The sequence below is a fragment of the Megascapheus bottae genome, chromosome 5 (genome assembly GCF_031878675.1).
Source record: "Megascapheus bottae isolate mThoBot1 chromosome 5, mThoBot2.hap1, whole genome shotgun sequence".
Lineage (NCBI taxonomy): Eukaryota > Metazoa > Chordata > Mammalia > Rodentia > Geomyidae > Megascapheus > Megascapheus bottae.
In genome coordinates, this window is record NC_143513.1 from 47,657,804 (window position 1) to 48,811,236 (window position 1,153,433).

The window sequence follows — 1,153,433 nt, forward strand, 5'->3', positions numbered from 1 at the left end:
AATACATTAACAGTGGGTTTTATTGGCCTGTATCATCAGGAGAATTTCCTCTCCACTTAGTTTGTTTGCATTGGTACAGCTTTGGGAAAATTAATCTACAGATAATGCTTAATTTTAAATTGAGCCATAGAGAGAATCCTATATTTCTCATTTATTACCTTCCCTGTCTTAAGTCCTATTTCATAGAAAATATTTCCCAATAAACTGGAGTTAAAACTTTGGTGAGATGGAATCCAAACAAAATTGTGTGAAATGCAATAGCCTTCTGACATACGCATAAATACTCGGAACTCGGAAAGCTCTCTTAACTCCTTAAAGAATATTAACATTTAAGTCCCTTCCATTGTAGGCTACACTCCTGGTCCTCAACAAGTTCTTCAGTTTGTGGGGACTCCCTGGTTTCCCTCTCACTGCTTCTGAAGCTCATTCCAGCATTCATCTGATCATCTGATATTGTGGAATTGAGCTACATTTGCCCATCTTGTTCATGCCAGTTTTATAGCTCACACTTAAGGCATAACATAAAGCTCTAAACAGCTATGAGTGAGATTTTTATTCCTACTGCCTTAAGTTTTATAATGGATCTATTTGCACAGAATTTATTTATTGAGTCAAGGGTAATATACATGCATATTGCTATTCTTGGTGACTTCTTTTCTCGTGCTCAGGCAAAAGAACCTACACAAGGTATTTGTTTCTAAAAGTAATAACATTTACCAGACATTTTGGTAAGCTCTTTGAATGGACTAGATCACTTGATATCCACAATTTCATCCCCAAATAGCTAATAAATGACTTATATGATATTTGAATTCAAGTAGTCCAGCCAACACTCATACTTCAGCTACTATACTATCCTGTCTCTCTTGAAAACAAGAGTGAGAAAGTGAATGGTTGAAATGCTAACTTTGAGATAGTTCAAGTAACATTTTCTAAATATCTTTCAACATGTCTTTAGAAATACTTTCACTCTCTGGACAGCTTCTTCAATCACATATCTGCACGCTCACGTCATTTCGTTTAGTGTTCCATCCTCTAGAATTGTTGGGTTGTCAGACTTCTTGACCAGTAATTCTAGTCTCTGGAAACAAGTATTTCGAAAGAGAAAGGGAAATGCTATCTATCATTCCCTTCAGGCTCAAAATTGGAAAGTGACAATATATTTGGTGTTCTGTTGATCAGATAACAAGGCTTCACTCAGATCCAGTGCACATTTTCTATAACCTCAACTTTGATAGAAGTTTCAAGAAGTCTATGACCATCTTTAACATACCATACAATGTTTAATATACTTGGAGGACCTATTAAATAGAAATATATACAGCACCTGCATATACATATCATAAATTTTGTGCAATTGAAAATATACCAAATCATGCCTTTATGCACTACTTTTTTCAGACAGTTTTAGGGTTTTTCTTTTGTTTGTTTGCTTGGTTCCCCCACCCCCAGGTCCTGGAGCTTGAACTTAATGCCTGGGGAGTGTCCCTGAGCCTCTTTGTGCTCAAAGTTAATGCTCTATCACTTGAGCCACAGCTCTACTTCTGGCTTTTTCTGAGCAGTGTATTAGAGATAGGAGTCCATGCACTTTTTTTCCAATCTGGCTTCAAACCACAATAGCCTCCTAAGAAGCTAGGGTCACAGGTATAAGCCACTGGTGCCAGGCTTTAAAAAGGTTGTTTTTATTAGACAGGCTTCATCCTTCCATTTAATTCTTCTTTTCCCAAACAGGTAACAAATGGTAACAAACTAGATTTATGTAACAGTGCTTGTAATAGTTACACACACACACACACACACACACACACACACACACACACACACACACACCAGCATCATCATCATCATCATCATCATCATCATCATCATCATCATCTTTAGTTATTTAACAATTGACCGTGCTGTCTCCTTTAACACTTTTTTAGGTTCCTCTAAATGTTATTTTACCTAGGATTCATCCATGGAACTTCAGTATCCAACTTTGTCCTGCACCAACAATCCTAATAATTCCTTTTAGAAGGAATCATCTTTGATATTGGATCCTCTTCAATATCCAATCAAATTCCTCCTGTCCCACCTTCCATATCTGATTGTGGTACCCTGGCCTGTCGTCATCAATAATCCTGTCAAATCAGGCTGTTTGCAATGCTCCCTGACCACTAAGGTTTTCTCTTAACAGTTTACCTCCCAATGGCTTACATCCTTCTTTTTTTCTTCTTCTTCTTTTGTTGGTTTTAGGGCTTGAACTCGGGGCCTAGATGCTGTACCTGAGCTTTTCTGTTCAAGACCAGTGCTCTACCACTTCAAGCCACAGTACCACTTCTAGTTTTCTGGTAGTTAATTAAAGATAAGAGTTTCATGGGTTTTCTTGCCTGGGCTGGCTTCAAAGCATGATATTCAGATCTCAACCTCCTGAGTAGCTAGGATTACAGGCATGAGCCACCCGTGCTCAGCTTGGCTTACACTTTTCTTAGCTGTAAATTCTCATGTGTCTCATTCTATCCTGAGGTCTTTTTTCTCCATTGTGACAATTCTTATAAAATCTATTTGTATTACCTTAACTATGATCCAGCTTGGTTTTTCCCTAATATAATAATACATGGATAATCCCTCTAAACTGCATGACAAATAGCAAGTCTAATTTTTATTAGGTCATACCTATGTTAGTAATATTTCAAAATGTATTTAGCCACACTTCTAAAAGTACAAAGTTGGATCCAAGACAATTATCTAAGTATTGAGGGAAAGGAGGAGAAAGTAGATAAAACACATGGAAGACTGCTCTTTCCTAGTTACTTCTCTCATAATTACTTATGGGGGACTTTGTTGTACATGGCTGCAAAAATAATTGGTGGTGGCTTATTTTTAAAGCAAAGGAGGTACCAGATTTGACCCTGAGTTCATAGTGGTAACCATGAAGTTTGTATACCAGGAAGGTCCCTACACAAACCAAAATTGGCAAATAGGACACCATAATGGACCCAACTGTCAGGGGGAAGAATGGACCACAATAAAATAAGAATGTAAGTAAAATTGACACAGATGCCAGAAAAGCACAAACTCAGAAAAAGACTTCTCTCCACGAGAGAACAAGGACAGTGGAAACCACCAAGGCTTGCTTCTAAAACTCAACCAGCCCCAATAGGCATGTCTATTAGAATTACCCAGTGGAAAATAATACATCTTAGGCAACCACTGAAGAGATTGCAGAGAGTAGTCTGCCAGTGAGGGAAGTATTCTGCCTGTGTAGTAGAAGGATACAATGTTTGTTGTGACTGCTCTGACTGTGTCTTCCCACCAGACACCCAATCATGCAATGTCAACATTAACCATCAAAATCTCACTTTCAACTGTACTTTGTGATTCCAAGTCCACTCTTTGATCTTGGATAGGTGACTGTATCTCACAGGTACAACCTCACAATAACAAGACAAACAAAAGAATGTGCGATAATCATGTATCAGACTTGAGAAAACTAAATCCTGAATCGGCAATTGGATAAAGCTATAACAAAGCCAAGCACACTGTGAAATTCCCAATGTAAAAAGGTTCAGGAACATAATTCTGGAAGTATGGGTAGCTCAAGCACAGTGTATTGGTTGAAAGCCTATTTAAGTAGCAAATAGATACTAAATCTCTCCTTCATTCAGACCAGAAAGGAAACTGGTTGAATGTTAGTGAAAGCTGAGGTTTTACTCTACAAAAGGCAGGTACTAGTACATGTTCACACATTTTCCATTTCCTTCTGGGCACACAGTTAAATGACATTTACCAACCTCCTATGCCATGAGGTGAGGTCATGTGACTGAATTCCAGTTGTTGGAGTTCATCAGAATCTCCTATCCATAGGTAGTTCCGGTTTTTTCCCCCTCCTTTTGGTCAACCAGTTACAAAGGACCCAGTATAACTTCAGTGCATGCCATTAAGACTAGCTGAAAAAAAATCAGCTCCCTTAATAATGTAGAAAGCTTTCTGTTAAAAGCTTACCCATTAGATTTTGGATAAACAAGGTATAAACTAAATTGAACTGAGCCATTCTGATTTAAGAATTTGTTTGCTGCCTCTTAATTTACACAGAGCTTATTATTCTGAAGTGGGATTCTATTATAACAAAATGAAACTAAATGAACTTTGTGAGGTTAATTTGGTGTTCATATAAACATATATGAGAGTCTAGAAAAATGCAGACCCCTGTAAGGACAAGAATAGCACTTGAATTGAAATAGGATAGGGAAGGGGGGAAAACAAGATGAGGGGTGGGAGTGGGGGGAGGGAAATGGGACCAAGACATGAGAAAGGGTATCAATGTTTGTGAAGTAATGCACCTTCTATCTGGTGAATATAACGTAACCCTTCTATTAATTTCAATAAAATTATATGAAAAAAAGAATAGCACTTGAAGATAGTTTGAAGGTAAGCCACTGCTTACTGAGTTTGTAGTTCTGGGGCAGTGGTTGGAAAGAGAAAGACCACGTATGTTAGCTATGATTCCCTCCTCCAGGAAGGTATTACATGAAAGACACAGGCTCAGGCAAGGATTTTCACTGGTTTCAAAAAGAGAATGGGGAAAGTCTGGAAGAACAAAGGATTTTTCAGAGCTCAAAAATCTGGAACTTCTTTACCCAAAGAGTAAAAGAGAACATTTTTTAACAGCTTAAGCAACAAAGCCCATTGAGATTTTTTCAGCTAGGTTAAGTGACTCAGCCTTACAGCAGGTATCATGATGCCTTGCAGCAAACACCACCTTCCCAGCTAAGCCACTGTTCTAATTAGCCAGGAGAAATGAACAAGGAAACTTGGAAAGTTATATCTAGAAAGAACTGTATGTGAATCTTCACCAACACATAATTTAATGAAAACAAGTTAAGGTAGATAGTTGAGATGACAGGGAAATTTAAAATAATTAATACTGAAAATGACAGATTCTGAAATTAAACTAAAATAGCAAAGCAGCAAACTTTTTTAGATGTTAAAGTATAATCATAGGGTGCCCGAGGGGCTGAGAGTTTGGCCTAGTGTTAGAGTGCTTGCCTAGCAAGCACAAAGAGCCACACACATAGAAAAAAGCTGGAAGTGGTGCTGTAGCTCAAATGGTAGACCACTGGCCTTGAAAAAAAAGCCCACAGACAGTGCTCAAGCCCTGAGTTTAAGCCCCAGGACTGGCAAAAAATTAAAATTAAAATTAAAAAGAGAATAGGGAGCCTGGAAAAGGCCTACCTGTATCTATCTTTTCCTTTAAGATGCTGAAAATCTGCAAAGGCTTTGAATAGGTCTTTGAGAGAAAAAACCAAACAACAAACAAATAAAGAATCTGGTTTGGCAAATGACAGGTTTTGAAAATCAAACTTAGTTTTCCTATGTTTTCAGTAAGCCTAGACCACAATAATTATAACCAATCCCACCAAGAACCAATTGTCTCTAATGTTTATAGGTTACTAGATAAGAAGAAGATAAAAAAAAGGGGGAGGAGGAAAAGGAAAAGAAAAGCAATCTTACTTTACCAAGGCAAGTCTCAAAAATAGCAATCTCAGACTCAGATAACTGTCATATAGATAAAAACACCAAAGTTATCAAGAAAGTGATGTTATGGCAGCAATGACTGAAGTAAAAATAAAAATCATTGGGGTGTTTTTAATGGTACCAACAACAAAACCAGCCATTTCAATAGCCACAAAACTGAACCAACACACAAATCTCAGTTTACACACTGTCCTGGACTTAGCAAGATAGGTAGTATTTTCTTTTCACTTCCTTTTACACACACCATCTCCTGATTTTATCCATCTTAAACACTTTCAAATCTCTTAACCCCAGGGTAACAAAATCCTTGATACCTCCACGTGTCCAGAGCTTTTCATTAGAACCAAACCACCCTTGTTCTCTGTGGACCCAGTGTTTTGCCTTAAATTATATGTCCTTTACTAAGGTATTACTTTAAGATTTCAGGAATCCAAGTAGTAATCATTTGACAAAAAAGCTGTGATATCTAGAATAATTCCAGTAAAAATTTAACTAACTGGTTCATTTTCCTGATATGTCATGGCCCCCTGCAGCCTTCTCAAAGCAAAAAAAATAGAAGGTAGAAAACAATGGATTAATATCTTCAAATGGGGAAGTGATAGCTCAACATACAAACTAGCAATGAAGTGTAAAAAGTAAAAGATGTGGCTCTTTATCATGTCCATTTCTCTGGAAAGTCATACCAAATTCTCAACAGATTTACAAAATTCAGTGAGTGGAGACTATTCATCGTCAATGCCTTCTTTTGGTTCTCTAATTTCCTCGTTTCATTCAAGGAACATATACTTTCATAATTGGAAGATTTTAAAATGTAGTATATGGAACTGTATTTCATCTACCCAATATCATTTACTATTGTACACAAGTGACTAGAGAAAGAGTGAGTAAACGCAGTCATTATATTCAATGTACACTATGCAAAACTTGAACTGTGTAACTTCAGGGTAGGGAAAGAGGTGATCAAGATATGTTGTATTCCTAACCGGGCTTCTGGAATTAATGCATACTTGTATAACTACAAAAGAGGAAGAGAAGGGGGAAGAATGAGGAGGAGAAAAGGGAGGAGGAAGAATAATATGAGATAAAAACAGTATTATCCTAGTTAGAATTTTCTTCTTTCCTCACGTTGATGCGTTGATGTTGTAGTGGAAATGAAGCTATAATCATTTATAAAGGGAATTGATTTAGTATCAGGAAAGTGAAGTATGTCTTGCTTGGAGGGTTGGAAGCTAGTGGAGGAGAGAATAAATGGAAAGAGAAGTGGTGAGTACAGTCATATTACTCAATGTACATACATGACACTAGAACTAGGAAAGTTGATGGGTATGATGGAGGAGAGCATGAGGATGAACTACAAAACAACTGTCATTTAAAACATATTCTATTCTGATATTTTAAAAGGGACCAAGAAAATTGCAATGTTACAGTATATCTAGAAGTATAAATGAAAATGTTTTTAATTTTTAGAGAAAAGATACAATGGCCAGTCTCCAAAGTTGGGAAAACCCATTCACTAGGCTTCCTTGTGCTTACCATTAGCCATGAATAGAAAAGATAGATGCTCCTATACCTACTTAAGTACAATTTTTTTTCTTTAAGGAAACCTCTAAAAGCAAGCATAACTCCTTTGAAAACATAGTAGCTCATAAAAAACAAGTTACTGCTATTCCTATTTGAAAGTTTACTGAGAAATAGGTCTCTATAAGGTTAGAACATAAGATAATAGAAAGCATCTGGGAGAGATTGCACAGAAGAGAAGCCATATTTCTCTCATAATGGGGAAAATCACATTACATGTAACTTTTCTAGGAAAAGAAACATTGAATGCACCATGAACTTGACAATATAATGTCAAGGAGAAGTGAGTCACCATGTAAACGTCCTTTCAATTTAAATTTGTAAAACATTGCCCTTCCTCTGGTCCATATGACATTATATTTCAGCAACTCAAGGCTCTGACTGTGAGCTCCTCTCATACAGACAAAAACTATCTTTGTTTCATCATTGCAAATAGCCTGATGGACATAAACAGTGTTGAATAACAGTTAAGTAACAGCAAACTCAAAGCCAGGATTTCTACACCTGGAGCTGTCACTGGCCAACCCTTAAGAAATCCCAAAAGCTGTTTTCTCCTGGGTCATATTATTGTTAAATTTTAGAGTTTTGTGGCTGTTTGTGACTAGAACTGGGGATTTAACCATTTTTTCCCTAGTTTGATGTAACTAAGGGATTCTTTCCTCTGCTCTTCTGCCTTAGTATAGATGCTGTTTCATCCTTCACCACAATCCATTCCCCTACTTCCTGACAACTCCTTCATTATACACAACTGCCCATTACTCTCCAATAGTAAAAATAGCATTCATAAAACTTTCTGTGTGATAAACACTGCGATGACCATTGTAGATTATTTTACTGAATACTGACCACCATCTATGAAATAGGTAAAGGTACTTTCTCATTTTACCATCAATTTGCTCTACCCATGTGTCAGAACACTATTATATACAACAGAACAACCATTATATTCTTCCAACAAAGTTCATGATTAGGATGAAAAGCATACTTCTCACTATGTCTCAGCCCTCTGCTGCAGTCTATGGGTCTTCATTTTTTACATTTCTCCAGCACATATTAATTGTATAATGTGGGGTTTTATTGTGATGTTTCTATATATACATAGAATGCACTGTGATCATCTTCACCCCCTATTACTCTTTTTATTTAACATATATTTTCAATATGAGGATTTTATTGTAATATTTCCATACAGAATCATAATGCACTTTGAACAAATTCACCCAATCTACCATAATCCTATTCCTCTATGCCCTCCTCTCTTTTCTCCCTCTGTTATTCTTAAACATTTAAGTAATGACTAAGGCTTACATAGAACTCATGACGCTACTTAGGAGAAGATAGTGACTTTTCCAAAAATAGCCCTCAGAGGTCCAGGATGCCTCAGCAATCATTGAAGACTAGAGATGTTCTGTGTACCTTGATGTAAGACAGGATTCCCATACTATTGAAAACTAACAATGTTTTGGTCACAGGGATTTTTGTTGTAAGGAAAGTCAGTCATGAGAAACAAAGAAACCACCCCGCAACAGGCCAAATGAGGAGTCTTCACTGGAGAGCCAGAGGACTGTTGGTAAACTTTCATCTCAAAGACCAGCAGCCATGAATACAACTAGCACAAAGCTTACATAGGCCAAAACTACATAAGGTGTGTGAAATTCAACCTAACAAAAGTGTTGTTTATACACAAAGAAAACAAGATGAAATGGGAAGGAATCGGGGGGAATCAAAGCCCAGTTAGCTGGGGGAAGCATAGACCCAGTGTCTTTACTTCACTTCCTTCTCTTGATAATTGATTATAACTTTAAACCCTCATCAAAGTTGTGAATTTTAAAAGAACCATGACATACAGACACTGGTGGCTCTGGCCTGAAATCCTAGCTTCGCAGGGGGATAAGATCTGAGGACAGTGGTTTGAAGCCAGCCCAGGCAGAAAAGTCTATGAGAGTCTTATGTCCAATTAACTATAAATTTTAAAAAACTGGAAATAGGGGTCAGGAGCTTGACCTAGTGGTAAAGTTCTTGCCTAGCATGCACGAAGACCCAGGTTCAATTTCTTGGTACCACATATATAGAAAAAACCTGAAAGTGGTCCTGAGACTCAAGTGGTAGAGCTCTAGCCTTGAGAAAGTCCAAGGACAGTGCTCAGGCCCTGAGCTCAAGCCTGTGACTGGAAAAAAAAAACTGGAACTAGAGCTGTGGCTCAAGTGGTAGAGCTCTAGTTTTGAGCACAAAAAGCTCAAGGACAATGCCCAGTCATTGTTTGAGCCCCAGGACAAGCAAGGAAGCAAGGAAGCAAGCAAGAGAGAGAGAGAGAGAGAGAGAGAGAGAGAGAGAGAGAGAGAGAGAGAGAGAGAGAGAGAGAGAGAGAGGGAGGGAGGGAGGGAGGGAGGGAGGGGGGGGGAGGGAGGGAGGGAGGGAGGGAGGGAGAGAGAGAGAGAGAGAGAGAGAGAGAGAGAGAGAGAGAGAGAGAGAGAGAGAGAGAGAGAGAGAGAGAGAGACAGGGGGAAGGAAGGAAGGAGTTCTAATAAGCATTACATTGAGAGAGCTTGGAAAGATATATTCTTTGGAATATCTTGGACAGAGAGCTTGGAAAGATGATTTTGTATCCCTGAACAGGCTATTTATTCTAACTCTCCATTTGTTCATTAGTAAAATGATGGAGGTATCTATTTTCAGGAGTTCTTTCCAAAATTAAGACAACTTATTTGAAGTGGTATGCCCTCAATTAAATATAGAAATGTAAACCTAGATAACAATAAATAATATTGGGGCCGGGAGTTTGGCCTAGTGGTTAAAGTGCTTGCCTAGCATGAATGAAGACCCGGGTTCGATTCCTCGGTACCACATACATAGAAAAAAGCCGGAAGTGGTGCTGAGGCTCAAGTGGTAGAGCTCTAGCCTTGAGAAAGTCCAAGGACAGTGCTCAGGCCCTGAGCTCAAGCCCAGGACTGGCAAAAGAAAACAAAAAAAAAACAATAAATAATATTAGATAAACATACATATACAATTATTATGTAAACAGATTACATAGGTGGTAGATGATAGAAAGATAGACAAGTTAAAACAGTCCAGTGCTTACTCTGAATTTGGAACATTCTTAAAGACCATGATACCAACCCAACTACAAGGAATATCATCTTTATCTATTGTCAATAAATTTGATAAATAGGTAAAGTGAAAAAGCAGCACCAGGGGCTAGACACCGTAGATTTTTACAGCAAAAGTCTCTGGAGCCACCTTGTGGCCATATGTAGCACAGCAGCCCACAATCAAACAGCTCGGAAGCTGGGACATCTCCAAAGATTAATGGTTTCCTCCATTAGTAATGAGAACCCTCTTCCATCTAAGATAAAACACAGTGTGCAAATTACACTATTTTCCCTACACATCTACCTCCAGGGTTTGGTTTTGGTTTTTTTTATTCACGTAACTAATCATTCTTCCAGTAGATTCTTAAGGCTCACACAGCTGCCCAGGCCACAAGATGACTGACTAGAACATAACCAGAAAAGAGCTTTATTTAAAACGTGTACAGATGAAGTAGACAGAACACTGGCTCTGGAGGAATCTAACAGGAATAAAAAAGCAACACCAAGGATAGGCCTACAGAAAGGAATGAGTTGGAAGAACTCAACTTAGTAAATATTTTGAGTCCTCCTATTGTATCATGCTCTCAGCTGAGCTCTAGAGGAAAATCTTCAAGATGTATTAGAGAATTTCAAATATTGGTTAGCCCACATACATAGTGGACCTAGGGGTGGGACCTAAAAAGCTAGTTCCTAGACATAAACATGCTGTTAAAACAATGGAAAATGTAATCTTTGTATAAAACTTCTGGTCTTAGCCAGGCGTGGTGGCTCACGCCTGTAATCCTAGCTTACTCTAGAGGCTGACATCTGAGGATCAAGGTTCAAAGCCAGCGCGGGTACAAAAGAACCTGAGACTCATATCTCCAGTTAACCCCTAGAAAAGGGGAAGCAGGACTTGACTCAAGGGTAGGGTTGTAGCCTTGAGCTGAAGAGCTCAGAGACCCGGGCCAGGCCGAGTTCAGGCCCCACGACCAAAATAACAAAAACAAAAACAAAAAACAAACATTTCTTTTCCTTCTCCCCAATGAAAAAGATCTCTCACTTTTCTGAAGTTAAGTTCAAACCCTTTAGCCTTCCATTATGCTATTCCTCACCAGATGAATTCCAAATTATTCTACCACCTATTCAGTCCTGTCTTGTGATCTAATGGCTGATTCTAAGTGACTGCACTGTTCTTTCCAGTGAAGCCATTTATCTGCATGTCTCAGCTCCCTATTTCATCCAAATAAACTCTATCCACTTAAAAGTCACGAAACAATGCTACCATTTTGTGAATTCAATTTTATTCTGAAGGTGATGCACAGAGGGGTTCCATACGTAAGGTAATGAGTACATTTCAGTGAGTACACTGTTGCCCTCTCCCTCTTTTTTCTCCCACTTTCCCTCCCCCCAACCTCCAATGCCATTTTTGAAGTTTCTAAATCCATAGACTCCATTTCTGTCACCCCCAGAAGATGTGAGCTTACTTGCCTGCCTCCACCATGCCCCCACAAACTTGTGCATGCCTCAATCTATGTTTTCCTCTTCCTTCTAATCCTTGAAAATGAAGTATCTTTACTCCTGTTCAAAGAAAACCTTTCCATGATGTTCTGGATTTCCTCTTTATTCAGTCTATTCCAGCTCTTCATTTCACCTGCTACACTTCTTTTACCTTAAATCTCTCTACATCATGTAGAGATTTTTCTTAGTTTCTGAGGAAGATGGAATCCCTCTCACCCTTAAACAGCCACTTTTCTGTGGCTACTCCAACTGTCTTCTTCATTTCTTATCTTATCTTTCTGGAAATCCATAGTTGTCTTTGTTCTTTCCTCCTACTTCCTCCATGATGAATCTAGCTTCCTCTCATAATTGTCCTCTTACAGTGAGTAGAGCACTCAAATGTTAGACCCAATGATTCCTTTGTATTTCCTTTGTACTTGGCCTTTTAATAGTGTATGACCCAGTTGATCACTGCCTTCTCCTTGAAATTCTCAGGGTACATTTATTCAGTATTTCTCAACTGCTTATGATGTTATATGTTCTTTATTTAGAACATTTAGGAGAATGGAATGAGGTGGTCCCTGATCCACCTCCCTGCTAGACTATTATCTATCCAAGGAGGCTGAGCACTTGGGTAAATGCAGGGAGAGGAAGCTTTCCACCTACTCATTCCCTACAACAGAGATCTTTCTAATTACCCATCACACACCCTAGAAATGAGACTTAAACTTGATATCTGACACTTTTGCTCAGAACTCTACCACTTGAGCCACACCTCCAACCCCACATACATACATACATACATACACCATCTTAACATAATGAAGTCATATTTTTCTCAGTGTGCTGGATATAAATCTACATTTCAAATAGGTTTTGGAGGACTTCCACCAAAATTACTTGGTCATAAAGTTTGTAAAAGAGGTTAAAGTTTTACCAAAACAAATGCTCTGTCTCTTTCCTCCTTCCTATCCTGTTCTCTCCTCTCCCCTCTTCCACCTTCTTTTCCTTTTTCTTTGTTTTCCTGTGTGTGTGTGTGTGTGTGTGTGTGTGTGTGTGTGTGTGTGTGTGTGTTTCTCTCTTTCTCTCCTTCTCTCTCTCCTGCAAGGCCAAAGCTAGACATTTTCACTACCCCAAAACATTTATACACAGAGAGTAGAAATAAACTGATCATACACGTTAAAGACAACTCTATCAGTAGACCTTGAACTATTGAAGAAAATATATCGTCTAAAGCTGGCAGAATTAGCAATTTTAGCCAATAACATTTTACTGTCTGTACGAAACAGATCATTTAACAAAATATTTCTCTTTCAACTTTTACTAACTTTCACCTGGTCTTAAAATGAAACATGACTATTCTTACACAAGAAAAGGCAGACTTGGAAGTGTCAATCATTATTTGAATTACTATCCCCAGAGGTGTTGGTGTGATTTCCAAAGGGGGGGGGACTACAATTTATGTCATACACTTACAACTAATTGCCTAATGTTCATCTTATTTATTTTACTTTTTATTAACATGAATTAATGGCTTATATTCACATGCATTAACATGATATTTCAACACATCTGTACCATCTACACTGGTCAAATCTACTATTTCCCCTGCTATAATTATCTTTAACACTGATAATTTTATTTCACCATTTATACCACAGTCCCCTATGTACTTCTAAAATGACAGCCCCACAATATTCTTTTTGTGACATATAATATCTGTGTGCTTTTTTATTTTTTGTTGTTGGCATAATATATAGAGGGGTTACAGTTATAGTCATCAGGTAGTAGGTGCATTACTTCTCACACACTGATACCCTTTCTCATGTGTTTGTCCCCTCTTCCCTCCCCTATCTCCTCCCAATCTTCTTGTCCCCCCTTTCCTTGCCTATTTCAAATAAACAAATAAATGTATATACAATATACCAGGTACCAAAGTCACATACAGTAACAACATGAGATAAACCATAAGGGTGGGAAAAAAGACAAGAGAAATATCATAGTACATTGAGAACAACAATCACACAAGAAAAAGCTCTTGTATCTATCTCCTAGAGTTCATTTCATTTAGTCTCATCCTGCATGACCTTATGTACCTAGGTTTTGAGCTATTGTAATCCTCTGCTAGGAGAGGCCTACATGTGTACTAATTATTACAAATGAGGAAAACCTATGTTCCTTTGGGTCTGGCTTACTTCATTTAATATGATTTTTTTCCAAGTCTTTCCATTTCCTTACAAATGGGGCGATGTCATTCTTTCTGATGGCAGCATAGAATTCCATTGTGTGTAAGTATCACATCTTGTTGATCCAGTCATCTACTGAAGGGCATCTGGGTTGGTTCCATATCTTCGCTCAGCCCCACAAGATTCTAAGTTAGAGCTACTTAAATGCCCATGTACGTACTCATCGCTTCTAAAGTATTCCATTTTCTCCACAGCAAGTTAGGATGAAGTCTATAGAGGCAGTAACTTCAAATACCACTGCAGGACAGTTTTGTTAATGTGCTATAATTTAAGTTTATTGCAAAACACTCTGCAAGTTCTAAATGGCTCTGTAACTCATAGTTCAATCCCTATTTAAGACTTCTGTTCTGTTCTTATGAGTCCTAGTGAAACTAGCAATCTACATCTCACCATTTGCAACATAACATTGTTCTCCACAGGCAACCTGGTTTTGGAAAGTAAGTGCTAAAGAATCTGGCTTGGAGCATTTTGAGATGTTGTGGTATTGTATTATATATATATATATATATACATATATATGTGTGTGCTTATGTGTATGTAAATATATATACATGTGTATGTTCTTCATTCCATATGAAATTATACAAAAGATTTTATAGGCAAAAGCTTTTAGAAATGCTTCATCTGGGATGTTGACTCCTGGCTGCTCGTAGAAATCCTTCAGTACCATGCTTTTCTTAATCTCGTCTTGCGTTGTTTTATAATATAGACAAAATAATTAGTAAGCAACTTCACTTTTTCTCATTTTACTCTATCTAAAGGATACTATATTCACCAGAAGTGCAGGAATAAAATTGCTAACACCTAATTGAAAACTCAAAGGATTTGATTTAATTCTATACCTTTTAATTAGAAAAGGAAAAGCTACTTTAACATTCCAAAAGTAATCAATCTGCATTCCTAGGATATGTTGCTATGGAAAGAGGAGATCATCACAATGGAGTCTGGCTTTTGGTCATTTGTAAAACTCCCAGCGAGCAGACAGACGGACCAGCCGGCCTCGTCGCTTCATTGTCCACGCCATAAACTCAATCACAGCGCTCCATCTCCTCCCAACTTTGAAATTACTTTTTCTGGTTTTCACTCGGAAGGCGCACGGTTCTTTTCTCACCACGAGGTGTCAGTCGACGGTCAATCACTCTTTCACGGTCTTCAAGACGACCTGAGGAATGTCTGTCTGCGCAGAATTCCAGTGCAGTATTAAAGGAGATTCAGCCCTGGGGCCCCAGCCCTGAGCGACGCATAAACATCAAAAACGCCGATCGCCTTTGCTCGCCTTTGCATTTACCGACACCTTGGTTCTGGGAATGTGACATGCAAAATCCCCTGATGTTGCAATCCAGGTTCCTCAGAATAAAAATCTCCCTCTCGCATTTCCTGCTTGGTTGAGCCTGGATGTGAAAACATGTACTGAACAGCCAAGGCGCGGGGATGGGGGGGGGGGGCGGTAAATGGGAGGTGGGGGGTTGCGGGCTTTTTATTTTTCTGATGGGGTTCACGGTTCAGGAAGGAATCTTGGATACGGGAAACCTGCCGGGTGTTTTGTTGGGTTGTGTTGGTTTGGGGCCGGTCCTGGGGCTCGAACTCGGGGCCCGTGCGCGGTCCCTGGGCCTTTGCGTTCAAGGCTGGCATTGTGCACCACTTCCCGCTCTCTGGTGGTCTCGTGGACCTCGGTGCCCTGCGCTGATTTGGAACCGCAAACCTAGGATCTCAGCGCTCCGGAGCAGCTGAGGATGGCAGGCGTGCGCCAGGGATACCTGAGTCCGGGTCAGGTTTGAAGTGACCCATCTTGGACCGGTCAGTTCTGCCACAGTCCATCCCAGCGTGTGAACTGGAGGAAAGTTGTGAGACGCGCAGACCTTCGGGCGTCACCCCCAAACCTCCTAGGGCAGACCGTGGGGGGGTGTGCCAGCAGCGCGTCTCCACGAGGGCTGGCACCCACGCTCTCGAGGGAGCACCCTGGCTGGCGATGGGGCTAGCAGAGGGACGGCGCCGCGCGGGGCCGGGCCGGGCCGGGCGGGGGCGCCCGCAGGTGGCGCTGGGCGCCCGGCGGAGGCGGAGGCGGAGGCGGGGTCTGCTCCCGCGCGCCGCCCGGCTTCTCCTCGGTGTGGGCTTGGCAACTTGGGCCGCTGCTGGAGCGCAACTCGCCGTCCGGTCCCGGGGAGAAGGTGAGTCCTATCCGTGGTCCCCGCGGGTTGGCTCGCCCCCCAGATCCTCTCTAGGGTCTCCCCAGCCCCGGGAGGGGTGTGGTGGGCCGCACGCGCGCCCCGTTGGGGACCGGGTGGTGGCAAGGCTGGGCGAGCGCAGCTCGGCTCCACCGGGCTGCAGCGCTGCGGTTCCCTGCGGAGCTCCGGGCTGCTGGGTCTTGGTTCCCCGCTGGGGTGGGAGCCGGAACCCGCCGAGGCCTTCATCCTGGGTGAGGAGAGGGTGGGGAGACTGAGCCGAGGCTGGGTACTCCAGGTTGAGTTCTGCGGGTAAGTTTTTCTCCTTTGGCTCTGTCTCCACCACTTCGCCAGGCACTGAAGGAATGTTTGGCACACGGTTCCTTAAAATCCTGCAGGTTGGTCTTAAAGTTTTCTAAGCAACAAGACATTTTTCACTTTAAGTCCTTAGAACACTAGTCTTACTCTTTCAGGATTTGGAGAAGGTTCGAGCTTTCTCTTCCCTCCCCCCCTCACACCCCCGTACCCCCTCCCCAATAATCTATGAAGGCTTTCAAAAATAAAATATGCTAGAATGGCCAAATCCACTGGAAGGGATTTGTGGACAGAGACTTCAAATATGTTTCAATTTGTTAATCTGTTCCTTTTTTCTTTTGCAAGTCCTGAGCTTGAACTCAGGGCCTGGGCACTGTCCTTGAGCTTTATCAGGGCTAGCGCTCTACCACTTGAGTCACAGTACCACTTCCAACTTTCTCAACCCAGGCTTTGTGCGTGCTAGGCAAGCACTCTACCACTAGGCCACACTCCAGACCCCAATCGGTTCTTTTTTTTTTTTTTTTTATGATAAATAAGTGTATGGGAAAGGGGGCAGTCCTGGTGCTTGAACTCGGGGCCTGAGCACTGTCCCTGAGCTTCTTTTGCTAAGGGCTAGCACTCTACCACTTGAGCTATAGTGCCACTTCAGGCTTTTTTCTGTTTCAGGCTTGTTCTGTTGTACTGAAGAATCAAACCTAGTGCTTCATGCGTGTTTGGCGCTCTACCACTAGGCCACATTCCCAGCCGCGAGTGTATTTATTTTTACAAAAACAATAAATGATCACTTATTAGCAAAGATGCTAAGCACAAGATTGTAGGGAGAGGGATGTTTAGAAAAAGAAAGCTCATTGATGAAAACTGCCCTTCACATAGTTAATGTGCACTTGGAAAGCTGAAAGGCTGGAAATGCAATGCTAGCCACAATGTATTCCAGTCACTGAGTTTCTTAAATTCTAAACTCTTGGCCATAAACATGAGTCAGTTGAGCTGTGTCAATATTTAGCAGGAACATCAGGCCAGCCATCCTGGTACAGCAAAACAGAAGTCACATTGGGAATTTTTTTTTTAATAGGGAGGCAAAATTAGACAATGATGAGTCAAGTTTTGGAGTCCCTACACATCTTCACACTGCTGTTTCCAGTTTAGTTTGCTTGTTTTATAAAAATTAAAAAAATATGGTAAATTTCAAGTGTATATTTGGTCGCTATCTGATGAAAACTAACATATTTTATATGAGTGACATTTTGTTTACCTGGTTGACTGCAATCCCCACAGGCAACTGTCTCCTCCCTGCTATGGACTTTTCCTTGGCCTTGCTCTTGAGCAGGGTCCCCTGCAGATGAATGGCTGGCTGAGTACCTTGCTAGGGCCACTCTGGTTTTCTACCCAGAAATTCTACAAGTGGCTCTCTGTTAACAAATTCTACCAGCTTACTAGATGTCCTAAAATGGTGTATAAAAGAAAGATCACACTGTCCCTCCCTTTCTGTGCTACCATCAGTCTAGAAGACCATCTTCCTTTATGAAGCATTGTACTATCTTGTGACTACCTGCCTTCTCTCTCCTAGACCACAAGGTGTGTAAGACTTGAGGCTTCACCTCATTTAAGTGTGTATTTCTATTCTCTGATACCATTGTTCACAATACAGTTAATGAATTAATACAGAATACAGATTTATGTGTTCATCACTTTCCATATTGAGAATTAAAGCATCCTCTAAATATGATTACTTCTTGTATTTGATTACCCTCCCAAAGTACTCTATTTATAATGTTGGTTAAGGCACCAATTAACATGGAATAATGTTTCCTAAGGTCATGCCATGAACTCCACCAGGTACCAAGACTGTCTTTCCTCATCAGTGTCTGTACGGAACTGGGTTCATGAATGCCTAGTGATAAGGATATGCTATACCCAGAATTCCTTCAAATGCAGTCAATACTCAACTCAAACTCAGAAAAGGAAGGTAGTGTCTTATATTTAAGAAAAGAGGAAGGGAGGTGTGGGGCAGGGAGGAAAATGGAGTGGAGAAAAGAGAGGGAAGGGGAAGAGAGAAAAGGGGAGAAGATAAGAGAGAAGAGGAGAGGAGAAGGGAAGGGAAAAGGGGAGAAGATCCAGAAGAGGGATCTGGCCTCTGGGAGTCTACTCAAAATATACCACCAGGACTTTTCTATGTCTTTCTCCATTTCTTGTTCTAGTTCATTGTATTGACATTCTTCTGTTCAAATAAAGATACTGTTCCTCCTCATAGCATTGGAGTTACAGGGGATAAAAGCATGATGGATTTTTACCATCTCAACTTAACAAAAAGTCTTTCCCACTCTCTCTCTCTACCACTTCCAGAAAAGAATTATCAGAGGACTATACTTGGTCAACTGAAGTTATTTGTCATTCCAAAACTATCTGGCTAACCTTGTGTCATAGGCCCGTTTTTATGAACAGAATGGTTTGGGGTTTTTTGTTTGTTTGTTTGTTTATTTGCTTTTTTTTTTGAAAGTTGTAGAACTTTAATCATGAACAAATCAGCAATCAGTTTAAGTTCACTATTGCCGGAAGGCTCAGCTTTTTTTTTTTTTTTTTTTTTTTGCTAGTCTTGGGCTTCTGCTCAAGGCCTGAACACTATCCTTGGATTTTCTTAAGGCTAGCACTGTACCACTTGAGCCACAGCTCCACTTCTGGCCTTTTTCTATGTATGTGGTACCAAGGAATTGAATCCGGGTCTTCATGCATGCTAGGCAAGCACTCTGCCACTAGGCCAAACTCACAGTCCCATGGACCAGAATGTTTTTTATAATTATAATCCTGACAACCTTATACCATACTGAATGAAGAGGTGTTTTTCCTCCAAATGAAGGAAACATTATAAATGAGGAAGAAGAAGAAAAGTGGGAATAGAACATGGGCAAACCAAAATGGCAAATATATCAAACATATGTTCCTCACCCAAAATGCTTAGAACCAGAAGTCTTTGGGATTTACAGTCTCTTTACTTAGTAGAAACTGCATGTGCATACCCTGTCTTGGAAATGGGACCCAAGTCTAAACATGAAATTCACTCAGGTTTCATACCCACCTTATATACATGGTTTGAGATAATTTTATAGAATATAAAGCACAATACAGATAGATGATAGATAGATAGATAGATAGATAGATAGATAGATAGATAGATAGATAGATAGATAGACAGACAGACAGACACACACACACACAGGCCTATCTCATAAGATTATGTGTGGAAATCTCCACTTAAAGCCTCAGATCAATGCTCAAAGTCTGGGATCTTGAAGCATTTCAGATTTTGGATTTTCAGATTAGAGATGCTTATCCTGTGTCCTCATTGTAAATGTTCTGAATCTCTAAAATAATATGTGGAAATTATTCTAAGAACAATTGAACAAACAAACACTGGCATATATAATGGTGACTAATTTTTAAAACTTGAAGTATGATGTACATATTCTAAACTATTCCTGTAAACACCTTTTCACCATATAAGGTACTGTAGGTTTGTCTAAAATTCTTGAATACTTGGTGTGTTTTCTGCCAGTCTGTTGTCTGATCTATTTTTCTCATTCAATTCCACAAAATACAAATGGCAGATGCATTCCTCTAGAAATAATCTTACAACTAATAAAAACAGTGAATAATGTTATCATTTATTTTTCTTCAAAAAAAAGCCTAGATGAAGATTTTTGAAGCTTATTAAGGGAAAGACTACTCTGCCTGAGGAAGAACTACAGATTGTTTTCTACAGGATTGGCTAGAAGATTGGGCATGACAATGATTAAGCATGACAATTTATGTCTCACCAACAAAGACCAGCCCATCATTCTGATTTAAAAAATAGCATTCTGAAAATGCCACTATCAGGGCCCAACTTACTAACTCTGTCTGTTTTGTTCATTCCTGAAACTCAATGTGTCTGTTTTGTTCATTCCTGAAACTCAAAAATATCTCCCCCCCCAAAAAATCAACTAATTTTTGTTTCAGTTTCCAGTGCAAAACCCCAAAAGTCTATTAAACATAAAACTTCTGCCATGCACCGGGCCTCATACCTACTCAGGAAGCTGAGATATGAAGGTTGCAAATTCAGAGGAAGCCAAGACAGGAAAGTCCATGAGACACATCTCCAATAAACTGCTAAAAATTAAAAAATAACTAGACATGAGTCTGTGGCTCAAGTGGTAGAGCCACAGTTTGTGTGGCTTATGTGCTCATAAGTACATAAACTCAGGATCAGCACCTAGTCCCCTAATCCACACAACAGAATGTGCACAAAAAGAAGTCTTTCTAGATTATAATTATATATTAGCCACCTCCAACTACCTCCAACCTCTACTGAAAAAAGAAAATACCCTCCACATTTCCAAACATTTCTAAGTCTATTTACCTTTGGTGGGAAGTTAACTTCCCCTGAATGAGAACCTAGACTTATAGATATGTCATTTCCTTTATAAATAGTTGGACTGTTGACAAGAGTGTACTTGTTTTATATTCTTTAAAGCATATTTCTATCTAAGTATATTTTATCTGCCCCTCTAGTCTTCAGATGAATAAATTTCTTTTTTTCAGATGAATAAATTTCTTATACTGTCCGATCAAACACTGACTCATAAACTTGAAAATAATAGTATTTGTTTTTTATAGGTTGCTGAAGCTATTCTAGTCTAAAGAATTAATGGAGAACATTACAAATCAAGAAGAACTTTGGGAAATGAAGCCTAAAAGAGACCTAGAAGACCATCATTATTTGGTGAAAATAATAGTTAATAATCTAAATTTATAAACATAATCCAAATGGTATTCTCAATCTACAAGTGATGCAAACAGTTATAGTGTTCACTCTAGCCTGACAATATTTGTTTTGGGATTCCTGTAAATATGACATATATAATGGGAATAGTGCCTTGACTGTCAGTGACTTAGCTTAATAATCACTTAGTAAGTCAATGAAAATTTCATGTCTTGCTTTGTCTATTATGTGAAAGAGCTGGCCCAGATTGTCTCCAGAGGCCTTCCAATCCTAATGCCTAAGGTTCTAAGTTTAAAAACAAAGCAGAGGAGCAGGGTCAAGGGGAAAGAAGTAGACAAATGAAGAGAGGAATGGAGGGAGAACACAGCCATAAAATTTAATGTATATCCTATACAGTTAAGAAATTGAGGAAGGGGTAGGGTTGGAGGGAATGGGAAGAATGATGAAAGAGGTGACATTGATCAAGATGCATTATATTCAAAAACTGCTATGTTGAATGGCAACTCCTTTGTCAATTGCTTAATTATAGAAGTTGGAAATGCCCATACAGCCATAGTTTTGTAAGCCAAGCTTTATTCTTTTTCATAGACACAGTGGCAGCCTACTGAGAGATCACCAAGTAAAAGGATGCCTCATTATTTGACCAGATAAATTCACTTTTGCATAAGAATTATTGGCCCTCTCTCAGTCAGCCCCACTGAATTAAATGGTTCTTACTACTTCACTGAAAAGGAGGAAGAACATTTTTTCTGTAAATTCTTACCTGTCTAAATGATTTCAAATTCCGTTTTAACAGAAATTACCTTAATCATTGTCAAAAAGTGATCATTTAAATATATTTCCTCCATTAAAATGACTATTATAAATAATAATACAAAATAACTTTTATTTTTCAAGCTAATTGTCTATCTTGTGGTTCCATAATTCTTACTTCTAAGCAGAAAATAGTTCTCAGCTGATTACACTTACGATTGTCTTCTGTCTTCTCATGCTTCAGAAATGACAGAAGCCATATCTTTCTAGATAGAGTAATTACCAAAAAGAACATCGGATGTAACCATTACTTATTACTTGGGGTAAAATTTAAATGGCAAGAGAGGTCATTTTACATAATCAGAAATTATAGAGGACTATGTGAATTAAGTTATGTTGCACAAAATGAGATGAACAAGATAATCATTAATATCATGTCAAGCACTAAAATGGTCTGGCTCCAGATCCAAAACTTTAACAGTAAAAAAAAAAAGATACTGACTGAGAAATAAATTATTCATAAAGAAGAAGAATATGAAACTCTATAATAAAAGATATTACTTTTTTCTTATTTGTTTTTTTATTTTTCAATCTACCAGTTAGTTGGGGAAATAATAAATTGTTGAAGGAAAATTTCTTTTGGATTGCTGACTGCCTAGAAATGCAAATGAATAAAAAATTAAAACTTTCTCAGAAAACATATCATCTCTATGGAATTTAATTAGTTATATACACTTTCTTACCTCCTGATGGTATTTGTCTATTATGCTTAAACAAACTTATTTGAAATATAAGATCAAAGCACAAGACTACTTGATGAAATTCCATATTTTGTCTAATAGTAATGGCTGTATTATTCCTGATCCTTTGTATTTGAGACAATGATGTATTCACTGTCCATGAATTCTGCAAAATTCTCAGTGAATTCTGCAGAATTGGATAATGAAAATTATTCTGTGGTATTATTTATAATAGTTTCTACTCCAGTGTATAACTCTTATTTTCTTTAGCATTGGGCAATTCTGCATATTTGTCAAAGAACCAGTGAAAACACTGGAAAACAAACAACTACATTTTGCAAGTTTATTATTTTTACCTAAGATTTTGGGCAATTTTCAATGCTTTTTCAATTTTAGTTTTCTTGTTTCCCTATTCCATTATTTCATATCTTCAAAACAAACACTTGATCTAAGTGTTAGTGGAAATATCAGAAACCTGTATTTCTTTTGTCTTAAAAACAAATGAATAACAGAAGTGCACCTTTTAGTCTGTATAGCTAATTCTATTTTCAGCTAACTTCTTTCCAAAAGCAAGATTCCAACTGCCCCTTATTCACTGAGAACTGCCCTTATTAATGTGTTCATTCATAAGTAATTTGAAAAGGAGACGTTGCATTGCTTCATTGAACTTGAAGATGCTTCTTTTCTTTCCTTTTGTAGACTAAGACCCCGGGAGAGATCAGCATGCTAAAAAGACCTGTGCTTTCACATTTGCAACCAACAGCCAGTGTGGATGAATTTGATTGCCCCTCAGATCTTCAGCACAAGCAAGAACTCTTTCCAAACTGGCACTTGCCAATCAAAATATCCATTATTGTAGCATCTCTGACTTTTTTGTATACCCTTCTGAGGGAAATAATCCACCCTTTAGTAACTTCACATCAACAATATTTTTATAAAATTCCAATCCTGGTCATCAACAAAGTCTTACCAATGGTTTCCATTACCCTCTTAGCATTGGTTTATCTACCCGGTGTCATAGCTGCAGTCGTGCAACTTCGGAATGGAACCAAGTATAAGATGTTTCCACCATGGCTAGCTAGGTGGATGTCAGCCAGGAAACAGTTTGGGCTTCTCAGTTTCTTTTTTGCTGTACTGCATGCAATTTATAGCCTATCGTATCCAATGAGACGATCCTACAGATACAAGTTGCTAAACTGGGCATATCAACAGGTAGGATGCTGACAGGGCTAGGAAACTAAAAAAAATCTAAGTTGTCCAACAAACTGATCCTTTCTCATTGTGATTGCAAGACCCTCAAACCAGTGTTGATACTTTTCATGAGAAAGTAATCTACATATTGTGTGTGCATGTGCGCTCGTGCATGTGTGCACGTGCATACAAGCATGCTCATGTAGCTGTTAACCTCAGTGAGCTTCGGTTTTCTGGTTTTATACTGAGGAAAGCTTTTAAGGCTGGAAAAGTATAATTTTAGCAACATTAAAAAATAGTTTGTTTATGGACAGAGCCACATCTGAATCTCCTACTCCCCCCACAAAATTACTTTTTCTTAATATTAATCATTTTATCTTTCACTTACTAACCACAATTACATGCACATTGAAATTCAATCCAAGTAAACAACCAAATAATTGTTATTTAATTCATAAATATATGTGTGTTGTATTCAGATAAAGAAAAAGTAAGTCCTTTGTTATTCCTGTTAGAGGACTTCAAAAGAGAAATCATTTTTATTTCATTTTTTAAAAAATTAACTTTGAGGGACCAGGAGTTTGGCCTAGTGGTAGAGTGCCTGCCTAGCAAGCACTAAGACCCGGGTTCGATTCCTCGGTACCACATACACAGAAAAAGCCAGAAGTGGTGCAGTGGCTCTGGGTAGAACACTAGCCTTGAGGAAAGCCCAAGGACAGTGCTCAGGCCGTGAGCTCAAGCCCAGGACTGGCAAAAAAAAAAAAAATATCTTTGAGGAGTTGTGCAAAAAGTTTCAGTACAACCTATCAAAATATTCATATAATGTATCTTGATCAAGATAGATAATATACAATGTACATATGTAAAAATAGAACCAGGTAACGTACAGATAAGTAGGGATGGGACTGATGGGAGAATGATGGAATGTGATCATTTTAATTTTTTTTTTCTGCCAGTCCTGGGCTTGGGCTCAGGGCCTGAGCACTGTCCTTGGACTTTCTCAAGGGTAGAGCTCTACCACTTGAGCCTCAGCACCACTTCCAGCTTTTTTCTATGTATGTGGTACCAAGGAATCGAACCTGGGTCTTCATGCATGCTAGGCAAGCACTTTAACCACTAGGCCAAACTCTCGGCCCCTCATTTTAATTTTTTAAATATCATTAATGCATGTAGGTCCCTTGTTATCAAGACCTACATAAAGACTAGAGAAATGCAGAGGACATTAACATGTGGAAAATAAGTGGTTTTCATTCCTTCTTTGTTTCTTTACTTTCTGATAGGTCCAACAAAATAAAGAAGATGCGTGGATTGAGCATGATGTTTGGAGAATGGAGATCTATGTGTCCTTGGGAATTGTGGGACTTGCCATCCTGGCTATCTTGGCTGTGACATCGATTCCATCTGTGAGTGATACTTTGACATGGAGAGAATTTCACTATGTTCAGGTAAATGAGATAGAAAATAACTCTAGTCCCCCAGAGAGGAAAATCTGTGTGTGTTTGTAACATCAAGTATATTGATTTTCTTCCATAAAAAATAACCATGTTTTCCAATAGTGAATGTCTCATACTTGTTCCCCATAGTAAGATGTCTTTTTATTGTTGTCCTTTATTGCTTCTAAATAGGATACATTTTGTAGGCATAAATAAAAGTCATTAATAAAAGAAAAATATTCCTTCTAACAGCTGAAGTTTATGAAGGCAATTTATTGCCAAACTAATGATAATAGTTATCGCTAATGTGGTATTTTATGAAGCTCGACCTCAGAATATGGAGTTTAATCTATCAAAGATGTTCTAATATCTAATACTAAGACATGCTTTTCCCAAGTTACCTTTAACTTGCTTATTTGAAGCTTCTAAATATTTATATAATTCAAAGATATCTCAAATTTACTGAATTTTATCACCTAGTAGAGTTTATACTTGAAAATACAATGGTGACTAATGCCTACAATCCTAAACTATTCAGGAGACAGAGATATAAGAATCACAGCCCAGGGCATACAAATCCAAGACATTCTTATTTCCAGCTAATTACCAAAAAACTGGAAATGGAGATGTAGAGAACCAGCTTTAAGTGAAAAACAGAAGCAAATACTTGAAGGCCCTGACTTCAAGCTGAATTACTGGTCCACACACACACACACGCACACACACACACAAAACATCAGAATTCAGAAAGGGATTAAGTTTAATTCATATTAATCATATTTTAATTTCATAGTTTTAACTTCTATGGGTTGGTCTATAATAATGACTACAAAGTGAAACCATCTCACTATCTTCTTACATGTCTACACATATCTCCAACAGATACTTTACCAGGGTATCTGGTTAGGCTGGAAAGTATCTCTCCATCCAAATTATTCCAATGTGGTTTAAAAATGGTACCACATCCTCTCAACAAAGTATTCCCTGGTCACCATTGGTGTTATTTGTTCCTCATGATATTTGGCTTCCTTCTTACATTGCCCTGCCTGTCGCACATATGCTGAGCTTCACATTTTAGGTAGAAATACTATACTTTATATATTCAAAGTATATCATTTGTGTGTGTGTGTGCCTCTGTGTGTGTGCTAGTACTTGAACTCAGTGACTGAACAATGTCCCTTAACATTTTTGCCCAAGGTACTGTACTACCACTTAGCACATAGAACTACTTCTGGATTTTTTTAACTTATCTCTCACCTTTTTTGCTGTCCCTTGATTATCTCATATTGTTACAATATTTCACCTGGTTATCTGATACACATTGTATACATGCTTACTGGTTATTTGAAATAGGATAGGGAAGGGAGGAAAACAAGATGAGGGGTAGGGGTGGGGAGAGGGAAATGAGGACCAAGACATGAGAAAGGGTATCAATGTTTGTGAAGTAATGCACCTTCTATCTGGTGAATATAATGTAACCCTTCTATTACTTACAGTAAAAATATATGGGAAAAACAAAAGAACAGTGATGTAGAGAGGAATCACAGTTACATAACTAAGGCACTAAGGCAAAGAGTATTTCTTTTGGGGCAATGTCATACCTTTCTTCGCTGTCTTCAAAGTTTCCTCCCATCTCCATCCACTTCTGGCTTTTTGCTGATTAATTGGAGATAAGAATCTCATGGGTTTTCCTGCTCACAATGGCTTTGAACTGGGATCCTCCAGTCTCAGCCTCCCAAGTAACTAGAATTACTGACATGAACCACCAGCACAACAATTTGACTATGTAGTCCATCATGTGTAATACATAGTCCAGGATAAGTATATAATACATATTTGTAAGATTAATCTACAAATAGTCAAATGTAGTTATCAATTACTAATCTAGAAACTTTTCAGTTCAAATCTGATAACTAGTTTTACATGATTTACCTGTAGTTTATCTAAAAACATAAACTAAGCTACTTAATCCTCTTCACTGGGGCTTAAGAGTCCAGCTGAACAATTGTGAGTTAGATTTGTACTGAAAGGATAATGACCATTTCCAGGAAAGTGAACAAAAGTCAAACGTCATCTAGAATAGGTCTTGTCAGAATGCCATAAAATTACTTATGAGAACAAAGAGCTTTATCTGGGTGATACCAAAGCATTTCCATTGCAAATGGAATTTTTTTTCATGTCTTCAATTCAACTTTGTTTAAACACTGAAATAATTGCTAATATGTTTCCATTTTGTCAGAATGTCCAAAGTTTTGAAAACATATTCCAACTCCACTCATTCATGTATTCATTTAGCAAAATCCATGTGAATTTCATTAGTTGGCTTCTAAGTTGATAACGATAATTGAAGTCAAATTGATTTTGTGGTAACCTTCAGTCATTCTGCCAGTATTTGTTGAACATCTAATGTGAACAAACAATTCTGCAGGGATCCTGTGACAAGACATAATTCCTGGTTTTAGAAAAGTCATGACTGGCAAAATTGAGGGACATGAATAAGATGTAAAGTGCCATGATAGAAATATCACTAAGACATGTGAAAGGGTATCAATGTATGTGAATTAATGCACCTTCTATCTGGCAAATATCATGTAACCCTTTTATTAATTACAATAAAAAAATTATTAAAAAAAGAAATCTCACAAAATAAACAAAATGGCATGAAAGGAATCATTTAATACTAAAAGAAACCTTGTAAAATTTCTCAGCTTTTGTTGAATACACAAAGACCACCAAAAAGTAATGTAGGAAGAAGGAACATGAGAAAGTATGTGAAGATGTGAGTGAAAATTCTTGAGAAATGTGTTAGGAAAATAATCATAGATGGATGCAAAGATTTCCCAGCAAAGAACAGACCCAGGTGAGATGGGATGAAATAAATTATTTCTGAGCCAGTCTTCATTAAGATAATCTTGTTTTTCTTTTGCAGAGCAAACTAGGAATTGTTTCCCTTCTACTGAGTACAATACATGCATTGATTTTTGCCTGGAATAAATGGGTAGATATAAAGCAATTTGTCTGGTATACACCTCCAACTTTTATGATAGCTATTTTCCTTCCAATTGTGGTCCTGGCCTGTAAAACCATACTATTCCTGCCATGCTTGAGGAAGAAGATACTGAAGATTAGACGAGGCTGGGAAGATGTCACCAAAATTAACAAAGCAGAGATATCCTCCCAGTTGTAGAATTCCTGCTCGTCAAATTTTATTTAATACTGATCTGTTTTACTATAAACATTTTCAATGTTGTGTTTTTAAATAAAATGCCTAGCTCAGAAATCTGGATGTATTTCTTTGTATATAGAAGGTGCATTTGAAATGCAGTAGCATCTTTGTTCTGTCTTCAAAGTAAACTTGTTAGAAATTTTCCAGTGTGGCCTAAATCTTGTTTTACACAGTTAATTGAAAGTTCTCTTTCTTCATGCCAACTTTTCCAGTACTTTTTAAGAACCTTCTGAAAAAAAACAAGTAATTATTCACTCTTTTGCTGCAAATAAGCCTGTGCTTGAGTAAATTAATAAATCACTCACTGTGACCATTACACATGACCTGAAGCTAAAGTCCAGTACCTTCCAAGTCTCCATTCTTCCAACACCTTCTGCTCCTCAACACTTCTCTCCCTTGTTGCTAGCAAGCATGTCACATGACCAGAATTATTCATGGCTATGCCAAGAGCAAGTTGCCAGTTCCTGCAGCTACAAAATCTACTGAACTGGAAGAGAGTGGTAAGGTCACATGAATTCCCTCAGCCCTTGCCTGAAGGTATGACCCCAGTAAAATGAGGCTTCCCTCAACAAAACTTTTATGTTTCTAAAAAACATTGGAGATAGAAAAAAAGAAAGAAGCAAAAAATATCAAAGTTGTAGCAGTAAGGAATCTGTTGATTTGAAAACCATTACTTGTTACTGCATGCCAGCTAGACCAAGAGTAGCTGGCTGGTAAAGATCCTCTGAGAGTCAGAGAAACGTGGGAGTGATGATGACTGACCCGATTGTCATAAGGTTATGCATGTAACCCTGAGAAATTATCTTAAACTTAGCCTCATCTTGCAAAGTGAAATTCTGCTATCACAAAAGACAATGGTTAATACATCTGCACAGTTAATAGATCAACACAATCTCTTATATGAGCTTGAGAGGGGTGTGTAGGTTTTGTTCTCTTGTAAAACACCATCTTCTTGAGCAAAAATGTTTAACAAAAATATGGACTTGTGCAAGTGTAATCAGCAGGAGTTCTGCCTTCTCTTGTGCCTTCTATCCTTCTTACAGACCCTGTTATTAGTGTGAGTTCCACCATCCTCCCCCCCCCTTTAAATAGCCCATATTCTCACTTCAGAGAATAGCTTATTATGCAGTGGGAAGGTTTGCAGAGAGAGCTCTTCAGCCACCCACCATCTTTCTACCAACACCTATGCCAAGGGCGGAGAGGCAGAGAAATGTTTGATTTGAGAATGTACTATTAATGACGAGAAACTAATGCCCTAGTCTAACCTGGCTTTACCTGGGAGCATAGTGTAGGGTAGCCTACACCTACACTAAAGATGAACTTGTCTGGATGTCTGTGTATTGACTGTTAATTGCAGCTCTCCATGCTTCCATCTGTACTATTTACCCATTACCTGTAAAAAGAAAAAAATCATAAACGCACAACCTTAGTGCTGATTTTCTGGTGCATAATACCTGCATACTGGAGAAAGTATTTACCTTTATTTCTTCACTCTTAATGTATGTATGTATACATTTTTGGAAGCTTACAAACCAAGGTTGACAATTGTTTTCTTTTAGGCCTTATAAAAATGTGTGTGTGTGTGTGTGTGTGTGTGTGTGTGTGTGTGGTACTGGGGCTTGAACTCAAGATCTCATGCCTGCTAGGCAAAGTTCTATTGTTGTGCATGAAAGGAAAAAAGGTGTTGTTGGTTTTTTTATTTTTGGCCAGTCCTGAGCTCAGCACCTGAGCACTACACTGTCCTTGGGTTTTGTCAAGGCTAGAGTTCTACCACTTGAACCACAGCTTTCTCTATGTATGTGGTAAGGAGGACTCGTGCCCAGGTCTTTATGCATGCTAGGCAAGCACTCTACCACTAGGCCAAACTCCTGGCCCCAAGTGTTGTTTTGTTTTTTTTTTAATTTATGTAAAGCCATGAGGTTTTTCTTTTTATTTTATTGTTGAAGTGATGTACAGAAGGATTGCACTTACATTCATCAGGTTGTGGGTACATTACTTCTTAAACATTGTTACCCCTTCCTATGTTTTTGTCCCACTTTCCCACTCATCTTGTTTTTCCCTTACCTTCACATTTTCAAATATACAAATAAACATATAGACAATATAGTACCAAAATCAAATATAGTAATAACATGAGATAAGCCTCAAGGCGAAAAGACAAAAAAAGAAATAGTTTCACATAGTACATTAAGAACAACAAACACAAAAATAAACCTCATGTTTCCATATCTTGGAGTTCATTTCACTTAGCCTCATCCTATATGGACATATGGACATTGCTTTTGAGCTATTATGATCCTCTGTTAGGAGAATCATAAATGTATATTAGTTGTTACAAATGAGGGAAAGCATGGAGCCTATGTTTCTTTGGGTCTGGCTTCACTTAATATGATTTTTTCCAAGACTTTTCATTTCCTTACAAATGGGACAATGTCATTCTTTCTGATGGCAGCATGGAATTCTATTGTGTATAAGTACCACATCTTCTTGATCCATTCATCAATTGAGGGGCATCTGGGTTGGTTCCATATCTTTGCTATGGTGAATAATGCTATGATGAACATAATTGTGCTGGTAGGTTTTGTATGACCTTGTTTCTGGATATTTGGCCAAATGTCCAAGTGTAGAATTCCTGGGTCATAGGAGAGCTCTATGTTTAGTCTTTTAAGGCACCTCCATACTGCTTTCCAGAGTGGTTGGACAAGTTTACACTCCCACCAATAGTATAGTAGCAATTCCTCCTGGCCATATCCCTTCCAGATTCTGTTGCTATTAGATTTCTTGATCATGGCCATTCTAAAAGGGGAGGAATTGAATCTTAAAGTTGTTTTGATTTGCATTTCTTTTGCCATGAGGTTTTTATTTTTTGTTTCTTCAATGGTAAGTGGCTGGTAAAGTCAGCCTCCTTCCCCTCCTTGTGTCTTCTTTCTGGTGTCATCTTTATAGCTATTAACTGCAATGCTTTTTTAAATTTTATTGTTGGAGTGATGTGCAGAGGGGTTACAGTTACATTCATCAAGTAGTAGGTATACTACTTCTTGAACATTGTTACCCCTTCCCATGTTTTCTCCCACTTTCCCCTCCCTCCACTCCCTTCCACTCATCAGTATCTGTTCTGAATAGCCTATCCTCCACTATTTTATTTCACTCCTTTTGTCAGGATTGCCAGGAGATCCAGTTTTGGTCCTCATCTTACTTGTCCACCCAGGAACACGGGGCAAGCATTGAGTTTACTTGGCTTCAGGAAATCCTACTTCTTTCATGTCTTCTCTTCTGCCTTCGCTGACTCCTCTTCCAGTGCCTTCATACCCATGATAGCAAAGTTACTCCTCTGACACCCTCCTCCACAATACAGGTAATCTGGAGTTCTACAGCCTCAAAATAAAAGACACCGTACTGACTTCTTGACAACTGCCCTTGAATATCTGAAAAACATCCAGATATAAACTTCTAAAGGTTAAAAAAAGGAAATCTTAATTTCCTTTCCTTTCCCTCCCCAATACTCTTTAGAATGACTTCTGATTAGCCTGTGTAAAGTTATCCAGGAGTTTCTGTCTCGTTTCATTTTTCTACGTGTTGTATTGGACATTGAATCCAGAGTCTCACGCATGCTAGGATATTGATCTACAAATTGCCCTGCATTCCCACCTCATTTTTTTACTTGTTGAGACAGAGTCTCACTATGATGTAGAGACTAGCCATCATTTCACTAGGTAAGCCTAGGCTGGCTTCAAACTCATATTCTAACTGCCAAAGCTTCCCAAGTGCTTGGATTATAGACAGGCACAGGCAGTACCATACCTAGGCCTCTGTGTCTGTGGTGAGGTGGGGGTGGGAGATTAGGTTGTGATTTTTAAAGGTACCATTATCTGTGTTTTAGAAAATGTGCATAAGAAATCTGAGGAATACCTGCAACATACAAAGTGTTTTGGGAAAGGAAAGGAGATGAGATCAGATGAACAGAGAAACAAAAGAGAAGTTGTCCTACAAGGTCCAAATAGAGGTAATTACACGGCAAAGAAGTAAAGTGATAGTCCCTAAGAAAACTCTAGATATGCCTTATGATCCAAGTTAACCAAATCAACTCTAGAGAAAGTCATTAGGTGAGTCATTGAGCAAACTGAGTCAGAAGAGCTACCCATACTCAGAAGAGCTGGCTACATACTCATTTATAAACAAAGACTTCTGGTAAGGCTCCTGGCTTTGGGACTCCAGCCTTGAGATGCAAACACCATCAAAACTTCCACAGTAACATCAGAGGCACAGAAAGAAAAAGACAAGACAGTCTGAACAGAGCATTCATCACAAGAACAAAATGCTGTGTTTTGGTCTCTATGGTGGGAATTCTGGAATAAGAGGCCGGATAATTTCGGAGGCTGAAGAAGCAGGTCAGTACACAGAGAAAGAAAGGAAGCCTATCTTTATCCTGTAGACAAATGGCCTTCTCATTCCTATGGGTTTGGTGCTTTTGAATGTGACCTGTTTTGGAAAGAGGTTGTTTTAGATCAAATTCATTAACATGAAGTCATAATGGAGCATAGTTCTTTAATGCAGCATGACCCCTGGTCTTATAAGTAGAGAGAGACACAGAAATAAGAAAGCTATGTTATAACAGAGATGGAGTCTGGAGTTCTGCTATTTCAAGCCAAAGAACACCTAAAGCTACCAGGAACCGAGAGAAGCATAGAAGTCTTCACTCCTGGAGGTTGCAAAGGTTGTATGGCCAGGCCTACTCCTTGATTTGAAACTCTTAGCCTCAAGGTTGGAAAGCGAAAAATAGAAGAGAAATGGTAAACAAATCAGTCACAATACTTAGTGTACTGTGTAAAAGAATGGAGCTAGGTAACTTTAAGGGAGAATGGTGGAAGGAGAAACACTGAGTAAGATGCATTATACACATAGATGGACATGTTAAATTGAAACGCTTTTTGTGCCCTATTTGTAAATAATTCTAAAAGATTCCATTAGCAGCTTAGTTGGTGGTTTGTTAAATAGACCCTAGAAAACTAATTTACCAATCGTCTCAGCTTCACCTTCTATCATTCCTCTAAAAGTGGGACCTATGAGCCTCAGGTACTCGGTGTGTAGATCAACCCTGACAGATCCACATGCACCATCCAGGTCCTAAAAGTTGCCCTCCCTACACTGTGGGGGAGACAAGCCTAGTCTTGCAGAGGATGGTTTCCTTCACAGTACAGAGGAAAGTAAACCTATATTAACAAGCAGAGTGGGCTGCAGCAGCTAAAAGCGGGCCTTGCTGGCTGAGCCAGCTCACTTCTTAGAAAAACTGTTCAATCAGTTGTCTTTCCTGACAGTACCAGAGACTAAAATCCAGAAAAATAATGGAAACCGATGGGACTTGTTCTAGGGAAAATCTGAACCGCCATGGGCAGTGCTCAACTTGCTCTGGTCCAGAAATTCTACCACTTCAGAGAATATGGTGAAGAGAGCCTGAATTGTCCTTCTCATCCTAATACCCATCCCAGGATTACATGATGTTTGGGGACATGCTCTAATCACTGATGGAAAGTGGTAATGAAATTTTGAGTAATTTTTATCCATTGAAAGCCAATAGTTAGAAATAGATACTCTTACTCCTTTTGAAGTTAAATGTATTCTAATTGTGCATGAATACCACAGAAATTATACATTCAAATAGTGTCATGAGATATTTTCATACATGAATACTTTGTAGAAGCCATTTCAACAAATCACATAGCTACTCATTTTTTCCTTTCATATATTTTTATTGTAATTAATAGAAGGGTTACATTATATTTGTCAGATAGAAGGTGCATTAATTCACATACATTGATACCCTTTCTCATGTCTTGGTCCCCATTTCCCTCCCCCCCACCCCCAAGCTACTCATTTATTATCTTGTTACAATGTAAGCCCTTGAAATCTTTTCTTATAGGTTCTTGAGAAACACAATACACAGTATATTTGTAGTAACTCTCCTGGGTAATTACAAATCCTGTCTACTAACAACTTAGTACTGCTTGACCAATTCGACAGGTTCCATAGAGCATCTTGAAAAGTTAGATTAACATAGACTTTGTATGGCTCATTTAAAAACCTGAACAAACTGGAATAGCATGAATGAGGCCCAGAGCTCAATCCCTAGCAACACACATACACACACACACACACACACACACACACACACACACACACACCCCACCTGGTCACACACAAATCCTTTTACAAATACCAGACACTCTGGATAGACTTCTGTAATCAGTTCTGGAGATTTACCATGAGCTGCTATCATATTAATGCTATTTTAATGATGACATCTACATAGTATTCACTTGGAATGTCTATAATATGTATGTCTATTTTTTAAGACAAGTTTGCCACTGAAATGATTCTCTGCATTCTCTCAGACCACAAGGGCATCAAATTGGAAGTGAACACCAATTTCCACCAAGGAAAACCCTGTAACTCATGGAGATTGAACAACACATTGTTGAATCACCAATGGGTCATCAAGGAGATCAGAACAGAAATTCAACAGTTTATGAAATTTAACAAAAAGGAGCACACAAAAGGAGCATACCAGCTCCTTTGGGACACATCAAAGGCAGTACTTAGAGGAAACTTTATAGCTCTGAGTGCTTACATTAACAAATTGGAAAAATCACAAACCAACAATTTAATGTCGCACTTTAAGCTCTTGAAAAAGAACAACAAAACAACCCTAATCCCAGTAGAAGGAAGCAAATTATTAAAATCAAAGGAGAATTAAATGAATCGGAGTCTAAAAAAACTATAGAAAGAATCAACAAATCAAGGAGTTGGTTCTTTGAAAAAATTAACAAAATTGACAGACCCTTAGCAAATCTTACAAAAAAAAAAGAAGGGAGCACACCCAAATAAACAAAATCACAGATGAGAATGGTAATATCACAACAGAAATTACCAAGATCCAGAGCATCATGAGGGAATACTTTTCAAACCTTAATGCCAACATATTTGAGAATCTAGAAGAAATGGATGAATTTCTTGCCAATATTAACATACCCACACTGAACCAAGAAGATCTAATCCAACTAAGCAGAACTATTTCAAGTACTGAAATAGAAATGGTAATAAAAGACCTTCTATCCAAGAAAAGCCCAGGGCCAGATGGATTCACAGCTGAATTCTATAAGGTCTTCAAAACAGAGCTCACATCAACACACCTAAAGCTCTTCAACAAAATTGAAAACGAAGGCTCCTTGCCAAACTCATTCTACGAGCCACTATAACCTTCATACCAAAACCAGACAGAGATTCACCAAGGAAAGAGAACTATAGACCCATTTCGTTGATGAATATTGATGCAAAACGTCTCAACAAAATACTGGCCAACCCTTTCAGCAACTCATCAAAAATTTTATACACTATGATCACACAGGATTCATCACAGGGATGCAAAGCTGGTTCAACATACACAAATCAATTAACATAATTCAACATGTAAAGAGGAGCAAGGACAAGAATCACAAGATTGTCTCAATAGATACAGAAAAGGCATTTGACAAGATCCAACACCACTTTATGCTAAAAAGCTCCGGAGAAACTAGGAATCCATGGAACATTCCTCAGTATGATAAAGCCTGTGTATGACAAACCCACAGGTAACATTAGACTTAATGGCAAAAAGCTTAAGCCATTCCCTTTAAAATCAGGAAAGACACAAGGATGCCCATTCTCTCCACTCCTCTTTAACATAGTATTAGAATTCCTAGCCAGAGCAATAAGGCAAGAAGCAAGCATAAAGGGGATCCACATAGGGAAAGAGGAAGTGAAATTGTCCCTCTTTACTGATGACATGATTCTGTATTTAAAGAACCCTGTAGACTCCACTCCCAAGCTGCTTGAGCTGATTCAAAACTTTGGCAAGGTAGCTAGGGTATAAAATTAACCCTCAAAAATCAACTACCTTCCTATATGCCAACAATGAGAAGAACGAGGCAACAATTAGGAAAGCAAGTCCTTTTGCAATAGCCTCAAAGAAAATAAATTACCTAGGAATTAACTTAACTAAGAATGTAAAGGACCTTTTTGAATAAAACTTTAAAACCCTGAAAAGGAAATGAAATCAGACTGAGAAAATGGACAAAATTCCCATTCTCCTGGACTGCAAGAATTAACATCGTGAAAATAGCAATTTTGCCAAGGACTATCTACAAATTTAATGCAATACCCATCAATATGCCAATGTCATTCTTTAAAGAAATAGAAGAGGCAATCCAAATTTCATATGGAATAACAAAAGATGTTGTATAGCAAAAACAATTCTTAGTAGAAAGAACAGCATGGGAGGAATTGCAATACCAAACTTTAGACTCTATTACAGAGCTATAGTGACCAAAACAGCTTGGTACTGGCACAAGAACTGGCCTCAAACCAATGGAATAGAACTGAGGACCCAGATAATACACAGATCTATGGCCACCTAATCTTTGACAAGGGAGCCAAAAAAATAGAATGGAAGAAAGACAGCCTCTTCAACAAGTGGTGCTGGCAGAGCTGGTTAAGCACCTACAGAAAACTAAAGTTGGATCCTTCTTTGTCACCTGCACCAGGATTATCTCCAAATGGATCAAATACCTCAAGGTAAAAACAGATACACTGAAAACTTTACAAGTAGAAACAGGAGATACACTAGATCTCCTTGATACAGGTCGAAACTTTCTAATAAGGACCAAGAAACACAACAAATCAAAGAAGGTCTGGATAAGTGGGACTGCATTAAACTTCAGAACTTCTGTATGGCAAAGGACATAGTTAAAAAACTAACTAGAGGGCCGGGAGTTTAGCCGTGTGGTAGAGTGCTTGTCTAGCATGCACGAATGGGTTCAATTCCTCAGTACCCCACATACGTAGCAAAAAGCCAGAAGTAGTGCTGAGGCTCAAGTGGTAGAGTGCTAGCCTTGAGAAAGACCAAGGAGTGTTCAAGCCCTGAGCCCACGCCCAGGACTGGCAAAAAAAAAAAAAACTAACCAGAAAGCCTACAGAGTGGGAGAAGATCTTCACTAATCATACAACAGACAAAGGCCTCATATTTATAATGTATCAACAGCTCAAAAAATTGAATCACTCCAAAAGTAATCTCCAAAGCAACAACCATCCCATTAAAAGATGGGCCAAAGACTTAGAGTCTTCTCTGAAGAAGAAATAAGAATGGCCTATAGACACATGAAGAAATGCTCGACCTCTCTGGCCATAAAAGAATTGCAAATCAAAACAACTCTAAGATTCCACCTCACTCCAGTTAGAATGGCCAGGATCAAGAAAACTAATAACAACAGGTGCTGGAGGGGATGTGACCAGAAGGGATCACTACTACACTGTTGGTGGAAGTGCAAACTTGTTCAACCACTATGGAAGTCGATTCCTCAAAAGACTAAACATAGAACTCCCCTAGATCCCAGCAATTCCACTACTTGCCATAGTCAAGATATGGAACCAACCCTGATGCCCTTCAGTTGATGAGTGGATCAACAAGTTGTGGTATTTATACACAATGGAATTCTACACTGTTGTCAGAAAGAACAACATCACCCCATTTTTAAGGAAATGAAAAGACTTAGAAAAAATATTAAGTGAAGTAAGCCAGACTCAAAGGACCATAGGCTCAATGGTTTCCCTCATTTATCATAATCAGTAGAAACCTTGGGCTCTCCTAGCAGAGATTTACAATAGAACAAAACCTAGATACATAAGGCCATGTAGTATGACACTAAATGAAAGGACCTCCAGGATATAGAAACAAAAGCCATATAATGTGTGATTGTTGTCCTTAATGTACTATGTTATTTCTCATCTCTTTTGCTGTCCTTGGTTATCTCATATTGTTACAGTATTTCACCTTGTTATCTGATATATTGTATATATGCATATTTGGTTATTTGAAATAGGATAGGGAAGGGGGGGAAATAAGATGAGGGTTGGGGGTGGGAGAGGTTAATGGGGACCAAAACATGAGAAAGTGTATCAATGTATGTGAAGTAATGCACCTTCTCTCTGGTGAATATAATGTAACCCTTCTATTAATTACAATAAAAAATATATGTAAAAAAATAAAGACAAGTTTGTCTCTATGAATTGGAAAATAAGAAAAATCATTGTTACAAGTTAAGCCATGTTAGATATCCATCTCCTTTTTGCTTTTGAAAATGAAACCAAATGACATCTTCTTCACAAAAAAATAAACAAAAATAAAAAAGGAAACTGAACTACGGACAAGTACACATAAATTACCAAAATAAGGAAAGATAAATAATTACTAAGTACTCAAGGAAAATTCACATCATTAGAAAGTATCATCTGATTCAATTACAGCAACTAAAAGCTGTGAAAAATTAATGCAGACAGCAAAATAAGACCTAACATTATTTACTTGGAGAGATTTGAGAAAATCTTAATTCATTAGCAAAATATGATGCTATGAAAAAAGAGAACTAATCTGAGCTCTGGAAGATCAAAATATTCTTTTCTATTAAATTTTCCTTTCACTGGCAATGGTGGCTCACTCCTGCAGCCATAGTGCAGTTGAAAGCCAACCTAGGCAGGAAAGTCCATTAAACTCTTACTTTCAATTAATCACCAAAGCACCAGAAATAGAGCTGTGGGTCAAGTGGTAGAGCACTAGCCTAGATCACAAAAAGCTCATACACAGAACCCAGGCCCTGAGTTCCAGACTAAGTATAGTGCTTTACACCTGTGATTTATGCTGCATGGATGACAGAAATAAGAGGTTTGAAGTCAATTTTGGCAAAAAGTCAAACTATATCTCAATGCACAATCTCGTCATGGTGGCAAATACCTAAAGTCCCAATAATAAAAGAGAAAAAAGTAATCTACAGTTTAAAAAATTGAATCACTCCAAAACTAATCTTCAAAGAAACAACCATCCCATTAAAAGATGGGGCAAAGACTTAAAGACTTCTCTGAAGAAGAAATAAGAATGGCCTATAGACACATGAAGAAATGCTCCACATCTCTGGCCATAAAAGAAATGCAAATCAAATCTCTAACCCTCCTGAGAAACAAAATAAACATTTTGATCTTTTTTAAAAATGCAAATCAAAACAACTCTGAGGTTCCAACTCACTTTAGTTAGAATGGCCATTATCAAGAAATCTAATAACAACAGATGCTGGCGGGGATGTGGCCAGGAAGGATCACTACTACACTGTTGGTGGGAGTGCAAACTCATTCAACCACTATGGAAGGCAGTATGATGACTCCTCAAAAGACTAAACATAGAGCTCCCCTATGACCCAGCAATCACATTCCTTGGCATTTACCTAAACATCCAGAAACTAGGATATACTAAAATCCACTAACACAATGATGTTCATTGCAGCACTATTTACCATAGCAAAGATATGAAACCAATCCAGATGTCCCTCAGTTGATGAGTGGATCAACAAGTTGTGGTATTTATACACAATGGAATTCTACACTGCTGTCAGAAAAAACAACATTGCCCCATTTGTAAGGAAATGGAAAGATGGAAAAAATCATATTAAGTGAAGTAAGCCAGACCCAAAGTAACATAGACTCAATGGTTTCCCTCATTTGTAATAATTAGTACAAACCTTGGACTCTCCTAGCAGAGGATTACAATACTCAAAACCTAAAAACATAAGGCCATAGAGGATGAGGCTAAATGAAAGGACCTCCAGGATATCGAAACAAGTGCTGTACAATGTGTGATTGTTGTTCTTAAAGTACTATGCTATTTCTCATCCCTTTTGTTGTCCCTTGGTTATTCTCATGTTGTTACAGTATCTTACCTTGTAATCTGGTATATTGTATGTACATTTATTTGTTTATTTGAAATGGGAAGGGGAAGGGGGAAACAAAATGAGGGGAGGAGATGGGGGCAGGGAAATGGAGACAGGAACATGAGAAGGGGTATCAATGTGTGTGAAGTAACGCTCCTTATATCTGGCGAATATAACTGTAACACCCCTATTAATTACAATAAAAATTTTTAAAGAGAAAAAAGTGAAATTAAAATAAACTACATATGCACATCAGAACACAGTACTATTTGTTAATGAAAAGTACTCATAGAAAGTATAAACTATCTTTTCCCAAACAGAGTACATGAATAAGAACATATCTCAAACAACTTAAATAGAGACAATCAATTCTGAAAATGCAAAGGAAACATGTAGAGAGAGTTCTTTAAGTGATGGAACAAGACTTTGCATTGGTAAATTAAAAAATTTTGCTATATATTACTAAGGTGTTAGAATGGAGTCAACTATTTTCACCCACAATTGAAAAGGGAGAGATTTTATTAGTAAATAAACTGAATTGCAAAATACATATCACTGGGGAACAACCTACAGAACTTAAAGATGAAACTGAAGGATTCTCCTTAAATAGAACACAAAAGAAAAACCTCATCAGAAAAGCTAAAGACCTGGAAAAGAAAGGCAGAATATTTCAAACATCTATTACATACATTGCAGACAGATTTCAAACATCCATTATGTAAATTGCAGAAGTAATATAATGAAAAAACTACATAAATAATGAAAAGTAAATTAACTGGTAATGAACACTAGACTTCAGATCAAAGGTTCTGTAAAATTGAGATTGAGAAAGCCTGGGGCACTGCTACAAATTCAAACATAAGATAGGAAACAAAACAAAGATAGGGAGAAAAATCCTGAAACATTACATCCCAGAGGGAGAAAAAAATGGAGAAAATTTGCTTTGAAAAAATTACTAAATTTCAAGTAATTGAGGAGAAAACCTGAGTGACTGTGCATCTTGCTAAAATCTGGAAAAAGCTGGGAGCTAGAAAGCAATGGTATACGGAATAGCATTAATAGTGAGTTACGAATGCCACAGTTCTCACTTTGCTTGTGAAGCTTCACATTTTGAAAGGAATGAGGCAATTATACCTGTGATCTCAGCTACAAATGGACTACAGCCAAGGCATCATCACCCAATACTACATCAGAATCTAACCTAATTCCCATGATTGCCAGAGTTCTTAAAGCATATCCAAAATCATTTCTGTATATTCCACATAGCAAATTTTCAAGTTACTAACCCCTTAAAAAAAAAAATAGATGACACAGACGCCAGGGAGACCAGGCATCTTCAGAGTCACACACTCATTTGTGTAGCTAGTGTTGGTATCAAGCTGAGCCCTAATCTTTTGTCCTCTTGTATATGTGAAGCTTATTCGTGAAGGATAAGCATTTATGCGCTTGGAGGGGGTGGAAAGAGGACAAATCTCCCCCAGTGTTCTGCAACAACCCTGAGTTCTGGCTTCAAGAGCTCACCAAAGGCATTAAATTCCACAAATACTTCAGGTTATCAAAGGAATGGGGCATGTACCAGTGCTGGGAAAGGAGGCTTGTAAAATCCCAGGCATTGCTCATTGACAGCTAATAAATATTCTGTGGCAGAATGTCCCTTCTAATGACCCAGAAGACCACACTGGGATGCCCCCTTTAGTTACCTCTATGGCTTCCTGGCTCATCTCTGGGTATTGCTTCAGTTCTTAAGTCCCATGTGTAAAATTAAATAAATCAACCTAGCAATAATCATTGAAATTTCATAGACTAGTCCAAAACACTAAAACATACTTTCCAACATTTAATCCTTTTTAAATATTGGGGTGGGTTTTTGTTTTGTTTTTGGTGGAGGTAGTTTTTGAACTCAGGGCCTTCTGTTTGGTAGTCAGGTACACTGCCACTGAGCTACCAAGTATTAAAAACTTGAAGATCAAACAAAAAGTGGTGCTTAACAACTGTTAATTGTTAATGTCTGAATTTTTTTTTTTTTGTCTGTCATGGGGCTTGAACTCTGAGCCTGGGTGCTGTCCCTGAGCTCTTCACCTCAAGGCTTGCCACCATACCCCTGGAGCCACAGTGCCATTTCCGGTTTTCTAGGGGTGAATTGGAGATGACCTGGGCTGGCTTTGATTCATAATCCTCAGATAACAGCCTCCTGAGTAGCTAGGATTACAGGCATGGGCCATCGTGCCCCACTAATGCCTGAATTTTTATACAAGTTCCCTAAACATATATTACATGGACTAGAGAATTAACATATTGTCTTTATATAAAGACAGATAGAGAGATAGATGTACATAGATATAAAATTCAAATCTAGTCAGGGTAGCCTTGAGTTTTTAAGGTTAATTATTTCAAAACAGGTGAGTATTTTACTCTCTAGTCATCCGTCAAAAGGACACATTTTCTACTTCACATTAATCCTGTCAAAACTGAATTTTGGTTTTTTGGTGTTTTTCAGTTTTGTCATTGTTGTTGTTTTTCAGAGACTAAGACAAGCTGGAAATGAGAAATGATCAAAATTTTCTTAGGTTCTCATTACATTTGTACAATATTACTAGTAGATGAAGAATGGGTTTCAGGAATGAAAATATGAGCTGGAACTATGCCAAGCCTATACAGTTAAACAATTCTAGGATAGAATTCTTTCCTCTTTGCAAACCAAATGTTTGATTTGATAATTCAACATATAATTTTAAACTAGGTCAACCAGATTCACAACATGAAAACTGTTTTTTTTTATTAAATTACACTCAAATATTGAACAAGTTAAACCCAAGCAAAAGCAAAATGTTTTCTTTTGTTTTGTTTTTTAAATTACAGTCTCACATGAAAAATGCTCAGGAATCATTTCCCTCAAGGAAATATAGGGGAAGGGGCCGGGAGTTTGGTCTAGTGGTAGAGTGCTTGCCTAGCATGCACGAAGACCCGGGTTTGATTCCTTGGTACCATATACTTAGAAAAAGCCGGAAGTGGTGCTGAGGCTCAAGTGGTAGAGCTCTAGCCTTGAGAAAGTCCAAACACAGTGCTCAGGCCCTGAGCTCAAACCCATGACTGGAAAAAAAAAATCCAAATTATGGCCAAAAATTTACCTTGCACTTTGGCATTCTGCCTATTCTCTGAAAGATAATGCCTTCTCTACTCTGTTTTTCTTTTTTTTCTTCCTTCCTTTCTTACTTTTTTTTTGCCAGTCCTGGGTCTTGAACTCAGGGCCTAGGCACTGTCCTTTGGTTTTCTCAAGGCTAGCACTCTACCCTTGAACCACAGCACCACTTCCAGCTTTTTCTGCATATGTGGTATCAAGGACTTGAACCCAGGACTTCACGCATGGTAAGTAGGCTCTCTACCACTAGGCCACGCTCCTGGCCCCCTCTCCGCTCTTAAAATACTATCTTAAGATGAACCAGCTATGAAAGGTGCTAGGAGAGACCGGAGTAAGGAACAGAGGGAAGGGAAAGCCTCACTATAAAGCAAGTTGACACTGATGCTCACTTTGGTTTGCGTTTATTAATGCAAGCAGAATCTAAAAGTCAAATAGTTACTATTGGCTGATAACTAGTAATTCCCTTGCCTTCACTGATGAGTGACAAGTACTTCAATTTAGTCAGTTTTGATATTCCTAGATGGAAGGGAGGGGGGATGTTTCTTAAAAGTATATTTCCAAGCCAGGCACAGTGGCTCACGCCTGTAATCCTAGTTACTCAAGAGCCTGAGATCTGAGGATCAAGGTTCAAAGGTAGCCCAGGCACAAAAAAGACCTGATACTCTCCAATTAACCTCTAGAAAATGGGAAGTGTGGCTTGGCTCAAGGGTAGTGTGGTAGCCTTGAGTTGAAGAGCTCAGAGATAATGCCCAGGCCCAGGGGTAGGGTGGTAGCCTGGAGCTGAAGAGCTCAGGGACAGCACCCAGTCTGAGTTCAAGCCCCATGACCCACAAAAAAAAAAAAAATAGTATATTTCCAATGATGAAAATTCTACAGAAAGGTTTCAAAATTCAATCAATGTTGTGTCTGCTTTTTCTAGGTCTTTTCATAGTTAAGTTACCCGAATAAAGGTTTGGATGGGAAAGAAAGTTCTCTTTTTCTCTAAAATATTTAATTGGATACCGAGGAAGTAACTAGAAAATTCCTAAGGCAGGCTCTAACAAATAATGCAAGCAGAAGACAGTTCCTCTCAACTTGAAAAAGGAAGTACTTAGTGAATGTAATCCGAGGTGTGCAAGAAAGAAGAGAGGCGGGCTCTGCGAGAATAGGATGGGTAAGTTTTCTTTGCATTGTCTTACTTCCTTGTTTACTGTGTTACACAAACCCTGCTGATTATCAAGATTTGGCCTCTTTTAAATAAGATCCTTTATATAGAAGGATGTTGGCTTCCTCAAGCTCATAAATGCCATTAAGTACTTACAAAACTTTACAACAACATGATGGGAAAACAACAGACACCGTTTTTATAACTGTATCGATGAATCAAGAATTCAGTCAACTGAAAGGAGTTCACTAATGCAGGACATAAAACACATAAGATTTCTTGAGTTTGTAAGCTATAAATAATTTGAGCAATTGTATAATTTTATAGTGCAACCCCTTTGTTTTTACATTTATATGGTATTTCTCCAACTACTTTTTTTTGCCAGTCCTGGGCTTGAATTCACAGCCTGAACACTGTCCTTGGGCTTTCTCAAGGCTAGAGCTCTACCACTTGAGCCTCAGCACCACTTCCGGCTTTTTTCTATGTATGTAGTAACAAGGAATCGAACCCCAGTCTTTGTGCATGCTAGGCAAGCACTCTACCACCAAGCCAAACTCCCAACCCTCCAATTATTTTTTTTGACTCATGATTTGGGTTTTGTGTTGTGATTAGAAACAAGATTATGATTATGATTATGATTATTATTTTACCTCAGTGCCTAAGCACTGTCCTTGGGCTTTCTCAAGGATACCACTTGAGCCACAGCACTACTTCTGGCTTTTTCTATGTAGGTGGTACTGAGGAATTGAACCCTGGTCTTCATGCATGCCATGAAAGCACTCTACCACTAGGCCAAACTCACACCTGTAAACAAGATTTTTGAAATGAGAAGAAAATACAGATGTGTCCTAGGCCATACAAGAGACACATTTACACATAAAGTCATTGCTAATGGAAATAAAGTAATTTGCTGTGAATTTGACAAAGTACTTCTTGTTTTTCTGAGCATTTTCTTTTTTGTAATTGTATTTTTTTCCAAGTTAACCAATGTTACTCAGCCTAAAATGAAGTACTTGTAAAAGTGAAATAGCTGAAAAAGTTGAGAGATGAGAATGACCACAGCTTTCCTGGTCCTGGTTCTAGGCTAGGCATGTTCCAATAGAGATGAGAATTCATCTGAATCAAAAATGGAAAACAGCAAGTGCTCCCTCCCCCCCTCAGGGTATGTATCTGAGTAATATGTGTGTCAACTAGTAGGTCAAGAATAATCAAATATCTTAACAGTTATTAGACTTCAGATACAATATTACAAAAAGCCCAGTCTCCTACATCCTGTTGGGTGATAGATAATTCATACTGCCCCTTGTATTACTATTTAGAAGTTCAGTCTAAAATAAATTATTTATTTCTTCTATCTCTCACAGCAGCAATTAATTTTCTTCCCAGACATTGTTCCATTTAGAATCTGTGGTTCAAATCTACCTTACTGGCTCTTCATTTATTTTATTTGTACTTTATTGTGTACTCTAAAGGTGATATTCACAGGGATTACAATTACATGAGTCAAGTATTTAGTATATTTTCTTTCTGTTCCCTCATTCTCCCAATCTTCCCTCCTGTCTCTACCATGAGCTGTAGAGTTCACATCCATCAGTGTCAAGTGAGTTCTACTGCAGCACCTTTCACCTTTTGTCGAGTTCTGTACTCTCCCCCACCCCTTCTGAAGATATACTCTTGAATACACCGTATATAAGGTAAATAAAACAGATTCATTGAAACTAAAATATGAAAACTAAAGGGAAACAAGAAGTCTCTTGTTTCCATATCTTGGAGTTCATTTTAGTATATACATATATACATATATATAATTTTATATAAAGACAAAGAGGCATTTGTGTCTTGTTTCTGTCCTGAGTACCTTTTTTTTTGGTCTCACTGTGTGTGACTATCTAGAATCCGGTATAATTTATCATATCCCAGCTTATTCTTAGATCTAAATTCTGCAGATCAAGGAGAACATGCACTGTTTGTCTCTCTGAACTTATATTGCCTCATTTAATGTTATTTGTTGTAGTTCCATTTATTTCCCTAAAAATGATATTATTTTATTCTTTCTAATGGCTGTGTAAAATTTCACTGTGCATAGGTACTATATTTGTTTGGATCCACTCATCTACTGTGGGGCCTCTGGGCTGTGTCTATATCTTGGCTATGGTGAATAGTACGGCCATGAACATGGCTGTGCAAGTGTCCTTATCCTGTCCTGGCTCATGATGCTTTGGGTAGATGCCCAGGACAAGTATTTTTTATAGTTTTTGCTATAAGTATCTTTTACATCGTTGGTTAGGATGATTCTTAGGTATTTACTTTTCTTGCGACTATTGGGTTGTCATGATTTCCCTTTCTGTTTGTACATTGTTGGCATAAGAAAGGGTACTGATTTTTGTGGGTTTATTTTTGTATCTTGCTACTTTGCCAAAGTAATTGAGCAACTCTAGGAGCTTGGGGATGAATCTTTTGGAGTCCTTTAGGTATAAGATCATGTCATCTGTAAATAGGGGTAGTTTACTGAATCCCTTTTATGTCCTTTTCTTGCCTTGTTGCTAAGGCTAGGAATCCCAGAACTATATTGGAGAGGAGTGAAAAGAGTGTTCCCGATTTTAGAAGAAATGATTTTAGTTTTTCCCTATTCAGTATGTTGTTGTTTGTTGGTCTGTCACATATAGCCTGCATTATTTTAAGGAAAGTTCTTTCCATTTGTAGCTTCTCCAAAGGTTTAAACATGAGTTTAGTTTGTCAGAAGCTTTATCTGCATCTAGTAAGATGACCATATGGTTCTTGTCTTTGACTATATTGGTATGGTGAATTACATTCATTGATGTACCAACTTTGCATCTGTGGGATGAAGCCTATTTGGCTGTAATGTATAACTTTTTTTTATTTATTTCTGGATTCTGTTGGCTAAGATCTCATTGAAGAGCTTTGTATCTGTGCTTGTCCCCTGGGCTGGCAAGCTCTTCTCTGACTGAAAGGCACTCAGTATAGTCTTTGTCCAAACATTTTTACATATATTAATCATACAATCATCTGGCCCAACTCAAATCATTTATCAAGTCTTGTCTCCATGTTGGAATGTATAGCATCTCTATCTTTGCACAGTTTCACTAATACCATCATTTATGCTATATTCTCATTTAGCATACAGTCCAATGATGATACGATATAGAAGAGAAGTTTACAAGGGCATGAGTGTTAAGATGAAATATATAGGAATCCATCTTAGAGCATGTCACATTATGACAGGAAAGATGGCTATGGCCAGCATTGGATCCTTAAAGAAAAGGACATTTCCCAGTGGGTGTAGCAGAAAAAAAAACCCAGAGGTAATCTTGTCATAACATCCCCATGTCACTGGGGATGACAGCTTATGCCAGTGCAAACAGCCATTGAGTGAGTCTTTAAACTGTTATGCCTAGATGGCCTCTGAACTCTGCCTCTCAAGTAGCTTGTTTTAAAATACATTTTTTATTAAGTAGTTGTACAAGGAAGTTACAATTCCATAAATCAGGTTATGAGAGCAAATTATCTTCATCAATGTTACCCCTTCCATCATTCGCCTCCATTGACTTCTTTCTTTAGTCTATGCAATAACAGTCTTAAAGATTTGGCCAGGTGCCAGTGGCTCATGCTTATAATCCGAGCTACTCAGGAGACTGAGATTGAGGATCACAGTTCAAGAACAGCCAGGCACAAAAAGTCCAAAAGACTCTTATCTCCAATTAACCACCAGAGAACTGGAAGTGGAGCTGTAGCTCAACTGGTAGAGCACTAGCCTTGAGCTGAAGAGCTCAGAGACATCCAGGCCCAGAGTTCAAGCTCCACAACCAACAAATGAAGGAAAAAAAAGAAGAAAATTTGTTCAACATGTTAGCTCCTACAGAAATTCATACCAGAGAAAAGGATGTTCAGTAATTAGAAAAAGATTCCACTTCAGAAAAGATGTGCATGTTCTATCATAAACCTGTAACTCTGACTCCAAAATCAATTGTATTTCTGAAGCAATGATCGTTTCTGAAGCAAGTCATTGTAGGAAACACTTAAATACTTCTTCCCCAAGCTAGCTAACTACAATGATTAGATTTACCACATAGTGCTTTCTGCTTTTAAAGAAGGTTATTTGGACTCATGCACAGTCAATATAAATTGCTTCTAGGAAATCATTTCTGAGAGAATTTGGCTGTTTATAGCTTTGGCCAGAATTCCTTGAATTTTGGCTTCTACTGTCTATTTTCTTTCCTAGTAGAAGTGTGTATACACAATATCCTACCTGAAAAGAGACCTTGCCAAAAGGAAATTTATGCTAATGAACTTCATCATGAAAGGACAAGAGGACTCTCAGGTAGACTACTGGCACATACTCAACATAAAATTAATCATTACATTCTTATGAGGTATCCACTAAGATAATGTTCCAGGTATGATGAAGAAGAACTGTGTAAGCATTGTACAGATTATCCAGATGTTACTTTAGAAAGAATAGCAACATAAAGCAGTATACATGTTCTAACTGAGCAATAAGGATAAATGTCATAAATAGAGAATACAGTTCTGTGTGGGGTAAAACAATTTCAAGTGAAAGAGATAGAACAAATAGGTCATGTAGTAGAAGTGGGCCATTTTTATAGACTAGTGACAGGATCTAGTCCAAAAAGATGCAGAAAGAGAACTTATAGAGCAGCCAAAGAGTAAAAGACAACTTGGGAATGCACTCAGGGAGACTCAAATTATTCTATATTTTACATGACACACAATAGAGGTTTTGAGTTTTCAAGCACCAGCAAAAGATTTAAGGAAAATTGTGAAATAGTTCAATCACTAAAATAATTGTGAAGAAAACAAAAGCATTTTAACAACGATGTTTTTGTCTTCACGGCCTCACTTCCAAAGTGACAATGAAAAAGGGAACAATGGTTTTATCAAAGGGAAGGCATCCGTGAGCAGCCTATCACTGCAAGAAATGTGCCCAAAAGGGCATCTTAAGGACACTAAAGACAAAGCCTTGAAGGAGTTCATCCTTGGAAGCACAGTAGAGCACTCAACCTTCAGGGATCCCCATCTTCTTTCTGTCTGCCTTTTCTTCCTTCCTCTCTTCCTTTCTTTCTTCCATCCTTCTTCCTTCCTTCCTTTGATCTTTTCTTGTTTACTTCTTTTTTCTTCATTTTTCTTTATGACTAGGTATCAAGCACCTGGCTACATACCACTGAGCTACACCCCAGCCCCTTCAGGAACATTTCTGAAGTGATTGTCTTTAATGCCTTTGTCTTTCCTAAACTGAGTAGAAGCCACATTATGGTGTGATTTGTGCATTCACAACAGGTAGTTAAGAATCCATCCCAGATTTAGACCTGTTGATATAAGTCCCACAACCTTCACCAAAGCCCATGTATTAGGAGCTGAGTCCTTAAGAACTGAAGGACCGGAGGGCAAGCACCTGGCTATAAATTACAACATAAAGAAACGAATATAAAAGAAAGAAGGAAAGAAAGAAAGAGAGGGAGGGAGGAAGGGAGGAAGGGACTGAGGGAGAGGGAGGGAGGAAAAGAAGGAAAGAGGAAGAGAGAAAAGGAAGAAAGTAGAAGAGAAAAGGAAGGAAGAAAGGAAGGAAGGAAGGAAGGAAGGAAGGAAGGAAGGAAGGAAGGAAGGAAGGAAGGAAGGAAGGAAGGAAAGAAGGAAGAAAGGAAGGGAGGGAGGGAGGGAGGGAAGGAGGGAAGGAGGGAAGGAAGGGAGGAAATAAGGAAAATTCAACAACGTAAAACATATCTGAAAACTTACTAAGAAGAAAACCTACAGTTAAAAATGTAAAAGTCTTGTGCCATATTAAAGCTTTCAAAAATTTTGCATTAACATATAGTTATTTTTAGTGAGGACTTTACCCAGTGCTTGTTTACAAAGACTCTTAGCATGGTTATGCCACATGTTTAACCATTTTGTTAGTTTGTAGCCCTGTATGTATACAGCAAGCTAAAAGAGACTTGTGTACATGATATTTTATATGAGTAGTATTCAAACATTAAAGCTGACAGTCAGAGAAGAGACAAAATTGTCATGAGAAGTTTAATCAAACTGGTTATAAACATCCTCAGAAGCATAACAGCAAAGACTACTTTCATCCAAAATTATTATAATTATGATAAAGTAATTTATTCACTAACTACCCTGTATCAAGATGAAAAAATAAAATTATATAGTACTTAATCTATTTAAGTAAACCTTGTAAGATTATTACCAAGAAAAACTTCCTTGAATGCTTTCCAGCTTAAAATTTTTCAAATATCAAGATAATTTTATAGTGATTTTAATAAACCATAAAATATCATCATCATAATTAGGTTTGCAACATTCTATAATACATTTTATCTTTATATTTTTCAAAATTGGAAAAGATGAAAAATTAATAAAGTAACACAAAAGCTAAAAAGACACAGTAATATTAAATATCAATCTAGCCCTAATTATGAAGTGTGGAAATATCCAGAATGCAAGATTGGAGGCACAGAAGTCAGTTATTGAACACTGCTTCTCAGAATGCCATCGCACTTTAAAGAAAGTCTTATTATAGAAACCAAATACCTCCCTACTGAAAGTTACAGTGCATGTTGGTAGGTGATGAGCACAAAATAATTGGTGGGTATAATAAAATCATTATGCCTCTTAAACAGCATTACAGCTAGCTAGAATGCCAGGTTAGCAAAAGTCAAACAGGATAGACAAGAACTTTAGAAGCTGAGTATGAGAAATATTAATCAAAGTAATTTAGTACCTATTTATGCTTTCTGGGTCTAAACATTTGTTTATTTTTCCTGTTTAGGTTTAGTTATTCCTCATTCTCTTACTCAGCCTTTCCCAGTGTAGAGCATGTCCCTGCAGGATGATCTCTTCTCAGTATAAGGAGTGGACCCTGGAGCAAACCTACATGAAGCTCTTCTAACAAATAGGTTGTTTTGAATTTAGTTCAAGTTCATTAGAAAAGTTATAGCTACAGTACATCTGTAAGTTTTAGTACATCCATAAAAACTGTGGGCAAAATGGCAATGACTCAAAGGCCCTTTCCGTATTTTTCCCCTCAACCGCAGCTCTGACTCTCAAGAAATAGAAACCATCCCAATTCTTTGGTTTGTCCATCTCTAGCTTAAATATATGTACACACACACACACATACACACACACACACACACACACACACACACAAGCATCTAGATAGGTAATCTATCTTAAAAATGGCAAAATAATTTAAGAATAATACTGTGCTGTTAATTTCATTCTCCCAGTTTTCAGAGGCCACATAGCTTCTGCAAAAGTGTCATATTAACTATCATGTCTGCCTGGGTCATGTTAGAGCAGAGCTGATGCAGAAGCACAAACAAGAGGGGAAATCTCACCTCTCTACTGAACCCATTAGAAAAACTTGCAAAATTGTAGTGAACAATGTCATTTCTCTCACTTGTTTGGGAAAACAGTATTTTTCAGGAAAAATGTGCTATGTCTGCTAATATGTAATTGCTTTATCATTTTTGAAATAAAATAATAAATGCTTTTAAATTTCACAATTTCAATTTCTAAGACTGATTGATAGATACAATCTACAGAAATAAAAACCTCTTGGTAGGTGGGAGGGTGTAAATATGTTAGGAATATAAATATATTCCCAGGCAAAAGCCTGTGAGGTATGTATCTAAAATATTGTCAGGCTAAATAGCTATACATGTACTCAATCTTTCTTTGAGATTGCTGGGGAGTTTTTTTTATTATTAATCTGTAAGTTTATTTTTTCAGAAGTGAATCACTTGCTTCTCATCCTACTGGACCCCTCAGTAACATAGCTGCTTGCTCTGTGTGACATAGCTGCTCACTCGGTCTTCCTTGAAATATCCTTCTCACTTGGGCATCCTCATTGCCCTGCTCTTCCTCTGCCCATGCTAATATTTCCTTATTTCCTTAAAACTGTCCTTTTTCTTCTCTCTCCCAATCAAACTAGACAATGTTCCAAACTTCAACCCTTGGAGTTTCTTTTTCCTAACTACTCCTACCCCATTGATAACTTCATACTTAAATAGTTTATATGCTAATAATTCCATATGACTGCCCCTAGGACTTCTCCCTGACTCCCACATTCACATATCCAGGCCTCCACCTGTCATCTCTATCCTAACTTTCTCCAAACAGAGCTCATTACACATTACCCACCTCCTGCTCACAAGTGTAAGACAAACCCTGTGAGCTCAGCCTTCAGAATACCTTGAGAATTCTCCACTTCCCTAAGTCCATTCCATTCTCTGCTTAATACTGGTTGTTCCAGTAGCCAGCTACCTGCTCTGCCTCCACCTTTGTGTGCCTTCGGAGTATTTTGGGCATGACAGCTCCAGTTATAGTCTGTTAAGATGTAAATTAAGTCATGTGGAGCCTACTTAAATCACACAGCTTCTCCTCTCTGTGTAGAAATCAACTGTCCACAGATTAGCCTACAGGGTCCTCAACAAACCTCCCCTGTACTCCCAACACCCCCATGCTCTATGCAGGCTCTTTCACTTTACTTCACATACCCACTGTCACTCCATCTGCTCCAGCCAAACCAACTAGCTCTCTGGACACAGCTCATCTGACCTTGTGGTTTTCCCCCTGACTTCATCCCTTCCCGGACTCTTTTCCCTAATTGTCCACAGGGCTCACTTACTCATCTCTCACTTCCTACTAATACATCACCATCGAGGCCCTCCCTGCCACATTCCTATCACCTTCTTACTTTAGTTTTTCCTACAAGATTTGTTTTGGAGAGATTCAATTTTTTTAGCTGTAAATGTATTTTAGATATGAGGCCCTTGTCTGTTGTATGGCTAGTGAAGATCGTCTCCCACTCTGAGGACTTTCTATTTAACTTGCCAAAAATGTTTTTCTTTAGGGGGTTTGTTTTTTTTGTTTGTTTGTTTTTTGCCAATCCTGGCCTTGAGCTCAGGGCCTGAGCATTGTCCTTAGATTTTCTCAAGGCTAGAGCTCTATCACTTGAGCCTCAGCACCACTTCCGGCTTCTTTTTTTCTATGTATATGGTACTGAGGAATCGAACCCCGGGCTTCATGCATGCTAGGCAGGCCAACTTCATGGCCCCCTAATGCCAAATTCATGGCCCCCTAAAATGTTTTCAATTTTTTTTTAAAGTATTCTTTTTTCCCATTTATTGGAGTTTAAGATTTTACTTCTTTTCTGAGTTTATGTGAAATGTTTTAATTTGTTGTTAAACTTGTGTTTTAAATATATATATATATAAATTATCTTTCTGAGTGCTTTCATTTTTTCCAAGCATAAATTTTCCTTTCCCCAAGAGAAACTAGATACTAATTTTTTCTAAATTACTTCATCATGTGTTTTTTGTTTTTGATTTTTGTTTTTTACGTTTTTGTTTTTGTCAGTCGTGGGGCTTGAACTCTGGGCCTGGGTGCTGTCCCTAAGTTCTTCAGCTCAAGGCTACTGCCCTACCCCTTGAGCTGCAATGCCACATCTGGTTTTCTGGTGGCTAATTGGATATCTCAGATCTCAGTCTCCTGAGTAGCTAGGATTACAGGTGTGAACCACCATGCCCAGCTTACATCATGTGAATTTTAAACTCTAACACTTTTCTTTACATAAAAGTTAATTTATGTAGGGAGTGTTCTACACAGCATGCATTTGCTTATTTGTAAGCATTTTGACCAATATGTTTACAAAATATTATTGTGTTCTTTTAGAATGAAATAACTTTCCTTTTTAGAAATACGAGGATTTAGATTCATAAAATGTGCATGTTTTACCAAAATGTGTATTAAAATAACTGAACTAAATTAATTATATTTTACAACATAGTAGCAACTAAAAAAAAATAAAAAGACAGAGCAGAAGTCGGTACTGACTCCTGTTTTAATCATTCCACTGTTACTAAGCTTTGGTGATCTCTTTAAAGTCATGAAGGTCAAACATGTGTGTTTATTGAATCTGCTTAAAGCTGGCTGCCTTCATCAGGAATTATGCTGGAGACTTTGTTATTTCTGGAACCCAGTATCTTAAGCAGAAAATCAAAAAGATGATGAAATGGTATGAAACCATGAAATAATGTTTTGTGAATCTTAAAAATAATAGCACAAGGAAGAAATCTCTACTAAAAAAAAAACACTTAAATCTGTACTTTAAGAGTTTAAGCCATTCATGTGAGATAGAATATATATGTATATACACACACACATATAAATGTATATATAATGTATATTATCATTAAAAAAAAAGAGCCCAGTACTGATGGTTCACACCTTTAATCCTAGCTATTCAGGAGGCTGAAACTGAGGAAAGAGAATCACAGATCAAAGCCAGCCGGGGAAGGAAAGTCCATGAGATTCATTTCCAATTAATCACACAAAAAAGCCAGAATTGGAGCTATGGTTCAGGTGGTAGAGTGCTAGCCTTGAATAAAGGAAGCTCAGGGATAGCACCCACACCCTGCCCCAGGACTGGCACCAAAATACTACTACTACTACTCATGATGATGATGATGATGATGATGATGATGATGACAATGAAAAAGGTAAGAAATAAACATGATTTGATTTGTGTTTTGTGTTCTATTTGTCACTCCTCTGACATTTCTGTGAGTTATTGCACTCAGCATGGTGATTCCCTTTGCAAGTTTTCACCATTTAATGGTAGCTGGGATACAAGTCATCTGAAGTTTTCCTCTTGTACATCAAAGGTACTTTCTTCACTCTCACAATTTTTCCCTCTCCTGGGTACCCCGGAGCAACTGAGAGTAGGTGGGCACAATTTCTTCATGTGGCCTTTCTATAAGGTTACTTCAGGTTTCTTCCATGGGCTGCTCTTGGTATATTCATCCCATCTTTCCGCTCCATGCTTCCCTTGAAGAGACCAAGAGCATGTCTTGTGATTTGTCCTTAGAAACCACAAGCATTACCATACTACTAGTTATTGGAAACAGCACCCTATTTGTTACATGGTGGCATCCTAGATGTAGGGGAAACTGCACAAGAACATGAATACAAGAAGTAATAATTCACTAAGAGACCAGCCACCATACTGCTTTTTATGTAAAGGCTGGTCAAGATGATGCCTAAAGTAACATGAAAATAATAGGATGGTTTGGAGATGAGAAGGAAAAGAGCCCAGAAATTGTTCTTCAGGACTTTGTAGGCAAGTGGGAACTTTGTAGTTCATTTGCCAATCTGTTGATAGTCTCAATATACCCTGCTTGTGATTGTACTTTTCTATTATTTTGGAGAATTTAACTGTACAATGAGATTGATACCAGAATATCAGAGAGGGGCAGAGCATCTACCATGCCTGAATCATTTTTTAAAATATCCATGGCTTAAGAATGTAATAAAGGGGACGGGAGTTTGGCCTAGCAGTAGAGTGTTTGCCTAGCATGCATGAAGACCTGGATTCGATTCCTCAGCACCACATACATAGAAAAAAGCCGGAAGTGGTGCTGAGGCTCAAGTGGTAGAGCTCTAGCCTTGAGAAAGTCCAAGGACAGTTTTCAGGTCCTGAGCTCAAGCCCAGGACTGGCTAAATGAAAGGACCTCCAGAGTACAGAAACAAGAGCCATATAATGTGTAATTGTTGTTCTTAATGTACTATGTTATTTCTCATCTCTTTTGTTGTCCCTTGGTTATCTCATATTGTTACAGTATCTCACCTTGTTATTTGATATATTGTATATATGTTTATTTGTTTTTCTGAAATAGGATAGGGAAGGGGGAAAATAAGATGAGGGGAGGGGTGAGAGGAGAGAAATGGGGACAAAAACATGAGAAGGGGTAGCAATGATTGTTAAGTAACGCACCTTCTCTCTAGCGAATATAATGTAACCCTTCTATTAATTACAATAAAAAATTAACTAAAAATAAATTAATTAATTAAAATAAATTTAAAATGAATTTAATACGGAATGCTTCTTTAAAAAAACCTACAATCTAAATATTGTTCCTAGGCCAACTTTGCTGATCTACTCTAATTCTAAATCTTAAGCCGATTCTTATATTTTGAGCATTTTAATACTAAAATAAATGTGTTAGGATTACCACAAAATTAACTGAAAGAAATTCGCAGAGATATAAAGAGAAACTGTTACCTAGAACCTTCAACAATTAATGAAAAAATTATCCAGATTCTTCAGATATTTTTGGTATCACCTGTGAATAGATTTCAATTGCAAGTATTTAAAAGCTTCCTTAATCTACTAGCACAAATATAAGCAATATGAGATACTTCTATGAGATACTAAATTTAAACAGTAACATCTACATTTTTCACAACATTTAAATTGATGGAAAAATGGAATTTATAATTAGAAATTGTTTAATTTTTAAGCCAACATTCCAGAATTTTCTCTAAAGAAAATTCTCTTCACTTTATATCCCAAAGATTAAATTGTTCAGAGAAATTAGAGCAATATTTATATAATAGGTGTAAAGTAATTAGAAAATGTGTTTTGCTAAAGCTTAGATTTATCAGGCTTACTATTTACAAATATTATCTTCTGTCAGGCCATCAAGAATTGTAAGACTAATCCAAAGGCATAACTACTCTGAACAATTAATGTACTGTTTATCAAAATGAATACCTGGAAGTGGAAAGTTGTTTTGTGTGTAGGCAGAGGAGGAGGCCCAGGAATGGAGGAGGGAGGAAGGGTGAGCAAATGTAGCCATTATATTCAAAAGACAATGTTAAAAAAATGTAACTTAATGGCAGGGACAGGAGAGGAAAAATGTCTAGAACAAAGGAAGGGTGACATTGACCCAGAAGCCTTCTACTTATGCTCTGTTTTACGGGGTTGTAACCCCTTAGTTAATACTATTTTATAATTATGGGATTGTAACCCTTTAGTTAATACTATTTTATAATAATAATAGTAACAAGAGAATTGTAAGACAGGACTATGTTCATGTATTCGTGAAACAATGTTAATTAGAAAATGTTTTGTACAGATGTACTATTATATACTTTAATAGATTTAAACATGTGCCTATATTATTTCGGTCTGCAAACAGAACCTATTTCAGTGTTTATATGCAAATCTATTGAAGTGTGTGAAAGTAAATATCAGGTAATACAAATGGAATTTTTTGTTTGTGGGCTTGTTAGATTTCAAAAATAGCAGTATTTCATAGAGAGTCATTCTGTTTCATTAATATATATTGTTCAAAAAGTAAATATTCCCTATAAATTTGGGGATTTGTGGAGAGTGGATGTAATGAATATATTTACCATAGAAATTCTCAGAACCTTATATTTACTTATCTACATAGAGCATCTCTTAAGTAAAAACAGTAAAACCCTTCAGTTATTTGCCTTAAAGTTTACTGTTTCTTGTCATGCATAACCTTTACTTGTATAAATAAATTTGTGTCTGCTCCTTTGCACTGTTAACTAATTTGTCTTCTTCACTGAATTATAACTTTCATCAGATCTGGTAATTTTGTGTTCTTTGCCATTATCTCTAGCACTCCAGCTAGGGTACATAGAAGGACTTCAATATTTTCATAGTTAAGTGTGTTGCTGAGATATAGCTGGGTGGACTCATGCTTCAATTTATTTTGGAAACTATCACTCTGAAGCTATTCAAATGAATAATAACTTCAAATAAAAACTGTGTTAACACCTCTAGGCCACTAGAGATTTGTTTAATAAATTATTGCTACACTTCAGTGGAATAAATTACTACCTCAGGGAACTGTCAAGATTTCTCAGACACATCATGACCTGGAAAAGTCTTGTGAAATCATCTGTATTCTCTGAAATACCAACCATAAAACAGTGGTTAAAAATGACAGTTACCATGAAATGAACCAAAAGGAATTCTGCTTTCCATCAACACCAGTAATCTTTTGGAACGTATTTGGCAACATTGGATTTTCCTTCAAGATGTTTGCTTATTTTAATACTTCAAATATGAAAGGCAGATATTACTTCTGGCAACAGCACATTGTTGACTCATTGATTCTCTTTGGGAATAAAGCGATTTCTCATGGTTAATCATAGCCCATATTGAGACATTTAGAAATGGTTTTATAGAGTAACTTATGTTGTTAAGATTCTTAGAGCCTGCTATGTCTTTCAATAACTCTGCAGAAGTTACATACCAATACTGGGTTTTTAAAAACACAACACAAGCCAGGCACTGGTGTTCGCTTATGCCTGTGACCGTAGGTACTGAGGAGACTGAGATGTGAGGATCTCAGTTCAAAACCACCCCAGAAAAAGAAAGAAAGAAAAAAAGACAGAGAGACAGAGAAAGAGAGAGAGAAAGAAAGAAAGAAAAAGAAAGAAGAAAAGAAAGAAAGAAAGGAAGGAAGGAAGGAAGAAAACAGCTGTCATTGAGACTCTTAACTCCAATTAACCAGCAAAAAAAAAAAAAAGCCAGAAGTGGAGGTGTGGCTCAAGCCACAGTCCTGAGTGGAAAAAGCTAAGGGAGTGTTCTCTGACCCTTAGTTAAAGTCCCAATACTAACACACACACACACAATTAACAACACAGAAAAGCGACACATTTTCATTAACCACTGAAATCCATCAACTTCACAAGTGCGAGGAGAACCCCACTAATGTCATTATTCGAGAGTGAAGTGAAATGATTTTTTTAAATGCATCGAATTTAATTTTTTTTCCCAGCTGCCAAAATGTTAACAGTTATAATGAACGCCCCCACGCCAGGACCCATCCCTAAAAGCCTGGCATCAAAGTTTAAACCTCCGTTCTGCTTGGCGGTGGGGGAGGGGTGCACTCGCAGCAAACAAAGGATGTGTTTCCCAAGTCGCACCTGCAGATGTTAATCTGTGTCTGGCCTGGAAAGGGGAAAGGGCAGTGCCCCAAGGTCGATCCAGGACCCCCTTCTCGTTTTACTCTGTTTTTCCTAGTTAATAAACCACGAGGAGAGATAATCTTTAAACTTAATTGCCCCAGTGGGCAGTTGGTAAGGTCTTAAAAACCGTACACCCCCCACCCCCAATTCTGGCGGTTTCATTCCTGCGCCCTGATAAATCGACGATCTCCAAGGACACCGTTTGCAAAGCCAGAGGTGCCTGGAGACCTGTGCGGGACAGCGGGGACCAGGGTGCCCCAGCCACGGGGGCCTCCCCGGCGCAGCCCCAGGCCCTCGCCGTCCCCGCTTCGCCTCCCTGGCCGCTCCCCTCGGTCTCGCGCGGCCCCGCGGAGTGGAGGTCAGAGTCCACAGACTCCCGCGTCCCCGCCGTCCCGGAGCGGGGGCGGTTGTAAAACGTGGTCCCTAGAAGACCATCTCTGAGCCTTTGGTCCCGGGGACCTCACCCAGACGCGAGGTGAGGCGAACCCAAGGCCAGGTGTGGAAACATTGGAACGGAGGGGTGCGCGATTCCAGCACCTTCTACGGCCGTGGAGTGGGAGAGGGGGGCTTGGTTATCCTAGAATCTCCAGATCACCCCAGGGCGGCCTGGGGGTCTCCGCGGCGCCCCCAAGAACTCTTGGCTTGTTCCCTCCCCCCTTCCCAGTCTCCTACACGCGGTGGCGCGCGCCCGGCCAGCCAGCGCCTTCGTCCGCGCGCAGTCCCCACGCGGTGGCCCCCCGCCCCTCTCCGCGACCCGCATCCCCCTCCTCCTCCCCGGGTGCGCGGCCCCTAGCGGCGCGGCGCGGGCACCGCCAGCCCTCCCTCCCCGCCCCCTCTTCCCCCACCTCTCCTTCCCCGCCCTCCTCCCCTTACCACCCCCCCCCCCCCAACGCCAACGCGCTACGCGATCCGGCTCCTGGAGGCGGGGAAGCCGCCGGAGCGCGACGGCCGGCCGCGCGATAGCCACCCCGCAGCCGCCAGCCAGAGGTGTCGTCCTCAGGCCCTGGAGCCCGGCCCGGCCCGGCCCGGCCCCCGGGAAAGTCTTCGTCGCAGCCCGGGAGCTGCCTCGGCTCACCCGGGGCCGGCGCGGAGGAGGTGAGCGGATTGGGGAAGGACCGGAGAGGAGGTGGTGAAGGTGATGGCCGAGGTGGGGGTCCAGGTGCCGTCCGCACCTTCCATCCTCCCCGGATTTCCGCGCCATCCCGGGGCGGCCACCCCAACCTAGCGGGGTGTCTGAGAGCCGGGTGGGGAGTAGGAGAGGTGCAGAAAGGTGTCCCCCACCTCTGGATCTCCCCGGAGCTCCCGAGAAGTCCTGCGGCTGGGCCCGGGAGAACGGAGGCCAGGGGAGACGCTGCCCCACGGAGAGTGTCCCCGGGCCGGCGGAGGACGGACAGGTAACTTCCACGCCGCGGATGGTCTGTCTGCCTGCCTGCCTGCCACCCAGGGTGGATGCGGGGCTGCACTGCGAACAGGTCAAGTATTCCCGGAGGCGTTTTGTTTATTACCCCAGAAGAACTGGTGTGTTTGGGCCATGTTTGTGTTAGCAAGTAATTGACCTCTTCTTAGAGTGTCCTAAATTATCTTTGAGCTCTGTAGTCAGTCCCAGCCAAAACTTGTTGAAAATTATGCCCTAAAAAAAAAAATCTTGCTCTTAAAAATAGAGCAGAGAGATTAAAAAAAATAATAAAACCCAGAGATTTCAATTTATGATCTCCCCCACCACCCTGTGGAGAAAGATCGATGTCAGTTTTTATTCCTCTGACAGATAGTTTTTGGGGTTTTTTTTTTGGAAAACTTATTACAGGCCGCGGTTAATTGTTGCTAATTATTTGAAGAGAAATAAAATTCTGACTCCTGCTTCCACCTCTTGCCCTTCTGACCTAGATTGTAGTTGGGTTAACGGCCTCATGGCCTGGAACCTTTTTAGTTCCCACCCACACACACACACACCCTTTAATTATTTATTCTGTTGGGCTATTTCCTTATTTTCGGTCTCAAACTACAATTCATTTTCATTCACTCTCCCCCTCTGAAAGTTTAAAGGAAAGAGCAAGTCCACTGTCCAAGGGCTGCTCTAGGGAAGGCTGCAAATTCTGCAGCTAGTCAGTCTGTTTGGGGTGGTGCATCATTAATGATAAATGCCGCTAATTGTGCACGGTGGAATTGTGGAGGCTTTATATCCAGGTCACCTTTTATTATCCTGGTACCATGGAAAGTGTACTTAAAGTGAATAAGCATAATAGAATTTCAGTACTGAAAAAAAAACTACTACAGGCAACAGATGGATAGAAAGATAGGACATTCTACCTATTGGTGTGATAAAAGACAGAGCCCGGAGTTTGGCCTAGTGGTGGAGTGTTTACCTAGCATGCACGAAGGTCCTGGTTTGATTCCTTGGCACCACAGACATAGAAAAGCTGGAAGTGGTGCTGTGGCTCGAGTGGCAGAGCGCTAGCTTTGAGGAAAATGCCCAAGGACAATGCTTAGGCCCTGAGTTCAAGCTCCAGGACTGGCCAAAAACAACAACAACAAAAAGAAAAACCAACAACAACAAAAAACCGGCAGAATATGAGGAGATGCATTTACTCCCTGCTTCCCTGCTCAGCCAGTAACTATGGTACTGAGCTAACTTAGACATTGACCCAAGAAAAACATTGACACTTAATCCCTTTGGGCCCATAGATCTTCAACACCAATCGTGAGATCTCACCTAGAGCCCCATTACATCTTTTCTGACCCTGATGTTTTTTTATGCATAACGAAGATTATAATGAAAGAAAGAATTCAGAGATGAAGGAATCCTGGAGGGGCTGAGTTTGATCCAGGTACATCTCATGCTTATGTAGACACATCATAATGGAACTTTCTTGTATACTAATTGAAGCTAATAAAAATGTGGGTAAAGGGGAAAAAATAACAAATATGCATTGCATGCTTGATGACTTGTGCCAGACACTATGGAGTCAGTCACAGACAAGAAAACCATGGGTCTGCCCTCAGGGAGCTTATCATTGGCCTGTGGGGGAAGAGAGCAATTATATCAAATAATTAAAAGGGTTTCTTCAGATATTTGCAAACCAGGTTTGTGGTATGCTTATAATCCCAGTTTCTTGGGAGGATAAGGTAAGATGACCACTGGAGCCAGAAATCATAGGAAACATAGTGAGACCCACCACAAACAATAACAACAAAGAATGCTGAGTTCAGGTGAGAAATGATTGGCACTTGGGCTAGGTGGCATCAACCTGGAAAGGTTAAGAAAGAGTTGAAGACCAATAATTTAAAATGTCAAGAGTGAGGAAAATCCAGGACTAGTGGGAGTGGGGCACGTTGGGAATGCAGGGGCCATTTGGTATGCAATATCTACTGATATCTATATTTCTGTTGCTACCTCAAATGTCCCCCAATTTATTGAATTTCAAGCCTTATATAGCTCACGTGTCAGATGTTTCCCAACCCTGGGAAAACAGCTCCCAGATTTCTGACTTGAGCAGTGGGTAGGGAATGGTATACTGAGATGAAGAAATGCTGAATGAATGGAAGAAGGTCTTGGGTCAAAAAATAGTCTGTTTTGAACCTGTTAAATTTGTGACATCTACTAAAAAGGACATTACTATCATTCCTTGGGAGTAAAAAGGGCCAGTCTTCAGGATAGTTGATAGGGCTTTAATGGGTGAAATTGGTGATTGTGAATTTCAGATGAACCAATGGGCTAGGTTTTCTCAATTTTTCATTAATGATTTCCAAACTTGGGTGTGGGAAGATAATGGATGACTGGATTCTTTCTGGACTAGAGTGCTTGCCAGGGGATATGATACAAAGTCAGAGTGATGAATCTTTTGAAGGGAATGACTATGAAATATTGGTTAGGTTCAAAGAGAAACTACAAGCAGGTTGATGGGGAGTGTGAGATACATAGATCAGATTTAGTTTCTGATTAAACTAAGATTATTGGAAGACTAGCAGCTAGTGCTTTGATGAGTTGAGGAAACAAGAGACCCTGAGATTGAATGATCCGTCCCCTAAATGATGAAGTCTTGGAGAGAGATGACAGCTGTTTGGGGGGGGGCACAAAGATGATTGTGTGTACCAGGGGACAGAGTCTCTAGAGATAAGAATAAGCTTAAAGTCAGTAGATGACAACAATGAGGTTGAGGAGAAGATTATGAGATTCAAGGAGCCTCAGAAGGAAGGTTCAGATGTGGGCTTACAAAGAATGTATCTGCCTTACCTCATGACCCCAGAGAGTTACAGCTTCTTGATAATCTAGCCAAATCACCAGTTTGTATCATTAAGCCTGTGAGAACAGCTCTTTTAGAGTTACTAATATATAATAATTACTGTCCTAGGTACTTCTAGGAAAGATAATATATATGCATACATCTACATATATAGAGAGAGAGGCAGTAAAAATATATTAGGTTCTTTTTCAGAATTAGCAGCCATCTACCATTCAGTTAGAGGAATGTCAAGGAGTCCTTCTAAGCAACAAACAACAACAACAAAAAATTAAGATATTGTGGACCTGAGTGTAATTTAATTATTTTACCTTGATAATATGCTCTCAAGTATTAAATGGTTACAAGTCAAACACCTATTCAAAAAATTCAGTGTGACTTTGAAATCGTTATCTTATAGTTGAAGTTTAAATATAAGATGGTAGCATACCCTTACTATGTAGCAATAAGGCTTAAAAGCAAAAGGATGCAAGTAAACCTGTTTCTTTTTATTTAGCAAAAGGAAATGAGATTCCAAGAAAGAAAATCAAGAGGATTTTAGAACCCTCCTATCACCTCAATGTCACAAAGACAAAAACTTTCTATAAATAACAGTTTTACAGGTAATCTAGACCACCTGTAAATACCATAAAAAAAAAGACTGGTATTCTGTTAGTCAAAGTGTGGCTCACGGAGCAGCAGAATAAGCATCACCTAGGAGCTTGTGAGAAATACAGAGTTCAGTGTCACCCCACACTTAGAAGAACTGTGACTGTATATTTGAACAAGAACTACCAGGAATCATATTTGCATTGCATTGACGTTTTCTATTCTAGTTTGATTCAGTCTAGTTACTAAGTATGGTCTGCCCAGGCCTGGATGTGTGATAGCTGCAGAAAGTGATGAAGAGCCCCTTGTAGGAGAGACAGAAAAGATGCTGTCTTCAGAACACTCTGAATTTTGAATATTATGCAACAACAGGAACAATGTGTGTTGTGGGATGAGATGACAAAAGACATCAGGGTTGGTATTGCCCTTCCCAGAAAGTGAAGAGAGGAAACTGCAAGATAGTGACTCTTGGGATACTGCTTGAGCTTGGAAAGGAGCCAGGACTATCCCATCATCTTCAGTGTCCTTTGTTCAAGAGCAACTGTATGCTCTGGCAAGTGGTGCTGTTTTCATTATTACAGACAGCAATGTCAAACAAATGGGCATCAGTGAGAATCTGAAGGTCAGATCTGATTTCTCTAAATGAAAAAAAAAAGGTTATTAGGTTGAATCCTTCATGTTTTAGTAAAGTTGTTGTCCACCTTGGAGGTATGTTCACCGCACCTGGAGATCTTTTTAAAAATTCCAACATCTGGCTGGGAGTTTGGCCTAGTGGTAGAGTGCTTGCCTAGCATGTACAAAGACCCAGATTCAATTCCTCGGTACCACATACATAGAAAAAAGCCGGAAATGGTGCTGAGGCTCATGTGGTAGAGTTCTAGCCTTGAGAAAATCAAAGGACAGTGCTCAGGCCCTGAGCTTAAGCCCAGGACTGGCAAAAAAAAAAAAATTCAACATCTATACTATATCTTCCAACTTATTTTTTTAATAAAAAGATAGAGGAACAGTGACAGTATTGCCCAGTGTCCAGTTAAAGTTGAGAACTTCTGCTTCTATAACTTATTTGAGACCATTATGAAAAGAAGCTGTGCTTTCCACCCAGAGCAGAAAGCCAAGGCAGCTAAACTCTGGCCGTGTGTACTCCCCAGCAGGGTTTTCAGAAAGCAGATGGAAATAGGGTTTGTTTGTTTTTTAAAGAGATTACCCCAGGCCAGTAAAAAATGAGTAATACACCAAATGTTGATGAGAACTCTATGACATTTACTGAAAGTTATTAGTCTGCCTATTTATTTGTGTTATAGTTTCAAAATGGGTAAATTTTATGTGTAAATGTTTCAGTTGCTGCGAATGCCTCAACATTCATAATTTCATCGTCTTACTAAGATCATCAGGAAGTCCTGTTCTGTGTCATTGGAGCATCAGCTGAATGTCAAGTCGATAGTTCTCAGGAAGAGGTTTGGTATGTGAGAGCTTACAATGGAGGGACGGATAGATGGATTGTGGTGGTAGACTGATTCCTAAATGGATGTTGATCACTACAGATACCCAAAGCTTATATCTCTCTCTGGTTCAGGGTTCCATTTTGTGTGTGTGTGTGTGTGTGTGTGTGTGTGTGTGTGTGTGTGTGTGTGTGTGTGTGTCGCAGGCCAGTATGTGCCTGTACTAGGTAGGGGTTGAATTTAGTGACTCATGCCCATTGGTTGGCTTACTTGCTGATGTTTTATCATTTAAGCCACAAATTCCACCCAACATTTATACTTACTATTTGGAGATGGAGTCTCACACTTTTCTTCCCTGACTGGTTTTGAAGTCAGTCTTCTGATTTGCAAGTGTGTGCTACTGGCAGCCAGCTATTAGTGCCATTTTAACCACAGACATGCATTGCTTATTACACAGTAAGGCATTGAAATTAGGGAAATTGGCTTTCAGGGAAACTATAATGCTGAATTGTGTATTTATAAGTGAATCACTGCAACACAGAAAATCCTGTATTTTCCTAGTAATAATAGGGATCTTCATCTCAAAGTACTGTGTGGGGGGGACGTTGTGTTAGCCAGCTGTGATGCACTATGACCCACTTTATTTTAGATATATCACAATTATGATGAACCCAAGTATACAAAAGATACAAGATTCTGCTTGAGATAATAGGTTACTTGTGTGTCTTTGGCGGAAGTATATGACATTCTCTTCAGCTCTATCCATCAAAGGGCATAGATGAGGAAGCCTTGGGGAGATGTTTTAATTTGTTGGGTGGAATTTAAAATTTTATTAGTTGATGTCTTTGGGGGGAAATATTAATTTAATTTCTGAAGTAACCTAGATTTAAAGGGGTTTTTTGGTTGAAATCATTCTGACATGAATTGGATCACTTCCTATTCTTATAATTGCAATGTGGTGGACAGAAAATTTTGTTTTGGTGATTTGAAACTTAGAAATACGATGGATTTGCACCCACATAAAGCTACTTACTGAATACACATAAACCTAAGAAATACCTTTGAAAATGCTTATTTTTTATTTGTTTTATTAACATTCTGGTTATCATGAATCCTGGAAAGTTTGAATTAGTCAAGTGTAACTGTAATGTTACTACATTTTCTAAAAATTCTTTAGTTGGTCTCAAAATATGAACACAAAACACACAAATCCATGACTTATGTATTAATAAGCTATTTGCAATTACAATAGTTTATAAATAGAATTCTATGCAGTTTTAATAAAAATGATCATTTCACTGATAATTTGGGGAAAATGATTTGCAAATTACATAAATGTCAGCTGAAGGAAATTTAACACTTTGATTAAAATATTTAATTTACATATTTAATAATCTTATTTTAATATACACACAAACAGCAAATGGAGACTAAACTATTCAGGTTCTGAAATTTTTACAAGCATCATAATTACCTCGAGGGCTCCATGAGACACAACTGCTGAGTTCCACCCCTGGGGTTTCTGTCTAAAGGATGGAACCCACATTTCTAACCAGTTCCCCATTGGTGGGGATGCTGCTAGTTCAGGGACCTCAGGGATAAACACTGCCTTAGGAAATTGCCTTCCTATTTCAAGCAGAATTAATTGTAGCTTTGCCTTTTGAGTTTTCTAAAAGGACTTGAGAACTTGCAATGTAAAACCCTAAAAACAAAAGAAAACCACACTTTCCTTCTACTGAAACCCCTGTGATTGCTATAGATAAATGGTTGGGTTTACTTGTGTATTTAACTACCAAGAGAATTAGAGGTTATCTTGTTGCAACCCACAGGATGTAATAATAAAATCTCACCATCTAGTTACAGAAAACTTGGCTGTGATATCCGATACTTCATATCAAGAATGAGCCCCCTCCTTTATGATTATTAAGCAGATACCTCAGTCACAGGGGTTAGTTTTTAGAGTCTTCACTCTCACTCTTAGGAAAAGTTTTCTTACCAACAAGTGAAGAACCACTTTTTGCTTAGAGAGCCTCCTAATGTAAACAGAAGCCTTTGGAACTTTTCATTGCCTTTTAAATAAAGTTAAATAAAAAGTAGGAAAAGGAACTATATAGTTGCCATCCCATTTCATTTCTAAAAGTAGGAAAGGTATATCCCCAAAGTAGGAAAGACTTGAAGATAATTTCCCAACTTGAATTTCATCAAAAACTCCCTATTCTTGCCATATATTTTTAAATTGCTCCTCAGGTAACAGCATGGCCACAGAAGGCTAGATTTACTTAAAGGCCTGTCTTGTTTTAAATTGAAATGCATTCATAGTGCTCTGTGGAAATTCTGTGTGAAATAGACATTACTTTGGAAATACAAATTTATTCATTCACACACACACCCAGATACACACAACACATATCCATACAGAAGAAGAAAGGAAAGAGAAGAGGAAGAGGGAGAGAAGAGGAGGAGAGAGGGGGGGAGGGAGAGAGAGAAGGAGGAAAGAGAGAGAGTGAGAGAGAGAGAGAGAGAGAGAAAGAGAGAGGAGAGGGAGAGAGAGAAGGAGGAGAGAGAGAGAGAGAGAGAGACAAAGACAAGAGACAGAGAAGAAAGGGGAGGGAGGGAGGGAGGAAGGGAGGAAGGGAGAGAGAGAGAGAGAGAGAGAGAGAGAGAGAGAGAGAGAGAGAGAGAGAGAGAGAGAGAGAATAAGACTTGCAGAGGAAAAAGAAACACCATGAAATATTCTCTGATTTTCTAGAGCATGCTTTGACCATACCATCTAAGCTTTTTGTTACTGTATATTGTTATTGGAAAAGGGATATACGATAGATTACTGTTTCAAAAGTCAGGTAATGAATACAGTTCTTTTTGGACATCATCACCCTTTCCTTCATTCTCCCAGTTTTTCCCTCCTGTTCCCAACCAGAAGAAGTATAGTTTATTTTCACCCATGTCCAGTGAGTACTACTGAATCTAATTCTTATTATATATTGATTATTTTGTCACTCATGGAACTCAGGGCCTGGGCACTATTCCTGAGCTCTTTTGCTCAAGACTAGCAGTCTACCATTTTGAACTATAGCTCCACTGCCAATAAGTGGTTGTCGATTATTATTATTATTATTATTATTATTATTATTATTATTATTATTCCCCTTTTGAGTTTCACTGCAGATACATCCTGACTTTCCCTGAAATTTTTTGGGTGTAAGCACCATGTCTTCCTTTGCCCTTTATCTCTAATAAACAAAGCACATAGACCATAAATAATTCATAATAATTAGCAATAGCAGAGTAGATATGTGTTGGGATTATGCTCGTTTCATTCTTTGTCAATGGAAATGTACTAAAGTTTTTCATGTATTTTTTTCTTAAATGATGATGTTAGTCTCCCTGTGTGTGTGGTGTGTGTTGTGTGTTGTGTGTGTGTGTGTGTGTTAGCCATGGGACTTGAACTCAGGGTCTGGGTTGAGCTTTTTTGCTCAAGGCTATAGCTCCACTTTCATCTTTTTGGTTATTAATTAGTCAGGAAAGTCCTTGAGGCACTTATGTCTACTAAGCTACCTAAAAGGCTGGAAGTGGAACTGTGGCTCAAGTAGTGAGCACTAAAGAAGCTCAAGGACAGACCTTAGACCCTGTGTTCTAACCCTGAGACTGGCCACACACACAAAAGTTATACAACAACCAGTCATGTTTTGTTTTGAAGTATTACTAAATTCATAAAATCTGTTTATATCAAAAAATAAGTATTCCAATCCTATTTTGTATTTTATAGCTAAAATTCCCAAGCATATAAGCATTGGATTTATCTACAAGTAGCCTAAACTTAGAGTCATAGGTTAGCATCTCTTTGTAAGAGATGCTAAACAGTTTTAAGGTGTCCCTAGTAATGTTGGCACTGCAGTCTGAGGATCCTTGAAGGTTATAAGACTTGTATATGAATCTTTGCTGTCACTACCAATGGCACTATCATGGGTAAATTGATGATGTTTTTTGAGCCTCTGTTGCCTTATCTTTAAAATAATTATATATTCTACAGACATTTGAGGATTAAAATTTGGAATATTATTCTGAAAACCCTCTATATACTGTAAATAGCACAAAAACCTATAGTCTATGCTTCAGCAATAAGCTGTCCACTTCTCAGATCCACTATAGATTTATCTCTCTCTCCCTTCCTTTGTCTTTGTCTCTCCAGCTCTTTCCTCTTCCTTTTCTTTTTCCTCCCACTCTTTCTCTTTGTCCTCTCTCTTTCCCCCTCCCCCCTTTCAGATTTGTATTCCTTAACACTCTCATGAATCTCATTTATTAGTACAATTTCCATTCTTGTTACAGACCTATTATTAAAGGGTCCAGTTAGAACTTGTCATTAGGAATACCATATGAAGAAGGCCCAAACATGTTACATCCATTCTTATGTATAATATATATTATGTCCTAGTGCATTTTTACCTGTTCACATTCTGATTTAAAGGAGTTTAAATATGCTTTGTAAAGTATATAGATATTGATGGGTTTTTGTTTTGTTTTTAGTTTGTTAAAGCCTATTGTCATGATAATTGGGTTTAAAGATGTTTTAATTCATATATCTTAAATGTTATTTCAGATATAAAGGTTGTATATATATATGTATATAATTATATATATATATATATGATTCAGGACTGAGACTGTAGGTAAATATGGTACCCTCCTTCAGGCATAGATGGTGTATATGAGTAAAGGAAGGTAAATTGTCACTTCATTCTTATTTTTTTATGGGGCTTGAACTCTGGTCCTGGGTTCTGTCAGTGACCTCTTCAGCTCAAGGCTACTGCTCTACCACTTGAGCCACAGCACACTTCCGGTTTTCTGGTGATTAGTTGGAGATACGAGCCTCACGGATTTTTGTGCCTTCCTGAGTAACTAGGATTACAGGCATGAGCCACCGGTGCCCAGCTTTCATCCTTAATTTTTGAATGAAATAAATACTTATTTCCTAACTTCTGGTTCCTTTAATCACACTTGATTCTCCAAATTGCTAATAGTATCTCCAGAAAGATGTTGACAGATTTGGACTCCCTCAGTTTTTCTAATACCACCCCTCCCCAATTCTCTGGATACTGAGGACTCCTCCAGTGGAAGGCAAATAATTACCACTCTTTCTATACTGAAAAGTCAGAAAGGAAATATGCAACAGGTATTAAAAATATCAGTGGGTTCTCTCCTAGGTTAGACACTAAGATCACTAAGAAGCCAATGAGATGGTCACAGGAGGACTCATATACTAAAATGAGGATAACTGTAACTTTCACCTTTTCCCACCTTGTTTCCCACAGCTCCCCCCCCACCCCTGTAACCCAAAAAGCACTTTTTCTTACTAACATCCACTCAATGACACATGCCTTAGGTGGACTTCCAGGGTTCTAATCCTAGATCCTCTACTTCCTTTTCACTGGGGACAAATTAATTCTCTTCTGATCATCTCAGTATTTCTGCACATTGAACATGGTAAAAGCACTTACTTCATCGTGTGATTGTGTGGATTTGGCAACTGTTTGGCGTACGTAAGGATGAGCTTGAGGTAGTATAGGCTCTATTAAGTATCAGGTAACATTACTGATAGTATTGTCTTTCTACAGTTCAATTTATTGATGTATTTGTAGTTATTGGATGTATCTGTTTCTAGGATCAAGGTTGGAATTTCCTAAATTCAGTCATATCAAGTTTCAGTTAAAAACTGAACAAAGTGGTTTCTTAAATATATTTTCTGTGCATGTAATAGTCACTCAATTCTCTCAAGAAGTAATCCACCTCATTTGCTAGCATGAAAATCGCTGTACCATAGGGATAGGGTGATATATTATTTTTCATAAGAACCAACAGGGACACTGATTCATGCCTATCTGATTTGCATTCTTGAGCAAGTTAATGCTCAAGAGTGAGATGTTAGTCACTTAACTAAAAAATAGCTTGACTGTTTTGCAGGAAGAATAACTGTGGCATAGTCTTTGTAACCAATTAATGTGAGGGGAAAACCAAGGTTTTGTAAGCGTTGTGTAAGTTAAAACCATAAACATATTACTAAGCCCCTTTCTTAAAGGTAAGTGATAGGACATAGGGTGAATGATAAACTGCAATGGAATTTAATCAATCCTTTGTTTTATTTTGATGCTTATCCCTTTAAAATGGTATTTAAGTGCCAGTTTTTTTTATTCTTTTAATTGGCTGATTTACTATACTCCCATTTCATGAAAACGTTACTGGCTATTCAAATGAACAGGGTTTTTTTTTATTAACTTCATCTCAAATGATTCCAGACAATTTGGGGGTACATGGTTAGTTGTTTGCTTTATGGTTTTCCTGTTTTCTTGTGAGCAATCACTTAGTACTGAGACCCTTTTCTTTTCCTCTAATGGTATTTCTGCTGTGCTGTCTATTTTGCTGAGCTGCTGGATATCATGTTTGTTAGAATGGTGGGGTTTTTTTGGTTTTGTTTTTAAAGTTCTGTGTGAAACCTCTTTCCTTTTGTATTCCAATATTTTGCAATATGAAGGAGGGTCTACAATCCAGCCACATTGGCATCAGCTTCATTAGAAATATACAACATTGGCCTCCTTTCCACTCACTCAGTCCATGTCTACATTTTAACAAGATTTCTGGGTGATTTGTGAACACATGAAGGCCCATTTTAGCAGATCACCTTGTGACAGTCAGCTTTTCTCTAGACTACAAATTGTGCCTTGCTGGTTTTCATGTTGTAGTGCATGTCACACTATTTTACCCGTAGAGACATAAGACAAGATCACTGTACCTAGAAATGCGTTGGTGTTTGCCACAAGGCAATTGGTGACCATCTTATTATCTCTTGTAGGACATTCCTGGTGATTGTGGGAGAGCCTGTATCATGGAATCAATCTCTATGATGGGAAGCCCGAAAAGTCTGAGTGAAACTTTTTTGCCTAATGGCATAAATGGAATCAAAGATGCAAGGAAAGTGACTGTGGGTGTAATTGGAAGTGGAGATTTTGCCAAGTCTCTGACCATTCGGCTTATCAGATGTGGCTATCACGTGGTCATAGGAAGTAGAAATCCCAAGTTTGCCTCTGAATTTTTTCCTCACGTGGTAGACGTCACCCACCATGAAGATGCTCTGACAAAAACAAATATAATATTTGTTGCTATACACAGAGAACATTACACCTCTCTGTGGGACCTGAGACACCTGCTTGTGGGTAAAATCCTGATTGATGTGAGCAATAACATGAGGATAAACCAACACCCAGAATCCAATGCTGAATACCTGGCTTCACTATTTCCAGATTCCTTGATTGTCAAAGGCTTTAATGTAATCTCAGCTTGGGCACTTCAATTAGGACCTAAGGATGCCAGCCGCCAGGTAAGTATTCAACAACTTACTGTTTATATGGTGTTTGGTAGAGTGATCAAATATTGGATGTTTAAAAACCAAATTCTGACACTCTCCAATGATTATTTCAAAACTGTCTATATGAAGATAATATTTACTTTGTAAGAGTACCTTGTCATTCTCAAACTGACATGGAAAGCAGATTAAATAATGGGCTTTTCTGTCATAACCATTTAAAGAAAAGGCAAGGTTGATGAACAGTGTGTCACAGAGCATTTACTCTCTTAGCTTCCTCAAAAACAAAAACCATGACTGGGTGAGTATCTCACACCTGTAATGTTAGCCACTCAGTAGAGATTAGGAAAGTTATAGTTAAAACCAACCCAGGCACAAAGTTAACAAAACAGAAACCCTATTTGAAAAAAAAATTTACAAGTGCAATGAACATGGCTCAAATAGTAGAGCATGTGCCTAATAAGAACAATATCGTAACTCCAAACCTCATTACAGCCACATTAAAAGAAACACACACAAAAATAACAGGTCCTTGGTGTACTTCTTTCCCCTCCTTTTCCCCCTCCTTACCTCTTTCATTCTCTTCGTTTCCTCTAGCTACTTGGTAACACATTATTCCATTTCTGAATAAAATGCTATTTCATATCATTTTTTAAGAAGAATGCTTTAGAACTTTTTTTTATTTTACTACTAAAATATCCACAGAATATAAAATAGCACAGTTTGGTTGAAGCAATAATTTTCATATGTGGCAAATGGAAGCAGACTGGATTTGGGGAGCAAAGGGGAAGCAACACTGGGGTTTCAACTCACTCCCTCATTCATGCGAATCAAGCACTCTCCCCCTAGGCCACACTCCAAACCCATTAATTACTTCTCTTAACAGAGTTTCACTTTTTTGGGGGGGTGGGGCTGGGCGGGCTTGGACTATGATACTCCTATTAGCTACAATAACAGAAATGGACCAAAATGTTTTTAATGTTGAGATAGGGGACTTACTTACTTTTTGCTCAGGTTGGCCTTAACCCACAATCCTCCTAATCCTTGCCTCCTTCATAGATGGTTTTTGTTATAGTTGAGGAGTCACTGCCTCCAGTCGTTAACACTGGATTTCTTAGATTTGCTTTTACATACAAGTCTTTGGAAGCAAATTTTACTTCAGCTTGAGAATGAAGCAATGATTCTGATGTGAGAACTTCTAGAAGTAAGCAGATAATTCACCTTAAAAGTCTTTATGTGCTCATGATTTAAAATTAAACATGGTGATAGAATAATTGCGTCATTTTGAAAAGACAGATTTGTGCGTTCATGCTTTGTCTCTTCATCCCGCATATCCACTCAAGTGAATACAACTGATGCACTGTAATTCTGTGGGAAAGTGCTCAATGCCATGCTTACACACAACAATAGTAATGATGAGCCTTCTTTGTTTTTCCTTCAGGTTTATATATGCAGCAACAATCTCCAAGCCCGTCAACAGGTTATTGAACTTGCTCGCCAGCTGAATTTCATTCCCGTTGACTTGGGAACGCTGTCAGCAGCCAGGGAAATTGAAAATTTGCCTCTGCGACTATTTACCCTCTGGAGAGGGCCAGTGGTGGTAGCCATAAGCTTGGCCACATTTTTCTTTCTTTATTCCTTTGTCAGAGATGTGATACATCCCTATGCAAGGAACCAGCAGAGTGACTTCTACAAGATTCCTATTGAGATTGTGAACAAAACTTTGCCTATCGTTGCCATTACTTTGCTGTCCCTGGTATACCTAGCAGGTCTCCTAGCAGCTGCCTATCAGCTGTATTATGGCACCAAGTATCGAAGATTCCCGCCTTGGCTAGAGACCTGGTTACAGTGCAGGAAACAGCTAGGATTACTGAGCTTTTTCTTCACTGTTGTCCATGTTGCCTACAGCCTCTGCTTACCCATGAGAAGGTCAGAAAGATACTTGTTTCTCAACATGGCTTATCAGCAGGTACTGAATGTGCTTGTTAATTTTCTACCTCTAGTGAAATGTTTTATTAATGTGAATTGTAAGCTATGAAGTGTAAATAGTTGTAAGAATGTCTCAGAATGGAAAGTTTCTTTGGTATAATCAGGGAAGGGAAAGAATGATCACTTAAATACTCTTTTGTGTAATAATATGGCTAATTCAAAATAAGTTAGGGTAAAAGCAGCAACCATCCCCTTCTTTGCAGAATACAAGTAGAGAAGTTAAGAATTGCTTGGAGATCTTCCCTTTTTTTTTTTTTTTTTTTGCCAGTCCTGGGCTTGAGCTCAGGGCCTGAGCACTGTCCTTGGACTTTCTCAAGGCTAGAGCTCTACCACTTGAACCTCAGCACCACTTCCAGCTTTTTTTTTCCTATGTATGTGGTACCAAGGAATCGAACCCGGGTCTTCGTGCATGCTAGGCAAGCACTCTACCACTAGGCCAAGCTCCCGTCCCCCCCCTTTTTTTTGCCAGTTCTGGGCTTGAGCTCAGGGCATGAACCCTGTCCTTGGACTTTCTCAAGGCTAGAGCTCTACCACTTGAGCTTCAGCACCACTTCCGGCTTTTTTCTATGTATGTGGTACCGAGGAATTGAACCCAGGTCTTCGTGCATGCTAGGCAAGCACTCTACCACTAGACCAAACTCCCGGCCTGATCTTCCCTTTTAAAACAAACATGATTATGACTTTTCACCTTTTTATGTTGTTTTGTTTTTTGCAGTTCCTAGGTTTGAACTCAGAGCTTAGGCACTGTCCCTGAGCCTTTTTGTGCTCAAGGCCAGGGCTCTATCAGTTGAGCCACAACACCACTTCTGGCTTTTTCTGTTTATGTGGTACTGAGGAATCAAAGCCAGGGCTTCAGGCATGCTAGGCAAGCACTCTACCACTAAGCCACATTCCCAGCCTGTTTTCACATAGTTAATGTTATAACATTAATTATTTTAATAGTTTTTTTAGCTTGCTTTGGTCTATAAACTGTTAGTAAAGTTCTCAGTACACACACATAAAATTATAACCAGTGAAAACAGAATGGAGTAGGAAGATAAGGAGACAGAGAATCAAGATAAGCCACTCTGCTGGCTGCATAGCTGAGTCCATACTGCTTTTGTCTGTGAATTGAAGAAGGAAAAACTGCTACTTAAAATTTTTATTATAAAAGAGCAGAAAGGAAATTAATTTCTCTAATAAAGCTTTTCTAGCACCCAGCTCTCCAGAGAATCCCGAAGAGAGCTTCATGGAAGGGCTTGGTGATGAAATAGAGATTGATCTCACTAATTCCCACTGCACAGATGGGAAGCACAGAGTTTTACTGTAAATGTGTGATGTAACATTTCTTAGTGAAAGCCAAGGACATTGCATCAAAACAAATGTGTAAACACCTTTGTATATATAAGATAGGCATAGTTGAAGTATGTATCACATCTTAGTAAAGTTCAACAATCAAAACAAAAGTATGTGTTACAAAGTCAACAGACTCATGTCCTTTAGGATATTTTCTCTCTGAAAATATTTCTTTCAACTAAACAGTAAGGTTTTTGGAGTAGGGGGAGCGAGCTGGATTCAGGGCTGGTGCTGGAGGGAGTTGGATTAGGCTGGTGGCTCTACCATATGAACCACAGTTCTAGCCCTTTCTGCTTTTAATAATTTTTTTTACATAAGTCCTAGTGTCCCCTCCTCCCCTCCCCATCTCTCTGGCTAGTTTTGGACTGTGATCCTCCTATCTATGCCTCCCCCTCCACATCACTGACATCTGCTGAGATGGAGTCTTGCTAACGTTTTGTTTGGGTTAGACTCTTCAGTCCTCCTGATCTCTGCTCCTTGAGTAACCAGGATTACAGATGCACATCTCCCCTCCTGGTCTCTGAATCATGCAGGTTCTTATATATGTATATTCAATTTCTTTACCTCCTTCAAATGTGACCAACAGTGGATACTTCCAATCCTGCCATATGCACCTAATGCAGCCACAATACTACAGTACTCTCAGAGCTTCTTGGGGTTTTCTTTCTCTTTTTTTTTCTTTTCTCAAGTAGTTACTACTCTATAACACATTTTATGTTTTCCTCATATTTACTGTTGTCTGCCCACCCCATTGGGTTGTGTGAGGTTTCTGTGTTGTTCATGAATACATGACTCTTGTCTAAGACAGGGGTTAGATAGAGTGAACATCCCACAAGCATATTTGTGGGATCTGCCAATGAATTAGGAGGAAAGTCGGTCCAGTTGCAGTGTATATCTGTTATCCTGGACTGCCTAGAAGATATCAAACAAGAAGAGGACCTTTCTTCAGCAGTGGAGTTCTTTGGCTCTTTCAGGATATTGTCATCATTGCTTCAGGAAACAAATGGCTAAGAAATAGCTTTTGAATAAGTGTATGTGTTGCCAACTAAAATTAGGCAACATTAGCATGATGTTAAGAATGTGTTTTCCATGATGAGTTGCTTAACTCAAAACTTGAACTGAAAGAATTCAGCTCTTGGGGCTGGGAGTGTAGCCTAGTTGTAGGGTTCTGGCCTAGCATGCATGAAGCCCTGGTTTTGATTCCTCAGTATCACATACACAGAAAAAGCCAGAAGTGGCACTGTGACTCAAGTGGCAGAGCACTAGCCTTCAGCAAAATGTGTCCAAGGACAAGCCCAGCCCCTGAGTTCAAGCCACAGGAGGCAAAAAAAAAAAAAAAAAAAGAATTCAAGTCCTGACTTAGGCTCTAACATATTGTCCATGAATAAAGAAACAATTCTACAAAATATTCCCTATCAAAATGATCATAAAGTCATTAAGTCTGACTTGATTATGTATGCATTATCAAGGTAAGAGAAAGATGCTTCAAAGAACACTACATACAGAATGAGGCAATTAGAGTTTGTAAGGTATTATCCACAGAACTTCTACCTCAGGATATTCCCTCTTGCAGGGAAGAGGGAAAAGGGAGAGATAATTCAATACAAACATAACATACAGGTAGGAGAGAAAGAAGGAATATAGAAAATCCTGGCCAATAGCGTAAGTTAAACTAAGGCCACAATGTACCTAAACTCTTTGACCAAGTTTAAACATATTAAAGTAACTCAGAACTAAGTCTACCAAAACTTCCTCTTTGTTCAGGAAACCAGCGTTGGACTCCAGAATTCCTGGGCAAAGGAGATTTCCTCTTCTTGCATACACAAAGGAGAAAGTCTTTATATCTTACATAGTTGTACAAAGGAGTTGCCATTTAACAAAGTATGAATGCAGTGCATGAATACAGTGCTACCCAGAAAGAGAAGTCTTAGTCCTGTTTTTATTTAACATTTCCTTCCTTTTCCTTATACTTGGAACAATACCAAACTAACCTGCTTTCTATAATGGTTTGATAAACTGAATGAATACAACTTAAATATGTTTATATGTAACCCAGTTCTTACTGATGAAATCGGTTAATATCCCACCAAAAAAATGAAATTCACATTTGTTTTCTTGTTAGGTTCATGCAAATATTGAAAACTCTTGGAATGAGGAAGAGGTCTGGAGAATTGAAATGTATATCTCCTTTGGAATAATGAGCCTTGGCTTACTTTCCCTTCTGGCAGTCACTTCCATCCCTTCAGTGAGCAATGCTTTAAACTGGAGGGAATTCAGTTTTATTCAGGTAGGTGGGGTTTTGTTTGTTAAGGAACTGCATAACTTAGAATTTAATTGCTGACTGAATTTTAAATATGCTCCTTATAAAAAGTTTCTTAGCCAGGCATGGTGGCTCAATTCTATAATCCTAGCTACTCAGGACGCTGAGATCTGAGGATCAAGGTTCAAAGTCAGCCCAGGCACAAAAGGACCTGAGACTCTTATCTCCAAATAACCTCAAGAAATGGGAAGTGGGACTTGGCTCAAAGGCAGGGCAGTAGCCCTGAGCTGAAGAGCTCAGGGACAATGCCCAGGCCCAGGGATAGGGTGGTAGCCTTGAGCTGAAGAACTCAAGGACAGCGCCCAGGCCAAGTTCAAGCTCCATGACCCACAAAAAAACAAAAAACAAAAACAAACAAAAAAAAACAGTGTCTTTGAGGCAATAGTTACATTTTGTTCAAGCAACACATATTCTTACAGGTCAGCTTAGGCCAGTTAAGTCTGTTTAGTAAGAGAAAGACTAGTACTCATTGTCAAAGAAGACTTTGATAGCACTATCTTCAATATTAAGCATAAAGGTTATTTTAAAAAACGAAACTGAGGCCAGGGAATTTAGCCTAGTAGTAGAGTGCTTAGCTAGCATGCACCAAGACTGGTGTTCGATTCCTCGGTGCCACATTAGAAAAAGCTGGAAGTGGTGCTGTGGCTCAAGTTGTAGAGCTCTCGCCTTGAGAAAACTCAAGGACAGTGCTCAGGCTCTGAGTTCAAGCCCCACAACTGGCAAAAAAAGGAAAGAAAAGAGACTGAGACAAGAGTAATCTTAAATTTAATACTATCAATTTATTATTAGCCACACAAATAAGTTGTTTCATATATTTTGAGTCATCTTGATCATTCTGGAGGGTAGGAAACCTTTATTAACTTAAGTGGAGAGAAGGTAATTTTCTATTTTTTAAATACACATGTTACATGCATTCACAAGCACTGTCAAACTAAGGGGACTAAGGTAATTGATTATGATAGTCAACTTGATGAGCCTTATTATTATATGTATTTAATATATCAGTCATAACCTTATTTGTAAAAGTACATTTAAAGGGATCCCAAAACACCATTGAGTTCTATAAAAAGTTAAACATTCACTTTCTCCAGTTCTGTCTACAAAATAAATTTGCATATTTTTAAAATTTATAATGCAAATTCAGACTCTACCTATTTGATCATAAAATCTGTGATATCCAAATAGTTTATAGAACAAATCAAGCAATGAAACTTCATATGATTTGATACCATTTTATTCTTCACCTATTTTGGGCTTAAAACAGTTATATAAGAAAGTGGTGCTGTTGTTGACAAGGTAGGGTGGTAGCCCTGAAGAGCTCAGGGACAATGCCCAGTCCCCGAGTTCAAGTCCCACAACTGACAAAAAAAATAATAACATAAAAATTTCATTCAAATTAAGGGCATACCCTTGTCTAGATACATTTTTTTTCTTTAAGAAACAAGAAGGGGAATGCTTTCCAAACTGCTAGCTTAATCACACCTGAAAAGAAGTAGCAGACCTTATGATAACAGGTATTAGAGAAATGCATCTTATCATTATAGATTTAGATGAGTAGCTGCAAACATTCTGCCTGCTGGAGACTTGACATTTTCCTAGTAAAGTAGACATTACATCATACAATGATGTAGTATTTTCTGTAACATCAATCACTTCTCAAGTAAGCAATCTTCAACATAATAACTTAGGAAACTGAAAAATGCTGGCTTTTGAAAACTTAACCTATAAAATTAAGTAATCTTAATAATCTCAGTGTGGTCAACATTTGAATTGTTACTTATATATTAATACTATAGGATTTTTGAAATTTTCTTCTTAGTAGTATATGCATGTGTGTATATGTGTTATGTATGCATGCTCATGAGAAAAATTATCTGTATTGAACATACCATATGTATGTACATCTATATGTATGCATATTTGTTCATACATACAGGTCTTTTGTATACATAACTGGTAGAACTGTAAATAATCTTTATGAAGAGGAGATTAACAAAGTATATAAACATCCTTAAGGAAAAGCTTCATGAGTAGAAATATGTTCCAAGGAAATTAACCAAAGTATAGAAAAGGCCTAACATGATATTATTTGTTGTTAACATCTTCTTGTCATTTTGCAATCACATGAAAATGTTTTGTTTTTTTATTTAATTTTTGGACCGGGAGTATGGCCTACTGGCAGAGTGCCTGGCCAGCATGAATGAAGCCCTGGGTCCAATTCCTTGGTACTGTATACACAGAAAAAGCCGAAGTGGTACTGTGGCTCAAGTACTAGAGCGCTAGCCTTGAGAAAACCCAAGAACAGTGCTCAGGTCCTGAGTTCAAGCCCCAGGATTGGCAAAAACAAATTTAATTTTTGAAGTAGTATAAATTATTGAAGGTGTTGCATTGTGACAATTCCATAATACTGAGAGTATGTCTTGTGAAATCATCTTCTTAATTACCTAAATAAAATAATAAGACTATTAAACCTACCCAATATATCATTATTAGTATAAAATAAGGAGTACAAACAAATAATGTCAATGAACGTCTATAGAAATAGATAAAAATGTTCTAAATTTTTTAATTCAGCAAGGACCAAGAATAGCGTCATAACTTTAGACAAAGTAGTTTTATCAAAATATTGTATGTACATAGGTTTATTTATGAGATTGAATAATTTGCTTCTTGTTATTTTTCTCTTTTTCCTTTCCTCTCTGCCCCAAGTCTACACTGGGCTATGTGGCCTTACTTATAAGTACATTCCATGTTTTGATTTATGGGTGGAAGCGAGCTTTTGAAGAAGAGTACTACAGGTTTTATACACCACCGAACTTTGTTCTTGCTCTTGTTTTGCCCTCCATTGTAATTGTGGGTAAGATTATTTTACTTCTTCCGTGCATCAACCGGAAGCTTAAAAGAATTAAAAAGGGCTGGGAAAAGAGCCAGTTTGTAGAAGAAGGTATTGGGGGAACACTTCCTCAACTTTCCCCAGAGAAGGTCACAGTAATGTGAAGTTAAATGGTGCTCACTGATGCCATCGTACAAAGTTCTACTCGTGCCATTGTTAAAATGCTGTGCTCTGTGTTCAGTTGTGTGTTGTCTAATTACATTTGTTTGAGACATGTCAAATGAACTACCAGTGGAAATAGTGATCATACATTCAAGTTAATTTTCATAAATGTCAAAAATTTTGGTCACCAATGTATTGTTGAAAGTTAAGTATTTCTTGTTTTGCATAATTGTAATAGTATTGTGATTTTTATCTATATTTCATTATCAGGCAAACGTATTTACAGTAAGTAATACCAATGTAAGGCCAGGCATGGTGGTGCACACCTGCAATCCCAGCTACTTAGAATGCAGAGAAAAGAGAATCTGGAGATGCTGTTCAACCCAGGCAGTTAGGGAGACTCTATCTCAACATATAAACTAAAGGGCTGGGACATGGCTCAAGTGGCGGAGTCCTTAGGTGTAGCATAATCATAAAAACACTTTATAAGCCAGAATTCGGATCTTTTAATGTATCTCACTGAATATACTCATATCCTGAAACTTAAGATTTTAATTATTCTCCACCCTACGAATTAGAAACATACCATTAAGATAGGACACATAACATTAGCATCTTGGTAAGAATTCATGGGAAAATTACTATTCTCAGAAGACTGGATTGAAAGAAAGCCATTACTTGTACAAAGTCATGTGATTGTGTGACCAAAAACAATTTTTTAAAAAGACATGAAATTATATTTAAAATTCATTAGAGACATAAAATACATATTGATAATGCACCCCTCATGACAGATTTTGTCAATTACTTATATGTTGCAGCTTCCAAAGCTGGTGTCCAATATAGTATAGTACCAATCCTAGGATTTGTACAATTTTTCTTAGTTGTGCAGTTTTCGTATAAGTAATTATTCAACACCTGATCTTTAAATTGATCCTTAACCAGTAACCACCATACATGGTGTAGAACTGGGGGTGGGGGTGGGGTAGAGCATGGTTTTAAACACATTACTTAAAGTATCTATTCTACTTAATACTTACAATAACCCCATGAAGTGGGTAATTGTCCACATTTTACAGACAAGGAGATGAAGGGTAGGAAATAATTCATTCAGGGTCATACCATGAGTACATGCTTGCAGGGTGAGCCCAGGTACTCATCTTCCAGAGCTAGGGTTTTAACTGCCAGACTATTTAGCACTGCTGTATTTCCATACATTACATTCACAAGGCCAGTCTAGATGCTTTCTCTTTGAACAAAGAAAGCATTCAGAGTGGGTTATGTGCATCCAATCATGTAGGAAAATATCCCAATACATAAATCTGTTGTCTCTGGTAGGGAAGTCCTCACTTAGCTACACAGGTTTGACCTAGAGCTGTACAGAAGACCATAAACCTCTGTAAGAGGAAGGACTAAAGCTGAGAGGACCACAGCAATGTTTATGAGTTGCTAAGGACCTGATGTTACTTTATAGATCTCTGTAAAAGAAGCCAACTCCTTTTCTCCTCCTGAGAAAATCCCCTGCTACAAAAACCATTCATTAGAGAGCAATTTACAATAAGCATGAAGGATATTAAAATAAGAGGTCAATTATGAATCTGATGGAAACATATAATCATAGCGATTATTCATAGAATTTCTCAGTGCTAAAATCCATATGTAAATTGCATTTCCCCTTTTGGTCTTTCCTTATTAAAATAGAAGGTTTCAGACAAAATACAATTATATGCATGCCTCTTCCTAAAATTATATCATTTCTGGAGTTACTCAATGACTTGGGTCTAGCTTCCCAGTGAAAGGATTTTATTTAGTGGTATCTACCTTTCCCATTCAATGATTTCTCCTTATCGATCATTCCATTGATGATCTGGGAAATCACTCATGATTCCCTCAAGTTTCTTTGTTGGTGAATTTTCATATCTTGTACTTACTAATGGAGCTACCCATTTTCTTTATATTGATTATATTTCTCCCCTTTTCATTTAGACTTAGTTATTAGCAGGCATTCAGTAGGGTGAGAGCGATAAATACATTGATGATAGGAACTGGCGAAAACAACACGTCAGCACTTTCTTAGCTTGGTCTGGGCGCTGTCCCTGAGCTCTGCAGCTCAGGGCTACTGCCCTACCCTTGAGCCAAGTCCTACTTCCCATTTTCTAGAGGTTAACTGGAGATAAGAGTCTCAGGTCTGGGCTGGCTTTGAACATTGGTACTCAGATATCAGCCTCCTGAGTAGCTAGAATTACAGGCGTGAGCCACCAAGCCTGGCTCCTTTTAATCTTAAAATTATGCTTTAACCACTTAATAGTAAAATACAATGAAATAGTTCTAAAATTTAAATGACTAGTAAGGCATACTGTTGTACGTAGATCTTAAGTAGCCAATAATATATATCACTATTATAGATAAATCTGATATTTGCAAATATGAAAATGCAGTGTATAAAAGATGCAAGTGTTATTTTAAATGAGAATATATCCTTTGCATTGCCACAAAAGAAGTGGAATAATTTTGAAGTTTTAGAATAGGCTGCACTCATTATAATCCTAAATGTTTAAAAATTTTTCTAAAATTTCAAATCTATTGACTTTTGATCGCCTTACTATTTCTGTTTATTTTTCTTGTCATTTTTTTTCATGATCACTTTTAAATCACTTTTGCTGGCCTCAGAAGGAGAAGTAAACTTTGCTATTAGAATATGTGAGAATTGTTTCCCAAGAAGTGCCCCTGAGAAAATTATGAGAATGTAGGAAAAATACCCAGTTGATCTATGCAAAGAATATCAAGTACTTTTTTCCTATGAGGAAATAACCACGAGCAGTATTATGCTTACATAACTTTTGTGTACAGATTTCATATGTATCCTCTATTTAAAGTATTTTAAATCACTTTTAAATATGAATATATTCATACTAACATTTATTTTTTAAAACATTCTTAGGAGTTTAGCCCAGATTATCTACATTTGAGCTTTTTGTTTAATTTTTAAGGTATTTAAAAGTCTGAGTAAATTATATTTACAGATCCTTCTCAGAGATAATTATTCTATGCCATATATAAAGTATCTAATGAACTCCATTGTTCAACTACCTAGTTATAAACATAAAACTTTGAGTTGATGAAGAATTTTACTTTTAAAATTAATTTGAAAATCCTGAATTAAGGTATTCATAGTCACATTTCAGTTAAATTTGAAAAATTATTTATAAAAGTGCTTCAAGAATAATTTCAGTTTTTATGTTAATTACCTATGTAAGATGATAAAATATTCTTTTTAATTGCCTTTTTCTATTAAACTATTTCATAATAAATATGTAGCTTCTCCAGAAAAAGACATTTATTTATGAAATATATTTATGAATGTTATATTTTAAGGATTACTGTAAATGCAATTCACAAGTATTTCATTTGGAATACTGTAAACACTGAAACATTTAGCTGCATCAGTCTATAAAGTCCCTCTTTTGATATCTTAATATTTAAAATTATATATTGAAATGATTTTGTAAATTTATGACTCAGAAATGTTACATGTAGTATACATGCCTAGTCCAGTGGTAAAGTTTATTTATGATGTGTTGTAAGGAATCAGATATTAACTCTCACTTGTTCTTAAGTCAGTATAAGGGAAAATGCTGCCATACATTTAGAATAACTCCAAATGAAACTGTGATGATTTTAATGGAAACTATCTCTTCTTGCTTTTGAACATTTAATTTTACAGGAATAAATGGGTTCTACCTTTTTTGAGTATAGGAAAATTATAACGTGCTTAATTTTCAGAGATTCTATCCATATGATAGTAAAAAAGGGGCAGGTTGTTTTGCCTAACATACTGAGAGTATTTTTTTTAATTTACATGAATTTCCACTGCATTCATCCAAAATTAATGCAGATTGTATGGATTCTCCCTGGGCCAAATTATGGTACTTCCAAATTGCCAGCTTGAGAGACATATTCTCTCAGAGATCATCTTTGAAGGTTTTGTACAGTTTTGCAGATATCTTTATGAACAGAGACTGGAAGTTGTCTCCCAATGTCTTGTTTCTCAGTGTCTGTAAAGCTTCAATAGATCCCAGTCGCCCGGTGCCCTGGCAGCCAGGTATACAATGAACTGAGAGCTGGCCAGTGAGATGAACTCTACAAGGAGAGCAACATGTGTTCTTCCTCCCTCCATTTTGCTCTTGACAGTGTACATCTATCTCAACTGTCCCCAGAGGGCCCAAGACACCCTATGGAAAACAGATTAGAGACCACTATTATCTATTTCCAGTGAGTTTTTTCCTCCATGTAAGTTTCTGTGTTATGTGAAGTCTAGAATATCCTTTTTTGGTATTCAGTCCTTTGTCATAATACCACTTAAACATTGTTGAATAAGATAGAGGGCAATAAATTTTCCTTTTAAAAGCTTTTAAAGGATAATATGCAATTTGCATCGCAGTTGATTTTCTGTTGTTAATTATAATCTTAACTCTTGCCTTGATTTTTTTCTTTGTCTATTTTGTACCTGCGTGGAAAATATTGTTTGCTCTGTAAGTGTGTGACTCTTATTTTCTAAAACTCTGTAATCTCTAACATTGTTATCAAAATTCATGCCATGTTTTTATACCACTCTCATAGATCTGCCTTATAAAACCCAAATAAAAAATTCTATTTAGTGTCTTAACTTCTTTTTAGAAATGTATATGGTTGATTGTTGCTCTTAATAATAATTTTTAAATCTGGTGAAGTAATTTGTTATGAATATTACATAGACTTTCTTCCTTTTCTTTTTCTTTAATGTACCACCTCTACCTGAAGGGTAGGAATTGTATCAAAAGATGGAACTACAAACATGAGAAGGGGTATCAAGGTTCAAGACGTAATGTACCCACTACCTGATGAATGTAACTATATCTCCTCATACATTACCCTGACAATAAAATACAATAAAAAAGGAAAAAAATGATGGAGCTAGTTTAAAAATATCCTCCCTTCCTTTTCTTTAGAGAGGCTATTCCAAAATGCAATTCAAAAGACATTTATGAAAATATCCTAAAAGGCAAAGCAGTGTTCTAATGCAGTGACTACAGTAGTAACACCTATCTTTCTGTCCATCTTAACTGACTCACTTCCATTTTTTCTATGTCTGTGGTACCTAGGAATTGAATATGAGTCTTCGTGCATGTTAGGCAAGCACTCTACCAGTAGGCCAAACTCCCAGCCCTTCACTTCCATTTTTAATCAGTTACTGCCCTAAATAACATTTTTGCTCAAATATGGGTGATTGTACATTGGCAGCAAGCTCAGAGAATCTAAGCTAGCACAGTGGTGTCTGTGAATGGAAAAATGAAGCATGAAATAAATGGTTTTAATGCAATCAGACATTAGACCCCAAAATATCAAAATCCAGAGTACTGAGGACAAGTCCGCATTGATCAGTGATAGATTTCCTAAAGAAGGTCTGGTAGGTTGAATTCCAGAAGAGATTAGCCACCTGAAGATGGTGGCATGTACAATTGGCCCCTTCTATCCATAGGTTCTGTATTAGTGGGTTTAGCCAGCAGTAAAGCAAAAAGTTTCAGAAAGATGTCTATGCTGAACATCTACACACTACTTTTCCTGTAATTAACAATAGAACAATTTATGTAGCATTTACATTGTAAATGTAAAATTAGAGATGATTTAAAGTAGTACATGAGTTGATATGCATTGTTCATATACATATTATTCTGTTTTATGTAAGGAGCTTAGCTATCCTTGGATTTTGGTATTGAGAGTAGCCAGGAACCAAACTCCCATGGATAAGAAAGAATAACAGTATAATGTAATTCAGAATTTTGCAGGAGAAAGGGTAGAAGCTTTGGAAAAAAACCAAATCATTTATACAAAATGACTTCCTGACTATTGGATGTTTGACAACATCCATCCTCACAGCATCCCACCTTGTCAACAAAAACCCTATGCAACCTAAGTCCCACCCCACCCCCAATTGCACAATTGAGTTACTAATTTTGTCAGGTAGAGAACTCATCCAATGAAGATTTTACTATTTCACTGAGCGATAAGAGTGATGGTTTCTAAGTGCAAGACCTGAAATGTTAGTGAATTTTGCTAATTAGGCACTCTGGGTATAAGACACAATTAATCTACATGTCTGTAGCCAGTTGTTTAACCTAGTGATTAATTGGAGATAAGAATCTCGGGGTCTTTAGTGCCCAGGCTGGCTTTAAACCTCAATCCTCAGATTTCAGCCTCTTGAGTAGCTAGTGGCGTGAGCCACCACACCCAGGTGGAAGTTATATACATATATATATATATATTATTGTCAGATAATATGTAGAGGGGTTACAGTTACATTTGTCAGGTAGTAGGTGCATTACTTCTCACACATTGATACCCCTTCTCATGTTCTTATCCCCATTTCCCTCCCTTCACCCCTTCCCAGTCATCTTGTTTTTCCCCATTCCCTTCCCTATTTCAAATAAACAAACATATATACAATATATCAGGTAGCAAAGTCAGATACAGTAACAACATGAGATTAACCGTAGGGTAAAAAAAAGAGAAATAACATTGTACATTAAGAACAACAATCACACAAGATAAAGCTCTTGTTTCCATATCCTAGAGTTCATTTCACCTTGTCTCATCCTATACAACCTTATGTGCATAGGTTTGGAGCTATTTGTAATTCTCTGCTAGGAGGGTCCTAGATGTGTACTAATTATTATAAATGAGAGAAACCACTGAGCCTATGTTCCTTTCTACCTCTTTCCACTTCCTTACAAATGAGGCGATGTCGTTCTTTCTGATGGCTGCATAGAATTCCATTGTGTATAAGTGCCACATCTTGTTGATCCATTCATCTACTGAGGGGCATCTGGGTTGGTTCCATATCTTTGCTATAGTAAATAATGCTGCAGTGAACATCATTGTGCTAGTGGCTTTAGTATGTCCTTGTTTCTGGGCATTTGGGTAAATGCCAAAGAGTGGGATTGCTGGGTCATAGGGGAGCTCAATGTTTAGTCTTTTGAGGAATCACCATACTGCTTTCCAGAGTAGCTGAATGAGTTTACACTCCCCAAAACAGTATAGTAGTGATCCCTCCTGGCTACGTTTCTGCCAGCATCTGTTATTATTAGATTTCTTGATAAAATATATTTTTAAAGGATTGTTTTAAAGTTTTCAAAAATCGTTGTTTTGGGAGCAAAATTATACTAGTGATCATTATAAGACACCTGCTATTCAGGTCCTGACCCGTGCATGTTATTCAGAGTATACCTACAATGGATAAATGCCAGTATCAGTAAAGATTACAATTTTGAACATAAGGGGTGTTTATGGTATATCAAGGGCCATTTAACAGAACACTGCCCTTTCATTCAAGCACAGCAACAACTCTGCTTCACGGATGAGGAAATGAGACTTTAACGGCTAACTTGCTATAGGTTCAATAATTGGACTCAAAAGTTAAGCACACCCACCACCAACCACTCACCTGCCCCACTCACTTTGCCAGGAATGAACAGCAGGCCTGGTTCACGCCAGGGAAATACTACCACAGAGGTACTCTCCCAAACAAAGCGCTTCTTAAACTTGCCTCCCATGCCTTGTTCGTTTACCTGTCCAGCTAGGTCACTAAAGTCCAGGTGAGATTGCTCCTGTTTCTGGGATGAGGCAGGCTGCTCTGCTTTCCCATTTCCACCCTCACAGCTGTGCCACACACCTTCCTGGTTTTAGCAAAGCCCAGCCTCACTCGAAGCCTAAAGTTCTATTCCACAGCTCTCCACTTCCAGCTCTGCATCTCTTGTTCTTCCTTTTTCTCTCCCCTGCCCCAAGTCCCCCCCCCCCCCCCCCCCCGCAAATACACACACCTGGAGCTCAAAGGCAGAGCGCTCGCGCTTTGAGGAAGTTTGCCTCTCCCGCTTTCCGTAGGCGCCCTGCTTGGCCCCGCCCCCTAGCAACGCCTCGGCGTGTTGACAACGCGGCTGTCAGCCAGCGCCTGGGTGGGCTGCGGCTGCGCTATGCCTGCTGCAGCGCGGGGTTCGAACCCACCGCCAGACCCTCGGGGCTGTGGGCAATTCTAGCAGCTGCCAGGCTGCCTTTCCTATTCCGTGGAGGGGGAAGGGGGTTCCAGGACCCAGCGGCTGCAGGCATAGTGTAGAGCCAGAAGACCCGTCCGCCTGTGCCAGCCTCCGCAGCTATGTCCACCGCGGAGGTCGCGGCGCACGAGCCCGGCGCCAGGAACAAGTCCATCAGTCCCCGCCAGATCCCGGTAATCGGGGTGGTGATGGCGGATGAGGAGATGCAGGTACGAGCGGGCGGAGAGACCACGGTGGGGTGGGGGGGTGGAGCGGGGATCCCGGTGGAGACGCCCGGGGCGTGGGACGGAGGGCCCCCGCGCATGCGCGCGAGGCCGGTTCCCCTGGCGGCGGCGTCCCGGCATGGGGGCCGGGTTGTCGTCATCCAATCTGCCTGGGGACTCCTGCATCCTCGGAGCATCCCTCAGCACCCAGTAGTCAAGGCCCTGCTGCTCTGGGAGGGGGAGGGGGGAATCTTGAGGAGGCATGAATTGAATCATGCTGTGCCAAGTCTGACTCCATAGCCTGACCGCGTGTGTTTGCACGGGGATTTTAATCTGAACATCTCCCATACCAACTGATAGTCTTAATGCAGACAGTCTATTCTCCCGTACTTATAACTTCACGGCTATGTGTAAACCTGCCTTCAGAGGGAGGGAAACAATGTTGAATGAGAAGGGGGTTGTTACAGGTGGAGGTTAGGGAGAATCAGGAGAAATGATTTAAAAGAAACGTGATTGCATGTGCTGTTGTTTAGAATACTTTTCCAAGTTCAACTGACAGCGTTTCACTTGGAGACCCCTGCTTGGGTCTGCATTCCTGGTGTGGGTCATGTGTATCATTAGCAGCCCCTGGCCAGCTGTGATGGCACCAAAAACCCCCGAGTCCTTACTGTCGTGGGGCCACTGTGGGAATTCCTGCTGAGGCTTCACAAGTCTCAGGCTGCGTCAGGAACCTGTCTTCTGCGTTCATATCCTGGACCCTTGGAGAGTTCCTGAACAGGGTTGAGCTCTCTAGGGAAGATCACACATTTACGCAAGAACTTGCAGAGCAACTGTTCCTTTGTTTGAGAATAGAAGGCCGTTTTGTGGACACATTCCAATCCAGGAGGAGAGAACTCTAAGCAACCCTCCAAAGGCTGCCAAGGAGCTCAAGACTATAAGACAACTAGGCACAGGGAAAAACTGCAAAGTAGGTGAATTTGGTATCTGGTAGTTCACATTTTTTTTCTTCTATTCAGTGTAAGAAATAATGAGCAAAGGTATATGAGGCAGGTAAGTACAGGTCAAAACGATAAAAGGAGAATTTTTTTCATATATTTTATTGTAATTAATAGACGGGTTACATTATATTCACCAGATAGAAGGTGCTTTACTTCACATACTTCGATACCCTTTCTCATGTCTTGGTCCCCATTTCCCTCCCCCACCCCCGCCCCTCATCTTGTATTCCTCCCTTCCCTATCAGATTTCAAATAACCAAATACAGGCATATATCCAATATATCAGATAACCAGGTGAAATACTGTAACAATATGAGATAATCAAGGGACAGCAAAAGAGATGAGAGATAACATAGTACATTAAGGACAACAATCACTCATTATATGACTTTTGTTTCTATATCCTGAAGGTCCTTTTATTTAGCGTCATTCTATATGGCCTTTTGTATCTAGGTTTTGTTCTAAAAAGAAATATTTTTAACAGGGCATTGCCAGACGTTAACATAGGAAATACCACAAAACCAGTATTCCTCAGTATATGTATGTGTCCTTCTCTCTTTTCCTTTTGTATTCTTCTTTTCTTGTACTACCACTACTAGCTTCTAAGCAGACCTAGGATTCTCTTTCTGGGGATTAAAATCCAACCTGCATTCATTCATATTTCTGCTTCTACTTGTATTAGTATTAACATTTTTTAAAGTGTTGAGGAAAAAGACAGTTTGAAACCAAAGAGATGAAATAAAACAAAATGATTTGCTTGGAGGAGTCTTTTTTTTTTTTTTTTTTTTTTTTTTGCTTGGAGGAGTCTTACAGTCACTTAGGCTTTGTGTTTTCGAATTTGTGGCTGCATTTACAAATAAGGTAGTAAAGTTATGGGAAATAAACTGAAAGTTACCTAGTTTACTTAGATGAAGAGTGGGATCTAGTGTTACTAATACCATAAAAAATGATGAACTTTTAGTCCTCTGTCTTGGGGCTGTTGTGGGAAGACCTTGTAAACTCTATCCAAATGTTTCCAGTCCTTTCAGACTACTTCATCTTTGCAGCTTTTCCCTCCACCTGTGCTTGAGACAGTGCCTAAATGTTTTAGGGCTGAGACTGAGATGGAGCCACTTCAACATTACCAGCCACAGAGGTCCCTAAGTCCATGGAGGCAATTGTAGTCCTGATGCCTATTGTATAAGGTGAATTAATGCCATTCTGTGCCTTGCATTTAGAAAAGAGGCAGTTGCTGACATCAATATCATCATCATTCTTCACCCAAGAAGCTTGGTTTTAAAAATAATGGACTTTCTGGAATTCTAAAGTGGCAGCTGGAGACTAATATAGAATGCCATTTTAGCTACCTCTACTCTTGTTTTGTTTGATCAGTCCTGTGCTTGAGCTCAGGGCCTGAGCACTGTCCTTGGACTTTCTCAAGGCTAAAACTCTACCACTTGAGCCTCAGCACCATTTCCGGCTTTTTTCTATGTATGTGGTACCGAGGAATCGAACCCGGGTCTTCATGCATGCTAGGCAAGCACTCTACCACTAGGCAAAACTCCTAGCCCTACCTATACTCTTAATAAATGCTTTTGTATCATTTTCCTTATTACAAACCTAATATTTTTTTGCCAGTCCTGGGCTTGAGCTGAGGGCCTGAGCACTGTCCTTAGGCTTTCTCAAGGCTAGAGCTCTACTTCTTGAACCACAGCACTACTTCTAGCTTTTTTCTATGTATGTGGTACTGAGGAATCGAACCTAGGCCTTCATGTATGCAAGGCAAGCCCTCTACCACTAGGCTAAACTCCTGGCCCCTACAAACCTAACTTTTAAGCATTTTATTTACATTTTTTTTGGTCAGTCATGGGACTTGACTCTGGGCCTGGGCTCTGTCCCTGAACTCTTCAGCTCAAGGCTACTGCCCTACCCCTTGAGCCACAGCACCACTTCTAGTTTTCTGGTGATTAATTGGAGATAAGAGTCTCATAGACTTTAGTGTCCTGGCTGGCTTTGAACCTCGATCCTCACATCTCAGCCTCCTGAGTAGCTAGGATTAGAGGCATGAGCCACCTTGCCCACCTTGTTGCATGTTTTCTAAGAACAGCTCCTCACGAATTTTAAGGTGGTGAAGTAAATAGAGATCTTACTATAATATGGATTTCAACTGAACCTTGGGGTTCTGCTTTTGTTTCTAGGTGATGTGTGTGCTGCTGCTTGGAGCACCCTGTTTTTTACTTTATGGTACTGAGGGATGGTATGAACAGTGCTACAGCATTTTCTAACCAATTCCTATAACACTTTCAGTTATGTTAAGGTAAAACTAAGTGTGAACGAGGTGAGGAACTTGGGTTGCTATGTCCCATAATGGAAGTAAAGCAATATTAACCTGATGTTTGAATTAAGAAATAAAATATCACTCAACAAAGAATCTTCCAGAACAAGATAGTCACAATTGCATTTAAAATTTGGAGATTTCTTTCCTGTAAGTTCTTAAACATTCAATGATAGCATGTGCTGATGTCTTCCCCACTCACCTATACGTCATTACATTTAAGAGCACTTATGGAGCAACTAACAATAGTGTAGGCCAGGCCGGTTGTGCTGAGAACAGAAATGAAAGCATCCTCACTCAAGCAGACTTCAGGATGGGGAGTCTGTCATTTTCAGAAGAAAGTGGTGAAAAAACATTCTTTTGAAAAAAAATTTTTTATTGTCAGGGTAATGTATAGAGGGGTTACAGTTACATTCCTCAGGTAGAAGGTGCGTTTCTTCTCACACATTGATACCCCTTCTCATGTTTGTGTCCCCATTTCCCTCCTCCCCACCCCTTCCCAATCATCTTGTTTTCCCCCCTTCCCTTTCCTATTTCAAATAAATGAAAGTGGTAAAAATTTTAATGGATATACATTAGGCTCTATGGGAGTATAGAAGAGATGTTTTTCTACCTTTTTATATGCCTTGGGGAGATGACTTGAGCCTTATCATGAAAGTTCTGTGAGAATTAAGCCAGAAAAAAAACAGGATTACAACAATTTAAGTGAAACTTAAAGAATGGGCTAAGCAATCGATGTGTGTGTGGGGGGGGTGTCATTGAATGACTCCCAATGGTTAAGTCCAGATTAGTAATGTTATTCTGACCTTAGAGCCCTTGTCTGTGGAGGCTAGAGCAGAGGGTGAGAGAAGAGCAGTAAGTCTGTGAAAATGAGTGTGAGATGATAATGAAATAAGTCAATGAAATGAGCTAAAGGAATACTTAAGAAGTGAAAATCTGTATAGAGTTTTGAATTTTTGTTTTCTAGTGTGACTGAAGCAGTGAAGGTGCCAAGTGAGAGGGAGATACCTAGTTCAGTCAAGTTATCTACCCATAATTTAGAAGGTAGTTTTATCATATATCTACATAGGCAAAGTTAGTATAATATATGTGTGCACTAGAAAGTTTTATCTACTACAGCATGGAATTGCTATTATTCCAAATAATCTCTTCAGCCTTTTAGGGCTAATTAAAATTTAAACCATTAGGTTTATAAGATAATATTCAGATCTAAGAGGAATTTATGTTGTGGCTCTAAAAAGTATGTGCTCTCTGATAAGGCATTATGTTTTGTTTTGTTTTTAAATTCTTCCCCTTGCTACCTTATTGTTACAGATATTAAGTTACCAAAGAAAAATGTCATATAAAAATAATGTACATATATATGATTTTATGATAGAATTCTAACAGTTATATATTCTTAGAGTGTTTTCAAGCCCATGGACCTTCATCATATCATCACAATACTTGAAGAGAGTGATAAGGTAAGTATTGAGTTCTCTCTGCTACATTACTTACAAACTTTATTTCCTTGAGATATGTAATATATAATCTCCTCAATATAGGCCTCAATTATCTCCTTTCGTTGAAAATTTTCACACAGTATATTTAAATTTAGTTTGAGGATATTTAAGCGGTTAGGAAGGCTGGAATAGGAAAATTCATTTGTTTTATGAGATAAACAAACCCATGGTGGCTATAAACAGAAAGATTTGTAATAGTAAAGAAAGGCTAGCCTGTCTTCTGTTTAATTGTGGAGAAATAAGATGGAGAAAAAGTGCACCAGCAAAAGTGTTCTGCGTGAGATCCGGGTCCTGATGCCTGTTTACAGATCATTTGTCCTGATGCCTGTTTACAGATCATTTATGATGAGAGAATATAATATAATATAAATAAAATCTTTCAAAATCTCTCAAAATTGAGAGTTTCAGATACTGAGGGAAAAGGATAATAAATGTGTATGTACTTTTGCTCATATATCACACTCTTGAAACAGTATCTAAGCATCTACTAAATTTTTAGAAGTCAGAACTCACTGTAAGATTCTTTTCCAGAGACTGGGATTTTGGCCTGGTGGTAGAGTGCTCACCTAGCATGCATAAAGACCCAGGTTTGATTCCTTGGTACCACTTACATAGAAAAAAGCTGGAAGTGTTGCTGTTGCTCAAGTGGCAGACCACCAGCCTTGAGAAAAAAACAAAAAAGCCCAAGGACAGTACTCAGGCCCTGAGTTCAAGCCCCAGGACTGGCAAAAACAAAACAAAACAAAAAGGTTCTTTTCCAAAGAGAATTGCATATTCTGAATGAGCAAAAAAATAGGATGAACATAATAGAGTCATCAAAACAACATGCTGTGAGTAGTAAACACAAAATTTAGTCATTGGTTAAACATTTTTTAGTCTCTACTTCTTTCTGTACAAAAACAATAAAAATAATGATCAATAATAATTTTATCTTTTACTGGCTGTGATGAAAAATTTTCAAATTTTGAATATATCTCCACTTTTTAAAAAAAAGAGGAAACCAATTACAAAGCGTTTCTATTAGTTCCTATTTGTCTTATTAAGTAAGACTGGATGGGTGGATGGACAATGGGACAGCTTTTCACAACTGGAAGAACAGAAGAAATTCAGTCTTAAAAACACATCACTGTATATATGCTGGTTTTTTTTAGTTGATTAAAGATGCTTAGTGTACACAGTATATTGAACATGTGTTAAATGATGTAAGTACTATTTCTGGAGCAGATTGGCAAATTCATCTCTAAGCAGTGCCAATTTAACCATGTACTTTTGGGAAAAAAATAAAGTATTTCTGTTTATGTGTCCTCCTCAAGAAAAGAATAATAATACCCTGGAAATAGTACATTTTGGAGAAAAATGACAATTTTTATATATAAAGTTCATATGGTATGCATAAAAGAAAAAGTTTAATATACTTCAACTATTGCTCATACTATTTCTGGAAACAATTGTAGCTTTGTATTAACTAATTTTGATTTATACTTTTCTAATCAAATTTAAATGATATGGTATTTTTATCTCTACTATTTCAGGAAACAGTTTATGCTTATAATAATATAAAAATTACTTGATAACTTTAATGTTTCTACTTATTTTTTATGTTAAAATGTTTTTGAAAATCTTAGCAGACTTAATAGCTCAAAAGTACTAAAGTAGTATGTTTATTTTAGGATGGTTTAGAAGAAAAACAACTTAGATATGTGAAGAAAATGGTACAATGCTATCAAAATGGACTTGTATCCTTTACATATACATGTATTTATTGAAACATAAGAATTTATATTAGAAAATGTATTATCTTCCTGCTTCTACTGCAATAAATTGTTGCTAACTTAGTGACTTAAAACAATATAAAGTTATTGTTTTATGCTTCTGAAGGTCAGAAATCCAGAGTCAATCTCTCTTGGCTAACATCAAGGTGTTGGCAGGATGGTCCCTCTACAGATGCTGAAGGGAAGTCTATTTCCTTGCTTTTTTCATCTTTCAGAGGCTTTCTGCATACCTTGGCTCATGATTTTCCTCCTCCCACTGCTACCACTCTCCTCTCTGTCATGTCATCACAACTTCTTAATCTCTCCCTTATACTGGGCCTACCTAGATAATCTAGAATAGTTTTCCCATTGCTACATCCTTAACTTAATCACATATGAGTAATCCTTTTCCATCTGAGGTAACATATTCATAGATAACTGGAGCTAGAACATGAATATTTTTGGGAAGGCCACTATCCTGTTCATTATACTGTTATTACCTGTGGATAATGTCCATTTCTGTAGATCTAGAGCATCTTTGATAGAGTCAAGAGGGCCAATTTACTGGGCAGTGGTACTTTGATAAGCATATTGACTTCCCCACCCTATGAAAGATGTATAATGATACCTCAAGAAGATCAGATGAGATGTTCATCTGCTCAAGATAGGATAATGTTGATAAAAGTGCTTGAAACATAATCTGCAAAACCTATCTATCTATCTATCTATCTATCTATCTATCTATCTATCTATCTATTTGTATTTGAGGACAGCAGAGTATTTCAGACCTCAGAACTATCTGTGCATAGAAATCAGTTTGTTGCTGAGTGATTGGTTTGCTTTTCAACCTTTGTGTAAATACAGTATTGTGAAATAAAGTAAAACTGTCATAGAAATATTAGATTGTTATAAAAGCATTTTTCTTGACTTGAAAAAAATCATATTAAGTGGAGTAAGCCAGACTCAAAGGAACATAGGCTCAATGGTTTCCCTCATTTGTCATAATTAGTACAAACCTTGGACTTTCCTAGCAGAGGATTACAATAGAACAAAACATAGATACATAAGGCCATAGAGGGTGAGGCTAAATGAAAGGACCTCTGGGATATAGAAACAAAAGCCATATAATGAGTGATTGTTGTCCTTAATGTACTATGTTATCTCTCATCTCTTTGTCCCTTGGTTATTCTCATATTGTTACAGTATCTTACCTTGCTATCTGGCATATTGTATATAAGTTTATTTGGGGACAAAACATGAGAAGGGGTATCAATGTTTGTGAAGTAATGTGCCTTCTATCTGGCTAATATAACTGTAACCCTTCTATTAATTACAATAAAAAAGAAAAAATAAATAAAATGTTTAGGGAGATCTTAAAAAAAAAAGGTTTTTTCTTCCCCCTCCCTTTTTTTTTAATCCAGTCCTGGGGATGAATTCAGGGCCCAAGCACTGTCCTTGAGCTTTCTCAAGGGTAGAGCTCTACCTCTTGAGCCACAGTACTACTTCCAGCTTTTTCTATGTATTTGGTACCAAGGAATCAAATTCAGGTCTTTGTGCATGCTAGGTAAGCACTCTTACCACTAGGCAACACTCCCAGCCCTGTTAGAAAAATTTTAAATGTCCATTCTGGTTTTCTGTATTCATTTACCACAAACTGGTAATGTAATTTCCAAAGGGGCAGTGCACTGTAGACCCCACTTTCAGTGGAATTGGTTTGACATCTCTGACAGTGGTCTGATTTGCTCTAAAGTGTTTGTCAGTCTGCTATCAGTTTGACTTCAAAATGTCTCAAACCTCCTATTCAGAGAAATGTTCCACATAACTTCATCTGAATTGTTTCTTTCTTTTAGCCTGATTTTATATGGATCCATTCTAAATATGAGAGAAAAAAAGCATTATTTACCAAGAAAGCATATCACAAGTGATTTTGTATTCTGTCTTAACCTAACACCTCAATACCTCCAACACTGTTTTTCAGGATTAGACAGTAGATGGCATATATCTCTATTTCTAAATGCCTTCAATAGACTAGCTTTAGAAGTTAAGGTAGTGTTTTGGCTACTTCCCAAGGAAGTTAACAGAGGCGTATATTTCTGGCATACTCAGCAGTCACTTTTCTTTCTATGAAGCTCCTAGAAAGAAGCTAGAAATAAAAGAATTCAGTCAAGAAATGTAAGTCATAACTGCCATGATCTTTCACCCATAAAACTAAATAAGTGAAATTGTTTATGTTCCCAGAGATCTTTAAAACAGGTAAAATAAAGCATTCTTTTACCTGAAGATTTAGAGTCTGTATTTGTCCTTTCAATATTTACTTTAAATGAAGCAAAATCCCAAATTAAACTTAAATATAATGAAATGCTAAAAGAGTAATGCAGTAATTGTTCCAAAAGAGTATATATTTGTGTATTTGTGTGCAAAAATTAAAGCCTAACCATCAAGTTAATTTTTCCAATGTGTTTTTAATCATTGTCAATAGTGAATTATTAACCAGCTACATATGTGGTATAATATTTACTAATCAAATACTGAAGTGGTGGTAAGAGTAAATAAATTTTAATAAAGGATTACATAGGCAAAAATGAAGTAATACCATAAAAATATGGTTTCAATTTTTCACTTTATACCTTGAAATAATAATTAAAATAAGGTCTAGCATATTTGAAAAATAGACTTTTTTAGTTTTTTGACAAATGTTATAAGTGAACTGCATATTAATAAAGAAATTAATGTTAACTTTACTTCTTAACTAAATATATTAAAGCCTTTAAGGGAGTTAACACAGATATTTAAAATTCTGAAACTCTGTGCAATAAAAGTTGAAAATCAGCCACGTTTTATAGAATCTGTATATGAGATCTTACAACTATGTGGGTAAGTGGTTTCAGTTACCTTATTTTGTATTAACATGTAGCATTATGTTTTATTTTTATTACAAAGAGTCTATGCTTTACCATTTAGCAGGGTGATACAGAACTTAAAAAACTTCATTCATTCCAGCAGTTAGAATTTTCGGTGTAATCACTTTTCTTATAGTTTAAGATTGCTAGCCAAAATGCATTGAATTGTATGATTTCATGAAATTAGTTACTCTCAAGTGAATGATAAATATTAGATAAAACAAAGGAATTGTAGTATTTTTTAGAGACACTTTCAGTAAACTTAGGGACAACACTTTGTTTCAATCTAATTTGTTTTTGTTCTCTTTAGAAAGTTTGTCTCTCAAAGATAAATTAGGTTGAATGTCTTATTTTATGTTAGTTCCCTATTTTTAATAAAGAATGAAATGTCACCAATTATGTTTGGCATACATTTTAAAATATAAACTAGAAGTGAGAATTTTTTAAAACAATGTGTTAATGTCCCATTACTTTTACAACTATATACATTATATACATATATATAATGCCTCAACATATATAACGATTTTGTGTTCCACATAATGACCAATCAAGCTATATATTATACCAGTTTTGAAAATTTTGTTCTTTGTAGTATTGGGATTGAATTCCGAATATCATGACAACTTGAGCTGCTTACTTAGCTGATGCTCTACCACTTGAGCCACACATCCACCTGGAGATGTCACTTTGTTCATTCAGTCACTATTTTCATGTTGAGTGACACAACCCTTATTCAAAAAAACAAAATACCATTTCTTTTCACTCATATATGGAAGCTAGACATAAATGGCATGCATATTCATGTACATTTACATATATGTTTATATGAATAAATGTCTAGTATAAATCAGACTAAAATTATGCAATAAGACAAGGAAAGGAAAAAGTGTAATTTCACAAGTATATGTGAAAACAGCATAAACTCAGTGAAAGCTGTTGATCAATAAAAGGGATGGGCTGGGCACAGTAGCTCACCTGTAATCTAGCTACTCAGGAGGCTGAGATCTGAGGATCAAGGTTCAAAGCCAGTAGGGCACAAAAGGACCTGAGACTCTTACCCAATTAACCCCTAGAAAATGGAAAGTGCGACTTGGCTCAAGGGTAAGGTGTGGCCTTGAGCTGAAGAGCTCAGGAACAGCATCCATGCGAGTACAAGCCCGATGACCCACAAAAAATAAGGGATAGAAGCAGGAAAAGAGAAATAGGTACTATGGGAATGAGTGATAGTGTAAGAGGATTGGGCTAACAAAGAGGATCAAGAGGTTAAATACAATTGAAATAGATTGTTGGAATGATGAAAATAGAAAAATGAAGCCTGTTGTAATTGTTCTGGAAAGGGAGCAGGGAGAGGTGCACAATGGATTAGAAGACATTATAAACGTGGAGATGGAACAGTGAAATCCTTTGTACACTGCCCATATAACTAATGTAAGTTAAAAATAAGATAGAAAGAAAGAAAGAAAGAAAGAAAGAGAGAAAGAAAGAAAGAAAGAAAAAAGACTAATGATGGTGGATTCCACTGTCTGATTTTGTTACGATTTATAAATACATATTTTCAAATAAGTGTAGTTATAGTCGTTATGAAATGTCATTTTAATTAATTAATATTTTAAAACTTGAAATATTTTTAAACTTCTGTTTTATTACCTTTAAGTAGTTGTGTAAATAGATCACAGTTTAATAAATCAGTTTAAAAGTGCAATACATCTTGATCAAAGTCACCCCTTTCATGCTCACCCATCCCTCACAACCACAGCTACCTTCTTGTCTCCAAAGGTATTCTGTTCCTTTGTGGATGTTTTCTAAACCAGTTAATAGAAAGCACTGACCTTTGAAAACAAATAAACCTCAAATGGTTAACTAGAATTTCAGCTGCTCTCACATACTGAGGACTGAAGCCAGGCTGTTACACGTTCTAGGGAAGTACTACACCACTAGAACTATACCCCCGCCCTTTGTGTATATATATATTGAGAGAGAGAGAGAGAAGAGAGAGAGAGAGAGAGAGAGAGAGAGAGAGAGAGAGAGAGAGAGAGAGAGAGAGAGAGAGAGAGAGAGAGAGAGAGAGAGAGCGAGAGAGACACTCAATAACTTTTCTTGGCTGGCCTTGAACTTGTAAATTTTCCTGTATCCTCTTCTTATGTAGCTAGGATTTCAAGTGTGTGCCACCATATCTGGCTCTCCTCAATTTGAAAATGATGCTTCAGTTAAACACTTCATTAAAATTCATTCTGATATTCTTCATTCTTATTGAAGCTTGCCCTTTTTGAAAAAGAAAGTATCGGATGAAATAACTTATGCTGAAGATACTGCTAATTCAATTGCACTTCTGGGTAAGTTAAGATTACCTCCAGGTAGACGGATATAATATATGACACATGAGTACTGGAAGTACTCAGTCATCATTCCAAAGTTCTTATTTTCTACTTGAGAATTGATCCCAGTGTGCAAGGTGGCTGTCCTGGTATATTTTTCTGCTCAGTTGTTTCATGATACCAACAACATTCAATGTGCCATAAATGCAAACACTAGAAGAAGATATTTTCTCAAGCTTTATTGAGTTATTTCATTTTACTTGATGCTACCAATTTTTTCATATATTTTTATTGTAATTAATAGGAGGGTTATATTATATTCACCAGATACTTCACAAACATTGTTACCCTTTCTCATGTTTTAGTCCCCATTTCCCTCCCCCCACCCCAGCCCCTCATCTTGTTTTCCTTCCTTCCCTATCCGATTTCAAATAACCAAATAAGCATATATACAGTATATCAGATAACAAGGTAAAATACTGTAACAATATGCAATAACCAAGGGACAGCAAAAGAGATGAGAGATAACATAGTACATTAAGGACAACAATCACTCCTTATATGGCTTTTGTTTCTATATTCTGGAGGTCCTTTCATTTAGTGTCATACTATGTGGCCTTATGTATCTAGGTTTTGCTCTCTGCTAGGAGAGCCCAAGGTTTCTACGGATTATGACAAATGAGGGAAACCATTGAGCCTATGTTCCTTTGAGTCTGGCTTACTTCACTTAGTATGATTTTTTTCTAAGTCTTTCCATTTCCTTACAAATGGGGTGATGTTGTTCTTTCTGAGTGATGCTACCAAATTTAATGAAATGTTTATTAACTTTGTTATTAATCTGAAAACATATATCCACTTCTTTAATTACTCACAACTGTGTTTTCAACCTTGAAGTATTCCACTGAATCACTAGAAGTCCTGAGTACCTCTTCCTTCGTTAAACAATCTAAAATTTAATTAAATCACAGATTGGACTATTAAGAACTTTAACATAAAGATTCAGGAACCATATTTAGTTCACAAATAATTGTTTAAAAATCACAAAAAGTACACTTCCATATTTAGGTTGTTCCTTGATGTTCTAGAAAAAGAATATAATTTCATAGGAAATGAGATCAGTCAAACTCTAGCTCTTTGAATCAGACTCAGGGACATGACAGCATGTTCCCAAAACAAACCCTATATAAAATTTATACTTCACTGATTTAGGTGTTCATTTGTAAAGGAGAAATAAAGATAAAAGAAAAACCCAATAAGTTTTTAAAGTATTTACTGAATTTTACTCCATGCCAAAGAAAGGCTTTAGTAATTTAACTGCCGTGAATAAAAACATTTTAAGAAAAACTTTTATATTTATTTATGTTTTTATTTTATTTATTTTTGTCAGTTGTGGGGCTTGACCTCAGGGCCTGGGCTCTGACCCTGAGCTCTTCAATTTAAAGCTACTACCCTACCCCTGGAGCCTCATTGCCACTTCTGATTTTCTAGTAATTAACTGGAGGTAAGAGTCTCAAGGACTTTAGTGCCTGGGCTGGTTTTGAACCGAGATCCTCAGATCTCAGCCTTCTGACTAGCTAGCACTACAGACATATGCCACTGCACCCAGCTGTGCATTTTTATTTTTAACATATTGTTTTATGTTATGTTAACATTTTATTTTGAAATCATTATTTTCAATTATTTCATGTCTTAGTATGTTTGGTGCAAAATTATCTAGAGTTTACCTATCCAAGTACAGTAGAAATTAGATTAAATATGAATTTTTAAAGAGGAAGAACTTGCACAGCAGATGGGTGAAGAAATAATGGGAGAGGCTACTTCTATTGATCTCTATTATCAGTAGAAATCTTCAAATGTAAAGCAGTCCTAAAGAAGACATGGTAGCATTGACATTAATATGTATCTGTGACATACAAACCCTCAGCCTAATTTTAATTATGTTCTAAAATCTAAGTGCCAGTGGTTGCATATAGAGATTTCCTTCTTGAATACTTATTCGTTAAACACATCATTTGAAATATGATGTAAAAATCAATGTTAATAAATTCTTTAAAAAAAAATAGGGTCCAGGGACTGGGAGTTTGGCCTACTGGTAGAGTGTTTGCCTAGCATGCATGAAGACCAGGGTTCATTTCCATGGTACCACATACATAGAAAAAGCCAGAAGTGGTGCTATGGCTCAAATTGTAGAGCTCTAGCCTTGAGAAAGTCCAAGGACAGTACTTAGGCCCTGAGTTCAAGCTTTGTGACTGGCAAAAAAATATATATAGGGTCCACTGGTAACATTATTTTTAATAGTATCTATAGCCCTTATTATTCTAAAATTTTACCTTCAAGAGTATTGACAGACACTGGTATTCCAGATATGTGGCCCATTTCTTGCGTGCCAGCCAAATCAGTGCCTAGACAGTCCACCAGCAGAATACCTTACTGTTCCTAGCAGTTAGAACTCTTAGCTCACTATGAACTGCCTTCAGTGCTTACTTGCTTCAAGTCCTGCTCTCTTCATTTTTTTAATTGCTGGAAAGATGAATCTGAACTAAAGTGATTGTATACAGTATGAAGTATTGAACAAAAGTTAATGTGTGATTTATACTAATAACTGCCCATTTGTACTATGTACTAGTAAATTATATTTTCTTCTAATGACATATGGATATTTCTGACCCATGAATACAATTCAGAAATTGTACAGGGAAGAAGCTGATACTCATTCCCAAGATGATAAAACAGAAAGCTGTGAGAAGTGATCAAATTTTACAAGAACTAAAGGGTGGAAAAGAGGAAAAATCTAGGAATTTCCCATTAACTTTCATGTTTGGGTAGTTTTGTTAAAAAAAAAACTTTAGTTGTTCCTGTTGCCTGAAACTTTTCCTGTTACTTAGTGATTTTCTAGCTCCAAAACAAAGATCCAAAATTAAAACTGGTATCTTTGACAGATTGTCCAAAAACCAGGATGAGACTCCGTTGAGCTTCTTTCTGTGTCTTTGCTTGCTTAGCTACTAACGGCAGGAGAACAAATCAAAGCAATGTATTTCTCAAGGAATGTACTTCTACGAGGAAATGAAATCTACTTTAGACTATAGAAAAGCTAAAGCAAATTTAGCAAATCTACTTTAGACTATAGAAAGCTTAAAGCAAACAATCACTTTTACAACCCCACCTAGTAAAATCATTGCCTGTGGGCAAAGATGATTAACTAGAAAACAATCTCTCCAAGGAAAGGGCATATTCTTAAAGGAGAAAAATTGCCAACTCACTCAGAAAGAAAATTACTAACCCATATTTTGCCAAAACAGTATGTAACTTGTCAAGCACTTACTATATCTTTGACACTGTTCTCAATCCTTATAGTAATTTACTTAATCTTCAAAAATGTAAATATAGTAACTAGTGCTATACTCATGTTACACATAAGCACTATGACACAAAATTACACATCATTAGAGAAGCCAAGATTTAAACTTAGGTAGCCTGGTTCCAGTATTTATGTTATAAACTACAAAGTTCTATTCTCCCTAGAAAGAAAAGGTTGAATTGACTGACAGCCTAAATGTGTGAGAAAAGATTCAAAGTGTTGTTTAATGTGTATATCCACATATGCTTGCAGCTATAGTAATGTATTCCATGTACTTACTTCCTTTCAAGTCATTTGGAGATGGAGAACCCATAAAATCCAATTGAGTGAAAAACACTCTGTCATGTAATAATGGTATAATACCACCTCATAGCTCATGACTCACAAACCTGCACTGCCAGTTGTATGAAAATGACATGTACATTTAATGCTAATAGTAATAATTGACTGGGCTACTGGTTCATGTATTTTCTCTAGATTTTATCATTTAGAGTTATTCTTTTGCTTGCTTGTGATTTTTTTTATTTGTGTTTTTATTTTATTCTTTGGGATACATTGTTTGTTTCATTAGATAGTTATCTATGTACCTGAGTCTAACCGGGAGGTACGTACCCCAATCTGGCCTCAAATTTTCAGTCCTCCTACTTCAGTCTTCCAAGACTTGAGATTACTTGGGGAACTACCCAACCTGGATTACTACATGTTTTAATTGAACCATTTTGTTTTATGCTTAATTTGATCTTGTATTTGTATAATTACACTCTATGAAGTTTACACAACAAAAGTGAATAACAATTTCTCAGGACATATTCCACCATGAAGTAATGCATGACTTTATATGTGTGTGTGCATGCACATGTATATGAAATTACAGGATTCAGTTTAATCTGGTGAGAATGTGTTTAAGAATCATTATAATATTAGCATTATAGGGCCGGGAGTCTGGCCTACTGGTAGAGTGCTTTGCCTAGCATGCACGAAGACCCAGGTTCAATTCCTCGATATCGCATACATTGAAAAAGCCAGAAGTGGTGCTGAGGCTCAAGTGTAGAACTCTAGCCTTGAGAAAGTCCAAGGACAGTGCTCAGGCCCTGAGCTGAAGCCCAGGACTGGCAAAAAAAATATTAACATTATATTCTGTAAATAAACATACCAGTGTTGTTATACAACATTTGTTTATCTTTCTGGCAGGTGAATTAATGAAAATACCAAATTCTGAACTGAGGATACATATTTGTAAGTGTATTATTGACTTTTATCATGCAGAGCCTCCAAAGAAGCATATTCCAGGTGAAGTTTGAAATAATCTCTCAATAATAACTTGTTATTTTTACAAAACAAAATTTTGTCTCACTTCTCTCTAAATTTCAAAGATGCAGTAGTCTCACAAATGTAATACATTGAAATCATCATTTTTTATTGTAGTCTTGGCCTCTTCAGTCATCTTTTAAAACTACATGTATTTTCTTTGGTTTAGGGACTTTTATTCTGATGCTAAATATTTGATATAATTTATAAATGTATGCCAAATAACTATACTTCATTAGCAATGTTGCTTAATACTGTTGATAAAATTATTCCCCTTGTATTTTATATTAATGGCAATATCCATTCACTTAGTTTAGTGAATTTTTAATACTGTACTATTCTCCATTATATTTGGAGGAAGAAATGTGTATGTTGCAGCTAAGAATCTTAGTGTATAAAGGCAAATGAATGAAATTGAAATGAATAGATCAAGACAGTACACTAAGACTGGGAGGAAACTATTTAGAATCTTCTCTCTTCAGAGTTTGTAGAATTTGTAGTCATTGTATGGATGGAATGAAGATATGAGTAATATTTTGAATAATGTATTCTTTAATATGGCAGGAAGTATGCTAATTCACAACAGTATTCTTATAACTAGGAGAAAATTGGAAGACATTGGAACTAAAGAAATGAGTTAGGAAATTATTACGTGTAAACTTTGAAATATTAATATGGTATATAAGTGTTTGATAGGTAGTAGGCATTATTCTAAAAACAGCATGAGTCATAAAAACAGGTTGGAATTTATCAAAATAGATATGATAGAACTGTATCAGAACTGTTTCAGTTCTGCAACACAGAACTGTGTCAAAGTTAAGGAAGACAGTGTTCTCAAAAGTGAAGATGTCATAGAGCTGATGAATCATTATGAGAGAAAAAGAGTTCATCCATCTGAGTATATGCTCTCAGTTTTTTAATCCTTCTGATGAAGGACACCTATGGGACTGAAGTTAAAGTAGGGTATCTCACAAGACCTAACCCAGAAGGATATTTGTGGGGTTTTTGTTTTGATTTTTTTTTTGGTCAGTTAGCTTGAAGTTCAGGCCTGAGCACTATCCCTGAGCTCTTTTGCTCATTTTATGTATAATATGTATGATTATACACATTATGTATAATCATACATACATAATGCAATATTATCCATATAATGAATAATTGTACATAAATTCTTAATAACCATTAAATATAAGCCAACATTAATACATAATATGGTTCAATCAACAAAACAACCTCTACAACATGAATATTATATTCTGTTAAATATTAATGTTTTTCCACATAAATATCCGTGATACGTACATACAACATAAAGTCAATTCAATCCTCCTCCAAATGACTATCCCTCATAAACCCGTGGTTTCTTAATCTACCTACCTCCGTGAAACCATCAATCCACCCAATACGGATCCCTCTTCTTGCTCCGGGCCCATAAAACTTGGGGGTCGCTAATATGAAACTTTATCAGACATCTGGTTCTTACCTCACGGCCATAAAAACTCGTTCCCCTTAAATAAGACATCTCGATGGATTAATGTCTAATCAGCCCATGACCAACATAACTGATATGTTATACCTCTGGTATTTTTTTTAATTTTGGGGATGCATCAAGGCTAGCAGTCTACCACCTTGAGCTACGACAACACTTCCAGCTTTCTAGTGGCTAATTGGAGATAAGAGTCTCAGACTTTCATGTCTGGGCTGGCTTTGAACCCCTACCCTCAGATCTCAGCCTTCTGAGGAGATAGGATTACAGACATTAACCACCAACACCTGACTTTCTTCTCTTTCTTTTTTAGGCTGTTGTGAATAGGGAATTTAAGACCTGTCACTAAGTGTCCCTAAAATATCACTACATTAACAAGCATTTACCAGAGTAACATTACATTTTTTAAATTTTATTCCTGAGAAGGTTATTATTGTCCCTTGAAAGCACTAAAGTAAATTCATTGTCCAAACAATGAGAGCATTTACTGTTTGCAATCATGCCATTTTGTCTTACAAAAAGTTATGTCTAGGAGCCAGGTATTTGGCCTAGCGGTAGATTGCTTGCCTATCATACACCAAGCCCTAGGGTTCAATTGCTTGGTTACTACATACACAGAAAAATCTGAAAGTAGTGCTGTGCTCAAGTGGTAAAGCATTACCATTGAGAAAGCTCAAGGACAGTGCCCAGATCCTGAGTTCAAGCCCCAAGACTGGCAGAAAAAAAAAGTAGTATCTAAAGAACAGTGTTATTTGGGGGAAACGGGTTGGAGATATGCTTCCAAAATCTGTGGGTTTATTTTGTATTCACTCACATCAGAGATCAATACACCATGGACCCCAGGTCAAAACTGCCCTACCACATATTAAATATTACTGGAGCACAGTCATTTCCATTTCTTCTGGAACTGTGCCTTGTTACTTACTTAATACAATGCATAGCATGGCAATATTCTTAAGTAATTGAGACAGAAACTTTATGGCTTGGAAAACTGGAAATATATACTATGTGGCTCTTTACAGAAAAAGGTTCCCCCTCTCTATGTGTATCTTTTTTTTTTGCCAATCCTGGGCTTAAGCTCTGGGCCTGAGCACTGTCCTTGGACTTTCTCAAGGCTAGAGCTCTACCACTTGAGCCTCAGCATGGCTTCTGGCTTTTTTCTATGTATGTGGTACCGAGGAATCAAACCCGGGTCTTCGTGCATGCTAGGCAAGCACTCTACCACTAGGCCAAACTCCCAGCCCCAATATGTGTATCATTTTTAAATGCCATACTATTTTATTTTATTTTATTTATATTTTTATTGTAATTAATAAAAGGGTTACATGATATTTGCCATATAGAAGGTGCATTAATTCACATAGATTGATACCCTTTCACATGTCTTGGTACCCTTTACCCTCCCCCCCCCGTCTTGGTTTTCCCCCCTTCCCTATCAAATTTCAAATAACCAAATACAAATAAATTCAATATATCAGATAACAAAGTGAGGTACTGTAACAATATGAGATACCCAAGGGACAGCAAAGGAGATGAGAGGTAACATAGTACATTAAGGACAACAATCATTCATTATAATGCCATACTATTTTAAAAGTTTTCCTGCTTCTCTTGTTGAATGATAAATTACTCATTCTCTTAATCATTATGAGAAATAACTGCATATTTCCAAAATACTGTGCTAGGTTACCAGCAAGCTAGTTCATCATACAAGATCAAAATGGCTGAGGTTGGCGGGCTGGCTGGAACAATGGTCCAGTCAATGATCTTGCTGGAAAATCAGCTCGTGGAGAAACTCTGGGTACTTAAAGTTCTGCAGCATCTCTCAACTTCTGGTTCGTATAGACTTCTTAAGCACTTTATTGGCATACATTTTGTTTCCACCTAACACCATAAACACTGCACAACTAAATCATTTTTAAATTGTATTTTTCAGAAGCGAATTGTGCCTTAATGTTAAAAGCACAAGCAGCAAGCAGAATTTGTGCTCACCTCAATGACCCTGATCCTTCTGGACAGCTTCTATTTCGTTCATCAGAAATACTTTGGAATTTATTGGAAAAGTCTTCCAAGGAGGAAATTATACAACAGCTTAGTAACTTGGAATGTTTGCTGTAAGTATATGTAGCTACATAGAAATGTCTTTTAAAAATGATTATGTTTACTAATATAGTGATACATTTCTTTGAGTCTATTTCAATTAATTTTTATTTGATTCATGGAATAACTACTTCAGAATAATCTTGCCATTGCTTAGGTGAATCTTCTCAATAAGACAAGAGTCTCTTCTTCCTTTCTTTTTCTTCTAGTTAGTGTGTTATCCAGTTACCACTGAGCCCAGAAAATCTTTTATAGTAGCATGTGAAGGCTACATTTTACCTTTATATATGTTTAAAGTAAAAATAGGCATCAAAGATATATTTCACTTAATCCTTTAACTTCTTAGGAGATGCTTATTATTTGCCAGATACTTCAAGAAAAAAATAAAATGTGAGTAAGCCTTCAACTTGTTTATTCACTTACTCAACACACATCCACTCTGTGCTAGATCATGACAATACAACTAGAGACACTACATAGTCTTTATTTTCCAGGAATTAATGTTATCTAGATAATGTTAATGACAAATAACTAGGCATCTGGAAAGAAGTGATATAAACACAAAAGATGATCACAAGATGTTCTGTCTTCAGAAGAAAATCAGCCTATTCCTATTTGCAAGTGACAGAAACTACAACTCAAATGACTTAAACAATATAGAATATTTACATGCTCATGACTGAAAGTGAAGGATAAAACAGTTTATGTGCAGCTTTATTCACAACTCAGCAAATATCAGAACTTGTCCTTTATCTCTCCACATTATCTTCCACTATATGTACTTCATTCCTAAACTCTATATGAAGTAAAGGCTCACATCATCTCAATCCCAAATTGAGTAATGAAGGATTGTTACCAGAAAATACAAAGAAAATAAGATCTTAAAATGAAGTCTCTGTTGGCCCAGAATGGCTTAATATTGGTTGGGGTTGCAGTACATTCCAATTCCAGAGAGAAGGATTGCTCTAATTGACTAAAAAGTAGTTAAAGGCTGCTTCACAGTGCAAAAAGTTAAGTAAGAATGAATACCTAAATAAAAACCATGATAGGGTTAATAGAAAGTTCAGGTGAATCCCAAGAGACAAAAAAATAAATGGTTGCTGAGATCTGAGGATCATGGTTCAAAGGCACTAAAGACTCTGAGACTTTTATCTCCAGTTAACCACTAGAAATCTGGAAGTTGCGTTGTGGCTCCAAGAGCAGGATGGTAACCTTGAGCTGAAGAGTTCAGGGGCAGAGCCCAGGCCAAGAGTCCATGACCCACAAAAAGAAGGAGGAGGAGGAGGAGGAGGAGGAGGAGGAGGAGGAGGAGGAGGAGGAGGAGGAGGAGGAGGAGGAGGAAGAAGAAGAAGAAGAAGAAATGGCTATTATAGAGGGAACCTCACTCAGATTCACATCTGAAGAGTTAATACATGGTTTCAATCAGAACCTGAATTTTTTAAATTGTATTTTATTGTGGGGTAATATAAAGAGGGGTTACAGTTTTATTCATCAGGTAGTGGGTGCTTTACTTCTTGAACTACCTGAATCTTAATTAGAACTTAGCACCACAGAAAACTTTTTACATGCAAACAACATCCTAGACAAAGGAGAAAAAAATGTGAAATTTAGCAAAATGAAAAGAAGTTGAATATGCTCATAACAAAAAGAGCAGAGTAAAATGAAGATAAAGGAAATAATGTTAGCAAGTACAACAACATGAAAGACCTGACAAGCCTTGTTAGGGAGAGAGGACTTTATCCTAAAACTCAACAAGAGATGTAAGTGGCCTTTAAAAAAAAAACTTTTTAGTAGTTTTTTAATTTAACTTTTAGTAGTTTTAACACAGCAGGATTAAATCTTTTAAAGCAGTCATTTTGACTATCATGTATAGTTTGCATTAATGGATTCTCATCTGGTACATAGTAAATTAGAAGCAGATTGGGAAGTGTGAAAAGCATTAGAAACACTTTGATCAATAGTATAAAAGATTTTGTGATTAGGCATTTAAGTAGTATTTCCATTAGAAATAGTGTCTTGGTTCAAGCTACTATAATGAAGTTTCACCAAACAACTGTAATTTTTTTCATTGTTTTTAGAGGCCACAAACCGCAGGGTTGGTTGAAATCTGACAAAGTTACTCTTCCTATCTCCTCAGAAGGAAGGAAAGAAACAAGACAACTCTCTGGGATTCCTTTTATAAGGGTTCCATGCTCAAGGAACTAAGTATCTTTCGAAGGCACTGCCTCTTCAGAGCTTGTATGGAGGATCTAGCAGGGTAGCACAACTACTTATATACCCTTGACTTTGTCAGAGTTGATCTTCAGCCAGACTTAAGGAGGAGTGCCTATAGAACAGTGAGGGAGTTTGGGGACACCCACCCAGTCAGCCGGACAGCCAGATCCGCAGAATGAACCCAGATCAATCCCTCCCCCCACCGCCCCCAGCCAAGGCCCCACCTCTGAATTCCATTAGGCCAGGAGCTAGGATTTCAACAAAGAAACTTCAAAGGAACAAAGACATTTGTCATTAGCAATATTTTTTTAAACATGTCTTATTTTTAGGGCTTTGAAGGAAGTATTTAGAAATTTGTTCATGAGAGGTTTTACTCATTATGATCGTCAACTGAGAAATGATCTATTAGTGATTACCACAATTATAGCTCAAAACCCTGGAGCACCAATGATTGTAAGTATAAGTCAAATTTCATGTATTTTAATTGGAGTAAAGCTGTGAGAGGATTTGTATCTTAATGTATCCTGCTGTAATGCCAAGTAGTATTGTAATGTTATGGTGGTCTACATTTTACTCTTCTGCCAATCCTTTTGGTGTCTTTCTCATTTTTATTTCCATTTATCTATAGATTTATCATTCATGATGCTATTCTTTATAATGCCAAACGAAAAGCAGGCATCATTTCTCTTTCACTAGGACTTCACTTTCTATTACCGCTGGTACAAATACAATGGCTCCTGCCCATCACTATTGTAGTTTTCTTTTACTTTAAAATATCACTAATTCCTGACGTGTATTCAATGGATAGAATGCTAGGTTGAAAAGTTTCCTTTTAGCACTTAAAAACTAATGTTTCACTGTCTTCTGAATTTCATTGTTTCTGATAAAAAGTATTTATTATTTCAAATTATTTCCCCTTCGGTGTAATGCATTTTTAATTCTGGATGTTCCCATATTCTTAGTGTTATCTTTGGTTTTCAGCAATTTTATTACCAACTTATATCAACTTGTATTCCTTTTCCTTATCCATGGGGTTCATAAACTTTCTTGGATTTATAAGTCTAACAAAACTTAATAGAGCTTTTGGCTTTTTATTTCTTTCTTCTTTTTCTTTTTTTTATTTCATTTTTTATTGAGGTAATGTATAGAGGGGTTACAATTACATTTGTCAGATAGTGGGTGCATTACTTCTCACACATTGATAACCTTTCTTATGTTTTTTCCCCCATTTTCTTCCCCCCACCTCCTCCCAATCATCTTGTTTTCCCCCCTTCCCTTTCCTATTCCAAATAAAAAAATAAATGTATATAAATGTATATAATAAAGTCAGATGCAGTAACAATATGAGATTAACCAAAGGGCAACAAAGGGGAAGAGAAATAGCATAATACATTAAGAACAACAATCGCTCAAGATAAAGCTCTTGTTTCCATATCCTAGAGATCCTTTCACCTAGTCTCATCTTATATGACCTTATTTACCTAGGTTTCGTGCTATTGAAAGTCCTAGATGTGTACTAATTATTACAAATGAGGGAAACCATTGAGCCTATGTTCCTTTGGGTTTAGCTTACTTAATATGATTTTTTTCCAAGTCTTTCCATTTCCTTACAAAAGGGACAATGTCATTCTTTCTAATGGCAGGATAGAATTCCATTGTGTATAAATACCACAACTTCTTGATACAATCATCTACTGAGAGGCATCTAGGTTGATTCCATATCTTCACTATGGTAACTAATGCTGCAATGATCATCATTGTGCTAGTGGCATTAATATGTCCTTGTTTCTAGATAATTGGGTAAATGCCAAGGAGTGGGATTGTTGGGTCAAGGGGAGCTCTATGCTTAGTCTTTTGAGGAACTGCTATACTGCTTTCCATAGTGGCTAAAGGAGTTTACATCCCCACCAGCATCTTTTGTTATTAGATTTCTTGATCCTGGCCATTCTACCTGGAGTGAGATGGAATCTCAAAGTTTTTTTTTTTTGTTTTTTTTGTTTTTTTTTTTATGTAAAGACATTTTCTTTTTTTTAATATTTTTTATTGTAATTAATAAAAGGGTTACATGATATTTGCCAGATAGAAGGTGCATTAATTCACATACATTGATACCCTTTCCCATGTCTTGGTACCCATTACCCTCCCCCCCACACCCCACCCGTCTTGGTTTTCCCCCCTTCCCTATCAAATTTCAAATAACCAAATACAAATAAATTCAATATATCAGATAACAAAGTGAGGTACTGTAACAATATGAGATACCCAAGGGACAGCAAAGGAGATGAGAGATAACATAGCAGAGATCTGCAATAGAGCAAAATCTTGATACATAAGGCCATATAGTATGAAGCTAATTGAAAGGACCTCCAGGATATTGAAACAAAAGCCATATAACGAATGATTGTTGTCCTTAATGTACTATGTTATCTCTCAAAGTTGTTTTGATTTGCATTTATTTTATGGCCAGAGACGTGGAGCATTTCTTCATGTATCTATAGGCCATTCTTATTTCTTCTTCAGAGAAAATTCTCTTTAAGTCTTTAGTCCACCTTTTAATGGGATGGTTGTTTCTTTGAAGATTTGCTTTGGAGAGATTCAACTTTTTCAGTTGTAGATATATTTTAGATATGAGGCCTTTGTCTGTTGTATGGGTAGTGAAGATCTTCTCCCACTGTGTGGGCTTTCTATTTAACTTGCTAGCTGTGTCTTTTGCCATACAGAAGCTCTGCAGTTTAATGCAATCCCATTTGTCCGAACTTTCTTGTCAGTTGTGGGGCTTGAACTCTGGGCCTGGACACTGTCCCTGAGCTCTTCAGCTCAAGGCTATCACTCTACCCCTTGAGCCACAGCCTGGTTTTCTGGTGGTTAATTGGAGATCAGAGTCTCAAAGACTTTAGTGCCCTGGCTGGCTTCAAACCATGATCCTCAGAACTCTGCCTCCTGACTAGGCATACAGGATTACAGGCATAAGCCACTGTATCCAGCCTTGGCTTTTTATTTCTTGAAATATTTTTAATCCCATTCTCTTCCCTTCTTGGATTAGGATTCCAAATACTTGTGTGTTTGACCTTTTGGTATTGTGCCATAAATATGTTAGTCTATGTTCATGGTTTAAACTCTTTGGTCTGTTTGTCTGATTAACTCATTAAATGAACATATAGCTTTAAATTCATTAACTCTTTTTTGTCATTCCTCTCTTACCAAAGATACATATAATGAATTACAGAACTAGTTCGATTTAATGTCTTTGTTCTTTCTAAATTTGAAATGAATTTGTGAGTGAAGCATTCATAAAAGAATGTAAAATACTTAGAAGCATCAGAAGCAAGTTAAAATTAAGTTAATTACAAGTCTGTCTAGCTAAATGCTTTTATTTTTTTGCATTTATCCCTTACTATCATTAGCACTTAAATTTCAAAGTAATTGCAGTAGAAGAATTTTATAAATGCACTTAAATAGTAGGTTACATGGACACCTATTGCTTAACTGTCATCTAATTAATCTTTCATCTTATTTCATGGATTTCTATTAGGAATGTGGCTTTACCAGGGACTTGATACTATTTGCAACCTTTAATGAAGGTAAAAGCCGTAAAACTCTAAACTTCTTGTATTGTCTTGATGAATCTTTTATGTCATTTTCGCTTTCATTTCACTTGTTTTTTCCCTTTCACAGTTAAAAGTCAAAATCCTTTGATAAAAGGTGTTAAGCTTTCTAATTCCTATGAAGATTTTGAGTTGAAGAAATTGCTGTTCAATATAATTGTGATCTTATGTAAAGATTTACCTACTGTACAGGTAATGAAAGCAAGAAAGTTAATAAAAATCATCTTATTTTGTCATGTGTTTAGCCATGACTGCAGTCCTTTCATCAGCATTTGTCTTGTCCAGAGAGTAACAAACTTATCAGCTTGAATTTTAGTTGTTAAAATTTTCCTTTGCTTTTATTTTAACAACATAGTGAGATATCTAATGTTAAAATACCATAAACCTAAAAAAATAGAGATAAGAGAGTAGTTACTGTATTAATGCCTCTGAATAAGGGAACATAAAAGAAGTTCATACAGACCCATTATGTTTTATTTTTCTCCCTTACTTGCTTTCTCCCACTGTTCTTTCCTCCTTCCCTCCCTCAGTCCCTCACTTACTCCCTCCCTTTTTCCCTTTTAAGGTGATGGGTCATGAATCCAGGGACTGAAATGTACTAGACAATATGCTACTACTAAACCACACCCCTAGCCCCATCCATTTAAATACTCTAATTTGACCATATAAAAAAATAATTGTTAGCCTCTATGACACCGTCTCAAAATTGTTGAAACATGCCTTTTCTCCACATGAACCCAGCATCTTTAATTTGTTATTAGTCATGAATTTATCTGAATACTTACTTCCTGTGTAACAGTGTAATGTAATTTGAAGGACTCTGGGACTAAATTCCAACTTTGGGTTATCATGTACTCACTTAGGTGGTTGCCCAAACTTCCTGAGTTTTCATTTTCCTTTATTCAAAAAAGATGATTACGTATCTGCCCTATATATCTTCTGTGAAGATGACATGAAATGCTAGAAGAATATATTCCTAACAATTCCACTAGCTAAATTACTCCTGAAGCTTTTCCAAGCTCCTTTTCATGAAAAACATAAGGGGATCCAGTCTGTCATCATTACAGCTAAAATAAAGCTGAGATATGGCTTCAATGCAGAATCTCTATGAATTACATCATTTAATACCCATTAAAATCAGCTGTTATGTTAATCTTGTTGTCATTTTGAACTTTCTATATACTTTTACTAGTATTGAAATGCTATATCCAGTACTGGGTATATAATGTAGCCATCCAGCTGACATTTGTTTAACAGAATGTTTATATAAGTTCTGTTGTGTGTAGTTTCATACAAGCCATAGTTGTTACTTGTATTTTATCACACACAGGTCTATGAAATTCTTACCTTGATGATGGGAAGTGGACCCAGTGGTAGGATATTTGCCTTGCATGTCCTGGGTCAGATCCCAAGCACTGTAAAAGCAAAACATCTTTCTTTGGACAAAAGGGAGTAGAGGAAGAAATGCCATTCACTCACTTACCTCATATTTTCTACTTTCATGTTTTTATCATAAGCAAGAGATTAGTTACATGTATAAGCATCATAGACAAAAATGTATTTTATGTTATTGTCAGCTAAAGGATTCATACCTTAGAAATGAGAAGAATAGAGAAAGGGGTCAATGTATGAGAAGTAATGCACCTTCTATCTGGCAAATATAACTGTAAGCCCTCTATACATTACAATAACATAAAAAAGAAACAAGAAGAATGCATCATAACCAATTGCTGTTAATATCGAGTTTGGTTTTCTTTTGTTTGTGCATTTCTTCCTTGCCTTCTTATTTTATGTGTTTTTGATACCTCCTATAAATTTAATATTTAGAAAGGGAATACTTTTAAGTGATTACCAATAAAAACACCAGATTTGGTGCAAGCAAGATGATGTACACATGTGAATCTACTTGGGAGATAACGTAACTTTGGTTTGAGGCTAACCGGGAAAAAAAAGTTAGCAAGACTTCACGTCAATAAATAAGGCTTGTATGATGGTTCACTTCTGTAATCCAAGATATGCAGGATACTTAGGTAGGAGAATTTTGGTCCAAGATTGGCCCTATTAAAAATGTGAGAACTTACCTGAAAAGAATAAAGAAGCTAGAGGCGTGGCTCATGGGATAGAGTATGAATGGACATAAGGCCCCAAGTTCTATCCCTCGTACCACCAAATAAAAATACATAAATTACTGAAAAGAAGATGACTGTCTGAAATCTGTAAATTTCCTTATTTTAGGTATACAACTCTTAATTTTCTTATTTAAAATATCCTTCTAACAAAGTATCTTCTGTCCTTTCTCATAGCTATTAATTGATGGCAAAGTTGTTTTGGCTTTGTTTACTTATGTTAAAAAACCTGAGAAACACAAAATAATTGAGTGGTCTCTGGCACAGCATGAGGAATTACAGCTGCATGCGATCGCCACTTTGTCTTCTGTGGCACCCTTGTTAATAGAGGACTATATGGCATGCCAGGGAAATGCTCGAATCCTGGCATTTCTGGAATGGTGTGAGAATCAAGGTGAGAGACTCCTCGGGATCCCTGTCAAAACCAGCGGTCTCGAACTCAATACATGAACCGAAAAGCCAGCAATTATTTAAAGTAGCAAGAAATAAATACATGTAGGTCTGCATCCTTCTTACAGGAACCCTTTTGTACAATTTAGTATCTGCTAATAAAAATAAATTATGCATATAATTGATCTACATCTTTGTACTAGGCCTATCAAAAATGGTATTTATAAAGAAAATAAATTTCAACCACATTTTAATGCTTCTTTTCAACATACATTTATCGAATGTCTACAAAACTATCATGCTATTTTAGTGATTTAATATATTTTTATGCTTAAAATAAGAATTCTTATCTTTATGGAGTTTAAAATATATGTAGGTCTCTAATTAGAAGTAATTTCTCCATATGTATTCTACCAGCTTAGTAGAGCCCAAATTTGTTATTTAATTGGCATCAGTTGTACAAAGGAATTTCATTTAGACATGCCCATGTTGCATGCAGTATACTTTGACCAGGCTCCCTCCTTCCATCACTAACTTTTCCACTCCTTCCCACTTTCCAGAGCAATTCCAACAAACTTCATTGGCCCATTTCCACACATACACAAAAAGTATATATATATATATATATATATATATATATATGTAGATATATCTACATATATATATTAACCACATTCACTCTCCTTCACTCTCTCTGTTTGCCCTCCCACTCCCATTCGTGCCATTTCACCTTTCTCATTAATTTTTGTTAAGGTACATGTTAGTTGCTCAAAGGGGTTTCACTGGGTCATTTCATACATGTATGCACATACTTTAATCAGATCGATTACATGTGTTTGTGATCATATATTTACATTTATGTTTGTCTTTTTACATCTAGTATCCACATATGAGAGAAAGCATGTGAACTTTGTCCTTGATCCATTCATCAGTTGTAGGACATCTGGGCTGTTTCCATAGCTTGGCTATTGTGAATAGTGCTGCATTGCACATGGGTATGCAAGTGCCTCTATTGTATCCTAACTTACATTCCTTCTAATAGATGTTCAAGAGTGGTATTGCTAGATCATAGAGTAGTTCTATTTTTGTTTAGTTTTGTTGTTTATGTAAGTGGTACAGCAAGATGTTTGAGAGAGAGGGAGCAAGAGAGACAGCAAAAGAGAGAGGGAATGCCATTAAAAGGAAATAGCATGCTCAAACAAGATGGCTCAAGTGCCAAGTAAAAGCTTTTGCTGCTCCCCATTCAGGAAATGGGAGTTAAAGACTCCTATTTTCAGTTTTATTGAAGAAGCTCCATTCTGATTTCCATAGTGCTTGCATTAGTTTACTTTCCTACCAGCAGTGTAAAAGGGCTCCTTCTCCCCCATATCTTCACCAGTATTTGTTGTTGCTTTTATTCTTTAGGATGGCCATCCTGACTGGAATAAGATTAAATCTCAATTGTATCTTGATTTGCATTTCTTTTATGGTGAAGAAAATTGAGCATTCCTTTATGTATTTATTGGCCATTTGTACTTTTTCTTTGAAGGTGTCTATTTCCTTATCTATTACTTGGGTTGTTGATTCTTTGAAAGTTTAAAATTTTGATCTCCCAGCCTGGGAGTGTGGTCTAGTGGTACAGTGCTTGCCTAGCATACACAAAACCCTGGATTTGATTCCTGGGTGCCACGTACACAGAAAGGGCTGGAAGTGGTGCTGTGGCTCAAGTGGTAGAGTGAGAAAACGGAAGGACAGTGCCCAGCCCTGAGTTCAAGCTTCAGCTAGCAAAGACTTTCTCCTATTCTCTAAGCTGTCTTTTCAGCCTTCTGAGTACTTCCTCTGCTGTGTCCTTAATTTTTCCTGTAGTGATTTCAAAGTTTCAGGTCTTAGATTAAGATCCTTGATCTGCTTAAATTGATATTAGTTCAGGGGAGGGGATAAGGGTCTTGGTTTTTTACATGTAGATATTATTTTCCAAATGCCATTTGTTGAAGTCCTTTTCTCCAATCTTTGACAAAAATCAGAAGGTGATAGGTGTGTAGACTCATTTCTTGTCTGTTGTTGTTCTTGTCTGTTCCATTGGTCTTCGTGTCTGTTTTACTGTTGTACCATGCTGGTTTTATTAGGGCTCTGTAGAATAACTTGAAGTTTGGTGTTATAATAATTCCAGAATGTCTCTTTGTCTGTCTCTTTCCTTCTCATTCCCCCTCTTTTTCTCTCTCTCAAAAATGCTTTGAGTTCTTTGTGCTTTCATATGAATTTAAAGATTGACTTTTTTATTAATGAGTGACTTTGGAATTTTCATGAGGACTACACTGAATCTGTAGATTACTTTCAAAAGCACGGCAATTTTTACAATGTTTGTCATCCATAATTCATGAACAAGAAGGCCTTCCCATCTTTTAGTATCTTCTTTAGTTTCTTTCTTCAAGGTTTTATAGTTTCAGTTATAGAAGTCTTTTGCATTCTTGTTTAATCTTATTGCTAAGTTTTTCCTTAACCTCTCCCTCAACTCCACCTCAGAGCCTGTTATGAATAGAATTGTTCTCCCAATCTTGTTATAAAACCTAGAAATTACTATATGAAAAAATCTGAATAACGTATCACTATAAACTGGAAACATGTTACTACCCTTTACTAATAAATTAGGGTCAAGTTCATAAACTCTTCTATATATTAAAAGGAAGAAGAGGCCGGGAGTTTGGCCTAGTGGTAGAGTGCTTGCCTAGCATGCACGAATACCGGGTTTGATTCCTCGGTACCACATACATAGAAAAAAGCCGGAAGTGGTGCTGAGGCTCAAGTGGTAGAGTGCTAGCCTTGAGAAAGTCCAAGGACAGTACTCAGGCCCTGAGCCCAAGCCCAGAACTGGCAAAAAAAAAAAAATGGAAGAAGATTCAGAGATAGAGTCTGCCTTATCCAGAAAATTTTAAGTTCTCAAAAATAGTTTTGTATCACTCAACCTGATTGGTAATCAGCAGAGAAATGCAAATTAAGATAAAAATGAACTAACATTTGGCGAGGGGAGGGAAAGGGAGAAAAGGGAATCAGTCTTGTTATAGATTATAGTCATTTGACAACTTTGGTAACAAAAAAATGAGTATGCTACTGTAAGGGGAAATAAACCAGAATGTTCATTATGGCAGTTTGTACTAGTAAATGGATTCACTGTAAATCATTTATAATATGAATATTGAGATTGAAATGGGTGGCTTTCATTTTCTTAGTACAGGATGAATAACTTAAGTTGATAGTATTTACTAACAAATATTGTAAAAGATACAAATGATATCCATCCTGAGAGGAGAAAGGAAGCAAAAAAGATATTTAATTTCACAGACTAAAAAGCAAATATAACAAGATATTAACATGTTTAAGCATATAGGTAGAGACATAAGATATCTGGAACATTGTTTGATTTATGGTAACTAGGTTTTTCACGTGAATTAATGTTATTTCTCTCCACAGATCTCTTCTTCAGCCATGGTAATAGTTTTCATGGCACAGGTGGCCGTGGCAATAAATTTGCCCAGATGCGCTACACTTTAAGACTTCTGAGAGCCATGGTCTATCTTGAAGATGAGAATATAAACACAGATCTTTGTGAAAAGGGAACAATTCAACAGCTGATAGGTAAAATACAACCTGGAAATTTTACTTATGAAAATAAAGTAACACATTACTGTATTTACCTGTAGACATTTTGTCTCAAATATTTTTCTACAATCTTACTTTGTCTTAAAGGCTATAAATTTACTGAAAATTGGCCGGGAGTTTGGCCTAGTGGTTAAAGTGCTTGCCTAGCATACATGAAGACCCGGGTTCGATTCCTCGGTACCACATACATAGAAAAAAGCCGGAAGTGGTGCTGAGGCTCAAGTGGTAGAGCTCTGGCCTTGAGAAAGTCCAAGGACAGTGCTCAGGCCCTGAGCTCAAGCTCAGGACTGGCAAAAAAAAAATTTCCTGAAAATTTTAATCTGTTTTATACTTCATAAATCAGATTTTCTTCTTATCAAAATGCCATAATCACTAATCCTTTAAACATTTTTTCCACAATTCAGAGGCCATTTCATCAATGGTTATTTCTTTTTAATGGACTATTGTTACATTTTGTTCTTCTACTAATAAGAGCAAACCTTTTGGAACCATTTTAAAGGAGGATAAGATTATATTTTCTGCCCCATTTGGTTAATCAGAACACTAATGTATTAGTACAACAAAAACATATAAAGGAGTTTCTTTTATGGAACAAAATATCAGGACATCTTTGATTTTTAATTTATACTTAAAGTTGATTTCCCTCTTATTAAAATTTGAGTCTTTCAGGACTAACTTTTCTTCACTTTGAAATGTTAGAGTGATTTCCCCTTTTATATTCAGCAGCTTCCTCTTATAAATGATATATAAAATAATATATAGTTAGATCTCCATATCATTGGCTTTCACATCCATGAATTCAACCTCCTACAGATAAAAAACTAAAAAAGAAAATAAGTATATGTGAACTGTACTGCTCCTATATAGACTATTTTTGTTATTCTCTCAACAATGTAGAAACTATTTCCTTAGCTTTTTAAGCTTAGAGTTCACATTGAAGAAATATATAGCTTTTATGCAAATGCTATATCATTTTACATAGGTGTTCTGGGCATCCTAGATTTTGATATCTAAGCAAAGTCTAGAACCAATCACATAACAAATCAGGAAACATGTAATCTGTGTCATCTCCATATTGCTGTGACACATTTTCAATGTATATAGGAAGTGAAGGCATAGCTTGGCTCAAAAGTTTTAGTCCATGGCCAGTAGCTCATTGCTTTTAGACCTGCAGAATAGCAATATATTATGATGGGAGTATGTGGTAGAGGATGCCACTCACTATTGGTGGCTGAAGAGAAACTGAAGCTGAAGAGGCCAGAGTCCCAAATCTCCTCCTTGCAGTAGGCCCCACCTCCTCCATCACTTCCCAAGAGCACCATAGATGGGGGGCCAAGCCTTAAACACATGGCCTTTGGGAGACATCAGGATCTAAACTAAAACATTGCTGGATGCTAATTTCAAAGACCTACACAAAGCCTCTTCTATGTATCATAGTACCATCTCTCTATCATTAGGAGGGAAGGTGGACCCCTCCATTGTCCATAGAGGGAAAAAAGTTATGCTTTGGAAGGGGATCTGGGCAAGACATTTACCTTCTTGCCAACTTTTCTTACTCTTTCATCACACCCATAGACATACCATTGATTAAATTCGGTCTTGGGGCCCTAGCCTAACTGGAATACAGTCTTCAATATATCCATCTTAATCCTACCTGGGGTGGGGATAACTGAGAAAATGGGTTTGGGAAAAGACAAAGCCAATAGCAAGGGTTCTTTGTTTCCTAGGATATTTTTCTTTAAACTCTCAAGAGTAAGCATCTTTAACAGGATTTTCTAGTACTATGCTCAAAAATATAATAGGTATGTTGTAAAAGTAATTTCTCTGTAAATATATTTTCTGTGTAGGTAAAGTGATTGCAAATGTGTGTCATGATCAGGATCTTCCTTATAAGAACAAAATACAGTATATCATAGAAAGAATAACATTAGTGCTTAAACAGTCATTAGGCATATAATGTGTAGCTGTCACAAAAACAAAGAAGCTTGGCTGATTTGAATCTTGGGCAATCTTGGAAACCTATAAGAGGAAAGGTAGCTTCAAAGAGGAAAGAAATTAGTCTTTCAAGCCAAGTGAGCATGAGGAGAAGCAATGCTAGAATATTCGTGATGATGTGTTCAGAGATGGCTAAGTGGAGCCAAAGTTTTGTGAAGACAAATGCTATATGGCAAGGTTAATTGTATAGTGAGGGACCAAGAGAGAAGAGGTTTTAAATCTGAAAAATCATCCTAAGTGAAAAGACACTGAGGGGTTGGGCACTGATACTTTGTATGCAATACTATATAATCACAAAAATAATCTGGAAGAAATAGAATGATTTAAGATATAATAAAGAAAGGATAAAGGCAGTGAGTTAATGGATACCTAAGTATAATTAAATTAATTCCATATTAGTGTACTATGTGTTACTAACTACAGGGAACTCTACAGGCATACACCCAGATAAAGAGAATGAAACTCCCTGGAAGGAAACTACTGAGACTACTCTGTATTATTCTTTTGAAGGTGCTCCTGATAAAAGAACAAGAGTCCCTTCTGTCCATGACATGCCCTGAACTGGCTCTACAGAGGGTTCATGCAACCACTAGGGTCTGATTATGCATTTTTAATTTATTCCTTAAAGGACTAAGAATAGTTCTCCTGTTAGGAGAGAAAAAATTACTTTTATTATTTAAGCCTAAAAGATGATTGTTTTATTGTGAATGCCATTTAAACAGTTTAGTTACTGTTTTTAAGTCCTTTTAAGGGACTTTCAAGGGAAAGATTTTAAAGGTTATAGAATTCTGACATCTGAAGTTATTGAAGAGCAATTTCAAGCAGATATAAGGAGAAGATGCCAAAAGAAGTAACAGAGACAGAAGACATACTTAGACAGCTTATTCACATATAATGGCTTTGTAACAACAAGAGATAGGGAAGACTACAATAAAACATTTTTGTAATATATTTATACAGGTAATTATCTCTGCGTCTTGAAAGGAGGCTACATACTTTTAAACAGAGTTTAGCAGGCAAAGTTTGTTAGGCATCTTTGAAAGATACTCCATTAGCTCTGTACTACAAATTAACATATGTGAGACTGATTGTATTGACATATTCTGTATTCCTGGAAACACACATGAGTATATATAGGAATTCTTTATATGTGAGGCTACCGATGGATGGCATTGAGAATTTAGGGAGTCATTATTTAGAGACTGTCCACAGTCTCTAGATTATAATGCAGTGAAAATAGTCCCTTCTAAAATAGTTTCTTTGTCTAGAGAAACTACTTTAGAAGAGATTTTTCACCAGCAACTGACCAAAACAAAATAATTTTATATTCTTTAAAATTTTCACACTAGGAATCTTCAAAAATACAATAAAGGAGCCTAGTGAAAAGGAAGAGGCCATTGTTTTAGAAATCCAGTCTGATATATTAATTATCTTATCAGGCTTGTGTGAGCATCATTTTCAAAGAAAGGTATGTATTCCTGTAAATGTCAGTTTTGTTCAGATCTGCCAAACACCTAGGAATCCTATAAATATTTTTAATTCTGTCAAAGCTCAATTTAATAATTAAGGTATTGTTTAAATGTTGTAGTATAGTAAGATCTAGTATTTTTATAATTAAATATTACTCATATCAAAATGCATGATTTTAAATAGATTATTTGGTGTAGGGTTTGAAATATATACCAATTTAACTAATATTCCAGTTTGAGAATATACATTTCCCTGTACATTCCCATGTCTCCATGCAATTTCTTTATCTCCTTAGCAACTATGCCTCCTCTTAGCCACAGATTGATTTTGTCTATTCTTTTATACTGTATTACTGGAATCACAGTTGTTTATTACTTATTTCTGTCACCGAGAAAGAAATAACAGGTATTCTTTTTTCATATATTTTTATTGTAATTGATAGAAGGGTTACATTATATTCACCAGATAGAAGGTGCCTTACTTCACATACATTGATACCCCTTTCTCATGTCTTGGTCCCCATTTCCCTCCCCCCAACCCTACCCCTCATCTTGTTTTCCTCCCTTCCCTATCCCACTTCAAATAACCAAATACACATATATACAATATATCAGATAACCAGGTGAAATACTGTAACAATATTAGATAACCAAGGGACAACAAAACAGATGAGAGATAACAATAACAGGTATTCTTAAATATATCCATATTGCTGCATTATCAATAGTTCCTTTTTATTGCTTGATAATAGTACTCTATTGTATGAGCATACCAAAATATGTTTGCTATTATCCTATTGAGTCATTATGAACAAATTTTCAATGAACATTCTTGAACTACTTTTTGTGGATATAATTTTAATTTCTCTTGAATAAATACCTAAGAATTGAATTAATGTATATAAAGTAATATGTGCTGATTATAAGAAACTGGCTAATAGTTTTCCAAAGTGAATTGTATTATTGTTCTTGTTCAGATTTCAATTGGGCTCATACCTAAAACTGAAATACCATAAGTGAGCTTGTGACTCATGTCTATAATCTTAGCTACTCAGGAAGCTGAGATCTGAGGATCACAGTTGGAAGCCAGTTCCCAGCAGAAAAGATCAGAGACTCTCATCTCCAATTAGCATCAAGCCAAAAAACTCAGAAAGAGTACCTAAGCCTTGAGTTCAAGCCCATGACCAACCAAAAATAAAGTGAAAAAAAAGGAAGAAATAAAAAAGGAAGGAAAGGAAGGAAGGAAGGAAGGAAGGAAGGAAGGAAGGAAGGAAGGAAGGAAGGAAGGAAGGAAAGAAGAAAGACAAAAGCAAAAGTCACAATAGTTAGGTTGATGGATTTGGGGGGAAGGCAACAGGAATAATGCATGTCCACGTAGCTCTCAGTCTTGATACCATTTCTTGTCTTTTTCTTTATGCTATGTCTGTTCTCTTCTATGTCAGAAGCTTCCTTGATAGGAACCAAAAGAGAACAAGGCAATAAGAAAGACAATTGTTCAGGGGAAAATACTAAATGGTAATAATCTCATACAAATTGTTAAAGGCGTAACTACCTTTAGTTATGCTCTCTTGAGAATATTATCTTCTATGATACTTGTTAATATCCCATAACTGATATGAGAAATCAGTTATTTCTCTGCACTCTATAGTCTACACTGTTTTGTTATAACATGAAAAAATCCACAGGGCAAAACTCAATTATTTTTAACAGGTAATTAGAAAATGGCTAAGTTTCAAAGGAACATTATGTAGACATGTTGATTAATGCCCTCTTTTAAAATGATTCACTCTATAAAACTTTGTCTTAAGTTCCTGGGAGCAAGTTACAAATGCAGTTTTCCTTACATTGTAACTAACAGTATTTTTCTCATAGAAAAATAATAGTTTTATGGGATAGGCTAAAGTAGGAAAATAAGATATTGCATATTTATTTTAGAAATAATCTTAAACAAATCTTTTAAACAGGAAATTTTTGGAACTGAAGGAGTAGATATAATTCTCCATGTAATGAAGACTGACCCTAAGAAGTTACAGAGTGGCTTGGGCTATAATGTACTCCTTTTTAGTACATTAGACAGCATTTGGTAAGTATTACTATAATTAAGTTGAGCACAATCACAGCTGAAGAAAATTTATTCCTGTACTATGTGCATCATTATTTTTCACTCAAAACTTTACAAAAGGGGATGGGAATGTGTCCTAGTGCTTGCCTAGCATGAACAAAGCCCTTGGTTCAATTCCTTGCTACCACATGCACAGAAAAAGCCAGAAGTGGTGCTGTGGCTTCAAGTGGCAGAGCACTAGCCTTGAGAAAGCCTAAGGACAGTGCCCAAGGGCCTCAATTCAAGCCCCAGGACTGGCAAAAAGAAAAGAAAAGGAAAAAAAAAAAAACTTGAGCAGGGAGTTTAGCCTAGTGGTAGAGTGCTTGCCTAGCATGCAGAAGATTCCTGGGTACCACATACATAGAAAAAAGCCAGAAGTGGTGCTGAGGCTCAAGAGGTAAATCTCTAGCCTTGAGAAAGTCCAAGGACAGTGCTCAAGCCCTGAGCTCAAGCTCAGGACTGGCAAAAAAAAAAAAGAAAAAGAAAAAAAAGAGAAAAGAAAAAAAGAAAAAGAAAAAAAAAACTTTTACCGAAGAACTCACTGGTTACTAATCACCTACATTGGGAAAGCCATCTGCTTTATTCACTAATCCAGCTGGTTATATCATCCAGGAACATGCATATAGATTAAATGCCTCATCACCTAAAGATAGTAAAACCTAGAACCATCAAATTAGCAAAACAAAGTTGTTGAATTTTTTAAAATCAGTTGTGGGGCTTTAACTCAGCCTGTTCCTCAGAGCTGTTCCTGAGCTCTACAGCTCAAGATTAGTGCTCTACCACTTGAGTAACAGTGCCACTTCCAGTTTTTTGGTGGTTGATTGAAGATAAGAGTCTCTCAGAATTTTGTGCCTAGGCTGGCTTTGATCCGCGATCCTCAGATCTCTGCCTCCTGAGTAGCTACGATTACAGGTGTGAAACACCAGTGCCCAGCAAAGTTCTTGAATTTTTGAGTGCCCATTTCTACCCTCCATATACAAACATAGATACATATACACATATATACATATATAAACACATGCACACATACACGTATACAAACACAGTCATACCCTCCATATATCATAGTCATGAAACAAGCAGAGAAGCCAGGTGTCTTGTTTTTGAAAGAGAACCATTTACCCAGAAAGATGAGCCTAGCTTCCTGAAAGGAACAGGTATGAGTGTTCGCTCCACTACTATTGCCAGCAAATAGCTTTTTCAGCTATGTTCATGCTGGAGAAAAACAATATAAATAGGCATGACAGCAATGTCATCCCTACACTCCAGCATGATCTGCACAGTGCTAAACAGCAGGCTCTTGAGCAGATAATCTCAACTGGAAACATAAGATTCAGTCAATGTTTGTCAGATATTTGAGGTATATCAACACTGTGAGCAATAACAAGTAAATAAGCTGAAAATATAGTTCTTAAGAAAACAAAGAATATCTTTAAGATTAATTAATGTTGGGCTGGGAGTTTGGCCTAGTGGTTAAAGTGCTTGCTTTGCATGCACAAAGACCCGGGTTCGATTCCTTGGTACCACATACATAGAAAAAAGCTGGAAGTGGTGCTGAGGCTCAAGTGGTAGAGCTCTAGCCGTGAAAAAGTCCAAGGACAGTGCTCAGACCCTGAACTCAAGGCCAGGACTGGCAAAAAAAAAAAAAGATTAATGTCATGAAAGCACAGAAGAGTGGTGCACTTGCAGAAGAGAACTAGGCACCAATGAGGAAGAGTTACCTGGTACTGGTTAAGAAAAGTTGAAATTGAACTACACTGTAAAGTTTCTCCAAAGTTCTGTTTGTAGGCAATAAGCATTAGTTAACTAAATTACCTACCAAAAAATAGATTCCTTGAGAGTGTTTGGATAGACAGAAAGCTATACAAAATGAATTTAAGCTGCCGGGAGTTTGGCCTAGTGGTTAAAGTGCTTGCCTAGCATGCATGAAGACCCGGGTTTGATTCCTCGGTACCACATACATAGAAAAAAGCCAGAAATAGTGCTGAGGCTCAAGTGGTAGAACTCTATAGCCTTGAGAAAGTCCAAGGACAGTGCTCAGGCCCTGAGCTCAAGTTCAGGACTGGCAAAAAAAAATGAATTTAATAATGAATGAGTAACTTTCCTTTAATTTAAGGTGCTGTGTTTTGGGGTGTTATCCCTCAGAGGATTACTTTCTTGAAAAAGAAGGCATTTTTCTCCTTTTGGATATATTGGCAGTAAGTATGGTTAAAACAATTTTAAGACAAAAGATAACTATGTCTATGCTAACCTTGGCAAGCTAGGTGATACAGAATCCATGTTTGGGAATGAAATGTGCTCCTACGTAATGCTCAGATGTATTCTTTTAAGCCAAATCAGTCAGGAGTTTCAAAAACCACTGTCATAATAAAGGTTCTAAAAATTCCTCCAGTTAAGAAATCATGTTTACTTAGGTTAGTGTTTTGAAATATAGGCAGAGATTTGAGTTTATTCTCTGAACTCCATCAACTTGCCACCATTCTTGATTTTATTAACAGAATACTAAGTCTCCTTTAACAAATGTCATTATTTGTGTTTCTGAAAGAAAAGTCCTAAATTACTCGTTTTCATCTATACATCATGAATAACAACAATATTTAACCCATCACACTATTGGAAGGATTAAATGAGCTACACTGCATGTGTGCCTGTGCACACATACATATACTCATGGTTGTACATATGAACATGTGTGTGTGTTGGTCCTGGGGCTTGAACTCAGAACTGGCACAAATAAAAAGAAAGGAAAAAGTATAATAGTATCTTTTATAAAAGGAAACATCCTTTAAATTCAGAAAGATTACATTGATGCTTTGCCATATTCTACTTATTAGTAATATATTATAAAAATTCCAAAAATATTTTACATGAAAAAACTATTAAGCATATCTCTATTTTTTAGAAATCATTGGGGTTTTTTTGTGGGTCATGGGGCTCGAACTCGGCCTGAGCACTGTCCCTGAGCTCCTCAGCTCAAGGCGACCACTCTACCCTTGAGCCACAGCCCCACTTCCAATTTTCTAGAGGTTAATTGGAGATAAGAGTCTCAGGTCCTTTTGTGCCCTGGCTGGTTTTGAACATTGATATTCAGATCTCAGCCTCCTGAGTAGCTAGGATTACAGGCATGAGCCACTGCGCCCAGCTAGATAATCATTCTTAACATTTATTGTAACTCTTCTCTTTGTCTGTTTTCTTGCTGAAGTTGAACCAAAAGAAGTTCTGTAATCTAATACTTGGAATAATGGTTGAATTTTGTGATAATCCCAAAACTGCGGCTCATGTCAATGCCTGGCGAGGAAAGAAGGATCAGACAGCTGCAAGTCTTTTAATTAAATTGTGGAGAAAGGAAGAGAAAGAACTAGGTGTAAAACGAGACAGAAGTGGGAAGATCGTTGGTAAGGGTATTCATAATTGTTAGAAGATGCGTTTTTTAGAAAGTGATCATTATATGAAAAGCACACAGCCATAATGCCATGTGCATTTTATTGTATAAATTAATACTTGGCCAGGAGTGTGGTCTAGTGGTAGAGTGCTTATCTAGCATGCATGAAGCCCTGGGTTCAATTCCTTAGTACCACATACACAGAAAAATGCCCGAAGTGGTGCTGTGGCTCAAGTGGTAGAGTGCTAGACTTGAAAAAGCCCAGGGACAGTGCCCAGGCCCTAAATTCTAGCTCCAGGACTGGCAAAAAAAATAAATAAATAAAAATCAAACAAAATAAAATATTTGTCAGTTGGGTATCAGTGGCTACCTAGCTACTCAGGAGGGTGAAATCTGAGGATCACTGTTCAAAGCCGGTCTAGGCAGAGAAATCCCTGTGAGACTGTTCTCTCCAATTAACCACTCAAAAACTGGAAGTGGAGCTATTTATCAAAATTAACTCCAAGAAATGGTTATAGAAGTTTTTGTTTTTTTCTTTTTGCTGCCTTGTCTTTGTTTTTATTTTCTTTTTGTCTTGTCAGTTTATCTGTCTTTGGGTGGATGAAGGGAAGCAAGAAATGATGAGACCAAGGGTGAACAAATGCAGCAGTGATACTCATGAGACACCCTGTGGAAAATAAACTACAATTTGTGGGTGGAGACAGGAGGGGAAAACTGGGAGAGAGCAAGAGGAGGCGTGACATTGTCCAAAAGGAATGTATTTATACCTGCCACATATTACTTAAACCTCTCTGTCCATCACCTTTATCATAAAAACTAAGAAAATATTTTTAAGGAAAATGTGAGGACTTTTGTCCCATGTTTAGTTCTTTCATTAGTGCTTGAAGAGCTTACCAATATACTTCATGAGTAATTGGAAGGAATCTAAGCAAACTGATTGCAGATTTATATTTTTGTAGAATGTTCTCCCAATGTTGTATTCAGCTGTGTTCTTTAACTCAAAAACTAGTAGTTCTTTATGAGGAAATTTAATTAGATGTCCAGCTCTTAAAAGTGCATTCAGGAACATTTTCCTACCAATAAAGGTTGAGGTGTAAATAAACTATTTGGAAGCAATTTTTACAATATATTTTAATAATGTTTGTGCAACTTAATTTTTACATGAAAGAATATGTTGTTTGCTAATAAAAATCAATTAAGTATTCATAGTTTTTATTACCTAACTTTAATAAGGCTTAGTTGTCAGAATGTATTGTTCTCTTATATATTCTATAATGCTATATTACATATTCTGAAGACTTCAAAATTCATAATGTGTAGAAGACAGTCCAAGACGGACTTTCCAGGGCCTAGTTATATCATATCTTCCTTTTCTCTGCCATGTTTCTTTTCTAATCAACTTTACTACTCAGTTTTTCAAATTCTTATTGTGGTTTTATTAAAACACATTCATGTTTTAAAATGAAAATCTATTTCTAATATCTGTCTTCAATCTGTTTTTACAAATTGAATTTCAATAGCTATCATCATAAAATAGCTCTTATACTTGTAGCATACTATTGAAAACAAAATTGAAGGAGGTAACATTGCTAATAATTTTGTTTTGGGATCTCAAAATTTTAGAAGATATTTTACATAAAAATTACACATCCAGTGAATAATTTTGTTATTTTTTTCATATTTTATACAAGCAACATAGATTAAAGCTGTATGTATTGCCACAGAATAGTAACGAGAATTTCTGATTATGTGTTCAACACAACATGGCTGTAAATGTAGCTCAGTAATAGAGGGTTTGCCTAGCATGAGCAGGTCTCTTTATCTACCACGGCAAAAAAATGGAGGAAAAGGGGAGAGGAGAAAGGTAAGTATACGTAACTATATACACATATATACATAACACTATATAGAGATGATAGATAGTATAGCACTATTTTTCTGTTGTAATATAGTTTATACATAGACCGCAGTCTCAGGATGAATTATTTAATTTTGTTTTTAAATGCCCCCTCTATATCTCCATGCTATCTAATGATTAGATACAAAGCACCCTCTATTTACTAGTTTTCAAGAGGAGCAAAGAATCATGCCGCTGCCTGCTAACTGCCCTTCCATTGCAGTTATGGATGTTGCAGAGAATATCAGAGCAAAAATTTATGCTGTTTTGGGCAAACTAGGTAAGAAACTGCTTCTCCTCCTCCATGTCTCTGACCATTGCTGCACACTGATGTTACATTCCATAAATCAACTTCCCTGCATGCAAATAGATGGATGTTCTAGTGTACCTCCATACACAAGTAGCAATGCTAACTACAGAACCTTTAAGTCAGCAGTATTTTAAAAACAAGCTTCCAGTGCATAATCACGCCATGGCTCAAGGGCTAGGGCAGTAGCCTTGAGCTGAATTGCTCAGAGTTCAGGTCCTATAACTGACAAAAATAAATAGTTTCCAGTGCAAACCAGGACTCTAGAAGTTAGTTTAAATGTTGAGAGTTAAACATTAGTATTCTGAATCAGCTGAGTCTTTTTGCTTTGTTTTAGGGGGGGGGGGTTGTTAAGCTTTTGCTTTCATTAATGAAAATGTTCTCTTAAACTCAGGCTTCTACGAAATATCTTTAACCAAAATATGGGAAGGATGATTTCTCTTCTAATGACTAGATAAGGATAATCTGGCTAAAGCTTTTTTTGTGATAGGAGGAGCTGACTTTCATGGGAAGTTTTCATAAATCAGCATTATATCAGAAATAATTGTTTACATTTATCTTAATGACCAATATGTGCTTCTTGGAATCAAAGTGATTTTCTCCTTGTAAATTTGGTTTAGATTTTGAAAATTTACCTGGTCTATCAGCTGAAGATTTTGTCACCCTCTGTATCATACACAGATATCTTGATTTTAAAGTAAGTGCAACTTTAATAACTTTATTATTAAAATACATTGTGTCAGGGTGGGAGTTTGACCTAGTGGTAGAGTGCTTGCCTAGTATGCACAAAGACCTGGGTTCGATTCCTCAGTACCACATACATAGAAAAAAAAAGCCGGAACTGATGCTGTGTCTCAGGTGGTAGAGCTCTAGCCTTGAGAAAAAAAAATAAACCCAAGGACAATGTGCAGGCCCCAAGTTCAAGTCCAAGGACTGGCAAAAAAAATATATATATATATATTATGGCAGAAAATAAATTGAGAACTCATAACTGCATACATATGGTTTTCATGTATAGTTTTTATTTTGTTTTATATCAATACTATTTAAAAACATTAATTTGGTATGTTTTATGGAATAAGAATTTATCCAACTATGAATTTATGAAAAAAGATGGTATTACTGACATAAAACTGTTCAGGAACCTAACAGAAATTTATCACATAATTTCTTTTCTTTGGAGAACATCAGGAGTTAGAATAAATCATATTAAAGACTGCTTATATATTATATATGTATTTCATCAATACATTGTTAATCATTTCATCAAATTCGATTAAAAGAAATAAAGTTGACTACTACCTACACTGTTATCATTAATTAAATGCTTTTGAAGTATTAAGAAAATCTTCAGTAAATATCCTCTTTCTACTAATTAGTACTATTATTTTAGTGTTATAATTGAATAAACCCCTATTTCTAATGAAAACAATATCAGTTATCAAATGATTGCTGTGTCATTTCAAACACTCCAGCATATTCACATCAGAATATGAGATGAAGCGACTGCTAGATGGAACCATAGAGTTAACAAGTTGGAAGTCAATTGTGATTTGTCTTTGCTAGGTGAGCACCAGGGGCCTATTTCTCTGAGTGATCCTGAGTTGGGGTACCAGGAATTCTTATATTCTTATATTCTCCTACCAGTTCAGCTTCACCTAGCCTTCATATGAGGATTTAGGAAGGAAAAGTAGCACTAGTTCAGAAAATTGAGAATAGCAATTTCTGTAGTAACTAACCAAACAAAGCAACTATAATCCAGAGGGCATGGAATATGGCAGAGAACTGGGTATAGGTGGTAGAACTCTATAAATGAACACATTGAATCACTGAAAAACATTTTGTAATCTACTTTTTTTTCCTTTTGGTGCCAGTTCCAGGGCTTGAACTCAGGGCCCCACAACTTTACTCAGTATTTATGTTCACAGCTGCCATTCAACCACTTGAGCTATACCTCTGGCCCAGCTTCCTTTTAACTTGTTAACTGGAGATTGAGTCTAACAGAGTTTTCTTTCTCTGCTTGTTTCGAACCATGATCTTCAGATCTCAGTCTCTAATTATAGTGTAAATTAGGCACCTGATAAATTACTTCTAAAAATATAACTAGTGTCTATCCCCCATGAATAAATTTTAAAAGTTTGAACATTAACAGGAGTGACCAGCCACATAAAGGAGAGGACCTAATTGTATCCACTATTTTTGGTTAATTTGATTTTGCAAAACAGGTTGGAGAAATATGGAATGAAATATGTGAAGAAATAAAATTGGAAAAGTTAAGACCAGTCACTTCAGATAGAGCAATTTTGGAAGCTATTACAACAGCATCAAAAAATATTGGAAAGATGGTTGTTTCTTTGCAAAGTGAAATGATTGAGAGCCAAGCACGCCAAGATATGCAAAATGAGCAAAAAGTATATTCAAAAGTAAGCCTCAGAAACCATTGATTCTTTGAAGCATGGGATACTAATTTCAAATTATAAACTTTATATAGGACATATTTGTCTTGTGAATATTTCAGGCTGGGATTTATTTTGTTTTCTCTAATACTGTCAGTGTCTTCTGGCAGTTTTAAAAGAAACCATGAAACTAATAATTTAAAATTAATGTGTACAATATTGTTTATGACAATATTATTACTAGATTTCTAGAGTCATATTTTAACAGGTCAAGAAAACCCAAATTACTGAACTGTTAAACAAGGCTCCAAAAGTTATAGTCTATTTAAGTATATATATCTAACAAATTCTTTATGACCATTTATTTGAATCCACATGCATACATTTGTAAGGGCAAAAGTTGGCCCTATTCTCTCATTCTTACTAGTTTGCAACTGGTAATCAATCAGATTCATCTTCATCTCAGTGCCAAAATATTATGAGTACCCATTCTACAGATCAGAGAAAAACTGGTCTCTGACTTGAGTTAATTTGTAACGGCTTATCAGGAAACTATAAGATATTTGCCTAAAGCTATATGGATAGAAAAATGAACACATTTGTTTCTGAGCAGGTAAGTGAGCTTGCCGAGAGATATAGTGATATAATTCTTCATTTCTACTTTGTGATCTTTTATGAAAACAATTAAGTACTTTAAACTCTTTTTGGTGATTTCCAAAGTATTTTCTTTTCTTCATATATGTTTATTGTAATTAATAGAAGGGTTATATTATATTCACCAGGTAGAAGGTGCATTACTTCACAAACATTGATACCCTTTCTCATGTCTTGGTCCCCATTTCCTTCCCCCCTACCCCTGCCCCTCATGTACTATGTTATCTCTCATCTCTTTTGCTGTCCCTTGGTTATCTCATATTGTTACAGCATTTTACCTTGTAATCTGATATATTGTATATATGTTTATTTGGTTATTCCAAAGGATTTTCTAATGCCTGATCTTGTCACATAGACTATGAATATTTGTATTTTCAGCCTAGTAGAAACAATGTGTGTGTCTACTTGTGGATTCCATTCCATCTTATACACTTCATTGCATGAAAGTTTTACTTTCTAAATATTTTTATATTATGCTTGGAACTCTACTACTTGAAATGTACCTTCACTCTTACAAGGCATTTTTTAAAGAATTTGTTAACATTGATTTTTACATCATATTTCAAATGACATGTTCAACAAACAAGTATTCAAGAAGGGAATCTCTATATACAATCACTGGCACTTAGTTTTTAGAACTTAATCAAAATTAGGGTAAGGGTTTTTATATCATAGATACATATTAAACTATGTAATAAAACATGTCTATAGAGTCACAGGTTTTTGTGTCTATGTAGTTGTGTTTTAAATCCTGCCATTTATATGGTTTGTTCTGAAATGCACCTCATGCTACTTCGTTACTTTTAGTACTTTTGAATGCCAGGATGTTTGACATAGTAAGTAAATGATGTCAATTATAATAAGTAGCCTGTTGAGAATACATTTTGTAGTTCATCAGTCACTTATCTAGACTACATGGCCACAACAAATTTGACATTAACAGAAGTGCCTGCCATGGTACAGGCATTAATTAGAAGTAGTTTCACCAATATAGTTTTGTATAAAACAATTATCCATGGACAGAAGGGAATATCTTTATTTTCTCCTGTTAATTTACTGTTGAATCATGTATTTAGTTTATTTTGGCTGTTACATCTTCATAAATGAAAATCATATAAAACAAGCAGTCTTGCTGAGAATTAGTATTAGAATAGCAGTTATGTACCAGGTACTGATGGCTCATACCTGTAATCCTAGCTACTCAAGAGGTTGAGATCTGAGGATTGCTATTTGAAGCCAGCCCATGCAGGAAAGCCCATGAGACTCTTATCTCAAAAAACAAAAACAAAAAAAAAAAACTACTGGAAGAGCCAAAAGTGAAGCTGTGGCTCAAGTGGTAGAACACTAGCCTTAAGCCCAAAGCTCAGGGACATTGCCCAGTCCATTGGTAAAAATAAAATAGCACACACACACACACTAGGTTTATATTATATTTTATGTGAAAATAAATCAAACTTCAGCCACTTAATGAGGTTTTTTTAAATAAGTTATATGAATACTTAATCCTTTTTGAATATCAAGCCTAAAATTTACCTTAGGGATTTTTCCAAAGCCCTTTAGTATTCTTTTATCCATACTACAATCCTTGATTATCTTTCTATTTCAGATACAAGGCACACACAGGCAAAGAGAACTGGCTAATAAATCATGGGAAAATTTCTTAGCTAGAACCTCTAATATTAAAACACTAAAGGTAAGATTTAAAAGTTATTATAAATAACCAGCTCTCCAAGACAGTTAATTTTCAAAAGAGTATGTATTTACTATTTTCTGAAGGCCTTTCTGTAAATACGAAGATTATTAGATTCTCATTGGCAGTGTAGGTGGCCCAAACTGCATTTTCACAGTCACAGAAGTGGCTACTTTGCACTTGATTTGAAAGGACAAAGGAAGTACAAGGGTGATGTTCATGGCCAAGTGAAGGAAGATCATAGCCAGAAATGAGCAGGTGAACTGTGCATTTATTTCCACTTGGAATCATCTCAATTGATGATTTCCATAAGAATCAGAACAGAAAAGGCAACTAACCCATAGTACTCTCTCTCCCAAGGACTTTTACCTTGTATAATTGCTCAGAGAACTCAAAGTTGAAGTAGGAGGTTGCGTCAAACATCCCCTCAGGGGAGAAAAAATGTGATATGTTACTTTAGCTAAGAGAAAACTTTCTAAGAAATGCTCATAATCTTATAATGCTCATTGTTCCCCTTAAATTTGTGAGCAGCACTGTGAGCTTTCAGAATTGCTTTACTTTCTCCTGTCTTTCCCATCATTACTCCCTTGGATATTTCATCAAATGTTATGTAATATTCCTCTGAATACAAATTGGTAAATGTTAAGTGAGTTCATGAAAATAGAGGAACATAACTGAGATAGTAAAACATAAGAGCAGGTGAGCAGTGGCTCACGCCTGTAATCCTAGCTACTCAGGAGGCTCAGAACTGAAGATCAAGGTTCACAGCCAGCCTGGGCACTAAAGAATGTGAGGCTCTTATCTCCAGCTTAACACTAAACAAAAAAATGCGAAGAAAGGCTGTGGCTCCAGGGGGAAAGTCAGGAGCCTTGAGCTGAAGAGCTCAGGGACAGCACCCAGGTCCAGAGTTCAAGCTCCATGACCCCCCCAAAAATAAAATTAAATAAATAAATAAATAAATAAATGGAAAGAAACCATATGAACAAGCTTGCTCAAGTTACCAGGTACCTCCCCTTTCATTCAAAGTTCTTCCTAACTTCATAGGATATTTGTATAGTTACTTCTATTTTTCATGAAACGAGCCTTCTTCCCTGAAGGTCATTTGTTATCTCACACTTCACCTGTTCAATGCCTTATTTATATGGGATACAATTGAACAAATTATACGTTATATTTTTCTGAATATTTGAAACATTTAAGTATACTGAACTGGTATGTAATTAATGCATCCTAATTTTAATTGTTATTATAAAGATGATACGTAGAGTGCTTACATTAGTGAGGTAAAGAGTACCTTTCTTTTTGGACAATGTCACCCTTTCCCTCTCTCCCAGTATTTCCTACCTGTCCCCAACCACAAGTTATATAGTTCATTTTCAGCATAGTGTCTAATGAGTACCACTACTGTATTTGTTCATCCTTTGTCTTTCGTTTCTGTGCCCTTCCGACCCTCCCAAAGATAGATAAAGGAACAACCAAGAAAAAAAAAAGAAAAAGAAACAAAGACAGCAACAAAGCAAAAACCCTCTTGTATTCATTTCCTGGAGTTCATGTCAACAAATATTATTTTATATGATCAGATGCTCATAGGCATTGCACTTTTGTGTTCCTTTCCCAAGAATGTTCACTTTTGGTATCACTGTGCATAAATGCCTAGAGTCCATGTAATTTATCATCTCTAAGCATCTTTAGATCTAATTTCTGCATATCAGAATATGTGCCATTTGTCTCTCTGAACTCAGCTTACCTCACTTAACATGATTTGTTCCAATTCCATGGATTTCCCTGCAAATGGCATTATTTTGGTCTTTTTAATTGCTGTGTAAAATTCCGTGTGTATAGGTGCCACATTTTTTGAATCTACTCATTTATTCTGGGGGATCTGGGGCTCGTTCCGTATCTTGGCTGATGTGACTAGTGCAGCAATGAACATGGATCCTGGCTCAAGACATCATATCTGGGAAGAAGCCCAGGAGTGGTATGGCTGGGTCATAGGGAAGATCCATGTTTAGTTTTCTGAAGAATTCCCAGACTGCTCTCCATAATGATTTTACATTTCCACAAGGCTCCCTTTTGTTTTCCACATCCCCACCATCGGTTGTTGTTTGAATTCTCAATGTTGACTAGTCGAACTGGGGTGAGATGGAATCTCAACATTGCTTTGATTTGCATTTCCTTTATGGCCAGTGATGATGAGCATTTTCTCATATGTTTCTTTGCCATTCTTATTCTTCTGAGAAGTCTCTCCTTTTTCCCCATGCCCACTTAGTGATTGCTGTATTAACTTCGGGAGAGAGTAGTTTCTTGAGTTCCTTGTATAAACTGGATATTAGGTCTTTGTATGATGTATTGGGTTTATTCCCAGATATTATGTATTTGTTGCCTATTGAAAATGGAGTTTTTTTTCTTATTTCCCTCTGTGTTTGTACATTGTTGTTATACAGAAAGGTTGCTGATTTTTTGTGGGTTCTTTTTGTATCCTGCTACTTTGCCAAAGTTATCAATCAGTTCTAGAAGCTTGTATGCACCCTCTTTGAAACAGTCACAGTTTGACATAAATTTTTAATGTCTTATTAAATTATGGGTTAACCACATCTGACTTCCTCAAGACCTGCTTTACTCTTTGGTCACATACAACCATTATCTCAGGAAATCATCAGACTATTTTTTTAGGTTTCTGATCTCTTTACTGATCCAACTTAACACTAATAACTATTTTCTTAGCCTAAATACATAAATACAGACAAATCCAGAGCAGCCTAAGAAATAGCGAAAAGAATGATTCAAGTGCAATTAGATTTAATCTTGATGTGTAATTATTAATAGCTGACTTAATACTTTAATAACAATTATTTCCTTTCCAACTTAATCTTCAGAAAGCAAAGAAGCTTCAAGAGAAGGCTATAGAATCTTCCAAATACAGTGAACGACCTCATAATGCAATATGTCACCGAACCGTGATTAAAGGCCTTAACACAACGGTAAAATTATTTTCCTCCACATCTTTTTCTTAATATTAAGTTCAGGCCCTGAAGAAGTTATTTGCAGTATGGGTGTCCTTTTTTCCACACTAAGACCTTCTAAAGAGTCCTAAGTATTTGTCTTTACTCTTTTAGGTATCCGCTGGTCCGGTAGTAACAGTGGAAAGCACGCCTGTCCGATTATTGGGAGGTCCTCTGGCCGACACAGATATTGCACTTAAAAAGCTTCCTGTTCGAGGAGGAGCCTTGCAGAGGGTGAAAACAGTCAAAACTCTGGATTAGCCAAAAAAGAGTATTCCTACCTAATAAGACATGCTTGAGACCTTTTGAAATAAATTCTGCTTTTAATTTTTAGGAAAATATATATTTATATACAAATGTAAAGCAAATATTTTAGAATAAATATTTTAGTAAAATTCTACAAAAAATATAATAAGGACATACAGGTTATATTTTAAGAATATTAACATATAATATTGGGCAAGTTGTTAGAAAAAAACTGCTAATTCTCTCAAATGAAATTATAGTCACAAACCCTTTTGGGTTTCAGTTCTCCTATTATATAGGCTCTATCACCTCTCTCTCTCTCTCTCTCTCTCTCTCTCTCCTCTGTCTCTCTCTCTCTCTCTCTCCTCTCTCTCTCTCTCTCATATATGTATATGTCTATATACATATATATATATATATATCTGAAGTAACAGTTAGTGGGATCTTTTTCTTTTCCGTCTTCTGGTTTTCATTCTCTCAGGTTCATGCCCAGCACAGAAGAGTGTACGAATGTTTTTCAATAGTTTTTGTAACTGCCTCTACATGGTGGAACCTCTGATTAGGTACATGCCACTCTGAGCACTTCCTTATGACACTAGTCAAATCTGAATACTCTCCACATCTGAAGCCAGAAGCAAGTCCAAGCCACCCAAAATGTGGAGAGAGAGGGAATCAAGCAACTGTTATCAGAAGTATACACAAGAACTAGACAAAAATAAATACATTGGTCATAGTAAAATAAGCTATATCTGCTGTACACAGCAAACCGTAAGGGATAAACAGTAACACTAAAAACACAGAGATGGTTTTCATCTTAATGTGTAAATATAAAATACAAAGCCTAATGTTCATTCCTTAATAGGGAAGGAAAAGATAGAATGGGATGGAGTGCTGTCTCCCTTCCTCTCATCAAAGACGAGACAGCAGGTGCCACAATGCTGGAGGTATTGCAAAGTGTCCATGTCTCTGGATGTCTCTGTGGCACTTCCACCTCTTGTCTTCATTGCCATCAAACCCTTCACACAGCCAGAAAATCACCAAGTTGAATTCTTATCCAGCACATGGAGAGAGAAAAGCCTGCTGTTTTCTTAGTAAGAAAAATAAACTGGCATTTATTTTAGCAACATAATGGTAAAGGTGTACCAACTGGCTTGGTGGGGAGAGCCCTGATTATTTACAGCATTTGCTGATTTTCATGGTGTAAATACTCACACTGTGGCAACCAAGCTACTGATGTCCTCTGAACACAAAGTTGGGAAGAGAAAAATATTCCACTCTCATCATCAAATAGCAATGGACTCCACTGTCCTTTGGGGCCCACGTCCTTTTTTCCCTGTCTGTTTTTTCCTCTTCCTGCAGTTTTCCATTCTATCTTTGAAAATGTAGTATCATCTTCAATAAGAGACAGTGTTTCAGTTCCCACTCACCTTTTGCTGGTGACCTCTCAGCCTGGCCCACCTCTCCAGGCCCCTTGTGGCATACAGGGAAGGAGGTAGATATATATCATATATGTCAGCTTCCTTCTGGAATTGACTTATCACTGCTCCCCAAAAGATATGAGAAGGCAGAATTTATTTCTTTCTTTCACCAGCATCCTTAACCATAAAGCTTTCATGTACAAGAGTTACAAAGACCAAAAAATGCATATGGATTGAGTTATGCCCTACAATATGCTCACACAAAAAGTACCATATTACCTCGAAAATATCCAGAATTCATATGAAGTGTCCATAGCTAAGAATCTCTACCATGTACGATGCGCTCTTCCTGACACTCTTAAGTTCCATATGGAGAAGGTAAAACCCTACCTCATTTTTGTAATCAACACTTCAGTAAACAAATCACTGGGTATAATAGGGACCTCAAGTTCTAGCCATCTTCTCCTGGAATTATGCAAATGTTGTAAAATGCTGAGCTCAACAACAAGTTGATTTCCTGTGCTTAAGATTCCTCCCTTGATTAACAAGACAAAATATTTTCAACCTAGAAATTTATACCCATAATCTCATTTTATTTTCTACCTGGTTGTTAAATTTTTATTCAAAATTTAGTTGTGTAAAATGTAAAAGAATGCCAGGACTAATATTTCATTGTAGTTCCATGACAGCCAGTTTTTGAAGCCTAAAGATTACCTATCTCCTGACTGGAGTGGCTTTTTTCCTAACTTCACTAAAAGTTTTCAATGGTTTTTGGAGTTTTGTCATCATAAAATAAGATTTTCTATACTTTGTTAACAGGCTGCTGAGATTTTATAAGTTGAATATGTTTGTGCATTACAGTTGATTTCTTGTAAGCAAGACTGCTGATCCTACTGCATGTCAATCTATTAGAGTATGCGAAAAGTCACATAATATAATGGTTTAATATTCTGCAATAAAAATTAATGTTTTTATTTAATAAGTATATGGTTAACTCAAGTTCAATACTTGCTTTTTGTTTTGATTTTCACTTGTTGATAACAAATTTATTCATACAGTAAAATAAAACTGGTCAAAGAACAAATACTCTGGAATGGGAATTAGAAGATGTGGAAAAGAATAACATAAGGAATCAACTGGGAAAATAGAAAAGAAAAAGGAAAAAAAAGCCAATTTGAGTAAAACAAAAAGTTCCACCAGCACTGATGGCCTCACACCAGTAATCGTAGCTACTCGAGGCTAAAATCCAAGGATAGTAGTTTGAAGCCAGACTGGAAAAGAAAGTTCCTGAGACTTATCTCAAATTAATCTCCAGAAGAAAAACAAAACAAAAAGCCAAAACTGGATCTATAAATCAAGTAATAGAGCACTGCCTTTGAGCACACAAGCTCAGGAATACCAACCAGGCCCAAAGTTCAAGCCCAGTACACACACACATACACACACACACACACACACACACACACACACACACACACACACACACAGTTTTGGTAAAGAAAGAAAAAATGATTTATGAGATTGGGATAATAAGAATGTGTATGATGTACAAAATATATTGTATTCCAAGTCCTGACAGGATCTTTAAATAATATAAAATCAGTAAAAATTAAGGCTATTATCTGAGAAAAAAAAACAAAACAAAACTAACTGTGAGGGGTTGGGAATTTGGCCTGGTGGTAGAGTGCTTGCCTAGCACTCATGAAGACCCGGATTCAATTCCTTGGTACCACATACATAGAAAAAGCTGGAAGTGGTGCTGTGGCTCAAGCAGTAGAGCTCTAGCCTGGAGAAGGCCCAAGGACAGTGCTCAGGCCCCTGAGTTTATGCCTGGGACTGGCAAAAAGGAAAGGGAAAGGGAAAGGGAAAGGGAAAGGGAAAGGGAAAGGGAAAGGGAAAGGGAAAGGGAAAGGGAAAGAAAGGAAAGGAAAGGAAAAGAAAGGAAAGAAAAGGAAAGAGGAAAGGAAAAGGGGAAAGGGGAAGGGAAAGGAAAAGAGGAAAGGAAAGGAAAAAAAGAAAGAAAGAAAGAAGGAACGGATGAAAAACTAAATGTGGCAAATTTACTATCTCGTTTGATAAAATTAGGGTTAAATGTTAAATTTTTAATTGCTACTTGGTCAAGTACACATTGAAATTGCCTCCTCTTGTTTTCTGTGGAAAATCCAGCCTCGAAGACATTAGCTGCCTCCTTCCCATTCCATGAGACCTTGAAAGCAAGCAGTCTATGTACATATCCCAGAAATCCTGAGCTATGTTTAAAAAGATAGCATAATGTCCAGGCCTCTGAGATTTTTGCAAAAACAACATGAAATTCCAGAAAGCATCCACATTGTGCTTTATCTTGAGTTCCTTGAGCTCTATCAGTGTCAAAGAGCAAGTGTTCCAACACTGGAGATCGATGTCTTCTGTGATCCCAGGACTGATGCTAGCAAGCACCCCCTTTTGAAATTCAACGTCAGACTTAACCAGACTAGCAAGCATAATGCAGCCTAGTTGTAGGCAGAGCCATCTTGCCGCAGAAGCCATATTCTGTACAGAAAAAAAAGAAAAGGAATACATTGTTAACTTTGAAAAATTATCCAGCTACTCAATGATCTCATTTAATTTTGAAGATAATAACCAATTATACTTTAATTATATCTATACTATCACATATGAGATACAATTCTATCATGTGTGTACCATACAACCAGATTCTAACGGTTTCCCTTTAAGTTGCTGACTCAGACCATTCTGTGAAAGGACATGACAATTCTAACTTCACAATGTTGTGACCGTCCTTGGAAGCTAACACATGGTGGTGAAGACAGGAAAGACTGATTTCATCACACACTTTTGCAGCTGGAAGAAACAGAGCATTTGTTCAACCTTCACCCTTTAGAGAGATCAGAAAATACCCAGTGATGTGTCTGAGAATGTTCTTGGGTCTCCTGTCTCCCCAAGACTCTTAGCATGTCACATTTAAACTGAGTCCAACTGCAGCCTAATTCCTGTAACCATGAGAAGCTTTTTGTTGTTTTTAATGGTTTTGTTACAAATCTATTAAGAAGTGGTACAGGATACCTCATGCACCATTTTAAGATTTTGTTTTTAATACCCTGATGGAAAATAACCGTTGTCTGGTAGATTCTGAAGTATTTTAGGTTGTTTAGGAAATGGTTGGAGATGGACACACAAAGGAGCAGGAAAATGAAGAAATAAACTAACAAGGCCAATTAAATTAGCCAGCCGATGACATTTTTGAATACTTTGCACCAGTTTCCCTGCCAAGTGATTGCTCAGAAAGTCAGCTCTTCCCCAACATAGGGGGAAATGGACTAAATTGGAACGAATTACCACCGAGCTGCTATTCCAGGCTGGCTTTGGAAGTAACCCCTGGAGGACATGGCAGCTGGGAGAGTGGAGACTAGGGCAGATCCAGAACGGAGGACTTAACCTGGAGCGGACCGCCGCCTGGAGTCACCACCCTCGAAGTTAGCAGAAGAGGGATGAAAGGACACGCCTAACGAGGAGATCCCGCTGGGGCCCAAGGGGTAAAAACCGAGCCGTCGGTGGCCAGTTTGCTTGAAAAGTTCTGAAAGGCCGGGGACGTAAGACTCTGACTGCAGGGGGGCTGCGGCCGGTGCGCTCTGCCCCGCGCGGGGTCGTGGGGATCCATACCTCTGGTGCGTGTCTCCGGGCGCGCGTCCCGCCGGGCAATCCTGGACGCGGGCGCCTCCGCTCTGGCTCCGAATCGGGACACCCGAGATCGCGGAGATGATCTACCGCGCGGGCAGGGCCGGGCGGAGACGCAGCTCTGGGTCCCCGAGCTCTGGGTCCCGTCCAGGGCAGTCTCCCCGCGCGCTCCGTCTGCTTGGCGGAACCCTGTGGGCGGCGCTGCGCTCTAGCCCTTGGAGGGGTGAGCCTCCCGGAACGCTGCACGGGTTCTCTGGGGACTGCGGGGCGGGGTGGAGGGTATGCGGGGTCAGAACCCCACCCGCACCCCGCCACGTCCCGCTCTCCTTTTCTTAGGTGGAGAGGCGCAGAGTGGGTGAGCAAGCTCCCGAAGCTCCGCCCTCACCTCGCCCACCCACGCCGCCCCGCCCTGGCCAAGGCCTCCTCCCAGGACGCGCTGCTAGGACTGCCACTCTGAACCCGGGCGGCCGGGGCGGGGGTTCCACGCGCGCATTCTCCTTTTTATCTTTATTTATTTTTCCTCCTCTTAGTTGACAATACCCATCCTGCCAACAGCCTGTCAACATACCCCCACATACCCCAGCTATCTTCTCCCTCTCCACCTGCTCTCCTGCAGTGGGAAGGCGAAGGAAAACTCTCTTATTAAGGCTGGACAGCTGCTAAAATCCTAAACCTCCCTTGATGGATTCCAAGATCTAACTAGGAACCATTTAAGTTATTAACAGTAGTTCATAAACTTACACACACACACACACACACACACACACACACACACACACACACACACACATCTCAAGAAGATTGAGCAATTCCTTTAAGTGTCAGTCCCGTTCATCAATTCCAGCATCTGTACATCATTTGAACTATCTACACCCAAACTCCAATAATAGTGGTCAGATGAGGTGGGATGGAAAGTCAATCCAAACCCGCTGCTTTGGCAACTCCATTAACTGGCTACATCATGGGTTCATGAGTTGATTCTGCATATTGGAAAGTTATCTGGTAAAACAGCTAGATTGCAAGGCTTCTATTTGACAGAAAGTGGCTGCTTCCCTACACTGACAAAATAAATCTGAGGTGAATTTTGGAAACAATGATCAAATTCAGGACACTATAAACTGCAAATCAGAATCAATGAAGGAAGAAGCAAAGAACAGTTTGTGTAATGTCACAGAACCAAAGGAAGCACGTAATTGAAGATCCATTAGACTGCTACAAAGGGCTGTAAAAAGAAGAGTGAGGTGAAAGGTGATGTGGAAATAAAACTCAAAAGTATACAGATACTCTATAGACATAATGTTTTATTACATCGATTAATGCTTAATTTTAATTATGTTCTAAAACCTAAGTGCCAGAAATTGTATAGAGATTCCCTTCTTAAATACTTGTTTGTTAAACATGACATTTGAAATATGATATAAAAATCAATGTTAATAAATGCTTTAATAAAAAAGTATACAGCGCATTTTAAGATGGCCATCAAAGTCAGGTGTGGTGGTAAAAATCTGTAATCTCAATGCTCAGAAGGCTGAGACAAGAAGCTCTCAAGTTGAAGGGCAATGTGAACTACATATCAAGACCATTTCTCAAAAACTCTCAGACAAGTTTGTTTTATTTTTATATTTTATGTGTGTATACTGATTATTCAAAGGGGTTTTGCTGCCATATTATTATTCAGGAATATAACATAATGTGATCACTTTCACTCCCTCATCACTCTCTGGGAGCTTATTCCTTTTTGCTTTCCTGGGGCTTGAACTGAGGGCCTGAGCACTATCCTTGGTGTTTCTCAAGGATAAGTACTCTACCATTTAAGCCACCATACTACTTCTGGCTTTTTCTATGTATGTGGTATCAAGGAATTGAACCCGGGGCTTTGTGCATGGAAGGCAAGCACTCCACCACTAGACAAAACTCCAGACTATCCCCCATCACTCTCTACTTTTACTTCCTTCCTATAGGTTCCTCCTACAAACAGGCCCCCTTTTACATTCTTTTTATTTTTTTTGTGGGTCACAGGGCTTGAACTTGGCCTGGGCACTGTCCCTGAGCTCTTCAACTCAAGGCTACCGCCCTACCCTTGAGCTAAGCCCCACTTGCCATTTTCTAGAGGTTAATTGGAGATAAGTCTCAAGTCCTTTTGTTCTCAGGCTGGCTTTGAACCTTGATCTCTTAGATCTCAGCCTCCTGAGTAGCTAGGATTACATGAGTGAGCCACCACGACTGGCTACATTCTTTTTATATTTTGTTTTAGGTCTAAATTCCACAAATGAGAGAGACACATGTGATATATCTTTCTGAATCTGGCTTACTTTGCTTGAACAGAATAATTTCTAGTTCTGGCCATTTCCTTGCAAATAACATAATTTCACTCTTCCTTAATGCAGATTCATGTTTGGCAGTTCATCTGGGTACCTAGACTGCATCCATAGTTTGACTATTGTGACTATATTGCTGGTATAAACATAGGAGCACAGGAATCTGTATTGTATTCTGATTTAGATTCCTTTCACATATCAGCTCAGAAGTGGTATAGCAGGATCATATGTCAGTTCTCTACTTTTTGGTTTTGAAGAACCTCCATACTTATTTCAATGATGGTAGAACTAACTTATAGTCCTACCAATAGTATATGAGGATTCTGTCCCCACCATTCTTCCCAACATCATTCCTTGTTGTTTCCTCCTTGAATACAGGTTCTTCACCTCTTTTTACATTTGTTCATAGGGGAATTTTTCTATTTCTCCTCCCTCCCTCCCTCCCTCCCTCCCTCCCTCCCTCCCTTCCTTCCTTCCTTCCTTCCTTCCTTTCCTCCTTCCCTCTCTGTCTTTCTCCTTCCCTCCACTCTCCTCTCTCCTCCTCCCCCTTCCCTCTCCCTCCCTCCCTCCATCTGTCTCTGTTTCTGTCTATCTCTCTGTCTCTCTGTCTCTCTGTCTGTCTCCCTCCCTCCCTCCCTCCCTCCCTCCCTCCCTCCCTCCCTCCCTCCCTCCCTCCCTCCCTCCCTCTCTCTCTCTCTCTCTCTCTCTCTCTCTCTCTCTCTCTCTCTCTCTCTCTCTCTCTCTCTCTCTCTCTGCTAGTCCTGAACCTTGAACTTAGGGCTTGGGTGCTCTCCCTAAACATTTTTTTTTTACCAGTCCTGGGTTTGAGCTCAGGGTCTGAGCACTGTCCTTGGACTTTCTCAAGGCTAGAGCTCTACCACTTGAGCCTCAGCATCACTTCTGGCTGTTTTTCTATATATGTGGTACCTAGGAATTGAACCCTGGTCTTCGTGCACGCTAGGCAAGCACTCTACCACTAGGCCAAACTCCCAGCCCCCCTAAACATTTTTGTGCTGAAGGCTAGCACTCTACCCCTTGAGCCACTTCTTTTTCTGAGTAGTTTATTAGAGATGAGTGTCACAGACTTTCACTTTGGTTCTCCTGTCTCAGCCTCCTGAGTAGCTCAGGATTACAGGTGTGAGCCACAAGCACCCTCTCTTTCATTTTTAGGCTATTTGTGAAGACAATTGTTTTCCTGATTTGTTTCTCAACAAATTCCTTGCTGTGGTATAGGAAAGGTACTTAGTTTTGTATGTTGACTTGTATTCTGCTACTTTACTATATTAGATTTCAATTTGTCATGTATAAATCCATATATATTACCTAACATATCTACCTAATTTATTGTTACCTAATTTGTTGTTATTTCAAAAGCAAATTGTAACTGGCAAGTTTTTCCAGGTCCTTCATTATTTTTATCCAAGCTGTCTTCCCAGGCAGCAGGGGCATACATCATCACCCCATCATGACCATTCTCTCCCAACACATCCCCACTGTCCACATCACATCACAGACTATCCTTCTCTTGGTGACTTTAGTCCATGACCTCCTGCCAAAGGTCCTTTCACGTAAGGTAATTTTGCTTTTATCACTGTAAGTGGTCATTTTCACTACATAATATCCATTTGTGAATTACTATAACTTGTTGACTTTTTATTTTATCACTGGAATACATTGTTTCTCCTATTACTTTATACAAATGATGTCTATTTCACATTTTTCTAGTGAGTGGCAGAAAAGGTACAAAAGGTACTCAATGAGGAGTTTCCATCAATTTCTGCTTAATCTGTATAATTTTCTCCCCCTTGCAAGTTTCGGGTTTGCAGGCCAAATGGGTGCTTCTGACTACTGCTAGATATCAAATGAAGTGCTCAGTTTATCATACAATGTATTTATCAACGTGTGATGAGGTGACCTTGTGGGGAAAGAGTTCAGGAAATGAAGCTAAAATCAGTTGTCTGAAGAAAAAACAAGCTTGTATTGTTTGCGTGTATTGTTGGAGGGTAAAAAGGGCACTATTTTTTTTTTTAGGAAGAGATAGAAGGAAGATAAATTACTCTGAGATAAAAGAAAAAGTTCAGTTCAGAAGTTCAGAAACAGATCAGAGTACTTAACCCTTTCAAAATATTTTTAAGACAAAGAGGAAGTATAGTTTTATCTCATTAGCACATAAATATTGGGAAAATTAAAAGTATATAACTATTCTTGGAAATTCATTTCCTCTCTGAATTATTTTGGTGGTTTCACTAAGGGCTACAATTTATACCCTTAACCTTTCACAGAGTAGTTGCGTTATTATCGAATCAATTTGCATAAAATATAAAAATCTTGTGAATCATCAACCCATTTACTCAATCTCCCATCTTTCTTGCCATACTTAATATACATGCACTACGTCCTTATATGCTAAAAGAAACCCAGAATACAATATTATACTTTCTAATATTCTTTATTCTTCTACATCCAATATCTGATTTTATTCCTTTTTTTTGCCTGAAGAACTCTTTATTATTTCTTATTAGTGAAATTCACTGGCAACAAGCTCTTTTAGTTTTACTTTAAGATGGATTTTTTTTCATTTTATTTTCTGGGAGATCATTTTCATTGGATATAGAATCTAATAGGATTTTTGTTTCTTATCCCAGAACTTTAAAATTGAGATTTCACTGTCTTCTTATCTCTATTATTATTTTTCTGTTAAGATATTATTAATCATTCAAATCACAGTTCTTTTGTATACAGTGTATAATTTCTCTCTGGCAGCTTTCAAAGTACTTTCCATTTTTCTGCTATTTGATGATTATATGCCTAGGTGCATGCCATGCAATTTCTAACAGACTCATAAGTTAAGAGCACAATTTTCCTTCATTTCAGAAACTACATGTTATGCAAGTTCCAGGTTTGCAGGCTAAATGGTTGCTTCTGAGTAGTGTCAGTTATCACAGTTATAGACAAAGGGCTCAGTTTTCCAGTTTTGTTTTGTTTTGTTTTTTTTGCCAGTCCTGGGCTTGAACTCAGGGCCTGAGCACTGTCCTTGGACTTTTCTCAAGGCTAGCGCTCTGTCACTTGAGCCACAGTACCACTACCAGCTTTTTTCTATGTATCTGGTACCAAGGAATTGAACCGGGGTCTTCATGCATGCTAGGCAAGCCCTCTTCCACTAGGCCAAACTCCAGGCCCATTTTCCAGTTTTTAATGAAAAATTGTAAGTACTTGAGATCTACTCATAATAATCATTTTAGGATATCTCACAAAAAGAATCTGCAAACTGCATGTTTTAACAAGGATTTATTTTAGCATAATGAAAAAAGGAGTAACGGAGGAGATAACAGAAAAATGTCCTGCTTTCCATGAAGAAAATAAGAGTTAATGACTGAAAGTGATAGTTTCTACTTGTAGTCTTTGTTATTTTCCTAGCAATTTCCAACCACTAGTTCTTCATGGCCAACATGGGTGATGTCTTTTAATATCAATATGGAAACACCTTGTTAAACACAACCAGAAGTGTGTCTTACTTACATGCAAGATATCACTAATCCCACTAACAAAATTAAATATTGCCATTTCTGTAACTTTTTTAAAATTATGAACTTGGAATAGCATCTTCTTTAACTAACAATATTTTAGCACTATTGGAATTTTAACTCAGGGCCTCACACCTGCTAGGCAGGTGCTCTGCTACAGAGCTATGCCTCCAACTTCTTTTTTTTTTTTTGTGGACTTGAATTCTGGGCCTGGGCTCTGTTCCTAAGCTCGTCAGCTCACAGCTACCGCCCTACCCCTGAGCCACAACCCTACTCCCTGTTTTCTAGTGATTAATTTGAGATAAGAGTCTCAGGGACTTTAATGTCTGGTCTGGCTTTGAACCAAGATCCTCATATCTCAGCCTTCTGAGTAGCTGGGATTACAGGCATGAGCCACTAGGCCTGGCTGCCTCCAATTTCTTAAATTTAAAAGATTTAAATTCCTTATTAGAGTTGTGTGCCCATGGCTCACACCTATAAGCCTAGCTACTCTGGAAATCCAGGTCTAAGTATCTGAAGCCAACTGAGGTACATGAGTCTGAGAAACTCTTATATCCAATTAACTAGCAAAAAGTTGAAACTAGAGGAATAGCTTAAGTGGTAGAGTATTAGCCATGAGCACAAAGATTTTGATGCTGGGAATTAAACCCAGGACTCATGCATGCTAATAAATACATGTTCTATGAAAGCCCTAAGCCTTCAGAGTCTAAATTTAATATTATTTAGAATTATTTTTAATTAATTTTAATTAACATAATATTTGAACCTATCTATTGTGTATAGTTCATAACCCAATACATATATTCAATGTATGATGATTAAATAAGGGTAATTAGCATTTCTATCTTCTCAAATATTATTGACAAGCTTCAAACTCTTCTCTTATAGTTATATTGAAATGTGTAACTTGTAGACTATAGTTATCCAATTATGATATATAACAATAAAACCACTCCTACTTCTAAATGTATTTTAGCTCCCAACATCTAATCTCTCAGTGTCCTTTCTTCTTTAACCTTTCCCAACTTCTTATTATCTCTAATCATCTCTTAACTTCCACAAATCTTTGTCTTTCTGGGCTTGACTTATTTCATTTACCATAATGTTCTTCAGTTCCATCTGTACTTGTACACCTCTTATTAATTAAATGCTGGGATGGATGGATCACAGCTTTGAAGCAGTCATACTTCCTGTGTACCTATGTAAAATAAAATAGGTCAGGGTTACTCAGTTTTATGTCCTGTCACTAATTCTGCCACAGCCTTTAATATCTAGCCTACAATAATTTTTGTAAGTAATCTTGTTTGCTTTCTTGTTGCAACTCTTCCATATCTTAAAAGGAAGTAATGTGAAGCTAATGTAGTTACTGGTTTTTCTTCCTCTGTGAACTCCAAGTAATTTTTATACATTATATATTTCATCTTCTTTTAAGAGGAGTTTTCATCTGCTAATAAGACATTTATTTTTTATTTAAAAAAAAGAAGAAAAAAACCCTTTCATCTATGAGAGAATTTTCTGCTAGGAGTCAGACATAACAAGATTGACATTATTGTCATGTTTTCTAAAGTGACATTTCTTGGATTTCATTAATGAAGAGATATAATCACTCTTGTTACAGATGTCATAAATAAGGAAATTCAAATGTAAACCAATGGCACCGAAGAGAGCAGCTCTCAAAAATCAGCCCTTCCTTGGAGGGTAATTATTTTCTTCACAGTTCAAAAGAAAAAGGATGTAGAAGGCATCATCCTCCAAACATAATGAATATTATTACAAAAATTGTGCAAATAAAAAAAACTCAGACACCTTCTTTAGTCCCTTCTGCATCCTAAATTAGGAAAGGAAAAATGAAGCTGTGCACCAGTGGCTCATGCCTGTAATCCTACTCAGGATACTGAGGAGGATGTGGTTCAAAGTCCAGGCAGTAAATTTTTCTTTTCTTTTCTTTCTTTTTTTTTTTTTTTTTTTTTTTTGCTAGTCCTGGGGACTGACCTCAGGGCCTGAGCACTGTCCTTGGACTTTCCTCAAGGCTAGTGCTCTACCACTTGAGTCTGGTTTTTCTTATGTATGTGGTACCGAGGAATGGAACCCCAGTGTTCATGCACACTAGGCAAGCACTCTTACCACTAGGCCAAACTCCCAGCTCCAGGCAGTAAATTCTGAGAGTTTCTCCAAGTAACCATTGGAAAAAAGCTAGGATTGGTTCGAGGGCAGTGTCTACTGTGAACTAGCAGGACAGGCAAGATCATGAAGCACTGAGTTCAAGCCCTTGCAAGAACCACACACAGACACACATAATAAGTTTCCTATCACTTACAGAAGCAAAGGAATATGGAAAACATGTTTATCTGCTTTTAGTAAGATTCAGTCCCAACATGTAGTTTTATATTTCCTCCATTCCAAAACAAAGAAAAACAAAACAAAATGTCCTTAGAACTTATTATCTAAAAGGGAGTAGAAAATCCTGGAAATTTAATGTAGGAAAAACATTCCATGATTAAAGAGTTAAATACTTTAAATAAAAGAAAACAGAACAAAAAGGATTAAAGCTTTTGTTTTTAATACTGTTTTTGCTTGAAGCTTGTGTGAAAGCAATGTAAAATTTATAATTGTGTGTAGGGTTTATGGACAAAGCTATATTTCTGTCACAGTGTGACAGCGCTTTTTGCTTTAATGTTCAACAGCTTGTTATTTAAATATTGGACATAATGGCTGGCTTCAAAAAGTAGTCATTAATAAACATGTGTACCTGTATAGGAGGGAAAAAATGTAACGCAATGATCAATGACACACCAGCCTTCTAGGAATTCCAATTTATCACACTTCCTATAGTGAAGCACTCAGTCATTCTCTTTAGATAGAAACTTGTCCGAAATTCTGCTGATTCCTCTAAAGTCCCTCAATTTTGTTGTGGATCAAAGGTCTGAACACAGTTTTTTCCCCCTGTTAGGAGGAATTCGGCAAAGGAATGATTTAAAATCAAAAGTTGTATGGATTGGTCTATCTTTGGGTATCCTCTTTTCCTCTCTCTATTTCGTTCATTTATTTAATTCCCAGGGCGCCTACTCTGCATCCCAAGGTCAAGGGGTGTACTACTGCCCAGGTTTGCTCAGCTTGACTTCCAAACACAGGTCTCCTTCTTAGGCCTCCCTAGGGCTGGAGACACGGGACCACGCCCCCTCCCTCGACCCCTCCCCGCCACCCAGCAGAGGTGACGCTGAACGCATGCGCACCTCCCGCCGCCCGTGCGCTACGCACCGCGCATGCGCCCGTCAGCCAGCCCAGGGCCCAGGAGAGGGGTGGGGAATCGAGTCGGCGGCCGGCGATGACGTAGAAAAGGAGCGCCGCGCGGAAAGGGTTGTCTTAACCCGGAGTCATCATGGTGCACTGCAGCTGCCAGTTATTCCGAAAGGTCCGTACCCGGTGCCGTCGCCCCAGCTGAGCCTCCCGGGCGCCGCCGGATCCCTCCCCGACGCTGTCTTCGCGAGGGCCTCTTTTCTGCGGGGTTTGGCTGTCGGCCCGCCGCTCCAGGAGCGGAAGCGCTGGAGCATCACGTGTTGTTGAGAACTAGAAGTTTACTTTGGGGGAGCAGACGGGGCTCTTGGGGGCGTCGTGCGTACGCGAGGCGACGGGAGGGGGCACATACCTGCTGGGTAGACACCTACCGCCTACACTGTGCAGGCGGGGCACATATTGTGTCTTCACTCCTCCCCTTTTAAATGCCCACAAGGCCCTGGATAGTTTTGTAGTATTGCGCCCCAGGGCCCTTTTTTTCTTTTGGTCGGTCATGGGACTTGAACTCTGGGTCTGGGCACTGTCCGCAAGCTCTTCAGCTCAAGGCTACCACCCGACCCTTTGACCCACAGCACCATTCCGGTTTTCTGGTGGTTCATTGGAGATAAGAGTCTCACGGACTTTAGTGCCCTGGCTGACTTTGAACCGTGATCCTCAGATCTCAGCCTCCTGAGTAGTTAGGATTACAGGCGTGAGCCACCGGGGTGCCTAGTTTCCAGGGCACATAAGGTATTTCTGAAGAATATCAGCAATCGAGTGTGCGTTGATAGCTGAAAATTTACTGCTGGCACAGTATCTTAAGGTCGTTTCCATAAAAATTGACAGCTACTTTTCATTTCCTCCCCTTCCCTTCCGAATTTGTAAAGGCTTCAAGGAATGATATCTTTTGAAGACCAGTAGTCATCATGATTTCATCATTGTTTCGTTACTAAGGACCATTATGAAACACTCCTTTTATGTGAGGCTCTGAATTGTGTGAGTGTAATGAATATAAGGGAGAAAAACAAAAGGTGAAGTACTGAACAGACTTTTGAGTCTTCCTGAGTTAATCAAGATGGTCATAGTTGAAATTTCAGAACTTCCTAGGGTTTTTTTTTTCTGATACCACTATCCCAAATGCCTAAATATATATTGAGTATTAAGAAATTACTCAATTTTGATAGCTTAGGAGGTTCAGGGAGGAAAACAAGAACCAAATACAGTATAAGATATCAAAAAGAGGCTCAATCAGACTTCTAAGGAAGCCAGGAAGTTATGGTAAGTGTTTTAGGAGTTAAGTGTTCTGCTGAGTTCCAGTGTTCTACTGGGTGCCTGTGGCTCATGCCTGTAATTCTAGTTATTAAGGATGATAAGGTATAAGGATCAGCATTTAAAGCCACTTCAGGGAAGGAAGTCCATGAGACTTTATCTACCTTAGCCAAGAAAAACAAGCAGAAGTGTGGCTGGAGTGAGTGGTAAAGTGCTAGCCCTGAGCAAAAAAAAAAAAAAAAACTAAGAGCCAACAGGCCCTGAATTTAAGTCCCAGTACCAGCACACAAAGGGGGAAAGGGTTCCTCTAATATGCCCTCAAATTATGGAATTAGGTTTGATTTCATTATTTGAAAGAACATTGGGGTTGTGGCATTCAGTTGGGTTTATGATGGAAAATAACAAGTGACATTCTAAAAAGCAGGTGCAGAATGGTATAGAGTCAGGCAGTACATCATGTAGAAAGAACAAAAGGGCAGGTCAATGGGAAAGGTTGGACAAATGAAATTGATACAGGAAAGATAGAGTAAGTGCTTTGAGTGTAGTATTGTAAATTTTAGTAAAACCATGATGGTTTATGAACAGGGGAGAAACAGATCAGATCCTTTAAAAATAATAATAAAAGCACTTGGCAGCAAGATGGAGGAAGCATTAAGGAAGGGATGATTAGTCATTGAAAGACCATTTAGGATTTAATGTATTGGTCAAGGTTCTTCAGCACAGTACAGGAAAGGAGAGGCTTCTGGGAACTAAAGGGCTATCTGCAACCAATGATTAACTGATCCTGTTATTTGAGGGAACATTGGAGGAACAAATTTAGGGAAGGTTTATTTGTGTGTTAACATTTTGTTTTTGAGGTGACTATTTTCCATTCAGTTGATAGCCACCAAATTATATGTTTGAGGGGTTGAGAATATAAAGTACAAATCTTTCAGTTACCTTAAACTGCTAACCGCTTAGATCCCAGTAAGAGATCCAACAGATTAGATACACAAAGTATCTCAGTTAAATGATAGTTCTAGTACAGGCTGAAGCTACCCAATATAAAATGTTCCAAATAAAAGAGGACCAAATGAAAAGAGACCTGGATGGTAAAAGGAACAATAAACATTAAAAAAAAGAAAACCCTAAAAGAGAGAAATGGAAAAAGGAGGTAATATTAAGTGAGCTAAGAAAACTCTGTATGCTTGGCATGTAGATAGCTATTGATAATTGGTAAAATCAAATTTTGGTGGAATAAAACTAGGACTTCTAAGTTGATTAATGTACTTGGCATACAAATATTTTCTTTTCTTTTTAAGTATGGAAATTTCATTGATAAGCTGAGAGTCTTCATCAAGGGTGGAAGTGGCGGAATGGGTTACCCTCGATTAGGTGGAGAAGGTGGAAAAGGTGGTGATGTATGGGTTGTAGCCCATAAAAGAATGACATTAAAACAACTGAAAGACAAATATCCTCAGAAACGGTTTGTGGCTGGACAAGGCGCAAACAGTCGGTAAGTGCTTAGTGAATGACTTGGATTTTCTAAAATCAAACACTTATGGAAGAAAAAAAAATCTCCCAGTGTGTATCTGTATTTTTTTGTACTTCTGTGGAAGCCTCTGTTCTAAAATTATCCTTGGCAGCATCTAGGAAACCTTTCTTAGATTTGGACTATGCTATTACATAGCACCACCATTGAAAAAATAGTCACATAAAAATGAGTCATGTATAATTCGTTACCCAGAGATAATTACAGTTAAATTTTCCAGACTTTTTAAGATGTTTATGCATGTTAGCACAAGTGTAGTTGTAATGTATGTATGTATATATGTATATAAAGTCAAACACAAAAGAAAAACTGGAATACTCTATTTTATATCATCTTTTTACATAACAGCTTTTTTCATGACTGAACATTATTCAAGGATCTACTACATAGTATTACAACACTGGGATTAAAATAGCATTTGCCAATTCGTCTTTTGTTTTAGTTTCTGTCATAGCCATTATGTAACATCCCTGTGTAAAGATTTTTTTTTCATATAGTTGTTTAAAAAAAAAAAACAGTTCTAGACTTGCAACTACTAAGTTAGAAGTTTATACCAATATATTTCCTCATGAGTAGTTTGAGAGTATCTTTCTAGGTACTGTCAAACTTCATTAGATTTTCTAGGTTCCCCCCAACTGCCTGTTTCTTCTTCCTGCCCCCCCCTTTGATTAATTTGTCACAATAGCTTCTTCATTTCAAATGTTCAGTATATTAGGTTGGTAACTTAAATCATTACTACTTAGATACAGCAATGGAAAATAAAGTGGGGATAATTTTAGTCTTTCTTTAGTATTTGACCAACATCTGCATGAGGATGAATAGCTGATTACTATTCTTTGCAAACTCATATTTGTTTAAAGTCTAAGTCATTCCATCTAGGGTATTTTTCTTACTTTAATTTGGTCCTTTTTGATTTCTTGGTAGGGTGAGTGCATTGAAAGGCTCCAAAGGAAAAGACTGTGAAATTCCTGTTCCTGTGGGTATTTCAGTAACTAATGAAAATGGTAAAATTATAGGTAGGTATATGGATGGAGGGTTTTGGCATAACTTAAGTTTTGGAATAATTTTAGTTCCTAATTTGTGAAACAACTTACTAAAATATATTTGTTTAAAATTTACTATGAAGTTTAAGATATGACTGCTTGTTTTTTGTTGTTGTTTTTTTTGTTTTGTTTTGTTTTGTTTTGCCAGTCTTGTGCTTGAGCTCAGGGCCTGAGCACTGTCCTTGGATTTTCTTAAGGCTAGGGCTCTACCAGTTGAGCCTCAGCACCACTTCCAGGTTTTTGCTATGTATGTGATACTGAGGGATTGAACCCCTTTCTTTGTGCATGCTAGATAAGCATTCTACCACTAGGCCAAACTCCCAGTCCCTATTTAATTGATTTTAAACCATATGACTAGTCTCTTTTCTATTGCATGTAAAACATGGGTTTTCTAGGGTCATATTTTAATTTATTTTAAGTTATTTTATTTTTAATGCTGGGGTAATGTATAGAGGGGTTACAGTTATATTCGTCAGGTAGTAGGTGCATCACTTCGTACCCAGTGATACCCCTTCTTTTGTTATTGTCCCCATTTCCCCCTTCTACCCCCACTCAATCATCTTGTTTTCCCCCTTCTCTTTTCTATTTCAAATAAACAAATAAATGTATATATAATATACCATACAACAAAGTCAGATTTAGCAACAATATGAGATTAACCAAAGGGCAACAAAAGAGAAGAGAAATAATATAGTACATTAAGAACAACAGTCACACAAGGTAAAGCTCTTGTTTCCATATCCTAGAGATCCTTTCATTTAGTCTCATCCTATATGACCTTATGTACCTAGGCTATTGTAATCCTCTGCTAGGAGAGTCCTAGATAGGTACGAAATATTGCAAATGAGGAAACCATTGAGCCTATGTTCCTTTGGGTGTGGCTTACTTCACTTAATGTGATTTTTTCTAAGTCTTTCCATTTCCTTACAAATGGGGCAATGTTATTCTTTCTAATGGCAGCATAGAATTCCATTGTGTATAAGTACCACAATTTCTTGATCCAGTCATCTACTGAGGGGCATCTCGGTTGGTTACCTATCTTTGCTATGGTAAATAGTGCTGCAGTGAACATTGTTAATGCTAGTAGCTTTAGTTTGTCCTCCTTTCTGGAGGATTGGGTAAATGCTAAGGAGTGAAATTGCTGGGTGCTGGGTCATGGGGGAGCTCTATGTTTAGTCTTTTGAAGAATTCCTATACTGCCTTCCAGCGTGGTTGAACAAGTTTACACTCCCACCAACAGTGTTGTAGCAATTCCTCCTGGCCACATCCTTGCCAACATCTGATGTTATTAGATTTCTTTTTTTTTTTTTTTCCCCCAGTCCTGGGCTTGAGCTCAGGGCCTGAGCACTGTCCTTAGATTTTCCAAGGCTAGAGCTCTACCACTTGAGCCTCAGCACCACTTCTGGCTTTTTCTATGTATTTAGTACCAAGGAGTCGAACTGGGTCTTTTGTGCTTGCTGGACAAGCACTCTACCACTAGGCCAGACTCCTGGCCCCTGTTATTAGGTTTCTTGATCATGGCTATTCTAACTGGAATGAGGTGGAATCTCAAAGTTGTTTTGATTTGCATTTCTTTTATGGCCAGAGATATGGAGCATTTCTTCATCTGTCTATAGGCCATTCTTATTTCTTCTTCAGAGAAGTCTCTCTCTCTAAATATTTAGCCTGTCTTTTAATGAGGTGGTTGTCTCTTTGTAGATTTGTCTTAGAGAGATTCAATTTTTTTTAAACTTTTTTCATATATTTTTATTGTATTTAATAGAAGGATTACATTATATTCAGCAGATAGAAGGTGTATTACTTCACAAACATTGATACCCTTTCTCATTGGTCCCCATTTCCCCCACCCCCACCCCTCATCTTGTTTTCCCCCCTTCCCTATCTGATTTCAAATAATCATATAAGCATATATATAATACATCAGGTAACAAGGTGAAATACTGTAACAATATGAGATAACCAAGGGACAGCAAAAGAGATGAGAGATAACAGTACATTAAGGACAATAATCACTCATCATATGACTTTTGTTTCTATATCCTAGAGGTCCTTTCATCTAGCGTCATACTATATGGCCTTATGTATCTAGGTTTTGTTCTTTTGTAAATCTCTGGAGATTCAATTTTTTTAGCTGTATATATGTTTTAGATAAGAGGCCTTTATCTGTTGTATGGTTAGTGAAGATCTTCTCCCACTCTGTGGGCTTTCCATTTAACTTGCTAGCTATGTCTTTTGCCATACAGAAGTTCTGCAGTTTAATGCAATCTCATTTGTCCAAACTTGATTTAAATTTGTTGTGTTTCTTAGTCCTTATTAAGAAAGTTTCAACCTGTGCCAAAGGAGACCTAGTGTATTTCCTATTCCTTCTTGTAAAGTTTTCAGGGTATCTGCTTTTACCTCAAGGTCTTTGATCCATTTGGAATTAATCCTGGTGTAGGGTGACATAGAAGGATCCAACTTTAGTTTTCTGCAGGTGCTTAGCCAGTTCTGCCAGCACCACTTGTTTAAGAGACTGTCTTGTATTCTATTTTTTTTTTGTTCCCTTATCAAAGATTAGGTGGCCATAGGTCTGCAGGTTGATTTCTGGGTCCTCAGTTCTATTCAGTTGTTCCTCAGGCATGTTCTTGTGCCAGTACCAAGCTGTTTTGCTAAATTAACTCATTTTTAATTGTACTGGGAGCCTAGTCTAGGACTCTATGTATGTTGCAAAAGCAACCTTATATCTGAACAATACTCCCTATAGGGTCAGACGTAAATGTAATGTTGTCTTTTAGGTTTGTTAGTTTGAATTTTTTTCCAAATAATTTCTGAAAGAAAAATACCTTGTACCGATTTGATCGATTGATCTTTGCTGTGTTTTCTCTCCTTCTTTTAAAGGAGAACTCAACAAAGAAGAAGACAGAATTTTGGTAGCTGAAGGTGGCCTTGGTGGTAAATTACTTACAAATTTCTTACCTTTGAAAGGCCAGACACGAACAATTAACCTTGACTTAAAACTGATAGCTGATATTGGCCTAGTAGGGTAAGCAGTATTCATAATTTTAGTATACTTTCAGAGAGATAGTTCATGAAGCAGGAATAAATGTCAATACTAATTTGAGGTCAGAATTCATTTGGAATTATAAAATTTGTTTGTCATGAGTGACCCTTGGACAGAGAAGTTGGGAACCATTTCTGTCACTACTCACCCTACAGCCAAAAATGTGCATATAACTTTTGAATCCACCCAGACTGAATTAATAACCTTCTCATTAACTACAAACTTTATGGATAATATAAAGTCAACACATGTTGTATATATGGTAAAAATCGTGCAAGAAGGTTGAGAGAGATCACCTTTTACTTTGATATGCAGTTTACCTGAGAGGTAAGCTACTGTTATGGAGATGATTAGCATTACATTTAAGGGGGTATTTTTAGCACTTGCATGGACTGCAGATAGTATCAGGAAATGGCTACACAATTATTACAGTAGCTTAATATATGCCTAGTTTATTATGTAGCAATGTTATAGTCCCAAATTTTGTGCTTGCCTACTGATTCCTAGTAGCACTAGGAATGGTAATGATTACTTTTGTTTGTCAGCCTCATTAGGTTGAAAAGCATCTAGGAGATGAGTAAAGCACACCATTAGATATGTCTGGTAAGGCGTTTCCAGAGATAATTAACTAAGTGTGGCAGCTCTAATGCACATGTGGACAACAATATCCATACATTGAGGGCCTTCTTGGAATAAGAAGGAGACTGGAGAAAGCTTGCTAGTGCAGGCATTCTCTCTGTTTTTCCTTGCTCTCATGATGTAAGCTGCTCTTCTTTCTTCCACCCTTATAATAATGGACTGGTACCTCTGAAACTATGGGCCTAAACAGATTTGTTCAAATCTGTTCTTCCCTCAAGTTGTTTATATCAGACATTTTGTCACAGTGACAGTAAATCTAAGACAGAAATTGTTAAATGTATATTCTATCACTGAACTGCATCCCAGTGTTCAACATTTAATCCCATTTACACTTAAGAAGTCTGTTTCCTTAATTGCTGTGATTCAGAAATAAGCAGCAGTAATATTAGTATTTACTGTAATGTACAGCTACACTTACTTATTTCAGATTCCCAAATGCTGGAAAGTCCTCTTTGCTAAGCCGGGTATCTCGTGCAAAACCTATGATTGCAGATTATGCATGTGAGTATAATTTGTATATTTTTATATGTGGAAGCAGATTGTGTGTGTTTCTGTGTATCCTTATGCTGTCCTTGTGCTTTTGTGCACAAAGCTAAGGCTCTGTCACCTCAGCCACTTGAGCCACAGCTCCAGTTCTGTCTTTTTGGTGATTCATTGGAGACAAGAGTCTCAATGACCTTCCTGCCTGGGTTGACTTCAAACCACAATCATCATATCTCTACCTCCTGAATAACTAGGATGTCAGGCATGAGCCATCAGTACCCGGTGGAAAATTTTTATTTTACTTTTTTTATGCCTAGATTGGGATTTGAACTCACAGCTTGAGTACTGATCGTTCTCTACTGCTTGAGCCACAGCTCTACTTCTGGCTTTTTTGTTAGTTAATTAGAAATAAGAGAAAAGATGGACTCTTTTGCCCAGTGCAGATTCTTGATGCCTAAATTTTTGCTAGGTTTAAATAAAATGACAACCTGAAGATATCCTAATCTGAAACTTTTAGAAATTGGGAAGGCTAATTAGGCTATTCTAGAAACTAGATGAACTATAACTGAAACTTAGATTAAAAGTTGAGAGTTATGGCTGAATCTTCCCTTAGGACTTCGAGGGCATACTCTGGGGGACGGCCCTTATTTCTCTTAAGGAGCAGCTACTTGTGTGGGGGGGCAGTCATGGGGCTTGAGCTCTTCAGCTCAATCTACCGTCCTACTCCTGGGCCTGGGCACTGTCCCTGAGCTCTTCAGCTCAAATTTGCTGCCCTACCCTTGAGCCTAGCCCCACTTCCCATTTTTTAGAGATTATTTGGAGATAAGAGTCTCTGGTCTTTTTGTGCCCAGGCTGGCTTTGAATCTTTATCCTCAGATCTCTGCTTCTTGAGTAGCTAGGATTACAGGCTTGAGCTACTGGCTGGCTTGGAGCAGCTTCTTTCTTACTCCTGAGGTCCTAATTGGGCCAGCCTCCCCAGCCTTTCATTCTCCAATTGGACCTTGTGGCAGGTGAGCACTTAGGCCTCACAGATTTAAGGTAACTAGTGAAGATCCTCTTCCAAAGAAGTTTTATCTGAGTGAAGTAGGCTTCAAGGTTATGCACAAGATGAGTGAGCTCTGAGATAGAATCAATAACATGGGACAAACTACAAGTACCTGAGAAAGGACTAGGTAACTAATGTGTTGAGATTGTGGACTGACCACAGGGCCATTTTATGAATTGAGAAGAGGTACAGTGATTGTTTCTACCATTGTCATTTAGATAAATCTGGCCGTATTTTCTTCATACTTACCATTAAGGCTGGAGGTGAATTTTTTTTTCCTTTTTTTGCCACTCCTGTGGCTTGAAATGTGCTTGGACACTTTGTGCTCAAGGCTAGCACACTGCCACTTGAGCCACAGTGCCACTTCTGGCCCTTTCTGTCGGGCTCCGTACCTGCTAGGCAAGCACTATACCACTAGGCCAAACTCAGAGCCTTGGAAATAAACTTTTTAAAGTAGAACATTCTATAAGTCATTAATTTGAGTTTTTGCTTAGCGATAATAGAGTCTGAGATGAGTGGAAGATAAATCTACCTGTCCCAATATTTAAGTACAGTTTTATCAAGGGTAACTTAAGTTGGTTCTTAAAGGTTCAAATCAATTCCAAACACACAGGAAATTCATAGTTAAGGTTTCAATGCTCATTCAAAAGAACCAAAAGTAAAGCAGCTGTTCTTGGGCTATATTGCATAGCTTAAAACGGAATTGGCCTTATAGAAGAAATATAGTTAAGAACTTAAAAATTACAATAAAAAAATTTAAAAAAAAAGAACTTAAAATTAATCAGAATGAACTAAGTGACTTCATTATGCATCTTGACAAGAAGTAGAAAGTATGCAATATACTGTTCTAGTTCTCCAGCATATGGCTCAGTAGTAATAGTAAAAATCTCAACCTTTACCCCAAGTACCAGCAGCAGGCCTACAGATAACAAATGGATGAAAACAGCTCTTTTCATCATAGGACACCAGGGTCTGAATGTCACAGGGAAGGTAACACAGCTGAGGGTGGCCTTCCTTCTCTAGAAAATGAGAAATAAGCTGTCCAACAGCTATAGAGAACTGGTAGAAGAGACGGTAATTGCATAAACCACCGCATTGTGGAATATGAAAATATAGACTGTCCTATGAAAGTGGGATAGTCAACTGACAGATTCTACTGAACCTCAAGAGCAGAGCAGTGAGTGGGTCAAGGAACCCAGCTATGCATTCCTTTCATATTCAGAATGATGTAGATGCAAGTATGTGCAGGGTATGGTTTTGTCATATTTTTTGATAGAATATCATTTAATTTGAGGGAAGAAACTACAGAAAATTATACTTTTTCATAATTTGTCTTTTTGTGAATGTTTTTATTTATACATTTTTTTCTTTATTTTTTCTCTGCTTCAATATGTCTGCCGCTTTGAAAATTTAATAGGGTTTTGTACACTGTCAAGTTAGTTTTATGAGTTTATGTGAAATTGTAAATACATCTTTCTTTAAAATATATCACAATGATATCTGTCTGTCATCATCTATACAACCTGTTCAAGAATATATTTCTTATGCTGTTAATAATTTTAAGCCATTCAGGCTTTTTTGAGATGTGGATTTATGACTGCAGAGTTTGTCCAGGACAGTAGTTCGTTTTTAATCACAAAAGTTAGATTTCCTGGGAGTCCTATAGTAGTATCAGTATTACAATTTTTCACCAATTTGCATGTCATCCTTGTGAAGGGGCCATGCCAGTCTTCTGTGTATCATTCCAATTGTAGTATATGGTGCCAAAGTGAGCACCTCAATGTTATAGTCTTTCAACCATACAGCTGTGCATTTATTTTCATGTGTCTTGTTAAGTTTATTTGCATATTTACTCAGTTTCTATAAACTGTTGTTAGTGTATATTGTTCTGTGATTCCAGTCTATCTTAACTGTACTGATTAAATATAAAGATTTTTATTGTAAATACACTTCCCTCAGAAAAACCCAAAAAACAAAAAACAAAGAAAACCTGCCAGGAGCCAGTGGCTCACACCTGTAATCCTAGCTACTCGGGAGGCTGAGATCTGAAGATAGTGGTTCAAAGACTACCTGGGCACGAAAGTCCATGAGACTCTTATCTCCAACTAACCACCAGAAAACCAGAAGTAGCTCAGTGGTTCAGGTGGTAGAGCACTAGCCTTGAGCTGAAGAGCCCAGGCCTAAAGTTCAAGCCCCATGACCTCCCACACCAAAAATAATAATAATAATAATACTAATCCTGTGAACATGTAAGATTTTGCCATTTTTAAGCAAAAAGAATGACAAAAACTGGAAAAATTAAATTAAGCCATTCAGAAATTAGTCTCTGGCCAAGTAGAGTTAATGGGACCAATTAGTATAAATTTCCTGTTCAATGTTTGTTATATGCACAAGAATGTTAAGGATAGAGGAGAAAAAGCAAAAGGGTCACTGCAAAGTAACTAATGTAGAATCTTATTCTTAAAATAAGGCAACATGAAAAAGGACTGGAAACTTAATTTCCAAGCCTCCTAATTAATTCTCTATAAGTGTATATACACATACACACACACACACACACACATCTATTTTGTTTTAAGTATATCATAAGTAGACAAAAAATTGTAGCTTCCATTTAAACAGAAGTCTGAATTAAACTATTCGCACAACATAATTTATTGTATACATAAGAGTATACAGAAGAGACAGCTTTTATCCCAAACCTTAATTTATTATTGATTTTCCTTTCAGTTACAACATTAAAGCCTGAACTTGGAAAGATTATGTACGATGACTTCAAACAGGTATTTACAAACACTTGATTAAAATTGAAAATATTTTCTTTTGGTATAGAACTTCACAATATTGCTTGTTTCTGTGGTCTTAGGGGGAAAGTAACAAGGTTGGGTTTTTTTGTTTGTTTTGTTTTTTTCTGTCAGTCGTGGGGCTTGAACTTGGCCTGGGCTCATTTTGAGCTCTTCAGCTCAATGCTACTGCTCTATTACTTGAGCCACAATGCTACTTCTGGTTTTCTGGTGGTTGATTGGAGATAAGAGTCTCATAGACCTTGGTGTCTGAGCTAGCTTTTTTTCTTTTTGCCAGTCCTGGGAATGAGCTCAGGGCCAGAGCACTGTTCTTGGACTTTCTCAAGGCTAGAGCTCTACCATTTGAGCCTCAGCACCACTTCAGCTTTTTTCTATATATGTGGTACCAAGGACGAACCCGGGTCTTTGTGCATGCTAGGCAAGCACTCTACCACTAGGCCAAACTCCCGGCTCCTGAGCTAGCTTTGAAGGGCTAGATTTGAACCATGATCCTAAGATCTCATCTTCCGGAGTAGCTAGGATTACAGGCATGAGCCACCGGCACCCAGCTCAAGGTTTTGTTTTATAAATAAAAGTATGATCACATTAATTGTTCTCTGCACTGTCATAAGTAAAATACTTTTAATTTCTTTGACTGGAGGAATGAGTAAAGTGGTTGAAGGCCTTCCTAGCAAGTACAGGGCTGAGTTCAATCTCTAGCCCTCCCAGTCCAAAAAAAATTCGAACCTAATTTCTTATTACTCCAAATGTACATACAATATATATTTGTCATATTTCTTCATTGTGTCTTCCTTAATTTCTGTTTCTTCTCAATTCAGATTTGTATTTTACTAACAGTAGATTATCGATCTCCATTCAATTTCCAAAATTTATGGAATTTAAGCAATTTTCTGCTTTTGAAAGACAGTTCTGTGGGATTTTTCATCTCATCCACTTACTAAAATTTAGTTTTCTGGATCAGATGTCAGTGGCGCATGCTTGTATTTCTAGCTACTGAGGAGGCTAGAGATCTGAGAATCATTGTGTGAAAATCAGCCCTTAAAGGAAAGCTCATGAGAGTCTATCTCCAAAGAGATGCAAGTGGAGCTGTGGCTCAAGTCATGGAGTACTAGCCTTGAGCAAGAGCTCAGAGCCAGCGTGTAGGCCTTGCATTCAAACCACAGGATCACACACACAGGTGTGTTTTGATTTTTCTTTATAAGGAAGAATTGTAGGGTTGCTTTTTTGTTTCTGTATATACAGACACTGCACAACCATGTTTATAGCAGCTTTATTATTTTATAATACTAGAAGTTGGAAACAACTGGTATCATTCAGTAGATAAATGGATGCATAACGCAGCTAAATGAATTGTAAAACACACAATTGTAAAACCAAATGGGCTATCAAGTCTTAAAAAGATAGGGAAAGTGAAAGAAGCCAGTCTAAATAGTTTGCACATTGTGTACTTCTAGCCAATTGACATTCAGGCAAAAGGAGAACTGGAGAAAGATGGGTGGTTGACAGGGTTCAGGAGGAAAGAATGATAAATAGGTAAAATGGAGATAATATTTTAGGGCAGTGAAATTATTCATTGCAATAGGGATACATTATACATTGAAAAAAATCAAGAGAAAACCTCTACAGGAAATCTCAGGACATGAGACTTCATTTCCTTCATGGTTATGATTTACAGTGACTCAGAAAGCTCAAGTGTACAGCAATAGTTTATAATTCTTACCATCTCAAAAGAGTTTAGGAATACTGCATTCTACTTTGAAATAGTATTAAATCTGCTGGTATAATATCAAGGAAGGAGCAATGATGCCATTTCAAAAATAAATTTAGAATTTTAAGCAAATATACTTAGTAAATGTTTGAATATTACAATATCAATGTAAACTATTGAATTCAGATAGTGAAAGTTACAATATTATGAAAAATTCATCACAAACAAATTTATGGAATTATAAGTTAGTTACTTTGGAAGTAATAAACATTATACCAGTCCCTCAAATCTATAGATTGTTGGACTAACTTAAATAAAACTAATATTTCATAACAAAGGATTGTTGCTATAAAGGTATCCTACTTTCCAAAGATGTAGTAGGAGTCATAAATTAGGAACTGTGTATATTTGAAATAACATGGAAATATTAAAATATAATTGAGCTGCGTTTTCTGGTATGTTTCTTTTTCATTAAATCATTAACTTTGTATTAGATCTCAGTGGCTGATCTCCCGGGTTTGATAGAAGGAGCACATAAGAACAAAGGAATGGGCCACAAATTCCTCAAGCATATAGAAAGAACAAGACAACTACTTTTTGTTGTAAGTCATATGTATACTAAGGTGATATTCAAATGAATGGACTTAGTTTTCCCAGGAATGTTTTACAAGTAAGTCCATCAGTAGTGGACTGCATGTATCTTATGGTGGTGCCATAAGATTATAGTGCATAGTGCCATAGCCATCTTAGTTTGATGTGTAAGTACATTCTCAGATGTTCACCCACTGCTCAAAATTACTTTATAATGTATTTGCCAGAAGATACCCCACTGTTCAATTTGACTTCATTAGTATTATTTCACTGTTCAAAGTCTGTTTAGAGGGGAGACACGTGTGGCAGGTAATCAGTGGTCACATGTGGATGGAAATGTCATTGTTACTACATTAGGTAAAAGTTGGCTGTGCCCATTTTGTTTGCTAAAACCTAGCATGAAAACATACAAATGACATAAACAAGAGTTACAACAATGACTCTAATGACCTAGATTAGATACTGGAAGAAGAGAGACACTTACTTCAATGTATTTTATTATGATCCATGTATTATATGAAAAAAAAGTTGGCTGTGCCTGTCAAAATTTAATTTCATAATATTCTGGCATACTATTATGTTAGTCTTTTCTATTTTATTGATATTGCTTGAATTATACATGAAATTGTCTATATTATTAAAAACTGACTTTTATATTACTAGATTCTCATTAATGTCTCCTGAAAATATCATAAACAATACATTTATGGACTTATATGCTTATGTTATTAGTTACTTTGAAAGTAACACAATATGACAGTTGTTTGATCAGATAATTGTCATTATCTTGACACCTTGATTTGTTACTTGTTTTGAATTGTGCAGTTTTAGTAGACTGTAGATGGAGAAATTGTTTTAGCTTGAAAGAATACTTCCTATCAATACATAGAAATATATAACCATTCTTATGTTAAAGACTGTCTCTTCCCCTCTTTTAGGTTGATGTTTCTGGATTTCAGCTTTCTTCCCAAACTCAATACAGAACTGCCTTTGAAACCATAATACTGCTTTCAAAAGTAGGTGCTTGGTTTTTCTGTGTTCTATATCTAACATCTATATGTAACATTGTAACTAACCTTTGTAAGACCTTATAGCCTAAAATGTTTTTATAATCTCTGCGATTTTTTAACAGACTTAAGCTTGATATTTGATTCTTGATATTTGATATATGATTCTGCTTGTCCAAGTATTGAAGTAGATAAAACTACTGGGCATGGTAGCTCACGCCTATAATCCTAGCTTACTCTGGAGGCTGAGATCTGAGGATCAAGGTTCAAAGCGAGTCTGGGCACAAAAGGACCTGAGATTCTTATCTCCAATTATCTAGAAAACAGAAGCAGGGCTTGGCTCAAGGGTAGGGCAGTAGCCTTCAGTTGAAGAGCTCAAGACCCATGACCCACAAAAAAAAAAAAAAAATACTTTTCTAGACTTCTAAATCTATTACTGTGCACATTTTATCTTGCTTCATCTTTGGCGTGTGTGTTTCTTCATGAAACATTCTTCATTTTTGTTTCATGAACCTTGAGTATTCCAATTTTCTAGAATATTTCATTGTCTACTTTTTGCTCACCTGGCCTAAAATACAATTTTCTTAATCTTAGTCTGCTCAATAGCTAGAATTGCAGGCTGGAAATACTCTGCCTGATTACATTTCAGTCTCTTTTCTGATTCTCTTCTTATTGTCTTTTTTCTTTTAATTTTATTTCTTTTGTAGTATTGAGTTCACTTAGGGCTTTGCACTTGCAAGCAGGAGTTCTACCACTTGTACCACATTTCAGCCCTTTCTCTGCTTTAGTTATTATTTTGAAGTAAAAAATAACATTTTGCTCAGGCTAGCCTGGACCATAATCCTGTTATTTATGTTTCCCTCATAGCTGAGTTGACACCAGCTTTTTCTTGGTAAACAATTTGCCTGGGTTAACCTCAGATCACAGTTTTCCCCAATCTCTGTCTCCCATATAGTTAGGATTGACTACACACATAAGTCGTGTCCAGTTTCTACTTACCCTTTAAATATATTCACATTTCTGTGCTATTTTGCAGTCCTACCAATTCTCATTTCAGTTGCAATGAATGTGTGTGTATGTGTGTGTGTGTGCGTGTGCGTGTGTATGTGTGTGTGTGCGTGCACCAATGAATATATATTTAGTTGCAGTGAATATTCCAGATCCATTTATGACAGTCTTTTGATTGTGCTTTGATACTTATTAGATATCTTTAATTTGATGTTATTGATATGTATAGAATTAAAAATGGCAGGCCAGGAGTTTGGCCTAGTTGGTAGAATGCTTGCCTACTGTGCTTGAAGACCCAGGTTCAATTTTTGGTACCACATACTAGAAAAATGCCATAAGTGGTGCTCAGGTGGTAGAGTGCTAGCCTTGAGAAAGCCCAAGGACATTGCCCAAGCCCTGAGTTCAGGCTCCAGAACTGGCAACAAAAAAAAAATCTTGATTCATTCTTCTCACTCATGCATGAAACACTATCATGAAACTCTATGGATTGTATATTCGGAATCTCTAAAAGCTGTCTATACTTGTAACCATTATGCTTTCTCATTGGAACATTGTATGTGGTCCTTTCTGGTCTTCTTGCTTCCAGTCCTGTCTAGTCCTCTCTAGTCTGTTTTTAATGTGACAATACAAAGAATGGTCTTTGTAAAAGAACCGAACTCCTCTTTGTTCCCTGTTTAAAGCACTTTGTCCTCCTTTACTGATGGGTTAAAGTTTAACCTGTCCATAGTTCCTGAGGTCTAGCAAATTCCACCCCCCCTCCTTAGTAGCTTTTTTCCCCTCCTTTACATACTACATTTTAGCCATGTATTTCTTGGCAGTACATTATGAGGTTGCTTACTTTCACAAGTGTATAGATGTTATTTGTTTTATCTGTAATGGATAATGTTGTGAACATTTATGTAGAGATTTTTGTGAAAACATGTTTTCATTTCTCTTTAATATACCTAGGAGAACTAGTGGTTCGTATGTTAACTTTGTTCACAACTGCTTCCAAACTGATTATATCATTGTACCATTTTACAATTCAACCAGTGATGCTTGAGCATTCCAGTATTCTATACTAATGTGAATGCAAATTGTTTGGCATTTTTATTTTAACCATTTTGTTGGAATGCAGTATTATTTGATCTGTATTTGCATTTCTTGTGATTGATGATACTGAGCATGTTTTCATGTGTTTACTAGCAATTTGTATGTATTTAATGAAATATTTATTCAGATGTATTCACTTTTTTTTTTTTGCCGCCAGTCCTGGTGCTTGAACTTAGGGCCTGAGCACTGTCCTTGGCATTTTCAAGGCTAGCATTCTACCACCAGCCACACCTCCATTTCTGGCTTTTTCTCTGTATATGGTACCAAGGAATCAAACCTAGGGCTTCATACGTGCTGCTAGGCACTCTTACCACTATGCCATGCTCCCTGCCTGAAAGCTAAGTTTTTAATTCTGACCAAGTCTTATTTATCTACCTTGTCTACTCTTTTTCTTAATTTCTTTTTTTCCCTTCCTTCCTTCCTTCCTTCCTTCCTTCCTTCCTTCCTTCCTTCCTTCCTCCTTCCTTTCTTTTTTTGCTTATGATTTTGGATTGTGTTTAAGAAATATGCTAAATTCATGATTATAAAGATTTTAGTTCATGAAGTTTTTTTTCCCAAGGCTATTATAGATTATTAAATTGTTTTCAAGTATTTTTTATGACGTCTAGATGTCTGTATTTGGTAGTCCTATAGTTGTTGAGCCTTATTGCATTTTAGTGAAAACAATGAGCTCTCTAGATTTTCCCTATCTTGGTTTTTCTTGTGTTTTGTTTTTTTTTAATTTGAAGGAGTTGGAGTTGTACAAAGAAGAACTTCATGCAAAACCTGCACTATTGGTCATTAATAAAATGGACTTGCCAGATGCTCAAGATAAATTTCATGAACTGATGCACCAACTACAAAACCCCAAAAGTAAATCCTTTAAATGTAATCTCAATTGATTGAGCACTAACCATATTAATATTAAGTGTTTTCATCACTTGCAAACAAATCTGATAGCGTCTGCTCTTAAAATCTGTGTGTGTTTGAAGAAACAATGCATATCATATAAAACATTATTACCAAATTCCAAAACATGTGTTATGGACAGTAAGCTAAAAGAGACAAAAGTAAAAAAAAGATTCATCAATCTAAAAAGGTTAGGCTTCATAGAGAAGCTCAACTGAAACTATTTCTTAACAGGTTTATCTGACATATAAAAGTGGGAAAAAGTCAGTATCTGTGAAGTCTTTCACTTTAACCTATTTTACAAACTCTAGAATTTCATTCCACTAATATAGTATATATGTAAGAATACTCTATATATCTCTAAAGGGATTTTTGTGTGTATGTGTGCTGCTCCCGTGCTTGAACTCAGGCCTCAGTGCTATTTCTGAGCTGCTTTGAATTAAGGCCAGTGCTCTACCACTTGAGTCTTTACTGAGTAGTTGATTGAAGATAAGAGTCTCACAAACTTCCTGCCCTGACTGGCTTTGAATTATGATCCTTAGGTCTCAGCCTCCTTAGTAGCTAGGAATATAGGAATGACCCATCAGCACCCGGCTTGAAAAGAGTTTTTAAGTTCATTAGGAATGTGTGACACAGAACATTATATTTAATCACTTAAAATGGACTTTTCTGAAATTCCATATAAAGAAATTTAAAGGTACACAGTTTTGATTAGCGACTATTGGAAAATGCCTCTACATTTAGTGTAATTCAGAACCTCTTGCACAAGTAAGGAAAAGAATAGTGCCTGGCAATTGCCTAACATACTTTTAAATAATACTAGCTTCTCTGTTTGCATTGGTGGGATAATAATTGGAGAAAATAGCTTAGAGTGTACTTGTAGCAGACAATACCAAAAGAGCCTTGTCTCTGAAAATCTTTGCTCTAAGTAGTTGCTGTTCTAGAGCTGTCCTTGAGTTAATAAGTCAGTCTTGTGATGCACATATTTATGGATACTGTTAATAGTCTTCATTCCTTTATATTCTTTGCTTTATGGGTCATTAATTCTATTTGCTGGTTAGTTTTGCAAAGAAGAGAATTTTTAGATGTGATATCAGAAGTAAGAGCAATTCAAGAGTTCCTAGCTGTTTGGAACCAACTTGTTAACTTCTTTGGACTGTCTTGGTTTCTGAGAAACCAAGCTCAGTTTTAGCATGTCCAATGTATCTGAATTTTCTGGTTTCTATCATTGCTTCTCCAACCAGTTATTTTACTCTCCCCTCTCCCATTGCTGTGGTAGCAAGTAAAAAAAAAAAAAGTATAATATTTATTTTTATTAGCCTCTGAGAATAGCAATTCCACCCATTTGATACAATATTCCTTGAAGTATTCCTTCTCTCTCCAATTTTAAGTATGTTTATCTTAGCATCAGTGATGATAAGTCAATACTTTTTGGAACTAGAAGACCAAAGAGAATGTTTCAAATTATAAATGACATTATTTATGCAAGGACTTCTTTTGAGGTAGCTGTGTTACTGATATGATACTTTATTGAACTTTCTCAAAAAGCAAAATTTATCAGCTTCTATAAGTATATCATCTGATTCAACTTGTATTTATTTTTAGTTTGTTTTAAAACATTTCATCCAAGCTGGGCATGGTAGCTGACGCCTGTAATCATGACCACTCAGGAGGCTGAGATCTGAGGATCGCAGTTCAAAGCCAGCCCAGGCACTAAAAAACATGAGGCTCTTATCTCTAATTAATCACTACAAAACTGGAAGTAGCACTATGGCTCCAGGGGTAGAGCGGTAGCCTTGACCTGAAGAGCTCAGGGACAGCACCCAGGCCCAGAGTTCAAGCCCCATAACCACAAAAAAACAAAACCAAAAAAACAAAAACGTATTCCTCCAAAAAAATAAAACATATTCCACCAATATTACTAAGTCTTATATGCCAAGTTCCTTATCCTTGTCACTAAAACTCAGAGGTTTTAGAAGCTTATTAAAGAAGGAAAAAGGAAAATTTTAAATGCTAAATTCTGGGTTCTCTGCTTCATAAATCAAACCTCTAATACCAACATAATCTTGTCTTCCTTTCAAGGACAGTGGAAATCATCTTTGCTTTTATTTCAGATTTCTTGCATCGATTGAAAAAAGAAATGATTCCAGAAAAGATTATGGAGTTCCAGCATGCCATCCCCATCTCTGCAGTTACAGGAGAAGGAATTGAAGAATTAAAGAGCTGTATAAGGAAATCGTTAGATGAAAACACCGACCACGAAAACAAAGCATATCATGAGAAACAGTTGCTTAATTTAAGAACTCCCAATGCAGTCATATAGTAGGCTGCCATCAAAATTGGTTTTTACAAGTTCCAGAAAGGGTAGTAATTAATTTTTAAGGGTATTATTTAAATCTAGTAAAAGTAAAATATTGTCTGGTTCTAAGAAAAAAAGAAATCCTTTTATTTTTAACAACATGAAAGAACCTAGAATACACTGGGTTCAGTGATAAGCCAGGCACCCGAAGATAAATACCTTGTGATTTAACTTCTGTGCAGAATCTAAGAAGTTTGAACTGGTAGAAACAGTAGAATAATGGTTATCAGAGACAGAGAGATGGGAGGTTCGCAAGATGTTTGAAAAAGGCAAACCATTTCAGTTATTTTCAATAAACTACACTGTACAGCATGCTATCCATAGTTACAATGTATCATATTTTAAAAGTTGTTAAGATAGTATTCTTACCACAAAAAATAAATATCTAGGGAAATGCATATGTTAATTTGTTTGCTTGAGCCATTCCAACGGTATATGCATACTTCACTTCAAAATGCCATGCTTACATGATAAACATATGTACTATGTGTGTTAATTAAAGGTGGCATTGAAATTATATTAATTTGAAAGTTGTACACGTTTTAGTGTCATTATTAATGTCATATATGCCATCATTCAGGAACTATGTTTGTTTTTTTTAATGGTACTAGAGTTTGAATTCAGGGCCTTGTGCTTGCTAGGCAGATATTCCACTACTTAAACCACATCCCTGACCTAGGACACACTACTGCTTTTTAAGTTACTTATTATTGCTTTACAGTGGAATATATTAACACTAGAAATGCAATTGAGAACTAAGAATTAAATTACATTTATAATCCTGTGGCAAACTCACCTATAACAACACTCTCTGATATTCTTTATTTATTTTTTTTTTTGCCAGTCTTGAGCACTGGTGGACTTTCTCAAGGATAGAGCTCTACCACTTGAGCCTCAGCACCACTTCAGGTTTTTCTATTTATGGGGTACCGAGGAATCAAACCTGGGTCCTCGTGCATGCTAAGCAAGTACTCTACCACTAGGCCAAACTCCCGGCTCATCTCTTTTATTTATGATGTTTCTATTGAGATCACATTTTAAAATTCTGTAGGTGATTTCCATAAATGATCACCAGAATGAGCCACTAAAGTTTGCACTAAAGTCTGTCATGTCCCTAGTTACACAAAATATGTAACAGTTCTCTCTCTCTCGCCCTTTTTTTTTTTTTCAGTAACAGTTCTCCTTTATGATGAATCTCATAGCCCTGGGTTTGAACACAGTATTCAGTGACAATACTGACTGATAACACTTTAGAGAAACCAGCAATCATTATCTATGATTTGAGCCTTTGGAAAGTTTTTTCTTTTCTAAGTATCTTAAATATTTTATTTTTCAACTTCATAGGAGACTGATATATATGTTTTATTTTCTTATGTCCTCATTTCCTTTTCCTTTTTTTTTTTTTTTTGCTAGTGTTGGGCTTGGGCTCAGGGCCTGAGCACTGTCCTTGGACTTTCTCAAGGTTAGAGCTCTACCACCTGAGCCTCAGCACCACTTCCGGCTTTTTCCTATGTATGTGGTACCGAGGAATTGAACCCGGGTCTTCGTGCATGTTAGGCAAGCACTCTACCACTATGCCAAACTCCCCGCCCCTCATTTTCCATTTTTATTTTTAGTGAAGAGAAAATAGACATAAAGATTTTATATAGCATGAAACAGTATATTTAGGAGAGTTCATAATTAATTTCTGCCTGGGTATCTAAAAATAGGGAGTTTGGCCTAGTGGTAGAGTGCTTGCCTAGCATGCACTCAGTACCACATACATAGCAAAAAGCCAGAAGTGGTGCTGTGGCTCATGTGGTAGAGCTCTAGCCCTGAGGTAGTCTAAGGACAGTGCTCAGACCCTGAGTTCAAGGCCCAGGACTGGCAAAAAAAAGTAAAATAATAATCATAAATAGGATTTTTTACTTTTACATGAGTTTTATTGTAAAATGTACATATTGTAAAAAAAATTAAAACAGTAAAGATATTTTCTTCTTTCTACATGAAGGCCCAAGTCCTTCCCAGAAGAAACCATTGCTAATAGTTTATTTTCCTTCAGAAATTTTAATGTATCTATTTTGAACCCAACAGTTAATTAAAATTTCACAGCTTTTTGTTTTTATTTTACAAAGTATTATCAAGTTAATGAGTTGAATTAGAAATTATTTTGGAATTCTTAATAATGATTATGGCTATTCATTCTTGTATAAAGTGAAACTGTCATAGTTTAGACTTAATGTTCTTCTGATTTGACAGTATGGCTGGCTTTTTAAAAGTATTTCACCTGTATGTGTGTGCTTTTCTTTTCCAGCCTCCCATTCCAGTCTGAGACTATCCTTTTTTGTTCATATCTTGATTTCTTCATGTCACATCTATCTCTCATGTCCAGGACCCTGCAGGGTATTCTTTGTGCTTTATTGAAGAGAGTAGAAAGGACCTACTGCTTTTTTAGAACTCACATTACCTAGCAGAAACCACAGGGAACTGGAATAAATTATTTCTACTTTTTATCATAGAGAGTGGAGCAAATCATTTGGAAGTTAAACTGTTCATAGTGACCATATTTTATTCTAGGTAAATTATACATCTGTCGCTTCTGTGTCTTTTCGTTTTTTAGTTTTAGATTTCCTAAATATAAACAAGTAGCCATGTGAGGACAGTTTTATGAGATGACTGTCAAACATTCTGACTTAATCTTTGTCCTGTGGTATAGTTTAGAGTCTCAACTCGATGATCACAGCTTTTCATGATTTGTTAGTTCATTATCATTTCTGGTTGTTAAAAGTATAGTCTATGTATCTTTTTCTAACCATTATTTCTATTCTAAATAAAAGATGGAAAATTCAGATTCATTTTTTGTTGTTCTAAAAATATTTAGGACCAAGTCGGGTGCAGTTGGCTCAGGCCTGCAATCCTAGCTACCAAGGAGGCTGAGATCTGAGGATCACGGTTCCAAGCCAGCCCTGGCAGGACAGAATGTCCTACTCAGAAAACACCAGAAGTGGTATAGTGCTAGCCTACCACATAAAGAGGTCCAAGGACAGTGTTAGGACTGGGGGAAAAAAAATTAGGAGTAGCATATACCACACATCCAGTTCTACCCCAGTCTTCCTTATAACACTCTTTGATTCTAGAGACTTAACTTTGAAGTGACCTTTTAATATTACATATGTATTTTTCTTTATGTTTACCTTTCAAAATAAGTTTTTCAAAATATATAGTTTGGAATACTTAATTTATAACACTGAATAAATAGACTATGAATATGCTATTTACAACAAGTTATTACTAGTTCCAGAAAAGCTTGCCATGTATATTTATTTACCATAATGAAATACCAGTTTATATTAATAGATACTTGTACAATAACATTGCAATATGAAGTTTGATATGATTTTACTTATGTAAAATTCCAGAATATCTCGTATATCGTGCTTTTGTGATATACAGTTGTGTTTTACTGTAATAAGGATAAGATCTGAGAAATGCATCCTGAGATGCCGTGATTGTATAGACATGGAGTATACTTACATAGCTTATAACAGTTACACTGTTGCCAGATGATAGTCTGGGGGTTATCACTGGCAGTGCACTCATCCCTTGACTGAAAACTTACACATGACGATATAATACCCTGCCGTTTATCACAGCAAGATAATGTTTTTCTTTCAAATGATAAACATGTACTACATACATCAAGAGAAAAGTTTGCTTTTGTAAGTTAGATAAAGCGTATTAAGCTACAGGTTTGTTTTTTTTTTTTGCAAAAAATGTACATATGCATATGAAGTATTTTCTAAGCAGTTTTTTTTTTTTTTTTTTTTTTGCCACTCCTGGGCTTGAGCTCAGAGCCTGAGCACTGTCCTTGGACTTGCTAGGCAAGCACTCTACCACTAGGCCAAACTCCTGGCCCCCAGTTTCATATTTTTTAATTTTTATTTTATTTATTTATTTATTTATTTATTTATTTATTTATTTATTGCCAGTTCTGGGCTTGAGCTCAGGGCCTGAGCACTGCTCTTGGACTTTCTCAAGGCTAGAGCTCTACCACTTGAGCCTCAGCACCACTTCCGGCTTTTTTTTTTTTTCTATATGTGGTACCGAGGAATTGAACCTGGGTCTTCATGCATGCTAGGCAAGCACTTTAACCACTAGGCCAAACTCCCGGCCCTTAATTTTTATTTTTAAAGTCTCACTTTATTGCTTTTTTTTTTTTTTTCCAGTCCTCTCCTGGAGCTTGAACCCAGAGCCTGAGGACCTTCCCTAAGCTTCTTTTGTTCAAGGCTAGCACTCTACCACTTGATCTACAGCACCACATCTGGCCTATTTTGTTTATGCGGTACTGAGGAGTCGAATCCAAGGCCTCATGCATGCTAGGCATGTACTCTACCACTAAGCCACATTCCCAGCCACTTCCATGGTTTTTCAAAAAAATTCAAATTAAGTCCTGTTGACACAATTTAATACAGTTAAATTTCACCCTTAAATTTATAATGTCATGAAGGTCCTGTGCTTCATGGTCCAAAACTGTGGTTCAGTAGTAGAACTCTTTGATCAATAGCACTGAAGGAAAAAAAATCAGCAATAATAATAGGTCAAAGAAATAAGTAAGTGCACTTAGAAACTGTAAAAGAAAAATAAAGAGAAAAGATAATTTTCATTGTACATTTTAAATCCTTAGCAATATCTTTTTTTTTTTTTTTCCCAGTCCTGGGCTTGAGCTCAGGATGTGAACACTGTCCTTGGACTTTCTCAAAGATAGGGCTCTACCACTTGAACTACAGCAACATTTCTGGCTTTTTCTATATATGTGGTACCGACTAGGCCAAACTCCTGGCCCCATTTGTTATTTTTTAAGTCAAGTAGGACATAAAGAAAATCTTTTAAGTCTAAAATATGTTATTACTTTTTAAAGTCATTTAAAATATACTTTCTACTTCACAATAATTTTGTAACTTGGCAGTTAAGCCATGAATAAGTATAGTTGGAATAAAATGTTGTCAGACACTTTACAAACATGCTATACTTTTTACCACAAAGTTTTGAAAAATTAATGTCTACCTTTTTTAAAGTCTTAAAGAAATACACATGTGTAGGGCCAGGAGTTTGGCCTAGTAGTAGAGTGCTTGCCTAGCATGCACAAAGACCCAGGTCTGATTTCACGGTACCACATACATAGAAAAAGCCAGAAATGCTGCTGTGGCTCAAATGGTAGAGCTCTAACCTTGAGAAAGCCCAAGGACAGTCAGAGCTCAGGTTCTGAGTTCAAGCCCTGGTATAAGGGGAAAAAAAAAAGAAATAGGTGTTTTATTTTTTGCTTTTGTTTGGAACATGGCTAGTAGAAGGAATGCATTTTATTAGTGGATTTTTTTTTGAGTGTCAGTAGCTAGCTGAAGGAAAATAAAATCCAAGTAGGTAACAGAAATGATGACAAAGAAGAGACATAATTACAATGTTGGAAAATTGTAGTATGTCACAATGGGTCACTCAAGGTAATGGATGGGGTTACAGTTGGTTATAGAAAGCATAAAAGGCCAAGGGCAATTTTAGGTACCATTTCTAATTATAAGTACCCACTAAACTTGGTAATTTGCATTAAAACATTATTTTCACCATATGACAGTTGCTTAATTATTAGTTGTTGGGCATTTGGTAGACTCCAGAGGCAGGCAGTAATCATGTTAGTGTATATAATTAAAAGTGCTTGTGATAAAGGTTAAGTGCTGCAGAATGCCCAGATACCAAGCTATGTGGAGCGTAACTGTCATCTGAATCATGTCCTTTGAAATACTTGGAATTTGAAGAACAGGATAGAGAGTTTATTTTGTAACTAATTTGGGGGCAATATATGACAAAGTAATTTTTCATATCGTAAACACAGTGCATTCAAAGTTGAAAGGAAAGGACAAAAGCTTCTTTTATTCATGGCCCATATTCAAGTGTATTTTCCCCAAATTGCCAATATCTTCTGACCAATGATGGTTCTTTTTTGGTTATCAAACATTATTGGTATTATCACTTTACAAGGAGCTTTAATAAGAATATGGTATAATTTTCTGATATTAAGAAGCATGACAAGTAAGCAGCTGAAATATAACTTATTTACATATGATTTGCTACAAATTGAGGGTTATGGAAGATATTTCAAATCAAGGACAAACACTGAATAAAAGCTTATGACTGGGTAGATTTGAAGCATGATTGAATAACAGTAAATAAAAGCTCTCAGTCAACTGACTCCTAATTGGGGAAATAAGAGTACTATATAATTTTTGAGTCTTAGTCTCATAACAAATCTTTCCAGGAAGAAGTACCATCTGGGATCAAGAGAAATATAATTGAGTACAATTGAGTACTCAATATAATTGAGTACAACTTGCTATAAAAATGCAAAAAAAACCCCTTTTTTAAAGAACCATTCATGTTATAATGCCAGATTCATAACAGAGTGTTTCAAAAGTCTGCTGCTCTTTTTTAAACTGAAAGGAGAAAAGCCTAATTATAGTTGGGGTCATAGCATAAACAAGTCTAAAAGAAAACTTTTCACTTGTCTTACGGCAAATTTTATATAGTCCCTTTCCTTTTTAGACTGATATTCACTAAAGATTAGAGACAAATTTACTGTCATCTTCCCTATTGCATGGTACACTGCAAATTAAGTTTCCTTACCAGTTTTGAAACCAGTGCGCGCGCGTGCACTCGTGTGTGTGTGTGTGTGTGTGTGTGTGTGTGTGTGTGTGTGTGTGTGTGCCTGCCTGTGCCTGCGTGCTATTGACAGTCCTGGGGCTTGAACTCAGGGCTTGAGCCACAGTACCACTTCTGACTTTCTATGTATGTGGCACCCAGAATTGGAACCCGGGTCTTGGTGCATGCTAGGCAAGCACTCTACCACTCGGCCGAAGTCCCGCTTCCTTGTCCTGTGTTCTTCCCTTTTGTTTGATTTTAATTGAGGTCCAGTCTCACATTGTTTGAGATGGGCCACAAAATCCTGGTCTCCTTTCCTGTCCCAGCCTACTGAATAGGTAAGACTACAGACTACAGACTGTATCCCCATGCCAAGTGCTACCTGATGGGTGATTACACACACACACACACACACACACACACACACACACACACACTATATTTTTATATATCATTGCTTAATTTAGAATTTTTTTATTTAGAGGCTGCTATTACAAAATACCACAAACTGGGTGGTTTAAATAAAGCGAGAATTGTCTCTGAAGCCTAGAAGTCTGAGATCAAGATATTAATCAGACTTGGTAGTTCTGAGGGCTGTAGAGACCGCAGACCGAGGTTGTCTGGTTCTAGGTTGAGCCTAGCTGTGCTGCGGGAGGGGTCTGGATTTAAGGTATTTTTTTTCTAACACTTAGTAGGGTATTTTTGGTGTCACTGAAATGGAGAAGACTACCAATTTTCTGCGTACGCGCGTTTTAAACCGCTCACCCAGATCTAGACAAACCATTGCCAGAGGAAGGGGCTGGAGAGCTGCAGGGAGGAGGCGGTCCTGCGGTGCGTAGTGCGGGCTGGGGGAGGGCGGTGGATTCTGGGAATTGTAGTCCCCGGCGGCGAGGTATTCCAGCTCAACTCAAATCCACAGGGGAGCGGGATTGAGTTCCCAGCAGCCTCCGGGGCAGCGGCTGCACTTGGGAACGCACTTCCGGGGACGCCGAGTGGTGAAAAGCTCGGGGAGGCTTCTCAGTGCGGGCGACTTCGGCGCTCTGGCTCTGGTGAGCGGGAGCAGGTAGGTGCAGCTAGAATTTTAGGGCTTCAGAGTCTTTTGAGTAAGTCGTTGCGGGTCTGAAGTAAAGACCTTAATTCAAGAGACACTGTAAAAGGCTGACATTTGTGGATATGAAAGAGAGAGAGAGAGAGAGAGAGAGAGAGAGAGAGTGTGTGTGTGTGTGTGTGTGTGTGTGTGTGTGTGTGTGTGTGTGTGTGTGTGTGTGTGGCGGCCCCGCGGCGTTTAGGGTTTGATAGAGCTTTGACATCGTTTTTTCCGCGGAAGGGTAGGGCGGTATCGAAGCGCGTGCCTGGGAAGCCGGGGCTAGGAGCCCGGCCGGCGGGACGATGCGGTTGTTGCTATTTTTGAACAGCCAGCTGATTCTGGTTGTGTAATGATGACCTGCTAGCGGTTCAAACCCACTCCGGGTGGTGGGGACCGGCTTGCTCTGGAGGCGGCGGCGGCCTCGTCTGCGGTCTCTTTTCATTGGGTCTAACCGGGAGGATTCCCTCCTCCCCTCCATTTCCATTGGCTCTACTGGTGGTCTCGCCCGCCCCCCGCCCATTTCCATTGGCTGTACCAGAGGGCTCTCCCGCCTCCATTTCCGCCAGCTCGGGCTCTCCCCTGGATGCCTCTTGGGGTTTGCCAAGGCGGGGGACTGGGATGCAGGTAGCGGGGAAGCTCAGTTGACTTTTTCTAGGTTTTTGTTAGTTTTTTCGTTTTTGGGTGTGTGTGTCTATATATCTGTTCCTCCATCCGTGTCCCGGGCGCCCTGAAAAGTGCAGTCATCACTTCATGGCGTTCGTTCGAGAAGGGCCGAACTCCGTGAGGGGCATGTTGTGTCTCATTCGGTATAAAACGGTCTCCTTCAGCTACTCAAGAATCAGGAATCATACGTGGAAAGCTTGACTAACATCTTGATTCAGAGTTGTACGTAATGATCATAATGGGACCAGTGATAAACGCCTTAATCCAGGAAGCACTCTGGCTTTACAAGTTTTCACTCACCCTACCTGTTTGAGTTAAATAGCATTTGAAGAGGAAGTTGCTGGAAACATCTTTAAGTGGCAGGTGGAGCCATTGGTGGAAACAAGCTAAGATAACATTCGGATTGCAAACTTCGCAATCTACAATGCCAAGCTAGTTGTGTTGTATGCTTCCCCCCCTACCTCCCCCCCCCCCCCCCCCCCCCCCGGGCCTTGAGGGTCTGAGCACTGTCCTTATGTTTTTTCAAGGCTAGAGCTCTACCACTTGAGCCACAGCACCATTTCTGGCTTTTTGCTATGTATATGGTAGTGAGGAAACGAACCCAGGTCTTAGTGCTTGCTAGGCGATCACTTTACCACTAGGTTAAACTTCCGGCCATGTGTTGTAAGCTTTTAAAAGCATTTTAAGTGTATTTCTTTTACTTACAAGACTATTTTATAGAGTTTCCTTATCCTCACTATTTTTTTCACTGTCATTATAATAAGGACCTTTTAAAAATCCATTGAATGTTATTTCCAGAACAGTAATTTTTTTTTAAATTTTTTATTGTAATTAGTGAAAGGGTTACATGATATTTGCCAGATAGAAGGTGCATTAATTCACATACATTGATACCCTTTCACATGTCTTGGTACCCATTACCCTCCCCCCGACCCCCCCATTTATTTTTATTTTTATTTATTTTTTTTTTTTGCCAGTCCTGGGCTTGAGCTCAGGGCCTGAGCACTGTCCTTGGACTTTCTCAAGGTTAGAGCTCTACCACTTGAGCCTCAGCACCACTTCCGGCTTTTTTCTACGTATGTGGTACCAAGGAATCGAACCCGGGTCTTCGTGCATGTTAGGCAAGCACTTTAACCACTAGGCCAAACTCCCGGCCCTCAGAACAGTAATTTTTATCCTTAATTCTGTCTTCTTACACTAAAAAGCTACTTCTATACCTTACATATAACATATGAATTAAGAATAGACTAGCCTACCAATACCCTCTGTGGTATTGGTAATTGAATCCAGGCTTGTAGTAGGCAAGTGTTCTACACCTGGGTTTCCCCAAAAGCTGTCTTTTTGAAAAACTTATTGCCTGCATTTTTTTTGGCATCGCACATCATTGTTATTAGATTGTTGTTATTTTTCTAATTTCTTTTAAGTCAAATGAGAAGTAACATATTAATGTGGGTACTTTTCCAATTTCTTTAGGCCCAGATTATCTCTGCTAGTGTTCAGATGTACATGTCTCTTCTAACTTGACTAAAGCTACTTTAGAACTATAAAGTACCTCAAAGGGTAAGTACATTGTTTGGTCATACCTATTCTGCTAACAATACTTATCTCTTTCAACATATTAAAGACATAGGACAAGTATATGCAAAACATCAAAAATAAATCCTTCTGACAACATTTTTATTCAAAATGATACCTTGTGTAACACATATGTACCAGATTTCATCTTACTACTGAAAATCCTTGTGAAACAGGTAAATGCTAACAGAAAGTAGCTGCTTTTGAATGGCTTTGTAAATCTAAAAACAATGTTCTAGCATTATTGTCATACGATTATTTTTATCTGTGGTGATTTGCTGCCAGTCCAGAAAAAAATATATTTCTATGTGATCATTACAGACTTAAATTTCTGACAATATTCCATGTACAATTTTGCTATTGATCATCTCATACTTCTTAAAAGACATTTTACTGATTAGAAATTTGATGTATAAGCCAGGCACCAGTGATTGATATCTGTGATTCTAGCTACTTGGGAGGCTGAGAATGGGAGAATTGTAGTTTAAGGCCTCCTAAGAGAGAAGAGTTCATGAGACCCCTTCTTAACCTGTAACCATTGGACCTGGTGGTATGCACCTGTTATCCAAGTACCTATTATGTGGGACGCTGAGACTGGTAGGATTATAGTTCCAGGCCATCTCAGGCAGAAGAGATTGAAATACCTCTATATCAATGAAAGAAGCTAAGCATGCTTGCTATCACCCTTGCTAATCCCAGAATACTCTGATCTCAGCCTAGGCACATGCCTTAGTAAGTGGTAACTCCCTGTCTCAAAAGTACCAGCACAAAAATGGCTAGAGATGTAAGACCTCAGAATCAAACTCAAGGGGGAAAATGAGGGAAGAAAAAGAAGACAGTTATTTAACTTTGAATAAATTAACATTAACTTAGTAAATAGCCACAAAGAGGAGCATATTGCACACGTAATGTTGCACATTAGTTGAGAAACAAAAGAATTATCCAAGCTTGATTGACTTCTTTTTTTTTTTTTTTTTTCTATGTATGTGGTACCGAGGAATCGAACCCGGGTCTTCATGCATGCTAGGCAAGCACTTTAACCACTAGGCCAAACCCCCGGCCCTTGATTGACTTCTTAACTTCTGTTGAAGTTAATCACTGTGACCAAACTTAGATATGAGATTGTAGAGATATAGTCTGTAATTGCCTGGAAATGGCTTCATTGTTTTTGATTTCAGGTTTTTGGAAGGAGAAAATAAATTTTGTTTTGTTTTTAAAGTGGGAGAGTCTTTTAGCAAGTAAGGAGCAGAAAGCAGGATGTAGTTAAACACAATACTGAAATAGGTATCGCTCTACCTCTATTCATTATAGTCTGTAGGCTATAAACTACAGGAAGTTACTACTAACAAAGTTACCCTGACCTTGTTTCTCATTACATTGCCATTTCAGGAATTAGTATAGGGCAGGTTGTTTGGAGATATTTCAGTTACATTGAAATTCTAAGTTATTGTTCCCTACTAATGGAAACATGAAGTAATTGTGATGGTTTATCTTGAGTGTTGAAGCTTTGGAAGAGGCAATCGAATCTATTGTCTTCATTGCTCAGTCTTTCTCTAATCCAGGATGACATTTTTTTTTTTTTTTTTTGTAAGTCATGGGGCTTGAATTAGGCCTGGGCAATGGCCCTGAGTTCTTCAGCTCAAAGATAGTGCTCTACCACTTTGAGCCATAATGCCACTTCCTGTTGTCTGTTGGTTAATTGGAGATAAGAGTCTTATGGACTTTAGTGCCTGGGCTGGTTTTGAACCACAATTCTCAGATCTCAGCTTCCTGAATAGCTAGAATTACAGGCATGAGTTAAGGGCACCCGGCCAGGATGACAAAAATTTTTACATAAAGATATCTGATTTTGCTTAATACTCGACAATTTTTTTAATAAGAATCGTATAATTGAGGGCCAGGAGTTTGGCCTAGTGGGAAAAGTGCTTGCCTAGCATGTACGAGGACCCAGGTTCAGTTCCTTGGTACCATATACATAGAAAATGCTGGAAGTGGTGCTGTGGCTCTAGTGGTAGAGCACTAGCCTTGAGGAAAAGCCCAAAGATAGTGTTCAGGCCCTGAGTTCAAGCCTCAGGACTGGGAAAAAAAAATTACATAATGGATTCCTTATCAGCATTTTATGTTGGCATAACAGCATATTCTTTCTATTAACACTATAGATAATAGCAAGATCTCAGTGGTTTCAGTGCCTAATAGAGTAGCATATGTAAAATACTCAGCATACTATGATTGATTGCTTAATCATGTCTGTTTTCTTGTGTAGTTCTGTATTACCAATGGTTCACCTGTGTGAGTTCCTATGATCCTGCTGCAAGGCCTAAGGATTCAAATTACCCTAGAATGAATGCTGCAAGGCAGTGGAAATCACTCAACATATTTGGGGGAGACAGATTAATGATCAGTTGGGACATGAATTCTGGAGTTTGGAACCATTAATAGCCTTTCCCAGATATTCTCTAATTACACTAGATTTCCCACTGGTGGATCAAGGTATTTAGTTGCTAACATTAAGTAAGCATTCTTCCAGTTTGCTTGAAAAGAAACTATTTTTTCATCCATAAAATTTTCTGTAACAATTAAAACTGATAATACTGACAGGAAATGACATAATAAAACAAGAATGGAAAAACTTGTAACTTTCATTTTGAGGGCTCTTCGAGGCAAGTCATTTGTCTTCAGACTTCTTTTGTATTGTACAGTCAGACATAATTTGAATGTATGTGTGTACAGTGGCATATGATATTACTGAAGAAAACATGCAAATAACCTGGCTTTCTAAAGAACAATGAACCTTCCTAATGGAGCACATTTGACCGCATCTTCTAACTCAGGTTCTTACTATGTTAATCACAGTTGTTTTCTCTGATTTTGACCTCTTGGAAATACTCCACCATCTCAGCCAATCGTATTTGACTTTGCTAAAGATGCTGGAATCTAATCAATACAACTAAATTATATCCAGAAATGTAAATTATTCTCAGCTTGTCCTCTTTTATTGTGCTCTGACAAAAAAAAAAAAGGAAATGTGCTAACTTAAAGTGAAATGCTCTTGTCCATCACAGTGGAAAATATAGTGAATAGTGCTTTGAAGTGAATTTCAGGCCCTTGAGAAAATGATACGTAAGATAGTAGTTTGTCACACATGGAAAATTAATGGTCTTAATTTGCAATGAGAAAGGTTTCACTGCTGTTTTTCTTACCATAGTATTAATAGAAACAGTTTACCACTATGTCAAAGGTCTTAGCATTCTTCTTAATATAAGCAATCATCGTATGGTAACCACTGGGTTATAGATTTCCCTGGAAAGCACTTACTTGGGTCAACTTGAACCAGCCAGGGTGTAGTTGAGCAGAATGATTTTTAGAGATCTTTGTGTTTTCATCTTTTTACTTGATTAACTCTTTGGAGATGGAGCTCATTTGCTACTAGTAATTTCTCAGTGTGCTTGATATACAGAAATGAAATGAATTGGTCATACTTCTCCAGTGTCCTTCCAGGGCCTAGCAGAGTATTTGCATATGAAAAATACTCAGCACACTAGGAATAATTGCTTAGTGATAGTTATTTCCTTGTGCAGTTATACATTTCCAGTGGCTCACCTGTGTCAGTTACTGTGGTATTAGTACAAGGCCCACTTTTTTTTTTTTTTTTTTTTTGCCAGTCCTGGGCTTGAGCTCAGGGCCTGAGCACTGCCCTTGGACTTTCTCAAGGCTAGAGCTCTACCACATGAGCCACGGCACCACTTCTGGCTTTTATTCTACGTATGTGGTGCCGAGGAATTGAACCCGGGTCTTCCTGCATGCTAGGCAAGCACTCTACCACTAGGCCAATCTCCTGGCTCCAAGGCCCACTTTTTCAAGTAATCCTAGAATGACTTTTCTGCAAGGCCCCAGAAATTACTTTACATACACGATGAGACAGGTTAATGATTTTAAAACAGCAACAAAACCAACATGGACATGAATTCTAGAGCTTGGCATCATTAGTACTTTTCCCAGTGTATACATTCTCAGATTACACTAGAGTTCCCATTGCGCTGGGCTGTTCTCTGAGTGCTAAATTGACTTAGGAAGCAATATTAAAGTGCTAAAGCATTTGACATTCTATGAACTCATTGAATCCATGGAAAAACCCCTTTGGGGATAGGAATCATTGTTTTACAGGAGTGACAGGAGGCACAGGAAGTTCTGCGTCTGGCCCAAGGTCAGTTGGTTAGTAAATAAGGAGTGGGGATGAGAAGCAGTCTGACTCACTAAGATCATTACTACTCTACTGTCCTGCAGTGCTTCTTTCCTCATACTTTTGTCTCATAAAGAGCCACATAAAAAGCTTTATTTTACACCTACATGAACATTTGGAGCTGAATTGTGCCGTGTATAGATATAAAGTTTGTGTGTTGAATGAATATTGGCATCTATGAGCAGTTTAGTTGTGTCAGAAGTTTTACCTTGTTTGTTGTCCCATTTAACTGAAAAAAAATACTGATGCTAAAGATTTTCACTGCTGTATAACACAGACAGCAATAACCAAGCAAATGTATATGCACCTAAAAAATTGCTCATTGTATAGAGAAGAAACAAAGGCATGTCTCCCTTGGCACTGACATTTCTTTATTAGATGTGTTACCAGTATGTATTGCCTACCTGCTGTGCTCTCCTGTTGTCCCTTTATGATTTGTCTTCTTGTGTGTCACTCCTAGTTTGACTGACAGTACTGCATAAGCCTGCCTGCCATGGGCTGTCGGGATGTCCATGCAGCCACAGTCCTGTCCTTCCTGTGTGGAATCGCCTCAGTAGCAGGCCTCTTTGCAGGGACTCTGCTCCCAAACTGGAGAAAATTACGACTGATCACATTCAACAGGAACGAGAAGAACCTGACTGTTTATACAGGTTTGTGGGTGAAATGTGCCCGGTACGATGGAAGCAGTGATTGCTTGATGTACGACACTACTTGGTACTCATCAGTTGACCAGCTGGACCTACGTGTCCTCCAGTTTGCGCTGCCTCTCAGCATCCTGATCGCAGTGGGTGCCTTGCTGCTCTGCCTGATCGGAATGTGTAACACAGCCTTCAGATCTTCAGTGCCCAACATCAAGCTGGCCAAGTGTCTAGTCAACAGTGCAGGCTGCCATCTGGTGGCTGGGCTGCTGTTTTTTCTCGCTGGTACTGTGAGCCTTTCTCCATCCATCTGGGTTGTCTTTTACAATATGCATCTGAACAAGAAGTTTGAGCCTGTCTTTTCATTTGACTATGCAGTGTACGTTACTATTGCGAGTGCTGGGGGTCTGTTTATGACTGCACTTCTATTGTTCATTTGGTATTGCGCATGCAAATCTTTGCCTTCTCCTTTCTGGCAGCCACTGTACTCTCATCCTCCCAGTATGCACACTTACTCACAGCCCTATTCAGCACGTTCTCGCCTCTCTGCCATCGAAATCGACATTCCAGTAGTTTCACACACGACTTAATAGGATCTAATTAGCTGCTTAAAATGTCACTTGTAGCTTCCCATTTTTTGTGTGTGTAAAGAGCCTTTTGGGCCAGTATAATTTTTTTGTTGTTCGTGATCAGTCACTAGAGCCAAATTTATATGTCCTGCTAAAAGGAACTGCTGCTAGTTTTTATGAGGTATAAATTAATTATTTTAAATGTGAAACATTCCTTTTATATTGCTTCTTATACTAGAAAGAATTTCAACTCCCTTACTGATTATCTGATCAGTTGAAGTTGAAAGGGTCTATGTTGCAGTTGGTGATTTAGAACAACATGCTAATGAGTGATGGCTAAGAGAAGCTGTTGAATGCAGTGTGAATACTTGGATTGTGTATTGTCCTTTTTCTATAAGACCTTGGACTAGAAAAAGGAACATAATTCCAAATGTAACAATTTCCTTTCAGATAAGGGTAATATTTTGATAGTAGCCAGTAATCTACTAGTTACAGCTGTAACTTTCTTCTGTCTTGGGGCTAATCTTATTGAAAAGGCTTCAGTATGTTGAAGATTACTTAACTATTGTGAGTTCTTTATCTTCTACCTCATGCCAGTTGTTTAGAAATTTAAAAATGCATTTTAAGTAATCTCAGAGTAACACTAAAGTTTTAAATATTAGTTATTGGTTACACTTAATCTAATTTTTAAAGCTAGTGAATTTATAAATTACATTGTTGCATTAAAGTGTGCCATGTGATAGCTTGGTGCTTCCTCAGGGGCAGAAAATCCTTTTTGCCAGATACTATCCATTAAATGGCTAAGAGAAATTCACAAAAAGTTGTTCAGACCTAATAGGTCATTCTCTTTTAGATGTAGGTGATAAGAGCAAGAGTCTGTTCTTCAGTGATGACACAAGAGATTCATTAACTTGACTGTTGTTTAAGTAATAAGTGAAACAGGGATAGATTTGCCGTGATCACATTCACCCTGTCAGTCCTGCCCCCATCACTGATTATACCCTTGAGCATATATCTCTTCCTAACACTTTAGTAGATGCGTCAGAGGATTCATGAAAAGGAGATCTGGTTCTGTCCAGAAAGAACTTTTCATCTATAGAAGTAGATGTAATTGGTGATCTACAAGTAGGGAACAATCTGACTTCATTGGCAGCTGGCCTTAATTTCTCAGCCATTGATCTTTGAATTAAACTTCATGGCTTTCTGACAGAAGGGCCTGTTGTGAAACACCAGCAGTATTCTGGATCTTAGAAAATTACTCCAGTCTACTGGATCCTTACAGCACCTACATTTGCTTACATGCTTCAACAATACTATTTAGATTCATGAGGATGGGCAAAGTAGTAGATAAATTATACCTTTTCCACCTCTAAAAGTATGGTAGTGTATTAAGGGAGGATGACTTTAAAATTTGAAGCTAGGCCTGGTGGCACACACTGTGTGTGTGTGTAGTGTGTGTGTATGTGTACGTGTGTACATGTGTACTCAGGAGACTAAAGCCAAGAGGATTGTGAGTCCTAGGGCTATGTGGCTAGACCTTGTCTTTAAAAAAAAAAAAAGGAAGCAACAGCTCTCCTGATTCAGTATCAATAAAATAAAACTGTGTTAATACTGAGAGAACACTTAGGAATTCAGGGATATTAGATAGTTACTTTCATGGATTCTTAGCTCATTTGATTGGTATAATTTTCCATATACATATGTATTTGTATTATGGTCTAAAGATTTTGTTTTATTAACTATTACAAATGTTACAAACAGCTAGTTGTATAGTAAACAAGTTATTATTGCTCTTTTGCAAAGGAGTATGGTCCTGGTATCTCTATAATTACATTGGCTTTTCCTATTTCTATTAATACTTTATATATATAGCAGAATCTGGAAATCCAGATGTATAATTTTTAGATGTCATCAATAATAGAAAGCATGAAAGACTATTTTTTTTAAAATTACAGCTCCGATTTCACTTCTGGTTCTTTGCATTCTTGTCAGATATAGCAGAGTCATGGTCATTCCAAAACAATAGCAAGTAGGATTTCGATATGAATATTGATCTCTACCCTTGCTAATTAACTGGAGTTCCTTTTGTCACTAAACTTCTGTTCAGAAGAATCAAGAATGCTACTGTCTCTTGGTCTTTTGTATAAACAGCATTAAAGAAAATAGACTCTGCCACTATGATATTAGACAATTTTTAGTTTATGGGTTTATAAATAAAAGCTTTCATGTGAAACTATTTGGTTATACATGTTATTGAATCAAATTGATATTTATTATATATTCACTTGAGAAAAGATTTGCTATCAGTAACTGTTTTTTAAACAAAGGGAAGCAAGCATTTACCATTGTTATTTTAAATTTCATTTGAGCACTAATCAGTCTGTCTTTGTGTGATAGAGGGTTAACTATTTTGTTGTTTTTATTAAAGGCTTATTAATGTTAAAGGACTTCTACAGAAGCCAACTTGGAAAATAAACCTTAGATGCTGGTGCCTGGATCTGGATCTGGATTGTCCAGCCATGGGGCCCGGGGGGTGGGGGAGAAGGACTAAAACTAAAACAATAACATGAATTGACTTTCCTTGTGTATATATACTATAATAGAAAATGTTTGCTGTAAGCTGCAAAGTAAAACCCCAATGTGTACTGTACTTTATGTTTATTAAAAGATGTATTTTTACAAGTTTTGCTTCTGGTATTTTTTCAACTTTAAAGTAAAATGAGAAATGTTTTTCAAACATATGTAAATTGAAAAAGATCCACAGCTTTATAGAATAGGAACTGAAAAGGAATTCATGGCATTATTCTGAAATATCAAGACACTTTATCCATTTCTAAGAATGGTTCTAAGAGTTCAGTTTTTTTTTTTAACAGTCCACAGACACTGAATACAATGTCTTGTGCTAAATTTGCCTCATCTGTGAACTTTTATAGAAATATTGGAGAGCATCAGATAGTTAAGTAGGGAGAATTTCAAAGCTTGAGGTTACCAGAAGTGGCAGGCATGTTCCTCCAGCAACCTGTGATGCACTCTTTGAGATTATTGCTGTCTGGAGACATTTCTCAAATACACTCCTCACTGAAATGGCTCTAGTATGATGGGAAAATCATGTGATGCCCTAGAAATCCAAAGTTCAAACTGGGCATCTGTAGCAAATTATACTGGAACACAACACTTCAGAGTGCTCTGAGTGTACTCATTTATTCACTGTGCAAGAGAATCCTTTTACACTAACCAGATTCACAAGACACTGGATTACCAACCAGAAGTGAAAGTGAAAATACATATTATTTGCACTCATTTTTTTTTTTTTTTTGCCAGTCTTGGGCTTGGGCTCAGGGCCTGAGCATTGTCCTTGGACTTTCTCAAGGCTAGAACTCTACTACTTGAGCCTCAGCACCACTTGCAGCTTTTTTTCTATGTATGTGGTACCGAGGAATCGAACCCGGGTATTCGCACATGCTAGGCAAGCAGTCTACCACTAGGCCAAACTCCCGGCCCCTGCACTCATTATCTTAAGACCAGTTGTGTTTTTGTTTTAATGCACCCTGCACAGAACTTTTAGAGGGAAAAAAAACATGATTACAATGTTTGGGCAGGGAAAGTACATAGTGAGCCCAGCACATGTTGTTCTGCCAGAAAGAAAAGAAATTCTCAAAGAATCATGAAGGCTCAGCAAATTACACAGAAGCCAGCCTGAAGGAGCTTCAGCTGGCCAGATCTGCTCATAATGAGTTGTAGCCCACTAATGCATATTATTCCACTGAAGGGAATGAAAAGGGGAAGAAAGTGCCTTAGAGTTTAGAAAAACTAGACAAAAAAAGGACAAAAGAAAAAATAGAATTAAAACTGGTAAAAGTCTGATGAGAAGCACTATTAACTACAAAGTACCAGTTTAATTGGTTTAATTTCAAGGTAACTTTGTAGTAGATCAACTTAGCAGATAGCCTTGACATTCACCACCAATAATGGGATAGAGCAGCATCAGACTTTGTGTTATCAGAAATCTCACCATTACACTGATAGCACACAGCCTGCATGTAGTCTTAAGGAGCATACTAATTGATCCTCTTTTGCTTTTTTGTGTCCTTCATGTCCTCTGGATGTTTCTCCTTTTAAAAGTTCAAAGTAGCTTAAAATTCTTTTTTCAAGGTTTTTTAAAAAGATTTTTAATTAATAAAAGGTTACATTATATTTGCCAGATAGAAGGTACATTACTTCACATTGATACCGCTTCTCATTTTTGTCCCCATTTCCTTTCTTCCCTCCCCTCATCTTGCTTTCCCCCTTCCCTATCCTATTTCAAATAAACAAACATATATACAGTATACCAGATAACAAAGTAAGATACTGTAACAATATGAGAATAACCAAGGGACAACAAAAGAGATGAGAAATAACAGTACATTAGGTAGCTTAAAATTCTTGATTCAACAGTTGGTACTGGCCCTTGAGATTCAACTATGTATCCCTTCCCAATACCCTAAGCAGTGACATGTTAATAGCTTAGAATTGGTAGAAGTTGTTATGCTCCGGAATTTGGTAGATGCTGTGTTAGGGCTTTACTAAGACAGCTAGTGGTTAAATGTTAAACATTCACTAGCACATTTCTCCAGAAAGAATACTTTGCTGAGTTGTATGTTACTTAATGAAGAAATAAGGAACCATAGCAAATACTAAACTTATCTGCAATAAAAGGACCATCTGAAATAGTCCATATTTCTATTTCCAGTGTTGCTTATTCTCTCTCTATACCGTGAATCCAAATTATTCACAGAAAATTATCTGAATAAAAGGCAACTATGGCCTAGTCTCTCTCATACTCATTATTCAACAGCTGTCCCCTTAAAAGTTAAGTATAAGCTCTTGCTTAAGTAGAAGGTCTTGTGCAGCAGTACAAGCAGACAAGTTTATCTTTTTTGGGGGGGGTCAGGAAGAGCAGATTGATTGCATTGCATAGCATAGCATAGAAATAAAAACGTACTAAAAGGAGAAATTTCTCATAGTGTCTTAACACTGACCAGATTCTGTGGTTATTGACATTGACCCTATCTCACAGGACTAATGTGTAGAAATAAAATTCAATAATGGAGAAATCCCTTTTATGAAATTGAATTGGGAACATCCCTTATTCAAAGAATTTCTGTTTCCCACATGATGGCAGGGTGGCTGACAAATATGGTAGCCAGTCACTAGTGATCCTGCTTCTTGGCGTTTATTCCTCTCCCATGGAGAGGGACACACTTAGGCTACCAGTAGGGTTTTTCAGAAATGGTATGGTGGCAGGCACTAAGATCGAGAAAGCCATGTGGTAAAGGTGGGTGAGTTAGACCACCAATTTTTTCATCAGTCCTAACCTTAAGCTATCTTTGACAAAAATATATATATATATATTAAAGAAGTCCTAACACCTTGTGGCAAAAGAGAATTTCAAATGATCCAGAAAGTGAATGGTGAGCACAAATTCACTTTTATTTCAGAAACAAAACTGTGTGAATGAATAAAGGAAATTTGTACATAAACTCAAGAGCTAAACTTTTTGGAGTGTTAGATTAATAAGTAATGGCACCCGCAGATAGGCCAGAAAAAAACTAATAATAATAAACTGTTACTATGGGTTTTTTGTTTGTTTGTTTGTTGTTGCCAGTCCTGGGCTTGAGCTCAGGGCCTGAGCTCTTGTCCTTGGACTTTCTCAAAGCTAGAGCTCTACCACTTGAGCCTCAATACCACTTCCAGCTTTTTTCTATGGATGTGGTGCTGAGGAATTGAACCCAGGTCTTTGTGCATGCTAGGCAAGCACTCTACCACTAGGCAAAACTCCTGGCCCTGATACTATGTTTTTATCTATACAAAAAAGTAGTTCTTTAGGAGAAAGGCAAATAAAGCAAATGCATGGAAACCTTAGAAAATTGTACAATGACCCAAAGACAAAGTATTAGGAATTAGAGAATTTGTAGTTAAATAATATTTATAAATATGACTTATGTAATTCCTTTCAAATAAAAGATGTCTAGAAAGCATCTGTCTTCATGTTTGATATTCTATGTTTGATTTTACCAGAATAAGGTCTTATAATTGTACTGTTTCCTGGATGTAAGATTAAATTAATAAGTGACTGTTTCTCAAACTTGTCACCTAACATAGCTGGTGTACTGTTCTGTTTAGTCTGAGTCTCCAACTCCTTTCTTTGAATAAGAAATTCCTGTTTTACAGCCAAACATTTATTCAGCACTGTGTCTACATGGAATTCTTACAGTTGGAACTCTTTAATCAGATACTGTGGACTTAGCTTCAATATTTGTTTTAATGATTAGTATGAATGCATAAACAAACAAGTGATACCAATTCCTAACCTATTTGTGTTTATTTATTTTAGATCAACGTAAAAGTGTTCAGCACCACTCCTAAGTGAGCAGTATGGAATGCCTGTGCTACTGGATTTTGATGAGTTGACTGTTATCAAGGTCTCAGGTCTCCCAATGCAGTCACATTGTCAGTACTAAGATCCCACTTAGCTATCACTGACAACAGAGGAGCCCAGGCTAAGACTCACTTCCCCCATTTATCCCTTTACTTAAGTATCCAGCCCTTTACTTATTCACAAAGGGCCTTTTCCTTGCTTAAACTGCAACTATTTTTTTTTTTGGTGGGTCATGGGGCTTGAACTCTGGGGCTCTTTAGCTCAAAGCTACTGCCCTACCCTTGGACCTCACCATTGTCTCTGAGCTCTTCAGCTCAAGGTTACCTACTCCCCTACCCCTTGAGCCACAAGCCCACTCCCACACTCCCTTTTTTTTTTAGTAATTAATTGGAAGTAAGGGTCTCTCGGTCTTTACTGCCCAGGCTGGCTTTGAATCGAGATCTTCAGATCTCAGCCTCTTGAGTAGCCCTGCACCTGGCTTGCAACAATCTTTTTTTTTTCTTCCAGAAAATGCGTTTATTGTGGTGAATTTTAGACATACAAAAAAGACAGCAGAGAGCAATGAGTCTCTATGCATCATAGGTTCATAGCCAATCAGCTAAAAATAAAATAAACCCTAACTCCATATAGTTTTTCTAACATAACCACAGTGTACTTTATTTTGCTGCTGCTGGTGGCTCAGGAGCTTGAGCTCAGGGACTGGGTGCAGCCCTAAGCCAAAAAGGGCTCAAGGCTAGTGCTCTATTACTTTGAGCCATAGCTCCACTTCTGGTTTTCTGGCCTGGCAGTTCACTGGAGATAAGAGTCTTAAAGACTATCCTTCCAGGGGTGGCGTGTAACAATCTTTTAAAACTATTTAGTAATGTTACTTGAGGAGGTCACTCTTTCCAGAGGTATTTTATAGTTTACAATGCTGCTCTAAAGAATTAGAAATTCTTCAAGCACTTGAAAATAAATCTTTAGGGCCCAGAGTGTGGCCTAGTGGTAGAGTGATTATCTAGCATTCACGAAGCCCTGGATTTGATTTCTTGGTACCCTGTGTACAGAAAAAACAATGATGCTGTGGAACACCAGCCTTGAGAAAACTCAAGAATAGTGCCCAGGCCCTGAATTCAAGTCCCAGGATTAGCAAAAAAAAGAAAGAAAGAGGGGGGAGCGAGGGAGGGAGAGAGGGAGAGAGAGAGAGGGAGGGAGAGAGAGAGGGAGGGAGGGAGGGAGAGAGAGAGAGAGAGGGAGAGAGAGAGAAGGAGGAGAAAAAGCAAAAGAGAGAAAGTGAGGGGGAAGAAGAAAGGAAGGAAGGAAGGAAGGAAGGTAAATCTTCAGTGGTGAAATTTTAGGTGTCAAGCAGGTTAGAGGTAAGTTTCTTTGACATCAGAGTTCCTCTTGGAATATCCCAGATCATACCAGTAAGCTTGCCCAGTTTTTCAGTACATATACAATCTTACTGAGTCTTCATTATGTGGCTGTATTGAAAAGGTAATTTGAAAATCACTTGGTGAACTATGTTTTGAAAAGTACAAATGTATTCTTTAGTATAGCACTGAGTGGCATGTGGAAGCACCACTTATTTTTAAATAGAATTACCTAGAATTCATTACAATTTCTCAATTCAGTGGTACAACTGGCTCTCCGTTTATTTTTATGGAATAATTATGCCATCTAGTGGTGTAATCAAGTAATTCCAAGGAATGGCTTTGCATGTTGCGTTTTTCATAACTAAATTCATTTCCATTTGAAAATCAGTGAACACTGTGTACAGGACTCTAGCATTTCTAAGTTTCATGTCTGTACTATAACACCTATGAAACATCTCTGAAGATAAGGAAACATCAAATACCCACATTTTACAACTGTAAAAACCCAAAACAACAGAAACTGATTTACAAGGTCACTAAGTAGTTGTCAAAATTGGAACCCAAAATTTCAGATGTCTCCCACTACCCCGCCCCCAGTGAATGGTCACTGCTATTATGTCCTGCACAAAAACTTGAGGGAAAGGTTTCTCCATATGGAGAAATATTTAAATAGTATAGACGCTGGACACGTAGCTTATTATTTGTGTCAAGCATTACTTTATCTGCTGGCTAAATTGCTGAAGTTTTTATGCAAAATAACGATTCACATACTCAGTTTGCTTCTTATTTCATTCTTAGATTCTCCAACTGAAGTAAGGACCAATAAGAGAAAAATTCACAGGCACTAGAGGCTCACGCCTGTAATCCTAGATACTCAGGAGGCGGAGGTCTGAGAATCATGATTTGAAGCCAGCCTAAGCAGGAACGTCTGTGAGAGTTAACTCACGTGAACCACCAGAAAACCAAAGTGGTACTGTGGCTGAAGTGGTAGAATGCTAGCCTTGAGTGAAAAAGCTCAGAGACAGCTCCCAGGCTGCAGCTTCTGGCCCCATAACTAATCAAAACAAAACAAAAGACTGAACTAAAAACCAAAGTCCTTAATTTTTATCATAAAATATATATAAAATTATAGAAAAAAATGAAACAATAATGTCTTACCACTCAGTAGTAGGACTTTTTTAAACATTTTGCCACATATTCAAGACTTTTTCTTTTTTTTCATATAATTTTTTGAGACTTTTTCTTAAAAAAAAATTAAATCACTGAAATTAAGTCTGTAGTACCATTCTTCTCTTGTACTACTGATAAAGATAACCAGGAATCTGAATTTTATATATGAATTCATCACTATATAGAACATTTGCATTTAATATCTTTAAATATTGTATTTATGCAAATGATAAATTTATTATTTATAACTGGTAGCTAAGAAAAGGTAAAGCATTTATACCCCAGGAAAGAATGAGAGTCTAGGTAACCACCTCAGGCATCCCTCATCTATAATTCCAAAATCCTCAAAGTTCAAAACACCAAAAGTGATTCTGTACATCATTTGGTAGCAAAATACACATTGTCTGAAATTACCTGACAATGTTGATAGGAAAGTGCTAACTCATGCTCAGCTATTTGAGGATGAATTGTTTCTCCAGTTCTTCCAACTCTCACTCTACCTACACAAGTCTACCTAAGAGATCCCGTGCCTGAAAGAATCTTCATGAGCTGATCAAAATCAATACATTTCATCTTATGTGGTTCCTGCAGAATCCAGTGTCCATTCTTTTTTAACTTGATTCTTTTTCCCCTTAGTCACAGGTTCTTTCTTACTCGGGGTTCACATCTTGGCTTCCTCTGGCTCAGTATCCACAGTCCCTAGGCAGAGCCATGCATTGCCCCTTTGTTCAAGCTTCAGGTCTAGAGCCCCACTGGAATCAGAACTGTGGCCTCTTGTTCAGTTGAGTAATTGAGCCACAAAATTTAAGATGTGAATATCACTGAAGAAGGGTTATGATGCAGTCCATTATAACTACCATTAAAGATAGCTTGACAGGGGCCGGGAGTTTGGCTAGTGGTAGAGTGCTTGCCTAGCATGCACGAAGACCTCGGAACCACTTACATAGAAAAAAAAAAAAAAAGCCAGAAGTGGTGCTGAGGCTCAAGTGATAGAGCTCTAGCCTTGAGAAAGTCCAAGGACAGTGCTCAGGCCCTGAGCTCAAGCCCAGGACCGGCAAAAAAAAAAAAAAAAGGAAAAGGAAAAGAGGATAAAAAGAAAAGTGGGGGAATGGACCAGAAACCTTTGTTAGATCTTAAAATTAAGAACAAGGGCTGTGAGTGTGGCCTAGTGGTAGAGTGCTTGCCTAGCATGCATGAAGCCCTGGGCTGGATTACTCATTACCATGCCTTACACAGAAAAAGTCAGAAGTGGTGCTGTGGCTCAAAGGTAGAATGATAGCCCTGAGAAAGCTCAAGGACAGGGCCCAGGCCCTAGGTTCAAGCCCCAGAACTGGTAAAAAAAAAAATAGCTTGAGAAGGCAGTGGGGGATCTAGATTATTATTTTACTCCAGGTTGTAGAGATATATTGCTAAGCAAGGCGGAGAAACCTGGGGAGCATATTTTAGTAAACTGCCACATGTAACCTCTAATATATGTCTGCGTCTCATTCCAAGAAAAATCCAGACTCCTGATGAATTGATCATTTATGTAAATATCATATGTCTGCTGTTCCATGTCTTGTTGTTTTTTTACTTACATTCTATGCTGTTTTGAAATTTATGTTAGTATTGGGAGTTAGTGAATCCATGACTTTTTTGATATTTTGAATGGATCTTTGCTTCAAGTACTTTAATTAATTGATTATGCCTAGTATATGGAACCTCTAATGATTGTGTGATTCACGCCCTATGTCCCCTTCCCGATAAGTTAGCTGGATGCAGAGAGAGGCCGGTAAGAAGTGAGCCCTACCTTCAAGTCCTTGCTGACTCTGTACTTAGAGAAAGCTTTTGAGGGATATTGGAGCTTTCTTCTCGAGGGCAGACAGGACACAATAGACATGCGTTACGCCCCTGCTGTCAAGATTAACGTGGTTTCTTGGAAGGGCCTCCCAAGGTAGCACTAAAGAGCTCTAGTACCCTGGAAGGAGACCCCTGCAATGACAGTGGTGGAAAAATATGAAAGATGCTTTCGTCAAGTACAAAGCGTTGAGGGGGATCAAGTCGCCAAAACAGACATCAGTTTTCTTGGGTCCCATCATACACATGAGTTATGGGCCTGAGGTTTGAAAACATGCCTGTTTAGTGAGTGCTTATGGATAGGATGACCTAGAAAGCGTCTAGGAGAGCAAAGGGTCCCAAATGGGACTTTTTATTCTGCCTTTGCTCTGTTGCTGGAGCAGGTGGCTACCATGGGAGAAATTCTTTGACACCCGTGTCCTACTTTGATTTCTCAGATTGGCTAACAAGCTCAGGTTTCTTCCTATAAGACCGCTCCCATCATCTTTCATTTGCTTTTTCCCTCTTGTAGTTTCTATTGCTCTTTCTGTAAATGCATATTCTCTAGGGTAAACTCTGGGTTCAAATCCAGGCTCTTGTACCTCCTTTGTAGGGATAATCACATCAGCCCCTGCCCCAGTTAATAGGAGTAGCTGCTCCAGACTTACACTTACAGCTTTAGACTCTCACTTAATTGTCTAGGATACTAAAGTCTTTTAGATAAGATTTATTAAGGAAGTGGGGCTGTGGCTCAAAAAGTAAGGTAGTAGCCTTGAGCTGAAGAGCTCAGGGACAGCGCCCAGGCCCAGAGTTCAAGCCCCACAACAGACAAAAAAGAGAAAAAAAGAAAAAAAATAATTAAGATACACAATCGACTCCCCTTCCCCCAAAAAAGATCCATATTCATAGGATCGCCCCTCTTCCTGTCAGCATCAAATCCAGGGGAAAGTTCTACTTCCTTAATCCATCTCCCAAATCACCTAACCGAAGGCCAAAATCTGTGCTAAGTCCTTTCAAGAACCTTACTACACCCCACATTTCCACACGCTGAGCTCTGTCTATAACCAGAAACTCGTCCTCCCTCCCCGTGATCGGCCACCAGGGGGCTCTGGTGACCTCTCCCTGGTGGGGGATAGTAACAGAACTGTGAACATATGGAAAGCAGTGTGGCAGTGCCTCAAAAGGCTAAACATAGAGCTCCCCTATGACCCAGCAATTCCACTACTTGGCATTTACCCAACCACCCAGAAACAAGGACATACTAAACCCACTAGCACAACAATGTTCATCGCAGCACTATTCACCATAGCAAAGATATGGAACCAACCTAGATGTCCCTCAGTTGATGAGTGGATCAACAAGTTGTGGTATTTGTACACAATGGAATTCTATGCTGCTGTCAGAAAGAATGACATCGCCCCATTTGTTAGGAAATGGAAAGACTTAGAAAAAATCATATTAAGTGAAGTAAGCCAGACTCAAAGGAACTTAGGCTCAATGGTTTCCCTCATTTGTCATAATCAGTAGAAACCTTGGGCTCTCCTAGCAGAGATTTGCAATAGAGCAAAGTCTTGATACATAAGGACATATAATGTGAAGCTAATTGAAAGGACCTCCAGGATAGTGAAACAAAAGCCATATAATGAATGATTGTTGTCCTTAATGTACTATGTTGTCTCTCATCTCCTTTGCTGTCCCTTGGTTATCTCATATTGGTATAGTATCTCACTTTGTTATCTGATATATTGAACTTATTTGTATTTGGATATTTGAAATTTGATAGGTAACGGGGGAAAACCAAGATGGGGGGGGAGGGAAACGGGTACCAAGACATGTGAAAGGGTATCAATGTATGTGAATTAATGCACCTTCAATCTGGCAAATATCATGTAACCCTTTTACTAATTACAATAAAAAAAAGAAAAAAAAACAAAACTATAGAATAAAGGAATGGTACATGAAAAAAAAATGTAATGATCTGTATGGAATCCTGTCTCCACCATGTATCAGCAATATGACCTGAATCAGGTAGCTTAATGTTTCTGTACTTTAGTAATCCATAAAAAGGCAGGTAATTATAGTTTCCTCATTGAACTGTTATGACTATTAACATGTAACATGTAATGTGGCTCAACACATTACAAGTTACCATTATATTAACTTTCTCTTTCCTTCTCAAAAATTGAAGAGATAATAGTTTGTTTACAGTATACAACATGTTTTGAAATATTCATATATAATGTATTACTTTTTTTTAATTTTGGCTATTGTGAACAGTGAACTTCAGAGGTCAAATAGATCATGAAGACACTTAATTCATATCCTTTGGATGCGTGCCCAGTAGAGGAATTGCTGACATATGGTAGTTCTATTTTAGTTTTTTCCTGGAAACTTCCATACTATTTGCCATAATGACTGTGCCCCTTTACATCTCTATCATCAGTATTCCAAGATTTCCTTTCTCCATGGCCTTGCCAATGTTATTCTCTTTTTAATCACTATTCTAACAGGTGTGAGATGATGTCTCATTGTGATTATGTCTCTGTGGTATTTCTCTGATATTAATGATCTTGAATGTTTTTTCTTAATTACACATTGGCCATTTGTGTGTTTTCTTTGGAGAAATTTCTACTCAGGTCCTCAGCCCATTTTTGTTTGTTTTTGTTTTTTGCCAGTCCTGGGCTTGAAGTCAGGGCCTGAGCACTGTCCTTGGACTTTCTCAAGGCTAGAGTTCTACCACTTGAGCCACAGCATCACTTCCAGCTTTTTCTATGTATGTGGTACCAAAGAATCGAGCCTGGGTCTTCCTGCATGCTAGGTAAGCACTCTTACCACTAGACCAAATTCCCAGCCTTTCAGCCCATTTTTAATTAGCTTATTTAGCTTTATTATAATTAAGTTGTTTGAGTTCCTCATGTTTTGCACATAATCTTCTATTCAATAAATGGTCTGCAAATATTTTTTATATTGTTTGTTTTCTCTCCTCTTCCTTCTGCTGTATAATTTTTTTTATTTTGATGCAGTCTAATTTGTCTGTTTCTGCTTTGGCTGTCTATGCTTTTGGAGCCATATCCAAAATACCATTGCCCACATCAATGTCAGGGAGATTTCTCTTTAAACATTTTTCTGGTAGCATTTCCATTTCTGGGATTATATTTAAGTCTCTAATATACCATGCATAGATTTTTTAATATATGATGTCAGATGAAGGCAAAACTTCATTGTTCTGTGTATGAATATCCAGTTTTCCTAGCACTATTTATTGAAGAAATTGTCATTTCACCCATTGTGTGTTCAAGATGTTTATTAAAAGTCAACTTTCTGAATTCTCTTTGTTAATCTATATGTGTATTTTATACTAGTGCTATGCTATTTTGATTTTAATAGCTTTATAGTTACACTAAAAGTCAAGTAGGGAGAAAACTCCAGGTTTATTCTTTTTTATTAATGCTTTGTGTGTGTGTATGTGTGTTTCCATATAAACAATAGAATTAGATTTTTCTAATTTTGTGAAAAGTCATTGGAATTTTGAAGGGATTTATATTGAATCTATTAATTGCTTTAGGAAATACAGACATTTTGACAATATTATTTTTAAATTCATAAATATTATGCATATTTCCATTTGTTTACGATTTCTTTAATTTCTTTCATCAATGTTTATAGTTTCAGAATAGTCTTAGACATTCTGCATGTGTGTGTGCATGTGTTGTGTGTGTGTATGTGTGTGTGTGTACATTCACCAATAGCTGGGGCATGAACTCAGAGCCTCATAATCTTGCTTTTTTTTTTTGGCGGTTGTGTGACTTTGTTGGTTGTGGAACTCTGGACCTCAGTATTGTCCCTGAGCTTTTCTGCTCAAGGCTACTTCCCTATGCCTTGAGCCACAGAGCCACTTTCAGTTTTCTAATGGTTAATTGGAGATAAAAGTCTCCTGGACTTTAGTTCCCTGGCTGGCTTTGAACTGTGATCCTCAGATCTCAGCCTCCTGAGTAGCTAGGATTACAGGCATGAGCCACCACACCTGGCTCTTGCTTTGTTTTTTGTTTTTTTTTTTTTGCTAAAGAATAGCACATCTCCACTTTGGTCTCTGCTGGTTGGAGATCAGAGTGTCTCCTCAATGAACTTGACAACTTGAGGGAGGAGAATGGGAGGGAGGGAAAGTGGGAGAAAAATGTGGTATAACGACATTCGAGAAAAAATGCACTCACTACCTTACATAGGTCATTATAAACTCTTTGTTCATCACACCGATAATAAAATTAAAAAATTTTAAAAAGTCTCTCCTCAGCTCACAGCCTCTTGGGTAGATAGGATTATAGGCATGAGTTCATAGTGCCTGGCTAGTCATACACATAGAACTTTACTAGTACATGTGTGGGTATTTGTGTGTGTGTGTGTGTGTGTGTGTGTGTGTGTGTGCGCATGCGTGCATGCACACGTGTGTATAATCTGTGTATGTGACCTTGTCTAGGTAGTATGAATGAAGCTGTTTTCCTTAATAGCTCTTTGGATAGTTCCTTGTGAGTGTATGTAAATTAAAATTCTTTTTATGTGTTGATTCTGAATCCTGTAACTTTTCTGGATTTGCTTATGAATTTTAGGAGTTTATGTAAAGTCTTTAGGGATTTTCCTTATTGTTTATTTTAAAAACAATATACTCACCTCCAGTTCACTCAGACTTGAAATGATTTCTTCCTTATGCTAAGGCGTTTCTCCTTTACCACATGAGTTGGTTTTGTGTACATCTGAAAGGTGATTGAGGCATAGGCCATTTAGCCTCGTGATTATTTTTACAAATCATGACTTTGAAAAGGTATAATTTCCTCCTAAGTGATTTCAGTCTATTAAATCTAACTTAAGGTAAATAGGTAAACATTCTCCCCTTTTTTGTTTTTTATTTCAAGCAAGAATGTTTATTATGACATACAATGTGAGTAGGCAGTTTGAAATTAACTGAATGTCATATAATAGGACTTTTTACCCTCACATGGAGCTTAGGACTCTGAATTTATGGAGAGAATTAATAGGGAGCCTTCTTCATCTGGGAGAAATGATGGTATAATGTAAAGCTCAGTCAGTATTAGGTTATGAGCCTGATATTTATTTTTAAAAATTTTAATACTATAAAGATGTTGTTTGGAGGGGTTACAGTTTCATAAATCAGGTAATGAGTGCTTTTACTTTTGACAAATATTCTCCCTTGAGTGCTTTTACTTTTTGACAAATATTCTCCCTTTTTCCCTTATGTCACCTTTGTTGAAGCCCACATATTAACACCATTGTTGGATCCATTGTAAGCAGGACTTGAGATGGGGTTGTTAGGATTTTAGTTTTTCAACCCTTGGTATGCTCACCCAATATAAGAAAAAATGAGTCAAAACCCCCATATTTACTAAGATAAAATTAACACATGATCTTATATATTTAAAGAGCATAATTCAGGTTTTGACACATGTATATACCAATAAAACCATCACTACAATATAAATAACTTATCTATAACCTCCATAAGTTCCTTTTTCCATTTTATAATATTTCTGTCTGTCCTACCCTCAAGAATAAATATCTATTTCATATTACTAGATTAGTTGCTGCTGTTGTTTTTTTTGGGGGGACACATCCTTGAGCTTTAACTCTGGGCTTGGAACATGTCACTAAGCTTCTTTATTCATGGCTAGTGCTCTACCACCTGAGCCACAGCCCCACTTCTGGCTTTTTCTGAGTAGTGTCTTAGAGATAGGAGTCCTACAGGCTTTCCTGCCTAGGCTGACTTCAAACCTTGATCTTCAGATCTCATTCCCGAGTAGCTAGGATCACAGATGTGAGCCACTGGTGCTCAGCTTAGTTGGCATTTTTATAGTATATGAATGGCATCATGAAGTATGTATCCTCTTTTGATGGACTTTTCATATAGCATGAACATTTTAATATTTTATTGTGATTATTGTTTTTATTATTGAGGAATATTCTCTTTAGTGGGTGTGGTGAGGCTTTTTTTTGTTATCTGTGTACCTGATAACCAAATTTTGGGATGTCAGAAGTAAAGGTTCAGTGGTAACCATAGTGTATGTGTCTATGTGTTTGTATAGTTTCTACTGTACTGGACATATAGCAGGATGGCCCAATTACATAATAGTTTTTACTTTAAAAATAAATTGTTGTCTACTTTGTAATCATCTCATCTTAACGTGATATATTCATCGACACCTATGAATAAGCGTATGTATAATTTCATTGTGGGCTTTTTTTAAGAGTCTGTTTGCTTGTTTTTCTTTATATTCACAATGCTAAGAATCAAATGAGAGTCTTGTGCATGAGACTTAAGCATTCTGTCTTTGAATTATATCTCCCAACTTCATTGGAGATTTAAGTTCTTATTTACTTAATAGGTAATAACACTGATCCATCATGATTATTTTAATTAGCATACATTGTTGTGTTTTCATAATGCATATAATATACATTGATCATATTCACCCTCTCTTATTTATCCTCTCCTCTTCCCCTTTGCTCCTTCCATATTCATAGCTGTTTCTTTTTTACTTTCAAGTCCTATTTTTGCTCCTGAATTCCATACATGAGAGAAAACATGTGGTAGCCATATTTCTGAATCTAGCTTATTTTGCTTCACATGATGTCCAGTTCCATCCACTTCCCTGTGAATGTCATAGTTTCTTTCCTCATAGGCATATTAAGGCTCATATATATCATATTTTCTTTGCATTTCTTTTTTTTATATTTCAGGCACTGCTGTTCTAAGTGCTCTTCTATTTATTTAACTTTCTTATCAGTTACATACATAAGGTCTTGAATACATTTCTTTTCTTTTTTTCATATTTTTTTGTAATTAATACAAGGGTTACATGATATTTGCCAGATAGATGGTGCATTAATTCCCATACATTGATATCCTTTCACATGTCTTGGTACCCATTTCCCTCCCCCCCAACCCCATCCCTCATCTTGTTTTCCCCCCTTCCCTATCCAATTTCAAATATCCAAATACAAATATATCTGATATATCAGGTAACAAAGTGAGATACTGTAACAATATGAGATAACCAAGGGACAGCAAAAGAGATGAGGGATAACATAGTACCTTAAGAACAACAATCATTCATTATATGGCTTATGTTTCTATATCCTAGAGATCCTTTCATTTAGCATCATACTATATGGCCTTATGTATCAAGGTTTTGTTCTATTGCAAATCTCTGCTAGGAGAGCCCAAGGTTTCTACTGATTATGACAAATGAGGGAAACCATTGAGCCTAAGTTCCTTTGAGTCTGGCTTACTTCACTTAATATGATTTTTTCTAAGTCTTTCCATTTCCTAACAAATGGGGCAATGTCATTCATTCTGACAGCAGCATAGAATTCCATTGTGTTTAAATACCACAACTTGTTGATCCACTCATCAACTGAGGGACATCTAGGTTGGTTCCATATCTTTGCTATGGTAAATAGTGCTGCAATGAACATCATTGTGCTAGTGGATTTAGTATGTCCTTGTTTCTGGACGATTGGGTAAATGCCAAGTAGTGGAATTGCTGGGTCATAGGGGAGCTCTGTGTTTAGTCTTTTGAGGCACTGCCATATTGCTTTCCATAGTTGTTGAATGAGTTTGCACTCCCACCAACAGTGTAGTAGTGATCCCTCCTGGCCACATCCCCTCCAGCATCTGTTGTTATTAGTTTTCTTGATCCTGGCCCTTCTAACTGGAGTGAGGTGGAATCTTAGAGTTGTTTTGATTTGCATTTCTTTTATGACCAGAGATGTTGAGCATTTCTTCATGTGTCTATAGGCCATTTTTGTTTCTTCTTCAGAGAAGACTCTCTTTAAGTCTTTGGCCCATCTTTTAATGGGATGGTTGTTACTTTGAAGATTAGTTTTGGATTGATTCAATTTTTTCAGCTGTTGATATATTTTAGATATGAGGCCTTTGTCCGTTGTATGGTTGGTGAAGATCTCCCACTCTGTAGGCTTCCTAATTAGTTTACTAGTTATGTCCTTTGCCATACAAAAGCTCTGCAGTTTAATGCAGTCCCACTTATCCAGCCTTTCTCTGATTTGTTGTGATTCTTTGTCCTTATTAAGAAAGTTTCGACCTGTATCAAAGAGACATAGTGTATCTCCTATTCCTTCTTGTAAAGTTTTCAGTGTGTCAGCTTTTATGTCGAGGTCTTTGATCCATTTGGAGTTAATTCTAGTGCAGGGTGACAAAGAAGTATCCAAATTTAGTTTTCTGCAGGTGCTTAACCAGTTCTGCCAGCACCACTTGTTGAAGAGGCTCTCTTTCTTCCATTATATTTTATTGGCTCCCTTGTCAAAGATTAGGTGGCCATAGGTCTGTGGTTTAATATCTGGGTCTTCAGTTCTATTCCATTGGTCTTCACATTTGTGAATGGGCACACTTGCACCAGTTCCATGACCAGTGGATTGCATGACCATGCAATAAGCATGGTGCACAGGGCGCTCTATTGTATGGTCACTTTCATTCTTGGAGTACATACCCAGCAGTTGTATAGAGAATCGTATACTAGTTTTATTTTTAGTGTTTTGAAGGAACTTCCTCATTGACTTTCCACTATCATCACTGGTCTATAAGGATCCTACCCCACATATCCTCACCATGATTTGTTTTTGTTTTATTGATAATTGCCATTTTTATGGGGGAAGAGGGTAAGATGAAACCTAAATGTAATTTTAATTTTCATTTTCCTCAGGGCTAAAGAGTTTGAACATTTTCCATACATTTATTGGCTACTTAACTTTAAAACATATAGCCTTATTATTATTAAGGTGTATACAGAGAGGTTACCATTTCATATGTGAGGTAATGAATACATTTTGTTCTTGGATAATGTAATTCCTTTTCTTTCCCCCCAGTTTCCCCTGGTCTTTTCTGTTAAAAGTTGCCTGTTAGATTCAGTTACCCACTTATATATTAAAGTATTTTGTCTTTTGGCCCAGGGTTTTATAACTATTTGATGGTATCCTCAGTAAACAGGTTTGACTTTCCCTTTTCACAAAGTAAATCTTTTTGTATTTGCATCCCTTACTAATAATGGTAGAAATGCCTATGTAAAGGAGTTTTGTCTTTCAGTTCTCATTGCTTGTATAGGTATGTTTTAGGTTATATATGGATGGTTAATCAAACTGAGACTTCAGGGGGGAGAAGCAGTTGAAACACTAAAGTCCTATTCTACCATCTCCCTGATGTCAATTGTTCAATAGGGTTCAATTGTTCAATTATTATCAGTTTCCTAAGTATTTTCTTCATCTACTGAGTACACAAATTTTAACCTTGTATTTGTTGCTGCTTTTAAGGAATGGTTGAACAATCCTGTTTTAGTCCTACATGTTCTTGCCAAATTTCATAAATATGAACTCTGAAATGTACATGCAAATATGACCATACATGCATTTGATGAGAATGTGAGAGGAGGTCTAGCATTTACTAAATGTTATAGGATTGTATGGCAACACTTTGCTCCTGTTATTTTTTTGTAGTATAGTGGACAAAATATGGGTATTTTTTGAAGGTAGAAAATTTTCTAGCAGAACTACAATTAATTGTGCGGAAAGGAGGAGCCATTCAGTATCCTCCTGAGGAATGTGAACCTGACTTAAGCCCGAAGCGAAGATTTACATTTGATTTTTAACTCTCTGCCAGTGATATGACCTTCAGTTTTATTTCCTCAAGAAATATCTCTTAGAGCTGACAAAACAAATTCGACTCACATGAGAATGTAAATCAAATTAGGATATGAAATCACATATGTTCCTTACTAGCTTCATGCACATTTGACAACAGAGTTTAGGTTGCAACAAACTTTAAGAAACCCTTTCGATTCAAAGTCTAGAATGATTAAATGATTAAAATTGCACTTAATAATTAAACATGCCATCTGTATAAGGCAGAGTGACCTTTCACCCAGGCTCTCTCATGCTGTTCTAGAGTTTCTGCAGTTGGCGCATGTGGTATCAGGAATCCATTGCTATTCTGCCTTTGAAATCTTAGAGGGGCAGACTTATAGCAGCTGTTTGTGTGCTGCCAGATTTCATTGAAATGCGGGTTTTAAAAGCCCTTGGCTTGTCATTTTGAGTTAGCATACCTTAATCACAAATCTCACCATAATATAATTCAACTGATGCCTGAAATTCAATATAGCAGAACATTTGCTGAACAGTGCACTTAGCAACAATAACCAACTAGAATGTATGTTTTTTATTGAAACATCCTTTCAAGTTATATGTGCCTTGAAACATGTCTAATATTTTATAAATACTCCTTTCTTTTCTATAAGAACAAAGTACTAACAATTTCCATTATGTTCTTCCCTTCCTCATGCTTATTGGGAATGTATAAGGAAATATGATATGGGGAAAATTATCTTCTTTAAGACTTAGAGACTGACAGTAGTACTAAAAAACTGATGTGACCCTGTTATTAAGCAACTGTAATAGTTAGACAGCCAGTGATGCGTACATTCATCTTGAGTGTCATATCAGACATTTCCACAACTTAGTAATTGACAGTTACAATGGTCAGTATCTGTCCTCATAAACCTTTGTGTGAGAGAAGCAGTATAGATTCTGGCTGTGACAGTACTCACTGATTTACCTGTAGTGGACTGGTGACTTCTAAAAAAAATCTGCTTGCATTCAGCAAGTTGTTTCTTTTCTTCTTTGTGTTTTTTTTTTTGTCTTGTCTTGTTTTATATTTAACTCTCAGACTGCATTTGAATGCTTTCAGCATTGACTTTCCTGCAGCTCTTAGCAATAAAGCTGACCTTTCACTTCCACTTATAGCTTTGCTATGGGCTTTTAGGTGGATATAAAGACAGGTGTTGTAGTCACATTTTCAAAATATACTATAACTTTTATTTGATTTAAATATAAACTTGTATCCAGTAATTAAGAAAAATTATTTTGTTTACTTTTTTCATTTATTGTCTTCAGAATTAGAGTTTAGTGCATTGAATGTGAAATATTTGTCCCCTTTTCCCTCCAGCAAGGTATTGAATCTTAATAGACAAATAGTGAATATGTACTCATTCGTTCATTTTTTAAATAATTATTTCAATCTCTTTAATGGATGTAATTATATTTACTGCCATGTGTGAGACAATTACAAATTCAATCTTGTATCAATACAGGTAGCTAAGTATGTGAAGTGGTTTTTATGTATATATGGGAGAAGAGAGTAAAGATTTATTTGAGAGGAAGGATACCTCCAAATCCATTTTCCGCCCTCCTCTGCCTGCTCTGCCTACAAGCTGTAGGTTGAATTATCTGGGTTCTCTGCTGCTGTGGCTTTGGGAGGCTGGATAACATGAGAAGAGAGTTCCTTCGTTTTCTCAGGAACAAGCCTGTTTAGACTACCTTGACTACGATGCATTTCCTACTGGGCAGGTTTTCTTCAGTTGTCTCTGATGCTGGACTTGTGACTCAGTCCTGCAATTCCAGGGTTGATGATCTTTGGCCTGTTGTGTGTCTCTGGGTGCTTTGTCATCCCTTGTCCTAGTTACTCCGGTTACACTTCTGTATTTTGTCTTTTCATTCTTCCAATTGACCATCTTGCTTGTCTACTGACTGACACAAAGGAGTTCAGAACAACAAGGAAGATAACAGAGGTCAGTTTATCTTTCCATTTTCAGTATACACACCCAGAGGATTGGAACAAAACTCAACTAAAGCATGCCATCTCAGTGGCCACCAACAGATGGTAGGAATAGTAACACTTAGATATTTAGGGCCATGAATTGCTCCTCTTGAGTCTATGGGCTATTTTGTTGTGTTTAGATAGTTGACAAATATTACCTTTATACTTGTGAAAGGCAAAATCAGTGAGTGTTGAAAAACGAATTTAAGAGCTTGATGCAGTGGCTCATACCTGTAATCCTAGCTACTCAGGAGGCTGAGATCTGAGGATCATGGTTCAAAGCCAGCCCAGGCACTAAAGACAGTGAGACTCCTATCTCCAATTAACCACCAGAAAACTGGAAGTGGGACTGTGGCTCCAGAGGTAGGGTGGTAGCCTTGAGCTGAAGAGCTCAGAGACAGTGCCTAGGCCCAGAGTTCAAGCCCCACAAAAAAAGGAAAACAAAAGTAATTTTAATAGGCATACCTTTCTTATGAATAAGAAAATGATTAAGGCAAGAATAGAGATTTGAAACCATGGGAAAGGAGAGAAAACAATGTAAATGATTTATGCATAAGGAATGATTTTTAATTTTTACTTTTTGGACAAGAACAGTTCCAAAAGACAAAAATAAATTTAAGTGATAGTTATGTGTTGAATTATATCCCCCTCCCAAAATTATTTATTGGAGGCCTAAACCCTAGCCTGACTGTGTTTGTAGACAGAGCCTTTAAGTTTCTAATCTTAAATAGTTAAATGAGGTCAGAAGAGTAGGTGGTGAAGAAGAGGCACAAGGTATATGTATACACAGGAAAGAATAAGTGAAGACACAATGAGAAGTTGGTTGCCTGCACTTGTAAAGCCTCAGAAGAAACTATCCTTGCCAGCACCTAAACCTTGGTTTTCTAGCCTCCAGAATCAGAACATATAAATTGTGTTATTTTCTCATGGAACCCCTAGCACACTAGCATCAAATGGACAGTATTCTACAACAGACTAAGATAGAGGCAATTTGCCTGTGTGGATAAAGGATCACCTGTTTCTTTTAAAATACTTTTGTTGCCATTTATTAGTGTGGATTCTTTGAGAATCATCTGCCAAACTGGGATTAGAAATGTAAGAAGTTTATTGGAAGAAATATTGGAAAAAAATGAAGCAGAGAGCTAACCTTCAAGCGGTGATACAGGTTTGATTTCTGTGAAGGAGAGAAGACAGAGGGAAAATGTGTTAGTAGAGTTTCCAAGTAAAGAAAAGTTCCATAACCACTTCCAACAAATAAATCTGGAGTCCTTCAGCCAAGAGCTTCCAGTGAAGGCATTCCATACTAGTCCCTCAGCTGCATTTAGTCTTGACAGAGGGACTCATCTAAGATCTACTAGCTTTGTAGACCATATCCTTGGCCATGAGTATAGTACAGAACTCTGAGGGACAGCAGTTGGGGTTATCAGCCAGTTGTGCTTTGACATAGGCACATTCCATAAAGTACCAAGATAGCTTTTAGTAGCCAAGGAGACCAAGTGAGCCAAGAAAACCAAATACGTCCAAGTTTGAATCCAGAAAAGAGGGACCTCTCTATCCTAGCAAACTCAGCAAAAGCCTCAGATTGTCTCGCTTGGACTGGGCACACGTAGATTAGGTGCCCACCACCAAGCCATTCACAATGCCAGGAACATCCCATGCTCTGAGTTTTTTATGCTTCACTTTCAGGGTAGAAGTTGTAGCTTCATCTAAACTGTGAGAATCAAAGGGCAGTGAGAGACACAGTCCTTGGGTACATATATTGCCTAAATAGAAAAACAGGTCTTTAAGTTTAGCAACTTTGACCAAGTTGTTCCCCAAGGTACTGAGACAATTCACAGCTCCACAAAAGTCATCATGGTACCTTTCTCTTCACATCTTTGCTAGGGATGTATGTTAGTATTCTTTTTCATTGTTTTGCCTACATGCCAGAAACTCATAGCTCATAATTGCAATTATTTGTAATTTTCTAGTTCTAGTTTTTGACTCTCTTTCCATAGTATTTATTCCTGACTTGAGATGTTTATGTCCCTTATCCATGTTGATATTTTACTTTTGTCCTTTCCTAAAGGTTAATAAGAGCACATTTCATGTAACTAATAGTCTTCTCTCTGCTTTCTGCATTGGAAATAGGCCAGAAAAACACAACCTCAGTGCACATTTCTCTTTCCCTATGTTCATTGCCAGTACTAGATTTATCATTCACAAGGCACAGTCTAGATCAAATACCAGGAATGTCTGAGAAAATTCCATCACTTATTTTTGGAAAAGGTAGTAATATATACTCTAATCAAGGTTTTTATCATGCTCCTCTTTGCCTGACTCATTTTTATACTCACTTTGAAAATTAATGCTTGCATTTCAGTTATTCTGGAGCATCTTCTCATTTTGTGCTTTATCCTTTAAATTGCATACTACTATTTGTATTTCTGAAAGTGAACTTATTTTTTGGTCAGTTGTGGGGCTTTAACTCTGGGCCTAGGCTCTGTCTCTGAGCTCTTCAGCTCAAGGCAAGTGCTCTACCTACCACTTGAACCACAATGCCACAGAATATTGTAAGATTAAAAACATAGTTAACATTTTTAAAGGAAAGTTCATACCATTGCCATTATATTGTTGAAACTACTACTTATATTTTTCTAATACATATTAAAATAAATCTATAGCTACTCATCTTTATATCACCTAAAATATACCTTGTGTGGGGAAACTATCACACTACATTCAGAGGGTCATCAGAGTGGTCAAGGACACTTGGGGTGTCCTTGGGGTTTCATGTTATGGCTCCTTACAGAAACGCATGATTTCATTTCCTTATTTACTGATGAAGAAAGGTCACCAGAATGGAGCAACTTAGTTTAGATGTTGTTGAGTAGTGGGAAATGAAATCTTAGCCTTCTTCAACAAACAGCATGATAACAGGGAAAAGAAGTTAGCTTAACAGGGAAATAGACTGAGTCAAGTCCAGTGTTCAGGGCCCAAAGTCCTCCAGTCCAGCAAACACCCAAGATTGCATTCCCAACATTCTGCATTCTGGCCAGAATACTGACGGTTCAAAAATTCTGCTAATTGTGTGGAATCCAGCTTTTGGAAGGAGTTTCAAGACCTGGGCTGTCATGAGTCACAGTCCCTGAGCAGGTCCACTTTACCAACTCAGTGCTCAGTATACCCCCCATTTCCTACTGACAGGGCTGCTGGAAGGGAGGAGGAATGTGTTGGTTGAGGCTATGGAGCCAGATCTTCCTGCCAGTCTTCTTCTCCCTAGTTCTCATCCAACTGCTTATCAGCTTTTCAGATAATAGATCTTCCCAAATCTACAACAGCAGGGATAATAAAAACACAAATATGTCCCTTGAAGAAGGTGAGTGATCCATAGTTCTTAGGTTGGTGCTGTATATGCATCATCACCATTCATCTTTCCAGTGGGTTGTGACATCCAGATTGCTTGAAATTTCCATCTGAAAAGTTGTCATTTGGGCTTGAAGCAGTGGCACAAGCCTGTATTCCCATCTACTCAAGAGAGAGGTAAGAAAATTATGGTCAGAAGGCAGCCTAGTAAAAGCTAGAGTACCTATCAAAACAAAACAAAACAAAAGGGCTGAAGTAAAGCTTCAGTGGTGGAGTACTTTCAGGACCATGAGTTGAATCCATGGCACCCTTCTCCTCCCCATGCAAAATTGCTATTTGCTGTTGGGAAGATTTTTTTTTTAAGGCTGGCACTCAACTACTTGAGCCACCTATCCACTTCCAGCGGGAAGAAATTTTTTAAAGGCTCTGGACATTTTCCAGGAAATCTACTTAAATTAGGGTTAAATTAATTTGTTTTATTTAAGCCATAAAAAATAGAATAGGAGAGATAGAAATTTATGAGAAACAGGCTGGGCATTGGTGGCTTATTATTGTAATATTAGCTACTTAGGAAGCTGAGATCTGAGGATTGCTGTTTGAAGCCAGCCTGGGCAAAATTCCAGGAAATTAGTGTAATATGGCCAATTCATTTTAGGATATTATTTTGCCAAACTTGTCTAATCTACACTGAAAGATGCCATCTCATAGTTTCTAAGTAACAAGAAGAAATAAGATTTTTGATGTGCTGGTGGGAAAGTATCTCGATGTAAGAAAATAATGAAATAAAATGCTTAAGAATGAATGCATATAGCTTGAAACTTAATTTTTTTCTTGTAGTATGTGCTCGAAAGAAGACTTGTCAATTGTGCACAGAAGATAGGAAAGTGAGTGAAGTTTCTTATGTAGACATTTTCTTGAGAATACTATAAGCTCACATATTTTGTCACCTAAAAGGCTACACTTACACAATTTGACAACAGGAATGACTAATAGCAATTATTAAGATTATTTATCCATTTAAAGAGTAGGTTTAGGGTCTAGAAAAAATGATGGAAATAATTCAGTACAAACACATACTAGAAAATTGTATTTAAAGAAGAAAGCAATTATTTCATGGTAAAAGAAAGTCATACTGAGTTGCTCATTGCTCAGGTGGTACAGCAGGGATAATGCCCAGGCCCAGAGTTCAAGCCCCATGACTGACCAAAAAACAAAGAAAGAAAATCATACTGAAAATTTGGTATGATTTTCATACTGAAAATTTCAGATATTTTTGAGAGCAAAGGAAAAGATATACATTTTAGATAGACTGAGTATTTCTTTGCCACTTCTAATCCTTAGTGATATATAATTCTTTACCTGCAATACAGCTAAGGTCAGCTTCTTTGATGATTAAATATCTCATGTTATTCTGCACTTTAGATTTGGAAGAGAGGGAGGAATTAGAACTCTTGAGAGAAACATTATTACTTTGTACAACAACTCCTTGTACAGCAACTCCTTACAAAACCTGTTAGTTTAACATCTCTTGGAGGACTGACAGCACCAAAGACAGAAGTACAATATCACTACTTTGAAAAAGGCCATTAATTGTTACTGTCATTCTACCACCTTCTGCCTCTGATCTTCCTCAAGGTCACTAGTCTGTGTTAAGGAAGATCTGGGATTCTGGCCCATGTAATTTTCCACTAAGTTCCTATCATTTACTTTCATGTTTTCCATAGCCAGAAATGGGGTCACAGTGCCCAGATTACTTTAACATTATACATTTATCTATCTATATATGTATACTCATGTATATGCCTATATCCATCCATACATATGTATACATATGTATGAGTATATGTTTACATGTGAATATATAGTGTGTATGTGTTTTATCTACATGCCACAAATGAATGGAAAAGGGATAAATTTGCCCTTCTGAGGTTGACTTACCTCACTCAACATGGTGATCTATATTTCCATCCACTTTTTGGAAAATATCTTAATTTCATTGCTCTTTATGTTTGAGTAATAGTCCATGGTATATGTGAATCATTGGTTGTTGAATATCTTAACGGTTCCACAGCTTGACTTGTGTACAGAATTATTATAAACATGGTTAGGCCTTGTATATTGATTTGCAATCCTTCTGAGATATGCCAAGAGTGGTATGGCAAGGTCATAAGGTAGATCTATTCTTGGTTTTGGGAGAAATCTCCATGCTCATCTGTAGTTGTTATCATCAGTATTTGTGTTGTCTCCTAGATGATACCCATTCTGACTGGTAAGAAGGAACCTGAGTGTAGAGGTTTTTTTTTTTGTCATTTGGCTTGAACTCTGGGCTTGGGCACTGTCCCCTATCGCCCTATTCCTTGAACTATAGCCCATCTTCCTGTTTTCTAGTGGTTAATTGGAAATAAGAATCTCACAGTCTTTAGTACCCAGGCTGGCTTTGAACCACAATCCTCAGATCTCAGCCTCCTGAGTAGCTAAGATTACATGCATGAGCCACCACATCCGGCTCTGAGTGTAGTTTTGATTTGCATTTCCTTTATGGATAAGGATGTTGAACAATTTTTCATCTGTTTGCTAGTCATTTGTATTCCTTCTGTGAACTACCTGTTCCATTTAATTGTCCATTTATTATCTGGATCATTTGTTCTCTTATTGTTTAATTTTTTGAGCTCTTTGTATGTTCTTCATATTAATACATCCAATAGCTGACAAAGATAATCGACTATCTTTACATATCATATTATGCTGAATTATCTTTCTGTGCAGGAACTTTTAAAGCAAGTGCAGTCCCATTTGTAATCTTTTTCTTATTTTCTGGACAATTGGAGACCTATTCAGAAAATAATTACCCATATCTATATCTTCCAGAGTTTCCCTGTCTTCTTGTAGTAGTTTTAGAGTTTTAAAATTAATTTTTGATGCATTTGGAGTTGATTTTTTGTACAGAGGAGGAGATGGTAGTGTACTTCCAGTATTCTATACATACATCAATTTTTCCAGTACCATTTGTTCAAGAGTCTTGTCTTTTATTCAGTGTCTATTTTTGACTCTTTTGTCAAAACTAAGATACCTGTATCTGTATTGCATTATTTCTGGATTTTCAATTCTAAGATATTTGCATCTATATTGCATTATTTCTGAATCTGTTATTCTGCTACATCAGTTTTGTATCTGTTTTTGTGTTAGTGGTTCTATAGTATAATTTTAGGCCCTATATTATGATACCTTCTGCATTAATCTTTCTGCTCAGGACTATTTTTGCCACATTGGGTTTTTAGTACTCCCATATGAATTTTAGGATTCATTTTCCTTTCTATGTAAGGAATGACATTGGAATTTTGATGTGTATCACATTGCTTTCAGCAGTCTTGCCATTTGTGAAATTGTGAATATTATTGTGTCAATTATGAGCATGTGAAGGTTTTTTCCCATCTCCTGATATATTCTTCATTTTTTTCCACAAAATGTTCTATAGATACCATTATGGGAATCTTTGTTTTTTTATATCTAGCTATTTTTTAAAGGCTATTGTAAATTGAATTGTTTTTTTGACATTTTTCTCAGCCTCTTTATTTTTGGCTACTGGTTCTTTTTTCATATATTTTTATTGTAATTAATAGAAGGGTTACATTATTTTCACCAGATAGAGGGTGCATTACTTCACATAAATTGATACCCTTTCTCATGTCTTGGTCCCCATTTCCCTCCCCCCACCCCCACCCCTCATCTTGGTTTCCTCCCTTCCCTATCCGACTTCAAATAACCAAATATGCATATATACAATATATCAGATAACCAGGTAAAATACTGTAACAATATGAGATAACTAAGGGACAGCAAAAGAGATGAGCGATAACAATACATTAATGACAACAATCATTCATTATTATATGGCTTTTGTTTCTATATCCTGGAGGTCTTTTCATTTAGTGTCATTCTATATGGCCTTACGTATCTAGGTTTTGTTCTATTGTAAATCTCTGCTAGGAGAGCCCAAGGTTTCTACTGATTATGACAAATGAGGGAAACCATTGAGCCTATGTTCTTTTGAGTCTGGATTACCTCACTGAATATGATTTTTTTCTAAGTCTTTCCATTTCCTTACAAATGGGGAAATGTCATTCTTTTTGACAGCAGCATAGAATTCCATTGTGTACAAATACCACAACTTGTTGATCCACTCATCAACTGAGGGACATCTGGGTTGGTTCCATATCTTTGCTATGGTAAATAGTGCTGCAATGAACATCATTGTGCTAGTGGATTTAGTATGTCCTTGTTTCTGGACGATTGGGTAAATGCCAAGTAGTGGAATTGCTGGGTCATAGGGGAGCTCTATATTTAGTCTTCTGAGGAACTGCCATACTGCTTTCCATAGTGGTTGGACGAGTTTGCACTCCCACCAACAGTGTAGTAGTGATCCCTCCTGGCCACATCCCCTCCAGCATCTGTTGTTATTAGTTTTCCTGATCCTGGCCATTCTAACTGTAGTGAGGTGGAATCTTAGAGTTGTTTTGATTTGCATTTCTTTTATGACCAGATATGTTGATCATTTCTTCATGTGTCTATAGGTCATTCTTATTGCTTCTTCAGAGAAGACTCTCTTTAAGTCTTTGGCCCATCTTTTAATGGGATGGTTGTTTCTTTGGATTAGTTTTGGAGTGATTCAATTTTTTTTAAAACCTTAGTTTATTTTTTTATTGTAATTAGTAAAAGGGTTACATGATATTTGCCAGATAGAAGGTGCATTAATTCACATACATTGATACCCTTTCACATGTCTTGGTACCCATTTCCCTCCCCCCCCACCCCCCAGTGACTCAATTTTTTGAGCTGTTGATATATTTGTTTTAAATATGAGGCCTTTGCCCGTTGTATGGTTAGTGAAGATTATCTCCCACTCTGTGGGCTTTCTAGTTAGTTTGCTAGCTATGTCCTTTGCCAGACTGAAGCTCTGCAGTTTAATGCAGTCCCACTTATTCAGACTTTCTCTGATTTGTTTTGTTTCTTGGTCCTTATTAAGAAAGTTTTGACCTGTGCTAAGGAGACCTAGTGTATCTCCTATTCCTTCTTGTAAAGTTTTCAGTGTATCTGCTTTTACCTCGGAGGTCTTTGATCCATTTGGAGTTAATCCTGGTGCAGGGTGACATAGAAGGATCCAACTTTAGTTTTCTGTAGGTGCTTAACCAGTTCTGCCAGCACCACTTGTTGAAGAGGTTGTCATTATTCCATTCTATTTTTTTTTGCTCCCTTGTCAAAGATTAGGTGGCCATAGGTCTGTTGGTTAAAATCTGGGTCCTCAGTTCTATTCCATTGGTCTTCAGGCCTGTTCTTGTGCCAGTACCAATGCTACTGGTTCTTATTTGTTGATTTTATGTGGTAGAATTTTTAAGGTCTTCTAAATACAGAATCATACCATTTGCAAATTAAGGTAATTTGACCTTTCCCTCTTCATGGATTTTTGTTGGCCACACCTATGTTTACATAATGGGCTTTATCATAACTCCTATTTTCACTAATCTTTTGTTATAAAGTTGTAACTAAACCTAGGAGACTGATCAGATTCAGCTTAATTTTTGGCAGTAGTATTTCATGCTGAAGATTTTCGTTAGAAAGTAAATATGGTCCACTGCCTATGGTTTGTTGATGTTAGGACATGATGGTTATTGTTAAGGTCCAATATATATATATATATATATATATATATATATATATTGCAGTTGCAACAACTAGACTATAACAACAATAGTCTTATTTTACCTGTACTTTTTCTACATCCTCCAGCTCAGATTGGTTATATCTATTCATTTCCTATGCTTTATTGGCTGATTTCTGCTCAAGCATGTTACATCAAAGTCTGTATTTATACAATTTGTAATTTGTAGAAATGTAGAATTTCTAGGTTTAACTGAGTCAAAAACTGTTATTTTCATTTCCTTAATAGCATTTCCTAAATTTTCCATGCCAGTAACTCTAAAATTATGTCCTTAAAATTCCAACATTATTCTACATTCTATTAATCTCAACAGTTATTTTCACTCTCATTTTGTTGATAAAACTAAAGACTTTTAGCTATTAACTTCACTATGCAAATTGATAAAGTTACTACCATTTTTGTACAACATTACTTATTCTTTTAGAGAAGGATAAATAAACCTCCTCCAATTCCCCTATATTTCTTTTGGATGTAAATATACACATTTTAAGGCTTTAGCTCATAGCATATAACTAGTTTTATTTCCATCTTCCATTGTTCTGAAGACAAAGTTTGTATTTTATTCCTATTTGTATCTCTGACTTTTCCTGCATTTCCCAGCATGTGGCAAGAATTCAATAATGACAGCAAAATCTTCCATTTATAAAAGAGGGTTGCACTATATTATAAATGTATATTACTATATATTTGAGCCTATAATATGCTCTGTGAGTGTCTCTGGCTGAGCTGTGAGTTGACTGGTTACCTGTCTGACAAGCCTAGGCTTGTCTACTGAAAAATCTCTTTTTTCTAGAATGTTCTGAGCCCTCATTAGAGAGGTGAATAGATGATAATTTCTAATCTGAAGACTGCTGCTTTAGTAGCTCATTGGCAGTGGACTTGGTTACTAAAGCTGGAGAGTTAGCCTAGCACTTGAGTACTCACAAGCTCTCTCTTTTGGGTTTAAATTTATTCTGGAAATTAAAATTGTTAAATGGTATGGTGTTCATTCCTAGAAACTCCAATAACCAAAGGCAGAAGTCTTTGAAGACTATAGTCCTTTAATCTAAACTTTATCTTTACAATTTCAGTCTTTAAACTACAGCCTAAGAAGATGGAGCCCATTCAACCTAAATAGTTTAAATCTTTTTCTTTAATGTCTTGACCTAACCTTTGTTCTTGACCAGCACCAAACAATGCTGCCCTATGATCTCTCAGGCTATGTAAAAGTAGTGGTTCTTTACATTTAGTGAATCATTACCTCTTCTGGTCTCAACATGTTCATTAAGAAGTGTTTGGGGGCCGGGAGTTTGACCTCGTGGTAGAGTGCTTGCCTAGCATGCAAGAAGACTCAGTTTCAATTCCTTGGTACCATATACATAGAAAAAACCAGAAGTGGCGCTGAAGCTCAAGTGGTAGAGTTCTAGCCTTGAGAAAGTCCAAATACAGTGCTCAGGCCCTGAGCTCAAGCCCAGGACTAGCAAAATAAAGTGTTTGGGAGGTGTCTGGGCAGAGTTACACAATTTGGTACCAACACAGAAACAGGCTGCTTGGGCTGTAACCCAGCTTCCTTTATTTACTATGTACACCTAATAGTATGTAAGTCACTTAACTGTTATGGGTCTATTCTCATCTACTGAAAATAAAATACTAGTACATAACCTGCAGTGTTGTTATGAGGCAGTAGTGAGTTAACATGTGAAAGACCTAGAACATACCTGGTATAGGCCTTTCATAAGTTTGTCACATACTTTTTACTCTACCAGGTACCAGGCTTGTCTCCCATAAGTTTCCACTATTGTATCTTCATTTTACTTTCTTCAACAAGTAACTTAGAACTCATTTTTCCTATTTCCACATAATCTGACCATCAGCTATCAGCAGGTACAAGGAAGTGACAGCTGGTTTGTAGCGCCACCAGGGCCATATAAAACAAAGATTCCCTACGGGACAGAGTTGATGCTGCAGACAAGGGAATGAGAGAGTGTTGGAGCATTTTTTGAAGTATCTAATTCACTATTTATTAGTATTTTGTGAAATAATGTCCTGGGTTTAGTTCCCTACATGCAAAGACAGAGGAAAAGATCTAGGCACATGTAATTTTTGAGTGATGGCTCCTTAGCAAAATCCCATGAAGGATTGAGGGGTTCAGGGGAAATAAGGAACTAGAATTATGAAAGATGGAATCTCTGCTAGGCTACATGCAGCCTGAATCATAGACAGAACTTGGGCAAAAAAATTACATGTAGTAGTTATTCCTGACTTGCGACAAGATGCCCATTATTTGGAACCCATATTAATCCATTACTGACTTAAGAGAATAGGTCAAGGTAGGCCTCTTCCATCTCCTTTGAAGAAAACTTGTGAGCCACTGGCACTCATACTCACTACATCTACCTGTTAAGTGTGTGGGCCAGGTAAGGAGGGTCTGAGCTGACCACCAATGGCATCTACTACAAATAATACTAAATGAGGAGGGCTGTCATGTATTAAATAGTCATTGAACTAGTTCTAAACATTTACTGCAATTGCTATTTTACTTGGATACTCCTTATATATCTTTTCTTTCCAAATGCAGTGTATTTGGTGCAGCGAAGAAAGGACTTGCAAAAAATCTTGTTTTCCATATGCAGGGTGTAGATTCAATTCTATATTTTGGAGAAACTGTAACGGTAGGTTGTTCTTATTTAATGCTTTATGTATTTTATTTCAATTGACTTGAATATACTAGTGATTTGTGCTAGAAGTTCAGGCTATTCATCAGCAGGTTCCCTGATATGGTTTTATAGGTTCTTCAAGTGTAGGTTCAGATGAAGTCCCACTTATTCTAACTGCAGAAGCCTTACCAAAGCATTTATTAAATACTTGAAGTTTCATTTCTAAAAGGATCCCATGTATGATATGCATAACCTAGTTATGAAATACTTGTGTTTTTATGCTGTTTTAGAAACTCTAAAAGTTCTATAAAAGCTATTCCTAGAATGAGAAGATATGTCTAGTAGTTTTATAACCTATTTGTTTAGCTCAGAAGCAGTCTGCTTAGCCTATAACTCAGTCTACATTGAGACTTACCATTCAGAATGATGATTCCCTGAGACTGAGAAAGTACCAAATTGCACCTGCAATGTCACACTTTTAGTGTGTTATATGGTGTTTCCCAAGGTAGGAAAGCCTACCAGTCTCTGAAGGAATTTTCCAGAAACATTGAAACAAAAAAAACATTCCAGGTAAACCCTTGCCATATGAAAAAAACCCTCCCCAAACCCTAAACTAGAACAACTATCTGATTTCTTCTTGAGTGAAATGTAAGACTATTTTGCCCTCAAATATCTATTAGTTCCAGGTATTAACAGATATAGTTAAATAATATGTTAGTTCAAAGAACTAATGCTTTTGTGTAGAAGGTCTAGTTTCCTGTTTTTACCTTCTAGTTTCACTTAGTAGTATTTGGAACTAATACATTACAAAGCACTAACGGGGAGCACATTTCCTAACAGCAGGGATTGGGTTTCTCAACGAGTATGATTGTCTCTTTAATAATGAAGTACTGACACTTAAATAACTAAGAATCCATGACCTTCATAGAAACAGCCATCTGACCACCTGACGGATCTGATATACAATCTTTGAGACAGTACCAGAAATGAAATTAGAGATAAGATAAAGTAAAACAAGAAGCCCCTCATCTTACTATTTAGTCAGTTTGGAGAGAAAGAATCCAAATGCTGCAACTCAGACTATTTTCTAATGTCACTGATGCCTATGTTAATAGCTTTATTAGCAAATGCATTTTATGTGAAGTAAGCCAGACTCAAAGGAACATAGGCTCAATGGTTTCCCTCATTTGTCATAATCAGTAGAAACCTTGGGCTCTCCTAGCAGAGATTTGCAATAGAGCAAAACCTAGATACATAAGGCCATACAGTATGATGCTAAATGAAAGGACCTCTGGGATATAGAAACAAAAGCCATATGATGAGTGATGTCCTTCATGTACTACGTTATCTCTCATCTCTTTTACTGTACCTTGGTTATCTCATATTTTTACAGTATTTTACTTTTTCATCTGATATATTGGATATATTTGTATTTGGTTATTTGAAATTGGATAGGAAAGGTGGGAAAACAAGATGAAGGGGAGGGGGAGGGGGGAGGAAATGGGGACCAAGACATGAGAAAGGGTATCAATGTATGTGAAGTAATGCACCTTCTATCTGGCGAATGTAATGTAACCCTTCTATTAATTACAATAAAAAATATATGAAATAAAAAAAGAAAATGCATTTTGAATAATCAAAGTAAAAGAATACATCTTGAGTCATCATACTAGAAAACAAAAATGTAAGAATATTTTTATCTTGTTACTAACATATATTTCTTTCCTATATTTCAGTTGACATGTTTGGTATCATGATGCTGATAATCATTGGAATATTATTACTATTGTTCATCTGGTATTGCTGTGTCTGTTCCTTTTACATGAATCAGTATGTTCATTTTCTCTTTAGTAAGAGTACTCTTTAAGATAATTTTGAAGAGAATGTTAACCTAATCATCAGGAAATATTTTATGATTTAATGTAATAAAACAACATGTATACATAGTAAAGGAAAGTTAAAAAGTACAGAATATTATAAGATTAAAAATATATTTTTTTATATTCTATGTCCATCTCTAACTCTTTATTTCTAGTAACCCCATTAGGTATGGCCCTTTTTTGTTGTTGTTTTGTTTTTTTTTAATATTTTTTATTGTAATTAATAAAAGGGTTACATGATATTTGCCAGATAGAAGGTGCATTAATTCACATATATTGATACCCTTTCACATGTCTTGGTCCCCATTACCCTCCCCTTCCCTCCCCCCTCTTGGTTTTCCCCCCTTCCCTATCCAATTTCAAATAACCAAATACAAATAAATCCAGTATATCAGATAACAAAGTGAGATACTGTAACAATATGAGATAACCAAGTTACAGCAAAAGAGATGAGAAATGACATAGTACATTAAGGACAACAATCATTCATTATATGGCTTTTGTTTCAGTATCCTGGAGGTCTTTTGTAGGACTTCTGTTGACTTGTCAGATTTCTGATAACTGGCTCTTTTGTTACATCTTTTTTTTTCATATATTTTTTATTGTAATTAATAGAAGGGTTACATGATATTTGCCAGATAGAAGGTGCATTAATTCACATACATTGATTCCCTTCTACCTGTCTTGGTCCCCATTTCCCTCCCCCCTAACCCCCATCCTTCATCTTGTTTTCCCCCCTTCCATATCCAATTTCAAATAACCAAATACGAATATATCCGATATATCAGGTAACATAGTGAGATACTGTAACAATATTCACTGATTTATTCATCTTGGAAGTGGAAAATCTTGAATGGTCCATATTTTTTTATTGTTAGCTTGTGATTAGTAGGTATTATCATTTGGGGTTTTAAAATATTGTTTTATAATATGAATCTTAAGATGGATTTGGTGGTTACTTTTTTTACTGTAATCCATTTAATTATCTATTTCTATTTCAGTTCTCATGTTATTTTAAATAAAATGTATTATCTATTATTTTTCTTTAGCCTTCTATCTCCTAAATTAGTGTAATGTTTATACTTTATTTTTCTGTAGTTATATCACAAAATGTTTACTCAGTATCCAAAAATTTAACTGCTTTAAAGAATATAACATCCTTTAAATTGACAAATATTATTTATTTAAAAAATGAAAGTAAGGAGCCTGGGAGTTTGGCCTAGTGGTAGAGTGCTTGGCTAGCATGCACAAAGACCCTGGTTCAATTCCTCAGTACCACATACATGGAAAAAAGCAGGAAATGGTGCTCAGGCTCAAGAGGTAGAGCTCTAGCCTTGAGAAAATCCAAGGACAGTGCTCAGGCCCTGAGCTCAAGCCCAGACTGACCAAAAAAAAAGTGAAAGTAGGAAATGTAATTCTGTAACATGATGACATAAATTGTTTAAAAGAAAATGACCAAGTATGAGAATTAAATAGATTCCCTTATTCCCTTCGTTTTTATTAAAATCATGCTGTGTTTCTTCTTGTTTTAAGAAAGAAAAGTCATAATATATATTTATTCCTATCACTTGGAAAAGTAAACTTTATATTTAATTAAATATTTTCATCTGCTTCCTCTAGGCATTCTTCAGATATCCCAACTTTCAAAAATTATTTTCTCTATCATTTATGTTCTTCTTTTTAGCATTCTTTTGCTCCCATTGCCCTAGAGTACATTTTAAAGTAACTTTTTCCAGAAGGGTTTACAGACATTTTTAGAAAGCTTTTCTATAATTCATACCTTCCTACAATGTTGTCTTTTCTTCATTCTCCTATAGTCCAACGTGATATAATTTACTTTTATTTTCAGATTAAATGCCTTTTCCAAGAAGAACCCATTAAACAAGGCTGATAGAACCAAAGTTAAAATAGATGTACATTAGTAAGCCCTCCTTGTAAATCACACATGCTTATAAAAATTAACGAGGATTGCCCAAAATGTTTTGTTTCTTATTGATTACTTCCATTTAATCTAGAGATGCATATTTTTATTGCCAGACTTTATGTCCATTCCTTTTTTTTTTTTTTTTGCCAGTCCTGGGCTTGAGCTCAGGGCCTGAGCACTGTCCTTGGACTTTCTCAAGGCTAGAGCTCTACCACTAGAGCCTCAGCACCACTTCTGGCTTTTTTCTATGTATGTGGTACCGAGGAATCGAACCCGGGTCTTCATGCATGCTAGGCAAGCACTTTAACCACTAGGCCAAACTCCCGGCCTGTCCATTCCTTTTTAATATATAAGGACATATCAGGTAATATTAAAGATATTCCTCCTTCTCCTCCTCTTCCTTTTTTTTTTTTAAAATGCCAGTACTGGGGCTTGAATGGCCTAGGTTCTATTTCCTCAGGTGTTTTACTTAAGGCAGACAATCTATCAGTTGAGTCAAAGTTCCACTTCCAGCTTTTTGCTGGTTAATTGGAGCTCTATGTCTCACAGACTTTCCTGTCTGGGGCTGACTTTGAACCAAGATCATCATATATCAGCCTCTTGGATAGCTAGGATTACGGACTTACACCACCAAAAATGCCCTGTACAGTATTTCTCATTCATTACCTTGTAACAAAAAATGAAGAGATAAAAGTTTGTTAGAGGCAAAAGACTGATATTTATTTATGTTTTCTTTTCATGATTCTAGCTGATTGTATCATCACTTTTTGTGTACAGTGTTTATGGGAAAAGTGGCTAATTCGCCTCGAACAGTAAGGCCTAGAACAAAGACCTATTGCTAAAATTGTCATTTATCTACAATTTAAAAGAAGAAGCCTGAGTTCTTTCTCAAATATGATCTAACAGTTGTACTTGCTTCTGGTGTATCTTAACCATTCACTTATTATTTCTTCTCTCTGAATTTCTATTAGAGATATTCCAAAGTTTTTAATCACATACATAAATTGAAAAAAGAAAAGATTGAAAACTTGCCTTTATGAAGCTTACATGAAACTAAGGGAATGCATATAAAGAATTTTATTGCTATTTTTTATATTTTAAGTTATATTATTAATTCTAGTTATTTTTCTTAAATGTCTGAATTCTCCTAATGGGTAAATAAAATAATTCAATTTAATAAAGCAAAAATAACAAAATATTGTACAAGTATGATATATACAATGAAATAAAATAATTTAATCTTTAACCCTGTCTTAAATTCTAAATTCACCTTTCTGAACAGACGTCAGATCTATATTTATGGAAGAAGTGGAAGAATTCCTGTTGAAAACTGGGAATCTTATGGCAAGTGCTTTTTTTTCTACTTGACAAAATGCTCCAAACTTTTCAAGCAATTGACGATGGGAAAGAAATCCTTAATTTTTCAGTCATCAAAAGTAATGTTTGAGTAGGAAAACCACAATATTTCAATGTTCTAATTTCATCTTTTCTAAAATATATACTTTTGTAACCTCACTAACTAGGATGGATAAAATTCAGTGTTAATAATGATGTGCTAACTCATGCCCAGCTCTTTGAGGGTGAATTATTTCTCCAGTTCCTCCAATTCCCACTCCATTACACAAGTCTACCTAAGAGGTCCCGTGCTTGAAAGAATCTTTATGAGCTGATCAAAATCAATACATTTCATCTTATGTGGTTCCTGCAGTATCCAGTGTCCATTCTTTTTTAACTTGATTCTTTTCCCCCCTTAATTACAGGTTCTTTCTTACTTGGGGTTCACATCTTGGCTTCCTCTGGCTCAGCATCCACAGTCCCTAAGCAGAGCCATGCATTGCAACCCCTTTGTTCAAGCTTCAGGTCTAGAGCCCCACTGGAATCAGAACTGTGGCCTCTTGTTCAGTTGAGTAATTGAGCCACAAAATTTCAGATGTGAATATCACTGAAGAAGGGGTATGATGCAGTCCATTATAACTACCATTAAAAATAACTTGACAAGGCAGTGGGGAATCTAGATTATCATTTTACTCCAGGCTATAGGGATATAATGCTAAGAAAGGCAGAAAAACCTGGGCAGCATATTTTAGGTTACAAAATTTTGAATGAAAAGCAAGGGTTAACCTTAAAGAATAGAGATGGCAAGAACAAAATGCCAGGCACATAAACATACCTTGCTAATTGCTGGATCTTTTAATAATGATAGTAATGAACTTATTATGTCTCAGAAAGGAAGCTATAGTGTAAGATACTTCTTCCTTGGACTGAAATCAAACAAGAAAATGATACTGCATTACAATTGTTTTCATTCCTTTTAAAATTCCATAGGAATTTCAAGGAGAAGTGTTTTGAAAATTGCACAAGATTTGATATTTAGGCAGACACAGCTCATACATTAAGGCTCTTGAATTACATTAGAAGGAAAAAATGTAATCAAATTCATAAGGCAGAATTATTTCCAATCCAGGAAAGGGTTGAAGAGAATGCCTCCATAAAGGATTGCAAACATAAACAGAATTCTACAAACATGACTTCTAGGATTCAGATTCATTGAGCACCCTCAGATTTTCTGTGACTGAAGAGAAGTCTTAGGTTTTTGTCGAATCCTTAACCTTTTCACCTTTGTCAAATTTACACTCAGACTGATGGAACCTTATGGTACCCGTAAGTATTAAAATAGCAGTAACACAAAAGCTTAGGAGTCCTTTTTATTATTTATGGATGCTTTGTGGTTAATGTTTTTAATTACATAACATTTCATTGACGTTTGTTAGATATTGGGTGGTAAGCATACTTTCTTTTCTCATGTGATCAACAGGAAACTAAAAAGATCTTTTAGAGTGAGAAGGAGGAAATGTCTTCAATGGTAAGATTTTCAACAGGGTTGTATGAATTATCTAAATACCTTTTCCCTCTTCTATCAGGCATCTTTTCAGAAATGTAATCAAAATCATTAAGAAAGAAAATGGAAATACAATGTACAAAATGTTGACAAATTTTCAATTAATCTGGTTGCCTTAGTTGAAATCGAGGTAAAGATTTATTGATGTAGGTTTTCCTATCAAAACTGGGACTTGCTAAACTAGCTATCTACCAGGAGTTCTCAGTTCTTTCGAGTTCTTTTAGTTTGTTTAGGATCTTAAATTTTTGAGTAGGCTAGCCTTAGGCTGAAATATTCATACCTCCCTCTCCTGAGAAGCTGGGATTATACTATCAAGCCAGACTGATAAAATTTGTTTTTAAAAAGCAGCTTGATGTTTTTATCTTTTAAATTCTTTTTTATTTTTTTTTTTATCAGTTGTGGGGCTTGAACTCAGATCATGGACACTGTCCCTTAGTATTTTTACTCAAGGCTAGAGCTCTATCACTTTAAACCACAGCTCTACTTTAGTTTTTGAGTGGTTAATTACAGATACGTGTTCCATAGGATTTTTCCTCTTCAGCTGGCTTCAAACCGTAATACGCAGATCTGTTTATCTCAATTTACTTTTTGTTTTCCATTTTGACTACTTCTTTGTCCTAATGGTGGTTCAATTGCTCAATTTGAAGTGTTGGCCAATTTTCCGAATTTTCTGTTACTGATTTCTAGTTTCAGAAAAGGTTCTTGTAAGTTTCAGTCTTCTTTTTAATATGTGCTTTGTGGCTAACTGTGCCCTGTCTTAGAAAATGTTCCTTGTGTTCTTGAGAGGTGTATATATTCTGTTGCTGTTGAAATGCAATGTTCTGCATATGCCTGTTAGGTTCACATCCAATGTTTTAACCTTTTCTTTGGGGAAGAGGGGGTATTTAGCCTTTTTTTCATGGGGGGTGGGCGGAATTCTTCCTATGCAGCTGGCCTGAAATTTGAGATCCTCTTACCTCAGCTCCCCACTGCTAATATTATGTGTGTACAACAGCATGCCTGGCACTTGGCTGTCTTTTGATAAATATTTTGTATTGCACATGAAACAGCTGAATGATAGAAAATTGTGATAAAAATCTATGAAGAAAGACGATTACTTCTAGTAGATAGTGTCAGGTAAAAGTGGCAGGATGGTAAGAGCTTTGTGAATCTGACACTGAGGATTAGATGACTATTGCCTGAAATATCAGCTTTCTGATTAGTTGCAAGAAAATGCGATTTCCCCATTTTCACTCATCAGTTTTCTTCATCCATTTAAATGATAATTAAAAATTTATAATGCATTGCAAATGTCTTTTTATTTACTTTGGGAACTCTAGAAATTAAAACATTAGTTAGCATTAATCTTTAGGAGAGCATTAATCTTTCTTGGGAACATTTAAGTCTTTTTCTATGTTTTCCACTTTATTTGTACTTTTTCCCCCTCATAGCCAATAGGATGTTTTTGGATCAATTATTGAGCTCTGGCAAAACTGTGTATTCAAATCATATAAGTAAATTATATCAATATTTTAAGTATTTCTTGATTATTAGTCATTACATATGTATTAGCTTGGTATTGATCGCCATTTTTCTTAGTAAATAATACCATTTTCTACTAAATCTGTTTCTTTCCTTTAAAAATTACAGAAGTTAGATTGTTTAAGATCTAATGGCCCTGGTTTGGATTTCTTCTTCTCTTTTTAAATTGTAATGTATAGAGGGGTTACAGTTATGTTCACCAGATAGTCGGTGCATTACTTCTCACACATTGATATCCCCAGTTCCCTCCCCCAACCCCTCCCAGTCATCTTGTCTTCCCCGTTCCCTTTTCTATTTCAAATAATCAAATAAATGTATATAAAATATCCCAGGAGGATTTCTTCTCTCCCCATGATTATAGGTTTGATCTTTTGATGGTGTCCCAGAAATCTTGTGTTTCATATTTATATTTTATTGGTGATTTTTCTTAACTAATTGGTTTAATTCCTCTACTTTATCTTTAATCTGGTACCCTATTTTCAATTTGCTCTGTTGGGTAGATTTTCAATTGTTTATTTTTAGGCTATGGAGCTCCTCATTTCCAATACTTGAAGGGCAGGGGTAGAAGTAGGAAGAATGCGGTAAAGAATTCCACATATATCCTCAAAATTAAAAAAAGTGAAGGAAGAGTGGTATTGAGAGGGATGGGTGAAAATGTTGAAAGGAGTGACTTTGATCAAGATGTATTCTGTTTGTAAACTATTATGTTAAATGGCAACTCCTTTGTAAAATTACTTAAAGATTAAAAAAAAGAAGAAAAAAAAAGAAAATGCTCCAGTGACACAGAAAAGCAGATTTCTATATTTTCATGGATACAGGTATCTTTTATTACCTGCATTGTTTATTTCTCTCATTCAGCTATTAGTTTGAATATTTTTGTGTGTGGTTGGTTATTTGTATTACCTTTCAATTCATTCTGCAGCTTGTACATCTTCTTTTTAATTTCATTGATAGTTGTTGTTCTTAGTAGTTGAATTCATTGTTTGAAGTTTTTTCCTCTTCACTAACACTTAGCTCCTCTATTGTAGAGTATTGAGGAGGTATTTTGCCTTGTTTATTGGACTTTAAAGATGGTTTTCGTTGACATTTAATCATGTGGGACAAGTTTAGGTGGAGGTTTCAATTTTCTATAATCTATCCAGAGATTATTTAAGATTGTATAGTTGCTGAGCTATAATGTATGTACTTGTTATTAAATTCAAGAAGTGTGGTTCAATGATCAGATTTCTAGTTTCAGTGCTAAAGCTCTGTTTGCTTAACATATCTCTACAAAGGGTAGGTACGCTTGGCTGGAAAAATATTATAGTTGACAAACCACAACCTTGAGATTGTACCAATCTCTCATAAAGACCAATTACCATTAGTGCACCAGTGTCATCAGATAGTCATATATTAATTGAATAATCATAACAATTCCATGATGTAAATCCTATCTTTAAAAAAATCTATACTGTTCCAATAAGGAAATTGAGCCTTTGTATTATCTTCTTGTGATAGAAAAGTAGTGTCCCGCTGCTTGTAGCAGCCCTGGACTAAGACATGGGTTGGTGTGGTGGTCCTGGGCTCTATTTGCCAGCCATTGGCCAGATGCTTCACCAGGAGCTCTTCAGCTTCACTGTTGCGGGCAGTGACTCTGCTGGGGGTCAGTCACCCAGTTGGGCCATCTGGCTATGGACTTCTTTCAGTTATAATGAGAAAGGCACCTGTCCTCCTATGTGGTTGCCTTGAAAATGCACACTTAGGAATTTTGACTGTTTTAAAGGCAATCAGGGGATAAAATTTTATTCTGAAGACACGTTTCTTAAAAGAAGTGATGAAGAATGCATTGACCCAATTTGTAAGGAAACATTTCTTCTTAGAGTTATTAGAAAATACAGTGAAATTTCTTGGTTCGAGAATGGTTTAAGCAAAGAAGATTCAGGCAAAAAGAACAGCTAAATATGTTAGGCATTAAAGTGAGTGCAGGTGAAAGTCCAAATGAAGATGATAACATTTGGAACTGGGAAGAGGTGGCAAACTTGCATGACATTTCTGAGTTAGAATTGACAGGGAATGAGTAGAGACATGAGAGGAAACAGTGGTTTCAGCCTGGATGACTGGATGACAATGGTGCTGTTAACATAGAGAAGAGAAATGAGTGGGAAGGCAAGAAAATTTCCCTGAGAATGATGACTTTGTGGTAATGGCAAGACAGGCAAGAAGCTTCAATCAGAAGTTGGTATTGTGAGTCTTAGGAGCTAAAGATATTTGCTTTAGAGACCTAAGTAAAGAAATGGTGTACCTGAAGCCTTACATGTGGGTTAGAATGATAGTGGGATTGTAGCGAGAACACAGGCTGAGACCTGAATATTATCAATAGTGTAGAGAAGTCATGATGTCCCCAAGAAGGCACAGGAGGCAGAACACTCAGTGCCAACATGTAGGAGGAGCACTGTCAGGAGTGCTGAATGCACGACAAAGGCAAAAGCTAGTCATACACAGAGTATATTTTGTAAACTACAGTAATGCTTTTAAATTATTAGGATGTTTCAAGGTTCTAAGAAGCACTTTGCTAAATAATAGGTCTGAGATCAGCTGAAAATAGATTCTGGTTTTCCTGAAGTTCTTTGAATAGCAGGATACATTTTTATGTACTAAGAGAATGATCCTGAACAGTAAATAAATGTTTCTTACTGCAAGATAGAGCTTGTCTGATCATCTTGTTTTCCCCCAAGATTATTAGGAAGTGGGGGAGGCAAATGGGGACAAGTCATGAGAAGGGGTATCAGTGTGTGAGAAGTAATGCATCTACTACCTGGCGAATGTAACTGTAACCCCTCTATACATTACCCCGACAATTAAAAAAAATGATAGAACTTGCCTGAAGCATCATGTAGAAAAGGAGGCTGAGCCATGCCCAATTGCAGTAGAAAAGAGCACTGTGATCTCTGCAAGATCTGCCCCCTGTGGAGGTGTGGGAAAATTTTCTCAAAACTACATTCCTAGGATTGTCACCAACACATCATTTGTCTTACATGTCAGCATTTTCAAAAGGAAAGAATAAAAAAGAGAAGTCTCCTCACGATTTTGTAACCGTGTTGCAGTGCCTAGGTTTGTATAAATAAAACAAAATGGCAGGTACTCTAGAGTGAATGGGAAAGTATGCTTCTGATATGATAAATAAGGCACTAGGGTAGACCTTAAACTTCTATCTAAATTGTATGTGTATGTACAGGCCTTAAGTTGTTAGCCTAAGTTGTTTACCTAACTATTGTAAGGAGTAGATGGTAGAAATGTGTAAGGAGAATTAAGGGTGGTTGCTTTCTACTGAAACAGAGAAAAGCCATTTACGTTTCTCTAGAACTTCTATTAAAGAAAACCACAGGTGTCGAAATGTAAGCCTCTCGAGGGCAATAATGTTATTTTGTTAGTATACTGTGGGTGTCAGCTATTATAATGCCTGCCATCTCTCTAGTCTCTTCTGACTCTTTTCCTGGCCCACCAACATTTGCAGAGTGCTCTCATAACTCCTATTATGGAAGATATGTATGATTTTGGTGATGTCTGTCACATTCGAAAGCTTTATGGATAGGGATTGTTGCTAATATTTTGATAATAAAATCTATTGTATTTAAATTCTGTTATCATTTTTCAGCCTCAGATACATTCCTTAGTGAGGTACACAAGGACCTTCACAATTTGTACTCAACATATGGGACAAGATATTATTATTATACTATTGTTATTTCCTTTACACATTTAGTATCCCTTTTAAACCTTGTACATGTTTTGTATTTTCTTTCTGATATTATTGTTAACAATCTTAACATCAGTTTTCTTTTTCCAATTTTATTAGCACATGTTAAATCCACAAAGAGGTTTCATAATATTTGCATATCTACATACAATGTATACTCATCAAAACAATTTATTAAACAATTTCAGTAGGCTTCATTGTTCTGTTTTCATAAATGTGTGAGAAATACTTCATTAATGTCATCCCCCTGTTTTTAGTCCCTCTCTTCCTTTTGGATTTTCCTCCAAATGGAAACTATTTCATAGTCCTGTCATTCATTATTTAAGAACTAGACTCTGCATATGAGAGGACATGTGACATTTCTCGGTGTAGTTTATTTCATTTGTCATGCTTCCTAGTTCCATTTATTTATTTTCTGCAAATGACAAAATTTTATTCAACTTTATAGTTGAGTAGGGCAGCATCTTTTTTTTCCCACTCATTGGTTGATTTATACTTAGGCTACTTCCACGTTTGCCTGTTGTGACTAGTACTTTATTATAAACATCTGTGTAGATACAGGCAACAGCGGCTCATGCCTATAATCCTAGCTACTCCTGAGTACCAGCCTGGGCACCAAAGTCCACAAGATTTTTATCTCCAGTTAACTACCAGAAAACCAGAAGTGGAGCTGTGGCTCAAATGGTAGAGTGCTAGCCTTGAGCTGAAATGTAGAGGGCAGAGCTCAGGCTGAGTGCAAGCCCCACAAATGACAAAACAATCAAAACACCAAAAAAACTAGTAACACCATAAAAGAAAAGATTAAAACTGGAAATAGGATGGGAAATTTGTGATAAATAGGAAGGTGTCTGAGTGAGTAGGATTTAATTGAAAACCAAAATATAGGAAACCAAGCAGAAAAAGAGTAGGGAGTACATTTCGTACATGGAGAAGGAGGTGAGACAGAACCTGAAAAGTCAGTGTGGCTAGAGACATAAGAAGGATCAGATTTTGTACAGATTTTTATACAGATGTGTAAGGGATTATAAGGAGTTGGGAATGCACTAGACAGGATTAAGCAGGCATAACTGTCAGCTGGACTTAAGACTATGGAAACCGAGATGGAAACAGACACTGAGAGGGAAAGGCAAATGATGGAGTTGTGAATTAGAACAATGCTGGGGAAGGTAGGAAATGGTGTGATGAAGTTGAGGTGATGCATGGGTAACTTGAGAAACAGTGCCTACGAAGGCCTGGTTCCACAGCCCAGTCGCTGCTCTGCGGCAGTGAGCTCTCGAGGGCTTTCCTTACAGTGGAACAAGAGCTTAATGACATGGTGACCTTTTGGAATAAATGGCTTCTTTGCTGCCAAATTGAGCCTTTTCTGGGTGAGTTCGGTAAGAGCAGAGTAGAGTGGTAAATTGTATTTTTTGGGGTAAATTCTATTTTTCAGAAATAGCCAACTTAATTTCCTTTTATGTAAGCAGAAGGGAATAAATCATTTTTTTGTATAATTGAAGGTTTTCATTTCTAATTTATTCTGGTATGTGTGACTAATTTGAATTTATACTCCCTCCCTATGTATAGCCTTTCAAGGGATGAACCATGAGTTAGAAAATACATTTCTATAAAAAGTGGTGTGTTGAACTTTAGCTTTCTAGTGTGACATGAAACTTAAGAGTTAATATTGTATTTCCAGTAATGACTGTCTTTTTTTTTTCTTTCAGGCTCCTTTCAGGATTCTCAAACATCCTTACAAGTCTTTCTGAGAAGGGTTTAACTATCAAATTCCCTGAAGTTAAAATTTTAAATTCATCAAACATTTTTGTGTTGAATATTTCATTACTTTTGGTTTATGACTTAATGTAGTCAGCTGAGTTTGTGGGTTGAAAAATTATTTGTTTAGTTAGTTTTGGAAAAACCACTTTTGAATTATCTCCTTGCTAGTTTTATAATGTTTGTATTTCTCTTCTTGAATGAGACATGGTATAAATATAGAATGTTTCAAGCACTTGACTTATAAGTTTGGCCAGGAGTTTGGCCTAGTGGTATAGTACTTGGCTAGCATACACGAAGACCCAGGTTCGATTCCTCAGTACCACATACTTAGGAAAAAGCCAGAAGTGGTGCTGAGGCTCAAGTGGTAGAGCTCTAGCCTTGAGAAAGTCCAAGGACAGTGCCAAGGGCCCTGAGCTCAAGCCCAGGACTGGCAAAAAATGCATTCAATAAGTTTGTATATGGTCAAGTTTACCCTATGATTGTGGTAGAATTTGTGTGTGTGTGTGTGTGTGTGTGTGTGTGTGTGTGTGTGTGTCTTAGAGCCTGAACTCGGAGCCTGAGTACTATCCCAGAGCATATTTTGCTCAAGGCTGATGTTCTACCATTCGAGCCACAATTCCACTGACAGCTTTTGGTGGTTGATAGGAGATAAGAGTCTCAGGGACTTTCCTGCCCAGACTCACTTTGAACCTCAGTCCTCAGATCTTAGCCTCTGGAATAGCTATGATTACAGGTGTGAAGTACCAGTCTTTTATTAGCAGGAGTACAGTGTGACTTAATGTGCTTCTATGAAATGTAAAACTTGCATGAAATGACAATTGGGAATGCAGTAGGCTCTTCCTTCAACTCATTCTTGCCACGGTCCCATTCAGCAATAAAGCCCTGAACAGGGCAGATCTAAATGTCAAACATTTTCTTAGTCTCCATAGCCAATCATACTTTGTATCAAAGTTGTGTGAGATGGGACTGTTCACAAACTTCTCTCCCAGATGAGAGCACAGGCAGTAAATTCTGTGAAGACCATAGCTGTACTCACAGTCATCCTGTTCATCTCATCACAGCTCTGGTACACTTGAACTTGATATAATGCCTCTTGCTGAGCTCAGGATAGGCTGCTGTAGGCAGCTTTCTCCTTTTCCTTCAAAGCCTTCTAGATGGCAGACAGCTGTTTGGCATCACAGGAGAGAATACATTTTTCAGTTTCCACATTTCATGTGCTTCCATTGGCTCTCTTGTCAGTTAGGCTAAGTATCCAGGTAGCCAACATTCTTGTGAGTGAGCCAACATTCACCCCCATCACAGCCACCCTTTACATCCTGGCTGCCTAAAATAAGAATATCTGACTGGCATCATCATTTTTTGAACCCTTCTACATGTTAAGAAAAATTTGGTAATGTTTGAGATCGTTTCTATTTGTAGTTGTATTGTGATATAAAATGAATAAGGCTTCACTTGAACTTTAGGGTATAGCATGTGCAGTATAAAAAATTGTAAATAAAAAAATATCCACTGGGGCCTGGAGTTTGGCCTAGTGGTAGAGTGCTTGCCTAGTATGGATGAAGACCCAGGTTCAATTCCTTGGTACCACATACATAGAAAAAGCCAGAAGTGGTGCTGTGGCCTAATGGGAGAACTCTATCTAGCCTTGGAAAAGCCCATGGACATTCCTTAGGTCCTGAGTTTAAGCCCTAGGATTGGCCAAAAAAAAAATAATATGCACTGCATAAAAAGGGTTAACTCTTCCCCAAGATAGCAAATCTAGAATTTTTGTTCTAAGAAAAAGTAAATTTTTCTAAATTGAGATGCTTCTATCTCCAGGAAAATATATATTGCTTTGGATCAATGCTAGATTTCTGTCTTACCCATTGTGTTAGTCAACTTTCTGTTTCTGTAGCAAAGTACTTGAAAAAATCAACTGAAAAGAAAGAAAGGTTTATTTGGCTCACACTTTTAGAAGTTTTGATCAATGGCTACAGTTTTTAGTTTGGGACATGAGATAAGGCAAAACATAATGGTCAGGGATTTTGTGGTGAGGCATAGCTACTCATGTCATGTGACTGAGAAGAAAGGAGGGAGGGAAGGATGAAAGGATGAGGGAAAGAGAGAGAGGAGGAGGAGAGAGGAGGGGGAAGAGGAGGAGGAGGAAAGGAAAGAGGAATGAGAAGAAACACAGAAACAGAAAGATACACAGAAACAGAGAGACAGAGAGAGAAATGGCTGAGATCTAAATATTTCTTTGTATGGCACCTAATGTTTTAAGTTTCCTCAACTTGGCCTCACTTTGTAAAGACTTTACCACTTCCTATTAGAGCCACAGGCCAGAGATCAAGCCTTTGACACCTTTGGAGGGACATTTAAAATTAAATTATTTCTGCCAGAAATAGACTTCAGTTAAATAACTAAAATGGCAACATGGAAATTAGTAATCTGTTTCTACTGGAATCCCATAACTTCCTCTGCCCCATTATGCAAGAGGTCGTCTAATTGAGGCACTCTCCTCTGTTTCTGATATTTCTTTGTATGTCAGTCATATTCTAGAGCCTGAACTCAATTTAGAGCAGATGCTGAATCTCATTGTAAAAGAAGGTAATTATAATACTATCAATTTGTTTCTATTGATTCTTTTATGATAATTCTTTCCAGTAGTTTTCTTGGGATTTAGGCCTTCCATGCAAATTTATGCCTTCCAAATGTAAATGCCTTCCAGACTCACTTTTCAGTTTGAAAGCTAGTGTTGGCACAAGATACAGTGAACACACAGATAACACCCAGCAAATTCATATTTTGTTAAACTTGCCACAGGTTAGTACTTTATTCTCATAATTCAGAGTTCAGGTAGGATATTTATAGGTAGAAAAAGTACAAAGAATAGTTAGAGTGTATTTATTTTTTAATTTGCAGTGTTAATATCTCAAGTTTTAAATATCTCTGTGAAATGATTCATATGTCAAGATATGGTAACATTTCAAATGTTAAAAGCATATCCAGTCTTTGCTAATTCTCTCCATATTTTGTTAATTATCCCCACCCCTTTAAAGAATCTATATCCTGATGCTTTTTTTTTTGTTGGGCTTTGACTTTAGCCTTCTAAGGAATTACACTATTTTATTTCTTCCTTGACTCTACCATATCTCAGTTAACATATTTGTAACTACTTGCATACCAATGTATTTACTTACAGGTTTATATACTAATTCTAGCTTTCATATATGCGAAAAACATGCAACCTTTGTCCCTTCAGGCCTGAATTACGTCAGTCAATTAAAGTCTTTCTAGTTCTTTACATGTGGCACAATTTCATTCTTTCCAGTGGATGAGTAAAATTCCATTGTGCATATATACCATATTTTCTTGATCCATTCATCCATTGAGAGGTATATATATGTATGCTATGTTGTTTACTAGAGGTCATGTTATCGTCAAAGAACTGTGAAAAAAACTCCTTTATACAACTTACAAGTTTACCTTTTGATTTATACTTATATGAACACATCAAAAGAAGTAAAAGATATGAGGCCATAGTAAACACAGGGCCTCCCACATGGTTGGCAAGTGTTCTACTTCTTGAGCCATGACTTCTTGCCATTTAACAACAAATCTTCACAGTTTTACAAAGAGGTTACAATAAAGCATATAAATTTATGTGTATAAATGTATCTTGATTACTCTCACCCTTTCCATCTTTTTTGTCAGTCATGAAACTTGAACTCTGGGCCTGGGTGTTGTCCTTGAACTCTTCAGCTCAAGGATAGCCCTCTACCCCTTGAGCCACAGAGCCATTTCCAGTTTTCTGGTGATTTTGGAGATAAGAGTCTCATGGACTTTTTAGTTCCCCTGGCTGGCTTTGAACTGCGCTCCTCAGATCTCAGCCTCCCGGGTACTAGGATTAAAGGCATGAGCCACCACACCCAGCTCCTTCCACCATTTTCTCTTCCCCATCCATCACTTCAGGTTTTCTAGTTCCACTTTAGCTTACAGCCATTGAAGGATATGGCTATATTCACCTACTACTATTTTCTCCATTTGTCTGCCACGTTCTTTTTAACTTTTACCTCCTTCAGGATGTTTCAGCTTCCTGGTATTCATTTAGTTAAACTGTTAAAAGTTCAAAGAAGTTATATTATGGAAATCCATCTCTGTGTATATCATGCTTTAGTCCATTTAATTATATATATATATATATTTGGCCCTGTTTATATTTTTATAAATGTTTGTATTTTAGATTGAATGTGCCTTTGTCTCTCTGAGCTTGACTTATTTTACTCAACCTAAGTTTTTTCATGTTCATCCATTTCCCTGCAAATTGCATATTCTTCTTCTTGATGGAATAAAATTCCATTGTATTTATATACCACAATTTACTGATCCTTTTGTTGATTGTATGGTATCCATACTGCTTTCATAACTTGAATATGGTTATCAGTGCTTCAATGAACATGGATGGGTAGGTGCCTTTATTGAATTCTGACTTGCAGTCTTTTTTTTTTTTGGCCAGTCCTGGGCTTGACAGGGCCTGTGCACTGTCCTTGGACTTTCTCAAGGACAGGTTCTACCACTTGAGACTCAATATCACTTTTTCCTATGTATGTGGTACTGAGGAATCTTCGTGCATGCTAGGCAAGCACTCTACCACTAGGCCAACTCCTGACCCCCTGACTTCCAATCTTTTGGATAAAGGTACAAGAGTGGTATTGCTGGATCATAGGGTCCTTCTATTTTTTTTAGTTTTTGAAGAATCTCCATACTGACTTCCATAGTGGTCTCAATAATTTACCTTCCTACAAATAGTTTTAGGGTTCTTTTCTCCCTGCATTCTCACCAGCACTTCTTGTTTATAGACTTGTTTATAGACAATGACCATCGTCATTGTGACTGGAGTTGGGTTGTTGTGCTTTGCATTTCTGTTATGGCCAGGATGTTGAGAATTTCATGTATTTATTGGCCATTGTACCTCTTCTGGGTGGTATCTGTTTGGTTCCTTTGCCCATTTATTAACATTACCAAGTTATTTATTCTTTGGGAAGCTTAAGTTTCTTGAGTTTCTTGTATTTTAGTTATTAGGCCCTTGACAGATGTATAGGTAGCAAAGCAGACTGTAACATAACCCCTCCTCCCACCTAGCTTGTATTTTGTTCTTGAACTAGGATTTGCTCACCTTCCTCAAATTTGCCTCAAACTCTTAGTCTTCCTATGTCTACTTACCTATGATTATAGGTGTATGCCCACTATGACTAACTTTTTCTGTTTTTTTAAAAACTTTTTTGACAAAATAGTATGTTTTATTTGTACTTATTGGAGGAAGCAAAAATAATTTTTTCTTCACATATAACTATAACAGGTTAGTTCCTTTTTTGAAGTTAACTAAGTTTTTTTCTTTAATATATTTTTATTGTAATTAATAGAAAGGTTACTTATATTCACCAGATAGAGGGTGCATTACTTCATAAACATTGCTACCCCTTCTATTTTTTTAAATATTTTAGAGTGTCATATTTATTCATTGCCAGTATGCCATAATTTTAAACTACAATAGTATATTAAGTTTGATGTTAAATTAACCTCATTCTGTGTGTTGTTTTTGACTTTTTTACTTTATCACCCATCAATGAAAATTGTAAAGTACAAATCAACTGATTGCCTCTGAAGAAAAGCAATGTGAGATGAGAATAATTTGGCATTGTGATAGCTTTCTCAAGCAATATCTTACACAAAAAATGATGGAGGCCTGCCTGTCATTTCACATGGAATGCTGACATGCTTGACTGAAATAGGAAAGCATTCATCTTTTGCACTGCTACAGTGTATGACTAGCTGTCATGTACTCCAACAAAAGAGTGGAAAAACTGTCATAATGATTTAAGAAATATGCACAAGCATTAGAAAAAGCAAAATATTTTGGACAGTTTGAATGTATTTTTTCCTTGCTCTGCTATGTCTTGTTTCTATTTTGAATGGTTCAATTTATGTTTAGTAGTATTAATATTTTCTGTTGACTTATCATTATAGAAAACTTTGAATTATTTAAGAGTGCCTGTGTGCATGCTTCAGAAGTGAAAGGTTACTGCATTTATGATTCCTGAAGTTTCATTGGCCTGCATCAAAATAACACATCTGTATAATATGAAATGCCATTAAGGATTATATCATTAAGACATAAAATTGTGGTCAACCAAATTAAGGCTTATTCCCATAATTTCTCTCATTAAAATAACTAAAATAATAAAGAATATTTTAAAGTTTAAGTATTAGAAAAACAAAATGTTCTTATAAGTTGTTAGATTACTGACTTTACTATGGTGCTGAACCTTTAAATTTGTAAAAGCTACTGAAATGAAATACCCTTTTCATAACAGTCTCTCTCTTTTTTTGTGCCGGTCCTGAGGTCTGAACTCAGGACCTGAGCACTGTCTTTGAGCTTTCTCAAGGCTACCACTCCACCACTTGAGCTACAGTACCACGTCCAGGTTTTTCTGTATATGTGGCACCAAGGAAGTGAGCCCAGGGTTTCCTGCATGCTAGGAAAGCACTCTACCACTAGGCCATACTCCCATCCCTCTAATAATATTCTTATGCCTGAATATCACTGCTTTTCTCAGTGAAACTATGAAAGAAATCTGTCCAATATCTTTAACATCTATGTTCTCCCAGCTAGTGTTCTTTTCCTATGGCATTTTATATGCTAATTTTTCTTCTGTTGATATCTTTCAATTTTAACTTCCCTTTTTAAAGACAAAAATTTCAGATTATACATACCCAAACAAATGCATTGAGTTTATATGTGTATGTATAAATATACACATATGTATAACATATAACTGGTTCAATTGACTCATCTTTTAGGAAACATTTTAAAATAAACTATTCAAAGTAATTTTCTTTCTTGAGAGCATTTTTTAACTGAAGGGAATTATCCATGTATTTCAATGATGCTGATATTTAAAATGTCTTTGGACCTCTTCCTTTGAAATGTCCTTAACAGCCTGCAAAGTGTTTAAAATATATAAATATTCAATGGTACAGGGTCGGAAATCTTTGAAGATGGCTAAGAAAGAAGGATAAAGAACTAGTTTTATGATAATAGGAAAGCATTCAATGCTGTATATATTGAATAGGTAACTTATTTCAAATAACAAATTTTTGGACAAAAGGATAAGCTATGAAGAACTTTTTTATATGTGTGGGAATGGAAAACTGAAAAAAAATAGTGGAAAGCAAAGAGGTACACAAGTTAATTATGATGATTTGAAAATTAAAAAAATAGGAAATGGTTTCAGCAATTGTTGAAAGAACATAAGGCTTTCCACAGTGACTATTTTGAAAGAAAAATATCATCGTTTGGAACTACAGACAGCCCATAAAGTAGCGAGACTTTATATTCTTCTAATATATACCTCTGATCCCATTAAATCCATATTTATATTTAAAATGAACAGCATATAAATTAAAACTAAATCTGAATACATCTTCCTAAGACTCTAGTATCAGTCTAGCTAAAGAACCTCACCTCTCTTGTATCATCCTGTTTATTTCTTCCTGGAGAAATTTCATCTTAGCTTTTTTGCATTTCTGAAAACTCATGTGTTGTTTCAGTGATGCTGAACCAAGATGGTTCCAACAAGCATCATGTTGGAATGAAGTAATTTGTAAAAGAAGATAATAAGTCTGTGCAGGGGCAGGAGACAGACCTATCTACCCAAAGTATATACTCAAAGATACTCATATCTGATCAGTAGAAACCTTGGGCTCTCCTAGCAGAGATTTGCAATAGAGCAAAACCTAGATACATAAGGCCATGCAGTATGACGCTAAATGAAAGGACCTCTAGGATATAGAAACAAAAGCCATATAATGAGTGATTGTTGTCCTTAACATACTATGTTATCTCTCATCTCTTTTGCTGTCCCTTGGTTATATCATATTGTTACAGTATCTCACTTTGTTATCTGATATATTGGATATATTTGTATTTGGTTATTTGAAATAGGATAGGGAAGGGGGGAATCAAGATGAGGGATGGGCGTGGGGGGGAGGGAAATGGGGACCAAGACATGAGAAAGGGTATCAATGTATATGAATTAATGCACCTTCAAGAAAGCAAAAGGCACTCCCACTAGTAGAACATAGATTTTTTTAAATCATAGAATAAAATGGCAAGTAAAAGAAAACAATACATGTTACTGTGTGCTGATATAAAATGAAACTTTAAAAAAGCTCATCAAGTTGGAGATATTTCATTTTAGCAGTAAGGCAAAAATATTTCACTTTGGGAGGAAAGGAAGAAGACAAGGATTTAGCTTTATTCTTTATGCATAGGCTGGGGAGGTAGATGTGGTTTGGGGGTGGCCCAGGATCTCTGCTCTGGTCCAGCATCTGCCCTTGAAATGTCTGCACAAGGCAGCTAATCATTATGAGACAGAATTCTCCTTTGTCAAGAGAGAAAAAAGATGGACGAAAGTATTCAAAAAAGTATTTTTTCAAGGTTCAAATACCTATGAATGAAAATAATATGCACTAGTCAATTTATAGTCTATTTTCTTCCACATAAATCAAGTGTTTCGTGAGTATAATATCCAATTGTATTTTTATTTCATGCAAAAATGGAAAGTTATGTCCAGAAGATAGGAGTTTTCAGAAAAGTAATCTGGCAATATGTAGCAAGAACCATCAAAAATTACTCATATTGTACTAGACAGGAAATCAGAACCACTGGAAAGGTTATAGAATAAAGGTTATGTTATATTAATAGGTCTTACACAAGCACGAGAAAAGCTGGAGAAATGAAATCCCAAATGGGGAAGTGTTGAGAACCAGAGGGAGTCATTCACTACTCCTCCACCACTGGGGTGGGAGGACAACCTGTGCTTGCAGGGAAAGTCTGCATTGCTAATGTGGACACAGATGTCACATTTCCCCAAGGGAGTCTTGTGGAGAACTCTCTGGAAAGTTACTGCCTCTGTGGTACACAGTCAGGCATAGGGCAACAAATCCGAAATCATTGTCCATAAGCAGGACAATTAGGAATAACAGCTGAAAGCCAAGGGGAAGAGAGAGGGAACAACTTGGAGCCTGCTGTGTTCTGGCAGAAAGCTTTCTCCTCAGCTCTTATACATTCTAGTGATTCTCCAGGCCTATTTTAGCTGTTCCCTTCCTCTTGCTCAAACTAGATAGAAGTCTCTAAGGATGGTTATGAATTAAATGTGTGTTTAATCTGGAAAAAAAATCCCCTCTATAAATTAGGTCATGCATAGCAAAAGTTATGTACCCAGTACTCTGAAGATGTGAAACTCCCAGAAATCATGAGTTCAAACCTTGTTTTAGGCCACAGCTGCTTCCTGCTAGTTCAGTAGTCCAGTCACCTGTGTAGTCTGGTCTACCCATTCCACATTCACACACACACTGCCCACCACCACCTCCTTGTTCTGTCCATTCATGACCCATGTTATCAACTCTTCTTTTTTTGACAGTCCTGGGCTTGAGCTCAGGGCCTAAGCACTGTCCTTGGACTTTCTCAAGGCTAGAGCTCTACCACTTGAGCCTCAGCACCACCTCCAGCTTTTTCTATGTATGTGGTATGGAGGAATTGAACCCGGGCCTTCGTGCATGCTAGACAAGCACTCTACCATTAGGCCAAACTCCCGGCCCCATGTTATCAACTCTTATTAATTAATCCTGATCCTTGGTTCTCTATCCAGAATCGGAGAAGATCTCAACTGGAGAGAAATACAATGGCCAATTTTTGTCACATATATTCCTTGGTTTCAAGCTGTCTTAAGAATAGCAACATTTTTATCTCCTTTGCTTTAGAATGTCTTTATGTTCCAGTTTGTGGATGCTCCTTGAGAAGACAAGACTGTATGAAGGCATGCGTGACTGCCTGCCTACCTTTAAGGTGGAGGCTGTACAGTACATGTGAGTGAGTATTCACTTCAGTGAGAAGTAACTCCCTGAGACCAAACAAAAAAGGAGTGACTCCTACCTTCCTCCAGTAACCAGCCAGCCTTCTAGACTAGGGAAGCTGTTTCATTCATCCTGAGATGAGGACAAGTTTTATATGAATAAGTAAAAGAATCAAAATGTAATTTAATTTGGCTTCATTTGTAGACGTTTGAGAAATATCTCAGAATCTTATTTTGGGAATTCTTTATAAAATAATCCTCATAAAATAATCAGTGAAAAACCTTTAGTGCTCTTCTGTGATTGATGGGTTTCATTTCATTGGCTAACATGAATTCCAATGAAAGCAGCTAAGTAGAAATGAACCCAGTGGAAATTTCTAAACCATTTCCCCCTTGACATTTTCGTATCATTCAGCAAAGTCTATTCTTCCTCCTCAGGACTCAGCTGTAGGCTATCTGTATTCCTCACAATATATATTTTATCTAGGTTTATAACTACCCTAATAAAACTCAGAATATCTTCAACTCCATCCTAAGCTCTAGACATAAATATCTAACAGATACCCTTCAGGAAATACAGGACTACAATCTTTCATCATCTTCCTATCAGAGTCAGTAACATAAGTACTGGTAATTTCTCCAAGCTAGAAAAAAATAGTTAAATTAATTCCCATTTGTTAATATATCTAGATATTAACTATTCTCCTCTTATTGTGTAAATGTTATCTAGTTATATTTTGGTCCACATCTCTCCATTCAGAATGCCATGACTGTAAACATCATCTCTTGCCTGATGAATATAATAATTTTCTAACTGGTCTCCACTTCCTTATTCTCTATGAAGCCTGAGGAATTGTTCCAAGACACATAAAAAAATCATTTTCAACTCAAAATGTTTAACGTTGTCTCAGTACCCTTAGAATAAAGTCAAAATTTTACATTAGAGTTTCTAGATACAATAAGTACTTAATACATCATCCAAGAGGAAAAAGACACTGAGTGAAAAGAGACTTCTATTAGTAATTATAAAGGGATAGATATGCAAACTAAGGCTGTGAAAATGAGATCTAAGATCATTTTATTTGTAATGCCTTGTGAGATCTGGCTATAGAGTATTTGAAATTGCCTTGTAACAAAAGAACGAATGCTTACTTTTATTGAACTTCACACAATTTGAAGGTCAGTGACTTTGTGAGACTATTAGCTTTGACAGTACAGCTCTTGAGAAGGCCAACACTGGAGGACTGAAGTTGGAGGCCACCGCCCCCAAAATCTCATTCTTACCTCTTCTCTCGATCCAAAACCCCCATCTAGTGTGTCATAATTTTTTTGTATGCTTTTTTTTATTTTTTTATTTTTATTTTTTATTTTTTGCCAGTCCTGGGCTTGAGCTCAGGGCCTGAGCACTGTCCTTGGACTTTCTCAAGGCTAGAGCTCTACCACTTGAGCCTCAGCACCACTTCTGGCGTTTTTCTATGTATGTGGTACTGAGGAATTGAACCCGGGTCTTCACGCATGCTAGGCCAGCACTTTAACCACTAGGCCAAACTCCCGGCCCCGGTGTCATAATTTTTGGTTTAACTCTTTAGAGAAATGAAAATCCTCCAGTATAGAAGGGTTTATCTCAGTATGGTTACAAAATCCACCAAAGTTTAGAATCAGCATTTGTTTCTCTAAAAAAAACTACTTATCTTCAGAAGCATTTAGTAAAATAGAGAAAGACTGAAAGGTTTTTTTTTAATAAAAAAAACTAGCTATTCAGGTAGATTGGAAGATCATTTTGTTAGTTAATAGGTAATAGAGGGGCTGGGAATATGGCTTAATGGTAGAGTGTTTGCCTAGAATGAATGAAGCCCTGGGTTCGATTCCTCAGTACCACATAAACAGAAAAGGCTAAAAGTGGCTTTATGCCTCAAGTGGTTAAGCCTTGAGTACAGAGTGTCTCAAGGACAATGCCCAGGCCTTGAGTCCAAGCCACAGGACCAGCAAACACACACACACACTCACGCACACACACACACACACACACACACACACACACACACACACACATATTAGATCTTACTGTCAGAAATTAATGTGTGTGGTGACTTTTTAAAAACATATTCATTGTCATTGCTATATGGTCATGGTTGGAGTACAAAGAATGATTCAAATATGAGTCAAGTAGCCTTTTTAAACTCATAATTTCCTTTAGTAATCTTAAAAAAATTTCCTTTTTCTGGCATAGTTGCATCAGACAGTACTGGAACAACTAGACATTTATAGGAAGAAAAAAGCAGACCTCAACTCACACCTCACATTGTACAGTGATTGAGTAGAAAAATCTAAAACTATCATACTTCCAAAACAAATAGTAGGAAAAAAATACCATTGCAACTTGGATAGGCAACAGGTTCTTAAGGAAAACACCAAAAGCACTAAACACTGAATAAAGAAGGTAAATTTAACTTCATTAAAATTAAAAATTCCAAAATCCAACTTAAGAGAAGGAACAAACAAGCCACAGACTGGGAGAATACATTCTTCATACATACACCTAGCCAAAGAATCATGCCAAATAGCTCTCTGTGGCCAATTCACTGGTGAAAGAGCTCATAGCCTGACTCCTTACTCTAAGCCCATGTCCTAAACCCTGAGTGCTGGTTATGTACTCTTCTTATGTCACAGTGAATAGAATATGTGTTGATGTGATGTGCTGCTCTTATGACTCTCAGTAATATGACCTCTCAGACTCTTTGCCATGAACCATGATGTAACTTTTCAGCACGACAACTTTAATTATCATCCCCACTTTGCTTTCCAACTCTGTACCTTGAACCTTGACTGCTTCCCCAAACTTTAGATTTGGGGAGATGGATGACCCACAAATTTTTCAAAAGAAGATGTAAGAGAGTCAAGAAAAGAGATGAGGCATTTTTATATATTTTTTATTGTAATTAATAGAAGGGTTACATTATATTCACCAAATAAAAGGTGCATTACTTCATATACATTGATACCCTTTCTCATGTCTTGGCGTCTCCATTTCCCTTCCCTGAGATGAGGCGTTTTTGTAGTTTATACTCTATTCCCTCCCCCTCCTCAAAACTGTGAAACTAGAGACTCAGAGAGAATTTTCACATCCATCACCAGGAGATGTGCATTCCTTATCCACTTAATTTTTTTTTTTTTTAGCCAATCCTGAGGCTTGAACTCTCAGCCTGGGTGCTGTCACTGAGTTTCTTTTGCTCAAGGTTAGCACTCTACCACTTGAGTCACAGGACTACTTTCATTTTTTCTGTGATTTAATTAGAAATAAGAGTCTCTCAGACTTTCCTGCCTAGGCTGGCTTCAAAGGACAATCCCCAGATATCAGCTTCCTGTGTAGCCAGGATTATAGGTGTGAGCTACCCCTGCCAGTTCCACTCTGAATTTTCAAATGAAGATGTCATATAAAGAACCTAAAAAGCAGCATGAGGCTGCCTAAGTATACTGCAGTCATCTAATTTGAGGCAGAAGATGGAGAGAAGATATCACTTTCCAGTTCCTCCAAGGCTGTAGGAGGTAGAGTGAGGAGGTTGGGCTGTTGAGGATTGAGTCAGTGCTTACCAAGCCTCTAGGAAGGGGAAACATTACTTACAAATGATCAACTTCCCTAAAAGGGCTGAGGTGAGGAGAATTAAGGGCAGGATAGAAAGATGAGGTACAGAAAAAGGGTCACAGAATGAGGCTGGATAGGCAACCACAGGACAGTAAGAGAATGTGTCAGGAGAAGTGACCAGGAAGTTCATTCTCCAGTCACTCAAAAAGCATGTGCCGTGAAGATGAGCCAACAAGTTCTGCCTCGGGTCAGTGGAAACCAGCAAAGGAGGGCTTGGTGTCAGAGTCCCAACCCAATCCATAGCATTCTGAAAACTGCCCCTCTCCCAACACCCTCAGAAGGGGGAAAGGACATTTCAAAGGAAATATTTAGCCAATGTTGGCCAGATTTTTCCGAAAGGGAAAATTTAATATGCTGAAAGTCACTAACTAAGCTACTTGTAACTGGCAAGATCTCAGCGTGAATGGAGCTGAGTTTGGAGTCATAAAGTACTATTTTTGCATCTTGGAGCTGTGGCTTTGAAATGAGCACCTATACAAAAGTGAGCCTGTTTGCTCACTTTGGTAAGAAATTGTATAAAAATGTTAACAATCCTTTCAGTCTGTTTTTGCATAGTATTGAATTCTGATGATGTTCAAGTAATAAGGCTTTTGAACTCGTTTTTTTCCCCCCAGTTAACCAAAACGAACAAGCCTGTCCCCAAATACTTTTTCTCAATATGATTTTCCACAATTATATGGTAATTCATCACGTGGCTATTTGGTAGGTTAACTAACCTAACCTATTTGTTTTAGTAATATTAAAATACTTTATTTTTCTATTATGAACATTAATAAGCATACACATAAATCCTTTACACATGGCTGTGTATGCACATATGGAAATACTGGGGCTTGACTTTAGGGGCTCATGCTCACTTGGCTTTCTTGCTCACTGGTACTCTACCACTTGATTCAAGCGCTAGCCCGGCTCTCTGCTATTTAATTTGATGGAGTCTTGAGGAGTTTTCAGCAAAGGCTGGCTTCAAAGCTGATCCTCCAGATCTCAGCCTCTGGAGTAGCCAATATTACATAAACATGAGCCATGGAGCCCAGCTCCTAAACAGGAGCTCCAAACATGTTTCCCCTTTTAAATGTTATTTAAGTAATGACTTAATTTTGAGACTGGTTTTGCTATGTAGTCCATGCTGGTCCTAAACTACATAGTCCAGATGCATGGCAAACTTATGATTCCTTTACCTCAGCCTAGAATTACAGATATGTCCTACCATACCTGGTCCAAAGACACTTTTTTTTAGAATAAAATCCTTAAAGTGGATTTCTGGATAAAACAGGCATATTTTTATGGTTTTCTTCATGCATCTGGCCAAATTGGCTTTGAGAAATGTTATACTATTTCAAATACCAACTAACAGTATATAAGAATGTTTCTTCTCAGGCCAGGAGTGTGGCCTAGTAGTAGAGTGTTTGCCTAGTATGCAGAAAGCCCTGGGTTCGATTCCTCAAAGGAGGAGGAAGAGGAATATTTCTTAACTTCCTCAGCAACACATGCTTAAATTCTCTCTGGGAAATAAAAATACATTCAATTGACAACATCATCTTGTTTTGGTTTGTAATTATGTGATTACAGAGATTCACACACTCCTTGTGGATTGGTAAATTTCACTCTCTATTAATGATGCCAGTGTTTTGCCATATGTTGTCAACACCTGCTTTCCTCCACTCTGGGATCTAAACAGGTTCTGAGAGTTTCTGTAGTGAGGAAAAACCAAGTAAGTTCTGAAAAAGTGACTGCTGACTCAATAGGTAATTGTGTGATTAATCAAACAATTTATGCTTGGAAAAAATGTTTTAGGGACAGTGGTATAAAATCCTCCTTATTCCTCAAAACATGACACACAGTTTAGAAGAAAATCCATAGAGTCTGAAAGTAGTGTTTGCCTGTGTTTGAGAAGAGGAGAGAATGGAAGTGGCTTCAAATGGCATAGGGTCTCTTTCTCTTATGATTAAAATATTTGGAGTTAGACAGGAGTGCTGCTCGGCTTTGTGCCAAAAGCCACTAAATTAGACATTTAAAAGGGTGAATTTTATGGCATGTGAATCATATTAATAAATCCATTATTTAAAAGAGTCAGTGTGCTTATTTTACAAATACACGGATTTAAGTGTGTATTCAACTTGAGTGAAAGGACAAGGTATTTTAAATCATTTTTCCAAGACAGAAGGTAGAGCCCAGGGCTCTAGACTTACTGATCCAACACTAATATGGGGTCAGTGGGCACACAGCTTCTATGTGGGTGGTTTTAAAATGTTTTTTGAGTTAGACAATGGTTGTTTGTGTAGTTTTAAAAATTTGTTTATTTTAAAATGTTTATATTTATGTAGCTGTACAAAGGAGTTGCCATTCAACAATGTATTGTATTTTTTTATGAATACAATAAACCTTGATCAATGTCACTTCTTTTTTAAAATTTTTTTAATGTCACTTCTTTTATCATTGTTCCACATCCCTCCCAACTCCACCCTTTCTTCAATTATCTTAATTTTGTAGAATATGTACTGAATTTTATAACTTTGTATACTTTTGTAGATCTACTAAAACCTGGTAAAATAAACAATTTGAAATGATAAATTCTGTATTCTGCTAATTTTATCTCAAGTTTTTAAAAAGTAAAAGGTTAGACAGAATTATATATAGATACGCTTTGTGAATGTGTGTCTACTCACAGAATTTATCAGATCCATGTGGACTTTTTGCTCCATGTTCTATTGTCATGAATTACAAATGGGTTTAATGCCATCTTCAAGTTTTTCAGTCTTTAAATAAATAGATGAGCCAAATTAAACATCTGTGACAGACCACAACTGTTGGTTCTGCCAGGAGAGTACTCATTGCTAGGCTCTGGTTTTTGTTATTATTCAACTCCCTCTTCATGAAATTGTTGTTTCCCTAGTAACTAGGTTGTTTTGGCCATTGTTTTGCCTTTTAATGGCCCTGGGAGTGGAATCTTGTCAAACATTTAAAATTATAGCCCTTCCTAATTCATTCAACAAACATTTATTGAGTGCCTACTATTGCCAGACACTTTCCGTTTCTAACCAACAGTAAAGAACTCCATTTGATTAATTGTGAGTTTTCTCTTATAGACATTGGTAAGTGTACTTCAAAGATGCGAATGGGACTCATTTAGTGCTGGTGTGCTGGTGCTCGAGCTGAAAAGCCAGTAGACCGGCTGTTGAGTAACAGACAGCAAAGAACAAAATTATTGGAGCGAATTTTGTTTTTTTTTTTTTTTTTTTTTTTGCATTTGTAGACTGTTTTCTTCCTTACAGACTTTTAGCTCTTTGTGTGTGTTAGAAGATAGACTGTGAACAGAAAAAAAGTCTTTTCCTTTCCCAATATTTTCATGTTGCTAGCACTTACTTAACTGAATGTGACATAACATTTTGTAGCATCAAAATATGATCAGACACACACACGCACACACATGCACACAATTTCCTCCAATATTTATCAACAGTAAATGTAAGCTCACACCTGTATTCCTAGCTACTCAGGAGGCTGAGATCTAACGACTGTGGTTTTAAGCCAAACCAGTCAGGAAAGTACGTGAAACTTTTTTTTTTAAATTAATTAATTAATTAATTAATTAATTAATTGCCAGTCTTGGGCTTGAGCTCAGGGCTTGAGCACTGTCCTTGGACTTTCTCAAGGCTAGAACTCTACCACTTGAGCCTCAGCACCACTTCTGGCTTTTTTCTATGTATGTGGTACTGAGGAATCGAACCCGGGCCTTCATGCATGCTAGGCATGCACTCTACCACTAGGCCAAACTCTCAGCCCTAGTACATGAAACTTTTATCTCCACAAACTACAAGAAAAAGCTGAAGTGGGGCTGTAGCTCAAGGGGTAGAGCGCTAGCCTTGAGCACAAAAGTTCAGGAACTATATCCAGGCCCAGAATTCAAGCCACAGGACCAGCAAAACAGAAGAAAAAAAGAAGTAAATAGTATGTTCTCATCACCAGAGTCCCTTAGGCAAGGCTTGAAATCTTATTCTGAGAGAGTTAAGGGAGACTCAATCTAAGTAAAAGTTAAGACTATCTGATAAAGTCCCAATAAGCCAGGCCATTCTTTTCAATTCCACCAAAATGTGCTTTCAGGGTGTTCATAGGAAAAGATCTGACATTCTAAAAGACATCAACAAACAAGGAAGGAACCCTACCATATTCTTTTTAAAATTTATTTATTTATTTATTTATTTATTATTGTGATTAATAGAAGGGTTACATTATATTCACCAGATAAAAAGTGTCTAACTTCACAAACATTGATACTCTTTCTCATGACATGGTCCCAATTCCCCCCCCCCTTATCTTGATTTCCCCCCTTCCCTATCCAATTTCAAGTAACCAATTAAGCACATATAAAATACATCAGATAACAAGGTGAAACATTGTAACAGTATGAGGTAACCAATGGATGGCAAAAGAGATGAGCAATAACATAGTACATTAAGAACAACAGTCACTCATTATATGGCTTTTGTTTCCTTATCCTGGAGGTCCTTACATTTAGTGTCATACTATTTGGCCTGATGTCTCTATTTTAATGTTCTACTGTAAATCTCTGCCAGGAGAGCCCAAGGTTTCTACTGATTATGACAAATGAGGGAGACTGTTGGGCCTATGTTCCTTTGAGTCTGGCTTACTTCACTTAATATGATTTTTTCTAAGTCTTTCCATCATATCCTTTTTTATATTACTTCCTTTTATTAACCAGCTGTCTTTACTAACAACAATGTGATAGAAAGGGAAGTGCAAGGCAAACCGTAGTTCTTTTTTCTGGCCAGAAAAGGTACAGAACGTTGGTATGCATGTGTAAAGAAGTGGAGAAAACAATCAAGTTAGTTTTGTGTGGTACTTCCAGTGTTCTTTTAAGAAAACTATACACACATATGCGCGTGCGCACACACACACACACACACACACACACACACACAACCCATAAAATGAGCACCATATAATTTCATTGATTTTGCATATGAGTTTAATGTGATTGCATGGCATTGAAAGCTGGAATTACATAATGCAAAGATAAATGATAAGATTCACGTTAATAATGGAACATTTTTGTTTTTCTTTAAAGTGATGCTTACGGGCCGGAGTTTGGCCTAGTGGTTAAAGTGCTTGCCTAGCATGCATGAAGACCCGGGTTCGATTCCTCGGTACCACATACATAGATTTTAAAAAAAAAGCCAGAAGTTGTGCTGAGGCTCAAGTGGTAGAGCTCTAGCCTTGAGAAAGTCCAGGGACAGTGCTCAGGCCCTGAGCTCAAGCCCAGGACTGGCAAAAAATAAATAAATAAATAAATAAAGTGATGCTTACGTGGAAAAATTTTAAAACATCGTACCTTTCTTTCCTTGCTTCTTTTCATTTTGCACCGTGCTCTACAAATTAGGTAGTGTGCCTCCACGACAGTGAGTGTGGATCTCCACTATAGTCCACAAATACTTTATGGAGTCCTATCCTATGACACCAACAGGTCTTCCTAGCGCTGCTCCCATTCTTTTGAGCCTTCAGCCTGGGTTCTAGTAGCATTTTCTACTGTGACCAGCTCAGTAGTAGATGGAGAAGATTGGTGTTCACTTAAGGTGAAAGAGAAGTGTCAGCTTTGCTTGTTATTTTCCCTTAACTCTTCTCCCCCACTCACCTTTCAGGATATTTTATCACAGGCTAGGCAGATGTAAAAATGGTTTAATATATGCTATAATACATGCCATATGTAAAATATATGTAAAGTATAATCTGCATACCAATTATCCAGATTCAACAACAGTTTTTGCCCGTTTGGAGTGTACATTGATTTCCTGCTGCAGTCATGACTAGTAGAAGGCCTTTTGTTTTGACTGTTAAGGGTCACAATATCCCTGTCCACAATGGAATGTAGCAAGTTGACAGCCCATTTTTAAAAATAAATTAAAGGCCATTAACCAACAGTTTAAAATGGAAAAGTATCCTTAAATATATGTCCTGCTGGCCAAGGAAAAGCTTAGCTCTTCTTGAGCATCAAGTCTCATCTTCAACTACATTTCGTTTTGTTACAAAAAGCTGCGAAGAGGGGACAAGCTCCATGTCAGCTAAAGTCAATGAATTACATTAACCAACAGCACTTATTCCCACAGATTAGTGGATGTTTTATCTTTTCACACAAAAGAGAAAAGGAAACACTTAGGAAAAATGATTTCCTTGCGAGGCGGTCTTCTTTGTGAGAGGAAATGATTATGTGGTCATAGAGTCAGCAATGTTTTTTGTCTTCCACCATTTCATAAGAATAGTTTTGTCATTAATGAGCTTTGCAAAAAGATCATAGTCACAAGAATAGAGTCATGTAGTACAAGATGCTGGCCTATTTTGTCAGCAAGGAAAAGAAGCTATCCTTTCATCTCTGCTTGTTTCACTAGTAGACACAATAAAAAAATGTTATGTCATTTTATAAATATATGCTTGGGGCCAGGAGTTTGACCTAGTGGTAGAGTGCTTGCCTAGCATGCATGAAGACCCGGGTTCAATTCCTAGGTATCACATACATAGAAAAATGCTGGAAGTGGTGCTGAGGCTCAAGTGGTAGACCTCTAACCTTGAGAAAGTCCAAGGACAGTGCTCAGGCCCTGAGCTCAAGCCCAGGACTGGCAAAAAATAAAAAATAAAATTAAATAAAAATAAAAATAAATAAATAAATAAATAAATATATGCTTGGGGGGGCTGGGAGTTTGGCCTAGTGGTAGCCTGCTTGCCTAGCATGCACAAAGACCCAGGTTCAACCACTCGGTACCACCTCATAGAAAAAAGCTGGAAGTGGTACTGTGGCTCAAGTGGTAGAGTGCTAGCCTTGAGAAAGTCCAAGGACAGTGCCCAGGCCCTAAGTTCAAGGCCCAGGACTGCCAAAAAATGTGTGTGTGTGTGTATATATATATATATATATATATATACACACAAGATATGCATGTGGGTATGTGTGTGTGTGTTGGTCCTGAGACTTGAACTCAGGGCCTGGTTTCTGTCTCTGTGCCTTTTGTGCTCTGTCACTTGAGCAAAAGCCCATTGGTGATTCATTTGAAATAAAATTCCTATCTTGAAGCCAGTCTGGGCTGGTTTGGAACTGCAATCTTCAGGTCTCACATTGCTGAGTAGCTACAATTATAGGCATAAACCACTGGTGCCCAGCCAGATAAAGACTTCTTTTTCATGTTCTATTGGAAAACCATAGAACAGAATAGTAATGTCCAAACCTACAAGAATGTAGAGAATGGAAGAATGGGAAATTAATATTTATTGGATGCCCCCTTTGTATTATTACTCTTATGTTTATCACCAATTTAATTCTCATGGTGTCCTAAAAGGCACAAATTATTGTTCTTGTGTTATATAGAGGGAAAGTAAAGACCCAGAACTATGTACTAATTTCAATAGCTATTATTTTCCCAGAATGGTGGCACACATCTGTAATCTCTCCATGCTTGAGCAGCAGTGGAAGGTGGCAGGGAGATCTCCAGTTCAAGGCCAGCCTGTACTACATAATAACGTATCTCAGAAAAGAAAATTGCATTATTGCCACTACTCATATTGTGCTGTACTTGAATTTATGCAAAACACTTTATATTCATTATAAAATGTATTATGTGGGAAATCATATTAAGCCTAAAATACACATGGGCTGAATGAAGCATTGTATCCATGGCCACCATCTTGTAAATTACCAATTGTAATTGGCTGATTCAGAATTTGGAGTCAACTTTGTCCAGCTGAGATCCTTGCTATTCTCTCTGGATCCACAGGAGACTACAGTTTCCTTTTTTCCATATTGTGCTTCACTTTCCCTTTACCATTGTCCTTTCAATTACTCTTAGATTTTTTTTGGTAAAGGACAAAGAAGCAAATGTAAGATAACAGGCCCTTTGTTACCATCTTGCATTGTAGTAAGTCTAAATAATGGGTCTGTTCTTTTCTACATAGTTTTATCTAACACAATATTTTCTTTTTACTTTGTCCAATATGGTCTTTTCAAAATAAATATATTGCACAGCCATTTTAAAATTGCTACCTAAAACATTTCATTGGCAATTGATCTAGGCTAGTCAAAATTGGATAAGACCCAAAGGAACATAGGCTCAATGATTTCCCTCATTTGTAATAATTAGTACACATCTAGGACTCTCCTAGCAAAGGATTACAGTAAAGCAAAACATAAGGAACTCTAGAATATGGAAACAAGAGCTTTATCTTGTGTGATAGCTGTTCTTAATGTAGTATGTTATTTCTCTTTTTTTTCTTTGTCCTTTGGTTAATCTCATATTGTTACTGTATCTGACTTTGTTACCTGGTATATTGTATATACATTTATTTGTTTATTTGAAATAGGAAAGGGAAGGGGGTAACCAGATGGTTGGGAGTGGGTGGGGGAAGGAAACAGGGACAAAACAAGAGAAGGGGTATCAATTTGTGAGAAGTAATGCACCTACTATCTGGCAAATGTAACTGTAACCCCTCTGTACCCTGACAATAAAAAAAAATTAAAAAAAAACATTCTTGGCTATAGGAATTGGTTAGTTCAAATTAGCACATAGTTTAATGGAAGAGATTGTGCGTGTGTGTGTGTGTGTGTGTGTGTGTGTGTGTGTGTGTAGATGGCTATTGTAACTAGAGCTCTAGACCACCTCCATCGACTGCATATCTCAGATCCAGCCACTTGCCCCAATACCCCAAATAAGGAGACAAATGGTGGTGGAAGGCAGTATAAGATTTATTTATTTGGCATAGGTATGCCATAGTAAGAGGCAGAATGGACACTTCAGTCCGTTTGTGGGGTATAGACATGAGCTTTAGGTTTTAGTAGAGGAAGAATTAGGGATAGAGAGAGATACAAACTTAAACAGACCCAGGCAAAATGTAGCCTGATTGATTATTGCCTCTGTTCTGGTTCTGAAGAACTTATCATGGCTGTCATCAATTGGGCGTTGCAATCTGGTTCCCATGAGAAGATTCCTCCTGCTGCAGGATGGAGCCACATCATTATAGGTAATTGTCCTCACTTGGGGATAATCTGTCCTATAAGGCTCTGCTCTTCCTTTCCTTGTGGGTAGTTTCAGTTTCTCATCATAAAGATAACATTGTTCTCTCTTGTCCTTCCCAGAATCCCTGGTGATTACACAGGAGAGATTTGGAATAAGGACACAGCTGTAATTTGAAGGCAGGGATGTCAAACTTTAATTTTACTTTGTTTACTTATGTGTCCAAGTAAGAAGTATGTATTTTAGCAAAGTTTCTAAGTACCTGTTATAGAATCAAAGATACCGAGTGTGTAAAGATCATACAGAGTCAAGTAAGTCAGAAAGGTGTTTGAGAATGAGTAGCCAACTGGGGATGTCAAGAGTCAGAGTTCAGCATCACAGAAGGAGAAGAAAAAGAGACTATTTCAAAGCCGAAGTAGTCAATTGTATCATATTCAGCATAAAGGCTAATTGCAGTGAATTCAATAATTAATGGAATGGGGTAAAGATAGTCTTCTTTCTAAATGGACTTGAAACATCTGGATATCCATATTCACAAGAATGAAATGAGACCCTTATGTAAGTTAATATGACATCAACTGAAAGCCGCCTAAAGATTTGAAACTAAAAATGTCCCAGTAGGTAACATAAAGGAAAAGCTTTGTGAGGCACGTCTGGCAATGCTGTTCTTTTTATATGACACAAAAAGTATAAGCATGCACAAAAATACACAAAGGAGATTACTTCAAACTAAAAAGCTTTTGCACACAGCAGTCAGCAGACCTGACACAATCATCTACTAGAGAAAATATTGACAAACTGTTTATGTGATAAGGATGATAAGGAGTTAATAGTCAAAATAACAAAACATTCAAAATTAAAAAAATCAAAATAAGATTCATTTATTTGTAATTAACAACTTTATGTAGCTTTTTGTAAAAAGAGATAAAGTTGACCTTGGAGGATAGGAAGTAGAGACATGGAGAGAGGGAGGACTGACTGGAGGAACTCAGAGAATGGAGCCAAAAACCCCAAACACTGAGAATAAAATCTTGTCACACAAAAGAAAAAGGTAGGGCCAATCGGCAAAGAATACTAGGAAAATTCCATATGAATCTTTTTTCTTTTCTTTTTTTCCTAGCCAAGGTCTGGGATACAATAATAATATAGTTGTCTCATTCCCAACAAAGCCCAGTGGTTTATAACTATGTTTTTTCAAATATTGTTACAAATAAATAAAAATATTGGTTGAGTTATGCCACTGTGAAACATTCTATAGATAAACACACAAAGAAAACAGATTTCTTGGTGAGAGCAGGCATTCCCATTCCAATGGGCCACATTCTGCATTAAATATGAGAACCAAGAGTATTCTATAATTATGATTATAGATGTAATTACTAACATTTGGAATCTGTTTGCTTGAGTAGATTGGATGATTACAATATCATGTTAAAGAGGCTGAGGTTCAAATCTATAAAGGGTCCAGTGCTTTGCAAGCATAAAAACTTCCGTGGTTGGAAAAACTGTCTTCTTAACCTGAGTGAGGTTAAGAATGTTTGGAACATGGGGATGTAGGGAGGTAGAGTGGGCTACAAAGGAAACATTACAGATTACTCTACACCAACTTGTCACCTCAGCCAGGAAAACCAACCCCAAACCACAACCCATTTCATAGCATTATCTTTGCCCTATAAGGAACCAGTACATTTTGTTTTTTGGCTCATAAGTGTTTTTTTCAGATAAGTTTATCTGAAAAAATGGGGATATAATGTATCTTTCATGAAGATTATATTATGCTGAAGACTAAGTGAAATGAAATGTTTAAAATACCATCTAACTCATAATAAAATCTTGAGAAATTTTGCTATAAAAAATCTATTCAAGAGAGCGTTTCTGCCTGCCGATAATCCACCTACCTCAGTAGTCCACAGACATGGCTATGGTCCAGATTTCTAACCATCTTTGCCTCTCCACATGATCCCATGCCTAATTTAGTTACCTTTCTTGGCACCACTGTGTACTCTGAACATTCTCGTTCCTGAGTCCCACACTGAATATATTTTCCTATTTCTTTACTTCCTCTTTTCCCTTGGTCATTAGGACAAAATTAGTCTATACTCTCCTCCCTCATTCTTCACTGGGTCCAATAAAACACATGAAATTAACCATTTTAACCATTCTACATGTAGAATTTAATACTTTGAAACATCCATAATGTTGTACAACCTTTTCCATCATTCAAATTTATAATTCTTTTTGTCTTGCAAAATTGAAACTATCCATTGAATATTAACTTCCCATTGTTTCCTTGTCTTGGCCCCAGCCATCACCATTCTACTGTTTGCTTCCATGACTTTGATAAATGTAATCATGCCACATATGTATTTGCACTGATTTGTCTATCACACTAGGCATAATGCCCTCAAGGGTCGAGCACATTGTAGCATTTGTTAGAGTGTTCTTTCTTTTAAAGGAAGCACTATTATACTTGATGCATGGGATGGACATTTGGGTTGTGTGATTGGCATACACCTTTCATCTTAGAATGGGAAGTAAAAAGAGAAGAACCTTGTTCCAGGCACATGCCATGGTGGGAATCAAGACACTATCTCAAAAATAACCAGTGTAAGAATGGGCTGGAGGAATAGCTCAGTAATAGAGAGTGCTGTGTAGTGAGCATGAGGCTTTTACTTCAAACTCACTAATGCCAAGAACACACAAAGCCAATGACCCAACACATTTTGATAAAGCATGTCTCTATTTAAAGTTGAAATCTGAGTGATGATTTTGGATATACTGAGCACTTTACCACTATCCATGTATAACTAACTGATCATGGTAATGTATCCTGGAGTAGTATGGGTTAAGATAAAATAATCAGCATATAGCCTGTTACAAAAGTATAAATTCTTGGGGTTTCATTTAAATATCATCTTAGGTAGGGAGTGTACTATCATACAGTCTTTCTGTAGATATTTTTTCTTTCTTTTTTTGTTTTTTGTTTTGCTAGTCTTGGGCTTGAGCTCAGGGGCTGAGCACTGTCCTTGGACTTTCTCAAGGCTAGAGTTCTTCCTTTTTTTTTTTTTTTGCCAGTCCTGGGCTTGAGCTCAGGGCATGAACCCTGTCCTTGGACTTCCTCAAGGCTAGAGCTCTACCACTTTGAGCCTCAGCACCACTTCCGGCTTTTTTCTATGTATGTGGTACCAAGGAATTGAACCCGGGTTTTTGTGCATGCTAGGCAAGCACTCTACCACTAGGCCAAACTCCTGGCCATTCTTTCTTTTTTTAAGTGTTTGTTTCTTTTTATTGTACTCTTTTCAGTTATTTTTTCATATAATTTTTATTGTAATTAATAGAAGGGTTGCATTATATTCATCAGATAGAAGGTGCATTGCTTCACAAACATTGATAGCTTTTCTCATGTTTTGGTCCCCATTTCCCTCCCCCACCCCCGCCCCTCATCTTTTTTTTTTTTTTTCTGGCAAAAGTACTTGAGAATAGACCGTGAACACAAATGAACCATTGAGGATTATGGAAGGAAAGATTAGCATGTTTTTGATAGGTAAATCATATTTCTTAACTGCTCCTAACATACTTGCCTGGATTGACCAAAAGAAATAGTTTTAGTTTGTGTTCTGACCACTTCCATATCTACGTCTGAAGTTCAATTATATAGAACTGGCTTCTGAAGTTTAGTTCTGATCTATGCCACATAAAACATTACAATGATGACATTCGTAGATCAGGGCCTTTGGTTAATGACACATTTGTACAGCATATAAAATGATACCAAAGGGTATGATTAAGTAAATTGTACCTTAGAATTGTGACAGATGCCTTTCATATAAACTTCCAAAGTATAAATTATATAACAGTGAAAACTAGGAATAATTTGACATTATAAATGTTAAGCATGGCTTAATAGGAAAAGGGAATTTACAAGTTTTTAAGTACATGCTTTGATCTTGGTAGTTTCACGTCTTCAAAACCAATTTACATGTGACATTGTTTGGAAGTTTGTTCCTATATCCATTTGAAAATAAATAAAGTTACTTAGATTGCTAGGACTCCTCAAATGTTTGATGATAAGGTTACATATAAAATAAGTAGGGAATATTGGTCTTAGAGTTTCACAGTAAGTCTGCATGTTTGTGTCAGCAGAGAACTGTGTTTGTGAATGTGAAAAGGATCTAAACTAGGTAAATGTATTTGTTCTTACAATGCTGTTTCTCCTTCTCTGATTTCAATTGCTCTTTTGCCAAAAAATGAAAAAATAAATGAGGACTGGATTCTGTCCAATAGTTGGAATATAAGCGACAGTGACAATAATTTTGGATTTCATATACCAATTGCACTGATGACTCACTGGAAAAGTGGTATAAACCACTTAAATCTTGTGCTACTAAAACCTAGATACATTAGGCCATATAGTATGACACTAAATGAAAGGACCTCCAGGACATAGAAACAAAAGCCATATAACGAGTGATGGTTGTCCTTAATGTACTATGTTATCTCTCGTCTCTTTTGCTGTCCCTTCGTTATCTCATATTGTTACAGTATTTTACCTTGATATCTGATATATTGTATATATGCTTATTTGGTTATTTGAAATAGGATAGGGAAGGGGGAAAACAAGATGAGGGGTGGGGGTGGGGGAGGGAAATGGGGATCAAGACATGAGAAAGGGTATCAATGTTTGTGAAGTAATGCACCTTCTATCAGGTGAATATAATGTAACCCTTCTATTAATTACAATGAAAAATAGATGAAAAAAAATCTTGTGCTAATTCAGTCCTTGGATGTGTTCAACACAAAGGACAATGTTGATCCTTAAAATTGTTAGTGAGGGAAAGTTTTCAACCGTACTAAGAGGTGATTTCATTATGTACATTTCTACCACTTGAATAAAAACACTGATTTTAAGTCACTTTATGTACACTTTGAATTATAAAACTTTACATTGATAAACCTATTTTCTTTTGTCAACACTATTTTCTATCTGTATGATCCACAACTTTGGCACCCTTTTTGCATGGATTTCTTTTCTCTGATGACATCTTTTTATACTATTTCAGGTCAGTGAGTCTGCTAGCTTCTGCTGGTACTTGAATTTTGGTTTTTTTTTTTTTTTTTGCCAGTCCTGGGCTTGAGCTCAGGGCCTGAGCACTGTCCTTGGACTTTCTCAAGGCTAGAGCTCTACCACTTGAGCCTCAGCACCACTTCCGGCTTTTTTCTGGTATGTGGTACCGAGGATTCGAACCCGGGTCTTCATGCATGCTAGGCAAGCACTTTAACCACTAGGCCAAACTCCCGGCCCTCTTGAATTTTGGTTTTATCTTCTATATTTCATCTAGTTAGATTAGAATAATTTTCCTTAATATCTACTGCTGTCATAGTAGCCTATTTTTCTTACATGAAACTATAATTTATGTCTAATATAGCTAAAATAATGTATCTTAGATTTCACATAATTTTTTTCAAAAGGTTTATCATGTTTATGTATGATTTACTCTCCATTGATATAATCTACCTTTTAGTATGTAAGGGGGAAAATTAAATTTAGAATCAGATATTTGCAATTACAAATGGCCTTAGAGGTTATCTAGTTCAAACCATTTTTTATTGATAAGGAGGTTGGTAAATCACTTGTTTAGGTTTTGTAGCATTTAGGAGAGACTAAACTCCTAAATCCTTGTTACTACTATGACAGGCCTTAATATACTTCTTTTTTTAATTGCAAAGGTGATGTACAGAGGGGGTTACAGTTACATAAGTCATGTAATGAGTACATTTCTTTTTCAACAGTGTCACCCCTCCCTCGCTTTCTCCTGAATTTATTCCTCCTGGTATTCTCCCCCCACCCCAAGTTGTATAGTTCATTACCAGCATATTGTTTGGTGAGTATCACTGTTGAGTTCTTATATATTTGAATTGAGTTTGGTTGAGGGCAACTCATGGTGGGTTCTGTCCCTAGGTCAGCTTTTCTGTTCATAGTCAGATACTGAATCTTTAATTCATCCAAAATGATAACCCCCTGAATCAGAAGTAAATGCAGAGAATGGGCACAGGCCAATCATCCCACAAAACCACATATGCTCCACAGATGACTGGAGAGTCATCTTTGTGTTCCCGGACATCATATCACTTCTCAGTGATGGCAAGGCATTCCACATTCACCTGCTAAACGTTGGTGTCCTCTACGAAGTAGGCACAGTGCTTTTAACATGTTGGAGTCCCCGCCTTCAAGGGGTTTACAGTCTAACATGAATGCAAGTGTGAAACAACCAGGAGTTGAGTCCTTAAGTGTAAGATTACATATCTTAAAGGCATAAAATTAATTTTCTGTTTTGCATTGTGGTTTCTTGCGAAATCTACTTTTATGTATCCAAGAAATAAGTGAAAAGTTAGCTATTCATAATTATGAAGTATAAAAACAATATTCTTTGGGTTAGACAGTATAAAATGCAAAGGCAAAGATCTTTTCTAGGTACAAACATTTGTGTATGTATACCTGTCTTTTTTTCCCTCAGAAAACTTCTATATATACAATGCGCATATATATTATATATATAATTTTAGGTTAAATATGTTGTTCACTTATCCTAGACACACTTTGCTATAAATATATGTGGATCTACTTTATATTTTTAAACTGGCTATATATTATAGCTTTATACTCACAAATGGTAATTTAAGAAGTTCATTTTAAAGTCAGAAATACTGAAGACATAAAACACAAATTTTCACATATACGTAGTGCCACTGAACCTGCATAACGTATTTGAAACAGCCTTTTTCATAGTGAACAATTCATAGCTTCAGCCATATTGTAGTTATCAAAGTGACTATTTCTTCACCTTATTTTAATTGCTTGCCTTTTTGGTTTTCATTCATAAGGGTAAAGAACTTGCTTGTTAAGCTGAGAAAGCAGTAAAAAGTCAAAAGTTTTTCCTGCACTAGGCCACACTTGGTGCAGTCTGTACGTATCTAGATACAGATGCCAGGATCCAATATCCTTGTGTTTTAACACCCACAGACTTTGCTCACGAATTCTGGCTCTCCTCTCCTTAGCACTTGGCTTGGCTTCCTGCCTTTTTATCAGTGGCAATCTATCAAGACCCTGTAATGTATTCAGTACAGGGCAGAACAAATCAGTGTTCTCCCTCACAATTTAAGGAAGGCAGAGGGTTAGTTTTTGTTTTAAGATAAAACCTTTGCACAAAACTCCCCAAAACTTCCTTTATACCAAACAGCATTGTCACACCCTCACCCGTTCTTATTACTTACAGTCAGATGACTCAAGATCACTAACATTTCTATTCATCAGGAGTTTGCTGGCCCCAAATCAGCACATTCAGGCCCTCCCCTTCTTCCTCCTCTCTCCCCAGGGAGACTGACATTTGGAGTTCTTACAGAACCACGTTTATTAGAATAAAGACGATGTGTGTTTGCTGCCTGGACTGTTTGTCCTAGGATTTTTTTTTTTTAAACCAAGTCTCCCATCCTCTTTGTTGAAGTTCATTTTTTGAGGTGAGGTAGAAGGAAACCAGAATCTTTTAGCCTCGAAATCTTCCAGTTTGGAAACAAGAGCGGGGGCGGAGGAACTTAGCAGACCAGGGGGTGGCGGTTACTGTTCGCCGGGTAACAGGTACTCATTACCAGGCATCCCAGCGTCTCCTTTCCGTGACCCGGGCCCAGGCGCGGGGTCTGTCTTCCAAGGAGGCCGGGGGTGTGTGTGTGGGGGGGTCCCGCTGCAGCCTCTGCACTCGACCCACGGTTCCCCTCTCGACCCCTTCACTTCACAGCTTCCTCTGCAAACTTACAAGGGAGGAAAAACAGTCTCCACTAAACTCTAACACGTCCCCGAGGCCTCACTGCTCTTGATCCGGGCCGACCCCGCCCTGCAACTCCGCGCCCTCGGCACACACACAGGGGCGGCAAGGAGAGAAAAATCACCCAGATGAGGCGGCACCGGCCCTCTCCCGGCCTTCAGAAACGGCCTCGGCCCGCCCAGCCCGAGCCCAGGTCCGGCCGGCCAGCCCCAAGGGAGGGCCGCGGCCCCCGGCCCCCGCGCGGGCTGGGCGGCAGTGCGGGAAGGGGGCGCGGGGCGGCCGAGAGGTGGCGCCGGCGGGTCCCGGAGAGCCGCCGAGGCCGCGGACTCGGGGGGTCGCGCCGCCCCGAGGGGCCTTCTCCGGGAAAGGGGCCGGTGCGGTCGCCGTGGTGCGCCGCGGCTGGTTCTGTCGAACGCCCGGAACTCGGCGCTGAGAACTTCTCGCCGCGCGCCCGCGCCCCGCGTGCGCGGCCCCCGCGGCTCCCGCACCCAGTCTCCCGTCCCCCGCCCCTCGTCCCGCGCCCCCGTCCCTCGCCTGCCCCCGCCTCCGCCTCCTCCTCCTCCACTCCTCGAGCCGCGCTCCCCCCCTGCCGGCCGCCGGCCGCGCTTCTCTCGGTTACAAAGGAGGGAAAATGAGCGGGGCGGCGGCGGCGGCGCGGAGCGGGGCCATCTCGGCGTCGGCGAGCGCAGCCGCCCCCGGCACCACGTAAACCGCCCGCACCCGCTCGCCCGCCCCGCGGCCCAGGCCCGAGCGCAGCCTGCGAGCCCGCCGCGGGCCTGCCAGCGCGTCGCCGCCCGGCTGCGGGAGGAGGCGGAGGCGGCGGCGGAGGCGGCGGCGGAGGAGGCGGAGGCGCCGCCTTCCCCGCGCCGCGCGCCCTCGCCGTTGTCTGCGCTTCGCTCTCTGGACCAGTTTAGGGGAAGTTGCCGGGTGGGGGTGGTCCCCGCGTCGCCCAGATGTGCGACCTCATTGAACCGCAGCCAGCCGAGAAGATCGGCAAGATGAAGAAGTTGCGGAGAACTTTGTCGGAGAGTTTCAGCCGCATCGGTGAGTGGCGAGCCGTTCCCGGCGTCCGGCCGGCCGGGAGAGCCCCCCGCACCGCCCCCCGACCCCGCGCCCCCCGCCGCGCTCTCGGGACCGACCCGGCCGCTGCCACCCCCCGGGGTGAGCGGCGGGCCGGGTGGGGGGGAGGGATGGAGGCGGCAGTGCTGGGGACCCGGGGGAGGGTCAGGGCGGGAAGGAGAGACACCCCCTTTCCCGGGATCCGGGGGTGCATTTGTGGACTGCCTCCAGCCTTCAAGTTGGGTGCCTCGGGACTGACACTCGCGCAGCTGCGGTCTTCCAGCTCTCGGGGGACGGACGAGGGGGACGCGGCTCCCCCTCCAGCGGGCCGTGCGTCCTGCCCGGGGGCCCGGCTTTGTCAGCGATGTATTCCTGGGATAATTCAGCTTGGGAGGTCGGCGGGCCGTGGACGGGGATGTGTGCGCCCTGGTATTGGTCCAATGCGGTCCACCGAGAGGGAAGTGGGACAGATACCTTGGGACCTTTTGTTCAGTACCTCGAGTCCTAGAAACGGAGGTTTCGTAATGGAGTCTTGAAAGTGTCCGAGCCGTCAGGCTCACCGGAGCGACAGGCGCCCGGAGAAGTTTGTCTGGACCTCTGGGCTCTCGAGCTCGTTCGGTGGGCTCCGAGCTCCGAGGGGTCCCAGGGTCATTGAGTCACAAAAGCCAAGCCAGAGAATGTTTAGGATGGAGTCTTCGAAAAGAAAAACACCCAGGACCCCCGCTGGGTCAGGGTGGTGGCAGTGCCATGTGCAGGGGGTCTGCTCAGGGAGGAGGGCGACACAGAGCAGACGCCCTTCATCTACCCTGGAGACGTAGCCAGCCGCCTCTGGGACTGTCACAACTTTCACTGATGGCTGTCCCGGGCCAGGGAAACCTGCACCCCCGCCCCCCGCCCCGGGCCCAAGAAACCTCCCAGCCTTTGTTTTACCTGTCATCCACGTTAATGAAGGTGTTAATGGAGATTAATCATGGTGGTGCTAATCCCTGGGAATAAAACCCTGGAGTGCCACTCAGTATCACCCATTTATTGGAAAAGCCAACTTTCTTCTAGTGACTGGAAGACTGGAACAGAATCTAGTCACTTTTTTTTTTTTGTGGTGGTTGTTACTGTTTTTGATCTAAAAAATTGTCAGTGCCTTCAAGTGTCATCTTTCCCAAGCTGACTCCAAGTCTGTTTCGAAACCAGGAAAGGGGTGCTGGTTTTACTTTATTGCACGGATGGGTGTATTTGTGGTTTCCTTCTTCAGAGCTAGGGATGAAGTTTGAAACCAACAAGAGTGTGAGAGAGGGAGGTGTGGAGTCCCGTGCATTATTAACAAGAATGTTTCAGCCCCCCACCCAGCCATCACAGAGGCCACTCCTGGAGCCCATTAAACTGGGTTCTAAAACACATTAACTGTATATTTACTAATGCTAATGACTCTGTTGGAGTCCCTCCAGTTCTGTGCTAAATAATTCATTACTGTTGGGTCTCAGTAAGATACTAAGGACATTAATATCAAAATTCCTTATGTTTAAATAATTTCAAGGTTTTGATTGACAATCAGTAACATTTAGATTAACTGCAATGGTGGCAAGTGGGGGAATTGTAGTTAATTGGATTTTCTAGCTTACTCAGATTTAGTGATGTGAAACTCCTTTTTTGTGTAACTTGTTAAAAAAATCTAAGATCTAGTGGATTTTTATCTCCTCCCTCTAGGAAACAGTACAGTGCAGTGAATATAATTGATTATTTCTTCTTGAAGGAGAAGTATGGTTCAGAATAGCAAATCTTGTAGAATAATGTAAAGGAGATATTGAAGTTTTAAGTGATTACAGTTGAACTGTATGTGTATTAGAAATAGCATGACAGAAAAAAAAAACCCTCAAATTTTCTTACCATTTATTTTCTTGATTTTTTTTCAAAATCAAAAGTCGAGATTATAGTTTGATGATATAGGGAGTTTTGAGGGCCTGATTGCCTTGAGGCTAGTTTGGTCAAGGCCATTCACTTGAGGCTTTCCTATAAATTTATACAGTTTATGAGCTAGGAATATGTGCCGCTTCCCCATGGAACTGCGTGACCTTGGACAGGTCCCTTAACTCCTCTAAGCTTTAGTTTTTCATGGACAACTCAGTTTTGTTGGCATTTAATGACATAGTACATGGGGTGCCTTGTGTGGTATGTTCTTTTATTGTATTGAAAATAACTGATCTTGTAGGTAGAAAGCAAGAGGAAGACAAACTGGTGGCCACTAATTTCTGTTATAACCAGAATGAAAGAAATAGGGGTTTTAGAGGTAGACAGGCCTGTCTTCGAATTCCATTTCCCTACTGGCTATGTGTTCTGCATAATCAGTAGTAATTCAATAAACGCCCGAGTTCTTACCTGTGAGTATTAATATGGTTATTATGAAGATTAAATTACTCAAAATGCCTAAAATATCTGATGCACTATTATGTGGTAAAGGTCAGTATGGAAGAATGTTATTCTTTCCAATTTATTTATCCAGTATGTATTCTTTTTAGCCTATTGGCACTTCACGAGGAAACAAAAAAAGTGGAGTACTATTTTTGTAGGCACACCAGTGAACTGCAATGTACTCATTTCCTTTAACCAGTCGAAGATTGCTTTTAAAATGAATATACTGATTTTATTTTGCTTTCTTAGTGTGACCCCAAAGTGTAGTTGGTTAATGTGGTGAAATATACAATGTCTTTGTTTATCCATAAGAAACTACTATGGACTTGTCTATAGAAATGAGGACAATGTTTGAAAGTATGTGATCACGAATTAGTGCTTATTATTAACACTAATCATTCTGAATAAAAGAAGTCGGACTGCTAATGTTTAGTTTGCTCACACAGAGAGATCAGCTGATTTTGTCACCAATACCCAAATACAGCTGATTTGAGGTCACTACATTATAAAGGTCTAGAAACGCATTGGCTTTGAAGCCAATGTTATAATTTATGACAGCTGCCAAGGAGTGACTATAATAAAGCCATGGTTCTTTTATAAGATGGGTGTAATTGAATTTTAAAGTCAACCATCAATCTCAGTAGTGAGTATTTATGGTTTTCTGCTAAATAGAGTCAGTGTGGTCACTTATTTAGGAATTGCTGTAGTAGACTCACTTTTTTTCTTTTTTTTTAACTTTAGAAATAAAAAGGTCAAACAAGAATTTATATGCTAAATAATTTAAATAGGTTAATAGTTTTTGTTTTTTCCTTTTCTGTCAGTTTACTTTCTTTCTTTTTTTCCCCTCCCTCCTCCCCTTTTCTTTCCTGCCAAGGCTCTGTGTAATTGTAATATCCAGTGTATGGGTAAGGTCACACTGACACTTCAGCTGAATTCATTTCTTCACACTTATTAGGATCCTTTTTTTCTAGAGAATGATGGTTAGACTCTGCAATATTTGAGATGAATCTTTGCGTACAATTTCTTTAAAGGAGAGGACCGAATCAAAAGAGGCTCCGATTACTGAGTTTTTGGGTTCCTTATTTTCTTTACAACTGTATAATTCTAGAGTCCAGTTGTCATTTGATGAGCCTGTTCTATCAGAAAAGAGATGACAAGTTCTGGCACAAAATTAACCATTCTACCATATTCTTTCCTAAAGCAGTTTTGAGTTTAATTTCACTCAGTAGTTAGAACACATGTCAGTGTGCACAAGGCTCTGGAATTCTCTTCCCTGTATTGGTAAGATAAAACAATTTAGTTTGAAAATTAGGAAATAAAAATTTTATCTATAGGTACTTCATAAGAGAAAAAGGATGGTTTTTATATGCCAAATAGTGTATCTTAAAATATAAGATGCTGTTTTCTTCATTGAGGTGGGACTCATTAACTGAACTATCAATACCTCGTATGTGCTAAGTGTTGAGCAGTACTAAGATTTAGTAACCAGTGTGACTTGTCCCTTTCTTCAAGAATTTTAGTGGAAAACATTGATCTTGGTGAGGGCAATTTCTAGAGGGAGCAATGTCTGAGCAGAGAACAGAATAGAATTCCCGATCAGATCAGATGATTTAGGAAATACCCTTTTGTTGAGCCAGAATAATGCAATGTTGTGTGATATCCTTGAAAACAATTCTGGTTTTACATGGACATAAAAGATTAATGATAGTCAGGGAATGTAATCAATAAGAAGATGTTGTGTGCATGTTTAGGTCAGAATTTATTCATCAGTGATCTGAAAATATATGGCAAGGATACCTTTAATTGGTCTTTGTTTTCACTATCAACTGCTTTTTATGGTAAGGATTACACAGAAGAAACTATACAAGGTGTCAATTTAGCAATGGATGATTTCAATTAAGTAATTGTCTCCTTGGCATAGATGTGTTCTCCCCTATGGTATGTAGGGCTTCAAAGTATTGTGCAATAAAGAGAATCTGGCTTTCTGCTCCTTTAATATTAGCACACAGACCTGTAATTTTTAAAATTTTCTCCTCTTGCTACCCACTTCTTTATCCAGGATACTGAGAAAATATCAGGACATAGGGGGCAACAAAAAATGGGGCCAGTGTGGATGTTCCAGATGTTTTTGAGTTTCTGTGTTCTTCATTTCTCAACTGGGGGTGAGGTCGTCATGCCATGGTTGCAGTTTTCAAAGGGATGCTGTCGACTGATAGTGCAACTGTACATCAGAAAGCACGTGTCTAAACTTTCAGAACTCATAATGGCTATGGTAGAGAACTATGGTTAAAACTTTACTCTGAATTATAAACTTTCTTCTGTAGCTTTGTCATACCTTACGGGCTTCATTAATCTTTTTAGATGAGCTAGATACAATTATTTGTGTATGTGTGGCTTTATATTTGAAATCAATAAGTTATTCATTTCTTATTCCAAGAACATTAGTTTTTCAAATGGAGCAACTTGTTTATATTCAGAATTCTGTCACTAGTACTTTGGAAAGGACTCACTAGTCAAGTATATTAAGGGAAAGACTCTGGGTTGAGGGAGTAGGGAGTTAGGTTACTGCCTCATTATATTGTTGGATTTCAAGAGAGTTTTCCAGGTTAGGACTTAAATTATTGTGAAAATATGGTTATTAGGAAAATCAACTAGAATCATATACCTTCTTGTCTAGGTATTCTAGATTTAATGTAACTTTAAGTCAAGTTTGTAATGAAACATATATAATTGAATGCAGGGCTAGCCATTTGAGACTGTCTTTTAATTGTCAGAGTGAACTATACTGTAATGAAGGAATCTGCCTATTATAGATCAGCATCTTAGGTCAAAGAAGCTAAACTTGGAGAAATATCTCCCTCAACCAGTCAATATCCCCTGTAATTCAACATTGAAATTAAATACTTCTTGATCTTTTTGAAAAGACAAATTTATGATATAAGCCAGGTATTATGTGATAGCTTCCATTCAGGCACAATACTTTTCTTAGAGCTTAATTATCACAATAACTTGCTTTCTACTGCTTTTGCTAGACTATAGCTTTCCACAGAATAGCTATCTAAGTCCCTTCCTATGCCAGGTTCTGTAAATTTGAATGATTTCTGCAAGTAGGAGTTTCAGATAAATTAGCTATTTTGTGTGCTTCCCTTACTATGGAGTGTTCTAAGTAATTGTAGGATTTAACTAGCAAGGTGTTTGTCAGCTGTAAGTGGTATTCTCTGTAGACCATGGTTGGAGAACATCTGGCCTGTGGGCCATATAAAGTCCTCACAATTATTTGGCCTGTCCCTGTCATGGCAACCATAGGCAGGATTCAAAATTTAATAAATCTAAGAGCTTTCTTCATAGCATCGTAAACATCAGTGTCAGCTGAAATCTGAGGCCAAATAGTCCTTGCAAGAAAAAGATTCCCTCACCCCAGCCAGAGGAATAAAATTCTAGTTCTAAAACTACGCACATTTAAATTTTGAGGGCTTAGAGTATAGTTCAGGTGGGTTGACCCAAGCCTACTGAGCATGTGGTCCTGAGTTCCAACCCCAACACTGCCAAGAGAAAAATAAGTGAAATATTTTTAAAATATATAATATTTAAATTATTGTTTTCTTTGTAAACACTTTGCCATAAAATTTGTCATATCAAAATGTTTGGATTATACTTATTTCTCCCTCCCTCTGTCTTTTTCTTTTAATCTTTCTTTCTTTTCTTTTCCCTCCCTCCCTCCCTCCCTCCCTCCCTCCCTCCCTCCCTCCCTCCCTCCCTCTCTCTCTCTCTCTCTCTCTCTCTCTCTCTCTCTCTCTCTCTCTCTCTCTTTCTCTCTTTCTCTCTTTCTTTCTTTCTTTCTCTTTCCTTCATTTCCTTTCCCTGATGCCATGCCTTGCCTCTCTTCTCCTATTCTTTCTTTTTTCCTGTGCCCATACTGCAGCTTGAAGCCAGGGCCTTGGTGCTGTCCCTGAGATTACTTTTTGCTCAAGGCTATTGCTGTCTTGCTGGTTAATTAGATATGAGTCTCACAGACTTTCTTATTGGAGCTGGCTTTGCATCTTAGTCCTCAGATCTCAGTCTCCTGAGTAGCTAGGTTTACAGGCATGAGCTACCAGCACCTGGCAGAATTATACATGCTCATTTTACATGTGTGGGCGGGCCTGCCTCCCTCCCTCCCTCCCTCCCTCCCTCCCTCCCTCCCTCCCTCCCTCCCTCCCTCCCTCCCTCCCTCTCTCTCTCTCTCTCTCTCTCTCTCTCTCTCTCTCTCTCTCTCTCTCTTTCTTTTTTTGTGGGCCTGAACTCTGGGTCTAGGCATTGTCCCTGAGCTCTTCAGTTCAAGGCTACCACTCTATCCCTTGAGCCACAGCCCCAATTCCCCTTTTCAGCCTCTGGATAGCCAGGACTACAGGTGTGAGCCACTGCGCCTGGCTACATGGTTGGTCTTTAATCACTGCACTTACACTGCTCCTAGGATGAAAATGTCATTTAGGGCACTAGATAGAAAGGATGCCATCTTAAAGATTGGTTTAAGAGATGATGTATGCTCAAAAGCCTGGTGTTTGAGGGAAATTTAAGATTACTTTGTGCTTCTTTTGTGTTTTCATTAAAACATGTGAGCAAAAGAAGAGAAAGGAGAAAGATAGGTACCCTTCCCAATTTGGGAGGACAGTTCCATTTACATATTTATGGAAAATGTTTATGAGAAATACAATGATGCATGCTGTGCACTTCTCTCTCTCATTTGCAGTTTTGTATTTGTATCACAACATTGCTATTCCTGTTGGAGTAGTTTTGTTTTCTGAAATGAAAACACCACGCTGCTGCTGCTTCATTTTCTGTTTTCTAGAATGTGAGTACTTGGTCTCTTTGGGATGTTTTGCAATAATCTTGTTCTTTCCCTTTTTATTTTACAGCTTTGAAGAAAGATGACACCACCTTTGATGAGGTAGGTTAAATTTCCTTATCTAATGTTAGATGTATTTAATTACTGTGAAGGAAGGTCAGTAGGTTCCAGCTTTGTGTTTAGAAACAGGAAGAAAATGCCTTAAAGAGCAAATGGAGATACCATTTGTTTAGATGCATTATATTACTTTCAAATTTTAAAGAGTTTCTCAAATGACTTTTGTGTAGTGATCATCAGAAACATGGCTGAAAAATCAGTAGAAAACCTAAGTGAAAGGCAATTGTGTTGTGTTGGTTGTGTTGCTGCTTCTTTTGTGGGGCTGCCTGAGAAGCTATCAGGCATCAAGTTGGGTGTCAAGGCTTCCTTGCAGACCTGGACAGAATCAAAGTGTGATGTAGGGTTGATGTCCTGTGTTATCTCAAAGCCTCCCAAATGACTTGGTGACACATCTTGTTCTTTTGTTCTCTGTATCAGATCTGTCTTTACTTGCTACAAAGTCTTGTTAAAAACAAACCAACAAACAACAAAACAGTACAAATAAGGCAGAGGGTTTACATGTAATGAATAGCATTCCAAATGTGATTTATAAATTGTTGTTTGGCCTCACCTTTTGTTGCTGTCTTCACAGTATTAGAGAGTGAAGTGTTTCACTGTAACCACACAATACTATAGATATCTATGTGTGCTATAGATTGGGTTACATGCATGCACACAATGGATGTGCTTTTGTGTGAGCAGAGATATCTCCACAGTGTGCCACCCCACATCCTGTAGAAGGCACACATTTAACTTGCTTTGGTTGGTTGATTTGTTTTCACACTTGCAGAATTCCATAATTTGTGCCTCCTTACCTCCTCCTGCTGCAGTGCTTTAGTGACCTGAGGATGGTCTAGCTTATGGAATGTCCTCTTTGCCATGTGGCTGTCCCTGGTGCTTGGCAGATCCACTCAGGGAGATCTACTCTGGGCTGGGATTTCTGGAAGGGACCAGTGTCATTTGGCCTTCATGGTCTGCTGCTTCATCTGATGCACCTGTTCTTTTCTTACTGGGCTGAGCTCTACAAAGCCATGGCCCTGGACTTCAAAGCAACTCCCCTTGCCAGTGCTCCTGTAATAGTTTCTAAAATTCAATTATTCACGACCAAAAGCAATAGAATTCTTTTATTTACCATTCATACTAGGAAATAATGATGTTTTCCTCCAAACCTGTATTTCTGGAATTTCCATGATGCTATTCATGAGATGTTTTCAGGAGAGTATTTTCTTTCAGTGTGAGAAGATTGGGCACTCTTTATAAGCATAGATCTCCCCTCTAATTATGGAGGTAACTTAAGCTTTTTTTAAACAAGAAGACAAAAGTAAGGAAACACTTAGAAAAACAATTTGTAAATCTGGTTCTCTAGGTATAACCACTGTTGATCAGTCCTAGTTTCTTTTCCCATGATTTGAGGTCATAGTTTATTACTTCCTGCTTTTGCCTTTTAGGCCCCAACATGCTGTCTTCCCATGTTTTTTTTCCAAACCTCTCTTAATCATCATTAGGAATGAAATGTGTTTTGGTGTGTGTTATTCTGTGATATTGCTATATATGCTAAGCTTATACAAATAAGCAAAACACTTGGGCCTAGAAGTCAGATAAAATTAAAAGTGAATAAAGGAAAAGATTTATAAAGCTTTTTATTGCTCCTTTGTTCTTATTTCATTCTGAAATATCAGCATAGTTAAATGTCTGGATTTTGTAACATTAAGCAAAATCATACTCACCTTTTACAGTGTTTTCTTTATTTTGTAGACAATGGATTGGTTAAATACCATAAATCAGTAAGTCACAGAATGCTAAACCTAAAAGAACCAGTGGAAAGAATCATTTCCCTACTCCCATCTCAATTCACAAATGAAGAACCTGAGATCCAGAGGGACAGAGTAATTTCTAGCTAAGCAAGGAAAACTGGGAGCTGGGAGGTAGGGGTAATGAAGGTTTGGCTGGGGACAAACCTTAGGCAACTACTCTATGATCAGCAGTTGATCAGTAGGTTTCTTCCTTTTACGGTAGTTGAGAGAATTAAATAGTATATAAGGTTCTAGAGTAATAGCCGACACATAGTAGGTGTTTTATAATTGGTATTATTCTCATTTTTATCATTGTCATCTTCCCGATCATCATCATCACCCTTTTCACTACCGCCACCACCAATGTCATAATTGTTGTTGTTGTCATCATCCTTATCATCACCATCACGTAGATACCCTAGCCAAGGCATCCATGTTTTGTAGTTGGAAGGGCTATAGGGGAGAAGAGAGTGAAGGTTCAATGGGAAATTAAGATTTAAAGCTGTGAGGAAAGCTAATTTCGGAGATCCCTGTAGAATTCTATCTAAACCTTTGTGTAAAATTTTATAAAAATTAACCATTTATATGACTCTGAGGGGGTGATGGCATTTGGTTTATAAAGCCAAAGACTGATGAACTGGGTGCCATAGGTGTCAGTGTGGGTTCTTATATGTCACTTCTAGCTACGTAGGTATGCTATTTAACTAAATCCTGCTTTTTCATTTGCAAATTCAATCAGTTGGACTATGATCTTGTCACTTTCTAAGTGTGGAATTCTAAGCAACATGATAGCTTACATAAAATTATTTTTCATATCAGTGAAGAGCACTAGATATATGTTTATATAAATAGCAAGTAACTGAGTTGCTTTCTCTATGTGTGTGTGGGGAGGGGGAACCATGGAGTGGTGGTGGTGGTGGTGAACTATACAGCCCAGTCTGGCTTCAAACCCTTGAGACTCTTGTCTCTTGTCTGCCAAAAGCTGGGCTTACAGGTTTGTTCTACCACAGAGTGTACCAGATAGATCATTCTAGAAGTTTTCTAGAATGTATGCTTTTCCACTTTTGTTCTCCTGGAGTTAGGGATCACTATAATCTCTCAGAATACATTCAAGATTGGAGTCTTGAAACTAGAGGACTGGCGCAATTTCCTAGCTATGCAGCAAGGTGTGTCACCCCTGTGCGTACTCATTGTTTATGAGCTGGAAGTTCCTTATCTCAAGGAGTGGCTCCTCTAGACTGTGCCTGGCTGGAGAATAGTTGCTACTTCTGGTTCATGAAGAGGATTCCTTCAGTGTATGTGAATGTTTGATCATGAACAGATGGGAAAAAAATATAGATTTAATGATTTACCTACCCTTTGTTTTAAAAAACTTTTGACTGCTAATTTTCAAAATAGCTTGAAGTTGTGTTCAAGAACTGTATTGATGCTTTTGAACAACAGATGTGTGTGTGTTTATGTGTGAACAGTTTGGAAATAATTAAAATTGGAAATAAAAAACTTATGAGCAATGGGGAGACGATAGGGAATTTTGTTGAAGCCTAACATAGTTGGAGAGAGGTCATTTAAAAGATAATGATTTTTCCCTTTTCATTCATGTGTATTTGGGGCTCTGACAAAAATTTCGGAAGATTTATGTTCTGTGGGCTCAATCTGTGCTTTTCATTTGGATAGACTAATCATATATAAGGCTATTCCAAGTAAAAATTTTTAATTTTATTTATTTTTCAGTTCTACTTCCCCAACTTATTGTTCTGGAATTCTCAGGGTTTTGCACAGTACTTGTTGAAATCAAATAAACAATTGCTGGAGAAATAAGGTAGATGGAAGCTGGAAGAAGATTAGCTCCTTGTCTATAAGTTTTAGTTGATACAGTATGTTTCCCTGCCATGGGTCCTGGGTTCTGTCCCTGATCTTCTTTTGCTGAAGGCTACCACTTGAGTACAGTGCCACTTGCAGCTTTTTCTGTTTTTGAAATACTGAGGAATCAAAACCAGGGCTTCATGCACAATAGGTAAGCACTGTACCACTAAGCCACATTCCTAGCCCTTAAGACAGTATTTTGGTGACACTGTCATGAGTTCTGTGGTTCTGTGTGAATTTCATGTTTGTGGTACTCTTGAAGAAGTTTAAAAATGTCTTCTTAGCGTTTTGTCCATGAAAGTGTCTAGTCCATGTCCTCTGAGTGGCCTCATGCTTCTTGAGACAGCGCTAATAGTTATATTGTGACTTTTAGTAAGTGGTTGGATTTTTTTAATGATTTGTTTTAGAATAGAATGAATAATATTTTAGATTAGGGGATATAATCTTCATCAGTGTAAAATTACCATAAACGAAAGCTTTTGCTTTAAATGTATAAATATATGTGTATAGGATCAGAAATGGCTAAAGCTATTATAATTCATGAATTGTTCTTGAGGTTAAATTGTATGGTTTCTTTTTATGCCTTATCAAGTAAAACAAGCTCTGATGAAGAGCCAGAATAAAGTGTTCACAAGGTTTGGCTTATTGATGGGAAGCACAACAATTTTAGTGATTGAAATTATCTTTTGTCTTGTAAAGAATTTCATTTGTTTATGGTACATAATATAGAGAATCAAGCACATATTCATTTATAAAAATAGTTTATTATGCCAGGTACCAGTGGTTCACACCTGTAATCCTGGGTACCTGGGAAGCTAAGATCTGAGGATCACAGTTCAAAGCCAGCCTGGGCAGAAAATTCCCTATGAGACTCTTATCCCCAATTAACCCCTCAAAAACTGGAAGTAACACTGTGGCTCAAGTTGTAAAGCACTAACCCTGAGTACAAAGAGGTTCAGGGATAGCATCCAGGCCCTGAGTTCAAGCCCCACAACTGACAAAAAGTGAATTATTTCTAATTACATTTTTCTCTGCTCAGTCATTCAGGTTTGTGAATTAAAGCTATGACCAATACTTACTTTGTACCTTTTCTACCTTTTTTACTTTTTGGATTCTTGGACAATGTATATAAAATGTATTTTTAAAATGGCATTAGCTGATCTGTGAGTTATCTAAGTGCATTTTATGTATCAGATATTTATTTTATATTTAACATATTAATTCTGGAGACAGAGATAATATACATTGATCTTAGTTTCTAGTTCATGTTCCTCTAGTATGAGGAATAATACTTTTATGAGACACGATACCTGTGATGAAAGGTGCAAAAGTGATTTTCTGTGAGAGCCAGAGGGCAGCCTTCAGAACACGAAGATCATTTGGGGCTATTCTTGAGTACTGCTAAGATCCGTGGAAGCTGATTGGTCTTTTCTTCCCCCTTCCATTGTCACAGGCATTCTCAAAATCTCTACAGATAATATATGCACTGAACACAGCAGTCCAGCTTCAGAGAGCCCTGTCTACCTTCCCATTCTCCATTTCTATGAAAAATGGATCATTTCCTAGGACAGTCAGAAATTTAAGATACTAAATCTCAGTTTTTCTTAGCTCTCTCTGGCTCTATTTTCTCTGTCTTTGCTGGCTTCTCCTTAGCCCTGGCGCCTACTGGGCCTGCCCTACCCCACTCATCCAGCCTATAATCCAGCCCACAATCCAGTCCATACCTCTACCCTCCTCTGTTCACTCACTCTCTTGGCTTCACTCACTCTTCAGTACTTTTTTTTTTTTTTTTGGTCAGTTGTAGGGCTTGAACTTTGGTCCTGGACACTGTCTCTGAACCCTTCAGCTCAAGGTTAGTGTTCTACCACTTCCCATTCTGCTAGCCTTGGTTTTTGACCCGAGGAAACCATTCTGCAAATATATTTATCATCTCCAGCCTTGCATTCCTGTCTCACTGTGCCCCTGTCCCATTTTTCTGTTGAACCCATCCTGCTTTCCTCAGCTAAGGGTAGAAGTGATATGCCAGCTCTGAAAGCCAGAAGTCTCATTGAAGTGTTGGCAAACTTAGTTCTTCTGTAGTCTATGTTCCATCTGTTCCAGGCACCCCTCTATCGCTTATAGATGGCTATGTTTCCCCTGTGTCTTTTTATGTTATTTCTTCTTCATGTGTGTCTGTTTACCCAAAGTTAGTTAATTAGTTATTTGACAAGTGTCTCTTTAGGTAACCCTGGCTGGCCTGTAACTTATGATTCTGCTTCCTCTTACCAGGAGATGTACTGGGTTAAGACTTGGACATGTGACTTTTGAGCCACAGCATCTTTCCAGCTATTTTGAGTAGTTTATTGGAGATAAAAGTCTCATGGAGTTTTTTTTCCCTTGGTCTGGCTTCGAACCACAATCCTCAGCCTTCGAGTAGCTCAGTGTGGCTGATGCCTGGAGACCTATGACTTTTTAGTGAACAAATTCAACCCATTCAGCTATCAAGTGTTAACTGCCTGCCCAATACATGTACCTTTCTCAATGCCAATCCCCCATTTCCCTCCCTCCCCTGTCCTGACCAGTCTCAGGGGAGGATGTGCTGTTTCTCTGTTTGAGGCCTTGCTCTCTACATTGTGAGTAGTCTTTTCCTGACTACTGCTGGCTTTCCAACAGAGTGATGGGTCTGACCTGCACATTGTATTTTTCTACTATTTCCTACTTGGGAAGGTTCCTGGATAGCTACAATCTCAAGCCCAGTCCCTCGGCTTGGCTTTCAAGGCCCGTCATGATCTGCTTCCTACCTACTTTATCACTTGTATCAGGTATCTTTTATTTGAGTGTTTCAATTATCAGGCCAGTAGTTGCCACGTCCAGTCAGTTTAGAGCTTGCAGCTTTATGTGGCTTATCTGTGTAAGCTCTTCCTTAGTCTTGCTGCTCCACTTGTAGATTGTCATCCCAGTGTCTCATTCCTACACTCCAGGCTTCCCAAAATGTCTTTCTTGTCCTAATACTCACTATTGAGAGTCATGCCTCTGTCCATGTGTGGTGGGAATACTTGTCTAATCCCTGCATCTGGGAGGCGGAGGCAGGAAGATTACAAGTGCAAATCAGGTGTAGGCTACACAGCAAGATTCCATCTGAAAATAAAACAGAAGGAAAAAAAACACCAAAAGATATATATGCCAACTACATATTTACGCTTGTTTTGTGTCAGATTGTGGATGTGCTTTCTACCTGAATCTAAAGCTAGTCAAAATCACAGTTTACAGGATGACTGGTTGTTGGAATCTTTCAGTTTGGGGCTTGGGCAGAGGTTCAACCTTAATCTCTTTTAAATGAAGATTGCTCATCACCTATATCCTGTCAGGATTTCACATTGGTCATGTCTGTCAACATTAGATGCTATGAACCTGTCCCACATAAATCTGTAACTTCCTTGATTATGGAAGAAATCCATTAAGTCCTTATACTTAAAATTTGACATTTTTGAATGGTTTGAAAAAGAACCTGTCTCACTTCCTCATTTCTCTCATTAGAAATTTAGTTTGGATTTTCAGGTCCTTAAAACTTTCTGTGCTTTCTGTTTCTTTGTATAAATGTTTGATCAGATTTACCCTCTCCTTAATTATGATAGATATAATTACTGTAATTTTGTCTAGTCCCAGACAGTGGTTAGAATGTCTGGGTAGTGTTGTGAAAAGTCAGAGAGGAAGTACATGTCACAAAATGTAAAATGTATGACATTTTGGAGAATTAGTCACTTTCATATTCCTCATTCCCCAAAGGCAGAGAGTTAACAGAATTTGAAAGTCTGAGTTGTGTCCTATTGTACTGAAAGCACTCAGCATTTGGAAGGCAAGCTCATTAGCCTGCAGGAAGTCCTTTTTTTTTTTTTTTTGTAAGGGAGTAAGTGTTCCCTTGGGAGTGATGCCCTCATTTACATGTTTAAATTCATTTATGGAAAACTGACTTAACTTAGGATGTGTTTCTTTCTGTGCCGAGTCAGTTCTTAGGATTTTCTTCAACATATATATCCAAAGTGGGTCCAGCTACAGGCACTGTATTATGCCCAGTTCTTCTGATGGGAATATGAGACATAGATTTATAATCCTTCCTTGCTTGTGGCTGAGATGCTCTCTTATACTAGGAATCATAATTGAAATCTGCTAAGTTGGAATGATGACTGGTTGGGTAAGGTTTTCTAAGGACTAGAATCTGAGGTTTACCCTTGGTATTTGTATATTCAAAAAATCTACGTCGTCTTATTTTCAGTGTCATAAAATTTGTAAAGGGCATGATTAAACAATATTGGAGTCAGCAGTTTGGTCTCAGTTTTTCAAAGTTAGTATCTTTAGGACAATTAGTGTTGTAAAAATTCCTGAGAGAGGTCCATCATCATTTAAAGACAATACTGAAAGTAATACTTTCTCCTTCTGATTTTATTTTATTTGTAATATATAAAGTTCCTGGTTATCCTTTCAATTTGTTATTTAGTTACATATGCTGTTCTCTTAATAACTTTATGAAGGCCGGGAGTTTTGCCTAGTAGTAAAGTGTTTGCCTAGCATGCACAAAGACCTGGGTTTGTTTTCTCTGAAATATATACATAGAAAAAAGCCCAGAAGAGGTGCTGTGGCTCAAGTGGTAGAGCTCTAGCCCTGAGAAAGCCCAAGAACAGTGCTTAGGCTCTGAGTTTAAGGCCCAGGACTGGCAAAACAAACAAAAAAACCTTTATTAACTTTCATTAATTGTAATTTTGAGTGCAGAAGCCTTGAGATTGTCTTAATCCTTCAGTGATGTGAGATTCTGGGAGTACTGTTTATTACAGTATCTTACAGTATTATGTTTAAGTTTTAGTAATGCAATCAATCATTTTCTTGTCTTTTCAGTATCTACTTTAAACTTTAAAATTTCCTATGTATGGGAAAGTGATGTGTTGAAAAAGTCTATTACAGTTTTTATGACCAGTACTTAAAATAGGGGAAAAAAACTGTTTAAACATGTACTTGTATACCTACGCAGACTGAAATTACCCAGAAAATTACATATTTGACTTTGTATTGTAAAAATACTTTTTTCAGATCTTACAAATCATATATGTTAGTATTGTAAGAGGCTGAGAATTAGAGAAGCGGAGAAGTCTCAAATCTCCAAATCTTCTGCTTATTTGTGTTCTCTTGATGTGGGTGAAGTGTGATGTTTGGAAGCTATCTTCATATTCAGTTTCCAGAGTATCATTTTAGTCTGTCACACTTCAAACATGTTGCTTGTCAACAGTGTTCCAATAAACTGAAATGCTGAAAAAAGAAAAAGAACAGATTGTTGTCAGTCTCTTTGTTGTGTTTTGATGAATGAAAACAAAAGGGGCAGAGTTGCATTTAGACTTGTAGGAATGTGGCATTTTCCAGAGTTTGCCTGTGGGACTGTGCCACGTATGAAATTATTACTCCCGACATACGTCTTGGTAGAAACAAATGCAAATACGTTTCTTTAAGGCCTCGCTTTAAGGCCAAGCTTAGTTATCTCTGAGCATTATTTGTTTTATTTTAAGTGGTTCAGAAGAGAAGACTACACCCTTACTCGAAGACAGTGAGCCATAGTGTTGGAGGGTGAGGACGGGAACAGGCCATCAATCCCTGGAGATTTAGGTTCAGGCTCTTCCGCTTCCTCAGCCAAAAGTTGAACACTTACACAACACAGCTGCTTTCTAATGCACTGCTGCATTGAGGCAGGGTGGGTGTGGGGAATGTGTTCTAGCCCTTAAGTGTCTTTGGCTGTGAAGATGATTGAGACACACACCTTAAAAGTATCTGGCACTGAGCTTTTAGAAAGGATTGAGGTGAATATTGGTAAGTCACCTGATGCCATCATGCTAAAATCAAGACTTCTTGATTTCAGGCCTTGCTTTCTAATTTTTTATTAGAAAGTATACTCTTCCTAGTACTAATTATACATTTATTAATATTAGGTTAATATCCGGCATACAGAAAAATTGAGACAATGGCACCAGTTTTTCTTGTTTTACCAAAGCAAAGAATAAAGGTACAATTTTATAACAGCTAAAATGAATTACTATGGCTACTTTTTATTTTAATTAAAACATTTTTCATTAGTTTAAAAGGACTGATGATACATGAGGAATAAGATTGATGGGACAGAATTGTACGTTAGTACTTGTCATTCAAAGCATGAATTACAATTATTTTGTTGTGCAGGTACTCATTTATTTTAAATCTTCAGCTCTCTGTAGCTTTCTTTATAATGTTTTCCAATGAATATGATGGCAAGTGTCCTTTACTGCTTCTTTCCTCTTAAAAGGCAGACTTTTAATCTTATAAATGAGAATCTTTGGTCTATTAGATATTGGGGTTCAGGTGTGCAAAAGGCTTGGTAACATATGGCCTGTCCCTAGATGCCTTAATTGAGTTCAGAACTTTCCCCAAGAGGTTTGCATCACTTTAAGTAAATATGCTACATGTGCAATGAAAAACTACTTTAGTTTGAAGAAATAAATATGTACTTTGCTAGACACACAAGAAATAGTACAGTGTCCTGTATATTACTGTATTGGAAGATAAAAAATTACAATCCGGCTGCAGTAAATCACATGAACACAGTTTTGGCCAGTTCATTTTATCTTCAGCATTCCTTTCACTTCCTTTATTATATCCAGTTATATATCCATTTTCTTCCAGATATCTTCTGTTTTCATGCAACATAGTCAGGCTTATAAAACTCACTCTGGACATTTTCTCAATGTTGGAACTTTTCCTTCTTAACATATTACATAGTTTTTAGCATTTGCTAATTAGTTACAAAATATAAACTATTAAAAAGCTTAGCATTAATAGGTAGTCTTAAAGTGAAACACAATCTTTGGAGATAGAGTATGCTCTAAGACATCAGCTTTGTAGATAGATGGTCCTCAGTATGAGATACAACATTCAGAGGAGTAAATACAACAGAAAGATAGCACAGCATCATTAAGTTACTGAGATCATTGTAATTGTAATTTGCTTGGAGTCCCTTGCTAGAAAGTGGTTTAAACCAGGATTCCAGGCTCTCCAGATCTCTCCCATCTGCCTCCTGACTGTGTGTGTGCAAAATTTTCCTTGGATGCCTCCAAAGAGATGGGAGAAATACCACACAAGTACTAAGCGATAGGTGACATGCCAGAAAGACCAAAAAGGACCCATTTTTCATAGAGACAGTTGATGTTTGATACTTATTCCAGTGGATGAATGGACTTTCCTATCAAGACACAATAATAAGTGAACTGAAAAGATCCTTGCAGTACAGCTGTCATTTTTATTGAGAAGGAACTGAAGCCTAAGGATGTTACATAATTAAATGTTGTTGAAGAGAATAAAGTTGGAGTCAAGGAGTCACTACTAAATAGCTCTAAATTTTCAATTTCAGTTTCAAAGTTGTTTTAATCTGTGTTTATCTTGTCATTTTGTCTGTACTTATGGATTGGATGGAATTGTTTTGTGAGGTATAAGCTTTATTCTTTCAGTAGTAAATTTGTTTACTACAGATTCCTGGTTGGGTGTGAGAGCTCTGTGGACAGTGCAGGCTTACAAGGTTGACTTTGGTAAGGTCCGCTGACAGCTGCCTGGCCCACAGATTGCTTGAGCTAGGGAGGCACAAGGAGAGTGATGTTGGATTGTGATTCCGCTGGTGTGTCCTGGAAACGGGGTGTAAATTGCTTTTATGGAGCAAACCAGATAGTTAATATTGAACAGCAGAGGCCAGATCATAAATTCATTATTTTTCTTCCAGTTCTGAATATATATGCTAGAATTATTGGTTGGTGTGCATGAAGTGAATCTACCTTCATCTTTATTTCATACTGTGACAGCTGAAGTCTTTGTGAAGGTTAGAAATATAGAGGAAACAGGCAGATCTATTAATATTTACGTTTAGAAAGAAAGGTGAGAGACATGGGGAGGATTTCGTATCCCTTTCTTTTTGCCGTCGGTCGTGGGACTTGAACTCTGGGCCTGAATACTGTTCCTAGTGTTTGTATCTTTTTTTATGTGTGTATGTAGGTCATGGGGCTTGAATTCTGTGCCTGGGTGTTGTCCCTGAGCTCTTCAGTTCAGGGGTAGGCTGCTGCCCTACCCCTTGAGCCATAGCCCTGCTTCCCCTTTTCTAGTGAGTAATTGGAAATAAAGAGTCTCAAGGTCTTTAGTGCCCAGGCTGGTTTTGAACCTCGATCCTTAGATCTCAGCCTCCTGAGTAGCTAGGATTACAGGCATGAGCTACCATGCCTGGCTCTTTGTAACTTTTTTTAACTGATAGGCAGAAAAAAAGAAGGTTTTTTTTTTTTTTTTTTTTCCTTTCATTCTTTTTCCTCGTCTCTATGGTTCCTGTTTCTTTGGATTTTCTCCTTTCCTTTTTTCTTTTCTTTTCTTTTCTTTTTTTTTTTTTACTATATATTTTACTTTTGTGGAGCATGGTCTGGTTTTTGTGGAACAGACAGCTCTATCTTATCTGTAGCAAATGGTTTAGCTGCCAGTCACTGGATGGCCTCTGTCCTTATTTTTTTTCTTTTTCACAGTCCAAGTACTGGGTCCAGTAGATACAGTGACCTTTTATTGCTGTTCTCCTACGGAGCTACATGGAGCACTTTGGTGCATGATTGGTGCAGGCTGGGAAGAAGGGCTCCGCCTGTCTTGATACAACAGCAGCAGGACATGGCCTGAATTTGCAGAAAGACAGAACCTGCGCAGTCCTCCCTGCATGGATTTACTGGATTTGTCTGTTGAGTTGGGAGAATGTGGCGTATGAGTTGGGAAAATACACATAGTGATTTCAGGTTCTTCTCAGGTACCATTTGGACTCAGGACTCAGTAAATAGGAGAATTGGTTCCTTATTATCATTTTTTTTTCCATTTTTGAGGAGCAGGGAAGTGAAAATCTCAAGAGAGCAGAATCAGTTTTCCGGTCACCAAGGTCATTAAGTTAATATTTACTTTAAAATGAATGTATTTGCCAGCCCTTCCTGCTGTTTGTTTGGGAGGAATTTCATGTTCGCTTGAGAGCCTCAGACTAGTTTCCACTTCCATTGACATCCAGGAGCGCTGAGGCTGGAGGCTAGTGTGAGGTGCCCAGTGCAATAGTGACATTTGCTTCTGCTAGTTTCAGTTAAACTTACATTGAAGGTAAATGAAGCTAAGTCTGTTTTTTTTTTCCTGTTCGTGTTTAGTGCTCAATTTTGGTCAAATGGTATTTAACATTCCTAGTGCTTTAAAATCACTTCTAATAATCTAATTGACAAATTTGCAAGAGATTAAGAAAACTGGACCTTTATCTATTGTTTGTTTTTGAGATGCTGAAAGTTTGAACTCAGGCTCTTGCCCACATCCTTTTCAGCTGTTTTTCAGATAGGGTCTTACGTTTTTTGCCTGTGCCTCTCATATAGCTGGAATTACAGTTTTGTTGATGTCTCAGTAACTATTTGCTAGGGTTGGCCTTGAACTGGAATCTTCCTAACCTCAGCTCCCTTAAGAAAACTGAACATGGCCAGGAGTGTGGCCTAGTGGTAGAGTGCTTGTCTAGCACGCACGAAGATTCCTTGGTACCATATACACAGAAAAAGCTGGAAGTGGTGCTGTGACTCAAGTGATAGAGTGCTAGCCTTAAGAAAGCCCAAGAACAGTGTCCAAGCCCTGAGTTCAAGTCGCAGGACTGGCTAAAAAGAAATAAAACGGGACATTGTATTAAAGATAAAACTGGAAACTTCAGAGATTTCATTTGAAATTAAAAAAAATCAATTCTGATAGTGTTAACATCTTTACACTACAAAATGACACCAGGCCACTAATAACATAAAGATGGAAAGTACACATGTTTAGAAAAAATAGATTTTCAATTTAACACAAAACAATTTTTTAAAATACTTTGAGATGAAGTCAGGCAACCGAGGCTCACACCTGTAATCCATGCCTACTCAGGAGGCTGAGAATTGAGAATCACGGTTCAAAGCTATCCCAGGCATGAAAGTTCAGTCCGTGAGACTCTTACCTCCAATCAACCACCAGAAAATCAGAAGTGGCTCAAGTGGTAGAGCTGAAGAGCTCAAAGATAACATCCAGGTCCAGAGTTCAAGCCCCACGCCCAACCAGAAAACAAAAAAACAAAAACAGGGCTGGGAGTTTGGCCTAGTGGTAGAGTGCTTGCCTACCATGTATGAAGGCCCGGGTTTGATTCCTTGGAACCACATACATAGAAAAAAATGCTGGAAGTGGTGCTGAGCATCAAGTGGTAGAGCTGTAGCCTTGAGAAACCAATTAAGATGAATATTCATTTTAGCTTGTAGTTTCTTCCTCTTGCCCCATGCTGGAACATCATATGTCCCAGGTTGTTCAAGTTTTTCTTTTTATTCTTTTTTAAATTAAGATCTCTTCATATAGTATTGCTGCTCTATTAACCTAAGTAATGCACTTTTAAAAGAAAATATGCCTATTGTGAGGCATCTTTTAAGAAGTAATTTAAGAATGGAAGTGAACTTACATCATTTCCATAGTGACATTTTTTTTTTTTTTGCCAGTCCTGGGCTTGGGCTCAGGGTCTGAGCACTGTCCTTGGACTTTCTCAAGGCTAGAGCTCTACCACTTGAGCCTCAGCACCACTTCCAGCTTTTTACTATGTATGTGGTACCGAGGAATCGAACCTGGGTCTTCATGCATGCTAGGCAAGCACTCTACCACTAGGCCAAACTCCCGGCCCATGGTGACATATTTTTATAAATTTACTTCACGTGTTTGAATTTTTACTGAACATGTTAGATTCCAGTCTTTTTCAGAGCTTTCCTTGGAGTTTACTAGGTATGCAATCATGCCATTTGCAAATTACTTTTTATATCATCCTTTCTAGCACTCTATGGGTTTTTTTTCATTATTTTTATTTTGTTTTTCTCTTGGTCCTTGTAACTTTCTAAATGAAAGCTATTTTCACTTAGATCTCAGATGAGTATTTTTTCCAATATACAATTTTCATGAATGTAAAATGTTTCATTTTCTCTAGATAATTAATAAAAAGATCTTTCGATGCATCTTGTTGCAGTTTTTTTTGTTCCAGTTCTGGGCTTGACCCCAGGGCCTGAGCACTGCCCTTGTACTTTCTCAAAGCTACAGCTCTACCACTTGAAGCCTCAGCACCACTTCCGGCTTTTTTTCCATATATATATATATATATATATATATATATATATATATATATATATATATATATATATATATATATATATATATGGTTCCAAGGAATCGAACCTGGGTCTTCGAGTATGCTAGGCAAACACTCTACCACTAGGCCAAGCTCCCGGCCCCTTTTTTGATGCATCTCACAGTAAGTTTTGTTAATGTTTTAAAGACAGTTTGTTTTAGAAAACTGCCATTATGTTTCATGGTTTGAAGGAGTGTTTTGATATATGTCAAAAACGAGTTCCCCTTTGCTCTTAGAAGTATACATAGTAAATGCTTCTGTAATGAAAAACCACAGGTATGTCCTTCAGGTGGCTACAATTCTAGCATGGTATTCACGACTCAGTGAAAGCCTGAGATACTAAGTTTGTGCGCGCGCGCGCGCGCGTGTGTGTGTGTGTGTGTGTGTGTGTGTGTGTGTGTGTGTGTGTGTTTTCAGTCATGAGTCTTGCACTCTTGGCCTAGGTCCTGTCCCTGAGTTCTTCAGCTGCATGCTACTGCTCTACCACTTTGAGCCACTGCACTATTTCTGATTTTCTGGTGGTTAATTGGAGATGAGACTGAAGGACTTCCATGTCTAGGGTTGAATTGCCTTGAATTGCAGTTCTGAGTGCTGGGCATCCACCAGTGCCTGGCCACGTGAAGTGTTTAACTACTAAGTTAACACTGTTTCTGAAATATAATTATGAATATTTTTGTGGGATATCTACTGTCATTTGCGGTACTACATAGGTAGCTAGGAAACAATGGTGGGTTGAGGGGTGTAAGTGGAAAGCCTGGGAACAGCAGATTTACAGTCTCCTGCCCCCCCTGTTCATAATCTTTGTGATGCTTCCCCTTAACCTCCTTGTCCTTATCTATACAGCAATTATAATCATCTCTTCCTGATAAAATTGTCGTAACCTTTACTAAGAAAATACTTGGAAATCCTTGGAAAGGTCTTGGCACAGAGAAGGAACTTTCTACAGCAGTTCCCATCATGCTCAGCTTTGTGTGGATATGATGTGCTATTTGTGTCAACCATGTGACTCTCACCTCTGTGGGCTCTGAAGCACACAGCACCTGCCTCCCTTTAACGCAGATACTAGGGATCTAATTTCAGCGATCTCTTCATTTTAAAGGTGTAGGGTAGGGTCTAAATCTAGTCATCTTCTTGTTACCGTGGTTCTCTTCTCCCCTGATATCATGGTCTTGCTGTGGCCATGTGCTGATCAAATCTGTAAAAAGGAGCATTCACTCTTGAGAGTGTCCCTGCAGGATTTGAGTGGGTCAGCTTTTACACCCTTCCAGAAGAGCCACTGTGAGCACTACTAACCAGTTATCGATGGAAACAAGATTGGCCTGCATCATCTGCAGTGTACACTTGCAATTTCTGGAGAGATAGGAAGGGGTGATTATTTTGGGCCAAAGCAGAAGGAAGCATCTTCCTGTGCATCCTGCCGTATCTGGGTTGGTGTCTTCTCTGGAGGCTCTTCTCACTCTACTGGATTTTTCTCTCTAGGTTTTTGTCATTTCTACTGAGGCATGCTTATTGTCAGCATTGTCAGTCCAGGGAAGCCCCTTTGTTCCAGTGTCACGTGTCCTGTGTGCATTCAAAACTTGAGTAACTTGGGACATTTTTCTTATCACTTACAATCTTGAGTATCAGGATTTTGAACCTGTTGTCTGGGCAGGTGTTCAGATCTTTCAAGTCACCTCCATTCTCCCCTGCAGGATGAGAGGCAATGTTTGTACCACTCTGCAGATCTCATGTGTTCAGCATCATTCCTGCAACTAACAGGTGCTAATATAATACATGTTTCTCCAAAGATCAGCCAATACTTTTTTTTTTTGCTGCCAGTCCTGTGCTTGAGCTCATGGTCTGAGCACTGTCCTTGGGCTTTCTCAAGGCTGGAGCTTTACCACTTGCGCCTCAGCACCACTTCCGGCTTTTTTCTACGTATGTGGTCCAAGGAATTGAACCCAGATCTTTGTGCATGCTAGGCAAGCATTCCACCACTAGGCCAAACTCCTGGCCCTAGCCAATACTTTTAAGGTATTTTTTGGTGAGTTTGTTTGTATTTGTATAATTTAGACTTTTTCTTCTCCTTTTTTTTCCAGCATACCATTGGGAATCCTACACAAATTGTGATGAATCTTAATTTTTTTCTGTACATTATTTAATTTTGCCAATAAGAATGGCATTATTGTAATTTTGTTTACAGTTCAGAAACAGGTTTGGAGAAGTTAGCAACTGGTGAGATTTCAGAACTAGGGGGTGGGTGACCTGGAGGAGCCATGCTATAAGGTGTAGAAGCAATTGAGAGAGGCCTGCTGGATTGTAGGCCTCTGAGAAGTTCCTTGCTTTGAATGATAATTCAAATGCGTTCACTGTTGTATTGTCACTCTTAAATTACAGTTTAATCCTAAAAGTATACTAGAGAGCCCTTGGCAGTGGGACTAATTGAAGAACTGGTATGGAATGAAAGTGCTGGAATGGAGGCCAGAAGGGTAATAAGCACACACAGTCTTCATATACAGTATGCAAAAATTGTACTGGGTGACTTGAAGGTAAGGATGGGATAGGGAAAAATGGGGGAGGATTAGAGAAGGGATGACATTGATGAAGATGTATTGAAACCCCTTTGGACAACTACTGAATAATAAACTTAAAATGTAGGAACAAACAAATTGATTTTCCTATTGAAAATTAGACACTATAAAGTCTGTGGTGTTTTCCTTAAGAAATCTTTCTTATTTAGTTAAAAAATACAAACCAGATGTTTTTCATCACTGCCAGTAAGTTAGTATATCTTTTTTCTTTCCTATTATGTTTTTAGACAATGTAGAATAATCTGTGCACATTATTTAAAACATAAAAATGACTGCCACTGGTGAGGTAGTGCTATTTTTGCCCACTGTTCATATATTATGTTTACTGACTTTATGTAGTAATCTTGGAACTTACAGAAAAATTCACTGTGGTAAGCTGTCCTACAAGTAGTTAATGGTATGTATGTATATATATATATGTACATATATATATATATATATATGTATTTAAAGTTCATCACTGAGCCCTTATTTTGGGGTTAATTCTATTTGTGTCTGTTTTTCCCCCCTTCAGATTTTGCATGAGTATATTGAATTTGTATCAGGGTTGCCCCTCTTCTAGGGGAGTTGGAGATTTGGAAGAGTAAGAAAGTGTCTACTAATTTTATTAGTGTTTTGGGAGATGTATTTTCCTTATTCCTTAAACACCCTAAGCATACACTACTGGGGCTTTGTTTTTACTGGAAGCTCTTCCTGTCATTCTGAGTAGTTTATGCTGTTTGTTTATTTACCTCATGTAAGGAAATTCCTTCCTTATCATTCCATTTTATCTTAGATCAAAGTTTCTACTCAGAGATCTTATTTAAATAGTATTAAATGTTCTTCTTTGTTTCTTTTTAAAAATTTCCTTTTCATTTTCTGTTGGCCTTGTCTTTGCTAGACAAATGCTGTACCACTGAGCTATATCCCCAGTCTTTTCTTTCTTTTCCAAAGCTTTCTGAGTTTTGACCCCATCTGTACCCTCTGGTTTTCTTGTCTTTGGTTTATGACTATTGTGTGATGAATACATAGTTTCAATTTTAATATAATCACATGCTATTTGTCAGCTCTTCCTTCTATAAAAAAATCTCCCTCTCATTTTAATCGTTTCTAAGTTTCTATTCTTTATCTTTCTAGAGTTTGTGAGATGTCCTTCATGTCAGGTGTTGTCCACACCCCCTCCCCCAAGAGAGGTACAGGCGTAGATCTAAATCTCAGTGTTGTAGGTCAGTTGACAGTTGGCTTAAGAAGATTTCTGTCATGCCCTGAAAGAATGGTTGTATGCCCTTTTGTGGGGGTATAGTCAGATTGCATGGCAGCAATTAGATATCTTTTATGTTAAGAGACAAATAGCTGTTTCTGCAGTCAGATTTGCAGATCATCAGTCATGTTGTTCTTTTTGAGCTATTCTCCTCCACCTCTGCATCTCTTTGTCGCGTTGGTGGCAGTACCTGGCACTGGCATGGGTGGTAATGGGAAGGAATAATAAAGAAGAAAAAAAGCATATCTGTAAAGAAAAATCAGAAGGGTTCTAAACATTAGAAATTAAGGAGCAAATTTCTTCTCTTATTTATCTCTTTTTCAGTCTTTTTAAAAAGCCAGAGGAGTTCACCATTATGCCCATCACCTCATTTAAAAATGATTTCGCGTTTTTTTTTCCTGTCAGCTCACACTTGATCAGTGTCTAGCAATTAACACTCCTCTTTGCCATCCCAGTACGAGTTGATTAGGATGGCAGTTGCAATGGTGACAATGTCTTCCTGGAATTTTCAGCCTTTTACATAAATCAGTGCTTGTTATCTCTCCTGGGTTGTTTAAAGACACAGCTTCTGAACCTTTAACTCCAGTGACTATTTTGTTAGAAGGGTCAGTTATCGGGTGTGTGGGATTAGAGGGGACAGATAGCTTTCTTCTTTTTAATCATTACTTTTTAATCATTACTATTCTTGTGCTGGTTACTCACAGACAAAAATGTCACTATATATATTCATAGTAGATTTTGTAGAACTTTAGATGTTACAAAACAGTTTGTTTTCATTCTGAATTTTAAAGCCAGCATTGTGAAGTAGTGTGCACCTGTATCTATCCCTGACCAAGAGAAAATGGATCCAAGAGAGTGGAAGCTATCCCTCCTCCAGGACTTTTTTTTTTTTTTTTTTCTGTTCTCACAGTACAAATTTGTCCCAAGTTTACTGCCCTCTTAGCATCCCCTCATCATTCCCCTTCACCAGAGAAAGTCAAGGCCTACTGATACTGCATTTGACATCAGGCTAGGGCTTTCTAGGATGTGGTATGGAGAGCCTAGTGATGAGGGTATCAAAATGGTAGTTATTAAGAACAGTCCACTAATTTGACCATTTAGACACATGTATTTTATGTCCTAGCTTCTGTATTTTAAGTACCAGATTCGTAGATGCCAATGTTTGACTATACATAGTTTGGAAAGCGTGAAGTTTGTGCCATACAGTTTAGAAGGTGGAAGAGCAAACAGTTCAAACTAAGGTGGGAATACTGATAATTTGGCTGAGAGGGAAAACAGGAGAAATGGCTAACAACCATCCTCATGGAAAACAGGAGAAAGCAAGGTTCTTCTGACAGCATCATAAACCAAAGTTCACAGAAAGTGTTGATGAGAAGGAAGTAACATTAGATATGGGTGTGAGTGTGAATTCCAGAACTTCGTTTCCAGGAAGTCACCAGGCCACTCTGTTTCTAAGTCTCTTCACCCAGGAGTGAGGGTTACCAGGCATTTACTCTTAGAGGGGATGAAGTCAGGGTGCTAGAGCTGAGTTGCCTGATATCATAAATAGCAGCCCTAGCCCGGCTGGCCATACTTGTGTAAAAGTTCTTGTCAGGTGAGGTTGGCTCTGAATTTGTTAGTGTCTTTGTCTTCTATATCCTTGTGGTGAGGCAAAGGCTCCTGAAAAAAATTGAAAAATGACCAGACTGTAATATTTTGAGATTGACCCTCAAATTTAACTCACATACTTCCTGAGCTTTTGCACCTTGGACATTTATTTTTAACATATGGTATTTTTGTGCTATCAGTCACTTGAAATATTGCCCCATGTTTAAGCCTTCCTGAGAGAGAAGGCTTTGTGATACAAGCCAGCTGCCCAGATGCTTTCCACTCTGCTCACCCATCCCCCAGCAGGCTGCAGAAGCAGTGTGCTGGCAGAGCTCCAGGTTTCCTAAGCCATAGGGTTGTTCCTAGCCAGGAATGAGAGGAATCTGCCCAGATTCGAGATGGCTTGAGCTCCTTTTCTGGACTTCCACTGGGTTGTTATATTTCCTTAGCTATATTTGACCCCGCAGCAGTGTTGGGGTTGCTGTTTTATCACTGGTATGTGTGGAGATCTTGCTGTTAAAAACTGATTTTGGGAGTCTACTTTTTAACTTTAGTAAAGATTTTGCTGTTGTTCCCTTGAACTGTATAAGAGCTCTATAGTTTTGCCTCTATAAGTCACTATAATTGGCGTCAGATAGTGTTTTCTATGTTGTGAGCAACCTTTGATTGTAATTTTGCTTTCCTCATTTTACTCAGAGGTGGGAAGGTTTACTTACTTGAATGGCTTACTCCAGGAAATTATTGGCTATTGTCAATGGAATTTGTTTATCTTTTCCCCTCCTACATTCCTAGACTGTGAGAGAGCTGGTCATCCCTGTGAGTGTGCTTGGTATTTTTTTTCTTTCAGTTCTTCCTCTTCCTTCATTTTTGTTAAATGCTTATTATTTCTTTTCAGGGCAAGTGCAGGGAACTCCATGTGGACCTTTCAGAAAGAGAAGTTTCTTACTCAGCACTGGCTAAAATAAAATGTTTGTTAATGCCAGAGACCTCCCCATCCTCATTTTATTGGGCTATCTCCTATGCATACATTTTCTACTTATTCTCCAGGATTTTGAATCAATCTGTCTGTATAATTTCTTTAAACGAAGTTAATGTAAGTGTAATTCTAGTGAGCATCGCTATTCACTAGAAATATAATACAACTATGTAATACATTTTTTCTATTTGTACATTAACATGCAAGAAACAAATTATTCTATATTTATTTATTTGGTGGATCTAGGACCTTTCACATGCAAGGTTGACAAATGCTCTAGCCATGAGCTGTACCTCTATACCTCTGAGTGTGTGTGTGTGTGTGTGTGTGTGTGTATACCTATATATATATATATATGTATGTATATACATCTTTTAACCCTAAATATAAAAAATACACTCCAGCCCTTTATGGAAATTTTTTCTTAGATGTTTTCTTCTTTTATTTTGCTGATTCTTCAAAACCCTGTGAATTTTGTATCTACAGACCATTTCAGTTTACATGGGCCATATTTCAGGTACTGAGTAGCCACATATGGCAACTGGATACCTATTTGTCAACATAGACCTAGATGGTAACTTTTCTTCTGCCTGGACAGGCATTGCATGATGCTGGCAGTTAGCCTTATAGTAAAGTGGTCCAGAACCTGTGCCTCATGTCCTTGTCCATAGTTAGAGCAGCAGAAGAAAGATGCCCTTTCTAACTTTGGCCTAACAGGGTTCCAAAATATGCTTTTACATTTAGCTTTTATTAAGTCACTAAAACAGCAATGGATTTTTACAAAATGTTTTTGACAAACACTGGCTTTGTCTCATGGCCCTTGCTAGAAATCAGGATGACTTAGCATTTAGCACAATCTCTGGATGCATTTGCTTGCCTACAAGCAGTGGAGCTGTTTTATATGAGGTCTTCTGCCAAGCTGTGAATTGTTATTTGTTTGTGATTTGTACTTTTTTCCTTCCTCCCCAATTACTTTTCAAAGTCATGTGATAATAATTTATGGCTCACCTTGCACCCTGTTTTTTTTGTTGTTGTTATTGTTGTTGTTTCAGGATATCTCAGTTATCTTCTTTAGAAAGTGGTTATCAAATGGGCAAGATCATTGCTGAATTATAAATGGAGGTATTTGTGGATGAATTTCAGTCACTAGAAGATGCATATGATCTAGAATAGGACGTCTCAAACTTCAATGCAGATACAGATCTCTTTGTTGAAATGAGACTTGGGATGACGCTTGAACTTCTGCCTGTTTCTGATGGTGCTATGTTCCTATCCACAGACCACACTGAAGTAGCAAGGATGGGACACCATGGAAATAAAATGAGTGTCTCTTCATAAATTTTTTGCCAACTGGGTAAATAAAGTGAAAGAATAAGGTAGTAAGGTTTTTCCATCAAACTAAAAGTACCTCTTGTTTTGCATCTGTGTGTGTGTGTGTGTGTGTGTGTGTGTGTGTGTGTGTGCCAGTACTGGGGTTTGAACTCAGGGCCTGGGTACTGTCCTTTAGCCATTTGCTCAAGGCTAGTGCTCTACCCCTAAAGCCTGTCTTTCACTTTTGGTTTTTTTTTTTTCCCCAGTGCTGGGGCTTGAACTCTGAGACTGGGCACTGTTCCTGAACCTCTATGTGCTCAAAGCTGGCTCTTTAGCACTTGATCTACAGCACTACTTCTGGCTTTTTCTGAGTAGTTTATTGGAGATAAGAGTCCCATGGGGACTTTTCTGCCTGGGCTGGCTTTGAACCACAGTCCTCATATCTCAGCCTTCTGAATAGCGAGGATTACAGATGTGAACCACTGGCACCTAGCTCACTTTTGGCTGTTTGATGACTAATTGAAGATAGGGTCTCAGGGACTTTTCTTCTTGGGCTGGGTTTGACCATCAGTCCTCAGATCTCATCTTCCTGACTAGCAAGAATTACAGGTATGAGCCACTGGTGCCAGGCTTATTTGTATCTTTATAAAATTCAAAGGTAATTTCCTTCTTTTCTTGTAGCCATAGTTACTGTAAATAGTAGTTATTAAAAAATTACCTTTTATAACATAATTCAAAGGCTGACAAATATGACCCTGAGTTACTAAAATGATTTTACTGGTCCACAAACTCTGGAGATACAATGTCATACTAGTATGCCTCCTAATTGAATGTTTTAGACATTTTGGACCTGATATTATTCTAAGGAATAGGGCATGATATTTGTACTTGGTGGGAAGACAAAGACATTTCTGGTATATAGTAAAGCCAATCAAATGAAAGATTATTATGTGTGTTTTGTTAAATCCTTGAATGTTCCTATTAAAGATTCAGTTAGCGAAAAGTTTATCTGTAATTACCGAGCCCCAAACTTAGCTCTACTTAACATATATAGACATAATTCTCTCTGTCTCTCTGTCTTTCTGTCTCTCTGTCTCTCTCTCCTTCTCTCTCTCTGTCTTACTCTCTCTCTGTTTATAACATATAGTTTTAATGTATACTGAAAATTTCAGGAAAACCTTTCTGATCTCTTCACAACTTGCTTTTAATTTATTGGTTACCTTATAAGGAAATGTCTGTCATCTGGAAAGTCTGATCATCAGTAGCAATTCTGCTTGTGATATTTGAATTATACACAAACATACACTCATTTACAGTTGTAGGAACTAATGATGACTATGAATATTGTGTTTTATATATATTTATTTCCCCCCAAATAATCCAATAAAGAGTGCTGACGATACTCACATGAAAGAAATAAAAGTACTTTTATTTGTTTAAATTTTAGAATAAGTCTTTAAAAGTAGTTTAAGCATTTTACTACATCATTCAATCATCTGATATTTACATTGTGAAATGTGGATTGTGTGTATATACATATGTAAAGCAAATTATACTTATGAAAGAAGATGAAATTTTTCTCTCTCTCTTTCTCTCTCTTTGCCTTTATATAACAGTTTAGGCTTTCTGTTTTTTTTTTCCTGTGTGTAAAGACTGTAGATTACAAACAATTGTTATCAAAAGGTGGCGCTAGACTAATAGTGTTGAGAATGCTCGTTTCCATGGAAGCAGAATGCAAGCAATGATTTTCTAAGTTCTGGTGCTGGTTTATTTGTTTAAGACATTCATTTAACTCTTCTGAATTCACTAGCTGATCCACATCATTATGTGAACAGCCATAGTAAGTGTTTTATGAGTGGATCTGTGGAAAATGCCTTGGTTGACTTGATGGCTGTTATCTGAGGTCTTTAAAAGGGCAGTCTACCCAATACTTAGTATACTGCTTCATAATGAATTTTAACTCCAAGATTCTTTATATATTTGACACAGCGAGGATATTTTCAATGGTGAATGTGTTAATCATCCATTTTTTGTTTTTGTTTTTAATCACAAGGACTTAAAACAAGGTTAGTTTGGTGGGTGAGATTCCCTGACTATTATGACTTTATATTCTTGCATGATTTAATATTTGCAAAATTTCTCTGAGTTATTCAGTGTTTGGCCCAGAATCCTTCTAAGTTATATTATATAAAGTGATTTTTTCAACTAAGATTTGACTCATAGTTGTTGCAAAGAGTGTTTTGCTCTCTGCAATTAATAATACTAGTAAATAAACTCACATAGTGGATAGCATCTGTGCAGGATCTTTTCTCTCAATGTTATGAGCAATTATCAGCCATGACCAAAGAGAAGGCTTGTACATTATGAATATTCTGAAAACAACAAAGCATCTTCTGCTACAAAGATAATGCTGGTGTTAATGGAGGTGACATATGCCTAGGGGGAGATGTCATCAAGACAAACATTTAGTTAGTCAAAATGACATGGAGATGACTGTAAGCAATATTAATTCAGTCATAAGCTTTGCCAAGCTTATTCTGATTTAAAAGTAGCATTTAAAAACAAAATAGGTTATCACTGTCTGCCACAGCAAGTGATTTGAAGCCATCATCACACTTTTAGGGAGAAAAATAGAAAATGACATTAAATTAAATCATCATTTGGATCTATTTCTAACCAACTACTAAAACAACTATTTTTCGTTCTTTGAATTGCTTCCACTGCTTTATTACTTTATCATAAAATAGTGAAGAAAGAAAGTTTTTTTTTCATATGTTACCACTTCTGACTTGTATAGAAAGAGGTGTTAGCAGCAAGGCGAGGGTGGTTCATGCCTGTAATTCTAGCTATTTGGGAGGCTGTGATCAGGAGGTTCACAGTTCCTAGCTATCCCGTACAGAGTAAGTTTGTCCAAGGCCCCTTCTGAACTGATAGCTGGGCATAGTGATGCATACCTGTCATCCTTGCTATACTGAGAAGTGAAAAAATAAAAGGATTGTTGTTCAGGCATGCACCCAAGCAGGAAGTGAGATCCAGTGCAAAAAAGGTTGGCAGTGTGGCCTAGTAGAGTTCCTGCCTAGCAAGTACAAAGCCATGAGTTCAAAACCTAGCATTGCCGAAAAGATAAAAAAGGATAAAAGAAATGTTAGCAAAGAGAAACTATGACTAATATAGAACGTAGAATTTAAGGCTGTTTAGCTATCAAGAAAGCTTATCTCTGAAATATTCTAAAGTACACTTTTTTCATCCAAGGATGATATATACACAGAGGTATGGAATGAATGACCTTCTAAGAGGTATACAGGCCTAGCTGGTTATAAGAAAATTGATTAAAGATCTTCAGCATTTGATGTGTTCTTTCTGAAGCCTAATCTGCCTCAAAACATATCAACGTTCTAGGTATCATGCCGAATCTTCCATGTTTTCTAATGTCATAGTTTTGTTCTGTTTTACAAAACAGCAACAGCATCAACAACAACGTAACTTTTACTGTTCCCCATCTATATTCGTAAGATGGCATTTTGACTCAAGGATTCCAACTCTGCTTATCAAAGGACCAGTTCAAGGTTTTGATATCAGGAACATCTACCTTGCCTAACAATACATTATCAATACAATTTATGCTTTGTAATTATATACTGTATAAGGGGAAATATTATGCTTATTTTCTATTAATAATTATATTAATCAGATCAGAAGAAAATATTGAAGCTAGGGTTTTGTTGTCATAGGAACTCAAAAGCATTTAAAAATTTCAAGGTATAATTAAAATTTTTCATGCAGAGAAATACGTCAGAGTTTAAATCAGAAAAAGACATTCAAGCATAAATATAGTTCATCTGGGGGAAATTCTGAGGAATAAAATATGATTTCATGGCAAAATATGATATAAACTTTTCACATCAATTTTATGTGAATTATCATGGGAATGAAATCTCCATTGTGCCTAGAATTCTTTGAATACATCCAAGAGAATAATGCTAAGAAAATTAAAAAATAAAAGGGAATTGAAAGGGCTTTTGTAGATCTTATATTTGTTAACATGCTACTGCCAAGAACATATATAGACCTATATATCTACATATATAGATCTATAAGTATATACTTATAGATCTATATATGGTTAAACTGTCAGTATTTTCAATAGACAGTTCTCCAAAGAAGGCACACAGCTGACCAGTGAACATATGAAAAGACGTTTGACCATCATTAGTCAGGGAAATGCAAAGCAAAACCATTTAGAAACACCCCTTATCTCTTTGATGGTTAGAACGAAGAAATGTGTAATAAGTGTTGCTGAGCACCCAGAAAAATTGGAATCCTTGTACCCTATGTGGCAAAAAGGCTGCTTTGGAAAACAGTCAGGAGTTCCTTAAGTTGTTAAACAGAGTTGTAACATCAGTAAGTAATTCTCTTGTCATTTGCACCCATCAGAAAAAAAATAACAAAAGCCCCCAAAGCCCCCAACACCAGTGTTGGTGCAGAAGCTCATGCCTGTAATCCTAGCTACTCAGGAGGCTGAGATCTCAGGATCTCGAGACTCTTATCTCCTATTAATCACCAGAAAACCAGAAGTGGCACTGTGGCTCAAGGGGAAGCTGAAGAGCTCAGGGACAGTGTCCAGGCCAAGAGTTCAAGCCTCACAACCAACAAAAAAGGGGAAAAATGTGGAAAAATTTAAGTGTGGGTCAGTAAACCATATATGTATTCAATGCAGTGTTACTCACTAATGAAAAGAAATGAAGTACTGCACTCATAGATGCAAATCACAAAAGAACTTTGGTAACACTATGATATAAATAAAAGAAGTCAGTCACAAAGGACCATATGTTTCATGACTCCATTCATATAGATTGCCCCAAGTTAGGCATATTGCAAAAGTAGCAAGTTGATTTATTGGTTTCCTTGGGCTTGTGGGTAGGATATGATGGGAGGACAGGGCATTGACAGATAAGGGGGCAGAATTTCTTTTTGAGGTAACCAAAATTTCCTAAATCATTGTACTGATATTTACATAGCTATGAATATGCTAAAAGCATTACATTGATTAAACTGTGTACTTTAAATGAGTTTATTGTATATTAGACAAATTATATCTCAGGCCATTTAGAGAAATAATATAATTGTGTGTGTGTGTGTGTTTGTGTATGTATGTGTTGGTCCTGAGCTAGAGCTTGGGGCCTAAGAGCTGTCATTGAGCTTCTATGCTCAAGGCTAGCCCTCTGCCACTTCAGCCACATCTCTACTTCTGGCTTTTTGGTAGTTCATTGGGCTCATACTCCCATGGACTTTCCTGCCCCAGCTGGCTTTTGAACCATGACCCTCAGATCTCAGCCTCCCGAGTAGCTGTTATTACAGACACAAGCCCCTGGCTCCCAGCACAGTGATTTTACCTTTAAAGGAGATATTCAAAAGATGCTCCAAATGATATACTTAGTGTCCTCTAAAACCTTATGATGAACTGTTCCAGGTGTCACCTTAAAAGTGTAAGAAAATACTATATTTTTTTCTCAGACTGAAATGCTTCTTTAATGGTTATATAACACATCATTAAGAAGAAAGATACTCTGTTCATTCTCATTTTACATAAGTATTTCATGTATGTTGATATTTTAAGTAACGACTCCCATATTAGTTGTCTTGTTTAGATAAAGTTCTAATTTACTCTAAGGAATGAGTAGATGTTTTAAATAAGTACTGCTGTTATCTTTTTGCTTGGTTGACTTGACTTATCACTTAAAAACCTGTTACTGTTGTGTCAAGTATAAAACGTTACCTACCACAGAAGAAACTTGCATTAAATTGTACCTCTTTGACTATGCAGATTGCTTTTAAAGCTGTGCTTGCTCCTGCCATTACTTCAGGAGTGATGGGTGTTTTTATTTAGTCAATGAGCATTCCTAAATGCCTGATCTGCATCCGGATGTGCACCAGATATTGGATCTCCAGAGTGAAGAGATCCAAAGATGAAAAAGTCGTGCCCTGGGCACCCAGAAAAAGTCCCCATCTTATACTGATAATCAAAGAATAACAAAGTAGTAGAGGAGAAACCCACAGTACATGGCCAGTATAGCATGGGAGGAGGTATATGCATGTATATATACCTCAAATGATGAGGAACTTTTGCCTGAAGGCACATTGAGGAGTGAGGCGAGAACTTTGCTTCTCATTCTGGATCTAGCCTTCAGGTACCGTGTTGTAGTTAGCTGCCACTGGTTCTCTCTGACTGCAACATCCTGTGCATTTCCTACTTATTCTTTAGGATATGCTGTTTGATTTTTCATGAATTTTTTCTTTTTCTTTTTTACAAATATATATCTGTTCTTTGCATTTCATAGTTGTATAAATAATAATGTTAATTTTTTCCTTTTAATGACATACTACCATTTAGTCTGTCCTTTGGTTTTTTTACATTAGACTTTTTTTTATTGTAATTAGTAAAAGGGTTACATGATATTTGCCAGATAGAAGGTGCATTAATTCACATACATTGATACCCTTTCACATGTCTTGATACCCATTTCCCTCCCCCCCCACACCCCCCTCCCGTCTTGGTTTTCCCCCCTTCCCTATCAAATTTCAAATATCCAAATACAAATAAATTCAATATATCAGATAACAAAGTGAGATACTATACCAATATGAGATAACCAAGGGATAGCAAAGGAGATGAGAGACAATATAGTACATTAAGGACAACAATTATTCATTATATGGCTTTTGTTTCAATATCCTGGAGGTCCTTTCAATTAGCTTCACATTATATGGCCTTATGTATCAAGATTTTGCTCTATTGCAGATCTCTGCTAGTAGAGCCCAAGGTTTCTACTGATTATGACGAATGAGGGAAACCATTGAGCCTAAGTTCCTTTGAGTCTGGCTTACTTCACTTAATATAACTTTTTCTAAGTCTTTCCATTTCCTAACAAATGGGGTGATGTCATTCTTTCTGACAGCAGCATAGAATTCCATTGTGTACAAATACCACAACTTGTTGATCCACTCATCAACTGAGGGACATCTGGGTTGGTTCCATATCTTTGCTATGGTGAATAGTGCTGCAATGAACATTGTTGTGCTAGTGGATTTAGTATGTCCTTGTTTCTGGATGGTTGGGTAAATGCCAAGTAGTGGAATTGCTGGGTCAAAGGGGAGTTCTATGTTTAGCCTTTTGAGGCACTGCCACACTGCTTTCCATAGTGGTTGAACGAGTTTGCACTCCCACCAACAGTGTAGTAGTGATCCCTCCTGGCCACATCCCCTCCAGCATCTGTTGTTATTCATTTTCCTGATCCTGGCCATTCTAACTGGAGTGAGGTGGAATCTTAGAGTTGTTTTGATTTGCATTTCTTTTATGACCAGAGATGTTGAGCATTTCTTCATGTGTCTATAGGCCATTTTTGTTTCTTCTTCAGAGAAGACTCTCTTTAAGTCTTTGGCCCATTTTTTAATGGGATGGTTGTTACTTTGGAGGTTAGTTTTGGAGTGATTCAATTTTTTGAGTTGTTGATATATTTTAGATATGAGGCCTTTGTCCGTTGTTTGGTTGGTGAAGATCTTCTCCCACTCTGTAGGCTTCCTGATTAGTTTACTAGCTATGTCCTTTGCCATACAAAAGCTCTGCAGTTTAATGCAGTCCCACTTATCCAGCCTTTCTCTGATTTGTTGTGATTCTTGGTCCTTATTAAGAAAGTTTCGACCTGTGCCAAGGAGGCCTAGTGTATCTCATATTCCTTCCTGTAAAGTTTTCAGTGTGTCAGCTTTTACCTCCAGGTCTTTGATCCATTTGGAGTTAATTCTAGTGCAAGGTGACAACGAAGGATCCAGCTTTAGTTTTCTGCAGGTGCTTAACCAGTTCTGCCAGCACAACTTGTTGAAGAGGCTGTCTTTCTTCCATTCTATTTTTTTGGCTCCCTTGTCAAAGATTAGGTGGCCATAGGTCTGTGGTTTAATATCTGGGTCCTCAGTTCTATTCCATTGGTCTTCAGGCCTGTTCCTGTGCCAGTACCAAGCTGTTTTGAGAATTATAGCTCTGTAATAGAGTCTAAAGTTTGAAATTGAAATTCCTCCAGCTCTGTTCTTTCTGCTAAGAAGTGTTTTTGCTATACGGGGTCTTTTATTATTCCATATGAAATTTTGGATTGCCTCTTCTATTTCTTTAAAGAATGACATTGAGATATTGATGGGTATTGCATTGAATTTGTAGATAGCTCTTGGCAAGATTGTCATTTTCACAATGTTGATTCTTCCAATCCAGGAGCATGGGAGGTTTTTCCATTTCCTTAGTTCTGCTTTAATTTCCTTTTTTAGGGTTTTAAAGTTTTCGTCAAAAAGGTCCTTTACATTCTTAGTTAAGCTAATTCTTAGGTACTTTATTTTCTTTGAGGCTATTGTGAAAGGAGTTTCTTTCCTGATTATTGCCTCGTTCCTCTCACTGTTGGCGTAAAGGAAGGCAGTTGATTTTTGAGGGTTAATTTTATAGCCTGCTGCTCTTCCAAAGTTTTGAATCAGCTCAAGGAGCTTGGGAGTAGAGTCTATAGGATTCTTTAAATACAGAATCATGTCATCTGCAAAGAGGGATAGTTTTATTTCCTCTTTCCCTACTTGGATCCCCTTTATGCTTGCTTCTTGCCTTATTGCACTGGCTAGGAATTCTAGCACTATGTTAAAGAGGAGTGGAGAGAGTGGGCATCCTTTACAGTAGACTTTTATATTCTGCTCACATTGAATTATGGTAACTTGTTTTGCTGAAAACTTAAGTTGATAACATGATGAACTTAGTCCAGTGTAATTTTTCCAATTAATATTGAGAAGAGGTGTAAGATGTATGTGGGGCTCTTCCTATGTCTGACCCTCTTCTGATGCCCAGACTGGTAGTTTCCTGGGTTGGGGAAGCCAGAGGGCAACTTCTCTAATTGTCCATCTACTCAGGGTAGAGTGACTTCCTTCCTTTTACTAGTAGAAGCAAGCCAACTCTTTGCTCTCAGTGAATCTCTGTGAGTCTGTGAAAGCATTACATTGAAATACTTCATTTAGTAATACAGTAGAGAATTGTGGAGTGCAAGTGTGGAAGCCAAATGATTATGGATTGAATTTGTCCCCACCCCATATTCATATATTGAAACCCTAAACTCCCAATATGACTACATCTAGAGATAAGGTCCTTAGAGAAGTACTGGAGGTTAAATGTGTTCAGTCACAGGTCTCTGACCCAATCGTATTAGTGTCCATCCAATTAGGAAGCGACACCAGAGAACTCTATTTCTGCCATGGGAGGACATAACAAAGAGGTTATCCTTATGCCAGGAAGAGAGCATGTACCAAGAACCATTGCTCTTAGACATTCAAGCTTCCACAACTGAAAAAATAATTTCCTGTTGCTGAACTCACAATCTGTGATAATTTGTTATTGCAGCCTGAGCAGGCCAAGGCAGGATTACTGATAGTAATCAAGACAACTATTGATTGCTTAATAAATGTCCACTGTGTTTGTTCCTATAGTGGTTGTGAGTTGATTCACACCCTTATCTCAATTTTAGAGATAGAGAGCTACGATTAAATAGCTTGTCTCTGGTCTCAATGCTGGGAACTTGAATCTGTGGCTCCTTGCTAGGTAGTATTGCAGCCAAGAGTGGTCCTTAGATTCCTGTATTCACCACTAAAGCCCTATTTCAAATGCATTAAATGTTAGGTGAGAATATTAGCCAGTGTTCTGGCACAGTGATAAAATACCTAGATAAAAGGAGGAGTGATTTATTTTGGCTCACAGTTTAGGAGATTTCCAGCTATGAATGTTTAGTGCCATAGCTCTGTTCCTGTGACAAGGCTGAAAGTCATGCAGGGAATGTGGGGTGGAGCAAAGTTGCTCATATCACTGTATTTGGGAAGCAAAGAGAGGAGGGCCTGGGCTCCTAATATATCCTTCAAGGGCACTCCCCAAATGATGTAGCTTCCTTCTTCTAGGCTCCACCTAGGGTTCTGCCACCTCAAGATGGCACCATCAGGCACAGACCAAAACTTTCAACACATAAGCTCCAGGGGCCATGTATGAGCCAAACCACAGCAACATTTATTGAATGTTAAAACATGCAACTAAAGCAAATGCTCATAGTAATCTGAAAATTCAATTGCATTTAGTTTTTCTTTTTTTTTTTGGATAAATGTTAGGCAAAATTCACAGGGTAGATGGTTATAACTTTAGACACTTTACCATTAAGGAAAGCAACCAGGTAGTTGTATAAAAATGACCTTTTCTATATGGAACCAACCCAGATGTCCCTCAGTTGATGAGTGGATCAACAAGATGTGGTATTTGTACACAATGGAATTCTACGCTGCTGTCAGAAAGAATGACATCACCCCATTTGTTAGGAAATGGAAAGACTTAGAAAAAATCATATTAAGTGAAGTAAGCCGGACTCAAAGGAACATAGGCTCAATGGTTCCCTCATTTGTCATAATCAGTAGAAACCTTGGGCTCTCTTAGCAGAGATTTGCAATAGAGTAAAACCTAGATACATAAGGCCATACAGTATGATGCTAAATGAAAGGACCTCTAGGATATAGAAACAAAAGCCATATAATGAGTGATTGTTGTCCTTAATGTACTATGTTATCTCTCATCTGTTTTGCTGTCCCTTGATTATCTCATATTATTACAGTATCTCACCTTTTCATCTGATATATTGGATATATTTGTATTTGGTTATTTGAAATAGGGTAAGGAAGGAGGGAAAACAAGATGAGGGGTGGGGGTGGGGGGGAGGGAAATGAGGACCAAGACATGAGAAAGGGTATCAATGTATGTGAAGTAATGCACCTTCCAGCTGGCGAATATAATGTAACCCTTCTATTAATTACAATAAAAATATATGAAAAAAATAAAAAATTAAAAAAATGACCCTTTCTATTTTAATGAGGATTACATTTGGTGATCATTAAATATGGTAATAAATTGTAGGTTTTCCCTCCCCTCCCTCCCTCCCTTCCTCTCTTCCTCCCTCCTTCCCTCTTCTCTCACTTTCCTTCCTTTCTTCCACCCTTCCCTCTTTTTTTTCCTCCTCTCTTTCTCATCTCTTCCTCTTCCCTTCCCCTTTCCTCCTCCTTCCCTTTTCCGTTCCCCTTCCCCTCTCCCCTCCTTTCCTTCCCCACTCCCTTTCCCTCCCCTTCCCTTCCTCTTTCCCTCCCCTCCTCCTCCCTCTCCCCTTTCACCCTCCCCTCTCCTCCCCTCCCCTCTCAGTTCCCTTCTCTTTCTTGGTTGAACTTAGGGCTTGAGGGCTGTTCCTGAGCTTTTCTGTTTAAGGCTAGTGCTCTACCACTTTGAGCCTACAGTGCCATTTCTGGTTTTCTGATGGTTAACTGGGGAGTTTCATGAACTTTGCTGCCTGGGCTAGCTTTGAATCATGATTCTCACGTCCCAGTCTCCTGAGTAGCTAGGATTACAGATTACCAGTGCCTGGCATAGATATTCTATAGGGAAGAAATAATGAGTGTTTCAATCTTGTAGTAGTTACATTGTGCAGAGATATGGACAGAATTATGCTCTTCTTTTCAATATTCTTCTTTATCTCTAAAAAGTATTATTGGAAAATTTATTGTTCCTTGTGTTTTTAGATATTTGGCATTTTTGCGGTAATAAGTCCCCCCCTTTTATTTAGGGATTGGTATTTTAATTATGGAAAATGATTTTGGCTCTATGCATGTATTATAATGTTTCAGACTAAAAATGAATTTTATTTATTATTAAAATAACAACTTTTCTTTTAATTAGCTTTAAAACTCTTTAAAGAGGCTCCCCTTTCCTATAATTCAAAAGCAGTTTAAAAAGTCTCAATTTTTTTGAGGTCTGAGCTGAAATAGAATTTGAGCAGCTGGGTGAAGTGTCAGTAAAGTTGTTTGGAAGGTTTCCTGCCTGGTCTCATGATAGCATTGTTTGAATAATTTAAAAGGGAAACTCTGGGTATTTTCCTACTTAAAAATGTAGATCTTAACACATACTTGGTAATGCTTAAAATGTTTTTGGGCAGAGTAATTTTATTTATGCTCGAATGAATAAAAATTTTTCATTTTCTGATACTAAATGCAAACCAATTTCAAGACACAAGGGTCTCATCTTCAGCACACTGGAAAGAAAAAATGTTTTTGTGCTTTATTTTCCTCTGAAAGCATGTTGTCCTATTTTAATTTCTCGTTTATGTCATGCACACTGAGAATAATTAACAGCCACTTACGAGCATTCTTTAAAGCAGATCGGGGATCTAGGGAGTACTGTTTTAGTCTCAGAAAAGGTTCGGTCAGTGAAGAAGAAAATCACAGCTGACATGTCTAGGTGGAGTTAAGGCAGAAGCAGGCAGCTTTTTGACATGAGTTGTGTGCTCCAGGTGCCTTTTCTTTGCTTAACTTGCCCAAACACTTGAAGAGAAGCAGTCCCGAAGAAGGAAGATAGTCAACTCATGGGCATCTGCAGTTGTGGGGTTAGATGGCAAGAACTCAATTCCTAATTACCATGAGGCACAGTGACAGTATAAAGGACCTTTTTTTCTTCTAGACTTTTAACGGTTGAATGTACACGTAAGTGTCTAAAGCCCAAAGCTGGAGACCAGCCACTTTGATGGACTGCATTAGAAATTACTTCAGTTGTAGTAAAACATACGCTTTTTTCACTTTCTTCTTCAGTAAGCCCTCCCACTATTGTATAAAATTATAACCCTAGCTTATGTATATTTTTCAACAATACTTGTGATAAAAATGTCTCTTCCAATCCTCAAGACCCTTGGTATCCTCCCTGCAGGTGACTATAAGCAACATTTAAAACTTTTTTTTTTGCCAGTCCTGGGGCTTGAACTCAGGGTCTGAGCACAGTCCTTTGATTTTTCTCAAGGCTAGAGCTCTACCCCTTAAGCCATAACACCATTTCTGGCTTTTTTCTATGTATATGGTACCGAGGAATTGAATCCGGGTCTTCATGCATGCTAGGCAAGCACTCTTACCTCTAGGCAAACTCCTGGCCTATAAGTAACATTTAAACACTGCTTCCAGGAACTTGGTTCATGGATCCTTTCCTCCTCTATTACACCAATGGAAAATACCTTGTTTTTCTTCCTAGCAGGGTATCTTGACTGCTTTGTACTTTTACATGTATAGCATCAGTTTGTTGTGTTGATAGATTTTATGTTATTTATTGTTTGGATGTGCTATAATTTATCTAATTTTTACATTGGTGAATATTTGGATTATTTATGGAGTTTGTGGCTATACCTAAGTTTGATTGATTTCAGAGCTTCATGCTTGGACGACAGGCATTTTTCTACTTTTGCCATACTCCCAACTTACTTTTTTAATGCATTTTCTATTGTTTTTATAAAGGTGATATACAGAGAAGTTATAGTTCCATAAGTCAGATAGTGAGTGTATTTCTTTTTGGACAGTGGCACTCTCTCCACGCCACCCTCCCCCCCAGCTTTTCCCTCCCATTTCCACCCACAAGTTGTGTAGTTCGTTTTCAAAATAATGTCTGGTGAGTACCAGTGTTACATTTGTTCATTTATTGTCCCACCATTTTTGGGCCTCCTGTTATCCTCCCTAAGATAGAAAACCAAAAAAATAAGAAAACAAAAGCAGCAACAGGAAAAACACCCTTTTCCCTCCATTTCCGGGGCTCATTTTCATAAATTTTATATGATCAGATGCACACGGGGTTTGTGCCTGCAATTTGACTTCATCCAGGTTTCATCCTTTAATCAGAAGTGAATGGTCACTTTTGTTCATTATGAACGGCGAGTCACACAGGCTAAGTACATGTAAAATCGTCAAATACACATTAATGAACAGGGATCCTTTCAGAGAAATAAATTCATTGTCAGGCAATTTTATTGTTTTGTGAACAACACACAGTGTACCAGTCCCCAGGCTAGGATTGTTGGGTGATGTGGCTTTATGGGACCACTATTGTGAACATGACTTGCCTTTGATTGAAGGGCTATTATGGAGTGCCATGTCTATATGTTACCTAAGTTGTCTGGTGCCCTGGCTCCCATTTTCCTACCTTTGTCCCTCCTTTTGTGTTTTCTGAAACCTGAGGATTTTCTCAATTAGGCACCCAGAAATAATGTGTACATGCTTTGCTAGTGTGTTCAATTTGAATTGCTTTATTAGTGAGGTGGAACATGTTTTCTTTATTGTCTATAAGCCATTTTAATTCTTTTTGTTTGTGATTGCTTGGTTGCTTTTCATACTTGGTTATACCTGATGAGAATAATCACAAAACTTTAATGGCATACAGATTCTTGTGTCTTAGAAACTTCTAGTGTTCCTAATATAACCATTGTGAGAATTCCCGACAGAAAAAGATGCATCAAATATGTTGTTTAGGGCGGCTAAACAACCTCGGTCCTTGGATGAGGCAAGAGAATTGACACAAGACATGAACATAGTAAAAATGATAGGAAAGTTATTAGGAGAAAAATATGATTGAGAATGAGAGCAGGTGACATAGGAAAGATGCAGGTGACTTAGGAAGCCGTAGGAAGACAGCCCAAGTTGGCTGTCTTCCTGTCATCCTCAGTACCGAACTTGGCCTTGGTTTAAGAGGTGAGGGTGTTCGTGTTGCCAGGTATTTACTGTCTCATCCTAACTTCCTCATTCTTTTTTCCTTCTTCCGCATTCTTTAGTAGCCTCCTTACCCCATTTCATTATCAGGCAGGTTTTGCTTTATCAGCTTATCCTGCCATCTGCAAGCTATCTGGGCTGCAGTTCCCTGATTGGCTGCTTTTCTACTAATTTGTGTCATTAAGAGCCTTGGTCTGTTTCCACCTTCCAGTTGTGCATGAAACATGTTTATAACCTCTGCGATTTAGTCTTTGATCATCTGCTTGAATGCTTCAGTATTTAAGGGGCTTAAAGCCCCCAGGCTTCTAATTCCTCTGTTGGCTTTAGTTAACAGAAAATTGAAGATATGTTAAAAGAATAGTTGAATAGATAGGATGGGAGCAGCTGGACTCTAAATAAACCACATTAATGGAGCTCCAAGTACATTTGTGGAACCAGGAACAATGCATGTTTAATGAATCATGTCCCTTCTGAGGTGGGAATGAAAGCCCTTTGAGGATCTGGTTATCTGGTAAATTATCATAGTAAGTTATTGCTAAATTTAGTGCCTTAAAACAATAGGAAACATGGATTGTCTCTTGGAGTTCTTGTGGGTGAGCAGTTTGGGAGTGGCCCAGCTGGGCAGTTCTGGCTGGGCAGTCCTCTGGTGGTGTGCCCTCAAGAATGCAAAATTAAGAAAACTAAGGGAAGAAGTTGGTTGGGAGGCATGGGTAAGAATGTTTATTTATTCTTTTAAATAAAGTGGTTAACTGAAACTTTGATATTCAGAACTCATTTTTCCTAAGAAGAGGTCATCATTATAGCATTCTTTATTGATGATCTTGGATTTAAAAATGTATATGAAGCTGTGTGTGTGTGTGTGTGTGTGTGTGTGTGTGTGGTGTGTGTGGTGTGTGTGTGTATGTGTATGTGTTTTCTCTTGAAGAAAAGCTAAGAATTAGGGTTGCAACACAAATTAATATCTGTCATAAAGCAAATTGGTCAAATACTTAGGATTTATAATTTATGTGAGCAATTTCCCCAGTAAGTTTTATTTCAAGTAAAAAACACCAAACCCATTACAGATGCATATTTAGAGTATGAAAACATCTCTGGGATGTGAATGCGGCTTCTGCTTGCTTTTTACTAAGTAAAGGGCCATTCTTTCCCGACTTCCTGTGGCCACCAATAATTCTGCCAAGGGCTTTGACATTCTGGGTCTTTGCCAGCCTTTCTTGAGAAACTTTGACTCATGCTGAAGTAAGTTTATAGAGGTTTTTAGTGGTCTTTTAAAACTTCTGGTTCAGTGTACGTGAGTGTTGAGGCATATAGATTCCCATCTGAAAACCTAAATCTGAGTGCTATAACTTCAGAAAAACCACTTCAACTTTTTTTTGTTTGAGAATATCAGCCTGGGGATATTTTAAAGGCGGATTAGTCCACATTTTAAAACCCTTACGTCTATCGCTCTAGGGAAAGTGCTTTCCAACTTCCAGGCATAATTACTGGTATGTGCCAGCTGGAGTAAGGCAAACAGAGTGCACTTCCTTTAAAGCCAAATGCTAACCCTTTTCTTCTAGACACTCTATTTGGTTCCTTGAAAAAGTGATTTATGCCACATTTGAAAGCATTTGAATTACAGTGGGAATATATTAATTATTACTTAACATTTCTTCTTCAATCTGGATTTTTTTTGATATCAAAACCTAAGTACATCATATGCAGTGGCCCAGAATCTTTCTTAACCAAATGTGAGGTGGGGAAGTAGTTCCCACTCTTGTTTTTTGAGGGGCCCTCAGCCCTTCTGACTGCTTATGGCAGTGTTGTCCCTGGGTTTGCACTGTAAATATGTCCTCTTCCCCCCAAAACAATGAGCAACAGTGAGGTATAACTTTCTTACATTTACTCATAAAAATTGTAAGAGGAAGCTTTTATGCATCTATAAAATGCACAGAAGTGACAACAGTGGAAAAGGTCAACTGGTTTCATAGAAATGACTTTGAATAAGCATGTCAGTCTTCCTGGTGATCAAAGTCTACTTCTGATGACAATGACAAGGCAATGTGAGAGAGCACAGTTACAGAAAGATAGATATTTAAGAATATTTTCTTAGGGCTGCCTAGTGGCAGAGTGCTTGCCTAGCATGCACGAAGCCCCTGGGTTTGATTCCTCAGTTCCACGTAAACAGAAAAAGCCAGTAGGGGTGCTGTGGCTCAAGTGGTAAAGTGCTAGCCTTGAGCAAAAATAAGAATTAATTGAGCATCTTTATTTACTTCATGCTAAAAATGTTACCAGCTATTTAGTTTTTGCTATATATAAGAAACCTATGAGATCCTATTTTTTCATATATTTTTTATTGTAATTAATAGAAGGGTTACATTATATTCATCAGATAGAAGGTACATTACTTCACAAACATTGATACCCTTTCTCATGTCCTGTTTCCCATTTCCCTCCCCACTCCCCCCTCACAACTTGATTTCCCCCCTTCCCTCTCCTATTTCAAACAACCAATTAAGCATATAAAATATGTCAGATAACAAGGTGAAATATTGTAACATTATGAGATAACCAAGGGACAGTAAAAGAGATGAGAGATAACATAGTACATCGAGGACAACAATCACTCATTATATGGCTTTTGTTTTTATATCCTGGAGGTCCTTACATTTAGTGTCATACTATATGGCCTTATGTATCTAGATTTTGTATGAGCTCCTATTTTACTGAAAAAAAGCAAAGCCTATTGAGCACAAACAAGTTGATTGAGGTCATGGTTAGTTTACTTCTTTGCTCTTTCTATTTTGCCACAGGATCTAATTTTGGTTCAGATGATAGAGATTGATTATTTTGTAAAATTTCCTTTAATTTGAATTGTCTGACATTTTCTTATAATTAGGTTGTAATTTCCTAATACTTTCTCCACCCTAGAATGAAACCCCATACCCTCCAGCAGTCACCATCCATCTTCATCCTCTCTAGCCCCTGCTAACTACTTCCTGTCTATGTGTAAAGATTTCCCTAGTTAGAGATTTCACAAAAGTGGAATCACATACTGTCTTAATCTATTCAGGGTGGTGTAAAATAAAACTTTAGATAGTTGTTCATAAAAAGCAAACATTATTGCATACAGTTCTGGTGACCAGAGGTCTAAGATGAGGATGACAGCCTGGCTCTCTCCTGGTGAAGCCATTCTTTTGTGTTAGAAAGTATTCACCTCTTACTGTAGTCTCTCATGATGGAAAGGATACTGGCTTCTCCTAGGCCCTTTATGAGGACACTCATAGGATCCCATGCTCATGCTCTAATCACTTTCCAAAGGCCTTTCTTCTGCTACTCTTCTACTGATTGATTAAAATGAAACAAGGAATTAGAGGGGAGCGATATTCCAATCATATTATATACTATATGGTATTTTTTGATTGGCTCTTTAAATTTGCCATGTTTTCAACACTCATCTATATTATTGCCTATGTCAGTACCTTTTTTCTTTGTATTGTTTAGTAATATTTCATGTGTAGATATGCCATTTGCTTATTTTGGAAATTTAGATTGCTATTCCTTTCATGGTTATATACAGTGCTGCTCTAGACATCCATATGTAGGTTTTTTTTTTTTTTTTTGCCAGTCCTGGGCCTGAGCACTGTCCTTGGCCTTTCTCAAGGCTAGAGCTCTACCACTTGAGCCTCAGCACCACTTCCAGCTTTTTTCTACATATGTGGTACCGAGGAATCGAACCAGGGTCTTCATGCATGCTAGGCAAGCACTTTAACCACTAGGCCAAACTCCCGGCTTATATGTAGTTTTTTTTTCTTTCTTTCTTTCTTTCTTTCTTTCTTTCTTTCTTTCTTTCTTTCTTTCTTTCTTTCTTTCTTTTTTTTTTTTTTTTGCCAGTCGTGGGCTTGAGATCAGGGCCTGAGCACAGTCTTTGGACTTTCTCAAGGCTAGAGCTCTACCACTTGAGCCTCAGCACCATTTCTGGCTTTTTTTCTATGTATGTGGTACCGAGGAATCGAACCTGGGTCTTTGAGCATGCTAGGCAAGCACTCTACCACTAGGCCAAACTCGCGGCCCTCATATGTAAGTTTTTATAGGGAAGGATAGTTTCATTTTGTTAGACATATGACAGTAGAATTGATGGGTTATATGTTATCATTTTATTTGATATATGACAGTTGAATTGATGAGGTATATGTTATCTTTACATTTAGTATGTCCAAGTCAAAGATAGTTACTTTTTGATAATGTGTTCATTTCTTCTTTCCTTTTGGTGCTTCCCATGTAGTGAATTAGGGTTATAGCAGAGAAAAAAATATAGGACAATGGTAATTAAATCAGTTCTGGTTGTAGTTTGTATTTTAAACAATCAATATTTGCTTTTGAATTTTTTTACAGATGCTGTTACATAGGAAATTCATGACAGCTTTCTTTCTTAGGTTTTAAAATTTCTGTTTGAAAAAAAAGGGGGTTCTTTATGTAAGTGACAGCCTGCAAATAATGTGGGCAGCATGAATCCATAGATTGCTTGTGGAATATTGGTCGAAATAATCTGCATTTAAATTTTTATTTTTGGTGATGCTGGAGATTGAACTGAGGGCCTTGTGCTTTATTTGAGGTATCATCTTGCCCTTTTTGTTTTGATTATTTTGAGATAGGGTTTTTTGCATTTTCTCTGAGCCAGACTGGACCATGGTCTTCCTCCTAATACTTTCCATATAGTTGAGAATCACACCACTGTGACTAGATTTTTTGATACAATGGAAACTTGCTTTATTTTTGCTGCTCAGGCTAGCCTTGAACTCTAATCCTCTTAAACTCTGTCTTCTAATAGCTGGGATTATAGTTATGAGCTATTCTGGATGGCCACAATATGCATTTTTATAAGTATTAAAGATACTTGGGAGAAAAATTACAAATTCAAAACAGGAAAGTAGCCCTGCTAGTTTATAGCATTATTCTGAGTCTTACTATGTTCACACTCTGAAGAATTACTACATGTCATCCTGTTGAGGAGCCTGAAAATTTAAAGCAATATAACTTACTTTTGTTTGATAAATTTCTTGCCAAAATGACAGAAATCTGAAATTATTTTTTTAAAGAATTTATTAATGTTGATTTTTAAATGACAAGTTTAACAAACAAATGTTCAAGGAGGGAATCTCTATTTACAATCACTGGGACTTAGTATTTAGAACTTAATCAAAATTAGACTAAGGGTTTGTATGTCATAGAAACGTATTAATTTAAGAAATAAAACATTATGTCATAGGTTTTTATGTCTATATAGTTATGTTTATATTTCCATTACCATGTCCATGGCTTTGGGTATGCAGTTATTGAGTCCTCGCTCTTGTACTCTTTGGATCTAATAGCCACATAGTAAGGATACCATGCGCCTTTTGTTCCTTAGGTCTTGACTTGTCTCACTCAACATGATTCGCTCTAGATTCATTCACTTCCCTACAAATGCCATTATTTTATCTTGTCTGTTGGCTATGTGAATTCCATTGTGTATATATACCACATTTTCTGTATCCATTCATCTGCAGTAGGGCATCTAGATTGTTTCCATCGCCTGGCTATTGTGAATAGTGCAGAGATGAACATAGCTGAGCAGGTGTCCTTATAATATCTTGGGTCATGATGTTTAGGGTAGATGCCCAGAAGTGGTATGGTGGGATTATAGGGAAGGTCAGTTTTCAGTTCTTTCAGAAACCTCCACACTGCTTTCCAGAGTGGCTGAACTAGTTTACATTCCCACCAGCAGTGTAGTAGGGTTCCTTTTTCTCCACAACCCCGCCAGCAACTGTCTTTGTCTGAGTTCAAAATCTTGGCCATTCTTGTTGGGGTAAGGTGGTATCTTAGGGTTGCTTTTATTTGCATTTCCTTTATGACCATAGATGATGAACATTTTCTCATATGCTTTTTTGTCATTTTAATCTCTTCTTTTGATAAGTCTCTCTTTAGTTCCCTCGCCCATTTAGTGAATGGTTTATTGGGTTTGGGGGGGATTAGTTTCTTGAGTTCCCTGTAGATACTAGATATTAAGCATTTGTCAGATGTATTGTTGGTGAATATCTTTTCCCAGTTGTTTGGCTGTCTCTCTACTTTGGTGAAATTATTTTTTAAAATTGCACAGTTTACTAACTTCGTGTATGTTTCCTCAAATCATCTTATTAAAACTCAAGGATATGATGAGCTGTAAGACTCTAACCTGGAATTTTACAATTACTTCGAAACGTAAAGGAAAAGAAACCAGTCTACACATTGATTTATCAAGAAGTTTATCAAGAAGCTTATGCAAATAATGACATAGGAAGAAATGAATTAAACTATTTAGGAATGGTACCAAGGGCTGTGGGAAAGTTCCAAGCAGTTCAGAAAGAGCTCAGTGGTCTGAGGCCCTTTCCAGTTGGAATCTCGGACCTGTGTGTGTGTGTGTGTGTGTGTGTGTGTGTGTGTGTGTGTGTGTTTTGGATTGATTCTGAATTTTTGTTTTTGAGTTTGAATATATGTAAATATTTATTATCAGCAATTTGGATAAGAATATATTGATAATACACTGATTTTATTATGGAAATGAAATTTATAATACTTTATTAACTGGGCCTTGGAATTATACAAGCAAGTACTTACATTTATTCTTATGCATTCATATACATTCATACACATATGAACTTGTATGAGCTGAGAACATTTGAGCCCAGAAGAAAAAACATGCTTGTTCATAAAGTTTATAGTTTAATAAATTCAAATAGAATGATTAGGAGGGTGACAATATATTTCTCATGAAAGTTTTTATTAAAGAATTTATTAACATTGATTTTTACATATTTCAAAAGTTGTTACTCTAAAGGTGATTGGCAAAGAGGTTTCAGTTTCATAAGTAAGGCAATGAACACATTTTTTTTTGGATGTCACCCCTTCCCTTTGCTCTCTCCCAGCTTTTTCCTTTCCATCCTCACTCACAAATTGTGTAATTCATTTTTATAAAGACCAGTGAGTGCCACTGCTGCATTTATTCACCCTTTGTCTCTCCATTTCTGTGCTTGGATTGATTCTTATTTTATTTTATTTTTTTGCCAGTCCCGGGGCTTGGACTCAGGGCCTGGGCACTGTCCTTGGACACTTATTTTTTTCAAGGCTCGCGTTCTACCACTTCAGCCACCCACCATTGCCGGCTTTTTCTGAGTATGTGGTCCTAAGGAATTGAACCCAGGGCTTCATGCATGCTACTAGGCTATGCTCCCTGCCCTGGATTTATTCATGTTAAAAGTACAACCTTCTTTGTTTATACTGCAATAAATAGAAATTTTTGTGCATTATGTAAGACTTGAGCTTAAAATGTAGATAAGGTTTTCTTAGAAGTTGTTTCATTCAGGGTTCTTCAGAGGATTGGGACCTATAGAATATATTTTAATTATGAGAGGATTTATTAGACTTGTTTATATGGTCAGAGATTGGATAGATCCACAATGGCCATGTGTAGCTTCCCAGTTCCTACAAGCTGGAAGCATCATACAAAGAGGAGCCAAAGATACAGTCGTTGGCAGTTCCTGGTAAGTGGCTGGTGTAAGTCCATGTTCAAAGGCTGCAATCTGGTGTGTGATGTCCATAAGCAATGGCAGGAACAAAATTTCATCCACTGAAGAAAAGTAGGATGTGTGCACAGGTAATCTTCCCTCCTTTTCCATCCTTTTGTTCCAAACAGCCTCTCAGCCTGTAAGACAGTGCCATCTGCGTTTAGAGCAGGCTGTGCATACTCAATTCCTGGATCCACTTGCCAGTTGTTTCTGGAAACATCCTCACAGACACATTCAGAAGTGTGCTTTGCTATGTTTTTTCATCTTTCAATCCTGTTAAGTTGGCAACCAAGATTAACCATTGCTGAAATTAATGGCACACACAGTGTAAGTTGACCTACTTAGGGGAAGATACTGGTATAGTAATTGTGTAATGAAGATTCATTGCATACTTTTCCGAGCATCAGTTATTGATCATATATGCTGAGAAAGAAGAGTCAGGTGTCTTGAGTGCACAGCTTGTAGCTTCACCCTCCCTGGTGTCAAATATTGATGCTTTACTAGCTCTGCAACTTGGGCAAGTTACTTAATTTCTGAGCCTAGTCTCTTCTCTAGATTGGAATAGTAATCTTGATACCTCTTAGCATTACTCTGAGGATTAAATTTATGAATTAGTACAAGTAGAGCCATATGGGATACCTAATAAAGGCTTACACATTATAACAATTGTTAATGTATTCCTAGAATTATGCTAAAGGAGTGGATAGATAAAAGTGAAGTTTGAGTGTCAGAATTTTCACAGACTAGTAACTAACATAACATATTAATATATGTATTACAAGTAAATATTGATATATTTCATCTAGATACACATGTCATATAGCATATTCAAATAGACATTTTCTTAAAACAATGAAACAAAAAAAATCCCTTGGAAAATTCTGTTGGCAGAATTATTGTGTCCACTGCCACTCTTATTTTCTGGCTTCAGCAGCAGGGCTGCTGTGGTACACAGCTCCAGGGGACAGAACTCACAGAGTCTATTGAAATTGTGCTTTTTGTAGTTGTGAAGCACATGACCTGCACAGACCCACATGGAGGTCCTGGTGCTGAATTTGCCTCTTGATCATGTTCTTAGAACCAGTTGTCACAACTTCTTTGGAGTGTGTGCTGTTCTTATTGATGAAATTAGGCCTTTACCTAGATGGGCCTTTGAACTAGATACATTCAGCTAACTCTATGTTGAACCACATGCCTTTGTGTCTAAGTGGCATTAACCCAAACTCACTTTGTCTACCTCATCATCTACTGACTGGTTTAAAGAATTTCTAACCCTTGTGCGCTGGGACTCTACTAAGCATTTTTATTTTTATTTTGTACTTTTAAGTTTGGCTCATGTTATTAAATAGAATTGATCCTTGTGTTGCTTAAAGGTCTGAGAAGATTATAAATATTTTGATGCTATGTGCAAAAGGCTATTGTAACTCACACAGCAAGGCTGTCTGCGCTGCCAGCTGCTCCAAGAAGTCTCTGGTAACTGCAGCAGCTGCTGAGGGATGGTCAGAGTCCTCTCCTGTGTGGCAGAAGGGCTGAATGTGCTCCATGCGAGAGGCCTTACAACTCACTCAACAAAGAAAATAAGGACTGTATTTTAACAGAGGAGTAAGTACATTGTCACAGGTCCATGACCTCATTTCCTTGAGACAAAATGTTCATACAATATACTGTTTGTTTTAAACCAATCGTGAACCTGTTGAGAAATACTTTCATATGCACATGTGTATGTGTGTGTGTGCGCGTGCGTGTGTGCGTGTGCGTGTGTGTGTGCGTGTGTGTCTGTTTTTTCTTTTCTTTTCTGTGATGCTCAGTTGGAGATGAGTCTCTTAGACTTTCTTGCCCAAGTTAGCTTCAGCTGTGATCTTCAGATCTCAGCCTCTTAAGTAGCTAGGATTACAGGTGTGAGCCTCCATTGCTCTGACTGTTGCGGAATACTCTATGATGGTGATTCTCACTTAACAAAGGAAAAAAACCTCTGAGTTTGGGATGGCTGTACCCCAGATGATATACATTGCTTATACAGTTTAGCATGAATTTTTATTTACTTATCAATAAATTAGAGCACTGATTGTTTATGCCCAGATTTAGGTGGTTTTTTTTTTTTTTTTTTTTTGGTCTCATAGTTAGCAGTGTTGGTTGAAAGCAAGTCTACTTAAACCAGAAGCATTTAGGATTTGAAGAATTTCTGGTATGCTGGATCATGAGCTCCTTATTTCACAGGTGACAAACCAAACCAAGTAACTGTAGGAAGACACAGAGTCCATGAGTAGTACCATGTAAACTGTTCTTTTTATCCTGCCATGCCAGGGAAATTCAAGTTGTGTTCTTTATCCTGATATGGGTGCTCTTAATGTAGTAAGAGAACATTTAGGGACACTTAAGTGGTAATCCACTTTGTTATCGTCATGGATTCACCAGTCAGTGTCACCAGCAATCAGTGCTGTTTCTCAAGATGTGTTTTGCTTCTGGATAAAAAGTGATTTTAAGTCATGCAAGATAACAAACATGAAATGTGGCGATATAATTTTTAAGTATATATATATATGGAGGGAGGGAGGGGGGAGAGAGAGTGAGAGAGGGGGGGTTGATGAAAGTTGGAAAGTAAGTAAGTTTTCTAAATTCCTACAAGTATGTGTGTGTGTATGTTTCTCTCTTCACCCCAGAGTATGTGCAAATATTCTAGTTAGTGGAAAAGGAATAAAACATACTGCATGCCAAGGCTGGTTTTCCCAGTTCCTCTAATCTTTTTTTTTTTCTTTTTGTTGATGTGTCATGGGTCTTGAACTCAGTCAGCCTGTGGGGGCTGCCCTTGAGCTCTTCAGCTCAAGGCTTCTGCCCTACCTTTGAGCCAAGCTCCACTTCCCATTTTCTAGAGGTTAATTGGAGATAATACTCTCAGATTCTTTAGTGCCTGGGCTGGCTTTGAACCCTGATCCTCAGCTCTCAGCCTCCTGAGTAGCTGGGATTATAGGCTGAGCCACTGTGCCCAGCAAAGAAATGTATTCTTTTTTTTTTGCCAGTCCTGGGGCTTGAGCACTGTTGTTGGGCTTTCCTCAAAGCCAGTGCTCTACCACTTGAGCCACAGAACCACTTCTGGCTTTTTTTCCTATGAATGTGGTTCCGAGGAATCGAACCCAGGCTCCTTGCATGCTAGACAAGCACTCTACCACTAGGCTCAACTCCTAGATCCCCTCTAATCTTTACTGTAAAGAATGCCATCTTATCTCTCCACTTGACAGATGTATAAACTATACAAGTGGTAGTTGTCCACAGTTGGAAAGTGGAAGAACCCAGATCCAATCCCATATTAGATAATCTATGCCAATGTCTCTGCCTTTTTTTTTTTTTTGGACTTTTTGAAAACCTCACTTACGGTCAGGATTGATAGGTGAACATGGAACACAAAAAACAATTGTGGAGTAGCTTTTAAATAATGAGGGCAAGTGCTTTCAAATGGTGGCTTATTATGGAAGCCTTCTCTTTTTTCCAGAAATTCAGCATTAGAGAGGGAGGAACAAGATTTTAGAAAAGTGTTTCCCAGAGTTTGAATTTATAGGGGTCACCTGTTTAAGGCATTCTTAAACAGGTGAAGTAGTCCTAGTTGGAGTAATAGTATTGTATCTAAAAGTGGTGAATTATACCTTGGCTGAATAAGAAATGCAGACTATTTTTCATGGGGAGCATGACTTAATGGGAAACTTTCAAGTTTCAGGATGGATGTGCATCTGGTTGGAACCCGAAGAGACTGCAAGTCTGACCATATCACTTTTTTGTCTTGTAGTTGACTTTTCTATGCTCACCTGCCTAACTCGGTAGCACTGCAGAGTCCCAGTCTGATGCCTGCTTGCCCCCACAACCTCATCTTCTGCCACTCCTAGTCTCTAGTAACGGTGCATTATTCTCAGCTTCTAATTGCTTCCTGGGACCTTGAGTTTTTGGATCTATGCACCTGGAACGTCCCTTACCTTGAATATAGCATTGTTTGGTTAACTTCAGCTCATATACCTTGGTAAGGAAGAATTTGATAAACTCTAGTTTAGGTGTGGTAATATGATGATGCACACTTGTCATTCCAGTACGAAGGCAAGAGGATGACAAGTTCAAGGCTAGTCTGGGCTACAAAACAAGACCTATTTCTTTTGCCTGCCCCCACCAAAAAATAGGGACTTGCAAAAGTTGTACTTACATCAAGCTCTGGAACTGACTCCTCTGATTTGCTGACATAAATGTAATCTTGTTTTCCTCCAAAAAGTACTTGATGAGCTTGGTACATATTTGATAGCATGAAGTGGACTCATGTTTTCCAGATGACGTATGCAATAGCTCCTTTTGGATAATTCACCCTACATATGAGCATAGTGGCTCTGAGAATTAGTATAGGATACACATTAACTTGGATGGGGTGTTTCTCAAACTTCTTTGGCTATAGGACATTTTTATTTAGGAATTTCTGCTTCTATCTTGAGGAAAGTTTGACATTTCACAAAATAGAGGTTAAACATGTTGTTTTGATTAATTAGAGGAAACGTCTTAGAAAGGAAAATTCCAAAAGTAATACAAATGCCTGACAAGGTATGTCTATCTTATTGAATGGACTCTGACTAGAAATCAATGTTTTTTTAATTTTAATTTTTAATTGCTGAGGTAATATATAGAGGGGTTACAGTTACATTCGCCAGATAGTAGGTACATTACTTCTCACACATTGGTACCCCTTCTCATGTTTTGTCCTCTCAGCCCCTCTCAATCGTTGTTTTCCCCCCTTCTTTTTCCTATTTCAAATAAACAAATGAATGTATATTCAGTATACCAGGTTCAGTGGATACTTGTTAAAACTTATAGTTGGCCTAACTGCCATACACTTCAGATAAAGCAAATGCAGATTTTGTATTACAATATCTGGATAATTTTTATTTGAGAAATGTCAAATACAAAAATAGAATCAAGATTGTGTAATATATTTCTTTAACATCCTCTTTTGATCAACTGTCATTAACCATAATGAAAAACATTATTTTACTCTTACTCTCATTTCTTTGGAGTTGGAGGAGGACTTAGTGTGAAGTTTGAGGATGGTCTTGTTAATATACTACTATTGAGCTACTACTCTTCAAATCACAGCGAACATGATCATAAAAAACAATACTACTTTTGCTACTTCAATAATATCAGTACGCTTACCAAAAATCATAATTATTCCTTGGTAATAAGTGGCCTGTTGTGGCTGGTTTCAATCCTTCAGCATACTATTTATTTTATGAAATGTATTAATGATATATCACATTTTGTTTATTTTGGGATATTTCCGCTTATTGCTGTTGTGTAAATTTTTTGTGTTGCCATTTTGAAGTTTCCCTTGTGTGTATTATCTAGGGTAGAAATGCTGGGCATTCAGTAACTGTAAAAAGATAACTTTGTGTTGAACTTTCAAACTTTTTTAATACACGTACAACATTTTACATTCTTATCAGCAATATATAATGTCTGTAATTTTTCACATCCTAACCAGTATCAGTTTTTTGAATTTGTATATGTGAATTGATTACATCTTTTTGTGCATTTGATTTACATTTCTGTAATGATTAATGTTAGATACCTTCTTTGGAGAAATATCTCTTTCTTTTCTTTCTGTGATTTTTAAATGGGTTGTATTTTTATAATTGAATTATAAGAGTTCTTTAATAATTTGAATGCTAGTCCCATATCAGATATCAATATTATAAACTCTCTCATTCTTCGAGTTCCATTTTAATTTCCTTGGTAGTATACTTTGAAGTACCAAAGTACATTTTGGTTCAATCCAAATCAATCCTTCCTTCCTTCCTTCCTTCCTTCCTTCCTTCCTTCCTTCCTTCCTTCCTTCTTTTTACTTCAGAGGTAAGAAACGAAACTATCTTCCTTCCTTCTTTTTACTTCAGAGGTAAGAAATGAAACTATTTTCTCATCTGAGGTCATATAAACTTACACTTTTGCTTGTTCTGAAACTTTTTGTGGCTTTAGTTTTACATTTAGATCACTGATGTACTCTTGAGTTAATTGTACATACTGTAAGGCAAGGACCACATTACTAGAAGTATAATTTTAACTTAGCTTTACGGTGACCTAAAAAGAACTTTTTTTTTATACCCTCTGATTATGTTCCCCATCACCCAACCTAGTTCCTCCATCCTCAACCAAACATGATATACTTCATTTTATTTTTATCTTGGAGTTGCCATTCAACAAAGTAGTATATAAATTCAGTGATAAATGGATCAAGAAAATGGTAGTATTTATGTACAATGGAATTCTATGCTGCCATCAGAAAGAATGGCATCATCCCGTTTGTAATGAAATGGAAAGATTTGGAAAAAATATTAAGTAAGCTAGACCCAAAGAAACATTTGTAACATTTGTTTCCCTCATTTGTAATTATTAGTATATATTGGAGGTAGTCCTATTAGAAGATCACAATAGCTCAATAGCTATATACATATGACCATATAAAATTATGCTAATTGAAATGAACTCCATGGTATGAAAGCAGAGTTTTTTTTTAAATATACTGTGTGAAGTTGTTTTTAATTTCAATTTTCTTTCCTTTGTTTTATATACCCTGTTTGTCACTTGATTTTAGTACCCTTTGTCTTGTGTATCTGCTCATCTGATTTAGAGGAGGGAAGGGGAATAATAAACTGGTGAAACAAAGTATTGCAAAAGCAATATTCAGAGACACTTAGTTAGAAATGAACTTTACAATTTGGGTGGGGGGAAAGGAGTTGAGGGGAGGGGAAGTGGGAGAAAATGAGAGAGGCAACCATGTTCTATAAGAAATGTATTTAATAGCTTACTTTTGTAACTGTAACCCCTCTGTACATAACCTTTACAATAACATCAAACTAAATTAAAAAATAAATATAATGGTACACTTTATTGAAATCTGTTGGTGTGGTAAATAGTAACACAATTAGAATTTGTGAAAGGACAAAGTCTCTATTTGCAGATTTGATTACATTTAATTCAGTAAACAACTTAGTTGTAATGGACATCTGTTGTTTTTTCCCTCTGTACATTATTTTTCCTTTCTGGAAGTGGGGTTTATTCTTTGTGGACAAGATTCTTTTTCGAATAGTGTGTAAATTGAATTTGCTTAGTGATTGGAAAAATTGTGCTTACTTAGCCAATAAGACCTTATCTTGAGAGCCTCTTCAGAGGTAGAAATAGATGCAAAAAGGGCAGTGAGAGAGATAAGTATAATTAGTGGAAAGGAAGACCAGTGCTCATTTATGAGCACTTGTCTTATAAAGCCAACATGAACAAAACGGGCTAAGCAATGGAAGGTGATACTCTTTTTTTTTTTTTTTTTTTTTTGGTCAGTTGTGGAACTTGAACTCTGGGCCTGGGTGCTGTCCCTGAGCTCCTCAGCTCAGGGCTACTGCTCTATCCCTGGAGTTACAGTGCCACTTCTGCTTTCCTGGTGATTAATTGGAGATAAGAGTCTCATGGACTTTTTAGTGCCTGGGCTGGCTTTGAACCACGATCCTCAGATCTCAGCCTCCTGAGTAGCTAGGATTACAGGCATGAGCCACCACACCCAGCTGGCTGGTGGACCCAGTTGTGACTGATGATTAGACTGCTTACGTATGACTTTTCATACGTCTAATGTCTCTTATCTTTGAGCTGGTAGTTATGGGTTAGTGCTGTGCCACTGACCATCAAGTGGGCACACCATAAAACTTTTCTGATAGCCTTGAAGAGTATGGAGAAACTATAACAGATGATCAGAAGTTAACTAAGTGGCATTCAAGTTTTTGATATCATACTCTATTTCATGTTTTTTTGAGTAAAATTTTAATGTAATATGGGTGTTCAAGTTAACATACCTGTAGTCCAATTCATTGATTTCACAAAGAAATAGCACAGATAGGCTGCAGATTGTATCTACAGTCACACCACAAGTCTGGAACTATTATGTTTTTATATTTCTTAATGCTGTGTTCTTTGCTATTTCATCATTTCTTCTCGTCTGCCTTTTCTTATCCTCCTTCCCTCCTTCCCTCCCTCTCTCTCTCCCTTTCTTGCTTGCTTGTAAGAACCAGTTAAAAATTTATGCTTGGTTCTTGAAGAACAAAGCTGGTGAGCTTTACAGTAAAATTCTTTGGGAAAAAAATAAAGAATGGGGGTAGTTTAAGTGGATGAGCTTTTGTTTAGCACAGTGCCAGCTGGATGTTTTCATCCTTTGCACTGGTACCCAGACTTCACTGGAATGGCTGGACGGCTGCCATTTTCCACCCAGATGGTACCCCTTGGCCTGCTAACTTAGGCGGGAGGTTGTGATCCTCCTACAGATGGTCAGTACTCTGATTCCCAACCTTCAGGAAGTCTAGTAAACTGAATTTGAGAGGGAACAATCATTGCAAATCTCAGATTCCTTTCTCCTAACTTTTTCGTTTTAAGAGATACCTTAGTATTTGCATTCTTTCATTTATTGTAATCTTTACAAAGTTCATTTTATGTTGCCCTGACTTCCTTCCTTTAGAGCTGAACAATATTTCATATATGGATATAGCAGAAACAGTTGTGTGTATATTTTATGGTTACATAAGCAACATGGAAAGGTCAGTAGATCATGGGGGTAATTATTCTTGGATGTCAGAATCCATGTAGGTGATTATCATTTAAATTCTAGTTGACCTTTTAAAACATAAGACACTGTTTTCTTCTAAGAAGAAGATAGGAAAAGTTCAAAGACTGGTGTTAGTTCAATGGAGCTTTTTAGCGGGTTTCATTATAATCAGTTTAGGGAATTACTAATGTTTTATTCTGTCTCAGTTTTCTCTGCCCTCAGTTTCTCCAGTCAGGGGTCTTGTGGTAGTATTTGTGAAGGGGCAGCGAGGACCAGTCAGCAGAGGAGACAAACAGCCAGGGCAACCTGTGTGGTAGGTACCATTCTAAGGCTTCCAAGTTTAAGAAGAAAGTGGGGTTGAGGAGTCATCTCACAAGGTCAGGAAAAGGCATCACTTGCGCATGTGCCCATGTTTGAACTACAACTTGTAAGAGCTGAGTGAGCAGCTAGATTACTTATTTCATAATATATAATACTGTGTTTGTTTTCATTTTGTTGTTATCCAAACAATTTTGGATGTAATACAATAATGCAGGAATATCACTTTTTCTGGGAGTTAGTTGAACTTTGTTAGAGTTGGATCCACAGATGGGAAGTATTTTTAAAAATATGTTTGTTTGCAGCAAAGACAAAAATATAACTTTCAAAGTCTTAATTACTGGGTCAGCTGGGGTGAGTTAGGAGGGATTGTGTAGCAGAGAGCCTTTGCTTTGGGGAGGTGACAGGGGACTCTTTGGTGGGTGGACCCTCAGTTTTTGGGTTGGAAATTGCAGTATTAAACTATTTAAAACTCTAAAGAGGGTAGGAAAAGATGATTACTTACAAAGGAATATTCCTGTAAGAGTAGGAAGGGTGGATTTCTGCAAACGTAGACATGGTGAGAAGAGGAATGAACTCTAGACTAAACCTCACCAACTTAATTCATATCCATGATTATACTTGGAACACAGGAAAGTAAAAAACAGTTCTCGGTTCTTAGATTTAAACATTTAGGATTCTCCTTAGAAGACTTAAAATCATAAAATGTATAATTATGGGTTGCACAAGTACCTTTTTCTAAAACAATTTTGTCTGGGCAATTTAAAAAAAATGACAAATAAGAACCACAATGATATACTTCCCCCACAAAGCAGGGCTTCTCCCTCCCTCCACAGCCACTACTCTGGATCTCCCAGGATGGTCTCCCTCTCTTCCTCTCTCACTCCCTGCACTTCCAGTATACCTAAGAGCTCATAGGGGCTTCTGTCCCCTTTCTTTTTATGCCTGAATAGGGGCACCCCACCGATGAAGGGAGCCTTGTCCTTCTGTAATAATCAGTACACGTGGAGGACTATCCTAACAGAGGATTACAGTAACACAAAACATAGGTACATAAGGTCATACAGGATGAGACTAAATTAAAGGAACTCTAGGATATGGAAACAAGCTTTATTTATCTTGTGTGACTGTTGTTTGTAACGTACTATGTTATTTCTCTTCTCTTTTGTTGCCCTTTGGTTAATCTCATATTGTTAATGTATCTGACTTGTTACTTTGTATATTATATATACGTCCATCTATTCTCTGTTGCTGAAGAGATACAAAGTATTGAAGGGAGATAGGAGGTGTTGGGCTTTGGGGGTGGTGGTTGCATTTCTGATTGATCTATTAGAAATTGAGAAGCTGCTTTTGGACCAAAGGCTATAAGGGGGCCCAAAGAATGTCAGAGAAGAACCCTTTCCTCAGAAGGAATAGTTAGTGCAAAGGAAAGGGCAGGAAAGGAGAGGCACAGGTAGCAGGTGCATTGTCACATACAACTGGCTACTCTAGGGCCAGTTGTAACTCTAGTGAAGCTTCGCAAAAGAAAAGACAGTAATACCAAAATATATACATGTGGTGGTATACATTTGTCATCCAAGCTATTCAGTAGGCAAAGACTGAGAGGATTTGGTTCAAGGCTTGCCTCCTCAGGGACACATGTTAGTAAGACCGCATCTCAACCAACAAGCCAAAAGGTAATGTTATAATCGCAGGAACAGAATAGGTATGGGTAGATGGGTTGCAGTCCAAAATTAGTCCCAGGAAAATAGCACAAGTAACTGAGGCAAAAACAACTAAGGGTGATGGTCAAGAGGTAAGGTATCTTTCTAGCAAGCAATATACACCGTGTTTAAATCCCAGTACTGCCTCAAACAAACAAAACCCCAGAAACTATTTCTACCATGCTTCTGTAAGTTTCTCAAGTCTCTATATGTACTTGGGGTTTCCAACATCTTGAAGAATAAAGAGATAATTATGTACACAGATATATGTTTAGGATAATTTCTCTCATGTTTATTTTGGCATAGACCATTTTGAAATCTTAACAAATACTTAAGGGTATACTTCTAAATCTGATCAATCACTATTTATTTTGGAAGCATAAGAGAAGATGTGTGTAGGTCTGCTTGACAATGTGAACATTTAGGCACATGCTTACTGTGAGAGTAGTGTGCATATAAGACAGTGAGCTTTGTGATTTTTAATCTTGTATAAACATTCAGAGTTGTAAATAATATTTACTATCATCCAATTTCCCATCCTATTTATTGGTCCTCAGCTCTTACTCTGAAACTTGAGCTGGTTGTAATAGTTAATTTCAGACAAATTTTGCTTTTTGTCTAGACAAAAGTGTCTTAAAATTATGCAGCTGAAGTCCTGTAATCATTACAATGCTATTTTACTGCTATAGGTTTGTTTCTTATCAAGTGTACAAAATCATAGCTTTTAGACCATATGAGACATTTTACAGAGATCTCTTCTCATGCATTCACTAAATGGAGAACACCACTAAATGACATTGCCTTTTGGAGGTGATGGACAAGAATACATAAAATGTTTTTTCTGTAAGTTGTTCTTTTTATGAATAGGATAGCCTACTAGCTGCACCCATGTGGGTATAATCAAGTCTGTTTCCCTCATGATTTCTGCCTTTCCCATTTTAGTGACATTTGTGAATGTTATCCCTTTGTTTAACAGGAGGGGAAATGGGAGCAAACGTTTCAAAGGTCACATCTCTGTGGGTGATACTTTAGTGGCCCACTCTGGGAGCACTGGTTCTTCAGGCTTCCAGGAAAGTAGGTCAGGAAGATGTACCCAGTGGTGCCAGCTGTATGGTTGATGGGCAGCTGGCCATGGAGGCGCCTCTTGTCTATGTAGAGTCAATAGTTGGGCCAAAAAGTCTGTGACTCAGCAATGAGTGTAAACATTTATTTAGTTTAAATGATTAGGAGTAGAGCTTTCCTCTCTGGTTATTAGCTGATAAGAGGCAAGGGAGGAAGGCAACAGCCTTTGTCAGAGAGCAATATTGTTGGAAACACAGAATGTGGAGCTGGATGTGAATCACTTTAGGTTTAGAATATTTGATGAAGCCACAATATTGGAGGACTCCTGGTTTGGTAGATGCCAAAAGCTGAGCAAAAGATGGGCTAGAAGTAGTTTACTGCTTGGGGTGAAGGTGTATTATTGGTTACTTGTACTTTCATAGTCATATCAATTGGGACAAGAAAAAATAAACCTTTTTTCAAAAAAACTTTACTTAGAAGGGAGGAAAAAAGGAAGAATTATCCATATCATTGTTTGTTGAGTTTATATCTCCCTACTTAGGCTGTGGTGCCCTGAGGGTGATATTTATTGCTGTTTTATTCTGTATTTCCAGCCCCACTGAAATTAACTGAAAAGCCGAGGTGAACTTCTCTTTTTTATGTGCTATTACTTTTTAGCTCTTTGAGGTTGGTGGCAGCTGGCCATTTAGGTATATTCTGAGGAGTCTAGGGTGTCTATCGCTTTTAAAGATGTGGGACTTATTGAAGGAAAATTGTAAAAGAGCAAAGGGCAGGATCATCTCTGATAAATTGGAAGCCACCATTAGTTATTGTCTGTCCATCCATCCATCCATCCACCCATCATAACACTAATGTGTTATGTCCTGGTGCTAGGGATGTAAAGATGACTTAATGTCTTAGAAAGAAATATACAGACTTTTCTATCTGAGGTAAAAGGACATCGGAATAATTATCTACCTAATGAGTAACTGTCTCCAATTACACTAGAGAGTTATGAAGAGACTAGAAAAAATTTCTTAAGAAATCTAGCTTAGAGAAGTAATGCACCCTCTATCTGGTGAATATAATGTAACTCTTCTATTAATTACAATAAAATATATGAAAAAATTTGATTCAATAATACTATGTAATGAGCTCAGAGTGTATTAATGATTGCAATATGGAGCATGACAATTTGAACTATTAAAACCTTTCAAAAGCTTATTACTTAATATATTTTTCTTTAGGACTGGTAGTATACTATCTCTAATAGTTTGTAGTGGAAATAATCCTGACTGAATCCATGTGTACTGAGTTTGAGATCCAACATGGGTTAGAGTTCTAGTCTACTTCTAGTCACACGGAGACCTTGTTTCTTTAAACAAAAACAACAACAACAACAAAGATTGGAAAAAATTAAGTGGTATAATTTTTTTGACCTCTTAAAATGTTTTGCACAATGTGAATATACAGGAAATATTCTGAGTGATCCTAGCGCTTGTGTTAGATCAGAGAAGGCAGATTTTCCTTTCACAGAGGAATCTTAGCATTGAGGAACCATATGATTTTCTGTACAATCATTGAATCACATTTTTAACAGTGAATAGTAAAATTCATCTCTTGCTATCTAGACAGACAGTTAATGCAGTCATCAAAGACACTGGGATTGTTGAGGGTGGATAACACCAACTCAAAAAAAGGTTCAGGCTTTCCAGAAATGTTATCTTCATTGTATTTCTCATAGTGTGTTAGATGTGATTAAAAATAATTCTGTGAAATTGGATAGGGAAGGAGGGAAAACAAGATGACGGGTGGGGAGTTGGGGGAGGGAAATGGGGACCAAGACATGTGAAAGGGTATCAATGTATGTTAAGTAATGCACCTTCTATCTGGTGAATATAATGTAACCCTTCTATTAATTACAATAAAAGTTATATGAACAAAAGAGAAAAAAAATTCCGTGAAATTCAGCACGAAGGACAAATGCCATTAGTATTATATGTGTGTGTAAATTATGCATATATGTGCTTATATATACAATCCCATAAAATATTTAAGGTGATAGGAGGACTAAATAATGAAATTTTTGCATTAATATAGAATATTGTGTAAAACTTGAAGTTATTTTTTATATTGTGAAATATTGGCTTAGCTAATGACATTAGGTCGTTGAGACCATTCTTACAAAAAATCCTTAAATTTTATAGCAATTCCTTTGAGGTACATTTGTTAAAAGTAATTTCTGATGTCTAATTAAAAATATTCAGTTTAAAGCTGGGTGCTGGTGGCTCATGCCTTTAATCTAATCTGTTTATCAGACTGATATCTGAGGATTGTGGTTCAAAGCTGGCCTGAATGGGAAGGAAAAGTCTTATCTCCAATAAACTACCAAAAAACCAGAAGTAGAGCAGGGACTCAAAAGTGGTAGAGCACTATCCTTGAGCAAAATTAGCTCAAGAACAGTGCCCAGGCCTGAGTTCAAAGCCCCAGGACAGCAAGAATCAACTAACCAATCAATCAATCAGTCAATCAAGTCTTCAGTTTATTTCAATGTTATTTCAGGCACCAAATATGTAACTAAGTTTATATATGTATAAGACAACAAGGAAAGGTAAGTGCCACTTTCTTATAGTAGGAAAAATAAAATACAGCATGAATAATAAATTTAAAACAATGGTAAAGGAGGAGCCACACGAAACCCTCAGGTTAGATGGAATGAGTTACTATTTGTTTTGCTCTGAAATATACTACATTGGAAGTCTTTGGAACAAATTAATCAGATTCCCTTTGAAGGCACTTTGTAATATTAGTGTATTGTATGGAGTATATTTGCATGTTGTGTAACGATTCACATCAGCTGTGCAGTGTTTGGGTACTTGTGTTCCTGTGATTCTGTGGGTAGAAATGAGGTAGAGAAGGGGTGCAAAGAATTGGCTCTTGTTTCTCAGGTTACTTCATTATTTTCTTGGCTCACATTATTTTCTTGGTTCTTTGTTAAACACCATTATGTTCCTTAATTAGAAGAAAAAGAACTCAGTTTATGTAATTTGAAACCTGTTGCTAAAGCAAAACCTGGATTTGCATCTAGATGTATTTTGAAGTTAAGCTATGTTTTAAACATAGCTTTATACACATACATTTTCAGAAGACCTTTTGGAGAAATAAATTGTCAGGGGCCAAAAGTGTGGCCTAGTGGTAGAGTGGTCACCTAGCACCCATGAAGCCCTGGATTTGAGTTCTTAGTACCACAAATACAGAAAACGCCAGAAGTGGTGCTGTGGCTCAAGTGGCAGAGTGCTAGCCTTGAGAAAACAGTAGATGACTGGCTCAAGAAGATGTGGTACTTACACACAATGGAATTCTATGCTGCCATCAGAAAGAATGACATTGCCCCATTTGTAAGGAAATGGAAAGACTTGGAAAAAGTCATATTAAGTGAAGTAAGCCACACCCAAAGGAACATAGGCTCAATGGTTTCCCTCATTGGTAATAATTATTACTCACCTACAACTCTCCTAGCAGAGGATTACAATAGTGCAAAATCTAGATACATAAGATCATATAGGACGAGGCCTAAATGAAAGGAGCTCTAGGATAAGGAAACAAGAGCTTTATCTTGTGTTATTGTTGTTCTTAATGTACTGTGTTATTTCTCTTCTCCTTTGTTGCCCTTTAGCTAATCTCATCTTGTTACTGTATCTGACTTTGTTACCTGGTATATTATATATACATTTATTTGATTATTTGACGTAGGAAAGGGAAGGGGGAAAACAAGATGATTGAGAGGGGGTGGGGAGAGGGAAATTGGAAAATAACATGAGAAAGGGTATCAGTGTATGAGAAGTAAGGCACCTACTATTTGGCAAATGTAACTGTAACCCCTCTATACATTACAATAAAAAATAAATAAAAATATAATTCTTAGTAAGAATCCTTATTTCAATGGATCCTAGAATAAATTAAGTTGAATAAAATGATTAAGGCATATATTATAATTTATTTTAGTGAATCTCCACTTTAAATGACATTTTTACTTTGTCCAGATAGGTGGTATTCTTTTGCATTACTCATTGTTTATTATAACTTTATATTTGTCATTAATTTGCTTGTAATCTATTTATACATGAAATTTGCAATTGAATTTCATTAATTTTTTATAATTCAGTTTAGAGGACTAAATATTAAAATTTATAGTTTCTATCTTGTAAAAATATTTAGAAGGCAATAATAACCTAGAAAAAAATCTTAGGGAGAGTATTGGGAGTTTGGCCTACTGGTAGAGTGCTTGCTTAGCATGCACGAAGACCCGGGTTCTATTCTTCTGCACCACATACGTAGAAAATGGCTGGAAGTGGTGCTGTGGCTCAAGGGTCGAGCCGTAGCCTTGAGAGAAGTCCAAGGACAGTGCTCAGGCCGAGTTTAAGCCTTGCAACTGTAAAAAAAAAAAAGAAAGAAATTTTAGGGAGAAATTATAAATATTTAATGGAAGATTTCTTGAATTTGTAGAAGCAAGTTAAATAGATTTTGCAAGTTTTATTTGGAAGTGATGTGAACTTATAGTAGGAATTAATACAAAAAACATTAAGTATTTTTTTAACCATTTACTGTTATGTTATTTTTTCCTCTTTCCTATCTTTCCTATTTCACTCTTCTGTCTATATTTGTTCTGTATATCTATCTATGTGTATGTATGTATGTATGTATGTATGTATGTATGTATGTATGTATGATGTCTCTCTTTCCCTCTCTATCCATCACTACTGTGTGTAGATACATAAGTAGACATATCTTTTTTTGAACTGAATAAGGTCCACATTGGTATTTTCTTTTATTGCCCAGTAAAGTCAACTTCAGTATATTTAACATTGCTTAAATATTTTTCGTCTAATGAATGATTCACTTTCCAATTTTGTCAGGTGACCCAAACAATTGTTCTATGATATCTTTTCACTTCCAGGCAGATCTAAGTTTAGAATCATATATTGCATTTACTGATAATGTGTTTTAGGTTTCTTTAACATGTCATTGTTGGTTAGCCTTCTGTATTTCTGACAGTGATATTTCTAAATATAGGGCTTCCTCCTTTTTAAATTTAATAGAATACCTCTCATTCTACATTAGTGTGATGTTTCTTGTTTAAATTTAGGCTATGCATTCCTGTCCCAGAAGGTTATGTAACTGATGTTCCCTCAGGATTATCACATCTGGAGGCTCATAATGTCCATCCAACATTATGACTTGATGCTCATGTTGAATATGCAGTCAAGGTGTTAGTTGATTTCTCATTGCATCCCTCGATACTATTGGCATAATATATATACTCAGTGGTATATACTCCAAAATTGTTCAGCTCTCCTTTATTTACTATTGCATGAATTTTCCTTTACTGTAGTGTTTACAAAATGATGAGCTTTCTCTCCACATCAATCTTTGGTCGTCTTATAACAAACCCTATTCTTCTTAAAACAAACCTCATTTCCTTTTCCTAGAGCTCATTTCTGTAAATATTATTTTATATGATCAGATCCACATAGGTATTGCACCTTTGCGTTGTTTATCATAGCCAAGATATGGAATCATCCCAGCTGCCCCTCAGTGGACAAATAGATCAAGAAAATGTAGTAAATATACATAGTGGAATTCTGCTCATCCATAAGAAGGAAGGAATGATATTTTGCCATTCCTAAGGAAATGGAAAGACTTGGAAAAAATTGTACTAAGAAAAGTAAACCAGACTCAGAGAAACACAGGCTGCATGATTTCCATCATTTATGGTAGCTAGACCTAATAAATCCAAGTAAATCCACTGGATGTTAAAAAAAATAGAATGGGACAAGATAAATAGGTTTCTAGTCATTTAAAGGAGAATATTCTCTTTTATTGTTATTGGTATGAATTTAAGAATTTCCATTTCCCCACAATGGTTTGTAATTCATTGCTTTAAAAAGTAACGTTGAGCCAGGCACTAGGTGGCTCACACCTGAAATCCTGGCTACTCAGAAGGCTGACTGACATCTACTGTTGTCAATAAAAGACAGAACTTTGCCCTTCCATGTTTACTTTAGTGGAGCTTAAACTCTGCTCTTGTCATCTACCTTCAGTGACCTCAGTTTTCAGCCCATATGAAGGCTAGACTTATGTATATAATCATGCAGAGTTGTAGCACACATGGGTGGCTGTGATTGACGAAGTGGAAAGAGATTTTCAGAGTTCTTAACATGATTTGTGGTTATGTTTAGGAGCTGTAGAAAATGATAATGTGGATCCTGATGATTATCCTTAAAAATTATTTGAGGGCTGGGAGTGTGGCCTAGTAGTAGAGTGCTTCCCTAGTATGCAGAGAGCCTTAGGTTTGATTCCTTGGTACCATATATGCAGAAAAAGCCAGAAGTGGTGCTGTTGCTCAAGTGGTAGAATGCTACCCTTGAGAAAATCCAATGACAATGCCCAAATCCTATGTTCAAGACTAGGGACTGACCTTTTATCCCCAGGATCACTCAGCATTTATATATATAGAATTTTAAGGGAGGCTGAAAGTGAGTGGAGTGTCATTTAAGTTGTTGAGCAAGGAATGGCAGGGCTTGAAAGAAAAGTAATAAATTTGGAGTATATGCTAGAATGGAAATGTTATATTAATTGAACTGTGGTCTGTGAGCCCTTGGTCATCTGTGAGGAAGAAATCATGCTTGCAGGAATTGTTACAGCAAGGAACTGGTTAACGTATATAATTGCTTTCATAAGTAATCTCTCTTGGGAAAGAATAACAGATTCGTATTTTTTGGGAAATGATCACTTTTTATATTCAAAGCAACAACAGAATGTAAACTACCTTACTCCTTTATTATTAGGTAAGAATGTGCTGGATGGAGAACGGTTGACTCTTCAGTACCAAGCCTGCTTCAACTGCAAGGCCACAGAGTTCAAGAGGGAAATAAAAGGCACTCATAACCTGCTTTGTGAAGGAGAGACTAGTGTGACTGTTAAAGACCATCTGTCCAAACACCTAGAATGAGTAGTGTTATGTGTGTCTTGCTGTAAGAATAGTGTACTTTTAGGAAAATAATGCTTTCTGATCATCTACAAATTTAGAACTCTAAGCCTCATGGAATGTAGGTAGCAAGGTAGCCTGTGGGCATTAGCAGAGCTGGGCTTGAATCCCAGTTTCATCATTTGTTTTATGACCTCCTTAGCATGTTTAAATTTCCTTTATTTACTCATAGGTAAGGTGAAGAAGAAGAATGCTCATTTCCTAGGACATAGGATTAAGTGAGGTAATATGAGAAAACATTTAGTAATCATCACCTAAACAATTAGTGCATTTTAATGGTAATATTAGATATAATAACCATTATCATCTTCAGCTACATCAGTGCCTCTCTCCTTTAATATCTTCATCCTGATGATTCATGTGGTATTTCTCAAATTTCGTTTCTACTCCTATGACATCAGTTTCAATTTTCAGCTTTCTCCTGTTGAAAGTTTGAGTTGACTTCATTGACTCATTTTATACATGTAGAATTCATCCTCCTCATACTTTTTGCTAGTTTGCTTTCGGAGACTCAGTTATTCTCATCTCCCTTCACTGTTGAGTCTCTTTCAGTCCTGCTTTAACCTTTAGTAGGACAACTTGGTTGAGTTGACATGGAACTGAAACACAGGTACTTCTTGGTGTTTCTTCTCTGAGTTGCAGGAAGAGAATCTGTGTGTAGGTTTAGGGCTGTGTTGTAGGATTTCTTGCTGTGTCCTACTTGGAGGAGTGAATGACAATAATTAATGCACCTTTCATGAAAGAGAGATAGTGGTCTCAAGACCTCCAATCTCCATCGTGCAGCTTTTTAGTCAAGCTAGTAAAATTTTATGGCAATCCCTGTAAGCATGTAGTATGAACTAAATCGAGTTATTCTTCCTGCATCTAAGTCTGCCATCTTTTTCATTTAGAGAAGTCTTGTGTTTACTATCGACTAGAAATTTTTATTGAAATGTGATAGGAAGTATGTTCTGCTAGGTATTATTTTATCATATTTAGTCTCCACCATTATTTCTGCACATCTGTTTTGACACTAGAGAATTTGAGAATAAGGCTGCTGATCAGAATTAACTTCTCAGTAGGCTTTGGGTCTCCATTATTATTAAGGAGGGACCCTACATGCCTGAACTTATCTGTATTTTCTTTGTTTCAATTATGTGAATGAACTCTAAAGTTATAGATCATAGATTCTGTAGGTACAAAATCAGGTTTCATTTTCTATCTTATGTCATTAATTTGCATTTTTCATACTTTCCATAGAGGTCAGTGTGCTGTTCTTATGAGAAAGAAAATCTGCTTTAAATTCTGGCTATTTCTTCTATCAAGTAGTGTAAAAAATAATTCTCTAGAGAAAAGCATTTTGCTAGGAGGGTTCTCTTGAAAAAAGAAAAGATGCATAAAAATGTGAAGAACATGAATGAAAAAATAGTGCTTATAGCCAAAAAATGGTATTCCTTTTTCATGTTGTTTTAGGGCATTTTTTAGATTTTGTGTATATATTTGCTATTTCCATTTTAAAATGATTGCTCTGTGCATTCTTCCCAAAGGTATTTAAAATGTGAGTACTTTTGTGGAATGTAAATATTAAGATTGATGTTTAAAGGTCATTTTTAAAATTTAAAACATCTGCACTCTTCTATATTTAAATATTTATTGAACAGAAGTTGTATAAGTTATATATGCTGGTGGGAAATTCTGACCTGAAATAGACCTTTGTTTGTAATGCTAACAAAGATTTAGAGAAAGCAGGCCAAGGTTAGCACCTACCAGGTTAGTGTTTCCATATAGATACAATGGAATTTTCTCAGGAGATTTCCCATTGTTCTATAATTTATCGTTACAGTGAGTATTGCATGTAGATTTTTAGTCTTTTTGGTTTTCCTTGTAACATCATTCATTCATGGTTATACTGTACTTCTAGGAAAGTCTTGTTCTTGGCAGAGTACAGGAGGGCAGATATAAGACAAATTGGGCAAGAAGTTAGACAATGATAGAAGAAAGACCTAAGCTTTGTTGCTTTTTTTTGTCCCTGGATTGAAAACTTCAGACTCAATGTCTATGAAAAAGTATCAGTAACAGAAACATCCCTTTCCCCCCCTTTTTTTAAATGATTGTCTTTGTAGGCCCTCTCTTTATGGCATTAGTCATAGACTTGTTAACTAAGCAGAGGAAGGGATTTAAGATGGCTCTGATATCATGCATTGTTTGTTTTCTGTTTGCTTCTTTTAAACAATGGATCTGTACTATAAAGAACTACCATTAGAAAGATCATTGAGGAGTAATAGATATGCCATTAGAATTAAGTTGTTTGGGTAAAGATGTAAGAGCAGACATAGGAAGGCCCTATAAATGAAAAAGAGCACTCTATTGTAGATTCACAATAAGTAGAAAAGAAGGAAGAAACTGCCTGGCATCAGGATCTTCTTCACGTTGAAGGTCTTACCTTTCATATCTTTGTGCTTTCTGTGATTGGCACTCTACTTGATGTATTGGTATGTGTATGTACTAGGTAAGTATAGTATCTGTCCAGTGTATTTTTGTGAACTAGTAAATATGATGTAGTTGGGAACTGAGATATGGATAATAGTTTTAAATTAAGAGGAAAATAAATAATTGCATTTTTTTTCTTTGCTGTTTTTAGATCTTGAACTCCAGGTCTGGGACCTGTCCCTGAGCTTCTCTGTGCTCAAGACTAGTGCTCTACCACTTGAGCCACAGTAGCATTTCTAGAGTTTTCTGAGTAGCTTATTGCAGATGAGAGTTCTTATGGACTTTTCCTGCCTATGCTGGCTTTGAACTATGATCTTTAGATCTCAGCCTCCTGAATAGCTAGGCTTACAGGCGTGAGCCATCAGTGCCTGGCTCTGCATTCTTAATATTAAGGACATAGGGAACACCAGAGAAATTAGACAAATAATTTAACATTTTAAAAATTGTAGCAATTAGTTCTACAAGGGGGTTTTATTTTGACATATCCATGTGTGAATAACACATACCCTGATCTGACTCACCCCTCTTTCACATTCTTTTCTTCATTCTTCCAAACCGATTTCAATAATTTTCATACATGTACACAAATTATTTTACTCTTCTCCTACCATCTCATCCTCCCACTATTACACTCTCTGTAGGACATGTTTCATCTTCCTAATTTTTTGTTTTCACTATACAGGGTCTTTTATTATTACATTTGAATTTTGGATTGCTTCCTCTAATTTACATTTTTACTAGCAATATATAAAGGTTCTTTTTCACCACTTCCTTGGTAGCATATTTTGTTATGGTCTTTATGATAGCTATTCTGACTGGTCTGAGATGAAATTTCAGTGTTGTTTAGATTTACATTTCCTTTATGGCCAGAGACATAGAACATTTCTTCAAATATTTGTTGGCTATTCATATTTCTTTTGAGAAGTGTCTAACTCATTTGCTCATTTGTTAATGTAATTTGTTTTAAAATTTTGTGGGGAGTTTAGGTTTATGAGCTGCTTGCAGATTTTTATTATTAATACCTTGTCAGATGTATAGGTAGCAAAGGTTTTTTTTTTTCCCTATGTAACCTATCTTTAAAGCCTAGTTGACTATTTCTTTTGCTGTGCCTAAACTTTATAGCTTGATGCATTCCTATCTGTCAGTCCTATTTACTGAAGTTCTGTTTAGGAAGTTACTACTTATTTTGGTAAATTCTAATGCTTTTCCTATTTTCTTATAGTAGTTTCTAAATCTCAGGATTTGATCTAGATTGGCTCTGGTGGTTTCTGCTTATAATCCTAGCCGTTCAGGAGACCGAAGATTATTTTCTCTTCCTCCTTCCCATCCCCCCACCCCCTCTCAAGTCCAGACCTGGGACTTGAACTCAGGGCCTGATCACTGTCCTTGGGCTTTCTCAAGGTTACTGCTCTACCACTTGAACAACAGTACCACTCCCAGATTTTCTATGTATGTGAAGGAATTGCTACCAGGGCTTCCTACATGCTAGGCAAGCACTCTACCACTAGGCCACACTTCCAGTCCAGTAGCTTTGACTATTTTTTAAATATTTTTTGTTAATCATAGGGCTTGAACTCTGGGTCGGGTCACTGTCCCTAGCTCTTCAGTTCAAGGCTAGCGCTCTACCACTTGAACCACAGTGCCACTGAGACTGAGGATTTCTAAATAGAGCCAGACCGGGCAAAAATGTCTGTGAGACCCATGTCCAGCATAAAGTTGGACTAGAAATGTGGCTGACATGGTAACTTGTGCATAAAAGAGCATAGCAAGAGTGTCTGGCGCTGAGTTGGGGACCATTGAGTTCATGCCATGGTAGACATTTTTATACATGCACATAAAGATATTTGACATTTTTGTCTATGTGTATTCACTCTGCATTGTACTCTGTCTTGTCATCCCACACCTTCCCCTTGGTTCCTTTCCCCTTTCCTAATTGTTTCCCTTTGTTTTTATTTTTTTTAACTTCACATAAAAAACAAAACTTACAATACTTGTCTTTAATGTAAACTTACATTTTATTTGAAGTTTATCTTGGATAAACCCTTAAATTTTGATAGCTTAATCACATGGATATATCAGAGTTGTTTTAAAATGAAAACAACCATAATTGAATTTTCTTGTTGAATACTTCACTACTCAAAGCAGTATTAAATTTAATGTTATAAGGAAGTTAACTGTGCATACACAGGAATGTGTGTGCTAATTACAGATTGTGTATAAGTGTTCTTCAAGAGCTAATTGAGTAAAAGCTGAAAATATTCAAATTGAAACATGCTGAGAAAATATCTCATTGGGAACATTGATCAGTTGACGGTTTATGAACAATAAACTATAAAGAGCTTTTGGCTATCAGTGATAAGGAATTAAATAATTATTTAAGGTCCATGTGCTTCTCTGCCTTATCTGTGTTTCTGTGGAACAGCTACATTGCTACTTCAGCAAAGAACAGACAGACATGATTATATGGATTTTATACTGACTTCTGTGTCCACAATCACTTTTCACCACCTCCTATCACCTTTAAATTGACACCTAACACCCAAGGGCATACTTAAGACCTTTCTTGCTTTCTCTTCTGTGTTTCCCACCATATCCCATACCTTATCTTTCTCCTGTCCTCCTTCCTTATTCCCATTATTCTGTCCAGTTCTTCTGTAGGGAACTCCCTGTATTCCCAAAACTTATGGTCATATGTCTTACCTTGTTTATTTTGCATGTTCAGCTTTTCTGGCTAGAAATCTACTTGCTACTTTAAGCCTCTAAAAACATAACCTGAAAAATATTTATTGGTTCCTCTTGACATTGTATCATAAATATTCAAGCAACAAACAACTAGAATATAAATTTTCTACAATGTGTATGAAGAGAAATGATTCACTTATTTATTAATCCAGTAAGTGTTTACCAGGAACTTACAGTTTCGGCATCACTATTTGACTCTGGAGATATGAGTAAGTAACAAAGAAAAATATCTGCCTCCAAGGGAATAATAGATAATAAACATGTACAGTCTGGTCATGTCAGAGTACAAGAAATATAAACCAAAAAAAGGGAAAAGAGACTCAGGAGAACATTGATAAAATGTTCAGGAAAATAATTTTGAGAAGCTGCCAGTTGAGGTGGATCTGAAGAAAGACAGTCAGCAGAGTCTGGGAATATTTGGTAGAAGAATGTTTCCAGAAGAAGGTGCAACATCTGGAGGTTTTGCGAGCTTAATGTTCTTCAGAAATAGGAAAAAAGAACTCAGAGAACCCCAAGTACAGTGGACACAAGTCTGAAGTAATAGGTTTTTTTTTTTTTTTTGCCGGTCGTGGGGCTAGAACTCAGGGCCTGGGCACTGTCCTTGGACTTTTCTCAAGGCTAGAGCTCTACCCTTGAGCTACAGCACCACTTCCAGCTTTTTTTCTAAGTATGTGGTTTCAAGGAATTGAACCCGGGTCTTTGTGCATGCTAGGCAAGCATTCTACCACTAGGCCAAACTCCCAGCACAGTAATAAGGGTTTTGAGCAGGGCAGTGGTACCTTTAAAAATTTTGGCTGTAGAGAATATCCTGAGACAGAGAGGAGAGACAGAAAAGACTAGTTCTGAAGCCTTTGTATCACTTCAGTAATATGTGAGGGTGACTTGGACTGGTAAGGAAGCATTAGAATTACTGAGAAGTGGTAGGATATAAATGGTTCTGAAATTACAGCCAAGAGAATGAATTGTTGGATAATATGTAGGGCACGAGAGCATATCAAAGGGATTCTTGAGAGTTTTTATGAAGAGAAATAGAGTGAAGTTAGATGAATTGCTATTTTGAGTTGAGGAATATTAAAGATTTATGGAATTATTAATTTGGAGTTGGACTTGTTAATTTGGAGATTGTTATTAGATGTCTGCAAGGTGTTATTACATAAGTGATTAGCTATATGAGTCTGAAGATGAGGGAAAGATAGGGGCTAGCATATAAATTTTGGAAACCTTAGTGTTCTGATAAGATCGAAATGATAAGATAGGATAAGATCACTTCTGAAGGAACCATGGTCAGAAACAGGAGATCTGAGATCCTGGTACTGTGGTTTCTCAATTTTCAGGTTGGGAAGGAGATGGATCTAGCCAGTGAACAAGAAGAGATGTAGGGGTGTGTCCTGTTTGTGTCCAGCAAAGAAAGAGTTTGAAAAAGGAGGACCTGATTATTTGTGACAGGTGCTGCTGAGGAGTTCGGGGAAGGTGTGGAAATTGCCTGCTGGAACTGGCCTTGTGGTAGCCATTGCTGATATTTGTGGAGTGGAAAAGACAGGCACTTGATGAAAATGGACTGAAAAATGAATGGAAAGAGAAAAAGTTGCAGTCATGGATTCTTTTTTTGAGAGAAATTTTAAATAAAGAAAATAAAGAAAAAGAATTGCAGCTAGGAAAGGTTGAAGGGTTAAGAAGCTTTAAGGTAAAACATAATTTTGGAATACAAAGATCTCATTTAATTTTTCTCTTTGAAAAATAAATTTAAACTGGGGCCGGGAGTTTGGCCTGGTGGTAGAGTGCTTGCCTAGCATGCACAAAGACCCGGGTTCGATTCCTCCGTACCATATACATAGAAAAAAGCCGGAAATGGTGCTGAGGCTCAAGTGGAAGAGCTCTAGCCTTGAGAAAGTCCAAGGACAGTGCTCAGGCCCTGAGCTCAAGGCCAGGACTAGCAAAATAAATAAATAAATTAATTAATTAAAAAAAACAAAAACTATAAAAATCTCATCAGAGGCTTGACTAATGCTTTCAGTTTTATAAAAATGGGGAAAGCATCATTGGGAGAAATATAGCCTACATTTCTTGTGGTACTAAAAGTCTTTCTATAAAGGTATTAGATCTGATTGTAGCTATCCGTGCTTTATTCCTTGCAGTTTTCAGATGATAGATGATATCTTTGAACTAACATAAAACAGAATGTCCCTGTCTAAGATTTTTTGTACACCTAAAAGAAATTTCAAAATAAAAATTTAGAGACTACCTCTAGTCTGAAGCCAAGTTGGTAAAGCATTAATTCTTTTGAAACATCTAAAGAGAGTTATAAGAGTCACTCATTTTTTCGAGTAATTATTCCTACTTAAACAGGATCATTTCATGAATATGCCAGAGATTTAAACTGAAGTGCTTAATACTTGGACAAAAACTAGCTGATACAGTTTACTTGACATATATATATATATATATACTGATAGGAAAAGTTAGCTTTGGTTAAAATCAATTGAACACATAATTATATACTAATATTTTTATGTAGGAGAAATATTTCCATTGAAACAACTTCTTAGTGCTCTTGGAGTAGTGACATTTACTTCTATTTGTACAACAACTAGTTTTTAGTTGTACAATAGCTAGTATTTTTAATTTTAATTTTATGCTAATTGCACAAGTAGACTAATAGTGAATTTTTCCTATACACCTACCTCTAAAATACAATTTCTTAGTTGTAGTGCCTTATGTTACTTATTCATGTGGGTAAAGTGCTTATGTACATAATCAAAAGAGGGGAATGGAGGTGCAGCATGTGTGGATAGGTTCTGCTTCTACTCAGTTGTGCACATATTGTGGATGATTCATCAGCTCTGAATAAGGAAGCTAGTTATTTGTGTATGTCTTAAAACCAGTGCTTCATAGTTTCATTCCACCTTTGATCAGACGGAACATTTTGTTTAGCTCTCTTTCTCTCAGAAGACAGTCTTGCTTCCTGATTGACATCAGTGATTATAAAACACCCCCAATTATTTTGATGATGCTTGCCTGCCAATTTGTAACTATTTATTTGAATAGTTATTTGGTGAAAGTGATTGTTGATGTGTTTCCTTTTTCTCAACTTGTTCCCTCCAAGTTTCTACTGGAGGTTGGTTATGAATATGATTTTCCTGTTGGTAAATGTAAATTTTGCCTCCTTGGGAATTTTCTTGGTGACAGCCCATACAGGTAGAAGTATGGGCTTCATAGGTAGAAGTTCAGCTTGCCTGAACCAAGAGTCATGACTGGTGACAGACCTTAGGCCAAAATGTGAACCCCAGGATCGTGAATATACCTAAAAATTTAGCATTTCCTCACTCCTTCATAAATATTATGTTATTACTGGGGTATAAAAGCTCTTGTCTTGGCTGAGCACTGTTCTAGTCAGTTTGTATGCCACCTGTTTGTATACTTCTGAACAGTCTTACTAAATCCAATGCTATTATTATTGTTAGCATAAGTAAAGGAATGTTGCCCAGAGCCTGCACTGGGAACTCAAGTTCCTAATGAAACTCATCTAGGTGTTTTGCCTCTGAGTTAGTATTTCTGTATACCTGTTTATGTAGTTCATCTAGTTGTTTTTTTCCTTATCAAACGTGTTTTATCTCTTGAAGTTTTGAGGTAAATTACCTTGGGTGGGTGTGCCAAGAAATAGCTGAGCCAAAGTGGATCCATACTGCATTTTGGTTCTGTAAAGTCAGGTAATCTTGCTGGTGTGGTTAGTTAGCCTTTGGTCATAGAAGATAGGAGTGGCTCAAGTAGTAGAGTGTCAGCTGTGAGCAAGAAAGCCAAGATGGAGCATGAGCCACTGAGTATGAGACCCATATGAGCATGAGAGTGTAAGGGGGGAGGGAGGGAGAAGGAAGAGAAGGAAGAAGAAGAAAGGGGGAGGAAGAGGAGGAAGCGAGGAGGAAGAGGAAAAAGGAAGAAGTGGGGAATAAGGAAAAGGAAGGAGGAGAAAGGAAGAAGGTTGAGGAAAAGGAAGAAGGGAAGGAAGTTTAAAAGAAAGAGGAGGAGGAGAAGAAAAAGAAAGGGGGTGGAAGGAGGAGGGAAGGAGAAACAAAGAAAGAGAAAGACAGAGGGAAACCAGTTGTGATGGGGCCAGTGAGGAAGCGGCTGTGTTTAAGACATACATTTTAAGCACCTTAAATGAGGAATAGAAATAAAATTAATGGAATAAGGTCCATGGGGATAGGATTGATAAAGCTAAGCAAATTTTGCTATGTATTGTGATAAGTCAAAACTCCAAAAAGTTTAAACAGGATTCGTGTTGTTGAAAAGAAGAAAAGAGAAGTAATGATAGCTTTCAAGTTCCTCATGTTGAGTGGTTCCTGCAATTCTTGAAGCTGTGCTTTCTTTAAAGAATATGGCAGAAAATTGAGTTGTCTACATGTAGGGCAACTAGAAGAAAATGTATCTTTGGACCATATAGGCAGCAAGTGTACTTGGAGTCTCTGGAGCCCACCCAAATAATCTTATATCAGAGGGGAGAAAAGAACCCTATTCAAATTATGGAACTTGTTTCCTTCTGGGCTGTGCTCCTATGATATTACAAAGCCTCTTCGTTATATTATCACATTATATCCAGATACAGATAACAGTTCTTGTGACAAGAGTAATCATTGCTAGTCTTGGGATATAAAACCTCCCATCTCTGCCTACCTATCAAATTCTTTGTGATGCTCCTCTTTAGAACTTGATTACCTAAAGTGCAAATCTGCCGATTTTGCTTGATCTGTCTTTCTGAAGGCTCCCTTGGTTTCAACTCATATTGTATTTTCTGTTGCATTTCTATGGGAATTATTTCTTGTGTTACATTTATTTGTGTAAGTATCTGTGAGAGCTGCAGTTTTGTCTCATTCATCTTTATACCCCCTGGAGTGCCTATTACAAAGCTCAGTAAGTGCCTAGTAAATGAATAGAACACAGGGAAAAAAATCCCTTAGGAGTAAAACACAGTTACTTTGCAAGGCTTTCTTAGCACTTTCCTTCACAAATTCCTAGGTATTTTTTTCTGTTTTTATTTTTTTCCTTGTTCTTTAATAACCTTTCTTTCATGGTTCAAAGCCTTAAAAAGATCAGGATTTGTGCGGCACACGGATTTGTTTCATGGTTTCTGTGACAGTCTTAGCTAGTTATGATAGTAGTCATAGTTACCACGCGTTTATATATGGTATCTTCAGGGTGATCTCATCCTTTAGGTATTGCACCTAAAGTTTTAGTGTATGCTACTACAGCAAAGTGGGCAATGGATTACACTAATTGGTCAAAGCATTGAGGCTGTCTGTAGCTGTAGACCAATTGCTTATTACCTTCTCTTATAAAGGTTAAGAATGAGTGAAGTAAGCCAGACTCAAAGGAACATAGGCTCAATGGTTTCCCTCATTTGTCATAATCAGTAGAAACCTTGGGCTCTCCTAGCAGAGATTTACAATAGAACAAAACCTAGATATTTAAGTCCATATAGAATGATGCTAAATGAAAGGACCTCCAGGATATAGAAACAAAAGCGATATAATGAGTGGTTGTTGTCTGTAGTGTACTATGTTATCTCTCATCTCTTTTACTGTCCCTTGGTTAACTCATATTGTTACAGTATCTCACCTGGTTGTCTGATATATTGTATATATGCGTATTTGGTTATTTGAAGTCAGATAGGGAAGGAAGGAATACAAGATGAAGGGCAAGGGTAGGGGGAGGGAAATGGGGACCAAGACATGAGAAAGGGTATCAATGTATGTGAAGTAATGCACCTTCTGTCTGGTGAATATAATGTAACCCTTCTATTAATTACAATAAAATATATTAAAAAGATTAAGAATGGATAACAAAGTGAAATTTATAAAATGATTGTGCTATATATTATTGACAGATATATAATTATATATTATTATATGTGTGAAGTAAATTTTTCATTTTTATAAAACACATTTTTCTCTTACTCTGATGTAAATCAACATCATCCTGATACCTCCCTTACTCAGAGTTCAAAACAATATATTTAAAATTATTTAGTTCTGGTTCTGGCATTGGTGCTAGTGCTGCATCCTAAACGTATACCTGTGCATACATTTTTCTGAAGGAGAAGAAAGGATTAATTGGAAGGATATAATTGTGGAGTAGAAGCACGGGTGGAGCAATGTTGTGTTAGCAAAGCAGCCATCCACTGATGCTGAGCACAGAGGCTGGAACTCTGCGTTCTACATTATCAATGCCTCTGTCTCTTTCCCTTATTTCTGCTCTTAAGATCTGGTAGTTTCAGGATTTTGGTCTAGTGCTTTTCATGGTTGAGATAGCAGGACCGGCTGCCTCTAAGGTGACACTTTCTCTGCGGTTATTGAAGATGGAAGACTTGGGTGCAGCTGAGCCTCAGAGAAGGAGGTTATTCTATGCTGGATTTGTTGGCCGTCCTGGTCAGGGCGCAGTCCTGCCTAGTCTGTAGTGGATGGTGGGAGGAACAGAGGTGCATGCTGGCCCTGCCAAACAACTTCCTCTTGGAACCTATTTCATTTTAATAAGTACTCAAGAAAGACATTCCACAAGAAACGACAATAATGGTTCAATGAGTGTTTGAGTGCCACATCATTTTTCTGGGTACAGAAGGGTGGCAGAGTAAGTGAAAACATTTCAGAGTTCTTAATATATCTGTTAGTCACGTTTATAGTGAACTAATTCTTGGTTATACCAGTGAGACTGAGTTAGACAGGGCCTATTTGTGATTGCTTTCTGTTCTTTGAGGGTAATGTATATGTGGTTTTGAACGTAAATTATACCAGTATTGATTTGAAAAGGCAAATACCAAAATAATGCCCACAGAAAAGTCTAATACTTTAATTTCTGAGTTTCTTTGGTTGGATATCCTTTCATAGTCATTTGATTGTGGTTACAGGTACAGGCTTGTTACCTATGCTTTGCCATTGTCCCAACTCTTGTTTTATTTCTTCAGTATATAAAATGAGGACAGAGGGAGAAAATTAATGAATAAATTTTATTCTATTATTTTAAAATGCAGTCAATCAGTGACAGTTTTTCTAGATTTAAAATGGAAATGCAATTTAAATGATTTATGTATGTCTATTTGACATATATTTTGGAAATGTTTTCTTCCTTTTGGAATTTTTTTTCCATCTTCTAATTAAGTGAAAATTTGTAAAGTTGGGATTAAGTTTCTCAAAGAAGTAAACACGGATTTAGAATCCTGAATTGGAAAAGTCCCTTCCCTCACAGTTGGTTTGGAAGCTTAGGTTAAGTCCTATTAGGGAGGCAAGCCTTAGTTCCTTAAGGAGCCTTTTGATGTTTGTGGGTGTAGATCCCCCCTCTTCGTCATGATACCACCAAGAGAGAGAAGTCATCACATTGTTTCTCAGTGTCTTCTTTCTCTCTCTTCTCTTTTCTTTTCTTTCTTTCTTGCTTTCTTTCTTTGTTTGTTTCTTTCTTTTTTTTTACTGCAGTCTAGGGGATTTTGTCTACCACTACAGTCTTACAATTTAATTAATGGTTCTGAGATCATTTTAGTTCTAAACATCTCATTTCTTTGATACTATTCTTTTGTGAATGTAGTTATAATGAAAATCACTTTTACATCTGAGTCTTCTCTGTTCCACCCCTTTGGCTTGTAGCATCACATCAGAGCTGCAGTTGTATTTGTGGTAGGTGGCATGGGAATAAAAGCCCATCTATTTGATATAATCCCTGAAGAAAGAGTTAATGAATACATAAGTATGTGTGTATATGTCTACATGGAAACTGCTATATATGTATTATGTAGAAACCAGTGTATATTTTGATATGAATACAAATGTTATGCCTGCAGCATTAGAAATCTAACAATAGGAAGTAAAGACTGAGATACAGACAAGTTGTTACCCAAGATGATTGAGGATCAACACGAAGGAATGAGCAAAATCCTTCTTTAAGAAGGGAATAGGCTGTAAACTTTCGCTACAAGCAGAAATGAGCCTTGACTTGAGATTTTTTGAAAGGTAAAAATGAGGATGCCTTTTTATTACTACAGTCCACTATCGACCAACTTCTGTTATTAGAGTCATGATTCTTAGCAGGCTTGCTGCTTCTTATGTAAAGTTCTTCTGCAGTGGCTCTGTCTTGACTTTAAATTTTTGACATAGATGAAGTTTATAATTTTGTCCTCCCCTACCCTGTGCTGCTCCCCCCAGATACATTTTCTGTAGTTTTCGGTGAGCTGATTAGGATTTTTCTGTAGTCATGAAACATTAGAGCATCTATTATATGCAAGATTGAAGAAAATATAGGGATAAACCTGCAGATATACAGTCTCACTTAGGATTTAACCAAGAAACTTTAGAGGGAATGTTGGAATTTCCTACGTTTGCAGCTCTGTTCACAATAGCTGAACTATGGAATCAGTTTACGTACACCCATAGAGATAAATGGACAGAGAAAATGTGGTACATACAATGGAACATCATTCAGCTTTTCTTTTTTTTATTAAAGAATTTATTAACATTGATTTTTACATCACATTTCAAATGTCATGTTTAACAAGTATTCGAGAAGGGAATCTCTATATACAATCACTGGCACATAGATTTTAGAACATAATTAAAATCAAGCTGAGGGGTTGTGTGTCATAGATACGTATTAATATATGCAATAAACATTATGTCTATAGAGTATGTAGCCCATCATAGGTTTTAATGTCTATGTAGTTATGTTGATATCTCCAAGACCAATTCAGCTTTTCAAAAAGAGAGACATTCTGTCACTTTCAATAGCTTGGGTGGAGCTGGAGATCATGTAAGGTAAAACAAGCCAGGCACAGAAGGTAAATGCCACCTTCTACATTTTATGCAGACTCATTTGAAACAGTTGAAGTCATAGAAAAGGTGTAGTATCATACTTATCATCGCTGAGGCTCAGTTTTTGTTTACCTACCCAAAAGAACTTTAAATATCAGATTCTAGCTTTTTTCTTGTTTGTCTTTTGTCCCATTTTTGAAAAATATATCCATGAAATGGTGTTTGTTTATCTTTGCTCTGTTTTTTTTGGCAAGACTTTTTGTCTCTTCTTTCAAACTAAAACCTTTACTTTAAATGTTCTTAAGTCCTTTGCGTTCAGATACATGGCAGTGTTCCCTAATAAAGATATGCTTTGTTGCATGAATATAATGATTAATTTCCTGTAGCTTTACCATTTAGCCACTATCTTTACTGCTCCTTTATGGGCAACCATAAAATTGTTGACACTGCTTCTTCTCTTCTCGTACATTCCTTAAGGACTCCATCCATTTTCAAGCTGCATGCATCCACAGAATTTGTTTGAACTGTCACCAGCACCTCCTACTGTTTATTTATTCAACGAAGACTGAGTGCTGTTTTTGTGGCACAGGAGGACAAATACATTAAAGCTCCAGCTCATGAGATATTTACATTCCAGTGAAGGAGGAAGATAAACAAATAAAGCCCATGTGTGGACACAACCCCAAATAAGGGTGAGGGAGACTCGGAAGAGGAAGATGCCCTGAGATGGGAAGGAATCAGCCAACTGATCACCTAAGGAAGAATATTCTAGGCAGAGAGCATACCAAAGAAAAAGATGTCAGGGGCAGGAATCAGCTTACAAAGAGGAAAATTGTCCACGGTGACTCAACCATAGCTTGACTAGTACCATGGGTGCTTTGCTCAGTTCTGCTTTGGTTGGTGTATACTCAACCTGTATGTATTCACACACATGTGTTACATATGCATGTATACATATATGTGTACATATACACATCTATAGTATATAGATATATCTGTATGTAAGTGTGTATGCCTAGAAGTCTTTGTTGTACAGGCCACCATTAATCAATGATGGATAAGGGATACAAAAGTCTGTCCAAGTGGGGCTAATATTGGGTGCAAATGTGTCACCTAAAAACCATTTTAAATGATATATCCCCTCCTTGCCGTGCTTTTTACTCTCCATGAGAGCATGCTCAGGTGAGCAAAGAGTCTCGCTCAGTTTTGTTTATAGGAAACCAGATATTTTTTACTTTGCTGCTGAGCTCCAGACCTCTATATTACTGCTGCCCATTCTACACTTATGTGTACTAGAGATACTTAGAACTCAGTGTGTAGAAAATAGATGTGTTCTCTCTCTGTCTCTCAAATATATACATGTATATATGTATAAATATATTCCTTCTTATGCTGTCTTCTGTATGCACTTTTCACCTAACTCTATTAGAAATTTGGATCTCATGTTCAGCCACTGATCAAGTTATTTACAGCAAAGGTCTCTTACCCTTTTTGTCTGCCCATCCTTAGTTTTTGAACCTATAGTTTCTCAAGTGGCCTCTGTTTTTCCTACCTCTACAAATCCATTTTCTACTTGCTACAAAATGAAAAGTTTATCTAGATACTCCTTTGCCTATAGTCCTGTAGGACCTTCCTTTCAAATTTGGTAGTAGCTTTCTATAGGATAAAGCTTCTAACTTAGCATGGTTCATAGGGGCTTTTTTTTGCTCTAGGACTTCACCACCTTTCCTTTAGCCTTCACAGCTGCCCCATGGAACCCTTGGTGTTTCCTTAGGCAGCTTCCAGTTCCAGGTCTTATGTGAATCTTCAAGTTCCTCAAATATTTTTCCCCAACTGGCCTGGGCAGATTGTAAGAGTCTTCACTTTATGCTACTTCCTATGTGAAATCTTAACCTGAAATACCTAACTGAATGCTCTCCAGAGTGGTGATATGAGCCTATAATCCCAGCATTGAGGAAAGTGACCATGAATGAACATGTTGACATGTTAATGATGCATAATGAGACTTGTCTTAAAAACAGACAAAACTTAATCATAACATTTTTTATATGCATATATTGCACTGTGTGATCGTTCTGTTTTTTTTTTCTTCTTTGTTTGTGAGTGTCATCCCTGAGCTTCTTTTGCTCAAGGCTACTTCTCTACTACTCTACTACTTGCGCCACAGCACCCCTTCTGGCCTTTTCAGTGTATGTGGTACTGAGGAATCAAACCCAGGGCTTTGTGCATGATAGACACTCCCACTAAGTCACATTTCTAACCCCTTAAGGTTTTGTTTTTTTTTTTGGTTATTGTTCAAGTACTGAGACTTGAATTCTGGGCCTTATGTTCTCACTTATCTATTGCCCAAATTTATCATTCTCCACTTGAGACCCATTTACAATTCCGGCATTTGCTTGTTAATTGGAGATGAGTCTGACAGACTTTTTCTTCCTTAGCTAGTATTGAATCATAATTCTCAGATATAGGTCTCCAGAATAGGTAGGATTATGTGCATGAACCACCAGCACTTGGCTTTAAGATTCCCTCCCCTCCCAAATAGGTTTATCCATTAAATGTTTAGAGTTATTAATCTAAATTCTATTTTCAAGTTAGATCTTATCTAATCTACTTACAATTTTAATCTGATTTCTCACACACATACATTTGGTAATTCCAGATAATCTCATTATCCTACATCTGTATGCTTTTTTTTTAATGCAAGAGATTGAACTCAGGGCTTTCTGTGTGATGCTAGCCAAGCACTCTAGCACTGATTTTCTTTATTTGTAATCACTCATTTGATTTTTTGAGTGTAGAAAGCAAGGCTATTGACATTGTTGTACACAGCAATGTATACTTGTTGAATGAATAAATAAAGAAATCAAAGAGGTATTTTATTGTGTTATGCTCTGTTTTCATCCAATTTAATGGGAAAAAGAGACATAGGAACAATTTAGAAGGAATGACAGATACAACACTTACGACTCGTATTTTCTTGGGGGGAGCGACATTGTAAGACAGGAGAGAGAGAGATTGTCTAAGAAAAATTTTAGCTCTAAAAATATGGGGTTGGGAAATTCATTAACTATTTTAGATATTTATTAAATATTTGCTAGATACTGAATCTTGTCTTAAATGGGGAAATTAAAAAGAAAGGTTCAATCGTTTGCTTTCCATGACCCTTAAAATGAGACAAATTCTAGTGATACAAGATATTTTATGATCAGCATATGACTAAATCCTAACAGTTCAAGGAAGAGGTGTTGTTAGTTCTGAAAAAGAGTATTTGTGGATAGAGAGATGGGCACAGTTAGAATCTCAAGTCTTGAGTGAGATGGTGGAATCAGTTCCACTCTGCAAAAACGTGTTGGAATAAGTTAATACTTTTCAGGTATGAAGAAAACAAGTTATTTCTTGGCTTTGATGTACACAATAGCTCTGTGTTAAGAAGAGCTGAAAGGTGTTGTTTTTATGAGCTTTTGTGTTTCAGGAAAAAATAACGTTGGATTATATTCATGGTGTCATCCCCAACTGGTAAAAGTGAAGATAATTTCCCCGTATGGGAGCCAGGAGATGAGTAAATGAAGAAAGGAGGAAGGGGAAATACTTTGCCCTGAGCCTTTTGATCACTAATGTATAGTCAAGCTCTGGGAGCTTGGGGAAGAGTGAACACTTATCATTGACCACAGTAACTACTTCTTATTGTACCTTAACTTGTAAATAAGTGAATATTTAATGATATCAGATTCATGTGCAACTTTTAAATTTCTTGTCTGAATTTCTCAGTTTTGTTGTTGTGCCTTAATTTATTAATTTTTGTGTTTGTTTGTTTCAAGGACAAATTATAGATCAGTCACTCTCCTGTAGGGGTCGCTAAGAGAGTAGTAGTTTGGCACTCTTCCTTTGCCACCCAGCACCTTTGTGGCATGACTTGGCACAATTCGCCTAAGGATTGTGAGACCTGGCTTGTGTTAGTATTTTATTTTTGAGAGTGGTATAAAGTCTGACCCCACAGACAATTATACAGGCTCGTCAATTATGCATTCTTGTCACTTTGGTTCTATAAATGCTACACCTGCTCATTTTTTTAACCTCATATATTTGGTGCATGGTTATTCTAGAGCTCTCATTATGGCTCATTTGCATATGACAAATGTATGCACATGATACATTCAACCATCACCTCTATTTTGCAGCATTCATGATGGTAGTCTAAAGTTGGACTTCTGTAGGACCTCAGATGATTATTTAATAGAGTTGCCACTCAGGACACTAGCTTTTTTCTTCTGGTTTCTAGAAATTTGAATTGAGCACAATGAGGTGCATCGCCTTGATTAAATGTTTTTCCTCCTGTGCAATCAGCATTAGCTGTTTGGCTCCCACTCCGTATTCTTTTGAAGCAGCCTGCATTGCAAATCAATATCTTTCTGAAGAGTCTGTGTTGTGAATTGCCTGGACAGCAGATGCACGGTTACTTTGGCTGCAATGCTGCTGCAGCACCGGGTTACTCTGCCTTCCTGGGAACTCCACAGGCAAGTCCATCGTGTTTGCAGAAAAAAAACCGAGAATTTCTTTTGGGGGACAAACACTGAACTGTTAAAGCTGTTGGTAGTGGATCTTAGCATCTTCTTTGTGCTCTTATGAAACCATTTTTTGGTCTTGGATCAGCTTCTTCTGGATGATTTCTGGATTTTTTTTTCTTTCGCTTGTGCTTCCCCCTTTCTCGGTTGTAGTACGGCCATACCATTTCAGCTTGCTAGTGCAGAAAGATGTGAATTCTGTGGCTGTATGAGGCTGGCTTGGTGCAAGCACATTGCTAGATATATGTTAAACTGTTCCAGGTGAATTGAGCCTGAGGGAGACAACAGCAGAACGGTAAGACGGAGCATGCCTAAAATTATAGCAAGGGTTTAATTTGGAGCATCTCGGCAAGTCTGAATCCTGACTCACTCATTTACAACTTGAAAAGGATTCATTTTATGCATGTCATTTTACTCTCTCTCTTCTATTTATCTGCCAAAACCATCACAGATTGATCAAGGGGCATTTAAATTAGGGATCTGTCAAGGAGGTTACTCATGAAAGAGTCCCCGGAGGCTCCCCAGGCTTTTGCTTGTAGTTTGTAAACACCAGTAACATTGATGAGGAAAATGTTCAGCAACTGCTTCTTTGCCTTGTTTGAGTCTTATTTCTTTGGAAACTGGTCATATTGTTTATAGCCTGAAGAGATCATACAGATAGTTTTGACTGGCTACGTGTGGCCGAATGCCCTCTGAGTCAAGCAAGTGAAGGACAGGAGAGCACTTTTTTCATTTGGGTAAACTGATGTCTATGAATTTAGCTGGATTGGAGCTGAGTAGAATAATTACCTCTAATATATTTAGGGATGTGGAGCTTCCTCCTGGCTCATCCTAGCCTCTCCACTCCTCCCCTGGAGCACAGAAATGCACCTGCTCTATGTGTCTGCTGTTGAGCAGAGGTCAGTGTGCTGGTATTTTGCATCATTACACCTGTAGTGGTTCTGCTTTCATGTACGGAAGTACTCATTCTTCATGCAGTTCCACTTGAAGTGCTGGCTCTCCAGTGGATTATTAGCATTTTGGATGCTGATGGAGAGCCTCTGCATGCCTGAGAGACCAGGGCAGCAGACAGGCTACTCCACCAGGCTGCTTCCCTGCTCCTAAAGAAGATAACAATCAAGAAATGGAAATGTAAACCTTGATGCTTCTGAGGTTGAATTTTCTCTCTCTCTTTTTTTCCCAATTAGCACACAGTATCTGATAATGAGGGGGTTTGAAGTTGAAGGGCATGTTTTAATATTGTTCACAGTGAAACTAATACATTGTATGGTCTTGTTGAGTTTCTAGAGCCATCTGTTTATATAGGTACTAAATATTAAGGATGCTAGTATTTTATTATTATTATTATTTTTCACTTTAGATATTCTGCTTATCTATTTATAACTTCCTAATGCAGGTGAAATGTTAATGTAATAGACTGAATATTTGTTGAGAAAAATCATCTGTAACTTGGATGCTGGCTTTAAGCTTGTTCTATATAATTTTGTGACATAAGTATGTTTAAGAAGGAGTACCTCATTGTTTGATAGGCTAATTGAGAGAAAAATTGGTAAGATGTCAGTACAAAGTAAGTAATTTCTGGAAGTGAAGCTTTAAATGTGTTTATTCTACTGTTTACTAGGAAGGTTGGATATTGATTTTTTTGGGCATGAATAATTGCAAAGAGAGTTAAAATTCCTTTTATTTTGATTATTTCCTAAAGATACAAAGATGAGTTATAATGCATTCTTACAATAATATTTAGAAGGTGATGAGCCCCATGTTTGCTGTTTCTTTTTCTCAGGGTATAGATGATATGTTCTAGTTGTTTATACTTTTGCCTTAACTTTGGGCAAGCTGTGAGGTTTATTTTTATTTCTTTTCATTTTGTAACAGAAGGAAATGTGCATTTGCAAAAAGTATTTTTTAAAAGGGGAATAGTAAAGAAGCAATGTGACAGTGATTCTGTAATTTTATTTTCCCCCTCTCAGTACAGACCTTTATTAGCCATCTACTATATATAAGACATTGTAAAGAATTCTGTGAAGGAAGCACAGAGGAAATAGAAGACACTTATATGTCGTCGTCATCCTAGTAGTAGTAGTAGTAATATTAGTGGTTCCCTTAGAATATGCTCTATCATACTTTCTTATAAATACTAAATTAGATGTTTTAAGTATTGTATTTCCTGCTTAGGAGAACCCTACTTTGTAGCATTACTTCAGCCCACTCATTTTTAGGCATGAGTTTGTTGAATAGACATTTATGGATAGCCTACATAGCCTACTGTGTAACAGTGATGAATAAAACTGATCTGGCCCCTGTCCTCATGAAGCTTATTACAATCTGCTTGTTTTTTAAAAAAATATTTCAAGAGAAATTCTGTGACAAAGTTTTAATTTAATTTCATGTTTTTTCTCTATTTTGGTAATCATGAAAGCGATTATACTTCATTTGTTTAAAAACAGTGTTTTAAATGTACATTACATAAAAGTGACCATTTTAATAATTAAAGAAATTACAATTTAGTGGCATTGACTACATTCAGTTCCTTATGGTCATTACCGCTATTCATTTCCACACTTCCTTCATCATCCCAAATGGAACCCTGAAACTATTAAGGAATAATTATCGCTCTAATTTCTGTGCCTATGAATTTGTGTGTGTGTGTGTGTGTGTGTGTGTGTGTGTGTGTGTGTGTGTGTGTGTTGTTGTTGTTCAGGATTACCTCTGGGCCTGTGCCCTGTCCCTGAGCTTCTTGAACTCAAGGCTACCGCTCTAGCCTTGAGCCACAGCGCCATTTCCTGTTTTCTAGTGATGAATTGTAGTTTCCAGGCTGTCTTTGAACCGTGATCCTCAGATCTCAGCCTCCTGAGTAGCTAAGATTATTGGTATGAGCCCCCACACCTGGCCAGAATTTCATTTTTTTTAGTGTATGCTTTGATTTTTATATGGAAAAGACAACATTCTCCTTGCCCCACCTCTACCTTTTTATATGAGGTCACTAAATCAAGTTCTGATTTAGACAACATATGTCTTTCAGAGCCAAACAAAATAATAACATAGCCATTTAGGGAAAAAGGCATAGAAATTCATAGAAACAAGGCATAGAAATCCAAGGAAGGAACAATCTGTGGATATATTGTTTGGACTTTTTAGATATTCTGGTAATTGAGCATGATAACTGCTGAGATTTTCATGTCTGTACTTATCTGATAGAGAACAAAGTGGGCAGTTGGATTGTAGCTTTTGTCATTATTAACATTCAGACTTTACCCAATGTTCTTCTAAGTCCTTTACTCAATCTAACTTCTATAATCAAAGACTGGTCAAAACCCTGCTCAAGTCTCCTGATGTCCACTGAAGGCTGTCTTCCACTTCCAATTCCTGCTTTCAGTAGAAAGTTGGCCAGAAACCTCTAGACACCCTCTGATGTATCAGAGAGCATATAAGAAGATATAAGAATGATGTTGCAGCTGGCAGATTTCCATTACATGGTGAGAGACTAGCTTTATCAACAGTTTTCTCTTTCTTGAATTTCTCTCTGATACTGCTCTTGTTCGGATGGTTTTTCTGATCAGGTATATTACTGAGAAAGCCATGTTGAGGTCTTTTATCTGTCCATGTTTGTCATCAAGTGATCTGATGATTCATAGAGTGGATTAGTCAACATTTTATATTCATGCTTTGAATTCCCTGTCCAGAGACCCAAACATACATAGAAAGGGAAGAGTCAACATAGTAATGTCTATTACCTGAGTCTTTCCATTTTCCCAGGTAGCCTGTTCCTTCTTAATGAGTTTTATTGCTTATTTCCTCTTTGTTTTTCTGTTATGGCCTATCTTTAATATGAAGATGATTCAGGATTAGATTAGTAAAATGTATGTTTGATTGAGTATAGAGCTTCAGAGTGGGGGTGGTAGAGAAACAGAGAAGACAACCACAGGCCAGTCATTCTGTGCTGATTCCAAGCAGTTTTTACTTTTACATAACAGGGGATGAAAGGGAATGAGAGAAGTATTTCAGGTCATGACAGTCCTTTGTTTAGGATATAAGTCTCTGGAGACATGTAAGACAGGTAACAAAGTGGTCAAGAGCTTGTACTTTGTAGTTTGACCTCATCTGACATCCCTGTAGCCTTTGGATATATTGCTTAATTCCTATGTGTCTTAATTTTATCATCTATAAAATTGATACATCTTTATGGGGGTTGTTGTAACGATTGAGAAACTATTTTTAAATCAGTTTTCTTTGTAACCATGACAGATGGCTAGCTGAACATCTCATGTAGAAGTCCTCAGTTTCCATCTTTTTGTCTAGCAATTGCATTGTATCTTGCTAAAGATCTGGGACCAATTTTCTTGATTATACAGCACTATGAGTATTTCTTTGGATTAGTGGGTAATGTATATATAGTGGACAGAAACAAGGTGTAATAGAATGTTCTAGTTTTTTGTTTCTCATCTGACAGGCTTTAAAAGTGTATGTGTTCATTAGACTTACTCTTCTTCCCAGCTGGTAACAGATTTGCCCTAGAAGCCTATTCCTCAGCTAAATGAGATCTGGCTAAAAATACAAAGTTGAGAGTAATATGCTTCTGGAGGCACTGGGGTTTGTTTTCAGGTGGCAGACAAGCAGCAGGATTAGAGCTTCCAACTGCTTTGCTCTATTCACCTTGTATGTCTCCATGAGGAATCACTATTGACTTTTTTCAGTTGTAGGAAAGGTTTACAAAAGTCTTCATGAAATTATTAGGTCTTCATTATTAATAGATTACTGTTAAACTTATTACCACTGAAATTTTAGCTCTTTGCAGTAGACGAACCAATTGTTAGAGCTGCATTCAAAGATATTTCCCTTTGCTTTTCAAAGGGTCATTGTTCCCTGTATTTCTCTTCATAAGCTCTGTGTGGTTAGTGACCCACATACGAATCTCTGAAAATGCGAAGAGCTTCAAAAGTCAGTCCTACATTGAGTGATGCCCTATATTTTTCTGAAAGTTTTTGGTTGAGTTTGTGTGTAGATTGATTTTTATTGGAAGACAAACATCAAACTTTTAAAACTTGAGCATAGCAGTTGATGTTAGTCACTTAATTATTATCCTTATGCTAATAATGTATTTAAATTTTATTTTAAAGATGGTTGTTATATGGTTATTTGAAATTGGATAGGGAAGGGGGGAAAACAAGATGAGGGGTGGGGGTGGGGGGAAGGGAAATGGGGACCAAGACATGTGAAAGGGTATCAATGTATGTGAAGTAATGCACCTTCTATCTGGCAAATATCATGTAACCCTTCTATTAATTACAATAAAAATATATGAAAAAAAGACAGTTGTTATAGGTGAAGAAATGTAAGTTGTATTTATTTATGTAGCCATGTGCTTCAGAGCAAGAACCAGATTACACAATTTTATTTCTCCTTCAAGGGAGGAATTTAAAAATATTTATAATCTTTATTTTTAAATGCTGTTCATATGGTTACCAGGGAAGGAATTCAGGTTCTATTGGATCTGTCATACCTTTACAATATGTTCTTTTCAGCTTCCATTTTTTATATTATTGTACTTTTTTGTATTATTCCATTTTCATATTATTATGGATGTTCTGTCTTGCATGAGAGACAAAATAGCAAGTGATAGAGATTTGAGGTATAAACCTAAAAGAAAGACTGGTTTGGTTTAGCACAAGTAAGCTAGGATAGTTCAGTGGAACTTACAAATTGAAAAACAGGATTCAGATAACACCTGAGTCTGTCCTTTGTACAATCTGTTAATAGGAAGGATAGCTTCGATAGACCTAAAAAAGCAAATAACAACAACAACAAAAACAACAACAAAAACCCAAACTTTCACACACTAACATATGTGCACAGCATATACCATTTTGGATCATATTATTGATTTCAAATTCAGCTCATTCTACATTTTAGTTATTGCTGCCATTCACAAGGTATGTGATCTCAGTTTTTAAATTGTTGTGGTTGGTATCAGTATCTCTGGCCAAGTTCTTTTATACTACTGCATCACATGAAGTCTTGGAAAATACACTAATGTTCCTCATGACTCAAGGCAAAACCTAATTTAAAAAAAGAAAGCTTTATTTAAGCTTATAAATTCTGGGAGAGGGGGAAAATAACCCTACTACAGGAAAATATCTCATCTTTACTAGAGTGGGAGCTTTGAGGGAATTGTGCCTTGATGAAGAAACTAGCCATACTTTGTGAACTACCTCATGTTGCTTGATACCTGTGTTTTATTGAAATTCCCCTCTCTATTACCACTGTAGCTATGGGAATTTTGTAGGTTGACCTAAGTTTGGCCATATGAACTCTTTGGATGAAGTCTCTCCCTTGCCTTGAATGTAGATTCTCATCTCATATGCCCTCACCCTCTAGCCATGGATATGAGTTGAGAAGATAAACATAGAGATCAATTCTAATATTTCACCTTTCAACACTGGATACTCATGTGGCACCTGATGTGAATGCTATACTTTTAATCTTTTTTTCTTTGCATGATAGAGTTTTAATCAGATTGTAAGTATGGATATCAAATGGGAGTCAGAGAATGTATGTATCATTTTATTTCCTTTTGACTTTTTGGGATATTTGATTCATTTTTTGATGAAACATTGTCAGAAAGAAGTTACACTTGGCCTTCTACACAACAGGAATAGAAGCTCATGCACTTTACAGCCAGGAGGTGAAATACTCAGTTCTGTTATATGGGTCCCCTCTTCAGAGAGGGCCTGTTTTAGGATACGTAGTATTCTTCACAAACATAAGTAGCAGAAAGCAGTTGAGTAAAATATTTTTAGAAACATTTAACCAAAGCTCAAACTGCTTGCAGGGCCATTAGAATTACTACAACAGTTATCCAGCCTGAAGCATTGAAGCCCAGGACAGACTGGAACAGCATAGAAGAATGTAATATCCTCAAGAGTTTTCCACTGAGTGGTGTCCATTAGTTGATGGATTCAGGGCTTAAATGAAATTAGGTCAGATCCCAAAGAAACTAGCCAGTAGAGAAATAAGGATTTAAAAACAAGACTACAATGTTAGACAATAAATTGGGATGAGTAGGAAGAGCTAGTGAAAGGGTTTTTATTGACTAGAGATGATCTTGATTTTGAAGGTACTTCATATTCATGTAGTTTCTCAGGACTAAATTTTAAGGGCCTACTATTAGTTAAAGGGAATCATTTAGAATAAGGAAAAAAACCAAGTACTAAATACTCAATACAGAATACTCATTTCAGTGCCACTGTTTTGTGTTTCGGGGATATGAAAGAATCAGAAAATGTAGTTTATTGACACACGATGTTTATGGTTAAGTCAGGAAGTATAATTAACAAATGAGATAGAACACTTAACTAAGAAGTTATTGAGTAGGAGAAAACACTGAGTACTTCACAGGGTAATGGAAAGGAAAAACAAATGTACAATGTCAGAATTTCTGCTTATTTCATAGTTTTGTATTGGCCCTGTGATAGATAGTTCTTCTCTTGAATGCTGAACTACTCTGACCCCTCCACTGCCTGGTACATGATGCATGTTTGCTGTGGTTAGCTTGGAGTGTTTTTAATTTTATTATATTTTGCATTGTCAGGATAATGTATAGAGAGGTTACAGTTACATTCACCTGATAGTAGGTGCATTACTTCTCACACATTGATACCCCTTCTCATGTTTTTGTTCCCATTTCTCTCTCCCAATCATCTTATTTTCCACCCTTCCCTTTCCTATTTCACATAAATAAACAAATAAACATATATACAATAACCAGGTAACAAAGTCAGATATAGTAACAATATGAGATTAACCAAAGGGAACAAAAGAGAAGAGAAATAACATAGTACATTAAGACCAACAATCACACAAGATAAAGCTCTTGTTTCCATATCCTAGAGATCCTTTCATTTAGTCTCATCCTATATGACCTTATGTACCTAGGTTTTGCACTATTGTAATCCTAGGAGAATCCTAGGTATGTACTAATTAGTTACAAATGAGGGAATCCATTGAGCCTATGTTCCTTTGGGTCTGGCATAGTTCACTGAATCTGATTTTTCCCAGGTCTTTCTATTTCCTTACAAATGGGGTGATGCCATTCTTTCTGATGATAGCATAGAATTTTATTGTGTATAAGTACCACATCTTGTTGATCCAATCATCTACTAAGTGATATCTGGGTTGGTAGCTTGGAGTATTTTGAACCAGCTCTCTTTCCATGTCTGCCTTCAATGTAGTAACTTGGAGTGAAGTAGAGAAGATACAATAGGAACCTAAACAAATGTTGATCACCAGAAAAATGGTTGATTCAAAGGGACATTTTTTTTAGCCCAAATGAATTCAATTGCAGCCTTAACTGGATTGTGTTATGCTTTATCACATTGACTGCTGAGACTTCAGAAGACAGTTGTCTGATTCACATGGGTTTGAGCTAAAATTATAGGTCAAATTGTGACTTTTAGTGCTGCTAATGCTATTTGAATTTCTAACTATTTTTACTGAGCTTATGGTCTGCCAGGGAAATGACAAATTTCTGTTAAGGATGCGTAGGCTAAATTAAGCTAAATATCCTTGTATGTGGTTGCATCTCTTATTACTTACACTGAAATTCTAACTTCTTTTGAATTTACTGGGAAAAAACTCAAAAATTTATTTCAGCATTTGTGATCTTTCTTCTTTTTCTATGTTTCCAATACCACGAGACACTCATGCTTATGAGATTTTTGTTCCTTGAGTTTCTAAATAGAGCAAGTGTACAAAATACAGTCCTGGAGAAAGAAAGCATATCCTTAATGTGCATTAATATTGGAATGCCTTGTTTACACAAGAGGTGATAATAGCTGTTTACCATGATGGGCTTTGGGTAGAGTACCAAGGTTCTTTTTTTTTAAACTGGAGAAGCCTCTTAACTTTTCATGAGTTAGTCAACAAAACTTTACTAGACTCTTCCTGAGGAGAGTTGAAGGCAGCATTGCTCTTTGGGGCTATTTAAAGACTGAAGAGCACATTCATTGTATTGTAGAAACAATAATAAAGTTCTTGAAATTGCTATTAAAAGGAATAATGATAATTTAAGTTGTAAAAAACATTGCAGAAGACTAAATTCATTAATTGAGGTGATTCTCAATAAGGAGTTGACTGACTGGAGGGGGAATTAATTAGCCAGGATTTCTAGGTGAAGGTAACTTTTGATGTCAGCTTGTGGAAGGAATGTTTTTCAAACTGAGACCACAGACAATTTTTGAAAGACAATGAGAGCTGAAGATATGTGGGACATTGGAGGCCACATGGACTTGGAACAGGTACTGCTTGTGGCTCTTGTACTTAGCCAAGTACCCATATGCTCATAAAATATGTGGCTCCTAAGAGTAGGTTTAAAAACAAATTAGCCTCTATTTAAGCACTGATTACTGACTTAATTAATTTACCTAATTTCAAACACAAATTCCATGTGAGTGATTATTTTAATATATTTCAGATACTTTAAGCACCCAAAACATGAATAAATATTATTGGAAATTGTATGACTAAACTCTTTCCAAACACCAACAGTATGGGCTGAATTAATTTCATTAATTGCATTTTATACCTTCCCAGGCATACACATATACTCACATGACTTCTAATAGAGTAATTAATTAGAGTAGTGTGTGTGTGTGTGTGTGTGTGTGTGTGTGTGTGTATGTGTATGCATGCATGCATGTGATCCTTAGAATTGTAGATAAAACACTGAGTTCTCAGAACAGCCTAGTGTTTTTGTTTTGAGCATTGGAGTCTTAGTCGATTTTTTTCCATATTAATAACTCCAGTCACCAGCTGCCAGTCAAATTCAATTTCTGGTTAAGTTTCATATATGTTATTGAAAAGTAACTTATTTTCTAAAATGACTGGGCTCCAGTGGCTTATGCCTGTAATCCTAGCTACTCAGGAGGCTGAGATCTGTTGTGGTTCAAAGCCAGCCTGGGCACTAAAGTCTGTGAGATTCTTATCTCCAGTTAACCACTAGAAAACCGAAAGTGGCTCTGTGTCTCAAGGGGTAGGGCGGTATCTTTGATCTGAAGAGCTCAGTGACAGTAGTGCCAAGGCCCAGAGTTCAAGCCCCAAGACTAACCAAAAAAAAAAAAAGCCTTCTTTACCTGCTTTTAAAGTAAATTTTCTTTGTACTCAGATGTCTCAGAAACAGATGTGAACTTCGTAAAAAGGTTGCTTAGGGAGCATTACTCATGTTTTAGCATAGCTATGTGTTGTGATGCCCTAGTCTGTTATCTACTTTGTCTAGAAGTATTCAACTATTACGTTTCTGTGTTAAAACCTACTATATATATGTATATATATATATACACACATCTGTATATCCTATTTATTATTTTATATTACATTTGCCACTTTCCCTTTATAATAAATTTCTTTTTGAAGCAACGATAAACTCATAGTCTTCCATAATGTGTTCTACTGGACCACAGATTTATTTTTCTTGATTATGATCCAATAATCACTGTCAGCAGGATTCTTTTGCTAGAGTCCTATGTCTTAGCGTTCACCTTGATGTTTTTGAAAGGTTTGTATTTTTCCGATAATATTTGTTGTTTCCCAGATCTCCCCTGATCTCCCGGCCTGCTTTATGTCCTGTGAACTAGAAACTGTTAACTTTTAGTGTTCCTTTTACTTAGAAGAAGCTTATAGCATAGACCAAAATCTGCGCCTGCCCTAGGGATGAACATGAAAGTTAATAATGGATAAACAAAAATATTACTATATATTGGCTAGAGATGGCTCTATCTATCTATCTATCTATCTATCTATCTATCTATCTATCTATCTATCTATCTTTAGTTGTTGTTGCTGTTGTTGTTGTTCGTTGGACTTGAACTCTGGGCCAGGGCTCTGTCCCTGAGCTCTTCAGCGCAAAGCTATTACCCTACCCCTAAGTCACAGAGACACTTCCCATTTTCTAGTGGTTAATTGGAGATAGAGTCTCAAGGACTTTAGTGCCAGGGCTGTCTATGAACCACGATCCTCAGATCTTAGCCTCCTATTAGCTAGGATTACAGGCGTGAGTCACCACACCTGGCTTCCTTCTATATTTTTAAAAAATAATTTGACATGCCATGTTTCTGTCTTGGATTTTTATATGAAGTTATATTTCTTTTCTTTTTTTTTTAACCAAGAGTTAATTTATACCAAGTATAAGCATTTTGTCCTTTTTTCCTGGAGGAAAAAAGGAGACAAATCATGTTTGAGAAAGGGAAGAGTTTATTTAGGTTGCCAGCAGATTGATAGAAGGATTCACAGAGAAGCAATGGGTAGTATGCTAGTATGTAAGCTATACCAGCAGAGACCAGGTGCCCACTCTTTTCTTCCTGCACACTGGGTATACCAATAATGTTATTTTAAGAATTGCCAGAAAATGCATCTTTCTACAAGGAACCAGCACTACTCGTCCTTCTCATTGTTGGATGTTTATCTGAATCAAACCTCTCATTTTTTCTGCTGAGGATGAGGAAAGTGAATGGCCAGACAAGCTACAAAGGTCAACAGGTCCTCATTTTTCAGATCCTTAAGAAGGCCCTGGATTCTGCTTTCTTTTCTGCTTGTAGTTAACAGACATGATCAGATCACATTTACATAGTTTTCCCCAAATAGTGGAAACTGGGAACATTTCCAGAACAGCTTCTTTGCCCTCTGTGGAAAATTCAAGTATAGATTACTTACCTGGATGAAGATGCATGCTAATACCAGTGCTGTTCACACATACCTCGCTGACTAGAGAGCAGAATAAATTGTGTATCAACTTAATTATGTGGAGAATTTGTTCATGAGCTTTAGCATAGTGATGGAGTTAGGGTATGCCATGGGCTCTCAGTATATAGCCATATGGTCACAGTGATGTCATTAATTCTTTTCTCTGAGATTCAATACTCTATGGGAAATTTGGGAAGTGGTATATGCTGCAGTTTTCTTTAGGAATGCTTTCTTCAAATATCAAACTGCTTCAAACAACTTCAGTAAAATGTATGTTTGTTTTCTATTGCTGTGTGATGTAGTATCACAACCACATTGGCTTACTGTTTCACAGTTTGGGTAGGTTAGGGGCTTGACATCATTGGTCTCTTGCTTGAGCTGTCAACTGGCTGAAATCAGGATCCTATCCGGGATTGTAGTTCTCATATGAGACTCAAGATCCTCTTAGCAGATTCCTGGTTGGTAGCAGCACTTTTTCTTATGTAAGCAAGATCATGTTCTCCATTTTCCTGTAAATTGTCAGGCAAAGATCTGCCTATGCCATGTGGCTGGGTACACAGTTCATTGTGTAGATGTTTTATTTCTTCCAGGAAAGCCTGATCACATCTCTTTGACTTCTATTTCTGCCACTAGCTATAGAAAATTCACCAAGTTATATCGGGCCCACCCAAGTCATTTCTCATTTATCTTATGACCTAACTACAAAAAATAGTACATCCCATTATAAACACATTCAAAAGGTGGAGATTATTCTTAGGCAAAAGAGGTGTATTAGGTATAATTTTAGAAGTTTTTCTATCAAAATAGAAAATTATAACAGTTTTTGCAAGATACAATTTTATTGTTATTATTAAGGAATTATACCGAGAGGTTATTATTAAACCATTATATGGAGGAGTTACCATTTCATAAGTCAGGTAATGAGTGTAATTCTTTTTGTGGTCATTACTGGACTTTACTTTCCTCTAGTTTTCCCCTCTGTTCCCTGCCCAGAAGTTGCCGAGTTCATTTTGCATATGCTGAATACCATGACTGCATTTGTTCACCTTTCCTCCATTTCTGTGATCCTTTTTTGCTTCTGCAAAACAAGGAAAAATTTTTTTTTGTCATTTGTGGAACTTGAATCTGTGCCTAGGCATTGTTCCTGAGCTCTTCAGCTCAAGGCTATTGCTTTGCCTCTTGAGCCAAGCGTCACTTTCAGTTTTCTGGTGGTTAATATGAGATAAGAGTTTTACAGGCTTTGGTGCCTAGGCTGGCTTTGAACCACTATCCTCAGATCTTAGCCTCTAGGGTAGCTAGGATTACAAGCATAAGCCACCTCACCTGGCTTAAATCAAGGGCATTTTAAAACCCATGTTTTCATTTCCTGGAATTTGTTTCGATAAAATAGTATTTTAAATGTTCAGAAGAGTTATGCTTTTGTGTTTCTCCCCTAAGAGTATCCTCCTTTAGTCTTGCTGTGTATGTCCTATATAAGTTATCATATCTAATTTAATTTTAGATCTAACTTCCATATATGAGAGAAAATGTGGACCATTTGTCTCTCAGAGCTTAGCTTACTTCACTTAACATGATTTATTCTAGGTCCATCCGTTTCCTGTAAATCACATCATATCATACTTTCTAATGGAATAAAATTCCATTGTGTCTAAGTACCATAGTTTTTGGATCTACTCCTCTACTCATCTATTGTAGGGCATTGGACTGTTCCCATCACTTGATAGTTGTGAATAGTGCAGCATTGAACATGAATGTGCAAGTGTCTTAATTGTATCCTTGCTTGTAACAATCTGGTAGATGCCCAAGAGTGGTATGGCTGGGTCATAAGGAAATTGTTTAGTTTTTTGAGGAATCTCCAGATCACTATCCAGAGTGGATGTACATTACCACCAGCAGTGCAGTAAGGTTCCTTTTCTCCACATCTCTGCCAGCATTTATTGTGTGTGAATGCTGATATTGACCAATCTAACGGGGATGAGATGGAATCTCATAGTTGTTTTGATCTGCATTTCCTTTATAAACATTTCCTCATGTGTTTATTTGCCATCCTTCTTTATCTGAGAAGTCTTTCCTTCGCTCATTTATTGTGGGTTTTAGGGATTAGTTTCATGAAGCTCCTTGTATATTTTTGATATTAGGCCTTTGCCAGATGTATTGCTTGTAAAGATCTTCTCCCAGTCTGTTGGCTGTCTTTGTAGGTTAGTAACTATGTCCTTTCCTGAGCAGAAACGTTTTTATTTTGATGCAATCCCATTTGTCAAGTCTCTCTCCTATTTTCTGTTCCCTCGTTTCTCCTACTCCATCTTGCAGTAGTTTGTGAATTTCAGGTCTGACTTTGAGGTCTTCAATTCACTTGAAGTTGATATTGGTGCATAGTGATAGACAAAGTTTTAGTTTTAGTTGTCTGTGTATGGATGTCCAGTTTTCCCAACACAATTATTGAAGAGTCTTTTTTACCCACCATGTGTTTTGGCTTCTTGTCAAATGTTATGTAACTATAAGCTGATGGTTTTAGTGCTGGTCTTCTAGTCTTTTCCTTTGATCATTTGGTCTTCTTTTGAGCCAATATGAAGCTGACAGCAGCCTTTAAAATACATGTTTATCACTGGCTCAAGGTTTGTACTTTTTTGATAATAATTTCCATGTAGTTGATTTTAGCTTTTTTAGTAAAAGGTGAAAGATTTGTACGATCTGAAGAGAAACCAGAGTATTGGCTTTAGCTCTTTTAGAATGAAAAAAAAATTACCACAATTACTTACTAGAATGAATGATCATTGAAATTTAATAATTTAGCAAACCCTGGTCACTAAGTAAAGCACTGTAGGAAAAAAGGTGACATAATGTAGAAATATAGTTTGCACGGAAGCTAGGAAAGAGGATATTGAGTCTTATGTATTCTGCAGGTGGCCTACAGACTTGGCCTGTAGCATGGTACTCTGAATGAAAACTACTATGGCATATCAACATATTTTACAATTGATAGATATTGGAACTACTTAGGAAGAAAAAAGTTTGCAAATATAGATCATGGTATTTCTATAAAAGTATAGAATTTTCAAGAAATTTATTTGGCATTTTTATGTTATAAAATGATTTTTTTCTTAAATATTGTCTGGTTTTCCAAAATCAATAGTATATATGAGGTGGAAGTTTCAAGTTAAAAAATACACAACCACACACACACACACACACACACACACACACACGTCTTTTTCTCTTTTTTGAGAGGATAATTATTACTGGGTTGGTTAGTTTTCTGACTGACAAAATATATATGAAGACTTAGATGTAGTACCAATTTATGTGGGCTTATGGTTTCAGAGATTTCAGTGTATGGTCAGTTTGGTCTTGGTCATTTGTTTTGGCCCTCTGCCAAGACAGAACATCATGGTGGGAAACACATTGGTGGAGCAAATCTGTGGCTATAAAGCAAAGTGACAGAAGAAGGACACACCTCCAGTGAATACAGCTCTTCTCACTAGGCCCCCACCTCACATTGGAAGGGGATGGCAGAGGACCAGGCCTTTACCATGGGCCATACAGGGACATTTTAAAATCCAGACTCTAGCTTTACATAAAGAACAAGCTAGAGAACTAGAATTCTTCAGGCTTAAGAATCTCTAGAGGATGTGCATCAAGGACTCAAACATAAAGTAAAAAATAGGAGCAAAAGTCAGAGCCTAAAAAAATGAGTGGAGCAGGCTAAGTAGAAACAGACTAGATATCATGAAGTAAGACAGGTCTAATGGAGTAAGGCAAAAGTTTGAAATGAAGATCACTCCATGTTTTTAGTTTGTTTAAAATTTTATTTTATTGTTGGTGTGATGAATAGAGTGGTTGCAGTTACATTCATCAGGTATTGGGTACATTACCTCTTGAACATTGTTACCCCTTCCCATGTTTTTTTCCTACTTTCCCTCTTACTACCCCCTTCAACTTATCTACTCAGTGTTTTTAATGATAGTACTATTCCCCTTTATCTGTCAGCTTTAGAACTGAAAAGACAAAGCACAAATATCTTTCTTTAATGTCTCTAACCCCTAGAGACATTATTCCAATCAAAGTATTATTAATCTAAGTATTATGATTCCAATGTGGAAGTGTACTCGGGGCATTTCTCTTTCTGTTTAGATGTAAGTCTTAAAAATTTTTTTTTGCCAGTCCTGGGCCTTGAACTCAGGGCCTGGGCACTGTCCTTAGGCTTTTTCACTTGAGCTACAGCACCATTTCTGGCTTTTTTTTATGTAGGTAGTACCGAGGAATTGTATCTGGGTCTTTGTGCATTCTAGGCAAGCACTGTACCACTAGGCTAACCTCCTGGCCTAGATTAAGTCTTTTAAACAAAACAGTATCATTTTCTAGCGTGGGGTGACTGCTTTTGTGATCACCCATCAATAACTGTCCATTTGATGCAGCCCAACAGTTTTTAAAAACTAAAATTAATGCTTCAGAAGTCTACATTTAGAATAAGATGATAAAATATATGTGTAATGGGTCCAAAATCTATATGTTTGCTAATAGTATACTGTGAGCTTCCTGTTTAAAGGATAGTAATTTAGTCTTTTATAAATACTGTAATAAAGCATATTTAATAATGATTATTGATAGCTTTCCTAGTGGTATTTCCTGAGCTTCTTGGATATTTCCTAAAGCTGAAATGAGCCCCTTTATCTAAAATGTCAGCATGGTTAATGATATTTGTGTTTCTTTCAGTGTGAAATTCTGAATTTAGGTATCTTTTATTTTTCTAGATATGTGTCACAAAGATGTCTACACGGAACTGCCAGGGAATGGACTCAGTGATCAAACATCTGGATACAATTCCTGAGGATAAAAAAGTCAGAGTTCAGAGGACACAGAGCACTTTTGACCCATTTGAGAAACCAGCTAATCAAGTAAAAAGGGTGCATTCTGAGAACAATGCTTGCATTAATTTTAAGTCCTCTTCCGCTGGCAAAGAATCGCCTAAAGTTAGACGGCATTCCAGCCCCAGCTCGGTGAGTGAAGTCCCTTTTATTTATTACTGGGGAAACAGAAGGGCTAGCCTTCTTATAATAGTAACTTACTGTGTGAGAAGATGGCAGGTGCTGTTATGAGTTTTTATGCATTTTCTCCCAGGGTGGTTAAATGTCTTGAAAAAACAGAGAGAGGAAAGGAAAGTGAGCAAAATAGATGTGGAGACTTGACATGTAAGCAACCAGCAAGGAAATTAATGAGTCAATTTATGTTTGGAATAATTCTTTCTCCCTTGGTTTTAGTCAGAATGATTTATAACGAAAGCTCCTTTGCATTTCAGACTCTTGAAGAGGTACTTGAACTTTCACTGTGTTTGTGAACAGTTTTGAAATTGGCAAACTCACATTTTTTTTCAGTGTTGACATTTAATAAAAGGGTTACATGATATTTGCCAGATAGAAGGTGCATTAATTCACATACATTGGTACCCTTTCACATCACAGTTTTGCAGTTTATTTCCAATGGTAGTATTCTGAAACTTAAGATGTTGACATTGAATTTGATCTTCCTAGAGAAATTCCTTACTCTAAATCAAGCCATTCTTTTCTTTTGACATTGGAAGTCTTAATTTGGGCCATGGTAACAGAATAGCAGAGATTGGGTGATTTTACAACAGAAGTTTTTTTCTCACTGCTGGAAATTCCAAGGTGAAGTTTATTGAAAATGGAATATCTATTGTCTGGTAAGGGAATTCTTCCATTATTTTCATGTGGAAGATAGAAAATAGATTATTGGATGCATAGATAGAGGAATAGATAAAAGATGATGTTTTTCATGTCTCATAAGGACAGGGATTCTGTTCAGGAGAACTCTACCTTCATGACATAATTACCTTTCAGAAAACCCCCTCCGTATACTGTTAGTTTAGGGATTGTTTTCCACATGAGTTTTGGGAGCACAGATATTCACTTTGTAAAAGAGTGCACAGTGATTTCTGAATGTTTGTTGGCAGATCTGGCTTGGACTTAACACTATAAAAATATCTTTTTTAACTTTTACTATTTTACTTTGTGAGAAGAGATACTAGTGTTTGAACTTATGGCATCATATTTAATAGGCAGGGTATGCTACCATTTGAGCCTTGCCACTAAATTAAGTTTGTTTGTTTGTTTTTGGATTTAATCTACACTAAAGATGAGGGGTGGGGGTAGGGGGAGGGAAATGGGGACCAAGACATGTGAAAGGGTATCAATGTGTGGGAATTAATGCACCATCTATCTGGCAAATATCATGTAACCCTTCTATTAATTACAATAAAAAATATATGAAAAAAAGAACCTTTTGACTTGCATTAGGAGTTCAAAAGGTAAAAGGAGATTTGGTTATTTTGCTGTGAAACACATTCCATTTCCAAATTTTAAGTTTTAAATTTTATGGGGCAAAAACTAAGAAACTAAGCATGAGATATTCTCTCTCTCTCTCCCTTTTTAGAGAGAGAGAGAGAGAGAGAGAGAGAGAGAGAGAGAGAGAGAGAGAGAGAGAGAGAGAGAGAGAGAGAGAGAGAGGGGAGGGACACGAGGGACACGAGGGACACGAGGGGAGGGATTCTTATTCTTTCCATTGAGGAATAATATTTAGAAGCCACTATGTGGGTCTAAGTGTTCTTATTACTGCTGGAAGTCATATAGTTGTACAAGTCATTGGATGGGTCATATTATAAATGGTAGCTATAGTATTTTGATCTTCATATTAAAACTTTACTAATGCTTTAGTTAAAAAACACTGTAAAGAAAATTGAGGCTCATCTGTCTGATGTGTTTAAATTTTTCTTTTTAAAGTTAAGTTTTATTGTACTCGTATTTGAAATTAATTTAAAAGATAAAATAATGAAGGATACTGGGAAGATACTAGTGGCATATAGTTAGAGAAGATAGTCTAATAAAATCAAAGCCAGTGGATACTATCTCTAATAATGGCAGACAACAAAGTATCTCTAGAACATATAATGGGAGTGAACAAACAAACTACAGTCAGTTTAAAGAAGTAGTATTGGAAAATGTGAGAGATCAAGCTTAGATAAGACTCTGGGTGCATGACTCCTGTAGAAACTTGAGAATCCTCAACTGCCTTCAGATACATAGTGGCAGATCTATGGTTGTTCTTAGGATGCTAGTGGAAATTTGGAAGAGACCTGGATGGCTCTTGTGTGTGAGTGAATATGTTTAGACTCTGAAAAGACCAATGGTATTGAGAGAATAGTGGCTACTCTTCTGGAACATCTCAGAAATGACTATAGAAGCTCTTTCCTGCTTTGAACAGTAAATGTTGGAGTAAATTCTCTCACAGGGCATGTTCTGCAGGCCCTGAAAAGACAAGATCTAGACAGAAGTCTGGGGAGAAAACAGACATTAGATACAATTAGTGACTTACGGGATAGGACAATAAAAGAACACATAGATGAATTTTTCTATAATGTTTCTGTTTCAAGGTGTGTTTTCCTTTTTATCTTGAAATAATTTATGTGCAGCTTTTTGATTAATAGTGAGCTATGAAAATTTCCTGGTTGTAATGGTATTCATTTTCTCATTGTTAATATAATTAGTATAATTTTATTTACAAGTGGAGTCCTAATCCAAATCATTAATTATCAGTTTCCCACCACCTACCTCACCAAGCTGCATTTGCACTTCTTCATTATTCTTGATTAATCTCCAAGAGTTTAGCCAGGAGCTTTTCTGTTTACCATCACTAGCTTCTAGGGGTTTTTGCTTCTCTGGGTTACTAGTTATCTTGTTCTTGTTTTATTTACCCTCCTTTCCCTTTTTTTGTGAGTCATGGAGCTTGAACTCTGGCCCTGGGCGCTGTCCCTGAGCTCTTCAGTTCAAGGTTAGCATTCTACCGCTTGAGCCACGGTGCCACTTCTGGTTTTCTGGTGGTTAATTGGAGTAAGAGTCTCTCAGATTTTCGTGCCTGAGCTGGCTCTGAACCATGATCCTCAGATCTCAGCCCCCTGAGTAGCTAGGATTACAGTTGTGAGCCACCGCAGCCGCCTCTTACCATTTTTTGGCAGCACATTTTCCAGTATTTTTCTTTACATGAATGTCTAATGTTTTTCCTATTTTGGGTAGTCTGGCTGGGCATATGATCTACTATAGAAAAGTAATTCCTATCAACTCCATATGTATCAAAGACCTTGGGATAAAAACAGATACCCTAAATATTTTACGGAAATAGGAGACACACTTGGAAACTTTCTTAATAAAGGCCCAGAAACACATCAAATTAAAGAAAGTTTGGACAAATGGGACTGGCATTAAACTGCAGAGCTTCTGTATGGCATAGGACATAGCAAGTAAGTTAAATAGAAAGTCCACAAAGTAGGAGAAGATCTTCACTGACCATACAACAGACAAAGGCCTCATATCTAAAACATATCAACAGCTAAAAAAATTGAATCTCTCAAAATTAAATCCTCAAAGAAACAACATTCCAATTAAAAGGTGGGCTAAAGCCTTAAAGAGAGACTTCTCTGAAGAGGAAATAAGAATGGCCGAAAACATGAAGAAATGCTCGACATGCAAATTAAAACAACTTTGAGTTTACACCTTACCCCAGTTAGAATGGCCATTATCAAAACTTTTTTGTTGTTGTTTTTGTTGTTGGAAACTCTAGACCATTCTCATTCCCAGTTCTTTCCTTCATGATTATCTACTTCCTTTGTTTGTGGTATCTCTTGGGAGTTTAGTGTTATTCTTGGTTGGAACTATATCTTGCTAATAAACACATTTTTTCAGTGTTTTATTTGTACCAGTATTGGGGCTTAAACTTAGGACTTTCAAATATTGGTTGGCTTTTTTTTTTCTTGCTGCCGGATATTACTGTACCATTTAAGTTCTGATTTTTTTTTTTGGTTAAGTGGACATAAGAGTTTTGAGGATTTATCTGGCTGAGAAATGTAGTGATTAGGTCTCTGTATCTTAAGTAGCTCTTATTACAGCTAATGCCCAGCTTTGTCTTTTCAATTTCAAAATTTATTTCTTTTGCCCTCAGCAAATATTATTTTATCATTTATTTAATTTCAACAAGCTTTTAATATTTTACTAAAATTCTTTTTAATGAAATAAATCATATATAATCTCATGTTTCTATGGATTTTAATTTTTGATTGAGAAAATTTGGAAGCCATATTTTTTTTTTTTCATTGTGGGGCTTGAACTCTAGGCCTAGGTATTGTCCCTGAGCTCTTCAGCTTAAGGATACCACCCTACCCCTGGAGCCCCAGCACCACTTCCAGTTTCTAGTGGTTAATTGGAGATAAGAGTCTCAAGGACTTTCGTGCCCGGGCTGGCTTTGAACCTTGATCCTCAGACCTCAGCCGCCAGAGTAGCTAGAACTATAGGCGTGAGCCACCCTGCCCAGCTGTAAAACATATTTTCTTTCATATATTCTTAAAAATATCTCTTTTTCCCTTCAGTTCCTTATTTTTATTTGTTTCGGTCTCTGACTCACCTGCTCATATTTTGGGGTCTAGATTATACTAGTTGGATAACAATATTGGCTCTTAATTCATATTTTGTTCGAATTCAGGTTTCGGCAGTTGCAACAGGATCTTATGTGAATTACATTATTTCCCATGTTTTGTATTTCACACTTTTTTATCAGGCTAGGACTAGAACTAATGCCATGTTTTATTATAGGACTTAAATATAGTTACTATGTATGAAGTAAACCTGGTTCCGGGTAAGCCTTACAATATGTATTAGTAGTTGTTATTGTACAAACAATGAACTAGAGTTACTGAGATGCATAATGACACATTGCAAACTGTTCAGCTGGAGCATTATCCTCACCTTTCCTTATTAACAAATAGGATCTTTCCTTTTGAATTATTCTTATTTTTTGTTCATTTGATGAGAAGGATTTTGTTATTGATCTCTTTAAAGACTTTGCCTATTTAAAGATTTTGCCTTTGGTTTCCTTATTTATATGTAATTACAAGTCCTGTTACTTCCTCTATACTTAAAATGGGAAACTTTATAAGAAACTCTCAAAGATTAGACTATCTTTTGGACATGGCTTAGTATTTAAGGCATTTTGTAGAGAAGGGTAATATTTAATTATTTTTTTGTTTATTTCTTGACAGTCCTGGGCTTGAGATCAGGGCCTAAGCACTGTCCATGGACTTTCACAAGGCTAGAGCGTCCTCAAAATTTCTGGCTTTTTTTTTTCTATGCATGTGGTATCGAGGAATCCAACCCTGGTCTTCTTGCAAACTAGGCAAGCACTCCATCACTAGGCCAAACTCTTGGCCCTCAAAGTAATTTTTAATTTGTTTTTGAAGCTGGCACCATTGATCCGTCAATTACAGTTTATTTCTGCAATGTCTGCATATCAGTTTCACAGGCAAATATCTGTGTGTTATCCACCAAATGTGACATAATATTAACTTTCTGCTCTTGCAATGTTTATAGAATGCCTTTGAAGAATGACAGTTAATGCGTATAAGTTTACTAGCTAATATCTTTTCTTATTTTTTCTTTCAAGTAAGTGGGAAATTGCTTTTATAACAAGAAAATTCTTCTTGTGGTTAAACTTCCACAATTCATTTTTTAAAAATAGTTTGGGCTATGTCTTAAGCTAAATAAATTTATACACACATATGTATATGTATATGTATATGTATGTGACAGATTGTGGAATATACAGCACATAACTTTTAGGAAATTATTTTTACTTTTTTTAGAAGAGGAAATTTTGGGCTTTATTCTTTTACCAATTTTGCATGTTTGTGTTTTGTACATGCTCTAAATGTGTATTAGCAACTTATTGCCTGATAGGAATTAAAAGATAATTTTCTACAGCTACTTAAAAAAAAAAGAAATTGGATTCATTCTTTAAGGAGCACAAAACCAAACACAGACCTCTCATTCTGATTTTAAATAATTTAGAGTGGAACTGTGAACACAATATTTTCCCCATTGAAGATCATTTTATACTGAAGTTTAATATAGTTTTTTAAAATTTCTGTTTCAAACTTGGGCTCAGGAGGGTGATGGTAAAGTGTGACATTCGCAAGCTGTTTCCTCGAGATGAAAAATGCATGAGAACAGAACCCACACAGGACTAGTCAGGCAATGTGGAGTGTAATTTTCCATTAAGGTTTACTTGATTCAACTTAATATATGGTTTGGGTCATCCGAGTTTCTTGAAGTAGAAGAATATGAGTGATACTAAATTATTAGAATGCTTAGAAACTCACAGAATTAGCATATCACACTGAAACTCATTGATTCCTAGAAAAACATCTCATAATGTTTCAACTCTTCTTCTCTTCCTTCCCCTATTTTCTACACTAAAACTTGAAATCCTCTGTTTAATCTCATTTATTGGCTAAATTGTGTATTTCCCAAATTCCTATATTGAAATTCCAGACTTCAACACTTAAGAATGCATCCATATTCAGAGTGAAGGACTTTAAAGAGATGATTAAGATAAATGAGGTCAGTGGGATAGGACCTTAATTCAATGTGACTGATTCCCTGTAAAGAAGAAAGAAAGAAATGGATAAAGAGACTTTGAGGAGAGACCATGTGAGGATATAGAGAGAAGGTTGTTCTTTAAAGATATAAGAGAAAGGGTGCAGGAGAAACGAGACCTATTTCTTTCTTGACCTTGGACTTGTAGCTTCAAGAACTATGAGAAAACAATTGCTTTGTTGTGAAAACCTATAGCATTTTGGCAACTTTAGCTAGTGTGTGTGTGTGTGTGTGTGTGTGTGTGTGTGTATGTGATACGTTCTTAAAATACTGCTAATGCTTTTGCTACTGTTGTCTCTGGGATAAGAATGGATTAAGTAGATGGGTTTTGCTTTGAGGAAAAGCTTAATTGAAAGTTGATGTATGTATGGTCTCTGACTAATTGGTCTTTCTGCTGCAGTTTGTATTTATATATTTATATTAGTGTTACACAGCTCTAGCAATTGTGATTTTAGAAGGCAACAGTCCTGTTTTTGTTTTATATTTCATTAAAAATTAGCAACCGGGGTCTGGAGTCTGGCCTAGTGGTACAGTGCTTGCCTAGCATGCATGAAGACCTGAGTTCCATTCCAGGATACCACATACATAGAGAAAACCGGAAGTGGTGCTGTGGCACAAGTGGTAGAACTCTAGTCTTGAGAAAGTCCAAGGACAGTGCTCCAGCCCTCATTTCAAGCCCAGGACTGGCAAAAAAAAAATAGCAACAAGTTAAGCACCCATGGCTCATGCTTATAATCCTAACTACTCAGAAGGCTGAGAACTAAGGATCAAGATTTGAAGCCAGTCCTGGCAGTAAAATCTATAAGACATTGTTCTCCAATTAACAACCACAAATACATAAGAGGAGCTGTGATTCAAGTGGTAAAGTACTAACATTGAGCAAGAAAAACACAAACACACATACACACACCCCTCCCCCCCACACCCACATACACACAGAAAAGAAAATCCCAGGGATAGCACCTAGGCTCAGAGTTCAAGCTCCAGTGTGTTCCCCCCACCAATATAAAAAAATAAGTAACAAAATCATGAAGTTTAGGGTGAAATTAAGTTTTCTTTCTGTGTTTATGCTGTAGGAAGGGTTGCTAGTCTCAGAATATGAATTTGGTAGCATTACTAATTAATACTTAAATTTTAGTAGACATTCTTTTTGGTAGAAATTCCTGTTATATTTTTGCTCTGTATTTCATGAATATTTCTCTAATAGTATTTAAAAGTCGAAATCCTGTCACTACTTCCGAGCATGAACACAAATATTTTTTTAAAATTTTTTTCATATATTTTTAATTGTAATTAATAGAAGGGTTACATTATATTCACCAGATAGAAGGTACATTATATCACATACATTGATACCCTTTCTCATGTCTTGGCCCCAATTTCCCTCCCCCCACCCTGACCCCTATCTTGTTTTCCTCCCTTCCCTACGCAATTTCAAATAACCAAATACCCATATATCATATAACAAAGTAAGATACTGTAACAATATGAGATAACCAAGGGACAGCAAAACAGATGAGAGATAACATAGTACATTAAGGACAACAACCACTCATTATATGGCTTTTTTTCTGTATCCTGGAGGTCCTTTCATTTAGCATCATTTGACATGGCCTTATGTATCTAGGTTTTGTTCTATTGTAAATCTCTGCTAGGAGAGCCCAAGGTGTCTACTGATTATGACAAACGAGGGAAACCATTGAGCCTATGTTCCTTTGAGTCTGGCTTACTTCATGAATATGATTTTTTCTAAGTCTTTCCATTTCCTTCAAATGGGTAATGTCATTCTTTCTGACAGCAGCATAGAATTCCATTGTGTATAAATACCACATCTTGTTGATCCACTCATCAACTGAGGGACATCTGGGTTGCTTCCCTATCTTTGCTATGGTAAATAGTGCTGCAATGAACATTGTTTTGCTAGTGGCTTTAGTATGTCCTTGTTTCTGAAAAATGGGTAAATGCCAACTAGTGGAATTGTTGAGTCATAAGGGAGCTCTATGTTTAGTCTTTTGAGGAACTGCCATACCTCTTTCCATAGTGGTTAAACAAGTTTGCACTCCCCCCAACAGTGTAGTAGTGATCCCTCCTGGCCACATCACCTCCAGCATCTGTTGTTATTAGATTTCTTGATCCTGGCCATTCTAACTGGAGTGAGGTGGAATCTTAAAGTTGTTTTGATTTGCAATTCTTTCATGGCCAGAGATGTTGAGCATTTCTTCATGTGTCTATAGGCCATTTTTATTTCTTCTTCAGAGAAGACTCTCTTTAAGTCTTTGGTCCATCTTTTAATGGGATGGTTGTTTCTTTGGAGATTAGTTTTGGAGTGATTCAATTTTTTGAGCTGTTGATATATTTTAGATATGAGGCCTTTGTCTGTTGTATGGTTAATGAAGACCTTCTTCCACTCTGTAGGCTTTCTAGTTAATTTGCTAGCTATATCCTTTGCCGTACAGAAGCTCTGCAGTTTAATGCAGTCACACGTATCCAGACCTTCTTTGATTTGTTGTGTTTCTCGGTTCTTATTAAGAAAGTTTTGACCTGTGCCAAGGAGACCTAGTGTATCTCCTATTCGTTCTTGTAAAGTTTTCAGTAGAAACCTTGGGCTCACCTAGCAGATATTTACAATAGAACAAAACCTGATACATAGTCCATAGAGTATGATGCTAAATGAAAGGATCTCCTCAATATAGAAACAAAAGCCATATAGTGTCCTTAATGTACTATGTTATCTCTCATCTCTTTTGCTGTCCCTTGGCTATCTCATATTGTTAAAGTATTTCACCTTGTTATCTGATATATTATATTATGCGTATTTGGTTATTTGAAATTGGATAGGCAAGGTAGGAAAACAAGATGAGGGGTGATGGTGTGGGGAGGGAAATGGGGACCAAGACATGTGAAAGGTTATCAATGTTTGTGAAGTAATGCACCTTCTATCTGGTGAATATAATGTAACCCTCCTATTAATTACAATAAAAATATATGCAAAAACCAAAAATAATGACATTGGGATATAGATGGGCATTGCATTGAATTTGTAGATAGCCCTTGGCAAGATTGCCATTCTCACAATATTAATTCTTACAATCCAGTCACATGGGAGATTTTTCCATTTCCTCAGTTCTACTTTAATTTTTCTTCTGCATTTTAAACTTTTCATCAAAAAGGTCCTTTACATTCTTAGTTAAGTTAATTCCTAATATTTTATTTTATTTGAGGCTATTACAAAAGGAGTTGCTTTCCTGATTGCTGCCTTGATCCTGTCATTGTTGGCATATAGGAAGGCAGTTGATTTTTTGAGGATTAATTTTTTTTTTGCCAGTCATGGGCTTGAGCTTAGGGCCTGAGCACTGTCCTTGGATTTTCTCAAGGATAGAGCTCTTCCACTTGAGCCTCAGCACCATTTCTGGCTTTTTTCTATGTATGTGGTACCGAGGAATCGAACCTGGGTCTTGGTGCATGCCAGGCAAGTACTTTACCACAAGGCCAAACTCCCAGCCCCTTGAGGATTAATTTTATACCTTGCTACCTTGCCAAAGTTTCAAATCAGCTCAAGCAACTTTGGAATGGAGTCTATAGGTTTCTTTAAATACAGAATCATGCCATCGGCAAACAGGGAAAGTTTTGCTGCCTCTTTCCCTATTTGGATCCCCTTTATGCTTGCTTCTTGCCTTATTGCTCTGGCTAGGAATTCTAATACTATGTTAAAGAAGAATGGACAGAGTGGGCATCCTTGTCTTCTTCCTGATTTTAGAGGAAATGGCTTTAGCTTTTTGCCATTAAGTATAATGTTAGCTGTGGGTTTGTCATACACAACCTTTATTATACTGAGGAATGTTTCATAGATTCTTAGTTTTTCCAGAGCTTTTAGCATAAAGGAGTGTGGATCTTGTCAGATGGATCTATTGAGATAATCATGTGATTCTTGTCCTTGCTCCTGCTGATATGTTGAATTATACTTCTTTCTTTTAAAGGTTACATTTTTTGCTTTAGTTTTTCCTGTTGCTGTTAACATACTGTCAGTTTTTATTACTAGGGGCAGGAGATTCATTGATGTTTATTATAATGACTGATATGCTGAATTTACTTTTCTTTTTACTTGATGATATTTTATCTCCCATGATCTGTTAAGACTTCCTAACCTCACACTCCTTAACCTCTTCTTCCTTCTTTGCATTTGTCTTCTATTCCTTTTTTCCTCAGTTTACTTGAGGTTTAGCATCTCATTTTTATCATAACCTAGTGATTGTGCTGAGAGTTAAGAAACACACTAAAATTTGTGCATTTGGGCTATTGTGATTCAGAAATCTCAATATAATATTTCTTTTTTCCTACTGTTCATAGTTTCCTAAACTTCCATTGTTCCAACTGAGTCTTATATTGACATAACATGAATCTTTATGTTTAAGTATTTACTCCCATGCGTGATAAAATTACACTGTCCTTACTCTGAATATAGTGTTATTGATAAAAAAAACAAACTTTCTTTTTCAGTTTTGCCAGTAATAAATTTTGCAGCTATTGTTAATGTAAAAAAATAGATACAGGTTCCCTGTAAGTTTTCTGCGAGAATTTTGTCCAAACACTGATCTTATTAAAAATTTTTTTTTTGTGGGTTGTTCTTGAACTTGGACTGGTAACTCTTCAGCTCAAGGCTACCACCCTACTCCTGGTCCTGGGCATTGTCCCTGAGCTCTTCAGCTCCAGGCTACCACCATACCCCTGGGCCTGTGTGCTGTCCTTGAGCCTTCAGCTTAAGGCTACCACCCTACCCCTGGGCCTGGGCGTTGTCCCTGAGCTCATCAGCTCAAGGGTTCCACCCTATTCTTGAGCCAAACCCCACTTCCAATTTTGTAGAGGTTAATTGGAGATAAGAGTCTCAGGTCCTTTTGTGCCTGGGCTGGCACAGATCTCAGCCTCCTGAGTAGGTAGGATTACAGGCAAGAGCTACCGCATCTGGCATAACTTTAAAAAATATATCTAGTCTGTTTACCACTTACTAAATGTTGGTTTATTGATGATATATTTCAACCCTAAGGTCTTTGATTTCACATTTAAGAAGCTGTTAATCTTCTCCAAGTTTTTTGAAGGCATTGGTTATTTATGTTTTGATAATTATTATCATTAACCTCTTGATTCTAATTCTAAGGTTCCAGTTTATCTACCTGTTATATTTTATTCTACTCTTTCAGAGTGTTGATTTTCCTAAAGTGATTTGTGATTGTTTTATACTAATCTTTGAATTTGAGAGTTGGTGTCAGCTTATTCTCCCTTCTCCTTGTTTTTATTGACTGTGGAAAAGTCAGTTGTTATGGTTTGGACATTGCCTTTTCTCTGGATATAAGTTAACTGATTATTTGTTATTCCTTTCTAGTCTAAGCACCAAATTCTTCGGTGCCTCCTCTGCCCTCACCCCTACCTCTTGCCATGCTTGATGTCAGGTCCCAAATTTCTTAGGTTTCTTGTCCATATCTGGAGTTGTATCACTTGAACCACTCCCCCTGTTCAACTGCTAGTTAATTGGAGATGGACTCTTTTAGACTTTTCTCCCATGATCCATCTAATCATGATCCTCCAGATCTTAGCCCCCAAGTAGTGAGGACTACAGGCATGAGCCTGTGAGCCAGCAGCTCCCAGCTCCATCATAGCCTTTTGCAGATGTTCCTGTACCTTCCTTGGGAAGACGCTGTGTGCTTACTGTTCATTAGTGTCCTCTGTCCTTAATGGTCCTTGCAGCTTTTGTCTAGTAATGCTATCTAGTAATGTTTTCTCTCTAGTTTTGCTCTTAATTTCTTTCACTCTTTTAGGATTCCTGTTTAGACAGTAACAGTCTATTTCCCATTTTCCTTCCTTGATTCTAAGTAATTATTTTTGAAATATCTTTTCAGTCACATTTTGAAGGTGTTATAGGTGGAAGGGAGAAGGTAGTAGGATTCATTTTTTAACTTGTCACTTAGAATCCCACATAAATAGTGGGATATTTGTTTTTCATGCAAAGTACTTTAAAAATACACCGTGCATCCACAAGCAGAAAACTAAAAGTGTATCCTTGTTGTCACCATGTACCAATATCAATTCAAAGTGTATCAAAGACCTCAGTACCATGCCTGAAACTTAGAAATTACTACAAAGAAGAATAGGAGAAATGTTAGAACATGTAGGTAGCGAAAGAAACTTCATGAAAGAGTCCCAGGGGTATAACAGACAAGTGGGACAACATAAAAATAAAAAGTTTTTGCATAGCCAAGTACAGAGCTATTATAGTAGAAAGATAGCTAATAGAATGGGAGAAGGTCTTTATGTGCAATACATCTGAGAAAGGTCTAGTATCGTATATATACAAGAAGCTGAAAAAAAAACTAACCCCTTCCAAGCCTAATCAGCCCATCATTAAATGGACAAGGCAGCTAAGGAGAAACTTCTCAATTAGTAGGTAAGAATGACCAACAAACACATGAGGAAATGCTCATGATCTCTGGCCATAGAGGAAATGCAAATCAAAACACTTTTTGAGATTCCATCTCATCCCAGATTAGATTAGGCAACATTGTGAATTCAAACAAGAACAAATGTTGGGGGGAAGCAGAATGTGGGGAAAAAGGAACTACTGCACTGTTGGAGGGACTGTAGACTAATACAGCCACTCTGGACAGCAGTCTGCTGGTTCCTCAAAAAACTAAACACAGATCTTCCCTATGATCTAGTCATACTTGTCCTGCCTGGGCATCTGCATCATGAGCCAGGATAGGATTAGGGCACCTGTGCATCCATGTTCACTATCACACAGTTCACAATAGGCATGATACAGAACAAGCCAGATGCGCCACAATAGATGAAAGAGTCCAAGGATGTGGTACCTATACACAGTGGAATTGTAGGGAAATGGATGGAACTTGAACTACACTGAGATATGATAAATGATACAGCAGTCTAGACAGTCATTCACAGTAAGATTGAATGAGATACTGTTAGGAGAAAACACAAAGGCACAATACCTATGTGCCTCTTTATATTTACATAAAATTACATATATATATATAAATGTACTCCAGAATATGGAAACAAGTAATCTCTCTTTACAAAAATTAGTTTTTAATTTTGATTTTTGGATTCTGTCTTTACATGTGGTATATTCATATGTATATCTTTGTGAGGGTGGAGGAAGAATACAGTACAGAACTTGAGGGGGAAAAGAGTAAAAAAGTTCAGCCATGGAGCTCACTGGATACTGATGAAAGTAAGCTATATAACTCTTGGGTAGAGACAGGAAGGGACTAGAAGAGAGTGAGGGAACAGAAGAGACATTGTACAAAAGGAAATATTACCTGGCCTATGTAATTGTATCCCTCTGTACATTGCCTCTCTAACAATAAAGTGAATTAATTAAAAATATACTTCAGAATAACATTTAAGCTCATGTATATTAGTCTACATTTAAGCTCATGTATATTAGTCTACAAACTCACCATTACCCCTGTTACTGTGGCTTGTACTCAGTTCCTTATGCTGGCTTGCTTGCTCAGCTAGTGCTTTACCAACCAGCTCATTTTTTGCTGGCTGTTTTGAAGATGGAGTTTAGCCAGCTGGCTTTAACTTATAACACTTCATATCTTAGCTTTCTGAATAGTATTGCAGGCAACAGCTATGCATATCTGGCATTCTATAAACAATTTTTAAGAATTTATTTCCCTACACTTTCAAAGTTAGTGGTTTATGAATTGTTTCAGTAATTAGTAACATTGACTAAAAATGTTCTTGGAAGTGATCACATGATCTTTCTAGTGAGATTTTTAAAAAATTATAATTATCTAAAATAATATTAGATAATTATAATAATTAAGACAATATAAATATATATTATCCTTTTATAATGTCATTTTCCTTTCATAATATCTTTAAGTAATGCTTCTCTCTCTTGGAGAACAACATTGCTCTTCCCTTGCACCAAGATCAAAGCTGAGGTAGGAGTTAAACAAACAAATGATGTGGTCACTAAGTACTTTTTTGGGCATGATAAGCTGTAACATTGCTTGAGGAGTAATTTTGTTACAGCTAAACTTAAGCGTGGATTTATGTATAAACAAGAGTTGCATTTGTGTAACTAGTTATGTCTAAATATTCATCTTTGAGAATTCACATTATCATAACATAGTATAGAGGTGTGCCCTTGATTAAATACTATGCAATGATCTTTGAAATCAGATAGTATTCTGATATAACTAGAAAGCTGTATGACAATACATAATAGGTGATCATTATTATCCTAATATAAAACTTAGTGGTTAATAAAATTTGATTTTTATATAATTTTCAAAAATGAAATATAGATATGGTTCTAAGGGGCTGGGAATGTGGCTTAGTGGCAGAGTGCGTGCCTAGTATGCATTAAACCCTGGATTTGATTCCTCAGTACCACATAAACAAAAAAGGCCAGAAGTGACACTGTGGCTCAGATAGTAGAATGCTAGCTTTAAGCATAAGAAGCTCAAGGACAGTGCCCAGGGTTCGTCTTTCAACACTGGCAAAAAAAAAAAAAAAAAAAAAAGGAAGGAAGGAGGGAAGGAGGGAAGGAAGGAATTGTTCTAAGATCATAGAATGCCCAAATCCATGTAGTATGATGGGTACGATTTACATGCCCTAAATTTGTAAGATTAAATAACAATATGGAAAATATTCTAATATATTTAGTTTTAAAAGGGCATATTATAAAACAGTATTTGTAGTGTGATATCATCTCTATAGAAAAGCAGTCACCTGTAAAAATGCACTGAAGAATGAAATACTAAAATATTTACAGTGATTCCTTAACTAGATTATGGGTAAATTTAATTCTACATGTGCTCATTTGAATGTTTTGAGATCTGTACTGTGTTTACTACATTTTGACAAAATATTACATCAGAAACAGTTATTTAACAAAGGATAGAATCTGTATATTCTCAGCAAAATCAGAATATTTATTGTAAATTAACACAGTCTGTTTTGCTTTCCCTCTGTTTCATTTTTAGCCAACAAGTCCCAAGTTTGGAAAAGCTGACTCATATGAAAAACTGGAAAAACTAGGGGAAGGATCTTATGCTACAGTCTACAAAGGGAAAAGCAAGTAAGTTTGTACTTTTTTAATATTCCATATTAAAAATGTGTCTGCTATCTTTTTTGTTGTTGTTGTTGGTCCTGGGGCTTGGACTCTGGGTCTGGGCACTGTCCCTGAGATCTTCAGTTCAAGGCTACCACCCCACTCCGTGAGCCACAGCGCCACTTTTAGTTTTTAGTGGTTAATTGGTAATATAAGTCTCAGGGTCTTTAGTGCCTGGGCTAGCTTTAATCCGTGATCCACAGATCTCAGCCTCCTGAGTGGCAAGGATTATAGGTGTGTCTGCTATCTTAATACTGAATATTCACATATTTTAATTATTGTAATTTAGTTTACTTCTGTTTACTTTTCCCAAACATGTATAGAAGCCTGTAGAATTAGTTTTACCTGTTAGCAAAGAGTTTTGCAGACTTGTTTAATTTATTTCTGTTTTACTCCTATCCCCAAGTTTGTTTCTTTTATCTGTCAGTGAGTTTGGAAGCCTCTTATGAAAATTCATTTCCAGATGAAGAATGTCATTAGTTTATCTTAGAGGTTTAGTCTTGAGAATAGGAGTAATGATTTGATAAAAAACCAATGTATTATTGTTCTTGATATCTTTTTAAGTTGAGCTTTTACTCCATCTTTCAAAAAAATCATTCACTTACAAAGCAGCACTTACATATTTCCCCTCTTCTTTCTTCCTACTAGCTTTGGCATCATTGTACATGCCCTTTCATCATCATTGCATAAGGAACCCCTGTAATCTCTGAGAACAATAGCCCTGGACATTGATAGGTTTTACTCCAGCAGGCCTAAATTTATCTTGTCAGCATTTTTCCAGTAGTTTCAAGTCTGCTGCTCATATGTAGGATTTAATTTCTTCCAGTGGAGATGAAAGTCTCTGCCTACTCACTTGCTTTAAGAGATGACAGATTGCCTGGATTTGGTTGCTTTAAAGTGCCAAGGTCAGGACGAAGAACAGCAGCTGGTATGTGTGCTGTGCTTGACTTGAGAGCTGAGTTAGTTTGATGTGGACCCAACATGCTACATAATTTAAAGAGCCCGGTTCAATGTGGGGGCCGTTTTCTGCCAGTGATTGTGTGTGTGTGTGTGTTACAGGTAAAAAGAAATAACTAAGATGTGGCCCTTGGGAAACTCACTTAATCTTGTGAGGAGATGGTGCATGCACAGAAATAATTCTGCCTAAATTGGAATGTCATATATGCTCTGTAAGCTAGAATGCATTAAGAAAGGCCTACATAAAATAACAAAAGGCATATATAAACAGAAAGGAAAGGTGATGTTGACTACATTGTTTTAAATCTGTGCTCTGAAGTGGTGACCGAGTGGGGAAGCCACTCACATGCTTATAAATTATTTTTCTAATTACTGTGTGTCCTTGTGGGATCCTTGCCATGGCTTTCTCTTTCATGACTTATCCCCCCCAGGACCATACACAATAAGATTTTCACCTTTTTGGTTAGTGAACTAAATTTGTTAAAACCTGAAGACAGATTCATTTTGATTTTGTATGAATTTTGATACAAGCAAAAGTATTTGAGTTTTAAAATGGAATTGGCTTTAAGCAAGATAATTAGGAAGGATTAGCAGTTGGGTACCTGTGAAATCCTGAGTGATGTGAAGTAACAGCTAAAATCACTAGCTACCTCAGCAGCCAGAGATGAGCAGATGCAGGACAGACCCACTTTCTCTTCTGTGTAGTGGCATCTGCTGGTGGCACCCTCCTCCCCCTGCAGATGCTAGGGTAAAGCTAGGAGACTGCTCTCCCTTACTGAGTCTAAGGGAATGTGAGGCTAGCTGCTTCTCAGTATTGTGTGCCTTTCAAGAAAGAACAATGTGCTCTTTGTTGGGCCTCTGAAACTGGAGTCTGGGCTTATTCCATCTCACTCATCCTCCAGGTGGCCCTGATCACCGGTCAGTTTCTCTGCTTATCTCCAGTTTCTGTTGAGGTAAAGCTGCCATACTTCATGCCTGCAGAAGCTGGCTATGCTGCTAAAAAGAAGCCTGCCCACACTGGTTTTTGCCAGCAGTAAATTGTTATCTCAGAGGTCAATAAGAACAATAGAGGAATTTGCTCACTTTATGTAACAGGAGATTTATGTGATTGAAACTGCCAATCTTCTTTTAGCATTTCATTCTGCCAATTTGTGCTGAATAATTGAACTTGAATTAAATGACCTCATAAATTGAGAGACTAGCCAAGCCCAGACTGAAATATACTAAATACATTTCAAAGAGCTCTTGAAAGCCCCAGGAGAAATAGGGGAAAGAAATGCTGTTAATTAAAACAAGCAGCAGCAAGAAGAAAGGCAATAACAGTTAACCACCTTTCCAGAATATGTGAGATTAAAGATGTGGCTCTTACTGTTTGCCCTGAAGGTCAACTCTATTGAAACACTATCAGGAGAAGTTGGGAGAATTTGGAAAGTCAGAAATTCCCAGGTGGAAAACATTGATTTATTGAAGTTTCAATCTTAGAGTGTTGGTACCTACATTGTATTACTGACTTCCAGTATCTCCAGAGGTCACCTGTTCACTTGATGTGGAAGAGAGATAAATATGATTATTTTATAAGGTCTGCTATAGGACATTTTGAGGCTCCCTGTATTCCTCATTCCGTCTGCAATGATGTCTTTTGGACTTGGGATCAATTGACCTAAGCTTATTATGAGAGATTTTAAGCATATGACCCTGTTTTAGTTGTGGTATGTGAAAAAGGTGTTTTGTTATACTAGAATCACTGTCAGTTTGTACTTCCATGTATAAAATGTCATTACAGGGGCTGGGAGTTTGGCCTAGTGGTAGAGTGCTTGACTAGCATGCACGAAGACCTGGGTTCAATTCCTCGGTACCACATACATAGAAAAAAGCCAGAAATGGTGCTGAGGCTCAAGTGGTGGAGCTCTGGCCTTGAGAAAGTCAAAGGGCAGTGCCCAGGCCCTGAGCTTAAGCCAAGGACTGGCAAAAAATGTCATTACAATGTACCAGAGAAGAAATTGGATTTTAAAATATTTTTATTTATTTGTTTTTATTGTAAAGGTGATGTACAGAAAGGTTGTAGTTAATAACTTATGTACTAAGTACATTTCTTTTTGAACAGTGTCAACTCTTCTCTCATTTTCTCTCATTTTTTCCTCTGATCTCCCCTCCCCCACAGTTACATAGTTCATTTTCAACATATGTCTAGGGAGTATTATTGCTGCATTTTTTTCACTCTTTGTCCCACCAGTTTTTGAAATGGTAGCTAATGAAGTAAATGAGGTTTGCTGATGGGATTTTCAGACGTTTGTTACTATACATAGGTAAAATTTGAAAAAGTAGGGTTCTTAGTCATACTTCGTCCAAATAAGATAATAGCCCATCCACTAACATCTGCTGATCTTATTTTTTAAAACCTTTAAACCTACTCATATTGTAGATTCAGCCCTGACTTTCTTTGGATGAAGAATGCAGGCATTCGAGTCATGTTTGTTGGTACAGCTGTTTTCAGTTAGCATGGTGCAGATAAAACAATGCTTAATCTTTTTGACAAGTGAGAGTGAGGTTATTGTTTAAGAAAGAAGTATGATTTCAATTATTAGACTAAATTATAGTGGAATAACTTTCCTGTTAAACTATGTTTACATGTATTGGCCACTGTTAAATCACTTGTTTTCGGGGTTCTTTGATTATTTGATTAGCAAACATCAGAACACCCATCAATGACACTTGTTGTCATCAGCAAATACCTGAGGTGTCAGTATCATCACAAAATATTCCTTCTTTTGCTTATTATTTACTGACATCAATTAGTTGTACATATGGGATTAATTTGGACAAGTCCACTAATGTATACAATGCTTCTAGCTCGTAATCGCTTCTCTATTCTCTCTTCCCCACTTCTAAAACCAGTCTCATCATTCCATTTTCACATGTTTATAAAGTATTTTGTCTATAATCACCTCCGATTCCACTTTCAGATTGTCTTCTCTTCCTACTAACGCATACAACTCAGACAAGAACTGTTTTAACTTCCTTCCTAATATTCTTTTGTGTGTGTGTGTGTGTGTGTGTGTGTGTGTGTGTGTGTTAAAATGCATGTTAATTTTGTAAAGGAGTTTTTTTTTGCTTTATTTTTTTTATTGTAATTAGTAAAAGGGTTACATGATATTTGCCAGATAGAAGGTGCATTAATTCACATACATTGATACCCTTTCACATGTCTTGGTACCCGTTTCCCTCCCCCCCCACACCCCCCACCCGTCTTGGTTTTCCCCCCTTCCCTATCAAATTTCAAATATTCAAATACAAATAAATTCAATATATCAGATAACAAAGTGAGATACTATACCAATATGAGATAACCAAGGGACAGCACAGGAGATGAGAGACAACATAGTACATTAAGGACAACAATCATTCATTATATGGCTTTTGTTTCACTATCCTGGAGGTCCTTTCAATTAGCTTCACATTATATGTCCTTATGTATCAAGGTTTTGCTCTATTGCAAATCTCTGCTAGTAGAGCCCAAGGTTTCTACTGATTATGATGAATGAGGGAAACCATTGAGCCTAAGTTCCTTTGAGTCTGGCTTACTTCACTTAATATGATTTTTTCTAAGTCTTTCCATTTCCTTACAAATGGGGCGATGTCATTCTTTCTGACAGCAGCATAGAATTCCATTGTGTACAAATACCACAACTTGTTGATCCACTCATCAACTGAGGGGCATCTAGGCTGGTTCCATATTTTTGCTATGGTGAATAGTGCTGCAATGAACATTGTTGTGCTAGTGGGTTTAGTATGTCCTTGTTTCTGGGTGGTTGGGTAAATGCCAAGTAGTGGAATTGCTGGGTCATAGGGGAGTTCTATGTTTAGCCTTTTGAGGCACTGCCACACTGCTTTCCATAGTGGTTGAACGAGTTTGCACTCCCACCAACAGTGTAGTAGTGATCCCTCCTGGCCATATCCCCTCCAGCATCTGTTGTTATTCGTTTTCCTGATCCTGGCCATTCTAGCTGGAGTGAAGTGGAATCTTAGAGTTGTTTTGATTTGCATTTCTTTTATGACCAGAGATGTTGAGCATTTCTTTATGTGTCTATAGGCCATTTTTGTTTCTTCTTCAGAGAAGACTCTCTTTAAGTCTTTGGCCCATTTTTTAATGGGATGGTTGTTACTTTGGAGGTTAGTTTTTGTAAAGGAGTTTTGTCATGGTGTCTCACAACGCACTTATCATATCTTAGGCATGTTGATCCATGCACCCACACACATACACACATACTTGTTCTTGTATGTGCTTTAACATGTATTTTAAGCTTAATATACATACATGAGAGAAAACATGTCCTTTGGCCTTCTCAGCTTGGCTTACTTTACCCAGGATGATGGTTTCTGGATCCATCCATTTCCCTATCAATAATATAATTTCATTCTTTTTTTATATAATTTCATTCTTTAGGTTGAATAATTTTCCAGTGTCTTCAGAACTCTTTTTGAAGAAGTTAATGTAGTAATTTTCAATTTCTGACATGGTCAGGGCTCTTAAAAATCACTCTTCTACAATTTAGGTAACTTTTGAAGAAAGTTAGGAAAATAATATGTTGAGATTGAGTTCAAGTTTAACCATACCCATATTCCTTAGTTACTTATTATTTTTCTTATACCTTAAATTTGGATGTGTGGAAGTAGCAGTTCTCAGCTATGAATGATTTTTATTCACAGGATACAGTTGATGGGGCTTTGTTAATGGAATTTTGTTTTTCACAGCTTGGGAGGTGATTGCTGGTGTTACTGACATCTAGGGAGTAGAGGCCACGGATGCTGCAAAAAGTCACAGACTGATGTCCTATAACAAAGAATCAGTTGATCTAAAATATCAGGAGTGATATTGAGACAAGGAATAGCATAGAGGTAGTATCAATTTAAAAGGCCACATTCTTCCTGAGATGTTTATTAAGTCTTTACTGTGTTCAGTATACTTACGTGGTCAAGCAATAAATAGCGATGGACAAAGTTGACAAATTCCTTCCATTGTTGAGCCTGTTCATCTAAATTCCTTCCATTGTTGAGCCTGTTCATCTAATATAGGAAGCAGAAATTAAGCAATTGGAATTAATTTGATTAACCCACTGAGGTCAGCTGTAATTTCAAGTAGTATGAAGGAAAAGAAAACTATGAGTGGTAGGTTATATATATTTGAATAAAATGAGAATGGATATACTTTAGATAGATAGACTTAAATAGATAGGAAGATGTAATAGTTATGCTTAGATCTCGAGGAATTGCCACCAAGCAGGTAAAAAGGAGGCTAGAGAAGTTTCAGATCAGGGTTAGTGATGAAGAGCTTGGTGATACAGGGCAAGCAGAAAGAGCAGTGGCATAGATTGTATGGAGACAAGTAACATAGGTTGAGTTTTGAAAAGCTTGTGGGAACTTGAAAATAGTATAATTATTCTACATGTATTGTATTATATACTACTGCAAATGAATCCCACCAGAAGAGACTTAAAACAACAATTGTTTATTTTTCTCTTGAATCTGCAGTTGGGAAAGGGGTCAGCAGAAAATTCACTTTTGCTTAAAGTGATATTACATACAGCTTGTTGTGAATATGAAGGACCCACTACAAAAATGGTTTCCTGACACTACTGGAAGGCAGTACTGATTTTTCATATCAACTGGATTTCCTGATACAATGATAACCATGTCTTTGAGTAAGCATTCAGATATATAATAGAGACATTTGGCTTTCTCTCTAGCTGGTAAAGGCCTTGGGAGTTCAGAATCTTTTCCTTACAGAGAAAAAATATGCACAACATTAAAAATCAATGAGTTCTCCCACTATTCAGAGAATTGGGGCAGGTTTAGCCACTGTTCTAAACTCTGTCGTGACCACAGCAGTCAGGTAAACATAGCCAAAATCTACTTTCCTTGAGCATAAGTACTGGAATTATAAAAGCAAGGTGATACTAGTTTTGATGAATTGCAGGGTGTGCATGTTTAAGCATAAGAATTTCTGGAGGCCACAGTCTTGGGGCTTCACCTCCAAGATCTCAGTATGTTCTCATTGTAGAGATCTCGCCAGATCCTTGTGGTTTTGGCATGGGAATGGCAAGAGTAAGCAATAAGAAAAATATTCTCAGTTTCCTGTGCACAAAGGCCCATTCTCCAGAGCCTTATCTTAGATGAACAATGGAAATTTCCTCTATCCTTATTCTCTGTAATCTTCCTATCTCACCTGAATGGATGGGTAGTGGTCAGAGTTTCCAGAAAGTGTATAGGAAGCACTGTATCCAGGGAAGGAAGCGGATGTGAAAGGATAAAGTACCATCCTTCTTAAAGATTTTAGGATTGTTCAGAAGGCTGCAGTACTCACAGGGTAGTAGATGCTAACAGTGTACTGTAACACCATACTGATCTCAGGCAGTGTGTTTTGGCTAGAAGCAATACTTTTTTTTGAGTAGGAGTGCTATGGGAATCAAGAGAAGATGAGCAAAACAATGCCAAAGTAAATATATAGTTTCTTATATCTTGAACTATAACATACAGGAGAAATAGCCCAATTCTTACAAATCTAAGTTCTTATGTGGTTGGCTTTCAACCAAAGATAACAAAACATTCCAAAGACAAGAAAAAACATAAAAGACTAGTCACTATAGCTGTTCTTTGATATCAGACAGATGTTGGGATTATTAGACATTTGAAACAACTATGATTAGTATGTTAAGGGTTCTTGTGGGAAAAAAAGAGACAATATATAAGAAAATATGTGTTATGTGAGCTGAGAGAAACTCAGAGAATCAAAGGAAAAGGCTAGAAATAAAAAGTATTTTAACAGGGCCAGGAGTTTGGCCTAGTGGTTAAAGTGCTTGCCTAGCATGCGCGAAGACCCGGTTTCGATTCCTTGGTACCACATACATACAAAAAAGCTGAAAGTGGTGCTGAGGCTCAAGCCTCAGCCTTGAGAAAATCCAAGGACAGTGCTCAGGCCCTGAGCTCAAGCCCAGGACTGGCAAAAGAAAAAAAAAGTATTTTAACAGAAATGAAAAAATACCTTTGATATACCCAGTAGCAGACTCAACCTAGCTGAAAGAATTAGTGAGTTTGAAGATAGGTCAATAAAATCACCAAACTCAAAGGAGGAAGGGAGTTGAAAGGGAAAATCTGAGAACGGTGGGGGAAATATAAAAAAAAATTAGGTATACATATTAAAATATCAGAAAAGTTATGGAAAAGAACTTGAAATAATACTAGTAGTCATATTTCCAAAATTAATAACCAATACCTATGCGTCAGATCTATCAAGCTCAGAGAACAACACTATGCCAGACACATATGTACACATATGTACACATATACACAAAACACAGAAAATTAAATTTTGAAAGGAGCTAGACAGAAAAAATACCATGCTTGCAGAGAAACTTCTATACAACAATCATATTGGGCTTATCAGAAATTTGGTAAGTAACAAAAGTGGGTTGAGGTGAAATTCAAGAAATAAACAAAGAAAACCTCTATTACTCTAGAATGATGTATCTAATAAATTTATCCTTTGAAAGTGAAGTAGTAAAAACTTTCTAAGACCAGCAAAACTGAGGGAGTCCTTCACTGGGGAAAAGACATTCTCTATGCAGAATGAAGATCATATAAGACAGAAACTTTCATCTATATTTTTTTAAAGGGAAGGCAATTAGACAATACTAAAGCAAGATAAAATATATCTTTAATATTTTCTTTTTATTTATTCTACACATAAACTGCTTTATAAATTAATAAAGCACCAATTTATTGGTGCTATTATGAAGAAAATAAGTAACAGTGGGAAAATGGAATTGAGAGTATTTTACTATAAGGTACATGTATATATGTGTGTGTATGTTTATGTATAGTATATATGTACATATACATACCTAAACAAATATACCATATATCTGTTTAAATATGCACAATGGATTATTATTTAACCATTAAGAAGTGTAGAAATTAGGCGAAGGGTTTGTATATCATAGATACATATTAATGTTTTATTGCATAGATTAATATGTATGATATACAAACCCTTAGCCTAATTTTGGTTATGTTATAAAAACTAAGTGCCATTGATTGTATATAGAGATTCCCTTCTTGAACTTGTTTGTTAAACATGTAATTTGAAATATGATGTAAAAATCAATGTTAATAAATTCTTTATTAAAAAAACAAAAAAATATGTACATAGAGTCATAGGATTTTATGTCTATGTAGTTGTGTATCCTAATTTTGAATATGTTCTAAAAATTAAGTGCCAGTGATTATATATAGAGATTCCCTTCTTGAATACTTGTTTGTTAAACATGTCATTTGAAATACGATATAAAAATTAATGTTAATAGATTCTTGAATAAAAAAGAAGTGTAGAAACATTTTAAAGCCTCATACGAATGTAGATTTTATTTTCCTGTTTTATTTTATTTTAGTGTGTGTGTGTGTGTGTGTGTGTGTATGTGTGTGTGTTTGTCCGTGTGTCCGTGTGCATGTGTGCATACTGGTGTGGAGCTTGCATTTAGTGACTAGCGCTATCTGAATGTTTTTGCTGAAGACTAGTGTTCTACCACTTGAGCCACAGCTCTATCTATGCCTTGTGCTGGCTAATCGGAAACGAGTCTTAAGGACTTTCTTGCCTGTGTTACTGTCGGAACTACGATTCTCAGATCTCAGCCTCCTGAATAGCAAGGATTACAGGTTATTCTGGTTTTCCTCAGCTCTGTGCTCTTTCCTTTACACAGAGGTTTTAGTATTTTCTGATCCCCTTTATTTGTTTTAAAAAATTTATTTTATTTTCAGAGTGATGTATACAGGGGTTACAGTTACATTCATCAGGTAGTGGGTATAATACATTTTTTAAAGATGTACAATATGGAAATTTTATTGAGATTTATATACATACATACACACAATATGCTGTGATTACATTCAATCCCTTCAATAACTCTTTCTTGTTCCTCTTCCACAGATATTCAATTTTATGTTGTTTGTGCAGGGTTTTTTTCATATATTTTTTATTGTAATTAATAGAAGGGTTACATTATATTTGCCAGATAGATGGTGCATTAATTCCCATACATTGATACCCTTTCACATGTCTTGGTCCCCATTTCCCTCCCCCCACCCCCAACCCTCATCTTGTTTTCCCCCCTTCCTTACCAATTTCAAATAACCAAATACAAATATATCCGATATATCAGGTAACAAAGTGAGATACTGTAACAATATGAGATAACCAAGGGATAGCAAAAGAGATGAGAGATAACATAGTACCTTAACAACAACAATCATTCATTATATGGCTTATGTTTCTAAATCCTAGAGATCCTTTCATTTAGCTTTATACTATATGGCCTTTTGTATCAAGGTTTTGCTCTATTGCAATTCTCTGCTAGGAGAGCCCAAGGTTTCTACTGCTTATGACAAATGAGGGAAACCATTGAGCCTAAGTTCCTTTGAGTCTGGCTTACTTCATGAATATGATTTTTTCTAAGTCTTTCCATTTCCTAACAAATGGGGCAATGTCATTCTTTCTGACAGCAGCATAGAATTCCATTGTGTACAAATACTATATCTTGTTGATCCACTCATCAACTGAGGGACATCTAAGTTGGTTCCATATGTTTGCTATGGTAAATAGTGCTGCAATGAACATTGTTGTGCTGGTGGATTTAGTATACCCTTGTTTCTGGATAATTGGGTAAATGCCAATACCAAACTTTAGACTCTATTACAGAGCTATAATTATCAAAACAGCTTGGTACTGGTACAAGAACAGGCCTGAAGACCGATGGAATAGAACTGAGAACCCAGATATTAAACCACAGACCTATGGCCACCTAATCTTTGAAAAGGGAGCCAGAAATATAGCCTCTTCAACAAGTGGAGCTGGCAGAACTGGTTAAGCAGAAAACTAAAGTTGGATCCTTCTTTGTCACCCTGCACTAGAATTAACTCCAAATGGATCAAAGACCTCAATGTAAAAGTTGACACACTGAAAACTTTACAAGAAGGAATAGGAAATACACTAGGCCTCCTTGGCATAGGTCGAAACTTTCTTAATAAGGACCAAGAATCACAACAAATCAGAGAAAGGCTGGATAAGTGGCTGCATTAAACTGCAGAGCTTTTGTATGGCAAAAGACATAGCTAGTAAACTAATCAGGAAGCCTACAGAGTGGGAGAAGATCTTCACCAACCACACAACGGACAAAGGCCTCATATCTAAAATATATCAACAGCTCAAAAAATTGAATCACTCCAAAACTAATCTCCAAAGAAACAACCATTCCATTAAAAGATGGACCAAAGACTTAGAGTCTTCTCTGAAGAAGAATCAAAATGGCCTATAGACACATGAAGAAATGCTCAACATCTCTGGTCATAAAAGAAATGCAAATCAAAACAACTCTAAGATTCTGCCTCACTCCAGTTAGAATGGCCAGGATCAAGAAAACTAGTAACAACAGATGCTGGAGGGGATGTGGCCAGGAGGGATCACTACTGCACTGTTGGTGGGAATACAAACTCGTTCAGCCACTATGGAAAGCAGTATGGCAGTTCCTCAAAAGACTAAACATAAAGCTCCCCTATGACCCAGCAATTCCATTACTTGGTATATTACTTCTTAAACATTGTTTTTCCCCTTTCCTTCCCTGATTCAAATAAACAAATGTATATACAATACACCAGGTACCTAAGTCGGATACAGCAACAATAGAGGATAAACCATAAGGGAAAGAAAAAAGAAAAAGAGCAAAATAAATAGAAAACAACAATCACAAGGATAAATCTTTTATTTCCCTATCCTGGAGTTCATTTATTAACCTTATTAAGTTTTTAAGATACATTCTCTGGAAGAATAAGGATTTGCTACAGATTGGTATAGAAAGGAACTTTACTTTGTGGTTTTCTTTATGTGTGGGGTTGGTGGGGGGGAAGGGGAGACAGGTTGACTTGAAATATGTGATTTTTCTGCCTCAATTTCCTGGATGATGGGTACCAGCTTGGGCCAATAGTTAACAGTGTTTAATTTTACTGAAATATTGTTCTTATTTGGATGATAATTCATGAGTCATATTCCTTATATACTTCTTTTCTTTTGTTATTTATGCGGCTTGAACTCTGGGCCTGGGCACTTTCCTTGAGCTCTTCTGTTCAAGGCTAGTGCTCTGCTACTTGAGCCACAACACCACTTCTGTTTTTCTGGTGGTTAACTGGAGATAAGCGTCTCATGCACTTTTTGTGCCCAGGCTGACTTTGAGCTGAGATCCTCAGATCTCAGTCTCCTGAGTAGAATTACAGGCATGAGCCACTGGCCTCTGGTCCTTATATAATTGTTTATGCTTGTGGAAAATTAATAAAATATCTTGCCAAATCCCTAAATTAGATTAAAATACCTTATTATGAATATTCAGAATCATCTTTTTAATTGACTAAAGGAATGGTGAGTAGTTTGTGATTGTAACTGAAAATTTCTGCACTGAGGATTTGTAATTAAATGAAAAGAGTTAGTGTGCTTGGGGTACAACATCTGGAGATCAGACGTCATGATTTTTGTGAACTAGCTACTGGTCAGTGTAAAATTCAGAGTACCTGCTGAATTTCTTTGTCTCTTATAACTTAAATGAAAGGCTCGGAAATATGCAAGATAGTTTACATGGTGGACATCTGAAACAAGAGTTAATAAGTAAGCTGAGGCTTGGGTGGAATTAGATGCTATTGAAGTTCAAAGTAAACACAATGAAACAGCTGTGTATTTTAGTGAAATGATTCCATTCTTTTAGTCTCAACTCCTACAAATGGTACATGTCATGCCATTAGACGAAATAAGGGAGAGACATCACATCTTTGAAGAGTTTAGGATTAGAAATATAAAAGGTAATGTTGAGAAGATCTTAAAGTGCATGGTTTGCCCTTCCCTAAATATGATTTGTTTGCTAGACAAATTCAACTTTAAGATTTGATGTATGGCTTTATCATGAAGCAGTGAAGAATCATATCTCTTTTTCTAAGTAGAATCTGAAAAGTAAAAACTTTATATGAGGTCAGTGGTTTTGATTCAGTACAATATTTGAGCTTGAAAATCTCTGACAGCGAGGACATGATTTAAAGATGGCCAGCAGAGACAGTTTTCATCTTTAATGATTGGTTCCTGGGGTAATATTTTGTCCCTTCTAGAGTTCCAGGAAACTTGCCTGAATAAACAAATTCCTTGAAAATTCAAAAGGTTGTTATATCTCTACTTCTCAATAGTCTCTTTGGTACTGCAGTGTTTTCAACTATCTCTATTTCTAAGGTTTAAAAGAGTGATCCTATAGATTTGCAAGCATTGTCTGAGGGGAGGGAAAATTGTAAACATTAGGCACTTTGTTTAATAGTTGAAATCCCTGTTCTAATCCAGGGGGGAATAAGATAGAAATTGTTCCTAATTGGTCTGATGGGTAGACCACAGAATGAATTCCAATGTATTTTAGCAGTCAGACAGACATTAAAAAGTCCCTCTACCCCTTAGCCCCCAGTCAGGAAGCAAAAGAGGAACTAAAGGCTTTTGTTGTGTATGTGATCAAATCTCTCAGGAAAAACAACAGGAAAATTGAGATACTGAGAAACTAAGTAAGTAAGGTTACAAATGAGGCCTATTGGTATCCCAAAGGAAGAGAAACTCTTAATGAGAAGGAAATAGCCTTTGCAATTAAAATTTTTTTCCAAGTCACCTGTTCTTGGAAGGTTTCAATGCTAAATTGTATAGAGTTGACGATACTTGGAACAAAACCCTAAATAAAATGTGGTAGATTATTAAATTATAAAATTGTGTGTATAAAGCCAGGCGCTGGTGGCTGACATCTGTAATCCTAGCTACTCAGGAGGCTGAGACCTGACCATTGAAGTTCAAAGCCAGCCCAGACATAAAAATCTATGAAACTCGTATCTCCAGAAAACTGATAGTGGTGCTTCTGTGGCTCAAGCAGTAGAACCTTGAGCTGAAGAGCTCTGGGACAGTGTCCAGGACCAGAGTTCAAGCTCCATGACTGTCAACAACAACAATGAAAAAAATAATTGTATGTATGTACTTTCTGAATAAAATAGTGAAGATAAAATAACTGAACTGTTATATTGAGAGTTAGAAAAAGAGAGAAACAATAGGAGGAGGGGGCTTGTTGGGAAAGGAAGAAAGGGAGAAGAGAGGAAGGGAAGAAGAAGGAGAGGAGAAACCATGGGTAGATAGTGATAACAAATATTCAGAAAATGAATTCTGAGACAAAGTCATGACATTTTTCAATTAAAAGTCTTTTCCTCATCACACAGAACAAAGGAAGGTATTCTTTGGCGAGGATCACAATGGCTCAGTAGCTGTGTGCATATGACCATATAAAATAATGTTTGTGGAAATGAACTCCAAGAAATGGAAATGAGGGTTTTTCTTTTTAAAATTTTAAGTTTACTGCTGGCATTTACTTCCTTTTTCTTTCTTCTCTCCCCCCCCTACAGTTTATCCCCTGTTGTCACTGTTTTTCATTTCTGTATCATTTGTCTTGTATAGCGTTATCTGATTTGGGGAAGGGAAAGAGAACCACAGAAATGATGGGACAAAGTGCGAACCAATTCAGCAGTGATACACACTAGACATTATGTTGGAAATGAAGTTTACAACTTGAGGGGGAGAGAGATTGGAGGGGGTGGGAGAAAATGAGGGAGGGGATAATATTGTTCAGAAACAAATGTACTCATTACCTTACTCATGCAACTGTAACTCCTCTATACATCACTTTTACAATAAAATTTAAGCTTTTTTTAAAAAAGGGTTTTCTTAAATATGTTTAGGAGACTAATGGGATAGTGACCCTAGGGAATTGGGGGAAAAAAACAAGAGCTTGTTTTAATTAAGTTCTTTTAAAATAATTACATCATGATAGTCTGTTTAGAGCTTTGTCTTTTTAATCCACATTATGATTTTTAAAAATAACATTTATTTTTGTAACTCTTTTTTTCTTCTCCTTGTAAATTTTTCTTTATCTTTTTTTGAAAGATTTAACACTGATTTTTACATCATATTTCAAATGTCTCATTTAACAAAGAAATATTCAAGAAAGTAATGTCTATATGCAATCACTGGCACATAGATTTTAGAACATAATTTAAATTAAGCTGAGAGTTGGTATGTTATACATACATATCAATCTATATAACATTATGTCTATAGAGTATATATATCCTATCATAGACTTTTTCATAGATTTTTATTGTAATTAATAGAAGGGTTATATTATAGTCACCAGATAGAAGGTACATTACTTCACAAATATTGATACCCTTTCTCTTGTCATAGTCCCCATTTCCCTCCCTCCTACCCCCAGTCATCTTGATTTCCCTCCTTCCCTATCCTATTTCAAATAACCAATTAAGTATATATAAAATATATCAGATAACAAGGTGAAATATTGCAACCTATCATAGATTTTTATGTCTATGTTCCTATCTCCAAGACCATGTCCATAACCTTGAATACCCGAGTATTAAGTCATTGCTCTTGTATTATTTGGATCTAATATCCACATATCAAGAAGACCTTGAGACTTTAGTTCCTTTGTTCTTGACTTACCTCACCATGATTCGCTCTGGTTTCATCTACTTCCCAGCAAATGCCATTGTTTTATCTTGTCTGTTTAGTATGTAGAATTCCATTGTCTATATGTACCGCATTTTTTGTATCCATCTGTAATAGGGCTTGGCTATTGTGAATAGTGCAGAGATGAACATAACTGAGCAGGTGTCCTTATCATATCTTGGGTTATGATGCTCAGGGTAGATGCCCAGGAGTGTTATGGTGGGATCGTAGGGAAGGTCTATTTTCAGGTTTTCTTTTTTTCTTTTAGTTTGTTATGGGGTTTAAACTCTGAGTCTACATCCTCTCCCTGAGCTTTTCAACTCAAGGCTGCTGCTCTACCACTCAAGCCACAGTGCCACTTCCTATTTTCAGCTTTTTAAGAGATCTCCAAACTGCCTTCCAGAATGGCCGTACTCATTTACATTCCCACCAGCAGTGAAGTAGGGTTCCTCTTTCTCCACAACCCCACTAGTACTTGTCATCCATGTAACTCTTTTGATACTACTTTTCCTCTTTGTAGTTGAGAGTGGTAAAAAAAAAAAAGGGCAATGAGAAAAGCCAATATTGACTATATTTTTAGCCATGAAAAATAGTAAATGATAGAATTGGCTTTATAAAATTGTTATATATATGTATAAATATGTATGTATATATATATAAACTCCTTATTTGTACTACTGTCACACTTGCAGTTTTTCATGGTTTGTGAATATCAGCTGCTATTTTTTTCTTTATTCCTTAGAGTAATCCTGGAAAAAATTTGAAATAAGCCAGTTTCTATCACTTTAATGTATATATATGCATATATATACATATATATTATATGTATCTGAAACCCAAATGGTCCAAATAGATTGCATGTATTATGGTAGGTGCCTATATGAAATAGACTACTTACCACTCCCCTTTTATTCTATTAATTATATCATTTTTTTGGAAAACAATCTTCTGTCCTGTTTCTGCCTTCTCACATGGACCTCTGGCTAGATTTCATGGCACTCATTTCTCTCATTACCTTTTATTTTTTGCCAAATGAGTATATGGCAAACCCAAGTCCTGCTCTGCCAGCAAGATTATAATCTTTGATACCCCTTACAAATAATGATGAAATGATGTGATTATATGAACTATGCCTTAAAATATTTCTTTCAAATATTTTTTTGATAAAACATGCACTCAGTACTATTTAACACTACCTGAAGTTCATTTCTGGCTTTTGCTCTGAATGTAGTTAACTATTCTTAAAAAGATGAAACATGAGGGGAGTCTCTGTCTCCTGTCTGTCTGTCTGTCTGTCTGTCTATCTATATTGTTCGTAGTTTGTAGATTGGATGACGAAATTAGGTTCATACACTGGATTAATAATAAGTCAACTGTCACTTTGCTATACTTCTGGGGTCGGGTCTTACATCTACTGGAAATGAATAAACCTTTCTATATTTTTCCTTCAGTATCCTGTATAATCCATAGTGCTTCAAAATTAATGAGTCCTTGTAGCATATTGATTGGATCCAATATTTTGGATGTGTATTTTCTCACTTAAATTCTTCATCAGTAATCTGGATTTTAAATGACTCATATGCTTTCTTTATTTTTAGCTTTTATTGGATTTTATTGAATTGTTGACTTTTATGATTTTTTTTCCTATCTTGGGGCTTGAACTCAGGGCCTGGGTTCTTTTCTGACATTCTTTTGCTTAAGGCTACTGCTGTACCACTTGAACCACCACCTCTGGCTTTTTCTGAGTGGCTTATTGGAGGTAAGATTCTCAGGGACTTAATTGCCTAGGCCAGCTTTGAACAGCAATCCTCAGATCTTAGCCTCCTGAGTAGCTGGATGTGTGCCACCAGCATCTAGCCAAGCCTTTTATGATTTTTTAAAAAATTATTATCTTTAAATAGTTGTGCAAAGGAGATTATCAGTTTATGAATATAATGCATCTTGATTAATATTACTCCTTCCATCATTCTCACCCATCTGATATCTTTTTTTTCTTCGGTACTGTAGTTTGAACTCAGAACTTTATGCTTGATAACCAGATGTTTTGCTACTGGAACCATTCTTCTAGTCCAATTTTATGTTGTCTGTTTTCAAGATAGGGTCTCACTTGGTGCCTGGGATGGCAGTCTTCCTGTTTATGCTTGATATTGTCTCTGGGATGACAGACATGTAGAACTACACTTTAAGATAAAGAGAGACATTGTACTTCTCTTGTAGTTTAGGTGACAGGTATTCCTAGACAATGAATGCACATTGAGTGAGATGGAATCTACTGAACTTGTACACATTGGCTGGCTTCTAACTACGATTCCTTTCTACATCTCAAGTATCTAGAGTTACATACAGACTTTAGCTATATTGTCTGTTTATCCACCCACTCTTTTTCAAAATAAAAGATAAAAGGTATCCTTATGTTTTGTAATCAAAGTTGTTTGTCTGCCATTGGAACAGGACATTGGCTTTTTTAATTTAAATCTTATTTCCTTTAATTCGTTGTACAGAAGAGTGCTATTCAATAACACATTTTATGAATACATCTTGACCATGTCACTTTTTCCAACATTCTGACCTATCCTTCTCTACCCACTCGTACTCATCTTAATGTTGTAAGACATATATTGAATTTTTACTTCATTCTCCCCATCTTCTCTTCATTCTTCTACCTTCCTCTCCTTTACCCCACTGTATCCCTTTCAAGTACCCATTGCCTGGTGTTTATATTGTTGAACTTTTGACTTTGCCTTTCTAAGAAATTGTACTGCTTGGGATGTCCCCTGAACCTACCTTATTTCAGTTAAGTGTACAGTTATGTACATTTCCACACCACCCAAGGTATTTAGTTATATGTTTTTAGAGTGAAAATTTTTAATTGTAATTAATAGAAGGGTTACAGTTATCTTTACCAGATAGAAGGTACATTACTTCATACACATTTATACCCCTTTTCATGTTTTTGTTCCCATTTCCCTCCCCCCATCATCTCCTCTCATGTTGTTTTTCCCCTTCCCTTTCCTATTACAAATAAAAAATAATTGTATATACAATGTACCAGTTAACAAGGTAAGATAGTGTAACATTATGAGATAACCAAGGGACAACAAAAGAGATGAGAAATAACAGTACATTATGAACAACAATCTTACATTTTTATGGACTAATTCTAGTTTCTGCATAGTGAGAAATCTTGCCACCTTTTTCTCTCTGGGCATGACTTTATTTAACAATGTTTTCCAGGTCTTCCATTTCTTTGCAAATGATGCTTCACTCTATTTTTTCACAAAAATGGATAGAAGTACATATTATAAGAAGGGAACAAAGTGGACAGTTACTAGTTTGAAACTAAGATTTTGTCACCAGATAATTGACACAGAAATATTTAGATATATTGTATTCAGTTTAATCTACTTATATATGTACTAGTCACATTTTTAGACTCTTTATAAAGTAACATAGTGCTTGAGCTAAACAAGGTTCATACATGAGGTTATAAAATGGGAGGATTTCTCAGGATGACTGTATTCGTTGCATATTTCGGTTTAAAATTGAGCCAATTTCTAATTGCCTTTTTTATTTAAAGAATTTTTAACATTGATTTTTACATCACATTTCAAATGATGTATTTAACAAATAAGTATTCAAGAAAGGAATCTATATATGCAATCACTGGCACTTAGATTTTAGAACATAATTAAAATTAGGCCGAGGGTTTGTATGTCATAAATACATATTAATCTATGTAATAAACATTATGTCTATAGAGTCATAAATTTTTAGGTCTATGTAGTTGTGTTTATATTTCCAATACAATGTCCATAGCATTTGAGTATGTTATCCATGAGTGCATGGAGTTCTTTAACATTCATTTTCAATGTAACTGAAAATGTGTCAGAATGCTTTCTGTTAGTGACTCTGAGAGTTGACAAAGAAAGAAAAGATACTTGGGAAAGCTGACTTTTGTGGCTTGAACAAGAAACACCAGTGTAACTGCACTCTCTAATTATTTGCTGTTTATTCCTCATTTGAGATACTTGACTTCATTTTCTTCTACTCACTTACTGAAGCTAGACTGCATGAAAGGCATTTAGTACAAGAAAAAGATGTACACATGTTTTATTCTATTTTTTTCAAAAGGATAGGTTATGTTGTCTCATATGAAAGGAAATTAGATTTCTTATTACAGGCTAAATTTAGTAGCAGAGGCTTAACTGTACTGCATACCATTTTGTTGAAAATCTTGTCAGTTGTCTTCATGTTGTCACACTAAGCCTAGCAAAACATTAGCTCTGTAGAAAAGAGATGTGAGTATCCTGGTTGTTGATGATGAATGCATAGGTACTTGGGAAGTTCTTGAAATATCATGGGAGGGTTTAATCCATTATATGCTTAGCTGTCCTTGTTATAATAATAAAGATGTATCATTATGTATTTTATAATATGTCTTATATTTAAGCCAGGCACAGATGGCTTATGTCCATAATCCTAGCTACACAAGATGCTGAGATCTGAGAAGTGAAGTTTGAAGCCACCTTTGAAAGAAACTAGAGATTGATACCTCCAATTACCCAGCAAAAAGCTGGAAGTTGAGTTATAACTCATATGGTAGACCACAGGCCATGAGCAGAAGGTAAACAAAGGCTGAATGAGTACACAAGGCTTCAAGTTTAATTCTTGACAGAAACATGTGTATTTCACTTGTTCACATGACAATTCTTATATTTTATTTTTTGTGTGTCATAGGGCTTGAACTCAGCATGGGTACTGTCCCTGAGCTCTTCAGTTCAATGCTACTGCCCTACCTCTGGACCTGGGTGCTGTCACTGAGCTCTTCAGCTCAAGGCTCCCGCCCTATCTATGACCCAAGCCCTACTTCCTGTTTTGTAGAGGTTAATTGGAGATAAGAATCTCAGGTCCTTTTATGTCTGGGCTGGCTTTGAACCTTGATCCTCAGATCTCAGCCTCCTGAGTAGCTAGGATTATAGGCATGAGCCACCATGCATCCAGCTTTACATGATAATTTTTAAAAATATATTTTATTGTTCTTGTACAGTTGATGTACAAGGGGGTTACACTTACATAAGTAAGGTAGTGAGTACATTTTTTTTTTGGAACCATGTTGCTCTCTTCCAGATTTTCCCTCCCTTTCCACAAGTTGTGTAGTTCATTTTCCATTGTGTCTAGTATCACTGCTGTAGTTATTTACCTATTGTTCCACTCTTTCTTTGTCCCCCACTTATTCTCCCAATGGCAAATAAAGTAATGAACAAGATAAAAGGAAATGATAACAAAACAGTAGAGATGCATATTAAGTGAAGTAAACCAGACCGAAAGGAACATAGACTCAGTGGTTTCCCTCATTGTAATAATTATTACATATGTAGGCCTCTCCTATCAGAGGATTACAAAGCGTAAAACCTAGATATGTAAAGTCATATAGGAGGAGACTAAATGAAAAGATCTCTAGTATATAGAAACAAGAGCTATATCTTGAGTGATTGTTGTTCTTAACATACTATGTTATTTCTCTTCTCTTTTGTTGCTCTTTGGTCAATCTCATATTGTTGCTATATATGATTTTGTTACCTGGTATATTATATATATGTTTATTTGTTTATTTGAAGTAGGAAAGGGAAGGGAGAAAACAAGATGATTGAAAGGGGTGGGAAGAGGGAAATGGGGACAGAAACAGGAGAAAGGGGTATCGATGTGTGAGAAGTAATGCACCTACTATCTGGCGAATGTAATTGTAACCCCTCTATACATTACCTTGATAATAATAAATAAAATGAAAAAAACCCCAGCATAGATGACAATTTTCAATGTTAGCTTTGGCTAACATTTCCATTCAAAGCTAAATACAGACAGTCACAAACATAGATATACACAACTCATTTCTTCTCTCTAGGTTTTCTGTGCATTTCCCTTCCCACTTCTCTCTACTTTTATTTGGATGGTTTGCTTCATATATGGAGATACTTATCTCTCTCTTTAATATATATTCTTTTCTATCTTTAATCCTTAGCTCAACTGCACTCTTCCAGCTAGGAGACAACATCTCTATTGACCTACCTTTATTCGTATTTTCTAAGCTTTCTTCTTCACTAGGCCTTGAATTTGGCTCCACTCCTTGTCAAGCTAAAGCACTTTGAGCAAGAATCCCTGCAAGGTCCCTTTATGTACTCCCCACCCCTGCCCAGCATCTTGCCATCTTGCCTTCCCTTTCAGTTATCCCATTAGGTCAAATTAGTGCTTCCTGCCTCCTCTTAGTACTTTTTCGTTTACTAATTCCTGGAGAAAAAGCCATTCTCTCCCTGTTTTACAATAATATTTACATCTAATATCTTAATCTTATTATGAGAGTCAGAGTTAATTTTTATTTTAACACATTGCATGATTTTCTTGTCATCCATATTAACTTCTTCTTTAGCACTTATAACAGAGATACTAGTAGATGTACAATAATGTTACTGGGTAAGGACTGGAGCAAGGTTTAGGAACAATGGTCAGGTTAAAAGTTTCTGTGTTGTCAGCTCCTTTGATACCATGAAAACTCTTGAGAAAATCCACTTACAGTGGGAGAGGTTCATTTTGGCTCATGGTTTCACATGTTGTAGTCCATGGTTTCTTGGCCTGATTGCATTTTTCAAGCATGAAATAGGCAATACATTATGGTGGAAGAAAGTTTCCCTTCGTATAGAAGCCAGAAAGAAAAATGAACTAGAGGAACTTGATGCAGATAAAATCTAGCCTTTAAGGACTAGAGGAACTAAATGTGGATAAAATCTAGTATTCAAGGACATGGCCTCTTGTTACTCCCCAGTACCTGAAGCTCACCGTGGCATTAAAGAATATAGAAATATGTCAGTCCATTGATGAGGTAAGATCTCCCATGATCCTGTCAATTCCCAATTACTTTATTGGAGTCTTGGCTAAAAGCATAACCAGAGATTGACAGGTGGGTTTTGGGTGATGGAGTTTGTAGCCAGGATATAGGAAGTTTTTTGTTTGTTTTCTTTTTAATAATATTGGGTTTGAACTCAGAGCCTTATGATTGCTCAGGAAGTGCTTTCTTAAGTTGCCCACTTATATGTTAGAGGTCTCAGTTCTTCTAAGTTCATGTAGTTGGTTTTATAGACTAAAATCTGCTGGCATATTCATTGTAGAGATATAATTATTGTTATCTACCATGCCACTAGACTAAATTCTAGCCAGGCCATCATAGAAACAATGGGTCCCACAAGTCTGCCTCCATGTGATCGCTAGAGCCATGTATTTCTCTCCTCCATCAGTCCTTTGCTGCTTGGTTAGCAAAGTTTGTCTCTGTCAGTAAACTAAAATGAAATAAACTAAATACAGGGCTCATTAATTTTCATGAAAGATATATGTCCCAGGTGATTCTCCGTAAATGGGAAGTGTAAACATATTGGACTTCAGCGTGTATAGGTTCTTGCCTTAACCTTCCCAGTGAAAGAATGTAAGACCATGTACTCATGCACAAAGTCAAATCATGAAAATTTATGTAGGATATTATTTTTGGAAAAATGTTTGCACATAGAAAAATTCCTATAGATGCTATACAGACATATGTTGAAGAGTTTGCCTCTAAATGCTGGGATTATTGTTGATTTATAATTTACCTATATTACCCAAGTATACTACTAGAAGCATGGAACAATATTATGACTTGGTGAATGTTATTCTAAAATATATTGCCTTATTTCCAGGTTCAGAATAAATTATGAGAAACAACATTTGACTGCTCAGGTCCAAAAGATGGACCTGCTACCTCTAGCATTGATGATTTAGAATCACTTAGTGTTTCATTTTCCTTGTATAGTGAAGAAATAGTACCTATTACATAAAGCTGTAATAGGTAATAAATTAGATAACGTAAGAAGACTCTTTGGTTTTGAACCTGACATGTTAGAATGCCTGAACAGCAGTTTTCAGCATTGTATATCTGTAATCTTTTCATCTTTCTCTCTTTTCATTTTTTTTTTTTGCCAGTCCTGGGCTTGATCTCAGGGCCTGAGCACCACTTCCAGCTTTTTTCTATGTATGTGGTACTGAGGAATCGAACCCAGGTCTTCATGCATGCTAGGCAAGCACTTTAACCACTAGTCCAAACTCCCGGCCCCTTCTTTTCATTTTCTTTTTCTTAACTCTTCCTCACTCACTCTCCCTTCTTCAGTCGCTCTCTTTCCTCTTATTTTCTTCCCTCCTTCCCTCCTACCATCCACTTTTTATTTTTTTTCTCTCTTCTTGGGAGTCCCAGGATAGCTCTTTCTTCTACCAAGTGTCAGTAACTTATTTTTTTTTTTTTTGCCAGTCCTGGGGGGTAAAACTCAAGGCTTGGGCACTGTCCTTGGACACTACTTGCTCAAGGCTAGCACTCTGCCACTTGAGCCACAGCATCATTTTCAGCTTTTTCTGAGTACATGGTACAAAGACTCGAACCCAGGAGTTTACGCATGCTGGGTGAGCACTTTAGCACTAGGCTATGCTCTAGGCTGTCAGTAACTTTTTGAAAAGCATTGCTCCTTAGTAATACATAAATTACTGTAACCCCTGACCTTTAACATGTGATGAAATTTTTTCTCAGCTTTATATTTAATGAGATAATTTTGGGGTTGATGTCTTACTTACCTTTAAAATAGCCCATTTTAATTTGTATTTAATTTTAGGAAAAGAGTCTTTTAGATTAAAGTAACTAATGAGGATGCTATGTAGCACTGTTCCATAATCCTTCTTACAACAGGAGATATTATTTTGAATTTTAAGTATATTTAACTATATTTCCTATTATTATCAAAGGATTATTTTCCTATTACATAGACACCCCTAGCTTAGTATGTTTCCTACTCTTTACCCTAGGTATTGTGACATTTTTTTGTTAGCTTTTAATAGATATTTGTAGGCAAACCAGACAGAGAAAATAAAAATAGTAGCTTACTATTCCAGTTACAATACAAACTCAAAGAGTATGTGTATGTTTTGGGTTTTGTTAGAATGGGTAGGAGAATAGTCTAAACTCTGAATACTCAAGCCTTGATGAGTCTCTGGAGCTGTTTTAATTGTTTTATCCTGCTGTTCCAAACATCATTTAATTTTGCATGTCTATTTTTTAATGGAAAATACAGGATCTCTGTGGTTAATGCTATGCAACAATGAATTTATGGGGCGGCCTCAAAGTCTTATAGTGAACCTGTGATACGCTTTTTGCTATGTCTCATGTAACTTGTTTCAAGATGCTTTTTTCCCCCCAGGGTATAAACCAGTTCCTTAGCATGTTCAGTATTCATTCTTTTGCCAAAGATTAAGAAACATTTATGACTGTTAGGGAAAATAAAACGTCGTGCTTTAAGGATGTCTTTGGATCAGGATACTTGAAGTTCTGTGAAGTTGAGTGTCTCATTATAATGAAGGACTCCTTTAATGATTGTGACTCACTCTAATTTTTTTTTAAGAAAGAAAAAATCATGAATGAATGGATTTGACTTACTTTTGGATATTATGTTGGATATACATGTTAAGAATTAGCCACAGTTTATTATGTAATCCAAGACTGGAGAAACATCAAGTATATCTATTTCTTTTCTGCTTTTTAGAAACATTTTCTGTGGGGACAAAATAAAACCTCTGAAGATAAAAATCTATTTGAAGTGGCAACTTGACCTCAGAGAGAGAAAATTTGGTTTTCTAGAAATGTAAAAATGTGGCATTTTCAAAGCCCTCAGTAATATGTTTCTCTAGATAAGTGCACTTGAAAGGGGGAGTTTGGAGAAAACAAAAATTTCTGAATAGCAGCTGCATTATTTTATATTTGATGTTTCTTTGCCTTCACTCTATCTTTTTCCTTCATTTTCCACACATCAGGTTCATGTGCTTATAATAGAATTTGCATGTTTGTGGAGACAAACTTAGCAGGCTAACATAGTTTCAGATCTCACTAGGTGTGCAAATTAGTCATAAAACTCTGCTTAAGGAATTATATTTCTAATGAAACTAGCTCTTCTCATCAAATCATCATGGCCCTTCTCTTGTCTTTTTAGAAGTATTGTAAAGCCATCTGTCTTTATATCTGTTGGTGCCTGACTTGTTTCTCCTTTCCTTTCCTTTCTTCTTTTTGCTGCTCCTCTTTATCTTTCATTTTGATGAAAATCTCACTATGTAGCCTAGGCTGAACTCAAATTCCCAAACCTCCTGTCTTAGCCTCTGGAGTGTTGGGATTACAAGTGTGAACCACCATATTAGGCTCTTCAAATGGTCTTACCTCCTGTGAGAGATACATGGAGATTACTTCTTATTCATTGAAGAATAGTTCCTTGCATCAAAAGGAGCAATTTATTTTTTAAGTTCTGAGGAATGTAAAATCTACTGCACTGCTACTCTTGAGAGTTAATCAAAATAGGTGATTAAAAAGCCTCTCAAAACGGAATAGCTGAACCTCAAACCAGATGTTGACCACTGAGCTCAGTGAGAGTTGGGGAAAACCAAGAGTGAGCTCATTCTTAGAGAGTCCACACACCAGATGCTTTTGGCATAGAAAAGGCAACATTTATTTACCTTTTGGTCTGCTTGCATCCTTGTTTAATGACAGCTTCAGTCATAAATGTGCAGAGCAAACGTAGGAGTTAGTTAAATTATCTAATGTCTAGGAATATTTGATAGCCCTGTGTTTCTCTGATGAGTTCCATTTCAAGATCTGAGATCACTGTATCATGAAATTTTGAGGAAATTTAAAGTTGAGACTTCCATCATCACTATCAGTTACACCGAGGAACTGGGGGCACTTAGAGAGGCAATGGGAGTCTTGAGTTGTACTCAAGAAAGGAAAAGAATAGAAAAAGAATTCTATGAATTTGGTCTGAGGAAGGAAGTGAGCATACACTTGTATGTATACCCTTCTGGTTACACTTCCTACATTAAATGTTTAGGACAGATTATTGTTCAGTTGATATCTGGGCAGTTAGCAAAATAAGAGTTTAAAAATGCTAATAATAAATATATTGCCTTATTTTCTGATCAGGTTGTTAAACTAGTGGATGAGAAAACAGCAAAGATAATATCTTATTTGAGACAGAAGGATTGTGAATTTGAATCCAGCCTAGGCTACTCAGATTTTATCAAGAGAAAAGAAAAAGAGAAGAGAGGAGAGGAATATCAAAAGCATGGGTAAATGTTTTGGAGTGGTTTATTAAAAGTGTTACAGCTAATTTCTTGCTTGTGGTGATTTGGAAGAAGCTGAATAAGAGCAGCAGGGATGCTAGAATCTTCTTTACAAGGTAAGGGATTGGCTCATTTGTTCACTATTGAGCCTTAACTGTATGAAAGGAAATGTTAGGTGTATCTGACTGAACTTGGTATTATTTTCCTTAGCACTTTCTCTTGAGACAAAATCAAAATGGATGAGAGCGGCAGAATATATTAAATTTCCCGGAGTATATTAAATTTCTTTTTAGGTATATTGCTTTAATTTCCTTTATATCCTCCAGACATAATTTCTTCTAGGTGTTAGCATGTGAACATCTTTTCAGAGATGACCTAGATAATATTTGTAATTTTGTTTTATTGTATTTTGTTATCCTATTAATTTGAGGTAAGTAATGGAATAGAAAACCTTTAGGCTTTCTGTGAGAACTGTTTATCTGTAAGGAAATTTTCTTTGACCATCGTCTTTTCAAATTAGAAAATATACCCTGAGTAAAGCAAAGGAGGTTTACAGATTTTGTAAAACTTTGAATGAACAAGTGAATGAATAGATGAACAAAGTAATAAGCTATTCTCTTTATTCAAAGCTTTCACACCTTCGTTCTCACTAGAGACTTTTTAATCTACTATATAAAGGGTATCAAGAATTGAAGGCAGGGTTCTGAAGTTGGTAGAGGTTGGATCTGAATCAGTTTGAATGCCTGATTTACTTCAGGTGGCTTTAACATTGTATGTCACAGGTCTCTGGGTATTGAGCTGTCTGCGCCAAGTTGGCAGCTTTGCTTTGTGCTGTAGTCAGTGTCTCTACCATGTGATGATCTAGGAGCATGCCTTGCATCCAAGCCACACTGGCAATGACAGTTGCAAAACACAATGGCATAGTAGGCGATTACTAACTAAAACAAGTTTCTGTGTAGCTCAAGAGCATTCTATGGTAATATCAGTACATTAGGAAACATTTTTTCTTGCTACATTATTTACCTGAATTAATGTTTGCACTAGAAATCAAACCTTGATTTGATTGCCTTTCATTTATTAGCATTTGATCTAGTTAATAAGACTTACTCAAGAGGAATCTTCAGTGTTTTTCTGTAAATAACTCTAGTGTATTGATTCAATTTGAATTGTGTATTTAAATTATTTAAATCAATGCTTGAATTACAGGTTTTGATCGCTCATAAAGTACATAAATGTATAAGATAATTGAAAGACACTGTATTCTTGTTTATGAAAGAACAATAGCTCCTTTTGATGTTTTTTTAAACTGACATTTTATTTGAAGGAAAGGGGGAAAACAAGATGATTGGGAGGGAGTAGGGGAGGGAAACGACGACAAAAACATGAGAAGAGGTATGAATGTGCAACAAGTAAGGCACCTACTACCTGATGAATGTAACTGTAACCCCTCTATACATTACCTGACAATAAAATTTAAAAAAGAAAACACAAAAACTAATATGCCTTACATGACTTTTAGTAACTTAGAATTTCAAGTAAATTCAAACTAAAGTTTAAGACACACATATTACTAGAACATAAAAAATTTCATAAATTTTTTCTTAGAGTATCCTTTACCAAAGACAGAGCAAATAATGTGTTTATTTGGCTTTAAAAATGAGGCACTCAGCCATTGGTAAGTGTCCATATATATAGACGAGAACTAATTATGAAAGGAAAGTCACAGTGACTCAGGTTAAAGAGCAGTTTGATGACCAATATGATTTGTAATGGAAAACCAATGAAATAATTGGAGAAGAGGGAGATGCTGATTAATAGTTTGTGATCAAATTACTAAAGGACAATGTGTTGGGTGTAAAAAGGTTAATCAATAAAATATTCTACAATTGAAAAACTTCAAGAGAATGAAAACTTCTCTATATTTACATGCATCAAGAACAGAGACTGCATCTTAACCTCAAAAAAGAAGGTAAAGAAATAGTTAAATAAAGCATGGAAGATGATGTTGAAAGTTTTAGAGAATGCTTAATATTTCTGGAATTTTTAGAAGCATGTTATACCTATTTTCTTACTATCTTCAGAGTATTTTAACAGAATCTATATTCATTCAGTAACACATACCCTGTATGATACTGAGAATTTATTAGCTAACAAATCTCTAAGCTCCAGGATAAATTTTAAAGAAATTTGTAAAAATTTTAAAGAAATTTTAATTTCAGTTAGTGTGATATATAAAATCTCAAAGTCAACCATTGCAGTTTCCATAGCCTATAAAAAAGTAATATTTAGAAGTTTAATTTGTGCTGATTTCAGAATTTGAATTTCATAATGTGGGTCATTTTCTTTTGAACAGTAACAGAAAGTGTGTTCCATTTTTTTTCTCACTACAGAATTATACAAGTCAGTGTATGTGAGTACTCATAGGAGTCCCAACTTTAATTGCATCTGAAGAGGGAATGTTGTTAACTCAATTGCCTGCTTTCAATGTATACTGACTAGTCATTGCTTGGTGGATTTTAAGTATATAATTTTCAGAAGCATCAGGAATCTTTATTTAATAACTCAGTTCCTGTACATGCAAGTCAATGCTTCTCAAGAGAAATGAGGAGGCTTTATGGAAAGCAAATTGTGTATATATGTATATGTGTGTTTTATGGGTGAAGGGAAAATATCTGTAAATGAAGGGAAAATTCCAAGCCATTCCTGGAATCAGTTACTGCCTCCTAAGGGAGCCAGTGATGAGCTCAACTGGGCTGAGAAAAATCTGTACAGATGTCAGCACTGACTGCCTTGCAGCCTCAAGCCCTGCCAAGAGCTCCCTATGTCCTAAAGGACAAAATAAAGAGCATAAGGTACAGTTTCCAGCTGAACCCCCATGCATAGTCATTTTTTTTCTGCACCTGGGTACCTAGAGCACAAACAGGTTTAGAGGAATCAAGGTAATGTATTAGGATTAGAGGTTGTTGAGCAGAAAAACAGCAGATCTATCCGTCCTCCCAGCAGAAAGGCAAGGAAAACAGTCAGAACAACTTCTAACCTGGAGGACAAGCCAAATGGTGGAGGCTTGTAACCAGATGTCCTTATGGCATTACCAAAACTTGTAATCTAATAACAGAAGCATTCCTTTCAGAAGAAAATGCCACTAGGATGGTTGGGCTTTAGTGAATGCGTTAGCCTTCTGTTTCTGTTGCAGCATTTAGAGCAAAAACGAAGTAGCTGTACTTTAAAGACAATAAATGAAAATTTTAATTTCAACCTTAGGCCTTGGAATCTCACGGCCATATGAATTCTCCTTTATGATTATTCTGAAGATTTTTTGTAACAATAAATAGCAACAAGAAACCATTTTCTTTCTTTTTTTCATGTATTTTTATTGTAATTAATAGAAGGGTTAAATTATATTTGCCAGATAGAAGGTACATTAATTCACGTACATTGATACCCTTTCTCATGTCTTGGTCCCCATTTCCCCCCCCCACCCCTCATTTTGTTTCCCCCCTTCCCTATCCAATTTCAAATAACCAAATACAAATATATCCAATATACCATATAACAAAGTAAGATACTGTAACAATATGAGATAATCAAGGGATAGCAAAAGAGATGAGAGATAACATAGTACGTTAAGGACAACAATCACTCATTATATGGCTTTTGTTTTTATGTCCTAGAGGTCCTTTCATTTAGTGTCAGATTATATGGACATGTGTCTAGGTTTTGCTCTATTGCAAAACTCTGCTAGGAGAAACCAAGGTTTCTACTGATTATGACAAATGAGGGAAACCATTGAGCCTATCTTTCTTTGAGTCTGGCTTACTTCACTTAATATGATTTTTTCTAAGTCTTTCCATTTCCTAACAAATGGGGAAATGTCATTCTTTCTGACAGCAGCATAGAATTCCATTGTGTACAAATACCACAACTTGTTGATCCACTCATCAACTGAGGGACATCTGGGTTGGTTCCATATGTTTGCTATGGTAAATAGTGCTGCAATGAACATCGTTGTGCTAGTGGATTTAGTCTGACCTTGTTTCTGGATAATTGGGTAAATGCCTAGTGGTGGAATTGCTGGGTCATAGGGGAGCTCTATGTTTAGTCTTTTGAGGAACTGCCATACTGCTCTCCAGAGTGGTTGAACAAGTTTGTACTCCTATCAGCAGTGTAGTAGTGATCCCTCCTGGCCACATCCCCTCCAGCATCTGTTGTTACTAGTTTTCTTGATCCTGGCCATTCTAACTGGAATGAGGCAGAATCTTAGAGTTGTTTTGATTTGCATTTCTTTTATGACCAGAGATGTTGAGCATTTCTTCATGTGTCTATAGGCCATTTTTGTTTCTTCTTCAGAGAAGACTCTCTTTTAGTCTTTGGCCCATTTTTTAATGGGATGGTTGTTACTTTGGAGGTTAGTTTTGGAGTGATTCAATTTTTTGAGTTGTTGATATATTTTAGATATGAGGCCTTTGTCCGTTGTGTGGTTGGTGAAGATCTTCTCCCATTCTGTAGGCTTCCTAATTAATATACTAGCTATGTCCTTTGCCATACAAAAGCTCTGCAGTTTAATGCAGTCCCACTTATCCAGCCTTTCTCTGATTTGTTGTGAATCTTGGTCCTTATTAAGAAAGTTTCGACCTGTGCCAAGGAGGCCTAGTGTATCTCCTATTCCTTCTTGTAAAGTTTTCAGTGTGTCAGCTTTTACGTCGAGGTCTTTGATCCATTTGGAGTTAATTCTAGTGCAGGGTGACAAAGAAGGATCCAACTTTAGTTTTCTGCAGGTGCTTATCCAGTTCTGCCAGCTCCACTTGTTGAAGAGGCTGTCTTTCTTCCATTCTATTTTTTTGGCTCCCTTGTCAAAGATTAGGTAGCCATAGGTCTGTGGTTTAATATTTTGATCCTCAGTTGTATTCCATTGGTCTTTAGGCCTGTTCTTGTGCCAGTACCAAGCTGTTTTGATGATTATATATAGCTCTGTAAAAGAGTCTAAAGTTTGGTATTGAAATTCCTCCTGCGCTGTTCTTTCTGCTAAGTGGTTTCCCAATACGGGGGACTTTTAATATTCCATATGAAATTTTGAATTGCCTCTTCTATTTCTTTAAAGAATGCCATTGAGATATTGATGGGTATTGCGTTGAATTTGTAAATAGCCCTTGGCAAGATTGTCATTTTCATGATGTTGATTCTTCCAATCCAGGAGCATGGGAGGTTTTTCCATTTCCTCAGTTCTGCTTTAATTTCCTTTTTCAGCGTTTTAAAGTTTTCATCAAAAAGGTCCTTTACATTCTTAGTTAAGGTAATTCCTAGGTACTTTATTTTCTTTGAAGCTATTGCAAAGGAGTTGCTTTCCTGATTGTTGCCTCATTCCTCTCACTGTTGGCGTAGAGAAAGGCGATTGATTTTTGAGGAAGAAACCATTTTCAACCTATGGGTATAGCAGAATCTAATATTAATGATATTATATAGTTGATAGAAGGAAGTAATAAGAATTTTCATGTTACTGTAGGAAAGGTTAAATTTATCCTCTATATACCATACATTTGTAATATTCAGCAAAATTAAGAAATTAAATATGCATGCCTTTTGGACATCTAATTTTTTTAAGTAATTTATCATACAGGTATGCTTACGCGTTAAATTTTATGTATAAGAGTATGCATTTCTCCATTTGGTGGCAAAAAATTGGGCACAAGCTAAACACCAATAGCAGAGGACTGGAATTAAATTTGTTATGCTCCATTATACATAGGAATGTCCTATGGCTCTTGAAAAGATGGAGGAAATTTTCTGTGAATTTATAATTTATAAATCAGTTAAAAGGCAAAAACAATATGCAGTATACTTTATTACATACTATCATTTGCCTATATGTATTCTTTACATGAATGTTGATATATGTGCATTTATTTCTGTGAGATTTACGGAAGTCTATAGATGTGAAAGTACGTAAAGAATAATGTTAAGTGTTGACACTGGAGGATGAGAGCTAGGCTCCTGAACAACTGTGTGGAATGGAAATTTGCATCTCACCAAGTTCTTTCCTGTAATTTTCACATTTGAACAAATGAATACATAAAGAATGAATCTAGGTTGTTTAGTAAAGGTAAAATATCGATCAGTCAACAGAACTAATCTAGATAGTCATAAATTTAACTACTGACAGTATTGACTGGACAGTTATCTCTAGTTTCCTCTTACTTTTCAGTAGAGCTGACACACATATCAAATGTGTCTAGATGCACCATCTGCCTTGGATAGGTCTTGTGTTATCTTGTGTTATTATACTCATAACTTTTTGATCATTATCTCCTATAAAATAAAACACAACATGGTGAAATATAATCTTGACACTTTTGTTTAAAAAGAAAAATTGGGGTATATTACTGAGAAGAAAAGAGACAGGAAAGTGTCAAGTTTCTGTCCTTGAGAATTGATTGACCTTACACAAAACTGAAGATAGATCAGCAAAAGAATGCAACAACAACAAAAAGGAGTTTTGAGAAACAAAGGCAAAGTATTATTTTGACTGCTTCATTTTAAATTGATCTGAGAATAATCATCAAGTGCCTGGCAATTTTGTTAAATAATACATTGATTGTAGAAGGAACAGTGACTCACAGACAATTGGCACTGAATCTTGGCCCAAAGCAAGTGTGAATATTTAAAATGTGAATATTTTTGATGATGCTACAGCACCCAGTCTTTCTGGAATCAATCGTACTATGGTAGTGTAATAGAGTCACTGACCTTTTCAATGCCAAAATTGCATAAAATATAAATCATAAGGAAAACAATTAGATGCATATTTTCACAGATTCACTCCTCTTCTTTAATTTCCCACAGAGTAAATGGGAAGTTGGTGGCCCTGAAGGTGATCAGGCTGCAAGAAGAAGAAGGTACACCTTTTACAGCAATCAGGGAAGGTAGGCACTTTCATTTTGTGTTTGTATAAAGCTTCTAGTAGTGAATTGTACATATCTGTATGTGCTGTTTTTTGAATGTTGGTTGTTCTTTCTCTCTTTGGATTAGGCAGATTGTAGGGTTGGGGCTGTAATCCCAGAAGACCTTCAGCAGAGATTGGAAAGTTCAAGGTCAGAGGCATGGGCAAAATGAAAGAGAGACTGAAGTTGGTCATGGTGGTTCAGGCCTGTAATCCTAGCTACTCTGCAGGCTGAGTGTTGAGAGCCTGGTAACAAAAGACCTTCAATTCACTAGAAAATCGGAAGTGGTACTGTGGCTCCAGGGTAGGTTGGTAGCCTTGAGCTGAAAAGCTCAGGGACAGGGCCCAGGCCCAGAATTCAAGCCCCATGACCGACCAAAAAAAAAAAAAAAAAAGTTAGACCTATTTCAGTCACAAAGGAGGCTATAGGAAGGAGGAATGTAGTCTGAGTCGTTCTCTAAGCAGAAACTCAAGAAAAAGTTTTATCTGAAAAATAACCAGTAGCAAAATGTGCTAAGGGCCTGGCTCAAGTGGTATAGTGACTGCCTAATAAGCCCAGTGCCTTAGCCAAAAATCAAACAGAGAATCTAGTACTTCTCATAATCATATCACAGTCTGTTTAATTTAGGGACTTTTCATTCTTCATTTTATTTTGGTTTATCTCAGCATATTCCTATTTAACTGAAACTGATCATCTAGCTTGTCAGTTGCATTGTTTTTTCCAAATAGACTACCTCCCCATTTTCATTCAACCTTTTATTAGCAAATTGCACACCCATAGTTGAAACATTCTGTTCAGTAACCCCAGATTTTCCAAGGAGGTAGGTCCTTCCTTTCTCTTGTGCTCACCACTTCTGTTTTTCTCAATATGCTATTGTATAAGGATTAGGAAATGTAGTCAAATACTTGTTATATATAAAAAGGGCTCACAGGTGAGGTATGGTATATTAGATTCTTACTGAGTTCTGGAGGAAGAGAAGATTGTCAGTGTTAATTGTGTTTGTTGTGGGTAGACCTGGAATGTGAGAAAACTGGAGAGGGGCAAGGAATAAAAGACCAAAAAGGAAGCAAAAGAACAATGAAGCTGACTACAGGCTTGCTTCCTAGTTTGTGGAGTAGACCTTAGAAGTAACTAACCATCTTACCCTTGTTGTTGCTACTGCTAGAAGTTTCAGATTATGACATATTTCATTCATAAGCTTCTTTGTTGATGAGCGCTGGTGTCTCATGCCTATTGAAACAAAAGCCATATAACGAACGATTGTTGTCCTTAATGTACTATGTTGTCTCTCATCTCCTTTGCTGTCACTTGGTCATCTCATATTGTTACAGTATCTCACTTTGTTATCTGATATGTTGAATTTAGTTGTACTTGGTTATTTGAAATTTGATAGGGAAGGGGGGAAAATCAAGACGGGTGGGGGGGCGGGGGGTAGGGTAATGGGTACCAAGACATGTGAAAGGGTATCAATGTATGTGAATTAATGCACCTTCTATCTGGCAAATATCATGTAACCCTTTTATTAATTACAATAAAAAATATAAAAAAAGAATTCATTTGGTATATAGTTCTGGAGGCTGGGAAATGTAAGAAGATGGGCCTGCCATCTGATGAGTTTCATTTTGCTCTGTCATCCCATTCCACAAGGCAGTGGGACAAAAGAGAAAAGTGAGCATGAAGGCAAAAGATAAAGAGGCTTATTTAAGGCATTTGGTACAGAGAGGCTGATTACAAGACACTGGAATGAGATGCAAACCTCATGAGTATTCAGGTGCTGGGTTTTGATTCTGTTATTGCTTCATCACTGTGCAGTGTATAAGTAATATGTATTACTCTCCTGGGTGATGTGTTAAAATACCACAGGATTGGTACTCTAAGCTTTACCAGTGATGTCTAATATTCCTGAGTTCTGCTAAATTAGAGGTAATTTTTTTTTCTTATCTGTCATGAAGCTTGATCTCCGGAACTGAGTGCTATCCCTGAGTTCTTTTGCTGAAAGTTAGTGCTCTACCACCTTGAGCCATAGCACTATTTTCTGTTTTCTGGCAGTTAATTGGAGCTAAGAATCTCACAGACTTTCTTGGCCAGGATGGAAATCATGATTCTCAGATCTCAGCTCCCTTGGGTAGGTAGGAGAACAGCAGTAAGCCACCACCTTCCGGCTGTGTGACCATTGTTTAGGCCTATGAATAATCTGTTCCAGGCTTCCTTCCTTGGCTTAGATATGTCTTCTTCTTTTGTTCTCTATGGTCTTCCTTCTGAGATTGTCCATATTCAAGTATCTTCTTTTTATAAGGCTATTAATTATACTGGATTACAGTCCATCTTATTGACCTTGGTTTTAATCAGTTAGTCCTAGCTCTAGAGTCACATATACTGTCTAAAACACTGGGTTTAAAGGTTGAACGTACACATTTTGTTTGGTGTGTGAGGCACAAGCCTGTATAACTGCTTAGTGATAATGCTACTTGTAGCAAATAAGGGTTGAAATATGCCATCCATCCCTTACAAAGTCCCTACTTGGGGATCATGGTTTTAAATTTCCAAGGATGTCAGATATTTTAGTGCTATACCTATCAAGAGTGATAGAACTGATTGCAAAATAACATTCATTTTCCTTTGAGCGCAATATTTTTGGATTTTCCTAATAAAGTTTAATTTCTAAATGATGGTTAAGATTGGCAAAGTGACTTTATTGTAATAGGAAGAATTAAATTAACTGTCTTTCACAGTTAACCTTTCTGCTGTTTATATGTGGCAACAAAAGCCATTACTATTTTAAAGCCTTTCTGCCTTTCCTATTAATTCTGCACAGTTAGTCCTGTGTGCATTTTATGGTAGGACTTTGAAGCAAGCGAGTGTGAAGCCCTGAGATATGCTCATTTTCCACTGACCCAGTTAGCATCTGCTCATTTGGCGGAGAGGTAACACTTGAATTTGGATTTGCCTGTCTTCAGTTCTGGTCAGTTCCTCATTCCCCAGCTATGAATAGCAGAGACACAGTATAGGGAAACACCATGACCAGTGAAGTAGTTTTCAAAGAGGATTAGGTAGAGATTTAGATTTTAACATATTATTTTCATTTAAACTAGAAATACTTAGCAACTGTAATCTCACATAGATTTGCATCCAGAGATGGGCTTTGAATTTTATCGTCTCTAGCTAGAGTATGTAATGGATTAATTCAGGTTCAGGGGCTCTGAAACTTATTCTGTCTTTGATGACAGCTTAGAATAGTTACATAACCATACTGAGATCCAGCTTTTCTATTTCAATTTAGAATCCTTATATGTTACCATCCTGATAGCAGATTAAAACTGTTTGTATGTAATTTTGATAGCATGAGTTTCTGTCTGGGTAACAATGATGTATAGAATAAAAGAGCTGGACTTGGACGTGAGTGTGGGATAGATGGGACAGACAATGGAAGGATGCCACTGATCAAGATTCATTGTACTCAGAAACTGAGGTGTTGAATTGAAATCCCTCTGTACAACTATTTGAAGATTTAACAGCATTTTTAAATGCACTCCAGATACCTCAAATACTACAGTGTTTAATAGTTTTATTAAGATCACTTTTATTTTCTATCTCATACATAGCTCTAAACCTTCAAGCTAAAGCTACCTTTAAGTCAAGCCCCACTTCCCGTTTTCTGGGGGTTACTTGGAGATAAGAGTCTCAGGTCCTTTTGTGCCCAGACTGGCTTTGAACCTTCATCCTTGATCTCAGCCTCCTGAGTAGTTAAGATTACAGGCATGAGCCACTGAGGGGTTGAGATTTTTAATTGAAATATATTGTACTTTACTTAAAAATTCTTTGGCTAATTTTAAAAAGTTATTTGAATTCATGGTCTGCATAAACTATTTGTTATGATAGCTATTATAAAAGCAACTGTTAGTTGCTTATAAAACGTAGCCTATTAGTATACCTTTGTTTTGTTATGTTGTTTTGCCATGTAAGTAATCCTTTGTATAGAGACATAGAAATAGCCACAGTATGATGAACTATGAACAGCAATTCATGGCTAGTGTCACGACTACTGACATAGATTAGTGTTTTTTATATATTAAAGCTCTAGATTAAGACACATTATCTGGTATGTTTCAGGAATACTTGAGGAAGCAAAGGACACTTTTTTTTGTTGTCCTTAAAAAGAAAGCAGATACCTCATACATATTGGAAGAAACTTTCTAGAATGAAATTTGACATGTGCAGAAAAAGTGGACATAAATATGAGAGAAGGGCTGGGAGTTTGGCCTAGTGGTTAAAGTGCTTGCCTAGCATGCACGAAGACCCAGGTTCGATTCCTTGGTACCACATACATAGAAAAAAGCTGAAAGTGGTTCTGAGGCACAAGTGGTAGAGCTCTAGCCTTGAGAAAGTCCAAGGACAGTGCTCAGGCCCTGAGCTCAAGCCCAGGACTGGCCAAAAATAAATAAATAAATAAATAAATAAATAAATAAATAAATATGAGAGAAATAACTGAAATATGGTATATTCAAGGGAGGTCTTAAATAATGTAATTCTTTACAAAGATGAGATTAAAGTTGTCCTTAATGTACTATGTTGTCTCTCATCTCCTTTGCTGTCCCTTGGTTATCTCATATTGGTATAGTATCTCACTTTGTTATCTGATATATTGAATTTATTTGTATTTGGATATTTGAAATTTGATAAGGAAGGGGGAAAACCAAGATGGGTGGGGGGTGTGTGGGGGGGAGGGAAATGGGTACCAAGACATGTGAAAGGGTATCAATGTATGTGAATTAATGCACCTTCTATCTGGCAAATATCATGTAACCCTTTTACTAATTACAATAAAAAATGCAAAAAAAATAAAGTTCAGCAAAAGAAAACACCTGGAAGTGGATAGTTGAGTGGTTTGGAGTAAAGGGGAAAGGACTAAAAAAATGAACAGGATGGAAAGGGAAAGTGAAGAAAAGAATCCAGTGTATGTCCTACAAAATTAAGAAGAGTGAGGGAAGGGGGTGGATAGGGTGAGAATGTTGGCAGAGGTGACATTCATCAATATATCTTGCATTCATAAACTGCTTTGTTAAGTGGCAACCTCTTTATATAACTTCTTAATGATAAATTTTTTAATCTCATAAAATTACTTCTGCTCGGTTGAAATTACTTAACTGAAACTCTATTATCCCAAATTGCTCAATGAATCCCACTTAAGAGAAGCTCAAAGAGAACCAATACTAGATTTATCATAGTAAAACTTTGTAAGGTATGAAGAGAAAATCTTTAAGACAAGATGAGTAAAACAACTCATTGCATCCAGAGAAAATCATGATTAAGAGTTGACCTTTCCTCTAAATCACTAGAGATAGAAAAGCAATGTATTGAGCTATTCATAATGCTTAAAATAAATGAAAACAAACATGTCAACTAAAATTCTATATCCAACAAAAGCTCTCCTTCCAAAGGGATGACTAAATACATTTTGAGAGCAGCTAAGCCCAGGAGACATACTGAGGAAAGGCAGGGGAGGTGGGGAGAAATGGCAAGGGGAAACAAAAGGAGAAGGAAGAAAGAGAAGGGAAGAGATGAGAAGGGAAGGGAAGAGAGAGAAGGAAATGGTAGGGAAGAAATGAGAAGGGAAGAGAAGGGAAGAAGAAAAGAGGCATCAAATAAGACTCCACTTAAAAATGAGCATTGTAAATGGTGGTGAGGGAGTAAAAATAAAGATTCCATAAATACATTATTCTTTTTTCTCTTTATTTATAAAAAAGACATTAGATTTCCCAGCATAATAATTATCATATTTTGTTGGATAAAAAACATGTATAAGAATAATAGAAAGAAGAGGAGAAAAATTGGAACTGTATGTAATGAATATTAGGTCAGTATTATTAATCTGAAGTAAGAAAAGCAGTATGTTCTAATTGTGAGAGTAACCAAAAGGAAAACTAATTAAAAAAATAAGTAAAATTTAAAAATAGGTTTCAAAAGACTGATATATAGAAAGAAATAAAATCGTACCATCAGAAAATATGAGATTCAGACTCTTAACTTTGTCTCTGTGCAGAAATGAAAACACGTTTCTACACAAAGACATATACAATGTTCCCAATGTTGCTACACAGAATAGTCCCATTCAAGAAAGCATCCGCATGTCCATCGGTTTAGTATGTATAAGCCTCAAATAATTAATTATGGTTATATGTGTGGAAATTTATCAGAAAAGGCCTGTCTATGAAGAGAGAAAGCTGCTTGGTGTATGACTGAAGTGGTGGTTAGGACTGAGGACTGACAAACACAGGTCTATGGTGGAATGAAAATGTATCAGTGCTGGAGTTTGCCTATGATGGACAGATCTTTAAATTGATGAAACTAATGAATTATGCACTTAAAATGAATCAATTTTGTAGTAGATAGTGTTCAGCTGTGCACTATGGCAATGATTGCATATAGAGTTATTTTTGTTTTTCTTTCTAATCTTAAAAATTAAGTTTTATTTATATACTTAGACAAAGATAAAAACTGTGGTAACACTAGCACTTTGCTCAGAAATAAAATTTATTGTTGAATATAATCTCATATAACTGCTATCTTTTATTCTCAAGGACCTTAAATTGTGTTAATGCTTTTAATTAAATTATAAGATTATAATTACAAAGTCTGTTGAAGGGGAAGAGTAACAGAAATCTGATAAGAGCCTTTTAGATAATCCCAGAGATCCATTAGTTTTCCAGAAGGTTTCTGGGCCTCCTGTTGGTACAATCCAGCTTATTTTGTCAAGATATAGAGCACATTTTGCATCAGAGATGAAAAATAAATCAGCATTGCTGTCAGTTTTTGGCAAACCATTTTAATCAGAACACACTAACTTGTTCAGTGAGAGAAAATAACCCAATCAAGCAAAAAACAAAAAACTTACACTGACCAAAAGATGATTAAAAATGGCCTCTGACAGGTTGAACTTTATGACTCTGTCAGGTAGAAACATCCAGAGAAGCTAATGTCCAAGAGAAGAATCTCCCTTTCCCTCTTCAAGTCTGTACCCGTCCCTACTTCCCAGGTCCTATGACTATCTTCAAAGATTTGGCTAATACACTATTGGCTTTCATAGATATGGTGTCTTTTCCCCCTTTTTTTAAATCATGACTTTTATTTATTTATTTTTGTGTCCATATAATTTATCTTTTAGTACCACATGTACTTTATGATATGCTCGGTTGTGTTCAATTAGAAACTACTGATAACTTCTTGGTTCATTGCAGGACTTTAGTGTGATGCAAGCATTGACTAGTCAATGCTACACTCACTCCCTACTCAGCATGGAACCAATCTGGGTTTGGTCTGAAGTTTCACAGATAGATAGAATTGCTATAAGAAGAAATGAGTGGAAAAGACATCTTTTTACAGTTGCAGGCTAAACTAGAAACTTCTTCCCTGGCAGCCATATCCCCACCTGTTTTGTACAGAGGGAATTAGATGCTTGGCAATGGGCTATGTGGGTTCTTTGCTAAAGGTTTTCTCAGGAAACTCTAAAACTGTTCTCACGTTTCCCGTTATGAAAAATCTAATCTGCATATTCTTCTGGGCAAGTTTTATTATTTCTTTTGAATTATTTTTGTTATTAATGATAGCCATGTGCTTGACAGGATGGTTTAATCAGGTCTAATCGGTGATTGATGATAAGAAAACCAGGTGTCCCAGGAGTCCATAGAAATATCATAAATCTTGGTAAAAGGTAAATAGAAACTGGACAGGGTGGCTCAGACCTGTAATACTACTCAGGAGGCTGAGATCTGAGAATCACAGTTCAAAGCTAGCCTGGGCACTGAAGACCCTAAGACTCATCTCCAATCAACCACTAGAAAACCAGATGTGGTACTGTGTCTCAAGGGGTAGGGTGGTAGCCTTGAGCTGAAGAGCTCAGGGACAGTGTCCAGACCCAGAATTCAAGTCCCACAACCAACAAAGGAACAAAAATGGGAGGGGGGAGATAGAAAAGGGTATAGAAAAAATGTGTCTCATTCAACCACTTGAGTATCTTACTTGGTTAGGGTGATAGAACCATTTACTGACAAACGGGAGTCTGATGTTGTAGCTGTTGTTAGGGCCATGGCTCTGAGGTCATGCTTCATTATGTTGAACCAGGTATGTCAGCTGTCTATCTGGGATTTACAGAGTCCTTGGGCATGAGAGCTGTGAAGGGCATTCAGAATTATGCAATCTGGGCCTTTCATTTTACAAGTGAACCACTGAGATCTAAGAAGAAATGTCAAAACATCACCAGGGTCCAGGCTTGAAGTGAAAGTCCTGTGTGTCATGGCTGTCTGAGATCTGGCAGTGAGTCACGTCTTTCAATGTAGCCCTCACCATAGGTACATGTGATCTCTGTGTGAAGTGCCAAAAAAAAAAATGGGTCATTCACAATTCTATGTATTTCTTATTTTCTCATAACATTTTGGTATGTGGTGAAACTTTAGTAAAACCATCAGATACTTATTTTAATTTCAAAAATCCAAATTAATAGCATATGTGCAGTACAATGTACCATGTAGTATATCGTGAGAAAAATTTAGAAGTAGAGAGTCAAAGGAAACTTTAGCATGGGATATTTATGATTTTTGGACACGTGCCATCCCAGTTAAGTCACTGAGTATACCCAGAAGAATTGAATTGATAGTAGTTCTGTGTTAAAGCCTTGGCAATTTGAACAGAACCCAAGGAAAAGAATTAAAGGAAATAATAAGCACAATCATGGCCATGGTTCTGTTATCGATGAGCTGATTCTCTTTTTCTTTTTGTTAAGCAGCTTAGGATTGATGAGAGCCAGAACAAGCAATGGTCTCTTTTAATAGTGATAACTTGGTTTTATAGAAATATTCATTTGTAATTATATCTTTTGGATGGAGACTGGCATTAAATTTTCAATAGTTAATAGGTGCCTAAGAGCATTCCCTTCTCTCCCAGAATTGTACCAGTATCTTCTTTTTTTTTCTTTTTTTTTTTTTTGCCAGTCCTGGGCTTGGGCTCAGGGCCTGAGCTTTGTCCTTGGATTTTCTCAAGGCTAGAGCTCTACCACTTGAGCCTCAGTACCACTCCTGACTTTTTTCTATGTATGTGGTACTGAGGAATCGAACCCAGGTCTTTGTGCATGCTAGGTAAGCACTCTACCACAGGGCCAAACTCCCAGCCCCAGTATCTTCTTTTTTAAAAAATTTTATTGTCAGAGTAATGTATAGAGGGGTTACAGTTACATTCTTCAGGTAGTGGGTGCATTACTTTTCACATCTCGATACCCTTTCTCATATTTTTGTCCCCACTTCCCTCCCCCCTTCATCTTGTTTTCCCCCCTTCCCTAGTTCAAATAAACAAATAAATGTATATGCAACAAAGTCATACCCACATGAGATTAGCCATAAGGGAAAAAAAGAGAAAAGAAATAACATAGTACATTAAGAACAACAAATCACAAAGATAAACCTCTTGTTTTCATATCCTAGAGTTCATTTGTTTAGTCTCACCCTATATGATCATATTGTACTAGTATCTTCTATGATGGGCTGTAACTTATTTGAGGTGACATGTATAAGATGTATGTATAAATGTACATATGTGTACATTTGTATGTACTAATACTGAGCATTAAACTTAGGACCAAGTACTTGCTAGGCAGGCACACTATCCTTGAACCATACTCCCAGCCCTTTTTTAGGTTTATGTCTGGCCCCAAATCTGTTTATATTTTAAGCTTCCTTTCATAAGGTAACTGATGTGTGCCAACACAACCAGCTGTTAATTGAGAATAAGCTTCGAATTTTTTTTCCCTAGGACGGTCTTCAAATTTAAGTCCTCCCAATACCAGCTTTCTGTCGTTAGGTATGAGACACTGGCAACTAGCCAGATTTTTTAAGCGCAAAACGCGTAATAGTCATTTAATAAATGATGGTTTCTGATGTCTCTCATTCCTTTCCTTTTTCCTTCCCTCCCTTTGTTCCTATATCTCATTTTCTCCTCCTCTTCTACATCCTCCTCCACCTCTTCTTTTTTTGGGGGGGGGTGTATGGGATCTCAATATCTAACTCAGTCTGACCTCAAATGTAGGGCCCTGTTGCTTAGCCTCTTAATTCTGGGGTTATAGGTGTACTTTCCCATGCCTAAAGCTTTCAAACATTTTCAACGATTCTGTAGATATTGTAAAATCACTGAGAGGCAGTTAAATAATTTTTTTAAAAGACTAAGCTATTTTCATCAAGCAAGACAAATTTGTATTTATTATTTCTAAAAATAAAATTAGATTTTTCCAAACTTTAACACATCTGCATTTAATAATATCTTCTAAAAACAGATATTAATGTGACAAATGATCATAATATAATCAATGTAGATTCCCAGCATCACTTATAAAAGTTTCACAATTAACAAACAAAATATGTGACCAGATTGTTTTAAAATGGCAATGCTATAATTTGTATAGAATGTACAAAATTACACAGCGAAGTATTTATTGTTTATCAAAATACACACCCCTTCCTGAGATTAACCTAAGCCATCAAAAGTTTGATTAAGAGTACCATTATAGAAAATATTTACAAAATTATTTTGTTTTCATGTATAAATATTCTGCCATATTCATTTTGATCTATAATTATAATTTAAATGTATGACTCCACTTTAAAATATCTACATGTAAGGGCTGACTCACTACATGTAATAATTTTATATTTCTAGTTAAAAACATCTAAAATACATATTTGATTCTTCATATTTGCACACATCCAACTCCCACCTCATTAAAAATTTACAATTAATTAAAAAAACTTGTGCTTTGTGATGTTCACTTATACTGACCCACTTAATGGTATTGGCTTAAAAATGTGAATCTCTTCATAGAGATTCAAAAAGCCAGAATGCAGGACTTATCCTGTAAGAACTTCAGGAACAGGAAGGAAGGGAATTTATCCCTTCCTATTATGGCCAAGAAACACAGAATTCAAAATTCAGGTTAAAAATTTTTTTTCTGGTCTTGGGACTTGAACTCAGGCCCTAGGTATTGTCCCTGAGCTTCTATGTACTCAAGGCTTAGGCTCTGCCACTTGAGCCACAGCCCCACTTCCTGCTTTTTCTGAGTAGTTTATTGGAGAGAAGAGTCTCACATACTTTCCTGACTGGGTTTGCTGTGAACTGTGATCCTCAGATCTCAGCCTTCTGAGTAGCTAGGTTTACAGGTGTCAGCCACTGGTACATGGCTCAGTTAATTACTGCCTCCAAAACTTGAGAGTTGATTTGGATGTGGGATAAAGTTCCACTGCCTGTCTTTATGCTAATTCATTTGGAATACTACAGATATAGATGGATGGATGGCAGTTAAGGCAACTGATTTCTCATTCTCTACCCATTCCAACCAACCGGTTGTTGTAAATATTCAGAGTTGATGGTGAGATGGATAGAAATCTAGTACTTTTGACTTAGATGTAGTATTTCTCTATGGCAGCAAAGAAATCTGACAGAGGTTGAAGCTTAACAATGTCAGTAATTTGCTACTCACTTGCGCAGAAGCTGTAGACTAATACTCCAAATCCTGCTCAGGGTTTCTTTTCTGGCCTTATAATGTATAGTCTACCATAGCATGCTTATTATGTATTAAAGAATAATCTAAACATGCCTGGCAGGAATATACTTACACCCAGTCCAATTTTGGAAAAATGGATTAACCAAATATTAAACATACTGCTGTTTCTTAAGTAATTAATATGACAGAATTTAATGATACTGTACATGATGGAACAAATGCAAGAGAAAAAAATTGAAAGGGTTATTCTAGTATGAATGCTAAAGTGAATGTAGGAAATGAATGGCACTATAGCTATGTATTATTCAGTTGGTTTTCAAATATATGCCTTGTGGTTTTTAAAATTAAAGGTCATTCTCAATTTAGCTACAACTTGAATAGCTATTCTTCTACATACTTCTTTTATGTCTTGAATATTTCTCCCTTAGTAGTAGTTTGCTGGAAAAACTTGACAAATTAGAGTATAATTTCAGATTGACTTGAACCTAAAGATGAAGTCATGGAATATACTGAGTAAGCAAGCAGTGCATTTGGTTTGCTAGGATTATTTTCCCTCTACAGTCTGTCCAGTTTAAAGGAAAAATAACTGACATTGATTCTTACAGTATTTGATAGGAAGTCCTGTGTTCTTTAAGAAAAATATTCATTAATCCAAAAATCTTTTGAGCCAAACAGAATCATAACCCCTAAGAAAAAATGGCAAATATTTTTAATGTATTCAATTTTTTGCTAAAATTTTACTTTTTGCATACATATTACTGTATTTGGAGAAAAATATGACTAGCAAGCTACATGGGCATATTATTTGGATGGTTTGATAAGTGTGTGTGGCCTTGGGGCTTCATAAACCATCGAGGCAAATCCTGAAATAGAGTGATATATTGCTTAGGTCTGTGTGTGGAGTTGTTAATGAAAGCTTTATATCTCATTGGAGGGCAGTATACATTTCAGAGATGATGTGTCATGCAAGAGCAAATTTGGGGTGACAGTTAAACACTGAGATTTTCAAGCTAATAGACCTTTCTTATGAAAAATATTTGCTTTTCTTTGGTTCTAAGAAAGTAAGTGAAATGATTATTGCTGTGAATGAAACCTAGATCTAGCAAGTTTTCTTTGAAGCTAATATTTCTAGAATACAGTTTTTTCTATATATGTGCACATGAATCTACACATACCCCCCTACAAATTAGCTTCCTATTTTAGGCAACTCATATTTAATAAGTTCAGTTTGTTTATTGCAGTTCCCTGGTGAAAAAGATTTAAAACATTTTAATTAGTTAGGCTTTTGAGTCACGGAATCATTCTGAGCAATTTGTCATGAGAGGAGACATTTTTAAATATTTCAATGGTCATTTAAGATGAATGTGTTTATATAGGAAGCCAGTCTTTTGAGAGCTCCCAGATATATTAAGGAATGTATTAATTTAGTTCCTTTAGGAAGAGAGAATATCTAATAACTAATTTTCCTTTTTCTGGAAGAGCAACCAAATTCTTCCTTTTTCAGATAATACTTTCCTAATAGAATAATGAAATCCATCCTTTATAACTGATAAACACAGTAACTCAAACATAGGAACAAACTAACCTATTATAGAGCTTTTGAAGTAAAAAATTAGAATATTTTCTTTCAAAAGATTATCAGTGGCTATTGAAATCTCATGACATTTTCAAATATTTGACACCCTTTTTCATTTGATACCATTTGCCGCTATCAGTGACAACTGTCTTCTTCCTCAGATTCTGTTATGCCTAGGTCAGGTTCCCTGGAAACAGAGTCACATCTAGTTTTGTTTGAGGACTATAGCATGGAATCCCTTACAAGGAAGCAAAGAGGTCAAGGGTGAGCAGGGAGAGAAATTGATCTATAAATGAAGTTGTACCTGCATCTTCAGCTTATCTTCCAGAGTATTTCAAAGCAGGGAAAGGCTTTTCGAATAGGCAAAAAGCCAGGTTGTGATCCCAAACCTGCTCCTTAGTGGCCCTGAGACTACTTAAATCCCTGTAACTTATCTCCTAGTATGCTATCCTTGGTGATTTGACTACCACAGAGCTTCTTTCTTGCTCCTAAAAATGTCTGACTCTGAGCAAGTCATTCCCACAGGACAGAATGAAGTTTGGGGTAGGAGCACTGTTCCCCCAGGCAAAGGTTGTTCCTACCAAATGGCCTACCTGTGGAGCAGCTGAGGAATACATGTGCTTGCATTGACCAGGATCCTGTGTCATGGGATAGAGCTGGGATCCTTGTGTCACTTTGCTGTTGGAACCTGCTTCTTCAAAGTTAGATGTCCAAATCAGACTACTAAAGATTCCTGAATTATCTCACTTCATGTGATCTGTTACTGAAGCCAGCTTTTTGCTATCTGCAGTGTACTCCACAGTGGAGCTATGGTTCTCCACAACTGAAAGGTGTGCACTGTAGCTCTGAGGAGTATGCCCTTGCCTAATGGCTCCTTCATCTTTATGTAGGCCTCAGGCCTGTGTTTCCGGTGCCACTCTCTCCTGGTTTGTCCCTTTTCTCCAAGTTTTTCTTCTCTAACCTCTGATCTGTAAATCTGGTTAATATTGTATAATTTTCTCCTCATTGTTTGTCTTCTATTTCCTCATTAGCTCTGTGGGTGTTATTCTTATTCTTAGCAGAATGCTAGTTCACAGTAGAGGATCAGTGAATAACTGTTCTATTGCTTATTTTTGCAAATGAGACATCCAAATATTCATCATGAAACTGATGAGATAAGATGGAAGAAGTATTATGGGAAGACTGAATTTGAACTCAAGGGATGATTTCCTGTTTCCAGATTGCACGTTTTTAACTCTTTGTATGGCTCCTGCATGGATGACTTGAAATAGGCTCATGAAATAAATAGTTCTGTTTCTTTCTGTTCCTGTCATAGTTCATACTTGCACACTGAGATGAAGCCATGAGAGCCTTGGAGTCTTTTGTCTTTGATTTCAGTCCACTGGTAGGAATGCTTTTCTATCCTTGTGCCTCTATTCCTTGCCTTATGCACAGAGTTACTTTCCATTGAAAGACTCCTGAATTCTTAATCACTGTGACCAGTTTTCCTTTTCACAGCTTAGATATTTCAAGAAACAAAAACAGACCATCATCTTTGCTGAAAGACCACTTCAGAAGAGCGCACAATGTCAGGGAAGGCCATGTTTGTAAATGTAGGCCATGCCTGAAGCTGTGTTTTAGAAAATTAATCCCAGGGATGATACACAGTGCTGGTTTGGCATGAGCTATAAGCTGAGGACATGACTTCGTACTGAACATTATATGCATTGTCTCACCATGTCTACGCACCTGTCTTGTGAGGTACAATTATTGGCATTATTCATTTTATAGATGAGATAAACCAGAACACTACAAAAGGGTGTAACTAACTCAGAGCCACATGCTTAATGAAGGAGTGTCCAAAGCCCTTGTGGTTAAGATAGCAGGGGTTAGTCATCCCCAGAGGGAATATGGTATCACAGAGGTTCACACCAAAATAGTTTTGGAAACAGTGCTCTCAGGGGAGTGATGAGTTGATGGGAGAATCAATAATTAATTCTGTATCTGTTCTTTTAAAGCACAACAAGGCAGTAACCTAGTGAAAGTCTGTATTGTATAGCAAAAGGATTATGGGTTAAGAGTGAGGCAGTTTCCAGTCTTAGCCACAGGACAGCTCTATGTGGTGTGGCTATAGACAGGTTACTCAACAAACCTGAGTTTCTCTCTCATGTAAAAGAGAGTCAAGAAATAATGTAAGTTGCCATTTTGGAACTTGTAATGATCTACTCTGTAGCTACTGAATAAATTATTTTTAATAGTCCAAATAAAAGATGTGATAACAGTAATTATGTGGTGGTGATAATATTATGGTATAATATTATAATGATAATTCCAATGATAATATTATTTTTAAGAAGCAATAAAAAGAGACAATAATAGCTATGAGTCAGATGGCCACAAAGATTGAATTGCTCTTTGCTGGCAGTGTTTCAAATATTTGCTGATTAAGTTGTTTTGGTAGGTTTGCAGTTTATGTCCTTCTTGGCACAAATTAGCAATTAAGTTCTCCTCAGGAAATCATGAAAGGTTACCTTTGATTGTTCAGCTCATGCTGCTGAAATTCTGGCTTCAGTTCAGGATTTCTGGACAAATTAATATCTGAATACTGGAGGTCTATTCATAAAGACTAAGATTATGTACTTAACTAAGACTTTATGTCCATAGCTAAAGTGACTTCAGGTTTTATGGTATAGCCCAGAGAGATTCACTATCCTCTGGTGCTCCATTCACACTGAAATGTAGGTGGCTAAAGGTCTGTGATGGTGCTTATCCACCATGGAGCCTGTGACTTGCTAATTTAATGGAGGACAGGTCCACAGTCAGCCACTGGTAAAGAGCCACAGAGCCTTCTATGAAATGGCTGAATAAATGAGGGACAATGGCCTCATTGCAGTCATTCTTTAATTCCGTTTTTAAGTAAAATGCTCATGAAACACACAAAAATCATAAAATAATTATTTCTAAAAATTAAATTGACATATACTTAGATATCTTTAGAGCTGGAAAACTTTTATTGCATACTAATAGTTCTTTTCCTTGCTTATCTTGCTGTGATAAAAGTAAAGGAGATGTGTGCTTATAAACTATTACCTTGAATGTGATTATTCTTAGATACAGAGAATCTTTTCAGACAAAGCTAGTGTAATATACAAATTATAGCAAATAAAACTCTGACATTTTTCAGATAGAATGAACCTTAATATTGGGAATTTCAATATTTTTCCTTCACTGCTCTAAGTTTAATAACTGCTGAAACAAATCTGTGGTTTTTTTGTTTTTTATTTTTTGGTCATGGGGCTCGAACTCAGCCTGGGTACTGTCACTGAGCACTTCCGCACAAGGCTACCATCCTACTCCTGGGCCTGGGCATTATCTCTGAGCTCTTCAGCTCAAGGCTTCCACCCTACCCTTGAGCCAAAATTGTGTTATTTTTGTTTTACTTGTAATAAAATCTTTTTTATTCATCATTATTAAAAGTACATGTTAGTTCAAAAAGTAATCAACAGAATTAAACATGGGGTAAAAATGGACAGATTTTGATAGTTTTTTTAATGAATTTTTTCCTGGGAAATCTATAGTTTCAGTTTAAGGATGCCTGTATGTTTTCAGTTTTAAAGTATTAAATGTAGTATAAGAGCATGTGGATTGAAATTTGTATTCTTTTTTATTTTTTTAATAATTTTTAATGTATAGAGGTGTTACAGTTATATTTGCCAGACAGAAGATGCATTACTTCTCACACATTGATACCCCTTCTCATGTTTTTTTTTTAATTTTTTATTTTTTTAATATATTTTTATTGTAATTAATAAAAGGGTTACATGATATTTGCCAGATAGAAGGTGCATTAATTCACATACATTGATACCCTTTCACATGTCTTGGTTCCCATTACCCGCCCCCCCCCCCCCCCCCCCCCCCCCCCCCCGTCTTGGTTTTCCCCCCTTCCCTATCGAATTTCAAGTAACCAGATACAAATAAACCTAATATATCAGATAACAAAGTGAGATACTGTAACAATATACAATAACCAAGGGACAGCAAAAGAGATGAGAGATAACATAGTACATTAAGGACAACAATCAATCATTATATGGCTTTGGTTTCAATATCCTGGAGGTCTTTTCAATTAGCTTCATACTATATGTATCAAGGTTTTGCTCTATTGTTATTTTTAATAAGGTGTTTTGTTAAGATTATTGATTCAGGTGGACATAATTTGTGTACATCAATTTACTATGGTTTTTTTTTTTTTGGTCAGTCGTGGGACTTGAACTCTGGGCCTGGACACTATCCCTGAGCTCTTCAGCTCAAGGCTACTGCCCTACCCCTTGAGCCACAGAACCACCTCTGGTTTTCTGGTGATTAATTTGAGATAAGAGTCTCATGGACATTTTAGTGCCCAGGCTGGCTTTGGACTTTGATTCTCAGATCTTAGCCTTCTAAGTAGCTAGGCTTACAGGCATGAGCCACCATGCCTGGCAGTTTACTGTAGTTTTAATATTATTAATACCCATGTGGAAAACATTCTTTCAGGTATGTTCTTGTGAAAATGACCACATAAAATGTGGCCATGTCTTTTGTACCCATTTTTCAAATTTTCTAGAAGGTTGTTTTTAATTAAAGTCTTGATTAGTCATTGGGATGGAACTTTTAATAAATTGCTTTTGCAATTATAACTATCTTAGAGAAATTCAGCAAGGATAGCATTTCATTCCAGATGTTCAAGGGACTTATTTGAGAATGCCTGTAAGTTCAGCCTTTAGTAACTGAAGAGAAAGTTCTAAAATATTAGAATTAGCAACCCAAAATCTCCAAGTGTCTTAATCTATTCACTTTGACAGAATTCTTGAAGGAAGCCTGTTTCTTTATTTCCTTTTTCAAGAAGTCTACATTCTTGACACTTAAGCCAGCTTTTTAGACATGCCAGTTCTAGAAGGAAGATGAGGTTCAAGGAATTTCCTTTTTATTTTTTTTTGTGTGTGTGTCAGTGCTAGGGGCTTGAACTCAGAGCTTGGATGCTGTCAATTTCTTCACTTAAGGATGAGCCACTGGTCTCTAGTAAAAAGGTTATAATACAATGGCTGTGCTTAGTACTATTCATAAATGATATAAATGTCTAGACTATTAGCCACAGTGCACATTCTTGCTGTTCTAGTGTACACATTCTTGCTATTCTAGTGTGGTGGAATCCATTGAATGGTAGCCTTCAAGTGACCATAATTTTAAGCAAGAAAGCCATTTGTCAACTTGCTCCCTCCCATCTGCCCTTTTCTATAGCATATTGCACTTAATAATGGTCCTTACTTGTTGTTGTGTGTTTCTCAGACTTTGCAATTTTTGACTGCTATGCTTACTTTCCCTTTCTAGTATAAACTGTTAGTTTCATAAATATAACTTATTACACAAATGGAGAGTTTACCCTTACCTCATTGGTACTGAATACTGAGCTCAGGATTTTATACTTACTACCTGCTGAGAACTAGACAATAGGCATGTGGGGGGAAGGGGTGATGGTGATAGTGGTACTAGTATAGGAACTAAGGGTTTGAGTACTGTCCCTCAGCGTTTATGTTCAAGGCTATAGCTCTTCTACCTGAGCCACAGCTCCATTTCTGGCTTTTTGATGATTAATTGGAGATGACAGTATCACAGATACTCTAGGCTTGATTGAACCACAACCCTCAGATCTCAGCCTTCTGAGCCATCTGAACCTGGTCTGACAATAGAATTTTTACTTACAGTATCCATTCACAAAGTGATATTTATATATTTTTGCTTTTTAAAATTCTTAGCGTTCGATTGACTTTTCATGTTTGCTTTACACAAGTCTCCTTGCTGGAGCATTCAACTTAAACTCACTGCATTTATTGCATGTCTACCATGAAAACATCTGGAAAGATATAAAAAGAACAAAGGGCAAAAGTTAAGCTGACTGTCATTTAAGCTTCTGGGGATGGAATGAGAGCCTTTCCCTCTAAGAAGGACTCTCCATCTTTTTACCTTGTCACTGTCAACAGAAACTGTTGTTTGTCAAGCTAAGATCTTTTCTCCATTTTTTCCTAGCCTAGCAACTTTCCTACCTTTCTTTCAAAGTCGTACTTTATTTTGAACGAGACAGGGGTTGTGCTTTTTTTTTTTCTTGTTGGAGATATTGGACAAGTGATTTTTGGGGGACAAACACATGAGAAGGGATATCAAGATTCGAAAAATAATGTACCCATTACCTGATGAATGTAACTGTAAGCCCTCTAGACCTTATCCCAACAAGAAAATTCAATTAAAAAGAATCAAAGATTGAGCATCATTTTCTTTTTTTTTATTGTAATTAGTAAAAGGGTTACATGATATTTGCCAGATAGAAGGTGCATTAATTCACATACATTGATACCCTTTCACATGACTTGGTACCCATTTCCCTCCCCCCCCACACCCCCCTTGAGCATCATTTTAAATGGTCATATCCACATTGCTATTGAGCCGAAGAAATTGAAGCAAGAGAATTGTACTGTTTGCAGTTCTTTCTTTCTCTTCCTTCTCCTCCCATGACTTTTTGACTTATTCCCTGTTGTCACTGTTTTTGAGTTTTGTATCTTTTTTTCTCGTATCTGTTTGAGGGAGAGAAGGGGAATCACAGGAATGGTGAGACAGGGTGAACCAATGCAATAGCCATGCTCACTACATACCAAAGCCCAAGAACAGTGTTCAGACCCTGAGTGCAAGTCTCAGGACTGGCAATAAAAAAGAAAAGGAATGTACTCATTATTTAACTCATGTAACTATAACCCCTCTATCCATCACCTTTACAATAATTTTTTTTTAATCAAGGGATGAGCAGTCTTCAAGTCTTATTTGAGTCATAGCATTTGGAAAGATTTTAAACCTTGAAAGTGCCAAATGTAAGCAAATTTTAGTTATTTTTGTTGGGGGTTTTAGTCCTCGGTCCCTCCCGACCCACAGGAGGGATAGAGGGAACATGTCCCGACCAGGACAAGCCAAGAGAGGAGAGGGCCTACTGACCTCCTGCATCCAACCATCCCAGAGAACAATCAGACGCATCAGGGAGACCCGTCAAGGCAGGAACTCGTTTATTGAGGAAAGATATTCAGCTAATATAGGGTTCAGGAGCCTATCAGCACAAAGGTAGGCAGGGTGGGGGAGGTCCACATGTTTACTCTCACTATAGATATCAGCAAAGATTGATAGGCAATAAACATTCGTACCCAGTGGTAATCAAATTTCAGCAGGAAGTGATTCACGATACCGACGCTATAGCTCAAAGTAAGGCATGGTGTTCATACATGACAGCTAATTTCTTTGTGTGGTTATCTTACTCTGTGATGCAGATTCATGAGCCAGCCTTACCCTGCAATTGGCTCCCAACATTTTTTCCATATATTCTTTATTGTAATTAATAGAAGGGTTACATTATATTCATCAGATAGAGGGTGCATTATTTCACATACATTGATACCCTTTCTCATGTCTTAGACCCCATTTCCTTCCCTGCACTCCCACCTCTCATCTTGTTTTCCGCCGTTCCCTTTCTGATTTCAAATAACCAAATATGCATATATACAATATATCAGATAACAAGGTGAAATACTGTAACAATATGAGATAACCAAGGGACAGCAAAAGAAATGAGAAATAACATAGTACATTAAGGACAAGCATCACTCGTTATATGGCTTTTGTTTCTATATCCTGGAGGTCCTTTCATTTAGTGTCATACTATATGGCCTTATGTATCTAGGTTTTGTTCTATTGTAAATCTCAGCTAGGAGAGCCCAAGGTTTCTACTGATTATGACAAATGAAGGAAACCATTGAACCTATGTTCCTTTGAGTCTGGCTTACATCACTTAGTATGATTTTTTCCTAAGTCTTTCCATTTCCTTACAAATGAGGTGGTGTCATTCTTTCTGACAGCAGCATAGAATTCCATTGTGTATAAATACCAGATCTTGTTGATCTACTCATCAACTGAGGGGCATCTGGGTTGGTTTCATACCTTTGCTATGGTAAATAGTGCTGCAATGAACATTGTTGGGCTAATGGATTAGTATGCCCTTGATTCTGGATGGTTGGGTAAATGCCAAGTAGTGGAATTGCTGGGTCATAGGGGAGCTCTATGTTTAGCCTTTTGAGGCACTGCCATACTGCTTTCCATAGTGGTTGAACGAGTTTGCACTCCCACCAACAGTGTAGTAGTGATCCCTCCTGGCCACATCCCCTCCAGCATCTGTTGTGATTAGTTTTCTTGATCCTGGCCATTCTAACTGGAGTGAGGTGGAATCTTAAAGTTGTTTTGATTTGCATTTCTTTTGTGGCCAGAGATGTGGAGCATTTCATGTGTCTATAGGCCATTCTTATTTCTTCTTCAGGGAAGACTCTCTTTAATTCTTTGGCCCATCTTTTAATGGGATGGTTGTTACTTTGGAGGTTAGTTTTGGAGTGATTCAATTTTTTGAGCTGTTGATATAGTTTAGATATGAGGCCTTTGTCTGTTATATGGTTAGTGAAGAATTTCTCCCACTTTGTAGGCTTTCTAGTTAATTTGCTAGCTATGTCCTTTGCCCTACAGAAACTCTGCACTTTAATGCATTCCCACTTATCCAGAATTTCTCTGATTTGTTTTGTTTCTGGGTCATTATTAAGAAAGTTTCAACATGTGCCAAGGAGACCTAATGTATCTCCTATTCTTTGGTGTAGAGTTTTTAGTATATCTTCTTTTACCTCCATGTCTTTGATCCATTTGGAGTTAATTCTAGTACAGGGTGACAAAGAAGGATCCAATTTTAGTTTTCTGCAGGTGTTTAACCAGTTCTGCCAGCACCAGTTGTTGAAGAGGCTGTCGTTCTTCCATTCTATTTTTTTGGCTTTCTTGTCAAAGATTAGGTGGCCATAGGTCTGTGGGTTAGTATCTAGGTCCTCAGTTCTATTCCTTTGGACTTTAGGCCTGTTCTTGTGCCAGTACCAAGCTGTTTTGAGCACTATAGCTCTGTAACAGACTCTAAAGTTTGGTATTGAAATTCCTCCTGCATTTTTCTTTATGCTAAGAACTGTTTTTGCTATATGGGGTCTTTTATTATTCTATATGAAATTTTGGATTGCCTCTTCTATTTTTTTTTTTTTTGCCAGTCCTGGGCTTGAGCTCAGGGCCTGAGCACTGTCCTTGGACTTTCTCAAGGCTAGAGCTCACCACTTGAGCCTCAGCACCACTTCGAGCTTTTTTCTGTGTATGTGGTACCAAGGAATCGAACCCGGGTCTTCATGCATGCTAGGCAAGCACTTTAACCACTAGGCCAAACTCCTGGCCCCTGCCTCTTCTATTTTTTTAAAGAATGACATTGCGATATTGATAGATATTGTGTTGAATTTGTAGATGGCCCTTGGCAAGATTGTCATTTTCATGATGTTAATTTTTCTAATCCAGGAGCATAGGAGGTTTTTCCATTTCCTCAGTTCTGCTTTAATTTCCTTTTTCAGGGTTTTAACGTTTTCATCAAAAAGGTCTTTTACATTCTTTGTTAATTCCTAGGTACTTTATTTTCTTTGAGGCTATTGCAAAAGGAGTTGCTCTAATGATTGTTGCCTCGTTCCTTTCATTTTTGGCATAGAGGAAGGCAGTTGATTTTTGAGGCTTAATTTTATACTCTGCTATCTTGCCAATGTTTTGAATCAGTTCAAACAGTTTGGGAGTGGAATCTATAGGGTTCTTTAAATGCAAAATCATGTCATCTGCAAAGAGGGAAAGTTTCACTTCCTCTTTCCCTATTGGATCCCCTTTATGCTTGCTTCTTGCCTTATTGCTCTGGCTAGGAATTCTGGCTAGGAATTCTAATACTATGTTAAAGAAGAGGGGAAAGAGTGGGCCTTCTTGTTTCATTCCTGATTTTAGAGGAAATGGCTTTAACTTTTTGCCATTAAGTATAATGCGAGCTGTGCGTTTGTCAGACACAGCCTTTATTATAATGAGGAATGTTCCATGGATTCCTAGTTTCTCCAGAGCTTTTAGCATAAAGGGGTATTGGATATTGTCAAATGCCTTTTCTGCATATATTGAAACAATCATGTGATTCTTGTCCTTTCTCCTGTTGATTTGTTGAATTATATAAACTGATTTGCATATGTTGAACCAGCTTTACATTCCTGTGATGAATCCTGTTTGATCATCGTGTGTGAATTTTTTGATGATTTGCTGAAGACGGTTGGCCAGTATTTGTTGGAGAAGTTTTGCATCAATATTCATCAAATAAAGGGATCTATAGTTCTCTTTCTTTGGTGAATCTCTGTCTGGTTTTGGGATAAGGGTTATAGTGGCTTCGTAAAATGAATTTATCAAAAACTTTTGTTTTCAGTTTTGTTGAAGAGTTTTAGGAGTATTGGTGTAAGCTCTGTTTTGAAGACATTGTAGTAGAACAAAGAGAGATAGGAAGATAAAAAGGTTGATTATGTTTGAAGCCAAATTTTTTATTTTGTATTATATTTTATTATTTTTGATCAACATGTACTACTTGTTTATATCAGCAGGGTTTAACCTGATTTTTCAGCACATGTGATCATGGTGCACAGATCCAAGCAAAGTCATTAGTATTTTCTTTTCTTACAATTTTAGCCTGTGAACTTCTTTCTTTAGAATATTATGTAATATGTAATTGGTTATTATCAAGTATAAGTCATTACTTAACAGTTCTGTATACCATTTAACATTAAAAATTAAAATTAAAAAAATAAAATTACACAATTCAAAAAAAAACAACACTGATTACTCTTTGCTATAAAGTATTAGAAATTAGTTTATCTCTGTTTCTGCTTTGGTGCTGATTATGGAACTTCCCCTTTGGGGGTTATTCTTCCATCCCTGTAAGACCTAGACCCTCACTTATGGAAAGGAAGAGTAATTTTTATGGAATTCTCTTCTGGGTTCTTTAGTCACAGATCCTCATGTCGTCTTTATATCTTCATCATATAGGTCTTGTCCTCATGTTATGGATTAAGAGAAACCCAGGAAGGTCACAGACTAACAGGGAAAATGCCTAAAATTCAGAACAGCCAGACTTTGTGTTCTTTTGCCTTCTTGTATTTAAAACTAAGGCACAACGTGGTTTATTACATAGTAGGTAAATATAGGATCTTTTTTTTGGCGGGTCATGGGGGGGTTGGACTTGGCGTTTGAACTCTGGGCCTGTGCATTGTCCGTGAGCTCTTCAACAAAACGCTACCACTCTATTATGTGATCCACAGCACCACTTCTAGTTTGCTGGCAGCCTAGGGTGGCTTTGAAACACAATCCTCAGATCTCAGCCTCCTGAGTAGTTAGGACTACAGGAGTGAGCCACCAGTGCCCAGTTTAAATCCATTAATATAGTTGCCCCACAAGATGTTTTCCTGACCCTATGAAACTCTCATTTGACATCTTAGCAGTAATTAGACACACACACACACACACACACACACATATACACACACACACACACACACACACACACACATATATATATATATATATATATATTTGTCCTGTCAAGTAATCTGCAGATGTTCTTAATAAACTATATGAGTCTGCTGTGTAAACTTCATGAAGGGTTTGAAAGGATCTGGTTTAATGTGGGAGGTGTTCACTGATTTTTGAACTATCATGAATCAAGGTGGCAGTGGCAGTGTGTACTAAAATAGTCTACTGTACATGCAGACACATATACATACCTAATTTCATTCCTTGGAAAAATTAGTATACCACTTAACAAATAGGTACTACTGAGGACTCTTAGTAACCTGAAAATAATGTCAGTCTGGATTTGCTCTGTGTAAAATTCAACCATGTGGCTCTCATGGTCTGAATTGGATAAAGCTATGAACTTAAAAATGAGGAATGCAATAGCATTTCTAAATTTGCCCTACAGATCCTTTATAGGTATAGGAACACCTTTAATGCTGTTGTGGCTTTTATTTATTTATTTATTTATTTATTGTGAGTCATGGGGCTTGAACTCAGGGTCTGAGGACTGTCCTTGGGCTTTCTCAAGGGTCTACTACTTGAGCCACAGCATCACTTCTGGCTTTTATTTTATATGTATGTGGTACCAGGAATCATATCTGGGTTATGCATGCTAGGCAAGCACTCTACCACTAGGCCATGCTACCAACCACTGCGTTTGTCTTATTATTTTTTTGCCAGTCATGGGACTTGAACTAAGGGCCTGAGCACTGTCCTTTGGATTTTTTTTCTCCAGGCTAGAGCTCTACCACTTGAGCCACGGCGCCATTTGTGGCTTTTTTCTATGTATGTGGTACTGAGGAATTGAACCTGTGTCTTTGTGCATGCTAGGCAAGCACTCTACCACTAGGCCAAACTCCAGAACTTGAACTTCTTAAAAAAGGGGGGAAATTCTTTATATAGGTCAGATGTAAGAGTTTCATAAACTAGTCTGTATGTGAATGTATTTTCTGCCTTTTTTGCCTGAAGCAACAAGGTTTTAACATTAAGTGTATAGTATAGTATAATTCTAAGTGAGCTCTATGATATATCCATATATTGATGTAGATCAGTAAAACATATATGATATATGTATATATCAATATATGTATAGTTATATATAATGTACTGCAGACCTTCCATTTGGGTAGCATTTTGGAAACCTGGTTAAAAAGATAAAAGATGAGGTTTACCACCCTGTTTCTACAGAGCTGTTTTCTACTGTTTCTGCTGCTGAAAAAAATTATTCTCATTGTTTTTGGAGTACCCATCATAGCAGACATGGATCAGAGCATTAATGACTCTTCAAAGTTTACAAGGATTTTCAAAAAATTAGAACACTGCTTAATAGCTGATTGCAAAGCCAATTAATACTGGAGCCTGCAGAGAGGTGACCTGTAGAAATGTAGTTACAACTAAGAATTAGAGAGGTTAGCATAATTTGCCTTTTATTTTTCTTGACCTTGGTCAGAAAATTTAACTCTTCAACATGTCCATCAATTTTTGTGTAAGGGATTTGGAGTAAGAAGGTATGTAGTCTTTAGACTGCCAAGTGAAGGGCTTGGTTAAGATGATCCAGAATGTTTTCTCGCTCCCATTGTTTGTCTAGAACAGATGAAGTGGAGAGAATGCTAACCACTGTTGGCACCAGGTTTTGGTCACTTCTGAAACAAAACTAGAATGTCTTCTGGGAACATCTGGATAAAAGAGTGTCTGTTTTTTGACTTTAGTTCCTATTTTATTTGGACAAACTTTCAGAAGATTCTGCTTTTTTTTCTAAGCTCCAAATGTATGCTTCAAATAATCTTACTCCTGTCTGAATTCAATAAAGGACTCAAAAGATTTAGTGCCAACATGTATCCAGGTGTTTTCAACTGCCCATTCTATACAACTTTATCTCCAAAAATTCAATAGAATGCAAAATATATTAGTTTACATAATGAGGAGTCCCAGTGAAAGCTGAGGCTGTGGATGGTGTATTATATCCCCTCTTTATCTCTGAGCTCTTAATTTAATGTTGGCTTCCTTTTAAATTGTAACCCTTAGGTTAACCATAAAACCACAGCTTGTAACCAGTTGTCTACAAGGAAAGTGATAGAAGCTTCAGACATAGACGCCCTTTATTTTTCACTTTGGCACAAATCACACTTTAACAAAGTACATGTTTTACACTTTCCTTTTTTTTTCATTAATTGACAGTCTTTCCTAACTTGAATGCAGAAAAGGACTTTTGCCATTTTTTTTCTCCTGTGTAAGAACTGACCAGCCATCCTCAGGAAGCATTGCCTAGAGCTTTATCAGGCTCAAACCTACAGTTTTGCAGGCCGAATGAAGCTTAGCAGAGTGGCTAGGGCATCAGAAACTCTTGATCCACCTGGTTATTGGCATCTTGTTTCTCCCTTGAACAAGTCCATTTTGTTCTTTTGCTCTTCGTTTTCTCAGCTGTAAATATCAGAAACTAATGACTAACTTTACAAAGCCTATGACAATAATTGGGCATTCATTCTGAACTAAGAAAAATTATATCATTTGTTCTGAACATTCTCCGACATCTGTTCAGGGCTGTTTGTAAATTTACTTTCAAATTACTGTGGGGACAATATCTCTAGAGATTTCTCATGCTAGTAAAACTCATTGGGCTCCCCTTCTATGTGATGATTTCCCCTTCAGAAATCATCTGAAATGGTTATGCCTTTACTTTTGCCTGATTTTTGGCAGGACTTATGAGCATACTGTAATAGTAATATGTAATGTGACCGTCCCTTATTCTGTCTGTTCCTTTTCTTACTGTGTGTTTAGCTTTGTGGGACCTGTACCTGTAAGATCTTCTTCTTTTTTTTTTTTGCCAGTCCTGGGCTTGAGCTCAGGGCCTGAGCACTGTCCTTGGACTTTCTCAAGGCTAGAGCTCTACCACTTGAGCCTCAGCACCACTTCCAGCTTTTTTCTACGTATGTGGTACCGAGGAATCGAACCCGGGTCTTCATGCATGCTAGGCAAGCACTTTAGCCACGAGGCCAAACTCCCGGCCCCAAGATCTTCCTTAAATTGGTTACTTCCAACTGCTTTGTTAATACTGTTTTCTCATGCACAATGAAAGTTAAATTTAAATTGGGCACATACATTTAGAGACAACAGTCTTAGGCATTTTGCAAATAACAGAATCTAGGGGCCTCTACTGGAGAGAGGAGTGGAGGTAGTCATTGATTCTGGTACGAGATCTGTAAGTTGTATAGCACCCACGTTGTTCACCCATGTTACAAAGTTGGGACAGTAAGGATACTGATTTTTATAGAAAATATAGAAGTTTGCATCTCATGTGAAATCTTCTCATCTTTAAAACCCAAGGAAGCTTTAAAATTTTCTAACTATCCATACAAACCAGTCTTTTTGTCTGTACTTTAGTTCTATTGTGAATCTGTATATGGGGAGAACATGTTTTTTTGAGATTCTTATTAGTATCACTTCCTTGTTTATGAGATTATCTCATGCTGGGTACAACGTTAGGCTGTAAATCCAGTTTCTGACAGAAGATTTCTGAAATAAATGATACTTTCAAAGGCAATATTTTACCACCTTTCCATAATCTGAAATTTGAATGGGAACATAATAACACACTTTTAGTACTAATATTGGGAGGTGACATTTCACCCATCATGAAGTGAAAGTTCCTGAGGACACCCTATAGGATGTTTTCTTGCCTCCTTTTAATAGTCAGGGAAACCTGTGTTTGCAGCATGTTTGTTAATAATAGAATAATGTTGTTAATGGGAACTGATTTATCTTGATTAGCATATCTAGGTTAAACACATGGTAGTCTGATCACCTCTACAGAACATTCCAGTTAATACTAGGAACTGTGCTGCTTGAAACATTTTAGAGAAGATCATTTAAGAATGTTATTTTAGTTTTTCTTTTCATTTCTGCCTGCATTATTCAATATGCATGTAATAGACACCGTCTATACACTCAGCATTGAATTGAATTTTGGGACACAGCAACAGTAAGTGAAAGTGGTGAGCAAATTGGGGATGCAGGCAGGTGGAATCGGTCAGCAGGTAATTTTAATACTTAACAGAGCAGCAAGCTGTATTGATGGACTGATAGATAAATGCACAAACCTTACATTTGGAGGGTCAGAGAAGACTTAAAAGGAAAGCATAGCCAAGTTTAGATCCGAAGGTATGGTAGGAGTTGGTGTGGTCTGGAGGTATGAGATGGAATAGAAAGGATAAACTCCCAGGAGTCTGAGAGGCCATGAGGATCCAAGGAAATGATGTCACATGTCCAGGGATGGTCCGGAGGGCTGTGGGGGAAACCCCTGTCTAGGGTCTATTGTGGAGGTCCTTGGAAGCCCTGTTAAAATTTTGTTGAGAGGCCTCAAGAGGCCAGTGTCTTGATCAGATAAAAGCAGTTTTTCAAAAGCTGATTCCAGCAGTGATTTCTCCTTTAGCTCTTCTTATCACATCAGGATGATACTGCAAGTAAACAGTTTTCACAACAATCAAGCTATATCTGATGTGTTAGCTTTGAATGCCTAGAAACACTTGAATGTAAAGGGAAACCAAGACCTACAGCCACATGCCAGGAGCAAAGATATGAACTAGAAGCCAAAGGCAGAGGCACATGGTTCTTATTTTGTGCCTAAGAAAGAATTTACTGCATCAGGAGTTGCAAGAGGAATGTTTGATACCTCTGGCCAAGTTTCTCTAGTTTTCTGTTTTTAATAATCATGTTCTTGAAGATGGTATTCTCCCCACCACACCATTTACTATGTTTAGGACTTAAAGTGTCAGCATTAGGTAGTGTCTAATATAGAAGGATCTATTATCAGACCAGCTTATCTTCTAAATGGCAATGTTAGAGACTGAGATAAAAAATTTCTGGACCTTTAAGTTTCTAGTAGTGAAACCTGTCCCTCTTTTTTAAAGAGATACTTCATACAATAATGTTTTTATAACAATGACAACTGGAAGTTACTTTGTTAACTCAGAAATGTAAAATACATATATTTCCTTGTTTCTTACTTTCCTCATATAGTTATAATAGATTATACTTTCAAGTACTTTGTGTTAAGGAATTGTAGAATACTTGCATGAAATTTAATACTTCTCTTGTATTGCCAGAATTAAGCGAGTATACATGACTAAAAAGCCTTTGGGGCTGAGTGTGATTGCTTATAACTATAAACCCAACTAGTTGTAAAGTAGAAATTGAAACGTAATGCCAGCCTAAGCAAAAAGTTAGCAAAGCCACATCTTAAAGAACAAGCCATGTGCAGTGGTCAGAATCTAAACTGGGAGACAGTGGTAGAACTGTGGTCCCACCCAGGCAAAAACAAAGACCTGCTCTGAAAACCAACTAAAGCAAAATGAGATAGAGTGTGTCTCAGGTTGGTAGAGTGATTTTCTAACAAGTGTGTCAAGTACTAAATTTGACACTGTAGTAGTATACTGCCTCCCCCCCCAAAAAAAATCTATTATAGTTATTGCTTTTGCTTGTCATGGTGTGCTTTTCCTAGACATTACCTACATTTTGGAGAATCCCCCCAAACCCTAAAATGACATTTTGTTATGTGTAACTCTATATAACAATTTTATTTTTATGATTACAGTTTTGGGGTGTTGTACTATACTAGACAGAGTAATGTGAAGCAGGAAATGAGACTGTGCAGAGTCAGAATTCTCCAGTCTTCTCAACCAGATGAATGAAGGGCCAGAGTGAATCCATAATCACTTTTCATTGACTGAAAGATCTTGCACTTTTGTGTAGTGCTAGAATGCATCACACCTTGTGTGATTCTAAGTTAAGTACTAGTAGATACTGAAAGATGAGTATGGGGGACATAAAAGCAAATTAGGGCTCAGCATATTTGTACATGATTTAGCTTACTCAGGGCCACTCTTAGGGCAAGGCAGCATGGAGGTCAGTAGACCCTACTCAGGCCTAACAGCAGTTGGCAGGTTCCTAGATTTGCCAGGGATGCTAATAGTCTTAGAAGTGACCTTGTAAGTGTAGTTCTGTCTTTGCCAGTAGTGAAGTGAGACTCAAACCTGTTATTGATGGTAAGAAAAAGTGGTGGAGGCTGTACTTCCCATACTGCACTTCAGCTTGAGGGTGCTGCAGAAATCAGAGTGGGATAGAACAAAAGTGCACAGTAGGATTGAATCTGTGGTCTGCCCTCAATAGAGCAAGCAAAAGTAGAAGGTAGATTTTTGGTATATGGGGAAGAAGTGCTGTTTATAAAGTTTTGGCAACCTGTCTTATAACCTTTACGTTTACATGACATATGGTGAACAAAAATGTGTCTCTAAAGCCAGAAGATTATTTAAGTTTAAATAATGTCTTGTTCCTTTATACCTTGTGTTTTGGGTTGGTCATGTGTTCCTTCTCCCCCACAGACCACAGTTGACTCTTTTTATGTGTGTGTAAAATATTAAAAAATGTGAAGTCTATGATATAATCCTACATCTTATTAGTCTAGGGTTTCCTATCTATGTGCTTGTGTGGATTTGCGGTATTAGATCTGTTTTCTGTCCCACATAAATAACCTAGGATAAAAGGAAATGAGTGCCCTTTTTTTTCTAGATGATGAAGTAAGACAGGTTGTGTTGTTTTTGGCATCACCTTTCCTTTTCTAGTATGATGTTAAGTAAAAGTATAGGGAATAATCTCAAATATTAGATAAGAATTGTTTTCTTTTCATTATTGTATTTTATTGTTGGAGTAATGTTTAGAGGGGTTACAGTTACATTCGTCAGGTTGTAGGTGCATTACTTCTCGAATTTTGATACCCCCTCTCATGTTTTTGTCCCCATTTCCCTCCCAATAGTTATTTTCTCTTTATGAACATTCTTTTCTTAGCCACTATAATGAGAACCATAAAATATGGCTATTCTGATTTTCTAGATTAGTACACCTTTTAATCATGATGGAATTGGAGTATAGATGAAATGAAATTCACTGCTTTCAGTAAACAAAATGTTTACACTCCAAGTGAGAGGCTAGTATGTGAATGTGGCTGAGTGTGTCTGAAAGGGCTTCCAGTATCTACATATCCTACAGGAGCTTTGCCAGAGGCACAGTTGCCTTTATGATCATTATCAAGTGGCAGAACACCAGTCTTGAGCAAAAGTGCTTCAAGGACAGTGCCCAGGCCCTGAGTTCAAGCCCCCAGGATTGGCAAAAAACCCAAAACCAAAACCAAAAACAAACAAAAAAACCATACAAACATACACCCTCAAGTGGAATGGAAAGGAAAAGGCAGTACTGGAGTTTGAACTCAGTGTCTCCAGCCCTTTTCATTTTACTTTTCAGATAGGATCTTGTATGCTTGCTTATTGCCCAGGCCAGTTCTTCATTATGATCTTCTGACCTCTGCCCCCCCACAAAGTTGGAGTTATAGGTGTGAGTCACCACACCTGACCTCAGTCTTTCATGTACAGTTGTACTGCTCTAAGCCTTACTTTGAATTTGAAATGTTGCCACATATTTGAATTTGAAATGTTGCCAGCTATTTACCTAAAAATTTGGGGAAAGCAAGCATGTTAGAATTACCAAAGCCAATGTTGCAGGATTTGATTTGTATACAAATGATGAGAGGGTAACATGTGGTCTATTTATGATAGCATTAGGATTACATTTAATATTATTTTGACAGTGTCATTGAGAGGGACAAACTAATCACCGGGCTGACTTGGCACCCAGGAGTCTCACTTGCCTCCATGACAGCAGGAGCTGTAGAATCTGGCACCTTGCTGTGACCAGTGGCTGTTGCATTGGCAGCCTGCAAGTTCATCACGTCTGTCACTTACCCAATGTTGGTAGATTTTAGGCTGTTTTCCACCTTTGAGTGCCACTTTTCTGCCATCACCTTAGAATTAGTGGTTCTGTCTTTTTCTGATTATGAATTCATTATGTCAATTTCAAAAGGGAGGCTTGCTTTTAAAATCAGATACTGATATTTATTTAATTGCCAGTGTGTTTAAAGAGTTTATGTAAGTGTATTTTGAAATTCATTATGTGTAGTAATTGAAACATTAGAATGAAAAATGGAGCCTTGGAGACATCACCTAGAACTGGTCAAAATGTATTATAAAAAATGACATGACTTTTTCCCCCAGATGAATAATGGCAGGGTTTTGACAGTACTGAAATTGTGGGAAAAACACAGTGGGATATAATGGGTGTGAAGATATTACTTTGAGAAATGAGAAACAATTTAGATATAAGTGGTGAGAGAAGAGAGACAATAACAGTGGGAAATGGAACAGGAAAACCTCAAGGCCAAGCATCCCGAGGGCCTGAGGTTCTTAACAAAGCAGAAGCATCAGTGTCTTTTTTTCTTTTTACATTTTAAAAGATTTATTGTATTTTATTGCCAGGATAATATATAGAGGGGTTATAGTTACGTTCCTCCACCCCCTCCCAATCATCTTGTTATCCTGCTTCCCTTCCCTATATCAAATAAACAAATGTATATACAATATACCAGGTAACAAAGTCAGATACAGTAAACACATGAGATTAACTGTAAGGGAAAAAAAGAGAAAAATAACTTGAGTGTCTTTTTATAATTGCTACCCATAAGAATGGATCATCGGGATAACTTGAAAAATGAAATTTGACAATATTACAAATAATGTCACATACTATGTTCCCAAAATTTGACTCAAAACCCACATTTGATTCTTACAGAACAATATTCAATAGGTCCTTGATTCATTTCACTTGTAAATGTTTCTACACAGGCTGGGTGTTAAATGTTTTATCTGCCTATTATTTAAATCTGTCTATTTATCTCTCGTTATGAATGGGAATAAAGATATCTAAGGGAAATCAACCTTGGGATTGTAACAAAAATAAATATCATTTTAAAATGTACATATGTGAATCTGTCCTTCAGATTAATATCTGAATAGTAGCTACTTTATAAGGCTGCAGATAGGCTAGTCAAATAATTAGAGTGAAGAGGAGTATAAATTTTTAGAGTGAATTACTGAAATACTAAATACTAAATATCATACTAAAATATCATAGATTAGAAGTGGTTGTTTCTTTAAAGTTCATGCATGGAATTTTCTTGCCATTTTTGTAATTATTTTCTCATGTATGTATGATATAAATTTGTAGACTTTAAGATTTTCACTGTGAATAACAGGCTTATTCTTGGCAGACACATACAAAGTCAAAAGACCTTTCTTCAAAGGACAATTTATACTTCTCTGGTTTTCAAATATATAATTGAGTTTAGTGATTCAGTTTCAATGGGAAAATACCCTCCTAATTGTCCTTTAGTGTTATTAAAAACCCAGACAATCATTCTTCCAGTACAATCAACTTCTTTTGATGAGTTATAAGGTCATATATCTTGGTTTAATGACATTGTATATTGTTTTGAATCGGTTGTGGTGAATACAAGAGAATTTCATAGCAATGTTAAGTAAGATATCCTAATCTTTGAGTTTTATAGTACTGTCTAATTGCATGATTTATCTTTGCCTTCTGTCGATGCTGTGTGATTGCATATCAACACCACTATATTTAAGTGAAATGTTAAATAACATTGATTTGTCTGGTAAAAATATATTTAAACATGGGTAAATATCTCTATGCTTAATAAGTTCATTGCAAAATGGAACAGAAAATGCGAGTTCCTACATACCCTGCAGCCCAACATAAATATACAGCATTTAAAGCATCAGTAATCCCCAACAGATAGCAATATTTGTTACTATCACTGAATACTCATGGATATTAATTAGCATTCTACATTTGCACAAAGGTTTTGATTATTTTAAAGGATAGCTTACTCATTTCTTACAGTGTCCTTTTCCCATATATTTCCCTCTCTATAGTTTTATTATTCTAGTCTTATACAGTATTAGAAAAATATAAGTCTAAATGTGACACCCAAATTTAATGATTAATGTGTTTTACTTTTGCATCTTGTTCCAACTTTTAACAATTTGTTATACTTCAGATAATCCAAAAGAAGAAAAAAGTTGACCACCTAGTTTTATGTTTTATAATATTTATAAAACCTAAAATCTTAGTCTAATTTTTTGGAGAGGTTTGGCATTTTTTAAACAAAGGAAGACCCTTATATGGAGGGAGGGATGGCATTTAAGAGGCAGTTCCAGGTTTTCTTTGCCTGTGTCTGCAAATTCCTACCACTGCTACCTTGCTTTCTCTTGGTTTTTGGACAAGTATGTATGCATTGACTCTGTTCAAACTGAATGTCTTTAGCATTAAGTTGGGGGCAAGGTCCTGGTCCCCGAGTTAGGGAAAGGTAGGTCTGATGTGAGTAGCAGCCAAGTGAGAGCGGCCAGGCAGTGACAGTGGGCCCTTCTTACTCTAGGAATCACTACCACCCCTATCCCTGAGAACACAAATGATTAACATTCAATACATTTGAGTTTCTGCTATATATCAAGCCTTGATCTAGCCAACAGGAAAGACAGCAGTAGTGCCTTCTTATTGTTGACTCTGATTCCTAAAAGCCATAGATCCAGCAAGTACAACAAATAAGAGCACATGCAAATCTCACTCTTACAGCTTCTGCATCATTAGATAGCAGGATTATTAGTAAGCCAGTGGCTCAGAAAGTAATCTTGAGAAATCTGAAGATCAAAGTTAGAAACTGAAAAAAATGTGCAGATGAAAGGGTAAAATTCAATTCAGAAAGAGAAAATAGAGTCAGTGTGGTTTTCAGCGCTGGCTATCGGAAAGGAGTTAGAAGTTTTCCTAAGACTACCATTCTCAGTCACAGGTAAACAGGAGTTCTAGGAGGGCATAGTTATTCATAGAAAATCAGCAAAGATTATGAAGCAACAAGATCTAACTGACCTTTATAAAACCCTGCATGATACCTTAACAGCATGCCGTGGAACATGTACCAAGATTTTTAGGACACATGCTTCATTTAAAGAAAAAAGCTTACCATTTAAAAGGTTTGAAATTGTGTGTTCTTGAACATAATAGAACCTAACTAGAAATTAGTGGCAAATGACAAATGAAACAATTTGGAGAGTTTTATCTAAGGGCAAAACTTTGATGCTACACCCATGATTCTGAATTGTTTAGGTTATTGGACTGGAACATGGAAAAAAATAGTTGCCTTCCTTCTGACACTGTGCCCAAATGATAATTGAATGTGTTCATTTACTGTTGCCTATGTTAAAGTGTTTCTCTGTCCACTTTATTTTACAGCTTCTCTACTAAAAGGACTAAAACATGCTAACATAGTGTTGCTTCATGATATCATCCACACCAAGGAAACACTGACACTTGTCTTTGAATATGTGGTAAGTGAAAGAAGAATTTAAACTTCTGAAGCCTGAATAAAAATCGTACAGTTTTATGGAGATTTATTTTTAGATTGCTATACACAAGTGTGTGTTTTATCTGAGTTCATGAGACCTAATTTTGCATATAATAGTGGTTCTTTAAGTTATTTTTAAATATGTATTTTAGTAGAATATCCAGGAAAACTGTGAAGATGAGCTTTTGTTATATGTATTATCTATTTATAGCCTAGGTGTTTAACATACTGTATTTTTTAGACTTACTGAACATGATTACACAACATGAGGATCACTGTCAAAGGAAGTTCAAAGACAGTAAAAATCTATCCCTCCCCAGCCCCCACATTTGACTTGTAACTAGGTTTCACAAACATATCCTTATGAAAATTTTCTTTTTTGGAAGAATGCCTGAAACTTACAATTTAGGTTTCAAAGTTTTCCCCTTCAAATGGTATTTCAATTATTAATTAAGACTTCTGATTTGCACAGCACACAATGTAATGATCTTATTGTGCTGGGAGTATTACTGCTGGAAGACTTGAACATGAACTCTTAATTAATCTTTCTTCATTTCCTTAAGAAAAACATATGGTGTTTGTGTAGCAGCACTTCAGCATTTAACTGTGGAATCATGAAATGTAACCATGATAATTAACATTCCAATTTTCACAGATGGATCTGAGAGCATGTAATTTATAGGATACAAATGACATCAGCACAGACTTTTTATTGAGAAGAATAGCTATTGGTATTGTGAATGTATTAAGGACCATTTTGTAATTACCACATTCTGTTTTTTTAAAAAGGCCCATGATATAGTTTCCATTTGCTTTAAAAAGTATAAAAGAGTGAATATTTGCAGCATTTTTATCTTGCTAATGTCTGCCATTTTCTATTTTTCATTTGAAAATTGTTGTCTCATGAAAAAGATGTTCTTGTCTATTTACATATAAATGATAGATACATTTAAATAATATGGTAATGTGGCTAAAAGGACAGCTAGAGCTAAGCAGTCGCATATATTACATGCTACCAAGAATGGATGCAGATTCACACATCAATGCAAATATAATTTCTTTTGTTTAATCCATGATTTGGAGTCAATAGTATATTTAACTGATTTATTCTTAGAATTTTGTGTTCAGATTTTCTAGTAGGTCTAATTTACATATACCAACAAAAATCTAGGTTTTTCTAACTGCACTTACATTTTATAATGTTTTATAGAAAAGGTATTTCAAATATGCCCTTATTTCTTCTCTCTAATTGGATAATACAGCTAATAATAATAAAAATAGTTTGGGCACCCAAATCTTCGTTAACATTGGTAGAGAAACTAACATCAGTAATGTGAAAATCTTAAAGGAAAATACAATAATTTTTAGGCCAAAAATGGTAATGATAACTTGAATATCATTTGATGATTTTGTATCTTATGGAATTGTCAAAAGAAAGGAAGGCAACTCATGTTTCTGTAATATATGCTGGGAAGGACTGATTTTTGAGCATAATAATTTTTCCTCGTGGGAGTGAAACTTTCCCTGGCTCCACCTCTTATGAAGATGTCCTAGGTTTTTAAAATCAACCACCTAATAACATGGGCATATGTGGTACTGAAACAGTAATATTTCTTTCCTTATGACTACTTCACTCTTTTCTATTTCCCTTCTCAGCCTCTATTTCCTTATCTTCCCTCTATTTCATGCCTTTCTTATTCTTTCTATCACTGTCATTTTACTGTCTCTGATGAAACACTTTGCTGCATGTAAATTTTGTTCTAAGTTAAAAGATGTTTTAGAGTTGGAAAAGGCATGAGGTTTGGGCTCCAGAACATCTTGAGAATTTTGCTCCTTAGGGGAAGGGAGGGCTAGACTATTAGCTTCTGTGGCAATTACTAAGTACCAAAATAATTTCTCTGAATTTTATCAAAAGTTGTTTTTTTTTAATTTCCTACATTGCTTTTAAGTTGCTTATTCTTTGTAAATAATGCTGCTGCCTCAAGGAAAACTTAGGTTATGTACTTTAATGGATTAATTGGATTGCTTTTCTCCCAGTATCTTAGCAGAAATAAACTCTACCCTTTTCCTGCAGATTTCATACCAGTGGGAGGTGACAGTAGTTTTGTAGCATGAAACCCTTGGGAATTAGAGCAGATATTAGTTGGGGGACAAAGGGTAGGAATCAAGTGGGAACTGTGGGCTGGACATGATGAGATAGTAACATCGACAAGGAGCTGAAAGAATGTTTAAGACAAGCATGACTTCAATACTGAAAACTAGCTCATTTAACTGGTTGAGTTTTATATTGTGCATTCTGCTGAGAGGTTTGCATTCCTTGCTGCATCCCATGTTCTTAACAGCAGTATGGAGCAATGGCTGTCACCACTCTGCATAGGAGAAACCAAAGGATGAGGAGATTGATGACCGGTCCAAAGTCTTGTAGTGTACATGGCAAAACCAGGCCCATCTTATGCTGAATACTAAATGAAATATATTTTCTGCTTATTTTTACAGTTTTACTTTGGTGGGTAAAAAAGAGAAAAGATTTTTATTATTTTCCTCCATAACTCTGAACTTAAGACCATTAACCAGCTGTCTTAAACACAATTAAAATGCTATAAACTTTAAAAAAATTTATATATGTTTTGCTTCATTATTAATAAATACACACCTAACTAATAGTAGACATGTAACATGTCATGAATTAGAATTAGTGTTTCATAATCAGTGATGGGGCTGCCACTATGCTTGTGCTTTCAACCAAGCCTAGTTTTAATAAAAATGTCCCTTGAGATCGTTTGGAAAGATACATACAGAATTTTCTTAAAATATTTACTTTATTGTTATTATAAAGATGATATACAGAGGTATTACAGTTACATAAGTCAGGTAATGAGTACATTTCCTTTTGTACAGTGTTATCCTTACCTCACTCTCTCCTAGTCCCTTCCTCCTATCTCCACCTGCAGGTTGTATAGTTTTTTTCTCTCTGTCTCTCTGTCTTTCTCTGTGTCTCTGTCTCTGTCTCTCTCTCTCTCTTTCACATCGCTCGCGGGATTTGAACTCTGGGCCTGGGTGCTCCCCTGAACTCGAGCTCTTCAGCTCAAGGCTACTGCCCTACCCTTTGAGCTACAGCATCACTTCTGGTTTTCTGGTGGTTATTTGAAGATAAGTTTCTGCACTTTTGAACCAGGATCCTCAGATCTCAGCCTCTTGAGTAGCTAGAATTGCAGGTGTGAACCCCCAGTGCCTGATGTATAGTTCACTTTCATCACAGTATCCAGTGAGCTCCACTGCTGTAGTTTTTTATCCTTTTGTCCTTGAGTTCTGTGCTCCTTCTACCCTCTCAAAGATCTACACACAAATAAACCATACAGAAAGAAAAGAAAACAGGAACATCAACAAAAGGAGTCCTGTTGTTTCCATATCTTGAACTTTATTTTGATTTATATGTGTGTATTATTTTATATAGAAATAAAAGGCACATAGACATTGCACCTTGGTGTTTCTCTCCTAAGAATATCCTCTTTTGGTCTCACTGTGAGAGAAAATTTGCAGTGTTTGTCTCTCTGAACTTGGTTTGCCTTACTTAACTTGATTTGTTCTACCTCCGTCCATTTCCCTGCAAATTATATAACATTATTATTTCTCATGGCCATATAAAATTTCATTTTATAGAGATACCACATGTTTTGGATCCACTTATCTACTTGGGCTGTTTTCATATCTTGGCTGTTGTGGGTAGTGTGGCAGTCACATAGATGTGCAGGTGTCTTTACAGTGTCATAGCTGAAATGTGCTGGGAGATGCCAAGGAGTAGTAGAGCTAGGTCATAGGGAAGACCTTTGTTTCATTTTTGGGGGGGAGAGGAACCTCCAGACTGCTGCCTAGAGGTTATACTAGTTGACAGTCCGACCAACAGTGCCATTGGGTTCTTTTTTTTTTACCACATCCCCCAAACATTTGTTGTTGGTTGAGTTTACAGTGTTGGCCAGTCTCACTGGAATGAGATGGAATCTCAGAGCTGTTTTCACTTGCCACTTGCACTTCCTTTTTTTTAAAAAAAATTTACTGACAGGGTGATGGATACAGGGGTTACAGTTACATTTGTAAGGTAGCGCTGGAACATTTCCTCATGTGTTTCTTTGCCATTCTTACCTGCTCTCTTGGGAAGTCTCTCCTTAGATTCTTTGCCCATTTAGTGATTGGTTGATTAGGCTTGGGAAGTATTCATTAATTTAACTCCTTATATACTTAGGATATTGGGCCTTTGTATAGTTCATTAAGATCTTTTCCCAGTCAGTTGACTATCCTTCTAGTTTAGTAATTCTACACTTAATTGTGCAGAAAAAATTTTTTATTTTGATGTAGTGTCATTTGTCAACTCTTTCTCCTATCTCTATCCATAAATTTGACTGAAAATTAGAGTTAATAATGAAACAAGTTAGAAATGCAGACTGGATTTCCACTCTTTCTAATGCCAATTTAACAGAAGCTAAAATCACTGAAAGCTTAAAATCAGAACAATTATTCAAGTGTAAAGATTTATTTCAATTTTGAAATCATTTTCTAGGGCTCTGTAGAGCAAATTCCTAAGTTCTATAATGCCCATATATTCTACTTGAGTATATGCAAATACATATATGCACACATAAACAGAGAACTTTGCTATTTAGAAATTAGAACAATGAATATCAAAACAGTTTTCCATGTTTTCTTTCTTTTTTTCCTGTTTTTTTTTTGTTGTTGTTGTTGGTGGTGGTGGTGGTGGTGGTGTGGGACTGAACTCTGGGCCTTGACACTGTCCCTGAGCTCTTCAGCTCAAGGCTACCGCCCTACCCCTTGAGCCATAGCCCTACTTTCCACCAGTTTTCTAGAGTTTAATTGGAGATAAGAATCTCAGGTCTTTGTGCCCTGGCTGGCTTTGAACCTTGATCTTCAGATCTCAGCCACCTGAGTAGTTAGGATTACAGGCATGAACCACCGTGCTGGGCTAATTTCCCATATTTTCTAAATATTGTTGATTTTGGTGGTTTCCTATCATCAGTAGCATATCTTTTTGTTTGAGTGTATACAGAAAGTTGAACAGTATATGAAAAATCTGTTTACCTGCTCATTAAAACCATGGATGTATGTAAAGCAAAATAATTTAAGGTTTGTTAGACACTATTTGATATTTCCTTTTGACTTTAGAATTAGGGTTTTTAAAGGTTTTCTGAGGTTCCTCTGTAATATGAGTTTCACCAAATGAAGGATTGTTATGAATGACAATCCATATAACCATATGAATTCATTTCTGTTCTTGGGTTTAAAAGAGAAGTCTAATCCTAGCTCTTTTATACAAGTCTCATGAATGCTTTTTTATGCTTCAAAAAAACCTTCTGAGGTCCAGAATAATGAAATAACTGATAAAACATTCGCAATTTGGAAGAATACTGAAGGAAATGATTTTTGAAGGTAATTATTAAAGCAATTCAGGAGATCATAGAATATTGTTGGCCTTTTCTTAAGTACTGTGAAAAGCGTCTGAGGAATTCTTTAGTGTAGATGCTTGCACATTTGCACAGTGTGCAGATACAATGATCTGGAAGCTTCAGAGCTGGAATCATGTTGGGTAGTGTGTCCCCAGTATACTATTGTCACAGTACGTGACCTGTGAACCCCTGCAGTGTATTGCAGTTTTCACTCCAGCCTTCCCCTGATACTTATCACATGTAAAGCAGCATCTTTAACCAAGGAATGCCTCTGTTTGAAAAGGAATTTGGTTTCATAATAATCTAAAGTACTGCTATGGTTCTCTTTTTTTAAAGCATAGGTTTATGATTTGGAAGGAAATATTAAAAAATGGCTTGTATGTAACATTGACTTCAGCTTATAATTTGAAAGTGCTAGCAAATTTTCCTTTTACTTAAACAGAAGGCTAAACAATTTAATGTGCGTTCATATAATGTATATGCTTTTATTTATATGTGTACATATACTGTATATTTATATGCTTATGTATTGCCAAAGGTAAAGGAGTACAGCATTACCATATTTAACAGTATTTTAGCACATAAACAGGTCTCAAAAGTAGAAATAAGAAGGTAAAAACTAAACATTATTGTATTCATATATATTTCTGTTAAAATGCTCATACCTATTCTGTTATAAAGGATCAAATCACATAGAGCACCATTTTTCATATATTTTTTATTGTAATTAATAGAAAGGTTACATTATATTCATCAAATAGATGGTATATTACTTCACATACATTGATACCCTTTCTCGTGTCTTGGTCCCCACTTCCCTCCCCCCACCCCAGCCCCTCATCTTGTTTTCCTCCCTTCCCTGTCTGACTTCAAATAAGCAAATATGTGTATATACAATATATCAGATAACCAGGAGAAATACTGTAACAATATTCAATAACCAAGGGACAGCAAAAGAGATGAGAGATAACATAGTACGTTAAGGACAACAATCACTCTTTTTTTTTTTTTGCCAGTCCTGGGCTTGAGTTCAGGATCTGAGCACTGTCCTTGGACTTTCCTCAAGTCTAGTGTTCTACCCTGAGCCACTGCACCACTTCTGGCTTTTTCTATGTATGTGGTACCGAGGAATCAAACCTGGGTCTTTGTGCATGCTAGGCAAGCACTCTACCACTAGGCCAAACTCCCAGCCTGACAATCACTCTTTATATGGCTTTTGTTAATATATCCTGGAGGTCCTTTCATTTAGCGTCATTCTATATGGCCTTAGGAATCTACATTTTGTTGTATGGTAAATCTCTGCTAGGAGAGCTCAAGGTTTCTACTGATTAGGACAAATGAGGGAAACCATTGAGCCTATGTCCCTTTGAGTCTGGCTTACATCACTTATTATGATTTTTTAATATGTTTATTATTGTAATTAATAGAAGGGTTACATACTGTAATATGATTTTTTATAAGTCTTTCGATTTCCTTAGAAATCGGGAATGCCGTTCATTCTGACTTCAGCATAGAATTCCATTGTGCATAAATACTACATCTTGTTGATCCACTTATCAACTAAAGTGGTTGCACTCCCACCAACAGTGTAGTAGTGATCCCTCCTGGCCACATCCCCTCCAGCATCTGTTGTTATTAGATTTCTTGATCCTGGCCCTTCTAACTGGAGTGAGGTGGAATCTTAGAGTTGTTTTGATTTGCATTTCTTTTATGGCCAGAGATGTTGAGCATTTCATATGTCTATAGGCCATTTTTGTTTCTTCTTCAGAGAAGCCTCTCTTTAAGTCTTTGGTCCATCTTTTAATGGGATGGTTGTTTCTTTGGAGATTAGTTTTGGAGTGATTCAATTTTTTGAGCTGTTGATATATTTTAGATATGAGGCCTTGTCCATTGTATGGTTGGTGAAGATCTTCTCCCACTCTGTAGGCTTTCTAGTTAATTTTCTAGCTATGTCCTTTGCCCTACAGAAGCTCTGCAGTTTAATGCAGTCCCGCTTATCCAGCCTTTCTCTGATTTGTTGTTTCTTGGTCCTTATTAAGAAAATTTCAACCTATGCCAAGGAGACCTAATGTATCTCCCGTTCTTTTTTGTAAAGTTTTCAGTGTACCTTCTTTTACCTCGAGGTCTTTGATCCATTTGGAGTTAATCCTGGTGCAGGGTGACAAAGAAGGATCCAACTTCAGTTTTCTGCAGGTGCTTAACCAGTTCTGCCAGCACCACTTGTTGAAGAGGCTGTCTTTCTTCCATTCTATTTTTTTGGCTCCCTTATCAAAGATTAGATGGCGATAGGTCTGTGGGTTAATATATGGTCTTCAGTTCTATTCCATTGGTCTTTAGGCCTGTTCTTGTGTCAGTACCAAGCTGTTTTAGAGCACCATTTTTTTTGCCAGTCCTGGACCTTGAACTCAGGGCTTGAGCATTGTCCTTGAGCTTTCTCAAGGCTAGAACTCTACCACTTGAGCCACAGCACCACTTCTGGCTTTTTTTCTATATATGTGGTACCGAGGAATCGAATCCAGAGCTTTGCATGCTAGGCAAGCACTCTGCCACTAAGCCAAACTCTCAGCTCAGAGCACTATTTGTATTTATTACTCCATATAAAAAGAAATGCAAAACAGAATGGTGGCTTCCAAAGAATGAGGAAGAAAGGGAAATGGGAAGTTGTACAAGAGGCATGAAGTTTCATTCATGTTAACTGAACTTATCATCAAAGGGGAAGAAGAAAAGACAAAGGAATACAAACCAGTACAAGAAATAGATATGCTTATCTCCTTGGTTATCTTCATTATATTGTGCTATCATGGGTGTATCATATGTCCAAAATCAAATTAAATATATAAACATGCAATATATTCAGTTGTTTATATTAAGAATTAAATCTCAACAAACAAGATGATTGTGAGGAGTTGGGAGGAAGGGAAGTGGGAGAAAATGAGAAGGGTTATCAGTGTTCAAGAAGTAATGTATCTACTACTTGACAAATGTAACTGTTACCCTTCTATAGGTTACCCAAACAATAAAATACAATAAATAGTGAAATGTAAATAAAGTTGTAAAAAGGGAAGAAAACCAACAAATTTATAGCCATGCTATAATTAAGTGTAATAATGCAATTTCAGTTATCCTATTAAGAAAATATTCAAGCCAATCAAAATTTTAATCTGTAAAAATAGAAGGTAATTCCTTCATACAAAAGAGAGTTTTATCAAAAGTCTTACAACATATATTGAGAAGTCCCAAGCAATATTTTTATAATGCTAACTATTCGACAAAACGCCTCAACCAATGGTGTTCAATAGATTTCTCCTTAAATCTGTGAGGGATGTAGATCATGCATTTATATCCAGTATTTTAGTGATGAGAAGTAATCAGAAGTGCTGAATTTAAAGCAGATTTACTTAAATCATTCAGCTAAGTTAAAAGGATACAGATAAGTTTACAATTCCTGTCTCTTGTATTTAGTATCTCTTTAATCCTATAGGAGTTTTGTATGATGAACTAAGTAAGCTGTACTTGATATGGGCCTGGAGGCTGAAAGTCATATTCTGTGTTTAAACCCTGCCGTGTGATTTACCTAATGCTTTCATTTCTCTGCCTCATACATTTTTATTTCCAAATCTATGAAGAATGCTTTAATTAGCATGCTTTTATATAACATCTGTTCATGAAAAGCCATAGCTCCCCATCAATATTCTAGTTTCTAGATTAAACTATCTGGCAAACATTTTTATGTTTTCCTACAAAATAAATCATATGTACACCTAAACTTGCACATGCACATTTAAATGGGGCGGGGTGAGTGAAGGCCTTTCTGAGGAGTGAAAGAAGGTAGGCATATATATTAATGAGGAGCACTCTAGATAGACAGCCTGTGGAAAAACAAGACTCCTGTGGCTGGGAACAACAAGAATGACAGGGAAAAAGACAAAGTCCAAGATGGAGTATGAATTCTGTTTGTATTGGCCTTATAAAATTTTGTTTTATTGGGTTTGGGCTTAATGCACAGCGTGACAGAAATACATCAAACCTTGCTGAGCAGCGTATCTTGTGTTTTGTTGGATATTGTGTAAAGACAGCAAGATGTGTAGCACAGAGACCACTAGGATTGCCGCATAGTCTAAGCCAGAGATGTTGTCAACACAGGAGTAGATAGAAGCGCTTTGGTTTTAGATTTATGTTAAAGGCTAAGTTGATGAAATTTGGTGTGGGATTTGAAAGACAAAGAGTATTTCAGAATAACTGCAGTTATTGTGGGCTGAGCAACTGTAATTGAAGCTTTTATGAGGAAAGATAGCAAGAATTGTAAGAGGAGCAGTATGGAGACTGTAAAAACCACTTTAAATCGTTTGAGATTCTCAACGTATATGTAAGTAAAAGTGTTACAGTGATTGGATGTAAGATTTTAGAGATTTATAACTATAATTGTGTTATAGATGTTATTTTAAACCAGAAGATTAGATAAGGTCACCAGATGTGGTAATTGCCATATTAGTGCCCTTAAATGAACCATGCCTTGTGATAGTCACATTCTTTGTTGTTTCTGTCCCTTTGGACTGGACTGGGTTTTCAGTTTAATCAGAACAATAAAACAATATGATGGAAAAGCCACATTGACTACTTGAATTTTCTTATAACCCATATAAGAAGACCAAGGGGATCCGGGGGGAGAGAAAACCTACATTACCTGCAGAATTGTGAACTCAATAGGCAGAATGACATAGCCCCAGGCATAGCAAGCTAGGCTAGAGATGGATCACATATGGTACTGAAGAACTTTTGAGTAGAGATCAGCAACATATTTCAGTCTTTCAGACATAATATGTGGCCTATAGAAGTTGTTCCTGGTTTCTCTCTCTCCCCCCCCTCTCTCTCTCTCTTTAGTTTTTTCTGTTATTGTATTTTATTCTTGAGATAATGTATAGAGGAGTTACAGTTATATTCATCAGGTAATGGATTCATTGCTTCTTGAAACTTGATACCCCTTCTCCTGTTTTGTTCCTCTTTCCCTCTCCCCACCCCTCCCAATCATTTTGTTTTCCTCCTTCCCTTCCATATTTCACATAAGCAAATAAATGTATACATAATATACCAGGTAACAAAGTCAGATATACTAACAACATGAGATTAACCATACGGACAACAAAAGAAAAGAGAAATAACATAGTACATTAAGAACAACAATCACACAAGATAAAAATCTTATTTCCGTATCCTAGAGTTCCTTTCATTTAGTCTCAACCTATATGATCTTTATACTATTGTTATCTTCTGCTAGGAGAGTCCTGGATGCATACTAGTTATTAGAAATGAAGGAAACCATTGAGCCTATGTTCCTTTGAGTCTGGCTTACTTCACCTAATATGACTTTTTCCAAGTCTTTCCATTTCCTTACAAATGGGGCGATTTCATTATTTCTGATGACTGCATAGAATTCGATTTGAGACTATTGCAAAAGGAATTGCTTTCCTGATTTCTGCGTTGCTGTTCTCATTGTTGGCATATAGGAAAACCATTGATTTTTTTTTTTTTTTGGCCAGTCCTGGGCTTGAGCTCAGGGCCTGAGTACTGTCCTTGGACTTTCTCAAGGCTAGAGCTCTACCACTTGAGCCTCAGCACCACTTCCGGCTTTTTTCTATGTATGTGGTACCGAGGAATCGAACCCGGGTCTTCATGCATGCTAGGCAAGCACTTTAACCACTAGGCCAAACTCCCGGCCCCCGAAAACCATTGATTTTTGAGGGTCAATGTTATACCCTGCTTCTTTGCTAAAGTTCTGAATCAGTTCAGTAACTTGGGAGTGAAGTCTATAGGGTTTTTTAAGTACTTATTTTTATTTTTTGTCTTTTCTTTTTTGGTACTGGCATTGAACTCAGGACTTTGCACTGCAGGCAAATATTTTGCTACTGGGTTACAACCCCAGCATTGCCTTGTTTTTTTTAAGTATTATCTTAATTCCTGCTCATGCACATACCTGTTGTCAGCTTTTCATCTTGAGTCACATAGTGCGATAGGCACATGCCACCACAGCCATCCTTCAGTTGAACTAGGAGTATTCTCCTAAACTTTTCTGCCTAGGCTGGCCTTGAACCTCAGTCCTCTCCATTTCCCCTTCTAGGCACCTTCCTAGCTACGATTAGAAACATGAGCTAAGGGTGCCTGGTTTATCAAGTATTTTATGTATGTATGAATGAATGAGTGAGTGTATGATATTTGAGGCCGAAAAAACATGCAAAGAAAAAGAAGTACGTATCTTTAATTTTTAAAAATTTCACACTATTTTATCTATTTTTTTTTACCATATTTGCTATATATAAAATCTTTTTTTTACCAAAACAAATACTAGTGATGTATTTAGTACAACTCCCTTGAAATTAAGCAGCCATCAGAAATTGGCATACTTAAAAATAACTAGTTATGTTAAATGAATGGAAGAATCTAGCTACTCTGAGTGAATATATTAGTCAATAAATCTTTATTGCAAAGCAACAGAAATTCTACTATCATTGATATAAACAGAAGATAGTAAAGGGAATCAAATCTTACTATCACGGCCAGAAGTCTCCAAATTATATCACATTTTCCCTAATCACTACTTGTGTAGACACTAGATAATGTTTCTTAATTTGCTTGCCTGCCTACCATGGATTACTAGATGTTACTGCTCTTTTAATAATAATAAAATTATGTTATCATTGCTGATGTTTTTTACTTACTACTGCTAAACCAGTACTGGTTGTGTTTCATTGTTTAAGAAGAAATCACATACCATGTTTAAACTGTACAGGACCCCAAGAATGTGTTTGGCATTTTCATCCTGTTTCCCACTGAGACTTATAAAACAAAATATTTTTCTCAGCCTAGGAAATGCATTCCAACATAGCATATGTTTATGCCCTCTCCAAAACATCTACTGCAATACTCTTTTGGGGGGTCAGTTGTGGAGCGTGAACTCTAGGCCTAGGCTGAGGTCTTCAGCTCAACTCTACCCCCGTACCCCTTTAGCCACAGTGCCACTTCTGCTTTTCTAATTGTTAATAAGAGTCTCACAGACTTTAGTGTGCTGGCTTTGAACCTTGATCATCAGATCCTGAGTAGCTATGCTTACCGGTGTGATCCAGCATGCCCAGCTTACAATACTTTTATTTTTCAGTTTCTGTAAGTCTCATCTAGAATGTGAAATGAATTGCAGGTGGCATGGTCAAAAGACTCATTGTTAATCATCTCTAAGAAATCATCAAGAATATAGGTAGGTAAGAGTAAGTGTGATTTTAAAATGTGGGAAACTGATTTTTAAGTCTAAAACACAAACCTAAATATTTAAATCTCATGTTCTAACAATCTTCATTCTCATTATTTTCTCTAGAAACTGTAGAAATAAAATCTATTTGACTAAAGGATTTTTTTCATTTATCTTCTGTTCAACAACTTTGCCTCAAGGCTATTGATTAATGAATTGACAGCATTGAGAAGAAAATCTATTAGGGTATGCTAGGGGGCATTGTCCTTGACCTTGTTCTACTTGGGTAATTTTATTAATGACTCAGATAAAGATGTGATAAAGATATGCCTGACTTGTTTTGGGTTGTGTCAGTATGTGTGTGTGTGTGTGTGTGTGTGTGCACAAGGGGTGTGATAGCAGTTAAAATTAACAGAGACATTGAATGAAGGGTCAGAAAAGAATATGAGGAGCAGCAAACCTACTAAATGAATTTCTGAGGAAATCATTATAACTGTATATTATTCAAATAAATAGGCTGTTCAGCCTAATGTATAAACAACAGAGTGGAACAAAGTTAATAATACATGCACAAAAAATAATCTACCTGGGCTGGGAGTTTGGCCTCGTGGTAGAGTGCTTGCCTAGCATGTACGAAGACCAGGGTTCGATTCGTCGGTATCACATACATAGAAAAATAAAGTGGTGCTGAGGCTCAAGTGGTAGAGCTCTACTCTTAAGAAAGTCCAAGGACAGTGCTCAGGCCCTGAGCTCAAGCCCAGGACTGCCAAAAAAAAATTATCTACCTGTCTATTATTTGTCTGTCCCTTTGTCTGCCTATCTATCTTATCTGTCTGTCTGTCTGTCTATCTTTTTATCTGTGTATTATCTTTTTCTATCTCCTTCTGTCTCTTTCTTTGAAAGACTTTGAAGAGCTGGTTTTAGGTCATAAGCCAACAGTTTTATGTTACTATCACAGATAGGCATTATGTCATGGAATTATAATTGTTTTCTCATAAAAACATTTGAAAAAGTAGATTTGACTCACATACTTTTCTTTTGGGGAAACTCTTCAAGGCTGTTTCATTTCATGACTGAGAACTTGTTATACAGGATCGTACAATGGTAGTATATTTTGAAGAGGGATATGGTTATTTAGAACCAGGTACCACATGTGAATGAACAGATGTAAGCATTATGGGTGACTGAAGCTTCAGGTAGCTTGAGATAAAGTGTTTCTGAACTATAACAAGAAATTAAAGTAGCAAAAAAAGGAAACAAGCTAGCTTTCAGTAAGTGCTCTTTGATAAGCTTCCTGTTTTCTCTAATTGGCTGGACAAAATCAGTTAACTTAAGTCCTTTCACTAATGTCTTTTTCTTCTGTCATTTTCTTTATCTAATGAGAACTAGGTTTAAATTTTTTATCATTTTTAGTTGTACAAAGAAATTTCAACAAAACAACTTATGAATCTAGTGCACCTTGATCAATGCCACCCCTCCCAATCTATCCTTTCTCTTAAGATTTTAGGCTATGTATTGAATTGTTTTGCCATTTAACAAAGCAGTTTATGTATACCATGCATCTTGATATGTGTCATCCCTTTATCATTTTCCCCTTCCTTTGATCCACTTCTTGTCTTATTTTTCTTAATTATGTGGTATTTGCCATGAATTCTTGACTGCATTCTTCCTCCTTCCCCCCTTCATTTGTCTACTCCTCTCCCCTTGATCCCAACCCCCATTTTTAAAGTATCAATTTCATGGTATTTTGTTGACTTATTACCCTTTCTAAAGAATTATATTATTTGATCTCTCCATAGAGTCTATTCTATTTCAGTTAATTCATTTGTAACTGCTTGTATATCACTCAGTATGTTTACTTAGAGATTTATAGACAGATTTTAGCTCTCACAAATGAGGGAACTCATTCCACCGTTTCTTTCTCTTGGTCTGATTTTCTTCACTTAATATATTTTTTCCAAGTCTTTCCATTTTCATATGAATGGTACCATATCATTTTTTATGATTATTCTTTGTGATGGATGAGTGTATTTTCATTGTGTATATTATTCCACATTTTTTTAGTTCCATTATTGCTATCTATAAAATTCAGTAAGGGGGCTAAAACCATATGCTGGAAAGAAGGCAGTCTCTCCAACAAATGGTGCTGGCAAAATGGGATATCCACATGCAAAAACTGAAATTCAGAATGGATCAGAAATGTCAATGTAAGACTGGGTGGAAAGGAACTATTCCAGAAAGGGGCAGGGGAGCCACTAGAGTTTCGAGTTGATGTGCTGGAAATCCAACACATTGAAGTAAGACTTTATAAATGGAATTGCAACAAACTTAAAAGTTTCTGCACAGCATGGGGCATAGCTAACGCTAACTAGAAAATTCATAAAATGGGAGGTTTTTACCAGCTATATATTAGGCAAGGGCCTGATATTCAAAATGTACTTAGAGTTCAACAACTTAAACCCTCAAGAACTGACAATCCAATTAAATGAATGGGCTGATGACTTCAAGAAAGACTTCTCAGAAGAAGTAATATTGTTCAGTAGACATCTGAAATGTTCAGCTTCTCTGGCCATAAAGGAAATACACTGAGATTCTACCTTGCCCCCGTTAGAATGGCCATTTTCAAGAAAACTATCAATAACAATTGCTATTGAGGATGCAACCAAAAGGGAACCTTATACTATTGGTGGGAATGTGAGCTTTGTTCAGTCACCCTGAAAAGCAGCATGGAGTTTCCTCAAAAAGGAATAGTTCTCTATTTTAGCTAATTTTCACCTTATGCTTTGCTACCACGTTGAGTACTGATAACTGGTGTCTCTCTTTCAGTTGATATCATAACTGTACTCTGTATTCTAGTTTCTTATCATACAACTTAGGGTTTTAATTCACATTCTCTAAGATGGAAGTGTATCTATTCTTTAACTTGCTCTGATAAATGCCTGATTATGCACAAAAAGTACAGTTAACAGTATATTTTAGTGCAGATCAGACTGCATTATCACAATAAATTATACTTCTGAAGTCTTATTTTTGAAATTAGTTTCTCATTTTATTTTGGAATTTTAAAATACAGGCATTTTAGAAGAATCACGGGGAAGAGAAAAACAATAAAAGAAATGAGGCAGAAAAACTTTGGCTAAAAGTAGAAAAGTCTCTATTTGATGAAGGTTCCCAAGCTGGAAATGAATACAATCAATAATTTCAATTACCTTCACATTAAGTTGGAGTAAATCATTAAGTAATTGAAGCAAATCATTAGCAAATTGAGTTCTAAATAAAAAGCATACATTATTAGATATCATGCAACATTGAATCACTGTTGCTTTTCACCAATTGTCAGTAATTTGATAAATGTATAATTTTACAATTTATATTTCATCTTATTTAAAGATTTTTTTTGTACTTCATGAATTTCACAAATATTTAATTAATATTTTATTTTATTTTTTGCTTAATGTATATTATTTGCTTTGGTACAGGACTATTAAACCACTCTAGCTTTAAATGATTTTGTGATATATATGCAAGAGTTAAAGAGTCCATTAGTTCTTGGTTTGATATGAGGAACATCATCTTTTTAACTTACTGTTTTCTCATTTTTTTTTGTTTTTGTTGTTTTTTGGTCTAGATATCTAATAAAGTTTTGTTTTTGTTGTTGTTTTTAACTCACATCTTGGTTTCTCTTCTTTGAGGTCAATGTAGGTATTTTCCTTTTCTCATTCCCCCACCCTGAGACAAGAAACCCATCTTGTCTTCCAGTTCCCTAACCTTTCCTCTTTTCAGTATCATTGGAGTATCATTTTGATTAGATCAGGACTCAGTATTTACACTGTAATTACAGTACTATATCAATATTATTTTAGCTTAGAGAATACAATTTTAACGCTTTCATGTGGAAAGATGTATGAAAGTTTTTTTTAATGGAGCATTGCATTTCTGAAAATATTCAACATTAAGGCTTGATTGACATTTTGGCTAGATGTGGAATTTTTGGTTGGGAAATGATTCCTTTGGGATTTTAATGAAATTGCTGTACTGTGGTATAGTTTGCATTGTTTTTGCTAAAACACAATTTCCTCACCTTCAGTGTCTTGAAATTTCACATAGTAGCAAAAATATGAGAACAACATTGGATCAATTTGAAATCTCACATCCTTTCATTCTTAGCTTTCTTTTCTTTTCTAAAAATATCTAACCCTATTTGGAAATTCACAATTCATATAACAAAATTTATTCTATGCACACACACACACACACACACACACAAACACAAACACACGTATATATGCTGGAACGGTCACTAGTATGTAATTTAGAATATTTTATCACCCATCAAAGAGGTCTCAGCCAGGCATTCTTGGCTCATACCTGTAATCCTAGAAGTTCAGAGGCAGCTATCGAAGCAGCAGTGAGAAGCCAGCCTGGGCATGAAAGTCTGTGAGACTCTACCTTCAGTTAACCACGAAAAGGAAGAAAAAAAAAAAAGAACAGGCATGTGTGAATATGCTGAGTAGAGCAATGGATTTAATTAGCCTTTTTTTGTTGTTGTTGTTTTGCCAGTCCTGGGCCTTGGGCTTTCACAAGACTACTAGAGCTCTACCACTTGAGCCATAGCACCATTTCTGGCTTTTTTTCTATGTATGTGGTACCAAGGAATTGAACCCTGGTCTTTGTGCATGCTAGCCAAGCACTCTACCACTAGGCTAAACTCCCGGCCCCTCTTATTAGCTTTTACTATCGTTTTTACATTTAATTTTATTGTCAAGGAGATGTACAAAGGGACATAGTTATATACTTAAGGTAATGTTTGCCTGCCTGCCTGCCTGCCTGCCTGCCTGCCTGCCTGCCTGCCTGCCTGCCTGCCTGCCTGCCTGCCTTCCTTCCTTCCTTCCTTCCTTCCTTCCTTCCTTCCTTCCTTCCTTCCTTCCTTCCTTCCTTCTTTCTTCCTTTCTTTCTTTCCTTCTTTCTTTTAGCCAGTCTTGGGGCTTGAATTCAGGGCTCCTGAGCACTGTCCTCAGGCTTTGAGCCATAGCAACACTTCTGGATTTTTCTATGTATGTGGTATCTAGGAATCGAACCTGGGTCTTGTACATGCTAAGCTAGCACTCTGCTGCTAGACCAAACTATTGGCCTCTGAGTACATTGTTATCCCTCCATGTTTTTCTCCATCTGTTTCTCCCCCTCTTCCCACTCCCAAGTTGTAAAAATCATTTCCAACATTGTGTCTTGTATTACTGTTGCATTGGTTCACCCTTTGTCCTTTGTCTCACTGTATTATCTTGATGGAAATTATTTATTTCTTGTAATTGGTGAGTCATTAGTTTGGTGTTTGTTGTGATTTGATATGACAACTATGGTATGTTGACATAGATATGGGTTCATAAATTTAACCACATTTTAAAAGCAAGAAGATCATATTTATAATAGGAATGTGGGGAATTCATAATGATCTGATTTTAATAATTAGGTATTAAGAATATATACATTTTTCATTTTGCAATTTCATATTACATGCATTATTAAAGACCTCATTTTATTTTAGAGACCGAACTTAAGTGTTCAGAGTCACTTTCATCTTTAGTGAGTAATTTCCTCTTTCCTCATCAGTACATGAAACTCCATTATGAATCGACAGAGTATTCCTGTGCTTCATTTCTGGTTTATAATTCAGGAACCAAAAAGCTAATTTGTCATGACAGCTACTTGCGAACTATGTAGACTTGTCTATCATTTGGCATTTCCTTGGTCTTAATAACTTCTGTTTCAGCCATTTTGGAGAACATCTGAAAGTCTGAATTGATTCTCTTTCCCCCTTCTTCTGTTTTATTACTTTTCCTATTTGTAATGGAAATTAGAAGCAGTGAGGAAACACAAAATATTGAATAACATACTTTTAATTTTAAGAAATATATGAATGAAGTTGCCTAAATCTTACAACAAGATAATTAGCCAGGTTGATGGAAACAGGAATAGTAAGAAATGAAAATTAATATTATTATAAAAGAAAGGACTATTTTATTATGATATATTAATTTTACAAAGAGGGTTCATTCTGGTATTTCCACCTATAATTTTTTCACAAATTTTCCCCCTTTGTTACTTTTTGTACTTCTCTCCCAGTTTTAAACAACTTTTTATACTATTATTTAAATGGGTCACACATGTGCACACACAGGGCCTTAAACTCCAGAATCCTTAGCATTTTTAGTCATGACTGTGGTCTACAATTTGAGCCACACTTGAGAGTACTAGCTTTTTTGCTAGAGATGTGGTATTTCCACAGAAGAATAGATGTCTGTATGTGTTTGTGTACTCGTGTACAACCGAATACAGAGCAATTCCCCAGGGCTTTCCTTATACACTCTTGCAGAGCATGGCTAACACTGAGCTATGGTGGATGCTAGGGAGAATTTAGGGTCTAGCTATAGGAAATAGCAGTAGAATGCCTCTGGCACATAGTTGTGTCATCTGCAAAAGCACTCATCACACACAAGGTTATGACTCTTTCTGTGCTTTTTTTGTATCTGGAGACTATGACAGGTGAGGGAATAAAGCCCTGGCTTGGTTATACATATTGGCCCAGCAAAAGTCAAGGCAAGGATTAATTGGCTAACATCTGTTCCTCTATCCAGACCTGCTTCTCTTTCATTTTAATTAGTTTAATTTATTCCTTTTCTATAATTTTAATTTGAATGTAAACATAATTTAAATGTAAATCTATTTCATCCCATTTATATAATAAACACTGTACTTCAGACTTCATCTGGAGAATCCAACTTATCTAATAGTAGTAAAGAGTAGAAATACATTTTAACTCTTTGCTATGTTATCTTTTAGAGAAGTTATCAGTATATGTGGTTTTTAAAATAAATATTTAAGTACATACAGAAAATCATAAAATCCTTAGAATTCAGAAAATAAGAAAATATTGTAAAAATTTCTAGGAAAATTAATTTTAAAAGAGAAACAATTGAAAACCAGAGGCAGTGGCTTATGCCAGTAATCCTAGCTCCTGAGGAAAACTGAAGTTCTAAATCATTCTCACAAAAAAATATGTTCACAAGATTTCCCTTCTCTACCAATCCAAAGCTAGGGTCTGTGGTGTGCAAATGTCATCTTAGATGTTCAGGAATGCAAACAGGAGGATTACAATGAAACAAAAAGAGAAGAAAGCCTATGGTAAAAATGACAAAAGTTGCTGGGCATGTGGCTCAAGGGTAAAAGCACCTTCCTAATTAATTCAAGCCTCTAAGTTCAAGCACCAGAACCCCCAAAGTGGGAGGGGAGATAAAAGGGTAAGGGAGTTGGACAATATAATAAAATTTCAGTATGAATGTACACATGTATGAGCTTAATATTCTTTCTGTATTCTTATATCAGTGAAGAAAATCTAAGTGGAAATTGCATAATGTAATTATTGCAGTATAACTTGATATATTCTGGCTAATAAGACATCCCAAATTACTTTGTATCCAACCACCTCAGAGAGAACCAATGCTACCATGTGTTATCTTGGAAGAGTAGTGATATATACTGCTTATGTTTATTTGTTTACACATATGCTATTCCCTCTGTGCTTCATGTACCTTTTTTTGCTGGTCCTGGTTCTTGAACTCAGGGCCTGGTCACTGTATTGGAGCACTATTGCTGAAGGCTAGCACTCTGCCTCATGAACTAGAGCACCACTTCCAGGTTTTTCTGTGTATGTAGTACTGAGGAATGGAATCCAGGGCTTCATGCATGTGAGGCAAGCACTCTACCACTAGGCCACGCTTTCAGCTATATGTACTTTGTTTTTACTTTTGTACTGACAGACATTGATGGTATGATCATTCCAGATTTAAAAAAATATGATTACATATCAATTATTTACTCACATTGTAAAATCCACATCCCATTTGTATTAACATAAAAATTCCATTCTTGTCTTTGATGTCACTTTAAAGTTTTTGCAAATTTCTAATTACATATACAGTAAATAGACGTGATGGTGATTTATTACTCATTTGATTCTGGCTTTTTGACCTTTAAGAGCCTCATGTCAGCTTGTTTATCCCATGTTGTTGAATCATACACCTGGGTCACTTTCCTTGCCAAGTAAGATTTATTCTTTTTTCCTCGACAGAAATCTGTACAACTAACTTCATATGTTGATTATGCTAATTGCATGCCTAGCCTACTTAGTTTGTTTAGGAGCAAATATTGAAAGATATTCTATCCAAAAATATTTTAGAATACTTTCCTGGAGTTTAGTGATTGCCTAAAATTTGAGTATCAATTTTTTCAGAGGTCAGCTTTCCAGTGCTAATTTCAGTATTAGCATCAGGAAAGTATTACCTAATTCAATCAAGCAGACTAGCTGAGATGTTTCTCTTCCCTTCAAAAACAAAAACAAACAAAAACACCTGTTTTTTTTAAATCCACAAAGTGAACCAACTGAAAAAAATAGAGGAGCATTTTAATGTGTACTTTTTTCACAAGATGTTGGCATAAACGCTGAAAATGTATTATGAAGAGAAATAATATTATTGGTTCAAGATTTATATTCTAAACATCAACTATATTTCAATTGTTTAATAATTGAGGGAGAGGATGTTCTTTCTTTAAAGATGTCTTATTCCATACCCATATATATAAGAGATTAAGCTCATTTTCTTTTTTCATACAATGAGCAAAGCTAGTATTAAATAAAAAAACAAAAGAGTGATGAGTTGATCTTTGGAACTTTTAAAATTTAAATCAAGAGCATATTGATGTTTGGATGTAGATGCTAAGGAAGAAATAGGGTAGAATTTTTATTCCATTTTAAGATTTGGAAATATTCAGAGTACAGTATTTATCCATTCCCTCTGTCCCCACTTTATGATCTGAGACCTTCTAATTATTTGTTGTGAAAAAAGCTCCTTGAAACATTTTTTATAATTATGAGTTCTTAATGGTGTATTTCATTATTACCGAAAGGTCTTGTTCTCAAATTAAGAAATTTCAAGGTCACTGAGTTTACAAAACCTAAATTACTTTTATCCCTTTGTATATACTGCATTGAAATCATTTTAAAAAGAATATTTTAGGCAACAGAAGTCTTACCCAAAATTACATATGCTTCAGATATACTGTAGGAAAATGGAGGTAAATAAATTTTCTCTGTCCTTAATACACAGAACAAAAAGACATCTCATATACTTCAGTATGTGATAGGAATTTCTCATTCTCTATTATGTATTACATACAACCACGTAGATATATATGTAACATAAATATATTTTCAAGCTATTAATCTAGTTAAAGAGATTTTTGATTTGTCCTGTTTTGATTTGCCCTATATTCATGAACATGTGAAAGAACATTTTACAGTATTTTATATAGTATCTTGCATAGTTAAATCTTAATAATATGGTTTCTGATAATTCTTTATTTCTTTGGGAATAAGCCTTCTAAACTTGTTACCACTGGGTCAGGTGATATAAATTATGAAGATTATATATATTCACATAAAAAGATGAAGAATAGAGGTCAAATGGATCACAGTTTGGGTCCAGCCTTAGCATAAAGCCTTCATCTCAGGAAATAATTTTGGTGTTTTACATATATATATATATATATATATATATATATATAGAGAGAGAGAGAGAGAGAGAGAGAGAGAGAGAGAGAGAGGCATAGAAACAAGGATCACACTAACCAGAGGATAGCCCAGCCTCTAACTAAATGAAAAGAGCTGCTGGAGTGGCTAAAGTTATAGAGTACTAATAACTGCAAGATCTTATGTTCAAACCTCAGTACTAGCAAGTGAAAAGGAAAAAATGTCCTTTTTATTTCTCCTATAGTTGTCAATAGGCTCTTAAATAGTGAATGTTTTTTTATTTACATTTTTACACTTTACCCTCATTAAAGTTAGAAAACTGGAGTTGCTTCTGATGTAGCATACTAGAAAATAAATTATCTTTGAAATAAAGAATAACACATACCCGAAACTCATTGGTATATATATATATCTCATAGTTTCTAAGCTATGTGCCTAGTCTGACCAATCCCCCAACATTGTCAGTTACTCTTAGCTTTTTAGACCCAATTTATAGAAATGATTTTTCTGTCTAACTTTGTACCCAGCAAAAGTTATCCCAGAATATTAATCTTTATTTCTGCTATCCTCCCTCCATCTTCTCTTCTCTTCTCTGTTCCTCTTTTATCCTCTGCTTTGAATTCCTCTAGTGTATGTTGCTTTTACCCTGTAATTTTAGGATATTGTATATTTTTAGCAAGGTATCTCTAGTATTTTCAAACTTAATTTATTTGTGAGAGCTATTCCAGATTCTCTTTGGTCCTATCTCAAATTTTCAGTCCAAAATTCTTTAGGTATGGCTCATTGTAATCTTTTTTATTCAAATTCTTGAGGAAGTGGATTATCAGAGCATTCCTTTCTTTTTTTAAAATTCTTTTATTGTGATTAATAGAAGGGTTACATTATATTCACCAGATAGAAGATGCATAACTTCACAAACATTGATACCCTTTCTTATGACATGGTCCCCATTTCCCTCTCACCCTCGCTCTGCTTATCTTGATTTTCCCCCTTCCCTATCCAATTTCAAATAACCAATTAAGCACACATAAAATATATAAGATAACAAGGTGAAATATTGTAACAATATGAGATAACCAAGGGATGGCAAAAGAGATGAGAGATAACATAGTACATTAAGGATAACAGTCACTCATTATATGGCTTTTGTTTCCTTATCCTGAAGGTCCTTACATTTAGTGTCATACTATTTGGCCCAATGACTCTAGATTTTGTCCTGTTGTAAATGTCTGCTAGGAAAGCCCAAGGTTTCTACTGAGTATGACAGACTATTGGGCCTATATTCCTTTGAGTCTGGCTTACTTCACTTAATATAATTTTTTCTAAGTCTTTCCATTTCCTTACAAATGGGTTGATGTCATTCTTTCTGACAGCAGCATAGAATTCCATTGTGTATAAATAAGAGCATTCCTTTCTTTGCTAATTTTTGGCTATTTTTTTACTTTTTTATTAAAGAATTTATTATCACTGATTTTTACATTATATTTCAAATGACGTGTTTAACAAACTAGTATTCAAGAAGGGAATCTCTATGTACAATCACAGGGTATTAATTTTTAGAACATAATCAAAATTATGCTAAGGGTTCATATATTATAGATAGGTATTAATCAATTTAATAAAAAATTATGTCTATAGAGGCATAAGTTTTTTATAACTATGTAGTTGTGTTTATATTTCCCGTACTATGTCCATAGCATTGGGTATGCAAATGGTGAGTCCTCGCTCTTGTACTATTTGGATCTAATAGCCACATATTAAGGATACCATGTGCCTTTTGTTTCTTTGGTCTTGACTTTTCTCACTCAACATGATTCGCTCTAGATTCATCCACTTCCCTGAGAATGCCATTATTTTATCTTGTCTGTTGGCTATGTAGAATTCCATTGTATATATATTCCACATTTTCTGTATCCATTCATCTGCAGTAGGGCATCTGGATTGTTTCCATCGCCTGGATATTGTGAATAGTGCAGAGATAAACATAGCTGAGCAGGTGTCCTTATCATATCTTGGGTTATGATGTACAGGGTAGATGCCCAGAAGTGGTATGGTGGGATGGTATGGAAGGTCAATTTTCAGTTATTTAAGAAACCTTCACACTGCTTTCCAGAGTGGCTAAACTAGCTTACAATCCCATCAGTAGTGCAGTAGGGTTCCTTTTTCTCCACAATCCCACTAGCATCTGTCATTGAGTTCAAAATCTTGGCTATTCTTGTTGGGGTAAGGTGGTATCTTAGGGTTCTTTTTATTTGCATTTCCTTTATGACCATGGATGATGAACATTTTCTCATAGGCTTTTCTGCCATTTTAATCTCTTCTTTTGATAAGTTTCTCTTTAGTTCCCTTGCCCATTTAGTAAATGGTTTGTTGGGTTGGGGGGGATTAGTTTTTTGAGTTCCCTGTAGATACTGGATATTAAGCTTTTGGCAGATGTATTATTGGTAAATATCTTTTCCCAGTTGGTTGTATGTCTCTCTACTTTTGTGGCTACGCTTTTATCTGTGCAGAAACTTTTTATTTTTAGGTAGTCCCATTTATCGAGTCTCTCTTCAGTCGTTGTGACCCTGGGATTCTGTTTAGGAATCTTTTGCCTGTGCCTATAAGTTCCAGTGTCTCTCCTACTCTATCATGTAGCAGTTTCACGGTTTATGGTCTTACATTAAGGTCTTTGATCCACTTTGAGTTAATGCTTGTGCATGGCAAAAGGCTAGGGTCAATTTTTAGTCTTCTGCATGTGGCTGCTCAGTTTTGCCAGCACCAATAATTGAATAGACTGTGTTTGTTCCACTGTATATCTTTGGCTCCTATGTCAAATACAAGTTGCCTATAGGTATGTGGTTCTATTTCTGGATCTTCTATTCTATTCCATTGATCTTCTGGTCTGTTTTTGTGCCAATACCAAGCAATTTTTGTTATTATGGCTCTATAGGACAGTTTGAAATCTGGTATTGTAGTACCACCTGCATTGGTCTTTTTACCTAGAATTGTTTTGGCTATTCAAGGTCTTTTCTTGTCCCATATGAACCTTTGGATTTTATCTTCTAATTCAGTAAAGAATGTCTTTGGGATTTTGATGGAGATTGCACTTGAATTGTATATCAATTTTGGCAGTATAGCCATTTTCACTATGTTGGTTCTGTCTAACCATGAGCATGGGATGTCTTTCCATTTTCTAGTGTACTACTTAATTTCTTTTGTTAGGCTTTTGTAAATTTCAATAAATAATTCCTTTACTTCTTTGGTTAAGCTAATTCCTAAGTATTTTATTTTTTTAGGGGCTATTGCGAATGGGATCATTTTCTTGATTTGGCCTTCTGTTTGTGTATTGTTGGGATACAAGAAGGCTACTGACTTCTGAAGGTTAATTTTGTATCCTGCCACTTTGCTAAAGTGGTTTATTAATTTTAGGAGTTTTGGAGTGGAGCTTGTTGGGTCACTCAAGTAGAGGATCATGTCATCTGTGATTAGGGATTGTTTAATTTCTTCTTTCCCTAGGTGGATCCCTTTGATGTCCTTTTCTTGCCTTATTGCTCTGGCTAAGGGTTCCAGCAGTATATTGAAGAGAAGTGGAGAGAGTGGGCATCCCTGTCTTCTTACAATGTCATCTCCAGAAGTCAAATAGGAAGGTTCTTGTTTTAATGGAAGAATTTTTCAGGTTACTGATTTTGCATGGTGGGAATGCGGTTGGAAAAACTTCCTGTTCCAGTAGCAAGCCCCAGGCTGCTCATGAATTTTGGATTCAGAAATGACAAGCTGGAACCATTTAGGCAGAATTACATGGGTCAGCCACATGTAGGCTCATTATATTCCCCCCCAAATAAAAAAAAAAGGATAAGGAAAGTACATTGCATGATTAAGAAGAAATGGATAATTTAATTAGGAATAAACTGTAGCACCGTGGAAGCATTGTTAAGTAGCATAAACTACTTTGTATATTAATCACCCTTGTTCTTCCCTAGAGAATATGAGGGATGTGGTTTGCTGATAGAATTTCAGACATTTCCTGTGAGGCCTAAAACTAAGTAAAATAATATAATTCTGGCATAGGTTTTATTATGTGAAAAAGGCAGTGTAGGAACTATGAGGTAGTCAAGAAAACATATCGGGATGGTGATGGAATAGATTGTGGGGGCATATTGCTTCTGTTGCATTCTGTTTTACATGGATTTTAAATAATTAAAATTAATCTAATTGTGCTTAGAAGCTCCAATTAAGAAGAAGAGACATTTTTCTCTTTTTTTGCCAGTCCTGGGCTTGAGCTCAGGGCCTGAGCACTGTCCTTGGGCTTTCTCAAAGCTAGAGCTCTACCACTTGAGCCATGGCACCACTTCTGGCTTTTTCTATGTATGTAGTGCCGAGGAATCAAACATGGGTCTTTGTGCATGCTAGGCAAGCACTCTTACCACTAGGCCAAACTCCTGGCCCCTTATTTACAATTTTTGTTTTGGTTTTTGTTGTTAAAGATGATGTAATGTTTTCATTGTATTTGCATAAAACTTAACATTTTGCTGGATACTTAAAATGTTGTGAATGTGGTTTTCTTTATTTTCTTTCACCAGTTTTGATAATCGGCCTCTTTGATAGTGAGCCCGAAGTTCATTATTAGAGTTCGGAATGCCTGTGCTTTTGTTTTAAAGGACTTGCTGTTTAAAGTTTTTTTTAAAAATGTTTCTTTGTTAATGACTGGTTCTCATGTTTTGGAACTCATATTATGATTTCATTAGTTATGATTGGGGAGTATAAAGTAGGAAAGGACTATAAAGCTTCACAGGGAAAAATACAGTTTCAAAGTCAGTTTAAATCTGTGGGCTGCCTGTAAAACAGTTAGAACCTAACTGCTAGGTAATTTGATGTTTTAATTCAAACAGCAATGGGGTCTGATTAAAATGGAGATTATACCTCCAGGAAAATGCCAGTGATTGCTGTAGAAGAAAAGAGGGCTCAGCTTCTGTTTTCTTCAATTCCCTCTAGCAGTCACAGCTCCTCTCCTCAGTGAATTATGTGACTGTAATGAGCTGCAAGTGGAAAAGACTAAAAACTACATCCATAGTATATTCTTACTCAGTTCAGAATGACCCTCCAAGTGTTCTTTTAGTTAGAATGCAGGGTGGGGCAGGGAGGGCTGTGCCCCAGATATGGGGCAGTTTTAATGTAAGTTACACTCAGTGGTCAAACAGTCTGGGTATAATAGCTGCCATAGTTCACCCTAACAATTACTGTCTCTACCTTTGCCTTGAGTTTGGGGACCAAATGAGACATGACTGAAGAGTAGAAAATAATTGCCCTTTCCCTGAAAAAAATGATAAATTATTCATTTCTGGATTTTGGTATCTTATCACAAGTGGTATGTAAAGGTTCTCAATACTGGGTCATTTGTTTTTTTTAACATTTAAAATTTTATTAAAAATAATGTTTTGTGGTGGCGAGGGGTGGGGGAAGAGTCCTCGCGTTTCAGATTCTTTGAGAAAGTTGGATATAACTTTATCTGGATTTCTTTTCCAGTTTGTGTACTTCTCCTTTCCTTCTGTAATGTGTAGTTGTGGGTTTCTTAAGGTAGTTGGCTTGTGGGATTCCCTGATTCTTTTTGTGGGCGAGAGCTATCTGGTCCCTATTGTCTCAGTGCCATCTTCTGAGTCTGGTCATTTGCTTTTGGAGCATGCTAGTACCTAGGATCAAACCTGCATGTGGCCCAGAAGGTTTCTTAAAAATTAGGGAAGAGAGAGATCTATATTTTTCTACCTCAGGTTTGACAAGTCATCAACTAGGTTTTAATATATGGTGTATTTTAATGTAGGCTTCTACTTAAGGATTTTTTGGGGGGGGGAAGGTAGATCAAGTTTCATCTGTTTGATAATAGAAGTATATCTAATCTGTGGTGTTTAAACATATTAAATCCTCCTACCTATTCAAACCACATAAATTCAGCTGCACATTTGTTGCCAGATGCCTAGAATCCACTTCCTAAAGAAGCTAAAAATTGAGAGTTAAAATTCAAAGCCATCCTGGGAAGAAAAGTCCATAAGACTCTTTCATTAACACACTAGAGTCCATAAGACTGTACACGGGAGAGTAATCAAACAATCCAAGTAAATGCAAGGCCTTGGTTTCAAGCAAAATACCTGAGTATCAGTAAAAATATAAAATTCATGTTTTATCTTGTGTAATCTTTGCCTATGCACATTAATGTAGAACAAAATATCTCTTCATGCACACGTGTGTGTGTGTGTGTGTGTGTGTAATAAAAACTCCACACAGCTTGATTTATGAACTCTCTTCTCCCTGTCGAATGGAAAAATAAATGAAGTATGATTAGAGAATGTGGAGGCTATGCTTAACATAACTACAAAAAGAGTATTTCTGTTGATCATCTCCATGAGAAAACTTCTTTATTTTTAGCCTAGATGCTTAAAGATAGGGATGTGCTATTTCCAGTTTCATATTTTGGCAGCACTTCTGAAGAACATCGAAATGAGTTGACAAATACTGTGGATACCATATTTAACGTTAGATGAGTAGGCTTTAACTTGGTTTGAGGTAAAAAGTCCAGTCTGAAAGCCAAGGCTAATGCAAGAGCTAAATTACTCCAAGGAAGTTAATATCTCTTTCAGAGGTTTGATTATTGAAAGTATCAATCACTGAAAGCCTCACTTCATGATTAAGAAGTTATATTAAATTAAAAGACACATAAATCCATAATGAATACTTAACAATTGACCTATACTTATTTCTGCCCTGGGAAAGGGGTGAAATGTTGTCTGAGTTTCAGATAGCCTTACTAGTGGCATTGTGTACAGATATATTGTTTGTTTTTTCCTCCTGATTCAGGTCAGTTTAAAAAAAAATAAAGGATGGGGATAAAAACCATGAAAAGGTGAACGTCACATTTTGGCTTTTATGCATCTTTTCCTTCAGCTGACTTCTTTCCTCTTTTGAGACTCCAACTGTTCTCAACTCATGCCTGTTTTAGAGTTGCCATAGTTTATCTCTGTAATTTTCTTTTTAAAAATCATTATTTTATTAGTTTAATTATTCATTTTGATTATTGTTTTATTACCTTTAAGTAATATACTGGATTTACTACTCAGCAAATCATTTATAAATATAGTATATCCTAAGTGTAAATGTTTTTTCATTTTTTTCCATTTTAAGTCTTGAGGCTATGGGCAATACATGATCAGTGTTGACTGTTGAACTTCTCTAAGACCCTATTGTATGATAGTGATTATGGAGTAAAAAGTCTTTTAGTTTTGTGTGAGGTTTCCATATCCTGCCATTTTACAAAGGAGCAGTTTTTTCTTGCCATAAGAAAGTCGATATGGGAAGCATAATTTCTTCACCTTGCAATTCTTTGATTGTACTGGGAATTTATTCTCTAGAGGTTCCAATTTCATTGTCTCCTCAGATTTCTTTCCTTAGAAATATTCTTGTTCCAAGTGAATGCTATTTGTTGGATGAGGAAGGAGAATATAAGTTAGCAGACACTGTGCTTTTAGAGTATTGTCTATGCTCCTTAAAATCTTATGCTTGATGTTATTTTTAGTCAGGCTTGAGAACTTCCTTTGTACCCACTCTCTACATGGAAGATTAACGTGCTGTTTTTAGACCTTTGAGTATGTACCTGGCCAGACACAAGTATTTCCAGTGTTTCTAATGGCCTTAATCTGAAGAACACAAGTAGTGATGGCGTGAGTAGTGGAAAGTGTGGGAAAATTATGTGAGTCATATATACAGGAGAAATGAGATCCTAGCTCAGAACTGTGGTAGACACTGGAGGTTAGCAAGGCTTTTCACATACAGTCACTGGAGAGTCCTTTTGGTATTAGAATAAGAAACAGCCAGATATCAAGCCAGATGGAGCTAAGATCATCAGTGGATCATCCTAGGAGAGTGATCACTTTGGCATCTGTGCCATAGGGGCCTTCTCTTCAGAACTCTTATGCCCAGATTGACTTTGAAAAATGACTAAGAAGTAACTTCAGGCATCATTATTTACTTCCATATTTCTAGATCACTGCAAATCATCAGGATTGCATAATCAAAAGTAGAACTAAATAATGAGAGATTTTTTTCAAAAGATACTATGAAATGTGTAATGAAGTCACATTTAATACAGTTCTGGACCTAATTGTGGGTATTTTAAAAGTAGATGGAAAAGAAACATTTTTAGTATTGGTAGAAAACAAGCATGAATATTGAAATTGGGGTACAGAATGTGGGCGTCAGCTATTGCTCTTGCTTCCACTGGAAATTCTCCAGGTTCTTGTTCATAGTCACTCAGAGTAATTTAAGGCACATGATGCATTTGTTAAGTGTATTTCGAATCATTAAGTGAGGAAAGCAGCCACTTGTGAATGGTAGTGCCTTCACAGACAGACATTGAAGCATGGAAAACTACCTCTAGAAGTTCGAATTTCCCTTCCTTCCTCCCTCCCTTCTTTCATTTTTGTTTTCCTACTTTCTAATAGTGTTAGTTGTACAGAGGTGTTTGATTTTGACATGTCAATATATGCCTATAATGAACCCTATTTCAAACTAATGGCTAATTTTAAAAAGTGGATGGTTGGACTGACTATTAAGCGCGGAGCCCTGAATTCAAATGCAATGTATTCCCTCATCCCTCCAAATAATTGTATTATTATTGTATAAAAAGGATAATGCCCCCCAAATTGTATTAGCCTTATTACACAAATGAAATAATATTGCTACACAGAGGTTAGATGAACTGTTCAAAGTTGTATAGCCAGTGACAATTCTGTGTATATGTGTGGTGGTGGTGGTGGTGGTGTGTGTGTGTGTGTGTGTGTGTGTGCGCGCAATACATATGCTTTTCTGCATATGTTTTTTGAAGGCTTGGAGACTTTTCTGAACTTTATTTTTTTTCAATATAGCTCATCAATTCCTAATTTTTACATTAATAACAAATATATTACTTTAAAGTGGTATAGTATTCCAGTTTAGTTTATAGTCCTACATTTGGGGTATATTTTTAAATCTCCACACGTTTAGTTACAGCATCTATTTTTTCTGAGGTACTCTGGTTACATAGCCCAGTCTATTCTTGAGCTCAGGATTTTGATTTTTGGCACATATGCCTGGCTGTTAGTTTTCCTGATGATTAAGATTTCATTAACCCCCCTCCCTTAAAAAATCAGATTTGAAAGGCTGGTTTATTTTAAAGGGTTTACTAAAAAGCATGTTTATATTTAACTCGGAGTCAGTTATTTTCTTTTTTAATATTCTTTTTATTGTAATTAATAGAAGAGTTACATTATATTCACCAGATAGAAAGTGCATTACTTCACAAATATTGCTACCACTCTCATGTTTTTTCCCCATTTCCCTCCCCCTCAACCTCCCCTCATCTTGTTTTACCCCTTTCCTGTCTTATTTCAAATAAACATATATACAATATACCAGATAACAATGTAAGATAATGTAACAATATGACAATAACCAAGGGACAACAAAAGAGATGAGAAATAGTAGTACATTAAGAACAACAATCACACATTACATGGCTCTTGTTTCCATATCCTGAAGGTCCTTTCATTTAGCCTCATCTTATATGGCCTTATGTATTTATGTTTTGACCTTTTCAAACTGTGATTTTCTACATTTTCTATTAAGTTTTTTTATTCACTGCAGTAGTCCATTCTGTGTTCATTGGAATTCTTTGTTGTTTCATATTCTCTTGTTTGCATTTTCATGTTAAAGTTATCTTAATCAGTTCTTTCCAAGGGTACATGGTGACCTCTTGTAAGTTTCTACCTCTTAAAAATATCACCAGCTTAACAATCTACTCTGGGAAACAGACTTCTAACACAACAAAGCTTGGATCACACTTAAACCTTATTCACACTACTGCAATGACTTTGATCTGACCGGATGTACTTTTTAGTACATTGCTATATGTGAAATATTAAATATCTTTATTGTATAATGGACCAGTCTTCATGTAAAAATCTTACTATAGGTAAGAAGTACTTTCTTATGCACTATTTCTTCAAAAACAAATTTTCCTTTGTTCTGTTTGGCTTTTGGTAGGAAAGCAATGCTATTTGTATTTAAAACAATGGATAAGTGGGAGTTGAAGTCTAAATTCCATTAGTTTCTTTGTTTCTTAAATGCAAACAAACAAATAAGGTTTATATACTTAGCATTGTTTTTATTGAGCTTATCTTAGTATATAACACTGTTTACCTGATTTTTTTCGTTTTCTGTGTGCAGAATTTTCTGGGCCATGAAGATAATAATTTCTAAAACAGAGTTTGCCTTTGATTGGTAACCTGAACACCTTGGGTTATATCCAAGATCACAGCCTGTTTGAGCACTTCTGTTCTATTTTAGTTTGCTTTTCCCTTTGCTTGGCTAACATTCTTTTCATCTTAGAACTAACTTCATCTTCATCCATAGGACTTTATCCATAAATCTTAGTTTCACCCTGCTGTACCCTTAATCATTCATTACACACACATCAGACTATACTATAATGTCTGACATATCTTCACACTCTACTTCCTTTTATTTTATTTTGTGTCCTTAGTGACTAATGTAGTGCCTAGAACATATGGACAGAAGCATCACAGGAAGAATGAGTGAAGGCTAACTTCTTTGTATCCTCAGCAGTTACCATCTGGCATGCAATATAAAATTCAAAATCAAATAAGGATTGAATCTTTGTCATAATGTCTTAGCAAAGGTCTTGACTATACTATAAACTGTGTATTTCTCAGTAATTTAAGTCCAACATAGGATACATGTATATTGCCTTTAACAAAGAAATTAGGAAATGGGGTTATTCATATATATTCAGGATTTCTGGATATCTAAAAATAGTTTTTACAGATATGGATATAAAAATATAGCAATTGATTTTATTCTAATAGATTTTGAATGTTTTTAAAATATTTTAAAGAATATTCTAAATCTACATATATTAAAAATATTCAAAACTAAAAGTAATCTGCATTTGAAATTGGAAAATGTGAGATAATTAAACTCATAAGTCAACTGGATTTTTGTCTTCATATTAAAGTATAATTATACCCATATATATATATACATGTATATTCAGTGGGGGTAGAAATTAGACAATGAACAAAATGTGAACACTTCAGATACACAGACACATTTAACATAAAACTCAGGTAAACATAACAATTCAGTTGTGTTTGAAAAATGGAATAAGGGAGCATATAATTGCATACATAAAAAAATCCACAGACTTGTGTTATATTTGCTTTGCTTAGAAGGTAACGGTGATTCTGAAGTAGAAAAATATTGATTCATGACGCTATAGCCAGAGGGTTATTAATACATTTTCTCCTTTTTTTTCTAGCACACTGATTTATGTCAGTATATGGACAAGCACCCTGGGGGGCTCCATCCAGATAATGTGAAGGTAGGAAAAGAGATTTTTCAGCTAATGGTTAGAATTTTTCATGTATATTTTTCTGCCTAACTTTAACATCTATAATTAATTTTAAAGCAATTTCTGTGTAAAAATAAGTAATATTAAAGTGAACAATAGTCATTTCTTCCCTTAAGTTTGTAGAAACTATGTTTTAACTATAAATGTTGTCACCAGAGAGTTCTTAGTTAGATCTTATTCTATTTTTTATGGAATATCTTTGCCATCAATAGTAGGGTATGCTGGGTTCCTACTTTAACCATATCTGTAGTAGTGGGGAATATGGCTGTACTTTGGAATCCCAAACTAAAGAATAGAAATGTAGAAAACATTACATGATCCAAAACAGGGCACTGATAGGCTTACAGTATACAAATGTTCATTAGTTTGCACAGAGACAAAAACAGGCCTCTTTCCTACTGGTTTGTTGTTGTTGCTGGTATCAGGACTTCAGACTTGAACTGATAGTCTGGTGTTCTCACTCAGATTTTATACTTATGGTAGTCTACCACTTAATCCACACCTCCAGTCCACTTTCTCTGTTCAGTAACTAAAGATACAATCTCTTAAATCTTTCTACCTGATCTGGCACCAAACCATAATCTTTAGATCTCAGCTTCTAGGACAGTAAAGATTATAAATATTAGCTACCAATGCCTGTCCTATTGTTCCTTATCCCCCTCTGATTTCTTTTACAAAAATATGATAACTGTGTTCAAAAGAACTATAGTTAACAGCCAGATGCTTCCAAAATTTCAAACTTTCAGCTGGAAGAAGGCCGCTTCTTAATATTTGCTAGGGATTTAAAAAATAACAAATAAAGGATCGGTGATGTGGTTACTATATTTCTTTATTTGACTAAAGGCACATTATTTTTAAGAGCAGAATTTAGTAAATAAATGAGAATTAGGGAAAATTTTTGAAATATAACAATTTGTACATATAACCATAAAAGACGGAAAGTAAAGCTGAAGAAATTGATGAGGAAATAGAGGTATATAAAAATGGGAAAATTGGGACAGGAGTTTGGCCTAGTGGTAAGAGTGCTTGCCTAGCATGCACAATGACTGTGGTTTGACTCCTCGAGACCACATACATAGAGAAACCAGAAGTGGTGCTGTGGCTCAAGTGAACTCTAGCCTTGAGGAAAAAGCCCAAGGACAGTGCTCAGGCACTGAGTACAAGCCCTAGAACTGGCAAAAAAAAAAAAAGGAAAATTGGAAAATACCACCAAATTATAATTCTAGTTCATCAGATCTAACATCTGAATAATTTGCAGGAAAAAAAGAAGAACCATTAAAGTAGTACTTATTAAAATATTCTTTCTCCATATGTATGGGTTATGAATATCCAGGGTAAGAAGGCCCATTAAATGTCTGGAACATTGAATGAAACTTTTCTGACAGTAAGGTTCACTATTGTGAAATTTCACAATTTGAAATCTTACAAAAAGGGAATAGGTTTATGACTACATGAGATCAAGAATTACATTGTCATTATACTTTCAAACAGCAAAATCATAAAGGAGGAAGCTCTGGAATTATACCTTGAAAATTTGGTTGCAAAGTTATTTCCAACCCAGAATTCTTTTTTTTAATTGTAATATATACAGGAGTTACAGGTAGATTCGCCAGGTAGTAGGTACATTTGTTCTCACACATTGATACCCCTTCTTATGTTTTTGTATCCATTTCTCTCCCCTGACTCCCTCCCAATCATTTTGTTTTCCCCCCTTCCCTTTCCTATTTCAAATAAACAAATAAATGTATGTACAATAACCCAGGTAACAAAGTCAGATACTGTAACAATATGAGATTATATAAAAGGCAACAAAAGAGAAGAGAAATAACATAGTACATTAAGAATAGCAATCACACTATAGAAAGCTCTTGTTTCCCTATCCTAGAGATACTTTCATTTAGCCTCATCCTATATGGCCTTATGTATCTAGGTTTTGTAATCCTCTACTAGGAGAGTCGTAGGTGTGTACTAATTATTACAAATGAGGGAAACCATTGACTCTGTGTTCCTTTGAGTCTGGCTTACTTCACTTAATATGATTTTTTTCCAAGTCTTTCCATTTCCTTACAAATGGGACAATATTCTTTCTGATGGCAGCATAGAATTCTATTGTGTATAAATACAACATCTTGTTGATCCACTCATCAACTGAGGGGCATCTGGGTTGGTTCCATATTTTTGCTATGGTAAATAGTGCTGCAGTGAACATCGTTGTTCTAGTGGCTTTAGTATGTCCTTATTTCTAGATGATTGCATAAATACCAAGAAGTGGAATTGCTGGGTCGTAGGGGAGCTCCATGTTTAGTCTTTTGCAGAACTCCAACTCAGAATTCTACACAAACTCTGGAACCAGGAAAGTAAATTGATAATTTAAGTTGTATAAGGGATTTGACTTTTTTTTCATACCTTATATCCTTCTCAGGAAACTCCTTAAGATAGACTTCACTAAAACTCAGGCAATCAAAACAGGAAGATACTATCAACAGACAGAATCTATGACCGGAGACAGGTTAAGAAAGACCTCTGAAAATTTAAGGGATTAAAAGGTGACAATTAAGCACGGGACTGAAATTTTCTCTCTCCCATAAAGACAGGTTCAAAGTCTCTAGAAGACACTCATCAAGAGTATAAACTAGCCAGGTACCTGTGCTCATGCCTTTAACCCTACCCACTCAGGAGACTGCAATCTCAGATATGACTGAGGTTTGAAGCCAGCCTGAGCAGGAAAATCCATGAGACTCTTAACTCCAATTAACCATCAAAGACCCTCAAGTGGTTCTTGAACAAGAAGAATTTTAGGGATACTGCCCAGGACCTGAGTTCAAGGTCCAGTACCAGCATCAAAAAATAGTATTTTTAAGCATTTCTCTTATTGTTTATGGAAAAATGTTTGGTATTGTATTGGGAAATAACCAACCAAAGAAAACTAACCTAAACTAACCTTAATGTATGGCACTGAGCCCATGTATACCACATGAGCCTTGTTTTCAGGTTAAAGCCTCCCTTTCTTCATGGGCTGTCCTGAGCTGCTGTCCTCCTCCTGCTGCTTCCTGTGTCCAGAGGGACATCATGTGCAGCAGTGCACCCAGTTTTAGTTGGGATGGAGTTCACTGGAACTTTCATGCCTGGGCTGGCCTTAAGTTCTAATTCACTTATCTCTATCTCTCAGGTCACTAAGGTTACAGAACAGAACCATAGAAATCACTATTATAAGAACACCTGTGATAACCAGTTTCATTCTTGGCCCAGCATTCCCCAAATCATCATCCATTCTGGTTCCCTATTTCATAGAAAATATGTCAGGACGTGGAAATGAAGAAAGTTGTTAATTTGGATCATACATTAATGAGCTTGGTTATTGTGACTTTATATGCATTTAGTCATGTAGATTTATCATAATTTTCGCATTGAAGGAAATAGCAGTATCATCTCTGAGGCTACAGAAATGAAAGAATAGAGCCTGTCAACATTTTTTGTTCTGTCTGCAGTAGCCCTTATTATTATGTGCATTTCCTTGAGAGGCCACTCAGCTAATTATTCATTGCTTTGCCCTCACTGTTTTGTTGAGCCTGAGCACTCTGCCAGGATTTACATATAGGATGTATTGCAAGTGAAATTATTCCCAAAGAAAACAGACTATGACAATGACAGATGACTCATGGATTTTTTTAATGCATTAACATTTTTTTTCATGTGATGGTATTTGTTGAGTATAGAATGGGCATAAAATAATATTTACTCAGTTAACAGCGGGTGATAATGGTGTGTGGGATATTAGTTTTTAAAAAATGGTTGAGATAAATTAAGTCACTGATAGTTCTACTGAAATTTGAGGTGATCTGAAAATTAGGTGAGATAAACTGCTAGTTTTAAAACACCGTATCATTTTAACAGTTCCGATGCTTGTTCTGCTAACCATGTCAGATACTATCAAATGTTCAGAATATAATTAACCTTGCATATTTGTTATACTGATTGATGGATAAACATAGTTATCAACCTACCTTGCTCCTTTGCACACAGAAACATTTTAATGAATGTATTTTCATTTCATATACTTGTTTTCTGTAAAACTTTGTATATCATGCACATAAGACTAGAGAAAATTGTTTCTTAATGTAATTTTGATAGAATTTCAAGTACTATAAAGTATTATTCAAGAGTAGATGCTAAAATTAATTTTATAGTAGAATATGAAATAACTTGCTTATTTTATATTAAGTTCCTATAAAATATTGTGAAAATTTTTATCAATTGTTGAAAGCTGAATATTACTTGTAAGTACTAGTAGACTTTTTGTTAACTGAAATTCTTGTTTTTGATTTTTTCATCTATTTTTAATTGTAATTAATACAAGAGTTACATTATATTCACCAGATAGAAGGTGCATTACTTCACATACATTGATACCCTTTCTCATGTCATGTGGATCATATGGCTTGAACTCGACCTGGGCACTGTCCCGGAGTTCTTCATCGCCAAGCTACCACCCTACCCATGCATAGGTCTCGGGTTGTCCCTGATCTCTTCAACTCAAGGCTATTGCTGCCCTACCCTTGTGTCAAACCCCACTTTCCATTTTCTAGAGGTTAATTGGATATAAGAGTCTCAGATCCTTTTTTCCTGGCTGGCTTTGAACCTTGATCCTCAGATCTCAGCCTCCTGAGTAGCTAGGATTACAGGCATGAGCCACTGTCCCCAGGTTGTTAACTGAAATTCTAAGAATCCAGTTTCCCACTTTGCCTTCAGAATGTGTCTGCTATCATTGTGGCATTAAATAAATGTTCTCTATTAACTAATAGCTTGTTTCTAAGCCTTACATCAATTTTTGACAAATGAGTAATGTCATCAATTATTGTAGGACAATTTGAAACCTGAACAGGAAGCCTGAGGACATTGCCCTTGTCATAAATATTTGTGATGGTTAAAGACATAGCAGCTTATTTCTAGAACATGGCAATAGGTTATATAGAAAATTGTTTAAATTTATTTGAAGTAATGAATGTTTTCAACTTTTATACATTGTTTGGTTCTAATTATATTAGGTTTTCTTGACCCAGTCAAGTTTGATAGAAACTTAATTTATAGTTTTATAATTCTCCATGGGTAGCATGTTGACTGTTAAATGTTTTTAAATGTCCGTGGCAGTCTAAATTTCCTCATTTATCCAGTTTTCATGTACTCTTTAAAAATTGATAAGCATGAGAGTCTGAAAATTAAGGTTCATGAAAGAAAAAAAGATTAATTGATGCTGTCCCCAGCTGATGTCCTGAACTGTAGATGTTCACATCTTATTACCATGGTGAGATTGAATCCTCTGTGTTTTTAATGCAGTATACTTCTGTTTCCATGGTACAATGCCTTTTCTAGAAGACTCCCTGAAAAATGACATTTTTATGCTAATAGGATTTTATATACTTGGCAGGGGTAGGGAACTTCTTCTTTTGCCAAGAACCATTTGGATATTTATAACATCATTTGTGAGCCACACAAAATTATCAATGTAAGTGCCCAGTGAAGGCAGCCAATGAGAAGTATAACTGTGGTCTGTCCTGTCATGTACCAAATAATTCTATGGGGTTTATGTGGCTATGGGCCAAATGTTTTTTTTTTTGGCCCCACTCTGGAGAATAAAGAAAGGAGTTCCAAATTACCTTGGTTATTCTCAATTATTCAGGGAGTCCTAGGTTCAATTCCTAAGTACCACATACACAGAAAAGAAAAAGCTGGAAGTGATGCTGTGGCTCAAGTGGTAGAGTGCTAGCCTTGAGAAAGCTCAAGGACAGTGCCCAGGCTCTGAGTTCAAGCCCCAGCATTGGCAAAAACTAAATAAATAAATACAATTATGATTTGTGAAATTGAAAATTTGCATGTGTGTGTACTTCATTGTATTATAAGAGCTTAGCATTTGCATTACGCATTTTGCACTCAAATGGAATGAAACATGGTGATTCATGGCTTTTACAAATAGGAGACCACCTATTATAAAAAAAACCATTATCCAATGGACATTGCAAAATATTTTGATATTCATAAGATATTCTGGGGTCTCAAAGTCTCTAATTATCATTTGTAGAAAGTTGGAGGTATGTGTAATTTAATGCTTGTGAAGGTAATGCATTTTTAAATAGTGCAGGGTCACATGTAGAATCTGATATCCAGATACAGCTTGACTTATCTGCTGGTATCATATTTGTAACTATGGGCTCATACAAGATTTAACTACTTTAGTCAAATTGTATATATACATTGGGGAGTCGGTATTCTTCATTATAGTTTTATTCTAAGACAAAACTGAGTCACTGATTGGCACTATCCTTTATTTACTGTGCATCTCTACCTAAGTCAAATAATTTCACTGAGCTTTTATTTGCTTTTCTGTGAAATGGAGGTAATAATATCTACCAGGGAGGGTGTTGTTCGTATTGGATTATCTAACAAATATATAACAGGAAGCACAATGTATGTATTCAATAAATGGTAGATAGTACAGTTATACATTTCTAAAAATTATGAAATGATATAAATATCATGAAAATAGCTGTTACTAATATCTGACTCTTAACCAGTCATTTTTTATTTTAATTAGAATATATGAATAGTACAAAGAAATTTTATTATGATATTTCCATATATTTATACAGTATACCTTTGTCAAATTCACAACCCCTATTGTTCTTTCTTACCCTGCCCCCTTCTTTAGCCATTGTGAGAGTGGGTTTCATTAGTCAATTTTTAATTTTTTTTTTGCCAGTCCTAGGGCTTGAACTCAGGTCCTGGGCACTGTCCTTGAACATTTTTTGCTCAAGGAAACCCTCTGCCACTTAAGCCAAACACCATTTCCCATGTTTTCTGTGTATGTGGTACTGGGGAATCGAACCCAGGACTTCATGCATGCTAGGTGAGCACGCTACCACTAGGCCACACTCCAAACCTCCTCTATTTTTATATGTTTACCTTCTCCTTTTACTCTCCTCCTCTCACAGGTTTTCTCCCCTAATAGTTTCCACATTTCACACTAGTATTCTTTTGGGGGGAGGCTACATTTCTCATATGGGTTAGAACACTCAATGTTTGTCTTCCTTATTTCATTTATCTTTATTTCACTTGATTAGTTTTAGTTCCATTCATTTTCCTGTACATTATATCATTTTTTTCTTGACTAATATCTCACTGTGTATGTATATATTTCCTTTATCCATTCTTCAGTTGACAGACACATAGTTTGATTCCATATTTTGGCTGTTGTGAATAGTGGTGCTTTCTATAAACGTGGATGTACAGTTGTCTTTCTTCTATGTAGACTTTCATTCCTTCAGATTTAGGTCCAGGAATGGTACCACAGGATCATGGTGTCTTTATTTTCAGTATTTTAAGGAACCTTCATGGTGATTTACACAGTGGCTCTACTAAGTTACATTTTCATCAAAGGAAAGGAAGTATTTCATCTCCATCTCAGCCTCACCTACAATTGTTTGATTTCTTGACGATTGCATTGTACTTGAGGTGAAGTAGAATCCCAGTGTAGCGTCAACTTGCATTTCATGTAAGGCAATGTATTCAGCCAGTTATTTTCTAGATGTCAAACCTAAGATAAAAGAGATGTGAAACAGCCCATAATCTTCTTTAATCACTGAGTGATTCTGGACATTGTTTAAAAGACTCTTACTTATTGAAAACCTGTCCATTCATCTCATATGTATGGAACCCACATACTGAAGAATTTATGTATTTCTCAACCTTCATGGAACCTAACAACTCTAGATTTTGAGAAACAGGGTATGTTTTATCTCACATCTTTAGGCCTTGTTGGAAAGTTTAGTTAAAAAGCTTATGGCTCACAGTGTGTTCCAGTAGTTCTTCTAAGTGGCAGGAATAATATATTAGTCCAAGGGCGTTTGCTTTTAACCAACTTCCTTTAAAAGTTGTGATGAAATACTTAATGGTGACATTTTTCACCTATTCAAAGTTTAAAGAGCTATACAAGCTCAAAGGTAACATACTAAGATTAAATCCAAGAAAAATATGAGAATTTGAAATGCCTTCTTGCAGAAGATGGCAAGACAGTTGCCTGATGTAGATCTACTGCCAACAAAACAGCTTCTTTTCATTATAGTTTCACTTTTTAAATCATTTGTCATTAGTACTTTTTATTGCAGAAATTGGACATACTCAAGCTAGAATATAAATCTTCAGTGGTCATACTATTGCATTGAATAGAATATCTCATAGGAATAAAGTGCTCTTAGGAAGAATTCATGGCTACTACAATAGAAATACAGGATAAAATGTTTTATATTATTAAATTTATAAATAAATTATATTTATTTCTTAAGTACATGACCTTACTTTGATGCATATTATTTTTCAGAAGATTTTAAATAGAGAGAACCACATGCTTATGGTGTGCTAAGTGAGGCTTTTACAAAGTTGAGTTTATTTGCTAATAAAAAGCACTTGGGTTATTGGGGTGTATAACTTTATTCATGCATGTATTTAGCAATCATCAGTCTGATGTGTGATAATGAGATGTAGTGGAAGGTTCACAGGCATTGGATGATGATGGTGGATGACAGGGTAACTCTCTGACTCTTTTAAAGCTTTAATTTTCTCATGTTTTCAAATAGGAAAGGAAATGACTAGATTATAGATCAAATAGATTAAGTAATGTATGTAAAAGTACTTAGAATGGCTTCCAAATAGGCCAAGCCTTTATAGTATTAGCCTTATTTTGTTGTTGTTGTTTTTCTTCTTAGTGCCTGAGATTCCACTGATGTTTTCCAAGTTTTACTCTTTCTGTGTCCTATCTTCTCTTAGGCAGTTCCTTTTGTGTCCCAAGTATCCTCTTGTCTTTCATAAATAAGGGATAGCTTCTTTTAACATGATTTACATGACAACCAAAGCAATGACTTTCTCAAAACTTTTAGTGGCATAGTTAGAGCATTGGTGAATCTCCAAGACCAGTTTTCTGTAGACGGTCACTAAGAATAGTGCACACATATTTCATGTTACTCAGCTACGTGCTTTCTCCTGAATATCTCCCACCCCTACCAGCCAATCCACATGCAGTCAATCCTATGGTTTCAGCAGGTCTTTTATTGTCTCCCCCTTGCTAATATTATTTTATGATGATGATTAATAGTTCAACACTTTTGTATATTACCTTCTTATTTTTTACTTTTCTTCCTCTGAATTTATATTACTCCTGTTTGTGTTGTCTTCTCAGCCACCCCCCACAACAAGAGTTTTATGTTGTCATTATTTCAGTTTTTGTTTCCAGTGAATGCTTCACAGATTTCTTAACATTTTATATACAATAAGTTCTGTTTCACAGTGGTAGACTGCTTCATTCCCTTTCTTCTCACGGGCTACTTTTCCTGCAAGGCAGGATCAATCCTGCTATTCCATCTTCTCTGTCTTCTGTATACTCAGCACTGACTTGAAGTTGAAGTCACTTTAAGCAAAAATGAGCTTTTTGTGTGTCTGTCATACAAAAAGCTCTGTGAATTCCTGTCTAGAGACCATTTCTTTTCTTTTTCATATATTTATTATTGTAATTAATAGAAGTGTTACATGATATTTGCCAGATAGATGGTGCATTCATTCCCATACATTGATACCCTTTCACATGTCTTGGTCCCCATTTCCCTTCCCACCACCCCCACTCCTCATCTTGTTTTCCCCCCTTCCCTATCCAGTTTCAGATAACCAAATACAAATATATCCAATATATCAGGTAACAAGGTGAGATACTGTAACAATATGAGATAACCAAGGGATAGTAAAATAGATGAGAGATAACATAGTACCTTAAGAACAACAATCATTCATTATATGGCTTATGTTTCTATATCCTAGTGATCCTTCATTTAGCATCCTACTACATGGCCTTTTGTATCAAGGTTTTGCTCTATTGCAAATCTCTGCTAGGAGAGCCCAAGGTTTCTACTGATTATGACAAATGAGGGAAACCTTTGAGCCTAAGTTCCTTTGAGTCTGGCTTACTTCACTTAATATGATTTTTTCTAAGTCTTTCCATTTCCTAACAAATGGGGCAATGTCATCCTTTCTTACCGCAGCATAGAATTCCATTGTGTACAAATACCACATCTTGTTGATCCACTCATCAGCTGAGGGACATCTAGGTTGGTTCCATATCTTTTCTATGGTAAATAGGGCTGCAATGAACATTGTTGTGCTGGTGGATTTAGTATGTCCTTGTTTCTGGATGATTTTGTAAATGCCAAGTAGAGACCATTTCTTACCTCTAGTCATCTTTTCATCCTTGATGGTACCTCAGCATATGCATGATACATCATCCCCACCCCCTGTGTGAATTCACTTCATAAGGATTTGTTGTGATACTAACTTCCTGCAGTGTTCCTAGAGCTAGTACCATTTAGGGGCTTGTGTACACTTATAAATGGAACATGTAGTCGCATACTTTCCTAATACTGTGTCCTAATCTCTTTAACATGGTATCCTATTTGAATACTTTCTAGATTAGCATAAGGACTATATATTTTTCTCTAATTAGTCAAGGCATTAATCAATGCCCTCTGGCATTGTTGGGTCTACCCACCTCTGCACTTCACTGCTAGAGAACTGAATGGTATTCTACTTTATCTGTTACCATCTGGATGTTTCTAAATTGGCTCAATACTTCTGTTACTGATCCAAGAGTACCATGTACTGTGTACCAGTTTAAAGAGACTTTAGGCGTGGAGGGAAGGTGAACAGCATCATGTAATATGCCTGAGTAGAGGCCACCTGATAGCCTAGGGGAGAGAACTTCACACAGGCCTCTGGCTGTGGTGTCAAAGAAAGCTCCCAGGAGCAGAGGACTCCTGAGGAGAGACTAAGGAATACTGGAGATTAATAGGCAAAGGATAAAGAAGAGTTTTCTGACAGAGAACAGAATTAAAAGGCACCCTACTCTGAGTGTGGGCGTGCACAAGGTAACCTGTAACTAGGGACTATAGAGTAATACTGACTGCTCACCACAGTGCCCTGGGGGACTGTGTGTTATCTCATGCCTGTGTCTTGTCCTCCGTTCGGAGGAGGCCCCTTCTATATCATACTTCATGTCCTTGTGTTTGTTTCTGGCCACAATTCCTGTAGTATGGCAGTTGTAATCAAGCTGTGTTTGAGCTCTGGCTCTGCCATATGATTGTTTTGTGATCTTAGGCAACTGCATTCAGTTTTCTCATCACTACTCTGGAAATAATAATGCTTATTTCCTTAAAATTGTCTGAGTTTATTTGAGATGGCGATCTATAACACATATGTTGTCATACATTATGTGCTTGTTAAATTAAAATGCTTTGCTACGGCTAAGTATTTTCTAGGTCCCAAAGAACACTTATCATCTTGCAGAATCCTAAATAAGTTTCTTTCAAACATTTTGTTTTTGAAAGTTAGTTATGTAGTATGCCTGTGTGTGTGTGTGTGTGTGTGTGTGTGTTTAAATGGTCACAAATAAAAAGACTTCATATGCTCATTTTTCTTCCTTGTAAAGAAAGGAGTATGAAGTGTCTCAGAATTATAAATTTTAAGCTTCAGGATGTGGGGAGTACTAGACATAAGGAATGAGACTGGAACTGGCTGCGGTGTCTGTTCAAGTACTAGGAGCATAAAGAGAAGTCCAGAGAATGTTTGCTTCTTCAGGCTCCTAAGCAAGCATTTTAATCCACACTGACACAGAACAGACTTCCACTTTCTGGTACTTAGACTTTAGAAATAAAGAAGTAGTTCATATTTCCCACTTATATATGCCAGAATCCTTGTAATAATTTTGTCTTTAATTCATTGAAAAATTCCTGGAAACTGACTTTTGATAATAGCTGGTTATAGTATAGACTACATTGCTGGAATTTAGAGTAAGAACATTTGTTTTTATTTTTGTTCTAGAAGATTGGCTTTTTAAATACAGTATATTGTTTTAAAGAACCACTTTTTATTAGAAAATAAATAGACCTTGGGCTCTACTAGCAGAGATCTGCAATAGAGCAAAATCTTGATACATAAGGCCATATAGTATGAAGCTAATTGAAAGGACCTCCAGGATATCGAAACAAAAGCCATATAACGAATGATTGTTGTCCTTAATGTACCATGTTGTCTCTCATCTCCTTTGCTGTCCCTTGGTTATCTCATATTGTTATAGTATCTCACTTTGTTATCTGATATATTGAATTTATTTGTATTTGGTTATTTGAAATTTGATAGGGAAGGGGGGAAAACCAAGACGGGTGGGGGGTGTGGGGGGGGAGGGAAATGGGTACCAAGACATGTGAAAGGGTATCAATGTACGTGAATTAATGCACCTTCTATCTGGCAAATATCATGTAACCCTTTTACTAATTACAATAAAAAAATAAATAGAAACCATTGAGTCAAACTTTCTGTCATCAATATGAAAACATTAAAAAATAATAGAAGTATTTGATGTATGAAACTTGACAGAGAAATTCTTCTTGCAGTTATATTATTTTTGAATCCTTGGTGTCTCTATTTTATTTTCTTCTTGTTTAGGTTAGTCTGCTCTTTAATTACTAAAGGTACATGCCTAATTTCCAGGGCCATATGTACAAAAGTAGTATAATTGGGGGTAGTATTATTGGAATATATGATTACTTTTTAAAAAATTAATTCACATCTTCTCATCTTTCAGTTTCTTAAAGCATGCAGTAAAAACTTTTATAACTATTCACATAAACTTGATAACCAGTTCTTTATTTTTATCCTTTGCAGTGCTGCACATAGATTTTTCTTTACAAGACATAATTTTAGACATAATGAAATAAAATACTAGATTATTGATTTTTTACATTTATTTATAAACCAGAGATTATAGATCTCTGAATAGCTATTTTTCTGGGTTATTATAACAGGATATTAGAAATTCTTGGCTTTGTTGTTTAATGAATTAGGGATTGATAGCCTAGTATTGCAAATTCTGTTTAATAATTTGGTAGGAACATTAGTAGGGGATACCTTTTACACTAAGTGCAGTCATTTGGTAGACTGTGTGTAGAGGGTGGCATTTATCTAAATTTAAATGTTAACTTTTGCCTTTTTTTTTCAGTTGTTTTTATTTCAGTTGCTGCGAGGGCTGTCTTACATCCACCAGCGTTATATTTTGCACAGAGACCTGAAACCACAGAACCTTCTGATCAGTGACACGGGGGAGTTAAAGCTGGCAGATTTCGGTAGGAAAGCAGTTAATTACCAGTCTATTTTGTCACACTGTGAGAATGCCAGGCAGATGGTGGCACTGAAATTGTTTAGGTGCATTTCTTCTGTTATCATAGATCATGGTAAAAAAATATTTGTGGATAGATGACTTTTTCTACCATTTCTAACACAATACATAATTTTTGGAGTTTTATAAATGTAGGTTTATAAGAGTCTTACTTAAATAATCAGGAGCAGAAATTATCTGAAGACTCATTATCAAAGGAAACCCAGTAAAATTTTTGGCATAATGTACTCTCATTCAAAAGCCAAATAGTATATCACATTATCTAACTTCATTAAGTGTCAATATTTTGTTAAATTTTAACAAACTCAAAGTGAAACCTCTGGAAACTTATATAATGTACCATACTTAGTAGAGTACCTTGCCAGAAAATTTTAATTCCTGAGAAATCATGGGATAGTTGGACTTTTCTAGAAGTCATTATTGTATCAGGGTTGTTTTTTTTCCCCATAACATTATATAGACAATTATGTGTGCTTTAGTGAAAGGTCTTCATCATCCTTTCTTTAGAAGTTTTTTATATTGACCTATTGCATTCCATGCTTTGATGATCCAGAAGGGAGCACAAACTGTCATGTCTCCTTCCGTTCTTTTTTTCAGCAGGCTTGGTTCCACTATCAATCAGGTTCAGACATCATTCCAGCATTTGGGGACGATGTGTGATGGCAGCATGATGTGTTGACATCTATTGTCTCAATTATTTTCAATACATATTCTGATGAGAAATTTGTTCCATTAAAAATAGAATTTTAAAATTACCCTTGGGACATAATATGGTTGAGTTTGAGATATGGGGCTTGGTTGAAATGTGATTGTCTTCTCTTACTTGAGCCCTTAACAACTAAAAGCAGACAAGAAATGATCACTTCTCATTTCAAGGTTAATGGATTGTTAAATGAATGCCTTTGGAATGAATGTGTTCAGTTTGTATATTATTCTCTTCTAGAAATTAACTACAGCAAAAGTGATCATGATTCATGATATATTGCAAAAGTTTATAGTTTGTTTTCATCTACTTGGTTAAAAATAACCAAAGTCCTTATTCATGTGCTTTTTGTAAGTGTTGCTTATTGCTAAATTTGTCATCAAGATTATAGTAGGTGGCTAGATGTAAAGTCTTCCTATTATAGGATAGAAAATAATAGGAGAGTAGGTGGGTATAGGAGAGTTTGCAGTTCCTCAAATTGAAGCACCACCTTTGCTGTGAATATATTTTGTAATTGATCAGTACCAGTAAATTTAAAAGGACTTCAGTCTATAAATCATTTATTATGATGAATTGTAATTTTGATCTTATAATTATATACTTTGCATATTGATAAAATGCTTTTCATAAAATAATATTATATGTATATACTTTCTGAGGGCTATATTTAACTTTTGATTTTTACAGTCTTTTTTGTTTTGTTTTGTTTGTGAGTCATGGGGCTTGACCTCTGAGCCTGGGCACTATCCCAGAACTTGTTGGTTCAAGACTACTGCCCTACCCCTAGGCCTGGGAGTTATCCCTGAGCTCTTCAGCTCAAGGCTACTGCCCTACCCTTGAGCCAAGCCCCACTTCTCATTTTCTAGAGGTTAATTGGAGATAAGAGTATCAGGTCCTTTTGTGCCTGTGCTGGCTTTGAACCTTGATCCTCAGATCTCAGCCTCCTGAGTAGCTGGGATTACAAGTGTGAGCCACTACACCCAGCTTACAGTGTTTTTTATTATAATAGCTAAATTCATCTTAAAAGTGTCTCTTGGTCGGGCACCTGTGGCTCATGCCTATAATCCTAACTACTCAGGGAGCTGAGATGTGAGAATTGTGGTTCAGAACCAGCCCGGGAATAAAAGTCCATTAGACTTTTATCTCCAGTTAACCTCCAGGAAACCAGATGTGGCACTGTGGCTCAAGTGACAGACCACTAGCTTTGAGCTGAAGAGCTCCGTGACAGAGTCAAGCCTCATGACTGGCCAAAAAAAAGAAAGAAAAAGCATTTCATGTATGTTTAAAACAGACATTTGATCATATTAGTTCAGAAACAATTTATCATAAAAAGAGCATACTATTTTGTGAACAGTTCTCATGTAAGAATGTCATATATGTTTCTAATTTCATTAAATATTAAAAAACGTTTTTTTATTATCTTTAAGTAGTTATACAGAAAGATTGTCATGTAACAAAGCAGTTTATGAACACAATATGTCTTGATCACTGTTACCCCTTCCAACATTTTCGACCATCACTCCCCACCCTCTCCATTCCTTCACTCTTCATAATTCTATAGGATTCTTGATTGTCTCCTCTCCACCGTCTCGCCATCTTTCTATGATTTTCTTTTTGATAAAAGCACTTGTAACACCATAGGGTTGTTTTTTTTCCTGTTTTGGACCCAGATTTGGTCTCAGTTCAGTCCTTTATCAATGACTATTTTAGTCTGATTATTCATAATTATGTGAAGTCTTGTATTGAAACTCTGTGTAGTAAATTCTGCCAGTGCTAAAATGCAATGCTAGTCTTTTAGGAGATCTAGATCTTCAGCCCATACTGCTTTATGGAGGTTTGTGCCAATGCACCTCGCTGAGTGTCATGAACCAGTTCTCTAGTTTGGAATGCCTGCTTGGCATAAATCCTTTGCACAGAGTGTAATGAGTAAGACACATTCACCAACTGACAGTTTCCTCCAATTAATTGTGCATTATTTTTGTCTTTTAATTTAAGACATGCAATTAATTGTGATTTACTGTGTTTGGGCATGTGTGTGTTTGTCTGAAATGAAGGCAACATTAGAAACTGCAGAGAGGCTAAGTAGTCAAACTGGGATGGTTCCAAGTAGAACAATTTAAAAACATAAGAATTTGACATATGAAGAGAGAGCTCTAGAAATCATTTCTCCATGTAAACGATATTATAAAAATTTGATTAAAAGACATAAATGTATTATACATGTTTGATTCTTCCATGCGACTTTCTTATTAGAATAATACATTAGAGTAATAACTAAAATTTGTTAGGCCTAATCTTGCTTAAATTCTTCTTTCATTGTGTTCATTATCTCCTTAACTAAAGTATAGTAACGTTTTTCTTTTTCCTTTTTTCTTTTTTTTTTGAGTGTGGCCTGAGATTCAAAGAGGTCAAAAATTTTCCCAGGTTGGCCATACAAAGATATGTTGCAAACACTTGATCTATATCCTCTAGTTCCAGGTGGCTCTGGCTCTTCCATTTTACTTTATTTACTTGTAAGGCTGCCCCCTTGTCTACTTTGGGTCATTGTATGTATACTTTTTTCTAAAATAATTTAAAGAACTTTTTTTTCATTTTAATACTTCAGTAGATAAAAATTAGTTAAACATTGACACTTGACAGATGTTTATTTCCTGACAAAGTAAACTTCACAATAGATATAGTAGTAGTATATTTATTTACATTAAACAGAATTCTGAATTCTGGGTGGTCAAAATGCTTACATTTGGAGTAAGTAAATTATACCTGATTTAGAATCATTTTGTCTTTTGTGTCCTATTTCTTGGTTTGTGCATGATAACACCAGGTAGGGGCTGTCACTCATTTCTCAATTGTGGAAAAATATTTCAAGTCCTTCAGCCAGCTCATGTCATCATCCTCTTGCTTTACCACATGAGTCAGGCTCAGACTCATCCCTTTAGCCCAAGTAAAAACTTGGCCCTTCCCTGTGCCTGAATACTCTTCCTCCTGCTTCTAATCCACCTGCCTCTTGTATTTTCTCATTACAGGAAGAGATCTCATGTCACCTATCCCCAAATAAAAATTTTTCATTGCTATCAATCACCCATCTTCACTCCCCAGTAGCACTTCTGCTACACTATTTATTTTATGCAGTTTAAAATTTATTTTTTCTTCAGGTACCTGATTATAAATTCCCAGAGTACAGCAACTTGACTTGCCTCATGAAAGGCTGTGTTTGCCATGTCTAGAACATAGTACATACCTACCACACCATTGTTGCTCAGTAAATATTGCTAGTATGAATATGAAATATACATGATCAAACTCAGGGCCTGAGCAGTGTCCGTGGACTTTTCTCAGGGCTAGAGCTCTAATACTTGAGCCACAGCACTACTTCCAGCTTTTTTCTATGTATGTGGTACCAAGGAATCAAACCCAGGTCTTCGTGCATACTAGGCAAACACTTTACCACTAGGCCAAACTCCTGGTCCACTGCTGGCTTTTTGTGTTGGACTTTTCAGAAATTGTTATTCTGTTTTCTAATGACCAGGTATTTGCTGGTGGGTAAAATCTGCCCATTGAATTTATAATCAGTGCTATACCATCCCTCCATAGAATCTGACTTTTGTTTCTATCTTTTGCAAATTTGAATAGCGAGATGTCATACTTTTATGATATGCAATGAGAGCACATTAATATGTGGCTATTAAACCCAAAGACTACGAGAGCGAGGACTCAATAACTGCATACCCAATGCTATGGACATGGTAATGGAAATATAAACATAACTATATAGACATAAAAACCTATGACTCTATAGACAATGTTTTATTTCATAAATTAATATGTTTCTATGACATACAAACCCTTAGCCTAATTTTGATTAAGTTCTAAATACTAAGTCCCAGTGGTTATAAATAGAGATTCCCTCCTTGAACACTTGTTTGTTAAACTTGTCATTTAAAATATGATGTAAAAATCAACGTTAATAAATTCTTTAATAAAAAAGAAAATTGCTGAGTTACTTTAGAAAATATATATTTCCATCAAGTACTTAGTTTATTTGCAATATAAATGAAAACTGAAATGTGTTCCTATCTAAGTAAAATTAAAGAAAAATGGGTGAATCTGTGAAAATGCAGTTTCCTTCAGTTTATGCAAAATTATTCTGATATCATTAGCATTCCTTCTTTTAAGGGTCACATTTTAACCATATAAAATGACAACTGGGTTGTTTACCCATGAAAAAAATGGACTGAAAGTTTGTAATATAGCATTTGAAAGTCTTATTTTAGTGTCTTTTTTTAATGAAGGAGCTTTATGTCTTTAATTGAGTAAAATTATGCAAGTCTGTTTGGAAACCACCAGAGCCCTAAAACTTTACCTTCCTATTGTTGGCAGTTACTGCTCCAGGCTGTGACTTTAATAGATTTTACAAAGGAAATTATTGTAAATCACAATTTAGATTAATTTAAAGAATATACCAGCATAGTTTATTTGTGTATGTTTCTTAGAACTCACATAGAAAATACTAGAGAGCAGAAGGGAATATTTTTTTCAGATTTAAAGTAGAGTTTTATTCATTTGGTCATTTTAGAATCTACAAAGGACTCTTGCTCCCAACGAAACAATCAATTTAACAAATTATTTACATGCACCATTTATCATGAGTTAAAAATTTAAGGTTACTACAATTTTTCTTGTATCTAACAATTTGATGAACCTTGTTAGGTGCCTTCTTTAGGATCCGTGGGATTCAGTTTTACTCTATCATTGATATATCACATATTTTCTAATAACAAAATAATTGTTTTATGCAAAGAATCATTTGGACATTATAGCCAATAAATAGTTTTGCTGCATGGTTCAGAGAATTTCTTTTATGCAGATTTGAAAAGAAAATATTTAGAATAATTGATGCTCCAATATGAGGTACAGAAAGGGTTATTCTCCCTACCCTAATTTTTCTAGTTGATTCTATTGAAACTGTAAATGAAACAATACATGTTTTAGTTTATCCAGTTCTAAAAGGTTACAAGTTGAATATATTATGATTTGACACATAAACTAGACGACATTTTTTCCTTAACTCAATACAGTCAGAATGTTGGTTCTACTCACCCTTTCCTTCCTCCTTCTTCCTTCTCTTCTTTTTCCACCCCTCCTCCACCTCCTCGTGTGACACTCCAGGCTTTGTTCTTGCTAGTCAGGTGCTCTGCCACATGAATCATCTTTCCACCAACCTTCTTGGTTTTAGATTATTTTCATACAGAGGGACCCTTCCCTCATCCTCTATTCTGAACTGAAATGTAATTACTTATAGCCTCATACATAGTTGGAATCCTACTCGTACAATCCCACACTGACTTGTGGATATAATTGCAGGGAGAGGTAACTTTTTGCACATTCTGGTCTCAAACCCTGATCTTTTCAGTTTCTCTCTCCATGTAATTATGATTAAAAACTGTAGTGTTTAAAAGGAATATTGTTACTGGGAGTTTGGCCTAGTGGTAGAGTGCTTGCCCAGCATACACGAAGACCCGGGTTCGATTCCTCAATACCTCATATGTAGAAAAAAAGCAGAAGTGGTACTGAGGCTCAAGTGATAGAGCTCTAGCCTTGGGAAAGTCCAAGGACAGTGCTCAGGACCTGAGCTCAAGCCCAGGACTGGCAAAAAAAAAAGAGAGAGAGAATATTGTTACTTAAAATGATCTCATCCCTGTTCTTGAAATCATCCCTTAGTTCCATCATTTAAGTCTTGTTTGAGATCCTATTCATCCCTCCAACAGGTTTTTTTGTTTTCTGTTTAGAAGAGTAACAGTGGTAGTAATGATCATGGTGTTATATATTTATGTGTTTTCTGTTATCATAATGTAGTGTTTCCTGAACATGTTAAAATACTAGATATTATGAGGACTTTTCATTTTGAATAATATTTATTTTTAAGGCAATTTTAAGCTCATAGCAGCCCTGAGCAGAAATGACAGAGTATCTGTTTGCTTCTTTCCATATGATTGTAGCCTTACTCCTGCCAACAACTAGCAGAAAATTTTGTTATGATTGATGAAGATGTGGTGGCACGTTGGCATTACCCATTTATGTTTGTTAACGTAACATGTTCATCATTGTATTGTCATTCAGAATAGTTTCACTGCCCTAAAATTAATCTAGATGAATTTATTGAAGCTTTACGAGGAAAGATGAAGGATCCGTATAAACTGCAACTAATATGAATTTATGAATCCATGTAACTTATCCATTCAGTTCCCATAAAGCAGAGTAAAGCAATGTAGTAGATGGAGGTTGATTGCTGAGAATAGCACCATCAACCTCCATGGAAATGAGGAAACTTGGAGGAATGTTACTTCACTTTCAGCCAACTCATATGGGTGAGATCATGCAAGATCTTTAAATGTAGAACATGGTGCTACAAATTGGAAAGATCCTTTTATTCTCCACTGTTGAGGAAAACCTTCTGGGCTGAGAAATTTGAATATACTAAAATACTTGGGCTTTTTTTGTTCCCATACAGATTGAGGGATGAACTTCAGGCAGTACATTAGATAAGTAATGTGGGGTGTGAGTAGAAATATAGTCTGTATCCTAAGGAAGTCTATGCATATGGAATGACTGGAAATTTAAGGGGAAAGCATGATGCCCAGAGTTAGAAGCATGGCAGATGGTGATAAGAAGGGCACACGTACTTGTTCAAAAGCAACAATGATTACACTTGAACGGAGGTTGTGTTACATTGATTGTTAAAGATTAAATGTAAAAGGGATGTTTAGACATGCTCAATGTCTCTTCTCCATTGATCATTCACCATCTCCTGCTCTTTGTCATCTAAGGAGCCAACCAGACAGTGTATGTATCAATATGCATGATTTATACTAGACTCTTAGATGACAGCAAATGAATCATTGAAGTCTGGTGCATGTGTTCCCTAGAATAGTTACTGTAAGAAAAAAAGCTAGCTACTGTAGGAAATATGAGATATGCTATAAATCCAATAAATTGTGGTTCTGGATGTTTATTTTCGCTCTAATACTGTGAATTGGGTGTTGGTTTTGTTTCTTCTTTTGTTCTCTAGATGTTTTCTAGATGTTTCTACATACATCTGAGTATGTATCTATCTACAGATGAAAACATAATTGAATTAAAAAATCACATTTATTCTGAACATGCATACACTATTTTCTAAATATGCAATGATTTGTATATTAACATACTAATTATTATAAGAAACATACAAATGCTTTAAAGTATAAGGAAAGGTAGGCCTAGATTATATATGAATAATATGCACTTTATATGCAGAAGTGAGCATCTTCAGATTTTGGTGTCTGAGAGGATTCTTGGAATCTCTTCAGCATAGAAAGATGACTATACATCAGTTTAAAAATTGCTAGATGAAAATACACTCTTGTAGAATGAATACTATTGCTCTTCAGTTTGTTGTTTGTGGCCTCTAAATAGTAAATCTTGCACAAGTATTACTTGTCTGATGTCAAGTAGCATAGAAATCTAAATGTGAAATGACATTGATTTTAGAAATATTTAGTGGCTCACCACTCTGTAAGTCTATGAAATTTGTTCAGAAGAAAATAATGTGAAGCATGGAACATTTTCCAAAATAGATCACATGTTAGGCCATAAAACAAACCTGGACAGATTCAGAAACACAGAAATTATTCCATGCACACTCTCAGACCACAAAGGCATCAAACTGGAACTGAACACACATCTCCACCAACGAAAACCCTGTAACTCATGGAGACTGAACAACACATTGTTGAATCACCAATGGGTCATCGAAGAGATCAGAACAGAAATCCAACAGTTTATGAAATTTAACAGTAAGGAGCACACAAACTACCAACTCCTTTGGGACACAGCAAAGGCAGTACTCAGAGGAAAATTTATAGCGCTGAGTGCCTACAACAACAAGTTGGAAAAATTGCAAACCAACAAGTTAATGTCTCACCTTAAGCTCCTGGAAAAAGAGCAACAAACCAACCCTAATCCCAATAGAAGAAAGCAAATTATTAAAATCAAAGCAGAATTAAATGATTTGGAATCCAAAAAAACTATAGAAAGAATCAACAAAACAAGGAGTTGGTTCTTTGAAAGAATTAACAAAATTGACAAGCCCTTAGCAAATCTTACCAAAAAAAGAAGAGAGCATATCAAAATAAACAAAATCGCAGATGAAAATGGTAATATCACTACAGAAATTACCAAGATCCAGAATATCATGAGGGAATACTTCTCAAACCTTTATGCCAATAAATTTGAGAATCTAGATGAAATGGATGAATTCCTAGCCAATATTAACATACCCACACTGAACCAAGAAGAACTAAGCCAACTCAACAGGCCTATTTCAAGCTCTGAAATAGAAATGGCAATTAGAGAACTTCCACCTAAGAAAAGCCCAGGGCCAGATGGATTCACAGCTGAATTCTATAAGGTCTTCAAAGCAGAGCTCACACCAATACTCCTCAAGCTCTTCAACGAAATTGAAAATGAAGGTTCTTTACCAAACTCATTCTATGAAGCCAGTATAACCCTGATCCCCAAACCAGACAGAGATTCATCAAAGAAAGAGAACTATAGACCTATATCTTTGATGAACATCAATGCAAAACTTCTCAACAAAATACTGGCCAACCGTCTACAACAACTCATCAAAAAATTATACACTATGATCAAACTGGATTCATCACAGGGAGGCAAAGCTGGTTCAACATACACAAATCAATTAATATAATTCAACACATCAACAGGAGCAAGGACAAAAATCACATGATTGTCTCAATAGACGCGGAAAAGGCATTTGACAAGATCCAACACCCCTTTATGTTAAAAGCTCTGGAGAAACTAGGAATCCATGGAACATTCCTCAATGTAATAAAGGCTGTGTATGAGAAACCTACTGCTAGCATTACACTTAATGGTGAAAATCTAAAGCCATTCCCTCTAAAATCAGGAACGAGACAAGGATGCCCACTCTCTCCACTCCTCTTTAACATAGTACTAGAATTCCTAGCCAGTGCAATAAGGCAAGAAGCAAGCATAAAGGGGATCCAAGTAGGGAAAGAGGAAATAAAACTATCCCTCTTTGCAGATGACATGATTCTGTATTTAAAGAATCCTATAGACTCTACTCCCAAACTCCTTGAGCTGATTCAAAGCTTTGGAAGAGTAGCAGGCTATAAAATCAACCCTCAAAAATCAACTGCCTTCCTCTACGCCAACAGTGAGAGGAACAAGGCAATAATCAGGAAAGAAACTCCTTTCACAATAGCCTCAAAGAAAATAAAGTACCTAGGAATTAGCTTAACTAAGAATGTAAAGGACCTTTTTGACGAAAACTTTAAAACCCTAAAAAAGGAAATTAAAGCAGAACTAAGGAAATGGAAAAACCTCCCATGCTCCTGGATTGGAAGAATCAACATTGTGAAAATGACAATCTTGCCAAGAGCTATCTACAAATTCAATGCAATACCCATCAACATCCCAATGTCATTCTTTAAAGAAATAGAAGAGGCAATCCAAAATTTCATATGGAATAATAAAAGACCCCGTATAGCAAAAACACTTCTTAGCAGAAAGAACAGCGCTGGAGGAATTTCAATTCCAAACTTTAGACTCTATTACAGAGCTATAATTCTCAAAACAGCTTGGTGCTGGCACAGGAACAGGCCTGAAGACCAATGGAATAGAACTGAAGACCCAGATATTAAACCACAGACCTATGGCCACCTAATCTTTGACAAGGGAGCCAAAAAAATAGAATGGAAGAAAGACAGCCTCTTCAACAAGTTGTGCTGGCAGAACTGGTTAAGCACCTGCAGAAAACTAAAGCTGGATCCTTCTTTGTCACCTTGCACTAGAATTAACTCCAAATGGATCAAAGACCTGGAGGTAAAAGCTGACACACTGAAAACTCTACAGGAAGGAATAGGAGATACACTAGGCCTCCTTGGCACAGGTCGAAACTTTCTTAATAAGGACCAAGAATCACAACAAATCAGAGAAAGGCTGGATAAGTGGGACTGCATTAAACTGCAGAGCTTTTGTATGGCAAAGGACATAGCTAGTAAACTAATCAGGAAGCCTACAGAGTGGGAGAAGATCTTCACCAACCAAACAACGGACAAAGGCTTCATATCTAAAATATATCAACAACTCAAAAAATTGAATCACTCCAAAACTAACCTCCAAAGTAACAACCATCCCATTAAAAAATGGGCCAAAGACTTAAAGAGAGTCTTCTCTGAAGAAGAAACAAAAATGGCCTATAGACACATGAAGAAATGCTCAACATCTCTGGTCATAAAAGAAATGCAAATCAAAACAACTCTAAGATTCCACCTCACTCTAGCTAGAATGGCCAGGATCAGGAAAACGAATGACAACAGATGCTGGAGGGGATGTGGCCAGGAGGGATCACTACTACACTGTTGGTGGGAGTGCAAACTCATTCAACCACTATGGAAAGCAGTGTGCAGTGCCTCAAAAGGCTAAACATAGAACTCCCCTATGACCCAGCAATTCCACTACTTGGCATTTACCCAACCACCCAGAAACAAGGACATACTAAACCCACTAGCACAACAATGTTCATTGCAGCACTATTCACCATAGCAAAGATATGGAACCAACCTAGATGGCCCTCAGTTGATGAGTGGATCAACAAGTTGTGGTATTTGTACACAATGGAATTCTATGCTGCTGTCAGAAAGAATGACATCGCCCCATTTGTTAGGAAATGGAAAGACTTAGAAAAGATCATATTAAGTGAAGTAAGCCAGACTCAAAGGAACTTAGGCTCAATGGTTTCCCTCATTCGTCATAATCAGTAGAAACCTTGGGCTCTACTAGCAGAGATTTGCAATAGAGCAAAATCTTGATACATAAGGACATATTATGTGAAGCTAATTGAAAAGACCTCCAGGATAGTGAAACAAAAGCCATATAATGAATGATTGTTGTCCTTAATGTACTATGTTGTCTCTCATCTCCTTTGCTGTCCCTTGGTTATCTCATATTGGTATAGTATCTCACTTTGTTATCTGATATATTGAATTTATTTGTATTTGGATATTTGAAATTTGATAGGGAAGGGGGGAAAACCAAGACGGGTGGGGGGTGTGGGGGGGGGGAGGGAAACGGGTACCAAGACATGTGAAAGGGTATCAATGTATGTGAATTAATGCACCTTCTATCTGGCAAATATCATGTAACCCTTTTACTAATTACAATAAAAAATAAAAGTTAAAAAAAATAAAAAATAAAATATGATGTAAACATAAGCCATAAAAAAATCCTAGATGTGTGTTAATTATTACAAATGCAAAAAGAAAAAAGAAAAGAATGTGAAGAACCAGAACTTGTTTTCCTAGGACTTTTTGTTGACTTGTTTCTTAGATTTATGCAAGAGTTCATTTGACTATAGATATGCCTACATTAGGAAAACATTTAAATTCTTTTTTTTCCCATCCTGAGGCTTGAACAGTGGTCCTAGGTGCTTTCCCTGAGCTTCATTTACATTTGGAGACTTGTTTATTTGATCTTATATGTTAATGACATTTCTGTGGTCTGCTTTGGAGATCTGAGCTAAAACGCAAAACAAGTGTTTTGTCTGGCCCCAAAATAGAGAAGTCAGTATCTGAGAGCATTTTTTACTTCTGATTATAGATGTCAACATTTGGAACCATTCTAGTTGCTGAATCACAAAAATGTTTATCTTCAGAATTTGACCCAAGCTTACTTATAGAATATGAAACTGACCCAAACCTCAGTTATTTCTAATATTCATAATAATAGCCCTTTACTGACTCAGAAGCACAACAGATCAAAGAAAGTCTGGATGAGTGAGACTGCATTAAACTGCAGAGCTTCTATATGGCAAAGGACATTGTTAACAAACTAGAAAGCCTACAGAGTGGGAGAAGATCTTCACTAACCATACAACAGACAAAGGCTTAATATCTAAAATATATCAACAGCTAAAAAAAATGAATCACTCTAAAACTAATCTCCAAAGAAGCAACCATTCCATTAAAAGATAGGCCAAAGACTTAAAGAGAGTCTTCTCTGAAGAAGAAGAAATAAGAATGGCTTATGGACACATGAGGAAGTGCTCTACATCTCTGGCCATAAAAGAAATGCAAATCAAAACAACTCTGAAGATTCCACCTCACTCCAGTTAGAATGGCCAGGATCAGGAAAACGAATAATAACAGATGCTGGAGGGGATGTGGCCAGGAGGGATCACTACTACACTGTTGGGAGTGCAAACTCGTCCAGCCACTATGGAAAGCAGTATGGCAGTTCCTCAAAATACTAAAATTAGAGCTTCCCTATAACCCAGCAATCCCACTCCTTGGCATTTGCCCAATCGTCCAGAAACAAGGACATATTAAACCCACTAGCACAATGTTGTTCATTGCAGCACTATTTACCATAGCAAAGATATGGAACCAACTCAAATGCCCCTCAGTTGATGAGTGGAACAACAAGATGTGGTATTTATGCACATTGGAATTCTATGCTGAGGTCAGAATGTATGACATCCCCCGATTTGTAATGAAATGGAAAGACTTATGAAAAATTGTATTAAGTGAAGTAAGCCAGACTCAAAGGAACATAGGCTCAGTGGTTTCCCTCATTTGTCCTAATCAGTAGAAACCTTGGGCTCTCCTATCATAGATTTACAATAGACAAAACCTAGATACGTAAGGCCATATCAGTGTTTGTGAAGTATTGCACCTTTATCTGGCAAATATAATGTAATCCTATTAATTACAGTAAAAATATATGGAAAAAAGAATTGATGTAAAATAAAAATAGCTGTTTACTATTTACGAAGTTCTTTCTTTCCTCTTTTTATATTCTCACCATTTTGTGAAGTCTGTATAAATCTACCTTTTTTTTTTGAAAGAACAGCTTGTAATATTTACTGAACTTTAGGATCAGAATAATCAATATTTGACCATGAACACTGTCTGTTGAGTTTTTAGGCTAGACGCTAATTCATCTACACACACTATCATAAAATCATTTCATTTACACTTTTTGATACAACAGTAAGAATCTTCAAATAGTCCTTCCTTCTATTATTAGTGGTGATCTTTTAAATACACTCTAGATAAATGTTACAATCCAACACTTTATTAATTGGAAAGTTATAAAAGAGTTATTTGTTCTCTCTCAGAATTAACATTTAAACTAAAAAGTGCTATCAGTAGTAGTGAAATTAAGATATAGTATTTGTTAACTTAGAAATGCAGATGAGTACAGAAAATTGGAGGGAAATTTTGAAATATTTTTGAATAATTAAGCAAATACCAGAATAAACATGACATTTGAGTCTATCTCATTTACAGGTGACCCAACTCTAAAGGGGTATCTATGTATTAGAATCTGTAAAAATTATAACTGAAGGGTTATTGTAAAACAGAAGCACTAGGTTTAAGGCAATAAAACATTCAAGTATATGCTAGCTTGCCCTTTCATTTCCAAAGATATCAAATTCCCAGAAATCAAGACAATATTTACCAAGCACAAACAAAAGTCACACCTTTTTAAATTGACTGGTTCCAAGTATCAGCTGGGTGGGAAGCTGCTTAGAGAGCCAGGATGGCAGAGCCGCAGTTCTAGGAGGAAAATGAGACCAATGCCAGGAGCCCAATAGAGAGTAAGACTTCTTGTTGTTTCATTATCCTATCTGGGCACTGGTACTCACACCTGTAATTCTAGGTATGCAGAAGGCTAAGATTGAGAGGATCAGAGTTTAAAGCCAGCACCCATGGCTTCTGTCTATAATCCTTGAGTAGTAGTCGGGAGGCTGAGGTTCAGAGGATTGAGGTTTGAAGCCAGCCTAGGCAGCAAAGTCTATGATACTTATCTCCAGGGAACCACCAATAAGCCAGAAATGGATCTGTGGTTCAAGTAGTAGAGTGCCAGCCTTGACTGAGCAGAAAAGCTCAGGGACAGCATGCAGGCCCTGAATTCAAGCCCCAGGACCAGCAAAAATAAAAGTAGAAAATGAATGCCCCCTTAAAAATACTTTTTAAAATGACAGTACAGTGTGAAAATGGATGAACTTTCTTTTTCCCTTTCCCTCCTCTTCTCCTTTCCCATCCTGTGTCAGTGCTGTTCAGATGATTTATACCATAATGTGTTGAAGTCATGAAGAGTAGGAAAGCCCACGACTACTGTTTTGTGTTCTTTCTACCTGGAAATTGTTTTGATGTTACACAAGTGTGTAATCTAGCTTACTTATAAAAATATCACGCTTTGTATAGTTAGAAGTGACTACAGACATATTTCAAGTGAACCTTCTTCCTTGACTGAATTTTTTTAAGGTGGCTGTTTTCCTTCTTGGTCACCTATCTTGTGTTGTTTTCAGCCAGCTTTATGATTCTTGTGTCCTTTACTACTTCTGTAAATCTAAATCTAAAACTTTAATTCTGAAACTGTGATCCATAGTACATACTTTAGTGGAAAAAAATGGAAAGTTTCATTGTTCAAATCCATTTAAGGACACACTGCAGGTGAGTGGCTTCCTTGTTTCCCCCTACCTCCCCTTCTTGATAGAATCATTAGGCACTGACTAAAGGATGTTGGTTTTTTTGCCTTTCAAATGCAATTGGTCATTGCCTCCCCTCCCTGAGGGCAGATTGACAACTGTGGGACATAATTTTAGGGAATGTTATATCAGATATCTATTTCTGTGTCACAAATGATCAGAAAGCGGTCTCCTTAAAACAGCACTTTTTACTGTCTCACAGTTTCTTTGAGTTAAAAATCGAGGCATGGCTCATCGGGGGTGGGAGGCGGCTCTGGTTCAGGGTATCCTACAAGGCTACAATTAATCAAACCAAGTATTTTGCAGGCTGAATTATTGGGAATTATCTGTTCTTTGAGACTATTGGACTAAGGGCTTTTGACTTCAAACTGGCATTTGTAAGACTACCATTAGTCACTTACTGTCTCTAAAATGAGGCCTGAAAAAGCCTACTTTTTGCTGGGGAGATCTGAAAGAGAAGAATTTAAATCTTTTAGAGAATCTGTAGAATTTAAGTTTCTGAGACAAGAATGGTGCTAGGCACTAGTATGTATGAAGTCTACATAATGGTGATATGTAATTCTCTTCTAATAACATATCAAATAACACAAGCAGAGTAGCCATGAACAGAATGATGATGGCTATATGAGCAGTCAAAGTAAGACTAGATTACATAGTGGCAGCGGCAATAGATAACAACAGTTTTTTTTTAAATTATTGCTGTTTATGTATCTCTAGTCTTTTTTAAAAATGACTGTGAAATAGCTGCTGATCTGAGGTTTGCTGGGTTTATTCCAATTTAGCCTTTAAGCTCTGCTAGGAAGATTGGTTCCCATTCACAGATAGCCCCTTCTCTAGGAGTGTTCTTGACTCCCCCCCCCCACTAGCATCTGCAAAAGCAGTTGGACTGTAGAGAGCCCAATGGCTGGGGCATAGGAGAGTTTCAGCTCACATTTCTCTTTTGTCTTTTAGCTAAAATTTACTACCAGTGAGGTAGATTCTAGGCTAGAACCAAGTCCTGCTGAGATACATCCCTGGAACCATGGTAGAGCCCTGAGCTAGATGCCTGTAATTGTCCAGTTTGCTACACACACACACCAGTTGACATATACATGGAAGCCAGCACATAGTGAGGCATGGTTCAGTTCACCAATCCTCTGAGTTAGAAGCTTGACAGTGAAAGTTAAATATGGTTGCATTCTTCATAGTCCTTTTCTTTGAGCTGGAGATAGTAGCAAAAAGGTAACTTGCAGCAGAGAAAGTTAGTTAAAACAAAACATTCTAGAAGGGAATAGTAACAAGCATCTGTTCTAATTTCCTCAGTACTGAGCTAATTGACCTTGAACCAGTTACCCAATGGATAGTTTTGTTTTCTATGTATTAAAAACAAGGCTTTGTCCCTCCCTGAGATCTTTATGCTTTATATTCTGTAGTTTGATATATTATAATGCCCTTTTAAAATCTTTTTTAAGTGCTTTCTATTTCCTGCCAGAGGTATGTAAAATTTTTAATCAATTTTTTAAACGTTTTCACTAACTTCAAAGTAAATTTCTGCTTGGTCCATGAAAGATGAAATAAGGTCAACAAATATGGGACTTCCGGATTTATTTGAAATAAAAATTTTTCTAATGGTCTTAGTGTACTTTATCCTGCTATAGCAGAATACCACAGACAGTATAATTTATTTAAAAAAAAACAGAACTGTACTGCTTCATAGCTCTGGAATCTTGAAAGTTGAGCATTTAGCAATAGCTCTTTATTTGTACATCACCCCATGCTTAAAAGAAGGGCAAACCTCTGTGTGTTTGTGTGTGTGTGTGTGTGTGTGTGTGTGTGTATGGGGGGGGGGAGAGAGAGAGAGAGAGAGAGAGAGAGAGAGAGAGAGAGAGAGAGAGAGAGAGAGAGAGAGAGAGAGAGGTCAGAGAGCGAGGTCAGAGAGCTGCCTTTCTTTGCATGATAAACCCACTTCTACCATAATGACATTGGTCCATTCATGAAAATAGAGTCCTCTTAAGGGTACTCTCTCCTATACTGTTACAGTGCATTCAGATTTCAACTTGGTTTTGCATTCATTGCATTCTCTTGCATTCATAATTTCATTTATTCAATAGTTAATATTTTCAAAAAGCATTTTTTAGTTGGTTGTAGAGCTTGAACTTAGAGTCTGGGTGCTCTCCTTGAGCTTTTATTTTCCTCAGGGTTGCTATGGAGTGGAGCCACAGTTCCATTTCTGGTCAGATGGTTAATTGGAGCATCAGAATCTTGCAGCCTTTCCTGGTGGGGGATGGCTTTGAACCATGATCCTCAGGTCTCAGCCTTAGTAGCTAGGATTACAGGTGCCAGTGATCAGCACCTGTCTCAGAAAGCAGTTTTAAAAGTAAACAAAAACTGGGCCCGGGAGTTTGGCGTAGTGGTACAGTGCTTGTCTAGCATGCAGGAAGACCTGGGTTCAATTCCTCAGTACCATATACATAGAAAAAAGCCGGAAGTGGTGCTGTGGCTCAAGTGCTAGAGCTCTAGCCCTGAGAAAGCCCAAGGATAGTGCTCAGTCCCTGAGTTCAAGGCCCTGGACTGGCAAAAAAAAGTAAACAAAAACTGAAGATATAGAAATACAGAAACAGCCCAGATACCCTACAATAGATGAGTAGAGCCAAAAAATATGGTACCTACACACAATGGAATTTTATGCAGCCATTTGAATGAATGAAATTATGTTATTTGCAGGTAAATGGATAGAGCTATTACAAATCATGTTAACTGAGGTAAACCAAACTCAATAGGACGAACAGCACATGTTCTCTCTGATATTCTGAAATTAGGTCTGAAAGACACTGGGATTATACAGGATTTTAGATACACAAAGTGAAATGAAAAGAGGATACTATTAGGATAAAAACGCAAGAAACAATGCCTGTTTACTTCTTTATACTTTTATAAAATAATATATATACCAAAATGAATTCTAACATATGGAAACAAGAGATCTCATTTTTTTATGTATGGTATATTCACTGGAGGGTAGGGAGAGTACAGAACTCAGAAAAAAAAGGATAAAAGAGTGCAGCAGTGAGCTGACTGGACCTACAACTCATGGTAGAAGAGGATGGAAGAGATTGGGAGAGAGGGAACAAAAGACATTGAATGAAAGGAAATTTACTCATTACCCAACTCATACAATTGTAACCACTCTGTCCAAAACCCTTAAATAGCAATAAATAGTAAAAAGGAAAGTAAAGAAATCATAAAAAAGTGAAAAAGGGCTGTTGCTAATACTTGTAATCATAGCTACTCAGGATACTGTGATCTGAAAATGGAAGTTTGAAGGCAGCCCAAGGAAGGAAACCCTGTGAGACTTTGATCTCCAATTTAACTACCAAGGAGTTGGAAGTAGAGCTGAGGCTCAAGTGGTAGATGATTAACCTTGAGTCAAACCTTAGGGACAGTGTAAAGGCACTGAGTTCAAGCCCTAGGCACAGCACACACAAAAACAGTATATAAGACAAAAAAAACTTACAGTGCTATATCAAACCTAGTTTCTTACTACTTGCACAATTAAGTTTTAAAATACTGTCATTACCTCAAAAAGTATCTGAATTACCTATAGTAGTCTAGTAAATACTGTTTCTTTTATTGCCATTTTAGTTTTTTAGCTAAAATTAATTTTGAAAAATTAGGATCACAAATAATAAAATACTGCTTCTAAAACAAAATAAGCTGAATATTGGTGTCTCATGCCCATAATCCTAGTTACTCAGGAGCCTGAGATCTGAGGAGCACAATTCACAGTCAACCTGAGCAGGAAGTTTCTTGAGAATATTTTCTCCAGTTTACCACCAAAAGGCTGGAAGTGGACATGTGATTCAAGTAGTGGAATGCCACGTTTGAGCAGAAAAGCAAAGCCCCAGATTCAAATCCCAGTACCAACAGGAAAAAAATTACATACATATATATGTATAAACACATATATATGTATTTATATATACACACACCATACATGCATATGTCCATATAGAGCCATATATGTACATATATGTCTTATTAGATATCCTATATCAGGATATGATAATCATGCAATAAATATTTCTGGCCATGAAGTCTGTTGAAACTCTATGAATATTTTTTTTTCATGAAAAACAGCCACAGAAAGTGGTCCTAGGGTGCATTTTGTTAATCCATGTTTTAGATCTTCCTGATTTAGTTGTTCATACTAATAGCCAGTGAGCTTGTAGTAACATGTTTTATTTAGTAGGGATGCAAGAAGTATATTGATAAATAACTCATTACATATTACTTTTAATTGTATATATATTTATGATCATTAATTTTGAAAGTTATGGTTTCCAAAAGCATGTGCTATTTATATTTTCAAAGTATAACGATGTTAACATTGCCTAATTGTTATCATAGTACCAAAGAGATAATGGAAAATACATAGTTTAAATTTGTGTTTGTATTGAAAGCTAAAATTTATAGAGACTTTTGCTTTTTTTTCTTTTTCGGTTATTCTAGAGTTTGAACTCAGAACATGGCACTATCTTTGCTTGTTCAACTGGTACTCTATTACTTGAATTAAGCCTGTAGGTCTGTTTTTTTTCCTCATTATATTGGAGATATCTAATGGTCTTTTAGGCTTGGACTGTTCTTGAAAAATGGTCCTCTAGTTCTCAACCTCCCTAGTAGCTTGGATTATAAGCATGAGCCATTAGTACCCAACTTAAATTATAGATTCTAAGTCAGCCTCAGGATATGTCACTGGAATTTTTTTCATCCAATTTACAAATATCACATTGTGCATTGCCATACAATTTTGGAGTTAAAATAAGTTAGCTAGTAAAATCGCAACTCAAATGTACTCCTTTACACATAACCAAGTAATGCTTTGTCATAGAAATAGGCATAAGCCCATTATGTTTTCTACTATTCTAGTCATCTGTGACATTATGATAATATTGAAAGCAATAGTTTTATTATAAAGTATTTTTTCAGTTATCTTAGGTGATTTTCCTTTTAACTTGAAATAGTCTGTCACTTACAATTAGTAAAAGTTTATGACTTAGAGAATATAATATGTAAAAGTACTTGTTGAAAATTTTATATTTTATTTTAAACATTAATTCTCTTGAAATTCATTTTTAGAAATGGATACTACAATTTTAGAAGTGTGTGCTAAAATTTGGTAGCATTCCTTCTATAAAGCCTAACATAGATTTAGAGTAACTTATGCCCGTGAGAGATAATTGTATTTTTGACATAACAATCATGAATTCAGGATTAATCAATGCACATTCACTAATTTTTTTCTTCTCTACATCATGTATTTCAAGTGTAGGTTCCCTCCCTCCCTCCTCTTCCCTTTCCTCCACCTTCCTCTCCCTTCTATTCCCCTCCCCTCTCTCTTTCTTTTTCAGTTCTAGAGCTTAAACTCAGGGTCTGGGTGTTGTCCTTGAACCTCTTGGTGCTCAAGGCTAGCATTCTACCACTTGAGCCACAGAGCTACTTCTGGCATTTTCTGAGTTGTTTCTTGGAGATAAGGGTCTCACAGACCTGCCTGGGCTGGCTTTGAACTGTGATCCTCATATCTCAACCTCCTACTTTACTAGGATTATAGGCATGAACCATTGGTACCTGGCTTCCCCCACCCTTCCCATCTATTACTGTAGTGAAATATTTAATGAATGTAATAATTAAAAAGACCAGACAGCAAGATATAGAGTACTTTATGATTCTGGCACTGATATTTGATTTAAAGAATGTTTAAAGTGTCTTCTACATTGTAAGATTTCAAATAGAACTTTATTGGAAGAAATAAGGGCTCTGGATAAATTATTTGTACTGACAAGATGGGCATATTTAATCTACTTAACAGATTCAGAAGTAGGACATGTGCTTCAGATGTTAAGTTTCTGTGTGCAACTCTTAAAAGATAAGACAGCTGTCTAAGTATAGCACAAATTTGAGTTTATGGTGTATTGCTGACAGCTCTTTTAAAACCATAGCAATCTTCGGAGAACACGCTGGGTCCACAGAACTTAGCATGTGTGATGTTTGTTGACAAGTGTGGAGACACAGGGATTGTCAGAGTGCTGATTGAGTTTGAACATGACAGAATCTAACTATATTCTTGTATTCATTAATTCTTGCTTTTAGTGAGAACAGTAGCTAGACATACAATTGAAACATGCATGGCTTTTCTATAGCTTCTTGGCCAGTTTTGTTACTTCCCTCTCTTTAGAGAAATCTGTTGTAAATTTTAGGCTGCAACTGTTCTCCTTTAAGGCAGATTTTAAACAACAACACCAGAATACGTCAGCAATGCTTGATGATTCAGAATGTTCTTGTAAGCTTCTCTGTGGTTTTAGTAGCTAAACTGGCTATTATGCAGACAAGCCTGATCTTTAGAAGACAACTTGGTTTACTCCTGCTGATAGTTAAATAATGGTTTATTTCAGCTTCTTCTACCCAATCATTAGCTTGCTGTGCCAGCCACCAGTTTCCCTGCCATTTCAGGAAAGCCTATCATTTACAACCAATGATGACTATTTTAGGACCGTATCATAAAGAAATATGGCTGGAGGGCCGGGAGTTTGGCCTAGTGGTTGAGCTCTTGCCTAGCATGCATGAAGACCCAGGTTCGATTCCTCGGTACCACATACATAGAAAAAGAAAAGCCAGAAGTGGTGCTGAGGCTCAAGTGGTGAGCTCTAGCCTTGAGAAAGTCCAAGGACAGTGCTCAGGCCCTGAGCTCAAGCCCAGGACAGGCAAAAAAAAAAAAAAAGAAAGAAATATGACTGGAGTTTTACAGGTGATATGTCTATGAGATTGGTCGGGGCAGGATGAGGACTTATTTGACCTTTTTTCTTTTAAAAACTTTTTTCCAGTAAGTTACTTGTACACAAAATAATAGACGTTTAAAAGAAAATAAAATCAGGCAACAATGAAAATTCATTTTCCTACACCTTCTTCATATAAGTCTTTTGTTTATTTTTTCTAAAGGCAAAATATGCATGCATAATCACATACTTTGACACAAATAGCTCATAATATACCTTCATCACTTACTTTGCTATTCCCTTAACAACATATTACTGTTGTTTAGTATTTATAAATTCATTGGCTCTGTCCATATTTTATGAATGTACCATAATTTATATGGCTAGTTCTTTCCTGGAGTATTAGGTGGTTTTTGTCTTTTGGTACAATGTCACAGTAAATTTCTGTGCACTTAAGTCTTTATGTGTATACATATATAGCTATGTACCTGAAGCTGCCATTTATCACTTTCTGACACTTCTGAAACATGACCAGTAATTTCTAAGTTGAGTTCACTCATTGTACATGTTATTTCTGCACTGGACCTGGAGGGCTTTCAAGAATTGGACACAGCCTTCTTCCTTCAGTAGGTTTGGGCCACTCCAGTGACAGTGATTCTTGGAGGTAGAGTGCTAGGAATGAGATCAACACTTGCTATGGAGTTCTTATACCACAGAGACATGACCTATACAGTCATTTGAGGAAGGGAGACGGGGGAGGAGTTGGAATTTGATATAGGAGCTGCAGAATAAGCATGTGGGAGGCTGCCCGAGTGCACAGGTGCACCAAAGTGCAGGGAAGAGACAGTAGCTCTCCCCACACGAGACCCTCACTACCTTTCCATGGCAGGCCTGCCACCATCTCAGAACATGAACCAACCTGCCTGCAATCAGAGTCCTCCATAAGTCCTTTGGACTTTCTTCATCTAGTGCTTTGGAATATGATCAGTATCTCTCACCACATATCCTTTCTCTGTTTTTCTGGGTTCTAAAAACATGGTTAGGAAACTAGAGAAGTATCATTGTATATCGCTCTTTCCTGAGGCAGCAGACATCTTTCTCAACTATCCTTTCAAACAGTACTGCCAGAACAAGCACCCAGTTTATGTTAAATGCTTTTCCTCTGGCTCTCACGTAAAGATTCGGTTTAATTCCACAGCTTACCCCAGAACAATAGGGAAGATTTGCTTTACATTTATTGTAACAGGAATTGTCATTAAGTTGGTTTTCATAGAACAAAGAAACAGCCTCAAAGGTAAAACTGAACAGCTGGAAGCTTTGAAATGAGTGTTTTAGTAGTTTTACCCAACAAGGCTTTCAAAAGTGTTATGTTAACTCTTTGAGAATCAGCTAAGGTGTCAAGCAGAATCAAGGAAGTCTTGCTGTGGTTGACATTTAAGCTGGCTTATCACATTTGACTATTGTAATTTATAGCTTGGGATTCATAGCCTTGGAATTAAATAACAGGAAAATTGGTGTCCATTTCTGAATGTGCTTTAGACAGACTTGGTGTTATCTAAGTTCTACATTTTAAAGAAGATCTACTGTTATGTTGGGTTGTACAAGGGGTAGAGAATAGAGATAAGAAATACTGCAATCATAAGAAATGATCCTTGCTCTTGGGGAGTTTAGACTATAACTAAAGAGCTAAATACAGAGATAAACCAGTTCTGTTTTTGGATTGCCAAATAATCTAAATAGAGAAAATAGAAAAAGAGGTAATATGAAACTTAGAGAAGACATAGATGAGTACTTCATATTCATTTACGTAAATTTGAAATATATAAAAATTGAGAAATGATAGAAATCTGATAAGAAATTTTATTGAGTTCTTGTAGAGCTAGCTGCAATGATCACCGATAATCCCAAGATGTGGAAAATACAAAGATCACAATTTGAAGCCAGCTAGGCAGAAAGTTAGCAAGATCTCATATTAGCCAATGAGCTGAGCATGGTGGCATGTATCTATATTCCCACCTTTGTGAAAGATATCAATAGAAAGATTGAGGTATAAGGACACCTTGGGCAAGAATGTAAAACTTTATCAAACTGTAACTAAAGATAAAATGGCTGAGGGTATAGTTGAGGTGGTCGAGCATCTGCCTAGCAAGCTGAATACCCTCTACCAAAAAGAAAAGCCAGATCCAGATGTGCACATCTGTAACTCCAGTACTTGGGACACAGGTAGGAGGATCGAGTTCATGGCTGATCTGAGATACATAATGAGTTTGAGGCCAGTTTGTATTTCATAGCAAGACTCTAGCCAACAACAACAAAAAAACAATGAAAAAAGATAGTATATTGATTGATTTATGGTATGAAACCTTTATGCATTTTATGTACAATATATGTGAGCATCATAAAAGAATTAGAGCACTTTATGTATGCTTTGGGATTACTTACAATCCAAGTGAATCTTATGTTTACATGTGCCTTGACTTTTAAGTACATAGGGAGGTTAAACATTTTAAATGCCAGGAACAGATCATCATATCAAAGATGTGGTACAGGTTAAAAAAGAAGTTCTGTAGATGAAGTGGGCTGAGTGTGACCCCCCCATGATCTCAAGATTGCGCACTTGTTCTCTGGCTAGGGGAACACTGGCTTGTGCGTTCTCACTACATGTGTAGCTCAGACAGTAGTCTCTACAGGCCAGACACCATGCCAGGAGCTGCAGCTCAAAAGCGAGTGAACTGCAGTTCCACTTTCATGGAAACAGGTGGAGGCTAACAAGTAAGTGATGTACTTGGGACCCCTGGGTGAATGCATGCAAGATTGAAGAGATTCTGAGCACTGAGGAAAGCACATTGCCTGGACTAGGACAGAAGGGAGAGTCAGGAAAGCCTGACTAGAGTTTAGAAAGAAAAGTAGTAATTCACACTTGGTAAAGTTAGGCAGGTCATGAAGACCTACTGTACCAACATAGAAGACATAAGAGATAACTATAGTAGTTTGATAATCTGCTACCAATTGGCTCAAACAAAGAAAATATCTGAAAGAACCATGGCTGTAATGATGGCAGGTGTTTTATTGCCGAGAACTCAGAATAAAGCCCAGAAGATCCATTGAATTCTTTAGTAGAGGAGTCATCTAGTCAAATGGTGATATGGCGGATGCTTAGTACTCAGTGCTATTAGGCTACTTGCGCAGTTTCCCAGGTTCTGTCTCATTTTATATATTCAGCTTGCTTTCAGGGATTCTAGTAGGAACTACAGGCCAACTTAAATGGGGCATTGAGGAGAGTTGGGTGAAAGGACTGCTTATGAAGTGGTGAGCAAAGCTGAGGATTTCAAAACCCTGCTAGCAATAGCACTACTTTAGCTCCTCAGGGTAAAAAGCTAAATTGGTTCTGGAACCTTCGGAGCACTAACTGGGTCTTCCAGGAGAGGAATGAGTTGTTGCCAAGCCTTGTCCAGCTGCAACAAAATACACTGACCTCACTTTTTTCCTTCCCTCTGGTTTTGGCCTGTATGCCTTTCTTGGCCAAACCTATCTTAAAGCCAAAGACTCTTAATTATCTAGAGACCTATTAAAGTCTCTATTTAAGCACTGGGGAGCCTAAAATAAAGTGAAAAAGAGTGCAGAAAGCATCAGGAGGGGCACACAGAGATTATCTAGCAGAATTGTTGTGTGCATTTTACAGCCAATGTAGTGGAAACTCTTCTGCTCCAAATCACACAGTGCTAAGTGGAGGTCCTGGTTGGTTTGATTACACATATGTGAAACTGTCCTAGGTGCAAGAAGTACCAAAAAGAAGAAAGGAACAGCTTAGAGATGGTGGAAGGTGTAGGCAGAACTATGCACCTTGATTTCCTTCCTGTTTAAAAATGGGTCGTGATAATGATATAGAAGACAAGATATCTTAGAACCTTTTCAGAATGGGAACTGTAATGGTTCTTCGTTGCACTGCTTGTGATATTTGTTCATTTCATGCAATTTGAAATTGCCCAGTTTGGGAGATTTGAAATTATGAGATGTGTTTACTGCATTAGCATTGTCCAACCCCGATTTCACAATAGCAAGCATTTCCATCAGTTGTCATAAGCTGTGTTTAAGATAATAAAAGTAAATACATACATTTATCTTAGATATTTCCCTCTAATTTTACTGTCTGAAATCTAAATAGAGTAGTGCTGAGACCTCAAAATAAACTTCTAAAAAAGTATAACAAGAGAAAAGACAAACAGCATAATTGAAATATAAGTGAGACAAGTTGGGTTACAACTATAAGTCTTAAAATACTTTAATATGGCTCAAATATTTTTTATAAGATTGGCTTCAAATTACTTCATCAATTTTTATAATGCAAACGATCATTTACTGTTACAAAAATGTAAAACCTTCTGGGTATGAAAGGGAATTTTTTCATTGGTAAGTTGTTTGCTATGAAGCTTCTTAAGTCCTCTAGAAGTCTAATATTCTGCTATATTAGAGTCAGAACAGCCCAATTTGTGATCACTGGCTGTAAAACTTGAATAGAATGATTTTCTCTTCTATTCTAAGATCTTTCACTAAGTGAGAAATGACCACACTTCAAAGCTGATATTCTGAATTGTTATGCAAGGCATTTTAAGTGCCTAAAAGAGTTGTAAACCTTCAGCCAGAGCAGTAGTATGTAAATAATGTGCACTCATCTGGTTAGCATTTTACTTCGCTTTTTGACTTTTAATTCAGACTAAACATTAATATAAGAAGTTTTGATAGTCACCCATGAACTTCATCCTTTTTAAAAGGTAGTATAGCTCTCTTCCTGTAGTGTAACCATAGCAACTGACAAGGAACAGAGAAAGAAAGCTTTCACACATGCTGGGCTAATTAATCCTATCCTACAGTTTTCCTTCAGCTGGAAGAAGCAGTTTAATAAATTTTGCATGAGTAAGCATTTTTGATTCATGAACTGTATAAGTACATAGCATTCTCTTTACTAAAACTATTTAGAAAATGTGGTTATATCATCATACTTCAAGAGTTCTGTCTTCCTTTTTTTCTTTCTTTTATATTGGAATCATTGTTTTAAGAATTTGCCTCTTCTCTGAAAGTTTTAGGATATATTTTATCTAGACAGAAACCTCATATTTCAGGTGAAAAACTCTTGTTTCATGCAAAACTCTTTCTACAAAATACTATGTCAATCGATTATGTTAAAATGAAATTATGAGAGAGCTTTTTTCCCAAGCAATAAAGTGAATTTTATCTTTAAAAATTTTCAAATATACAAAACCATTTTAAGAAACTTTGAAAGTTTATATGTTAAAAAATAAAATACCCTTCTGACTATTGTTTTAGGAAATTGTGTAGCCCATCTGAATGAAGCTGGGATTGTCTTTAACCTAAATATAGAAAGGAAGTAAATAATATAAATTAAAAAATATTTTTATTATCTACAATATTTTTTTGCCAGTCCTGGGGCTTGAACTCAGGGCCTGAGCACTCTCCTGGCTTTCTCAAGGCTAGAGCTCTACTACTTGAGCCAACACACCGCTTCCGCTTTTTCTATGTATGTGGTACCGAGAAATCGAACCCAGGTCATTGTGCATGCTAGGCAAGCACTTTACCACAAGGCCAAACTCCTGGTTAAGAAATATTTTTATTTCTGTGTTCCACAAATATTCATCCTGTATTTATATTGTTTGATTCAAAACCGCACATATATTTTATATTATACGAGATTATCATTGTATTTTGTGTTCTCTTTATAACAGTGAATGTCACATTTTTAAATGAGTAGCTTAGTCAGTTGAACTGTCAAATTTTGACAGCTCCTTTTCCTATCTCTAGCATCACCTAGCATCTGACAGTAGGACCTTGGCATACCAAGGGAATTCAGCCTGTGATTTCTTTTTCATCTGACTTGACAATAAACCATGTCGTGAGTCAGATCCTATTTCAGGACTTTTGTTAGCTCTCTGGTCTCTGATGGAAACATTGTCTTTGAGGAGCCAGATGTGATATGACTATCAGATTCTGGAAACAGTTTCTCATTCAGATTGTCCTAGTTTTATTTTTTTTTTAAGTTTTGCCTGAAATCACTTAGGATAAAAGCCTGTGGAGAAAAATTAATAAGAGGTTATAGAAATCTGTTGTTTAAAAATAATTACTCTATTTATATACAAAGAAATTAATTACCATGAATATGTAGGTTTGTGTGTAATCTGTACATTTTAATATGGATTACTTAGAAACACACACAAATAAAGCTTACAATATGCTATCCCATTATTATTAAAACTTCACTGCAGGAAAAAATGACTGTAACCATAGTTGAATTCATTAGACTTCTTTGTCTCACCAGCTGTCCTATTAATTTTAAAATTTGCATATAATTTTGAAACAAGAATACGGTATTGAATAAATAGGGACAGGTCATGGTCCTAAATTCTACATAAAAAATTTTGATAGTCTAAATATACGAAAATCTATGCACTACAATATGCTGACTATGGAGATGTTTTATGTGCTTTAGGTATCATTGTGGTGAATGTTGTTCACTTGTTTATCATCAGCTTTCAATCATTGTCAAAAAAAAATACTTGCCATTCACGTAAAGTTCATGGTTTCAAAAGTGTCCATCTGTGGTTGGCTCACCTGCAGAGGCAGAGCTTCCCCACAGGGAGCGTGTTGTGGAGCAGAGTTACTCAACTCATGGTAGCCATGAGATAAAGAGAGAGAGACTGGCATCCTACTATCTCATTTAAGAGAATGTCCCCAAAGCCAACTTCCTTGCACTAGGTCCTTCTTCTCAAAGATTTCACCACCTCAGGCTGGTGACCAAGGTTTGTAACATGTAAGCCTTTAGGGGACACTCCAGCTATATACTGTAGTGCTTGCTTAATGAGCACAGCCAGATAGGCATCTATTTAGGCCTCCCCCTTCCCCCGCTTCAAAAGCACTGTCTACAGGTTTTGTGACTTAAAAGCATTACTTGTTCATTGCACAAAACTTGAGAGATTACTTAGACCACCTTACCAACTTCAGAAAATGATGATCTTGCCAGGTGCAGGGGCTTATCCCTGTAATCCTAGCTACTTAGGAGGCTGAGGTCTGAGGATCAAGTTTCAAAACCAGCCCAGGCACTGGAGACTCTTATCTCCAGTTAACCTCTAGAAAATGGGAAGTGGGGCTTGGCTCAAGGGTGGGGTGGTAGCCTTCAGCTGAAGAGCTCAAGGACAGTGCCCTGGCTGAGTTCAAGCCTTATGAACCAGCCAAAAAAAAAAAAAACGTAATCTTATGTTTCAGAAGTAAGCCCCTGGAAATATTTACAAATTTTCCGCCAATCTGTTCAAGTGTTTATAGGTCATTAGGTCAAATTACAGATACCTTTTCTGGTTTTTTTGTGATGGTTTTCTCCATGTTAAGGCTTATTAGACCAAGACATTTTAATTTGTCATCTTCTATCTCATCTTCAGAATTTACCAGATTTGCCAAGACATTTTAATTTGTCATCTTCTATCTCATCTTTAAAATTTACCAGATTTGACTATTCTTTTATAATTGGTTGGTTTTCAAATAAGATCATAAATACTAAATTTCTAGTGTTAGATAAAAAATAGAAAGCACAGAGTTTATGGGTAATGCCTTTAGAAAAGTGTTGCAGATTCACACCACATGTTAGAAAAATTGATGACACTGAGAAGTCTTAAAATTGAAAAATGGTTTTAACTTTCCAAATCTATATTTTCTCAAAAGTGTTTGACCAAGGTTCTCTTTCTGATAAGACTTACACACTTATGCGATTAGAACTAGAGATCTAATTTCTAACAGTTTATGATATATTTGTTTACCTTGCTGACAGATTATTAGAGTCATGACAGCAGTACTTTATTTGCAAACATAAGCAAGTCAGTGGCTAGTAGCTTATATCTAAGACTTAGAGACCACACTATGTTCCCTTCAAACCTTGGTGTGAACCTTGACATTGAGTTCATGATTCCGATTCTATAGTGGGAAGATGGACCTTTTAAAACAGCCAACATTCAAATATAGAATCCTTGTTCTGTTCTTGCCCTTTTAACTTTTGTATGTTTCATCTAATCCTCAGGTCTTGCAAGAGCAAAATCCGTCCCTAGTCACACATACTCCAATGAAGTGGTTACCTTGTGGTACAGACCTCCAGATGTCCTACTCGGCTCCACAGAGTATTCTACCTGCCTCGACATGTGGTAAGGAGTGAATGCTTTATACAAACCAATCTATGTGCAGTGCTTGGTCTGGGTCAAGTCAAGACAAACAACCTAACAGTTTAGATGAAGATTGATGGTGCAAGAATTGTGCCTGCGGGTGGCAGTTCCACTGAATTTTTACATGATTGGGAATGTTCTCTAATCAGTCTGCCTGCAGATGGTGTCTGGTAATGGCTCTTGATGGACAAGGGCAGAAACACTTTTCTGTCAGTACTGTGATTTCCTCTCTTCCCCCCACCCCGTCTTAATTTGTAGCTTTTTAAAATATAACAAGGAAGTATGTACCTACAAATAACAATAGAGTTGAAAGACATAAAAGATATGCTTAAAGTCATAGCAAAGCTCCAAAAATATTTAACATTTGGTGGTAAATATTAGGCAATAAATTGGCTAATAATATTCCCCTGAAAACTGTTGATATTCACAACTCAAAATGGAATAAAATATCTACTTTGAGTTTCAGTTTCAGGCAACAATTCATCAGAGATTAGAAATGCATTTTATGTGGCTCATTGACTAGTAAGAATAGTTTATTATTATTAATCATAGACTACTCTGAGTTCTCAACTAAGTGTGGCTTAGATATAATTATATAAAGAATTTTTTTTTTTTAGCACTCAGGACAAGCTCACTCCTGGTTATCAAGCATGTGTTATCTTGATTAAAAAGAAAGTTCCTTTTGTGGACTTGTGATTGCATCCAATGTAAAACCATTCACATAGTAGATGGCTATTTTCTCACAGAAATTATCATACTTTAATAATTATGTTTCTGTCTTACAGAATTGCTACAAAGTTTTGTAGTGTTTATGATCTCAGTAAAACTTGAACATGTATTATTTATCATACTGTTGTATACTTTATTCACTGTTCTGGCACAGGGACCTTGGCTTTTGGTAAATTAGGCAATGCTAAGGTCTAGCTTCTTCCCTGTTCTGTTGGATTAAAAAAATATACCAAGAAGACAACCAAGTTCCTAGCGGTGTAAGGCACACAAGAGACTTCTTCAATTTAGGTTTCAGCAGTCCTTAAGATATGAGAATGGAAGATCTATAAAGCCACTGAAAATATATGTAACACTTGATGTATATATGACTAGTTTTGTGAAGTATAGGTATATAGCTTTAAGTTATAAAAGCAGTCAGGTCCTAACACTGTCATTGTAAATGTTGGAATTGCTCAGACTAAAGATGACTTTATATCAATGAATGGCTAACCTAATCCATTTTTCTGTATCATACTTCCTTGCTTTTTAAATTTTATTTTCTTATTTAAAGTTTATTATCAGTGCAATATAGAGGGGTTACAATTACATTCATGAGATAGTGAGTACATTACTTCTTTAACATTGTTACCTCTTCCCATCTTCTTTTCCTATTTTTCCCTCATCCCCTCCCAAGTTGTAAGGTTGATTTCCAATATATTGTCTTGTGAATATTGATATTACACTGGTTCATCCTTTGTTCTTTGTCTCATCATCTTGTTTTTTCCCCTTCCCTTCCCTGATGCAAATAAACAAATGAATATACAATACAGCAGGTACCACAGTCAGATACAGCAGCAACAGAGGATAAACATGATTGAAAAAAAGAAAAAAGGAAAAAGAGAAAGAGAAAAAAAATAAGGAATTAAGTTCAAGTTCACATAGTATATTAAGAACAACACTTCCTTGCTTTTTGTAAAAGTTGGTTTTTTTCAGTCAAAAATTTTCCCCAAGGATAAGTATGTCCTTAAGCAAAACAGATACTTAGATCATTATTCATAGTGGAGGAAAATGTTAGAAATAAAGGCTAGTGAATCCATTTGGGTATCAGTTAGTAGGTCTCTCATTTCCTTCCTACTTTCTTCCCTTTGTTGAGAGTTGGCTTTACAAAAAAATGATTACTTAATATTTTGAGTTATAAAGAAGTGTTTTTCTCTTTTTGAATGTGGAAATTCTAGGTTGTCTCAATGAGTTCAGTTAAAGACTTTGTCTAATAAAACATATCTTAGGAACATTTGTGGCCTAAAGCCTGTTTTACCTTAGGTTCTTGGCAGTTCAGTTAGGATTATACCCTCATAATCATCAGAAATGTTTTTAATACAGTAGTGAATAATTTTTTTAAACATACAAGTGATTCTGAAATATAAAAAACTACATGTATCCAGCCTGCTCATATGTTTGTTTATAATGTGTAGCATTTGTTTTCCAGTCTGTCTCCTTCCCGTCCTTTAGTCATAGAAAGGGGTGTGTGTGTGTGTGTGTGTGTATGTGTGTGTGCTTTTTTTTTCTGTCCTTGGGCTTTGTCAAGGCTAGTGCTTTACCACTTGAGCCACAGTACCACTTCAGGCTTTTTCTTGGTATGTGGTACTAAGGAATCAAACCCAGGGCTTCAATCATGCTTGGTAGCACTCTACCGCTAGACCACGCTCTGGGCCCCTGTGCATTTTCTTAAGAAAGAGAACTTGTACTCTTTCTGTCAATTTGCTTTGAATAGAAGCATAATGGAAGCATACAAAGACTATTAGTTAAAAGGAAGGAAAGAAAACTGGTAGAAAATAGTAGACCCCAAATACCCCTTTGTCCATATCCAATAATATTCATTACCAAAAGCATATAGCAAATGTGTTAGACTTGAACAGCTTCCCATACTTATTTTTCACTCCACTTTCAAGCCCTTAAATCTGAGTTATGTCTGTGCTATGCCTTTCATTCTGAATGTGATTACATTCTCAGATATTTTCTAAAAGCCATTTTGTTGTTTTGCTATAAGTCTGGTAAAATAAGTGTTTTTGCAGTTAGAGAGAAGTTCACGGGGCACTGATGTTTTTTGCATAATCAATGACATCCATTCTGGATATTTACACACCTAGAAATGGGATTATAATTGAGTCATGCCTCAGCTGTACCAAAGAGAAGTACAAATATTAACTAATGGACAAAAGCAGGGAGGCAGGTGGCAGTGGTTTCTGCTATTTTTACAGTTCATTTACCATTCTGGGACAGGAGAGTAGTAACTAAAAATTAGCCATCCCTATACAGCAGTACATTTTCCAGATTTCTGTTTAACTAGTCATAGGGAGTAAAGATATTAATAAAGACGCATGAGCATTAACATTGTCAGTAAATGATGCAAGTCAGAGCAGGCCTTGTGCAGAGACACTGTGGGATTGCAACTTATCAAGAAAGAGTTTTTGATACCTTTGTTTGGTGAAGACCTACACAGTGTACCTCTGAAAGTCAAGAGCACCAAAAGCTATTGCTTAGCTTATAAACCATAAAGCCTTACTAGATTCTGAAAACATGAATATACCTCTTCTTTTTCCCATAGAGTTATGCTCCAGCTTGAGATCATTGCTGTAAACTTTTAATTTATAGATTCTCAGAAATGTGTTTTGCTATATTTGTTTTCTAAAGCAGAACCCTGTTTGGATTATTTTAAGGGTTTTAATACCAGGTAACTCGATTATTTATAGGCCACGAATGACTCTCTTCAAGATTACCATCTCTTAGTGGGGGTGGGAGGTTATCAGCTACATTTTTCGACAACACAGTATGCAAAGAATGATAGCATGTCAGTCTCTTCCTTTCATCATCTTTAAAAAAGCTAATTAACATATTAACTATGCTTGTCAAAACGTGAGGCAAATCATTTATAAATAAGCTTGTCAAATGTAATGAGATTGCATATTAAATCACCCGCTTCTCTATTACATCTCTGATTTAAGATTAAAATTAATTTATTTAACATTGTAGCAGCTGGGTGGTTAAGAAAAATTTCCATACAAGTCTGATATATAGGGAAAAGTCTGCATTGAAATTGATTTTGCATATATCAGAAAGAAATTGCCTGTTTATTAAGTATTATAAAACCAGTTAGCATTGCTTTCTATTAAATAAGCCTAATCACCATACATATTGGCAATATACAAAATTCTGCCATCATCTTTAATGATCTCTCTTGAGAAAAGGAAATCTAAGTAATAAAATAAAATATCTAGGCCTCAGATTTATTCACCATGGTCTTAAGAATCATGAGTAAATCTTGCTACAACTTCTACCCTGAGAGTTATTTGTTCTATATGAGACCCTATGATTGAATTGGAAACTTTAGTTACAATAGTATAAAAATAGATACTTTATTGAACATAAACTGTATTCTAGATTCTGCATTTTAATTGCTTACCTATTGTATCATAATGCATTGAACAACTATAAAACCCACAGAGGCTTGTCGTATAGTCAAGTATAGTTAAATGCAGCTAATGTTCAGACTCAAAGCCAAACCACCAAAAACACTTTCCCTTTACAACAGCGATATCAACTTAAGATAATTTATTATAAACTGGTCTTAGTTTACTACTACAGTAACTATGAAATACAAATGCAGTAAATTTCTATTTATTTATTTTTTTGTCATTGGGCTTGAACTCTGGGCCTGGGCGCTGGTCCTGAGCTCTTCAGTTCAAGCCTACAACCCTACTGCTTGAGCCACAGACCCACTTGGCATTTTCTAGAGGTTAATTGGAGATAAGAATCTCATGATCTTACTGGAACTCATAGGCACAGGCAGAAGATTCCTAGACAGAATCCCAGGGTCACAACAGATTGAACTAAAATTCGATAAATTGGACTACCTAAAAGTAAAAAGTTTCTGCATAGATAAAAGCATAGCGACAAAGGTAGAGAGACATACAACCAAATGGGAAAAGATATTTACCAATAATACATATGACAAATGCTTAATATCCAGTATCTACAGGGAACTCAAGAAACTAATCCTCCCCAAACCCAGTAAATCATTCACTAAATGGGCAAGGGAACTAAAGAGAGACTTATCTAAAGAAGCGATTAAAATGGCCGAAAAGCATATGAGAAAATGTTCATCATCCATGGTCATAAAGGAAATGCAAATAAAAAGAACCCTAAGATACCACCTTACCCCAATAAGAATGGCCAAGATTCTGAACTCAGACAATGACAGATGCTGGCTGGGTTGTGGAGAAAAAGCAACCCTACTGCACTGCTGAAGGGATGGATTGTAAGCTAGTTCAGCCACAATTGACCTTACCTACGATCCTACCATACCATTTCTGAGCATCTACCCTGAACATCATAACCCAAGATATGATAAGGACACCTGCTCAGCTATGTTTATCTCTGCACTATTCACAATAGCCAGGCGATGGAAACAACCCAGATGCCCTACTGCAGATGAATGGATACAGAAAATGTAGTATATATATATATATATATATATATATATATATATATACATACACAATGGAATTCTACATAGCCAACAGACAAGATAAAACAATGGCATTTGCAGGGAAGTGGATGAATCTAGAGCGAAACATGTTGAGTGAGACAAGTCAAGATCAAAGGAGAAAAGGGTGCATGGTATCCTTAATCTGTGGGTATTAGATCCAAATAGTACAAGAGCAAGGACTCAAAAGTTGTATACCCAATGCTATGGATAGTATTGAAAATATAAACACAACTACATAGTCATAAAAACTTATGACTCTATAGACATAATGTTTTATTACATAGATTAATATGTATCTATGACATACAAACCCTCAGCCTAATTTTGATTATGTTCTAAAATCTAAGTGCCAGTGATTGTATATATAGATTCCCTTCTTGAATACTTGTTTGTTAAACACATCATTTGAAATATGATGTGAAAATCAATGTTAAATTCTTTAATAAAAAAAAGAATTTCATGGTCTTTAGTGCCCAGGCTGGCATTGAACCATGGTCCTCAGATCTCAGCCTCCTATGTAGCTAGGATAACAGGCATGAGCCACTGCACCTGGCTTAAATTTTCTGTTTGTTGTTTTTGTGTTTGTTTTGTTTTTACACGGTATATTCTTTGTTATATTAGGTCCTTTCCATAGTCCAAATATATTGGATGGTTTTCACACTTACTCAATGGACTTTTGACTGTCTTTCTCCCCTGACAGCATGTTTTATTAGATTGTACCATATAGTACTTGAGTTCTTGAGATAAACAAAAATATGAATCACTGAACTGATATATTTTCATGGTACCACTACCTTTGCTGGCACATATATTTCCAAATGTAAGTCATCCTTTACCACTACTGTCAAAATGAATGATCCCAATGTGAGGAGGGGGTAGGGAAGGGAAATGGGGACAAAAACATGAGAAGGGGTAGCAATGATTGTTAAGACATATACCTTCTAGGTGTCAATGTTTGTGAAGTAATGCACCTTCTATCTGGTTAATATAATGTAACACTTCTATTAATTACAATAAAAATATATGAAAAAGAAAAGAAAAAAGAAATATACCTTCTATCTGGTGAATATAATGTAATCCTTCTATTAATTACAATAAAATTTTTGTTTTATTGTAATTAATAGAAGGATTACATTATATTCACCAGATAGAAGGTACATTACTTCACATACATTAATACCCTTTCTCATGTCTTGGTCCCCATTTCCCTCTCCATACCCCCACCCCTCATCTTGTTTTCCTCCCTTCCCTATCTGACTTCAAATAACCAAATACACATATATACAATATATCAGATAACCAGGTGAAATACTGTAACAATATGATATAATCAAGGACAGCAAAAGAGATGAGAGATAATATAATACATTTAGGACAACAATCACTCACTATATGGCTTTTGTTTCTATATCCTGGAGGTCCTTTCATTTAGCATCATTCTATATGGCCTATGTATCTTGGTTTTGTTCTATTGTAAATCTCTGCTAGGACAGCCCAAGGTTTCTACTGATTATGACAAATGAGGGAAACCACTGAGCCTATGTTCTTTGAGTCTAGCTTACTTCACTTAATATGATTTTTTCTGTCTTTCCATTTCCTTACAAATGGGGCGATGTGAATGACCCCATTTTACAAAGAATATTAATAACAATGGGAATTTGGGTTTCTGAGCTCTAGAAAGTCATCTGTCTGTCAACATTGTTTGCACACATGTAATCAATCAATACATGACCAAGGAAGGCATTAATCAGTCATTGTCCAATGTAGTAACTCACTTGAGATTGCTCAGATAATGCCCGAAGGAAATGATTTGTCGTGCAATGCTACAAAGAAACCCAGGACAAAGGGCTTCCAAGAATGTAAGGCTGAGTTTCCAATGACAAACATGGTTTCTAAGCCCACTCCTGCTACTGAAGTCTCTTAAATCGAAGGTTGAAATAGAGGTTAGCATCACACCTTGACACCATTAAGAGTGACTAATAATTTTATGAGGCTAATACACATAAGAAAATGGTGTAAGTACATGTATGAAGGTTGTATTTCCTGTAAGAAAGACTGTCTATGCAACAAAAGCAATAATTTGTTAAATATCTTGGATCAGAAGAGATTTGAGGATGGGGGTGTTTAATTTACACCTATGGGTTATTGAATACAAAGTTGAAAAATTTGCACAATAACTTTTTCTTTTTTCTTTTTTTTGCCAGTCTTGGGCTAGATTACCTTTTTCTATGAATTATCTCTGTAAATCTTGTTTTATAACATAGTATTAGTACATTTTAGAGTAGTTACCAAGGTGCCGAATTTAGTGATACCTTTGGAAGGATCAATTGAAGCAGTTTATTTTCTCTATCATACATGCAGTATACTACATCTCATTCTTATGTGTGCATTTACGAGAGAATGGATGTGTATTTTCAGTCAATACGTTTGGGTTATAGCTAATGATAAATTGCATCATATATATAATGTGGCTTTGTATAATGTCTTCCTTACTAAATAAAATTTCTCTTATTTTTTAAAATGAATATTGGCAAATTGTCCGACTACCTACAAAGTGGTTTTGGATACTATCTTAATAGCCAAACACAATGACTAACTGTCATGACATTATTGTAGCTTTTTGTACACTCATCTGTCTTGTTGATTAGTGAGAATAACAAGATAACGTATGAAGTATTAAAGAAATTTTAAAATCCAAATAATACCGACAGTAGTATTCTTCTTGGCTCTTGGTATGTCATTTTACCAAGGCAAATATATTGTTTTCTATTAGAGGATAACATCCATGGCTACAATGGAATACATAAGAGAAAAGGAAGATGAATGATTTGGTTTGAGGTAGACTAACATAATAAGGTGTTAGGGTAGATGAAGACTTACCTTTCCTTTATCAAACCTGTCCCATTCCATTTTTACTTCATCCTCTCAGTGTAAAATCTGCATCACATTTTTAAACATGAATTTTACTTATAGTAAGCCAAGTTTTGCTCATGATTATGCATCATTTATTTTATACCTTTGGCTTTCCTTAATCTTAATAAGCTATAACATTGTTAGTGTGTTGTCTTCATTGCTACTATTAATTATTTCTGGTTGTCAAATGTCTGTCCGGTAGCTATGCAAACATGTTTTCACATACTTATCAAAAACTCCACCCATCTCATTTGATTTTTAATTGTTTCTTTTTAAATATATACATCTTTATGGAATACCATGTAATAGGTCAGTACAGTTATGTGATCTATATTACTCATGTTAGGGCAGTATACATTTTGATCTCTCATCATTCCTATGTGTTGATAATTTTGTACATGTTATTTTGAAACACATCATACTTTGTTTTATACAATACTTATCCTACTATAATCAATGTTAATAAATTCTTTAAAAAAATAGAACAAGGAACAAGATTTACAGGCATGAGCCCCTAGTACCTGGCATTATTATATATTTTTTGCCAGTCCTGGGGCTTTAACTCAGTGCCTCGGCACTGTCCTTGGACACTTTTTACTCAAGGCTAGTGTGCTGCCACTTGAGCCAAGAGGTTCATAGTCTGTAGCCAACCCAGGCAGGAAAGTCTGGGAGAGTCTTATCTCCAAGTAATAACCCACAAAGCCAGAAGTAGAGCTGTGGCTAAAAGTGTTAGAACACTAAGCTTTGAGCTAAATAACAGCTCAGGTACAGTGCCGAGGCTCTAGTTTTGAGTCCCAGGAGCCACACTAAACAAGCAGGACACTGAACACCAAGGCTCCAAGGCCTACCCGCTTAGATTATGCATGCCTTGCCCATGATGAAGGTTCTGGCCTTTATCCAGAAGTAGATTTTAGGAACTCCCAAGGAGTTAAAGTCAGAGACCCTTCTCAGTTTGTCTATGTGTAGCATTCTCATAGATTGGTGAAACATTGCCTGGCTTTCGCACAACACAAAACGTGCTTTTTGGCTTAGATTTACCTACCTGTCAGTGAATATTTAAGAGACCTATGCCTCACAGTATAAAATCAGGCCGACAATACTGATTATCATAAAAGTTAAGATAGTGGCTATTCCCAGTGAAGAAAAATAGATTCATTTGCTATGTAAGAAACTGTCACAAATTTACTGACTCAAAACAATACAGGTATATTTTCTGATGGTTCTACAAGAGTAAAAATTTAGTTGTCAGGACTGAGTTTCTTTTGACAGATTCAGGAAAGAATCAGTAGCTGTTAGTCCTGGGATAATGGCATATCAATTTAGTTTTTGATTCCGTGATTGTGTCTTTCTTTCTGACTTTGATTTCTCTCATTCCTCTCATATAAGGGTCTTTGTAATTATATTGTGCCTACTGTGTTATGCAAGAATAACCCTCCATCCCTGATGTCTTTAAACAATTACACCTGTATTGTAACATTTGCCACTTTTACTGTTTAAGATGACATAGCCACTGGTTTGGGGTATGCCAATGAAAATATTTTTTTATTTTTATTTCTTGATCACTTGTAGGACTTGAACTGAGGGCCTCAACACTGTCCATGAGCTCTTTTGTTCAAGGGTAGGGTTCAACTATTTTGATCCACAGCTCCACTTCACTTCCAGGTTTTAAGTGGTTAATTAGAGATAACACTCTTACAGGGACTTTTCTGCTCAGGCTGAATTTGAGCATGATCCTCAGAGCTCAATTTCATGACCAGCTAAGATTACAGGCATAAGCCACTGGCGCTTACCAATTTTGAACATTATGCCATCATTTTTCTATCATTATCTAAAGGGCAAAAGACTTATAATATTGTTTGACTTGATAAACTGTATGACAGGAGACAAGTGTTTAAAATATATTTACTTTTTAATATACTCATATCACTCTATGTGATGTGTTCAATAGAACTGGAATCTGCAGCATATATATATATATATATATACACACACGTGTGTGTATGTGTGTGTGTGTGTGTGCGCGTGCACGCACGTGTGTGTGTTCTAGATTTAGTTTGTGGTTTTGGTAGATTTAGCCTAAGAGAATCCTTTGTCTATTAATTTATAGCAGTGTGAAAAAAGACAGAATTTATTTGATGTTTTCCTTTCCAACATATCCACCTGATTTTGCTTTGTTTGTAGACAAATTTCTTTGGGAATTCAGGACATATATGGGGTCTGTTTGTAAGTCAGCCTTTTACGATTGACAAGTATTTTCTAAAGGTCATTTAGAACATATCATTAAAATGATAATATAACATTTTTTTTGCTCCATACAGGTTGATCCTGTATCTTAGCTAGGGTAAATAATCCTGTAATGAACATGCTAATGCTGGTAGTTTCCATCAGGAAAAAATGGCATTGTCCCACTCATAAGGAAATGGAAAGACTTCGAAAAATTATATTAAGTAAGCTAGACCTAAAGCAGTAAAGGTTGCATGATTTCCCTCATTTGAAAAAAAAAATAGAACAAGGAATATCTGTTTGGTGGCCCATATGCAATTTTTTGTTTAGTCTTCCCTGCTTTCCCTTTCCATTTCCAGTGAATACTTGTCAATTTCCTTCGTCTACCATCTAATTTTCTTGACATCTCCCTCCTTCAACTTTTTCCATGATACTATGTTCTCTCAGAATTTTGATTTCTTACCTTAGAATACTTAAATATCTGTCATGCTAGAATTTCAATTGCTCCCTACTCCACCTTCTTGGAGTTTCCTTCCAATTCTTTTTCCTGTTTTCTGTGCTGTTCCATTTCCTGCATCACAGATGATAAGAAGCTATTTTATCTGTCAGCTTCCAGTTCAGGAGGAAAAAAAAAAGAAGAAATAGATTGGATATTCGTCTCTAATTTTTCCTTACTTTATGACTGATTACTTACTGAAAAAGGTTGGCTTTACTCCCTGTTCATAAAACTCCTCTGGCATTACTCTAGGTGCCATTGGACTCTAAAAACATGCAATACTGTTTTGCTGGGGAGCACAGAACCTTTCAGTTGTCTGTCTTTCTTCTTTCCCTAGCTTCTGGGAATTTCAGTGTGGTCTTATTTGCATTTGACCTCTTACTAGTCACTTCTGGAAATGGATTCATTCTTCACCTAGAACCTTGCTGATTGCAAGTTTCTATATTCTGCATTTCATGTCTTTTTCCATAGGTTTCTAAAGAAGAAATTCATTTGGGCAGTTTCCTGTAATTTTTCTTGGGGGGCAGATTGGTCATGTGGCTTGAACTTGGCCTGGGCATTGTCCCTGAGTTCAGTTCAAGGCTAGCGCTCTACCACTTGAGCCTCAGTACCACTTCTGTTTTTCTGGTAGTTAATTGGAGTTAAAAGTCTCATGGACTTTAGTGCCTGGACACTAAAGGAGGATTCGCAGAGCAGTCATTGCCTCCTCATTTACCTTATCTAAGATATGAGTGTCACGTATGTTATTGACGAATGTTTGCCCATTTCAATATTCCTATGTCCCAGCAAGGATTTTCTCTCACTTTGATGACTGCATCTTAATATACCAACTAAGCATATTTTATGGTGAAATTCAATATTATCCTTGTAGGAGAATAATTTATATGATTATTTTACTTGTAAATTTTCTTCATGTTTATTGAAATATGGTTTCTAAGGAAAGAAAATTTCAAATATGTCATTTCCTTTGAACTTTAAGATAATTACCTATGGACAAATTTTCTCATTAATTCACTACATTTACAGAGAAAAACCTTGAAATATGACTTTCTTATTCTGCATAAGCTTTTATATAAACAAAAATTAAAGGTGTGCAAAACTTAATAATTTGGTTTGTCTTCTGCTGGGTTTAAGCTTATTCTTTGCATGTTTTCTCATCCTTCAGTGTTGAAAAATACAAATATAGGATGTTCAATGAAATATTTTGCATTATATATAAATATATACATACATGCATATATGTATTTGTTTAGAGTACTCCTCCATAAAATTAATTATCTGCATTTTTATTAATTGAGACTGATTTTGGGATTTTTTTGCAGGCCTTGGCTTAAGCTTAGGGCCTGAGCACTGTCCTTGGACTTTCTCAAGGCTAGAGCTCTACCACTTGAGCCTCAGCACCACTTTCGGCTTTTTTCTATGTATGTGGTACCAAGGAATTGAACCTGGGTCTTCATGCATGCTAGGCAAGCAGTCTACCACTAGGCCAAACTCACAGCCCCTGATTTTTTGGATCTTATTACTGTTTTTTCAGTATTTCTGAATATTCCCAGTCATCTGTTACAACCTGGGGCTGTTATTTTGAGACTTTCTAGAGCCTTCCTTATCCATACTTACCTATTTTTAATTTGAAACATTTTAGGCATTAATAACCCTCATAATTTTAATATGCAACCCATGGAGATAAATCAGGGTAGTTTTATTATTCTCTGTGTCCAAATCTCTAATATTGATTATGATTTTAGTTTATCTTTATCCCTGGAAGCATTTGAGTCACCTGAAGAGAAAACAAAGTTGCCACATAAGTATCCTCTTTATTCTGACCACACTGTCGTGAGAAGCACATGGTTCTAACTAGAGTGTCTGCACAGCATAGTGAAGGGATCTCTGACCCAGGTGAGAGGTACAGTTTCTGGTACTTTACATTTTATATCAGGCAGTGTGAGGTCATCCAGATTTAAGAATTAAAAGACCCCATTCATGTGCTAAAGGTCAGAGAGAGAGACAATGTCAGAGTGGACATTTCCTTTTGATAGCATGGAAGCTGTGAAGTAAAGGTACATATTTATCCTTAGTGGACAATTAGAGAGGTAGAAGGTAAAAGGTGATTTACCTGTGATGGGTAACTAGTCTGACCTGATAGATTAAGAGTTGGACCAGACAGATCTCACTAAGAGATATGATAACTGCTATTGGGAGATAGGCATTGCATGGCCCTTGGTTTTTGGAAAGGTAGAGAAAGAAGGAAGGAAAGGAAGAGGAGGGTAGGTAGAGACTGGAATGAAAAGTATTTAGGAATAATTAAGATATGACAACTTTACTTGCGGTTCATAGTTAAGGGAAGGTAAAGATTCAGTTATTCTTGGGTTTTTGGTTCAGGTAACTGAATGATATAAAAAAAAATAACAAATTGGCCGGGTGTGGTGGCTCACACCTGTAATTCTAGCTACTCAGGAGTCTGAGATCTGAGGATCAAGGTTCAAAGCCAGCCTGGGGACAAAAGGACCTGAGACTCCTATCTCCAATTAATCTCTAGAAATCAGGAAATGAGGCTTGGCGGTAGCTTTGAGCTGAAGAGCTCAGGGACAGCACGCAGGCCCAGTTCAAGCCCCAGGACCCACACATACACACAAAAAAATGTCATCAGATTAGAAAATGCTACTAATAAGACACATACATACCCACACATAGTTAAACTGTAGGAGCAAAAGTTATCAATTGACCTTAAGGAATATGAATGCCAGTTGGCACTGGAAGGTGGCTGACCTTCAAGGATTTCCTGTTAGTGTTATTTTAGACATAACACTATGGACTCTAGACATAGAACTTCAAGTCACCTGCTTGGGCACACCCTGAAGTCAGCAGCAGGCTTCCCTGGGACTTGACTTTTCTGAACTACATTAGCTTTCTATACCCTCTCCCTTTCTTTTAATTTTTATTCTGATGTATTCAATTTTTAATAAGTATACCTAGTAACCAAAATAACTTTGATAACTCATTTGAAAAGTAAAGTTCAACATTTCCCTTTATAGCAAAACCTTATTGCTTTGAATCACCTATTTTTCTAAGAAGGGATTTTACTTACAGTCCAGGGTTTTCTTTTCATGGCTTGAGAGTGAAATACTGCATAGGACTATTTGACTAAGATATATTGTGCCTATCGGTGCCTAATGAAGCACTCACCACAGTAAATGATGAGTGACAGTTTAATCAATTCAGTTCTTTCAGTGTCACAAGGGTATGCTGCAATGTAATTTTTAGTTTTTTACTTTTCAACTACAGTGAATGCCAAAATAAAAAGAGTACATATTCTTAGAGGTTATAACAAAAAAAAGAAAGAAGAAAAACCTCGGTTTTAATTTTCTTTCCTTTACAAACTGATTGCTTCAATTAAAAAAAAACCTCTTTTTGGTCTATTTTACAAGCATATATATTCCTTCAGAGAAAAATGAAGTAACATATGCCTGCCTTGGTAGATCAAATAACTCCAGCTTCATTGCATAATGGTTTATTTCAGTGAACCATGCCTAGATAAAATTACCTGCTAGGTTAATGAACATGGAGGCTTTCTGAGTTAGTGTGGCATTCCTGTGTTACATTCAGATTGTGTTTTACTCTTGATCCAATTTATTGTGCTGATCTCTTCTTTCTTTGTTATTTCTTTGGCGAGGACTTGCATATATGTTCAGAGAATCAATCTGATTTAGCAAAACAGAATAACCTAGATTTCTTTAGATTCTTGCTCTTCAGTATGAAGTCTTAAGACCAGCCACTTTCCTATTGCCTGGAAGCTTGCTAGCAACAGAATCTAAGGCAGGCTTCAAAGTACACTTACTAAATTGGAATGCAGATTCTACCCAGATCCCATGTGACTAGCATCCATATTAATCAGTGAGCAGTAGTGCTTCCAGTGTTTTTTTTTTGCTTGTTTGTTGTTTGTTTTTTGGTTTTTTGGTGTGGAGGGGGTAGACACATGAGCCTTGAGGAAATTTCTGGTGCCAGCATGATGTTTACAGGGAGAAAGGAAAGAGCATTAGCTTACACTGAGTTATAGTCTGGCTCATCTACTTGCCTCCTGTCAGAAGCAGCTTGACTGTATCTTGATCTACAAGCCTCTTCCCAAATGTTTTGACAGTGCATATGGTTCTCCATGGCTCCAAATAATTCTCTGAACTTGCGTGGAGTCCTCCTGTGCCATTCAGTTCAGTGGGCATGTGTGGGAAGAAGCAGACCTCCTCCTGCTGTGACTGTGTCTTCCCTGGCCGTCTCTACATGTAGGGAAATGCACACTGTGCCGTTTTGTGATTGCTCCTGGGCTTTGTGGATAAATTCTGCCACTTGAGTGTAAAACTCTCACTCTTAAAAAACTTCAGAATATTAACTTTGCTAACAAATGGATGAAATTAGAAGCCAGAATTAATGCAACTTTTTTTTGGAGAGTTCAACTGTACTATATTTAAAAATGAATTGTTTACTGAGCTTAAACCAAACATCTGTTCTGAGAATTATGGGAGGAAAGTGCAGGATTTTACTTTTTTTAAAAAAATGCTTTGGCTAAGACCAAAATTACATTAACATAAGCTATAGAAATAATACTATCTAGGTATTATTTTAATTTCCTTCACATGGGATAATGGTTTCTTGGATTTATTACCATCATTTAATATAACATCTTCCTGGGAAAACTGACTTGTTATGTTATGCTTGAAGATGTCACATAAAAGATGCAGAGGTTCCTTGAGTGTAGATGCTGATGGAGACAGTGAATCCCTATGTTGTTGTTGGGGAATGTGAGGGATCTTGTTATTTAGAACAGGCTGGCCTTGTACTAATGCTTTTCCCATCATAATCTCCTGAATGTTTAAATTATAGACACATAGTCCCAGGTTCAGGAATCCCTACTGAATCTGAAAAATATAAAGTTACCTTGAATCACAAACTCTCAAAAGGACTTCAGTACAAAGATATCTTGCCTGGTAACTTTAGTAACCTAACCCTATTTTATCCAGTGTTGTCACACTGCCTTTTACCCCTTTTGTCTTCTAGAAGATAACTTTAAAACCTAAATGACCAAATCATATTTCTGAAAAAGGTGGTAGCTAATATGTATACAAAAAAATCAATTACAAATTATGGTTTTAATATTTTTCTCATTATAGTAAATTCTATTTGTAGAAATGATACAGGGGAACATGGAGTTAGGGACCCATGCAGATCTGAGATCAGATGCTGAGGTGACATTGAATTTGTCATTCTCCCTCTGATGGAGAGCTCATTCCTTCACTACCCAGTCCCTCTCCTTTCCACACACAATCAGTCTCTTTATTGCCCCAGATATAGTAGTTCAGGTTAAACTTGCAACTTAAATGTCTTTATCCTACATTATGTCCATTTTCAAATACCTTTATATCAGATTTATTAATCTTTCATTTGTTTGCTACCTAAGGCCTTTAACATGGAACTCATTTGACTGAACAGAAATTTTTATTGTTGTTGTTGTTAAATACCAAATCCTAGAAATGATATGGATTTTCTACTTATATGATTAGTTCTTCAGGCAGTCACCACTAAGAAAATGCTGTCCTCTTCTACTTTGTCTTTTTAAAAATTAACATTGGACTTTAGAATAGTTTATAATTGTAGAGATTTTGGAAATATATCAGAAATATTTCTCACCTACGTCTCCCTTTAGTCAGCATCTTTTATCACTAGTAAACAACTTTTATTTGTGAGTGTGTGTGTGTGCGTGAGAGAGAGAGAGAGAGAGAGAGAGAGAGAGAGAGAGAGAGAGAGAGAGAGGGAGGGAGGGAGGGAGGGAGGGAGGGAGAGAGAGAGAGAGAGAGAGAGATTGACTATTGAATCCAGGGCCTGGTGCATGCTTTACTATTCTTCCAATTGAGCTATATGCTATACATGTAGCTATTTTATTTTATTTTATTTTACTAAATTGTTAGGGAATGGATCTCACTGTGATGCCCTGGCTGACCCTAGGTACATGGCTTAATGCTCCTCCTTCTAAGAAGCTAGGATTATATATAGGTATGTGCACTATCAACCCTGGCTTTTAAAAGATCTCATTTCCATTTTTGGTAGTTTCCCCCCAACATCCTGTTTCTTTTCTGGATCTCAATTAAAATACACATGTATCAGATGTTCTTAGCCTCATCTGAGTTGTGATAGTTCCGTCTTTTCCTTCTTTTTGATGACTTTTACACTTTTGACCAATACTTGCCAGTATTTTGAGATTTGTCTAGTGCACATTCTCATTTCATCATAACAGGGGTACATAATATCAACATGACTTATCACTGATGATCTTGACCTTGAACCATGCAGCTCAGGTACTGTTTGCCAGTTTTCTCTACTATAAAGCTGCTGTCTATCCCAGCTTCTTTGCCTATACTCACTGAGCTCAGTTCACCGATCTTGATTCATTCGTTGCAAATATTTTTGAGCTCTTTCTATGAACCTGATACTCTGCTGTTTCCTGGGGAAAAGATAATAACTATGACCTTGTCTCTGTCCTTATAGATCTTCCTTTTGGAGGAGAAACAGCTTAAAAGGACAGACAGTGTAATAAGTTGTGAGTGTTATAAAGAGAACTAATTGAGACAAGGAGAGTGAATCATGAAGGCTGAGCAGCATGATAGCTGGAAAAGATGTTTAAGCTGCCCTGAATAGCAAGAAACATTTCTCCAAATACAGAGTAGGTATGGAGAACACACTTGTACAGATTTCCTGAGCTGAGAAAGCTTGTACATGTTTTATAAATGGAAGGTGGAGCTATGTAGCTAGGACAAAGCCAGTCTCTTGCAAGAAAGGTCAGAAGCACAACACCGAAGTCTTCTCACCCCTCTAGAGTTTAAATGTGACCCCATTAAAGGTTCTTCATTGGAAGTATGAGTATAATATCAATTAGGAGGTGGGTTCGATGGTGCACACAGCTACAGAGAGGTAGATTTAGGAGGATTGCTATCAGAGGAGGATGGACTGAGTGGGAAAAAGTCCTATTGAAAAATAAATTAAAAGCAAAAGAACTGAGAATGTGGCTCAAGTATTAGAATAGTAGAGTAAAATGCCCTGAGACCAATCCCCAGTATCACCAAGACGAGAAAAATGAAATATTCGTTTGAGTATAACAATTCAAGGTGGTGGTGTCCAGAGGTGTTGTAGAACCATTAGGATGAGACTTTGGGGAGTTGTCTGACTGAGCTGTTTTGCTCATAGTTAGCACTCCACTATTTGAGGCACAGCTTCACTTCTATATTTCTGGTGGTTAATTGGAGAGAAGAGTCTCATGAAGTTACCTGACCAGTCTGGCTTTGAGTCAAAATCCTCAGATCTCAGCCTCCTGAGTAGCTAGGATTATAGGTACTATTACTCAGCTGAGCTACCTTATTTCTTAATCTGATATGTAGCTTTTCTATAGGCCTGCCTAGCTAATTAGTTTTGTCTTATGACTACTGAAATGAAAAAAATCAGTACATTCTATTAGATAAGTAAAGCACAAACTTAGAATAGAATATATAGTTGTCTCTCCTTTCAAACCTTTTCTTCCATTTTAATTCCAGCACTTATCGCATTTAAGCATCCTCAGTGAGTTTCATTTTTTCTGCCTGAACTGTCCATGCTCACTGTTGGCTCCAGTTCCCTGTAGTATACCAAATAAATGTTTCTAGTCCTTTCTGCTTGAGATGTATAAATTCTTCCTAGCCTTCCACACTGAGTAAGAAGTGTTCTCTTATTCTCTTCGTGCTTATTAGCACTAAATTGAATAAAGCAGAATCCACTAAATTGCTATGTACTATCTAAAGTGTATAGAAATTTAATATCACCCTAAAATTAATAATACTCCAAAAAGTATATATGTATGATACTACATGAGAACTGAAACTAGCAACAATTTTTTTCTAAACTATTAATAAAAAAGTTACTTCTGTCCCAGAAGAAAATCTGAGTATTCTCTTAATACTAAACAATAAGGCTAGAAGTAGACCTCATTGATCTTATTTTGCATGTGCAATGTCCTAAGTTTAATCCTCAGTGTTAAAGAAAAGAAAATAGCTTCTCAGGAGGCTGAGATCTGAGGATCACAGTTCAAGGCCAGCTAGGGTACTAAAGTCCATGAAACTCTTATCTCCAGTTAACCACCAGAAAACTGGAAGTGATGCTGTGGCACAAGGGGTAGAGCAGTAGCCTTAGAAGAGGAAGAAGAAGAAGAAGAGAGGAGGAGGAGGAGGAAGAGGAGGAGGAGGAGGAGGAGGAAGAAGAAGAAGAAGAAGAAGAAGAAGAAGAAGAAGAAGAAGAAGAAGAAGAAGAAGAAGAAGAAGGAGAAGAAGAAGAAGAGGAGGAGGAGAAAAGTATATTGGATTGAGGAGTTAAATCAAAAGTTCAGAATTTAGTAATGTATTAAGTTTGGCTCCCTGAACAATGAAGAGAGGATTATAACACTTAGAAGACTGCAAGATTGTATGAATTCACTGAAGGTTATACAACCAAATAAAAAGATTTAGAAAAGTTTCTTAGGTAATAATAAATGCTACTTTGTTTTTCTGACTTTTAAGTTCTTGTACTTGCTAGTTTTTAAGTAGAATAGCTTCTCATTTTTTAATCCTAAATTCACTTTTTCTACTTAATTTTGCTTTCTTTATTATAATAAAAGTTTCCAAATTCTATGACCTTCCGGCCTACATCTATCTTTGCCTGTACCTGCAAAAATATCAATTTTGTTTAAAGTCTCATTTTGAATTACAATACAAATCATTCATATACCTGTGGTATGAATCAGATTTGGAAATCTTGGATTCAGAATAACTAAATGATGTGTGAGCATGGGTGGATGTTTTATATGTTACCTTACCATTTTTGACTAAAATGAAATAAGAGTTTGAACATATTGCATTTTATGACATCTTTAATTGGAAGCTTAAATGAGTGGTTCTTCTTGAAAAATTTAGACTAACTAGGAAATAATTACATAATCATTCAGATTCTGAAAAGAAACCACAAATTAGACATTTCCTCATACCAAGTTACTTATCTTTAAGCATAGCCCTTATGTGGATGAATTCATTTTAGTAAACCACTCAGTGCAGTTAGCTTAATCTATTGAGCGAGAGAAAAAAATGCAGGACTAATGAAGGGCAGAAAGAGGAAAAAAATGGAAGGCAGGCAATGGCCCCTTTATATTAAATTGAAGAGCTTTTATTGCTGTTTGGTGATGAGGAAGCTCCAGTAAAAAGCAATCTGCTATATTAATATACTGATATGTTCCATAATTCTACTTTTTATTTTCCTGTGCATTAAAATTTTGCTTCTATCCTTTATGTATAATTCCTCGGCTTCATTACTACACTCTCAAGCATCCTTGAAAAATAAATGACATCATAGGAAACATCCTGTAGCTAGCCAAGCAGATAACAACCAATAGAGAATCTTTATCCTTTCTTTCCAGTAGAATACATTGCAGCAAAGATTTATTTTTAATTGTCTGAAGAGTCAGTAGAGGAATAACTAAGAGTCAGTAGAGGAATAAACTAAAATAAAATTGAATAAGCAGGTCTTATAGTGTAGAAGCCAGCTTGGCTGTGGAGAAATGGGTCTTCTGCTTTGCGTCTTCCCACCTAGAGCTTCAGCCTGGAGCGGCAAAAAAGATGGAGGCTGTGAGGTGATTATAGAGCTCATATTCAGATATATGAAGGAAGGAACAGGTATTGAACATACAAGCTGCTTAGTTTAAACTTAGGAAAACAATGGAAATGTAAGTAGGAAGTCTTAGAAAGGTTCTTTCCAGAAATTTTTGGAAAAATACTATACTGGAATTTTAAATAGATTTAATCAGACATCTAAAAATCCCAATATTTACAAACATGTCACTGCAGTTTATTATGCTAATAAAAATGATTCTCTCTATACCTATTCCAGCTCTTAAATCTAAAATATAATGTGCTTTAAAATCCATCTAGCTAGAACATTTGATTTAAAACTAATTTTTATTGCTTAAATTGGATTATTTTGTTATATAAAGTAAAATGTGCTTGATTTAGTTATTTTGGCACTATGTACATACATGTTTGTTGAATGTCTGTTTAGATGGAAACTACATAGTGAAACAGAAAAGGCATTTTTGAAAATATATTGCTTATATACAACTGTGCAAAACACTGGAACAGCCATAGAGAAGTAGGTCACTCGTGTTTTACCCCATGTGGTTCTGAAATAAGTTAAAGACACATGGGGTTGCTTGCCCTAGATTTAAGATAAACGTAGTAATTGAACAAATGTCCCCTTGTGTTTATGGTTTGCTTTGTTATAGTTGCAGGAAACATAAACCTATTCGAAGCAGAGCCATTAAGAATTTATGGAAAGTTGCTAGGAGGTAGAGAAATCTAGAAAATTGGGTTGATGGGGCTGGGAGTTTGGCCTAGTGGTAGAGTGCTTGCTTTGCATGCATGAAGACCGGGGTTCGATTCCTCAGTACCATATGCATAGAAAAAAGCCAGCAGTGCTGCTGTGGCTCAAGTGGTAGAGTTCTAGCCTTGAGAAAGTCTAAGTACAGTGCTCAGGCCCTGAGTTCAAGCCCAGGACTGGCACAAAAAGAAAAGAAAAGAAAAGAAAATTGGGTTGAATGAGCTCTCAGGAAAAGGGATCCGTTCAGAGGACTTTGTGTCTAGAAATGCTGTCTCTTCCTGTTTTTCTCCACCATTTATATCACTGACTCATTTACATATTCCACTTTCCTACCATTCTGTTCCAAGATCCCAACAGAATTATCTAGCTGACTTTCTCCCCGTATTAAGGACTGCCCATTTGAGGGGGTGGGGGTTTATCTGGGAAGCAATGCCCTTTGTTACTCTGGACTGCCTTGCTCCATAGGAACCCAGAACACAGCATTGAAGGCAGGAGAGGAAATTGAACATAGTAGATGACTGATGTATTGAGAAAAGGCACAAAGAGTGAGTTCATAAGAGGAACTACTTGTCTGCTAAAGGCTTCCTGGAGGAGATGACACTGAAACAGTGTTATAAAGATTGAACTGCATTTATTTTGAAGAGCAAATATGTAAAGAGGATGATATTTATGTAATGTGAGCCAAATCTTATAGATTTATGCTTAGCGATAGATCTTTCCACAGTCCTCACTCTAGTTGCCCTATACCATCCCAGCAGCTCATGTTCATGCATGGGCAGACTGTCTGGGATTTGTAGTGACAGGATGTGTGGTTTTTAAAAGTTCTTCAGACAATGCTCATACAGAGGACTGAGAAACAGTAACAGCTATAGAATATATTATATTGTGAGTTTGAGACATACAGATAGAAAGGATATTAGAACAGTTATAAAAGCGACTTTTCTATGTTAAGCCAAAGACTTTCTCAGCTATATCCTCTAGTAAAAAGAAGCCACCAAGGTTTCCTGTGGTATTGATTTCCACCATTTTCTGGAGCCAATGTCATTGCAACCATTTAGAATCCATTTAAGGAAGTCTTATAAGGGAGTAAACAGAGAGTCACAGGAGAAGAGTCTTGCTCTTCATGTATCCCATTGCTATAACTGTTATTCATTTCCCCCTCTTTCCTCAGGAATGGAAGTTAAGATCTCAGATTTTATTTCCTAAATAGAATGTGTTGAAGCTTCCCTAATAATTCCTTCTTCTCTTCAGGGGAGTTGGTTGCATCTTTGTTGAGATGATTCAAGGAGTTGCTGCTTTTCCAGGAATGAAAGACATTCAGGATCAACTTGAACGAATATTTCTGGTAAGTTCTTTGCTGAGTAGTCTTAGAAGAAAACTGATTTTTAATTAGCTTACTTAGTGACAAAGTCAGCACTGAACTGCAGAAAATATTGTAAAATAAATTTTTCTACTGTCACATTTAGTTCTAACATTTTTGAGGCCTCTGAAAAAGAAAAAATTAAGAATTTTTTAAAGCTGTTATTCATAAATCATATGCCAAATGAGTAAGAAAGGGTAAGATAGTAAAGGCAACATAGAGTAACCAGTTACAATTCTAAATGGGCTATAATGCAAAAATTTTTATAGACATTTACCCTGATTCAAATAACTGCAACCTATTTTACTTTGTCCCTCTACCCATAGACTTTGATTGGTATGTTTTCATAGTGTGTGTGGGTAGTGTGGGTGTGATGAAGGATAAGAACCTTACATTGGAGACAAAAGGCATACAATAAGTTGGACACATTTTGAAGACTACATTATCAATGATAAGTCATCACAGTAGCATGTACCCTAGAAATGGTGTATTGAGAATGGCATTTCACCACTGAGATATAGCTTCAGTTCAGTTAGGAAAAACAAACCACTTAAAATTGAATTTCAGAATATTTCACAAGGTATTTGGCCATTATTCCTTAAAACATCCAAAGGAAAGAAAGTCTGAAAGAGTGCCACTATCCAGTGCTGTCTAGAGAAACATGACAACTCTGTATAATGTGATCTCATATGTGGCATTCTTTTTTTTTTTTTGGCCAATTTTGGGCCTTGAACTCAGGGCCTGAGCACTGTCCTCAGGCTTTCTCAAGGCTAGAGCTCTACGATGTGAGCCACAGCACCACTTCTGGATTTTTTTTTCTGTGTATGTGGTACCACATACATAAAATCTTCATGCATTCTAGGCAAGCACTCTACCACTAGGCCAAAATCCTTGCCCTCATTTGTGGTATTCTTGACAGGAGAAAAATAATTAGAGAGAAGCTATTGGAGTCTGAATAAAGCATGACATTATTATTAGCATACCAGTGTGGGTTACTTAATTGCCAAAAATGTGCCATACGTGTTACATGATTTTTAACAAGGGGATGCTGATGGCATGGTGTAGACAATGTCTCTGTACAATTATCTTCAACTTTTCTACGTCTATTCTAAAATTAAAAGCTTTTTTATTTTTTTGTTTAATCTATTAAATAAAAAATGTGGAGCCAGCTTATCTGGATTTTGCACCTTGCACTATCACATTGAGGCTATGTGGCCCTGGGCAAGGGATTTTCCAGGTTCCTGAGCTTTGCTGCCCCCATAGGTGAAGTGAGGTATAAGAACAGCACTGGCCTCACCAGGTTACATTGAGGCATCATTGACTTGCCACAAAGAGTGCTATTAGAATGCTTACCATACAGTAAATACTTCCTAAGTGCAAGTTTTATGCTGAATGGTCTTTTTAATTTAGTAGAAATTTATCATTGTAATAGGCTAAATTATATAAACTGGTTATTTGAATATGGAATCAGAGCTAAACAGCTATAAAGTTCTTCATCTTTTTCACTGAAAGCATTCAGACTAGCTGGGTGCAAGTAGCTCATGGCTGTGATACTAACTTCTCAGGAGTCTGAGATATGAGTACTGAGGTTCAAAGCCCACCTGATCAAACAAATCTGTGAATCTTGTCTTCTTTTCTATTAATCAGTAAAACTGAAACTGAGGGTATGGCTCAAGTGATAGAACATCAGTCATGAGAGGCCTTGAGTTAAAGCCCTTGCGTTGACAAATAAATTACAATTAAAAGGACTCAGACTACATTGTAATTACTAACATTGCCCTACTTTTCCCTTCTTTGATGAACTCTCATAGAAGTCAGTGACACAGATTTTAATATTGTCCAGGTCAAGTGAAATACTGACTAGATTATTTGGTTTTATTTTTATAAGTACCACATTAAAATATGACTTTCATCTTCATTATAAGAACCAAAAGATGATGTAGTGACATGAACTAAGACTCTGTAAGTATTGGGTTCCTGTGTGCAGTGCCTTGTGTGGTAGGCCTGAGCCCTAACAGAATATGGACAAGTAAGAAGATTCCTAACAAAAACTCCTCAAACATTCTACTACTAACTATATTCTCATAAAGCTGTCTTTATATTCCACTTTTCACTTTTATTGTTTTTCATGTCCATAAATTTCCACATATAAACATTTCTCTCAACTAATTTTTTTTTTGCCAGTCCTGGGCTTGCGCTCAGGGCTTGAGCACTGTCCTTGGACTTTCTCAAGGCTAGAGCTCTACCACTTGAGCCCCAGCACCATTTCTGGCTTTTTTTCTATATATGTGGTACCGAGGAATCGAACCCGGGTCTTCATGCGTGCTAGGCAAGCACGCTACCACTAGGCCAAACTCCTGGCCTTTCCCAGCTAAATTTTATAATGAAAAATTGCCACAGTGTCAAAAAGTACAAAAGCTGAAACAATTTTACTCTTACTCAGGAAAAAAAAAACATTTAGTATTTTAAACCAAGTGTAAACTCTGAATAAAGAGAGGATTTAATTGCTAAATTTTATGGTCTGATCAAATTAATAGAAAATTAGAATAAAAACTGTGCCATTTACATTGCTGAAGAAGGTATCAAAGATTGCAAAAATGCTCTAAGCAACAGAACTCATCACCAACCTATGACCCATGCATAGGCAGCTAATTACCAACCCAATACAGAGACAGCCTCATCACCTCTTAGATTTTCTGCAGCTCACCACTCAGTGTTTCATCATTTCTGTTGGTCACAAGGACTTTCCATGTAGAGACTTTAACTTCAAAGGCAAGTACGATGTCCACACAAGTTTTAGTATTTTGATATATACTCCATAGTTTTTCCCTGTACATGTTAAAAAAATCATGTCATACCATATTTGCAAGTTTGTTACTTATACTGTTTTCATATAATAGCATGCAATGAGCACTCATCATTGAAAAATAAATTTAGACTCCTATCATCATTTTTTTCACATTCTTTATCTTCTTTATTTCTTTTTTTCATACTTATTATTGTAATTAATAGAAGGGTTACATGATATTTGCCAGATAAATGGTGCATTAATTCCCATACACTGATACCCTTTCACATGTCTTGGTCCCCATTTCCCTCCCCCCACACCCCTACCCCTCATCTTGTTTTCCCCCCTTCCCTATCCAATTTCAAATAACCAAATACAAATATATCCGATACATCAGGTAACAAAGTGAGATACTGTAACAATATGAGATAACCAAAGGACAGCAAAAGAGATGAGAGATAACATAGTACCTTAAGAACATCAATCATTCATTGTATGGCTTATGTTTCTATAGCCTAGAGATCCTTTCATTTAGCGTCCTACTATATGGTCTTTTGTATCAAGGTTTTGCTCTATTGCAAATCTCTGCTAGGAGAGCCCAAGGTTTCTACTGATTATGACAAATGAGGGAAACCATTGAGCCTAAGTTCCTTTGAGTCTGGCTTAAGGCTGTATATGACACACCCATAGCTAGTATTATACTTAACGGCAAAAAGCTAAAGCCATTCCCTCTAAAATCAGGAACAAGACAAGGATGCCCGCTCTCTCCTATCATCATTCTTAATGACAGAGGAATGTTTCACTGTATGCATGAAACTTTCTTATGTAACTAACCAAATACTGGTAGTCTTTATGAATTTTCAAAATGATTAAATCCTGCCAGAAAGCATACATTGTGCACCTTTCCCATAAAGAATAATTATTAGAATTGAATGTTTTAATAAAATTTAATTTTCACAAATTTATTATTCTTGTTCATTCAGCTCTTCATCTGAATACATGAAATAACTCCTTTCATTTTTGTTCTTATTAAAGCTCTTATCTTCTCCATTGGATTTTATTAGGACTGCATATTATATTAGGAAAAAAATAATTTAAAATTAAATGTCCCCAAACAAGAATAAGTCATTTATATGTTGTCTCTCTATATATACTTATAGTGGGTTTTTTTGGGGGGGTGTCATGGGCCTTGAACTCTGGCCTGGGCACTGTTGCTGAGCTCTTCAGCTCAAGCCTACCACCCTATCCTTGAGGCACAGCCCCACTTCCCATTTTCTAATGATTAACTGGGGATAAGAGTCTCTCAGCTTTGTATTGCCTGGGCTGACTTTGAACTTTGATCCTCACATCTCAGCCTCCTGAGTATCTAGGATTACAGGCATAAGCCACCGCACCCAGCTATAAGGTTTTTTTGGGGTTGATTTGGTTTGGGTTTTTTTTGCCAGTCCTGGGGCTTGAACTCAAAGCCTGGGCACTGTCCTTGAGCTTTCTCACAGCTAGTGCTCTACCACTTGAGCCACAGTACCAGTTTCAGCATTTTCGTATATGTGGCACCAAGAAATTGAACCCAGGTCTTCTTACATGCTAGGCAAGAACTCTACCACTCTAGGCCATGTTCCATGCCCCATACTTAGAGTTATTATGAAAGTATTTTCTTCAATTTTTTTCTACTGAAGCTTTTGTTTTCATTCACTTATTTTAAATAACTTTTCATAAATATTTTCTTTAAGTATAATAGGCTTTCTCATATTTTTGTTACTGAATTTTTGTGAGTTCTTTATTCATATTCCAACATTTAGTCTTCAAAATTATTTAAAACTCAAGTATAATAATAAACATACTATTATATCCTGAGAATACGTTCTTAAACTTTTGATTCTCCTTAGGTTCCCACACTCTGATATCTAGCTATTGAGAAATAACTATGTAGCTAATAATTATGTCAAGTTGTTGATTTGTTTTATGCTAAGATAATTTTTCTTTATTAGAATTGAGAAACATTCAAAATGAATCATATATAAAAATCATTTCTCCAACTATTATTTCAAAATCCCTTTGAAAAGAAAATAAGGGCTTAAATAAATGAGTTTTGTTTTATATAATTAAAAAAATGTATTTCATCACAGCATAAATCCACTTGCTGGCATAGCTTAGTTATTGTTCACTTAGAGTTTTGTATAATGTAAAAAATTCCCAATGGATAGTATCTTGTTGGACTGCTTCCTCTATGGCATCTTGCTATTATTTCTTAATTTTATGGCAATATTTTTTTAATTTTATGGGTATTCAGAGACCTCTGAGCTATGACCAGACTTTTAATAAGCCAGAGAAAAATATAATTACAAGTATCCCATGAGCTTATTGATTCCCTAAACTACTATTGTTAGAGCATAGAGACTCTTAAATGCACCACAACAGATGATATTAACTCTTTCATATACTGTAATTATTGTACTTGTGTCATATTTTTAAATTTTTAAGATTATCATTTATATAAAATAGAATTAATTAGGTTAAATTTGAGTTGAGGAATTAGATAAAATCAGGAATTTTAAAAATTCAGAAACCTCCAAAACCTTTCACATCAAATACTACTATTTTTTTTTGTCAGTCGTGGAGCTTGAACTCTGGGTCTGGGCTTTGTCTTTGAGCTTTTCAGCCCACGGCTACTGCTATACCACTTGAGCCACAACACCACTTCCAGATTTCTGGTAACTATTTGGAGATAAGGGTCTCACAGACTTTCGTGCCCAGGCTGGCCTTGAACCAAGATCCTCAGATCTCAGCCTCCTGAGTAGCTAGGATTACAGGCATGAGCCACCAGCACCAGGCCAAATACTACTATTTTAAAAGTTTCCTTTTATCTCTACTGGAATGGTTAAGTTTGCAAATGCTAGCTAAATATATCACACTAACAAGCAAACTCTCTCAGGACTTATATGATCACTGGCAGAGGAAATTTTGCAAAGTCGGTATGGTTGAGTCACTGAAAATAAAATGGCTTTTCTGGTCTGAAGAAGAATGGCTATTAAATGTAAATTAACTAGTCTTCAGCAAGCTAGACACTTTTCTAAAGTGTAGTTGTATCTTTGGACTCTAGTAAATTAATGTCTAGGATATAATTAACTTTGAAAAGTCATGAAACAGGATTCTTTCATTTCGTGTTTTAATACTAGGATTAAGCCCATTTATTTGCCTGTGAACTGTGTATCGAAAAGTGGTTAATAACTTTGAAGCACAAAATTAATAGCATTTTACCCAAGATATCTAATATAATTAGCTTCCACATATCGAGTCTTTATAAGCAAAAATGTGGAAGGCAATAAGATCAGTCAATGAAAGCCTTTATATTTTCTTTCCTTTTTTTCTCCTCTTTTGATGGAAGCCAGCAACATTTAAAATAAATCCAATGAATTCATTTCCAGGACATAATAACTGTGTTCATATATTCAGGATAAGCTGGTTTGCTACAACCTGAGATTTCACGTTAAATCATCTTTCTTGAAACTGGGATGCTAAGAGAGGAAGAAAGGTGATAGAATTCTGACAAATGTTATTCAAGACATTTAGACTTTCAAAGTGCCACCTATTTCTCTAAACAAGAACTCTGCTCTCAGGTAGAAAAGGCAATTTATTTTCATTTTTTCAGCATTACCCTTTTTTAATGTAGCAGAATATATTCACTTCCATTTGTTATAGAATATAAGCAGCAGACACATTCATTCAGGTGAATACATATGCAGGGTGGCAAAAATCATAGCTAATAAAAATAATTTATATTCTAAACACATTGTTCTGAGTCAAAAACAGAAAGTAAGAAAGAAAGAAATCTGCTTGAAAGAACCTTGGGAATGTGTCTCATATTCACAACAGCTGAACAAATGGCAGAGAGTGCTTGTACAGCTGTCTGAAACCATTGGCAGATGCTTCTGGGTTTGTGTGGCCAGTGGCCCAGGACACAGTAGTTATGACAAAGGAAGTGCATAATTCTGTGCTTTGGGTCTGTTCCTTTTCTTCATCTTTGAATATTAATAACCCTAAATGGCTAACTTTCCTCTGTGTATGCTGCTTCTCTTGACTTGTAAAAGAATTTCATCAACAATTCATTAACTATTTTATGTTATTTGATTAGTACACTCATTTAAAAAATCCCTTGTTCATCCATATAAAATTCAGGGTTTAAGTGGGGCGAGAAAAGAGGAGAGAGGAAGGGGGTGGGGGCAAGGGAAGGGAGGGAAGTTAGAATCTTGGAATTGATTCTTGCATGAAGCTTGGAGTTAAATCCTGTGTGCATAACACTTGGACTGACAACAGAGAATCTGCAGGCCCAGTTCCTGTCCTGTTTCCTCATTATGGCTCTGTTTATAGAGTATTAGAATTGGACTCATAATACCGAGGTTTCATGATGGAATAGAGGAACTTTGTAAGAATGTAAAAGAAAGTTGATAACTACCTTCTTTGGAATTGATTAACATACAAGAGACTATAGCAGTCACTTTGTTAGGGTAGAATATTGGTAGCATGGGCAGGTAGATAAGTAGGTAAGGAATAACTTTAAAAATTGAGCTATGATTAATTACTAAGTAATTGATCAGCAGATGGATAATAATAGTGGATAGTAATGGCAATAACAGGGGGTCTTTATTATCATTAGTTAAAATACTGTGCTATATTCTTTTCTGCTGTGAACAAATCATTTTTTCTAATTGGATGAAAATTTCTACATCTTCAAAAGGAAAAGGTGAGCTAAATGATTTCATTGTCGCCTTGCAGTTACAACCTTTTTAATTCTAAAAGTGTGAAGCTATTATAGGAAGCTTTGTTAAGCATTAAAGAGAGTATAATATTTGAAGATGGAAAACCAAGAAGAAAAGGATATAATTCTGGTTTAAAAGTTGCAGCAGAGCATGGAATGTGTTCTGTATGAATGGAAAGACATTGAATGATCAAGACTGGATATAAGGATATTTTTTTAAACTGCCTTCTATCTGTAAAGTAATAGGAAACACTACAGCCATATTGGGAAACTGCTTTATTGTGAAATAACTCATATTTAGTGAAAATCATTTGGTAGCTTTTAGTACATTAATAGACTCGTGCCACCAGTACTGTTGCCAGTTTTAGAAAGCTGTCTTACCCGGGTATGGTGGCTCATGCCAGTGATCCTAGCTACTCAGGAGTCTGAGATTTGAGGACCCAGGTTCAAAGCCAGCCCGGGCACACAAGGACCTGAGACTCTTACCTCCACCTAACCTCTAGAAAATGGGAAATGGGGCATGGCTCAAGGGTAAGGTGGTAGCCTTGAGCTTAATAGCTCAGGGACAGTGCCCAGGCCGAGTTCAAGTCCCATGACCCGCCCCCCCCAAAAAAAAAGCTGTCTTACTGACAACTGAAAAGGTAACTCCAGACATGTTAATAGTTAACTTCTATTTCCTTCAGCCCTTCTACTCCAAGACAACCATTAATATAGTTTCTGTCTTTGCTGATTTGCCTAAAATGCCATTAAATGTAAATAGAGTCAAACAATATGGGATCATTTATATCTGGCTTCTTTCAGTTAGCATACTGTCTCCAAGATTTATCCTCGTTGTGGCATATATAAGTATTTTAATCTTTTTTACTGACAAGTAGCATCCCATTGGATAGAAATACCTCTAAAACCAAATCAGTAATAAATTGGCCAGATATGTCTCCTCTCTCTCTCTCTCTCTCTCTCTCTCTCTCTCTCTCTCTCTCTCTCTCTCTCTCTCTCTCTCTCTCTCTCTCTCTCTCCTTAGACAGTCTTTGGGCCCTCATAGTTTGTCATCATGTCAAACTAAGAAACAACTTTGTACCAAAAAGGAAATACAGAAATGTTATCAAGCTCTTATTTTTTTATATTTTTCCTGTATTCATTTCCTATTACAGTGCTACTTCCAATGATTAATAAGAATCTGAATTGTCACTGTGTTACTTAAAGGTCATCTACTCAGCCTGCCTTCTTCATTTGACTAACAAGTGCACAGATGTGGCAGACTAAGAAAAGATGGTGAAGTTATGTCACAATGTGATTCATATGGGGTGAGCATGGAGGTGGTGGTGGGTGACACTGAATTCTCGTGATGTTTTCCCTTAAGCAGACTTTCTTCAGGCTCAAATTCTATCTTTAAAATTGTTTTCTTTCATGTGCAGTGTGCATCTATGTGTTAATCTGTATTCCTAGGATTATCTCCTATTGTAGGCAGCACCTACAATGGCTTCCAAAGAACCTACTGTTTATCCCTGCTGCCTTGTAAAACAAACACACTTCTATTGGGCTGGACCTGTTGGCTTGCTTCTAATGGAACACACTAGAAGTGATTTGCTAGCACTTGTCAGATTAGTTTACAAGAAGAATGATTGCTTCCTGCTGGAATCCCAGTTCTGCTTAACTATTACTGTGTACATAGGAGGTGAAGATCTGGAGGTATACTATGCCAACACTACAATGCATCTTGCCTGATCACTTGATTAGCATTCTGTTTCTCCTTTCATTTTTCAATGTACCTGTTCTTCTGAAGACTTTACTCTCAAGGATAAACCTGTTAATCTTTTTCTGAGGAATGAGTTCATATAAACCATATCTTATGTTACCTCCTACCCAAACCCCATGCGAGAAAAAAAGCCTCCTCAAAATTGTCCTAAATTGATCTTTCCAGTATTAGTTTTACAGACAGTGATATAAAGAAAACTGTAGCTATTTGGTTAAAATTTATCATGTAAAATAATGTACTCAAGTCATTGGAACATGTCCCTTAGAGACCAATTTTATTCTAAGACAAGTTAACCAATGATCTGACCTTGAGAGAAATCGGTTTTCTCTCCCATATCTCTTTTGACATTAATAGGCACATGTAAGGTATGCTATGGCAAGCAAACTCTATAAGTTGGCTTATACTACAAAAGTTTTGAAACTTTGTAATTCCAATGTATCATTCAATGATTTTTTTCCAGCTATAATGCCAAATGTAAATTAAAGCTTCTATTTACCTTGAATAATTCAAGGCTTAAAAATCTAGTCAAATGAAGTTTCTGATTGGCAGTATCTTCTTCTGCAGGAAAAGAGCAAAATGTCAGTTATGTCATACTTTACCTTTCGTGGTGGCTGAGCTCTGGTCAGAAGCAGTCAAATGTGGGGCATATCCTGTGCTATCCAACAGGAATCTCTTCACACTGGCCTCTCAGTTTCTTCTTTTCCCATGTCTAATATAGAAATACCACATCATTCTGTGGTGAATACCCCCATTTCCGTGGTGAATTCTGTCTGATTTTTCAATGAAAATGTCTATCTCCTAATCTTCTATATTTCACTTAAACATGGGTCCTGCACTCAGCTGATTTTGCTTTTGTTCCGTAAGACTTGGGATAGGGATGGGAAGGAGAGTGCCCTGTGCTCACTGATATCATTTATATAGTGACTTGTAACAGAATTATGGCAGAGACCAAGAGCATTTCCTGAAATTCTCTTTGCTTCTTTTTTGTTTGATTGGTTTTGTGCTGATCCCGGGCTTGAACTCAGGGCCTGGACGCTGTCTCTGAGCACTTCTGTTCAATGCTAGCCCTCTACCAGACAAACTACAGATTATTGTCTACCTTCCCTCCCCACCCCGCCTCTGACCTTCAGTAGTTAATTGGAGATGAGAGTTTCACAGATTTTCCTGCCCTGGCTGGTTTGAACTCACCCTCCTGAGTAGTTAGGATTGCAGATTTGACTCACTAGCACCCAGCTATCTTCTTTTTAAATGTATAATTTGGAGAGCATTGTGGGGAAGATTTCAAGGACCACTTTTACAAAGATGATTGTTTTCCTTTTTCATTTGTTTAAAGGATGAGTTTGTCTGTTCGTTTAGTTTTCCATTTTGTACATCCTTATAATAATTTGCTAATACAATTAGAAAAAATTTGCTAATACAGTAGAACAAATTACTGTCAGTTTGTTCTAATCAGCATTAATTGTTAAAAATTTTCATGTTTTTAATATAACTTAAGATGTTGAAGATACCTTTTGGGGAGGGAAATAATATTAGCCTTATTTCTTGAATCTCATTCATGACAAAATGAAATATTCTGTGTCATATAGAATACTGATAGGCTCACATTATTCTGGTTGTTCACTTGTGGGTTTTGATGAAATTTATTCACTAGTTATGTCATTGATATGCCCAGAAGTAGGCTTCATTTAGTTTTTTTATTTCTTTTTTATTCCATATATTTTTATTGTAATTAATGGAATGGTTACATTATATTTGCCAGATAGAAGATGCATTACTTCACATAGATTGATACCCTTTCTCATGTCTTGGTCCCCATTTCCCTCCCCCGACCCCCAACCCTCATTTGTTTTCCCCCATTCCCTATCCAGTTTCAAATAACCAAATACTTTGAAGAAATATGTCAGTTTCCTTTGAACATTCTTGTAATATTTAGTATTTGGAATGCTATTGTAACCAGAATTAGGAAACTAACATAATTATACTAAATTTGATTATCAGTCCTTATTATTTTCCTTTATATAGTGAAAATTCTCTTAAATAATATATAATCAGGAAGTGCATAAAATAGTCTATCCCATAATTTTAAATTTTCATTATGCCATGGTGTTAATTAAAGGAATTTACTTTATGGAAATTATATAACTTCACAAACCCTTTTCTAGCAAAAATATATACACAAATGTAATAAAATTTTTGTTCTTTCCAAACATTAAATCCAATTTTTGTAATAAAAAATGATTATATATTTGAAATCTCTGTACATTCCACTTAATTTTGCCATTACTCTACTAGCTGCTTTAAAAAGAAAATAAAGTCCATTTTTAACAAAGGTTGAATTAGTTGGGCTATAATCCTAGCTACTTACCACTCTAAGACCTGGAGGATGACAGTTCATGGCTAGCTTGGGCAGTAAACTTCACTGGATTCCATATCTTAAATTAAACAGCAAACGTTATACTAAATGTGTGCCAACTTATTAAGCATAAGGTCTTGCATTCAAACCTCAAGCCCACCAATAATAATAATAATAGTAACAACAACAACAATAACAGAACCATCCGTTAATGGTTCTGTAAATGAATTGAAGCATAATAACTGTCCATACATTTAACTCTTTGAACTAATAGTAAGATACCCCTTTGTGGAATTTTATCTTCTTTCAGTGACACACAGTGAACAAAGGAATAGACATATAGTCAAAAATATTTTTATTTTTAGCTTGGCACCGGTGGCTCACGCCTGTAATACTAACTACTCAGGAGACTGAGATCTGAGGGTCATGATTCAAAGCCAGCCCAAGCAGAAAGGTCTATGAGATTCTTATCTCCAATAAATTCAGATAAAGCCAAAATTGGTATTGTGGCTCAAATGGTAGAGCTCCAGCCTTAAGCACTAAGACTCAGGGGCAGCGCCCAGGGCCTGAGTTCAAGCTCCAACACTGGCAATATAGATATATAATTTTAACTGTCTGGCAATTTAATGGACAGTATGCTAGTTGAAGTAGAAAATGCAATGAGCAATAAATATCAGAACTTGCAGCATGAAGTAATAGAAATAAGTAGAAGCATTCACACTTAAACCTGTGTTCTAGGTGAGGGATTAAAGTTGGGAGCAATTGCTAAGCAATGTCCTTACTCTTCCATGCAATTTATGTTGATAAGAGTTGGTTGAGATGAGAGCATTCACTTACTTGTGTGATATCAACACTGCTTCAAAAAGGGAGGAGGTGCTCCATCACATTGTCTCCCACACAGAACTTGATGACTTTAGGAGAAAAGAATGTTTTACCTTTGAGTTTTAAGATAGTGGTATGCTTATTCATCATAAACATACTGTGACTATACAAATATTTTTATTACTGTGACTGCTCTGTCTCAGTCACCATTTTAGCATTTCTTTTATATCAATCTAACAAATAGTGAGACATACAATTTAAATAATTTTATATTCTCTAATGATATATATGTTCCTTAGACCTCAAATTTCTACAGTAATTATCCATGTTGTAATAAGAAAACTGGATTAAAAAAAAACTTCTTGCTATTCCATTACTCAGAAAGTTAACTGAATAAACAACATAGTGCTTGTTTCCTTTTACCTTTTGACTTTCCATATGCTTTAGACCTGCATCTCAAATACTTGAGCCCAAGGACAGTGCTCAGGACTTGAGTTCATGCCCCAGGACTGGCAAAAAAAAATATTTGTTGTCTACTTTATATCAATCATTATCTTAGAATCCATATATATAAATAATTATGATATAGTTCCTGCCTCCCAAAACCTCACACTGTTGACAGGCAGAAAGACTAGGAAGCAGATAGTTATGATAGGAAGTGATAAGTGCTGAGTCTTAGCATTGTATATGCAACCTCCTTATTATTAATCTATCATCCTGGATGTCTAAAAATATCATGTAACCCACTTAAGTCAAGGCTCTTGAGGTGTATCGCAAAGGAAATCATTCAGACTTGTTCTGGCCTAAATAAATGGAAGTATCCCTAACCATTGTTACTAAGCCAGAAATTTGACTTATTCATACTCCTTATTGTCTTCTCACTTTGAATATCAACATTATCAGATAGTTTTAAAATAAGTATTGACTTGACCTATAATTCTCCACCACACTTATCCAGGTTTTCATTCTGTCTTAGCTGGCCACTGAAACAGTCTCCCTCTTGTCTCTATCCTTACTCATTTTCAGTATTAGTTTTCCTGCATCATTAGAGGGAAAAAAAGATGCTAGGATATAAATGATTAAATCCTATATTATGTGAATTCAAGCTGGCAGATCATCCCAGAACTATGCTTCATAAGTTATCCAGAACCCTTCATTTTTTATGTCTGTGGTCCTCTCTGGGTATTGTTGCCTAACCAGCCACCATAGCATCAAAATCTAGGCATATGACTACTACTACTACTGCTATGACTTTGAACTTGCAAACATACTCACAAAATTATGTGTTGTACTTTGATTGCAATATAAAACAGATTCCCCAATACACAAACTGTTTAGAATACAGTTAAGTCAGGGCTTTGAGGGGATTTTTTAATTGCTGCTATTAAGGAGTCATCTATAAGGGTTACAAGTCCATAGGTCAGGTAATGAGTACAGTGCTTCTTGGACTATGTCACCTTTTCCCCTGCCCAGTTCCTGCCCATAATTCACACATTTCATTTTTACATAGTGTATATTGAAAACCATGACTGCATTGTTCACTCACTTTCCATTTCTGTAATCCTCTGTGCCTCCCCCCCCAAAAAAAGACAAAAAAAGAACAACAAAAACAGGAATATCAACAATAACAACAAACCATGTTTACATTTTTAGACATTCAGGGGAATTGTGCCTTTGGGTTCCTCCCCTAAGTATATCCTCCTTTAAGTCTGTATGCGTATGAATACATTGGAGCCCTGTATAAGTTGTCGTATCCAGTTGTGCTTTATCTAGCTTCCATATATGAGAGAAAATAAATGTGGTTTGTACCTCTGAGCTTGGCTAACCTCACTTAACATGATTAGTTCTAGGTCCATGAATTTCCTGCAAATGGCCTAATTTTATTCTTTCTAATGGATGAGAACAATTCCATTGTGTATATTTACCACATTTTCTTGAACTATTCATCTGTTGTGGGGCATCTGGGCTGTTTCCATAACTTAGCTATTGTAAATAGTGCAGCAATGAACATGAATGTGTTAGTTTCTTTACTGTATCCTGGCTTAAAATGGTCTGGGTAAATGCCTAAAAGTGGTATGGTTATATTGTAAGCAGGCTCTATGTTTAATTTTTTGAGGAATCTCCAAACCATCATCCAGTGTAGTTGTACTAGTTTATGTTACCATCGACAGTGCAATAGGCTTCCCTTCTCCCCATATCCCCACCAGCATTTGTTTTCTTTAGAATGATTGACACTGGCCAATCTAACCACCAGGGTGAGGTAGAATCTTAAAGTTGTTTCGACTTACATTTCTTTTATGAACCTCTCCTCATGCGTTTGCCATTCTTCTAATGAGAATCTCTCTTTAGCTCCTTTGCTCATTTATTGATTGGTGTATTGGGGGCTTCTTGGAGGGGATAATTTCTTGACCTCCTTGAGTATTTTGGTATTTTTAATATTAGGTCTTTGTTGGATATATTTTTGGTAAAGATCTTCTACAAATCTGTTGACTAATTTTCTAGTTTTGTAAGTATGGACTTTGCTGTGAAATATTTTATTTTTATGTATTCCCATTTGTCAACTCTCCCATCTATCTGCTCTGTACCTGGGAGTCTTTCCAGAAAGTTCCTGCCTATACCTATACCTATAACTACTAATGTTTCTCCTATTATAACTTGCAATAGTTTCCAAGTTTTAGTTCTGATGTCTAAAGTATGATACAATCAAGTTTTCATGTAATTAGTAAAAGGTTCCAACTCTACGTCCAGGCAGGATTACAACTACAGTCCAGTGGACTTGTCAGAGAGCCATGATATATAAACAATTTTAGCTCAGTTAGCTACAGTCGGGTAAAATGACACATTTTGGCAGATATACAATTTTACATTCCAGGGTGTGGCCACTGTACCATTCTGATGCAGAATTAGCATCTCTAATTAATGTTATGTAAAGCAGAGGCCTGTGAGGCAGAGCCATAGGAGACCATTCCCTGTAAAGCAAATAGTATTTTTAGGACCAAACCGGATTTTTCTTTTAGGGTCCACATGGCACTTAACAGATGGTGATGTGGGAGGCTGTGGTTTAAGATCTGAAGTAGCTCATGAAGGCACCCAGTGTTGTTTCCATCCCAGTCTAGAGCAGGGTCCAAGCAACTCTGGAGGAACATGGTGTCAGCCGTGCCTGTGGGTGGACTCTGCTGGACTGCAAACATGCAGTCCCTGAACTGCTGGCAACCAGGAGCTCAGCCTTCTGTCTCTGCTCAGAATTAGCATAGCCAGGCCTATTTTAATATGAAATAGAAGTTGGAGGGTTTTTTTCCTCTCTCTCTCTCCTAGTCCTCTTTGTTCTTAGAGAACTCTAATATTGAACATACTCTTCCCCAAAGGGTTCCTTTTTGAAATATTTTAATCCCATTCCATCTGCCATATTGACTGCATTTATCAAGAAGTTTAGAGTCTGGCTAATTAAAAGATCATTAAAAGATATAGGAAGAAGAAAGTCACTTAATATGAACTCCTTTTTTTGCTAGTCCTGGGGCTTGAACTCAAGGCCTGGACACTGTCCTGAGCTTTCTCAAGGTTAAGTGCTCTACCACTTGAGCCACAGCACCACTTCAGGCTTTTTCTCTGTATGTAGTACCAAAGAATCAAACCCAAAATTTCATGCATGCTAGACAAGCACTCTACCACTAGGTCAGACTCCTATCCCTATACACTCTTTTTTTTTTTGCCAAAGAAATATTCTACATTTTCTCTCATAGGAATTCCTTCCTACCAGTATTATCAATCTTACATTCTTAATTTAATCACATCCAGTCTGATCACTTGATCCATATCCTGATCTTCATAAATTTCATTGATCTTGTCTGTTTTAGATTTACTAAATTAAAAAGCCATCAAGATTCCACTAGATTTTGAAGTTTTTAAGTTTGCAAGCTAAACTTCTCCCCACCAATACTGCATTGCTCTTTCTAGTAACTTTTATTAAAAATCCCATGCACATCTTTCCTTTTATCCTACAATACCTACTCATATAAAGAGCATTTGTTTGTGAGTGGTATGTTTCACCAAAAAGTGCTGCATTCATTGTTTTCCCCCTGCTTCTTTTCACTCAAGTATGTCATGGACCGCCATTGTGATCAGTTCCTGTGAATCTTAAATTTCCTCTGAACAGCTGTGATTGATCTTTTCTATGCTGGTATGTACTTAACCCACCTACTGCTACAAGATTGTTTTCCAGTTTTAAAATCATTTCTGTTCTGAAGAGATAAGTCTGCTTTAAGTAGCAATTGTATCCATACCCAAGAGGACTGTTGGATGCCCCTTGAACATTTTTTAGAGGTTTTGAGGAGTAATTCTCCAAAACTGGTAAGCCAGCTTGCACTGCCATGAGCACATTCCTGTCCCACTTTGAGGCCAGTATTACTGACAGGTGACACTTGTGTGACACTTGCTCAAAATTGGTTTGCCTTTCTAACATGCAGTGAGCCAACAAAAGTTCATTTCCTGTCTTAGATAATTTGCCACAGTAACATTATTTCCTGGAGCAACATTTTCAGGCCAGACTTTCCTCAAAGTCACTGTAGCATACACCAAGCTTACAGTGAACCCCTTGCTAAATTTGCCAGGGTCCGTTTTCTTCATCCTGTGGTGTGGGAGATTATGATAGGTGTTTTCTGAACTGTATTCATTTACAGGCAGTAAATGCCAGACTCATTTACAAAATGTATAACAATCAGATAACTGTTAGCAGTAATTGGCAGTCAAACAGATCCGCCCCAGCTACAACCACCCACCACAGGAGAAAATAAATGTTATTTTTCCTTTTTTCCCCAGATGAATAGAAGCCTCAGATTCATTTCAGCTGGATAGAATGAAAAAGCCTTCAAGCTAGCAGCTGCCAATAAAGCTTTTCTTTTTTCTATAAAGACAATATAGCATCAATAAAGATAGTTTGTGAAAACAGGAGGGAGAAAAACAAAACCCCTGTCAACTTCTTTATTTTCATTTTTACATATGTCTTTCTAATTTTTATCCATCTGTCAGTATTTTCATGTGGTAGAGATCTTTTCATGAATATAACTTTACATTTTGATTTTTTTAAATTTAAAAACAGCGTTTTGTCATCCAGTCAATAGAATAGTTGCAATGTTTATAGCCATTATGTGTGAGTTAGAGGTGGCGATAGTCTCCTCAGAAAATACATTTACCACTTTAAATATTCGATTAGTGGATTTGGCTTATTCATTTTGGACATATCGGGGCCAGGACAGGGAGAAGGTCAGAAAAACCATGGATGACTGAGAAAATATTAATTGCTGTAATTCCTATCAGGAATTTATTGTCTGACACTATGCAAAGCTCTACTCTCTCAGGGTGAAGCCAGCAAGCAAGCTAGAATTGTGAAATTTGTGTGGCTAGTGAAATTCTTCAGAATAATGAGGGATGAGAGAAAGGCAGGTGAGGAAAATTGAATAGACCAGCTCACTTATATAAATATTGACATTTTTTAATCTAAGTTGAATTTAAAGATCAAATGTAACTTTCTTGAATTCAGACTGCATTTGAAGTCATTTGAGATTTCTGGCATGTTAATATTCCCTTCCCCCTCCCTCCTGCCCTCCGTCCTCCTTTTCTTATATATTTGCTTTATTCCTCTCAAATTCATGAGGTTTATTTGTTTCTTTCTTTGTTTCTTTCTTTGCTTAACATCTTTAAAAATCAGTTCTCAAAGGGACTGGAGTTGGATTGAACTGAGTTTTAGGAGAACACGAATTTTAATAAGTATTTTCTGTTTCCTTTTTCTATCAGGAAAAATTGAAAATATTGAAATAAAAAATAAAATTGAAATAATAACATTGGAGTAATAAATTTGAAATAATATTCATAGGACATTGTGAACAGTGTATGAACTAACTAGTCTACCCTAGTATGAGCATACCAAGTTGCAGTGGATGCTAAATTTTCACCTCTTTGATGCTATTTTACTTTTTTAAAATGTTAATTACTATATTATGAATATATGGATGTGTTTGTGTATTTACTCATTCATGAAACCATAAATCACATTCGGGATATTTATATGTATGTATGCATAACCACCCAAAATTTATTTATACCTCCATGTCATTTATTGTCTATCCTCAGGTGACTATTGATCTGTACTATAGCCACTGTACACCATCTTGCATTTTCTTAACTTGATTATAATTGGAAATAGAGTATATAATTTTCTTTTTTATGTTGATTCTGTCTTATTTCAGTGGGCATAAACTATTTTGTAATTCATACTGTCTTGTTGCTAAGAGAAGCATTTCATTCAGTTGTGTTTAACAATTTACATACTGGTGGACATTTTAGCTGTTTCTACTTTTGATTTTACTGGCTATTACAAGGAAAGCTTAATGAATATTCATATGAATATGGAAAATCCTTTGTGTGAACACATTTGCTTTGCCTTGAAAAAATATATAGAAATGGAAAGCTAGTTCATATCTATGCATGTTTAACTTCTTTTTCTTGCCAGTTGTGGGGCTTTAACTCGGCCTGACCACTATCCTTGGACTTTTCTCAAGGCTAGAGGTCTACCACTTGAGCCACAGCACCACTTACAACTTTTTTCTATGTGTGATACCAAGGAATTGAACCTGGGTCTTTATGCATGCTAGGCAAGCACTCTACCACTTGGCCAAACTCCTGGCCCCTGCTTAACTTTTTTTTCCTAAAGCTTGCCATTCTCCTTTCCAAATGTGATATATAATTTTCTGTTTGCCATCAGCCGTGAGAATTACAGATGTCATTTCCTTATTTCTAGAGGATGTGTGTTGATATCTAGTAGTGGTTTTGATTTGTCTTGGTCTAATGACTAATGGTACTTATTTCTTCTTTGCTAAAAAATCTGTTCATTTTTTTATCTTTTTAATGAGGCTATTTGATCATTGAGTTCTGAGACTTCTCTATATAGTCTGTATAGAAAAATATAATATGTGGAATACAAATATTTTTCCAGCTTCTGCACTGCCTTTTCATCTTTTTAATAATTTATTTTGAAGAGCAAAGGATATAACTTATTTTTTGCCAGTCCTGGAGCTTGAACTCAGAGTCTGGGCACTTTTCCTTGGGCTTTCTCAAGGTTAGTGTTCTATCGCTTGAGCAGCAGCATCACTTTTGACTTTTTCTGTGTATGTGGGACCAAGGAATCAAATTCAAGTCTTCGTGCATATTAGGCAAGCACTCTACCACAAAGCCATGCTCCTGGCTGCCAAAGGACATAATTTTGATGAAATCACATAACTATGGTATATATTTTTATAGTTTTAAGTACTTACCCATCCTATGTCTACCTTTTATTGTTTTAAGTTTAGGCCAGTTTGGGTGCCGAAAATAGATTAAAGTTAATTTTCAGCAGTTATTTCTTCCAGTGCTATTTGAATAAAACTATCCCTTTCCCACTGATTTGCCCTTGCAACTTTATTGATAACCATTTGACTAAATATTCCTAGGCTCATTCATCTTAACTCAAGTAATTTCATTTTGATGATCATGGCTATATAAAAGGTCTTGAACTTAAGTTGCGTAAGTCATTCAGCTTACACAAGGACATTTCCAAAGTTATCTGACTTATTTTAGACCCTTTGTGTTGCTGTATGAATTTTAGACTCTGCTGTTGAGTTTCTACAAAACAAAATAGCCTGCTGGGCATTTGTATTTGCTTAATACACATGTCAGTTTGGAGATAATTGAAAGCTTTGTGTGTGTGTGTGTGTGTGTGTGTATGTGTGTGTACTATAATATATATAGAATAGATACATAGTTTATATGATATATAATATATATTATTATATATAAGATATACTATATACTATATTTATGCCATATAATAAATTATATAGTATATTGTATAGTATATGCAGTATGTATAATGAACTATATATTATATATAGTGCATATCTATAGTGTATATATATATATATATACAGAAGAGACCTTGTTTTCTAGTTTTTAGAGTGTAGTTGTGTTTTTTAATTTAGTAATGGATGTTGGAGCTTCACATATATTTTTTTCTTCATTTATTGAGTTAACTATATCATCTTGGACCGAAAAATATCTGCCATTGTACGTCTTTGTGGTGTTCAGTATGCATTGTATCTTCTTTTTTTGGATCCTTTTGAACTGTTCATCATTAGCACTTTGTTTATAGTGCTCTCTGGTATACTTTCCCTCATGTTTTTTGTGCACAAGCTTCTGGTAAATTTGTTGAATATTACGTTTCAATTTTCATCAAATGGTGAAAATTTATGCCATTGATTCAGAAGACTTTTTTTGTCTCCCACTGTTTCTTCTGCTCTTCAAATACTTCTGCTACATGCCTGCTGAGCCACTGGTTGTTATACAATTCACTGACACTCCTGCCTTTTTACTTTTCTTCATTTTACTTGTCCTTGTCCTACATTGCTTTGTCCCCAGGTTCTTTAATCTTTGTCTCTTCTGTGTCTAATTCGTTATTTTCATTCTGGGTGTTGCTGATCTCATATTTGTTTGTATTAAAAAATTATGTGTATCTCTGCTTAACATATTTAGTTTATCTCCTCACTTTTAAATATATGGAATACCTGTATAATAATCTCCTTTTGTACAAACTGTCATTTCTTAATGATTTTATGTATTTTATTCAAATTATGGGTTGTATTTGTGTTCTTCAAATGCCTAATAATTTTATATATGATATATATATATATAGTTCTTTTTGCTAGATTCTATATGTTCTTATGTTGCTCAAAATAATCTTCAGCTTGCTCTGTGATGTGTTGAGGTTTCATGAAGCAGTTTCATCGTTTTGGCCTTGTTTGAGGGCTTTATTGAGAGTAATCTTTTTTTTTTTTTGAGGGGGTCAGTCATGGAGCTTATCTCTGGGGCTGGGTGCTGTCCCTGAGTTCTTCAGCTTAAGGCTAGCTCTCTACCACTTGAGCCACAGCGCCACTTCCAGTTTTCTGGCTGCTTAATTGGAGATAAAAGTCTCGTGGACTTTTGTGCCCAGGCTGGCTTTGAACTGCGATCATCAGATCTCAGCCTTCTGAGTGTAGGTACAATTACAGGTGTGAGCCGGCTTAGAGTAATCTTTCTATACTAATGAAGCAAGCTCCTCCTAAGTAATAGACACAGATACTATGGACTGTGAAGTCTCCTATATTGCCTTATGGAATATATATTGTCTGAACGTGGACAGTATTCTTCCTAAAGGTTTGTATAGTTCTTTTCCTAATATTATGTCATTTCCTTGCCTTACACACATGTACTGTCATAGAGGACTTTGCACTGAACATCAGTATTGTCTCTTGATGTAGATTCCCCCTTTTGGATTGTCTGTCCTGAGTATTACAGCAGCTTTGACTGCTTGACTCCCAGCCATGGGTCAAAGAGAATTATCAGAGCCTTTCTGATTTTTTTTTCTACATCATCACCTTTCATTTCCTTTAGATGGTAAATAAGAGTAATCATAGACCTTATTTCATTTTTGGTTTTGAGGGGTTTTGTTTTATTTTGATTTTTCGCTCTAAAGAATTACTGTCCTTCATTACCTATTCTATAAATCTTTGAAAGCTGCCATTATATATTTTCGTAGGTCTTTCAGTTGCTTCAAGCAGATGGTCAAATGTCTGTTACTTAATCTGAATTGGAAGCAGAAGTTGTGAGTATTCTTTAGGTTCCCTAGCATTTAGCATGTACATAAACAATAAGTACTCCTCAGTTAGTGAACACTGATTCTTATATAAGTCAATATGAAAGTAAATGAGTAGTTTGTAACTGATAAAAATATGTAAATTCTGAGAGCATGAGACTAAGTATGAAATGCCGGTCTATAGAAACATTTTTAAACAGGGTGTTCAGAATTTCACCATGCTCTGGTCAAGTTATTCAGGTTATCAGAAGAGCACTCATGACACAATAGAAGCTTACCTTCTGCTCAGTACTACTGAATAACAGAAATAACTTGGAAAGTTGGGTGTGTGAATATTGTCTCTGGAAAGAAAGAGAGGGCTAGAGAAGAAAAGAGGGAGGTGGAGTAGGAAAGGGGGAGGCATAGGGAAGGAAGGAGAGATGGGGGGGGAGAGAGAGAGAGAGAGAGAGAGAGAGAGAGAGAGAGAGAGAGAGAGATAGAGATATGGAGGGAGGGAGGGAGGGAGGGAGGGAATGGGAGAAGAGGGACGAGGACAAGAAAGGGGAAGAATAAAGAGGTGACAGAAGGGAAGGATTAACATAGATATAAAACCTTATAACATATTAACTGACCTGATCAATCAAAGCCAAGTGGAAGTGACAAGTACCATAAGTACTTAAACACAGACTTAGATTTGCACAGTAAACAAATCCACATTGCCTTCTTCCTTTGTTACCATAATTTCCTCACTCAGGGTTCCTAACCCAGTGCCTTGTGCAGGGACAGCTTACTAGGAGTTCTGCTTTGTTTGTATTGGGAGACACTTCAAACCAATCAGGGCTAAAGCAATCTATTTTTCATTGTCCCTCAGCTTTGAGTCTCAGTTTTATGGCAGTGGATTTTTTCATTGCCTCTCTTATACAAATTATTAAATCCTCTTTGTGTTTTACTCTATAACTCTCAACATTCTGCAAACTCAGAAAGTGAGTCAAGACTTAAGAAAAATAGTCTAAATATCAATGGAACTGACCAAGTTCTTTCTGCATGGAACTTTTATTCCCCTGCCCCCCCCATTTTCACCCCCTGTTTTGAGCAATCTGATTGAAAAATTAAGTTCCTTGCAATTTGCCAAAGTTATTAAGGAGGGAAATTTTCATAAAACATGCAGTCTCATAATTATCATGGTGTTTTTCTCCTGCTGCTCCTCCTTAATTTACCTTGAAGTAACAAAGGTAGCTTACAAGGTAGAAGAATTTTAGTGTCTGACTGTCATAGCCATAAACTTAGCAGGATTACTTGAGGTAACGTGTAATTAAACTTTCATCTCAAGAGATTTATGAGCTTTGTATAGGAGCAAATGCTAAAGAATCTTCCCAATGCACTACTCTTGTGACTGTGAAGAAACTCTTCAGAGGTAAAACTGAACTGGAAAGTGGGTGACCTAATTTTATTGTCTTTTATAATTACAGATGTGTCAAGTATCTCACCCAAACTCTTCTGGTGTTTAAGGTGTTGTTAGTTGTCAAGATATTAAACCTTAAAACATCACAGTAAATAACATATTTTGTCTTTCTGCTAATTTCACCAGATATCACCTTCAGTTTTTTAAAATAACCTGATAATAATTTTTGAAGCCACATATTAGAAACTAAACAAAGTTTTAACACTTCTGTGCCTAATAAAGAATGTTATAGTCAGGACTGGGAAATACAGGAACAGAATTTAACTGCAAAACAAACTTTCCTTTTATATCAGTCTGCCCATCAGTTGTCTTCCCTTGCTTTCTCAAGTTTATATTGTAATGATTTTCTATGTTGAAACATGACACTGTATGATAGAAATGATATAGCTGAAGCCCAAAGACATCCAGAACAGAAATGAGATTCTTTTGTGAGTCTCTTTCTTGGAGTCCAAATGTAAAGTCACATTTATAGAATAGTCTAGCCCATATTTTTTCCAAGACTTTCTTTAAATAGTGAAAAACATTTGTCACCCATTCCACAGCATTTACTGATGGTGACTTTTCTCCCATCTTTATTAGGAGAATGTATATTGCCACAAGACCAAAAAGTAGTATCACTCATGTGTAGAGATTTTTTGAGTATTAAATAAGCTATTACTCTTTTTTTTGCCAGTCCTGGGGCTTGAGTGCCCAGGGCCTGAGCACTGTCCTTGGGCTTTCTCACGGCCAGTGCTCTACCACTTGAGCCACAGCACCATTTCTGACTTTTTTCTATGTATATGGTACTGAGGAATCAATCCCAGGTCTTCATGAATGCTAGGCAAGCACTCTACCATTAGCCAAACTCCCGACCCATAAGCTAATATTCTTAAACCTCGCCAGAGGTTGTCACTAAACTGCGTTAGATACCAATAAAAATAAGCTATGTATACTATTCCTAACAAGGGTTTCTTTGAGTTGAGCTATAAGTATTAAAATAGACTGTATATACCACAAAGGTAAGATGCCTGGGAATATAAACATCCTTAGATTCCAGTGCCTATAACCCAGCCTGTCTAGCTGGATGTGCCCAAGCATCTGTAGAGCTGCACTGGGGCAACTGCAGAGTCATTTCAGTTTATAGTGACCATGATCTAATCAGTTGCTTATTATATGAAAACCTGAATTCCTCAAAAATAACCTGACGTGCTTATCCAGTAGCATCCATATTTATTTGGATACTTACTGTATTTAACTGTAGGGTGCTGTCTGTATCTAAAGAGAATGCTCTGTGCATATGTCATTTCACTGTTTTAGTCTGTTTGTGCTTTTGCCTGTTTTCATTTAGCCTTAGAAAGAGCTCTGACACTTTAATGTCATTTTATCCAAGTCTGTCTTACTTTCCTATTGTACTCAGTGTCATACTTACCAAGCTCATTTTTATTTTTACATTCTTTGTTTTAGCCATAGTACTTGTGTGTGTGTGTGTGTGTGTGTGTGTGTGTGTGTGTGTGTGTGTGTGTGTGATGGGGCTTGAACTCTGGACCTGGGTGCTTTCCCTGAGCTCTTCAGCTCAATGAGTCTCAGGTTCTTTAGTACCACAGTCGGCCTCCTGAGTAGCTAGGATTACAGGCGTGAGACACTGCGCCTGGCTTATAACATCTTTCTTAATGTGCTATTTTCCCTGATTTATTCATGTATTTTAGATTTTTCCATGCTGTGAGGCCTTCAGCATAATTAGCAAATATTTCTTTGCTTATTAACTCTTTGCATATAATTCAGATCACATAGGTTGCTCTTATTTCATTGCTATATTAACCTAGCATTGCTCACAGTAATTGCAAATGTAATCTTCCAATAGTAGAACATGACTGGTTTTTCATATGCTACATCATAGAATATAGGTAAGACTCAGTTCTATGTTTATATAATCTTTAACTGTATGAATGTGTTACAAAACATTGGTTACATTTTTAAGAATCATCCTAAGATGACAGTGACTTAAATAGTAAGAGAATAATATATTAAAATACATTTTGGAAAATGGATCTGATGTCACATTCAATTATTTAAACCATTTAAACTAAGGTGAAGTAGACTGTCAGTGTTTTCACGCATAACATTGGATTTCTAGAATTGAACTGCTGACTTTGAACTGAGCGATATCTGTATGAGCCATCAGTGAATAAACCCTCGCAGCTGCTGTTAAGCTACAGGATGCTGTGTGGAGCTAGAGAGCTTGCCCATGAGGCAAGCAGCCATATACCAAGTCCTCATGAGTCCTTACACACAGAACAGTGCCTATAGACTGGACCCAGTAGTTCTCTGTGTTTTGGTCTGAGACTGTTTGGACTGTAACATGTTTTCTCTCCTGTCAAAATCCTAATACTCTGTCATGTTCCTACCAACCACCCTTTACACATGCCTCTTACTTGTCTATTTCTGGCAGCCCCTCAAGACTCAAAGTCTGAAATTTGCATTCCTTCTATTTAAAGGCAGACTGTTTTAAACATGTCCTTGAGTATTGACAAAAAGTTATATATCCATTGTCCCAGGATCATTTAGACAGATATTTCCTTCAATTAAATAATATTATTTATGGATTGCCCTGTAATTGTTTTGGTCTCAGTCTTAGCCCCTCTTCCCACCCTGAGATGGTCCCTTTCTGTTGAAAGTGAATCACCCACTCCCTTCCCCTAACTCTTCTCCATCTGACCCAACCTAGCATCCTTTGCTCTCAGCTGTTCAGAAAGTGCTTTTGAGAGATTTGTAGTCCAAGTCAAAAGCAAAATTGCCAGCAGTGTCAGGAATTTGAATAAATATCATTCCCACATATTCCACATACCTTTCATGTTTATCATCTTAGCAACTTTTAAGGTTTTTGAAACCAGATTCTATTAGAGGGATAAAGGAGGAATGAGTGATTTTTTTTGTTACCCTCTGTTAAACGTTCAAACAAAACTAAACACAGCATTATCTACAGTTGGTTCACATCCACCAGTGTTACAGAGGCACAAAGGTAGCCTGGATGGGACTTCTGTTAACACCTCTCACAAATGTGTATATGCCTACTATTTCTATTCAGTAAAAAAGGGAAAGGAAAGAAGAACCAAAACCTTTACATCAAGGAGAAAGGCAAAAATTCCTATGAGGCAGTGTGTTTGTCTGTTCATGGTTCTGCAATGATGTTCCCTTTCTTCCCTTTCTCTGCTGGAATCCATTCATAATGAGCAGAAATGGTTTAAGGACATAGATCTATTTTCTCTGAAGTTAATACTTCTTAGTGAGATATATTCCACCTTTCAAAAGAAACTGACCTAAGATTTTTATTTCCCACTGTTTTTTTTCCAATATATATTCTCCAAGATATATAAAAGAAAAAGTGCTAAGTAGCGTCTAGGTCTAAGTGCCCTCAGTGGGATGAAGAGAGAACAGCTGAATAGATGGAGAGAGACCATGACCAGGGAGAGGTGTAACATTTCCATCTGTACCTGTGCTAGCTGACATATTTTTATTAAATCTTGTTCAATTTTTTTGTTATTTATCTGTGATATTTTCCTGTTTTTAAGTAAAAGGCTAAACACTTTTGTATAGGAAACCAACATCTTTAAACAGATATCTTAGCCGGGCATGATGGCTCAAGCCTGTAATCCTAGCTACTCGGGAGGCTGAGATTTGAGGATCGCAGTTCTAAGCCAGCCTGGGCATGAAAGTCTGTGAGACTCTTATCTCCAGTTAACCACCAGAAAACCAAAAGTGGTGCTGTGGCTCAAGTGGTAGAGCAGTAAGTAGCCTTGAGCTGAAGAGCTGAGAGACCACCCACGTCCAACAACAACAACAAATCTTTCTGATAGCTTTGAGTACACTTTTACCTCCACTGAATACTCAAAGATGCTCCATGAAGGCTGGGCTTCCAGACAGTGTCCTGCTATTATTGATCACTTCAGATGCCTGCTAGGTGTTTATGCCTGACATACTTAAAGCAAATGGTTATGCTTTATGATAGACATGCCCGAGCCTTTGGAAGGGCTCTGTACTCACACAAGTCTGGTAGGAAGGGCTGATACCGATACCAATGTATTCTACTGTCAGTCTTGTTTTGTGAGTGGATGAATCTGTACCCAGATAATAAGGCATTTTAAATTATAGAACTACCGGGAGGCAAATGCTTCCTAGCCTCTGGATTCTTTCTATACCTAGAGGATGGTTCTATTAACTAATTTCATTCAAATCCAAAAGTTGGATGAAATCAAATAGATTAGCTCTGCATCAGCCAAGGATTGTCTTGGCAAACAGTAGACAGTATGGTCACTTGTGTGAAAAATAAGCATAGAGACATTTCTAAGTTGATTCATTGTTTCATTTGTGACATTAATGGAGAGTAGACAGGATAAATCTGAAGCTTTCAGTATAAAGGAGGTGAGAAGAAACAAGTGAAAGGGAATCATATTGGCTTGGAAATCAGAAAAGCAATATGATTTTCTGAGAAATGTGGGCCTTGGTGCCAGAAATTTCTACGGTTTCCTTTTCTTCAGTTTTCTAGCTATTTACCTATATGCAGTAGTTCACTTTTAATCTTTACCTGTATCCTGAACATAAGATCGCTTGTTGTTTCTACTAGAACAAAGTTAGCACAATAGCTTACAGAGAATAGAACTTTGTTTCTCATCATTTGGGATAAGAAGTCTAACAACAAGGTTAGACTTTTTAGAAACAAGGTTTCCGCATATTGTGTGATAGCTGCCTCTTCCTCACAGAAGAAGGGACAAACTCTGGCCTCTAATCCAATTCTAGAGGGCATCATTTTCTTAATTTAATCACGTCTCCATGACCTACTTATAACATCTCTCTGGGGATTAAGTGTCAACATGGAAAGTGCAGCAAGTGGGGGAAAATAAGGAACATGAAAATTTAAAACATGAAAACAAGTAAGTAAGTTCTTTGGCCTGTTGCAGTGACTGAATTCATTACAAGAGTTTTGGCAGAGAGAGACTGGCATGCAGTCAACCACAATAAATAAGAATATTGCTGTTCTCATTGACAGCAGTGTAGCAGCCTCTGTACTGGGCTGGCCTCCCTTTGAATCATCCTCTGATTCTCTGCTGGCTGGCAGGCCTCTGTGAGTGGACAACTCCATCCAGACAAAAGCCTCAAGGGATTTCTCTCATGACCTTAAGTGTCCTGCATCTAATCTCAGGCATATTATACAAAATGATCTGGCTTTGTTCTAGTTTCAATTTTAATAAAATTATATCTGCCAATATACTATTTTAAAGTATAGCCAGAGACTCCAGGTTACAGAAATTCAAACCCACTTTATTATTTTCAGCTCTTGAAATTAGGCAACTAGCATGGGTAACAAGGCAGCACCCAGGGCTTTCTTGACTATTATTGAGCCTCTATATTTCATACCTCCCTTTCATCCTGTGAAATATAGATTTTCTATTTGTGCATTGGCTTTCTTATGGTAACACCATTTGGAACCTTGATAGGCTCTATCCTACAAGCTACTAATGCTTAAAAGGAATCTGATAGCCAAAGAAAAGGACTTCCAAGACATTCATTAAACCTGCCTTTACTATTTGGGGCTTTCTTCCCCAGTACACTAGTGCTGTAAGATACCAAGTTAATACAAAATTCCCTGATAATTCTGCTGTCACAGTCCACCTCAGAACCCAGTGGCTTGAATTATTTATTCCACTGGGTAAAAGTTGGCTAATCCAAGCTCAGCTCATCAACTACAGGTTGAGTCTAAGTTTACTCTATATTGTCACCTTCTTTGGACCAAAAGATGAACCAGAGCCTTTTCTTCCCTAATTTCTTCTACATTTTCCACATCCTAAGTCACATACATTAAACTGCCCTTTTTGTTTACTTCCAGTCCCATCCTGTTGGCCAAGCAAATCAAATCTGCATGAAGGAAGTATATTCTCATGGCAGAGGGTACAACTATACAAAAGGGTGAAGGATTTAGATCAGTAATAAAATAATTATCAAGATACTTTGAGCAATTTCTGTGCTTCCTATATACATTCATATATTCATATTTACATTCAACAATTTTGTTTTTATTAAAACCTATTGAATCTCAGATGTTGTTCTAGGTGATGATAACACAATGAACAAAATAGTCAAACATTTTATGACACGAATCTCATATTCTAATCTGAGAGCAATAATAAATAAAAATAATGTGATCACATGTAAATACTGCTTGGTGAAGATCTATTTTCAACAAAGGCTCTTCTAAACTAATTGAGCTTATGAGTCCTATTTCGATTGTTGGATGATGCCATTGGCCCATGATAATTTGAGTATTAAGCCAGTGCTAAGTTTGAGATATGAAAGTATGGTTAGCATTTAAATCAAATATGTTAAATATGAATAATGAGGATAGTATAGCTTCTAGATTCCCTTTCCCACCCCTACAGGCTTATGAAAAGAGAGCCTGTGGTTTTTTCTGTAAGATGCCTTAGGGTGATATAAAGGGTCCAGTTCTTGCTGTTACTGCTGCCCACTGAGAGCTGCTAATGAAAGCTGTTTTTCCTGGAGCAGGCTGAAACTGCTGGGGTGACACAGTGTGCAGGCTCACTTCCATTCTGCCTTTTTGGATGATATACAGTATGGAGTAGTGAAAGCCAACAGGCAGCCCCAGAGGTTGTTGGTAATTCCCACATTGTGTGTTTACATTCTCTCTGAGAAGGTCCATCATTTAGAGAAAGAATCTGAACAGCAGTGTTTTTGACCTTTAGAGCCAGGTCATTCTTCGTTTTGGCATCGTCCTATGCATTGTATTTTATTTAATAGCAGCTGCGGCAACCATGTCTGTAGACATAGCCAAATATCTCCAGTACACTTAGATATGGTCATTCATTTTTAAAGTAAATAAAACATGAATAATTGTAATACATTCAAACTAAAAAAAATGATGAACAGTGAAATACATTTTACCTCTGTTCCCCAGAAACAAGCAAACATAGCAAACATGTGATAATTTAACTAGGTTTTAAGAGATGCCCAGAGATTACACAAAAATGTGTGGAAATATAGATTTGAATATAGACTTATAAGAACACATGCAGATATGCATTTCATATTTTTTATTAACAACACAGTTTCATCTGTAGTCAAGAGGGAAAGAGCATGACCGGAATGAATCTGCTTTTGTTTGTTTCCATTGTGCTTTTAAAAATCTCTGTCAGCTCCTTCTGCACAGATCAACACCTCTTGAGGATATTCCCCGCATGACTGAGACACTGTCCCTGGGTTCCATTCCCTTGGCTTTTGGAGCCCCTTGCCGTAGTTGCTTTGAAGACTAAGGCCTTATCAGTGGGAGAAGGAGGTCTTGGGGGCATCACTATTTTAAGCTCTTGAAGTATACATTTTCATCTACTGAAATGACTGAATCTTTCAAATATCCTAACGGCTGCTTTTTTGTTTGGGAGTGTGTGAACTTGGTTTTTATTGATTTTCCCCTGCTACCAAGGGCACAATGTCCATCATAATGTTGTACTTTTCACATTAAAGCACCACCTATTGTACAACTGAATACAATGCTCGCATCAGGGCAGGGACATTTATCAGTATGTGCAATTTACTGGGGGCGTTTCTTCATAATAAATGCATTGCTTGTTTCTATTACTCAATAAATCTGTGTTCTCTATTCTAGTACCAGAAGATTAAGTTTGGCCTTCGCTGGTGATAGGGGCAGTGGTCTTCAGCATATAAAGCCAAGTCACTTAGCTTCAGCAAGATATGTCATCACCCCCAGGAGATCTTCCAGAATGATTCTTGTAACTTTTGGCAAGATAGACTTAAGTACTCCAGTAATCCTGATGGGATTATAAATGGATACATAGATTCCTCAGAATAGGTTTTAGATTTGCAAGCATTTTTAAATAGCTTTATCATTTTGTTAAGAAACTGGGCTTCTCCGAATTTCTAGATAGGCAGAAAGGTTTCTGTAAAAGTCCACATCAGGAGAATAGACGGATCATTTCTGTTGCTGCTGCTACCATCACCACCACTACCACCACAACCACCACCACCACCACTGCTACCACTCCCCTCCACTAACTAAGTTTACCATGCAAGTGTTTTTAGGCACGGTTGTTTCATTAACTCCCACGGTGCTCTGAAATAAGTCTTATTATCCCATATCCCATAAAAATCAAGTGTGCCACAAAGAAGCAAATTAAAATGGTGGTGGTGGTGGTGGTAGTGGTGGTAATGATGATGACAAGGGTTGTGGTGATGGTGGTGGTAATGATATAGCTAACATTTACTAGCTGTTGATGTTATTCTTACTTCATTTATACTTAATATGTATTATTTCAACTCTTTACCAAGAACCCAGCAAGGTAGTCTTTGTTACCCTTCCCTGCTTTACTTGTGTAGAAACTGACACATAAAAAGTTTACTAAGATAAATGAGCTTTAAGGACTTAAGGCATTTTTAGTTAGTGCATATAGATTTGATTTGGGCAGCCACAGTCTTGCCTTAGGGTCTGCTACCATGATTAAATGTGTCTAAGTTGTAGAGCCCAACTTATGTCTGTTCATTATTCTCTTAATCACTAAGCAAAATAACTTGGCTAATTTCATTTGATAGATTTTCTTGTGGTATGGGAGGTGATCATTTAACCCTCTGAGAACTGTGTGGAGGAACTTCACACAGAGAAGTTTTCAGGGCTGAAGAAGAAATCATGAGTTTGCTAGGATTATCCCTTCACCATGGATGCCTCCAGTGTGTATCTGTTGAGTTAGTCAGTTGCATCCTAGAAGGAAGAATACAAACTGAGCCTTTGTGCTTAGAAACAGTGTCATATTAAAGAGTATTATTTTACAGGTTGGAATTGATATCATTTGGGCTGTGCAGTGATATTATGATGCATGTATACAATGTGGGATTATTGATTATTAACATAACCATAACCTTAAATACTTACCTTATTCCTACATTAGTAATGGCAACTCTTCCCTCTGACCAATCTCTCTACATTTTCCGCAGCCACTCCCCTTCAGTGACAACCACTTCGCTCTCTACCTCTGAGTTCAGTTGGTTTAGATTCTAGGTATTTGGTTTTCCCTGTCTGCTTATTACTTAGTATAAGTTGACCCATGCTGTACAATTATAAAACTTCCTTCCTTTTTGAAAAGATGAATTACATTTCACTGTATACAACCGTCTTTTGGTAGTTATAAGGGGAATTCTGGTAATTAATCTGAGAGCCTTATGTGTGGTAGGCACTCACTCTGCTAGTAAAATATACCTACAGCCCTGTTTCATTTGCTTTCCCAGTCAGCTCTTGACGGACACTTAGGTTATTTCCTTATCTCGGCTATTTTGAATGGTGCTTCAGTGGACATACCAGGAAGATATCTATTTGAAATACCAATTTCAAGTTCTTTTGATGCACGCCCAAAACTGAGATGTCACATGGTGTTTCTACTTTTATATGTTTGTACTTGTTTACACCCCAATAACGGTGACTACTAGTGAACCCTACCTCTTACAGTTGTCTATACTTCGTTAAACCTCAGTCTCTTCATCTGTAACGTGGGAAAACTGGGCCTACCTGAAGCACTATCGTAAGGACTGGATGAAGTGGTGTGGTACTTGGACTTTACTAGCGCACTCCCTAACAGCTGTCCCTGGGTTAGTAACAGCCTGTAAGCACCTAACACTTAACCTGACATGCAAGGCCACACTGACATTTTTTTAGTACCCAAATACAAGCTTTCTACCCCTCACTTGAACACATTCAGCTTAGCCCAAAATGCAAATAATGTTGAGTTGTTCAGGAACTGGGGACATATCTGTAGGTTGTTTGCTTGATTGCCTGCTTTCCACAGGCATTAACTTAAATATAGGAGGCCTTTTTGGCTAGACATGGGAGTGTGCAGAGCTCTTTTCTCCTAATGAAGTAATGAATTGTTACATAGAGCATGCTAATATGGAGTACTGGCTCCTACTGTACATGAGAACAAGGTCTGATTGCTATGTACTGGATTGCAGTCAGACGTGTTATAAAGCCAACATGAATGGCCCTTGGAGATAGAGATAGCGTTCTACCAGGTAATTGTCCAAAGATAGAAGTGTAAATTTTACAAGGCATCTTAGAGAAACCTCACTTGTCAGTTCAAGTGGGAGGTGAACATTCTATACAATGAATAAATTCAAGAGCAGCCAGAGGATTTTGTGACTTAGATTTTGTGCAACCATGGTATATGGAATGAGAAAATAAAAGAATATGGTTTCTTGGAGACAGGCTAGTATTTTAGAGAAACTATGGATGACCTTGGTCATATGACTACTTGTGACATGGCTAATAGAGGCAGGCAAACCTCAGTGTCTCTATTTGTGGATTTTGGTGTGATCTGAGGTTGCATCAACCATGTGAAAATAAGAATCTGTACTAGCTGCCAGTGCTCTTTCTCTATAATTCTGTAGGAAAATGAGAACAGCATGGTTTTGGGGTTTTTTTAATTTAATGTTATATATGGTGTAAGAATGACTCCTAAGAACTCTTAGGTAACCAGAAGGTTGTCACCAAATATCTTCTGAAAACCCTCCCCCCTACACATCCATCTCTGTTCCTCAACTAATTACATTATGAGCCTATTCTAATCATTTAAAAAATAAATAAAAGACAAAGCTGGGTGCCACTGGTAGCTCACACCTAATTACTTAGGTGCCTGAGATCTGAGGGTTACAGTTCAAAGCCAGCCTGGGCAGGAAAGGCCATTTAGACTCTTATCTCCAATTAACTGCCAAATGCAAGAAGTAGAATTGTGACTCAAGTGGTAGAACATTAGCCTTGAACAGAAAAGCTCACAGATAGTACCCTGGGTCCGGACCCAGGAGCGAAGAAGGAGAGGAAAGGAGGAAGGAAGAAAGGGAGGTAAAGAGGGAGAGAGGAAGGGGAAGCATGGAACTTTTTAAAATTTAGGCAGTGGTTCAAGTAGACTGAGGAGTTGGCTTTGCAGTGACCCTGATCATCAGAAGCCACTGTGCCTTGGTTGGTCTACCCTGATCTTGCTTATTGACATGTGTTGGGCAAGGCTTCCTCCTCCCCCCAATACCACGCAGTGGGGGAGGAGAAAGTGGGGACAGGGATGACCACACTGCCTTCTGCAGAGATCAGAGGACTAGCAGCTGCTGCAGCTCAGTGGAGAAGCTCATGCCTCCCACTGTTGAGCTCCTAACTTGAGGGGACCTAGCTCTTTACTGCAAATAGCCAGCCATTGGTGATGCCTTGTGATGCATTCATAATCCAGAGTGAAAATGGCTCTTCAAGAAATGATAGGATGGTCCTACAGAAGAACTACCCCTAATTTAACTCAGTGTCTTTGATCTCCATTTCATCTTTCATATGAGGGTAAAATTATCTGTCAAAGGTCAATGTATTTAAATTATTTTATGGTGTAATATAATGGGAATATCCTTAGAGTTCAAAGATAATCCTTTCTCTCTTCCACTGCCAGTTACTGCTAGCTGTGTGACCCTTGGTCCATTTCAGACACTATTTATATATCTCTACATACACCAGAGTGAAGGGAAAATGACCTAAGTCAAGCTCCCTCACCATAACTTCCAGAGAGCTTCTGGCCTGCATTTCCCAGGGACTGTGATAGGGCCTGGTTCAGCATCTTCTTATATCTCTGAGTCGTTAGGGAATCTGCTACATTAGGGAACCTTGAGGACATATGTGGGTCCCTGGCCAAGTATAATAAGCATGCGCCACTGCCAGACAGGTTGCTGTGGACAGAAAGTGAGCCTGTAAAGGGATTGGGCTGTCAATGATGATGATGTCATAATGAAGATGAGAATGACGGCAATGATGATGATGAATCTGTAATAAGAGCTTTGAATAAAATATGACTGCCTTTCCTATCATGCCTCAGATTATTTATGGCCTGTCCAAATCAAGTTTCAATCTACCTTGTACTGAGAACCTGCAGCATTGTGCAGAGTTTGTTTAAGGTATATTGTTTGTTTTATCACCTTTGATAATTACCTTTGTGAAGGCCTCATCCCTTAACTCTTAATAAGCTCTGTCCAAACTATTACAATGCAAGGTATATTAAAATTTGGTGTATTTATCTGCATTCAAGTGAGAAAAAGTGAGGGGTTCTCACTTATATTTCCTTGATTTCCTTGGTACACATATATACATATCAGATATACATCTGAATGTACCACGTATACATATACATATGTATATATAATGTGAAATTAATCATCTGACACTGATCTAGGCTGGTACTAAAGAAGCTAAATAACATATTTAAAACAAAGAAGAGCCGCCACTGAAAGTTACAGCCTGCCCGTGACTCTGGTAACACTGTAGCGGCAGTGACGTTGGTGATGAACCCCCACCTCGATGTGGCAGTTCAGCTCTCTCCATGTGCCTGGGGTTATACAGAGTATCCCAATGTCACCACAAACGCACCCATAACTTTTGGAGAGAAAGCCTCATCTTCACTCCCAATAACTAGGTTTATGAGTAGCAACCGCTGCCCCGCCAATGCTATCAGGAACTCATAGCCCGTTTGTAAAGATTGCCTTGACATTTGCCAAGAGAGCGCATGGGGGTAGGGGAGGAGGTCAGCCCTTGACCAGAATTAGGTTTGCTGGCCCTACTGGTGAGTAACTCCCTTTGCCAGAGGTTGCCTTTCCCCAAAGTTGTATCCTAGCACAGTCTTGGCAAAAAATTTAGTTCTGAATAACTTTTTTATTTTTTTATTTTAATTGTTATCATAAAGGTGATGCACACAGGGGTTACAGTTAGATAACTTTTTTATAAATAAGAGAAAAAACAGATAATATACACATGGCAAACTTGTTTATATCTAAGTAATATATGTACGTCTGTAGTTGCAAAGGTTCTAATACAATATTCCCAGCTCAGTACTTTCTTGTTAAAATGTTTTAACCTAAATTTCAACATATATTCTGTCAGTTCACTCATTTATCAGGTGTAACTTACACATTTCTGCACACCTCTATTGAGAGATCTAAAAATGGCATCTTTTTTTTATAACAGGTAAATGTATGGATTTTCTTTTCTTGACCTACATACTTCTGTATAGCAACCACCCCTTGCTTCTGGCATGTCTGTGGAGCTCTCTCTGCTCTACAGTCCCACACCTCTCTCCACTGCAGATACAAGAGCACAGAGGAGGGATCTCCCCCCTCACCTGATGGGCATGTCTGTGGGCAGGCACCGTGCTTCAACTTGCAATTGATTGCTATCAACCGGGTTTTAAACACACAGAGAAAACTGCCAACCTTTGGCTGTGGCTCCTTCCACTACATTTGTGGTCTACTCACTTTCTATTCTTGGCTTAGCCTTCATCCCACCATCTCATTTAGTTTCAGATGATGTGTTCCTCCTCCTGGCTGGAGTTCCTGCCCCAGGTTAAAACTTGGGAAAGAGAGACAGGAACCTCTGTCCTGCCCCCTGGGCTGCTGCCACAAAGCCCTTGTGATGTTCTTGGTGGATGCATTTTTATTGTAAGTTGTTTTCTTTGCAAATGCCCCTGACTAGAATAGGGCATCTATGCTGTTCTTTTTGGTTTACTATGAATTCAGCAGTCTTCTGTGCTTCTACCAAGGGACTTTTTCTCACTTGAATGCAGATAAATACACCAAATTTTAATATACCTTGCATTGTAATAGTTTGGACAGAGCTTATTAAGAGTTAAGGGATGAGGCCTTCACAAAGGTAATTATCAAAGGTGATAAAACAAACAATATACCTTAAACAAACTCTGCACAATGCTGCAGGTTCTCAGTACAAGGGAAATATATTTTGTGTCTCCTACTTCTCCCCACAAGTCCATTTTAGGTATCTGTTTTTTATTTTTTGTGTTTTGATATGATGGACTGACAAGCTGGTAATATTGTTGCTGAGCCTTCAACTTGCCATTCTTGCGTAGCATTTTTTTTGTGTGCAGAAACCGATGAACAATAAAATGTCCATCTGCAAGGGAATGAGTGAGCAGTATTCCATTCTCCTGGTATTTACACAGGAGTCTAAATTAATCTTCACAAGATAGAGTGAAGTGAAAGAAACATCTCCAAGGGTTAGCTATAACACTGTATCCTGCATACAGGTTTTTAAATAAGATAAAATGTTATATAATCTGTGTAAGAACAACAGAGTTACATAAAAAGGAAAAGCAAATTTTAAAGTGGAGCTTACTTCCAGAGCTTGCTTCAGCTTACCTCAGGCAATCCATAGCCCTTCTCCAGGATGATGGCTCATGAGTGCTTACTAAGTTCACAGAAATGAAATTCTGCTTATCAGGAACAAAGAAAAAATAGATATATTCCTTTCTCCATGGTTTACAAATAGACATTCCTATTGCACTGGCCAGAGTCAAGTAAAAATAAGTCGTAAAGTTGGTTTTTCATTGGAAGTAGTCATACGGGCATGTTGTTCTTCAGCTTTGGAAACTTAGGGTGTGTAGGAGGTCAGCAGAAGCACAGCAGCAATGGCTGGGGGTGGGGAGTCACTTATCAGGGGATACTGTACCACTCAACTTCAACTTGCTGGTCTAGTCTTTGCAGGTTTTGAATATATAATCTGCTGTATAAGTCATCTGGAATGAATTCAACTTTCACTAATGCTGTGTCACCATACACATCTACTTGCTGAGGTGGGAGGGACACAGAGAAGGGATTATAAGTCCAGTTGTGTCCTGATTTTATTCCTGTCTAGAGGGCCTAGCAGGTCCCCACCTTGTACTTGTGTTTATTGTACAATTTTATGAGCTCATGAAATCCTTCTGTAAAATTTGCAAATAGTAAAGCAACTATGTGCAGTCATTGCTGCAGTACACATTTCCACAGCCTTTTCAAAGCATCCCTCTTATATGTTATTTATAAATAAGATCTTATAGGAGGTGATTTTGATCTTTAATAAACAAAATAGTAGATGCCTACATATGAATGGAACCTTTAACACCTAGAACCTTAAGTTCACTTGGAAAAAAAGAATCTTGGCAAATGGAAAGTTGGACAGGTTATCTATCTCCATGCAGGTAGGCCATAAATTTAATGATATGTGACCTTACTAAGAGTCAGATGGAGATTTGAAGCAAAAGAAATGGAACTGTGAAACCAAAGCCAAAAACTGGCCTGATGTGGTTGTGTACCAGAGAATAGCAGTGATACCGGAAGCTAAGAGTGAGAAGTCCTTCATTCCCTTCTGGGTCTCCAAAAGAGCACGGCCTCCTGACATCTTGGTTTTAGCCCATTGCAATTAATAGTGAACTTCTGGCTCTCAGTCCAGGGAGAATAAACTCCTCTTGTTTGCAGCCACCAGGTTTGTGTTGCTGTGACAGATGCAAGAGACTAATACATGCACATGGAAAAGGGGTTTCAAACAGACTTGAGCATAATGATGTTTTGTAGTGTGAATTTTATAACTGTTTCTGAGACATTTGAAACCTTTGACATAATAATATAATCAAAATCAACAGTAAAATTAAATGTTGAAAATACACGGGGCTTTTTGCATTGACTGATAATCAGTATACAAAGAGTAGTAAGAAAACTGCTTTTATTCTAAAGATAATGGCCAGTTTTGACATGTTTATATGTGATATGTGACATATCATATATGTCACACATATGCATTACATGTGTCATATATAACATAAATATGCGTGTCAAGATTTTAATTAGTCTCAAAGACATCAGGGGGTAAACCAGATATTAGTTGGGTCTTGCTGAACTGAAGCTCCTCAAGCTAGAAGCTTGGGATCTGGCAGAGTTTGAGCACCATGCTTCTAGCTGAAGGACCAGGCTTGGAGTAGGACAGCTAGCAACTAGTCTTCTGCCTACAGGTCCCTCTTTCTGTTCCTTATCTCCCTTTGGCAGGCAATGAATGAGTCTGGCTCAGGGCTGGCTTGGCAGCATCTCCCCTCCCCTCAGGCTGCCAGGCGCACAAGTACATTTCCTCATCTCAGCTCCCACAGCGCACAGTTGGGGATCGACAGTTGAGGCCCTGTCACAATAACCACTCAGCCTGGAAAGGGAAGTCGTTGAGATGAGAGTGAAATCGATGAGAGGGAGTCAGGGTTTAAGCAGCCAGGGAATGGGAGCTACAGGAGAGAAGGGAAATGGAAAGGAATGGAAACTGGAACAAGGAAAATCATTTTAAAATGAGCTGCTCTTATTGTAGAATTCTTCAGTTAACACAAACTTAAGAGCAGTTTCTAGAATGAATCCTAGAGTTACTTTTTTGTTCCGCTTTAATTGCTCAAATGGTCAACTGCTTCTTCTGTTACCTACTGCAAGTCCCTCAAAGTCCTCTGGGTTTAAGAAAGAAACTTAAATACAAATCTGTCCATTTTCTACATTGCCTAGAGATGGCCCTAGTTAGACTGGGATACAGATCCTGGCTGACAGACTCACATGAGAATTTAAAAGATTCCACACTATCCCTCTGCTCCTGAATCTGCAGGGTGATTCAGTCATTTCCTAGCTTCTTTTCCTCTTTCTCCTCCTTCTGTTCTTTTGTTCTCCTTCTCCTCTTGTCCTCTTGTCCTTCTCCTCCTTTTCCTCTTCCTTTATTTCCTTCTCCTCCTCCTCTTCCTTCTCTTCTTCTTCATCCTCCTCTTTCGTAGTAGTAGTCATGTCATTACTATTTGCAATGATTATCTTTCATGACCCTAAATTATTTCAAAGTGCACCCAGCACCATTAAATTGGACATTCATCTTCCTAGCAGGTAAATTGAATTCACATTAAATGAAATTCTGAAACTTGTCCTTTGGATTACTTCTCACCTAAACCTTGGCTCTTTTGAAAACACTGCATAATATTTGAAAAATACTGCTCTCAACCCAGTAAATTCAGCTGAGCAGCAAATTAAATTATTGGAGCCTCTGAGAACCACTGGTAGCTTACTTTTCTGCAGTCTCATGACTCCCTCTGCTGGCCTTTTCTAGGTAGCACTCACTGGTCTACAGAACCTTAAGGGCTCTGCTGCTCTATACAGCATAACCTGTAATTAATTAAAGCATTTTAAAAGGTTTTTTCCCCCCAACATCCACCCTGTATATTATTGAAAAATGTGACTATTCTAAGCACGCAAAGACCTGTACATATGTGTGTGCACATTCACATCTTGCTTATGTCACTTACTAAAAATACAGTAATAGTGTCCATATGATTCATGCTGGTTTCCTACAAAGTAATGAGCATTGTTATTACTTTGATGAAAAACCGAGGAAGAAAATCTTTCATATCTACCTTCTCTACCTTTCATTAATCATCTTTTACCAACTCACATCTGCCTGCCTTCATCTTAAGTTGTATTTATAACAAAATCAAAAGTGGACTTTTGTGTATGACCTTATATCTGAGTTATAGTTTTGTGTGTGCATGTCACTATTGAGTTTCTAGGGGTGAAATTTGCTCCATATTCTCTTGCAGTGAAAATACATTGCAGTCTTATCTACCCTTAACTCTGCTTAAACTTCATTAACATAATCTTAGGGTTTTGCTTAGCTCTCATTATTAAAATGCCTCCATCTGTGGTATGGTAGTATCTAACCTCATTGCTCCTGGCTTTTCTCTGACTGAGCACAGTGTTAAGTCAGCCTCCTCTAGTGGATATCTAGGGGAAGTGATGTCCTAAAATACTCTTTTCTCAATAAATGTGAACATATCCACCCAGCCTGGGTGCCCCATACCCTGGCTTTTCTGAGTGCCTTCCCTACAAGGCTGCCTTAACTACTTGGTCTCTCTTGACATGTGGTGCCTACTACTGGCACAACAATTCAGGTGTTCTCTGCTAGTATACGATATGACTCAGTTATTTGACCCATGTTCACTATTTATTGCTGTATAGCAATATTACCAGAAACTTAAAGGTTAATGCCTTGGACCAAACCTAGAGACTCCCTATCCTCAGAAACTGCTGGGCATTAATTAGCCTTTGATTTCCACTGACAGTCTGCTGGAATTTAGATTTAACTAAAAACCACAGGTTTCCTTATTCAACCTGCTGTCTTCACATCGTGTTCATTGCTGCCAGCATCCGCTATGTTTCAGCTTTATTAGACATGCTGGACATTTGGGCTCATCTGCTCTGTGTGGTCGCTACTCTCTGTGGACAGGGCTTGGAGCACACTCACCCAAGCCAGCATTCTTCAGGCCGAAGTCCTTTCCCTCCATGGCTGCCTGCCTGGCTCCTGGAAAATATGAATATGCATTCTTGCTTTTTGGGGAGAAGCACAGTGAAGCGGAAGGGAAAGCAGACTTTGGCATTAGAGGCCTTGCCTCTATATTTAGAAAAGTGAAGCATGACTTGAGTTAATGAAGTCTTTCATACCATCTTTTATTTTCTTTCCATTCTCCAGCAGGAACATTACAGTTTATATGGTTCATACAAAGAATATTTAAGTATGTATCTGCTTTATGCCACATATTTTGATACACAGAGTTTGCAGAAAGTAAACAAAATGAAGCAATGAAAGCCCACTGAGTTCAGGGAACAAACATTTCATTCTTACAGAAATAAATGTGAAAATTGCACTGGATGGTTAGAATGAAGAAGTCCTAGGGTTCACAAAAGTGCATGTTATAGAGCTCCCCTAGTGTGTGGGTCATGGGAGCTTGAACGGAGACAGTAGCATTTCAACTCCACGCTGAAAAATTAATTAGCAGCTAATTAGGTGGAGAGAGCACAGATGTCCAGGCTCCAAACTGTGTGTGTAAACGCTCTGGGTGGACAAATTCAAGGCACTGGAAGATCGTATCAACCAAGCATCCAGGGAAGAGATTAGGGAAGGCGGGGGATAGGCCCAACCCAGACAGTGAGGTGAAAGGAGGTATAGGAACAATGAGCAGCCATAGAACCAGTGCCGGGTTTTATTCACAGTATTACTAGATCAAGTTTGTTTTTAAAAAAAGCCACTGGGGAATATTATTTTTTATTGAGTTTTTTGGTGTTTTTTTTATTTTTGGTTTTGGGTTTTTTTGTTTTTTGGGGTTTTTTTGCCAGTCTTGGGCTTTAGCTCAGGACCTGAGCACTGTCCTTCGACTTTCTCAAGATTAAAGCTCTACCACTTGAGCCTCAGCACCACTTCCAGCTTTTTTCTATGTATGTGGTACCAAGGAATCGAACCCGGGTCTTTGTGCATGCTAGACAAGCACTCTACCACTAGGCCAAACTCCTGGCCCTGAAAGCAGAAGTTGTTTATAAATTGCCATACATAGAAGAGTAAAAATAAAATCAATGAAAATCAATAGGCATAATTTAAACTTGTTGTTGCTGCCTACCCAGGATTCTGAGCTTGAAGCCTTGATTCCTCCCTCTTGATAAATCTTGTGAGCTGGCCACAATAGTTGTAATAACCTTGACACAAAACACTAGACGTAGATGAGACGTAGACATAATGTCTATGTTTAGGAATAAGTTTGGTTACCACTGGCAGTGTAGAAACAAAGATGAGGTAACGATTACATTCTTACTTAAAGCAAGAGAACAGAGTTCAGGTTACAGCTGGATTTTTGAATATGAAACTTTCTGAGAGTCTGTTTCCTATGTGATGCTCTGGCTGAGTTCAAATTGTGATTTTCATTGGACACTTCTCCCTTGTTAAAGATTGAGTGTGCTTGAACTCATTTGACCTTTGTGCGAAACCCAGCCAGCCTGAAATCCAGAAGGAACACAGCCAGAGAAGCTACATGCCACCTGCAAATTTGATTTCTGGAAAGAAAGAGTCACACTTTTTGAAAATAAAGTTGAGAGTGCCTTTTGCAGGGATATTTTGCCAGTCCTGGGACTTCATCTGAGGGTCTAGGCACTGCCCTTAGACACTTTTTTGCTTAAGGCTAACACTGCTACTTGAGCCACAGCACCATTTCCGGCCTTCTCTGTGTATGTGTTACCAAGGAATTGAACCTAAGGCTTTGTGCTTGCTAGGCCAGCACTCTACCACTAGGCCAAATGCCTGGTCCTCATAATTGTTTTTGTGACAGACAATACCTCTGTTCACTCCTCTGGCCTTGTCTCCTTGTTGGGCCCCTCTCCACCCAGCCTATTATTTTTATGATTCTGTTTATGCACATCAACTCGATAATGCAAATAATAATCTGTGTTTATAAAATTTACCAATTGTGAATTCAAAGAAGAATGGTATTCTCTTCTGTGCTGATTAGGTGTTTCGGGGGACACATCAATGCATAATTTGACCCTGACTCACTGAAGGGGAGGAGCAGGCAGCAGGGAGTAAAGTGTATTCTGTGTCCCCCTTTGACGTCCTACTTCCACCCCACCTTGCAGTAAGTCCATGTGCAAATAATAAGAAACCTATGCTGCTTCATTGCTTAGTGGCAATGAAGATAGCCTATGCCTCACTTTCTCCCATAAAAGCCAGCCCTTTTCCCACTCCTTTCCCTTTCTCCAGCTGGATCCCTTGCCGTCTGTAAGCTGCTGTTTGTCATTGTTGGAATGACAGCATCTGACTTCCTTGGGGAGGAAGCCTCTGGAAAAAGTGGTGCTATGCATTCTCCCTTGTGGATCTGTCTTCCTGATCTGACCCGGATTTCTGTGGGTGTTGGGGACCAAGTATGGGGTCAGTGATCTTGGACCTGCACAATTGAGTACACAAGGAAGTAAGCTATTATCATGATGACTTTGGGCTATGTCAATCGGTTCTCATTTAACCTATTTGAGACTTGATTGCTGTTTTGTACCAATGTAACCCCTGGCAGTTTCCTGGTTTTAAGAAAAGTATTTAAGGTTGGAACTTGAAATAAACAGCACTACAGTCTTAAGCTCACAGCCTTAAGCTATAGTCTTAAGCTCACCTTAGGTTGGAGTCTTGGGCTGCTGACTTAGGCTGTAGTCCTCCCGACCCCATCTTTTTCTTGTCTGTTTCTTTTCCCAGTCTTCACTCCCACAGTCAAGAATCCCCATTCGCTGTCGGCTGGCTCCAGCATGTGTGTACTTGGAATAATGTTGAATACTATCATAGTCTTTGCTTTGTGGCAGATAATGTTATGCGTGCAGAATGAGGCAAGCCCTTTTATCACTCAGTTTACAAAATGAGGACCTCTGCAATGTCCTTGCCTTCCCCAAGGCTACATGGCTAGAGAGTAGGGGAACAAGGACATGTACCTAAGGATACATTTACAGTCCAGTCTCTTAACCCTTAACCACTGCTATTCTGTCACTGGTCATTGAGTATAAGAGAAATAATAGGTTGGGGCACTAAAGAGTCAGTGTTCGCAGTTTCATATAAGCTGGAATTGCCCTTGAAATCCTTTCAGGGGATCAGACATTGTGATGATACAAATGTAGGTGGCAAAAGAAGCTGGAGGTAGGAATAGAAAAAAGTGAAAGAATGGGAAGAACAGTTGTTTATCAAAAGGAAATGACAAATAAAATAACCTAGTTAAGTGTTTTAATGGTAATGAGCTTAAGCATTCTAAGCTATAGCTATTGCTGCTTGTAGATAATACAATGTTCAGAAGACGTGGGGAAGAGATGACAGAAGTCTTAGAATTGACAAATAATGACATGTGATGGACAAAACTCATGAAAGTGTCATGAGGGACACACATCCTTTGCTCATTTCCATGAAGATGACATCCTACCCGACATGTGATTCCTTAGTTTACTTATTAAGTATAGACTTGATTTTTTTTAATAGCATGTTTAATTTGTCACATTTGGCCCCATTTGTTAGAACAGAGATTCATCTTGGGTGGTTCTTTAGCTGGATTTGTTTTCATTAAAACAAAAACCCTGGCACATGATAATGGGAAAAAAGAAATCTAGAGTTTTATAATATGATGTGTATGTTTTCTACACTGGAGAATTTTGAGAGCTTTGGAAATAATACATCTGTTTCCTCTCCACTAGGTTCTTGGAACACCAAATGAAGACACATGGCCTGGAGTTCATTCTTTACCACATTTTAAGCCAGGTATGCTGCATTAGTTACAAACTGCTATGTGCCTGCAACATGCAAAGGTGAATATGTAAATATTCACTTTCAAGTAATATGCTGTTGAAAAATTCTGCTTCCTTCTTCCCATGTACATTTTATGTGCTGATGGCATCCTTCTTTTCATAATTCTTTATCTGCAAAAGTAAAAATAATGGCATTTCTCCCACTGAGACTATTTTTATAGTATGAACTTTATATAATTTGACTAAATTTCTTACAGTAACTGTTCATTTAGTTATCAGTTTGAACAGTCCACATTTGTAAAAGTGATGAAATTTAATTTGAAGCACTATAACTCATCCATGTCACTTCTTTTAATAATGCTAGGATAGTATTAAATTGCCAAAAGGAACCTCACATCTTGATTTATTCCTGTAAAACTCATAGCTTAAACATATAAAATGCTAATTTCCTATTATTCAGCACTCAGTACATTTTAATGAAAAATAAAGAAGCTCCTAAAATTTGGGCAGTTCGGAGAAAATGAAAAACTTTAAAAATAAATTGTTACCCTTTTACCAGTAGATGGCAGTCATGAAACTTTCTGTTCTAATGATTACAGGCAAATCTCAAAGTGGATTGCTTGATTTTTTTTTAATTTTTTTTATTGTAATTAGTAAAAGGGTTACATGATATTTGCCAGATAGAAGGTGCATTAATTCACATAGATTGCTTGATTTTTATAGGAGGGATGAAAGGTTTAGAATTGGAAATTTAGTCAAGTCATTAAATTGAATAATTATAAAATCATTATATTTTTCTTTCTTAAATTACAAAGCAAATTAATAAAATTCAGATGTATCATAACATTATTAAAAGGACTTTATGGAGGATCCAATAATCATTATGATTATTGAACTATGAATGATATCTGCTAGGGGAGCCAAGTATGCTATTTCTCTCTTCTTCCTCTCTTTTGGGGATAATGAAGAATAAATTATCCATTTCAAAAATGACTGAGTTGGGAAACTATTTTTACTCCTCATTTTTCTTCTGAAACTATACTGTGTGCTGAAAATTATTTTTTTCTCTTTAACAGCCCTAAAGACTCTTTGTACCTTGTACTGAAAATTCTAAATGACTTCTATGTTCTGAAAGACTCTAGCAGCTTAACAATTAAAGATAGATTAAAAAAATCTTCTAACAACAAATCTATCTGTTCCCAGTGGAATCTTAAGAATATAGCTCTTTATAAATGTCATAATGATGGACTATTAAAAGGTTAGCTTACCATGTTAAATTATAAAATTTGCCAGGCACTGTGGCTCATGCCTGTAATCTTAGCTACTCAGGAGGCTGAGATCTGAGGATCAATGTTCAAAGCCAGCCCGGACACAAAAGGACTTGAGACTCTTATCTGCAGTTAACCTCTAGAAAATGTGAAATGGGGCTTGACTAAAGAATAGGGCGGTAGCCTTGAGATGAAGAACTCAGGTACAGTGCCCAGGCCTGAGTTCAAGTCCCATGACCCACAAAAAAAATGTAAAATTTTTTAATCTTAGAAATAGAACAGAAGGGGGTGAGGGGAAGGGAAATGGGGACCAAGACATGTGAAAGGGTATCAATGTATGGGAATTAATGCACCATCTATCTGGCAAATATCATGTAACCCTTCTATTAATTACAATAAAAATATATGAAAAAAAAGAAATAAAACAGAAGAACTTGGAAGGTGGGGTGTAGCACAGAGATAGAGTGCTAACCTGGCATGTATAAGGCTCTGGATTCCATTCCTAACTCCGGAGAACTTTAAAAGATTTTACATGAATAAGATGATAGATGCAGAAAGGAGCAATTAAGGCAATCATTTTTTCCACCAAGTATTCTATTAGAAACCTCTGAGTAATTTGCTCTCCATTAACAACATACACAAACATTAATTAAATATGTTGTGGGAAGTGCTATGATACGTAGTGCAAATTAAGTCAATAGATTATGAGTTTCATGAGGCCAGGAACTGTCCATAGTACATCCTTGATATTCAGGAGGTAGTTGTGGTTAGGTACCAGTGGCTCACACTTGTAATCTTAGCTACTCAGGAGGCTGAGATCTGAGGTTCATAATTTGAAGCCAGCATGGGCTGGAAAGTCCATGAGACTCCTCTCTCCAATAAACGGCTGAGAAAAAGCCACAAATGGCTCTGTGGCTCAAGTAGTAGAGCAGCAGCCTTGAGCAAAAGGCATAGTCTTGAAGCTCAGAGACAGCACCCAGGCCCTGAGTTCAAGCCCCAGGACTGAAAGAAAAAAACAAACAAACAAACAAAAACAAAACAGGGATAGTTGTTGCCATGAATTACATAATTATATAATTTGTGTCTGTGACTGTTGTGGTAGACATCTCTTAATTAGAATAACCATGTTCAATATTGTGTGTAAGTGCTATACCAGATACATCAAATGTATTGGCAGAGGCAGAGGGATAGCAGGCCCTCGGACGGCAAAAGGCCCTGGTGTTGCTAAGCTATTTTAGCATATTTCAGCAAAGTCTGAGCTTAAGGATGAGAATAAATGTGGCCAGGAATTCCAGAATTGCCTTGAGGAGGCCAGAAAAGAAAATACCACATACTGAGGCAACAGAAGCAGATCTTAGAGGACCTGGGCTTAGCCAAGCCCATAAGGGAGTCCTACCTTGTGACCTCCCAGACCCCAGGCCCCAGGGAAGGAAAACATACATGCCCAAGAGAGTTTCAGTGCTGGGCTAACCTGCCCCACCCCCTTCTCTCACTTCCTTCTCTTGCCCCCCAAGAATGTCATAGAGATGCTGATAGGAAAGAAATTGACCTCTGAAAACATACTTCATTTTTAGTAGATAACAAGCTCATTCTCAAAGGCAATGTGTAAGAGGAAGAAGCTCAAGCCTTCTGTCCATCTGCTCACTTCCCCACCACCACTGCTTCCATACAAGGCTCCAAAAGTATACATTTCTTATGTTTCTTTCCTTTATGCAAATGTAAGCATATGAGTATAGTTTCCTATGCTAAACACAATTTTGTGGCTTATTTTTCTCATGAGTGCATCTTCTAAGCCTTCTCATGTCATTGCACAGAGGAGGCCAGGGTGACATTCCTCTCTAAGGAATGAAAGAGGCCATACATGCTGGGCCTAGAATGGGAGGCAGACTTCTGGGAAAGCGAGCAGATGTCCATGTATTGATATCTCAGAATATTGCTCATTAAATAATTGATATCCCAGTGACCACCATGCAGCAATAAATGAGTTTAACAACCTTTGCTTTATTTGTTCAAATTAGCCCAGGGAAAACATAGAGTCATCCCAGGAAAATAGGCAAAAGGGCACATTCCATGGGGTAGATGACGAAAATCAGGAAGCACTTAAGCAGTTTCGGTAAGGAAGCCAAGAATTTCTTCACTAAGATAACTACATACAGGGACTCAGTCATTCAGCAAGAATTACTGCAAAAGGTCAAATACTCATCATCGTGTGTCTTTAGAAATAGGATAAAAAAAATCATCCAAGATTTTCCACTGGTGTCATTCAGACCTCAGGCACACAGTCAAATCTCCTACATCACCCACAGGATTCTAGGGTTCTCACGAACAACACTGATTCTGTTTCTAGATTTAACTGAATTTTGGGTTGTCCCCCTAATTGGTGATCTTTAAGCTATTTCCAGTGCTTTGTTATTATAAGTATCAATAGTTAGTAGCCATATGTAGTATACATACACAGCAGATATGCATGTCTATCTGAAGAATGAATAAGGAAGAAATAAGATCAAAGGATCAAGCATAAACAGTTACAACCTTTAATGTTCATGTCAAATTGTTGTACAAGTAGATAGTAGCCCTTGTCTCTGTTACCACATCTAGACATTCCTTGTCCACAGTGCCTTCTTTTCTCTGTAGCATGTGGCCATAGTCAGTTAACCACAGGGCATCTCACTTGAATTTCAATTTGCAAGCTCCTTTTTCTTTCTTTCTTTCTTTTTTTTCTTTCTTTTTTTGTTTTTGTTTTTTTTTTTTTTTTGCTTAATTTTTATCAGTCACAGGGCTTGAACTCAGGGCCTGGGCACTGTCCCTAAGCTCCTTTTGCTCAAGGATACTGCTGTACCCTGTTTATATCTTTTGGCAAAGTTACAATTGAGAATAATGTGTCAATTTCTAGTTTTAAAGCAAGGTTAAACAGAATCTTCACTCATGTCTTTGTTGTCTTGCCAGACTGAATACTTTGTATACATTTTGCCTTTAGAGACCAATTCCTGTTATGGATGCACATACACATTCAATATATGTGTCAGAGAAACCAATTTGGGTTTTCAAATGGTCTACTTTGTAGTGATATCCTAGGTCATAGTAAATCTAGACAGCTTTTAAGATCTTATAACATTATTACATACAAGTTTTTTGTTATTTATTTTTTATCATTAATTCTGTAAAATAAGTAAAAATTATTGTTTCAACAATATTTATGGAGTATCAGTTGTATGTCTAGGACGCTACACCAAGCAAAACACTAAATATCTCAATCAGAAGATTCACACAGATGGTAAATTGTATGGTAAACTTGATGCTAGAGAGAGCTATGGAGAATCATAGAAAAAGAAACATATTCAAGGGGCCAAGAATTTGGCCTAGTGGTAGAGTGCTTGCCTAGCATACACGAAGACTGGGGTTCGATTCTAGGTACCACATGGATAGAAAAAAGCCCCAAGTGGTGCTGAGGTTCATTGAGAAAGTCCAAGGACAGTGCCCAGGCCCTATCTCAAGCCCAGGACTGGCAAAAAAAAAAAGGAAAGAAAGAAAGAAAAAGAAACAAGAAGTTCTAGGGGAGACAATGTCTTAGAATTTTAAGCAGGCAAATCAAGAAAGAACTTCCTGCTGATATTTGACAGAAGTGCACAAGGGCAAGCACCATGGAAATATTTAAGGAAGGAACTCTTCAGACAGAGAACAGCACACACAAATGCCCCAAATTAATATGAAGTCACAGTCTGCTGGGGTTGAAACAGATCAGAGGGCACTGAGGGAGCTGTGAGCCCTTCTCCATGTATTCTGAATATTTTTGAAGATCCTGAAAGATCATGAACCAGGATGCACATTAAGCTAGTCATTGCTTACAATCCCCTGGCTACTGTGCAGAAGCATACATATACGTATACATATATGTATATACGTGTATGTATATACACGTATATACATATATGTATATATACTGTTCAAGGGAAATATATAGTATATATGATACATATAGTGTATACTTGTAAGCAAATTAATGAAATCTGAACAGGTTTAGGCTTTATAAGGATTACAGTCAGCTTTCACAGTGCTTTAAGCCATTTTATATCTCTCTGTTTTAAGCAGAGAGACTACCCGATGTATCTTGTTCTCTGGTTGCTTTCTTTTGAATAAGACATTGCAGAGCATGGGCCTTGGATTTGAGGAAGGCTTTTCCAGCTTCCCCTCTCCTCACACATCCCCTATGTCAGGGCACCCAGCTTAGCCAGGGATTCCTCTGCAGGCTCTTTTCTCTCCCTACTTTCCAGTTGTGTTGTGAATGTTCTCTGCAGTGTCCCAGCTACAGGAGGAGAAGGTGAAAATCAGCCTGCAGGTTGAAATTAATTGCACTCAGTTATGCTATGAGTTAGCCAATGCTTTAAATAATGCTTTAAGTTTCTAGTTTAAACATAATTGGAAGGAGAAAGTAGACATTAAAGTCTCAAGTGAGAATAAACTTATCTGAAGGTGAACAGTGTAAAACATTCATACGCAAATACTTGAATCTTATTTCTAGGCAGTTGACTGTCTATTTTATGAAGTACCTATATTAGGATATTAAGCATCTTTCTTTGTTTCCAAACCTTACAGAGATAATTGTGTTGCTTTTTTTTCTAATGGGACATTATTTTTATTCATGTAATATGGAGGTAGGTTTTAAAGTATCATCTTTTAGATGCACTATAAATATTATGCTTACTGCAGAAAATGATAGAAATGGCTCCCACTTGAACTTGTGAACTTCAATGATTACCATCTGGAAGAGGCTAGGTCCGAATGCTTAGGTCCTGTGCATTTTTGGAACTTAGCTACAGATCTTTGCATTTAGCTTGTCTTCATTTAGAAAAGAAATACATGTAGTTGGTGGCTCCAGCAACTCTGTCTGCTTCTACCTTGTAATATTTTCCACCCTGCATCTATAAGTTTGCATTTATAGTTCTCTGTTACTGATCTGTATTTAATCATTTTATGTGTTCATGCATTGTACACAGATGGATGCCCAGGCAATATTTGCCAAAAGAATTAAAATTTTTACATGAATAGTGATGGAAAGTAATATAATGAGAATGAGGTTCCAATCCTTCTTATTTTTTAATACCATGTTCTACTATAAACTTGTTTCTCTTATGCATTAGTAAAGTTGATAAATAAGGTATTTCCAGAAAAGATTATATTAGCGTATCTTGTCAAGATCTAAATGGAGAAGCCTCTTAGAAGTAATATTTATGTGTAGTCCCTAATTGTTTAAGGATTATAATTTGCTTGTAAATGCAAGATTGTATTGATTTTATCTATAATAGAATTCTTGCCCATCAGGTTATTAGTAGTCTTTGGCAGTCATGGGGCTCAAACTCTGGGCCTGGGTGCTGTTCCTGATCTCTTCAGCTCAAGGCTGCCACTCTTCCATGTTGAGCCACAGCACCACTTCTGGTGGTTAATTGGAGATAAGAGTCTCACGGACTTTCATACCCAGACTGACTTTGAACTGCAGTCCTTAGATCTCAGCTTTCTGAGTAGCTAGAATTACAGACATGAGCCACCAGCACCCAGATTTATCAAGAAATTACTAAATTTGCTTTGTGGGGAATCCAAAGTCAAGAGAATAAAATTTGTTTTACAAGCACTCTGATATAATTTTTAAATATCTCAGAATTTAGGATTTTTTAATAAAAACTTGATACAAATGATAATTTTCCAATTTCTCCTCATTTAATCCTCAAATATAGATTGTTTTTAATTTTCTGTTGTACACTAATTTGCTGCACTCTGTTCCAATTTATAATCATGTCTGGTAGAGTATAAACTCTGGTATATACTCTGGTAGAGTATGTAGTCTACTGAAAGAAAGAAATCCTAACTGTAAATGAGCACTTCTACCTATATCTTCAGGAAAATGGAAGTGTCATCAATGCTGCTGTAATCTAGCAAATATCCTGGGAGCAGGCTGGTATCTGTTCTGATCCATGCCGCCACCTACAGGCTGTGAAGTATTTACTCAGGTATCCCTGCTTAGAAATATAACAAGACATGTGAAAGGGTATCAATGTATGTGAATTAATGCACCTTCTATCTGGCAAATATCATGTAACCCTTTTATTAATTACAATAAAAAATTATAAAAAAAGAAATATAACACTGAAACTCCATGAGAAATACTTGTTAGATATCTTTAGAATCACCATAGATGAACATGAAATAAAATCTAGTTTTTGGTGCACAGTATTCATGTGAACAGCATTATTTCTGACATTAATGTGGTTTTCTCCATTCAGTTTTGGTTTGTTTTTAATGTCAGTTGTGGGACTTGAATTCAGGGTCTGGATATTATCCCTGAGCCTCTTTATGTTAAAGCCTAGCAATCTACCACTTGAGCCACAGCACCATTACCCATTTTTAAGTGGTTCATTGGAGATAAGAATTTCACAGGGACTTTTCTACTCTGGCTGGCTTCAAATCATGTTCCTTAGAACTCAGCCTCCTGAGTAGCTAGGTTTATAGGCATGAACCATTGGCACCTGGCTCTTTTCAGTTTTAAATTGTAAATACTCAGACTACTGTACATACAAAATAAGAAAATTTGAATAAATTTCAAGCCCTAAGCTTTGGACCCTGAGCATTTATGTGTTTTCCTCAGTGGTAGTCTCCTTGGACTACTTACTTCTCTCTACCAAGGGTCTTCTATAGTATATGCACACAGAACACTTACTATGAATGGTGTTGCAGGTTGGGAAGTGCTAGGTGAGTCAATGATAGCCAAGGCTGGGAATGTTACTGTGCAATACTGCAGACTATAAACACCATGCACTGCAGCCACATCAAACCCGTAAGAATTATTTTCCAAAAATGATTTTAGTTTACAGCTTTCTTATTTTATAAACTTTACTTTTTGTATACTTTTATATTCTTCAGAAATAACATTTACTTACAAATATACATTGTATAACTATGTCAAAATCATCTTCTTCTGTATGCATGTGTGGAAGGGAGATCACTGTAAAACTCCCCTTATAACTAGTGCATGCTAATTAAAAAATAATACACAAACCCATACATTAACCTTGCCCATATAGGGCAGTAAAATCATTGTCACTGTCCTCAGCTCTCACATCATTCAAGGAAAGTAAAACACATGGAGCTATCTGTTGTTTCCCATAATAGAAAGGCTTCTTCTGGAACACCTCTTCAAGGTCCTTCCATGGGCTATGTGGTTGTTAGTTTTACATAGAGAGATATATAAAGAGACATATATATTATATTAAATATATATTAACTATATTTACATGTAAATAAATGCATATAAATATAAATATGGATCTATGTATTTACTAATATAGAGTTGAAAGATGATATGTATGTAAGTAGAAGAGTATACTCTAAAATAGCACTAAAAATATAATATGATGGGCCTGGGAGCATGGCCTAGTGATAGAGTGCTCGCCTAGCATGCAAGAAGCCCTGGGTTCAATTTCCCAGAACCACATACACAGAAAAAGCTGAAAGTGGCACTGCGGCTCAAGTGGCTCAATATGATAAATAGAATAACAAAAGTGTGGAACAGTTGATGCTGATAACTTAATATCTCAAACCTATAATCCTAGCTACTCAGAAGGTTTAACTGAGAGGATTTGCAGTTCAAAGCCAACCTGGGCAAAAAAAAAAAAAAGTCTATGAGACTGCATCTCAACTAGCAAAGAAGCTGGAGTGGAGCTGTGGCTCAAGAGACAGCTCACTAGCAGTGAGCAAAAAAGCCAAGGAAATCAGGCACCAGTGCCTACACTTTTAATCCTAGCTACTCAAGAGGCTGAGATCTGAGGATCACAGTTAGAAGCCATCCCAGGCAGGAAAGTCCATGAGACTCTTATCTCCAAGTAACTTCTAGAAGACCAGAAGTGGTACTGTGGCTCAAGTGATAGAGCACTAGCCTTGAGCACAAAGAGGCTCAGGGACAGCACCAAGACCCTGAGTTCAAGTCCCACAACTAACAAAAAACATAAAACAAAAGCCAAGGAAGAGATCAAGGACCTGGTCTCAAGGCCTGGTAAACACATACACACACATAAAGGCATAATAATTTTGTAAAACAGTAACATAGTCATTTATTACCATTTACAAGCAGTATATATTATGAGTAATTATCTGACAATTGTATCTGCTATACTTTTATATAATTTGCAGCACAGTAAGTTTGTTTATAATTATATCACTACATTGTGCTATAGTACTGCAATGACTATAATATTACTAAATGGCTATAGCTTTATTGTAGTCATATACATATATATAGTATTACCATTATGGGATCCATTACTCTGAGAATATGAGACAATTTAATCAAATACAGAAAACTTATATAAACTTATCAAGACCAACAATCCAATATTAAAATCAGTACCAGCTGTGAAAACTGAAATTTGAAATAGAAAAGGAAATATAAACAGGCCAGAAAGGGTATGAAAAGAAACCCAAGGATATTTTATCAAGCCCAAGTTTGACAGAAATGTGAAACACCACTATTAACGAGTGCTGGAAAGCATATAGAGAAAGAGGGCCTTTTTCATTGCTGCTGGGTAAAATAAAAGTAAACCTTCAGCTTCTATCAGGATATAAAGTGTTTGGCAGTATTTGCCAAGCAATTTTCTATTGTGGAGTCTATCTGACAGAAACGAAAGCATTGCATATAGAGATAAATACATCGGTGTATTTATTGTTTGCAAGCAAAAAAAGAACTAGAAAGTGACCGTAGAGTTATCAAAGTTATAGTAATTGTATCCAATGGAATATTTCTCATCAATCCAGTGAAATGTTAATGTTTTCTTGATTTGAGGAAATAATCACTATGTATTGCAAAATGCCAAAAAATAGTTGCAGAGTAAAAGTTTATTATACAATCTTTCTGAAATTTAAAATTTTAAATATATGTGTATTTGTAAATAAATGTGAAAAGAAAGAGACCTATAATGCTGTTGACAATTGCAATACCATCAAAAATGAAAACTGGGGAGCACTTGAGTTTACTAATACCTATCCCAAATTACCTTAGTATTTATGTTGGTAATAAAATTTAAAAATTGAATAAGGTTTGTTCAATGACAAATGTAAATTAACATTGCCAGACATAGGGACTTTGTCTTTCACTATGTGTAAGTACCAGGAATCATAAGGAGACCCAGAATTGTTATATTTGGATAGAGAAATCTTCATATTGAAAACAGCTAGCAATCATCTTGTGATTTTTCTGCAAATTTTCTTATGTTTTTGACAACCCAAATACCCCTCAGTTGACGAGTGGATCAAGATGTGGTATTTATACATAATGGAATTCAATGCTGCCATCAGAAAGAACAACATTGCCCCATTGTAAGGAAATGGAAAGACTTAGAAAAAATCATGTTAAGTGAAGTAAGCCAGACTCAAAGGAACATTGGCTCAGTGGTTTTCCTCATTTGTCATAATCAGTAGAAACCTTGGACTCTTACTAGCAGAGGTCTACAATAGGGCAAAACCTAGATACATAAGTCCATATAGTATGACGCTAAATGAAAGGACCTCCAAGATAGAAACAAAATCCATATAATGAGTGATTATTATTCTTAATGTACTACGTTATCTCTCATCTCTTTTGTTGTCCCTTGGTTATCTTGTATTGTTACAGTATCTTACCTTGTTATCTGATATATTGTATATATGTTAGTTTATTTGAAATAGGATAAGGAAGATGAGGGGCAGGGGTGGGTGGAGGGAAATGGGGACAAAAACATGAGAAGGGGTAGCAATGTTTGTTAAGTAAGGCACCTTTTGTCTGGCGAATATAATGTAACCCTTCTATTAATTGCAATAAAAATCTATTAAAAATATTCTTACAGTTTTGAGAGTAAAATTTCCATTTCCTTTTTCAACACAAATAATTCTTGAAGAAATTAGACTGTAAATTATCCAAATAAAAATTTTTTCATCCTTTAAAATCATTCTCTTTAATGGTCTATAAGTTCCCCAAACATAAGGGCCTTGCCATAGACTAGCCATAGCTCATCTATGACTGAGTCAAATAGTATTTTAGACATTGTCTTCAAAGTACTGCTGCTACATACAATTCATACCCAAGATTCTTTACAATTTTTCTTCTTTTTTCAGAACGTTTTACCCTGTACAGCTCTAAAAACCTTAGACAAGCATGGAATAAGTAAGTATTCAGATTTTGCTCATTTGCTTGTTCAATGCTTATAACTATTAGATTTGTCACAGTGTTTTTATACTCAGTAAGCCATCCCTTTGTTGATTAGGAATTGAAGCATTAATAAATCCTATGTGGTTTTAAAAGTGATCTATTTTCATGTATATTCTAACAAATATATTCATAGGTATTTTATAAAATATTTTAGCACAAGCAAAATAGTACATTCAAAATGCAATAATAAATTGACTTACTTTCTAGCTAAATGTTGTTGACATCTTTGGGGCAAGATAAAATTGATACCTCAGATTTTTTTTCAACTTGCCTATTTTTTTTGAAATCCTTATTTAAAGATACTAGATACCTTCATTGCTTGAAGTGTATGTACTATTTTCATGTCTGTTCTTTCATCTAATCTTGTTGAAATAGTTTTTGTTTTTTTTTCATTTCAAACTTGCACAACATACAAAGTTCTAGGTTTTGCAAGTTACTCATGATTGTTTACTGCCGGCAAACCTGAGAAAATGATTAGAAGGTAAAAAGCAAGCAGAGTAATAACTGAGTCATTTAGTTTTAGTTGTATGCATCACACTTCAAGTTCTATGGGAAGAATGATAACTAGAGCTTCTTTGAATAAGCTATCAGTGATCACAACATTTTTGTCTACAGGAAATTCATGATGAAAATCTCATTTTTTATTGTCATGGTACTGTATGGGGATGATCAATTATGGAATGAAAAGCTAAAAGAACATTTTCATATCAAAATGCCTTTAATCATTGTTGTCAGTATGGATTGTGAGGAAGTGATGGAATGAATATGCTGAGTTCTGCGGTAGTTTATTTAAATGATAAAGCTGTTTTTTTAAATAAATCTGTAAATGAAGGGCACATCAATACAGTCATGTTCGCGTAGCATAAAGGTTTGTATTTGCCCTTTGAAGAATCAGTTCTCAAGCTCTAGATCTCCTGTGTAAGTCATGCAGTGTGCAGGAAGCACCCAGCGCCTTCCCTCTCCTGTACGCCCCCTTACTCATCACTGCTGGCAAACCATGCAAGAACACACTGTGGAAAACTAACAATCCAGCGCATGCCTCTCTTGTAATTGCTCAAAAAGTTTTAATCAACCCAAATACCATACAAAAATGTCACAATTCTTGATCAAACCGTTTCATTTTTAAATTTTTACTTATTTTTTCGCTTATTTTCTTATGCATTTGTTTATTCATTTATTTTGTGACACTGGAGATTGAAACCAGGGCATTGTACATGCTAGGCAGACAGCTGAATTTCCAATTCTGAAGTAACAGGGAAATCTGACAGTGAGAACATAGCATAGTATTAACATATAATATGGAAAATGGACCATTAGGTAATTTAATAAACTGAGTCTCACCCTTAGATTACTTTTTAAATATTTTAGGAAAAATAATGAAGGTTAAGGTAAAAATTTTAAATTACCAACCTGGCTTGTTTAATACCATGTTATTTTTAAGTACCCTTAAGTCTCATTTTGTGTTGTACTGTGGTTTTATTTCAGAAATACTAATATTTCAATCATCACCAAAAATATTAATGGAATATTACCCTCTGTTATGCGAGTGTTACAACCTGAATCTGGAGAAGTGAACTCTACCTTTTAGCAAATTTAAATGCACTGAAACTTAGAGAGACTTAAGAATTCAAGTGCATTAATTATGGCATTGGTTTTGGTTTTCCTCCAAATGACCTTACCATCCATTATTGACATTCCACCATCTGTCACTTTAGGGAAAGCACTGTATTGAAGGTCTGCTAGCTACATGCTTGATTTCGCTATTTCCCTTAATTCGTTTGCTGGATTTCTAAAAAAGCACACTGTTTTCTGCCTGCCTTCAAAACATTTTCATTTTATTTCATTGGAGTTATAAGGACTCTCCCTTTTTCTCTTCCAAATCTCCCTATTTATAGTTGTCTGACATTGGCATGTGTATGCAACCAACCAAGCATTCCAGCCACTTAAAAGATCTTTTATTATTTTGGCTGGAGAAGAAACCTTAGTGTATGCTGTCCACTGAAAGGAAAGGGAAGATTCCAGGAACACATTTGCTTGTTTTGGAGCTTTTCAGCAGCTGAACAATTTGGAAGGTTTGGAAGGTTGGAAACATTTGAAATGAGAACCAATGAAAAAACCACTAAGTCAGTCATAAGGGAAGGATCTAGAAAACACAGGGCTGGGGAGGCCAAGCCCATGCACCGCTTCCAATGGGTTCAGGTTAACCTTTTCTTGCTGTTCACCTAAAGTCTAATTCTTCTTACGTATGTATTCCGTTTAGGATGACTAGATTTCTGCTAGGGATATAAAAATAGGAAAGAAAACGTGTTCCTGATACATTTCAATGTGCCAGCCAACCCTCAAGTCCTAATGTGGAAGAAATGGGCTGTTGTTGTTCTTTCTTTTCCTTCTCCCTTCCTTCCTTCCCTTTCTTTCTTCCTTCCCTTCCCTTCCTTTCTTCCTTCCTTCCTTTCCTTCCTTCCTTCCTTCCTTCCTTCCTTCCTTCCTTCCTTCCTTCTTTCTTTCTTTCTTTCTTTCTTTCTTTCTTTCTTTTCTTTTCTTTTCCTGTCCTGAGGCTTGAACTCTGGGCCTAGTCACTGTCCTTGAATGCTTTTTGCTGAAGGCTAGCTCTCTGCCACTTGAGCCACAGCACCACTTTGGGCTTTTTCTGTGTATGTGGTACCAAGGAATTGAACCCAGGGCATGCTCGGTGAGCACTCTGTCACTAAGCCACACTCCCAGCCCAAGATGGACTGTTTTCTGGCTTTGTGTTCTTGAATTTACCTCAACTGACACTACTTTTAATCTCCAAAATCAGATTTTAAAGAAATTTGCTAGATAGTTGTGTTACGTCTGCATAAAACATATTTTATCCTCAATTTGTTAGAAGTATTCTATTTAATGTTTTATGCAAATCAGTGTCTTCCCAAGATCATGTTTTTCATTCTTCTCTATTAAAAATTTCTTAACAAAATAATAAACTGCAAAGTAAATTAGTACTCTCAATTTCTTTGGCCACTTGGAAATATAAGGAAGATAAGAACACTGTCTGTACACTAGGGGGAGCAGTTGAGTTGTTTTCTACCATACTGTTATTTTTGTTATTATTCTATGTAGTTTAAAGCAGCAACTTTACTTAGTGCCTGAAGACTTCTTGTATATTTCAAATAACTGATTCTCTACATTACTGATTCATTTGGGACATTTATTAGAGTGATGAGCAGAGACCAAAACAGGTAGTAGCTGGAATCCCAGCCACTTAACAGGAAGGATAGTCTGTAGATGATGAACTTACAGCTCTTTGGAGTTCAGTCCAACAATAGAAGGCAACATGGGAGTATAGTTCCTTGCCATAGTCTGCTTCCCAGAAGATGTAGTTTTCAACACATGAGCAGTCGGTTCCAAGGAGGTTTCCTGACTTTGAGCAACTCACATGATACTATTTGAAGGCCCCCGATGCTTACCTGCTTTCTTGAGAATTGTAATACAGAGTAATTGTTGGGAATACTTGCTTTTACAGGAATGAGTCATTAGGTCAGTTCCTGAAAGTATTTTGTGGGTGTGGTATGATTCAGACCCACTGAACCCCTTGCCACCTAACAGGGAAGAATAATTCCAGGAAATTGCAGAATGGATTCCTAAAAGGGAAAAGAGGAATACCTGAAATAGGAGATGCTTTGTAGGTCCTGTGGGCGTTTTAGAGAACCTCAGAGAAGATAGAATTAAAGTCTGTCCAAAACCACAGACGGGGAAAGGATTCCAGGCGGATGGAGAGGAAGCGATCAAAAAGATCACTAAGTTTGCCAAAGGCTAGATCACTAGAAATAGCAACAGCATAAAAGTAAAAACATATGGCTCACATCTAGTCAAACTTCATTGCTCACAGCCACAGAGGTGATGGAAGAGGTAGTAGTTGTTAACATGCAAACAGACTTCCACAACACAGAATTTGCTTTCATGATATGGTCACATACTCTGGCCTTGGAGTAGGCTTCTGAAATACGGGACAAGTACTGTTATCTTCATTTTATAGCTTAAAGTGAAAACCATGCTCATGGTTGAACGATCAGTCCAAGGAAAATGACTACTTTTCAGTGGGTCGCTGTTTAGTGAGTCTCATGAACCCAGCATTATCAGTTTTAAAACTCTGATGTTGGGGGCCGGGATTTTGGCCTAGTGGTTAAAGTGCTTGCCTAGCATGCATGAAGACCCGGGTTCGATTCCTCGGTACCACATACATAGAAATAAAAAGCCAGAAGTGGTGCTGAAGCTCAAGTGGTAGAGCTCTAGCCTTGAGAAAGTCCAAGGACAGTGCTCAGGCCCTGAGCTCAAGCCCAGGACTGGCAAAAATAAAATAAAATAAAACTCTGATGTTCATAGGACTTAACGGCAATGTAGTCTGTTTTGTTTTGGGTGCAACTTTGCAGGGGGAGGGGGAGAGTTATTGGAGAGATAGATCTCTTCTAGAACTATTGTTACTCTTGGTCTAGGTTGTATGTAGCAAAAATAAAATAAACTAAGGTGGAGCAGAAAGCTGACTTTTTTCCATCCTGGAGAAAATCATGTATAAAGGAGTCTAACCACCCACACCAGCCACTTAGCCATCTTAGCGCCACTGCTGGGGAGTGTGCCAGTGGTCAGATAAAGGCTGGCTTCTATAACTGACAGACCTGCCAACCAGGCATTCGCAGCCAGAGAATGAGACTTGTCGCTCACACACCTCTCATCGCCCCCAGGAACTTATCCCTAACATTTTGTATCATTGTCAGGCTTCTTGTCCATGCCTCTGTCTCTACCTCAACTCTTTTCCCCTCCCTCCTAACAAACAATTCACTGTTATTAATCATCTCTGATGGTAGCTATGGGCAGTCCCCATAGCTGTGCAAACAGGTTCTTTTGTTGTTGTTGTTGTTCCTCTTTGAACAGACAAAGAAAATATCCATCTTCTCTCTTACTAATTAGCAGGACATGCCAGGCTTGGAAGTTGGCAAGAGCCAGCCATTATTTTTCAGCCTTTCAGATTACGTATTGAGCTCCTCATCCAAAAATACGCACTTCTGTTGCGGCTAATACCACCCTTCTGCCATGCAGCTCATTAAGGAGTAAAACCCAGCCACACTTCTAAAGCAGCACAGAGCTCCTGGGGGCAGGTGGGCTGCTCTTTTCCTCTTGGAGGAGGATGGAATTGGGGATTCTTGAGCTGTCTCTCATAGATTCAAGCAGTGTGAACTGAACTCTGTCCTTCTCAAAATACAGCAGATATTTATATGCTGTAACTGCTACGACAAATGAGCACCAATGCTTTGGCATCGGACACCACACACATCATCTCACATGGCTGCTGGCTATGAGAAATCCAGAATGCAGGCGTGACCAGCTCAGGATCTGTCCTGAGGAAGCTGGTGATGAGCTGTCTCCCAGGCTCATTCAGGATGTTGGCAGCATTTAGTTCCTGGTGGAGGTGTGGCTAAGGTTCCCAGTGTCTTTCTTATCAACTGGGATTCTCCTCTGGCTCTCAGTGGCTTCCTGCATGCTGCAACCTATTATCACCTCTCCTTCATCTAACTCTGCTTCTCTTGGATCCCCCTCCTGCTCCATCTCTCTGCCTCAAACAGAAGGAAGTTCTCTGCTCCCGAACACTGATGTGATTACAAGGGGCCAGTCTGCAGAACCCAGTTAATCTCCCCATAGCAGGCCTCCTTCACATTTGCCACAGAACTAGCTCCAGTTTAACAGTGGGATGTCTTTGAGGCAGCTGTATGCACACAGTAGGAACTAGGCTTTCCCTTAAGTCAAGAGCCAAGAGGGAAGCCCAGCTAAGAGTAAACCCAGCCCTAGCTGTGTCGGTCAGCTGCCTTCTACTTTGTCCGTCTTTGTCACTGTAACTAATCTGGGAACCATGGCGGCATGGAGGGGAAGCATGGTCGTTCCTGAGTGCAGAGAAGCCACAGCTCATGGTCAGGACGGCCTGTGACAGCTGAGTTTGCCTTCTTCCTTCTTCTGTACCACCCAATAACGTACCCATTGCATTGCTGTGGCTCTTAGGTACTTACACGGTGACAAGTATTCAGAAATTAAAATTCTGTGTATTTAAATGTAATTAATTTAAATGTAAAGAGCCACGTGTCAGTAGGTATCATCTCGAGAGCACAGCCCCAAATCTACACATGGAATATTCATGTGTCGAGGACGACATGCATAGATGTCTGATACTTGCTTAAGAGCATGGATTTCTTTCTTTTTTCAGTTTACATCTTTCTGTTTTCTTTTTTTGAAATTTTTTGATTATTTAAGTAGTTGCACAAGGGAATTGCCATTTCCCAGTGTCTTTATTTTTTGCTCCTCCCCACATCTTTTATTTGTAAACACTCTGAGAGGATGATAGTCCCAGAAGCCCCAGTAAGCATAGGAATCCAAGGAGGGAATAGTGGAAGTATCAAAGAACCTGCAGCGGCCTCCCTTCCTCTCTGCTTCCCCGCAGGGGCCACGCTGTGCCCTCATAGGGTGCCTTCTACTGCAGCCCTCTTTCTTTCCTTCTCCTCCCTGTGTTCTCTCTCCCCTTCTCTCTTTTTTGTGGGGAACTGCTAGGGGTGAGACACACCGTGCTCTTGCCCATTTTGAACTCCCTGAAGAACTCACTTCCCTGCTGTTGTTCCAGGCCCCTTGATTTCCTCTCAGAAAATGTCACATGGGCTCCGCTTCCTGCTCAAGCGCCTAGGGGATGCCACTGAGGAAAGGTCTCCATTTTCCAAACGAGTCTCCCAAGTCACATGCCAGGTCTCCTGACGTTAATTCACCTGCTCTGTGGTCCATTTCCTCCACATTTGTTTATGGTGTTTTCTGTTAAGAAAGTATCTCCACATTTGCAGTGGCTTCAGCTTCAAAAAGAATAATGAACGTAAAAAAGTGTGGAAAGAGGTGATCTTGTGAAGCAGCCATGTCATCTTTTGTACATGCTGGGACCCACATTTTATCATGACTGTCACGGCATCGTCCTGTGGGAGGCTCTGCTCCGAGGAGACGTGTGCTAGACTGTTCTTGATGACACATGGGCCTGACTTTTCTGCGTATGTGCAGAAGCCAACAAGCATTGCCATGAATCAAGAAATAAAAACAGAAGAGAAGTCTTTACAAGTTAGTTATGGATACACATGGCAAGAAGATGCCAGAAGCCGGCATCACAGTTGGTACTTTTACGGCCAGTATTTGGCTCTACATCTGCCCATGAGCCTCTGAATCTGTTTTTCTGACTTTTTTAAGCCCTTTTCAAGATTATTGCTTAATCTTTAAGGAAGTTACCCTGTAGAATTACCTGACACCTAATATTAGTTTAACTAATAGTAAATATTATTTTAACTCTCTACTGCTTTTTCTAAGCACTCTCTGCCTGAGAGTTTCATTCAGACCCAAATAAGCAATTGTGCTTGAACAGGGATAGTATTTCCTTTACAAGCTGTCCTCAATCATCTGAACTGTTCTTCCGTTTCCTAGGAACACATATGTTTGCTGCTGTGTCTTTTCTTTCTTTTCTTCATTTTTTAAAATATTTCTTATGTAGAAACAAAATTTCATTCCCCTCAACATTTCCTTCCTAGGAGTGATATGTTAACAAATAGCATTGTACATAATTGATGTAAAACTGTGATTTATCCTAAATCTTGAAATGTGTCTACCAGACAGATTTGCTAATTAGACTGAAAGAAACTCATGCATAAATCACTATTACCGAGTTCAAATATCTGCCAGGCCTTTCCCATGATGCTATCTATACCAACAGGGATAAACCTGAGCCAGGTCCCTAGTGTGTACTTGACTCAGTGTTTCAGTGGTAAGACTGAAAGTCACTATTCTTGCTTGAGGCATTGGAATGAGATGACTTACCTCTTGGAACACAATGGACAGAGGCTGGCTAGTAGAAAACAGGCAAGGATCCAGAAGTATCTGACCTTTTCCTTCAATGAGCAATGACCATATCCCTGGGGCATAAATCCTACATGTTTATTTTACATAACATATGACTACGTTTAATAGTAGATTTCAATGTCTTCACTGACATCAAAAGAACATAAAAGTGCCTTCAACACACATAGATACAACGTTCAAATACGTTTCTGTTTTACCCAAAAGGCATATTTATATATAATTTCAACATTATTCTCTTACACAAAGATCCGGTGATTTTACAGTTGAAGTCTCATCGTGTATACATGCATGTGTGTGTGTGATTACTCAATCTATAAACAGAAATATAATGCAAAGGTATGGATGTTCTGGCCTTGCCCTTGTTGCATTGTTACACTACATAACTTTGTAGATCTGGGTGTGAAAATTCCCTTAGTCCTCTTCCATATTTATCCCTCAAGACTTGGTATACAAACATGATACCAAATACAGAACTTCCCTTCAATTATTCAAATATCCCCATAAGTGATTTCCCACTCTTCCCTAAATGGAAAACATTTGATCATAAATTCAATTAAATCAGCCATCATCTTTGTGATGTTTGTCCAGCAAAATTCTTTAGTGGCTAAACCCATAAACATACCATCTGTGTGTGTGTGTGTGTGTGTGTGTGTGTGTGTGTGTGTGTGTGTCTGTTGCAGAACAATTGATTTGAAGGTGGATAACTCATATTTACACAGGAATTGAATCACTTTGCTGCTGCCAAAATTCTAAAAGATTTAACTTTTGGGACAGAAAGATGTTTCTTTCGATTTACTTGCTTTGATTTTCCAATTAGAATTTTAGATCATACAGATACTGGTACTTTGGAAATATTAAGATACAGCAAGCCACCCTATCCATTCTTCCTCCTCTTTTCTCTGTGTTCCGCCCTCCCTAGTTAAAACAAAGGCACAAACAACCATGGATATACTTTTAAGTTTCTTAATTAAATTTCCACCCCATGACTACAATACTATGTATGATTTCTCATATGTATGTCAGCCTAAGATGTAAGATTTATTAGTCTTATAAATGTTGATTGCTTCTCATTATGATACTAAAACCCTTCAAACAAACAGATATCCCCACCCCCTTCTCTTCTTTCTTTTTTAAACCTTATCTTTGCTAACTATTGTATTAATTTGGATACAACTGAGTCCTACTGATGCCTATCTTTAGATGCATATGTTTCGTGTAGCCTGTAGAGGGCGGCATGTTCTGAAGGAAAAACATTACAAAGCAGTTACATCTTTCCATAAAATATAAGGTTAAATACTTTTACATGTTTTTTTCTTTAATAAAGCAGGTAAAATATCTCTGATAGACGGCCCAGAACTACCCACTGATTTGTATGCTGTCCCTTGTCTGCTACTTGTGGGATCTGTTTGGAGGATATATATTTTATGAATAAACTTGACTACTATGATGCTTATTAAGAATTATTATAGTTCCTGTGTGTTTGCTTCCAAATGGAATTAAGAATACCATTTTCTTTATAAAGATACATACAAATGGAATTTTTCTATTTGCCCTTTAGTATTTTTTCACCCTGAATAAGTTTATAATCTGACATAAATTGTACTTATAACTCTATTATGATAGTGACATAAGACCTTACTTTTGTATCTTAGAATTCTATTTTCCTACATCCCTTACTTTTATTTTATGACCACCAAAGGAATTCTACTGTTTCTTATTTTTCTCAAGGAAATTAAAAGCTTTCCTACAGGGAAATGCAGTTCCCTTCTCTCCATTGTGAATTTTAAAAGCCTAAAATAAGGGTTTCTTCTTGTGTTGCCAGTATATGTCTATGGTCAGTCTCTGACCTAAAACTCTTCTCTATTGACAGACTCATTGATTTTCTTAATCTAATCTCAACTATTCATCTAAAGCATGAAATCTCGCCAATATGTGAACTGCACAATTTCTTAAAGAATTTTCTGGGAATTGCATGCAATCTTTTAACTATACACAATTTTACTGCCCAATAGGTCAATAAGCAACAGCAGACACATTTCTGCATCTTCTATTCCAATAGAGCAGCTTCTGACTATATGACACCATATTACAAGTAGCTAGCATAACTGAGGAACTGTCTTGCTAACGTTCATTTGAGTTTGCTTTGTTTCATTAGTTACATGTGGCTGGTGGCTACATTGTTGAAGAGTGCATACTAGACCATGAATTCTGACCACTTTAAAGTAAATGTTTTACCGGGAAATATTTTGAGGTATATTGGGTTCTTCAACTAAAAAGGACTAAACAATAAAAATAAAATTACTGCCCAGATTTTGTGATATCTCCCACCCCTCTCATCTGTAGACTGAAATCCTCTGCCTCTACCCCAGGATTTACTTCCTCACAGAACATCTGAAAGATTTTCATATGTCACATTCTTCAATTTTGTTGAAATATTGAACATATTTCTCTTGGGTATCCAGAATGGAGTTTCAAGGCGTGGCTTTTGGCAGCACTGATTCTGTAGGTGCTGACCTCATCACCTCTTTATATCTACTTTCCCTAAATATAAAAGCAAAACTTAGAAAATGTGCTAAAATGTGCCCGGCTTCATATAAGGTGGTACACGTATACATTATTAGCATATTTCCTAAATTGGTTTTATGTATGCATCTGTGTGTGTGTGTGTGTGTGTGTGTGTGTGTGTGTGTGTGTAGGAGAGAGAGAGAGAGAGAGAGAGAGAGAGAGAGAGAGAGAGAGAGAGAGAGAGCGCGCACGAGCGAGCTATTTACATTGACTACAAATAAGGTCCCTGTATGGACTGTCTGTTTTGAAGTGATGTTAATATTCTTTTGAAATTTACTTCTAAGTTCCTAGGTTATCTGATAAAATATTTCTTTCATTTAAAAAATGCTTTCATATCCTTACACATTAACTGCAAATTCATGTCATCTGTGTTCTATATTATGCTGACACTTTTGGCTATAAGACATAGACTCTTTTCAATATGTATCATGTTCTAATGAAGGAGGAAATAATGTTTTAGAAGTAATTTGTGAAATTTTTACTGTAGATATATTTTTTTCAATCTCTCCTGCGATGTAGTCTCTTTTTGTTTTGTTTTGCCAGTCATGGAGCTTGAATTCAGAACCTGGGTACTTTCCCTGAGCTTTTTCACTCAAGGTTAGCATTCCACCACTTTGAGCTACAGCTCCACTTCTGGTTTTCGGGTGGTTAATTGAAGATAAGTGTACCATGGACTTCCTTGTCTAGTCTGGCCTCAAATCTTGATCCTCTGATCTCAGCTTCCTGAGTTGCTAGGATTACAGATGTGAGCCACCAGCACCATGCCAATGTGCTCTCATATTTGCAACCTGCAACACAGGGCTGCCTGCACAAACTGTTGTCCAGATTTTGAATAAAAAAATTCGAAGCAATTACAATAAGAAATATTTTCTCCATTCCAAATTTAGCATCTGCCATATAAGAACATGAACTAATTGAACCCCAAACACCCAGCGCAGTTACTCTGGTTTCTAGTAGATGTCAGTTTAGTACTGTGAAACTCCAAAAGCCTTGGTTTAGATGTTTGTAATTCTCTAAATTTGGGGGCCACTAGAGCAGAAAGGTTGGCAAGAAAAAAAGGAGGAATTGCAGCCTGCTTTTAAAATGTCTTGGCCATCGAGATTTGAGATCAGCCTCCTGTGCCTGCTGGAGAGGGGGAAATCAGGTCATATTAGACTGAGATTGGTCAGGGAATCAGGTACCAATCTAGGCAATTCGTAAAACAAAGGCAAACTGAAAGAGGGCAAAGCATATTAGGAATGAAAGGTAGACTGGCAGACGAGAACAGCCTCTGTGTGACACAGCAAAACTCATTTACAAAACCTTAAAATTTAGAGGCAAAGTCTCAACATTCTGTTCATCGGGATAATGTTTCTTATTTAAGATATATGATATAATAATGGAAAAATGTTACCAAAAGTAGTCTTATCATCATTTAGTGAGTATTTTTAAGTTATGAGATCATTTTTGTATTAGTTCACTGCTGGTGATAATCCTACTGCTTTTGTTTTGTTCTGTTTTCCCCTGTTAACTATAACTCTCCAGACAAGTTTCCTACAAAACGATATAATCTGATGTGAGCAAGAATGTTCTGTCATTAAAGGAGCTTCTTACTGCACTTAGTAGGGCCAGTAGAATTTTTTTTTTTGCACATGCAAAATAGTGGAGAACTGGAGTGGACCTCTGTTTGTTCTTGGCACACATGGCGGGGCCAAATGCTTTGTCTCCATTATCTCACTTAATCCTGACAATAACTCACAAATATTTTCTCTGTTAGACACATTTAAGCTCCCTTTATAAATTCTGTGTTCCTGTCTTCGGTTACTGTGTGTTTCAGAGCAGACCTTTAATATTTTCCTCACTTACCATATTCTGTGTAGTGGGGCTGAGACTAATGTGGTGCACAAAAGGCATTTCATTGCCTTCAGGATTTTTTCAATGTCCAAAACTGTTCCAGTAATTAAGATGTCCCCCCACACACACTTACCATACTAGGGATTGAACTCAGGGTGGCACGTGGCAAATGCCATGCCACTTGAGACACACCTCTAATCCTTAGATTTTAATTTGTTTTTTTGGATTTAGCCTTGTGCTTTTGCTGAGGCCAGCCTTGAACAGAGTGGTTGGAGGATCTCCAACCACTTCCTCCCAAACTCCTAGGGTTACAGGCTTGTGATACCATGTTCATCCCCCAAGATACACACGATATTTTTTTTAAGAATTGAAAGATCCAGTGTTTTCTCTGTTCTCTATCAATTGATCTCCTCTTTGTTAGCATCTGTTCCCAGGTATCATAGTCTCTTGGAAAACACCAATGCTAGTGAGGTTATAGAAAGCTAGGCATTTCTATCTACTGCCAGTGGCCTTGAAGACTAAAACACAACACAGGCAGTTACTGAAATATTTGGAAGCGCCATGAGAGGGTATCATGCATGTTCAAGAATTTTAATTTGATGTCATCTAAATGTTATGGTTCCTTAACCTTCTAGAGTAGTGCAGACAGAAAGTAAGTAATAAAATGAGTTAAGTTTAGAGAATGCTATGTGGGGCAGTCTGATTTGAATGGTCACTGGTACCAAAGTATCATGTAAAGGCACCTACAGAAGAGCCTGTCACATAGTAAGCAAAGCACTCAATAAATAGGACTGGAGAACGGAGGTACCTAGTGGTAAGTGCTGGGAATGTGAGAGGAGTAAGGGTATGTTAGACAGTAGAGACCAAGACCCAGCATCTGGAATAGCCTTGCAGGCTATAGTTTGGAATTTTATTTCACTAGAAAGCCTAGGAAATTGTGTATTACCTTATAATTTTACTTGTTAGTGTTTCTTTCACAGAAATAAGTCAACCAAGTAACAACCTTGTTACCAACCACCCTCATAGTGGGGTGCACATTAAATTTATCTTGAAACAACAGCCCACCAATTTAACCAATTTCAGTTTAAGGGACTAGAAATATAAATGTAATAAATCATGACTTGTGAGTATTTTGCAGCAATATTAGGAAGACTTTTCAAAAGAGAAACTTCTGAGTTAAGCAGAGTAAGAAATTGTATTCATACTTATACCATAAAACTATTAACATGTCTTTGATTTATGACTGAATATACATGATGAAAATGACTGTGTTGGGGAAATAGAATATTTTGAGTGCTTGTATTTCTAATTTTGAAATTGATCTTTAATGTCATTTTCTCAATAAAGCAAACCCATTGCTTGATTTGAGTTGAAGGTGACAATAGAATTTTGGAAATAGGTAATGGTAATTGTATGACACTGTGCCACTAAGTTGGAGACTTAAAAAATAGTCAAAATTGGCTGGGCACGGGTGGCTCATACCTGTAATCCTAGCTACTCAGGAGGCTGAGATCTGAGGATCAAGGTTCAAAGCCACCCCAGGCACAAAAGGACCTGCGACTCTTATCTCCAGTTAACCTCTAGAAAATGGGAAGTGAGGCTTGGCTCACTCTTATCACTGACTCTGGGGAAGCCAGTAATCATATCATACCACTCAACCTCTAGGGATGCCCAATTGGTAAGCAACTGACGCTTCCTCCCAACATGCATGTGATGGAACCACCCAGGAAATACACTCACCAGTCCCAAGCAGGCAGTTTTCAAATGACTGTGCCCAGATCATCAGCTTGAAGTAGATCTTAGTATAGCAAACTACACACACACACACACACACACACACACACACACACACACACACACACACAGAGCGAGAGAGAGAGAGAGAGAGAGAGAGTGAGTTGCGGTAAAATTAGAGTTATTTTTTTATTATGGCATCCCACAGTATGACAACTTGAAATATAAAATTCTTCCGAACATATTTTGTATATGGTTTGGTAAAAATTAGCTACATAAAATGTTGAGTGGCAACATAAAAGCATATACCTTCAAAAGAATACAGTTCTTATAGATATGTAAATGTATTGATTATAATTTTTCAGTAGAGAAAATGAGCTAATTTAATCTCTGTATGGACTTACATTCGAAGACAAGCTTAACATTAAAGAGGACTTTTTAAATTCAAGCTGTGGAAAGGAAATTCTGTCATATGAAAGATTCATAAAGCTATTAATAAATACAGACCAATAACTTGATGTATACAGATAGTAACAAATTCAGACAACTGCCCTGACATGTTTGCTTTGACCTCTGCTTACAGAGTAAATACATCTATTTGATTATAAATCACTATCTTTGGATGACAGCCATAGAAGATGTTTTTCTTTTATATGTTTTGTGAATTTCTAATTGCTCTAGAGCAATCCAGTCTTGTTTATAATGACAAAAATGAAGATATAAATGGAGCCTTCAGATGAGACAATGTAGAGATAGATGTAAGCACCAGAAATGAAGCAAGAAAATATTCTGCCTCCCACTGCTGTGTGGCCAGGGCCAAACTGCTCTGCTTTCTTAATCTCAGCTCTCTCATCTGCAGGTAGAGGAACTAGAGAAGCAGTAAGCAGAATGGATGAGAGACATGCACTTAGTGAATGCTCAATAAATGTTTCCTTTCTTTTATGCCTTCCCAGTATGAAGGAAGTGTTCCATCCACTGACTGGGCAAGTCTTCTGTGAGAGACCCATAGATAATTGGCTCAGTTTAGGGAATGGGGATACACTGTGTGACAGGAAAGACAGGCTGGAGACTCCCTGTGAGTACCATCAGCCTTGAAAAGGATTTTTAATTTTCCTTTCTTAGAACACCAGGCCTTTATAGAGAACATCCAATTCTTTCTGGACACATAGTTGTAGTTCCTCCTTATATCAAGGTGAACTTACATTTTCAAATTCCTGATGTATTTGTATTATAGTAAATAAGCTAAAATTTGATTCCCCAGCAAATAAACCCTTCATTTGTTTGAGCTAATAATCCGTGACCTCTGTCTAGATGAACTTTTTGTCAATTGTCTCCAATTCTAATTATATAATAAATTTAATATACAAGAGGGCATTTTTTACAGAATGGGAAAACATCTCTTTTCTTTGTCTTTTTTTCTAGTTTTTATTTTTGCTAGTCCTAGGGCTTCAACTCAGAGCCCGGGCACTATTCTTGAGCTTTCTCAAGGCTAGCTCTCTACCATTTGAGTCACAATACCACTTCCAACCCTTTCTATATATGTGGTGACAAGGAATCGAACCCAGGGCTTTGTGCATGTTAGACACACACTCTACCACTAGGTCATACTGTCAGCAAAGTATCTCTAATATCAGTTTAGAATGTCTAACTATGTATCTTTTTCCCTTTAATTTCATTTTATGTCTTCTTGTTGTCATGTCCAGTCTGCAAGGAAATAAACATGTGAAGAGAGAGTTCTGTGGAATGTTAACTGTGTTGCTATTTTTCTTCCTTTTATCATGCCCCAAGATTCACCAAAGTTGATATAAATTCACCATGCCTTCTTTAAGGAGCAGAACAGCAAGGCATTCTTCCTGTAGGAGTCAGAGTGTAAAAGGTGATTTCCTTTCCCTCCATTTGGTTTAAGCCTATAAAAAGCATTAAGTGAAAAATCTGATATATTTGTTAGGGCATTTATTGTATTTACTGAATTATATTTTAAGTTCTCACAGAAAGGTTTATTGAGAACATAAACTTTGAAGAGATTTTTTTTCTTTAACTCCTCTTTTGCTTAAATATCACACAAAATGATGCCTTTCGGGGGTTATTTTTAGCACTGTTTACAGTTGAAGGGCAGACTGTTCCATTCCAGTGAGGCATCTATTAGCTTTAAAACTCCTCTCTAATATTTTTCCCTTCTATAGGGTTTCAGAATATTGAATGGTTTGAAGCTATCATTTCCACACTCTATTTACCATATAGAGATGTGCTAATCATTTAAACTGTTTCTCCAGAGCCTTTTATAATAAAAATCATTTTTCACTCTGTCTGTGTAATCTGAACTAAATCTTTATAACTGTTTATCTGCAAGAGAAGCCATTTCAAGACTTGAACATGGATTGAATTTTTCATAAATGAAGATTTGGATTTGAACTCCCAATCAATCAAAAGTGAGAATTGCCTTTTTCAGATAAAATAATGCTTTAATCATCCACTTTGAACTCACCCACCAAAAATATGGATAATATTTATTCTCTAAGTAGTATAAAAATCAAGACCATCATAAATATCAAGAATATCAGGCCTTTATAGAGGGCATGGATTCTATTACTGATGATTTACTTTTCTTCACTCTTAATTTTCCTTAAAATGCCATAAAATTGGTAAAGAGAGTGAACTAAATAAGTCTATAATCAATTTAAGCAAATTATGTTTGGAAAAGGTCAGTCTTTGCAGTAAGGTTATTAATCCCATCCTGATCTGTATTAGGGTAAAGTGAGTCTCCTGATATCCTTGAGCAAACAATCGAATTCCACATGACCTTTCATGCAATCTTGCAGGCCAGTGATTAGGACTGGATCAAAACTGTAAATAACTAGGTAATTGGAAATCAGTTATGTTAAAAGTGTGTCTTTGGGTTTTAAGGATAGTCCATACTAGCTTACAAATTTAGACTCTTCATTTAAATGTTCTGCAAGCCTTTTACTTCTGATTTACAGGAATGTTAAAGTAACTATATTGTTAAATTCTTTGACTAAAATAAAATGTATCCATGTTTTCCTTCAGTCATAGGATTTTAAAAGTAATTATTGGTACCTCTTCTTCTGTTAGCTGCATTGTTAAAGTAAAATACTTAACAAAAGGTATAGAAGCATAAAATCACTGACCCACTAATCCAGGATTCTTTTCTAAAAACGTAGCTGAGATATGAATATATTGTCTGACAGGCTCATACTAAATATAAGAAAAACATTAATGTTTGATAAGCTCTCTGACAGATGATAATAGTGTACTTTTATTTTAAAAAGTGAATACTTAGGCATGTAGAATTACAGTTTAGGTACACACGATGTTTTGTATATTCTATATACTATTAAGCAATAAAGCACAGCTCAAAAAATGACTACCAGGGCCGGGAGTTTGGCCTAGTGGTAGAATGCTGCTTGCCTAGCACGCACGAATACCTGGGTTCGATTCCTCGGTACCACATACATAGAAAAAAGCCGGAAGTGGTGCTGAGGCTCAAGTGGTAGAGCTCTAGCCTTGAGAAAGTCCAATAACAGTGCTCAGGCTCTGAGCCCAAGCCCAAGACTGGCAAAAAAAAAGAAAAAGTGACTACCAGGGCTGGGAGCATGGCCTAGTGGTTGAGTGCTTGCCTAGCATACACCTAGACGAGAGTTTGATTCCTCAGTACCACCTACATAGAAAAAGCCAGAAGTGGCTCAAGTGTAGACCTCTAGCCTTGAGAAAGTCCAAAGGCAGTGCTTAAGTTCCCTCCCAAGACTAGAAAAAAAAATGACTGCTAGTTGACCTTGGAGAAATGGAAAGGACACAATGCTAGAACAATGTAATAAAACAATTCTCTGATTACTACCTATGAAAAGATACAGTGGAAACTGATCCACTTTTGCAGTAGGAAAATACAAAGAAGCTTATACAAGGGATCCTTTTGAAAGGAATATAGCAAGAAGTTTACTCACAATTAGTTTTTTCTATAAGTGGTTTATAATCAAACCTATATAAATAGATTTATGAAATGCTCCATATTAGTTCATAAGAAGAACTAGTATAACTTTGCCATAAATTAATCTATTTTTAACTGCCATTTCATCTTTTATTTGATTTCAGAATGAATATAACATTTTTCCAAGGAAACTATTAATCAATAAAATCAAGGCTATTGAAGCAAGCTAATCTCTGATATAGAAAGGACAGATTTAATGTTTTTCTTGCTCTGGTTCACTTTCTGACAGGCTAGGATAGCCTTAAGAATATCAGCATGAGTTTTTTCAAAAACTTGATTCATACAGGTCCTGCTGAGGTCTCTTCAGTACTTTCTGTACTTCTCTACCAGGTAGAGTTGACTGCAAGGTCCACCCCGTGCTACCTAAAGAGCTAAGTCTGAAGAAGTGGCCGAGTGTGAGGGTTTGTGTCCCTGCTTTGGGGTTATTCATTCTCTACATGCTGACTGTAGTCTCTCTGTTGTCATTATTAAATACATGACAGTGGAGGTACATCGGTAGAAATCAGAAATAAAGAGAAAATCAGAAAAATATAAAAGTGTCAGGTGTTCTTCAGGAAAATGACTCAAGAATGACCCAAGAACCTATCATCTGAGTTATGTACAGACTTCTATGTCCAAATTTTGTCAGTAAGTACTTGCGGTAGTGTGCTACAGAGATTAGAATTTATAAACCAGAAGTGTGGATACTCTGTGTTTTGAAAGTATGACCTTTTGATCATGTGGATCAAAAGATTTCATAAACTACAGAGCTCCCTACAAACACCGTTGTCATTACCAAGTACTCACCGTCAGATGAGCACACTACCATAGGAATGAGTGATTGCCAGATCCATTGTAGCTTTGAACCATGCCATTAGGAAGTGGAGCTTGGCCCAAAATGATAGAACACCAGCTTGAGCAGAAGAGCTCAGGAACCAGGCCTAAGCCCTGAGTTCATACCCACCAAAGGAAAAAAAAGCCATTAGAATCAATGAATGGGAATCGTGTGATTTTTCTATGCACTAAAAACTGCAACTTGTTTATAGAAATTAATGTTATCTGTTTACCTTGAGTACAGGAATCTCATTTTTTTTATTTAAAGTTCTTGCAGGCAGAGCATTGACAAAATATATCTCTATATTAAACCACTCTTTTTTTTCATTAGGCACGTGACTTGGCTGTTCCTTCCATTGCACCACACAACCCAGTACCCGGGGGTGCGAGGTTCACTGCACAGGCCCAGTCTTTCCTTCTAGTCGTCATTCCTCAAGAGTTTGGTCCACTGTCAGGAATTCTATCATGTTATGCTTGGCCAAGTAATGACCCTCTTTACAACCTGAATACTTTGAAGCTTAATTTTCTAAAAATAAGTCTTTTACAAAAATGTAAAAACATCAACGACTATGACCGTGATAATCGAAAAGCTTTCATAAAAAAAAAAGGTTTAATGAGTATTTTGTGTTTGATGTGTGAATTAGGGAGTGCTGCATTTGACAGTTACGTTTCCTATCCATAGATGGTCTTTTCTGGTGGATAGATTGTTTTGAAATTACCTGAATCATTTTGAGCGATCTGATCTTTGCCATAGCGTCAGCACACATATTGACAAATGAAAGGTTCCACGGCTGCTGGCCATGCTCTGTGGAGAGTATATAGGGAGCGGGTCATGAGTGCAGAGGCCCTTCACGTCACTCCAGGTTGCTCTGCTTCCAACTTGCACTCACCAGAGTGCACTGCTGTGCCTCAAACACAGGTTCCCCATCTATGTCATTCTGCCCCCATGCAATAGAGAATGACAGGGAGGAATAACCCAGAACTTTTTGTCCTTTTGAATTTCCTTTCAGACTTTTATATGGAGATTCATGCCTTTATTGAGTACCCAGCTAAGTAAATTAAACTGGCCTGGCTACAACACTATTCTTTATGTCCAGCTTTCATGAGCAAATGTGTTAATACATTTCAGTGAAGGTTTTCATATAATTCTTCCCTAGTCATCCCTTGAGAACAAAATGTACCTTGCCTTAGTTGTTCTACAAGAAAATCTATCGTCAGTGTTAGGGGGCTCCTTTGGGGAACCACAGTGAACAAAAAAAAATTAATTCCTGTTTCATAACTTCAAAACATTAGGTCTAAGGCCTGTTGCTAGTGGCCTGTAACATTAGCTACACATATGATCTAAAGATCATGGTTCAAATCCAGCCTTGAACAGTAAAATCCATGATACTCTTTTTTTTTTTGAGGAGGAGTATACATTATTTTATTTTAAGAGCAGTTATTTCAATACTGATGTTTTCATTTGCCTGAAATTGTGCTCTGAAGAGAACATATCACTCTCACATTATTTTTACCAAAATAGCATAAACTTACATATAACCTCAATCCAACCTTAAGAATATACTAGACAAATCACAATAACACAATGGTCTATAAACTCAGTAGTCTGTATTATTTGAATGTCAAGATTATCAATGACCTCGTCACTAGAGAAATTTATCTAGAAAATCCATGATACTCTTATCTACAGTTAACCACCACAAACCAGAAATGGAATTGTGGCTCCAACTAGTAGAGCCTCGAGCAGAAGAGTTTGGGAACAGTGCTCGGGCCCTGAGTTCAAGCCCCACAATGGACAGAGAAAGAAAAAGAAAGGTTGGATTCCTTCCCAACCTATTTCATGAGAGGACACATTTTTTGAGAGGTTCTATGAGGACCAGATCTTGAACATTTAAATTGTTTTCACTAAAAAGTAATGATTGTTAGCATTTTAAATTCTTATTCCTCAAGTGAGATGCAGCCTCTGTAGGTATAGGGTAGACCTGGTCTCATAGGATGTAGCCCTCCGAACCTCACTATCGCCCAGTTATCCTCTTTTTCCTCTTTTTCACACTATGACTTTTGCTTTCCACTTCCAATTTTCTCTTCTCAACTTTGACAAATGTTAGTCTGACAAAAAAAAATCTAGATTTTCTTTTTCTCTCTGTATATTTCAGAAAGACTGAGAAGTTTGGTGATCCTTTAAAGCAGAGTTCATTGCAAGGTTGAGTGGAGAGAAATGAAAGGCATTGTTTGATCTTTTTCATTGATGACAGAGGCAAAATTCTGCAAGTCAGTCCTGGCAGGCTGGCACAGCTTTCCTAACCCTCCTGTCTCTAGTTCACAATCAAGTTTTTCCTAGATGGAAGATATGTAATGTCAGACCTAGAATAACCCTAAAACTGCTGTTTTCCTGTTCATTTCTCAGGTACAAAGTCCTGTACCAAAAGTAAAGTGAATATCCTGTTGAATGTTTCTGGTCTAAGACTATTTTCAATGCTCCTGTTATCTTTTCTTATGCACGTTAAAAAAATGGTGAAGTGTGTGTGTGTGTGTGTGTGTGTGTGTGTGTGTGTGTGTGTGTGTGTGTGTGTGTGTGTATTTGTGTATTTTAAATGGATAAGGAGGAAAGGAACACAGAAAATGTGTTAAGTTGCAAATAATAGAATACCCTTATTTTCAACTATTTTAGAAGCATTTGTCTGAAAGTTACTCATCATTAAAATTCTTTCCACACACACTCTAAATTCACCAAGGATTATTCCTTGTTATCTTGATTTATAATTTTAGAATGCCTTAGGTTTTCCCCAGAGTTTCTATAAACAATAAGTAATATTTTCTTGAAAAGAGAAATGAATGTAAAATGGACATAATAATCTCTTGCCCCATATTTGGGGCAATAGCCATTTGTGAACATAAAAACTCTCTGTGTCCATACTCATCAACCAGATATCACAGCTCTACCAACCCGAGGCAGATCTCCACTCGGTGACCTGGAATGGAGTTCTGAAATCCATAGCAGGGCACTGCCACAGACAGCGGTGCTATCCTGTGCTTGAAGCATCATTTAGAGTCCTCAGAACATGGAAGGACTCCATTTCAGCCACTGAAGGACAACTCTCCACCCTTAATGCTTAAATGTCCTTGTGAAAGTCTGTAACACTTCCACTTCCACTCTTTTTTTTTTTTTTTTTGCCAGTCCTGGGCTTGAGCTCAGGGCCTGAGCACTGTCCTTGGACATTCTCAAGGCTAGAGCATTACCACTTGAGCCTCAGCACCACTTCTGGCTTTTTTCTATGTATGTGGTACTGAGGAATTGAACTCTGGTCTTCGTGCATGCTAGGCAAGCACTCTACCACTAGGCCAAACTCCCAGCCCTTCCACTGTTTTTTAATAGTGATTTTCCTTTCTAGTTCCCTGACCCTGACCCCTCACAAGGTGAAGATTAGACTCATCCAAAAAGATTCTGCAGCTCTACTTTGTTAACCTCTGTCTTACTCCTTATCATAGCCTCAAGCAAGCATTGATCAACTTCTTGTTTCTGTTACTTTTGAGTTTTATAGAACATCATGTAAATGGAATTTACACATATTCATGTAATACTGAGAACATCTTTAGCTTCTTCACTTAGGAGAATACATTTCTATGTAAAAGTTGTATGGTAGGCTGGAGATGTATGTAACTCAGTGGCAAAGTGCTTCACTAGCATGTGCGAGTACTGGTTTTGATCACTCCCACTGCAAAAAAAATGTTCAGTGAAGGAATAGCAGTCTGAATCATCATCAACTTCAGAGAACTAAATTTTGAGTTACCATAGATAGAACCTAACAAAATTAGTTGCAGGGTTTTGTTTTGGTTTTTTTGGTGGGGGGGGTGAGGGAGGGTGACAAGGAATTTAGTGATTATAGTAATTGTCCTTGAAAGAAATACCTGAAATTGCAAGTAGAGACAATTTTTATATCAACTCATTGACTTGTGTATAGTATAAATGAGAAAAGGTCTCTGTACTACCTCCTAAAAATCATCTTCAATATTGATAAAGTTACGTCCTTTGAACTGCACAACAGAGCCAAGAAGAAAATACTAGAGCCAAGAATACAGAAAGAAAGGAGATGATCACAGAAATAAAGTTGTAGCTACCTGAGTTGTCTAAAGCAGGAACATGAAAACAATGCTTCAGGCAGGAAAAAGGTAGGACATAGGAGCTGAGATTCTTCACAGCATAGAGACCCTCAAAGGACAGTAATTGGCAAAAGCTACTTTCAGCAAAAAGACTGCAAGAATGTATGCATTAGCCTTTCTTCTAGATGTGGATAAAAAAATATCCCCTGAGAATTCCTACAGGATTACCTTAAATGTATACAATTGGCAGTGTCCCCAAAATCAACAGGAAGAACTTGGAATGTTTAGGTCTTGAGAAACCCCTGGGATTTTTGGAAAAAGCAAAGAAAATCCCTACCAAGAAACCTCCCCAGGTCAGCATTAGCCAAGCATTAACTCACAGTAAGGACTGGAAAAAGTCAGCTGAAGCTTGGTGCCTGTGGCTTGCACCTGTAATCTTAACTATTCAGGAGGCTGAGATCTGAGAATCACAGTTCAAAGCCAGCCCCGGCACGAAAGTCCATGAGACTCTTATCTCCAGTTAACCACCAGAAAACCAGCAGTGGTGCTATGACTCAAGTGATAGAACACTGGCCTTGAGCTTTGAAGAGCTCAGGGACATTGTCCACACCCAGAGTTTAAGCCCATGGCCAACAACAACAACAAAAGTCAGTTGAGAGTGAGAATCAATACAAAGTGTCATAATTTAACTACTCTCATCAAGAACTTCAGTTGCTGGAAATTATCATGTGTTACTATATTTTCAATGTTATAAAGAAGTGAATTATCAAATTAAACACTTGAGCAAAACATTATCAAAATTGGACAAAGAAAAGTGCATTTTAGATGCAGTCAGTTGGAGAATTAGTTGAAGTGAAAATGGCTCTGACATAACTACCTAGAATGGAAACAGAGTGACTAACACATGGAAAATGTAAAACAGTGAATAAAGATATCAGAAATCTGACAAAATAGCACTGTACTGCATAGCTACAATGAGACAAAAAAAAAAGACTTGAGCTAAGAGAATACTCGAAAAGTAATGTGTAATGGTTATGGTGTTTTTTCTAGAAAAAATGAAATTTCAAATTGAGATTTTATGAGATCTCAAATTCCAAAAACACAGTTAACATTAAGGGACACCTTACATTGCAGTCGAAGAACTAACAAAAGAGAAGAATTAAAAGGCTAGAGCATATCTTTGCTATGGTAAATAGTGCTGCAATGAACATTGTTGTGCTGGTGGATTTAGTATGTCTTTGTTTCTGGATGATTGGGTAAATGCCAAGTAGTGGAATTGTTGGGTCATGGGGGGGGGGGGGTCTGTGTTTAGTCTTTTGAGGAACTGCCATACTGCTTTCCATAGTGGTTGAACGAGTTTGCACTCCCACCAACAGTGTAGTAATGATCCCTCCTGGCCACATCCCCTCCAGCATCTGTTATTAGTTTTCTTGATCCTGGCCATTCTAACTGGAGTGAGGTGGAATCTTAGAGTTTGTTTTGATTTGCATTACTTTTATGACCAGAGATGTTGAGCATTTCTTCATGTGTCTATAGGCCATTTTGTTTCTTCTTCAGAGAAGACTGTCTTTAAGTCTTTGGCCCATCTTTTAATGGGATGGTTGTTAATTTGGAGATTAGTTTTGGATTGATTCAATTTTTTGAGCTGTTGATATATTTTAGATATGAGGCCTTTGTCTGTTGTATGGTTGGTGAAGATCTTCTCCCACTCTGTAGGCTTCCTACTTAGTTTACTAGCTATATCCTTTGCCATACAAAAGCTCTGCAGTTTAATGCAGTCCCACTTATCCAGCCTTTCTCTAATTTGTTGTGATTCTTGGTCCTTATTAAGAAAGTTTCGACCTGTGCCAAGGAGGCCTAGTGTAGCTCCTATTCCTTCTTGTAAAGTTTTCAGTGTGTCAGCTTTTACCTCCAGGTCTTTGATCCATTTGGCGTTAATTCTAGTACAGGGTGACAAAGAAGGATCCCACTTAGTTTTCTGCATGTGCTTAACCAGTTCTGCCAGCACCACTTGTTGAAGAGGCTATCTTTCTTCCATTCTATTTTATTGGCTCCCTTGTCAAAGATTAGGTGGCCATAGGTCTGTGGTTTAATATTTGGGTCTTCAGTTCTATTCCATTGGTCTTCAGGCCTGTTCTTGTGCCAGTACCAAGCTGGTTTGATAATTATAGCTCTGTAATAGAGTCTAAAGTTTGGTATTGAAATTCCTCCTGCTCTGTTCTTTCTGCTAAGAAGTGTTTTTGCTATACAGGGTCTTTTATTATTCCATAAGAATAAGCCCCATGACCAGCAAAAAAAAGAATATCTAAATGTGTATATTCAAATCATAGTAGAAATAATGTTAGCACTAATCCCATAAGGGATGAAATTAGGGTCATTAAATGTTCCTAACCTGTTCGGAAGGTAAGTAAAATAAAATTTAACCCTAAACTTTAATGATCAAGTTTGCTGCAAAGTTTAGAGTGAAATTACATTTTTCATCTGAAGAAATACTATCCTAAAACAGCTGCATTTCAAAGACAGTCATCAATCAGCAGTTGTTAAAAAAATAACAAATAAAACCTATTATAGTCAATAAAACTGGATTGTGTGGTACTATTGGAACTTCAAAAGCAAAGTTTATAGGCAAGATATAGTTTAGTAAATGGTAAGTCTAACAAAGCTTCCATAGTCAGGTGTTACCCAGTTTCAAGAGTGACAGAATTACAGCTTCTATGTTAGTATTATAAGCAGCCTATTTGGGCCTATGTAAAAGGGGCTTGCTGTCCAATGATTAGGGTGCCCTTGGCAGTTTTAATTAGTTGACCCTTTCTGAACTTATGCAGTATTGTTTATAACTTCTACATGTCCATACCATGCCAAGTCTAACCAGTGTATAAGAAATGCCAATATGAGGGCCAGGAGTTTGGCCTAGAGGTTAAAGTGCTTGCCTAGCATGCATGAAGACCCGGGTTCGATTCCTCAGTACCACATACATAGAAAAAAGCCAGAAGTGGTGCTGAGGCTCAAGTGGTAGAGCTCTAGCCTTGAGAAAGTCCAAGGACAGTGCTCAGGCCCTGAGCTCAAGCCCAGGACTGGCAAAAAAAAAAAAAAAAAAAAAAAAGAAATGCCAATATGAAGCTGAATACTTTTGCCTGATTTTCTTATCATGTAGAATTGAAATCCTAAGGAGCTATGGAACTACAGTGTAGACCTTCCCTAGCTTAGACCTTTGCTTATTTCAAGACATTGGTAGTGGAACCTCGGTGGCTATTTGTCTGCTGGTTTACAATTTATATCTCCCACACATATAAAAAGAGTACACATCAGTTTTGGGTAGCTATTGAGTTTGTTGGCTCTTGTCCAAATCTTAGAGTGATTGCTTAATGTCTTTCCATAAATTTTATTTTGTGTTGTCATGAAAACTTTCATTATGAAAATCGTACACTTTGATTGAAAAGCTTATGTAAAGTGCACATTGTATAGAATCATGCATATTTAATGTCTTCAAACAGAAGAGTCTTAATGTTTGTACCTCAGGTTGCAGCTTGAAAGCCAGTTCCTGAAGAAAAGTCAGAGTGAGCTGTTACAAATTTTTAGAAAAATGTGTTTGCCTTTTACAGGACATATGACTTTTAATTTTGTAAATATTTTTTATTGGTAGACACATCTTAGCCGGGTGGACGTGGGGGCTCACGTCTATAATCCTAGCTACTCAGAATGCTGAGATCTGAGGATCAAGGTTCAAAGCACAAAAGGACTCTTATCTCCAATCAACCTCTGGAAAACTGGAAGTGGGGCTTGGCTCAAGGGCAGGGTGGTAGCCTTGAGCTAAAGAGCTCAGGGACAATGCCCAGGCCAAGTTCAAGCCCCATGACCCACTAAAAAAAGGCAGACATATCTTATGACTGTAGCTTAAATACTTCCTTACTCATAAAAATTTTGAAAATCCTGTACTTTTTGCCATATTTATTTGAAGTTGTTTGTCAAATATTTTTGTTTGAAGTATATTTTTTCCTTCTCTTCCCAGCTTATTTTGCAGAGAAGTGAGTTTCTGCTAATGAAATGAGCAGACATTTAATATTTTATGTGTCTGTGAAGCTATGTAACTTAAAATTTACATATCTAACAATTTGTTATAATATATAATTGATAAAATGGTGATGTATGTTGGTGTTAGCTTAATCATAAAAACTGGAAAGTGCCTTATATGTGCCTAGGGTTCTCTGAATAAAATAATTAGTTAATGTCTACCACATGGTAAAAACTTACTAGAAGAGCTTAAACATCTAAGGATAAATGAGATTATTTTTCAAAAAGTAAAATTAAAAGTTAGCAATAACGATTGAGTTCATGGAATTATGAAATATATAACATAATATTTTAAATAGATGGTAGGATATGTTGAATTTTTAAACTAAGTTTGAAAGAAGAAAATAAAAACAAAAGTAAAAGATAAGACAGAATACAAAATTGAAAGAAGCTTATAGCAGTAATTCTAAACATATCAATAATCATAAAATATAAAAGGACATTAATTGGGTGAAAATTAAGCCAAGCTATATAATATATATGAAACAACTTAAAACCAAGGATAGAGAACATTAAAAGAAGGCAGATAGCAAAAGTTATGCTGGACAAATACTAAGCAAAAGAAATAGACATTGTTAAATTAATGTAAGAAAAATAGCTTAAAAAGTTTTATTTAACATGAAAGAGACTACAATGTGAAGATTAAAGACAATTTGCCAGGTATATATAACAGTGTTATGCTTGATTATTCACACCTACAATATAAAATGCCAAATCCAATAGCCCTACAGGAAAGATGAAAGAAAACTGAACTACCATAATGGAATATTGAAAATGACAGCACTTTTAACATTTTTTGGTAAACTTATGGCTTCATATAGGACTTCTAATTATGATATCACATACATAGTCTCTGAAATGTTAAGTTTCATACAGTGTAAGTGGATAGAAAATGTTTCTAGCAATGACAAAGACACTGATGTGGAAAATATATAGGGAAAATTAGAATAAAATTGGTTCTTGAAATATATAAACTTTTGTATAATAAAGATTTGTATAGAAGCTCAGAAGCACAAATAAAAATGTATTTTACCAATATTAAATTTAGCCAGTTTTGAAATACATTATATATACATACACATAGGTACATATGTGTATATAAAATGTGTATATATATGTATAGGTACATATATATGTATGCAAATGACATAGTAAAATCCACTAAAATGATTGAAAGGGACATGGAGTCAGAATATTAAGAAGGTTGGCACTGGTGGTTTACACCTATAATCCTTACTACTCAGGAGAAGGCTGAGATCTGAGAGTTACAGTTCAAAGCCAGCTCAGGCAGGAAAGTCCTTTTGTATAATTAATATATACTGTAATTTTAATTGTGCAAAAATTTTGTTGGTTGGAATGAGGCCATTTTATATTGGTGAGTTCCTTGAAGTGTATGTATTATATCTAATAACATAGTTATATAATTATTTCTACAACTTAGATGTATTTATTTTATATACAGGTAATCAACAATTTATTATAAAGACAAGAATATATCTGTAAATATTGATAATTCTTCCAAGCAGTAAAATTAGTATGGCCTCAAGTCTGGCTCATCTCTTAAAGATGCAGGAGAAATCACAAAGTCACCATTATTTTATAAATGAGGAAACTAAACCCCAAGATAGTATGTAAGCTTTGTATTTCATTCATTTATAGCCATAAATTAGTGCTAAATACTGGCAACTTTTACAGTCACCATGTTTCTGCAATGCATGAAGTTTGAGGATTCATCAATACTCCTTTTTCCTTTTGAAAGGTTTTATTTATTTAAATTTTTAAAAATTCAGCCAGGCCCCAAACTAACTCTATTATTATTAAATCAAATCTATATAAAATTGTGATGACTGCATTGTCATTACACCTGTGTGCTATTGTACCTTGACTGTCAGTGCCGTTTTGTTTGCTTTCTTTCTTTCTTTCTTTCTTTCTTTCTTTCTTTCTTTCTTTCTTTCTTTCTCTCCTTCCTTCCTTCCTTCCTTCCTTCCTTCCTTCCTTCCTTCCTTCCTTTCTTTCTTTCTTTCTTTTTGTGGGTCATGTGGCCTAGGCGCTGTCCCTGAGCTTTTCAGCTCAAGGCTACCACCCTACCCCTGGGCCTGGGCTTTGTCCTTGAGCTCTTCAGCTCAAGGCTACCGCTCTACCCTTGAGTCATGCCCCACTTCCCATTTTTTATAGGTTAATTGGAGTCTCAGGTCCTTTTGTGCCAAGCTGGCTCTAAACCTTGATCCTCAGATCTCAGCCTTAGTAGCTAGGATTACAGGCATGAGCCACCTCACCAAGCAAGTTTGCTTGTTTCTTGACTGCTATACTGGGATTTGAACTCAGGGCCTCACCCTCTGGTTTGACTTTTTCATTCAAGTCTTTTGCTTGACCACTTGGACAACTCCATCTCCACTTCTTGTTTTTTTCTTTTTCTCTTTTTTCCTCTCTCTCTCTTTATTTTGCTATTAGTAGAGTCTCAGATTTTTTCTACCTCACTTGGCTTCAAGCCTTCTTCCTCAGCTCTCAGCCTCCTGTGTAGCCAAGAACAATTTTTACCAGTAAGTCTTACTGTCTCAGACTTCGTATTTGAGTTTTTAAGAATGTAAATGAAAAGTTCATAATCTTGAAAAAGTACTAAGAAGAGGAAATAATAATGCAGATGAGCCATCTGCCAAAGAAAAGGAGCCATAAAAATTTGAAAATATATCCTCTCCCTGTGGCCATATTTCTGTTTGTCCAGCATATGAAACCAGTCTGTTACCTAGCTATCCAGGAGGCTGAGGTAAGGAGGATCATGGTTTAAAGCCAGCCTAGGAAAAATGTTCATGATATCCCATCTCTATCAATCACAAGTTGGATACAGTGGTGCTCATCTATCATCTCATGGTCACAGAAAGTGCAAACAAGAAGATCACTGTTCAAGTTAGCTTAAGCATAAATACCAGAGTATCTAAAACATGACTAAACCTAAAAGGTGGTATAATGTCTCCCTGGCACATGGAAGGCCCTGGAATTTGAAACCCAAGTAACCACCAAAACAAAACAACAGCAGTTACAAAAAAAGAAGGAAGAAAGAAAGAAAAATCCATTGATCCATTTGTACAACAAAACTATTGCACCCAGACACTGAACCCATTTCTGAGATGTTCACATAGAAAGCTTTAGCAAGAAGATCTCTTAGGCTGGCTAAGAGGATAATGTTTTCTTTGTTTTTCTAATTAAATTCATTACCCTCTTTCTTATTCCTTGACTCTCACTAACTATATATCACATCAGTACCACAGAGTAGAGTAAGGAGAACTGTGTTGGTCATTGAAGAAAGATGTTTGTTTTGGTTTTCATTTTCATTTTTGCTAATTAATTGTCTGTTCAGTACCTTCAAGGCTTTCAAAAAGTATTCTAAGAAGCAACATTCCCTGACCCCATCTCACTCCTCCGAGAGTCAATGCACACTGTATTGCTAAAACTCAGGCAACCATGGCTAAAAGCCTTTAAGAGAACATGAATTACTACCAGAGTAATCCCCGCTGTCTGTGGCTTTTCCTTTCTTTCCACGCTATCAAAATGGGAATAGTAACCTGCTGGACTATGATAGAATGTAAAAAGTGTCTGAGAATGATAGCCAGTATTGGAAATACTCTTATTATCAGTTTTGATTATGTGTCCATGTTTGATTTTTCTGAGCAGAAAACAGAGATTCCACAAAAAGCACAGCTGGGCTATGCTGAGATTGCTGCTGCCCATGTGAAAGCTTATACCACATGAAAGGCTTTACTTCTATCCTATTCTCGACAATCTTGAAACCCATATTTTTGGTCTACTGTTGTTTTAAAGGTCATCTTGAATTGATTCAGTCCCACATCATTTAAGTGTCTCCCTGTTGTTTGAACCTGTACATTAATATTACGATACTGGCATTTGAGAGGGCATCTGTTTCCGTTTCAATGATTTCCTATTTGGTGCAAGAAAATATAAATTCTTAGACAACAAGTAGGTTTTTTGTGACTAAAGAATATAATTTCAGTTCTGCTTTAATTATCTTGTTTTCTATTAGTTTCCTTTAAATGCATCTAGATGCCCATTCAGTATTCAGATTATATACAATGCTTTCAACTTATTATTTGATAATCGACCTCTGAAATGTTCTATTTCTGGACTCATTCAGCTGAAAGTGTCAAATCTTTGCGTATATAGGAAATATTTTAAATCGATGATACTGGCATAGCTAGAGTAAAAGATATGAGTGAGAGATATGCTAAGAATCAATATGAATTCGGCTTGTTTATTTTCATCAGGAAATTTAAATTATTTTCCTGGCCTGAAATAAACTACAGAACATTACATGAGTTTTATGTCTTATTTAGTGGATTTTTTCTCCGTAGGTCTGATTTTTCTCTTTCTTTTTGCTTATGATTTTAGACTCAGCTATGTGAATCACGCAGAGGATCTGGCCTCTAAGCTCCTCCAATGTTCTCCAAAGAACAGACTTTCAGCACAGGCCGCCTTGAACCACGAGTATTTCAGTGACCTGCCCCCACGGCTATGGGAATTGACAGACAGTGAGTACTACACGTCTGCAAATTCCAACCAGAGCACTGTTCCATCTATATGCAACATGCATGTAGAGAGATGGGCTTGTTTATATGTGCACAAACATATTATTTATCTTTGTGTGCATATATTATTGCGTATTTGTGTGTGTGTGTGTGTGTGTGTGTGTGTGTGTGTAAAAGAAAAGGAGCGGGGAGCATGCAAAAGCCAGAGGGGGATTATGTGTGTGTATATATATTAGTGGAATCCTGCCATTCAATTGCTAGCTTACCAGACACAGGAAGAAAATGGATTCCTTTTTTGCTATCTCTCCTCTGCAGTCTGCAGCTGTGCGTCTTTGTATTTGATTATGTGTGTGTCCAAAAAATGATCTGAGCATTCATAAAGGAAAAGGAAAATGTGATTTACATATTTAGTGCTTTATGCATATAGCTCTATTTTAACTGGCTGCAGTACACAGAGAGGGGAAAAAAATGATTCATTTCTGTTTGATTCTGAGGGACCATCTTGGTTGTAACAATAACCTTTAAAAAAAGGCTGCTATGCAGCAAGCTGAAGAACAGTTGGCTAATGCACAGAATTGACATGCAGGAACTGCAGGCATATAATTCACTTTAACTACACATTTTCTTGGTATTTGTACAGACAGCTTCTCTCTGGATCTTTTAAAACAAAACACATTCCTGGGTGGGTTTTCGTTTTATTTTTACAAAAGTGTTCATATTTACACAGGCTTTTTCAATTACATATAAAGTATTTGGGGCTGGATTTATGTCTGGGAAGGTCTCAGCTTTCTTCCCAAGTGTGAAACAGAATTCTTGTGAAATTTTGCAAAACACTATTTGCTGTCAGAATGTTTTTGTTCAATGGTGTTAATGTTCTTTCAAAAGCTTATTATAGTATTTCTTCTCATATTCTTTGCTGATTGCTTAAAAATAGTATACTGCCTATATGCATAAATATTTATATGCAGTTTCTTCACCCTTGTAGATACATCATTTACAGTTACTTTGTTTGTGTCTTAGATTCCCTGACCTGCTTGCACTATTTCATTCTTCTGTTGTATTTTCCTTGTTATTAAGGTATTTTTGAAACTAAGTTTCATATAACAACTCCAATGGATTAATAAAAAAAAAACAGGAATGTATTCCTGTCCTAAATGGTTTTTTATCCTGTGCATAAGTCTAATTTTTGTCCCAAAGTGACTACAGGCAAGGGTTCATTAACATTTCCTTCTTTCTGATCCCATATTTTCTCTATATTCTGCCTATTTCCTTTCTATACTCTGATCTCTCACCATTATTGCAATGATAAAGACAAAAATAAAATTTAAATCCCTATGGAATTGGCAACACATCTTCCTATAGTGAGAAAACAAATGGTGCAAATGGACTCATTAGTTTAAAACTCATCACAGTCAGCCTGTGATTGTTTGCCCATGTAGTGTAACTTGTAGCTTGATAGCACTCCTCCTTGGTGACATCTCAATCCCATCTGACTTAATGATTGAGTTTAAGCCAGGATTTTGATGGTCTATGGATTCGGAATTCTATAGTAGTACTTTTCTGTTAATGTAGACTTATTACCCACTTGCCACTTAGTTTATCAGCCAGTAGTTAAATCCAGTTTCTATCAGTGAGTAAATGCCTACACATTATCACTAGGCAGCAGCCTGCCAGCAGAGACAGCCTTGTCCCCATCCTTAACAAGCACAATGTATGCAGAACACCAGAGGGGAATTAAAACCACAAAAATACCTCAGGGTGGTATTTTTAATATGAGAATTTAATTTGTAATTTCACAGATTAAGAATTTTGGCTGCATTAATCCCTTTATCAGTTCACAGCAGGCTATTTGCAGAAGCATAACCATAAGGCGATATTCATTGGCAGAAACACGTCTTTGCATAACGTTAAACATCAGGAGCAGTGAAACCTTTTGAAGGGGGGAGAATAAAGAAGAAAAAAATCATTATATTTTAAAAGCAAGATTCTGCTAAATGCCTCCGGTAACAATTTTGAGTTACAGAAATTCTATTTCTGTGTCTAGAAGATAATCATTATGAAGCATAAATCCAGTGGCAAGAAAAGGACCATCCCAGTATTAAATACTAGAGTCATTTCCATTTAGAACAACACAACGTGGCTATACTTGTAAACATGTTTACAAAACAAAGAATTCCCAGACTTAGGAGACTTTGGGAATTAGTTTCTAAAAGTGAAATGACTGCTTTTGTTGACTGTGTTGTCTGGGTTAGTATTCTGCAAACTATTTTTAGAAATTCTTTAACTTTCTTCAAATTAAACTTCATATTAGTGTAGAATCTTGAAAAAAAGAAGTTTGCTGTCAGGAAAGTAGCAATTCCAGCAGAGGCTGAGCGTCCTCATGAGTCTGCCTTTTGGAGAGATTTAGAAGGAGCTTCACTGAGTGCTACGGAACCAGTAAGTGCATTGTCTCACCACCAAGTCCTAAGGCAGACTCACCAGTTCCAAGAACTTCACTGCCTTAGTCAGGTTAACTGCTGTGATGAAATGCCACACAGTGGGTGGCTTAAACATTGATTTCTCACAGTTCAGGGGGATGGGAAATCCAAGATGAAGGCACCAGCGAATGCTATTTCTAGTGAGGGCTCTCTGCCTGGCTGGTAAAAGGCCACCATGCTGTGTCTTCATAGGGAGGAGACAACATTTCTCTTTTCCTCTTCTTTTAAAGCTACTAATCATGAAAGCACCTTCCCCTTGACCTCAGCTAAGCCTAATCTCCCATAGGCCCCATCTCCTATACCGTGGGGAGCAAAGGCGGGGGGGGGGGGGGGGGGGAGTGGGGAATCAACATATGAATTTGAGGAGGGAGGGACACAGTTCACTTCTTTCAGTCTCACTCTCCCTAATGGCTCCTAGCACTTTTTTCCCCCCTAAATAATGTCCACCAAAAGAAAACAGGCAGGAAGATCAGAAACAAAAATAAGTTAATTCTAAGCTGGGCACAGTGGCTCACACCTGTAATCCAAGCTACTCAGGAGGCTGAGATCTGAGGATCATGGTTCAAAGCCAGCCTAGGCACTACAAAGTGGAGAGACTCTTTGCTCCAGTTAATCACTAGAAAGCAGGATGTAGGGCTATGGCTCAAGGGTAAGGCAGTAGCCTTGAGCTGAAAAGCTTAGGGACAGTACTCATGTCCAGAGTTCAAGCCCCATGACCCACCAAAAAAAAAAAAAAAGGTGCTTCTGAGCTCCAGCCTTCTTGGGCAGCTTAGATATATCAGATGCTGTGCAGAGAACATCACTGTTGTTGAAGCCTGAATGCTGCAGGTTTCTGTAACCATACTGTGGCGTGGTATAAAAGTGAGGTAGTGTGTTCAGGCAAGACTCTTAACTGGTTTGGAGCAATTTGTAAAATATGTTAGCTTTCTTAGTTTATTTTGTGTGTGTGTGTACACATGTGCTAGTGTGTACTGGTCCTTGGGCTTGAACTCTGGGTATTTCTTTTCTCTTTCTTTCTATCTCCCCTTATGGTTTATATCATGTCATTATTGTACTGGTTATATTTTATATACTTATTTTTTTATTTGAAATAGGGAAGGGAGGGGGAAAAACAGGATGATTGGGAGGGGTTGGGGGTGGAAAGTGGGAGAAAACTTGGGAAGGAGTATCAGTGTTCAAGAAGTAATATATACCCACTACCTAACAAAAGTAACTGTAACCCCTCTAACACATCACCCTAACAATAAAATGTAATTAAAAATAATAATAAAGAGGCAACTGATAATAATAAGCCCAAAAATGTTTTCAGTACAATTCCTGACAGGCACTTGGCATGCCTATATCCAGTTTCAGAAAACACAGGAAAAAAGAGGAATCTGTGGGCAAATGTATTACGGAGTCCATAGCATCATCCACAATGATTTTCCTTGGGAATTGTGATTGGTGGATCTACAGCAAGCAGACACAAGTGTCCAGAAGTCATTGCAGTCTATAGGCATTGTCCACTCTGCGTTTGACAAGGGTCATTAGGGCTACTCAAGCCAGCTGGGTCTATATAGCCCATAGATAAGAGCAATCTCTCACATAGAGGAATGAAACCAAGAAGTGGGAGCTGTGTCAAAGGTGACTAAGCCCTGCTTTTAGCATGAGAAAAGCCGACTTACATTTGGAATGGATACTGAAGCACATGACACATTTAGTCCAGTCACATTATGCCAAAATTTAGAAGTACTGGTATGTCACTAAAACAGGACTTTTCAATGTATCAAGCAAGGACTAAGTTACCCTGGGATCTGGCAGTTAAATAGTCGGCTAATTTTTAGAGGTACCCCATCATTCTTCATCTGTCCTGAAACCCCCAACAGCCTTGCCCTACTTCCTCCCAAAGATTTAATTGCAAGGAAGTAAAGGAAGGGCTTATTTAAAAGAAATCTGTTGCTTTCCCCAAATACATCCACATTGCATTCTCCTGTGTATACTATCAAGTTACATAAATAATTGAAGCTGAACTACCCTTGTCAAAGTAAATGAACAAAATATACTTTATAGCACAGAGTCCTTGGTTTCATTACACTAATTTGCTACCCAGAAAACTCACATCCAGTAAAAGAAGGTCAACAGATTGGGAAGTGGGGAGACCACCTAGCTGGGAACCAAATCCCCTGTATTCTAGCTTCATCCCCACTCACTGTCACCTAAGAAGACAACTGTAGACCAGTGCCTTAGTTTAATTGAGACAGACACAGAAGTCCCTAAGGACCTTTCCACATCTAACTTTTGCAGGTTTTTTTCCCACATAGTCCATTGTTCGAAAAACAATATGATACCATTATGTAGCCTTTTGACAAAAAAATAAGTACACCGATTTTAAATATATCTGCTTCCTCTAATTCCTTTTCAATCAGGTTTTTGAACCTATAACTACTGAACTGCTGCCTTTAAAGTCTTTATCCTTTGGTCTTTTCCAAGGCTTCATCTTGTCTATCAACAGAGGTTAGGATCATTGGTCACCAGTTTCTCTTAGTAATACTTAGTTTCCAGGACACAATTCTCATGGGTTTCCTTTTGCTCGCTAACCTCTTATTCCCAGATTCCATTGCTGATATCTCATCTGCCAGAGGTCCTCGCCTTGTTAGAGGATCCCTAGGTGTAATCTTCTTTGTTCACTTTCCGGAGACCTCATCCCGACCTCAGGAATTGTTAATCTCAAGATCTAATCAGATATTAAATCTAAAGATGGAAATACCATCTAAACACAGGTAAAGTTCTTTCTCCTCTCACTCTAGCCACTTGGCCATCCAGAATCATCACAAGATTAGTATTCTCAAAACTATATTCCTACTCTATGACCTCAAACTTGCCTCCTCTGTAGTGTTCACTTTGTGAATGAATGGTAACATCATTCTTCCAGTTGACCGAGGCTTCCTTCACTCTTTCTTCTTGTCACATTCCGTAGGTGTTACTTTTAAGACATATCCAGAATGGCATCAGTCCTCACCTGTCCCAGGTCACTACCATGTTGGTGCTTTCATAGTAATTTCCTAACCCATAGGCCTGATTCTTGCACTTTTACATTCAGTTCTGGTGATTTTTCTCTTGACATTTTGTTCTTGTTTTCACTCAGGATTTGCAAAAGCTTACCCTCCCACTCCTTTGTGTCTCTGCTCTGCTAAATCAGGGAAGCCTATAAGTCAGGGAAGCCTTCCCTGATATCCTTCCACCCAAAGCTACCATTTTCCCTACCCTGTCTTCATTTTTCTCCAGAACATTCACCATCTGCCTTGCCTAGGTAGAATCTACACAAGTCATTTTTTTTTAAACTTCTGATTTGTTCACTGTAGGATTCTACAATTCCTAGAAAACTATGAGACTCAAATGTTTCTCAAATGAATGAGTAAAAGAAAAGGAACACACATTCAAATTAATTGTTCTAGATTAGAGAACTGTAAGTGCCCATCTGACCTGTGGTTGCAAGAGAAAAAAAGTCTCCCAACATAGTGTGTGTGTCTGTGTCTATGTCTGCATAGTGTGTGTGTATGTCTGTGTCTGTGTGTCTGTCTCTGTGTGTGTATCTGTGACTACAGCTAACATTTTAAAGATAAATATACCACAATATTCTGTGTGCATGTGTCCACAGATTCTTCTCAATTCCAACTTTTTTAAAAAGATAACAAACACATTATAAATATATAAATGAAAATCTTCATTCTCTCCCCAGTGTCTTCTATTTTTACTGTCCCAAACGTGAGATTGCAACCAGAAGCTGGAGAGAGCTTGCGTGCCTTTGGGAAAAACAATAGTTATGGCAAAAGTCTATCAAACAGCAAGCACTGAAGAGCATAGCATTCTCAAGAGAGCACAGGTAAGGTGACCTACTTTGCTTATGAAGTAATACTTAATAGACACTGAGCAGATCTAGTAAATGAAATCTTTCAGACACAATTTACCCTGAAATTCTTTTAAGTCTGATGGATTTAAGGCATTTATCAAGCATTCTATTGAGATAAGAATAGAAGTCATTTCCATAATCTCAGGCACCTGCCACATTCTCACCAAAATGAGATTGAATCTTGACCTCCAGTTGTGTACTCACAAGCACACCCCTAGTGACATAAGCAAATCGTCGTAACTGCTCATGCATTCTTCATTAAGGTTTGAAAGAAATGGTGCTCCATATATTAATTAAGCCACACACATGACTGGTTCCTGCTTTGTTCTCGTTTTTAGAATTGAGATATCTCATATAAAAATCTAGATATCTCAGTAAAAAAAAAACATCAGTAACTTTGGTAACTTTTCCAGCCTGAAGTTTCTGTGTATAACAATACTGGCCAGCTCTTTCGAGGTGGATAATCTTACCCCCACATTTCACCCCTGTTTAACTCTGCTGCCATCTGGGCCTTGGCACTCATTTCTGATTCCTGGCTGGCCCCTGATGCAGACCTTATTATAAGTAGCATCTCAGGACTGAGAACGTGGCCTCGTGGTAGAGTGCTTGCCTCACATGCATGAAACATGCATAGCACGTACACAGAAAAGGCCAGAAGCGGTGCTATGGCTCAAGTGATAGAGCACTAGCCTTGAGAAAGCTGAAGGACAGTGCCCAGGTCCCGAGTTCAAGCCCCAAGACTGGCAAAAAAGAAAAAAAATCTCTTTTTCATTGTTTAATTCTTTGACCTCTCTTATTTTATACATAGGAAATATAATTTGAACGTGGTCGTGTCTAGGCATGTCAGACAATCCTCAGTGACAAACATAAGACAGCAACTTCTAAAAGTACCTTCTTGATGGCCAGATGGAAATGTCTAGCTTTCTTTTCTGAAATACATATATTATTTATTTATATACATGTATGTATATATACATATATATGAAATGTTTTGTTTCCTTTTGTAATATGATATTTTGAAGCAAACACAGAAATGTTCCCTTTGTGGGAAGGCTTTTGTGTGCATGCTGGTTCACATTGAGAAGCATGTACTTGTTCCTTGTTCCTCAGGCTTTTCAGTAATTAAGTGTTGCAGTGAGTTGGAGAGTGTGTACAGAATTACAGGGGCTTCTCTTCCTTTTCCTAACCTGAAGTATGTGAAGAACCTTAATAAACAGTGTGGCAAAAATAGCAAATTAAGCTGTTCACACTGCCTGTATCTTGAGCTATTTCAGGATTTAGCCTTTTGTATTCTCAACATGGAGTCCAGCTTTGGCCTCATAGGGATATGGCAATGATTTGTCAATGATTTGGAGCAAAACAACTCTTCAACCCTATGGATAAGAAGTTCCTGGGACACAAACATGCTTTTACTTTGAGCTGTCTGACAACATGGAGTCAGGTTTTTTTTTTTTTTTTTCTTTTGTCTCTCTCGTTTTTTGGAAGGGTGGAGGGAGAGGCAGTCCTGGTGCTTGAACTCGGGGCCTGTGCACTGTCCTTGAGCAGTCTCAAGGATAGTACTCTACCACTTGAGCCACAATACGACTTTAGGCTTTTTCTGTGTATGTGGTCCCAAGGAATCGAACCCAGGACTTCATGCATGCGAGGCCAGCCCTTTACTAGTAGGCCACATTCCTGCCCCTCGCTTTACTTTCTGCCAGACCTGGGGCTTGAACTCTGGGCCTGGACATTGCTCCTGATCTTTATCAAGGATAGTGCTCTACCACTTGAGCCAAAGCACCACCACCAGCTTTTTCTGTGTATGTGGTACTGAGGAATCGAACACAGGGCTTCATACGTGCTAGGTGAGCACTCTACCACTAGGCCACACTCCTGTCCCAATTTCTGACCGCTTAGCTCCTGGTGAGTGGCTTTGGTTCATAAGGTTTGTAGCATATGTTTATAAAAGTATTTGACTTACATTATCATGCTCAGGACCCTTGGATTCAGAAATCACTGAGCAAATCCAGTAGAATAATAACATAAAGGAGATTTGTTATTGCTTTATACAATACACACACAATCCACACGCATGTCTTCATTTCAGTCACAGGGTCATATCTTTTCTTTTTGACTCTTTTTGAGATCTCCTTCCTTATGCCTAGCCAGTCAGCTCTGCCAAAGTGCGTTTCCAGTCACTTCATCCTTATAAACTGATTCAAGCTGACTTCCTAGTGGATTGCCAGGAGAGTCTCAAAATAATGACTAAATTAAAAGGTGTTTTTGTATTTGTGTCAGAGGCGTGGGGAGGTGGGGAGAAGGGAGGGCCTATGGGTCTTGAACTCAGGTCCTGGGCACTGTCTCTGAGATTTCTTGCTCAAGTCTAATGCTCCACCACTTTGAAACACAGCTCCACTTCTGATTGTTCTGGTGCTTAATTAAAGATAAAAGTCTCATGGATTTTTCTTCTTGGGCTGGCTTTGAACTGCAATCTTCAGATCTCAGTCTCCTCAGTAACTAGGTTTACAGGTGTGAGCCACCAGCGCCTAGCTTAAAAGATATTTTTAAGACCAGGAGTTTGGCTTAGTGGTAGACGGCTTGCCTAGCATGCACGAAGACCTGGGTTCGATTTTTTAGGACCACATACATAGAAAACAAAAGGCCAGAAATGGTGCTGTGGCTGAAGTGGTAGAGCTCTAGTCCTGAGAAAGCTTAAGAACAGCACTCAGGCCCTGAGTTCAAGCTCCAGGACTGGCTAAAAAGTAAATTTTTAAGCTGGAGCTAAGTGAATGCTTTTTCTCTAGCATCATTTGATTGCAATACACATTATATTCGATATAAAGTTTTACCTTTTTTTCACATCAACTTTCAAGGCTTTAATATTATTGCTGTCCCAAATCTAAATTCCTCAGTTTGATTTAAGATGACACTTAGGAAACATATCAGTGTTTCCTTTACAGAAAAACCACAGGAAAGCTGGAGCCAGACACATTTCTCTCAGTCAACAACAAAATCACTTAGTTTTTCTTCTTTTTGCACACTTAGAAAAAAATAAAATGGAGTCATCTCAGGGAGCAAATAATATCACCTAATTATTGGCCCCATACATCATACGGAACAGCCTTGGTCTGACAAATAGCTACATATAAGTTTCAGATTTTATACAGCAAAAAGTATACCCAAATAAGATATCATTAGAGAACAGTATGTATTTCCCTAGACTTTGATTTCCTTATTATTGCTGAATTCATTAATTGTTTAGAGAAGACTGTGATATCTTAAATTTCCCTTGAACATCCTAGCTCTTTTTAAAGCCCAGAGAAATAGGGAAGGAGAGGGAAGAGAGAGAAACTCTGTACTCAGAAGCTGAATGGGGTTGGCATTTTTAACTGCCTCTCTCTGAGCAGACACAGTGTGCTAGGGGTGGAAACTGCATTGTGTCACTCTGCCTTTGAAATGATGGACACTAGACAGACGGCAAGGTTTCCAGTCCTGATATTTCTCCCACACCTCTGTGCCACATTATTTCTTTACTTGCGTACTAACATCACTTCAATTATTTAGTTACTAATGCTGAAGTTGCATAAATTGGCCTTAGCTGAAAAGCTAATGAGATGCATTTTGCTTTGTAGCAGAAAGAAATTTTGGTTTTTAGAATCTTGTAACAAAATTAAATGAGAAAAGCAAGCTACAAACATCTAAGTTAAACAATGAGATTCTGCCAGAAATCCTGAGCTTTGTACATTTTATTATCCTTAAAGATAGTGGTAGATTATAGATATCATAGACAGTACCCACTCATTTGCACAGCATTGAAGGGCAAGATTGTCTAAGTCTGCAAGAGTCTTAAAAATCCATTGGTATTTTCTCTGAAGGAAAAGACTTGAAAATATACTGAATATAGTACATTCCTTAGTATCACTTATACTTGCTTCAGGTAGTATCCAATGTGCCCCTATGTTGAGCTTCATTTTCCAGTCACTCTAATCTGGCATGGGAAGGGTATGATCACTGTTTACTTCTCCTTTTACTGAGGGGATACAGGGATACGAATGGCTGCTACTTTTTTTGAACATATGTTTTATAATGTTTCTGAAATAGTATGTATTCCTTTTGAAACATCTCAATGAACCAATTGGTCTTCAGCTCCCATTCAATTCATGATAAATTTACAAATATCTATCTGGTGCATGAAATAATATTGTTTGGTTCAAGTGCAAGGGGTCAGCTGTGTGTACATTGTATGGATTCCTTCCTTGTAGCTTAGCATATTTTCTTGGCCTAGCCTCATTATTTAAGAGTCATGACAATGGAACTTGGCTAAACACTGTATGCTTGACTCAGTCATTAAACGGTTTCCTAAAATACCACATTAGGCAAAGAGATCAGAACATATTTATTATATTTAGTTCATGTATTTATTGCTCAATAGTCTTAGTGAAATGATAGAACCCAGTGTACTGCTGCATCAGACTCGAGCAGTATGAGACCCATGCTTGATTTTTCAAATCCAGGTCCTTGTGGGGGGCCCCATAAATTTGCATTTTAAAGAAATCCAAAATGGGACATTGATGCGGGGGACTTTTGAACCACAGATAGTGAAATCTTAAGGACAAATGCAAAATGATATATTTAAGAAGAAAAAGAATTCAATTCTTCAGATTAGAGAAGGGTAAAGACAAACTAATGAAATAATCAGTTCCTGTCACATAAAATAAAATGATTCTGTTGCTGCTTCCTTTCCCCTTTCCTTTTTTCCTTCCTTCCTTTTTTTCTTCCTTTATTTCATTCTTTCTGTTGCTTTAAGAGAGAACAGTGTCATGCTGTCCAGCATGGTAGCAATGTGTATATTAAATGTAATTCTTTTTTTTTTTTTTGCCAGTCTGGGCCTTGAACTCAGGGCCTGAGCACTGTCGTTGGGCTTTCTCAAGGCCAGCACTCTACCACTTTAACCTCAGAACCATTTCTGGCTGTTTTCTATGTATGTGATACCGAGGGATCGAAGCCAGGTCTTTGACCATGCTAGGCAAGCACTCTACCACTAAGCTAAACTCCTGGCCCTGAAATGTAAATCTTAATTAGTAAAGTCAATAGAAGCACTAGGTTTCAGGTGCTCAGTAGTTGTATGTGATACCGACCACCCTGCCAAATAGCTTAGGTACAGAACAGTTCTACATCATGAAGTGTTCTCCTGAATAGTGCTTATAAAGAACATTTCCCCCACTTGCCTTTATCAAACCTCTACTTCTGGGACTGTCTGCTTCTGAGCCTTTTCTGCGCAGTTCAAACCCTCCTCAAGAATGCCTCTTGAGGACTCGGTAATCCTGTTAGCCCTGTACTCCACGAGCATAGCCCATCACAGTGGCGACAGCCAGGGCTGGCCCTGGCCCTTCGTGTTGGCCCATGCCCACTTACTAGTGTATGGAACATCTGCAGCAACTCCCTGTCCTGGTCATAGGTGAACTGGCCCAGTAGCTGTCCCTCTTCCTGGTACTCACTCCCCAAGCCCTGAGACAACACTAACCGGTCAGTCAGCAATCCTGCCACTGCCCACCCTGCCCCAGTACTTCCCAGGCCACCCTGGAGGGGGCATTGGCACTGCTCCCATGCATAAGGGTGAGAACAGAGAGGGTACACATGCCTGGCGAGGGTGGGTCTCAGTGTGGTAAGGCAAGGAGGTGGGCACTGCCAAGTGTTTTCCAGCAATGCACCTGAACCACTTCATATGAAGTTGAAAGCGAGGCTGCTGAGGCCAGCTACTCAGTATGACCTACTGGCCAGTTGCAAGCTGCATCTAGGTCAGGTTCTGAGCCTGACTCAGTCTGTTTAGGTAGGATCTGGGCAGCCAGCCTAGGCAAAAGATCTTGAAAGAGAGCTCTCAGAAGCACCTTGTCTGGGTTGTGTACTAAGAAGTCCAAGTCAGCACTTGAGCATGTGATACTCAGGAGTTTCTCTGGCACTGAGTAAAGGTGTTCTGTTTGAAAGTCACATTGCATTTTCTCAACGGGAGATATCAAAGAAGATAATGCCCATTAGAACATCACGTGGCATAGAACTTCCAGTGTTAAATCTAGGTTTCTTTCAGTAGAGGCAAGATCTCTTTTTGTTTGTTATTTTGGCTTTTGTTTTGTCTTTTTGTCTTTACAACTGTTATTTTCTTTATGATCCTATCAAACAATCACAATTTGATTATCTCTGTTGCCCCATCTTCTTGCTGCTGATAAAAGGAGAAACAATTAGACTGTTCTTCACAGATTTTCTCTGAAAAGAAACTCTGAGACTCTGAGAGGTTGGGGATTTAGCTCAGTAGAAGAGCCCTTGCCGGGTAAATGCAAGGTCCTGAGTTTTAAAAAAAAAAAAAAAGAAAGAAAGAAACTCTGGTTATTGTAGTGTTCCCACAGTACAACAGATTGAAAAATACATCTTATTTGGATAGTGGACACACATTAATCCATAAATGCATGACATACACTATGGACTCTAGGTGGGTAAGAGACTGGAAGATCGTTACGTTTCTCATCCACTTCCATACTCCTTTATATCTTCTGGGACAAATGGTCTCTTATCTCCTTTAAATTGTAATTCAGCAAGACTGCAGGTGTTTATCTTTTCTGCACCCTCTCCCTCAGCCTTTTCACTCCTCCCTTTTGGTATTACCGCTTTTCTGTACTCTGCCATTACTAACCCTGTCCCCAACTCTGCGAATGAGAGTGAAAGATTAAGACCTTCATTAGATATCTCATCTGCTTAAGGATATACTAGGTTTTTCCTGATGCACAACGAACATAAAATTACATCATGCATTACCTGGAGTACATTGGTAAAGTGCTTAGATTTTGTTGTTGTTGTTGTTTATTTGAGATAAACTCAGATCTATAGAGAAGCTTCAAGAATAGCATAAAGAATCCTGATTAACACTCAGTCACTTTCCTTAAATGTTAACATTTTACATTTGTTACCTTTGTCTTATCGTAGTCATCTTTTTATTTCCCCCCAATCTTCTCACACGCAATACATGTACATATGCAGAAAGTTTTTCAAAATCATATATATTATGCACATGCTGGATTTTTTAAATCTTTAACTAGGCCATTGTATTTGTCTTGAAAACGAATTCAGAGTGGTTATCTTCAAATTGAAAATGCTAGCAATAGCCTTTTAGAATTACCTTTTGTTTTTCATTTTCTAATTGGAGAAATTTTTAAAGGACACTACAAAAGGAAAGAAAACTAGTTTGTTGCTTCATACATGAGTTCATTCACCCATAGATCCTTGAAAATTGACTATATTTTTGTGATTCAGCACTTTCAGAACAAATGAGTTTTCAAATTAGGAGTCAGGGAGATTGAGAATATAACCGTAAAGTTTATATTTTCTGTATCTTTAAAACCCGAATGAATTTCCTGGGAAGTATTTAGCTAACTGCAATGGAAAGCTTTCTTATAGATGGTAGACATAACATATGTTATTGGTATGTCTGGTAATCAAGCTGTCTATTATAATGCTTGGCAGAACTATTCAAAGTTAGCATTTCACCTAGTATTTGCAGTTTTACACCATGCAGGCACCCTCTTTTGCCCTTTAATTTGATGTTGGTTCTTAAGGATTTGGGATACACAGGGAATCGTCTATGCCCTACATACACTGTATTGTATTATTAATACCAGGATATCAGCTGTCCCACTAGACTGTCTTTGTGGTCTGCTGGTACTGTAAGAAGTGTCTGGGCATAAAAAGAGGCTGTTTGAGCTGAAGCAGGCTGATAGTTTGGAGTGACATTCGAATACAAGGAGGACAATGTCTAAATGGCAATGTTGAGAAGGGAAGGCAGAAAGAAGCTCCCAGACTATCTCTATTGTCCTCAGATATTCATCCCAACATGTTCCTTGAGTAAGTGCTCTGTTTGAGTAGAAATGAGTAGAATCAAGAATGGCTAGACATTGGGCCCTACAAGAAAACTGAAGGATTTAGGTCTATAGATGTATTAAAATTCTAGACAGAAAGTATTATGAAAAACAGAACCCAAATGTAAAACAAACTTAAACCTTTTAGCTACATTATTACAATCATAATTACCAAAATATTTGTCTTTCTCTGAGTTACTTCTCTGAGTAAGGCTTTTAAGGACACCAAATTGGATTTGCAAATGAATAATTGTTTCTTTTGGAATTGAGGGGTAGTCACTGCTTCTATTAACCTACACGTTGCACACATGCACACAGAATATTAAAAAACAGCATAATTTTTAAACAGTCATAAAGATAATATTGTAGCTTACTTTTCCACTTAAGGAAATAATAAATACATAAGGACTTGAACAAAAATAATGAAATGTCAAGAAATTGGTGAGAATTTAATCTCATAGTATCACCCAGCTTGTAAAAAAAACCTGTAAATGTACATACATGGGTGAGATTTTTTTCCCTAAAATTTATCACCATCCTTTCTATGTAGCTTGTGTTATGTATCATGTCCTTGGACTTTTAGTCACTCTGGATTATCATTTTCAATATGCAATTAGTAAAATGCCCTCAATTACATATAATAATTACTATAAATGGGACTGCCAGCCTAATTACTATAAATGAGGCAAGATGTATGATTATCATGTGTAATTAAATTCTATACAGTATTTACTTTACATTATTTCATACAATGATGGGACGATAACACACCATCAAGTGGTATCATCACTTGGTCAACAAATCTAGTCCATATTAGGATCCACAGAGTCATGATCCATTGCCGATTTAACCACCTACTGGATCTTCCTTGCTGGGTAACTGGCTTTCCTGTGAACTGGGGGCCCAGTAAGCTCAAATGTAATTTAAAGAAACTGATTCTGCACAAGCAGGACAAACCTGAATGAGAAAACATTTTACCCCTATTAAGGATGCCCAGATTATCCTGTTTTGTTGATGTCAAGAATTTAATCCTCTCTGAGCCCAATACTAACCTGCACCATACCTGTTCTCTTTTATGTGACTATGTGCAAAAACAACACCCATAACTAGTGGCAATATTTAAAATATGCCTGAGGAAAAAAGAAGGCTTTTCTTCCCTGTGACTAACATTATAATCATCCCTAGTTTACAAATGCTCGTTAGTTTACGCTTAACGAGCTTATAGCATATAATTAATTCTGCAAAGGATGCTGTTTGACAGAATGGGATTATGAGAATTGCATATTGATAGGGGCAGGAGAAATAAATCTGTTTTCTCTGATTGAGGGGGGTATTTTTGTGTTCTTTAGAAACTGGCACATCTCAGAGGTGTTGCTCTCAAAATGATCTCAGGAAGGAGAGAAATCAGTAATTACAGAGCCAGGCATTCAGTTGTGTCCTAATTTTCCCACCAGTTTTTCAGTGTTTCAGCTGCCTTGGAGACTTAAAGTATTCTCATTAGGTAGCGGCAGAGGCAGCAGCCTCACAGACTCCCTCATTCTCTCACTAGCTTTCCCTTTTTTTTCCCCTTCCATTCCTGCCTTGGGAGTGACTGTGAAGATCATTTGCTGGAATGATTGGCAGGTTAGAGGATTCGATCAGATGAGTTCCTCTTAGTGAGGGTCAAAAAGGCTAGTTAGCAGGAGCTGTCGAAAAATGCCAGCAGCATTCGAAATGGGAAATGTCATGACTTCTACGCAGGGGGTGCCACCTGGAACAGAAAGCCCTCCGCTCATTAGCAAGTTACAGGATGTGGGCTTAACTGGAGGGAGCAGGGAAGGAAAGATAATACCCAATAGGGAAAATGATTGTGAAGTGGAATTGATTTCATGTATAATTTGTTTATCACTAGAGGGGACAAATGCTGTCCTTCTGACACAAGTGGAGGAGTGTGGACTATGAATGAAGCAACTTAGCATAATCTCCAGGTTGAGCTTTGGATTTAAAGAATGCAAACTTCTTTATTCTTAACTGTGGAAATGATCAGGCCATGTTACATTAATTAAAGCTGACATACTCGCAAATGTTTTATCTAGGCATTGGTGGCAATTTGACAGTAACAGAGAATAAGAGGGATTTTTTCCCCCTTCTGCTGGTGTGGTAGACTAGTCCAGTTGCATACTGAATTATAACAGGGCGGGTATTTCTACTTAGTGGTTAGCTATGCCCCACAAATCAAACTGGTATTCCTGATTCACATGTTATTTCCTTGATAAAGGCAATCATGACCCTTTAGGGAGATTTAGATATAAGCCTCATTAGAACAGATATGTATATTTCAGGATATGACTGTGTCATAGTGTGATACATGGTTACAATTTTAGTTTAGAGGGTTTTTTTTTTAAGAGGGTGCTCTCTAATTTTACAACTGCCTACATGTCAGTTCATGTAGAGTTTGTTATGGACTCAACAGTTTATAGGAGCCTTATTTACAAACAGTACTAAGCTGAGAAGTATTCAAAGTGTCAGTTAATCTGTACCTTATAAGAAGAAGGATATAATGATGTAAAAGAGGCAGTATTTCCTAATAGATATCCACACTAAGCTCTGAATTTAAGGCTCCTGCTATTTTCACAATCTTAAATAGGCCTTAATATAAAGCTATTTCCTACATAAATTCCATTAGAAATTGTATTTTCTTTTGATAAGGAACTTTTACGATATCATTTATCTGTCACATAAGGATCTTCATCTTGTTATTTTAAGTCACAAATGCCACAACTGTAAGGATTTGTGGCTGACCACTAAAGGATATTTATTTAGCCTCCAGATTCTGATTAAACATGTATTTTCAAAATGTCTGTGCCTTGAGTTTCTCTTTTCTCTTAATATTGAGACATTTTATGAGGCAATTATTAAATAGCCAAGGCTTGTTTTATCAAGCAGTCTCAGACTGCTGTCCCTTATGAATAGAAATCTTAAACCCTCCCAGTCAAAACACTGGTACAAAATTCATTCTATTCTGCATTCAGCATAAAAAGCTTAGAATTAAGCTTCGGTATATAGCTGTCAAAATAGACAGCAGCATTAGTTCTGTCAAATCTAAAAATTTTAAGGTAACTGTGAATCCATTCATTTTGAAATTTTATTGTGTGGCTCAATTTTATTTTTGACATGGAACACCTGACATTAACACTGCATCCACCACAGTATCTCAATTTCCCCACTGACAGACTTATTTTTTTTTAAATACTATTTTGGGAGAAAGCATTTTCAATATTTTTAAAATAGAATTGGAGACTGGGGATATAGCTTAGTGATAAAGCACTTGCATAGCATTCATACTAGATTTGATCTCTAGCACCACAAAAAAGTAAAAAAACAACAACCAGGAGAGAGGGAGAGAGAGGGAGAGGGAGAGGGGGAGAGAGGGAAAGGGGGAGAGAGGGCGGGAGAGAGGGAGAGAGACAGACAGACAGACAGACAGACAGACAGACAGACAGACAGAGACAGAGAGAGACGAGAGAGACAGAGAGATTGAGAGGAGGAGAGAGGGGGGAGGGAGGAAGGGAGGAGAGAAAAAGAAAGAAGGAAAGACAGAGAGAAAGAGGGAAGGAAGGAGAGAGAGAGAGAGAGAGAGAGAGAGAGAGAGAGAGAGAGAGAGAGAGAGAGAGAGAGAGAGAGAAAGAAAGAAAGAAAGAAAGAAAGAAAGAAAGAAAGAAAGAAAGAAAGAAAAGGGAAGGAGGGAGAGAAGGAAGGAAGGAAAGAAAGGAAGGAAGGTAGGCAGGCATGCAGGCAGGAAAGAGAAATTCAGAAGTGAATTTTTCTGTCATAGCTCACTTATAGTCTCTTACTTGTTACTTGTCAGGACGAGCAAGCCCAGGTGGCTTACCATGTAGAATTGTATATGCTAGGTATCATTGTCTACTTTCTCCCAATCCTTGCCCCTGACTCAGCCCTTCCAAAGCATCTCGGGTTCACTAACTTTACAGACTCTACAGTTTCACCTTCTTCTTACTTCATCTCCTTTCCAGAACATGAAAGAATTCCTGGTAGATAGTGACCTTGTCTAATATCTTCTCCTTCAGGTTTGTGGATTCTCCTTAGGTCCCTAAAATAAGTTTTTCCTTGGGTAGGTTCTAAGACAAGACATGACATCCTCATAATCATCCTCTGTATTGATAAATCACAAAGTGTGTCACAACACCCTACAGATCCCAGCAGCTCTGTAGGGTCAAAATGTCCTTTAGAAGAATACTCAGATATTCTCTACACTGGACTGTCATTGCACTTGCACTAGTGGTGCTGAAGCAGTGGTAGGAAACTCACTGACCCCTCAGCCCAAAGCAAAGTGGTAGTGCCAGATAGCATTCCTGGCCACCAGGTTCTTCACCACTCCACCCACATTGCAATTACAAACAAACAAAACAGACTAGGTGCTGGTAGCTCATGCTTGTAATCCTAGTTAACGAAGAGGCTGAGTTCTGAGGATTGTGCTTCAAAGCCAGCCCAGGCAGGGAAGTTTGCGAGACTTTGAGATCAACTACCAAAAAGCCAGAAGAGGTAGAAACTAGCTCAAGCATCAGAGTTCATTAAGGACAGTGTCCTAGGACTGGTACATGCATGCAATCTCTCTCTCTCTCTCTCTCTCTCTCTCTCTCTCTCTCTCTCTCTCTCTCTCTCTCTCTCTCACACACACACACACACACACACACACACACACACACACACACACACGCTTCACTTAATACTGTTCTTACCCTTCAATAAATAGAATGACTGTGTCTATATTAGCTACCATGCTTGTCTCAGGGAAAAGCCCTTGACCAGTTATTTCAGTTATTAGCTGAACTGTTTGTTTGAATTTTTTTCCTAAAACAGTTTTTATATGAAAAAATGATCAAAAGTTTATGCTTATTAAAACTTGGGTCCCTGTTTTACTGATGTTTTCTCAAAATAAATAAGCATTGTCATTCAAGAAAACAACCAAAAATGTTTGCTGCCAGTAATAACATTAGAACTTTCAATACATAAATAGAATTTGAAGAAACTATGGAAAAATTTATTTTCCACTGTGAGCCAATCAGTTTCCCTATGATTGCCAGTGATTTAACCAAATGAATTTTTTTATACTCTCTAAAGTGAAATGTATCAACAGTTGAAAAATCTGTTTAAGCCATTGAATCAGTACTGTCCAAATAATCAGAGCATGACGTTACAAAGTCTTGCATGGATTAAAATATCACTGAAAGTGTAAAACTATCCAATAAATTTAAAATATAACAATGAAATGAGTTGATTAATAGTTTTATATTTCTCTTAAAGAAGTTGCCTCATTTGTTGTGTTGTATTCTACAAACTATATATATATATACAGACATGTAGTTTATATATAAACTATACATATAAATTATCTATATAGTTTGTAGAGTTTGTAATATATATATTTATATATCTGAAAGAGCTATTAAAATACTTCTCTTCCATCTACTCATCTCAGAGATAAGATGTCATTTCCTTTCATCGAAACAGCATATCACAGCATATTCATATGCATATTCAGCATATGACTGAATGCAAAGGAGATCTGAGAACCTCGTTCTCTTTTTTCAGCCAGACAAAAATACTTGAATAATTATTAAGCCATGCAAACCCTCTCAGTAAATGTCAGTAAGATATATTCATTTATTAAAATAACACTTTGACTAACATGTAAAGTTTTTTTTAGTTACATTGTTAAACTTAACAATTTTAATTTTGAATGTTAAGCTATAATTAATGTAGGCAAAAACTCTTGAGGTATCTTCCACAGTCCTTAGTGTAAAAGAAGTGTTGAAACCAGAAAGGGGGAATCACCACCTTGCAACTGCCCTGTTGCGTGATTACTAGAACATCCTAATTAATTGGGGAATGATTTTCCTTTGCAAAAATGTTACTCTTCACTTCAAGTTTTTGTTGTATAAAATTACTCCATTTCTATCAATGTAATATATTAAATTCACCTAGGCACAACAAAAGTTTGTGTGCATACAGGTATCATCATAATAATCACAAGAAAGTGCCATTTACTGCACCCCTTCATATTTAGAGCAGACCAGTTCCTAAATGGTTTTGGTATATATTAGTTTGGGGCAGTGACTTTGCTCTTAATATCCGTTGAGTTTAATCTTTCTCTGAGAGCCACAAGCCATATGATACTAAGTCATCAAGCCACGTTGCATAACTTGATTGTGAGATGCAGAAGGCCTTTCATCAGAGCCCAGATGAGACAACACTGCATACATGCAAATTCTTTTCTTACATGATTGCTATGAAGTACTTCATGAAAATCTGGATACATCTTGGGGTTCAAAATTTACAATAACTACTCATCATAAGTAGCAATCAGATCAGGGTTGTATTTTTTAAAGTCTTTAGCTATGAAATACTTTCACATTTACATATGAATTGTAAAGCCATTATAGACCATCTAATACAAACATTCTTACCATAGTACATTTATCTAAGTTAACATAAATACCATAGAACGAATTGCATCCCTTTTTTGGATTGCATTTGTTTCCACACACTTGTCTTTCTTCTGTTCCAGAAGCCCACCCAGGGAACCCTGTGCATTTAGTCTTCATGTCCCCTTAATCTCATCTGTGCTAGTTTCTCAAGCCTCTCATTGTTTTTCATGACGTTGATTCTTTTGAGGGTACCTGCTTAGGTGTTTTGTAGAGTGTGTAATGTGAATGCCCATGAGGGAATGTAGATGAAGAGTTGGTCAGGCTTAATGGTATTTTTTTCATGATTGTGCTAGAGTTATTGGTCTAAAAAAAGACCAAAATTCATGATATCTACATGGCCACATTGATGAGTATTGATCACTTCATTAAGGCAGAAAAAGGTTATAGACAGTATGTGATACCAGGAAATAAAGTCAGAGAAATTAGAGCTCTGCTATAGTCTCTCAGTCAAACAGAACGAACAAGGCTACCTCACATCAGCATCAGGAAATAAAAAGAAACGGTCTTAAAAGACTGATTTTTTAACATCAAATGAGTGGAAACTGAGAGAAGCCATCAACAAAGAAGGGAGGGAGTCTGAGTTTAGAACACGGATATACCACAGCCTTTAACTTCAGTCATGGTATCTGGCAAGACGTGTGGTCCAGAGGGGAAATATATTTTGTAGACATGATGAACTGAGTGACTACTTTTCAAATGTTAGGAGCATAGCAAGTTTCATTCCATCTCTAATGAAACCATCAACATAGTCCTTCAACTCAGTCCGTTTGTCTTCACTACAGCGTAAGCCTCATTGTAGAGAAACTTATTTCCTATTTTATCTTCATTTTATTATTCCTCTCCTCTATCTCTTAGCATGGCACATGAGCTATGCCCATTATACACTTTTAAATTTTGACTTAAAAGGTCTATCCACCTGCCTCCCCATATCATCATCTTTAGTCTTTCAGCAGATATTTTTCATCAACCACTATATTGATACTATAGGCAGAAGTAGAGAAGAGTACCACTTCTAGTTTCCAGACACTCACAGTTTAGAAATATAATACAGTTAAGTTAATTGTCAGTTTGTAACAGTAATTTGCATGAAGCTACATGAGAGGGCAAATGAGGGAATTTTTTTTTTTTTTTTGCCAGTCGTAGGCCTTGAACTCATGCCTGAGTACAGTTCTTGGGCTTTCTCAAGCCTAGAGCTCTACCATTTGAGCCACAGCACCATTTCCAGCTTTTTTCTATGTATATAGTATGGAGGAATTGAATCCAGATCGTAGTGCATGCTAGGCAAGCACTCTACCACTAGGCCAAACTCCCAGTCCCAGAATTATTACTTCTGATGATGAGTTTTATACAAATATTCCCGAAGAAAGCAATTTAGAACAAAGGGAAGTTTATATTTTGCATGGGCATGAAAGCTAAGGAGGGTGTTTTCAAACAAGGCAAAAGTGAAGCCCTCTCCCACGGTGCCACATTTTCCAGTAGTGGTTTAGTAAAAGGCAGGGAGTCTGGAGGTGAGCAGAGATGAGATTTAAAAAGTAAACTCAAGCTGGAGTGTGAAAGGTCTTGAAGGACACACTAAAGAGCTTAGATTTTAATGTGATTGCCTCTGGGGAAATGTGTATGAATTCCTGGTCAGATTCAGAAGAAATGAAAACATCTTAAAGTTGAAAGAGCCTTTAGGAAGCATTGAACAACCTGAAAGAAGATGATTTTTTCCCCACTTATGGTAGATCATGTCTTAAGAAGTAAAGAAAGTACATACAATTTCCTTCACATTTCTGTCTCCCAAAATATTAGAAATTTTGCTAATATTTACCTTTTGGGGGGGTTAAAATTTACTCAACCCCTAACTTAAAAATTCTGTGGCTTGGATATGGGTCTTTAAGCATTTATCAAAAAGTATTAGCTATATTCCTTGAAAAGTGACACATAAATTATTTATTTTAGTTGAAGGAATATTTTTTCTTTATTAGTATATCTTTTTGTAAAATGAATTAAGAACCCTTTAATTTTTTTGAGTGCACAGAATTCTATAGATTTAAAACAGTGACATCATGTAGGGGAGATGGGGAAAAACTAAAGTGAGGCAACTAGTTTTTCAGTTACAAAAATTTAATCATTTTCAAAGTTGAAAAAATAATGAAAAAATCAAACACTTCATTTTTCTTACATGTCTGGTATCTCTGGTCATATTGTTAAAACCCCTCATAACTTCTGGCAATGATGATAATGATAAGGCAAACACATTGTCATGATGTGGTAAAAGACCATTTTGCTTGTAACTATAAAAAATTCTGTGTGGTGAATGTAATTGAAAGGGACAAGACCTTAAAAATGGTTTTATACTTTTTGGGGGGGTAGAATTAGGAAAGCTGATTGAGGGACAATTGGATAGCGGTAATAGGCTTTCCCTCACAGTTCTCTTTAATGGCCCTAGGTTTTTTAATCCCTATGCTCTTTGGGCACATGCTGACAAGTCCTAAACTAAGGCAGCTGCAATCATTTAAAAAAAAAAACACAAGACCGGGCTGGGAGTTTGGCCTAGTGGTAGAGTGCTTGCCCAGCATGCACGAAGACCCGGGTTCGATTCCTTGGTACCACATACATAGAAAAAAGCCAGAAGTGGTGCTAAGGCTCAAGTGGTAGAGCTCTAGCCTTGAGAAAGTCCAAGGACAGTGCTCAGGCCCTGAGCTCAAGCCCAAGACTGGCAAAAAAAAAAAAACCCAAAAAAACAAAAAAAAACACCGGACACCTAGAAGCTACATTGATAGTATTCTCTGCTACCACTATTGCCATGGCTTTTCAAAAGCCACGTTTCTTTAGTGCTTTTAGTAAAACAACCAATTGGTTTTTTGTTCATTTGTAATTTTTTAATGGTAGAAGAGTTTGAACTCAGAACTTTGTACTTGACAAATAGGTGCTCTACCACTTGAGCCATGCCCAAATAGTATATATATTCTCACAAAAATACTTACATCTAATTCCACAACAGTGCTTTGTGAATTAAATGGATGCACATGTTTTCTTTCTTGCAATGTTGCAATATTGCAAGACCTATGTTACAGATTATTCTCCTGGGCCACAGCAAACCAACACACGACTGATGAGAAGTCTTCCAGGTAAAGAACAAAACCTAGATACATAAGGCCATATAGTATGAGGCTAAATGAAAGGACCTCCAGGATATAGAAACAAAAGCCATATAATGAGTGATTGCTGTCCTGAATGTACTATGTTATCTCTCATGTCTTTTGCTGTCCCTTGGCTATCTCATATTGTTATAGTATTTCACCTTGTTATCTGATATATTGTATATATGCGTATTTGGTTATTTGAAATCGGATAGGGAAGGGGGAAAACAAGATGAGGGGCCGGGGTGGGGGGAGGGAAATGGGGACCAAGACATGAGAAAGGGTATCAATGTTTGTGAAGTAATACACCTTCTATCTGATGAATATAATGTAACCCTTCTATTAAATAAATGTAAAAAAAGAAGATCTGTTATCTCACCTTATGCACCACATACCTGTTGATTGTAGTGGTGTTGATATGCCTTCATCAGCATAAGTCTTTAGTAATCCCCATGAAACTATATGCATGAGGTCAAAAACTAAGATTCTTGACCTTATTTCTGTTTTGTTTACAGCTTAAGAATGAAGAAGAGAAAGTCATCATCTTTTCTCTGTAGCCTTTGTAATTCCAAATTAATTTTGGTAAGAGTCGTACATTAAGAAAGGGACTTTGCAGAATTTTTTGCCAGTCCTGGGGGCTTGGACTCAGGGCCTGGGCACTGTACATGGGCATTCTCAAGGACAGAGCTCTACCACTTGAGCCACAGCACCATTTCTGGCTTTTTCTATGTATGTGGTGCCGAGGAATCGAACCCAGGTCTAGGCAAGCACTCTATCACTAGGCCAAACTCCCAGCCCCTAGAATTCTTTTTTTAATATTATGTGTATATACAAAGATGTATGAAGGCCAGAACTGCCTTATATTTTGGCCATTTTACAAAAAAACCTACTCAAATGTACATAGGTGTGTACTTGGATATATATTGGATATATATTTATATATCCAATCAAGAACAAGGTGTCTCATTTGTAACTTTCCACTTCCCATGAAATGCTTTGTCATTCAGTATACCCCGCTGTTTGATCTGCCTTTTTTCCTTCCAATTTCCAACATCATTCCATCTCTTTATTTAAAATATTACTAAGGAGAAAAAAACAACTGGAGGTGTGGGAGTGAAAAGAAGGCAGAGGGGAGATGATTGCTGAGAGGAAAAATTATTTAAATGCGAAGTAGGATGAATATTTTATTTGTTCGCTTTTAGCTCAATTACCATGCTTTAGGAAATTTGCAGGAATAGTTCCTTATAACTGAGCCCCTCTTAGAAAGGGTGGCAGGCCAGCTCAGGCTGTCATAGCTGTGAAAGATTCTGAATTGGGAAGCTGGTTTCTGTTAGGCAGTCAGTGTTCTGCTGGATGAGCCAGGCAGAAAAGATAGCTGGGTAAGAGTTGCTTCAACAAGGGAGCCACAGATAGCATTTGCATACTTTAACTGCAAAGGGGGTTTAATCCAAAGAAAGAAGGAGATTTCAGTATTGTCAGTCTGGCTTTGTTCAGGGTGAAGAGCAGAGGGAAACCAGCTGACGGGGGCCTTTCTCAAAGCCTTGGTCTCAGCCTTGAGGTTGTTCCAGTAAAGTTATGTTCTTGAGGGCTGTTTGCATACTATTGTCTGTTTGAAGATCTTCTAAACCCAAAGGGCTCAAAGTATCCCCCTTTGCCAGTACAAAAGAAGGGAATTTGTGTGGTAGAAATGACTCGTGTTGCAGACTAAACCCAAGCACTCTTTGTTCTTGCACAAAATACTCTGAAGTTTCAAGGGTGCCTTTATAGAGCCAGACTGAGTGAGTTGTACTATAAAAGTCCTTGCAGACCAGAAAAACTGAACTCCACTTGTGTTTTGTCTTACATATATGTGTATATATATATATATGTACATACACCTACCTACATATACACACATACATACATACACATACACACATATTATATATATATATATATATAAGTAGCCAGTTGTACAAAGGAATTGCCATTTAACAGAACAATCTATAAATATGACAATGTATCTTGATCAACATTTCAATATTCTTACCCCTCCTTCCCCTACCCACCCCTACCCTCACTCTTCATAATTTTGTAGGATATATCAGCTCTAAGGAAGCTTTAATACCCTTCCCAAAAGAGATGACTCAAAAAGAAAGCCATAGTAGATAAAAAAAAAAGAATTTATGGACTATTACGGATCATTTTAGACCCACCTTTCTTACAAAATTCTCTCTGTTGGTAGTTTTTATGTCAAAAGTTTAAGATAGCTGGGTGCCAGTGGCTCATGGCTATAATCCTAGCTACTCAGGAGGCTGAGATCTAGGGATCACCATTAGAAATCACCCTAGGCAGAAAAATCCTGTGAGATTCTTCTCTCCAATTAACTACTCAAAAAAACAGAAGTAGCACTGTGGCTCATTGTGGCACTAACTTCGAGCACAAAGTGGCTCAGGGATAGCACCTAGGCCCTGATTTTAATCCCTGCAACCACCACAACAACAAAACAAAGTTGAGGTAATCTTTTTGCCATTCCTGGGGCTTGAACTCAGGGCCTAGGCACTGTCCTTGAGCCATCTCAAGGCTAGCACTCTACCACTTGAGCCACTGTACCATTTCTGGCTTTTTCTGTGTATGTGGTACTAAGGAATCAAACCCAGAGCTTCATGCATGCTAGGCAAACACTCTACCACTAGGCCATGCTCCCCATCCATGAGGTATTATTTTTGAACACACCTTCCAGTACATAATTTCTGACCACCAGGGCTTGAGCTCAAGGCCTAAGTACTGTCCTTAGACTTTCTCAAGACTAGCACTCTACCACTTGAGCCTCAGCAACACTCTGGCTTTCTCTATATATGTGGTACCAAGGAATTGAACCTGGCTCTTCATGCATGCTAGACAAGCACTCTACCACTAGTCCAAACTCCCCGCCCCAGCTTTTATGTTTTTAATTCAGCCCCTTGGCTAAGTTATATCCTTTGTACTTGCTAACAACCCATGATTCAAACTTATCTTAATAATACTGCCCTACTATAGTAAATAAAAATCTGGCTAATTAAAAAAAAATTCTGACCAAACAACCTTATCTAGCATGATAAGCTTTCTGATTTGGGTCTATGTCCAATTCATGGTATATGATCATCTACCCTTTATTGTTTTTCTAAGAATTTGTGTGTGTCTAATGAGGAGTGTGTATCTGTGATACATTCCTTTTTTTTTTTGGCCAGTCTTGGGCTTTTGCTCAGGCCCTGAGCACTGTCCTTGGACTTTCTCGAGGTTAGAGCTCTACCACTTGAGCCTCAGCACCACTTCCAGCTTTTTTCTATGCATGTGGTACCAAGGAATCAAACCCGGGTCTTGGTGCATGCTAGGCAAGTACTCTACCACTAGGCCAAACTCCCAGCCTGTGATACATTCTTATGCACTAAGTCATACTGTCATTTATGGACCAGAAATCAGGGCTTGTTTCAACTTGAATAGTTGGTTTGAACCTTAGACCCTATAATTCTTAGTGAAGAAAATTATGCATTCAGAACGCATGCACTCTCAGATTGTTTTTTAAATGCAGTGTATTTATAAGGGTAATATGAGAAGTTGTAAGTTACTTTTAAACGTATGATTTTCCACATGGAACTTACTGTTTCAAAAATGTGATAATTTAACACATTACATACACACACACACACTACTTACAACTGATCAAGGAGGATATACAATAAATACCTGACATTAAACATTAGGAAAACATGTATGGAGTTATAGGCAATGAATTTAGCCAGAGATTTCTTTTTAATTGAGGTTACTGCTTTATTAATTTTTTTATCAGTCTTGGTCTTTTTTGCTATATTTCTGACTCTTTTTCAAACTTCATTAGGTCACTGTAGATATAAAACAAAATTAATGAAAAATATTTGCTAATATTATCTAAAACACAAGGAAATAGCTGTCTGAATTTCAACATAGAGGCAAAACTTGGTATCGTATGAAAAAGAATAAAGACTTAAAGGAGTTAGCTTCTGGGAGAACAGTTAAGCCCTCGTTATTGGCAGAGTAATTAGAAAACAGTTTATCAGGGTGTACGTAATTGGGCTGTCTACTGCTGTTCCAGTGCTGGTAGGTAGGGATACCAGAAGAGACTGACTGGAAGGTAAGACATTGGCAATGACCAGATAAGAGCCTTCTGAAGTTGGAAGTGGCTGTGATAAAATGATACTTGATACTTTCCTAACTATGTTGTTTTTTTTGTTGTGGTGGTGGTTGAGATGCTTTTCTCTGATCTAAGTAAACTCTTTGCTGAAAGTGGTGCATTTCTTCCTCCTCCTTTGCATTTCTCTGTGAGAAGCATGTCTGAATTGGGGGAACTTGAATATACCTCTTTGTTACCGAGCTTGTCAAGCACAGTGCTGTGTTCACTTTTCCCACCAGGAAGGTCAGGCCGTTGGGGGCAATCTGTTTTTTGAAATGAACCCTACTGCCTGGTCCCTGGTGTCTGACAGATTGAAACAGTTGTCTCCTTGCTGTGCTTTCAGTGCTCTTTAAATGCCTTGCTTTCCTGGAAAAGGTAATATACATAGGTGATATAGGAATTTTTTTTAATTTAAAAGACTGGACTTCAGATGTTAATATTTATCTAAAAGGCAAATTTAATTAACTTTCTAAGAACACATTTACAGATCCAGGAAGTTAACTGCATGCACTGCTAGTTTGCACACAACCCCCCCCACACACACACACCAAGATAAGCCCTCAATTCTGGATTCTACTTCTGAAGGTGTGTGTGTGTGTGTGTGTGTGTGTGTGTGTGTGTGTGTGTGTGTGTGTGTGTGTGTGTGGTGTAATTGGAGTAATAAAATTATGAAGTATGGAACTGTTTCAACATTGGACCTACAGAAGTTAGAGTCTTTTGTTCGCTTAGATTTCAGTTTCATGTTTTTGGATCAGAGGTATGTAAAAAGCCTGAAGAAATTTGTACTGTGCTGAGCCTCACTTCAATACTCTCCAGATAATTGAGCTAATTAAATCTTTACCAACATTAACACAACTCCAGCATTCCTTGGACAGTGGATAATTATTGCATGAACATGGCAAGCTTAAACTAAACAGATGAAAATAGAGTTCGGTGGAATGGGTATTGGGTTTATTCTTTATTCATCTTTTGATAAGGTTTAATTAAAACTGCCTCTCTCCATTGTGGTGAGAATGAATGTGCTTGTTTTCTTAGTGAAAGCAAATTATTCACTTCAGCTATGGTTCAATAATCAAAGCCTTTACAAACTTTTGGGTTATAGTGTAGCTGTGGGGATATAATTGCTGCAATTCTGTATGGAGGCTTTATCTTTTTTATTACTTTCTCTTATTTATTTTGGTAGAAAGGAAATTTATAAAGGCCTGTTTTGTGATTTAGTGTGGAAGTGCATATGCTTGAAGCGTTGGTATGGATTTTCTGTGGCTAGGTTTTTGAAAGGTGTGCTTCTTAGATTCCTTTCCTTACATGAAAGGTGAAAAGGGGCGCACATTTAAATAGATGGCATTTGAGGTGGATATTTTTCATTTGTTGTATTTTTACATTAGTGAAGAAAGTTCGGTAAAACCTTTAATTCCTGTGGCTGCCACTGGATTGACATAGCAAGTTGACACCCTAAAGGTAGAAAACGGGCTTCTCATCTTGGTGATAATTTTACAAGAGTAGATTGTATGTATATCAATAACAAGTTGTCATCAAATTAATTGATGTGACTATGTTATAATTTCTTTTCCTGTCTCCCCCAGCCCTGTTTTAAGTATAAAATCATTGATTACAGGGACTTTAGGGTATTGTTTGAACTAAGGGTAGACAAAAAGTAGAACAGAAAGCAGGGACTGAGGAAGGCTGAGATCTGCATCCTCCATGTCTTTGTGATGCCTTTCTGGCTTTCCCTACTCCTTTAGCCCATATGACAGAAACCAGGACAGCTTGTCCTGTTTTCTCATAAGAAGAAACCAAACATTGTTCTGGGTCAGCATTTCCAACTCCATACAAAGGAAAGCAGCCTATCATGGGCCAAGTGAATCAGTCTACAGTCAAACTCAAGAACTTTTACTTACCACTTCTTAAAGCATTTTGCTTCATCTGTTCCTTGACGAAGCAGGAAGTGTAGACTAGAGTCAGTGTTCCTTCATGTATAGAATTATTTGAAGATTAGATCAGTGAATGCAGTGTTTTTATCTCTTTTAATGGCTAGTAATACTAATAGACTAGAAGTAGTGATTCTTAGGTCAGACAGACTAAATGGAAAAGAAAATTGTGATGATCAAATATAGTAAGAGTAGGTTATATTTCTTTTAAAATTTTCTTATTTCAGCACTGTGCGTATGTGAGAGAGTGTATGTGCTTTGTGTGTACAGTTGTGTATGAATACCAAGTCACTTAATAAAATGCTTTTTTTAAATGGTGAATTGTGGCCAAAACAAGTTTCAAAGCAGTGACTGCTCCTCAGATCCCCTTCAAGGCTTCCTCTGGGAGGCAGGGGAGGGAGAGCACGGGCAGTGCTCCAACCCCATCAGTCTCCCATCAAAGTAGCACTTTAATCTGCTTTACACTTTATGCTTCCACAGAAGATACTATTTTAAACAAAGGTTGCAGTGGCCAAAACTTTGAATGAATGATTTCCCAGGTTCCGTTGGGGACTTTCAGAGCTAAGTACAGTAACCTCTGGGACCATACCAGACATTATTTTGGATTTCTGTTTTAGAGAAGATTTGGGAAACTATCCAGCTCTTTGGCTTGATTTTCTTTCTTCAACCTCATTCATACTCTCTCCCCTCCTCCCTCCCTCCCTTCCCTCTCTCCTCTTTATCTAGCTGAAATGCAATTTCTCTACTTAATCTCATTTAAAAATTTAGAGCCTTAGCATATAACCAGGAGATAACTTTAAACCTTTAAATAGCCTTACAGTTTAGAAAAGGAAACCATTGAGTCCCCTCTACCACTTTTTTTTCCTGCTCTATTCTTTAGGCAAAAGCAAACAAAGGTGGCAGGAGTGAGATGGACTTGGGCTGCTTCTCACATGCTCAAAAAAGGTCCTTAGAGAGCTGAAGATCAGGAACAGAGGTGATCTTTTTAACAGAAATAAATAGTAAGAGAACAAAGGCTAAATAAGAAAACGAGTGACTTTTATACGACTTTCTTTGGAAAGCTAAAATCGATTTAGTGATTGCTTTTTCTGCCCTTGACATTGTCTGAGAGGATCCAGGAGACACAGAATATCATCAAGCCAGGACATTATGTTAAGCTCTTTTATTTAATGAGGAGGTCATGGTTCCTATCTACAAAAAAAAAAAGACATGAAGGTGGGTGTAGTGGACTCTGTTATTTTTACCTGTTGGTAGGTATTTTTACCTTTTGTTAGACATGTATTATTTTAACATCTGACCTGTTTCCAGTGGGCTTTACTGGGTACTGCAGCAACTCTCTAACTCAGGAATGGGGTGGGGATCATTACCAGGCTTATACCTGGATTCTGGGCTTCCTTCATCACTGTGTCCTGGCTAAGTCTTAATGTTCCTCATAGCTGAAGAATAGAAGTGGTGCCTATCTTGTCAGTTTTGGGGCATGATTAAACAAGATAATTAATGTAAAGTAGTCGGTGTTTGTATGGTCCAGAGCAAATGCTCCCACAAGTAAATATGTGGCATGCAAGCAATGGCAATAGTTTACTTTAGCAAATCAGAGAAAGTAGTAAGGGGAAACAGTGCTTGAGGAAGACTGTGTAAGCTTCACAGTCTTCAGTGGAGGCATTCCAAAGAAGTCTTCAGTGCTATACATGCAACCCTGTCATATGGTGGCAATGGGAAGGAATAGACAAGAGAAGACCTAACATTGTCAAATTGGCTAGATAGTGCCTTCATTGTGGCCTCAAAGAATTCAGAAATAAACAGTAAGGAAAATAAGCTAGCCAACTCTGGGGATGTGACATAGACGCGATCCCTCCAGCATGATACAGCTCGGATAGGATACATGCCAAAATTCAAAATCTGGGTAACTGTCACTGAGCTATGGATAAAAGTCAGTACAGGCAGCAAAGAGATAGTAAAGTCAGACAAAAGGAAAAAGTTATAGGTGCATCCCAGCTATTACTTTTTTTTCCTTCACAAGCCAGTGCATTCTAGCCTGTAATTGTGATCTGTCTCTTATTTTGAGAATATTTATAGGCCTTTAACAGATTCTGCATAAACATGTAACATTTTCCTAAATAAGTTTTTAAATCTTTAAGGTTATGGTTAACTAGCAAAACTATGTAGTTTTATGTAAAATCTTTTATGTATCTCAATTCAAAAAGAAAAAAGGAAAGGAAGGAAAGAAAGAATGAAGGGAGGGAGGGAGGGAGGGAGGGAAGAAAGAAAGAAAAAGAAAAGAAGGAAGGAAGGGAGGGAGGGAGGGAGGAAATAAAATCTGAGCTGCATTGAGCATCCTCCAATAGCAGTGACCAGCTAGGGCTGAATTGTGACTGCCTTCCCAAAAAAGGACCATGGCACCCCTTCTTGTCTTCCTGCCACTGGGACCTTCGCCTTTTTGCTATTGTTTATCTTGTAGTAGAGGAAAAGAAAAGTAAAACATTTCTTGTAACCATGTCTCTGTCTTAAATGTCAAATGTAAAAAAATAGCCCAAAGGAGTGTTTTGTTGACAGAGTAGACAAGAGTATATGTCTTTATAAAAATTACCAGGCCACTTCACTCACTTCAGTGATCTTCTTGGCCTTATTGAACATCTATCTTAGATTTTTCTCTAATTTCGGGGTGGTTGATCAGGTTTATCAGTATATATGCTCACCTTCCTTTCTCAAGGGAACCGTAAGGCTTCTTTGAGGCACAGAGGAAAACTAAAAGCAAGGAGTATATAACAGGCTTCCAAGGAAGATAGAGCTTCATGGAAATATATGGTCTAAATGAATGAAAACCAGAAGATAACTATCAAACATGTATTAAATGCCAATCAAACCCATAAAGACATTTTGTGTAAGTATAAAGATGTATCAGACTTGTCACTGTTGTCCAACAGTTTAATTGTGGCAGATGACATAAATGCAGATGGCTAACTCCATGTATTCTAGACTAATTATGGAAAATACTTCTACATAAATTTAGAACTAAAAAGCAATGATAACAGAGCAAGAACAAATTTCTTGGAGTCTAGGATTACTGAGAAGATGGCTCCCAAGACACGGCCTGGAGAATAGTCAGGAGCAAATTCCAATAAAGAGTATCATGCCCTGAAAAGATGAACTGTCTGAATGTGTTTGAAGGTAGAGGAGAAATGTAATAGCTTCAACAGAAGTGTTTAATGAATCTGGGCATGGTTCCCTACAGAAGGCAGGAAATACTGTGATCAGAAACTAGGTACTTTTTCCCCATACTGTTTATTTCATTCTTTAGAGACCTCTATCATGCCATAAAGCACAATATGATGAATGATGACGATGATGATTATTATAGCAATAATAGTGATAGTGTCTCCTCTTTTCACATGGTGCTAGCGATCAAACCCAGGACTTTATGCTTGTTAGTCATGCAGTCTGCCACTGAGCCACATCCCCAGCCTTGTCATCTCAGTCGTTCAGTACTTACTGTATGCTCAAAGCTATGTTGAGTACTTTACATGTCTGATCTCCTGTAGTTCTTCTCATAGCAACCTTGGGAAGAATTGTCTCCATTCTTCAGAAGAAGTGACTGAGGCATGAGCTCTTCATTTAAGTTCCCAGTGTGCCACCACTGAGAAGTGCTAGAGCAGCATTGATAACCTAGTAATGTGGCATCTCATTGCACTAACCACTAGCCCTTTTTACCAGTACTGGGCTTGAGCTCATGGCCAGAGCACTGTCCTTGGACTTTCTCAAGGCTAGAGCTCTACCACTTGAGCCTCAGCACCACTTCTGGCTTTTTTCTGTGTATGTGGTACCGAAGAATCGAACCCGTCTTCATGCATGCTATGCAAGGCCCACCACTAGGCCCACCACTAGCCTTTTTATTCTGACTTCTGGCAAGCCAGTTTTAGTTTAGATGCTTCATTTTTAATCAGTGTAAGCTCTACACAATTATATAGTTCCTAATGTCTAGAGGACTTTGGCTACCTCTGGAGATAAAATTAGAGATTCAAGAGCTAGAGTGCCCCCAAAACCCTGTCTAAATTGAGTTAATTAATCTGTAACTTGAACACCCTAAAGGCCTTATTTAAATACAATTTCACTGTCAGTCAGAAGCCTCAGAAACCATGATTAAAACGGAATATGCTTAGAAATAAAGCATGTGAATCATCTTTAATCTACTGTCTTTAACATAAAAATGTGAGACAAGTGTCATTGTTTCTATGGTTCCTCAAATATATATCTATTTGGTTATTAATAAAATGATAAACTACTATATATATGTATAGTTCATGAATTCATATTGGTCTCAAAACACCTGAGATCTTTACACAAGCATTCTGTCACTTTGGGCCATGTTTGGGTGGTAGTGGCATTCTATATATATTTTTGCCAGTACAAAATATGATAAGAATTGCAGACTCCAGCTACAGCTCTCTGGCCAATTTTTAAAGACCCTGGCAGCTCTCCTTCAACCTCATACAGGAGAAGGACACAGATAACCGAAGTCACCGGGTCTGAAGCTAAGTTCTTTGAGCCATGCTGTACTATCACTGCAATTTTGAGGTTAGAAACACCAGTCTCATAGTCAAATTACTTTGTATTCCTTAAAATATCAACCATTTCAGAACAGGAATTCAAAAACGTCCTGCTTCCTTGTCCACAGAAAAGGACTGGAAGACAGCATTTAGAAAATAGCATGATTAAAATCAAACAAGGTAAATAATCACTAGGCTATCTCAAACATTTCATTTCTTACCACTGGACTTTCCAGTTGTAGCCTAATAATTAGAGGTATTAGGACACTGGGAAAATAAAAAAGAAAGGAAATTGCTCCTTCCTCAAGGTTTAAGCACCAAAACACATGGCATCTCACCTTTCATTTTCACCTTTTTATGCTAACTTAATTTCTGAAGCTTGTGTGAGAAAAAAATGTGGCAGGGGTTTGCTGCCCAGATAGTTGGTATTCTTACACACAGAAAGATGGGTACTTAGGGCTTCGAAGGAAAATACTAACTGAAAGACAGAGGGAGAGCTGACCTTTTTTTCCTTCTGTATTTTAGAATTCCCTTTTGATGTTGGTAACCCATGTGTTCATGAAAACCTGTTCGGATTGAGCAATCTCACCCGATCCACACAGTGCCTTTTATTCCTTTAGACACACCTTTTTTGGAAGACTGAAATTTAAATTAATAAAGCAGCGAAGGCTGCATGCTGACATGACTTGAAAGTTAACTAGAATTTATTGATCTGCAGCCTACAAGCTGTTCTACGAGGCACTGCACATAGGAGAGTCAGTCTTTAAAGTTGCCAACAGTTTTTTAATTACCTCAATAAAAAAAAGGGTCCTTTTGTAAAAATCTTTACACAGGACTGTTGTTTGGCTCAAACATTCTCCCCTCCACTCTTCTTTCCCCAAATGAGGTCATTAGTGACTGGTGTTGACAACAGTGATGGCTAATGCAACATTCATAATCATCTCACTTTTCTGCATTAGAGGAGAGGAACAGGATGTGCAGCTTGCTGGAGTAGCCACACTTCACTCCTTCCATGAGGGTGTTCAGTGAGGGCTGGACCTCAGCCCTGGCCTGTCTTGAACATATTTTCAAATGGTGAGGCTACCATTACCAGCATCCCACTTCCTTCATTAACCAGTTAAGGGTTCAGCCTCCCTGAATTTCTCAAACTTCTTAGGCTTGTTTGAATTTCCCTTTGCATGCTGACTCTGAAACAGCTACCTGTTGTATAAATCTGAGCCCTGCCTATCCTGTGTCCCTAAAGCCTTTTCCATTTCAGAGGAGTCTAACCAACTGCACTCTCGAACGTAGTGATACCCACTTTGTGTTCTTGGAAACTTTATAAGCTTTTCCACCTGTTCCTCTCAACTTCTGTTTTTCCTTGCTGAATCACCGCCATTTTCAGTCTCCTGTCTGCATCCATTGTTTTTTGTGGACCATGGGACCATGTCCCTGAGCTCTTCAGCTCAAGGCTACAGCCCTACCCTTGAGCCAAGCCCCACTTCCTATTTTCTAGAGGTTAATTGGAGAGAAGAGTCTCCGGTCCTTTTGTGCCTAGGCTGGCTTTGAACCTTGATCCTTACATTTCAGCCCTCAGAGTAGCTAGAATTACAGGCATGAGCCACCATGCCCAGCTCCATTTTTCTTTTATCTCTTTTTCTCTCTTCCTTCTTCTGTCCCTTCTACACTCCCTTCCTCCTCCCTCCCTCCTTCCAAATACCTATATACACACATCTCATTTTATTTCCTCCTTATCATTGCTCTTTGTCATTTCCTATACAAAACATAGTAATCAAATCTGTACAAGCGGTTGCAGACAAAGCAAACCATTTTGCTACAAATGCATCACTTTGGGAGTTCCCAAAAGATCCATTTCAACACCTCCCCCCCCCCACATGCACGATTCCATGGTCTTAGTTATTGTATTATCATAAAGAGACAGATAGGTTCTGTAGATGTTGTGCGTATATTCATGCCTGTGTGCTCTTTCTAAGGTGATTTTTACATCGAACAGAAAACCTACCTAGTGCCAATTACGAGATACTTAAAAAAACTTCTCTGATGAAGAAATATTGATTTCGTTATTATTTCTTAATCTTTGAGTTAACTGTTTGTATAAAGCATCTTTGCTGCAGAACCCTGTCAAATGTTTTTGACATTACCATTACTTGGTACCACATATACAGAAAAAGCTGAAAGTGGCACCATGGCTCAAGTGGTAGAACTCTAGCCTTGTGAAGTCTCAGGGCCAGTGCTCAGGCCCTGAGTTCAAGCCCTAGTACTGGCAAAAAAAATTATATCATTTGCAAGAAAATTGATACAAAAGGAGATCATCATGTAAAATGAAGTAAATAGATTGGGAAAGACAAATATTGCATGTTTTCTCTTACATGCTGAATTTAGAATTACAAAAAGAAAAATATAAAAAGAAAAAGGCCATAAAGTTGAAGGGTAATTTGGGAAGTAGCAGTGGAAGAGGTAAAACAATCAAAATACATTACATACATGTACAAAATGTGATTAAATCAATTAAAATGCATACAATCCTAACATTAGCATGCTCAACATTAAAATCATCAGGGAATCAGTCATGAAATAAACAGAAACCTTGGGTTAAAGTTCATATATCCATATGTCATCTTCCACACATAGTTGCATGTGTGCAAACCTGGACATACGTATACTCAGTATTTGGTTCTGGATTCTGAGCAGCACAAGAAATTGTTACTTTGTACTATACAGTAGGAGATACAGGTAGGAAATTTGCAAATCATCTTAATAGGGAATTGTGAATATATTTAACTACATTTTTCTCATTTATGCATTTGCCATTCTCTATCCCCATTATAGACTACAATGGTAGCTTCTTTAGTAGATATAAAATTTGTCGAGTACTGGGAAGGTAAACTTAGCCCAAACTTAGCATTGATGCCTTAGGAAAAAAGAGATACAACAGTCCTGTAAACCAGCTGGCTTACAGGCTATAAATTCAAGTCAACTGTAATGGTTTCAGTATATCACATTCTTATTGGGAAGACAGTCTGGTTAGGCTAATTCGGACTGTGATCAAGTCTCGCAAGAGGCTGCTAGGATTACTGCAGTGAGGGGCTTATGGTTTGAATATTAAATGTTTCCCACAGGTCATGTGCTGAACATATGTTTGATCCTCAGCTAGCAGTCCTGTTTTGGGAGGTGATGGGAACTTTAGGAAGTAGTAACTAGTTCACAGAAGACGGTCACTGAGAGTGGAACTTTGAAGCTTACATCTGGTCCCAGTTCTCGTTCCCTTTCTTTGCTTCCCATCCACCATGATGAAGGCTGCTTTATCCTGTCAGGTTCCCTGCCATGGATCTCTAAAACTGTGAGCAAAATGAATTCTTCCCTTTTTATGGGCTCATCTAGGTATTTTGTCACTTGGAGAAAAAAATTATCTTACACAGGGAAATGGAAAGACTTAGAAAAAATCATATTAAGTGAAGTAAGCCAGACTCAAAGGAACATAGGCTCAATGGTTTCCCTCATTTGTCATAATCAGTAGAAACCTTGGGCTCTCCTAGCAGAGATTTACAATAGAACAAAGCCTAGATACATAAGGCCATATAGTATGATGCTAAATGAAAGGACCTCCAGGATATAAAAACAAAAGCCATATAGTGAGTAATTGTTGTCCTTAATGTACTATGTTATCTCTCATCTCTTTTGCTGTCCCTTGGCTATCTCATATTGTTACAGTATTCCACCTTGTTATCTGACATATTGTATATATGCATTTTTGGTTATTTGAAATAGGATAGGGAAGGGGGGAAAACAAGATGAGGGATGGGAGTGGGGGGAGGGAAATGGGTATCAAGACATGAAAAAGGGTATCAATGTGAAGTAATGCACCTTCTCTCTGGTGAATATAATGTAACCCTTTTATTAATTACAATAAAAATACATGAAAAAAATTATCTTACACAGGGATATGAATAAAGCTGTTTGTGGGTTGCCTTCCTGGAAGTGTTACACAGTAGTACAAGTCAATAAATGTTCATTAACTTTTCACTAATTATCAGAGGTCATAAAAGACATGATATAGATGCTATCTGCGAGAAAAAAAGTAAAAATGGAGGACACTAACACTTGCTGAATATTATATGAAGTATTATATATAGAAATACAATGCTCCAAATGTCAAAATTTAAGATGAGGTCAGCTGTGTTGCATGTTCTAGACCTAATGCTTTTAGAACCTTCTGGAAGGACCAATAGTCATAGCTTTTTTCTTTTTCGTTTTCTTTTTCCAATGCCAATCCTGGGGCCTGACCTCAAGGCTAGTGTCCTTGAGGTGTTTTGTTCAAGACTAGAACTCTACCACTTGAACCACAGCTGTACTTCTAGCTTTTTGGCTAACTGGTGATAAGAGTCTTTCCTGCCCAGGCTTGCCTCAAACTGTGATCTCAGATCTCAGCCCCTTCAATGGCTAGAATTACAGGTGTGAGTCACTGGCACCCAGCTCATGACTATTTTTGAGTAGTAATATTCATTTAGCCCTCTTAATTTTTGCCATAGACAACTTTCTCTCTTGTGAAAAAGTCTTATTCTAAGAACTTAAACAAAAGGCTTATCCCCAGATACTGAGTAGATAGCCTTCAAAGAAAGGAAATTTTGACAACAGATAGGAAATATTATTTCAGTAGGAAGAAAAGTTGACATCTTTATTTCAAAATATTTCTTGCCTCTTTTGAAGCCCTTTTGGAAACATAATGTTCATATTGAAAACTTCTTCAAGATAAAGATATATCACTTTCAGCACATATGAAAGGCTAGTTCTTATTCTACCCCTTTCTTGCCTTCCATATCTCTGACACAGGCACACACACACACACACACACACACACACACACACACACACACACACAGATGCTGCGTGTGGAGGTAAACTGCTCATGGAGTGCGAATGACATTCTAATAGCTTTTAGCAGTTCAGTCTTTCTTCCTCTGGTTGTTAGCTTGTAGCTAATGCATAAAATGTTAATACTCCATAAAAAGAACACATGTTACAATCTCAGTGCCTTGTCAAGCACACTCTAATCTGTTAGCAATTTTAGGCTGGCAGAAGCTTGTTCTTGGCCACATATCTGTCTCTACAGTTGTCTGCTGTGTGTATCCTGTGTAAGTTCAAAGCCTGATAACATTAAAAGCACCCGTATTGTTTTTATTACCTAACCCCTAACTGAATTGTATGAATACAGCAGCTAATTTCACTGTATGGAACTAAATATGCCATATGGATGTGTTACGGTAGCTCTGAAACATTCATTTTCTTCCACTCTATTTTCCCTCTCTTCATGGATCCTATGCATTCAGATCTATAGTGGGGGGGGCGGGGGAGGTGGGGAAGTAGGGGATTGCAATGTAGCGATTTCACGCTCAATTGTTGGCTAACAAGGCACCATAGTTTTTATTTAGGGAGGCCTGGTGGCAGGAGATGAAGAATTGTGTAAGGCCCAGCTGCCAGGGCTACAGAGCAAGCAGCTTAAAGGGCTTCAGGGTTCCAAGTGTGAGGGAATTGTCACTTCCCAGCAGGTAAGGATAGATCCAGACAGAGTCTGTTGTGTTCAAGATGCTAACTGGCCTGACCAATTCATAAATCCGAAAAATTACAACATCCTGTGGCTGGGAAGATGTGGCAACGATGTTAGTGGTACATTTAACCCATTTAATACCAAGCAAGATACCTCTTGCTTGCTGACAGTTTACAAGGGATTAGTCCTGTTTCTAAAGCATTTTATTCAGTTTTCCTTCCCACATATCCTTTAATTTTCATTAGATCAACTCACTAAATATCCGATTAATAAAACCTAGTCAGTCAATCTGGTGACTTTTGGGGGGCAGTACTAGGATTTTTCACTCAAGGCCTCTTATTTGCTCAACTGGTACTCTGTCACTTGAGTCATGCCTCCAGCCTAGCTTTTTTCTGGTTATTTTGGAGATAGAATCTGGGATTTTTCTATTGCTGACTTCAGATGACAGCCCCCTAATCTGAACTTCCTGAATAGCTAGGATTGTAAGTGTGATCTATCAGTGACGGTAGGTCACCCCCTTACTGTTGCTGTTCTTATATGTGACTTTTATTCAAAGTATGTTATGTAAAAGCTAAAGAATTATAAAAAACCAGCTAATATGCTGACTATGTGCCTATATGTAGGTATATATTAACATATATCAATATGCCACCTATTAATATATTGTTTTGATTTATGATACATTAATATTCATACATTGCTATATTAAGACATATATGAATTTATGCCATTTCTGTTTAATGATAGTTGGTAAGTCAGATGACCTAGTGAACTTGACCTTTGTGTTCATTGAACAAAAGCAATTTCTAAGTCTATAAATGTTTTGAAAGAAAACTCAGAGACTTAAGAAAGACGTTTGTAAGAATGTTAAAAATACTCGTAATATGCTAACTCCATATGAGCCCCTGAAGAACCTCTGCTTAAAATGAACCCTCTACTAAGTTCTATGCATACTTAAAAGTAATGTAGTTATGTCTTTTCAATATGTGTTAGAACTTATATTTTATTGTAATTAATAGAGGGGTTACACTTATATTCACGAGATAGCAGGTGCATTCCTTCACACACAATTATACCCCTTCTCATGTTTTTGTCCCCATTTCCCTCCCTCTACCACTGCCCCTCATCTTGTTTTCCCCCCTTTCCTATACAATTTCAAATAACCAAATACCCATATATACAATATATTAGATAACAAGGTAAGATACTGTAACAATATGAGATAACCAAGGGACAATGAAAGAGATGAGCAATAATATAGTACATTAACAACAATAATAACACATATATGGCTCTTGTTTCCATATCCTGGAGGTCCTTTCATTTAGCCTCATCCTATATGTCCTTATGTATCTAGGTTTTGCTCTATTGTAAACCTCTGCTAGGAGAGCCCAAGGTTTATACTAATTATGACAAATGAGGGAAACCATTGAGCCCATTTTCCTTTGGGTCTGGCTTACTTCACTTAATATGTTTTTTTCTAAGTCTTTCCATTTCCTAACAAATGGGGCAATGTCATTCTTTCTGATGGCAGCATAGAATTCCATTGTGTATAAATACCACATCTTGTTGATCCACTCATCAATTGAGGGGCATTTGGGTTGGTTGCTATGGTAAATAGTGCTGCAGTGAACATTGTTGTTCTAGTGGGTTTAATATGTCCTTGTTTCTGGACGATTGGGTAAATGTCAAGTAGTAAAATTGCTGGGTCATAAGGACTGCCATACTGTTTTCTATAGTGACTGAATGAGTTTACACTCCCACCAACAGTATAGTAGCAATCCCTCATGACCACATCCCTACCAGCATCTGTTGTTATTAGATTTCTTGATCTTGGCCATTGAAACTGGAGTGAGGAGGAATCTCAAAGTTGTTTTGATTTGCATTTCTTTTATGGCCAGAAATTTCGATGTATCTATAGGCCATTCTTATTTCTTCTTCAGAGAAGACTTTTTTTAAGTCTTTGGCCCATCTTTTAATGGGATGGTTGTTTCTTTGAAGATTTGTTATGGAGAGATTCAATTTTTTAGTTATTGATGTATTTTAGATATGAGACCTTTGTCTTGTATTGTTAGAATAAGTATTTTTTATCATATTAATATGAAGAACTCTGTAATTTGAAAGCAGAAGTTATTGGTATTTCCTTTGCAATACCCCCCAGCATTCTGAAGATGTCATATCCTATAAAACAGACATTTATTCATATACTGAAGTTCCTGTGTGGGTAACAGTATGTGTGTCTCTGCTGCAGTGTTATGCTTTGCTCTTTCTCCAAGCATGCTCTCATCACAGTTGGCAGGCTTCCTCATAATTTCGGACTGAGAATTTAAAGTCTTGGTTTCAAAGGTGATGTGTGATTTGTTAAGAGTAAATCTAATAAACCAAGAACATGTTCATGATACAACCATTTACCTGAAACAGAACAGCGTTATTAAAAATCAGCTCATTGCTACTCACATGTAGATATGAAAAGTCTGAGAGAATGAGCTTGGCCTATAAAATTATGGGTGTGGTCAGTGGTTCACACTTGTAATCATAGCTACTTAGGAGGCCGAGATCTGCAGACTGAGGTTAAAAGCCAGCAAGGGAAGGAATGTCTATGAGACTCATTTAATTTCAGTTGACCACTAAAAAAGCCAGAAGTGGAGCTTGAGAGTAGAGCTCAAGCCTTGAGCAAAAAAGCTAATGGACAGCATCCGAGCCCTGAGTTCAAACCCCAGCACGTGAGCACACACACACACACACACACACACACACACACACACACACACAATCAATTTTTCTAACTAAAAATATGATAAGGTTTTACTTAAAACCCTTTCTATTCCCTGATTTTATTATTCTGATTTTTTCCCCATCCTGGCGCTTGAACGTAGGATGGGGACATAATTGCAAGGTTAATGCTCTACCATTTGTGCCAGAGCTCACTTCTGGCTTTTTTGTGTTTATTTTAGTTAAGCATCTCACAGATTTTTCTGCCTAGACTAGCTGTGAACCATGGTCTTCAGATCTCACCCTCCCAAGAAGCTAGAATTATGGATGTGAACCACCAGCACCAAGCTGTTTCTTTACAATAGTGTTTTGTAAAGTATTTGTGTAGTATTTGCTATGGTCCTGCTGCAATATGAATAAAAACAAGTTTAGGATCACTTTCCTCTGAGAGTTCTGCATTTAATCCTAAAAGGCCATTTTTTTCCCCATTATCAAGTATTGCAGAAAAGGAAAATTGCTTCTCTTTTCTTTGCACATATCATGTTGATCCAGGTTCAGTCCTACATAGATGAAAGAAATCACTATCAGCTAAATGACATGTTGCTAGGATAGCAGAAATCTCAGTTTTGTGTATATATTATGTAATGTTGTGGCCTACAGGCTTAAAGGAGAAAAGTGAAGTACCATAAGGAAATAAAAACCAGAAGATGGAACCATGAGATGAAGTGGTCTTCACAGTACACAAACTTACTTAGGGTTACACCCTTGCATTATATAAAACCAAACCTGTGTGTTTGGGATTATGGTGTTTGTAATTGCAACCAGAGGGCTTTGTTGGCTACGTAGACAAGTCATATTTTCCTCATGTGGTTACATCTTTTCCAAAGCCCCAATGAGAAATTATAGCTCCCACATAGACCTCTTATTCATACAGTGTTATGTCTTATAAATCACAGCGGGATCTTTTGGTCTCCATAGATGTCTGTGGAGTAACTTAGAGGGGTAGGGGATATATCAATTACAGGTACTGTTTGGGAATCATAATCAATAAATTCATTTTCTACCTCCTCTCTTCACCCCCTTTATCACTAATCCAAAGTCTTGGGAGAAATAAATATGATAGGCAGGAATTCCATGTATGCCATGATGCTTCCACTTAAGTAGATAAAGAATGTATTCTTTAGCTTTCATAGCATCCTTTGCATTTATGTTATAAAATTAGGCATTTCTGATACTGCAGCAGCTCACATGAGTCATGTGAAAGTTGCTTCCAGGATTTTCTTCATACAACTTGTTCTACATACACATTCACTTATTTCCTATAATCTGAATTTCATGTATCTACTGTTTATTGAATAGCTACTGTGTGCTATGTGCTACAGCTATTATGGTTAATTAGATATCATTTTGTGCTTAAAAAAGTGAACATTTATGGCTGGGAATGTAGGCTAGTTTTGGATGCTTGCCTAGCATGCATGAAGCCCTGGATTCAATTTCTCAGTACTATACACACAAAAGAAGCCAGAAGTGGTGTTGTGGCTCAAGTGGCAGAGCACTGACTAGCCTTGAAAAAGTGCTCAAGGACAGTTCCCAGGCCCTAAGTTCAAATCCTAGGACTGGCAGAAATGAAAATAATAAATAAAGTGACCATTGAGCAACAGAGGAATACATGTAATGCATCCATTTAGAATAAGTGGGAAGTGTTACAACCCAAGTATGAACAGTGGGATGTGAGACAGAGAACAGTTGCTAAGTCACCATGTAAATACTAAACTATAGCTCATACATTTGCCTTAGATAATGACAACCTCCATAATAATAGTGTAACCTGTAGATCAAGTACCATTTCCCACACTTAACAAAGTTACATGGAGGAACCAAACAGTTTATAAGTAACTCTAAGTTATGCTCTAGGAATGCCAAGGAAGGGATTTACTCATCTATACCAGTGAGAGAGGAGAATAGAGTAAGATCTTTAATAGGCCTCAACCTACTGCTAAGCTGACATGGCCCAGGGAAAGTAAGCCAAAGTGGAGGTGCAGGGTCTGGCTGCAGTCAGAGATTCTCCTGGAAAGAAGTTTGGGAAGAAGAACCAAGAAAACAATATGTACACATATGAAAATAACATAATGAAACACATTGGTTAAAGAAAACAAGAGCCAACTAGAAGCACTGGAGATAGAAACTTAAATTCTATTTTCAGAATTATCAACATCATGCAGTATGCAATCAAAATTTGTCCTCAATCAGAGAAATGACACCATGTAACTAATGTGATTCCAAACACTGAACTTACATTCTTCATAACAGAGGGTTCTGATTTTAATGTATACATATTTATATGAAATTTGGGAGCACATCTGAAGAAATAGTTGTAGTTTAACAATTTGATATATAATCTTTTCAGAGCTGAGGGTAGTTTTGTTTTGAATTTTGCCCTTGTTTTTCCTTATGATAGGAACATGGATTCATACTTCCAATAACTTTTGTATAAATTTTTATAAACTGTTTTCCATTTAGTAAATCTTGAGCATTTTGTTCTTATAATCAAATATTCTTCTTCTGTATCGTCCAGAATGGCAATGAATATGCCACATTTTTCTTTTCTTTTTTTTTGGTGGATCATGGGGCTTGAACCAAGGCTACCACCATACCCTTGAGCCAAGCCCTACTTCCCATTTTCTAGAGGTTAGTTGGAGATAACAGTCTCAGGTCCTTTTGTGCCCTGGCTGGCTTTGAACCTTGATCCTCAGATCTCAGCCTCCTGAGTAGCTAGGATTACAGGTGTGAGCCACTGTGCCTGGCTGCCACAGTTTTCTTTAACTAGCTTAATTGTTCTTAAGCTTAAGATATTATTTGCATTGCACAGGGTTGCTATATTGCTAAGTATTTCCTTCATGTAAGTATCTAAAAAACTTGAGCCATCAAGTATGTTAAAGAAAGATTGCTGACACATGTTACCTGCCGTATTTTGGAAAATTCTGTTTTGGAAAACTAAAATGATAGAATGGGCTGTGAAGAATTCAGTTGAGTTGGGTTCAAATCCTGGGTCCTCTTGATTTATAACTTCACTCTACTCTTGCTGTTTTTTTTTTCTCTGCGGTGAAATAACCCCTGTGAAGCACTTGGAGCTATGCTTCATGAATCAAACCTAATGTTGAAGAGTTCCTTGTTAGTACTGTCATGGCAATGATTTTGATGTGAAGTGTTAGGAATCAAGGTTAAGTTAATTTAAGGAAAAGGGGGGCATCTATGATGAATCAGTAGGATTCAATGTTTAATTGGATGTGTTTGCCAAGGGAAGGAGAAGTAAACATGTCTAAATTTTTAGGCCTGCATGGCTCTTTCAGTGTGGGGTCCTTGCTTTAACCAGACTGAAGTGGACATAGCATGAGATGGACACAAGCTGGTGCCTGTAAGTTACAGGGTTGTGACTGAGGATTGTGTAATGATAGGAAGTGACTTGTTAACATGTATGAACATGGTCTCCCAAGAAGAATGAGTTCTAATCACATGGCTTAAGATTCTAAACTGCTGGAAGGTAAGAGAAGTAGAAGCAGTGGAAAAGCAGACAGCAGTGAAAAAAGACTGAGAAGATACTATTCAGAGGTGGAGAGAGAAACACAGTTCACACATTTGGGAACCACGTGGATCAAATGTCCAGGATAATGTCACAAAGGAGAAGAATAAATTCCAGTTTGTAAATTAAATGTAAGATAGTTTGACTTTTCTTTGTCCTTTACATGATGACTGCTTTACATGATGTTTTTTCTTCTTAAAGCTTCCTTATTATTTTGTACCATTATGTCTCCTCAGTTGTTTTCAAATACAACTTAGGGACTCTTTTTACTCTGCAAGTTATATTTTAAGAAAACTTGTAAAGCAGTTGGTGTCCTCCCCCCCTACAACAGATCTTTGTTTCTTATTCATTATCATCCTCAGAACAGTTGCCTAAACATTTGGTTCATGTAACCATTAAAAACACATGAACAAAAATGCTGCAAAATAAACAAGGCTGCAATATTTTATGCAGTAATCGCTTGCCAAATCTCCCCTTTGAAACTGAAGCCATTTTTGTGTCATTGAAATAAAGTAGAATGATCTATAAACAAGATTTCTGTTGGGTTTATATATTAAAGCAGATGAAATCATTTTAAATAAAATGTCAAAAGCATTTACTTCCTAGCTCAGACCAAGCTGGGTCCAAAAAAAATATTCACCATTTGTCCAGCATGAGAAAAACAAAATGAAGCCGTTTGATTTCTAATTCATTTGCTAGGTAGAGAGGGAAGGATATTTTCAGATGTAAAAACTCAGTAACTAGTATAAATTATTTATGTTCCTCCACTTTGAGCAAGTCTGTTTCAGTAGTCATTTTGCTGTGCTTACATATGAAGACTTAGTCTATCAGCACTCATTTATCACCCTCTAACTTTCTATTCAACTCTTACTGGAATTGGTCACCAACCTCTTATTACTGCCTGCTTACTACTAAGTATTTCTCATTGCTTATAGAGTATGGTTTGGTTGGTTGATTTTTTTAATTGAATGTGAAGTAATTCCCTACAGGCTGGCTCTACCTGACTTCTCATTAAATCATTCTGAAGTTAGTTTTTCTCCACAAACATGTGGCCAGGTGATTTTTTTTAATCACTCTGTAAAATTTAGCTTATACTATTTTTTTCTTTTCTTCTACTTCCTATTATTTTTTGGGTGCCCAGCATCGCATTAAACCCAACCAGATTCTTCATAAAGGCTATTTGTCAATGACTGGAAAGAGGGAAAGAGAGCCCCTTTTCCTCTCTTGCCTACAGCTGCATTCAATATGGTTCATCATGACTGAAAGGAAATGAATAAAGATGAGTTATCTGAACCAAAACTCAGCCACAGAGCAGAAGCAATTTAGACTCCACAACCTATCCACGAATCCAGTGGGAAAAAGGAACTCATTGCAAGTATTTATTGATTCTTATATTTTTAGTGGTGGGACAGTTCTTTTTTAAGACCTGTGCCATTTGGAGCATTTGTAAAAAGCCATATGGTTTCAAATGAGATTCCCATCACATTCTGTGCATCTGAAACCACTTATGCCGTGCTTCTTGGCATGGTCCAGACTTGGAACATGAGCAGACCCACGAAAATGCTGTAGACACAACTAAAGAACATGCAAATGGCAGTAAAGGAAATGTTCGTGGTTTGAGATGCCATTTTTGGATCAGCCTTCATTTGGATGACAACATATATTTTATTTTTAAGCAGCTATCATTTCTATATTTTGTGCATTACATCTCTCTGTGATTAATTTCTGAAAAACATTTCAAACAGGGAGACATGTCTAAGAAGAGTTTGGGCTGGGTTCAGAGTAGGAGGAAGGGAAAAGTTTATTAGTGAAGTTGCTGAATCACACATTTCCTGCTTTTTCTTTCTTTATAATGAGGAAGATCGCTGAGTCTAAAAACAACTTTTTCTGGAGTTGTCTTGTACCTTTGGACTCCTTGGTATATGAGCTTTTCTTGATGAGGTTCACTGTGGCCCATCCCCCAGAGCTTCCTTGCTGCTTCTGCTAGTATTTAATTTTCCTACGAATTTAGGTTCAAATCCCAGTAAAACCACTTTTTGTCATATGTCCATAAGAAAGTGGCTCAGACTTACAAATGCTAATAGTCTTTATTTCCAAGTATGTCTCAAAACTGATCTTACAAAGCTGTCGTTGCGAACTAGTGAGAGAGGAAGGATATCAAGTGCCTTCTATTTCCTGAAGGGCATTGAGTCATTGTAGCCTGGACATTAGGGGATCTGGTTCCAGATCAACTGTCCAGAATGCCAGCTCTGAAAATGACTAATGTTGGGGCCTCAAGAACACTACCTCTGTTTCATCACCCACCTAGCTATGAAGCTCATCATATTCTGACCTCACAAACGTGCAAGAAATAACTGAGATGACACATGTACTGATCTCACTAAGATGAGGAACTGTCTGACATATGGAGAATGCTCAGAGCTCTCCTTTGCTAACCTGCAGGGTAACAAGGCAGGTGGCATCAATGTCTCCACTTTGTCCTGAAGACCCAGTAAGTGGTGACTGCTTTTCCTGCCATAGTTCATGGTCCCGCTGTGTGAGGCTCCTTGATTAGTTGCCTGGTTCATCACAACCTGAGGAGCATCTGGTCTGGCACTTCACCTATGGATTTTGCTGTGCTTCTGCAAAGCCATGGCAGGTTTAAAAAGCTCCAAGGAACTTTGTTTTTCTTATGGTAGCCACTCACCCAATGTAGAACTTTGTGGCATTCATTCAGGCTTTTGCACTTCATTACATTGGAGATATTAATTGGTAATAGTTTACATGTTAATAGAACATGATATATGCTCCGATTTCCAAGCTTTCTCTATAAGCACATGTCCTTTCTGAGGTAAGTTATAATCAATGGAAAATTGCTACAGAAAAGAAGGCCGTGGCCAATAAGCATATGAAGAAATGAAACTCAGAAAAAAATTGATCCTTAAATTTCAGGGCAGCAAAGGAGTGTGGAAATTATGCTGTATTGTAATGCTGTACCTTTCCCAGGAAAAGAAATGTGATATGTCTTTGAGCACTATTTAATGCCCAACAAAAAGTGATAAGCTGCTGGTAGAAGCTTGCTTGTTTCAATTGTACACTTCGTGGCAGTAGAACAAAACAGAGTTGGTGTTTCAGAAAGTAGAATCTAAACATGCCCTTCTAATGAAAACCAGCACTGCCTGAGCAATGTTTTCTGGCATCTCTGTAGTTCTCTAACTGAAAACAGAGAATATACTGGTTTGTTATCACAACTATCTGGAGTGCTGTGTTGTCTAACTGAAAATACATTGTGGAGACAGTTGTGCCAAGAAAAATGAAGATGGTTAGAACACACAGAATCTAAATCTTCTGGCAACTCATGTATAACAGTTTCAGAGCACAGACTAATCTACAATGGTCTACTCACCAAAGTACCATGTTTGGGCTCACTATTATCTGCTAAGTTTTCTATGATAACTCTTAATCCTCTAACTGTTGCCTCAGTGGCAAAAAGATTATCATGAAGAGAATATTAAAGGCAATGTGAGAGTCATCAACATCAAGAAATTTGAAATGACGTCTGCAGTCTACAACATATCTAATTTTCAATTACTGTTAAGCTATTCTTCAAAGCATATCTAGTCAAACTTTCATTTATCGCTTAATTCTTTTTTTTTCATTATTTTGTGAGTCATGGGGCTTGAAGTTGGCCTGGGTGCTGTCCACCTTAACCTTGAGCCAAGCCCCACTTCTCACTTTCTAGAGGTTACTTGGAGATAAAAGTCTCAGGTCCTTTTGTGTCTGAGCTGGCTTTGAACCTTGATCCTCAGATCTCAGCCTCCTGAGTAGCTAGGATTATAGGCGTAACCACTGCACCAGTTTTATTGCTCAATTACTTTTTTTATTGTACTATTTGTGGGGTTTTTTTTGTTTGTTTTTTTCACTGCTTTTGATTTCTATATCTTCTGTCTTTTTTTTTGGGGGGGGGAGGTTCTGTCTGGGGCTTGAGCTCAGGGCTCGAACACTGTCCTTGGGCTCATTTGAGCCACAGCACCACTTCTGGCTTTTCTATGTTTGTGGTACCAAGGAATCGAACCAGGGTCTTTGTGCATACTAGGCAAGCATTCTACCACGAGGCCAAACTCCTAGCCCCTTTATTGCTTAATTCTTATTACTGCTGTGGCCTGTGGGGGCATGGTTGGACTGTCCCACACTTGTAGTAATCTGTATAGGTTAAGGTGGAGAAAGGGAACTAATCATAGGATCAAGAACACAGTAATCTTTTTTTAATTAAAAGCCTTTGTTAACTGATTTTTTAACATCATATTTCAAACGTCAAGTTTAACAAATAAGTATTCAAGAATGAAATCTCTATATGCAATCACGGGCACATAAAATTAAGAACAAAATTAAAATTAAGGTGAGGGTTTGTATGTCATAGATGCATATCATCATCTATATATCAATATGTCTATAGAATATATATAACATCATAGATTTCTATGTCTATATAGTTACATTATATCTCCAAATTTATGTCCATGACCTTTAATGCCTGAGTGATGAATCATCGCTCTTGTATTGTTTGGACCTAATATCTACATATCAAGAAGACCATGCGCCTTTTGTTCCTTTGGTCTTGACTTATCTCACTCAACATGATTTGTTCTAGTTACATCGACATCCAAGTGAATGCTATTATTTTATCTTGTCTGGTGGCTATGTAGAATTCCATTGTATGTATGTACCACAGTTTTTGTATCCATTCATCTGTAGTGGGGCATCTGAGTTGTTTCCTTGGCTTGGCTATTGTGACTAGTGCAGCGATGAACATGGCCATACAGGTGTCTTTATCATATCCTAGGTTATGATGCTTATGGTAGATGCTTAAGAATGGTATGTCTGGGTTGTAGGGAAGGTCTATTTTCAGTTTTTTGAGAAACTACCAAACTGCCTTCCAGAGTGGCTGTACTACATTCCCACCAGCAGTGCAGTAGAGTTACTTTTTCTCTACATCTCCGCCAGAGTTTGTTGTTGTCTGTGTTCAGAATACTGGCTATTCTGACTAGGGTAAGGTGGTATCTTAAGGTTGTTTTAATTTGCTTTTCCTTTATGACCATGAATAATGAGCATTTTCTCATATGTTCTTTTTTGTTTTTGTTTTTGTTTTTGTTTTTGCCATTTTTACCTCTTCCTCTGGTAAGTCTCTCTTTAATTCCCTTGACCATTTAGCTATTGGTTTGTTGGGTTTGGAGGGGATTCGCTTCCTGTAGATATTGGAGATTAAGCATTTGTCTGATGTATTATTGGTAAATATCTTTTCCCAGTTGGTTGGCTGTCTTTTTACTTCAGTTGGTATGTCTTTGTCTCTGCAGAAACTTTTTATTTTTAGGTAATCCCATTTGTCAAGTCTCTCTCCAACCTGTTGTGACCCTGAGTCTGTGTTCAGGAAGTTTTTGCCTGTGCCTTTGAGTTCCACTGTCTCTCCTACTCTATCATGTAGAAGTTTCAGAGTTTCAGGTCTAATATTGTAGTCTTTGGTCCATTTTGAGTTAACAATGTTTGTGCATGGTGACAGGCTGGGATCCATTTTTATTGATCTGCATGTGGTTTTCCAGTTTTCCCAGTACCAATAATTGAAGAGGCTGAAGAACAGAATGATTTTAATGAGAGAAGGAAAGAATTAAAACTGGAGAGTCGTTTGAGTTGTAGTTCACAGCTGAACTCAAGACAGGTATTAGACCAAACTGAAACTAGCAGCCTGGCACAGGAGATTCCCAGTGTGGCTTTCTGGTAGATTCTGCAGGATAATGTCATGGTATTCTCGGGCACTGGTAGCTCCAGCCAGAGATGAGGCTTCATCGAGGCATGATAACTAGTCCCAGGAGCTCTAGTGAGCTTCACAGGAACAAGGAATCACTATAATGTAATTGTTCTTCACAGAAAACATTGCTACCCAGTAAACATCCATACTTGTTTATTTTGTAATTTTATAAGCTTCATATCTGTATGCCATAACTTATTTATCATGTGATTGAGGGAAGTTTGCAAATTCACATATAATTCTAAAGATAAACTGTATTATTGTCTATCTCCAGAGCCACTGACTTCTGGGGATTACAGTCTGCTTGAGAGTGATACAGCCATGCAGAAACAACTCAGGAGAGCAGCAATGTGAAGAGTCACAGGCAGTCAGTGGCCACATTCGGACTTGAAAGGAAGGCTCACATCACCTTTACGATAAAACTTTAAAAATTAAATAAAAAGAAAGGCTCATGGTAAAAATAGCCCTTGGTGTGAATCTGAATGAGTCTGTTGGATTTTTGAAACTGTATGGAGGACAGATAAGAATTGAGGTGCTGTGCCGGGCGCATGGCCTAGAGTCAGAGTGCTTGCCTAGCACTCACAGCACTGGGTTCAATTTCTTAGTACCACCTACACAGAAAAAGCCGGAAGCGGTGCTATGATTCTAGTAGTAGAGCACTATCCTTGAGAAAGTTTAAGGACAGTAAGTACCCAGGCTCTAAGTTCAAAGACTACCACTTGTCCCCCCTCAAAAAAAAAAAGAATTGAGGTGCTTATCTGTACAGAATTAGTGCCAAGACAGCCAAAGATGCCTTGATGGCAGCACTGGCTAGCAAGTCGGTTTCTTAGAAAGAATTGATGTAATTATCTTCTTGTAGAGAGAATAAATTGTCTTCTTATAGAAATCAGGGGCATCTCTGTGTAATGTAGAATATTCTGAGGAAAATTTGATGGGCTGAGATTCCTGAAATGTAAAATATAGATTGCACAGAGCAGTGCATTTTTTCTGTAATTCCAGAGCAAAGTGACACATAACTCTAATTTGATTCTAGGTAACAGCACAAGCTATTCCCAGAAAAGGCTGATTCCCTAAAGGTCTTTAAAGTGAGGGTACAAACACCATGCTTTTACAATTAAGTCTTTACCTCTTCCTGAATTATACTACCTTGTTAATAAATCCTTACATTTACTGCTTCAAAATAATTAGAGGCAGAAAATAAAACCCAACTGATCCCAAACTAACTTTTAAAATCTAAGATATGGTTGCAAAACAAAGTGTTACTGAGTATTAAAGAATTATACCTACATGAGTTCTTCTTAGCATTCAGCACATAACTGAGACATAATGAATAAAATATTAGTCTTAGTTTTAGTTTTTCTGTTAATCAATAATTTCTATTAACAGTTCATAAAATGGCCTGTCAACATGAAATTTAAGTGAATTTTTATTTAACACTAAAATCATAAAATCTCCACAGAAGTTAGGAAAGCAAATTGACCATACTGCCTTTTCTATGCTTTTCTTGGTATATCAGATGTTCATTGTTTTGCAGAAACCATGAAAGAAAGGCACAAAAAATGAGAACAATCACTGTGTTCTTTGGTAGGCAAATGTATTAGTTTGGACTGGTATATTAGGAATCTCTTACTGGAAGACTCTACCAGCTGGAACATGACATTATATAAATTCTGACAGCTAAACTTCTTTGAGCACATCATCTCAGAGCAAGCCAATAAAAACAACCCAGCTTAAGTTTTCAAAAGGATTTGTTCAAATTCCAAAGTTGACCTTCCCCCCTCATTCAGTCACTCTATACATTCTTATTGACTCTTATAAGACACTGTACGAGATGTAAGTGTTCTCTTAAAACACGGGTTTCTTTAAAAGTGTATTCCTTGTATGAATTAATACTTTCTCATTTTCTTTTTATTAAATATTTCTTCCTTGGGTGCACCTTGTCATATAAGCCATGTGGAAAAAAAATGTTTTGTTTTGTGATACCTTTCATTTATCTCTCATGACAATGTAGAACTGAAAGAAGGAAGTGAGAGGTAGACTGACCAGGGAGTAGAAGCTTGGGAGTGTTTTCTGAAGGTTCCTCTTACAAAGGAAATGGATGAAATGAATGGGAGAAAGTTGCTGTGAGAAGTAGGCTGCTTGAATCAAACCCCAGCTTTAGACTTAGGGCCTGTAACCTGAGAATGTAAACGTATTCATTGATTTTTCGTCACTGGGGCAAAAAAAAAAATGCAAGCAAATCAACTTAAAAAGGAAAAGGTTTGTTTTAGCTCCTGATTTCAGAGGTTTCAGCCCATGGTAGACTGGCTGCATTGTTTGGGGGTCTAATGTAAAACAACATGGTAGGATAGGAAAGCAAATGTACTCATCCTCCTGCTAGCCAGGAAGCAACGAGAAAGCTGTAAGGTCAAGATACATTCTCAACGTGCACCCAGGGACACACGAGCCCGCTTCCCAGTAATACCATCAAATTATGAATTCATCCAATGAGAGCAGAGTCCGCAAATCTGTTCCCTTTCCCCAGACCCCTCAGCTGGCAACATCACCTTTACCACATGAGCCCTAACGTTACCTGCCTTCCAAATAAAGGATAGTAATAGTCAAATGGTGAGAATAGCTACATGCCGTCAAGCACATAGGAAGTAGTAGATAACCTTTATTCAATATTATTATAGATGTAGATCCTCTTGGAGAAAGGACATATAGACAGAGAACAAACTCAGTAGCATGATGTGGCCAACAGCATCCTAGAGTCCTTTTTCTATGAATTATTGAAGTCCCTAACCACACATAATACAAAGCTTGTGTGTAGAATACCGATAGTTAACATCACTATCTTCAAAAGAAAAATTTGTCCCTATATCCCTAAATTTAGCATCTATCTTTGTTCACACTGCTCCTAGAAGTAATGACAAGGATTCAGTCCCCTGACCAAGAAAATACGTAGTCAGACTTCATAATAAACATATTGTACAACTTTGTAGTAGATTAAAGCAAAAAAAAATTTAAAAGCCTTTTTGACAGAATATGATTATGTTATCCTCTGGGTCCTTAAAATTTCCCTTCTCATCTACTCTGTGTCTTGACTACTGTGTGTCTTATCTGTGTCTGGTAACCTGGAATGAAATGGTGCCAGGCAGTGTCTGGTCCTTCAAAAAGTAGTAAGAAGTATGATGAAGATACTGGTAATAGTGCAATGTGGTTCTAATAACAGGTAAAGAAATTTCAATGCAGGAACTTGAGTCCAAGGGAAAAATATCATTTTAATGACTGAATTAGTTTTATCCATATTTAATTATTTTTCCATATATTTTTGTTATAATTAATAGAAGGATTACATTATATTCACCAGTTGGAAGGTGCATTACTACACAAACATTAATACCCTTTCTCATGTCTTGGTCCCCATTCCCTCCCCCCACCCCGCCCGTCATCTTGTTTTCCCCATTCCCTATCTGATTTCAAATAACCAAATACGCATATATACAGTATATCAGATAACAAGGTGAAATACTGTAACAATATGAGATAACCAAGGGACAGCAAAAGAGATGAGAAATAAAACAGTACATTAAGGACAACAATCACTCATTATATGGCTTTTGTTTCTATATCCTGGAGGTCCTTCCATTTAGCATCATATTATATGGCCTTATGCATCTAGGTTTTGCTCTATTGTAAATCTCTGCTAGTAGAGCCCAAGGTTTCTACTGATTATGACAAATGAGGGAAACCATTGAGCCTGTGTTCCTTTGAGTCTGGCTTACTTCACTTAATATGATTTTTTTCTAAGTCTTTCCATTTCCTTACAAATGTTGCGATGTGGTTCTTTCTGATGGAAGCATAGAATTCCATTGTGTATAAATACCACATCTTATTGATCCAATAATCAACTGAGGGGCGTCTGGGTTGGTTCCATATCTTCAACTGCGTGTGAGTGTGTGTGTGTGTGTGTGTGTGTGTGTGTGTGTGTGTGTGTGTGTGTATGTATGTAGTCTTAGTTTCATCATTTAGAGATTATGAGGTGAATTAATACATCCTCCTCATGGGGAAGCTATAAGAATAGATTACTGGAAGTGAGGAATAATAATAAACATTATGTATATAGCAGAATCCTGGAAACACTGGGTCCAATAGTTAGAGAAAGGGTGAATAAATTATGCTACACCACATGATGTTTATAGACTTAACAAACTATTCCCTAATGTAAAAGTTATTATAGTCAACTCAAACCCAAAACTATGAGGAAGTGTTAACCTGGTGAAAATAGAAATAATTATAACAATGAAACTTTTACAATAGTTAGATCCTGTTTCTCTGTTTGTCTTGAACATAGCACTCATTAAATCCTCACACAGCAATCCAAAGAAGGTCTATTATTGTTATTCTGGTTTCACATGAGGCTACAAGAGGAAATAGTTAAGAGGCATATGCAGCTGGTAGGAAGCCAGTTCAAGAGTGGAGGACCTATGAGGTGCTGGAAGTCAGTGGATAAAAGATGGCTCCCAACCTGCTGAGATTTCCTGGAGAAATGTAGAAAGACTTAGCTGGATGACTGATGACTAAAATGCACCATTTTCACATTGCTAGCATAAGTGCAGCTGGGCCAAAGGACAAATGAAAACTGGCTGCACAATTATTGGTATCTGAGATATCAGTACTGAGCAGCGAGCAGTGGTATCTGCTCACTGCAAATCTCAATATTGGTGGCAGATGATTCGGCACACCCCATATTTCATCACAGACCAATTTCTGCTTGCCTGTTCTACACTGCCCGCCTTTATTGAACACAAACTGTGACGTACCCAAGGAATCCAAGATAAATTTGTAAAACATCATGTCAGGTCCTTTCTAGTCACAGTGTCCCCTGGTGATTCAATGTTGGGGTTTAAAAAATAGAATAGAAAAGAGAAGAGGAAGCAGACACCAAGTTGCCACAGACTCATGTAGAGTGAAGGAGATATTTTTGTTTAAAAGACAGACAGCTGAGAAACAGTTATTTGATCCCTGCTGCTTGAGGGACAGTGGGGGAAGAAAGGTATTTTTGTGATCACTCTTCAGCGTTCTCTATGCTGCTTGGTTCACACAGTCACAACAAAAGACCATGCTCTAATAATACATTGCAAACAACCACAGATCTGTTACAAGCATTAAGCACAGTTGTAACTAGCATTCAGCTTCTTTTTGATTACTTCCAGGCCTGTGACATTTAGATTGCTACACATTTTTTCCAACCTCAGACGACTCACAGTCAGTAACATACATCTAATAATCATGTGCAGACATAGAAATGGTGAGGAATCGGTATCATTTGTCTGTCTTTCATCACCTATAGGGTGGTAGTAGAGTGAACAAGCACCCTTATTAGGAGTCCAAACACATGGGTTTGGGTCTAAATTTAACCTTGTCACCAACTGACTTTGACCTTGAACATGTCACTTAATCTCTATGAGCCCTCTAATTCCTTGCTGTGAAATGAGAATAGTTTGGGGTTGCCAGCACCCTCTCAACTCCAGTACTGTATGCTAAATCATCAGTGAGTAGTCCTGGCCATAACCATTCAAACAATGCAGTGTTCATCAGATTCAGAGGTATAAAACCAAAAAATGGACATCCAGATGCTTTGAATGTTTCCCCATCAACCAGATCTGTTTCTAGTAGGTCTTTCTGCAACTGAATCACACATAACTTTTCTGAAAGGAAAGTGAGAGTGCTAACTTGCATTTGAATATTTTAAATGTCAAATTCATCTGGCTTGTATTCACCTATGAGTTAATTTCCAACATTAACACTATCAAAATGTGTCTCTTCAGCATTATTTAGAGATATAATATGAGGCTTATTTTTATCTTGCCTATCTTTCCCACTCTAAATTTTATTTGACTGCTGCATATTTTAAACTTACAAGTCTGTAAGCTTTGCTAGAAAAATGCAAACTTTTTTGGTAGATGAATGTGAGAGAGCCCTTTTCAGTGTTTCTTTTTCCTGGTACCTGTGGGGATCCTTCACTGTTACCTACAAAAAGCTCCAGAAAACCAAGAAACACAATTGGACTACTTGCCAGATGCCTCTTTCCCTAATACTAACAGACTTTTGTATAGAAGGTCTCATGAACAGAGACTTCAAGGTATATCTGGGTTTCTATATATTTTTTACTAAAGTCTAACAAACTCATGTAGTCATGCCTTGAAACAGGACGTGTATTTGGTACTTTGAGCCTGCTGTCCTTACAGGCTGTGTGTGTCTTTTGGGAAGGCCCAAATATCATCCCAGCAGACCTGACCTAGTTTGGCATAAATACCACCATTGAGGAGCAACTGACTTCAGAACTAATAAGTTATAAATAAACTGGATGGCCGTATGAAGAGAGGAAGCTCGAAGTGCCTTTTAATTAATTTTTAAAGGCAATGCAGCAGCCTATCGCTGACCTACTGATGCAAAAATTAAAATCCGTGAAATGAAATTATTTTGTAGAAGGCAGTTATATTATTGCCATTTTTCAAAGTTAGAAAAATGTATTTAACATAATGAAGTGCGGTAAGAGAGGGAAATAAAAAGCACCCCATTAAGAAAGAAAAAAATAAATTACTTCTTTTCTGGCTACATGATCTTGTACTTGAAAAACCCTTGAAGCCTTCACCAAAAAATCTGTTAGAACGAGTAAGCAAATTCAGTAAAGTTGCATGATACAAAAACAGCATACAAAAATAGTAGTGTTACCATGTACTAACAACAAAGAATATAAAAGGAAGTTAATAAAACAGTCTCATATACAGTAGCAACAAAGATTTTAAGTAGGTTAGCAAAGTGTAAATATAATGAAAGAAGTAAAAGGCTTGTTTTGAAAACTATACAACACTGATGTAAGAAATAGAATAAAACCAAAATGAATGAAAAGATATTCTGTGCTCGTGATTGGTAGAATTAGTATTGTGAAAATGTACATACAACCCAAGTATCCTCAGAATCAGTATAATCCCTGTCAAAACTCTAATGTCCTTTTTTTTAAGTTCAGTGGGAAAGTGAGTACTTAAATTCATGTAGAACCATAAAAGCCCCCCAAAAGTTAAAGCACTCGAGCAAAAAAGAACAAAGCTAAGACATCACATGTTCAAAATATATTAAAAGTGACTATAATCAAAATGTATTATTGACATTAAAAATAACTGAGTGAACAATAAAACAGGATGAGAAAAATAACAACTGCATGTGCTTATCTCAATTGATTTTTCACAAAAGCATCAATTACACAGAATGGGAAGACGTGTGTCTTCAACAGATGATATTGGTAAAACTAGTAAAATATAGAAAGTAAAACTCTCACTGAATTCAAAAATCAACTCAAAACTGATTAAAAACTTAAATTCAAATGTAAGTTCTAAAACTATATAAAGACTAGAAAAAAACACCAGAAATGCTGTAAAACTGGTCTAGACAGTATTTTCCTAATGAACCTAAAAGCACAGACAACAAAAGCAAAAATAAGCAAATGCTGTTAGATTAAATTTAGAAGATTCTGCGCAGCAAAGGAAGCAATTAAAGTGAGGAGACAACCAACAGAATGCAATAAAATGTTTTCAAACCACACATCTGTTATGGATTAATATCTACAATACATAGGAACCTAAGCAATTCAATAGCAAGAAAACAAATAGCTTACTTTATCAAAAGACATTTTCAAGCGAAAAAAAAAAGTTACACATGACAGGCTAGGAGCGTAGCCTAGTGGCAGAGTGCTTATCTAGCACACATAGAGCCCTGGGTTCGATTCCTTGCTACCACATACACAGAAAAAGCCCCAAATGGTGTTGTGGCTCAAGTGGCCTTAAGCAAAAAATGTCCAAGGACAGTGCCCAGGCCTTGAGTTCAAGCCCCAGGACTGGACAAAAAAAAATTACACATGGCCAGTAAATACATTTTAAAAGAAAGTTTAGCATCACTCATCAACAGAAAAACACACATTAAAACCATGAGACCTCACCCCACATCTGACTTCTATCAGAAAGATGAATGACTAGTGTTAGAAGGGATATTTTTGAAAAAGAAGGCTACTACCTTGTTAGATAAATATAGTGAAGAGACCTCAAAAATAAAATAAAAAAGCTCAAACTAGAGCTACCATATAACCCACTAGTCCTGTTTTAAGGTTTTCATCCAAAGAACAGAAATTAATATGACAGAGTTATTTACACTCTTATATTTGTTGTAGAACTATTCAAAACAGCCAAGATATGGAACCAACCTAATTGTTCATCAGGTGATGAATGGGTCAAGAAAAAGTGGTATATTTGTATAGCCTCAAAAGGGAAAAAGTTTTTAATGAAAAAATGAATAAATCTGGAGGACAGCATCATAAGTGAAATAAGCAAATACAGGAAGACAAATACTACGTGATCTCATTTATATGTAGAATCTAATAAAAAAAAAAAAACCTGAAGTCATTGAAGTAGGAAGTCGACAGAGGTTTCCTGAGGCTGAGTGGGAATTGAGGAATGAGGCGGGTGGAAATGGGGCCTGGAGAAAGCAGGAACAGGCTTTGAGATCTGTTGCATAGCAGGGTGGCTATTATCAATAGTGTATTACATGTTTCAGAATAACTAAGAAAATGAGTTTCAAAATGTTTCACCATGAAAACAATAGGTAAATGAGGTGATGGAGTCTATTAATTAGCTTGAGATTTCATCATGCTACAGTGATTACAAATAGCAAATTGTACTGTACCCTGCAAATGTCCACAATTATTTTTGGATCAAAAATAACATCAGTAATAAAAATGTCCCAAAACTAAAATTTAGTATCTAGTCCTCAAATTAAAAATATGTGAAAAAAATTAAGCCCTGTCATAGGAACATAATGGAGAGCCTAACATTTTTCTTTCAGATGCCGATCAAGTCCAGTAGCACATTGCTGAGGTGTCTTAGCTTCCAAGTCAGTTGACATATTTGCTTTTTATTCATAAAGTCAGACAGAGTAAGCATGAATGTTTGTGCAAATGCATCTCCATTTCAGTTTTTGTTATTCATAGAGTTTATGCATGGTCCTCTCTGACCATTCTCAACCAACACAATTCAATCTGTGTCTGACTTGATCACTATGAAAATTTTGAGAGCTGGCAGCTTCTGCTCTGGGCCTGCTGAGGAAGCTCATTACAGAATCAATCACCAGTGCAAGTCATGCACAGGGCTAGGACAGAGAACCAGGGGCTCACTTCACTCGAGGATATTATCCTAAAAAGGAGGAATATTTTTCACCTCTTGCTCATGTAAGCTGAATTTTTGAGAAGTAACTGTAAAAGATGGGACTGGGAATTATAATTGGGTCTTTGATATAGTCATATTTCACTGTCTTCTGATTTTTTTATTTTAAATCCTACCCTAAAAAGTCAGTGAATACAAAGACATTCTGCATTTATTGAAGGGAGAGTCACACCACGGCTCTATTCATCTCTATCTATAACCTATATGTATTCAGTCTCCTCTGTCACCCAATAACAGACAAAATGAAATTCAATTCTAAGAAATTCTTTGCCGTCTTTTAAAGTTCTTCTTCAAGGACTTATTTCCAAACACTGATGAAAAACATTTCTAATTTTAGAAAAACAAACACCCAGTGTCACTTCTGCATTCAGAGTAGCAAATGTTAAGTCAAGATGCTGGACACCTGGAGGAATGTAGGTGAGCTCCCATAAGGCATCTTTTTAGCCCCCTTCCCGGGGAGTGTCAAAGCAGAAGCCACAGCTACACTCACACAAAAATAACTCCCCAGCTGATGCGGCACCGTGCACAGGGCCATGGCTCCAAAGCCAATTCCATCCTTGTGCCATGATGTCTGTCTCAGCTATTTGCTGGGTTACTGACTAGGTCTCAACCTGGTATCACAACTCGAGATTCCAGATATGCCTAATGGATGCTCTGATGTTCCCCTCAGATAATAAATACACTATCTCCAGACCCTCCTGATCCCAAGAGGGGCTATGAGGTTGTAAGAGCCATAGTCACAGGAATGGGGGGGGGGTTTGAACCTAGGTCAACCACTTGGTGGCTGTAAATTCACTTAATCTGTAGGAACATAATAGTCCCATCTTTTAAAAAATGGGGAAAATAGTATATACCCCTAGGGTATAATACAAAATTTGTTTTGTAAAAATAGTTAGTTGGTTGATTCACATGTTATAAGATTCGGGAATGTAACCAAAAAGGAAATTTTAAGGCAAAATCTTGTGCTTAATAAGAAGGCAATTTAGCACAAAAGCTAAATATAAGCTATGTATATAGTTAGACACATTAACTTTTCTTTCTTTTCTTTTCCTTTCTTTCTTTCTTTCTTTCTTTCTTTCTTTCTTTCTTTCTTTCTTTCTTTCTTTCTTTCTTTCTTTTTCTTTCTTTCTTTTTTTTGCCAGTCCTAAGACTTGCCTGGATGCTATTCCTGAATAACTTTTTCTTTCTTTTTTGTTGTACTTAATAGAAGGGTTACATTATATTCACCAGCTAGAAGATGCATTTCTTCACAAACATTGATACCCCTTCTCATGTTTTGTCCCCATTTCCTTCCCCCACCCTCCTCATCTTGTTTCCCCCCCTTCCCTATCCTATTTCAAATAAACAAATAAACATATATCTACCATGTACCAGATAGTAAGGTAAGATACTGGATCCTGAATGACTTTTGCTCAAGACTAGCAGTCTACCACTTGAGCCACAGAACCACTTATAGCTGTTTCTGTGATTTAATTGAAAATAAGAGTCTCACAGATTTTCCTACCCAGGCTGGCTTTGAACTGCGATCTGCAAATCTCAGCCTCCTGAGTAGCTAGGATAAGAGGCGCAAGCCACCAGTAAGTGCCCAGCTTAAATTAATTTTTATAAAGTAGTTAAACAGTGCTAGGCACATAGACATTGTTGTGTTAGTGCTATTATTGTTAGTATACATTCAGGTATGTAGCTATCATAGTCAATGATCACCTTGCATAAGAAATGATAAAAATTAAATCAAAATACAGAACAGAGTTTTAAGACTTTTTAAAAGTGTACTTGTCAGGCAAGGTGTTATTCACCTTATATGTTTTCTTATTATGATTTGGGGGAACATTTGTTTTTCCTCTATTAAAAAAAGAAGTCAAACAGTAATTCTTGAAAGGGCAAATATTTCCAATTTTTTGTATGTAGAATTGCATGAATTTTTTGTACGTAGAATTGGTCTTCCACATAGCCCGGGCTATAGTTGTAGACTACTACACCCAGCTTATTGATTAAAATGGGAATTTCACTAAATTTTTTGCCCATGCTAGCCTAGGACCACACTCCACCTGCTTTCACTTCCTTTATAGCTGAGATCAAGAAGTATATCATCACATACCTAGCTCACTGGTTGAAATGAAATCTTCCAAACCTTTTGCCTGAGCCAGTCTCAAACCATGATATTCTGTGTTGACTTTGCGACTAGCTGGGATTACAGGCATAAACTGTCAACACTTAACATTGTATCATCATACTTCATTCTTTTCAGCCTTTCAAATACCCTTTCTTGTTGAAGAATTCTTTTTTGAATTTACTAGTTCAGAAGTAGAAATGACAGATATTATTAATATTTTATAACCAGTGGCATTGGTGTTCTGTAAAAACTGAGGTAAAATAACCATCCATGGCTCATAGAACCTTGAGCAGGCCCTTTTCCTTTCTGCGGGACTGGGTCATGGGCCTTCCTGCTCTGTCACAAGTCTGTAGGTCAGTCATTTGCAGAAACTGAACAAAACCCGCAGCCTTGCATGTTTCCCATAGGCCCTTATTGTGCCCCGATCTTCATTCATTCATTCATTCAAAGACAAGCGGAATTCAGTGTTCAGCTGTGGTCTGCCACACACATGTCTACTTTCCTTACGTTTTCTTTGAACAGAGCACAGTAAAATCCATTGTACAGCTCACTGGCGTGATAGTGCTTTGATAGACACTGAGTGACCTAATGTACACACTCCAGTGTACTCTAATCTGTGGTCTCCCAGCTCCCACTCTGCAGGAATTCTGAGATGTTGATGGAACCCCGTGATTTAACAGAGCAGCCAGGCTGCCCTTTCACCCCTCACACTGGTTCTGACAGCTGCCTGCCATGTGTAGAGAAAACCTCACAGGCAGAAGCCCTGCCGCCAAGGAGAGGTCCCTGGGTAAACATACAAGCACCATCATGCTACTACTTTCAAATGAAATTGTTGCTTTGTTTTTTATCTAAATCTCCAGTGGGGACATTTTACAGTTAAAAGTCTGAAAGCACCCCAAATTGTGCCAACCACCCTCTCCCTTTAAAAATAAACTCACAGCCAGTAAGCCTGCTACAGCTACTCATTGGAGTTTCTGTTTAATCTCCCACAGATTAATAAACCCGTTTACCAACATCTCAGTGTTTCTGCTCTGAAACAACAGAGTTGGCTAGCAGTGGTGCTCGGCCTCTCTTGGGCTAGTCAGGAAACTCCATCTGAGTTTGAGCTTTCAGTTTAATCCATATTGCCTTCTTACTCTTATCAGGATATTCTTCAGGTAGGAAAGAATGGAAGGAAGCTTTTGGTATGACTGCTGTCCTAAATATAAAGTTGGTTCAAAAAAAAAAAATCCCTCCTTAGCCGGAATAGCATTGTGCTTTATAATTCATTCTTTTCACATACAGTACCCTGCGTTATCATGGCTAATGTTCTCCTGCCGAGCTGCCGTCATCTTTTGTGGAGCTGTCAGGGTATTAAATTGATGCACCTTCCACATTTGGATAGAGGTCATTATCCTGTCGCCTGGCTGCATTGCCTCTGCTGAGCAGGTTAACTGCTTGAGGTCTTTCATCTACATAAATGTTTCGCCAGCACGGTGGCTGGATGGTGACATGAGCTGGTCCTGGGAGGTGGGATGGGGGCCACTTTGAGAAGATGTTTGCCGTGCACTCACATGGCCAGAAAGGGCCTGAGGCCTAAAAATAATAATAAGTGCTCGCATTAACATTATTTCTCCTCAAGATACTCTTGGGACTCTTTCTGAGAAATACACACTAAGTGGTAATTTTATAGAGAAAGAGATAAATTTATTTTTTAAGTATTTTTTATGTCAGTATCATGAAGGGCTTTACTCTGTTTGTAGGAATCTACCCTTCAGAAATAAATCACTGTATCTGTAGGGGTCATAGTGATTGGATAACATACACATTGCAAGTTTTCTAATACTGAGAGTGTTACTAAAAAAAACACAGATTTGGATACTTTTGATACTATTCTCTAGACACATGGATTTGAAAAGTGATGAGATATAATTCATTTAACCTCAGTAAAGAAGAAATGAACTTATTAGTGAAGTCAAAGGGAAAATCATTTAAAATGATTTTATTAAGCCAAGTAATTTTTATGACAATTGGTCTTTAATTCTGTCTTCAACCTAATTGTTAAATGATTTTACAATTGAAGCTACATTACCTCTCTATTTTCATAGACAGTGTTGTCATAGGAGAAGATGCTTTCAGAAATTAATAAGAAATGTTTTAACCTTGGGGGAAAGGCCATTAGACAATGCAACATGTTATTTATTTTGGTCCAGCACAGATAATCGACGCAGTGCGCTCACCTACTCATCACTCAGGAGCAGTCGTAAATTCTGTAACCCTTACTTGGTTTAATAATGAGACAAAATCCCATGTATGATGTTAGCAGTCTTGCTACAGTGTATTGTTATCATTGTTATTGTTATTAGTCTCTTACTGTGCCTGATTTAAAAATTAACAATCACAGATATGTATATATAGGACCAAAGGTCATACACATAGATTTGTTCCTATTTCAGGTTTCAGGCATTCACTGGGGATTTTGGAATTCATCCTCACAGATAAAGGGAACTACTATAATTGGGATAAAATTATAATACGAAAATGCATTTAAAAGTGTAGGTTTCTTATGTGAAAACCATGTACATTGTTATCCATAGCGGTTTAAATTTATCTAGTGGCTAAATTTCCATGACATTTGATATTTAAATTTTCTGGCAAACAATATGAGTAATAATATTAAAATATAACAGTTTTAATGCTCTAAGTAAATAACTTTTAAATGTTTTTAATACTCTTAAATAAATAACTTTTGTGCGTACATAAGTTTTAGTTTACATGAATGCAAAAATAAGCACATCCTGAATGTCCAAACTCCATGTTTTAGTAGAAGGAGAGCCATGTGGACTCTAGTATAGTCTAGTATGACTTAGAGCGCACAAATTAACATTGCTAACTATTAATTCTCCTCTGTAGAAGAGATAGTAGAAGTTTTCTGTGTATAAAAATGTCTGTGCTTCTTAATGTTATAAAATTTCTACAAGTTGAAGAGTAATTTACATATTTTAAAAATTGAGGGTGACAGATCAAAGCATATTCCATTAGACACATTTTAAAGATTGATGTAAAATTCCTTACTTTTAAATGTCAATATTTTTAACAAGCAAAACATTAAAGTCACTACTATTTAAATTTCTGATTAAAATCATAATTCTATTTCACTTAATAGTATACAGCAGGTTTGGTAAAAACAAGCGGAACCTTTTAACAAAAGCAAATACAGAATAGCCAAGCAAAAAAGGGCAAGGACTATTGGAGGTACCAGTCCCAGAAATTCTGATCAAATGTGTGAAATATTCTTCTCCTGATATTTTACTGCTATAGTTTACAAAGCCAGGGTTTTTTTTTTTTTCCTGTTAAAACCAAACTGTATTTCCAAAGTCTGCTCAGTGACCACCCAGTATACAGGCCTTCTCTAAGTCTCTGGAGCTGGGCCTGAGCCAGCAGCCTGGCCAACCTCAAGTCATAGAGAATCCACTGGATTTCCATGGAAACATCCTCCTCCGGCTTTGATCCCTGTCTTGCTGCTTGTCCAGCAAGAAGGGAGCTGGGTCCAGAGATTGGTGTTCATTTGAGAATTAGACAGTCAGCTCTCCTTAGATGTACAGATTTCTGTTCTTGATTTTTCTTTTCCTTTCACTCAAATGTAAGAAGCTTGTGGACCTTAGTGTGCTAAGAAAATTCTTTCTAATGGCTCCACAAGTTTCAGATTCTCCTTGTTAACTGAGATGTGAAATCATAACTGCATGGTGAATGCAATTAGAGCTACCTCATGAAAGCTACTCAGGAAAGGTGCTTTTGCTAGATACCTAAGATGAAAAATCCACTATATATTCATATCACTCTTGTTTTCAAATTTACTTATTAGTCATGAAGAAAATTTTACATAATATAACAGCTCATGATATAACCATCACTTAATATTTAACAGCATACTGAATTATACTCTTTCCCTATCACTGAATGAAGCATGTTGCAAAAGCTATATAGAGTACAAATCCAGATTTGCAATGAAAATATACACAAATATGTATAGAAAATACACACAAATATTAAAAATATATAAGTAAAATGTTAGCAATGGCTGTTTCAGTCATATTATAAGTGAGTAGAATTGTCTCTTCTCTCATATCTTTTATGATTGAGATCCCTTTGGTAAGAAGGACAAAGCAAAAGTTATTATTTTAACTGGAAGAAATCGAACATTAGATGTTATATAACTAACAATAAGTGAGGGTCTACATGAGCCATCAAGAGGAAAGCTGTGAAGGCACCACAGACGGGTACTTGCTTACCTGGATTTGGAGGAGAAAAAAAACAAGGAATACTTAAGTAGGCCAGAGATGAAAAATAATATTTTGGAGCCTGGAGTTTGGCTTAGTGGTAGAGTGCTTGACTAGCATGTACGAAGACCTGGTTTGATTCCTTGGTACCCCGTACTTCGAAAAAAGCCAGAAGTGGTGCTGTGTGGCTCAAGTTCTAGCCTTGAGAAAGCCCAAGGACAGTGCTCAGGCCTTGAGCTCAAGCTCCGGGATGAGCAAAAAAAAAAAAAGTGTTTTACATTTTTTTTAATATAGAAAAATACAAAATCCACTATGTCACTTCTACTATTAACAACTCCTAATCATTCCTTTTCTCCTTGATCTCCACCCACCCTTCCCTTCCTATCCAGATTGTTTAATAGCAAATACAAGTCAACGTTGCTCACTCACTAGCTAAATATTTCAATACATATTTTTTAAGTGCTTAAACAATTTTATTGTCAGTTGTGGGGCTTGAACTCAAGGCCCGGGTATTAGTTCTGAGCGCTTCTGCTCAAGGCTAGCACTCTACTGCTTTGAACTACAAGGCCACTTCCAGTTGTTTTTGAGTGGTTAATTAGAGCTAAGAATTCTAGCACTCTGAACCATAGCTCCACTTGAGGAGAAAAGTCTCATGGACTTTTCTGACTGGGCTGGTTTCAAAACACAATTTTTACATCGCAGCCTTCTGGGTAACTATGTGTGTGTGGCAGGGCAGCGGGGACGTGGGGTTGGAGAGAGGGATCACCTAGCCAGTGCTTAACTTTTTTTTTTTTTACTATTCTTTCACTACTTTCATTCTTTTTTAAAAAATTGTGATTGTGGAGTTGAGGGGTTGTTTGTGAGTTGATTGTGCTGAGGGGTTACAGTTACATGAATCAGGTAATAAGTAATGAGCTCCATTCTTTTGGACCCATGTCTCCCTTTCCATCACTCTCTCCCAGTCTTTCCCTCCCATCCCCACCCACAAGATGCTCACCAGTTCATTTTCCTCAGTGTTTCAAAAAGGAAAAGAGCTGTATTACTAGGTACTGGTGGCTCATTTCTACAATCTGCTAGTCAGGAAGCTGAGATCTAAGGATTGCAATTCAACATCAGCTCAGGCAGAAAAGTCTGTGAAAGTCTTATTTGCAATTAACTAGCAAAACTCAAGAACTCAAGAAGTGGTGATGTGGCTCACACAGTAAAATGCCAGCCTTGAAGGAAAAAGCCAAGTGAGAGCCCAGGCTCCTGAGTTCAAGTCCCAGAAAACACACACACACACACACACACACACACACACACACACACACACACGGCATCTAAGTAGAATATCCAGAGATTCAATGTTTATTAGCATCTCAACCAGCTCCTATTTACTAGTAGATGTAGAAGAATATATGTTGTACTATAGAGGGACAGAAGTATGTGATCGTTACCCTAGCTGAGGCAGGGCTCTGCAGGGCATCTCCATTTTCATGCAACAGATGTAAACAGCAACTCTGCAATTCACACTGCAATCACTCAGTGCTTAATTGATTTCTAAAGAAATTAAACAAGTTACAAGATAGAGGATTCAAAGCTAAAAAAAAAAACAGAACGGAAGAAAGGGCTAAGAAAAAAATCCTTGTATCGCAAGAATAAGCATAGCTTGTTGACTGAAAGTCTCAGGATGAGGTGGTGCATAGTGGGAAGGAGAATCGAAAACAGCACTGGGTGACAGGCACACCTTACTACACAGCTTTGCCCTCCTCATTCCTGGTCCCTCCAGAATCCTCCCTGATGCCCTGGTACCACATTTCTCTTCATTTCCTAGCAGCCTCCACACCTGTCCATCTTTGGTTCCAACAATCTTCCTTTTACCTTCCCACACTCATATTTCTATAAAGGTTCTCCATGCTTGGCCACACAGCAAGAGTGTTGCCCATGGTTTCCCGTCCTCTCTAATTCTCCCCTCTCCGGAATGGTGACACATAAGTGTTCTACAGTACTTTTGCATTATATCATGCCAGTCTATTCCCAGAGGGCTGAAGGGACCCACATTTCTTCCCACCTCAGGCCTGGAGTCCTTATTGGAATAGCAATACCTCATACAGTCCGAATCAATCCAATGAGAATCTGCCCCCAAGGTCGTGCTCTCTATGCTGCCTCTATTTTTCTCCCCAACAATGTATTAAACACCTGCCATAGCCCTTCTCTGGATATTCAGTAGATCTGAAGGTGGAAATGTATGAGGAAACATGAGAATAAGTTAGGACTGTAGCATTGTTTGTACACTGTGCTAAGTGCAAAGAAAAGAGCAACTCTGGAGTGTCCCTGAGGAGATCTAAGCAGGTCAAGGTGGTGGGCCAATCGTTTCACCCAGGGGACCAAGCATTTGTCCACAATGCATTCAGGTTACAGCAAAGGATGGGAATGTTGAAAGACAAAGGCTGTGTGACTAGCTAGTCAAAGGCAAGAAGAACGAGAGTCTGAATGGAAGCATGTGAGGTCCAGTGTGAGAATCTTAAAGCCATACTGAGAATGATATTAGAATGTAGGTGGTTCATCTTTATTAAATGGTGGACATTTGGTTTATAGGTAGTGGACTTCTGAAATAAATGATTTTGTTAGGTTAAGAAAACCAACATCAGATTGAGAAGGGATTCTGCTGTCAGAAACCTGGACTTGATCCTCTATAGAGTTATTGGTAGGAGCCTCAGAACGGAGACTTGACAAACAGTGGGGTTGTAGCAGGTCATGGGTGTTTCTGAGTAAGTGACAGCTACTGACTCTTCCTGTCACAAAGCCTAAAGAAGAGCTGCAGTAACCTGGGAGAAAAAGACAGCCTTTTCTAAGTCTCGTGCGGGCATATATGTCCTACTGGTGGTAGCTACAGTTGTCTTCTGTGTTTTAGGGAAAGGATTCTAGCAATAGTTGCTTCTTTGTACAATTCAGTTGATGTTTGCAGAGTACCTTCTGTGACTCAGGCATCCTATGGTAAATAAGACAGATATATGGCTGTCTTAAAAGTCCAAGGAAAATAAATGATGGTATTAGAAATGCAATCCTAACTGCTTAGGAGGCTGAGATCTAGGGATTGTAGTTCAAAGCTAGCAGAAAAATCCATGTGATTCTTATCTCCAATTATCCACCAAACAGCCAGAAGCTTTTTCGGTGGCTCAAGTAGTAAAGTACTGGCCTTGATCGGGTCTATTCCCAGGCCAAGTTTGAGCCCTAGAACCAGCACCAAAATAAGAAAATGAGAAAACGAAAGAAGACTGTTATCTTTTCTCTGTCCAATTCTGCCTACCCTGAAAAACCCAGCTCTGTTCCAGCCATCTTCCCCTGTCTGGTTTCTGGCCCCGACTGAACCTCTTCTGCAAACCTTCTAGTTTAGAAACTTAAAAATTATTCTCATTATAGAAGAAATTCATATCCAGTATGTAAACCCAAAACCGACAGAAGCACATAACATAGAACATATGCTATGATTTCTCCTTCTCCTATGTAACCAGTTTTCATTAGTATGTACTCCCCTAAGATTTTTCTTTTGTCTAAACACCAGTATGTCATTGTCAGCATCAGTCTTATGAGCACTATTATAAAATGGGGAAATTACTCCCCAAATTATGGTTTTAGACTTCATGCCTAGAGAAAACATAGAATTCTTTTATTTTTTACAACTTTATTGGGATATATTTCACACACCATAAAATTATCCCATTTAAAGAATGCAATTGAATGGGTTTTAGTAATATTTACAGAGTTGTACAAACACCACCACAATCTAATTCCAGAACATTTCATCACCCTGAAAAGAAACCACATATCCATTAGCAATCACTCCTCATTCCTACTCCTCCAAGTCCCCTCCTGCCAGAGGACTGGACATGTTCCATAATAGCATAACACATATGTGGCCTATTGCCACGAGCTTCCTTCAGTCTGAGTAGTTTTTTAAAGGTACATTCATGTCATAACTGTCATCAGTGATGCCCCTTCCTTTCTTCTCTCCCTCCCTTCCTTTTTTACTGTCTTTCTTCCTCCAGGCTTCCCTTCTTTTCTTTATTTATTTTTCTTTCTTGTCATATATCCCATTCTGTGGGTATGCCACATTTTCGTTATCTATTCCTTAGTTCCTAGTATGGCTTCTGATGTCTGGTCCCATCATTAGCCCAGGGGTGTCGCTTTGGGCCAAAGGTTTTCAGGCCTATAAACCTTACTACTTGGGAAAGTGAAAACCTTGGTTTGAGGCCAACCTGTGCAGAAAAGCTCACAAGACTCCCTTCTCCATTTATACCTCGGGCAGTGGTGCAAGCCTCTCATCCCAAGCTATGTAGGAATTTTAGAACCTAGAATTGAGGATAGAGGCCAACCTGGGTAGAGAAAGTCTAGGTTCTTTCTCCACAGAGGAAAGGTGAACGTGGCAGCTGGCACCTGTAAAACAGGTGACAACAGGAAGTCTAAAGTCAAATGGGTCTGGCCTAGACCCAGCCTAAGTGGAAAAAAGCAAGACTAGATCCAGAAATAACCAGTGAGAAACAGGAGCCAAAAACTCCAATAGAGGGACTAGAGATATAGCCAAGCAGTAGAGCACAGGTCTAGCTATTATGAGGCTCTGGATTCAATCCTCCAAACTACATGAATAAAAGGATAATGGCTGATTCTTTGCAAGCTATGGTAGTTCATGCATATAATCCCTGGTTAAAAGAAAAAACCATAAATATACATTAAACTCTAGTTCATTGATAATGTACCCTGATCTCTACAATTCATTTTGAGATGCAGTAAAGTAATAGGGTAAACAGAAAGATGGATATGTTAATGGCAAAAGTTTCAAAATGTTAGCTGTGGAATCCCATGTAGTTAGCATGTGGTTGTTTATTATGTAATCCTTCCGTTTAGTCTGCATTTGAAAATTTTAATGAGACATTGAAAAATATGCGATCATAACAGAGTGTATTCAAATGGGCATGGTATAGCAGACAGATGGCAGGAAATGAATGAAAGTTGGTTTCATACCTTAGATACTTACTTTTGGCTTGAATTTGAAGGCAGTTTTCTTGACTCCACAGAGGTAAATCTGCATGTGTTTGCATTTCAGTAGTAAGAAATTTGTGGTCTGGAGGGAGTAACTGTGACATATAACTGCTAAGCAATACAGCCTTCCAATATGCAATATGCTGACCATGATTGCGTGTCACATTCATTTTGCATGATTTTATTCAGAGGGACTTCTAATATAAAGCAAATTTCATATTCTGTTTTCAAGATTCTAAATATTGTTTTCGCTTGATTACACATACCATCAACTGGAGTAACTCCACTCTGTCAGCTTCTCCTGCCTTGTTATCTGAGTCACTCATCGTTAATAGGCAGATAATCTTAGCTGGATCACATCCCAAAGAGCTAAGAACAAAGTTGCCATGTTGTCCTTCATATTTACCCATCAGTCCCTAAGAAACAACCTGTTCAAATTGCTTTTAATAAGGAAGTGCTACAAAAGAAAAATTTAACTTTACCTTGTTGATCCAAGCAAAGAGTCATCTTATTTGGACCAAAATATTCAATACTTAATATGAACTCTAGTACTGAAGCGTAAGAGATTACTAATTTAAAAAACAAAGGAGTTACTTTTTTCATTTTAGTATTTCAAGCCAAGCTAATTGTGCATTTCATCTCATGCAGAACAACTAAATCTAATAATTACAAAGGAACTATTTTAGCTGATTGGCTCTTTTTTCTTTCATTTTGTATACTTTGCATATTATAGACTACTTAATTATTATGCTTTAATGGAGCTATAGTGATCTTTCCTCATGATAACATGAAACAACTAAGTCACTGGGTTATTTTTTTAATTCCAAGTGACAACAGTATTGAAAAGTGAGAACTTCTGAAAAGGACTTAACAGCAAATCCTGGGACGTGCTAGATGCTTACAGAGCAGTTTTAATGCCAACAGACTGGAAAATAAACAGCACAATCCAGACAAGATGTGACTTTGTCCTTCAACAATCTGTGTGAAGAGGAAATAAGATCTTTTGGGGATGTGTTTTCCTCTTGCAGGTGTGGAAGAGAAAATGCCACATTCTTGACTTACAGCATTGTAAGTGGAATTCTAGTTTGGGGCAAAGCACTGCTTCTCACAAGAAAAGCACAATTCTCTTAACTCAGTCAGTGTTTTTGCTTCAGTCTGCTACAAGTGGACAGTATGAAAACATGAAGTATCCCTTAATCCCATCAGTCAGGGGTATGCTGGCTACTCTCCTTGCTTTGTCCAACTCTCTTGCCAATGGAAGAGAGAGACTGACCTCAGGTCTGCAACCAGATTTTTGTTCTGCTTCTAAACCACTGAGCTGTTGGCACTATCATTGTTTTTATACCAGGAGGAAACCAGTTGTGTTGATGTGACCATCTAATTCATCAAACTCTACAGGCTTCACATTTTTTGTCAGTTGTTTTTTTTTTTTTTTTGCCAGCCCTGGGCTTAAACTCAGAGCCTGAGCACTGTCCTTGGGCCTTCTCAAGGCTAGAGCTCTACCACTTGAGCCTCAGCACCACTTCTGGCTTTTTTTTTATGTATATGGTACCGAGGAATTGAACCCGGGTTTTTGTGCATGCTAGGCAAGCACTCTACCACTAGGCCAAACTTCTGGCCCAGCTTCACATTTTTTAATGAGGTAAACTCCTAGTCCCAGACATGCAACTACAGTGAATCAAGACAAGTGATTTGGTGACGACATTTCCTAATTTTGTACAGTTGCTCTTTAAAGGGTTTGATGGTATTTTAGAACTCCAAACAATGCAATTACCAAGTCTGTCTGAGGTTGTGTGTTAATCAAAAACAGCAAATTATGTTTGACTTATAAAGGACAAAAGAGTAATAAAGGCTGGAGTTATTCATACTGTTTCCTTCTAACTGTAGAGACAAATGTAAAGACACAGTGAACACACTATCTACCAGCCTGAAAACACCACTGTGGTGTATGAAAAAAGAATCTCCAAATTATCCACAGGGGCTTTGTGTTGAAAGCTATGGTCTTCAAGAAGAAACTTTCTGTCACCATTCATCCCTAACACTGAGTATTTCTCAGGAGGAGAAAAAAATCAGTATTAAATATTAGAAAATGTTGTATGACAAGTTGCAGCAGTCATTTGAAGAACCAACAGTTACAGCATCTTATTTAGTAGCATCTTCAAGAAGACATTGAGTTCTCCTTGCTTTTTTTCCAGCATCAACTTGAGACGGCACATGTGTGAAAAGTATTTGACTTCCCTTGGTATGGAACCTGAGACTCCCCTTTCTCAAAGCCTCCAGCATGACATCACTGCATAAAGCCCAACTTCCTAAGCAGGGTCCCTGTCACCCTTACCTGGTCTTCAGCTCCCTACATTCTTCTCTCTCTGGCCTGTAAATGTGTGCCTGATGCCTTGGCCGTGGGTTGCCTCCCAGAGCCCTTGCCTGTGTAACCTGCCCTCCTTCCTCACTTTCTAGACATTAATCTTCCATTTAACTTTCAAAGCCCAGGTCTTCTTTGTTGCATTGATACCTCTAGGATCATATTGACATAATCCATTTTAACTTAGTTGTAGTTCCTGTCACCTTGGCCTTCAAATCCTTGAATGCTATGCTTGGCTCTTGAAAACACATAGTAGTCCTACTCTACTGTGTTTGTCTGAGTTCTATGGTACAGACACACAATGACTGACACAAAGGGTGTGTCTATTTAACAGTGGGCTTAGAATATTTTTGAAAATTTTATAATTTCAGTTCATTCTGTCCATTTCAAGCCAATCCCAGAACACCCTTCAGTCCTTGCTTTAATAGTCCTTTTAAGCACACATGTGCTTAGGATATTCCTTAAGTTTATATTTTATTGTAAAAGTGATATTGCAGTTACATAGGTCAGGTAATGAGTACATTTCTTTTGAACACTGTCACCCCTTCCCTCATTTTCTCCCAGTTTTTTCCCCTTTCTGTCCCTCCTCCTCCTCAAGTTGTATCTGAATTAGTTTAGGTAGGACTTTGAAAGTGCTCCCCTCTATATTGCCCACTGAAGATTGCTTCCTGCAATGATCTGTGCTACATATGCACTTCTTGCCAGTTCAGAGTAGTGACCTTAGCTGTTTCCATGTCACACTGCACAGGCATATTATGGTCTTCCCCTGTTTCAGACCCCATCCTAGAAACCCATTATGTCCAGCACTCTGGAGGAGACTATCAGACTTCTGAGTTCCTATAAAGGTCGTGGGCCCTCTTGTGAATGCTCTGAATATTTACCCCTGCAAAAGACTTCCTACCGTCCATACTCCAGAAGATACCAGCTTGATGACCTGAAGAATTAGAATGTTCTTTGAGATGCAGCTCTCTTCTAAAAGCCATAGTCCAGTGTCTTTCATTAGAATAAGTGGGAAAGTACTTTGAATCAAAGAAAATGCCACATGAACCCCCAAATTGTTCATAAGGATGTCTATGTTCTGTAATTACATAATTTAGAACACCTGTTGACTGTCAGAAGTGAAGCATGGTAGCATAACTAATATCAAAATACTTAAAAATGATCCCATATAATTGTGTATGGAGTCTGTAGTAGAGGACTTTACCTGTAGAGTGCCAGGGTATGCCAGTAGTCACTGAGTGATTTCTCCCTGATATTCATTAATTAATGGGGTTGTAATTCACTGGCTGTCCAGCATCTCATCCCCTACATGGACATGTTAGACTGATGGAAAAGAGTGCTAACCAGTGTCTGTCGTGTGTTGCTTTGTGGTGGTGGAATATGTTCCCTCAAGAACAGATGTGTCTCACATAGTATGATACCCACAAAGTAGTGAGGCTCATGAGGGAAAGAAAAAAGGTAGAATAAGGGGCCACTTCAGAAGTATTCAACTTGCTAACACAGTACTCACATATAGCAAAAACACTGATAAAAACATACTCACAAAAACATTGATTATAAAATAATACTATACCCGTTTATAATTGAAAAAAAAAAGCTTAATGTAAAAGTTGAGGCTACTGAAATTAAGATGGGACTAAGAAACCAGGAACTGTACAAATACCTAAGTTCTTAGAACAATGGCTCACATCTGTAATTCTAGCTACTTGGCGGACAGAGATAGGAAGATCATAATTTAAGATCAGTCTGGACAAAACAAAGAAAAGACAAAAATCCAGCAAAAGAACAAGAACAAGCTCAGGTGTGATGGTTTGTGCTTGTAATCTCAGCTTTATGCGAGGGATAAGTGGGAGGATTAATGTCTGGCCCCAGGCAGCAAAAAAGGCTAGTATACCCCAAGTGACAAAGTACTGGCCTAGCAAGCACAAGGTCCTAAGTACAAACCACAGCACAGGGGGATAAAAAAAAAAAACCCCTCAGGTAATTCCAAGACAGAGCCTGTAGCCAAACCAAAAGCAGAGGAAGGACAGGAAATACATATGAGCCGGCAGTGCACACAGCACCACACACCTCTTCAGCTTGCATCAGCTATATTTATATGTCCTGTGTGTGACTATTGTTCCTTGGTAACTCAAAACATGACTTCTGGTTTATGCTGCTACAATTCCCTATGAAATAAGTCTATGTAATCTAAGCATGCTACATCAATGAATATTTTAGCTTTGCAAGTATCTGCTAAATAAAATCACTCACAAAACCGATTCAGAATCATAGACGATCATACATATATATCCACACATTGCTTCGTTATATCTTTGTGCTTAGTTGATTTAAATATAGTAGCTTAGTAGAGCTGTAATGTAATAAGAGGGCTAGCGGGTCACAATCCTGTTTAACTGATGATACTTGGGAACCAGTCATTTATAAAGGTATGCTCTCAAACAAAGCTTCACATAATATGGTATACCTGAGAAGAGCAGGCTACCTTTGGTCAAAGCTTTTCTGTTTGTCACTAAGTTGATTTCAGGGCTCTATTTCAACAGCCACCGTTTTTATTCATATGTATCTTCCATGTCTTTACACATGTAATCTTTTCAAGCTCATGTATCTGTCATTAAAAATGATTTCAGTACTCTATTTCAATCCTCAGTTTTACACATACGTATTTCACACATGTAAAAGTACATGAAAATAGTTAAACAATGGACATATATACATAATTTTAAGTATGTAATGTCTTGATGGTTCTGAAAAGGCCTTGTACTCTTTGACAATCCATTGAGTCAGGAAATCATCCCAGAATTACCATCCTGAAATAGGACCAGTGTTACCCATTTACATAAATCTGATTTAATAAACAGCCACACTATTAAAATGGAGAATTCTTTTCAGTCAGGACTAATTACATATCCTATAATGCCTGGTCTTTAATGAGGATTTCAATAAATGTTTGCTGTTGATTATTGAAATGATATGTTAAACCCCATTCCTCATGTGAGAAATGCTTTGTTTTTAAACCGTTAGACTTACAAATTTGCCTGAATTTTTTTAATTAAAATCACTACTTTGGCAGGAAGCTTAAAATGGGCAAAGTCCCTGCAATTAGTGCATTGTGCATCCATATGGATGTCGCCAAACAGCTTTCAACTTAAAGGATTTGGGCTACTTTGAGTGATAGACCTTCTGTTATGCTTAAAACAAAGCCCCTCTATCTCTGCATTCGTTTTAATTAATATTATCTTGCTGATCTGAAAGATGTATTCTTCTTTGAAGGGAAGAAGCATGATTATCATAAATAAGACATAACTTACAGAGGAAGGTTCAACTAATTTTCTAGTTCCTTCAAGGAGCATCATTCAGTACAGGGTCAGAGAAACTACAAAACACTGAGTACAGATATTCTGAAAGAAAACCTATTATTTCTAGCTAAATTATAACATAACTAAATGGACCCAAATGTTAGTCTGTCTTCACTTTTTCTGAATTCAATATGGAGTCCAAAACTTATTTTGAGATCCAAATTAGTAGGAAATCTATAGTTTAAAATGTATGCATTTTCTAATATGTGTGTGTGTGTGTGTGTGTGTGTGTGTGTGTGTGTGTGTGTGTACACACACAAATGAGAATGTGAGTGTGTACCAGTTTCTGTATGTGTATAGCATCTTCACTTTTATATACTCTTTGGCCTGACAACTTATTTGTGGACCTTATTATGTACAATTGCAAACTGTGCTTTGATGAGTTACATGCAAAGCTTTGCTTTGTTCTTCCTAGTATTTTAAGCAAAACTGAAAGCAGAGCCGTAGTTGGGTTGATTGTTTTTCCCAAGTAATTTTCATGTAACATGTTGTAGATATGATATTTAGGAAAGGAAAGTTTTCTGGACTTTCTTTTCCACAAATCAGAGAAAGTTAAACAGACATTTGTACATTTAGTAAAGGCCTTGATTTTATTACTATTTACAAATATTTCTTCTAGAAAGAGTATCTACATACCTTCAGAAAAATATTCTGATACTGCTAGAACACACACCCAAAATAGTGAAATTTTGAATGTTGGTGTAAGAAACACACTACTAAAATGATTTTTTAGTTGTTCTAATTGTTCATTGAATTCTCAAGAGTAAATATGAAAAATTACAAGGCAGAGTTGTGATTTGCCAGAACAAGTAAATAAATATAAATTCATTTATTGTAGGTGTAGAATCACTGAAAATTAGTAAGTCCACTAAAGGAAACTGCCACAAGTGTCTTTTGTTCTGTTCTATTTTGTCTTTTATTCTGACATATAAAAAACATGCACCATAGTCTCAATTCTGTCCTTAAATGTCTCATCTCTATCAGTATTTTGGATTGTACAGTTGAGAAGTAAGCTGGAATTAGTTTTACTCTAGATCAGAAATAGTTTCAGCTAAATTGGTCAGATGATGCTTCTTTTTTTCCTCTTAGTTATATACTATATTTGCTGTCGTGAGGTAGCCTTTTTTTTAATATTTTTTATTGCAATTAATAAAAGGGTTACATGATATTTGCCAGATAGAATGTGCATTAATTCACATACATCGATACCCTTTCACATGTCTTGGTCCCCATTACCCTCCTCCCCACCCCCACATCTTGGTTTTTCCCCCTTCCTTATCCAATTTCAAATAACCAAACACAAATATATCCAATATATCAGATAACAAAGTGAGATAATGTAACAATATAATATATCCAAGGGACAGCAAAAGAGATGAGAGATAACATAGTACATTAAGGACAACAATCAGTCATTATATGGCTTTTGTTTCAATATTCTGGAGGTCCATTCAATTAGCTTCATACTATATGGCCTTATGTATCAAGGTTTTGCTCTATTGCAAATCTCTGCTAGTAGAGCCCAAGGTTTCTACTGATTATGACAAATGAGGGAAACCACTGAGCCTAAGTTCCTTTGAGTCTGGCTTACTTCACTTAATATGATTTTTTCTAAGTCTTTCCATTTCCTAACAAATGGGTCGAGGTAGTCTTTTTTTAAGTAATTTTTTTCATCTCCAGTAAGCAGAAACTTCTTTCTAAAAAAGCCTCTGAAATAGAAATGAACAGATTGCATCTCAGCCTCACATACATCCTAGAGAATGCCCTGTTCACAATTGAACCAATGAAAGGAAAACCTACAGTTGTCTTAATGTGCAATCAAAATAAGCACTTCTCTCTACTAGTAAGATTCAGAGGAAGGAAAATGTACCAGAGTCTTCCTGTTTCCAGAAAGAAAGAATACTTTTAAGGAGGGACAGTGAGCAGAAAATAATAACCAAAAACACAAAATTTTCTAGAGTAAACTGACCAGCATGAGATATACAGCTTGCAATCACATTGGAGCGCCCTGAGCTGGGATCTCAGCTGCATTTGTCCCTCTAACATTCTATCGGGTACATATATGTATGGATATATATAGTGGGGAGCAAGGAGGAAATGTGCAAGAGCCTGGTCCATTCCTAATCTGAATCTGTGCTTGCATTTAACACTTAAGGGCTTCTGCATTCTGTTTGCTCAAAAGAGTGATGAAGCACTCCTTGCTTATGCCTCAAATCAGAAATGCATGAAGTGTAGCTGCAGAGATAATACATTTTCCCCAAAGGCTTTGGCTGAGCAAATTAGGTGTCAATGGGGTGCCTGCGCAGGCAGTACTCTCTCTAATTAGTCTCTTGAGCCTAGTTGGTGGCAGGTATGAGATGATCTAATCAATTGGTCTGTGTCTGATGGCTCGTGTAAAAATCCTACCAGGCAGACTCTCTCCCACAGGTCACCCACCTGCACAGCGGGACTGCTCATTTTCATTTTTCATCTCCCCCATCACATGAGGCTGACAGTTGGTTTTAAGAAAATTGAATCCAAAAAATATCTAGTTCACAGGGCACATGGGTCAGAACAAAGTTGCATTATGGGTACTAGCGATCCAATTAATTAATATTTATAGCTGAGAAGCCTTATGTAGATATTTCTGAATAAGGACTTTATCAATTGAATCCAATTGCTTGCTTAAAACGTTCATTTTTAGAGAAAGAACACTGTAAAGGCAGAAAGGAAGTTAAAAATGGCATCCATTAATCTTCTGACATATACCTATGTGCAGATGTGTGCATGCTTGAGCTTATCCAAAATATTCACTGTCGATTTATATTGTACATACAAGATGTTTGAAGGTAATGTCACATTTTACTTCCCTATGGTAGTAGTATACTTTTCTTTTCCTTCCACCTAAATCCCCACCATCAAACACATGATTGCATTTAGATTTCTAAAGACTTTCCTAACAGTATACTGACTGTGAACTATGTACACTCATTAAAAATCAAATCTAATGCTACCCAACCAAAGAGAAGGGACAATCCCGTGCTCTGAGCAACATTAGGCAGGCTTTCTTCTACTGAGGAATGGACTTACAATGATCATCATTAGTATCCAGTTACTGCTAATACGTATCATCCCCAATCGCCCATGTCTGCTTGCATCTAAGTTGGGTACATGTAATATTCCCAGTGACGGAAGTCAAAAAAGAGTCAAGACAAAGACAGAGGCAAAATTATCACTGGCCAAAATGTTGAGTTCTTTAATGAACTCAATAGACATATAATGTACTATTGACTATATTGGCAAGGGCTTAATGCTACCTGAAACCAAATCATTCCTTTCAAAACTAACATCATGAGTGGGAAAGAAAAAGGTAATTTTTCCCTAAAGAAGGATATTAATTCTACCCAGATTTTTTCACTGGTGGTGTATATATTGATGCTGTACTTTGTGCCCAGCACAGTAGTTGGCTACTGCTGCTGAAATGGCTGCATTGTACCAGCCATTTCAGCAACAACAACAACAACAAAAAAAAACCAGGCAGGGCATTTTCTTTCAATGAATGTGCCACAAGGGAACTCTACACTTGAGAAAATCTTCTACTCCCAAACCTTCAGAATCTATCTTTTTCTATCTTCCTATTCATTCATAAGCTAGCCATGGTGGATAACAAAACCAAGCTTAATCATCAGCATCATAATGCCAGCTGCACCTAAGAGGAAGTGTGTCAAGGAGGGACTAAATAAAGTCTCAAGTTGAGGAGGTCAGGTTGGGCACAGGGCCTCCATTCTGGTAATTACAATGGAAGAGCAGAGGGGAACCAAACACAAACTAGGTAATTTGTTTCTTCCTAGACAAGCAGATGTCAAGTTAAAAACGAAACCCATAGTTCCTTTCCCTAGAATAAGCAAGCCTCTGGGAAGAGCTGAATTTCAACATTTGTTTAAGCTACATGGAGAAGAGAGGGTTTTTTTAATCTTTTTAATAAAAATGTATACCTTAGTAGCAAGAGTTTCTACTTTCTGAACTTTCCCAGAAAGACTCTTGTTTACAGCTTACCTAGTCAAAGGGCAGAACTCAGAAAAATAGAAGGTATCCCTAGCTCATACTATATGCAGAAATTAACACAAAATACATAAAAGTCTTGATTATAAGAAAAAACTGAAAGGATCATAGAAAGAAACCTAGAAGGAATATTTATAACCTTGGATTCTTTTTTAATATGACACAATTTTTTTTTAAAATGTGATACCAAAAGAACAAGCAACTAAAGGAAAACATGTAAAGTTAGACCTCATCAAGGCACTTTATGGAACAGAAGAAAGTATCTGTAAATTGTTATTTACAGATAAGGGATTTATTATAAATTTTATTTATGTGATAAGGGATTAATATCTATTATTCATAAATAACTCCTACAACAACAAAAAGATAACCCAGTTTTAAAATGAGCAATGGATAATTCCCTAAAGGAGACATTCATATAAAATATGAGGACATGGAAAGGTATTCAACACTGCTAATCATTATGGAGATTAAAACAATAAAGATGAAATACAAACCAATTTGCCACCTTTAAAAAAACTATGATTTAAATAAACAAATAGGGAAGGGAAGAGGAAGGCCAGATGATTGGGAAGGGATGGAGGGAGGAAAACTGGGAGAAAAACGTGGGAAGGGGCATCAGTGTTCAAGAAGTAATGCTACCTGATGAATGTAACTATAACCCCTCTATACAATAAAATATAACAATTTTTTGAAAACTATAATTAAAAAATAGAAAACAAATGTTGGCAGGGATATAGAGAAATTGGACCTCTTCTTCATTTCTGATAAGAGAGCAAAATGTTATGTCCACTTTAGAAAACAGTATGCAAGATCTTCCAAAAAGAACTGACATATGACTCAGAATCCCTGTTCCATAGGTATACAACCAAAACAACTAAAAACAGATATTGGAATGAACACTTGTCCATGTATGACCTTAATAGCCTTATTCACAGCAATACAACTCGAATATACATTAACTGATCCATGAATAAGCAAAACGTGTTGCATCCATATAATTATACATATTATTTAGCCCTATAAAATAATCAAGTATCAATACATACTAAAACATGGATGTAATTTTTAATGTTTTGCTAATTGAGTACAGTGAGATCCACATCTTATTTTCTGATGCTATTTTTATGAAATATCCAGAACATATTGCCACAGAATGTGAGAAGAGAAGAAGGGGCATGACTGCTTCAAGGGTATGGGCTCTTTGTGGAATGATAAAATGCTTTGAAACTAGAACATTAGCTGTTCAACATCATGACGCCCAATGCCAATAAAATACACACTTTGAAATGGTTAGTTTTATGTCATGAACTTTCAGCTTAATAATAGAAAAGTGAGCAGAAAGTAAACATTTGGAAAAATCATCGGTATAAGTAGAAGAGATGAGTAGTAGGTCGGCAGTGCTATTTTAATGTTTTTTAGGAGTAAGTAAGAGTGGAACTTTTTCCTTTCTGGATCAAGGTATCACTAGGTTCCTGCCATATTGGTGCCATGACCTTGGTGCTGTAGCCATGGGGCTATAGTACTGATGAGAGGATTCCAAATTTAGCCACAACCCTTTGGGTCAGGCTCAGAATCACCCTAGACACAGAGATAGGAAGGCCTGGCCTAGTATCATGGGATCAGTAACCCGGAACCAGCTTCTAAGCCTAGATGGTGAGTGGGTTCTGGAATAGTGGGACCGATGGATGTAGTCCTTCAGCTGTGCATTGAAGCTGGGAGTCATCCACTGTACCTGGGCAGATATTTTTCTCTCACCCTAAAATCCAGAGATACTGGAGCTGAAAAGAAGTACAGAGTGATACATTGGGGGCATTCTTTTCTTCTTGAATCATACCAAGTTTTAGGCAGGCATTATTGGAAGCATGCGGTCTGAAGGTGTTGAGAAGATGCTACCAGTTCAGTCATACTGATCAATGTTCATTCTGCCAAAAGTAGAATCACTGATTCAGGGAACCAGGAAATAACAGAGAGCTAGCTAATTTGTGAAATCATGTATGTGATCCATTTTCTATTCCATGATCATAAAAGCGAAGAAGCTATATCCTTTGAAAGACTGCACAGTGCTACAGGTACTTAGTGAAGACCTGTGTTACTTCTAATGACCTGGGAAAGGAACTTTGCTGAATTTCTTTTTCTGTAAATAATCCAAAAGGAAGTTAGCCCCATTTGAGCTCATGAAGTTCAGTTATTTTAAAGGAAGAAAATACAGTAAAAGCTTTGTTTATCGTATTATAAGAAATGTTTGGACTGAGGAAATCATTCTACTGAAAATCTGTGTTCTTGGGTGGCTGTGGAGAGTCCAGTGGTCTCCCATTAGCCTGACCAATTTTGATGTCTCCGGTAATTTAGGGAAAATGAATGACATTCTTTTTTTTTAATGTAACTATTTTCTCTTTTCCTCCTTTCAGGATTAAGTTGTCATCATTCAGGAAAGCAACAAAACATTAATGAAGTGGCCAATAATGTGAAGGGAATCATGGATCGGTTTTCTTTTGCTCCCTGTGGTGGATTTCACTTACAAGAAAATTGAAGCTGGCAAGACCCTGTTTACTCTGCAATTCATTTAAAACCTTGCACGCATTTGGATACCTTGTGATTTCCAAGAACTATGTGAAGATTAAGCTTTGCTTACTGATACATGGCATGTATTCTTTTCAGTCTTTTGTGTTTGATTTTGTTTGATTTCCCTCTGCAGCGCAGTGTCTCTGTAAAGGTTTTTATGTTTTCACCAGCCATGTCTTAAATACATTAAGACAACACATTTGGTGTTCACCCTTTTTCAGTAATGTCTGTACTTGAAAGCCACACAGTGGCATAAAACAATATGTGTTTTCTTTGAAAGAAGTGCATATTTTGCACCCACTAAGGAAGGACCTTTTTCTCTACAGCAAAACCCTTATTCTCTGACTGACTTAGACAGCAGGGTCCCAGACTGTGGGGCCCCACCTATCACTTACCTTTTGAGGAATTTGCAAAGTGTGGGTTTTTTCCTTGGAAATAACCACACATTTATATAGGATATTGAATTTGCTTAGCATTTTTAAGCCACATATAACATGGCTGTCTTCAGAGCAGTTGGAAATGAAGAAAACACATACTAAGCATCAAGAACAAAGACAGGGCTATACTGAATAGTTTTCAACCTCCACAAGGAGAGGCAACATTTTACATGGGTTCTGGGTCTTGTCAACACCTTTTTTGCCATCTACTCTGTTAATGCCTCATATTTTATTTGGAGAAAAGAGTGAAGAACAGAATAATTTAAAACTTGGGTGTCAAAGATTCAGGTCATATTTCAGAAGAATTCTGAACACAGTCTTGGATGCTTAACACTTAAAAGCAAAGGATTAATTTTTCCAGAGTTAACAGTTTGCTCACTTATAACACAGAACTTTTGAGTACATTTTTAGAAAACATTCCGGGCTGATTGGAAGGTATTCTTCGGTACCTGATTTTAAACCAGTCTTCTGGAATAACTGTTCAAATGCAGGTTTTAGAAACAAGGTGGGAATCTTGCTTTAAACCAGAAATAGGAAAAAGGAAAGCCCAGCTTCTCTTGTCCAAGGAGTCCAGGGGCCTGGAGTATGAAAGTGAGCCCAGTGGAAGGGGCACTGGCCTTGAGCTTAATGATCTGGGGGAGCTGCCTGGTGGAGATTGGCTCCCATGGGCCAGCCTCATTGGATATCCCAGTATTACTGGGGTTGAAAAACAGTTTAAAAACTTCTTCTACTGCATGCACAGTTTCCACAGAAATACCTTTGTGTCCATTGCTTCCCATTTTCTTATTCATTAGAAAGGAGCAATGACAATTTTGAAATACATCACATACTTTTAGGATCAAGAACAGGAATTATGATACCTCTTAAAAAGGGCTTTCTGAGAGTCAGGTCTGAGGAAACTTCTCTATGATCAAATCCATTCTACATAGAGAAGTGGACCCAGAATTCCTCTCTTCAAAATGGTACTGTCTGCGAAGTGAGGTGTAAGGGTATATTCCAGGTCAAAACCTATTCTAACCAGATTTCTTGTACATCATGAACTCACATATGCTAAGCAAGGAATTATTTACTAGTCAGTTTTTAAAGAAAGTAGATGAAACCCAAGACTAGAATGTTTATTCTTTACTACCCAGGGATCTTTTTCATTCCTCTTTCATACATTTCAATCCATGGAAGTCTTTAGAGCTGTTTTGATTTAAAATGTACTTAAATTCATATTTCTTGAAGTTAAACATGAGGAAATATAATCAGAAATGGTTTTCCTTGTTGCTTATTTTGAATCATTTGCTTACTTTGGGGAGAAGCACAATGCTTGTATTTTACTAAGTTTAAACATTGCTACTGAATAAGGCTTCTAATTTGAATACATTTAAGGTTGAAAGGCTTCAGTTAGGAATATGAAGGTGATAAGAGACCTGTGCCCTTGTAGACAACTTTTCTTGGGAAATAAAACATAGCATAAGGACTCAATCTTATGACAGAGACATGCTTTCAGAAAGCTAGAGGCTTTCACATCGCCATCCTTGTCATCCACACAGAAAAGCCAAAGTTTGGTTTGGCCCCTTCCTCTTCTCTCCATTTTGTAATCATAGTCTTCCCCTCCCAATCCCCTGCTTTTCTCTCCTAGCCACTCTGAGGAGAGTCATGAAAATCAATACAGGCTATGTTCATTAACAGATTAATTATACTGGAATGTATAATAAAAAAGGAAGCACTGGAATGTTTGTGAGGTTATTTTTGTATGAAAGAGTCACTTTAGGTCCAACAGCTGGTGAGAATAGCATGACCACCTTAGCTCTGTGTATCCACCTGACCTCACTGTGCAGGAAGTATGTGGAAAGTAGAGATACCAGAACTTAATTTCTGTTTCATTGATTGACATGGTGTTCAATGAAAACATAGAGGGCATAAAACTGGGGTGGCTTTTTACCTATGATGCATGGGGTAGAAGCAACTTCTTGCTGCCATGAATGATCAGAGGAGACTTTCCAAAGGAGCCTTCAACACTTCGCAGAGATCAAGGCTAAGTATCCTTCTTCAGTGTGTATAGGACAGCCAAGTTAATCCATACCCTAGGTATGCGTTCATATAAGATTCTCATCTGTGAATATTACTGGGTTTGTAATCTTTGTTATATAAGAGGATGGTTAGGCTGTACATACTGGGGTAGATTGGTGCCTGCCCCTTATACATAGGAATATGCTGCATTACTGTGTGTAATGTCCATCTCCTTTACTGGCTTGTAGGCAGAGGAAACTATGTTACTGCCTTGCAGTTTTCTCATACATCAGAATAAAACCTTTTAAATCTCAAATAAAATAAGCAATTACTTATTTCCATTCCCCTTCTCACAGCAGCATATATGAAATCTACATTGTGTTTGGAGGTGGACTTTCTCTTTTTTTTGGTCTTTTTTTGTGTATGATGCACTGAGATGCACTCTTTCTAATGAAGTTGGTACTTAAGAAATGTGCTAACATCATTCAGAAACTATTATACTTCAAATGGACACCTAGTAAGGAGAATGGAATACTATGTGTTGCATATTTGTCACCACTTGTAATTTGTCTGTATTATGAAGGATGTAATGGTTTGTCAGCTGTCATTGTTGTTTTATTGTAATATGATATGGAATAAAGTATAGCAGAACCTCCATAAATCTTCTTGATATACCTTTATGTATGTACTATAAGACCGTACATCTCATGTCAAAGAAACATTGTCTTAAAACTCTTTGTCCCGAAAGGCAAACACACCTTATGTGGGAAGGAGTGAGGGCCGTGCGAAATGATTCTGCGAGCTGCCGGTCACTTGCTGGCTCCAAGCTCAAGATCGCCACCATGGTCTATTCATCTCACGTGAGCTGGGGCCTGTCTCGTCTTGTTCTGTGATGGTCCCATGTATGTTTAATCTTCTCTTCTGTAGATTCCTCTCCATTGAATGCTTTACATTCGATCAAAGCTTCACATGCAGATGCTCTGGGAAATAACATCACTATCTTACTGAGCCTAGCACACTTCCCCAAACACTACCCAAGGGTGCGTGTGCCTGAATGAGTGGGGAGGGTGCTGTCGGAACCCTGTAGTGAACTGACACTGCTGACTTGGGAGTCTGGTCCTGCTTCAGCCCCTACCTTCTTGCCTATCGTGCTTCCAAACACCCCTACCCCCACCCCATAATTTAACAAATTACTGCTGTGGTTTATGCCAAATATGGCCATCCATCTGTAGAGTATATCTAGTGATTTTAGTGTTTGTGAGTCTCTATCAGATGTTAAGAAATCCAGGAAATCTGGGTTTTCCCACTCAGATGGTTTACTCATGAAAGGCAGCTGATTTCTGGGGTTTCTGTTTGTAAAGCATCACCCTCCTTCCCCTCCTTCCCTCCTTCCCTCCTTCCCTACCCCCCCCCCCAAGGAGGCAAAGTTGAGTGCAGGGCAAGTTCCAGTACAGCTCCTCCTGATGGCTGAGCTCAGATCTCTTGCTCTAGCTGCTTCTGCTTTTCTGCCAAAAGCACTGAGATGCCAATGCTAAGGGAAGGTGCATCTTTACATAGTCACTGCCACCACTACTTGACTCTGGAAGAGGAGATTGCATCAAGATGGACTTCTCAGTAGCCAACATATTGATAATGTTCACATTTATTACTTACACGGGAATCCTAACAATTGAGTAGAATTTTTTTTTTGCCAGTTGTGGGGCTTGAACTCAGAGTATGAGCACTGTCCTTGGACTTTTCTCAAGGCTAGAGCCCTACCACTCGAGCCACAGCACCACTTCCAGCTTTTTTCTATGTATGTGGTACCAAGGACTCAAACCCGGGTCTTTGTGCATGCTAGGCAAGCACTCTACCACTAGGCCAAGCTCCCAGCCACAACTAGTAGAATATTAAAAATCAAAAGAAGTCCAGGAATTTGATTGGTTGGTTGGTTGGTTGGTTTTTTGAGTCTCATGGTTGTTAGACTTGGGGGGGGTTGTTTGCTTTTGGTTTATTGTCACACATAAGACTGAATTAAAATCTTTGAGCTTGCTCTCTACCACCTGAACCATGCCTTCAGGCCCCCCATCCTTCACTTTCTTTTCTGTGCCAGTCCTGGTGCTTGAACTCAGAGATTGAGCTCTGTCCCGGAGCCTCTCTGTGCTCAAGGCTAGCACTCTACCATTTGAGCCACAACACTGCTTTTTCTATTAATGCGGTGCCAAGGAATCAAACCCAGGGCTTCATGCATGCTAGGCAAGCACTCTACTATTAGGCCAGCCTCTGGGCCAACAGCACTTTGTTCTTTTGCATTGATTATTTACTGCCATGAGATGTAAGCCTACTACTTGTGCTACCTGCACCGCTGAGGATGACTGGTGCACAGCCTTGGACCCAACCATTGTGCTTCTCCTATAGCTGGGATAATGGTGTATGCCATTGATTGAACATAGTCTAGAGAACTTATTTTTTTTGCCTGAGCTGGCCTCAAACCCTGATCCGCCGTCTCCACCCTGCAAGTAGCTAGGATTATAGGCTTGAACTGCCACACCCAGCCCAGGGTGGTGTTTTACGGGAGCAAAATATATAACCTTATTTCACTTCCAAGCAGCTATGTGCCATTTGTTGAGGTCACTCCCAGAAGCCTCGGCGGGTAGCTCACATTTTAGAGCTTAACTGTGTGTCCATGATGATTTAATCACACTCACTCTTAGTCAAAGAAAGGGGATGGAGGGCTCAAAGAAATATCTTTGAGAAGTATTTTTAACTTTTGAAAACGTGGCAGTAGAAACGTGAAGCACCCTCTCAATTCCATAATGGCCCAGTGTTCGGGTGTTCTGCAGCAGGGCTCTTCGTGCTCCGGCAGGTGGGAGGATGTGATGGGAGCACGCTGAGGGAGTCAGCCAGAGCAGGAGGGTGGCCCTCCTGTACTTGCTATTGGCCCCCAGAGCAAAGAAAAACCAGAGGGGAAGGTGTTAGAGCAACCTTGTGCCACTGGGTTAACGCGTACAGTTGCTGAATAATGGCGGGCATTGTAAAGCTCTGCAATGAGAGCCTCACAGTGGCCCAGGAGCCTGCTGCTATCAGTGGGTGGTGGCGTTATGGGCATTAGCTTTGAGAAGCTTATATAGCAGAGGGGGCTAGTATAAAGGACACAAATCAGGGAAAAACTGACAAGATTAAAAAAAAATCCAAGGCCTTGTATTTACTGTTCATCCCCCATGCTCTCGGTGTGCTATATTGTCTGCGTTGAATCATGCTGAGAAAGAGCCCAGCACAATAATAGCTCTGAGCAGCCTTGCAGCCCTGAAGCCATCCTCTGCCAATGTTGCTGACTGTGCTAGTGGAGAATGGGTTTCTGATAGAGTTGTCTTTTTTATTCTTTCCCTGCGAGACCACCAATAATTATGGAAGGTGCACTGCAAAGATGGGGCAAGAGTTCTCTGTTGGGGTATATCCTGAGAAGTGACCTGACAGGGGGTTGAGCTATCCAGCCCCAGGTGTGCCAGCCTGACAGATCTCATGGTGGCGGGGCAGTCCAGGACTCATCTGAACCAGCAGTTCTAGAGTTCAGTTATAATAAAGCTGAGCTTTATCCATCATGTTGCAGAGAGAAACAATGAATCTTACCTTCTCCTCTTCTTCAGCCAAATCTGGCAACACAGTATCTTGACCCCCCTAAGAAACTTGGATAAAAGAAAAGCCACTTTCTGCAATTGACACTTGAAAGTTTCATTCTGAGCATGATGCATTTCATAACCACAGCCTTTAGCTATGGGAATGGCTCTTAGCACCTGACTCATTTGAATCATTACGAAATTTAAAAAACACCTCCAAACCGATCAACTCTTACCACCTTGGCCACCCTGACTGGCTCATTCTAGAAACATAGAGGTAGAGATCTGCCACTAGCTTGTTCTGGAAACTCAACAGGTGATTCTATTCTGCAGCCAGTGTGGGTGCTGCTAGAGTCCTCCCTTCCTCCAGCCTATCTGCTAATTTCGTGGGGGCCTAAAGTCCACTGGCTTTTTCTTCACAGACCAGAAGAACACCTCAAACTTCTCACACTGTACAACTTCTGTTTCAACTATTCACTTTGTAGTTGTAGAGAAAACATCCAGGCACAATCCCCAGATGACTACATGTGGATATGTTCCAATAAAGCAATTTGTAAATGCTTGAGTTTGTTTCATATAATTTTGACAAAACATGAGCTATTCGGAGATGGTCTTGATTAAAAACCTAAACATTTTAAAATTATTTTTAATTCACAGATCATATATACAATGCATTTGACAGAAACTGGCTAGGGTGGGGAGTTGATTTAGAACATAGTTCTGGGAATAAGAACCACTCCTATCCTTTTTAAGATCTACATAAGAAAGAAAGTCAAGGTCCACATCTACATATTTAAAACAAATTCAAGTAACAAAATGGAAAGTATATTCTGTTCTATACTTTGACAAGTAAGCCTTCCTAATGACCAAGAAGAAAAATTAGGCACTTAGAATTCTTGTCCTCGAGATTTTTTTGTTTGTTTTGTTTTTACCAAAGCATGACAATATGGGAAGCATGCTTCCCAATCTCAGCTGCATTCACAATGTGAGGAACATTCTCTCTCTTTCTTTCTCTCTCTCTCTCTCTCTCTCTCTCTCTCTCTCTCTCTCTCTCTCTCTCTCTCTCTCTCTCTCCCTCTCTCTCTCTCCCCCCCCCACCGTGTGTGTGTGTGTGCCCTCTGTGTGTGTGCCCTCTGTGTGTGTGTGTGTATGTGTGTGTGTGTGTGTGTGTGTAAATCTCAGCCTCCTCCTTCATACCTTTGGTAGAGAGCCCCTTGTGGCCTGCCCATGCTGATGAGATTCATCACAAAGGGCTTAGGCAGGAAGACCATGCATCACAACAGCTGATTCAGGTGCCAGAACATAAGACACTATCTAAAAACTAAAGCAAAAAGGGCTGAAGGAGTGATCCGGGGTGGAATATCTGTCCAGCAAGTGCAAAGGCACTTTAGGAAGCATCCCGTGAAATGTCATCCTTCACTCAGTGCCACTGGGAGAGTTGCATTGGTGCTGATGTGATTTCCATGCAACAGTCACAGAAGTGATACAGAAGACCTGATGGTTTGTGCTGGTTCCAGGATAAGGAGGTAAGAATGGCAGCAGGGACACAGACTTGAGAAAGACACAAGAAGATTTCATAGGGCACACAGAAGAGTCATTGCCAACACAAAATGCCATGAGGTCAGGCATGGTGGCTCAAATCTGTAATCCTAGCTACACAGGAGGTGGAGATCAGGTGATGATGATTTAAAATTGGCCTGGGCATAAAAGTTGCCAAGATTCCATGCCCATCAAAGACAGGAACCAGCGGCACTGTTCTGTTGTGCCAGGGACAGCACAATGACTGGGTTCAGTGGTACGTACCTTCTTACCCGGGGACCTGTGGAAGCACAATGGGAGGAACACAGTCCAGGCCAGCCAAGGCATAAAGCAAGGCCTTACCTCAAAAATAACCAGTACGAAAAGGGACTGGCTTGAAAGACGGCACTCCGGTTTAGGTCCTGAGTTCAATCCACCCCACCCCCCACCAAAAAAAATGTTGAATGAGGTATGACACACTTCCCTCATTCTAATTCAATCCCAATTCCAGGATCCTGTAGTGAAAATATCATGGTTTTTGCAGGTACCAGAATGTGAACTCAAGGCCTTGCACTTCCTTGGCTTGCTTATCAGCTTGCTTGCCCGTCTAGCGTTTTGCCATTTGAGCCATAGGTATAGCCCAGCCTTCTGAGACAGAGTGGCGATGTTTCTGCCCAGGCTGGCTTCAATCTGCAATCTACAGCTCTCAGGCCTTCTGAGTAGCTAGAATTACAAATAGAGCCTCCAGTACCTGCCTCAAATTTTCTCTACTAAAGCTAAGTGGTATGATTCAAGGTATCTCTCAGCTTTTCAAATAGCAAATCTGCCAAGGGCATTCAGAACACTCATTTCTCCACTTGACTTCTCTAGGCTAGTACCTTTCTGATGCCCCACAGAATGCTGGGCTCCCTAAAGGGGAGCTGCTTTTATTCACTTCATTTCTATAGTTTGTGCCCAGCATAATTCATGAGCTGCAGATATTTGTGGTACACAAAGACTTACTTTAGGCACATAGATTGGCAAGGATCTTTCCGTTTGTCTTCACAAAGCAGAGAAACAGATAAAATCCCTGAGTCTTTCTCGTGCTCTGTAAGGAGTGGGATTGCTACTGAAACCTTGGAGCTCTTCTGTGAGGGCCGGAATTAGGACATGTGGCTTTGTAGGTTTGCCTCACTGAGGCCCAGCTACATCTGCTGGAGAGGAACTGAAGTGCCCTCCTTCCTGTGTCCATTATCTTCCAAGAGTACCACAAAATCCCCAGTAGGCAAAGAAAGCTGACTTTCTTTTCTGCTGATGATTATTAATGTACAGGTGAGATGGGATATTTCCAAATGCCACCAAGATAGAAAGTCAACATAGTTCTTAAATGTCATTTAAGGATTCCCCAAATCCTCTAGTATATATACTTATCGTGATATTTTTAATCATCTCATCTTACAGGCTAGGAAGGAGACCCTGACAGTACCGGGTCTTAATTTAGGGGACAATTTGATCCCATTTTCAGCAGCATAGTTGGAACTGGCACATGACCCAACTTCTCAGTCCACAAATAGGCCTGAACAATGACGTAATACCTTCAAGATGACCTATTAGTAAGTGATGACATTACAGTCTCAGTCTGGTCATTTGCAGGGAGAAGGGAGCTAAGCTGAACCTTAGAAATGTAATGCAAATGCCACCACTGTGGGTACAAAGTAAACCCCTGACCTAATGTCTTCTCTGTTTATGATGACTTCAGCATCATGTTTAAACTCTGTCACACATACTATGAATGGGCACTTTTATGTTTGTGGCTGTAACTCAGGAAATTATCTGCCCTTATGAGGGTCACTTCAAGCCTCCAGGCCTTATTAGAATTCGATTATTGTTTTGCTGTTGTTCACAATGACCATGGAATTCTGCCAATTCTGCCAAACTTGACTGTCAAGGAGAAAAAAGCAGCAGCTTGTGCAAGCCATAACAATGATAATAAGCCCTGTATTTGAAGACTCTTCATCACACTAAAAGCAAGAAGCCACACCTCCTTCTTCTACTTCCTCTAGCTAAGCAGCCTGGCTGGGTCCTAGAGAGCAGTGAATACAAGATTCACCACCATCTCAGTGGCTGTTGTCAGGATAGCTCTGCCCTAGTTAGAGTAATCACCAGCTTTTCTGAACCCTGTGCTATCCAGTGCCCACATTTAGCCCTGCTCTGGATTGTATCTCCCTACAGTCTGAAGGGGAAAGGCATGCACCCACCCAAAACTAGGTGTAGGTTCTACTGAGGTCTGTTCTCTACATGTACTCTTGTGGGAACTGAAGCCTGAGGAGATGCAGGGCAGCAGCTTGCCTAAGTTGATCATGGAGACTGGTACTCAAACTATCTAGAGCATGCTTCTGGATCTCTACAACCAAATAGGATCTACAAATAGGAAGAGGAGCAACCCATGTGGTCTGGTGGGACACAAATGTACCAGAATGGATGTGAGGGCAGTACTGAGGGAAATCTCGGAGAGAACTAGATAGAACATCCCAAACTGAGGAGCAAATTAAGGGAAGTTGCTAGGGTCTAGACAAATGTTGGTGTTAAATGAAGACATGACATGGAGCCAAGTGGAGGTAGAAATCAAGAATGAGGAAAGAATGAGAAATAAAAAGCCCACATAACATCTGCAATGGCTACCAGTACCTACTCCACTAGATTAGCTGTGATGCTCTCATGTGAGTGAACTCCAGGGTTCCCTCTCAGTGCAGCAGAATCGAAATGGAGTTCCTTTGTTCATATGATCTATTACTGTATGACAAATCACCACAGGCATTCAGTTTCTTAAACTAGCCTTTATTTATTGTCTTAGACTTTCTATTGGTCAGAAGTTAAGAAGCAGCTTAGCCAAGTGGCTGTAACTTGGTAGTGTTTCATGAGGTGAGGCTGCAAGCAGGTGCAGATGGGCAGGGTCATCTTTGAAGTTCTGTCATTCACACATCTGGTATTCGATTTGGGAATGGTGAAATGAACTGGAATTGAAGCGGCTGGAGCAGAGCAGCTCTAGTTTAACATGTGTCTCCATGAGATGGTTTCAGATTGGCTGAACATCTTATATGATGGCTCCAGTCCCCAAAATCCATGCACTGATTGTGTTACCTTTTATGATTTCACATTTTGCTTGTCAGAAGCAAGTCACTGTGACCAGCCCTTCGCTAAGAGGAAGTGAATTCAATTCCACTCTCTAATGAAAGCAATGCCAAGAACTGTGGTTATATTCTAAACACATAGCATTCTATTCTCTGAAATGTTATTATGTTGATCCCACATGCAAAATATCATCATGCTGACTTATAATCCCTGAAGACATAATCTAAAATGGGATCCGTCTCTGTTCTTATCCAAATCTAAGGTCAGGTGCTTCCCATCTGGCTCATAGATGTAAGTTTGACCCCCCCCCAAAAAAAAATCCAACAGGCTGTGGGAGAATAGGCATAAAGTTGCCCATATAAGTAAGAAACAGTCAGTAGTCAGTAGTGAGAGTAATACTGAAATGCATTCAGTTTCTTGACTAGATTTCTGAAGAATCCCTAAGAGTGATTCTTCTTGGATCTTAGTTTGATTCCTCGGGCTCTAGGGTTTTTCCCTCTGAGTTATCCTTCCTCTCCAAGTGTATCTAAGTGTATTCCATTTTTATGAGTCAATGTTTTCTCTATCTCTTCCTTTAATATTGAATATGAGGTGTTCCAAAGCCCATTTCCTTTTGTACAAAGCATTCCCTTAAGATCTTTAGAGGGTCTTTGTACTAAGTATTCCCTTAAGATCTTTAGAGAGTTTCCTGTTTGAAGGAAGATATAGGGTATGTGGGGGTCTTTAAAAAGGGGGTCTAGAGCTATTGTTGTCTATCTGTGATTTTAGCCTCATTTGCCTCCTAGAGAGAAGGAGACTAAGAAAAAGTTGTCTTTTAAATTCCCAAAGTCTTGGCTTAATCTTTTTCTTTTGTTCATCTTCTCTTTAATTTCACTTAAGACTGCTATAGAACCAGGGAGCACTTCTAAATCCTGCCTGGACATTTCCTTATTAGATCATCACTTCATTGGGCACCTTTTTATTTGGTATGCCCTCAGAGCTGGCACATTCATAGACCTTCCACCACTTTTCTGTCAGGGTCTCCTCTTTCCTCTGCCTTGTGATACATTTTGTCTTCTTTAATCCCTCACAAACATCCTCAAAATCTTTTCAATATACCCTCCATCCAGACCTCAGACAATTGACCCATATTTTCCTAAGTTTTGTTAAGTCATACCTCACTTTTAGATAACGAAAGGAAGTCCAGTTATCTGTTATGAAATCTCCTCACTAAACTGCCTCAAACCCCAACATTTCTCTTTCTTTTAACTCTCTCAGGGCTCCTGTGGATTCATCACTGAACCGTCTGTCTTGAGGTTCTTTCTCAGGATCTATTGCCATCAGATGTTGTGGAATGGAGCCAACAAAAAAGCTGTTTTATTCTTACATCTGGCACATGGGCTGGGGCTATTTGAACAGCTGGGGTTAAAACTAGTGCTTCTCTTCAAGCATCTTGTCTACGTGGTCTTGCAATCTATGGGCTTTTTTTTAGCATGTGGTTTTCATGCTCCAAAGGAAAAGAGAGGGAGAGGAGAGACAGAGACAGAGAGAAACAGAGAGAGAGAGAGGAGAGAGAGAGAGAGAGAGAGAGAGAGAGAGAGAGAGAGAGAGAGAGAGAGAGAGAGAGAGAGAGAGAGAGTCAGGCTTAAGCTTCTAGGGTCTTTTATAATTGGTCTTAAAAGCCACTTCAGATCACTTCTGTTCCTTCCTAAATTAGAATCAAGTCACTGGGCCTAGCCATATATTTAATGGGAAGGAAACTAGACTCCACCTCTTGGTGGGAAGTATTCTTAAGGATTTTCAGATGTGTTAAAACCACCCCACATTCCCTTTATAGCTGAACAACATAAGAAGTGTTTGCTTGCTCATCAGGATGAGTTAGATAGACTGGAGGAAAAGTCCCCAGTGGTAATTTTTGCATTTCGGAGAGTTAGGTCTCCTTGGTTTTACAACTATCTGCAACTGAATATGATTCCTTATAATCCCTTGGGAAACTTTTGCCTATCCTAACACTTTCGAATTCTGAGCTGGTAACTGCCTGGAGTCCCATTTGACTCACAGAAAACTATGTGTTATACAGGGGAGTTTTGCTCTCTGTCCCTCATTAGCTTCCTGTTTCCCAAAGCCAGTCAGGCCAGCAGGCAACACTCACTCATCTCCAGTCTCTGAGACTTGCTATTGCTTGCTTTTTGACTTAACCTAGGAAAGTATTTTTAAAAAACACAAATTCAGTTTTATACCAAACACTCTGTGCCAAAGAATTGCATAAGCAATCATTTAGCTTTAAATGTTTCCAGGAGTGAAAGATAACATGTTTGGGGACAATCAAGTTTTCAACTCCATGTCATCCAAGCCATTAAAGGTTTTAATACTGTGGAATGTAAGTTCTGTGGTTTTAGCTAAGATAGTATGCAATCAATTTTCCCAATGTTTAAAAAAAAAAGAAAAAAAAAGCATCTGAGGTGTGCTGAGATTTTTATTCGCAGACTGACAAATAAGAGTATGTATTTGGGGTGGAGGAGGCACAGAGGGATGAGATAGTCAACTCTCCAAGATGACTGGTGTCTCCTTTTCTTTATTTAGACTGTGTCTCACAGTTCATGAAAATTCATTGCTTACACCCATTCTTTCTGCCCCCCTTTCTCCAGGCTTTACTTATTTATGTTTAAAAATAACTGAGTCACATGTGATTCATTCCTAAAGCTTAAGCCTTAGATTTCACAACTTGCTCAAACACAAATCCCATTGTTCAAATCCTTAGGGAGACTGAGTTCCTCAAGAGGAAAAAATTAAGAGATTTTTGTATACATTTTTGATTCAGTGAATAATTTATACTATTAAAATAAATGATGTAGAAAAATGTAAAATGGTCTGGGTAATCTGAAGATACTGTATTCTGAGACCAGAAAGGAAATAAATGACTGAAATACACCAAGCTTTAGAGAGAGCTGTGAGGAAAATGCATATTCAAAGTATTTTTGGTTAATGCTGAATGGTGAAAATCTGTCTATTGTTCAGGAGGATTCCTTTCAAGACATGTTAGTTTCTTTTCCCTGTTGTTGATAAGTACTGTTTGGAAGGTGTGAAGTTTTGATAGAGCCTCAGCTAAGGGACATACTAGATGTCATATCTCAAGATGAGTGAAAGACCCTGCAGGAAAGAAAGCGGTGGGACAGTAGGCTCCATATTGGATCAGTTCAACTTGTAGTACTCAGACTCTTCATGTCAGTTGCATCGTTCCTTTCTGGGTCTCCACAATACTACTGCCAAACCCCTACAGCTAAGTGTGCCATAAACATTGAAATCTGCCAGAGCCAGATGGCAGCAGAAACTCCCTTTGTTGTTGTCTTCCAGGGTTGCCAGCCCTGTTGCTGTATGTGGTGAGGACTTATGACGTTGTTCTTTAGATTCACATTAAGGAAGTAAAGATGTTCCATTGTTTGGGTGGATTTTTGTTGGCTAAGATCCTGGGAATTACAACAGTCAAAGAAAACTAAGACTTAAAGGAAAATCACCAATTAAGAACCTTATCACTTCCTTTCTGTTCAGCAACCCCCCGCCCCCAGGGTAAAAGGTAGCTGCTGGCCACCTCTACAGAACTTAATTGATGACCATAAACAGTAGGCAGGCTAACAGATTGCCTTAATGCTACCAAGGGTAAAACAACCAACATTTGATCATAAGATCTCAAAGAACTTTTCAATATTATACCCACAATCCTAACCAGAATGACTTTTTTCCCAGTCCTGGGGCTTGAACTCAGGGCCTGAGCACTGTCCTTGGACTTTCTCAAGACTAGCACTCTACCGCTTGAGCCACAGCACCACTTCCAGCCTTTTCTGTATGTATGGTACCAAGGATTCGAACCCAGGGCTTTGTGCATGCTTGGTAAGCACATTACCATTAGGCCATGCTCCCGGCCTAGCACAATGATTTTTTTTTGTCTTAATTTCTTTTAAAAAAATATCTTTCCTAACAGAGGATTACAATACCTCAAAACCTAGGTAAACAAGTTCATGTAGGATGAGACTACATGAAAGGATCTCTAGGATATGGAAACAAGAGCTTTATCTTGTGTGATTGTTGTTCTTAATGTACTATGTTACTTCTCTTCTCTTTTTTGCCCTTTGATTAATCTCATATTTTTACTGTATCTGACTTTGTTACCTGATATATTGTATATATGTTTATTTGTTTATTTGAACTAGGAAAGGGAAGGGGGAAAACAAGATGATTGGAGGGGGGATGGGGAGAAAAGTGGGGACAAAACATGAGAAGGGGTATCAATATGTGAGAAGTAATTCACCTACTATCTGGCGAATATAACTGTAACCCCTCTATACATTACCCCAACAATAAAAAAATTAAAAAATAATTTTAAAAATATCTTTAAGTAGTTGTACAGAGGAGTTTTCCTTTAACAAAGCAGTTTATGAATGCAATGCATCTTGATCAATGACACCCCTTTCAATCTTCTCACCCATTTAACATTCCACTTTCCTGTTACCCAAGATTTAGGCAAAATGGATTGGTTTTTACTAAAGAGATTCTAACATTATAGCTGGACAGAGGTGGCTCACTCCTATAATCGTTGCTACTCAGGAGGCTGAGACCTGAGGATTAGGGTTCAAAACCAGCCCAGACAGGAAAATCCACAAGATTCCTTTCTCCAATTAGTTACCAAAGAAGTAGAAGTGGAGCTGTGGCTCAATATAAATAAATTAAATTTAAAAAACAAAAAAGATTATAATATTAAGACATTTTTAAACAGGCCAGAATTTAGTACTTTCAATTGGAAAACGTATTTTTTGTGCTTAATTTAAGAAATCCAATTCTGCCTATCTGTCTCCAATAATTATTAATGATTTATCTGGTCTTCAGTTTGTCAGGAAAGACTATGTACGATGTGCTCTGAAGTGGATCTATGATAATGAACTGTTTACAGTTGTTTGGAATGGCAAGGAAGAGTAAAACTGGCTGATATCTCTATCATTAGAGAGAACAGAGGAACCATAAAATAGTCAATTTAAGAACCATATTGCACACATTAAAGACAATAAAATACTCCTGGCACTTGAAGGGACATGTGGGAAAGAGGAAGAAGAGAGTTAACTCAACTTAGAAAAGGAGATGGAACTCTATGATCTTATGAAAATCTCTTGTTCATGAATATATAAACATAAAATCAGTACCTTATAACATCACAGAAACCCCAACTGAAGTTAAATGTATACAGAGAGAGGTTACGCTCAGGCTGTGCATTGAACTTTGGGTTTCCAGCATACTGGGCAAGCATGCTCTATATCTGAGCTACATATCCAGCCTCCCAAGAGAGGTTTTTACTTTTTATTGTAATTAGTAAAAGGGTTACATGATATTTGCCAGATAGAAGGTGCATTAATTCACAAAAATTGATACCCTTTCACATGTCTTGGTACCCATTACCCTCCCCCCCACACCCCCCACCCCTCTTGGTTTTCCCCCCTTCCCTATCAAATTTCAAATAACCAAATACAAATAAATTCAATATATCAGATAACAAAGTGAGATACTATACCAATATGAGATAACCAAGGGACAGCAAAGGAGATGAGAGACAACATAGTACATTAAGGACAACAATCATTCGTTCTATGGCTTTTGTTTCAATATCCTGGAGGTCCTTTCAATTAGCTTCATACTATATGGCCTTATGTATCAAGATTTTGCTCTATTGCAGATCTCTGCTAGTAGAGCCCAAGGTTTCTACTGATTATGACGAATGAGGGAAACCATTGAGCCTAAGTTCGGTTTTTAAAGAGTGACTCTACAGAATCCTTTATATAGAAACATAGTTGAAAAAAAGGAAACAAAATCAAGCTTTCCAGTGATTACATAAAGTTAAATGTCCTGTCTTACAGAATACCTACTATAGCTGGTAACTCTTAGGGGCTAGTCAGATCTGAGTTTGATTGGACATGAATATCTTCATTTTCACTGTTCCTATAAGGCATGAGCTTTCAACATTACCATCTCAACAACTTCAAGTAACTCTTTCTGCTGTGCACCCAGTCCCTTAACAAATCATACTTTATTATGACACCAGCAGCCCAATTCTGACACACACTCACACACACACACCACACACACACCACACACACACACACACACACACCACACACACACCACACACCCCCCCCCACACACACACCACACATGTCTCTTCTGCATTCAGAATCTGATGTATAGAAAGCATCCCAGTCCTTCCCAATGGTGTCTGCTTCCTCTCATTTTTCTTTCCAACCTGGAGTCCTATCAGTCCACCAGCCTGAACCACTAGTCATTTTTTAGTCACTCCTATAGGAGTACCTTTCCTGTATCTCTCTCTGTGATTCTAATTCTTTTTTTTTGTGATTCTATTTATTTTTTTTATTGTAATTAGTAAAAAGGTTACATGATATTTGCCAGATAGAAGGTGTGATTCTAATTCTACTTGCTCCTTCCAGGGACATAGAATCTGACACACATTGGGCCCATATCATATGTGTTTATGAGGGAAAAAGAGCCTACAGATGTTTCTTCTTCATCCTTCTTCCGGAAATACTAGTCAATTGCTGGCCATCCTGAATGGCTGCTGCAAGAAGCTGATCCATATGGTGACCCCTGCTTAGTTTCCCTAGCACCCAAGTATAACTTTTTTATTTACTATGTTTATGAACTTAGAGCATTAGTACTTTTGTTACTTGACTACATATCCACTTGCCATTTCTCTAAGTCAAAAGAGCTTAGGAAAGAGCAAGTATGTGTCAGGCAGATCTAGGTTGAATGCTGGCTTCACCAAGCTCCTTGGCTTATCAATGCTTCACTTTCCTCAAGTGTAAAATGGAAATGGTACTGGCAGCAGCACTGTGGGTTGCTATGAGAACCCAGTAAAGCAGTGGATACCACAATGAGCCTTAAAAATGCAAGAAATATTATGTGACAAAGATATCTGCTTCCCAACTTTGATACTAAGTTGAAATTAGCATTTATAGATGTGATTTCCCAAGTAAACTGAGAGAGATCTTTTTAAAATGATTTCATTTTATTTTCAGAATGGGTTACAGTTACATTCGTCAAGTAGTGAATGCACTACTTCTCAAAGCACACTGATACCCCTTCTCATGTTTTTGTCCCCATTTCCTTCCTCTTACCCCCTCCCAATCATTTTGTTTCCCCCCTGCCCTTCCTTATTTCAAGTAAACATATATACAGGTAATAAATTCAGATATAGTAACAACATGAGATGAACCATAAGAGCAAAAAAAGAGAAGATAAATAACAGTACATTAAGAACAACAATCACACAAGATAAAGCTCTTGTTTCCATATCCTAGAGATCATTTCATTTAGTCCCACCCTCTATGATCTTATGTACATCAGTTTTAAGCTGCTGTGATCCCTGCCCGAGAGAGATCTTGTCTGTAATCCTCCCGTGCATACAGATCGTTCAATTATTGATGCATAGATACTCGATGAATTCATGTTGAGTGAATCAACAAACAAATCTATGGACTATAGCTGAAGCTCAAAAGATACAGGGGTTATCACAGTTAAACCCACCAGGTTCTCAAGGAGAAAACAGAAGTTGTCCAGTCTTTTATTATAGATGTACGTGAGCCAGAATCAATTTTTCCATGTAAGTGATATAAAGATGGTGCTTTTTACCAGCTGCGTTGTGTGTGTATGCATGTGCATGTTACCCTCCTGGGCTTGGACTCAGGACATGGACACTATCTCAAAGCCTTTTTTTGCTCAAGGCTAGTGTTAGACCACTTGAACCCCAGCTCTACTTCCAGATTTTTTGGTAGTTAATTGGGAATAAGCGTTACTTGGGGATAAGAGTCTCATGGACTTTTCTTGAACTGTGATCCTCAGGTCTTAGAAACCAGAGAAGCTAGGATCACATATGTGAGCCACCAGCACCCAGCTACATCATGGGTTTTTGATTGGTTAGTCTTTTTCTTTTGCTTATCTTGCATAAAGTTATGATACAAACACCCAAAAAATAAATTTGGGGGAAGGGGTGAGACTTGAACTCAGGGCCTGGAAGTTGCCCCTGAGCTTTTTTGAAAACTCAAGGCTAGCACTCTACCACTCTGAGTCACAGCAGGAGGGTCTTAATTTTTTAATATCCAGCCATGACAATTCAGAGACCCTGTTTCAAAACAAACAATAACAACAACAAAAGAGCAGAAGCCAAAAGAAATTACTTTGTAACTAAATTTAAAGGTTGAAAAGAGAAGAGTAGAAATGGCTAGAGATCCAACAAATCTATAATATTGGTGTTTGAGAGACTCGGGTCACATTATGAGTTTTAGGTCAGGATGTGATCTGTTCATATTTACATTTCTCACTCTCTTCCTCTTTTTTTGCCAGTCCTGGGGCTTGAACTCAGGGCCTGAGCATTGTCCTTAGGCTTTTCTTAAGGCTAGAGCTCTACCACTTGAGCCACAGCATCACTTCTGAATGTTTCTATGTATGGTGTACCAAGGAATCGAACCCAAGTCTTTATGCATGGTAGACAAGCATTCTTGCCAGTAGGCAGAACTCCTGGCCCCTCACTTTCTCATCTGCTAGATCATGGGTTCCTTGAGTTCTAAGGCTGTATCACACTCATTTGATACCTCTCAGTACATTCAACCGAAGGCTTTGCATAAAGTTCATGTTCTGTTAGTGCTGATGGATCGAGTGCCACGGCATGCCCTGGGCTATTAAGGGCAGCATACATAGTGCAGCCGATAATAGTAACCTCTGAACCAGGAGGCTTCCCTAGAGCCCTTAGTGATTCTTCCTGGCCACGATCAGAACTGAAGAGGCGAGGACATTCTAGTTTTCATTTCAGAAGGATTTCAGTTTAGATCATTTATGTAAAAAAGTGTGTAGCTTCCCCCCTTGTCCAGATTCTCACTAGGAGAATCACTAGTCAGCTACAATGTCAATTACAAAAGATAATAAGCAGTGGGTGGGTGGAGGAGGGGGGACTGCTATGATTTTTATATGAAATCAAGTATTCCCTGAAAAGACATGTGTTGAACGCTTTGGACCCCAGCTAGAGATGTAGTTGTGGGATGATAGGATTCTGAGAATGATAATCTCATCTATGGGTTAATCCTTTGATGACTTCATACTCAGTGGGTTATCAGGAAAGCTGGTTGAGGAAAAGCAGGTTACTGGAGAGCTAGGGTATAGCTGTCCTTGGAACGCTCTCCCTGTCTCTCTCTCTCTTCTCCTTTCTGTTCACCATCAAGTAAACCACCACTTGTTCCCTGCCACAAAATTCTGCCTAACCACCCACAAGCCTAGAAGCAATAAAGCCACTGAGACCATGAGACAAAACAAATTCATCCCTTAAATGGTTTTCTCAATACCTGAGTAGCACATCGAATGAGGAGGGGACTGTCTTGCCCAGGTCCTTCTTAGAAAGTCTGTGGTCACTCACTCAGGGTTGCATTGTCCCTCTTTTGACTCCTCACATCCTGAAGGTCTTTACCATCCATGAATTAATCGCCAGTCAGGCTGGTTGGTGGAATTACAAGCTGTTCTTGTGGGATTTTTATTTCTGTAGAATTAGCTTTTATATTTTAAGACTGATGTTCAGGGGAAAAATCTGAGTAGTGTTTCTATTCTCTGCTAGGGAAAAATGTCACCTTTGAGGTCATCAACAATGCATTTGACACAACCATCTTTAGATACTAAGGGGAAGGCCTTTTGGAAGAGTTGAATAAATAGACATAAATTTCAGAGGATCTTCTCATGCAGCAGTGATATTTCAAGAATCTTTGTCCCCTCCATGGAAGCTTTTCCTCCCAAAAAGCGGATAGATCCTATGAGAACAGGAAGGCGGTGGGGGAGACAAGCCTCTGATCACTCTTCAAATTACTTGATGCTGGCAATGATCTTATTTTTAAAGCCACTAGAAACCATGTTTGATGACTAAGTTACTGACATATTTTTAAACAGCTTCTCTGTTTGTCTATTTGGCTATTTTCATCCTTTCTTCCCCCTCATGCCATTCCGAGACACCGCCTCAGCCTTAGAGATTCAGTGCAGCCGTCTGCTGAACACATGAATACTAAAGAACTGGTTTCCCTAGTAACAATAACCATGAAGCAGCTCTCAGAACTTCCTGCCTTTCTGTCTGTCCTACTTTGTTTTCTTTTTCTTGGTCACATGGAAAAATGCCCAGACTAGGCTTGCCCATAAAGCATTCACATAAATCTTGCAACTCATAAACAGAAAGGAAGCTTGTCTCTGCTGATTTTATAATTCTTTTCTCAATATGCTGCTCTATTCTGGGTGGCTAGAGCAACTTCAGAGATCCATGGGCCATCTTGAAACTTGTTTTCTTTCTTCAGAGTTGAAATCTGGAACTATAAAACCAGAATTCAGAACATACCAGTGAGAAATCACTTTTACTGTAGGTCGCTGAGGTTGAATTTTCCAGAGGAGAATGCATGAATTCTATACCATTTCAAACTAGAAAAAGAAAATGCTAACTGAATAGTGAACAAGCTGCTGATTTTTCCAAGAATTTCTAAAAATTAGTATTTTTTTATTCTAAGGATTACCCTGCTTCTTTTCCACTCTTCTGAACAACTCCGGTCAGGATGAATCCAGAGTCCTTTTTCCCCCCCAACTCAGGAATCATAATACACAGAATCTGTACTGAGCCTGTTCAGAGCCCAGATTTCTATGTGAGATTCTACCATCTAACTGCCTGGGTATATTCCTTGACCATGACTCTGTCTCACTGCCTGACCATCTCATGCACGAGACCATCTCTTCCACGTGATACAATAAATCTTGCTATTTCTTTCTTCAACTGTTTACTTGGGTCTGTGTTCATTCAGCCTCCAAATTCAAATAGAATAGCCACTTGGTTTAGACATGGTACCAAACACACAGGACCTGGGGATGGCACTGTCACATAGCTCCTGCCTTCAGGAGTCTGAAACAAAGCCCAAAAGTGATAACCAAGTAATAAGGATCACTTGAGAAGAATGTCTAATGCTACCAATGAAACTAGAGGCAGAACATGGATAATCTGGGAGGGGAAAGTTTACTCATTCTCTGCCTAACAAATTAAGTAGCAGTAGCAGAAATAGGTAAAACATGTTGAACACTATTATGTACAAAGAGCTTTAATACACATTCTGTGTATTTACTATTCTGTACATTTGATACACATTCTGTGTGCTTTGAATCAGATCCTCACTCCTTCAGAAACTGAGGCTCAGGAGACAGACTTACTCACCTGAAGTGAAAGAGTTAGGAGTGATAAGTCAAACCCGGAGCCCTCTGACAGCTATTTACAGAACCCTAAACACAGACCATGAAAGTGAGGCATCCAAAGCCCTCTGGCACGATGGGCATGCAAACAGCTTCCAAGCATGGAAAGAAGCAGCTAGGCCTGGCAACAGAGGCCTTGTTGGAAAACTTGCCCATGTTTCTCCAGGTGAAAGGGACCCTGGGAAGGGCTTTAAACAACACAAGGGGTTACTCTGGTTTGCATTGTGGAAAAAAAATCATTCCAGAGATTGTGAGGAGACAAATCTGGAGACCAAGAGATCTGTTAGAAGTCCCTGGCCTTCTGCAATCCTGATTTGAAGTTGTGTTGGTTTACATGTATGCTTTAGCAATAGGGATAGAACAGAAAGGGCCTCCCCAGACTTTCCCCACTTAGCACAATCTGCCCAGTTCATCCTGCCATCATTGCACCTGCAGCTCAGACCCTGGAGTCCTGTGGTTCTTGGCTGTTTGTAGGCAATAGTTCCTGCTCATCTCACATTTCAGATTGTATCTGGGATTAATTATCCCCCCAAATATCCCATGTTTTGACTCCCAGAATCTAGGATCCTGAATAAAAACAAAACAGATTGGAATAGCTTCTAACTTTCCTTCCATTTAATAAAATGTGCAGTCCTCTTGCAGCCCTCCCTCAGAGAGAAAGGTGTTGCTCAGGAACTGGAGCTCCAGGTGATGACCTGTTTATAACATGTCCCTTCCCACAGCATCCTGGGGATAGATCTGCCACAGAGCACCCTGGCAAATAGCTGTGCCTGGCTGAGGAGGCCAACTTCAGAGATCTGGATGTCTGCTCTAATCGCAGAGCACCTGGCAAGAGTTGCATCCCATGGTTTAAGAGACTCAACTCATCACCCATCACCCAGAGGAACAGGCCTGAGATGAATGAAGAATTTGGGGGTTCAACCTGTGTGGAACCTTATCCATTTCTTTCTATGACAGCATTATATCTGGTACAGGAACAGAGATGTATAAATAAATACCAGATGAGGAAGTTATTATAATTCTCATGTTCTATGATAAAGAAGAGCCTTCTGACCTTTTGACTCGTTGACTGAAGGCAACAGTCTTTCAATAAAAAGATATTGGGAAAATATGACAAGTCCCTCCAAAGTCTTATATTAGTTATCGTATTTTAGCATTTTCTTCCACACTGAATTATTCCAGTTATAATTAGGTTGCTAATTCAGTGCAGAATTGGATTCTATGCTAATTTAGTACACTTAATCTGATCTGATGGAAATATAACATTTAGAGACACTGACTTTTTTTAACAAGCAATTATAAAGCAGTTATTCAGCTTAACAACTTTAAGATCACATATCTCATTTTGATTTTTATTCTTGTATTGGGGCATGTGTGAATGTGTGTGGGTGTGTGGGTAAAGGAGAGAGAGGGGAAGGGGGAGAGAGAGATCATACTCTAATTATAAGCACAAGCCATATACTGCAGTCTGATTCTTTCCCCCAGCATTCATTTAACATTTATTTTTACTTGCTTTTCACCCCCCTTTCTTTTGCCTTTGGTGAATTAAAACTGATTTTCTTCTGGAGGACAATTCTCTGTTCCAGTCATAGTAAATACCAACTTCATTCCCATCCTATTATTTTTCTAATTAAACATTTGTCATGCAAAAGAAGATCCGAGGTGCCAGTACTTTCTACAACATAAAATATTCAGTTATGATAATAGCTTTGGAGTGGTATCTGGAAGATATTAGGGAAAGGAGTCAGGCACAATAATAAGTCAAACACTGTATTGCACCTTGGACTTTATCCTGTTTATTTCCTCCCTAAATTGCCACTACTGCCCTACTGACAGTCTCCATCTTGAGGAAAATTCACAATAAAGAGGAGTATGTAAATCTCAATCTGAAATCTGTAAGTATTAAAAACATAACTCTGTTCTCTAAATCTTAGATTCCTTTCACATTTTTTCTCTTCTCTTCATACTTAGCTAAACCTATGCTTCTAAACTTGATGAAATGAGCATCTGAGCTGAGATTGTTTCAGAACAAAGCAGGAATATGCCAGAAGGACAACCTGCTATTTCTTGGAAAGTCTTACTTCCTTCATATGACAAATCCCAAGGGGATAGACCGTGTAAAAGAATTTATTTTCTAAACCTTTTGAACACAAACCTTGTCCATTTTCCGAAGCAAGATTCCCCCCCAAAATTATTTACAATTACATATAACTATATTTACATCGGGACATATTTGTTCACACATATATTTTATATGTTTATGTGCACTATCTTATCTATTTGGTCTGTAATATTATAAAAGCTTAGTTTTCAATTATTTCCATTGTCTGCAAAGAATTACCTATCAAACTGATTTTTAAAGATGAGGCTATTTCCTGAGAGGAAATAGTTGAGAGAGTTCCAAAAGTAGACTGAGACCTTACTGGTTTGCTGATTTGGAAAGGAGCCCTTGTGTGTGTGTGTGTGTGTGTGTGTGTGTGTGTGTGTGTGTGTGTGTGTGTGTGTGAGAGAGAGAGACAGAGACAGAGACAGAGACAGAGAGAGAGAGACAGAGAGACAGAGAGAGAGACAGAGACACAGAGACAGAGACAGAGACACAGAGAAAGACAGACAACAGACAGTCAGAGACACAGAGAGAAGAGAGACAAAGACAGAGACAATGGCACAGAGACACAGAGAAACTCAGAGAGGCACAGAGACACACAAAGAGAGACTGTCTGGTAATGAGGTTTTAACTCAGGATTTAGATACCTAGACCTAGGTACTCAGGACCCTAGATACCTTAGCTTTTTCACTCATGGCTGACATTACACTTAAGCCACAGCATCACTTCTGACTTGACTTTTTTGGGGTTTAATTGGAGATAAATGAATCTTGTAGACTTTGCTGCCTGGGCAGGCTTTGATCATGATTCTTAGATCTCAAGCCTGCAATGGAGCCAGAACTGCAGGTAGGAGTTACCAGCTTCTGGTGTATCTTCCAAAATTAGTGCTTCCCGGAATGTACCATGTATGTGCTCTCTGTGTGCTCAGTATTGGATGGATACTGCTCTGTGCCCCTTCCAGATCCCATTTTATTGAATTGGCGAAACCTCCTCAGGCTGCAAGCTGCTGTTATAGTGTGGCTGCTGAGAGATGCCTCTGCTTCTGGGAAAATTGCCTTGAACTAACAAAAGATCCCGTTCACCCAAGAAGTTAGAAGGAAAGACCACAGCCAATGACACATGAGTTTAGTCAGGCCAGTAAGAGTAGGAGATTTAAATCAAAATAAAGAATGGATGTTCTTGTCTTCTAAAACATTTTAGTTGTGAGTTTTGCTTTTGAGAATTGCATTATCATTTTCTATTACTATGCATTGCTATTCTTATTCTTTAACTTAAATGTACTTTTTTCTTTATTACCAACAGTTTTCACAACTACATACTTTATCCTGAACATGCACAGGTTTCATGTCCTGTAATTAGCTTTATTCACACATATGTGTAGATGTGTGTCTCTGTGTGTATGTGTGTGTGTAAAATATTCATTGTTTACCACCTAAAATCACCTTACTAAACACTAATTTTATGTCTCATATTCATATATCCTGCCCCCTAGATATAGGAGAATTTCATGGGAAGATGCATTTATTGGTATATTAATTTACCCAAACACTTTTCATCTATTATTTATCCATATAGGCCAAAATAGGCGAGGGAAGATTCAAGTCGTTGAGTGCTTCTAAAGAGCACTGCAAGGGGCTGATGAAATTTAGGTAAGAAACAACTGTTCTAAATCTTCTGTGCATTGCTTAGCACTCAGGAATCTGGAGTGACCGAGAGACCCATACTGCAAACATATAAACTCTCCACGAGGCCTTACCTGAGGAGGATCTGGGCACTGCTACAGGCTGTTTTAGCACAGCTATCCAGTGGCGCCTTCCCAAACGCTTTCACACGGAAAGCTGTCTGGCAACAGGGTCCTAACTATCCAACCTCCAATATTGTAATGTCTAAGATTGGCTTTAGTCATTTAATAAGAGAAAGGCATTTGAGCCAGTCTCCAGTAGGATATGAGATGATGTGGTAATTACAATCTGTATTTAGATGGCGCCTCTCCTGGCAAGCCCTCAGAGTTTTTACAAATATTATCTCATTCTCATCTTATAACACCTTTGTCAAGCCAGCATTTATTGCACTCCTGCAGAGAGCAGCTGAGACAGGAAGAGTTAAATGGATTGCCTAATCTGAGATCCAATCTGCGATCACAGATTCCCAAATTGGCTTAATGTTGTCTAATGAAAGTATTTGTCATATATATTGGTGTACTTTTTCTCCCTCAACACTAACTAAACAAAAAGTCTCTGAAAGTATTTGCATTTAGGTAAACTTAGAGACCCTTTAAGCCTATGTTCAATATAGAATCAATGGTGTGTACCTTCTCTAATTAGTCATCACAGGGGGTTATTTTGAGAACCTGAAGTACTAACTACTATTTGCCATAAAACATTTAATAAATCTTCAGGCAGCCCTTGCATGCATACAGTTCCAAGTGTTTTATAAATATTAACTCATTTAATCCTCCTAATTACCCTTTGAAGAGCTACCATTATGTCCTGTAGACAGGGAAGAAAACCATAGTCAGAAAAGTTAGGCAATTGCCTATGATCCCATAGCTGTTAAGTGACAGTGCTGGCATTCCTAAGTTTATGACTGTGATCTAACACTGAACATTCACTATAAGCTTTTAGTAGTTATTTGTTAAAAAATATATATACTATTTATCTCTTTCTCATGTCTATCCAAGGGTCTTCCATATGCTACTTAGCCTTCTTCCAGGTTCAGTCTTCCTAGGTAGCTTACGATCTTGCTCATACAGATGGTTCTTGTATTCTAGTGACAACTAGCTGGGACTCTAGCAGTGTTCTTAAGAGACTCAGCAACTCATCATTTATGCTATTCAGAATCTCATAAAAAGCAGAGAAGAAAGGAAATCCCTTCTTGGTTTGTGCTTTGGATAAACAAAGACAAAGGTTTTTTTCTGATTGGTCTGAGAATTAGTGTGAGTTCTTACAGTCAGCCATGATGTTTTTCACAGATGACTTAAGCCATGTGTAGTGTGTTTGGAGCGTGGATTCAATGGGATGTGTGTGCGCATATATATAGATATATAGATATATGAAATCTCATTTTATCCTTACTCTTACATAACTCCTCAATGAGGTAATGAGAGAAACTATTTTATAACAGCCAGTTTACAGATGAGAAAACTGAGGCTCCACAACATTAAGTAAACTTGTCCAAAGTTATCCACATAATGAGCTACAGAAGCAGAGCAGGACCAGTGTCATATGTTAATAAACCCTGTAAATTATCTCATCTCATATTAAGTTTAATAGCTTCTGGTGATATCATTGCTAAACTCAAAAACATTTAACCAAATAAAAGTCATAGAAAATCCTGCCCAGGATTCCTGCCTGTACATTCAGGGAACTTGAGAAATTTTAAATGGTTTTCAGATTCAGTTCCCATATCTTTGTGAGAATATACAGCTAGTCCTTCTGGAATTGTGGAAAGGAGGCAGGCCTCTAGATGGCTACTTGGTACATACATAGAACTTGTGTTTGTTTGTCCAGATGCTGCCCATTGCCTGAGAAATGGAAACCCTAACGTCCTAACAAGAGCCATTTCCCTTGTGCCAGGTATGTGTTCTCTCCTCTTTGGTGATAAACGCTGTTTGTGCTGAAAAACATGCCACTGAAGGAGTGAAAATATACTGGGATACACAATATAAGAGCTAGCTGTTGAACCCTCAGGGTCAAATCGCACAACCTTCATTTTCTCTAGGAAATGTTTTCCACAGAGAATTGGTTATTTTTCTTTTTAAAATGCTGAAACTTTGTCTTCCTACTTATTATACATGTGACTGGATTTTCCTCCAAATAAGTTGTTATTATAAGCCCTGATTTTCCTCCTCCTCTGCATAGGATCATCACCTCCACTTGACTAAGATCAAATAGTCTGATGTCAGCTTCTTTGGCTTCCCTCCTGCCAAGTTAGCATTTCCTGACTTTTCTTCTCCAGTTCAGCTTTCGTTGGAGAGGGGGCCTCCTCAGCATTTTCTCTGCTCACTAGAATTTCTCATTTGGTTTTACCCACTTGCACTTGGGTTTGATGGAATATATTTTAGCACATTTCATTGAAATAACATATCAATTTCATTTATAAACATGTATGCAGTGCTCTAAGTAAGTTAACTAGGAACTAGAAATCAAAAAAATATCAGGGCTAATATATTCTTATCTTTTTTTTTTTTTTTTTGCCAGTCCTGGGCTTGAGCTCAGGGCCTGAGCACTGTCCTTGGACTTTCTCAAGGCTAGAGCTCTACCACTTGAGCCTCAGCACCACTTCTGGCTTTTTTCTATATGTGGTACCGAGGAATCGAACCCGGGTCTTCATGCATGCTAGGCAAGCACTTTAACCAATAGGCCAAACTCCAGGCCCTATATTCTTATCTTATAATTAGAAAATATATTGATTTAATTTTTAATATTCATAAATGGAGGAAAAAACTGATTGACTATTCCGTAGACATAGAAAATTAATGAAGCTTAATACCATTGCTTCACAAACTTTTCAGTAATGGGAATCAATGGATACTGGTTTTTAACATGATAAATGTCTTTCATCTCAAAGTTCAGCTTTCCTCTTTCTCTCCTCCCCCTACTTTATCTTTAATAGAGAATAGAACAATTATGTTCAATATCACCATCATTTAACATTCTTCTACAACTACTAGCTAACATCATAAAAGAACTAATGAAATAAAAATTATTATTAGAAAATATCAGAAAGTCAACTAAAAACGAGGACAAGCAATAGAAAAAGGTGTAAGATACGTTAGACACTGGGTAGCAGTATTTACCACTCTGAAAGATATCTAAGAAAAGCAACTTAAAGGAGAAAAGACTTATTTTGGCTGAAATAAATGGCTGGCCTCGTTACTACAGAACCATGCTGCTATAGTAGAACATTATGGCAGTAGCAGGGTGTGGTAGAGGAAGCTGGTCACCTCATAAAAGCCAGGAAGCAGACAGGCTGAGAATGATGGTGTACTGCTAGCACGCCTCATTCCTCTGTATCCCACTTGGGCTTCTAGCCAATCAGAACATAGCACCCACATTCAGCATGAGTCTCCCCATCTTCTTTACTTTCCAGGGTGTCAATTGTCCCTGAAAACATTATCATAGATGCACCAAGAAATATATTTTATGACTATCTCACAATCAAAGTAAGTTAGCAATCAAACTTCACCATCTTATTATGTGAAAAATGAATTTTGGGTGCGGATGGGAGGGGAAACTCTAGGAAAGAGAAGAAAGGGGTGACATTGTCTATAAAGATACATAATTATCACCTGATTTACAAAATGGCAACCCCTGCTTACACCACCTTAATGATAACAGTAAAATTATATTTACAAAAGATTAACCATCAAAAGTCCAACTTGACTCCCAATACATTTCTTTAAACTATATAGAATCTCTAAATAAGAGCCACAGCAAGGTCATAATCCCACCTAACACATTGTAAATACTTTCCATACAACAACAACAACAACAACAAATGTCCCAAATCATTTTCTGATGTCTCAATAGTTCCAACATTGACCAAAGTCCAAGCTGAAATTCTCCTCTGAGATTCAAGGTAATAATCAAAAGGCAGTTTCCATACTATCACTATACCATGGCGTAAAGCAAACAGACCTATTCCAAAGAGAAGGAACAGGCAATGAGGGAGGAATCAGACCAAGCCAAAGTAACACAGCTCCATGTGTAATGTTCTGGGCACCTAATGGTGTGATGTGAGGCTCAGTGGCTTATGGCCTCAATGGCTTAGGTGGTATCCACCCACCTGTCCTTTTTCCCAGGCTGGTTCTAGTTGGCACCTGCAGCTTTTTTCAGCAGATGTCCCAAATTCTTTTGTCACCAACTTCCTGGGGGCTCCAAATGCATCTGTGGCTTCATTCACTTGGCTTTATACACCATTCTCCAAAGAGTTGCCTACAGAAATTCCAACTCTTCAACATATTGCTTGAGTTCCCAGGCCTTCCTTGGAAATCTAGGTGGAAGCCTCCATAATCCTGTTAACCCCTGTTGGCCTAAATACATCAACACCATACAGACTGTGCCAATCCCTACTACCAGCAGAAGCAGTACCCAGGATCACAGGACAATGCTATGAGGCCAAGTTGGGCAAAAAGTTAGCAAGACCCTAATTGTGTTGTAAATCTGTACTTCTAAATACTCAGGAAGTGAGATTAAGAGGATTGTGATCTAAGATTGGCCCAAGGAAAACACAATGTCTTATTTAAAATCAAACAAAAGCAAGAAAACTGGGGGCATGTCTGGGGTGCTTGAATGCTTTTCTAGCAAAGCATGGCTCTTAGAGGTGGTTTTATGTGTTCAATATGAAACCACCTCCAAAAAAATATTGATAAATGACATGAGGAAGATATAAAAACATAGAAAAAGCAATTTACTATCTACATGAAAAAATGCAAAAACAATGCATATGGCTTTTTTTCTCATTGCTGGTGTTTGAACTCAAGACTGCTTGCTAGTAGGCAGTCTAGTGTTTGTGTCACCTCCAACCTTCATGTTTATATTTTAATTCTAAAGAAATAGCCAAAGCAGTTACCTCTGTCACCAGACCAAAGAGAGAGGGATAAGAGAAAAAATGCTTTTGCTTTATGGGTTTTTAAAATATAGATTATTAGTAAAAGTAAGTGTCCCCTTTGTTATTAGTATATATTTTGATTGATTGACATATATATTTATAATATTTGTGAAGTACAGTGAGGTGTTTACAAGTATCAACCTTAATGGCTGGATCCATTAATTTCTGTATCTATTACCACAAATGTATATTGTTTCTTTGTGCTCTATAATATTGTTGTCTTATGTGCCATTGTTGTCCTCATTATATTAATTCATTATTCCTCTCAACAGTGTTATAAGGATGGTAACATTATAATCGTTCTTTTACATTAGCATTACATGTACAAATGGGTTTCATTTTATTTCCATAGATGTATACCTTACATTTAAACAGAAAGTTTAACCTCTCTGCTGTGCTCCCTTACTCCATTTTCTCCTCCCCTTCCAAACAGTATTTAGTGTGTGTGTGTGTGTGTGTGTGTGTGTGTGTGTGCTATGGAGATAAACACAAATTTCAATCCTGCTCACACTCCGGGGCTCACTCCTTGCCCCTGCTGAGCCCCTTATGACAGTTCCTCCTTCTACTTGGATCCCATAATAATAATAATAATAATTATTATTATTATATTATTATTAGAACAATGAAATAAAACAATTTTTAAAAATTAATACAACAAAAATTCAAAATAGGATAAAAAAACAAAGGAAACAACAATGATCCAAAATTGATTTCTTCCTAAAGAAATAGAAAAACCTCCACACAAAGGTGTTCTGGGATCACATCAACGCATCATCAGAAAGTTGACTGACTTCAAGAACCCAATACACTAAGAACTGTATTATGTGTTATCATTTTGTAGGTCGGCTGGCTGATCTGAGTAATTCTGCTCCCAATAATGTGACTGAGATCCAAGGGGAGGGAAAATGAACCCTGGCTCATATTCGAAAGAAAGACAAGGAATTTGGGGCTATCTTTAGTCTACTACAAACCTCCACATTTTGTCAGCTCAAATCACCATAGCTATCATAATATCTAGTTGGAATTATTCCTTAAAATGTTAACATATTTGGGTCAGAATCTCAACTCTTAATAGTTACTGTTTCTCCCAAAGAACAAAGAAGCTCAGTTTATGGCCTTAGGTTAATGGAAAAATAATTTTATAGACTCTTAGAATTCAAGAACTACTTTAAAAGTATTTAAAAATCCATTCAAACTTATGTAGGCCTGTACTGTAGATACAAAAATCAGATGACATGCTTATGAAATCTAGAGAAAGTAGGTGAAATGAATTTTAATCAGTCTCTTTAGAAAAAAAAAAGCCAATGTATTTCTACAAGAAAAGAAGCACTTCTAGAATATACCAACAATCATAAATCAGAAGTGTCAACTGACTTTGTTACTATCACTAGAAAAAAACCACTTCTAGATGCCTGGCCTAGGAACTCTGATGTGCCCTCACTGGATATTGGAAATCCTCACTGGCTTCCTGGGAGAGGTGATGATATTGGAGTAAGATCACCAGTCTACCAGAGTTAAGATAGCTATTGATTCCAATCCAGCCTGTTCATCACTTTTTGTAATTGCTATTTTTTCTTTCCTCTGAATTCTTGTAGGCACCATTTCTGATTACAGGGAGGTTCTACTCTTCCTCTTCCCCACACTTTGCCTTTTGACTTAACTAACTCTTCTTCTTTGTGGTGACAGAATTGTATTTCTCAAATACAACCAAACTTTCTTTGATCTTACTAACATCCCCAGATTAAGTCACATGTTCTTGAGATAAATAATCCTGCTGTTGAATAAACAATTTTGTAAAGGCTGCTTCTCTTCTCTGGGGGTCTTAACCCAGATATAGCCCACAACCATGATTATCCTCTAAGAAAATCCCTGACTCAGACCAATTAATACAAGGACAGATGCCACACTGGTTCCCTTATTAACTGAAGGACACAGAAGTGTTGATAATGAAGTCGCATTAATGAGCATATCAGATGGAAGATTCATAAACTCTTGCCAGAGGTACAGCTGATTTGCTTCTTACCATTGTTTATTTCTTCCTTGGATTCAGTTAGACATTTCCATGTCTTTCCCATGCATTCCTGTCTTTGATAAAGCTATCCAAAGTTATCTACAACTTCCAAACAAAGACAACACAATTTATATCAACTGGAATGAATTTATTGCATACATGCATGGATGGGTAAATGGTATAAACATTTGTCTGTGTCCAGTTTCTTTTCTGCCTAGAATGAAAGCTCTGTAATGGTTGAGAAAGTATCTTCATAGTTTGGTATTATATCTTGAGAAGCCAGCACATTGTCAAACATGTGGTCAATACTTATCAATGTCTATTAAATAAATAGATGGAGATAGATGTGCCTGGGGAAGAATGGGACTTCATTTTGGTGGGATGGGAGCACTAAGGGACCATCGTGGTCTTGGTTTTCATATTAGTGAGAAAAAGGGAGTTGAAATCCAGTGTGGAGTTGATTAGTCACTCATCTCCGCCTTTGGGAAACATCTGATATTATCTGAGAATATACAGATTAGACTTTAAACCCTGTGTGTCTTTGGATACTGGCTGAAAGAGATTACTTACCCTAGTCCAGAAAAAAAATTCTCTCTAAACTTGGGCAGTACAGAAGCTCTGGGAAGCAGTGGACACTGCAGAGCTGTGTGACTCACCTTAGACTGACTATGAGAAGTCTTAAGGTGCAGCAGGAACCACACTAAGTCTTCCATGGCTGGTGTGTGAACACAGAGCAGCCATGAAAGCTGTTTGCAACCCTGAGAGCTTCTACAGGTAGATGAGAATGACACTTCCTCTCTATACCAATACCCCCACCTAGGAGTTGAAGTTTCAGTACCCAGACGAGTTTTAAAACCTCAGAGGTCGGGCCGGGAGTTTGGCCTAGTGGTTAAAGTGCTTGCCTAGCATGCATGAAGACCCGGGTTCAATTCCTCGGTACCACATACATAGACAAAAGCTGGAAGTGGTGCTGAGGCTCAAGTGGTAGAGCTCTAGCCTTGAGAAAGTCCAAGGACAGTGCTCAGGCCCTGAGCTCAAGCCCAGGACTGGCAAAAAAAAAAAAAAAAAAAAAAAACAACAACAACAAAAAAAAAAAACCCACAGAGGTCTAGGCTTGCTCCGATATTCCAAACACCTCAGCACTTTCACAGTCAGCATCACAGAGGTTATACTCTTCTACTTGCATGTAACTCAGGCCCTACAGGACACTGGATTTTAATTTACCCCAATGTATGCATCTTTGTAATTTTATACTTTTGGTAAGACATGAACCTAATAGGTAACTTGGTCTGATATGTGAACTGAGTTTGAGAAATTGAGCTCTGTATTTCTGAGCTGTTAGCTGTCTACTCTCTAATTATCCTAGAAGGTGAAATAACTTTGTGTTAGATTATATCTTGTGAACAGTAGAATTCTAGATGCAAAGTCAGTTCTGAACCAGGGAATGATACTCTGCTAAGAGTCAAGGACAAACACCTGATTTCTCAATAGTCACACTACAGTATGCCTCAGGCCTTGTGAGTCACCTTGGTTCTTCCTGAGGATGGTTTCAATTCTGCCAGTTGGAGCTTGCCTTGTCTTGTTAGGTAAATTGCCTGCCAGGGTACAGGTGTCTGTGTAGAGGAGGGACATTTTGCTCAAGTTGTTGTTAGTCCAAAGCTGCCAAATCTGTTTTAGTAACTAAGCTATTTTACTTGAGATAATTTTTAATACTGGTGAGAAACTATAGCTTTACAATTCTGAACAGTTCTTAAAAGACTTTAGTTAGCTGCAGAGAGACTATGTTAGTCCCGTGATTAAGCTCCTTTATGCTCTAGTAAAGCAGTGTTAGCTCAAAACTCCATTCTCCTGTTCTACAGTGTGCGATTAGTTCCTTGATCTCAGCCTCACTTTCTTCTGGGAAATGGAACTTGCAAGAGGACACCTCTCAAACAATTGCTGTGACAACTACCACATACTAAGCATACAATAAATGGTATGGTTAGAGCTATCCATTTCATCATAATATAATTTAATTAAGCATTGCAAGTTGTACTTTACATGGCAGTTTACACATTCCATATACCTCCTGCTTTCTTTTTTTTGACTGATTATTTTTTTATTGTAATTAGTAAAAGGGTTACATGATATTTGACAGATAGAAGGTGCATTAATTCACATACATTGATACCCTTTCACATGTCTTGGTACCCATTTCCCTCCCCCCCCACACCCCCCTCCCATCTTGGTTTTCCCCCCTTCCTTATCAAATTTCAAATATCCAAATACAAATAAATTCAATATATCAGATAACAAAGTGAGATACTATACCAATATGAGATAACCAAGGGACAACAAAGGAGATGAGAGACAACATAGTACATTAAGGACAACAATCATTCATTATATGGCTTTTGTTTCAATATCCTGGAGGTCCTTTCAATTAGCTTCACATTATATGGCCTTATGTATCAAGATTTTGCTCTATTGCAGATCTCTGCTAGTAGAGCCCAAGGTTTCTACTGATTTTGACGAATGAGGGAAACCACTGAGCCTAAGTTCCTTTGAGTCTGGCTTACTTCACTTAGTATGATTTTTTCTAAGTCTTTCCATTTCCTAACAAATGGGGCGATGTCATTCTTTCTGACAGCAGCATAGAATTCCATTGTGTACAAATATCACAACTTGTTGATCCACTCATCAACTGAGGGACATCTAGGTTGGTTCCATATCTTTGCTATGGTGAATAGTGCTGCAATGAACATTGTTGTGGATTTAGTATGTCCTTGTTTCTGGATGGTTGGGTAAATGCCAAGTAGTGGAATTGCTAATCTTGCCAAGAGCTATCTACAAATTCAATGCAATACCCATCACTATCCCAATGTCATTCTTTAAAGAAATAGAAGAGGCAATCCAAAATTTCATATGGAATAATAAAAGACCCCGTATAGCAAAAACACTTCTTAGCATAAAGAACAGTGCTGGAGGAATTTCAATTCCAAACTTTAGACTCTATTACAGAGCTATAATTCTCAAAACAGCTTGGTACTGGCACAGGAACAGGCCTGAAGACCAATGGAATAGAACTGAGGACCCAGATATTAAACCACAGACCTATGGCTACCTAATCTTTGACAAGGGAGCCAAAAAAAATAGAATGGAAGAAAGACAGCCTCTTCAACAAGTTGTGCTGGCAAAACTGGTTAAGCACCTGCAGAAAACTAAAGTTGGATCCTTCTTTGTCACCTTGCACTAGAATTAACTCCAAATGTATCAAAGACCTGGAGGTAAAAGCTGACACACTGAAAACTTTACAGGAAGGAATAGGAGATACACTAGGCCTCTTTGGCACAGGTCGAAACTTTCTTAATAAGGACCAAGAATCACAACAAATCAGAGAAAGGCTGGATAAGTGGGACTGCATTAAACTGCAGAGCTTTTGTATGACAAAGGACATAGCTAGTAAACTAATCAGGAAGCCTACAGAGTGGGAGAAGATCTTCACCAACCAAACAACGGACAAAGGCCTCATATCTAAAATATATCAACAACTCAAAAAATTGAATCACTCCAAAACTAACCTCCAAAGTAATAACCATCCCATTAAAAAATGGGCCAAAGACTTAAAGAGAGTCTTCTCTGAAGAAGAAACAAAAATGGCCTATAGACACATGAAGAAATGCTCAACATCTCTGGTCATAAAAGAAATGCAAATCAAAACAACTCTAAGATACCACCTCACTCCAGTTAGAATGGCCAGGATCAGGAAAACGAATAACAACAGATGCTGGAGGGGATGTGGCCAGGAGGGATCACTACTACACTGTTGGTGGGAGTGCAAACTCCACTATGGAAAGCAGTGTGGCAGTGCCTCAAAAGGCTAAACATACCTCCTGCTTTCATTGAAGATATATCTCCTTAGAGCTGTAACTGCTTCAACCTCTAGTATGCTTTGACAGGGTGCTGTGCAACTTTTCAGCCTAGACCATGAAGGACAAATAGCTCTCACTTTATTCTCTGGAACCCTGGCCACCACGTAAGAAGCAGGCAACTACCCTGAAACTTCCCTGCTAGTGAGACCATTTGTAAGCTGTCTAGCAGCCAGTCCCCTGAGGGTCCAGCCATCCTGTCAAGGCATAAAGCATGTGGGAAATGGATCCTGTATCACCAATGGGCCCTGTATTGCCCTCAATTGCTGTAGTCACTAGAATCTCTTAGCTATGTTTCTAGAGTTTGTGGCATACATAAAAGTCATTCCCACTGTGCCTGTTTGCATTCTTCATGCCAGCACTCAGGAGAATAAAAGAATGAATATAGTGTTAGGTCACCTTTGTTATATAGGATTTAGGAAGTATTAAGAGTTATGATGCAATGGAATAAAAGGGAAATTTCAATCGTATCAAAATCATCATATCCAATCATGATATTTGCGCATGATTTTTTAAAAAACACAAACATTGTTCCTAATTAATGCAAAGTTTATTTTCTTCCAAAGTTGAAAGGCCTTCAGCCTCCACACATGACCTCCACACACAAAAAAGGCTCCAAGGGAAAACATACTAGCCCATGAAGTCAGAGATTTCTCTTACTTCTGTGCTGGAAAGAACTAGGGAAAATAAAAGCTGAAAGTTAGAGCCTTTGGTTTAAATGGACTCCAATGCATTCTATTCTTGGAGGTCGATAAAGCAGAGATTCCTAAAATTAATGTGCTGAGAGTTTTAGCAAATACACTTACATATTGATTAATATTCTGACTTTTAAATCAAACACATATACCTCCTTGTGTGAGCAGAATTACAGTAGATGGGAGCCAGAAAGATGAACAATATCCATTTGATTATTAGTTTAATTTTCTAAATGAGAAAAGTAAAGCAAGATAAAAAAATCATCATGATAAAACAACAAACAAACTACAATGCCATTTACCCAGCACTGGGAAATACTCCATAAAGGTCTCTTCTGCTTTGATTCCAATCACAGGAAAGCTACATATTGAGTCTATTGCTTCCCTTGTCACAGACACACTTTTTCAACATAAGATCGGTTTACCATTATAGCCTCGTTTTTGTTTGTTTGTTTCAAGGTTTAGTATAAGAGCCTTCTGAATTGCCCTTATGCTGTTCCATATCCTTTATACTAGAAGATTTAAAGGATGGTCTGAAGAACTGGGTTCTGGGGAGAGTTTGTATTTCCTAATGAGCTTTCTTTAATTAGGTTACAAAAGGCCTGGAACGCATTTTTTTTCTTGGCAGGTAGCTGTTGTAATGTATATGGTAAGTACATTTGAATCCTGGTTCTCTCACTGACAGGCAAGTCAGCTTAAAGCTGCAGTTCTACATCCCAGGTGAGGGCAGTCCTGATGCTGCCTGTCTCAAGAGGTATGAAGATAAAGTCAGGTACTAGAATAGAATGGCAAAAATATTTTTGTTTTTTTTCTTCTTTCTGTCCCCCCTTTTAAAGTAGTAAAGTATCTTCAGCTTTACATTTCTAATAAAGCATAAATGGCTTTCTCATAAAGCATTACTGCCCGCTCCCAAAATTGTCATAACTGGAATGAAACTGGAAGGGTATTTGTTTTATTTGGTACTGTTTAGGGGATTTATTGTAATTTACTTTTATCTCTTTTGATATAGGGTTTTTTGGGATTTTATTAATTAAATAATTTATTAACATTGATTTTTTAAAATCATAATTCCAATTTATAAAATTGCACTAACACTTTGGAAACTAGATTAACTTCTGGTTTACCTTCAGCCAGAAGATTTCAGGTCAAACTGAGAAACAAAGAAAGAAAATGAAAATAATTTGATCAGATCTGACTTGAAAAGATGTATAAAATTGTTTACTTCATGCACTCCTACTGGAAACATAAAGTCAATAAAAAAGAGGACAAATTCTCACTTGAAAAAGTTCAGGTTTAACTTGTTCTCCTAAAATTTTCTTTCTACACCAAAGTGATAGCAAACTCAGCTGCCCACATCACAGCTGTCCAGAGAGGCCTTTTTTTAAGCACATAAGGCATATGGTTTTCATTTATAAGGGCTCATCTATGTTTCTATGCCAAGGCCTCACAGAAGGACTCCATTCTAAATCTTTTGCTTTGCAGAAGTTTTCCAAGATAGTAAACACTATTTCCAATTGCACAATACCAATAGAACTAACTGAGGCAATCAGGACATAACTCTTTATAGATGGTCTCTTTTGAGAAACTAATATATCCAGAAAAATTTTCCAGTATAGTTTAATCTTAGAATTACAAGAAAATCTGGAGTAATGGTTATCCTACACTGGTGATGAAACTCAAAGATGGTATTTTCTCCTTTCATAATTGTATTTTATTTTATTTTAACTTGTAAACATATTTAAATATGAACTTTATTCTTGCAAGGACAACACATGACTGACATACAGTAATTACAATACAGTTTGTAGTAATTGCTGTTGTTCTTCATAACTGTATTTTCAAATTATTGTCATATTTGTGAATATCACACATTTATGGTTAATATTTAGACCTGATGAGTATACCCATCTATAGGAAGTCTTTACATGCAACAAGTTGGGGCTGATTTTCAAATAAGTTAGTTTATGATCTTAATATGAACTAGTTATTAGTACCCACAAGAAAATCACACTCTTCACCTCTTTCATTATATTTTGATTGACATGTATTCATTGTACAAATTAATTGGAATTTGATATAATAATTCAATATAAATACAGTTTTTATTGACCATATCCAAATACCCTTTATCCACTATCTCCTTCATTTCTCATCCTCTAGATCACTTTTCTACATTCAGGTCAACATCTTTTTAAATATTCACATATGAGAGAGAAAATTTGGTATTCAACAATCTCTTTAGATAGGTTGTTAAGCACACATACACACACATTAAAAGAAGAATGCTCCTTTCAAAGAGAATTATAAATATAGCGTCTGGGAATGAACAAAATATCGTATCAATATGAAGAAAATATTTGTGTAAGAACTTGAAAAATGGAGAAAGAAAAGTCATTTATTTTAGGAATTAAAAACTACAAATGTTTTGGTATATAAGAATTAGCTTATAAAGCTAGCTCGAGAAGCTCAGTCTTGCATACCTTACAATCAGAGAGCTGAGGCAGGAGGACCTTGAGTTCCAAACCCAATTGTACAACAATAGGAAAGCCCCACCTCCTAAAGGGAAAAAATATAGTTAGAAAGAATGAAAGATGAGACATAATAAACTTAACTCAGACATTGCTGGAGTGAGAATTCAAGAAGAAATGGAGTAAAATATATACTAAAAGTTTAGGCAGAGTTCCACTTAATATATCTCTAAAAAACAATATCGTAGGTTCCTAGGTGATATTGCCCAGTTAAATATAGGCTGATCTTTCTCTGTCACAAAATCTTTTGACCCATCAGCATCCCTCCCCCCCGGGAATTCAAGGAGGAAAGGCAGGATCTCAGAGCACAATAGGGTAAGTTTACACTGCCTGTTCCCCACAGACAAACCAAAGGGACATAGAAGTGAGGGCCCAATCATATAACATATATCATTACTCAATCTTACAACATAACAATTTCAAAAGTCTAACCTAGCATGTCTCAAATGGTATTCCACAGGGCATTAACGTCAAGTAAAATGTTGCTATAGCATGTGCATGAACTAATTGAGAAGTTTTTATTACCAAGTTCATACCTAGTTAATTTTTGGGGAGTGGGGGATCGTGGGACTTGAACTCTGGGCCTGGGCACTGTCTCTGAGCTCTTCAGCTTGAGGGCACTGCCCTACCCCTTCATCCACAGTGCCACGTGGTTTGCTGGTGGTTAATTGGAGATAAGAGTCTCATGGACTTTAGTGCCTGGGCTGGTTTTGAACTGTGATCCTCAAATCTCAGCCTTCTGAGTAGCTAGGATTACAGGGGTGAGCCACCTTGCCTGGCTCTAGTTGAATTTTTTTTTTTACATATGGATTTCAAGCTGTTCTCCATCCTGAGAAAATAGTATATTTTAACTAAGGTTAAATTTTACTGCTCACATTTCACTTTTAATATTTTAGTAACCCAAACCTTCATCACCTACCTCTCCAAAAGACTTCTTCCATAATGTTGCCTGTTGTTGGTCATGACTGAGCTGTTTCTGATTTAATAGTCTCTTCTGTGTTGCACAAGGTTCATGCATAAAATGTTCTACTGGTGTACCATAAATAAGAAATTGACTTTACTTTTTTTTTTAACATTTAAGGAACTAAGAAAATGATGTCTTTTTTAGTGCTAGAGGATTTTTTGGTGCTATCTGTTGAGAAAGAACTTCTATTGAAAACTAACTTTAAAAGAGCAATAGAAAAGAACTGTAGTTATTCAAACAAATGTAGAGATTAAAATATAGTGAAATTCAAGTCAAACGGCTGGGCTGTAGCATCTCAGGCACAGCCCTTAACACTTCTGGATCTAGAGTTCTTCATTACAACCTGGAAAGACTAGTTCCCACATGATGTTCTTGGTTCTGTCTAGTTCTATCATCTGAGAAAAATGGCATTTCTATAACCAATTATCTTATAAGCCTCTGGCCAGACTTCTATGGGAAACTCCTCCATACTAAACTTTATCATCAGGTAGAAGAGAAAACAAGTTCAAGAGTTGCATAGAACAACTTTTGAAGCAAGAGAATGTTGCCTACTCTGAGAAACAGAACATTGGAGTCTTCCATGTTCACAGGTCTCCCTTTTGCAGGAAGAAGAGGAAAGATTTAAAAACATAGAGATGGTAGATGCTTAACTCATCTGGACTCTCAGCAATTAAAGCCTTGGAGAAACTAGATATTTATCCGGTCCTCAAGAAAGTGAAACACAGGAGAGGGTAAGTGTGTATGAGAAGGATGGAAAACAGGTGGCTTGGTAATGATCCTAAGCTCAGGATAAGGGAAGGGTAAGTGAGTTTAAGGGTAGAAGGCTTAAGAGTCCTGTGGGTGCCCTGGCCCTGATATGGAAAGCAGTTACTGAATGCCAGTGCTCAGAAGGACACAAAGAGAGAGAGAGAGAGAGAGAGAGAGAGAGAGAGAGAGAGAGAGAGAGAGAGAGAGAGAGAGAGAGGGGGGGGGGGGGGAGGGGAGGGAGAGAGAGAGAGAGGGGAGGGAGGGAGGGAGGGAGAGAGAGAGGGGAGGGAGGGAGGGAGGGAGGGAGAGAGGGGGGGGGAGGGAGAAAGGGGGGGAAGGGAGGGAGGAAGGGGGAGGGAGGGAGGGAGCCACTGAGAGAGAGAGAGAGCAGAGCCACTGAGAGAAAGAGAGAGCCACTGAGAAAGAGAGAGAGAGAGAGCCAGAGAGAGAAAGAGACACAGTGAGAGACAAAGACAGCAACAGAGAGACATTATATATATATTCATGAATTTAGTGCCTCTAGACATATTTGAAAATAACACTTATGTATCTGAAACAAAGTCATTTGCTTCAATGGTAGATAAGAGTGCACAGAGAAAAGTAAATACACACGATGACAAATTCAGGGTCTCAGGGTCTGTATGCTCCTCATCTTACAGCTTGTCAAAACAGCCTCCAACCCCATCCACCCCACCCCCAGCCCTAGGCCCTCCCTAGTCACCTTGGAGCCTTAGGGAGGCTAATTGACCCTCAGCAGCTCCCTATTGTCTGCAGAACTTGACTTTTACTTTTTTTTTTTTTTAAGTGTGGACTGAACTCTCTGAACTGTCATTCTGTCCCCATCACGCCCCAGGCGCACTCCCCTCAGCAATTCTTTTGCGCTTTTCACCTACCTCTGCTATCCTCCCCCTCCCCCATCCCTCTCCCCACCCCACCTGGCCACCCATCACTGCACCCAGCTCCACACACAAGGAAGCTAAAGGTTTGCCCAGTGCTCTTTTCAGCTTAGGAGTTTATATTTCTTGCCCACTGTATTCGGTCCCCCTCTAAGACCACACCTCCTCCTAAGACACACCTCCCACCACAGACAGAGCACGCAGCATAAATGGGTGCTCCTTAAGGGTCTACTAAAAAAGGGAGGATAGAAAGGCTAGAAAATAGTGGAAGAAAAGTTTCCTTCAATGGAATCGAATCCAATGTCCCCAGAAAAAATCCTTAGTAGAATCACTCTTCCAGTAGTGCTTCATGAATAAAACCAAGTCACAGTCAAACCATTACTGAAAATCATCTTACATGGAAAACAGGAAGAATGTGCATCTGCTGGGATGGATAGCCTTGCGTTGGAATTCAGTGGGGCATGTGTGGTTTGCCTTTTGCTCTCAGTCTCCGTGGTGTGTGCTTTTGTTTGCCTGGTTTTGGTTTTAAACTGGAACCTCAGCTCTTGGATACCATGAAAGGAGCTGCCAACGCTCAGCTAGGGGGTCCCAGGAATTCCCAACACAGTCCAGGATCTCTCCTAATCACCCCCCCCCCCCACGGGCCAGGGTTGAACTGCCATTTCACTTCTGGGGTCTCACAAGGAGATCTGCCACCCACCCCCTTCCGCTCTTTGGGGCCAAGTTTTTCCTCTCCAACAGTGTTAATGGGTCGTTTTTCCTTTTGCTTCAAAAAGTTTGGCTGCAAGCATGATAGTAACATGATGTAAAAATCAATGTTCACAAATTCTTTAATAAAAAAAAAAACAAAACAAAACAGAAAGAGCATCTTGTTTCACTTCCTAAATTCCATCACTGTTTGCATCTGTGTTTTCTTGTTGATTTTTCTTCGTTTTGACAGCAGTCCCGTGAACTACTGGTCTGGGGAAATGGCGCGTCCAAAGCCCGCCAAGCACAGACCTCGAGGATGCGATTTATTGGAGAAACATTGCACGCCAAACCTCGAGTGGTTCAAACGCAGAGAAAACGGTGCCTGCCTGAAGTGAGAGGCAGGCGTGCTCACAGCAGAGTTGGGTTTGGCTGCTTGTACCCAGTGGCAAGAGCAGCATTTTTAAACATGAAAATATATGAGGCAGGGAGGGAAGAAGGGAGGGAGGGAAGGAGGGAGGGGGGAGGAAGGAAGGAAGGAAGGAAGGAAGGAAGGAAGGAAGGAAGGAAGGGGAAGGAAGGAAGGACGGAGGGAGGGAGGGAGGAAGAGGGAGAGAAAAAAGTAGGAGAGAGAGAGAGAGAGAGAGAGAGAGAGAGAGAGAGAGAGAGAGAGAGAGAGAGAGAGAGAGAGAGAGGAGAGGAGAGGAGAGGAGAGGAGAGAGAGAGAGAGAGAGAGAGAGAGAGAGAGAGAGAGAGAGAGAGAGAGAGAGAGAGAGAGAGAGAGAGAGAGACAGACAGACAGACAGACAGACAGACAGACAGACAGGCAGACAGGCAGACCCCGAGGTCCGCCGACTCCCATTCATTACCTCCCACAGCACATGGGAACATTCTCCTACTTGCTGAAACCCTTTCTTTCCCAAAAGCAAACGTAACCAAGTCTGCCCCGCTTTGCAGTAAACCCACTCTTTGTGCCCGAGCCGAGCCTCTACCACCACCATCAGCACTTCCTCCTCCTCTTCCTTCCCTCCCCCCTCACCTCCTCCACCACCCGCCCCCCGCACCTCCCGCCGGCCGCCGGCTCGGGCTAGAGTAAGGAGGCAGCGGGCTCCTTTTGCGCCAGGAAGCTCGTGCCGCGATTGGGCGACGGTCCCTGAGCCTCCAGTTCCGCGTCGGTTTCAAGGCTCCTCCCTCCCGGTGAAAGGCAGACTGCGGGGCGCCTGGAAACCGGTCGGAGGGCGCGCGAGGGAGAGGCGAGCCGGCGAGTTGAGGGATTGACACAAATGGTCAGGCGGCGGCGGCGAAGGAGGAGGCGGAGGAGCCGGGGGGAGCCGAGGCGGCTGGGCTGCGGGGAGTTGCGCGCTCTGCCGGGTCGCGACCACTAGCGCGGCGCCGCCAGTCGGGAGCCTGCGCGGAGAAGGGCCGGGGAGGCGGGACGCGACCCCCGGCGCGCCGGAGCCACCCGGGCTCTCCCCGCCGCCGGCGCTACATGAACCGCAAGTTTCCGCGGCAGCGGCGGCGGCGGCTGCGGGACGCGGAGCGGAAGCCGGGGCGGCGGGTTCGGAGCGGCTGGGCTCCGACGGACGGTCTCAGCGGGGATCGGGTCTCCCAGGACGCGGGAGGCGCGGCCGCCCTTCGCGCCACCACCAGCCCCTGCAGAGCGGCGCCGGGAAGGGAGCCGAGAAAGTATGGCTGAGGAGGAGGCGCCTAAGAAGTCCCGGGCCGCCAGTGGCGGCGCCAGCTGGGAACTTTGTGCCGGGGCGCTCGCCGGCGGGCCGGACCTGGCGGGGAGCGGGGGCGCCGAGAGCCTCGGCCCCCGCCGCCGCCGCTGCCGCCCGGCGGATCCCGGGCGCTTGGCGCGCCGACTGCTGCTGCTGCTTTGGCTGGCGGAGGCCCCGCTGCTGCTGGGGGTCCGGGCGCAGGCTGCAGGCCAGGGGCCCGGGCCGGGACAGCAACCCCCGCCCCCGCCGCCGCCGCCTCCACCGCCGCAGCCGCAGCAGAGCGGGCAGCCGTACAACGGCGAGCGGGGCATCTCCATCCCGGACCACGGCTACTGCCAGCCCATCTCCATCCCGCTGTGCACGGACATCGCCTACAACCAGACCATCATGCCCAACCTGCTGGGCCACACGAACCAGGAGGACGCGGGTCTCGAGGTGCACCAGTTCTACCCGCTGGTGAAGGTGCAGTGCTCCGCCGAGCTCAAGTTCTTCCTGTGCTCCATGTACGCGCCGGTGTGCACGGTGCTGGAGCAGGCGCTGCCGCCCTGCCGCTCCCTGTGCGAGCGCGCGCGCCAGGGCTGCGAGGCGCTCATGAACAAGTTCGGCTTCCAGTGGCCCGACACGCTTAAGTGCGAGAAGTTCCCGGTGCACGGCGCGGGGGAGCTGTGCGTGGGTCAGAACACGTCGGATAAAGGCACGCCGACGCCCTCGCTCCTGCCGGAGTTCTGGACCAGCAACCCCCAGTACGGCGTGGGCGGCGGCGGGAGTCACCGCGGCGGCTACCCGGGGGGCGCGGGCGGCGCGGCGGAGCGCGGTAAGTTCTCCTGCCCGCGCGCCCTCAAGGTGCCCTCCTACCTCAACTACCACTTCCTGGGGGAGAAGGACTGCGGCGCGCCCTGCGAGCCCACCAAGGTGTACGGACTCATGTACTTCGGGCCCGAGGAGCTGCGCTTCTCGCGCACCTGGATCGGCATCTGGTCGGTGCTGTGCTGCGCCTCCACCCTCTTCACGGTGCTCACGTACCTGGTGGACATGCGGCGCTTCAGCTACCCGGAGCGGCCGATCATCTTCCTATCCGGCTGCTACACGGCCGTGGCCGTGGCCTACATCGCCGGCTTCCTCCTGGAGGACCGGGTGGTGTGCAACGACAAGTTCGCCGAGGACGGGGCGCGCACGGTGGCGCAGGGCACCAAGAAGGAGGGCTGCACCATCCTCTTCATGATGCTCTACTTCTTCAGCATGGCCAGCTCCATCTGGTGGGTCATCCTGTCGCTCACCTGGTTCCTGGCGGCCGGCATGAAGTGGGGCCACGAGGCCATCGAGGCCAACTCGCAGTACTTCCACCTGGCCGCCTGGGCCGTGCCGGCCATCAAGACCATCACCATCCTGGCGCTGGGCCAGGTGGACGGCGACGTGCTGAGCGGCGTGTGCTTCGTGGGGCTCAACAACGTGGACGCGCTGCGGGGCTTCGTGCTGGCGCCGCTCTTCGTCTACCTGTTCATCGGCACCTCGTTCCTGCTGGCGGGCTTCGTGTCGCTCTTCCGCATCCGCACCATCATGAAGCACGACGGCACCAAGACGGAGAAGCTGGAGAAGCTCATGGTGCGCATCGGCGTCTTCTCGGTGCTCTACACCGTACCGGCCACCATCGTCATCGCCTGCTACTTCTACGAGCAGGCCTTCCGGGACCAGTGGGAGCGCAGCTGGGTGGCCCAGAGCTGCAAGACCTACGCCATCCCCTGCCCTCACCTGCAGGGCGGCGGAGGCGCCCCGCCGCCGCCGCCGCACCCCCCGATGAGCCCCGACTTCACCGTCTTCATGATCAAGTACCTGATGACGCTGATCGTGGGCATCACGTCGGGGTTCTGGATCTGGTCCGGAAAGACGCTGAACTCCTGGAGGAAGTTCTACACCCGGCTCACCAACAGCAAGCAGGGCGAGACTACGGTCTGAGACCCTCCCTCCCCTCCCCTCCCCTCCCCTCCCTGCCCGGGACTCAGCCCCGTCCCACCCGCCCCTGGGCTGCCGGAGGGGTCCCCTCCTCCCCCGTACCCGGACTAGACGCTTTTGTGATTGTACATAGCCTGTGTAAGATTTTTGTAAGTATATTTGTATTTAAGGCCCACCGGTCACGCGTTTTTGGTTTTAATTATTTGGGGGCGCTTGAACCTTCTGAAGCTTTTCTCCCTCGCCTTCTTTTTCTTTTCTTTTTTGGAATCAGCCGGGCACGCCCAAGGCCAGCCCGCGTTCCGCTCACCTTGGCACGCCCCTGGCTGCGGGGGATGGATGGCCTGCTGGGGACCCCCCACCTCAATCCTAAGCCGGTTCAGCCCTGCGGGGTGAAAACTGGCTCTCCCCGGCCACTTCCCACCTCCTCTGCTCCCCTCCCTTCCCTTCCTTAAGGGAACTTTAGGTACTAGCTCCCCAGTGCTTCCTGACCCAGAGGCGGCTGGGTGGTGGGACCTGGCCCGGCCTACCCCCCCCCCCCATTGGTCCTGAGGAGGAGACTTGTCCCCCTCACCTCCTGAAGCTGCGTTTTGGGGAACCTTTCACCAAAGTCGAGGTGTCTGGGAGTGTGCCCCACCTCCCTGCGCACTGCTGTCCAACGCCCAGGTCCTCCTTCCTTGCCCTGGCGTCGGTTAGGGGATGAGTAGAGGAGCAACCTTGCCAAACTTTTTAAAACATTCTTTTGCTTTTCCTTTCTTTGTTTGTTTCTGGTTGAATGAGTTTTTCATTTCACTCTCAAGTGTCTCTCACACTTGCATGGGTTTGGCCCGCGTCATGGAAAGATGTGGTTACAGAGATTTGGGGAGAGCCTGAAGCTTTGTGTGGGTTGGGAGAGTGAAGAAGGTGGGGGGTATAAAATGGCAGTTCTGTGGGTACATCCATGTCTGGCAACCGGCCCTTAGGCGAGGAGAGGAGCAGCTGCTTTAGGTTTTACCCTTCTGTAAAATGGAAAGCTTTGTGAAGGAGTTGAACTTTGCTTTCCCTCCTAGGACAGCAGAACGTCAATGGAATAGGAAAACACGGAGATTTCAGTGGAATGGATTTCCTCAAAAATGAAGTGCTGTTTTCATATTGTAAGCACATGATAAGCACATATAGCAGCACATTTAAAATGTAAAAGTTGTACACTCGCAGCATATTATGGTTGTTACTCAGCAGCAAGCACATTGTGAAGGGGGGACCCATCCTCACCACTGAAAATAACCTGGTCCAATTTCAGGAGGGGAAGAAGAGTGAAAGGAGCATTGATGGGTCAGGTCCAGGTCCGGAATGAAACAGACAAATAGGCATGCATGCTAAAGGGAAATGTGTGCAGGTCTGTTGTTCAATCTTGTGTGCTCCTTTTGGGATCTACAGGAATGTGTCAAATGTAAATCTTTAAAGCCATTTCAGAATATTATTTTAGTTCTCTGTGAAGAAGAGGAGAAAAGCAGTCCTTCTGATTGTATAGTTTTAAACTTTAAGAGTTTATTCAAATGCCAGTTGGTGCATCGGACCTAAATTTATTATGTCTGTCATACTCTAAAATGACATTGGTCTTTGAATTTGGTATGCATTTATTCTGTTCACTATCACAAAGTCATCTATATTTATAGAGGAATAGAAGTTTATATATAAATATATATAATGCCATATTTTTAATTTCTCAAATAAAAAAGTCAAAGTTTTGTACAAAGTTATTGTTTTGTGTTTGAATAATCTGGTGCTTGAACTGTCTATACATTTTTTAGTGTCTCTTAGTCACTCTTGCAAAATAGAATTTTAGGAATTCAATGAAAACTCTCTTTCAATCTTCAGTCCTTTCAAAGAACAACATAATTTGCATTGTTATGATTGACATTTGTGACATCCCAAGAAAAGAACGTATTTTGGCGAGAGAGGAAATTAGAGGTTTGAAATTTTTTCTTTATTCAAAGACGATTATTAAGAGGTAAAACTAATTTTAATATTCAAGTCTTTTTTAAGAGGTAAATCCAGCTGACTTTTAAAATATGGAGGTTTTTTTTAAGTTATCACCTTTGCCATGATTTTTATGAGATGTTATCTCTTCCATAATCCCGAATCTTCCAAAATCATAAATGGTTCTGAAATTGGTCAGTGCTTACTATGTGTGCATAGCATTTTAACAACCAATAGTTTTTTAATGTCTGTTTTGTTTGCTTCTGAAGATCCGATTTTATTTTGTTCAAGGCACCTCCAAAGGAATTTTTCAGTTGGCTTACTTCTACCCAAAGTTATATATCTGTTTGTGTACATATGTGTGTATACAACTATTTATATGTATATAACTATACACACATTAATTTTAAAATAGAAATACATACTATACTATACTATACTGTGGAAATAATGTTATAAGAAATGGAAAATCCTAGCAAAAAAACCTGAATGCCTTTACATAGAAATATCCTTATTAATAAAGTTTTCCTTAAAAATCATTTTAAATGACAAGGAGCTAAAAATGAAAATCATCAATACAACAGTTACAGTCATGGATGTAAACCAGTACTGTTATAAGTCATTTAGGACAAATAAAAACATTAAATCTAGATGAAAATGCAAGATTTAATTGTAAGTAGCAAGATGCAATTTTGTTATTTATTTTGTTACATTAATGTAATGTAGTAGGTATCTGAGGTTTTGTTTTGTAGACACACAAAAACAATGAATTCTCTAGCTAAATTGAAACATGTCTCCTTGTTAAGGAGTTAAATTAGATAATTTGTGGGGGGGGAACATACCTAAGAGTATTGGTCTCTATCCAAGGGATAAATATTAAAGCAATCTTCTGTGGGTGCCCTTAAAATGATATAATTTTTTAAAAATGATTTAAATTGGAGACAAAGATTTTTATCCTAAAATTACATTGTTTCATAAGGTATTTTTGGTCACAACATGCCTTTATTTTTAGAAAACTATTTTTCACCTATCATGTAACATACAGAAAATTAGTGATGTGTTTGTGTATTTGTTTTAGTTTATTTCTTTTGATGCCAATGGCAAAATAGGACTTACCTGGAAAAACAAAAAAAACAAAAAAAAATACGGGTTCTGGAGAAGCTGTCCCATTAGCATTCTGTTTCCATGACAAATCCTGTTTTCAGATGATTTGATTCACCTACATATATTTTTTTGATCAGATATCTCTTCATGTCACTGCCCCCCACCCCACCCCATACATACAGTTTACATGATTTTGAAGTAAATGAATATGTAGTATGAAAGCCTCTGATGTTATTTTTATTTCCAGTGTAAGTTAGTGAGGACAAAGAATCATATTTTCCTTCTTAGAGCCAGTCTGTCAAACACATACAAAAGAGCTGGATTGGAATGTTCAGCTTGTCCTGTGGTAGTCACCTGTCAGCCTGAATTTATAGTCTTGGTCCCTTTGTCTCTACAATGAATACGAAGCCTTCTGTTACAGTTTTTTATTCATAAAAATCCAGCATTAACCAGGAAAGGAGCTGCACCAAAATGCTGATGACCAATTAAGGAAATGGACTAAAATGACAGACCATCTCAGGAATTGGGTGGCTTCCGGTTACTTTCCTTGTTGCCATATTTGAACCTAGATGCACATTTGTAAGGCATAGTGTGAGTTTGACTTTAGCTACTTTTTATTTTTAGCTTTCTAATGCATTTATCAGCTGTAGGCCACCTTTTAAGTAATGACATGCAATTAATTGAAACCAATAGTATGATACTGAATACCCTTGATGCATTTCTGATCATCTATGCACCTGGGGTCTGTGAGATTAGCACTGTCATGACATATGTCTAGATGTGGATCCTAGTGACCCTAGTGACACAGCCTTGAATACTTCACAAGACACGCTGATCTCAAAGTCTTCCAACCAAACTATGACATAGGTTATACATAGGTCATATATGAAAATAATCCAGTTACATAACTACGAGGAATTAACATTCTGGTTTAAATTTAAGGGTTTTTTTTTAAGTCCTTTACATTTTAATTAAGGTGCTATAGCGGAAGTGCCAAACAAGGTACTCTTTGTTTTGATGATTCCCAAGATATTGGCAAATATCATTATCCCTTAAAAACTAAAGAAATATTATTTGAGGTTAAAACATGACTCAGAATACCCATAAAATTTAGGGGCATAAATATTTTTACTGACTTTGTTCACACCTTTTGTAATGAGTATGTAATACACAGCAATTACAGTGGAAAAAAATAAAAGCCCAACTAGCTTAGAATCTGGCAATTAAAACACATTCCTTTAGACCAATTTTTCTAACTTTTTTGGGTATTATTACTATTACAGAATCAAGTTATTGTTTAAAATTTTCTGTGGGGAGTTCTGTTTAGAAGTTAGTTTGGGGATCTAAGTAAAAGGATTGTTCACAGAAATCCTTTTCATATAAAGAGTAACTCAAGTATCTCTAAACACAGCTAAAATGAACACACAATAACAGTTTTATGAGTCAAACAGATTTTTTCAATTGCTTAAAAAATAAGGTACCTTTTGCCAATGGATATTTCTTTATACCGTTTTTATAAGATTGTAGTACTTTCTAAAATAGTATAATTTTTGAAGAAAAAGGTTCAAATAATCCTGAATTTCATTCAGACATCATGAATACACCAGTTGGCTGGAATATACATAACTAACAATTCTAAAAGCAAAGTATTTGGTTAGTATTGATTTGCACATTTTAAATATACTTTTAGAAAAGGTGAAATTGACCCTTAACAACAATCATCATTAGGTTTTAATTTTTAATAATATGCATATTTCATACAATGAGCTCAAGAAATTTCCTTTCCAGCTTAGACTTTCAAAACATGTTCATAGCCACACAGTGATTAACATCAAAAGAACCGTTGTTGCTGCTTTGAGATGCTTCTCTGTGGCCTGAATTTCTTTTCTTTCCTTTTTCAAAACCAAGCATTCTGTAATTTGTGGATATCTCCATGTTTCAGATCTCACTACCTGTTTGAATTAAATGTGCAGGGGAATAACTGCAGGATCCCCCCATAGACAAACTGTGGCCTTTATTTCTTTTCAAGTTGGCAGCATGTCCTTGCTTAAATGCAGTACTCAGAGACGAACTGTTCTCATGCCCTTGGAATGCCTGTCTTCACAACCACAGCTGCAAATACCGGCAAGTTACACAGGCTAGTTACCTGCATGTTCCAAAGGGCATGTGATACTTCGTTGCAAGGATGATTGTACAGTATTCAATAAGATATTCCAACTCCCATCTTCAGATCTTTCTTCTCTTTCTCTCTTCCAGTTGTAGGGCTTGAACTAAGGGCTGAGGCAATGTCCCTAAGCTTTTTTGGTCAAGCATAGTGCTCTACCACTTGAGCAACAACTCACTTTTAGATTTTTAGTAGTTAATTGGAGATAAGAGTCTCATGGACTTTTCAGCTTGGGCTGGCCTTTGAACCAGAATCCTTCAGATCTCAGCCTCTTGAATAGGTAGAATTACAGGTGTGAGCCACAAGCGCACAGATGACTTTCTTTTGTTTTATTTTGTTTTACTTAAAAAGTGGATTTAAGCTGAGAGCCTATGGCTCATATCTGTGATCCTAGCTACTCAGGAGGCTGAGATCTGAGAATTGCAGTTCAAAGCCTTCTCTTTCCAGCTCTCAGAAACATTTCAAAAAGTCAACTTCTACAAATACTATGCAAAAAAAGCAAAACAAACAAACAAACAAAAAAAACCACCTCATGATTCTCCAGATACTGTGAACAGCCATCTAGGTTTCCCCTGGAAAACACAATTTCTTGGGATGTGGAAATTTTCACTGATAAAACCAAGAAAGTCCTGGGTAAACTGAGGCAGTTACACTTTTATATCATGAATTAAACTATGATCCCATAAACTAAAATAACACAACTTTAAAAAGTGTTCTATATGGATATAGTGTTTTCTTAGGCCAGATGGTAAGCCAACATTCACAAATATTTGTATCTGGTCTTTATAGTAAGTATTAACACACAGAAGCAGAGTAGAAACATAAAGATGTAATGTAACAAATTACATTAAGTATGTTGCCCACTTTTTCTCCTGAAAAAGTAAGGAATAGATACCAAGATCTAACTAGATTCTGCACCTGAATCTTTCTGCTCATGAATGGGTTAAATAGTTATTCTTAGGAAATATTCTTGAGGTAGGGGTGAGAAGGTAAAATTGAGAGGGAGCCAGGGAATGGGTGCCATTGTCCAAATGAAATGCACTCTACCTGAATTATGTAACTGTAACCCTTTTATAATAATGAAAGAATATTTTGAAAGAGATAATTTTCTTGAAAATAGTAGATGGAAGAGTTTTTTGTAATGTTTAAATAATGGGTACCAATCATATTTTTCTGAGGACAAAAAGACATGTAAAAAGGAAAAATCTATATCAGTGATTATTGACAAATGTAGAATGCACTGTATGTGCCATGGGGTCTGTAGCCTTAAATTTCCATATGAAACTCTTGATCCACTCTCCCCCTGCTTTTATAAAGTTCAATGTCATCCTTCTTGCAAATGCACATAAAACTTCACAGCCTTTGTTGTTGAAATTGCAATGCCATTCTTGCTATCTCTTAATTATACTCAATGTAAATGAATTTTAAAACATGCTGATAATGTAATTACTTCAGGAACACATTAAGCTCTATAGCAGATTCTCAACAGGGGACATTTTCCCCCTCAGGAGACATTTGGCAATATCTGGACATGTATTTGCTTGTCATGACTGTGGGGGAGGAATGTTAGGAGCACTTGGTGCACAGGTGACAGAAATGCCTCTAAATTTTCCATCATACATGGGCCCACCCTTTGCAGCAACTAATTACCTGATACAAGGTGCCAGAGTTGAGAAACCTTGCTCCACAGGAGTAATAAAAATTGTGAAATTCACATTTTTAAAGAAAAAAAAGCAATGACATATTTTAAATTTATAAACTACAAATGGATGAAGTCTGGATTTACTGTGATTTCAACATGTCTTTCAGGCTGCCACACAAAATATTGGATAGAGTAAACAGCAAGACATTTATTTTTCACAGTCCTAGAGGCTGACAAATTCAAGGCCACGGGACCTAAGAGTTGGGTCCCTGGTGAAGTCTTGCTTCCTAGCCTGTAGACATTGCCTTCCTGTTAGATGCCCTGTGGTCTTTGCTCAGTGGAGGCAAGTAGAGAGATTTCTCTCTTGTCTTTTCTTATGAAGACATTGGTCCCCATCTTTATGACCTCATTTGAATCCACTTACCTATTCAAAGCTGCTTCTCTTAATACCATGCCAGTGAGATTCAACATGAGATTGGGGGAGGATATAAAAGAATATTTACTTTTATTTTTTATTCTAGACAGAAATTTATAGTGCAATTACAGTGGAAAAATCTACAAACAGCATTAAATGAGTTTTAATTTAAAAAATTAAAGGTATGCATTGATATTATGCTACTACTGTTATACTCTACATTTGCCAGGTTCTTTCTACACATCCCTGAATCACATAAGAAGTTATGGGATGGGAGAAGATTTCTCTACTAGGAGACTGGAAATACGGTCTCCAGTCTTGATTCACTAGGTGAAACAGACTCAAGTGAATTTGATCCACAGAATCTAATTAACTAAATGGAGATAGTAATGAAATAATAAATGTGAAAGCCCTTTTAGTCTAGTGAAGCCCAGAAAAACGTAAGGGCTTGTCATCATCTTTCACATTAATCTGGTTAAGGAGGAAGTTGAGTAGTCTGAAGATCTCTGCTCAGCTTTAATGGTAGCCTATACTTCAGAAAAGGACACTGCAACTCCTGCCCCTTCCCCCTCTCCTAAAGTATGGCTATCTCACCTCTGCCAGTACTTGGTTTCTTCTGGACATATTCTGGCTATTTTCCAGTTTTTATTTTCTCCAGACTCTGATTAGATTGACTATGAATTTGTTGGCTGGATAGTTGCTTGTCATTTGATTGTATACGACTTCGGAAAAAGGAAGCTCTTGTCTGAGAAATCTGGCATAGGGAAATGATTCTGTTCCAGGAGAATTATGAGAACAGAAGATATGTGTCTTGGGGTCAGGAGTTGGTTAGGGACTTAGGACTATGGTTCTAGGTCCAGATATGGTCAACTAAAGGACTGACATTCTGGAAGAAAGCCCTCACAGCATGGTCAGGATGGCCCAGCAGTGATGTTTGTCCATTTGGTCACTGACAAGGGAGATGTGAGGAGCAGTTGGGGGTGATTTATTTCTAAATGGCTGGAAGACTGAGGTCATTTGAAATAAGGAAAATAAGGAAAGGAATTATGAAAACTAAAGTCAGTAACAGTGTTCTGGGATTGGTCCTGGTGTGAATGAGTAGAAAAGTGGAGTGGAAACATCCTTTGAATAGAACTGTAACCACAGGTTGGAAAAATAACTCCTCCATTTCTTAAAAAAAATTTCAAGGTAATAAGGAGCAGTACAGAGAAGTTCAATGTTGGAAAGAATGTTGGATCTGCAAGACCTGGCTTGAATCCCAACCAACTCTTAGCCACAGATGCATTTATCTAAAATAGTAATGATATCAATTTTTTAATAAATTTGCATGGCTAGTAGGAGGATTAAAGAAATAAAGCATGCAATGTTATTTTTTAGTATTACAAATCTGAATCTTCTCCATCCTGCAGTTTTCTTTTCTCTATTTTTTTCTATTTTCCTATCCTTCCAACCTGTCTTCCTTCTCTTTCCTAACTCCTTTCTTTCTTCTCCTCATAGTCCCCTATTGCCACTAATGGACCCTGAAAAGACATAGGCAAACTAATTCCATATTGTTCCTGCATCTTCTTTTCAGGCGAAGTATGCTTTCTGTAAGATTTAGTCACAGAAGGATGAAGTCAATGAGAAACCTGAAGGTTAAATGACACAAATAGCATATCATAGTAATGCGCTATTAATGCTGCTCTTAAAGCATAGTACATTTCTATGCATTCATGGATACTTCAGGACATAGTACTTCAATTCAACTCCTTAATGGTTGCTAACAAGTCGGCCCTAACTGGTAGGTTGCATGCTAGGGTAACATAGCAACAAGCCCTTTGAAGACATTCTAAATCAAGACTGGGATGTGAATCATAATATCCTTTTAGAAATGTGCCACTCTACTGCATTGACAACTCCTTTATCCTCATTGACTGTGCTGCTCAAATGGAACTTATTCAATAATAACTACAAAATTGTCCCTTTGGTTCTATTGAAATACATTGGATCTCTTTGGTGCATGAAGTTAAGTAGGATTGAGGGCATATGTCAAAATAAATTGATGAAATTTCATTATTGTCTCATAAAGAAAGAATAGCTAGTCACTTCGGTGCCTTTGTCATTCCACATAGTTTATTGTATTAGTTTCCTATGGTTGCTACATCAAATTACCATATTTAAAAAATTGCATCTATTTTTAAACATTTTAAATTGTTGTTATAAAGGTGTACAGAGGGGTTATAGCTATATAAGTCAGGTAGAGAGCACATTGCTTTTCTTTTTTTCTTTCTGTTCAGTCCGGGGGCACTGTCCCTGAGTATCTTTGTTCTCAAGCGCAGGGCTTGACTACATGAACTACAGTACCACTTCCAGCTATTTATGAGTAGTTTATTGGAGGTAAGAGTCTTACAGATTTTTCTACCTGGGCTGGCTTTGAACTGGATCTTCAGATCTCAGACTCCTGAGTAGCTTGGATTAGAGGTATGATTCACTAGTGCCCTGCAAATTACCATTTGAAAAGCATCAGTCACTCATTTTGCAGGCCTGAACATCAAAGTCTGACATTGGTCTCGTTAGCTAAAATCAAGGCAATGGATTGTCATGTTTCTTTCTCGACGCTCTGGAGCAGAATCCATTCCTTTGCTTTTCCTAGTTTCTAGATCCTACCTCCAATGGATACAGGAAAATTTCTCAATCTGAAAGTTCTTATTCTAAATCACGTCTGCAAAGTCTGCTTGTGGAATCCATGTTAGGTACCACACCATTGATTCCAAAGATTAAGGCATACACACCTTTGGGAGACCATTATTCTACTCTTATCTGTTTGCCTGCTGGAAAGAGCTAGACGATTTTTTCTTTAGAAGCATCTCTACACTCGCATACTTCCACTGAAAATATAACCTTGTCATCTTGAATTTCTTCTGTTCTCCACTTCCTTCACCCAAATAAGTTTTTGTCAGTGGTCAATTCAATATCGATTTCTCAGCTATCTTTACCCAAAGGTAAGCTGGCCAAAGGTCAGCTTCAGTGGTCTAAGTACTGAACTCTTCTATATTGTAGATGTCATTTGTCATTTTTCTTTCTCTCCTTTCTACATATCTTTTTTTTTTGCAAGCCTTTTGGTTATCCTATATGTCTTTTTTTTTTTTTTTTGCCAGTCCTGGGCTTGAGCTCAGGACCTGAGCACTGTCCTTGTACTTTCTCAAGGCTAGAGCTCTTGAGCCTCAGCACCTTCTGGCTTTTTTCTATGTATGTGGTACCAAGGAATTGAACCCAGGTCTTCGTGCATGCCAGACAAGCACTCTACCACTAGGCCAAACTCCCGCCCCCCTATATGTCTTTTTATTACACATGTTTCTAGACTCATGTGACGCGTGTGCTTAGAAGTAGGTCAGAAAAAGATGGAGATGTACTACTAATGTCACCCCTTTTCTGTGCAATCCCAGTGCTTTGCATTGCAGGTGACATAACTATTTGGTGTTCTTCAGTCATGCATTTCTCAGATGATTGCAAGGTTGCTCTTAGGTGTTAGAGATAGTTGACATAGTTAATCTAATCTCTAACATATATAGATATATTTGCGTTGATTCTATATTTCTAATTCTTTGTAAAATTAGTATCATGTTCACAGAGAAAAAGTTTTCTCTCATAATCATTTGAACAGCTTGGTCAAAAAGAAAAAAGAAGTCCAGATTACCGAAGTTTGCATTTTACACAAATTTAAATAATGAATATACCTGACCTATTTTTTAAATGTATGCTGATATTTTTGGAGAAGAAATTTCTTTAGTATTATAAATGTGTCCTTAAAACCTTCTCTAAAATGTATTATATAATCTGAACATCATCTTTACAATAACAATAAAGTTTTTTCAAAAAAAATCATTAAAAAATGTATTGTGTGTTCAGGGATGGTTCAGAGGCTTGAACTTTGGGGCCCTGTCACTGTCCCTGGTCATTCCCCCCCCCATCCCAATGCTAGTACTCTACAACTTGAAACACAGCTTCACTTCTGGCTTTTTGAGTAGCTAATTGGAGGTAAGAGTCTCACGTACTTTCCTGCCCTGAATGATTCTGAAATACAATAATCCTATTTCAGACTCCTGAGAAGCTAAGATTACAGGCATGAGCTACCAGCACCAACTTAAGTTATTAGTTTTCATATGCACTAGAAACAAATTGCAAGATTTTAAAAATCTCAACTTCTAAGCATGTTCATACAAATTAGTCTAAAATAATATGCTATTCCCAGCAATTATCTAAGAAAGCAAATTTCAGATGTTAATAATTATTCCAAATGTGATTTTTTTCCCCGTGGGTCATGGGGCTTGAACTTGGCCTGGGCGCTGTACAGAGCTCTTCAGCTCAAGACTCTGCCCTACCCTTGAGCCAAGCTCCACTTCCCATTTTCTAGAGGTCAATTGGAAATATGAGTCTCAGATCCTTTTGTGGCTGGGCTGGCTTTGAACCTTGATCCTCAGATCTCAGCCTCCTGAGTAGCTAGGATTAGAAGCATGAGCCACCATGCCTGGCTTCTGAATGTTAATTATTTTAAAGCCTGTAGTGTTTGTAAGAAGAATTTGTGGAAGTCAGCAATAATACAATATATGCAAAGTTATCTTCTAATACTACTGTCAGATGATTTCTAAAATGTAACTTATGTAACTTATCTTTGCAGCTTTTTTCCTAAGTGTAAATAATTCATAAATAGACTAGCAGTCACTTGAAGGAAGCAATGAGTTTATTTTAAAAAAGATAGCTTTTAATGATATGCAACTTTAATAGGGCCAGAGATAAAGTATATATTTGAAGATCAGAGATATGTATCAGAGGTATAGGACATGTCTGAAGAGCTCAGATATTAAAGATAATAGTGAATCCTTCTTCAATGCTAACAAATAGAATCAGGTACTCCTGATTTAAATGAAAAATATTTATCAGAGGTGGCAATGGATTATCAGTAATTCCTAAAATTGAGTATGTATAAGGATTACTTGGGGAGATTGTTAAATATGAAGACTTCTGGCCTTGTTTTTAGAGATTATGATTTTTGTTGGTCCAAGGTGATATTTTTGAGTTGTTCTGAAACTCTGGAATAAATAAAAGAAGACAAATCTCTATCAGTGCCTCCTACATATAAACCCTCTGGTCAAGAGACATTGGACTCAAAACCTAAGAATTATAAGGACGACTAAGCATTCACAACTCTCAGTAGGGAGTAACTTACTCTGCCTACAAATTAACCCCCAAAGAGTAATTTGGAAATAGCTAGGTTGCAACTTAGTATGTCATTCTCATGAGCCACTAAGTGATCTGCCCATTTTTCTTAAAAAGGGAAGAGGATAAATTCAACAAGCAGAGATAACTTAGATTTATTTCTTGAATTAGAAAACTTGCTCAGACAGAGAGGGAGTCTAGACAGCAGGTGTGGGCTTGATGGGGAGTGAAAGAGGGGCTTCAAAAGGCTCCTGCCTCCCCTCAGGGTGGGCTCTTTGCTTCCAGTGGGATTGCTGCAGTGGAGGTAGCATAGGCGGGCTTCCCTGAAGCTCAGCTTCCCATCCTCTAGGAGCGTTTTGTTTGTTTAGCTCTTCAATACAACTGACTTCTTAGAAGATCCGTCCTTCCCAGGGAATTCACTAATCAAGGTACTACTCCATTTATTTCCATAAACAAATCCTTATGAAAGAGCAATTCATTCATTAGCTATGAAATGTAATCATTCCCACTGTTGTATCTGATTGCTTCAAACACCGCAATCAGTGTTCACATCAATCAGTGCAGGTAACCGGGAAATGTGAGGAAGACAGGGCGCAAATCTATCCCAACTGACTTTACAAGATGAAAACTGAAACCCAAACCGAGATATTTAACTCATATCGTCTTAAGCATCTTAATTCTTCACAGGAAATAATCACAGAGAAAGGAAAAGACGGTCAAATCTTCTGTTGAATGAAAAGTGATTTTCTTCTATAGAATTTACCATGGTATGAAAAGTGTCAAACAGCCTCTTCCTTTGTACTGTGGGAAATTCTGGACAGACAAGATGTTCTCCAGCTATGTAGGGCATGTGTTAGCATGTAGCTAGGGGAAACATTTTCAGATCAGTTTTTTAATATTAAAGTATTTGTATAAACAAATGTTTATGTACAATTTACATAAATATCTATAATATGCAAAGCACTCCATGCATTCATGAGTATTGAATTTCAATGATAAAAGGTATTATTTCTAGTTAATTACCTGTGCATAGTCTGAATATTTAACTCACAGGACAGTTCATGGCTAATTAAAAAGAATTGGAACTTATACACAATGGAATTCCATGCTGCCATCAGAAAGAATGACATTGCCCCATTTGAAAAGAAATGGAAAGACTTGGAAAAACTCATATTAAATGAAGTAAGCCAGACCCAAAGGAACATAGGTTTCTCTCATTTGTAATAATTAGTACACATTGAGGACTCTCCTAGCAAAGAATCACAATAGCTCAAAAGCTATGGACATATGGTCATATAGGATGAGACTAAACAAAGTGAACTCTAGGATATGGAAACAAGAGGTTTATCTTTGTGATTGTTATTCTTAATGTACTATGTGAAGTTATATCGTTTCTCTTTTTTCCCCTTATGGTTAATCTCATGTGGTTACTGTATCTGACTTTGTTACCTGGTATATTGCATACACATTTACTTGTTTATTTGAAATAGAGAAGGGGAGAGGGGAAAACAAGATGATTGGGAGGGAGTGAGGGAGGGAAAGGGGGATAAAACATGAAAAGAGGTATCCATGTTCAATATGTAATGCACCCACTCCCTGATGACTGTAATTTTAACCCCTCTATGCATTACCCCGACAATTTAAAAAAAAAGAATTGGCTATTACAAAGCCATTTAGCAGTCATTCCTTCCAAATTACCAGGGGATGTAATTTTGGCCCTATCTTCTTGCAACTAGTAGATAGATATGCCTTGTCTGGATTCACAATGTGTCTTTTTGAACTTAGAATAGTTTTTCCTAAGTTCATCCATGCTTTAGAACATAACATTATGTTAGGTCAGTACTTTTTAGTACTAACTGATAGTCCAATGTTTTACTTATCTATTCATCAGTTAGTGATGTTGCCTCTTTGGGCTATAATGCTACGAACAATTATATTCAAGTTTTGCTTGGACATTGGCTCATGACTCATTTATTTTTGTCAGTCATGGGACTTGAACTCTGGGTCTGGGTGTGGTCCCTTAGCTCTTCAGCCAATGTGCCAATGTGCTGGCTCCTATAGAGGTGCTGGGTGTAGTTTATTTTTTTGTTCTGTTATGAGGTTCTGGGGAACTCAGGGCCTAATGTTTGCTACTGTTGTGTCTTCCCCAGTAGGTAGGAGCATAGGCATATGCCACAGTCCCCAAGAATTACTTGAAATAGAGTTGCAAACTTTTTTTGTACAGGCTGTTCTCAAACAATAATCTCCTACTTTCTGCCTCCAAAATGGCTAGGATTACAGGATTATGCCACTGCACTCAACTATGTTTAATTTTTTTTGAGAAATCACTATACTGTTTTACAAGGAGACTTTAATCATTTTGCATTCCAAATGTCAAACATAGGATGGTTCCAATTTCTCCATATCCATGCCAACACTTGTTATTATCTCTCTGCTGCATATAGGCATTTTGATGAATGTGAAAAGATAGGTTGTTAGAATTCTGACTGAAATATTTTGAAATTGATTCACTGATGGAAAATGTGAGGCGTTCACACCTCTCAACACATTGGAAGGCGACTTTAGAATTTGATTCAAAGCTTACTTGCTTATTTATATATCACTGTCAACAATAAGGCTTCATATGGCTTATCAAAACACATGTGAAAGGGTATCAATGTATGTGAATTAATGCACTTCCTATCTGGCAAATATCATGTAACCCTTCTATTAATTATAATAAAAAATATGAAAAAAGAATTTGATTCAAAGCTTACATACTTGTTTATGTATCACTGTCAACAATACGGCTTCATATGGCTTATCAAAACACATAGTATAACACAGATGTAGAAATGCAGGACAACCTGACCTACAGGTAAGACAGCTTATAGTATGCAATGGCATATTGTAAAGTTCTATACACTAGTCAAAGTTGGCTTAACATTTTGTCTTGAGCTTCTTAGGAGCCAAAATTCTCCTGGGAAAAATGGAAAAATCCATAATCTTATGAGATTTAAAGTAAGTTTGAACCCTTTACCTGCTACTGTTAAATCATTATCTATTATATAACTTCAGGATCCCTGTAACATCAACGGTATTCTGAATCTTGATGTATTTCCTAACATTATTAAAACATTCCACATGATGCATGATGCAAAATCAGCTTAAAGGAGTGACAATGACCAAGATGCATTGGCAACTCCTTTACATAACTACTTAGAGACAATAACAATTAAAATAAAAATGGCATGACAGTCCAGCCATTTGAAGACACTAGGCACATATGAAACTGTTGTTTGGACAAATTGAACACTCACTTTTCCTATGACACAAGTCCTGTAGGATATCTATTTTCTACAGGCTTCAGTCCAAGTCTTCTGGCCTCTTATTGGTTTCCAGACAGAAATAAATTTTCTCCATACATTATCATAATGTGTTTTTAGTTGCTGTTTTACAGAACCCACATTTCCTTGTCTGTTTCCCAGTGGACTTTGAGTGGTTTCATGGGATAGTGCTTTATTTTGGTATTCTCCATGCTCAAAGCAGATACCTGACAAAAGGAGAGTTGTATCAAATTGATTTCATACAGCAGTCCTATTCCTCATTCTCCTCTAAGGCCGTATGGATTGTTGCTGCTTCTCTTTGAAAGTGGACTCAGAAAAACAACAGCAAGAAATAAATTACTTCTTGCATTTTAGTCCATCAGTACAAGTGCCCACCTGCTTTGGCAAGTCTACATTAGCTGCATCTCTTTCCAAATGTTAGACATTTATCCAGTGGTATCCTCAAAAATCTTTGCAGACATTTGATTTTGGTCTAAGCAAACCACTGCCAGACTACTTTCCCACTTAAATGTAAACTTTCCTACACGTCCCTGATAAATAAAATCTCATTTCCTGCTAGCAAAGATAATGTTGCAAGTCCAGACTAACATGACTGTCTTTTAAGTTTGCTGTCATATCTGCTCTATCTTCCAGGAGTTTGATATCATCTACATAGAGATTAATGTGAAAAATTTGCCTTTTTAGTGAAGAAAAATCAAGTATGACTCCTAATTATTTACTAGGAAATTCTATTGCTTTCTAACCCAAGATTCTAGAATATTACATTCCTTCTTCCAAGTATCACAAAACCTCCCAAAGATATTTAAGATTTAAAAAAATAGCATGGGGTAAAAATTTAGCATCATTTAACATATTTTGTTTTCTTTCTGATATCTCCCTAATCCTACAGGGCTGTGAATATGCCTTCTGTATCATCCTGAGCCTTCCCTATGATAGAACATGGCATACTAATGTAGAGTTGTCTGGCTTCCTTACCAGTTTTCAATCTACTTTAGACATATCTCTAAATGATATATTCTTTTTCATCATTTCACTGTAAAAAGGAACTGAAAAGAACCTTTTATATCAAAATAGCAAGAAATAGTCTTGTAGGTAAAGGTAGGGCAACCAATGGTTCATTATTACTTCTCTTGATGGGACCATTCCCATTTACGATAAACTAATCAAATAGTAGCAGCCAGTAAAAATTTAAATCTCCAAAAGCATACACTAGTGTGTATAATCTGTGAAAAAGCCAAACAGTAATTCCTCCTCCTCCTCCTCCTCCTCCTCCTCCTCCTCCTCTTCTTCTTCTTCTTCTTCTTCTTCTTCTTCTTCTTCTTCTTCTTCTTCTCCTTCTCCTTCTCCTCCTCCTCCTTCTCCTTCTCCTTCTCCTTCTTCCTCCTTCTTTCTCCTCCTCCTCCTCCTCCTTCTTCTTCTTCTTCTTCTTCTTCTTCTTCTTCTTCTTCTTCTTCTTCTTCTTCTTCTCCTTCTCCTTCTCCTTCTCCTTCTCCTTCTCCTTTCTTCTTCTTCTTCTTCTTCTTCTTCTTCTTCTTCTTCTTCTTCTTCTTCTTCTTCTTCTTCTTCTTCTTCTTCTTCTTCTTCTTCCTCTTCTTCTCCACAGACTTTTATGAATGCTGAAGCTGAATCCACTGAGGGTGTTTTAGACATTACAGGGTGGCGAGATTGTGATCCAAAGCTCTAAAGTTCTCAGGGGAAGTCACTGGCTCCCAGAAGAAGGAGGCTTAAGGAGAGTAGAAGGCAATCATTTTTTAAAAGATCTTGCACCTTCTATCTGGCAAATATCATGTAACCCTTTTATTAATTACAATAAAAAATATAAAAAAATAAAAGATCTACTGGACAAAGTGTCCCCATGATATAAATATTCTCAATTAGCACAGAGTTGTAGTTCCTCACACGGAAAACTGTATGATTTCAGATTGCTTAAAATGTGAACTTGCCCTGTTGGCCAAACTAAGCCAGGTCTTAGGAAATGTGGTGTAGTTAAAGAGCTTTGTATCTGGTTTGCCACTTGGCACTCGTTTACAGATAAACCCCTAAAGAAAATATGTTTGCAGTTGGCAAAAGCTTGATAAATGTTACTTCCATTGCTCCAAGAAAAAAATAATAAAAATAACTATTAGAATTAAGAAACATGAATGCAAACCACCAGGGGGGCAAAAAGGTGATAAAAGATAAAAAGGACTGAAAACATAAACAGATTTTTTCATGTTGGTATGTAGCAAGTGAGACTACACAATGAGCCAAACATACCTGTGTACCTGGAGCACCATCAGAGCTTTGTTTTAATGAGGACCAAGTCCCCTCCACAGGCGAATCACAGTAAATCACTGTGGCTAGTGCTGAATCTTCCCGCATGGAGGAAGATTAGTGTTCAGTTTCAGGAGTTCAATGTGTTCACATTGTGCCCTTGAAACTATACCCATGAGACCGTGTCTAACGTCTGCTAAAAAGGCAGTCTGTGAATGGCTATTGAAAATGGTGTTTGCATACATATTTGTAGAAGATGTTCGTAGCCTGCTGCACCAGTATATTGGCAAAGTATGCCATGAAGGGGGTGTCTGCTACACTGAAGAATCCATTGTGGTTTTGTTTTTGTTTTTGTCATCTGTAGGGCTGAAACTCAGGTCCTCAGCACTATCCCTGAACCTTTTTGCTCAAGCTATACCACTTTGAGCCACGGTGCCACTTCTGGTCTTCTGGTAGTTAATTGGAGGTAAGAGTCCCATGGACTTTTCTGATTTGGGCTGGCTTCAACCCAAAACCTTCAGATCTTAACTTCCTGAATAGCAAGGATTACAGGACTTGAGCTAATCACAGCTGGCTCCCTTGTGATTTTATGATATCTGAATGTCTCATTTACAGCTTTAGGATTGTATCTGGCTCATTAGAGCCATTATACTGGTGCATCCTTGGTGCAGAGGCATGCAGTAAATGGAGGTGGGCAGGTGCCAGTGGGAGCAGCAGAGGGTTCAGGTACCATCCATGAGAGGTTAGATGCTACTCTCAGGAGATGCATGCTGCAGAAGAAATTCCAGGAAGAAGACAGCAGCATCACAAGGTCTATGAGGTCTAGATCATAGGCAAGACACCTGTCAGAGCTGTCAGGAAATTTGTGGGTATAGGTGAATTTTTAACACAAATTGAGTTAACCTTGTTGAGGCTAGGATGTAGGTTAGGATAATATACAATTTATTATTCTACCAGGATTGCCTTTGAGAATCAAGGGTTTGCTATTAACAATTATGTCAAGACAATAGATGCCAACTACAACAGTGCTGCACAAAGTGGAATGCTAAGACGAATTGTTCATTCAACTCTCGTTAGTTTTATAATGCTCATGGCTTTATTTTAGCATATGTTACTTTAAACTGGAATGATCTATAAAACCATGGAACTTACAGGAAGAAAGAGATTCAGCAGGTCTTACAAGAGTGACAAGGCAAAGAAGGACTCCTGGTGTTTCTATTGCTATGGTGACTATAGTTCCCTCTACCACCCCAACTGCACATCACAGTCTAGAAACTTACATCTGTAAGTGTCATCACCCACCAGTAACTCCAAAGTCCCACCTATGCTTCTCCTGGGTGTTTTCCCCAGAGGTTCTGGTGTGGACACCTGAATTATTTAATTTTATGCTCCGGCTTGTTATCTCTCTGAGACAGTGACTTTCCAAGGTCCAAAGAGGCAGGGATAAGTTGAGAAATGCAGTGCTTCCACATTACATCTGGCTACATCAGTCCCAGCAGGAAACCAGTAGCCTAGGATTTCCTTTCTTTATTGGTGTTACTAGGATTTGAATTTGGAGCCTTACTCTAGGTAGACAATGTTATACCACTTATCTTACTTTACTTTATCTTCCAGATAAGGTCTCACTTTTGTCCCGGGTTGACCACAGTCTTCCTGCCTCTGTAGAGCTGAGATCACACACATGCACCTCTATGCCTGGACAGGATTTCTTTGTAAACAAAGAACCTATGAGAACAAGCTTTTTAATTTATGTTGCTTCAAAATGCAGTTGAGGTTTTATCATTAGTGAGCTCTAACAGGAAACCAGAAATGTCCATGCCAAGAAAACAGTTGTTTCTTGCCTAGGCTGGCTTCAAACCATGACCTTCAGATTTCAGTCTCCTGAATAACTAAGATTCCAGGCATGAGTCACCAACACCTCGTTGAAATGCTGTTTTTGTTGGTATTCCCATCATTGTCTGAGCAAGCATTTCTGATTTTATATTCAAAGCATTTTTTCTTTAAAACTGAACTGCCCCTCTGCCACAAGTTAATTTAAAAAATTCATAAATTTTGGCATTTTCACTCATACTAAATATACTAACTAGAGAACTGACTAGTTGTATCTCTAATCCAATGATTATAGAAAAAAGGCAAAATTCCATTGGGATATAGAATGAAAATATTAGAGCATTCTATTTTAAATCTTGAATGTGATTAAATGAAGATTGTGCTTCATTACAGCAGATCTCAAGACATATATATCAACGAGTGTACATAATTTATAAGTATATGCGCCCACAAATATTGAGATGAATGGTTTCATCTTGTTGCTCATTTCAAACACAAGGCTGCAGGCTCCAAGCTGGAAATCATTGTAGTCTGCATTCTAAGCACTCTTTTTTTGTTCTACCTCATGCTTGGTCCAGTAGAGTTAGACTATAGGCTGCTACATCCAGAGTAACAGAGGCTTTGAGTGAGAAGTGCCTAGAAGGATAATTCCCCTAACCCCTTCATCTGACAGGAGCAGAAACTGAGGCTTACAGGAGTTAAGGGATTTGCCCAAGCTAACAAGTTAAGGGTGAGTTCAACAATATGGGAAATGGATGGAAAATCCAGTTAATGCTTACCTAGTCATGGCAATATGTCATGGGGCTGACTTGCAGAAATGAAATCTGTTAATAATCCCCAAGCCTTATTTTAGCCTTACCTATCAAATCTTTTGCTAAAAAATGGTAATAAATGGCCTTGTTTCTTTGGGCACCCAAGAATAACTGCAATGAGAAAAATGCCACGTATATGGTATAGGCTGAATATCTGCTTACATTATAAATATTAATGTATTTATGTATGTATAATACTTTAATTATATACATCATTGAACACTGTTCAATAGAAATGAAGTAAAGTTACATAATATTTTCCAATAGGCAGGAAAACTATTACTTACTCAAAATCCACAGAATCTTGAAATACTACATAAGACCAAACAGACATGGAACTATGTACCATATATTAAATTCTATGTCTTTGGTCCTATGTCTCTGCTCTTTCACATTAGTTTGGCCAAGTATTTAATTACCCGTGCCTCAGGATTTTATTTACTAAAATACTATGAAAGGCAAGACCACTTCCAATTTATTTTTTTAATTTTCTAAAAATTAAACCTATGAACATTTCCATTCACCTTCCCTATACAAAAGCAAATTGAAGCAAAATGAACCTCACAAAACTATTGTTATCAACAAAAGCTTCTAGTATCCTTACTGAGAGATTCATGAAATTTATAGTGATTTGGGAAGGACTGACTTTTTGCATACTCAACTGCTCTTATTATTCTTTTTACTTAGGATAATTCTATTCAGTCATTTATGTTCTCATGACAAATTGGATTTTTTGAATTCTATTTTGTTTTCTAACTGGTTGTATGTTGTATATACATAGTAAAGCTGGTGACATTTTTTTTGCCAGTCCTGGGCTTGAGCTCAGGGCCTGAGCACTGTCTTTGGACTTTCTCAAGGCTAGAGCTCTATCACTTGAGCCTCAGCACCACTTCTGGCTTTTTCTAAGTATGTGGTACCAAGGAATTGAACCAGGGTCTTCGTGCATGCTAAGCAAGCACTCTACCACTAGGCCAAACTCCTGGTCCCGCTGGTGACATTTTTACAAGTCATTGTATTAAATTTTCTTATTGTTTATAGCAAGGATTCCATTGTTGCTGTTTGTTTGATTTTGTGCTGGAAATGGAACCCAAACTTTCCAAATGCTAGCTAAGCACTCTGTCATTTGAACCATACCCTCACTTTGTGTAGACTGACCTTTAATTTGAGACTCTCCTGTCTCTTCCTACTGAATGGCTAGATTACAGGCATGTGCCATCATGCTTGCTTAAACAGTCATTTCAACCTTTTAAAAATAAATTTTTATTATGATTAATAGAAGGGTTACATTATATTCACCAAACAGAAGGTACATAACTTCACAAACATTGATACCCTCCCTCATGACATGGTCTCAACTTTTTTTTGTCCAGGACTATGGATCAAACCCATGACTTTGCATTCGCTAGAGAAGCCTACTAGTGAGCCACATCCTCAGTTCTACGGACAGTTTTTAGTTGATTCACAAGTCCATGTATCTCATATGTGAATAATGACCATTTTGGCTTTTTCCAATTTTTTGACAGTCATAGGACTTGAACTCTAGGCCTGGGCGCTGTCCCTGAATTCTTCAGCTCAAGGCTACCGCCCTACCTCTTGAGCCACAGCACCACTTCCATTTTTCTAGTGATTAATTAGAGAGAAGAATCTCATGGACTTTTTAGTGCCAGGACTGGCTTTAAAGTGTGATCCTCAGATCCCAGCCTCCTAAGTAGCTAGGATTGCAGGTGTGAGTCTCTGCGCCTGGCCCCTTTCCCAATTTTTAAACTTAATTTCCTTTTTATGAAAAATTAGATTTCTATTATTGTTAAATAGTTGTACAAAGGAGTTACCATTCAAGAAATTAGTTTTAATACAGTGCCTCTTGATTGATTCATCATTCTTACCCTTCCCATAGTTTTTCTTTTATTTGTAACTATTAACTTCTGGAGCAATTATTTAATTATGCCTCAATTATTGATCATTTGAGATTGTTTTGCATGCTAATAGTGCTATAGAGAACATTATATAGTTATATAGTTCTGTATAACAGTCTTAACCCTCCTTGGAATAGATCACATAAGTTTTGGGGTCAAAAGGTCTGATCATTTTGAAGACTGTTAACACACATTTCTTTTCCAGAGGGTCTGTCCATCACAATAATTAAGTTCCACATGGTTCTGTATGGGACAATCATTTGGCTTCCTCCAGTATCTATAGTCAGAGGTTTCCCAGTGCAGATACTCAGGCCTCACTCCTTTCTCTGTGTCTCTTCTACTTACTGCCACTAAGAGGGTCTCTGGAAATTCCAAGTAAAGTCTTTGAAAACCAACGTAAAACCAAACACAGAGTCAGAAACTAGTTATTCAAGGGACTGATAATTGGGTTATAAATGCAAGTCAAATGATTTGGATGGAGATGATTCCTTCTTTGTTCACTTTACCTTGGAGTCATCCCACATGCCTCCATTCCCACATTCTTCACATTCTAAAAGTCAGAGACCAATGAATCTACTACCCTAATTCCTCTCCTCTCCATTCTATAGTCTCCAGCCCACTTGCTGCCCTAATTAGGAACTCTCCTCATGCTCAAGGGAAGACGATCTAACTGCATTTCCTGCCTCTGCTCAATCAGTGATTGAACAGGGGGCCCCTGCCCCCTCAGAGCCCTTCAGGGCTAAGGAAGACTCTTTAGGAGGACCATGTCTCTGCCCAGCTCCTTTTTCTACACACATACCTGCTTCTCTCTGGTCCTCCCACCCTACCTGCAGTTCCCTGGTAACTTCCACCATGTCAGGTGCTTTCCCATGTGCCATCCTGATGCAGCAAGTTCTCCTTTGAACCCTAACTCCATGCCTTTGCAAAATTGCTCTTATTCTTTAAGAGACAACTCAAGGGCTTCCTCACTGGTAAAATAGTTCCCAGTCTGCCCCTCACTCCTGTAAACTCTATTGTAGGGAAGCCATCCTCCTCTAATATTGAGTATGGCCACATTCTAGAGATGAATTCTGTGCCCACTTGCCAGGCTCCTATATATTTGGAAGGAAGACTGATAAAAAAAATGAGTAGAGGTTGACTTTTTCTTCATTTTTTTTTTGCCAGTCCTGGGGCTTAACCTCAGGGCCTGAGCACTGTCTTTGGGCTTTCTTCAAGGCCAGCACTCTACCACAGCACTATTTCCAGCTTTTTTCAGTGTATGCGGTACTGAGGAATTGAACCCAGAGCTTGGTACATGCTAGGCAAACACTCTACTACTAGGCCAAACTCCTGACCCCTTTTTCTCCATTTTTAATGAAATTATGTTTAATGTGACCTGAAGGATATTCTAACAAATCTATTTCCCTTATTAGTATAAACATAAAAATTGGCATTGCAGAAGGAGTTGTCTAACTGAGCTAGAGGAGGGATATTTAAAAGGTAAGAGAGTCTACTCTGTCTTATTTCATGCCCCAGGCGCTTGCTTGGCTGACTGTTAATGATCATCTAATGCCCTGAAGCACGGTGATGAGAGACTCCAGTGGCAGCTCCAACTTCAGACAATCTCTCTCTCTCTCTCTCTCTCTCTCTCTCTCTCTCTCTCTCTCTCTCTCTCTCTCTCTCTCTCTCTCTCTCTCTCTCTGGTGGGGGCGAGATTCAGCAATTCTGAGAGCTAGTTCGATAGAAAGGTAAAATTTTAGAGCTTTGGAAAGAGAAGGTTTCAGTGTGCCATCTAATCCATGTCTTTGCTTCTAGAAAGACCTGAGGAGCTAATCAGTCTTCCTGTTTCTAAAGGTCTGAGAATGAAAACTTTGTTCAGCAAAGCCAGCCCTTGTCCCCCTGCCCTAGTAAGGAGTCCTAAGGCTCCCTTTCTAGCTGCCCTGCTGTTCATCTGTTCAGCGCTTGTAGCTCCATGTCTAATGAACAGGAAGAAAAGCTCGTTAGTGGCTACTGATGACTGGTTTAATATCTCTGGCTTACTGGGACACTAGAGATCAAGAGTCTTCTCTGAAGAGAGTGTTGCATACCTTGAATGTATACCCCAAGACCCTTGATCCAATTCGCGTTTTGCAAAGTGTGTGATGGTTGTAGGAAATTCTCCAATGTCAGTGCAGAATACAGAACTTATTCAGGAAACACAGCCGTATCCCCACCACATTCCTGGTGGGGAGGGAGTAGAGGGGGTGAATTTTAGCAACCCGTTATAACATGCTCCAAAACAGATTCCACTTACCACTGTCTGTTAATGTCTAGTGAATGGTTCAAAGCTAGTTAACTATCTACTAGTAATGGGAGGGAGTGTTCTTTCTTTAGGATTCAACACAGACAAAACTGCTTACATATGTTTCCCTGGCTAGACCTTAAGACTTATCTCAGAAACTAGAAAATCAATTGTACCCTTTGAATGACTCTCCTTTTTTTGGCACAAAAGCAGGTCTTCATTCTTTGAGGCTAGTGAACACGTTGCAACAACTACCACTAACAGCCTGTTTAGGATTCCCTGCTAAATTAGTGTAGTACAAATAAACCAAACTGAAGGACAGTGGAATGCGAAACATCTCCTTGTGCCTCTAGTGGCCTCCTTTGGACCACTCTGCCTTATTGCTGCAACATCTGGACAGCTTTCGAGATTGTTTCTCAAGGACACAAGTGTGCACCTCGGGTGAATTTCAACTTTCAACATCTCGCGGGCTCTAATCTATATTTAATGTTTCATGACTGGTAGTCAAAGAAGCTTCAGCTAACTATCAGGTTGGAATGAAAATGATCCTTGGGAGAACATTTGCTTCTAGTGTGCGCCAGCAAAGTGTCTGTGACTGAGGCTCCCCACCCCCACTCCGAGACTTGTTGCCCATTCTCTTGCAGTAATAATAATTATGCCTTATGATTGCTGTGCCCACATAATCAAAGATCACTTCATCAAATGTGATCCCAGGGGAAAGTTGCCTGGGCTCCTAACTGGATGTCAGCCACAGAAAGCAACACCCCTAGGGATCCCCAATCTTTTGCCTGCCCTTTTCAGTGCTGTGTTGTTAGCATTGTGTTTCTTTCTATTCTTCTCAATGCAAATGATGTGTAAATCATGCCCTCCAGAAGGCACATGTGGTGAGAGAAAGAGAGAGAGAGTGAAGAAGGAGGTGGGGGCTAGTACATTCTTTTCCCTTAGCCCCCTCCTCAACCTACCACAGGGATTTCTCGCATGGAACATAATTACATCTGTGCCATATGGGCTCATTTATATTCTATTACAGGTTAAGCTAATACGACTCAGAAATATGCTAAAAATACCTCAAAGTATTTTAGAGCTGTCAAAACACTTGTCATTTCTTGCTCACTCGTTTGATTGCTAGTGTTTTCGTTTCTTTCTTGGGAGATTCAGAGAGTGGAAAACATGCTGGTGTGCCAGTGTCCACTGCAGAAACAGTTCAATTTCTGGCACGGTTGCAATCTTAGGCTTATAAAGAAAAGATCTTTCTTTAGAATCCTGGAATGGCCCCAAGTCATGGGCATTGAAGCCCCTGTATTTGTAGATTTTTAATTTCCCAAGAGACAGAAAATACAGATTTCAGATGTATGGTTTTGCCAGCTTTAGAGTATTTCTTGTCTTTGTTTGATGTAATTATTCATTGTAAATAGAGAAACACCTGCAGCAGGCTGACACACCAGAGAAATGTGCTACTTGAGTTCGAAGATTTAGGTTGGGTGGCAGGCAAATCTTGTCTTGACTTTCCAAGGGGCAGGATAAAGAGGACATTCTCTAATAAGTAATGAGTCCAACAATGATTTACAAGGGCATGGTTGGTTGTTTTCAATGCAATGGTTAAAGTCCATCAACCTGCTAATTTCTACTATCCCTGAAAAATTGGTGGGTTGTGCATGATTTGTTTATGTAATTGATTTTTTTTCATTATTGTTATCTTAACATGTTAGTGGAGTTTAAAAAGTTAGTCTTGGGAACAGAAAAGCAAGCACAAATAAGTCAATTATCTATGCCCAAGAAGCACCATTCCTAAAGCATATAAAGTGCTAATCACACCAACCATCACTTAAATACACAGACCATTTAACGAGAACAGAATTCACACAAAGGCCTACTTTCTAACTTCACTATTATCTATTATCTGGTGGAGGGAAAGGTTAAGATTACCTAGGGTCCAGTCTCAATTTGGCTACTTGATAAATTATCTTCGACAATTCCACAATTTGTTCAGTATTCAGTTCCCACATTATAAAGTAAGACTAATAGTGGCAGCTATCTTCATGGGATTGCTTGAAGTATTAAATAATATAGTGAAACACGAGGCATGGTATAAGGCAGACAGCAACCACTAGAGAATAATCATTATTTTTTACGCTTACCTTACAGTTTCCAGTTGTTGCTTTTAGTTTTAACACAAACAGTTTCTTTATACAATTACAAAACATATTTCATTTAAAATATGTTTTTGATGAAAATCATTAATTGTACAAAGTTCTTAGATAAGGCAGGCCAGAACTTCTTAGCATATTTAAAGCACACAACCAAGTTCTTACTCTGTTTTGGAATCAGTAGCTATTTCATGAATTGGCATTGAGGAAGCAGAAAAATTCATCATTAACATATACAAGACAGTTTTCTATTCAGCATACACTTTTCCTTTGAAATATTTGTGCATCGAGGATTGTTTAGCGTACAAAGTATCTAAATTTGGGCAATAGAAATGCTGCATTTTAAATAAGAAGTGATTCCAGTTTATAGTAAGCAAGTGATTGTATCAGTAACCCAGGTTTACATTGTTGCTTCTTGAATTCTTTGAGAGTCATTTGAGACTTAGAAAGTGTGTGTGCAAATGAGTTAATGAGTATGTGTATTCCATAGATGTGTAATAGGGAGAGAATTGTTTGTAGATACACATACACTAGAGGCCTTCGTTTGTGCATACTCGGACAGTCTCATGATCTTGTCTGAGCCATTTGCCTTTCTAGGCTGCAAGATTAGGCTCTAGGTAGCACTTAGGCTTTTTCCACCTTCTGTGCTGACTATGTTAACCAGTGGAATGAAATTCCTTATTATAAGAAGGATGAGAAATTGCTGGCACTTGCAGTTTTCTGCTTTTGAACTGAAGGTTTAAACTAAACCTGGGTAGAGATAGTGGCTTACTTTTTCACTTGCATAGGCTTGTGGATAGAGGCAATGGTAAAACAAGACAGAAAAATAAGCCATAAAATCAAGACTGTATAGCTGAGTGTCCCCACTCCATTGCTGGCCAGGTGGCAGGTATTAGATTTTCAGGCAAGTGTGCCAAAGATTTGGAGTCAGCTATAATCAGGGAAATAGTGCTACGAATCCCATGATCAACGAAATTTCATCCTTAAAAATGATGGTTTTTTTTTCTTCTTCCTAGATAATTTTTTCCCTCTTAAATCATTCCAGAGACTTTCTTGCACTAACAAGTAGATGTCCAAGTGGCTACAGTTCAATCATATTTTCCTTTCAAAAATTTCTCGGTGGCTCACATCAGTAACCTTAGCCACTCAGGAGGCTCAGATTCTGAGGATCATAGTTCAAAGCCAGTCCAAGCACAAAAAAGTTCATGAGACTCTTCTCTCCAATTAATCACCAGAAAACTGGAAGTGGTGCTGTGGATCAAGGGGTAGGGTGGTAGTCTTGAGCTGAAGAGCTCAGGGACAACACCCAGGCCCAGAGTTCAAGTCCCTCAAATGACAAAAAAAAATTCTCCTGTCAAACAGATATATAACCTTACATATTAAAAATAAAATGTATATTGGGCTGGGAGTTTGGCTTAGTGGTAGAGTGCTTGCCTAGCATACACGAAGACCCGGATTCGATTCCTCGGTACCACATGCATAGCAAAAAGCCGGAAGTGGTGCTGAGGCTCAAGTGGTAGAGTGCTAGCCTTGAGAAAGTCCAAGGACAGTGCTCAGGCCCTGAGCCCAAGCCCAGGGCTGGTAAAAAAAAATGTATCTAAAATGGTGAATGAGGGTTGGCCTTGGAGTTGGTCAATGTAGACAAATGGTGCTAGAATGGTTATTTTATTTCGAGTCAATTGTCATGTGACTTAATTGCAGATGCTATATTGTCTTCCTAGTCCTCAAATGGTCAATTTGATAGAAGTTAGTACAGATTAACACTCTAGATATCTACAGGACTCTGAGTCAAGAGGAGTCACCCCCATCCCCAACAGAATTTCCTGTAGTATGCCAGGAAAAAAAATCTTTAGGAAAATCTAGCAGTAACAAATGACATATCATAGGACAACCACTAAGTTCACAAACACCATTATATCCTTGGTTCCTGGAGGGAGTACACTGTGTGTGTGTGTGTGTGTGTGTGTGTGTGTGTGTGCGTGTGTGTGTGTGTGTGTGTGTGTGTGTGTTTGATTAATCATAAACCTAGAATTAACTGGTATTCTCTTCAAATGTATCCAACCTGAAATATGCCTGCAGTGGAGGCATTTTCCTACCTATCCCTGAAAGGCAGTGATCTCTACCCACTTAGGACCACCTATATACTCCATGTCTGGTCTGGAAGCTTCATCTTTGCAGAGCAACTATTTCCTCATGGCATCTGTAAAACACATTCACATATCTTCTCTACAATGAAAGGTCATTTCAAATTTGCATACTCATGTAGATTTTTTTTAGGCAAAAGAATAAGTTCCTAGAATCACCTCACTGACTTTCTTGTTCCTCAAACATGTTTGGTCAACGCCCACCTCAGGGCCATTATACAGACTATTCTTGTAAATGGAGAAGCACTTTCAGTCATTATGCAGATATCACCATCCCAATAAATCCGGCTTTAATCATCTTATATTAAATTGGGCCCCCAAACTTTCCTATACTCTTAATTTTACTTGCCTTTCTTCCTTTCCTTAGTCCTATAGGAAAAATTCTTGTGTTAAGGAAAGATTTGTAACCACTCACACACAGATCTTAAGGTGTTGAAGTCTCCTTTTGGTGCACTGAAATATCCAAAGAATGAGGAACAATGTCTGACACAGTAGGTGTCAGAAATAAATATTTGTTTAAGTGACTTTATTTAAAAAATCTACTTACATAGAAGGGGTATTTTAAAAACATGTTAATCTTCTTAGGTCAGTCAATATTTATTTTGAAAAACTTTTTTTCTGAATTGAAGTGAAATTCTAACTTGGGCTCAGATCACCTTACTTGAAGTTTCACCTTTCCAATCTTTGGAGAAGATGGCACTCAAAACTGTGTTGATTACGGACAAAGGGAGGTAGAATATGCAAGCATGTTGAGAAGTAAAGAGAAGATTTATGACAACCATCTGGATAGTTCAGCCAGCAGTGAACTCCTGTCATCCAGTGGAATACGTAACTCCCAACAGAAATGCTTTCATTTGTGGATTCCAGCCTGGATGGTGGTGGGTTGGAAGGGACATGGTGAAGAGATGGCAGTAAGAAGGAAACAGGCAATAAACTGAGAGGAAAATGAGTGTGTTAGAAAAGATATCAGGTACCTACTTTAAATACTTAACTCTTAATAAGTGACTGTGCCTAGAGGTCACCTAATGGAAATATATAGATATTTTTGACTGACAAAATGATATCTTTATTGCATAAGAAGAGTGAGATTTATCTTCTTCTCTGCTTGAAATACAGGTCCATCGCCAGGTTACACTAAAAAAGAAATTTTGAGTAGTTTTCTTCACTTTCCCCTGAACCCATGATGCAGTCTGAGCTCATACTACTAAGCCAAGCACAGCCATCTGGTGCGGGAAATCACTGTGGTTTCACAGAGGGCCTTTTGAAGCAAGGGAATCCAGTAAAGGAGACAGAAGAGGCCGTGACAAAACATGTAGCTATGCTGACCAACGAGCACTAAGAAATAGAATTCAAGTTGCCTAAGGGAAGATTTTGTTAAAGAAGCAGAAGAAGCAAAATCAAACTATCTCTAGGAAGCCAGCCATGTGGGCATACTATCCTGCAGCCATTAAAACATTTCTTCCAGTCTGCTTTAATCAGTGTTTCTTACTCTATTAAAATATTTTTATTATCTTTAAGTAGTTGTACCCAGGAATTGTGATGCAGTGAAGCAGTTTATGATTACATAACGCATCTTGCTCTATGTTACCCCTTTCCACATTCTCACCCATCCCTCACAACCATTGTGTCCATCACCCTTCTTTATTTTTTGGGATATACATTGAATTTTGACTGCATTCTAGGTTTTGTTTGTCTCAGTTGACTTCCAGTGTCTGGGAAAATTATCATTAAATGATCAGAATGGTAGGTGAGTGAAATAGTCCCACATTTTATTTCTCTGGAAGAAATAAAAGGAAAATAATAAAATCCAACACATTCAGACTATGCTTTTCTTTATACAGTCAGTGTTACACTAATAGGAATGGTAAATTATCAATAGATATCTGTTAGGCTATCATGTTTTAGTTGTAGTTTGAAAATATGCATAAATGCTGAACATAACATTTTTGGGAAAATTTACATATACAAGGGTCAGTCCAACTCCCTTATACAGAGAAGAAATACAATTATCCATTTTGCACTTATATTTCACCCTGAAAAATGCTTTCTGAGTAAAGAATCCTCCCTGTTGGTTAGGGATTGTTTTTCAATATGACAAAAGATTTTTATATCAGACATGTTTCAATTAACATTCTTAAAATGTTTGCCTACTGGAAGAAAAACTGTTTTTCCTTTTTTTCTTTTCATATATTTTTATTGTAATTAATAGAAGCGTTACTTTATATTCACCAGATAGAAGGTTCATTATTTCACATACATTCATAACCTTTATGGCATGGGTTTTCTTTTTACATGTTTTAGTTTTTAAAACCTCCTGTCTCAGGTAAGTGTAGTTGGCCTGAAATAGTCTAGGATGAAGCCAGGAAATTGGCAATGACAGAAACTAGCATACGAAACTAAATAACAGAAAAACAAAAAACTAGGCTGCAAAATTAAATTCTGAATAAAAACATTGGGATTATGTATTAGTATCCTATATTTTATTTTAACATTTCCAATCTGACATATAGAATAATTTATTACTTAATCATTACAACATTAATAAATGTGAGAATGCTGATTTGAACAGATGCTCAAGATATAAAAATTTTAAAGTCAGCAAGGGAACAAAGTATTTGCAGCTCTGAGCAGTGGAGCCAGGACAAGAAACTTATCAGTTAAGGTCATCCTCCCTACATACAAACACACACACACACACACACACACACACACACACACACACACTACCATTTCTGTAAAACAAAAAGGGGGATGTCTTCATGTAGCTCTGACTGGCTTTGAACTCACAATCCTGCTTTAGCCTCAGAGATGTGTGCCACCATGCTTAGTCCCTATTTATCACTTTTTTCAATTGTCGGGTCAATATATTGAGGGGTTATAGTTACATTTGCCAGATAGTAGGTGCATTACTTCTCACACATTGATACCCCTTCTCATGTTTTTGTCCCCATTTCCCTCACCCACCCCTCCCAATCATCTTGCTTTCCCCCTTCCCTTTCCTACTGCAAATAAACAAATAAATGTATATACAATATACCAGGTAACAAAGGCAGATACAGTAACAATATGAGATTAACCAAAGGGCCAAAAAAGAGAAGAAAAATAACATAGTACATTAAGAACAACAATCATATCTTGTTTCCATATCATTCCATAACCTAGAGATCCTTTCATTTAGTCTCATCCTATATGACCTTATGTACCTAGGTTTTGAGCTATTGTAATCCTCTTCTAGGAGAATCCTAGATGCATACTAATTATTACAAATGAGGGAAACCAATGAGCCTATGTTCTTTTGGGTCTGGATTACTTCACTTAATAGGATTTTTTTCGAAGTCATTCCATTTCCTTACAAATGGGGCAATGACATTCTTTCTGATGATAGCCTAGAATTCCATTTTGTATAAGTACCACATCTTCTTAAACCAATCATCTACTGAGGGGCATCTGGGTTGGTTCCATATCATTGCAATGGTAATTAGTGCTGCAATGAACATCGTTGTGCTAGTGGCTTTAGTATGTTTTTGTTTATGGATGTTTGGATAAATGGTGAGGAGTGGAATTGCTGGGTCATAGGGGAGATCTATGTTTAGTCTTTTGAGGAACCGCCATACTGCTTTTCATAGTGATTGAACAAGTTTGCACTCCCACCAACAATGCAGTAGCAATTCCTCCTGGCCACATCCCCTCCAGCATCTGTTGTTATTAGATTTCTTGATCATGGCCATTCTAACTGGAATGTGGTGGAATCTCACAGTTGTTTTGATTTGCATTTCTTTATGGCCAGAGACGTTGAACATTTCCTCATGTGTCTATATGCCATTCTTATTTCCTCTTCAGAGAAGTCTCTTTAAGTCTTTAGCCCATCTTTTAATGGGATGGTTATTTCTTTGAAGATTGTTTTGGAGTAGATGTATTTTAGAAATGAGGCCTTTGTAGTATGGTTAGTGAAGATCTTCTCCCACTCTGTGGGCTTTCTATTTGGCTATGTCCTTTGCCATACAGAAACTCTGAAGTTTAATGTATTTGTCCAAACTTTCTTTAATTTGTTGTGTTTCTGGATGTTTATTAAGAAAGTTTCAACCTGTGCCAAGGAGACCTAGTGTATCTCCTATTCCTTCTTGTAAAGTTTTCAGTGTATCTGCTTTCACCTCAAGGTCTTTGATCCATCTGGAATTAATCCTGGTACAGTTGACATGGAAGAATCCAACTTTAGTTTTCTGTTGGTGCTTAACCAATTCTGTCAGCATCCCTTGCTGAAGGCTGTCTTTCCTCCATTCTATTTTTTTTTGCTCCCTTATCAAATCTTAGGTGGCCATAGGTCTGCATGTTGATTTCTGTGTCTTTAGTTCTATTTCCCTGGTCCTCAGGCCTGTTCTTTTTATTTTTTTTTCAGTCTTGAGGCTTGAACTCTGGGTCTGGGTGTTGTACCTGAGCCCTCGAGGCTACTGCCCTATCCCTTGAGCCACAGTGCCACTTCGGGTTTTCTAGTGGTTAATTGGAGATAAGAGTCTCATTGTCTTTAGTGCCTGGTCTGGCTTTGAACCTCGATCCTCAGAACTCAGCCTCTTGAGTATTAGGATTACAGGTGTGAGCTACCATGTCCGTCCTATTGTTTACTTTTTACAGGAGGACATGATAATCTTTTCATTTGGTTCTAGCAGCCTACAGTCTTGTTAGAGTTTATATCAGAAGGGCATTTGGTATTTATCTTCACCACTAAGTAGTATGCTAATTATTTACAAACAATTCCTTCACATTCCTCTGCTCATGTTTCTTCTCCCAGCTGTGCAGGACTTCAAGGAAGATGCTCTGAAAAGAGAAAGTCCATGAAAGATGAAATCTTCTGTAGAGACCTCCTTTTCCAGAATGAAAGCTCATTTTACACATTGCAAGTGTACGGGGAAGACCCATGAAAGAAAAGAGTTAACTGGGTGAGATGGGCACACTTTCTACTATCTTCAGAGAAGACCCTTAGTGTCATGCTTCTCTTCACTTTTCCAAGTGTGGTATTGGATTTCCAAAATTTCAGGCACCATCATTTTCTAGTATAATACAGAAAATATTCAGCTAAGAAAATCATTGGTTCTCTCCATTATTATGAGTGATTAAAACTGACTTTTATTAGACTAAGCAAGAAGTGAAAGGAAAGATGTGAGTTCAGACCAGAGTTCTCTCCATTTACACCCACTAATGAGACTTTGTAGCTGTTACTCTCTTCTCCCAAAGCTGCTCTGCACCATTGCCTCTATCCACTAAGGCCACAACACAATTGAGCCTCTTCAGATGCCTTCCCTGAAAACTCAGTGGAAAGTAGCTCTTTGTCTCTTTCGTTTCTTTGAAGCAGTGGTGTTTTTCTCAGATTTATTTGTCCATTTTTTTTTTTTGCTTGAAAATTTTTGTGTCTCTTCTCTAGACCACTTTGCAGAGAAAGAGGGCTCTGCTGGACCAATCTGCCCTTTGTGTATGTTGTGAACATGCTGTCTCTGTCTCCCCCATGACTTGTTTTTAATGAATATATAAGTGAACGGAGCACTTAATTGCTTTGGGTTTCTGTGTTACAGTCTTAATTGGGAATCCCATGATGTACTTAACATTCTCAAGGCTGAGCTCGCTACATACCGATTGTCATGGCTCGTTTCAAAACATTAAGGGATTTATTTCTATGATCAGCTTTGTTTTAGATTTGTGTAGGTCAAGATTTTCATTGACTGGCATGCCTTTCTCTTCAAAACATTTACAGACTCCTAGATACTTAGCATTTTGTTTAGTTTATTGGGCATGATGATTTGAAATTAGAAATTGCCATACATAGCCTTTTCTCCTGTATATAGCTTAGGCCTCGTATTTTATGACTGGGTAAATTATAAGATATAGAAATGCCTGTGAACTACGGTATTTTGGCCTCCAGGGAGATGTTCTTCTTGCTTCCAAATAAATTGACTTTGGGCTTAGAGGCCCAGGATGTGACTAAAATTTAATGTAATCTAAAATAGAGAAGTTATAATTAATATTATCATCACTGAAAACTCTGCTTGAATTAAGGAACCCCTAATTACACCTTGCTTTGCCAGCCTATAGTATAAATGTTGAAATTTTGATAGCTCAAAAACCAGACTCTACTTGTCCTGATAAACAAAATTAGTGTGCTTTAGTGTTGAACATCTAAAGTATTCCTCAAAAGCCTAGAGGAACACTCGTGTGTTCTACAATGCACCCTTCTTGTCACTTGTCTTTTTGGCCAAGCATGCTATTATAAATGAATACTAAAATCATTCCAAGAATAGCATGCTTATGTGATGTTCCTAATTTTGTTTTGCTCTTAACTTGCCCTAAGTCAGCTACTTATTATAAGCAGGAATATTTCAGGAGCTCCCTCAAGGTTCTTGGGTCTAATAAATGACTGCAGCTAGTACTGTCATTCATTGCTGCCTGTGTTATGTTGTAAGGACTCTCTATCTTCCTCTCTGGGCATATATTTTCCATCTTTCTCTTTGATTCATCCACTTTTCCCTTCACTTCCAAACTCATTTCCATCGATTGTATTCCTTGAATGGAAGGTTTGGTACTTTTAAACTATCTCCTTCGAAAGTAAGCCTATTTTTTCTCTTCTTGACTTTGAGATCATCTGTGTGTCTTACTTGGGCAAATGTTAGCAAATGGGAAATATACTTAGGAGACCGAGTTGGCCCTTGGGTATGCCTTTACTATCAATACGAGAAGAATGTACAATGTACCTTGAATGGCCCAATGGGACAACAAGAGTGAAAGATGTGTAGGAAGAGTATATCTGAGGTGCTGGAGACCTGGCTACCTGCAATGTAAAGTGAAACCAGTCCAGATGACTCACAGATCTGTGAGGAGAAAATCATATTTCTCAGTCACTGAGTTTTGAGGTTGTTTGTTATATTATACACCATTATTGTAGCCAAACTAATTGATATGAGATATAATTTTTTCCACAATAGAGCCAAATATTTACATCTTTGGGCAAAGTAGTTTAGTTACTTATTGTCTCAATTGCTCCTGTTCCAAGAGTAGCATTTTGTTTCTATTATTTACAAAATAAGATGCATGTTAGAATGCTGACTCACAGTATCAGAATTATAAAGGCTATTTTACCTCTATCTATGGATATTGAAAAAAATAAATACTTTTAAACAATCATTTCCAACCTTGTAAAAAAATTAACTCTAGCTGAGTAATTTATTTCTTGTAAAAATTCAAATGTACCAAAAAGAGAGTGTTGATTATCTTTCTGATGCAATATTTCTCCATAAATATTTCCTTTATTTATATGTTTTTTGAATAGTAATTCTCTTAGTGTGACCAATTCCTGCTACCGGACTCAACATGCCCCAAGAGCAGGTATTGGCTTTGTCTTTCTTTCAGATTTTTTCCTCTCTCTCTCTCTCTCTCTCTCTCTCTCTCTCTCTCTCTCTCTCTCTCTCTCTCTCTCTCTCTCTCTGTCTCTCCTTCCTTCCTTCCTTCCTTCCTTCCTTTCTTCCTTTCTTCCTTTCTTTCTTTTTTGTTCTAGGGCACTGTCCTTGAGCAAATGTGCTTATGGATCGCATTATCACTTGAGCCACAGTACCACTTCCAGCTTTTTCTATGTATGTGGTATCAAGGAATCAGGGATTTGTGTATGCTGGGCAAGCACTCTACCACTAGGTCACACTCCCTGCCCCAGGCCTTGTGTTTATTTCTAGGTATCCAGCAGTAATTCCAGTGCCTGGCTAATTGTGGATGGCCAACAGTTGCTTTTGAAATATTTCATAACCATGTGCTCGCTTCGGCAGCACATATACTGAAATATTTCATAACCAAATTAAGATTCTCTAGTAATTCACATGAAAGTAAATAACAAAATCAAGAACAAAAACAAACCCTGAAGCTGGAATGACCTTAGGTAGGAAGATTTAGAGAAATAGTATTGATGGTGTCCCTGAAAGATTAGATAGCATTTGAGCAGACAGAGAAGAAATGGGGAAATATTTAAGGAGTGAAATAAATAAACTATAACTAGAAAGTATAAAATTAATTCAGAACAGTTTTAGAGATGGCTTATCTTACAAATATTTTATATATATTTTAAGGAAACAAATAAAACAACCATTTTTTAAAGATGACATATAAAGCAAGATGAACTCAAAGACCAATAAATGTTAATAGCATTTCTCCTCACCTCCCCTGAAAAAGAATGTAAGAATGGAGTGCTGCCACAAACAAACAAACAAAAAATACCTGGTTATTTTCTTTTCACTGGTATTTTAAAAACCAGTGTGAATATCCATTTCAACTTGATTTTTCTAACTTTAATCTTATTGTCTTTATTTCTCCTAAAACTTCCTCTGAGATTTATTTTTTACCTCCATCAGAATTCTGAATGTCACTGTTTCTCAGACTTATCTTGAAACACATTTGAGTCAAATGGATTGAACACATCCCATGTACCACTTGTCTTTTAGCTCTGCTACATTTGTTTTCATCCTTAAAAGAGTTGCTGCTTTTTAATTCATGGCTCTGACAGTCACAGTAACTATGTTAGTAATAACTAGTCTGATTGATTCATTATCTCAACTGCATCAAATTTAACACCATCTGAAGGCTGAGGAAGCTAAAGCTCAAAGAGATTAAATAATTAGGAGATTAAGTACCAATTCAAACATGGACTATGTGGCAGTATCATGTATCAATGAATCAAATTCACATCTGCCAGGTTGGGCATGGCAGCTCAAGCCTGTAATCCTAGCTACTTGGGAGATGTAAATTTGGGGTTTTCAGTTGGAAGCCAGCCTAGGCATAACCGTTTATGACACTCCAATCTCTAATGACTGGGGAACTGGCATACACCTGTCATCTCAAGCTATGAGGAAGCAAAATGGCTGGGCCCACTAATATGCCCTTGTCATCTAGGGACAAAGGGAAGCACAATTAGAAGGATCTCAGCCCAAGCGGGACTGGCTTGGACACAAAGGGAGACCCTATCTTAAAAATAACCCTTAACAAAAGGAACAAGTGGAGAGACTCAAATGGTAGAACACCTGCTTAGCAAGTGTGAGGCCTTGAGTTCAAATCTTAGAAGCACAAAAAAGGTTCAGATTTGCCTAACACCAATGACATGCTTTAAAAAAATCATCTTTAAGCTATTGTACAAAATGAAACTGACATAAACATTTAAGTAGACATTTCAGAAACTAGTGTATTTCAGTTATACTTCCTATGTCAGCTTATGGTTAAACAACTCATTGCCATGTGAAGTTATGTGTTATAGACTGTGTAATTATATTTGTGTGTGTGTGAATGTGTCTAACACACAAACAGCACTAATATATATTAATTTTACATATCAGAATTCTCCTTTACTTCTCCTCAGTTTCGGAGTTGCAACGTGCTCACTGCAAGGAAGGGAAAGATTATCAACGATACCTTAAAGTCAGTACTGAAACATTTCATTAAAAAAAAAAGCAGAAACTCTCTCACCTTTCTCCAAGCTTGCCAGGAAATCTCCCCATCATCCGTTGTGTCTGAAAATACATTATAACTTGTTTAAAGCACGGTGGGAAGCAATTTTACATTTTTTTTTGCAGTTGCACACAAAATTGCTTTCTAAGCTGCCAAATGAAAAATGGGAATTTTCAGTGAGTGAGACATTTCTTCAAAAACTCCTTTGTGAAAAAAAACTGCCACATACCCTGCTTAAACAGCCACCTTATACTTTCATTGATTTCCCAAATAGAAATTAGGAATTCTTCAGGATCTATAATGAGTGCGCACTAGAACAGAGGCATTAAATGCACCTAAAGGCTGCTCTCACTCGACAAGGTTCTGGACTGGAATAGAATCATACTGGAGCAAACCTTTTATGTGATATTAAAATTAAATTAGTATTAATCAAAGCAGATTATTTTAAGCTACAATGCTAATTTAATCCCCAGGATAAGCACTAAGAAATATTGCTAAAAATTCTATAAAATAAACAAGAGGATTAGAAAAATGTTTATTTAATCCAGAGAAAGGAAATAAGTAGGGAATAGAAAATGACATAAGATACACACAAAATACCAGTGATAAATTGTTCTTTATCAATAATTACATCAAATGCAAATGGATGCAATGAATTAATTAAAAGCCAGAAATTGTCAGACACGATTTTTTTAAAAAAATGATCTAATTATTTTTTTAATCTACAAAGACATAGTTTGTTAAAAAATATAGTAGCTTGAAATGGAAAGAATAATGTTATGGCTTGCATTTTCACAGACTTACTCAGCTCATGCAGCGATTAGGGGAGCTGGTGGTAACTTTAGGAAATGGGTGTAGCCGAATGAAATAAGCCAATGAGGAAAGGCCTTTGAAGATTATACCTGCTCCCCAGTCCCTTCATCCTACTTTCTCCTTCCTATCTGTGTGAAGTCAAACAGCCTACTACCACTCCACATGATTCTGCTGCCAGGAAATTCGACCTTACCACAGAGCCAAGGACTATGGGACTGGAATCTCTGAAAATGTGGTCCCTTCCTCTCTGAAGCTGTATTTCTCAGTTATCTGATCCGAGTAACACAAAAGTAACAAATACAGACAGAAGTATACCATGAAAGAAATAACCAAATGAGAAACTGGCATAACTATACTATTATCAGAAAAAACAAAAACAGATTTTTAACACAAAAATTGGAAGCATGTGCACTTGACAATAGAACGTCAAAATTTATAAAGCAAAAAGCAAACTGAATTTAAGAGAGAAAGACACAGTTCAACAATCCTAGTTAGAAATCTCAACATCTCACTTTCAGTAAAGGGTAGAATTGTCAAAAGATCAATACAGAAATAAAAACTTGACCAGTATGACAAACCATCTAGAAGTAACACACATCTATTAAACAGTCCAACTAATAGTGACAAAAATATGCATTCTGCTCAACTTTACATACATATAAAATTACATACAGCATATACCATACATTGGCCATAAACAAGTCTCAATACATTTAAATGGACTGAAATCATAAGAAGTGTATTTTTAGATCATACTGAAATTAAATTGGAAAAATACTGAAAATAATTTGTATAATTCATATTTATAGAAATTTTCTTAAAAATATTCCTAAACAAGTAATAGGTGGAAAAAGAATTAACAAGGGAAATTAGAAACTATTATATGTGTGTGTGTGTGTGTGTGTGTGTGTGTGTGTGTGAGAGAGAGAGAGAGAGAGAGAGAGACAGACAGACAGACAGACAGACAGACAAACAGAAAGCGAGATGTGGCTAAATTAGAGCTTATGGGAAAAATTATAGCTCTAAAGAACTGTATTTAAAGCTATTGAATTAAAGCCCTGTGCAACTACTTAAGGATAATAAAAAAATTAAAACCAAAACTGTTAAAGGAGGTAGCAGAGGGGTTAAAAAAGAACATGGGGTAAATTTAATCAAAATACATTATATTCACATAAATAAATCTCTCAACAAAATCCCTTTGTTCAAACAATTTATGTCAATAAAAATTTATAAAGAAGAAAGCCTTCAAATTAATAACCTTCCAATTTAAGAAACTAGGAAAATAAGAGCTAACTATATAACTCAAAACAGAAGGAAGAGTGAAAAAAGCACATAGTTATCTAAACACGCAAAATTTGTCAGAGGATATCTACATTTTTTCTTTTTCATTTTTTTATTGTAATAATACCTACATTTTGATTTTTTCATATATTTTTATTGTAATTAATAGAAGGGTTACATGATATTTGGCAGATAGATGGTGCATTAATTTCCATACATTGATACCTTTCACATGTCTTGGTCCCCATTTTCCCCCCCCATCCCCACCCCTCATCTTGTTTTCCCCCGTTCCCTATCCAATTTCAAATAACCAAATACAAATATATCCCATATATCAGGTAACAAAGTGAGATACTGTAACAATATGAGATAACCAAGGGACAGCAAAAGAGATGAGAGATAACATAGTACATTAAGAACAACAATCATTCATTATATGGCTTATGTTTCAATATCCTGGAGGTCCTTTCAATTAGCTTCATACTATATGGCCTCATGTATCAAGGTTTTGCTCTATTGCAGATCTCTGCTAGTAGAGCCCAAGGTTTCTACTGATTATGACAAATGAGGGAAACCATTGAGCCTAAGTTCCTTTGAGTCTGGCTTACTTCACTTAATATGATTTTTTCTAAGTCTTTCCATTTCCTAACAAATGGGTCGATGTCGTTTTTTCTGACAGCAGCATAGAATTCCATTGTGTACAAATACCACAACTTGTTGATCCACTCATCAACTGAGGGACATCTAGGTTGGTTCCATATCTTTGCTATGGTGAATAGTGCTGCAATGAACATTGTTGTGCTAGTGGATTTAGTATGCCCTAGTTTCTGGATGGTTGGGTAAATGCCAAGTAGTGGAATTGCTGGGTCATGGGGGAGCTCTATGTTTAGCCTTTTGAGGCACTGCCATTCTGCTTTCCATAGTGGTTGAACGAGTTTGCACTCCCACCAACAGTGTAGTAGTGATCCCTCCTGGCCACATCCCTTCCCCCATTTGAAATTATTCGTTTTCCTGATCCTGGCCATTCTAACTGGAGTGAGGTGGAATCTTAGAGTTGTTTTGATTTGCATTTCTTTTATGACCAGATGTTGAGCATTTCTTCATGTGTCTATAGGCCATTTTTGTTTCTTCTTCAGAAAAGACTCTCTTTAAATCTTTGGCCCATTTTTTAATGGGATGGTTGTTACTTTGGAGATTAGTTTTGGAGTGATTCAATTTTTTGAGTTGTTGATATATTTTAGATATGAAGCCTTTGTTTGTTGTATGGTTGGTGAAGATCTTCTCCCACTCTGTAGGCTTCCTATTTAATTTACTAGCTATGTCCTTTGTCATACAAAAGCTCTGCAGTTTAATGCAGTCCCACTTATCCAGCCTTTCTCTGATTTGTTGTGATTCTTGGTCCTTATTAAGAAAGTTTCGACCTGTGCCAAGGAGACCTACTGTTTCTGCTATTCCTTCTTGTAAAGTTTTCAGTGTGTCAGCTTTTACCTCCAGGTCTTTGATCCATTTGGAGTTAATTCTAGTACAGGGTGACAAAGAAGGATCCAACTTTAGTTTTCTGCAGGTGTTTAACCAGTTCTGCCAGCACCACTTGTTGAAGAGGCTATCTTTCTTCCATTTTATTTTTTTGGCTCCCTTGTCAAAGATTAGGTGGCCATAGGTCTGTGGTTTAATATTTGGGTCTTCAGTTCTATTCCATTGGTCTTCAGGCCTGTTCTTGTGCCAGTACTAAGCTGTTTTGATAATTATAGCTCTATAGTAGAGTCTAAAGTTTGGTATTGAAATTCCTCCTGCGCTGTTCTTTCTGTTAAGAAGTGTTTTTGCTATACGGGGTCCTTCATTATACCATATGAAATTTTGGATTGCCTCTTCTATTTCTTTAAAGAATGCCATTGGGATATTGATGGGTATTGCGTTGAATTTGTAGATAGCCCTTGGCAAGATTGTCATTTTCACGATATTGATTCTTCCAATCCAGGAGCATGGGAGGTTTTTCCATTTCCTCATTTCTGCTTTAATTTCCTTTTTCAGGGTTTTAAAGTTTTCATCAAAAAGGTCCTTTACATTCTTAGTTAAGGTAATTCCTAGGTACTTTATTTTCTTTGAGGCTATTGCAAAAGGAATTGCTTTCCTGATTATTGCCTCGTTCCTCTCACTGTTGGCGTAGAGGAAGGCAGTTGATTTTTGAGGGTTAATTTTATAGCCTGCTACCCTTCCAAAGTTTTGCATCAGCTCAAGGAGCTTGGGAGTAGAGTCCATAGGATTCTTTAAATACAGAATCATGTTATCTGCAAAGAGGGAAAGTTTCACTTCCTCTTTCCCTACTTGGATCCCCTTTATGCTTGCTTCTTGCCTTATTGCACTGGCTAGGAATTCTAATACTATGTTAAAGAGGAGTGGAGAGAGTGGGCATCCTTATCTCATTCCTGATTTTAGAGGGAATGGATTTAGGTTTTCGCCGTTAAGTATTATACTAGCTGTGGGTTTGTCATACACAGCCTTTATTATATTGAGGAATATTCCATGGATTTCTAGTTTCTCTAGAGCTTGTAACATAAAGGGGTGTTGGATCTTGTCAAATGCCTTTTCTCCATCTATTGAGACAATTATGTGATTTTTGTCCCTGCTCCTGTTGATGTGTTGAATTATATTAATTGATTTGCGTATATTGAACCAGCTTTGCCTCCCTGTGATGAATCCTGTTTGATCATAGTGTATAATTTTTTTGATGAGTTCTTGTAGGTATTTGGCCAGTATTTTGTTGAGAAGTTTTGCATTGATGTTCATCAAAGATATAGGTCTATAGTTCTCTTTCTTTGATGAATCTCTGTCTGGTTTGGGGATCAGGGTTATACTGGCTTCATAGAATGAGTTTGGTAAAGAACCTTCATTTTCAATTTCGTTGAAGAGCTTGAGGAGTATTGGTGTGAGCTCTGCTTTGAAGACCTTATAGAATTCAGCTGTGAATCCATCTGGCCCTGGGCTTTTCTTAGGTGGAAGTTCTCTGATTGCCATTTCTATTTCAGTGCTTGAAATAGGCCTGTTTTGTTGGGTTAGTTCTTCTTGGTTCAGTGTGGGTATGTTAATATTGGCTAGGAATTCGTCCATTTCTTCTAGATTCTCAAATTTGTTGGTGTAAAGGTTTGAAAAGTATTCCCTCATGATACTCTGGGTCTTGGTAATTTCTGTCGTGATATTACCATTTTCGTCTGTTATTTTGTTTATTTCGGTATGCTCCCTTCTTCTTTTGGTAAGATTTGCTAAGGGTTTGTCAATTTTGTTAATTCTTTCAAAGAACCAACTCCTTGTTTTGTTGATTCTTTCTATAGTTTTTTGGATTCCAATTCCTTTAATTCTGCTTTGATTTTAATAATTTGCTTCCTTCAAGTGGGATTAGGGTTGGTTTGTTGCTCTTTTTCCAGGAGCTTAAGGTGACACATTAAATTGTTGGTTTGTGATTTTTCCAATTTGTTATTGTAGGCACTCAGCTCTATAAATTTTCCTCTGAGTACTGCCTTTGCTGTGTCCCAAAGAAGCTGGTATTTTGTGAGCTCCTTTTTGTTAAATTTCATAAACTGTTGGATTTCTGTTCTGATCTCTTCGATGACCCATTGGTGATTCAACAATGTGTTGTTTAATCTCCATGAGTTACAGGGTTTTGGTTGGTGGAGATGTGTGTTCAGTTCCAATTTGATGCCCTTGTGGTCTGAGAGAGTGCAGGGAATAATTTCAGTGTTTCTGAATCTGTCCAGGTTTGTTTTATGGCCTAAAATGTGGTCTATTTTGGAAAATGTTCCATGTGCTGCTGAGAAAAACGTATATTGTGTTGTTGCTGGGTGGAATATTCTGCAGATGTCTGTTAAATCTAGTTGGTCTATATAGTTGTTCAGTTCTAAGGTTTCTCTGTTGAGTTTTTGCCTTGTTGATCTGTCCAAAGGTGAGAGTGGGGTGTTAAAGTCACGAACAATCACTGTGTTTCGATCTATGTATGGTTTCAGTGAAAGTAAAGTTTGCTGATACCTACATTTTGAAATCCTTAGAAATGGATATTACCAGTCTTGGTAACATTTACAAATCTGTTATTCAATAATAGCCATCCAATGTTGCTTTTATGTGAATTCCTTTGATTTCCAATGAGGCTCGGATTCTTCATGCTTTTAATTTCCTTTGTAACTTGCTGGAGAATTATTCTTCTGGTAGAATATTTGGTGTCTGTAATGATTCATAGACTCTTTTCTATAGCTAAGGAAGCTATCACATCTGTAGACATAGACTTAGCCACTCTATCCTAAAACCTAGCAAACCAAAATCAGTAAAGCATTCTGAGTTAGAGAATATGTACTAAGTTTCAGACTACCAACCTTATTATTTAAACTTATTATTTAAACAATCAATTGAATAATTCATAAGCATTATGTTATAAGGGAACCTTAGCTTGTCAATGGATTATTTGTTCTGAAATAATTCATGGTGCTTGATAAGTAGCTTTCTATGTTGCTCTGCAATCTTATTTAATGATATAATTCACAACTAAGTTTTTTTTATCTAAAGATAATAAAAATCAAAAGCTTCATTATAGCTCTTGGCTTATCTCAAATTTCCTATCTACAGAATCCATATGATGGGGAATTTAATTGTTAAGTTTTGCCTATTGCATGCCTATGTAGTGGGAAAGACAATCCATGACAAGCATGGCAGAGAGAGTGGGCTAACTGCTTTTGGAAGCAAACGTATTGTAGGGGTGTTTACAACAGTTCATAAACTGTCAGATGGTCCCAGGGCTGCAGCAGTGCCTTGAGGGCAGCCCTGGTCTGGAATCCTGCTTCCTGGAAGAGCCCAGAACAGCTCACACAGAGCACTGCCACTTTCACTCTAAGATCTTTGCATTCTTTCATTCCCTGAACTCACATCTGATAGCTGAGTCTCCTCACAGAAAGGTCGGATCTGCTTCAGAATAAAAATTCTTCTCTTCGTGAAGAAATAAACTACCTCATTACCAAGGAATATATAGGGCACATTTTAATCATATAATAGAAAAACGTGTGTGTGTGTGTGTGTGTGTGTGTGTGTGTGTGTGTGTGGTAATTTCCTTTGATTCTTTTTTAATGACAGTAAAGAATGACTTATAGCAAAAAATAAACCTGAGGGATGAAGTGGGAAACTGGATATGAAGCAACTGCCTAAACCCACCTCAAGGTGGTCAATTTGGGTGAGGATTCATTGTGAGACAACTGTCCAGGCTATAATAGGTCAGTAGGAGGATTGCTAAGTACTCTCCCAGTACTTGTCTGGTTATGGTCTGGTTTGGGAAGCATTTGATCATTGTCTTTCTTAAGAGGCATTTGATCACCAGTATCAATGTAGCGTTATGGAAGTTATTCTGGGGAGTGGAGACTTACTTCTTATAGATCTAACAGTTGCGTTTTTAAATTACAATAGAAATCTACGCCCTAAAGTACTGCCAAAGGCCTGGAATGTGAGTGCACTCAGGTTGTTTACTAGAATTCTGAGGCCGGGTCCTAATTTATGTTCCATGGTTTTTCAAGATAGAGATGAGGCATTTTTTTGAACATGAGACTCTATTATACATTTATTATTTTTAATTCATTGTACAAAGGAATTGGCATCCAACAAAGCAGTTTCTGAACTCAGTGCATCTTGATTGATGCCACTTCCTTCATTTCCCCCATCTTTCTCAACCCTACACCTCCCTTACTTGCCTTAGCTTCGTATGATATACATTAAATTTTTGACTTCCCTTTTCCTCTCTTCAGTTGTGAGACTCTATTCTTCCTAAAAGTCCATATTACCTGCCAAGGGCAATCTCTTATTTTGTAGTTTTCCTTAAAACTCAGTCTTTTAGGTTTCTTACCTACTCCCCTCAATAGAGATGAGGCATTTGAAGAAATATTTAGTCCTGCCTTGTTTCAGGTCACTTTGTCAAGGTCATCACTGATAGAACTACCGGAAAAATTTATCTCTTGTTTTTTTTTCTTTTGTGATCATTCTATTAGGAAGATCTGAAATTAGCTAGCCAGCAGCCAACTCTTTAGAAGCATGAAGGAGGCAGCTATCTGGAATGAAAAAGAATGAAGACAAACTACAAAGGGAAGTAGGGAGAGTGGAGAGATGACACCTAGAACATTACCTCTGCCTGCAGATTCAGGTGCATTTTTTGGGTAGGCTTCATATATGAGTTCCTAGTGACATGAACCAGGCAGTCGTTTTAACTTAAGCCAGTTTCTGCTCAGTTCTATCAAATAAAGTTTCTGAGTCAGATGCTCTTCTATGAATATTCAAATGTCTCTGCCCCTTCACAAACAGGACCATCCTGTAATACTGATTTTACAATTTGCTTCTTCACTTTACATGTCCTGAGCACCTTTTCAGGTGGTATGTTTAAGGGTTATGTTTAAAGCAACCTTGTCCTTTTTAAGGACAACAGCATGCACCATAGAAGAGCATATAGTTCCTCTATTTTTAAACAACTAATCAATGAGTGGATATTTTCTTGGGTTCCCAGTTTTTGATGTTATAACCCAGTCTGCAGTGTATAGCTTGTAAAAAATATCCTTAGGTACTTTGGGCATGTATTTTATTAGATAGATTTATGGTGGTGGTGTTTCTGGGTCAACAATTTCATATAATTTTTCATAGAATTTTTCAAATTGCCCTCCAGGCTGGTACTGTCAGTACAGGCTCATAGCTATCATGGTTAGCAAAGGGCTCCTTTTTCTTCAACTGAACAGAAGTGTGGAATGTCAGAATTTTTTGCAGTCTTCAGTATCTGATGGGTATATATATATATATTTCACTGCTGTAAAGATGTAATTTGTCAGCTTTTCTGTGGGCTTGTGGACCTTCCTTCTGCTTAATGAGTAGAAGAAGTAATTATTTATTTGGAATAAGCTGTACATTGCTTTTGCTCAACTTCTGTGACTATGTATAGTTTTTTTCTGATAATTTTTTACTAGCTTTTTATACATTACATGAATCAGTATGCTACATTTCTTTCACCTGCCATTTCCCCTAATTTGTCTCATTTAAAAAGGTTTTGAGAAGGAAAGCATCCCACGACTGAGGTTATCAGTATGCATTTAGATAGGTAGGTTTTACAGCCAGATGGCGAACAGCAAGGAAAAATGACATGATAAAATTTCACACACACACACACACACACACACACACACACACACACACACACACACACACAATGGGCTTGAGGTGTTTGACTATGAGCTGAGTCCTGCAGTGAGTGTATGGGAGATAGAAACAGTTACAATGCTATTAGCATGTGCTTCAGTGAAGAGACATGTATGTGTGACCTGATTGTAGGAGCAGAAAAGCCCATTGGAAACCCTCATGAATGGAAAGGACAGAAAAATGAAAATGTGTTGTTGTTTTAAGCCACTATGTTTCTGGATCATTTGTTACATGATATTTTAAGCAGAAGCTTATTGTGTTTCAAATAAGAGTCAACTCTGACTCAAGTAAGAGCTCTGAGAGCTAGACACAGGTAAAATAAAATACAGTGATCCAGTCCAGAGAAACTCCTAGTCTCATTTATGAACCATTTAGGAAGACTAAACTGCTATTCCAAGGACTCCAATGGATTGACAGAAGCACCAAAAGAAGCGATGCAGGGCCCAGGTTGCAATAGTGATACCCATTGGGAGATGTTGTGCTATGCAGAGGACCAGCAACAGTGCAAAGGGATATGTCATAAATAGGACATCCTACCCCAAATCTTTCATTGCTTGTGAAGCCTGGATGTAGAAGGATTGAAAAGGAATTGGGAACCTGCATCCACAGGGAAGAATAATGGTTTGGCCTCATTGGCTTCATAGTCAGAGCAAGCACGAGCAAATTTAGATCATAAAAAAATAGAGTGAAGAGCCCAATTTATCTGCTGAGACAGCAGAGAGCACTAGCTTCATTTGTCCCACACAATCATGGTTATTGGGCCATACAATGCTGACTCTGCAAGTGGCCTTGACCTCTAGGCTTTCTCCAATAGACATCAAGATATCCAACTTTTTTTTCAGTGTGCATGCATGTGCGTGTGTGTGTGCGTGTGTGTGTGTGTGTGTGTGTGTGTGTGTGTGTGTGTGTGTGTTTAACCCATATTGGAAAATGATATAGGTCATATCTAGTAATGGATATAGCTGACCTATGGCACAAGCTACTCATTTAGCACTCATTAAGCACTTTATTTTTTTTTATCTTGTTGGCTGTTGTAGAAATGACCCAAATCCCCCTAAATGGGATCCATTATATCCTCTTAACACAGATAGAAGTCCTTTCCAGTGCCCCTATGCTCTCTCTCCACAGCTCACCTTCCCAGTCTCCCTGGTTTCAATCACTACCTTTGTTTGAAGAATGCTCATGGGAAATAGCCCTGGAATAAGAGTATAACAAAAGAGAGAAAAAGCAAAGGGTTAGGGAGGAAACTGTGGGGCAGCTACAGAAAAGAGAAGAACTTCTACTAATGCTGTGTCAGGGAAAGGAGAGTTTACAAGGAGGATGTGATTAGTAGTGTTTGCTACTTTAGTGAAGGGGCTGGGAGGTGAGGAAAGACAAGAGAGATAAACTCAACTTTTAGATCCTAATGTAATGAATTTTCATGGGAAGATAAGCTCCAGGAGACTGAGAACCTTTATCTTATTTTCATACCTTAGCATCTGGAACACTGCACGTTGCATTAGAGGACCTTATAAATATGTATTAAATGAATGGACAAAGCAATTAGGAAAGAGAAGGAAATAGATTAGAGGGAATAATCTGCAGAAAAGAAGGTAAAATACATGATAGAAAAGAGAGTGGGAGTGACTGGATCCAGTTGCAAAGTCAACTGGATAATTACATAAGCTGTTGTTTAGCCCATGTATTAGGATTTATATAAGTTTTAGGTAAGAAGAAACCAATAAGAATTATTGGTAAAATGGGAGTTTATTTTTCTCCCACACAAGGGAAATGTAAGGCACTATATATCAACTACAGGATCCTTAGAGCTCTAAGCTCTAACATGAGAAGGTATGACTCTTCTCATGGTCTCTGGGAACGTTTCTCTGATGTTGGCTTCAACAAGTCTTACCTTATTATATGCATTTGTTACACTAATCTTTTCATTTTGAGTGACTCCAACCCACAATGACTCTGACTACAATGTGGTAGATATGGTATTCTAAGACTTCAAGTGCAGACTTTAAAAGGACTGGCAGGATTCTCTCTTGCTCATTAAGACTTACTCATTCTGCTTTGATAGGCCTGGTAAAAGGGAATTGAACTCTGACAAACAGTAATGAATTTCGGATCACTGGCTGGTCACAGGAGCAGCTCCTGATAAGTCAATACTCCAGAAGAATCTATCCCCAGTAACATCACAGAGAAGAGCTACATCACAGAGCCTAATCAAGCACAGAATCATGAAGGATAGTAAGATGGTTGCTGTTTTGAAGCACTAAATTGTATGCCTGTGGCTGAACTGGGAAAGCGCTAGCCTTGAACTGAAGAGCTCAGAGACAGTACCTAGGACCACAGTTCAAGACCTACAACAGAAAAAACAAAAAAAGTTGTCCTAGAGATTGAGTTCACCATCTCGTGCTTGGCAGGCAAGCATTCTATCATGTGAGCCTCTCACCAGTTCTTTTGTTTGTAGTTTTATTAGGGTTTTGATATTAAGGATAGAGGCAGCATTGGTATTTGGTAGGCAATCAGAAGTATCTTAGTTTTTTGTTTGTAGTAAACATTGAATAACATTTGCCATTGCTAATATTGCCAAGAGAAGAGGCACATTTCCTCAGAAAGACAAGTAGAAAGCATTGTAACAGAAACATGACAATTTGAGATGAACCGGAGAGAAATTGATAGGAAACCCATAATGGACTGATACACACAACATGGCAAAAAATCTCAAAGTAAATATACCAAGTATAAAAAGCATACAAGGACAGTAGATATTGTATGGTAATATTTACATAAAAGTCTGTGTTATGGAACTCTATGTTGCCATCAGAAAGAATGATATCATTGTTATTAGCTTTCTTGATCCTGGCCATTCTAACTGGAGTGAGGTGGAATCTTAGAGTTGTTTTGATTTGCATTTCTTTTATGACCAGAGATGTTGAGCATTTCTTCATATGTCTATAGGCCATTTTTGTTTCTTCTTCAGAGAAGACTCTCTTAGGGGATGTGGCCAGGAGGGATCACTACTACACTGTTGGTGGGAGTGCAAACTCGTTCAACCACTATGGAAAGCAGAATGGCAGTTCCTCAAAAGGCTAAACATAGAGCTCCCCTATGACCCAGCAATTCCACTACTTGGCATTTACCCAATCATCCAGAAACAAGGACATACTAAATCCACTAGCACAACGATGTTCATTGCAGCACTATTTACCATAGCAAAGATATGGAACCAACCTAGATGTCCCTCAGTTGATGAGTAGATCAACAAGATGTGGTATTTATACACAATGGAATTCTATGCTGCTGTCAGAAAGAATGACATCGCCCCATTTGTTAGGAAATGGAAAGACTTAGAAAAAATCATATTAAGTGAATAAGCCAGACTCAAAGGAACTTAGGCTCAATGGTTTCCCTCATTTGTCATAATCAGTAGAAACCTTGGGTTCTCCTAGTAGAGATTTGCAATAGAGCAAAACCTTGATACAAAAGGCCATACAGTAGGACGATAAATGAAAGGATCTCTAGGATATAGAAACAAAAGCCATGTAATGAATGATTGTTGTTCTTAAGGTACTATGTTATCTCTCATCTCTTTTGCTGTCCCTTGGTTATCTCATATTGTTACAGTATCTCACTTTTTTACCTGATATATCAGATATATTTGTATTTGGTTATTTGAAATTGGATAGGGAAGGGGGAAAAACAAGATGAGGGGTGGGGGGAGGGAAATGGGGACCAAGACATGTGAAGGGTATCAATGTATGGGAATTAATGCACCATCTATCTGGCAAATATCATGTAACCCTCCTATTATTTACAATAAAAAATATATGAAAAAGAAAAATATGAATTGTATCTTCCAATTGGTAGGGAAATGGAAAGACTTGGAAAAATCATATTAAGTGAAGTAAGCCAGACCCAAAGGAATATAGGCTCAACGGTTTCTCTCATTTGTAGTAATTAGTACAAACCTAGGACTCTCCTAGCAGAGGATTACAATAGCTCAAAACCTAGATACATAAGGCCATATAGGGTGAAGCCAGAATATAGAAACAAGAGCTTTATCTTGAGTGATTATTGTTCTTAATGTACTGTTATTTCTCTTCTCTATTGTTGCCCTTTGGTTAATCTCATATTGCTACAGTATCTGACTTTGTTACCTCGTATATTATAATACATTTATTTGTTTATTTGAAATAGGGAAGGGAAGGGGGAAAACAAGATTACTGGGAGGGGATGGGGGGACAAAAACATGAGAAGTGGTATCAATGTGTGAGAAGTAATGCACCTACTATCTGGCAAATATAACTGCAACCCTTCTATACATTACAATAAAAAATAACAAAACAAACAAAAATAAATAAATAAAAGTCTGTTGGCAGAATGTATAGTCACAGATAACCAATTAGTGGTTATCATGGAAAGGAAAGACAAGAAGAGAAGGACTGCAAAGAGAAAGGGAACTTGAGGTGATGGTTGTATTCCTTATACTGATTGTGGTGCTGGTTTCATGGTAGTTGATACATGATGGAGCATTAACTTGCACACAGAAATATTTGTAACTTCTTGCAGTCCAGTATACTCATAGTAACACTGTAAAAAATGGACATATCCAAACAGAATTTCCTTTGATTTATCTTAGCACATAAACATACTTGTTATGGAAACAACGAAGAGGACTAAAAGTCCACTTCTTTTTAAAATTTTATTTATTTATTTATTTATTTATTTATTATTATTATTTTTTTTTTGCCAGTCCTGGGTTTGAGCTCAGGGCCTGAGTACCGTCCTTGGACGTTCTCAAGGCTAGAGCTCTACCACTTGAGCCTCAGCACCACTTCCAGCTTTTTTTTTTTCTATTGTATGTGGTACCGAGGAATCGAACCCGGGTCTTCATGCATGCTAGGCAAGCACTTTAACCACTAGGCCAAATTCCTGGCCCCTATTTATTTATTTTTATTTATTTATTTTTGCCAGCCTTAGGGCTTGAACTCAGGGCCTGGTCACTGTCCTTGGACACTTTTTGCTCAAAGCTAGTACTCTGCCACTTGAGCCACAGTGCCACTTCTGCTTTTTTCTATTTATGTGGCTCTGGGGAATCAAACTCAAGGCTTTGTGCATACTAGGTGAGCACACTATCACTGGGCCACACTCCTAGCCCAAGTCAGCTTTGAAAATAGAGGTTTTACTAAATCTTCAGTCAACTATCAATCTACCCTCTACCAAACACATCTTTTAGACATACCTATCTATCTATGTGTCTATCTATCATCTATCTATGTATGGTGGACTTGCAGTTTAAACTCAGGGCCACTTGAGCCACATTCCCAATTCTCAGGCTTTTATTTTTTATTTTTATTTTTTAAGAGCTGGAGATCAAATGTGGGCCTCACAGATGCTAGGCAAGAGCTCTGAGCTACATCCTCCATGGTTTTAGTGGACAAAAATGTGAAAAGAAAATATGTAATCTACCTGGTATGTCTATATCAATTTTCTTACAGCAGATGTCTCTTGCACGAAAAATTTCAATTAACTTTAGAATGATTTCTCTGATATTACCTAAAGTTATGAGAAATTAATCTCTTAGGCATAGAGAAGAATGTTGGGTGGGTGAAATTTATTTTTAATTTGGTATATAAAAAATAGTTTTGGGCTGGGAGTTTGGCATAGTGGTAGAGTGCTTGCCTAGCATGCACAAAGACCTGGGTTTGATTATTTGGTACCACACATAGGAAAAAGCTGGAAGTGGAGCTGTGGCTGAAGTGGCAGTGCTACAGGCTTGAAAATTCCCGAAGACAGTGCTCAGGCCCTAAGTTCAAACCCCAGAATGGAAAAAAAAATACTTTAAAATTATTTACTCAGATGTGGTTGGATGATTTTCCTTGGACAATACTTACAGGAATTTTGTTGTCTGAAAAAATAGTTCTCACCATTAAAAATCTAATGTTTTGAACTTGACCTCTCCCATTTTTCTTTTGAACTGATTCATAGGTAAACATTTTATTATTCTCCTGTGTCGATGAGAGGCACTTCCAAAGCAGTCAGGAGAAAATAGGTGCTGACCTCTGTTGTTATTGAACTTTCTCCAATCAACTTCAAACTATCTCTTTGGAGTCATCTTAGGGTCAGAAGCAAACCTAGTCTCTCCATTATAGTTGTAAATCCTCCAAAATTATACCACTGCATCTGATAAGCCACTTAATCATGGGAACTGATCATTAAAAATATCTTTCTCCAAAATTAATTTCCACAAATAAAGATTTATATTTATAATACAAAATGTACAATAAAATTTCTTCTTTTGTTTTTCAAGTAGGTTGTTTAATTTCAAATAAATCATTTCTTACACTTAAATTTGTTATGAATATATTAATTCTTGGTTAAGGAATAAACAGTTTAAATATATGTTCAATACTATACTATAATACAAACAGAAATAGGAACCAGACACATGGTAAAATCATTCTAGTTACCTGCCATAGTATATATATGAGAATATTAATCTTTCTTGATTCAAATCTATGAAATTCTAAAATTGGTTGTCTCTAGAGGACATTTCAAATAAAACAATGTAATCTTCATATATATTCTGAAAGTTAAACTCATTTTGGATCAGAATAATGGAATATGCTATTTAAGTCTGTTGTCCAAAAAAAAATCTGTTAGCTTTCTATTTCTTTGGGGGATAAGTTTTCCAGTTTTGTCTTCATTTCTACAAATTAGACTTCATTAATTATTACTAAGACTAGCACAGATATTAAGAATGTTAAGGGGATTACATTCTTTGCTTTCTCATTTTCTCAAAAGGGATTTCACCACATTAAGCAGAATCATGAAACAATGATACCCCTATGACAATTTTAAGAAGCCATTCAAAGCATGATTAAAAAAGAGAGAGTTGAGGGTTGGGGATATAGTACAGCAGTGGATAACTGGTCTAGCCTATGTGAGTCCCTGGGTCTGATCTCAGAAACACACACACACACACACACACACACACACACACACACACACACACAAAACATTACAGATATAAAAAATAGAATATATTAGAGTTACATATAAAAGTGTTCAACATGTCCAGAGTCCTGTTTAGATGATCAATCTTGTGTTTACCCAGTGAGGCTTCAAATCCAAATCCATACCAAGGGATGTGTCAGTGGAGCTTTCCCAGGAGAAAATTCTTTAAAACAATGACCAGTGCTGTAACACAGCAGACTGAAAACTCATCCATATGCAGCAGAAGGCTATATAACACCTGTTTCTTTGCTTCTCATGGTAAGGTTCTAGCACAATTAATAGCAAGACTGCAATGGACATCAGGTTGTAAAAATGACTCAGGTAGATCACCAGGCTTGCAAGACAGTTTAAGCTCTGTATGCCTTCTTCTTTTGTGGATGAAAGACTGTAACTGGAGACCTCTCCGGGGACAATGAAGACTTTTTAATCAAGTGCCAAGGTGACTAGATGGGACGGATAAGCAGTACACCTGGCAAGGCCATCAGTCCTTTCAACAGCAGCTCAGCCCTACGCAGCCATTCTTTAAGATATGCATATTGACCTGCTCTTGGATCTTACTCATATAGCCTTGTTTTGCTTATTGCAAAACACATTTCTTTCTTTCCTTCCTGCCTGCCTGCCTTCTTTTTGTAGTATTCTGCAAAATAAATTTTTGAGGATCAAAATAAATTTGAAAATTTATTGGACTCCATAAAAAGATTAGAGCTCATAGCTACACCAACAAAAAGTCATATGTTCTATTCAGTTGGATATAGTATTTGCTACTAAAGAAGCTTCTATGAAACATACTGATAACAGGAAAAGAGAAGCTATCGTTAACAGGGTCAGCACAATTTGGTGTTCAAATTTCAAACTGTCCCCATAAAGCCTCACTCCACAGGCAAATTACAGATCCTTTTGGCCTCTGCCTCCATCTATGACTGGAACCAAACATAGCCAGTGTTGCATATGGGCGCTTCTCAAATGTATTCCTGCACAGGAGAATACCAGCCATCTTCCTTACAAAGCTGTTTTTTGTTGTTGTTTTTTTGCTTTTTACCAGCCCTGGGACTTGAACTCAGGGCTTGAGCACTGTCCTTGAACTTTCTCAAGGCTAGTGCTCTGCCACTTGAGCCACATCACCATTTCCAGCTTTTTCTATGTACGTGGTACTAAGGAATCGAACCTAGGTCTTCATTCATTCTAGGCAAGCACTCTGCCACTAGGCCAAACTTCTGGTCCCTTCCTTAACAATCTTTGAGACTATATTTCATCCTAGCAGTGGCTCCTCATTAATAACATATATACATATATGAGTATATAATATATATTAATTATAATATATAATTACAGCTATGATGATTGAATAAATATGAAATTAGGTGTGAAATTCCTTTTAAAAGGAGGAAGAAGAAAGTTATTTAGAAAGCAAGCAGCTTCCCAAAGTGATCACTTTCGATGTAGTCTGAATTTGCACATGTCTGTAAAGTTTAGTGGCTCCGGTGAGTCTGGTTTTGTACCTACTAGCCAGAAAATCCCAACAGAAAGTAAGAAGAGTGACATCAAGTCATCTCCTCTTCATCAGAACACTAATCTCTTAAATTACAAATATAAAGGAAAAAAGCAGTTGGTATGTTTACCTAAGTGTGCGTGCATGCATGAGTGCGTACGTGCGTGTGTGTGTGTGTGTGTGTGTGTGTGTGTGTGTGTGTGTGTGTCTGTGTCTGTGTGTCTGTGTGCTTACTAGGGGCTTGGGTGCTTCAACTCAGAACACCAGGTACAGTTCCTTTTTTGCTCAAGGCCTCCACAAAGAAGAGGAAAACTAAAGCCTTGTTGAAATCCTCCTCCACGCAGCAACACTTCTAGATAACATTTACACGAGATCAAAGGCTAAGAGCTTTCATTTGTTTCTTCTTATTTTTCCATTTCTAGTGATTTGTCTTTGTGTATGTGTGTGTGTGTGTGTGTGCGTGTGTGTTGAACAACTCTTCTATGTCTCTGTTTCACAGAGGTCCATTTCGGTCTTCCTACCCAGGGGAATCATAGCTCTAAATAATGAGAGAGTTCTGTACCAACATCATCAAACCCCTGGCCTTTTCTTGTCAAGGCTGAAATGGAAGAAAGCCTCAGTTTGTGTACCTGCATAGAAAATGGGGATGTCTTCTTCTAATGCTGCTCCATTGCAGCTTATGATTGCAAAAAGAATCTTACTAGGATTACTAGAGAAGAAGTGTAATTTTTATCTGCTGGCTATCAAATGTCCTGTTATGTCATACTGGATTATATGATAATAGTGGGATACTTTCCTTAACAAGGTATGTCTACCATACTGGGGAGAATAGAGCAAAGTAACATGGGTGAGCAGTGAGAAGCAAGAGGACTGTGCCCATCAACCATGTAGCTCATTATGTACGTAGTTCTTGCCGAGAAGCTGTGCAGAATATGAGCCAAGCTTCTTCCACATGGGATTGATTTTGTCAGATGACTTCTTTTCCATGAAAAACACAACTATAAGGGAATAAGTCCCATTACCTGCCATTCCGGAAAGGACTAGTCCCCACAATTGCTCACTCTCAGGAGAGTGTACATGAAGAAGTGGGATTCTCCTCAAGTATCTAGGACAGGAACCTGAACAGCCAGCCTGTTTATTTTAATGGTCTGTGTTCATCATTAAGTAATGATCTCTCTTCAGTCTCAGGAGGGATTAAGTAAATGGAGAGTTTGGATGGAAATGGGCTCAAATCTAGTCTCTGACCTCCCCAACTTTATTTTTCTAGCTTTCCCATCCTTATTTGTAAAATGTAGAGAATGTTATTCTCCACAGAATTAAGCACATAAGATCATTCCTAGACAAAAAAAAATGAGGTTAAAAAAACATGCTGTCACTCTCTTAGACCAATGGGTGCCAATTTAGCCAATCATTACAGGAGACTGGGAAGCTTACTACATATACAGAATGCTAAACTCCTATGCAGACCTACCAAATTAGTACCTGATGATAAAGCACGGACAATTCTCCAAGCATTGTGAGAATTGCAATGATTGTTCATTTATAGATGATGGATACTACATCTCCTGTATCTTGAGACCTCTGGACCTAGTTTATACAGTATGCATGTAATCAAATAGTGAACAGTTTTTCATTCCACAAATGTTTATGGAAGTCCTACTGTGTGTTAGGCAGAATGCTACCACAGGGAGACATGCAACATACACCACACTCTCATTGTTGATAGGGTGGATATTACACAAAAGTATCACGGTTTCAATGAAATGAGCTGAGTGCTGTCAGAACAGCTGATCTATTGGAGGCTTTTAAGTAGTTCTTTGATATGATCTAATATCATCATTCTTGCCTCTGTGTTTTATGCCTAAGCATATTCATTCTACATTTAATGTTATGTTATGGGTAACATTTCTTGTAAAATAGTGAGAAGCTTTTTGGGAACATTTTGTTGATTTTTCGATCTGTGAGCTTTCTTGTTTCTTGCTTTTCAGGTTCTGTGAAAACAAGAAATATGTCCACTTTTACACAGATAGCACAGTGGAGGGACTGGCTTGAGGAAACAGGAAGTCTAAACACCACAGGTGCAGAATGAGAGAACATGCCATGCAAAAGGAGAATGAGAAAATAGGACCTTTGAGGAGTCTCACTCAGAGATAAAACAAAATTGTAAACCACAAGGAACCTGCAAGAAGGGAAATTAACATTCCAATATCTGTCTTGGGATATGAAAGACAGAAATGTTCTTGATTCAACCCCAAGCACGGCCGGCTGACCCGGATATCTGGCTGACCCTAACATAGCTAGCTGACCCCAAACTTGCCCATCCCTTGAACCAAATTTGAACCTGACATAAGCTGTGAAGTTATTTGAAAAATAATTTGAAATTACTTTCCTCTCTATCTGCTGGTTTGCTCTCCAACTGCTCTGAGGAGAGTTGTATTGAGAGACAAGGGCAATAGCTCATTTCTTTCTTTTCTTTCTTCTTTTTCGATTAATGTGTGTGTTTAGGATCATTTCCCTGCAAGAGTTGAAATGACACACATTGAGAGACTTTTTGGTTTGTGCAGGATGGTGGGAGGAAATACTGTTTCCCACTGAAGGAATGTGGTAGGTAACTATTCTAAACACCAAGCTGAAGAAATAGCGTAAACCAGTGAAAGAATGCCAGTTACTGTGATTAAGGCACCATCACCAGACGTGAGACTAAACAACAAAAATGGCATGCTTCAAGAATCAGGAGGTTAGCGCTTGGTAGAATGTAAATGGACTCCTAGACACACAGGTGGCTCATAAAAGCAGAGGTCTGGCATTATGTTCTGCCCGAAGCAAGAGTCAGACCCAGAGCTGAGTCTTGAAGGGAGCAGAGAATTTTCGTAGGCAGAGGAGCGAGAGGAACACCAAGGAAAAGCACAATTGTGGTTTGAGTCAGGATGCTTCTGTTAGTGAAGGTCATCTGATGAAGATGATTTGAGGAGACACTGGAGAATGGTAAGGAAGCAGTTTGACCTTGAAGTGGTCAAGAAATAAGAACTTGATGTAGTAGACTCTGTAAGATCACGTGATGAAAATGATGATCGGAGCAGGTGACTGATGTAGCAGAGCGCATATTTTTCCACCCACCTTCTGGGCCACCTGTGGATCTTTGACTGACAGCTGAGATCAGACAGAAATTCAGCTGACATTTCTCACAGCTCTCCCAGCTGAATTGATCTGCAGATGTGTAGAGCAAGCCCCTCACACTCTCCCTTCTTCAAATGTAAACTAACACAATGGAGTCCACATCTCATGCTTTCAAACACAAAGCAAGTCCCTCTTCTCTCAAATACCAGGACAGATGACCTCTATCCCTGTAATTACTTAGATACTTTAATTGATTTTCAGTGTTGATAATAAGTAACTGGGGTTCAGGCTTGTACAATTTCCTTTCTAATTGTAACTGTTGAACTGCTCATTATAGGAATAAATAACACACACACTTTATTTAAACAATTTCTTCCATACACATAAATTCCAGAGGAAGCAGCCCAGTGTATGCAGGCTTGTGGGAGGGTTGTCTGGGGCTAGAAGCATGGGGGTGCTGCACTGAGAGAGAGAAGTTCAAGTCTGCTTCATTTGAATAAGCAAGTCTATTCAACCCTGGTGCAGTTCTTAGTACTTTGGATTTAAAAGACTGTAGAAAGGATAATTGACCACAGCTTGTCAGCATAAGAGATTTTACTGTCATTAGCACAAACTCAGATGAATTACTTTAATATCATGGAATATGAAAAAAATACCCAGCCAGAGAGTTTCCCTTCTCGGTATATTAAGGAGACTTAAACAGCTTTTCATAGTTCACATCTGCGTTTGGGTATAAATGAGGAAGGAAATCACAAAGAGCCGGGAGAAAGGGGTACAGGCGAGTAAGATTAACATGGCAGAAATGGGAAAAGACAAATCTCAATTCTCACCTAAAATCCTAGTGAGCAGACTTCTGGGTTGTTTATTTTCAGGAGGATATTGGAGCCAAATAAAGTTTCAACTTTCTTTTAAGCCTCCAATATTGATTTTCCAGTGTAGAAGTAATTTAGAAAATTTTATTAGAGATTTACTTCTTTGTGTTTTGACTCTGGTATAGATAGAAGTAGTTGTACTACGCAAGCAGATTCTAAAGTCTTTATTAAACCACAGAAACCAACTTTGGAGACCTAATTTGTTTTATTTAGGGCCAAGGAATCTTTGCTTGTGTTTTCTTCCTGTGTTTTATAGTGTTTTGTTTTGCTTTTGATTCATCCATTTTTTTTCTGAATATTGTGTGTAAGATGGCCAGTGCCCAGGCACAGACAATGTCTAGAATCAGCAGCAATTTTATTTTCATTTTGCTCCACCATGGTTCTTTTTGCAAAAATATTTGTCTCTTAGTTCTTAGGACCCTGTGCAAACTGCCACAAGCAATTATTTCATTTTGATTTTCAGGAGGAGGGCTTCATTCCTTGCTGATCACAGAATCTATCATTTGCTTTGAGATCTGTTCCCCGGCTTCCACAAAGATACAAACATGTGGGCTGATTCCTGTTGTTTCTGCGGCTGGAACAGAGCTAATCTCACTTGTTTCTGGTGGTTCAGCACAGACAATTACTACTGCTCTATTAGTCTGTGGTACATATGATTTGATCTCTAGAGAGATCAAATCGTTTGTATTTCTCAGCCATAGTGTGACAAACCAGAGTTGTGAACATTACAGAAATTCCTTTCAGAAAGACTGGAAGAAAGTCTGTAAAATCCAACAGCATATTTAGTGCCTGTCTATTTGATCTTTTCCCCTTTGGTGCTGAGTGTCACAGCCAATAACAAAGAAGGAAACGAACATTTCTTAAAGTAACCTCGTGAGTGTTGTTTAAGACACAAACAGGTTCGCCTATAGCCAATGGCAACACAAACTGTTTTTGAATGGCTGGTGGCATGTAGGCCAGGTGAGTGGTGACAGTTCTGGAGACTGAAACTACAGGTGCTCTCTTATGTCTAGTTTGTGATAGTTTGAAATAATTATTGCTTTACTTAAATCCCATCTGCTAATGATGTCATCTCCAAGTTGCTTTGAACCAAACATGGGTTCAGTTGGCTAATTGCATCTTTGCAATTCAAATAGAGCAGCTATTTGACTTTATGGGTTTGTGTCCTATAGAGACCTTCTATAAACATATAAAGGGGAAAAAAAAAACGATGTAGAGGATAGAGCTATAGTAGAGGAAAATTCAAAGAAAGGAAGTTTAAAGTTGTCAAAACTCAGTTATAGGATGTATTTTCTTCCTCATCCGATACAGGCAGGAATGAACCCCTCCTCTATCATTGCAGTGAAAATGTGTGTGAAATGATGCAGCTTCTACAAGAGGAAAAAGGAAATGGCAAGAAATAACAGCGTACCTGACTTGGTTATGTGAGTATATGATGGCTCATTGTTGTAGTTCAAGGTTCTTTCATGTTCCTCAACATAGATTGACTGACCAAGATGACTGCATTTCCTCTTGAGTGGATTTCCATGAGACCTTTCCAATATAATCTGCATCGTCTGCCAGTACTTGTTATGCAGTTTTTCATCCTCATATTTTCCATTTGGAAACACATCATAACCAAATGTGCATGCCCATTACAACTTTCTATCTCCTTCTCTCAAACAGATTTCTTATATCACCTGAGAAAGTGGTGTGATTATTCTTGCAAACATAATATGATTTTCATTATTCTAACATACTCCACAATCTAAATATTTATGGATGAATTTTTCTTGAATCGAAAAGAATCTTTAGCCTGGCACTGGTGGCTCATGCCTATAATCCTAACTACTCAGGAAGCAGAGACCTGATGACCCCAGTTGGAAGCCAGCCAAGGCAGAAAAGTTCCTTGTGAAACTCTTTATCTCTCACTCTCCCAATTACCTACCAGAAAACTGGAAGTGGAGCTGTGGCTCAAAGTGGTAGAGTGCTAGCTTTGAGCCAAAAAGTTCAGATACAGGGCCAACACCTGAAGTTCAAGCCCCATGACCACAAAAATGTATCTTTAGGCCTCATGTGGATGGCTCATGACTACAATCCTAGGTACTAAGGAGGATAAGATCTGAAGTATAGTAGTTTGAGGTCAACCCTGGGCATAAAAGTCAGAAGGACTCCATCCCCAAAATAACCAGCATAAAGCAGAGCTGGAGTCATGCCCCAAGTGGTAGAGTGTCCATTAAGCAAGCAAGCCAAGGGAGTATTAGGCCCCAAATTCAAATCCCAATACTATAAAAATATGCATGCACATACATATGCATACATATGTGTGTTATAATATAATATCTCTTTAGAGAAACATAAACTATACTTGAAATTCAGGTGTGTGTTTTCACACATTATCTTTGCATGTGACCTACTCGGGATTGAACTCAGGGCCCTGTGTTAGCTAAGTGGATACTCTACCTCGGTGTCACTTTTTTCATTTATTTTTGAGCCAGAGTCTCCATTCATACCTTGACTGACCTAAGTTGTGATCCTTAGGACTTTTATGTCCCTCTGTCACTGGATATGTCAAGAGTACACTATGTACCTCGTTGTACTCCATCAGTCAAACTTGACATAGAACTTTTATCACAGGCTGCCCTCACACTCTGATCCCCTATCTCCACCATCTGAATAGGTAGCATCACAGGCAAGCACAAGCACACTTGGCTATTTTATTAACCTTTAGAATAAGACATCAAGAAGATTATCATCAGGACTCAGAGTTTGGCCTAGTGGTAGAGTGCTTGCCTAGCATGCACAAAGACCCAGGTTCGATTTCTTGGTACCACATACATAGAAAAAAGCCAGAAGTGGTGCAGTGGCTCAAGTGGTAGAGTTCTAGCCTTGAGAAAGCCCAAGGACAGTGCTCAGACCCTGAGCTCAAGGCCCAGGACTGGCAAAAAAGAGAAGATTATCATGGGTAAACTCATGACAATATATTTAAAAGAATGTTTATATATTTAGTCCTGCCTTCTCATGCTAGAAAAATTAATTTTAAGACTTTTCTAGAAGGAAAAAAGTCGTATTTAGATGATAGATTTCCGGAACCACAGTTTCTGAATTGTAGTTCTTATTTTCTGTTAAGATCTAAGATTGTTGATGAATACATCCTTTAGTTTTGTGGTAATTTCAGTTATAATTTGTTCAAAATCTTGTTCAGATGTGGGTACATTGTAAGTATGCATATATGATAAATTTGCTTTGTGGTACAAAGCTATTAGATGATTGCTGTAAATAATGTAATATGAATGAAAGGTAGAGGTTCAGGAGAGCTCACCCTAACTCAGCCTAAAACAATCTCCTCCCTAAATAAACAGCAGACAACATATATTCATGCCTATATATGTGAGAAAGCGAATAAAGACACATAGCAACCAAGATTTTTTTTCAAATAAAATGAATTTTATTAATGAGAATGAGAACAATGCTCAAAAGATTTGCTTCCTAAGTATTCAATTACACATTATATTATCTGTGCTGTTGAAGTTATTTCCATTTTTGTGTTTTTCTTGTGAAAGTTTTATGGAATGATATACTAATAGCAACCAAGATTTTAATGATTTTAAAAATCCTTATGTCAGCAACTATAACCCCTCTATACACTACCCTGACGCTAAAATACAATAAAAAATCCTTATGCCAGTCTTGTGAATCAGCAGAATGGACAGCCTGAATATTGTGTGTGAGTGGGGGAATTTATAACTGAAAAGAGTGGGAAGCCTTGGGGTAAAAATGGGAGAACATGAAAACAGTAGCTACCTTTCCCAGAAACTACCACTATCTTGCTTTTTAAGCATCCACAAAATAATCAAATTAAGGCAAAAATGTAGTTCCCATGGCAAAACTGAATCTCAGACACAAATTAAATAGTCATATGACTTCAACCAGTTTAGCCTTCTTGACATCAGACTGTGTGCATGTATGTGACTATGAGTTTGTAGGAATGGTTGTTCTGAAAACACAGACTGGTATATTCTAGTATGAAGTTCAGTCATTTAAGTGTGAAATCCTAACAACTCTCTCTGGGGGTAAATGTAAGCCATGAGAACTATCCAAGCACTGCTATTATCATCCCCTATCAGGGATTTCCTATTTTGGAAGGAGCCGTAAGACAAAGCACAGACTCCTCCATCATGCACTGAACTAACAGTGTGCTTTTGAAGGAGTTTCATCTAGACTTTCAATATAAAATTCAAAACTTATGAAGTATTTGACAAAAATGTTTTGCAAAGAAAATGCATCTCAAGAAAGTCTACAGGGTTTTAAAATTTCAATTCTCAATTCCCCTAGGACAGAGAACCCATATACTATACAAAAATAACCCTGCAGACAATTTTATCTGAATGGTCCTTTCATGAACTGTATCCCAAGAGGACAATTTTCCTCATCCCATGTTTATTTTGATTTCTAATGCAGAAGACAGAAAGAGGCAAAAAAAATCCTTAATTTGCTGAGCAATTCCTATGTGCCAGTCATTGTATAATATGCCATAATGATCAACATATGTCAAATCTTTCAATGCCACAGCTGAAACTAGAATGTTCACTTCCAGAGAAGCTAAGTTGTTTGAGGTTTCACCCTACTAATGTGCTGGCAGAAGAGGACTCAGCTTAGTTTAGCATAATACCAAAACTATGTGCCTTTCTCCTGAGCTACAAGCAAAGCAGCAGAGTTCTCAGGATCCCTCACTTCTCTTTGGCATTACAGAAGTTTTTTATTACCTGGAAAATATGGCGTACAGTCTTTGTAATATACACAAAATCTATGCATTGTTTTTAAAATATATTTTCTGCTCGATGTATTTCCTGCTGAAACTCTGAATCATAGGAATGCCAAAAAAGGAAGATGTTTTGGTCTTTGCCTGAGCAAAGTCTGTGGATCTCTTAGTCTAAACTCCAATCATTTGGTTGCCCCCCAGATGCAACTTTGGGTAATATATATTCATAACTAGCCCAGCTGCGATGACTTGGGGCCTGGAGTTTGGCCTAGTGATAGAGTGCTTGCCTAGAATGCACGAAGACCCGGGTTGGATTCCTCAGTACCACATACATAGAAAAAAGCCAGAAGTGGTGCTGAGGCTTAAGTGGTAGAGCCCAAGCCTTGAGAAAGTGTAAGGACAGTGCTCAGGCCCAGGACTGGCAAAATAAAAAACAACAACAACAACAACAAAAACAACAAAGGAGACTATGAACATTAGTTACCTTCCCACCCAACAATGACAGATTCTGAACATGAGTTGTTATTGAAAGTTGTCACAACTTTGTGCACAGTACCCTTGAAATGTGAAGTCTTTTGATTATATGCTTCATTTATTCTCCAAACATTTTATTTTTGATAATTAAAAGAATATAGACAAGATGACTGGGACGGGAAGGTAGGGAAAGGAGGGGGTATCAAGGTTCAAAGAAGTAATCTACCCACTATCTGATGAATGTAACTGTAACCCCCCCTTTACATTATCCCAACAATAAAATGAAATAAAAATATAGACTGGGGATTATTTTGCAGTTTAAACATTATCATTACCAGTTACCTGCTCTAATTTGAATCTTAGACATGCATAACAATGTTTCTGGTAAGGACAATGATGAAGGCTAAAAAGTTTTTGAATTATCTATTCCCTACTAAACTTTGTGCTAAGCTTTTTTCTTATTGTTGCTCATTTAGTCTTCATAGAAATCCCACAAAGAAGGTAGATATCTTGCTAAGGAACAAAACTGAGACCTAGAAAGTTAAATGACTCAGTAACAAATCTGTTAGATCCTAGGCTCAAACATAGATCTTTTAAATTACTTTATACATGCTCTTCTTTAGACATAAGCAAATTGTGCTTTCTACATTGATTTTCATGTCTGCCTGGGACCAGCTATGCAGGCAGGTTTCATGTATTATCTGTGTTATGTCTATTTATGCTCATGACACCCACCTCACCTCTCTCTCCTGGTCTGCGTCTTATTCAATCTATGAGAAAATTGTATCTGAAAATGTACGAAACATCTGTTGAAAGGACAGGAAGAAAGGCACAGGGTAAGAGTTAAAGCTGGAAAAGAGGTAAGTTTCTGGAGGAGGCTGAAGGCTATGCTTGGGGATTTTTGAACTTTTCTGAAACTAATGAAACCCCATGAAGATATTTTAGCCAGAAAGTAATATAGTCTATGTTGCTTTGGTTTCTTTGTTGTTTTTGTCCTGATTCATAAGTGCAATGAATTGCTTAGATAGAAAAACTACTGGGCGGTCTCTTTCAAGATGTCCCCAATGCAATATTGTCTCATTTAGATTTCAATCCAGATAGTTCTTCTATCCACTTACCTAGTACTGGCTTCTACCAGGCTGGATAATCCTTCCCGCTTTCAAAAACAGCTTGTCCCCCAGTCCTTTTCTGAAACAAACCTTAAACCTTTGTCTTCTTCTCCAAACCATCAAAACTGATGAAGGCAGAAGACAAAAAGTGGTGGAAAGGACAGTTAGGATGATGTCTCTGCCTTCCATGATTTAAGTCTAACTTCTTGAGTTATTCCACAAATGAGTGTGCTGGGACTCTATCTGGCCTCTGGCCTCCACTATATGTTGTCAGCACTTCTTACTAGAGAAAAATCAGTGCAAATTTTATGCCTATATCTTGTCTCCAGTTTTGTGCATTTGTCACATTTGTTTACTATGTTTCAGTCTTTTATGGATCCTCCCCAAATTTATGTATTGGAAACTTAATCCACACACTATGTATGTTGATGGTATTTGGAGGTGAGGCTTATGGTAGATACTGGGTTTGGAGGAGGTCCTAAGGGGAGTGTCTGCATGATGGGGTTTTATAGGAAGAGAAATTCTAGTTTGCACATTTGCTCTCTTGCCAGCCCATAACAAGAAGTACTTCATCAGTTGCCAACACTTTGATACTTTCCAGTCTCCAGAACTAAAAGAAATGAATCTCTGTTCTTTATAAACTACTCAGTCTCAGGAATTCTGTTGTAGCAGAAAACAGATTAAGAGGAAGTTCCAATTAGAATCCAAGTTAGGTTTATGATTACAAGCCATACCTCCTGAATGTGTCTAAGTCGACCGAATGAAAATGTTACCAGGAATGGGACAAACTTTACTGAAGGGAAGAAGAAATCTTACCAGTGTGGGCTGGTAGAACTTCAGGATTATGGTGACTAGTGCTGTCCTGAGTGTAAAAGGTATGTGTCCTACAGTGTTCATGAAGAAGCATGCTCATTTTCCATGATGTAGCAAGTCCTGGGCATTTAGCCAATAGAACACAGATGAGGCCACACTAAAGCTACTATCACAACCTTGTTCATTGCAGCATTGTTTGCCATAGTCAAGATATGTTATCAACACAAATGCCTCTTTGTGAACAAAGGGATCAAGAAAATGTGATGTGTGTGTGTGTGTGTGTGTGTACATACACAAACGTGTATATATATACATATATATACACAATAGAATTCTTCTCATTCATCAGAAAGAATGATATTGTACCATTTGTAAGAAAATGGAAATGGAAATGGAAACACTTGGAAAAAATAATATTAAGTGAAGTAAGTCAGACCCAAAGAAACATAGGTTGTATTTTACCCTCATGTGTGATAAATAGAATGTGCCTGTAAATCATAAATCTACAACTAAACACACTGTGGGGGAGGGTAAAAGAGAAATACATTGGGATATGATAAATTTTACAGGTTTCTAGGTATTCACACAGAGTGAGAATAAAGGAGAATATTCTTAGGAGAGGAACACAAAGGTTTAATGGCTACATGCATCAGATCATATAAAATAGTATTTTATCATAATGAATTCCAGGAAATGGAAATAAAAGTTTTTTTTTTCTTTGTTGATGTCTTTGTTTTCATTTCTTTTTGTCATTTTTGTTTATCTGTCTTTGGGAGGATAAAGGGGGCACAGAAAAGGATGAACAAATACAGAAGTGGTTCTCACTAGACCCTAAGTTGAAAATGAACTGCAATATAGAACTCATGTTTTGTGACAGAAGGGAAAAATCTTGGAGAGAGCAAAAGAAGTGGTGACATTGTTCAAAAACAAATGTACTCTTTATCTGATTTACAATTTATGTATATCAGCTTTACAATAACGATAAATAAGGGTTTTTTTAAAAAAAGATGTATGTCAGTGAGCACAGTGCGTTCCTATGAGTCCTGAGATTAGCTAGGGAGAAGTGTGTTATAGGAAATCTTTGCAAAACCTTGTGCCCAAGATGCACAGAATATAGACCAAAGCAAGATTTCTGACTGTCTGGCATGTAGATGAGTCTGGTGCCTCAGCAAAGAGAAGAGCAACAGTTCTGAGAGGTCATGGCAGGATAATCAGATGACAGAATGGCAGAGAAAGGGGATCTCTGTCAAGAGTGGACATGAGAATCTCATTGAAGACACAACAGAAATTCTTTGAAAGTATTTGTTTAAGTAAGAACATGTGGATTCTGATTCTCAATGTTAACACAATAGTATGGTCTAGCCTGGGTAATGGATAGCACTTGAAATTTCACTAAGATTTTGGTTCCTCAAAATGCTAACAAATATGGCAGCTGGTGGCTTGTTTCATTCAGTCCTTCAAGTTGGTATTTTCCCCTTTGGCATGCACTGTAGAGTATTCCTTTCAAGAGCCTGGGACACATGGTTAGAAACAATATTTTTTTTTTGTCCTTTTGGTTTTTTTTGTTTTTTGTTTTTTTTTAATTTATAATTTTTTATTGTAATTAATAAAAGGGTTACATGATATTTGCCAGATAGAAGGTGCATTAATTCACATACATTGATACCCTTTCACATGTCTTGGTACCCATCACCCTCCCCCCCACCCACCACCCACCACCCATCTTGGTTTTCCCCCCTTCCCTATCAAATTTCAAATAACCAAATACAAATAAATTCAATATATCAGATAACAAAGTGAGATACTGTAACAATATGAGATACCCAAGAGACAAAGGAGATGAAAGATAACATAGTACATTAAGGACAACAATCATTCATTATATGGCTTTTGTTTCAGTATCCTGGAGGTCCTTTCAATTAGCTTCATACTATATGGCCTTATACATCAAGGTTTTGCTCTATTGCAGATCTCTGCTAGTAGAGCCCAAGGTTTCTACTGATTATGACAAATGAGGGAAACCATTGAGCCTAAGTTCCTTTGAGTCTGGCTTACTTCACTTAATATGATTTTTTCTAAGTCTTTCCATTTCCTAACAAATGGGTCGATGTCATTTTTTCTGACAGCAGCATAGAATTCCATTGTGTACAAATACCACAACTTGTTGATCCACTCATCAACTGAGGGACATCTAGGTTGGTTCCATATCTTTGCTATGGTGAATAATGCTGCAATGAACATTGTTGAGCTAGTGGATTTAGTATGCCCTAGATTTTGGATGGTTGGGTAAAGGCCAAGTAGTGGAATTGCTGGGTCATGGGGGAGTTCTATGTTTAGCCTTTTGAGGCACTGCCATACTGCTTTCCATAGTGGGTGAACGAGTTTGCACTCCCACCAACAGTGTAGTAGTGATCCATCCTGGCCACATCCCCTCCCCCATCTGTTATTATTCATTTTCCTGATCCTGGCCATTCTAACTGAAGTGAGGCGGAATCTTAGAGTTGTTTTGATTTGCATTTCTTTTATGACCAGAGATGTTGAGCATTTCTTCATGTGTCTATAGGCCATTTTTGTTTCTTCTTCAGAGAAGACTCTCTTTAAGTCTTTGGCCCATTTTTTTAATGGGATGGTTGTTACTTTTAGTTTTGGAGTGATTCAATTTTTTGAGTTGTTGATATATTTTAGATATGAGGCCTTGGTCCGTTGTTTGCTTGGTGAAGATCTTCTCCCACTCTGTAGGCTTCCTATTTAATTTACTAGCTATGTCCTTTGCCATACAAAAGCTAGAATGGAAGAAAGACAGCCTCTTCAACAAGTTGTGCTGGCAGAACTGGTTAAGCACCTGCAGAAAACTAAAGTTGGATCCTTCTTTGTCACTCTGCACTAGAATTAACTCCAAATGGATCAAAGACCTGGAGGTAAAAGCTGACACCCTGAAAACTTTACAAGAAGGAATAGGAGATACACTGGGCCTCCTTGGCACAGGTCGAAACTTTCTTAATAAGGACCAAGAATCACAACAAATCAAAGAAAGGCTGGATTGAAACAATATTCTTACAGAACAACCTAAAAGCTTGGAAGAAACAACTCATCGTGTTATTTACTAATTACTTCAGTATCAGATAAGGCATTCATACCAATCAAAACAAATTACATCTAAATGACATTCTGCATTTTAGACTATATCTGTACTGAAGTGCTAGCGTCTATTACTGCAAACCAGTCCTAAACAAAAGATTTTAGAACAACCTTTGTTTTTATCTTATTATGGTAGTTTTCTAAACTTGACTGGGCTCAGCTGAATGGTTCTGTACTCTCATTTGGAGTTTGTCTTATAGTAAGAGTTGATGGCTTGACACGAATTATTCATGTTGCCTCCACTTGCTTGGCTCAAATGTTAGCCATTTTGGCTGGAAATTAAACATGCCTCCCTTTCTCTCTTCATACGATATGATCATGAAGCTAATGTAGATATCAGTAAATGGACTTCTTGATTCATAATCCCTGAGTCCAAAAGCAGAAAAATTGCTACATCATCTAAAGGCACAGATTATTGAAGACCATCTTTGGAAGGAGCCAAGATAATACCATTGACAGAAAGAGAAAACAATCTCACTGGTCACAGTGGCTCATGCCTGTAATCCTAGCTACTCAGGGGGCTGAGATCTGAGGATCAAGGTTCAAAGCCAGCCCAGGCACAAAAGGACCTGAGACTCCATCTAACCTCTAGAAAACAGGAAGTGAGAATTGGTTCAAGGGCAGGGCAGTAGCCGTGACCTGAAGAGCTCACAGACAGCGCCCAGGCCAAGTTCAAGCCCCATGACCCCCCCACACAAAAAAAGATAAAATGATCTCTAAGCTTAGGCAAATAAAAAAGAGCTACCTGATAAATAGATTAAAGCATATTAACTAGCATTTACACAGTAGATACAACTAAACTTCAGAAAGTTATACTCAAAAATGAATCAAAGTTTGGGTTTGGTTTTTATTTTTCAAATCATGGAAGGAATATTTCAAGAAACAGAATTGAATTTGGGTTATCTTGAGTTTCTCATCTTGAAAATATGCTCCAAGTAAGGATGGCATCTTGTTATCATATGAAAAGAAAAACATGACTTTATTTTGAAGGTGAATGGTAGAAAGACTAGGAGAGGGAGATATTTTAAAGAAAAGCTTAAAGAGAGAAGCTAGAGAATTCCTTACTGAGTATCCTTCATTGCCTTGGGATATTAGAAGGATGATTTCTCAGAGTCGAGCAGAGTTAAGTTTTACATAGAAGGTGGACAATTGATCTAAATTTTTTTTTAAAAGGTATGAAGCACTAAAGACACCTGACAGGCAACAATGAACCCATAACTACACACTGTGGCCCATTGGTAAAGTTCTATAGGTTTTGTTCAGCAACCTGACATATTGGCAATCTGGAACAGAAACAAAAAACAGGAAAACAGTCTTCAGGAAGAAACAGACGTGAGCAGTGCAGGTGTGTTCCGTGTTTTGTTCCTTGGGTTTGGATAGGGTTGTGTAGAGACACCTCATAAATCTCCTTTCCGGATCAGCTACACACAAGGGAGCATTTGCCTCCCTCCATAGGGATTACCGCTACCCAACAATCCCCACATATAAAAAAAGACTTTCAGCACATGGCTACAAGGTAAAATGATATTTCCCCTTTTCTTTTTTAGGGTTGATATTGAAAAGAAATTTTTTTAATTTTCAATTTTTATTGTTAATTATAGAGGTGATATACATAGGATTTATCATTTCATAAGTCAGGCAATGAGCACATTTCTTTCTGGATGATGTCATCCCTTCTTTTGCTCTCTCCCAATACTTCCCTCCCATTCATACTCACAAGTTGTATAATTTATTTTCAACATACTATCCAGTGAGTACCGTTGGTGCAGAAGGATACTTTCCAAGAAATTTATTTCTGTGATCTTTCCAAATTGATAACATAGCACAGTATTCTTCAAAAAATCATTTTCCTTAAATAAGCAATGCATGACTATAATAGAAAATAATTAAATACAGTCAAAAGAAGAAAATTTAAAATTACTGTACTTTCACATCTCAGAAATAGCTGTCCACAATCTGAGACAAATTCTAGTATTTTTTTTTTCTTACGCATTAACCAAGTTGTTCTAAGTATGTGTAGGAAAGTGTCTTACACTCAGACTTAGTTATATAATTATGGAAATAAATGGAAAATTAAAATACAGGAACTTCACTCAGTATTAGGAATTTCAAAATAAAAAAAAAACAGAATGTTGGACCAATTGTGGGTACTTCTAAGGAAGAGTCTTGTATATCTGCCCAGGTTGCTCTGTCATGAGGCTGGTCCTGTTTATATCCTAATCATAAGGAAAAGCTCTTTACTGGCCAAAGAACTCCTCTTTTCTTTTCTTTTGGCTCTTAGGGTAGATCTACAGTCACCAGAATGTTGACTACAGCAAACATGGCTAAGGACAATGCAGGGATGATCCCGATGACATAATAGGGCATTTGCTCTCAGATATTCTCTATTTTCTCCCTTAGATGCCTTTATTCTCACATGCAAGGGATCCAGACTCATCTAGAACTCCACTAGGATTTAGATTGCTGCACACAGCCTATCTCTGGATGGCCCAAAAGACAGTGTTGAGCCATAGTGAATTATTATTGTATTTTGAACACAGTAGGCTTATTTTGGAACTATGACTTACCTTTATCTTCTAGTTTCTCCCTTTTGGAGTGCATCCCATAGATAAATGTGTTTTGCTAGCAGATACCCTGACTGTAGATTCCCCAGGTCTATAGAAGGAGAGAAATTTTGAGTTGGCACAGACTACAAACAGAAGTCTATCCAATTTGTGATTGAGATAATTGGGGAGCTGAAGTTTTAGATTGTGACTTGATTATATTTAGATGAGATTTTGGATTTAAGAGTTGATTCAAGGTCAAACATTCAATGATTTGAGGATTAGAGTCTTTGTGGATGAATCAAGTTCAAAAGGTCTTACTAGCTTAATCCAATGATTCATATCCTTATGAGACAGGAAAATTCAAACATAGAGACACACAAGGAAAAGCCCATAGGATGATGGAAATAGAACACAGAGTAACATTGGTATATGTAAAGGAAAATTGACTTGCTGGCATTCACCACAACCACGAGAGAGCATGGAACATATTCTACCCTTAATTTTAAAAGGATTCAACCTAATAACATTTTGATATCAGAATCCCAGCCTTCACAGTAGTAAGAAAAACTACTTGGTGGAATGTTAACAGCACAATCTTGTTGTGTCCATTGGAAAATGATAGTACTATTTAAGTGTGGAGAATGGATTTTTAGAGGAGCAAGAATGTCAGTAGGGAAAGAAGTCAGAAGGCTTCTGCACTGGACCAGGCAAAAGAAAATGGTGGCTCAGACTAGGGTAGGAGTGTTAGAAATAAGTTGTTAAACCAAAATACATTTTGAAGATGGGCTAATAGGATTTGCTGGGTGGTTTGGTGCAGGGAAGTAAAGGAACGAGAAAAACACAGGATGACTCCAAGGCTACAGGTGGAGGCCTGGATGGATACTGGTTATCATAGACTAAGTGGGGACAGGATGGAAAGAGCAGGCCTTGGGAAGCTTGAAATATTCAGGATGGAGCTCCTCTTCAGATTTCCCAGGAAAATGCTAAGTACAACCATTCTCTAAAATTATTCAGCTAATCCAGAGACAGAGAAGGCTCTGAAAGCTTCAACAGATTGCTAGTAAGAGGAGGGAAACCTGTGAGACAGACTGCCTGTAAATGAAGTCTTAAGACAGAAGACATTGTTAAGTCATAGATTCAACCCAAGCCTTAAGACCAACTTGGTTCTTTACATTTCCATTAAGTCAACAACTTCTCACCTTCTTTATTGCTTATTTGAGTTTTCGCCAGGGGTCCCACATTTCCCCAAACAAACGAATACAATAAGAAATAGAACTCAGAAAATCAAACTATCAGGTCTGAGGAGAGATGATTAAGTTTCTTTTTATCTTGAAGCAAAGGTTATAGTCTATCTCCATTTGTTTCCCCAGGGCAGAAGGGAGAAGATCTAAGGTCACACTATGAGAAGGGATAAGATAATAAAGCATTATTTCTTAAGGAATAGATAGAAAATCAATCTCAGTTACTTCATTAAAAAAAATCAGCTGACAGTGAGTCATTCCTGAACTCTCTCTCTTAGCTATACCCTCTCCCTGGGATATTGCATGGCTAACTCACCTCATGGGATATCACGGAGGCAGAGAATGTTCTAGATAACTGTCACTCTTGAAAGCTGACTCTTTCCTGAAGCTTCCTTGTGCCTCAGACCCCAGATCCTGTAAGGTGCAGCCTTGCAGCTCAGCACAGGAAGAGAGTGTAGTGCTCATTTCTGATGCTCTGCGGGAAAGGAAGAGAGAGCAGGGCCAGGATGGATGTATTGTTAGCTTAGCCTTATTAATAAAATAGGGTTAATGATTTATTCATAGCCGGGACAATGCGGCTCTGGCTCTGGAGGACTGCACAGAGCTGTTACATTAGAGATGAGCAGATACTGTGGAAGAGATGGATGGGAGCCTTCTGAAAAATAGTCTGGGGCTGTTTTTATGAGGCTGCAAGCAGACTTATCTGACCAAGTCAGAGCTTGCAGGCAATTATGTGGATACTGTGGATGTTGTAGGATAAATGCTGGTGTTGGAAGCCCCTGGAAGGATACCATGCGCTTTTCCACTTCTCATTTAATGAGTGTTTGTTCACCTTGCTTTATCCTTTCCTTCACAGTACCTGGAAGATGCCCGAGTTTGTAATTCAAGACGTGTTATCTGGGGAATATCAGTATAACACACATCTGGACGTGATCCCCATCAAAGGGAGATCATCTCAGGAAGCAGAAAAAAGAAATAGCACAGGCTTCTCCGCCCCCATTTTTCTGGTGGTTGGCTAAGAGTACATTTATTTTTAAAAGATTAAATCCTTTAAAAATCATACATCGTCTTTCCCAAATGAACTGTAGGAATTAGTTTGAAAAGAGATTTGATACACTGCTTAAACCTGATAAATAATTAGAAGAGATCATTCCTTTACAGATGCTGGGTTGTATGTTAGCTCATCCATGTGTACATGATTAGTTGGTTGGTCTGGTTCAGAGGGCAAAAGGATCCAGAGTTTGACAATCTCTTGCAAAACAAAAGCAATAGAAATCACTTCCCAGTAAACCAAAGCATCCTTGGCTGGAATGGACAGAAAAAGAAAAGAAAATCAGATTTATTTATTGCCACATTGCTGTTTTTCCCGTCTTTCCCTAATCTTAGCTTCCCCAGTCTCCCCAAATGGCTTTGGAGATTCAGATCAAATGTCAGAGAAGAGAACTAGGTGTTTTCTCCTTTGGTGCCTGACTAGAGGGGAGAATTCAAGGCCACAGGAGGCATTAAGAAAAAAAACCTCATTGTTGGTGTATAAGCTTCCACACAGCAAGGTTTCCTGAGAGACTCCCCTCCTCTCTGCTCAGCCTCCCTGAGAAGAGATCAAATGTTTCAAAGCATTTCCACCTTTACTAATTTTTAATGCCTCTGCCAGACTGAGACTTGCCCATTGGAAAAAAAATCTCTGCTTGTTCAAACAGCCCAAAATAAAAATGATCCTTTAACAGTAGCACATTTAACTTCCTCCACAACTAACAGCAGGAGTCAAGATATATAACATTTGCCCAATATATTAAGCATTAAAAATGTCTTGGGGGATATGATCACATTGGAAATTAGAATAGATTTCAATATTAGTCTCAAAATTCAGAGTAATCTAACAAAAGAATCGAGGAGGCTGTCACCCCAATCCTGCCCCGAAACTCATCCAGGTCCACTTCACCCATTTTTCCCTCTTCCCTCCTTTGCCCAGTTTTCCCCCTAAAGCCACCCACTAGGCTCTATGAAGGAGCCAAGAACATAACCCCAGCGTTTGGTTTCCCAGGGCATCAGGAGATAACATTGCCTATCAGCCAAAAAAATAAAGCTTCCTGACTGCACTTGCAGAAATTACAGCTAATTATATGCTCCATGCTTCCTGCAAAAAAAAAATATTTTAAGCTGATGGGCTGACTTTCTCCCTTGGCTGTATTTAAAGGTTAGTTTCTGACCTGCTTCCTGATTTAATGGAATAGTTTAAATATTACAAATCATTACTTGATTCTAATGAATTATACCTCCCCTGGCACCTCATGAAAACCCTTATCATGCCAGAGGAAATTGTTGGAAGGAACAGGGAGTCTTCCATGATACTAAACAGAATAACATGCCATAGGGTTGTAGGTTTCAGGATCGCCAGCTTCTTGGGTGGTTGAAAGCTTTTGGCCCTCGGCCTCACACTCAGCGAGCACCGGAGGCATGAGGTTGAGCAGCATGGGCCGCCACTTCCCTGCCTGGCACCATTGTTCACTCAGCTTAATTGTCAGCTCCTGCTAAGAACATGTAACATCTCATTTTCCCAGAGATTGGGGAAGTGTTGAGCTTTGCTTGTGGCCAATTTGGGTAGCTGAATGCTCAGGTTTCCTCCTTAATACATGAATGCCAGGATGTCTAAACCTACCTCTGCCCGCACAGATCTTTTATCAAATTCCTTTCTAATTCCAGTGAAGACCTTGAGCCTGTTTCTCTTTTGGACCTACTTTCTCTGTAGATGTTGTTATTCGGGCAGACAGTCACAGCCAATTCTGCCTTTTTGGATATCTGCTATCTTATAAAGGAAGTAACCAAAATATACCAATAAAAGTTACATTCAAGGCACAGAAAGGACACACGAAAGGCTCCTCTTCCTCCTCAGGAGCTACAGGAAGACATTCAAGTCTCCTGATGACAGCAAAGCAAAGGGCAGCAAGGAGAGACTGTGGGAGCTTATCAACCTTGACAGCTGAATCATGGATTTCTGGTTATTGGATTCTCGACAGGGAAAAATCCAACTGGGTGTACGAAGACTTGTATGTGAGACATCTGCTTGCCATCTGCTTGCTTATTGGTGGTGAGCAGGTTTCAACACAGGTGGGACTACTATTAGTCAACTTGCAGCCACTGTAACAAATATTTGAGGTGATTAGTTTATAAAGAGAAAAGGTTTATCTTGGCTCACAGTATTAAAAGCATCTGTCCATGATGGGTTAGTCATGTTGCTTCTGGCCTGTGGCAGAACATCATTGTGAGGTAATATGGTGAAACAACTCAACTCTGACTGGGAGTTTGGCCTATTGGTAAGAGTGCTTGCCTAGCATACACAAAGACCTAGGTTCGATTCCTTGGTACCACATGCTTAGAATAAAGCTGGAAGTGATGCCATGGCTAGAGTGGTAGAACTCTAGTCTTGAGAAAGCCCAAGGATAGTGCTCAGGCCCTGACTGGCAAAAACAAGAACAAAACAACAGCAACAAAAAACACTCACCTCACTTTCAGGTAGTGAAAATTGAGAGAAGAGATGAGATGTAGGTCCCTTTATCCCTTTCAGGGCACAAATTCATTAACCTTTTATTCATCTCCTGAAGATTCTATCATTCCCCAAGAGCAGCAAGCCAGAGACCAAATCTTTAGCACTTTGATTTGTCTTTTTGCTGGTCATAGGGCTTGAATTCTGGGTCTGAACTTTGAGCTCTTCAGCTCAAGGCTAGTGCTCTACCACTTGAGCCACAGTGCCACTTCCAGTCTTTTGGTGGTTTATTGGAGATAAGAGCTGTATGGACTATGGTGCCCAGGCTGGCTCTGAGCCTCTATCCTTGGATCTCAACCTCCTGAGTAGCTAGGATCACAGGCATGAGCCATCGTGAGCTATTGGCACTTGACACTTTGATCTTTGAGGACATGTATTTTTAAACTCCAGTAGTGATTAGAGTATTGTCCATGTATTGTATCACATAAATTTCTCATGATACAAATTCTCTGGAAATATACCTGACCTATAAATACTAGAACTGCTGTAGGTAATGATTTGTAATTATTTCTGTAAATGATGAACCATAAGAATGCAAAGGTTAAAGCTGCTGGAGCAACTGATTCAAGGCCTAACTGAATGCATGACAAAGCTTCAAGGCAAGATGGCTATGTTTGTAATACATAGATTGTCAGGACCACTGATAAAAAGGAGAAATCTTCTCCCATTAGATAAAGATGGCTACTGGCAAATACCAAAATGAAAACCTGTTTTGTTGTTTGTTAGTCTTATTTCTGCTAGTACTAGGAGTTAAACTCAGGGTCTTGTGCTTGCTAGGCATTCTACTACTAAGCCATAACCCCAAGCTCTTATTTGCTTTATAGAAAAAGGATCTGGAACTTGTGATCTAGAGATGGCCTTAGGCCACAGTCCTATACATGACCTCCTTAGTAGCTAGGATTACAGCCCTGAACCTCTACATCTACAGCCACAATATTGTTTTTAGATGAAAGGCTTACTAACCTTTCGTCCTAGCAGGCATCAAGCCAGGATCCTCCAGGTTTTCGCTTCCTGAATAGCTGGAATTAAGGAATGGGATTATACGAATTGTTTGTTTTGTGAGCACTACATAATAAATTTCAGAGTGTTTTATGGTTAAGGCTTTCATTTCTAAGAGAGAAACACAGATAGAAGCAGAAATAAAGCAAAAGGAAAGAAAAAGGCAGAGACAGAGAAAGAGAAAGAGGGAGGAACCTTGGAGACACTTTCTCAGAGAAACAAATTTATATGAAGCCAGAAACTGTAGTAGTAATAAAACTGAAGGCAGACATAATGAAAGTACCAGACAGTTTATAAAGAGGATCACATCTAAGAGAAAGGATGTCATGAACTTTCCTCCTTTCTTCCTATCTTCTTCTTCTTCTTCTTCTTCTTCTTCTTCTTCTTCTTCTTCTTCTCCTTTTTCTTACCATTATTATTATTACTATTATTATTATTGCTTAGAGCAGAAAATGTAGGAGGTTAGGGGTTCCTTCAGCTGGAGAACACAAAATAAAATTCTTATAAAATTCAATTTTGCTGTAAAAGAATAGTCATCTGTTGGGTGGGGTGTTCTGGATTCTTCATAAAAGCTCCAGAAGAGGAATTTTAACTCAGTATTTCTATCAGCCATAGTTTGTCACACTCAACAGAAATGACAACAGGAGGGAGGAAGGGAAAGTAAAGCATCCCGGGGGCAAGATAATGGTGATAATGATTTGGGAAATCCAGCCTCACCAAATCTTTATTCATGCTTATATAAATCTCAATTAGCTCTCTGAGAAGGATAAGCTTGCTGGAGAGAAGGGCCATTTGGAAATGTGACTTGGAATTGGCTGATGTCAGTTATTTTGCATTGTTGATTAATGCAACTGAAGTATATATTCCAGAAACGAAAAGGGACATGTGACTTCTTTGGGGACCCATTAATTTCTTAAGCATAAAGTGTTTGAAGGTTCAAACACTTTGTGCAAGCTTATTTTAAATTTAAAATTTCCACTGCCAAGGGATTGATTACCATTCTTATATTAGCTTTGTCAAACACAAAGTTGATCTTAGTTCTTTCAAAGTTTTGTGACACTTAATTGTTTTCAGAGCATTCTTTTTAAAGAGAAGATTGTCTTACAAGTTTTCTTAAGAACAGACTTACTTTCCTTTACAAGAGTGAGATAACAATTCCTAAACCCTTAAAAAGGGCAATTCCCACTCTCCCTTATTTATCATCTTGAAAGGCACTTAGCACATCTCTTCATTGGAACACATTTTATATTAGTGCATATTTTTTGTTTTGTTTTGTTTTACTTTAAAACATCAGCTTATTTGTCTATGTGCCTGTGAAGCTTAGTTATGCTGTGTTAGGACTCGTTAGATTTTTCTGATCTTTTCACCCCAAACAACTACACATAGTTCTTTTTATACCTCTCTCCTGTCTTCCTATGATCACTGTTTAAGGCACTCTCATAAAGGACACCAGTTACAAGGGAGCCAACATGTCCTCAGCAGCAAGCTGTGTTTGTGTTGTCTTGATAGTGAACTTGCTAGTTCAAGAAGTCAGACAGCAGCATTTCCGGCTCCTGGGAAAGCAAGCCAAGAAGAAAAACTGTCATTTCACATGGAGATAAGAACAGGAAATCAGTCATTAAGGAATCAGGGTGAAGATGTCACTGGCATCCACCCAGATAAAGGTGATGGGATGCCTAGGAATCACAACGTGGCATTACAAACAAAAGCACTGGGACCAAGGATTTGCCCTAGGAAATCCATACTGAGGTGGTCAGTAGTACAAGAGGAGTTCAATAGAAAATGCTTTTTTTTTTCCTTCAAGAAGAAAGATATTGTTTTCTTCATGTTTTCCCTGCTTTTCTTGATGCTATTGCATGATAATGGAAGTGGGGATCCACCCAGCCACAGTGAGTCCTGCTCTCTTGATCTCTCTTGGTTCACTGGAAAGCATGGGCAGGCTGGACTCAGAGTGGGAGAACTGTCTCCCTACAGCCGTGCATAAGCCTTGGCTCCACACCTCCCCAAAACCTACTCAGTTGTGACTTTGCTTCAAGAAATATCGTCATTCACTTTCTTTACAACATCTTTTCTATCAATCTTCAGGGAGTAGGTATTGGAATCCTATTGCCTACCTTTCTAATGCAAAGATAGGCTGGGCTAGGTAAGGCATGTGGCTTTGAAGATGCTATTTCTGCATCTTCTGGGAGTTGAGTTCTAAGTCTGCTCCTTGTTAAAGATCTTTGAATCCATTCCTCCTCCCCACCACCTACAAATGCAAACCTATTCCCTGTTTGGCCTAAGGATGGCTGCCTTCTACATAGGTTCTTGTCTGGCCCTTTCACTGTGCATTCAAATCCTTGGTGACTGTTCACATGTCCTATATTCATCTCATTACATGAGGGAGACAGAATTAGGACCAATGCCGATGGCCTCATTAATTTAGTTACCTCATCAGAGGCCCTCTCTCCAAATAGGCATGTTCCAAGATAGTGAGGATTAAAGCTTCCACACATGAATTCATAAGAAGGACAAGATTCAATCCAGGATATTAAAAATACCTTTTTTTGAAAAACTATTTTTCTCAACTTTATGGAAGTATGCTGGACAAATTTGAGAGTATATGAATTTAAAGCATAAAGCACAAAGACTTTTAATATATGTACTGTAGAAAACAATTCCCCATGGTCAACTTTTTAACTATGTCTCAAGCAGTACATGAGACACTTAGAAATACTCTTACAACTGAATGTTTATAATCTCTTACCAACTTTTCACATTTCTCTCATATCCTTGCCCATGGCAACCTCCTTTCTATTCTCTACCTCTATGAGTTGTGTGTGTGTGTGTGTGTGTGTGAGTTGTGTGTGTGTGTGTGTGTGTGTGTGTGTAAGCTACATGTGAGGTTAAATAGTACCAGTAAAGATAACTGTGTCTTCACACAACACAATGCCTTCAAATTCACCTCCAAAGTCACAAATGAAAAAATTTCCTTGTTTTGATGGTTCAAATATATATTATAAATAATATGTGTAATATATACTATCTAAATGTAGTATATGCTATATAGAAACATAGTTTCTGTAACATGTGTAATATATAACTATATATTACATTACTTAGCCATCCTATATTTATGGAAACTTAGTTTCTTCCCATATCTTGGTTAGGCAGCAATGAATGTGGCAGTTACATTTTCAGGGTTATTTGTATCCCTTAAGGAACAAGTATACTCTAAGTTACATACACTCTCAATTTTTATTTTTTGGTCAGTCAAGGGGCTGAACCTCTGGGTCTGGGTACTGACCTGGGCTCTTTAGCTCAAGGCTAGTGCTCTACCATTTTGAGCCACAGCACTACTTACCATGCACTCAATTTTTTTCTCATAAGTTTTCTAGAAAATTAGAAGTGTCAGTGACCCTCAGCAAATCTATGCAGTTGATTTAAACACAATAAGCATAAATCTGACAAAATCGGAGTCAGATCCAAAACAAATGGTTACTATCATCATTCACATCAGTTTTTAGGAGTTGGAAGATGCTTAAATGCTCTTGTAGTTAGTATTCTTGTGAATATTATAGTTGCAGATAGAAAATTTAGTTTTTGTTCCCATTGTATGCATACATATGCATGCATAAATATTTCAGACTGAAGCCCATTTAAATGTTTAAAATATTCATAGTAATTATGATAACATAAAGAAAGAGAAGGATCCCAGTTCAAAGCCAGCTTGGGCACTAAAGACCACAATGTGTGGCACTGTGGTTCAAAGTGGTAAAGCAGTAGCCTTGAGCTGAAGAGCTCAGGGACAGGGCCTAGGCCCAGAGTTCAAGCCCCACGACCAACAACAACAAAAAAAAGAAAAACAAAAAGAAATCAGATTCCATGTGTCCTAAAAGCTAGGTGCAAATAGCATTAGAGTATAGCATTAAATAAAGCAGGACTTAAATCTCTGCTCTGCTCTTGTGGTTTGTAAGGTATATGTCACTTCTTCACATTGCTGAACCATCATCTGTTTATGGCAATTTCTGAAAATCTTCCAAGATTCAGAATTAAATGAGATATTGTTCTAAAGCATCTGTTAACTCCCGTGCTCTTCTTTCTCATCCTTACTTTCCTTATTTTTTTTTCTCTTTCACTTCTGTCTCTGTTTCTTTTTACTGGTTAGAAATACAACTTGAGTAGGTAAGGGCAGAATGTTGCACTGAAGCTCCTAAAATCGTTTGGCCAATGATGAATGACCTAGTCGTAGGGTCTTCCTGGAGTGCTTGGCAAAAGCAATTAATGAGCTTATAAAAGTGTAACGGGGAAAGAAAAAAATAGGCAGAGGGAGGAGGTGGCTCATATCTAGCAGGAAAATATTTCAAGAGTCCAAAGCATTGTAGTTTAAGTTCATATCTCACAAGCTACAGCTCTTCTACGCCTAACCCAGGAGAAGGATGGGAAGTAATTTCCCTGGACAGTCTCCCGCTGCTCCATCATATTAGATATTGTTTCCAAATGTTGGGCCTCGACGGAGGAGTTCACATTCTCTTAACCATTAAACAGGTTGGCTCCCTTTAGAAATGGGCTGAGTTTGGCAACCCACAGAGCAGCCTCATGGAAGAGATTTCTCTGGAATTCCACAGCTGCAGATGAAGTCCAGGGCGCGGGAGGAGCCTCTCCGGGAAGTGCTTCACCCGAGTCTGCATTCTCCTTCTGGAATCTCTACAGACAAAGCTCAGTGCAACCAACCACATAGAATTTCTTTCATTTTTTTTCTCTTGGGAAATTCAACGTTTTTAAAATGGTTTGACTTTGAAATATTTGCAATCCTAGTGCAAAGAATCTCATAGACCCTTCACCCACCTTCTCCAGATGTCATTTTAGTGCTTTGCTTTAACATTCTGTCTTTCCTTCTAATTACATGTAATTAACATCAGTACTATTTGTTAACCATTTGAGCACAAGTTGCACATGTAATACATCTTTGCCCCTACGTGCTGTAGTAATGGTTTTGAAAAGGGAGGAAGGGAGTCAAGAGAGATCTGCATATCCATGCTTATAACTGCAGTATTCATAGAAACTAGACCATGGACTTAGCTAAGTGCCCAACCACCCTTAAATGGATCAAAAGATTGTCAACAAGAGTGTCATTTTAGAAAGGAATGTGAAATGATGTCCTTTTCAATCAAGTGTTAGTGGCTCATATGGTAGAAGTATGTCTGTCTGTCTTTCTGTATGTGTATATGTGTGTGTGTGTGTGTGTGAATAGCATAATGAAACCTACTATATTTTTTTAAGGATGAGGTAAGGAAAGGAGGTTAAGAAAGTAATATAGGATGGAGTAAATTTGAACAAACTACATATATATAAATTTCATAATAAAACATCTTGTACAATTAATTTATGGTAATTTTTTGATACTAGTCCTGCGGCTTGAACTCAGGAGCAGGTCACTGTTCCTAAGTTTCTTTTACTCAAGGCAGTGCTTTACTACTTGAGCCATGGCACCACTTCTGGCTTTTTTGGTAGTTTAGCAGAGATCAGTCTCATCGAATTTCCTGCCTGGCCTGGGTTTGGAGGGTAAGTAGATCTCAGCCTCCTAAGTAGCTAGTATTAGCAGCTTGAGCTATTGGCATTCTAGCTATGGTAAATAAATAAATAAATAAAGAAAGAAAGAAAGAAAGAAAGAAAGAAAGAAAGAAAGAAAGAATGAGTTCCCTCCACTGTCACTGAGAAAGAAATCTTTTGACAGTTTAAGCTGAAATGTGACCAGCACCCCCACAATTTCTGCCTGAGAAAGTCTTTTGGTAGTCTTAGCTCTGTCCTCAAATATCATCTAGTAAGGTTTATGTTTGGTGCTTTCTGCAGAGCATTTGTTTGGTCATGTCTATGAAACTATTTATAGTGGTTTTTCCTTGTTTGTACTGGATACTGAGAACTCTGGCCTCTAGCAGAGGCAGAAATTTCCAGCCCACGTCTGAACAAGGGTAGTGGGGTGGCCAGTAAGGAGCATAGAATATCCCTCCTTACCACCATCATCCACCAGGGCTGTCTCTGGTTTCTTCAGAGACTTTGTGAAAATGAACAGCTTGGGAGAAGTTGTACTCTGACCATTACAGATCCCCTCCTAAGGAGAAGGAGGAATCCTTGCCCGCTTTGGGCTTCTTCTCATCACAGTCCTCTGACTACTCTCCAGTTTTCCCAGGACCTGTGAGAGAGAGAGAGAGCCATCACTGGACTTGAAGAAAGTGGGCCTCTGCCTTTAAGACTCTGTCTGCCAGGGTCTTCAGTACTTGTCACCTTCACTTAGCCAGTGCCGAAACTGTTGATGTTAGCATTGACACAGAGAAGTAGAGTCAGAGAAGCTAAGTCCAAAGCCAAATGCATTCCCTTCCTTTTCTAAGCGAACACTGTGGTATGACTTGAATTACAGAGAAGGGATTTTTGTTTTGTTTTTGAGCAGAGCTTTACTGAGATATATTTCACATACCATAATATTTATCCAGTTAAGTGCACTATTTGATGCGATTCATAGATGCATAGAGTTATGCAACCATTATCACAACCAATTTCCTTTTACCACAATCAATTTTTATAAGGTTTTTATCACTCTAAAAAGAAACCCTAAACCCATTAGCAGTAAATCTCAAGGGGATAGCATTGAAAATGGCAGACCATGCGTTTCTTGAGCAATACTTGTCCATCTTTTGTTCTTTCCTTGGACTTAACTATCTAGTCGCTCTCTTCCAGCTGAGCTGTGCCTGCAGTGGCCTGTAAGATTTAATTAATTGATGGTAGGTAGTGGGATTTTCTTCCCCAGGGGCATTAACCTGAGTTTTTTCTTAGTAAATTAGATGGTGAATTTCTTCTGACTTTTTCCCTATAGAATCATGAGTGGATTGTCCTTGGGAAACTGAAGCAACTTTTCAAGGACTTACAATTCAAGTCACACTTTCATATACACAATTTTACTTTATGCTCTGTAGTTCCAATTGAAGGTAAAAAAACAACAGAAGGGGCCATCTATAAATGTATTTATTCTGTGCCAGGACGTTGTGTTTCTTGTTTTCTAATTCGCCTAATCGTGCAATAGTATGCCCCACAAAATTTGTGCACTGGAACTGAATCACCATTGTGATTGTATCAAGGAGGGGGCTTTACAAGATGATTAAATGATAAGTGAAAGCTCAAGTGGATGGGATCAGTACTATATAGGCACAAGTCCACTTCCCTCTTCTCTAACATGTGAGGACCAAGCAAGAATATCTCTTGATATAGAATGTGGACCTTAATCTTGAACTTTTCAGTTTCTAGAACTATAAGAAATAAATATCCAGCCATAGGCAGTTTGTTACAGACACATGAATGGAGTAAGACAAGTCCTCAATCACCAGGTAAGATGGGAACTATTAAAATAAACCAGAAATTCAGACAGTCTAAGTGACAACAAGTCCAAGGTCATAAAGTTGGGAAGGGCAGAACTGAGATGGTGAGTATGTGCTGCTTGATTCCAGTCTAAGCTCTAAGAACCACTCCAAGTATTTCCAGGGTTTCCATTTTAGCAGCAAGGATTGTGCCTTTGAGAGGTCACATGATAAAAGCAGAACCTGGTTAGGAACTAAGTATAGTTATTCTAATCCCAAGTCTAGTATTAGAACAAACCAACAATCTATGCCAGTGACTGACCCAATGTCTTTCCAGGTACATAGCAATGAGATTTTTGTTGTTGTTTTGTTTTGTTTTTTATTTTTTTTAGATAAGTCATATCCTCCAAATAGAATATATTCCCTGCTGGAACTGCACGTTATCAAATATATGGTTATCATGAGTAGCACAATACTGAAATGTTCTAGTATGTCCATATTTGGGTGGGCCTTTCTCATTTTCTTTTGCCTCCTTTCTGGTAACTTCTCTTGATTTCTGTCTTTTCAATGTGTCCTATTCACAGAGAGGGAAGACCGCACATGGATTTAATAACCATGGCAGTGATTCGTGTGTGCTTTCAGCTAATCAGAAAGTGCAGTGGCAAGGCTGAAAATTCATTTTGGTTGTATATCATTTTAAAAGAGTTAAACGTGTCCTTTAGAGAAAAAGTAATAATTTAAAAAAACTTGTAAAAAGCAAAACTTGTCTCTGACCCGCCACTGCGATGATTGGTTACACAGAAGAGATCCATGAAATTGCAAAGCCATTTGGGTTGTGTTAAGTGTGCTGAAACAGCACCAACTGCCATCTCTAACCACTCTAAATGGTCTAATGACTTTTGGATAAGCCATCAGAGTTAAATGGTTAAATCACCAAATGCTCCATAAAATAATTATGAAAACAATTTTCTGGCTAATTATCTAACATGAACAGAAGCACACATCTGCTAAGAGATACAATTGCTGTTTTATCAGGGCTAGCTATTGTATGTAATTCTACTGATCTTGGTATGGCTGGATAAGACAGCAATAAAACAATAGCTCAGGAAGTGAAAAGATACAGCTCTGGCTAATACTAGTGACTTACTTTGATACTGTTAAGGGAATAGATTAGAATATTTATCTCCATGTATGTTTATGTGGTATACATAAATCCTTAGACATATATATTTAAATAAGTTGTGGCAAATACATATTTTAAACTATTAGATATGCAATGTCTAAGTAGAATAGTAAAACCACTATCAGTGAACAGACAATAAAGTAATATCCTCAGACAACCAGCAACCAGAACAAGAATTAGAAAATTACCAAGACTTTAGAAGTTTATCTGCCCCTCTTCAAGCTTGTATCCCTTCCAAAGGTAGCTAATATGCCCTATCTTCTATCAGCTTAGGCTAATCTTACCGGTTTTATACTAAATTTGAACAGAATCATACAATGTGTGCTTTTGTTCTGTATAGCAGCTTTCATTCACTATGTTGATAAAATTTATTTATTCTATAGTTTAGTCATTTTCGTACTAAAATTGATGTATCATTTTACTTCTAATAAATGTTTGAATAGTTTCCAGATTGGAGGTATTATGAATATAGCTGCTCTGAATAGTGTTGTACATATCTCTTGGTGAACATATGCACACATTTCCCTTGGATCCAGACCTAAGAGTGAACTTACTGAGTTGTGATGTGTGTGAATGTGTGTGTGTGTGTCTTCAGCTTTATTATTCTAATTCATGACACAGTGGATGCCAGTATACATAAACCAGAAAGCAGCCAGATCTTGTCCAAATGAGTATCTATCTTGTTTTTCTTCTTCAAGACTCAAAAAGCTGAGAAATAAACTGTTGTCCCTAAGGCATACAATTTAACTCCTCATAACAATCAGAACTAAGTCAAAAGAAAACAGGAGATGGAACAGGAAGAGAGAAATCAGAGAGAACAATGGGATCACATCCAGCTACTTTTCTATAGCTTCAAGCAAGCCACTCAGATAGCCTTGCATCTTAGGCTTCCATGGCTGCAATTAGTAGATAGGTAGACAGACAGACAGATGGATGGATGGATGGACAGACAGATAGATAGATGAAATGAGGCCAACAATTGTTACCCCATCTTTATTTAGCAGATTATTAAATAAATTAGGAAGATATATATGAAAATGTTTTAGGAACTTTAAAAAGGGGAAAGGTAATTGCCTTTTGGACAGAATAGTAGATAAATTGTCTCTTTACACCAAAAGTGTATCCCTAAGAAGCAATAGTAGTCCATTTTTTTAAAATTTACTTTAACAATCTGAGAATTATTTTTCTGTCATGTTAAATGGAGTTAATGTCAGGAGGGCCAAAATGTCAGCATTTACCCAGAATTTCCCAACATGCACTGCACATCGTTCCAAAATAAGCCCAATCATTAATTCATTTAGCAGGCATTTATTGTTTTTGTTTGTTTGTTTAAGGGGGATTCTAGACAAAGATTTTTAACAAAATTCAAACAGACTTGACGGGATGGCAATTGGTGCTGTTTCAGCACACTTAACACAACCCAAATGGCTTTGTAATTTCATGGATCTCTTCTGTGTAACCTGATCACAAAGAAGGGGTGTACGGACATGATTTCAGCAAGGAGGCCCTCAGAGGAGTCTACAAAACCCTTGTGGCATAGCTGGGGAAGGAAAATCTAAGCACTTCTACAGGGATGTGTGGAATAGAGGAATATAGTCACTTTGTAAAGTAATACATAGTGGCTACAAAGAAAACTGCAAGCTAAACAGAAAGCATTCTTCCTTCTTCCTTCCAAATATCTAACAGAACAATATATTCAAAATGTGGACAGAAAATAAATATCAACTTAAAATAATGTAAGAATGTCTCATTATTATTAATGTATAGAATAAAGATAAACAAGGAGAATTTACCTCCTCCCTGAAAGAGCTTGCTATGGAAATAGATAATTCAGGAAATTGGGAAATTTCATCACAAAGTAAGAAGTAAGGAGGTAGAGTATAGCAAAGTAATTTGTAAATGTATTTGTAACTCAAAGCAATGGATTTATTTTTGTTCATTTCTTTTTAAAACTCATTGAGGGGGCTGGGAGTTTGGCCTAGTGGTAGAGTGCTTGCCTAGCATGCACGAAGATCTGAGTTTGATTCCTCGGTACCACATACATAGGAAAAGTCAGAAGTGGTACTGTGGCTCAAGTGGTAAAGCTCTAGCCTTGAAAAAGCCCAAGTACAGTGCTCAGGCCCTGAATTCAAGTCCTAGGACTGGAAAAAACCTCATTGAGGGATTACAAGCTAACATGATAGAAGACAATAACATGGCAAAGCGAGAGACAGAAATGATAAATCCAAATCCATTGTTTTATTTAGAAGGTAGATAGAGACCACTTCACTTTGCACTTATAGCAAGTATTCTATTGAAAAGTAACTCTGAAAGAATAGAGAGAAAATGTAACTAAGGAGAAAGAAGAATAAAATAATACTCTATTGATCTAATAAAAAGCAGGAAGGAGAAAAATAAGCTAAGAAAAGGCATAATATAGTGTATTAGTTATCATGATAAATGTAAACATATTAATTTGCTCAAAAATAGAAATCTCAGGTTTTAATAAACAATACTTATCTAATGTGCATTATAAGAAATATACTAAAGCATGATAATGATTAAATGTTAAAAGTATGTCAAAAAGTAAAACAGAAGAAGACTGAGAATTAACATTAAGGCATAAACATCACCATTCAGAATAAAGAAGGCTGGGATTTAACCACAAGTAAGTAAGTCAGGCCCAGAGAGACAAAGTTATATATTTTTTCTCATCTGTGGAAGCTAGAATTAGTTTATAAATATGTAAGGAAGAAAATACTACATGGTATGCAAGTACACACAAATTAACTGAAATAAGACAGATAGGGAGAATTCAGTGTAATTCCTTTAAAAAGCTAAGTCACAGGTCAACAAAATAAACAGTTGGAAAAAGGTATTTGAAAGGGGTGGAATAAGTTCAAAGGATTGGGGGTAGAAGAATGAAGAGAAGGTAGGTGGGAAAATTCAATAAAAACTTCAATGTATATCTTACTGAATTATGAAAAGCAAGGGAAGGAATGGATTCAGAAAGATAGGTGAGAATGCTGAAAAGGTTGACATTAATCAAGATGAATTGTATTCATAAACTGCGGTATTGAATAAAAATTCCTCTGAACAATTACTTAAATATAATATATTTAATGATAAAAACAAAAGCATCAGATAGGCTGAAAATGTGTGTTTTCAACAAAACACTGAATAAATTTGGTCTACCTACCAAAACTGTATTTTTTCATGCTTCTTTATAAACTAATCAGACAGTAAATACTGACAAAGACTTGGACACTTTGAATGATACAATTAATCCAAATTAAAGCAAATCTATATGAAAGCCTATATTCCTCTAATAGAGAATTCCTTTCAAGTACCCATTGGGAACACTGACATAAGTACACCACAAAGAAATCCAAATACCAAAGTGGATAAATTAGACCATATTCTTTTTTATATAAGGTACTATTAGGAGACAATGCACACAAACCAAAGAACAAGAACATGTCCATATGTTTGGAAACTAAAATAACCTTATAAATATTGATGAGTCAGAGAATAAATAATAATGGAACTTATGAAATATTTTGAACCGAATGACCATAAAACACTACCTATAAATACTTTTAACATGGCTTTAAATTTGCAGTTTTAAACGATGTGGAAACTGCATTGATAAAGAGTTCTTGTGGGACATGAAAGAAACCAGGAGCATTTCTACAGGAGGGATTTCTGATGGGTAATTGAAAGCTAGATATGGAAGGATGAGGATATAGCTAGTTAGTAAGAGCACTTGTTCCATGCATAAAGGCCTGGCTTCAACTCTAGAATCACAAAACAAGAAAAGTCAGTTGACAAAGATAAGAAGGGAAAGGTGAAGAAAAAGAACCTTGAAAAGAGTTCACAATTCAGTGGTAAATTAGTACAGTTTATGACAGTGTTTTAAGGGCATACAGCTAGAAGACCATATTTTAAAACTAGAAAAAAACCCACAGTTATCCTAAGAATACCTAAATTTCCTAATTTTTCTCAGGATAGATAATAATACTGTAATTGCTAGTACTTCGTATTTTCTTTCCTTTTTCTTTTCTGACAGTGTTGTTAAACTTGTACTACTCATTTTTTAAAGTGAAACTTAGGCTAAATTTTTAAGTATCAATTTTTAGTATCAAATAGTAAACTTCAGTTTGTTTTGGAAACATGAAGATTAGGAACATGTATTTGTTTACTTAAATGATATTTTCTTTGTGCTTCAACTGAAGAACTCCAGATATTATTTATTAGGGTTTCATATGTTCACATGAACAAAAGAGAGCTTTTAAAAGTGAGTACAAAAAATAACCAAGATTAATGCTCTTAATCTACAAATATGAAAACCCAGCTTTTTCCTCAAGGCCACACAAGAGAAGAGTATGAATTGAAACTAGGTTCAGATAATATGCTATACCACCCAAAGAAATACAGATTACTGTGGCCATTTCATTCATGCATTCTTTGAAAACAGCAAGAAAAAATGATTGATATTTTAATGTAAGGTATTAAATCCAATAAACTTAGATTTAAATTCTTTAATATATCTAAAAACTAGAATATTTTTCTGGGTAACTATATATTTTTTATTGTTAATATCTTTTTTCATATATTTTTATTGTAATTAATAGAAGGGTTACATGATATTTGCCAGCTAGGAGGTGCATTAATTCACATACATTGATACCCTTTCACATGTCTTGATCCCCATTTCCCTCCCCCCCACCCCTACCCCTCATCTTGTTTTCCCCCTTCCCTATCCAAGATTCCACCTCACTCCAGTTAGAATGGCCAGGATCAAGAAAACTAATGACAACAGATGCTGGAAGGGATGTGGCCAGGAAGGATCACTACTACACTGTTGGTGGGAGTGCAAACTCATTCAACCACTATGGAAAGCAATATGGCAGTTCCCCAAAAGACTAAACATAGAGCTCCCCTATGACCCAGAAATTCCACTACTTGGCATTTACCCAATCATCCAGAAACAAGGACATACTAAATCCACTAGCACAACGATGTTCATTGCAGCACTATTCACCATAGCAAAGATATGGAACTAACATAGCTGTCCCTCAGTTGATGAGTGGATCAACAAGATGTGGTATTTGTACACAATGGAATTCTATGCTGCTGTCAGAAGAAACGACATTGCCCCATTTGTTAGGAAATGGAAAGACTTAGAAAAAAATCATATTAAGTGAAGTAAGCCAGACTCAAAGGAACTTAGGCTCAATGGTTTCCCTCATTTGTCATAACTAATAGAAACCTTGGGCTCTCCTAGCAGAGATTTGCAATAGAGCAAAACCTTGATACATAAGGCCATATAGTATGAGGCTAAATGAAAGGATCTCTAGGATATAGAAACAAAAGCCATATAATGAATGATTGTTGTTCTTAATGTACTATGTTATCTCTCATCTCTTTTGCTGTTCCTTGGTTATCTCATATTGTTACACTTTGTTGCCTGATATATCGGATATATTTGTATTTGGGTAACTATATTTTATAAGACAAGGGAGTCATTAACAGAATGTGGAGAATGAATGAAAGGATGGGATCAAGGCCCCCTGGTTCTGGGCACTTTATTATGACTACCCTTTTTGGAAAAGGCAGTTGAGGCCTAGAAGGAAGGAACTTAAAATGCCATCACTTCCAAACTTTGGGGACCAGACTTCCAGTTCATGTACGTTGTGGATACACATATAAACCACCCAAACCACAATAGAGACCCAAAGTCACTTAATCTCAAGTCACTTCCACAGTAAAATCAGCTTACTTTTACCTTTTTTTAGCCAACAAAATGGGATTTTAATAGGGAAGATTTTGTTTAAGAAAATTTACATTACCTTTGTTCAACAACCAATGTCCAAAATGCTGTCACATCGATTTTTAGATTTCACCTTCTAAACAAGATTTGTGAAAAAAAAGAAAGCAGAGATATAAAATATAACAGATAAGAGAAAGCAGTATTTGAAGAAGGTGACTAGCTAGTGGTCTAGACTTACTAGAGGTCTTAGATCGTCGCCTGAGACTCTCAGCTCCTAGTCAATGCCCCCCTCACAGTCCCATGCTGTCTTAATCAAAGCCCAGCCCAGGATGGTGGCTATTTCCAGATGACACTTGACATCTCATCTCATAATATTATTCTTCCTGTGGCAGAAGAGTCAAGGATAGCAGTGGCTTATATGCCCCCAGTCTTGCCCCCTACCATGTGTTTGCTCTATAATCAAGAGAGGCTGCTGTAGCTATGTGGACTCTGGCTTCCAGAAAGATTCTATGCTCCACTGGGCACAGGCTCAGCCTGAAGAGAGAAATCTCTTACTTGCCTGCAGGCTGTCTTTCTTCCACAGTCAGAAAGACAGGTCATTTACTGTCTTCTGTAGAGTGATGTGAAACTTAGGTTTATAGTCTATTCCACTCTGCCTTAACTGTGGAATGAAATAAAAATATGAGCTCATAATTCAAAGCATTCTATGCTGAAAAAGAGTATTGGACCCAAAGATTGTTACATTGGAATTTTTTCAGGCATACCCTCTGAATCTGGTAACATATTTTCTTTAACAAGGGAAAAATAATGAACTATAGTTTGATTTGTTGTTTTTAACACAGAATAATTGGTTTGAAAGCTATAGGCAGTTTGGAATCATTTCATAAATCATGGGTTAGAAATCTCTAACCTAGTGATGAGAAATGGTCTTTGAAAGAAGATGCTGTGGAGGATTCAAGACAATGGACACCTAAACTACTTATTAGAATCCCAATTCCTGCAGGAGCAAAGTAGTGGTATATCTGCAGATATTATAAATTCAGGATGGAAAGTAAAAAATAAGTAATTGGATAAAAATAAATAAGAATAACCAGAAGTAGAGCCGGGTGAGGTGGCTCATGCCTGTAATCCTAGGTACGCAGGAGGCTGAGACCTGAGGATCAGGGTTCAAAGCCAGCCTGGGCAAAAAAAAAAAACCTGAGACTCTTTTTTGTTCATATATTTTTTAGTGTAGTTAATAGAAGGCTTGCATTATATTTGCCAGATAGAAGGTGCATTACTTCACAAACAAACATTGATACCCTTTATCATGTTTTGGTTCCAATTTCCCTCCCCCCACCCCCACCCCTCATTACTCTTATCTTCAGTTAACCTCTAGAAAATGGGCAGTGGGGCTTGGTTCAAGGGTAGGGCGGTAGCCTTGTGCTGAAGAGCTCAGGAACAGCACCCAGGTGGAGTTCAAGCCCCATGACCCACAAAAAAAAAAAAAAAGAAGTAGGCAAAACAAGGATAGTATTTGATCAGGGAAAGAAGAGGTATCTATTTATATATCTATAGATCTATATCATAAATATCTACATATATACATACATATACACATATATACATATACACTGTATATGTAATGTATGCTCCAAAACAATAATAAAAGTATGATGTAACAATTATATGAACCAGAAACAAAGTTCTTTTTTTACCATTATCAAATGTGAAACATGTGCATTTTATGTGTATACTTTTCTACAAGTGGCAGCTCCACAGATTTCGCTTACTCAGCAAATTCAAGGCCTTGGTTCAATCTTTAGTACCACACAAATAAAAGCAAGAAAACCCTGAATATTGATAGGACTGTGATAGTAAAGACTGCTTATGGGCTTCTAGATGAGCATGAGAACTCTACTGGAGATTGGGATTCAGGCCATTTTTGTTACTTTCTGACAAATAGTTTCCATACACTCAGATGGCCCAAGAAGGCAAAATCGAAGGTAAAGGGGCTCTGTCATATGTCAGGGGAAATGTCAAAGGCAGACCAGCATTCAGACTAGGCCATTGTTCTTCCTGGCAGCTAGTTTTACAGAGAAGAAAAGTTGAGGGCTGGGGAGGGAGGAAGCCTTGTTTGCTCAGTAAAGAAGTACACATAAAATTGGGACAAAGGAAAGTTTGGCTGATACAGATCAGAGTCACTGAAAGCAACCAAGTACTTTACATTGGCCCAACACAAAAGATGTCTTCATGGCATCTCAGGAACTGACCAAACCCATCAAACCAACTTAAGGGAATGATGTATTAATTCTTTTGGAAAGACTGTTAGGGAGCCCCTACCTAGCTCAGACAGGCTGCCTAAGAAAGTGGTTCCCTATTTTTGGCCAGTAGGTACTCACAGATCACTCAAGTCATGGTCCAGGGAATCAGACTATTGCTTGAGGTGGAAACGCTGGTATTGCTCAAGTGACATTGGTTTTACAGGCATGTAGAATGAGAGAGCTACAGAATTATGGCTGCATCTACCCAGCTTTCACAGGAAGGCCTGGAAGGCCAGGAAATATGTGCTCAGGATTCCTGATCCCAGCCAGTCCCCAATAAGCAACGGATGAAGCCAGAGAGTAAATTCTAACCTGTATAGGAGAGCCCAAGACTTAGAAATGCCAGGATGTGAAATGTTAGTTGAGAAAAGCTACAGGTACTGATTGAAGGCAGCCCAAGGCAGATCCCTTGTAGTCAGCTTCTAGAAAGGCCATAACAATGGCTCCATCAAAGCCACTTAGAGCTCACATCAAGATAATAAGGACCAAAAATCACAACAAATCAGAGAAAGGCTGGATAAGTGGGACTGCAGAGCTTTTGTATGGCAAAGGACATAGCTAGTAAACTAATCAGGAAGCCTACAGAGTGGGAGAAGATCTTCACCAACCAAACAATGGACAAAGGCCTCATATCTAAAATATATCAACAACTCAAAAAATTGAATCACTCCAAAACTAATCTCCAAAGTAACAACCATCCCATTAAAAAATGGGCCAAAGATTTAAAGAGAGTCTTCTTTGAAGAAGAAACAAAAATGGCCTATAGACACATGAAGAAATGCTCAACATCTCTGGTCATAAAAGAAATGCAAATCAAAACAACTCTAAGATTCCACCTCACTCCAGTTAGAATGGCCAGGATCAGGAAAACGAATAATAACAGATGCGGGAGGGGATGTGGCCAGGAGGGATCACTACTACACTGTTGGTGGGAGTGCAAACTCCTTCAACCACTATGGAAAGCAATATGGCAGTGCCTCAAAAGGCTAAACACAGAGCTCCCCTATGACCCAGCAATTCCACTACTTGGCATTTACCCAACCATCCAGAAACTAGGGCATACTAAATCCACTAGCACAACAATGTTCATTGCAGCATTATTCACCATAGCAAAGATATGGAACCAACCTAGATGTCCCTCAGTTGATGAGTGGATCAACAAGTTGTGGTATTTGTACATAATGGAATTCTATGCTGCTGTCAGAAGAAACGACATTGCCCCATTTGTTAGGAAATGGAAAGACTTAGAAAAAATCATATTAAGTAACTCATGGAGATTGAACAACACATTGTTGAATCACCAATGGGTCATCGAAGAGATCAGAACAGAAATCCAACAGTTTATGAAATTTAACAGTAAGGAGCACACAAACTACCAACTCCTTTGGGACACAGCAAAGGCAGTACTCAGAGGAAAATTTATAGCGCTGAGTGCCTACAACAACAAGTTGGAAAAATTGCAAACCAACAAGTTAATGTCTCACCTTAAGCTCCTGGAAAAAGAGCAACAAACCAACCCTAATCCCAGTAGAAGAAAGCAAATTATTAAAATCAAAGCAGAATTAAATGATTTGGAATCCAAAAAAACTATAGAAAGAATCAACAAAACAAGGAGTTGGTTCTTTGAAAGAATTAACAAAATTGACAAGCCCTTAGCAAATCTTACCAAAAAAAGAAGAGAGCATATCAAAATAAACAAAATCGCAGATGAAAATGGTAATATCACTACAGAAATTACCAAGATCCAGAATATCATGAGGGAATACTTCTCAAACCTTTATGCCAATAAATTTGAGAATCTAGATGAAATGGATGAATTCCTAGCCAATATTAACATACCCACACTGAACCAAGAAGAACTAAGCCAACTCAACAGGCCTATTTCAAGCTCTGAAATAGAAATGGCAATTAGAGAACTTCCACCTAAGAAAAGCCCAGGGCCAGATGGATTCACAGCTGAATTCTATAAGGTCTTCAAAGCAGAGCTCACACCAATACTCCTCAAGCTCTTCAACGAAATTGAAAATGAAGGTTCTTTACCAAACTCATTCTATGAAGCCAGTATAACCCTGATCCCCAAACCAGACAGAGATTCATCAAAGAAAGAGAACTATAGACCTATATCTTTGATGAACATCAATGCAAAACTTCTCAACAAAATACTGGCCAACCGTCTACAACAACTCATCAAAAAATTATACACTATGATCAAACTGGATTCATCACAGGGAGGCAAAGCTGGTTCAACATACACAAATCAATTAATATAATTCAACACATCAACAGGAGCAAGGACAAAAATCACATGATTGTCTCAATAGACGCGGAAAAGACATTTGACAAGATCCAACACCCCTTTATGTTCAAAGCTCTGGAGAAACTAGGAATCCATGGAACATTCCTCAATGTAATAAAGGCTGTGTATGAGAAACCTACTGCTAGCATTACACTTAATGGTGAAAATCTAAAGCCATTCCCTCTAAAATCAGGAACGAGACAAGGATGCCCACTCTCTCCACTCCTCTTTAACATAGTACTAGAATTCCTAGCCAGTGCAATAAGGCAAGAAGCAAGCATAAAGGGGATCCAAGTAGGGAAAGAGGAAATAAAACTATCCCTCTTTGCAGATGACATGATTCTGTATTTAAAGAATCCTATAGACTCTACTCCCAAGATCCTTGAGCTGATTCAAAGCTTTGGAGGAGTAGCAGGCTATAAAATCAACCCTCAAAAATCAACTGCCTTCCTTTATGCCAACAGTGAGAGGAACGAGGCAATAATCAGGAAAGAAACTCCTTTCACAATAGCCTCAAAGAAAATAAAGTACCTAGGAATTACCTTAACTAAGAATGTAAAGGACCTTTTTGATGAAAACTTTAAAACCCTGAAAAAGGAAATTAAAGCAGAAGTGAGGAAATGGAAAAACCTCCCATGCTCCTGGATTGGAAGAATCAACATTGTGAAAATGACAATCTTGCCAAGAGCTATCTACAAATTCAATGCAATACCCATCACTATCCCAATGTCATTCTTTAAAGAAATAGAAGAGGCAATCCAAAATTTCATATGGAATAACAAAAGACCCCGTATAGCAAAAACACTTCTTAGCAGAAAGAACAGCGCTGGAGGAATTTCAATTCCAAACTTTAGACTCTATTACAGAGCTATAATCCTCAAAACAGCTTGGTACTGGCACAGGAACAGGCCTGAAGACCAATGGAATAGAACTGAGGACCCAGATATTAAACCACAGACCTATGGCCACCTAATCTTTGAGAAGGGAGCCAAAAAAATAGAATGGAAGAAAGACAGCCTCTTCAACAAGTTGTGCTGGCAGAACTGGTTAAGCACCTGCAGAAAACTAAAGCTGGATCCTTCTTTGTCTCCTTGCACTAGAATTAACTCCAAATGGATCAAAGACCTTGAGTTAAAAGCTGACACACTGAAAACTCTACAGGAAGGAATAGGAGATACACTAGGCCTCCTTGGCACAGTTCGAAACTTTCTTAATAAAGACCAAGAATCACAACAAATCAGAGAAAGGCTGGATAAGTGGGACTGCATTAAACTGCAGAGCTTTTGTATGGCAAAGGACATAGCTAGTAAACTAATCAGGAAGCCTACAGAGTGGGAGAAGATCTTCACCAACCAAACAACAGACAAAGGCCTCATATCTAAAATATATCAACAACTCAAAAAATTGAATCACTCCAAAACTAACCTCCAAAGTAACAACCATCCCATTAAAAAATGGGCCAAAGACTTAAAGAGACTCTTCTCTGAAGAAGAAACAAAAATGGCCTATAGACACATGAAGAAATGCTCAACATCTCTGGTCATAAAAGAAATGCAAATCAAAACAACTCTAAGATTCCACCTCACTCCAGCTAGAATGGCCAAGATCAGGAAAACGAATGACAACAGATGCTGGAGGGGATGTGGCCAGGAGGGATCACTACTACACTGTTGGTGGGAGTGCAAACTCGTTCAACCACTATGGAAAGCAGTGTGGCAGTGCCTCAAAAGGCTAAACAGAGAACTCCCCTATGACCCAGCAATTCCACTACTTGGCATTTACCCAACCACCCAGAAACTAGGACATACTAAACCCACTAGCACAACAATGTTCATTGCAGCACTATTCACCATAGCAAAGATATGGAACCAACCTCAGTTGATGAGTGGATCAACAAGTTGTGGTATTTGTACACAATGGAATTCTATGCTGCTGTCAGAAAGAATGACATCGCCCCATTTGTTAGGAAATGGAAAGACTTAGAAAAAATCATATTAAGTGAAGTAAGCCAGACTCAAAGGAACTTAGGCTCAATGGTTTCCCTCATTCGTCATAATCAGTAGAAACCTTGGGCTCTACTAGCAGAGATCTGCAATAGAGCAAAATCTTGATACATAAGGACATATAATGTGAAGCTAATTGAAAGGACCTCCAGGATAGTGAAACAAAAGCCATATAATGAATGATTGTTGTCCTTAATGTACTATGTTGTCTCTCATCTCCTTTGCTGTCCCTTGGTTATCTCATATTGGTATAGTATCTCACTTTGTTATCTGATATATTGAACTTATTTGTATTTGGATATTTGAAATTTGATAGGGAAGGGGGGAAAACCAAGACGGGTGGGGGGTGTGGGGGGGGGAAGGAAACGGGTACCAAGAGATGTGAAACAGTATCAATGTATGTGAATTAATGCACCTTCTATCTGGCAAATACCATGTAGCCCTTTTACTAATTACAATAAAAAAAAGAAAAAAAAATCATATTAAGTGAAGTAAGCCAGACTCAAAGGAACTTAGGCTCAATGGTTTCCCTCATTTGTCATAACCAGTAGAAACCTTGGGCTCTACTAGCAGAGATCTGCAATAGAGCAAAATCTTGATACATAAGGCCATATAGTATGAAGCTAATTGAAAGGACCTCCAGGAGATTGAAACAAAAGCCATATAACGAATGATTGTTGTCCTTAATGTACTATGTTATCTCTCATCTCCTTTGCTGTCCCTTGGGTATCTCATATTGCTATAGTACCTCACTTTGTTATCTGATATATTGAATTTATTTTTATTTGATTATTTGAAATTTGATAGGGAAGGAGGGAAAACCAAGATGGGAGGGTGGTGGGGGTAGGGTAAAGGGTACCAAGACATGTGAAAGGGTATCTAATGTATGTGAATTAATGCACCTTCTATATGGCAAATATCATGTAACCCTATTATTATTTACAATAAAAAAAGAAAAAGAAAAGATACCATGTGCCTTGTATACCAAATACAGGTCTACAGAAAGTAATGTTTGTCCTGTTTGGTTTCAGTCTTGCTTAGGTCTGATTATCCTTTTCCAAATCCCCATTCCTACATTTTGAATGTAAAAATTTTTTTACTCTTGTCTATTGTATATTGAAATATGTAAATTTTCTTTTGATTTAACAGAGGCTCACTGCTAAGAGCTTTCATTGAACCTTAGAGGAGACTTTGACCTTGAATTTCTGAACAATGCTGGAACTGTTAAATCTTTGGAGACTTCTAGAGATAAAACAAATCTGTTTTGCATTCTGAGATGGACACAAGAAAGATTGGGGAAACTGGATGTAAGTTTTGTGCTCAAGGCTAGCATTCTACTACTTGAGCCACAGATCCACTTTCAACATTTTATTTTGTTTTGTTTGTTTCTTTGGTGATTAACTGGAGTTAAGTGTCTCACAAACATTCCTGGCCAAGATGACTTTGAATAGCTATCCTCAGATCTCAGCCTCTAGTATTAAAGGCATGAATCATTGGTACTCAGCTGTTTGTTTTTGTTTTTGTGAGTAGGAGGCTACAGTTGGTTCAAAAATTACTGAAATCCTGGTAGTAAAGTGGAGCTAGTAATTAGTATTCAGTATTGACACTCTACCAAGGTAATAACCTTGACAACACATTGAGTCATCTTACTATTAAATATTTCCAACAATTTGTTCTCCCATGGTTAATTAGCTATGGAGTTCTTTGCAACACCAAAATAATTGCAGAGTATAGAAAGTTTCATATTTATGCACCAAATAAATGAAAGTACAGGAAAGAATTAGACATTCTTTAGATTCAACCCTTGTCAGTCATCTCAATAATTTTTCTCCCTGTCTGTCTCTGTCTCTCTCTGTGTCTCTGTCTGTCTCTGTCTGTCTGTCTCTCTGTCTGTCTGTCTCTGTCTGTCTGTCTCTGTCTCTCTCTCTCTCTGTCTCTCTGTCTCTCTCTCTCTCTCTCTCTCTCTCTCTCTCTCTCTCTCTCTCTCTCTCTCTCTCTCTCTCTCTCTGTCTCTTTCTCTGTCTCTCATCAATCATGGGGATTAAATTCTGGGCCAGGGTACTGGCCCTAAGCTCTTCAGCTCAAAGCTTGCACTCTACCACTCTGAACCACAATACCACTTTCACTTTTCTGGTAGTTAATTGGGAATAAAAGTCTCATGGACTTTCATGCCCAGTTTGGCTTTGAATCATGATCCTCAGGTCTCAGACTCCTGTATAGCTAGGATTATGGGTATGAGCCACTGGCGCCCAGCTAATTTCTTGCTTTTATAAACTTATGACTTAACTACAATGGTTATTGAAGTTCAATTTCCTGGGTCCAATTCTATGCCATTAAAATTTATACTCTAGGATCAGATGCTCATCCCTGAAATCCTAGCTACTCAGGAGGCTGAGTTCTGGTAGACTGTAGTTCAAGGCCATCCTAGGGGGAAAATCCTTAGGAATCTACCTCCAAAAATAACTCACAATAAGAAGGACTAGAGATGAGGGTCAAAGGTTAGATCACTAGGCAGAGCAACTAAGCAGAACAAGTATGAGATCCTGAATTCAAATCAAACTCCAGTACTGTTTTTCTAGGGTTAATTTTTCAATAACCTATGATTATATTGCAAGACTTTGTTCTGAGAAGCACTAACATAAATGATAGGTGGCTTCCTGCATCTACCTGAACTCCTCTGTGAGCTTTCTACCTCTTTTAACACACCATTCCATTAGGAAGGTCTCCTGGGAAAACTCTGCTCTGCCTTATGCATGCAGGCTCTTCCTTCTGAAACTACCTCAAGTAAGTCATCCACTTCCCCTATTAGGATGGCCTTTTGCATTATAAACCATCTTTGTCTATAGACAAGTCAAAACCAGTGACTTTGGCATTATCTCAAAATGGTCTGATGTTTCAACATACAATTCACATTTACATGTGTGTGGGGGGTGGTACTGAGGGCTGAATCCATATCTTATGCATGGTAGGCAAGTCCTCTACTTCGTGAGAGCTGTGTGCATCTTAAAATACAGTAGGTAAGCTGAGAATCATATTTCAGTTTATCCTCACCATTCCAAAATACAATGAGGGTCACTACCTCCCTTGGTCTGCCTTTATGCTCTAAAAATTCTCTAACAGATCGTGTAAGGGCCCCTGTCCTTTTGAAAAGATGTTTTTACCATTCTAGGCCTTTTGAATTTCCATATAAATTTATAATCAACTTCTCAAGTAGTACAAAAGAGCATGCTGGGGTTTCAGTTTTTGTTGCACTGACTCCACACATAAATTTGGATAAAATTAACATGTTTTATAATATTGATTCTTAAAAGTCACGAACATAGAGTAGTTCTATTTATTAGAGGCTTTTAAATTCATTTCTGCCATGCTTTGTGTTTTGGGGACTATATCTGTAAGTATTTCACATGTTGATGCTATTAAAATTGTTAAATATGAAATTCTGACTGTTACATGCATGTATGAAATACTATGATTAAACCCTCTGGTGTAATGAATACACACTAAAAATGAATGACAGGAATATGAAACAGGATCTGTTGCAGGGTGAGTACCAGTGGAAAGAGGGAAAGTGGACAGAAAGGGAGTGGAAGAGTATTCTTTCCCCTTTAAACTAATTTTGTTAATTGCCTTTTGTCAGAGATCTAATGGCTACACTGTGTAAGTTTATTTCTACTTTTCCCCTGATTTGTGTATCTATTGCAGTCATTCATTCCATACTCATAATAACTCTAATTTTATAGGAAGTCCTAAGCTATCTACTTGCATTAAGGTCTCTTAACTATAATCTCAACTACTCAGGACTTGAAGGAAGGACCATCTCGGAATTGAGGTCAACTGGAGCAAAGACAGCAATAAGACCTGGTCTCAAAAACAAACACAAACGTTGTAATAATTAGTACAAACCTTGGAATCTCCTAGCAAAGGATTACAATAGCTCAAAACCTAGATACATAATGCCATATAGGATGAGGCTAAATGAAAGGACCTGCAGGATATGGAAACAAGAGCCATATAATGTGTGATTGTTGTTCTTAATGCACTATGTTATTTCTCATCTCTTTTGTTGTCCCTTGGCTATTCTCATATTGTTACAATATCTTACCTTGTTTTCTGGTATATTGTATATATGATTATTTGTTTATTTGAAATAGGAAAGGAAAGGGGAGAAACAAGATGGGGGGAGGGAGTGGGGTGGGAAATGGGGACAAAAACATGAGAAAGGGTATCAATGTGTGTGAAGTAATGCACCTTCTATTTGGTGAATATAACTGTAACCCTTCTATTAATTACAATAAAAAAATGGAAAAGGCTGTAGGTGTGACTTAAAGCAAGTCTCTAATTCATGCAAATATCCAAGTTTGAACCCTAGCACAGCTAATGAATAAAATAAAACAAGAATTTTTACACGAGTTTCAACTTTATTATTTTCCAAAATTATCTTGACTCTTCTAATTCCTATTCTCTCCCACAGAAATTCTAGAATCAACTGGTCTATCACTATAGAAAATGCTTACAGTATTTCAATTGCTATTGCTTGAAACTATAACTTATTTTGAGAGCATTGACATCTTTATTGTAGTCATTGCTCTAAACCATGAACACAGCGTGATTTTTTTAAAAAAAATTCTTTGATTTGTCTCATTAGCATTTTAGAGTTGAACCTGAGAAACTACAGCATATTAATTGCATAGTTATTGGAGTTCTTATATTTATAGCCAACTCCTCCAATTTTGAAGCTATTATAAACAACATATGCTTCTTAATTTTAGTATCCCATTTTTCATTGCTTGTACATAAGTAGAAACAAACTGATATATGTGCTGACCTTTTATTCCCATAATTTCTGTAAAGTCTGTTAGTAAATGCTGAATGGTTTCTCATTATTTAGCTCACACCAGAGCAAGAGACCCTGATACTAGAAGTAGAGCAGAAAGGATGCATGGTTCATATGAAATAACTCCAGCTGCAGTACATATAAAACAGGTCAAAAATCCCATCTTATCTTCTCCATTGTTTTGAGAATGCATCACTTTGGATGATCCCTTTGCACTTTATGTGTTCTTAGCAGCAAGTATTAGCTTTCTTTGAAGAAGAAAAAGTGGGAAAATCTAGAGCCATCATTTCCAGATTTTTAACTGCCTTTTCAAGTACTGGAGCTCTTCCTTCAAACAGTAACCTAGGTTAAGCTCAGAAAAATAAAACTGTGCTAGCCCAGCCTGTGTACAGGATCCTAGCCCTACTTTTTGTGAGTCTATTTCTGGATCCTACCTATCTCTTCAGCAATGCTTAATATTCTCTAGGATTTCAAGGAGTCCTGTCTGTGAAAGAAATTGTCTATAGTATGGATATAGGAGACTTTAATGTGTAAAGCAGAGATATATAGTTTTGTTTCTCAACATATAGTCAGACCAGCAATGTCACTCAATCTATTTGGTGAGAATTGGCATTTTTGCTGATTTGTTTGCACATTAGTGTTTTAGAAGCCCTGATACAGTGGGAAGAGATGAGAGAAAACACATATGAGCTCACAACATGATCCACCTACCAGAAGAGCTCAACCAAATTTAGCCAAAGCTCCTTCTATCAGAAATTCTCATTCCCACAACATTTAACAATTTGCTTTTAGCAATTTTCCTAGTTTTTCCAGCGGATGTGAGTTTGTGATTATATATTTTGCTTATCTTTTCACTTTGACCCTTCAGATGTCTTTTTAGATTGTTAAATTATCTTCTGATTTACTATCATCCCCATGAAGATTTGTAGCCTATAATTATTTTGTTTGATTAAAAAAACAACAATAATAAAAAAAACAAGCTTTACAGCCACGAATCAAATCTATAACAGCTTGACTCTCTAATATGAGCTGGTGGTGGAAATCTAGCTATTTGAGTAAAATTGTACTATACCCAAATTATTAAACAAGGTAGAAAACACAGTCTCAACTTTTCTATTACAGTGGCTCTGCTGCTATCCATCTAGACACTAGCATTCTTTTTGTAAATGATTGATTTCTTCTCCATCTGAATACTGATCAATCTATAACCAGCTCTGATATTAATATTGTGCTAGGATGAAACAGAATAATAATGACACAGCAGGAACTATAGCACTGAACGGAATATTGGAAATTCAATGCATTGAAAAAGGAATTTGTGATGTATTTCTTTAGTGACTGACCCGGAGCCCAGAAGTTGTGATGTCCTTCTAATTTCTTCCTCTGTAAGGCTTAGATTAGTTGTGATTTTCAAGTTATCTTGTGGCTGGCAAACACTTTTTGCAAATGAAATGATACCTGGCAGTCCTGTGCATGAATAATATAAAAAGGGCTGGCTTGAGTAGAGAGCCAGGCTTAAAGCTTCTAGGCAAGCTACCTTCTAGGGTCTTATCTAGCTCTGAAAATGAAGTGCTTGAAAATCAGGAGGTTGAAACTAACTTGTGTTTACTTAGGTTTTATATTCATTCTCCAGGGGAAAAATTACAAAATTAGGAGAATAATCACTGCTGAAGGAAACAGGCCATGACTGTTACTGGATTGACTTCAATGTATACCGAATGCCATCAGTTCTTTCTGAGCAGTTTGCTCTTATTTTCCTAGTGGTTCCCCTAGCCTGTCATTCTACCTCCAGCAAACATTAGTACTACCTAGCCAATTTCCAAAGAACCTCCTTTTTGTGTATGAACCCAAGGTTCATACATACCATACCATACAGGCAGGACATGGTTGGGCTATAAAACCCCAATGCTATGAAGAACAAAGTCCACAATTCTTTATTTGACATGAAGATTCCCTAGTACATGGGTTTAACTGAGCATTTGATCTTTCCTTGGTTATAAATCTAGGCAATAGGAGAGTTCATTTCTTTTTAATTTGCAGTCTATTCACTTTTCCCCCACTGAATATTCCCTATGTCTAGCATGTATCATCTGTCCTCTCCATAAACTCACCTTAAGAAGGCCCAATTCCAAAGCTACCTCTTCCTTGAAATCTTTCCCAAGTCTCCATCTTTCCCAGTGACATTGTCATCCCCAGCTCTTAAACCACAATTCACCCTATTACTTAATATGTACATGAACCCATCCCTGAGTACTTACTTCAGTCTGAGTTATAGGTATATACATCTAGCTCACACTATATTTTTGTTGCCTTTCCTTATCTCTCCTGTTGACCTTTTAGAGGATAGGATATAGCTTCTCCATTGCTCATTGTGTCTAGCACATGCCAGATATTAGGCAGAAAGTTCGTAGAGCAAAACATTATTTGCCTTCCATAGTATGATTATTGTATCCATGAGAACATGCATGCTACAAAAACAATGATTTTAATAAGAAACAGGAAGCTCTGGTTGTTAAATTTAAGTCTATAATACAATTCTTTTTAAAGTTCCAATTTCAAGAATAGAGCTTTAAAAATATAGTTCAGTAATTTTACTGCTGCAAGTAATTGTAAGCATAACTCACTGAACAGCCTTCTTCTTCCTCACTTGCCTTTAATCCACCCATTAGTACCTTCTTAATCACCATTATCACCCTTGATCCTGAATTCATGATTTTTCTAACAACACAATTCCTAATTAATCTTAGTAAATCACATATAGGGTAAGTTGTGTGTGTGTGTGTGTGTGTGTGTGTGTGTGTGTGTGTGTGTGTGTGTGTGTGTGTTAGTAGTGGAGCTTGAACTCAGGGCCCTGGCACCATCCCTTAGTTTTTCTGCTGAAGACTACTTCTCTGCCACTTGATCCATAGCTCTTCTTACAGAGGCTAATTGAAAGACCAGGACACAAAATCAGTCATCTAAGTCAATTATGCATCTCTTAGCTTGAAACAGAAAATACAAATTTTGATGCTGTTCTCTTTGGAAAGTGGAAATGAGTCTTAGGCTTTCTCTTGAATTTAAATTTAAAAAATCCTTTAAATTTATAAAATATTGTATAATATACTAAGTGTACTTAACTAGTAGATCACTTGATTTTTACAATCTTAGCCCATCATCTTTTTGGTGGAAGATGATCCAAATCTTCTGGCACCAAGAAAAGTGTTTCTACTTCTTCCTGAAGTTGGCTCTTAGCAGTGAGTGAACCCTTCTACGGCCCCGCCACATATGAGGTAAGGCTATAAGCTGATTTTAGCAATATTCTCAAATAGAGTTTCACCATAAATTGAGAGACAAAGTTACAGGAAGAAACAAGAAAGTCTACGAAATGCATCTGAAAGTGATAGGAAAAAGGAGTGTGATTAACATGGAAATCGTCAATGGTGGCAGAAATGCTAGGCAAGAAAGATGATCTAAGAGAGCAGTTAGTTCTTCATTCCTTTGGTCCCTTCAATTCCAGATGACTAGATGATTCTAGATTTTTAATATACAATGAACAAAAGTATCTCCCTGATACGGAGTTGAAGTGCCTGGAGGGCTAGGAGACTATTTGGAAGAGATGGAAAAGACAGGTTATGATTCTGGAAAGCAGCTAAATACAAATAACCCTACTTCATATAGGAATAACTGTCTCCAAAGTCAATAAGTTTTTCTGGGATTACCCAAGATGGACAGATCTATAAATGCTGCTTGGTTCAAGTTTCCACTTATTTCCCAAAGGCAAGGCGGATTTAGCCGAAATTTCTTTCTTGTCAACCTTGAATTCAAACCTCCACCATTGGTCCCATTATGGAGTCTAGACCTATGATATACATACATCTGGGAACAGGAACAGGAATGGTTTGACACTGGGCCTTTAAGCTCTGATTGCTGCCCTTCTGGCAGGCACTGCTTGGCTTGTTTGCCGTGTACCTTGCCAGTATAGCATTTACCTATGTGACTTGGTTGTTGCTCCAGTGCAGATTTCTCACAATTAGAAGGTGTTAGAAGAAGAAAAGGAAAATAAAATTCATTGAGTCATAAGTCATTTTTAAAGCAGAATGCCAAATAACTTACAAAATTCATTACATTTACCAGTACCCCTTATGGAAAGCCAAGGCTTTTAATGGCACCTCACATTTATATTAGTCCTCAGACTATAATTCAATAAACTATTGCCTCATTTAATCTTCACAATGGTCCTATTATGAATAGGGGATATTCTATAGAAACAGGAAAATTAAGACTCAAAGAAGTTTATCAATATGCCTTAGCCACATGGAAAAATTGAGGAAAACTAAACACTAATTTTCATGTAAGAACTATTCTGAAAACATGGGGGTGGGGAGGGAGGGAATGTAGCTTCAAGATTATCCAGGTATGGAATAAAAATCCCGAGTCTGGCAAATCCTAGCTTTTATCCTTGTAAAGCTCTATTTTTTTCATCCAAAATGGAAAGAATAACATCTTTCTCATAAAGTAATTATATACTTTGAATGAGGTGAATTATCCTCATCATGCTTGGAGCTTAATGGTTGTTTTTGTTTGTTTGTTTTCTTTTATTTCTAACCAAATATTTACATCTTTTCTTTATCTTCTAGAGTTAGTCATGAAGTTGACACTAATGAAGTTATGGTGTGAGGAAGATCTAGAATTAGAAACTGGAGCTATATCATCACCAATGTGAACATATGTTTATCAAAAAAGAGGGAGCAATTGGGGGAGAACGATGAAAGGGATGACATCAATCAAGATTTGCTGAATGATTTTAAAACTACTGAAAGATAATAAAAATATAATTTTTTAAAAAGAAAAATCTCTCAACACTGAAAGCTGCTCTTTCAGAATTAATCTCAAAATGTATTGTCAGACATTTTTTTTCCCAAAACTTCAGAGGGTGTATAACTTAGGGAACATAATTTAGCATTTCCATCTAAGCATCCAGCACTTCTTGATCAGTCACTCCTTCCATCTTTCTCCCCTCGCCTGTCTACTCATTCCTCAAGACATATTACTGAGCATTTGTTCATCCACTGAACTTTGTTGGGTTTCGAAGAGGAATAAAGACAAGGTCCTGAGGTCAGCAAGAGAGCTTTGATCTGCCATGAACATCTGCTTTCCAAGGACTATTATGGAATGAAATGCCAATTCTAGGAGTCTAGATTGCTCTCATATCACTAAGCAAGCCCTCAACCTTGCATGTTTTCTCAAGGAGCTTTCTTTTATTTTTGCCAGTCCTGGGCCTTGAACTCAAGGCTTGAGCACTGTACTTGCACTTCCTCAAGGCTAGAGCTCTACCACTTGATCCACAGCACCACTTCTGGCTTTTCTCTATGTATCTGGTACCGAGGAATCAAACCCAGGTCTTTGTGGATGTTAAGCAAGCACTCTACCACTACGCCAAACTCCTGGCCTCAAGGAGTTTTCTTACAATAAAGTCAAAGCAGTAAAGACTAAAATTGAAAAGTTGTAATAGATCAGTAGTATCCCTAAAAATTCCCAAATTGTACTTACTGCCTGGTTTTCCTGTTTCTAAGCTCATGTCTTCTGATCTTGGAAGTCAGACATGTCTAATTGTGCTGACATAGCATTCTCATTAGTGGGTCATGAAATCAATTTAGTAGGTCTTGACCAACATTTCTTTCTTTTTTTTTTAACATTTCTTAAATTTAGAAAACCAGGCCAGATTATAAATAATAATTAAAAAAAAAACCAGTGGGGGGAGGGAAAGTAAGAGAAAAACATGAGAAGGGATATCAATGTTCAAGAAGTAATATGCCCACTACCTGATAAATGTAATTATAACCCCTCTATACATCACCCTGACAATAAAATACATTTTAAAAAATACAAAACCAGGGGTCTGGAGTTTGGCCTAGGATAGGGTGCTTCCTTAGCATGCATGAAGACCCAGGGTTCGATTCCTTGGTACCACATACATAGAAAAAAGCCAGAAGTGGTGCTGAGGCTTAAATGGTAGAGTTCTAGCCTTGAGAGAGTCCAAGGACAGTGCTCAAGCCCTGAGCTCAAGCCCAGGACTGGCCAAAAAACAACAAAATAAACAAACAAACCAAAAAACCCCAAAGTCTTTACAAATTTTAAGTGAAACAAATGGCAGGGCTTAAATTTTAGGTTCAAGCCTAGCACTTTAGAATTTATTTTATCCTAGACATTTGTGGTAAAATGTACACAACTGCCATCAGACAAACAGCCTTTCTTCCTATCATGGATACATGAACCAATCAGATAAATTTTCCACTAATGTTATCTTCACCTTTACCATCACCATGACCACCTTCACTGCTATTCCTCTGGAAGAATCTCTCTTTAAAAATTATCTTTAAATACTGATGACATAGGAGTTGCCATTTAATAAAGAAGGTCATGGATACACTCTATCTTGAACATCACCGGAGAGAATCTCTTTGACAAATTCACAGATATTGTCTCTTACAGATTGGATTGTCTTGACTAATTATAACAATAACAATAATCCTGGATTACCTAAAATATGACTGGCTCACAATGAAGAATAATCTAGTGTTATTATAACTAGTCCAGCAGTCCTCATAGAGTTCTAAGGGTGAGGCAGACATTCTCATCTTTCCAAATCATCTGATGAGTTATCTCTGATGCATATGGGGGTAGCGCCTCTTCTTGGAATTTCCTCTTTCATCCTTCGTTATCCATTTCTTGGTAACTCAGCTCACACTTCCACCACTCCTTCTACATAAACCAAACAGGGCCACTTCAAGCTATCACCACTCAGATCCTAATTTGAAAATTCTTTTTACCTGAATCCTCTCAGTTTTCAGAAGGAAAGTTTCTTAAAAAATGTACTTTGATCTTGATCACTCCTGATGGCAAAACATTAGTGAATTATGACAATTTATTTGTGCAGAAAATGATGGGAAAAGGCAAAGGGGATGAAGTGGACACAGCAACTCATCCAAGCACATTCAACTCATTGCATTATTCTTTGTTCTCTCTATCACAGGAGTTCTCTACATTGCATAGCCATGGAGATGATATCCATTATGTGTTAAAGTGCGCTTTTGTCCTACTGAATAATTACTGAACCATTTTTTAAAAAGCAAAAGATATTTAAAACAAAGATACTTATTGGTTCCCTCCTACCTATAGTTCCACAATTATTCAGAAAAGTTTGGAGTGTGGCCATAAAATGATGATAAAGTGCCTCCTAGGATAGATGTGGCTTGAACTAAACCTAAGCAGTTGAGTAAAATTTGGGTAAGCAAAGCAATGGAAGTAAGCCCTTCAAGGTAAAGAAGAGAGAAGTATGACTTGAATGGATAGAGATGATGAGTGGGTAGACAAGGTTAGTAGATGCAGAGTTGGATTGAAACTCTATTGCCAGTTAGCATGAAAATGTGAAATAAGACCAGATCTACATGGAAATATTTAAATGCCAAGAGCACTTGTACTGCTGACCAAATACAACCTTGAGGAAATGTAAATGGTGTGTGGGGAGGAGGGGGGAATTAACATTCTAGTTTGTGGAACAGGTTTGGGGCAAAGTGACAGCTAGCAAAGGCAGTTCAATATGAGAAGCCACTGTAGTAATCCTGGCTTGAGGCAATCAGAGCACCAACTAAAGTGACACAGAGAGAGCAAGAGAGAAGCATGGATGCGAAGCTTTTACAAGACAGTGTGCCATCAACTTAGGGCAATCTGATAGCCACATCACATTTATGTGTTCAGTCTTGAACCAGCTAATTTGCCCTTCGGATGTGTCTTTCCTGAATATTTAAACTCTCTCATTAAGCTAGCAGCCATATGCCTGCTTTGAAGCTGAGCCAGACCCCACCTAACGCTGGCCTTTACCTCTTTCTTCTCATTGGTAATCAGCTCACTGAAGCAGATGTTACTTCCTAACTCCAGAGATGCCAACAGCCTCCAAAAGAAATGGATTATACAATTGGGGTCTGCACTCAGCATGATCCAAATATGGAAATCAAACTGAGGGCTGCTTAGGCTCTGGACTTGGCGAGGCAAATGAGAAAGGGCTTAACGTTGGGCCTTAAAAGGCACTGTGGGTACAAAGACCAAGTGGGCCCATTTACTTGCCCACAGAAGGTCTTGCCAGAAGAAACAATTAACACTAATGGTGTACTTTCAATTTATCCTCACGGATTAATTTGATAAATATTTATTGGCTATGTATCTGGTACCAACTGAGGCTGTGGGGATGAAGAAAAATGGTGAAAAAGGCACAATTCTTGCCTTTGACAAGATTTCCAACTAAGTAAGCAAATAAATAATATTATAGTGGAGTATTTTGGTCTGTGCTTGTCCTCTTAGCCCCTAATTTGTAATGAGTTGCTACTACCGATGGACCACTTAAGATGAAAGTCTGTCTGTATGCTATATTTTTTCAACAATCATTCATAGTCAAGAAACCAAATATAAGCACCAATCCCTTTATTTGAATAGAAATGGGAAAGGAAACTAAAATAAACAAGCCTTTAGTAAAATTGAGACGTTTACCCCAGAATCACGTTTCCTTTTCCCTTTGGACTTTATGTAACCTGTTGTGATTGCACCAATCCCCCTTTTATAAAAAATCTTAACTTTCATGACCCTTATCCTCAGTCCCTAGAGTGAATCATATCCTAAGCAGCAGAGAATTTCAACAGACAGTAGTAGGCCAAGGAGAAACAGCAAGGAAATTAGCCCAAAGTCTTAGTGAAATCCTGTGTAGGAATTATAGAAATGCAGGCTAGTCAGATTTTGTCCAGCAAGTTTAGAAAAAAAAAAGAAAAGCCTCTTAGTGAACATTTAATCTTCTCTGTGAATTATAATCATTCCTTCACAGACAGAATCCTGCCCCTCAATAGATACTGCTATACAAGGACATCTCATGGGAAAAGTCAGTCAAGGAAAGGACTAATTGTGTTGCTCACCATTAATTTATTTTCTTCTGTAACAAACTGTTTGGATTTAGAGTTTAAACCACATATGATTCTAAGAACTTACTTTTCTTTTTGTTTTCCAGTAACTTCCTCTTTTTAATTTTAAATGAGGTGGTTTCTAGTGGGGAGAGGTAAGCAAGGTTGAGACTAGAGAAGGCTAAGTAGATGTTGACTGGAAATAAATACTGCAATTATATTGGCTTTAAGGATTACCTCAAATCTCAGGAAGAAAGAAAGGTATTGAGAACAATTTTTCAAGTAAAAATTGCCATGACTCTAAATAGTTTCAGGCTAGTTTCCTTGGAAAGTATACCACCCTCCCACCATATTCTTGTTAGGTTTAGCTTAATAATAACATGAGGGGCCAAAAAAGCTTTTAAAGCTGCTTTCCTTCAGCTTGTAATTCCTTGCCAGAAACTAGAGGACTAATTGGCAAGGCCCCCTTAAGTCTCCTGGCTGTGAGAATATAAAATAAAATGAAGTTCATATGCCTAAACTCTCTCTCTCTCTCTCTCTCTCTCTCTCTCTCTCTCTCTCTCTCTCTCTCTCTCTCTCTCTCTCTCTCTCTCTCTCTCTCTCTCTCTCTCTCTCTCTCTCTCTCTCTCTCTCTCTCTCTCTCTCTCTCCTTCTCTCTCTCTCTTCTCTCTCTCTCTCCTTCTCTCTCTCTCTTTTCTCTCTCTCCTCTCTCTCTCTCTCTCTCTCTCTCTCTCTCTCTCTCTCTCACACACACACACACACACACACACACACACACACACATTCACAGCTCAGAGCAAAACACCACCACAGAGAAAGTATGTTCACATTAATTGATTTCACTATACATACAAGTGATGAAAAGGAATAATAAATTCCTTTGGTACATTATTTTCTTATCCTCAAAGGTATGTAAGTGTCATTCAGCAGCAAAGTTGCACCTTGCATTTGGACTCTTGAAGACATGACCTGGATCCTCCACTGGTGAAGGACCAGCTAAAGCCCACTCATGGAAGCTGGAAACTGTAAGGTAAAAACACATGGGTTCTGTGGTTTATGCTTTTCAAATGAACATAAATAATTCAACAGCTGTGTTGCATTGCACTGGAGTTCCCCAAACCTACCCTATCCAAAGTCAGACAGAGGAGTTCACACCAAGTAATTAATGCATTTCCCCATTCATCTGTGAAGCCAGATGACAGGGGCAGATGTATGCAGATTTCAGGTGATTAGTTAGCATACTAAATTGAAGTCAAAATCCAGTCTATTTTGTGCTGATATCTCAGTTTTTCTCTGTCAATCAAAAGATCTCAGAAAGTTTTATGAGTCACAAAGGCATGGAAAAACATCAGTACAACACATGTTGAACCCAAGTTTCCCTATGTCTAAATTATTCTCTAGTAATGATGTTTCCACATTGTTGAACATATAACATTAAAGCACAATTTACCAGCTTTCCAAAAATCCTAACCTGGCTCTTCCAGAGAGAGAAAGATGGGGGTGGAGAATGCTGTTCCTTTTTACAAATTAAAACACAAAGGACTTAGTTTCTTATTATTAGAATAATGAATATCCAACAATCTGGATTTCTACCCAAAGCAACCAGAGGGAAAGGAGCATTCATTGAACAAGTATTTACTGGGTATCAGCATGTCAAGCCCTGCTAGTTGCTGGAGAAAGAAGACAAATATAATCCTTGCCTTTATTATTTATCATTCTACAGATCTAGGATGTTCCTCTTTTGGAAAAGCTAGATTCAAATTATACACAAAGGATTGCAAAATAAATGAGATGTACATTAAAAAACTGGCCTGGCACTGCTGGCTCACACCAATAATTAATCACCCAAAAATTCTTTAAGTGGCACTATGGATCCAGGGGTAGAGTGCTAGCCTTGAGCACAAAAGCTCAGAGATAGGGTGCAGACCCTGAGTTCAAGCCCCAGGACTGGTACCTTAAAAAAAGTTGGCCACAGAAATAAAGAGTTTGAAAACTATATAATATAAAAAGTAGTTGAAAGAAAGTGCAAGGACTTTGTATGTATTGTTCTCTGTAGCTAAGGAGGGAATACCCAAGGCCTATAGGTGGTAGATTTTGGTCCATTATGGGAAGGATATAATATCTAGAAACAGCCAAGAACAAAATTAACTGCTCTAGAAGGGGGCAGGAACTCTACTCCTTTTTGTTCAAGTAGCCCCCATTTTAGACAAACGAACTGGTCTTAGAGAGGCATTAATACATCAGGCAGAACTTTGCACCACATGACATCTAAAGAGCCTTCCAATTCTGAGATTCTGACCCCATACACCAGTAACCACAGAGGCTAGAAGTTTCATTAGCTATTCATTCTTACCCTGAACAAATTCAGACTCTCCATCCCTTTATCCTGAGTGGAACAATGCAATGCAAGAATAGAAAGTGCTCCTTCATCTTACCTCTCTTCTATGAGCCACATCCTTAAAGATTATCTCCCTAGAGAGAAGGTCACTGAAGAGGGCCCTCAAAATTACATAGTAATTTGTTCTAAGATACCTAGCTGAGTGATGCAGAGGTTCAGATAGCGACCTTCACTATCTGTGTTCTATGGCATGTACATTGTAAATGGCAGACCTTGAACATGTTAGGATGCGGGCAATTGTCTGTGTTTGAGCACCTGCTGAGCCTACTTCAGTCCAACGTCCATTACTCAATCAGTTCAATAATGAACCATCCATGGCATTCGCAGTTGCCTAGCTTTGAGACTTTGAACAGAAAAAATGCCAACTTAATTGCTCTGCATTTACAATTCTTTTCCTCCTTTTCTTCCAACTCAAACGTTGAGGTTTTAAAGTTGTTTATACAACCAGAGACTTTGTTTCAGTCACAGTAAAATTTTGTGAGAAAATCCCCCACAAACGCTCAAAAATCTCAAAATAGCTTTTAAATCTCTCTTCCCTTTTTTTTAATGGAGAGAACAATTAAAGAGATGTTGGGGAGCGTATGGCATATAACACTTTCAACCACCTTTCGTGTTATTTTCTTTGGAGGATATGACTACAGCTGTTCAAACTTCACATTATTTACATTGAACAAAAACCTGGATTTGAAAAAAGTCATACGACTTTTTATAAATGAAAAAATGGCAAAGAATCAAAATGTGGCACTTTTCATGTATACATCACCCGCTGGCTAGGACCTCCGAAAGGTGCTGTTGGAGCCCTAGCTTGGTGGAAATGATAAACGAAGATTGAGAATTTTGCCTATTGAGTCATATTGGGTTACAGCTGAATTTGAAAACAGCAGGTAGTCATCGGAAAGGTTTATGTGAAATCTAATGAATCAGAAAGAGAAAGCAGGGGAAATGGTTTCTTTTCATACAGGGCCAGATTCTCATCTGATGTAAGTTGTGGAGAATTAGTCAACATATGGAAATTATCCCCATGTGGCTATGTGGAATAGCAGCTTGAGGAATCGTTAAAGGAACAGGAATATTTTAGCTTTGTGAAGAGAAGACCTGGGTGGGAAAGATAACTCTTCTCAAATGCATGAATAATTCTTCTCTTTGGCATATGGAGAAGAGTATATTGTGTGTTACTCCCAAGGGCAAATTAAGGTCAACCAGTAGACCCTGGAAAGACTGGCTGTGGTTTCATATTGTCTTGTCTCCCCCAAGCACATCAGAGCATGGCTGTTTTCTCACAGCAAGACAGGCTGTTGTGGGGAGACAGAAACCTGTTTGTGGAGCCATCTCTTAGGAACTGGGATTTGAAACAAGTAGACAGACATACCTCTGGGACTAGTAGAAAGTTCAAGCCTGTCAAGCATGGCTTGACTCCAAAGGCAATAGCCACACGCAGTTTAGGCAAAGAGGTAGCAGGGAGGTCTGGAGGACACTCAGGCCTTACCACTAGAGATAACCAGATTGAAAGTGCAGCCCTACTAATTATTTTCTGTGTAACTTTGGGAGGATGGCTTTGCTTTTCTGAGCAGCAGTTTTTCTGATCTGCACAATGGCAACAGCAACTTCTGTGTTAATAAGCAGCGGTTGTTTCTGTTTACTCAGCATATTCTCCCCCTTCTCTAGTAAAATCACGTTGATTTTCCGAAGTCAAGCAGACAGTCTTGATGTCATTCAATGTGACCTATTTCTGGACCAACAAATTTTGTTCTAGAAATTTTGAGTGAAGTGACCCAAAGATAGAAAATGGATGGAGCAGATTCTTTCTGAAGATGGCACCAGGAAAGGACTCTCCTTCAGTTATCTAGATATTCCAAGTCACCAGACAGCTGTTATTGAGGCCTCATTGTTCAGCATCTTTTCTTCTACACCTATCCAACTTTCTTCCAGCAGATTGTGTCCTTTTGCTTAAAGTCTTTGCTTAATAAGTTTCTGTGGCTTACAAAAACAGAGAACCATATTTGTTCACTTACCTTAATAGGGTTGCTCAGAGGATTCTGAAAAAAATACATAAATAAAGTCATGAATACAGAGATGGTGTCTGGCATATAATAAGCGCTCTATAAATAATAGCTGTGACTTTTGGGTACTGTCAGCCCAAGATGAGATGAAGAAACATCCCAACAAGTGAGGAAAGACATATTCTAAAGAAAAGAAGGGGAGAAGGGAAAAGAGAGGAAAGAAGGAAGGAATAAAGGAAGGAAAGGAAAAGAGAGAGGGAGGAGAGGGAGGGAGGAAAGAAGGGATCAAGAAAGGGAGGGAGGGAGAGAGAGAGGGAGAAAAGGAAGAATAAGGGGGAGGGAAAAGACCCTATAGTATACGTTTAGGTTTTATGTGCTGTGGGTATGATTCAGAGGCAAATAGTTGGCAATCGCTCTTAATACTTGGAGATCCAATCTATGTAAATATTCCCCAATGGGGGAGATGGGAAACACTTTAAAACAACTTGTATGTTTTGCTGTCAAGAAACAGACCATGTGAAAGGGTATCAATGTATGTGAATTAATGCACCTTCTATCTGACAAATATCATGTAACCCTTTTATTAATTACAATAAAAACTATTAAAAAAAAAAAAGAAACAGACAGAACTCAGATACTGATCCTGCTTCACAGGCTAGGGAGAATACTGACTACTTTAGCTTCCTGTTCTAGATAACTCCAGCCCTACCTAATTTTCCACGTTTCCTAGGATCAAAGAGGATAACTCATGTAAAGTGCGTTAAATAAACCTACTGTGGTCTCCCACAAACCATCCTAAATCAAAATGTGTAACCTGTGAGCTTAGAGAGAACAGACTACGCTACCTAATTGTTTTGGCTATGTTCGTTAAGGAGTGGAGTTGGTGATGTGATTAATTGCCTTATTCTCCCATAAGCTATAACTCTATGACAAACTTCAAACAGAGCAAGAATAAAGACCTCCCCTAGCCTGTCGGTTGTGTCCTAGAGCTATCCTGAGGAGCATTTACTGTGATGAAGAACATGACAATACCTCACCAGGATGTACACCACACACAAAAACATTTAGATGACTTACAGCTATTCTTACTAGTAAAACTAAACTTAAAAATCCTACATTAGAGAAAACCATGCTTGTCTTTATCCTCTCATGTAGGCAGCAGATGAGGTAGAATAAAGTGTTGGGACATTTGTGCTATCATTATCAGGCATCAGGTCAGTGTCACTCTTGCCCATGCCTGAGGGTACTGTAACACACACTGCCCTGCCTCCCTGGAGAGCGCTCCAAATTTCCTGCCTGAGTACAGCAATAGTGAAGGAACCCCCTGTTAAGAGAGAAGGTGTGCTCTGGAATTCTGGGAGTCATAGCCCTTCATCTGTGTCCCATAAGCCATATGTATGTGACACATGCAGCAACCAAGCAGCTGTTTGCTGGAAGGCAGCAAGGCTGTGTCAACAGGGTGAGAGCAAAGATGGCTTCTAAAATAGGAGAGACACATTTGAGAGTGGTAGGGGATGAGCTTATCTCGATGGCTATCAGGCAAAACTCCAGGTTGGATCTTTCTAATCCATGTATGGTGGAGCTCTGTCTCCACATACAGATGTTCAAAGAGGAAAAGGCTGCTTCAGGAGGGCCTGTCAGGACTTCAGTGGACAGGAAAATGAATAGGAAAACTAATAGGTAACTGGGCTTAGTTTCCATGAAGATTCCCTTCTACCTCAAAAATGTAAGAAACCCCAGCTGAGAAGAATCTAGGATGTGTCAGGGGAATGGAGTTAGGACAGAATTAGTTCTGAAGGGCCCTCCTGAGTGTGCTGGGGGAGCAACCAACTGATTTCCGTATTCGCCACAGCTAGGCCTCTCAACAGCAAGTATACACATTGCAAGAGTCTGGAGGAATCATCTAAGGGCCGCACCGCACTGCATCTACAACTATTTTTGTTAGTCATTCTAAATAGCCCACTATGCTGGGCGCTGTTGTAGGTACTGGAAGAGTTGCAGGCATTGGAAGAGTGACAAGACATTTATGACTCAAGGCAAGTGTAATATATGTGCAGAAAGACATTTTTACTAACCCAAAACTCAAGATCAACACTGAGAACACTTAAAAATAGTTGCAGAGGACCCCAGCTATAACTTAGAAGGCTACATATCCCTGCTTCCCTTTCACATGCAGTGTTGAAGCATTCTACAAGTGTGGGCTGTAATGAGACAATCCCTGTCCCTTTCCTTTCACTTTTTGGGCCTGGCCAGGATTTGAGGTAGGGTGAAATGCAGAAGCATACTGTTCTGGGTGGGAGCATTCAATTTCATCCAGCAAAGATTTAGTTGGTGAAAATAACTCATGAGGACTCTTGGCTTCACTGTATGGATATCATTTTCCTCCTGTTTTAATGCTGTATTACAGATACTTTTCCTCCACTTCCCTACAGACTGGTGGAGGGAATGTTGGTGGGACAGCCTGGGAAAGAAACACTAACAGAAGAAGAGGAAATGGCTACTTTCTACATCCCCTTATTGAAGTGAAGCCATTAATTCTTACTATCCAAAGGATGTTAAACCTCACAGTGCCAGGGGAAGGGCCCACATGATAAAAGTATTCCAAGTTTCCTCCAGGCTCAGTGGAGGAAACTAAATGTTGAACACACACACACACACACACACACACACACACACACACACACACTCATGCACATATCATGGACACACACACACACGCACACACACACACACACACACACATTTTACACTCAGCATTAGAAGAAATGATGCTTTGTCAGTTCTCATTTGAACCAAAAAACAAACAAACAACAAAAAAGACAGCATATTTCCAACATGCAAGAAATAGCTTCATTTTTGTAGATTTTAGATTAAACATAGAAAACAAATAACATTCTATAAAGTTTCTATTCCAGTGAAGGGCAGGAGAAGGAAGGAAGGAAGGAAGGAAGGAAGGAAGGAAGGAAGGAAGGAAGGAAGAAGTAAGCCAGGTGGAATTCTTAACAAACAATTTCAATAGAGCTTTGTATTTTCAAAGCAGTTTTAAATCATGAGGCAGCCCACCCAGCTATCCTGGAAAAGTAGGTCAGCACAATATTTTCACAGGTGAGAAAATTGAGATGCAGAGACTTCACTCCAGTATGGCAAGGGTAGGAATACAAACTTTCAGATTTCCGTATCCAGAATCTCATTCAACGAGGCGGCCTCCAGAAAGAGCAGAATGTAAGCATTTAATGACTTTTATATTTTTATGTGCTAAGTATGCTAAAACATCAGGAAGTCTTGAGGTGTTAGAAAGCCACAGGTGTGGTTGTCATTCGTGATTATCCTTAACCAGCGCACTTTCCTAAGGGTAGGGTGACTGGTGAAAATGCTAGAGAAGCAGCTCTCAATCCTAGGATTAAGCTGCTTGACTCTAAACTAGTCTTTACCATCTTCAAAATTAACAGAATATTTTAAGGGATTTTTTTATTAAAGAATTTATTAACATTGATTTTTACATCATATTTCAAACGTCATCTTTAACAAACAAGCATTCAAAAGGGAATCTCTATATACAATCACTGGCTCTTATGATTTAGAATATAATTAAAATTAAGCTGAGGGTTTGTATGTCATAGATACATATTAATCTATGCAATAAACCATTATGTCTATAGAGTATATAGCCCATCATAGATTTTCATGTCTATGCAGTTATGTTTATATCTCCAAGACCATTTCCATAACATTGGGTACCCAAATATTGAGTCATCTCTCTTGTATGTTTGGATCTAATAGCCACATATTAAGGATACCATGCACCTTTTGTTCCTTTGGTTTTGATTTATCTCACCATGATTTGCTCTAGCTTCATCTACTTCCCAGCAAATACCATTATTTTATTTTTTATTATGTAGAATTCCATTTTATGTATATATATATCACATTTTTTGTATCCATTTATCTATAGTAGGACATCTGGGTTGTTTCTATTGCTTGGCTATTGTGAATAGTGCCGAGATGAACATAGCTGAGCAGGTGTCCTTATCATATCTGGGGTTATGATGTTCAGGATAGATGCCCAGGAATGGTATGGTGGGATAGTAGGGAAGGTCTATTTTCAGTTCTTTAAAAAAAAAACCTCCAAACTGCTTTCCAGAGTGGCTGAACTTTTTTACATTCCCACCAGAAGTGCAGTAGGGTTCCTCTTTCTCCACAACCCCACCAACATTTATTGTCTGTGTTCAGAATATTGGACATTTTAATAGGGGTAAGATGATATCTTAGAGTTCTTTTTATTTGCATTTCCTTTATGATCATGGATGATGAACATTTTCTCATATGTTTTTCTGCCATTTTAACCTCTTCTTGTGATAAGTCTCTCTTTAGTTTCCTTGCCCATTTGGTGATCGGTTTGTTGGGTTTGAGGGGCAATTAGTTTCTTGAGTTCCCTGTAGATACTGGATATTAAGCAGTTGTCTGATATATCATTAGTAAATATCTTTCTCCAGTTGGCTGTCTTTCTACTTTAGTAGCTGTGCTTTTATCTATGCAGAAACTTTTTATTTTTAGGTAGTCCCATTTATCGAGTCTCTCTCCAATCTGTTATGACCCTGGGGACTCTGCTCAGGAAGTTTTTGCCTGTGCCCATGAGTTCCAGTGTCTCTCCTACTCTATTATGTAATAGTTTCAAAGTTTAGGTCTGACACTAAGGTCTTTGATCCATTTTGAGTTAATGCTTGTGCATGCTTGTGCATGTGGCTGCCCAGTTTTGCCAGCACCAATAACTGAATAGACTGTGTTTGTTCCACTGTATATCTTTGGCTTCTTTGTCAAACACAAGTTGACTATAGGTATGTGGTTTTATTTCTGGATTTTCTATTCTGTTCCATCGATCTTCTGGTCTATTTTTGTGCCAATACCGTGCTGTTTTTGTTATTATGGCTCTATAATAGAGTTTGAAGTCTGGTATTGTAATACCACCAGCATTGCTATTTTTGCCTAGAATTGTTTTGGCTATTCTAGGTCTTTTCTTGTTCCATATGAACCTTTGGATTACACCTATTTTAGTAAAGAATATCGTTGGGATTTTGATGGGGATTGCATTGAATTGTATATCAATTTTGGCAGTATGGCCATTTTCACTATATTGGTTCTCACTACCCATGAGCATGGGAAGTCTTCCCATTTCCTGGTATCCTCTTTAACAAAATTAAGAGAATATTTTTGAAAACCTTTCATTCATTTTAAACTCAGCTTTGCTTTATGGATTAATATAAATATAGTTGATCGCCCATTATCCCACTTTGTTTTTTGAAGTATAGAGGGAAAAATGGTGGTGCTATTTATCTATTTATATTTGTGGATTGTTATTGTCATGAAGTAGCTGTTGGAGTTGCCATTAAACAAAGCAGTCTGTAAGTACATCTTGATCAATGTCACCCTTTCAACATTCTCATCCATCCTTCCCAACACACTCCTTCCCTCACGTTGTCTAATCTTGTAGGACATACATTAAATTTGGACTGCATTCCCTCCCTTTCTTCTCTTCATTATCCGTCCCCTTTACCAATCTCACCCCTTTCGTGTACCCGTTTCATAGTCTTTGTGGATTTTGCATTCCTAAGGAATTATAATGTTTGAATTCTCCCCTTAATCCACCACGTTTCCATTACTACGTCTGTATACACTTGCATACCACCCAAGGTTGTCTATTTATAAACCAATTCTAGTCTCCACATATGAGAGAAAACATGTAAACTTTGTCTCTTTGGACCTAATTCCACTTAACATAATTTTTTCCAGGTCCTTCCATTTCTTTGTAACCTACTTTGGTAAATAAAACAGAACTAATGGTTAAAACCTATGAAGTCAACGGTGGCAAAAGAAGTGTTCCTATATGATATATTGAATATAGACTTCCTAACCTTGTTTGATATGTGTGTCAGGAGGGATATTTGTCTTATTTGTGTTTTAAATTAATCCTAAAGATGGAACTCTAACATGTCTTTTAACAGGGAGGCAGAAATATTCATTTTAATGTAGAAAACATAAACTGAATATTCTATCACTACTATGTTATCTACAAATTTCAAATAAATTCCTCATTTCTCTTCTTCCATTTCACAAATCTGCATGTCAGGCATCCCTGCCCTGCTTACTTCCTTTCCCTTTGGTCCCAAGATCACTATATAGAAGTGCTTTTTATTTTTGTTTTTGCTTTTGGGGTTTTTTTGTTTTGTTTTGTTTTTCAGACAATCTCTCCTCTCTATTAAAACTTACCCAGAAACAGTACTGAAAATATGTCTCTCTCTGAAAATTTTCATTGCTGTCTTAATCTTCAAGAAGGAAGAGTGGAGTTCTTTGCCACAACAAATATGTTTTCCTAATTGGTAAGTTTATGCCTCTGCCCACTGATCTCATTGTATCAAGTGCTCAGGGAAAGACAAGAAAAATATCACAAAATCCTTGCACTTTTACTGACCTGTTGATGGTGCATGTATAGAAGCAAGCACTGTGGTAATGGCCCATGGAGCTAATCTTCACCAAAAAAAAAAAAAAAAAGAGTTAAACTCTTATTCTTTTCACTCTGGAAAGTTCTGGATTTAGTCTCCTGTTCATGAAACGTGAAAGCACATGTCACAAAAATGTTCTTCATATTAATGAAATAATGTAAAGCAATTATTATGCCTGTTAAGAATGCAACAATATGATTATGAAATGCAAAGTGTTAATGAATAAATATGTTTCAACTTGTTCGAAATTATTTGCTTCTTTCTCGAATGCAATGTGTGCAATTAAAACAAGTAAAGGATGCCATTCCAAATTCTGTGGAAAAGTCGAAGCCCAAATACAATCAAAACAAAAGCCAAAGAAACAATAAGGCAGGTTCAATGTGTTCATCAATTCATAGTGGTTGTTGATAGTACTCAAATTATCAGGGCAGTTGTGAAATCTCTCCTGTTTACTTCAAGCTATGTAGATGGAGCTTGCAGTTGAAATTAGATGCTTATAAATGGCTCTTTTGATGTTATCTTTAAATTGATCTTCTCCCCAAAGAGGGGCTATTAAAGCAGCTTCTGTAGAGGCAGCAACCTTTCCAACTGAAGAAAAATAGCCTGCATGCTTATTGGGCTCAATTCTCTACAGAAGCTGCAGGCAATGCTGGTGGGAATAAATACTTAGAAGTCTCTGTTATTGCAGGAGTCACAAGAGGTAGAGGATAAAGAGAAACAGTATGAGAAAGGATGCGGGCTTTCCTTGCTCCCACTATCAGGCCCTCAGTAAAGTTATTAGGGACTGTGAATAAGCAATTGCATTCTCTTCTTCATGCTTACTCCTTAGTGGGTGTCAAGTCATCCTCTCCTCTTCCTCTCAGGTACCTCTGACTCCCGCACCTGTCTTTGCATCTGTTCACAGACAGACATCAGAGATATCAACCACCCAGGAAGCTTCCTTTTCTCCTCTTCTTGCTTCAAATCATTTTACAAGCCTGCTCTCTTCCTTCCACTAAGGTAAATCTACATAGTGATTTTGACCCTAGGATTTCCCAGAGCCTTTATACCACTCTTGAATATAACCTCTCTGCTCTCTGTATATATTCAACTGATGCTTTCAAATCATAGACTTCCCATGACACTAAACATTAAAAATATCTTTTTTTTAACCAGAGTGGGCCTATTTGATAAAACACAGAATACCTGGTTAAGTTTAAATTTCACATGAACAACAAATAATATGTTGTAATATGTTAGCACACTGATTGCAAGGCATCTAGTCACACTGAAAAAGCTTTTGTTGTTCTTCACTGAAATCCCGGTTTAACTGGGTGTCTTGTGTCTTTATTTGCATTTAATGCTTTCAGTCACATACCAGAAAGGTCTTTTTTGCTTACCTGCTGTATTAAATAGTACTCATCCCCATTCAGACATTTGCTTTCTCCATACCATGATCTCCATGTTTCACCATCATTTAGTATATTGAATCTTTTTATGTCTGTTCTTTATCTACCTCCCCAATATGACTGCTCAATATGAAAAGGAACTTTTAGTGCTCCCAGCTGCATCCCCATTGAGATGAACATTTGACATATAGTGTTATTTTTCTTAAAAGATGAAGTGTGCGGACAGTTGTCATTTAAATGTAATTTCCACTCAGTTCCACAAGCTCCTTGGACCTATTCCTTCACTCCACAGTCTGAGGATAGCCTAGACAAAAATGTAAGACCCTATCTGAAAAATAAGTAAAAGCAAAAAGGACTAGATTATGGGCTCAAGCCAAGAGAAAAAGGAGGTGGAGGAGAGGAGAAAGAGAGGAGGTGGTAGTGGAGCAGGAGGAAGAAGAATTTGATAGTAGAAAAAGAAGAGAAAAAAACGTAGTGACAGAGAAGGAAGAAGGGGAAAATGGTAGTGGAGGAGGAGTGGATAGGTGCTATCATTTTACAAAAGCACTGAAGAATCAGTCAGGATAAGACAGGTGGATGAAAATTGATGAACCCGTCTAGCAGTCAACCAGCAATGTACCCATGAGAACCAGTTAATCTTAGACACAAGAGTTGGGAATATATTAATGAATTTTCAACCATGGTCAGCCTGACTATGGACACCAAGTACCAAATGAGAATCTTCCTTCAATGAGTCTACCACATCAGTCACCCATTACCACCTGAGACTTCACATGGGGCCTTCTCCATCTTCTATGAGCCCTAAAATATTCAACTCGGTGTCCACTAAAAGGTACTGAATAAGGGAATAGATTCTAGGCATCTTATGTCCTAACAATGAAGCAAAAGTATCATCTGTAAGATCCCAGACTATTCCCTTTCAGAGGGAGTCCCAAGCTCCTGACCACAACCCATACTTGTAAACTAAAGTTGTCATTCAGTAGCCAAGGGAAGCCTTCTAGTAGACTCTCCTCTGATATCAAGGGAGGCTGAGTAAATACTCTGTGTGTGCTCATCACAGTGGACACCGAAGTGTAAATGAGTGTGAAAGTTGCCTTTTGGTGTCAACAGACATGACAAGATTCTTTTTCCGATGGGATTGGAATTAATAGTAAATTTGTTGAGCTGAGAGGCACTCTTTATCAGCTGTAAGTATTTTTAATTGGTTTCCAGGGAACACCTGTGTTAGGGTTATAAGCATCAAAGGTGATAAACAACTTAATTATCCCTTCAGAGCCATTAGGAAAAAGTATCACTGTTGGTGAATTTTCTTTGATGCCTTCTTTTGAAATGCCATCCTGCTACTATTGTGAGGCTATTTGTAGTTGATTTCCTGGAGCTTTGAAGTTCCCTTCATAAATAGAAAAGGCAGTTAGAGGTAGATTAATGACACTAGTAACATTTGCACTAGTCAAATATATTTGGAGCTACCAGTGGACACAACTTCTCCTGGAAGAAGCAATAAGTCAGAAAGGAAACATGAGGAACTGCAGGGATAGGGCAGGAAGCTTATGGAGGGATGGAAAGATCTGGGAAATGACATCATTTCTTTATCAAGGCAGTTTCCAAGTATACAATATTGTTAACCTGAGAGGCTGTTACAAGGAGGGAGAGGAAGACTTTCCCATTTTGTTTATTCTAGTTGTGTCTTTCCATTTCTCAGGAATATAAGCTCAGACCTGGAAGCAGTGTGTGGTAGTAGTTACTAGTGGGCCAGATGTTCTTTACCAAATATATTTCTTCTCTAAGCTTTTACCTTGTGTAACATAGTGTCCTTGGGAGGGATTTTAAAAGTCACTATTATAACAAAATTAATTACTATTCTTCAGAAAATAAGAAGCATTTAGGAAGTAGATTGAAATAGAGGCCAGAGTTGTCTGCCTCAGATTCCCATTTGTGCAGGACTAACTCTAAGTGACAGTGTTTGCATCTTGCTTCCTTATTTCTCTCTCATAGAAAAAAGTCTCTGGTCCTCACTTTCACCATTGGAAATGTGATTTTACCCATCAGAAATGACTGAAAGACAATGTTTCGAACTCCATGAGAAGTGGTGCTACAAAGAAATAGACTACAATCATTTTTAAACACTTCATGTTCTAAAAACTGTGGAGTTAAAAACCAGAGTTGTAAAAAGACCACAGAGAGTCTAACTCTGTTGCACTTTATGAATGAGGAAACCAAAGCTCCTCTTAAAAATAAAAATGTGAGCTCAGGGCTCTTCTGAATTACCTGATGGCCCTCTCAGTCAATTCTGCAGTAAGAAATCTACCACAACTGAGACCAAGATCATATTTCATAGAAAACGATAAGTTGATCGCCAGTACAGACATTATGCCTGTAAATCTCCAAAACCCTAAGCTGAATAAATCTCTTTCTCTTCAGTAATTTTGCTATGATGTCCAGAAGCTGACGAACACAGTTTTTGTCTTTGTCTTCTGGAACTAACAAAGATAATTGGCAAAATCATAGGAGGGTGGGGGTTTGAATAAATAATGATGATGAATAAATGATAGTCTGCAGAGAATAAAATGTTTAAGAATTCTACATCGCCACTAGTGGCGATGTGGCCAGGAGGGATCACTACTACTGTTGGTGGGCGTGTAAACTCATTCAACCACTAAGGAAAGCAGTATAATTCCTCAAAAGACTAAACATAGAGCTCCCCTATGACCCAGAAATCCCATTTATTGGCATTTAACCAAGTGTCCACAAACAAGGCCATACTAAAGCTACAGCACAACAATGTTCATTACAGCACTATTTACCATAACAAATATATGGAACCAACCCAGATGCCCCTCAGTAGATGATTGGATCAAGAAGATGTGGTACTTATTCACAATGGAATTCTAGGCTGCCATCAGAAAGAATGACATTGCCCCATTTGTAAGGAAATGGAAAGACTTGGAAAAAAATCCTATTAAGTAATATAAGCCAGACCCAAAGAAGCATGGGCTCCATGGTTTCCCTCATTTGTAATAATTAGTACACATCTAGGAATCTCCTAGAAGATGATTATAAAAGCTCAAAAGCTGTGGTCATACAGGATGAGACTAAAGGAAATGAACTCTAGGTTATGGAAACAAGAGCCTTGTCTTGTGTAATTGTTGTTCTTGATGTACTATGTTATTTCTCTTCTCTTTTTTTCCCCTTGTAGTTAATCTCATATTGTTACTGTATCTGATTTTGTTACCTGTCATATTGTATATATGTTTATTTATTGATTTGAAATAGGGAAGGGAAAGAAGGGGGAAACAAGATAATTTGGGGGTGTGGGGGAATGGAAATGGGTACAAAAACATGAAAAGGGGCATCAAGGTTCAAGCAATAATGTATCCATTACCTGTTGAATGTAACTTTAACCCCTCCATACATTATCTAGACAATAAAAAAATAATTCACATCTTTCAAATACCTCCAACACAACTTTTCTCCTAGCCTAAATATAACAAAAATATATAAATTCTCAAATAAACATGGTCCACTGTGACAATGATGTTGCAAATATCCCTAATGTGACCTTTGTACCCTTAGAATATTTGCCTAGATTTATTTATTTATGAAATTGTTTTATAAAATAATCCTATGATTATTGACACTGCTTGAATTAATAGAAAGATTTTTATGTTATCATCCTTCTTCCTCAGCAGACCAAGTAAGAGGAGAGATTTGGCCTCAGGCAGAATCTTAATACTTTTAGAAGGCAAAATTGAAACCTAGCTGATGTCTGGCTGTCTGTATTTGATGAAGATTTTTCATCTGTGTATCCAATCTTTCAGTTATTCCTCAAAATTTCTTTCTTTCCTTGAATGGCAGATGAGCAGATTGAATGCCTATAGCATCTGACTAGTATCAAACCTCCCTCAACTATGGATCTGCTACTGCTACCCTATTTCCTGTGCACTCTATTTTGTCAGATCAGATATTAACTAAACATCAGCATTTTGTGTTCCTTTTCCTTGAAGTCTTTTGTACGTGATAAGGTGTTCTTCAAACTCAAGCTGTGATATCTGAAACATTGCAAAGATTCAACCAACAGTAGCAACAGATATTAATGGAATAATGACCATCTTCTCTAAGTATTATTTTCCTAGAGATATTCAATGAGTATGTCTGTTTATTTCCATGTTGGACACTGTGTTAGTGGTCTGGCTGAGATAGTGCCAATCTTTTTAATCCCTCTCCTACCTTACACTGGGCCTGCTCATGCCTACGATCAGTCCTGTCACAGATAGCCATTAGATAGCACATGACAGAGAAGAAACTGGCCATCGGATGGGGCTAGACTTGAAGTTCCAAAGCTAAGATTCACAATGCACTTTAAGCTCAGTGTAGATTGAGCAGATAAGAAAAGCAAGGAATCTCTCATGTAAGGTCAGTAATCTGGATATTTCACAATAGATGTCTATATGTGAAAAAGAAAGAAGTAGGACTCTCTTGATTTCCTGGCACTAGCAAGTGGAGGGTTAACAATATGCTAACACTGAGACTTACATAGCAAAGTAACACTTTGCTGACTTTGGCTACTACATTATGCTGGCTCCAAAACAAAACATATTTCTCAAGTGAGGTAATGCCTATTTACTTTGTTGTAATATGTAATTATCATAAATGATACTTAATTGTTTAATTACTAGACCAAGGGATAGATAAGAACTTGCTGCAAGGAAGATATAAGAATAAGCTTCTCTCTACATAAAAGGCATATATATGTATATATAAACCATATGCATTCGTATGACATGTATGACACACATGTATATACCAATGTAGGTATACATGTATATTTATATGTGTACATATGACATGTTATATGCATATGAATCACAGCTGTTCATGCCTATGTAGGAGGAGCATTTTATATGTTCATACATAAATTTATACTTGCATATTTTAGGTATATCAGACAGTTATCAGTCAGATTCAGTGGTCATATATGGAACCCAGAGGAGATGTAGCTAAGGTGAAGAAATGGTTTGGTTGATATCAAATGTGAACTCTTCCAACAAGGCAGCTTTCACAATATTATTGTCACTGACGATGATTGTGTTGAGTTACTTTGACTATACCTTCTTGCTGTTCTCCAATCTGACAAAATAATTCACAGTGTAACAAGAGCTTATAATGACTAGATACTCCATTTGGCAGGTAAATTAATGCTTAGCAGAGGTAACAAGCCCATTGCCACATAAGAGTAAATGGCAGATGAATAGTTTGAATCCAGACAGTCAGACTCAGGATTTACCCACCAGTCTATAACAGCAAAGCTTTCATTGGCTTATACTTGGTGCTAAAAGGCACCAAAACTCCAGAACACCAGCATCTATCAGTTATTAAGTGCTCTAAGTGTCTGATGGAGAATGCCTAACAGGAAAATGAAAACAGTAACAGCAATGATAGAAATTCTGGTGTAACCAATGTCTCCATACATCTCAAATGGTAGGAGCAAGTCAAGATCTTTGCTTTCCCTGCCTGCCACTGACAGCTTCAGTGAACACAAGAGACATAGCAGAGGTTAACTGTTAGAAAAGTGTGCTTAGCAGCTGCAGCTCCTGGGGCTCATTAACCACAAAGGTGACAGACTTCACAGACATGGTACATGTGACCCAGAGTAGACTTGGCTGGCTAATGATACAGGCTCAGATTCTCAAGCCCAGTGGTAAGTTACATGTTCCCCTCAAGGAATACTTGAGTGTTGTCACAAAAGAATTAGAGTTGTTGGAACAAAAATGTTAAATGTTCATATTCCCTTAGTTGGTGCCGTAGTATATGTACTTACTATTTTGAAAGAAGCTTGAGATGTAATGAAATCCACAGTGAATTTTATAATTATCTTTTTGTACAAAGTTATTCCTAATTGTCTTGCTAATGGTCTTGACATCATTCACTTGAAAACTGGTAACAAATAGCTGGGCCCAGTAGCTCACGGCTGTAATCCTAGCTACTCAGGAGACTGAGATCTGAGGATCGAGGTTTAAAGTTAGCCCAGGTACTAAAGACCATGAGACTCTTGTCTCCAATTAACCACTAGAAAACTGGAAATGGCGCTGTGGCTCAAGGGGTAGGGTGGTAGCCTTGAGCTGAAGAGCTCAGGAACAGTGCCCAGGTCCAGAGTTCAAGCCCCAGGACTGACCAAAATAAATTGGCAACAAATGTTTTATAATAGGATGGCCTGCAAAGTTACCCCTGAAGAGAAGGAAGATGTTCTCTTTTGTGCCCGGGAAAATGGAACTTGTAATGTTTTTTGTGTGCTTATTTTTGTACCATCCTGGGCCTTGAACTCAGGGCCTGGGATCTGTCCCTGTACTCTGTTTGCTCAAGGCTAGCACTCTACCCTTTGTGAGCCACAGTGCCATTCCAGTCTCGAGGACTGGCTTCCAACTGTGATCCTCAGATCTCAGCCTCCTGAGTAGTTCAGATTACAGGCATGAGCCATCAATGCAAGGCTTAATGGATTTTTCAGTAAAATTTACTGTGTCGTTCTAGGCCAAAACAAAGGGAAATACAGGAATAGATGGCACATGTCCCAAGAATCATTAGAACTCATTCATATGCTGTGGTAAGAAAAAATAGATGTAGGGATGGAGCTTGAGGGTCTTGGACTAGTTAATCAGAATAGTTAGAATATAATCACAGCACTGATGTCGCATGTAGGTGTCAAGTCTGTAGCTGTTCCTTGTCAGATACACACTTGCTAATATAAGAATATGCTCATCCTCAGAATTCAACGTCCTACCAAAAATTCAACGTCTATAAGAGCTCATGGGGATACGCTGTTGAGATGTGTCTTCAGACTTGGCAAGACAAAAGCTATTACAGTAGAATACTGCCATCTGTTACCAAGCTTCCAGTTCTAAATCAGCTTATGAATTTAAAGTGGTTGATGGGGACCTTAGAATCCCTCCAGGAAGAGCCCTCCAATGCCTCCACCACAATGTACAAGATATACACCGGAATATGTACCCTTTGGTGTTTTCCCCAAATGTACCTATGGCAGAGCAGTTGCATGCTGCTTATGAGGAAATCTAGAATGGGTAAACTCTGTTAGATAAGGGATTGGAATCAAGATGATAGCAAGGGATATGAAATACCATAGAAGGGGTGTAAGTTCATCAGATGCTGGTGACTCTGGCCTATAATCCTAGCTGTTAAGGAGACAGAGATCTGAGGATCACAATTCACAGTCAACCTTGGCAGGAAAGTCCATAAGACTTATTTGCAGTTAACCACCAGAAACAAGAAGTTAAGCTGTGGCTCAAAGTAATAGAGTGCTAGCCTTAAAGCAAAAATACAGCTCAGGGAGAGCACCCAGGCCCTGAGTTCAAGCCCCGCAGCCTCTTTCAAACCACACCCTCTCAAAATAAAAGTGTGAAAGCTTGTCAAGACAAAGTGCTAATAGACCCCTGGACACGTTTACTATTTACACACCCATTCTATGATTCTGCCCCCATTCTGTTTGTATAACTGAAATAAATGTATTTATCTGCTAAGAGAATCCCCATAGATTTCCAAATCTGTATCAGCCCCTAAAACTTCCTCTATTCCTGCCTTGAGGCCATCATTCAGCAGCAATACTGCCAAGAAGAAATTCAGATAGTGAGCAAAGAGCTGAAGGCTACAAGACTAACAGTCTCTATCATATCCAATTTTCCTGTATGCTCACTTCAGTGTTTCCCTGGCCTTGAACATTTCTGAGACTTGTGATGGATAATGGTAATGTTCCATAATATATAACTAGATATTAGGTCTGTGATTTACTGTGAATGAATTAGCCGTTCACAATCCCACTTCTCCTCTTCTTCCTCATCTTTCCTCACTCATCTTTTCCTTCTCCATTTCTTCTTCTTGTAGCTGGAAGCCTTTTCAGATTGGTGCAACTTGTAATTGGTTCCATGGTGAAGCAAACTCCTTAAACTCAGGGTTGCTTGGCTTATCAACTTGAGGAATGATGTGCAAAAAGTCTGACGATGCTGGCCTCGCAAATGAAGGGCTTCCTGATATAAACTCCAAGGCTCTTCCTCGTGAGATCCTATCCAAGTTCCCACACATGCTTCTTCCCTGTCATTGTGAGGATAGCTTTGTTCTGCCACATGCTCCTTATCATAATATTTGGTCTCACCTCAGGCCCCAACAATGTGGCACAGTAACCATAGGCTGGAATCTCTAAGATCATGAGTCAAAAATAAATCTCACCTTCTTAGTCAATTTTTAAGTATTTTGTCACAGTGAAGGACAACTGACTAAAGTACCCAGGCTTACTCTGGTTTCACTGGTAGACTCAAAGGTACTTACTTACAATTAGAGGCCATATATGGAAGGACTGGTGCATATCTCTCTTCACTTAGTTTCCATGAAAATCTTGAAAAGTAAAGTAATTGTTTCTGTTTTCTAAATAAGGAGAGTGATAAATATAGTTACATTAGGGATTTGTCAAAGGATATATAGCTTATGAACCAATCTGTGTAGCTGAACCAATCTGTGAATCAGGAAGTGTCTAAGTCAAAAGCTCAAACTCAGTGCTGTACACCTGAGGGCTTAGGTCAGGAAGGTTTTTCCAACATCAGATAAAATCTGATGGAGGAAATAGAAGCCTGCCCTTTTATTTATTTCTTTAGAAGTGTGCTCTTTTAAATAAAGATCATTTCTAAGAGGTGAAAACAAATTAAAAGATCAGCTCATTATTTTTTTCTCCTACAGGAAATAATTTGTTTTAAAATAAATTCAGCACAATAAAATGCATAAACCAAGAAAAATATGAGACCTGTTAAGGTTGATTATGTTATCAAGTAAACTAAATGGCAAATAGAGTAAAAAGAAATATAATCCATAAAGAAAGTGAGAAATGTTAAAGTAGTCATCAGTAATTAAATGGTGACTGAAGCTGAAGAAAAATCGATCTGTATTAGCTGAAGGCCATTCCTGTCTTTTAGAATGCTATGCATCAATAAAGAGAGAAAAGAAAGGTTGCTACTTTTCTGATATAAAATATGTCATTTTTTCTTTCATTTTTTTCTTTTCTTTTTTTTATTGTCAGGTAATATATAGAGGGGTTACAGTTACATTTGCCAGATAATGAGTGCATTACTTCTCATACACTGATATCCCTTCTCATGTTTTTATCCCCATTTCCCTCCCTACCCACTCCCAATCATCTGGTTTCCTCCCTTCCCTTTCCTATTTCAAATAAACATATATACAATATACCAGGTAACAAAGTCAGATACAGTAACAATATGAGATTAACCAAAGGACAACAAAAGAGAAGAGAAATAACATAGTACATTAAGAACAACAATCACATAAGATAAAGAAAGCTCTTGTTTCCATATCCTAGAGTTCCTTCCATTTAGTCTCATCCTATATGACCTTATGTACCTAGGTTTTGAGCTATTGTAATCCTCTGCTAGGAGAAAACTAGATGTGTCCTAATTATTACAAATGAAGGAAACTATGGAGCCTCTGTTCCTTTGGGTCTGGTTTACTTCACTTAATATGATTTTTCCAAGTCTTTCAAAAATATGTCATTTTTGAGCCAAGATTGCTAATTCAAAACAGCAGTAGATTCTCAGTACCCATATTCTAATAATCTGTACCTGCTGGCAGATATTAAAAGAGATAAGATTCTTTATTAAGGCTCTGTGGAGCTATAAGTCATAAAAGCTTCATTGGTTATCCTCTGCTTACTCTTGGGGAAACTGAGAGCAGATTGCACACATAACTCCAGCTTTTAGCTGATAGAGCCTCTGATGGATGATATTAGTCCTCCAAAATACGTCTGCTCTGTTGGGACTCAGCTAAGAGAAGGATACTAAAAAACTTATGTTTCCAAATATGAGGACTTTCTTGTTTTATAAATGTAATAGAAAACAATTTCAAGTGGGAGTACAATATATATTATGAATGCAAACATTGTGAACAACCGATGATTATAATAATGATAATTCCATGTCTACTTAATTCATACTTTTATATAGAAATTTTTATACTTAAAATTCTGCAAGGTGAGTGTTAGCATGCTCACTTCTACTGAGGAAAGTGAGGTTCTCAAGAAAGAAGTCAAGACAATGGATGAGAAAGTTAAATTACCTAAAAGAGCTCCTCTTCGTTCTTCTATTATATGCCACGGCCAAGGACTCTCTCCCCAGAGAGAGACTTTAATAAAAACTGTGCACAGTAGAGAAGATGTTTGTAAACACATATTTGTTATTTTTAGTGACAAGAATGTAAGATCTAGAACACTGCTAACATCAGCACGAGGAGTGACATTTGGGCCACAAATGATGACATTTGGGCCACAGTTTCTGTCAACAGATCGGAAAGGTGCACAATCCTAGAATGCTAGTCTCTCACTGAAAATACATTCATCGGTGCTTTTCAAGTTCAAGAACTATGCCAGACACTGGAGTTGAGGGACACTAGGAAGAGAAAAATTCAGAATGACATAACTGGAAGGAATTCTTACCCATGATTGTATCCATCAAATTCAACTGCTGTGGTGCTTCCGGTGCTTATGTGCTATGGCTACTGATACATGGTAGCCTGGGGTAGATGCTTCAATCTGAATACATTCCATAGATCTATATTTTTATTCTGGAAGTCAGGGTTAATTTATATATTGTTGTGAAATAACATTGAAGAAACAGCTCATTTATTCACAAATCTATTTTCTCTTCTTCCTGGGTACCCAATCAGACTATACTTCTCAGCCTCCCTTGTGGCCAGGTGTGGTCGGTGACTCTCTTATAGCCAATGCAACCATAGTAAAGATGGTGGGCACCTCTTATTCTTGCAGTCCATAGACATCTACTCTAAAGCATCCTCCAGTAAGATGCAGTTGAGTCTAAAGACCCTAAAGGGGTCTTGGACATACTTAAATGTTTAACAATCAGTATACCCACCTTATGAAAGAGTGTTACCATGGTTTCTGTTAACCATTATTACTGAGAGTATCAGCCATTTTCACCTGTTCCACCTGCCTGAATTGGCACGGACCTGCTGTAGAATGTTGAAGGTCTTACATGCAGCTTTGTAACACACAGGTAATGCACCATATTGGCAGTAGCAAGAGTATTCCAATTCCCCTCTGAAAAGGCACTTGTGTGGCACATCTCCTTGGAAAGCAGCGGTGATCTGAAGAAATGCTTCCTCTTGAAAGCCTCCTTTATATTCACAGTAGAATACTCTTGAGTTTTGCAAAGCGTCAAACACACGCACAAAAAGTTTTTTTTAGTAGTTGAGGAAATAAGCCTAAAGAAAATGTGTACCTAATCCTATTAGCTGACTTAATATAGAATTATTAAAAGCCTTGATATACAGGATTTAACACAATCTTTCTAGCAGGGTGTGATGTAATCTGTTTTTGTTCCTCAGCTTGCAGATGGCTTACCTTTAAGTAATTTCCAATATGTTAAGAGATCAAAAGCCATCCTCTTGCCACTGAGGCAGTAATCACTCCTCTCTGCTGGGGGTTGCTTGGTACTGAGGTAGGGATATGCAAAGGCTCCTGGCATTTCCAAAGATAGAAGGGCGACATTTCTTCAGACTTTGAAGTTAATAATCCTTCAGAAGTTGAAAACTGAGGGATTTTTCGAAGCCCTTTGAATGTTCTATATGCCATATGCTAACTAAATATCTGTAAGAAATCAGGGCTGGAGTGAAGCCTGGAGGAGCACTCTGCAACCTCCTGCGTTGTGGAGCAGCACAATCTCCCAATCTCCCCTTGCTGGGGTTGTGGATAGCTTGTGCTTCCATCCAATAACAGTCTTTGGAGGACATATATGCATGGAATGACTTGGGAATGATGTTATAAATGGACATGAAATTCATGGGATACACTAGCATTGCCATACTACAGTTTTCCTAACAGCTCTGTTTATAAAGTCAAGGCATGTCTCTTTCTAAGATTTGAACCTTTCAAGTGTCTCCTCTAGTTTGTATAGTTGGTTGGATATATTCTCTAGGTGAAGAGATGGGGGTGAATTTGCATTCAGGACATGGTTCGAACTTCACTGCAAGAGAGGAAAGAAGATTTTGAATCTCTATAATTTAATATACTCCTAATGGGTCCAGAGGCTGCAGCCATGTTTGTAAAGATCCAATTGAGGTTTCCTGATGTGCTGAGTGGTAGAATCTACTGAATTTTGACTTCAGACAAATAGAAGTGCCCTTGGATTTGTGACTGTCATTTTTAAGACTATTGATCTTGATAGTGTGAGGTTTCATTTTATTTTGTAGACCAGTTTATAGTCAGGCTACTTAAAGCAGGAGTAACAATGGGAAAATACATTCCAGGAATATAGGAGGCCTGAAGTTGGGTCTGTCTTGAAGAGAAAATGCAGCAGGCTTAACATAAGTGTAGGTACTGTACTTCTCCTCTTTATCCATTCCTGCTTTCTCCCACTTTAGGATGTGCATTTTTCATAGCTGGGAAGTTGCCAGACTATTGAGAGTGGATAAACAAGCATCTAATAGTCACTGAGAAAAAAATCACAAGGAGAAAATAATAGGATTTCAGAGACATATATAAAAAGCTTGTAAGAACCAGATTTCATTTGGGAAGGACATAAGAGGAAATAACCTGGGAACAATCAAAAGGATGACTTTGGAACTTGAAATGGCATTATATCATTTTACCTTTCACAGAAGATGATAAGTGAATGGAGAACACCAATTTCCCAAAAGAAACTTGTGGCTTTGTTTCAAGCTACAAGTAATATTTTCCTCTCTGTTTTAACCCTCACCAGACAAAATAACTCCCAAATATTTTTTAAAACCTGCCTCAATTATTCCACACACTACTTTCATTTTTCTAAGTATCTTGAAGTGATTGATCCAAACACAGTGATAAAATATCTCTATATCAAGCGGGAGCTGGTAAGAAGCAGATGAATGATTCATAAAATTCATACACAAATTTCTCTATTTGTGTACTGAGCTCATTTTCTTTTTTTCCAGAGTGAGCACAGCACAGCACTCCTGTATACTTTATAGAACCTCATTTCTCACAAAAGAGATTGCTATATTACTCTTTTCTTCTCCTCACATTGTTTTAGGTTTACTTAAGACTTGGTTTCAGGGACCTCCTGTATGTCCACTAATTCCAAGTCACAAATCAAAATGAAGACTATGATACCTCAAGTATAAGTCTACTGGTTTGTTCTTTCTTCAGGAATGTATATGAAAACAGTCTGACTTTCAATGCAATATCTAATTAAGTTCCTGAAATTCCTGGGAAAAAAAGTGATTTTTGAAAAGTCAGTGATTTCTATGTGAATGTTGGTCTGTCAACTTGGATAGCTCTCCATTTTCAGATGCTATACAGTTAAAGTGGGTCCACTGTCATTGGAGTGGTAAGTGAGTTGGGGATGAGAGTTGGAATGCTGGAGATTGACAATAGATCAAGGGTAAAAACCAAACTAGCATTATTCAGCTTTGACCTAAGCATGGCTAAGAAAGGTTATATCTAGAACGTGCTTGATATTGTTTAGTCATTAAGGGATAGATAAAAGACTCTTTTCCTACTCCCCCCTTACACACACACACACACACACACACACACACACACACACACACACACACACTCCAGAGAGGGAGGGAGAGACAGACAGACAGACAGAAAGACATACACATAGACAGACAGGCAGACAGACAGAAGCTGAGACATTAAGTTCCTATCTTCCTGTTGGAAGAAATGAGGAACAAACTGAACACTAGGGTTCTGTTCTTTATGCCTCAATGGACTCTTTGCCATCTGAGTAGCTCTTCTACCTCCCTTTTGCTCTCCTCCCAAGAAACTTACAACCAGCAGTAATCAGCTACTGCCTAATTATTCATCTCCCTTCTCCCCGCCCTCTGTGCCTCATAATCCCACTTCATCAAAACACTGGGTAAGCCATACATAAGACAATTCAATATTGGATAATGTCAAACTGATTGCATAAGGTACTTGTTGGTTATCTATCTTGGCACCTAGTCTGGAACACAAAGGAAATTTCAGTTATGTACCAATGTGACAATCAAGTCATAGAAAATTATAATAATTTTCAGTGTTCTTTATTTTTGAAAAAGAAAATACTGCATCAATCATTATTGTTCTAGCTCCATGGGGACATAACAATATTTTCTCACAAGCCAAGGTGAAGTAGACATATCCTCTCCAAGAGAGATTAACCTGTAGAGCGCTGACTGTCCACTCACACCGTACATCCACCTCCCTATTTCATAGAGGGTTGGACTCTCTTTGGACCCAGACATGGATCCTTATTCTTGTCTTTTTGTTAAAATTACACAGCAAAAGTCTGTAGTGAATGCACAATAATAATGCCAAGAAGAATTCTGAAGGTCAATAATTCATCTCTCTGCTTTTCTACAGGACTGTGGCCTTTGCTCAGGGATCGAGAGCTCCTGAGACTTTTGCAGCAATGTAGAATGAATAGAGGATATCTGTCTCTACAGCACAGTCAAAAAATTCAGCCCAGTAGTGAAGGCATAACATTTTCTGTATTCCTACTGTGCCCTCAGTAAAGACTTTTCACTTCATACATCATTCACAACTTGCTCCAGGGATTTCACAAAGCCAGTACATACTTGTCACACAAAGAAAGAAGAAAAAGAACAAACGAGGGAAAGAAAAGAAAAGAAAAAAAAGATACATCTGCCAAGTCTAACATTAACTACAAGGATATTAATAAGGCACAACATACTTGAGATATCAACCAATTAAACTTTTCCTTCTGTACACATATTTGAAGGAGACTAGAAAAATTCAGGGTCAAATATAGTTAGGTAGTTTCCTTTCCTAACTGGTCTCTGGTGCCATGGGAAACAAAGACAAAAGATTTCTGCCCCCAGAAATCTTATAATCAAAGCTAAGGTATTCTCATCAGTTTACTCATAAAGTCCTAGGGTTCCAGGTGGAAGATACCACTTGCAGACAACCCCCATCTTGACTGACAAGAGAGGACTCAATTACATAAAAGAATGTGATGCTGCTGTATTTTTTATCTTGAGTGTTCCCTCAAGGTTCTTCTGTTAAAATATAGGCCCTGGGATGGCACTATTTGGAGACAGATAATGTAATGTTTTGAAGGTGGCTTCTGGGGGAAGGTGATAGGTTATTGGAAACATGTCTGAGATGGGAATTTTAGTATTGACTTCACTTTTTCTTTTGCTTCCTGGCCATTAGCACAATATAAGATGTGTATGTTTTTCTCCACAATCAAATGCTTTGGCCTTTCCAAAGAACCAAAACAAATGACGCCCACTGATCATCAACTGCAACCACCCAAACAAGTTTCCCCTAAGACAGCTATCTCAGGTATTTTGTTATAGTTATAGACTGAAGACAGACACACATTCCTTCAAATGAGTCCTTTTCCCTAGAAGAAGAGGAAAGACAGCTTATTTCTTGTTTATTCTTGGAAATTTTCTTTCTTCTCCACAGGATTCCTTATGAGCTCTATAATTAATTTCCGAGGAACAAACTCTTCTACTGATTAGTAATTGGAATCTTACCCCACAATGCTATATAGTATTATATGCTGGTTGTGCCTCATAATGACTTGATGAACAGACTTGCATGGAAAAAAACTGATCCATAAAGAATTAGAATTAATCACAGTCATTAGTTTTCAAGTAATGAATTAATTTAGAAAAACCCCTGGATATGTCACTTTCACTGTCTTCTCAGTATGAGAAATGAGATTGTTTATTGTTAAAAGTTGGTTGCAAAAGTCTAAACAGTAAGCCTTTGCTTGTTAATTACTACTTCATCTCAGACACCGATGGCATGTTTCATTCTCCTACTCACAACTTGCTCCAACAAAATGAAGGGAGGTTGTTTTCCACGTCTTGGTCCTAGAACTTGAAACCAAGAAATCCATGATTCTGACCTTAAAACCACTGTTGAAATTACTAAAAACCAACTGCTAGGTGTATATAGTCTTAGGACACATCACTTGTCTGTTTATCCTTAGCCTGTCAGATGTAGAGCCCCCTCAAACACAATGAGCCTCAGAAACAGCTGATTGAGGTCATTGTACATGACCACCATTCCATAGTTAAGTCATGCCCCTTTCTTGCCTCTTTGGGCAAGAAACTTTCTCTTTTTTGCCAGTCCTAGGGCTTGAACTCAGGGACAGAACACTGTCCTTGAGCTTTCTCAAGGCTAGGGCCCTACCATTTGAGTCACAGCACCATTCAGGCTTTTTCTATGTATGTGGTACAGAGGAATCGAAACTGGGTCTTTATGCATGCTAGGCAAGCACTCTACCAGTAGGCCAAACTCCCAGCCCCAATTTGGTTTCTTAATCCTTATCTTTTCCTGCTTTTAGCCCTGGGTTCTCATATCTTTCCCTAATACTGGATTTGGAGATATGTACTCTGATTATTCTTTCTGGGCTATGAAAAGAATAATTCATAACTGCTTTAGGGATAAATCCCACTCCTACTTCGGAGTTTTTACCCTTTCCTATGATTTGGACACACCTAATAGTTCTGAGCAGTGCTCCTCTGCTCAGACGAGGCTTGCAGTAAGCTGTTGTGGGTAAGAGTAGAAAACACTCTGAGAACTCTGAGTTTGGTGTCTCTTCACCAAAATTATTCCTAAAAGAGAAAACTAAGAACTACAATAACTCTGAAGAAAGCCAGATCTACTCACTCACACACATAGTCACATTCAGTAAATACTTGTTGCTTCTACTACAATTTATTTATTTTTGAATATTTTTGTCTTTAAGAAGTTGTACAAGTGGCATAGACAAGGGCACTGAGTAGGGAAGGACAGTATGGTGAAGACACATGGAAAAGCTGGCAGACAACCACAGAGTGGTTATGACCTTTTGGGGAAAAAAAAATACCAGGTCCTGATGGATGACACCCATAATACTAGCTTCTTATGAGGCTGGGATCTGAGAATCATGATTCAAAGCCAACCTGGGCAAAATAGTCTGTGAGACATTTATCTTTAATGAATACCCCCTGCAAAAAAAACAAAAGTGGCACTGTGGCTTGTAAGGATAAAACACTATAGACTTGAGTGACAAAGCTCAAGTACAGGGGCAAGACCTGAGTTCAAACCCATAAGCAACAAAGAAAAAATTACTTTTGCCAAGGAAAAAATGTTATTTTACTTCAAAAAATTTAATTAATTTGCTTGGAGTTGGTAATATTTATATAGTTATTTTATATGAAATTAAATAAATCAGATAATATAGCCTTAGTAAAAAAAAAATTAAGGGGCTGGGAGTTTGACCTAGTGGTAGAGTGCTTGCCTAGCATGCACGAAGACCTGGGTTCGATTCCTTGGTACCACATACATAGAAAAAAACTGGAAATGGTGCTGTGGCTCAAGTGGTAGAGCTCTAGCCTTGAGAAAACCCAAGGACAAAGCTTAGACCCTGAGCCCAAGCCAAGGACTAGCAAAAAAAAAAAAAGAAAAGAAAAAAGACAAGAAAAGAAAAAGAGTCTTAGGTCCTTTAAAAAAAAGAAAATATGGTATGTATACACAATGGAATTCTGTACTTCCATCAGAAAGAATGACATTGCTCCATTCATAAGGACATAGAAAGACGTGGAAAAATTTTATTATGTGAAGTAAGCCAGACCCAAATAAACATAGGCTACATGGTTCCTCTCATTTGTAATAACTAGACTGTGTCTATAAATCTGCAAGTTAATCCAGTGGATGGTAAAAGACAAATCACTCCACTTAGACATGATTAATTAAACAATACTCCAGGCATTCACAAATGGAACAGAGGAGGCTATTCTAAGGGGAGGATCACAATAGCTCAATAGCTATGTGCATGTGACCATATAAAATAATGCTTGCCAAAATGAACTCCATGAAATGGAAACACGAGGTTTTTCATTGTACTGTTCTCTGTTACCTCTTTTGTTTTTCTTTTTTCCTTTGGTTCAAGGCAATATTGTTCTACTAGCATCAATTAGCAATACAAGGGCCTTTCATTTTGACCTGTCCATGCAGACACACAATGTACTTTAACCAGACTCACCCTCTCCAACACTCTCCCTTACTACTCCTGATCCCTTCCAAACCACTTCTGAGAAGCTTCAGTGTTTCACTTTTATACCAGCACAGGCCCTATGGTTACTACTAATGATTATTCTGAGATCTAGTTGAGACATATTTGTGTGATCTTAACCGACTCATTTATTGCTCCTTTAGTGCTTAAAAATTCTAATATTTGTCATGAGTTTGGCTGGCTTTTTGTCTCTTGCCTAGAAACGTAGATGAGAACAAACTCAGGATTGTGAGATAATAGAATAGATATATAAACAGTACAAGTGGCTGGTTTTGCTTTGCCAAGAAGAAAATCAAGGCGTGAAAGATTGTAGTCTATATTGCTCTCCGAAAAACTGGAGTATCTCAGTAGAGAATACAAACCTATGACAAGAGAAAAAATAGAATATGCCTTGGTTAGAAGTGTGACTCAGCAGTAGAGTATCTATGTGTCAAGCATGAAGTCCTGAGTTCAAACCCAAATACTGAAAAGAAGAAGGAGGAGGAGGAGGAGAAGGAGGAGGAAGAGGAAGAAAGAAAGAAAGAAAGAAAGAAAGAAAGAAAGAAAGAAAGAAAGAAAGAAAGAAAGAAAGAGAAGAAAGAAAGAGAAGAAAGTTTTAGAATCTCTATCTGGGAGCTTGGAAAGATAACAAACAGTGAAAGGTTTAGGAATGAATAGGATTCTGAAGGGCTTCACCAGGGAAACAGAACAATGGTTTACTTTCAATGGTACTGCAGGAGGAGAGCAATTTAATGACACTTGTTCATAAAGGAAAGTAGACTGCATAGTTTGAAAACTCAACAAAAAATCTCGCAGGTGAAATAATTGTCAAGTTTTTATGGATGGCCCCATTTGATCAGTCATTATTCCTCAAATGTCTTTAATAAGCCTGTGGTATCATTAATGAAAAGCTTTCTGGAGCAAAGGTAGAGTAACTTTTAAAACACAACTTTTTTTTTCATTTTTTTCCATTGTTTTTATTTTCCTAACTTTTTGTTTTTTGTTCCCTCTTATTTTCTTTTTTGAATATATTTTTATTGTAAATAGTAGAAGGGTTACATTATATTTGCCAGATAGAAGGTGCTTTAATTCACATAAAAAAAAAAACCCTAGACATCCAATAAGTAACAAGTAATAGCTTCCTTTACTAATTGGCCAATCATGTCTTCAGGTTAATCTACACTTCCATCTAATTATTTCTATGCTTTGCAATTTAAATTAAATGACCAGCCGACATACATTAAAATGTTACCAATACCTTCTTTAAAAAAAACACAACTTTTTAAATACTAGACAATGATAAAGAGAAGCTATTGAAAAATTCATTGAAGAACCATAGGCATGTTGTCTTCCTGCAATTTCTAGAGATTTGAAAGAATCTGTCTCTAAATTGCATTAGATTTATGAAGATTTCCATGATGGTGTTTTGATTCAAACTATTTTTGTTCAATGCACTGACATAGTGTAAGTGGGGTAAGGAGTTGAAGAACATGATGAGGACAGCAGTTTTTAAACTCGAGAGCAGAGTGGCTGCCTAGAATCACTAACTGCATTTTCTCTCACATATATCACTGGGGGAGGGGGGATGCTGGATGCTTAGAAGGTGAGCAGATGGCTTCCCAGCTTCCTGTGAAATGAGAGGAGGGAAACACCACAGTATCCCAGCAGCTCTCCGTCAGTGTACCTGCCACCAATCTAGATGGGACTAACAGGAGCAGCTGTCTGTAATGGGAGCTGTGTTCCTTTGGAGAGGTGACATAAAAGAACATGCTTCTATTTGTTCTATTTAGAACAGGGTCTACAATCACAGGGAGCACTCCAGTTGTTCTGAAGGTCTCCTGAAAATTACAAAAGTTGAAATGCATTCATACTAAGATATTACGAAAGCTTCCTCAAAACAGCGCTGAAATATTCCATGGTTGCAATTGCAATTTTTCTTAAAGACAGATACAGGTAAATTTAATATAGTAATTGGGAATATAGGCGATGGCTCCAGAATCTATATTTAATCCTAGGTCTATGTAATACACTTACACATACATATATACTAAAATACTAAATAATGTATTTACTAAAATATTTACCAAACCAGTTCAAACTTTGTTCAGTCATTTATGAAACGAGGTCATAGCTTGCCTACTTTACCTTGTTGCCACAAGCATAAAATAAAATAATGCACAAAAGGTGGTTAAAAGACTACCTGCCTTATGGTGATACCTAACCATTAGCTATTACTGTTATTTTGAACCATTGCCTCTAATAAATTCAATATAAAATAAATATTCAAATAAAGTCTCTAATTGAAAAGAGAGGAGAGATAACACAAGGTGGCTAGGTAGTTCCTCATTTGTCCAAAGCCATACACAAAAGAAAGCTCTCGGTTAAAAAGAAAAGAGCTAGTAACTAGAAAACAATTGATACTTCTGTTAATTTGACAAGAAAAGTCTGAAATTCTAATAAACAAAATGTACTCAAAGAAAGTGGAAAGAAGAAAAAAGTAAGAAAAAGGCAGATATCAATGAAATAGAAAGGAAAATGTAACAGAGAATGAGGATGGCAATTGTTGATTCTTAGTAAAGACTAATTAACTAATTAATAACCTCTGTCAAGACCAGTCATGCAAAGAGAAGGTGAGAGAAGGGGTGACCAGGGGAGAAGGAGACAGGAGAAGAGGAGAAAGGGGAAAAGAGAGGGAGGAGGAGAAAGAGATGGAGGAGGATAAGGTGAAGGAGAAGGAGGAGGAGGAAAAGATGAAGGAGAAAAGAAAGTAATAGAAAGAAACAAAGAAAATATGATTATACTTTTGATGTACTTAAAACTTTAAATAATAAATTTTATAAAAACAAATTAATGAAACTCAATGCTATTTAGGATTTTTAAAACTCAGAAGACTGGAAAGAAAAGTAAACTTCTCAAGAGGCTGAGATCTGAGGATCAAGGTTCAAAGTTAGCCTGGCACAAAAAGACCTGAGACTCTTACCTCCAATTAACCTCTAGAAAATGGGAAGTAGGGCTTGGCTCAAGGGTAGGATGGTATCCTTGAGCTGTAGAACTCTGAGACAGCACCCTCCGAAAGAAAAGAAAAATAAATTTTCTTTCACAAAATACATGCTATATATTAAAAAAAAACCTCAACTCAGGAAAACATTGTAATTATCAATGATACATGGGAACAACCAAGAATGGACCTTTCAATGATTTCTATTCATCATGAGGTCCCACCCAGAGAAGCAAGGAACAAAATAGGAACACAAAATACTTTATACCTTTTAAATGTTACTAAACTATTAAAGATTATAAAATGCAAAAGCATATAAAAGTTCCATCTAAAAATAACTAGTGTATTGTCACACACATATACATCCCAGGAACACAGTTTAAAATCTTTTTTTCCATATATATTTTATTGTAATTAATAGAAGGGTTACATTATATTCACCAGATAGAAGATGCATTACTACACCAACATTGATACCCTTTCTCATGTCATGGCCCCCATTTTCTTCTCCCCTCCCTCCCGCCCATCTTGATTTCCCCCCTTCCCTATCTAATTTCAAATAACCAATTAAGCATATACGAAATATATCAGATAACAAGGTGAAATATTATAACAATATGAGATAACTAAGGGACAGCAAAAGAGATGAGAGATAACATAGTACATTAAGGACAACAGTCACTCATTATATGGCTTTTGTTTCTATATCCTGGAGGTCCATTTAGCGTCATACTATATGCCCTTATGTATCTAGATTTTGTTCTATTGAGAATCTCTGCTAGGAGAGCCCAAGGTTTCTACTGATTGTGACAAATGAGGGAAACCATTGAGCCTATGTTCCTTTGAGTCTGGCTTACTTCACTTAATATGATTTTTTCTAAGTCTTTCCATTTCCTAACAAATGGGCAATGCCCTTCTTTCTGACAGCAGCATAGAATTCCATTGTGTATAAATACCACATCTTGTTGATTCACTCATCAACTGAGGGGCATCTGGGTTAGTTCCATATCTTTGCCATGGTAAACAGTGCTGCAATGTACATTGTTGTGGTAATGGATTTAGTATGTCCTTGTTTCTGGACAATTGGGTAAATGCCAAGTAGTGGAATTGCTGGGTCATAGGGGAGCTCTATGTTTAGCCTTTTGAGGAACTGCCATACTGCTTTCCATAGTGGTTGAACGAGTTTGCACTCCCACCAACGTGTAGTAGTGATCCCTCCTGGCCACATCCCCTCCAGCATCTGTTGTTATTAGATTTCTTGATCCTTGCCATTCTAACTGGAGTGAGGTGGAATCTTAATGTTGTTTTGATTTGCATTTCTTTTTTGACCCCACAGTTTAAAATCTTAACATTGCAAATATCAGGCACTTGAAGTGAACATAATGAAAGATGAGCTTCATGCAAAACAATTATTAAATTTTACTAACAGACATTAAAGAAAACCCAAACAGTTGTAACAGTAATAAATTCTGTTCAAAAAATATGTGGTTATATTTTCTATCTGGATGAAAATTCCACTGTGTATGTATCTTGGCAGATTGATTCTAAAATATATGGAAATGTGATGATTCAAGGGTGACTCATAAAGAAGTATAATGTGATTGGACTTATGTATTAAATGTGAGTGCATATGTGAGTGCATTTATTAGAGGGAGGAAGGGAGGGAAAAGAAAGAAAGAGAAAGAGGGAGGGAGGGGAGAGACAGAGGGGGGAAAGAGATTTTGTGACATCAGAGTAGGGAAGAAGTTACATAATATTGCCCAAAGTATAACCCTGAAAATACTGAAAAACTGAAAAATCTAACCATATTAAAATTAAAAGTAAACACGTCATTAGAAAATGCTACAGAGAATAGAACAAGATGTTACAGAATATAAAATAGTTTGAAACACGTATGATCAACAGAAGATCTTTATATATGACATACACAGGTATATGCATACAAATACCTACAACATAAGAAGACAAAAGACAGAAAGTTCAATAAAAAATAAGTAAAATTATTTACGTGGAATTTCATAAAAGGGGAAATTCAAATAACAAAAATACAAAAATGTACTCCTATTTATTAGTGATCAGAGCATTCAAATTAAAACCCTATGCGATACAACCCATCAAAATGCCTAAAAAAGTAAATACAATGTTTTCCAAGAATTTGGAGCAATTGAAAATCTTGTACACTGTGGAATTGCCACAAGAACAGATGGATCAATGAAAAGCCATCGTTTAAAAATCTATGTAAAGGAGAATTGGCCTTTACCACTTGTTTTGGAAGATCATTAACTCAGTCACCACATCACCAATCCAATTTTATATGCATATCCATAGACAGAAAGTGTCAAGCATGCTGTTGCTTCTCTTGCTTTATTCTCAACTTAAATGTTAGAATAATGAATTCAATTGAGAAATAAAAAGCACTAGTTGTCACACTACTCTATTTAGTCTCTACTTTCTGTGTCATCATTTTCTATTGGTTTATTCTACTTATATGTAAACTTATGTAAACTAACATTACATATGATTCTTAAGGAAGACAGTACAAATTATTCATGGAACAACACATGCATCAAACTGTCAAAAATGGAAAGTCTGACAAAAGCAAGTGTAGGTGAGGCTGGAAAACAAAAGCAATTCCTGGGCACTCCTGTAAAAGATTAAATTGATGCGATTTCTGTGACATCAAATATACGCATAACCCATGGAACACCAATTCTATTCCTAACTATATTTGCAGGAAAATATATAAGAATGTTCATAGAAGCATTATTTTTAAAATGCAGAAACTACCCATATCCCCACAGACAGCAGAAGGAATAAATTTTGAAATAGCATATAATGAAATATCACAGAGCAACAAAAGTAAATGAAACTCTGATATACACAACAGCATGGAATGTTAGTAATTAATTTCTTAATCTGGTTTGCAGCCACACAGGTAATACCTCACTATCAAACACATGTTTATATTGATTACTTTTGTATATGTTGTACTTCATAGTTCTTTAAGTCTTTTTTAATCAAATAGATTCTTTTTCTTGGGTAACCCAGGACCTATGTCTCTGGTCCCTGCTTTCCATTTCTTTGTGGTTAGGTTTCCCCTGAAACACAGAGTCCCTAGTAAGTCAGGCTTACTGCACAAACCACCCTATGCCAGGCAATAAATAATTTTATATTTCACATGAAACTAAGTGCTTAGTTTTCTCTATGTTTAAATTTGGGGTTTATTTTTCCTCATGGGATACACTGTGACTTTATGACCTTTTTCAACAATATTTTAAAAAATAAATCCAATCTGTATTTAAGTATATTTTGAGCTAGTGAAAAAGAGAGTGTTATCAATTGGGTATGCTAAGTATCATCTGGTTATTATCATGAAGTAATGTGATATGCTTTGTGTATGCACTTAGGGAGCTTGTTATTTCTGTATCCACCATTATTACAAAATCAATCAGGCATGAGCAAAAGCAAAGGGAACTTAAATGACCCCAAACTGAGATTTGAGCTGGCAAAACAAGAAGCAAGAGAGTTTCACTCATTCTATTGATTGTCAGAAAGATAAGAGTTCTAAATTTTATTTCAAGCAAATTTCTAAAAAGATTTTGGAATGTAATTATTGGAATGCTGATTGCACAAAACTTTATGTCCACTGATTAGTCCCAGATGTAAATTATCTTATCAGTAGAAATATAATAAGATCTTGCAAAGATGCTCTGACAGTAATAATATGCTGCATTTGCTATTTTAGGGTCAGTTTGCTCGTTCTTTTCTAAAAAAGACCCTGAAATTTTATATTCGTCCACAGATGGGAAACAATCAAGTGAAAATTATTCAAATATGCCCACTAATTAATCACACTTCCTTCAGGAAACAAGACTTTTTTGTAAGGAGGTAAATGAAAAGTTCTTATTTTTTTGTTGTTGTTTTACACTATCTGAGAGTTATTTGGTTTTCACTGATTATTTTAGAATCGTAATTTTTAAAATTTATATTAAAATCAAGATTAAAATGAAATTCATCATTAAAGTATATTCTCCCTACCCAGTGCCCTTCTTTGCATTTTACTCTTTGCATGTCAAATTAAAACCATCTTCATCTGTTTCTCTATCACCCATGCTACACACACCCCCTTCTCTTTAAAACAAATTCTTCCTCTTTCCCTCTCTTATGGTACTTATTCTCCCACTCTGGAGCACATTTTACCTTTGAAATCACATGTGTATTTGGCGATTTCTTTTGTGATCTGTCTCCCCCATGTACTGGTATCTCTATCAAGGAAGGTGCACTGCCAGTTTTATACACCACATGATAAACTATGTCTAGCATAGCGCCAGGCTTGTGGTATTCACCCCAACATCTCACGAAAAAAAGTTAGTTAATATTAAAAAGATCAGGTTGAAACTGCAAGGTGAAAACTATGGCATGGTAATCCCAGAGAGGATTGCATCCCTTGCTTTGTTTTGAAAGATACTTGCCTATGACAGTAAAGACAGTGCTCCCGCTGATCTAGCAGTAATTGAATGGACCCACTGAGTTCGAGATACCATTCTCTTCTCCAGATTCCATCACCATATGTGACAAAGTTCAGTCTTACTCTTTCTCCCTTGAAAGGCAACCTAATGAAGATAAACAGGCATTTTGCAGACAGTTAATCTCATGATAACAGATCGCTATTATTTGCAAAGCTTTTTCCATGGTGTCAGGACTTGCCTATGCCCACCAGGGTCAGGGTCTGCCAGTGGGTGATGTGTAAAGGTGCAGGGTTCATTAGGACTCTGAGAACAGCTGTCCATGTCTGCTGCGGATGAGGTTACAGGAGCTCATTATGTCGCCCTCCTTGCCTACCTCAAACCTTCTGTTAAGACTACAAACTGTTATTTCAACTTGTCTGGTATCAGATCCTGAGGTACAGGGTTTTGTTTTACCTGTTTCTGTTCAATATCATTTTAAAGTGTAGCCTAAGAAAAAGCAGTGAAAATAATGTGACTTGCTAATGCTTCTGTAAATATATAGGACTATTTCATGCTTCTGATAACTAGTTCTTACTTGAAACTTTTTAGTTATTAGGAATGGCATAGTTTAAATTTTGGTTAGTTTATGATAGGCCATTAAATGAGGAGAAATCAAATTCCTAGGAAGTTCTTGTTATTGGTTTGGGTTTTTTTCTTTGTTTTGTTTTCAAAAGTTTTATTTGATAACTTAAGACAATTGGACAATTGGGTTTTTTTTTTAAGCAGACAAAAAAGAAAAAGGAAAAGAAAACAGCCTAAGCATAGCTCAATGGTAAAGCATTTGCCTAGCATCTACAAGTCCTGGGTTCAATCACCAGTACTGAAAACCAAAACAAGTAATAATAATCATAATAATAAAAACATGTCTACTTGGAGTTTCATTCAATCTAGCAGGCTTGGCTGAGGATTTTTTATTGTAATGTATAGAGGGGTTACAGTTATATTCACCAGGTAGTAAGTGCATTACTTCTCACACATGGATACCTTCTCATGTTTTTGTCCCCATTTCCCTCCCCTCCACCCCTTCCAATCATCTTGTTTTCCCCCTTCCCTTTCCTATTTCAAATAAACAAATAAATATATATACAATATACTAGGTAACAAACTCAGATACTGTAACACTATGAGATTAACCAAAGGGCAAAAAAGAGAAGAGAAATAATATGGTACATTAAGAACAACAATCACACAAGGTAAAGCTCTTGTTTCCATATCCTGGAGATCCTTTCATTTAGCCTCATCCTATATGGCATTATATATCTAGGCCTTATGTATCTATGTATGCTAGGAGGGTCCTAGGTGTGTACTATGACAAATGAGCTATGTTCCTTTGGGTCTGGCTTACTTTACTTAATATGATTTTTTTCCAAGTCTTTCCATTTCCTTACAAATGGGGCAATGTCATTCTTCCTGATGGCAGTATAGAATTCCATTGTGTATATCTACCACATCTTCTTGAACTAATCATCTACTGAGGGGCATCTGGGTTGGTTTCATACCTTTGCTATGGTAAATAGTTTTAATTCTTCATGATACTCATTTTGAACACAGACTGTTCTGAGGGAGTCTGCTCTGAGCAAGTGAAAAAGTAAAGCAGCAAATCAAATCTCAGGTTTTTACAGCCAATAGATATTGTTAGATCAATTAGATCTAAAGTAGTGCTCAAAAGAGAGGCCTTTCATCAGCATTGGTAATTCAGGCTTAGGCGTGGATGAGGTAGCCCAGCAAGGAGCAGTAAGAAAACTAAGAAAAGAGGCATCTATGTTAGCACTAACATAGCACTAGCTAGAGGAAGAAGAGTACCAGCACTGAACACCAACACATGGAGCCAGAAAGGAAATATAGACAATGGAAAGGGTGGAAGGGGCGAGAAAATTTCAAGATAGAAAATGTGATCGATGATATTGTGTATATGTTTATTTGGTTATTTGAAATAGGGTAGGGAATGGGGGGATAACAAGACGATAGGCAGGGGTCGGGGGAGGGAAATGGGGACCAAGACATGAGAAAGGGTATCAATGTTTGTGAAGGAATGCACCTCCTATCTGGTAAATATAATGTAACCCTTCTATTAATCACAATATAAAATATATGAAAAAAGAAAGAGATTGACATTCAAATTGGTAAACTAAATAAAGATGAATGTCTTCCCCCCCCCCAATAAAAGAAAATGTGATCAATGGTGGGAGGCTAGGGGTTAATGCTCTGAGTGTCAAATGAGACAAGAATTGGAAATCACTGGATTTAGAAACAAGTGGAAGAATGTTAGAGTGAATGACAAAAGGTCAAAATAAAATTGGTCTCTGGAGGAGTTAGTGAAATGTGAGGAAAATATAGGAAGTAAGTATAGAATTTGGACAAATTTCTTTGTAAAGAAAAAGAGAAAGTTGAAAGGCAAACTTCTCATTTTATTGGAGCAACCAGAGGATATTTAAATATTAAAGGGAATGATCCAGTGGAGAAGGATGAGTTGAATAAACAGGACAAAGTGCTCACTGGCTGGATTGTCTGAAGAGTCATATGACAGCAGTATCAAGTCCTCACACATGCACAGCCATCTTAGTTAAGGCTATATACCACAGAAATGAGCCTATTTTTTCTACCTTGCATTGTCTCCCAGTTTGGCCTCCTGAACAACTCACTTCTATTTTGTTCCAGACTATTGTGGGTCTTTCGGATTTTACTGGTTTTTCTACCTGGAATAACTGCTGTTCCATTCTATGAATTTATTTCCTCTCTCCTCCAGCACCACTATGAGAGCCAATGCCCACACCTTATGATCCTTACCTAGGTCAGATCCTTCATGTCTTCACTTGACCAGGACAGGAAGTAAAAGGAATAAAATGCTAAACTCGACGAATAGCAGTACTTCTCAATGGCCAGCAATATTTTCCCTACATCATAGGAAGGGCTGATGCCCCTATATCTTACTCCATCCTTAAGAATCTCCAAGTTATAATGATTCAGAGGGGGTTGGGGAAGGAAACATGGGAAGGGATATCAATGTTCAAGAAGTAATGTACCCACTACCTGACAAATGTAACTGTAACCCCTCTATATATCACCCTGAAAATAAAATACAATTATTAAAATAAAAAAATAAAAAAAGAATCTCTAACTTAAAGATATACCTAAAATGGTAAGCTGCATGTTGTATATTCTTAAGATTCCATGTCAAGCTATGATACACCCAAGGATGTTTTATGGATTTCCTTCTTGGGCCTTCTCTAGCTAGTTTTCCATTCAACTCAATATGGCTCTCATGTCACATAAGAACTCTCATTCCATCTGTTCTGTGTTTCTTTCTGGACCTTTTAATGTGCTAACTTAGATCTTTGGAGAAAATATCAAAAGATGAAAGTAGCAGATAAAGATTTGTGTTCAGGAAGCAAGCTGTCAGCAGAGATGTATGGTATAATTTTTACCAAAAGTTCAATATTACCTTAGTGTGTATTCAGGGGAAAAGCTATAAATATAATGCTTACTCTAAATGGAGGTCATAAAACAATAGACTATTTTCATGGTGACTTGTTTTTTGCCCAGATGTTAGCTTGAGATTATTTTATATTCTATGATTTCTGATTTTAGAAGACTATTATTGGTATTTCATACAGAAAGGAAGGAAAAAAATAAGGAAGGGAATTAGAGAGAAAGGGAGGCAATAAAGGAAAGAAGGAAGGAGGGAAGGAAGGAAGGAAGGAAGGAAGGAAGGAAGGAAGGAAGGAAGGAAGGAAGGAAGGAAGGAAAGAAGGAAGGAAGGAAGGAAGGAGGGAAGAAAGGAAGGAAGGAAGGGAGGGACAGCAGAAAGTTCAGGCACTATTCATAGTAGCTGTTTAATCTTGCTTATTTTTCTCTCTCTTGTTCTAAATTGTCAGTTATATAGATATAATAGCTATATAGATATATAGATGTAATATCTTCATGAGAAAAACAAGCACAAAAACTTTAAAGCAATAGAACCGTGATATATAAATCATTGTGTAATGACATTAAAATGATCAAAGCATAAGCATTACATTTATAAAGCAGGACTGGGGAACTTTGAACCAAGGATCATCATTCATAGGTCATACAAAATTATCAACTTAAAAGTTAACCTGTTTGATTAACTCAATCTTAACATGATGGCTGGAACTGCTTCTCTTCAGTGAGTATTGATGCTAGCTGATATTGATGTAGCTGTCATCATCGATATCAATGTTACCATAGTCAGTCTGGAACTCAGCCAACTATTGGCAACGGTAAGTTTTGAAAAGCACTGCTTGCAGCAGTCAATTGCTTTAAACACAGACACATATTCAAATGAAAGTCTCCTCAACGAGGGAAATTCATCATAGCTTAGGTGTCATTTATAGAGCCCAAGCAGTGGGAAGTTGTCTCAAGCTAGTTGAAATCTCGCTTTCAGCTCACCTTTGTTTGGCAATGGAATGATTTTTCATGGCAGGTTATCAGCTGGTTCCACCCTGGAGGGTGTGGCAGAGATGTTCAATCCCACTTGGTGACTTTTCATGTCCTTGGATCTTTCATTACATGCCTCAATTAGTTTCACACATTCCCCAGCATATTCAAATATCATAAAAGGCTTTTGTCATACCAGAGTGGGGAAATGTGTGGTGTAATTCTGTTTGAGTTGTACTTTCTGAGCCTTAATTCAGCTTCCAATGATTTCATATTTGAAAGCAGCAAGCTGAGAACCTGGTTGCAGCTTAATAATCAGTTTCAAGAGAGATTTGGTAGAGTCGACCTTGAATGCCAGATCACACTGTCGTTTGCTATCTTTAAGTTCCATGGTAGGTTTTCCCTTTCTCACCATGAATTGCTTGATCTGTCAAACCTCATGGGCATCTTCCCAAGACAACCACTGAACTTCACCATGACAAACACAGGATCACCATACCCACAGTCAAGATCAGTCTTTGCTGCTGGAGCATGCACAGAAATGTAGCGCATACCCAACAAGTCTCAGTGCACAGTCTTCACAGACCCACAATGTGCTGGCAACAGTAGTGATTCTTAGATCTCAGCCTCCTGAGTAGCTAAGATTACAGGTGTGAGCCACCAGCACCTGGCCAAAGCTTGTGGTATGATAAACCAACAAGTCCTCCAGTGACCACAGCTCTTCTCACATACCAGACTCTGCAGTGACAATGACAATGGCCAGTTGGGAAATAATATGTTAAATCCATTGTCTCATTACGAGCCAGACCAAAAAAAGTGGGAAATCTCCTCCAGAGTCTGAGATGATTCTCTGAGACAAATGGACCCCTGAAACAATTTTGTTCTGTCTGTGCTAACAACCGTGCTGGAACAAACAAGCTTCCTGAGTTTCTGTATGTGGGCAGGGCTTCTCATCCATTACCTCGCTCACTATGTAACCTATCTGAATAGTGTCTGTGTCACACAGTGAGTCCTGCTGGCTTGTGATTTTGAACTCTACTGAAGAATGTTGATTTCATCTTGACATATCAGGCTTCCAAATTCACTGAGTTGAACACACATTGAACTATAATAATGCTCCAGAGTATACGAACCCTCAGGCTAATTTTCATTATGTTCTAAAATCTAGGTGCCAGTGATTGTATATAGAGATTCCCTTCCTGAATATTTGTTTGTTAAACACATCATTTGAAATATAGTGAAAAACCAATGTTAATAAATTCTTTAATTAAAAAAGTTACTTCTAGTATATTGCTATAACGTATGCACCAGTCTTGCCTTTTACATCAACAACAAAAGTAGTTATTTGTCCATTTCTCTTGGAAAGATGGATAGTGTACTTCAGCTTTTCTTTATTTTGAAGTCACCATTTGTAGACTGTGACATGACTTGAGTTTTAAACATCCTCTGTGTGTGTGTGTGTGTGTGTGTGTGTGTGTGTGTGTGTGTGTTTGCATGCCTGCGTGCCATATGTCTGTGATGTGACCAGCTTGCTTTGATCCCAATTCTAATCCTACATCTTGGATTTGGAACACAGTCAACATTCAGATCATTGACTTGTGTTTTTCTTTGTACTGTAATTTTCTTAGAGATCCACTTTGGGAAAGGATTGTGGATTGTGAATATGTTGATAAATTTGGGACTAAAGTTACTGGCTGTGTTGATGACATTGTCTTCAATCATTGGAGGCAAGATCGTCAGGAATCATCTTGTCTAATCACCATTGAATAACTGTAGTTTCACCAAACTGTGTTCACACTTCCACAGCATGCACACTCATAGCCTCCTGGCACTCACTGTTCTGTGAGTCATCACAACACAAGCAGACAGGATTGTAGAGATGACAAGAAATATATGTATCTGTCTCACATGTAACCTGCCTATCCAATAATGTATGTTTTTGCTATCCATCCATATGTATTATTATGATCACTTAATATAAATTTCTGTTGCTATGAAAAAAATCTAGATTTATTGAATTTCAAGTCCTGCCTGTGATTTGCCTTGGCAGGGCCCAACCAAACAATGTCATAGGCCTCATCTGGCTCACAAGCTGGAAGTTCTTAATCCCTGCTATCGAGAGATAAAGACATATACACAATGAGACTCTAATGTGAGGCAGAGACTAAAGGTTGAAGATCTGGTTATAGGATTATGGAGAAGTACTAGAATTACTAGGGGTGAACAGATGATCAAAACTCACTAGCCTAAACATGCTCCAAACTGAGTAATATGAAAGCCCATTTATGAGAGTGTCATGGAGACATTTAGATGTTTCAATTCTGTATTTTTAAGTAGAAAAATTAGGTTAAAATTAATCATCACCATTGTCATAGTCCTACAGAGATACAAGAAAAATACTAGACACATTCCATTTTATAAAAAATTAAGCATTTCAAGCAAGGGAATTGAAATTTTATCAATGATAAGAGGCATCATAAAAGTTTCCTCCCAAAATGATAAATCACTGCAAGGGCAGTTGAGAAAATTTATGGACGTGAATAAATTATAGTTTGTAGGTCTCGTATTATACCGTGAACAGACAGAAGAAGAAAATCACTTGCTCTCTGATTTCTGTTAGGCAAACTAAGACATTGTTGTATATATGATTATTTGTTTATTTGAAATAAGAAAGGGAAGGGGGTAAAACAAGAAGAACTGGGAGGGGTAGGGGGAGGGAAATAGGGACAAAATCATGAGAAGAGGTAACAATGAAGTAATGCATCTTCTATCTAGAGAATATAACTGTAACCCTTCTATTAATTAAGAAGAAAATTTAAACAACTGATCACAAATACAGGACTCAAGACCATTTTTCTCTTCAAATGATGGTTAGGAAAGAATAAAAGAAGAGGAAATGTTACCAGTTTGTGATTTAAAAAATGTGCCTATGGGGCTAAAAGGATCTATATGCAGGCATAATAAATGTCTTTTTAATATATTTTTATTGTAATTAATAGAAAGGTTACATTAAATTCACCAGATAGAAGGTGCATTACTTCACATACATTGATACCCTTTCTCATGTCTTGGTCCCCATTTCCCTTCCCCCACCCCTGCCCCTCATATTGTTTCCCCCCTTTCCTATCCTATTTCAAATAATCAAATAAACATATATACAATATATCCAGTTACAGGGTAAAATACTGGAACAATATGAGATAATGAAGGGACAGCAAAAGAGATGAGAGATAGCAGTATATTAAGAACAACAATCACTCATTATATGGCTTTTGTTTCTATATCCTGGAGGTCCTTTCATTTAGCCTCATCCTGTATGGCCTTATGTATCTAGGTTTTTCTTTAGTGTAAATGACTGCAAGCTGAGCCCAAGATTTCTACTAATTACGACATATGAAGAAAACCACTGAGCCTATGTTCCTTTGAGTCTGGCTTACTTCACTTAATATGATTTTTTTCTAAGTCTTTCCATTTCCTTACAAATGGGGCAATGCCGTTCTTTCTGACAGCAGCATAGAATTCCATTGTGTATAAATACCACATCTTGTTGACTCACTCATCAACTGAGGGGCATCTGGGTTGGTTCCATATCTTTGCCATGGTAAATAGTGCTGCAATGAACATCGTTGTGCTAGTTGATTTAGTATGTGCTTGTTTCTGGATGAGTGGCTAAATGCCAAGGAGTGGAATTGCTGGGTCATAGAGGAACTCTATGTTTAGTCTTTTGAGGAACTGCCATACTGCTTTCCATAGTGATTGAACAAGATTGCACTCCTACCAACAGTGTAGCAGTGATCCCTCCTGCCACATTTCCTCCAGCATCTGTTGTTATCAGATTTCTTGATCATGGCCATTCTAACTGGAGTGAGGTGGAATCTTAGAGTTGTTTTGATTCGCATTTCTTTTAGGACCAGAGATGTCAAGCATTTCTTCATGTGTCTATAGGCCATTTTTATTTCTTGTTCAGAGAGGACTTTAAGTCTTTGGCTCATGTTTTAATGGGATGGTTGTTTCTTTGAAAATAAATTTTGGAGTGATTCAATTTTTTGAACTGTTGATATACTTTAGATTTAAGGCCTTTGTCTGTTGTATTGTTAGTGAAGATCTTCTCCCATGCTGTAGACTTTCTAGTTAATTTGCTAGCTATGTCCTTTGCCATACAGAAGCTCTGAAGTTTAATGCAGTCCCACTTATCCAGCCTTTCTCTGATTCGTTGTATTTATTGGTCCTTATTTAGAAAGTTTTGACCTGTGCCAAGGAGAACTAGTGTATCTCCTATTCCTGCTTGTAAAGTTTTCAGTGTATCTGCTTTTATCTCCAGGTTTTGATCCATTTGCAATTAATCCTGGTGCAGGTTGACAAAGAAAGATCCAAATTTAGTTTTCTGCAGGTGCTTCAGCAGTTCTGCCAGCACCACTTGTTGAAGAGGTTGTCTTTCTTCCATTCTATTTTTTGGCTCCCTTATCAAAAATCAGGTGGCCATACATCTGTGGTTTAATATCTGGGTCCTCAGTTCTATTCCATTGGTCCTTAGGCCTGTTCTTGTGCCAGTACCAAACAGTTTTGGTTACTCTAGCTCTGTAATAGAGTCTAAAGTTTAGTATTGAAATTCCTACTCTTCGGTTCTTTCCGCTGAGAATTATTTTTGCTATATAAGGTCTTTTGTTATTCTATATGAAATTTTGGATTGCCTCTTCTATTTCTTTAAAGAATGACATTGAACCAAGACATAGAAAGGGTATCAATGTTTGTGAAGTAATGCACTTTCTATCTGGTGACTATAATGTAACTGTTCTATTAATTACAACAAAACTATATGAAAAAAGAATCACATTGGGATATTGATGGGTATTGCGTTGAATTTATAGATAGCCTTTAGCAAGATTGCCATTTTCATGATGTTAATTCATCCAATTCAGGAGCATGGGAGGTTCTTCCATTTCCTCAGTTCTGCTTTCATTTCCTTTTTCAGGGTTTTAAATTTTTCATCAAAAAGGTCCTTTACATTTTTAGTTAAGATAATTACTAGGCACTTTATTTTCTTTCAGGCCATTGCAAAAGGAGTTGCTTTCCTGATTGTTGCTTTGTTCCTCTCATTGTTGGCATGAAGGAGGCAGTAATTTTTGAAGGTTAATTTTATACCCTTCTACCTTGCCAAAGTTTTGAATCAGCTCAAGCAGCTTGGGGGTAGAGTCTATAGGATTTTTTAAATACAGAATCATGTCATCTGCAAAGAGGGAAAGTTTCATTCCCTCTTCTCTATTTGGATCCGCTTTATGCTTGCTTCTTGCCTTATTGCACTGGCTAGGAATTCTAATACTATGTTAAAGAGTGGAGAGAGTGGGCATCCTTGTCTCATTCCTGATTTTAGAGGGAATGGCTTTAGCTTTTTGCCATTAAGTATAATGCTAGCAGTGGGTTAGTCAGACACAGCCTTTATTATATTGAGGAATGTTCCATGGATTCCTAGTTTCTCCAGAGCTTTTAACATAAAGGGGTGTTAGATCTTGTCAAATGCCTTTTCTGCATCTATTGAGACAATCATGTGATTTTTGCCCTTGCTCCTGTTGATGTGTTGAATTATATTAATTGATTTGCATATGTTGAACCAGCTTTGCCTCCCTGTGATGAATCCTGTGTTTGATCATAGAGAATAATTTTTTTGATAAGTTGTTGTAGACGGTTGGCCAGTATTTTGTTGAGAAGATTTGCCTCGATGTTCATCAAAGAAATAGGTCTGTAGTTCTCTTTTTTTGATGAATCTCTGCCTGGTTTGGGGATGAGGGTTATACTGGCTTCATAGAATGAGTTTGGTAAAGAGCCTTCATTTTCAATTTCGTTGAAGAGCTTGAGGAGTATTGGTGTGAGCTCTGCTTTGAAGACCTTATAGAATTCAGCTGTGAATCCATCTGGCCCTCGGCTTTTCTTGGATGGAAGGTCTCTTATTGCCATTTCTATTTCACTGCTTGAAATAAGTCTGTTTATTTGGATTAGGTCTTCTTGGTTCAATGTAGGTAAGTTAATATTGGCTAGAAATTCATCCATTTCTTCTAGATTCTTAAATTTGTTGGCATAAAGGTTTGAAAAGCATTCCCTCATGATGCTCTGGATCTTAGTAATTTCTGTCGTGATATTACCATTCTCATCTGTGAATTTATTTAGTTGGGTGTGCTCCCTTCTTTTTTTGGTAAGATTTGCTAAGGGTCTGTCAGTTTTGTTAATTTTTTTCAATGAACCAACACGTTGTTTTATTGATTATTTCTGTAGAGTTTTTGGAGTCCAATTCATTTAATTCTGCTTTGATTTTAATAATTTGCTTTCTTCTACTGGGATTAGGGTTGGTTTGTTGCTCTTTTGTCTAGAGCTAAACGAGCAACATTAAATTGTTGGTTTGCAATTTTTCCAATTTGTTAATGTAACCACTCAGAGCTATCAATTTTCCTCTGAGTACTGCCTTGGTTGTGTGGGAAATGAGCTGGTATTTTGTGTAATCCTTTTTATTAAATTTCATAAACTGTTGACTTTCTGTTCTCGTCTCTTCGATAACCCATTGACGATTCAACAATGTGTTGTTCAATCTCCATGAGTTACAGAGTTTTCATTGGTGGAGATTGGTGTTCAGTTCCACTTTGATGTTCTTGTAGTCTGAGAAAATGCAGGGAATCATTTCAATATTTTGAAATCTGCACAGGTTTTTTTTTTTGTTGTTGTTTTTTTTTTTTTTGCCAGTCCTGGGCTTGAGCTCAGGGCCTGAACACTGTCCTTGGACTTTCTCAAGGCTAAAGCTCTACCACTTGAGCCTCAGCACCACTTCTGGATTTTTTCTATGTTTGTGGTACCGAGGAATCGAACCCGGGTCTTCATGCATGCTAGGCAAGCACTTTAACCACTAGGCCAAACTCCCGGCCCCCACAGGTTTGTTTTATGCCCTAAAATATGATCTGTTTTGGAAAATGTTGCATGGGCTGCTAAAAAAACATATTTTGATGTTGCTGGTTGGAATAATCTGCAGATGCCTGTTCGATCTAGTTGGTCTATACAGTTGTTCAATTCTGAGATTTCTCTGTTGGGTTTTTGCCTGGTGGATTTGTCCATAGGTGAGAGTGGAGTGTTGAAGTCACCAACAATCACTGTGTTTTGATCTATATGAGGTTTTAGTGATAGTAAAGTTTGATTGATGAAGTTCATTGCTCTGGGATTAGGTGTGTAGACATTTAGGATGGTTATGTTCTCCTGGAGGACAGATCCCTTTATTAGTATGTAATAACCTTCTTTGTCTTTTCTCACTAAAATTGGTTTGAAGTATATTTTATCTGATATGAGGATGGCAACTCCAGCCTGTTTATGGAGGCCATTAGCTTGATAAATTTTATTCCAATCTTTCACTTTCAAAAAACATTTGATTTTTTTTTTTGCAAGATGTGTCTCTTGAAGACAGCAGAACAATGGATCTTGCTTTTTGATCCAACTAGACAGTCCATTTAAGTCCATTGATACTGAGGGTTAGGATTGAAAAATATTTACTAGTTTCTGCTATTTGTTAAAAGCTTTCGTTAGGGCCTAGGTCTTGACAATTCTTGCGGTACTTAGCTGATATGATTTTTAGGTGCCATTTCTTTTTCAGTATCACGTTTGTCTTGGTTTTCAATGTGTAGAACATCTTTGAGTATTTTCTGTATTGCTTGTTTGATTGCTACTTAATGTTGCAAGTTTTCCTTGGAATGGAAAGTTTTTATTGTTCCCTCAGTTATGAATGAAAGCTTAGCTAGGTACAGTATTCTTGGTTGGTAGCTATTTGTCTTAGGGCAGGACATATATCTTTCGAATTTCTTCTTGTTTGCATGGTCTCTGTTGAGAAATCCATGATTATTCTGAATGGTTTTCCTTTGTAGGAGATTGTTCTCTTCTCCCTGGCTACTTTTAGGATCCTCTCTTTGGTCTCTATTGGTCCTGTATGGATTATAATGTACTGGTGTGATGTCCTTTTCTGGTCAGGTCTGTATGGGGTTCTAAAAGCTTCTTGTATCTGGATGGGCCTACCCTTCTGGATATTTGGGAAGTTCTTTGAGATGATTCCCTGAAGTATATTTCCAATACCATTGACCTCTTTCTCCAGGCCCTCCTCAATACCAATTAGTCTTAAATTAGGCTTCCTAATTGTATCTTGGACTTCCTGAAGCGTTCTCTCAGGTTTCCTAGATTTGGTTTGACTCATTTTCTGTTCTTTCTCTGTAATAACTAGATTATATTCAACGCCAGAGATTCTCTCTTCTGCATTGTCTAACCTGCTATCAATACTTTCCATGTTGTTCTTCATCTCCCTTCCTTCCAATTGGTCATTTTTGATGCCCTGCATCTCTTGTTTTAGATCGTGTATGGACTTCTTTAACTCCTTGATTTCCATTTGAGTGGTCTCTTTGAAGTTCTTTAGCTCAGTAGCTTTACTCTCATTGCACATTTGTTGGAGTTCAGTCAGCTTTTTGTTTGTGGATTCTATAAATTCATCCATTTTTCTTTGTCTAGCTTCCTCACGGTCACCTAAATCCTTTTTTATGGTCTCCTTTATGGTTTCCTCACGTTCACGTATCTCGTTTATGGTTTTCTCTCATTTAGATATGGCTTCCTCTCATTCACGTATCTCTTTATGCATGGTTTCAAGCTTTTCATTAATCATGTTCACCAATTACATTTGTGTAGCATTTAGAGGACTCTCCTCTAATTTTGCCATTGACTGCTCCATTGCCTGTTTATCTTGGGTGGGAGATGCTATTCCTTGATTTGTGACTTTTCTTGAGTTTCTTGTTCTGCCCATTTGAAAATGGGAGCAAGACTAATATGGCACAAGATTACAGTTTTTCAGATATAACCAATCTATAGTTCTTTAGCTTGCCAGACAATAGAAGTTCACAATTTTAGACTGGTATTATCATTCTCTCTTTTTGTGCACTTACAGACAAATCTAACACCACCACCAATCACCATTTTATGACCAAAAAATAACCCTAGAATCCAATCTCTATGATATTTAAGTCACTCTAGACCTACAGTATAATTGAATACCTAGATATACAGTATTGCTCAACAACTATCAACTGTAGATCCATGCATTATTAAAGTTGAAATATGAACAGAGGACCAGAGATAGAAAAATAGTATGAAAGACAAGAGGGGAGGTAATAAAAGAGTAATGTAGGAATGAGAGAAAGGGATAGCATAAGGATAACTGACCTAAGGTGATTGAAAGGTGAAATAGTTGAGTACAAAATTTAGAAAAAAGATAAAACTTATAAAAATAAGAAGCAGGGTCTTTGCCAGCAGTCAAAATGGCACTGCTGTTGGCTGGTGGGAGAGGGGATTCCTTCTCAATGCTATTCCGCGAGCAGAAGTGGAAACTTCTCCAGGAAGTTACTCACAAAATGTTGGATTTTCTGGTTTCATGAAGCTGGCAGGTATACACCACGGCTGGGTGACGGCTCTGGGCTTGTCGCAGGCTCTGTCTGGCTCCATCTGCGCTGCTGAGAAGCGCTGTCTGCTCAGGTGCCGGAGGGAGGCTTTTCATAATAGATGTCTTTTGAGAACTCCTTGCCTTGAAATATTTTTTTCCCATAAGGACCATGTTTTATCATTTACAGTAGTGAGAAATGTAGACTCCCCTATGTCTCCAGAAATAAACAAATCCTGAAATAATTTGGTGTTTGCCCAGTGAGATTATGTCAGAATTCTCTAAAAAATAATTTAATAAATTTGTATTACTTTTGCTTTTAAATTCAAGAACATTTGTTATGGTGGGAAATTGAAAACTAATATGATAGGTATTTGGAACTTTATATAGCTGTAAGAATATAAATTATGAGGTAAAAAGTAGAAATTTTAAATATGAAGGTAAAAGCATAAAATAGTCCATTTCTGACTATAAATGGACTTTGATAAGTTAAGGATAGACTTCATTAGTAATTATAATTGAAATAAAAAAGGTTTAGCCAAGACATAAGTACAAGTAAAATGGAGTGCTAAAAGTCTCTGGTTAACCCAAAATAAGCCAGAAAGTATTCACAGATGATTAAAACATTAATGGTCAGATGGAAAATCACTGAGATATACTTTACCAGGCATGGTAGCATGTACCTATAATCCAAAGATTGGCAAGATGAAGAGTACAAGGCCAACCTGGGCTGTAAACTGGTTGCAAGACCCATCTGCATTACACAACAAAACCTGTGTGTGTGTGTGTGTGTGTGTGTGTGTGTGTGTGTCTGTGCCTGTGTCTGTGTCTGTGTATGAGAGAGAGAGAGAGAAAAAGAGAGCGAGAGAGCGAGAGAGAGAGAGAGAGAGAGAGAGAGAGAGAGAGAGATTTAAGACCAACATATAAAATTTAAATTGGTGTGGATTAAAAAGAAAACAACAAGAGCAAACAAAAAGCATATAAAATATATAGAGATATTCATAGACATAGCCAAAAGTTTTAAAGTGAAAGTTTGGAAAAACGACAAGCCATGAAAATATTGAACATAAAGAAATTAGTGTGTCACTACTAATATACTTCAATGGAAAGGTTATGTTGTTGTTGTTTTTTGTTTGGGGAGGGTATTTTTTTGCCAGTCCTGGGGCTTGAACTTAGGGTCTGGGCACTGTCCTTGGGTTTTTCTCAAGGATAGCGCTCTACCACTTGAGCTACCGCATTACTTTCAGCTTTTTCTGTGTATGTGGTACAGAGGAATCGAACCCAGGGCTTCATGCATGCTAGGCAGGCTAGACCATGCTCCCAGCCTAGAAAAGTTTTTATAAGATAAAAAAAAATATTCCAAGACGATATGGCTTTACCACATCACAGAATATTTGAATTTTCATCCATCCAGTAAGAGAGCTTCAAGATTCCTAAAACAAAAATTGACAGGATCTGGGGCAAGAAGGAATGGGGCACATTTATTATCATAGTTACAGATTTTTAACACATAGCTCTTGGTAGCAGAGGAACTTCAAAATATGTGTTAGACTATAAGAGATCTGAACAAATTATCAAGCATATTTACTTAATTAACATTTATGTAATACCTATTTGCAATTAATGTAAAATATACATTCTTTCAAGTATCCATGAAATAGTCTCCAAGATATTTTCGTGTTTATGGACCATAAAATGAGTCTCAATAAATTTCATCAAGTCTTTCTTGACCACGTGGTATGGTAGTTGCATTAGGAAAACCAAAAGTAAATTTTTAAGAAAATAGAAATATAATCATACATTTACAAACAACATGAGTCAAAGAAGAAATCAAAAGGGAAATTAAAAAATAATTAAAAATTAATGGAAATATAAGACATCAAAATCCATGGGATATTAAAGCAATGTTTGGAAGGAAAATTATTGCATTTATGCTTAAAATAGAATAAATTTTCTAAATTTTCATGTTAAGACAGTATGAAAAGGAGAACACAGTAGAAAATAAAAAACTTAGTAATGAAATAATAAACATGACACAAATAAGAAACATTTTAAAAGGTTCTAAGAGAGAAGAGACAGAAACAAAGAGAGAAAAACACAGATTGTCACTATCAAAAGTGTGATAGATGTATAACTACAGATGTTAATGTAGGGTAAGGAGAGAATATCACTAACTTACATGAAACAGTGAGAACCTTTTGCACAACACAGTGCATGAACACTGACTCAAAAATTTAAATCTGAATAACAATATGTACTAAGAAATTAAATTCATAATTACAAATTTATACTGAAGTTAAAATTAAGAATCCTCTAACTGACAGTGTCTATTAATAAGACCAATTTTGTGCTCTATGGTGTTCCAACAAGCAGCATTAGTGAACACTGCAAAATGCCATCAAAATCAGTTGCTCGTTCATACCCATTTTTATAGCTGAAGTCACAGAGATTGGCAGCACCAAATGTTAGTGAGAATATTCAGCAACTAGAACTCTCCTGGTTTCTGCTCAAAATTATGAAATAATACAAACACTTTAGGGAAAATTTTTCATATAGTTAAATAAGTCATATTCCTAATTCAGTTAACTCATCCTGGGGCATTTTACCAGAATAGAAAGACTTACAAATACGCTTGTTGTAGATTTATTCGTAATAACTCCAAACAAAACAACATAAAGAAGCAGATAAAAAGAGAAGAGCTACTAATGTGAACAACACTGACAAATCTAAAAAATAACATTTTTTTTTCTGTCTGAAACCCACTCTCAAAAAGAGTATACTATGATTGTATATGGAGATTCCCTTCTTAAATACTGGTTTGTTAAATGTCATTTGAAATATGATGCAAAAATCAATGTTAATAAATTCTTTAATAAAAAATATTCAGAAAAAAAGTATATACTACAAGTATTTATGTATATGAAAACACAGAAGAGGTAAATAGATCATCCATAGTTATAAAAATCAGGTAAGCACTTGTCTTGGCACTAAGGTGGAATAGATTGATTCCAGAGGGTTTGAGGAAGCTAGAATGATGGAAATTGCTCATATCTGCATTAAAGAACAATTACATAATAATGTACCATAGAACCAAATATACCAAAATGTGAACATCTTATAGATATGTAAAATGCTTTAAATATTGAAAATAAAATGATGTTGTGTATTTCATAAAAAGCTTAAATGTATGTACGACTATTGATCCTAACTCTGATATTAACTATTATGAGTTAACCTAGTACAAAATGGTTTTTACTCTGAACATCCAAATAGAGGTTCTCTACCCTGGACACCTATTAGCATCACCCAGGAAGCTTTTCAAAGGTACCTGGCTCTATCTTAATTAGTTCTAATATGTAGTTGGTATGAAAACTGATCTCTAAGAATAGCACATTGGTCACTGACTATGAGTTAAAAATTGTAAAAACATTGTTTGGGCTGGGATTTTGGCCTAGTGGTAGAGTGCTTGCCTAGTATGCACAAAGACCCACATTCAATTCCTAGGTACCACTCACATAGAAAAAAAGTTGAAAGTGATGCTGTAGCTCAAGTGGTAGAGATCTAGCCTTCAGAAAGCCCAAGGACAGTGCTTAGGCCCTGAGTTCAAGCCCCAGCACTGGAAAAAAATTGTAAAAATTTTGGAAGTACTGCCTAGAAAAATATGTTATAAGATAATTTTGCCAAAGTTTTAGGGAGTCACTTTCTATGAAGAACAAATATTCAATAGTTAGCCCAGCATTACATTATCCATTAAAAGCATCAACTTCTAAGTTAAAAATGCACTTGAATTTCAATTTGTACTAGCACAAGGTACTGTTTTTATATAACAGAGCCAATTGGTAAGTAAAGAAGCTTTGAATGCCTAAGAGGCAATTTCCCCCAGTTTCTAGTCTCAAAATGATTGAGTAGTTCAAGGGAAAACCTTCTGTGATCATTCTTAGTAAATCAACAGGAAAATCCACTTGTTCCTGTTAATATTTTGAAGCCACTCAAAAATGCATTCCAATTCAAGGAGCGATTATTCTTCATTGTGGAGTGTGTAAGTAACTTGTCTCTTCATCCTTTTGATGCTTGAGTAACAATTGTCTATTTCTCCATTGGGAAAGAAGCTTGGACACTTGAAGAAAGCCAGAACATAGTTAAACATTTATTTGACAAATAACTTTTGTGAGAAGAAATGGAAGCTGTCATTTAAATAGTGATCATGGAATTATTCTAAAATCTGTCATGACAAACAATATCATGATGCTATCGGGAGTGTGTGTGTGTGTTAAAGAGAGTGAAATGGAGTAGTGGAAAGATGGTTATGATGATCAAGATAAAGAGTCCATTCAGCAGTTCACTCTTGAAACTTGGGTCTAATTCTGTTTCTAAAAGCTGCCCGTGTGTTCTTTCTATTCAACCCATTAAGTTTTGTTCTAAAAGTAGCAAGGATCTCATTCAATGTCATTCTTTTAAAAAAAAAATGATCCAGCAGCAGAAATAAGGATCTTGGGAAGGAAATTCTAAAACCTGATGTGATAATGATATGATCTACAAAATTCATAGTTGACTTTTCTTGCAGCTGTGACTCAAATTATAGACAGTTCAGATATTTAATTTACTATGAGGAAGCAAATGCTGAGCACAGCCATAATTTAATCATTTTGAGTTAGGTGATAATTGTTTACGAGTATCATCCTTCTGTAGACAAAACATCGGTTTTCCTATGACCTTTCAGGACTTGTTTCTATTCTACCAGGGCATTCCTTTTCTTGGATGAAGAGGGATCACCATTCTGAGAGTTTCCTAATTGGGTTCTAGGCACAAGCAAACACGATTCATAATAATAAAACAAATTGATGACTTTACTACGCTAAAGTGATTGCAGTTTAAAAAGACTGGAATAAAAACATTGGACACAACTGGAGAAAACAATGTTAATCTGTTCCATGATTTTCTAAGCAAGAAGGTGAAGCAATTTGAAAGATTAAACCTGCTTTTATTTCTGTAGTTTTGGGGAAATCTCCCAAAGAGAGCACTAACTATTAGTTCACTGGTCATTCTAGTTCCAATTTTAACACACAGAATGATTAGAATAATTTTTGACTATAAATGCAAAGAAGGTGCTTAAACTTAAGCTCAAAATAGCTCAGGCAATCATCACAGCTTTCAAGCCAGATGGAATATTCAGGAGGCATTGATAAACATGCTTGACTAAAGAAACACCATCAAATATTACACAATACTTATTGAGTGAATAAATGATAATACCAACCAATCAAAACTCTATTAGATAGAAAAAAAAACAAAAAACAAAAAAACTCTATTAGAATCTGATGTATCTTTCAAATTCTTCACAAATAGAGCTACCTCAATGCTTTAAGGGATAGGTAGAATTCCTTACAAACTATTTTTTCACTGAAGTTCTAATTTTATTCCTGGTTCTATAAATACTATATCTCTAGCTCTCTAACTCTTCTTTTTTTCTAAACTTGTAATTTGAAAGCTGTGCCATATTTTAGTTCTGTATCATTAGATAGTGGTAAATAACATGTGAGCAAATAGCAATGCTTCATAAACTGAAGAAAGTAAAAACAAAATGGAGTATATTCTGTATTATTTTATCTTTATACTTTACCATAAGAGTCTCCCTTCTTCCCCCCGCCCCCGTATTTCTCTTGAACATATTTATTGATAAATGCATCTGAGGTCTTCTGGGCCTTATAAACATTAAGTCATGGCACAACTTAAAGAGTACATTCAAGTATTCCAGAGTTGATCAAGCCTGGTACTGTTTAGTTGGATTGGATCTCTTTTGGGTTGTCTGCTTGGAAGCAATTTCTTTCCTTAATAGTAACTCCTTCCAAGAAGTTATAGCAGAAAGTAAAGAACATCAACATATCATGTTTTCTTGGAGTTAGAAATAGTATGAGAGACTCCAGTGTAGATTCTTCTCTTGCCTAAGCCTAAGGGCACATAGGAAAAAGGGCCTTGATCACAAGACCACATCTGCAAATAGCAAAGCTGGGTGTGACCTGAAAGAATCCTTGCCCAGAACTCTTGCAGTTACTCTACTCTAACTTGAGTATTAAAGAAATTTGCTGCAAAAGAATTGATTGCAATAGTTAAAATGATAATGTTTGGGTTTCCCTGCCTTCCTTTGTACCTAGACTTCTAAGAAGTGGAGAAGACTCAGAGACAGCAATGAAGATATTCCTATCTATGGAATCTGCTGAATTTTGCTTCAGTCCTTAGTTTCATCATTTAGAATATATAAACATGTATTGTTTTGTTTTTAATTTTATTGTCATGATGATGAATAGAAGGGTCACAGTTACATTCATAAGGTAGTGAACATTGTTACCTCGAACATTGTTACCTCTTTCCATATTTTTCTCTCATTACCCTTTCCTCAACCCCTCCCAAGTTGTAAAGTTCATTTCCAACAAATCTTGTGAATATCATTGTTACATTGGTTCCACCCTTTGTTCTTTGTCTTATCATCTTGTTTTTCCCCTTCCCTTACCTAATTGAATAAACAAACATATTTACAATATACCAGGTATCAACATCAGATACAGTAACAACAGATGATAAACCATAAAGGAAAAGAAAAAAGAAATAACTTCCCATAGTATATTATAAGCAACAACCACTAATATAAACCTCTTGTTTCCATGTCCTGCAATTTATGTTGCTTAGCATCATGATATATGGTCATATGCACATAGCTATTGAACTATTGAAAACACATATTCTTTTTTTCTTTTTATATTTTATTTTTTACAGTCAGGGTAATGTATAGAGGGGTTACAGTTACATTCTCCAGGTAGTAGGCGCATTACTTCTCACACACTGATACCCCTTCTCATGTTTTTGTAGCCAGTTCCTTATCCCAACCCCCCAATCATCTTGTTTTCCCCCTTCCCTTTCCTAGTTCAAATAAACAAATAAACATATATACAATATACCAGGTAACAAAGCCAGATACAGTAACAATATGAGATTAATCAAATGCCAATAAAAAAGAGAAGAGAAATAATGGAGTACATTAAGAACAACAATCACTCAAGATAAAGCTCTTGTGAAAACACATATTCTTAAGAAGACAAAAAGACAGGCTCAGATCTGAATGCTCTTAATGGCTAGGTCACTAAAAAAATAGTTCTCAACTTTAAGACTTTACTTGAATTAGAATATCTTCTGAATGCATAAATTATGAGATTGATACATGAAGGGATTTATGACATCGATAATGGCCTTCTCCAAATACAGATTCTTCCCTAAGCAACCTGTCTACAGATCCTGATCATCTCATTGACATCAGTGAATAGCTTGGAAAAACCTGTCAGATGATTATGATCTGATGCTCAAAACTCCTTCCACCATCTAGATGTCCTTCAGAGAATTTAATCAACATGCAAGCATTGCAAAGCCAAGGGATGTCAAAGAGATGGAAGCATAGCTGTGAGGAATGTGTCTAAGTATCTCAGGGCAAAAATAGTTGCAGCCTGTCTAATGGAGATGTTCTATTACCAATTGGCAAATGCATCCTAATTCATGATTTAAGCAACAGGAATTAACTTTATCATTGAGGACTCACACTAACATTCTCATCTCCATGAAAATTCTCTGAAATATGCAGCTTGCCAGTAAGTAATCATTATCTTTCCATCTCTCTACAAGGAAATATGGATCTCACAGCAGAGAAATTATTTGCTTACAAAAAATTTTCCAGGGCCAGGAGTTTGGCCTAGTGGTAGAGTGCTTGCCTAGCATGCACAAAGACCAGGGTTCAATTCCTCGGTACCACATACATAGAGCTCTAACCTTGAGAAAGTCCAAGGACAGTGCTTAGGCCTTGAACTCAAGCCCAAGCCTTCCCCCCACCCTCGCCAAAAAAAATTTCCAAAACATTCTACTCCGTTCAGCTGGGTTGAATACAGAAAAGAATTAACCACTCCAGGACTGATGACTTGTGCTTGTAATTCTGCCTACTGGGGAAGCAAACAATTAGGAGGATTATGGTTCAAGGGAAGCCTGGGAAGAAAAGTTCACGAGACCTCTTTCCTCTGTGCCAATAACTGAGCATATGCCTCTCATCTTAAGCTACATAGGTGTCCTAGATGAAAAGATTTAGGCTCCAGGCCTAAATCTACCTAGGTAGATTTAGGTAGTTTTCTACCTAGGTAGAAAACTCCAAGAGACTCCACCAATCTCAATGGAAGGAAGCTGGACATGGTGTCATATACTTCTGATTCTAGTAATGACTGGAAGCCTAAAATACGTGGATCACAATCCAGGCATTTTCCCAGGCAGGAAGAGAGACATCATCTCAAAAATGATAAGTAATGACAAGGCTATAAGCTGGGGCACTATGGCTCATGCCTGTAATCCTAGCTACTCAGGAGGCTGAGATCTAAGGATCAAGGTTCAAAGCCAGCCAGGACCTGAGTCTCTTATCTCCAATTAATCTCTAGAAAATGGGAAGTGGGGCTTGGCTCAAGGGTAGGGTGGTAGCCTTGAGCTGAAGAGCTTAGGGGACAATGCCCAGGCAGAGTTCAAGGCCCATGACCCAGCAGTAGGTAGCTCAGCAGTAGGGAATTTGCTCTAGCAAGTTAAAACACTGAGTCAAAGCCTCGATACCAAATGTGAATAAAACTAAACAGGTACAATTAAAAGAGAATTTAACCATAAATAAATAAATACATTATCCATATTGTTTTCCTGAGAAAGACTTGTTATTTATACTGGATGATTAGCTTCTAAAGGAAGTATTGTTCCTTTCAAGCTTAATAGCTCTTGTTAGTACCTAATACAGAAAAATATGCTTGATGCATTTATGTTGACTTTTCTTTACTAGTCAACATGAAGACATCCAGCCTCTGCCAAAACCATCACTACAACTATTTCTCATGAGTAATAACAATAATATTCTTTTCGTTTATAGTTTCTTGAGTTCAAAAATCTTAAGCGTATGTAAACATTTGCCCAGTAATTTCTCTCAAAATCTCCGTGTTTAGTTAGTGGGGAAATATAACTGGATGCAAGAACACAGAAATGAAACCAGAACCCAGAATCTTGACTCATATGATCGTTAAATCCATTGTCTCCACCTATCCATTCGAGGAGAATAAAATAGTTGCAGTCTTTAGGAAATAAACAACCAGTCTTTCCCAATTCCAATGGATGGATGATTCATTATTTCTCTTTTCCTGTGATTTAAAAGTATTTCTTCATTTTATTACTTTTTAGTATTGGGAGTTCTGAATGCCAGAGGATGGAGAAATTGAGCTAATTAGGACTATTTGATTATCTTGCATCTAAAAAGAAAGACTTGGCAATCATTGAGGAGTGAGGTTTTTTGGATATTTACAGAGTTTCCTGTTGTACTGAAGTATTGTCAAAACAATATTTCTCTTGGTTCTTAAGCAACTCTCTCTAAATTGAAAGGGAAAAAGAAAAACATGAAACCAGATTTTGTTTGCCAGTCCTGGGGCTTGAACTCAGGGCTGAATGCAGTCCTTGGGCTTTCTCAAGGCTAGAACTCCCCCACTTACTTGAGCCACAGCACCTTTTCCAGCTTTTTCTATGTATGTGGTGCTAAGGAATGAAACCCAGGTCTTTGTGCATGTTAGGCAAACACACTACCACGAGGCCAAACTCCCAGTCCTGAAACCAGATTTTGATAGAATGAAAATGGTGAGGCATTACATTTCCAATATTCTGGCATTTAGCAGATTCTTAAGAGACCTTTGGATGTCACGATGGGAAACTTAGAATAACTAAGCAGAAGTTGAGTTTTAACTATTGGATTTGTGTGTGTGTGTGTGTGTGTGTGTGTGTGTGTGTGTGTGTGTGTGTGTGGACATGGCTATGGCGGATGAGGTACCCATACTAGGGCCTATATTTAGAAACTTGCACTTGAATTTAAGACTATTTTGTTCAAGCATATCTCCCGACTTCCAGCTTTTGTTGGTTAATTGAAGTTAAATATCTCTCAGATTTTATCTGCCCAGATTGGCTTTGGAATTCAAGTCTCAGATCTCAGCCACAAGAGTAGCTGAGATTAAAGGTGTAAGCCACTATCTTGAGGCTTAACAATATACAATTTAAAGAAAATTCATAGTAAAACCAAGATTTCATAGCATTATATTTTACTGGGAAACCAATATTTTAACACAAACATGAAAATTAATGTTGATTTAAATCACTTTCACTAATAAAGCAGACCCACCAAAGGTTCAAATCAACAATATTTTGATGAATCATTTGGTAGTTGATCAATGATTTCTCTACCCTGATTTATAAAGAACTTGGATTTAAATATTCTCTTATAAAGTAATAAGATTGAGGTTTTCCTTTTTAAAGCAATTCTATGTAACTATTCAATTCCAGTTCAAACTTTGTTGGGGTTGGGTCTGATTCTGTCCCTGAATCATCCTGTGAAAATGGCCTGTCAGCTGTCAGAGGCAGGTAGGTAGTGAATATCTTACTAAAATACTCTACAGCTGAGTTCACAAAGAACACAGAAGGAAGTGTGGGTTTTATTTTATTTTACATTTTGAGTTTTCCATTAATAATTTTCATTCATCCTTGTCAGAGACCCTCACTGTACTTGTGATATCATGAAATGCATAAAAATATTCCCTTTGCAGATTTATAAAGTTATCTTTAAAGGCCGGGAATTTGGCCTAGTGGTAAAGTGCTTGCCTATCATTCACAAAGACCTGGGTTCAATTCCTTGGTACTATATACATAGAAAAAAGCTGGAAGTGCTGCTGAGGCTCAAGTGGTAGAGTTCCAGCCTTGAGAAAGTCCAAGGACAATGCTCAGGCACTGAGCTCAAGCCTAGGAGTAGAAAAAAAAATATCTTTAAGTACTTGTACAAAGGGGTTTCAGCTTAATATTTCAATTTATAAGTACACTACATCTTGATCAAAGTCAACGCAAAATATGGAAGGCTAAGACATCACAGAAAATATTCCTAGATTTAGGAGATAAGATCACTTACATACCAAAACATACACTTTATTTCTTATCTATTTATATTTATTTATGTAGATTAAACAATATCTATACAACTGTTAATGTTAGGTTGTTAAACCTGCTCTTAAAAAACAACTTGGGGGACATAATTACTAATTTGGGGGGAATGTTTTTATTACTTACTGTATCACATCCCCTCGACAACATTTTGCAATAACTTGTAATTAATAGGGGGGTTACAGTTATATTTGCCAGGTAGGAGCATTACTACACGCACATTGATATCCTTTCTCATCTTTATGTCCCCACTTCCCTCCCCCATCTTGTTTTCCCCCTTCCCTTTCCTATCTCAGATAAACATATATACAATATATCAGAATACAAGGTAAGATACTGTAGCAATATGAGAATAACCAAGGGACAACAAAAGAGATGAGAAATAACATAGTACATTAAGAACAACAATCACTCACTATAAAGCTCTCATTTCCATATCTTGGAGGTCCTTTCATTTAGCCTCATCCTATATGGCCTTATGTATTGGGCTATTATAATCCTCTGCTAGGAGAGTCCAAGGTTTGTACTAATTATTACAAATGAGGGAAACCATCGAGCCTCTGCCCCTTTGGGTCTGGCTTACTTCACTTACTTCATTTTCAAGTCTTTCCAATTCCTTACAAATGGGGTGATTTTATTCTTTCTGATGGCAGCATAGAATCCCATTGTGTATAAATACCACATCCTCTTAATCCATTCATCTACTAAGGGACATCTGGGTTGGTTCCATGTCTTTGCTATGGTAAATAGTGCTGCAATGAACACTGTTGCGCTCATGGGTTTAGTATGTCCTTGTTTGGGGACAATTGGGTAAATGCCAAGTAGTGGAATTGTTGGGTCATAAGTGAGCTCTATGTTTAGTCTTTTGAGGAACTGCCATACTGCTTTCCATAGTGGCTGAACAAATTTACACTCCCACCAACAGTGTAGTAGTGATCCCTCCTGGCCACATCCTTGCTAATATATGTTATTAGAGTTCTTGATCATGACCATTCTAACTGGACTGAGGTGAAATCTCAAAGCTGTTTTGATATGCATTTCTTTTATGGTCAGAGATGTCAAGCATTTTTCTTCATGTGTCTTTAGGTAATTCTTATTTCTTCTTCAGGGAAGACTCTCTTTAAGTCTTTGGCTCATCTTTTAATGGGATGGTTGTTTCTTTGAAGATTAGTTTTGGACTGATTCAACTTTTTGAGCTGTTGATATATTTTAGATATGAGGCCTTTGTCTGTTGTATGGCTAGAGACGATCTTCTCCCACTCTGTAGGCTTTCTATTTAGCTTGCTAGTTACATCTTTTGCCATACAGAAGCTCTGCAGTTTAATGAAGTCCCACTTATCCAAACTTTCTTTGATTGGTTGTGTTTCTGGTTCTTTATTAAGAAAGTTTCGACCTGTGCCAAGGAGACTTAGTGTATCTCCTATTCCTTCTTGTAAACTTTTCAGTGTATCTGCTTTTATCTCCAGGTCTTTGATCCATTTGGAGTTAATTCTGGTGCAGGGTGACAAAGGAGGATCCAACTTATTTTTCTCCAGGTGCTTAACTAGTTCTGCCAGCACCAGAAGTGGCTGACTGTCTTCCATTCTATTTTTTTTAGCTCTCTTATCAAAGATTAGGTGTCCATAGGTCTGTGGGTTCGTTTCTGGATCTTTAGTTCTATTCCATTGGTCTTCAGGCCTGTTCTTGTGCCAGTACCAAGCTGTTTTGGTTACTTCAGCTCTGTAATAGAGTCTAAAGTTTGGTATTGAAAATCCTCCTGTGATGCTCTTTCTGCTAAGAACTGTTTTTGCTATATGGGGTCTTTTATTATTCCATATGAAATTTTGGATTGCTTCTTCTATTTCTTTAAAAAATGCCATTGGGATATTGATGGGTATTGCATTGAATTTGTAGATAGCCCTTGGCAAGATTGCCATTTTCATGATGTTAATTCTTCCAATCCAGGAACATGGGAGGTTTTTCCATTTCCTCAGTTCTGCTTTAATTTTCTTTTTCAGGATTTTAAAGTTTTCATCATAAAGGTCCTTTACATTGTTAGTTAATTCCTAGGTACTTTATTTTCTTTGAGGCTATTGCAATAGGAGTTGCTTTCCTGATTGCTGCCTCTATCCTGTCATTGTTGGCATATCGGAAGGTGGCTGATTTTTGAGGGGTAATTTTATACCCTGCTACCTTGCCTAAGTTTTGAATCAGCTCAAGCAACTTGGGAGTGGAGTTTATAGGATTCTTTAAGTAGAGAATCATGTTGTCTGCAAAAGAGGGAAAGTTTCACTTCCTCTTTCTCTATTTGGATCCCTTTATGCTTGCTTCTTGCCTTATTGCTCTGGCTAGGAATTTGAATACTATGTTAATGAGGAATGGAGAGAGTGGGCATCCTTGTCTCATTCCTGACGTTAGAGGAAAAGGCTTTAGCTTTTCACCATTAAGTATAACGTTAGCTGTGGTTTGTTGGACAAGCATTCTTATTTCCACTGTTGTGGCTTGCTCTAGGTGGCCCAGTTTTTAAGTCAGTTTTGAGTACTGATTTTTCACTCATTGATCTTTCTCTTCTACAATTGTGATTTTCTTACAATTCTGAAATATGGATAGAATAGCTTTTGTGAGCTAACTTGTTTCTGTTAAAACGTTACCACTTCATTTTCCTGTACTATCTCCATGCAAGATGATTCAAAACATAAATCTATTTCTATACACTACTTAGTGTTGCTACAAATTATTAAATAGACATTCTTCCTTTCAAAACCTTCACTGTATAGAGTATCTGTCTTCTACATATCATCATTTTTGGATCATATTGGATAAGGCCTACATGAGAAAAATACCTTTATAATTACATTATACCTAAACTGTGGGAATGATTGAGTCAACTTTGCTAATCTATTATGAAGGAACTGTAAAGACAAACAAACCTAGGTCTTTTGTATGCCTCTTTATAGTATGGTCTTGGCTATAGCAAAATACTGTCTGGCATCAAAATATATTAATGGCCTATTTGCACTTCTCTTGCAAGAGATAAATACTTCTTTATGACATGGTTGCCACATATGTCATTGAAGGACAAAGAGTATATTAATTCCAGACCCTAGAGAGAGGGATGTCATTTCCTTATTTTCAGAAACACAATTTATATCAAATGTCACATTGGGCTTTATTTGTGTGCAAAATGCATGTTACAACTTCATAACCCACAACTTTTGCAACTTGATATTTTACCCATTCCAAAAATATTGAGCCAAATTGTGGCAACTTCTTCCCACCACTTTTAGCTAGCCCATTCAGGAACTCTTGATGCTATTATTGAAGATAAATGAGCAACGCAAGGCCTTAGGAATTTGATTCCAAAAATCTCCATGAAGATCTGTTCCAAATATGAAGAATCCAATTTAGATTTTTCTTGGATCAGCAAAGATGTTCTTTCCTGGGAGAACATATAATGCTTACTTACTGCTGTAGGAGAGCTGGAAGCACATATTGCTTCTACAAGATATCCTTGAGAATTCTGGTACTGCTGTCAGAGAGCAAAGAGAAGAAAAAAAACTTAAAAAGTAGTTACACATTGAGAATTGATGCACACTATCTGACCAATGTAACTATAACCATTCTATGTATTACCCCAACAAAAAATACAATAAAAAATAAAATAAAAAACAGTTACACAAAATAATCACTAGGAATTAAATATCTCATTGAATAATTTCCTGGGTATTCTTTATGCAAGAATGCCATGTTTTCATTCTCTAGCAGCCCATCTATATCACTGACGATGTTCCTACATTTCAGTAAAGCAAAAAACTTGGTAGAAGTAGGCAAAGGAATAGATTTTTGGTTTTGGTTTTGGTTCTTGATTTTTTTTCTTTCTTTTGATGCTGCTATAAATGAGTTTGCCAAAGACTCATATCAGAACCAAAGACAATAATATGAAAGGAAAAGATTTTAAAAATAGGTGTATTGCATGCAAATACTAGTCAAATAAAAGCTGGAGTTATTGTATTAGTAACATAAAATAGACTACATCAAAAATTACTGGTCCAAGACAAAGATGACAAAAGAGTCAACACAGGAAGAAAATACAATTGTTAAAATACACACACATCAAAGAGCAGAGCCCTAGCATATGGAAAGTTTTTTTAAAAATGACAGAATTCAAGAAAGAAATAGGTAGTTATATCCTGACAGAGACTCCAACACTTCATTTTCAGTAATTTTCAAAGTAATAAATCAGAAGACCAATAAAAAAATTGAGGAAATGGAGGCATGGTTCAAGTGTTTGAGCACCAGCCATGAGCATAAAAACCAAGCAAAAATGTGAGGCATGTAAACAGATATAGACCAAACTCCATCAGGATTCTCTTCAGTTTACTTTTGATATTATATTTCCTTTTTTCTATTTATCTGCAGTTTCTCATTTCCCATAGTGGATCTATGAATCTATAACTACATTCACAATGAAATTTAATTTAAAAATAAATTTAATAATAATAAATAATAATTTATGAGAATATAATTGGACATGTGATTTTGGATATGATTATTGCTTCTTGATGATTCTTTTCCAAAATAATGAATGTAGTAGACATGTCACAATTTTTAATAAAACAAGCAGATGAAGAAAAAGAAATGGTGATTATTTAGGACTAGCAAAATATTGCATGTTTGTAACACAAACATCAATAAGACTATTACATATTGTTGGCATCTGAAGAATGTTCAATGACAGTGTCTAGCTACTGCCCTGATTTCTCTATGCTGTGATTTCTAGTTGGATAACTTAGGCTTGAACAGGAAAATAAATACACCCTAACATGGTGAAACATTGTTTCAGGTGAGTGGTTATTTCACTGCTTACCAGTGTTTGAAAGAGCTATTTCAGGGTGACTGATCCTCTGGATAAAGGGAAGGAAATTCCCTTCTTTTTCAATCTGGAACCACTTAAGTCTCTCAGTGGTATTTGCTTTGTTTTACATTATTGAAAATCCATTTGCATTAGACTAACTTTAAAGTGTTGTGGGAATGAAACATCTGAATATATTTTCTCTTTGGTACTTTGTCTCTATTCCGATGTAAGGAAACTTTTCATCCCCAAATCATCTCTAAATTTAGTAATGAAAAACTTAACTGATAAAATGCAATCCAAATCATAGAGTATGTACATGACAATGCAATGGAAAAACAAAGAGAGATTTCATTTTTTTTTTCATTTCTGGCCTTAATACCAAATATGGATCTTCTTTGTGGAAGAATTAAGCTTGAGAACCACTTTGGCCCATTATAAAGAGAAAAAGGGAACTGAGGTCATTCTTCCAATGTTATTAATCAAACAACTATTAAAATCTAAATGAAGCATATATAGAACAAAACAAATATGAGAACAAATCTATTTGCACAACATACCTTAAAACTCTCAGAGGAAATTCTGAGCCTCTGATATTTTCTAAGCCCTCACCCCACTTCATCTTTCTCTAAGACACTTACTTAATCACCACATTCCCTTTCTAGTTTTCCTCACCATTTTGTTAAGCAAAGAACTTTCCCTATTTTTGTATATGAATTATGGCATTCTCTTTGACCTCAAGCAAGAACTTCTTATATTAACTATAATTTAGATATATATTGTATCAAACAAGAGCAGGACATTATATATGGAAATCAGCAAGAAAAAGAAAAAAGTATGACAATTTGTAATGTCCCTGAGTTATCTAAGCTTCATCCCCCAGGAGAGATCCTGAAAATCTGGACATAAATGGTCTAGTTTTCCCAGAGTGCCAATGATTACTTTTGATTTCTATTGTTGGAAGAAGAAATACTTGTCTGCTAAGTTTTGCTTGCCTTTATCCCTTTCCATTATATGGTGTATACTTTCACAGACAGAAATATTTCCTCAAGTATATTCCAGTGTTTTATGTGTGCTCAACTGAATGAATTTATGTTTCTAATAATTTTCTGAAGAACTGAGGATCCAAATAGACACTGGGAACAGATTCTAGCTATCAAGCCAAAACATAGGCCCTTCTTTGAATGCAGGTAAACAAGATGAGTAGCAAAATCAGAGCACTTTCTCCAGGGCACACACTAGCATTTCACCATCTGCAGACACTTTACCCACTAGTACTTGCCTCTGTTTGCACAGCAAATAGTTTAAATAATAAGATCAACTTATGCTCTTTCTCAAAAATCATACATTATTAGTTTTTTGTTTTGTTTTGTTCTTTGTCAGTTATAAGGGCATGAATTCAGGACTATGGGCAATGTCCCTGAGCTATTTTGCTCAAGGCTAGAGTTCTACCACTTTGACATCAGCTCACTTCTTCTTTTGCAGTGGATAATTAGAGATAAGACTTTTCTGGGTAGGGACTTTTCTGGCAGGCTGGCTTTGATCCACCTCAGACCTCTGCCTCCTGAGTAGCTGGATTATTAGTATGAGCCACCAGAACCCAGCATTAGTTTTTTTTTAAGTGACACTCAGGAAAAATAATTCAAGAAAAATATTCGAGCACAAATGTACTTTGAGCAATATCAACTGAACATCTATGAGGGAATACAGTAATGAGTGTATTATTTATTTTTTACAATGTGTTTGAATGTGTTACTCTAATACTAGAGTTTAGAGATTAAGCATAGAAATAGTGCTATTACTCATTAATATCATTCCTTTATAACTCCAAAATTTTTAATTTTGATAACATTCACTTTCCTAATTCTTTTAAATTTTGCTTCATATTTCAATTTTTTGTTACAAGCACAAAAATGTCAGTTTGTTTTTAATCAACCTGAAATATCCTTTTCACTCTTTCATGCCTTTCTTTATTGATTCCCTATAATGTAATATTTTTTGTATACATATATGTGAAGAGAAACATATACATTTCATTTAAAACCACTTTAAGTCTATGTGGTCAAAATTAAAAGTAATATATTTTAAAATCAAATACAATCACCTCAATACATGCCAAATTAAAAAATACGTAACTCTGTTGTCTGTGAAATGTTATTGCTACATAAATTAAAACTAGATACCAAAATATACAGATTTTGCAACAACTTTTAGATAAGTCCAATAAAAATGTATCTGTCTTAGTCCAGGATTGATGCTCTAACAAAACACTATCAACTATTGGGGCCAGGAGCGTGTCCTAGTGGTAGAGTACTTGCCTAGTATGCACAAAGCCCTGGGTTCAATTCCTCAGTACCACATACACAGAAAAAGGGCAGAAGTGGTGTTGTAGCTCAAGTGGTAGAGGGCTAGCCTTAAGAAAGCCAAGGACAGTGCTCAAATCCTCAGTTCAAGCCCCAGGACTGGCAAAAAAATGTACTACAAACTAGATAATATATAAATAGTGGAATTTTGTTTATTATAGTTTCAGGGATTGCCAAGTTGAAGACCAAAACAGCAGCCAAGCCAGGCACCACTGGCTCATGACTATACTCCCAACTACTCAGGAGTCTGAGCTCTGAGGACTGTAGTTCAAACTCAGCTTGGCCAGGAAAGGATGTGAGGCTTTTCTCTTCAATAAACTACTCAAAAGGAATCTGCAAGTGGTGCTGTGGCTCAAGTGGAAGAGTACTAGCCTCAAACCAAAAACCTCAGAGACAGTGCTTACGCCAAGCTAAGTCCCAGGACTGGCAAAGAAAAAAATCAGCCAATTCCATGTCTGCTAAAGACTTTCCCTCTCCTTTAAAGATGACCCCTCTTGTTATAGCTTCACATGGAAGAAGGAGCAGAAAGACAACTTGTATCCTCAGAGGGCAGAAGAGATGGAAAGGCCAAGAAGCTCTTTTCTCATAAGAGAATAGCTCGTACACTTCATCATTTCCCCAAAGGCTTTACCTCTTCGTGCCATCTTCTTAGAGTTTAAGTTTCAACAGTTGAGTTGTGAAGGGACAAATTTACTCAAGCCATAGTAAACCACATTTTTTTAAGTTGTCTTCTATCAGCAAGTCAGAAACCTAGCGAGGTCTTCATACATGCAAGGACTTTTACTTCATCTTGAGTTCAGCCACTTTGGTCAGGCTTCAAACTAACCACCACTACCACGTAGCACCTAGTGGGAGAATAAGTATACTACCTTGTAAGCAGATGTTCACTTGTACATTTGCGGCAAAAGGTGGCCTCCTAGCAATGCAATGGAAGACAAAATGAAGGAAGAATTTTGGTATTTACTTATTATCATAAGTATTTATCTCCTTTACATTATCTTGACATCTGCCATGTCCTTTCTAAATAACTCAAGGCATCCTGAGTTACAGGATTGCACATTCCTGAAAGGCAAGATAACTTTGGCAAACACATCTGTATAATGTGTGCACTGGGCACATTTCCTTGTTGAATTATTCAATTAAATCTGATAATGAGAGCACATTGACACAGTTAAACACTCAGGTGAATAAAAGATTCACTTTGAAGTGCAGAAAATTCTGGAGTCATCTGTGTGTTAACAAGTGATGAGTCCATGACTGCTGTTATCCAGGGATAGAGAAACTTTAGAAAAGGTAAGCTAGAGCGGAGCATGCTGGAGGCCTTTTCAGGCAGGATTTCAGAAGATGAAAGGTAGAGACCATTTCCAATGTTCATTTGAGCCATCAATCTTTTGAGAATAAGTGTCTTGAATTTTAAGAGACAAAAACAAGATTCAGTTCTTAAGTGAAACTTATTCCACAGAACACAAAATGGTGAGTGGTATCAACGCATCTGATTTCTGATCTTTCCGTGTGAATTAGACTTTCCTGATTTTCGCTTTTGCTCTATAAAACAGGATAGCTTGTCTGGTCCTCCACTAAATTACTTTGTAATTTATTCCATATAAAAGTATACCTTATTAAATCACCAACCATGAAGTAGAGCTGTGACTCAAAGTGGCAGAGCACTAGCCTGAACAAAAGAGCTCAGGGACAGTGCCAAGGTCATGGGTTCAAGCCCCAGGACCAACAAAACAAAACTAAATCACCAACAAAACTTTTTGCAAATAGAAAAAGCCATCCATAAATCCAAATATGATAACAACATATTTAAATATGATGTATACATCAGGAAACACCTGTCAGTCACGTTGTCTGTTTCTACAGCCAGTGCCACATTATTAAAAGTGATTGGAAAGAACTACTTCTCTTTGTTTCTCAGGAAATTAATAGAAAGGTTACATGATATTTGTCAGATAGAAGGTGCATTAATTCACATACATTGCTACACTTTCACATGTCTTGGTCCCCATTACCCTCCCCCTCACCCCCCATCTTGGTTTTCCCCCCTTCCCTATCCAATTTCAAACAACCAAATACAAATATATCCAAAATATCAGATAACAAAGTAAGATACTGTAACAATATGATATGACCAAGGGACAGCAAAAGAGATGAGAGATAACATAGTACCTTAAGGACAACAATCATTCCTTATATGGCTTTTGTATCAATATCCTGGAGGTCCTTTCAATTAGCTTCATACTATATGGCCTTATGTATCAAGGTTTTGCTCTATTGTAAATCTCTGCTAGGAGAGCCCAAGGTTTCTACTGATTATGACAAATGAGGGAAACCATTGAGCCTAAGTTCCTTTGAGTCTGGCTTACTACACTTAATATGATTTTTTCTAAGTCTTTCCATTTCCTTACAAATGGGGCGATGTCCTTTTTTCTGACAGCAGCGTAAAATTCCATTGTGTACAAATACCACATCTTGTTGATCCACTTATCAACTGAGGGACATCTATGGTGAATATTGCTGCAATGAACATTGTTGTGCTAGTGGATTTAGTATGCCCTTGTTTCTGGATGGTTGGGTAAATGCCAAGTAGTGGAATTGCTGGGTCATAGGGGAGCTCTACGTTTAGCCTTTTGAGGCACTGCCATACTGCTTTCCATAGTGGTTGAACAAGTTTGTACTCCCACCAAGTGTAGTAGGGATCCCTCCTGGCCACATCCCCTCCAGCACCTATTATTAGTTTTCCTGATCCTGGCCATTCTAACTGGAGTGAGGTGGAATCTTAGCATTGTTTTGATTTGCATTTCTTTTATGACCAGAGATGTTGAGCATTTCTTCATGTGTCTATAGGCCATTTTTGTTTCTACTTCAGAGAAGACTCTCTTTAAGTCTTTGGCCCATTTTTTAATGGGATGGTTGTTACTTTGGAGATTAGATTTGGAGTGATTCAATTTTTTGACCTATTGATATATTTTAGATATGAGGCCTTTGTCCGTTGTTTGGTTGGTGAAGATCTTCTCCCACTCTGTAGGCTTCCTGATTAGTTTACTAGCTATATCCTTTGCCATACAAAAGCTCTGCAGTTTAATGCAGTCCCACTTATCCAGCCTTTCTCTGATTTGTTGTGATTCTTGGTCCTTATTAAGAAAGTTTCGACCTGTGCCAAGGAGGCCTAGTGTAGCTCCTATTCCTCCCTGAAAAGTTTTCAGTGTGTCAGCTTTTACCTCCAGGTCTTTGATCCATTTGGAGTTAATTCTAGTGCAGGGTGACAAAGAAGGATCCAACTTTAGTTTTCTGCATGTGCTTAACCAGTTCTGCCAGCACAACTTGTTGAAGAGGATTTCTTCCAGTCTATATTTTTGGCTCCCTGGTCAAAGATTAGGTGGCCATAGGTCTGTGGTTTAATATCTGGGTCCTCAGTTCTATTCCATTGGTCCTTAGGCCTGTTCTTGTGCCAGTACCAAGCTGTTTTGATAATTATATCTCTGTAATAGAGTGTAAAGTTTGGTATTGAAATTCCTCCTGCTCTGTTCTTTTTGCTAAGAAGTGTTTTTGCTATACAGGGTCTTTTATTATTCCATATGAAATTTTGGATTGCCTCTTCTATTTCTTTAAAGAATGACATTGAGATATTGATGGGTATTGCATTGAATTTGTAGATAGCCCTTGGCAAGATTGTCATTTTCACAATGTTGATTCTTCCAATCAGGAGCACGGTAGGTTTTTCCATTTCCTTAGTTCTACTTTAATTTCTGTTTTCAGGGTCTTAAAGTTTTCATCACAAAGGTCTTTACATTTTTAGTTAAGCTAATTCCTGGGTACTTTTCTTTGAGGCTATTGCAAAAGGAGTTGCTTTCCTGATTGTTGCCTCGTTCCTCTCACTGTTGGCGTAGAGGAAGGCAGTTGATTTTTGAGGGTTAATTTTATATCCTGCTACCCTTCCAAAGCTTTGAATCAGCTCAAGCAGCTTGGGAGTGGAGTCTATAGGATTCTTTAAATACAGAATCATGTCATCTGCAAAGAGAGATAGTTTTACTTACTCTGTCCCTATTTAGATCCCCTTTATGCTTGCTTCTTGCCTTATTGCACTGGCTAGAAATTCTAATACTATGTTAAAGAGGAGTGGAGAGAGTGGGCATTCTTGTCTCATTCCTGATTTTAGAGGGAATGGCTTTAGCTTTCGCCATTAAGTATAATACTAGCTGTGGGTTTGTCAGACACAGCCTTTATTATATTGAGGAATGTTCCATGAATTCCTAGTTTCTCCAGATCTTTTAACATAAAGGGATGTTGGATCTTGATCTTGTCAAATGCCTTTTCTGCATCTATTGAGACAATCATGTGATTTTTGCCCTTGCTCTTGTTGATGTGTTGAATTATATTCATTGATTTGTGTATGTTGAACCAGCTTTGTCTCCCTGTGATGAATCCTGTTTCTTGATGAGTTGTTGTAGATGGTTGGCCAGTATTTTATTGATAAGTTTTGCATTGATGTTCATCAAAGAAATAGGTCTATAGTTCTCTTTTTTTTTATGAATCTCTGTCTGGTTTGGGGATGAGGGTTATACTGGCTTCATAGAATGAGTTTGGTAAAGGACCTTCATTTTCAATTTCGTTGAAGAGCTTGAGGAATATTGGTGTGAGCTCTGCTTGGAAGACCTTACAGAATTCAGCTTTGAATCCATCTGGCCCGAGGCTTTTCTTAGATGGGAGATCTCTTATTGCCATTTCTATTTCAGTGCTTGAAATAGGTCTGTTTAGTTGGGATAGTTCTTCTTGCTTCAGTGTGGGTATGTTAATATTGGCTAGGAATTCATCCATTTCTTCTAGATTCTCAAATTTGCTGGATTAAAGATTTGAGAAATATTCCCTCATGATACTCTGGATCTTGGTAATTTCTGTCGTGATATTCGTCTGTGATTTTGTTTATTTCGGTATGCTCTCTTCTTCTTTTGGTAAGATTTGCTAAGGGTTTGTCAATTTTGTTAATTCTTTCAAAGAACCAAGTCCGTGTTTTGTTGATTCTTTCTATCGTATTTTTGGATTCCAAATGATTTAATTCTGCTTTGATTTTAATAATTTGCTTCCTTCTACTGGGATTAGGGTTGGTTTGTTGCTCTTTTTTCAGGAGCTTAAGGTGACACATTAACTTGTTGGTTTGTGATTTTGCCAACTTATTGTTGTAGGCGCTCAGAGCTATAAATTTTCCTCTGAGTACTGCCTTTGCCGTGTCCCAAAGGAGCTGGTATTTTGTGTGCTCCTTATTGTTAAATTTCATAAACTGTTGGATTTCTGTTCTGATCTCTTCGATGACCCATTTGTGATTCAACAATGTGTTGTTCAATCTCCATGAGTTACAGGGTTTTCGTTGGTGGAGATGTGTGTTCAGTTCCTATTTGATGCCTTTGTGGTCTGAGAGGGTGCAGGGAATAATTTCAGTGTTTCTAAATCTGTCTAGGTTTGTTTTATGGCCTAAGATGTGGTCTATTTTGGAAAATGTTCCATGTGCTGCAGAAAAAAACATATATTGTGTTGTTGCTGGGTGGAATATTCTGCAGATGTCTGTTAGATCTAGTTGGTCTACATAGTTGTTCATTTCTAAGGTTTCTCTGTTGAGTTTTTGCCTTGTTGATCTGTCCATAGGTGAGAGTGGTGTGTTAAAGTCACCTTCAATCACTGGGTTTCAATCTGTGTATGGTTTCATTGAAAGTAAAGTTTGCTTGATGAAGTTCGGAGCTCCAGGATTCGGTGTGTAGATATTTAGGATCTTTATGTCTTCCTGGAGGAAAGATCCTTTTAGTAGTATGTAGTAACCTTCTTTCTGGAGGAAAGATCCTTTTAGTAGTATGTAGTAACCTTCTTTGTCTTTTCTCACTAATTTTAGTTTGAAGCTCTTTTATCTGATATGAGGATAGCAACTCCAGCCTGTTTATGGGGGCCGTTAGCTTGATAGAGTTTATTCCAACCTCTCACTTTCAAAAAATATTTGTTTTTTTGGGTATGATGTGTCTCTTGAAGACAGCAGAATGATGGATCTTGCTTTTTGATCCAGCTAGACAGACTATGGCATTTAATTGGAGAGTTAAGTCCATTAATATTGAGAGTTAGGATTGAGAGATATTTATTAGTTCCTACCATTTTTAAAAGCTTTCATTAGGGCCTGTGTCTTGACAGTTCTTGTGGTACTCAGATGGTATGATGTTTAGGCACCTTTTCTTTCTCTGTACTGCATTTATGTTGGTTTTCTATGTGTAGAATATCTTTGAGAATTTTTTGTAATGTTGATTTGGTTGCTACATAATATTGCAGCTTTTCCCTGGAACGGAACGTTTTTATTGTTCCCTCAGTTATGAATGGGAGCTTAGCTGAGTACAGTATTCTTGGTTGGTAGTTATTTGACTTAAGGGCAGGACATATATACTTCCAGTCACTTTTTGCTTGCATGGTCTCTGCTGAGATGTGTGGGTTTATTCTGATTGGTTTGCCTTTATAGGTGATTGATCCCTTCTCCCTGGCTGCCTTTGGGATCCTTTCTTTGGTCTCTATTGATCCAGTTTGGATTATAATGTGGCGGTAGGATGTTCTTTTCTGGTCAGGTCTGTTTAGGGTTCTAAAAGCTTCTTGTATCTGGATGGGCCTGTCCTTCTGCATATTTGGGAAATTCTCTGAGATGATTCCCTGAAGTATATTTCCAATACCATTGACTTCTTTCTCCAGACCCTCCTCAATACCAATTAGCCTTAAATTAGACTTCCTAATTGTATCTTGGATCTCCTGAAGCACTCCCTCATATTTCCTAGATTTGGATTGACTCATTTTGTGTTCTTTCTCTATAACAACTAAATTATCTCAGCCCAGAAATTCTCTCTTCTGCATTGTCTAACCTGCTATCAAAGCTATCTACTTTATTCTTCATCTCCCTTGCTTCTAGTTGCTCATTTTTGATGACTTGCATCTCTTCTTTTAGATCATGTATGGATTTCTTTAGCTCCTTGATTTCCATTTGAGTGGTTAGCTCAGTAGCTTTATTTTCTTTGGACATTTGCTGGAGTTCAGTCACCTTTTTGTTTGTGGATTCTATGAATTCATCCATCTTTCTTTGAAAAACCTTTATTATGGCCTCCTTTATGGCTTCTCCTTTTTCACTTTTCACCTTGTTTATGTTTCCTCTTGTTTAGCTATGGCTTCCTCCCTTATCTCTTTCTTTATATTTTCACATTTTTCATTAATGATGTTTATCAATGCATTTGTATAGCACTTGGAAGACTCTCCTCTAGGTTTGCCAGTGACTGTTCCATTGTCTGTTTATATTGGGTAGGGGATGTTATTCCTTGATTGGACGTTTTTCTTGAGTTTCTTGTTCTGCCCATTTGAAAATGGGAGCAAGATTAATACTAAACACGATTATAGTTTTTCAGATATAACCAACCTAGACCTCTTTAGCTGGCAGACACTGGATGTTCACAATTTTTGATTGGTATTATCACTCTTTCTTTTTGTGCACTTACAGACCAGTCTAATACAACCACTGATAACCGATTTATTACCAAAACAACAAGCCTCTCAATCCAATGTGTATTGTATTTAAGTCCCTCTGGACCTAGAGTATAATTTAACACCTAGATATACAGTATTGCTCACCAGCCATCAAGTGTAGATCCATACATTATAAGGGTTGAAAGATGAACAGAGGACCAGAGATAGAAAAATAATATGAGAGAGAACAGGGAAGGTACAAGGGGAATAATGTAGGAGTGTAAGATTATTATAGTAATGAAGAAAAGGTATAGCATAAGGATAACTGACCTAAGTTGGTAAGCAGGTAGTATATTTGAGTACAAGGTTTGGAAAGTATTAGATAAAACTTATGTGTTGCTGCACGACTAGCTCTCAGCCCTGCCAGTGGCCTCACAGTGGGCCTTGGGATGGATCTAGGAGCTTCAGTCTGAGCGTGCTGGGCAGACGGTTGGTTTTCCTGTGCTACTTCCAGAGGCAGGTCCCCGGCCAAGGGTCTGGTGTTTGAGAGTTTCCAGGGGCTCTCAGCAGGACCAGCAGGAGGCTGCTCTGTTCCCAGGGGCGGGGCCCAGCTGTGGACATGGGCTCCAAGGGTGGAGCCGTGCCTTTCTGATTCTCAGAAGGCGAGCCTGGCTGCTGGTCAGCCCTTCAGTTCCCTGCAGTGTTTCTGCTGCTTTGGCCAGGAGTCTGTGACTGTGGGGGGCTCCTCGGTGCTATCTTGCTCAGGATTCCCAGCTGGAGGATGCCCGGCTCAAGATCTGAGGGGGTCAGATGCTGGCTCCTATTTTCCTGCACACCCACCCACTGTTGTAAGGCAGGGTCTCAGCGCCCCCCCACTCTCCAGACCCAGTGGCCTGGGAGAGGAACCTGTTGGGCGGGTGGGAGCTGGGACAGCTCCACCTCCCCTGGTGGGGTGCTGGGTCTTAGCAACCGCCTGCCTGTCAGTCTCCAGTCAATGGCCTGGGGAAGGAGGCTGTTGAGGGAAGATACAGGATTCTAAATTCCTTGCCCCCCAGCTCCTGCCAGTCTTTCTTGGGCGGGGTGGAGGGGTGTGGGTTAAGTTCTATAGCTTGGCACAAGCTCTGCTTTCCCGATGGATTTGGGGACTCGCTGGGCTACTCACTCCTCAGCGTTTGCTGTGGGTGCTCCACGGTGTTGGAGAATCATTCACTCCCCTAGGATCTCTGCCGCCGCCTGTGTTCCTCATCTGGGTTCCGCCGCTTGCTGTTCTGGTTCTGCGTCTGGGTTCCGCTGCTTCTGCGGCTTGCTGGCCCAGTCCTATGCTGGTTTCTGCGGATCGGGGCTGCCTGGCATGGAACCCTCACCGCAGGTTTTCCTGGCTCAGAGCCAGCGGCGAGGGGTGTGGGAGTGGTCCTCGCGTTCCAAATTCTTTGAGAAAGTTGGATGTAAGCTTTATCTGGATTTCTTTTCCGGTTTGAGTCCTTCTCTGTTGCTTTTTGAGTTTGTTGTTGTAGATTTCTTAAGGTAATTGGCTCATGGGACTCCCTGGTTCTCTCTTTTTGTGAGAGGGAGCTAGGCAGCATCCCTATTGTCTCGGCGCCATCTTCCTCCTCCCCTTCCTTATGTTTTTGATCCCTTTTCCCTCCCCCCACACCCTTCCCTCATTTTTCTCCTCCTATTTCAAATAAACAAGTAAACATCTATATAATATACCAAGTAACAAGGTGGGATACTATAACAATATGAGATTAACCAAAGGGCAACACAAGAGAAGAGAGAAAAACATAAAGACTAACAGTCACTTATAATTAAGCTCTTGTTTCCATGTCCTGAAGGTCCATTAATTTGGCCTCATCCTATATGCCCTATGTATCTAGAGTTTGAGCTATTGCAATACTCTGCTAGGAAAGTTTTAGATGTGTACTAATTATTACAGATGAGGGAAACAATGGATCCTATGTTCCTTTGGGTCTGGCTTACTTAATATGATTTTTTCAAAGTCTTTCCATTTCCTTACAAATGGTGCGATGTTGCTCTTTCTGATAGCAGCATAGAATTCCATTTTGTATAAATACCACATCTTGTTAATCCACTCATCAACCATGGTAAATAGTGCTGCAATGAACATCATTGTGCTAGTGGATTAAAGCATACTTTTATAAATTCATGATCCTTCTTCAATAATTAAGAAATATAATGTAAGTTTAAGGAATACTTATTCTCCTTCAGTCATGAATCAACAAATGACTCAGAGAGTAAGTCTTCAAAAGTATGTAATACATCTCATTTTATTAAAAAAAATAGTAACTGCTTATCCACAGGAGCAGTAGCAGCAGTTCATCTTTTTTCTTGTTTACAGAGAAGCTCACATTTAGTGCTATACTTAGTCTTTGCTGCTGTTGTTATAAATTTGGCTTTGCAGATGAGGAAGCTGTTGATCAAAGTGACTAAATCATCCACTTAGTGGGTGGCAAAGTCAGAACTCAAAGTAACTTTACAAACTGCTCTATTGTTCCCTCTATTTCAGCACATTTCCTGGATCTGCTCCTGTCATGTCACAGTTGCCTAACCCAGTGGGTTTTAGTTCTCATTTACAGATTGAAAAGTCTGGGCCAGGCACTGGCTTCTTAGATGCAACTATATCCACCTCTCCGTGCCTGTTGAGGTGAGACTGTGAGGACCTCCCGTCAGTGGACTGTACGAAGTGTATGGGTAACAACGACACCCTTTGCCTTCCAATTTAGCCAATCCATTGGCTTCTGATGCTCCAGGTAGGTGTCCATGGGAGGCGCTTGCAAAGATGACAAAGACACGACCTTGGCCCTTAAAAAATAAGTGGGACACCAATGCCTTCCACATGTTGACTCTGTTTGCCAGTAATAGCCACAAAGACAACAAATTACATAGAAGAAAAAGAAAAGTTTCTTGTGGAACCCACTAAAATTGTAGAATTTGTCTGTTATAGCAGAAAACCTGCTGTAAATGACCTTATTTTACTGGAGATTAAACTTCACTTTTCTGTTAGTTCTTGATGACTCTCCACAATATTTACATGTTTACACTCATTTTGATTTCCTGAATAGAAATCAGTCAGCTGCCCAATGATTTCTCTCTGCCTTTCTGTAAGTTTCATTTCTACTAGTTATACTGGAACAAAAGTGTCATTAAAAAAAAGAAACATTTAGCTGGGTGCCAGTGCCTTACATATGTAATCCTAGCTATTCAAGGAAGCTGATATGTGAGGAACACAGTTCAAAGCCAACCCAGCAGGAAAGTCCCCTGAGACTCCCATCTTCAATTAATGACCAAAAAGTTGAAAGTGGAGGTGTGGCTCACGTGATAGAATGATAGCCTTGATTTTAAAAGCTCAGGAACAGCACCCAAACCCGCATTCAAGTCCAGGACTGGCACACCCCTTCCCCCCACCCCAGCCCCTTTATTGAATAACTCATTGTAAAATATGACCAGAAATGAAATCAAAAGACTCACATCTTTAAAACCTTCCCCATCTTCCAAAAACTTGTTTAAGAAAGATTTCGACTGGGATGGGTGTTCTGGTCTGGACTTAACTGGAGAACTAATGAGTCTCCTAAGTGTGTGGATGTATACACAGGTTTCCCTGGTAGCTGGCAAACCTCAAAGCCTTACCTTGAGGATATTCCCTCAGGAATACACAGGCCTTGCCTGAAAATTATAGCCTAAAGTATCACTGCAAGGGCTCCTAGCTCTTGTATTTCCACCATGTAGAGGGTTTGAGGCCTCACACTTCTTGATGTGGTTGCTCTGTAGAGTATAGGGGAAAGAAAACTTTTGAAAAAGGCACCTAGAGAATTCATCTTGACAACTTTGCCACGCCTATACTTTGCACTTTTTCCATCTCCCCCAAACTTCAAAGTATACTCCTTGTAATATCTCAAGTCAAAACCTAAGTTTAAAATCTTAACAGAAGGAAAGTTTTATCCATAAAGAATCCCCTAGAGCAAATGATGAATGCTCCAAGTGCTTTGGGGGAGGAAAGAAAAATCTGAAAGCAAAGTTTGGTCACTAGAGTAAATCCCCATAGAAAAAGAAATAAATCTCTGTGACATCTACTAATGCACACCATTTCCCTTAAACACCTCTTCCTGTCCAGTCTCCACACCTTCTTTCTCCTTTCCCCAATGCTCCTTTTGTTCTGTGTTTTGGCCTTCAGGGGATGAAGCAGATGGTAGCAGAAAAACCATGGGTATTGCATCCAGCTGTGTGTGAGCAAATTGATGAATTAAAACCCCTTGATTTAGGGTCTGAAATAAAAATAAATGTAAGCAAAAAGATGGATGCTCTCTTTCAAGCCTTACTCATTCATTTTCTCAAGAAGTACTTGTCATTCATTCATAGTGTTGGCACTATTTAGGGCAATGGAGAAATAATGATAAAAGAGACCTGTCTGTGTTACCAGGTAATACCTGAAATTATATGCCTCAGGACCCCAAACAATCTATGCAACTAAAACATAAAGAATGAAATTCAAGAACAAATAAATGGAAAACAGTCACATTTTGGAACATAAAATATGTATGAGTCAAGAACAATGTACTCTGGTTTTATTTGTTTATGAATTGCTACAGGATAAATTATTCCCCATTCCAAAGAAATCCCCCAATAATGGCAAAAAAAGCTTCATACTCCATAAGTCACTCTAATTGTAGCCGAGGATCATATAAGTACTTTTCCTTGATTTGAGACATGGGAATATAGAAAGAAGCCAGTGAAGATCCATAGAGGTGATGAAGACTTGAAAAGGAAGGCTCTGATGGAGCTGACAGAAGCAATATGTATAGCTACATTCCAATTCAGTTCTACTATGGATCAAACCCCAAATGACTCCTGAGAAGACTCTCCAGACGACCCTCTCACTAAGGGGTTTCCACTCTTTCATGGCTATTTTGATGTCAAAATGGACCAATCCTAGGCAGCCATGTGAATCACCTTGCACTCTGCCTGCTTTGCATTAATGCCTCTTATTCTCTTCCCTGGAGGTTCTTCAGACAGCTGGACTGCATTGTGGCATGACACGCTTCTCATTTTCCCCACAAACAAACTCTGATTGAAGGCAGATGACACACGACCTTATGCTTACCTTTAGGAAACTGCGCTAAGCTTGGTTTAGTGCCATCAGGTTGTAGCATGGATGTTATTTCTCTCTTCCAACCTTGTGGGTCATGGGTTACTGTAGAGAATTCCAGCTGTTGTGCAGCGCCGGGGAGATGAGAACCAGGTTGAAATGGTGTTTAAGTTAAATATCCAGATAATTAGACCCTGAACCCACTTTTAGGAAGTCCTTAAGAACAGGATAAACACTCACCTGTCTTAAGATGTTTAAACAGTTAAATATAATTCTTCAGCCAGGCACCCTACCCCCGGAGCCACCGTCCCACTTGCAATTTTCTAGTGGTTGACTGGAGATAAGAGTCTCATGTTCTTTAGGGCCCGAGTTGGCTTTGAACCTCGAGCCTCAGATCTCAGCCTCCAGAGTAGCTGGGATTACAGATGCGAGCCACCATGTCCAGCTCAAGTATGTTTTTGAGACAAAGTTTCACCATATTGTGCAGGCTGGCTCTAAACTCTTGGTCTCCAGTGATCCTTATTTCTCAGAATCCCAAGTAGCTGGGGTTATAGGTACAAGCCCAGATGTTATCCTTCTCTTCTTGAATTAATTTCAAATACATCAAACACACATGATACCATTTCTATCCTGTTCATGGAATCTATTATCTTTTTCTCTCTTCTCTCAGCCTCACTTCTAGCCTCAGCATCACCCCATAAATGAGATTTCTAGGTTCTTTTCCTTCAACCTTCCACTTCCCTCCTACATTTGTGAGGTCAGAGCACACACATGACACAGATGTAAATAAATGATCTCATATTGAAGTTTCTTATTAGCAACAAGTCCTTAGAGCTTTTATGACCAAGAGAGAAATTTACCCTGCCCTCACTATTTGGCAAGTTTCCAAACTCAAAATGAAGTAATTTACTTCATTTCTCAACCACAAACTCAAGCATTTTATGCACCTTACGCCATCCCATTCACATCATCACATACATCTTCAGTATGCACTTCGGCCACATACAGTTACAGTTAACTACATGAGAATGAGGAGGCCATGACGCCTCAGATTTACTCAGTCAGAAACAGTACAGCTCTCAGAGCACCAGGAACTGAAAAGGCCCTTGGAATTAAACTGTGTCTTACAAGGATATTCAATAATGACTTTCCTGAGAATTACATTCTGGCTGGGAAAGATGGCAGCCTCGATTTCTAGTTATCAGCAGGGCAACTATATTTTAATCCTCGAGTTTTATGTCAAGTCTTTGATAAAGAAACTTCTGTTTGGGGGAGAGGGAGGGGAAGCACAGAAATAGTGAACTACTACAGCAGTGGCAGTGTCATGAGACAGTACACCGAAAATGAACCATGCAACTTCCAGGGGATATATATATATATATATATATATATATATATATATATATATATCCTTTGTAGCAGCTGGCAGCTGAGAGTCTCATTTCTGACAGGTGCTTGGTTATCTGAATAGAAAAACCGAAATTTGGAGGATGTATAAGTGATCTTTGGTGTCTTCTATTTTAATTTCAATGGGACAAACTAATAATTCTTCTTGTGGTCTAATACTAGGTTAGTGAAGAAATGAGAGGGTATAGAAGTTGTTGTGGAATCCTGAGGGTTGACTCCTAATCAGCTAAAGATGTGGTATAGTCCACAAAATATGTATGCTTTTAGTGCTAAAGAGAAAATCTGCTTGGTAGAAACTTGTCTGCAACTAATGACAATTGCCAAGTTGTAGGTTAAAGACCTGTCATGGATCATGAAGATGGTCCAAGAGTGATGGACCACTGTTTACATCAGACTTCCCCAGAAGCTCTTCCAGTTTCACTTGGGAAGACTAAATGGAGCGCACACACACACACACACACACACACACACACACACACACACACACACACATATTACTATTTATCAGTAGATATTTAAGTATCTCATAGAAATAAATTTTATTTATTTATTTTTATTTTTTTGCCATTCCCAGTGCTTGAGCACTGTCCTTGCGCTTTCTCAGGGCTAGAGCTCTACAGCACCATTTCTGGCTTTTTTCTATGTATGTGGTACACGAGGAATCGAACTGGGTCTTCATGCATGCTAGGCAAGCACTCTACCACCAGGCCAAACTCCTGGCCTATAAACATTTTTTTTCCAGTCTTGGGGCCTGAACTCAGGGCCTGGAGATAAATTTTTATATTACTGATACTTACTGATTGACCAACACAATGCAAGTTGCTCATGAAGCTCTCAATATCACACACACAAAATGGAGCTAAATTCTCCAGCTTCTCTGGAAGTGGACTGAGTTCTGGACAGTGGAGTATGGGCACAGAAGATGTTCAGACTTAATCCCTAAGTTACCTGGGTCATCCTCCTCTAATTCATTTTCCCCACACAACAAAGAACCAGCACTAAACCCTAGAAGAACACCCATCACTACCACCTCTTCCCCTTTTTGTCAGCAAGATACTGACTCTTCTTGTCTCTTACATCACCCAGAATGGTTTCTCACCCCCAAAACAGTGATTCTGATTAACAAACACATTTTCCTAGTGTTCACAGAGATATACTGAGTCTCCATGAGATAGTTAACATAGCTAGTGCCATGAAACAAATAAAATTTTAATTGCCAAGAGGTATGATTTCTGAGGCAGATGTCAGCTACTCCCTCATTTATGAAGTAGGAAACTTGGGGCGTATTATTGTTGAGAAACATCTATTGTTCCTTCCCATCTTCCTGGTTTTTGTTTTGTTTTGTTTTCTTCTGGAGTCAGAAGGCCATATTCTTAGTGGCCCAGTGCTCTGTCCACTCTGATTGAGGCCTGGGTCCCCACTGCTCTGTGCAGGACATTCTACAACCACTCACTGGGTTTTAGTGAGCTGATTCGGAGAAAAAGAATGTGGTGAAGCACTCTGGGCTCCTTGGCCTTTCACCCAGAGCATACGTCCACAGCCAGTGCACTTAGGATTCTGCCACTGCCAGAGTGTACAGTGTAAGGAAGGGAGGATGACTTAAAACAGATGAGGGTTTTAAGTTCAGCCTGTGCTCAACAGTTAAATTCAATTTAGAGACTTCCCAAACTCTTTCTGAAATTACAAAATGGGCCATGAGAAATCAGTTGCTTTCTTTTGTGGTTGTAGATTTAATTCTGCAGTTCATGGAGCTGCGTCAAAGTGCTTGCAAAACACTGCAAGCTGTTGCTGATGGAAATGAAGATGGGTTTCTTTGTTGTTAAGTACCTAGAGTGACTCCACAAACATTCAGCCACCACCACTGTTAGATGTGTGAGCTGTGATTCCTGCCCCTGGAGAATTCAGAGGGTGGTGAAACATCCATTGAAAAATGCCTTAGAAAGGAAAATGCTAATGGCAAACTTGGTGCCTCAAAGGTTAAACTTGAAAGGCCCCGTCCTAGACTTTCCATCCCTAGACTTTCAAGTCTAGGAAAAATACTTGGGTAAAGTTACAGAAGCAGAAGAGTGCCAGAGACTGGAGACACTTCCTGCTGAGATCACATTCCCTGCCTCGTCTGGTCAGCACAGTCCCTTTGCAGCACCACAGAAAATCTGCCTGCTTCTAAATTGCTCTTCAACCCAAATGAGGGTTTAGGATTACATCCTGGAAGAAGGCAAGCTCTAGCATCCTCAACCCCTTTATACCTCTTTGGCATGCTGCATTAGCCTATTGTTGTTTTCTTTACAACTGAATAAACTAACCTTGGAAGCTGAGAAATACAGTTCTCATTCTACAATGAGCTAGCTAGAAATGTATATTAGAGGAATAGACTCATTCAAAGTCACATCTATGAATTAATCTGTGAACATGAAAGCACATAATAAATATGGATTAATATAGAATCCCCTAATTTGCTCCATCCTTTGTAAAAAGTACTCAATATGGAAATCTCTGAGAGTAAAAGGAAATGGTTAAGAAGCAGTTTTCTTAGCTATTTTGTTAAGATATATGTTACAAAAATTAAATGGGCAGGATACAGTCAATGTTTTGGGACAACCATAAACTTCCCATCCATGGATGTTACATAGTTGTATCTTGGATTGTAACTATCACTTTGATATGAACATCATTAATACCAGCCTAAATAAATCTCAGCAGTAAATAAATCTCGGTGAATTCATTGTAGAAGGTCCTGGTGAGTAGAAGCATCTTCATATGAGAGATGACACTGAGATCAACATGTAAGATACAGAATGGCATCATTTTGAAAGAAAGGGTGTCAGTAACAAAACACAATGAGAATAGTATAAATATTGAAAGATGTCACATTTTGTATAGCCTCTGAATTTGGCTTTGCACTGCCTATAGTTAATGAGAGTTATTATCTTAGATGTTTTCACAGTATGGCTCTGATTATTTGACTAATAATTGCCTCTATTACAATCTGAGGATAGTAGCAATGTGTATTTGTCCTTATACTCATTTTTTAGTTTTCACTTTTTAATTTGTTGCCCTTCTCCTATGCCCTTCTCCTATTCTGTGTCATACTAGAGATAACATCACTGGAGCTATTTGACAAAATGTAAATAAAAAGACTGAACAGTGGGTAGAAAGGAAAAGCCAGGGCATTTCTCCCTATCTTTATTTGCCTAAGATTCCTCCAGCACTGGCTGCCTCCCTCTCTGAGCATCTTTCCTGTCTCTCAGTATGTGACTTGCCTCAGTTCTGGTTGCTTTGCCCTTTTCCTTCTCTTTACAGTTTAGGTGGTGAGCACTTTCCTGGTGTCACTAATCACTGAGATGTCTCAACAAGCCCTGGTAAACTTCTCAATCTCATTTTGTTGCTTCTTTAATAAAGTGCTTGTAAATTCCTTAGTTTCTTTTTTCTTCAGGGAAGTGGTATTAAGGTTTTATTTTAGCACCTCAAGGATCTCTCCCTCAAATCATACAAAAATCACCTCCAAAAGTATTTTAAAGTCCATTCAGTATCATCCTGGGCTTACCTCTTGTCTACCCACCTACCTCAATTCTGTGTTGTACATCAGGCAGAATCTACAGCTCTTGTTATTTGACCAAATCTCGACCAAAACATTGCAGCTCAAATTCAGGCTAGTTTGATACATTTCCTCTAATAAAAAAATAAACATACAATAGTAGAGATGCATTTTTATTTTGTCCCCAGACAAACTAAATCAATATATCAGAAAGTGGCTTAAGATGTACCTAGTTGAAAATGATTTCCTGAGTGGTCTCGTGAACTCCATCTTTATCCCTCACCCTTCCATCATCACTGAGAGCTTGTAGACCAGAGGAAGGCACTGAAGGAAAAGAAAAGTAGTCAGGAAAAAAGTCTACAAAGCAAAGTAATATCTGCTGTAATTTTTAAGTCTAGAAAAAAGATCTTACAAAGTATTTTTGTTTTACTCAGTAGCTCTAAACAAAACACATTTCTCAAATATATTAAGATAGGAAGAACTTGGAGAAGATGGATAATTTTAAAGACAAAAACTTTACTGTCCAAAATTACAAAAGTGAAGAATTCCATTTGGAACAATGTGATTTTTCTAAACCACAAAAACTATAAGGATGATCCAGTGAACAACAGCCTTTTAAATGCCAAATTAGAATGAATAAATAAATAATCTTCCCAAGAGAAATCTGGCTCTCTGAAAATTTCAGCAAATAGAAGTATAATTGCTGGATTTCCTTATTTATGAAAAACTCAGCTTCATTAATAATAAATTTGCCTGGCTATGTGCATAAAGAAACAGATTTTTGTGAAAGGAGAGATTCAATCATTACTATTTACCCCTTCATCAAACCATAGAAATAGCAAGAAAATCATCAACTCAGTCTTTACAAATATAAAAATTATCTTTTGTCATAATCAGAACATCATTCATGAAATACTCAATAAACAGACTGTTTAAACACTGTAACATAAATTCAAGGTTTAATTGGTATGAAGCATTTATTGCTTCCAATAAGATACCCCAACTCCATTTCCAGTGAGGGGTTTGGTGTTGGTCCGAGAGCTTGAATTCAGGACCTGGGTGCTATCCCTGGGATTTTTTTACTCTATGCTAGCATTCTACTACTTGATCTACAACTCTACCTCCAGTTTCTTTTAGTAGTTTTTATTGGAGATAAGACTCTTGGGGATTTTCCTGCTGTCTTTGAACCGCGATCCCTAGGCCTCAGTCTTCTGAGTAGCTAGGACTACGGGTGTGAGCCACCGGTGGAAATTTCTAAGCCAACATAGAAGCAATCTAATAAGCAAGTATTCTTCATAGAGACTGACCCACTGCTGTGTTACCCTTCCAGATAACCACACAACAGCTCTCAGAGCCTGGCCTCCCACCTGCAGCTAAGCAAGTATGGTGATGCCAGTCCTGTATTCTCCACACAGCAGACACCTTGTGCCTGAGCATTAGTAGGACACACCCATTGTGAAAGGCTAGAAAACTGGGCTGGCAGGAAACCACATAGCAACTGTGGAGACAGATGGGGATGCATATGGCTCTGCAGTGCCTGGGAAAGGTGGAAATGAGGAAAACAGAGGAGATTGCAGTAAATGGCAAGCAGTGGCTCCTAAATATTTCAAGGCACCAAAATGTCTATTGTTCTGTTGAATTCTAACACAAAACTGGCATCCCTTAGACCAGCAGAAGGCATCATTATTATATAGCTATATGTTTCTGTGTGCAAGATAGAAATATGTGGGTATGAATACATATACACAATGTAAAATCATTACCACATGTCTAACAAAATAAATTGCAAGCTAAACACATGGGCTGCTTCTCAGTTTCCCCCCCAACATTTCTCAGCTTGTTCACTTTCTCATCTGCTAGTATTCACAACCAGGCAAATGGTTATAATTTCCAATGGTTTGCGAAGTAATTTATGAGAGAAAAACATAAAATCAAGGAGATTATTCATTAACTTTAACATTTTTCTGAGAATTGGAAAAAGACTACTATAATTCTATTTTGGAGGAAATTAGTTGGGTCCATTATAAGAAACACTCATAATTGCTCAGATCCTTAAACTGTAAACAACAGAAACTGACTTGAGTTAGCTAAAACAAAATGGAAGGCAGGGCATTTTTATGAAAGTATAAAGAATTCTCTTAGAATACAAAGACAGAGATGAAACAAAAGTCCACAAAGGTTTGGAACCAAAAATGGGAAAGCCAGACAGGCTCTCACTTCTGTTATCTTTATTTTCTTCTGCATCATGACCCATGCTCCCCCACTCCACTCTTTCTCTCTCCCTGTCTCTCTCTGGCTCCTCTTCCTTCCTTTCCCCCAACCTCCCTCTCCTTTCATCCCACACACCCTGCTACCGTACTCTTGAAAATCAATAAAGAATGGACATTTTCTATGTAATGATCATTAAATCTTTAATCCTTGTTTGAAAAAGCTTTTGCTAAAAAGCTGTCTCAGCTCTGTATTTTTTAGCTTATGGATGTGGCAGCAGGAGCAGGCTACAGTCCTATTCTGATGGTTTGTTAGGAAGTTGTACAAGTTCAGCTCTGTAAGCAACTGGAATTTCAGATGCCTTACAAAGTACTTGAGGGGACCTGGTGGCCCCCTGGCAGTGATGGTTAATACACAACTCATCGCCCTCAGTGCACTTCCTATCAACAGACAGAGCTACAATGTCCTTGGGACAGGACAAAGAAGACCTAGTTAGTGATGTTTAATGCCTAGAAGAGGGAGCCAGGCAGCTGCAGCTTTGCTACAGGGATTACATTCCTCCTATGGCTCCAGACTTGTCTGCATTCACTAAGAATTTCAAGTGAAAGAGTGACCCGATGTTGAACACTATAATCCATCCAGTTGGCACCGTCACATCTAACTTACCTGAGAGTGCTCAGCTGCCTAAGCAGATTAGGCAGCCGTCATGCACCACGGATGAGGAAAACGTCTGTCATCTGTGAGACCCGTGACTTTCAGTGCTTCCATTGAGAGTTGCCTTCCTCTACTGGAGGTGTATTGTGTCTGAAGAAGGTGGCAAAAGCAACAATAATGTGGGAAAACTAAGAAATGAGTAATTTGGTAATTCAAGTAACTCAAGGGACACTTAAGGCATGCATCAGTGGACTCAATTAGATTTTATAATGGGTCAACGTGGCACATGCCTTTATGGTGGAATGGAGAGATTCTAGATGCTCTCGTTTCCGTGTCTGCATACCAACTCCATGATTCAGATGTGTTCAATGCTGATATTTAATTAGCACACAGCACCCTGCTATCTGCCATGTAGCCTTAATTTTCCAGATTAAAATACTTTTCTGATATTCCTCTCTTGGATACTGGATTCAGATTTTATTTCTTTTCCTTTTCTTTCTTTTTTTTTTTCTGTTTAAGTCTGGGACTTGAACTCAGAGCCTGGGCCCTCTTCCTGAGCTTTTGTGCTCAGGCCAGTGCTCTGCTACTTTAAGTCACAGTGATACTTCTGGCTTTTTGATTAATTGGAAATAAGCGTCTAATGGACTTTCCTGCTTGGGCTGGAAACACGATCCTCAGATCTTAGTCTCCTGAGTAGCAAGGATTACAGGCATGAGCCATCAACATCTGGCTTCAGATTCTATTTCTAATATCATAATTTCTATCTGACTTCCACATTATCTTTCACATGCCTGAATTCCCACATCTCCTCAGTCAAGAGGAAGGATATATAATAATGTCTCTTGCAGCACCTTGCCTAAACTTATTGAGGCCATGGTGCATTCTTTATTGAACTACCCATTCAATATCGCCTTTGTCTCTGAGGCACTTACTGAATGAAACCAAAAGAAATAAGTGCTCCAAACATTCTTGCCATAGTGAAAATCCCCTAACATACAATTGTGCACAATGAGAAATAAATGTTAATAGGTAGGAAAAATTATATCAAATACTTTTAAAGCAAAGAGCATTTGTATGCTCTACAGAAGAGAACAAAAGAACTCAAGCATCTAACAAAATAAATTATCTAAAAAACAGTGGCCTCTACTAGAAAAATAATTAGTAAAGTAAAACCATGGGAAGTGCTTAAATTCATTGTAAAGTTGTAACTGTTAAGCTTTAGTATGGGCTGCCACCAATTATAGACCGTATACGATATACAAATGATCAGGTCCATTTTGTCACCAAGTTTTATGCACTGATCACCTCTACTGTGCTGCAAGACCCTTAAGAATAAGGATCCCGTGTTTTTCTTTTCTCACTCAAAATAAGTGAGAACAATGCCAGGTCATAAAAGGTGGTCAGAGTGTCTTATAAGTGGCTGCAGTCACACTAATCCTTTCAGGATTATAGACATGAACCACTGTGCCTGGTGCTATTTTATTTTTCTTCTTTTCCCTTTAAGGTTTATCTTATGTTGTTACTGTGTCTGACTTTGGTACCTGGCATATTGTATACACGTTTATTTGTGTATTTGAAAATGGGAAAGTAAGGGAAAAACAAGATGAGTGGGAGGGGGTGGGGAAAGTGGGAGGAAAACTTGGGAAGGGGTAACAATTTACTCACTACCTTATGAAAGTAACTGTAAACCTTCTATTCCTCACTGTGACAATAAAATAAAATTTAAAATAGATAAATAGATAAATACAGAGCCATGGCTTCTCTGATTTGTTATAATTAGTATATGTCCAGGATTTTCCTAGCAGAGGACCACAATTGCTCAATAGAAGATGATAATAAGTGTGATGAACTCCAGGATATGGAAATGAGGTTTTTCTTCATAGTGGTCTTTAATGCACTATATGAAGTTATTTCTTTTTTCTTTTGTTTTTCCTCCTATCGTTTATTCCCCGGTGTCACTGAATCTGATTTTGGTACCTGGTGTATTGTATAAATGTTTATTTGAATTAGGTGAGGGGAACAACTAAATGCTAAGACAAAGGATAAAGGGTGAACCAAGGTAACAGCAGTACACACGAGACAATATCTACTACTTGGGGGCAAATGGGGGAAAAGAAAGTGAGAGAATAGCATAGGAAGGGATAACAATGTCCAGTGAGAAATGTACTCACTGCCTTACATATGTAATTGTAACCCCTCTGTACATCACCGTGACAATAAATTTAAATGAAAATAAGAAACAGACAAGAATGAATAACATTAGAATATTCTCCACTTGTTTTCAACTACTCAATGAATTTTAAAATTAAAAAAAGTTCTATTGATAATTGAATTCAAATACATTTCACTTATTTATGACAATAGTTAAGAACTGCAATAATTTAAGTACAAAATCTCAAGTCTGACTACTCAGTGATTGATAAAATACCATTTGATACCTGATTCCCTGTATTTCAGCAACCACTGCATGAGTTATCTGCTGTTAACATCCTAAAGAGATATCATAAAGCCAAAAATTGATGCATTACCTGACTTAAAACGAAATAAATATCAGTGTAAGTAATTTGAGAAAATAGTACTGTGATGGTTCATTTTAGGTATCACCTTGACATTATTCATTGTTTATGAATATGTTTGTCTCTTAACCCATGCGTATTTTGTCTGTAGCTGCTATAATAGATTCCGAAGAATGAACTACTATTATAAAAGCATTTTATATGAAGCAAGAATATATCTGGCTCCTGATTCTGAAAGCTGGCAAGTTCAAAAGGCATGGCATCTTCATCTGGCAAGTACGGTAATGACTGTCCTGTATCATACAGCAGGGCAACAGTGCCACGCTACGTGACATAGAACACATGCAAGCCAGAGGAGAAAACCACACCAAACCCATCCTCTTTCCTGTACTCACTTCTGGGAAAAGGAACCCACCACCATAATAACATTGGTAATCCATTCCTGAGGGAAGAGTCCTCACGACCTAAATCACCACTTAAAGGTATGGCTTCCTATTAGTGATATAATAGCAATTAGATTGCCACATGAACTTTGAAGTAGACATTCAAATCATAGCAGCCTGAGAGGATTTTAAGGAAGATGGATATGTGAGTTGGTAGAGTGAAGTTGTTGCAAAGATCCATCATCATTCTGGAAGAATAAAATTGACTGAGGCATAGATAGATCAAAAAGGTAGAAGAATGAGGTCTCTCTTTCTCCCTCCCTCCCTTCCTCCCCCCTCCGCTAGTCCCTCCCCCCAACCTTCCCTTCTCTCCCTCCCTCTCCACTGGACACCTTGCTCCTGACATTGGACATCAGAACTTCAGGTTCTATAGCCTTTGGATGTGATTCTTTCAGGGTCTTAGGCCTTAACCTTGAACAAAGAGTTATACCATTAGTCTAATCATCATGCTTGGGAGGCCTTCAGACTTGGACTGGGCCTTCTGACCAGCTTGTCTGATTTTCCAGCTTGCACACTGCCTGTTGTACTTCTCAACCACTATCATCCCAGGAATCAATTCTCCTAATAAATCCCTTCGCATACGTTCCTGTCTGTCATCTGTCTATCTGTGTATCCACCTATCTATTGATTCTATTTCTCTGTGCAACCCTTATTAAAATAGTACCAAAACGTAAACAGTTCCATATTATACATTTTTAGTGCCATATTGCTCTCGTGGTCATGAAATTTGGTTTTCTATCACCATAAACATAACCATCACTGAAATTATATTTTACCAACCCAGAATATTCCCTGAAATAATCAGGGAGACTGATGAAAACCTGAATCCAACTTGATGTGCCCATTCATTCCCCTGTGAGAATGTAACTGCTGCAGACCATGGACAAAGAGAGACCTCAGTTTTGTTGGGGTCTTGATGGTAGGAAATTTTGCTGTGGTCACCCTGAATAACTGAAGATAAGCAGACATTCTCCTCTTACCACAAAGTTGTCAATTCTGGGAAGAACTTGGCTCAGAAAAAATATTATGACCCTAGAGTAAAAGATGAAGTAAAACTTCCTGTAAATATGAGAGGACCAAAGGAACTGACTACATAAACAATGGCTTTTCTTTTCTTTCTTTTACTTATTATTCATTTATTTATATATTTAATTATCATATAAAACCATATATATCTACAGGGATACCATGTAATATATATATTTTTCTCAAATATTAATTATTTGTGGTTAAAATATTCAAAACCCTTCTGGATTTTTCTTGAAATGTGCAGTATATTAACATTATCTGAGATAAATTTTGTGTGATAAAACATCATAATTCTCTTAACTATAACTTAATACTAGGGGAGGGCAAGGAACAGAAAGGGATGGAATGGAGGGGGAAGGGAGGGGAGGCTGAGGAGAGAGGAGAGGGAAGGGAGGAGAAGAGAAGAGAGGAAAGGAGAGGAGAGGAGAGGAGGAGGAAATTTTTCAGTAGAGATGCTAAGATCATTCAATGGGAAAAGAATAATATTTTTTCTAAAAATGATATGAAAACTACTGGACAACCACATGCTAAATAGTGAATTCCAGCAGACCCTGTAAGTCTTTTCAATTGGAGGAAAACACTTCAGAAAAGAGATTCAGAGTATAGTTCTCACTTGGACGCCCAGTAAATACAGAACACCCGCAGTCAAGTAGAGAAATAATGGGGTAATATAAGGGACAGAAAGCAAAGAAATATAGCATTATCTAGGAACCATATCTAAAAAAAAGTGTGGGTAAGCTCTTGGTATATAAAGCTGACTAGAATCAATTATATAAGCTGACCAAGTTTTGGAGAGAGTTATGCTGTCTGTACAACCACCAACCTGGTTTAAACAGATTGTGACTGTGGTTTAAAAATACCCTGAACTAACAACAAAAGAGGCTAGACAGCAGAAAGCTGAGCAAGCAAGCTGCTAGTGCTCAAAGAAGGCATAATTTCCAGTGCTAACTTCTCATGAGACTGGGGAGATAACAGGAAAGAGTATCTCAAAGAGACGAACAAAGGGCAGAATTTTGTCTAATAAAGATGAAGCAAGTGGCTCCTGTTATTTCTGCCCAGAGGGTTTGCAGAATTCCAAGGGGTATTTTGAATTACCCTTTCTGAATGTTTATATTTGTGAAGATTTTTTTAATCCTCAGGACTGAAACAGAGACTACTTGAACATACCTCAGAAATTCTGACCTCTCAGTTTGATGCTACCAATGGGCTAGATTTGGGAAGGTATATCTCTTGAGCACATAAAATAAATAAAATACTGTCTGCTTTTAATAGCTGTAGGGTATTGTTTCAGAATGAGCTGTGGATACCAATATCTATGGATGCTCAAGTCCCTGATATAAAATGATGCAGCAATTGCATAAAACCTTCTCAAATCCTTCTGTATACTCAGAGGTATATCCATCTCTACTTTACTTACCATACCAAATATAATGTGAATGATGTGCAAGTAGTTGTTTCAATGTATTGTTTTGGTGATATGACAAGGAGAAGGTCTGTACATGTTCAATACAGACCCAAGGGGTTTTGGGGGGGGTTTGGTTTGTGATTTGGTTGGTTTTTTATTTTTCAAATATTTTCAATCCATGGTGGTTGAATTTATGGACATGAACCTTGTAGGTCTGGAGGGCCAGTTATACACGGCAACCAGGGCTTGGACTGTAGGAGTCGTGAGATGCTTCACAGAAATGCTCAGCTCTCCTTTTCTCAGGCACATGGTAGATATTTAATTCTCCATCCTTTGATGTTTGGTATGGCTATGCTACTTCCCTTTGACAGGATGTATGGCTGAGCCCAATCACAGTTTACATATTCACTGCCACTGAAGTAATAGAAACACTTATCAGCTCCAGTTGCCAACTAACTCTAATCAATAGAAGTCCCTATGTTGAACCACAAGAAAGAATACATCTAAGAAACTTTTCTTAGATTTAGAGGTTGTTTGTTACTGTGACAGACTTACTGTATACTCACCAGCACACCTGTAATACTCAAAGAAAACCTTGCCCTTGCTGGTATAGAAATTATTGAAAGTACCCAAGAAATAAGACTCTCAGATTAAGTATAACTATACTTCAAAGGTTTGAAAAACCTTAAAGTTATAACTATGTTTCTAAATTCTTAATTATACCTTAGAAGAATCAAGAAAAAGTTTGTACGAGGATCACACAGTTTGTCCTGGGGTCATAGTGGAAAGTAAATTCTTAAACATCTCTTTGAAACCCTTATTGAAATGGACATGCTCACTCACACAGCCTCATCTTCCAGCTTGAGGGTCATGACAGGAGTTTACAGCAGCTCTCTGAGCTGCTTCAGTGCCCTTTCAGCAAGCTGAGGAGGGACAGTCTATTTCCAGTCCTTGTTTCATTGGGGAATCTTCCTTTCTTTTTTAAATTTTATTGTCAGGATAATATATAGAAGGGTGACAGTTACATTCGTCAGATAATAGGTGCATTACTTCTCAAACATTGATACCGCTTCTCATGTTTTGTCCCCATTTCCTTCCTTCCACCCCCTCCCAATTATCTTGTTTCCCCCTTTCTCGTCCCTATTTCAAATAAACAAATAAATGTACATACAATATACCAGGTAACAAAGTCAGATACAGTCACAACACAAGAAACACAAGGGCAAAAAGAGAGAAGAGAAATAACATAGTACATTAAGAACAACAATCACAAGATAAACCTCTTGTTTCCATATCCTAGAGTTTGAGAATCTTCCTTTCAAAAATAATGCATGTTCTCTGATGATGAATGAGAGAAAAATGAAAGCTTTAGCTTTTGCTCCCTTCACATCTTTATGAACTAGTAGTATATGAATTGATCTCTTCCTTCATGACATTTAGCATAACCTACAAAAAGAAAAATAAAAAAAAATTGGTCTGGGGTTGTGGCTCAGTGGTAGAGCACCTGCCTAGTAAGTGCCAGCTCCTGAGTTCAAACCTCAGTGCTGCCAAACACAAAATCTTAACATATACTGCGAGGAAAGTAAGCATATTACATCATAGCCACTATGATTTATATTTTAGTATTCACCAGAAAAAAGTAAAACATAAACAGATTGTTTTCCCATACAAAAGAAAATATGATATGTAACCATATTGGAGAAGATGTCCAGACTTGCATGCATATGTTAAGAGTCTTGGCACATCTAAACTATATTTTCTTTCTCTCTTTCTTTCTTTTCTTTCTTTCTTTCTTTCTCTCTCTCTCTCTTTCCTTCCTTCTTTCTTTCTTTCTTCCTTTCTTATTTTTTGTTTTGTTTTGTTTTTTACCAGTCCTGAGGCTTGAACCCAGAGCCTGGTGCTATACCTGAGCTTGCTCAGGGTTAGCACTACACCACTTGAGCCACAGCACCACCTCCAGATTTTTCTGAGCAGTTTCTTGGAGGCAAGAGTCTCATAGACTTTTTTGCCTGTGCTGGCTTCAGACCATGATCCTGGGATCTCAGCCTCTTGAGTAGCTAGGATTATTGGCATGGGCAATCCGTGCTTGGCAATAGTTTATTCTTGTAAGAGTACCTTGTTCTATAAAGTTTTGTTCCCTCACTCATCCAGTCACAGAACTGGAATAACAAAATGTCTGAGATCCCCACATCAGGCTATTTTTTCCTCTTAACACTAATTAGAAGTTCATTAGCTCATATTCTATAAAGGCAAGACTATTTTATTCAAATAAGAATTAAGCCATCTCAATAGATGAACTATATTCACTCATCCAAAGGTTCTCACTGGCAAGTCATTGTAAATAAGATCACTGGTGATTGCTCTCTGGCTGGCAAGTTGTTTGTCAATGCTACTTTACCAGATTTGTGACCTGGTGAAGACCTCAGCTTAAAGATTCCCAATAATCCTATAAGATATCTACAGATACAATTCAAAGAGAGGTCTGTGTAGTTAGGGGGAAGAATACATCTTCATTTTCATTTTCTCTGATTAAATTTAACATTTCCTTCAATTATGAAAATAGATAGCAATCTATGGATATTGTTAGAGTATTGGTGACTTTTTAGCTACATAAATTGTACATACTTTATCACCAGGCCTTCAGTAAAACCTAATAGGAACTTCTTATGCTGCCAAGAGCCTGGTATGTCTGAAAGTTTTCAGAACTCATATAAGTGGAACTCTTTTTCCCTGGGTCAATCTGGAAGTGTTCTTAAAAATATTTACAATTTTATCTGTTTTGCCTTGGCCATTTCACTTTTAGAATACCAACCTAAATACATAATTGAGGGTATGCAGGTACCTTGCCTCCACTCAGCAAAAGGAAGAAGATATTTATGAGCACAGTAACATTTGTAATACAAAAAATATATAAAAAATCAATCAACAACATCAAACTGGATAATATGTTATATAAATAAGATTAAGGTTAAATGAATATTATATAGCTATTCACCTGTGATATTTATTTAATGTGTTAGTTAAATGGAAATGTTGAATATTAAAAAATAAATTGTACATATTTTCATGTCATGTGATAGCTGTTACAAATGCTGCAAAACATTGTTTCTCATTACTTTGAAATCATGTTAGTTATGTGACCCATCACCACATCTTAGTTTTTGCATTACTGTACAGTAGATCTGTTACCACAGCACAGATTTTAAGTATCTCAGTAACTATCTTTCTATATAATTAATGTACGTAGAAATTTTAATCAAAATGTATTTTGATGCATTTAATTTAATTTTGTATTGTTGTAAAGGTGAGGTACATTTGAATACATTTCTTGTTAAACATTGTTACCCCCTCCCTCGATTTTCTCCCCCTTTCCTTCTCTTCTGCCTCTCCACTCCCCACATTGTAAAGCTCATTTCCAACGTGGTGTCCTGGGTCTCACTGTTGCATTGGTTCACCCTTTTGTCCTTGTTTCACCATTTTGTTATTTCACTTTCCTTTCTCAAATCAGATAAGCATATACACAAGACACAGGGCACCAAAATCAAAAACAATGACTACAGTGGATAAAACCAAAGGAATAAAAAAAAAACTTGATAGAGTACATTAAAAACAACATCATCATCAACAACAACAACAAAACTCTTATTTCCATATCTTGGTAGATCATTTTGATTAGCAACATTTTATATGGTCATATGTACATAACCATGGAGCTATCAAGCTATTGTGATCCTCTGCTACAACTACCCTATACATACACTAATTATTACAATCGAGGGAAACCATAGAGACTGTGTATTTTAAAACTATTCTGAAAAGGGGTCCACAGACTTGACTAGACTGCCATATGGCCTATTGCACAAAAATGTGTTTGGTGATACCAAAGTGGTAATGATTCATACTTTGCCTTTATTGAGCAAACCGGGCCACATTTCCAACACATTTTGTTCTTCCTGTGTCAACAACATTATTTGATCCTGTATGTGTGCCAGGTACTATTCTAGATGCTGGAGATTAAGAGGTGAGTAACATGAGTTGGGTGTGGTGGCTCATGCCTATAATCCCAGCTGTGGAGAAAGGATCATGGTTTCTAAGGTTGGTTGCTGGCAAAAATCCCCAGCTCTATTTGAAAAAGGTCTAGAGACATGACTGAAGTGGTAGAGTATCTGCCTAGCAAGTACAAGGTCTTATGCTCAAACCCTAGTACTACCACCAAAAATAAAACAAGTGAGTGATAAGAAAACAAGGCGCTGGCCTCCAAAGATTATAATTCTAGTGAGAAGGTAAAGACAATAGAAGTCAATGAGCAAAATAATGTCAAATTCTAGTGCTGCACAGGAAATAAGAAACAGGTGAATGGGATGGAGTGAGGGAGAAAGGAGGCTTTGCTGAAGGCTGAGGTCTAAAAGACGCTAACACATGGGAAGGCTGGGGCATATATGCCAGGCAGGGGCAAAGCAGATGCCAGGGCACAAATGCTTTGAACTTCCTATGGTAGCCCACGTTGGATTACACAACACTGATCTAAAAATAATCCAGAAGCTTGGGATTTTTCTCCCCTTTGGTTTCACTTCCATCAACTATAGCTTTGTTGTTCTTACTACCTTCCCATTATTCTTACTTAGGTGTACAGTTCAGACATGACCTTAAAGGCTGAAAAGACAAAAACGATCATCATCTTGCCTAAAACATCTATAGCCCAAGTTCTGGGTTTTGGTTCTGGTTTTTTTTTTTTTACCACAAATACATCAAGTGCTAGTCTAAAAGCCATTGGTGGGTGTGGAGCATGGTCTAGTGGTGGAGTGCTTGCCTTGCATGCACGAAGCCCTGGGTTCGATTTCTTGGTACCACTACTGCGGTGGCTCAAGCAGTAGAGTGCTAGCCTTGGGAAAGCTCAAAGACAGTGCCCAGGCCCTGAATTCAAGCCCCAGTATTGACAAATAACAGCAATAGCAAACCAAAACAAAGCATTGCTATCAAACTGAGCGCCTGTGAATCATGCCTGTAATCCTAACTGCTCAGGATGCTGAGATCTGAGGACCACATTTCTAAGTCAGCTGGAGCAGGAAAGTCCATAAGACTCTCATCACCAGTTAACTAGCCAAAACCTAAAAGTGAAGCTCTGGCTAAAGTACTAGAGGGCTATTCTTGAGCAAACATGCAGGTCCTGAGTTCAAGCCCAAGACTGACAAAAAAAAACAAACAAAATTCAGCTTTTGTACTGTATCTGTACCTGATTAGCAACAACTTATGGAAACACTTCTGTTTTCCTACAACAATTAAATGTCATGTTCTTTAGATAATATATCTTCTCTAAAGTATGTATATGATACCAAAAGGTACATGAATGTTTCTAACATGGAAGATTAATCATCATTCATTAAGGTTCATTAATGCTACTTATTATATTAATGTATTTTCCATTTATTACTACTGTTGGCTATGCTATATGTATAGAGACTAAATTTTGACTCTGGAAACCACTCACGCTTCTTCATTCTGTTTTGAGTATTCATTTCACAACAGTCTCAGCTCACAGTAATAATGGCAGGACTCACTGTAGACCAAGGTATGAAATTTTTACATAGCCAATCAGAGTTTAAGTTCTGTTGGTGATAGCAATTGGGTCAGAAGACAGCCTTCAGAAATAAAGAGATATACAACTGTTAATGAAACTACTCTCTACACCCTCTTCATTCTTTTATTCCTTCTGCTTTTTCTTCCTTCTCTCCCCCACTCCTTCTCCTTCTCCTCTTTCCCCTCCTCCTCCTCCTCCTCCTTCTTGGCTCCCTTTTTTATATAAGGCCTCACACTATGCAGCCCAACCTAATCTCCCATTCATGACCCTCATGCCTCTGCAATCCCAAATACTGGGACTCCCGGCATTTAACACTATAGCCAGCTATTAATAGCATTGAATTTGAATATAATGAGAGTAAATATTTGCCATATAAAGTCCATAAATTAATCCAACACATGATAAAACAAAATGAAGCCAAGCCAACAGAAACATAGGTGGTTCCTGGTATCCCTGCTAAGTAGTCCTGCTTGAAACTAGGTATGCTCTGAACAGTTCATTACAACAACAGATAAATTTCCTCTTGACTTAAACCACATGGATTTTCTATAATAGCAGAATAGTCCTGATACTTGATAATCACCCAAAACAAATTCTCTGACCAACTTACGTAGTGATTCTGCCACGTGTTAGCCACTGCTTAGCATTTAGCCACCATATATTCATCTCAATTACATTAATTACTACAGTACATTAGAGTAGAATTATTTTTCTCTCCCCATCCTCACCCCTCATTCTGTCTTTCCATAGTATTCCAGATTTAAAAATCAGATAGCCAAGTTACTGTTTTTCATTACTTGAAGACAGCTTCTAAAATCCTTTGCTATGATTCAGAACATTGAGCTAAAAGGCCAATAGAGTATAAATGCCAGGCAGGAAATAACTAGTAGCTGACTTCATAAGTTTAGTACAGAGAAACAAGTTTCAAATAATACCTTGCATTTACACTGTATAATTATTATATTCCAAAGGGCAATCAGCAAAAGTCTGATATCATCCCCTCCCCCACATGCCTGTAATCACAAATATATGGGAAACAAAGTTTCTTTGACAACTTAATGAATGGAATTCGTTCCATTCAAGTCTTGCAGCTCAGCAACCCACGTTGAGCTACATAGTTTAATCCATCTAGCTGATGTCTTCTCTGGAATGGAACTTTACTCCTTCTGTGTGTGTGTGTGTGTGAGAGAGAGAGAGAGAGAGAGAGAGAGAGAGAGAGAGAGAGAGAGAGAGAGAGAGAGAGAGAGAGAGAGAGAGAGAGAGAGAGAGAGAGAGAGAGAGAGAAATACAAGGCTTGAACTCTCTTTGAGCTTTTGTGCTCCAAACTTGCATTCTACCATGTGAGCCAAAGCTCTACTTTAGCTTTTTTGGTAGCTAATTGGAGATAAGACTTTCACAGGCTTTCCTGCCCACCCTGGCTTCCAACTCTGGTCCTCAAATCTCAGCCTCCTAAGTAGTTAGGATTACAGGTATAAGCACCAGCACCTAGCTGCTGCTTCTTTTGCTGAAAATATTTGTGTAGCTCTTGTTCAAAGTGAGTTTGCCATCCCCACATGATCAGAGTCAGACAAAGGTTAGACAGTCAGAAAAACTTGGAAGCTTCAATGACAGACCAGGAAGCTGATACTATTTTCAAATCCTTGCTTCTATTTGCTTGTCAGAGACCTCTGGAAACCACTGGAAACCATTTCTCTGGAGAACTGACTTTCCTACTGGAGAGCTCTGAGATGATGAGGCTAAAGCTAAGACAAGTATGAGAATCAGAGATGATATTGGTCAACTAAAGAAGCAATTTAAAATAGTTATAGAAAAAGGGAAGGTGTCCAGCCTGGGATTGTGGCCTAGCAGTAGAGTGCTTGCCCAGCATGCACAAAGCCCTGGGCTCAATTCCTTGGTACCACATACACAGAAAAAGCTGGAAGTGGTGCTGTGGCTTAAGAGGTAAAGCACTAGGCTTGAGAGAGCTCAACGATAGTGCTCAGGCCCTGAGTTCAAGCCCCAGGACTGGCAAAAAAAAGAAAAGGTGTCCTATTTAACTTTCAGCCCATTTGTATAGAGATATCCCAAATCCTCCAAATAGTTTCAAACCAGAACTTTGGTTTAAGAAAGAGTTTTCTCCTCAGTGAGCCTAGACAGGCATGTTTGCCATTTTATCCTCTCTGTTGGGCAGGGGGTGGTGGTGAGAACCCCCAGGGCTGGGACATCTGGCAGAAGAGACATCCCAAGTCTTCTGGGGACATGGAGTATGTCTCTTCAACTTCTGCAGCAGAGTTCATTATTGCAAAGGATGTTCTGTGTGTAGGCAATAAAAACAACAGGCTGCAAATAGCCTCAAGCTAAATTCATTACCTGTGGACACCATGCTAATGATTTGGAGAGTTCACTAGTGCTTGAAATTTTATTTGTTCGGCTTCAGTGTAAGTACTCTGCTTTAATGCAAGCCCTGAACTGAGAATCTAGTGCCTGAAATTTGAATAAGCCGTATTGGAAAAGAACTGTTCTTCTCTTTGGTTTCTTCTGCTTCTGAAGCAAAGCCCAGTCATTCAGGAGCCAGAGCTTGAACTTTGCTGCACCTGACAAGGGTCTTCCAGCAGAGCCCTCAAGGCTGGCTTTTCAAAGGAGCATCCAACTCCTATATGTCATGCTATGAGGACAATGGTAGAATAACAGTATTTGGGGTTGAACTCAAGGCATGGTTTGTTGTTGATCCCACTGACATTTTGAGGAAGAGGCAGTTGGGCTCAATTTCTGGATAGGGCCAGAAGTTTGGCCTAGTGGTAGAATGCTTACCTAGCATGCACAAAGACCACATACATAGAACAAGCCAGAAGTGGTGCTGTGGCGCAAGTGGAAGAGCTCTAGCCTGGAGAAAGCCCAAAGACAGTGCTCAGACCCTGAATTCAAGCCCAGGACTGGAAAAAGCAAATAGAAATGGACTCAAGGAGTAGCAATTGAATTTTTAAAAATATATTACTCCTAATATTCAGTTTTGCCACAAGTGGCAAACTATGGAGATTCTGCTCACTTGGCCTAGAGAAATAGTCACAACCATTCAGAACAATCTAAACAAAACAGCATTTTACTTAAAACATTTGGATATTTAAAGTAAAAAATTAAATAAAGTTTGATTGGGTTTAAATAGATAGTCCTCCTGGTTCTCCAATTCAGATTCATATTCTGGAATCCTTTATCTCCTATCCCTCTCCAAAGTAGTATGAGGTGTCTTACTGAAGTGTGTATGATAAAAAAACAATTTTAAAAAGAGACCAGCCCAGCTATTAAGTGTAATAGCTAACATTTATGCCAAGTATTATCCTTAGCACTTAAAACTGTTTTATTGTCCACAGATAGCAGGAGAAACATCAGAAGTTATATGTACAGGTAGGAACTTCTGGAAAAGAATACCAGGGGCACAACAAATAGAGAGAGATTCAACAAGTGGAACTATATCAAAACAAAAGGTTTCTGCACAGCTAAGAACATTATTACTAAACTAGAAAAAAGCCAACAAGGAGAAGATTTTTATCATCAATATATCAATATATAAAAGTTGCTCAAGAAAGCAACCCCTCCAAAACCTATTACATCAGTCACTACACTACATGGGCAAGGGAGCTAGGGACACTTTTCAGAAGACTAGGTAAGAATACCAAAGAGCTGGGCACCCATGTCTCATGCCTCTCATCACTCAACTCAGGAGGCTGAGATTTGAGGATCACCGTTCAAAGCCAGCCCGCCATGAAAATCTGTGAGACTCTTATTTCCAATTAACTACCAGAAAACCGAAAGTGGTGCTGTGGCTCAAAGCGGTGAAGGGCTAACTTAGAGGTAAAATGCTCAGGGACAGCATCCAGGACCAGAGTTCAAACTCTATGACCAATAAAAAAAGAGTGGGGAATGGAAAAGAAGCACATGAGGAAATAAATGCTCATCATCGCTAGCCATAAAGGAAACACAAATCCCAACAATTCAACAGTTCTGCAATTCCATTTCATCCCAGTTAGATTGCCCAACACTGTGAACTCAAACAACCAATGTTGATGTGGATGGTAAGGAAAAGGACCCAAAATGCACTGTTGGTGGGAATGAAAACTAGTGTAACCCCTGTGGACAGCAGTCTGGAGTTTCCTCAAAACACTAAACATAGACTTTCCCTACAACCTAGCTATACCTGTCCTGGGCATCTACCCAGAGCATCATGAGCCAGGACATGATAAGGACACTTGCACAGCCATGTTCATTGCTGCACTATTCACCATAGCCAAGATATGGAAACAGCCCAGATGCCCCACAATGGACGAGTGGCTCCAAATGAAAGGTGATACCTATAAATAATGGAATTTTATATACCTATTAGAATAAAATAATGCCATTGCAGGGAAATGGATGTAACTAGAACAAATCACATTAAGTGAGATAAGCCAAGCCCAGAGCAATAAATAACACATGTTCTCTTAGTTATGTGGAAAATAGATCTAAAAGACACTGGGATAATAAACTATACAGATACACAGAATGAGATCAAAAGAGAATATTCTTAGGTGAGAAACATAAAGGTACAATATTTATGTGTCTGTTTCTATTTATATAAAATTACATAGATGCATGTATAGATATATATGAAACCAAATCCAAGATATGGAAACAAGAGATTTCTCTTTTTAATACTAATTTTAATTTTTATTTTTCTTTCTTCTTTTCTTTATGTATGGTATATTTATGTGTATATCTTTGGGAGGATAGGATGAGTACAGAACTCAAGGAAAAATGGTGAACAGTGCAGCACTAGAACTCACTGGACACAGATGAAATCGAACCGTACAACTTGTGAGTGATGGAAGGGAGGGATTGGGACAGAGGGAGGGAAGGGGTGACACTGTATAAAGGAAAAGTACTCAGTGCCTGACTCATGTACTTGTACTCCCTCTGTACATCACCACAACGAAGCAAATTAATTATTTAAAAGATTTATTGTTAGGTTTAATTTTGAGACAAGTTCTCACTATTATATACAGACTGTCCTGAAACTCATGGTCTGCTTGCCTCTTTCTTTCAATTTCTGGGATTCCAGGCATGAGTGACCAATGCCTGCAATGGCTTAAATTTTTAAACTCCTACCATAAGCTTCAGAAACAAGTATCATTGTTGTCTCTATTTTAAAAACAAGAAAATTGAAGGACAGAGAGATTAACTTGTTCCAAACAAAACAACTTCAAGGAAGGAGTGAAGCAGAATTCAACTCAGGTTCAAATCAGGTTGTCTGACTCCAGGTCTACATTATGACAGCCATGCTATTACTGCCTGTAAGAGAAAGGAGATGATACTAGATAGAGGAAGCACTGGGGACCATCACAGGATGTTATCAAAAGGGGCCTCATAGGTGGCTGTCTTGAGAGGCATGTATCTGTGTTTGTACACAACACACATGCACACTCACACACTCACATACAAACTTCAAGTTAGGAGAAAACTACATGCTTCTAACATGGTAGTTTGGATGTGGCAGTGGGGAGGAGTAGAAGATCTCATCTCCCTCCACCATCCAACTGAAAGCAGAGCTATTTGTCACAGAGCTTTCAAAGCAAACCAAAGGCATCACAGGAAAGCACCAAATCTAGATCTACAAATTACCTAAACATGACTTTTTGAGCGGAGTAAAAACTAGTCACATGAAGATGAGGGGTGGGGGTGGGGAGAGAGAAATGGGGATCAAGACATGAGAAAGGGTATCAATGTATGTGAAGTAATGCACCTTCTAACTGGCGAATATAATGTAACCCTTCTGTTAATTACAATAAAAATATATGAAAAAAGCTAGTCAGATGAAATTAACTATTTCTCTGATGGCCTAGTTTTATGCAGAAATAAAACTCTAGCCTATCCAGCCAAATAAACTTACCTGCGTCCTTTGCAGGCAATCCACCATAAACTGATTTCTCAGAAGCAGCCTATAGGCAAATGTTGGACAATGGATGGTGTGAGCATAGAAAGAAAGAGGGAAAAGTTGTGTTGCTAGTTAAAAGCAAATCTATATGCTTTTGAAGAAAAACAACCACGGAAAATAATAGAAAAAATATTCTGTTAAAAACATTCAAGGATATGTCCTAGAGGCTGGCTGCAAAGGCCATTCTTTCCTGACTCCTGAGTGACCAGCATAACTTCTTTTAACCCAAAATGTTTTTTTGCCAGTCCTGGGCCTTGAACTCAGGTCCTGGGCACTGTCTTTGGATACTTTTTGTTCAAGGCTAGTGCTCTCCCACTTGAGCCACAGCACCACTTCCAGCATTTTCTGTGTATGTGGCACCAAGGAATCAAACCCAGGGCTTTGTGCATGCTAGGCAAGCACTCTACCACTAGGCTATACTCCCATTCCCTCGATCCCGATTTTGTTTGGTAAAATTCAATCAATAACCAGGCCTGGTGACATACCTATAATCCAAGCACTCAGGGTGCTGAGGCAAGAGGACCAAAAGTTCCTAGCAAACCTGGCTTAAATACATCTCAAAAAGAGCCCCCCCAGCCGGGTACCTGTGGCTCAAGCCTATAATCCTAGCTACTCAGAAGGCTGAGATCTGAGGATCAAGGTTTAAAGTAAGCCTGGGCACAAAATTCCCTGAGATTCTTTTTTTCATATATTTTTATTATTATTAATAGAAGGGTTACATTATACTCACCAGATAGAAGTGCATTTCTTCACAAACATTGATACCCTTTCTTATATCTTGGTCCCCATTTCCCTCCCCCCGCATCTTGTTTCCCTATCCGATTTCAAATAACCAAATACACATAAATACAATATATCAGATAACAAGGTGAAATACTGTAACAATATGAGATAACCAAGGAACAGCAAAAGAGATGAGAGAGAGCATATTACATTAAGGACAACAATCACTCATTATGTCCCTGAGATTCTTATCTCCAATTAACCACCAGAAAACTGGGCTCTGAGACTCCCAGTGGTAGAGCAAATTGCCTTAAGCTGAAGAGCTTATGGACAATTCCCAGGCCCTGAATTCAAGCCCACAACCAGAGACAAAGGATTCCCCTCAAATAAATAAAAGCTCAGTCAATTTGTAAGAACACATTCTAATTTTTAAACTGTATTTTTAAAGTGTAGAGTAATCTATGAGCATTTTTTAAAGCTAGAATGTAAAAAGGCAAAAGCAAGAGAGAAAGGGGGGGAAGAGGGAAGGAAGGGTCTATGCATGAATATAAAACATCATGAAGAGTGAAGGCAAATTAAGGGTGATTCTTTTATTGCTGCTTGTTTTTAATTTTAATGTTACCTGTATTACAACTTCTTTGACTACAGTCATAACCCAAAGTAATTTTCTAGGGCTGTATAAAATGGGTGATTTCACTTTTTGAAACCTGAAATAATCACAAATCTGACACCTTATGATTCAATGTGAGATTTTTCTGAAATGTGAGATTAATAGCTTTCCCATGTTATTTATCTCACCCCCCCCCAACTTCCTCAGTCTCCAAATTGGTGATATTGGGACTTGCTGGCCTAGTCTGAGTGCAGTATCCAATCAGCTCATCTGTGAGGTTGCTTACCAACTCCTTTCTTTACCATTCCGTAGACCTGCCCCAGGCAACAGATTGCAAAATTTTGCTGATCAATGTCTCATGCTGTTCTTAAGGAGAGCATTTATTTTGCTTTCCCTGCCAATGGCTGCAAATCCAGCTCAGTCTCCCCGCTATCTTCAGGTGGACCTCATCAGTTGTAGGCATCTTATCAGCCAGAAACAGCCTCTTTTAATGGCTTGATAAATATTCCAGCTTCCCCAGAATCAGTTATCGAGAGATTCAAATCATGGTCAGTACTTAGAGCAGCTATTACTACAGACTTAATGCCAGTTACCCTTTGTACTTATCTCTGTAACCAGAGAGGCTGAAAAGCTCCTTTTATGTCTCCACTCCTGGTCACTAAAAGCTGAGTTCATTCAAATTTTTCTCCTTGCCTAGGGAGCGCACAGACTTGCAATAAAAATCAAAGAAGAGATTTGAGTGAATGTAAAAATAAAATATATCTTTCCCTGGTGTATACTCACCCCCCCAATTCTTCCCTAAATTTGGCACAAGGGCAAAGAAATGTAAGCCTCAAGTGGTGGGATGGGGAGAAGTAGAAAAAAATTCACTGCCTTTAGATTTTCTTAGCATTACAGGAAAGCATATTTGAGTGATAATAGTTTTTCTTCCCTCCTGGCCTCTGTTTTAATGAAATTGATCTAACAGTGTATGAAATCTGAAAAATATAGATAGGGCTTGGGATTTATGAAATTTGCCAGTTCTCAATGGAAATCAAGTACTGCTGTATGGCCTTGCAAACTACCTTTGATGAAAGAAAGTAATTATAAAACCTCTATTATGGAGAAGAATGAGAGGCGCTTGAGTCCCTTTGTGGGAATCAGCATCATGTGATATATGAAGAGGGTCTGGAAACTTTCTTGGAAAGAAAAATGGCAAAATGTAGGGAAATGTGTCATGTCACAAAAGCTAAAAGCTCATGAGGAGACCCCTTGGAAAGAAGAAACACACAGACACATTTGACAGTTCTTCAAAATGTCATCACTTCTCTTACATTTTCTGAACTAGGATACTTTGTACTGGGAAGCACTGTTCCACAGTATAGCAACCTTGCCACTTGTTCTTTGTAAAACCCACCCTTATGAAGGGGCCTCTTTAACTTCTCTCTGGAAGCCCTTTTCCTTATGTTCTCTTGTTGGCCCTCACCACCAGCCTTGTTCTTGGGAAAATATGAGTAACCCCTTTGAGTGGTCACTGAGGTTGAGGCAAGGTTAAGCAACTTCTCTAAAACCACAAAATCACTCAGTGATAAGGCACTTGCTTATTTTATACACCCAGCTTGCAAAATTCTCAGCTCTTCCAGGCTGTCACACTGTTACCCAAAGTCTTCGGCTAGGAGCTGGTGAATATGGAAGTATGAATAAGAGGGGTGGGTTGATCTACTGGTAATCCATTTCGAAGGTATAAAGTTCTAATCCAGCCAGAACTTTGCCTATGCTTAGTGATCTTTTTAAAATGAACTTTAAGAAGTCTTTAGTTATAAATCATGAATAAACTTACCCTTTCACGATTAATTATTTCCTTCTGTCATGGTGTCATGATCTCTGCCTAGTAAGGATCTATATTCCTTTGGTATCTTCTCAAGGCCACCCTTCTCCAGGAAAGTTTCAGTACCTATTGGCCTTTGTCCAACAATCCCATAGTATGCCAAGGAGAGAGGAGAGCACAGGACTAAAACAATGAGCTGGCTTCCTCTCTGGATTGTAGTCTCTAGTTTCCTTGCCCCTTCTTATGCCAAAGACAAAGTCCTCTCATCAGCTCTTTGCTGCGAAATAATGCTAAGAATTCTGCCCTACTTATGATTGCCTAGAATTGGCAAAGGTTGCGCCTTCATTTTCAGGCAGTGGGTTGGAGATTTGAAAGCAATCCTGGAATAACTAAGGCTATGAAAAAACATTTCCTTAAAAGCTCTTGCAAAGGGATGGGGGGGGAAAGGTTGATTTTTTTTCAAGTAACTTTTTTTCTATAAGTGGAAAAACTTGCTAAATCTATTACCTCAAGGTTGACAATTGCATAATTATGGAACTGTTTCAATGGTAATAAAAGATTTTTCTCTTGTTTTTCAACACCTTTTAGGGCCATGGAAGGTGCCATGCACTGCTGTCTTTCAACCTTTACGCCCAGAATTGGAGAAGAAAATTCATGTTGGATTCTCCTTTTCACACCCCAAGATTAAATGGTCAAATAGAATGTGGGGACCTCATTCCAAGTCCTTCTGAGGCCATTTAGAAACATTTCATCATCATCACTGTTGTTTTAGTTTCATCTGCTCACAAACAAACCTAGGCCTGTCCCATTTCTTTCCTCTGAAGCTTTTTCCTCACAGCAAGCCAGGAATCTCCTCACCTCCTCTTACCCAAAGATAGATTAATGAAAGAACATTGGCATTCAGGTTCTCATTCCTAAATGAAGATGTTTTTCCTCACAAACATTTTATTATTTCCTAACTCTACAGGGTACTTTAGTCCATCTTACTAGTATAGCTCATTTCTTATCTGGCACAGTTTTTCTCATTGATACATATTCCTCTTGGGTGGCCCTGGTGTCTATTTTTCAAAGTTTTTTTTATTTGTTCCTTTTTTTACAGAAACCAAGTTGGTTTCACAGAACTCTGCCAGACTTCTTTTTGTTATTGTTGTTCACTGTCTTCCTCTACATCATCTCAGTATGCCTTTGTGCCTTTGTAGGGCCTGTCAGAAGATTGGAGGCAAGTGCAAGTCTTGAATGGATGTATTCTTCTGTATGGCAATGTGTTCACCAGCTTGTCTGGCAAAGGGCTTCTTTGGCAGCATCTTGAGGACAGTGCTGAAGACAAGGCAGCCTCTGGCAACCTCCACAAAGATGGGGCTCGTTGACACAGTCTTTATATATTTCCTTTCAATGGAGCATAGAAAAGGGAAAGCTTTAGAAAATGCCTTGTAAAGCAGGTGAATCAATCACCTGAGTAAGGATGACAATAGGAAGTCAAGTAAAAAAAGTAATAAATTTAAACAAGCCATTCCTACTCACATATGAAAAGATGGCAACAAGTCTGAAGCAGTCTTAAAACGAAAATAGTTGAATGGCTTTAACAGAGAGAGAGGGGGGTAAAAAAAGAAAAACAACATGGAGAGAGGAATTGTAGCCATAGAGCTCAAAGAAGAAATTTCTTTGGCCTGTTCTGCTCTGATCCTGAATGTCCGGAAATGATTCCTCTGCTTTTATTAGGATTATTTATAATAAATCAATGCAGAAAAGGAAGGAATCAATCCATACCCACCTTAGAAACTCACATCAGCTTTGTATCCTTCACAGGGTAGGGACACTGCTCGTGTGCTTCTCCTGCCCAAGAAGGCTTAGCAGTAAATGATTCCAAGAATTTATTCCAGCCATAATGTACTCTGACAAATCAGGAGAATCAAAGAATGAACTATCCAAAAGTATTAAGGATATAATGTCCTTGCATATTTCTAACCTCTACCATGCTACATTTGTCCTCCATGTAGTTAAATATTTCACGATAATAATTATGGGTTTCCTTCACTTTTCTTCCCACCAGGCCTGTCCCACTTATGACTGCACCAGGGACAGTCTGTATTACCATCAATAACTAGAAAGTCTCTAAGAATTTCGGCTTCCGCTTCTTCAAAGCCCAAACTTTTAGAACACAGTAAGCTCAGTAACGAAGTAGAAGCAAAATAGGGGTTTGTGCATAGAAGCAGAAAAAAGCTTTGAGAAGACACCAAAACAAAGATGTTCCTATGTGCTGATATAAGATCAAGAGTCAGAGATGTCAGCTTGTTCCAGAGGTGCAGAAAATTGAAACAGCTGTCGTGGGGAGGAGTCTAGAAAGGGATGACGGTGAACTCAGTCTGAGGTTCTTTGCTCTTCCCTGCTCATTGACTGAGATTCAATCTCAATCTTCCCGTGGTAACAGCAGACTCCCTGAAAGTTTATGTGCATCACAGATGGACAATGCTAACATTCAAATCAGAAGTAGAAAGGAAAGAAAGAGGGGAGGGGAACGAAGGGGAGAGGAGGGGAATCTTGAGGTTATTTTATTTTCCAAGGTGATGGGCTAGTTGACCAACAAAGCTGTTGGTTTGAACCATGTAAAATTGATGCTTCTCAACCATTTGCTGGCCCACAAAAATGGCAGTTTCCTGCAGTTCACAAATTAATGAAGAGCTAGTTTCTCTATCTGGCACATGGCAACCCTGTCAGATCCCTGGAAGAACTCTGCCTGTCAAAGGGCTTCCCTGAGTAGAAGACCTTCCTATAAACCTTTGCTGTTCCCTTAACATACATGTAGAACTCCTCAAGGGCCTTGTTATGATTCTTGACAGAAGAAAATCAAGATTGAGTGTGAAAGAGAGTTAACTACAAGTTAGGAGCAAGTAGAATTACAAGTTAAAATGCAAATCTACTTGGCAGTCTCTTGCTTTCTTTGAGGCTTGATTCTCTTAAACAAGGTGTATTTCCCTGTCCTTTTATTTAATGTTCTTTAAACATATCCTATTTGGTGTAAGCTTAACTTCTAAACAACAAGGAAGAATAAACTATCAGCTACTTAAAAAGCAGTGAAATGAAATTCTGTCACTGATGTCAAGAGAAGGAATCAAACCATTAAAATTTTTTAAAGTCAAAACTGAATATATATTCATGGAATATCAAGAAAAAAATTGAAAGAAAATTTGCAGCTCCAAACTGGAACTCTAGATCCCCTGGATCCTATTTTACTTAGGTTTATTTTATTTTGGAGCTGTCAATCAGCAACAAAGCCACTGCTTTCATGAAACGTTTCCTTATTCCCTTCCATTAGAGTGCATTTCCACCTTATCTGCTTTTCCAAGAAACTTGATGTTCCCCGAGGAGCTCCTTCCTTAAGCAATTCAAACATGTTCATGGCATTGTCTTTTAGAAATGTAGGAAAACCAACCTTGTCTTTATGGTGTTTAGAGTTGGCATTGATATTTGTGGGCAGCCTTTTGGCCTGTGCCAATTGACTTAGCATGTTATATGCCCTTGTACACATTATTTGATATGCTCTTAAACACAGACTTAGTTCAAGGAATAACTTGAACTCAACAGGATCTTGCTCCTATGCTGCTTTCATATGAGCAGTTACATAATAATTTCAAATCAACTATTTCTCCCAGTGTAGCCCATAGGGTAATATCTGACTCAAACAAACAAGTTACATCTTAGCTGCATGTACTGGTCTAAATAGAGACATAGTTGACAAAGATTATGCACTTGGAAGTGAACAAGACCAGCTTTTTGATGGCAAGAGAGGGACTGAAATCCATCTCATATACTCTTGATCAGAAGTATATGCTCTAATGTGACACTCTTTTTCCAAGTGTTCTACAAAAAAAAGGCAAATGGGCTCAATGACCTGGTTACACTAGCCTTATATTACAATGTATCACAATGGATGTAAAAATTACATCTAATCCTCTGCTTCACTCTTTCTTGGTTGTATAAAAGCGAACATGTTAGAAAACAAGGCAGCAAAAAGAAGCTGTACTTTGGCTTCAGATAATCATTGATTTGAGGATGTAGAGATGATTCATAATGAAAATATAAGTCTGCCTCCTTTTGTATAGCAGTTTGCTGTGACTCTTTGCAGTCATAATTCACTTGGGCTTACCATGAGTTTGACTTCTATTCCACCCTTTTGTTTAATAACATCTTCTAGAATGTTCCAAACTCCCCTCTACATGAGGGAGTTCTCTAGGTGCCCCATCCTTCTTATTGGATGGGCTGGTTCGGAAGTGATGCCTCAGATTATTCACTGGGTGTTTCAATTGGTACTGAAGCTCCTGCTTCCCACATTTACAGCAGACATACTGGCTCTGCTGAGTAGGTTTCCTGCACTTGCTTGTGTCCCTGGGCAATAGCATTTCATGTTCTTTTCTCGTCACCAAACTGTGGTTTGCATGTTTTCCATCTGACTGTTTAATGGCAGGATGCCTTTCTCCACCTCACGAACAAATTGAATTTTCTGATCGTAGGTTATTTACTTAGTCTTTGAAATCCTATAACTTGTCCCAGTTATTCATACTGAATGAATAACTCCTGCAGCTCAGGGGTAGTGTCATATAACCAAACTCAAGTTAAAAACCCTTCACATTCTGAGAGCTATAACACACTCTCTGGGGCTTTTTTTTGTCTTAGCAATTGTTAACCTACCAGAATCCTAGTGTTAGGGCCAGAGAAGGCCTTGAAGATGATTCCACAGAGACATTCCAGACAGAAACTCATGTGTGTATCTTGAAGGCTGCAGTATCTTGCCACAATTTGGTAGAGGTAATTAATTCTGAGGAAGGCCTGAAATATGTCCACTTTCGTCACAATGGCACATAGAAGGAAGCATTATCCTATGGCTGTCCTGTTATGAGCTTGAGATTTTCTTTTGTAAAAATTTTTCTGTGTCTTTGAAGCAGTTATTACAGCTTTGCTTCTAATCTTGGGTTTCCTCCAGTTTTTTATAGTAAGAGATTTAAGTTGGTACAAAAATACACTTTGAACACAATTAAATTTGGTCAGAATAATGCCCATGGGGTTCCCCCTATTCCTGTAAATAGGAAATGGCGGTGAGAGTTTCACATTGTGATAACAGATTTGGGAATCTAGTAGGTCATTAAGAAAGTCTTCAGTTCCATGTGAGTGCTTTTATTCGTACCTACAGATTCAAATGATGGAGAAGCCTATTTATATTATGCATATGACAAGCAACTACCCATTCTTACTATTAAGTTTTTTTTTTTAATGTAGCCTTTTACCCCATTTCCATGAATGTTCTTAAACTGAACCTTGCTTCTTCAATTCATGTACTAGTACTTCTAGAACTTGTCCCTTTTTTTGTTTCTTGTTTTTTGTTTTGTTCTTGGTACTGGAGTTTAAAATCAAAGCCTGAGGCTTGTTAGATAAGTGCCATACTATTTGAGTCAACTCCACAACCTTATTTCTGGGATTTTAATGATTCATCCAAAGAGACTATTAAACCATTGGAATTACTTGAAATCATGAGACAGTGACTTTGAAGTTTGAACCACCTGAGTAAATCTCACTAACTAGCTTTGTGAACTTTGTTCAGTAATTTCATTCTTTGAGAGTCACTGCTCTCATCTTTATAGATGTGTTTAAAGTGCTAGATAAGTAAATATATTTAAAATAAATCTCTTTTGAAAAAATAGTGTAGTGGCTTATTTATATTATTGATTTAGATTTACCAAACAGCTTTCTCTCCCCGCCTTCCTGCCTCATCTCTGTCTCTGTCTCTGTCTTCCCACCTTAACTTTGACTTTGTTATGTAATAGTCTTAGAACTCATAAAATTACTAAAACACTCAAGCAGCAACCTTCTAGTACAAGATTCTGCACTGGCGTGACAATTCAGCAGTTTTTATGGTTCCTTTAAATCTAAAGAATCACTATTTCTGAGCCTTATCTACTCTTCTCCTTGATCATGAAGACCAGTGGAAATAAAACTTACCAACTTACGTCTATGACATGTATGGGTATTAGCTCTAATAATTGACTCCCTGATTTAAGAGATGTCCCTTCATTTTGTCTGATTCTCCCCATCCCTCTTACAGATCTTCTGTCCTTATATGTGTCTCTTTTGTCCACTATGATGCAATGGGAAACAGTCTTGGCCAGCATCTGAAGAGCCTGCAATTGTTGGAAGATTTGTTTTTATTTTTGTTTCCACGAATACAAGAGAAGCATATGCAATTATTAGTTCTGGCAAATTCTAACATTTAGGTTGCAAATCTAAGGAGGGAACAGTGAGTCCTTGTGTTAAGGTCCTCAGTGTTGTGTCTGAAATGCACGTTTGCATTTCCTTCTCTCCCTCATGTGTAGAGAGGACACACATAGGGCTGGCCTGCTGTGGAATGCCCTGTGTGCAGGGCCCAACAGTGTCACATGATTGCTCCAGAGTCTGGATTCTCCATAGATCTCATGAATGCCACGTGTGCTATGAGATCTTCCTGCAACATAGCCACATGGTCTCCAGAACCCTTCTCAGAATAATTTTTAAAGAAGAAATTACAGTACAAAATATGTCAAAAGAAGCCAATTATAGTGAAATGTAGCTATCAAAGTATTTTATTATGATGTGAACTTCTTCACCAATGCACAAAATAACAGGACTGTAGAGCAGGTAATAATTGCTATTATTCCACAACAGTGATGAATATAAATAATAATTGGAGAACTAGGAAAATGAAGGGGCTAGGTGGAATTGGGAGAGAAGGGGCAGAATGACGAAAAGGGTAACATTGTTTAAGATGCATTGTACTCATAAACTGACATGTTGAACTGAAACTCCTTTGTATAACTACTAAAAGATAATAAAAAGAAAATCTGAGGCTGGGAAGTGTCCCAGTGATAGTCGGCTTCCCTAGCATGCACAAAGCTCTGGGTTTGATTCCTTGGTATTACATACACAGAAAACGCTGGAAATGGTGCTGTGGCTCAGATGGTAGAGCACTAGTCTTGAGAAAGCTCAAGAACTGTTCCCGCCCTGAGTCCAAGCCCCAGGAGTGGCTAAATAAAGTAATAGTAGGCAATAAATGAAATAACAGTTAAAAAAATCATGTGACAACACATGATTTTTACCGGTGACAAACAAATATAACTAGCATGAATTTCATGTCCTTTCAACATCTTTAATTGAAGATTACACACATAAGAAAAAAAAATAAAGATTTTTTTTTTCCATTCAAGTTTATAGAGCTACCAAAATTCTATTTTACCAATTCTTTGGACATTCATGGTTCACAGTTTAAGAATCCTCAGTCATCAGCTCCCAGTGTGTGACCAGATTCTCTGGTTAGAGATTCCCACCCTCTGGCCTCTGCCCTTGCCAAAGTTACAAGAACACAAGAGTCAATTCCTTGCCAATGACAGGAGGTAAAAGCTGAACACCCAAAGCCAAAGCCCAGGGCCTTTGTCTCTGCTGACAATGGAAGGGATTCACTGTGAAAAGATCATTATGTACCTTTACTGTTTGCATAATGAGTCTTTGAAGGTTCTGGGATGCATCACCAGAATTCATTCCTGCACTGCCTGGCAAAGACTGAGATGGAAAAGGCAGCTCAGTGTAATCCGGAGGACCAAGACTCCCAATGGGTGTGTGTGGCAACACAGTCCCTCCTGCTACTTCATGCTGGAGGCCAGCCTTAAGGCAGAGAAGGCTTGGGATTTTTCATCCAGGATGCTGGCTGGGTGTTCCCACCATTACCTTCTGTCTGTTTGTTCTCTGGTGTTTGTTTTTCTATCCTTATCCCTCCTCCTTCTCAGCCTGGCTCTAGTTCAGCTCTGAACAGGAACCCCAAAGCCTTGAAGCAGACTTCCTCTATGAAGCTCTCCTGAAGCCATCCTAGCCTCTGCTGGGGGGGGGGGTGTTGGGGGGCAAAAGTCACAGTAACCAGCTGTGTCACCACCACCTGTCTCCCTTCTCTCTGCTCACACACCAAAGGGTCTCACCTCGGCTGCTGCCAAGTCCTGACAGCTCTGGAAGCCAAAAAGCTTCCTTTGACTCCCGCACAGGTCTCCATGCTGTGCACGGCTGCCAAGCCATGGGGCCAGTTCTAGGAATGTGTTTTTAATATTCATTGTTCACTGTCTGTTACCGATGTGTGCACTGCAATTATTGTAATTCTTTGCACATGTGTTGTTATGAAATGGGTGCCTTTTAAGCCATGCCAGGTTACTTTTTTTCTTTCTTTCTGAAACCCAAATATATTATTTCTACCTATGTTTCAGTTAGTTTGCCACGCTTCTTTATTTTATTTCAAAGATTCAGTCTGGGCGGCAAAGAAAGAAAGGAGTGTGTGCAGAAAGCCAGGTCTGCCCGCTCTCCTCATGGTACAACAGTTGCTTTTGATTAGGCATATGTGGTTTCTATCCCACTCCCTTGTTTTCTTCTTTCCATGTGCCCAACCAAGCTGACTTTCAGACATCCACAGCCCACACGTGCCGCTCCTGGAGTAGCCATCTGCACCCAGGGGAAAAGCACACATGCAGCTTGCAAAACACAGACAGACATACACACATGTGCACAGACAGCATGCTGGGTGGTGGGGGTAGGAGGATAACAGATACTACCATTTTTCCCGCTTAGTGATAAAGGGCGAAGAAAGACTCAAAAGCTTGTCTGCCTGCCTTTCTTCTCTCCCTCCCTCTCTCCTTCCCTCCCTCCCTCCTTTCTTTCCTTCCTTCTGTCCATCCTTCCTTCCTTCCTTCCCTCTACCTTCCTCCTTCCTTCCCTCCTTCCCTCCTCCCTCTCTCATTTCCTTTGCTTACTTTTTGCCTTCTCACTTTTCATTTTCTTTATCTTTAATTGACTTTTTTTTTTTTTTTTTTTTTTACAAAATAGCATCTTTCAACCTCGGGAGCACAAAAATGATTAGATTCCTGCATGAATGGATGGTTTATGTTTGTTTAAAAATATTTTATCAAAGAAAAGTAAACAAATACAAAACTGGAGTTTTAATTTGCCATCACTTTTAATGTTTTGTCAGACAACAGTGAAAATTTAGCAAATAAAGAAAAACTATGCTTTACCTTTGAATATTTCATCTAAGATTCCCAGAAACTAAATGAAGAAGAGTAGAGGTGACCACCTGCCAAATATCACCAGTTCTCCCACATGATGCATATTTCCTTCCTGAGCTTTTTTTGTTTGTTGTTTGGCTAGGCAGAGAAAATCTGACACTGTCACACCCCTGCCTGCTAAGCATTTTACTTTCATTTTTAACTATATCCACTTATCACCATGAAACATTTTAAGGTAGCAAGGAAGCAGGACTGCTTGCTACATAATGGTGCTGTAGCTGTCCTTGCCAAGAAGGTATCAAAGAAATGGATATTGGCTAATTTGGGAGATCTCACCAGAGAGAGAAAAAACATGCAGAGAAAGACAGAGCTGGGGAGGGGGAGGAGGAAAGAGAAATAGACATAGGAAGGCACAGGAAAAGATACTGAGAAAAAGAGAAGACTGAGACCTAAACAGAAAAACTAGAATTTCCTTGAAAAGGTTTATAAAAGAACAATATGGCTGTTGTCAGGGAGCTAGGAGGAGAACAAACAGACCCAATACCTACAGAAGATTTTTAATATAAAGCAACACATCTTTGTTTTCTCCCGTGGAGGATAAGGGCAGAGCTGGGTTCAAAATACTATTCTTAAACATACCTTATCTTAATGTGAAGAGTGACTTTGGGCAGCTGTACTGGGAGTATACCTGAAATAAGAACACACCCACACCACCCTAAATTCCAAGGCTAAGGATGTACTCAACCACTCTAGAATAGATGACTCTTGGATGTGGGACTCAAAGGAAGCAGGTCTTGCCTTTTCCTCGAGTTATGACCTAGGTAGAGAGTTTAGCCTTAGTGTCTGTCACTGAGGTTTGAGGCAGGAGAAGATGCATTCAAAAGCTAGCAATGGCTCCATGTGTTACTTCTCCAAATAGGAATCCAGGCAGCAGGAGAGGTATCAATACAATTCTAGATTACCTGAGAAGAAGCAGCTTGTGATGGTATCCGGGTTTCATAGAAACATAAAGGGAAAAAGATGAGAGGGGGAGGGGCCGGGAGTTTGGCCTACTGGTTAAAGTGCTTGCCTAGCATGCACAAATACCCCGATTCAATTCCTTGGTACCACATACATAGAAAAAAGCTGGAAGTGGTGCTGAGGCTCACGTGGTAGAGCTCTAGCCTTGAGAAAGTCCAAGGACAGTGCTCAGGCCCTGAGCTCAAGCCCAGGACTGGCAAAAAAAATAAAGATGAGAGGGGGAGAGAAAAGACAAAGGGACAAGCAGAGAGGGAGAGGACAGTGTGAGAGGAAGAAGACAAAGTGAGAGGGGGAAAGAAAGGATAAAGGGAGAGGGAGAGGCAAAAGAAGAGGGAGAGATTTGAGGAACTGGCCAATGTATTATAGGGCTTGCCAAGGCCAAAATCTCCAGGGTAGCTAGAAGCCTTGAAAATTACAACAGGGGGTTCATGTTGCAATCTTTAAGCCCTAGTGAAGCCCAAAGAAAGAATGTCTTCTTTTTATTTTATAACCTCAACCTTTCTTTTAAAGCCATCAACTTACTACATAAAGCTCATGCCAGGCCAGGAGTTTGGCCTAGTGGTAGAGTGCTTGCCTAGCATGCACGAAGACCAGGGTTCAATTCCTAGGTACCACATACATAGCAAAAAGCCGGAAGTGGTGCTGAAGCTCAAGTGGCAGAACTATAACCTTGAGAAAGCCCAAGGATAGTGCTTAGGCCCTGAGCTCAAGCCCAGGACTGGTAAAAAATAAAAATAAAATAAATAAAGCTCATGCCTACTAAAGACAATGAGATGCTTTATCCAAAGTCCACTGATTTGAAGAGGCATCACATCTCACATCTAGGAAACATGAACATACAATTATATGGATTGTGTTTTGACAAAGTAACTGGGTATCTTATTTCACACATATAATTAACTGCCAAGCAGTCTTATGGGACTACTAGGACAGATAATACTCACCCATTTACACAGCAGCAGACCTAACAGAGATTTGAAAGAAAAAGTTAGGCATACTCTACAAGGAAGTGTGATAGAAGCTGGGACCTTTATCTAGCATAGCTGTAACTTTGTCCTTATCCTAAGAAAATATTCTTCTGATTAGGTTTTTGAAAGGAGATGCCGGCCAGGAGTTTGGCCTAGTGGTAGAGTGCTTGCCTAGCATGCACAAAGACCCAACTTCAATTCCTCAGTACCACATACATAGAAAAAGCCAGAAGTGGTGCTGTGGCTTAAGTGGTAGAGTGTTAACCTTGAAAAAGCCCAAGTACAGTGCTCAGGCCCTAAGTTCAAGATAGGACTGGCAAAAAAGAAAGAAGGAAGGGAAGAAGAAAAAAAAGAAAGAAGGAAGAAAGAGAGGGAGGGAGGGAGGGAGGGAGGAAGGAAGGAAGACAGGAAGGGAGGGAGGGAAGAAGGAAGGAAGGAAGGAAGGAAGGAAGGAAGGAAGGAAGGAAGGAAGGAAATGCTTCTAAGAAAAGTATCCCCAGTGGCCAGGAGATTGGCCTAGTGATAGAGTGCTTGCCTAGCATGCACGAAGACCCAGGTTCAATTCCTCGGTACCACATACATAGAAAAAAAAGCCAGAAGAGGTTCTGTGGCTCAAGTTGTAGAGCTCTAGCCTTGAGAAAGCCCAAGGACAGTGCTCAGCCCCTGAGTTCAAGACTCAGGATGGGCATAAAAAATAGATCAGAAATGTATCCCCACCCCATACTCACTCTTAAAAATCCAGAGCCTCTTTACTCCCTTTTCATCTACCACCCTTCCTCATCTCTGAATCCATCCTCTGTGTATACTCAGGCCTGATGTCACTGAACTATCACCTACTCAGATATGAGCTCCAGAAGGGAGGCAATTGTTCTGCATAAGAAAGAAAGTACAAGTGCCATAAACTTCTCAAAGTGAAAACCATAACTTACGATAGCTTAGGGTTGTCAGAGTTAATAGAAACAAAATCAAAACAGAAGAGTCAACATAAAGTCCAATTAAGCTTTATATAAGGTATTAAAAAGGTGACATTGACTAAGATGCACTAGCTTCATCAACTGCTTTGTTGAGAGGCAACTCCTTTGTACAATTAAAGATATTTTTAATAAATTTCAGATTAGTAGATAAATTTTTGACATAATACATACCATTCTTGGGCATACTTAACACTAAAAAATCATTTTTTATCTAAAACATTCCTAGTTACTTTTGAATTTCAAATTGATAGCAAATAATTTAGTACTTTAGTGTGTTACTATAAATATATCCTATGTGATATTTGGGACAAACTTACACCCCAAAATATCTTTTGATATAGAATTGAAATTTAACTGGACATTTTGTACTAAATTTGGCAAGTCTACAAAGTGACCTAACTTATAAGGATATCCCTCATATTCATGTAGTATTTTTAAATTTAATTTTATATTCTGGTGAGAGTGATGTACAGAGAGGTTACAGTTACATAAGTAAAATAAGGAATACATTTCTTGTCAGATAGTGCTACTCCCTCCCTCATTTTCTCCTGCCTTCCCCACCACTCCCTTCCCCCCAATTTGTAAAGTTCATTTCCAACATAGTATCTTATAAATATGGTTGTTGCACCCTTTATCCTTTGTCTCACCTTCTCCAACTCAGGTTAAATGTGTGTGTGTGTGTGTGTGTGTGTGTGCCAAAATCAAAAATACCAAAATCAAAAACAGTGACAACAGGGAATAAACCAAAGGGAAGAGGGGAACAAAAGAAAAAAGAAATAACTTCACAAAGTACATTTTAAAAAAACTCTTGTTTGTATGTCTTGATTTCATTTCAATTAGTATTTTATATGGTCATCTGTACATAGCTATTGAGCTATTGTGATCCTCTGCTAGGACTATCCTAGCCATATATATACTAATTACTACAAATGAGAAAATCATGGCACCAGCCTCCTGATCCTGTCTAAGTCTATCTTCCAAAGGGCCTGCTTTCAAATATCACCAATATACAAATTTGTAGACTGTTTCCAACCATGGCCTTTTGGTGAACATATTCAAATCATAGTACCTGTCCAAAAATACTCAGACATTTGGATCTATCAAGCCCACTATCAAAACCTTTCATTAAATTCAAGCAAGTAGGCACGGTGGCTCATGCCTACTCAGGAGGCTAAGATTTGAGGATCACTGTTCAAAGACAGCCCAGCCACTAAAATACATTAAATTCTTATTTCCAGTTAACAGCCAGAAAACTGGAAGTGGCACTATGGCTCAAGGAGTAGGGGGGTAGCCCTGAGCTGAAGAGCTCAGAGACAGCGTCCAGGCCCAGAGTTCAAGTACCATGACTGACAAAAAAAAAAAAAAATCAAGCAAGTACTTATACACCAGTGCTACAAACTTTGGTTTACAAACCAGAAAATACATGATGAAGGCTTAGAGAGCCACACAAATCTGTCATACTCATTCACTCTGCCTTTGAGAACAAGAGCAGTCATATACAATGGACAACAAATCCGTGAATTGGCATGGCTGGGTTCTAATACAGCTTCATTTATCATACCAGGTACAATGTGAGTGGATTTAACTCAAAAGTTATAGGTAATCAAACTATTCAAGTCTCAATCCAGAACTTGCTTTCTCTTCAGAGCACTCTGTGATTCAGTGAGTTTGAAGTAACTTTTCTCACCCTACATCTTACTTTGGTGACAGTGCTCACAATCTTCCACATATGGAATCCTTGTCATATCTCTGTTGGCCCTTTTGGAATTCCTTGCAGAAGCATCTGTAATCCTTTACACAAGGTGGGAACAGTAAAAACATATGGATGGGAAGAATGATTTGAAGTCACAGGGGCTGAGGGCTGATCAACTACAGCTTCCTGTTTCTCCTCCAGGAAAAATGTCAGTGCTCTGCAAAGTTATTGGCCAACAACAATGCCTTCTGAAGAAACCTAACTTTCAGGCCTGTCAGACATCATTTAAAACACACAGAAGTCCACCTATCAAAAATAAATTAGCTGAGCATTCAATTCCCTAGCCAGGAAAGTTGGTATAGCAAATGGATTCAGGGTGAAACCATTTTCCTTTTTGAAACACACCCAAGTTTTAAAATAAATAGTTTCATCTGATCTGGAGACACAGTCTTCCAAAATCCTTCCCCTGGGAAAACCTCATTACCTGCATCAGCTCAAAAGCCACATGGCTCTGAGCCTTACTTAGCAAGGCCAGAAACAGCAAGAAACAGCTAAGCCCTATGTACCTCAGAGGATGGATTTCAGAGCTGGGAAGAATGGATTAAGAGAAAGTACAACAACAGAATCATTTTTCAAAAAAACAAGTGAAGTTTACACATAGCTTTTAGTTAGCTATTATTGAAAATTAAAAGCAAATCTATTTCTTTCACTCAATAGCATTTTTGTGTCATTTTTCTTTTTCTTTGTGGCTGGGTTCTTTGTTTCTTGTTTGTATTTTTAACATTACTCTTGATTTTAAGTCTAATCATTTTAAGTATAGATCATGCCTTAACCTATGTAGATTTTTCAAGAGAAGAATACACATTGCTTGTGTCTTGCATATCCACTAGAGCTTTGTAATATCAGGACTACAAAAGCATCTCAGTAAGTATGCTATAAATGAGATATGAACCATAACCTATAGTCCTTAGTGAAGAAGTTAAATTACTCAAGTTAATTTTTCAAAAAAATGTTCATTTTCTTTGAAAATGTTACCCATGGGTTGAGTGAATTGGGATTGATTGCTGAAAGGGGTAACATTGATCAAGACACACTGTATTCATAAACTGCATCAGTGAATGGCAATTCCTTTATACAACTACTTAAAGATAACAAAAGTATTCTTTATTAAAGAATTTATTAACATTGATTTTTACATCATATTTCAAATGATGTGTTTAACAAACAAGTATTCAAGAAGGGAATCTCTATATACAATCACTGGCACTTAGATTTTAGAACATAATCAAAATTAGGCTGAGGGTTTGTATGTCATAGATACATATTAATCTATGTAATAAAACATTATGTCTACAGAGTCATAAGTTTTTATGTCTATGTAGTTGTGTTTATATTTCCAATACCATGTACACAAATATTGAGTCATCACTCTTGTACTCTTTGGATCTAATAGCCACATATTAAGGATACCATGCGCCTTTTGTTCCTTTGGTCTTGATTTGTCTCACTCAACATGATTCGCTCTAGATTCATCCACTTCCCTGCAAATGCCAGGAGTGGTATGGCGGGATCATAGGGAAGGTCAATTTTCAGTTCTTTAAGAAACCTCCACACTGCTTTCCAAAGTGGCTGAACTAGTTTACAATCCCACCAGCAGTGTAGTAGGGTTCCTTTTTCTCTACAACCCTGCCAACATCTGTCATTGTCTGAGTTCAAAATCTTGGCCATTCTTGTTGGGGTAAGGTGGTATCTTAGGGTTGTTTTTATTTGCATTTTCTTTATGACCATGGATGATAAACATTTTCTCATATGGTTTTCTGCCATTTTAATCTCTTCTTTTGATAAGTCTGTCTTTAGTTCCCATGCCCATTTAGTGAATGGTTTGTTGTATTTTGGGGGGATTATTTTCTTGAGTTCCCTGTAGAAACTGAACAAAAGTATTTTTAAGAAATAAAGAGACCAAAATAAAAACACTATCCCACTTCCTTTTCACCACAGATTAGTCCTCTATTTTAAGTGTCTGCAATTTTCCTAACAGTGAAAACAAAATGTCAAAATTTTGCTTGCAGCTATGCTTTTGATGATTTAAAGATTCTTTTGATGGTAAGATACACCATAATGACACTCTCATATAGATTAACTACAACTTTTGTTTTGCTACATGCTACTCTACAGAAGAGAATGCTTGCTTGTAGGGCTACACTAGGGTTGTTCCTGGGGATGAGGTAAGAGTCAGCTGGAGCCTTGGTGAGGCAAGTAGACTGGAATTACCCAGGTGTCCTAAGAACCCAATGAATGAACTAATTTGAATAATTTTCATGACTGCAGGCCTAAGCTGTTCTTAGTTTTATGGTATCTAGCCTTGGGGTGTATAGAGCTGCTGCACAAAGTCCCAGAAAGTGAGAATCTGATAAGGAAAGGCCTTGAAGGTATGGACTTAATTAACTACTCAAAAGAAAATTGGAACTGACTAACCAACTGCCTGGGCCATAAAACCAGGTCAAGACAACATTTATTTAAAAAGAAAACAAAACCAGTGTAGTACAAACACTAATGGAAGTCATTGACCAAACTTTCACCTACAATATGTGCTTCAGGAAGGCAAGGCTCTGGTTGTGTTTTTTTCTATTTTTGTGCCTTAATAACTACTATGTAAAGACACTCCCCACAATTCCTAAACAAATCGAACAAATCTAGACTTTCAGGTATGAGGCGGAACAGAATGACAGCTTACTGAAACTGTTGACCTGAGTTGTATATTCTGAATAAGTTCTATGACCTACACTGAAAAAAAATCAGTGTAAGAAATCTATTCAGCAAATAAAATATGAACAGGGTCAATACTGGTCTGTCAAATGGTAAGATCCATATCCTAGATGATTTTCATTTTATTAGAATAAAAACCACAGCTAAAATAGATATGGATTGTGCTGATCAAATCCAAGAGCAAAGTATCATTTGGGGCAAGAGGCATAGAATAAGAAAAACAAATACTGGCCAATGCCAGCTGAATTCCAATAGGTCTTCTGTGGAACAGAAAACAACAAAGCCACAAACATTAAGAATAAATGGAAGGCAGAGCATGAACCTCCTTATCAGAAGCTCATGAGCTGTAGAAAAATGAAACTCATTGATGTTATAAGATTATATGGCAATGGCACTAGTAACACTGGAGGGGTTATAGCTTATCCAAAATAACTGAAGAAAAAATACAATCTAAATTAGTATTAACAAAATACATACGAGCCAAGAACCAAATCAGCAAGTTAGAAATGACATTAACAACTAGAATTTCAATTTCTGCAAGTCTTTGCAAAATATAGTAGTGACTTCTATTGAATGAGCATCTAATTAAGACATCAAGTAATACTGAATATCAGCATTTAGATGCTTAGCTGGACCTGTCAAACAAAGGCAACATCTGCAGTCAGCATTCCAGAGTGAGTTGGATGTAATAGGCAGGTCTTTGCACAGGGACCCACACAGCAATTCTGAGACAAGAGATCTAGCTTTTTTCCCCCTTCTATAAACCTTATTGCAGGATCTCATGAATCTGGGGCCTTAATGGAGAAAGTGTTCCCTTACATTTTCAATGATGCAAAGTTGTTTTGTGATAACCTTCAAAAAGTTACTACTTTTACCTTTTGTTTAGGCTTCCTGTTTAACATGCACACCAGCCAAAGATGTGCACAATATCACTCCAGATTTCATTTACCTCATGAAAATGTATACCTATGGAGTGATACCATACAGAGTTGTCTTCCATTAACATAATCCACTTTGGATGTCACACTTCCTTTTAAATATGTAAGAAGTGAAGCCATAACTGTTTTGTGCATTGGCTCTGCTAGCAGAACTATATAAACAGTTAAAAGGGCCAATATGTTGGGGTCCTTCGTCCCCAGTCCCTCTTGAGGAGGGATGGGAAAAACACACCCCAATCAGTCCAAGCCGCAAGAGGAGAGGGCCCACTGTCCTCCCGCACTCAGCCTTGCTTCTCTGGAGCACAAACAGAGACACCACGCAGCTTCATCAAGGCAGGAATCTCTAAAACTCCCCTCCTTATATTGGGTGCAGGAGCCTATCAGCACAACAGGTGGGCAGGATAAAGAGGTCCACTTGTTTACCTCTACTACAGGTCTCAGCAGAAAGTTATTAGAATGGCATTACTCAGCCCCCAACTTCTCCCCCGTTTTTATCTTAAAAAAGACAAAACTTAGGATATGTGGGGCTACCACCATATTAGATCGGCTGTGCCTGTCTTAGGTGTCTCCAAGCTCATTAGTAGGCTAACAGCTGGGACTACCAGCCTTCCGTTTAAGCAAATCGGATCTGAGGGGATGCACCTATTTCCATGGGAGCAAACGCCTGTCGCATTAGCACTTTCTGCATTGACTTTGTAGGCAGGCAATAGACATATTACAATTATAGTGCATAAAAAAAAATTCAAACTCAAAATAGTGTCAATCTCAAAATAGTGATCAATCTCAAAATAGTGTCAAGATAACAATCACCCAAAGTTAGAATATTGTCATTTGTGCACATAACAATTCCAGTCCTCACATTCAAAGCATTCTCTGTAGGAACCACAGTGACAAGGACAATACTCGCAGCAGTAAGGGCAGGAAAACACCAAAGTCTCTTTCACTGATGAGCGGGAAAGCATTACTGAGTGGCTCTGACTACAACAGAGAAAATAGGGAAATATTCCAACATTAACTAAGAAAACAACATTCACACAGGCCATAGGGAATAACAGGGCAACGGAAGAATTAGAGGAGTCTTCCAGTCCCCCCCTTTTTGTTTTAAATTATGTCCAAAAATGACTCTGGTCCTTTCATTTTAAGGGGGTTATGGGCGAAGATCCATTTCCTGTAACTTCAAGCTGACTCCGGGGCGTCGTCTCTATATTTTGTCAGGGACTTTAAAAAGCTTTAGCCTGTTTTCAACTATTCTGAACCCGAGCACAGGCTTTCTAAATCACTACCACTTAATTCTCTTTCTCAAGTCTGCGCTTTTCACCTGTTCTTAAACTGTTTACTCCCGTATAGACTTAGATTTACCATTCACACACACATTCACGGTCATTCCAGTCTGAACCCATTCGGTTCTATTCTAAAATCTCTTTGAAAAATAGAAAATAGGCCTCGCCCTCCTGGAGGTAACCATTAGAAAATTAGCCTCGCCCTACTGCTCTGGCTAGAGACTCCCGTGAGGTTTCTCCCTTCCTGGGACATTGCCTCGCTCTCTGCGAGGTTCCTCTCTACCATACCCGAAGTGACCCGTGCTTCAGAGGTGATCTGGGAATAATTAAAATCTCTTTCACACACACACACATTCACTGGTTTAGTCTTTGAGTTTTCTTTCTCTTTCTCCCTGTGTCTTTGTCTTTTTTCTTTTTCCCTGTGAGCAAGTTCAGCCTGTATTTTTCCTTCAGATTTCCCTGGCCTTTCAGGTTTCTCTGGTTTTTCAGTCTGAGTTTTTCTTCTTTGACTTTCTCAGGTAGTTGCTTCCCTTTCTCCTGTTTATCACCTTTTTTCTTTTTCTTTCTCTTTATCCCTCTCTTTCTCCTTGTCTTCCAGTCTTTTTCTTTTTCCCTGTGAGCGAGTTCAGCCTGCATTTTCCCTTCAGGTTTCCCTGGCCTTTCAGGTTTTGTCTGGTTTTTCAGTCTTCCCTCCATGTATCTCTCACTTGGCTCAACTCACAGCCGTGCCTCGTTCGTGCCCCTTTCGTGCCCCATGTTGGCTCTTTTGTGCCTCTTTCGTGCCCCACGTTGGGCGCCAATATGTCGGGGTCCTTCATCCCCAGTCCCTCTTGAGGAGGGATGGGAAAAACACACCCCAGCCAGTCCAAGCCACGAGAGGAGAGGGCCCACTGTCCTCCCGCACTCAGCCTTGCTTCTCCGGAGCACGAACAGAAACGCCACGCAGCTTCATCAAGGCAGGAATCTCTCTCTAAAACTCCCCTCCTTATATTGGGTGCGGGAGTCTATCAGCACAACAGGTGGGCAGGATAAAGAGGTCCACTTGTTTACCCCTACTACAGGTCTCAGCAGAAAGTTATTAGAATGGCATTACTCGGCCCCCAGCACAATTTTATTTTTTACCAGTGGCCTAAATACTTCAAAGATAAAGTCATTTAATTCCAGTTAAAGTTTGTTTCCTTTATTCATAAAATCAAAATATGTCTTTTAAACAAAGCTTGATAATCCGTAACTATAATCCCAGGAGGCAGAGATGAGAGGATGAAAATGGGAGATTTGTGAACTTCGGCCAATCTCAGGAAAACAGTAGTGAGAATCTGCCTCAAAACCAAAGACAAAGCATAAGTTTGGGGGAAGGGTGCACAGCTCAAGTAGTAGAGCACTTGCCTAGCATGCATGAGGCTCTAGGTTCAATTAATGAGTGATTGTTGTCCTTAATGTACTATGTTATCTCTCATCTCTTTTGCTGTCCCTTGGTTATCTTATATTGTTACAGTATCTCACTTTGTTATCTGATATATTGGATATATTTGTATTTGGTTATTTGAAATTGGATAGGGAAGGGGGGAAAACAAGATGAGGGGTGGGGGTGGGGGGAGGGAAATGGGGACCAAGACATGAGAAAGGGTATCAATGTTTGTGAAGTAATGCACCTTCTATCTGGCGAATAGCATGTAACCCTTCTATTAATTACAATAAAAAATATATATAAAAAATAGGGGCTGGGAGTTTGGTCCAGTGGTAGAGTGCTTGCCTAGCATGCACGAAGACCAGGGTTCGATTCCTCAGTACCACATACATAGAAAAAAAAGCTGGAAGTGGTGCTGAGGCTCAAGTGGTAGAGCTTTAGCCTTGAGAAAGTCCAAGGACAGTGCTCAAGCCCTAAGCTCAAGCCCAGGACTGGCAAAAAAAAAAAAAGAACAGAGGTGGAAGTATAAACTCATTCAACCACTATAGAGAGAAGTATGGCAGTTTCTCGAAAGCTTCCCTATGACCCAGCAATTCCATTCCTTAGCATTTACCTAATCATCCAGAAACAAGGACTAGTACAACGATGTTCGTTGCAGCACTACTTACCAACCCAGATGCCCCTCAGTTGATGAGTGGATCAACAAGATGTGGTATTTATACACAATGGAATTCTATGCTGCTGTCAGAAAGAATGGCATTGCCCCATTTGTTAGGAAATGGAAAGACTTGGAAAAAATCCTATTAAGTGAAGTAAGCCAGACCCAAAGGAACATAGGCTCAATGGTTTCTCGCATTTGTAATAGTACAAACGTTGGAATCTCCTAGCAGAGGATTACAACAGCTCAAAACCAACAGACATCACATATATACATATATATACATACATGTATATATACATATTATATATTCACTCTATGTGAAATATCTGATACTATTTTATAGGCTCCAATAAATTCAACATTAAAGATAAAATTATTTGTTGGATGGTAAATAGATGCAAATTTTAGAAGAATACAGAGTTGTAATAAAAGGCTAAACAGTCTTACTAGATTCAGAAGCCTTTAGAGAAGAAATGTGCTTGAAATGTGTGTGTGTGTATGTTTGTATGTGTATGCTACAAAGTACGTGTGTGTGAGTGTGTATAATTCCATCCTATAAGTAGAAAAGAATCAAATGGTGTGACTCCTTAAAAAATCAAACTCACAGTCCAACAAAATGAACACCAGGAAGCTGGCATTTGAAAGGTGTGGAAGGGGGTCAAGGGGAGGGGGTGATGAATGAAAAGCGGGAATAAGGAGAATTAGTCATAATATTCAATATAGCATATCAAACTGGAAACGTTGAAGGGAAGGGTTGGGTTGTGAGGGATGGAGGAGAATGATGAAGGGAGTGATATCAATCAAGATTCATTGTACTTATCAACTGATTTGGTAAATAGAACCCATTGTAAAAGCTTCAGTTGAAATAATCGAATCATGAAAAGCTGCTGTATTTTACTAATCAAAATAACAAATTTATACTTTATTTGTCTGTCATATGCATGTACGCACCTATGTATAGCTTCACTAAGTTAGGATAGCCAAACTATAAAAGTATTTATGGGAATGTTGGTGTTAAAATTCATTATGGAAATATATACTTTGTTTGCTTCCCACCACCCATCTAGGTATGGTTCCAAAGTTTATAAGATCCATAGGAAGAATACAAATGAAAGCCTACAAAATGTAAGTAAAAAAAAGGATTAAGCATAAATAAAGCTAACAAACTGTTGAGCAAAAATTTTTCCCAAGTTATGAACATTGCCATTAGAGCCAGAGACCTTGACTTTAATCCCAGCCTTGGAGAAGGTACCAAGTCTCTTGAAGCCTCAGTTTCCTCAGGCATAAATGAGAATAACAAGAGTAATGAATTACTCAAGAGTTTTGACAGGAAACAAATGGCACATTCAAGCAGGGAAATTGAGGATTATTTCTCGAACTCCAGGCAGGATTAAGAGAAATTTTGAAAAATGGTAATGTACAAGGAGGTGGAAATAATGGGGAAGGGCTGGCAACATGGGCGATTCCCTCCCAACTAGGGCCTGTATAGCAAGGAAAGGAGAGCTATGAGGACCCACGGAGAGCTTTGGAGACCCACCAAGAGCTAAGATGTAGACCCTGTAGATGCAGTGACAACTACTGAACAGGAGCTCTAGCTTCTGGAAAAAGAACACAGCCATTGTCAACTAACAGAAAAACAGAGGAAGTGCCACAAGAACCAATACCCTAACCACACTCTCCTCCCCCAGCCAGCACCTCCTATTTGCCCATCGCACAGAGAAGCTGGTAAGTGAGGAAGCCCAGTGATGAGCATGAGCACAGATGGCCACGGTAGGTTGGCTGAGAGCACAGGAGGGACAAATAGCATAGGGGTTGTATTAGCTCTCTCTAGAGAATCAGAATCAATACAACAAAATACATTCACAGAGAAAGAGAGAGAGAGAGAGACAGACAGAGACAGAGACAGAGAGACAGACAGAGACAGAGAGACAGAGACAGAGACAGACAGAGAGACAGAGAGAGAGAGAGAAGACAAGAGAGCAGTCTAGATACATCATTTCCTGATCAGCCTAGCAATATTATCCAAGACAATGGATCCTCACCCCAGACTACTTCTATTCCAGGGCTTCTTATGGGCATAGATCTAGAGGGAAGAAAGCAGAACACTTCTTGAAGGCCCTGGAGACAGCACTTGGTGGGAATAATGCCCTTCTGTTTGCCATCTATTCTGCCCATGTGCCAAGAGAAGAAGCATCAAGAGGCTGCCTGACCCTAAAACTGCAAGTAGGACCAGGAGTATCTACTCAGTACTCTGTTCCTGGGAGGGACACTGGTTTCCTGCGCTCTAGCATCTCCACCTTCTCTCATGTCTTCACTCTCCACTCTCTCATATTCTCCTTCAACGCAAACATGAACTCCTCCTAAAGAATTCCATGCCTCAGGCTGGGAGTTTAGCCTAGTGGTAGAGTGCTTGCCTAGCATGCATGAAGACCTGGGTTCGATTCCTCAGTACCACATACATAGAAAAAAGCCAGAAGTGGTGCTGAGGCTCAAGTGGTAGAGCTCTAGCCTTGAGAAAATCCAGGGACAGTGCTCAGGCCGTGAGCTCAAGCCCAGGACTGGCAAAAAAAAAAAAAAAAAAAAAGAATTCCATGCCTCTCTAAACTTCTTTCTCTCTCCTTTCTTTCATATAATTTTTATTGTACTTAATAGAAGGATTACATTCTATTCACCAGATAGAAGATGCATTACTTCACAAACATTGATACCCTTTCTCATGTCTTGGTCCCCATTTCCCTCCCCCCACCTCCTCCCCTCATCTTGTTTCCCCCCCCTTCCCTATCCGATTTCAAATAACCAGATAAACATATATAGAGTATATCAGATAACAAGGTAAAATGCTGTAACAATATGTCTCTCTCCTTCTTTAGGATTTTTTTGCTGTTGTACTTTGCTCATCTTTTTAAAAATTATTTGGCTTAGATTTTTGTTTAATATTTGGGAATACGGTATGAAATTGTTTGAGCCTGGTTACAGTGATTATCAGATATTTCCTTTCTTATAGTTGGTTCAAATTTTCTAAGCTTGAAATTGAAAATTTGTATCTTTGTTCCAGGGTTATATTGGTGCCAGTATATACTATCTCGTGAGAGTCCATTACCGGCATCTTTTCCCTAAATCCATATTCAGTGGTAGCTCTGATAGTTTGAGAACAACTATGATTAATATATAATTAATTGTCCAAAAGAAGGATTCAGCTGCAGGTTATAACTCCATTGTCCAAATAATATTTCATATCAGAAACTCCAGTCAAGCAGAAGCCTGGAGGGTAACCGCAACAGAAACCAGTAAACATCCCAAATCACAAGTCTTCTTCTAAGGAGCTATTTACTAAATATTTACAACACAGCAGTTCTTTGGTTCCAGGCTCTGCATTGTTAAATCCCTGCAAGGGTTCATGACAGGCTTATGTGTCACACCCCTGATGTACCTAGTAATGGAAATGGTGAGAAAAAAAGAGTAGAGCCTGTAAATGCCTGAAGTTGTTATTATTCAAAGGACACGCCGCACAGGAGCTGCTGTCCTATGTTCCCCGTCTCTGCTCCACTTCATCTCCTACCGTCCTCTAATTGCAACCCCAGGCACAGTTTCCTTTTTAAGATAGAAATTAATGCTAAAAGAAATTCATTAGTCTAGCACCTGACACTGATATAAAGCAATGAGAATTTTTATTTTTTTTTATTATTTTTAAAATTAAAACCACTGATGAGTACCACAAGGGATTCTGATTTTGTTAGAACCCTGGCCAAGAGTTACATGGGCAGAGTGGGGTTCATTGATGAACCAGACACTGTAGGAAAGTCAAACCAATAAGATCCTACTCAGTGAAATTAGGACATAAACCATCTTGTGATATACAAGCTAACCAAATAACATGCACAATGTTGTAAAAGTGAGTCTTCACTATATCCTATGTTAAAAAAAAATCATATAATCAGTTCCTGTCACCAAAGAAGTGTTGAGCCCTGGATTATAAGTCATTTGCTTCAGTAGTGTTTAGTGTCAGAAATTTCAGTCAAGCAGCAATTTTTTGCTGCTATTTTGATCACCATCAGTTTATTCTTAAGTTTCTACTTATTCACTCAACAAATACTTATTGAGCCCCTCTTGTATCACATATGTTTCTCCATAAGGGATACACAAAGATACATAGATAAATGTTTCTGCTATGGTGGAACTTATGTTCTGGTTAGAAACCACATCCCAAGAGTTACCCTTTTATTTTTCTGATCTCTTCCCCCTTTAGATTCCACAGCGAGATGATACATGCACCTAAATATGGAAGGCAGATAGATAAAATAAGCAGGTGTTGCAGACCATGAAAAAATCAATCCAAGTTAAAATGAATGTTTGTGAGAGAGTTCTCTGAGAAGTTGATATTTAGGCTAAAACGTGAGTGAAAAGAAATAGGTAGCCTTCTAAGATCAGGGAAACAGCCATTTGTCCACTTCAGACAGCCAAACAGCCAGGGCAGAAGACACAAGAAGCAGAAGAGTTGTCATTGTGAAGGAGCAAAAGGTGTGAGCAGAGTCGAGGTTATTGCAAAACGAGGTCAAACTAGAAAATCAGGAGCTAGACTATGGACAATTAATGGCTAGAATAAGAAATTCAGAATATTATTTGGTTTCAAAAGGAAAATGATGCAATCTACATGTTCAGGTTACCAGCCAGCTTCATGTTTATATTTGTTGACTGACAAGTAAGCTATAGGCAAATACTTGACTTTTCCTCATCTACTGTTATCAATTTGTCTCTATGCTTTTCTTTCTTTCCTTTTCTTTTTTAGTATTAGAGAAGTTATCTAGTAGCTAAATATTTCAAATGCCATTTAAATTTAAACTTAATATAATGAGATTTCCAACAATAATCTTCCCTACATTATAAATTCTCTTCCTGGTTAAACCCTGTTAGAATTTGTAATATCTTTTAATAATTTAGAGCACTTGTCCAAGATTGCTCTCAGATCTGGTATAGGGTTGTTGTTCATATTTGCAGGGTTCTTTTTAACAGACTGTATCTTTTTCCCTGCCACATTTCATACATGAACTCTATCCAAGCCTTGTTCAACTCTCTAAGAAGCCATCTTAGCCTCTGCAATTAAATATCATCATAATCTAAAGTAACTCCCACTCTGTGAGGATATGGTAGAGGTAAATATTGTACTTCACTCCCTCACTTCCAGATTTTTCCTCGACATTATAGGACTTCTCTTCCATTGTTTTAGACAAAATCTGAAGTTCTCACACTATCTTGTATCATCCTGTTTTCATCTTTTCCAGTTCCTTGAGTTTCTAGCAAGTCCACCTTTAAAAAAAGATTCTTCATCAGATTTTGGAATCCTCTTCCAAGCACAAGTGACTTAAATGTAATGTTTAGAAAAATAGGTAAATAACCCTTCCATTAATTACAATAAAAATATATGGAAAAAAGTAAAAAGAAAAATAGGTAAATAGTATTATGAGTACAGTCCATGCTGTTCCATAGTAAAGAGAAGCAAAGCTGTAACTCCAGATTTCTATGTTTAGCAAATGGCTTCACAATTGTGGAAAGTAACTATGGAATCTGAGTATAGATCAAGCCACACTCAACCAAAGGGCCTAACTAAAAATAAAATATATGTATATAAACCTTTGATAGAAAAATGCTTTACCGTAGACATTATGAGACAAAAATATCCCTTCAACCACATGAAACAAAATGCTTGTGTAGTAATAAAAACATGGCAAACAAATAGGATCTCAAACACAGGAAACAAAAGGAAACCAAGCATTCCATTAAATCCATACTTACATTCAAATACAACCACATCCATGCTTCAGTTAGATCTTAGAAAATTCCCTGGCTTATTTCTTTTTACTTTGGCTTCTTCATCCTTTTGTAATGTTCAGAAGCTTTAAAAAAAATACCAGTTCTTGCACTAAGCACTGGATTTGCAGAGGATCATCCTACATTGCAATCTCAGCCATACCAATTCCCACTGAAGAAACTTAGCAAATCATTTGACCAACAAATCCCAGTGGCCTCTCAGCTGTTCAGCCGAGATAATGACCACGGCCCCACTTCCTTCTCCCATTATTGAGAATAAAAATAAATAATGTTGGAATGTTTGTCTTAAAGCTGTACACAAAATCTTACATACATTATTGAGTAAAACAAGACATATAGTTACATCCATAAAGTTTAAAAAATACAATTTTCAGTGTGATTTTCAGCATAATATATTCATGTTCATACACAGCCAGACTGACCTTTGGTTATTTGTGACTTTTACATTGTACCTATTTAATAACTGATGGCATTCCTATTCCTGAATACCTAAAACTTCTTTAACCAAACACAGTGGTTAAATCAAAGCAATACAATTAAATTCTTACTAAGGTATCAGTGACCTTTTGCTAAAAAAGGTATTATCTGAGAGGCATCATTGTACTTGGAGCTTGAAGCTCTTCCACTGTGGAATGTGTGTGCCTCACTCTTGAAAACTCGTGTTTGGATTATGTAGCTATCAACTTTTGTATTTCCAGAAACATTGCATGGAAACTTGAAAGTAAATAAAATAGGAAAACTATACACATGAAAAATACAGAGTTTGCATCATTAAGGAAGAAGTAAACATACTAACTGAAAAATAAATATAGAACATAATCAGGCAGTTCTTTTAAGAAGTATAAATGACCAGTAATCAGAAAGGAAATATTAAATATCTTTAGAAGTGGATTCAAACAACGTAAATTAACTTGAAATATTTTGCCACAAATCAGATTAGCAAAGAGTATACAATATTCCTATTGGTAAGGATTCATGTTCTATAAATCCTGGCCAAAATATTAAATTAGTTCATGCTTTCCAAAAGATAGTTGAACATGCATGAAGTGATTTGTATACATTCATTTTTAATCAAGCAATCCTACCTCTGGTACTCCTAGGGAAGTATTCAAAACATGCAAAAAATTCATGGTTAATGCAAATCATTACAATATTATTTGCCCAAATAGAAAATCTATAAAAATTTCAAAAATAGAAAAGCAACAAAAGTAGGAGATTGTATTTCCTGTATCTCCCTAAACATGATTTCCAACAAGTGCTGCTGGCAGAACTGGTTAAGCACCTGCAGAAAACTGAAGTTGGACCCCTCTTTGTCACCATGCACTCCAAATGGATCAACAACCTTGAGGTAAAAGCCGACACACTGAAAACTTTACAAGAAGGAATAGGAGATACACTAGGCCTCCTTGGCACAGGTCAAAACTTTCTCAACAAGGACAAAGAAACATAACAAATCAGAGAAAGTCTGGATAAGTGGGACTGCATTAAACTGCAGAGCTTCTATATGGCAAAGGACATAGCTAGCAAATTAACTAGAAAGCCTACAGAGTGGGAGAAGATCTTCACTAACCATACAATGGACAAAGGCCTCATATCTAAAATAGATCAACAGCTCAAAAATTGCATCACTCCAAAACTAATCTCCAAAGAAACAACCATCCCATTAAAAGATGAGCCAAAGACTTAAAGAGAGTCTTCTCTGAAGAAGAAATAAAAATGGTCTATAGACACATGAAAAAATGCTTGATATCTCTGGTCATAAAAGAAAGGCAAATCAAAACAACTCTAAGATTCCACTTCACTCCAGTTAGAATGGCCAGGATCAAGAAAACTAATAACAACAGATGCTGGAGGAGATGTGGCCAGGAGGCATCACTGCTACACTGTTGGTGGGAGTGCAAACTCATTCAACCACGATGGAAAGCAGTATGGCAATTCCTCAAAAGACTAAACATAGAGCTCCCCTATGACCCAGCAATTCCACTACTGGGCATTTACCCCATCATCCAGAAACAAGGGCATACTAAATCCACTAGCACAACGATGTTCATTGCAGCACTATTTACCATGGCAAAGATATGGAACCAACCCAGATGTCCCTCAGTTGATGAGTGGATCAACAAGATGTGGTATTTATACACAATGGAATTCTGTGCTGCAGTCAGAAAGAATGACATCGCCCCATTTGTAAGGAAATGGAAAGACTTAGAAACAATCATATTAAGTGAAGTAAGCCAGTCTCAAAGGAACATAGGCCCAATGGTCTCCCTCATTTATCATAATCAGTAGAAACTTTGGGCTCTCCTAGCAGAGATTTACAATAGAACAAAATCTAAAGACATTAGGCCATATAGTATGACACTAAATGAAATGATCTCCAGGATATAGAAACAAAAGCCATATAATGAGTGACTGTTGTCCTTAATGTACTATGTTATTTCTCATCTCTTTTGCTATCCCTTGGTTATCTCATACTGTTACAGTATTTCACTTTGTTATCTGATATATTGGATATATGCGTATTTGGTTATTTGAAATTGGATAGGGAAGAGGGGAAAACAAGATAAGGGGTGGGGGTGGGGGGTAAGGGAAATTGGGACCAAGACATGAGAAATCAATGTATGTGAAGTAATGCACCCTCTATCTGGCGAATATAATGTAACCCTTCTATTAATTACAATAAAAATATATGAAAAAAGAGAAAAAAAGAAAAAAAACATGATTTCATATAAAAAAGTGCTTATGCAATGCATGTAACAACCAAGGCATAATATACTTTTGTTTTATCTAAAAAGTCTGAACACATACAAAAGTTGTGATAGCTTGTTGATAGAACTACATGATTACTATCTCCTTTGTGTCTTTGATAGTTAATTTTCAAAATTTGCATAGTAGAGATGTATTGGCTTTGAAATAAGAAAAAGACCAGTAATAAATGTTCCAGGAAAAATACTTTTTCACAAAAAAATAAAAATGTTGATCTGGTCTCAACCTTGGAAATTTGTTGAGTAGTTTGCTCCAAAACTTAGTTGATTTCAAACCCAATACTATTTCAGCTGTCTAATAGGTAAAAAGTCCCATAATATAAAAGATTTCTTTTTTCCTAAGAGCACCAAGAGAGGCTAGATTGGTCAACCTTTACTTATAGAAATGCTTGGGTTCTTTTTAATGTTGTTTGTTTGTTTTTAGGTTTAACATGAATTTATCTAACTGTAATTTTTACTTTAATGACTTTTTTAGATATATCTTTTAGTAATTTATTTCATTTTAATGATTTATTTGGTACTATAAAAGGTTTACATAGAGAGAAACAGAAAAAGAGAGAAAAACTGTTCCTGCCCCCAAGGTAGAGAAGGGAAGTTAAAGACTCTGGCATTGGTTCTTAACTTTGCTACCTGTCCAACTGCTTTGGTGCTTTCAATATACCCATACTTGGGCTTTAGCACCACAGATCCTTCTGTCTGTGAAATAGATAGAGCTTGAAGTAGATAGAGTAGGGATTGAGAGGGTAGAGGTAGGATGAGCCTCTATCTAAATGTGTTCTTCTGACATTGATAAACTTAATAATTTCCACAAAAGAATTTTAAAAATACAGCTGGGCGCAGTGGCTCACACCTGTAATCCTAGGCACTTAGGAAGCAGAGATCTGAAGATCAAGGCTCAAAGCCAGCCTGGGCACAAAAGGACCTGAGACTCATCTCAGGGGCTTGGCTTAAGAGCAGGTTGGTAGCCTTGAGCTGAAGTCAGGGACAACGCCCAGACCCAGAGGTAGGGTGGTAGCCTTGAGGTGAAAGGCTCAGAGACAGTGCCTAGGCTGAGTACAAGCCCCATGACTCAACAACAACAACAAATAATAAGAATTTAAAAAATACTAATCCTAACCTTAGGACTGGTAGCTAAGACAAATAGTTGCCATGGCAACAAACTATCTAGAGCAGATTATATCCAAGAATTTGTCACGAAATATGACTTCAAATTCACTGCAATTCAATGTTTTTTTTCAAAAGTTCGGTTAGAGAAATAGTATCATAAAATGGCTTAAACAAATACACATCTAAGCATCCAAAATTAGACCCCAGTAGCAAGATACATATGCAGCTACATAGACCAACTCTTTCCCAAATTCATACCTTTACAAAATGCTAGTATCACTTTCCTTGGACACTTTTTTTCAAGATTAGCACTTTGACACTTGAGCCAGTGCCAATTCTGGCTTTTTCTCTGTATGTAGTACCAAGGAATCAAACCCAAGGCTTCATGTATTTTGGGCAAGATATTTTTAACTCAAAAAAATTTTTAAAACCGACATATGTATATTCTTTGCATTTGAAACATACTTCTAATTGTTTCAATAGCATAATCTACTTATCAAGATAACCCCTAATCACTGAATAAGACTCAAACAATATAAGCATAATATAAAGACAATCACTTCATAAAAAGGAAAGTTAAAATCTAAAAATCTCACACTCAAATACAAATGACTGTTGCTACTACTAAAATGACCACTTAAAGATATTGTTAAAATTTAGAGCATTCTAGCAAGTGACTTTTTCTTTAAACTTGTATAGAGAGACTACTTTCAGCCTAATTTTTTGAGCCATTCTGCCAAGTCACTTACTGAGCTCCATTTTACTACTCATGTCAACATTAAGATGCTAGGGAAAGCTCATTCCAGTGCTGTCAACTCTGAGACAAACCTTTTTTTAAAAAAAAAATTACACTTTTTATTAGCATCAGTTGGTTGTGCAAGGAAATTTCATTTTGACATGTTGACATATACGTACTATCTACCTTGATTAGACTCACCCCTGTGTCAGCTCCCCAATCCCCTACACCACCTTTCCCAACCAATCTCAACAAGTCTATTTTATTTACCAAAGGAAAAACCATATATCCAAGTATGCAAAATAGTCCCAGTTTAAGTAAAGTTATTAAAACATGCCTCTTCACTCTTGAAAACCAATGATAAATGATTTGTTTCTCTTGTCTATTCTTGGGTCTTATTTCTTCTTAAGCTTAAAATTTATTTTGTTTATTCCATTTACTTATTATTCTTTCTTATTTATATCTTAAGCCTAAAATTCTATTTCAAAACTTAAATGGTTTAGGAGATAAAGATCAAATTTTCTGTGTGATTCAAATTATGGTCCTCTTTTCTTGTTTTAATTAAATTTGCATAAAGCCTAAACTGGAAAGATTAAAGGAAACATTCAAAGTGCAGAAGTAAACATTTGCTACTCCTATGGCTTTTTTAAAGGTCATAAAGATTATTTTGTTGTTGTGCACGTTCTCCACAACCACATTGAGGATTTTTCACAGTACCTTATTCCTAATTTTTTTTCCCATTCCTGGGGCTTGAACTCGGTACCTGTGCACTGTCCGTGAGCTTCTTTTTGCTCAAGACTAGGCATTCTACCACTTGAGCCACAACATCACTTCTGGCTTTTTCTTTTTGTGTGGTACTGAGGAACCGAACCCAGGATTTCATGCATGCTAAGCAAGCACTCTACCACTAAGCCATATTCCAAGCCCTTTATTCTTTTCTTTTCATTCTTTCTTTTTCTTTTGTTTTGTGTGATCATGGGGCTTGAACTCTGGGCCTGGGGGCTGTGCCTGACATCTTCAGCTCAAGGCTATCGCTCTACCTCTGGGCCTGGACGCTGTCCCTATGCTCTTCAGCTCAACTCTACCGCCCTACCCCAGGAGCCACAGCCCCACTTCCTGTTTTCTAGTGGTTAATTGGAGGTAAGAGTCTCATGAACTTTAGTACCTGAGATTGGCTTTGAACCGCGATCCTCAGATCTCAGCCTCCTGAGTAGCTAGGATTACAGGCGTGAACCATCACACTCGGCCCTTCCCAGTCTTTTTTTTTTTTTTTGCCAGTCCTGGGCTTGAGCTCAGGGCCTGAGCACTGTCCTTGGACTTTCTCAAGGCTAGAGCTCCACCACTTGAGCCTCAGCACCACTTCCGGCTTTTTTCTATATGTGGTACCGAGGAATTGAACCGGGGTCTTCATGCATGCTAGGCAAGCACTTTAACCACTAGGCCATACTCCCGTCCCCCTTCCCAGATCTTTATTCTTAGTTTTTGTAGCCCTTTCTTTACTCACTTAAAACCAATATTCAGTGTGCATGCAAAAAATTCTGCTGTGAAACCATAGGGGGTTTGGAAGTTTTAATTTACTTTTTGATTTCAGCGATTCTTCCCTTTGACTCCTACCATGTCATCGCAAGCATGTGAAAGGGTAATACTGATTAGAGTGCTGAACGGGAAGTGGTATCATGAAAACCCAGTTGAATTATAAGATTCATTTTTATGTCCTTGGCTCAGTTGTTCAGGGCTACAGCTCATCTGAATTAGATATGTCTGAAAATTCAATTACCCAAAATGGAAACATCTGGATCCTTTTTTTCTCCCTTTAATCCTTTGTCCTGGTGACTTTGCCAGATAATCCATATCCCTTGTTGGTTTGGCAGGAAATACATAAGGGCACTGTTAAAGTGGAGGGAGCTGATGGAAATGTTTCCTTGTCTGTTTTTGTCAGTATGTGTGACCACACTGCTCCTGTAAATATTACAATAGCTGATTCATATAACTGTACTTTAGAGAAGGAGAAGCTCAGCAAAATGAAAGCGCTATTCAAACATACATATGTAATGGTGGTAGGTGTGTGTTACAGCCCCTCTTCCCTGATTCCAGATCAGGAGCACACTGTGACATACCAGATTCTAGATAATGTATGACAATTACTATTGCCTTGTAATGTTACAGATGATTTTAACTGCTAATGTCTATTTGAGATACATTGCACTTGATGAAAAACAAAAACGCTATTATGTGCCTGATACTTTTTCTCCAGTTCTGGGCCTTTGAACTCAGGGCCTGAGCACTGTCCTTGAGCCTTCTCAAGGCTAGAGCTCTACCACTTGAGCCACAGCACCACTTTGGCTTTTTTCTATGTATGTGGTACTGAGGAATCGAACCTGGGTCTTTGTGCATACTAGGCAAGCATTCTACCACTAGGCTAAACTCTGGGCCATGAGCCTGATATTCCTAGTAGAGACTGAATAATAAAGTCAAAATCTTTTTTTGGATGGGAAATTTCAGCCAAACTGAGAATCATGATTGTACATATTATACCTGGTATGTTGTATATATGTTTATATGTTTATTTGTTTATTTGAAAAACAAGATGTTTGGGAAGGAGTGGGGGGAGGGAAATGGGGACAAAAACATGAGAAGGGATATCAATGTGTGGGAAGTAATGTATCTACTACCTGACGAATGTAACTGTAACCCCTCTATACATTACCCTAACAATTAAAAAAGAAGAAAAAAAACAGCATGAAGGAGATATCAAGAAAAATAAATAAATAAAACTACGAATCAGACAGAACAGGATCTGTTAGGAGAGAGCTCAGTGTAACTCATAAATCATAAAGCTCATCTCATCCTTGCCCCAGAGTCTTTTCCAGAAAGAAAGAAAAATCCTGAGAACAATGAGTGCAGGGAAAGTGGAAATGTATTTGACCTACAATTTTACTTTCAACTTAGAGAAAAAGCACAGAATAAGATCTTATTCTAATTATGTCTGTAGGGGATAGAGACACCCATTTAAGTAAGTGGAATATCTCATTTTCTAAACTGCAAAGAAAGGGTTTGATTCTTGGGGCAAGCTGTGACCACATGCCGTGGCAAGCTAGAAAATGCTACTGACCAAGAGAAGCAATTTTTATATGTGTCTGAGAATCCAAAAAAAAAGATATTAAAAGTCTACAAATCGCGTTTTGGACACAAGACCTTATCCTTCCTCCAAAAGCATTCAAAGTAACATCTGTTTGTAACACACTTTAGAACATTATAGGAAATGACATTTCAAATTCTACAGATTTGACTACTCGGTGGAATGAGTTGGGTTTCTTCACATCTCCACCTGCCTGAAGTCTCAGACATCATGCTGAGTTTGTAAGATGGGACATAGGACACAAAGAAAATAATACCCAGAGTGGAAGAAAATATGAACCCAAAGCCCCTTCCATCCAGAGGGACATGCAAAAGGAACTTGGGATGGGAGAGAGACACAAAAACAAAAGGAGAGAGTCAGGAGAAGAGAGAGAAAGTGGAGTTCAGTGTCCTATTATCTCTTCTTCAAGATTTGACCTGGAGACTGGCAGGGAAGGAAATATTGTATAAATTAAAGGGAGGGCTAGAGATAAAAATTTGCCTAAGTTGGTTCCCGAAAAGGAATCCATCATGCAGAGTGCTTTAGGCCCACACGTAAAAGTATATGAAGAGTATAAAAAGGAATCAGGACAAAAGAGAGTCAACAACCAGTCTTCTCAGAGGTGCAACCTGGAAGATTCCACATGCGCCCACAGGGACAGAACAAGTTGGTAAGTGTATCTGTGAGATATAGATCGCCAACCATGGGGCCCAGAATGTTCATAGGAGAAGGAAGCCTGTAGTGAGATTGAGGGGCAAACTACTGAGACAGTCCCTGGAACTAGACAGAGAATATAGGAGATACTCAGCAAGATCTTCACAAAGATCTTGAGGGGGGGCGGTGGTGGGGAGGAGATGCAACAAAAACATGCCACTTAAACTGAGGAGAATGTTGGTAGTGGTTACACTGAACAAGACGCTTTCATTTATAAATTGGCATGGTGAATGGCACGCACTTTGTATAACAACTTTTTTTTGCCGGTCCTGGGCCTTAAAATCAGGGCTTGGGCACTGTCCTTGGGGTCTTGGGCTTTCTCAAGGCTAGACCTCTACCACTTGAGCCACAGCACCATTTCTGGCTTTTTTCTATGCATATGGTACCGAGGAATCGAACCTGGGTCTTCGTGCATGCTAGACAAGCATTCTACCACTAGACTAAACTCTTAGCCTCTGTACAACAACTTTTTAAAGGATAATTTTTAGAAATATTTAAACCTTAGGGGAAAAAAGAAAGGAACATGCAGGTCTTCATAAGCCACAGATTTCTATTAATGGTTATTAATTGACATGTAAGAACAAAATAGGCTTAATTTGTAACCATTCCACTTATTTGGTATTCAGTATTTGGTAGCTTGTCCAAATCTTAGTCATGGAAGTAATTTGCTCAGATCTCAAGTGCATGATACTTGAAGTCCATATGGACCTGGGTCCATTCAGGAATTTTTTTCTTATCTATTTTACTACCTTTAATATACATATATATCCATATGGATCCATATATATATAAGGAAACATTAAAATATGTGTGATACAAAGATGTGATATATATATATATATATGAATTCTATGCTGCCATCAGAAAGAATGACATCACCCCATTTGTAAGGAAATGGAAAGACTTGAAAAAAACTCATATCAAATGAAGTAAGCCAGACCCAAAGGAACATAGGCTCAATGGTTTCTCTCATTTGTAATAATTAGTACAAACCTAGGACTCTTCTAGCAGAGACTACAATAGTTCAAAACCTAGATACATAAGGCCATACAGGATGAGGCTAAATAAAAGATCTCCAGGATGTGGAAACAAGAGCTTTATATTATGTGATTGTTGTTCTTAATGTACTATGTTATTTCTCTCTTTTGTTGCCCTTTGGTTAATCTCATATTGTTACAGTATCTGAGTTTGTTACCTGGTATATTGTATATCCGTTCATTTGTTTATTTGAAATAGAAAAGGGAAAGGGGAAAACAAGATGATTGGGAGGGGGTGGGGGAAGGGAAATGGGGACAAAAACCTGAGAAAGGGAATCAGTGTGTGAGAAGTACCTTCTGTCTGGCAAATGTAACTGTGACTCCTTTATACATTACAATAAAAAAAAGTTTAAATGTGTGTATATATTGTATACATACATACACAGAGATATGTTGTTTATGATAGAAACAAATCTACTTAGTCTTAATTTCCTAGACTGAGTTTGACAATTTAGGCTTTTAAAAAATTGTGGCATTTTGGGGCTGGGAGTTTGGCCTAGTGGTAAGAGTGCTTGCCTAGCATGCACGAAGACCTGGGTTTGATTCCTCAGCACCCTACATACATAGAAAAAAGCCAGAAGTGGTGCTGTGACTCAAGTGGTAGAGCGCTAGCCTTGAGAAAGCCCAAGGACAGTGCTCAGGCCCTGAGCTCAAGCTACAGGACTGGCCAAAAAAAAAAAATGTGGCATTTCCTTATATGAAGTGTTTTGTGCTTTTTGTTTTTGTTTTTTTTACCAGTCCTGGGCCTGAGCTCAGAGCCTGAGCACTGCCTTTGGGTTTTCTCAGGGCTCTGAGCCCAGTCCTGTGGCTTGAGCTCAGGGCCTGAGCACTGTCCTTGGGCTTTCTCAAGGCTAGCACTCTACCACTTGAGTCACAACACCACTTCTGGCTTTTTCTCTTCGTATGTGGTATCAAGGAATTGAACCCAGGCCTTCATGAATGCTAGGCAAGCACTCTACTACTAGGCCAAACTCTTGGCCCCTATGAAGTGTTTTAATCATACTAATCCCTTTAATAGTCTTAGCCAAGTCTCCATTTTTAACAAGTTGATTGTATTTTATTATTCTGTTTTTACATGCATATAATATATTTTGGTAATACATGCATCAGACTTTCTTGTTGTCTTCCCTCTTCATTCTGGTTCTCCCTAGGGAAATTTTACATTTATTTCCTGTTTTGTTTTGATATTTTAGGTCTGAATTTTGCATATAAGAGGAAATATTTGTCTTTCTAAGTCTGACTTGTTACACTTAATATGCTGATCTCCAGCTCTATTCATTTACCTGTAAACAACATAATTTTTATTTTTTTATGACTGAACATTACTACATTGTATGAAGGCACATATGTGTGCATATATGTATCCATTCATTTATGGGTGTATGTGTGTTTACCTCTATTTTGTCCACTTATTGTCTGATGGGCACCTAAGCTGAAGCCATAGCATATTTATTGTGAACAGTACCGCAATCATTGGTATGCAAGTGTCTAGATTGTATATTGACTTCTATGCTTTGGAATAATGTATAGTGGTGATTTTAGCAGGAAAATATTTTCAGTATTTGAGGAACTTCCATCCTTATTTTCATATATTTTCAGAGTGAGTCTATTCGTTTATCTTTGTATCAACTGTGCTTAAGTTTCTTTTTATCCCACATCCTCATCCTCATTTATTGTTGTTTCCTTTATAGTAGCCACACTGACTGTGATGAGATGGAATCTGCATGTTATTTTATTTATATGTTTTTTATGGATAAGGATACTAAACATTTCATCATGCATTTGTTGGCCATTTGTACTTTTTTTAGTATTACCTGTTCAATTAATTTGCCTATTTATTAGCTAGATTATTTTGTTTCATTTTTTGAGCTCTTTATATATTCTAATATCAATCCCTTGTCGGAGGGAAAGCTGGCAAAGATTTTTTCCTCATTCTGTAGATTGTTTCTTCAATTTGATTGTCTTTATATACAGAACTTGTTAATTGGATGTAATATTGTGTACTTTTGCTCTTGTTTCCCAAGCTATTTGAGATTGATTCAGAAAGTAGTTGCCTACACCTGTATCTTCCTGTGTTGTTTCCCTGTTTCTCTATTGTAATTCAAAGTTGTAGGTCTTTGATCCATTTCAAATTAATTTTTGGACAAGGTGAGAGATAGGTTTCAGTGATGTATTTTGTTTCCCTAACACCAGTAGTTGAAAAGATTACCTTTCTACAAGGTTATTATTACTGTCTTTTTCGAAGATCTAACTGTGTAGGCTTATTTCTAAGTCTTTTATTGTATTCCCTTGCTCTTTATATCTGCTTTGATATTAGAACAATATGTGTTTGTTACTTGGAGTACTTAGCATCATTTGAAGTCAGGTGTTATGATACTTCCAGCTTGCTTTTTCTTGCTTGGGGTTGCTTATTCTATGAATTCTTTTATGCTTCCATATGGACAATAAAGTTGATTTTTTATTTCTTTCAGGAATGACTGACGTTTTTATGATGATTGCACTGAATCTATAGATTGCTTTCAGTAACCTAGTCATGTTCCCAATATTAATTCTACTGATTTATAAACCTTTTTAAATTATTTAGCATTATTTCAGTTATTTATAATATGATTGTATTATTCCTCTTTAGGTGAGTATTTGTACAGTATGAAATCAACTGTAAGACAGTGGGAAGGCAAAAGGATGAGATGACAAAAGAGAACTTTTTATGTTTATCTTGAAAAACATCATATCAATATAGAATAGAGCAGAAGCCTCTCTCTCCCTCACACACATACCACAGAGAGACAGACAGACAGACAGACAGACAGACAGACAGACAGAGAGGCAGAGAGGCAGAGAGGCAGAGAGACAGAGGCAGAGACAGAGACAGAGACAGAGGCAGAGGCAGAGACAGAGAGAGCAGAGAGATACAGACAGTGAAAATAAGGGCAACAGAATGAAAGCATTTCCCTTCCCAGAAACGCCCCAAGAAATATCTTCAGAGCACTGGAAACATTTGATTTTATGTTAAATTCTGACTTTTCAAACAGAAAAACTGCATCTGGAAAGATGAAGAGCTCCTGGGAATTCACATACCTGGCCTGCTCCTGTTCCTAGCATCCCCAAATTGAAAGGGACCAGCTCCTTGAGGAAAAGCTGGTGAACTTGAAGTTAGACAAAAGAACCTGACTGGACACTTCAATACAGTCTTCAGAATGATGAGGAGGACTCAAACAGGCAATGACAAGCTGTCCTTTTCAATGTGCATTCTGGAAAAGAAAAGTAAAATGGCTTTAATTAATACAAGAGGGATTTTAAGTTGGTAATAAGAACTTCCTGAAGGAAAGAATTCCAAGACAATAGAAGGAGCTGCCAAAGGTATCAGTGGAAGTGCTTCCCCTGCTGCAGTGTGTTCTTCTGCAGTGACTTCAGTACTGTTAGGTAGAACTACAAGAACGAACTAATAGCCAAACTGTTTTGAGAATATAAACAGTGTGTCTTGCTTCCCCTAATCCCTGGGAGCAAAAACAATGACTTAGCCCTAGAAGGCATCTCATTTTCTATTTGAGCCTTAAAGTTACTTACTGCTATAGAAGATATAAAAGGAAAATAAATAGGCTTATCAAAGAATGTCAGGATTTAAAGATTACAAGAGATCCTTCCCTAAATTAAACTCTTGGCATTTAAAAGCCAAGATCATTGATATGCTAATTAACACAACCATTCCAGAACTAGTAAGCTGTTGATTATATATCAAATGAATTGCAATGGCTCAACTCCATGGCTTGGATGCTGGGTGTCTTTCTGGTGTCTTGAAGCATCACAGTCAAGACCAGGGCTATCTGGGAAGACTCTGCTGGTGAGATTTGGAAGAAATGATGTTCTCACATCTCTCTTTTATTATTATTATTATCAACATTTTAAAATTTTATTGTTGGGATAATATAAAGAGGGGTTACTCTACATTCGTCAGGTAGTGGGTGCTTCTCGCACATTGATACCCCTTCTCATGTTTTTGTCCCTATTTCCCTCATCTCTCATCTTCATTTTTTTCTCTTTAAAATTCCACTTCCACTAAATATCATTAAAAATTAAGTCTCCATTTAAGAAATGTATGCTAATGACAGGTTAGTTACTTGGTTTTTTTTGGGGGGGGGGTTGTGGGTGTGGAGTGCAGGGGGTCGTAGGGCATTAACTCACCCTGAGCTCTTCCACTCAAGATTACTGCTCTATTCCCAGGCCTGGGCATTGTACCTATGCTCTTCAGTTCAAGGCTACTGCTCTACCCTCGAGCCAAGCCCCACTTCTCATTTTCTTGAGGTTAATTGGAGTCTCAGGTTCTTTTGTGCCCAAGCTGCTTTGAACTTTGATCCTCAGATCTCAGCTCCTGAGTAGCTAGGATTACAGGCATGAGCCACCAAGCCAGCTGTTTTGTTATTTTTGATAGAAGAATCTTGCTGGCCTAAAACTGGCTACATACAGTCCAAGATAGTCTTAATCTTCTGATCTTCATATTGCTAGGATTACAGATATAAACCACCATGCTCAGAATCCTAGCAGTTCTTTTTTTTTTCATATATTTTTGTTGTAATTAATAGAAGGGTTACATTATATTCACCAGAGAGAAGGTTCATTACTTCACAAGCATTGATACCCTTTCTCATGTCTTGGTCCCAATTTCCCTTTCTGCCCCCCCCGCCCCTCATCTTGTTTCCCCCCCTTCCTTATCCTATTTCAAATAACTAAATAAGCATATATACAATATATCAGATAACAAGGTAAAATACTGTAACAATATGAGATAGCCAAGGGACAGCAAAAGAGATGAGAGATAACATAGTACATTAAGCACAACAATCACTCATTATATGACTTTTGTTTCTATATATCCTAGCAGTTCTTTTTATTCCTATTTACTTTATTGTTATCATGGAGGTGATATACAAATGGATAACAATTCCAAGTCAGGTAATGAGTAAATTTTCTTTCATAACGTGTCTTCTGTTCCCTTTCTCTCCCAGTCTTTCCCTCATATCTCCACCCATGAATTATATAGTTCACTTTTGTCAGTGTTGAGTGAGCTCCACTGCTCATGTTTTAACCTTTTTCCTTCACTTCTGTACCTTCCCCTTCCAACCTTCCAAAGATATACACATGTATATACCAGACCTTAAAAACAGAATCATCAAAAAGTGAAAATTTTAAGAGTGAGGTCTCTTGTTTCCATATTTGGAGTTCATTTTGCTACATATACTGTCTTACGTAAATATAAAGAGGCACATAGGCATCGCTTCCTTGTCTCACCTCACTTTTGAGTCAATTGACATGAAGAAAGTAGCTGTATGGGTGTTTTTCCTATTGTCAATGGCATTGGGTTAGTGTTTGTAAATTACTGCTAAGCTTATACATGCTTTATGAACTTTTAAAATCCAAGGTGTTGTATTGCTCAACTGTATTGTGATTTTTCTATATAGCTATCCTCTGAAAATTTTTATTTAAGTTTCAGATTCCTAAGAACAGTAGTAACTATTAAGAGAGTAAGATTGGTTATTTGAAAGAAATGAAATTTTGTCTCCAATGAAAATGTGTGGGAAAATCCATTTTTTCTAGGATATATACTGTGAGGACAAAAATCAACCCTCATCATCGTTTCGATTGTTCATTGTAATGTAACATGCATGAAGGAGTTAAGGCCCTGCAGGTAAAGACTCTACTTTTGATGTTTGCAATACCCTGAGATCTTCAGTATGGTAGCACACTTCCACAAGACCTCCCTCTCAAATACTCAACTACTCACAACTGTTCTTTTGCTCTTTTAAATGTCTTCCCCATTATTCCTATTACATCATGAGCTTGTGTGCCTCTGAATGCTTCCCACACAATGAACTGCTTTGTAAGCTCAGTGACCCATATGTCTATATCTTTTGTTCAGTATAATGACTTCTGACATAAAATGCTGTGGTCTCTACACACCTTGTTTCTTTCTCTGTAAAGAGAAAGCTATTATGAGGCTGGAGTAAAGGATGTGATTGAGTATTTTGTACAAGCTAGACAATAAACATAGGGTTGCTTTCTTCACCTTTTATGTCAACAATGGTTTTCCCCTGTCCTAGGTGTGTACATGTTGAACACATCATCCCCCCAACTCCTTGTACATGTTCCAGATGTGTACTCCCCATCCCATCATTCAACCTCAATGCCTCACCTTCACCCCTGACTCTTTACCTGACACAGCAGATCAGCCATCAATAGAAGCCATCGTGCTTATTTTTCTTCTGCTGCTCTAGACTACTTTTAATGGCATTGTCCCCAATTCAAGTCTAGTTTTATATAACCTCTTCAATGTGCTTATAATTTGCTCTGTCAATTACAGATCACACAAGGTCACTCTCCTGCCTAAAACCAATCAATGTCTTCGCATTGGCATGTAAGCTCCTAAAATATATGGCCCTCAAAGATCACTAAGATCTGTCTTTGGCCTACTCACCTTACCATTGGCCACTTCTTAAAACACTCACAGCCTGAGGATCTTTTCATAGACATTGTTCATGTAAGTTCCCTATAGAAACTTAATAGACTCTTGTGTACTGAAAATAATGTGGCCTCCAAGGCCCTGCTGAGCCTCCAGCCTCAGGGCTCTATTATTCCCCACTCACTCACCAAGCTGCAGACACATCACCCATTTGCATTCTAGACAAACTCTTCACCATCAAGAGCCTTTGGGTCAAGCTATTCCTTTTTCTCTGATATTCATCATCTTTTAAATTATTTCTCTTTGTTTAACATATACCCATCGATCAAATCTCAGTTAAATGTTTTTTGGATTTTTTTGTTTTTTTATATGTTTTTATTGTAATTAATAGAAGGGTTACATTATATTCACCAGATAGAAGGTGCATTACTTCACAAATATTGATACCCTTTCTCATGTCTTGGTCCCAATTTCCCTCCCACCACCTCCACCCCTCATCTTGTTTTTCCCCCTTCCCTATCCAATTTCAAATAACCAAACACACATATATACAGTATATCAGATAACAAGGGGAAATATTGTAACAATATGAAATAACCAAGGGACAGCAAAAGAGATGAGAGATAATACAGTACATTCAGGACAACAATCACTCATTATATGACTTTTATTTCTATATCCTAGAGGTTCTTTCATTTAGCCTCATTCTCTATGGCCTTATGTATCTCGGTTATGTTCTATTGTAAATCTCTGCTGGAAAGCCCAAGGTTTCTACTAATTATGACAAATGAGGGAAACCATTGAGCCTATGCTCCTTTGAGTCTGGCTTACTTCACTTAATATGATTTTTTCTAAGTCTTTCCATTTCCTAACAAATGGGGCAATGTCATTCTTTCTGACAGCAGCATAGAATTCCATTGTGTATAAATACCACATCTTGTTGATCCACTCATCAACTGAGGGACATCTGGGTTGGTTCCATATCTTTGCCATGGTAAATAGTGCTGCAATGAACATCGTTGTGCTAGTGGATTTAGTATGCCCTTGTTTCTGGATGATTGAATTAATGCCAAGTAGTGGAATTGCTGGGTCATAGGGGAGCTCTATGTTTAGTCTTTTGAGGAACTGCCATACTGCTTTCCATAGTGGTTGAACGAGTTTGCACTCCCACCAACAGTGTAGCCGTGATGCCTCCTGGCCACATCCCCACCAGCATCTGTTGTTATTAGTTTTCTTGATCCTGGCCATTCTAACTAGAGTGAAGTGGAATTTTAAAGTTGTTTTGATTTGCATTTCTTTTATGGCCAGAGATATCAAGCATTTCTTCATGTGTCTATAGACCATTTTTATTTCTTCTTCAGAGAAGACTCTCTTTAAGTCTTTGGCTCATCTTTTAATGGGATGGTTGTTTCTTTGGAGATTAGTTTTGGAGTGATTCAATTTTTGAGCTGTTGATCTATTTTAGATATGAGGCCTTTGTCCATTGTATGGTTAGTGAAGATCTTCTCCCACTCTGTAGGCTTTCTAGTTAATTTGCTAGCTATGTCCTTTGCCATACAGAAGCTCTGCAGTTTAATGCAGTCCCACTTATCCAGCCTTTCTCTGATTTGTTGTATTTCTTGGTCCTTATCAAGAAAGTTTCAACCTGTGCCAAGGAGACCTAGTGTGTCTCCTACTCCTTCTTGAAAATTTTCAGTGTATCAGCTTTTACCTCATGTCTTTGATCCATTTGGAGTTAATCCTGGTGCAGGGTGACAAAGAAAGATTGAACTTTAGTTTTCTGCAGGTGCTTAACTAGTTCTGCCAGCACCAGTTGTTGAAGAGGCTGTCTTTCTGCCATTCTATTTTTTGGCTCCATAGGTCTGTGGGTTAATATCTGGGTCCTCAATTCTTTTCTTGAGGAAGGCAGTTAATTTTTGAGGGTTAATTTTATACCCTGCTACCATGCCAAAGTTTTGAATCAGCTAAAATGTTTTTCAGAAAGTCTTTCCTTGTGTCCCATCTCACTTGAGTACCCCAAATCACACAAACAGCACCAACTGTATTGCTGTGTAAAAATGACCGCTATTCCTAATTGTAAATTTATTTGTTGATTCTCAAAATATATCTCATTCTGTCATTCATTATACTTAGCTCCATGAAGAACAGAATGAGGCTATGTTTTTTTCCCTATCTATGTAACATGAAAAGAGTGAGTTATACTTCTTTTATCATTTTTTAATTATTTTGGTTAATGCTTGTTTTCCCCTTATATAAAGGACTTGATGCAGTGTTAAACACAATTTAGTGAATACGTGCCCACCAATGAGGGTTGACTAAAAGTCACCTATTGTTACTTATTTACTTAAGAAAATTTAACTTAAAAAACTTTTTCAGACAGTGGAGTGACTTTACTCAAAATATTAAGAAAGAAGACATACATTTTTCTAGGAAAACCAATTCTACATAATTCAGAAATTTTAAATATTTCTGTTACAAAATATTATTTGTTGTAATCACTTAATATATTGTTTATTTCTTTTTCCTTTCTTTTTCTTATTTTTTTGAAACAGGCTCTCTCTCTGTCTGTCTCTCTCTGTCTCTGTCTCTGTCTCTGTCTCTCTCTCTGTCTCTCTCTCTCTCTCTCTCTCTCTCTCTCTCTCTCTCTCTCTTTTTTCCATGCTTGTCTTGAACTCATGCTCCTCCAGACTCAGTGGCTTGAGTGCTACAATTTTCTTTGTACACTATGTTTTCTGACTATTCATCCACACACCCCCACCAAACACACACTTTATGCAGTACTGGAGCTTGAACTCAGGGCCTTGTCTTTGTTAAATAAGAGCTCTAGATTTTGAGCCATGTCCCCCAGACCATTTTGCTTTAGTTAGTTTTTTTCAGGTGAGGTCTCACAGGTTTTGCCCCAGGTAGTCCTTAGACTGCCATCCTTCTAGCTATACACAGCTGGGATTATAGGCATGGACCTTTCCTGCCTGGCCAATTACAATTCTACCTCACTGCCTTTTGAGTAGCTGGGAGATGTCTCATGGCCAGTTGTATCTACTACTTCTTCTTTTAAAAATGATGTATTTATATTTTTATTGGAATCCATATGCTCAAATTGAGAATCTAGAAGTACATTTTAATTACCTCTACTTCTAAAATGACTTTATGAACATTATGAGGATAGTCTTTCTGGTTTACTGAAAGTCCTCAGATAAAAATGTCTCTTGTTTATCAAGTAGTGTCATACATTTACTAGGATGTTTATTATAGTATTCAAAGTTGCTTAAAATAAATTTCCTTGAAGCTCTAGGATAACTGGATACTATCCCAGGGGCTGATCTAGGACAGAATTCTCCCTAAAGGTTTCTACTCCTAAAAAGGACATGCACACAATTAAGACACACATATTTGTTTACATGAATTATATCTCATCATCTAGGTTAGATACTGGAAAGGAAGGGAAGAAAGAGAAAGAGACAGAGAGATGGGGAGAGACGAAGGAAAGAAAGCAAGAAAGGAAAGAAAGAAAGAAAGAAAGAAAGAAAGAAAGAAAGAAAGAAAGAAAGAAAGAAAGAAAGAGAAAGACAAAAAGAGAGAGAGAGAAAGGAGAGAAACAGAGGAAGGGAGACATAAGAAGGAAGGAAGGAAGGAAGGAAGGAAGGAAGGAAGGAAGGAAGGAAGGAAGGAAGGAAGGAAAAAGGGAAGAAAAGAAAAGAAGGAGGGAAAAAGGAAGGAAGAAAGAGGCTAGTCTGATTTCAGAAAGTCAGATTTTCTAACATACTATGAGCTCCTCAAGAAGACAAATTAAATGTGTTTTAACTATTAAAAAAGGTAGGCGGATGTTCACTCTCTTTATCTATATGAAGAATTTTCCTTCCTGACATTGAGTCATGTTCATTTTCCCAAGAGGGAATAAAATGTTCTCTGTAAAAAGCACAACCTTTTCTTCCCCAGTGTTCTGGCCCCATGCCAGCATTACAGACACAGCCAAATAAAGGACTGTGATAAGTTCCTCAGGTGCCAGGGGAATGTTATCAGAGGAAATCATCTTCCTCCCTGCGACAAGACGTGTGGATCCTCAGAGTACTCACAAAAAAATTGGGGCCCCTGAGGAGTAGAAATTCATCAAATACGCAGTGGGGAATTTTGCACAAAACAGCAATAGAACCAGTGGGAACACCGTTTTATTCACTCCAAAAGGTTGTGCCAATTGGTTTCTCAGGAATAGTTCCCACATCACTAAAAGTCCACGAGTTTTAGTGACAAATATCATAAACTGTGCAAGAAAAGAAATGTGTCTGGTTGCTTAAGATTCCAGTGTTAAACGTAGGAATTGGTTCCATTTACAAAAGACACACTTTATAATTTCCACAGCAGGAAACCATGGCTAACAAGAGTACCACACTAACCCACACTACACTTGGATATACAACACATCTAGAAATGTAACCTCTTTTATTTTTTTCTGTAATTAGTCTTTACTACCTGATTGGCAACAAGAAAAATAATTATCACTCTGTCTGTGGTGGTACTTATTTCTCCAGGAAAGGAAAAAGAACTGGGATCTCATATTTTTCAGGCCGTTGCTTTCATTCTAAATGTATCTGAGGTTGGTTAAAGGGGGGACTGTCCTTTGGAGGTCAGAAGGCACATGCATTGAAAATTTGGGGAGAACATATTTTGTCCTCTTGCTGGTGTTTATATTCTATTTTCTTTCTAAATTCTTCATCTTTTCTTCCTTTCTTGATTTATCCTACTTTCCTTCCTTCTTTCTTTTCTTTTTTCTTCTTTTTATATTGGGGTTTGATATAGCCTTGTGCTTGCTTTCTTGCTTAAAGCAGTTGCTTTGCCATTTGAGCCACACCTGATCACTTACTGATTATTTTGGAGATTTAATTTTGAGGACTTCTTTTATGTGACTTTGAACCAGAGCTCTCAGCCTTCTATGTAACTAGAGTTATGAGCACGAGCCACTGGCACCCAGCTTCTTTCTTTTTTCTATTTGCCTTCTTTTCCTTTACATTAAAACTTCCAAAAGTTTTCATACCTATAAATGAATTAATACTTAATCTAACTTGAGTTTCCTAAGCCAGTTTCCAATGAAGCAAAAATTCTAACCAGCAGGAACATACCTATTTTGACAATTCATCCATGGTTTGACTCTGATAAACATCTTAGAATTTATTCAGTGAAAAATACTATTGTCAAAGAAAAAATATTATTGATTTTTTGTTACAGCTGATGAGTGGTGATTTTGTTTGTTGGAAGTCCAAGAAATACAGAGTATTAAAGCTGGAAGGAATTAATCTTCACTAAATAGGCTGGGCTAACTTAAGCGCTTCACTCAAGACTACTTGGTTAGGTATTGGCAAAGCTAGAATGTGAATCTGAGACCAGTGACACTTAACCATACCACGAAAGTTTTAGCTGGGCACAGTGGCTCATGCCTGTAATCCTAGATACTCAGGAAGCTGAGATCTGAGGATCAAGGTTTAAAGCCAGCCCTGGCACAAAAGAACCTGAGACTCTTGTCTCCAATTAACCTCTAGAATGTGGGAAGTGGGGATTGGCTCAAGGGTAGGGTGGTAGCCTTGAGCTGAAGAGCTCAGGGACAGTGCCCAGGCCAAATTCAAGCCTCTTGACCCATAAAAAAATGGTTTAGAAAGCTTTTCTTTTTTAAAAAATTTTAATCTCTTTATTTTTTTTCTTTCTTTTTTTATTGTATTTATTGTTGGGGTAACATATAGAGAACAGTTACAGTTACATTTGTCAGGTAGTGAGTACATTACTTCTTGAACATTGATACTCCTTCTCATGATTTTCTCCCACCTTCCCTCTCCCTTCCCCTCCTAATCATCTTGTTTTTCCCCTTCACTTCCCTATTTCAAATAAACAAATACATGTATATATAATATACCAAGTAATGAAGTCAAATACAGTAACAACATGAGATAAACCATAAGGGGAAAAAAGAAAAAAAGAAGTAACTTCACATTAAGAATAGCAATCACAAAGATAAATCTCATTTCCTTATCCTAGAGTTCATTTCACTTAGTCTCATCCTATATGGCCATATGTACATAGCTTTTGAGCAATTGTGATCCTCTAAAAAGCTCTTTTTTATTTATTTAGGTTGTTACTCACATGCCACAACCCAAACTGGAATATACATTGCTACTTCAAAACAACTGAAATGTCAATATGAATAGTTATTCTCTTTTGGGACATAGCCAAATGGGGATATGAATAGTCTTCATTAATATGAACTAATTACAAGTATATAATTTTCAGCTCCATGCCAGTGACTCACACCTATAATCCTAGCTGTTTAGGAAACTGAGACACAGAGAATCATGGTTCAAAGCCAGCCTGGACACAAAAGTCCATAAGATTCCATCTCAAAAATAATCTCAAGAAAAAAAAAAGCTGGGCTAAAGGCATGGCTCCAGCTGAGCAATCAAGCTCAAAGCTGAGTTCAAACCCTGGTACTGGCAAAAATATTTAACTTTCCTATAATCTCTATTTTAAAACTTTAACAGTGATGAATCAAAACAAGATTATATCTTTGGAATACTTTATTTCAAATAAAAGCTTTTAATAACACAAAATACACTAGTTTAGGAGGTCTTTTTGTCTCAAAAATTAGAAGAAGCAAATACTCAAATAAAGTGTTAAAAATCAATTGCTAATTGACTAATTCTACCTCACAATTGGCTTTTACTTCTTACCTTCATCTATGGCCAAGAACAGAACTACCTACCTCCAATATTAAAATGCTCTTGCGAAAGTCTCCTACAGAGCTTGTTTCTTGGTCCTGTCTGTATATTTGCCTCTATGGATAGCACATTTTTTTATCCCTCACAATAGAAGGTATTCTTCTTTATAGCTAGTCAAATTAATTATTTGAGCACCCCAGGATGTACAACATGAAAGAAAAGCTTTATAGGTATTCAGGGCACTATATAATATGCCATGGTGAATTACTGACTCTAATGAGAACATTTTTAAAAGACTGAGCTCTCAAGAGTACTGGCTGAAGGATTGGAAGGAGGGGCTCATACATTAAATCAATAATTAGGAAGAGAGAAGGAACAGAGAAATTGGGCCAGAGATTTCTGAAAATTGAATACTTGTCATCTATATGTCTCCCTTGCTGGTTATTCATTAAGTGAAGATTAACTTCAGTAACTTATTGACCAGTGTGCCAATAAATCCTGAGCTATATCTCTTGCAATGCATGAAACAGACAAGCCAAGGGAGTTAACTAAGCACTATATGATTTAGAGAAATTCATGACCATATTTAAATATTGTACTACTTAAGTGTATTTCACATTTACATTTTCTATTCCAGTGACTGAACATGAACATTTACCAGTTGAGTATTGTACTAAGGTGTGAAAAAGAAGCAAATAACACATAACGGAACAAATATAAATATGTTATTAATGCAACGTAATATCTCTGTGTTTTTAAAGATTCACTGAAATTATCACAACTTGCAACTGTATCTCTTGCCCCATCGTCATCTCACACTCTCATCTTACCAAAGGAAACTTTTATGAACAGATTGCCTTAGCTCTTACTATAACTTCCAAATGGGCAAAAGAAAAGGGTATAAGTTTTGTAGAACATGAATAAGCAAAGGACAATTGTGATCATTAACTACAGTGAGATTTTCAGAAGTGCTGCTAAGATCACTTATATATACTGTGTATTAAAGGCTTTTCTGGCTATGTATGGTCCAAGATGGGACAGTGAGTGATATTTCCCATTACTTCTCAAAGAGATTCAATCCATAAAGATTCAGAAACTTGATAAACCTACAATCTTCAGCTATTAGGATCACTAAAGAACACATTTTACTCTGTTCAAAAAGATTTCAGGTAGGTTCCCATGTCTCATGTCTAGATTTCTAGCTACAAACAAGGCTGAGATTTGAACAGCAGAGGAAAGACTGTCTCTAAAATAACCAGCAAAAAAAAGAGGACTAGAGCTCCATCCAAGCTAGTGTAAGAACCTGTATTCAAACTCTAGTACTACTGAAAAGTGTCAAAGACAAATATCATTCGGAAGTCTTGGGTAAATATGTTATATTATAGTGAGGTGATATGGAATCCCTCATTCTTTTATGTTTATGGTACTATCCTGAGGATTTGAGATGATCCTATAGAGGTTCAGAGTTTGCTGGATTCCCTACCAAAACATTTTTCTTCTGTTTGTACCAAAAAGAGAATATCAAGTCAAGCTCTACTCAGATTGTCCACAGCTCTCCCAAAGAAAGAATCGTATAGAGAATCTACTATCACCAACTTGTCCACAGACAAGGCTGACAAAGAACCAAGTACTCTCTATTGTTAAGGCTGACAGAGCCACAATTTTACTCCTTTGACCCACTCTATATATGTTCATTACTGTGTCTTTGAACCTGGGTCCCTGTTGTCTATAATTTTGTATCTTGGTGCTAATATCACCCCAACTATCTCACTCAAAATTTTATCCAAATACACACACACACACACACACACGTTTCTTCATTCTGAGATTTTATGAGAGAGTGCTGGCAACTATGACAACCTTGTTATTTCCCTGTGGAGGGTTTTTTTAGAAGGAGAGATTGAAGTTTTGTTTTTTTTTTCATCCTAGAAAACACTGGCCTCAAAAGGCAAAAGTCACTGGCAAAAGAAATATTCCTAGAAGGTCCTGAAAATACAACCTCCTTTCATGAAAGTTAGAAAACTATCTTCTGTCACTTCTAGGGCTCTTCTTCCCCCTCTGTGTGGCATTCAGAGTGTTCAAGTATATTAAGCATATGCCTCATTTTTATGTGGCCCAGCCTGTCTTCTCATCTGGTGTATTAGTATAGCTAACTGCAGCTCACTCTGTGCTGCTGTTTGCACAGCTGGACATGTCGGATAGAATGAGTTCATCCCTTCAAAGATGAGCTTAAAGCTGCCTTCTAGTAGTGTCTTTCTTTTTTACACCTAGGACCATTTCTCATTGTTCTCACGAGCACAGTGAGTTTTAATGAAGTCGTGTCTTATAGTGTTAACACTGCAGGTGCACAAATGCTGATAAATCTCCTTAACTCACTGTCAGATCAGCATGTTTATCTGAAAGCTGCAGAATGTATTTAATTATAAGATAGGAAAAGGTCTTTTGGATTTGTTCTCTGGACCCAGAAGCTAATGGCTCATCTGTGAAACATTTTTGTCTCCCAAAAGGTTATTCTGACTTGTTGCAAACCATCTGAAGAATTTACCATCTGAAGAACTTATTACTATCTGAAGAATTGATTCATGGAAGCTTCCGGACTGCAAGGTACAGACATTTCTCTTTAAAATATCTTTAAATCATTTCTAAATGCCAAAATGTTTTACCAAATATAAAGTCAACACGGTTAAACATAGAGAGAGAGCAAGAGCAAGAGTGAGAGCAAGAGAGAAAGAGAGAGAGGCTATAATGATAAGATGTAGCAGCTTCACTGTTAACATGAAAATACTGCTAAGAGGTCATTAACATCATAACATAAATTAAATGTAATTATATTCTTCTCTTCTGAATACTAAACCTCTGAAGGAATGGGAATTTGACTGAGATATTGTAGGAAGATGTGTGAAGAGGAAATAGGTGCTCAGAACTTGGGAAAAAGGGATTCTCCTCATAAAGATAGGACTAGCTGGGCCCGGGAGTTTGGCCTAGCGGTTAAAGTGCTTGACTAGCATGCACAAAGACCCGGGTTCGATTCCTCGGTATCCCACATACACAACCAGCCGGAAGTGGCAGAGACGAGACACAACCAAACCGGAAAAGTGGCAGAGACAAGACTGCGACGGCGACAGAGAGCGAAAGAAGCGAGCTGAGCTGAAGTGAGCAGAGCCCAACCGAGTGGTGGCCGGAGCGAGCGGGGCCGGAGCGAGCAGGACCGGAGCGTGCGGGAGCGAGCCGAGCCAGAGCCAGCGATGCCGGAGCGAGCAGGGCCAGAGCGAGAAGGGGCCGGAGCGAGCAGAGCCAGGAGCAAGCGAGAGCTGGCCGGGCCGGAGCGAGCGGGGCTAGAGCAAGCCAGGGCCGGAGCGAGCGGGGCCAGGAGCGTGCGGGAGCGACCCGGGCCGGAGCGAGCGGGGCCAGAGCAAGCCAGGAGCAGGGCCGGGCCTGAGCGAGCGGGCCAAGAGCAAGCTGGAGCGAGCCGGGCGGAAGCAAGCGGGGCCGGAGCGAGCAGGGCCGGAGCGAGCGGGGCCGGAGCGAGCGGGGCCTGAGCTAGAAAGGGGCCTAGCCGGGCCGGAGCGAGCGGGGCCGGAGCGAGCGGGGCCGGAGCGAGCGGGGCCGGAGCGAGCGGGGCCGGAGCGAGCGGGGCCGGAGCTAGAAAGGGGCCTAGCCGGGCCGGAGCGAGCGGGGCCAGAAAGAGAAAGGGGCCAAAAAAAAAAAAAAAAGATAGGACTAGCAAAGTCCCTTTGGATTGGCATTCAGGGAATGGCTGAGGGAAGAAAACTACAGACATGAAAAGCTCCTCAAGGGTAGACCAATAGGGAAAGAATAGGGGAGCACAGGATGGCCAGATGACAGGAGAAAAGACAGTAGCAAACACCAACTAATAGGTTTGGTGCAGAGTACATTTAACTGAGAACTGACAGTTCACTCAACCTGTAAGCATATTTTCTTCTGATACTTGTGCCCACCTGCCTGTCTCACCTCAATGTTTGGAAGACAGGGTTATGTCTTATGAGCAGCTTATTGGAAAGTGTTTTAAAGTAAGAAAAAAGAGCAACAGCTACACGCACACACACGCACACACACACACACATTATATAGATATATAATATTAGATATAATAAATATAGATAATAATAAGATAGATAGATAGATAGATAGATAGATAGATAGCTGACCATAAGGTAAAGTACCATAATTACTATTTCCATTAACTGGTAGTAAAGTAGCTTTGGAACAGTGACCACTCTCATGATGCAAATAAAGTTCCTATATTCAACTATTTGAATGTTCAGTGCAAAACTGGTGGGTAAAGAAGTAATCACAACCTTGGAAGTCAAATCATCACCTGAAAACTACAGAATAAGGAAGAAGAGGACGCTCCTCTGCCAGAGGAAACTCAGAAGGACTTTTCAGAGTTGTTGTGGGATGAGCTGGACTCTTCTAAATGAGGAATTCCCAGGGGGCACAATGGCCTCTGTGTGCAGCTCAGGCTCCAGGTAAGCAGCACACACAACTAAGTGTAGGTGTCCTATGCTGGTAGAGTGGTAGCTTTGAACAAAAAGATCAGGGACAGAGCCCAGACCCTGAGTTCAAGCCTTAGAATAGTGTGTGCGCATGTGCACATGCACGTGAGACACACACACACACACACACACACACACACCCCAGAATAAAGAGCACAGGAATGCCAAATCTGGTAAGTAACTTTTCTGGCCTGATTCCATGCTCACCAAGCTGCCCTCTTATGATAACGCAGTTTCCTGCTCAACTTTGCCAGCAGGGAAACCACAGGCTACCAAGGTGCAGAGTACCTTGTCACTCCATGATTCAAGTTCTCCTTCTACATTAACAAACCAGCATTTGGGGCTGACACGGATTTTTAAAGTCAGGAATGAAACTATTCCTGATAAGGCAGGTGCAAAGGAAATTAGGTGAAAATTCACCAAGAAATCAGCCTTCAGGCTTCCCATGAGGACAATGACTGAGCAGCTGTGCAAACACCATAGGTAACTTCCAAAAAGGAGCTTCTGACAAAGCTGTTATTACACAGCACGTTTTCTCCCCACATGAAGTGCACCCTCTCACATTTTTCTCCTTCTTATGATCCCCTAAATAGCCCAGCCAAAGTCTACCTCAAATGTCAGTCATCCCAGAAGTATGCCTAGAAACCAGGTGTGGGACATGGCGGGTGAGGGAGAGGTTGGGGGAATGACCAAAGCTGCCAATAGTTTTTCCTTCCTCCTATGGGCTGAATTGTGTGCCCATAAAATTTGTACATTCAAACTCCTAACCCCAGTACCTCAGAATATGACTGTGACTGCCTTTGAAGATGAAGCTTTTAAAGTGGCAATGAAGGTTAAATGAAGTCATAAGTGTAGATTCTAATCAATGATGGCTGATATCCTTTCAAAAGACAATTAATACAGACATGGCACAGAGGAAAGGACATATGGAAATACAACTGATGAGCTGCCATCTACATGCCAAATGGAGAAGCCTCAGAACAAAGCAGCCCCAAGCATGGTATAGTGGCACAATCTATAATCTCAGGACTCGAGGACTTCCATGTCTCTGTTTTCTGTCCACCATGAACTGAACATCTCCCTCCTTCCTATGTCCCCACCATAATAATGTTCTCTCAGAATGGGCCAGAATCAATAGAGCCAAGGACTATTATCTCTGAAGTTATGAGTAAAACAAATCTTCCTTCCTTTACGTTGTTTATGGTGGGTGTTTTTCATAGAAAACAAGAAAAGTAACTAATATACTCCTATACCTCCTTCCTAAAGATTCATTTCTAAGTAGGTGAGCTGGGTGAATCTGTTCCAGATTTTTGGCTTCAAGTTTTTCTTGCATGGTTCTTCCATAGTTCTTCCATGGTAACTCACTGAATGCTACTTGTGAAACTAGAAGCTTTAATATGCAACTGGAACTAGGGTCAAATATGGTTTGGGTTTTTTTTTTCATCTTTTTTAACCACTTCTTTTGTAAGAAGCAAGCCAACATTTTTCTTGTTGAAAATCACCATTGGAAGCAGATTACTAAAATGCACTGATGTTGATGATCTGTTCGTGTGTCCCTTTTCCTTTGTACAGTAATGTTCCATACATTAGGGTAAAAATGCTCTGAATTTTCAATACCTTGTACCTACTCCAAACCAATCAAGACCTTCCACTTAAAGTGTTCCTATTCTGGGTCTAACTAGCTACTTGGGAGACAGAGTTCAAGATCAGTTTGAGGAAAAAGTTTGCAAGGTCTGTCTCAATAAATAAGCCAAGTCACATATATCTGTAATTCCAACTCCTATATGTAGGGACTAGAATCTAAGTCTAGCCTAGAGGAATATGCAAAACCCTGACTGAAAAACAGCCTGACACAAAAGAGCTACAATATATTCAAGTAAAAGAACACTTGCTAACAAGGAGGAGGCCCTGACTTTAGACCCTTGTATTGCAGAAGATTTTTAAAAATTAAATAAATTGTCCCTATTCAAGTTCTAAGTCATGTAAATAGTATATGTTCTTGAGATAACATGATGGAAATGTTACTTTGCATCTATGATCTTCTTCACAGAAACATATAAACCCATGAGCAAAGCATGAGGCAAATTACACATCTTAAATTGAAGAATGTCTTACTAAATCGCTGACTAGTACACTGCTACTCCAAGTTGTCAAGACAGTCGATATCAAGGGAAGTCTGGGGAGACAGCACAGCCCAGATAAAAGTATAAGAGGAGATACCAAATATAGATAGGAGCTGGGAACAAAAAAAGGAAACCTGGTGAAAAGTGAGAAAATTTGAATAAAGCATTGGCTTTTATTTTACCAGAGTGTGTTAACTTTAGTTTATTAGTTATATAACACATACATCACAGCCCTGTAAGATGTTTCTAATAGTGGAAACTAGACACAGAGCATATGGAAAGTCTTCACAATTTTTCTGTAAATTTAAAACTGTCCTAAAATCAGTTTATTTGTAAAAACACACTCCAATTTAAGTCTCAGTGAAGGCCACAGTTGTCTGTAACCAGGTTCCAATGAACAGCCAGCCAGATTTCTCCAAAATTCTTCTGGGTGGCTCCACCCTCAGTATCCCCCCCCCCGCCCTGACACACACTCTGATTCTCTCATCCAGTGCAACTTCTGTTCATATTTCATGGGAACAATTTATCTTCAGTAATATGAGCTTCTGTTGACTCTCCACAATCATTTGAAGGTTGCTTCTCCCTCTTCTTTTAAAAACAAACACCTTGGTGGAGGGTTCATATCATCATCCCAGCCCTTCACAGATCTGCACATGAGTCTTGTCTTGATGTTTTCTCCATTGGGATATCAACAACTTCAGTTCCTGGGGCAGCCTTCTCACAGTATAAGCCCTGATTTTTCATTAAATAAAGCCCTTTGGGGCTAAAGCTGAGCTGCTAGCAGTAGTAGAGAAATGCCAAGAGGCCACACAGTAAATCAGTGTGAGGAAAATCAATAGCAGAGAGAGCTGGGATGTATGTATTTTCAGCCCTTAGCGCTGAAGTTCTGCAACACAAAAGGCATCTAGATGCACACCGTCTGGGACGCGAAGTCCCTAAAGAGAATATTCTTTTACAGCTAAATCATTTGTGCTTTGAGTTTATTTTTCCAGTTGCTGCTTTTGTTTGGTTGATTTTTAGCTAATCAGAAAGCAGTACATGTTTGGGGGAAAAAAAAGAAGAAAGAAAAGAAAAAAAGGGCCTATTGGCCTTGATATTTAACTCATACTCAAGTTGGCTTGTATTCAGAGCCAAACAGACCTTGATCTTCATTTATTATTCAATAAGAGGAATACAAGTAGCCTGGTTTTCAGACCCAAACACAAAGAAAAGCCCACATATGTGAGCAGGAATAATTCCATTCTTCTAACTGATGTGGCGATGGAGCCAGTAGCAGGCAGGAAATCAATACACCATCATCCTTCTCAACACTAGGCTTAAAGGAAGTGTTTGCCCTTGCTCAAAAACAGGGGAAGATGGATCTGCCTCACAAATATTTACTGAAGGGAATTGTTTTTACCTTGCAAATCATTGATTTAGAAAGTATATGAATGATAAGAGGAAGAAAGCCTATGAAATCCCAATACTGTATGCTCCGCACAAAAGCAAAGCTAATGAATGCTTGGAAGAACTGAGCCTCCAGACTCAGGAAAGAAGAATATGTAAGCTTCTGGGGAGCCTGATCCCTGGAAATCCTCTAATCCATAACAGAATTCTTATGAGTCATAAATATAGTCACAAATATCTATCTCAAGAGTAACCCTGAATAATAGTTATCATCTGTCAAATGCTAAACACGTGCCACTGTGTGGTACTCCTGCACTCACAAGGAATCAGTGAAGTAGATACTAGTATTATTTCCACTTTAGAGGTAAAGATTATTCTCAAAGAGATCATAGAAAGTAAATAATTCTCTTGAAGTCTCCTCACTAATTCTAAGGAGATCATGGACTTGAACTGACAAAGCTCAATGCAAATCTACCATGCCAAGGATTCTGTCTCCTTTACCTATACTTTAAGTTACTTCCACATCTCCATATAGCTAGTACTGTCACTTGGGTTATGCACTTGCTGCTGCAGATTAATGAGAAATAATCTCACCATTCTCCTAAATTCTAAATGTTCCAGTGTTTGGTTGGAGCCAGATCCTAAAGGGGAAAAAACTTGAGTTAAATAATTCTTATAAAATGAAAATATTCTACAAACTTTTACAAATGAACCTTGAAAGGTGATATTCAAGGGAGGTGATCACAAAAAAAACAGATGTTTTCAAGACTGTAATGAAACTTCTAATAAGAACTTAACCTTATATCTGTCTTCCTTCCCACTGTAATGAATTCATTTGTAGGTGTGTTTAATAACTGACTTGCTTCTAAGTTACTGACATGCATATCAGTCACCTGGACATTTCATTACAATGTAGATTTGGTTCAGGAGTCCTAAAGCAAAACCCAGTAGTCTATATTTCTAACAAACTTCTTGATATGGTCATGATGCTGGTATTCAAGTCTTGATCCTTGCCCTCAATCTATGCACAAGCAGGATCAGCAATCCCTAAAAGTTTGCTAGAAACATAGAATTCCCAGTCCCATCCCAGACCTACAAAGGAGAATCTGCGTTTCAACAAGATTTCTTGTGATCTATAAGGTCATTAAACTGAAGAATAATTTCAAGCCTTCTAAATCTTCTCCTTCTATGTCCACTACTTTGCAAAGCTACAAGATGGAAATATATCAATGAGGTAACTCTAGGTGTGTAATCTACTAAGTTTTAAAATACATTGAACACTGTTTTACTCTCTATCCTGACTCTCCCATTGATGTCCCAGGGTAGCCGAACTTTTGGCTATGCTCAAACATTCATATGCAGCTTCAATATTCATAAAATGTTGGTCATACAAACATTCTCATCTCAAAGACACGGGGCACAGTTGAATGAAACCAAAATCTTTCAAACACGTAGAGCTTTTTCTGGGAGCAGCTTAAAATTACTCGTATATTTATGCAATAAAAAAAGAAGAGCTCATGATTCAGTATAAGTAAGTCATATACATGCTACTTTCTCTGAAGGACTATAGTATATGGTCAGGAGCATACAAAAGCTGTGAAGTAATGCACCTTCTATCTGGTGAAAATAACTGTAACCCTTCTATTAATTACAATAAATAAAAAATTGAATTTAGACTTCCCATGAGCTGGGTAACCTTGGACAAATTACTTAGCATCTTCATGCCTTTATTTCCTCACTTAAAACAGATATGATGAGAGAAACTTATTCATAGTATTTTATGAGCATTAAAGTCATCAAGCCCTTGAAATCGTGCCTTGCAGAGATTTCTCAGTGCAAACTTGAGTATATGGCTCAATTTATAAATTTTTCCTTTACAGAGCCTCAGCATTTCTATAAGTTTGCTTAATTGAGTCTGCTGCACTGTGGCTAGGGACACATTTTTGCATTTCATGAGCAGGAAGAAGTTCTATCCCAAGTGTCAGGAGCATCATCTTTCTAGTTACTACAGCAATTAACACATCTACAAGCTTGAAAGTAGGACCAGCTGCCTTGGCCTCAAGGTACTGGAGGGTGAGGCCCTGAGCCTCTCTGCACATTTCATTTTGTCACCAGCCTGACTGAGGTAGAAGATGCAATATTCATCTGCAGACTCCTTCAAATGCAGACATTTTCACCAGTTAAAAACAAATTTGGTTTGTATCAATATTCAGAGCCTGCTGTTTCCTGAATGATTAAGTATTTCTCAAAACCTGTCAACAGACTATGCCAAAGAAAGTTTAGAATTGAGTATTTAGTAATTAAATCAGTGGTTAGAATCAGTGGAATGATGGAGAATATACACACATCTCAATGGAAACTAAAAGGGGAAACCTGTAACAGAGGCCCTTAGATTTCAACACCCACTACTACACCTCAAGTATTGAAGATAGGATCAAATGTATTATAAGATGTCTGCCCCACTTACAGGCTTTTCAGATGCCTGTCTGACACAGCCTCCAGTTTCCCTTGCACTCCATCGATAATTTCTTTGTTTTGCCTGTTTTGCTTGTAAACTCCTGAAGGTGTGCTCCTGCAGTTTTGTGCATTTGAATTTTGTATTTATTTATTTAATTTTTGGTCTTCTGATCGCTACCTGACTGTCACACGACCTAAACTGATTTGTAGTGGAAGAACTACTGAAATTTTCATGACATTTAGATTTTTTTTGAAAAGCACGTGGCAGTGGCTCAATAGGTTTGCTTACCTTGGATTAAAATCTATTAATGTGCAGGCACTTTCCTCTCCACAAGATTCATTTCTTTCTCACATGTGATGACTTGCAGAGTGCTTCATTACAGCTCAGGGGCACAACTGATGCCACACAAGCCATTAAAAATGCGTTCGCAAGAGTACAAAAAGAAACCTTTGTAGATGAGGGCCAATTTGTTTCGAAGTCGATGCACTGTCAGAGCATTCACAAAGCGGAAAGTATTATCTCAGATTCAAGCTATGCTGCTTTCTCTCCTTTTTTTAAATACCAAATAGGGAACTGGGAGAGTTCTTTTATTGTGACAGCAGCTTTGGTTACTGTCCTTATATTTTCCCATTATAGCTCCAGTTTCTGCCATTATAGCTACAATGTAAAGCCCTGTGGAGTTTTGGGGGGAACATTTGTTGAGGGGAGCTAGGGCAGTATTTCAAATTTCATTTTTTTTCTTTTGTTTGATTTGTTTCTTGCTTTGAATTTTTTTTTAAAAATCCATACATCTGTGTTTGGCTAGGATCCTCCAGAGAATCATTCTATTATCTATATCTCAGTTTCTTTACTTTCAAACTATTATTACTATTAAACTTACAGGGTTGTTGCAAAGAATGGAGAAATTGGCATGATTTTAACAAGTAAACATGAGTACTCCATAGAGCACAAATTGTTTCTGTTGTTATTAAAGCAGGCAGACTTACCTTTTTCCATCTCAAGATTGCTCTGTTATTTTTCCTAATTGATTGCAATTTAATTTGTTTTTCATTAATCCTATTGTAAGGGTTTCTCAATGTCAGTAATATTGATGTCTTTTGACTGGGTGATTCTCTTGGGATGAGGCCTATTCTGTGTATTTTGAGACTTTTCCCAGTACTCTTGACCTCTGTTAGATGCCAACATCCTTTCCCTATAACTCATTGTGATGAAATGTCTCCAAGACTGGATAACTGCCCCTTGGGGACAAAATAACCTAGTATGGAATCATTGTTTTGGAGTTTATTATGCTGTCTTTTGGGGGTCTTTGGCTATGTTTAATATAAGTGAAGAACAGCAAGAACATTTCACCTGGTGAGAGCTGTAAAAACTAGTAAGTACAATATCACAATTGGCCAAGCCTCGAAGCTATTAATAGCCACCAAAGTCAAGAATGAGCCTTCTGAAGCCATTAGTACAGTTTTAGAGTTAAATTGAGGGAAACAAGGAAGTAGCTCAGAAGGAGTCCCCTGAATTGCCTAGGTATCCACCTAAGGGCCAAAAATGCCCTCACCCCAGGAAAAAGAGTGCTTTGGACAGGGCTGGTCAAAGGGCTTCATGTTAAATGAAGAAAAAAAATCACAGTGCAAAATACTAACTGGAAGACTATAAAAGGTAAGAGGAATAAAGATGAGAGAAGAAAAGACGCGAAAGAAGCGAAATTGATGGTGAATGTAAGTAGAGGAAAAGGCGGCAAATCTTAAAGTATAAAAACATGCCTGGCTTCTGGAATTGTCTGCCCTGGCATCAAGCCCACCTAACTCTGCTCTGGCCTCCTGCCCTATAAACTGCCTTCTTCCTCCCACTGGTGTGGCCTTGATGAGATGCATCTGACTTCCTGAACATGCAGTCGGAATTGTCACTTTTGATAACATGCTCTGCTCCTGACTCAACACAGATTCTGTCTTCCTAACTGTTCAAACCAGCACTGTTCCCACTTACTGTTGAGCTCATCCACAGTAGAGAATGGGATGGGATTCAGTTCTTAGTCTGAGCTGTAACGCACTCCAGGGTCTGTCTTCATCACACCTCCCCAACCTTATACGTTGATTCTGATGTGTTTCCCAATTGCAATCTTTGGTGATTTGTTTTGTGCCATAGTAATTGCTGTTATGTTCATTCAATCAGGAATCATCTCTCCTTTGTGAAGGTCAAATACATTTTGTATTATTTTGTAATATTTCTTAGGTTTTATTATGGAATTTATGCACATTTGGTCCTTCCTATTAGAGCATATGTTTTTTGTGGAAGCACTATAGACATAATAAGTGATAACTTAATACAAGAGGATGGACAACAGAGAAGGTGGCAACTGAGTGTAATGAGTCTAAGTATTAGAAGAAAGGGCCGGGAGTTTGGCCTGATGATATAGTGCTTGCTTAGCATGAATGAAGACCCAGGTTCGATTCCTCGGTACCACATACACAGAAAAAAAAGCCAGAAGTGGTGCTATGGCTCTATTGGTAGAGCTCTAGCCTTGAGAAAAACTGAGGGACAGTACTCAGGACCTGAGTCTAAGCCCGGGACTGGCAAAAAACAACAACAACAAAAAAAAAAAACAAACCATAGAAGAGAGAAAATGGAAAGAGAAGTAAGAAAAGGAGAAGTGGATGAAGAGGGAATGTATGTATGTATATATGTATATTTTGTATGTTTGAGAAAGGGAGTTACTAGGTAAAAGAGTACAAACTGAAAACCTCAAAGGACAAAGCAACTAAGAAACATTTAGTGTATACATAAACATTCATACATTCCTTAATATCTCCCAAGTCCATGAGACCTAATAACAGTACAGCACTGAAATTGGAATTAAAAAATCAGAGAAAGGACTCATTATTGTAGAAAATTTCTAATAAATATAATTAAAATAAAAATACTCTGGACACTATGAGCAAAAAGCATAAATTACCTGGGAAAACAAACGTATTTGAATTTGTACAGAAGGCATGACATGACCACACCGATGACAGCAAGTTCTATTTGCTATTGACTAAATCTTACTACAACTGATTCAGACAAACTTATCATTAAATTGAAAAAGCATGGTGTACAATTATTATACCACGCTATTATTGTGTGGGTGGACAATTGGACAGTAAACCTCCTTGCTGGATTAGTATCAGGGAAGTAGACAAAAAAACTAAGACATTATGAGACCCAAGATAATATGTATTAATATTCTTTGGAAAAGAAAGTCTTCAATTCCTGGAAACCAAGTCATAAAGAAGATTGCAGTTCCATAATGAAAAACTTTAAACTGCTAGGTGGCTGTCTTCCTAACCAAATGCCCATGACTTATATGAACAATGGCATTCTTTTCTTTTTTTATAGTTTTTGGATTTTTACAGAAAGTTTACAAGACAGCTCACTTTATTTGATTTTAAGCACTGATGTAGGAAAAGTATCTTGGAACAAGTCTTTGAACAATGCATGTGGAAATAGCTTTATATGTATTTATCTTGATTACTTCCTTTCATAGATTAACCCAGTCTTGATTCTACTGTAAATAAGAAATTGCTGATTTCTAGTTGTTTTAACCTGTGGCTGAATTCAGGCACCAAAGGTTAAAACAGGAAGGAATACCAACACCAAACGAAGAAAGGAAAGTCTAATTACTGCCCGTCTCATTGCATAAGACATATTTTCAGAGATACTGGTGCATATCCCTTTTCAAGGGGGAAAGATTGGACCAATAAAAAAAAAGAAAAATGATCAGAGGACAATGCAGTCTTAGTATTCGGAAACTAGAAAAATTGAATGAAGAGGTTGGATTGTGTGGGGGGGTAAATGATGGAATGATACGATTCAAGATACATTGTACACATAAACTGGCATACTGAATGGCAATCCCTTTGTCTAACTACTTAATTATGATAAAAATATAGTTTGGGAATATACCAACATGATGTTACTCCATAGTAATTATCTCCTAGCTCAGGCCCAAGGGAACATATGTTAGTAACTCCAGAATTTGAGATTCTCTATGACATTTTCCTCTAATAATAACCCCCACTCTACACCCTTTCCATAATATTTAAATAGAGGCATGCAAACAATGGCATTTTTAACCATTGAGTATAAACTGGAAGATTGCTTAAAATACTTGGTAGTGCTTCAAGCCTGAGAAAAAATATACTGAAATGTACAGCTTACTATAACCATGAAAACTCTATAGTCAAAAACAGCAATACAGACCTGTAAATCAATAAATTGTTGTAAGGCATTATGCTTGGTGCTGGAAAAAAATTTTTTTTTCTTTTTTTTTTTTTTGCCAGTCCTGGGCTTGAGCTCAGGGCCTGAGCCCTGTCCTTGGACTTTCTCAAGGCTAGAGCTCTACCACCTGAGCCTCAGCACCACTTCTGGCTTTTTTCTATGTATGTGGTACCAAGGAATCGAACCCGGGTCTTCATGCATGCTAGGCAAGCACTTTAACCACTAGGCCAAACTCCCGGTCCTGGAAAAAAATTTCTAAGTATTTCTACACTCAAACAGTTGACAGTCGGTCAGAGAAGACATAAACACAAGTAACTGCAACACAGTGTAGCAAGGTTCTGCTCCCCAAAGATGAGCCAACATTTATTGAGGGATTACCATATGCCTGGAACTGTCCAAATTGCTTTACCCACATGATGGTTAATTTTAACTGTCCACTGGATTGAATTGAGAAATGCCTAGAGATTAATAAAGTGTTCTTCTGGGTGTACCTGTGAGGATGTTTCCTGGGACATCTCAGAAGAAGACCTGTCCTGAATAAAGTATCACCATCCAATAGACTGAGGACCCAGATGGAACAAGAGCAGTAAGAGGAAGCCTGTTCGTGCTGTCTCATCCTCTTGCTCTCTGCTTCCTGATGACCAGGACATGAGCTACACACCATGATGGTTCTGCCTCACCACAGGCATCAAAACAATAGGGCCAAGTGACTCTGGATTGAAACCAGGAACTCCAAATAAATCTTTTCTCCTGTAAGTTGCTCATCTCAGGTATTTTCTTACAGAAAAGAAAATATGTTGCCCAATAATTAAATAAGCTTTCAATACAGGTGCTAATATGCATGTCTTTTAACTGATAAAAAAGTAGTTAGGTCAAAGTTAAACCTATACAGTGAGGCTCTAGCATCCACATTTTGAAAACTGTGGCTTCTCAGAATAAAGGTGTTATGAGTGAGCCATTCAACAGATTATCTTGGGCTGGTGGAGTGTAAGAAGGCTTCCTTCCCATTGTTCCTGAAGGCCAGGAGGAGAGGAAGAGCAGAAGAAATCACAGAAAGTCTAGCAGGTAAGAAATCATGAAGCATGTGACAAATACATCACCAAAAAAATCCTCTTGCAGATTTTTAGGTAGAGAACAGAGTATATTTTATAGAAAATCCCTCTCCACACTTACCCTGTTTCCACTGCATTGGTGATTGGTATGTTCATTCTCCTAGTGCTTAAGGGAAAATTCAAATCACAACCTAAGACTCCTTTCTTCCTCCCTACCACTCACTCTATTCTATACATCCCAAGCCTGTTTTCTCCCTCCTCTGGATTCCCGCTGCTGACTCAGTTTAAGCTCATGACCCCTCACATAGACAGAGCTATAGCTCCCCATCTCAGGGCTCCAAACATTCCAGTCTAGCTCATATATGGATGTCACTTTCTAAAACACTATCTGAATATAAAACACATCAATTTAATCATTTCAAAGCATAAAGTGGCAATTACTATATTCACAGTTCTGAATAATCTTTGCCCAATGTCTGTTTCCAGGGTGTTTTCATTAGCCCAAACCAGAGTTCTATACCCTTTAATAGCCACTGTCTATTGTCTCCTGCACCCCACCTCCTGGAACTAATTTAACTTCTATGGATTTGCCTATTATTGATGTGACTATAAGTGAAATAATACATGAAAAATAAAATGCATGGGCTGGGAGTTTGGCCTGGTGGTAGAATGCTTGCCTAGCATGTATGAAGACCCAGGTTCGATTCCTCAGTACCACATACATAGCAAAAAGCCGGAAGTGGTTCTGAGGCTCAAGTGGTAGAGCTCTAGCCTTGAGAAAGGCCAAGGACAGTGCTCAAGCCCTGAGCCCAAGCCCAGGACTGGCAAAAATAAATAAATAAATAAATAAATAAATAAATAAATAAATAAAATGCTGTCTGATCACAGTATACTCTCACCTGTAGGATAAAATCAGGAAAAATCCATTTGTGAATCTAGCTCATGCCTACTTTGCCAACCTATCTAACATTCCCCACTAAGCACCCTATTTTCCAACTACAGTGAACTGAAGGTAATAGGCTCTCTACTGACATCTTCTACTCTAGCCCTCAGTCCCTAATTTTAGTCTGCAAAGTCATTTTGAGGGGATTCAGCCCACAGTCTTCCTCTAAGTTCAATGACTACTCAATGTAAGTAAGGCATTTTTTTTCTGGTTCTCATGTGCTTTGAGCCTCTATCTCACTATATCACTACTGTATATCCTGCATCATATAATAGTTTCCATATGTCTCAGTATTCACCAGAGTTATGAGACAGGGACTTGACATTCATTCTTACCTATATTTCTCAGTGCTCACTCTGTGCTTGATTAGAGAGTGAATGATTTCATTGGACTCTGGTATTCTGAGGTCATAGATATACTCTGCTCCAGCTTGTTTTATTTACCTTCCTCTTTAATTGAAGGCTCATTACTCTATTCTTAAATCAAATTAAGATAGTAAGAGGACTACATACTATTGTCAGTACTAGTATATTGTGCTATCAGTAACAAGGCAAGGAAACTTGTTTAAAATATTTAAAGACTGGCCCAGACTGGAGAAATGTATGCATTTCATTTAAAGTAAAGGTATTCTGAGCCCTCAAGAACTGGTAGTTTTATCTGCATCTCAAAGAAAAGGCCACAACTATATAATAAAAGTATTTGTTACTTAAGTCTGTTCATTATCCTAGCATTTTTCTTGGTGTATGCATTTTTGCCATGCTAATTCCGTATATTTTCATTCATATTCTTATGTCATCTATTAACCTTAAGTAGCTATCTCTGCCAAGAGCATTAAACAATAGCAACCACCTCTCATTACTCTCATTTTGCAAAATAACATTTTAACATCAAACTAATATCATATTCTTCAAAAATGGGTATTTTATATAGGATAAATTTATGGAGGATTCATCTCCCAATAAACTCTCAATGTAAAATCAATATACTCCACTCCCATCCCCATCCCCACTGTTAATCTTAATATTTGGACCAGGAACTGAACTTGAACCAACTCCACAAGCACTATACTGCATCCTGTCACCCATCTTGTCAGAGTGTTGCCTGCACTTCTTATCTCCATGAGCTCAAGACTCAAGAGATATTTAAAATAGCAACTCTTTTCAAAAAGATGGATTACTTCCTTATTCTCTTTAGAGAGTTAACTGACCCTTTTCTGACATTGTACTCATCTCTGTTCTTATTAGACCATTTTCTGTGCTTGTGCTTGTTTGTCAACCACATGGGATTTGGGATTTATTGAAGGCAAGGTTTTGTCTATTTTTTTATTTCCGAGGGTCCAGAACACAGTAGATTCTCAATTTTGATTGTTAAGCTTACCTGACCCCTAATAGTAAAGCAACAGCCCCCCTAGATTAATTCAACATAGCTCAGTGAGATATTTTGCAGAATTATTTTAATAACTTAAGATGACAGTCCTTTTTGAAATAGAATTGTTAAATTTCTAATTCTTATTTTTAAGGATCATAGGTAAACAAATTCCATTTCTAGCTCTTTCTCTTTCCTACTGATGTTCATCTCTAATTTCATAGGATTTATAATGTGGCAAAAATGGAAAATATGTACATAAGAAGCAATGGAAAATATGTACATAAACCAGGAAGTGATGAATGCTATGAAGACAAAGAGAGAAATTGAAGAAACAATCACCAAGGAAGTAGAATACAGACAACTTATAGTGGCCAGAAAAGATATTTTTGATGTGGAACTGATGCTGAAAATAAGCAATTTCTTATCCCCCGCCCCAATTTGACTTGCTTAAAGGAATATTTAGCTATAACCTCACTAAGGAAAAGACTTATGACAAAATACAGTGACTTAAACATAGACAATAATCTAAATGACAATTGCTTAATTGTTTTCCTTTAACATTCACTCAGAAGCACATTAATTAGAAAAACACTGGGTTGTAAAAGATACTTAGTCTTCATCAAAGATTTATCCGAAGTTAGAGAGACCACCTGAAGTGTTCACTTTATTTCACCCTAAATGCTCTTTGCCCACTGGGATATTATCTGTTGACATCTAACATCTGTTGTTCATTTTCCAACACCAGTCCCTGTGGTGTGTCCTTTGGGTGATCAAGCTTACTCTAAAGCTCTCTATAAAATATTCAAGAAGATTTGGACTCTTTTTTCCATTGACATTTTTACCCTTCCTTTGATTTCAGCTTGATTTAATTTCCTTTGCTTCCATTTCCACTATTTTGCCTCTTTCTTCAGGTAGGCCTTTTCTTACACCTCCATGCATGCCACACAGCACTGACCACATGCTTTCAAAATTATAAAATATAGAATTAAACCAGGTTAGAAAGGAAAAAAATCCATGAACTAGCATTATTTTATTAGAAAATAAAACATTTTTAAAGGTCAAACTTATTTTTCTGGAAAGATGTTTTTCTTACTCAGGATCTATCAAAATTTATATGTCCAATATCTGTCAGAAATTCCTAGGTGTTAGGAACCTTGCCCTCATTATTAACCTTTGAAGTAAGGAATTTAAACCAAGACATTAAAAATAATCACACTTATATTTCCACTTGTCTGGTGCCAATCATTCCAATGCATAAAAACATATTTTAAATCAAACTCTTAGGACTATTTTTTCACAGATAAATATTATGATTAATTTGTAATAGCAAAGATATATTAATCTGCCAGACACAGAGTAGAAGCTATACTAAAACTAAAATGTCTTTTCATAACCTATTTCTGCTATATTTTCTACTTCTACTGTCTTCCAATTTTCTCTGAAGTAGCTAGTTTTGACATGAAATGTCTCTCACTTCAAATCATTTCAATGACAATGCACTGAAATTATTAATCAATGTGTTATTTACATGAAAGCTACCACAGTCAGATTGTTTTAAGAAGTAAATTTGCTTGACATTTTCATCTTTCCAGATGTTATGAATGTTTTTCCTATTGTCCAAACCAAAAAGCTGGGCTACAAAAATGGCTTTGAAATTAGTAATTTCAAAAAGTGTATAATATCAAATTCTTTCCCCAATTTTTTACCATGCTGACAGGTTTGTGTCTTCTGAATTTCTGAGAATTTCAAGAGCAACAATTCCTTCCTAGGAGCAAAGAGCTCAAAACAGATCTTTCTCTTCAATTCTGGTGCAATTTTTTTAAATCTCACGTGGATAAAACATTCTATATACCAAAACTCTTCCTAAATATTGAAAATTCCTGCTCCTATGACCAATAAATTAACCAAAATTCACGTTCTATTTAATGAATATCCCTAACACATTTTGAATATACTTCTGTTTGCTCTTAAAATAAATAATAAGTAAATAGCCAGGCACCAGTGGCTCATACCTGTAATCCTACCTACTCAAGAGGCTAAAATCTGAGGATCGCAGTTCACAGCCAGCTGGGGTATTAAAGCTCATGACACTCTTATCTCCAATTAACCCCCAAGACCAGACATAATGCTGTGGCTCAAGTGGTAGAATGGTAGTGTTGAGCTGATGTGCTCAGGGACAGGGTCCAGGCCCAGAGTTCAAGCCCCACAACTGAACAAAAAAAAAGGAAACATTGAGTGATACTATGCTTCCCTGTAAAGGAAATAGAATGGACTGAGAAGACAAAGCTCTTCACATACCAGTGTCTGTTATTTTAATCCTAGTTCTTTTGGATAACTCAGCTTCTTCCTCAGGCCTCTAGTACACACAAAAATGGACTGAAAAGACTTTTGACTCCATCTCCAATTTCCTTCCTTGATATATTTTAACTTGTTCATTTCTTGAAAGTTGCTGCTAAAAATGAAAAGGCAAAATAATCTAGTATATATAAGCTGTCCTCATGTTTACTTGAAACTGGCCTTCTAAGCCTCTTCACACAAATCAAGACAGCTGTGTTAAGTCATATCTTGGGAGAAAAGCATTTCTATCACCATTTAGGCTCATCCCATGTTATGACAGAATGTTACAGTTTGGACATTTATTTATTTTTTTAAAAAATCTTTGTTTATCATAGTCCTGGAGGCAGTGAATTCCAACATCAAAATGCTGACAACCAAGCAGTACAATGCTGCCGCCTCATTCCATGGCAAAAGCAAAAAGGTGAAAGAGAGCGAAGTAGGCCAAGCTCATCTTTTCATAAGGAATCCACCCCAGTAGTATAACACACTCCCTACAAGAACATGCATCCACTCAAAAGAACACTGTGGCACTGGGGCTTTCACATTCCAACACATGAAATCTGAGGAAGAGCAATAGTCAAAGAGTTAATGTTAAAACACAGAGCATTTCCTAGCCTCACAAAATAGACTACAAAGATCCAGCTCTTCCAATCACTAGGAAGTGCTACCAGTTGGGAAGATTTGGGTTACATTTCTCCCACAGTAGAAGAACAGCTCTAAAAGCAAATGGACAGGTCAAATGAATTGATACAAGGAGCCAGAGCAAAGCACTCCAGGTGTGCATATGACAGTGATGCCTGTTCGTGAAACAATCAAGCTCACAGGGAAGTGATACCAGTGGGTCTGCGTCAGAACTGCTAGTTTTGTTTCCTCCTTAATGCGGAAAACCTGTGTTTCTGATTAATTTCCCAAAGTTGGCATGAATTAGCCATGAGAACACATTGCAAAAGAGTTCTGTGCTTGGCCACCACACAAACTACAAACCTTCAGATCTAGTGTGCCAATGCCAGAAAAGGCTCAGACTTTCTGGTGCCCTCTACATCCTCTCCACAGAGCAAGGCTTCAATGAAACTAACACAAGACCTGCCCACCCATCCTGGCCTGTCTAAGATCCTCTCTTTTTACAGTGTCCTCACATGACAAATATCATTCCATTAGCATGTTGAAGCCTCCGCCCAAATTATTAATCAAGATGTGAAATAAGATAAAACCTAATCCACAGTCCCTCAGCTACAAATGCTCAAAGCCAGCCTCATTAAATACATCTGTCAACAGAGGATTACACCAGCCTCAGGCCTCAAATTGATTGGAAGTCAGGAGGAGGGGGGGAAAGCATTTGATTGCACAACATATTCCAAAAAAAACCAGATTATTTTAGGGTGTGGCCAATTAAATCTGTTCAAGGTTAACTATATATGCTGCATAGTTTTATAGATTATTTTCTCCATTTGTTAATGGCAGCCCAAGAGATGGGAAAACAGAGGTAGTGCTAGGAAGCAGCATTACTTTACCACAGATGTGAAAACCTGAAAACCATTATAAATGAGAGTGAAGCAATAAGCTACATTGGAAACAAACAGTGAATTCCTGAAAGGATTCAAACATTTCCTTGTGTCAAAAAAGGAATTACACACACACACACACACACATGCATGCACGCACGCACTCGTAAGTGTGTGTATATGTCTAGAGAGAGAGACACACACACACAAAGAGAAAGAGAGAGAGAGAAATCTGCTAAAGTTCTTTTTTCCCATATATTTTTATTGTAATTAATAGAAGGGTTACATTGTATTCACCAGATAGAAGGTGCATTACTTCACAAACATCGATACCCTTTCTCATGTCTTGGTCCTCATTTCCCACCCTCACCCTGACCTCTCATCTCATTTTCCCCCTTCCCTGTCCAAATTCAAATGACCAAATACACATATATACAACATATCAGATAACAAGGTGAAATGTTGTAACAATATGAGATAACCAAGGGACAGCAAAAAACATGAGAGATAACATAGTACATTAAGGACAACAATCCCATGTTATATGGCTTTTGTTTCTATATCCTGGAGATCCTTTCATTTAACATCATACTATATGGCGTATGTATCTAGGTTTTGCGCAATTCTAAATCTCTGCTAGTAGAGCCCAAGGTTTCTACTGGTTATGACAAATGAGGGAGACTGTTGGGCCTAAGTTCCTTTGAGTCTGGCTTACTTCACTTAATATGATCTTTTCTAAGTCTTTTCATTTCCTAACAAATGGGGCAATGTCATTCTTTCTGACAGCAGCATAGAATTCCATTGTGTATAAATACCACATCTTGCTGATCCACTCATCAACTGAGGGGCATCTGGGTTGGTTCCATGTCTTTGCTATGGTAAATAGTGCTGCAATGAACATCATTGTGCAATTGGATTTAGTATATCCTTGTTTCTGGACGATTGGGTAAATGCCAAGTAATGGGTCATAGGGGAGCTCTATGTTTAGCCTTTTGAGGAACTGCCATACTGCTTTCCACAGTGGTTGAATGAGTTTGTACTCCCACCAACAGTGTAGTAGTGATCCCTCCTGGCCATATCCTCACCAGCATCTGTTGTTATTAGATTCCTTGAGCATGGCCATTCTAACTGGAGTGAGGTGGAATCTTAGAGTTGTTTTGATTTATATTTCTTTTTTATCTATTTTTATTGTAATTAATAGAAGGGTTACATTATATTTGCCAGATAGAAGGTGCATTAATTCACATACTTTGATACCCTTTCTCATGTCTTAGTCTCCATTTCCCTCCCCCCCACCCCCAGCCCTCATCTTGTTTTCCCCCCTTCCCTATCGAATTTCAAATAACCTTGCTGTCTCTTGGTTATCTCATATTGTTACAGTATCTCACTTTGTTATCTAATATATTGGATATATTTGTATTTGGTGATTTACATTTCTTTTCTTTTTTTTTTTTTGCCAGTCCTGGGCTTGAGCTCAGGGCCTGAGCACTGTCCTTGGGCTTTCTCAAGGCTAGAGCTCTACCACTTGAGCCTCAGCACCACTTCCGGCTTTTTTTTTTCTATGTATGTGGTACCGAGGAATCGAACCCGGGTCTTCATGCATGCTAGGCAAGCACTTTAACCACTAAGCCAAACTCCCGGCCCTGATTTACATTTCTTTTATGGCCAGAGATATCGAGCATTTCTTCATGTGTCTGTAGGCCATTCTAATTTCTTCTTCAGAGAAGACTCTCTTTAAGTCTTTGGCCCATCTTTTAATGGGATGCTTGTTTCTTTGGAGATAAGTTTTGGAGTGATTCAATTTTTTGAGCTGTTGATCTATTTTAGATATGAGGCCTTTGTCCATTCTATGGTTAGTGAAGATCTTCTCCCACTCTGTAGGCTTTCTAGTTAATTTGCTAGCTATGTCCTTTGCCATACAGAAGCTCTGCAGTTTAATTCAGTCCCACTTATTCTGACTTTCTCTGATTTGTTGTGTTTCTTGGTCCTTATTAAGAAAGTTTCAACCTGTGCCAAGTGTATCTCCCATTATTTCTTGTAAAGTTTTCAGTGTATTTGCTTTTACCTCGATGTCTTTGATCCATTTGGAGTTAATCCTGGTGCAGGGTGACAAAGAAGGATCTGCAGGTGCTTAACCAGTTCTGCCAGCACCAGTTGTTGGATCCCTTATCAAAGATTAGGTGGCCATAGGTATGTGGGTTAAAATGTGGGTCCTCAGTTTTATTCTATTGGTCTTCAGGAGTGTTCTTGTGCCAGTACCAAGCTGTTTTGATCACTACAGCTCTGTAATAGAGTCTAAAGTTTGGTATTGAAATTCCTCCTGTGCTCTTCTTTCTGCTAAGAATTGTTTTTGCTATATGGGGTCTTTTTTATTCCATATGAAATTTTGGATTACCTCTTCTATTTCTTTAAAGAATGACATTGGGATAATGATGGGTATTGCATTGAATTTGTAGAGAGCCCTTGGCAAGATTGCCATTTTCACGCTATTAATTCTTCCAATCCAGGAGCATGGAAGGTTTTTCCATTTCCTCAATTCTGCTTTAATTTCTTTTTTCAGTCTTAATGTTTTCATCAAAAAGGTCCTTTACATTATTAGTTAAGTTAATTCCTAGGTACTTTATTTTCTTTGAGGAGTTGCTTTCTTGATTGTTGCCTTTTTCTTCTCGTTGTTGGTGTATAGGAAGGTGGCTGATTTTTGAGGGTTAATTTTATACCCTGCTACCTTGCCAAAGTTTTGAATCAGCTCAAACAGCTTGGGAGTGGAGTCTATAGGGTTCTTTAAATACAGAATCATGCCATCTGCAAAGAGGAAAAGTTTCACTTCCTCTTTCCCTATTTGGATCCCCTTTATGCTTGCTTCTTGCTGCTAAAGTTCTTTTTTTATTGTTATTAATGGATGGGTTACATTATATTCACTAGATAGAAGGTGCATTACTTCACAAACATTGATACCCTTTCTCATGACATGGTCCCCATTTCCCTCCTCCTAGCCCCAGCTCATCTTGACTTCCCCCCTTCCCTATCTAATTTCAAATAACCAATTAAGCAAATATAAAATATATCAGATAACAATGTGAAATATTGTAACAATATGAGATAACCAAGGGATAGCAGCTGCTAAAGTTCTTAAAGTCACATTTCACTAAGGTTCTTATCTATCATCCTGTCATTAGTATCCTAAGACTATCTCCATCGTGATGTACTTTGTAGATGCACTTTGTCTTTATATTTACATGTTTTCAAGTTCAGAGCATGAAGCCAACACACCAGGCAATTAATCACCGTGAGAGTTAGGGACCGAATAGAATACTTTCCCAACAAAGACATTCCCCACTTTTCAGTGGAGGATCCTCTCATCAGACTTCAACTATACATTTTCACCTGATAACCCCATTGACTGAATCAAAGGAAAAAGTACTTCTACCAGTCTCGTGGCCTTAAGAATTACTCCTCTCCTTTGGGGAGAGGGTAGTAGCTTCATTTCATACACATCTTAGAGGGACAGAAAGGATAGGGAAGTGAAAGAAAGTAAATATATTAATGGTTTTATAATTTTAAAAAGTGAGCAATGGGAGAAGGGGTCAAGCCTAAGCAGATTTATAATGGAGAACAGATGTGGGTGTGAAAGTGGTTTGATGGAACCAAAGGACTCCAAAAATCTTCCAAGAATACCATTCAGTACATAAACATTGAACAGCACAACATCTAGAACCAAATTGCCTCATTTCAAAACGTTACCTATGCGCCTAAATAAACTCATTTCATATTCTTTAAGATCAAAAAGCATAACAGCAATTTTCCCTCTTTGAGTTGTTCATTAACAATTCTTTATTTATGATGGATAGAGAAATGAAGCGTGTATGTTTTCATTCTCTGTCCTGGCAGGTTTCATGTTCTGCTTTCAATTCCCATGCTCCTGTACTGTTCTATTTAAATTTCCAATGCAGCGAAGGAAATGCCTTCTAAAATATTGAAATCCTGTTTTCATTGACTTCCTCCAAGCTTTGTGACCACATTTCTATTCAGATCAGGTTGCACAGGTTTTAACATTTTCAAGTCTAAAGTTAAAGTTAGAGAAACTTCATGGTACCCCTTAAGTGGATAGCTCTTATAACAAGGGAGGGAGAAGTCTGGCAACTTCAGAGAAGCTGGGCAATAGTATGATATTTTTAAGATGCTATTTCATTCTTCAGTCCTTTTGAAATTATTATGAGCTATCACTATATGTTAAAACAGACATTCTTTAAAATAAAAAAAATACCAACCTGGTGAAGTCTCCAAGAAAGAAATTTTCCTGGGTTCACTTAACATAGAAAACAAGGATGCAGTCGTGTTTACTAACCCTTAACTCACAATTTTTCCCATTGGGCTCCATTCTCATGCTTACCTGGAGTCTCAGTTCTACACAAGAAATCCTGGCAATTCTTTTTGAGAGAGAATTATGTTCCAAAGCCCTGGCTTTATCCTGAGAGAAGATTGTCTGAGAAGGTAGATTTGAGGCATTCACAGTCTACCCCTAGGGCTCTTGTTTGTTTCCTGTGTAAAAAAAATTAACTTCAGATTCAAAATTCAGGCATTAGATGCTCATCTATATGGTCTGAGAAATTAATACACATTTTTGGTTTTAAATAAAGTTACTTCTGAGTATCTCCAGGGTGGAATGACAGGAGTGGTGACTATGATCCATTTGTAATGGTGTCAGACACAGACTCTGTGAAGGGCAAAGACCCTTTTGTGAGCAATAAGGAGGCGCTCTGAGCCTAATGTAGCTGCTGGTCTTTTCTTGAATAGGGTCAGATTTCTTGTACTTGCCTGGCACACAAGGCATATTCTCACTTTTCCAGAACACAAGGGAAAACTGCCACTATGGCATTTTTAGAAGTTGGAAATATTATGATAAAAGTGTTAGTCACAGAAGGATAGAAGTGCCCCAAAGCCATCTCATCAGTCTCCCTGTGTCTCTTCTTTCCTACATTTACTATTTACCACCACAGAAAACCATGTACTCCTCACAAGCTAGCAAGCCACAGGGCTATATGCTAGCACATGCGTTCTGAGGTAGACCAAACCTTAAACAGCAAATTAAGCCATACTAAAAATGCTTTTTGAATATTTTACCTGTTTCTCAAAAAAATGCTGTGGGAATTTTTATAGGGATGGCATTCAATCTGTAGATCTCTTTGGGTATGATAAAAAAAAAAAAAAGAATTTCTAGCCAGGCATGGTAGCTCATGCCTGTAATCCTAGCTACTCAGGAGGCTGAGATCTGAGGATCAAGTTTCAAAGCCAGCCTGGGCACTAAAGTCTGTGAGACTCTTATCTCCAATTAATCACCAGAAAATGGAAAGTGGTACTGTGGCTCAAGGGATAGGGTGGTAGCCTTGAGCTGAAGAGCTCAATGACTGTGTCCAGGCTCAGAGTTATAAAAAAAAAAAAAATTGGGGCTGGGAGTTTGGCCTAGTGGTAGAGTGTTTGCCTAGCATGGACAAAGACCCAAGATCGATTCCTCTGTACCACATACATAGAAAAAATCTGGAAGTGGTGCTGAGGCTCAAGTGGTAGAGCTCTAGCTTGAGAAAATCCAAGGGCAGTGCTCAGACCCTGAGCTCAAGCCCAGGACTGGCAAAAAAAAAAAAATTTGCATTGTCTTCCAAATCATGGACATATCTTTCCCTCTGTTCCTGTCCTCTTTGATTTCTTTCATCATTTCAGATTTTAATTGAAGAGATCATTTACCTCCTTGTCTAAATTTATACCTGACTGTTTTAGTTCTTTAGACAGTGCTATAAGTGGGATTTATTGATTTCTTTCATGGGTCACTTTTGTTCATGTATAAGAATACTAAGTTTATATCCCATGACTTTACTGTATTTATTAATGCCAAAGGTTTGTGGTGGAATTCGGGAGTTTCCTAATTTAGAACCATGTCATCAACAAATAAAAATGAAATTACTTCTTCCTTTCCTATTTGGATGCCTTTTCTTTTTTTCTACTGCAACTACTTTGCAAAGACTTCCAGTACTATGTTGACTACAAGCGGTGAAAGTAGGCATCCTTGTCTCAATACTAATCTTAGCAGAAAACCTTTTAATTTTCACCATTAAAGATGATGAGATATGTGGGCTGGTTATTTAGGGCCGTTATTATGTTGAGGTATATTCCTTATCTCTAATTTTGAGAGTTTTATCATGAAATGATGTTAAGTTCTTTCAAATACAATTTCTGAATCTAACTAGATGATCAAATATTTTTGTCCTTTATTCTATTAATCCAGTGTATTGCATTTATAAATTTGCATGTGTTGAACCATCCCCATATCCCTAGAATAAATAGCATTTGCTCACAACAAACAGTAATTTTAATGTGCTACTAAATTCAGTTTGCTAATATTTTGGAAGGTTATTTAAAATTCTCTTTTTTATCTATTTTATTGTTTTTGTAAAGCTGATATACCAAGGGGTTACAGTTACCTGGTCAGGTAATGAGGACATTTCTTTTTGAACAGTGTCATCTCTTCCCTCATTTTGCCCAGTATTTCTCTCGTGAGGCCCCTTTCTCCACAAGTGGAATAGTTCACTTTCAACAGAGTATCTACGGAGTGTCACTGCTGCATTTGTTCACCTTGGTCCTTCATTTCTGTGCTTCCCTTTCTCCACTCCAAAACAGATAACCTTACATATGAGACAGAAGTAAAGAAATCTAAAACAGCGGCAAAGGAGAAAATAAGCAAAAAAATAAAATAACAAAAAGCCTCATGTCCATTTTGTGGAGTTCATTGAGATAAGCAGCATTGTACATGATCACATGCACATACTGTTGAGCATTTGTGATCCTCTGCTAAGAGATTCCGAAATGCAGTCCATTGTCAGTTCCTGCACCTTTCCAGTGCTCCTCATGGGCTTCAGTATAACAATCCAGTGATCCTCACAAGGCACACATGCTGCGTAATGAACCCCCTACAAGACTGCGACTCATATATCACCTCAAATTCCAGGGGAATGTTGGCATTCCGTGTTGTTTTTTATTAATATCTCATAAGCCAAACTAGTCTTTAAACTAGGCTGGAAAATGGGGTCTCTACTTAGCTAAAACTTGGAGAATTTGGTTCCAAAATCAAGTAGGGAAAACAGATGTTGGGAAATAGTCTGTGTTTTCTCCTACCTCTGTGTTTTGCACACACAGCTTCCTTCAGGCTTAGTACCTGTTGGGAGCCAGAGTAGAATCAAATTGTACCTTGATTTGCATCAGACCATGGCTTTATTGTCTTATTGTTTTATGGCCTTATTCTGTTTAAACTACCTGAGATTTACCATATGAATGTAACAATTGGAAGTTCCCTGGTTTCAAGAAGGGATATAAGCTGGAGTTGACAATAAACGAGGCAGTCTTTACTTGGGCTGCAGACATCCCGGACCCGGTGTGTCTGTCTCTCTTCTATTTTTTCCTAGTCCTTGCCCCCTATTTCAGGAACCCCAATCTGCGAACCCTGGTTTGCTGCCGGCTGGCCCAGGCAAGTACCAATAGCATTTTATGTGAAACAGGAGTCATTGCCTTTCACCCTCAGAGCATCTGTTTCTCTCTTCTCTCCATCACATTTCTCACTTGGGATAATTATCTAGAGAAACTTGAGTTCCTACTTTTCCTATTCTCAACTTTACCCTTCAAAATGAGTTCAGTGCTATTTTTGCCTTAAATTCTACCAGAAACAGGCACAAAGTAAAGGGATTTCTTGTACAAGTGATGTGTTTCAACAGTACTGAAAACATACGTAGACAAGTTGAAAGTAATATAGGAAAGAATAGCAGCCAACATTAGGTGAGCTACTAAACCAAAGTACAATTCAATCTCTCTCTCTCTCTCTTTCTCTCTGCCTCTGTGTGTGTGTGTCTCTCTCTCATACACACACACACACACACACACACACACACACACACACACACACGAAGGAGGATGTTTTTGAACAACTGAATACAAGGGAAGGCTATTCAACCAGCAGCACAGAGATGCAGATAGTGGCAGTTGGAGGCCATTGAGCACACACTATGAGGCCCCAGGAAACACCTATGATTGAAAAATACAAGAAAGGAAGTGTTTCCTCATATGTTTATAATATTAAAGGCAAGGAGAAGTGCTTTCTCTCCTCCAAAACAAAAATCCCTAAAAGCCACAATGAGAAATTGGAAGAGTCAGCTCACAAGTCCAGGCTACTGGATGTTTACTCTGTGTCTGAGTCCAGTCTTCTGGCCTGCACTGTTCTGCAGTGAAGCAGAGTTCTCCCTTATAAATCAGGACTACAAGCCTACAGCTTGTAGTTTGGTTTAAAAGCAACAGCTAAACTATTTACCATAGCAAAGATATGGAACCAACCCAGATGCCCCTCAGTTGATGAGTGGATCAACAAGATGTAGTATTTGTACACAATGGAATTCTATGCAGCTGTCAGAAAGAATGACATTGCCCCATTTCTAGGGAAATGAAAAGACTTAGAAAAGATCATATTAAGTGAAGTAAGCCAGACTCAAAGGAACATAGGCTCAGTGGTTTCCCTCATTTTTCATACTCAGTAGAAACCTTGGACTCTCCTAGCAGAGATTTACAATAGAACAAAACCTAGATACAAAAGGCCATATAGTATGACACTAAATGAAAGGATCTCCAGGATATAGAGACAAAAGCCATATAATGAGTGATTGTTGTCCTTAATGTACTATGTTATCTCTCATCTCTTTTGCTGTCCCTTGGTTGTCTCATATTGTTACAGTATTTCACCTTGTTATCTGATATATTGTATATATGCTTATTTGGTTATTTGAAATCGGATAGGAAAGGGGGAAAATCAAGATGAGGGGTGGGGTAGGGGGAAGGAAATGGAGACCAAGACATGAGAAAGTGTAGCACCTTCTATCTGGTGAATATAATGTAACCCTTCTATTAATTACAATAAAAATATATGAAAAAAAGTAACAGCTAAATGGTACACATGTAGCAGACTCTCGCTTCACTTTGTAAAAGCAGTTCTGTTTCTGTGCTTTCCTGGTAGCAGTTGTTATCCTCTGTAGAGCTGAAATATCATCCCATTCAAGGATCCAAGCATTAGAGGATCATTTATGCCCTCCTCCACCCCCCACCTTCATCTGCAACATCAGTAAAATCAATCTGTCCTGTTCAAATTGGGATCTCCTATTACATTGCAGAGCAGCATTGGAGGGAACCACACACACACACACACACACACACACACACACACACATACACAAAGTTTTCAGTGCAGAGGAAATCCTATAGTTGGGCTTATTGTAACAGGAAGTCATAGTGGGGGCCAAAGCTTGGGTAACTCAAGCTCTCATAGTGTCTCTGAGACAGAAGGCCCAGGCTGCTGTAGGTAGTTTCGTTGGTTTTTTGTTTTATGCCTTCTGCATTGCCTGGATCCTCTGCTGTTTCTAGTTTCCTCAACAGAGGGCAAGGATAACTTGTCCTATTGCTAAACTAGATAAATGCTCAGCAGGCTTTTTTTCTAACTAACTTCACTATCAACTGAACTAAAGAAATACTGAGCAAGGACTTTTTTTTCCATCTGTAGAACACCACTCCCTATGGGAGAATATTCCATAGGAACAGTAATATGGACCCAAAAGGGCAAGAAAAATTCTATCCACATAAAAAAGCCCTTCCCCAAGCAAGAGCCCAGGGATGTATTCTCAACCAGAACAGGAAACATCCAACAGACATAATAAGCACTGCAATTCCTGTGACATGGGTTCCAATGCAGGAATTTCATGTTAAGTGAAATCTCAAATACTTACTAGATAATAGAAGTAACTTAGAGTCATTTTAAGCAATCTTAGGTTCACTGTTCTTTCTTTAAAAACTATTGAATATAAATGTGCTATAAAATAAAGAGCATGTGGTTTCATCCTCACACAAAAAAACACCTGCTCTTTATATATATTTTTTTCTTCAGATATTATTTTTACATTCTCATATTATTTGGCTTTTTACTGATTCAGTGCCATTATGGTCTTTTCAAACTGCACTAAATTATGTGTCATAAAGTTCACCAATTTTAAGTGTACATTTGAAGAACTTTATTTTTGTAATTTCACTAAAGTGTACAACTATCAATATAATCCTGCTTTAGAAAACATTCATAACCACAGTGAGATCCCTCGTGTCCATTGGAAGTTGATTCCCATTCCTACCTTCAGGCCCTGGCAACCTCTAATCCATGTCCCACTTTCACAGATTTGTCTCTTTTTGATATCTCAGGTAAATGCAGTTGTTATGGTTTGAATGTTAATTACCTACCACTCCTAGACTGTGGTGCCACTGTGAGGTAGTGGAACCTTTCAAGGGTGGGGACTAATGAGAGGAAGTTAGGTTCTTGGAGATACATCCTTGAAGAACCTTTGACATTTTCTCTTTCTCTTTGCCTCCTGGCTTCCTTTGAAATTGGATAGGGAATGGGGGAAAACAAGATGAGGGGTGCGGGTGGGGGAGGGAAATGGGGACCAAGACATGTGTAAGGGCATCAATGCATGGGAATTAATGCACCATCTATCTGGCAAATATCATGTAACCCTTCTATTAATTACAATAATAAATACATGAAAAAAAACGTAATCGCCTTTGTTCTACCCTGTTTCTCTCCCATGCTGCTGTGCCTTACAACAGGCCAAAAAGCAACAGAACCAGCCAATCATAGACTCAAATCTCTGAAACTGGGAGACAAAATAAATTTTTTCTGGGGCCGGGAGTTTGGCCTAGTGGTTAAAGTGCTTGCCTAGCATGCACGAAGACCTGGGTTCGATTCCTTTATACCACATATGTACAAAAAAGCCGGAAGTGGTGCTGAGGCTCAAGTGGTAGAGCTCTAGCCTTGAGAAAGTCCAAGGACAGTGCTCAGGCCCTGAGCTCAAGCCCAGGACTGGCAAAAAAATAAAATAAAATAAATAAATTTTTTCTTCCTTAAAAGTTGATTATACCAGGTATTTGTTATAGCTATGGAAAATTACATAGCCCAAGACTCATAAATATGTGATCTATTACATCTAACTTCTTTCTCTTAGCACACTTGTGAGGCTCCTCAGTGTTGTAGCATGAATCGGATTACTCTTCTCCGTTCAGTTGCTAAATAGTATTCCATTGTATAGATACCTATTTAATAAGTCCATTCCCCAACTGATAAACATTGGGTTATGTGTACTTTTGGGGCAATGATAGATAGACTGCAATGAACACTTATGCTAATCTTTAAAAATAAAACTACCATAACAGTAACTATGTATCATGTACCTTAAAAATCCTAAGAAAGTACATTTTGAGTTCTGACCATTAATAAATAATATGTATGACAGATAATGTATATATTAATTAACTTGACTTACTCATTCCCCAATGTGTGTGTATTTTAAAGCACCATTTTATACACTATAAATACAATTTCATTAACTAAAAAATAAAGCAGGAAATTAAATAAATAGTACTATACCCATCCATGTGCATAAGTGGGCATAAGTTTTTATTTCTTTTTGAATAGTTTCAAAACAAACAAATGAAGAAAGTAAAATATAGTTAAAAGAAACTTCTTGGGAAGTGGGGCTGTGGCTCAAAGGGTAGGGTGGTGGCCTTGAGCTCAGAGACAGCTAAGGGACAGAGCCAGAGTTCAAGCCCCATGACCCACAAAAAAAAAACAACCTTTTTTGACTCAAAAATTTTTGCACAATTCAACAGAAAATTCTGTATTTTTTAAATCATAATTTTAGTAAAAAAAAAAAAGGGGGGGGGACTCCAAGAAGATGGCGGAATAGAACATATAGACATCTGTCTCTTCACCTAGGCAGACAGAATCTAATGTAATTATTTTGAAAATCTGTTGAAGTCTTCCAAAATAAGTAGACAGTAAATTGTAATTTCAGTCGATGTTACTTCAGCACAGTAGTATCTACCTATCTCCATACATGTAGCCTAAAAACAAGTTATCTGTGCGCCTATTCCTGGAACACACTTCAGGACACTTGTGGAAGCTAAGGTAGGCAAAGGAAAAGCACCTTACCTTTCGAATGTCCTGGGTTTGTGTTCTAATCACTGATTTCTGGTTCTGATCTCATGGGTACAGACCAACAAGGAAGCAGCAATTGTTACTGAACCTCCTCTCATTGCTGAAAACTACCTGATCCCACTTTTCATATCTGATGTAACTACTGTGAGGATTTGCAGGGCCAGTTTGGGGGCTTTTTATAACAACTCTTTCATGAGAACTACCAAAGGGCACACAAGAGTTATCTTAATCCTTTAAAGGACATGCCCACAATTGACCTAAGAACTTCTCACTGATCATTACAAGTATACTTGATGATGAAAGACTGAAAACTTTTCCTCAAATATCAAGAACAAAACAAGGACACCTGCTTTCAGCATTTTTATTCAATGTAGTATTTTGGATAAATAAGGAAGAAAAGAAAGAAGGAAAGAAAGAAGGAAAGAAAGAAAGAAAGAGAGAGAGAAAGAGAGAGAGAGAAAGAAAGAAAGAAAGAGAGAGAGAAAGAGAGAGAGAAAGAAAGAAAGAAAGAAAGAAAGAAAGAAAGAAAGAAAGAAAGAAAGAAAGAAAGAAAGAAAGGAAGGAAGGAAGGAAGGAAGGAAGGAAGGAAGGAAGAGTGGAAGGGAAAGGAGTCTAAACTAGAAAGAAAGAAGCCCTCATATGCCACAAACAAGAAAAACTACTGTTAGAAATAATAAATGAACCCAGTAAATGTAGCAAGATATAAAGTCAAAATGATATGGGATACAAAAGTAAAAATTAAAGAACAACACAAAGGAGTTAGAATACAGGCACCACACCAAATCTGGGTACATTTTGCCAGGCATCCTGCTCAAACATTGTCCTGTAGCAATGGTTCACCATGATTGAGTCTACTAATTTATACCTTAGCCAATAGTCCTCAGTAACAACTCCATCAAGGACTAGGGGTATGACAATACTTTTCCAAATGACCCAAAAGGTACAGAGAAGAAAAGAAAGTAAAATCATATAAGTGTGACCTTGTAAATCTTACCTCAAACTATAAAGCTTCTTACAACAAAGGAAACAACAAAGTAAAAAGATGATCTGTGGAATGGGAGAAATTAGATCTAAAATATATGACGAATTCACATAACCCAACTAAAATGGGAAACTGACCCAAACAGACGTCATTCTAAAGACAAAGAAATGGCTAGCAAGTGTATTAAAGGTCTTCAGCACCACTTATCATCAGGGAAATAGAAATCAAACTACATAAGCTCTCATTTCATGACTGCTAAGTTGCTTATTATCAAAAAAGAAATGATAACAAATGTTGGCAAGGGTGTAGAGGAGATGAAACATGTGTATACCACTGGTGACAATATAAACTAGCACAAGTATTATAGAAAACAGTGTGTAGGTTCCCCAAAGAATTAAAGTCATACATCTTGGCATTTATCTACAAGAAATCAAATAAGTATCTCAAGAGACATTTTCCTTCTATGTCCACTACAGCATAATTCATTACAGCTAACTGTGGAAATGACCCAAGTGTTAATAAATGAATGAGTGGATATAGAAAATATAAAATATATATAAAAATATTGCTAGTCTCAATAGCATTAGATGAACCAGAAGACATTATATTAAGTAAAATAAGACACACACAGAAAAGAGAAATACTTTATGATTCTCCTATATGTGAATCTTAAAAGGTATGACTCATAACCAATGACTGAAACAATAGTTTTAGGGACAGCAGTGGGAGTGAAATAGAGAAACATGGTAAGTACAAACTTGCAGCTCCCAGATGAATAGGCTCTGGGGACTGAGAGTAGAGCGTGCTGACTCTACATGGTAGCATTACTGAATGCTTGAAATTTGCTAAGAGAATGCCTTAAGTATTCTCATCACATACGAAAATGGTTACTATGCAAGGTGATAGATGTGTTAATTAGCTTATGGTAGGTAATCTTCCTCTCTCTCTTTTGTATATTTTTATCTAATCCTCATGTCGTACATCATAAATGAACACAATTTTGATTTGTCAATTATACATCACTAAATCTGGAAATAATAAGAAATGTTGCCAAGTACCCTCTCAGAAAGTAAAATCCATGTTTTCATTCTCACTGACAGCATAGGACAGAGCCACCTCACCATTTTTTTTAATCATTGCTGCACTTTTAACAATGCTTCCAGCTACTTCAAAACCTGTTGGGAAATGGACAGGAATATTTCCATATTAATAAAAATCGACTCACCTATCTCTCATTTTCAGTGTTCTGCAACAAAGTCATGTTCATACCCTACAGCTGATAATGTTGCTACAAAAAAGTTTTCATTAACTAACAAATCCTGTACGATAATAAATGTTTTTTTCCAAATGCCTGTTTAGGCTGAAATTTATTTCATTAATAAAGATCTCTTCCCTTTGGTGATACTGCTTTTATTTGATACCTCTACCATGTTAAATAACTTAATACAATTTTTCAAAACACCCGAGTAGTTGAGATTAGAATGTTTGGAAGTGCTTTTTCTCTGAGATTGAATTTGAATGGTACAGGGAAGATTTACACAATTCTCCAAATAACTGGGGAAATAATTTGAATGGTTTTATAGACTATCATATTGTCTCATCTATGATCATTTATAAGGCAGACCAGGATAATTTTCATCTTTAGCTACATAGGAGTGTCTCTAATATCCCAATTGAGCTTTCTTTCAATACTTCAGAACTGTCTATAGCTTCGATTTGTAGCCCCCAACAGACCTCTATAACTCTATCAAAACAATAACCAACATATGGGCAGCATTTGATGTTATTAGTGATCTCCAAAATCTAATTTAAATCATACAAATTTAAAGATAGAAGAAATAGGAGAACATAGTCTATCCCACATCAAAAGTATTTGTTCTATTGAATGGTTACGAAAGGACAAGTTCAAAGTGAAAGACACTTTACAAATCTCTGACATGATCCTCTTGTTTTGTTAAATAAGCCCATTAGGAAATAATGTGACCTATCAATTGTCCTGCAGAGATACATGGGAGAGAATGGAGAACAGCAAAGGACTTTTGCTCTAAAGTTCGATTTGTCACTGTGCATTAATTTTGACTTTTCAACAAGGTCTCATAATTATATTCTACCTAAAAATCAAATGGTAAATAACATGAGCTCTTAAACAATCACTTTATTAATCATTTTTATAAGCTAAGCTTTTTCATAGTTTTTCACTTAATCTTCTAAGTATATAGCAACTGAAGAAAATGAAATAAAGGCAGTTATTAAATTACTTGCCCAAGGTAACACAATTAGGAAGTAGAATATACAAAGGTTGGGGCTTACTTCAGAGTGCTCATAGTGTGGTCTGATTAGAATTACAAAATTGCAGGCCCTACTAGTCCTAGTGTTATCTCCTATCCTTTAAAAATGTCCCCCAGCCATCCCGCCACACAGAACAATTGCAGCATCCCTGGGAAGATTCTTCTACCTTTTCACTAACTGCCACAAACCTCTGGAAAAGTAAAGGCACTATTAACAACTGTGAAGGTACACATACTCAAGAGCTGAAAAGAGCTCACTGCCATACTTCCTTAAGATTAGAGTTCCAATCTAAGGAAAACTGCAGATAACCAATGTCCAAAAACTACAGAACAATGTTCAGTACCACCAAAGGGTACATTTCTATCAGTCTGAACAAGTACAAAGTTTTAATCCAAAAAAATTAATAAATATTCTGATGTTGTTATTAATAAGGAATCCAGCAAAAATAAGAAAACCTAGTGAGTTGGGGGGGGGGGTTTGAGCCAAGCCCCCCCTTCTCATTTCTTTTCTTATTTCCTCTTCTCCAAATGGAAGGAAGAAGAGGAGCCATCACATTTGAAAAAGAAATTTTAAATCACAGGTGTATATAGATTAAGATAGTATTTTCATAAGTAATAAAGGTTAAAAGAAAAATTTAAACTGACAAGTTAGATACAAAAGGCCAGGCCAACAATTAATTATCTGCTGGAACACACTCCATTTTTATCTTCTTCCCATAAATCCTCCAAAAAATACATTTTTAAATCAATAAGCAGTACCTAGAACTGGTAAAGTAGAGCACAAATAATAAGTAAAAATTATGTATCGGAACATGTAGTTACAAAACCACTAATGGGGTGCAAAAGCACTAAACTGTGCAATTAATGTGACAAAGTTACATTGGCACATAAATAATTTCAATGGCAGGTCACAGGATTCCCATGCATATTTTATCACACTGTAAGAAATAATTTTTCAATCTGACCCTGATCCTTCTGTGTACTTTGAAGTCTGCAAATCAGCAGTATAGCCTATAAGTTTAAAGAAATTTAGAAAGAATTGTGAAGTTAAAAGGTACTTTTGATGTTTGTTCTTTTTCTCCCATCACAAGGGCATTCGATACAAGGAAGAAGAGTGGGAAATGTTAATGCCCAAGAAATTTCCATAGCAGGCACATTCACTTAACCCTTTGTGACCACTCCCTGACATAGGTCGAAGGTTATCTCAAGTTCGCAGTATTCTAATAAGTTCTCAGGCTCTGTACCCCCTCCTCTTTTTAATAACTCTCTCTACTGTCAACTGAGCCTCTTTCCATGTAACTGTCACAGTCAGCACCTAAATTCATCTCCCTTCATTTTCCAGTGTCTCAGCCTGAACATTCTGCAGCACAGCTCAGATCACTGCACTCCTCTGCTTAAAATCCCTCAATTGCTCCCCCTTATCAGCCAAAGGAAATTCAGATTCATATCCTCCCAGGACCTTTTATAATACAGACCCCAATTGCCTGTCCAATTTATTTCCCACAGTCCCTCCAGACAGACCTTTACCTTGCATCACACTGGGCCTTCTAATATTTGCTATGGCAGAGCTGCTCTCTCTCTTGATTTTGTTTATAGCAAGGTTGATACAAAACATATATTCAGGAGCTAGATGGTCTGAATTCTAATTCCAAAGTGACCCCTCCTAATTATGTGGCTCTGAGCAAATTGACACTCTGTTCTTCACTTGCCTTGCATGTAAGATGGTAAATGTTCCATTTACAGGGGCAATAGGGGGAATACTGGAGTTAAAACTAATTGAAAATGTATAGCAGTGCTTATCATAGAGTAGCTACTGGGTAAGGTTAGCTATTCTTACTATTGCTGTTTACCTCACAATCTCACTCCCTGACTCTCAGAAGTCTTGTTTACTTTCTCCCCTCATTCTCTGTTCAAAAATTCCAAATGTAACTTGTTAGGTGGAAATCCAGCAAAAATTACTTGTGCAATCATCCCAACTACTCTTAGGGAATATTTGCAGTGATAATTATTTGCTGAAGAATGTAATTTAGCACTGACAATTGTCTACATAAATGCCGGATTATAAAAAAAGATTGAGACCTTTAACTTGATTAAAGCACATCACACTTGTGCTTACCTTGGGTCCAGTTTCCCTTATTACAATACTAATTAGAATATAATGAGGAGAAATTATTAGCATATTATAAGATCCATATCTGATTTATCTATTTTACCTCTTTTGTTATCATCAGACTCATATATAGTAGATTCTTAATTTAAAAGGAAAGAAGGAAAACAAAGAGGAGAGGAGGAACTATTGCATTCTAGTACACTTCATAAAGAATTTCCTTTTTGATTCTTACTGTCAGAATGCTTCTATACAAACCAACAGAAAGGCACTACACCATAAGAATCAACTTGGATGTAAGTTTTCCAGAATTCAGAGCACATGTATGCCATGTATGTCTCAATTTAATATATCCTTGGAAAAAGAAAGAAGAGAGTAAGTAGTAGATCCCTACAGAGAGGGTAGGGGTTTCTTTCCTGTTCCCTTTTCCTCTTGAGTAGTCATATTTTGATTCACTATGATATCGCCTATTTCCACTATGAAATTCCAAAGTCCAGCTTGCTTCATCTAGTATGCTTCTAGAAGCCAATTAAGCAGAATTGTTCTGAGAGACTCTAAAGTTCAAAGACAGTAAAGGGAAAGATGAGGGTTAGAAGACTCTAGAATCCTCCTGTGAAACCAGATGAACACATGACATTGTCACTCCTTCTAGGTAATACCTCAGAGTCAGAAGGCAAAGCTGGAAATACACCAGGAACTTCCAGAGTTCTCTGGTTATCAACCTTCTTAGGAATGTCTCCCTTCCTCACCACCACCCCCAACAGACACAAAAAGAATGCTCAAGGAAGGCAAGAGGGAAATGCCTGGTTGATTTCAATATTAATACCTGTTCCCCAGCACTATAAAGGAAAATGGTAGAAAAGAACCACAAAAAAAACTGGTAGGTGGAGAGCACCAGGCTGATAATGAGTACAGACCATGGAGCTAGGAGGATGCCTGTACCTGAACAAAACCCAGCTTTGCCTGTAGCCACTATATGAACTCTCACAGTTTGCCTAAACTCTGCGAGCCTGTATTAATTCTATATTTATAGTCTCCCTAGCCCATGGCACACACTCAGTAAATGATAGCTATTAATGTAAAACAATTCTAGAAAGACATTGGCCCACAAGCCCTAAAATGTTATCCTTAAGCACCCATCACTCATGCCTATAATCCTAGCTATTTGGAAACTGAGATCAGAAAGATCGGTTCCAGGCCAGCCCCCCTCTAATCAACAGCTAAGCATGGTGTGAACACCAATTGTTAGAGCTATTTGGAAGGCTAAGAACTGCAGTTTCAACCAACCTTGATAGGAAAGTTCATAAGACTGTCTGAACAGAAGAAGCAAGACATGGCAACACACACCTGTAATCCCATCTGTGGTGATGAATAGAAAAATCACAGGTCAGGTGCATGGCCTATCCCCAAAGCAACCAGCACAAGAAAGTGTTGGAGGCAGAGCTCAGTGATCAAGTCTCGGTACCAGGGGTATACTTACCAAGGAGGATTTGGTGCTGTTCCTCATTCTGTCCAATCATTAATAAGAATATTTTGATTCATCGGTCAAGCATTTAATAAATAAATTAGTTACAAGGGGCTCCTAAACAAGAAAATAAAGTTATGGAAATTCAAAGTAATTAAACTGTGCAGGTGAATCTAAGTAGAAAACAATTTAAATAAAAATATCTCTATAATTGCTTCTCATAATAACTTTCTATTTTCTCTCAATGATGAAGGGTAAGAAAAATAGCATGCAATTGTGAAAACCTTTTGCTTAAGACTATTAAAATTCTGGTCATTGAAATAATACAGTTCAGTGGTAAGTGGTGATCTTAGCTATCCCATAAGACAGAAACCTGAATATGTTCTCTCTGTTGTTGGCTACTCCATTTTTCTCCTACCCTTTGCTTTCTTTTGCTGCCTACTGATACTGGACTAACCTACTACCCTTCAACTTGGGGATGAAGAAAACATAAAATTAGTCATCTCACTACTTTATTGAGCTTATAATATTGTACTGTGTGTTCACTGGAAAAGATAATTATCTGTATTACATATAGTACCCTGGGAATATTGCATAAAGTCTCTCATGGAATTCACAGGTTTTTCTTAACAACTAAATCATAAGAGTATATTTGTGGCATGTAAATGGAAGAATATTGCCTATGTCTAATGGTTGCTATTCCAAACCACTAGCAGGCTTTTTTTTCAACAAAGCAAACTTCTATATGTATAAAAAAATAACAACCAGGCACAGTGGTTCATACATATAATCCCAGTTACTCAAGAGGCAGCAGCATTTGAGAAGACTGTTTAAGGAGGAGGTTTAAAGCCAGCCTAGGTAAAGACTTGACAAGTTATTTCAACCAATAATAAATTGGGCATTGCAATATATCTTTGTGGGAAGCCTAAAGAGAAAAATTTCCATCCAGGCTTGCCTGAACAAAATGGAAAACCCTAAACAAAAAAATAACTAAAAGAAACAAACAGCTAGGAGGCATAATTCGAGTGGTAGAGCACTGACCTATAGCAAATGCAAAGGCCTAAGGCCAAACTTATAACTCCCCACCCCACCCCAAAAAAAGAAAAAAGAAATGTTCTTGAAAGTAATTCTTTGTCCGTGAGTAATGCAATCAAAATGACAAGATTCCTGCACATATCAGTCTACATTTCAGTGAATGCAGAAACAGATAGCTTAACTTGGAGGAGCTAGTCCACTAATCACCTTGAGTTCATAAAAGTTAGAGAATAACTAGTACAAGTTATATTGCTGCTCAGGGATCTGAAGGGCCGACCAGCAGCCAAGCTCGCCTTCTGAGAATCAGAATGGCTAGGCTCCGCCCTTGGAGCCCACGTCCTCAGCTGGGCCCCGCCCCTGGGAACAGAGGGGTCTCCTGCTGGTCCTGCTGAGAGCCCCTGGAAACTCTCAATCCCCAGTCCCTAGGCTTGGGGCCTCCCCTGGAAGCAGCAAAAAAAAACGGTCAGACTGAAGCTCGCAGATCCACCCCATGGTCCACTGTGATGCCACTGGTTGGGCTAAGAGCTAGTCGCGCAGCAACACATAAGTTTTATTCTAATACTTTCCAAACTTTGTACTCAAATACGCTACCTACTTACCAACTTAGGTCAGTTATCCTTATGCTATACCTTTCTTCAGTGCTACAATATTCTTACACTCCTACATTAATCCTCTTGTACCTCCCCTGACCTCTCTAATTCTATTTTTCTACCTCTGGACCTCTGCTCGTCTTTCAACCCTTAATACTGCACGGATCTACACTTGATGGCTGTTGAGCAATACTGTATATCTAGGTGTTTAATTATTCTCTAGGCTCAGAGGGACTTAAAGACAATAGGGATTGGATTGAGAGGCTTATTGTTTTGGGTATAAATCGCTTATCAGTGGATGTATTAGACTGGTCTGTAAGTGCACAAAAAGAAAGAGTGATAACACCAATCAAAACTTGTGAACATCTAGTGTCTGCCAGCTACAGAGGTCTAGGTTGGTTATATCTGAAAAAGTATAATCATGTTTAGTAATAATCTTGCTCCCATTTTCAAATGGGCAGAACAAGAAACTCAAGAAAAATGTCAAATCAAGAAACAGCATACCCCACCCAATGTAAACAGACAATGGAACAGTCACTGGCAAACCTAGAGGAGAGTCTTCCAAGTGCTATACAAATGCAATTGATAAACATCATTAATGAAAAATGTGAAAATATAAAGAAAGAGATAAGGGACGAAGCCATAGCTGAACAAGAGGAAACCATAAACAAGGTGATAAGTGAAAAAGAAGAAGCCATAAAGGAGGCCATAATAAAGGTTTTTCAAAGAAAGATGGATGAATTCATAGAATCCACAAATAAAAAGGTGACCGAACTCCAGCAAATGTTCAAAGAAAATAAAGCTACTGAGCTAACCACTCAAATGGAAATCAAGGAGCTAAAGAAATCCATACATGATCTAAAAGAAGAGATGCAAGGCATCAAAAATGAGCAATTAGAAGCAAGGAAGATGAAAAATAAAGTAGGTAGCTTTGATAGCAGGTTAGACAATGCAGAGGAGAGAATTTCCGGGGCTGAAGATAATTTAGTTATTATAGCAAAAGAACAGAAAATGAGTCAATCCAAATCTAGGAAAAATGAGAGAGCACTTCAGGAGGTCCAAGATACACTTAGGAAGCCTAATTTAAGGCTAATTGGTATTGAGGAGGGCGTGGAGAAAGAGGTCAATGGTATTGGAAATATACTTCAGGGAATCATCTCAGAGAATTTCCCAAATATGCAGAAGGACAGGCCTATCCAGATACAAGAAGCTTTTAGAACCCCAAACAGACCTGACCAGAAAAGAACATCCCACCGCCACACTGTAATCAGAACTGGATCAATAGAAACCAAAAAAAGGATCCTAAAGGCAGCCAGGGAAAATGGATCAGTAACCTATAAAGGAAAACCAAACAGAATAACCCCAGATTTCTCAGCAGAGACCATGCAAGCAAGAAATGACTGGAGCATATATGTCCTGCCCTTAAGTCAAATAACTACCAACCAAGAATACTGTACCCATCTAAGCTCTCATTCATAACTGAGGGAACAATAAAAACATTCCATTCCAGGGAAAAGCTGCAACAATATGTCGCAACAAAACCAACACTACAGAGAATTCTCAAAGATCTTCTATACATAGAAAACCAAATAAATGCAATATAGGGAAAGAAATGGCACCTAAACAGCATACCATCTAAGGACCACAAGAACTGTCAAGACACAGGCCCTAATAAAAGCTTTTAAAAATGGTAGGAACTAATAAATATCTCTCAATCCTAACTCTCAATATCAATGGACTTAACTCTCCATTTAAACGGCATAGGCTGTCTAGTTGGATCAAAAAGCAAGAGCCATCGTTCTGCTGTCTTCAAGAGACACATCTTACCCAAAAAAACAATCATCTTTTGAAAGTGAGAGGTTGGAATAAACTCTATCAAGCTAACGGCCCCCATAAACAGGCTGGAGTTGCCATCCTCATATCAGATAAAATAGACTTCAAACTAAAATTAGTAAGAAAAGACAAAGAAGGTTACTACATACTACTAAAGGGATCTTTCCTCCAGGAAGACAAACGATCCTAAATATTTAAACACCCAATCCCGGAGCTCCGAATTTCATCAAGCAAACTTTAGGTACACTGAAACCATACATAGATCGAAATACAGTGATTGTCAGTAACTTTAACACACCACTCTCACCTATGGACAGATCAACAAGGCAAAAACTCAACAGAGAAACCTTAGAACTGAACAACTATATAGACCAACTAGATCTAACAGACATCTGCAGATTATTCCACCCAGCAACAACACAATATACGTTTTTCTCAGCAGCACATGGAACATTTTCCAAAATAGATCACATCTTAGGCCATAAAACAAACCTGGACAGATTCAGAAACACTGAAATTAATCCATGCACTCTCTCAGACCACAAAGGCATCAAATTGGAACTGAACACACATCTCCACCAACGAAAACCCTGTAACTCATGGAGACTGAACAACACATTCTTGAATCACCAATGGGTCATCGAAGAGATCAGAACAGAAATCCAACAGTTTATGAAATTTAACAGTAAGGAGCACACAAAATACCAACTCCTTTGGGACACAGCAAAGGCAGTGCTCAGAGGAAAATTTATAGCTCTGAGTACCTATAAGAACAACTTGGAAAAATTACAAACCAACAAGTTAATGTGTCACCTTAAGCTCCTGGAAAAAGAGCTACAAACCAACACTAATCCCAGTAGAAGAAAGCAAATAATTAAAATCAAAGCAGAATTAAATGATTTGGAATCCAAAAAAACTATAGAAAGAATCAACAAAACAAGGAGTTGGTTCTTTGAAAGAATTAACAAAATTGACAAGCCCTTAGCAAATCTTACCAAAAAAAGAAGAGAGCATATCGAAATAAACAAAATCGCAGATGAAAATGGTAATATCACGACAGAAATTACCAAGATCCAGAATATCATGAGGGAATACTTCTCAAACCTTTACGCCAACAAATTTGAGAATCTAGATGAAATGGATGAATTCCTAGCCAATATTAATATACCCACACTGAACCAAGAAGAACTAACCCAACTCAACAGGCCTATTTCAAGCTCTGAAATAGAAATGGCAATTAGAGAACTTCCACCTAAGAAAAGCCCAGGGCCAGATGGATTCACAGCTGAATTCTATAAGGTCCTCAAAGCAGAGCTCACACCAATACTCCTCAAGCTCTTCAACGAAATTGAAAATGAAGGTTCTTTACCAAACTCATTCTATGAAGCCAGTATAACCCTCATCCCCAAACCAGAAAGAGACTCATCAAAGAAAGAGAACTATAGACCTATTTCTTTGATGAACATCGATGCAAAACTTCTCAACAAAATACTGGCCAACCGTCTACAACAACTTATCAAAAAATTTATACACTATGATCAAACTGGATTCATCACAGGGAGGCAAAGCTGGTTCAACATACGCAAATCAATTAATACAATTCAACACATCAACAGGAGCAAGGACGAAAATCACATGATTGTCTCAATAGATGCGGAAAAGGCATTTGACAAGATCCAAAACCCCTTTATGTTAAAAGCTCTGGAGAAACTAGGAATCCATGGAACATTCCTCAATATAATAAAGGCTGTGTATGAGAAAACCCCCTGCTAGTATTACACGTAATGGTGAAAATCTAAAGCCATTCCCTCTAAAATCAGGAATGAGACAAGGATGCCCACTCTCTCCATTACTCTTTAACATAGTATTAGAATTCCTAGCCAGTGCAATAAGGCAAGAAGCAAGTATAAAGGGGGTCCAAGTAGGGAAAGAGGAAGTAAAACTATCCCTCTTTGCAGATGACATGATTCTGTATTTAAAGAATCCTATAGACTCTACCCCCAAGCTCCTTGAGCTGATTCAAAACTTTGGAAGAGTAGCAGGCTATAAAGTTAACCCTCAAAAATCAACTACCTTCCTTTATGCCAACAGTGAGAGGAATGAGGCAATAATCAGGAAAGCAACTCCTTTCACAATAGCCTCAAAGAAAATAAAGTACTTAGGAATTAGCTTAACTAAGAATGTAAAGGACCTTTTTGATGAAAACTTTTAAACCCTATAAAAGGAAATTAAAGCAGAACTAAGGAAATGGAAAAACCTCCCATGCTCCTGGATTGGAAGAATCAACATTATGAAAATGACAATGTCACCAAGGGCTATTTACAAATTCAACGCAATACCCATCAATATCCCAATGGCATTCTTTAAAGAAATAAAAGAGGCAATTCAAAATTTCATATGGAATAATAAAAGACCCCATATAGCAAAAACACTTCTTAGCAGAAAGAACAGCGCCGGAGGAATTTCAATTCCAAACTTTAGACTCTATTACAGAGCTATAATTCTCAAAACAGCTTGGTACTGGCACAAGAACAGGCCTGAAGACCAATGGAATAGAACTGAGGACCCAGATATTAAACCACAGACCTATGGCCACCTAATCTTTGACAAGGCAGCCAAAAAAAAATAGAATGGAAGAAAGACAGCCTCTTCAACAAGTTGTGCTGGCAGAACTGGTTAAGCGCCTGCAGAAAACTAAAGTTGGATCCTTCTTTGTCACCCTGCACTAGAATTAACTCCAAATGGATCAAAGACCTGGAGGTAAAAGCTGACACACTGAAAACTCTACAGGAAGGAATAGGAGATACACTAGGCCTCCTTGGCACAGGTCGAAACTTTCTTAATAAAGACCAAGAATCACAACAAATCAAAGAAAGGCTGGATAAGTGGGACTGCATTTAACTGCAGAGCTTTTGTATGGCAAAGGACATAGCTAGTAAATTAATTAGGAAACCTACCGAGTGGGAGAAGATCTTCACCAACCAAACAACGGACAAAGGCCTCATATCTAAAATATATCAACAACTCAAAAAATTGAATCACTCCAAAACTAAAAGTAACAACCATCCCATTAAAAAATGGGCCAAAGACTTAAAGAGAGTCTTCTCTGAAGACGAAACAAAAATGGCCTATAGACACATGAAGAAATGCTCAACATCTCTGGTCATAAAAGAAATGCAAATCAAAACAACTCTAAGATTCCACCTCACTCCAATTAGAATGGCCAGGATCAGGAAAACGAATAATAACAGATGCTGGATGGGATGTGGCCAGGAGAGATTCCTACTACACTGTTGGTGGGAGTGCAAATTCGTTCAACCACTATGGAAAGCAGTATGGCAGTGCCTCAAAAGGCTAAACATAGAGCTCCCCTATGACCCAGCAATTCCACTACTTGGCATTTACCCAACTGTCCAGAAACAAGGGCATACTAAATCCACTAGCACAACAATGTTCATTGCAGCATTATTCACCATAGCAAAGATATGGAACCCCAGTCCCTCAGTTGATGAGTGGATCAACAAGTTGTGGTATTTGTACACAATGGAATTCTATGCTGCTGTCAGAAAGAATGACATCGCCCCATTTGTTAGGAAATGGAAAGACTTAGAAAAAATCATATTAAGTGAAGTAAGCCAGACTCAAAGGACCTTAGGCTCAATGGTTTCCCTCATTTGTCATAACCAGTAGAAACCTTGGGCTCTACTAGCAGAGATCTGCAATAGAGCAAAACCTTGATATATAAGGCCATATAGTATGAAGCTAATTGAAAGGACCTCCAGGATACTGAAACAAAAGCCATATAATGAATGATTGTTGTCCTTAATGTACTATGTTATCTTTCATCTCCTTTGCTGTCTCTTGGGTATCTCATATTGTTACAATATCTCACTTTGTTATCTGATATATTGAATTTATTTGTATTTGGTTATTTGAAATTTGATAGGGAAGGGGGGAAAACCAAGACGGGGGGTGGGTGGTGGGTGGGGGGGAGGGTGATGGGTACCAAGACATGTGAAAGGGTATCAATGTATGTGAATTAATGCACCTTCTATCTGGCAAATATCATGTAACCCTTTTATTAATTACAATAAAAAATTATAAATTAAAAAAACAAGTTATATTGCTGCCTTATATCTGCCTAATTATATTGGGGGGCGGTAGAATCCATGCCCACCATAAAATTAAATTCACCTTTTCATTGTTGCTGTTGTGGTGGTGGTGATGGTTTTGCCAGTACTGGGGCTTGAACTTAGGGACTAGGCACTGTCCTTGAGATTATCTTGCTAAAAGCTAGTGCTTTACCACTTGAGCACAACTCCCCAGTTCCCTAAATTCTCCATTTTAAAGTAACAAAGGTAACATTAATCATAAAGTACAAAACTTGAGCCAGGCACCAATGATTCATGCCTATAATCCTAGCTATTCAGGAGGCCAACATCTGAGGGTTGTGGTTCAAAGTCATCCCAGACAAAAAAAGTCTTTGAGACTCTTGTCTCCAATTAACCAGCAAAAAGCCAGAAGTGGAGCTGTGGCTCAAGTGATAGAGGACTAGCCTAGAGGGAGGAAAATATTAATTAGAAAAATTTTAACCATCTAAAAAGATCCTCTAAGGTCATCCACAAAACACATACCACTAAATTTGAAGTTACTCATAACATTTTATTTCAAATGTTACATCCTAGGTCCTATATATTGGCTTGCCCAGGATTCCCTTATATGCCCAGTGAAACAAAAGCAACTCAACTTCAGCTGCTGCTATAATAATTGGCACTTTGGTCTTTCTGCCCAGTTAGCACAAATTCCCATGAAAGATATTGAACCTACTTGAAGTTGTCAAAAATCCTTTAGAACATATGGGTGTTTTTTTTTTTAGTGGAGGAACAACCTGCCAATAATATTGAGCAAGCTAAATAAAGAAAAAGGGCTAAGACAGGCTGGCCTACATCCAAGCTCTGAACACACTGTCGATGTGGCAAGGCATCAGTTCAAAAGATCATCTCCTTGGTAGCAGAAAAGCTAAGTTCAAAGTGAATGTTCCAAAGAAGCTAATTTCATGTTTGCGTTTAATCTCCATATTAAAGAAACATCAGACAAGTGGTATTTAGAGAAACTCTCAGGCTAAATTCAAACTCTGGAACTCAAACTATGTTTGCCCTTTGGGAGAAGGAACAATAAATACAGAAATAGTTTTACAAAAGACATTAGACTTCTCTCCACTTTGTAGTTTCAGAAGAAGAAAATGAGAGTGTTCTGTTCTGTGATGTGCTGTGCTCCTCATATTCGTTAGTCATTGGAGATAGTTCTGTTCCATATCTCTTTCTATACATGCTGCCTAGTTTGCTTTCCCTTCTCAAATTCCAAATGTACTAAGCTGTCTCATCTTCTTCTCATGATAGGATAAAATATTCCCAGCCACCTCTGCCACATGTCTTTTACCTCAGATTTTTGTATTTACTATGTAATTTTAATGTAACAATAAATCAAAAGAGTTTACTGGAAGCAAAAACTGTACCTGGTGTTTGTTGACACATTGTGGTACTGGATTAGGGAGCTGTTTTTGAAAGTTAAAGAATGTTATGGAGGCCAAGAGTATGGCCTGGTAGAAGGATTGCCTACCATGCACAAAGACCTGGGTTCAATTATTTGGAACCACATACACAGTAAAAAAAAAAAAAACTGAAGTGGTGCTGTGGCTCCAGTGGTAGAGTGCTAGCCTTGAGAAATGTCTAAGGACAGTGCTCATGCCCTGAGTCCAAGCCCCATGACTGGCAAAAATAAATAAGTAAATAAATAAATAAAAGAATGTTATATTTTTGAGGTGAATTGTCATTATGTGTCAATCAAATATCACTAAACTGCCAATGACCAACAATGTGCTACATTTTTACATCAAAAATGTTGATACCAACAAGCGAGTGGCATTATTAAAGCAGATCACCTAACTGAATTAATGAGAATCATACTATTCTGCTTTCTAATCTGTGGGTTCATCCACTGGCTAATTCTAGCAAACCTCAAAGTCTAAAGATCTCTCTCAGGATGTAAGCCACGGTTGGTTCTCCTGGGTACAATTCAGCAGGGAGCCATTACTGCAGAGTATGTGGAATGTTCATATATGAGCAGGAAAAAAGAACAAATTTAGTTTAATGATTTTTCTGAATTCTTTAGGAAGAAGAAAGAAGTAAATATAATTTTGTCCAACCAGAGCTAAACTCAAAGATAGAAAACCAGAAGGTACAACTTAGCTCTTTATAGAATATTCTTTTCCACAAGGAATTTTGATATCGTACAGATAAGAGTAAGGCTAAAAAAGAAACTTTCAGTGAAGTCATAGATTGTGATCACAGAATACATTATATGATAATAGATCCTACAGATATAGCAATCATGGTTCTCCAGAGAAATAAGCCTAACAGGAGGTACAGTGCAAGAGACTATCTGCAGCAATTGTGCAGGCTGGCAAAACTTATCTGTAACACAGGCTGCAGACTGGAAGCACAGGTAAATGTTACAGATGTAAGTTTAAAATTTTTGGGTAGACTAAGAGGCTGGAAACCTAGGCAGAATTTCTGTGTTACAGTCTTAAATCATATTTCCTTCTCCTGGAAACCATAGTTTTGCTCTAAGAGCCTTCAACTGATTATAGGAGGCCTAACCACACTATCCACAGTAATTTTCCATTACTTACAGTTAATCGCTTGCAAACATCTGTAAACATTGATAACATCTACAGAATACCTTCACAGAAACATCTAGACCATTTGATTAAGTTACTGGGCACTAAAGTTTCTCCAACTTTAATGTAAAATCAACTACCACGATAAGCCTGTGATCTTCATGGCATCCCATAAAATTTGATGACACACCAGCAAAAGGAAGTTACCTGAAAGACCAAGATACTTTGAGTCATCACTGCAAAATTTATTTAATTAGATTATAAAAGCACCATGAAATAAAACTATGCATCCTGCAAAGTTTAATAGCATAAGAAACTATTTCTAATTTATTAATGAGTAAAATAAACAGAATTTTAAATATGTAATCTTATATGGCATGACTTCTACATTATAAAATAAATCATTGATGCAGTTAAGAATGGATGAAAATGTTCCAAATCATCAAAGATTTTAGTGCTTTTTTTTCATCTATTTTTTTGTAATTTGTGAAAAGTAATTTTATAATTAGAAAAACACTGTTCTTCAAAACAACCAAGACTGAGACAGGCACTGGTGGCTCATACTTATAATCATTGCTATTTTAGAGATCCAGTTCAAGAGGTCATGGTTCAAGGCCAGCTCAGGCCTAAAAGTTCCAGACTCCTTGCTGGATATAGTGGCTGCTGCCTGTCAAGCTAATGAAAGGCTGAGATTGGGAGTAAAGATGGACACTGCATTGTGACTGTGATCCCAGCGAGTACAGGAAACCTGAAGTATGCTAAAGACTCTCCAGTTTATGTTAAAGACTGACGTTAAGAAATGGACAATTTCTTTCTCCCCACAAGCTCGAGAAATTCTTGAAAGATATCACCAAGGTATGCAATATCACCCTTCCCCAAAGCCAAATATGTCAGTTTGGATATGCAAGCTAGAGCTGAATCTTTTTAAAGAGATGCATACTTGCTTCCTTCTCGTCATTTTCTCCCAGTAATCCCACTATGGACAGGAAAAGACAGTGTTCAGAAGTGTAGCTCCATTCACTCTCAAAGCTTGACAGTGAATAACCCTTGATCACAGGCTTGCAGACCCACTCCCTGCCCCACAGCACATCCAAGTATTCTCGGTAGAGGTAGGTGCTACTACGTATTTTTCAGGCTTGCCTGACTTGATTCTCTAAAAAAGGCCTAATTTTGTCAAGGTCGAAGGTGTCTTCAGAAAGTGTCAAGTGAAATTAACTGGGTTTCTTAACATAAGACCATGCCAGGAATAGGAGCCAAGATGATTGGGAGGGGGTAGCGGGAGGGAAATGGGGACAAAAACATAAGAAGGGGTATCAATGTGTGAGAAGTAATGCATCCACTACCTGACGAATGTGACTGTGACCCCTCTATACATTACCCCGACATATAAAAAAAGGCAATAGGAGCCATTACTACTTGTCTAAAATAAGCACAAGGCCATCAAGGCTTCAAAGGAACCATCTCAAACTTGTTAGAGATTGAACTTCAGGTGGCCAAAGGAGAAGTAGGAGTCTGTGTTCCCAGTGATTGAAATGATGATGCCCACAAGGATGACTGTAAGTAATGAAAGCCATCCTAATCATGTCTTTTATTAACTAAGGAATACAGTATAAGCAAAGGAAACAGTTAAGAAGTGTACAATAACCTTAATTAAAAATCATATTATTGGAAGCTTGGCACGGTGATATAAGTGTGTGATCCCTGCTATTTGAGTTAAAGATCTAGAAGAATCACTGTTAGAAGTCAATCTTACTTTAGAAATATTCTATTGCAAAAGTAAGCCAGGCCTGATGATGCATGTCCACAGTCCCAGGGACTCATGAGGTGGAGGTAAAAGGATCATGGCCTGAGGCCAACCTGCGCAAAAAGATCAAGACCCCATTTGTGAAAGAAAGAAAGAAAGAAAGAAAGAAAGGCCGACAGAAAGAAAGACGGAAAGAAAGAAAGACGGAAAGAAAGGAAACTTAAAAACAAAAGGATAGCCAGGTACATGCCTATAGTCCCAGTGAGATGGGAGGTGAAGGAGAATCGAGGTCTGAGGGCAACCTCTCACAGAAAAATGTGTAAGCTCTTAAGGCTCAATAACTATATGCATATTATCATAATAAATAATATTACCATAATGAACTCCAAGAAATGGAAACAAGCTTTTTCGTTGTTACTATTTTTGGTTTTTTACACTTTGTCTAGTTTGTAAGTTCATCTCTTTCAGGGAGAGTACTGGGTAGGACAGGTAGGACAAGGGTGAACAAATGCAGCAGCATTACTCACCAGACACTATTGAAAATGAACTACACAATCTGTGAGTGGAGGCAGGAGGGAAAAACTGGCAGAGATAGGGAAAGAGGTGACATTGCTCAAAAAGAAATGAACTCACTACCTGACTTACCTAACTATAATCCTCTGTATATCACCTTTACAATAATAATAACTATACACATGCCTGCATGCGCATTGTGTATGCGTTTTCTGACCCTGTCTGAAAAATGAACTTAAGCAAAAAGGCTCAAATGGAACACAGATTCATGCCTTCAGAATATACTGCCTATTGCTACTTCTAAACCAATTCAGTTTTCTTTTCTTTTTAATTTTTTATTGTAATGTATTGATTGAACTTATAACTACAACACAAAATGATTTTATTTTAACATTGCAAAAGTTATAGACTTTTATTTGCTCAAGCTTTCTCTGAATTTCTGATCACAGTCACCAGAGAGATGTTTGGCTTCCAAGAACGTAAGAGGACCATTTTTCCCCTTAAGATGGAATAAAATATATGGAGCCAATATTCAGTTATTCATTATTACACTTTTAGTCACTATCACAGAATAACTGAACTCCTGAACCAATAGAAGAATATGATCTCCCAGTTTTCCAATTCTTATTTCTTTTTCAGATGGAAGGAAATAGATAACTCTCATAGAGAATAACCTGAAATACAGGTACTCATCTCTATCATATTTTAGATTACAACTTTGAACCCAGACAAAATAGTGTTACTCCTGAGTCATATTTTTATTTGCTCATAGATTTTTTTACCCCTGAATTGCATTTTGGTAGACTATCACCCATTAGTTTTGAGTAGAGATAAAACTCACATAGAATATTTCAATGTGATTATTGGGGAGATGATATTAAAAAAAACACTATCAAATACTTAGTGTGTCTTTTCAGGAGAATTTCTGTCGGAAATGACCTTGTCCCTGTCTTGTGGACTTTAGAGTAATGCAATGGTTCTACTTCATGTATATTTTAATAAGATACTGAGATTAGTTTGGTCTGTTAAAAAAAAAGGCTCAAATGGAGTACTTAGCTAGCAAGTGGAAGGCTCTGACCTCAAATAAAAAAAGCAAAAGGTCTGGCTAGCAGCATACTGTTTAATCTCTTCCCACTTTACCCCCTTCAAATTACACTATCTCAACATTAGATATAACTGATATAATACTATTTCTTTATTAATGATCAATATAAGGCAAGTGAGGGGAAGAGAAGGTTTGAGGGCTATTATCTTTAACTGAATCAGTCTTGGACTTTCTCCCCAATTTTGCCATCTTTAGAGGTACTGGGGAAATGCAGTGGGAAAGATTAACTGGAACTCAATGAGATTATGTCCTTTCAGAGCACACATTTTATGATCCCAAACCAAATAAAATTTCTCAGGTGGTATGTGCTAACTTCTGACGGTAGTAATGAGGCGTCTCACCTCCCCCATGGGAAAGCTAAAGAACACTTGGGTCATGGAGTGTGGAAGTGTAGGAAAAAAAAAAAAAAAAAAAAAAAGAGGGATAGAAAAACTCCATGTGAACAAGAGGTTTATCTCTGTGATTGTTGTTCTCAATGTACTATGTTATTTCTTTTCTCTTCTTATCCCTTATGGTTAATTTCATGTGATTACTGTATCTGACTTTGTTACCTGGTGTATTGTAAATATGTTTATTGGCTTATTTGAAATAGGGAAGGGAAGGAGGGGAAGGAGGTAGGGGAGGGAAATGGGGACAAAAAAAAACATGAGAAGGGGTATCACTGTGTGAGAAGTAATGCACCCACTACCTGATGAATGTAACTATACATTACCCCAACAATAAGATAAAATAAATCAAAATGAAGTACAGAATGAAAATATATATGTATATTGTAAGTTTTCCTCCAGTATCTTGGTTTATAGTTTGTAAATCCCCCGGGTTCTCTGCTGTGGTAATTCTCCTTAGCAGGCTAATGAAATGATGGATGGTTGGAAGTTTCTGGACATTCCCAGAATTGGACTGGTTGCCAGGGAGACCAAAGCCATGATTAGAGAGTTGGGATTTTTCAGTCCTTCCTTCAAGGGAATGAGCGGCAGCTTCAGCTCATTACTGATGGCCAGTGGTTTCATGAGACATGGCTACTAATGAAAGCTGCGTAAAACTTCCAACAACAGGGATTGGAGAGATTCTAGATGGCAGAGCACTAGGTAGATCCGATTCCTGGGGAGAGCTCATAAGTTCCATTCCCCTTCCCTCATAGAATTCCCTATGCATCTCTTCCATCCAGCTCTTGCTGAATGGTATCCTTCATGAAAAATGAGTGATAGTAAAATGTTTGCCTAAGTTCTGTGAACAACTACGAAAAAATGTTCAAACTCATGGACAGGGTGATAAGGACCTACTATTTAAGTATGAACTAACAACCTGAATTTTCAGCTGGTACATGAAGTCTGGGGAAGTCTTGTAGGAGTAGAATCTTAACCTGTGTGCTGACTGTATTCAGCGTCAGAATGGAATTAAATCACAGGACCCCCAGCAGGCAGTAGGAAATTGCTCAGTATGAGAAACCCACACATAAGTGAAGTAATGAGAGTACTTCGACAGAACAAAATAATTCATTTCTTCTCATTTTTCAAAGTGATTTTTAGCAAATTATGTAAACACTTCATATCCTAGCATTTTCATTTCTAAACAGTTTTGCTTCCTAATCAATCTGGCCTTTGTAAAGACTAATCTGAATTCTACATGAACTCTTGAAATCCCTTAAGAAATCAACCCTATATAAAATACAAAGCATAGAACACCTGATGTTTTAAAGTGTATTTTATAGAATCTTGTATATTTTCCCATACCACCCATAGGCCTTCTATATTGTGTGATTGATAAGTGTTGTAAGTTTATCCTTAACACTCTCACTTCTACCAGCCATCTTTTTTTTTCTTGCCTTAATCATCCATTACCTTATCTTTCCTAAAAGTGTTCCATTCTCCATCAAGGTTTACCTTGTAGCTATGCTTAAACATCCTAAGTTGTCTTTAAATAATTTAGATGCATGATTTTGCTTAACATGGTTTTTTCCCCAGAACAAAAAAAAAAAAAAGATTTAAATCTCCCTCTTTCCAATGTCCTCTCCCTTCAAAAGAGAGTCAAGTTAGTGCTACTTCTGTCCTACAAAACTTTTTGATATCTGTCCCTTGGACTGCTACAGAAAGGCACATTTCGTGGGTAACTTTCACATGAAAGCTAGGCAAAGGGTATGTTCTCTTCTGCTTAAGCACAGGATGCCCTGTTTAATATGCTACAATGTCTAGCTCTCTTTAGAACTAGCTAGTACTATACATGGTAAAAGAATGTATTACTGATAATGCTTCATCTAGGTCTGGATCAAGGCCAAGAGTCTCTCTGGCAGACTAAAGCCACTTTACCAACACTTTACTTTTAGCAAGAAGATTCATGATAAGGAAATATAAACAAGGCATCCTGGGTCACATGGTCACACCCCCCTCCCCACTTCCTCACTCACCTCTCCATTTCTTTTACAAGAGCAAAGAGACATTCCCAGGCAATTAGATCACAATTTCTCTTCTACCTCAGTCTTTCTCCTAATAGTTTTGGCAAGAACGTTTACTTCAAAGGTATAAATTTGGGGTCCAATTTTAGAAAATAATTTAAAGATTTGAATACCAGTAAAAGTAGTTTAGCGTAACAATCATTCTCCTTAACATAAAATTATTTTTAAAACAAAATATTATTTTTTAAATATTTTAATCTCAGAAAGCAAAATTAAAATCTCAAAATTAAAGGAAAAAATAATACAAAGACATCCAGGATTCTCCCAGCAGAGGACTGAAATAGCTCAAAAGCTATGTGCATATGGCCATATAGGATGAGAATAAGCGAAATGAACTCCAGGATATAGAAACAAGAGGTTATCTTTGTGATTATTGTTCTTAACCTGCTATGTAAAGCTATTTCTTTTCTCTTTTTTTCCCCTGTGGTTTATCTCATTCTGTTACTGTATCTGATTTTGGTACCTGGCATATTGTATATACGTCTATTTGAGTTTTTTTGAAATAGGGAAGGGAAGGGGAAAAACCAAGATGATTTGGAGGGGGAAATCAGGATAAAAACATGGGAAGGGGTATCAATGTTCAAGAAGTAATGTACCCACTACCTGATGAATGTAATTGTAACCCCTCTATACATCACCTTGACAATAAAATACAATTGAAAAAATACATGCAAAGGAGGCAAATTTGGTTCCACTAAGATTATTCAGCAAACAAATGGAGAGAGCAATGGTTGGTGAATTTAGCCATCATTCTCAAGATGCATACATGAAAACTGAACTAGTAAACTTGAGGAGATGGGTGAGGAGGGAATATGTGGAATGGAACACAGTGGAAGGAGTAATTCTAATCGTAAGGCACTGTGCACATAAATGTACAATTAAATTGAAACCCCTTTGTACAACTATTTGATGAAAACAGATTTTTGTAACTGAACAATAAGCAAAAATATAAATTAAAAGACTACTGGAGACGTCCTGAGAGCATCCCTCTGTAACTATACAGTGGCCCCCAGGCCCTGGCTTGGTTCTAATGCACCTAAAATCTGGAATAGTACTTCTGATGAAGAGGTCAGTGTTTGTAAAAGGACATAATTTGCAACACTACTGATAATCATATAAACTGTATTAAAAAACGTAACCATCAATACTATATAGCTTCATATGCATGTTGCTTTCTAAATCGTTCAGTTTGCAGTCCAATATTGGACAAGTGAAAACTCATACTGAAACATCACTTTAAGGATGTAAGGAAATACATTAATGTTCAAAAACACTCTAAAAATATAAGAAAAACCTATATGATATAAATCATAACAATGCTTGATTTAAAATAAACCAATATGGTGGAAATGTTTTCTATGTGTTATTTTATTGTCCCACTTAATATGCTCAAGATTTGTGATTTTTCCAAAACCAACAAGCCACAAAGCACTGTTTTTTAGCCTGGTTTGAAATTATGCTTTCATCAACAGTAAGTGGGAAGCTATGACTCATGGGAATAATAGATTCTAAGAATCAAAGCTAACTGCAACATTAGAAGACATCTTAACAGCTTTGTTTCTTTAGGAATAGAGAAACCAAGGCCCACTAAACCTAAGCAAATAGGCTGGGAATATGACCTAGTGGTAGAGTGCTTGCCTAGCATGACGAAGACCCAGGTTTGAGTCTTCAGTACCACATACATAAAAATAAAAGCCAGAAGCAATCCTGTGGCTCAAGTAGTAGAGTGTTAGCCTTGAGAAAGTCCAAGGACAGTGCTCAGACCCTGAGTTCAAGCCCCAGGACTGGCAAAAAAAATTTAAAAACTAAGCATCCTTAGAAGCAATCCTGCCAGATGCTAACAAGCTCTGGTCCTAAATGTTTATGCTTAGGATATTTGCTACACATCTAACCATGAAGAACTAAAAACATTTCTGCAAGTTCCTCAAAAGACTAAACATAGAACTCCCCTATGACCCAGCAATTCCACTACTTGGCATTTACCCAGTCATCCAGAAACAAGGACATATTAAATCCACTAGAACAATGATGTTCATTGCAGCACTATTTACCATGGCAAAGACATGGACCCAATCCAGATGCTCCTCAGTTGATGAGTGAATAAACAAGATGTGGTATTTATACACAATGGAATTCTATGCTGCAGTCAGAAAGAATGACATTGCCCCATTTGTAAGGAAATTGAAAGACTTAGAAAATTTCACATTAAGTGAAGTAAGCCAGACTCAAAGGAGCATAGGCTCAATGGTTTTCCTCAATTGTCATAATGAGTAGAACCCTTGGGCTCTCATAGCAGAGATTTACAATAGAACAAAACCTACATACATAAGGCCATATAGAATGATGCTAAATGAAAGGACCTCCAGGATATAGAGACAAAAGCCATATAATGAGTAATTGTTGTTCTTAATGTACTATGTTATCTCTCACGTCTTTTGCTGTCCCTTGGCTATTTCATATTGTTATAGTATTTCACTTGTTATCTGATATATTACATATATGCATATTTGGTTATTTGAAATAGGAGGGAAAGGGGGAAAACAAGGTGAAGGGTAGAGATGGTGGGAGGGAAATGGGGACCAAGACATGAGAAAGAGTATCAATGTATGTGAAGTAATGCATCTTCTATCTGGTGAATATAATGTAACTCTTCTATTAATTACAATTAAAAATATATGAAAAAAATCTCTGCAAGCCTCAACCTCTTCATCTGTAGGATTAGGTTAATAACTATGCCCACCTCATATGAGAAATAATGTTAATAAAGATAAAATATAAAACATAGCATAAACACATGAATAAACATTGGATACTATTATCACTGTGAGGGGTTAAAGGAAGGAATAGAATTAAGGATAAAAAAAAGAAATAAAGGAAGTTAAGCAAATGGCTTTTCTGATCATCTTCTCTAATAGCTGGCCCTCCATGACAGTATAGGAAAGCAACTCAAACCACACAGTTTGGAAAAGTTTCTAGCATAGTATAAAAATTTTGATGTAAATTAAACTCAGGCAGTCTGAGTTCAAGTCTTAACATCTTCATGCTTCATTCTCCACCACTACAAAAGGACATAACAGTGACTATTTCATTAAATTGTTGTGAAAATGGATTGTGTTAATGTTTGGAAGACACAATACAGTGTCTATACCATTAGTAAAATATTATTATTATTATTATTATTATTATTATAGTCATAGGACTATCTTATATAATGTCTGAGATAGGTTTGTACTAGAAGCATGTATAATAATTTTCCTTCTAACACTTTGCAGAATCATAGTCTAAAGTGATGAGATTATACTGAAATATACCAGTGTATAACTACTACCGAAATTCAATCTCAAGAATAATTATAACTATTTTTTTAATTTGGCTAAAAGAAAAAAATACTATTTCTGAAAACAATAGAATGACACAACTAGTCAATGATAAAGACTGTAGAGGGTAATATTTCAAAACATCAAACGTCCATCTTTAGTCATCAGAGAACATTCCAGCTTCATACTACAAATCTGATTAACTACATCCATATTTTATAAATAAGTAGATTAAATAGTAGGAGTATTTCACCCAGTTGAACTTCAAATTACTTTAGATCAAAGTAATGTATCTTTTTTGGATATCAAAATCTTGCTTAAAATTTTATGTACTTTAAAATTCCTATTACAGAGAATATAACAGTACATTGAGTTTGATCAGTCAGTGAAAAATTAATCTCAGGGGGTAAATGTTTTATCTTTCAGGGCATTGGAGAACTACATAACAAGCAATTTTCTAAATTCCATCCTGTCCTGATCATCTGTTTATGTCATATGGACAAATAGCCTCCTCACAGAAATTAGCAACTTCTGTAGGGCTTACTTACAAGGTAGAGGCTCTTCAGAAAATAATCTTTATCAATATAATACCTTATGCATTTGCCATGATTAAGATGCATAAATTTTACCTTACATTTGTTTGTTTTTAACCTAAGATTCAGAATCAAGTAATAATTATACCTTATAACTCACCGTATACCATCACTCAGTGTTGCAAGCCCTGTGTCATGTTTTATTCACTGGATTGCTTTCCTTTTAACATCTAATCCTAATTCTCTCATTCCTTTGCTATGTTCATCCACCCTAATATTTATAAAATGTAGGTATATTTAGGTATTGTGCTGGCTAATTGTGAGCACCAACTTGACTGAATTAAAGGATAGTAGGATCACAGGCAATTCATTATTTCTTGGCATGTGTGACAATGTTTTCAGAAGAGACAGTCATTTGAAGCAGGGGGATCTGCTATATAGCATCATCCAATCAGCTGAGGGGACTAGAAAGAATGAAAATGAGCCCCATCTCTCTTTCCCTGTCTCCCTTCCTCTTCCCCTCACCTCTCTCTCAAGCTGGCACACAGTTCTCCTGTCCTTAAACATCAGAACTCAAAGCTCTTCAGCCTTTGTATCCAGGGATTTATATCAGTCAGTTCCCCCCACCCCAAACCCCTCCAAGTTTCTCAGGCCTTCGGCTGAGGGCTGAGGGTTATACTACTGGCTTCCCTGATTCTGATTCACTCAGGCTCAGACTGAGACACGCTTCTGTCTTGCCAGGATACCAGCTCCTGCAAGACCTACTACAGGACTTCTCAGAGCTATACCATAATATAAAGCCCATTTTCTTATCAAATCTCCTCTCCTGTAGCCTATTAATTACCTCCTGGAAAACTCTAATACAGGTATTTTATATCTTTGAAAAGTATGCGACATTATGTTATGAGTTTACCATTTCGAGTGATATGTGGAAGAATTCTACTGCATGTAGAATCTATTTCCCCAAGGTTGGATATTTTGCTCCAATTTTATGTCTTCCTAAAGAAAGAACGAATAAAATGATTTCAATGGGCTGTCTTCTTGTCTTGTGGATCGCAATGTATATCACCTCGATTTTCCAAGGACTATTGGCTAAAATCCTCAGAATATATTAACAGTGCTATGGAGCTCCTCATTTTCTCACTAACCATCAGTATTTCTGTTGTTCATCTGTTTAGCGGGTAGCGGAATGTTACTGGAACTAAACCACCCATTCTTTCAGATATTTAAACTTGCACCCTTTGATTTGTGAACATTTTTGAATTCTGTATACTTTGCATAGATTCTGATCAAGTAGAAATTTTTTCTCAAGACCATCTATGTAGATTCTTCCCTCAAAAACCTATTTCAATGTTTCCATGTTCTGTAGCATCATTCTAATCTTACAACTTGTCTTACAGGCCTTCATTACCTTCTCAGGAGAGAACAAGATTCTGGATTCTTTCATATAATGTGTGATTGTCGTTCTTAATGTACTATGTTATTTCTCATCTCTTCTGTTGTCCCTTGGTTATTCTCATGTTGTTACAGTATCTTACCTTGTTATCTGGTATATCATATATATGTTTATTTGTTTATTTGAAATAGGCTAGGGAAGGGGGAAAACAAGATGAGGGGAGGGGATGGGGGGAAGGGAAATGGGGACCATGTCATGAGAAAGGGTATCAATGTTTGTGAAGTAATGCACCTTCTACCTGGTGAATATAATGTAACCCTTCTATTAATTACAATATAAAGGAATTTTAAAATGCTAAAGTTAAAAAATAGGATTCTCGGATCTTCTAAAATCTTTCTCAAATCTAAACTCACTCTATATAGGAATTTTCATCACAATGCATGAAGCTAATACACTATCTACAGAGGGTCTTCTACAAGGTGGAATTTCTTTATGAAAGCATATGAAGGTGTTTCAGAATTAGTTCTGTCCATATTGTCTCTATGTTGAAAAAAATGGTACCTTCTTTCTGGTGAATATAATGTAACTCTTCTATAATTACAATGAAAAAATATATGAAGAAAAGAATTCTACACTTAGTGGACCAAAAATAGCATGTAATTTTTATTCCAAGAAAATAGTAGACACATTTGGATTAGTAATTAAGTGAAATAAAAGTATCACTCAACAACTGTCCACACCCCTGCCCTGCACCAGAGAATAAAAGTAGAACAGACTCCAGAAGAAAGATAACAAAGCTTAAATTGGATTTAAAAGTATACTGCAACATATAAGGTTTTTTCTCCACCACCCCAGAAAGCAACTGGCAGAGAAGAGAAACTAATCCCAATATACAGAGTGAAGTATGATAAATTTATTGGAGATCATGGAATGCAGGACATTCTACTAGGACCTGGGAAAATTTATTTGAGAAGGATGAGCCATGAAGCCCACATCTGTTTTTCCTCTTGAGGATTTGTTCCTTCAACTCCTGGGCTTTATATAGATAGTGAGCAACTTACTATAAACCTACCTTAAACAACCTATAGATTTCCAAGCACGTCTAAGCTGAGTTGTATAATAGTTACACGACAAAATATCAGGTCATGCCCAATGAACCAGCCTTTCTTCTTTATACAATCCAAGTATTTCTCAGTGTCAAACTAGAAGATAGCTAGTTTTCGGTACAAAGTAGTGGATGAGAAGAAATTAAAGGCCAAGATCCAAAATGGGAATTAGGGCAAAGTGGCTGAGGTGGCTAAAGATACAGATCAGTAGAATGAAGAAGTGAGAATAAGGGAATGAAAGCAAGGCATTAATGTTTGAGTAATCATTGTTAAACTAATTATCCCTAAGGAAATGAATCTACCATTGAGAAACTAATATTGCTTTCCTGGCAAGACTAAACAGAACAAAAATCACCAAAATAACAATTGTTTATTATTTACTCTCATGAGTGAGGTGCTGCTCTAAAATATCACATATATTAATGTACTTTATTCCGATTACACTGCAAGAGTGAGTGATACCATTATTATTTTGTTCCTTCTACATATGTGGAAGCTGAGACACAGAGGTGAAAGCTATGAAGTGGCAGAACCAGGGCAAAGACTCAGATAGTTGGGCTCAGACACCACTTACTTTTCTACACACTCACATTCAACAGAGAAAGGGGTGGGGCTATGATTCCTGGCTTGACCCCTATGTTAATAGCATATGCTCCTCTCTGGGTCACCTGGTTGTTGCTAGGAAGCAAGGATCTCTGAGTAGCATGGTGATCATCTCTAAGCTTCAGCTTATGAACATCACCTCCATCATCACACACAGGAGAAACAAGCTCTCTTTCAGGCCAGGGTGGATATAAGATATGGTTTACAAAAAGATTGTACTTGGCCTTTTCTCCTTAACCAACTATTGAGTCTCCATAAAACTTCCTGATAAAAATAAAGCTTTTAATGAGAAATTCCCCATGAGAGAAAACTTGTCATTCTCTCAGGCCAGATTGTCATGGAAACTTTTTTATAAAGAGGAGCCCAACAGACAAGTCTTTAGGAAGCAAAAGGCTACACACAGTTTTCTTTTGTAAAATTTTACAGGTTTATTCATTGCAACAAGGGATGCAATGATACAAGTTCCTTTTACTGGTGAGCAGAATTAGAATATAATGAGAGGAACACAGTCAGAGTTTAATTTATCAGATCTCATGCCACTCGACTTGCCCTCATAACTGCAGCCCTCTAGCAACGTGCTTTCACAATAATAAACATTGGACCAGGACTATGAAATAATTATGAGTAAGAAATAATGCATCGGTCTTCAAAATAGTGAACAGAAATCTTTACATGAATAATAAGGAACTCTTACATTCTAAAGCAGATCAACAAACTATAGCCATTGGGATGAATATGGTTCATTTCCTGATTTGATACAAACCAGAATAAACAAGTATCTGCATTTGTGTGGTGTGGTGTGTGTGTGTGTGTGTGTGTGTGTGTGTGTGTGTGTACAAGAAGTTGGACTCAGAGCCTGGGTGCTGTCCCTGAGCTTTGTAGCTCAATGGTGGTGTTCTACCACTTGAGCCTCACCTCCGCTTACAGCTTTTGTATGGTTCATTGGGATGGATCTCAAGGACTTTCCTTCCCAGGCTAACTTCAAACTATGATCTTCAGATTGCAGCCTCTTGAGTGGCTAGGACTACAGAAATAAACCACTGGCACCTGGCTGGGTTTTTTTCTTTTTTTTTCTTTTTTTTTGCCAGTCCTGGGCTTGAGCTCAGGGCCTGAGCACTGTCCTTGGACTTTTCTCAAGGCTAGAGCTCTACCACTTGAGCCTCAGCACCACTTCCGGCTTTTTTCTATATATGTGGTACCGAGGAATCGAACCCGGATCTTCATGCATGCTAGGCAAGCACTTTAACCACTAGGCCAAACTCCCAGCCCACCTGGCTGTTTTTATATTTTATATTTTATGTATTTTAGATGACAATAATCAAAAGTTAGTATTATATAAGGTATTACACATTATATATAGTGCAAAGAGTCTTATTGAAATAACAGACAAGCTCTTTTCTTTACTTACTATCTATGGCTGTTTCCATTCTTCAAAAGGCTCAGAGCCTAAAATATTTATTCTGTGGCTTTTTACAGAAAAAAAATTTTGTGTGGACCACTCTCTAAAGTGATAAATGATAAATATATTGTCCTGGCAAATTTCTTACTGCTCAACTGTCAAGAATAGTTTTTAATCATTAGAAAACAAGGAAGTATTTTGTAACCTATCCCAGTAATTATTTTCTAAAAACCTATCCTAAATTGACATCGCAGCCTATTACTCATTCTAATGATAAGTTGCAAGTCCTTAATTGTTTCAAGGGGCGTGTTTTCTCTTACATGAAAATGATGTATGACTGATATAAACCAGGGCATTTCTTCAAACGCCTCAGTGAAACAAAGCAGAAAACATCCCATGCACATGTACATTCTCTTGGCAGGAACACTTTGCTGCTAAGCTTAAAACCAAAACAATTAAAGCCAGTAAAGACAGAGCACATGGGCTTCTGTTCCTGCCTCTAGCATATTCCAGAATCCTCAAATCCAGGCCATTTTTCTATGTAGCTTTTCATTAAGCATTTCAAAAGAAAAACAGGGTACTGGACTTCTCTTGAAAATATTTACCTACATTTCAACAGTAGCTGAGTATTATTTCTATATTTTTAAAAGGACTAATCTAAGATTTGACTGTTTCATGGTCATTTTACATTTTGTGAGATCAATATTGGGTCTGCAGCCTGCAGATCCAATCTGATTCTCATCCATACTGCTCCACAAACACATGTCTCTAGACTGTTTCCAAAACAAGTATCACCATTGACTTCAAAAGATGCTCCCTAAGCAAACACTTTGGAAAAGACATGAAACAGACTCACCAGTAATTATAATCCAGGCATCTTCTCAGACTTCATAAATATGCTGAATAAATTAAGAATGTTATCTGCCTGAATTGCATAAAAGTTTTATCTGTATTCAAAAGGCAAAGTAAACAGCAACTTCTTCATGGGAGGTATTAGTGAGAAAGAAGTCCTTGACTCTAGGCCCAGGAATCTGTCCTCCACTCCCAGGTCGTCAGTGTACACATTCTATGAACTGGGATGCTGGAAAAAATGTTCCACTTTTATGACAAATTGACATTGTCCAAATATGCTTTAAAGCTTTGCAGAATCCTATGCAGACATCTTCTGTGATCTTAATCAGAAAATTTTTCATGACTCATAGGTCCCAATGACTCTTCTGAACAACTTTGGTAAATTGCTAAAGCATAATCAGCATCTTTAAATGCTTGTTATTTTTCCCAAAGAAAATGAAAAATTGTGTTTCTTTTTTTTGTGATCCTTCACTTTTTTAAATATATATTTTACTGAAATTAATAGAGGGTTACATTTTATTCACCAGATAGAAAGTGCATTACTTTACATACATTGATACCCTTTCTCATGTCTTGGTCCCCATTTCCCTCCCCTCACCCCCATCCCTCATCTTGTTTTCTTCCCTTCCCAAATACACATATATACAATATATCAGATAACTGAAAAATTGTGTTTCTTATTTCCATTCAATTATTTCAAGAGGTACTATTTACTTTAACCTAGAAACATATTAATTTTATAAGAAACTATTTCAAAGAAATAGACTTGCAAAAAGAAATCTAGTTTGGCAAGAAAATGTTTCACTGATTCTACTGAGTTACTAATGCCACTTTGCCTTTGCCAGTCTTTACCAACTATGAGACAAAGAAAAATATCTCTCTGCTACCAAACCAGAATTTTTGTAAAATTCAAGCCAAAGGAAATAAAAAAATGGAGGAAGAAGGCAGCATATATTTAATTAGGCCTAGGCTTGTTGCCTGATTTTCATTAGGTCTCTGCCTGATTCTGATTTGGCCCACTCTAAGTCCTTTTAGGCCACTGGGTATGAAGGCCAGGACTTATTTTCATGGCTGTTTCAATTCATCAAGAAAGTCCTTTGAAAGATGAAAGAAACTCCACATTTTTTCACCTGTTGTTCTCTCTTGTGTGCCTGTCACTTCACTAGCCAAACTCGCTTCAAGCCAAACCAAATGCTTTCCAAACCTCTACAGTATGCCTTTGAAGATCTTAAGTTAAGTATTTTCTTATGCTGACCAGTATAGCTTCCAAATAAGGAATAAAAACATAACGTAGTTCTTAAGCTATTCTTTAAAAAATACCAGAAATGCAGCAACACATTCCAGCATGTGTATAAAAGCAAAATTCTTCTCCCCTAAGTTTAGAAGTCTTGGGCCAAATACACCTGATTTTCATTACCACACCCACAACACATTGCTTATGTATGACAAAGTTCCTTCGAAGCCCATATGCTTTTATTATTGTCACTTCACAAGTTTTCCCAGGCTCACTAGAAAAACTATTCTGAAAGTCTACACCACTGAGAGGGCTCATCTTACTACTCTAATGAAATTCAGTTTGCTATTTACGTGATTAGCAATAAATATCTCTCCTTATTTCCAACAGCACAGCAATTAGGATCCTAATCTGTCACCACTAGCTTCAAGTGTTGGCTCTCATCAAAAGAAAAAGGAATTTTCCAAGGAGGAAAAACACAGTACTGTCTTCAAGCTAAAAACAATTCTGTCTTCTAGACAATATTCACTTTCAAATGGGGCTAGCAAATAATCCTTGCTTCAAGCAGCTTAAAAGGAGATACTAGAAGTACACAATAGATTAGTTTTAGATACTGGTTTAGTTGGAAGCAATACAAATAAGTAAAAGCTGATATAGGAATGCAGAAAAGACAATCCAAATGACACAAAAGTAAATGGAGCCTCTAACCCATTGATGGTTTATGAAGGTCAAAATTAGATAAAATAACTGGCCCAGTGAATATACTAAAACTTTTGGATACTTTTACTAAAGTCTACACAAAAGTACTTATTTTTGAATGTTGAGTTATGAGTTCTATTATACAAAAACCCATCTAAAGAAACAAAGAACAAAGTAGAGAATTCCTAGATGCAACTTCTTCAGTATAATCAAAGGTGATAATAATGGTAGCTATTAGTAGTACTCAACTATTTATCAAATGTTTTCCATGTTCCATGAACTTACACTAAGCATATCGATTTTATTCTTTAATACATTAATATTCTTTGAGTAAGGAGTATGGTAAAGGGGCTGAGATTGCTTAGAACACACTGTAAATATGTGTTGATGTGTAACAATAAAAATCCCCCCTCTAGGGGCTGGGAGTTTGGCCTAGTGGTAGAGTGCTTGCCTAGCATCACAAAGACCTGGGTTCGATTCCTCAGTACCACATACATAGGAAAAAGCCAGAAGTGGTGCTGAGGCTCCAGTGGTAGAGTTCTAGCCTTGAGAAAGTCCAAGGACAATGCTCAGACCGTGATCTCAAGCCCAGGACTGGCAAAAAAAAATCCTCCTCTATATCACTCATGAAAGATAATCTGTTAAACTTAACAATTAAGGAAATGATGCTAGAGTGAGGGTAACTGGTTAGTCAAATCAGTTTTACTCAAGTATTCCTAATTACAGTCAGATAGTTATTAAAATTTTTATCACATGAATTTATGTCTATGATCTGTATCAAATGATAAAGGAGTAATAGCTCCCTCAGTCAGATGTGTCATTAATTTGTCTTGTTCAATCTTTGTTTATCAAATGTGAAGAAAGAATCTGTTGAGTGAATCATTAAGTACCTACTTTGAACTAACCAATATATTTATCCTAAATTGACTGGGAAAATAAATGAAAGGCTTTAGTGATCTGTAGTTGTTTCTCAATTCAGTCAAGCTGACCCTTAAGATTAAAGTCATTTTTGTGATGACATCTCATCCCTCATGTGTCTAGAAGTAATCACAGCTCCAAAAAAGTGCCAGAGATCTCTTTGTCTCAAGAAGTGCATCTCTCAGGGATCTAATTGTGGTATTTCTTATGGGAGCACATCTATTCACTGTTATCTACAACTTTATGTTATGTATACATCACATTTCACATAGCATACTGACAGGCATTTGGAGATTTTCCAATTATTTTCTGGTCCAATGATGCTACAATAGGTATATCAAAAAAGAAAAAGAAATGAAAGAATTTGTCCATGCCTACCAGAATATTCCATCTGCAACTCGAGTTTGCCCTATTCTCATCCGTCAAAGGGAACAAATGAGGTATTTATCAGCTAACCTAGACTTCCTGGCTTTCCCCTTCAAATCTCAGGGAATAGCTATCAACCAAGCACTGCCCAAATAACTCATAAATCCCCAAGAACATTTTACCTGTGCTAGCAAACAAGTCCTGTCAGATATCTTGTGGCTTCCAAATCTTCCTGTCCTTTTATCATTCATTCCACTGACACTATGGGCACTATTAGCACTAGAAGAGAAGTCCTCTGTCTGGTGGAGGGATTGCATTCTTTCAGAGGAATGATCAAATGATTGGATTTGAATGGTCAGAGTTATAGCAAAACAACTTTTTTAGCACTCGTTTATAGCTTTCCTCTCAGTTCTCTAAAGAACTGAGATGTGACTCAAGAGAGGCCAGGACTTGTTCTCACCATGATTCCTTGATTCCTCACCTCTTATAATAATTACCTTCCAGAAATGATCTTAAATCCTTGGGCAAAAAGACCTCTGACATTGGACTGTCCCAGCAGAGGATTACAATAGTTCAAAATCTAGATACATAAAGCCATATAGGATGAGGCTAAATGAAAGGACCTCCAGGATATGGAAACAAGAGCTTTATAATATATGATTGCTGTTCTTCATGTACTATGTTATTTCTCATCGCTTTTGTTGCCCCCTTGGTTATTCTCATATGGTTACAGTATCTTACCTTGTTATTTGGTATATTGTATATATGTTTGTTTATTTGAAATAGGAAAGGGAAGGGGAGGAGAAAAAGACCTCTGATAGGCCCCACCACATGAATTAGAGTTCAGTGGTGGTTCATGGTTCAGCCTGGATGGTTCATAGCTAAACCCCAAGGGAGCCACTATGTTTCAATATCTACTGAGCCAACATACCCCTTACTAGGAAATAAGAACCTTGAAGGTGGGTGGGAGTAGCAACCGAATTACATTATCCCATGAAGTCTTATTCATATTGTCCCTCCCAGAGTTAAGGACTTGAGAGAACCTAAATTCAACTTCCTCATTTCTGATCATCATCGGACACAGACAGTTCATGCCCCACTCAAGTTCTCCTGACCCATTCCTGTGGCTTTGTTTTCTTGTAGCTCTGACAGACAGTTCCCTTCACAAGCCAGTGGGTTCCTATGTCAACTGCGGTTGTCTGTAGCTGTGAGCTATGCTCTCCTGCTCACCTACTTAGGTCAGAAATGGTGAGGATCTCATTTCTCCAGAAATAAAGCTGCGTTCCTGAGGGGATAGTCTAGTAGCTAAGTGCCTTGGTTTCCCTGTGCCTTGCTGGCAGTAAGCAGGATCTTACAGAATCCCTTGCAGTGTTGAGACCCAAGTACCCACAGTGGCACTTCTACCTACATCTATCTCATATCTCTACTCACTCATGCTGTTCTTGAGACCACTTCAAAAATAAACTGTGGGAGTTGAAAGCATGGTTCAGATGGTAGAGTGCTAGCTGATGAGCAAAAGCATCAGATACAGAGTTTGAGTCCTAGTCCTAGAAATAAATAAATACATAAATAAATAATGTGGCTCTAAATACTCAGTTCTGTTGCTTAGGAATTGACTTAAGCCCAAGACTAAAAGCAAAAAATGAGAATCTTTCAGGCAAGTTCCTGAAAGTGATGCAAGTTTGAAATTGTCTGGGAAGGAAGGAAAGAAGGATCTCTTTCTTTTCAATTTTATCCTGTCTTTCAGGGGGTTTGATATAGAAAAAAAAAGGAGTGCATTGGGAAATCAATCTCTGTAAGGTTCTTAGAAATTCTGGATAGGTAGAACATATGGCTTTATTATTTACTAAGATAGTTGTAACATAGTTCTGGATGTTTAAAGTCCAGATCTAGATGTTAGCAGTTTTTATTTCTCCTTGGCTTATAGAAAACTCTCTTACTGCGTTCTCGTATAATCTTTTCTTCATGAATCTAGTGTCCAGATTTCAAATTTTTATAAGAATATCAGATTAAAATATTAAAGAGATTGTATGAGGCTATTCACAAACCAAGAAGCTCCAAATCATAATAAGCAGTTTGGAGATTTTCAGTTTGAGGAGTAGGGGAAGGGTTTTTTATATTTTATATTTTTATTGTAATTAATAGAAGGGTTATATTATGAGGGGAAGTTTTTTATGGTGAGCACAGAAGCAAAGAGCATATTTGATTGGTCAAAGTATTCCAGTGAAAAAAGTCCCTAGAGGTTACTTAGATGTTTCTGATCAGTTAAAGCATTTTGTCATTTATGTGAAGTAGAGCCCCAGTTTGCCTGCATAGAAACCTAAGACCCTTTTAAGTTGCCTTAACAATGACCTTCCAATTATATTAACATCCTGAATCAACAGAATCTCCAGGGAGAGAATTGTGAGGTTTGAACCAAAGGCCTGTGTTCGTAAGACAAGTGCTTTACCAAGTTAAGCTATGCCCTTGCTTTCCCAAAGCATCTCAGATTTATGCCTGGAATAGGCCTTAATGATGCCAAATCCTTCCAACTATGTCTCACAAGAAGTGTTACAGTCACATTCCACTTCAGCCCAGGTTATAGGTTTGGATAGAGTCTTCCTAACAGTTTTCCCAGGCTGCCCTAAATTATAATCCTCCTGACCTTCACTTCCCAACTAGCTAAGATTACAGGTGTGAGCCACTGCATCCAGCCTGAAAGAAATCTATATCTCATGCCCTACTATTCTGATTCTATTCTATTACTATTCTAGTCTATTATGATGATGACTATTCTAGTATGCCTTATTCTGTGATTCTAGTGTAAGCCTGTCCTTCCTAGCTGTATTCCTAGATGAAATGCTTTCTCTACTAGCTTCGTTCAAATGTTCATGTTTATGTTACCTGAAATGCCAAGCCCACCCACGATTCCTTAAGCAGTAAGAATATATATTTAGCTATTTAAGTCACCACCTTTATTCCTTAGTTTCTTTTTTCCATAATCCAGTGTTTCAATGCTGACAGGTAGTCCAACCATCTCATTATGAGTATCATTATAGGCTTTTCCATTGTAACCTTGTTTTTTTTAACAAAATACAACTTTCAATAGCAATTACATAGGTGAGGTCAACAGGAGTCCTGTGGAATGAGATGGAATTCTGAAAGGGTTCTGAAGTTCTTAAAATATTGAAAAATCTCTGTTCTGTGTATTAACTAGCCTTAGCTTCAGGGAAGCTAGCAGAGCTCTTGTTTTGGGCACACACACAGCCATCTAGTCAAGTTTGATGTGTTTACTCCCAGCCGTGGCAAATTTAGAATGCAAACAATTTGTGTCAATTGTCTTGGTGGCAACAAATTATGACTTTACTCAGCAAGGAGACATTTCCTGCTGCTGTCTCCTGCAGGTTGCCCACTGTGAGTGACATCAAGTGCTGGCATCACACAGGCAAGAAGGTGACCAAGGGAATGTGCTAACAGAGATTAGAATACAGCTCCAGCATCTATTTTCCTCTCAAACTGTGGTCTTGGCAGCTGCACGTATTGTCATTTGTTGCCTTTTTCTCCCCCAAAGGCCATTTTGTCTTATCTGATATTGAAACTCTTCCACGCTGCTTTGAACATGAAAAAATAAGAACAAGAAATCAGTTGGAAATTTGTTCCTGTCTCTTTCTATGCTTGACATTTCCACAGTGATAAGATATGGCTAAATATTGACTTTTTGGTTACATTTGGAATTAAATATCTGGTCTGTGAGCATCGATTGTCAACTATTTTCTTTCTTCTTTAGGCACTGAGTGTTCTTACAAATGGAGAAAGGACAAAAGGAGGGAAAAAATGCTGGAGTGCCATAAATAATTACCGTAAGGTCTTTTCTGAACTATGATAAAAAAAAATCGTCCTTGACTCTTGGAGCAAAATTTGCTTTAAAAATGGCATTGGTGAACATTAGGACATATTTCTAAAATTCCAGGTAATCCTCATACCTCAAAATTTTTTATCAAAGAAAATGCCATCCATCCTGTTGTCAGAATAAGTTCACAAACTAGATTACTGCCTGAGTTTATTTACCAGTTAAACATATAGCAGTAACATACTGAAATCAGCAGTCAAGACTCATAACACACAGTTCAGCCAGCACATACATACACAATTTGACACAATACACTTCCTTTGGCCATTTTGGTTCAAGTAGAAGAGTTAAGAGGGGAAGTGACACTGTGGCTCAAGTGATAGAGTTCTTGAGCTGAAGAACTCAGGGACAGTGCCCAGGCAGAGAGTTCAGGCCCCACGGCTGACTAAAAAAAAAAAAAGATAATCACTGGGCCGGGAGTGTGGCCTAGTGGTAGAGTACTTACTTAGCACTCACAAAGCCCTGGGTTCAATTCCTTGGTATCACACAGAAAAAAAGGCAGAAATGGTTCTGGGACTCAAGTGGTAGAGCTCTAGCCTTGAGAAAGCTCAAGGACAATGTCCAGGCCCAGAGTTCAAGCCCTGGGACTAGCAAAGAAAGGAAGAAAGACAGAAAAGAAAGAGAGAGAGAGGGAGGAAGGGAGGGAAGAAGAGAGAGAGAGAGACAGAGAGAGAGAGACAGAGAGAGAGAGACAGAGAGAGAGAGACTGAGAGAGAGAGAGAGAGAGAGAGAGAGAGAGAGAGAGAGAGAGAGAGAGAGAGAGAAGCAAAGAAACAAAGAAAGAAGGAAAGAAAGAAAGAATAGTTAAGAGGGAGCACAGTTCCATTTCCTGAGGGCCTGCACCTCCAGAATAGAGGAACCACTGTCTGAACAACAACTCATAGAAATTCACATGAACATGGAGATTCGGCTTGCAGGAGCCATAATTATTTGTAGTAGAAGGAATATTGAGAAAACCCTGCATGCCCTCCGAAAGGAATGGCTAATAATACATTCCAGTGCGCTCATACAACAGAATTTAGCAATTACCATAAAGTAAATTGGTTTATATAAAAATCAGAAAGATTGGCTGGGAGAAAGAAAAAAGCAAAATACAAAAGATATGTATGCAGCGTGAAAGTGGTAAACAAATACCTGAGCTGGAAACTTCATCTCCAAGTAAGGACAACATGGTGACAGAAAAGATTTGGAGAAAATATGTAGACTAGAAGAAGATCATTAATTTTTGTTATTTAAAAGTGTTTTATCTGAAGAAAAGATGGCAAAAATTACTACTTGTTAAAATTGTATCTCTCTAATGTTTAAACTCTGTAAACAGCATAATAAGTATAAACATAAATCTAAATTTCTTTTCCTGCACTAATAAATAATTAGAGCCTCCTTTCATGATGATGAGAAAGGTGATAATGGTTCTTTTCCCTTTCTTCTCTTTTTCTTCTTTAAGTCCTATTATTACATCTATCTCATATATATATATATATATTTCTCTTTATATCTTGCTTCTTTCCAAAAATAAATTGAAATGGTTCATACTAAAAGTTATAAATAACAATCTCACAAGTCTTTTCAAGGGAAACTATATATAAAGTAACAACTAAAATAAATACTAATTCCATAATTGACCAAATTTTCTTCAAGCTCAAATTACCAAACAATAGCTAAATGCTATTTCCTAGCTCACATTATTAAAAGTATATCTTGGGAAAGAAAAAGCTTTTCCTGGGTTTAAATGTCTCCTATATATTGAGGGCTCTGACATGGACAATATCCTTAAGAACATTTTTACTAAAATCAAAAAGCTGACTTTTCATATGCTTTTTCTAACAACCACTTCTTGAAAAAGTTGAAGATGTAACATCTTAGTACAGTTCAGAAAGGGCATTAATTCCTTAGAAGCAAACATAACATACACCTTAATCGTCTAGCTAAATCCAAAGATAAAATATCCAAATAGCAGTCAGAGAGCATGTATCTTAGATAATTGTTTCTAAATATAATTCCTTAGTCAAGCTTTTACTAGAAATCAAATACTCATTCCATCAATTAAAGATGACAGTCACACCTGGATCTGTTGCCAAGTTACTGAATAAGAGGTCATTTTATTATCACTTGCCTCCTTTAGAAATAATTTTTAAAGAAAATTATAAAAATAAGAATCTAATTCATCATACACTCCAACTGGCAGGACCTGTTTTCTTTTGGATTTGTCTATTCTTCAAGTCTTAAAAAATCTTTTCAGTGTCAATCTAGTTTTGGTCAGTCGGTCAAGGGTTATATACCAGGAGATTCTATGCTTAATGGTAACATTTTTTCACAATTTTTCTAATGTATATTGTATAGAAAGATACTACAGGGATTTAGATTTGATCTAGTCCTGATGAAAGATGGCAATTGAAGGCCTACTTATCTATTTATTATTTCTTCTACCACTAGCAGAAATAACTTTTTTAAATCCTATGTGACAATGATTTCACCTACCCTCAAAGGAGCTCTGTGATACAGTTAAGAACAACAAATTTAGCATTGAAGCTTAGGACAATTTGATGACCTACCTGAACTCATGAGCTATGGCTGCAAATCTCATTGTTTTTTTGTAGCTTTAGGGTAGTCATACACTCTGGTTAGTGAAACAAGGTACAAGAAAGACTTCTATCTCTTCTCTTCTAAGGATAAGGTTTTGTGTTCTTCATTCAATTTGTTATATCAATGAGAGGCAAGTATGGTCTGAATATATCCAATTAAAAGTTCATGTTTGAAAACTTACTCCTAAATTCATATTAATAATATTGCAAAATGGGGCCTTTGAGTGGTAATGATGACATCACAAGGGCAAGCCTCTCCTTATCTTTTAAGAATAGGAATTGAGCCTTCTCTTCTGTGTTAGCATGCTTCCTCTGTGTTGCCATGAGACACACTCCACCAAATTAAGAGGTAGCAAGAAGACCTCAACTTGAAATTGAGCAGACAACAGAGGCACATTTTTTTACTTCCCAGACTCCAGAACCGTAAGTCAAAACTGAATACTTTATAAGTTAACTGAACTCATGTCATTTGTAACAGCAATAGAAATGAGCCAAGACAAGAACCATCTGTGGATAGCTCTCCATAAGTCTTCCCTACACTAACCACCATTATAGAATAGTAAAGTATCTCTTAGAATTCTTGCCAAATGATCATTTCCATGTGGAATACAACTACAAGAATAATCAAAGGGTAAACCAATGCAACAGTGATACTCACAAGATACTATGCTGGAAATTAACTCTACAATGTGGTGGGGGGAGAAGATTGGAGGGAAGAAAAGTGGTAGAAAAATCAGAGGGGGGATAACAATGATTGACAAGAAATGCTTTAACTCCTCTGTCCAACACTTTACAATAAAATACTTAGAAAATTAAAAATAAAAATGTAGCTGTTGTGGAAATATTTTAAGATTCTTGGATGATTTTGCTTTTGAAATAATATAACCATAAACAAGAGCAGACATACATTTAAAATTTTCAGTCTCCCCTGTTCCCCTATGTGATTGCCAGGAAGGAGGGAGCTTAGGTAAAACACCTTCCATCCCCTTTCCTTCCCCAGATCCTCATCCTTTCTCTAGATAGTCAGGGGCAGAAAGCACATTTCCACCTTTCCCCCTCATCTAAGAGAAGACAGAGGTGCCGTAATAAGAGCTGTTGATTCTTCAGGATTTTAAAATCCCTTTTTACTCTACATCATTTTTTCCCAATCACATTTTCATTGTATTTTATTGTTGAGATAATGTATAGATGGGTTACAGTTACATTTTTCAGTTAATGGGTCTATTACTTCTCAAACCTTGATACCCCTTCTCATGTTTTTCTTCCCCTTTCCCTCCCCCAAACCCCTCCCAATTATCTTGGTTTCCCCCTTCTTTCCCTATTTCAAATAAACAAATAAGTATATACACAGTATACTAGGTAACAAAGTCAGATACAGTAACCACAAGTGGGAACAAGGAGAAAAGAAATAACTTCACATAATATATTAAGAACAACAATCACAAAGATAAACCTCTTGTTTCCATAACCTAGAGTTCATTTCGTTTAGTCTCATCCTGTATGACCATATGTACATAGGCTTTGAGGTACCCAATCACATTTTTGAAGAATTATCTCTGTGTGTATATATGTGTATGTGTGCATGTTCAATTTCCAGTAAATAAAATCATATAAACCTGCACGGCTTTGAAACAAAAGTGTAACTGGGGATGGGAAATTCTACATCATTTTTTTACAGGCCCGGGAGGGGTGGACAAGCTGCATTTCAGAAATGCAGCTATAATGGTTTTTAACATCTTTTACACTTACTGGTGCTATTTTGTACAATAAGAACAACCGTGACAAATTTCCTGGGGCTTTTTATACACTTTTTTTTTTAAATCTAAGACTTCAATCTTTTGTTTTTAACATTTTCTTTAAAGTCTTTTTGTAACTGGAGCCATGTAACAAGTATGGGGAAAAAATTGTGCCTTGTTTCAACAGGTTTTTTTGTTAATTTTTAGGCCAAAAGATGACAGGTGCCTAGAGTTTACCTTATTCTGTCTAATTAAAATCAGTATTTTTCTATTTTAAAAAAATATGACAGGTGATCGCATCCTGAGTGATACATAGCTAGATCGTCTTTCAATAATGAGATCTGTAGTTTCTAATAAATTTACCAATAGATTTACAAGGACTGTTTTCAAACAGAAGCTAAATTTTAATCTAGGCACCAGTGTATTATAACTGTAATAAATACTGCCTACTCAGGAGATGAAATCTAAGGCATGTGGTTCGAAGCCAGCTCAGACAGGAAACGGAGACTCTTTACCTCCATTAGCTACCAAAAAGGCTGGAAGTAAGTTATGACTCAAGTAGTAGAGCACTAGCCTTAAGGAAAAGATACACAGGGACAGACCCCAGGCCCAGGTTCTGAGTTCAAGCCCCAGGGCACCAACACACACACACATACACACACACACACACACACACACACACACACACACACACACACACACACACACATTAGTTTTCTTCCTTTTTAGGTTTGTTTCTCTTATTTTGGAGCTCAGTGTTATGGGATAAAATGAATTTCTTGAAATATAGAATTCATTTTCATGCATATTTAACAACTAATGGTAATCTAAGAATCCTAGGATTTCTGCATGCCTAAACCAATCATATTATATTTTTCAACCTTTCTAGTCTGAAGCTACTCTCAGTGGGAAGAAATAGCAGAGCAAGGGCAAGCCTCAGCTCATGTGATGTGGGGAGATCTGGAGATACACTGCACAATGTGAGCAGGACATTCTTTTCTGCAAGGGTCACAATCACTTGCCTTAGCTGCCAGATCAGTGCAGCTAAGGGACTAGTAGAACCTGCGCCCATGAAAGATACTATGTAGCTTGCTTAATTTTAAACCAGTGTTGACCTCCATTATCTTAGTGTATGAGATACTATTACAAGGCACACTGTGTTTGCTTTCCCTCAGTCAAACTGACTCACAGGTATCATACCTGATACAGAACAGATTCCAACAATATCTAAACCTCTCCTAAATAAACACATCTTTGTTTCAAGTTAATCTTAAATACACCTCTCACAAGTAATGTTGCTCTAAGAGCTATTACCCAAATACACATTCCCACTAAAATTAACATCACTACCTATTCCACTCAGTTATATGGAGCCTACAATTATAAAATGAAGGGAAATTGAATCACCCAAGTAAGAGTCACATTCCATGCCACATTTAATAAGGGCTTAACTCAAAGTATCTGTGCTTGATGAAGATGACAGAGCTGGTGTGGCATGAAAGACTAAGCCCATGGTGGTGAAGCAATCTATGCAAAAGGGCACATTTCTCTTTTCTATCTCAATCCTGAGTTTGATATCAGAAGCAATCATAAAGCAAATTCCATCACTCTCTCTGATAATTCAGAACCAGAGAGCCATTGCGAAGATCAATGAAACTATTTGCCTAAACAATAAGACATCAAAATTAGTGCTAACCCATTGCTTCAGTAACAACCAAAAGACCTTTATCAAATTTAAGAAAGCATCTTGTTGCTCCCCTCCTCTCCGGGGCAGCAACACGGGAACGGGGAGGGACACACAGGGCCAGCCTGTAGTCCCCCGGGAGCCGAGCGAGATGGTAAGTGTCGAAGACCCAGCCCTCCCCCAATCACCGGGGAAGAAAAAAACACGCTGAGTCAGAAGCAGTGTTAACCATGAAAGTGCATCAGATCTCTCTGCTGATCTCTGCTGATCTCTGATGCTCTCTGATGCTCTCCTCCTTTATTGCGTCAGACAATTAGTTATATACTGTTAGGGTAGGAGAAGGTGGGCACTGGGAAGCTAGCCAATAGGAAGAGGGCCTCTGTGCTACCACTAAGGGTCTGGGTGGGGCTTTCAGGTACTGGGCAGGACAGGTGTAGGAAAGCTCGAGAGACTTGAGCTGCTGTGAGACCCGCGAAACTGCGGGGGGTTCAATCGAGTCACGTACACAGAGATGCCTTAAGAGAGGTATGCAAAAGACCGAATGCCTGGACAAAGCCCTTTAATTGCAGCTGGGCCAGAATCAGGCCTCAGAGATGGAGGCTAGGCCCCAACAGCATCTTAGTTAATGAACTATTTATGTCTTAGAGATGCTAAAAGGCCTTTGAAATAGCAATAGAGTAATGGCTACCTACTAGAGAATTGGGAGATGGTATCAATCTATACCAAGCAAAGACTGACAGTGTACAAGGAAGATAATCACCTGTTATCACAACTGCACGAAGAGGATCCTGTGGCATCATATATTGATTCACATAGAGGGATAAGTTAATTCTTGCTTGAATATACCTAGGATGAACTTGTACTTTAAGCTCTAGGACAAACTAATACTATAGTCATCAGCACATAGATTCGGTGTCTTAGAGTAGACATAAGATAGCAAACTTCATGTAGTTCAACTTTCCATCCAGGACAGGAACCCTACCAGACTCCATCATTCATGAAGATAACAGGAAAGAGAATGTATTCATATATGCAGGAATAATTATAGATTTTTAAATAGTCTTTGAACAAAATCAACCAATGCTAAGATAGAGATCAGGCAAACCCACTCTCCTACCCCCACCCCCGCCAGGAGGTGACATTTAAGCTTTTTCCCTAAAAAGAAAAAAAGGGGCCATTAAAGCTGAGGATACATCATTGCACTTTGTGGAAATAGCCAGTGCAAAGACATTGTAAGAATAAATACCTGGAGCAGTTAGGAAAGGACCAGGTGACATTAAAAAAGCAAGCAGAAGGCAGGCAACATATCCCTTCTGACTATAATAAAGAGTTTGGATTTTGCCTCAAATGTAAAAGGAAAAATTCATTCTGGGAGTGACAGAATATGATTTACAACTATGCACCATGAGACAGGAATGCTCCTATGTAAACTGGCAAGCTTTAGATCCTCTCAACTATTTACAACACATGTCAGTACTATATTTTAAAAGAATAAGAATTATCTTCCCACAGTTCATTCTACAATAATGGTGCTAATGATGATGATTGTAATAGCAGAAGTGCCAACTAAGATTCACAGTTACAGTATGACAAGCTTGTTATCCATGGGTGCAGCAGAAATGGAGGGGAAAAGGGTGAACACATGCAGCAGTGGTGCTCACTGAACACTATGTTGACAATGAGCTGTACAACGTGGGGTGGGGGAGGGGGGAAAACTGAGGCAGAGTAAGGGGAGGGGTGACATGTTCAAAAGGAAATGTCTTTTTATCTGACATATAACTGCAACCCCTCTGTACATTACCTTTACAATCATAATTAAAAGTGCCCAAGATAACAAGCACCATTTTCAGAAATCTATGTATTTGTTCATATAATTCTCAGTTCTATCCCTCTTTTACAGGTAAGTGAAGTAAAGCAACTAAGCAGATGCGTTCTTATTTCAATGGTTTATCTTTGTTGCTTTAATTCTGCTCAAAATGTTTTCTAGTGTTCACTGTGATTTCTTCCTTAACCCAGGATTTATTTAGAAGTGTGTTAATTAATAGCTAGCATTTGAGTACTTTTAGTTATGTTTTCCTGTTATTTAATTCTAAACTTCACTGTAGTGAAAAAATATGATGTAAGAATTCAATACTTCAAAACTTGTTGAGTTTTCGTTTTGTTCTAGTATACACTCTATTTTTGTGGATACTGTTTGGCATTTGAAAACAAAACTGGAACTGTGCAATTGCTCTGTGAATATCGGTCAATTTATTTAATGTTCTTAATTTTTCAACGTTCTTATTAGCTTTTTGTGAGTGTATCCATTACTGGAAATGTATTAAAATCTACTTGTCTATTTAATCTTGTTGATTTTTGCTTCATATATTTTGAAGTTATCTTGAGTATAATTTTATGCCTTATTGAATCATTCCTTTCAGTATTAATAGAAATCTCTCCATTTACAGTATTTTTTTACTTGAGTCTACTTTGATACCAGACAGGTTGACTATCTTTTAGTTAGTGCATTTGTGGCATATTTTCCATCATTTTACTTTCAACCTTATCTGTGACCTTTTATCTAATGAATGGTAGCTACAAGCAGGATCCAGTTGGGCTCAATCCAACAATATTTGCCTTTTAATTTGAGTGTTTAGTGCCGTATTCTGGATAAATCAGTAATGTTTCTTTTGGATTTGGGTTTTTTTTAATATTATATCACTAGGTCTTGTTGAGAAGTACATGTTATTCTTTTTTTACATGTTATTCTTTTTGATGGTTGCTCTAGAGATTTCAGTGCTGATTCTTAATACAAACTACTTCAGTTGACACTTTCACTATTTCCTTCATAATGTACGTTTACCAACATTAAAATAATTTAGCTCCCTTTTACTCTCTGCTCTTATGCTACTGTTTGCATATATGTCTCTGTACATGTTATACAAGTTAAGAACTGTTTTGTTACTTTAAACAATCAGTATTCTCTTTATTTAGTTTTTCTAGTGACCTACTTTTTCTAGTGATCTTCATTCCTTCTTGTTAATGCATTTACTGGGTATCATTTTCCTTCTTGTATTTCTTTTTTTAATAATTGCATTTTATTGTCAGGGTTTTGTATAGAGGAGTTACAGTTACATTTGTCAGGTAGTGGGTACATTAATTCTTGAATATTGATAGTCCTTCCCATATTTTTCTTGCAATTTCCCTCCCCCCACCCTCTCCGAACAGTATATATATAAAGTTTTTTTTAATCTCCTTTTCTTTTTCAGAAGTCACTTTTTTTCACTGTCATTTTGGGTGATATTTTTACTTACATATAGAGCTTTAAGGTGGCAGTTTTTCCTGTTAGCACTTTAAACGTGCTATAACAGATGGTTGTGATGGCTTAAACCTGTAAACCCAGCAATTTAGGAGTCAGAGATAAGAGGATTGTAGCTCAATGCTATCTAACACATAAAAAAAAGTTAGTGAAACCCAATCTCAAAGAACAAGCTATGTATAAACACACAAGCCTACGTATGATCTCAACCAAGCAGAAGACATAATTAGAATGACAACCAAAGTGAGAGCATGAGATCTTACTGAAAAATAAATAAAGTAAAAATGACTAGGTTATCCTTTAATAACCCATTCCAACAGTGGTAGAGTACCTACTTGACAGGGAAACATGATGATATGAGTTCAAACCCTAGTTTTGCAAAAAAAAAAAGGAAGGAGGTGTGGGAAGACGGATGATAGGTTTCTAGTCTTCTTTTTCCTCCTCACCAATAAGAGGGAAAAATATAAATATTGTATCTGAGATGAACCTGGTTCTCAGATGCCAATAGGGAATTTTATAATGAGAATAACAGTTCTGCTTAACACAATCCAGGAACATACATGACAGAAAGTGGGAAGAAAATACTTTAGGGCAAGGATGAATCCATTATTAAATAATAAAATAATATTTAACTAATTATCTTAATTTTCCTTATCTCTGAAGAATACTTTTGTGAATGTTAATATTATGGCATAAGAAAGAACCTCTAGAAATCATTTGCTTTCATGCAGTTCAATAGCTCAGTCATTCAGGACAAAACATTATCTAAGCTCTAAAAGATTTCAACAACTGCCTTTGATAACCCATTCCAGTAGTCTGAGTTTATCATAGTGATAAATCTCATAAATGAAATAACTAATACTTGATTGTAAAATAGATATGATAGGAGCAAATGGGGAGAAATGTTTCAAGCTAAGTTTAAAGTCTCATCTACGTCCAAATGGTTGTGATAAGAAGGAAACATTTTTTTAACAGCTTCATGCACTAAATCCTGAGATGATCTTATTTAGAAACATGGTGGAAAGAAAATTGCTTATTATAAAATCCTGCCTAGATGTCTTCAAATTCTCAAGAAGAAGCAAACCATCCCTTGACCATCCAGTAACTGCCAATTATATAGTTATTGTCCATTGTTGCAACTAAATTGCAGTTAATTCTCCTATGAATAAACCCTTCTTCAAAGAGAAAATGCACATCATCCAATTAAATATACAAATTCCTTCACATCTATTTCTATTTTGGAATGAAATTAAAAAGACATACTTGATTACCAAGTTCCAATTCCCATAGAACAAAGCCAAATAATTAATCCTTACTCTATACATAAATATATTAGTCAGCCCTTGAAAATTTCAGAATTTGTAAAAACTTGCATCCAAAGAGTCAATGCATTATGGGTATGTTTGTTTTCCTGAAGTAGCCCAAAATTTATCTCTGCTGCTGGCAAAGATTTACTGTGACCCAGAATAGGATAATACAGAGAAACTTCAATGTAATTCATAATTTAAGGATGGACAATTCTCTGCTTGCAAGTTACAATTAACTAACTATATTATAATAGTTAAATAAGAACAAATCCATTTGACTGTCAGCTTTTCATTATTCATTAAGGATTACGAGTTTTACTTATGACACATCAGTTTCTGTTCCCAATAGTTCTGATGAATCCACACTGCTTTTATGCAAGATAATAAGTATATGACTAGTCCTTAGAAAACTTTTTAACTTTAGTTTGTAACTGCCATGTGGCTCTTTGGAGATTTGTCTTCTAAAACTTCAGTAATGACTCCTGACCTTATAAGCATTTTCCTTTTTAAGGCATTAATGAAATGTTTATCAAATGCTAATAATGAATAATTTTTCTCCTTCCTTTACATTGCTATTGATTGCAGACCACACATATCTTAGATTCCATAATGGTTTACAAAGTATTCATTAACACATTAAATTAAAGCAGTTATGATTTCATAACTTCAGTAATCAGCTAGGAAAAGGCAGAAAGATTAGTTGTTAAAATGGTGATTCAGTTCACATTAGTATTTCATATTTTTACACTGGTAAGTTGACTGATAAAAAGATACACTTCACAGAGCCTCCACGTATAATTATTATTTCTTGTGGTGTTCAAAGGGCCTGCTCTAAGGCAAACTGTTGAGAGACTGCCTTATTTTCAATCCAAGAATGTATGATAGGAGTTACATGGAACAGCCTTATCTCACATTCCTAATAATATACCACAAACTATTTAGCTAAGATTCGTTAACTTGTCCCCCTGACAAGGCAATGCAGCTCAAAGTTCAAGTCCCCTAAACAGTCCCAGCCCTTCAGTCCAGAGCAGTACTCAACACTCCCTGGTGTAATGTATAGACCATTCTCCTGTATGGAAGATAGTCCTGATTGACCTCATATTTGACTGCCAGTCTAGAGGAGGCAGGCAGGAGACTGTGAAGGGTCTTAAGTGAACTCTCAGCCACACTCCCCACAAAACTACTTCTATTTAGATAGCTGTGCAGATGGACATATCATAAAATGTGCTCATAATCTGAAAATGTGCCAAAAGGAACAAGCAAGTCCTAACTTTGGTTTAGAGTCAAAAGGTAGGAAGGAATGTGGATATGATCCAGAGCAGTGCAGGACTGAGCCGACAGGCTGGAGAGACAGTGATTCATAAACCAGTTGGCATTCAGAAGAGTTGGAAAAGCACCAGCCCCTGGTACACTTGAAGAAGTTGTTCTCTCTCTTTTTTTCCACCCTAGCTCTTCAGGCACTAAGATAAAGAAATATGGGGCAGGAAGTGAGTGAGTAAGGCAGGAGGATAATTGTATTATTTGAGAGCAGCCTTATTTATTCCATTGCCTTGAGATTGGAGGATATGTTTCCTTGAGGTGTCAAGCTTATCTCTTTAAAGGCACATAGGATAAGATACTGCATGGGTGGAAGGGGGAATCAAGACTTCAACAAATCTTCATATCTAAAGCTTCTAAATTTCATCCCAGGACATTATTATAAAAGGCTCTTTCTATGAAATGCTTTTCAATAAATTACCAATCACTTAGCAAAAAAAAAAAGACAGAAAATCCTGAGTACCTTATCAGTAGTGGAAGCATGAAGGAATGCCTTAACACACACACACACACACACACACACACACACACACACACACACACACAGAGTCCAGTAATTCCTTCCAGTCATCTCCAACTAAACATGCACTCCTAAGTAAAACCACAGACTGGATACTGAGATACAAGCTACAGGGAATTCCCCAGATCTCACTTCTTATAGACAGTCATCCCAAGTGGGTTCTACGTGTAAATTCTGAAAATATATGCTATTTCTTTTGTCTCTTTTCACTGCAGCTCCATGTTTCTTTAAAGTTTCTTATTCTAAAAATAAAACTCTATTTCCCTCCAAGAATCTCTGCTATATAGAGGCAAGTGTTTATACAGAAAGAATTTGTTTTAATTACTTTAGTGACCATAAACTTTGATATAGCATCTCCTTCCCTTCCTTTTTTCCCCTAGAATTAGTCTTTAAAGAGAAAACAACCACCAGGTACAGTGGCTTTTATTTGTACCTAGCTACTTGAGAGGCTAAGATTGGAAGGACTGAGATCTAAGGACAATCTTGGCAAAAAAAAAAGTTCATGAGACCACCCCCTATCTCAACTAATAATTGGGTGGCATACACCTGTTATCCTAGATATGACAAGGGTTGAAATCACAAGAATTATGATTCTCGGCCAGCTTACACAAAAAGGTTCTCAAGACTCCATCTGAACAGAAGAAGCTAGCACATGTCCATCATCTTAGCTACAAAAAATAGTCTAAAACAAGAAGATGGCAGTTTAGGTACTTGCAAAAAAAGGAGGGTTAAAAATAACAGTAAGTGGGATATATTTTTCATATCTTTCCCTAGGAAAGTTAATTAACTGTTTTAACTTTTATGACATTAGAAATTATTTCTTACATTCTATTTCTGCAGTTATTTTATTCATCTAAAGCCATATAAGAGAAGACATGTTAAGATCAGAAGTTTCTTATTTTTCCTCTCTCTCCTTATTCTCTCCCTGTCTCTCTCTATATATTTCTCTCTCTCTTCCTCTTTCTCTCTTCTCATCAATTAGCTAGGAACTCACCAATTATGGAAAGTATTTCTGGAGCTGTTTATTAAGATACACGCTCCTAAATTTTATTCCTAAAGCTCACTTGTATTTACTTACATCTAACATGGGACCTAGCAACTTTTACCTTAATAGTATTTCAGTTGATTCCAGTTCAGATTATTTAGGTACAACACTTTTTTAAAAGTACAATGTGAAGTGCATGCTATCAAAATATGTCAGGATATGAGCATCAGGTTGGAAATTCTGCCAAGAATGAGAAACATTATTATTTCTCTTCTCTCTTTTTTGCCCTTATGATTAATACTATGTTGTTACTATATCTGGCTCTGTTACCTGGTATACTGTATGTACATTTATTTGTTTATTTGAAATAGGGAAGTGAAGGGAGGAAAACAAGATGATTGGGAGGGGTGGGGGAAGGAAAATTGGAACAAAAACAAGAGAAGGGGTATCAATGTCAGAGAAGTAATGTACCTACTACCTGAGGAATTTAACTCTAACCCCTCTATACATTATCTCATTTTAAAAAATTGGGAAACAAAAAAAGAGTTAGAGGTACCTACCTCGCAAGCACAAGGCTTTTTTTTATTTATAGTTTTTTTATTTTTTTTATTTTATTGTCACAGTATGTATAGAGGGGTTACATTTACATTCATGAGGTAGTGGATGCATTACTTTTCACACATTGATACCCCTTCTCATGTTTTGGTCCCCGTTTACCACCCTCTACCCTCTTCCAATCATTTTGTTTTCCCCCCTGCCCTTCACTATCTCAGATACACAAATAAATGTATACAATATACCAGGTTACAAAGTCAGATACAGTAAACACCTGAGATTAACCATAAGGGGAAAAAAAGAGAAAAGAAATAACAGTACATTAAGAACAACAATCACACAAGATAAAGCTCTTGTTTCCATATCCTAGAGTTCATTTACTCTCATCCTATATGACATGTACAGAGTTTTTAAGCTATTATGATCCTCTGCTAGGAGAGTCCTAGATGTGTACTAATTATTACAAATGAAGGAAACCATGGATTATCTTTAGGATTGTATGTGGAGTAAAGAAAATTTAAGTTAACCAAAAAGTGGGAATCAAATGACAGCCAAAAAAGAAGAAAGTGGATAAAATAAGTAGAATTTTTGATATATCAGTGTTATGACCCCCATAAGATTCACAAATGTAGAGAGATACTGTATGGTTGTTGGAAAAAATATCCATCAGAGCTGGGCGTGGTGGCTCACGCCTGTAATCCTAGCTACTCGGGAGGCTGAGATCTAATGATCACTATTCAAAGTCATCCCGGGCACTAAAGTCTGTGAGACTCTGATCTCCAGAAATGGTGCTGTGGCACAAGGGGTTGGGTGGTAGCCTTGAGCTGAAGAGCTCAGAGACAAGGTCCAGGCCCAGAGTTCAAGCCACAAGACCAGGGAGGAGGGGAGAAACATTGGGGCTGTGATAAATAGAAAATGTCAGTATAAAAACCTATCCTTACAAGGTTTGAGATTAAAGAAGTAGACAGAGGTACTAACTCAATCCAATAGGTGTGATGCTCTGAAGAATCTATAATAGTCCACCTGATATTCTGGTTTTATATGACAACTGTGTTGCCTGGATGTAATGAGTCAGTCAGTCTTTTGAGTGAGAAGTATTTATTTCCAGTTGGACCTCTTCCTCCAGACTCCAGCATTTGAATCCAAATGACCATCCACAAAATAACAGTGATTTCCTGGTGGAGAAAAAACAGATGACGATATAAGACATCTGCATCATCTCAGATAACTATAAGAAAACAACTTAGACAAAGAGCTATTTTTTGAAATCACTTGAATCTTAGAAATTACATTAACAAAAGAACTAGATCTGAATTTCAAAACATATAATAACAAGACCACTGAAATCTATGATTCTATAAATTCTGACTGGTGGTTTTGTCATTTGAAGATTGACTTCCCCATTGTTATGTGAAATTTGTCTGTGGCTAAATTAAAGAATTTTTTTCATACTTTATTTTCAAGAAAAGGAGTTTTAGAAAGGTCTCTACTGCTCAAAATTGCTCCATTAGGATCTAAAAACTTGTTCCCTGGACGTGACAAAATAGTCTTTTCAGAGCTAGGAGTTCAGAACATACCCTATTCCTCAGTTCCTTCATTGGAGATTACTTCACATTCAACATAATGAAGCTCTTTTACTTTGACCTCTTTCTCCAGCCTTCTGCATTTGAATACAAATGACAATTCACAGAACTACGGAATTATGACATTTATCCACATTGGATCTAGTGCCTTATCGCATACAAGTCTGCCCTTTACAGAACAGGCAACAATCTAATGTCTCCAATCTTTTCCTCCCAATGAGTCAGTAACCAGTGGGTACAAAGTTCCAAGTCACCAGCTACATACAAAACTGGTCAACAGGTCAAGAAGCGAAGAGCAGCAGTCCCTGACAAAACAAAAATCTTCTTAGAAAAAAAAAAAGAAAGAAAATTTCTAGAAGACAAAATGCAAAGTTAATACAAGCTAGAATATATTTTCCATTAACTATTACTCAGAACCAAGTTTATTGAAAAATATAAATTTGTCAAAGTCAAATATAACTAATCTCCACCCATTAGGCTCCCCCTACGTGGCAATACCACTGTAGGGTTTTGGGAGGCAGGCAAGTTTATTCTGCCAGTATAATGCCAGCAAACTAAACATGAGCACTAAGTGCGAAAGAAAACTCTTAAGCTGATTTCAAATCACAGGCATATGTTTGGCTGGAAAAACATAAGGAACACACACTTCAAAGGAAAATCCTTTAGAAATGGAATCACTGGCACCAGACCCACTGCTTGTTAAATTGTTAGACCAAAAAAAGACTACTTCAAGAACTCTCATCTCTTTGCCCCTATAACCAAAGCAAGAATATTTGGAAACTATCCTAAAACCATAACTGCACTTGTAACATAGTCCCTTTTCCGTAAGTCTGGCCAAAGAATCCAAGCTTCTAGGGAATCAAGGATCAAATGACCTCTTCCTCACACAATTAAGGACTTCCCAAAGTTGATTAATTCTGAATCAAACAAAACACAAAACACTCTATAGATTCAGTGCAAAATTTTGGTAGTTGTGATTCTAGTCTTTTAGTATTTCTTTCTCTATAGGCTCATTCCTATCCTTTTGTATATATGTCAAAAGAATTTCAATTGAAAAGTTAAAATCAATCAGTATTTAGAAGGATGTGATGGTAGACATCTACAATACCAGCACAGGGGAAACTAAGGCAGGAGGTTTGAGAGTTTTAGGCTACCCTCCCTGATCTACATAGTAAAACCTTGTCTCAGGGACAAACAAAATAAAGGATGGCTGTTAAACCACACGATAGACAGACTGAGAGAAGTTTTTCTCTGATTTCTTTTCTACAAATCAAGTATACATTTAATTTTCTATGTTTTTAGATTACCCTTGGATATAAGAACAAATTAAAAATATTGAAAAATATTTTTAAATTTCTCATACATGTCAAATTACAAATAAACCAACCAGATAAAAGTATCTGCAGTTAAAATGTAAATTGTACATGGGGATATGAATTATAGCAAGAAAAAAAACATTTGATACATACATGTGCTCTTCTGACAGGTATCTTTCCCATAGTTCTAGGTGTCAGCAGCAGTTTTTCAGAATCAATCTTTTTCACATATTTTATGTTTATTAGGCTCACCTTTTGTTCAAAATTATAAAATTAGAAAGTTTGTACCCATGAAGCAATAATAGTCATCTGTATTATAAATCGCTTATTTTTTTCACAAAACACGTGGTGTTCTCTCTGTTTAATTCTTCCCTAGTCTATGAAAGACAGCTTTCTCTTTATATTTTTTCATATGTTTATTCATTCGTCCAGGCAGCTCTGCTCTGCTTTCTAGCAGGCCTTGGTCCTGAAGAACGTCATAAAAGTCAAATAGCCAGATCCTTGATATTCAGGAGCTACCCATTTTGATACACATTTACCTGGAGTATCAAATGGAACAAAGAAAGGGCAAGCCAACTGGCAATTACATTGCACATGAAACGAGGAGAAATGCTTCTATAAAGTGCAACAGTTCACATGAACTCCAATAAGAGTCTTCCTTTCCATCACTATCTTCCAAAAACTGTTTCTTGACATTTTCTTATTGCTTAAAATTTCAGTCACTGTTCTGGAATTCATCACCCCCTTCCTTGTTTAGATAACTCCTCAAGGGACATCAGGCGAAAAGCTCTTCACGAACCCAGTTAGATCATGTGCAGTACTCGTTCTGCTTTTGCCAAGTAAAATGAAAAGCAAAGAAAGAATGGGAATGATACAAGACATTCCTATCCCAGACTCGTTCTCATATTCTATCCTCAAAACTGGACTGTTATTCTTTATGTATCATATTTTTCTCTCTTCTCTTGTGTTGCCCTTTGGTTAATCTCATATTGTCAGAGTATCCCACTTTGTTACCTGGTATATTATATAGATGTTTACTTGTTTATTTGAAATAGCAGGGGAAAAAAATGAGGGGAAGGGTTGGGGAGAGGGAAATAGGGACAAAAACATAAGAAAGGATATCAATGTGTGAGAAGTAATGCACCCTCAATCTTGCAAATATAACTGTAATCCCTCTATACATTGAAATAATAAAACATTTTTCAGTTAAAAAAACAGACTACATTATAGTACAACATGATTTAAAAAAAAACTTAATCCATTACCTTTGCATTCAAAGATTATCACCTTTAGGTCAACATTAGTTCCATGTTTTAGCAGTTATAAAAATGGAAACCTCACTCACTGATCGCTGGTTTTTTATATTTTTTATTGTAATTAGTAGAAGGGTTACAATATATTTCCCACATAGAAGGTGCATTATTTCACAAACATTGATACCCTTTCTCATTTTTCTGTCTCCATTTCCCTCCCCCCACTCCTCCCAATCATCTTTTCTCCCCTTTCTTATCCTATTTCAAATAAACATATAAACATACATACAATATATCAGATAACAAGGTGAGATACTGTAACAATATGAGATAACCAAGGGACAACAAAAGAGATGAGAAATAACATAGTACATTAAGAACAACAATCACAGGTTATATGGCTCACTAGTTTTTAGAATTTTTGACTAAAAAAGAATGAAGATAAAAAACCAAGGGGTAAAATAAACAAATTATTTGGCAGACAGTTTCTTCAGATTAGCATTCATATCTTTTTCTTTGTTTGGTAACCCTTCAAGATCTCACGCACCCCTCCCCCTACCTTGCGCCTTCCTATCATCCTAATCTGCCCCACAATTTGGAATAAAACTCATTTTTCTTGTATTCTCATTATATTTTGATCAAATCCTAATCCTAGTGTAATGACATTGTAATTGCCTTATCTGTCCCACTGGATTATAGTTGATAAAGATCATTCTACTTTTCTTTTTCTTCCATATTCCTTTCAATAAATGTCTGTTGAATTAAACTGAAGACAAGAATACAATCAATAAGTGAATCCTCAGTGTGTATATAGGATTATATCATGAATGGTCTGAAAAATTGAAAACTGATCCAATGTAAAGTATGTGGTAAAAACTATAAAAGAGCAACAAAAGAACCTGATAAATAACAGATTAAAGAATTTCTTTGTTAAGTAAAGAATATAGGATCATTTCAGAAGCCAACATAGGCTTCAAATTACCCTTATGACTAAGAGTCTTCCAAAGTAAGACTGCTCAGGGCTTTCCTAAAGTAAGTGAATATAGCTATACAGGACTTTCGAGCAGTGGGTAACAAAGTAAGCATTAAGCTGGGCATGGTGGAAACAGCCTATAATCCTAAAGGACTCTAGAGGTAGACAAAGAAGATTTGAGAATTCAGCACCAGCATGTAAAAGTCAGTGAGACCTTATCTCAAGAACAAAATGAAAACAAAATGGCTAGAGTTGTAGCTAGAATTCATAGAGCACAGTTGATTCAAAGCTCAATTCCCAGCACAACAAAGGAAGAAGGGAGGGAAAGAGGAAAAAGCCCATAAATTTCAAACTTAGAGTCTCCACCAATGAACAAGTATTTTAATACTTGGACAATAATATATTGTGACTTAAAGTAAAATAAGAATCCATGCAGTCTTTACTGATAAAAAAAAACAATAGTTCATCCTCTAAGTATAACTGCAATTAATGCATGTTGAAAGAATAATGGAATAGGCCAGAAGTATCAAAAAGTCACAAAATGTCAAGCATTACTGTCATAATAGTCTCATGTAAGTATCAGCAATGAATGCTAAAAATGAGTGCAAAATTATGATAAGGAACAATAAATTTCTATTGTCTCAAATATAAATATCTTGATAAAAGACACATGAGCCTCTCTTAACAAGTAAAACACTTCACTGACTGGCCCTGATATAGTGTCTGGAGAGACCATATTTTTTCAATTAAATTTTGAAATATCAGTTAAAATAGTATTTTACTATTCAACAATTTTCAAAAGAAAAGAACAGTATATTTATAATAGAAAAAGAAAAGAAATAATTTGTCCATGACTTTTAAATGTTAAAAGAAAAATGGGGGTGGGGGAATCAGGAAATTTCTAAATTGAAGAAGTGTGAGACAGAAACAATTAAATGAATTAAATGCAAGATGTGATGTTTAATTTTGGTTTTAAAAACTTCCTGTGGAGGGCTGGGAGTTTGGCCTAGTGGTAGAGTGCTTGCCTAGCATGCACGAATACCCAGGTTCGATTCCTCGGTACCACATACATAGAAAAAAGCTGGAAGTGGTGCTGAGGCTCAAGTGGTAGAGCTCTAGCCTTGAGAAAGTCCAACGACAGTGATCAGGCCCTAAGCTCAAACCCAAGACTGGCAAAAAAACAAAAAAACAAAAAAACATCCTGTGGAATAACACAAAATTTGAATAGTGTCTAGCAATTAGATGATATTATTTTAGCAGAATTAACTTCCTTCAGATAACTACACTGTGTGTAGATGAAACATTAACCCTTATATTGAGTATCAATGAAGAGTTTATGTACCTTCCTTTAACAATTCTAGCAAAAGAAGAGTATATTGTAGAACTATATCATTCAATATGGAGACAGTCACATTGCTATGAATTAAAATCCATATATACAAGCTTAAAATGGTCCATAAGTATAAAATATAATTTTAAAGATTTACATCTTCAGTAGGCCAGCACTTTTTTTTCCAGACTTTCTCGAATTTAGAGAAGTCATATTAATCTCATTATTCTGCAATATGTGAGAGGTATGGTCTTTTGGTTTCTATTTTGTCTTTTAACTTTTATTTTCTAGTTCCAAATTGACATTATAATTACTGAAAATAAAATGATATCATGACTTATACATACAATGTGAGTTTTTCTCCTAAAATTGGTGGAACCCAGATTGATCATATATTCCTGCTTTCTAGACTTGGTTCTTAATAACTGCAGAAATTTCTGAAGTCTATCTTCTCTTAGAAGAGATTCAAACAAATGGGACTCAAAAGGAAAATGGGAAAAAGCAGTATTTATAGATACCTCTTTAAAAGTCTCAAAATACTTTGAATAATGATGGATAGTTGAAAGAAATAGAGAACCAGGGAAGATGATACAAACTTGTAATCACAGCTACTCAGGAAACAGATGGAAGGATCGAAGTTCAAAGCCAGCCCAGGCAAAAAGTTAGGAACAGCTTATTCAAAAAACAAGCCAGGTATGGTAGTGTGTGCATGTAGTCCCTGTTACATGGGAGGCAGAAGTAGAAGATTCACAAAAGAAAGAAGGAAGATAGGAAGAAGGAAGGGAGGGAGGGAGGGAGGGAGGCCAAGAAGAGGAAAATCTAAGGGAAGAACTTTGAAAGGCAAGCATATTTCAGATACACAGAGTTTGGATTTTATCTTCTGAATCACATTACATTTTAGACGTATGTCTTTTTTATAACTCCAAAGTTAATGAGACAGATAAAATGCAGTTTCTATCTTTTTGCACTTGCAACATGTAATTGCCACTTTTTATCTGATGTAAAGATACATACACAAAACCTCACCCTATAGTGATACTTAAGTTTGAACTCAAAGCCTTCACTCTATTTTTGAGTCATCTCTGCTAGTCTGTATTCCTGAACATTTTTAATGGCAATATTTCATTTCTGTTTTATATAAATTTAAATTATAAAATTTTTGCTCCCTTAAAAGTGTATCGTATCTTTTGTGTTCTTTCGGCTAGAAATTACAGTACTAAATTAAGATTCCAGTGACACAGGATTATGGAAAGTCCTGGTATTATTTCAAGTCAGGATTTTCTTCCCTATCCAATTTCACCCAAAGTTGAGCATTTCAGCCTGCACCTTTCATAGAGTCAAAAGGAGATTTGATTAATGTGATTTCTTTGTAGCAAAATCTAAGAAGATTAAGGCACGATGATATCGGGAAAGCATGCCCTTTCTCCACATGACATTGTTCAGCACTATATAATATAGAGTCTAGAGATCTGTCTAGTCATTCGATCGTTCACACTAACTGCATCTGAAAAAGGAAAAAAAAAATCGATTATCAGGGAAAACTTTCAGATTTTCCCATTTCAGTTTCTGACTGATTAACAGGTCAACAAATCTCCAGGTCAGTATCGATTTCACTCTCCAACTAGACAGAAAAGCTTTGGGCAAAGGAACATTTGCAGATTGTTTGCCTTTCCTCCCCACCACTCTTTTTGTGATTGTGTTTTGTGATGATGACTTTTGTACTTAGGAAGCCCAATGAAAGCAAATTTAGTTGGGGGTGAAATCTACTGTTGTCCACTGAAGAGATTCTCAAAATCTAATACTAAGCAGGAAGCATACACACACACACACACACACACACACACACACACACACACACACACACACACACACCACATACGTTCATGTGGAAAAGAATAAAATTAAAATACCTTACCCTAAACCCTCTTATAAGTATTATACTCCCACTGCTTTGTTCATTTGTGAAGTGTTTGGGAACATGATAGATAAGAAAGTAAATTACTTTCAATATATCATTTCCAAGATTGTTTTCTCCTTAGCTCTCACACATCAATTTGGTGGATATGCATCTAAAGGTCAGGTTACAAAAGAAAAGGCTAAAAGGTCAGAATGCTCTGTGCCCTCTTCTTTGTGGCTCTCAGCCACTCAGCTGAGACATCTTAGTGCTCACAACTTAAAGAACACCTGTTGTGCCAGTCAGGGGTCTCTAGATCCCCTGCTTCTCTCTGGCAATCTACACATGGCCAACTAGATAGACATAAGAACTACCTAGCTCTGGAGGAGAGTGTGGAGAAATTTATCAATCAGGCATTCAGCATCATAGACTCAAAGGCAATACATACACTCCTAAACACTGAGGTTCTAATTTTTTAAAAATAATATAAGTGTTTTATGGTTTCTGTTATCATTTACAGCCATGTAAGACATGATAATAGCATGCTAAATAGTTACATTAAGAACTACTTCTAGCTTTGATGCATGAATCCTAGTATTGGTAAAATAAGAAAATAAAATATAGTATAACTCATCTTAGGGAAAGTAATATCACTGTTTGAGTGGAAGATAGTCACTAAAACTCAGAATTGGTTCTTAGGTAAAACTCTAAGTTTCTCTTCTTAAGATCACTAAGGAAAGGTATATAAAACATGAGTAAGCACACTTAAGAGAGAAATAATAGAATTAATCAAGGAATCATATTCATTCCTAGTAGGTTGAAAAATATAATAGTGTGAATTTTGAAGGCCAAAAAATAGTCAAATATCAGTTTAATGTGTTTCTGTCTAATAGTGTAATAGTGTATCATAATTCAAAATAGATGGAGAATTCATCCACCCTAGCTGAACTCTTCTTTTTTTAAAAAAATATTTTATTGTAATTAATAGAAGGGTCATATTATATTCACCAGATAAAAGGTGCATTACTTCACAAACATTGATACCTCTTCTCATGGTTTTGTCCCCATTTCCCTCTCCCCCTTCCCTCAGTTTGTCTCCTCCCTTTCCTATCCTACTTCAAATAAACATATAAACAATATACCAGATAACAAGTAAGATACTATAACAAGATAGACAACAAAAGAGAAGAGAAATGACATAGTACATTAAGAACAATAATCACACATTATATGGCTCTTGTTTCTATATCCTGGAGGTCCTTTCATTTAGCATCATTTTATGTGGCCTTATGTATCTAGGTTTTGCTCTATTGTAAATCTAGGAGAGCCTAAGGTTTCTACTGATTATGACAAAAGAGGGAAACCATTAAGCCTATGATCCTTTGAGTCTGGCTTACTTCACTTAATATGATTTTTTCCAAGTCTTTCCATTTCCTTACAAATGAGGTGATGTCGTTCTTTCTGATGGCAGCATAGAATTCCATTGTGAACTCTTCTTTCAGCTGGAAAATTTCAATAGCTTCCTAAATAGCACCCTGCTTCCATTCTATCTATGATTTATTTTCCCTTTTGTAACTAGAATGGTCCTTTTATGACCATTTATATTAGGACACAAACATCAAATTATATAAATGATGATGAATGGACAACTTGATGAATTTTTTTACTAACTAATTTCATCCATGGAACCAGTGCCCAAATTAAGTAGTAGAAAATTATCATAGATGAACTCATTTGCTTTGGGGGTTTTTCACTTGGTATTATATTTAAGTTGGCATTTTATTTCATCCTATTTCACCTAACAACAAATTCTCATTGCTAGCTAACATTCGCCCGTATGAACATATTACACTAGTATGATTGTTATGTAGCTATGGCAGACGGCGGTCCTATTTTCAGCTCTTGACTTGCTTCACTTTGCATTTAAAAGATCTCACCACGGTGGTGGCCCACATGTCCACCTTACCTCATCGCCTTGGTTAGATGCTCAGCTCTCTGCTAGTCTGGAGGGGATGTCTTGGTCACTCACCCCTTCAATTCAAAGGGAAACTGACGAGGCTGGCTTTTTCTCATTCCCCACCTTAAACTAAGATGATCTCCTCAAAGATGCCTTCCTTCTTGGAGTTGACTTTTTCCTTGTAGAAGTCCTTCACTCTATGTGTCCCTACCCTACTTTTCTCTTTGACTCCAAGAGGGAAATATTCAGTGTAAATGTCAATATTGGACTGGGGAATGTGGCCTGGTGGTAGAGTGCTTGCTTAGCATGCCCAAGCCCTGGGTTTGATTACTCAGTACCACATACACAGAAAAATCCAGAAGTGGTGTTATGGCTCAATTGGTAGAGCACTAGCCTTGAGAAAGCACAAGGACAATGCCCAGGCCCTGAGTTTAAGACCCAGGAGTAGCAAGGACACATAGCAGAGAGAGACATAAATTATTTTTAAAATAGAATTACAACCAAGAAAAAAGGAACACAATGTCCATAGTACAGCCATGGTACAGTGCAATCAATTTCACAGGTTCATAAAAATATCCATTCTAGCTGGTTAACATTTTTCAAACTTTTTGATCTCTTATTTAGGTCATCATAGCAAAAACTAGCGAGTCTAATCTTGTTAACTGCATCTCCAGATTCCTAACTAGACATCAAGGTGCCCTGCCACATGCATCGTGGGAGTGTTTCCTACTGCAGGGAAAGTGGCACAGCCTTACCACAAGAGTTCCAAGAACAAAACCA

General features: G+C 37.5%; 9 protein-coding genes, 2 long non-coding RNA genes and 1 other non-coding gene across 25 annotated transcripts; 8 read left to right on the forward strand and 4 right to left on the reverse strand.

The window, feature by feature from the left end:
• The first annotated feature begins 16,023 nt into the window (after positions 1-16,023).
• Positions 16,024-28,525, forward strand: Steap1 (STEAP family member 1). Its single transcript, XM_090332340.1, has 5 exons — positions 16,024-16,080; positions 21,040-21,145; positions 23,338-23,850; positions 25,110-25,274; positions 28,192-28,525. Exons 2-5 carry the CDS (start codon positions 21,071-21,073, stop codon positions 28,447-28,449), a joined length of 1,011 nt encoding a protein of 336 aa, XP_090188466.1. The 5' UTR covers positions 16,024-16,080; positions 21,040-21,070; the 3' UTR covers positions 28,450-28,525.
• A 31,881-nt stretch (positions 28,526-60,406) lies between these two features.
• On the forward strand, positions 60,407-86,295 carry Steap2 (STEAP2 metalloreductase). Of its 4 annotated transcripts, none has more exons than XM_090333060.1 (7): positions 60,423-60,488; positions 64,128-64,233; positions 65,558-65,678; positions 72,503-73,027; positions 74,454-74,981; positions 78,459-78,623; positions 85,704-86,295. In XM_090333060.1, the coding sequence occupies exons 4-7, from the start codon at positions 72,536-72,538 to the stop codon at positions 85,710-85,712; spliced, it is 1,194 nt and encodes a 397-aa protein (XP_090189186.1). In that variant the 5' UTR covers positions 60,423-60,488; positions 64,128-64,233; positions 65,558-65,678; positions 72,503-72,535; the 3' UTR covers positions 85,713-86,295. The 4 variants fall into 4 exon arrangements, with proteins under 4 accessions (XP_090189184.1, XP_090189185.1, XP_090189186.1 ...); XM_090333057.1 differs by lacking the exon at positions 85,704-86,295 and adding an exon at positions 81,366-84,726; XM_090333058.1 differs by lacking the exons at positions 64,128-64,233; positions 85,704-86,295 and adding an exon at positions 81,366-84,726 and having other exon boundaries at positions 60,407-60,488.
• A 3,549-nt stretch (positions 86,296-89,844) lies between these two features.
• Cfap69 (cilia and flagella associated protein 69) lies at positions 89,845-141,417 on the forward strand. Its single transcript, XM_090333061.1, has 24 exons — positions 89,845-89,944; positions 90,791-90,905; positions 94,654-94,713; positions 96,423-96,488; positions 99,268-99,377; positions 101,663-101,739; positions 106,271-106,369; positions 109,559-109,708; positions 109,810-109,987; positions 112,517-112,640; positions 115,720-115,768; positions 115,863-115,984; positions 118,096-118,312; positions 121,756-121,920; positions 125,289-125,407; positions 127,373-127,491; positions 129,626-129,707; positions 130,712-130,904; positions 132,931-133,068; positions 133,716-133,792; positions 135,321-135,518; positions 137,752-137,838; positions 140,712-140,816; positions 140,952-141,417. The coding sequence occupies exons 1-24, from the start codon at positions 89,931-89,933 to the stop codon at positions 141,096-141,098; spliced, it is 2,811 nt and encodes a 936-aa protein (XP_090189187.1). The 5' UTR covers positions 89,845-89,930; the 3' UTR covers positions 141,099-141,417.
• Positions 141,418-144,600: 3,183 nt separating this feature from the next.
• Positions 144,601-145,027, reverse strand: Fam237b (family with sequence similarity 237 member B). Its single transcript, XM_090332341.1, has one exon. It carries the CDS (start codon positions 145,025-145,027, stop codon positions 144,611-144,613), a length of 417 nt encoding a protein of 138 aa, XP_090188467.1. The 3' UTR covers positions 144,601-144,610.
• A 10,282-nt stretch (positions 145,028-155,309) lies between these two features.
• Gtpbp10 (GTP binding protein 10) lies at positions 155,310-176,315 on the forward strand. Of its 2 annotated transcripts, none has more exons than XM_090333062.1 (10): positions 155,310-155,430; positions 157,862-158,055; positions 159,016-159,107; positions 162,012-162,156; positions 163,241-163,314; positions 167,072-167,124; positions 169,348-169,455; positions 170,383-170,460; positions 173,280-173,403; positions 175,554-176,315. In XM_090333062.1, exons 1-10 carry the CDS (start codon positions 155,398-155,400, stop codon positions 175,760-175,762), a joined length of 1,110 nt encoding a protein of 369 aa, XP_090189188.1. In that variant the 5' UTR covers positions 155,310-155,397; the 3' UTR covers positions 175,763-176,315. The 2 variants fall into 2 exon arrangements, with proteins under 2 accessions (XP_090189188.1, XP_090189189.1); XM_090333063.1 differs by lacking the exon at positions 155,310-155,430 and adding an exon at positions 155,877-156,041.
• Positions 166,013-166,118, reverse strand: LOC150063345 (U6 spliceosomal RNA). Its single transcript, XR_016535770.1, has one exon. It is a non-coding gene; the product is annotated as a U6 spliceosomal RNA (small nuclear RNA).
• A 7,132-nt stretch (positions 176,316-183,447) lies between the features above and the next one.
• On the forward strand, positions 183,448-192,681 carry Cldn12 (claudin 12). Its single transcript, XM_090333064.1, has 3 exons — positions 183,448-183,527; positions 185,688-185,774; positions 190,490-192,681. The coding sequence occupies exon 3, from the start codon at positions 190,523-190,525 to the stop codon at positions 191,255-191,257; it is 735 nt and encodes a 244-aa protein (XP_090189190.1). The 5' UTR covers positions 183,448-183,527; positions 185,688-185,774; positions 190,490-190,522; the 3' UTR covers positions 191,258-192,681.
• Positions 192,682-216,751: 24,070 nt separating this feature from the next.
• On the forward strand, positions 216,752-239,115 carry Pttg1ip2 (PTTG1IP family member 2). Its single transcript, XM_090332342.1, has 7 exons — positions 216,752-217,026; positions 217,851-217,897; positions 225,287-225,380; positions 227,102-227,195; positions 230,452-230,513; positions 231,985-232,032; positions 239,032-239,115. The coding sequence occupies exons 1-6, from the start codon at positions 216,876-216,878 to the stop codon at positions 231,990-231,992; spliced, it is 456 nt and encodes a 151-aa protein (XP_090188468.1). The 5' UTR covers positions 216,752-216,875; the 3' UTR covers positions 231,993-232,032; positions 239,032-239,115.
• A 31,202-nt stretch (positions 239,116-270,317) lies between these two features.
• On the forward strand, positions 270,318-738,375 carry Cdk14 (cyclin dependent kinase 14). Of its 10 annotated transcripts, XR_016535529.1 has the most exons (18): positions 270,318-270,491; positions 277,805-277,836; positions 376,301-376,546; positions 392,053-392,147; positions 425,761-425,840; positions 461,642-461,736; positions 495,371-495,433; positions 508,551-508,674; positions 538,835-538,955; positions 561,521-561,614; positions 607,074-607,137; positions 618,527-618,575; positions 650,044-650,183; positions 656,376-656,519; positions 673,967-674,033; positions 674,561-674,627; positions 687,805-688,025; positions 702,579-702,767. XR_016535529.1 is itself a non-coding variant. In XM_090333066.1 (15 exons), exons 1-14 carry the CDS (start codon positions 270,401-270,403, stop codon positions 656,489-656,491), a joined length of 1,410 nt encoding a protein of 469 aa, XP_090189192.1. In that variant the 5' UTR covers positions 270,319-270,400; the 3' UTR covers positions 656,492-656,519; positions 735,126-738,375. The 10 variants fall into 10 exon arrangements, 5 of the variants coding, with proteins under 5 accessions (XP_090189192.1, XP_090189191.1, XP_090189193.1 ...); XR_016535528.1 differs by lacking the exon at positions 687,805-688,025; XR_016535530.1 differs by lacking the exon at positions 673,967-674,033.
• A 41,608-nt stretch (positions 738,376-779,983) lies between these two features.
• On the forward strand, positions 779,984-782,113 carry Fzd1 (frizzled class receptor 1). Its single transcript, XM_090333070.1, has one exon. The coding sequence runs from the start codon at positions 780,069-780,071 to the stop codon at positions 782,052-782,054; it is 1,986 nt and encodes a 661-aa protein (XP_090189196.1). The 5' UTR covers positions 779,984-780,068; the 3' UTR covers positions 782,055-782,113.
• Positions 782,114-857,693: 75,580 nt separating this feature from the next.
• On the reverse strand, positions 857,694-862,603 carry LOC150063350 (uncharacterized). The gene is made up of 4 exons (XR_016535414.1): positions 862,459-862,603; positions 861,025-861,080; positions 859,490-859,655; positions 857,694-857,825 (listed from the first exon to the last, which is right to left on the reverse strand). It is a non-coding gene; the product is annotated as an uncharacterized LOC150063350 (long non-coding RNA).
• Positions 862,604-1,081,600: 218,997 nt separating this feature from the next.
• On the reverse strand, positions 1,081,601-1,087,464 carry LOC150063351 (uncharacterized). The gene is made up of 3 exons (XR_016535533.1): positions 1,087,400-1,087,464; positions 1,083,671-1,083,871; positions 1,081,601-1,081,736 (listed from the first exon to the last, which is right to left on the reverse strand). It is a non-coding gene; the product is annotated as an uncharacterized LOC150063351 (long non-coding RNA).
• Positions 1,087,465-1,153,433: the final 65,969 nt, after the last annotated feature.

Excerpts from the sequence above, each read along its gene's own strand:
- Pttg1ip2 (XM_090332342.1), top strand. The coding sequence starts at position 216,876 with ATGTGTTGGTTGAGGCTATGGAGCCAGATCTTCCTGCCAGTCTTCTTC. Across the intron at positions 217,027-217,850 it reads AAATATGTCCCTTGAAGAAG|TATGTGCTCGAAAGAAGACT; the intron begins GTGAGTGATCCA and ends TTTTTCTTGTAG. Across the intron at positions 225,381-227,101 it reads ATTTTGGAGAAACTGTAACG|TTGACATGTTTGGTATCATG; the intron begins GTAGGTTGTTCT and ends CCTATATTTCAG.
- Steap2 (XM_090333058.1), top strand. The coding sequence starts at position 72,536 with ATGGAATCAATCTCTATGATGGGAAGCCCGAAAAGTCTGAGTGAAACT. Across the intron at positions 74,982-78,458 it reads TCAACATGGCTTATCAGCAG|GTTCATGCAAATATTGAAAA; the intron begins GTACTGAATGTG and ends TTTTCTTGTTAG. Across the intron at positions 78,624-81,365 it reads GGGAATTCAGTTTTATTCAG|TCTACACTGGGCTATGTGGC; the intron begins GTAGGTGGGGTT and ends CTCTGCCCCAAG.
- Cdk14 (XM_090333066.1), top strand. The coding sequence starts at position 270,401 with ATGTGCGACCTCATTGAACCGCAGCCAGCCGAGAAGATCGGCAAGATG. Across the intron at positions 277,837-376,300 it reads ATGACACCACCTTTGATGAG|ATATGTGTCACAAAGATGTC; the intron begins GTAGGTTAAATT and ends TTATTTTTCTAG. Across the intron at positions 425,841-461,641 it reads TTTTACAGCAATCAGGGAAG|CTTCTCTACTAAAAGGACTA; the intron begins GTAGGCACTTTC and ends TTTATTTTACAG.
- Steap1 (XM_090332340.1), top strand. The coding sequence starts at position 21,071 with ATGGAGAACATTACAAATCAAGAAGAACTTTGGGAAATGAAGCCTAAA. Across the intron at positions 21,146-23,337 it reads TAGAAGACCATCATTATTTG|ACTAAGACCCCGGGAGAGAT; the intron begins GTGAAAATAATA and ends TTCCTTTTGTAG. Across the intron at positions 25,275-28,191 it reads GAGAATTTCACTATGTTCAG|AGCAAACTAGGAATTGTTTC; the intron begins GTAAATGAGATA and ends TTTCTTTTGCAG.
- Fzd1 (XM_090333070.1), top strand. The coding sequence starts at position 780,069 with ATGGCTGAGGAGGAGGCGCCTAAGAAGTCCCGGGCCGCCAGTGGCGGC.
- Gtpbp10 (XM_090333062.1), top strand. The coding sequence starts at position 155,398 with ATGGTGCACTGCAGCTGCCAGTTATTCCGAAAG. Across the intron at positions 155,431-157,861 it reads GCTGCCAGTTATTCCGAAAG|TATGGAAATTTCATTGATAA; the intron begins GTCCGTACCCGG and ends TTTCTTTTTAAG. Across the intron at positions 167,125-169,347 it reads TGTACGATGACTTCAAACAG|ATCTCAGTGGCTGATCTCCC; the intron begins GTATTTACAAAC and ends ACTTTGTATTAG.
- Cfap69 (XM_090333061.1), top strand. Across the intron at positions 96,489-99,267 it reads AATGCTATCAAAATGGACTT|CCTTTAAGGGAGTTAACACA; the intron begins GTATCCTTTACA and ends AATATATTAAAG. Across the intron at positions 118,313-121,755 it reads GGAATGGTGTGAGAATCAAG|ATCTCTTCTTCAGCCATGGT; the intron begins GTGAGAGACTCC and ends TTCTCTCCACAG.
- Fam237b (XM_090332341.1), bottom strand. The coding sequence starts at position 145,027 with ATGGCTTCTGCGGCAAGATGGCTCTGCCTACAACTAGGCTGCATTATG.
- Cldn12 (XM_090333064.1), top strand. The coding sequence starts at position 190,523 with ATGGGCTGTCGGGATGTCCATGCAGCCACAGTCCTGTCCTTCCTGTGT.